General features: G+C 46.6%; 1 protein-coding gene and 1 long non-coding RNA gene across 2 annotated transcripts; one reads left to right on the top strand and one right to left on the bottom strand.

Annotated features, from left to right (window-relative positions):
* Positions 1 to 244,796: 244,796 nt before the first annotated feature.
* CTSE (cathepsin E) lies at positions 244,797 to 727,258 on the bottom strand. Its single transcript, XM_077481317.1, has 9 exons — positions 727,128 to 727,258; positions 722,844 to 723,000; positions 559,676 to 559,793; positions 504,909 to 505,027; positions 423,084 to 423,283; positions 410,762 to 410,884; positions 404,700 to 404,841; positions 358,407 to 358,505; positions 244,797 to 246,659 (listed from the first exon to the last, which is right to left on the bottom strand). Exons 1-9 carry the CDS (start codon positions 727,181 to 727,183, stop codon positions 246,480 to 246,482), a joined length of 1,194 nt encoding a protein of 397 aa, XP_077337443.1. The 5' UTR covers positions 727,184 to 727,258; the 3' UTR covers positions 244,797 to 246,479.
* Positions 560,429 to 566,788, top strand: LOC143982507 (uncharacterized). The gene is made up of 2 exons (XR_013274475.1): positions 560,429 to 561,110; positions 565,062 to 566,788. It is a non-coding gene; the product is annotated as an uncharacterized LOC143982507 (long non-coding RNA).
* Positions 727,259 to 1,117,500: the final 390,242 nt, after the last annotated feature.

The raw sequence follows: 1,117,500 nt of genomic DNA, 5'->3' as shown, positions 1-1,117,500 counted from the left end.
TTACCCGTCGGTAGTTTATTAAATTGTGGTGTATATGATTTTAGCAATATGAAAGTTTTGATGGATTTCATTTTTTTGTCCTTATTAAATTACTTGTAATTTTTTATAACAAAGTCTTTTATGATTTATTTAGTACCGCAATAGTCCCCTCAAACATTTTTTGGGTGTGGATATCAAGGGAGCAGCCTCAGCAATTGCCCCAATATCCTTAGAATTCCAAATTCTTGACAATTATCAATTGGGATGATGGTACTGTTATATGTATTACGTATATTTTGTATTTGAGGCTATACTCAGTCTATGGCTGTATTCTCATAGTGTCTCCCAGTGTTAGTACTCCTGCAGCCCTCTTTAAAGAGCTGACTGGGGCCGATTGACGCTGGTTGACATTCATTGTTAGTGAAAAACTTGTTGAGAATGGATAAAAGTGTTTGCAGAGTGGGGATATGTCTGCCAGTGAAGGGCCCCCGTGCGATGACCAAAACGATCGTCTGGGGGTATGTGTTCGCTATGCAAAGACATTATTGGTTTAGCGGATGTGCTCCTGTGTCACCCCTGTATGCCTGATCAACATATGTGTGGTGCCATAGCGTACAGATATTCTCCTATCAGCAGAAACGGTAGTATAGTCTGGGTATACATTGTTCTCTGAACAGTGCAGAATAAGGACTCACGAAAAACAGTAAAAATGGGAGCCTTTGGGTGCATTACGGACGGACAGCGTCAATGATTTAACCCAGCCATAATTCTATTGTCTAGATGAGGATAGCTTATAGAGCCAGGGGGTGGGAAATCACACACTGCCCATGCCCAGACACACCCATAAGACTCCCTTAGTCATTGTTCATTGGTTGTTGTATAACCCCTCCTGTTTGAGGGAATGCCTATACTTGATTGGTCGATTGTGAAACCACAGGCTCTATTGTTTATATGAATAAAAGGTGGCTCCCAGGAAGAGATTTGAGCAGTCATGCTGAGATGAAGGAGCTATGGTGATTATGTCTGTTTACATTGTATGGTGGAGACAGTGTGTGCAAGTCGGCATCCCCAAGAGGGAGATTTTGCATCATATATTTGTTGTCTTCTCCTCTATTTTGGAGGAGTCCCACCAATAGTATCCTTCCCATTCACTTATAAGTAAGCTAGGAACGGTGTGATATCACGTCTTGAATAGGGATGAGTCGAACACCCCCCGGTTCGGTTCGCACCAGAACTTTCAAACGGACCCCAAATTCGTACGAACGTTAGAACCCCATTGAAGTCTATGGGACTCGAACGTTCAAAATTGAAAGTGCTAATTTTAAACGGCTAATATACAAGATACTGTCCTAAAAAGGGTTTGAGGACCTGGCTCCTGCCCCAGGGGACATGGGTCAATGCAAAAAAAAGTTTTAAAAAAGTCAGTTTTGGCAGGAGCACTGATTTTAATGACGATTAAAGTGGGAAAAAAAAAAAAGTGAAATATTCCTTTAAATATCGTGCCTGGGGGGGTGTCTGTAGTATGCCTGTGAAGTGCCACGTGTTTCCCGTATTTAGAACAGTCCCTGCACAAAATGACATTTAACGGAAATAACGTCATTTAAAACTGCTTGCAATTTTAATGTTATACCTGGTTCCTGCAATATGGTTGAAAATCATTGAGAAAAATGGCATAGGTAGCCGCCCCTGCCCATTACCAGCCCCTTTGGGTCTTGTACGCATATTAAGGGGAACCCCGTACCCATATTAAAAAAAGGAAATACGTGTGGCCCCCCAGGCCCTATATACTCAGAACAGCAGTATGCAGGCGGTGCAAACAAGACAGGGACTGTGTAGGTTTGTTGTGTTAAGTTGAATCTGTTTCTAATTTTCAACTGGTACTTTTTTAAAGTGTAGCTCCAGTCAAAAAAAACTATTTTTAAGCTTTTTGGAAAACATAGGGAAGGGTTATCACCCCTGTATAATTTGTTTTGTCGTCCATCTTTTTTCATCTCACTTGCTGTTGTCTCCTTCCGTTTGCAAGTAGGAGATGTTTGTAAGTTGGATGTTTGAAAGTAGGGGCCTGCCCTATATGCTCTGCAGAAATGGCGGAACAAGGTGTTGGTTTTGCCACAACATTGTAAGCCCTCAAAGTGACTCTTGGTGGGCGCTGGAGCGCCCTGCTTTGAACGATTATATCAAGAATTGTAATTACATGCCATTGTTGAACAGTGGTAGAAAAATTGACCTTTGGTGGTTGTGGTGCTGGTGCCACAACACTATAAGTCCTCACAGTTACTCTGGGTGGGCACAGGAACGGGCCCTCCTGTGAAATATTATATCAAGAATTGTAATTACATGTCCCTGTTAAACAGGGGCAGAAAAATTGGGCCTTAGGCACTGGTGCCACAACACTGCAACCTCTCCCATATACTCTAGTTTTATTGCAGTAATTCGCCCTGCTGCAAAGCATTGCATCAAAAATTGTAATAAAACGCCCCTGTTAAACAGAGGCAGAAAAATTGGGCTGATGGCATCACCCAGAACCAGAAATGTTCTTCCAACATATCAGTGGAGGAGGAAGAGGATAGACAATCAACATAACAGGACAGTCACTCAGCATCAGCATAGGCAGTCTTGAAGGGATGTGATATTTCAAAAAAAATTATTCGGTTACATCAGCTTCAGGTGCTTGGTAGCTGCGGGTGATCCAAGACTGATTCATCTTGATGAAGGTCAGTCGATCAACTGATTCAGTGGACAGGTGCACCCTGTGATCGGTAACAAAGCCACCAGCAGCACTGAAGGTGCGTTCCGAAAGAACGCTGGATGCAGGACAGGCCAGTAGCTCAATTGCATACTGTGCAAGCTCTGGCCAGTGATCCATCCTCAAGACCCAGTAAGCCAGAGGATTTTCGGTGGGAAAGGTGTCCAAGTCTGACCTTGTCCCTAGGTATTCCTGCACCATGTAAATCAGACGCTGGCGATGGTTGCTGGAACCGATCATACCTTGGGGCTGTGGACTAAAAAGCCATCGGTCCTTCTGACCGATGCCTCAGCAACACGTTGTCCAGGACCAGGAGTTTGTAACCTCCCAGTCTCTGGGAACGCATTGCACAGACCTTTCTGCAAGGCCTCCCGGAGATGTCTCATCCTCTGCTCCCTCTGCGATGGCAAGATAAGGTCGGCAACCTTACCCTTGTACCGTGGATCAAGGAGAGTGGACAGTTAGTAATGGTCCCTCTCCTTGATCCGAAGAATACAAGGATCATTCCGCAGGATCAGGGAGGCCATGCAGCGTAGGTTAGCTGAGGCATTCAGTCCGGAGTCGTCTGGGTCACAAAGGACAACATGAGCAGCAGCTACCTCCTCCCAGCCACGTACAAGTCCACGGGTTTCTTGGGACTGTAAATCATCCCTACAAGACTGCTGCTGATGTTGAGTGCCAGCCTCCCCCTCCATGCTGACACAATCATCCTCCTCCTCCTCATCCTCTTCCTGTGTGATGGGTGGCACAGCAGGAACACTGTCTGGATAAAGGGGGCCTTGAGAGGCAAGGAAGTCCTCCTCTTCCTGCCTCTGTTCTGCCTCAAGTGCCCTGTCCATTATTCCATGCAGCGTATGCTCCAAGAGGTACAGTGTCACTGATGCATGCACTGTCACTGTTCACCATCCTTGTGGCCTCCTCAAACGGTGACAGGACAGTGCATGCATCCCTGATCATGCCCCACTAGCGTGGTGAGAAAAAAAAAACAGAGCTCCCTGACCCCGTCCTGGTGCCGTAGTCGCACAGGTGCTCATTGATGGCCCTCTGCTGCGTGTGCAGCGCTGCAGCATGGCCAACGTTGAGTTCCACCTGGTGGGCATGTCACATAAGGTGGTTCTTGGGCAGGTTCAACTCCTTTTCGAGCTCAGCCAGCCGAGCACAGGCATTAAATAATCGGCGGAAATGCACTCAGACTTTCCTGGCCTGCTTCAGGACATCCTGTAAGCCTGGGGACCTGCCCAAGAACAGCTGCACCACCAGGTTAAGGACGTGAGCCACACAGGGCACATGGGTCAGTTGTCCCTGTCGAAGGGCAGAGAGGAGGTTGGTGCCATTGTCGCAAACCACCATTCCTGGCTTAAGCTGGCGTGGCGTCAACCACCTCTCGGCCTGCCCCTGCAGAGCTGACAAAACATCCACCCCAGTGTGGCTCCTGCCCCCCAAACAAACCAGCGCAAGCACGGCATCGTTTTGCCTGCGTACTTGCGTAGCCCCTGGAACGCCTACGGAGCACCACTGGTTCTAAGGACAAAGCACTGGAAGAGGCCATGGAGGAAGAAGAGGAGGAGGGGGTGGAGGAGAGAGGTGTGTCACAACCAATAGTAGCATTTTGCAGGCGTGATGGCGGAACAACCTCCAACACTACTGTACCTTGTCCTGCATCCTTCCCAGCTGCCAGAAGAGTGACCCAATGGGCCGTAAGAGACAGGTAACGTCCCTGTCCATGCCTGCTGGACCACGAGTCAGTGGTAATATGCACCTTACCGCTGACCGCCCTGTCCAGCGAGGCAAGGACATTGACTTCCACATGCCGGTAGAGAGCCGGAATCGCCTTCCATGAGAAAAAGTGGCATTTGGGGACCTGCCACTGAGGAACTGCACATTGTACAAATGGATGGCTGGGAGTGAACTTCTTTCGCCGGTCCAGCAGCTGGGGCAGGGACATTTTCCTGCTATAATCGGACGTGGGTGTACTGCTAGCAGAGTGCCCGGAAGCACTTGGCTGTGACATACCTAATTGTACACCTTCATTCCTCTCAGAGCAGGTTTCAGAGAGGACTGAAGATCTAGTGGGGTTGGAGATCCCAGCTGATGAGGAGCAAGGAGAGGTCCACTTTGTTCCACCGAAAGAGAAAGGACCGTGGGAGTCATTAAGGAGGCCGGAAGAAAAAAAAAACCTCCACAACCTGGCACTCCTTTCTTCCCCAATCCTCTCTTTCAAGACACCTTACTTTCTCCACTTCCCGAAAACTATCTCCCACCACCTCATGCACGGACAGGACTTTGCCCCTAGTGGACACTAAACACCTCGCGTGCCAGGTGAAGTAAAGACAAACTGTACTAACTAGATAAAGTGATGATAACTCAAAGCCCCTTCGCACCCTGAAGTTACCATATACTCGCTCAGAAGCCGACAGGGCCTGGAGGCGGGGATAGCCGACGGCCTCCCCAACCCCCGCCAGAACCTCCACGTTAAAGGGACATTCGACCAAAAAGTGGTCCATGGTCTCTAATGTCCCTCCACACTCTGGACGGGGACACCCTCTGTCCCCCAGGCTCTGATATTTCAAGTTGGATCGTACGTAGAGGCGTCCATGGAACGCTCTCCACGCAAGATCCCAAAACTTGAGAGGAATTCTCACAGAATTCAGAAGGGCTAGTCCCTCTGCGAGAACCCTGTCTGGGCAATCCCTTAAGGCCAGTGCTCTCAAAAAGTCAGAGGACATGACCCTAAGGTACAGCTCACGCCGACCCATAGAGCCCACCTCTAGAGCAGTTATCCTCCACTTCCTTAGTACCTTCAGAGCAGTCGGGACATAGGACGGGAGGTACCCATGGGATCTACGAAGATATCCAGGGCGACCCCCCCCCTCCCAGCTACTCAGGAAAAGCAAGAGCCAACCCTTACATGAACGTTCCCACAGAGAAGGCGTATCCACAAAGATAGACTGTAGATTGAATTTCACAAATACAGTGGTGAAAAACACCACTGGGTTGATCGTGTCCAACCCACCGTGCCTCCTCCAAAGGTACGTAACCTCCCTCTTGATGAGGTTCAGCCTGTTTCCCCACAGTAGTAGGAAGAACAGGCTATAGAGAAATTCAGGCAGCAGATAGGTCTTGATCAGGCTTACCCTTTCCCTCAATGACAGCTTCCAGCCCTTCCAGGCTTTCACTTTCTGGGTAGCACCCGACAGCCTGCGCTCCCAGTTTTGCTTGGGATAGTCGCCTGGGCCAAAAAGGATGCCTAAGATCTTTATCTCTAGCTGGGGGAAAACGTCCGGAAGGGCAAACTGCTCGCATTCCTTCCCCATCCAGAGAACCTCACTCTTGTCCCAGTTGACTAACGAACCTGATGCCTCGGAGTAGCCCCCAATCTGTGTTTCCACAAAAAGGGCCTCCTCTCGGCTAGACACCACGAGACATCGTCCGCGTAGGCCACCACCCTCACCGATGGCTCTGGGCCCCCACAGGGCTCTACCAGAACCCCCCTCAAACGCCCGCGGTCAAGCCTCCTCACAAAGGGATCTACCGCAAAGACGTAGAGTAGGGGGCTCAACGGGCAACCCTGCCTGACACCAGAGTCCACTGGGAAGGCGGAGCCCACCCAACCATTGACAAGGGGGAAGCTCTCAGCCCCCCTATACAATACTTTCAGCCAATCGATGAATTTAGCTGGCAGACCGTACTTACCCAGGAGAAGCCAGAGGTACTCATGGCTTACCCTATCAAAAGCTTTCGCCTGATCTAGTGCCAGCAGATACCGACCATACATTACATAATAAGCAGATTTGTCTGATACACATAATATATAGGGAAGCCCCCTTTTACAGCACTGTCAGTACCAAACCTTTTGTTACTATATGCTGGCTGTCATCTTTTAATTTACTCAGATGCAACCTATACTTTAATTAAATTTTTAATTTTTTTTTGTATTTGTACTTTTTAAACGACGCACTAGTTTCTGCCCTGCACTGTAATTGTCAGCCCCAGTGTTTCCCCACTTGCACCGCTCACCCGATGGGGTCAAACCTTTTACTTTTTATTTTATTTATTTTCTATTTATTTATTACTTGTTTATTTTTTTTGCATTGCATAATTTTCAGTCTTTATTTATATATATTTATTCTTACCCCATTCAAATTACTATCATTACTTTTTATTTCTCATTTTTTCCTATCCAGGTGTTCTGGGTAAAACTATAAAAGTCCCAGTTTATATGGAAAAAAAATCTTCTTCCCCCAATAGGGGACAGCAGACCTGTTTTCACACCACTCCTGCAGGATCTCTACAACACTTTATTGAATAGAGACTGGGGCATATACCTCGAGCATTGGCGGAGTCAAATATACCCATATGGTCCTGTACAATTGTTTGTTCTTTTATCAAATGGTGCCCAGCGGCTTTTGTTATATATGTTAACATTATTGTAAGTATTTTGAAATTGTGTCTGTTTAACAATTTTTTTGTACCCGTGTGTCACCACCTGTTTAGATACTATATAACTGTGCTACCCTGTTCCTTGCTATTTATTAGATTCTACAGAAACATTGTATCCACACACCCCTGAAGAAGGACATGGTTTTCCAAGCTCCGAAACGCGTAGGGTGTTTCTGTTCAAATGAATGATACGACATAGCATCAATACTGGTTGTATATGTACCTGTTGGTGTACTTTCTAATGTATACTGTATATTCAATTACCTTTTGTTGGTTTTATGTAATAAAATAATTTGTATACTATTATAATTTGTACGTTCCTTAAAAGTCCACCCTCAGGGGACCCCCTCTTCTTTGTTGTGATGTTTTAGGATGTGGCACAACAAATTTACGTGACCCTGTCATACCCTCTCTTTTGTTCCCTCAAAAGAGGAGCCAAAAGGCTCTTAAAGGTTTTATAGAACTCCGCCGTGAGCCCAGCAGGCCCCGGCGATTTCTTTGGTGACAAAGAGTCGATGGCTTGTTCAACCTCTGCCGTTGAGATTGATCTGTCAAGGAGACCGGAAGGTCAGACACTGCCTCCAGCGGTGTCTCATCAAGGAACACCCTGGCTCTCTCAAGGTCTAAAGGCTTCTTCTTCAAGATATCGGAAAAGTGGGCACTGATGATGCCCAGGATCCCTGCCCTGGACTGCACCAGGGACCCCGAGGAATCCCTCAGGCCATGTACGACCCTCTCACTCACCGCATCGCCACAGCTCTTGTAAGGATCCGGGGAGACGAAATTCCCATAATCCCTCTCAAGGACCAGGGAGGCGAGACGGTCGTACTGACACTCCTTCATCTGAAGCTTCAGAGCAGAGATCTGTTCCTGAGTGCCCCCAAAGGAGATAAGGCGATCTAATTGCCTCCGAAGCCTCTGGTAGTCCAGGTATTTTGAGAAAGCCCGGTGCCTTGAGACCTCTCGGAAGAAGCCCTCAGACCTCTTCTTCACCACTTCCCACCATTCCTGATGGGAGCAGCCGCCCTCAAGGAGCGTGGCTTGTTCCAAAAAAAAGGTCTCAAAAGCCTCCCTCACTTCAGGGTCCTCGAGCAGCAACCCATTTAGGCTCCACAAGCCCCGACCCTTCTGAGGAGTATCGACCACATTCAAGGTAAGGGACACCATACAGTGATCGGAGAACTCAACCGCACACAGCACAGGGGCTGTGAAGGAAGAGTCCCCCTTCTAAAAAAAATGGTCTATCCTACTCTTACTGCTACCTCTGGCGTACCACCAACCCGGCTTCCCTCACTATACTATTCAAAAAGATACTGTCATATCCCAGGGGGCCAGAGGTTCCTGCCCAGTCCTTTGACCTGGTGACCATGTTGAAGTCACCACCAAAGACCACCTGCTGGGATGTAAACACCACTGCAGGGCTCAGCCGCAAGAGACCAGAGAGAGGGCCCACATCTCCACTCTCTCTTTGCTAGATGCATCTTTGCCACAGATGCCAGCCAGGTCTCTTGCAAAAACAAAATATCAGCATCAATCCGGCTGAAAAAATCAAAGGCTGAAAAACGAGCCGCCGCAGAACGCACACTTGCAACATTAATCGTCGCAAGGCGTATTGGTGCGGGTACCGCCATCCTTAGTGATTGGCTTACATTCCCTTCTGCTTACATTACTTGCAGACCCCCTCGTCCTTTGAGTCAGAGGGTAGGCCCTCAAAACGATTGCCCAGCAGGATAAGAGGCCGGTCAACACTCCCATCCTCACTGGGGCAAGGGCCTGCGTCTTCCTCAGGTGCGGGCACCTTCCGTTTTCTTTTTCTGACCGCTTTTTTCCTTACCCTCTCCCACCGTCCAGGCCCAGGAGGCTCACCACCCTCCTCCTCAGAATGCCCGCTAGACGCAAGGCGCTTCTGGGAGGTCTTGGCAGCCCCCTGCACCTCCATCATCTCCTGCCCGGCGACCGCCGCCGGTACGACAGGGAGACGAGGAGAGGAAGAAGGACGTGGAGATACCAGGGGAGGGGGGTTGGAGGGGGGCAGAGGAGGGGGACGGAAAGGGAAGGGGGGAGGGAAGGGGAGGGGGAGAGGGGAAGGGGAGGGGGACAAGGGGGGATCCAGGAAAGAAGCCTTTCTAGGAGGTCTCTCTTTGGGCCCGGCAGTCGGCTGATTGGTAGACGCCTTCCTACCCACAGATGACTTATCGGGCTCTTTCTTTTTCTCCTTGGGAACTGCCTCCAAGGACCTAGATGTTCCAACAACCTTCTTACCAGCCACACTATTCCCTAACTCCTCCTTTTTCCCCCTCCCAGACCTCACCCTTTGGGGCAGCTGATCACCTGGCCCCGCCGCTCCCCCTGTCCCTGAGTCCCCCCCAACCACCGACCCAAGCCCGGGGTCCCCAGATGGTGCCCGGGGTTGGCCAGGTTCACCCCCCTCTGTCGGGAAGTCCCTGAATGCTTTGGGGCACCGGCTGAAAGGGTGCCCCAGCACCCCACAGAGATTGCAGACTATAAGCCTGCAAACCTCCTGTGGGTGCCCAAACCCATTGCACCTGACGCAGCGGGGCGTCACGCAGTCTGCGCTCAGGTGCGCCGGGCTTCCGCATTTAAAGCAGCGATGAGGCTGGCCCGGGTAGAAGACCAGGATCCGGTCTCTGCCAATGAAGGTGCTACCAGGGACGTGAGATACTGTATTGCCCTGGCACCTGAGCCGGATCCTGGCCTGCCAAGCCCCAGTCCAGACCCCACGCTCGTCTAGGGACCTCCGCAACAGAGTCTGCAGCTGGCCAAATCTCCCGAGCCAGGTCATGATGTCTTCTGGAGGGAGGGACTCATTCCTAACCAGGACAGTGATATTTTTCACCTCCTCCTGTCGGGACAGGGGGACCACACGGAACCCCCTCCAGGGGTCAGACCTCCTCAGGATTTCGTATACAGTCAGAAACCTCTCCATCGAGATGACGGAGAGGAAACTGACGTCGAATTCTTTGGATCCCGTTGGATGGATGACCACAAAGAGATCCGCCACACGGAAACCGGCACCCAGTATCCATACCACTACCTGACCCCTGGAGGGACATGCCCCTTCACCCTCCCACTTAAGCTGCACGACATTCCTACGTCTTCTCTCCGCCCCCCCCCCCGTACCCGTTGACCAGGTGTCCGGCCCTGTAAGCTGGGCAGAGGGCGGCGCCCTAAAATTCTGGGCGCCAAACTGGCCATACAGGGGGCCCAGAGGAACACTAGAACTGGCCACTTGCGCGAAAGAGCGCCCTGCTTTAAGTGCACCCAATAGTGCTGCCTCCTCCTCCACACCCAAGAGACGCTCCACAGGAGCCAACACCACGTGGTTACCCCCAGACTTTGAGACAGCCGGGGGGACCACTCCTGACTCCATGGTCTGACTCATATCTCCCAACCCTGGCGACCGGGGCGAACCTCACTGGTAGACTGGGGGGCCTCCTCCTGGCCACAGCCAAAGAAGGCATCTAATTGGCTCCCCGGGAGGCTCGCCCATTCCATTTCGGAGCTCCCGCCAACCTCAGCGTGAGCCCCGCAAGAATCGACCACTATACACTCCTCTACTTGGGTGCCCTCCAACTGACGGATAAACTCCATCGCAGGGCACTCCCTGTCCAAAGCCCCCATGGGCGACTCATCCCACACCTGCCGATTCACCGTCCCGTCATCCGCCGGAGCTGTGGCAGACGAAGCTCCGCCCACCTCCTGTCCCGCCGGCAAACCGGAAGCGGCGGGATCCGCCCCCAGCCCCGGCGGACCTCCTGCAGGCGCCTGCCCCTCAAAGGCCCGCACCAATCCCGGAGCTGAGTGTGGGACTCCCTCCCCCCTCCCCACGGAGGATGGCGTCCCACAGCAACCATCCCCAACCCGCACAACACCCGCCATGGCGGGAGACCCACTCAACACCACCCCATCTGCACTGTCCAACTGTTCCGACAGTCTGGGCCTGCTGACCGTGGGAACCCCCGCAGCGGAACCAGGACATCCGGAACTGGGGGGTTGTCCACGTCTAGCAGGGAATCCGGCTTGTCACAGGGGCTCCGGTGGACAAGTAAGCACAAAGTTTCCAAGCGACTCTCCACTAGGCCCAGGAGGCTCCCCCCGCCAGCCTCACCCCCTGTGGACAACCTGACCTCATCGGGTGCCCTACCCAGGCCTACAGCAGCCTCTACCTGAGGACCGGCAGGATCCTGGGGACCCTCAGTCATTTTGTCCGGGACTGGGTTTGGCATGATGTTCCAGGGGGAGAGTCTAGCACTCCTGCCCCGTCTCCTGGGTCGGCCATCCGTCTCACCCCCCTGGTGTTTCCCGGGGGTCTCTGGTACTGCACCAACTTCCCCTACCTGGGAAGGCTTCTCCTCTTGGGAGTCAGCTTGCGTGGTCTGGCTCCCCTTCTGGCGCCGAGACGCCTGTCTCCCCTCCTCATTTGCTCTCAACCGCTCATGCTTAAGCTCATCCAAAAAGCTCTCCTCGCCTGGGCCATGGTCACATAGGTTCACCAGGAGGTCGAATAACTCGGCATTCTGCTGCTTTAGACTTGCAATGGCCACTCGGAATTCCGATCTCTTGGAGATGCCGGAACGATCCCGCCGGTTCCAAAGAGAGGTTAAACAGGCCATGCGGCCATTGTATGCACGCGTTGCCTTCTCCATTAGGTTCTTAACCTTCTCAATCCTCACTTTGCATTTCTTATCCTCTCCTGGCTGGGCTTTGGTCCAGCTGGTAAGACCGACCTGAGTTCCCAGAAAGAGCCTCTCCACCCTGGACAGGTCTTCAATTCCAGGGAGGGTAGCTGAAGCCCCAGGCCAGGAAAGCAACCCTGGGCCTGGGCTAGAGGAGGCCATCCTCCCCCCTCACCTGTGGACACTGGAACTCTGCAGAGAGCACACAGACAACACCCACAACCTCCTACAGCTGACTGCAAACTCTATTTAAACGAGCAAGATAGTTAGCTATATAGGTGAATATAGCGGTGTATACTGGGTTCAGAGCACGCAGACAGCATGCACAATCTCCTACTGCTGACTGCAAGCTCTATTTAAAACGAGCAAGATAGTTAGCTATATAGGTGGATATAGTGGTGTATACTGCGTTCAGAGCACGCAGACAGCACGCACAATCTCCTAACACTGACTGCAAGCTCTATTGTAAAAGATAGATATATCGCTAGCTATATAGGTGAATATAGCGGTGTATACTGCGGTCAGGGCACGCAGACAACAACCACTACAGAAGAGCAAGAACGAAAAATCGTCCGATAACAATCGGTATATACTGTGTTGAAGGTACACAGAACACCCACTAACTGCTACAGACGCCAACACACTACACAAGGCCTTATATAGTGTGGGGTGTGTACTACACAGCCTGAGCTATGATTGGCCACAGGCATCCTGCCTGTGGCCAATCATGGCTCTCCTCGCTGCCGGCGCTGTGATTGGCCAAGCATGCGGGGTCACAGTGCATGCTTGGCCAATCATGAGCCAGCAATGCACTGCACCATCGCAGTGCATTGTGGGCCGTGAGCGCCACACGAATTTGGCGCGAACGGCCCATAATGTTCGGAATTCGCCGAACGGGCGAACAGCCGATGTTCGAGTCGAACGTATGTTCGATTTGAACACAAAGCTCATCCCTAGTCTTGAAGATGCCAACCCACAGAAACATATGTTGGAGTAGAGGATCCTCCATTCCAGGTCCTGATCCTACATCCCATTCAGGCTTTGCCCTTAGGAGAGACATGGACTACACGCCATCCTTCATGGCATGGCAGATGCTGGTTTCTCGTGGTGCCTGGATCCGCACTGTAACATGTAAGAGTAATCACGATTTGTCGTCATTTTTTACCTTAATAAAATTACTACACTATGAGACCTTCCTTTATGTCTCTTGTGGAGTAATTTGTTCCATCCTAGTTTCATCTCGAGAGACCAGTGGAGTAGAATTGTGCTGTCAGTGGAATCAATCGGTAATCCAGAAGCGCTGTTTGACCTTCCTGTAAAAAGGATCATAATTTTCTGGAAAATGGCCACCCATCTATTGAGCACTCGTGGTGAAGAACTATTTTATTTTTTGAGCATCACATTTTGGTGTTGAGATTCATCACATATGGACTTTCTAGCTTGCTATACTATGTATATTTATAGTTGCATAAAATTTTATATGATTTACTGAACATCACTAGCGCCTCAACCCTTAATATATTGTTTGCATATTTCGGTGACTTGTTCACTCTTAAAGGGGCAGCTTATACTATGTTTGTTCACTGATTTTACAGGGAGTCATTCATTGTTTATTTGTTAATGTTCAGTTTATAGCAGTCTCCTGCATTTGGGATGCCATTGAGGTTAGGGTCTGTACTAAGGGCAATAGCCAGCGGTTCGAGGGCAAGAATAAAAAGAACCAGAGACAGGGGGCATCCTTGCCTCATTCCCCTGGAGATAGGAAAGGAGGACGAAAGGTAACCAGCATAGCGGATTGAGGCAGAGGGAGTCAAATAGAGGGCAACCACGACAGGATCGAGTCTTCAAATCCCCAACGCTGTAGCACGTATCACAAATAGTCCCACAAGAGGGTATCAAAGGCTTTATATATGTCAAGCGAAAGGAGAAGAACGGGATTTTGCAATGTTGCAGTAAGGTGATCAAGTGGACAACTTTCCAGACATTGTCCCCCGCCTGATGGCAAAGTACGAAACCAACCTGGTCTCTATGAACCAAGGAGACCAAGTACTTGTTAATGTGGGAACACAAGATTTTTCAAAAAAGTTTCACATCTTCATTTAACAGAGAAATTTGGTAAAACACCTGGGGTTCATAGGCCTCCTCAGTTGTCTTGGGAATCATGGAGATGTGAGCCCGATTAACGCTTCTTTTTAAATAAAATGCACGTTAGGATGCATAGAAATATTATATTTGGGTCAGCAATAATCAGACTTAGTTTTCAAATGCATGATCTACAAATTAACTGACTTTCTTCACAGTAAATATTTCACATCAAAGGCAATGCAAAAGGTAAAGAGCAAGCAGGCTTCAGCTGTAAATTCAAGAATATTTTTTTATTCTTTCTATATGTTACAGCCTCCTTTCACAAATGTGCCTTATACTGGGTGCACCTTTGAGGAATTCCCTGCACATAGGCAACAATTTCCAAGGAAAAGAGTAAGACCTGGCAGTTTTTATGTAATGCATCACTGTTATTCTGTCATGGTTCCATGTAAATTGATTTGTGTTGTGGAAATGTTTATTATATGGACTCATTTGGACATCTTATTCTAGGATGTGTGTTTTATAGATTGTCATCTGTCTCCCTGTGTCTGATTTAACCAAGAAGCTCTCTAGCAGAGCGCACTTTGGTTGAATCGGGACCAGCAGTAAAACCATCAGTATGAAAACCTTCTCATGGGCTTGGAGATGTGTTCTCTGTGTGTATGTGGAGGTTTGTTGGTTTCTAAGTGTCAAGCACAATGCACTGGGCTTCTTGCCTTCAAATGTCTATGCATATTAAAGAAGCAAAGTCCGCATAACGAGAGAAACATATTATTTTATTGCTTTGTGGCTACGCTATCCCTTTGAGATACATATCTGCTTTAATAAGAGGACATTGATATCTGCCTTGTTTAATATGCTCATACCGTATATTGACAACACCAGTAGCAATGTCCCCGCAGATCTTCTCAAGCCTGTAAGAACAAGTAGAATGATCTTACTAGATACTGGTTACACTGAGCAGTATTGAGTGGGATCCATGCTGACAAGGATGATGGATGTGTATGCATTAGGCTGGGTGGAGGGGGCAGTGTACATGGCTCAAGGAGATGAGACATGTACACTTCTCCCTCTCGCTCCTGTGGATGCCCTTCACTTTACTGTAATTTCCTGTGATGTCATTTTGCATGGAGGAAGCGATTGGCTGTTGGGGCCATGAGTTTCTGTGTTGTCATATCCTTATTTGGTCATATCCTGTGTTGAGATCATATGCTGTTTTTGGCTTCCTGTTTGTGTGTGAATAAATAGCCAAGAGGCTCTCTGCCTGGGAGAGCAGATGAAGGAATGATGGAGCTGAGATGGTGATTATGGCTGTTTACGGGGGAACAGGGGAGACTTGGGTTATTTAGGCATACATTATACCATTATGTTGAAGGGGCACGTGTTAGCGCAGGTGAGATTGGTTATGTATAGCCAATCTCTCCACCACATCGGCGCCGGGTTTTACCTCTTGTTCGAGCTGATTAGGTTCCTGCCTATCTTCCCTGAATCTATGAATTATTAAGACTTTGCACCCGTGGCTTAGTGTTCCTAAATATAGGGATAACAGTACCCCCCGGTACAGTGGGACTTTTAAAGTGAACAAAGAATTTTTTTTTATTATAAAAAAAGATTTATTAAAAAAAGATTTTTTTTAAAACAACATATGAGCAGACATGAAAATAATCCATACAAAATCATAGTGCATGGATGCATAAATATACAGTCTTAACAGATTAGATTATATAATTATTAGGGATGGCCGAACGGTTCGCCCGGCGGTCGTTTCGCGGCGAATTTCGGCTGTTCGCCGTCCGCCCGATCGGCGGACTATTGCCGCCGTTCGCCCGGCGGACTTCCGTGTTTACTGTGTAAAAGAACTTTGACCTATGATGACACATCCATCATGGGGTACAGGACAGCCAATTGAGACATTACAGCACATGGACACTTGGACATTCCCCCTAACATATAAATAGACCCGATCCGGTGGCCATTTTAACATTCTTTCTTCTGTCACTATAGGGAGAGGTTGCTGTGTGGAGCAGGGAGAGATTGCAGTGACCCAAATCGCTAGCTATTTGGTCCACAAAAGTTCTTTTCAGGACTGGTATAGGTGTTAGGTGTAGTTCAGGATATAGGTTTGAGGCAGTGCTGTGCTAGTGATTATTGCAGAAGCCTGAGTGTCTTTTGTCAGTGTAGAGAAAGGGACAGGACGCTGTGTGCTGCAGGGACAGTCAGTTTAATCATTAGCTGTTACTATTAGGTCAACAAAAGTGATATTCAAGTTATTGTTCCAGCAGCCTCTGTTTTGTCAGTTTAAATAGGGACAGGCAGGAAGCTGTGTGTGAGGCAGTGAGGGACAGTCAGTTTAATCAGTAGCTGTTACTATTAGGTCCACAAAGGTTCTTTTCAGGACTGGTATGGTAATAGGCTTGTACACGTATAATATTCTTTCTTCCAAATATAGAAAGAATATTATACTTGACTGCTGCCCTTCTGCTGCAGTCTGCTAATCATTCACAACCTACTTGTTCCACAAAGGTCCTTAAAAGGACTGGTAAGGTCTAGGGTGCTACAGTACATAGGGTTGAGTGAGGTACAGTCTGCTATTCCTTAGGGACTGGTATAGGTCCACAATACATAGGGTTGAGGTGCACTACTACTGCTGAGTCTGACTGCTGCCCTATACTGCAGCAGTCCTTTATCAGTATAGGGACTGAGAGTTTTGTCACAGGGTCATTTAAAAAAATGACAGGCAGAGGAAGAGGCAGGCCCTTCCGCAGGGGTGGTAGGGGTAGGGCAGGAGCAACAGGCGTGAGCCAAAGTGGGAAGTTGCAGAAGGTGCGTTCAATTACTTTAAAGGACGCACCAGACTTGGTTGAGTGGCTCACTCAGCCTAACTCTTCTGCACCCTCTTCTTCACTCTCTGCTATGTGCACCCCCAAAGACACTACCACCAACAACACCACCACCACCACCACCACCAACACCACCACATACCTTCCGCTTGAGTCACAGGAATTATTTTCCGATCCATATCAAGACATTTCTGATGCGCAGCCACTATTGGTATTGGATCAGGAAGAGGAGGTAGCAACAACCGCTACTCAGCAGTCTGACGACAGTACCCAGATAAGCCCAAGGAGGAGGTTGGTCCCTGGGGTTGCTGCCTACTCCGAGATCTCTACTTATAGCGGTGGGGAAGGTGACGTTGATGATGACGTGTCTAGTGATGTCACGTGGGTGCCCACAAGAGAGGAAGAGGAGGGGAGTTCAGAGGGAGATATGGACCAGCAGATAGGGAGGAGAAGCAGGAATAACTTAGATTGCACAGGAGGGACAAAGCAGACTGCTAATGTATCAGGAGCGAATCATCAACCATGTACGGTCACATCTGGCGCTCCCATGACACCGGCATATGGCTCCACAGTGTGGGCTTTTTTTAACGTGTCCGCTGCTGACAATAGCGTTGCCATCTGAAATCTTTGCAGTCAACGCATTAGTCGCGGTAAGCCCAACACTCACCTAGGGACGACCGCCTTAAGAAGGCACATGAGCAGCCATCACCGAGCCCAGTGGGAGCAACGGAACACACAAAGCCACACTCCAGGCTCTCACCGTCCAGCCTCGTCTTCTACTTCTCCTTCTCCTCTCTCCTCACAATTGTCCTCCACTCCACCTTCCATCACGCCAAGCTCACGTTTTTCTGCAAAAAGGCAGGCTTCCGTGGGCCTAATGTTCAAGCGTAAAAAAATGATGATGCCGGATAACCCTCTTGCCCAATGGTTGACGGCTGGCTTGTCAGAACTCATAGCCCGCCAACTACTGCCATATAAACTGGTGGACTCGGAGGCCTTTTGAAAATTTGTGGCCATTGGAGCACCACAATGGAAGGTCCCAGGAAGGAAGTATTTCTCAGAGAAGGGCATCCCAGAGCTATATGGCCATGTTCAGCGGCAAGTGAATGTATCTCTGGCACACAGTGTCGGTGCCAAGATACATCTGACCACAGACACATGGTCTAGCAAACACGGGCAGGGAAGGTATATCACTTTTACTGCCCACTGGGTGAACCTTCTGACGGCCATCAAGCATGTAACCCGTGGCACCCATGTAGATTTGGTTTTACCGCCACAGATTGCATGCAGGCCTGGCTCTTCTTCTCCTCCGACTCCTACTCCATCCCCCTCCCTCTCCTCCTCGGCTGACTCCTCCTTTTCCGCTGCTAGTGTCTCTTCCGCTGCGCCGCCCAAGCTCCCCAGAACCTATTCGCCATGCCAGGTGAGACGTTGTCATGCTGTGCTGCGTCTGTTGTGCCTGGAAGCCAAGAGCCACACTGGCCCGGCACTCCTTTCAGCTTTGCGTTCACAGGCAGATCAGTGGCTAACACCGCTCAATTTGACAGTTGGTAAAGTGGTGTGTTAACGGTGCCAATCTGCTTAGCGCATTGAAACAGAGCAAAATCACGCACGTTCCATGCATGGCACACGTCTTAAACTTGGTCGTGCAGCGATTCGTTGTCAAATACCCTGGGGTCCAGGACATCTTGCGGCAGGCAAGGAAAATCTCGGCCCATTTCAGAAGATCGTACACGGCCATGGCTCGCCTTGCTGACATTCAGTGGCGACACAATCTGCCGGTCAGACGTCTTATTTGCGATTGCCCGACGTGATGGAACTCGACCTTCTATATGCTTGATAGGCTGCTCCAGCAGAAACGTGCAGTTAACGTCTACCTGTATGAACTCTGCGGCAGAACAGGTTCTGGGGAGCTGTTTTTTTTTTCACCGCGCCAGGGGCTGCTCATGCGCGACGCATGCAGAATTCTGCGGCCATTTGAGGAGATCACCAAACTGGTCAGTCGCAGCCATGGTGCCATCAGTGACATGGTACCTTATGCCTCCTTTATGAAGCGTGCATTGCATCGTGTCATTGATCAAGCTGTGGAGGAGCAGGAGCGGGAAGATGAGGAAGTCACAATGCTGGATGAATTCCCAGGGGGGGCTACTCTATCTGAGACAAGTCAACAACAGGAGTCTGAAGAGGAGTCAGAGGAGGATGGTGCCGGGGCGGATGAGGAGGAGCAAGAAGAGCATGCTTTAAACCTTTCTGGGATCCCTGTTGTGCGTGGATGGGGAGAGGAGAATGAAGAGGACGACATTATCCTGGATGATGAGCAGGAGCCAGGCCACCACCCCGCTTCCAGTTTAGTGCAAATGGGGGCCTTCATGCTCCAGTGTTTTAATAGGGACCCCCGTATAAGAAGCATAAGGGTCAAGGACCAGTACTGGGTGGCAACGTACTTAGACCCCCGGTACAAACACAAAATGGCAGAAATGTTACCGCCGTCACAGAGGGCTGTCAGAATGCAGCACTTCCAGGCCTTGCTTCGAGAAATGCTGCATTCTGCTTTTGCGTGCGCTGGCAGAGGAGCAATTCCCACTCCCAGAGAAGGAGTTGCGGGTACCAATCCAACAGCGCCTGCAAGAAGAGGCCAGTTTGAAGATGTGTTGGTGACTTTGGATATGAGGTCATTCTTTCAGCCGACCCATCGACAGGTGTCATCCGGATCCAGCATCAGGGAACGCCTAGACCGTCAGGTGTCCGACTACATCGGGTTAACTGCCGATGTGGACGCTCTGAGGTGTGATGAACCCCTGGACTACTGGGTGGGCAGGCTTGGCCTCTGGCCAGAGCTTGCCCAATTTGCAATTGAACTGTTGGCTTGCCCCTCATCCAGTGTCCTGTCCGAAAGGACGTTCAGCGCAGCAGGGGGGATCGTGACCGTTAAGCGTACTTGCCTAGCTCACGACAGTGTTAACTACCTCACATTTCTAAAAATGAATGAGGCATGGATCTCAAAGGAATTCAACACATGTGACCAGTAGACCATGTATATGTCTATAAACTATTTTTTTCATCGAGCACACAGACCTTCTTTCTTCATTTGGCTCACTTCCCTGTCCAAGAAAAGCACACCGTACTATATGCTCCTGTTTGAAGAGGTTGAGCGGTGTCATATTTCTACTGGGGCTGCTTATTATGAGGGGCTCCCACCATCCCTGTGCTGTGCTGACTTCCTCCTGGGGCTGTACCTCTGCTGTGCATATTATGAGGGGCTCCCACCATCCCTGTGCTATGCTGACATCCTCCTAGGGCTGCTTATTATGAGGGGCTCCCACCATCCCTGTGCTAGGCTGACCTCCTCCTGGGGCTGCTTATTATGAGGGGCTCCCACCATCCCTGTGCTGTGCTGACTTCCTCCTGGGGCTGTACCTCTGCTGTGCATATTATGAGGGGCTCCCACCATCCCTGTGCTATGCTCATTATGAGGGGCTCCCACCATCCCTGTGCTATGCTCATTATGATGGACTCCCACCATCCCTGTGCTATGCTGACTTCCTCCTGGGGCTGCTTACGGTGCAGGTGTCAGTGCTGTATATCACGGTGTTGGTGTTAGTGCTTTATGTCACGCTGCTGATGTCAGTGCTCTCTATCAAGGTGCTGGTGTCAGATCACTCTGTCACGGTGCAGGTGTCATTGCTGTATGTCACGCTGCTGATGTCAGTGCTCTCTATCACGGTGCTGCTGTCAGTACTGTATATCACGGTGCTGGTGTTGGTGCTTTATGTCACGCTGCTGATGTCAGTGCTCTCTATCACGGTGCTGGTGTCAGATCACTCTACCACGGTGCAGGTGTCATTGCTGCATGTCACGCTGCTGATGTCAGTGCTCTCTATCATGGTGCTGGTGTCAGATGACTCTATCACGGTGCAGGTGTCATTGCTGTATGTCACGCTGCTGGTGATAATCTCCTGCACCCTCTTTTTTGCCTACCCTGACCTTCCCTCTCCTCCATTGCCTTCATGCGCTCCACAGTCCTGAATTGTCACAACAATTTCCCATATAAAAAAAAGAATGCTTGTAGTTGTCGATCCCAGATTCACCTCATACATGTGTTATGTCATTGGCCATGTGGTGGGACTATGTTTGCACAGCTAGTAATTATTTTGTGGCTGCAAATTTGACCTGTAGGTTTGCAAAGTTTGCCTCCCATTGAAGTCAATGGGGCCCGCCGCGAACGTTACGGTTTGCGAACTATCGGCCGCGTTCGCGAAACGTCCCGTCGGAAGTTCGTCCATCACTAATAATTATATACATATACTTCATAAGCCTGACATGTTTCAGGAAGAAATTCCCTTCTCCAGAGGCATATTTGTAGGAGAGAAGATATAACTAAAATCTGAAAGAGAAATTTGAGAAAAATCCTTTAGACAGGAACACTTATCAGTGCAAAATCATCACTGCTATACGCACAATTGTCCAAAATACATACCGCTGTTAATTTATACAAATAACTTATACAATTGCTTTCCCTCAGAATTTGGGGCATTCCTTCTGTGCCAAGATTCCCAACAGGGCGGTGGGTCAGCATTTAAATGTAGGCCAGCCCACCCATACAAAGGAACCAAAGAGGACACAAAAAGCCACACAAGCACAAAAATCGAAAGAATAATAAATAGAAAGTTGTTTAGATGGATACCCTATTTGGCTGAAATGAAACCTCATAATGGCCTCTACATAATCACAGAATTCTCTAGAGGTATGTCTTTATATCTTGTATATTAAACGGAATTTAAACTTGCTTATATAATTTATTTCACCACACAAATAAATAGCCACAGATGGATACGCAATCCAAACATATGTGCCGCATAATAGATGAAAGCAACAATACTAAGAAATCAATGCTGCCAATAATAGATGAAAGCCACGCTATTGGAAATAAATGAAAGCAGTGCTGCTGGACAGTCATGTTAAACATCTCCATGCAAAGACACTTGCCCATTCACTGCATCCCTGTATATGTCCAAAACCACAAAAATGTAAAACAAAAGCTCAAATCTGTACCCACCTCAAATTTTGGTTGATATTGTGCTGATTAAAATCAAAGCAGAGGCATTCCCCAGGTATAATATCAATCAGGCAACAATTGCACTGATCGGGATGCCGGCAGCTGCTTAAAAAGCCAACGGCACCTGCGCAGTGCTGCCTATGATGCTGGTGTCAGCAACAGTGTAAAAGCAGAACAGCCGGCGACGTCACGTACAGAGCAATGACGTCATTAGTAATCGACCTCAAGAAGAAGACACAGCGCGAGGATCATAGTCATATGACTCGCAGACAAGACAACGTCGTCACACAGGAAGGAAAAAAAAAAGGGCCAAACAACCACAGCAAGTGGTTGCATAGCAACCTACAAGCATAACGGAAAAGGAAGGTCATACTAGATGGGAAAGATCGCAATAAAGTGAAAAATATAAAATGGCTACCCTGAATGGGAAATATATTGGGACACTTGATATATATAAAAAAAATGAACAGCACATACATATGTATGTGGAAGACTCCTAATGAGAACCCCCCGAATAATCTCTGCAAGGCACCCCCACCCAGAACCAGGGCAGAGATGTGTCATATATAATTGAGCAGCACATATAAATGTGTGGAGGAACCCTAAAAGGAACCTTCTGAGCAAACTCTGCACACACCTCACCACCCAGGAAACCGGGCGGAGAGGTGCCATGCAGGGAGAGCCCACCGACGCATTAGCTGCCAGCCACAAGGGGTAACAATATACACCCGTGGATGAGCGGCAAAAAGGAGGCCAGCCCCCAAACCCCCAATCCACAAAAAGGGGGATATAAGGGGTATATGGGGGGAGGCCCCCGTGCATCGGACATGGCTAGATGCACCACAGACGGGACCCACCATGGCAGCAAAAAATATAAAAGGTGTAAAGAGTCTTTTAATTATAAAGTATTTATATATCATAGAAGTATTTTTGACAGTATTGGGATGGAGATAATAGCGATATGATCACATAATAAATACAGAATTCATCATATAAAACAGAAATCCACATTTACATCAGAATTAAGGCAGGTTATAACATCAGTCAGAGACTGTCAATGATATTTTTTCAAATAGACAGATTATAATAATGATCAAACAACTTATACAATGTATACGTAAAAAAATCAAATCTCAAAAGGCATTTATTATATAACATTTGTTAGACAAAAAATGCACAAGGACAGAATATAAGACCACTGTACATCAGAAACAATCATGGAAATTTTTTTTTATTAAATGTATTCCTTTTCACATCCCCCAGATATAAAGCCATCCAGAAAGGGACCGAAACTGAATTGAGTATTCAACCCTGGAAACACAGTCGCATTGAAATCAGTGATCCATCGGACCTCCCTCTGGAGTAAGATCTTATTCCAGTCACCACCTCTATTGTTTGCATGAATCTGATCCAGGATGGTGAACTGGATGCAAGGAATTTTACCTGCGTGGTGATCTCGCACATGTCGCCCCAGGGGGAGGTCCGGGTCTGCACACCTCATGCTGGGAATGTGTCATGCTGCTCTTTTGCAAAACTCTAACTTTGTTTTGCCAATGTAAAAACGTTTACATTGGCAACTAAAAAGATAAATAACACCAGGCGTCTTGCAATTCGCAAAATGCCTGGGTCTTTACTTCTTACCATTAGGTAAAGTGAAATTAGATTGAGTATTTATGTACCAGCAAATATTGCATCCACCACAGGTGAAAGTTCCCAATCTTTTGCAACTGTCAGAACGAAAGGTACTAGTATATTCACTCTATTTGCGATAGAGAGCCCTGGATAATGTACCATCAGGCGATTTCATGATATTCAAATCAAAAAAAGTAATAGATGTATTACTGAAAGTCATTGTGAAGAAGAGATTAAAGATATTTTTGTTCATGATCTGTATAAAGGCTAGCAGATTTTCTGGTGTACCGTCCCAAACCATAAGTATATCATCTATATACCTAAACCATGCCAAAACATGGATGGTATACGATGACAGACTTTCATCAGAAAGAAGCAATTGCTCCCGCTTCCCCAGGTACTGGTTGGCATATGATGGGGCACAACATGTCCCCATCACAACCCCCTGCACCTGGAGGTAGTGGGATCCATTGAAAGAAAAAGTATTATGCGTTAGAATAAAATCCAAGGCATCTACTAGAAAATAATTGAATTTACGGTCGTCTTTATGGGACTGTGATATGATGTGTTTTATTGCTGCAAGACCTAGATTGTGCAGAATCGAAACTATATAGCGCCTCAACGTCGATGGAAACTAAGAAAGAATGGGGTGGAATGTGTAAATCTTCAAAATTTTGCAATAAATGGACAGTATCCTTGGTATATGAAAATAAACTAATGACAAACGGTTGGAGATGGCTGTCAATAAACTTGCTCAAGTTTTCTGTTAAGGAACCACTCCCAGAAATAATTTGTCCTATTATTTCCGGGAGTGATTCCTTAACAGAAAACTTGAGCAAGTTTATTGACAGCCATCTCCAACCGTTTGCCACTAGTTTCTTTTCATATACCAAGGATGCTATTTAATTTCACATTACCTAATGGTAAGAGGTACAGACCCAGGCATTGTGCGAATTGCAAGACGCCTGGTGTTTATCTTCTTACTTACCAATGTAAATGTTTTTACGTTGGCAAAACAAAGTTAGAGTTTTTCAAAAGAGCGTCACGACACATTGCCAGCATGAGATGTGCAGACTCGGACCTCCCCCTAGGGGCGACATGTGAGAGATCACCACGCAGGTAAAATTCCTTGCATCCAGTTCCCCATCCTGGATCGGATTCATCCAAACAATAGAGGCGGTGACTGGAATAAGATCTTACTCCAGAGGGAGGTCCGATGGATCGCTGATTTCAATGCGACTGTGTTTCCAGGGTTGAATACTTAATTCAGTTTCCGTCCTTTTCTGGATGGCTTTGTATCTGGGGGATGTGAAAAGGAATCCATTTAATATAATTTTTTTCTATGATTGTTTTTGATGTACAGTGGTCTGATATTCTGTCCTTGTGCATTTTTGTCTGACAAATGTTATATAACAAATGCCTTTTGAGATTTGATATCTTACGTATACATTGTATAAGTTGTTTGATCAATATTATAATCTGTCTATTCTAAAAAAAAATCATTGATGGTCTCTGACTGATGTTATAACCTGCCATAATTCTGATGTAAATGTGGATTTCTGCTTTATATGATGAATTCTGTATTTATTATGTGATCATATCTCTATTATCTCCATTCCAACCTCACTGGGTCATCCCATACTTTCCAAAATACTTCTATGATATATAAATACTTTATAATAAAAAGACTCTTTACATCCTTTATACATTTTGCTGCCATGGTGGGTCCCGTCTGTGGCGCGTCTAGCCATGCCCGATGCACGGGGGCCTTCCCCCATATACCCCTTATATCCCCCCTTTTTGTGGGTAGGGGTTCGGGGGCAGGTCTCCTTTTTGCCGCTCATCCACGGGTGTATATTCTTACCCCTTGTGGCCAAGTGTCTCAATATATTTCCCATTTGGTGTAGCCACTTTATATTTTTGACTTTATTGCAATCTTCCCCATCTAGTACGACCTTCCTTTTCCATTATGCTTGTAGGTTGTTATGCAACCACTTGCTGTGGTTGTTTAGCCTCTTTTTTTTTTTCTTCCTGTGAGTCATATGACTATGATGTTTGCGCTGTGTCTTCTTCTTGAGGTCGATTACTAATGACGTCATCGCTCTGTACGTGACGTCGCCGGCTGTTCTGCTTTTACACTATTGCTGGCACCAGCGTCACAGGCAGCACTGCGCAGGCGCCGTTGGCTTTTTAAGCAGCTGCCGGCATCCCGATCAGTGTAATTGTTGCCTGATTGATATTATACCTGGGGAATGCCTCTGCTTTGATTTAATCGGCACAATATCAGCTGAAATTTGAGGTGGGTACAGATTTGAGCTTTTGTTTTACATGCTTGTGGTTTTGGACATATACAAGGATGCAGTGAATGGGCAAGTGTCTTTGCATGGAGATGTTTAACATGACTGTCCTGCAGCACTGCTTTCATTTATTTCTAGTATTGTTGCTTCCATCTATTATGAGTCACATATGTTTGGATTGGGTATCCATCTGTGGCTATTTATTTGTGTGGTTAAATACATTATATAAACAAGTTTAAATTCATATACAAGATATAAAGAGATACCTCTAGAGAATTCTGTGATTATGTAGAGGCCATTATAAGGTTTCATTTCAGCCCAATAGGGTATCCACCTAAACAACTTTCTATTTATTATTCTTTAGATTTTTGTGCTTGTGTGGCTTTTTGCGTCCTCTTTGGTTCCTTGGTATGGGCTGGCCTGTGTTTGAATGGTGAATCTTGGCAGCAAAGGAATACCCCCAAATTCTGAGGGAAAGCAAATGTATAATTTATTTGTATAAATTAACAGCGGTATGTATTTTGGACAATTGTGGGTGTAGCAGTGATGATTTTGCACTGATAAGTGTTCCTGTGTAAAGGATTTTTCTCAAATTTTATCTTTCAGATTTTAGTTATATCTTCTCTCCTACAAATATGCCTCTGAAGAAGGGAATTTCTTCCTGAAACATGTCAGGCTTATGGAGTATATGTATATAATTATATCTGTTAAGACTGTATATTTATGTATCCATGCACTGCGATTTTGTATGGATTATTTTTATGTCTGTTTATATGTTATTTAAAAAAAAAATTTTTTTGAATAAATATTATTTTATAATAAAAAAATATTTGTTTGCTTTAAAAGTCCCACTTTACCAGGGGGGTACTGTTATCCCTATATTTAGGGATTCTTCTTACGACAAAAAAATATTGGGATGTTGGCAACAACTTTTGAGAACTATGTCTCTTGTTGGTGGTTCATCTTTATATATTTATGTGGCTTAGTGTTCGAGCAACATGTTACCATGCTGAAGCCAGACCCTCTTATTCCTCTGGCATTTGTTGTTTCTGAGTATTCCCTTTATTCTATGTGTTGGTTTATCCTGTATTTGTTCTCAGTGTTTCCTCTGGCTGTGCAGTTATTTTCCTTTTGGTTTTTGTTCATGGATCCTTTCCTTTCCTGTTGTGTGTGTGTGTGTCTCTCTCACTATAGTCTGTGTGTACCCGTTGTCCTTCCATCATGCTATTTGGTTGCACTGTGCCAGCAAGTTTTTGCTAGAGAGATGCAATTTGGGGGCCTCCAGTGGCTCTGGTGAAACTGGGTGGCTCCTTAGACTCTGCAACTCTGGCACACCTCCGTTTGCACGCAGTCACACTGCTCTCGCAGCAGTGAGGATCTGTTCCCAGGTACACCTGGTTAGTTGTTCATTGGTCCACTAAACCCAGGTATTCTTAACCTCTGATCATGACATATTCCAGGGTGGATGTTTGCTCTGGCTTCTTCTTGTATAGGATAGTCACCTACTTGTTGTGTCACAGTTCTCTTCGCCTGAGGCCTATTCACTCACATATTCCTGGCCTGAGGCCTGTTACCTGAAACAAAAGCCTTTTCATTGCTTTACTGTACCATTTGTGTAAGTCACACTGGCACAATGATACTACTTCACAAGGCAATAAACGATTCACAACTTCCTGACATCAGTCTCCAGTGACTTCCTACCAGTAGTCCCTTTAGTGCAGAGCATTCAATATCATCACAGTGTGTCAACTCAGCTTTCTTCCCCAGATGTTATAGTCTCCTTTCACAAATATTTCTTACACAGGGTGCACCTTCCCCTCTCACAAAGGGAGATCCTACATAGGACAGCCTAAACCAAGCCACAGAACCTGCTACATGAGGGTCAGGGGTTACAAGGTTTCTCTTTCTGTCCTCAATGTGTCCTCCTGGAAACCCAGGTGGTTCAGCAATAATTTTTATTAAAGCAGAGACATACTGTACACGTTCAGAAGCATAAAACAATCAGTAACTGAAATTGGGTAAAGTCTATCTTTTAATCACAATACATTTTCTACATTTCCCCATACTTTTAGGTTTTGTACTGTGATATAATATAATTGCTGTTTTATACTGCAAAAGATGATTTCAGCAACACTATTCATGTTGAACACCTAAAAAAAAAAACGTGTTTCTTTGGATTTTGTTAGCAATATCCATCTAAATTCCTTCACTCCAGGGAACTGTTTAATTAACTGAAGATTTAGAAGAATATCAATGTATAATCCATGTATAATCCAATTACAACAAAGGCTGCTGGTAATTTGAAAATCTCTTGCACTACTTTTTCTAAGAGATTGCAAGTGGTTAACTTACACAAATAATAAGAATGTTAAACAGCCTTAATAAATAAAAGTGCAAATTCTACTATGCTAACTGGTTTGAGATAGGTGGCAACACAAGGGTTACATTCTTCAGCATTATATCACAAGCCTGTAATTTCTACCAAATTCTAGTGAGAGAGTAATCTCTGCAGGAATGTCTAGAAAATTATCAGGAGAAAAAAAATATCTTACCCCACAAACTTTTTCTAACATTTTAAATTGTATCAAATATTTTGGTAAAATTCAGTAGTCTGTTCAATTGGCTGGTTAAAGTTGAACGCCGACCTCACCTGAAGTCTTGCACAGAAATACAGGCTACTTTTCTGTACTGAAAGAATTTACTCTGATTTCAATGCACACTGTGAGTTTTACTGTTGTGGTCCACCATATGCAAAGCACAGGCAGGCTCCTTCTCACCAACAGTAACATAGCACATCCAGAGAGGACATCCTGCTGCATATCACATCTGCTTTTCATCTTGTGATAGAGTTTAAGTGGTCTGTACTGGTAAGGAGAGGTTCTGTACTGAGGAAGTGGGTTTAGGGCCATGGGGGAAAATCTGTACTGGGTGGAAAATTGGAGCTTTTTTGGGAAAATCAATACTGTGGGTGTATGTGTGCGCAGCCTATTACATTAGGGTGTGCACCCCAAAGCTCAAACACACGTGTATGCAGGAGAAGAATATAGAGTGTATGGCAGCAGGTAGTATATACAGGAGAGGAGTGTATGACAGTGGGCAGTATGTATACATACCTCCCAACAGCTACAGATTGGGCGGGACTTTCCCATATTTCAAGATTTGTCCCGCGGGCCCGGTATACAGAGACGTTCTCCCGCATTACTCCATTGTTGACAGCCTAGCAGGACATGCAGCAGTGTGAACATCCATCTAGCACAGCCAGGGGTTGGTGGGAAAGCTGGCGGGTGTACAACCGTAGTGAGAGTGAGTGGAGCTGTCAAATCCAATCTCTGTAGTTAAGGATGGGCGGGGCCAATATGTGGGGCCCCGCCCCCTTTGGCAGACAACCCGTGCATAGACAAACAGCTGGCGTTTATGCATTGCTGGCTGGGGAAGAGGGTTGCCGGACCAATTGTAACTACTGCATATGCACCCACAGCAGTGTATAATAAACCTAAATTATAATAAACCTGAATTATACACCTCTGTGGGTGCACATGCAATAGTTACAATTGGTCCTGCCCCTTGCCACCTTCTTCCCCACCCAGCAATGTATGAACATCGGCTGTTTGTCTATGCACGGGTCCTCTGACAAAGGGGGCGAAACCCCGCATATCGGCCCAGTCCATCCCTCAACATCAGAGGTTGGACTTGACAGCTTTACTCACTCTCACTTTTATTGCAGCCATACGCCCGTCGATTTTCCCACCAATCCCTGGCTGTGCCGGATTGATGTTCACACTGCTGCATGTCCTGCTAGGCTGCACTCATTTATTATGCATCTAATGCCATCATTCTTGCCTCGGTTCCTTTATGCTGGTAATCAAGATTTTAGAACATAAGTGTGCTATGTTTAAAAGATTGTTGTCTTTACAACACTCCTGAACCTTGCACTCTGTACGTAACGCATTCCTGAACCTTGTACCTTATACGTAACGCATTCCTGAAGCTTGCACTCTGTAAGAAATGCAGCCCTGAACCTTGCACTCTGTACAAAGTACACTCCTGAACCTTACACTCTGTACAAAACGCACTCCTGCACCTTGTACTCTGTACGTAATGCATTCCTAAACCTTCCACTCCGTACCTAACGCATTCCTGAACCTTGCACTCTGTACGTAACGCATTCCTGAACCTTGCACCTTATACGTAACGCATTCCTGAAGCTTGCACTCTGTACAGAGTGCAAGGTTCAGGGCTGCATTTCGTACAAAGTACACTCCTGAACCTTACACTCTGTACAAAACGCACTCCTGCACCTTGTACTCTGTACGTAATGCATTCCTGAACCTTGCACTCTGTACGTAACGCACTCCTGAACATTGCACTCTGTACGTAACGCACTCCTGAACATTGCACTCTGTATCAAAAATGCACTCCTGAACCTTGCACCTTGTACATCACGCATTTCTGAATGTGGCACTCTGTGTGAAATGCACTCCTGAACCTTGCTCCTTCTACATAATGCATTCCTGAACCTTGCACTCTGTAAGAAATGCAGCCCTGAACCTTGCACTCTGTACGTAACGCACTCCTGAACCTTGCACTCTGTACATAATGCACTCCTGAACCTTGCACACTGTACGTAATGCACTCCTAAATCTTGCACTCTTTATGTGACACACTCCTGAACCTTGCACTCTGTACGTAACGCACTCCTGAACCTTGCACTCTGTACGTAACGCACTCCTGAACCTTGCACTCTGTACGTAACGCACTCCTGAACCTTGCACTCTGTACGTAACGCACTCCTGAACCTTGCACTCTGTACGTAACGCACTCCTGAACCTTGCACTCTGTACGTAATGCACTCCTGAACCTTGCACTCTGTACGTAACGCACTCCTGAACCTTGCACTCTGTACGTAACACACTCCTGGACCTTGCACTCTGTATCAAAAATGCACTCCTGAACCTTGCACCTTGTACGTAACGCATTTCTGAATGTGGCACTCTATGTGAAATGCACTCCTGAACCTTGCTCCTTCTACGTAATGCATTCCTGAACCTTGCACTCTGTACGTAACGCACTCCTGAACCTTGCACTCTGTACGTAACGCACCCCTGAACCTTGCACTCTTTACATAACACACTCCTGAACCTTGCACACTGTACGTAATGCACTCCTGAACCTTGCACTCTGTACGTAACGCACTCCTGAACCTTGCACTCTGTACGTAACGCACTCCTGAACCTTGCACTCTGTACGTAACGCACTCCTGAACCTTGCACTCTGTACGTAACGCACTCCTGAACCTTGCACTCTGTACATAACGCACTCCTGGACCTTGCACTCTGTATCAAAAATGCACTCCTGAACCTTGCACCTTGTACGTAACGCATTTCTGAATGTGGCACTCTATGTGAAATGCACTCCTGAACCTTGCTCCTTCTACGTAATGCATTCCTGAACCTTGCACTCTGTACGTAACGCACTCCTGAACCTTGCACTCTGTACGTAACGCACTCCTGAACCTTGCACACTGTACGTAATGCACTCCTGAATCTTGCACACTGTACGTAATGCACTCCTGAACCTTGCACTCTTTATGTGACACACTCCTGAACCTTGCACTCTTTATGTGACACACTCCTGAACCTTGCACTCTGTACGTAATGCATTCCTGAACCTTGCACTCTGTACGTAACGCACTCCTGAACCTTGCACTCTGTACGTAATGCACTCCTGAACCTTGCACTCTGTACGTAATGCACTCCTGAACCTTGCACTCTGTACGTAACGCACTCCTGGACCTTGCACTCTGTACGTAACGCACTCCTGAACCTTGCACTCTGTACGTAACGCACTCCTGAACCTTGCACTCTGTACGTAACGCACTCCTGAACCTTGCACTCTGTACGTAACACACTCCTGGACCTTGCACTCTGTATCAAAAATGCACTCCTGAACCTTGCACCTTGTACGTAACGCATTTCTGAATGTGGCACTCTATGTGAAATGCACTCCTGAACCTTGCTCCTTCTACGTAATGCATTCCTGAACCTTGCACTCTGTACGTAACGCACTCCTGAACCTTGCACTCTGTACGTAACGCACTCCTGAACCTTGCACTCTGTACGTAACGCACTCCTGAACCTTGCACTCTTTACATAACGCACTCCTGAACCTTGCACACTGTACGTATTGCACTCCTGAACCTTGCACTCTTTATGTGACACACTCCTGAACCTTGCACTCTTTATGTGACACACTCCTGAACCTTGCACTCTGTACGTAATGCATTCCTGAACCTTGCACTCTGTACGTAACGCACTCCTGAACCTTGCACTCTGTACGTAATGCACTCCTGAACCTTGCACTCTGTACGTAACGCACTCCTGAACCTTGCACTCTGTACGTAACACACTCCTGAACCTTGCACTCTGTACGTAACACACTCCTGAACCTTGCACTCTGTACATAACGCACTCCTGAACCTTGCACACTGTACGTAATGCACTCCTGAACCTTGCACCTTGTACGTAACGCACTCCTGAACCTTGCACTCTGTACGTAACGCACTCCTGAACCTTGCACTCTGTACGTAACGCACTCCTGAACCTTGCACTCTGTACGTAACGCACTCCTGAACCTTGCACTCTGTACGTAACACACTCCTGAACCTTGCACTCTGTACATAACGCACTCCTGAACCTTGCACACTGTACGTAATGCACTCCTGAACCTTGCACTCTGTACGTAACGCACTCCTGAACCTTGCACTCTGTACGTAACGCACTCCTGAACCTTGCACTCTGTATCAAAAATGCACTCCTGAACCTTGCACGTAACGCATTTCTGAATGTGGCACTCTGTGTGAAATGCACTCCTGAACCTTGCTCCTTCTACGTAATGCATTCCTGAACCTTGCACTCTGTAAGAAATGCAGCCCTGAACCTTGCACTCTGTACGTAACACACTCCTGAACCTTGCACTCTGTACATAACGCACTCCTGAACCTTGCACACTGTACGTAATGCACTCCTGAACCTTGCACTCTTTATGTGACACACTCCTGAACCTTGCACTCTGTACGTAACGCACTCCTGAACCTTGCACTCTGTACGTAACACACTCCTGAACCTTGCACTCTGTACGTAACGCACTCCTGAACCTTGCACTCTGTACGTAACGCACTCCTGAACCTTGCACTCTGTACGTAACACACTCCTGGACCTTGCACTCTGTATCAAAAATGCACTCCTGAACCTTGCACGTAACGCATTTCTGAATGTGGCACTCTGTGTGAAATGCACTCCTGAACCTTGCTCCTTCTACGTAATGCATTCCTGAACCTTGCACTCTGTAAGAAATGCAGCCCTGAACCTTGCACTCTGTACGTAACGCACTCCTGAACCTTGCACTCTGTACATAACGCACTCCTGAACCTTGCACACTGTACGTAATGCACTCCTGAACCTTGCACTCTTTATGTGACACACTCCTGAACCTTGCACTCTGTACGTAACGCACTCCTGAACCTTGCACTCTGTACGTAACGCACTCCTGAACCTTGCACTCTGTACGTAACGCACTCCTGAACCTTGCACTCTGTACGTAACGCACTCCTGAACCTTGCACTCTGTACGTAACACACTCCTGGACCTTGCACTCTGTATCAAAAATGCACTCCTGAACCTTGCACCTTGTACGTAACGCATTTCTGAATGTGGCACTCTGTGTGAAATGCACTCCTGAACCTTGCTCCTTCTACGTAATGCATTCCTGAACCTTGCACTCTGTACGTAACGCACTCCTGAACCTTGCACTCTGTACATAACGCACTCCTGAACCTTGCACACTGTACGTAATGCACTCCTGAACCTTGCACTCTTTATGTGACACACTCCTGAACCTTGCACTCTGTACGTAACGCACTCCTGAACCTTGAACTCTGTACGTAACGCACTCCTGAACCTTGCTCCTTCTACGTAATGCATTCCTGAATCTTGCACTCTGTAAGAAATACAGCCCTGAACCTTGCACTCTGTACGTAACGCACTCCTGAACCTTGCACTCTGTACATAACGAACTCCTGAACCTTGCACTCTGTACATAACGCACTCCTGAACCTTGCACTCTGTATCAAAAATGCACTCCTGAACCTTGCACCTTGTACATAACGCATTTCTGAATGTGGCACTCTGTGTGAAATGCACTCCTGAACCTTGCTCCTTCTACATAATGCATTCCTGAACCTTGCACTCTGTACAAAATGCAGCCCTGAACCTTGCACTCTGTACGAAATGCAGCCCGAACCTTGCTCCTTCTACGTAATGCATTCCTGAACCTTGCACTCTGTACGTAACGCACTCCTGAATCTTGCACTCTGTACGTAACACACTCCTGGACCTTGCACTCTGTATCAAAAATGCACTCCTGAACCTTGCACCTTGTACGTAACGCATTTCTGAATGTGGCACTCTGTGTGAAATGCACTCCTGAACCTTGCTCCTTCTACGTAATGCATTCCTGAACCTTGCACTCTGTACGTAACGCACTCCTGAACCTTGCACTCTGTACGTAACGCACTCCTGAACCTTGCACACTGTACGTAACGCACTCCTGAACCTTGCACACTGTACGTAACGCACTCCTGAACCTTGCACTCTGTACGTAAGGCACTCCTGAACCTTGCACTCTGTACGTAACGCACTCCTGAACCTTGCACTCTGTACGTAACGCACTCCTGAACCTTGCACTCTGTACGTAACGCACTCCTGAACCTTGCACTCTGTATCAAAAATGCACTCCTGAACCTTGCACCTTGTACGTAACGCATTTCTGAATGTGGCACTCTGTGTGAAATGCACTCCTGAACCTTGCTCCTTCTACGTAATGCATTCCTGAACCTTGCACTCTGTACGTAACGCACTCCTGAACCTTGCACTCTGTACATAACGCACTCCTGAACCTTGCACACTGTACGTAATGCACTCCTGAACCTTGCACTCTTTATGTGACACACTCCTGAACCTTGCACTCTGTACGTAACGCACTCCTGAACCTTGAACTCTGTACGTAACGCACTCCTGAACCTTGCTCCTTCTACGTAATGCATTCCTGAATCTTGCACTCTGTAAGAAATACAGCCCTGAACCTTGCACTCTGTACGTAACGCACTCCTGAACCTTGCACTCTGTACATAACGAACTCCTGAACCTTGCACTCTGTACATAACGCACTCCTGAACCTTGCACTCTGTATCAAAAATGCACTCCTGAACCTTGCACCTTGTACATAACGCATTTCTGAATGTGGCACTCTGTGTGAAATGCACTCCTGAACCTTGCTCCTTCTACATAATGCATTCCTGAACCTTGCACTCTGTACAAAATGCAGCCCTGAACCTTGCACTCTGTACGAAATGCAGCCCGAACCTTGCTCCTTCTACGTAATGCATTCCTGAACCTTGCACTCTGTACGTAACGCACTCCTGAATCTTGCACTCTGTACGTAACACACTCCTGGACCTTGCACTCTGTATCAAAAATGCACTCCTGAACCTTGCACCTTGTACGTAACGCATTTCTGAATGTGGCACTCTGTGTGAAATGCACTCCTGAACCTTGCTCCTTCTACGTAATGCATTCCTGAACCTTGCACTCTGTACGTAACGCACTCCTGAACCTTGCACTCTGTACGTAACGCACTCCTGAACCTTGCACACTGTACGTAACGCACTCCTGAACCTTGCACACTGTACGTAACGCACTCCTGAACCTTGCACTCTGTACGTAAGGCACTCCTGAACCTTGCACTCTGTACGTAACGCACTCCTGAACCTTGCACTCTGTACGTAACGCACTCCTGAACCTTGCACTCTGTACGTAACGCACTCCTGAACCTTGCACTCTGTACGTAACACACTCCTGGACCTTGCACTCTGTATCAAAAATGCACTCCTGAACCTTGCACCTTGTACGTAACGCATTTCTGAATGTGGCACTCTGTGTGAAATGCACTCCTGAACCTTGCTCCTTCTACGTAATGCATTCCTGAACCTTGCACTCTGTACGTAACGCACTCCTGAACCTTGCACTCTGTACGTAACGCACTCCTGAACCTTGCACTCTGTACATAACGCACTCCTGAACCTTGCACACTGTACGTAATGCACTCCTGAACCTTGCACTCTTTATGTGACACACTCCTGAACCTTGCACTCTGTACGTAACGCACTCCTGAACCTTGAACTCTGTACGTAACGCACTCCTGAACCTTGCTCCTTCTACGTAATGCATTCCTGAATCTTGCACTCTGTAAGAAATACAGCCCTGAACCTTGCACTCTGTACGTAACGCACTCCTGAACCTTGCACTCTGTACATAACGAACTCCTGAACCTTGCACTCTGTACATAACGCACTCCTGAACCTTGCACTCTGTATCAAAAATGCACTCCTGAACCTTGCACCTTGTACATAACGCATTTCTGAATGTGGCACTCTGTGTGAAATGCACTCCTGAACCTTGCTCCTTCTACATAATGCATTCCTGAACCTTGCACTCTGTACGAAATGCAGCCCGAACCTTGCTCCTTCTACGTAATGCATTCCTGAACCTTGCACTCTGTACGTAACGCACTCCTGAATCTTGCACTCTGTACGTAACGCACTCCTGAACCTTGCACTCTGTACGTAACACACTCCTGGACCTTGCACTCTGTATCAAAAATGCACTCCTGAACCTTGCACCTTGTACGTAACGCATTTCTGAATGTGGCACTCTGTGTGAAATGCACTCCTGAACCTTGCTCCTTCTACGAAATGCATTCCTGAACCTTGCACTCTGTAAGAAATGCAGCCCTGAACCTTGCACTCTGTACGTAACGCACTCCTGAACCTTGCACACTGTACGTAATGCACTCCTGAACCTTGCACTCTGTACAAAATGCAGCCCTGAACCTTGCTCCTTCTATGTAATGCATTCCTGAACCTTGCACTCTGTGCATAATGCATTCCTGAACCTTGCACTCTGTACATGGTGCAGCCCTGAACCTTGCACTCTGTACATGGTGCAGCCCTGAACCTTGCACTCTGTACATGGTGCAGCCCTGAACCTTGCACTCTGTACAAAATGCAGCCCTGAACCTTGCACTCTGTACAAAATGCAGCCCTGAACCTTGCACTCTGTACGAAATGCACTCCTGAACCTTGCTCCTTCTACGTAACGCATTCCTGAACCTTGCACTCTGTACAAAATGCAGCCCTGAACCTTGCACTCTGTACGAAATGCAACCCTGAACCTTGCACTCTGTACGTAATGTAGCCCTGAACCTTGCACTCTGTACGTAATGTAGCCCTGAACCTTGCACTCTGTACGTAATGCAACCCTGAACCTTGCACTCTGTACGTAATGCAACCCTGAACCTTGCACTCTGTACGTAATGCAACCCTGAACCTTGCACTCTGTACATGGTGCAGCCCTGAAACTTACACTCTGTACATGGTGCAGCCCTGAACCTTGCACTCTGTATGAAACGCAGCCTTGAACCTTGCACTCTGTACGTAACGTAATCCTGAACCTTGCACTCTGTAGGTAGTGCATTCCTGAACCTTGCACTCTGTAGGTAGTGCATTCCTGAACCTTGCACTCTGTCCGTAGTGCATTCCTGAACCTTGCACTCTGTCCGTAGTGCATTCCTGAACCTTGCACTCTGTCCGTAATGCATTAATGAACCTTGCACTCTGTACAAAACACACTCCTGACTTTGAGAGCCCATATATCCGTTATACACAAAGGGAAAGACTCTACAGCATTTGGCAGCTACAGGCCTATATCATTATTAAAATGTAGATCTCCAACTGTACACTAAAATCCTGGCTACCTGGCTTGCACAACACCTGCAGAAACTCATCCACTTAGATCAGGTCAGATTTATCCCCACATGAGAGGCAAGAGACAACGACAAGGAACACAACACTTTAAGCCCTTGTACACACGGTCGGACAGTCTGCCAACCAAATCTGTTGGATTTTGTCCGACGGATTTTGTCCGACCGATTGTGTCCGAAACTGTTGCATACACACGGTCGGACCAAGTTGTCGGATTTTGCGGTTGCCAAGAACGCGGTGACGTAAGCCGTGTACGGCGGGACTAGAAAAGGGAAGTTCAGCACCACATCCGGCACCCTTTGGGCTCCTTCTGCTGATCTTGTGTTAGTAGAAGTTTGGTGAGAGACGATTCACGCTTTTCACATTAGTGATTCAGATCGCTACTGCTCTTCGGTTTCTGCTTGTCTTTGCATATCTGATAATCAGTGCGTGCAGTCATTAAGTATTTGTTTCTCATTGTGGACTATATCTTGGTATAGTATGCTTTGAAAGGCATTTTTTGTCTGCTTGCTTCTGCTATTCAGGTCGTTCTTTCAGGCCTTGCTGTTTATCGGTGCTTTCTGGTGTCCGTTCTGACCAGCCGACCATTTTCAAACCATGTTTCGTCTACGTACTTGTCGTAGAGTTTGTGCTGTGCAGGGGCTTCGTGTTGGGGTTCTTACTTTGACACAAGCCCAGTCCATGAACAGGGAGGGGAGGCGTTTGTGGACCAAGAATTGGTTGCGCCAGCGTGACCAGTTCTCGCACATGCCTTTGCTCCGTGAGATCCGCGAGAATAATCCTGATGATTTCAGGAATTATCTCCGGATGACAGACCCCGTTTTTCACCGTCTGCTGGCTTTGCTGACCACTTATATCACCAGTCAGGATACCTGCATGTGGCAAGCCATCACTCCAGAGCAGAGGCTCATCGCCACGTTGCGCTACTTGGCGACAGGGAGAAGCCTTCAGGACCTCAAGTTCTCTACAAGCATCTCCCCCCAGGCTCTGGGGATCATTATTCCAGAGACCTGTTCTGCCATCATTCAGGTCCTGCAGAAGGACTATATGAAGCTAAGTTTTATCCTTAAACATCACATTCTATGTATTTCATGATTGCTAATGTCTTGCATTTCTTTCCTCATTCCCTAATTACCATCATTGCAATATGCTCTAATTCATATGCTCTGCCCCTTTGTCCTCATGCATATTTGCCTCACTAACTTCTCCACCATGCTCTTCTTGGCCCATAAAACTATAGTCTAGTAACTTACCAATGTTTTTTGTCAGCTCCATAGTATTGCTTTCCCCTAAACACCCCCTAAAATGTCTACAAATGTGATGTGTATGCTTCAATTCATGCAAAGTGACCTTTTTTAAATTTTTGGGGTTGTGCCAAACTCATTAGTAACCCCCCTCCCCCCAACTGCTAGCTCAGCTGATAGCAATCCTCTATCTGATGACTTGACCAAACCCAATACACACTATACCTACCTTTTTGATGGTCACATTTATGGACAAATTCACCAAAGCACGTAGTGTAAGGGCCTGCCTCAATACTTTCAAATGCTATTTATTTATTTTTTAACAGATTAATTTTCTTGATATGTAATAGCAGAATGTCAAAATGTGCTTCCATTTTGTTTTCATTTTGTTATTATGACACTTCTTACCTGTCTGGCGGCCTGCCAATAGTGTAAGTAAGGAGGGGCTTCCCAAAGTATCACACATTATTTAAGCATTCAGCTCTCAATCAAGTGGAGAGGGTTACCTGTCCTAAACATCCCCCCTCATTTTTTAGCAAGGGCCCATCATATGGGGGGGGGGGGGGGGGTGGGGGGGGGTGATGACTCTCATAAGGGGACCTTATACTTTAGGCTTTAAATACTCAGTTCCCAAAATGTTATACTAATTTTTACCAAAAATGTGGGTGTCTAATCTGCTTGCAATGTTGATTTGTCAAATTACTAATTTTTGTTCTTGTTTTACTACACAGTGTCCTTCAACGCCACAGGAATGGCAGACTGTGGCCTCACACTTTGCCATTTTTTTTTTTTGAAGTTGTGCCTTTTTCACCAACAGTGCAAACCCAAGTTCAGAGCGAGATGAGGGGACAGTCTCTTCTTCAGATAATATAATAATGTTGTGGGTCTGCTACACACACACACCTTCTTTTTGTAACTAATGTATGTAGTGCATTACTGACCAAAATCGTGCTAATTTTCAGCACCATGGCAGGAAAATGGCATGATTGTCCAAATTTACACCTCACTGTGGGTGCTTTTTACTAAAGGCACATCCACTATCCACTATGCACTACAAGTGCACTGCAAAGGTACACCTGAAACTGTACTTTGAGTGCAAAGTGGTGTTTCCTTTAGTAAATCACACTCCTTCTCAGCACAAACTAAAATTTTACTACAAATACATTTTATGCACAATGAAAAAGGAAGCCACACATTGTTGATAATTAAACGTTTTAATACAAGCACATTCACATGTGCGTTTCAAAAAGGTTTTTTACAACAAACCAAGAAATTGTGTGTATCCAAAACAGAGTTTAATCAGAATTTTGTTTACTTGTTGTTTTTGTGTAAACAGGCATGTATCAAACCGTAAAATACAGAACACAGGAACTTTCAAAGTTCAACTTTGAAAAGTGAAGACAATATCAGACATGAGTATGTACAAACTGGGCTGATATTGCCTTCATCACATGGGGTGTCACCCCTAAAAAAAATTTGGAAGATGCGCACAGTGTGTCAACATGTGCTATCTCCCATCATGGCGGATCAATGTACATGCTTTGGGGCTGCAACCACTTCATCTCAGACACTTTACACAAAACATGTACATTGATCCCCCATGATGGGAGATAGCGCATGTTTACACACTCTGTGCATCTTCCAAATTTGGAATTATGCTAAATCCACCTTTTTTATTTTCTAAAACAAAAATAAAACCCTATCTAGTTTTTTCGTTTTCACACTCTCCCCAAAACATCAATGATGTTCTTCATTTTATTTTTAACATCATTGATGTTTTGTTGTCCAATTTCCAAATCCCTATTGCACACCATTATCTCCCCGATCAAAATCTGGGCACTTTCACTGGTAAAACGGGAATCTTCCTCCACATGACCTAGAAAAAAAAAAAACACACCTTGTAATCCAAATATGGTGATATACATTGATGAGCTTACCGGAAGCTGTGTTCTCCGACACTCGCCTGTTGTGGTGACAATTTGGCCAACCTCCACAATCTCTCCTTCTTCCTCCTCCTCCTTCTGCTCCTGCTCCTCTGTTTCTGCTTTTGGAAGTTGCCCTTCTTTGGGAGGAGTGTGGTCCCTGGTGTCCTCATGGTCCCTGGTGTCCTCATACTTGCCAAGTCTTCTCTCCCCTATGAGAATGTAAACAAAGATTAATTAGCACACAGAGGGCATAAATAGGAATATGAAACATTGCTTGGAAGTGTTGTCCAATTGTTTTTTTGGGCCGAGTTACAAGGTGAGAACATTATTGGTGCCACTTTGTTAAGCTGGAATACTTCCCTGCAGAACGATGTTTCATACGAACGAACAAAACCATGACCTTGAAAGTGGCCATTTTAAAATGCACAACATGAAATCCAAGCGCATGGAGCATGTATGCAAGCAAGAATAATAATATGAACACACGACAACTACTTACTTTTTTTAAGAACACGCTTGATCCTTACGTACTGCTCGTGCTCCCTCAGTTTCAGGTCTGACCAGCGTTTTCTCAGTTGATCCTTGGATCGGCGTACCCTAAATTCTTCAGAAGACTCTTCACAACTTTATTCATGATCTTGGCCTTTCTGATATTTGGGTTTGGGTAAGGTCCATACTTCCCATCATAGTCGGTCCTGTTCAATATGTCGACCATCTCCAACATCTCTCCAAAAGACATATTTGAGGCCTTAAATCTTGTCTTCCTGGATCGGGACGTTTCTGGCTCCGGGCTTTCCTCACCCTCCTCCTCATTAGTGGAACTATTATTGTGCACCTGCGTTCTCTCCGCCATGTGCTCTCCCCACTGCGCGGGAAGCGAAGGGGCGGGGAATAGTCTGGAAAGAACGTCAGGGGCGGGCAGAGTTTTACGCATGCGCACTGTATATAAAACGCCACACATGTGTATCGTCCGTACCATCTGGGAGGAGAATGTGAGGCACGGACGCGGCGAAAGTCGAAACGAAGGTAACATTTTTAAATTTGTGTATCGTCCGTACCATCTGGGAGGAGAATGTGAGGCACGGACGTGGCGAAAGTCGAAACGAAGGTAACATTTTTAAATTTGTGCTTCACTAGACTAGACTGCTTGTATCTAGGCCGCTGTTGGGACAAGATTAGGAGGGATTTTAATTGCATTATTAGTATTTGAGGGGTTGTCTTGTGTTGTGTCTTGCAGAGAAAATGAACCCATTCACCAATCCCAACTTTATGGGGCTCTTCCTCGAGCTATACATGGAGATGCCCTGCCTGTGGTAGTTCCACAACAAATTTTATTACGACAGATCCAAGAGGAACGCAGCACTGGAGAAACTGCTTACTTTGGTGAAGATCAGGGTCCCCACAGCAGACATGACATATCTGAATCGCAAAATTGTGACCATGAAGCTTACATATTTCAGGGAGAGGAAGAAGCACCTGGAGTCCTTGAGAGCAGGAGATCCAGATGCTGTTTACTACCCCAGGATGGTGCACTTTGACAGGCTGCATTTTCTGTTAGACCAGGGGGTACCCAGGCCACCACTCAGGCCACCACTCTCCATGCTTCCTCCAAGGCATCCTTCACCCCCAGCTGAGGCTTCTGATGACCAACCTGGTCCATCCAGGCAGCACCATGTGGTGGGGCCCAGCTTGAGACAGGTATTGCATTGTTGAACATATTTCTTGTGTTACATTTAATGATGTTAACTAGATTAGATGTTCTTATTGATCAGTAAGTTGAGATTTCTCCAAGTGGTTTACATCTCAATAGACAGTAGTGACCAAAATGATTGGGACGGGAAAGAAAAATGCTGGTGTCAGAATGATAGTCTGTTCTATTTGGTAACAGTCAAATAGCAAAAGCCAGGAGCACAAAATGTTGTGATTGATGATCAAAAAACTAAAACTATGTCCCCTTTTCATACACAGGAAGACCTCAGTCGGGGGGAGGCTGTGGCAAGTGGCAGCCAGGAGGTCCAACAATGCCCTCCTCCTCCTGCCCCAGCTAGAGGAGCCCAGCCACAGCCTGGAGGGATGCCTGGTGGGAAGTCCCAAAGGAAGACCAGAGAGTGATAGCCTGGGATGAGTCTGGTGTGCCAGAAGATGCAGCCTCTTCAAGATCACCATCCTGGGCATCTGAATTTCCTGCTCTTGAGGACTTCAGGAGCAGACTTCTCTCACTGAGATATCTACTCCTCAGGCCACCAATTTTTTTATATCTCATTTATTCATGTCTGCCCTGGGGGCCAAAGGCTGCACCAAAGTTAATAAGTTTCTCCAGTGCTGCGTTCCTAGTTTTCTTTTCAAGCAAAAAAAATAAATTTTATTTTTGTTTGATGAAATACTTGTGTAATGTGTTTTCCTTCAAAATGTAGAGTTTATTTGTGAGCAGGCTGGTACATTTCCAAAATACAAAGTAAAATAAATAACAAGGGGTACCAACACTAAACAACCTCCTGTAGATTAAAAAATAAAATCTAAAAAAATACAATAATGTTGTTGTTATAAGTTTACACCCAAAAATAAAAAGTTCAAAAAAGGAGAAATGACCAGTGTCTTTAAAGGAAATTTTTAGGGAATCCCCTCCCCCCCCCAAAAAAAACATCCAAAAAAAAAACCAAAAAAAAAAACAAACATTGTGTAGATGTGACTTAAACTAAAATTGTATTGCTGAAATGGTTAAAAAAGAGTAATAAAATCCGTTCGGGAGAAGTGTGTGTGACTATGAGCATCAAAAGAAGTTCGTTCTTGCAGCATTGTTAAAGATCAAGAGAATGCGCTTGATGACTGATTTTTTAACATTGCAGCGTGACGAATGTGCTATATCGCTTATGAGCAGTAGTTTTACCTGAACTAGCACTTCCGTGTCGGAATTTGAATGTGAGCATGCGTGGCACTTGGTCTGATGAAAATGCTGTACACCTGATCGGATTAGGTCCGTCCGGCCCAGTTTGTCGGGAAATCTTTCCAACATGTTGGAAATTTGGATCGGACGGAGATTCGGATGGAATCAGTCCGATGCATACCACACACAGTCGGATTATCTGATGACGCGGTCCGATAAGACTCATTCCGACAGATTCTCCGACCGTGTGTACAAGGGCTAAGAATAGCAGTGGTGACTGCTGTGGGCAGAAAGACTCCTAAAAGGTGGAACCCCTGGATGAGACATTGACTAGGTCCTGATCTGGACCATGGTCCGTCATTTGGTGATCCCCGCCCTAGACTAACAACTTTTTGGATGACGGTCCGACCTTATCCCAAAAATTCACAGATTTTAAAATTCCAGATGATCCAGCTTTCTTTTTACTTCACAATATTGGTCAGAACTTACAAGAAATCCATACTATGTCATTTATTAAATGCAGCCAAATCCTGCACTCTGGAAACAACAGAACCCACCGACAATAGTGTTGTGCTTGAAAAAGGTTACATTAGGTGACATAAGAAAGAAGGATTTGATACTAACAGCAACAGACCGACATGAGACATACCAAAAACCATGGACTCATTGGAGTCTATTCGGAAGAGGGTAAATCCCTACTTGAGACATGAATAACATGATAGGTGCAGGTTGAGGGAAATCTCACATGCATGCTATGAAGACCATCCACACTTGACTCCCCTCAACCCTCCTCCCCAACCCTTCTTAGTTCTCTTTTCTTTACTAACTTCTCCTACTTTATCTGTCTTTACTGTTAATTAATTTGTTTAGTTAGAATAAGTGGAATGGAACAGGGTCACTTTGAGACATGGATAGATAGGGAGTGTAATCCCAAGGTATCACAACCCCGCAGTGCTAAAATGAAAAGGCATCCCAACTGTTGAGAAAATGAAGCTCTTGATTACTGGATGTAATGTTATACCCTATTCCAGGGATATGCAATTAGCGGACCTCCAGCTGTTGCAAAACTACAAGTCCCATCATGCATCTGCCTCGGGGTGTAATGCCTCTGGGTGTTCGGAGTCTTGCTATGCCTCATGGGAGTTCTGCAACAGCTGGAGGCCCGCTAATTGCATATCCCTACCCTATTCCATGTCCACCAACTTTAAGAGGCTGCAACCTCTTTTGATGTAAGATATGGTCATTATATGCAGACCTTAATAAAAAAAAACATATTTGCAAAAATAAATAAATAAATAAAAACACACACTCCTGAACCTTGCACTCTGAATGAAATACACTCCTGAACCTTGCGCTCTGTATGAAATGCCCTCCTGAACCTTACATTCTATATATAACGCACTCCTGAACCTCGCACTCTCTACATAACGCATTCCTGAACCTTGCACTCTGTACAAAACACATGACAGTAGCAAAAAGATCTCCACATAGTCACCCTTCCAGATCCTTTCCCTTACCTCCGCTTTTAAGTGAGCACCCAAAGGGCTTACACCTTGCAACGGGCCGTGTCCACCAACTGAATCCTGTCTGCATTCACCGACCCCAACGCGGCGCCCCCACCAAACTCACCTTGGAAGTACTGGCCACTTCTGGGGGGAGCAGAACCCGCCCCGAACTTGCGTCCAAGACTGCCGTATGGGGGGGAGTGGCACCCACCCTCAAACTCACCTGCCAAGGCCCCGACACCGCTGGGGGAGCCCCAACCACCCCAAGGTCTACTGAGGCGGGACTAATAACCCCCCCGCGTCTGTTAGAGGGGCAGCAGGTGGGTGGGAGGTAACAGGACGCCCATCTCCCCCGACCACCCATGCCGCTGAAATCGACTGGAGCTGAAAAGCTGCCCCTACTTACCAGATCTCTGCAGCCCGCCAACAAAGTCACCATTATTTGCTGCGGCAACACCTCACCGCCCACCTCCAGCATCTCTACCCTGGTACCCGATGCCAAAACAGTCCCGTTCCCATCTGCAACCCCTGAGGAGGAGGCAGCAAGGGGTGGGGGAGGGCTGGACACAAACATAGAAATAGGTGCAGCTAAAGGAGAAGAAACAGAAGAGGACTTACCAGGCTGCCCAGGGGAAACCAACCAACCGGCCACCACTTCAGATCCCTGTAGAGGCCCAGACAGGCCTGCGGCCATTCCTGGGGTGTCTGAGTCAGAATCGGTCAGTTCACCTTCCGATCACTGGTCCTCCTGCTCAGCAGGGGATGCTGTAGAAGCTGCATGGGTGGGGCGATCCCGGGCTGGATGAACATCAGAGGCACTCCTCTTGCCCTGGCTGTCTGTCGCCGACCACCCCCACGGGGCCCTCTGCTTGCCAGCAGCAGCTGCTCAGTGCCCACCATCCTCCACCACTGGACCTCCGCTTCCCCCAGCGATGGTCACGGCCGCCCTAAGGTGGTAGCCCATGCCCAGCTGCCCCGCGCAGGGTGGAAGGTCCCACACGTGCCGCCGACTGTGCTTTCTGTACTGTCCCTGAATACCTCTGTGCACGCAGTGTGGGAGGGGGAGGGGAGGGGGCGAGGGGATGGCAGAAGTTCAGCCAGTTGAGCAGCAAACCACTCGGGCCCATGGACCACGGCCACAGAGTGGAGCTGCGCTAGGATCCTATCTAAATTCTCCATGGAGAGGCAACACAGAAAAGACTCTCCTGTGTGTTACCTCTCGTAGTGCTGCTCTGACTGCACAAGCCCCGTCCCTCCTCAAATTAAATGAACCCCTTAGTCCCTCAGCCCAAAACTTCCCTTTCTGCACCCAGCTTCCTGTTGCACTAACAGCATCCCCCCAGTCATGCAGCCCCTACACTTAGTTCCTAGGCTCTGTGGCTTATCTTTACTGTATTATAGATTGCAGCACATGTATCATTGTGCATTGTAGTAAAACATATATATATACACATGTATAAGGGGGACTCCTGTTGGCGCCAAATGGTACAATTTCCTGCCCAACATCTCCTTGGATAGTACAGCTGCTGGTAGTTGTACCCTTTCGCTCGCTCACAAATCCCTGGCAGTAAACCTAAATATTAAAAAATAATGTCCGCACATCAAATATATTTTCTGTACTTAAAACCTACATTGGCATTCTGAGAGAATTCTTCTGTGCAGAATGTCATACACAAGAGCAGACAATTTGCAGCTGTCATTTAGACACAGGATGCCACCACGTAATTTGTAAGTCATTTTCCCTTTGCACCTCCTCTCTCCTTGGGAACACCACAGAGTTAGGACCACTTTCCCAGGTATGCTAAGTCAACAGCACTCAGCTTCTGTCACCAAGTATAGTCAAGATGCTCTTATTATTAGTCTCTCCCAAAGTCCCATTCTATAGCTCTGCCCAGCCAGACTTATGCCGCATACACACGACTGGACTTTCCGGCAGAAAAGGTCAGACGGTCTTCTCAACGGACTTTCGACTGAGTTACGATGGACTTCTGAACGAACGGACTTGCCCACACATGAACGGACTAAAGTCCATTCGAAAGTCCATTCGTTTTGAACGTGATGACATATGACGGGACCAAAAAAGGAAGCCAATAGCTTGCCCCTCGTATTTGGTCCGTCGGACCAGCATACAGACGAACGGTTTTCCCGATAGAAATTGAGTCCGTCGGACAGATATGAAACATGCTCTATTGCTAGGTCTGTCTGAATTTTTTGAAGAAAAAAGATCGGACTATCCCACACATGATCGGACCGATTCTGGCGGACCCATTCTGCCGGAAAATTCTGGTCGTGTGTACGCAGCATTAGTTGGCACACTCATTCCCAGGTGTACTAGTACTCACTTCAGGAGAACTTGGCCTGGCTGAAAAGGACATTTGCATCCCTCACATGGCCCACAGATCATACCTCCCAACCGTCCCAGATCCTGTGGGACCAGCAGGTCCAGGCTGTATCCCAGAACCCAATGTCAGAATGAGTTCTGGCACTTGGCTCCACTAAGTTAACTTGCAAGCAGCTGGCAGGGGGAGATACCAGCTGCTGCAATGACAGCTGGCAGAGGATCGCAGTGTTGGGGAATCAGGGCAGTCTGCAGAAGATGCAGGGAAAGTGCAGGGCCTGGATGGGGGGTGCCGCAAAAGGACTGTATGCTGCCCTGAGTTTGGACTATCTTCCATCTTCTTCCCAAGTTTGCTCACAGTTATTGCTGCAGTGCTCCGCCCATCAGCATGAGCACTGTAAATAACACAAGCCTCCTGTGGTTCACTAAACTTGTTCAGTTCCACTTGCAGCCTTGTGGATGCTACATACACAAAACCGACCCAGCATGAAGCCCTGGTGAGCAAGGAGGAAAGCAGGGCAATGAGGGGATCAGAGGGTGAAGAGAGGGTTATCGGGATGTACAGATCAGCAAGGGGTGACTGGGAGGCAAATGTAAGTAGAGAGGGGGGTAGGATGCAGACATGAGCAGAAAGGGGGATTGGGGTGCAACTTCTCCCCCAGAAATCCCCCCCCCAAAGCTAGTACAGGAAGGAGGGCAGTGTATGTACACAGAAAGGAAGCAGTGTGTACAAAGAGACAGGGTAGTGTAAAAAGGGAGTTATACCACAGCAAAAATTTTGCATAATTTAATCACACCCACTTTTGATGATACATGCTACGTTCATTTGCTGTCTTTCTAATGCGTCACGCATTCTCAAGTACAAAATTTAGGAGGTATGCACAGACAACAGTAAAGAAGTCAAGGTGACTACAGCTGGTCGTACTGGATTGTTGAACCACCTCACCTGGGGTTGCAGTCCTGTTCAGGGCCCTTGGACAGTAGCTGACTACATCCGGATAGCTCTGGGGTGTTAAAGAATAATGTGGTCCAAGGCACCAAAATTAATTGGCCTCCATACCAAATTTTAGACAAAGAAAAGGGAAAGTGGTCAGCTGAACTTTAAATGAGGCCAATCACTGTATAAAGTAAACATGTAGGATATAAAACAGTGTTGCTTTTATAGGTTCCAACAAAAAAAGGGGGAATTTGAGTGAGAGATGTATACCAAAAGCAGTCTTGGCAAAGAACATTTTATTATACCATGTGAAATCATGTAAAACATATTGAATACCACAAAAATGCATTTACAGAATCGCATACACGCAGGGTATGCTGAAAACTGCATATAAATATTGACACCATGGTAATAGACATAACATAAAAACAAGTCCTGCACAACATGGGCCACTGAAAGGGCTGAATGATGTTAAAAAGTCTAGAGTAAAACAAAATAAGAGACATAAAATCATCTGTATGGACATTATGCATCTATGTAAGCCCAACGCGTTTTGTTGGGGTATGCCAATGCTTCAGGGGTGAATGCAATGGTGATCTATAAAGAAACATAACCATATGGTATAATATTGAAACTGAATAATAGGAATAAATAATGTGTAAGCCCTTGTACACACGGTCGGAAATTCCGAATGAAAATGTCCGATCGGACCGCATTGTCGGATAATCCGACTGTGTGTGGGCTCCATCGGACTTTTTCCTTCAGAATGTCGGACCAACAAAGTTTGAAAGCTGGATATGAAATTTTTCCGACAACATGATCCGATCGGACATTGTCCGATCGTTTTTAGAGAATTCCGATCAGACAAATTGCCACGTATGCTCAGATCAATTTACAAGACCAAAGCTATTGGCTACTATCTTGAACGTAGTCCCGTCGTAAACAACGAATGTCACGTTCTGAACAATCGGATTTTCCAACAACTTTGTCCAACCGTGTGTATGCAACACCAGTTTCTGACAAAATCCGTCGGAAAAAATCCAATGGATTTTGCTGCCGGAATGTCCGACCGTGTGTACAAGGGCTAAGGGACAGGATGGACATTCATATAGGTACTCACATCAGCTGCATAGATGTGAACAGAGGATCAGAGCTGTTAAATAGAGATGGACGAACTTCCGACGGGACGTTTCGTGAACGCGAACCATGAACGCGGCCAAAAGTTTGTGAACCGCAAAGTTCTCGGCGGGCCCCATTGACTTCAATGGCAGGCGAACATTAAAAAAGCTACAGGTCATATTTTCAGCCACAAAATACTTACTAGCTGTGCACACATAGTCCCACCACATGGCCACTGACATAACACATGTATGAAGTGAATCTGGGATCGACAACTACAAGCATTCTTTTTTTACCTGTGAAATTTTGACAATTCAGCACAAGCACCGTGATAGAGTGCACTGACACCAGCACCATGATATAGAGCACTGACACCAGCCCCGTGATAGAGTGCACTGACACCAGCACTGTGATATAGAACACTGACACCAGCACCGTGATAGAGTGCACTGACACCAGCACCGTGATATAGAGCACTGACACCAGCACCGTGATATAGAGCACTGACACCAGCACAGTGATATAGAGCACTGACATCAGCACCGTGATATAGAGCACTGACACCAGCACCGTGATAAAGAGCACTGACACCAGCATTGTGATAGAGAGAGCACTGACACCACACCGGCACTGAGATAGAGAGCACTGACACCAGCACCGTGATAGAGTGCACTGACACCAGCACTGTGATAGAGAGAGCACTGACACCACACCGGCACTGAGATATTGAGCACTGACACCAGCACCATGATATAGAGCACTGACACCAGCACTGTGAGATAGAACACTGACACCAGCACAGTGATATAGAGCACTGACACCAGCACCGTGATAGAGATCACTGACACCAGCACCATGATAGAGAGCACTGACACCAGTATTGTGATAGAGAGAGCACTGACACCACACCGGCACTGAGATAGAGAGCACTAACACCAGCACCGTGATAAAGAGCACTGACACCAGCACTGTGTTATAGAGCACTGACACCAGCACGGAGATAGAGAGCACTGACAGCAGCACTGATACCAGCAACTCGCTGCTGGGCCTCAAAAATATGACACCACTCAACCTCTTCAAACAGGAGGGTACGGGCATATAGTACGGTGTGCTTTTTTTGGACAAGGAAGTGAGCCAAATGTAGAAAAAAGGTCTGTGTGCTTGATTAAATAAATCGTTTATAGAGATACACATGGTCTACTGGTCACATGTGTTGAATTCCTTTGAGATCCATGCCTCATTCATTTTTATAAATGTGAGGTAGTCAACACTGTCGTGAGCTAGGCGAGTGCGCTTATCGGTCACGATCCCCCCTGCTGTGCTGAACGTCCTTTCGGACAGGACACTGGACGAGGGACAAGCCAACAGTTCTATTGCAAATTGGGCAAGCTCTGGCCAGAGGTCAAGCCTGCCCACCCAGTAGTCCAGGGGTTCATCACTCCTCAGAGCGTCCACATCGGCCGTTAACCCGATGTAGTAGGACACCTGTTGGTCTAGGTCAGTGATGGCGAACCTTGGCACCCCAGATGTTTTGGAACTACATTTCCCATGATGCTCATGCACTTTTCAGTGTAGTGGAGCATCATGGGAAATGTAGTTTCAAAACATCTGGGGTGCCAAGGTTCGCCATCACTGGTCTAGGTGTTCCCTGATGCTGAATCCGGATGAGACCTGTCGATGGGTCGGCTGAAAGAATGACCTCATATCAGAAGTCACCAACACATCTTCAAACCGCCCTCTTCTTGCAGGCGCTGTTGGATTGGTACCCGCAACTCTTTCTCTGGGAGTGGGAATTCCTCCTCTGCCAGCGCACGCAAAAGCAGAATGCAGCATTTCTCGAAGCAAGACCTGAAAGTGCTTCATTCTGACAGCCCTCTGTGACGGTGGTAACATTTCCGCCATTTTGTGCTTGTACCGGGGGTCTAAGTACGTTGCCACCCAGTACTGGTCCTTGACCCTTATGCTTTTTATATGGGGGTCCCTGTTAAAACACTGGAGCATGAAGGCTAGACATGTGCATTACGTTTCGTTCCGAATCGAAATTCGGACGAATTTTCATTATTCGGACATTCGTATGCATCCGAATTACCGAATTACAATGCTAACGAATTCAATCGAATTCGGACGAAATTTGAATCAAATTAGAAAAATTACCCGAATTTGGGGTCACGTATCTTGGGGCCACTTGTAGCTAGAAACCCCAAATTTCATATGCAAACACAGTATAACTAGCACTACAACATCTCCAAATTTTAGGGTTTCTAGCTCCAAGTGACCCCGAGTTATGGGGCCCCAAATTTGGGTCGCAAAATGTCATGCACTTTTCTGCAGCAGAGAATGACATTTTGCGAGCCGAATTTGGGGCCACGTATCTCGGGGTCACTTAGTGCTAGAAACCCCAAATTTTGTAGTGTTAGTTCTATTGTGTTTGCATACCAAATTTGGGGTTCCTAGCTACAAGTGGCCCGAGATACGTGGCCCCAATGTCGGGTCGCAAAATGTCATTCTCTTCTGCAGAAAAGTACTTGACATATTGTCCATATCTCTGGGTCACTTGGTGCTAGGAACCCCACAACTTGTGACAGGTGATGTGGCAAGTGGACAATCCACAACTTAGTCATGTGGCACTCGTGGCAGGTCACGTGGCACTCATGGCAGGTGTCATGGCAAGTGGACAATACACAACTTGTGGCAGGTGATGTGGCAAGTGGACAATACACAACTTGTGGCAGGTGACGTGGCAAGTGGACAATGACATACAACATATGTACTTGCCTTGTGATCGACATCCGTGACTTCTTCAATCAGGCATGCTGACAACTTAATTGATGTGATAAATATAAATGAAATAAGATATGTGTGTTTTTGTGCACTGGTACACTGCGAGTATGAGAAGTTGATGTGAAAGATGTATATAAGTAAGTAACTAACCATCTTCCAAAATTTCTAATTCAAATAGAATAAATTTGAATTTCGAATAGTATGAATTCAAATTTTTTAATTAATAAATTTTAAATGTGGATAGAAAAGATTATAATAAAATAGAAAATAGACTATAAAAATGATAGTTTGTGTTTGCTTACCAAATTTGATGTTTCTAGCTATAAGTGAACCCGAGATATATGGCCCCAAAGTTGGGTCACAAAATGTAATTCTCTGTTGCAGAAAAGTGCTTGACATTTTGTGACCCAACTTTGGGGTCACGTATTTCAGGGTCACTTGGTGCTAGAAACATTTTTAGATGTTGTAGTGCTAGGTCTACTGTGTTTGCATACCTAATTTGGGGTTTCTAGCTATAAGTGACCCCGAGATACGTGGCCCAAAAATCGGGTCGCAAAATGTCATTCTCTGCTGCAGAAAAGTACTTGGCATATTGCCCATATCTGGGGTCACTTGGTGGCAGGTGACGTGGCAAGTGGACAATCCACAACTTGGTCACGTGCCACTCGTGGACGGTCACATGGCACTCGTGGCACGTCACATGGCACTTGTGGCACGTCACATGGCACTTGTGGCACGTCACATGGCACTTGTGGCACGTCACATGGCACTTGTGGCACGTCACATGGCACTTGTGGCAGGTGTCGTGGCAAGTGGACATTACACAACTTGTGGCAGGAGAAGTGGCAAGTGGACAATACACAACTTGTGGCAGGTGACGTGGCAAGTGGACAAATACAATACACAACTTGTGGCAAGTGGACTATGACATACTATTCTATTCTATTTATATTCTAATCTTTTCTATTCAAATTCAAATTCATTCAATACGAAATTCAAACGTCGGAAAGAAATATATATATATTATAAAATCGCCATCTTCCGAAATTTGAATTTAGTATATAATGATTTTGATTTTAATTGAAAAGATTTTAATAGAATATCAAAGAATAGACTAGAAAAACAATAGAACAGAACAGAATAAAATATAATATATTATATTCTATTCTGTTCTGTTCTATCGTTTTTCTAGTCTATTTTCTATTTTATTATAATCTTTTCTATCCAAATTTAAAATTAATTAATTTAAAATTTTTAATTCATACTATTCAAAATTCAAATTTATTCTATTCAAATTCGAATTTCAGAAGATGGTTGTATATTCTTTCTATTTTATTCTATTAAATTACATTTTTTTTCTATTCTGTTCTAATCTTTTCTATTTGAATTAGAAATTTTGGAAGATGGTTAGTTACTTATACTTACTTATATATATATCTGTAACATCAACTTTTCATACTTGCAGTGTACCAGTGCAAAAAAAAACAGACACATCTTATTTCATTTATATTTATGATATCAATGAAGTTGTCAGCATGCCTGATTGAAGAAGTCATGGATGTCGATCGTAAGGCAAGTGCATATGCTGTATGTGATTGTCCACTTGCCACAAGTTGTGTATTGTATTTGTCCACTTGCCACATCACCTGCCACAAGTTGTGTATTGTCCACTTGCCACGACACCTGCCACAAGTTGTGTAATGTCCACTTGCCACGACACCTGCCGCGAGTGCCACGTGACCTGCCACAAGTGCCACGTGACCTGACATGAGTGCCATGTGACCGGCCACGAGTGCCATGTGACAAAGTTGTGGATTGTCCACTTGCCACGCCACCTGCCACCCAGTGACCCCAGATATGGGCAATATGCCAAGTATCTCGGGGCCACTTATAGCTAGAAACCCCAAATTAGGTATGCAAACACAATAAAACTAGCACTACATCTCCAAATTTGGGTTTTCTAGCACCAAGTGACCCCAAGATACGGGGTCCCAAATTCGGGTCACAAAATGTCAAGCACTTTTCTGCAGCAGAGTATTACATTTTGCGACCCGATTTTGGGGCCACATATCTCGGGGTCACTTATAGCTAGAAAGACCAAATTTGTTATGCAAACACAATAGAACTAACACTACAATTTCACCAAATTTGGGGTTTCTATCACCAAGTGACCACGAGATACATGGCCCTTAAGTCGGGTAGCAAAATATTTTTGAATCCGTTAAAAACATTTCGAATCCAGTAGAAAATATTTTTGAATTTGGTTGAAATATTTTCGAATGCAACCGATTTTTCGAATTTGGTAGAAAACTAAACAAAATCCAAAAATGAATTTAACGAATATAACTAAACAAAATTCATTAATTAACGAATTAAAAGGAAAGGAAACTAAACTAATTTTTTCCTTTTGCACATGTCTAATGAAGGCCCCCATTTGCACTAAACTGGAAGCGGTGTGGTGGCCTGGCTCCTGCTCATCATTCAGGATAATGTCGTTCTCCTCTCCCCATCCACGCACAACAACAGGGATTCCAGAAAGGTTTGAAGCATGCTCTTCTTGCTCCTCCTCATCCGCCCCCCCACCATCCTCCTCTGACTCCTCTTCAGACTCCTGTTGTTGACTTGTCTCAGATAGAGTAGCCTTCCCTTGGAATTCATCCAGCATTGCGACTTCCGCATCTTCCTGCTCCTCCACGGCTTGATCAATGACACGACGCAATGCACGCTCCATAAAGAAGGCATAAGGTACCATGTCACTAATGGGCCATGGCTGCGACTGACCAGTTTGGTGATCTCATCAAATTACCACAGAAGTCTGCATGCGTCACGCATGAGCAGCCACTGGCGCGGTGAAAAAAAAACCAAGCTCCCCAGAACCTGTTCTGCCGCAGAGTTTGTACAGGTAGACGTTAACTGCATGTTTCTGCTGGCTAGAAGGTTGAGTTCCATCGCGTCGGGCAATTGCAAATAAGACATCTGACCGGCAGATTGTGTTGCTGCTGAATGTCAGCAAGGCGAGCCATGGCCGTGTAAGATCTTCTGAAATGGGCCGAGATTTTCCTTGCCTGCCGCAAGATTTCCTGGACCCCAGGGTATTTGACAACTAATTGCTGTACGAGCAAGTTTAATGCATGGCACGTGCGTAATTTTGCCCTGTTTCAATGCACTAAGCAGATTGGCACCGTTGTCACACGCCACTTTACCAACTGTCAAATTGAGCGGTGTTAGCCACTGATCTGCCTGTGAATGCAAAGCTGAAAGGAGTGCAGGGCCAGTGTGGCTCTTGGCTTCCAGGCACAACAGACGCAGCACAGCATGGCAACGTCTCACCTGGCATGTCGAATAGGTTCTGGGGAGCTTGGGCGGCACAGCGGAAGAGACGCTAGCAGCAGAAAAGGAGGAGTCAGCTGAGGAGGAGAGGGAGGAGGATGGAGTAGGAGGAGGAGAAGAGCCAGGCCTGCATGCAATCCATGGCGGTAAAACCAAATCTACACGGGTGCCACGGGTTACATGCTTGACGGCCATCAGAAGGTTCACCCATTGGGCAGTAAAAGTGATATACCTTCTCTGCCCGTGTTTGCTAGACCACGTGTCTGTGGTGAGATGTATCTTGGCACCTACACTGTGTGCCAGAGATACATTCACTTGCCGCTGAACATGGCCATATAGCTCTGGGATGCCCTTCTGTGAGAAATACTTCCTTCCTGGGACCTTCCATTGTGGTGTTCCAATGGCCACAAATTTTCAAAAGGCCTCCGAATCCACCAGTTTATATGGCAGTAGTTGGCGGGCTATCAGTTCTGACAAGCCAGCCATCAACCGTTGGGCAAGAGGGTTATCAGGCGTCATCATTTTTTTACGCTCAAAAATTTGACCCACGGAAGCCTGCCTTTTTGCAGAAAAACGTGAGGATGGCGTGATGGAAGGTGGAGTGGAGGACAATTGTGATGAGAGAGGAGAAGGAGACGTAAAAGACGAGGCTGGATGGTGAGAGCCCGGAGTGTGGCTTTGTGTGTTCCGTTGCTCCCACTGGGCTTTTCAAGTTTTAATGATGGTGAACGCCTCCTACTGCAACTAGGCCTCATCTCTCACTCCCCGGGTCCCTCCATAGACCACAAGGCATCTGTTTCCACAAAGAGGCCTCCCCCAGCAAACCCCATCAAACCCCTGTGACAAAGGCAGCAAGCAAAGAGACCCAAAGATGGTCGCCCACCTTAAGAGGAACTACATATCCACTTATTTTCTCTCTCATACTCTACTTCTAGTGGGGCTTGTGTTAAGACTGATCCCTGGCCCGGGACTTCCATGACTTTCCTGGGCGTCCCTAACACTAGAGGTATAATACTAGTGTCCTCATGGATTCCCACAGTTTCCTTTCTCCCCTGCGATACACTCTCAAGGGAAAACCCTTTCTACTCCTTCCAAGACTCATCGTTAAAGACAGAAGAAGTCCTCAGTTTCTGCAGAACTACAGCGGTTTAGGGACGGTTCTGGTTAGGTCTTCAGTTATGTCTTCCCCTTTTTTAAACTGAGTACATCTGACCTCTGTTTTAATCACCTTCCTCCTCTGTTTGGCTAATTTTGCATATAAGAAGCATTTTGTCCTCTTTTCTTAATTATACTTTTTTTTTTTTTGTATTTGATTTTTCGCCTACTGTGCCTTGGGTGGGGTCGGGCTGGAGTGGTTTGCACTGCACCTCCACCTGTTTCGGAGTGGCGATTTCCCTCCAGTCGGAGACTCCCAATTTCCCCCACTGGTTGGGGCCCCTTCCTGGGTTGCAAATTCTCAGGTAAAACCTGCTGGGGAACTAAGGCGGCTTCCTTCCCCTGCAAGGATTATTTGTGTCTACATTGCCGCTCCTGGTTCTTTTTTTCAGCTACCCTGAGCTCTATGTTTTTATTTATTTCTTTTACCTTTCTTTTCCAGGTTCAGTCCACTCCCCATCCTAGCCTTCTTCCCCTTTCTTCTTCTCTGGGTCAACCAGGGGACAGCTCCTACACCTTCTGATAAGCCCTTTTCAACAGTCTACTACTGCCCTGGTCTGGGTATGCTATCGAGAGGCACAGGTAAGATATCCCCTATTGATGCGGTTTTCCTCTCCCCTGGCTCGTGATGTCTGACTCCAAGCCTCTCCCTGACCTCCGTGTGGCTACACACAATGTGCAGGGATTAAACTCCCCGGTTAAAAGGAGGAAACTTTTTAAATTTTACCAGTCTCAAAAAATAGATGTTTTATTACTGCAAGAAACCCACTGTCATGGTTATGCAATAGAGTTCATCTGCTTACCTGTCTCCATGTGTTCATTTCTAGAAACCAGCTGACCCTCCCCTGACTGCTTTTATAATCCATCCTCTGGCATGGCTCCACCCTAGCTCCTATCAGAGAACTCTATATTAACCTGTGCACTGCAGGCCAACCCTGCTGATCAACCTTTGTGTGTTAGCTTCCTGTTACCTACCGTGTGCTCTGCTGTTGTTACGTTACAGACTTTGGTGTGTCCTTGACTAGCCCCGTTTGCCTGTGATCCTGACCTTTTGGCGTGTCCCTGACTATTCCTGTCTGCTTGTGGCCCCGACCTTGGCTTGTCCCTCACCATCCCTATCCTCCTGTTGCCTACTGTGGGTGTAAGCTGGGGGACCCTGGGGGTCGCGACCTGGAGCCAGTTGCAGCCAAGTACATCCTCACCACTAGAGGCTCTGTTAAACACCTGCTGGCTCTTAGACTCCGCGCCCCAAGGAATCTTATGCTCTAACCCCGGTGGGATCCATCTTGGTGTTCTGGCGGCCCTGCCCTCCTATCACCTTGACCCCCGTCCGCAGCAGTCAGCCGTAGGGTCCACAACCTTGCGGTGCACTCCTGATCCCTACGGTGTGCATCTGTCACCTGGTCTCAAGGTGACCTGATACCCACTTTCCGCCCTCTTACAACCCCTCCTTTCTCCATGGTCACTTCCCCCAGTTCTTCCTCTCCAAAGCCAAAAACAAAACGAAGGGGGTAGCTATTTGTCTCTCTAAGACCCTGAGATTCTCACCGTCAGATGTTGTTAGGGATGAGGAGGGCAGGTTCCTCTTGGTGAAAGGGTCTTTGGAGGGAACACTGTATTCACCAATCCTAATATCTGGGCTTTTACACAACAAGTCTGTAAAGCAATTGAACAAACTCATTTTCCACTCAATAATAAACATAATTTAACTCAGGACCAGTTGAAGGCATTAAAACAACTTAAAGCGAACTCAAGTATTGTCATTAAACCCGCAGACAAGGGTGGAAATATTGTGGTTATGAATACCTCACAATACCTCACCATGTGCCTAAAGATTCTTAATAATTCTGATTGGTATCGGCCAATATCTACTTCTTTAATCTCCCATTTTGAAACACAATATCGCACAATCATTTTTAAAGCATACCAATCTGGTACTATAGATAAAGGCACATGGGATTTCCTTAACATAAAGGATCCCAAACTTGCTACCTTTTATGCCCTTCCCAAGGTGCACAAATCAATAACTGACCCTCCTGGACGTCCTATTATTTCTAGCTGTGAAAGTTTAACAGAAAACGCTAGTAGTCTTGTCGATAAGAATCTTACTCCGCATGTTATTTCTCTTTCCTCTTATGTGAAGGATACCATCGACCTTCTAAAGACACTTGAGGGCATTTCCTTACCTGTACAATCATGGCTAGTTTCCATTGATGTGGAGTGTTTATATAACGCTATACCACATCATAAAGGTATACAAATAATACGTTCGCATCTGAAAGAAAGGGGTTCAACTTTTTCTGCTTACAATGAATTTGTCATCGAATTATTGGACTTTATTTTGAAGCACAATGTGTTTCAGTTTAATCAATCCCACTACCTCCAGGTGCAGGGGGTTGCGATGGGGACTAAATGCGCCCCATCGTATGCCAACCTGTACCTGGGAGGGGTGGGAAAAGGACACTTTCTCGCGTGAAGATCTTGCCCCATTCTTGGACAATATTATAGCCTGGTATAGGTATATTGATAATATTTTGTTTTTTTGGTCAGGGTCAGAATTCGAGTTGAAACATTTTTTATATTTACTTTCAATAAATTCCTTTAATTTAAAATTCACGTTGAGCTACAGTCAAAAATCCATAGAATTCTTAGACTTGACAATCAGAATTGACACTACAGGCCATCTTCATTCTGCTTTATATAGAAAACCTACCGCCGGCAATACTATCTTGCACGCGACAAGCTTCCACCCGGAACCTCTTCTTAAAAGTATTCCTTACAGTCAGTATTTGAGAATTAAACGTAACTGTAGCAATAATTCTGATTTTCAAGCTGCAGCTAAGGATTTGTATAAACGGCTTAGAACACGCGGCTATAGCCATGCATCTCTAAAAAAATCTTACAACAGAGTAAAAGAGAAAGACAGGACTACTCTTCTCTTTTCCAATAAACCTAAAAATACAGTCGATAAAGTACGTATTGTTACCAAATACTCCAATCAACATAAATCATTTCGGGCGATTCTGGCCGTTGTTACAAGCTGACCCCATTGTTAATCAGTACATAAATGATTCACCATCAATTACCTTTAAGAGACCTCGGTCTCTTAAAGATTCCCTAGTTAAAAGTAATTTTCATGACAGCTCAGGAGTAACCATATCTAAACAACCAGGTACTTACTCATGTGGTCAATGTGACATGTGTCCGTATATTAACAATTCCCGTAGAATTAAACTACCCAATGGTAGTTGGTTTGCTCCAAAGTTTCATGTCACATGCTCCACTCCGGGCATTGTATATTTGGCCCAATGCCGCTGTGGAGGCTTCTACGTCGGTAAGACGAAAAGAATATTTTCCATTCGCATAAAAGATCATATCAAACGGATTCTAAACAAAAAAATAGTTACGGCCATAAGTAGGCATATCGGCATTTATCATTCTTTTGACCCCAATTGGATTTGTTTTACAGCTCTGGCTCACATACCTCTAAATTCGCGAGGTGGCTCGGTGGAAAAGTTTCTTTTACAAACCGAAGCCAAATGGATCTTTACCTTAAAAGCCACCCAGTATCCGGGGTTTAATGAAAATATTAGTTATAGATCCTTTTTATAGCTCAGTTCTCTGACCCGTTCTGTGGATCTCCCTGCCTCCGCTGTGGGCCCCCCTGGTATTTGGGCTTGAGAGGAGAGAGAATTTCTCTTTTTTCTTTTTCCTTTTTCTCTTCCCCCCCCCCCCCCCTAATTTAAACATTTTTTTTTTCTTCTCTCACAAATTAATTAAATACTTGGTACTTCTGATACACTGTTGTAGAAAGTCAATTGTTTTATTTTGTTTATATTATGTATGAATAGTAATAATGCACAGTTGGTTTTGCTGTTCCATGTTGCTTGGTCTAATGATGGGATTCATGGTGAGCACATACAGGGATCTCTGTTGCGCTCTATGACTCTCATCCATATAGAGGCGTCTTGCTGCTTTCCCGCACTGCACTTTGGGATTGGATTAGATTGTGGCGCTCGAGCGGATCTCTTTGCCTCCTGGCACTAGTATGTGGGGGACATACGGACACCCAGGGCGCCCCAGGGGTAGTTTATCCTCGGGGCGCCCGTTTTTGGGTGGGTGTGCAAATGTGATTCCCTTATGGGATAGAAGCCCATGTGTTCGCCGACTAGCCTGCATCTGTGCCGGCTCCCCCCTAGGGGCGGAGATTCGACACAGCCCTGTCTCCGTCGCCAGAAATCACTGGCAACCATCTACGCTGATTCGATTCATCAGCACTGCGGAATTATGGGGATTGTAGTCTGCACGTCGGCGCGATGGGCTCCGCGCATGCGCATTACCCTCCCCTGGTTGTCCGCATCGAGCCGGTGACGTAAGACGCCGGCTCGATGGATGGAGGAGTTATAAGCAGCGCAGTTCAGGGATATACTGACTAGAGGCATGACACTGGCACCGCTGCAATGTCGGATCTCCACTCCCTGGTAACTTAGATTCATTCGTTATTACATTTCAATATACTATACTTTCCCTAAACACTTCCACTTATATTTTCTTTATTTGTTTCTAGGTTTAGCAGATATTCAGGGGCAGCAAAGCGCTGCACTCACTAGCTTATAAAAAGCAGTGTATCGAATTGGTTAACCTGCTATGATTTTTCACATTTATTGTTTCTATATTGATACATTGTAACACATTTCAATCTTCCTCCATTCCTGAAGGTATAAGTACTTATTTATATTTTTATACTATTTTTATTTTTAGTTCCAAATTTAAATCAGGTTTTAATTGATAACAAAGGTTCAATGTCTGCTTAATTATCATCTAATTTTGTCATCTATCATTAACTATCACAATTAGCACTATATATTTTCTTGATATGGAGGCTTATGCCCCAATTCCCTCATATAACTGAGGGCATTATAATGATTACTATACAGTTAATTTTATCTCCTTATATAAATTTAAAACGTTCTATCTTTACTTATTTTTCCTTTCTATTTTATGCATTTTTTTAGCGTTGGCTTACCTCCATCTATGTCCTCCATTGAGCTGGGGGGCCTTTGATCTGGCTTGTCGGGCTTAAACAATTAATTTCCAACTTTTGCCGGTTCCGGGGTTGCGGTGTATTTTTTGATCAGGGTAAGCACCGCCGTATTGGACCAAGCACATTATGGGATTATTTGTGATTACGTAAAAACTATGCTTTTTCAATATATTATGACATGTACTATATAGTGTATTGTTGTTTTCATATATAAAATATTCTTTTCTTTATGTTATTGTTAGTTGCACATTCCCCTGAAGAAGCTCAGTGCGAAACATGTTGGGAAGAAGTGCGATCACTTTATCAACAATTATTCTCGGGATCTCCAAAACCCAATAGCTATGTACTCAGTGACCTCTGTACATTTTTGTATCTGTCATTAATGTTTATATAATCTATTTTTATTACATTGGAATAAAACTATATGAATTTTTAATATATCTTTGCTATCACTTTCTTATAAGTTGCACCGTTGAAAAATCCCCTGTTTCATTCCCCCTTCCCCTTCCCTTTCATATATGCTATTTCTAACTGTATTCATTTGTTTCTTACTACACCCCTAATAAGGGCCAAGCGGCGTTCTTTCACTCCATGATGTCCACTCTGGGCCCTCTACTTGAGGGCAAGGTTATAATGGACAAAGACACTAATCTCCCTTTTGATTAATCCCTTGATAAGGCGGGGAAGGGTTCCCACCGTAACAGGAAACCCCCTAGACAAAGTACTAAAATTGCTTATAATCTATTCGTTGGGCTTGGTGGACATGTAGAGGGAAATGAACCTAAAAACTAGAGATTATACACACTTCTCGGTTCCGCACCAAGTTTATTCTAGAATAGACCACATCATTATTCAGTCTAACTCTATTCCCTTGGCCTAAAGGTCAGAGATTAGGGATACAGCAACGTCAGATCACTCCATGGTCCTTCTTTATTTTCAACGCGCACACAACCCTTGCACGCAATTTACATGGCGTCTCAACGAAAGTCTCCTAAGTGATCCCATTCAATATGCACTTCTCACAACAGACATTCAAGACTATTTCTCCTTGAATAAAAATGACTCGAATTCCCCAGAAGTGTTATGGGCTGCACATAAGGCGGTTGTTAAGCCGCATACACACGGGCGGACTGTCTGGCCTACTTAGTCCGCCGAAACACATTTCAGCGGACAGTCCGCTCGTGTGCGGACTAAGTATTTCTGAATTTCCGTAATACTGTCCGTCGGACTCGCATTTCGGCAGACAATCCGCCCGTGTGTGTGCCAGTCCGCCGTACTTTTGAAATGAGCGGACTTTTCCCGCCCGGAGAAAAGTCCGCTCATTTCGAGCGGGTATCCAGGTAGGCGGGGCCCGCGAAGGAGACGTCGCTAGCCCCGCCGCCTGGTATGGACTTAAAGGGGAACCCCAACGCCAAAAAAAATCGTCGTGGGGGTTCCCCCCAGGTCCACATCAGACCCTTGTCCGAGCATGTTACCCGGCCGGCCAGGAAAGGGGGGAATGAGCGAGCGCCCCCCCCCCCTCCTGAGCCATAGCAGGCTGCGTGCCCTCAACATGGGGGGTGCCTTGGGGAAGGGGGGCGGCGACAGAAGACCGGGCCACCGCCTGTAAAAGAGCTATAAGAAGGCGCGGTGGCCCGGCAGAAGAACCGAAGAGGGGGACAAGACCCCCAAAATCGGGAGAAGAGGTTGGCGGCGAGGAAGAAAGCCGGACTCCTCCGCTAGCAAAAGAGCTACAAGAAGATAGCGGAGGAGTCCGGCGAGAAGACCCCCGAAGACGGAAGACCCCCGGAGCTGTGCAATAAAGTATTTTATCTCGTGTGTTGTGTTTTTTTTGGTACTTTTATTTTACAGGTGAATGGGTAGGGGTACATTGTACTCCATACTCATTCACATAGGGTGGGGGGCCGGTATCCGGGGGCCGATGAGCCCCCCGCCCGCAGACCCCGACAACCAACGGCCAGGGTTGTCGGGAAGAGGCCCTTGTCCTCATCAACATGGGGACAAGGTGCTTTGGGGTGGGGGGGCCGCGCGGCCCCCCCTTCCCCAAGGCACCCCCCATGTTGAGGGCACGCGGCCTGGTACGGCTCAGGAGGGGGGGGGGCGCTCGCTCGCCCCCCTTTCCTGGCCGGCCGGGTAGCGTGCTCGGACAAGGGTCTGTTGTGGACTTGGGGGGACCCCACGCCGATTTTTTTTAGCGTTGGGGTTCCCCTTTAAGTCCATACCAGGCGGCGGGGTCAGCGACGTCTCCTTCGCGGGCCCCGCCTACCTGGAGACGCGCTCGAAATGAGCGGACTTTCCTCCGCGTGTGTGGGCGAGTCCGTTCATTTCAAAAGTAGGGCGGATAGTATGGCGGACTTAGTACGCCGTATTAGTCCGCTCAAAAAGTGGTGTGTGTGGTCAAGTCCGTTCATTCGAAAGTATGACGGACTGTCCGTCGGATTGTCTGACGGACTAAGTTGGCCAGACAGTCCGCCCCGTGTGTACGCGGCTTTAGGGGGAGAATGATTCAAATTTCCTCTCAGCTCAAGAAGAAACGTAAGGCGGACATAGATAAACTCTCAAAAGAATTCCAGTTATTAAGCAAGGCACACAAACGCAACCCAACTAGGGAATCTTTGAACACCGTTAATTCAGCTAGCACAGCCCTAAATTTGGCTCTCACTACTGAGGCTGAAAAGCAATTGCGATGGTCGGGTGCGCGTTTTTATTATCAGAGGGACAAAATAGGAGCCAAACTCGCAGCCAAACTTTCTCCTAGGCCTCGTTTCTTCACATTCCCCAAAATCAAAGACTCTTCAGGCGACATGACACAAAATCCCCTTCGCATTATGACAACATTCCACAAATTCTACACCTCCCTTTATAAACAAGACATGGCAACTCCACAGACTCTCTTGGACGAGTTCCTTGACACTATTCCACTTCCGAAATTATCTCCGGATCATGCCAGCCTCCTGGACGAACCGATTTCTGTTTCGGAGGTCCTGAAGGTTGTCAAAAGGCTTAAACCTAACTCTGCCCCAGGCCCTGATGGCTTTTCCGTAGGTTACTATAAGAAATTTGCTTCTGTCCTTGCCCCACACATGGTAAACTTTTTTAACTCTATCGGATCTGGCACTCCCCTGGATAAAGCCCTGAACTTAGCCTATATTTCGGTCATCTCTAAACCTGGTAAGGATGGGTCGCTGGTGTCTAACTATCGCCTGATCTCGCTCATTAATAATGATCTTAAGATCCTAATTAAAGTATTATACAACAGGCTTTCCACATTTATTGCTCGGTATATACACAAGGACCAGGTGGGCTTTATCCCTGGGAGACAAGGACCAGATCAAATAAGGAGAGTAGTTGATATTATCTCCCTCCTTAACTCCCGTTGGGATGGTGGACCTTCCCAGGAGGGTTTCCTTCTATCAATCAACCTCCAAAAGGCTTTTGATACGCTTACATGGCCTTATCTATTTAATGTCCTGGAGAGATGGGGCTTTGGCCCTCTCTTTCTAGGGACCTTACGAGCCTTATACTCTAATCCCAGTGCGCAGGTCCGACTACAAGGATGCTACTCTGATATCTTTAACATTGAGAAGGGCACTAGGCAGGGGTGCCCTCTCTCACACGCTATAACGATTGAGACCCTGGCCATAGCGATCAGATCCCACCCCGATATCAGAGGAGTCCTCTGTGGACAGCAGGAACATAGATGTGCACTGTTCGCAGACGACCTACTCCTTTTTGTCACTTCCCCTTTGATTTCTACTCCTAACATTTTTGCCCTGCTTGACAAATTTGGCCGAGTCTCTGGTCTAATGGTGAATGCCTCGAAATCTCTTGCCTTAAACATTTCAGTCCCCCCGAGCTTAGTAAGCACCCTACAAAATAACTTCTCATTCACATGGTGCTCTGCCTCAATACCGTACCTGGGAATTAACCTCCCCTCTAGCATAGGGCCCCTTTATTCTTCTAACTATCCAACCGCTTTCAAGAAACTGGCAGAGGAACTAGTAATCTGGTCTAGACTTGGTCTTTCCTGGCTAGGCCGCATTTACGCAATAAAGATGACCTTTCTCCCCCGCCTCCTCTACCTTTTTAGGTCCCTTCCCATTCCCATTAGGAAACCACAAATCCAAATCCTTCAGTCTAAAATTCTGAAATTTATCTGGTGTCCGAAAGGTTGTAGGGGCTCAAAACACCTCCTGTATAGACTGAAAACTCAAGGGGGTTTGGCCCTATCGAATATTTGGTGGTATTATCAGGCAGCACAATTGGCTCAGATCTCTTTTGTATATTCACGGGGCCCCAAACCTGATTGGGTCGCTATGGAGAGACAGGCTATCCCCCTTCACACCATTGATTATTTAATATGGTCCCCCCTAAAACTAGGCCCCCTATTATGGCCCCAACTCTCTCTCATTCGTTGGCCCTTTGTGATCAATCACACAAAAACCCCTCATTAATCTCAACCCTCCGCCCTCTAACGCACATTTTTCACAACCCGGACTTCCCTCCGGGTATGAACATCCTGGCTTTTAGTTGGTGGCTCAATAAAGGATTGTTCAGAATTGTAAACTTCTTCACCTCCACAGGCCCCATTTCGCTTGCCTTTTGCTTGACAAAACTTGAGATGCCCCCATCGGAAAAATTACGATTTTCCCAACTTTTGCATTTCCTCCATTCCATCTGGACCAATAAGCCCGATCCCCCCGAAATCTCAATATACGAGTCTTGGTGTGCGGACATCGCGGGACAGAGGGGAGGGATATCCGTAATATATTCCTCCCTGGCTACATCATTATCTAAGCCTCCATACGCCCCTTCCTGGAAAAATGATCTTAACATATCTTGGAACCAAGATCAATGGTTTGCCTGCTTCCAAAGATCCTTTAAAGGTATTCTTAACGTCTCTCTAATTGAAACAAGCCTTAAAATAATTACCCGCTGGTACAGGGTTCCCGCTCTCCTGGCCAAGATTTATCCTGATGTGTCCCTCCTGTGTTTCCGTGGCTGCAGTCACGTAGGATCTTTAATCCACACCTGGTGGTCGTGTCCACGCATAAGGGGCCTCTGGAATAAGGTTTTCGCCCTTCTTCGAAAGCTATCATCAGTTCAGGTTCCCCAGACCCCGGAGATAGTGCTTCTCAACCTCAAAGTCGATAATGTGGAAAGATTTTCACAGGCACTCATTTTCTTTGTCCTGCTGGGCACAAAAATAGCAGCTCACTGGAAACAAACTGCAGTTCCATTCACTGCAGTGAAACGCAAAATCTCTTGGATAATGGCAGAGAAGATTGTTAGTCGCATTCAGGATAGATCCCATATATTTGAGAGGGTCTGGGAACCCTGGGCCACATTTCAAAATATACCCCTTTTCCCGGGCCTATAATCTCGTTCGATGGAAACCCCCCTGGTTGACCCTCCTTCCTTTCTCCAGCCTCCTCTCTTTGTCTCCCCTACCTTTTCCCCCTTCTTCCCCTTCCTTCTTTCATACCCCCTCTCCCCGTCTGTAACTTTTACTTTTGGAGTTGACTGACCCTGACTCTCCCACCTTCCCTTTTCAGCTTGCCATTGAAAATTCTGCCCTCCTTCCTATTTTTGTTTCTTTTTGATTCTTTTCTCTTTTTTCTTCATGGCTGGAGCTCTGAGCCCCCCAGGCCTACTAGGATACAGGGGTCTAAGACCCATGTATGGCAGTATCCACACTGGAGGGCCAGTTTTAGTTTTGCTTAGTGGTTTTAATTGCTGTTTGATGACTATGCAGGTGGGCTTTCAACAGCTCCTTTCACGCCCATACTTGGGGCTGATGTTGGGGAATCAGGGGGTGGGGGAGGGGTCCCCTGCCACAGCAAGTGCCCTTTCGGGGTGGTGGGGGTTTCTCCGAATCACCCCCTTCTCCACACATAACAGGGTGTAGGTGAGTGATACACCCAGTCATGTCTATGGCCCACTTGGTCAGTTTATACTAATGCCCTAAATAATCCTCCAAAAGATCTTAGTCTGGTGTTTCACCTCTCTTTCTACTTCGCTTCAGTTTTATAAGTATACATTGGGTAGCTGTATTCCTTACAAACAATTTGTTTAGTATTTTCTGACCTGCTGAGTTTGTCAAAACCAAGAGTCAAGTATCCTGATGTCAAATGTAAATTGTGTTTAAAAGCTTATTCATTGATTATTGCTGTTTTGTTGACTGTAACATGCATATCTTTCTCAAACAGTAATAAAAATAATTGAAAGTTAAAAGGACCTTTGTGGACCTAGTAGCTAGTGATTTGCAGACTGTCCCTCAGTCCCTACACTGATAAAAGACTGCTGCAGAATAGGGCAGCAGTCAGCAGCAGTGCACCACAACCCTATATATTGTACACCTATACCAGTCCTTAAAAGGACCTTTGTGGACCTAGCTAGTGATTAAACTGACTGTCCCTGCTGCACACAGCCTCCTGTCCCTACACTAACAAAAGACAGCTGCAATCACCAGCACAGCAGTGCACTGAACCCTATATACTGTACTACACCTATACCAGTCCTTAAAAGGACTTTTTTGGACCTAATAACTAGTGATTTGTGTCACTACCGTCTCTCCCTGCTGCACACAGCGTCCTGTAACTACACTGACAAAAGACAGGCTGCTGCAATCACCAGCATAGCAGTGCACTGAACCCTATATACTGTACTACACCTATACCAGTCCTTAAAAGGACTTTTGTGGACCTAATAGCTAGCGATTTGTGTCACTACAGTCTGTCCCTGCTCCACACAGCAACCTCTCCCTACACTGACATAAGACAGAATGTAAAATGGCCGCCAGATCAGGTCTATTTATAAGGTAGGGGCAATGTCCAATTGTCCATGTGCTGAAATGTCTCAATTGGGCTGTCCTGTACCCCATGATGGATGTGTCATCATGGGTCAAAGTTCTTTCACACTGTAAACACATATGTCTGCCGGGCGAACAGAGACAATAGTCCGCTGATCGGGCGAATTGCGAACACGCAAAATTCGCTGCGAACCGACCGCCGGGCGAAGAGTTCAGCCATCCCTACCGTTAAACAGGTCTGGCAAGGTAATAGGTAGAGACACATGGACAAGCAGGGTGCACTGTAGATTCACCAGGGTAAATGTGCTATTGTTGGTGATGGTGAGCCAAAACTTCTGTGACTTGAGATCAGTAATATATATTGAATGTATAGTATTTTATTGATGGAGTGTGAAAAGCCCATACACCAGGTCAGGTGAAGGGAAGAACTAAGTATAGATGAAAAAATAGATACTCAAAAACCGCCAAATGGGAAAGAGAAAAAAAAAAAGGAAAGAAATATGAAGAAAAGCAGGAGAAGCAAATGATATCCTGAGTGAAATAATGAAGAAACCAAAGAGATAGAAGAACAAAGTGCTAAAAGTATAGGTATATAGTATAGTATATACAAGGAAATGAGAAACCAAAATCAACAGGTGAATGCCTGAATATGAGGTGTTGCCAGAAAGACAAACACCAAGTGAGGTGAATTTAAATGCTCCCAGCTGATACAGCGTGTCTTGCCCAGCATCACGTGGGAGTGGCAAGAAAAGGGAGGCATCTGTGCCAGCGCGAAAAAAATCCACCCATACAGGCTCAGGTGACTCCCCAGTGTCAGCAAAGCTGGAAAGAAAACCCTGCTCTTGCGGCGCGACATCAAAAGGTGTCACGCACACACAGAGCGGTGACGTGGCGCCGATGCAATAGGGAGCACCTGCCCAAACCACCACCTTCATCCACCACAAAGGGGGAGGAAGGGAACAGGTGGAAGAAGGAGGGGTGCAAAAAATTGCATCAGTGTTTGGCTCCCATGTCCCAACTCACAAGGAACCTCCCATCCTGGCATTTATATGGGTACTAAGTCATCCCATTACATCACTAGAGGAAGGTTTTCTCTTAAAGGGGACCAAACACCCAATTACCACTATCCCTATACCAGACTATGTTAGGATCAGAGCCATCTAGTGGAAAGCTAACTAACTACCTCTGCTGACATACTATATGTGTGTTGCATTAACATTAGCAATGAAAGAAGAAGCAGTTGGGGCATCAGTGGGTTTCGAGGGGAGGGGGAGGGGGTGTATTAAACCCCCTAGCGGTAATCCCGAATCTGGCTCGGGTTAGGAATTTACTGATAGGAGCAGTAACCCCGAGCCAGACTCGGGATCGCATCACTGGATACAGGGAGGACACAGGGACACTTACTTACCTTGTCCCCTGGATCCAGCGATGTCCTCCGTGCTGTGTGATCAAGCTGTCCTCTGCTCGATTCACAGTGCCGAGTGCCACCGAGTGCCGCCGAGCTCCGTTCCCTGCGACGTTACGGCGCACGGGAGCGGAGAACGGCGGCAAATTCAAAAAAGTAAAAGTACACAAAACACACACAGCACTGTAATCTTACAGATTACAGTGCTGTATTACAAAATTACACACCCCCTTTGTCCCTAGTGGTCTGTGCAGTGCCCTGCATGCACTTTTATATTATAAATACTGTTTTTTCTGCCTGGAGTTTGGAGATTGTCCATAGCAACCAAAAACCGTCCCTTTTCAGTGTTTTAGGATTTGATTACATTATTGAATAATTTTTATTATTCTTTATTATATTATAAACTTTATCATACCTGGGATGTCTGCTAGACTCTGGTTTGAACATATTTAAGAGAGTTATTCCTAAGAATTACAGGACTACAATATAAAACGCCAAATTTCCATGCACAATAATTGTACCGCTTTCAGCACCTAAATCCAGACTGAATCATACCACCAGGGAAGTTAATTGTGCTTTTATATGCATTGTTTCCATGATTTTTTAATGGAGTGCCAGCACACCACAATGCATATAAAATCAGACCTTTTTTTCATGGCATCACTACACATAGATGTGCATTGTTGTATGCTGAAACATATGCATTGAGATGCGCTGACAAGGTTCATTGTGGTGTGTTCCTTAGTGAATCAAAATTCCCTTAAGACCCCTTTCACACTGGGGCGCTTTGCAGGTGCCACAGCACTAAAAATAGCGCCTGCAAAGAGCCCTGAAAGAGCCATTCCTCACACTCCAGTGTGAAAGCCCGAGGGCTTTCACATTGGAGCGGTGTGCTGGCAAGACACTAAAAAAAGTCCTGCTAGCAGCATCTTTGGAAAGGTGAAGGAGCAGCGTGTATACTGCTCCTGCCCATTGAAATTAATGTGGCAGTGTGGCTATACCGCAGGCAAAGTGCCGCTGCAGCAGCGCTTTGCGGTGGTTTTAACCCTTTCTCAGCCATTAGCAGGGGGTAAAACCGCCCCGCTAGTGGCGGAATACAGCCACTAAACAACGGTATTTGGCACCACGCCACTTCGGGTACAAGGACACACATAAGTAAAACATTAGTAACAGGAAATGACGTTGCACACCTGCTGTATGGAAGCATCATTTCCATAGCAACCAGGACGCATTTGTCTCCATCTCTGACCTTGTGTGCATAGTGACACAAGTCACGCTGTCATCAGGTATTTCTGCTCTCATCTCAGGACATAGCGATTATGTATCTGTGCTATTACTGCTGCGATTATGTATCTGTGCTATTACTGCTCCCATCTTGGGGCATAGTGATTATGCATCTGTGCTATTTCAGTTCTCATCATCTCTGGGGGCATAGTGATTTCTGTATCTCTGCTATTTAAACTCTCAGCTGGGGGCATATTGACTTATTTCATGACAGTGCGTGTGCGTGCATAAAAATGCATGTGTGCGTGCATGAGAGTGGGTGCGTGTGAGTTCATGTGTGCGTGATGAATGTGAGTGCACGTGCATGAGATGAGAGAGTGCGTGTGTGTGAGATGAGAGAGAGCGTGTGTGAGATGAGAGTGAGTGCGTGCATGCATGAAAGTGCGTATGTGGGTAATGAGAGTGAGTGCATAGGAATGAGTACATGTGTGCATGCATGAGAGTGAATGCATGAGAGTGAGTGCATGTGTGCATGCATGAGAGTACATGAGAGAGAATGTGCGTATGCGTGTATGAGAGTGCATGTATGCATGCATGGGAGTGCATGTGTGTGCGTGCATGAGAGTGTGTTAGAGTATGTGTGTTTGTATAAATGTAGCACCCTCTACCAATAGGTAGGTGCTAGTAATAGTTTTTTTTGTTAGGTACTGTCAGTACAGGCAAATTTAGGCAGGCCTATGCTGCAAGCGAGGCCTGTCTGCTTTGATCTGGGGGCTGGGAGTGGTCAGAGTAGTAGTGGGTGTGACCACCTGTCATCTAGTTCTGAGGCCACTCCCCTGCTTCTGGAAGAGGGGCAGGGCCTGGAACTGGAGTGGGGACCCTGACCAATCCCCATCTGGTATTGGCAGGGGGCGGGGTTCCTATATAAGCTGAGGTAACATGCCACTAGGGGCAGAAGTCGACTGAGTGAAGTGAGGAATGGAATACTAGGCAGCAGCAGGAGGGCACACCCATCTGGGGGGGGGGGGGTGTCGATCATGGGAGGAGGCCCTGGGAGAATCTGGGAACGAACTTTGCCTCTACACGGTCATTGGCGTTGTCTTTGTCAACACACAGTCAGTGATAAAGAACTCCTAGAACAGAAGGAGCAGGTTAAGCTGTCGGAACCTATGGTCTGGTCAAGTTCCTCATTAAGGACTCAGGGCAGTGAGTGTTACCACAGTTACCACAGGGCCGGATGAGCCAAGAAGTCTGTGTTTGAACTTTGCTTCTACACGGTCATTAGCAAAGTATTCATCATTTATACGGTGAATGATGGGGAGTCCTGAATCCTGAGGAGAGACCGTGGGGAACTGTGGACCCTTGTCCACATCAACATGGGGACAAGGTAACTTGTTAGGGACTCCCTCTGGCACAGTACATCTCCCCATGTTGGCGACATGTGGCCTGGTATGATTCAGGAGGGGGGAGCACGCTTGTCCCCCCACCCCCCATTCATGACCTACCAGGCTGTATTCTTGGATGAGGGTCTGGTTTGGATTTGAGAAAGGAACCACGCCTTAATTTTTTTTTTTTATGTGGAGTTTCCCATAATATCCATCACAGGCCCTAAGGGTCTGGGTTTGAATTTGTGGTTGACCCAACTAATTGTTTTTGGCCCTCAATATCAAAACCTGACCCTCATCATGTAGAAGTATAATCAGTGTTTATCTGGTGCTCCAGATGGAGTAGTCCTTAGAGGTATAGTCTGTGGCTATAATAGCTGCATGGTGATGTATCCATAGAATCCATAGGGGTATTAAAGGTTAAAAAGGAAGGCAGACATCCTTCAGAGTGTGTCTAGGACTCTGCAAGACATGTAAAAAAAATAAAAAAGAGGGAGGGGAGGCGCCGACCTGAGTGTAGTATTAAAATGATGAGGGTGAACAGCGGCGCTAGATATGGTGATAACATAAAATTATATAACAACTGGAATATAGGTATACATAAAATGTGTGTGAATAAGCACACATGATATTAAAACATTTGTTTAAAACATAATGTCCATAAATGATCCGAGATCTTGTATGATTAGCACCCGGAGGCAGCTCCCTTAGAGTGAAGCGATGAGCTCTGTGTAGAAATGGGAACAGAGGGGCGCCAGACTGAGTGCAGTATAAATCATATATTTAATAAAAACAAGTAGTAACTCACAGGTTGAATTAGATGAGTTCAGTATGCAGTGAAAATCGCCAGTCCAGTCCTGGAGTCTCATAAATGTCTTCCCTTTGCAGCCTGGGGCACTGGTGTGATCTTACAGGGATCCAGAAAATGCTGGGAACCAGGAGGCAGGAAACAAGAAGCAGCTGGTCGTGACTTCACAGGAACAGGAAGTGTGATTATTCACAGTGGCAAGGAATGGTAATGCATTTCGAAGCTACAGCTTCTTCATCAGACCATGATTGGCTGGCAAACCTGGCAGTCTTATATTGCAGAGGAAATAGAAACAGAGAGATCTGATGGGCTGGCCAGCCCGTCAATCAAATACACAGATTCAAAGAGGTAGATGGCTGGAGACCGAAGAGAATGTAAATATGAGTAAGAAGCTTGCTGATTAATAGTGGAAGATAAGTTTATAACGTTTGCAGAAATCGATCAATTCACTAATTGATTAAATACATAAATATAAAATGTATAAATATACCTCAAATTTAAAATGAATACATTTTTATAAGTAAATTAACTAAAAAATGAATTAAGAAAATTATTAGCAATTTGGAAATCAATTGATTATTATAAATTATAATGAATTAATAAAATGGTGAGAATGGAGGAAAGAGAGGACTCTATGCTAGGTATAATATTAAGGTTCTAAGTTATATCATGACCAAAACATCATGTACATGTTTACAACATGCAGTTGTAAACATGTACATGTGCAACAAACGCATGTATATACGTGAGTATATGCAAACATCTTTCTGTCCCAATACTCTCTAGAGGGAACATAATATTGTATAAAAAAAGGGGAAGGGGAAGAGAAAAAAAATAAATATATAAATAAAATAAAATAAAAGGGGGGGAATGGGGTGGTAAAAACAAAAACAAAAAGGGGGGTGGTAAAAAAAAAAAAAAAAAAAGGCGGTGCCAAATTTGTGTCTGTTGCCCAAATGAGCTATTTAGTGGATAAAACTGGGTATCCATTCACCAGTAACCGGGCAACCCACTGAGGCATGACCAGGGGAAAATCACACCAGCACCTGATTAAATAACAGTGCTGATTTCGATCTCCTCGTTCATTCCTCTAGGCGACATAGTATCCAAAGTGAAAATCCAATACGTTTCCTGACGACACAGTCTTTTGAAACGTTCTGCTGGGGGAAATTTATCTGGAATTGATTCAAGGACCCAAACTTTTAGATCCTTGGATGATTGTTTATGACTTTCTAGAAAGTGGCGGGGGACACTGTGTTTAGGGAGACCAGCATTGACAAATCTGCGATGTTCCCCAAATCTGGCTCTAAGGGCTCTGATTGTACGGCCCACATATAGCATGCCACAAGGGCAAGCTAGACAGTAAACCACAAACATGGAAGAACAGTTATGGAAGGTGTTGAATGTGTATGTCTTACCCTTATGAGCAAAGGATTTTTGACCATGTTCAATATGAGCACAAGTCAGGCACAGGGATTTTTTACACTGAAACATGCCCACCAGAGGAATGAGTGTTAGTTGAATGTTATTGGATATAGATTGGGCAGATTTAATTTTGCTAGGAGCGATTTTCCCTTTTATATTTGGAGCCTTCCTATAGGCAAATTGTGGCACTGTAGGAATAGTGGTTTTTAAGTGTGGGTCTTGCTGTAGTATAGACCAGTGTTTTTTGAAAACGCTCTCCATTTTCCAGTGTTTGTTGTGATATTGGGTTATGAATCTTGTTCCTACATTTTCTTGTGATCGCTGTTTTGATTTTGGAATGTCATTGGTATTGTAAACCATATGAGCCTGATCGATGAGGTCTGGGGGGTAGCCTTTCTCTATAAATTTCTGTTTGAGGTGAACACTTTGTGCATTATAGTCCTCCAACCTAGTGCAATTGTGCCGTAACCGGCAAAATTGACTTTTGGGGACATTTTTAACCCACCTCGGATGGTGACAACTGGTGAAATGTAAAAAAGAGTTCCCTGATGTGGGCTTGGTGTAACCTTTAGCTATAATTGTGGACTCTTGGTGACTGAGTTCCAGGTCCAAAAAACAAAGAGAAGGGGCATTTATTTCTGAGGTAAAGGAAAGACCAAAATTGTTAGAGTTGCAGTGTGATAGAAATTCCTGTACAGTATGAAGAGGACCATCCCAGATGATAATAATGTCATCGATGTAGCGCCCATAGAAGACCAGGTGCGCTGCGAATGGGTTATGTGCCCATATGTACCTGGTCTCCCATAGGCCCATCGTGAGATTTGCATAACTGGGGGCAAAATTTGCCCCCATAGCAGTCCCAGTATTCTGAAGGTAATAATCATCCTCAAAGTTGAAGTAATTATGTTCCAGGCAGAATCTGGTCGCTTTCAGAATAAACTGTGACTGTCTGGAATTGATGTCACTGTCCTCGGATAAAAAATGCAAAACCGCCTGTAGTCCAACCTCATGCGGGATCGAGGTGTACAATGAACACACATCCAACGATACCCACAGATATGTTGGTTCCCAAGTATATGGTTGTAATAACTCTAGGAGATGGGTACCATCCCGGATATATGAGGGGAGAGCTTGGGCCAGAGGTTGGAGGAATTGATCGATGTAGAGAGAATAACTGGTGGTAATACTCTCCATGGATGCCACAATGGGACGTGCATACTGAACTCATCTAATTCACATTTATGAGACTCCAGGACTGGACTGGCGATTTTCACTGCATACTGAACTCATCTAATTCAACCTGTGAGTTACTACTTGTTTTTATTAAATATATGATTTATACTGCACTCAGTCTGGCGCCCCTCTGTTCCCATTTCTACACAGAGCTCATCGCTTCACTCTAAGGGAGCTGCCTCCGGGTGCTAATCATACAAGATCTCGGATCATTTATGGACATTATGTTTTAAACAAATGTTTTAATATCATGTGTGCTTATTCACACACATTTTATGTATACCTATATTCCAGTTGTTATATAATTTTATGTTATCACCATATCTAGCGCCGCTGTTCACCCTTGTTTTTACTGTATATTGAAGCCATTAGTGTGCTGCAGTTTTGTGTGTTAGCATACAACCATGGAATTTTTATCACAAATCGAATGTATGAAAAATGACAATCTTGAACAGTTTTATGAATTTTTTTCTCCTTCTTTCTTCTCTTCCACTGCTCCTCTATCTGGTCCTAATACAAAAGATGCTTGCACAAAAATTAAGAAAATTGAAGAATTGATTAATTCAGCCAACCAACAGTGGTGGGATGGCTTTTTCCTTAAACAGTATTCTGAGTCCAGAATTTCTCCGCGGGGACTTCATGTACTTAAGAATTGTCCCTTTCTAGATAAAGATCTCCTTATAGAATGGGAGCAGATTGCAGAATTTTGCACTCAAAAATGGATAAAACTGCTGATTATGCAGAGAGACAGGAAATTTTCTGCCCTGAAAGAGCAGATAAAGATCACCATAACATCATTGTCCTCTTTAACCCCCTCTGCCCCTAGAGAATGGTCAAGAATTTTGAAACAACATACAAAAAGGAAAGAGGATTTCCTTCTAAAATCGAAACTAGGAAAATTCCGTAGAGATATAGATGATTATAACTCGAACAGAGTTTTCAATTGGAAAAAGAAAAACCGTTTGAATAATGTGCCACCACTCATGTCCCTGACTCCTACTTCTCACATCCATAATCATTCTAATCTCATTCCCTCCAAATCCAACCACCAGACTGCTACTTCTAGATTTTCCAAATCTAAAACCCCAAGTCCCTTTCCATCTTCTCAAAACCACAGAACAGTATCTTCCTCCAATAATAAATCTGAGACCCACAGGCCAACATCTGTACATCCCACGGCAGACATCAGTCTGAGTCGTACAGATACCACCAATAGAGATTTGTCCAATACTACATCTGCCTCAGGTACACTAACCACTGCTATTATAGCGACAGAGGACACCACCCCTACCATTTCATCATCCATTGATCCCGTCACCATTATCCATGATGCACCAATTGCATTAGGTATGACTGATAACACTGTCCCTACTTGTGATCTTTCAATTACGCCCTTGGCACCAGCCAGAGATAGTGATCCTATACATGATGTGGCTGGAAACATTGGCCACCCACCTGGTTCTCCTAGTGCTCTCAATAAATCATCTTTTTTATGCCTAACCCCCCGATCCAGCCCCAACAAAAGAAAACATGACAACGACGAGGCAGGAGAGGGGGCAGATCTAAACACACCACACTCAGAAAAAATGCGGAGACTGTAAAGATCTTCAATTTGTCTTCCATTAAATTTACTGATGATGAACTGTCATTATTACAACGAGGTCTAAATTTCGCCCCTACTATTCCACTTAATCCATTTACCATTTTCAAAGATTTGAACAAATTCATCCGAAATATTACTCTCAAGAGACATTTCAGTCTACAGGCCAACAAACACAAAGATACCATAGTAGCCAATGTCAACACCATCCCAGTGCCTGACACCATTTTCGATACCTCCATAGAAATACGAGCCATGAGCGATTTGATGGAACTATGGGAGGATTGTGATAATATGGAGCAAATTCTTGAATTCCAACAACTAGCCCATTCTCCACCTATTAAACATACCTCTTTTAAACCAAAGTCTATCTTTAACCCCACACATAACAAAGGCCCCTACATAGAATCATTTTATCAGGTGGTATATTCAGAACTTCTGGAAATATGTAAACAATCCAAATCCATACATAATAAAGCCAATCTCACCTCTCAAGAACGTCTAGCTATAAACAACTTAAGTAAGAACGAACAAATAATTATCAAAATGGCAGACAAAGGCGGTGGTATAGTCATTCAAGACCGAGCCACCTATCTTGATGAATCACACCGCCTACTTTCTGATCGTAGCACATATACAAAACTAAAAACAGACCCTTTACCAGATTTCATCAAGGAATCCAAGAATTTGATTACCATAGCTTCATCTGAGGGTGTCCTTTCTAAAGCTGAAGCCTCTTTCTTCCATAGAGAATATTACAATGTACCGTACTTCTACCATCTTCCAAAGGTACACAAGAACCTTGAGAATCCTCCTGGACGTCCCATTGTGGCATCCATGGAGAGTATTACCACCAGTTATTCTCTCTACATCGATCAATTCCTCCAACCTCTGGCCCAAGCTCTCCCCTCATATATCCGGGATGGTACCCATCTCCTAGAGTTATCACAACCATATACTTGGGAACCAACATATCTGTGGGTATCGTTGGATGTGTGTTCATTGTACACCTCGATCCCGCATGAGGTTGGACTACAGGCGGTTTTGCATTTTTTATCCGAGGACAGTGACATCAATTCCAGACAGTCACAGTTTATTCTGAAAGCGACCAGATTCTGCCTGGAACATAATTACTTCAACTTTGAGGATGATTATTACCTTCAGAATACTGGGACTGCTATGGGGGCAAATTTTGCCCCCAGTTATGCAAATCTCACGATGGGCCTATGGGAGACCAGGTACATATGGGCACATAACCCATTCGCAGCGCACCTGGTCTTCTATGGGCGCTACATCGATGACATTATTATCATCTGGGATGGTCCTCTTCATACTGTACAGGAATTTCTATCACACTGCAACTCTAACAATTTTGGTCTTTCCTTTACCTCAGAAATAAATGCCACTTCTCTTTGTTTTTTGGACCTGGAACTCAGTCACCAAGAGTCCACAATTATAGCTAAAGGTTACACCAAGCCCACATCAGGGAACTCTTTTTTACATTTCACCAGTTGTCACCATCCGAGGTGGGTTAAAAATGTCCCCAAAAGTCAATTTTGCCGGTTACGGCACAATTGCACTAGGTTGGAGGACTATAATGCACAAAGTGTTCACCTCAAACAGAAATTTATAGAGAAAGGCTACCCCCCAGACCTCATCGATCAGGCTCATATGATTTACAATACCAATGACATTCCAAAATCAAAACAGCGATCACAAGAAAATGTAGGAACAAGATTCATAACCCAATATCACAACAAACACTGGAAAATGGAGAGCGTTTTCAAAAAACACTGGTCTATACTACAGCAAGACCCACACTTAAAAACCACTATTCCTACAGTGCCACAATTTGCCTATAGGAAGGCTCCAAATATAAAAGGGAAAATCGCTCCTAGCAAAATTAAATCTGCCCAATCTATATCCAATAACATTCAACTAACACTCATTCCTCTGGTGGGCATGTTTCAGTGTAAAAAATCCCTGTGCCTGACTTGTGCTCATATTGAACATGGTCAAAAATCCTTTGCTCATAAGGGTAAGACATACACATTCAACACCTTCCATAACTGTTCTTCCATGTTTGTGGTTTACTGTCTAGCTTGCCCTTGTGGCATGCTATATGTGGGCCGTACAATCAGAGCCCTTAGAGCCAGATTTGGGGAACATCGCAGATTTGTCGATGCTGGTCTCCCTAAACACAGTGTCCCCCGCCACTTTCTAGAATATCATAAACAATCATCCAAGGATCTAAAAGTTTGGGTCCTTGAATCAATTCCAGATAAATTTCCCCCAGCAGAACGTTTCAAAAGACTGTGTCGTCAGGAAACGTATTGGATTTTCACTTTGGATACTATGTCGCCTAGAGGAATGAACGAGGAGATCGAAATCAGCACTGTTATTTAATCAGGTGCTGGTGTGATTTTCCCCTGGTCATGCCTCAGTGGGTTGCCCGGTTACTGGTGAATGGATACCCAGTTTTATCCACTAAATAGCTCATTTGGGCAACAGACACAAATTTGGCACCGCCTTTTTTTTTTTTTTTTTACCACCCCCCTTTTTGTTTTTGTTTTTACCACCCCATTCCCCCCCTTTTATTTTATTTATATATTTATTTTTTTTCTCTTCCCCTTCCCCTTTTTTTATACAATATTATGTTCCCTCTAGAGAGTATTGGGACAGAAAGATGTTTGCATATACTCACGTATATACATGCGTTTGTTGCACATGTACATGTTTACAACTGCATGTTGTAAACATGTACATGATGTTTTGGTCATGATATAACTTAGAACCTTAATATTATACCTAGCATAGAGTCCTCTCTTTCCTCCATTCTCACCATTTTATTAATTCATTATAATTTATAATAATCAATTGATTTCCAAATTGCTAATAATTTTCTTAATTCATTTTTTAGTTAATTTACTTATAAAAATGTATTCATTTTAAATTTGAGATATATTTATACATTTTATATTTATGTATTTAATCAATTAGTGAATTGATCGATTTCTGCAAACGTTATAAACTTATCTTCCACTATTAATCAGCAAGCTTCTTACTCATATTTACATTCTCTTCGGTCTCCAGCCATCTACCTCTTTGAATCTGTGTATTTGATTGACGGGCTGGCCAGCCCATCAGATCTCTCTGTTTCTATTTCCTCTGCAATATAAGACTGCCAGGTTTGCCAGCCAATCATGGTCTGATGAAGAAGCTGTAGCTTCGAAATGCATTACCATTCCTTGCCACTGTGAATAATCACACTTCCTGTTCCTGTGAAGTCACGACCAGCTGCTTCTTGTTTCCTGCCTCCTGGTTCCCAGCATTTTCTGGATCCCTGTAAGATCACACCAGTGCCCAAGGCTGCAAAGGGAAGACATTTATGAGACTCCAGGACTGGACTGGCGATTTTCACTGCATACTGAACTCATCTAATTCAACCTGTGAGTTACTACTTGTTTTTATTAAATATATGATTTATACTGCACTCAGTCTGGCGCCCCTCTGTTCCCATTAGTATTAAAATGATGACTTTAATAGGATAAGATTAAAAACACTTACAAGATGATAGAAGATGCATGCTCGTCAAAGTAAAGTGCAGTCCTGGCATTACACATGGCTCTGTGGGTCCCACCACTGTTTCGGATAGCTGGAAAGGATTGAGCAGCTGGCTGGAATAGATCACAGTGTTTCTCCATGATCAAAGGAACCAAGCAGTTCCACACACACCAGCATGGACCGTGGAATAGGCAGTGATGTCACCGTCATCACCAGCGATGTCACCTTTCTACAGGCCAATAGAAGGAGTAGTCAGCTCCGAGTATGTAGCCTGTTATCACTGCAGCCCTGATTGACAAGATTCCAGCTCTGCCTAGGTCCAATCAGATGCCGGTGACATCACTTCCTGTTCAACGGTCCATGCTGGTCTGTGTGGAGCTGCTTGGATCCTTTGCTTCTGGAGAAAAACTGTGATTCATTCCAGCCAGCTGTTAAATCCTTTCCAGCTATCTGGAACAGCAGTGGGACCCACAGAGCCATGTGGAATGCCAGGACTGCACTTTACTTTGATGAACATGCATCTTCTATCATCTTGTAAGTGTTTTTAATATTTTCCTATTAAAGTCATAATTTTAATACTACACTCAGGTTGGTGCTTCCCCTCCCTGTTTTTTCCTTACATGACCCTCATCATTACATATGAGTATTTAAACATTTGGTACTCCCATGAGGCTACATTTTATACTCTACCAAAAATACACAAGAACCCTAATAAACCCCCGAGACAACCGATAGTACTAGGTATTGGCTCTATTACAAAAAATACTAGCAAGTTGATCGATTTATTTTCATTGCTTCACTTTCATCTTTTATTGAGGATACCTTGGACCTACTAAAACATATTAAACATTTGTCTGTGCCTCTAGATGCGTTGTTCGTGACATTGGATGTGGAGGCTCTATTCCAGTATCCCTTACAAGGGGGGAGTCAGGGAGATACAGACTTTCCTTATGAAACAAGATCAGTCTCACTGGAGGTTCAATGAGTTTGTCTTGAAATTATTATATTTCATACTCATTTACAATTTATTCACTTTCATCTGTTTTCACTACCTCCAGGTGCATGGTGTGCAGCAGGTGGAAACGTGAACTCTTTTCTGATGACACGAGCCCATACATGGACCATGTGTAGTGCTGGTTCCATTTCATTGGTGATATTTTGATGATTTGGACAAGTACAGTTGAAGCGTTGAATGCGTTTGTGGAGATAATTAATGTAAATAATTGCAATCTCAAATTTACAGTTAACTATCATCCGCACACTATATTACATTTCTTGAGTTACAGATTTTTAAACACTCCAACAATTGTTTGGCAACTAGTGTAGACTGCAAAAGCAAAGGAGAAAACACAATTCTACAGGCAAGGATTGTCCACCCTCCAGCACTAATGCACAGTAGACATGTGCGGTTCCTTTCGTAAGAATTTCCAAAAATCATACATTCGCAAGCATCCAAAATACGTATTTCTATGTTTCCAAATTGTATATGAAATACAACATTTCATTGGAATTTCAGATCCAAATTCCGTTACGGAAATATGACTGGTGTTTTGTTGATCAGAGGTTTTCTTCTGCTGCCGAGTGAGGGTTGGGAAAATTACCTTTTTTAATATGGGAGTGGAAGACTGGTATTGGTAGTTCAGAATTGGACAAAATAAGAATGTTCGTTAAAATCATTTCTCCTATAACCTCCCCCACCCCACCCTCCCCCTTGATCCTCAGTATTGATTGTGTTTCTCCCGAACACAGCAGTATGTTTGTTTTTTCTAACCGAACAACCGGAGAGGGTCTGGCGGTCCCCTGTTGAGGCAGGTTTTAGAGAGGCCGCGGAGGGCTGAACTAACCTGTAAGGCTTGTCCTTTCTCACATTTCACCCCCATGTCAGCACCAGCGCTCTGGCTGCAGGGAGTGTGTGCCATCGCTGAAGCTGTTTGAATCCCCGCCACCAGCCACTCTCCTCATTGCCGAAGTTTTAGGAAGTCCTGTCTTCCAAGCCTCAATCTGAGGCACAGCCGCATCAGCCAGAGTCACAGCAAAACCCGGAGAAGCGTGGAGAGCAGTACAACCCCCTTGGAAAGGGAGGTGGGGAAGGGGGTAAGAAAATCCAGATTCTTGGTGTCAAGAATCCTGGAAGAGTCAGGACAGGCTGAATTTTACCTTACCCTTACTCTCTCCCCAGTACAAGCCCCCAGTCTGGGGGAAGACATATAATGTTATATATATTATGTCCCCTGGTGGAGCCCAGGAGGCCCCAGATAAACACACTACTGCCGCTACAGAGCATAGCTCTGCAAAAAAGTGTGGGCATTGTAAGGAAAAACTCCCCAAGTCTCACTCAAAGCCCTTCTGCTATAATTGCATAAATAAATTAGCAGGCTTTGGCATAAAAAAAAAAAAAAAAGGCAATTGCCGTGATGCCACTGGGCAGTCAACAGCCCAGGGCCCTGAGACAGAGGAGCTCACCCCTAGAGAGGGCACATCCTCCCAGGAAAGCTTCTCTGAAGGGGACCTAGTGCCCGTATCCTACCCTTACAGTCACTCCCTCTTGCCCAGATAGATGAGGAAGAGGAGGATGGGGGGGGGATATGGATAGCCAGGCTAGATCTGAACATGGCTAAAAAATGTTTGGCCCTGGCTTTTCCCTCTTTCCTTTGAAAAAGTTGGGTCCCAGAAGAGATATGTGTATGCTGGTGCAGTGTGAGTCACGCAGCTTCTTTGCAGCTCTCCAGATGGGGCAACAACTTGGAAGGTGGCGATTTTGGCCACTATTCTCCCCTTTCAGTGTGTCCTGAGGTTGGAAAAAACGAGCCCTGTGGCTGTGGCAAAAAAGCGGAAAGTCAACTAAGCAATGAGTATTTCTCTTTGCCTTGGGAGCTTAGCAGCAGAATCCCTAATAAAAGCCAGATGGTTTTAGGGTGTTGAGATAGGACTCCCTCCCTCAATACAGGGTGCTACTATCCTTTCTCTTGTGTTTGGGAACAAATAGCCAAGAAGCTTCAGCCAGACCAATGTACACAGCTTCCTTGTAAATCGGATGCTGTGGTTATTGCAAAAATAGCTTACCAGCCTACCACTATAAACAATAATATGGGTGAATCTAATGAAGAGGTGTGATCTGTTAGGCACAGTCTCTTACAAGCTGTTTGTGCCACTAAACATTCCTAAACAGTTAATGGGAAGATTGTGAGGTGGTTTACAGGAACCTGGAAATTCCAGGAATAATAACAGGTTTCCCCTGGTCAGCAAATGCACGCCAGGTAATCTAAATCTAGGCCAGCTGCTATGAATCTAGCCTACCTCCAGGCTAAGATTGTGATCATCTCTTCCTGAGAATGACTTAATTGATCTCTGGGTCTGTGCTCATTAAGACCTAATGCCCCGTACACACGATAAGATTATCGCACGAAAAATCCCGCTTTAAGAGAGATCGTTCGATTATCTAATCATTAGTACACGTCTGACGCATCCGATTAAGGCCGGTCGTACAAAATTTATAGAAGGAACAAGATTGAAAATTTTTCCCGTATATGAACACAACAAACGATCATCAGATCATTGGTATGGTTAGGAAAATAAAAATATCGGGAATTGTACTGCGCATGATCGGAAACAAATGAACGAACCGGAAATAAAACCAACGAAAAGTAAACAAAGATACCTCTATATGTCATATTGTCTACATGCATGTTCTATTTTAATATATGATAGATGGAGACTTTAGTGTACATGATAGGGGGACATTGGGGATCAGTTGTGGGTGGGTGTTCTGTGTATATATGCAGTTCACTCTGTCTGTAATAAATAGATAATATATTATTATACTATATATATATATTAATATACTATTATACATAATAGATAAATAAATGTAATAAATATTAAATAGATGAGTAATGATGGCAACTGATGTTGTCACTGATATGTGGCAATGATGAGTACTTATAGGCTATAATAGAATCTAATATTTGTGATGTACCTGTTCCCTAATATAATAGCATATGATTTTCTAATGTAATGCTTTATTTAATTTGTTTGATATTCATATACCAGCAATATCTAAAAATAATAGTAACACATATAGTAACAATTTCAAACACATAACTTTATTAAACATTAACGATTATTACAAGTAATGAGGCCACATTATAAACTCATTATAACTCATCTTCTCTATAACAAAAAACAAAACAAACCAAAAAAACTTTCCTTGTTGAATCATAGATCTACTGTTCCTTTATGTGCACAACCATAGTTTTTTTATTCTAGTTCAATAAAAACGTTTGCGCTGAGATTTTGTTTGTTTGTCGTTTTTATCATTGTTTGTACTTGATTTTGTGTTTTTACAATATTTTTGTTTAACCACTTGACCACTGGGCACTTATACACCCTTAATAACCAGACCAATTTTCAGCTTTCAATGCTCTCACATTTTGAATGATAATTACTCAGTCATGCAACACTGTACCCACATTTTTGTCCTTTTTTTCTTTGATCGTATTGGCGAGTCGGTAGAAGCACCAGAGGGCGGCGGGAGGGGGGGGATGCCCCCTCTCGTCTCCTGTAAGAATGATCAAGCAGTGGAACATCCGTTATGATCATTCTTATGGTGTAGGGCAGTGATGGCGAACCTTGGCACCCCAGATGTTTTGGAACTACATTTCCCATGATGCTCATGCACTCTGCAGTGTAGTTGAGCATCATGGGAAATGTAGTTCCAAAACATCTGGGGTGCCAAGGTTCGCCATCACTGGTGTAGGGAATCACCAGCTGCAAAAGCTGATATCTGAATGATGCCTGTAGCTGCAGGCATCATTCAGATATCCTTGCACAAAGTCAAGGACGTCATATGATGACCGGCGGGCAGGAAGTGGTTAAAATGCATTTTTTTTAACACAAAGTTATACAATTGTACAATATTTCTAATACATAGCATGTACATGCCAAAAATGACAGTCCAAAATAGATTCTCCTACTCTTTCAGGTACGGCGATAACACATGTGTGAGACTTCCACAGCCTTCCACAGCCTGGCCACATACAGAGGTTGCATTTTTAACAAATTAACATTTACTGTATAGTTTGCAATATAGGTTGTACAACTTGGCATTATTATCACAAACATGAAACTTCATTTTTATTATCAATGACTGGAAGGAATTGTAGCTATGCATATCACACTGACATTGTTCACATAAGTTAACTCAGTTTAACGAAATATAAATAAAGGGTTAAATCAGAATGTGGCATTGTAATATGGTATTTCATATGTGAAACATCAATTCATCAAATGTCTGTAATTTTTTTTTTTTTACATATCTGACTGCCAGGGCACTGCCCCAATTCCAGAAAAGTAGTTCAGATATTCCAATCTGCATTGCCTTGCATTTAATGTAGGCAATCTCGGGTGTCCACTTCTCAACGGTGTGAGCATTTCCATAGTTTCTTGACCCCCAAAGCCGCTAACACTAGGCACTGCCATTGTGTCTGGATCCCTTGGTGATAGGGTACTGTATGCTGGGGAATTTTGACGTAAGTAATTGTGTAAGACAGAGCAACAAAGCACAATAATATCAATTTTAGGCATGGACATATTTATGCTTGTTAGGAACAAACGAAATCTGTTGGCCAAGATCCCAAAGGCATTTTCTACCACCCTGCAGACCCTTGATAATCTGTAATTGAAGATCCTTTGGTCTGGAGTCAGGTTACGCATAGGGAATGGTTTTAATACTTTTTCACTTAATGCGAACGCATCATCTGCCACAAACACAAGGTTCACGTGTTCAAATGTGTCGTCACATGTGGGCAGGTTAAGTATTTCCATTCTGGAGACGGTGATAGAATTCTGTCTGTTTTGGATTACACTACCATCAGAGTTCCGGCCATTTTTTCCTATATCAAGATATAGAAAATTGTATTTGGCATCTACTACAGCTAGCATTATGATGCTGTAGAAACCTTTATAATTTAAGTAATAGGATCCAAAATTTGGTGGTGGAACGATGCGCACATGTTTGCCGTTGATGGCTTCTCCACAATTGGGGAAATTCCTCAATTCTTTGAATTTATTAGCAACTTCCATCCACTCAGGTGGGTTGCTTGGAAACTGTAACAGCAAAAAAATTATATAGTGTTTTAACCACTTTCAGACCGGACCATTTTGCTGGTCAATGACCAGAGGTATTTTTACAGTTTGGCACTGCGCTGCTTTAACTGGTAATTGCGTGGTCATGCAATGTTGTACCCAAACAAAATTTGCGTCCTTTTTTTCCCACAAATAGAGCTTTCTTTTAAAGGTATTTGACTGACTCTGCGATTTTTATTTTTTGTGATATAAACGTAAAAAGACCGCAAATTTTTAAAAAAAATTATATTTTCTACTTTTTATTATTAGAAAAATCCAATAAACTCAATTTTAGTCATACATTTAGGCCAAAATGTATTCAGCCACATGTCTTTGGTAAAAAAAAAAAGTCAATAAGTGTATATTTATTGGTTTGCGCAAAAGTTTTCACGTCTACAAACTAAGGTACATTTTCTGGAATTTACGCAGCTTTTAGTTTATGACTGCCTATCTCATTTCTTGAGGTACTAAAATGGTAGGGCAGTACAAAACCCCCACAAATGACCCCATTTTGGAAAGTAGACACCCTAAGGAAATTGATGAGAGTCATGTTGAGCCCATTGAATATTTTATTTTTTTGCCTCAAGCGACTGAATAATGACAAAAAATTTTTTTACAAAAAGTTGTCACTAAATGATATATTGCTCACACATGCCATGGTTATATGTAGAATTATACCCCAAAATACATTCTGCGGCTTCTCCTGAGTACGGGGATACCACATGTGGTCGACTTTTTGGAAGCCTAGCCGCGTACAGGGCCCCGAAAGCCAAACACCGCCTTCAGGATTTCTAAGGGCATACATTTGTAATTTCACTCCTCACTACCTATCACAGTTTTGAAGGCCATAAAATGCCAAGATGGCACAAAACCCCCACAAATGACCCCATTTTAGAAAGTAGACACCCAAGCTATTTGCTGAGAGGCATGTTGAGTCCATGGAATATTTTATATTTTGCCACAAGTTGCGGGAAAATTACAGACTTTATTTATTTTTTAATTTTTTTTCACAAAGTTGTCACTAAATGATATATTGCTCACACATGCCATGGGCATATGTGAAATTACACCCCAAAATAAATTCTGCTGCTTCTCCTGAGTACGGGGATACCACATGTGTGGGACCTTTTGGGAGCCTAGCCGCGTACGGGGCCCGAAAACCAAGCACCGCCTTCAGGCTTTCTAAGGGCGTACATTTTTGATTTCACTCCTCACCACTAGGGATGAGCCGAACACCCCCCGGTTCGGTTCGCACCAGAACTTTCGAACGGACCCAAAATACGAACGTTAGAACCCCATTGAAGTCTATGGGACTCGAACGTTCGAAATTAAAAGTGCTAATTTTAACGGCTAATATGCAAGATACTGTCCTAAAAAGGGTTTGGGGACCTGGCTCCTGCCCCAGGGGACATGGGTCAATGCAAAAAAAAGTTTTAAAAACGGCCGTTTTGGCGGGAGCACTGATTTTAATGACGATTAAAGTGGAAAAAAAAGGTGAAATATTCCTTTAAATATGGTGCCTGGGGGGTGTCTGTAGTATGCCTGTGAAGTGCCACGTGTTTCCCGTGTTTAGAACAGTCCCTGCACAAAATGACATTTAACTGAAATAACGTCATTTAAAGCTGCTTGCGGTTTCAATGTTATATCTGGTTACTGCAATATGGTTGAAAATCATTGAGAAAAATGGCATGGGTAGCCCTCCCTGCCCATTACCAGCCCCTTTGGGTCTTGTACGCATATTAAGGGGAACCCCCGTACCCATATTCAAAAAAGGAAATGCGTGTGGCCCCCAGGCCCTATATACTCAGAACAGCAGTATACAGGCGGTGCAAACAAGACAGGGACTGTGTAGGTTTTTGTTGTGTTAAGTTGAGTCTGTTTGTAATTTTCAACTGGTACATTTTTAAAGTGTAGCTCCAGTCCAAAAACATTTTTTTAAGCTTTTTGGAAAACATAGGGAAGGGTTATCACCCCTGTATAATTCTTTTTTCATCTCACTTGCTGTTGTCTCCTTCTGTTTGCAAGTAGGAGATGTTTGTAAGTTGGATGTTTGAAAGTAGGGGCCTGCCCTATATGCTCTGCAGAAATGGCGGAACAAGGTGTTGGTTTTGCCACAACATTGTAAGCCCTCAAAGTGACTCTTGGTGGGCGCTGGAGCGCCCTGCTGTGAACGATTATATCAAGAATTGTAATTACATGCCATTGTTTAACAGTGGTAGAAAAATTGACCTTTGGTGGTTGTAGTGCTGGTGCCACAACACTATAAGTCCTCACAGTTACTCTGGGTGGGCACAGGAACGGGCCCTCCTGTGAAATATTATATCAAGAATTGTAATTACATGTCCCTGTTAAACAGGGGCAGAAAAATTGGGGCTTAGGCACTGGTGCTGGTGCCACGACACTGCAACCTCTCCCATATACTCTAGTTTTATTGCAGGAATTAGCCCTGTTGCAAAGCATTGCATCAAAAATTTGAATTAAACGCCCCTATTAAACAGGGGCAGAAAAATTGGACTGATGGCACTGGTGCTGGTGCCACGACACTGCAACCTCTCCCATATACTCTAGTTTTATTGCAGGAATTAGCCCTGCTGCAAAGCATTGCATCAAAAATTGTACTTAAACGCCCCTGTTAAACAGGGGCAGAAAAATTGGGCTGATGGCATCAACCAGAACCAGAAATGTTCTTCCAACATATCAGCGGAGGAGGAAGAGGATAGACAATCAACATAACAGGACAGTCACTCAGCATCAGCATAGGCAGTCTTGAAGGGATGTGGTATTTGAAAAAAAATTATTCTGTTACATCAGCTTCAGGTGCTTGGTAGCTGTGGGTGATCCATGATGAAGGTCAGTCGATCAACTGATTCGGTGGACAGGCACACCCTGTGATCGGTAAAAAAGCCACCAGCAGCACTGAAGGTGCGTTCCGAAAGAACGCTGGATGCAGGACAGGCCAGTAGCTCAATTGCATACTGTGCAAGCTCTGGCCAGTGATCCATCCTCAAGACCCAGTAAGCCAGAGGATTTTCGGTGGGAAAGGTGTCCAAGTCTGACCTTGCCCCTAGGTATTCCTGCACCATGTAAATCAGACGCTAGCGATGGTTGCTGGAACCGATCATACCTTGGGGCTGCGGACTAAAAAATTGTTTGAAAGCATCAGTCAGACGGCCACCTTCTCCACCACTCCTTCTGACCGATGCCTCAGCAACACGTTGTCCAGGACCAGGAGTTTGTAACCTCCCAGTCTCTGGGAACGCGTTGCACAGACCTTTCTGCAAGGCCTCCCGGAGATGTCTCATCCTCTGCTCCCTCTGCGATGGCAAGATAAGGTCGGCAACCTTACCCTTGTACCGTGGATCAAGGAGAGTGGCCAGCCAGTAATGGTCCCTCTCCTTGATCCGAAGAATACGAGGATCCTTCCGCAGGCTTTGCAGGATCAGGGAGGCCATGCAGCGTAGGTTAGCTGAGGCATTCAGTCCAGAGTCCTCTGGGTCACCAAGGACAACATGATCCGCAGCTACCTCCTCCCAACCACGTACAAGTCCACGTGTTTCTTGGGACTGTAAATCATCCCTACAAGACTGCTGCTGCTGATGCTGAGTGCCAGCCTCCACCTCCATGCTGACACAATCATCCTCCTCCTCCTCTTCCTCCTCCTCATCCTCTTCCTGTGTGATGGGTGGCACAGCAGGAACACTGTCTGGATAAAGGGGGCCTTGAGAGGCAAGGAAGTCCTCCTCTTCCTGCCTCTGTTCTGCCTCAAGTGCCCTGTCCATTATTCCACGCAGCGTATGCTCCAAGAGGTGGACAAGAGGTACAGTGTCACTGATGCATGCACTGTCACTGCTCACCATCCCTGTGGCCTCCTCAAACGGTGACATGACAGTGCATGCATCCCTGATCATGCCCCACTGGCGTGGTGAGAATAATCTGAGCTCCCCTGACCCTGTCCTGGTGCCGTAGTCGCACAGGTACTCATTGATGGCCCTCTGCTGCGTGTGCAGCCGCTGCAGCATGGCCAACGTTGAGTTCCACCTGGTGGGCATGTCACATATAAGGCGGTTCTTGGGCAGGTTCAACTCCTTTTGGAGCTCAGCCAGCCGAGCACAGACATTAAATGATCGGCGGAAATGCACACAGACTTTCCTGGCCTGCTTCAGGACATCCTGTAAGCCGGGGTACCTGCCCAAGAACCGCTGCACCACCAGGTTAAGGACGTGAGCTACACAGGGCACATGGGTCAGTTGTCCCTGTCGGAGGGCGGAGAGGAGGTTGGTGCCATTGTCGCAAACCAGCATTCCTGGCTTAAGCTGGCATGGCATCAACCACCTCTCGGCCTGCCCCTGCAGAGCTGACAAAACATCCGCCCCAGTGTGGCTCCTGTCCCCCAAACAAACCAGCGCAAGCACGGCATGGCATAGTTTTGCCTGCGTACTTGCGTAGCCCCTGGAACGCCTACGGAGCACCGCTGGTTCTGAGGACAGAGCACTGGAAGAGGCCATGGAGGAAGAAGAAGAGGAGGGGGTGGAAGAGAGAGGTGTGTCACAACCAATAGTAGCATTTTGGAGGCGTGGTGGTGGAACAACCTCCAACACTACTGCACCTTGTCCTGCATCCTTCCCAGCTGCCAGAAGAGTGACCCAATGGGCCGTGAAAGACAGGTAACGTCCCTGTCAATGCCTGCTGGACCATGAGTCAGCGGTAATATGCACCTTACCGCTGACCGCCCTGTCCAGCGAGGCAAGGACATTGCCTTCCACATGCCGGTAGAGAGCCGGAATCGCCTTCCGTGAGAAAAAGTGGCGTTTGGGGACCTGCCACTGAGGAACCGCACATTGTACAAACTCACGGAAGGGGGCCGAGTCTACCAACTGAAAAGGCAGCAGTTGAAGTGCTAGCAATTTAGCCAAGCTAGCATTCAACCGCTGGGCATGTGGATGGCTGGGAGTGAACTTCTTTCGCCGGTCCAGCAGCTGGGGCAGGGACATTTGCCTGCTATAATCGGACGTGGGTGTACTGCTAGCAGAGTGCCCGGAAGCACTTGGCTGTGACACACCTAATTCTACACCTTCATTCCTCTCAGAGCAGGTTTCAGAGAGGACTGAAGGTCTAGTGGGGTTGGAGATGCCAGCTGATGAGGAGCAAGGAGAGGGCCACTTTGTTCTTTGGTGTGGGTCTTTGAGGTACGCTTGCCAACGAGCTGCATGGCAGGTCAACATATGTCTGGTCAAGTATGTGGTGCCCAAGCGGCTGATGTTTTGGCCACGCGAGATACACTTGAGACATATGTTGCAAATAGCAGCGGTGCGATCTGATGCACTTGTCTCAAAAAAGGCCCACACCAAAGAACTTTTAGCATAACGTGCAGAGGCAGCGCCCTGCACAGGCGGAGCTCTGCGGTGTGATTCAGTCAGTGTGCTGCCCCAAAGCTGCCTCGTTGGACATGTGCCTCCTCCTCCTCCTCCTCCTCTCTCCTACCAGGCACCCACGTGGAGTCAGTGCCCTCATCATCCCCTCCCTCTTCATCGCTGTAGCAAACCTGGCAGTATGCTGCAGCTTGTGGAACATGACTGCCAGATTGCTTTCCTTCTTGAGCATCCCCTCTCTCTGCATTCACGCTACTGCCTTCCTCTAGCTGAGTGTCATCATCAGAGGCTACAAAACACTGGGCATCCTCCTGGAGCATGTACCCAACACTGTGCTCAAAGAGTTCAGGAGACTCCTCAGGAGGACGTGGTGGGTCTAGGGAAGGAGTCACTGATGATGACATTGAGAGGAGGGAAGACGATGCGTTGGCAGCTGCTTTGCTAGTACCCTGAGACTGGGTGAGAGAGGATGAGGAGGATGAAGAGGGCTTGGTCATCCACTCTACCAAGTCGTTGGCATGTTGCGGCTCAACATGTCCAGCTGCCGAAAAGGACAAGCGTGTCCCATGGCCACGTGCTGATGACAATGCACCGCGTCCACGACCAGCACTGTGTCTCTAGACACAGAGCCTGCTTTCCCTCTTTTATTGGCTCGCGCCTGTCTGCCTCTCCTTGCTGGCCTTCCAGACATGGTAATGGCCTGAAGGGAGTTGGGTAAAAAAGCAGTTGCCTAGTGTATATTGTGCTAGAGGCACACAACACCCACTAACTCCTGCAGATGCCTTTATTATAGAACACCAGAGATAAAGGGGTATATACAGATGTATACTGTGCTGTGCTGGAGGCACACACAACTTCCAATAACTCCTGCAGATGGCAAGTGGGCTCAAATAGAGAAGAGCTATGTAGGTGGATATAGCGTTATGTACTGGGTACAGAGCACACAGACAGCACGCACTAGCTTCTAACACTACTGACTGCAAGCTCTATTATAAAAGATAGATCACTAGCTATATAGGTGAGGTGAATATAGCGGTGTATACTGTGGTCAGCGCACACAGACAACAACCACTACACAACAGCAAGATCGAAAATCGGCCGAAAACGATCGGTGTGTACTGTGTTGAAGGTACACAGAACACCCACTGCTTCAGACGCCAACACACTACACAAGGCCGCCGCGCTGGCGGCCTTATATAGTGTGGGGCGTGCACTACACAGCCTGAGCTATAATTGGCCACAGGCATCCTGCCTGTGGCCAATCATGGCTCTCCTCACTGCTGGCGCTGCGATTGGCCAAGCATGCGGGGTCACAGTGCATGCTTGGCCAATCATGAGCCAGCAATGCACTGCGCCATCGCAGTGCATTGTGGGCCGTGAGCGCCACACGAATTTGGCGCGAACGGACCAAAACGTTCGGACTTCGCCGAACGGGCGAACAGCCGATGTTCGAGTCGAACGTATGTTCGTCTCGAACACGAAGCTCATCCCTACTCACCACCTATTACAGTTTTGAAGGCCATAAAATGCCAAGATGGTACAAACTCCCCCCCAAATGACCCCATTTTAGAAAGTAGACACCCCAAGCTATTTGCTGAGAGGCATGTTGAGTCCATGGAATATTTTATATTTTGCCACAAGTTGCGGGAAAATTACAAACTTTTTTTTTTTCACAAAGTTGTCACTAAATGATATTTTGCTCACACATGCCAGGGGCATATGTGAAATGACACCCCAAAATAAATTCTGCTGCTTCTCTTGAGTACGGGGATACCACATGTGTGGGATTTTTTGGGAGCCTAGCTGCGTACGGGACCCCGAAAGCCAAGCACCGCCTTCAGGATTTCTAAGGGCGTAAATTTTTGATTTCACTCCTCACCACCTATTACAGTTTTGAAGGCCATAAAATGCCAAGATGGCACAACCCCCCCCCCCCCGCCAATGACCCCATTTTAGAAAGTAGACACCCCAAGCTATTTGCTGAGTGGCATGTTGAGTCCATGGAATATTTTATATTTTGCCACAAGTTGCGGGAACATGACAAACTTTTTTTTTTTGCCCAAAATGGTCACTAAATGATATATTGCTCACACATTCCATAGGCATATGTGGAATTACACCCCAAAATAAATTCTGCTGCTTCTCCTGAGTACGGGGATACCACATGTGTGGGACTTTTTGGGAGCCTAGCCACGTACGGGGCCCCGTACACACGTAACGGTATGTCCGACGTACTAAGGCTGGCGGACTTCCCGCCAGACTGTCCGTCGGACTTTCCGAACGGGCTACTTGCCCACACACGGCACTTTTTGAGCGGACTAATACGGCGTACTAAGTCCGCCGGACTATCCGCCCTACTTTTGAAATGAACGGACTTGCCCACACACGCGGAGGAAAGTCCGCTCATTTCGAGCGCGTCTCCAGGTAGGCGGGGCCCGCGAAGGAGACGTCGCTGGCCCCGCCGCCTGGTCTGGACTTAAAGGGGAACCCCAACGCCGAAAAAAAAATCGGCGTGGGGGTCCCCCCCCAAGTCCACAACAGACCCTTGTCCGAGCACGCTGGCCAGGAAAGGGGGGCGAGCGAGCGCCCCTCCCACCTCCTGAGCCGTACCAGGCCACGTGCCCTCAACATGGGTTGATGTCACATGGCGACAGTCCCAGCATCCTCCGGGACTGTGACATCGTAAGGGGGCGGGGTCACCATGTGACTCCAACCCATGTGACATAAACCCATGTGACCCCGCCCCTTGTCCCTATATAAGTGGCAGCACAGCGCGTCCCTGGCATTGCGGCCGGAGAGATCGTCGAGTCAACATCTCCTGGAGAAGAAGAAGAAGAAGAAGAAGAAGAAGAACGGAAGGCGGCGGTGGCGACAGAAGACCGGGCCACCGCCTGTAAAAGAGCTATAAGAAGGCGCGGTGGCCCGGCAGAAGAACCGAAGAGGGGGACAAGACCCCCGAAGTCGGAAGAAGAGGCCGGCGGCGAGGAAGAAAGCCGGGCTCCTCCGCTAGCAAAAGAGCTACAAGAAGATAGCGGAGGAGCCCGGCGAGAAGATCCCCGAAGACGGAAGACCCCCGGAGCTGTGCAATAAAGTATTTTATCTTGTGTGTTGTGTTTTTTTTGTACTTTTATTTTACAGGTGAATGGGTAGGGGTACATTGTACCCCATACTCATTCACATAGGGTGGGGGGCCGGTATCCGGGGGCCCCCTTATTAAAGGGGGCTCCCGGATTCCGATAAGCCCCCCGCCCGCAGACCCCGACAACCAACGGCCAGGGTTGTCGGGAAGAGGTACTTGTCCTCATCAACATGGGGACAAGGTGCTTTGGGGTGGGGGGGCCGCGCGGCCCCCCCTTCCCCAAGGCACCCTCCATGTTGAGGGCACACGGCCTGGTACGGCTCAGGAGGGGGGGGCACTCGCTCGACCCCCCTTTCCTGGCCGGCCGGGTAGCGTGCTCGGACAAGGGTCTGTTGTGGACTTGGGGGGACCCCCACGCTGATTTTTTTGGCTTTGGGGTTCCCCTTTAAGTCCATACCAGGCGGCGGGGCCAGCGACGTCTCCTTCGCAGGCCCCGCCTACCTGGAGACGCGCTCGAAATGAGCGGACTTTTCTCCGGGCGGGAAAAGTCCGCTCATTTCAAAAGTACGGCGGACTGGCATACACACGGCCGGATTATCCGCCGAAATGCGAGTCCGGCGGGAAGATTGGAGTGCAACACGGCATTCTAAGTCCGCCGTACTTTCGGGTCAAAAAAGTATGCCGGAGGCTACACACGGGGGGATTGTTTGGCGGACTTGAGTTTGCCGGACTTTTCCACCGGATTGTTTGATCGTGTGTACGCGGCATAAGGGTGTAAATTTTGATTTCACTCACTACCTATCGCAGTTTTGAAGGCCATAAAATGCCAAGATAGCACAACCCCCCCACCCCCAAATGACCCCATTTTGGAAAGTAGACACCCTAAGCTATTTTCTGAGAGGCAGGTTGAGTCCATGGAATAATTTTAATTTTGCCACAAGTTGCAGGAATATGACAAACTTTTTTTTATTTTATTTTTTGCCCAAAGTTGTCACTAAATGATAGATTGCTCAAACATGCCATTGGCATATGTGGAATCACACCCCAAAATAAATTCTGCTGCTTCTCCTGAGTATGGGGATACCACATGTGTGGGACTTTTTAGGAGCCTAGCCGCGTACGGAGGATTTCTATGGGCGTACATTTTTGATTTCACGCCTCACTACCTATCACAGTTTTGAAGGCCATAAAATGCCAAGATGGCATAAACCCCCCAAAATGACCCTATTTTGAAAAGTAGACACCCCAAGCTATTTGCCGAGAAGCATGGTGAGTATTTTGCAGCTCTCATTTGTTTTTGAAAATTAAGAAAAAATAATTTATTTTTTTATTTTTTTCAATTTTCAAAACTTTGTGACAAAAATCAAGGTCTGCAAAATACTCACCATACCTCTCGGCAAATAGCTTGGGGTGTCTTCTTTCCAAAATGGGGTCACTTGGGGGGATTTTGTGCTATCTGGACATTCCATGGCCTCCGAAACTGGGATAGGCAGTGAGGAATGAAATCAAAAATGTACACCCTCAGAAAGCCGGAAGGTGGTGCTTGGATTTTTGGGTACCGTACGCGGTTAGGCTCCCAAAAGGTCTCACACTTGTGGTATCCCCGTACTCAGGAGATGCAACAGAATGTATTTTGGGGTGTAATTTCACATATAACCATGGCATGTTTGAGCAATATATAATTTAATGACAACTTTGTGCAAAAAAAAATTTAAATAAAATAATAATGTATTTTTTCCGCAACTTTTGTCAAAATATAAAATATTCCATGAACTCGACATGCCTCTCAGCAAATAGCTTGGGGTGTCTACTTTCTAAAATGGGGTCATTTGGGGGGGTTTTGAACTGTCCTGGCATTTTATGCACAACATTTAGAAGCTTATGTCACACATCACCCACTCTTCTAACCATTTGAAGACAAAGCCCTTTCTGACACTTTTTGTTTACATGAAAAAATATTTTTTTTCGCAAGAAAATTACTTTGAACCCCCAAACATTAAGTATTTTTTTTAAAGCAAAGGCCCTACAGATTAAAATGGTGAATGTTTCATTTTTTTTTTTGACACGGTATTTGCGCAGCGATTTTTCAAACGCATTTTTGGGGGAAAAAATACACATTTTTTTTATTTTACGCTAAAAATCACTATATTGCCCAAATGTTTGATGAAATGAAAAATATGATCTTAGGCCGAGTATGTGGATACCAAACACGACATGCTTTAAAATTGCGCAGAAACGTGCAGCGGCGACAAACTACATACATTTTTAAAAGCCTTTAAATGCCTTTACAGGTGACCACTTTAGATTTACGGAGGAGGTCTACTGCTAAAATTAGTACCCTCGATCTGACCTTCACAGTGATACCTCACATGCATGGTGCAATTGCTGTTTACATATGATGCCAGACCGACGCTTGCGTTCGACGTTGCGCCTTAGCAAGGGGGGACAGGGGTGTTTTGTTTTGTTTTTTGTTTTTTTTATTATTTACTTTGCTTTTTTATTTTATTTTTAAACTGTTCCTTTCATTTATATATTTTTTTATCATTTTTATTGTTATCTCAGGGAATGTAAATATCCCCTATGATTGCAATAGGTAGTGACAGGTACTCTTTTTTGAAAAAATGAGGGTCTATCAGACCCTAGATATCTCCTCTGTCCTCAAAGCATCTGACCACACCAAGATCGGTGTGCTAAAATGCTTTCCCAATTTCCCAATGGCGCTGTTTACATCCCGCGAAATCTAAGTCATGAAATGCTCGTAGCTTCTGGTTTCTTAGGCCATAGAGATGATTGGAGCCATTCTGGTCTCTGATCAGCTCTATGGTTAGCTGGCGGAACCACCGGCTGCATTCTCAGGTTCCCTGTTGGGACAGGAGAGCCTGAGAAAACCATGGAAGACGGTGGGGGGGGGGGGACATTCCCTCCCACTGCATGTAAAAGCAGTCTAGAGGCTAATTAGCCGCTAGGATAGCTTTTACATAAAAGCCGACCGCTGGCTGAAAAGAAAGATACCAAGATGATACCTAAACCTGCAGGCATCATTCTGGTATAAGCACTCAGTACCAGTACGTTGCTGGAACTGGTTGGGCATATATTGTAATTTTTTTTTTCATGCAGCCTGTGGGCTGAACGAAAACAAAATATTGATCGTGGGTATGCCCACCATTAGAATACCTCCCTTCATCCACCCACTTCTAATGGTGGGCATACATGCACCATTTATATATGCCGAAGAATGGGGGCATCCTCAAGCAAAAGTTAGGAGCAAATTGCTCCTCCACCCCTTCTGCCCCCATGCTTCGGCATATATGCTCTTTTTTTAACTGTGGTGGTAAAATCACCTCCGACAGTGCTGGAGTCATGGCTTTATGTATCATGGGAGCAAACGCTGTTGCTGTCAAAATAAATAAATCCACGCTGCAGCAGAATGGCGTACCTGCTAAGCAAATGATAGTTAACAATAAAACAAAGTAACATTACAGTATAACATATAAGGGGAGAGAACAGAGTTGGGACTTTAAATGGCATGGCGCGGGTGTGTGGAACCAGGATGGTTCTCCATTGTGGGCGCTTCACAGGTTGGGCCATACACATCTCCCTCTTCTTTCCTGTACGATCACTCACTCTTACCAAAATTAGTTCACTCACTTATCATTTTAGCTTAGTTTTTCCCTCATCTATACCTTTTTACTTTTTATGTTATTGTGACCACTGTGTTAGCTAAGTTGTTAGTTCACTCATGTTTTTTTTCCTTCTTAATTTCAATTTTAATCTATTTTTTCCTTGCCCTTTGCCACCTTACCAATTTCCCACACACACATATTTCACACATAAACAGATCCTTATTTGGTCTGTCACACATAGATTCCTCATATAGATATTTGCATTCATTTCACAGGCATTGCATCTACCCACCCTGGAAGTGCCTATGTTGGTGGTTACCTTTCCCGCTGGCAGCCTCGGTGCCTGGTGGCTATGCACTGCGGCTCTTTTTGTGGACCCAGATGCTGGTTTACTGGCCCGCTGATGCAGACATGAGTTGGACGCCCAACCTTGAAATTAATTATAATAATCAAATTACTTTGCCAATTTTTATCTAATAATTCAATTCATTATGTTTTATTTTTATTCTCATATATAATTTGCAGAATCATTCCATGATGCATGCTCCTGATGAGCGGTTGGAATACCGCGAAACGCGTAGAGCCGTTGGCCATTACCCTTTACCTCAATCATGGAATATTAAGATTTATATGATCCTCTCCGTTTTATAATTCATCATTTAGGCATTGTTAATCAATTTTTTAATCTAGTATTCACTTACCATGGTTATCCTGGCCATTTTGGGTTCAACCACAGTAGGATACGTTTATAATATGCATTTACTGCTTTCTGTATTTCATGTCAATGTGTATTGGATTGTAATTTACCTTGTAATATTAGTCCATGAGTTATTGTGTGGAGGCTGTATGCCCAGAGCATTTTAGAGGTTGATGCCCAAAATGTTTGTATAACATATCATGGACTTTATTAAATAAATATTATAGTCACTTGACTTACTCTTTTACTGATGTGTGCTTCATTTAAAGTCCCAACTCTGTTCTCTCCCCTTATATATTATTGATAGGGATGGAGGCAGGCATTCCTTTAGTGCCAGCCTCATTTAAAGTCCCGAAAACTTTTTCTTCTTTTTTATTATTACAGTATAACAGTAGGACTTACCTTACCTGCAAAGCAAATACAAAAAAAAATAGCAAAAAATAACACATTTAACGCAATCTGTGCCTAAAATATATATATGCCGAAGCATGGGGGCATCCTCCCGCAAAAGGTAGGAGCAAATCGCTCCTCCACCCCTTCTGCCCCCATGCTTCGGCATATATGCTCTTTTTTTAACTGTGGGGGTGAAATCACCTCCGACAGTGCTGGAGTCACAGCTTTATGTATCGTGGGAGCAAACGCTGTTGCTGTCAAGATAAATAAATCCGCGCTGCAGCTGAATGGCGTACCTGCTAAGCAAATGATGGTTAACAATAAAACAAAGTAACATTGCAGTATAACAGGAGGACTTACCATACCTGCAAAGCAAATACAAAAAAAAAAAAAATAGCAAAAAAAAAAAACATTTAACGCAACATGTGCCTAAAATATATATATGCGGAAGCATGGGGGCATCCTTTCACAAAAGTAGGAGCAAATCGCTCCTCCACCCCTGCTGCCCCCATGCTTTTTTTAACTGTGGTGGTGAAATCACCTCCAACAGCGCTGGAGTCAAGGCTTTATGTATCGTGGGAGCAAACGCTGTTGCTGTCAAGATAAATAAATCCACGCTACAACTCAATGGCGTACCTGAAAACAAAAAATGGTTAACAATAAAACATTGCAGAATAGAATACAGTACAAAGGAGCAGAACAATAGAGAGAGAATAGAGAGAGAGAGAACAATAAAACGACAACTATTTTTTCTTTTTCTTTTTTTATTTATTTTTTTATACACTTTATGTAACTTTAACAGTTCTGTTGTAACGGTTCCAGCGGTTTGGGTCTCTCAAAATGCAATGGCATCTTGGGAGACCCTGTGAACGTGTGCTTAGCCTGTACAATGCTGTACCCTACTCTAAAACTCAACTAGCTCATGGTAGCGTTCAAAACATTCACCAATGCAAAGACCAGGATTGTCAAGACAGAGGGGACAATAATGACGGGTGTCACGCCTATATCTGCACTTTCTGCAGACGCAACATTTTCTTTGGGGGGCTCATTGGGTAGGGGTACGCGGCCGGCTTACTGCATTTGGTTGGGGAAAGTGAGGTGGAGCACCGTCTGGATACAGAAGGGCTCTGACGATATCCTCCTGGAATTTAAGGAAGGATCCAGTCTGTCCTGAAGCTTTGTGTAGCACATAAGCATTCAGCATAGCCAATTGGAATCAATAAACAGACACTTTTTTGTACCAGCGTCTGGCCTTACGGGCAACTAGGTACGGCGCCAACAACTGGTCATTGAGGTCCATCCCTCCCATATTAAGGTTATATTTGTGGACACAGAGGGGATTCTCCACAACACCAGTCGGCCTTTGGATTTGGACCATAGTGTCTGCATGAAGGGAGGTAAGAACGAAAACATTTTTATTATCCCTCCACTTCATAGCGAGCAAATTATTACACCGCAAGCAGGATCTTTCCCCCAGCCTAAGACGAGAATCTACAAGCCGCTGGGGAAAGCCCCCGGCGATTAGGTCGCATGGTACCACATGCTCCGATCTGCTGATCAAACAAGTGATTAAACAGTGGCACGCTCGTGTAATAATTGTCCACATATAAATGGTACCCCTTTCCGAATAAGGGTGACACCATGTCCCACACTATCTTGCCAGCGCTTCCTATGTAGTCAGGGCAGTTCTCCGGCTCTACGTGACTATCTTTACCCTCATAAACCATAAAACTACGTGTATAGCCTGTGGCCCTGTCACAGAGCTTATATACCTTGACCCCGTATCTGGAACACTTGTTGGGAATGTACTGTTTGAATGACAAGCGACCAGAAAACGTAATCAGGGACTCATCAACGCAGACAACTTGATGGGGAGTAAACAAGTCTGCAAAACGTTGGTTGAAGTGGTTTGTGAGGGGCCGAATTTTGTAGAGCCGAGCGTATGCAGGGTCTCCACGAGGACGACAGAGTTCATTGTCGTTGAAGTGCATGAACCGCAAAATCTGCTTGTATCGTGCCCTGGACATGGAAGCAGAGAACACGTGCATATGGTGAATTGGGTCAGTGGACCAATATGACCGCAACTCACTCTTTTTGGTTATGCCCATGTTGAGGGAGAGGCCCAGAAAGATCTTAAATTAGGAAACCGTAATTGGTTTCCAATGTCTGACAAGGGCGGACCGGGGAATAGTGGCGATGTGTTGACCAGCGTACAAATTGCTTTGGTCCACAATAGATCTATAGAGATCTTCGGTGAAAAACAGTGAGTAAAAATCAAGTGGCGTAAAATCAACTGTTTCCACGTTAATGCCAGGGTGGCCAGTGAATGGGGGAAGTACGGGTTCTGCAGAAGTGGTGGGCACCCAATCAGGATTGGCAAATTCTGCAGGAAGGGCACTATGCGTACGACGGGCCTGTCTTTGTCTTCGTCTTGGTGGCAGCGGGACACTACTTGTGTTTGCCACCTCGCCAGCTTGAACTGCACTTATGGGACTCGCCACGTCAACACATGCTACTGCAGTGCTGGATGTACGTCCAGGGTGTACTAGGCCGCTGGTGCATGCCAGTTCACCAGAAGGATGAGCGGCTCTAGTACGTCTCTGCTCCATACGAGGGACCTGCGGTTCCTGCACCTCAACAACAGAAGAAGTTCGGGATCAGGTACGCCTGCCCTTTACAGGGACCTCATCTCCGTCATCAGAGCTATCTGTCATGGATAGCTACATGACAGGATCGTATTCTGAGCCTGACTCTGCCAGATGACTCTGACAGATGAGTGACTTCCTCTTCACTATCTGTCATGCTCAGAAACGTGTAGGCCTCTTCACTAGTGTACCTTCGCTTTGCCATTTTGGGCTCTAAATTTAGTGGTACACTAGTGAGACTCACAGGTAAAAAAGCACCTAGGCTGTCAGCGACTGTATCAAAACGCTACAAAAAAACCTGTTAGTGATCGCAGGGATCAAATCTGACTCTGTGAACGCTGCAGTTATGTGTGTTATGTTTTGTAAGTGACAGTGATCGATTGATACTGCACTTGGGTGGGCTGGGCTGGGCTTGGCGGAGGGGCTAAACGCAGGTGCTAGCAGGTATCTGGGCTGATCCCGCTAACAATGCGTTTTTGGGAAACCTAAACTGCTGGCGACGCTAATATAGTTCTGATCAGATCAGATATTGATCTGTTCAGATACTATATTACTAAGGGAGGTGTATGCTTTGCGCGTGGATGTTAGCGGTACTGGCACTAACCTGACACTGCCTGGGGTGACGCAGACCCTATCTGACCCTCAAACCTAACTTATATCACCCGCCGGGTGATCAGGGGGTTAAACCTTTATTAGGTAATAAATGGCAGGTGCCCTGAAACTATAAAAAAAAGAACTAACCAACCAGCGTCACCCGTAACAGTTATATGGTGATCACTGGTGAAAGGGTTAACTAGGGGGCAATCAGACCAATAAAACCTTTATGCGGTAGTATATGGGGGTCCCTGACGCTATAAAAAGCTGCGGTGAACCTAAATACCTACCTGCCTAACTAGCGTCACCTGTGACACTAATACAGCGATCAGAAAAACGATCGCTTATTAGTGACACTGGCGACGGGGGGTGATCACGGGGTTAAACCTTTATTGGGGGGGTTAGGGGGGTACCCTAGACCTAAAGGGGGCTAACCCTAACTGCCCTAACAGTTATTGCAGTCAAAAATGACACCAATGCAATAATAAAAAATAAAAAAATAAAATGCACTGTGACTGGGGGTGCAGGGGTGCCTGGCGTGTTCTAATGTGTAGTGTAGTGTTAGGTGCAACTCACTGATCCTCTCTCCTCGGTGCCGGAACGAAAAAGACAGACATGAGGAGAGATTACATCACTTCCTCTACCTGTGTTTACATTACAGGAGAGGAAGTGATGTAGTGCTAGCCTTTCATTCGTCAGGAGTGATCGCGAGGGGGTGGCCATGAATGAATGGCCGCCCCCTCATCCCGGATCGCTCCTGCACGGAATCCGACCGCCGCTGGCACCGGGGGGGGGGCCTGATCGGCCCCCCACCCGCGGGAAGGCATGGACGTACCTGTACGCCAATATACCTGCCCGTGCCATTCTGCCGACATACATCGGCGTGCGGCGGTCGGCAACTCGTTAATATATTTTTTGGATTCTTTTCTAAATTAAACTGACAATAAAAAAAAATCTATACAAAGTTAAACAAAGTTAGTTAATATAGGTAGGTTGACATAATTTACCTTGACATAGTTTCTCTGAAGCGCATCAATGATGGACTTGCAGGCTTCTGGTATTATTCTCCCCAGTGATTGAGGTGATATTCCTGTGGAGAATTTTATGTCCTGCAGACTTCTCCCAGTTGCAAGATACCTCAGTGTTGCGATTAACCTCTGCTCTGGACTTATTGGCTGCCGCATAATTGTAGTTTGTTTTTTTATTACTGGTGTCACCAGCTGCAACAATGCCTGGAAACATTCATCGTCCATTCTGAGGTAGTTTCTGTAATCGCCAGGATTATTCTCCTGTAATTCTCGAAATAAGGTCATATGTGAATAGTTCCCTCGGTTCTGCGGCCATTGTTTTGACCATATGCTCCTTTTCTTCTTTTTTTTTTTTCAAACCATTTTGGGTGGCCAAAACTCCAAGCATTACCAGTGGCAGTGTTTGCTCTTCCATGTATATGTCCATGTTCAGAAAAGAACTGTCGTATATACCGGAAATTATTCACACGAACGAACACACGTCCTTCTATGCTACGATCTCCATGCCACTGCGAACCCATAGGCGTGGCCTACACAAGGTCAAGTTCTGACATCACCTCCGACTACCAAGCTGCAGAACGTACCTACGCACAGGGGACATTTGAGTTGATTGTACGGGAATTGTCAGATATTAACTACGCATTCGATTATAGATGCGCATATGATTATATTTGGATGAATATTCGTACGATATTCTTAACGTGTGTATGAGGCGGCTGATTCGATTTTAGACTCATATACGATTATATTCGGAAGAACATTCTTACGATAATCTTATCGCGTGTACATGGCATTAGATGCTTGGGAGGCTTGGACTCACTCCCACCTGTGGGTGGGTTAGCTACACCTACTCAGACTTATGCAGTAGTAGGGTAACAGCTACCACTACTGTGGTATAGTCTCACACCTCAGACCTCCATTATTTGGAACTACCATGCTCCTTCACTGGTGAAGGATTAGTATTGGAAGTTCAGGCTATGCCCAGGATAGATTTTTTGTCTGACCGCACATAAGAAATGCACACCATGGGAAGTTGTTTTGTGTCTTTTCTGTTATGTAACTACCTTATGGCTCAATAGGAATGCATAATATTGATTATGTGACTGTACACTGTTGCTTATCAGAAACGCATAACATTTAACCACTTCAGCTCCGGACCAATAAACACCTTAAGGACCAGAGGTCTTTTTGCAATTTCGCACTGCGCTGCTTTAACTGGTAATTGCGCGGTCATGCAATATTGCACCCAAACGAAATTTGCGTCCTTTTCTTCCCACAAATAGAGCTTTCTTTTGATGGTATTTGATTGCCTCTGCGATTTTTTTTTTTTTGCGATATAAATGGAAAAAGAGCGAAAATTTTGAAAAAAAAAGATATTTTCTTCTTTTTGTTATAAGAAAAATCGAATAAACTAAATTTTAGTCATACATTGAGGGCAAAATTTATTCAGCCACATGTCTTTAGTAAAAAAAATGTCAATAAGCGTATATTTTTTGGTTTGCGCAAAAGTTATAGCGTCTACAAACTAGAGTACATTTTCTGGAATTTACACAGCTTTTAATTTAAATAACTAACTGGCTAACCAGCGTCACCAGTGACACTTATACTGTGATCGCTGGTGAAAGGGGGTGAAAGGGTTAACTAGCAGCAATCAGGGGGTTAAAACCATTATTGGGTAGTATATCGGGGTACCTAGCGCTATAAAAACCTGGCGGTGAACCTAAAAAAATAACTAGCTACCTAGCGACTGTAGCGACACTAATGCAGCGATCAGAAAAACGATCGCTTAGTGACACTGGCAAAAGGGGGTGAAAGGGTTAACTAGCGGCAATCAGGGGGTTAAAACCATTATTGGGTAGTATATCGGGGTACCTAGCGATATAAAAACCTGGCGGTGAACCTAAAAAAATAACTAGCTACCTAGCGACACATGCAGCGATCAGAAAAATGATCGCTTAGTGACACTGGCAAAAGGGGGTGAAAGGGTTAACTAGCGGCAATCAGGGGGTTAAAAACATTATTGGGTAGTATATCGGGGTACCTAGCGCTATAAAAACCTGGCGGTGAACCTAAAAAAATAACTAGCTACCTAGCGACTGTAGCGACACTAATGCAGCGATCAGAAAAACGATCGCTTAGTGACACTGGCAAAAGGGGGTGAAAGGGTTAACTAGCGGCAATCAGGGGGTTAAAAACATTATTGGGTAGTATATCGGGGTACCTAGCGATATAAAAACCTGGCGGTGAACCTAAAAAAATAACTAGCTACCTAGCGACACTAGCGACACATGCAGCGATCAGAAAAATGATCGCTTAGTGACACTGGCAAAAGGGGGTGAAAGGGTTAACTCTAGGGGCAATCAGGGGGTTAAATCTTTATTGGGGGGTGATAGGGGGCTACCCTGGACCTAACACTAACTGTCCTGACAGTTTTTACTGTCACAACTGACACTGAATGCATTGATCAGTAAAGAAATGATCAATGCAATCAGTGACACTGTGACTCGGGGGGGAGGGGGGGCGGGGGGGGATCGGGGGGCGATCGGGGGGGGGATCGGGGGGGGGTTTGTGTGCCTGTGTGTACCTACATGTCAGTGTAGTGTTGGTGCACACTTACTTTTACTCTTCTCCTCGTAGTCCGGTCAAAAAGACCGCCCCGAGGAGAATGACATCACTTCCTCCTTCCTGTGTAAACAATACACAGGGGAGGAAGCTTCTCATTGGCCAGGAGCGATCCAGAGGGGGTGGCCGAAAACCAACGGCCATCCCCTCATCACGGAGCGCTCCTGGACCGAATCGGACCGCCGTAAACAGCGGGAGGGGGTCCGATCGGACCCCCCACCCGCTGGAAGGCAATCACGTAGATGTACGTGATTGTGCCTGCCTGTGCCATTGTGCTGACGTACAATGGCAATACGGCGGTCCTCAAGTGGTTAATTGTTAGTGACACTTCTGTATATAACCGTACACCATTTCCAATCAGAAAGGTACAACATAGAATTGTCAGTGACATTTCTGTTGGTTATACGACTGTACAAATTGCTATTCAGAAACGCACAGCATTGCCAGTGACATTTCTGTTTATACAACTGTACAAGTTGCTATTCAGAAACGCACAGCATTACGTTTTTGCTAGTGACATTTCTGTTGGTTATACGACTGTACAAGTTGCTATTCAGAAATGCATAGCATTGAGTTTGTTGCTAGTGACATTTCTGTTATAGGACTGTGCAGTGTTGCTAATCAGAAGTGCACAACATTGAAGTATTGTTGGTGACATTTCTTTTGGTTCTTTGACTATACCCTGTTTTTTTTTTTTTTTTTTTTAATAAATGTTTATTAAAGATAAACAACAAACATATACTGTTAAATCCACATACAGCACCCAGTCCCATACACCAGGGGACAGGATTAGTAATTAGCAAGAGATAATGAGCAAAGAACACAGTCCTGATTCAAGGACCGGGTGACTATACCCTGTTAATCAGAAGTGTGTTAGTGTCACTCTGCTGGTTATGACTGCACGTGGTCCAGCAGCAGCAATACACAACTGTAGGTCACAGGTGTCTTGTCTGTTACATACTGGGCTGGCTATGCAACTGCATTTTCTTGATCATCATAAATGCACTTCAGGTGTTAGTATAATTTCTGTTGGTTATATGGCCATACAGAGTTCAGTATCAGGAACACACAACACCGTATTGGCTCTTGGCCTTCTGTCTGGCATCTATTACCATTGGTTTGCGGTACATCAGAAAAACACATAGTGAAAGGTGTCTGTGTCTTCTCCGTTTTTCATATTGGTTGCTCAGAAAAACACTACATTTGCATTTGTTAGTGTCCTTTCTGTTAGATATATAACCTTACCTTGAGCATCAGACGCACACATTTGAAGTTTGTGTCCTTTCTCTGTGCTTAAGTTATATGATGGTATGATGGTATCTTAATACACAACATTTTACATCTGTGTGTTCTCTGTTCTACAGGTGACTGTACATCAGAAAATGCAACAGTGAAGGCTGGGTGTGTCTTCCTGTTTTTTGTATTCCATATAAAGCTTGAGCTGGCTACCCTTAAGAAATACAAGGTTTATGGCCAATATATCTGTGATATTAATTATATAATTATCACTTTTATTCCAGACCTTATTTTCCATGCACATGGAAGGAACAGTTGTTCTGACTGCCTGGTTAGTGAGCGCCAGTTCCTAAAGAGCAAGGACTGCTCAGAGAGAGTAATACATACCCTCTTCCTGGGTAGAAAACCAGTGCCTTAAAAGATTTATTCTAAAGTGTGGAAGACCTTCTGTTCCTTGGGTAAAGAAAGGTAGATAACCTCCACCACTGTTCCAGTTATCTTGGGGTTTCTGCGGGATGGAGTGGACTTGGGCCTGGCGGTCAGCGCCCTTCGGGTTCAGGTGGCGACCCTCTCAGGCTTTCTTTGATATAGGGTTGGCAAAAGAAAGCCTCATCTAATGTTATCTGTTGGCCAGGGAAAGGATTTCCCCTGTTGCCAAAAGTAGTTTCCCTCCATGGGACCTAATGAGGGTATTAGAGGTGTTATCTAAACACCCTTTTGAACCTGTAGAAGAGGTTCCCTTTAAGTTTATAACCTTAAAATTATAATTTTTGTTAGCAGTTACTATGGCCAGGAGGGTTGGGGACCTCCTGCAAGGTCTGTCCATGTATGAACCTTCCTATTGGTACAGCCAGGGTCACCCTTAGGGCAAATCCCTTATATCTACCAAAGAAAACAGAAAAGGGGCGGAATTAACATGGACTACTCCGACCATAGATAACCATGTACTACCCAGTGGAATCGAGGCTGTCTTGATACCCAGACATATAAACAATATATTGTAAAATAATTTTTTATTTATTTAGAAAAATTGTTATATTAAAAACAGTTGTTGAAAATCAACCATCTTGCAATCATTATACATAGTAACAATGAACAAGTTTACAATCAAGTGGTACCCAGCCTCCTAAAGGAAGAAAGCTAAGGGTGCAACAGCTAATGTCCAAGTTGATGGAATGTCTCTACTAGTTATGCGACAAATGTCGCTTCTTCGGGAGATCTCTTGGTAAATATCTAGAATTAAATACATATGATTTACATCATTAGCATAGTACAACGATTAATACCTTAAGATAGGGGTCAGGGCTGTGGAGTATTTTTACAAATTGTTATTGCAGAAATGTGGCTCACCACTGGAGTTCCCAAAGATAGGGCCAAAAATAGGCACGGGTGGCTCCCAACATTGGGGTCTACCACCCCCAGGGCGGACACGGGAGGCACATTATACAGAGTCAGCTGTGAGGAAAAATAAAATAAAAATACAAACCCATATAAGTAAATTAATAACTTAGGTCACGAATGGAAAAAAAAAGGGGGGGGGGGGAGGAGGGAAAGGGAAGGGAGGATGAGAAAAGTTTTCGTATTTTTACATTTTTTAAAAAGTCATACGTAATCCATCTACCTAAAAATCAGTAGGTAGGTGCCAGAAAGTAATAGTGTCAACAACGGACCACTGCATCACACCGCAATACTTTTTGAAGTCAGTAATTAAGATGTCCAGTATGCTAATCTTCGGTCAATAAGTCAGATTTAATCGACTGCTAGACTGAACCTCTAAAGAATCTGGTAATGTCACACACACATTGCATCAAATGCCTTGTGATTACTTTCAAGTCTCAATACAGGTTATAGGAGGATAAGACAGACAGAGACCGTTGCCATAGAGCAGTGATGGCGAACCCTGGCACCCCAGATGTTTTGGAACTACATTTCCCATGATGCTCTTGCACTCTGCAGTGTAGTTGAGCATCATGGGAAATGTAGTTCCAAAACATCTGGGGTGCCAAGGTTCGCCATCACTGCCATAGAGTGATGTATTTACCTGTGTATGCTGCAGTATTGCTACGGTCCTATGGGATTGAAGCCAGCTATGCAAACGGGTCATCTAAAAGATTACCCCTTTTAAGCCTCCAACCCGGCGGTTTCATCGAGCGGCGTCCGACGCCGAGCGATGACGTCGTCGGGTCCACTGCTCCTAGTGCGCATGTGTCATACGTGACTGCGAGCACCAGCTCCTGGTCACCATGGATACTTCCCTGGGACCAGGTGCACAGACGGGTCTCTCCCCCACAAAGGGAGGAGACTCCATTTTGTCGGAAAGGCGCATGTCCGCCCTTAGGAGATTAACTCCTTGTGCCCTTGGGCCACACATAGGGATCTCCAGCCGCCAACCACGTATTATTACAGCAAAGTGAATGGATCATATTGTGGATTAAATATACAAAATAAATTATAATATTACAAACGGTCTCAATTTGGCATCTATGAAAAAAACACACAACCAGAGTATTTAAAAAAAAAAAGAAACAAATATATATGGCAGAAATCTGATGATTGAATGCATTGATCGACATTGTCAGTGCACAACATGGATCAGGCTCAGAGAAGATAATTTATTTGTCTAATAGTAATCAAATAGTTTCTGGAACAAAGCAAAACAAAAACAAAAACAAACACTATATCTACCAAAGGTAGCTTCTTTATTTCATAGGACACAAGACATAATATTGCTGTCTAGGGATGAGCCGAACACCCCCCGGTTCGGTTCGTACCAGAACTTTCGAACGGACCCCACGTTCGTTACGAACGTTAGAACCCCATTGAAGTCTATGGGACTCGAACGTTCGAAATGAAAAGTGCTAATTTTAACGGCTAATATGCAAGATACTGTCCTAAAAAGGGTTTGGGGACCTGGCTCCTGCCCCAGGGGACATGGGTCAATGCCTAAAATGTTTTTAAAAATGGCCGTTTTGGCGGGAGCACTGATTTTAATGACGATTAAAGTGAAAAAAAAAAGTGAAAAATTCCTGTAAATATGGTGCCTGGGGGGTGTCTGTAGTATGCCTGTGAAGTGCCACGTGTTTCCCGTGTTTAGAACAGTCCCTGCACAAAATGACATTTAACGGAAATAACACCATTTAAAACTGCTTGCAGTTTTAATGTTATATCTGGTTCCTGCAATATGGTTGAAAATCATTCAGAAAAATGGCATGGGTAGCCCTCCCTGCCCATTACCAGCCTATTTGGGTCTTGTACGCATATTAAAAAAAGGAAATGCGTGTGGCCCCCAGGCCCTATATACTCAGAACAGCAGTATACAGGCGGTGCAAACAAGACAGGGACTGTGTAGGTTTGTTGTGTTAGGTTGAATCTGTTTGTAATTTTCAACTGGTACATTTTTAAAGTGTAGCTCCAGTCAAAAAAATGATTTTTAAGCTTTTTGGAAAACATAGGGAAGGGTTATCACCCCTGTATAATTTGTTTTGTCGTCCATCTTTTTTCATCTCACTTGCTGTTGTCTCCCGTTTGCAAGTAGGAGATGTTTGTAAGTTGGATGTTTGAAAGTAGGGGCCTGCCCTATATGCTCTGCAGAAATGGCGGAACAAGGTGTTGGTTTTGCCACAACATTGTAAGCCCTCAAAGTGACTCTTGGTGGGCGCTGGAGCGCCCTGCTGTGAACGATTATATCAAGAATTGTAATTACATGCCATTGTTGAACAGTGGTAGAAAAATTGACCTTTGGTGGTTGTGGTGCTGGTGCCACAACACTATAAGTCCTCACCGTTACTCTGGGTGGGCACAGGAAGGGGCCCTCCTGTGAAATATTATATCAAGAATTGTAATTACATGTCCCTGTTAAACAGGGGCAGAAAAATTTGGCCTTAGGCACTGCTGCTGGTGCCACCACACTGCAACCTCTTCCATATACTTTAGTTTTATTGCAGGAATTAGCCCTGCTGCAAAGCATTGCATCAAAAATTGTACTTAATCGCCCCTGTTAAACAGGGGCAGAAAAATTGGGCCTTAGGCACTGGTGCTGGTGCCACCAAACTGCAACCTCTGCCATATACTCTAGTTTTATTGCAGGAATTAGCCCTGCTGCAAAGCATTGCATCAACAATTGTAATTAAACGCACCTGTTAAACAGGGGCAGAAAAATTGGGCCTTAGGCACTGGTGCTGGTGCCACCACACTGCAACCTCTGCCATATACTCTAGTTTTATTGCAGGAATTAGCCCTGCTGCAAAGCATTGCATCAAAAATTGTACTTAAACGCCCCTGTTAAACAGGGGCAGAAAAATTGGGCCTTAGGCACTGGTGCTGGTGCCACCACACTGCAACCTCTGCCATATACTCTAGTTTTATTGCAGGAATTAGCCCTGCTGCAAAGCATTGCATCAAAAATTGTACTTAAACGCCCCTGTTAAACAGGGGCAGAAAAATTGGGCCTTAGGCACTGGTGCTGGTGCCACCACACTGCAACCTCTGCCATATACTCTAGTTTTATTGCAGGAATTAGCCCTGCTGCAAAGCATTGCATCAAAAATTGTACTTAAATGCCCCTGTTAAACAGGGGCAGAAAAATTGGGCTGATGGCATCAACCAGAAATGTTCTTCCAACATATCAGCGGAGGAGGAAGAGGATAGACAATCAACATAACAGGACAGTCACTCAGCATCAGCATAGGCAGTCTTGAAGGGATGTGGTATTTGAAAAAAAATTATTCTGTTACATCAGCTTCAGGTGCTTGGTAGCTGTGGGTGATCCAAGACTGATTCATCTTGATGAAGGTCAGTCGATTAACTGATTCGGTGGACAGGCACACCCTGTGATCGGTAAAAAAGCCACCAGCAGCACTGAAGGTGCGTTCCGAAAGAACGCTGGATGCAGGACAGGCCAGTAGCTCAATTGCATACTGTGCAAGCTCTGGCCAGTGATCCATCCTCAAGACCCAGTAAGCCAGAGGATTTTCGGTGGGAAAGGTGTCCAAGTCTGACCTTGCCCCTAGGTATTCCTGCACCATGTAAATCAGACGCTGGCGATGGGTGCTGGAACCGATCATACCTTGGGGCTGCGGACTACAAAATTGTCTGAAAGCATCAGTCAGACGGCCACCTTCTCCACCGCTCCTTCTGACCGATGCCTCAGCAACACGTTGTCCAGGAACAGGAGTTTGTAACCTCCCAGTCTCTGGGAACGCGTTGCACAGACCTTTCTGCAAGGCCTCCTGGAGATGTCTCATCCTCTGCTCCCTCTGCGATGGCAAGATAAGGTCGGCAACCTTACCCTTGTACCGTGGATCAAGGAGAGTGGCCAGCCAGTAATGGTCCCTCTCCTTGATCCGAAGAATACGAGGATCCTTCCGCAGGCTTTGCAGGATCAGGGAGGCCATGCAGCGTAGGTTAGCTGAGGCATTCAGTCCGGAGTCCTCTGGGTCACTAAGGGCAACATGATCCACAGCTACCTCCTCCCAGCCACGTACAAGTCCACGTGTTTCTTGGGACTGTAAATCATCCCTACAAGACTGCTGCTGCTGCTGCTGCTGCTGCTGCTGCTGAGTGCCAGCCTCCACCTCCATGCTGACACAATCATCCTCCTCCTCCTCTTCCTCCTCCTCATCCTCTTCCTGTGTGATGGGTGGCACAGCAGGAACACTGTCTGGATAAAGGGGGCCTTGAGAGGCAAGGAAGTCCTCCTCTTCCTGCCTCTGTTCTGCCTCAAGTGCCCTGTCCATTATTCCACGCAGCGTATGCTCCAAGAGGTGGACAAGAGGTACAGTGTCACTGATGCATGCACTGTCACTGCTCACCATCCTTGTGGCCTCCTCAAACGGAGACAGGACAGTGCATGCATCCCTGATCATGCCCCACTGGCGTGGTGAGAAAAAACCGAGCTCCCCTGACCCTGTCCTGGTGCCGTAGTCGCACAGGTACTCATTGATGGCCCTCTGCTGCGTGTGCAGCCGCTGCAGCATGGCCAATGTTGAGTTCCATCTGGTGGGCATGTCACATATAAGGCGGTTCTTGGGCAGGTTCAACTCCTTTTGGAGCTCAGCCAGCCGAGCACAGGCATTAAATGATCGGCGGAAATGCACACAGACTTTCCTGGCCTGCTTCAGGACATCCTGTAAGCCGGGGTACCTGCCCAAGAACCACTGCACCACCAGGTTAAGGACGTGAGCTACACAGGGCACATGGGTCAGTTGTCCCTGTCGGAGGGCGGAGAGGAGGTTGGTGCCATTGTCGCAAACCACCATTCCTGGCTTAAGCTGGCGTGGCGTCAACCACCTCTCGGCCTGCCCCTGCAGAGCTGACAAAACATCCGCCCCAGTGTGGCTCCTGTCCCCCAAACAAACCAGCGCAAGCACGGCATGGCATCGTTTTGCCTGCGTACTTGCGTAGCCCCTGGAACGCCTACGGAGCACTGCTGGTTCTGAGGACAGAGCACTGGAAGAGGCCATGGAGGAAGAAGAAGAGGAGGGGGTGGAGGAGAGAGGTGTGTCACAACCAATAGTAGCATTTTGGAGGCGTGGTGGCGGAACAACCTCCAACACTACTGCACCTTGTCCTGCATCCTTCCCAGCAGCCAGAAGAGTGACCCAATGGGCCGTGAAAGACAGGTAACGTCCCTGTCCATGCCTGCTGGACCATGAGTCAGCGGTAATATGCACCTTACCGCTGACCGCCCTGTCCAGCGAGGCAAGGACATTGCCTTCCACATGCCGGGAGAGAGCCGGAATCGCCTTCCGTGAGAAAAAGTGGCGTTTGGGGACCTGCCACTGAGGAACCGCACATTGTACAAACTCACGGAAGGGGGCCGAGTCTACCAACTGAAAAGGCAGCAGTTGAAGTGCTAGCAATTTAGCCAAGCTAGCATTCAACCGCTGGGCATGTGGATGGCTGGGAGTAAACTTCTTCCGCCGGTCCAGCAGCTGGGGCAGGGACATTTGCCTGCTATAATCGGACGTGGGTGTACCGCTAGCAGAGTTCCCGGAAGCACTTGGCTGTGACACACCTAATTCTACACCTTCATTCCTCTCAGAGCAGGTTTCAGAGAGGACTGAAGGTCTAGTGGGGTTGGAGATGCCAGCTGATGAGGAGCAAGGAGAGGTCCGCTTTGTTCTTTGGTGTGGGTCTTTGAGGAACGCTTGCCAACGAGCTGCATGGCAGGTCAACATATGTCTGGTCAAGCATGTGGTGCCCAAGCGGCTGATGTTTTGGCCACGTGAGATACGCTTGAGACATATGTTACAAATAGCAGCGATGCGATCTGATGCACTCGTCTCAAAAAAGGCCCACACCAAAGAACTTTTAGAATAACGCGCAGAGGCATCGCTCTGCACAGGCGGAGCTCTGCGGTGTGATTCAGTCGGTGTGCTGCCCCTAAGCTGGCCCCCGGAGGGCATCCTGCCTCGTTGGACATGTGCCTCCTCCTCCTCCCTCCTTCCAGGCACCCACGTGGAGTCAGTGCCCTCATCATCCCCTCCCTCTTCATCGCTGTAGCAAACCTGGCAGTATGCTGCAGCTTGTGGAACATGACTGCCAGATTGCTGTCCTTCTTGAGCATCCCCTCTCTCTGCGCTCACGCTACTGCCTTCCTCTAGCTGAGTGTCATCATCAGAGCCCACAAAACACTGGGCATCCTCCTGGAGCATGTACCCAACACTGTGCTCAAAGAGTTCAGGAGACTCCTCAGGAGGACGTGGTGGGTCTAGGGAAGGAGTCACTGATGATGACATTGAGAGGAGGGAAGACGATGCGTTGGCAGCTGCTTTGCTACTACCCTGAGACTGGGTGAGAGAGGATGAGGAGGATGAAGAGGGCTTGGTCATCCACTCTACCAAGTCGTTGGCATGTTGCGGTTCAACATGTCCAGCTGCCGAAAAGAAGGACAAGCATGTCCCATGGCCACGTGCTGATGACTATGCACCGCGTCCACGACCAGCACTGTTGTCTCTAGAGACAGAGCCTGCTTGCCCTCTTTTATCAGCTCGCGCCTGTCTGCCTCTCCTTGCTGGCCTTCCAGACATGGTAATGGCCTGAAGGGAGTTGGGTAAAACAGCAGTTGGGTAGTTTATATTGTGCTGGAGGCACACAACACCCACTAACTCCTGCAGATGCCTTTTTTATAGAACACCAGAGATAAAGGGGTATACACAGATGTATACTGTGCTGTGTTGGAGGCACACACAACTTCCAATAACTCCTGCAGATGGCAAGTGGGCTCAAATAGAGAACAGCTATGTAGGTGGATATAGCGGTATGTACTGGGTACAGAGCACGCAGACAGCACGCACTATCTCCTAACACTACTGACTGCAAGCTCTATTATTAAAGATAGATCACTAGCTATATAGGTGAGGTGAATATAGCGGTGTATACTGCGGTCAGGGCACGGAGACAATAACCAGAGAACAGCAGAGATAAAGGGGTATATACAGATGTATACTGTGCTGTGCTGGAGGCACACACAACTTCCAATAACTCCTGCAGATGGCAATTGGGCTCAAATAGAGAAGAGCTATGTAGGTGGATATAGCAGTATGTACTGGGTACAGAGCACGCAGACAGCACGCACTATCTCCTAACACTACTGACTGCAAGCTCTATTATTAAAGATAGATCACTAGCTATATAGGTGAGGTGAATATAGCGGTGTATACTGCGGTCAGGGCACGCAGACAATAACCAGAGAACAGCAGAGATAAAGGGGTATATACAGATGTATACTGTGCTGTGCTGGAGGCACACACAACTTCCAATAACTCCTGCAGATGGCAATTGGGCTCAAATAGAGAAGAGCTATGTAGGTGGATATAGCGGTATGTACTGGGTACAGAGCACGCACTATCTCCTAACACTACTGACTGCAAGCTCTATTATTAAAGATAGATCACTAGCTATATAGGTGAGGTGCATATAGCGGTGTATACTGCGGTCAGGGCATGCAGACAATAACCACTACACAACCTCAAGATAGAAAATCAGCCGAAAACGATCGGTGTGTACTGTGTTGAAGGTACACAGAACACCCACTGCTTCAGACGCCAACACACTACACGAGGCCGCCGCAATGGCGGCCTTATATAGTGTGGGGCGTGCACTACACAGCCTGAGCTATGATTGGCCACATGCATCCTGCATGTGGCCAATCGTGGCTCTCCTCGCTGCTGGCGCTGCAATTGGCCAAGCATGCGGGGTCACAGTGCATGCTTGGCCAATCATGAGCCAGCAATGCACTGCGCCATCGCAGTGCATTGTGGGCCGTGAGCGCCACGTGAATTTTGACGCGAACGGACCAAGTGTTCGGATTTCGCCGAACGGATGAACAGCCAATGTTCGAGTCGAACGTACGTTCGACTCGAACACGAAGCTCATCCCTATTGCTGTCCTGTGATAAACCAAAAAAATTTGAAAGAAAATAACTTTCATTGTCTAGATGTAAGAAGATGTCCCCTTACCTATCTAGAAAGAACAAAGAGTTTTAGGAGGTCCAGTCACCTGCTAGTTCTATAGGCTGGGTCTAGGAAGAGGCTTCAGGCTTCTAAAGCCTCAGCTTCTTTTTTTTCTTTTTTTTTCACAATCAAAAGTTTTTATTGAAAACAAGGTCAGGTTTACATTTAGTGCTTGAATACAAGTGTCATTTCAGTTATTATGTAAACAATTAGGAATATAATTACATCTCCACTGTATTCTGACTTAGTTAATGTTAAAGTATGGGGTTGTTATACAATTGAAGACATAAGGTAGCATACATTATATGAGAAAAGATGAATATTGAATAGGTTATGTGGGGGGGGGGGGGGGTTGTTATGGAACAAGGAAGGGGAGGGGAAGGGTGTGGTGGGCCCTTTGTATTTGCATACAACTCAAGCGTGTTACAGATATTCTTTGCTGGTCTGGACTTAGCTCCTACCGTATTAAGGGTCAAAGGTGTTAGAGAGTTTAACCAATAAGTGTTTGAAATTCGGAAGAAAGTGTGAAAGCTGGCCATGGTTGCCAGGTTTTGTTAAAATTTGTGCTGTTTTCGTGTTTAGTTGCTACAATTTCTTCCATCTTGTAAATATATTGTACTCTATTTAACCAGTCTGTAATTCCCGGAGCTTTGGTTGTTTTCCAGTGAATGGGTATCAGTGTTTTAGCAGCAGTGAGCAGATGTCGGGTCAGTGATTTTTTTGTAGCGGCTTAAATTGATGGGGACCAGGTTAATCAGGCATATGGCTGCATTCAATTCTAGGCGAGTCTCTGTTATGTGCTTTATCCAAGTTCTGACTTCATCCCAATAGGCTCGTATTATTGGACATTCCCACCATATGTGCATGAAGGAGTCTGTTTGTATTTTACATCTCCAGCATGTGTCCGAGGTGGAGTGGGACCGTCTCCTGGTCTCCTGAGATCCACGATAACATGTTTTTGTTTAGGCCAATGTGAGCACATGTAGCCATCATGTAGTCCCAGGAGCCTCAGTTTCTAGATGGATCAGAGAATCTCTCTGTAGCATATGAGAGTTCTGGAGTTCCAGCACCAGCAAAAGTTAAAGCTCATTCAACCAGGTCGCTAGCAACGTCCTGTGCTGAGAAAGCAGGGGCCTCCTGGGAACAAATCCGCAGTGTGGCCACCTGGTCCAGTCAGGATACGCTCCTAAAGCACTACCGTGTGGAAGTGTTCTCACAGCAAGACTTGGCTTTTGGTCGGAAAGTCCTACAAGCTGTGGTCCCACCCTGAAGGTAGGCCTGGGGTTACTCGATTATCCTCTCAGGTGTGCCGTCCTGGAAGGTTATAGGAGAAAACCTATGTTAGACTTACCGGTAACGGTATTTCTACAAACCTTCCAAGATGGCAGGCTTACTTCCCGCCCTATGTGGAGGGAAAGATAAGCTAAACGCTAGGTGGTAAGTACCTATGCCATGCTGTCTTGGAAGGTTTGGAAGGTTTTTATTATTGTCATAATAATTTCGATTATTTGTTATGATTAAGTTAAAAACCCAGGAAGTCAGCACAGCACAGGGATGGTGAGAGCCCCTCATAATGAGCACAGCACAGGCAGGGGCGTAACTAGAAATCACAGGGCCCCATAGCAAAATGTTGTATGGGGCCCCCCCCCCCCCCCACAAAAAATGGTGGACCTTAAATTAAATAGTGGGCGTGGTTTAAAATGCGTGGCTCAAAGGGGGTGTGGTTTGAGTCTGAGATGAATGAGGAAGGAAGGAATGAAGCAAAGAAAAGGGATGGAGGGACAACAGGCCCAGATCCCACACCACAATAGCAATATACGTATTCCAGAAAGTTTAACAATCAACAGATAAAGATACTCCAAACAGCTGGTGTTAGCGCTTCAATAATCCTCACCTGTACCCAATGTGGCCTGCCTGTTCCCAATGCAGCGTGGCCTGCCCATGCCCAATACTGCCTCACCTGTGCCCAATACTGCCTCACCTGTGCCCACTTGTGCCCAATGCAGCGTGTCCAGTGCCCAATACAGCCTCACCTGTGCCCAATGCAGTGTGGCCTGTGCCCAATGCAGCATCACCTGTGCCCATTGTAACGTGACCTGTGCCCAATGCAGCCTCACCTGTGCCCAATGCAGCATGACCTGTCTGTGCCCAATGCAGAATGTCCCATGCCCAATGCAGCCTTACCTGTGCCCAATGTGATCTCACCTGTGCCCAATGCAGCATGGCCTGCCCGTGCCCAATACAGCCTCACCTGTGCCCACCTGTGCCCAATGCATCGTGATCCTTGCCCAATACAGCCTCACCTGTGCCCACCTGTGCCCATTGCAGCCTCACCTGTGCCCAATGCAGTCTCACTTGTGCCCACCTGTGCCCAATGCAGCCTCACCTGTGCCCAATGCAGCGTGACCGGTGCCCAATGCAGCCTCACCTGTGCAGAGGAAGAGGCGAGCCAGAGGCGGAACTATCGGGGAGGATGAGGAATGCATACTGGAGCCCTCAAATGGCTGCTGGCAAGCGTGGGACTGCCTCAGAGTGGGGGGCTCTAGCTCTACATCCAACTTCTGGCATGTCTCTGTCAGGTACTCACCAAAGCCGAAGTGCTGAGAGCGGCTTCCCTTGCAGCTGGGTGCACAGTACCCCTGAGGATGGAACAGTGGGTACAGGGCACAGAGAGGCACGGGTTACCAGCAGGTGACTGGAATGCAGCAGGTCTACTGAAGGAAGAGATGCCCGTGCAGAAGATCTCGAAACTGGTAGAGGTAAACGCCTGCCAGGGGTTCCAACACCTGGAGTGAAGGCCGAGGGTCAAACACAGGTACAGTCCGTGAGACAAAGGATATTCCAGAGGCAGGCCAAGGGTCAAGTACAGGTATCACTCCGTGAGATAAAGGATATTCCAGAAGCAGGCCGAGGGTCAAGCACAGGTATCAGTCCGTGAGATAAAGGATATTCCAGAGGCAAGCCGAGGGTCAAGCACAGGTATCAGTCCGTGAGCCAGCAAGGCTAAGTGTAGAAAGTCCATTTAAACAAGCCAGGGGTCAGATCAGGAGAGAAGCAGAGTGGTCTTCAAACAAGCCGGGTCACAACAGGAAGTGGTCAACAGGAACAGGAAACAGGAACACAGGAACACAGGTGAGCTGAGGAGACAAACCAGCAAAGACACAGAGCACATTGATGCCTTTTATAGGACTGTCAGGCCAATCAGGTAAGGCCCATAGCCGTGTGCATAGGCTTGCACATGCGTGTACGACATTGTGTCGTACGACGCATATGCATGCGTCGTTGTGCAGCTCTTCCCCGCAGGCGCACGGGGAAGTGCCGACGTTGAAGTCTGGTGATTCTCTGGCAGTGCCCCCCCCCAAGGGGCAGCCTCCGGATGCCCAATCTGGCTGGTAGCTTGGGGTGTCTCCGGTAAAAATCCCGTATCAGGCGAGGAGCGTGGATGTTGCTGGAGGGTTCCCAAAAACTGTCTTCAGGGGGATACCCTTTCCATTTTACCAGGTATTGGGTCTGTCTTCCCCTTTTTCGACAGTCCATTATGGCTTCAACCTCGAATTCTTCCTCGCCTTCGACTTGGACGGGTGGAGGTGGTGCCACTTGTCTACCGGTGAAGGAGCTTGGAATCACTGGTTTTAATAGGGATACATGGAACACTGGGTGAATTTTGTACGAACTAGGTAGCGCCAGTTCAAAAGCTACTGGGTTTACCACCCTTTTGATTGCAAAGGGGCCAATGAACTTGGGACCGAGCTTCCGTGACGGGTATGGCAATCTCAGGTTGGCAGAAGATAACCAAACCTTATCCCCGATCTTGAAACTTGGGCAACTTCTTCTTCCTCTATTGTAGTATACCTCATAGTCTCTTTGAGCCTTCTTCATGGCCTCCTGAATCTGTAGGAAATTGTCCTGAATTGACTTTACCCGTTCTTGGACTGCAGGAGCGGAGACTTCAGGGACGGAATCTGGCAAGAAAGAAGGGTGGTAGCCATAGTTCGCCCAAAATGGAGTTTGGTTGGTGGCGGAATGTACAGAATTATTATACGCAAATTCCGCGCAGGGCAGGAGAGAGGACCAATTGTCTTGAGAGCAGGAGCAGAAGCAACGAAGGTATTGTTCTAGTGTCTGATTTGTTCTTTCTGTTTGCCCGTTGCTTTGCGGGTGGTATGCGGAGGATAGTGAGGACTTGATTTCTAGTGCTTTGCAGAGGTCTTTCCAAAATTTGGAGGTGAATTGGATTCCCCTATCAGACACGATGTTGGAAGGGACGCCATGTAGCCTCACGACTTCCTTGATAAAGATACTTGCTGTAGCTGAAGCAGAAGGGGTGCCATACATAGGTAAAAAATGTGCCATCTTCGAGAAACGATCTACCACTACTAGGATTGTAGTGAACTGGTCAGAAGGTGGTAAGTCAACAATAAAATCCATAGAGATCTCTCTCCAAGGGCATTCAGGAACAGGTAAGGACCTCAAAAGTCCCCAGGCCTTGGTGTTTGCCCCCTTGTTACGCTGGCAAGTGATACAGGATTGGACATAGTTCTTGCAGTCCCTTCTCCAACCCGGCCACCAGTACGAACGACTGATTAGATCGGCAGTCTTCTGGATCCCAAAATGTCCTGCCATCTTGTGGTCATGAAAGGTTTGCAAAATCTGAGGTCTTACTGAAGGAGGAATGAATACCTTGTTGTGTGCCCATAGCAAACCGTGTTTCCTTTCCAGGGAGGATACTGTAGTTTTGGAGAGTTGGTTAGTGGCTTGTTTGATGGCAGTTTCTAGATCGGGCTGGATAATTTGGAGGAAGTTGTGTGGAGACAGAATAGTTGTGGGTTCGGGTGGTTCTTCGGCTTCTGGAAACATTCGGGAGAGTGCGTCTGCTTTCCCATTCTTGGAACCGGGACGGAAGGTGATATGGAAATTGAACCTGGAGAAAAAGAGAGCCCAGCGTGCTTGTCGGGGTCGGAGGCGTTTAGCAGCTCTGAGGTACTCCAGGTTCCTGTGATCTGTAAAGATCATGATGGGTTGAGACGCACCCTCCAGCAGGTACCTCCATTCTTCCAGTGCAAACTTTATAGCAAGAAGTTCTCGATCTCCGACATCGTAATTCCTCTCCGGAGGACTGAGTTTCCGAGAGGCGAAGGCAACTGGATGAAGGAGAGCCTTCGGCCCACTTCTTTGGGAGAGGATAGCACCTAATGCGAATTCAGAGGCGTCCACCTCCAACACATAGGGAAGGCTTGGATCTGGATGTAGGAGGATAGGAGCTGATATAAAGAGTCTTTTTAATTCATCGAAGGCTTCCTGTGCTTGTGGAGACCATCGAAATTTGACCTGCTGGCGGGTTAGTTGGGTGATGGGGGAAATAATCGTGGAGAAGCCCTGGATGAACCTGCGATAGAAATTGGCAAAGCCAACGAATCGCTGTACAGACCTTTTGTCTGAAGGTGCCGGCCATTCTTGAATGGCTTTGATCTTCTTTGGATCCATTGAGATTCCTCCTGTGGAGATGATAAATCCAAGGAACTGGATGGTGTCTCTCTCAAATTCACACTTTTCTCCCTTTAGGTAGAGCCCATGTTCTCTGAGGACAAGGAGGACCTTCCTGACGTGAGTACGGTGCAGTTCTAAGGAATTGGAAAAAATCAAAATATCGTCAAGATATACTATCACGAAGTTGTCTAGATACTCACGGAAAATATCGTTGACCAGATGCTGGAATGTGGCCGGGGCATTGCAGAGCCCGAAGGGCATCACTAGATATTCAAAATGCCCGAATCTTGACCTGAAAGCCGTCTTCCACTCATCCCCATCACGGATTCGGACTAAGTTATATGCTCCCCGAAGATCTAGTTTAGTAAATATCTTGGCAGTTCTTAGGCGTTGAAAAAGTTCAGGGATGAGTGGAAGCGGGTACCTGTTCTTAATGGTAATTTTATTAAGTTCCCTGTAGTCCACGCAAGGCCTGAGAGAACCGTCCTTTTTTTCGACAAAAAAGATGCCTGCACCAGCTGGAGAAGAGGATGGTCGGATGAATCCCTTTTCCAGGTTTTCATCTATGTAAGAGCGTAGGGCTTCTAGTTCAGTCTCTGATAATGGAAAGATCCGACCAAATGGAATTTCGGAACCGGGTAGCAAGTCTATCGGGCAATCATAGGGCCAATGGGGTGGCAGAGTATCAGCCTTCTTCTTGTCAAAGATGTCCAAAAAATTATGATAGGCTGAAGGGACATGTTGCAGGTTATCAGGTATGGTCTGTATGGTTAGGCAGGAGGTGGACTTGTGGGAGGTCGGCAGGTGACAGTGCTGTGAACAGTAGGCAGATGAAAAGAGTACTTCTTTCTTGTTCCAGTTGATCTGTGGGTCGTGGGCTTGTAACCAAGGGAAACCCAGAATGATTGGGAACATAGGAGAGTGGATAACGTCAAAGCGAAGAAATTCGCAGTGACCAGAGTCTGTGGATGTCAAGATTGGTACTGTTTCCTGGGTCACAGGACCGGAGCAGGGTAGGGAGCCATCTGCCAGATGAATCTGAAGGTGTTGTTTTTTAGAGCAGAGGGGAACGTGCAGGCTCCGAGCTAGGGTTATGTCCATAAAGCAACTGCAGGCCCCGGAGTCAATGATGGCTCCCAGACGAACCTCCTCTTCCGCCACTTGTAATGAAACCGGGAGGACAAGGTGAGACCGGGTGGAAACCGCAATCTGGGAATTCACAGCAACACGAGGTTGGCACTTACTGGGTCTCACAGGGCAGCTGCGTAGAAATGGCCCGCTTCACCACAATATAGACAAAGGTTGGCTTGACGCCGACGGAGTCTCTCGTCAGGGGTGAGTGGAGCCCGGACCAAGCCCAGCTGCATGGGTTCGCCATCAGTAGAGGAGGTGGGAGCTGGAACAGGTGCGGGTACCGGGGGTACCCGGGGTGGCATCCAGATGGGTCCAGGTGACTGGAGGCGTTCGGAGCGACGCTCCCGTAGACGTCGATCAAGTTTGGTAGCCAACTGGACCAGATCTTCCAGGGATGTAGGGGTGTCTACTCGGGCTAGTTCATCTTTTAAGGTCTCAGACAGGCCCAGACGGAACTGATACTTAAGGGCAGCCTCATTCCAGTTAGTGTCCCCAGACCATTTCCGAAATTCCACAATGTAGTCCTCTACTGGTCTCTTTCCCTGGGTAAGGGAATGCAGGATGGCTTCAGCCATAGCGGTGCGCTGGGGATCGTCATATAGTTGTGACATAGCTTCAAAAAAAGTCTCTACTGAATCAAGAAGGGGGCTCTTCTGTTCTAGGAGGTTATGGGCCCAGGACTGTGGCTCATCGGATAGCAGGGAAATGATGAAACCCACCTTTACCGACTCAGAATGGAAGGTCCTGGGCTGCAAAGCCAAATACAGGAGGCATGCGTTTTTAAATGACCTAAACTTCTTCCGGCTGCCCGAAAAACGCTCAGGAGTAGGGACCCTGGGTTCCGGAAGGGTCATGGCTACCGCAGGTGTAGCGTCGCCTTGGGCTTGCGAAGCAGAAGGTCTGCTGGATGAAGAATCTGGTAGACTGGGAGCGACTGCCAAGTGCTGAAGGCGACCCTCAATCTGGAAGTAGCCATCTTGGAGTCGCTGTACGGCCTGGGTGAGGGCTGCAACCTGCTGGCAGAGAGCCTCTAAAGGTGAGCCAACCCTGTCGGCTTCTGACATGGCTGGTTTGTACTGTCACGGAAATCACCAAAGCCGAAGTGCTGAGAGCGGCTTCCCTTGCAGCTGGGTGCACAGTACCCCTGAGGATGGAACAGTGGGTACAGGGCACAGAGAGGCACGGGTTACCAGCAGGTGACTGGAATGCAGCAGGTCTACTGAAGGAAGAGATGCCCGTGCAGAAGATCTCGAAACTGGTAGAGGTAAACGCCTGCCAGGGGTTCCAACACCTGGAGTGAAGGCCGAGGGTCAAACACAGGTACAGTCCGTGAGACAAAGGATATTCCAGAGGCAGGCCAAGGGTCAAGTACAGGTATCAGTCCGTGAGATAAAGGATATTCCAGAAGCAGGCCGAGGGTCAAGCACAGGTATCAGTCCGTGAGATAAAGGATATTCCAGAGGCAAGCCGAGGGTCAAGCACAGGTATCAGTCCGTGAGCCAGCAAGGCTAAGTGTAGAAAGTCCGTTTAAACAAGCCAGGGGTCAGATCAGGAGAGAAGCAGAGTGGTCTTCAAACAAGCCGGGTCACAACAGGAAGTGGTCAACAGGAACAGGAAACAGGAACACAGGTGAGCTGAGGAGACAAACCAGCAAAGACAGAGCACATTGATGCCTTTTATAGGACTGTCAGGCCAATCAGGTAAGGCCCATAGCCGTGTGCATAGCTTTGCACATGCGTGTACGACATTGTGTCGTACGACGCATATGCATGCGTCGTTGTGCAGCTCTTCCCCGCAGGCGCACGGGGAAGTGCCAACGTTGAAGTCTGGTGATTCTCTGACAGTCTCTTCCAGAGCTTTCCACTGTGATTTCCACTCACCGATACCTGGCCTGGATCCCTCCCGAATGACCTTACTCAGGACGTGCTGACCAGCTGTCCTTTCTGGCTCCTGTTCCCAGACACCTCTCCATAACCGTGTAAGGAGAGGCTCCCTCCCAGCCCCGAGCACCCTGCCTGAGGTACACCCCCCCCAAGAAAGGTGGTTCCCTCAGACACAACAGTCTAACACTCCATCATCCATTTTATCCAGCCGACAACTCCTCCCACAGCAGGTTGACCATGGGTATATGAAGGAGTCCTAGTTGGGGATTGGTCGGAGCTCCCACATGCAACTCATGGCACTCCAGCTCTCTGCCATGCCCCTTTTCCAGAACCTTCTCCCTGGAAACAGAGGAGGCACCCAAGAACTGAGGCACATATCAGTCACCTGCTGCTATACTAAACCACTCCCCTGCCCCCAGATCAAAACAAACAGACCTAGCTCACAGCATAGGCCTTCTTAAATTTACCTGCGCTGGCAGCTTACACAAAACCTACACCTAGCACGTACTTACCTAAGGTAGAGGGTGCTACACTATAATATTAATAAAGGAATTACTAAACCGTAGCCTAGCACAGGGTTTATCAACTAGGGTTTCTCCAGAGGTTGCTATGGGCTCCTTGATTAATTTCTGTCTCAGATAAGTTCCCATTGATCTTTTTAGCTATCTGTAAGGTGGGAATTCTTCCCAATGACCACAAGTGTAAGGAGAATTCTTCCCACTGACCATCATACTAGTATATTATGAGTTGTAGATATAGTCATTTTTTAGCAGGGGTTCTCTGAAACTGAAAAGTTATTTGAGGGGTTTCTTTGTGTTGAAAAGGCTGAGAAAGGCTGGCTTAGCATAACCACTTTTGAGAGTAAACATTCTCTACTCATTTAGTAAATTAGCCCCATTGTATTTGGCAGAGGTTTATACCTTTACTTGGATAGAATAAAAGTGAGAATTTTCATTATAGGGTTGAATCTACCAACTGTCCCTTTTCAACCAATCAACCTAGCGATTTTTTTTCTTTCCCTCATTTTCATTCTAAGTGAAAAATTAAAGCGGAGCTCCACCCTAAAGTGGAGCTTCCGCTCATTGGAACCCTTCCCCCCTCCGGCGCCACAATTGGCACCTTTCAGGGGGGAGGGGGTGCAGGTACCTGTACAGTACAGGTATCTGCACCCACTTCCGGCATAGATATCTGCAGAAGCTACGCCCCTTTCCGCAGAATCTACGCCCCTTTCCGAAGGTCCCCCACTGTCTGCTGGGAAACACACGGATCCCAGAGACAGCGGGGACCATCCTTATTGCGCAGCGTGACTCGCGCATGCGCAGTAGGGAACTGGGAAATGAAGCCGCAAGGCTCCACTTCCTGATTCCCATACCCAAGATGGCGGCGGCAGCACCCGAGAGACGATCGAGAGATCGGCTTCGGGTGCCGACATCACGGGCGCGCTGGGCGGGTAAGTGTCATTATTTTAAAAGCCAGCAGCTGCAGGATTTGTAGCTGCTGGCTTAAAAAAAAAAAAAAAAACGGCGGACTCCCGCTTTAAGTTATCATTTAAAAACGCAAACACTAATACTGCTACCTTTATAGCTGTAAAAAAAAAAAATCAGAAATATGTAGTGAAAATATTTCCTACATGCAAAAATGCACTATACATTACATGTTCTTTAGACATAACATTTTTTTTCAAACATTGGTTTCTTTGCCAATTCAAAAAATTACCATATAGCACGAATTAAAAGATCAGCATTTGTAAAGATCTAAATGATCTGGTAATTTTCCTTTATGTAACCAATGACTAATGTTAGAATTTAACAACTAGAGAAATGCTGAATGAATGTGCAGTCACAATGCAGCCTCACCTGTGCAGAGGAAAAGGCGAGCCAGAGGCGGAACTACCGGGGAGGATGAGGAATGCATACTGGAGCCCTCAAATGGCTGCTGGCAAGCGTGGGGCGGCCTCAGAGTGGGGGGGCGAGCACCGCCCGCACGGTCCCCCAGCCAGGGGAAGTGAGGAGAAGAAGAGGCAAGCTGTTTGTACGAGCAGAGAGCTGTAATAGCTTTCATTTGAATGTCCTGTGTTCCCGGGGCTCACCGTCACATAGCCCCACCTCTTGGACCGGAGCCTTTGATGACGTCACATGTCCCGCATTGGACCGGTGTTCTGTCTATCAAAGGCATCGGGCCAAGAGGTGGGGCTATGTGACGGTGAGCCCCGGGAACACAGGACATTCAAATGAAAGCTATTACAGCTCTCTGCTTGTACAGACAGCTTGCCTCTTCCTCTCCTCACTTCCGCTGTCTGGGGGACCGTGCGGGGGGTGCTCGCCCCCTCCCCCGCAATATGCATTCCTCATCCTTCCCACGGGCCCCTCTCAGCTGCGGGCCCCATAGCGTCCGCGTGTGTCGCTATGGCGGTAGTTCCGCCACTGAGCACAGGGATGGTGGGAGCCCCTCATAATGAGCACAGCAGGGGTACATCCCCAGGAAGAAGTAAGCACAGCACAGGGATGGTGGGAACCCCTCATAATGAGCACAGCACGGGATGGTGGGAGCCCCTCATAATGAGCCCAGCAGGGGTACTGCCCCAGGAGGAAGTCAGCACAGGGATGGTGGGGGCCCCTCATAATGAGCTCAGCAGAGGTACAGCCCCAGTAGGAAGTCAGCACAGCACAAGGTTGGTGAGAGCCCCTCATAATGAGCACAGCATAGGGATGGTGGGAGCCCCTCATAATGAGCACAGCAGGGGTACATCCCCAGGTGGAAGTCAGTACAGCACAGGGATGGTGGGAACCCCTCATAATGAGCACAACACGGGATGGTGGGAGCCCCTCATAATGAGCACAGCAGGGGTACAGCCCCAGGAGGAAGTCAGCACAGGGATGGTGGGAGCCCTTCATAATGAGCTCAGCAGAGGTACAGCCCCAGGAGGAAGTCAGCACAGGACAGGGATGGTGGGAGCCCAGCATAATGAGTCGACGACTGCCACATTGAGAAAGGTATTTTTTTAATTCATCATAACGAACGTTTGTAATTGTTACAAAAAGTTAACGAAAATTAACGGCTAATAAGAAACGGAAGGAAACAAAGTGAATTTATTGATGGCGCACATGTCTAATACACAGTATTACATATGCACAATACATACGTCTCAGATGGAACTGTACACACATCAGATTTCACAATACAGACCAATTCAGTCCAACAATGCCTCCTTCAGCGAGGCTATAGTAAGTCCTTATTACGTAAAGGGTACAACAAACCCCTTCAACAAAATAGGACCTCCTTACTTTTCCAACTCAATATGCATGACTAATCAATCCACAGTGAAATGTATTACTATTCATCCCAACATCATATGTACACAGTTTGTTACAAAGACATTGGCATTTACTATTAGAAAAAACAATCCTAAATAAATATATTAATCAATACCCACAAATTGTTTTCTGAAGAGCCACTTCCATTTGTGATAGATTAACTAGCAGTCACTATTTCTCAAGCCCCTAGGAATTGGATGACTCAATGGTATATTAGATGAGTAGAATGTGACTTATATCCATGTGTAAATACAGGAAAACTGAAAATTGTATCAAATACTTACCGTAATTTTCCTTTCCTGACACCAAACCATGGCAGCATACTAGTAATAGAGCTCTGCCTCTTGACCACTCCCTCAGGACCAGTGAATAGCATAAATGAAGACCTGGTTAGCCACCAACCCATTCTTTGTAACAAGCATCAAACCGGAACGCGCATTGGTAGGCTCATATGCTGCCATGGTTTGGTGTCAGGAAAGGAAAATTACGGTAAGTATTTTATACAATTTTCCGCTTTCCTGACGCCAACTTGGCATCATACTAGTGTTAAATACCTAGCTGATAGGGTGGGATCTATTTGTCAAACCAATATTCTAAATAGGATGAGACAGAGGACTGAATAGTCCTTCCTACAAAGTCCCCTGATGACAAGGCCCCTGGGTCGATTCCGTCAAGTTTTAGTAGGAATGTTGGAGCGACTGTGGTACCCCTGTACAGATGGGCACCATAAATTCTCTTGAATGTTGTTGCCTATGAGGCTTTAACCTTTCTGGTAGAGAGATCTGCCCCCGCTGACGGAGGCTCGTGACCTCTAGTACTATACACAACCAAGCCTGCTAGGATCCTGGCAGTAACCTCTTTCCCTTGACGATTCCCAACTGGAATGACAAAAGGTTTATTTAGATGACCTGAACGGGACAATTGTGCAGAGATACTCTTTTAACGTTCTGAAAATGAACAGTACATGTGACTTTCCTGTGTGATGTTCTGGAAAGTTAGGCAATGTCCAGCTGTCTGTTAAATAGCAGTCTGTTGCTACGTTTGATGCAGAATGATCTACAAGATCTAACTCTACTCTTTCTGGAAAGAAAGGAATATATTATATATAATTTTTTTATTTTTTTATTTTGAAGCTCCAAGAGCTTGGATCACTGATAACCTTCTGCTTAAAGTTCTTGCAATTGATACTGCCTTGTAAGTGATGGCCTGAACCGAACATTGCTGTGTTGAAACAAATAGTTAAACTGGTATGAGATCCAGCAACTGCAATAGATCTTTCTTCCTTGGTGACCGACTCCTCACAACTGCCCACAAAAGTTGTGCAAACTGAAGGATTCTTGGTCCTTTTAAATGTGTTAATGCCAATATAGCCCACAGTCGTGAGCTATGTGAGAATAGGCTAATAGACACGTGCATTAGTTTTCGTCCGAATGCATTTTCGTCCGATTTTCAGCTATTTTCGTTTTCGTTTTGACAAACAATAACGAAAGCACAGAATCCGAAAAACGAAAGATCCGACATAAATAAATGCTTTATTTTCGTTTTCATTGTTACAACAGTTCGATATAGAATAGGAGATTCGACATGACTCTGACAATAACAATCTGTCTATAGAATCTGTGGTCGAATGTGCCTAACCTTACCTCTATTAGTCCAAGATTATATAGAGAAAATATTCGACAGAGAAAAAAGATTTGACAGAGAGAAAAGATTCTGCAAGTTACTGTCCTAAAAAGTGTTTGGGGACCCGGGTCCTGCCCCAGGGGACATGTATCAATGCAAAAAAAAGTTTTAAAAACGTCCGTTTTTTCGGGAGCAGTGATTTTAATAATGATTAAAGTGAAACAATAAAAGTGTAATATTCCTTTCAATTTCGTAGGGGGGGGGGGGGTTGTCTATAGTATGCCTGTGAAGGGGCGCATGTTTCTGGTGCTTAGAACTGTCCCTGCACAAAGTGTCATTTATTCAGGAAAAAAAGTCCTTTAAAATCACTCGCAGCTATTATGAATTGTCGGCTCCCGTAATACAGAGAACACTCATTGAAAGTCATTGATAAAAAAATAAATAAATAAAAAAGTGTGGGGGTCCCCCAAATTCAATTACCAGGCCCTTCAGGTCTGGTATGGATATTAAGGGGAACCCCGCGTCAAATTTAAAAAACAATTGACGTGGGGGTCCCCCTAAAAATCCATACCAAACCCTTTATCCGAGCACGCAACCTGGCAGGCCGCAAGAAAAGAGGGGGGGACGAGAGAGCGGCCCCCCTCCCTCCTGAACCGTACCAGGCCACATGCCCTCAACATTGGGAGGATGCTTTGGGGGTCTGTGACCCCTCAAAGCACCTTGTCCCCATGTTGATGAGGACAAGGGCCTCATCCCCACAACCGTGGCCGGTGGTTGTGGAGGTCTGCGGGCGGGGGGCTTATCAGAATCTGGAAGCCCCCTTTAACAAGGGGACCCCCAGATCCCGCCCCCCCCTGTTTGAAATGGTAAGGGGGTACAAAAGTACCCCTACCATTTCACAAAGAAAGTGTAAAAAATAGTTAAATTAGACAAACACACTTTTGAAAAATTCCTTTATTAAAAATAAAAAAAATAAAAAAAAGATTGCAGCGGTGGTAATCTGACGCAAGGGGAAACCCGGGGTTCCCTGTGACGTATGGGTGACCCCGCCCCCTCTGATGTAACACAGGCAGGTTACCGTTACATCAGAGGGGTGCGGGGCCACCCATACGTCACAGGGAACACCGGGTTTCCCCTTACGTCAGAGGGGGGCGGGGTCAGGTGACGGGTGGCCCCGCCCTCCGTATATAAGAAACGTCAGACCGCCGGAATTCCTGCAGTGTCTCCTCCGCGGAGACAGAAGAAGGATGGATTCGCTGCGCTGGATGAGATGAGCCATCGCTGGAGAGATGACCGTCCGTCGCTGGATAGCAAGAGTGGATTACCACCGCTGGAATCTTTTTTTTATTTTTTTTATTTTTAATAAAGGAATTTTTCAAAAGTGTGTTTGTCTTATTTAACTATTTTTTACACTTTCTTTGTGAAATGGTAGGGGTACTTTTGTACCCCCTTACCATTTCAAACAGGGGGGGGGCGGGATCTGGGGGTCCCCTTGTTAAAGGGGGCTTCCAGATTCTGATAAGCCCCCCGCCCGCAGACCTCCACAACCACCGGCCACGGTTGTGGGGATGAGGCCCTTGTCCTCATCAACATGGGGACAAGGTGCTTTGAGGGGTCACAGACCCCCAAAGCATCCTCCCAATGTTGAGGGCATGTGGCCTGGTACGGTTCAGGAGGGAGGGGGGGCTGCTCTCTCGTCCCCCCCCCCTCTTTTCCTGCGGCCTGCCAGGTTGCGTGCTCGGATAAAGGGTCTGGTATGGATTTTTAGGGGGACCCCCACGTCAATTTTTTTTTTTATTTGACACGGGGTTCCCCTTAATATCCATACCAGACCTGAAGGGTCTGGTTATGGATATTTAGGGGGAACCCCACGTCAAATTTTTTCTTAAATTTGAGGCAGGGTTCCCCTTAATATCCATACCAGACCTGAAGGGCCTGGTAATTGAATTTGGGGGACCCCCACGCTTTTTATTTATTTATTTATTTATTTATTTTTATCAATGACTTTCAATGAGAGTTCTCTGTATTACGGGAACCGACAATTCATAATAGCTGCGAGTGATTTTAAAGGACTTTTTTTCCTGCATAAATGACACTTTGTGCAGGGACAGTTCTAAGCACCAGAAACATGCGCCCCTTCACAGGCATACTATAGACAACCCCCAAGCCCCCTCCCCTATGAAATTGAAAGGAATATTACACTTTTATTGTTTCACTTTAATCATTATTAAAATCACTGCTCCCGAAAAAACGGACGTTTTTAAAACTTTTTTTTGCATTGATACATGTCCTCTGGGGCAGGACCCGGGTCCCCAAACACTTTTTAGGACAGTAACTTGCAAATTAGTCTTTAAAATTAGCACTTTAGATTTTGAACGTGGGAGTCCCATAGACTTTAACAGGGGTTCTAAAGTATGCTATATACTAGCTCCGTCGAATCTTCTTCATACATTCGACAGACACCATAAGCCTTCAAAGACAGATTTGACCGTAATTCATGTGGATTTTCGGACGAATGCAATTTTTGAACGAAAAACGAAATAAATAAAAACGAATTTTGGGAGTAACTAAATAAATTAAGTTTTCGGACGAAAACGAAATTCCGAAACGAAATATTTTACTCTGCACATGTCTATAGGCTAATGCCTGGAGGAAGAATAGAACAGCTGACACTGGAAGGGCAGTAGGATAAGTGTCTCGCCCTACCAAGAAAAAAAAAACTTGTTTCAGAATTAGACCTAGATGTTGTAAGTAGAATGTCTTCTTGAACACAACAAAAGTAGAGAACATTCTGAAGTGAAACTGGAGCAACCGGAGTTGCCCATCCTCCCCCTTTAGTGCCCCTGCTTGCAGCCCCAGTCTGCGTATGTTATAGAGGGGAAATGTTTTCTGTATCCTGAAATGAATGGCCAGGGAAAACCGAGGGCCTCCTGATCAATATGGAGGACTGGCTATGACAACTATGTTCTCCCTTGACAAGGGGAACCTCATTTATGGGAAATGTTCGGGAAAATATATAGGTTAGATTACAGTCCCAGCGAGAGACCAAAGCATCTGCCCCTTGCACCTTGGGATACAGACAAAATCAGACCAAAGTTTGTGATTGCTATGGGAAATGAGGAGGTCTGTCTGTGGTAGGCCCCACCTGTGGACCAGCTCAAGGAAGACCTGGGTCATAGACCCACCCATTGTGCTCTGGGAAGCTTGTATTTGTTCAAAAGCAACCGCAGGGAGGTAAACTGTTTTTGAAATTTTGCTGGTGATCTTCCACCCCAGGCGTTAAGGGTTTCACCTCTCTCAATAGCATATTGCTGCCAGTTTCATCCTGGAGCTGAATATAGGCGACTGCTGTCCTGTTGCTAAACTGCAAGGAGATTGGTCCCCCTTGACTATGTGTAGTAAGGTCAAAGTGCTAAAAGGGCTGTTTGAACCCCAGTGCATTCAAGATTACCCTCCTTGGCTGGGAATCTCTGCTTGCCTTCACCGAAAGTCCTTGCAGACATGATTCGTAGCCATTCTCTAGTCTACAGGTCCTAACGGACTGAGACTTCCTCAAGGTCTTTCCATTACCGCGGACCGCTACTCATACTGAGTAACATTTAGTAACTGTGTTCTATCCTGTTTCCTCCCTTGCACTTATGCCGCGTACACACGACCGGACTTTTTGACAGCAAAGGTCCGACGGAACGAGTCCGTCTGACAATTTGATCTTGTGTCGGCTCCATCGGTTCTTTGCTTGCCAAAAATCCGGCGGACTTTAGAAATAGAACATGTTAAATTTGTGTGTATGCTAGTCCGACGGACAAAAAACGACGCTAGGGCAGCTATTGGCTACTGGCTATGAACTTCCTTATTCTAGTCCGGTCCTACGTCATCACGTTCGAATCTGTTGGACTTTGGTGTGATTGCGTGTGGCCAAGTCCGTTCATTCCGAAAGTCTGTTGGAACTCCGCCGAAAGTCCGTCGAAAAGACCGTTGGACCTAGTCCCTCGAAAAGTCTGGTCCTGTGTACATGGCATAAGAATTTTAGGTGAAATTTGTGTAGGTGCCCCTGCACCCCAGGAATAATCTATATGCATGATGATGTTGTGCCCAGATGACTGAGGCACTGAGAAGCCATCAAATAAGCGGAAGTATTCATCTTCAGAAATGTATCCCTGATTGTAACCACTTCCTCTGATGGAAATAAAACAGAGGAAATAGCAGAGCACCCCCGGGTACACCAACAATTGGGATGGAGAAAGGTTGGCTTTACTTTTCCTCTAAAGTGTGAGGATAGGATATCCTGACGATTCAGCAACAGCCTCCAGCCATGTGGTTATACTGTTTAATGGACTCTGTCTTAAAGATCTCAAAAAGGGCCCAAAAGGGTTTGACCGCTTCCGATCTGCGACTGGACACTAACTGACCTCCCCTGCGAATTCCAAACAGGATTGGGTAGAAAACCTGCAATCCCTCTTGAGGTGTCTGTAAGCATTGTAGCAGCCCCCCGCTGTTGTGGTGGACTTGGCAGCTCCAGGGGAGAGAAATGATCTTGAGGAGGAGCAGTGAGGAATCTCCCGAATGACCATGAGTGTCTGATACCTTCATCCAAGGCTCTGTACAGCATGCTGTCCAGAAACCCATGAAGCGTGCCTTCTAGGTCTTACCTTAAAAGTCTGGGTATGCACTTGTGTGATTGGCTCATTAATTTTTCTAGAAGTCTGCAGAAAAATACAAGTCAGATTTTTGGCATCCACTGCTACAAAAATATCATTTTTTACAAGATACTCCCAATAGGAAATCATGTCTAAAGGGATGCAAACCCTGCCACTCTCTTCAGAGTCCTGCAGGTACAGCAGCTGGCTGATAGTTATTAAACCATTCCCATTAGACTCACCCAGTACATGGACTGGATTTTGCTGATCTGCCGACACTTGCAAATGCTACATAGGGATGGCCGAACGGTTCGCCCGGCGGTCGGTTCGCTGCGAATTTCGGCTGTTCGCGGTCCGCCTAATCGGCGGACTATTGCCGCTGTTCGCCCGGCAGACTTCCGTGTTCTTACTGTGTAAAAGAACCTTGACCTATGATGACACATCCATCATGTGGTACAGGACAGCCAATTGAGACATTACAGCACATGGACACTTGGACATTCCCCCTAACTTATAAATAGACCCGATCCGGCGGCCATTTTACATTCTTTATTCTGTCACTATAGGGAGAGGTTGCTGTGTGGAGCAGGGAGAGACTGCAGTGACCCAAATCGCTAGCAATTAGGTCCAAAAAAGTTCCTTTAAGGACTGGTATGGTATAGGTGTTAGGTGGAGTTCAGGATATAGGTTTGAGGCACTGCTATTCAAGTCATTGTTGCTGCAGATTGTCTTTTGTCAGGGCTGAGAGAGGGACAGGACGCTGTGTGCAGCAGGGACAGTCAGTTTAATCATTAGCTGTTACTATTAGGTCCACAAAAGTCCTTTTCAGGACTGGTTTGGTAAAGTAGTACAGGATATAGTTTTGAGTGCTATTCAAGTTCTTGTTGCAGGAGCCTGTGTTTTGTCAGTTTAAATAGGGGCAGGCAGGAAGCTATGTGTGGCAGTGAGGGACAGTCAGTTTAATCAGTAGCTGTTACTATTAGGTCCACAAAGGTTCTTTTCAGGACTGGTATGGTAATAGGCTTGTACACGTATAATATTCTTTCTTCCAAATATATAAAAGAATATTATACTTGACTGCTGCCCTTCTGCTGCAGTAGTCCTTTATCAGTATAGGGACTGAGGTACAGTCTGCTAATCACAACCTACTATTTGCACAAAGGTCCTTATAAGGACTGGTAAGGTATAGCGTACTATAGTACATAGGGTTGAGTGAGGTACAGTATGCTAATCCTTAAGGACTGGTATAGGTCCACAATATATAGGGTTGAGGTGCACTGCTGCTGACTGCTGCCCTACTGCTGCAGTAGTCCTTTATCAGTATAGGGACTGAGGTACAGTCTACTAATCATTCACAACCTACTTGTTCCACAAAGGTCCTTATAAGGACTGGTAAGGTATAGTGTACTACAGTACATAGGGTTGAGTGAGGTACAGTCTGCTATTCCTTAAGGACTGGTATAGGTCCACAATATATAGGGTTGAGGTGCACTACTGCTGACTGTTGCCCTATTCTACAGCAGTCCTTTATCAGTATAGGGACTGAGGTACAGTCTGGTAATCACAACCTACTAGTTCCACAAAGGTCCTTATAAGGACTGGTAAGGTATAGTGTACTACAGTACATAGGGTTGAGTGAGGTACAGTCTAATCCTTAAGGACTGGTATAGGTCCACAATATATAGGGTTGAGGTGCACTACTGCTGACTGCTGCCCTATTCTGCAGCAGTCCTTTATCAGTATAGGGACAGAGGTACAGTCTGCTAATCACAACCTACTAGTTCCACAAAGGTCCTTATAAGGACTGGTAAGGTATATTTTACTACAGTACATAGGGTTGAGTGAGGTACAGTCTGCTAATCCTTAAGGACTGGTATATGTCCACAATTTATAGGTTTGAGGTGCACTACTGCTGACTTCTGCCCTATTCTGCAGCAGTCCTTTATCAGTATAGGGACTGATATTTTTGTCACAGGGTCATTTAAAAAATGACAGGAAGAGGAAGAGGCAGGCCCTTCCGCAGGGGTGGTAGGGGTAGGGCAGGAGCAACAGGCTTGAGCCAAAGTGGGAAGTTGCAGAAGGTGCGTTCAATTACTTTAAAGGACGCACCAGACTTGGTTGAGTGGCTCACTCAGCCTTACTCTTCTGCACCCTCCTCATTCTCTCGATCTGCACCCTCTTCTTCACTCTCTGCTATGTGCACCCCCAAAGACACTACCACCAACAACACCACCACCACCACCACCACATACCTTCCGCTTGAGTCACAGGAATTATTTTCCGATCCATATCAAGACATTTCTGATGCGCAGCCACTCTTGGCATTGGATCAGGAAGAGGAAGTAGCAAGAACCGCCACTCAGCAGTCTGACTACAGTACCCAGATCAGCCCAAGGAGGAGGTTGGTCCCCGGTGTTGCTGCCTACTCCGAAATCTCTACTTAAAGCGGTGGGGAAGGTGACGTCGATGATGACGTGTCTAGTGATGTCACGTGGGTGCCCACAAGAGAGGAAGAGGAGGGGAGTCCAGAGGGAGATATGGACCAGCAGATAGGGAGGAGAAGCAAGAATAACTTAGATTGCACAGGAGGGACAAAGCAGACTGCTAATGTATCAGGAGTGAGTCATCGACCATGTACGGTCACATCTGGTGCTCCCAGGACGCCGGCACATGGCTCCGCAGTGTGGGCTTTTTTTAACATGTCCGCTGCTGACAATAGTGTTGCCATCTGCAATCTTTGCAGTCAACGCATTAGTTGCGGTAAGCCCAACACTCACCTAGGGACGACCGCCTTAAGAAGGCGCATGAGCTGCCATCACCGAGCCCAGTGGGAGCAACGGAACACACAAAGCCACACTCCAGGCTCTCATCGTCCAGCCTCGTCTTCTACTTCTCCTTCTCCTCTCTCCTCACAATTGTCCTCCACTCCACCTTCCATCACAGCAAGCTCACATTTTTCTGCAAAAAGGCAGGCTTCCGTGGGCCTAATGTTCGAGCGTAAAAAAAATGATGACGCCGGATAACCCTCTTGCTCAGCGGTTGACAGCTGGCTTGTCAGAACTGATAGCCCGCCAACTACTGCCATATAAACTGGTGGACTCGGAGGCCTTTCGAAAATTTGTGGCCATTGGAACACCACAATGGAAGCTCCCAGGAAAGAAGTATTTCTAACAGAAGGGCATCCCAGAGCTATATGGCCATGTTCAGCGGCAAGTGAATGTATCTCTGGCACACAGTGTCGGTGCCAAGATACTGCCCACTGGGTGAACCTTCTGATGGCCGTCAAGCATGTAAGCCATGGCACCAGTGTAGATTTGGTTTTACCACCACGGATTGCATGCAAGCCTGGCTGTTCTTCTCCTCCTCCTCCTACTCCATCCTCCTCCCTCTCCTCCTCGGCTGACTCCTCCTTCTCCGCTGCTAGCGTCTCTTCCGCTGCGCCGCCCAAGCTCCCCAGAACCTATTCGACATGCCAGGTGAGACGTTGCCATGCCGCGTCTGTTGTGCCTGGAAGCCAAGAGCCACACTGGCCCGGCACTCCTTTCAGCTTTGCGTTCACAGGCAGATCAGTGGCTAACACCGCTCAATTTGACAGTTGGTAAAGTGGTGTGTGACAACGGTGCCAATATGCTTAGCGCATTGAAACAGGGCAAAATTACGCACGTGCCATGCGTGGCACACGTCTTAAACTTGGTCGTGCAGCGATTCGTTGTCAAATACCCTGTGGTCCAGGACATCTTGCGGCAGGCAAGGAAAATCTCGGCCCATTTCAGAAGATCTTACACGGCCATGGCTCGCCTTGCTGACATTCAGCGGCGACACAATCTGCCGGTCAGACGTCTTATTTGCGATTGCCCGACGCGATGGAACTCAACCTTCTATATGCTTGATAGGCTGCTCCAGCAGAAACGTGCAGTTAACGTCTACCTGTATGAACTCTGCGGCAGAACAGGTTCTGGGGAGCTGTTTTTTTTTTCACCGCGCCAGTGGCTGCTCATGCGTGACACATGCAGACTTCTGCGGCCATTTGAGGAGATCACCATACTGATTAGTCGCAGCCATGCGCCATCATTGACATGGTACCTTATGCCTTCTTTATGGAGCGTGCATTGCGTCGTGTCCTTGATCAAGCTGTGGAGGAGCAGGAGCAAGAAGATGAGGAAGTCGCAATGCTGGATGAATTCCCGGGGGGCTACTCTGTCTGAGACAAGTGAACAACAGGAGTCTGAAGAGGAGTCAGAGGAGGATGGTGCCGGGGCGGATGAGGAGGAGCAAGAAGAGCATGCTTTAAACCTTTCTGGGATCCCTGTTGTTGTGCGTGGATGGGGAGAGGAGAATGAAGAGGACGACATTATCCTGGATGATGAGCAGGAGCCAGGCCACCACACCGCTTCCAGTTTAGTGCAAATGGGGGCCTTCATGCTCCAGTGTTTTAATAGGGACCCCCGTATAAGAAGCATAAGGGTCAAGGACCAGTACTGGGTGGCAACGTACTTAGACCCCCGGTACAAACACAAAATGGCGGAAATGTTACCGCCGTCACAGAGGGCTGTCAGAATGGAGCACTTCCAGGCCTTGCTTCGAGAAATGCTGCATTCTGCTTTTGCGTGCTCTGGCAGAGGAGCAATTCCCACCCCCCAGAGAAGGAGTTGCGGGTACCAATCCAACAGCGCCTGCAAGAAGAGGCCGGTTTGAAGATGTGTTGGTGACTTCTGATATGAGGTCATTCTTTCAGCCGACCCATCGACAGGTGTCATCCGGATCCAGCATCAGGGAACGCCTAGACTGTCAGGTGTCCGACTACATCGGGTTAACGGCCGATGTGGACGCTCTGAGGAGTGATGAACCCCTGGACTACTGGGTGGGCAGGCTTGACCTCTGGCCAGAGCTTGCCCAATTTGCAATCGAACTGTTGGCTTGCCCCTCGTCCAGTGTCCTGTCCGAAAGGACGTTCAGCGCAGCAGGGGGGATCGTGACCGATAAGCGTACTCGCCTAGCTCGCGACAGTGTTAACTACCTCCCATTTCTAAAAATGAATGAGGCATGGATCTCGGAGGAATTCAACACATGTGACCAGTAGACCATGTATATGTCTATAAACAATTTTTTTAATCGAGCACACAGACCTTCTTTCTTCATTTGGCTCACTTCCTTGTCCAAGAAAAGCACACCGTACTATATGCCCGTACCCTCCTGTTTGAAGAGGTTGAGCGGTGTCATATTTCTACTGGGGCTGCTTATTATGAGGGGCTCCCACCATCCCTGTGCTGTGCTGACTTCCTCCTGGGGCTGTACCTCTGCTGTGCATATTATGAGGGGCTCCCACCATCCCTGTGCTATGCTCATTATGAGGGGCACCCACCATCCCTGTGCTATGCTGACTTCCTCCTGGGGCTGCTTACGGTGCAGGTGTCAGTGCTCTCTATCACGGTGCTGGTGTCAGTGCTGTATATCACGGTGCTGGTGTCAGTGCTTTATGTCACGCTGCTGATGTCAGTGCTCTCTATCACGGTTCTGGTGTCAGATCACTCTATCATGGTGCAGATGTCATTGCTGTATGTCACGCTGCTGATGTCAGTGATGTATATCACGGTGCTGGTGTCAGTGCTGTATATCATGGTGCTGGTGCTGGTGATCATCTCCTGCACCCTCTTCTTTGCCTACCCTGACCTTCCCTCGCCTCCATTGTCTCAAGAGGCCTGAGTTGTCAAAATTTCACATATAAAAAAAGAATGCTTGTAGTTGTCGATCCCAGATTCACCTCATACATGTGTTATGTCATTGGCCATGTGGTGGGACTATGTGTGCACAGCTAGTAATTATTTTGTGGCTGCAAATATGACCTGTAGGTTTGTAAAGTTCACCATCCCTGTGCTGTGCTGACTTCCTCCTGGGGCTGTACCTCTGCTGTGCATATTATGAGGGGCTCCCACCATCCCTGTGCTATGCTCATTATGAGGGGCTCCCATCATCCCTGTGCTATGGTCATTATGAGGGGCTCCCACCATTCCTGTGCTGTGCTGACTTCTTCCTGGGGCTGCTTATTATGATGGGCTCCCACCATCTCTGTGCTATGCTGACATCCTCCTGGGGCTGCTTATTATGAGGGGCTCCCACCATCCCTGTGCTGTGCTGACTTCCTCCTGGGGCTGTACCTCTGCTGTGCATTTTATCAGGGGCTCCCATCATCCCTGTGCTATGCTCATTATGAGGGGCTCCCACCATCCCTGTGCTGTGCTGACTACCTCCTGGGGCTGATTATTATGAGGGGCTCCCACCATCCCTGTGCTATGCTGACATCCTCCTGGGGCTGCTTATTATGAGGGGCTCCCACCATCCCTGTGCTGACTTCCTCCTGGGGCTGTACCTCTGCTGTGCATATTATGAGGGGCTCCCACCATCCCTGTGCTATGCTCATTATGAGGGGCTCCCACCATCCCTGTGCTATGCTCATTATGAGGGGCTCCCACCATCCCTGTGCTGTGCTGACTTCCTCCTGGGGCTGCTTATTATGAGGGGCTCCCACCATCCCCGTGCTGTGCTGACTTCCTCCTGGGGCTGTACCTCTGCTGTGCATATTATGAGGGGCTCCCACCATCCCTGTGCTATGCTCATTATGAGGGGCTCCCACCATCCCTGTGCTATGCTGACTTCCTCCTGGGGCTGCTTACGGTGCAGGTGTCAGTGCTGAATATCACGGTGCAGGTGTCAGTGCTGAATATCACGGTGCTGGTGTCAGTGCTGTATATCACGGTGCTGGTATCAGTGCTTTATGTAATGCTGCTGATGTCAGTGCTCTCTATCACGGTGCTGGTGTCAGATCACTCTATCACGGTGCAGGTGTCATTGCTGTATGTCACGCTGCTGATGTCAGTGCTCTCTATCACAGTGCTGGTGTCAGGGCTGTATATCACGGTGCTGGTGTCAGTGCTTTATGTCACGCTGCTGATGTCAGTGCTCTCTATCACGGTGCTGGTGTCAGATCACTCCATCATGGTGCAGGTGTCATTGCTGTATGTCACGCTGCTGATGTCAGTGCTGTATATCACGGTGCTGGTGTCAGTGCTGTATATCACAGTGCTGGTGTCAGTGCATTATGTAACGCTGCTGATGTCAGTGCTCTCTATCACGGTGCTTGTGTCAGATCACTCTATCATGGTGCAGGTGTCATTGCTGTATGTCACGCTGCTGATGCCAGTGCTCTCTATCACGGTGCTGGTGTCAGTGCTGTATATCACGGTGCTGGTGTCAGTGCTTCATGTCACGCTGCTGATGTCAGTGCTCTCTATCACGGTGCTGGTGTCAGATCACTCTATCACGGTTCAGGTGTCATTGCTGTATGTCACGCTGCTGGTGATCATCTCCTGCACCCTCTTCTTTGCCTACCCTGACCTTCCCTCTCCTCCATTGCGTCCATGCACTCCACAGTCCTGAATTGTCACAATTTCACATATAAAAAAAGAATGCTTGTAGTTGTCGATCCCAGATTCACCTCATACATGTGTTATGTCATTGGCCATGTGGTGGGACTATGTTTGCACAGCTATTAATTATTTTGTGGCTGCAAATGTGACCTGTAGGTTTGCAAAGTTTGCCTCCCATTGAAGTCAATGGGGCCCGCCGCGAACGTTATGGTTCACAAACTATCGACCGCGTTCGCGGTACGCGTTCGCGAAATGTCCCGTCGGAAGTTCGTCCATCACTAATGCTACAGTATGTAAAAGCAGGTTGACCATTAGCTTGTTCATGGTACAGTTTCATCAGCCTGTTTATACGGGCATTATTCTCGAACCCCTTCCATTCTTCCCCACTTTTGTTTCTAGGAAGCAATACCCAGTCCAGGGTCTCAACCATATGACCTCCCTAGCCACCAAAGTGCTAGGGTGCTCCTCCAGTGGTTATACAAGCAGCTAGGGGGGAAATCCTGATCAGCCTCCATATTTTGAGTAGCAGACTGCTGCATCTACAATATATGTAGCAAGGACCCAGGACTCCTTCAGTCCAATGAGAACCTCCAGAGCCTTGAGTTGTCGACCTCCCTCCACATAGAGTGGATCATAAGGCATAGTAGGTGCAGAGCATGTCTTTGGATTGTGGCGAGAAACCCACACAGGGAGAGCATATAAACTTCAACACAAGCATTAGGATGTTGGGGAATTGAACCAGCAAACCCAGTGCTGCTACACAGAATCGCTACCCACTTAGCCAGCAGGCAGCCTCTGCAAAGTAGATTCATGGGAGCCAGACATCTAGGGTGTGCCACCTGTCCAGGATTCAGCCAGACAGTTTGGGTTTTGAATCAAGTGTCAGGGTTTCAGTCCACCTGAGACCCGGACATATTACCCGGACCGGTCTGTGGTTCCCAAAGTAACCGAGATAGTCATACACAAATCTGTTGCTGCCAAAGGCAGCTGTTTTGATGATGTCAGCAAGGGAAATTTGGCCACACCCACTAGCGCGCTCTGAGCGCTACATTACCACTCTCCTTGGGGCACCCAAATGTGTCAGTGTAACCCAGTAAACTCCTGGACTTCTACAGAACAGCCACGCAGGGAAAAGCATCCAGCAAGATGCCACATCTGCATGGATAAGAGCGCTGTCTCCTATGGCAACAGTCTCCAACAGTTTCCAATAAAAGTGTAACAGTTGCTTCAGGTAATTAAGGTGAGTTCTAAACAAAATTGTGTGCCAATCTTATCAAAAATAAAGACATTTGGCATTACCTGTTCGCTGTATACTCCTCCAGGCAGTGTCTACTCATCAACCTCCTGGGTATAGATACTGTGCCACAGGCCCTGCAGGACTCTTACTAGGGTGCTGGCTCTGGGGAGGAGGAGCAGAGACGTCTTCCTTGGAGCTTTTCTCCTGAGTGGGAGGGCCCCTGATGATGCACTGATGATGCACTTTGAGTGACGAAACGTTGGGCAGAGCCTGGCTTAACGTGGGACCTGGACAGACTGCACTACAGCGACGATCACTGAAGCGCTGGACGCTTCAGTTGTTTTGCCTATTTTAATCAACTTAAATGTGAGTGGAATTGTTTTTTCTTAATAAATTGGGCATCGTTTTTTAAGATATCTGCACAATGAGCGTTGTTATTTTTCTCTATCCACATGACTGCTGAACTGCATGGGAATCTTAATACCTGTTCATGATTGGAGACATTTCTGGTTCTAGTGTACTGCTTGTGAGAAGTAGTGGAGCAAAGTGGCTTTTCTATTTGTGCATTATCGTTGCACTTACGGTCCTACTATCCTTATCTCTGCTGAATGAGGTGTACCTGTTTTGGACTTTGACACATGAATGCGTTACTTTTAATGCGTTTATATTTTTTGCTTTGTTCGCCGCATTTTCTTTGTTTATATTGTGCATATTATTCCCTGCAATATAGTGCGGGCTGACATTTTATTTTATTTTTAATTTTTTTTAATTTTTTTGAGTCAGCGCAACAATCTTTATCTGTCCTACTATTATATGGCAAATTCTGTATCTCCACCTTTCTGTTGGATTTTCGATCTAACTGTGGATTGTTTACAACATTAATTGTCCATAGCTTCCAATTGAAACAGTTTAGGTTACAGTAGCGGTAATATATTAGATATTGTACATGGATATGACTATTGGTTGTGACGAGTTTTTAAAGTTTTGTATAAAATAATTCTAATTAATACAATTACTTTATATATAATTAACAAATGTTTTTGTGTTATGGTGCCTAAAAAGTCCATAGTCCCTCTCTTATTCCATTTCAGATTTGATGAGAAGATGGATGGAGCCAAATACAGGGCAATCTTAGAAGAGAACCTGTTAGGCCTCATGTACACTGCTGCAGGTAAACAGACATTCAGAGGAATGGGCGGCACAGTGGTGTAGTGGTTAGCACTCTTACCTAGCAGTAAAAAGGGTCACTGGTTCAAATCCCAACCACGACACTACCTGCCTGGAGTTTGCATGTTCTCCCTGTGTCTGCGTGGGTTTCCTCCGGGTACTCCGGTTTCCTCCCACACTCCAAAGACCTGCAGGTAGGTTAATTGGCTTCTGTCCAAAATTGTCCATAGAATATGAATGGGGACCTTGGATTGTGGCTCCTTGAGGGTAGGGACCGATGTGAGTGTGCAATGTACTGTACAGGGATAGGGATAATTGTAGACACTCACTCAGGTTGAACTGGATGGACTGGTGTCTTTATTCAACCTTACTTACTATGAAACTAGGAAGTTGGATGCTATTTTCAGCTGCCCCTGAACTCATCCAATATTATCTTATGTGTACATGTACACAGGTTCATTTAATGTCGTTTTTAGGCAGTTGCATTTAGAGGCTTTTCTTTGAAGGCAAAAAAATGAGTTCAGACCTAGAAGTTTCAGATGCCAAATGCTGCTAAACGCGGTACCGGCGTTTAGCAGCGCTTTTGCTTAGAATCTTTTTAAAGATGCCCTATTTTTTTATTTGCATTACAAAACTTAAAAATTATAGCAAATTATGAAAACCCTCTAAATTAAAAAAAATAAAAACTTGTAATTGCTTTCAATGCTTCATAGACCATTTATATCAGGGGTGTCCAAACTTTTTTCAAATAGGGCCAGATTTGATGAAGTGAGCATGCATGAGGGCCAACCATTTTGCCTGACATTCTTTGAACCATTAAAATTTGGTCTTAGCCCTTGTACACATGGTTGGAGATTCCGTTGGAATGTTTCCTATCGGACCGTTTTGTCGGATATTCCGACTGTGTGTGGTCTACATCGGACTGTTTCCGTGGGAATATCCAATGGACCAAGTTTTCCAACTTGCCAGTAAAATTTTCCGACAAAATGCTCCGATCGGACATACTACACGCATGCTCACAATCAAATTCGGACACGGAAGCGCTCGCTCAGGTAAAACTACTGTTCGTAATCGATATAGCACATTTGTCACGCTGCAATGTTAAAAATTCTTCATGAAGCGCATTCTCTTGTTCTTTACAATGCTGCAAGAATTAACTTCTTTTGATGCTCATAGTCCCACACACTTCTCCCGAACGTATTTCTTGAGTCTTTTTTACTCATTTCAGCAATACAATATTTTAAATTGTCACATCTACAAATTATTTTTTCTTTCTTTTTTTTGGGGGGGGGAATTTTGTGTTTGTTTTTTTTTCATAGACATCTCCTTTTTTGACAGTTTGCTCATCTTTGCATTTTTTGGGGTGTGTTTTGTGTGTCAACTTACCACAACACCATTATTATCTTTTTTGTATTTTCTTTTTCTTTTTTAATCTACAGGAGGTTGTTTGGTGTTGGTGCCCCTTGTTATTCATGTCACTTTGTATTTTTGAAATGCACCTGCCTGCTCACAAATAAACTGGCCTTTTTGAAGTAAAACACATAGGCAAGTATTTCTTCAAACAAAAAAAAACTTTATTTAGGTGTCAGTAACAAATAAAGAGGGAGGCAGCGATGGAGAAACTGGGGAGATTAGCGAAGCCTTTGGCCCCCAGGGCACACATCAACTATTTAAAAAATTGGTGGCCTGAGGAGTACATGCCTGAGGGAGAGAAGTCTGGTCCTGAAGTCCAAGAAACCCGGAACAGCAGCAGATGACAACTATGTTCCCAGGCTGTGGTACTACAAGAGGCTGCATCTTCTGTCGGACCAGACTGAACCCAGGTCCTCACACTCTGGTCTTCCTTCCACGCTTCCTTCCAGGCTGTGGCTGTGGTGCTGGAGGTGTGGCAGAAGGAGGAGGAGGGGCATGGGCCAAATCACACAAGTGTGTTGCCTGTGTGATTTGGCCCAACAGACCCTTGTTGAGGGTGTGTATAATTATCTCCTCACACAAGAGCTGTTGCCCCTCCTCCATTTCTCCAGTTTGCACGCAGCCAAGGCGGCAAAGGCCTCTTGATAGGTGGGAGTGGCTTGGAGGGCCGCTGAAGCCTCCCTGATCAGCCTCAGAGCTGACTCGTCCACATTCCCCCCCCTTCTCACCCTTTTGCGTGGAAGGCGGAGGGGAGGGACCTGGCATTCTGCCAGGCTCCTCTGCCCGCCCACCGCCTTGCTGCCGCTTACCCCTGCCTCCTCCCAGGTTCCACTTTCCACAGCCACCTCCTGGCTGCTGCATTCCACACCCTCCTCTTGGCTGATGTCTTCCTGTGTATGAAAAAGGGACATAGTTTTAGTTTTTGGTTCATCAAAAACACACAATTTTCACATCCAGACTGTTGCAAACTGTTAACCAATAGAAAAGACTATCATTCTGAGCCCAGCATTTTTCATTCATGTCCCAAAGGTTTTGGCCACTACTGTCTATTGATATGTGAAACACTTTCTAAAATCAGCAATTAGTGAGCAAAAATCAAGTTAACATCATTCATTTTTACTCCCAAAATATGTACAACAATACTATACCTGGCTCAAGCTGGGCTCCCCCAGTTCTTCCTGAGTGGAAAGCCCAGGTTGGGTGTCAGAAGACTCAGCGGGTGTGGAAGGTAGCATAGGACGCGTGGAAAGAAGAGTAGAAAGGGATTCCCTGACATCAGCCTGGTCTGACAGAAAATGCATCCTTTTATAATACCACAGCCTGGGGACATAAACATCATCTGCTGAAGCTCCAGATTGCACAGACTTCAGCACCTTCTTCCTCTCCTTCAGATATGTACTCCTCAGGCCACCGATTTTCACTTTTAAATAGTGGATGTCTGCCCTGGGGACCACCGGCTTCACAAACTCAACCAGTTTCTCCATTGCTGCCTGCCTCTTTAGTTTGTTACTATAATGAGGGTGCGTCGCTTGCCACAGGCAGGGCAGCTCCCTGTATTTATCGATGAACAGAGGGAGGAAACTGTGATCATTGAAACCGTCCATAATCTCTGCAAGACACAACACATGACAAACCCTAATGTCAGGCTAAACTCCACTAATGCAGGCCTCAGTCTAGAAGCATTATAGGCTAGTGATGTACCAAGTTCAAAATTTTACCTTCGTTTGCACGATTGTCGGGTCAGCTTCTCCCTCTGTTCACAGATCGTACATACGACACACGCGTGTTGCGTTTTATATACAGTGCACATGCGTGAAACTCTGCCCGCCCCTGAAATTCTTTCTAGGCTATTCCCCGCCCCTTCGCATTCTGCGCAGTGGGGAGAGCACATGGCGGAGAGAACGCAGGTGTGCAATCAGAGTTCCACTAACGAGGAGGAGGGTGAGGAAAGCCCGGAGCCTGAAATGTCCCTATCCAGGAAGAGAAGATTTAAGGCCTCAAATATGTATTTTGTAGAGATGTTGGAGATGGTGGACATATTGAAGAGGACCGACTATGATGGGAAGTATGGACCTTACCCAAACCCAAATATCAGAAAGGCCAAGATCATGACTAAAGTTGTGAAGAGTCTTCTGCAGAATTTTGGGGTACGCTGATCCAAGGATCAACTGAGAAAACGCTGGTCAGACCTGAAACCGAGGGAGCACGATCAGTACAGAAGGATCAAGCATGTTCTTCAAAAAAGTAAGTAGTTGTCGTGTGTTCATATGATTATTCTTGCTTGCATACATGCTCCATGTGCTTTGATTTCATGTTGTGCAGTTTAAAATGGCCACTTTCAAGTTCATGGTTTCATTTGTTCGTAAGAAACATCGTTCTGCAGGTAAGTATTCCAGCTTTAGAAAGTGCCCACAATAATGTTCTCACCTTTGAACTCGGCCAAAAAACACAATTGTACAACACTTCCAAGCAATGTTTCATATTCCTATTTCTGCCCTCTGTGTGCTACGTATTCCTTTTTACATTCTCATAGGGGAGAGAAGACAAGGAGAGATCATTGAAGTTGGACAAATTGTCACCACAACAGGTGAGTGTCAGAGACCACAGCCTCCGGTAAGCTAATCAATGTATGTCGGCATATTTATAATACATGGTGTGTTTTTTTGCTTTTTTTTGTAGGTGATGTGGAAGAAGAATCACATTTTACCAGTGAAAGTGCTCAGATCCTGATTGGGGAGATAATAGTGTGCAATCAGGATTTAGAAAATATACAGCAAAACACCAATGATGTTAAAAATAAAATGAAGAACATCATTGATGTTTTGGGGAGAGTGTGAAACACCCCAAACTAGCTAGGGTTTTATTTTTGTGTTTTGAAACAACAACTTTTGTCTTTTACAAAAAGGCAAATTTGGAAGATGCACACAGTGTGTCAACATGTGCTATCTCCCATCATGGGGGATCAATGTATGTGTTTTGTGGAAAGTGGCTGAGTTGAAGGGGTTGCAGCCCCAAAACATGTACATTGATCCCCCATGATGGGAGATAGCACATGTTGACACACTGTGTGCATCTTCCAATTTTGGATTTTCCAGGGGTGACACTCCATGTGATGAAGGCAATATCAACCCAGTTTGTACATACTCATGTCTGATATTGTCTTCACTTTTCAAAGTTGAACTTTGTAAGTTCCTGTGTTCTGTATGTTACGCTTTGATACATGCCTGTTTACACAAAAACACCAAGTTACCAAAAAATGACCTTAAATAATGTTTTTGATACACCCAATATGTTGGTTTGATGTAAAACCCTTTTCTAAATGCACATGTGAATGTGCTTTGATTAAAAAGTTCAATTATCAACAATGTGGGGCTTCCTTTTTCAATGCGCAAAAGCAGTATTTGGAGTAAAATTGTTGTTTTCGGTGACAATGGGTGTTATTTACTAAAGGCAACTCCACTTTGCACTCCAAGTGCAGTTTCAGGTGCACTTTTGCAGTGCACTTGTAGTGCATAGTGGATGTGCCTTTAGTAAATAACACCCACAGTGATGTGTTCATTTTCACAAACATGCCATTTTCATGACCCCACATATTTCTGACATGGTGCTGAAAATGAGCAAGATTTTGGTCAGTAATGCACTACACACATTAGTTAACAAAAACAAGGTGTGTGTGTAGCAGACCCACAACATAATAAGATATTCTGAAGAAGAGACTGTCCCCTCATCTCGTTCAGAACTTGAGTTTGCACTGTTGTAGAAAAAGGCACAACAACAAAAATCTAAAATGTACCTAGGAGACACCTAAAACCAAGCCAAGCAGTAAATGAAAACAAAGATTATTGGAGTTTCAAAGAAAAATGTATTACAAAAATGCCGCTCAGACATTGTCTGGCATATCAATGGCCCCCCTACCCACAAAGTACTCCATGTATTGGGTTCGGACCTCACGGGCGCTTTGGAGGGGGGGCAAGCCAGGACGAGCAGCTTCAAGGGCCGTGAGGTTCTCATTTTCAAGCAAGTCTGCATCTTGGCCAACTGAGACCGCATAGTTAGCTGAATGTCTTTTTAAGAAATTGTGCAGAACACAGCAGGCAAGCACTATGTGATTTATTTTATATTCAGCCATGTGGATAGGCATTAAAAAAAGGCGGAACCGGCTGGCCAGTATTGTAAAAGTGTTCTCCACCACTCTTCTGGCTCTGGCCAGCCGTAAATTAAAAATCCTCTGGTCCGGGGTGAGGGTCCTCATCGGGAAAGGCCGCATCAGATGGTTTGCCATCTGTGACTAAGACGAACGGGAGTCCTTCCTGATTCTCTTCTGGGGGTGGCAAGCCCAGACTGCCACTCTGGAGATGCCAGTAGAACTCCGTCCGTGCGAACACTCCACCATCCGACATCTGGCCATTTTGCCCCATGTCCACATACAAGAAGTCATAGGTCGCAGACACCACCGCCAACATCACGATACTATTAAACCCCTTGTAGTTAGAATAGTACGACCCCGAGTTGGGGGGTGGGACGATGCGGACGTGTTTCCCATCAATTGCACCTCCACAATTGGGAAAGTCCCAACGACTGGCAAAGTGGGAGGCCACAGTCTGCCATTCCTGTGGCGTTGAAGGAAACTGTGGAGTGAAACAAGACCAAAAATTTGTAATTTTGCTAATCAACATTGCAAGCAGATTAGACACCAACATTTTTGCCAAGATCAGTAAAACATTTTGGGAACTGAGTATTTAAAGCCTAAAGTATAAGGTCCCCTTATCAGAGTCATCATCCCCCCCCCCCCCCCCCATATGATGGGCCCTTGCTAAAAATGAGGGGGGATATTTTGGACAGGTAACCCTCTCCACTTGATTGAGAGCTGAATGCCTAAATAATGTGTGATACTTTGGGAAGCCCCTCCTTACTTACACTATTGGCAGCCCACCGGAAAGGTAAGACGTGTCATAATACCAAAAATAAAACAAAATGGAAGCACATTTTGACATTCTGCTATTACATATCAAGATAATAATAATGTAAAAAAAAATGATAGCATTTGAAAGTATTGAGGCAGGCCCTTGCACTACATGCTTTGGTGAACTCGTCCATAAATGTGACCATCAAAAAGGTAGGTATAGTGGGTATTGGGTTTGGTAAAGTCAGCAGATAGAGGATTGCTATCAGCTGACCTAGCAGTTGGGGGGAGGGGGGTTCCTAATGAGTTTGGCATAACCCAAAAAAAATAAAAAAAGTCACTCTGCATGAATTGAAGCACACACATAACATTTGTAGACATTTTAGGGGGTGTTTAGGGGAAAGCAATACTATGGAGCTGACAAAAGACATTGCTAAGTGACTAGACTATAGCTTTATGGGCCAAGAACAGCATGGTGGGGAAGTTAGTGAGGCTAATATGCATGAGGACAAAGGGGCAGAGCATATGAATTAGAGCATATTGCAATCATGGTAATTAGGGAATGAGGAAAGAAATGCAATACATTAGCAAGAATTAAATACATAGGATGTGATTTTAAAGGATAAAACTTACCTTCATATAGTCCTTCTGCGGGACCTGAATGATGGCAGAACAGGTCTCTGGAATAATGATCCCCAGAGCCTGGGGGGAGATGCCTGTGGAGAACTTTAGGTCCTGAAGGCTTCTCCCTGTCGTCAAGTAGCGCAACGTGGCGATGAGCCTCTGCTCTGGAGTGATGGCTGCCGCATGCAGGTATCCTACCTGGTGATATAAGGGGACAGCAAAGCCAGCAGACGGTGAAAAACGGGGTCCGTCATCCGGAGATAATTCCTGAAATCATCAGGATTATTCTCATGGATCTCACGGAGCAAAGGCATGTGCGAGAACTGGTCACGCTGGCGCAACCAATTCTTGGTCCACAAACGCCTCCCCTCCCTGTTCATGGAACAGGCTTGTGTCAAAGTAAGAAACCCAAACACGAAGCCCCTGCACAGGACAAACTCTACGACAGACGAGTACGTAGACAAAACATGGTTTGAAAATGGTCGGCTGGTCAGAACGGACAACAGAAAGCACTGATAAACAGCAATGCCTGAAAGAACGACCTGAATAGCAGAAGCAAGCAGACAATAAGCAATGCCAATCAAAGCATACTATACCAAGATATAGTCCACAATGAGAAACAAATGCTTACTGACTACACGCACTGATAATCAGATACGCAAAGACAAGCAGAAACTGAAGAGCAGTAGCGAACTGAATCACAAATCTGAAAAGCGCGAATCGTCTCTCACCAAACTTCTACTAACACGCGATAGACACGAGATCAGCATAAGGAGCCCAAAGGGTGCCGGACATGGTGCTGAACTTCCTTTTTCTAGTGCCGCTGTACGCGGCTTACGTCACTGCGTTCTTGGCAACCGGAAATTCCGACAACTTGGTCCGACCGTGTGTATGCAACATCACTTCCGGACCCCTTCCGGAATTAATCCGTCGGAATAACTCAGACGGATTTGGTTGTCAGAATCTCCGACCGTGTGTACAAGGGCTAAGTGTGTCCATCCGAGCACTAATATACTGCCCAACAAGAATTCTCTTGCCTTTGTCGCTCTTGTTCCCGACACACAGACGAATGCTCTGCTCTTTAGGGGTACCATTACTTCTTAATGGAAAACATTGGAAAACGTGGGGTGCTTTTGGTGCAGTGCAATTTAAAAAACCAAAAGCTTGGAGACGTCTTTCCCTGCATTTTTGTGAGTAGGGAAGTCCATTGAAATGAATGGGCTGCCTTACACGCAGCATGCAGCCACACAGATGTGAACCAAGGGCTTGTTCACATGTCAGGTTGGAGGAGCAGTAAAACCACATGGTTAAGCTGTTTTTTATCACCCCCAACTTCTCCCCCTTTAGTTGCAGAGGGAGCAGCTGGGGTGTACACATGCTGTGGCTGCAGGGGGAGGTATACCCAGAGTGAATGGGCCTGCACTGCGACTACCCCGCAACTGTGTGGATTGCACAGTTGTGGTATAGTGATGCTGCATTTATGGGCTTAAAAATACAGACACATGTGCGCAACACACATACATACAGACACATGCATACACATACATACATACAGACACATGCACACACACAGACACATATACATACAGACACATGCATACACACACATGCACACACATACAGACACATGCATACACATGCAGACACATACAAATGCATACACATAAATACATACAGACATACATACAGACACATGCACACACATGCAGACACATAGACACATACAGACAAATGCATACATACATATAGACACATGCATACACATACATACAGACACATGCATACACATACATACATACAGACACATATACATACAGACACATGCATACACATACAGACACATGCACACCTATACAAATGCATACACATACATACAGACATACATACAGACACATGCGCACACATACATACACACACATGCATATACATACAGACACATGCGCGCAACACACATACATACAGACACATGCATACACATACATACAGACATACATGCACATACAGACACATGCATACACATACATACATACAGACACATGCGCATGCACACAGACACATATACATACGGACACATGCATACACATACATGCACACACATACAGACACATGCATACACATACAGAGACATGCACACACATGCAAATGCATACACATACATACATACAGACACATGCACACACATGCATATACATACAGACACAAGTGCGCACACACATACATACAGACATACATAAAGACACATGCATACACATACATACAGACATACATGCACATACAGACACATGCATACAGACATACATACACATGCACACACATACATACATTCATACACATGCACACACACACATACATACACATGCACACACATACAGACACATGAATAAAGCCCTTTTTAACACAGTACAGTACCTTTCCAGCTTCCTCATTCAGCCGGGTACTCCACTGTAGGGGGACGCAGAGAGCACAGCACACTCCTCTGCACTTTACTTTCACTTCTGAAGCTGTCGGAGCTTCGCACAGTGCTGGGCTTGGGCTCATATGACAGCCCTGATCCTGCGGCACACTGGTTGAGAGAGGGATAACCAGGCGGGCCATTCAAAACCAGACCGTGGGCCAGACTTTGGACATCCCTGATTTATATACTCCTAATGAGCCCATGATCCAATCCAATTTGACCAAATATGTTGTTAGATTTGAACCAGATGACCCCACCATTGAGCCTTACCCCTGACTTGATTAAACATAGTCGTACGCAATTTCTGACGTCTTTCCAGCCTCATCAACAGCAACGTCAGGAGCATTTCCTCACATATGCTCATTATGGGATCCATAAAGCACCAATATTGAGGTAGATACAAGTACACTGCTCCTCTCTCAGTTGCTGCTACTCGCTCTAATTTCACAGAATGGGTGAAATAGTTAAATAATACTGTTTTTTGAGCTTTGGGAGGATCTTATGATGTTATCTTAAATAAATGTTCCTAGATGCGAACACTGCAAAATGCCACTAAACGCAGCATGCAAATGCAGCTAAAGCCCCATACACACTATCAGATTGTCTGCTGATTTTTTCCTTCAGTTTTACCAAAACCATGTAGTACAACGGCCTGCCTGATTGCATACACATTGAAACCTCTAAGGTTTGACCTCATATTCTATGGTTTTGGTAAATCTGATGGAAAAAATCAGCAGACAATCTGATAGTGTGTATGGGGCTTAAGCGGGCTTTTTTAAACGCCGGTTTGAAGCTGTCAAAAAAATCGCTCAGAAGAGGTTGCCTCTGCATCCCATGTACATTAGGCCTTTAGGCTTCATGTACACTGTTACTGGTAAACGAATGTTTAGGAGCAGCTGGGTGTTTTTTTCAGCTGCCCCTGAACTCTATTCTATGTTACCTTATCAGTACATGTACACATGGTCGTTTATAGTAATTTCTATGCAGTTGAGTTTAGAAGCATTTTTTGGAAAGCAAAACAATGCGTTCTGGACAGATGTTCAGAGGCATTTGAAACACCTGTAACAGCTTGCAAATGCGCGTAAACGCTGTATTTAGACGTAGCAAAACGAACGTTTTTAAACATCGTTACTATCTGTCAAATTAAATTGTTCAGGGGAGGTTGTAAAACATCCTGTGTACATTAAGCCTAATGAGCTGTACACACAATAGGATTTTTCGACAACAAATGTTGGATGTGAGCTTGTTGTCAGAAAGTCTAACCGTGTGTATGCTCCATAGAACATTTGTTGTCGGAATTTTCACCAACAAATGTTTGAGAGCAGGTTTTCAAATTTTCTGACAAGACTTATTGTACACAATTCCAACGCACAAAAGTCCATGCATGCTTGGAATCAAGCAGAAGAGCCGCACTGGCTATTGAACTTAATTTTTCTCAGCTCGTCGTAGGCGTTGTACGTCACCGCGTTCTTGACGTTCGAATTTCCGACAACATTTGTGTGACTGCGTGTATGCAAGACAAGTTTGAGCCAACATTCTTCGGAAAAAAATCCATGGTTTTGTTGTCAGAAAGTCTGTTTGCATGTACATAGCTTTATGCAGCATACACACGATCGGAATTTCCGACAACAAATGTTCGATGTGAGCATGTTGTCTTAAATTCCGACCATGTGTAAGCTCCATCTGACATTTTTTGTCGGGATTTCCGACCAACAAAATTTGAGAGCTGGTTCTCAAATTTTCCGACAACAAAATTCGTCATAGATTTTGAGCGTGTGTACACAATTCCGACGCACAAAATTCCCTGCATGCCCTGAATCAAGTAGGAGACGTAAGCGCTCGGTCTGGTAAAACTAGCGTTCGTAATGGAGATGGCACATTCGTCACGCTGCAAAAATTGTAATCTTTTAATGCAACACATTCTCTTCTTCTTTAGAATGCTACAATAATGAAGTTGTTTTGCTGCTGATATTTACTCAGAGTTCTGACAAACTGATTTCTTATTTTTCGTGATCTCATCAATAATCTTTTTTTTTTGCCAGATCTCCAGAATAATGTTTTATTTATTTTTATAGTGATCTACTTTTTTTTTTTTTATTGAGATCTCCCTTTTTTTTATAGTGATCTCCATAATAATTTTTTTCGTTTTGTGTGTCAAGTTACCACAACAACCATTATTATCTTGTATTTTTTAACCTCAAAGATATTGGCTCGTGTTGGTGTCCCTTAATTTCACATTGTCTTTTTGAAATGTACCTGCCTACTCACAAACAAACTATCCTTTTTGAACTAAAACACATAGCCAAGTATTTGTGAAAATAAACTAGGCATTTATTAGGGGTCATAACAAAATAAAGAGGAAGGTAATGCTGGATAAACTGGTGAAATTGGCGAAGCCTTTGTACCCCAGGGCACACATCAATTATTTGACAGGCAAAATTGGTAGCCCGAGGAATCCATTTAATAGGGAGCACAATATGGTCCTGGACTCCGAGAGATCGGGAGCAGCAGAAAATGACATGTATGTCCTGAGGCTGTGGTCTTACAACAGCCTTTTTTGTCAGACCAGACTGAACCCAGGCCATCACTCTCTTGTCTTCCTTCCATGCTTGCTTCCGGGCTGTGGCTCTGGTGTTGGAGTTGTGGCAGGAGGTGGAGGAGGAGGAGGATGGTCCAACTCGCACAGGTGGGTTTTGCTTGTGAGTTCACCCCTCAACCCCTTATTTAGGGCCAGATAGATCACTTCCTGGCAAAAGAGGCATTGGCCCACCTCCATTTCCTGCATTTTGCTGGCTACCATGCAGGCATAGGCCTCTTGAAGATTGGTGGTGGTTCTGAGAGCCACAGTAGCCTCCTAAATTACTCCTCCACGTTCCTCCCCTTCCTGGTACTTTTTATTAGAAGGCGGAAGGGAGGAACCTGGGATTCAGTCAGGCTACTGATCCCGGCCACCTCCTGGCTGCCGATTTCCCCGCCACCTCCTGGCTGCCACTTTCCCCCGCTACCTCCTGGCTGCCACTTTTCCCCACCACCTCCTGGCTGCCACTTTTCCCCACCACCTCCTGGCTGCCACTTTCCACAGCCTCCTCCTGGCTGAGGCTTTCCTGTGTAGGAAAATGGGGCATATTTTTATTTATTTTTTTAACATAAAGTTTATTTAATTTTGAACAGACAAACAAATTATATATCAAGTTGTAATGCATTTAGACAGATAGCAGATATAGATACATCATACATTATATAGACAAATATTTGCAGTAACAGGGAATTTTGACCCCAATCTTTTCTGCTGAGACTATTAAACAGGGGATGCAGCCTATATTGCGCACAAGGGATATTTTAAGGGGGGGGACTGTCAGCTTACGTTACCCTTCTTAGCATACCCATGCAAGGAGTGGGTCTTCCTATATATGTGAGGGGGTTCAGGGGGTAAAGGGGGTGGATAGGCTTTCAATACTGGTATGTCCAACACATATGGGATTCTCATGGTTACTACGTAATGATTAGATGTCTAGCCTCCATCCAGTCTGCCCATATTTTATCGAATTTCTTTGGGCAGTTCCTCCCCAGGTATGTTAGCTTATAAAAAGGCAATGCTGCATTAATAAGAGAGAGACACAATTTCCTAGTAAGGGGTTGAGTCTGGTTCCATTGGAGGAGAATTGCCTTTCTTGCATATAGTGCAGAATAAAACACAAATAGTTTCTTCCTTTGGGGGGCCTCCACAGTGTCACAGATGCCCGGAAGTAGGGGGATAGGACTATTTGGAACGTTTAGCCTTCCTATAGAGTTGATATCACTCAGGACCTCCTTCCAGAAGTCTCTTATTTTTGGACAGGTCCACACAGTGTGGAAGAAATCTGCTCCCTCTGAGCCGCATTTGGGACAGTTAGTCATCTTATCTAGGTATATTTTTGCTAGACGCACCGGGGAGTTTTAGGCGCGATGTATGAATTTCAATTGGGTGAATCTCTCCCTGGATGAGATAGGGCTAGGTACTGTTGAATCCCCTCCTCCCAGTCATCGTCAGCCAATTCAGGGATATTCTGCCAGCACGAGAGCAAGATAGCAACCTTGGACGTGTCTAATAGGACCAGTCTATTATATATATTTGATAGCGTTTTGTCTGTCTGGGGATCGTAGTTCGGGTTCCAGGTCTGACATCCATAGGGTAATCCGTAGGGTAATCTGGTCAGGGAATTGGGAGCAGAAGGCGTGTCGTATCTAGAGGTACCTGAATAACATTTGGTTTGGGAGACTTTTGTTGGTCTTCAAGGTATCAAATGGAGTCAGCTGGCCCTGGGACAGTATATCCCCCAGGGTTGTGATCCCATATCTAGCCCAGACCACGGGGTCCGGAATAGAGTAGAAATGTGGGAGTTTTGGGTTACCCCAAAGCGGTGTCACAGGAGACCACGTATTGAGCTTAAAAAATTTCCCACTCACTATGTCCCACACTTAAAAGAGGAAATAAAGACACGTTTTAAAAAAGAAATAAAAAAATGCAACCTGCAAGGCAAAGGCATAATGCAAAGGCATAATGAGCTAGTATGCATACTAGCTCATGAATAACTTACCTGAGAACTGTTGTGGAAAATTTGATTGTATAACATTTTATTCTAGGATGTGTGTTTTATAGTTTGTCATCTGTCTCCCTGTGTCCGGTTTGATCGAGGAGCGCTCTAGCAGAGCATACTTGGGTCAAATCGAGACCAGTGGTAAAAAGTCAGTATGAAAACCTTCTCATCGGATTTGAGACGTGTTCTCTGTGTCTGTGGATATTTGTAGGTACCAAGCACAATACGCTGGGCTTCTTGCCTTCAAATGAATATGGGCATTAGAGAAGCGAAGTCTACATAACGAGATAGACATATTATTTTATCTCTGTGTGGCTACGTTATCCTTTTTGGATACATATCTGCTTTAATAAGAGGACATTGGTATCTGCCTTGTTAATATACTAGTACCGCATGTTAACAACACCAGTAGCAATGTCCCCGCAGATTGTCTCAAGCTTTTAAGAATCATAATGAGCTCACCCCATACTGTTTACTTTGAAAGCACTATGGTCTGTGCGCCATACTGACTAAAAGGGGGCGTGTGCACTTCCTCTTGTGAATGCCCTCCCCTTTAATGTATGTCATTTCCTGTGATGTCATTTCCTGTACTAAGGGAGTGCCTGCCTGTTGGGGGCAGGACTTCCTGTTTGTCATTCTTTGGGAGATAATAAAAGTCGATGTTGAGCCCCCAGGGGGGGGCATAAGCATGCAACTGAGAATGTAGAAGGATGGTTGAGTCTGTTCATTGGGATGAATGTGTTGGAAGGTAAGCCTGAAAGCATTATATCATTAAGACGGAAATGGGTGCTTATTGGAAGCACAGCAGTAGATGAGGCTGTGGATAGCATACAGCCAAATTACCACGACAGATGGCGGGCCAAGGGATTTATGGACCAAACAGAGCCCCCCTCTGCACAGGCAGAAAGGGGGAGAAGAGAACCCAGTCCAGGACATCAAAACGTTGTTGTCCTGAAAAGGGGATACGTCTTCTCTGCCTGATGCATTGGGGAGGTTCTGCTTTGTGAAAAGAACAATTTTCCGTCTTTTTGAGATAATGCTGGAAGTTTGATTGTGTGAATGTGTGTGTGTGTGTGTGTGTTTTGGATCAGTTTGAGTGTATCTGTTTGAAAACTGCATGTTGTGTAAGTAACTGAATGAGAAATGGATTTTTACCTATGTATGGAACAGGTAGACTGCATGAGTCTTGTAGAGCAGTTTGTAACTGCAAGTTTGTGTGCCATGTGGCCTTGTGTTGAACGGGATACGCCCTGTGGGAAGGGAAATAATGGCTAGAAGCTATGTTTGAGCTGGCCTGGGATATATTGTGTTATATTGTGGTTTTATGTGGTGTTTTTGTTTCATTGGATAACATGTGTTACTAAGTGTGCATTCTCAATTGTGTGGTAAGATTACATACTTTTCAGTGGAACTGTTCCTAAACTGTGTGTCTGTTTAAGTGTGCATTTTCAAATGTGTAAGTTTGTGGGGAGAAATGATGGTTTTGGCGGGAAAAAGCGCCATTTTGTTGAAGCCTAGCTTTTGTTGTCTGCCATGTGACCAGGCTTGGTGGCCATTTTTGAAAATCTGAGCATTCCTATAGGGGAAGGTGCAGACACCATTCCCTTGTGTGTGAAACCATGTGACATGAGCCACCATCTTGTTCTTAGACCACGTGGCCTGGGCACCCCTCTCTAGGTGCCATCTCCTTTAAGTGAATTCTATTTTTGTACCTTTTTATGTGATTTTTCAGTTAAGCTATTGCATTTTCTGTAGTGAATTTTTGGTTTTCAGTGTAAATCTCTATTTTGCGTTGAATTTCAGTAGATGGTGAAACTAGCTTTAACTGAGGTTTTGTACACAGCAGTGTGTTATTTTTATTACAAATGTATGGAAGTTTCACAGAGGGCAATTCATTGTTTTTTTGTTAGGCTTGTATTGTATAGTCTGCATATGGGGTGAGGCTCCCCCTCCCTTTTCCTGTAACATTGATATGTAAATGAACTTGTTTGCTGGGTTCATGCTGCAATCTTTTGGAGACACAGGAAGTTGGTGGGAGGAGTCGGGGGTCTTCTGACTCATGTTTGGAAGCACAATGGAAAATAATGGCGTTTGAAAGAGTATTTTAAATTTTAATTTCAGTTTTTTTCTAAGGTTTATACTGTAATACAGTTTTGGGTAGAGAGCAAACAGGAGGCATCCATGTTGTTTGTTGTAATATCTAGATACAGAGAGAGAAGCCACATTGTTCTGTAGAGTAAGCAGGAGTAATTGTGTTTTCTGTGCGGCTAAATCTGGCGACGCAGTGTATGGGCGTACAAAGGAAACGCTTGTGTACGCATACACTGTGAGGGGTAGAGACTTGATTCCGGGGGTGATAACACCTCACGTGGAGTTTCTAGTTGAGGGACTAGCTGTAGTCCGTTAATCCACCGCAAAAGATGACACCTGTCGGTGGTCCCCAAAGTAGGTGCAACGGTTTCCCTGGACGCAGGGGTAAGACGATAAGCCGATTCGAATCGCCATGGGCACTAGGATATCCATGCAAGGGAAGGATTGGAGGCTTCCCGCAGTCAGACTGCTGCACAGTACATAAGGATCCTAGTTTTGGGGCTAAAGGCCATTAGACCTTCAAAGATTGACATAGGTGGTCCAAGGAAGAGTGAAGACAGAATTCTATTTGGTTGTTTTTAAATTTGTAATTTTTTATTTGGAACTATGAAATATCCAGGAACTATGAAATATCTCCCCCACATTTGTATCTAAAGCCGCGTACACACGGGGTGGACTGTCTGGCCAACTTAGTCCGTCAGACAATCCGACGGACAGTCCGTCATACTTTCGAATGAACGGACTTGCCCACACACGCCACTTTTTGAGCGGACTAATACGGCGTACTAAGTCCGCCATACTATCCGCCCTACTTTTGAAATGAACGGACTCGCCCACACACGCGGAGGAAAGTCCGCTCATTTCGAGCGCGTCTCCAGGTAGGCGGGGCCCGCGAAGGAGACGTCGCTGGCCCCGCCGCCTGGTATGGACTTAAAGGGGAACCCCCAACGCCGAAAAAAAACGGCGTGGGGGTCCCCCCCAAGTCCACAACAGACCCTTGTCCGAGCACGCTACCCGGCCGGCCAGGAAAGGGGGGCGAGCGAGCGCCCCCCCTCCTGAGCCGTACCAGGCCGCGTGCCCTCAACATGGGGGGTGCCTTGGGGAAGGGGGGGCCGCGCGGCCCCCCCACCCCAAAGCACCTTGTCCCCATGTTGATGAGGACAAGGGCCTCTTCCCGACAACCCTGGCCGTTGGTTGTCGGGGTCTGCGGGCGGGGGCTTATCGGAATCTGGGAGCCCCCTTTAATAAGGGGGCCCCCCGGATACCGGCCCCCCACCCTATGTGAATGAGTATGGGGTACAATGTACCCCTACCCATTCACCTGTAAAATAAAAGTACCAAAAAAAACACAACACACAAGATAAAATACTTTATTGCACAGCTCCGGGGGTCTTCCGTCTTCGGGGGTCTTCTCGCCGGACTTCTCCGCTATCTTCTTGTAGCTCTTTTGCTAGCGGAGGAGTCCGGCTTTCTTCCTCACCGCCGGCCTCTTCTCCCGACTTCGGGGGTCTTGTCCCCCTCTTCGGTTCTTCTGCCGGGCCACCGCGCTTCTTATAGCTCTTTTACAGGCGGTGGCCCGGTCTTCTGTCGCCGCCGTCGTCGCAGCCGCCTTCCGTTCTTCTTCTTCTCCAGGAGATGTTGCCTCGACGATCTCTCCGGCCGGAATGCCAGGGACGCACTGCGCGGCCACTTATATAGGGACAATGGGGCGGTGTCACATGGCTTTATGTCACATGGGTTGGTCACATGGGGACTATGACATCGTAAGGGGGCGGGGTCACCATGTGACACCAACCCATGTGACATAAAGCCATGTGACACCGCCCCATTGTCCCTATATAAGTGGCCGCGCAGTGCGTCCCTGGCATTCCGGGAGGAAGAGGAAGAGGAAGAGGAAGAGGAAGAGGAAGAGGAAGAGGAAGAGGAAGAAGAAGCAGCCTGTAAAAGAGTTATAAGAAGGCGCGGTGGCCCGGCAGAAGAACCGAAGAGGGGGACAAGACCCCCGAAGTCGGGAGAAGAGGCTGGCAGCGAGGAAGAAAGCCGGACTCCTCCGCTAGCAAAAGAGCTACAAGAAGATAGCGGAGGAGTCTGGCGAGAAGACCCCCGAAGACGGAAGACCCCCGGAGCTGTGCAATAAAGTATTTTATCTCGTGTGTTGTGTTTTTTTGGTACTTTTATTTTACAGGTGAATGGGTAGGGGTACATTGCATCCCATACTCATTCACATAGGGTCGGGGGCCGGTATCCGGGGGCCGATGAGCCCCCCGCCCGCAGACCCCGACAACCAACGGCCAGGGTTGTCGGGAAGAGGCCCTTGTCCTCATCAACATGGGGACAAGGTGCTTTGGGGTGGGGGGGCCGCGCGGCCCCCCCTTCCCCAAGGCACCCCCCATGTTGAGGGCACACGGCCTGGTACGGCTCAGGAGGGGGGGCGCTCGCTCGCCCCCCTTTCCTGGCCGGCCGGGTAGCGTGCTCGGACAAGGGTCTGTTGTGGACTTGGGGGGGACCCCACGGCGATTTTTTTCGGCGTTGGGGTTCCCCTTTAAGTCCAAACCAGGCGGCGGGGCAAGCGACGTCTCCTTCACGGGCCCCGCCTACCTGGATACCCGCTCGAAATGAGCGGTCTTTTCTCCGGGCGGGAAAAGTCTGCTCATTTCAAAAGTACGGCGGACTGGCACACACACGGGCGGATTGTCCGCCGAAATGCGAGTCCGACGGACAGTATTACGGAAATTCCGAAATACTTAGTCCGCCAGACTGCACGCTGAAAAAGTCCGCTGAAGCCCACACACGAGCGGACTGTCCGCTGAAATGTGTTTCGGCGGACTAAGTAGGCCAGATAGTCTGCCCGTGTGTACGCGGCTTAAGTGTTTGTCTCAGGTTTTAGTATTGTCATTGTTTGTATGTGGTAACAAGAAGATGTCTGAACCCACCGCGGCAGCCCTCTTACGTGTCGCGGGTGTTGTATTTTTTGTAACAACGTGGAAGTAAGGGTTACAGAGGGGTTTAGTTATTATCGGTTTTGAGGAATGTCAATGGCAATTTACCAATGTACACGAATGTTGTATTGTCTATGAAGGACAGAGTAATAACTTTTGTTTATAAGTATCTTTTCAGGTCCAAGGAGTTTCTGAAAGTGTATAAGAAGGTAAAAGTATCATAGGCTATTTCACAGTTTACCCTGTGTGTTTTCCTCCAGTTTGTAATGAGGAAAAAGGGGGGATGAGAGTGGTGAGTGACAAATTTTTCAAACCAATAATACTAACTACTCTAATTCTAGCCTGTTTGTGACAGGTGACTGGGTCGTTGTAAAGAAGATTGCAGAACGAGAAAAGGATGAGAAGTATCATTTTATTTATTTTTAAAGTGTATTTTCCAACTAGCTAAGGAAGTGAACAGGACACATGGTTGGGTCTACTCTGAGTCTCCACTGAGCTCTAAGTGCCCCAGCAATGACAGCGGTGTATGAGATATATAGGCCTATTGGTGTGAGGAGTTTTTGACAAACTAGTACAATCCAAACAGACACATAACAATAGAATTTAATGAGACATTTCTAGAGGGTAAAATTTATTATAATTTTAAAAATAGCTCTGGTTCTTGCCAGTTTTGGTACCGGGATAACAAGCGTGTTTCAGCTCTAGTTTGGTATTAATGTGGATCTACAGCTTATAAGATAATTCCCCTAAGACAAGAAGTTCATGTGTGCTGGTGAATCTCGTCCCAGCATCTTATGTCGCGGCCGATTCTGATGGCGCGAGAGAGGGTAAGAATGGCAGGGACAGCTGTAAGAGAATTGCTTGTACACGGTGGGGGCTTGAGCTTATGAAACGATTGAACAATTTCTCATCCATTGAGGATGGGATGTTTTCATGTAACTGTTGAAGCTACAAGGAAGTTCCCACAGCCCAAGGGTGGTTCCTGGGATTTTATAAGTAAAGATTGCTATACCTGGATCTGGGATACTGGTGACAAAGTTCAGGCACATATGGATAAGGCTAAGAAACCTAAAAGGCAAAGCCAGAGCTATAGCTAGTGAAGGTTGGAATCTTCTTAAGGGTCTGGGAATCTGGGGGCATTTAATTTTTATTTTTGCAGCGGATCATATTTGAAAGGATTAGGGGTATATTTACTCATGATGTTTTTGTTTCTATTCTTCTATATTCCGTGATGAGGCATTCCTGTTGCCTGATTGGACGCGTGACCAGAGCCCGAGCAGATGAGCCCAAGATGCCTGACCTAAGAAAAAGACACAGAGGATCCCAGACTGACCAGCGACTACTACAGCTCATCATGTCATCCCTCCTGAGGAAAAGAGTCTACATGTCAAGCCGTGTTTTCCTTTTTATGGACTCATATGGACTGTAAGGCCAGGTGTAAGAAGAAGATCAAGATTCATCGAGGGACACATAGGAGCATATGACAAAAAAGGAAGGACTGTTGTGGAAAATTTGATTGTATAACATTTTATTCTAGGATGTGTGTTTTATAGTTTGTCATCTGTCTCCCTGTGTCCGTTTTGATCGAGGACCGCTCTAGCAGAGAATACTTGGGTCAAATCGAGACCAGTGGTAAAAAGTCAGTATGAAAACCTTCTCATCGGATTTGAGACGTGTTCTCTGTGTCTGTGGATATTTGTAGGTACCAAGCGCAATGCGCTGGGCTTCTTGCCTTCAAATGAATATGGGCATTAGAGAAGCGAAGTCTACATAACGAGATAGACATATTATTTTATCTCTGTGGGGCTACGTTATCCTTTTTGGATACATATCTGCTTTAATAAGAGGACATTGGTATCTGCCTTGTTAATATACTAGTACCGTATGTTAACAACACCAGTAGCAATGTCCCCGCAGATTGTCTCAAGCTTTTAAGAATCATAATGAGCTCACCCCATACAGTTTACTTTGAAAGCACTATGGTCTGTGCGCCATACTGACTAAAAGGGGGCGTGTGCACTTCCTCTTGTGAATGCCCTCCCCTTTAATGTATGTCATTTCCTGTACTAAGGGAGTGCCTGCCTGTTGGGGGCAGGACTTCCTGTTTGTCATTCTTTGGGAGATAATAAAAGTCGATGTTGAGCCCCCGGGGGGGGGGGGGGGGGGCATAAGCATGCAACTGAGAACGTAGAAGTATGGTTGAGTCTGTTCATTGGGATGAATGTGTTGGAAGGTAAGCCTGAAAGCATTATATCATTAAGACGGAAATGGGTGGTTATTGGAAGCACAGCAGTAGATGAGGCTGTGGATAGCATACAGCCAAATTACCACGACAGAACGAAGCCCCCGAAGCGGTTTTCCTCCTTTATCTTCACCGCTGCCATGTATCCCGGAGTGACTTCCGGGTCTCGCTTCTCCAGTGCTGTGATTCGCCGGAGCCACGATGACGTCACTCCTGCGCATGCGCACGGGAGCCGACACGAGCGGCATATCGTATAGGTTTAGGAGATATTTCTTGGACCTACAGGTATAGGTTTAGGAGATATTTCTTGGACCTACAGGTAAGCCTTAATCTAGGCTTACCTGTAGGTCAAAGTGGTTTGTAAGGGTTTACAACCACTTTAAGGGTTGTCTTCATGGGGGTGGTTATCTTAGGGTTAGGTCGGGGCCTCTATGTTTGAAGTTCCTTAATTCTGAGTAGGAGCAGTGCAACCTCAACATTGGATGCCGGATTGGCAGGTTCTTCTGCCAGCCACCACTTAAGTGTCACTAAAACCTCCTCCCAGTAATATTTCAGCAGACATGGAAGTGCCAAAGCCCCAAGCATAACCGGGAGCTGTAGAGTGGTTTTCGCTATCCTGGGGACCTTACCGTTCCAGATAAAGGAGACACTAATGCTATCGAGCTTCCTAAAAAAGGCATTAGGTATGGGAACAGGCGTCTGTCTAAATAGATAGCTGAATCTAGGGAGGATGGACATCTTGACTAGATTCACTCGGCCTACCGGGGTCGAAGGAAGGGACTTCCACGCCGCGCATCTTTGGGTTACCTGGAACACCACTGGGGACAGATTAAGGTCGATGAACCTGCGGGGGTCCCTGTGTATCTCCACCCCCAAGTATCTGAACTGGGATACCCGTTTGAGCTGTTCAACTGTGGTTGAGGGGGCATTTCCTGAGTGGAGTGGGAAGAGGATAGACTTTCCCCAGTCTATGCATACTCCTGAGTACCGCCCATACCTATCTATGATCTCCAATGCCTGCTGTAGGGAGATACCATCATCCCTGAGGTAAAGCAGTGTGTCATCTGCGTATAGGGACACCTTTTCTTGGAGGGGAGCCTATTTCTATACCTTTAATTCAGGGAGTAGATCTAATAAGAATGACCGTGGGTTCTATCGCAAGCGCAAATAGCCCTGGTGACAGAGGGCAGCCTTGTCTCGTTCCTCTTTTCAGGGGAAAGGGTGGGGAGAGAATATTGCTTGTACGTACCCTGGCTGTCAGAGATCTGTACACAGCCTCAACCCAGAAGATGAAGACGGGGCCAAAACCAAACCTGTGGAGGACCCCCCACAGATAGTTCCACTCAACGGAATCGAAAGCGTTCTCCGCATCCAGGGAGGCCACTACCGCAGCATCTACGTCTCCAACCCCCGATGCCAAGACTGCATACAGTCTCTGAAGATTAATATCTGTACCCTTCCCGAGCATAAAGCCTGATTGATCCTTGTGTAATAGGGTAAGTATCACTTCATTAAGGCGCTTAGCAAGGACTTTCGTCAATATTTTGGCATCTGAATTGAGGAGCGAGATAGGCCTATAGGATGAGCATAGTTGGGGGTCCTTCCCTGGCTTGGGTATTACCATAGTTATGGCTTGTGCAAAAGATGGGGGTAGGGCACCCTCCCTCAACGTTTTAGAAAACATGATGTGTAGCCTAGGGGTCACCTCCTCCGTGTACTATTTGTAAAACTCGGGTGGGAAACCATCCGTACCCGGAGTCTTACCCGTCTGCAGGGATCCCATTGCTAACGGTACCTCCTCCAGTGTGATTGGTTTGTCAAGAGCCTGGAATAGAAGTCAGCAAAGCAGTTATTATTGTCAATCGGGTCCATCAATATTGTTCTGTTTTCTGCCTGAATACAAGTGGGCGGCACAGTGGTGTAGTTGTTAGCACTCTCACCTAGCAGTAAGAAGCATCACTGGTTCAAATCCCAACCACGACACTACCTGCCTGGAGTTTGCATGTTCTCCCTGTGCCTGCGTGGGTTTCCTCCGGGTACTCCAGTTTCCTCCCACAATCCAAAGACATACAGGTAGGTTAATTGGCTTCTGTCCAAAATTGGCGCTAGTATATGAATGGGGACCTTGGATTGTGGGCTCTTTGAGGGTAGGGACCAATGTGAGTGTGCAATGTACAGGGGCAATTGTAGACACTCAATCAGGTTGAACTGGATGGACTGGTGTCTTTATTCAACCTTACTAACTATGAAACTATAAGCTATAGTGCAGGTTGGAGCTTGTTCTTTGGCTAGCCACACCAAGAACCTACCTATTTTTTCCCCTTGCTCGAATATTTGGTGCCTTTGGGCCAGCTGTCTTTTTTGTGCCTTAGCCACTCTCAGGAGCATTACCTCCCTATACGCCACCTTCATGTCTTGCCCCGTGATAGGGTTGGCTGTAAGGGCATAACGGGATTCTAGTGAGTGGGCCTTAGCTTCCGCTTCCTCAACTACAATCTGATAGTTTTTCCGTTCCCGAGTTATAGAAGAAAGATAACAGCCTCTAATGAAGGCCTTAAAGGCATCCCACTCATTCCCACGGTGAGGTAGTGCCAGCAATCGAAGTCCAATATTGTCTAATTTTAATGCCCATTTCGACTTCTATAGTGGGATTGGTTATCCAAAATCTGAAAAGGCGCTGTATTCTGTCAGTCGGGGGTGTCACCGTCTGTAAACCACATAGCATTGGTGAATGATCGGAGATACCCATATTAAGGATTTTTATTTCTCGAAGCCTGGGTAGCAAGCTGACACCAGCATATACAAGGTCAATGCAAGACAGTGTATTATGTGAGTGAGAGTGGCAAGTGTAGGACCGTTCCGTGCGGTATCTCCATCTCCACACATCCTCCATACCAAACAATCCCGCCCATCTAGAGAGCACAGAGTCTGTAGTGGGGTCAGGGTTTAGTCTGTCCAAGGAGGGATTTGGGGCTATATTAGAATCCCCAACCAGTACATTATCCGTTGGGTATTTGGCCAATATGGGGATAATAGTGTGGAGAAGGGATATGTCAGCTGGCGGGGGCAGATATAGAACCATCACTGCCATTTCAACTGTTTATATGCATGCATGTATTATCACCGCCACATATCTGTCTGTCATAAAAAATTTGAACATAAAGAAAACAAAAGAACAAACTAACTTTAAACACCCATCACAACCCTCCCCACACCCTGCTAAACTTTGCACTAGGTGTCTATTTACCTGAACCTAAACAAACTTGTGATAGGAAGGTCTCCTATGGGGGCTGTGCACTACACTCCACACACCAGGGACTTACTTCCCACCAGAACAGGGGAGGGGAGCAGGAGGCTCTGCATGTCCATTGTCCTGGATGTAACATTGTAGTAAAGGGATCTGCATGTAGGTGGTCCACGCCACATAGTAGGTTGTATCTTTCACTTAGTGTACACTAAGGGCTTCTGCTTAGTTATAGTTTCAGTTAGGGGGCATCTAATGCAGCTAACACGGATTCCTTTTCAGCAACAGTGTCGTCCAAGGGGATCTACCAACCCCTGCATGTCCACGGTGGTCCCCCAACAGGGCCTCAGCAAACCAGAGAAGTGAGCCTGTATCTGGGTATAGTTCAGGAGGTATCGCAGGAGAGGCGAGACACAGCGAGGGGGGGCACAAGTCCCCCACCAGTATCTCTCCCCGTCCCCTCTCACACCCCCCCCCCATGCACTCCGCCCAGGCTGCCGCCAATGTCCACTTTATCTGTCCCAGCCAAGTGCCGGGCATAAACTCAGGGCCGGTGTAAACCTCCAACTGGTGCTCAGATCGTAACGGTAGTCAAAGTATGATATCAACCGGTAGTGCACCATAGAGGAGCCAATCAGATCCGGTGTCAAGGATACGGGGTCAGTTGGCCGGCAGTTCCCGGTTTCAGAGATTCCAGGTTTGCCCATCACCCGTATATGTGTCCAGTCTTATAACAGTAGGACAGTCTGGGCGGAGATCAGGTGGATCCAAGAAAGAAAAAAAGGGGGGAGGGACCAAGGTGACAACAGGCCCCATAGTCAGGGGACGTGCAGATGTTAAGAGCAACACAAAATTATAACTGACCTCCCGTTGTCATACTAGCGGTCTCGAGGTAGGGATTCGATCCAGCGAGATGCCTCTTCCGGGGAGGTAAAAAACTTAGTAGCTTTGCCATTCACCACTCGCAAGCGGGCTGGAAACATCATGTTGTATCTTAATCCTATAGTGCGGAGCTGGGCTTTAACCTGGTCGAAGGTACACCGGAGCCACTGTGTTTCCATCGAATGATCTGAGAACAACATTATTTTAGCGTTGTTGTGTCGTAGCTCGCACATCTTCCTCACCTCACGCAGGATCAGATCCTGGTCACGAAAGTTTAGTAGTCGAAAAATGAGGGTTCACAGCGTTGATCCCGGAGGGCCCCTGACCGAAGGCTTTCGATGCGCTCGTTCAATTGTGAAGTAGGGGGAGAAGGAAGCCTGCTGTAGGAGATATCGTAGCAGTTGCTCAGTGAACCGGATCTCCTGCCTTGGCTCCCTCCAGACCCACCAGGCGGAGGTTATTTCTCCGGGTCCTGTTCTCTTGGTCTTCTGCACGAGACTCCATAGCTTTCATTTTGACTTGCAGGGTACGAAGGGAGTCGTCATGCATCCTGAGCTTGTCCTCCGTGTCCCCCACCCTCCACTCCGCATCGGTTAATCTGTCACGATATTTGTCCATATCTCGCCTTATCAGACCCACCCCCTTTTGCATCTGCTCTATCTTTGCCATTAGTGTGGTCTGGCAGCACGATATAGCTTGCATGAGGGCCTCAAACTGACCATTGCCAATGTGGGATGACTCCGGTGTTTCAGTCTGAGACGCCATGTTGAGGCGGTGTGGCTCACGCAGGCCTCGTGGAGACGGTGGGGTTTTTTGAGCCGACTGCCTCTTGCGTTGTGCTCCCGAGTTACCCCCTCTCATGCCTGGAGATGAGCAGGTTCACACAGTCACTTTAGTTGCAATTTAGATCCTATTTAGATGGATAATTGGGCCATCCAGGTACGGAGCTCCGAGTACACACGTCGGTCTAGGTCGCCATCTTGACCACGCCCCCCAAAATGGAGCATATTTTTAGTTTATTGTTCATCAATCAAACACAATTTTGAGAAATATGTTAAACAATGCTATACCTGACTCAAGCTAAGCTCCTCCACATCTTCTTCCTGGGTGAAAGGCCCAGGTTGGACTTCCAAAGCCTCATCTGAGGTGGAAGGAAGTGTGGAAGGAAGGGTTGAGAGTGATGGCCTGATTTCAATCTGGTCTGACAAAAACTGCAGTCTGTCATAGTACCACAGCCTGGGGACAAAAACGTCATCTGCTGCTGCTCCTGATCTCATGGAATCCTGGACCTCCTTGCGCTCCCTATTATATGTGCTCCTCAGGCCACCAATTTTGGCCTTCAAATAGTTGATGTTTGCCATGGGGATCTGCGCCAATTCCAGCAACTGATCCAGCACTGCCTGTCTCTTTCTTTTCATAGTTTCATAGTTTCATAGTTAGTAAGGTTGAATAAAGACACCAGTCCATCCAGTTCAACCTGAGTGAGTGTCTACTCCTATCCCTGTACATTGCACACTCACATTAGTCCCTACCCTCAAGGAGCCCACAATCTAAGGTCCCCATTCATATACTAAGGCCAATTTTTTGGGTCAGAAGCCAATTAACCTACCTGCATGTCTTTGGAGTGTGGGAGGAAACCGGAGTACCCGGAGGAAACCCACGCAGCCACAGGGAGAACATGCAAACTCCAGGCAGGTAATGTTGTGGTTGGGATTTGAACCAGCGACCCTTTTACTGCTAGGTGAGAGTGCTAACCACTACACCACTGTGCCACCCTAACTTTTATTAGTATAAAAGGGGTGTTTCACCTCCCACAGACAGTACAGCTCTCTGTACATATCAATTAATTGGGGGAGGAAGTTGTGATCATTGAACCGATCCATTTTCTCTGCAAGACACAACACAAGACAAACCCTAATGTCAGGCTAAACTCTCCTAATCTTGTCCCAATAAAGGCCTCAATCTAGAAGCAGTATAGACCATGCCCCAAGTTCAAATTGCACCTTTGTTATCATGATCGGTGCTTACGCTACCCCATCCTCCGCCCACAGATTTTACGTAAGACGCACGCATGTTAAACTTTATATACACTGCGCATGCATAAAACTCCGCCCGCCCCTGACCTTCTTTCTAGTATATCCCCCTGCCCCTTCTCTTTCGGCGCAGTGGGAGAGCACATGGTGAAGAAAGTGTGAATGCATGCAGAGGAGAGCAGCAATGAGGAGGACAACGAAAACCCGGAGCCACAAACGTCCCAATCCAGGAGATTTAAGGCCTCTAATATGCCCTTTGGTGAGATGGCGGGGATGTTGGACATGTTGAAGAGGGCTGACTATGACAGGAAGCATGGACTTTACCCAAACCCAAAATTTGAGAAAGGACAAGATCATGGCTAAATTTGTGAAAAGTCTGCAGAAGAATTTTAGGGTACGGCGATCCAAGGATCAACTGAGGAAATGATGGTCAGATCTCAAATTGATGGAGCAGGATCAGTACAGAAGAATCAAAAGAGTGCTGCAAAAAAGTATTTTGTCATGTGTTCCTATTATTATTATGTTTGTGCTGCTCCAAGTGCTTTTCTTTACTGTTGTACAATTTAAAATGGCAAGTTTCAGGTTCGTGGGCACAGTATTCGTAGTAAACATCGCTTGTTCGCCCACTAATACAATCTTTTTGGCAGATGCAGGTTAAAGCGAAGGTCCACCCTAAAGTGGACCTCCGCTCATCGGAACCCTCCCCCCCTCCGGCGCCACAATTGGCACCTTTCAGGGGGGAGGGGGGTGCAGATACCTGTACAGTACAGGTATCTGTACCCACTTCCGGGATAGCTCTCTGCGGAAAGGGGCGTATATTACGCCCCTTTCCGCAAGTGCCCTCCCCTTCCTGCAAGTGCCCCGCTGCCTGCTGGGAAAACACACAGATCCCAGAGGCAGCGGGGACCGTCCTTATTGTGCAGCGCGGCTCGCGCATGCGCAGTAGGGAACCGGGAAATGAAGCCGAAAGGCTCCATTTCCTGATTCCCATACCCAAGATGGCGGCGGCAGCACCCGAGATACGATCTACAGATCGGCTTCGGGTGCCGACATCGCGGGCGCGCTGGACAGGTAAGTCTCACTATTTTAAAAGTCAGCAGCTGCAGTATTTGTAGCTGCTGGCTTTAAAAAAAAAAAAAAAACGCGGAGTCCCGCTTTAACTACATTTGTTCATGCCTATTTGTATTAAAATAAGTTTATTACATTGTTGTCTAGATGGGTTTGTAACTAGAATGAAATGCAAACTTGCTCCAGTGGATACTAGGGGTGTCTCCATCTGTGAAACTTGCACAAAAAAGGTAATTATTCCAGCTTTCAAAAGGCAAAAAAATCATGTTTTCAGCTTGGAACTCTTCCAAAAAAAACAATTGTATGACACTTCAAGCAATGTTTCATATTCATATTTCTGGCCTCAAATATCTTTGTGCTAAGTATACCTATTTTTTAATTCACATAGGGGGAGAAAAGACTCAGGATGTCTGAGGTCACCAGGGACCCCCAACCTCTGAAATAAGGAGAATTCACAACACCACAATCGCAGGATGTGGAGAAAGGAGAGGTTTATGAAGTGGGCAAAATAGTGTCCACAACAGGTGAGTGTCTGAGACCACAGCTTCAGGTAATAAATGTATGCCTGCATATTTATAATACATGGTGTATTTTTTTTTATTTCAGAGGATGTTGATGTTGTGGAAGAAGAATCTCATTTCAAGTGCACACGTCCTCATCGGGGAGATCATGGTGTGCAATTGTGATTTACAGAAGATCAAGGAAGACATCAATCATGTGGAAAAAAGACTGAAAAAAAAAATCAATGATGTTTTAGACAGAATCTAAAACACCCGCAAATTCTTCTAGTTTGTTTGTATTTTTATTATTTTTACACATTTTAAATATTTTTTTAGAAAGCCAAATTTTGAAGATGCACACAATGTGTCAACATGTGCTATCTGCCATCATGGGATATCAAGATATGCGTTTTTGGGGATGCCACCCATTCCTCACAACTAAAGTAGATGAGAGGAAGGGGTTGCACCCCCGAAACACGTCCATTGATCCCCCATGATGGGAGATAGCACATGTTGACATACGGCATGGGATCAGGAGGGAAATCCACATTTCGACTCCCAATTTACGTGCATCTTCAAAATTTGGCTTTCACATGGGTGACTTCACTCCATCTGATGAAGGCAATATCAACACAGTTTGGACATGATGGGAAGTATGGACCTTACCCAAACCCAAATATCAGAAAGGCCAAGATCATGACTAAAATTGTGAAGAGTCTTCAGAAGAATTTTGGGGTACGATGATCCAAGGATCAACTGAGAAAACGCTGGTCAGGCCTGAAACTGAGGGAGCACGATCAGTACAGAAGGATCAAGCGTGTTCTTCAAAAAAGTAAGTAGTTGTCGTGTGTCCATATGATTATTCTTGCTTGCATACATGCTCCATGTGCTTTGATTTCATGTTGTACAGTTTAAAATGGCCACTTTCAAGTTCATGGGTTCAATCGTTCGTAAGAAACATCGTTCTGCAGGTAAGTATTCCAGCTTAACAAAGTGTCCACAATAATGTTCACACCTTTGAACTCAGCCAAAAAACACAATTGTGCCACACTTCCAAGCAATGTTTCATATTCCTATTTCTTCCCTCTGTGTGCTAAGTATTCCTTTTTTACATTCTCATAGGGGAGAGAAGACTCTGGAAGTCTGAGGACACCAGGGACCCCACCCCTCCCAAATAAGGCGAAATTCCAACACCAGAAGCAGAGGAGCAGGAGGAGGAGGAAGGAAAGATCGTTGAAGTTGGACAAATTGTCACCACAACAGGTGAGTGTCGGAGACCACAGCTTCCGGTAAGCTAATCAATGTATGTCGGCATATTTATAATACATGGTGGGTTTTTTTGCTTATTCTTGTAGGTGATGTGGAAGAAGAATCACATTTTACCAGTGAAAGTGCCCAGATCCTGATTGTGGAGATAATGGGGTGCAATCAGGATTTAGAAAATATACAGCAAAACATCAATGATGTTCAAAATAAAATGACGAACATCATTGATGTTTTGGGGAGAATGTGAAACACCCCAAACTAGCTAGGGTTTTATTTTTGTGTTTTGAAACTTTGGAAGATGCACAGAGTGTGTCAACATGTGCTATCTCCCATCATGGGGGATCAATGTACGTGTTTTGTGGAAAGTGGCTGAGTTGAAGGGGTTGCAGCCTCAAAACATTTACATTGATGCCCCATGATGTGAGATAGCACATGTTGACACACTGTGTGCATCTTCCAAATTTGGCTTTTCCAGGGGTGACACCCCATGTGATGAAGGCAATATCAGCCCAGTTTGTACATACTCATGTCTGATATTGTCTTCACTTTTCAAAGTTGAACTTTGTAAGTTCCTGTGTTCTGTATGTTACACTTTGATACATGCCTGTTCACACAAAAACACCAAGTTACCAAAAAATTACCTTAACCACTTGAGACCCGCGGTATAGCCGAATGACGGCTACAGCGCGGATCTCCTTTGCCGGGACTACGTCTATTGACGTAGTACCGTGCACGAGCGGCCTGCGCGCCCCCTGAGGGGCGCGCTCGGCGCGCTCTGTGATCGCCGAGTCTATGAGACTCGCCTGATCACCGATCAGAGCAAGGGGTCAATCCCAACCTCTTATCACGTGATCAGCTGTCAGCCAATGACAGCTCATCATGTGATATAACGGAGCCGGTAATCGGCTATTATTCCTCCTCGCGCTGACAGCGCTAGGAGAAAAAAAAGAGCCGATCACAGCCAGCCCTGCCAGTGCCCACCTGCCCCCTGCCAGTGCCCACCTGCCCCCTCATCACTAAAGATGATTAAAAAATAAGTGCCCCCCGTCAGTGCCACCCATCAGTGCCCACAGTGCCACCCAGCAGTGCCCACAGTGCCACCCAGCAGTGCCCACAGTGCCACCCAGCAGTGCCCACAATCTGCCTCAACAAAGGTGCTGCACCCCAGTGCCACATATCCATGCCCATCAGTGTCATCTACCAGTGCCCATCAGTGCCCAGCAGTGCCGCCCATCAGTGCCCAGCAGTGCCACCTATCAGAGCCACCTATCAATGCCACCTATCAGTGCCCATCAGTCCCATCTATCAGTGGTACCTATCAGTGCCCCTTAGTGCCACCCATCCATGCCACCCATCTGTGCCACCCATCCGTGCCATCTTATCTGTGCCCATCTTTGCCCATCAGTGCCGCCTTATCTGTGCCCATTGGTGCCGCCTTATCTGTGCCTATTAGTGCCGCCTTAACTATGCCTATCAGTGCCCACCAGTGCAGCCTATCAGTGCCCACCAATGCAGCCTATCAGTGCCCACCAATGCAGCCTATCAGTGCCCACCAGTGCAGCCTATCAGTGCTGCCTCATCAACGCACTTCAATGAAGGAGAAAAATGACCTGTTTGCAAAATTTTATAACAAACTATTAAACATGAATTTTTTATTTTTTTTGCATCTTTTTTTGTTTGTTTAGCAAAAAATAAAACTCCCAGCTGTAATTAAATACCACCAAAAGAAAGCTCTATTTGTGGGAAAAAAATGATAAAAATTTCATTTGGGTACAGTGTTGTATGCCCGCGCAATTGTCATTCAAAGTGCATCAGCGCTGAAAGCTGAAAATTGGTCTGGGACTGAGGGGGGTTTAAGTGCCCAGTAAACAAGTGGTTAAATGATGTTTTTGATACACCCAATATGTTGGTTTGTTGTAAAACCCTTTTCTAAACGCACATGTGAATGTGCTTTGATTAAAAAGTTAAATTATCAACAATGTGTGGCTTCCTTTTTCAATGCGCAAAAGCAGTATTTGGAGTAAAATTTTTGTTTTCGGTGGCAATGGGTGTTATTTACTAAAGGCAACTCCACTTTGCACTCCAAGTGCAGTTTCAGGTGCACTTTTGCAGTGCACTTGTAGTGCATAGTGGATGTGCCTTTAGTAAATAACACCCACAGTGATGTGTTCATTTTCACAATCATGCCATTTTCATGACCCCACATATTTCTGCCATGGTGCTGAAAATGAGCAAGATTTTGGTCAGTAATGCACTACATACATTAGTTAACAAAAACAAGGTGTGTGTGTAGCAGAGACTGTCACCTCATCTTGCTCAGAACTTGGGTTTGCACTGTTGTAGAAAAAGGCACAACAACAAAAATTAAAAATGTACCTAGGAGACACCTAAAACCAAGCAAAGCAGTAAATGAAAACAAAGATTATTGTAGTTTCAAAGAAAAATGTATTACAAAAATGCCTCTCAGACATTGTCTGGCATAACAATGGCCCCCCTACCCACAAAGTACTCCATGTATTTGGTTTGGACCTCACGGGCGCTTTGGGGGGGCAAGCCAGGATGAGCAGCTTCAAGGGACGTGAGGTTCTCATTTTCAGCAAGTCTGCATCTTGGCCAACTGAGACCACATAGTTTGCTGAATGTCTTTTTAAGAAATTGTGCAGAACACAGCAGGCAAGCACTATGTGATTTATTTTATATTCCGCCATGTGGATAGGCGTTAAAAAAAGGCGGAACCGGCTGGCCAGTATTCCAAAAGTGTTCTCCACCACTCTTCTGGCTCTGGCCAGCCGGAAATTAAAGATCCCCTGGTCCGGGGTGAGGGTCCTCATCGGGAAAGGCCGCATCAGATGGTTTGCCAGGGCAAGCGCCTCATCCGCGACGAAGACAAACAGGAGTCCTTCCTGATTCTCCTCTGGGGGTGGCAAGCCCATACTGTCACTCTAAAATTCTGTCCGTGAGAACACTCCACCATCCAACATCCGGATATTTTGCCCCATGTCCACATACAAGAAGTCATAGGTCGCTGACACCACTGCTAACATCACGATACTATTAAACCCATTGTAGTTAAAATAGTATGACCCCGAGTTGGGGGTTGGGACGATGCGGACATGTTTCCCATCAATTACACCTCCACAATTGGGAAAGTCCCAACGACTGGCAAAGTGGCCACAGTCTGCCATTCCTGTGGCGTTGAAGGAAACTGTGGAGTGAAAGACAAAAAAATTGTAATTTTGCTAATCAACATTGCAAGCAGATTAGACACCAACATTTTTGGCCAAGATCAGTATAACATTTTGGGAAATTAGTATTTAAAGCCTAAAGTATAAGGTCCCCTTATCAGAGTCATCACCCCCCATCCCCCCATCTGATGGGCCCTTGCAAAAAATCAGGGGGGGATGTTTTGGACAGGTAACCCTCTCCACTTGATTGAGAGCTGAATGCCTAAATAATGTGTGATACTTTGGGAACCCCTCCTTACTTACGCTACTGGCAGCTCATCGGACAGGTAAGAAGTGTCATAATACCAAAAATTTGAAAAAATGGAAGCACATTTTGACATTCTGCTATTACATATCAAGATAATAATAGGGGAAACATTTTTTTTTATAGCATTTGAAAGTATTGAGGCAGGCCCTTGCACTACATGCTTTGGTGAACTCGTCCATAAATGTGACCATCAAAAAGGTAGGTAGAGTGTGTATTGGGTTTGGTAAAGTCAGCAGATAGAGGATTGCTATCAGCTGACCTAGCAGTTGGGGGGAGGGGGGTTCCTAATGAGTTTGGCATAACCAAAAAAAAAATTCACTCTGCATGAATTGAAGCACACACATAACATTTGTAGACATTTTAGGGGGTGTTTAGGGGAAAGCAATACTATGGAGCTGACAAAAGACATTGCTAAGTGACTAGACTATAGTTTTATGGGCCAAGAAGAGCATGGTGGGGAAGATAGTGAGGCAAATATGCATGAGGACAAAGGGGCAGAGCATATGAATTAGAGCATATTGCAATTATGGTAATTAGGGAAGGAGGAAAGAAATGCAATACATTAGCAATCGTTAAATACTGTACATAGAATGTATTTAAAGGATAAAATTTACCTTCATATAGTCCTGCTGCAGGATCTGAATGATGGCAGAACAGGTCTCTGGAATAATGATCCCCAGAGCCTGGGGGGAGATGCCTGTGGAGAAATTTAGGTCCTGAAGGTTTCTCCCTGTCGCCAAGTAGCGCAACATGGCGATGAGCCTCTGCTCTGGAGTGATGGCTTTCCGCATGCAGGTATCCTGCCTGGTGATATAAAGGGACAGCAAATCCAGCAGACGGTGAAAAACGGGATCTGTCATCTGGAGATAATTCCTGAAATCATCAGGATTATTCTCACGGATCTCACGGAGCAAAGGCATGTGCGAGAACTGGTCACGCTGGCGCAACCAATTCTTGGTCCACAAACGCCTCCTCTCCATGTTTATGGATCGGGCTTGTGTCAAAGTAAGAACCCCAACACGAAGCCCCTGCCCAGCACAAACTCTACGACGAGTACGTACATGAAACATGGTTTAAAACGGTCGGCTGGTCAGAACGGACAACAGAAAACACTGATAAACAACAATGCCTGAAAGAACGATCTGAAAAGCAGAAGCAAACAGACAATAAGCAATGCAAATCAAAGCATACTATACCAAGATATAGTCCACAATGAGAAACAAATGCTCACTGACTACATGCACTGATAATCAGATACGCAAAGAAAAGCAGAAACTGAAGAGCAGTACCGAACTGAAGCACAAATCTGAAAAGCGCGAATCGTCTCTCACCAAACTTCTACTAACACGCGATAGACACGAGATCAGCAGAAGGAGCCCAAAGGGTACCGGACGTGGTGCTGAACTTCCTTTTTCTAGTGCCGCCGTACGTGGCTTTCGTCACCGCGTTCTTGGCAACCGGAAATTCCGACAACTGAGTCCGACCGTGTGTATGCAACATCACTTCCGGACGTCTTCCGGGACTAAATCCGTCGGAATTAATCCGATGGATTTGGTTGCCAGAATCTCCGACCGTGTGTACAGGGGCTAAGACTGTATGAGAACTGAGGCTAAATAATAATCTTGAAAATCCACATACCCTGTTCCTCCAGCTTGACGTTTCTTCGCTAAGTTTGAATGAGCACATCTAGATTTCTTACCCTGCCAGATTAATCTAGAAAACAGAGTCTGAAGGGATTGGAAAAATTTAAATGGAATTGGAATCGGGAGAGTTCTAAGAAAGTATAAAGTTTGTGGAAGGTGAAGCATTTTAAATGCTGACAAACGTCCCATCCATGAAAATTCATGGGATGCTAGTTTAGTGAGATTTTCTTGTAATGCATTACGAAGTGGAATATAATTATATTGGAACAGTGTTTTACATGAATTTGATAACTGAATACCCAAATATTTCATTGTACTTTCAGTCCATGTATAAGGGAATTTTAATTTAAGATGTTTAGTAGCATTTTCATCTATCCCCAAGTTCAATATACAAGATTTATTGGCGTTAAGTCTGTAATAAGAAACTTTGCTGAACATATTCAGTGTTTCCTGAATTTCCGGTAAGGATTTCACAGGATCAGTAATCATAAGAACAACATCATCTGCAAAAAGGTTGATTTTATGTTCTTGTTCAGCAATGGTAACTCCTAAAAAAAATTTGTTGGACCTAATACTCTCAGCTAGGGGTTCGATAACGAGGTTAAAAATGAGGGGAGATAAGGGGCATCCTTGTCGTGTACCATTTGTTATTGGGAATGGAGGTGATAAAGAATCCGTAGTATACACTCGAGCCGAGGGGACAGAGTACAGGGCTAATATTGCTTTGTTGATTTGACCTGTTAAGCCAAATTTAGTCAGAACTGATGACAGGTATTCCCAATGAACTCTATCAAACGCTTTTTCAGCATCAAGCGACAGAAACAGGGATGGCGATTTGATAAGTTCTACATGGTGTATTATATTTATCATTCTTCTAGTAGCATCCGATGCTTGTCTTCCTTTGGTGAAACCCGACTGATCTCTATGGATAAGAGAGGGTAACAAACTATCTAGTCTTTTGGCTATAAGTTTCGCATACATTTTAACATCTAAATTGAATAAGGAAATTGGTCTAAAATTTTTAGGTGAAGATGGTTCCTTATCTGGTTTTGGAAGAGTTACAACAAGAGCATTCAGCATTTCACTGGGAAATGATGAAGAATTGGCTGCTAAATTATAAATGTCACATAGTATAGGTGCTAGAGTACTTTGAATTTTTTTTAAATATTCCCCCGTAAAGCCATCTGGACCAGGTGATTTCAAGTTAGGAAGGATACGGATAGTTTGTAGAATTTCAGGGATAGTAAAGGGAGAATTGAGAAATTCTAATTGTTGTGGGGAAATAGATAGAAGATTGACACTCAATCTCCTCCTGAGAAGGTTGATGGGTATCACCATCTTTCTTAATGTTATATAAATCATTATAATATGAGCTAAATTGTTCAGCTATTGAAGAAGGCTTAAGCAATATTTCATTAGTGTGAGGATGATAGAGGAATGGGATTTTAGTCTTAGATCGATAACCTTTAATGCGTAATGCCATTGTTTTCCCCGCTTTGTTCCCTGTTGCATAAGTGGTAGCTCTGAATTTTTTATAGGATTTCTCATGTGTCTCTAGAAGTAGGGGTTCATTACGTAACTGGAAAATTTGTGTTTTAATGAAAGGAGAAGGATAATTTTTATTGTGTTCCTCAGCTTTTGCTATCTTCTTAGTAAGTTCATCCATTCTCTGAGTTGTCTTTCTTTTAGCTTTAGAACCTAATTGCATAAACACCCCTCTCATAACAGCTTTATGAGCATTCCATAATATCATTGGGTCAGATATAGACGTCAAATTAATTGAAAAGAATTCAGTAAGATGTTGTTGGAGTGTTGTGGAGTAATTTTGATTTTGGAGAATATAGTTATTAGCTCTCCATATATATGAATTTGGTTGGGATGATGTGGCTGTTATAGACATGCTAATGGGAGCGTGATCTAACCACGTGGCCGTATGTATATGGGAGGATGAAATCTTGTCAAGCAGCCATTTATCTGTCAAGAATAAGTCAATTCTGGAGTAGGTATTGTGCCGTGGTGACAAATATGTGTAATCCCTTTCATTAGCATGTCCACATCTCCACACATCAAATAAGTCGCTCGAAGTTATGAACCTATCGAGGGGAGAAGCATAGCGCTCGGACTTAGCAGAAGAATCCATATCATTGTTTGGAATCAAATTGAAATCTCCACATATCAGGAGGTGTCCTTTTTGAACTTTCTTCGCCTCCTCTATAGTTTTTGTTTTTTTAATGAAATGCATTTGCCTCATATTCGTAGCATAAATAGATACAAGGGTGTATTGAATATTGTTAATGGTACAAATCAAAAAAATATAGCGACCTTCAGGGTCAGTGATACAATTATCTAATCGAAATGTAATAGTATCTCTAATAGCTATTAACACCACTCTTTGTTTTTTGGAGAATTTTGTTTGAAAAATATGAGGAAAATGTTTATGTTGACATTTGGGAGATGCATCTTTAGCAAAATGTGTCTCTTGAACACATAATATGTCACAATTAAAGGATAAGGCAGACCTCCACATAGAGGTTTGTTTCTCTGGGTGATTCAGTCCCCTTGCATTTATGGACAATATTTTGAAAAACATATTAATATATATCAAAATGAGATGTTACTATAATTCTATATATTTCTAAAAATATTCTCTATTTTCTATAACGCTTAAACTAAAGATCTAAGTATTTGTTATATGATCAGTTCACAGTTACTATTAAATCCTGCACACAACAATGTAGATTTTTTTTTTTAAACATATGAAAAAACGAGTTATTACTCTATTAGTAGTTATTTGGCAATATATATTGCAAGAGGAAAAAAAAGGGGAAGAGAAGAAAAAAAATAATAGAGTAATGAAAATTTTTTTTTTCAAGAGTCAGCAGTAATCCACTGCTGACCAAGCTAGGGGGTGAAGTTCAAGTAGTAAGGTATTGAGCATCAAACCAGACCGTATACGTCAGTAATGCATATGAGTTAACAGGCAGGAGTAGTTCATTTGTATTTAATTCTATTTTATTCACGTTTTTGTCCAAAGTGGAACAAATTAGGTTTTTCCTTCAATGCAGGGGTGTTATGTGGAAGATCAACTATAATACCCCATGTTTGGAGTAATCGCATGCCATCTTCAATGGTAGATATAACAAAATGTTTCCCGTTGTAAGTGGTCAAGATAGTGGCTGGATGTCTCCATTTGTATGTGATCTCATGATTAGATAATGCCTTCGTTACAGTTTTGAGCTGTCTTCTCATTTGTAGTGTAAATTGCGAGAGATCGGCGAATGATTGTATATCTGAGTATGGTGGTGGGAGAGTAGCTCCCTCGCTTTGGAGAGAATTTGCTCTTTAGCTTGATAGAAATGGATTTGCAGAATAACATCTCTGGGAATTGATTCTTCTAGATGTTTTGGTTTAGGAATTCTATGAATACGATCGATTGTAAGTTCAATCGGCGATAATTCTGGCAATATTGTAGAAAATAGTGTATTTGCATAGTTACGTAAGTCCATAGGTAGAACTGACTCAGGTATTCCTCTAATTTTAATGTTGTTTTGACGTAAGCGGTCCTCGAGATCTGCCAATTTCATCTTGACCCTGTACATGCATCCACTAGCTCATTCACTGTTTCAGTGCATTCCTCCATTTTGTTTTCAACGTATTGCAGTCTACCTTTTTTTTTTTTTTTTTTTTTTTTAATGCCACATCAGCGAAACTTCATCTGAGACTGTAAATCAACTTGACGTTCATTATTGTCTCTTAAAATTAATCTTCACATCATTGTGGCTATTTTCTTATTACTTGTTTATAAAGTTTAATAAAAAATGTTTATAAGACTTTTATTTCATATTCTTAAAACTATTCTTACATCTTACTCCCAATTTTTCACTGAGGTTATACTACCCCCCCCCCCCTCCTCCCTTTATCCCCATGTCAGTAGTGTCCCTTCTCCTAGTAACCTAGTCTTTATGGTCTTAATTGCGCGGAGTAACTCCAGTCTCGCTTAAATTGTTTCCAACCTCTCCATTTTTTTTCAAATGTTACCCTTTCCTCTTCTCTCAAACTCAGGCTTTCCATATTATATATTTCCTCAACCGCATCTACCCACTCCCATGTTGTTGGGCACTCCACCTCTCGCCATTTTTTAGGGATCAGTTTTTTCGCGGCATTTAATAAGTGCGGGATAATTGTATCCTGATATTGTTTAACCCCGCCCTCCGTACCATGAAAAAGTACAATCCAGGGGTCTGATTTCAATGTTGTTTGAGTTATTTCTTTTATCATTTGGAGAATCTTTTCCCAGTATACCTTAATTTTGGCACACTCCCACCAAATATGTGTCATGGTACCTGTTTTCCCGCAGCCCCGCCAACACTCGGCGGTCCTGCCTTGTTGATATTTAGATAACTTATCCGGAGTATTATACCAACGGGAGATAAGTTTGTAGTTCATCTCAGCTGTTTTATTATCCCTTGCCGAACAGTGTGTCATTTTCAGTATTTTATTTATTGTTTCTTTACCCTTTTGTGACCCCAGTTCCCTTTCCCATTTATTTATATATGGCGGCTTTTCTTTCCAGCTAGTCCGCATCAATAGCCCGTATAGCTTTGAGATTATACCCTTTGCTCTGTCGGCCATACATAGTTGTTCCACGCCTGTCAGATCCTCTTCAGATCTAATCGGCTGGGGTAATTTTTCAATGAAACGGGTCAGCTGGAGGTATCGCCACCTATCCCTTCTCATAAATCCCATGTGCACTAAATCTTCATGTGGGAGAAGTTTCCCCTTTTTAATTATATCTTTTATTTGTGACCCCTCGAATCTTATCCAGTTCCCTCCTATCACCCTTCTACCAGGGGGGAAGTATTCGTTATCTTTTAAAGTTATCAACGGTGAATTATAGTGTCCATTTAATCTTTTGTACTCCTTATCCCATATCTTCAATGCAATCTGTGTTAACTTATTTGTGTCTATGTCTAGTGCCCTCTTTTTTGGTGGATTCCATATTATCTTATTTAATTGTGCTTTACTATATATATATTCTAAGTTTACCCATCTTTTTTCCTCTTTTTTTTCCCTTTTCACCCATTCGACAATTCTTGATAGAACTACCGCATGATAATAATATTGTAAATCAGGGACCGCTAATCCTCCCCTCCCTTTTTCTTGTTTTAATACCCCGTGGGAGATCCTGGGTTTTTTTATTGTTCCATATATATTTACTCATTATTGATTTTAGTTTTTTGAAATAACTAGAAGGGATGTCAATCGGCAACATCTGGAGTTTATATACAATTTTTGGGAGAATAAACATTTTAAACACATTTATTCGACCTATCCACGAGATCGGTCTATTACTTGCTCTTCTAAGTTCATATTTTTTTTTATTTAATAGAGGGATAAAATTTAAGCGATATATCTTATCCAGGGTATTTGCCAATTTTATTCCAAGATATTTCAGGTCTTTAGTCCATTTAAATTTACACTGTTCTTGGATTGATTGTATTTCCAGCGGGCCTACATTTATATTAAGGATTTCAGATTTTGTTTGGTTAACTTTAAAATTTGATAGTTTCCCATATTCCTCCAGGGCCTTTGTTATCTTAGGCAGAGAGACTTCAGGGTTACTTACATAGAACAATACGTCGTCTGCGTATGCTGCAAGTTTGTGTTCCTCCTGCCCTGCCTTAATTCCAATTATTTCCGGGTTGTTTCTGATTGTCGCGAGTAGGGGTTCTAACGAGAGCACAAAAAGAAGGGGTGAGAGTGGGCATCCCTGTCTGGTCCCATTTTCCATCTCAAAGGAAGAGGAGGGCAACCCATTGATGTTTACAGTCGCTGTAGGGTGATCATACATCATTTTAATCCATCTGACCATCCTAGGACCGATGCCCATTTTATCCATTGTCTGGAACATGAATTCCCAATCGACTCTATCAAAAGCCTTTTGGGCGTCCGTTGACAATAGCAGAGCCGGGGGTTCCGTCTTCTTCCTTTGAGATAGAATCAGGAATCAGTAAGGTTCTTACCCCATTATCCTTTCCCTCTCTTCCAGGTATGAACCCAGTCTGATCCGGGTGTACCAATATATTCATTACTTTTTTCATTCTTTTTGCTAACACCTTAGCAAACAGTTTAATGTCCTCATTTAGGAGTGATATTGGTCTATAACTGGCACACTTGGTCTCATCTTTTCCCTCTTTTCGTATGATCGTTATTGATGCAGATAACGCCTCTTTACTCATAGCGTACTCTGTCCCAATCCCGTTCATATACTTACAGAGTTTCGGTATCAAAATATTCTTGAACCTTTTGTAATAGCTAATTGTCAGACCATCTGGTCCAGGGCTTTTCCCAGGGGCTGATTCCACTAGTGCCTCATTTATTTCTATTTCCGTTATGGGATTTTCTAGATATTCTTTATCAATTTCACTAATCCTGGGGAGTCTCGCCTTGTTTAGATATTTATCAATTTCTTTTAACTTATCTTTTTTATTTATTAAATTATTTTTTACCGCATATAAATTCCCGTAATATGTTTTAAATGATTCGGCTATTTCTTTTGAGGAGTATACTATGTCCCCGGTTTCTGTTTGGATTTTCTCTATGTAGTTCATGGCTTTTTTCTTTTGAAGCATCCTAGCTAAATATTTAGTGGGTTTATTTTCATCTTGATACCTTATTTTATTAAGCTGGTTGTAATATTTTTGGGTTTCTTGTTCCATTAGCCCCCGTAGTTCTTCTCTCCTGGTCATTAATTTTTGGTATAACTTTTTATCTGCAAACCCCTTTTTATGTTGTTGTTCTATTCTGAATATTTCCTCTCTGAGTTTATTACTCCTTTCTATGCGTTCTTTTTTTTTCTGCGAGCCTCGTGCGATCAAGATCCCTCGAATGTACGCTTTGTGAGCATCCCACAGAGCCCGCCCGGAGATTCCTTCGGTCTCATTAATCAGAAAGTACTTCTCTAATTCCTTACTCACTGCTTCCCCCCCCCCCTCCTTATCTAAAATCAGCGTGTCATTTAGTCGCCACCTAGAGGCACACTTACTTTGTCCGGGAATCTGCATTTTCATTTTTATAGGCGCGTGATCTGACTGTGTTGTTATTTCTATGCTTGTTTCCAGTACCATCTCTAGGGCTCTGTGTTCTACTAGAATGTAATCAATCCTTGAATACGTCCCGTGTGCTGGGGAGAAGAATGTATAATCCATTATCTTAGGGTGCTGTGCCCTCCATACATCTACTAACTGGTTTTTCTTTAGGTTTTGAATTAACCTTTTTAATTGAGTACTACTCCTTCCCTGCACTCGGGACGAGCTATCAAGTACGGGATCTAGGCAAAAATTCAGATCTCCCATAATGACTACATGGCCGCTTTTGAATTCTTGTATTTTGGTCAATATTCCCCTCATAAAATTTATAGGATTTTTGTTTGGGGAGTAAATATTAGCCAATGTGTATCCAATATTTCCTAGTTTTCCTTTCAGGAATAAGTATCTTCCTTCTGGGTCTGCTTCTCTTCCTTCTACGGTAAATCGAATATCTTTCCCAAATCCTATCGCTACTCCTCTTGCCCTCTTTGAGATCGTATCCCCGTAGTACCATTTCGGATGGTCTTTAGAGTAAAGCCTACTCTTTGACGTATGTGTTATATGCGTCTCCTGAAGAAAAATCACCTCTGCCTTTAGCTGTTTTAATTCTACTAGGATTTTATGCCTCTTTTTTGCTGTGTTAAGCCCCCTGACATTATAAGACAGAAAGTTTAGTTCCATTTTCTTTTTATCTATATTCTCAATTCTGACCATATTCTCTTTTTTTTTTTTTTTTTCCTCTTTTTCCCCGCAGGGTTTCACTACTGACATCTCCCTCCTTTCCCTTCCCTCCCCTTACCCACTTTACCTCCCACTTCCCCATCCACCCCCCCCTAACCCACTTTCCCTCCCCCACCCCCTCCCCCCCCCCTGTGTTGGCCATCCTACGGCCCTCGACTTATCAGTTGGCCTCCAATCTCTGGCCATTTCTAAGTCTTTGCGCTCTAAGGTGGGGTTCGCCTAATGCCTCCTTTCCCTCCCTACTTTGACGTATCTCCTTGTAGGGGTGGGAATGGGGCTGCCCCCCCGGCCGGTCAGACCTCACATCTCCCCCCACCTCTCTTCCCCTCCCTCCCCCCCCCGGTCTCCCCCAAGGTCCCCATCTCTTCCTCTTCTAATTTATCATTTAAGATTGGTGACGATTAGGGTATTTCCTCAAGCTCGTCTGTCCAGCCGGGAAGACTTGGAGTTTGAATCTCCAGTTTTTCACAGAATTCTCTTAATTCTTCAGGGAAGCTTAGTTTAGCTGTTATTCCATCTTTAAATGCCAACAGGCAAGCCGGAAAGCCCCATCTATATCTAATGTTCCGTACTCTCATCTGTTCCAAGAGAGGTTTCAGAAGACGTCTTCTGGAAAGGGTCTCAAATGCTAGGTCCGGGAAGATTTGTATTTCTGTTTCCGCGTATTTTAATGGGGATTTTCCCCTTAATTTCCTCCAGATCTCCGCTTTATCTTCATAATGTTCAAACCTTCCGATAATATCGCGGGATCTTCCCCTTCCTGTTCCTTCAGATCCTATCCTCCCGACCCGATGTACCCTCTCTAACGAAGGGAGTGCCCCCTCTACATTGTCTAGTGTGGGGCGAAGTATAGCTTTCAAAACCTCCCTTAAATCTTCTTTCTTGTTCTCTGGGACATTTCTTATTCTCAGATTTAGTCTTCTATTTCTGTTTTCCTGGTCTTCGAGTCGATAGAGAATTCTTCTCTGGTTCTGAGAGATTAATTTGACTTGCATCTGTACTTTGTTTAATTTCTGTTCTTGATTCTCAGTTCTTTCTTCCACGGCTTCAACTCTCGTTAGTAAATGGCCCAGGTCGCTTCTTAACATGCTAATATCTGATCTTATAGAGTTCTCCAATTTTTGGAGCATCTCCCTCATGGCCCCTTTTGTTATTCCCAGATCATCCATCCTGTGATCTTCACATTTACTTAGTTCCAACTCGCTCTCCGTTGTCATTTCATCTCTAGATTGATCTGGGGTCTCCCCTGCTGTTTTTTCCGCCCCCCTATTTTTTCCGTGGTTTGGAGGAACCTTTTCCTTCCCTCCTCCTCTCGGGCTGGCTCCTTGAGTCATATACTGTTTTATAGTGCTTTCCATGGCGGCATTTTTTGGTATCTTGGGGCCCCCCTTAGCGGATTGCTTTGAGGCTCTGCTCATTTTACTTTTTTTTGTTTCCCGTGGTCGTCTCCCCAGTTTGTTGATCTCCTGACGTTCTCTTTCACAGCTAATAGTTTTACAGCAGAGATTTTCCTCCAATCTGCCCCTTAAGTTGATTTACCAGGGTAGTACCCCTTGGATATAGTTGAACGGTTTCCTCCCCTGAATCTGTCGGCCTAATACTTCTGTCAATATTTCTCCTCCTAATTTGTGGTCAGTCAGGGACAAATAATTTCTGACCCAGACCTTTTCTCTTTTTTTTTAGAGACAAGAGGAGAGAGTCAATATTAAATTATGTGGCACCCCAGTCAGATTCTATCGAACCATTCAGAGAACCATTTAAGAGAAAGTAAACGCGGAGAGTACTGAGCAGCTAAACTTATCCGTCCGGTGCGTTCCTCCTCTGCGTTTCCTGCCCTTATCCCTCCTGATGACCTTAATGGGCATCCACCGGTTAATAGTCTACATGTGTTCAACTCAACTATTTCCAACACTTTTATCCCTTATGGGATTTCTTGCTTATTTCCGTTCACTCAACAGTTATTTCAATATAGGTCATATACAGAGAGATGAGAAAAATGCCAGGCTACTGCCCAGCTTATCTGTTCTAAGTGTTATTCCCCAGTTATTCCCCAGTATATCCTGGAGCTGTCCTCCTGAGTAAACACATATAGCGCATATAAACCGTCCACTTTGACCTTCACCAACAGCTTTAAATATAGGGAGTTTTACATACAATTTTATCATACTTGCTGTTCTTACTTCTTGCTGCTGGGATGGCCATCCCTCAATTTATTGAGTTTTATGCAACTGATGGAAAAGAAGGAAGGAGAGAAAGAAAAAAAAAAAATAAATAAATAAATAAACACACGAGAAACTACGTCTGGGTTGTCTGTTGCGACTACTATTTGCATAGTATATCCTATAGTTCCCTATTGTTTGATAGCCGGGAGATTTATCAAACAGTATACAGTTCCCCCTCTGTTACCATACTGTTCATCGTCATTCAGTTGTATATATTTTATATGCAGACAGACTCCTATCAGAGAGAGAACAAACCAAGTGTAGGAGGGAAAGGGATATCCACATCAATATCAATCAGCATTATAGCCTTATAATCAGCTGAGAGTTTCCAGATGGAATCTAAAATTTCCTGCCATTTGCTGCTTATTTTATCAATTACATTCAGACATATGTTTCCTGTACATATAGAATGTATCCCACCGGACTACAGCCATCAAACTTATCTGTTTGTTCCAGAGTTGCCCAGCTCGTTTTCCGGTGTTCCTCTCCCTCCTAAGCTCCTGGCTTCTCGGCGTTCCTCCGGGGGACCCGTGGGGGGGGTAGCGGGGGGCGGAAGTTTATCGTGTCCCGGCCGGCAGGCGGGCAGGTGCCGGAGTAGGCTCGTACATCTGTAGGCTCATGCTGTAGTACGTCGGAGCTTCCCGGAGCCTCTCACTCTCCGACCGTCTCCTATCTCTTCCTCCGCACGTCCTCTCCGGCCAGCCTCTTCAAACCCCTCCCTCCGCAGTGAGCGTATCTACGTCATCCCCCTCCCCGTATTGCAGTCTACCATCCATATGTTTCATATCAAGAGAGAATTTATGAATCATGGAGGATAGATTAGATACAATAGATGATTGTAATGACACAAGCATTTCTTTCATTGTGGTATCTAGTACTGGCTGACCTGATGTTGGGAAAGCAGATATAGATGTCTGTAATGAGGACATAGCATTATCACTATGCAGAGCTGTGTTCACAGTATCAGCTGCCTGGCAAGATGAATCCAGCTTCATCCACGAGTTTGCGGGTCCCTGGGATGTTGGGGATAGATGAGAGGAGCCCTTAGAATATGAGGATGATAATTCCTCATCCATTTCAGGTGGATGGCTATCAGAAAGGTTTGTGTGAGTTTTATTATTTTTCCTCACAGCTCCAGCAGCGCCATCTTGGATTTTTGTCAGCACACCGCTCTCTTTAAATGTAAATGATGACAGCTTTTTTGGTCCCCTTTCTTGTCCTCTTTTGCAAGACATTATTGCCCCTACTGTCCCAGGAGTACTGCAGAGTATTTAGGTATGTTTTTAGAGGAGAATACCTGCCTGTTTTTTGCTGTTAAACGGCTGGCTATGGAGAGCTCTAGGCTTAAGCGGTCATCTTCTTCAGAGCGCAAGCCACGCCCCCATATTCCACATATTTTTGATGGACTTTGGGGAGGCAAGCCAGGACAGCCAGCTTCAAGCTCCATCAGGGTTGTTGTTTGCTCTGGAAATCTGGCCTCAGGCCCAACTGAGGCCACATAGTTTGTAGCATTTATCCTGAGAAAGTTGTGTAGAATGAAGCATGCAAGTATTATATGGTTTAGTTAATATTCCGCCATGTTGATTGGCATCAGAAACAGGTGGAACCGGCTGGCTATTATCCTGAAAGCATTCTCCACCACTCTTCTGGCTCTGGCTAGCCGGTAGTTAAAAACCCTCTGGTCTGGGGTGAGGGTCCTCATCGGGAACGGCTGCATCAGGTGATCACCCAGCCCAAATGCTTCATCAGTGACAAAGACGAACAGGACACGTTGTGTTCTGCAGGTGGCAAGCCCAAGCGACCACTCTGGAGCCGTCCTTAGAACTCAGTCTGGGTGCTGACTCCACCATCTGACATCTGCCCATTCTTCCCCACGTCCACATAGAGAAACTCATATGTTGCCAACACCACTGCCAACATCACAATACTATTAAACCCCTCGTAATTATAATAGTTATATATATATATATATATATATATATATATATATATATATATATATATAAATATATATATATTATATCTATTATAATTACGAGGGGTTATATATAATTATAATAGTATGACCCTGAGTTGGGGGTGGCACGATGTGGATGTGTTCCCCATCAATTGCCCCTACGCAGTTTGGAAAGCAGGGCAAATTGGGAAGCCACAGTCTGCCATTCCTGTGGCATTGAAGGAAACTGTGGAGTGAAACAAGAAAAAAAATAGTACTTTTGCGCATAACATTGCAAGCAGATTAGACACAAACATTCTTGAATGAATGAATGAAATACTTATTTAGCGCACAATGCGAACTGAATCGCCTCTAGGCCAACATAAGTATAAAACATTTATTTTAAGGAGTATTTAAAGACAAACAGATAAGGCCCACTTATCAAATTCCTCACCCCCTCTGATGGCCTATTTTAAAATATCGGGGGTGGGGGGTGTTTTGTACAGGTAACCGGCTCCACTTCATTAAATAATGTGTGTTACTTTGGCCAGCCCCTCCTTGCTTACACTATTGGCAGCCCACTGGACAGGTAAGAAGTGTCATAATCCAAAAATATGAATACACACTGTCATAAATATGACCACAAAATAAGTAGGTATGGGTTTGGCAAAGTCAACAGAGTATTGGTATCGGCTGACCTAGCGGTTTGGGGGGGGGGGTTCCAAATAAGTTTGCCCCCCCCCCCCAAAAAGCCTCTTGCACTCTGCCTGAAGGACAACAATAATATTTGTACAAATTTTAGGGAGTGTTTAGGGTAAAACACTGCTATGATGCTGACAAAATACATTGTTAAAGAGGGATTCCACCTAAAAAAAAAAATGTAAAAGCCAGCAGCTATAAATACTACAGCTGCTGACTATTAATAAATGGACACTCACCTGTCCCGGGTTCCAGCGATGCCGGCAGCCGAGGCCGATCGATCGCTCGGCTCTCGGCTGCTGCAGTCACCATTCTAGGTGAGGGAATCAGGAAGTGAAGCGAATTGGCTTCACTTCCCGGTTCCCTACTGCACATGCGCGAGTCGCGCAGCGCAATAGGAATTCTCCGCGCTGTCACTGGGACCCATGTGTGTCCCAGCAGACAGCGCGGCAGGGAGTCTATGCCCGGAAGTGGGTGTATATACCTGTCTTTGACACCGGAGGGGGGAGGGTTCCGATCGGCGGAAGTTCCACTTTAGGGTGGAACCCCGCTTTAAGTTAAGACTTGGCTAAGTGTGTATGGGCCCAGGATAGCATGCCGGGGAGGTTGGTGAAGGCAAATATGCATGAGGGACAAAAAAGGACCATAAAAAAATTCAAGCATGCATGAGGATAAAGGGGACATTCACAGTATATTCATGGTAATTAGGGAATAATGAAATAAATGCAATACATTAGCAAACATTAAATACACAGAATGAGATGTTAAAGGAGAAAACTTACTCTAATATAGTCCTTCTGCAGGAGCTGAATGATGGCAGAAAAGGTCTCTGGAATAATGATCCCCAGAGCCTGGGGGGAGATGTCTGTTGAGAACTTGAAGTTCTGCAGACTTCTCCCTATTGCCGAGTACCCCAAGGTGGCGACTAGCCTTTGTTCAGGAGTGATGGCTTGCCGCATGCAGGTATCCTGCTTGGTAGTATAAGGGGACAGCAATGGCAACAGATGATGAAAAACAGGGTCCGTCATCCGGAGATAATTTCCTGAAATCATCAGTATTATTCTCACGGATCTCCAGCAACAAAGGCATGTGAGAGAACTGGTCACGCTGGAGCAACCAATTCTTTGTCCATGAACTCCTCCTCCCCCTGTTCATGGACTGGGCTTGGGTCAAAGTAAGAACCCCAACACCAAGCCCCCTGAATAGCACAAACTTTATGACGAGTATGTAACCGCAACATGGCTTCAAAACGGTCGGCTGGTGAGAACGCACAGAAAATCAGGAATAACCTGAGAAGAACGAGCTGAAAATCAGAAAAGAGCGGACAAGAAAGCACAGAAAATCAGATACTAGAAATAGCACGCACTGAAAACCAGATGCATACTGACCACAAGCACTGAAAACCAGATACTAACCCACAAGCACAAACAATACGAGATTAGTGTCAGGCTAGGTGCAGATAACAAGTAACAGTTCAGGTGTGCTGATTATACAAAGAGTTCAAAGCACATACCATGAGCAGGTCTAAGCAGAGCAGGTCAGCTGGGACTTGTAGTACACCGCTGTAGACGAAGGTAGGTGATTGCTGGACCTTGTAGTTCACTGCTGTAGATGAGGATAGATGAGTGCTGGACCTTGTAGTTCACTGTTGTAGATGAGGATAGATGATTGCTGGACCTTGTGGTTCACTGCTGCAGATGTGGGTACTAGTAGAATCAGGCAAAGCGTAGTCTAGGCAAGCTGGGTCATACACAGGTAGATCAGAATCCAAACGGTACAGAATCAGAAGCAAGCAAGGAAGGTCAAACAAGCCGGGTCAAACACGAAAGTCACAGAGCAAATATCAGCTGGATCAAACACAAGTGAACTCTAACACGAGCGCTGACTGAATGCTGATACAGGTGATTTAAACGTGAGCTGGCCAATCACTGTTGTTTCCCAGACACAGGCTGTGTCAGGTGAGTTGTGCTGGGTCCTAAAGGGATTCTAGCACTGACAGTACCCCCCCTTTCTCGAGGGGTTGCTCCTGCACCCCCAGGCTTACTTGGATAACGGAGATGGAACTTCTTCTTAAGTCGATCAGCATGAAGATCACGAGCTGGTACCCAAGATCGATCCTCTGGGCCGAACCCTTTCCAATGAACAAGATATTGTAAGGAATTGCGCACTTGTCTGGAATCAAGAATAAATGCCACTTCATATTCTTGACTGTCCAACACATCCACAGGTTCTGGTTCATTTACTAGGAGGCTGGAATGAACAGGTTTCAACAATGAAACATGAAAGACATTTGGAATGCGCATGGATGGGGGCAGTTTTAATCTGTAGGACACAGGATTAACAATCTCCGAGATTTCATAAGGCCCGATGAATTTTGGGCCAAGCTTTTTAGATGGAACATGCAGGGACAGATTCCGAGATGATAACCACACTTTGTCACCAACTTTATATTCTGGTGCCTTTGAGCGCTTCTTGTCAGCATTTTTCTTAAAAGCCTGCACAGAGCGGGAAATAGCATGATTTACATCGGACCAGATTTTGGAGAAATGTTCAATCGTGGTGTTGGCATCTGGAACATCAGAGGGCGGAAGATCAAAGGAGCACACACGAGGATGCAACCCGTAAACACAAAAGAAAGGAGAGGTCCCTGTAGATGTGCTGGCACAATTATTAAAGGCAAACTCTGCCCATGGAAGGATGTTGACCCACTCCACCTCATCTTTGGCCATCAGACAACGTACCATCTTCTCTAGAGTCTGATTAGTCCTTTCTGTTTGGCCATTAGTCTCAGGATGATATGCTGAAGAATATGATAATTTAATCCCCAGCTGAGAGCAAAGGGCCTTCCAAAACTGAGCTATAAACTGAGAGCCACGGTCAGAGACAATGTTAACTGGTGCCCCATGGAGCCTGAAAATGTGCTTAATGAATAAAGATGCCAGTTCTTTAGCAGATGGAAGCTTCGGAAGCGGAACAAAGTGGGCCATTTTACTGAACCTGTCTACCACCACCCAGATCGTGGAACATCCCTGGGACAGAGGCAAGTCTGTGATAAAGTCCATAGATAAATGGGTCCAGGGACAGGTAGGTATTGGTAGAGGACGAAGGAGACCGGGGGGCTTAGAGGTACTGCTCTTGCTTCTGGCGCAAACTTCACAGGCCTGGACGAAGGCTAACACATCCTGCCTAAGCGATGGCCACCAGAGGTTGCGAGAGACAATCTCAAAAGTTTGTCTAAACCCTGGATGTGCTGCAGGTTTTGATGCATGTACTTGTTGCAATACCTGCAAACGAAGAGCCAGGGGCACAAAGAGCATACCAGGGGGAGTGGAGGGAGGGGCTTCAGCCTGTGCTGGTAACAAGGCCTCAGAGATGTCAGTCTGGGTAAAAGCCAAAATCCTATCCTCAGAGATAATGGGTTGAGGAGGAAGCGGAGGAGGAGACTCTGATAAAAAACTGCGAGACAAGGCATCGGCCTTAATGTTTTTTGGACCTGGTAAATAAGAAATTGTAAAGTCAAATCTGGAGAAGAACAATGACCACCTGGCTTGATGCGAGTTCAGTCTTTTAGCAGAACGGATATATTCAAGGTTTTTGTGGTCAGTCAGAACTATGAATGGATAGCGAGCTCCCTCCAGCCAATGTCTCCATTCCTCTAAAGCTAGCTTTATGGCTAAAAGTTCTCTGTTGCCTATATCGTAATTGCGTTCTGCTGGGGAATATTTACGGGACAAGAAGGCACAAGGGTGGATGGCAGCACTTACAGGATCTTTTTGTGACAAAAGCGCCCCCACTCCTACTTCAGATGCATCTACCTCTACAATAAAAGGTAGCTCAGGAACAGGATGGCGTAGAATTGGTGCAGAGGTAAAGGCTTTCTTTAACTGGGTGAAGGCTGCCTGGGCTTCAGTAGTCCATTTAAATGTACTAGGAGTCTTCCTGGTGAGAGAGGTGATGGGATGTGCAATGGTGGCAAAGTTCTTAATGAATTTTCGATAGAAATTTGCAAAGCCCAGGAAGCGTTGAACTGCCTTCAGGTCTGAAGGTGGTGCCCAGTCTAGAATGGCTTGAACCTTGGCTGGGTCCATGGTGAGACCTGTGTCAGAAATTAGATAACCCAGGAAAGGTACCTGTTTAACATGGAAAAGACATTTTTCAGGCTTTACAAAAAGGGAGTGAGTCTTTAGTCGGGCTAATACCGAGCAGACATGCTTCTGATGTGTTTCAAGATTGGGAGAGTAAATCAAAATATCGTCTAAATAAACAAGCATGAAGCGACCCATCATGTCACGGAAAATGTCATTCATGAAGTTCTGAAAGACGGCTGGTGCATTCCTGAGGCCGAAAGGCATGACAAGACATTCATAATGACCATCCTTGGTGTTAAAGGCCGTCTTCCATTCATCGCCTGCACGGATTCGCACCAGATTATAGGCTCCCCTTAAATCCAGTTTGGAGAAGATTTTGGCTCCCTGGATTTGAGAGAACAACTCTGTGATGAGAGGGAGAGGATACCGATTGGGAATGGTTATTTTATTTAGGCCTCTGTAATCAACACAAAGTCGCAGTCCTCCATCCTTCTTCGGGACAAAGAAGCATCCTGCTCCTGCGGGAGAAGTGGAGGGACGGATGAAACCCTTAGCTAGGTTTTCCTGGATGTATTCTTGCAAAGCAAGATTCTCTGGTTCAGACAGTGGAAAGACTCTCCCTCGAGGAGGTGTAGTGTCAGGCAAGAGGTCAATGGGACAATCATAACTGCGATGAGGAGGTAAAGTGTCAGCAATTCCTTTAGAAAACACATCCCGAAAGTCCTTATAACAAAGTGGAATCTGTTCTATTCTCACTTGACAGGTATCAAGTCGAACAGGGTGCTGGATGCAGCTCTTTTTACACTGATTGGACCAAGCCAGAATATCTCTTGTTGGCCAGTCAATTACAGGATTGTGCTTCTGAAGCCAAGGAAGGCCTAGGATCAAAGGAGTGGATGGAGAGTCAATGACAAGACAAGAAATCTTCTCCCAATGAAAAGCCCCTAATTGTAACTGGAAAGGGTTGGTGGATTGGAGCACTAGGTCTTGTGAGAGAGGCCGATTATCCACAGAGATCAGGCGGACTGGACAATCTAGAGCATGAGTTTCCAGGGACAAAGAGGTGATCAGAGTTTTATCAATAAAATTCTCAGCTGCTCCAGAATCCACCAAGGCCAGCAGTTCATGAGCCCCTGTCCCAAAGTGAATGACAGCGGGTAAAAGTATACGATTGTCCCCCTGGGGAGATGAGAGTAGACCTAAGGTGACCTCCCCGCAATCACCTAGGTCCTGGCGTTTCCCGGACGTGTAGGGCACGAACGGAGCATATGACCCTTGAGGCCACAGTATAAGCAGAGTCCCATATTACGCCTGCGTTTGTGTTCCTGGGCAGATAACCGGGTGGAGCCTAACTGCATAGGTTCTTCCTCAGATTTGGCACTGGAGATGGAATAATCAGGTGGTAAGGAAGGTATACAGTTTGCCACAGCCATCGTTTGTTCTCGCCTCCTCTCTCGCTGGCGGCGGTCAATTCTAATAGCTAGACACATAGCCTCCTCCAGTGAGGCTGGATAGGAGAAGTTGACCAGAGCGTCTTTAATCGCATCTGAAAGGCCAATTCTAAACTGGCTGCGGAGAGCTGCATCATTCCAGCCAGATTCCGGGGCCCACCTGCGAAACTCTGAGCAATACATTTCAGCTGTGGTAGTTCCTTGTTTTAAGTTACGCAGGGTCGATTCTGCAGTAGCAGCACGATCTGGATCATCATATAGCAACCCAAGGGCTTCAAAGAAGGCATCTACTGTTAGTAAGGCTGGATGGTTAGGTTCCAGGTTAAAGGCCCAAGCCTGGGGGTCACCCTGTAGTAGAGAGATAATGATTTGAACCCTCTGAGTTTCAGGGCCAGACGAGGATGGCCTCAACTTGAAATATAATTTGCAGCTGTTTTTAAAGTTGCAAAACGCTTTACGGTCACCAGAAAACCGGTCGGGCAAAGGAATTTTTGGTTCAGATGGAGTTTTAGTAATGGTGGTAGTAGAAGGAGATTGCACCTTGGTGAGCTCTGTGGCCATTTCCTGAACTTGATGCGATAAACGGCAAAGTTCTTGTGTAAACAACTGAGCCTGTTCAGGATTCATGATAGGTTTCCCTTTATGTATTGGGCTCGTGTTAATGTCAGGCTAGGTGCAGATAACAAGTAACAGTTCAGGTGTGCTGATTATACAAAGAGTTCAAAGCACATACCATGAGCAGGTCTAAGCAGAGCAGGTCAGCTGGGACTTGTAGTACACCGCTGTAGACGAAGGTAGGTGATTGCTGGACCTTGTAGTTCACTGCTGTAGATGAGGATAGATGAGTGCTGGACCTTGTAGTTCACTGTTGTAGATGAGGATAGATGATTGCTGGACCTTGTGGTTCACTGCTGCAGATGTGGGTACTAGTAGAATCAGGCAAAGCGTAGTCTAGGCAAGCTGGGTCATACACAGGTAGATCAGAATCCAAACGGTACAGAATCAGAAGCAAGCAAGGAAGGTCAAACAAGCCGGGTCAAACACGAAAGTCACAGAGCAAATATCAGCTGGATCAAACACAAGTGAACTCTAACTCGAGCGCTGACTGAATGCTGATACAGGTGATTTAAACGTGAGCTGGCCAATCACTGTTGTTTCCCAGACACAGGCTGTGTCAGGTGAGTTGTGCTGGGTCCTAAAGGGATTCTAGCACTGACAATTAGCAGAAAGAGCCCAAAGGGTGGCACACTGGCTATTGTACTTCCTTTTTCTAAGCCCGTCATATGTGTTGTACGTCAGCGCGTTATAGCCGATCGGAGTTTCCGAAAACATTTGTGCGACCATGTTTGTGCAAGACAAATTTCAGCCAACATCCGTCCGAAATAAATCCACGGTTTGGTTGTCGGAAATTCCGATTGTCTGTACGCGGCATTAGAGTTTGCAAAAGGCATGAGTCTGTGACAGAGGTTCACCTTCCAGCAGGATAATGTCCCTACACATACAGTCGGTGCTACAATGGAATGGTTTTCAAAGCATATTCATGTGTCAGAATGGCACAGTCAAAGTCCAGACCTAAATCCAATTGAGAATCTGTGGCAAGACTTGAAAATTGCTGTTCACAGAAGCTATCCGTCCAATCTGACAGAGCTTAACCACTTACAGACTTCCTGCCCGGGTAATTGGGCACTGTGTCGCTTTACCTGGTGATTGTACAATCATGAGATGTTGTACACAAATAAAATTAACCACTTAAGGACCACCGCATGGCAATGTACGTCGGCAGAATGGCACCGATAGGCACAAGCACGTACATGTACGTGCTTGCCTTCCAGTGGGTGGGGGGTCCGATCGGACCCCCTCCCACTGGATGTGGCGGTCCGTTTCGCTTCAGGAGCAATCCGGGATGAGGGGATGGCCGTTGGTTTCTGGCCATCCCCTCTCGATCGCTCCTGGCGAATGAGAAGCTTCCCCCGCTGTGTATTGTAAACACAAGCTGGGAGGAAGTGATGTCATTCTCCTCGGGGCGGTCTTTTTGACCGGACTGCGAGGAGAACAGAGAAAGTAACTGCACCAAACACTACACTGACATGTAGGTACACATAGGCACACAAATCCCCCCCGATCGCCCCCCCCCCTCCCAGTCACAGTGTCACTGATTGCAGTGATCATTTATTTACTGATCACTGCATTTAGTGTCAGTTGTGACAGTAAAAACTGTCAGGGCAGTTAGTGTTAGGTCCAGGGTAGCCCCCTACCCCTCCCAATAATGGTTTAACCCCCTGATTGCCCCTAGAGTTAACCCTTTCACCCCCTTTTGCCAGTGTCACTAAGCGATCGTTTTTCTGATCGCTGCATTAGTGTCACTAGTGCCGCTAGGTAGCTAGTTATTTTTTTAGGTTCACCGCCAGGTTTTTATAGCGCTAGGTACCCCCATATACTACCCAATAATGGTTTTAACCCCCTGATTGCCCCTAGTTAACCCTTTCACCTCCTTTTGCCAGTGTCACTAAGCGATCATTTTTCAGATCGCTGCATTAGTGTCACTGGTGCCGCTAGGTAGCTAGTTATTTTTTTAGGTTCACCGCCAGGTTTTTATAGCGCTAGGTACCCCGATATATTACCCAATAAGGGTTTTAACCCCCTGATTGCCCCTAGAGTTAACCCTTTCACCCCTTTTGCCAGTGTCACTAAGCGATCATTTTTCTGATCGCTGCATTAGTGTCACTGGTGCCACTAGGTGGCTAGTTATTTTTGTAGGTTCACCGCCAGGTTTTTATAGTGCTAGGTACCCCCATATACTACCCAATAATGGTTTTAACCCTCTGATTGCCCCTAGTTAACCCTTTCACCAGTGATCACCGTATAAGTGCCACTGGTGACGCTGGTTAGCCAGTTAGTTATTTCGGTTCCCCGTCAGGTTTTTATATAGCGCCAGGGACCCCCATATACTACCTAATAAAAATTTGAACCCCCTGATTGCCCCTAGTTAACCCTTTCACCAGTGATCACCGTATAAGTGTTACGGGTGACTGGTTAGTTTGCTTTTTATAGCATCAGGGCACCCACCATTTATTACCCAATAAAGGTTTAACCCTCTGATCACCCGGTGGGTGATATCAATTAGGTTTTAGGGTCAGGGTGTGCGTCGCCCCAGGCAGTGCTAGGTTAGTGCCAGTACCGCTAACACCCACGCGCAAAGCATACACCTCCCGTAGTGGTATAGAATCTGAACAGATCAATATCTGATCTAATCAGATCTACACTAGCGTCCCCAGCAGTTTAGGGTTCCAAAAAAACACATTGTTAGCGGGATCAGCCCAGATACCTGCAAGCACCTGCATTTTGCCCCTCCGCCCAGCCCACCCAAGTGCAGTATCGATTGATCACTGTCACTTACAAAACACTAAACACATAACTACAGCGATCGCAGAGTCAGGCCTGATCCCTGCGATCGCTAACAGTTTTTTTGGTAGCGTTTTATATTTAAATCCGGAAGGCAGTGCTTGGTTTTCGGGGTCCAGTACGTGGCTAGGCTCCCAAAAAGTCCCCCACATGTGGTATCTCCGTACTCGGGAGAAGCAGCAAAATTTATTTTGGGGTGTAATTTGACTTATGCCCATAGCATGTGTGAGCAATATATCTTTTAGTGACAACTTTGTGCAAAAAAAAAAAAAAAATTGTAATATTCCTGTGCTATTTTTGTGCTATTTTGGCATTTTATGGCCTTCGAAACTGTGATAGATAGTGAGGAGTGAAATCAAAAATTTGCACCCTTAGAAATCCTGAAGGAAGTGATTGGTTTTCGGGGGCCCGTACGCAGCTAGACTCCCAAAAAGTCCCACATATGTGGTATCCCCGTACTCAGGAGAAGCAGCAGAATATATTTTGGGGTGCAATTTCACATATAACTATGGCATGTGTGAGCAATATATCATTTAGTGACAACTTTTTGTAAACTTTTTTTTTTTTGTGTCATTATTCAATCACTTGGGACAAAAAAAAAATTCAATGGGCTCAACATGCCCCTCAGCAATTTCCTTGGGGTGTCTACTTTCCAAAATGGGGTAATTTGGGGGGGTTTTGTGTTATTTTGGCATTTTATGGCCTTCAAAACTGTGATAGGTAGTGAGGAGTGAAATCGAAAATTTGCACCTTTAGAAATCCTGAAGGCAGTGATTGGTTTTAGGGGTGCTGTACGCGGCTAGACTTCCAAAAAGTCCCACATATGCGGTATCCCCGTACTCAGGAGAAGCAGCAGAATATATTTTGGGGTGCAATTCCACATATAACTATGGCATGTGTGAGCAATATATCATTTAGTGACAACTTTTTGTAAACAATTTTTTTTTTGTGTCATTATTCAATCGGGACAAAAAAATATTCAATGGGCTCAACATGCCCCTCAGCAATTTCCTTGGGGTGTCTACTTTCCAAAATGGGGTCATTTGGGGGGGTTTGTACTGCCCTGCCATTTTAGCACCTCAAGAAATGAGATAGACAGTCATAAATTAAAAGCTGTGTAAATTCCAGAAAATGTACTCTAGTTTGTAGACGCTATAACTTTTGCGCAAACCAATAAATATACGCTTATTGACATTTTTTTTACTAAAGACATGTGGCTGAATACATTTTGCCCTAAATGTATGGCTAAAATTGAGTTTATTCGATTTTTCTTCTAACAAAAAGTAGAAAATATATTTTTTTCTCGAAATTTTTGGTCTTTTTCCATTTATATCGCAAAAAATAAAAATCGCAGAGGCAATCAAATACCATCAAAAGAAAGCTCTATTTGTGGGAAGAAAAGGACACAAATTTCGTTTGGGTACAACATTGCATGACCGCGCTATTACCAGTTAAAGCAGTGCAGTGCGAAATTGTAAAAAGGCCTCTGGTCCTTAGGCAGACAATTGGTCCGGGGCTGAAGTGGATAATGTCCTTTTTCGCTCAAATAGAGCTTTCTTTTGGTGATATTTGATCGCCTTTTCACTCTACGTCTGATTTAACATATTTTTTTGGGGGTCCCATATAGTTCCTGACCACTATTCTGTGTGATAGTATTAGAAATATGAAGAATTATTGCTTATGTTTTATACAATCTTTTGGTTTGAAACATTTTTATCTGTTTGGTAATATTACTAATATGGAGAATTATTGTTTGTTATGTTTCATATAATCTTCTGGTTTTAACTACATAAAGTATAGCTTGTACATAGGGATGGGCCTGAGAATAAGTTTGGGCGTAACTTTTTTTGTTCGGTTGTTCAGCGAACAGCCGAACAAACAGGTCGTTCGACCATTTGTTCCCCCCCCCCCCCCGAACCGGCCACAATGCATTGCGGCACTGAACAGTGCATTGCAAGCCCTGATTGGCTGAAGCAGTGAAAGCTTCAGCCAATCAGGGCACAGAGCACTGTCAGAGTCATGATTGGACACTGTCATCATGACTTTATCCAATCATGGCTCATTCCCGCCCCACAGTATAAAAGTATTATTTTAATGGCAGCCATTTTCAATTTGATTTCTGCGTTGAGAGAGATAGAACAAGGCTCTGTTCAGTGTTATCAGTTAGTTAATGTGCTATACTGTGCTATTTTGGTGTCCGATAATGACAGGGAAAGTTGACACATGTGCCATGCCTGACACATGTCCTCAATATGGTGGTGCAGCATTTCCTAAGTATGCACCCAGAGTTGCAAGATGTACTAAAACAGGCCAGAAGAGTCTCTAGCCATTTCAGGCGGGCATACGCAGCCAGGGCTCGGTTGGCTGAAATTCACCTGCCTGTAAACCGCCTGATTTGTGGCATGCCCACCAGGTGGAACTCCACTTTGGGAATTCTGCAGTGGCTATACATGCAGCAGAGGGCCATCAACGAGTATCTGTGCCAGTACGGCACAACGACAGGCTCAGGCAGCCTCTGCTTTTTTTCCCCACCCCAGTGGCAGATTGTTAAGGATGCATGCAATGTATTGTCACCATTTGAGGAGGCCACAAGGATGGTGAGCAGTGACGGTGCATGCATCAGTGACACAATTCCTGTTGTGTTCCTGCTGGAGCAGACTGTATGGCCTTATGGACAGGGCACTGGAGACAGAGCAACAGGAGGAGGACTTCCTTTCCTCTCAAGACCCACTTTATCCAGACACCATCATTCCTATGTCACAGAACACACAGGAGGAGAGAGGGGAGGAGGAGCAGGATTCTGGAAATTTCATAGGCTTGGAAGAAGAGGAAGACATGTGTCAATCTGTGGGCGATGGCTTTCCAACCCCAGGACCCTTGGCAGTAGTACATGGCTGGGAAGAGGAAGTTCCAGATGCTGTCTGTGACGAACCCCTGTCCTCAGACAGGTCTCTGTCTGCCGTCTATGCTTCCTCTGTCCAGAACCAGCCCTATCCAATACCCTTTAGCCCACCCAGTCACCAGACAACACCAGTCTTGGAGTGGCAGCGGGATCGTGCTTCCTGGCTGTGAAGATGTCCAAATCTCCACCTGGATCCAAGATCGGCATAGCAGACTTCAGTCACCCCAGCAGAGCTATGGATGTGGCATCAAGATTCCCGGGGCTGCTGTGGATCGTCCTTACAGCAATCCCCAGCACTGTGTCTGCGGAACTCAGGCAGCAGATTCGGGTAAGACACTGGATTAGAGCCCTCCATGTTGCTGGCATGCAACAGGGCAAGTGCTTTCCAGCCCCAGAGCAGCAGGCCAGTGAACAACGGGAGTTAAGGATGCAATTCCTGGGTCCCAGGAGCAAAGGATGACTGAGTTGGACAGGTGCATGTGTTGGTGCATATCATTGCAATGTTTTACAGCAAGGGCAATTCTTGTTTTTATCAAGATTACCTCTATAGGGTTACGGTGGGAAGGCACCACAGATACCCAAAGACCAGCTTTTTTGCACCCGTTACTTACTAATCTCTAATTTTGTTCCCAGTGCACTACATTGTGGCCTCATTATACACATTGGCTCCCCAGCTGCGCAAAAAAAAGGCAGCTTGCAGGGAAAATTTAATTTTTTTGGGACTTATAAATGCAATTCTTGCTGCAGTAGATTCTAGATATGGTACAGATCTGTCACTTTACAGGTAGACTAAGAGGGCACCCCAGGCACTATATAGGAAGGAATTTTTCCTTTTTATGCTCTCACTTTAAAAATGAAAAAAACCTGCTCATTTAAAAATTACGTTTTTCACAAACTTTTTTTTATTGATACATGTCCCCCAGGGCAGGACCCGGACTACTTGCATATAAGTCTTGAAAATGGACACTTTTGATTTTTTTACATTTGGGTCCCATTAACATTAACCACTTAAGCCCCAGACCATTTTGCTGGCCAAAGACCAGACCACTTTTTGTGATTCGGCACTGCGTCGATTTAACTGACAATTGCGTGGTCGTGCGACATGGCCCCCAAACAAGATTGACTGCTTGTTTTCCCCACAAATAGAGCTTTCTTTTGGTGGTATTTGATCACCCCTGTGGTTTTTATTTTTTGCTCTATAAACAAAAAAAGAGCGTACATTTTGAAAAAAAAGCATTATTTTTTACATTTTGCTATAATAAATATACCTCAAAAATATATAAAAAAACATGTTTTTTCCTCAGTTTAGGCCGATACGTATTCTTCTACATATTTTTGGTAAAAAAATTGCAATAAGTGTTTATTGATTGGTTTGTGCAAAAGTTATAGTGTTTATAAAAAAGGGGATAGTTTTATGCCATTTTTATTAATATTTTTTTTTACTAGTAATGGAGGCGATCAGCGATTTTTATCGTGACTGCGACATTATGGCAGACATTTTTGACACATTTTTGGGACCATTGACATTTATACAGCAATCAGTGCTATATAAATGCATTGATTCCTGTGTAAATGACACTGGCAGTGAATGGGTTAACCACTAGGTGGCAGTGTAGGGGTTACGTGTGTCCTGGGGTGTGTTTCTAACTGTGGGGGGCGTGGCTGTGTGTGACACGTCACTAATCTCTGCCCCCTGACAGAGAGCATAGATCAGTGACACTGTCACTAGGCAGAATAGGGAAATGCTTGTTTACATTAGCATCTCCCCGTTCTTCCTCCCCGTGAGATGATCGCGGGTATCCCCAAGGCGATCAAGTCCGCGCTACCCATGATACGACTCACGGAGGTCCCGACCGGCGCGCATGCGATGGCACGGCGGTAAATTTAAAGGGATGTACCTGTACGCCCATTTGCCTGTCCATACCATTCTGCCGATGTACATTGGCGTGTGCGCAGATTGGCAAGTGGTTAATGGGGTTCTTTATTCGGGTCTAAACTTTTACGGTGTTCAAAAGTTCTGGTGCGAACCGAGCAGGGGTCCGTTTGGCCCATCCCTCATATGTGTATCAGTATATTCTATTCTGCACAGGTAGACTGTGGCAAGATTGACACCTGACATTCATGTCGGACACAGCCGCAGCTGCTTGGTGGTTGCAATGTTGTGCCACCCATGCGTGGCTGGATGGGGTATGTGCGCAGACATCACACACCAGCCAATTGGCAGGCATAGGCATCCCAGCTGGTGCACATTTATTGGAGGGAACTTCAAGGGAGTTCACACAAGCAGCGCGGTGGGCGGAAAATGGCCCCCAGCGTTCCAGCCCTGGGGTCCATTTATTTCACTGCACCCATGATGATAAACTTCACCAGTGGATGTCCTGTCTGTTACATAGGGGTAGACCCTGCAGGGGCATATATCACCCTAGCAAATAATTACCTTTTTTCATATTTTAGATGTGTTTTATGCCATCGAATTAGTGGGTTGTGTGGATTTTAGTAAACCGATCCTAGCGGTGAAGTATTGACCACACTTAATTTATATTTTGTGTTTAAGGTAATTTTTCCTACCTGTGGGATTAACTTACATACCACTATTGTCATATTGTCATGATAAAATTGGTCCTCTTGGATTAACTAATTTGTTATATCATGTCAAGTGAGTGTATTGAATTAGACAAGCTCTACTTAATGTATAAATTATGTATGTATAAGTTGATATTGGCCGATCAGGAGGCTTTTTAATTAATTTTGAAGTTCGTGTGCTTACATTCATTGTGTGTATTGCTGCCCCTGGATGGGCACCCCACATCTGCCCTTGGATCACTTGATCCATTGGTTTGCCTTGCCTCTGTCTATATTGATTGATTGCTTTATATTATGTAATGTAAGTGTGATGAAATGCTGATATGTACAATAAACTTGGTGTATGCTTTTAACCGATTCCCACCCGCCCATTGTACTTAAACTCATTGTACTTAAACGGTGGGGTGGGAGCTTTGTCGTTCTGGTGGTTGCAATCCTGTTATGGATGTGATCTTTGGATACAGACCATCCCAGACCATGTGATGGCTGTGTCCAATCACAGCCTTCACAGTGTAAACAGAGACATGTGTCTCTGTGTCAGCTCTCTCTGGGGTGCGAGAGGGGAGGGTTGGAGCGGGGGATGCTGCAACCTGTGCTGACAGCTCCACTTACAGACATTGCTACTTTCTGACTATGTTATTACGATTGAACCAAATGTGAGTGTAATTTTAATATTATTTTTTAATAAATTGGATGTTAAAACGGTATCACGCTATGCTAGTTTTCTACTTCCATGGTCTTTGATACCTAAACCCCCTATTTTCGTGGGATGAGCACTATAGGAGGATCGCTATGGATGATTTCATGACCTGAAGACTTGCGGGAGATTACATACTAGATGTATGATTATCTGGTTTGCTAACCTACAGGCCCATATGACTCGAGAGGCGTAAGCCTTCCTCTGAGTCCATGTCATTTGGTAAGCCTCCTCTCCCCTTCTTTATCACGGTGGTGGTGGTATTATTCTACACATCAGAAGTTGAATTTCACCTTTTTTCACGTCACCTCAAGTTTGGAATTGTGATTGATATTACACATTTCAAGGACTGTTAGACGTTCACTTGATGGACTGTATATGTTAAATTAATTTTATTTACCTTAACCTTTTGTGTGCATGAGGTTCATAGTTTCATAGTTTGTTAGGTTGAATAAAGACACCAGTCCATCCAGTTCAACCTGAGTGAGTGTCTACAATTGTCCCTATCCCTGTACATTGCACACTCACATTGGTCCCTACCCTCAAGGAGCCCACAATCCAAGGTCCCCATTCATATACTAGGGCCAATTTTGGACAGAAACCAATTAACCTACCTGCATGTCTTTGGATTGGTTCATGCACTCTTTCACCTGGGAGTAAGATCTCTTGATATACAACGGATCTCTTGATATACAACGGAATTTACACATATTTCCTTTTTTTGAAGTGTATGTAATTTTCTTTGCTTGAATTAGTGCCTTACTGGTTCATGTGGTTTGTTGCCACCTAAGCGCCACACTTTTTTGTTTTAATTTTTTGTATGTTACTGTGTAGTCTTCAGTAGTGTTGGCAGCTGGGTAGAACACATCTTTTCACAGCGCAGTATTCTTTTACACCTTTATTCCTTTGTGCACTGCACTGCTTTAACTGGTAATTGCGCGGTCATGCAATGTTGTACCCAAACGAAATTTGCGTCCTTTTCTTCCCACAAATAGAGCTTTCTTTTGGTGGTATTTGATTGCCTCTGCGATTTTTATTTTTTGCGATATAAATGGAAAAAGACCGAAAATTTTGAGAAAAAAAGATATTTTCTACTTTTTGTTATAAGAAAAATTGAATAAACTCAATTTTAGTCATACATTTAGGGCAAAATGTATTCAGCCACATGTCTTTAGTAAAAAAAATGTCAATAAGCGTATATTTTTTGGTTTGCGCAAAAGTTATAGCATCTACAAACTAGAGTACATTTTCTGGAATTTACACAGCTTTTAATTTATGACTGCCTATCTCATTTCTTGAGGTGCTAAAATGGCAGGGCAGTACAAACCCCCCCCCCCCCCAAATGACCCAATTTTGGAAAGTAGACACCCCAAGGAAATTGTTGAGAGGCATGTTGAGCCCATTGAATATTTTTTTTGTCCCAAGTGATTGAATAATGACACAAAAAAAAAAGTTTACAAAAAGTTGTCACTAAATGATATATTGCTCACACATGCCATAGCTATATGTGGAATTGCACCCCAAAATATATTCTGCTGCTTCTCCTGAGTATGGGGATACCACATATGTGGGACTTTTTTGGAGTCTAGCCGTGTACGGACCCCCCGAAGACCAATCACTGCCTTCAGGATTTCTAAGGGTGCAAATTTTTGATTTCACTCCTCACTACCTATCACAGTTTCGAAGGCCATAAAATGCCAAAATAACACAACCCCCCCCCCCCCCCCAAATGACCCCATTTTGGAAATTAGACACCCCAAGCTTTTTACTGAGAGGCATGTTGAGTCCATGAAATATTTTATATTTTGCCACAAGTTGCAGGAATATTACAATTTTTTTTTTGCACAAAGTTGTCACTAAAAGATATATTGCTCACACATGCTATGGGCATAAGTCAAATTACACCCCAAAATAGATTCTGCCTCTTCTCCCGAGTACGGAGATACCACATGTGGGGGACTTTTTGTGAGCCTAGCCACGTACTGGCCCCCGAAAACCAAGCACTGCCTTCCGGATTTAAATATAAAACGCTACCAAAAAAAACTTTTAGCTTTCGCAGGGATCAGGCCTGACTCTGCGATCACTGTAGTTATGTGTTTAGTGTTTTGTATGTGACAGTGATCGATCGATACTGCACTTGGGTGGGCTGGGCGGAGGGGCAAAACGCAGGTGCTAGCAGGTATCTGGGCTGATCCCGCTAACAATGCGTTTTTTTTGGAACCCTAAACTGCTGGGGACGCTAGTATAGATCTGATCAGATCAGATATTGATCTGTTCAGATTCTATACCACTACGGGAGGTGTATGCTTTGCGCGTGGGTGTTAGCGGTACTGACACTAACCTAGCACTGCCTGGGGCGACGCAGACCCTGACCCTAAAACCTAATTGATATCACACGCCGGGTGATCAGGGGGTTAAACCTTTATTGGGTAATAAATGGTGGGTGCCCTGATGCTATAAAAAGCAAACTAACTAACCAGAGTCACCCGTAACACTTATACGGTGATCACTGGTGAAAGTGTTAACTAGGGGCAATCAGGGGGTTCAAATTTTTATTAGGTAGTATATGGGGGTCCCTGGCGCTATATAAAAACCTGACGGGGAACCTAAATAACTAACTGGCTAACCAGCGTCACCAGTGACACTTATACGGTGATTGCTGGTGAAAGGGTTAACTAGGGGCAATCAGGGGGTTAAAACCATTATTGGGTAGTATATGGGGGTACCTAGCGCGATAAAAACCTGGCGGTGAACCTAAAAAAATAACTAGCTACCTAGCGAAACCAGTGACACTAATGCAGCGATCAGAAAAATGATCGCTTAGTGACACTGGCAAAAGGGGGTGAAAGGGTTAACTAGGGGCAATCAGGGGGTTAAAACTATTATTGGGTAGTATATCGGGGTGCCTAGCGCTATAAAAACCTGGCGGTGAACCTAAAAAAATAACTAGCTACCTAGCGACACTAATGCAGCGATCAGAAAAATGATCGCTTAGTGACACTGGCAAAAGGGGGTGAAAGGGTTAACTAGGAGCAATCAGGGGGTTAAAACCATTATTGGGTAGTATATCGGGGTACCTAGCGCTATAAAAACCTGGCGGTGAACCTAAAAAAATAACTAGCTACTTAGCGGCACCAGTGACACTAATGCAGCGATCAGAAAAACGATCGCTTAGTGACACTGGCAAAAGGGGGTGAAAGGGTTAACTAGGGGCAATCAGGGGGTTAAAACCATTATTGGGTAGTATATCAGGGTACCTAGCGCTATAAAAACCTGGTGGTGAACCTAAAAAAATAACTAGCTACCTAGCGACACTAGCGACACTAATGCAGCGATCAGAAAAATGATCGCTTAGTGACACTGGCAAAAGGGGGTGAAAGGGTTAACTAGGAGCAATCAGGGGGTTAAAACCATTATTGGGTAGTATATCGGGGTACCTAGCGCTATAAAAACCTGGCGGTGAACCTAAAAAAATAACTAGCTACTTAGCGGCACCAGTGACACTAATGCAGCGATCAGAAAAACGATTGCTTAGTGACACTGGCAAAAGGGGGTGAAAGGGTTAACTAGGGGCAATCAGGGGGTTAAAACCATTATTGGGTAGTATATCAGGGTACCTAGCGCTATAAAAACCTGGCGGTGAACCTAAAAAAATAACTAGCTACCTAGCGACACTAGCGACACTAATGCAGCGATCAGAAAAATGATCGCTTAGTGACACTGGCAAAAGGGGGTGAAAGGGTTAACTAGGAGCAATCAGGGGGTTAAAACCATTATTGGGTAGTATATCGGGGTACCTAGCGCTATAAAAACCTGGCGGTGAACCTAAAAAAATAACTAGCTACTTAGCGGCACCAGTGACACTAATGCAGCGATCAGAAAAACGATTGCTTAGTGACACTGGCAAAAGGGGGTGAAAGGGTTAACTAGGGGCAATCAGGGGGTTAAAACCATTATTGGGTAGTATATCAGGGTACCTAGCGCTATAAAAACCTGGCGGTGAACCTAAAAAAATAACTAGCTACCTAGCGACACTAGCGACACTAATGCAGCGATCAGAAAAATGATCGCTTAGTGACACTGGCAAAAGGGGGTGAAAGGGTTAATTAGGGGCAATCAGGGGGTTAAAACCATTATTGGGTAGTATATCGGGGTACCCAGTGTGACGGACTGGGGTTTATATGGTCACAAAACAGACACCCCAAAGCAAAGTACATACTCATTTTTTTTTATATTTCTAAACATCTCCCTTCTATTCTATTAATAACCAGTAGATGGCAGAGAAGGTACACAAACAGAGTCTATATAAGGCCACACACCATGTGACTGGAAATTAAACTACTTCCAGCTAGGGATGAGCCGAACACCCCCGGTTCGGTTCGCACCAGAACTTGCGAACGACCCCCGCGTTCGGTACGAACGTTAGAACCCCATTGAAGTCTATGGGACTCGAACGTTCGAATTGGAAAGTGCTAATTTTAACGGCTAATATGCAAGATAGTATGCTAAAAAGGGTTTGGCGATCTGCCTCCTGCCTCAGGGGACATGGGTCACTGCAAAAAAAAGTTTTAAAAACTACCGTTTTGGCGGGAGCACTGATTTTAATGACGATTAAAGTGAAAAAAAAAAGTGAAATATTCCTTTAAATATGGTGCCTGGGGGGTGTCTATAGTATGCCTGTGAAGTGCCACGTGTTTCCCGTGTTTAGAACAGTCCCTGCACAAAATGACATTAAACGGAAATAACACCATTTAAAACTGCTTGCGGTTTTAATGTTATATCTGGTTCCTGCAATATGGTTGAAAATCATTCAGAAAAATGGCATGGGTAGCCCTCCCTGCCCATTACCAGCCTATTTGGGTCTTGTACGCACATTAAGGGGAACCCTGTACCCATATTAAAAAAAGGAAATGCGTGTGGCCCCCAGGCCCTATATACTCAGAACAGCAGTATACAGGCGGTGCAAACAAGACAGGGACTGTGTAGGTTTGTTGTGTTAAGTTGAATCTGTTTGTCATTTTCAACCGGTACATTTTTAAAGTGTAGCTCCAGTCAAAAAAATATCTTTAAGCTTTTTGGAAAACATAAGGAAGGGTTATCACCCCTGTATAATTTGTTTTGTCGTCCATCTTTTTTCATCTCACTTGCTGTTGTCTCCTTCCGTTTGCAAGTAGGAGATGTTTGTAAATTGGATGTTTGAAAGTAGGGGCCTGCCCTATATGCTCTGCAGAAATGGCGGAACAAGGTGTTGGTTTTGCAACAACATTGTAAGCCCTCAAAGTGACTCTTGGTGGCCGCTGGAGCGCCCTGCTGTGAACGATTATATCAAGAATTGTAATTACATGCCATTGTTGAACAGTGGTAGAAAAATTGACCTTTGGTGGTTGTGGTGCTGGTGCCACAACACTATAAGTCCTCACAGTTACTCTGGGTGGGCACAGGAAGGGGCCCTCCTGTGAAATATTATATCAAGAATTGTAATTACATGTCCCTGTTAAACAGGGGCAGAAAAATTGGGCCTTAGGCACTGGTGCCATCACACTGCAACCTCTGCCATACACTCTAGTTTTTTTGCAGGAATTAGCCCTGCTGCAAAGCATTGCATCAAAAATTTTACTTAAACACCCCTGTTAAACAGGGGCAGAAAAATTGGGCCTTAGGCACTGGTGCCATCACACTGCAACCTCTGCCATACACTCTAGTTTTTTTGCAGGAATTAGCCCTGCTGCAAAGCATTGCATCAAAAATTTTACTTAAACGCCCCTGTTAAACAGGGGCAGAAAAATTGGGCCTTAGGCACTGGTGCCATCACACTGCAACCTCTGCCATACACTCTAGTTTTTTTGCAGGAATTAGCCCTGCTGCAAAGCATTGCATCAAAAATTTTACTTAAACGCCCCTGTTAAACAGGGGCAGAAAAATTGGGCCTTAGGCACTGGTGCCATCACACTGCAACCTCTGCCATACACTCTAGTTTTTTTGCAGGAATTAGCCCTGCTGCAAAGCATTGCATCAAAAATTTTACTTAAACGCCCCTGTTAAACAGGGGCAGAAAAATTGGGCCTTAGGCACTGGTGCCATCACACTGCAACCTCTGCCATACACTCTAGTTTTTTTGCAGGAATTAGCCCTGCTGCAAAGCATTGCATCAAAAATTTTACTTAAACGCCCCTGTTAAACAGGGGCAGAAAAATTGGGCCTTAGGCACTGGTGCCATCACACTGCAACCTCTGCCATACACTCTAGTTTTTTTGCAGGAATTAGCCCTGCTGCAAAGCATTGCATCAAAAATTTTACTTAAACGCCCCTGTTAAACAGGGGCAGAAAAATTGGGCCTTAGGCACTGGTGCCATCACACTGCAACCTCTGCTATACACTCTAGTTTTTTTGCAGGAATTAGCCCTGCTGCAAAGCATTGCATCAAAAATTTTACTTAAACGCCCCTGTTAAACAGGGGCAGAAAAATTGGGCCTTAGGCACTGGTGCCATCACACTGCAACCTCTGCTATACACTCTAGTTTTTTTGCAGGAATTAGCCCTGCTGCAAAGCATTGCATCAAAAATTTTACTTAAACGCCCCTGTTAAACAGGGGCAGAAAAATTGGGCCTTAGGCACTGGTGCCATCACACTGCAACCTCTGCCATACACTCTAGTTTTTTTGCAGGAATTAGCCCTGCTGCAAAGCATTGCATCAAAAATTTTACTTAAACGCCCCTGTTAAACAGGGGCAGAAAAATTGGGCCTTAGGCACTGGTGCCATCACACTGCAACCTCTGCTATACACTCTAGTTTTTTTGCAGGAATTAGCCCTGCTGCAAAGCATTGCATCAAAAATTTTACTTAAACGCCCCTGTTAAACAGGGGCAGAAAAATTGGGCCTTAGGCACTGGTGCCATCACACTGCAACCTCTGCCATACACTCTAGTTTTTTTGCAGGAATTAGCCCTGCTGCAAAGCATTGCATCAAAAATTTTACTTAAACGCCCCTGTTAAACAGGGGCAGAAAAATTGGGCCTTAGGCACTGGTGCCATCACACTGCAACCTCTGCCATACACTCTAGTTTTTTTGCAGGAATTAGCCCTGCTGCAAAGCATTGCATCAAAAATTTTACTTAAACGCCCCTGTTAAACAGGGGCAGAAAAATTGGGCCTTAGGCACTGGTGCCATCACACTGCAACCTCTGCCATACACTCTAGTTTTTTTGCAGGAATTAGCCCTGCTGCAAAGCATTGCATCAAAAATTTTACTTAAACGCCCCTGTTAAACAGGGGCAGAAAAATTGGGCCTTAGGCACTGGTGCCATCACACTGCAACCTCTGCTATACACTCTAGTTTTTTTGCAGGAATTAGCCCTGCTGCAAAGCATTGCATCAAAAATTTTACTTAAACGCCCCTGTTAAACAGGGGCAGAAAAATTGGGCCTTAGGCACTGGTGCCATCACACTGCAACCTCTGCCATACACTCTAGTTTTTTTGCAGGAATTAGCCCTGCTGCAAAGCATTGCATCAAAAATTTTACTTAAACGCCCCTGTTAAACAGGGGCAGAAAAATTGGGCCTTAGGCACTGGTGCCATCACACTGCAACCTCTGCCATACACTCTAGTTTTTTTGCAGGAATTAGCCCTGCTGCAAAGCATTGCATCAAAAATTTTACTTAAACGCCCCTGTTAAACAGGGGCAGAAAAATTGGGCCTTAGGCACTGGTGCCATCACACTGCAACCTCTGCCATATACTCTAGTTTTTTTGCAGGAATTAGCCCTGCTGCAAAGCATTGCATCAAAAATTTTACTTAAACGCCCCTGTTAAACAGGGGCAGAAAAATTGGGCTGCTGGCATCACCCAGAACCAAAAATGTTCTTCCAACATATCAGCGGAGGAGGAAGAGGATAGACAATCAACATAACAGGACAGTCACTCAGCATCAGCATAGGCAGTCTTGAAGGGATGTGGTATTTCAAAAAAAATTATTCGGTTACATCAGCTTCAGGTGCTTGGTAGCTGTGGGTGATCCAAGACTGATTCATCTTGATGAAGGTCAGTCGATCAACTGATTCGGTGGACAGGCGCACCCTGTGATCGGTAACGAAGCCACCAGCAGCACTGAAGGTGCGTTCCGAAAGAACGCTGGATGCAGGACAGGCCAGTAGCTCAATTGCATACTGTGCAAGCTCTGGCCAGTGATCCATCCTCAAGACCCAGTAAGCCAGAGGATTTTCAGTGGGAAAGGTGTCCAAGTCTGACCTTGCCCCTAGGTATTCCTGCACCATGTAAATTAGACGCTGGCGATGGGTGCTGGAACCAATCATACCTTGGGGCTGCGGACGAAAAAATTGTCTGAAAGCATCAGTCAGACGGCCACCTTCTCCACCGCTCCTTCTGACTGATGCCTCAGCAACACGTTGTCCAGGACCAGGAGTTTGTGACCTCCCAGTCTCTGGGAACGCGTTGCACAGAGCTTTCTGCAAGGCCTCCCGGAGATGTCTCATCCTCTGCTCCCTCTGCGATGGCAAGATAAGGTCGGCAACCTTACCCTTGTACCGTGGATCAAGGAGAGTGGCCAGCCAGTAATGGTCCCTCTCCTTGATCCGAAGAATACGAGGATCCTTCCGCAGGCTTTGCAGGATCAGGGAGGCCATGCAGCGTAGGTTAGCTGAGGCATTCGGTCCGGAGTCCTCTGGGTCACTAAGGACAACATGATCCGCAGCTACCTCCTCCCAGCCACGTACAAGTCCACGTGTTTCTTGGGACTGTAAATCATCCCTATAAGACTGCTGCTGCTGATGCTGAGTGCCAGCCTCCACCTCCATGCTGACACAATCATCCTCCTCCTCCTCTTCCTCCTCCTCGCCCTCTTCCTGTGTGATGGGTGGCACAGCAGGAACACTGTCTGGATAAAGGGGGCCTTGAGAGGCAAGGAAGTCCTCCTCTTCCTGCCTCTGTTCTGCCTCAAGTGCCCTGTCCATTATTCCACGCAGCGTATGCTCCAAGAGGTGGACAAGAGGTATAGTGTCACTGATGCATGCACTGTCACTGCTCACCATCCTTGTGGCCTCCTCAAACGGTGACAGGACAGTGCATGCATCCCTGATCATGCCCCACTGGCGTGGTGAGAAAAAACCAAGCTCTCCTGACCCTGTCCTGGTGCCGTAGTCGCACAGGTACTCATTGATGGCCCTCTGCTGCGTGTGCAGCCGCTGCAGCATGGCCAATGTTGAGTTCCATCTGGTGGGCATGTCACATATAAGGCGGTTCTTGGGCAGGTTCAACTCCTTTTGGAGCTCAGCCAGCCGAGCACAGGCATTAAATGATCGGCGGAAATGCACACAGACTCTCCTGGCCTGTTTCAGGACATCCTGTAAGCCGGGGTACCTGCCCAAGAACCGCTGCACCACCAGGTTAAGGACGTGAGCTACACAGGGCACATGGGTCAGTTGGCCCTGTCGGAGGGCGGAGAGGAGGTTGGTGCCATTGTCGCAAACCACCATTCCTGGCTTAAGCTGGCGTAGCGTCAACCACCTCTCGGCCTGCCCCTGCAGAGCTGACAAAACATCCGCCCCAGTGTGGCTCCTGTCCCCCAAACAAACCAGCGCAAGCACGGCATGGCATCGTTTTGCCTGCGTACTTGCGTAGCCCCTGCAACGCCTACGGAGCACCGCTGGTTCTGAGGACAGAGCACTGGAAGAGGCCATGGAGGAAGAAGAAGAGGAGGGGGTGGAGGAGAGAGGTGTGTCACAACCAATAGTAGCATTTTGGAGGCGTGGTGGCGGAACAACCTCCAATACTACTGCACCTTGTCCTGCATCCTTCCCAGCAGCCAGAAGAGTGACCCAATGGGCCGTGAAAGACAGGTAACGTCCCTGTCCATGCCTGCTGGACCATGAGTCAGCGGTAATATGCACCTTACCGATGACCGCCCTGTCCAGCGAGGCAAGGACATTGCCTTCCACATGCCGGTAGAGAGCCGGAATTGCCTTCCGTGAGAAAAAGTGGCGTTTGGGGACCTGCCACTGAGGAACCGCACATTGTACAAACTCACGGAAGGGGGCCGAGTCTACCAACTGAAAAGGCAGCAGTTGAAGTGCTAGCAATTTAGCCAAGCTAGCATTCAACCGCTGGGCATGTGGATGGCTGGGAGTAAATTTCTTCCGCCGGTCCAGCAGCTGGGGCAGGGACATTTGTCTGCTATAATCGGACGTGGATGTACCACTAGCAGAGTTCCCGGAAGCACTTGGCTGTGACACACCTAATTCTACACCTTCATTCCTCTCAGAGCAGGTTTCAGAGAGGACTGAAGGTCTAGTGGGGTTGGAGATGCCAGCTGATGAGGAGCAAGGAGAGGTCCGCTTTGTTCTTTGGTGTGGGTCTTTGAGGTATGCTTGCCAACGAGCTGCATGGCAGGTCAACATATGTCTGGTCAAGCATGTGGTGCCCAAGCGGCTGATGTTTTGGCCACGTGAGATACTCTTGAGACATATGTTGCAAATAGCAGCGGTGCGATCTGATGCACTCGTCTCAAAAAAGGCCCACACCAAAGAACTTTTAGAATAACGCGCAGAGGAAGCGCTCTGCGCAGAGGAAGCGCTCTGCGCAGGCGGAGCTCTGCGGTGTGATTCAGTCGGTGTGCTGCCCCTAAGCTGGCCCCGGAGGGCATCCTGCCTCGTTGGACATGTGCCTCCTCCTCCTCCTCCTCCTCCTCCCTCCTTCCAGGCACCCACGTGGAGTCAGTGCCCTCATCATCCCCTCCCTCTTCATCGCTGTAGCAAACCTGGCAGTATGCTGCAGCTTGTGGAACATGACTGCCAGATTGCTGTCCTTCTTGAGCATCCCCTCTCTCTGTGCTCACGCTACTGCCTTCCTCTAGCTGAGTGTCATCATCAGAGCCCACCAAACACTGGGCATCCTCCTGGAGCATGTACCCAACACTGTGCTCAAAGAGTTCAGGAGACTCCTCAGGAGGACGTGGTGGGTCTAGGGAAGGAGTCACTGATGATGACATTGAGAGGAGGGACGACGATGTGTTGGCAGCTGCTTTTCTACTACCCTGAGACTGGGTGAGAGAGGATGAGGAGGATGAAGAGGGCTTGGTCATCCACTCTACCAAGTCGTTGGCATGTTGCGGTTCAACATGTCCAGCTGCAGAAAAGAAGGACAAGCATGTCCCATGGCCACGTGCTGATGACAATGCACCGCGTCCCCGACCAGCACTGTTGTCTCTAGACACAGAGCCTGCTTGCCCTCTTTTATCGGCTCGCGCCTGTCTGCCTCTCCTTGCTGGCCTTCCAGACATGGTAATGGCCTGAAGGGAGTTGGGTAAAACAGTAGTTGGGTAGTTTATATTGTGCTGGAGGCACACAACACCCACTAACTCCTGCAGATGCCTTTTTTATAGAACAGCAGAGTTAAAGGGGTATATACAGATGTATACTGTGCTGTGCTGGAAGCACACACAACTTCCAATAACTCCAGCAGATGTCAATCGGGCCCAAATAGAGAACAGCTATGTAGGTGGATAATAGCGGTATGTACTGGGTACAGAGCAGGCACACAGCACGCACTATCTCCTGAGTGACACTGCTGACTGCAAGCTCTATTGTTAAAGATGGACCACTAGCTATATAGGTGAGGTGAATATCACGGTGTATACTGCGGTCAGGGCACGCAGACAATAACCAGAAAACAGCAGAGTTAAAGGGGTATATACAGATGTATACTGTGCTGTGCTGGAAGCACACACAACTTCTAATAACTCCAGCAGATGTCAATCGGGCCCAAATAGAGAACAGCTATGTAGGTGGATAATAGCGGTATGTACTGGGTACAGAGCAGGCACACAGCACGCACTATCTCCTGAGTGACACTGCTGACTGCAAGCTCTATTGTTAAAGATGGACCACTAGCTATATAGGTGAGGTGAATATCACGGTGTATACTGCGGTCAGGGCACGCAGACAATAACAAGAAAACAGCAGAGTTAAAGGGGTATATACAGATGTATACTGTGCTGTGCTGGAAGCACACACAACTTCCAATAACTCCAGCAGATGTCAATCGGGCCCAAATAGAGAACAGCTATGTAGGTGGATAATAGCGGTATGTACTGGGTACAGAGCAGGCACACAGCACGCACTATCTCCTGAGTGACACTGCTGACTGCAAGCTCTATTGTTAAAGATGGACCACTAGCTATATAGGTGAGGTGAATATCACGGTGTATACTGCGGTCAGGGCACGCAGACAATAACCAGAAAACAGCAGAGTTAAAGGGGTATATACAGATGTATACTGTGCTGTGCTGGAAGCACACACAACTTCCAATAACTCCAGCAGATGCCAATCGGGCCCAAATAGAGAACAGCTATGTAGGTGGATAATAGCGGTATGTACTGGGTACAGAGCAGGCACACAGCACGCACTATCTCCTGAGTGACACTGCTGACTGCAAGCTCTATTGTTAAAGATGGACCACTAGCTATATAGGTGAGGTGAATATCACGGTGTATACTGCGGTCAGGGCACGCAGACAATAACAAGAAAACAGCAGAGTTAAAGGGGTATATACAGATGTATACTGTGCTGTGCTGGAGGCACACACAACTTCCAATAACTCCAGCAAATGACAATCGGGCTCAAATAGAGAACAGCTATGTAGGTGTATATAGTGGTATGTACTGGGTACAGAGCACGCAGACAGCACGCACTAACACTACTGACTGCAAGCTCTATTATTAAAGCTAGATCACTAGCTATATAGGTGAGGTGAATATAGTGGTGTATACTGCGGTCAGGGCACAGACAGTAACCACTACACAAGAGCAAAATAGTAAATCAGCCAAAAACGATTGGTGTGTAACTGTGTTGAAGGTACACAGAACACCCACTGCTTCAGATGCTAACAAACACTACACGAGGCCGCCTGAAAGGCAGCTTTATATAGTGTGGGGCGTGCACTACACAGTCTGAGCTATGATTGGCCACAGGCAGGATGCCTGTGGCCAACCATTGCTCTTCCCGCTACTGGCGCTGCGATTGGCCAAGCATGCAGGGTCACAGTGCATGCTTGGCCAATCGTGAGACAGCAATGCATTGCGCCATCGCAGTGCATTGTGGGCCACACAAATTTTGCTGCGAACGGCCCAAACGTTCGGAATTCGGCGAACGCACGAACGACCGATGTTCGAGTCGAACATGCGTTCGACTCGAACACGAAGCTCATCCCTACTTCCAGCCATAAAGTCAGTGGTCATATCTCATGCTGTTTGTGTGATTCTTTGCAGGTATGTACTCTAAATTGTTCCTAATCTGTATTAACCTGTGATAGAAAGATTCCTAAACATCTTGAGCAGATGCAGAAAAAGTCTCAGCAGATTTTATGCTATAGTTTTGCTGTAATTAGAAGTTTAGAACAGCATGTGTCAGAAACAAGTGAAAAGTGCATAAGAACATGAAAATACTGCATTAGTCAGAACAAATGTCTATGATAAACACTCAGGCCGCGTACACACGCGCGGACTGTTTGCCCAACCTTGTTCGTCAAACAGTTTCGGCAAACAGTCCGCTCAAAATTTGCATGAGCGGACTTGCCCACACACGAGCGGACTGTTTCAACGAACTGTTTGCCAAACAGTCCGCTCAACTTTTGAAATGAACGGACTCGCCCACGTAAGGCGGAGGCAAATCCGCCCATTTCGAGCGCGTGTACAGGTAGGCGGGGCCCGCGAAGGAGACGTCGCGGGCTCCGCCGCCTGGAATGGGCTTAAAGGGGAACCCCAACGCCGAAAAAAATGGGCGTGGGGTTCCCCCAAAGTCCACACCAGACCCTTGTCCGAGCACGCTACCCGGCCGGCCAGGAAAGGGGGGCGAGCGAGCGCGCCCCCCTCCTGAGCCGTACCAGGCCGCGTGCCCTCAACATGGGGGGGTGCCTTGGGGAAGGGGGGGCCGCGCGGCCCCCCCACCCCAAAGCACCTTGTCCCCATGTTGATGAGGACAAGGGCCTCTTCCCGACAACCCTGGCCGTTGGTTGTCGGGGTCTGCGGGCGGGGGGCTTATCGGAATCCGGGAGCCCCCTTTAAGAAGGGGGCCCCCGGATACCGGCCCCCCCACCCTATGTGAATGAGTATGGGGTACAATGTACCCCTACCCATTCACCTGTGAAATAAAGTACAAAAAAAAACACAACACGGGAAAAAATATTTTATTGCACAGCTCCGGGGGTCTTCCGTCTTCGGGGGTCTTCTCGCCGGACTCCTCCGCTATGTGTGTGTAGCTCTTTTACTAGTGGAGGAGTCCGGCTTTCTTCCTCCCCGCCGCCGGCCTCTTCTCCCGACTTCGGGGGTCTTGTCCCCCTCTTCGGTTCTTCTGCCGGGCCACCGCGCCTTCTTGTAGCTCTTTTACAGGCGGTGGCCCGGTCTTCTGTCGCCGCTGTCGCTGTCGCCGCCTTCCGTTCTTGTTCTTCTTCTTGTTCTTCTTCTTCTTCTCCAGGCGATGTTGACACGTCGCTCCCTCCGGCCGGAATGCCAGGGACACGCTCCGCTGCCACTTATATAGTGACAATGGGGCGGTGTCACATGGTATATGTCACATGGGTTGGTCACATGGTGACCCCGCCCCCTTACGATGTCATAGTCCCCATGTGACATCAACCTATGTGACCAACCCATGTGACATATACCATGTGACCCCGCCCCATTGTCACTATATAAGTGACCGCACAGCGCGGCTCTGGCATTCCGGCCGGAGGGAGCGACGTGTCAACATCGCCTGGAGAAGAAGAAGAAGAACAAGAAGAAGAACAAGAACGGAAGGCGGCGACAGCGACAGCGGCGACAGAAGACCGGGCCACCGCCTGTAAAAGAGCTACAAGAAGGCGCGGTGGCCCGGCAGAAGAACCGAAGAGGGGGACAAGACCCCCGAAGTCGGGAGAAGAGGCCGGCGGCGGGGAGGAAGAAAGCCGGACTCCTCCGCTAGTAAAAGAGCTACACACACATAGCGGAGGAGTCCGGCGAGAAGACCCCCGAAGACGGAAGACCCCCGGAGCTGTGCAATAAAATATTTTTTCCCGTGTTGTGTTTTTTTTTGTACTTTATTTCACAGGTGAATGGGTAGGGGTACATTGTACCCCATACTCATTCACATAGGGTGGGGGGGCCGGTATCCGGGGGCCCCCTTCTTAAAGGGGGCTCCCGGATTCCGATAAGCCCCCCGCCCGCAGACCCCGACAACCAACGGCCAGGGTTGTCGGGAAGAGGCCCTTGTCCTCATCAACATGGGGACAAGGTGCTTTGGGGTGGGGGGGCCGCGCGGCCCCCCCTTCCCCAAGGCACCCCCCCATGTTGAGGGCACGCGGCCTGGTACGGCTCAGGAGGGGGGGCGCGCTCGCTCGCCCCCCTTTCCTGGCCGGCCGGGTAGCGTGCTCGGACAAGGGTCTGGTGTGGACTTTGGGGGAACCCCCACGCCGATTTTTTTCGGCGTTGGGGTTCCCCTTTAAGCCCATTCCAGGCGGCGGAGCCCGCGACGTCTCCTTCGCGGGCCCCGCCTACCTGTACACGCGCTCGAAATGGGCGGACTTTCCGAGCGGGAACAGTCCGCTCATTTCGAAAGTACAGCGGACAGGCCCACACACGGGCGGACTGTTCGCTCAAACACAGTTTCAGCGGACAGTTTTTCGGAATTTCCGAAAGACTTTGTCCGTCCAACTGTCCGCTGAAACTGTCCGCTGAAAGCCCACACACGAGCGGACTGTCCGCCCAAACACTGTTCAGCGGACAAGGTTGGGCGAACAGTCCGCCCGTGTGTACGCGGCCTCAACCTTTCTAAATAGGTATATTTAAACCTGATTTATTGGAAATGGCATAGATTTATAGAAGCACATGTTTTCTGTTATTTAATATAGAAAAAACCTATTGTATGTAAAGCTTATGTATTGCATCATACAGACATGCAATGTGCACCATCTAGTGGTTAAAAAAGAGTACTACCATGAAAATATTTGTATTAAAGCAATGCATTGCTAGTATGATTATTGCACACTTAAAGTGTACCAGAGATATAAAGATAATTATCTATAACACTGAATAACAGGGATATATATGTTATTAAATTTAGTAATGTTCATTGTTATAACTACGTTTTAAAATACTTTAGTTAAAATCGGTATTATATATATTGTTAATGGTTATAAACATGTGACTATAAAAATGTAAAAGATGTATTGTTATGTAAAAATTAAACTACTTCCAGCCATAAAGTCAGTGGTCATATCTCATTCTGTTTGTGTGATTCTTTGCAGTCCACGCCAAGCTGATCACCTTATCTCATCGCGTCTACAATCATCGGCTCTCTTAATTCACATTTTGAGGCCGGTAACATTTTGGGGGCTCGTGTGCCGGGATTCGTTGTGTTACCAGTGAGAAGGAAGTGCGAGACAAGCGTGAGCCTGCTACAGAGCTACAAGGAGAGTCGTGAGAGTCGTCTGCCTCGTGAGTGCAAGTTTTCAGATTGCAACAGAGATGGCGTCTCCTCATCGTGCGCTGATGTGGGATATCCGGAAACAAATTCATCTGCTTAATGAAGAACAGCTGCATAGCCTCGCTATTACGCTGGAAGATGAAAGAGACGTGGACGTTCCATCAGTGACTGGTACCAACGAAATGGAACTTGTTGAATTTATTAAAGACTACTTGAGAAGTGATCAGCTGGAAAAGTTGGAAGATCAAGGTATGTCTTACCTACTCATCATCCAAGACAAGATCAATGAACTAAAACTTAACAAGGAAAGTACACCAACTGTGGACATTGCAACAGCTGCAAAAAAAATAAGTAGTGGAACTGCAAGGACTGAACAGGTATCGGAGGTGGTGAGATTAACTGATGTTTTTGCTTTATTGCCACGTAGAGAATTTAAAATGCATGGTGGTGTAATTTCAGATCATGGTTCGGACATGAGTTACAGTAGCGTGTGCAGACAAATTGACGAGGGTCTAACAGAAAAATTCCCTGAATCTGAAATTATACGCACAGTGTTGAGAATAATCAAACCTGGTAATTTTAAAGATATGTTGACTGACAAAGATGATCTTACTGTTGCTGAATTGAAAAGGTTTTTGAAGTCACATATGAGAGAACAAAGTGGTAATGAGTTATTTCAGGACCTTAGCAATGCTACCCAGCAAGAAAGAGAAACAGCACAACAATTTGTTTACAGGCTAGTGGGGTTAAAACAAAAAGTTCTGTCTACATCACAACATGATAGGCGAGAGCTTAGCTATGACAAAAAACTGGTGCAAGGCATATTCCTTCATACACTGTATCAGGGACTAAATGAGAAAAATTCTAATGTTAGACGAGATATCAAGCCTTATGTGTCTGATTTGACAGTAACGGATGACTTTATCATAGAGCAAGTCACCAGATCAGTTGATGAGGAAACAGAAAGGCAGAGACGCTTAAACAGTGCACCCAAACATAAACCTCTTACTGTTCATTCATCACAGATACCAGGTAATAGTGAAAAAGACACCTTGCAAAAGAGAGTTGAGGGAGATGTTAAAGTAAATCACACTGCATTAATAGAACTAACAACACAGGTCTCTGCTCTCACAAAGAACCTGGAAAAGATGATGAAGCTAACTCCTATTGTTGGAAACCAAATGACTAAGCCACTAACCAATGTTCAAGTTCCAGATACAACTCACTGCAAGCCCAGGTGTGATGATTGCATTAAACGAGAGAGTCAGAACTGCTACCATTGTTTCTACTGTGGTTGGACAGGACACAGAGCGGTTGATTGCTTGAGGAAAAGAAGGCAGTCGGGAAACGACAGACGGTCACTGGGAAAGGGACAACCAGTGACCATCTCAAATGATCTGTCCCATGCTAAGGTAAACAGGGTATTCACCCACCGGTCAACTAGAACACTCCCAAAAGAGAATGGATTCTCCAAACAACACGTAGCACAATTAATTGGAGGAAAATGCCTACTGTCATGTCAGATGAATGGTGTACCGGTTGACATGTTGATGGATACAGGAGCTCAGGTCAGCATTGTCGGGAAGGCATGGTTAGAAAAGTTTCTACCCAGTGTCTCCATTAGGCACATACAAGATTTACTTTGTGATGACAACTTATCCATTACAGCTGCAAATGGTTCTATCATTCCATTCATCGGATGGATTGAAGTCTGCCTGGAATTCGAAAGTAGTGGACATGGAAACTCAGCCATTTAGGTGCCAATGCTGGTGAGTGACTGCTGTAATGACAATCCAATTCTTGGGTTTAATGTTATCGAAGAATTGATCAGAGAAAACCGTGACCGACCAAACAGCACCCAAAACCTGACTATCTTGCTGAGTGAAGCTATGAAAGTAAGACAGAGTGTAGCGAATAACATTGTCAATGCTGTCAGTCAAGCAACTGACCCAGGAGAAATATTCGATAGTCGTATGGTCAAAGTGGGGAAGAAGGGACTCCAGATTAAAGGAGGTGAGCTCTGTGAAGTCAAATGTAGAATTAGAGCGTGGCCGAAAGGAGGAATCATGCCATTTGAACCACTTCCCGAATATCCAGTCGAGGAAGGACTTGAACTATTTCCTTCAGTGGTAGATGTGCCAAATGGGTTCTCTAAACTGGTGAAGATACCTATACTGAACCGTGCTCAACATGACATCTACCTTCCACCCAGAACAGTATTGGGTACCATTTCTCCAGCAGCTGAGATTCTACCATTGTCTCCAAACAAAGACGATGGAAAGGGAATTGACCAGAAGAAAAGGGTGTTTCATGTAAACCAGTTGAATCAAGTGGACACTGGAAATCAGCTACCCACTAACAAATCTGTTAAGTGGCACCCACCTGTCAATTTGGAAGATCTCTCAGAAGAAGAACAGGAGATAGCGAGACAAATGTTATATGATGAATCAGATGTCTTTGCTCGAGATGAGGGAGACATAGGATGCATCCCTAACCTGAAACTGAGGATAAATCTGAAAGATGAAACTCCTGTCCAGAAACGCTACAATTCGATACCGAAACCCCTATACAAAGAAGTGAAAGAATATATCCAAAACCTTCTTGACCGAGGTTGGGTAACAAAATCTTCTTCAGCATACTCATCACCAGTTGTTTGTGTTCGAAAGAAGGACAGTAGCCTACGAATATGTGTTGACTTTAGGGAGTTAAACCGAAAGACTATCCCAGATAGACATCCACTACCCAGAATACAAGATCTACTGGATAGCTTAGGAGGATTTACGTGGTTCTCAATCCTGGACCAGGGTAGTGCGTATCATCAAGGCTTTGTGCATGAAGACTCCAGACATCTGACGGCTTTCAGCACCCCCTGGGGACTCCTGGAGTGGAACCGTATTCCATTTGGATTAACGAATGCCCCAGCAGCTTTTCAGAGATGCATGGAGAATGTATTAGAGGGCATCAGAGACAAATGTTGTTCTCCATACTTGGATGACATACTTTGCTACTCCAAAACTTTTCAGGAGCATGTTAATGATATTAGGCAAGTGCTTAGTCAAATGCGTGAGCATGGTATCAAACTTAGACCGAAGAAGTGTGAACTCTTTAAACGACAGATTCGATACCTTGGACGAATGGTGTCAGAAGAAGGCATAAAAATTGACCCAAAAGATCTTGAAGCGGTATTACATTTGAAAAGGAAAGAACCCAAAACAGTGGGAGGAGTCAGATCTTTGTTAGGATTCCTGAGCTACTACAGGTCCTTCATTCAAGATTTCTCTTGACTTGCTAAACCACTGTATGAACTTTTGCAGAACACTGAGAAAGAATCTGCTACATCCATCCCCAAAAACAATCGGAGGGAATCTACAAAGAAAAACGGGAACAAAGCACAAGTGCCATCTAAAACACTGATTCAATGGACACCCAAACATCAAGCTGTAGTATCCAGGCTGGTGGACATGCTAACCAATCCACCAATTCTAGCATACCCTGATTTTGATTTACCCTTCGTCTTACACACTGATGCTTCCAATGAAGGCCTAGGTGCTGTACTATACCAACGACAAGGAGAAAAACTTCGTGTTATTGGGTTTGGCTCCAGAACATTGACTCCAGCAGAGCGCAATTACCATCTTCACTCTGGTAAACTTGAGTTTTTAGCTCTCAAGTGGGCAGTCTGTGACAAATTCAGAGATTACTTGTACTACGCTCCAACATTCACCGTTTACACAGACAACAACCCATTGACATATGTATTGAGTACTGCCAGACTGAATGCTGTGGGTCATCGCTGGGTTGGCGAGTTGGCTGATTTCCACTTCGATATCAAGTACAGGCCAGGTAAACAGAATGCAGACGCAGATACACTGTCACGATTTCCGGTGGAACTCACAAAGAATCTGAGCAAGTACACAGAGCTTGTACCATCTGAGGTTGTGTCAGCTATGTGGCAAGGGAGCAAAGCTGTTGACGAAGAAGAGGCATTATGGGTGGCTTCATTGACTCTTCACTCAGGAAGTGATGTGGCCGAAGAATTGCTGAAAGGACAGACAATCTGCCCAATGACTCAGGAAAATATCAGAGCATTACAACAAGACGATACCAACATTAGAGAAGTGGTCTGGCTTAAGGAGAACGACTGGATTCCAAACCACAAAGAAAAGGAGAGTATGACCAGCAAAACAAGACGTTTGATACATGAATGGAATAAACTCAGAGTCGATGAAGGAATCCTCTACCGACACTCTGGAACCCGAAAACAGCTAGTTCTACCAGAAAAGTTAAAACCATTGGTCTTAAGAAATCTTCATGATGACATGGGTCACATTGGTACTGACAAGGTAACCCACCTAGCACGTGAACGATTTTACTGGCCATTTATGCAAAAAGACATTGATGAATATGTGCTGAAGAAGTGCAGCTGCATCAAACAAAAGCGTCCAAATATCACCGAAAGAGCACCTATGGGTTCGATTACTACCAGTTCACCTTTGGAGTTAGTATCCATTGATTATCTTCACTTGGAGAAAAGCAAAGGAGGATATGAGTATATACTTGTAATAGTTGACCATTTCACACGCTTTGCACAAGCGTATCCAACTAAGAACAAATCTGGAAAAACGGCGGCAGAAAAGATCTTTCAAGATTTCATACCACGTTTTGGCTATCCAGAGAAACTCCACCATGACCAAGGAAGAGAATTTGAAAACAACTTATTTCAGACATTGCAACGATTGGCAGGGATTTCTCATTCAAGAACTACTCCATACCATCCACAGGGTAACCCAGTGGAGAGACTGAACCGTACTTTGTTACAGATGCTTCGCACCTTAGAGGAAGAGAAAAAGTCAGATTGGAAAGAACATCTTCCACATATGGTTCATGCATATAATTGCACCAGGCATGAAGCCACAGGATACTCGCCATTCTTTCTATTGTATGGAAGATCTCCTCGTTTGCCAATTGACCTAATGCTCAACCTAAATTTGGAAAAGGAATCAGAAAGTCAACCAACATTTACTCAGAAATGGGCATCTAGAATGCAAGAAGCTTACAAAATCGCATCCGAGAATAGCAAAAAATCATCTGCTAAAGGGAAGAAGTACTATGACAAAAAGATAAAAGGAGCACCTCTTCAACCGGGTGATCGGGTCTTAGTACGAAATCTCTCTGAAAGAGGAGGACCTGGTAAACTTCGTTCATACTGGGAAGAATCAGTACACAAAGTGGTAGAAAGAATCAAAGATGGGCATGTGTACAAAATTCAGCCTCAAAGTGGTAAAAAGACTATTCGAGTACTGCACAGAAATCTTTTACTACCAGTAAATGACCTACCAATTGAAGGACACATTCCAAGAGTACCAATGAAACAAAGACAATCAAGTAACAGAAAGGATGCCAGAATGGATGTGGACCAGGAGGAGGAATGTTCAGATGAAGAAAGATGGTATTATCCTTATATACCAGAGACTACAGAAAGTCATGATTGTGTTGTGTCTCAACCAAACTCTCAAAACGTACAGAAAATCCCATTAAGAGTTTCTGCTGAAGAGTTCTATCCTACAACTACCACACCCAATCTTGAACAAGAACAAAATGATGGAACAGTAGTTGGCGACCAAATCTGGGCTACAGATATGGTGAGACTAGACACTGCAGAATTACCCTCAAGTCAAAACTTACCTGTGAACCAAGATATGCAAATGGAAAATGATGTTGATGGAGAAGACTCAACTCCTGTCAGAAGATCTACCAGACAAGCTAAGCCTAAAGAGATCTTTACATATGACACACTAGGTCAGCCAAGATACATACCAAGTCAGGTTCACACCATACAAACTCACATAATGCTAGCTACTCCCATGACATGCCAGGTAGTTAACGTAGCTCCTTGGTGGCAACAAGTACCTATTTGGGTTACTTAAATCACTAAATAGTGTTCAGATACCAATTGAGTTTAATGTCAGGGAGCCATTAACTGAAGGAGGGGAGAGTGTGACGGACTGGGGTTTATATGGTCACAAAACAGACACCCCAAAGCAAAGTACATACTCATTTTTTTTTATATTTCTAAACATCTCCCTTCTATTCTATTAATAACCAGTAGATGGCAGAGAAGGTACACAAACAGAGTCTATATAAGGCCACACACCATGTGACTGGAAATTAAACTACTTCCAGCCATAAAGTCAGTGGTCATATCTCATGCTGTTTGTGTGATTCTTTGCAGGTATGTACTCTAAATTGTTCCTAATCTGTATTAACCTGTGATAGAAAGATTCCTAAACATCTTGAGCAGATGCAGAAAAAGTCTCAGCAGATTTTATGCTATAGTTTTGCTGTAAGTAGAAGTTTAGAACAGCATGTGTCAGAAACAAGTGAAAAGTGCATAAGAACATGAAAATACTGCATTAGTCAGAACAAATGTCTATGATAAACACTAAACCTTTCTAAATAGGTATATTTAAACCTGATTTATTGGAAATGGCATAGATTTATAGAAGCACATGTTTTCTGTTATTTAATATAGAAAAAACCTATTGTATGTAAAGCTTATGTATTGCATCATACAGACATGCAATGTGCACCATCTAGTGGTTAAAAAAGAGTACTACCATGAAAATATTTGTATTAAAGCAATGCATTGCTAGTATGATTATTGCACACTTAAAGTGTACCAGAGATATAAAGATAATTATCTATAACACTGAATAACAGGGATATATATGTTATTAAATTTAGTAATGTTCATTGTTATAACTACGTTTTAAAATACTTTAGTTAAAATCGGTATTATATATATTGTTAATGGTTATAAACATGTGACTATAAAAATGTAAAAGATGTATTGTTATGTAAAAATTAAACTACTTCCAGCCATAAAGTCAGTGGTCATATCTCATTCTGTTTGTGTGATTCTTTGCAGTCCACGCCAAGCTGATCACCTTATCTCATCGCGTCTACAATCATCGGCTCTCTTAATTCACATTTTGAGGCCGGTAACACCAGCGCTATAAAAACCTGGCGGTGAACCTAAAAAAATAACTAGCTACCTAGCGACACTAATGCAGCGATCAGAAAAATGATCGCTTAGTAACACTGGCAAAAGGGGATGAAAGGGTTAACTCTAGGGGCAATCAGGGGGTTAAACCTTTATTGGGGGGTGGTAGGGGGCTACCCTGGACCTAACACTAACTGCCCTGACAGTTTTTACTTTTACAACTGACACTGAATGCAGTGATCAGTAAATAAATGATCACTGCAATCAGTGACACTGTGACTGGGGGGGGGGGGGGGGCGATCGGGGGGGTAATCGGGGGGGGGGGGGGGGGTGTGCCTGTGTGTTAGTTAGTGTCAGTGTAGTGTTTGGTGCACTTACTTTTAGTCTTCTCCTCGTAGTCCGGTCCAAAAGACCGCCCCGAGGAGAATGACATCACTTCCTCCCTGCCTGTGTATACAATACACAGTGGGAGGAAGCTTCTCATTCGCCAGGAGCGATCGAGAGGGGATGGGCAGAAACCAACGCCCATCCCCTCATCCCGGATCGCTCCTGAAGCGAAACGGACCGCCGTATCCAGCGGGAGGGGGTCCGATCGGACCCCCCACCCGCTGGAAGGCAAGCACGTACATGCCATTGTGATGACGTACAATGGCATGCGGCGTTCGTTTAGTGGTTAAATAAGAGAGGTGAGCAAACTGATGAAGGGTCTGTGAGCAGGTGGTATTATTTTTGCATGGGCCTGTCAAGAAATCTGTTTATATCATGAAACTCTGTGAAACTCTGTTGAAGGTGAAATCTGTTGAAGGGAGAGGTGAGCAAACGGACTTTAAAATCACTTGCCGACTGGCTCCTGTAGATCAGTGGCGGCTCCTCCTGCTCCCGGGAACGGGGAAAAAAGTTCCTGTGCAGCACGAAAAGCCAGACCACGACTTTCAAAGGTATGGGAATTCTTTAAAAGAGGCTAGATAAAATGGTCCTTTGTTCCCTCTGCAAAACTGAAATGGCGCACCACGGCAGCACTACTGCAATGCATGAGCACCTCAGAAGAAAACATCCTGTCGCTCTACGGCCTCAAACTGACAAGCCATCTTTGTAAGTACTTATTAGTATTTTTTTCATTTTGGGAGACAATGGGAGTAATTTGTGCTAAATTTTTAATATATGCTGCTACTGCTACTAATTACGGATGATACATCATTATTAGTGCATGCTCAGGGGGTACATATTTGTTGCTGTGCTGTGCTGTGCTTTCTGCTTTGGTGCCCAAGCGGCTGCTGTTTTGGCCACACAAGATATGCTTCAGACATATGTTGCAAATAGTAAAGGTGCGATCTGCTGCACACATCTCAAAAAAGGCCTACACCAAAGAACTTTTGGAATAACGCGCAGAGACAGCAGCGCCCTGCACATATGGAGCTCTGCGGTGTGATGCAGTCCATTAGCTGCCCTTAAGCTGGCCCCTGGAGTGACCTCATCATCCCCTCCCTCCTCGTAACTGGAGCAAACCTGGCAGTATAAAATGATAGTGTTTTATTCCTGCGCTACCACTGGTGATCTATCAAATGTCAAGGGCTGCTGCTACTATCGGAATGGATCACACCGTATCCACTTAATATGAAACTTAAGATATGTCGGTATTGCGCTGCCCCTATATTAAATAACCTTCCGAGGGTGATAAGTATAATGCCTAGTTACATAAATCAATAGTGTAATATAAAAATATATATATAAATGTCTACTGAATAATATAAAAAAGTGCAAAGTGCTACATTAAATAAAATAAAATAAAATAAACACACCACAGAGGTGATAGAATCCAAATAAATGACAATCAAGTGAACAAAGGTAAGTAACTAAAAACAGTCTCTTAAAAAATTACTATTTTGCGAAAGTGCAGAGAAAATGCAAAAAAAAAAAAAAAAGTAAACACACTACAGAGTCAATTGAAAACCTCCACGGAAACACAACTGCTTCAATTGAGTGCAAAGCCAAAAAACACTGAATTGATCATAAATTGCCAAGTGCATCTTATAAATGTGTAAATAAGTAAACACTTTCCAGAGGTGATATAAGTGAACCACCCTAATAATAAACAAATGATATACAAGAAAATAAGAAAGAGTATACCTAGACCAAAAAAAGGGTACCCTCTCCTGATCACATGGAAATAAACTTTAGAATTAAACAAAAAAATATATATAGTAGTAAACGCACTACAGAGTCGGCTGTAACATACGTTATATCAGAATGAATCCGGCCTCTATAGATTAAATATACATATTGAAATCCATCAAAAAGAAAAAAAAAGAAAAAGATATAAATATTCAAGTCCATAAATAAACAACAGTCTCCTTTAAGTGCAAGTGCTTAGTGCAAACTTGTACAAATTCAACTGAGGTGTGGATCTCCCAGTGCTTAATCCCGTTGTGATCACACTTTAGTGGGCAGTGGCCCCTTACCTATAGCAAGGAGGGATTCACATAGAGGTATATAGATTTCTTTATATGTCTTCTCTCCTGGTAGATTTGGTCACCTTCTCCTTTAAATTTTATTCTTATTGCTCCATAGGACCCAATAGATTAATAGAGAGGGAATACCATAGTGTAGTATTTCACAAATAGCATTTATTAAAAATTTTCATATACAGGGTATTCACACATTAATAGATAGAAAAAAGCCTTTTTCTAGTAATCAGCAGAAAGTGCATCCACAGTCAGCTTCCTTCCCGTCCCTACGCGTGACATCACATCACATGACTTCATCAGGGAATTATCCTGGGTGAGAGATTATGATGAGGATGGTTTGGTCATCCACTCTAACAACTCTTCTTCATGTTGGGGCTCAATGTGACCAGCTGCCAAAAAAAGGATAAGTGTGCCCCAAGGCCACGTGCTGTTGAGGATGCACCGTGTCCATGACCAGCACTGTTGCCTCTAGACACAGAGCCTGCTTGCCCTCTTTTATTGACCTGGGTGTGTCTCCCTCCCCTTGGTGGCCTTCCAGACATACTGTCTTTGATGTATTGGAATAGGTACACAAGGAATTGTCTGCAGTCAGCTTTAGCTGCACACTGTGCCCAGTATACAGTACACTGACTTAATAAACTGCAGCTTAGCTCAATCAACTGCCTGTATTATTAGGAATAAAACAAGAATAGTCAGCAGTCAGCTTTACATGAACACTGAGCCCAGTATACAGTACACTGACTTAATAAACTGCAACTTAGCTCAATCAACTGCCAGCCTATATTATTAGAAAGAGAACAGGGATGGTCTGCAGTCAGCTTTTCCTGCACACTGAGCCCTAACTTAATAAACTGCAGCTCAGCTCAATCAACTGCCAGCCTATATTATTAGGAAGAGAACAGGCATGGTCTACAGTCAGTTTTATGTGCACACTGAGCCCAGTATATGGTACACTGACTTAATAAACTGCAGTTTAGCTCAATCAACTGCCAGCTTATATTATTAGGAAGAGAACAGGGATGGTCTGCAGTCAGCTTTGCATGCACACTGAGCCCAGTATACAGTACACTGACTTAATAAACTGCAGTGAGAATAACAGGAACACTCTCAAGTGAGATCTAGCTAAACTGATTGCAGTATGTGTATATATATATATATATATATATATATATATATATATATATATATATATATAAGCAAATAGTACATGGATAAAAATCCCAAATAACAGCATAAAAATCCAAAAGGAGATTGTGCAGAAAGGGTGACATTGATGGTATAATCAACGCTGTGAGGTGATAATAATGTTCATCAAAAAGTGCTGTAACTACTCCATCCACCAGGATTGCACCAATATTTCACTGCGTGAAGTTCGTATCCCCTCAGGGGGTTAAACTCACCAGATATAAGAATAATAAGCGCCTTTAAGGGAATAATCCCGTTTTTATATACCGCAATTTAAATGTCCTCCACCAGGGTTCGTCTGCCAAACACGCTTCAGATATAAGAATAATAAGCGCCTTTAAGGGAATAATCCTGTTTTTGTATACCGCAATTCTAATGTCCTCCACCAGGGTTCGTCTGCCAAACACGCTTCCTTGCTTGCTTCTGGGCTCTCACTCTTTCTGCTACACCCTATCTTCTCTCTTCTCGTGCCAGATGCATCTGTAGCAGAAAGAGTGAGAGCCCAGAAGCAAGCAAGGAAGCGTGTTTGGCAGACGAACCCTGGTGGAGGACATTTGAATTGCGGTGTATAAAAACGGGATTATTCCCTTAAAGGCGCTTATTATTCTTGTATCTGAAGCGTGTTTGGCAGACGAACCCTGGTGGAGGACATTTGAATTGCGGTATATAAAAACGGGATTATTCCCTTAAAGGCGCTTATTATTTCTTATATCTGATGAGTTTAACCCCCTGAGGGGATACGAACTTCACGCGGTGAAATATTGGTGCAATCCTGGTAGATGGAGTAGTTACAGCACTTTTTGATGAACATTATTATCACCTCACAGCGTTGATTATACCATCATTGTCACCCTTTCTGCACAATCTCCTTTTGGATTTTTATGCTGTTATTTGGGACTTTAATTTGTTTATTGTTTAGCGCTGTGTTAGTACTGATATTTTCAGAACATGAACTGATTTTTATCCATGTACTATTTGCTTTATGACTTTTTCTACTTTAACGGCTGCTGCCCTATAGACCCTCGAGACTAATTCGATAGGTCATTATTATATCTGTTTACTATTTTTCTGAATGTTTGGTCTGCTGAAATAGGCGCTGAGTGGGGTACTGTGGGCCTATCTTATACCTTTTTGTTCTATATATATATATATATATATATATATATACACACAACTCCTGGGATGCATATATATATATATATATATAATATATATATATACTAAATACACTGACTGCAGCTACCTGACTCGCCTGCCTGCTCTAACTGAAATGAAATGACTATCTCTCTCACACGCCACAACACACTACACAAGGCCGACCCGCAGGCAGCCTTATATAGTGTGGGGCGTGCACCTACTCCCCTGAGCCATGATTGGCCAGAGGCACCCTTCCTTTGGCCAATTATGGCTCTCTGTGCTGATGGCTCTGTGATTGGCCAAAGCATGCGGGTCATTGTGCATGCTTGGACAATCATCAGCCACCAAAGCACTGTGATGCTGCAATAACTTATGGCCCATGACACGCCACTTGAATTTGGCGCGAACGGCCCATAATGTTCGAAATTCGGCAAACGGCCGAACAGCCAATGTTCGAGTCGAATATGAGTTTGACTCGAAGACAAAGCTCATCCCTAGTGTTGTACCAAGAGTTGGAAGCGAAACTTTGCCCTGTGGCCTATGTGAGTCACAGCTTCACCACCCCTGAGAAGGACTATCCTGTGCATAAGTTTAAGTTCTTGGCAGTCAAGTGGGCTGTGGTAGATAAACTACGTGATTATCTTTATGGGGTTACCTTTGTGGTGAAGACTTCCAACAACCCCTTGACCTATTTACTATCCACTGCAAAGTTGGACGCCACTGGACATCAGTGGTTGACAGCTCTGTCTGAGTTTCAGTTCAGCTTGAAATATTGACCAGGGGTGGGGAACAGAGACGCTGATGCTCTTTCCTGAAGGCCCCACTCCACCGAGGCTGGACAGAAGAATTGGGTTAATTTACCTTTTGAAGGAGTACAGGCTATGTGTCAGGGAGTAGAGAATAAATACAGAGGAGCCATAGGGGCCAAAGCTGTGGGAGTCACCCCTGCGGGAGTACCAAAGTACTACTGTAATCTGCCCCAAGTACGCAGCCAAGAATTACCTCAGCTGACTAAAGAGGACATGAGATGGGATCAACGGGAAGATCCATTAGGGAGTCTGATAAGGAAGTCGTTATCCACCCAAGACCCTCAGATACCTAAAAACAAAACAAAAAAAAAACACAGAGTTGTCGACTTATTACTTTAAGGTGATGCAAGGATGTCAGAACCCAGAGTGTCAGGTGGGTTGGGATGTTCATTAGGTCATGGCAATGCAGATAAGCAGGTAATTCCAAGCAGTCCCTTATGAGGTCATGCTATATAGACATAAGCCATGTCAGCAGAGGAGTCAGGTGGAAGATGGAGAAGCAATGCTAACGAGAGCCTGTTGGTGGCCCTTGGAGAGAGGTTTTACCTTGGGCTAGAGCTCAGGAGGCTGGCCTGGAAGGATCCCACCACAGGAGGAAATTGGAGGGACCCTAACCAGAGAGGCAGCAGGGGAAAGCAAGGAGAGACATTGAGTAGATCAGCACAGTGCAGAGACAGACTGCCAGCTGTAGCAGTGCTTTTTTGATGACAGCGGTGTGCCAAGTCTTCATCCAACCCTGCTGGGGAGTCTCCTGGTGTGCGAAGACAGGTGGGCTGGTGGCAGGCAGGTAGGCTAGCATTAGCAGTAGAATTGGGACCAGTGTCTATGGAGGCAGAAGGTTGTGTGAGAGATTGTTTACTCCACATGTGCTACTTCCCTAGCTGCTACCTCGCTTCCTCTGCGTCTCCTGCCTCCCCCTCCTGGCAGCCAATCTGATCGAATCTCCTTGCAGCCAATTGGGTCATGAGTCTCACGACCTGCTTCCTGATTGGACAGGAGTAGAATCAGTGTTACAATACTGTGCCCCGAGCCCACCCCTTTTTGAAGCCTATTAGAGCCTCTGGCTCTAATCACGTGCATCAAAAAATACAAAACCCTGATTGGAATCCATGCATCCGGCACCCTGCATGTAAATCAGGGGACCGGACACACAGATGAGGGGAGGCAGTGCCCGTAATGGACAGGCAGCTACTGGATTGGACGCAGCTGATCACATCATAAAGGGCCTATGTGACTGGCCCTTTATTGCATTCTGTGATCAGCTGTGTCCTAAGAAAACAGCGGTCACAGAGTGTGTCCAATGAGTGCCCCAGGGAGTGTGTGGGAGGTGTGGTTCTGGGAGGATATCCATTGACACCCTCCCAGAATGAGAGAGTGATGTTGTAGCCAGTAGTGTATTTAGGTTTTGTGCTGTCCTAGGCCTTACTAAACTTGTGTACCCCCTAATTTAGATATGACCCACCCCTTCCTGTCAAGGTCACACTCACTGCTGTTTAAGACCTGCCCTGAAATTTTCGAGTGTGGACACTAGTTATGAGGGCCTAGGGGAGGGGGTGGCAATGGATTCCCTTAATTTGCATAGATTTCCTCGTAATCCCTGTTTGGCAATGGGGCAGGAAGTGAAGGGAAATCTCTGTAATGGGACGGGGTTGGTAAAAAATAAACTGACAGGGGCTTTAACCCTCCTTTACTCTGTCCAAATTAAAAATAAAAAGTGTTGCCTATTGTTCTACTTTAAGCACACATTTTTGATAATTTTATGGAGAGGACTAAGAAGATATAACCATGCCAATGGTGCAGCAGAAAACATATAGCACAGTGAGGATGGTTTGTGGTCCAGGATGAGAGGACAATCAAAATTAGAATCGGCACCCCCCCACAGTTGTGGAATGCCGGCCGCCCGTATAACGGAAGCAGTGCGGCCGCTTTATGGGGGCGCTAGACCAACCTGCCTCTCAGCCCAGAATACCACATAAGACTGTCACAAACAGTGTAGTGCAAGCCGGCGGGGACTTTTTCCATGCTTCCCCCCCTGCAACGTGCTGCCCTAGGCCTGGGCCTTGTCGGCCTAGGCCAGGATACAGCATTGGCTGTAGCCCTCGTTCAGCTATAGAACAGTCATGAGGTGGTTAACCAGTTCCCGACCGACGCACGCCGATGTACGTCGGCAGAATGGCACGGGCAGGCATATTGGCGTACAGGTACGTCCAATCTTCAATGTTGCCCTGCCCTCGCGAGCGCGCCGCGTGCCGGTCAGGACCCCAGATCGCCGCGGGCATACCCGCGATCGTCTCACGGGGCTGCTGAATGGAGGAAATGCGGCTTAAACAGCATTTCCCCATTCTGCCTAGCAACTAGTGACGCTGATCTCTCCTCCATGTGATTGGAGCAGAGATCAGTGTTCACTAAATGAAAGCCCAGCCCCCACACAGTTAGTAACACACCCCTAGGAACACTTAACCCCTACACTGCCACCCACTGGCTAACCCCTTCACTGCCAGTGTCATTTACACAGGAATCACTGCATTTATATAGCAGTATTACTGTATAAATGACAATGGTCCCAAAAACGTGTCAAAAATGTCCGAAGTGTCCGCCGCAATGTCGCAGTCACAATAAAAATCGCTGATCACCGCCATTACTAGTAAAAAAAAAAAAAAAAAAATTATTAATAAAAATGCCATAAAACTATCCCTATTTTGTAAACGCTATAACTTTTGCGCAAACCAATCAACAATCGCTTATTGCGATTTTTTTTACTAAAAATATGTAGAAGAATACGTATCGGCCTAAACTGAGGGAAATTTTTTTTTTATATAGATTTTTGGGGGATATTTATTATGACAAAAAGTAAAAAATAATGCGTTTTTTTCAAAATTGTCGCTCTATTTTTGTTTATAGCACAGAAAATAAAAACCACAGGGGTGATTAAATACCACCAAAAGAAATCTCTATTTGTGGGAAAAAAGGACGTCAAATTTGTTTGGGAGCCACGTCGCACGACCACGCAATTGTCAGTTAAAGCGACGCAGTGTCGAATCGCAAAAAGTGGTCTGGTCTTTGACCAGCAAAATGGTCCGGTCTGTAAGTGGTTAAACAGTGAATTGAGATTGGAGACATCCTGTAAGAGTATCTCACACAGGTCAAAATTTAGATTTATTATTACAGGTACTTATAAGTACCTGAGATTTATAAAGACATTAACCCCTTTGGACACACGAAGGCTCTCCCCCACTTCTCAGTAGAGGAGCCTGTAGGCGATGTGGTCAGGAGGACAGGAAAGTGGCCCCGGTCTTGCCCTCACTGACGTGCCATGTAAACTTCTCCAGGAACCAACAGGCAGAGCCATTGTTGGAAGTGGGGGAAATCCATACTCTGGATACTATTCAACAAAAGGACCCTCGTCTCTCCCACATTCAGCAGTTTCTGTCTCAAATGCATGAGCCTACTTCCCACAAGTGCCAGGGGCTGATGAATACAGCCAGGGTCCTGCTGCGGCAGTGGGACTGGCTAGACATTAGGTATAACATCCTATACCATCAAGCTCAACCCTCCATGGATATTCTTCAGATCATGGTCCCCCAGTTGCACATATTGCAAGTCTGCCAGGTCACCCATGCGAGTGGACATTTTAAGGCAGACCAGATGAAGGCACAGTTCAGGCAAAACTTTTACTGCCAGTTCTGTCAGAATGGGTACAGCGAGCTTGTAGTGAGTGTATGGCTTGTACTCTGCACAAGGTGAACCCAGAACATCTAGCCCCCGTCTCCATCAATTCTCAATTTCCTGAGAGAAGGCACCTGAATTGGCATTTCAAATACACTCCTTCCAACCCCCTCATGTGCATATACTTGCTATAGGCAATTTGGGGGCAAAGTACTGAATTCTTGGTTAGAGGAATGACTATGGCTATTCTCCACCAGCCAGGAAATGGGGACTTTTTTTGGTGAAATTTGGTGCATTTGTTCTGCAGACTCTAAATAGAAGCGTAAAAGAATGATTTTGAAAATTATAGTTCTTTTATTTGTAGCTTTATTTCAAATTTTATTCTGACAGAAGGTTTATTTTAATGTCAGAATATTCAAGGAATATTATGTATATTGATCCAATACTGCTACATTTTAATAGAACATATTAGGGTCCCCAAATATTAGGAATAACTTTAATGCCGCGTACACACGATCAATCTATCCGGCGGACTCGAATCCGCCAGACAATCCGCCCATGTGTGGGCTCCGGCTGACTTTTTTTTCCCCAAAAGTCCGGCGGACTTAGAAAGTAGTTTTGACTCCAAAACTGTCCTCCGGACTCGCAGTCCGGTGGACAATATGGCCGTGTGTGTGCTAGTCCACCATACTTTTGAAATGAACGGACTTTCCCGCACGGAGAAAAGTCTGTTCATTTTGAGTGCGGCTCCAGGTAGCCGGGACTAGCGAAGAAAGTCAATGTCGCTGCCTTTGGTGGCGTGATTGACACGTCGCTGGCCCCATCACCTGGTATGGACGTAAAGCGTGGGGGTCCCCCCAGGTCCATATCAGACCCTTTTTCGAGCACGCTACCCGGCCGGTCAGGAAAAGGAAAAGGGGTGGGGACAAGTGTGCGACCCTGAGCCGTACCAGGCCACGTGTCCTCAACATGGGGGGTGCTTTGGGGAAGGGGGGTCTCGCGGCCCCCCACCCCAAAGCGCCACGTCCCTGTCATTGCGGCCAGAGAGAGCATTGAGTCAACATCTCAAGGAAGAAGAACAAGAAGAAGAGAAGCCGGCGGCGATAGAAGACCGGGCCACCGCTTGTAAAAGAGCTGGAAGAAGGTGCGGAGGCCCGGCAAGAAGAACTGAAAAAAGACCTCGAAGAGGGGGAAGAAGACCCCCGGACGGCAGCGACGAAGAAGAAAGCCGGGCTCCTCCGCTAGTGAAAGGGCTAGCAAAAGAGCAGAAGATAGCGGAGGAGTCTGGCGAGAAGACTCCCCAAGACGGAAGAAGACCCCCGGAACTGTGCAATAAATTATTTTAAACCCTTGTTTGGTGTTTTTTTTACATTTTTTTCACCAGGTGAATGGGTAGGGGTACATTGTACCCCATACTCATTCACATAGGGTGGGGGCCAGTATCTGGGGGCCTGCAGACCCCGACAACCAACGGCCAGGGTTGTCGGGAAGAGGCCCTTGTCCTCATCAACATGGGGCCAAGGTGCTTTGGGGTGGGGAGGCCGCAGGGCCCCCCTTCCCCAAAGTACCCCCCATGTTGAGGGCACGCGGCCTGGTACGGCTCAGGAGGGGGGATGCTTGCTCGTCCTCACGCCCTTTCCTGACCGGCCGGGTTGCGTGCTCGGATAAGGGTCTTATATGGACCTTGGGGGGGACCCCCACGTCGCTTTTTCAGCGTAGGGCTTCCCCTTTAAGCCCATACCAGGTGACGGGGCCAGCGGCGAGATTGGCGGCGAGATTGGGGCCAGCAGCGAGAAGGCATCGAGATTGACTTCCTTCACTAGTCCCGGCTACCTAAAGCTGCGTTCAAAATAACCAGACTTTCCTCCATGTGTGGGCAAGTCCGTTCTTTTCAAAAAAGTACGGTGGACTCCCGCCATAGTCTGGCGGACTGAGTCCGGTTGTGTGTGGGCAGGTCCACTCGTTCGGAAAGTCCGGTGGACTTTCTGGCGGTTTGTCCGCCAGACTAAGTCCGCCGGATAGTCTGATCATGTGTACGCGGCATGAGAAGTATCTGGAGTGCCAAGCTAGAGACCTAGCAGGGAAGAGTGGGTGACGCTTGAGGGAGATACCACTGCAACGATTGGAGGAGCTCAAGGGATTCAGAGTCAGTGAATCAGAGGGTCTAGTTCGAGACTGGGAGTTCAGTGTTGAAGAGCTACAAGAGGCAGTTGTAGTGAAGCTGAAGGAACTGTTATGTTTGAGTAGGAACTGTTAAAGAACGTTGCCATAGAACGTTGCCATAGAAGAACGTTGCTATAGAAGACAGAATTCCTGCATGTGCAGATGTGGCGCCTTGCTGGGGCCTTTCCCTGCATGGCTGTCCTCCTATTGAAGTCTCGGAGTCTGCCAATTGAATCTACCATTACTTAAGGGTGTCCTGGCCCTAATACTCTTTCCCCCAAAATTATAAAAAGGACTGTTAAGAAAAATAAAACCTCTTTTACATCCAAGAAGTGTCTGACGTCCAATAACTTTGTCCACCTTGCACCCACTATGCCTCACAAGCCACCACATACAGAAGGATGTCAGCTATCTCTGGCCAGGAAAGTTCTCATTAGACTGGACAAGGCCAGAGACCTTGCTTCATGATCATTCGTCTGATATCTCTACTTAACAAAGATAATAGCAAGTTGGTTGCTATGTGACAACTCCTTTTGCACATTTATTACACAGTATGAATCATCAACCAAGAGATTAACTTGAAGCTTTTTTAATTTTTAATTTTGTTTTTATTAATGAGCAATATTAAAACAATCATAAAATCATTGCTGTTTTTAAAGATAAAAGCTAAAGCTTTTTTCGACACATGAATGTAGTAAAGGCTACAATGATTTCTCATCCCAATTTCACGCCATCTGGGTTAATTGTAAAAGTAAACCATTATTGTCGAATCATATTTACTGTATATAAACATAAACATACAAAAAAATGCAATCTATCGAATCCATTGCTTTATTATACCAAAACCTGTAAACATTGTGCTAACTGGGGAATACTCAAATGTTGTTGATTGCTGTGTTGTCTGTCTATTGAAATCAACATTCATCTGTATCTTATTATGGATTGGTCTTTTAGATATCTCCCTGTGAACACTGGACAAGAAGACATTATCCCTGTTAGATGTACAGCCCACCTAATGAGAAAACGAAAATACATAGCTGCTTGTAAAATATTAACATTTGGATTAGTGTGGAGATTGTGCCATTTTTGGCTGTCCTAAGAAAATACACAGCGTACCTGCTTGTAAAGTGCAAACATTTATTGTTGAGCACAATCGGAGCTTAAAGCGCAGTTCCACCCAAAAGTAAAACTTCCACTTTAAACACTCCTCGCCCCCTTACATGCTACATTTGGCATGTAATTTTTTTTGGGGGGGGGGGAGCGGGTACTTAGTTTGGACAGGTACCCAACTCCCAGTTCCTCCTCTTGTCGCCTCGCCACCTAGGCGACTCCTCCTCTCCCCCTAGGCAACTCCTTCACTCCCCCTCCCTCTCTGCAAACTTCTGGGACATGTCACAGGTCCCAGAAGATTGCCTGGCCACTAAGAGAGTGCAGCATGACTGGCATCCAGCTGTGAAGCCGCAAGCTGTCACACTCGCAATTCCCACGCCACGGAGAGGCTGAGGAGAGGAAGGAGGCTTTGGGCGGCCACATTGCTGGACCGTGGAACAGGTGGGTATCTGCTTATAAAAAGTCAGCAGCTACACTTGTTGTAACTGCTGACTTTTAATAAACTTACAAACGAGTGGAACGCCGCTTTAAAGCATATAGCATTGTGTTTCCCACATAACACTCATTAATATGACTTTTTTTATATGACTTTTTTTATTATCAAGTATTAACATTATTTTGAACTCTTTTATCCGACTCTTTTATATGACTTTTTTTTTATCAAGTATTAACATTATTTTGAACTCTTTTATCCAATTTTGGTCTGGCCTCCTTTCTGTATTTGTATGGTTTGAGTTACTGTATCTATAGAGGAACAACATTGCACTCTAGGAAAGGAAATGTGACTTTGGAACATCTCCTTTCATAGCATGGGGGATGTTTTGCAATCTAAATGAGAACTGTAGTGAAGCACAGGCATGGAGCAAGTGAAGCTTACATGATTTCTTAGAGAATTAACAGGTAATATTTGCCCTTATCAAACAGATATAGCACAATTTGCAAGTATTGGAACAAAAAGGCCATGCTTAGCAAGTTGAATATTTCAAAATGTATGCTGATTAGTTACAATTACTGTTTCAAGTATAACAAAGAATTGTCCAGTCATTAATGATTCTTTAAAACTAAACATTTTTTTTACATATGTTGTGATTATGGTTTTTCTGTTGTTAGCCAAAAATTGCCTTTGAAAATATGACTAATAAAGGCCGTTACTGCACCTTATGCTCCATTTGTTGTGGTTTCATAAAAAACCACTGGAGCAAAACCAACTCTATTGTTACCACGATCAAATACAGAATAATATTGACCAATGAAAACATCTCCTAGAATCCACAACGGTCCTGATGGGGGAGAAATATCCAGGCCCTGAAATCCACTGCTGCAGTAGCCCCCTCCATCCTGCCAAGAAACAGAAAGATTTAAAGTTATTATTTAAAAGGTCATTCTACTGAAGAGGGATCCCCCCTCCCATTTCTCATTTTGTTTTCTCCATAATGTAAAATTATATTTAATATCAGAATGTGCAGTCCCTCATAATAGCTGTGGCAAGTTTTCAGACCTCAAAATTCAAAATCAAAGCTCTACCTAGATTAAAAGACAAATAAAGTATTGTATGGTAATGTAATTGTAAGTTGTAAAAAATATTTAGAGAATTTTTGCTTTAAGGAGTAACAAAATAGGCAAATGCTGAATGAAATGCAGTGGATGCTTGCTAAGTTCTCTGTATCATAACTAAAAATGTTTTTTATTTGCAAAAATATTTTTAGGGTTTGTTTAGACAGGCGCTCACACCCATCCTGTATTCAGGATTTATTGTGCCTGCATCCTCTCCACAGGCAGCCTATAGAGGCAAATGCATAGACCAGTGTTTCTCAACTCCAGTCCTCAAGGCGGCCCAACAGGTCATGTTTTCAGGCTTTCCGTTATTTTGCACAGGTGATTTGATCAGTTTCACTGCCTTTAGTAATTACCACAGCCATTTCATCTGAGGGAAATCCTGAAACTGGCATAGACACAGCCGCATGTAAAAATCTGTCAAAATCTGACATGCAAACAGGAGTGGGTGCACAGATCCAAATGCACACGGTCTGCATTTGGTTCCATGCATGCGCTCCTACCAGCAATTGTGACATGTGGGGATGTCTGTGCAGCTGCTGCATCTGCATTCCCCTTTATAGGCTGCCTGTGCACAGCCTGAGGAAGATGCAGTAGTAATAAACAATTGGAGCCTGAACGCAGGATGGTTGTCAGTGTCCATCTGAATGAAGACTTATCCTTATGTAGCACCCTCCTAGTGTAGGTGCTAGAAGTGAGGCAAATTTCGTTTTTGGCTCTGCTGTTGAAATTGGAAACTTAAATGTGGTTTGCCTACTCTGAGTGCTGCAGCTGCAGGCTTGCCCGTCTCCCATACAAAACAAAGACAATTTCATAGCTCAACTCATCAACCGGTCTGCTGACCAACCAAATTAACCTGTCTAACCATCTGTTAAAAGTAGGGGTTTAGTTAGCACACATTTGCAAACGCATGTGTAAGCTGCAAGACCTCGTCCCGGCACCCTGCATTGCTTGCATTCCTAACACTACAAATTTATAAGTGTCTCCACAGTGGAAGCACATGCATTGCCTGTCTCCAAGTGGCACCCCGTGCATTAAGGGCACACGGCGCCACCCCCTATCCCTGCCTACCACCCCCCTATCCATGTGTCTGGCCCCTTCCAGGACACCTAGTGCATGGATTCCTATGGCAGGGGGTGTTTTTTTTTTTACGCACATGATTAGAGCCAGAGCAAATACATTTTTGCTATTTTCACACTACAGTGCCTCCCCGCCAAGCAGGAGGCAGGTCGTGAGACCTGTTTCCCAATTGGCCAAAGCACCAGGCAATCCTTCTGGATGCCTAGCTGCGATTTGGCAAGCGAAGGATGCTGCTGCTGCCCGCACTGTGGGGGTATGTGGAGACACAGGACAATCCTTTCAACAGCCCGGGAAGTGGGGGGGGGGTGCTGTGAGCCCAGTGCTATATACACCTATCTGTAATGCTGAGCTATATACCCTATCTGTAATGCTGAGCTCTATATTCTGTCTTGTGATTCTGGGGCTGTATACTCTGTCCTGTGATGCTGAGCTGTATACTCCTGACACTATGGGTGGAAGCAAGTGGAATACAGGGGGTGGAGTGGGTGGCTTCTATAAGGGGTGGGCTTTAAAAGTGGGAGGGGTCAAAAAGAAAGAGAGGGTCTGGCGCCCCCCCATCCTAAAACTTCACCAGCCACCACTGCTATCTCCCCTGTCTTTCCAATACTTTCTAGAAACATGAGTTGGCCCTGTATACAGCATCAGCTACTCCCTGGTGGAGAAGAATGGCCAGCAGGGGACAGAGGTGTATTTACGGCTGAGAAAAGAGAGTAGCAGGATTCTTTTGCATGCTGAGAGTGACCCAGCCTGGAAATGCTGTTAAACCTTTCAAGGCTTAGGAGAAGTCTTAAGAAGTCCTGGATGATTATCACTTAGTGAGGAGCCATAAGATAACCCCTAAAGTCGTAGGAATAATCAAGGCAACATCGTTTTGATGTCAGCTGACATAAAGGGGGGTCTTCATACCTCCCAACCATCCCTAATTTGGCTGGACCTTCCCGCAATTGGTAGCTCTGTCCCGGGTCCTGGGCACCCTCATTTCGGGACGACAATACAGTGTCCCGGAATGAAACTGATGCAGCCCGTTCGTGATTTTCCATTGACCTCCAAATGTCGATGATGTCATCTGGCCGGGCCAGCTCAGTGGTGTAGCATGGGGGTGAGCAGCCAGTGCTCTCTCCCCTGTGTGTAAGCAACCTCATTCCAAGCCGTGACTACCATTGCTGTCCCAAGAGTGATTTCCTCCAGGCTCCAGCCCCTATTGTCACAGTACACCTCAATTAGGCTGACTCGGCAGCACCCGGACCTCCACCCTTTCTGGATAGAGGGACTGTTCTAAACCTAGCTGCCAGGCTGACTCTGCAGCACCCGGGCCTCCCCCCGCCCAGGGACTCCAGTGGTCTAGCCTGCATTGTCCCCCATTATTCCTTAGGTGCGTGCCACGGGCGGCCCGAGAGGTGCTCGGTGCAGGTGAGTGTACGGCAGCTGCTGGCAGAGTTCTCAGCCTCTGGGGATACCGTGGAGCGACTGGGGCATAGGAGTCATCTATGGATGATCTTCTTGGAGTCCTGGCCTGGAGTGTTGAATGAAGTCCACCAATCTACCTTGTATTGGTGTGGGAGAGTAGTCAGTAGTGTGAGTAGTGCAGGGAGGAGTGTAGTGGATGGGGGGAAAGGTAGGTCGGCTCAGGGGTCAGGTCGGTCAGTTAAGCAGTCAGGTATGTCAGTGTAGTAGGCAGGTGGGTCAGGGTAGATGTCAGGTAGATTATAGTGGTCAGGTAGGTCAGTGTAGTTGGCAGTTAGGTCAGTGCAAGGTCAGGTAGGTCAGTGCAAGGTCAGTTAGGTCAGTATAGGGGTCAGTGTAGTGGACAGGTAGGTCAGTGTAGTGGGCAGGTAGGTAATTTTAGGGGTCAGGTAGATCAGTGTAGTGAGCAGGTAGGTCATTTTAGAGGTCAGGAAGGTCAGTGTAGTGGACAGGTAGGTCAGTGTAGGGGTCAGTCTAGTGGACAGGTAGGTCAGTGTAGGGGTCAGTGTAGTGGGCAGGCAGGTCAGTGTAGTGGACAGGTAGGTCAGTGTAGTGGACAGGTAGGTCAGTGTAGGAATCAGGTAGGCATTTGGATCAAGGGACTTACCCAGCAGGAACAAAGAAGCTGTGGTCACCAGTAAGATCTGCCCATGCTTGTGCTATGTGTCTGGGGTCCTACATGGCAGCACATCTCTATTTGTCAGCTGGCATCTCTAATGGCCACTGCCTCTAATACAGTGCAGAGTGGCTGAACCCGCCACCTCCTCCCCCCGCTTGTGATGCTTTTCTGTACATAAACAGGAGGAGGGACAGGGCTCTTATATGCTGCTTTGCTCTGAGGTCTGTGATAAACATTCAGCTTGCACAGGTGAAAAAGCAATGATAGGCAGAAATGAAGGGCACCGATTGGCGGCACTGATGAAGAGAGACTGATGAGACTGCACTGTAAAGCATCACTGATAGGCAGTACTGATATGCATTGGTTGGCACTGATGTGCAGCACTGATGAGGTATGTTAGGGCTGCACTGACTATCAGTGTAGATGTCCCCATTCACACTAGCTTCTTATCGGCTCTCTCCTCTCCTCACGCTGTGAATGGAATGTCAATAACCAGAAAATGTGTTTACGTGATCAGCTGAGATTGGACACAGCCAATTGTGTGGTAAAGAGCTGCTGTCATTGGCTCCTTACACTGATCGGTGATGTCCTACAGACAGAGTTTACCATTGATCGACACGCACATGCACGGCAAGAATGGGAGGACGTCCTCCAAGAACTAGAGCGGCCCCACTCAGCCATCATTTAACTATACGGCGGGCGGGAACCTGGTTGAGGTAGGCTCAGACAAAACAATCAACGCTAATTTTATAGGTACAAGGAAGCCCGGCTTTTGTGTAACCACGTCTCTTAAGTTCCGCCCACTGTTAATAGTTTGGACAAGCATCTTTTTTTGTAGTGGTGCACTGAAGGCTACTTTCTCTTTCAGGTGTCCCTCATTCAGAAGTTCAAAAGTTGGGAGGTATGCCTTCAGTCAACCTGGATCACAATGAGTAAGCCACAGAGAATCCTGAGAGTATGACTGTTGCTTGTGCACCCTTTCTGGATAGAGGGACTGTTCTAAACCTAGCTGCCAGGGCTGTGCCTTTAGAGAGGCTCCTGTGCTGCAAACTGTGTGCTACCTTTTTGTGGAGGAAAACTGCTCTATATTGCTGAACTGTCAAGATAATTCTCATTCAAGTTGTTTAGTTATGGGCATCACAAAGCTTTTCCCATTCCTTATCCCAGTTCTATAAAACAAGAAAAACAAGAAAAAAAAGACACTATCTGCAAAACAACAACAAAAATACACTATCTGCAAAACAATTAAAACAACAACAAAAAGATACTATCTGCTTGATTACTGCCTAATGAATAAGTGAGTTTGGATGCATCTGCTGAAAATCCCCCCGTGCTCCATTAAGGGATCAGAACCTGGGATCAGAAGCACAAGGCCAATCCGGTCTGCCTGCTACACTTAGTTTCATAGCTTCATAGTTAGTAAGGTTGAATAAAGACACCAGTCCATCCAGTTCAACCTCAGTGAGTGTCTACAACAGTGGCGGCTGGTGAAGTTTTTCGATAGGGGGCGCCAGACCCCGCCCATCATGACCCCACTCATCATTTTTGCCCCCCCCACTTCTCATAAACCACGCCCCTTATGTAATCCACCTAATCCGTCCCCTGTATTCCACTTCCTTCCACCCATAGGGTCATAGTGAGTTATCTGTACACAACAATAGGGCTGGGCAGCTTTAGTAACAGAACTTCACACTGAGATATTGGGACATAGCACAGGACTAAAACCTCAAGGGACAAGGGAATTTAAACTGGGATAGTTTGCAAGTATGAGTCAGCTGCTTGGGGATACACAACAATGCCAGGGTCCAGGGCAGCTGCCCCTTTTGCCCGGCCTTAAAGATGTCCCTGCCCTGGGTTTATGTATCTGACCGAGCAGTGGTCTGATTCTTAAACGTTATATACAGCAAATGCCTTCTGAACCACTTAAGGACCAGTCTCATTTTAAAATTTAGGTGTTTACATCTTTAAAACAGTTTTTTTTGCTATAAAATTACTTAGAAACCCCCAAACTTTATATATTGTTTTTTTTTCTAACACCATAGAGAATAAAATTGCGGTCATTGCAATACTTATTTTCATACTGTATTGGCACAATAAATAAATAAAATAAAAAAATAAGATAACAGTAAAGTTACCCCAATTTTTATATATATTCCGAAAGATAATGTTACGCCGAGTAAATTGATACCCAACATGTCACGCTTCTAAATTGCGCCCGCTCATGGAATGGCGTCAAACTTTTACCCTCAAAAATCTCCATAGGCAACGTTTAAAAAATTCTACAGGTTGCATCTTTTAAGTTATAGAGGAGGTCTAGGGCTAGAATTATTAAGCTCAGTCTAACGATCGCGGTGATATCTCACATGTGTGGTTTGAATGCCGTTTTCATATGCAGGCGGCCGGGCGCAGTACTCACGTATGCGTTCGCTTATGCACGCGAGATCGTCGGGACTAGGTGCTTTAAAAAACATTTTTTTTCACAGTTTTAAAAAAAATGGTGTCACTTTTATTCCTATTACAAGGAATGTAAACATTCCTTGTAATAGAAAAAAGCATGACAGGTCCTCTTAAATATGAGATCTGGGTCAAAAAGTCCTCAGATCTCATATTTACACTAAAATACAAAAAAGGTTTATAAAATGTCTTTGCCAGCAAATTAACAATAACTGTGAGTAACAAGCAACAGAACAGACCATTACTTTGCACTTGCTGAATAAGAATACCGCATGGCATGATGTGATCCTCCTGCAAGAAGCATGAAATTATTTGTTTCTTTTACAAATTGCTTATTGCTCTCTAATATAATAATTCCTGCACAAGTGCACAGCACACAGAGAGTGGTCTAGTAAGTAAAGGCTTAGGTCAGGTGCATTTGGTAATTAATTATTATTTAATTACTTCATTATTTCATTTTTTTGTCAGTCAGAGAGAATTATGTCACTCACCGTCTTGCAGCTCCGCTCGGGCTAAGGAACGGAGCTGCCGACGTCACTTCCGGGTTTCGTGAAGCAGCCGAAAGCCGGAAGTGACCTGCCTGTCTCTGAATGACAATGCTCCCGCCAGTAGAATCACAGTGATTTTACGGGCGGAAGCTAGTCGGCGTTCTACAGTGCACCGCAAGGCGGGTTTTTAACTCGCAAATGAAGCGCCATGGATGCAATCTTGTGATTGCATCGAAGTGGCGCTTCTCATAGTGCACTGCGACCGGCGCCACAGTACACTATGTTAAATTGTTAAATTACATTTTTTTTTTAAATGTCTTAAAGGGCCTGTTTTTATTTTTATTTTATTTTTATTTTTTTACTTTTTATTTTATTTTTATTTTTTTAGACTGAGGGGGGGTGGCGCCCGGGCGCCCCCTATGGACGGGCCACCACTGGTCTACAATTGTCCCTATCCCTGTAAGTTGCACACTCACATTGGTCCCTACCCTCAAGGAGCCCACAATCCAAGGTCCCCATTCATATACTAGGGCCAATTTTGGATAGAAGCCAATTAACCTACCTGCATGTCTTTGGATTGTGGGAGGAAACTGGAGTACCTAGTGGACACCCATGCAGGCACAGGGAGAACATGCAAACTCCAGGCAGGTAGTGTCATGGTTGGTATTTGAAACAGCAACCCTTCTTACTGCTGGGTGAGAGTGCTAACCACTACACCACTGTGCCGCTCCAAAAAACTTATATTGTATCTAAGTATGGCAAGGCTATGTGGAGTTCTCACTACAGATCAAAGCATTCTGTCAAAATGTAGCACATTGCTTCTCTAAGTTTCACAACTTATATTCAAATTCACTTAAAGCACGTTCTCTATTATTGATTTCAGTCACATAGCACACACAGTCACATGATTTTCCCCTTATCTTGTTTTTTTTCAAGGGATATAGGGAAACTACCTATTTAATGTCCTTTCCTTTATATACCACTTCAGGCTATATTCGTCATAATAGTTCCTGCAGCTCCTCATGAATTATTTTTTTATTTTATTTTTAATTTCCTTTTTAGCCAGATGCTTAGCTAGAGACAGAAAGCCATTTAGGGCACCGCTGCAGTGGCCCTCTATGTCTCCACTGAATTTCCGGCTTAATGTGTTAAAACGATAAATATTTAGAATAAGGCCTCATACACACTGTACAAAAATCAGAAGGGAAAAGTCTGAAGACGAGCTGTCTGTGATTTTCAGATCGTTAGTATGGTGCATTCAAAAATTTGATAATTTGACTTTTACATCAGAGAAAAGCTGGGTGTGCAGCGTATACAAATTTTGTCTGATGTGAACTGATTTTTGATGGTCAGTACAGAAAGCCGTCACACAAACATTGAAAGTACAAACACACATGCTCGGAATCAGGGAACGACTGGGAAGGGTTTGGTCTTGTAAACTTCTGTTCGTAATCTAGAATTAACATTCATGATGTGGCAATTGATGAAATGTCAAAATTCTCATCTTCTTTAATGGGATAATAATGAAGCTGTTTTGCTGGTGATCTGAAAATCGCAAATCAACATTCACCAAACTTCTACTAAAGGGCCCAAAGGGTGGCGCTTGAGAAATTAACTTCCTCTTTATACACTCATAGTACATCACTACGTCCCTGTTTGTCAAACAACAATTTGCGGATAGTTAGTTTGCTAGACAAAATCCTGTACATGCCCTTTTGACAAAAATCGGACGCTCGTTCGTTCAACAATCAGACCTAAAAGAACCCCTGTGATTCAAAATAAACAAACTTAAAAAAACTGTGAACAAGTGATATATAAATAAATAAAGGCCACAGCAGTTCAAACTCTATGATGTAAAATAATCTTGATAAACTTCAACCAAATGACAGTGCTATACCACTTGACGAACTGAGACACCTCTCCCCGCAAACTGGGACTCATCATGAACTACCATCGACCTGATCAGCAAAAAGTGCTTACAGTAAGTGCCGCTGATATTGTGATCTCGCTGGAAATCACTGCTGCGGGCTGTGCTTCTCGCGCTCGCCGCCCCCCATGAGATGCCGTGCATTCATATGAATGTATAGGGGGCAGTGAGCGGGAGGAGCGACATAGCTCTGTGCTGGCTCCCGCGAGGGGGCTCGCTAACAGTGGCGGGATTGAGACAATATCAGCGGCACCCAATGTATGTCTACTTTTAGACCTTTGGTGCTTCAAATGCATCATTCCTCCATCTTCTCTTTTACTCTATAGGTTCATTCATATAAACACATATTTACTGTATGTACATACTGCTATTTCCTTCAGTCTGTGGTGATATATTGGTTTATTGACAGAGTCATGACAGAACATGAAACCCAATTGACCAAGTCGCTGCTGCAGGCAGGGGCGTATTTGTCAGGAAGCAAACAAGGCGTTTGCATTAGGCTGCATTTTTCAGGGGGGGTGGTGCCGGGCAGGACCGCTGTGAGCGTGCTGTCGGCACGATCTCCTGGGACACCTGGCTCCCAGCCCTACCACCGCCTCTTCAAAACTGTGCCAGAGCCATTCCTTGGGTGAGTTCGCCGGGGCGCGTGGGATTTGGTGATGTGGCTCACCAGTTGGGCAGGGCAGTGAGCAATGGGGCAGAATGCTGTCAGTGAGCCATGGGGTGGTGAGGCTAGTTCCGGGCTGCTGCTACTTTGTGCTGTCAGGGCAGGACAGCACAGAGAAGCCGCCGGGGTGCAGCCTCCTCCATGGAAAGTGAGAGGGATATGTCTGGGGGGATTAGGCTGGAGGGGAGAAGTACCTGGGCTCTGTACTGGGGGTCATGGTCAGAGGGGGGACCTGAATGGTGGAAGCAGTCACCTGACTGTCTGTTGTGACAGTCCCTTATGGAACTGCGTGTGTGTTTATTATTATATGTAGAATATGAGCCACACCAGTGTCTGCTCACCAGAGAAGTCTCCTGAACACAGGAATATACTCTGATCACCGATCAACATAGGGGAAGACAATCCAAATAGAGGTGACTATAGTCTGATTATTAGAAAGGGGAAATTTGTGAAGAGTGGGGGGTGGGATTGTGAAGAGATGAGAGTTCTGAACAGTGGGGGGGGGTTATTTGCAAATAGTGGAATTTGTGGAGAGCAGGGGGGAAATTTGTGAAAAGGTGAGAGCTTTGAAGAGTTGGGAAGTTTACAGATGAAGGGGTGGGACAAATTTAGATTATTTTAGTCTTGCCTAGGCACGACTGTAGCACGGCCCCCTAGAGGACTGCTTAGAATTACCTGCTCATCTGCATGGCCATGATCATTCCAACGCACCTGACACTAAGTTAAGACATCCTGGTATCACTGTAGACTAATAGTCAAACAACTCTGGGTATTTGGGTATTTAGGTCCTATGAATATTTTACTTGAACCAATAATGGGGAACGTACTTATACATACATACACACACTCTTTCCTGAGAGTTAATGATTCCCCCTAGATGTATATTTCAGTTAACTGATTATTCTGACACTCTGTAGGAGATGGAACCTAGCCAGCCTATAATGCTATCCTAAGAAGGGAGAGCAGGTCTAGAAATGTTAATATAGGGGCCTTTCTATCAGTAATAGCAATAAAGTCCACATTGCAGATCTGATGCTCTGCATGTAGTAGCTCATTAACTGTAATCCGAATAGGTGTAGTGGGAAACAGTAGATTTCTTGTAACGAGGAAGGCTAAAGCTGTCTAAGCACAGTGTTCAAATAAATTCAGTAAATTATTCCTGGAGTAGAGATGTCTGTGCAAAGTGTCTCAATGTAACCATGACAAAGAATGGATAGAACAATCAGACCTCTCTGATATCTTCAGGACAGGAACTCGTGTGGCAAAAACTCGTGCAGCAGGTCAGCTGACTCATTCTCTCGACGTGAAGCTTGACACACACACTGGCAGGCAATTGGAGCGGTGCTGGAAAGATGCCCGACAGCAAATGGCAGAGCTAGGCCTTTCAGGTTACAGGTTGGAAGGTGGTACTCTGCGTGGTAGGCCTCGACCTCTCTCTCCCTGTTTCACAGAGAGGTCCGTCTTGCGTCCGGCCCAGGAAGAAGAGAGCTCTGAGCGGGCTTTTGCTTCTTTTATAGCTACTATCAGCAATCTTACAATGGCAGCAAAGATCCCTGGGATATGTAGTCCTGGCACATAATCGAGCAGTTATTTGACTGGAGAATTATTCATCCTACAATCCTTTTGTTTGGCACACAAATATGATGCCACCAGATACACTGATCACTAGAGGGACAGATGATGCTTTGAGATACTGGAAGGTATGGTGCTTTATGATTGTAGTCCATATTGCTACACCAAAATGCACCACTGTCTGCAGGGATAGCTCTAAACTGGTAAAACTTGCAAAAGTTTGTGAATACAACATTTCTAATCATATTCTGAGTCTTCCTCAGGAACAGACTATGACTGACCAAAGATTAAATTGAATGGATTTCTCTGTCCACACAAATGAGGTGAACAGAAGAATCTGTCCTACTGAAACAATTGTATTGTGACATGGGGGCTCACTGCTGTCAGAATACGCTGATCAGTGGCTGTAGCCCATTGGCTACAACCGATAATTGAGAAAAATTTCCAACAAGTCTTGATTGAGACACTGATCAGCATAGTAACTATAACCAGTGACGCTGATTGAATGGGAAAAACCTGACAGGCTGGTTTTACAGAAATTAATTGTCAGACCAACTTCTGGAAAACCAGCCTGCCCATATATGGAATAAAATTGAGTCAGTCCCTGCTAAACTGTTTGTATTTTGATCTACGTTTGTTTTGGGGTGGCTAGGGGTAGAATACCACCAGTTATAGGGGCATTTCTGTGCTATTGTACAATTGGCAATGATTTATTCTCTGTTTAGTTTGAAAGTCTGAATGTACCTTTTAACCCTAAGAAAAAGGTACTCCCAGAGTGTGAAGCCTCATATGTGGTGAAGGATTTCAACCACACTCAGATTGAAAAATGGAGGATAAGTTGAAAGCTTTGCTTCAAGTAACTGCTGAACAGCAGCATGCTGCAACAGTGCGGCATGTAACAATGCAAGAATGCTGCAACAAATTGCCAAAATGCAGAAAGAAGACACAAACATGCTGAAATAATAAATCTGTTGTCTGACCACGTTGTGCGGTTACAGAAATGATCCAGAAAATGGGTAAACTACAAGGATCCTGTGATGGAACATCCCACACTTTGCTTAAGTGTGTCCGTCAGTATATGGCTTCCAAAGTCCTGGAACAAGAGTCCCATGGATCTGGCTATAGTAACCCCCAAGAACAAGACAAAACCAGTCTTGGAGAACATCAGGAATAGCCTTCTTTATTTGAGTTTTCACACAAATATATACATAAGAATGACAATACAAACTGTAACCAGAAACTTAATTAACATGAGCTAATTACCAATCCTTTAGACAGCATTGGTGACTCATTGGCATGACCCCTCAGAGCAGACTTGCCATCTTTTAGCTCAGAAGACACAGTCAACATTATCATAAATAGAAACACAGAAAACCTTCTCACAATAGTAGAAGCTAATTACAATTAACAATACAAACAGTAGACTCTCTGGCTCCTACCCAGCTCTGGAGACCTGTGATCAGCTCTTTATATATATCCTAGGATATATTGTGGATAAATATTACTTTTATATCTAAGTAACAGCCTTTTCATTGTCCATTAAACAGCTGCCCATCATTTTTCTCATTCACCCTGTGCCTCTCATGGACAAACGGTGGATTAGACATAGGAGGTGCCTGGGGAGCAGAAACAAGGGTTTCCCAACCTCTCCAAGGGATTCTGGGTTCCATGGCCCCTCCCGTCACAGATCCCAAAATAGCAAAACATTTCATGGAAATGGTGGAATTGGTGGAAAAGTATGCTGCCGCAGCTGAGGTTTACATGTGTGGTGCAGTAATTACACAGACTCTGGTTGTAGAGAACAGAATATTTATGAATGCAGAATTCAGTAATTCACAACAAACCCAGTGGGAAGGCACCCAACCGGGAACACTCACAGCAAGTAACAACAATATGTACCAGAGCAGGTCTCAGATGTGCCGACAGCATCTGTCTTGAGGAGCAGAATGCGGCCTGGCTTGTCAGGACCCAAATGTGGTGAGGTCTCCAGGTAGGATGGCATTTCCCCAAAAAAAGTCAGTGGCTATCAGGCTCCCTGGAAAGGAAGTCACAGGCAAAAACTGGGTACCCCTACACCAACACTAGGGATGAGCTCGGTGTTCGAGTCGAACGCACGTTTGACTCGAACACCGGCTGTTCATCCGTTCAGCGAATTCTGAATTTTGTGGACCGTTCGCACCATATTCGTGTGGCGCGACCGGCCCACAATGCACTACGCCATCGCAGTGCATTGCTGGCTCATGATTGGCCAAGCATGCACTGTGACCCCGCATGCTTGGCCAATCACAGCGCCGACAGAGAGGAGAGCCATAATTGGCCACAGGCAGGATGCCTGTGGACAATTATAGCTCAGGGGGTTTAGTACACACCCCACACTATGTAAGGCCACCAGCGCGGCAGCCTTGTGTGGTGTAGGGATGAGCCGAACACCCCCCGGTTCGGTTCGCACCAGAACTTGCGAACGACCCCCGCGTTCGGTACGAACGTTAGAACCCCATTGAAGTCTATGGGACTCGAACGTTCGAATTGGAAAATACTAATTTTAACGGCTAATATGCAAGATAGTGTGCTAAAAAGGGTTTGGCGACCTGCCTCCTGCCTCAGTGGACATGGGTCACTGCAAAAAAAAGTTTTAAAAACTACCGTTTTGGCGGGAGCACTGATTTTAATGACGATTAAAGTGAAAAAAAAAAGTGAAATATTCCTTTAAATATGGTGCCTGGGGGGTGTCTATAGTATGCCTGTGAAGTGCCACGTGTTTCCCGTGTTTAGAACAGTCCCTGCACAAAATGACATTAAACGGAAATAATACCATTTAAAACTGCTTGCGGTTTTAATGTTATATCTGGTTCCTGCAATATGGTTGAAAATCATTCAGAAAAATGGCATGGGTAGCCCTCCCTGCCCATTACCAGCCTATTTGGGTCTTGTACACATATTAAGGGGAACCCCGTACCCATATTAAAAAAAGGAAATGCGTGTGGCCCCCAGGCCCTATATACTCAGAACAGCAGTATACAGGCGGTGCAAACAAGACAGGGACTGTGTAGGTTTGTTGTGTTAAGTTGAATCTGTTTGTCATTTTCAACCGGTACATTTTTAAAGTGTAGCTCCAGTCAAAAAAAATATCTTTAAGCTTTTTGGAAAACATAGGGAAGGGTTATCACCCCTGTATAATTTGTTTTGTCGTCCATCTTTTTTCATCTCACTTGCTGCTGTCTCCTTGCGTTTGCAAGTAGGAGATGTTTGTAAGTTGGATGTTTGAAAGTAGGGGCCTGCCCTATATTATAGCGGTATGTACTGGGTACAGAGCACGCAGACAGCACGCACTATCTCCTAACACTACTGACTGCAAGCTCTATTATTAACCACTTGTTAGCCCAATGTTTGCATAAAGTGAAAGATGAAGTTATGCTGAGTAAATAGATATCAAACATGTCACTCTTCAAAATTGCACATGCCCGTGGAATGGCGCCAAACGTCGCTACTTAAAAAATCCCCATAGGCGACGCTTTAAATATTTTTTTACTGGTTACATGTTTTGAGTTGCAGAGGAGGTCTAGGACTAGAATTATTGCTCTCGCTCTAACATTCTCGGCGATACCTCACATGTGTGGCACATGCGAGCACATGGGGACATGGGCGCTTTAATTTTTATTTTATTTTTTTATTGTTCATTTTACTTTATTTATTTTAGTTTGACATTTTTTTTCCCAAAAATATATTTTTGATCACTTTTATTCCTATTACAAGAAATGTAAACATCCCTTGTAATAGGAATATGGGGCGACAGGTCCTCTTTACAGTGAAATCTGGGGGGTCAATATGACCCCACATCTCACCTCTAGGCTGGGAAGCCTGAAATAAAAAATTAAAAAAAAGATTCTGGCTTTGATCGTACTGGCGAGTTGTTAGAAGCACCGGAGGGCGGTGAGGGATGGGGGGCGTCTATGGCTGGGTACTTCAGGGTATCACCGAGTATGGCTGGGTATCTCTGAGTATGGCTGGGTATGGCAATTTATGGCAGGGTATTACAGAGTATTGGCGGGGTATTGGCGGGGTACTACAGAGTAATAGCAGGGTACTGCAGAGTATTGGGGGTACTGCAGAGTAATGGCGGGTACTGCAGAGTAATGGCGGGGTACTGCAGAGTAATGGCAGGGTACTGCAGAGTAATGGCAGGGTACTGCACTGCAGAGTAATGGCAGGGTACTGCACTGCAGAGTAATGGCAGGGTACTGCACTGCAGAGTAATGGCAGGGTACTGCACTGCAGAGTAATGGCGGGGTACTGCACTGCAGAGTAATGGCGGGGTACTGCACTGCAGAGTAATGGCGGGGTACTGCAGAGTAATGGCAGGGTACTGCAGAGTATGCACTGGTATTGCAGAGTATTGGCAGGGAATTGAGGGGTTAAATTCGGTGAGCAGCGATGTGGGCACTGCAGATGCAGCCCACATCGCTGCTGACACCGATCTCTTTCCCCTCCGCTGTACCGATCGGTACAGAAAGGGGAGGGAGGAACAGGCGTCATAACATGACGCCGGTTTGTTTCCAAGTGATCACTCCGTCATTTGACGGAGCAATCACGTGGTAAACGGCCGCTATGAGCGGCCGTTTACCGTGATGCGCCGGGTCCTATGGACCCGGCGGTCACGGATGCTCTCGAGTGCGCACACCTCGGGGCACGCGAGAGCAGAATTCGGGAAGGCCGTTAATTAACGGCCTCTCTGAGTTAAACAACCGCCCTGAAGCCGTTAATCGGCAATGGGCAGTTGTTAAGTGGTTAAAGCTAGATCACTAGCTATATAGGTGAGGTGAATATAGTGGTGTATACTGCAGTCAGGGCACAGACAACAACGACTACACAGCAGCAAGATAGGAAATCAGCCAAAAACGATTGGTGTGTACTGTGTTGAAGGTACACAGAACACCCAGTGCTTCAGATGCAAAGTAACACACTACAGGAGGCGGCCTTAAAGGCGGCCTTATATAGTGTGGGGCGTGCACTACACAGTCTGAGCTATGATTGGCCACAGGCATCCTGCCTGTGGCCAATCATGGCTCTCCTCGCTGCCGGCGCTGCGATTGGCCAAGCATGCGGGGTCACAGTGCATGCTTGGCCAATCATCGGACAGCAATGCACTGCGCCAACGCAGTGCATTGTGGTCCGCGCGCGCGTCACTCGAATTTTGACGCGAACGGCCAAAACGTTCGGAATTCGCCGAACGCACGAACAGCCAATGTTCGAGTCGAACGTACGTTCGACTCGAACACGAAGCTCATCCCTAGTGTGGTGCGTTGCGGCGTTCAGGGAGAGAGCAGGATAGGCAGGGAAAGTGTGTTCTTTTCTTGTGAACCTAGCACTGTTAAAGTGGGTGTTGTGTGCCTCCAGCACAGTATACACCTGAAACTTCTCTTTATTGCTGGTGTTCTGTAATACAGGCATCTGCAGCAGTTAAAGTGGGTGTTGTGTGCCTCCAGCACAGTATACACCTGAAGCTACAATTTATTGCTGGTGTTCTGTAATACAGGCATCTGCAGGAGTTAAAGTGGGTGTTGTGTGTCTCCAGCACAGTATACCCCTGAAGCTACCCTTTATTGCTGGTGTTCTATAATATAGGCATCTGCAGGAGTTAAAGTGGGTGTTGTGTGCCTCCAGTATACAACTAAAGATACCTCTTATTGCTGGTGTTCTGTAATACATGCATCTGCAGAAGTTAAATTGGGTGTTGTGTGCCTCAGGCACAGTATACACCCGAATATACCCTTTATTGCTGGTGTTCTGTAATATAGGCATCTGCAGCAGTTAAAGTGGGCGTTGTGTGCCTCCAGCACAATATACACCTGAAGATACTCTTTATTACTGGTGTTCTGTAATACAGACATCTGCAGCAGTTAAAGGGGGTGTTGTGTGCCTCCAGCACAATATACACCTGAATATAGCCCTTATTTATGGTGTTCTGTAATACAGGCATCTGCAGCAGTTAAAGTGGGCGTTGTGTGCCTCCAGCACAGTATACACCTGAAGATACTCTTTATTACTGGTGTTCTTTAATACAGGCATCTGCAGCAGTTAAAATGGGTGTTGTGTGCCTCCAGCACAGTATACAACTGAAGATACCCCTTATTGCTGGTGTTCTGTAATACATGCATCTGTAGAAGTTAAATTGGGTGTTGTGTGCCTCCAGCACAGTATACACCTGAAGATACCCCTTATTGCTGGTGTTCTGTAATACAGACATCTGCAGGAGTTAAAGTGGGTGTTGTGTGCCTCCAGCACAGTATACACCTGAAGATACCCCTTATTGCTGGTGTTCTCTAATACAGGCATCTGGAGCAGTTAAAATGGGATTTTGTGTGCCTCCAGCACAGTATACACCTGAAGATACCCCTTATTGCTGGTGTTCTGTAATACATGCATCTGAAGAAGTTAAATTGGGTGTTGTGTGCCTCCAGCACAGTATACACCTGAAGATACCCCTTATTGCTGGTGTTCTGTAATGTGGGCTTCTGGAGCAGTTAAAGTGGGTGTTGTGTGCCTCCAGCACAGTATACACCTGAAGATACCCTTTATTGATGGTGTTCTGTAATACAGGCATCTGCAGCAGTTAAAGTGGGTGTTGTGTGCCTCCAGCACAGTATACACCTGAAGCTACAATTTATTGCTGGTGTTCTGTAATACAGGCATCTGCAGGAGTTAAAGTGGGTGTTGTGTGTCTCCAGCACAGTATACCCCTGAAGCTACCCTTTATTGCTGGTGTTCTATAATATAGGCATCTGCAGGAGTTAAAGTGGGTGTTGTGTGCCTCCAGTATACAACTAAAGATACCTCTTATTGCTGGTGTTCTGTAATACATGCATCTGCAGAAGTTAAATTGGGTGTTGTGTGCCTCAGGCACAGTATACACCCGAATATACCCTTTATTGCTGGTGTTCTGTAATATAGGCATCTGCAGCAGTTAAAGTGGGCGTTGTGTGCCTCCAGCACAATATACACCTGAAGATACTCTTTATTACTGGTGTTCTGTAATACAGACATCTGCAGCAGTTAAAGGGGGTGTTGTGTGCCTCCAGCACAATATACACCTGAATATAGCCCTTATTTATGGTGTTCTGTAATACAGGCATCTGCAGCAGTTAAAGTGGGCGTTGTGTGCCTCCAGCACAGTATACACCTGAAGATACTCTTTATTACTGGTGTTCTTTAATACAGGCATCTGCAGCAGTTAAAATGGGTGTTGTGTGCCTCCAGCACAGTATACAACTGAAGATACCCCTTATTGCTGGTGTTCTGTAATACATGCATCTGTAGAAGTTAAATTGGGTGTTGTGTGCCTCCAGCACAGTATACACCTGAAGATACCCCTTATTGCTGGTGTTCTGTAATACAGACATCTGCAGGAGTTAAAGTGGGTGTTGTGTGCCTCCAGCACAGTATACACCTGAAGATACCCCTTATTGCTGGTGTTCTCTAATACAGGCATCTGGAGCAGTTAAAATGGGATTTTGTGTGCCTCCAGCACAGTATACACCTGAAGATACCCCTTATTGCTGGTGTTCTGTAATACATGCATCTGAAGAAGTTAAATTGGGTGTTGTGTGCCTCCAGCACAGTATACACCTGAAGATACCCCTTATTGCTGGTGTTCTGTAATGTGGGCTTCTGGAGCAGTTAAAGTGGGTGTTGTGTGCCTCCAGCACAGTATACACCTGAAGATACCCTTTATTGATGGTGTTCTGTAATATAGGCATCTGCAGCAGTTAAAGTGGGTGTCGTGTGCCTCCAACACAGTATACAACTGAAGATACCCTTTATTACTGGTGTTCTGTAATACAGGCATCTACAGCATTTACAGTGGATGTTGTGTGCCTCCTGCACAGTATACACCTGAAGCTACCACTTATTGCTGGTGTTGTTCTGTTTCTGTAACACAGGCAGGCAGCTGCAGTAATTACAGTCGGTGTACTGTGTCATCTGCTCACCTAAAGATACCCCAATTGCTGGTTTTCCCATCTCCTGCAGGCCAACAAGGAGAGACAGACAGTCATGAGCCAATAAAAGAGGGCAAGCAGGCTCTGTGTCCAGAGACAACAATACTGGTCGTGGACGCGGTGCATCATCATCAGCACGTGGCCATGGGATACGCTCAGGGCCGCTGATAAGCCAGTACAACTGGCCCTGCTGTACCGGGCCTGACCAGCAGGGGGGCCCGGGCAACCTGAACTGCAAAGTAAATTTTTTATGAAAAAAAAAAAAAAAAAAGAAGATTCTCCTCCACCGATCATCGTCCGCTTACCCCCCCAAACCTGTTTTTTCAACCTTTGTCATTTGTTTAATCTCCCTAATTTTTTCAAAATACCATTTTATTTATTCATTAATGGTTTGTATTACATATAGATATTAACGAGGTCTGTTCTCATCTGAAAACAGTATTTCTTTTGGATAATCAAACCTATAACTGGCTGGAGAAAAACAAATATCACTTGTAGACAAACCTACACTTTGTTTCAAGGCGGGGTCTGGGGAGGGGCAATGGGTGGGGCCAGGGGTGGGGCTGAAGGAGGGACCAGGGGTGGGGCCAGGGTGGAGCTGAAGGGGGCCCCATCAGGTAGGCTGTACAGGGCCCCATGATTTCTATCAGCGGCCCTGGATACGCTTGTCCTTATTTTCGGCAGCTGGGCGTGTTGAGATGCATCATGCCGAAGACTTGGTAGAGTGGATGATCAAGCCCTCCTCATCCTCTCTCACCCAGGCTCAGGGTACTAGCAAAGCAGCTGCCAACGCTTCCTCTTCTCTCATCTCAATGTCATCAGTCACTCCTTCCCTAGACCCACCATGTCCTCCTGAGGAGTCCCCCGAACTGTTTGAGCACAGTGTTGGGTACATGCTCCAGGAGGATGCCCAGCCTTTTGAAGGCTCTGATGATGATACCCAGCTAGAGGAAGGCATTAGCGTGAGCGCAGAGAGAGGGGATGCTCAAGAAGGACAGCAATCTGGCAGTCATATTCCATCAGCTGCAGCATACTGCCAGGTTTGCTCCAGTGATGAAGAGGGAGGGGATTATGAGGTCACTGACTCATCATGGGTGCCTGAGAGAGGAGGAGGAGGAGTACTAGGAGGAGGCACATCTCCAACGAGGCAGGATGCCCTCCAGGGGCCAGATTAGGGGCAGCACACCGACTGAATCACACCGCAGAGCTCCGCCTGTGCAGGGTGCTGCCTCTGTGCGTTATTCCAAAAGTTCTTTGGTGTGGACCTTTTTTGAGACGAGTGCATGAGATCGCACCACTGCTATCTGCAACATGTCTCATGCATATCTCGCGTGGCCAAAACATCAGCCACTTGGGCACCACATGCTTGACCAGACATATGTTGACCTGCCATGCAGCACGTTGGCAAGTGTCCCTTAAAGACCCACACCAAAGAACAAAGCGGACCTCTCCTTGCTCCTCATCAGCTGGGATCTCCAACCCCACTAGACCTTCACTCCTCTCTGAAACCTGCACTGAGAGGAATGAAGGTGTAGAATTAGGTCAACCAAGTACCTGCGGGCACTCTGCTAGCAGTACACGGACGTCCGATTGTACCAGGCAAATTTCCCTGCCCCAGCTGCTGGACCGTCAAAAGAAGTTCACTCCCAGCCATCCACATGCCCAGCGGGCAGCTTGGCTAAATTGGCTAAATTGCTAGCACTTCAGCTGCTGCCTTTTCGGTTGGTAGACTCGGCCCACTTTCGTGAGTTTGTGCAATGTTCGGTTCCTCAGTGGCAGGTCCCCAAACACCACTTTTTCTCACAGAAGGTGATTCTGGCTCTCTACCGGCATGTGGAAGGCAATGTCCATTCCTCGCTGGACAGGGCAGTCAGCGGTAAGGTGCATATTACCGCTGACTCATGGTCCAGCAGGCATGGACACGGACGTTACCTATCTTTCACGGCCCATTGGGTCACTCTTCTGGCAGCTGGGAAGGATGCAGGACAAGGTGCAGTAGTGTTGGAGGTTGTTCCACCACCACGCCTCCAAAATGCTACTACTGGTTGTGACACACCTTTCTCCTCCATCCCTTCCTCTTCTTCCTCCATGGCCTCTTCCAGTGCTTTGTCCTCTGAACCATCAATGCTACGTAGGCATTCAAGGGGCTACGCAAGTAAGCAGGCAAAAAGATGCCATGCCGTGCTTGCGCTGGTTTGTTTGGGGGACAGGAGCCATACTGGGGTAGATATTTTGTCAGCTCAGCAGGGGCAGGCTGAGAGGTGGTTGACGCCACTCCAGCTTAAGCCAGGAATGATGGTTTGGGAAAATGGCACCAACCTCCTCTCCGCCCTCCTACAGGGACAACTGACTCATGTGCCCTGTGTGGCTCACGACGTTAACCTGGTGGTGCAGCGGTTCTTGGTCAGGTACCCGGACTTACAGGATGTCCTGAGGTAGGCCAGGAAAGTCTGTGTCCATTTCCGCCGATCATTTAGAGAGCCCACCAGCCAGAGGGGGAGCAATAGTGGACACTCTTGCTGCTGTGGGTGGACTCTCTATCACTGTCACCACTTCTAGGCCGGTGGGCTCTCTGGCTGGTCCCCCCCTGCCCCCACCCAGGTGGGTAGGTGTGGTGTGGACGTAAATGCAGCGATTCCTGGAATCACCGTTGGGGAGGAAGCTTGTTTGGGGCTTTTAGAATAAAAGACTCTGGTTTATGTGAAAAGGACTCCTCTGGTAAAGGGTAAATACTATTGGTTAATGTACATGAATATATAACAGTGATATAGCTCAATGTTAAATAATTGTCATCTTGATATGCCTGCAGAAATGCAGAGATAAGAGAAAAAATCCCCCCTGAAGAAGGCCATAAATCATCCAAGGCTGAAATGCATTGAGGTATCAAGCATGCCAGGTTATTGAAACTACAAAATGGATTTTGATTTGAATACTTTTTTACTCTTTTAGAATGAATGCATGTATTTGTACTCTGTACCTTGTGTCTTTACCACAGTAGGATCTATTTTCTGCTGTACACCAGAGCTCACATTTTAAATTCTGCATGTGTTGTATATGGTATGACTAGTTTCTTGACCAATAAAACCAAGTAAATTTTTATGAATCTTTTGCATCCTCATTGCTGCCTAAAAACCCCACGGGGAACTTCTTCTTTCTTCCATGTTGGTTACGGGGTGTGCAGCTAGCTCAACTTGTCCTTTGGGCGCCCTCTTTCCTTTTTGAAAAAAACTTCCTTGGGTGGTTAAACACCCCTTTCCTCCTTTGGGGGCGCATGTGAGCTACAATGTGAGCCTTGGTAAAAATAGAAGAATTTTCTGTGAGACTAAATATGATGTCTTGTTAATATTTCAGGCCATTGAATGTGATAAATGATTGTCATTGATGGATGTACTATATTTGTCTTTGATTATAAGTAATGTTTAAAGAGTTTTCATATATTAATATACTAAACAAAAATAGACATATTGATTGAAGGCCACAGTCTATCCTGGCCCTAATGAATCAGCCTCCTATGTACCTCTTTTTTCTAAAAGGGTCCAGTTTGGGTAAAACCAGCTAGGGTGGGATAGTGCGGACTAAGAAGTGCGGTAATAATAACAATAATAATAATAAGATATAAATTCAGTTATTAAATAATTATAAAGATTTGAATAAGGTATAGCTTTAAATTCCATTTGTTTGGTATATAGCTCTGGATTCTATTCATTTAGAAATTACACTTCTAGATGATTTTGGGAATTAGGGATAATATTCTCCCTCTTCCTGGCACTTTTTTCCCTTTATCTGTGCTCTCATGCCTAGTTGAAACCCAGGTGTACCGGATGGGCTAAGACAACCATCAATGGGTCAGTTAGTATATATACATATATATTTATACAAAAAAGTGTTCTACACATGGTAAATAAATGTATACATCTAATGATTTTAATTCTCATTGCATTATGCATTACCCCTCTATTTTCCAGCCACTATGAGGCATGAGCATCATAAGAATGTTATGGTGGAGTTATATGTGATATAATATTGCATATTTAATTAAAATACATTTTTGATATAATTAAGATTGATGGTTAATACTAAATGATGCAGTATAAATTATATTTTTTTGGGACATTTTCTTTTAGCCCTTCTTCTTCTCCATAGGTCTCCGGGCGTCGGCTGTTTGTCCATTTCTGCATGTCTTTGGGGGGGGGGGGCGGTTTGGGTAGCCCATCGGCCTCCAGGCATGAGGAGGGGTGTGAGATGCAATTGGTGTCACTCTCCCCCCATGTGGCACCCTCAGTGACGGCTTGGTCACTGTAGGGTGCTGTCCTCCATGCCTGCGGGGTTCCGTGAACGTCGCTGGATGATCGGTGGGTTTTGATGCGGATGCGCGGTCGGATGGCCGCAATTCAATGGCGGATCTACATCGCACATGCGCGGGAATCCCATCGATTGAGGTCACGCAATTATGGCGGAGACATCGGAGGAGTCCGGGACATGGATGTGTCTTCCGGAACGCCGAGGGGGTGACAGTTTGGCCACCTGTTAGTGGCTGAGTGGGTTGTCCCCCCCACTTTGGAACAGGAGTGTCTTGGGTGGAGTAAATTAAAAAGGCACCTGAATACAATATAATTAATTTAATTAGCAAGGGCTTATATACTGAGTACACACCAGGTAGGATCAGTTTGATCCCTGACGTGAGCAGATTACTAAACTGGACAGGTATGATGGCTGTTGGCAGCAGAAATAAATCAAAAACTTTTACTATTCTGGATACTCTAACTGACTTCCTGATATCCATTGTTTGTGGCAACATAGATACTTACCATGGAGGTTACCTGCATCTCTTAAGCCCCTTTCACACTGGGGCGGTTTTCAGGCGTTACAGCGCTAAAAATAGCGCCTGTGTAGCGCCTGAAAAAACCGGCCCCTTTCACTCCAGTGTGAAAGCCGGAGGGCTTTCACACTGGAGCGGTGCGCTGGCAGGACGGTGAAAAAAGTCCTGCTAGCCGCATCTTTGGAGCGGTGAAGGAGCGGTGTAATCATCGCTCCTACCCATTGAAATCAATGGGACAGCGCAGCAATACCGCCGGCAAAGCGCCACAACCCTTTTTTGGCCTCTAGCGGGGGTTAAAACCACCCCGCTAGCGCCCGCAGACTGCCACTAAAACAATGGTAAAGCGCCGCTAAAAATAGCGGCGCTTTACCGCTGACGGCCGCACCGCCCCAGTGTGAAAGGGGCCTTATGGGTCTTGTCTGCCAACACAGCTAGCTACAATATCAGGTAACGGCATGATTGATACAAAGAGTTACAATGTTTGTGTATGATGCTTGTATGCTTTACTAGGCATTAATTTTACATTGACCAAGCATATGAATTTGAATACTTTTTAACTAATAAGGAATATGTAAGGGATTTATGGCATAGTGTATCATTACACATATTTTTATACAAATTTTTTTTTTATTATGAGGGCACAATAGGTTTACACATATTTTTATACACATTTTATTTTGAGGACACAATATGTTAATCACATTTCACTTAAATGTAACTGTGGTTTATTATCACTTTATTTTAGGCACTGACTTCAGCCAATTATAGACATGTACACTTTTTTTTTTCTCCCAGTATAACACCAGGGTGTTTTCACTCTAAATCATTGTGGGCTCACCTGCAACACCATTTTATGTTAAATTCATTACACAATTACATCACTACTTGGTAGTTTTAATAATTGATACTAAATGAATAAAATATTACATGGATTATTAATTAATACAACATATAAATAATGGGCACGTGGTGCATACTAAAATTGCATCTCATGCCTTATGTTTTTGTTTTACCTTTTTCCTGTGCATCTACATGCAAAAAATAAATTTGCCATGTCTATGTAAGTAACAATACAGACTATGATTATGTCAATCATTACTTGCTGCTGTGGGTGGACTCTCTAACACTGTCACCACTTGTAGGCCGGTGGGCTCTCTGGTAGGTGGGTAGGTGTGGTGTGGACGTAAATTCAGCGATTCCTGGAATCACCATTGGGGAGGAAGCTTGTTTGGGGCTTTTAGAATAAAAGACTCTGGTTTATGTGGAAAGGACTCCTCTGGTAAAGGGTAAATACTTTTTTACTCTTTTAGAATGAATGTATGAATTATATTTGTACTCTGTACCTTGTATCTTTACCACAGTAGGATCAATTTTCTGCTGTACACCAGAGCTCACATTTTAAATTCTGCATGTATTGTATATGGTATGACTAGTTTCTTGACTAATAAAACCAAGTACATTTTTATGAATCTTTTGCATCCTCATTGCTGCCTAAAAACCCCACAGGGAACTTCTTCTTTCTTCCAGGCCCAATTTGTCAGCCCCTGTTTAACAGGGGCATGTAATTACAATTTTTGAGGCAATGCTTTGCAGCAGGGCTCATTCCTGCACTCCAACTAGAGTATCTGGGAGAGGTTGCAGTGTTGTGGCCCAATTTTTCAGCTCCTGTTTAACAGGGGCATGTAATTACAATTCTTGATATAATATTTCACAGCAGGGCCCGTTCCTGCGCCCACCAAGAGTCACTTTGAGTTGTGGCAACACCAACACCTTAGGCCAACATTTCTACAGACCATATAGGGCAGGCCCCTACTTTCAAACATCCAACTTACAAACGTCTCCTACTTGCAAGGAGACAACAGGAAGGGAGATGAAAAAAAATGAACGGCCCAAAAAATTATACAGGGGTGATAACCCTTCCCTATGTTTTCCAAAAGGCTTTAAAATAGATTTTTTGACTGGAGCTACACTTTAAAAATGTACCAGTTCAAAATTACAAACAGATTCTACTTAACATAATAAACCTACACAGTCCCTGTCTTGTTTGCACCGCCTGTATACTGCTGTTCTGAGTATATAGGGCCTGGGGGCCCCCACACCTTTCCTTTTTTAAATTTGGGTACGGGGTTCCCCTTAATATCCGTACAAGAACCAAAGGAGCTGGTAATGGGCAGGAGGGCTACCCCTGCCATTTTTTTCTCAATGATATTCATCCGTATCGCCGGAACCAGACATTACATTAAAACCGCAAGCAGTTTTAAATGACTTTTTTTCAGTTAAATGTCATTTTGTGCAGGGACTGTTCTAAACACGGGAAACATGTGCCACTTCACAGGCATACTATAGACACCCCCAAGGCACGATATTTAAAGGAATATTTCACTTTTTTTCACTTTAATCGTCATTAAAATCAGGTCCCCAAACCCTTTTTAGGACAGTATCTTGCATATTAGCCATTAAAATTAACACTTTTTATTTCGAACGTTCGAGTCCCATAGACTTCAAAAAGGTTCTAAAGTTCGTACGAATTTCCGGTCCATTCTAAATTTCTGGTGCAAACCAAACCGGGGGGGGTGTTCGGCTCATCCTTAACCAACACATGGATACAAATATTAAAATGAGACAACATTGTCTTGTTTAAGAACATCACATCACATTAGACTGCAAGCACAATTGGATATGCACACTAAATAAGAGTGCCAATCGAGTAGACACACGTTCTGGTGACACACAACATTAGGACATTTGTACACAAAACCACTAATTGCCAACAATCCTCAACTGAGGGATAGAGAAGTGTAGCATGGGGGACCCAGACACTGAGTAGTTGGTCAGAGAGCCAAAGATGGCGTAGTGAACTGGCTGTTGAAAATGAATCAACTAGTGGTAGTCACCTAAGGTGGTCACTTAGTTACCCAAGGACAGTCAATTATTCAACCCTGCAGGTTCAGATCAAGCTGTGTAATCAAGAATAACTACAGTGAAAGAGATAGCAGGTATGACAATGGTAGGAAATATCCACAGGACAGAGCTGAAAATACTGTACAGCTAAAGTTCAGTCAATGGACCACTGGTCCGCTCACCCGACCAGAAGGCAGGAATCTCTATAGCTTGTACTTTTCCCAGGTGTCCCTATGTTGGCCGCCAGATAAAGAGTCTCACACTGGCCAAACCTTCTAGATGCTCCACAAACTTCTTGGTGATGGCTCACACTAAAGCCAGCAACTCCAGTTTGAAAGAGTTGTAGTTATGGGGGTTCTTTTTGGTAGATCAGAAGCGGTGGCTGGTGCAGGCGTTCACCAGTTCACAGTTGCCTTGTAACTAAGCCAGCCCAGCTCCCAGGCCTTGTAAACTCCCATTTGTATCACACCCAGAAGGGCTTTGAATTGTCCTCAAAGGCAAACAAAGGTGCTAAATTCAGTTTTGGCTTAAGCATCTGAAAGGCCTGTTTGGGATGATGCCATTGGCGGCCTTTCTTCTTGGTGCCATGACTGCTCAGCAGCTGGCTAAGTGGAGCAGCTATCTGGGAGAACTTTCAGATAAACCTTTGGTAGTAGGCCATCAGCCCCAGAGAGGAGCATAGCTCAGTAACAGTCTTTCGGGGCTGCCACCTTTACTTTATCCAGGGCTAGGGAAACCCCTCTAGCTTCCACAATCTGTTCCAAGTACTGAATCCGTTTTACTGGATTTAAGTTGTAACCTGTACTGCTCCAGTTGGGGGAACACCCGGTCCAGGTGCTGAACATGATCCTCAAAGGTCTTGGAGTAGTCCAAGCAGACCAGCACAGTCTCAAAGGTGAAGTCCCTCAGGCACCTATCCATTATGCACTGAAACATGCTGGGGGCACTTCTCTGGCCAAATAGCATACAGTTAAATTCAAACAGTCCCAGGGGTGTGGAAATAGCAGTCTTACTGCATTTTACTGAGACTTGCTAGTAGTCATTTGCCAGGCCAAGGGTAAAGAAGCATGTAGGAGGGGTGCAGCGCGGTGCAGTGGCAATAACACACACAGTGCAAGTGTGATGAAAGAACTTGTGTTGACATAATGCCAAGACAGTTCTCAATTAACCCAATGGAAGGGCAGCCCAGCTGGGAACACTCACAGGTCCAACAGCGTGTAGAGAGCAGGGTTCAGCCAAACTGACTATTGAGAGGGGCAGAATGCTGCCTGGCCATTTTGTGTGTGCAAGCAGGAAGATGTCCAATGAAGCTACACGCCCTACACTTTCCCTCCTCATCAGAAAACTTTCCTTGCCACTAGTTTTGTCCCTACCAGGTGGGGTACTTAAACATTTAATCAAAAATTACAAATATAAAAATGATAATACAGTAAAAAAGACAAAAAGTGAATAAAAAAGTGCAATAAACTTTAAAACATAATCAGCTGTTATTTATAAACGCATTTATGTCCCGATCAATAGTTAAGCCATGGGGATTTTAGCCAAAAGATCCATTTATTCTTGAGTTTGGAGATTTCCCTCCTAATGTGGCTACTTCTCCAATGAGGAGTATACTGATCTATAGCCAAAAAAGAGGCCCCTTTCAAATCCCTACCATGATGGGTATCAAAATGCCTAGAAAGGCTATGCCTATAAAGGCTATCCAACTACATGGTAATCCACATCAACAAGTAATAATGTAGACCACATTTATGGAAGAGCAAGTTTAAGAATAGTTGGACGTCATAAGATTTTTGAGGTAGTATTATACCAAAAAGAAGTATAGTATAGAAGTTTCTGTCCTTCAGTGGAGTGGAAGGAGAGCTACATCTTAGTCATGGCAGATGTGGCTTCCCTTTACACCTTCATTACCCATCAGCATGGACGGGAAGTGGTGGAATATTTTTGGGGTAAGGATTCTTCCTTATCTTTTTTACAACAGAAATTTATTTTGCGGCTATTGTATTTTTCCATGGCACATAACTATTTCTGGTCTCAACGTTTTTATTATTTTCAGTTCTGTGGCATAGCCATGTGCGCCAAATTCACACCCAGTATGGCCAATTTGTTTATGGCCAAGTGGGAGGAGGACATCATCATTGACCCTCGGAGAGAAAAGTTGGTTCTCTGGAGGAGGTACATTGATGATGTCCTCCTCCTATGGGATGTCTACACCGATTCCCTTAACAGATTCAAAAAGGTCCTTAATGACAATGATTGTGGAGCTATTCTTCAGCATAAGATGGGTAAGGAGGAGCTACACTTCCTTGATTTAAACATCAAGGTACAGGACTATAAGCTAGCGACCTCTACGTATTTTAAAGACAACGACCGTAATGGTTTTATTGACACTAAAAGCTGCCACCATAAAGTGTGGCTTAAAGCTGTACCAAAGAGCCAGTTCCTACGGTTGAGGAGGAACTGCACTTTTCAAGAGGACTATTTGTGGAAGGCACGTCACCTTAAAACACAGTTCCTGGATTAGGGCTATGACCCCATAGAGCTTCTTAAGGACAGAAAATATACTTCTTTTTGTAACCTTTCCCTCTTGGTGATGGATACTTTCCAGCATTTTCCTTTGTGTGGACCTACACCAATTGGACTGCTTTTATAGAGATGTCATATTTTCTCAACATTGCAACTTTTTATTAACTTTTAGCGCTGCACTTTGTGATTTAGGGATATGGTGTTATTAGGTGGGTTACCTTGTCTCCTTTTCTACTTTACAGTCTCAGTTAACTCTTCTAGATAGTATATATCTTCATTATTTTGGCATGCTGTTATATCTCAAGGGTCTTCCATATGGTCGCATAGGTCCCCTACGCTGATTTTCAACCTAATGCAAAATACCACTATAACAAAAGGCCTTGCATCCCCATGTTATCCCTTGTTTTTGAATGCATTTTTGGAAGATCATCCATGTAGGGCTATGGGTAGATGAAAGGAGGACATTGCATTATAAGCCCAGAACAGTGGGAAGAGGTACTGCAATCTATTATTTGAATTATTTTAATCTTGCATTTGATACAGAGGTTAACTTAGATCCTAAAGAATGTATATTGGGCAATGTGGTTCCATAGGCATTTATAAGAGAAGGAGTTTTGAGAGAATTATTTTAGATCTGTAAACTTATTTTTAAAATTTGTAAAAAGTATAGTCCCCCAAAATCAGAGGAATGTATACAGTATATAACATGAGTACTACATTGAGGTGTGAACATTAACAACGAGGTTGTCCAACTAAATCTGAAAGAATATGGGAGGGCCGGGTCTGGCATCATTTGATTTAGGAGCTATATGGAAACTTTGAAGGTTACGGTAAGTCAAGGGGTATAGGCAGTGGTGGCCCGTCCATAGGGGGCGCCCGGGTGCTGCCCCCCCCTAGCTTTCGCCCGTAAAATCACTGTGATTCTACTGGCGGGAGCATTGTCATTCAGAGACAGGCAGGTCACTTCCGGCTTTCGGCTACTTCACGAAAACCGGAAGTGACGTCGGCAGCTCCGTTCCTTAGCCCGAGCGGAGCTGCAAGACGGTGAGTGGCATAATTCTCTCTGACTGACAAAAAAATGAAATAATGAAGTAATTAAATAATAATTAATTACCAAATGCACCTGACCTAAGCCTTTACTTACTAGACCACTCTCTGTGTGCTGTGCACTTGTGCAGGAATTATTATATTAGAGAGCAATAAGCAATTTGTAAAAGAAACAAATAATTTCAAGCTTCTTGCAGGAGGATCACATCATGCCATGCGGTATTCTTATTCAGCAAGTGCAAAGTAATGGTCTGCTCTGTTGCTTGTTACTCACAGTTATTGTTCATTTGCTGGCAAAGACATTTTATAAACCTTTTTTGTATTTTAGTGTAAATATGAGATCTGAGGACTTTTTGACCCAGATCTCATATTTAAGAGGACCTGTCATGCTTTTTTCTATTACAAGGAATGTTTACATAGGAATTAAATAGGAATAAAAGTGACACCATTTTTTTTTAAAACTGTGAAAAATAATGTTTTTTAAAGCACCTAGTCCCGACGATCTTGCGTGCATAAGCGAACGCATACGTGAGTACTACGCCCGGCCGCCTGCATATGAAAACGGCGGTCAAACCACACATGTGAGGTATCACATGTTAGACTGAGCTCAATAATTCTAGCCCTAGACCTCCTCTATAACTAAAAGATGAAACCTGTAGAATTTTTTAAACGTTGCCTATGGAAATTTTTGAGGGTAAAAGTTTGACGCCATTCCATGAGCGGGTGCAATTTAGAAGCGTGACATGTTGGGTATCAATTTACTCGGCGTAACATTATCTTTCGGAATATATCTAAAAATTGGGGTAACTTTACTGTTAGCTTATTTTTTTATTTTATTTATTTATTGTGCAAATACAGTATGAAAATAAGTATTGCAATGACTGCTATTTTATTCTCTAGGGTGTAAGAAAATAAACCAATATATAATGTTTGGGGGTTTCTAAGTAATTTTATCGCAAAAAAAACTGTTTTAAAGATGTAAACACCTAAATTTTAAAACGAGGCTGGTCCATAAGTGGTTCAGAAGGCATTTACTGTATATAACATTTAAGAATCAGATCACTGCTCGGTCAGATACATAAACCCAGGGCAGGGACATCTTTAAGGCCGGGCAAAAGGGGCAGCTGCCTTGGGCCCTGGCATTGTTGTGTGTCCCCAAGCAGCTGACTCATACTTGCAAACTATCCCAGTTTAAATTCCCTTGTCCCTTGAGGTTTTAGTCCTGTGCTATGTCCCAATATCTCAGTGTGAAGTTCTGTTACTAAAGCTGCCCAGCCCTATTGTTGTGTACAGATAACTCACTATGACACTATGGGTGGAAGGAAGTGGAATACTGGGGACAGATTAGGTGGATTACATAAGGGGCGTGGTTTATGAGAAGTGGGACGGGCCAAAAATGATGGGCGGGGTCATGATGGGCGGGGTCTGGCGCCCCCCCATCCAAAAACTTCACCAGCCGCCACTGGGTATAGGGGACTCATGGATGCCCAACTTGAGCATCATATATAAAATACTGATGGCTTGAGTCTATGATTTAAGTTTTGTGTAATGTATACTGGTATGCTAATTTTTGTTTGTCTGGATAATGGTATATTATTATGTAATATTTTTATCCCTCGAGATTTTTTAAAAATGTCTAATAAAATGTATAATAAAAAACATGTCTGATAACATTTAGGACTGTATGCACCCAGGGAAAAATGCCTGGAACACAGATGCAGAATCCATCTAGCCACAGCAGCTGTCAGCCTCACAGAGACTTTTACAGGGCTGCCGGCAGCAAGGCGGGAGGTTGCACCTGTGCCTTCCATCCTCACCTAAATGCAAGTCTAATGCACCGGGGCTAAACACCCAGTGCACATGGGGCCTAAAGATTGCTGAATTCCGTGTTTGTTTTGGGGTGGCTGGGAATGGTACACCACAAGTTAGAGAGGTGTGTCTGTGTGCATTTAGGTGTGCCTTATTGGACACGATTTTTTCCATGTTATGTTTGTTTTTAAAACTGAAACTTTTTATATAAAAGAAGGTAGGCATTAGATGCTTACATAGTACCCATTATCAATCCCTGTATCTGGGTATAGTGGTCTCAACTAAATACAAACACATTATGAGTTCAAATAAACTGTATGATTTGTAGAATACATTTGTTCTGACCATTATGCTTCTCATCAAAGTGTCCCAAATGCACATTCAGAAAAGTAGGTGCATAGTGCAGATACAGCCTTAGGCCCTGAACACACGACTGGTTTTCCCGTCAGAATAAACTCTGAAGGTTTTTCCGTTGGAATGTTGCTGAAACTGTCTTGCGTACACACGATCACACCAAAGTTCGACCGTCAAGAACGCGGTGACATACAGCACGTACAACGGGACTAGAAAAAAGAAGTTCAATAGCCACTGCGCCACCCTTTGGTCTCCTTCTGCTAATCTCGTGTTAGTAGAAGTTTAGTTAGAGACGATTTGTGCTTTTCAGACTCCAGCTTTTTCAGATTGTTTTACTGCTGTTCAGTTTGTGCTTGTGGGTTTATATCTGGTTTTCAGTGCATGCAGTAATTTTGTATCTGTTTTCCAGTGTGTTCTTGTGTGCTCGTTGCTGATTTTCAGCTCGCTCTTCACAAGCCTTGCTGTTCTTCAGTGCGTTCTGTTAAGTTCGTTCTGACCAGCCAACTGTTTTGAAACCATGTTGCGGGTACATACTCTTCGTACAGTTTGTGCTGTGTGGGAGATTGGTGTTGGGCTTTATACTTTTACCCAAGCCCAGTCCATGAACAGGGTGGAGAGGAGTTCATGGACCAAGAATTGGTTACTCCAGCGTGACCAATTCTCTCATATGCCTCTGCTGCGTGAGATCCAGGAGAATAATCCTGATGATTTCAGGAACTTTCTCAGGATGACGGATCCCGTTTTTTACCATCTGTTGGCTTTGCTCACCCCTTATATTATGAAGCAGGACACCTGCATGTGGCAGGCCATCACTCCGGAGCAGAGGCTGGTCGCCCTCTTGTGGTACTTGGCAATAGGAAGAAGTCTACAGGACCTCAAGTTCTCTACAGGCATCTCCCCCCAGGCTCTGGGGATCATTATTCCAGAAACCTTTTCTGCTATTATTCAGGTCCTGCAGAAGGACTATATTAGGGTACGTTTTTTTTCTTTAACATCACATTATATGTATTTAATATTTGCTAATGTATTGTATTTATTTCATCATTCCCTAATTACAATGATTGGAATATGCTGTGAATGTCCCCTTTGTCATCATGCATGCTGTAAGCTTTTAATGCTCCTTTTTTGGCCTACATGCATATTTGCCTTCACTAACCTCCGCAGCATGCTATCCTGGACCCATATACACCTATAGCCTAGTCCCTTAACAATGTATTTTGTCAGCTCCATTGTAGTGCTTTACCCAAAATACCCCCTAAAATGTGTACAAATGTTATGTGTGTCCTTAAATTCAGGCAGAGTGCTGGAGGCTTTATTTTTGGCTTCCAAAGTCACCTCAAACCCCCCCCCCCCCCCCAAAATTTGTACAATGGGTCATCGAGGGGGAGAAATATGATATAAGTGGACCTTAGATTTTTGTCTTAAAATACTCCTTTAAAAAAATATTATACTGATGTTGGCCAAGAATGTTTTTTTGTTTGTTTAATCTGCTTGCAATGTTATGAGCAAAAGTACTTATATTTTGTTTTTTCTGTTTTGACTCCACAGTACCTTCAACACCACAGGAATGGCAGACTATGACCTCCCATTTTGCTGACCGGTGGGACTTTCCCAACTATGGAGGGGCTATAGATGGGAAGCATGTCCACATTGTTCCACCACCCCATTCGAGGTCTTACTATTATAACTATAAGGGGTTTAATAGTATAGTGTTAATGGCGGTGGTGTTGGCACAATATGAGTTCCTCTATGTGGACATGGGAAAGAATGGCCGGATGTCGGATGGAGAAGTCTTCTCCCAGATGGAGTTTTACCAACATCTCCAGATTGGTGGCCTGGCATTGCCACCTGATGCAGACAATGTGTAAGAACTCCCTTTCATCTTTCTTGCTGATGAAGCATTCAGTCTGGGTGAGCCCTGATGAGGCTATTCCCCCAAAGGAACCCACACCCCTGAGAGAAGGGTTTTTAACTGCCGGCTGGCCAGAGCAAGAAGAGTTGTTGAGAATGCCTTTGGGATAATGGCCAGCCAGTTCCGCCTGTTTCTGACAGCAATCCATATGGCGGACTACAAAATCAACCATATTGTCCTATGTTGCTGCATATTGCACAATTTTTTAAGAAAAAATGCCCAAAATTATTTTGCCTCAGTTGGGCCTGAGGGTGGACTCTCTATTAATCCCCTGACGGGCCTGGATACTGGCCGTACTGGCTTGGCCCCCCAAAGCGCTTGTGAAGTTCTGCAGAAATATGTAAATTATTTTATGGGTAGGGGGGGGCATTGCTATGCCAGACAATGTCTAAAAAAATGTTTAATAAAAAAAAAATTATCTGATAAAATCTTGACTTTTCTTTATTGCTTTTGTTTGTTTTTGCCTGTCTCCTAGATTCTCCTAGTGCACTTGTAGTGTCAAGTGGATTTTCCTTTAGTAAATAAGCCCCATTGTCACTGTAAACACAAAATTACTTCAAAAACTGGTATTGACCATTGAAAGAAGAAGCCACACATTGTTGATGAGCAAAGTTTTTATTCTGTGCACATTCACACATGTGCATTTTTAAATTTTTGGGTAAAAAAAATTGTTTTTGTATTTTTCTACATTTTTTTTTACATTTGTTTAGTTATTTGTTCAAAATAGGCATGTTTAATAACATATAACATACAAAACTCTGGAACTTACAAAGTTCAAGTAGAAAACCAGAAGGCAATATCAGACATTATAGTATGTCCTAAATGTCTGGATATTGCCTTCATCAGATGGGCCAAATTTTTGAAGATGCACACAATTTTGGAGTCAAAATGGGTATTTTCCCTTCTGATCCCATGCCTAATGTTAACATGTGCTATCTGCCATCATGGGGGATCAATGGACGTGTTTTGCAACCTCTTCTTCTCGCCTACTTCATTTGGGAATAAGGGGTTGCACCCATAAAACGCATACATTGAAATCCCCTGATGGCAGATAGCACATGTTGACACACTGTGTGCATCTTCAAAATTTGGCTTTTACTAATTACAAAAAAAGTGTTTTTAGAACAATAATTAAAATGTTTGCATTTTGAAGAACTTTCAAATTCTCCCCAACACATCAATCATGTTCTTCATTTGTTGTTCAAGAAAATTGAAAGTGTTTCTTACGATGTTGATTTCACGATTGATTTCACAATTCCACGTCATGATGTCCTTGATTAGGAGTCATTGTGAATTTTTGGAGCTTGCTCTTCCACAACCAGCAAATCACCTAAATAAATTGGGAAAAACATGTATTATAAATATGCAGGCATACATATATTACCTGAAGCTGGGGTGTCAGACACTCACCTGTTGTGGTGACAAGTTCACCCACTTCCTCCACCTCTCCTTCCTCCAGATCATCGGGGTGTGTTTTTTTTTTGTTAGTTCCCCTTCTCTGTCAGGTGGGGGGTTCCTGGTGTCCTCTGTTGAGTGGTGTCCTCCAAGATTTTGGTCCCCTATGAGAATGAAACAAAAGGTATACTTTAGCAAACAGATATTTAGGCATGACCAAATGTATTTAACCTGTATCTGCTTAAAACATTGTATTTAATGAACGAACAATGTTTCCTATGACCGATTACTGTGCCCACTAACCTGAAAGTCGCCATTTTAAAATGTCCTACAGTAAAGAAAATCACATGCCGCAGCATGCAAGTAATAATAAGAATCGGAACACATGACAACTACTTACTTTTTCTAAGCACTCTCTTGATCCTTCTGTACTGATCTAGCTCCCTCAGTTTTAGGTCTGACCAAGGTTTCCTTATTTGCCCCTTTGATCGTCGTACCCCAAAATGAGTGTGCAGACTCTTCACAACTGTCGTCATAATTTTGTCCTTTCTCACATTCGGGTTGGGATTCTTGCCATCATAGTCGTTCCTCCTCAAGATGTCCACCATCTCCACCATCCCAAGAAAGGCCATATTTGTAGCCTTAAATTGTCGCCTCCGGGATCAATAACACACGTGCTGTGTCTCCGCCATGTCGCTCCTACTGCGCGCCAAAGAGAAGGGGCAGGGAATACACTAGAAAGAACGTCAGGGGCGGGCAATGTGCGTGACGAATGCAAAGTGTATATAAAGTAACATGCGTGTGTCGTACGTACGTTCGGTGTGCTGTGGAAGGAGGAAGAACGTTCTAATGAAGGTAAAATCTTAACTTTGGTACATCAGTGGCCTATACTGCTTCAAGATTGAGGTCTATACTGGGATAGGATTATGAAAGTTTAGGCTGACATTAGTGTTTTGTCTTGTGTATTGTCTTACAGAAAATATGAATCACTTTAAGGACCCAGATTTTATGGCCAGTTTCATTGACAAGTACAGGAAGATGATAAATTTGTGGGAGGTAAAACACAGCTTATATTATAATAAACAAGCTAGGAAGTCAACGATTGAGAAACCTCTGTAATTTGTGAAGACTCGGGTCCCTGATGCAACCATTGTGTTCTTGGAAAAGAAAATTGGGATCTTGAGGAACATGTATAAGAAGGAGCATAATAAGATCCAGAAATCACTCAGATCAGGAGCATCAGCAGCGCAAGTTTATGTCCCAAGCCTGTGGTACTTCAACAAACTGCGGTTTCTGGATGACCAGACTGAAGGCAGGGAATCACTTTCTACCCTTCCCTGCAGCCTTCCCTCCACCCTTCCCTCAACCCCAGGCTGATGAGGAACAACCTGGGCCTTCCATCCTGGAAGAAGTGGATGTGCCCAGCTGGAGCCAGGTATATTATTTTTAGACATATTTATTGTCCTAATATTAATGAGCTTAACTAGATGTTATAATTGATAACAGATTAATGATCTAAAAAAAAAGTGATGTATACATATCAATAGACAGTAGGGGGCCAAAAATGTTTGGGACAAGAATGAAAAATGCTGGGATCAAAATGATAGTCTTTTCTATTTCTTAACATTCAATTTGCAAGTCATGTGCTGAAAATGGTGTGTGATTGATGAAGCAAAATCTAAAACTATGTCCTATTTTTATACACAGGATGAGCTCAGCTAGGAGGAAGGTCTGGAAAGTGTCAGCCAGGAGGATGTCATATCCAGTGTCAGCCAGGAGGAGGCCATGTCCAGTGGCATCCAGGAGGAGGCCATGCCCAGTTGTAGCCAGGAGGAGGCTGTGCCCAGTGGCAGCCAGGAGGAGCATGGGCCCCGTTGCAGCCAGGAGGTGGCTGGGCCCAGTAGGAGCCTCACCCAATCCAAGGTGCCTCCCCTCTGCCTTTTAACCAAAAGGAAGGGGACGATGATGGAGGAGGCAGCACTGGGCCTCATTAGGGAAGCGGTGTCCTCAGGAGCCCCAACGCTGAAGAGGACTATGGCTGCTATCTAGCAACTAGATTGCTTAAATTGGAGGAGAGCCAATGCCTCCTCTGTGAGGGAATTATTTTTGAAGCCCTTCAGAAGGGGTTGAGGGGCCAGCTGACTGAGCAAGCCCATCATCTTCCTCCTCCTCCTGCCACAAGTCTACCACCAGAGGCACAGCCTCCAAGGAAGGCTGCAGGGAAGGCTGCAGGGAAGCGTGGAGGGAAGGCTGCAGCAAGGAGAAGAAAGTGATGACCTGGGTTCAGTCTTGTCTGACAGAAGATGCAGGCTAGTGTATTACCACAGCCTGGGGACAGATATGTCATCTGCTGCTGGTCCTAATCTCTGGGATTCCTGGACCAGATTGTGCTCCAAATTATATGGACTCCTCAAGCTACCAATTTTCTTTTCCACAGACTTAATGTGTGCCCTGGGGGCCAAAAGGCTTTGCAAATTCCAAAAGTTTCTCCAGCGTTGCATCCCTCTTTATTTCGTTACCCAGGATAAATGGAGATTTTATTTTCTGAAAATAAAAAACAAAAACTGCTGTATTCCTGTTACTAACAGAGAGTATTGAAGTGGTCATAAAGCCTAAATATTTTTTATCGTAATGCATTCCTTGCATTAAGGCAAATAATGTTTAGGCATCAGTAACCCCCTTACGCCCTCGTTTTTCTTACCTGAGCCCATATGAATGCCCCCACATAGAAAATGACTTCCTATAGGAGCACTCTTTGGAGTGCAGGAGCCAGGAGCGCTGGCGGGGAACCTGAGAAAACGAGGTTTGGGGTCACTCTGTGCAATACCATTACACAGAGCTGGTACAGCTAGTATAAATATGTTATACACACACACACCAGTAGTGACAGACTGCTGCACTCAAAAATTCCCTGAATACCGTAAAATAAACATAAATCAAAAAACAAGCGTAAGGGCACTGTCTGTATAAAGGGGTTAAATCAATAGTGACCACAGTGATAGTCAGATAAAAAGTGTAGTCAAATATCTAACTGAAAAGCTAGAAAATAAATAACAGTGGGTGAAAAACAAACAAATTATATACAGTATAAATCAAACATATATATGCTATCCCAGAAAATTTGTTATTTAGTGTCCATATTATTCTTTTCTCAAAATCTATTGAACAATCTCTTAAAGCAGTGTTTCAGCCATAAAAAATTTATTTTTAAAAGTTAGCAGCTGAAACAAAAGTAGCTGCTGACTTTTAATAAGGAGACTTACCTTTCCAGGGTGCCTGCGATGTCGGCCACCGAGACTGACATGTCCCTTGGCTCTCGGGTCCCTTGCAGCTTCACTGCCCGTTTCCTACTGCGCATGTGCGAGTTGTGCTGCGCTTTGTGAATGGGACGCGCTGTGTTGGGGAACACACAGTTCCCAGAACACAGCACGCCCCATTACGCAGAAGACAACGCAGAGGAGGAGAGAAGACCGAAGATCACTGAGGAGCAGGAAGAAGGCAGATTAGGAAGACTGCCTAGCAACAGGGATTTCTGGCAAGGTAAAACATTTTTTTTTCAAATTTGTTTTTTACATTTTTAAGAATATTAATGCTCTTTTTTTTTTTTTTTTTTTTTAGGGTGGCCCTCCACTTTAATGTGTCCACATAATCGGAAAAAAAATATTTTCAAAACAATTTTCTAAGCCAAACAAATGAATAAAAGTGCACTGTTCCCAATTTTTTTTTTTGTATATTAACATCCAGTAAGGTTCTCCTGTGTTACACCAGTGCTCAAAAATAGAAAATGATGGCCTCTTACCAGATCTCCATGATTTCCAAATTATAAGAGATCACGGACAGTGTGAGATTGCAGATCCTCCTTCCACCTCCCAGGTTCAGCTGCACACCAACATTGTATGGAAGCAGATCACATGTTCCACCACAGACGCGTCAATCTCCATACCAGATCTGATTAAGAGCCTAGAGCTAGCTGGGAAGGAGATAGGAGCTGAGACGTGATTGTATTCTGTACTTGGCGGTGTAAGCCGGAGTCGGATTCCCGTCTCTCTACCGCTCATTTTTATTTTTATTGCTGTAAGTGCAACTATTTTATTAAACAAACACTTTTTTTAGATTTACTGCATGATGAGTCTTTTTTCTTTTTACATACACTATATGGCCAAATACTGAGCCCGAGGTGGACACTGGACAGTCGGGGGTGGAAGCAGATCCAGGTGCAGTGTTACCTATTTCGAAAGCACAGGCCGACCTCTTGGGAGTGTCAAAAGTGTCTCCTGTTGCTCAAGCAATCATGAGACAAATGGGATCAGTCGAAAATTGAGAGACAGAGTACTCTACTGACAGGCCTGTATTCATTCTGAACAACAAGATATCCTTCAAGTGGTGGTCCACCAGTCACATATCCTGGAAATGTACCAAATCTTCCATGCCATTGGTGGCTATTTCGGGCAGACCAGACTGAGTCACTGGTTCGGAGGTACTTCTTTTGCCCCATTTGTCTCACTGGGTAGATAAAGCCTGCCTGGATTGTGAAAGCTGTGCAATCCACAATGCTCCCACGGAGAAGGCAACACCCATGACCATCACCACCGCTGAGCCGTTTGAGTTGGTGACCAGGGACTTTCTTACAATTTACAGTACCCCTTCCAGATATAAGTATGTTCTGGTCTTTGTCTAGCACTTTAAAAAATTTGCAGTGGTGGTGTCCACCAAAAAATAGCTACCACCACTGCCAAGCTCTTCTGGGAGCTCATTGTTCAACCCTATGGCTGCCCGAAGAGGGTCCTTTTGGATAAAGACCCAAACTTTGAATCCGGGATCATGATGGAACTGTGCTGCCTTAGTGTCATCCAGAAGTCCCACACCACCCCCTATCACCCACAGGGGAATGTGACCTGTGAGCAGTTTAACCTCAACCTCTGGACATGCTATGGAGTTTATAAGTGAGCTACCAGGACCGTTGGCATTAACATGTTGGGGTAATGGTGGGAGCCTACAACAGCACAGTCCACCTGGCATAAACCTTCCTAATGTTCTGGTGATATGGCCAAATGCCTGTGGACCTCCTGTTGGGAACTTCAGAATACCTTTCACATAGGACACCTAGCTCTTGAGTACAGGAGCATTGGGAGCAAATGCAAAAGGCCAAGCAGTTGGTGATGGACAAGCACAAAGAGATGGTTCCTGTCCCAATTCTGAAAGAGCTGCTACTGTGACCAGGGAACCAGGTGTTGGTCAAAAAACACCAAGTACGCACCCTGTACTGGGTGATGTGGCAACCCTTCCCACCTAACCTGGTCTACGACCTGGTCTCTGAGGGGCCTAACCCTGCATTGCATCAGAACATGCTGAGACCTTGTGTTAAAGGGTACCTGCTTATGACTTGGAAGCATTTGATGCAGGAAGCCCTAGCTGACTGGTTTCTGCCACCCATATGCTCAAGTCTCCAGCCTCCCATAATTCAGAATCTGACAACTTTGCTGACAACAGCCCCAGGGGGACTGTCCACTCCATCCTGTACTATGGACTTTACTGACGTATAGGAAGATTCCCCCATAAGCTCAGATGAAGAGAATATAGAAGACACCCCTGAACCCTTGCCACCTAAGGCCCCCAAAGTCAGGGCCTGAGGTTGGTCCTTTCAAAAAGTGACTTAGCCGATAGCCAAGAGAATCTTCGCCCTTTGCATTCTAACCACACCTACAAGATTTTCGGAGTAAGTTGTTTAACCACTTGCCTACCAGGCACTTACACCCCCTTCCTGCCTGAGCCATTTTTCAGCTTTCAGCACTGTCACACTTTGAATGACAATTGCGCAGTCATGCTACACTACACACAAACACATTTTTTATAATTTTCTTCACAAAAATAGAGCTTTCTTTTGGTGGTATTTGATCACTGCTGGGTTTTTTCTTTTTTTACAAAAAAAAACAAAAATTTTATAAAAAAATATGTTTTTTTATTTTTTTTCTGTCAGTAAATTTTGTAACTAAGTAATTTTTTTGCCTTCACTGATGTGCGCTCATGAAACGGCAATGATGGGCACTGATAGGCTGAACTGGTGGGCATTGATTAGGTGGCACTTATGGGCACTGATGAGGTGTCACTTATGAGCACTGATGAGGAGGCACTAATATGCCACACTTATGGGCACTGATATGTGGCACTGATGAGCACTAATAGGTGGCACTAATGGGCACTGTTAGATGGCACTGATGGGCACTAATAGGCGGCACTGGTGGGCACTGATGGGCGGCACTGGTGGGCACTGATAGGTAGCATGGATAGGTGGCATGGATAGGCGGTACTGATGGGCACTGATGATCATTAATGGGTGGCACTGATGGGCATTGATCAACAGCAGTGATGGGCATTGATGGGCAGCACTGATAGGCGGCACTGATTGCCAGCACTGACTGGCATTGCTAATGGGCACTGATTGGTGGCACTTGTGGGCACTGATTGCTGCCACTGGTGGGCACTGATTTCTGGCATTGGTGGGCACTGGTGGGCACTGTATGGTGACACTGTATTGCTATACTGTAATCAGGGCACTGTTGATCAGTGCCCTGATTACATTCCTAGATGTGCCCCTACGTGGAGATGTTGCTGATCGGCTCTCCTCACCACACACTTGTTTACATGTGCCCGGCTATGATTGGACACAGCCGATCACATGGTTAAAGAGCCACGGACGTGGTTCTTTACAGGGATCAGGGTTGCACCTTGTCCTAACAACATGATGTGGGTGCGATCAGCGTGCTGTGTGCCCCCGCATGGCAGGCAAGAGCAGCCATTCATATGACGGCATCCCAAACGAGAGCCGCACTGCCCCGCCGTCATTTGATGGCAGTTACATTCGTTTTAAAAGTGCTTTATACATGTATGTGTGTGTCTGTCTGTGTCTGTCTGTGTGTGTGTCTGTCTGTATGTACGTTACTTTTAATCCAGACCCCCCCATTCCTGTACTATCAGAACTGCTTTTGTAGGGCTTGTGTGTGATAGCAGCCAGGACTGCTGCTCCTCTGCAAAGCAATCCATGCACAGATCGCTTTTCAGAGGCATTTGAAAGGCGGTAAAGAGGCATTATGTTGCCTCCTCACCACCTGTTTTAAGCCCGTAAATGCAACATCACTATACCGCAACTGTGCAATCCATGCAGTTGTGGGGTAGTTGCAGTGCAGGCCCATTCACCCTGGGTAAACCTCCCGCTGCAGCCATATCATGTGTACACCCCCAGCTGTTCCCTCTGCAGCTAAAGGGGGAGAAGTTGGGGGTGGCAAAAACAGCTTAACCATGTAGTTTTACTGCCCCTCCAACCTGACATGTGAACAAGCCCTTGGTTTACATCTGTGTGGCTGCGTGCTGCCTGTAGGGAAGCCCATTCATATCAATGGACTTCCCTACTCACAAAAATGCAGGGAAAGAAGTCCCCAATCTTTTTTTTTTATTGAACTGCACCAAAAGAACCCCACGTTTTCCAATGTGTGGGGTACCAGTACCCCTAAAGAGCAGAGGCAAGAGAATTCTTGCTGGGCAGTGTATTAGTGCTTGAACGAACACGCAGACAGAATTTTAATGGTTCAATGGTCGGCCCTCGTGCATGTTCACTTCATCAAATCTGGCCCTCTTTGAAAAAACTTTGGCCACCCCTGTTGTAGGAGGAAGTTAAAAGGAACAGGGCTATCCAGTTCCTGTTGACCCTGGCTCCCGGGTTTGGAACACTTTATGTGAGTGGGTAGCTAAGGGTGGGGTACCCCGCCTGTCAGGGACAGTACTAGCAGTGGAAAAATGTTCCTGACAAAGAGAGAAAGCATAGGATTGATGATTCCTCTACACATCTTCCTGATTGGGAAGATGACCGGATCCAATTCTCTTTAAGACACTGTCAGCCAGGCAGAGCATCGCCTTATCCTCATTGTTGCAAACCCTGAGTGTACCCAGCTGGGTGGTTCCTCCTCTCAGTTTCTTTCTGAATTGTTACTGCATTCTTCAATGCAATTTCTTCATTGCACCCGTCTGTGTGAGTTATGGTTGTTGCACCATTCTACACACCACCTACACACTTTATATGGCCTGCCTGCATGCAGCTCAGCAATGTTTATAAAAAAAGTAAACAAACGGCTCTGAAGGCTGCACAGGGCTGAGCACCCTTGTGAATGAGCCCTTAGCATGGTCAGCCTGCAGCAGTAAGGGTTGTTACTGCTAGGACAAGGTAATAAACTTTGCAACATATTTACCAAAACTGCATACTGTAAGCCCACGTACACACGGTCGGAGATTTCGGCAACCAAATCCATCGGATTTTGCCCGTCGGATTGAGTCCGATGGATTGTGCCCGAAACTGTTGCATACACACGGTCGGGCCAAGTTGTCTGATTTCGCAGTTGCCAAGAACGCGGTGACGTAAGCCGTGTACGGCGGGACTAGAAAAAGGAAGTTCAGCACCACGTCCGGCACCCTTTGTGCTCCTTCTGCTGATCTCGTGTTTTAGTAGAAGTTTGGTGAAAGACGATTCGCGCTTTTCAGATTAGTGATTCAGATTGCTACTGCTGTTAAGTTTCTGGTTGTCTTTGCGTATCTGATAATCAGTGCGTGCAGTCATTAAGTATTTGCTTCTCATTGTGGACTCTATCTTGGTATAGTACGCTTTGAAAGGCATTTTTTAGTGTCTGCTTGCTTCTGCTATTCAGGTCGTCTTTTCAGGCCTTGCTGTTTAGCGTTGCTTTCTGGTGTCCGTTCTGACCACCCGACCGTTTTCCAAACATGTTTCGTCTACGTCCTCATCGTACAGCTTGTGCTGTGCAGGGGTTCTTACTTTGACTTTGACACAAGCCAAAGGGCTTGTGTCAAAGTAAGAACCCCTGCACAGCACAAACTGTACGATGAGTACATAGACGAACCTTCAGGACCTCAAGTTCTCTACAGGCATCTTCCCCCAGGCTCTGGGGATCATTATTCCAGAGACCTGTTCTGCCATCATGCAGCTCCTGCTGAATGACTATATTATGCTAATTTTTAACCGTAAACATCACATTCTATGTATTTCATAATTGCTAATGTCTTGCATTTCTTTCCTCATTCCCTAATTACCATCATTGCAATATGCTCTAATTCATATACTCTGCCCCTTTGTCCTCATGCGGATTTGCCTCACTAACTTCCCCACCATGCTCTTCTTGGCCCCTAAAACTAGAGTCTAGTCAATTGACAATGTCTTTTGGCAGCTCCATAGTATTGCTTTTCCCTAAACACCCCCTAAAATCTCTACAAATGTGATGTGTGTGCTTCAATTCATGCAAAGTGACCTTTTTATTGTTTTTTGGAGTTGTGCCAAACTCATTAGTAACCCCCCTCTCCCCAACTGTTACCTCAGCTGATAGCTATCTTCTATCTGATGACTTGACCCAACCCAATACACACTCTAAATACTTTTTTCATGATATCATTTATGGACAAATTCAACAAAGCATGTAGTGTAAGGGCCTGCCTCAATACTTTCAAATGCTATTTTTATTTTTTAAACATATTCATTTTATTGCTATGCAATAGCATAATGTCAAAATGTCCTTCCATTTTGTTATTATGACACTTCTTACCTGTCCAGTGGGCTGCCAATAGTGTAACTAAGGAGGGGCTTCACAAAGTATCACACATTATTTAGGCATTCAGCTCTCAATCAAGTGGAGAGGGTTACCTCTCCTAAACACCCCCCCTCATTTTTTATCAAGGGCCCTTAAGATGGGGGGGATGGGGGGGGGGTTAGGACTCTCATAAGGGGACCTTATACTTTAGGCTTTAAATACTCATTTTAAAAAATGTTATACTAATTGTCTTCAAAAATGTGGGTGTCTAATCTGCATGCAATGTTGATTTGTCAAATTACTAGTTTGTTTTCTTGTGTCACTACACAGTGTCCTTCAACGCAACAGGAATGGCAGACTGTGGCCTCCCACTTTGCCATTTTTTGTCAAGTTGTGCCTTTTTCAGCAACAGTGCAAACCCAAGTTCAGAGTGAGATGAGGGGACAGTCTCTTCTTCAGATAATCTTATTATGTTGTTGGTCTGCTACACACACACCTTCTTTTTGTTAACTAATGTGTAGTGCATTACTGATCTAAATCATGCTAATTTTCAGCACCCTGGCAGGAAAATGGCATGATTGTCCAAATTTACACCTCACTGTGGGTGCTTTTTACTAAAGGCACATCCACTATGCACTACAAGTGCACTGCAAAAGTACACCTGAAACTGCACTTAGAGTGCAAAGTGGAGTTGCCTTTAGTAAATCACACTCCTCAGCACAAACTCAAATTTGACTACAAATACATTGTAATCCCAATGAAAAAGGAAGCCACACATTGTTGAGAATGAAACTTTTTAATACAAGCACATTCATATGTGCGTTTAGTAAAGGTTTTTACAACACAACCAAGATATTTTGGGTATCCAAAACACAGTTTAATAATATTTATTTTTGAGTTGTTTTTTTGTGTAAACAGGCATGTATCAAACCGTTAAATACAGAACACAGGAACCTACAAAGTTCAACTTGGAAAAGTGAAGATAATATCAGACATGAGTATGTACAAACTGGGCTGATATTGCCTTCATCACATGGGGTGTAACCCCTGAAAAATACAAATTTGGAAGATGCACACAGTGTGTCAACATGTGCTATCTCCCATCATGGGGTATCAATGTACATGCTTTGGGGCTGCAACCCCTTCATCTCAGACACTTTCCACAAAACATGTACATTGATCCCCCATGATGGGAGATAGCGCATGTTTACACACTCTGTGCATCTTCCAAATTTGGAATTATGCTAAATCCACCTTTTTTATCTAGTTTTTTCATTTTCACACTCTCCCCAAAACATCAATGATGTTCTTCATTTTATTTTTAACATCATTGATGTTTTGTTGTACAATTTCCAAATCCCTATTGCACACCATTATCTCCCCGATCAAGATCTGGGCACTTTCACTGGTAAAACAGGAATCTCCCTCCACATGACCTAGAAAAAAACAAACAAACACACCATGTAATCCAAATATGGTGATATACATTGATGAGCTTACCGGAAGCTGTTTTCTCCGACACTCACCTGTTGTGATGGCAATTTGGCCAACCTCCACCATCTCTCCTTCTTCCTCCTCCTCCTGCTCCTGCTCCTCTGTTTCTGCTTTTGGAAGTTGCCCTTCTTTGGGAGGGGTGTGGTCCCTGGTGTCCTCATGGTCCCTGGTGTCCTCATACTTGCCGAGGCTTCTCTCCCCTATGAGAATGTAAACAAAGATTAATTAGCACACAGAGGGCATAAATAGGAATATGAAACATTGCTTGGAAGTGTTGTTCAATTGTTTTTTTTGGGCCGAGTTACAAGGTGAGAACATTATTGGTGCCACTTTGTTAAGCTGGAATACTTCCCTGCAGAACGATGTTTCATACGAACGAACTAAACCATGACCTTGAAAGTGGCCATTTTAAAATGCACAACATGAAATCCAAGCACATGGAGCATGTATGCAAGCAAGAATAATGATATGAACACACGACAACTACTTACTTTTTTAAGAACACGCTTGATCCTTTCGTACTGCTCGTGCTCCCTCAGTTTCAGGTCTGACCAGCGTTTTCTCAGTTGATCCTTGGATCGGCGTACCCCAAAATTCTTCAGAAGACTCTTCACAACTTTATTCATGATCTTGGCCTTTCTGATATTTGGGTTTGGGTAAGGTCCATACTTCCCATCATAGTCGGTCCTGTTCAATATGTCGACCATCTCCAACATCTCTCATATTTGAGGCCTTAAATCTTGTCTTCCTGGATCGGGACATTTCTGGCTCCGGGCTTTCCTCACCCTCCTCCTCGTTAGTGGAACTATTATTGCGCACCTGCGTTCTCTCGGCCATGTACTCTCCCCACTGCGCGGGAAGCGAAGGAGCGGGGAATAGTCTGGAAAGAACGTCAGGGGCGGGCGGAGTTTCACGCATGTGCACTGTATATAAAACGCCACACATGTGTATCGTCCGTACGATCTGGGAGGAGAGTGTGAGGCACAGACGCAGCGAATGTCGAAACTAAGGTAACATTTTTAAATTTGTGCTTCACTAGACTAGACTGCGTTTATCTAGGCCGCTGTTGGGACAAGATTAGGAGGGATTTTAATTGCATTATTAGTATTTGAGGGTTTGTCTTGTGTTGTGTCTTGCAGAGAAAATGGACCCATTCACCAATCCCAACTTTATGGGGCTCTTCCTCGAGCTATACATGGAGATGCCCTGCCTGTGGCAGTTCCACAACAAATTTTATTATGACAGATCCAAGAGGAACGCAGCACTGGAGAAACTGCTTGCTTTGGTGCAGATCAGGGTCCCCATGGCAGACATGACATATCTGAATCGCAAAATTGTGACCATGAAGCTTACATATTTCAGGGAGAGGAAGAAGCACCTGGAGTCCTTGAGAGCAGGAGATCCAGATGCTGTTTACTACCCCAGGATGGTGCACTTTGACAGGCTGCATTTTCTGTTAGACCAGGGGGTACCCAGGCCACCACTCAGGCCACCACTCTCCATGCTTCCTCCAAGGCATCCTTCACCCCCAGCTGAGGCTTCTGATGACCAACCTGGGCCATCCAGGCAGCACCATGTGGTGGGGCCCAGCTTGAGACAGGTATTGCATTGTTGAACATATTTCTTGTGTTACATTTAATGATGTTAACTAGATTAGATGTTCTTATTGATCAGTAAGTTGAGATTTCTCCAAGTGGTTTACATCTCAATAGACAGTAGTGACCAAAAATGATTGGGACGGGAAAGAAAAATGCTGGTGTCAAAATGATAGTCTGTTCTATTTGGTAACAGTGAAATAGCAAAAGCCAGGAGCACAAAATGTTGTGATTGATGATCAATAAACTAAAACTATGTCCCCTTTTCATACACAGGAAGACCTCAGTCGGGGGGAGGCTGTGGCAAGTGGCAGCCAGGAGGTCCAACAACGCCCTCCTCCTCCTGCCCCAGCTAGAGGAGCCCAGCCACAGCCTGGAAGGATGCCTGGTGGGAAGTCCCAAAGGAAGACCAGAGAGTGATGGCCTGGGATGAGTCTGGTGTGCCAGAAGATGCAGCCTCTTCAAGATCACCATCCTGGGCATTTGAATTTCCTGCTCTCAAGGACTTCAGGAGCGGACTTCTCTCCCTGAGATATCTACTCCTCAGGCCACCAATTTTTTTATATCTCATTTAGTCATGTCTGCTCTGGGGGCCAAAGGCTGCACCAAAGTTAATAAGTTTCTCCAGTGCTGCGTTCCTAGTTTTCTTTTCAAGCAAAAAAAATAAATTTTATTTTTGTTTGATGAAATACTTGTGTAATGTGTTTTCCTTCAAAAAGTAGAGTTTATTTGTGAGCAGGCAGGTACATTTCCAAAATACAAAGTAAAATAAATAACAAGGGGTACCAACACTAAACAACCTCCTGTAGATTAAAAAATAAAATCTAAAAAATACAATAATGTTGTTGTTATAAGTTTACACCAAAAAATAAAAAGTTCAAAAAAGGAGAAATGACCAGTGTCTTTAAAGGAGTTTTTTAGGGAATCCCCCCCCCCCCCAAATAAACATCCAAAAAAAACAAAAACAAACAAACATTGTGTAGATGTGACTTAAACTAAAATTGTATTGCTGAAATGGTTAAAAAAGAGTAATGAAATCCGTTCGGGAGAAGTGTGTGTGACTATGAGCATCAAAAGAAGTTAGTTCTTGCAGCATTGTTAAAGATCAAGAGAATGCGCTTGATGACTGATTTTTTAACATTGCAGCGTGACGAATGTGCTATATCGCTTACGAGCAGTAGTTTTACCTGAACGAGCACTTCCGTGTCGGAATTTGAATGTGAGCATGCGTGGCACTTGGTCCGATGAAAATGCTGTACACATGATCGGATTAGGTCCGTCCGGCCCAGTTGGTCGGGAAATCTTTCCAACATGTTGGAAATTTGGATCGGACGGAGATTCGGACGGAATGAGTCCGATGCATACCACACACAGTCGGATTATCTGACGACGCGGTCCGATAAGACTCATTCCGACAGATTCTCCGACCGTGTGTACAAGGGCTAAGACATAATGTCAAGCATACAAAAAAATTGATTTAGGGTTTGCATATACCTTAATGTTAAACCAACTATAATTGGTGTAAATATTACTAGCATGTATTGTCTTGACTTATGCCCCGTACACACGATCAGACTTTCCGACACAAAAGCATGGATCAAAGTTTGTTTTGTTCGAAGGTTGCTGGTTCCAACTTGTCTTGCATACAGGGTCACACAAATGTTGGCCAAAAATTACAAATGTGGGAACATGGTGACGTACAAGACGTACGACAAGCTGTTTGTTTTTGTTGAAGGAAAATTTGAGAACCTGCTAGCCAATATTTGTTGGCGGAAAGTCCGACAACAAATGTTCGACGGAGCATACACATGGTTGGAACTTTCCGCCAACAAGCTCACATCCAACATTTGTTGTCAGAAAATCCAATCGTGTGTACGGTGTATTACTGTTACAAATCTACGTTGAATTTAAGCTATGACATTTTCTCATGTGATTTGGGAGTGGTAGTCATGCTGAGTCATGTCTATTAAAATCTCTAAACAATCTAAAGCATACGTGTCAAATAAATGGCAATTTAATAGTGTTTACTAAGTAGCACACCTGGTTATTTTGTCAGAATGTGCACACAAAGGTGAATAGCTTTTAACATACTTACAAAGAACATTTGTGTATATGTGTCAGGAAAATTGCACAAAAATCGAATGGTATTTCAGTGCTATCTTTTGGGTGAGTCATTTTAAGCTCTGAGGTAAAAACCACTTCAGATAAACACTTATTCTTTTCTTATGATTTTGCATAACTGACGTCTTATATTATCTGCACTATTGATTAGAATGACTAGATTTACAGAATACACACTTGATGGGTATTATGCACATTTTTGACTAAAACATGCAATTACAATGTTTCCAAAACATAGGGGCCTATTTATCAAGGATTCAATGGGAAATGTGGCCAACATTCAAACAAAATTCTGAATATCATCATCATCTAATGCCCCGTACACATGGTCTGACTTTCTGACGGAAAATGTGCGATCGGAGCTTGTTGTTGAAAATTCCGACCGTGTGTAGGTTCCATTGGACTTTTTCCATCGGAATTTCCGACACACAAAGTTTGAGAGCTGGATCTAAAATTTTCAGACAACAAAATCCCTTCTCGTAAATTCCGATCGTGTGTAGACAATTCCAACGTACAAAGTGCCATGCATGCTCAGACTAAATTACGAGATAGAGGTGCTCGGTCTGGTAAAATTAGCATTCGTAACAGATATAGCACATTCGTCACGCTGCAATGTTTAAATTGTTTAATGCAGAGCATTCTCTTTTTCTTTATAATGCTAGAAGAATGAAGTTGTTTTGCTGCTCATATTCACACAGAGTTCTCACAAACCTCTTTCTTTATTATTTCTCGTGATTTGATGAATATAATATTTTTATTCGCCAGATCTCCCGAATAATTTTTTTATTTTTGTTTTAATATCTTTAATTATTTTGTGGTTGTTTTTTTAATCAAGATCTCCTGTTTTTTTTTGGTGATCTCCATAATTTTTTTGTGGGTTTTGTGTGTCAAGTTACCACAACACCATTATTATCTTGTATTTTTTAATCTCAAGGAGGTTGTTTGGTGTTCCTTGCTAATTTAACCTTGTATTTTTGAACTGTAGCTGCCTACTGACCTTTTTGAAGTAGAACACATAGGCAAGTATTTCTTTAAAAAAAAAACCTTAGGGGTCATAACCAAATAAAGAGGAAGGCATCGCTGGAGAAACTGCTGAAATTGGCAAAGCCTTTGGCCCCCAGGGCACACATCAACTCTTTTAAGGCAAAATTGGTGGCCTAGGGAGTACAATCTAGTCCAGAAGTCCAAGAGATCAGGAACAGCAGCACATGACATGTATGTCCCCAGGCTGTGGTCATACAAGAGCCTGCATCTTTTGTCAGGCAAGACTGAACCCAGGCCATCACTATCTTGTCTTCCTTACAGGCTGTGGCTGTGGTGTTGGAGGTGTGGCAGGAGGAGGAGGATGGGCCAACTCACACAGGTGGGTTTTGTTGGTGAGTTGTCCCCTCAACCCCTTATTTAGTGTGTGGTACATGATTTCCTCACACATGAGGCATTGACCCTCCTCCATGTCCTGCAATTTGCATGCAGCCATGGAGGCAAAGGCCTCTTGATGAGTTGGGGTGGTTCTGAGGACCGCAGAAGCCTCCCCAATCAATCTGAGCACTGACTCCTCTATGTTCCTCCTCTTCCAGGGCCTTTTGATTGGAAGGCGGAGGGGAGGGACCTGGGATTCTGTGAGGCTCCTAGACCTGCTCACCTCCTGGCTGACACTAACCCATGCCTCCTCCTGGCTGCCACATTCCACAGCCACCTCCTCACTGCCACATTCCATGGCCTCCTCCTGGCTGAGGTCTTCCTATGTATGAAAACGGGACATACTTTTAGTTTTTGGTTCATTAATCACACACAATTTTCAGCTCATGACTGTTGCATATTGAATGATAACATAAAGAAAAGACTATCATTCTGACACAAGGGTGGGCGTCAGAAGCCTCAGCTGGGGTGGAAGGAAGCGTGGAAGGAAGGGTTGAGAGGGATTCCCTGACTTCAGTCTGGTCTAACAGAAAATGCAATCAGTTATAGTAGAGCTGCACGATTCTGGGAAAAATGAGAATCGCAATTCTTTTGCTTAGAATGAAGATCACAATTCTCTCACAATTCTCAAAAACTGAGAATAAATAAGAAAAAATAAGGCCCACTACAGGGCCATGCTGAGAGTTGTAGTCTTTCCATAACAGAATCAGCCTTTATGGGAGTTACACTGCTCAGGACTATACAATAAGCACCAGAGGGCCCGACTAAGGGTTGTAGTCCCCCCACAAAATTATTGTGCTGGGAGCTGCAGTCCTCCAGCATGACTGATTTTGGCTTATGGGGGACTACAACCCACCAGCGTGATTCTGGTTTATGGGGGACTACAACCCTTAGCATCTCCCTATGTGGGGGGACATATAGCACTGAGGACGGCAACTCCCCAGCATGACTTATTCTCTATGGGGGACTACAATTCCCAGCAGGGACCTGTGTATAGTAGTGAGGACTCCTCATTACTATACACAGGTCCCTGCTGGGAATTGTAGTCCCCCTAAGAGAATAAGTCATGGTGGGGAGTTGCAGTCCTCAGTGTTATATGTCCCCCCCACATAGGGGCATGCTAAGGGTTGTAGTCCCCCATAAACCATAATCATGCTGGGGGGTTATAGTCCCCCATAAGCCAAAATCAGTCATGCTGGGAGTTATAGTCCTCAGTACACCACCTCTTATAGGGCCTTATGGCAGTCCACTCCAGTCCTCAGTACTCTGTCACCACCCCCCTAGAAACAGCCATGCTGGGAGTTGTAGACCAACATCGCAGTGCGCACTCGCTGCTGTTTCCTGGGCCACCCATGCCCAGGCAGCGGTGCACCGCATCACGAGCTCCGATGACTGACGTCAGTTCCGGTGGCTGACGTCAGTTCGATATCCACCATTTGCGTTCCACGCTGGTTACGTGGAACCGGCAGCGCTAAATCGTAAATCGCGGGTCATCCAGACTTTAGATCGCGTGGTGGGGTGATTCGAGATTGCGATCTTCTTACGATTAATCGTGCACCTCTAAGTTATAGTACCACAGCCTGTGGACATAATAATTGTCATCTGCTGCAGCTTCTGATCTCATGGAATCCTGGACCTTTGTGCTGAGATATGTGCTCCTCAGGCCACCAATTTTGGCTTTAGGGGATAGGGGATGGTTGATGTTGGGACCACCGGCTTCACCAATTCCAGCAGTTTCTCCAGCGCTTCCTGCCTCTTTAATTTGTTATTATATTGTGGATGTTTCACCTGCCACAGACAGGGCAGCTCCCTGTAGTTGTCTATGAAAATTGTGAGAAAGCTGTGGTCTTTGAACCCATCCATTTTCTCTGCAAGACACAACACAAGACAAACCCTAATGTCAGGCTAAACTCTCCTAATCTTGACCTAATATAGGCCTCAATCTATAAGCAGTATAGGCCGGTCATGCACCAAGTTTAAATTGTACCTTAGTTATAATGATCGTCGTTTCCGATTCCCCGTCCTCTGCTCACAGATCATACGTATGACACACGTGTGTTACGTTTATATACTCTTTCTAGTCTATTCCCCGAAACATGACTTTTCAATGTGCTGAGACTTAGACCTTTATCTGCTCCACTCTGCAGAAACTCTAAAACCGCCATTGAACTTTGTGTTTTAAAGGAGTTCTCTGTACACCATTTGTTAAAACAGTTCCATATCCTCTGGTAAATGGTGCGAGTCTTCATTTTCCTGATTTTCAACAGTGTATCAATTAAGCGGTTTGAATATCCTTTCGCTTTCAGGAGCTGCTCCTCAGAAATCAAGTGGCCAGGTTCCACCTTTCCACTTGGGGGCAACACACTGGGCCCTGGGAGAGGAGATCCTCCTATATTGGTAGTAACCAAGGGGGTTCTACATCAAGTTCTTTGAGCACAGAGAACCACAGTCTCCTGGGCCAGTGTAGTGTTCTCTGTATGGAATTTTCTTAGTACTGCTGGTAGGAGCACTGGTGGGGGAAAGGCATAGCATTTGTTGAATGTCCACTTCTGTGCTAGTGCATCTACTCCTAGTGCACCATCTTCCCTTTTCAGGGAGAAGAAAGCCTGAACCTTTCTGCATTCTTTTGAGGCATTTATACTTTCCTTTATTACCAACCCAGAAATATATTTACCTAATTTAATTCGATAATTTATTGCTACTCACAATTGTCAAACTATAAAATTAATCTTGCAAAATCTGAGAAGATGAATCTTACAATCCCAGAAGCTAGAATCCCGTTTTGGAACTTAATTTCCAGTTTAAATGGGTAACAGAGAGACTTAAATATATGGGAATATATCTCACATGCTTTATAATAAATATATTTCAGCATAACTTCCCACAACTGCTCGCTAACATTAGGAGTGATCTTAGCCGATGGCGAAACTTGACACATACGTGGTTTGGAATAAATTGCATTTAAAAAAAAAACAAAGTTACCTACTGGTAACGTTCTTTCCCGAAGTCTTTCAGGACAGCCACCTAAAAGACCTTGGCTCCTCCCCTCTGTAGGAAACACCACGCCAGCCATATTTAAAATTCCTCCTCCCCTGCGGGCTCCTCCGTTTTTTAAAAGAGCTCCAGTCCGCTGGGGGGACACAAGAACATATGATACACATAGTCAAACTATATCACAGTTCCTGTAATGAAATCTCAAGTATTTTATACATTTGGGTGGGTACCTGTGCTGTCCTGAAAGACTCCGGGAAAGAATGTTACCAGTAAGTAACTTAGTTTTTCCCCTAATCGTCTTTCAGGACAGCCACCTGAGAGGATAATCGAGCACTTACCCTTACCCTGACTACCATTTGTAAGAACTTGCATCCAAAGGTCTGATCCTCTGCAGACCAAAGATCCACCCTATAGTGTCTTAAAAAAGTGGCGAAGCGGGACCATGTTGCCGCTTTACAAATCTGTTCCGACTTTGCTACAGCTCTCTCTGCCTGCGACACTGCCACTGATCTTGTGGAGTGTCCTCTGGGATCTGCATACCTCCTAACGTATAAGCCTGGCCAATAGCCTCTCTTATCCACCTGGCTATGGTGCTTTTTGATGCCTTGTGCCTTTTCCTGGCCCCTGAAATTAAAATAAATAAGGAATCTGTCTTTCTAAGGGCTTTTGTTTCATCTAAATAATATAGGACGCATCTCCTGACGTCTAACATGTGGAATTGAATTTCTTGTTCCCTTGAAAGATTTGTACAAAACTAAGATAAAACAATATCTTGGCCTCTGTGAAATTTTGAGGCCACTTTAGGCAAAAGAGCTGGATCCATTTTAAAAACTATGCGATCCTGGAAAATCTGAAAAAGGTGGGTCTGATTTGATAGGGCCTCTATCTCACAGACCCTTATGGCTGTAGTAACTGCAACTGTTCTTTTTAAAAAAACTTTATTTCTTTATTAAGATATTTATTTTGTTTACAAAATACATCAAAATTAAACATCCCCTCAGCAGGGGCGGATCCAGGGGGGGGGCAACAGGACAATTGCCCCCCCCGAAAATATCACACTGTCACCGACTGACTTGCAGGCTGCAGCGCTGCTATGCCCAAGTCTCTCTCTCTGTCTCATCAGCGATCAGCGGCGCAGAGAGAGAGAGAGACTCTGGTGTATTACACGGCGGCACTGGACCAGGAGGAGCTAGGAGGTGGGTGGAGCTGAGCCGTTGGCTTGGCAACCCTGCACTCGTTGCTAGCGCCTGCCCGCCTGGCGTCTAGCAACGAGTGATGTCATTGAGACAGTCACGTGACTCACGTCAGACTCGGAGTCTCAGACTCAGAGCCGACGTCACGTGACAGGAGCTGCCTGGAGGAGCAGTGTAGTGTCATATTTTGCTCCCCATCATAGAATGCTCCCGAAGTGGCGTTGCGGCCAGAAATTTAGCACTGCGCATGCGCGATGCGTTCCAAATGCTTACACATGCGTTTCAGAGGGTTTCCGACAATGTAGGTCAGTGAAACCGTCGGATAATGTCACGGAAGTGAGGGGAGGTAATCGTGACATTAACTTTAGACAGAGCGGCGGAGAGAGAGCAGGTAACTGTGGCTCAGGGAGGGGATTACCTCCCCTCACTTCTCTGACATTATCGGACTGTTTCACTGGTCTGCATTGTTGCAAATCATTTGAAACGCATGGTGCAAGTGTTTGGAACGCATCGTGCATGCGCAGTGCTAAATTTCTGGCTGCAACATCACTTCCGGAGCATTCTGTGATGGGGAGCAAAATATGACACTATAGGGGCACTGTGTGACAGAGGCAGAGCGCCAGCAATCTTCCCTTTATGCGTCCGCCCCTGAGTGTGTTGAGTGTGCTGGCCCCTCCTACCTGCATCACCTCATCCCTCCATCTTGTCCATACTCATCACAATCACTCCCTCCGCCCCGACAGCAGGAAAGTGACGTGGCAAGTGACAATTGGCAACAAATGACAGGTGACATGGCAAGTGGCAATCTGTATCTGGTGGCAGGTGACGTGGCAAGTGACAATCCGCAACGTGTAGCAGGTGACGTGGCAATCTGCAACATGTGGCAGGTAACGTGGCAAGTGACAGTCCGCAACGTGTGGCAGGTGATGTGGAAATCCGTATCTGGTGGCAGATGACGTGGAAAGTGACAATCTGCAACATGTGGCAGATGATGTGGCAAGTGGCAGTCTGCAATGTGTGGCAGGTGACATGGCAAGTGGCAATCCGTATCTGGTGGCAGATGACGTGGCAAGTGACAATCTGCAAAGTGTGGCAGGTGACATGGCAAGTGACAATCTGCAACATGTGGCAGGTGACGTGGCAAGTGACAGTCCGCAACATGTGGCAGGTGACGTGGAAATCTGTATCTGGTGGCAGATGGTGTGGCAAGTGACAATCTGCAACGTGTGGCAGGTGACGTGCCAAGTGACAATCTGCAACGTGTGACAGGTAACGTGGCAAGTGACAGTCCGCAATGTGTGGCAGGTGACGTGGAAATCCGTATCTGGTGGCAAGTGACAATCTGCAACGTGTGGCAGGTGACGTGGCAAGTGACAATCGGCATCTGGTGGCAGGTGGCGTGGCAAGTGACAGTCCACAACGTGTGGCATGGCAAGTGACGATCTGCAACTGGTGATGGGTGACACACTCTGGGCTCTCACTGATTCTGCATTATGGTGAGTTGAACCATTTCATTTTATATAACATTCTATATAACAATGTAATAATAGAAATAATGCGCTTCCAACATCCTGACACCATATTAACCATGGTGCCGTCATGATTGAAACGCTAGCACCAGCCATGTCCCCGATAAATTGCCCGCAAAAAAAAACTTATTTTCTGGCAGTGCCCCTCCCGAGACTAGACTCTGGATCCGCCCCTGCCCCTCAGTCCCCCTCCCCCCTCCCTCCCATCACCTTATCAGATAAGAATATAAAAAAAAAAAAAAAAAAAAAGAATCGTTCATATCTTGGGTGGCCTAAGAGGGGATTGGTATCATGAGGGCCATCCTAGCTGATGTTCCATTTAATCTAGATTCCTACTCTATCACACTTTCCTCTCATATCCATTCTCGCACACTTCCACCCTCTTTATTTGCCCTCTTACTTTAATTCCTATTGGGTCACTTTTCATCGCTAAAATATTTTTTCCATACTATTATTATTCACATATCAATCCCTCTGGCTTCCCACCAAGGTTTCCACATCTTGTCATATTTCTTTAAAGTCCCTTGTTTTATATATAATAATAAATAATATATTACCACATTCATGCTATTTATCCATTCTCTACCGGACGGAGGCGACACCGACAACCATCTTAGGGCAATCAGTTTCCTTTCCTGAAATAGGCATCTCAGAACCGCCGTCTGGCTGCTTCCCGGGTTTCCAACTCCTTCAACTAATCCCTGGAGACAATATTTCGCCTGCATTCTGGTGGAGGTTCCAAACACCCGATCAATGGTTCCTGTCACCCCCGTCCAGTAGCGGATCAACTTCGGGCATCTCCAAAACATGTGAATCATGTCTCCCTCCATGTCCCCACATCGGGGGCAGCTTGCGTCCGGCCGTCGGCCAAATTGAAAAAGTTTACGAGGAGTATAATAAGTTCTATATAATAAGAACAGATGCGACATCCTCTGAGAGGGAGAGAGTGATACCAATGGAGCCAGTTCAAGAATTCTATTCCATTGTATTTCGGAGATATCTCCCACATCTTTTTCCCACTTCCTCTTTTACATAGGGATCTCTATCCCTCCCATTCTCCCCTTGTTTATATGTGGGTATATTTTAAACCTTTCCTTGTTTCTGCATTAATTATTTTTTGAAGAACTGGGATTGCGCTCCATTCTAAGGTCCTCCCTCTTAACTGCTTCTCCAGTGCGTGCCTGACCTGCAAATACTTATAGAAGGATTTATTTGGTAGAGCAAAATAGTCTCTCAGTTCCTGAAAGGTTATCAGGGCACCATCTTGGTATAGCTGAGCGATAAATTTTATTCCACATCTCTCCCATTCTCTTACTGTCTCCATCTTCTGCAGTTCTCCCAATTTGCTATTCTTCCATAAGGGGGTATGCTCATTAAATCCTCTGTATTTTAATATGGCCTTTGCTGTGTCCCACACTCTCGTCATTAACCTCAAAGTAGGGAGTCCTAATGGAAAGGATCCTGCCTCCAGAGCTTCCACCATTGAGTCATGTGGTGTGTTTTGTAGGAGCATTTTTCTCCCTGCCTCTCCCCCTTCTAAATTACACCCCCCCCCCATATACTGGAGTTGTGATGCGAGAAAGTAGCTAAAGGTGTGTGGGAGCGCTACTCTTTCTTCCTGTTTTTGTAACTGCAAAGTACTCAATCGAATTCTTGCCGACCCACCCTTCCAAATCAGTTCCCTGAACAACATGTCTATCTTTTGAAACCACATTTTATATAACCAAATTGGGGAGTTATGCAATACATAGAGAAGCTGCGGCATCCATATCATTTTGATTAAATCACAGCGACTTGCCACAGATAATGGCAGGCGTTTCCACAGTTTTGTCTTCCTCCTTAATGTATTCAGTAACGGGATTATATTATCTGCTGCATACTGTTGAGGGTCTCTGGATACGTTTATTCCTAGGTATTTAAATTTACTTACTACTTGAATCTGGGTCACCTCCTCAGGCAAGGGGCTTCCCAGAGGATCTACTGGCAGAAGGCTAGATTTTTCCCAGTTTATCTTAAGTCTGAAAATTTGTCCAAATTTGTTAATAATGTCCATAGCTTTCTGAAGGGAATCCTGTGTATCGCCAAGTAATAACAGAAGGTCATCCGCGTATAATGCTACTTTTTCTTCCAAGTCTCCCCTTCTAAGACCCTTCACCTGAGCAGAAGACCGCAGGACAATGGCCAGAGGTTCAATTGCAATGGCAAAGAGGAGGGGTGACAAGGGACACCCTTGTCTTGTCCCCCTCCCCAGTCTAAATTTGTCAGACTTTTCATTATTCACCTTTACTCTGGCTTCTGGTGCCCTATAAAGCATTTTTACCCATTTCATGAAACCCGGTCCAAATTGGGCAGTCTCCATAACTCTCCAGAGATACTGCCACTCAAGACTATCAAAGGCCTTGGCAGCATCTAAAGACAAAATAGCCCTCTCTCCACTCTTATCTATAGGGACCTGACGATTCAAGTATACCCTCCTTATATTTGTGCTAGTAGTTCTTCCGAGTATAAAACCTGATTGATCAGGGTGGATGAGTTTCAGTATAACCTTATTCACCCTAGCCGCCAAGACCTTTGCCAGTATTTTTATGTCAGTGTTTAATAAAGCGATAGGCCTATATGAGGCAGGATCAAGGGTCTTTACCATCCTTGTGTATGGTGATTATGGTGGATTCCATCATTGATGAGGGGAGCTCTCCCCTTATCAATGACCAATTCAATACCCTCAACAGCTCGGGAAGCAATACCTTCCCATACTGCCGATATATCTCGGTCAGGAGTCCGTCTGGGCCCGGGGATTTCTGTTGCGCCATCTCAATAGTGACCCTTTGTAATTCCTCTATTGTTATAGGTCTATCTAACTCAGTTCTATCTGTCTCATCAAGACAGGGGAAATTCAGATCCCTGAGAAAGCTGTCCATTTCATCCCCCATTTCCTCCTGTTATGATCTATACAAGTCCTCATAATATTCTTTAAACTTGCCCACTATTTCTGGAGTATATGAGGATAACCTTCCATCTCCTATAGTTATCGTGGGTATAACGGATGGGGGGGAGTTCACCCTGACTAATTGTGCCACGTCCTGCACTTTCCCCCTCTCCAAACGCAAATTGTTTCTGGAAGAGATGTTTATTCTCTATTTTTCTAAGGGTTGTTAATCAATAATTTTGTTGTTCCTCTATCCATTTCCTAAGTCTATCCAGTGTTGGGTCATTGATATACTGTTCTTCTGCTGTAGTTACCCTCTCCCCTATTAGTCTCTCCCAGTCCTTAGTCTGTTTTTTATTTTTTGAGATTTGTTGGATCATTATGCCTCTTAGGAAAGCCTACAGAGTGTCCCATACTATTCCTTCTGATGCAGTACCTCTATTCAAATCGAGAAACTCCCCCATTGATGCCAATATCTTGTTCGGATCCTCCATCAGTTCGATCCAAAATGGATTTATGCTCCACTCCCCAGGATGGTTACGCTTGCCCAGCTCTAGTGATATTGTCAATGGGGAATAGTCCGACAGACCCCTTGGTCTATAGTTCACATTCTTTATGATAGACATCATTCCGTCATTTCCCAGCACTAGGTCAAACCTGGAGAGTGTCGAATGTGTCCTGGAGAAGCACGAGTATTGTCGGGTCTCCGTGTTCCCTATTCTCCAGATGTCCCACAATCCTGCCTCCCCTAAAAAAATCAGGGAGTCGGCTATCCGTGACACCACCTGTTAGTGTCCCTGGGGGAACCTATCTAGTCTCCGGTCCATTACCATATTGAAGTCCCCCCGTTACTATCACCGGCACTCTCGGCTTATCCACAACAAACTCGGCTTACAAAGGATCGAAACCTTAAAGGGTGGAGGGAGGTACACATTTGCTAATACACAGACTCTGTTCTCAATCTTACAGAATTAAAAAAGAAATCTCCCATATTCATCCACCTTAGCCTGCATACAAGAGAAAGCCACCCCTGATCTAACAAATATACTCACCCCCCTAGAATAGGAGGTGTGTACTGAATGGAACTGTGTACTGTAATCCCTCCATCTCAATTGGGGAATAAAGATTTTAGTAAGATGTGTCTCCTGCAAACAAAGGATAGCCACTTCGTATGTCTTTGTAATCAGGAGAACTGCTGCTTTTTCTGCGACTGCTTTAAGTGACAGCATCTTCAAACTGCTATTTTCCGTGGCTCAAAAGGGTCCGCTGTCATAGTTTGTAGCATTAATGACAGGTCTTATTTTGGGAAGGCCGGACCTTGTATTGGTCTCTGCTTGCTCAAGGATTTAAAGAGTCTAATTGTCCATGGGTTGGATGGTAGTTTTCCAGATACATGGTCAGTGCTGAAACATGACTTTTCAATGTGCTGAGACTTAGATCTTTATCTGCTCCACTCTGCAGGAACTTTAAAACCGCCATTGAACTTTGTGTTTTAAAGGAGTTCTCTGTACACCATTTGTTAAAACAGTTCCATATCCTCTGGTAAATAGTGCGAGTCTCCATTTTCCTGATTTTCAACAGTGTATCAATTAAGCGGTTTGAATATCCTTTCGCTTTCAGGAGCTGCTCCTCAGAAACCAAGTGGCCAGGTTCCACCTTTCCACTTGGGGGCAACACACTGGGCCCTGGGAGAGGAGATCCTCCTATATTGGTAGTAACCAAGGGGGTTCTACATCAAGTTCTTTGAGCACAGAGAACCACAGTCTCCTGGGCCAGTGTAGTGTTCTCTGTATGGAATTTTCTTAGTACTGCTGATAGGAGCACTGGTGGGGGAAAGGCATAGCATTTGTTGAATGTCCACTTCTGTGCTAGTGCATCTACTCCTAGTGCACCATCTTCCCTTTTCAGGGAGAAGAAAGCCTGAACCTTTCTGCATTCTTTTGAGGCAAATAAGTCCACCTAAGGTCCACCTGTAAGAGATGACTGCTCAGTTCTTTCTGGGATGATGAAAGTGCTAGAAGTACTGCCTTCAACTTCTTCCAATTGGATGCTCTCATCATCTCTTTGTTTTTCCAAGTTCCCTGTGTTACCCGGGAGCCTAGATGTGGGAGGCACAGTGGTGTAGTGGTTAGCACTCTCACCTAGCAGTAAGAAGGGTCACTGGTTCAAATCCCAACCATGACACTACCTGCCTGGAGTTTGCATGTTCTCCCTGTGCCTGCATGGGCTTCCTCCGGGTACTCCGGCCTCCTCCCACAAACCAAAGAAATGCAGGTAGGTTAATTGGCTTCTGTCCAAAATTGATCCTAGTATATGAATGGGGATCTTGGATTGTGGGCTCCTTGAGGGTAGGGACCAATGTGAGTGTGTAATGTACAGGGATAGGGACAATTGTAGACACTCACTCAGGATGGACTGGTGTCTTTATTCAACCTTAAAAACTATGTGCTCCCCACCCTATGCCACTTGCGTCCGTAGTTAATATTCAGGTGATTGGTAGGGCCCACATCCGTCCTCATGTTTAAATTTTCTGATCTCCTCCACCATTACAGGAATCTTCTTACCTGTGTTGGCATCAGGACCTATGTGTCTAAGGACCCTTGTTTGCGGTCCCATACTTTTAAGGTGAACATCTGTAGGGGCCGAAAATGTAAACCCGATCACTGTACTGCCGGGATTGCAGAGATTAGTAATCCTAATGTTGACATTATTTACCTTATTGAGCATGGTTGATTGGCCTGTAATGCTTTCATCGCCTTGATTTTTTTGCATCTTCTCCCTGGGTAGAAACAATTTTTGTTGAGCTGAGTCTAGTACGAACCCCAAATGTATTATTTACTGAGTGGGGTTTGGGTTGGATTTTTCTTTGTTCACCAACCAACCTAGATTTTCTAGGAATGCCTGTGTGTACTTCAGGTTCTCTAATAATTTGCAAAGAGGAGCAGATCATCTAGATAGGCGATGATGGATATGCCCTTGACTTTAAGTGTTGCCAAGGCCTCTGCCAAAATTTTTGTAAAAAATGGTTTCCTTTCTGGGTCCTGCCATTCTTTTCTTATTGCGTCTACTAAAACCTCATGGACTGGAAAATGTTTATTTTCCTGTTCTCCTAGGCCCTCATACATTTGGTCATATAGAGATAGGGGTTTCTTTTCTGTTTGCATCCAGCTTCTCCCTCTGATTCTTGGGAACCGGAGGCTGCACTGTCTGGCTCCTCCTCAACCTCTTCCCTGGAGACTACTGGAGGGCCTGCACTAGTGGATGGTAATACTTGCGTTTTTGGTAACGCTACCTGCTGTGTTGAAGGAGGATCAGTCTGAAGCTGCGGGATCTGAAACCCTTCAAAAAGGCTTGTGCTGTCTCCACAGCAATTGCAGCCCCTCTCAAAGCCTGGCTCCTTTTCAGCAGCCGTCAGCGGGAACCAGAAGATGCGGGTCAACCGGGACTACACGTCCCTTCCTCTGGATGTGACATCACCCGTTACCCGGCTTCTGTGCAGTTCCAGAGCCTGGCATGGTCTCTGCAATGCTGTTCTTTACCACTTTGCTTCTGCTGGTCCGGAACCGCTGACTGGGCCTGCACTTCCATCTACTACACTCAGCAGTGAAAACTGGAGCTGTCCCGACCTCCATCTGCTCTCAGGGAGGTGAGTGTGGCACTCTTTACTAGGTATGTTTTACCTGGCCTGTCCAAAGAGCCTCTGCTCCCTTCAGGACTTTCTACCTGAGCCTCCCTGGCTCTCCTGGCTTGTTTCCAGGTAGTGTCTCCCCTCTGGAGGAAACACAAATAATTGAGGAGCCAGCAGGGGAGGAGGAAATTTAACAATGTCTGGCACAGTGTTTCCTACAGATGGGAGGAGCCAAGGTCTCTCAGGGGGCTACCCTGAAAGATAATTAGGGGAAATGTATTTCCCCAGCTGTTGTACATCTTTTAAACCCTACCGGTGACAGTCCCCATCAATTTTCTAAGACAAATTAACCACTTCAGCGCCCCGGACCATTTTGCTGGTCAAAGACCAGACCACTTTTTGCGATTCTGCACTGCGTCGCTTTAACTGACAATTGCGCAGTCGTGCGACATGGCTCCCAAACAAAATTGACGTCCTTTTTTTCCCACAAATAGAGCTTTCTTTTGGTGATATTTGATCACCCCTGCGGTTTTTATTTTTTTCGCTTTAAACAAAAATAGAGCGACAATTTTGAAAAAAATCGCATTATTTTTTACTTTTTGTTATAATAAATATCCCCCAAAAATATATATAAAAAACATTTTTTTCCCTCAGTTTAAGCCGATACGTATTCTTCTACATATTTTTGGTTAAAAAAAATCGCAATAAGCGATTATTGATTTTATTTGCACAAAAGTTATAGCGTTTACAAAATAGGGTATAGTTTTATAGCATTTTTATTAATATTTTTTTTTACTAGTAATGGCGGCGATCAGCGATTTTTATTGTGACTGCGACATTATGGCGGACACATCGGACATTTTTGACACATTTTTGGGACCATTGTCATTTATACAGCAATCACTGCTATATAAATGCAGTGATTCCTGTGTAAATGACACTGGCAGTGAAGGGGTTAACCAGTGGGTGTCAGTGTAGGGGTTAAGTGTTCCTAGGGGTGTGTTACTAACTGTTGGGGGCTGGGCTTTAATTTAGTGAACACTGATCTCTGCTCACATGGAGCAGAGATCAGCATCACTAGTTGCTAGGCAGAACGGGGAAATGCTGTTTACAACAGCATTTCCTCGTTCAGCCGCCCTGTGAGACAATCGCGGGTATGCCCACGGCAATCGAGTCCGTGGGACCCGCGACCGGACTCACGGGGGTCCCAACCAGCACACGAGCGTGCTGCCGGCGGCGCGCTCACGATGGCAGGGCGGCATTAAAGATTGGACATATCTGTACGCCAATATGCCTGCCCGTGCCATTCTGCCGACGTACATCGGCGTGCACTGGTCGTGAACTGGTTAAGATAGAGTTTATACAATTTCTATGGACAGATTGCCCACCTAGGATCAAGGTAGATACACTTACCAAGCCCAAAAAATGTGGGGGTATAGGATCTCCAGACCCAATCCAATATTACCAGGTGGCACATCTATCCAGAATCTTGAAGCTGTGTAAACACACAAGGGTAAAGATTTGGATAACTATTGAACAATCCATCACATCAATCCCTCTTAAGGCACTTCTGTGGTTGTAAACAAGCTAAAGGTCAGTAATTATTTTTTGCAGTTTGGGATCAGGCAGAAGCATAGTTGAGGAACAAGCCAAGGGTTGATAACGAGTGGTAACAAAATATGGACAGCAGTAGGGAAACAAGAGCGAGATACTAGCTGAAAAGAGCACAATAATCTAACAAACATGAAGTGCAGAGACATAGCTTAAATCAGGTAGTTCATGGGAGGAGTTCAATGTTCAATGTTCAGCAGAAGTCAAGGCAGGGGTGTCCAACAACTCAAGTAGCTCAGAAAGAAGAGTCATCACTGGACACAGCAGGGGTCCCAGGTTCAAGTCCAGGCCCTGACATCCAGTTTTTTCCACAACAATTTGGCAAATAGAAAGTATAGAGACATGGCTTAAATCAAAAAGCTCATGGGAGGACCATAAAGTTCAGGGTTCAAGACAGGATAATTCAAGGAATTGTTCCAGGAACTGTCCAGCATTCCAGGTAGATCAGCAAGAAGATACATTACCTGACATAGCCAAGGTTCTGGTTCAAATCCAGGCCATGACACAGAGCCTCTGGTACACAGATATAAAGATTGTAATTGTCTTGTTGGCAATCCATTGGAGCAACATATTACATTTATTTGGATGAACATTCAGGGGATGAGGTAGAGAGGGAAAATCCTGAAAAGAAGGTTGTATCCACTTCTGTTGCGTCATCAATATTGGACCCTTTGGCCAGAAGGGAACACAGGAGGTAGTTGAGAGAAGGAGAAAGTTTAGGGTTATACTGGAGGGCCCTAGGTTGCCAGAGACTTATCAATGGGGTCGACGAGGCAATGGAGCCTACTGACAGCTGAGGGAGACAAAAAGCAGTGCCTCTAATGCCTCGTATACACAATCAAACAATCCGGTGGAAAAGTCCGGCAAACTCAAGTCCGCCGGACAATCCATCCGTGTGTAGCCTCCGGCGGACTAAGAAAGTATTTTTGCACTCCAATCTGTCCGCCGGACTCGCTTTTCGGCGGACAGATGATGCTGGGACTGTGACATCATAATGGGCGGGGACATCATCCGGTGATGTCCCTATATAAGTCGCTGCGCGCCGCGTCCCCGTCATTGTGAGCGGAGGCAGTGACGAGGCAACATCTGAAGAGAAGAAAAGAAGAGAAGAAGAGAACAGAAGAACAGAAGACGGCAACAGGAGACTGGGCCACTGCTTATAAAAGAGCTAGAAGAAGGTGCGGTGGCCCGGCAAGAAGAACCGAAGAGGGGGACAAGACCCTGGAAGAGGGGGACAAGACCCCCGAAGTCAGAAGAAGAGGGCGGCGGTGAAGAAGAAAGCTGGGCTCCTCCGCTAGTAAAAGAGCTAGCAGAAGATAGCCCAGGAGTCCGGCGAGAAGACCTCCGAAGACGGAAGACTTAGTACGCCGTATTAGTCTGCTGAAAAAGTGCAGTGTGTGGGCAAGTAGCTCGTTTGGAAAGACCGGCAGGAAGTCCGCCAGACTAAGTCCGCCGGGAAGTTCGCCAGACTAAGTCCGCCGGATTGTCGGCTACGTGTGTATGCGGCATTAGTGTAGCAGTAAAACATTTTAATGGATAAAATGTAAGCAATTAAAACCAGCATGGGTTCAAATCCAGGCCATGACACAGAGCCTCTGGAACACAGATATAAATATCATAATTGTCTTGTTGGCAATCCATTGGAGCCATGCAAAATATCAAATTTATTTGGATGAACATTCAGGGGATGAGGTGGAGAGGGAAAATCCTGAAAAGAATGTTGCATCTACTTCTGTTGTGTCATCAATATTGGACCCTTTAGGCCAGAAGCAGGGGCGGGCTGGGCTGGGGGGCAGAGTGGCAATTTCCCCCCAGGCTGCTCTGATTCCTTGTAAAAGGGCCGCTATGCGGCCAGCTCAGAAATGCGCATGTGCAGTTTCTGGACCCGGCCAAGTGCTACTGCTTGGGCAGCTCCAGTGGGGGGGCGGTGAACAGGGCTGGATCCTGAACTAGCAGCCAAATTGCAGCGATCCCTCCATGATCTTCATCCCATGCTGCGGCTGCGATATGTGACACAGGGCTGAGAGTGTGTGTGTGTTCCGTCTTGCAGAGTACACAGTACAGCCCTCCTCTAGTCTACACTAATGAGAGAATGATCAGCTCTGCCTCTCCCCGCCCCTCTCTCCCTGTGCCCGCCCCTCTCTTCCTGTGCCCGCCCACACTCAATGCAGCCGTGTGCTGTGTAAAGGGGATATGCGGGTGGGAAACTTTAAAGTCGGCAGCCACATCCTAAACATGAAGACACTGAGTGAGCCTCCTGCTGGGACTGTGCAAGTGAGTGAGCTGTGACCAGACTCCCCCCTCCTCCCTCTCTTCTATCCTACTCTGTCTCTTACTCACTCAGCCTTATCATTTAACCTCTTGCCTGCCAGGCACTTTCACCCCCTTCCTACCCAGGACAATTCACAGCTTTCAGTGCTCTCACATTAAGGCTGGGTTCACACTGCTGCGGTAGCGAGAATCGGATGTGATTCGCACCGCACTGCAGTGCAAATCACATCTGATCTCTGTGTGATGCGAGTTCAGCCATACAGATAGTATGGCTGAATTCGCATCGCACCCGCCGCAAACTCACACGGGACCCTTTTTTTGGTCCGCAGCAGAATCGGATCGCATGGGTGTTCACACCATGCGATCCGATTCCTGTCCGAGTTTGCAGATCGCACTGCGATATGCAAACTGATCTGGGGGTGTCATTAACATGTCACTGACACTCCCAGCAGTTCGCATAGGGCAGTGTGAACTGCCTCCGGGAGGTATACAATGCGGGAACCCGCAGTATATTCGCAGCGTTCCCGCATCGCTGCAATGTGAACCCAGCCTAAACCCAGGTTCTCATTGGAGTGATTTGGCATGCAATCGGCGCAACGATTCCACTTGCAGTGTCAAACCGATTCCCAAAAGTAGTTTCTGTACTACTTTTGGCAACTTCGGAATGTGATTTCAATAGACATTTGTATAGGAACATGCACAGATGTCTCTGAAATCGCACCCCAAAGTCGGGATTGATATGCGAATATGAAATTGCTCAATAGTTCATCTGTACTCACTTAATTTATTTCCTGATGTTAGTGTGAACCTGGGCTCTGAATGATAATAGCACTGTCAAGGAACACCGTACCCATATTACATTGTTGTCCTTTTTTCACACAAATGGAGTTTTCGTTTTGGTGGTATTTAATCACCACGGGGGGGGGGGGTTATTTTTTGCTAAAATATGAAAAAAGACAAATAAAAAAATAAAAAAAAATGTAAATACATTGTCTTGAAAAGTATTCATACCCCTTGACATTCCCCACATGCTGTCATGTTACAACCAAAAATTTAAATGTATTTTATTGATGATTTTATGTGATAGACCAACACAAAGAGTCACATAATTGTGAAGTGGAAGGAAAATCATAAATGATACAAATAAATATGTGAAAAGTGTGGGGGAGGGGCATTTGTATTCAGCCCCCTTTACTCTGATACCCCTAACTAAAATCTAGTGGAACCAATTGCCTTCAGAAGTCACCTAATTAATAAATAGAGTCCACCTGTGTGTAATGTAATCTCAGTATAAATACAGCTGTTCTGTGAAGCCCTCATAGGTTTGTTGGAGAACCTTAGTGAACAAACACAAGCATCATGAAGGCCAAGGAACACACCAGACAGGTCAGGAATAAAGTTGTGGAGAAATATAAAGCAGGGTTATGTTATAAAAAAATCTCCCAAGCTTTGAAACCTCACAGAGCTCTGTTCAATCCATCATCAGAAAATGGAAAGAGTATGGCACAACTGCAAACCTACCAAGACATGGCCGTCCACCTAAACTGACCGGCCGGGCAAGGAGAGCATTCATCAGAGAAGATATGGAAGAAGGTGCTCTGGTCAGATGAGACCAAAATTCAACTTTTTGCCCCCCCCCCCCCCCCCCCGTGAGACATGGTGGTGGCAGCATCATGTGGTGGGGATGGTTTTCTTCAGCAGGGACAGGGAAGCTGGTCAGAGTTGATGGGAAGATGGATGGAGACAAATACAGGACAATCTTAGAAGAAAACCTGTTAGAGTCTGTAAAAGACTTGAGACCGGGGCAGAGGTTCACCTTCCAGCAGGACAACGACCCTAAACATACAGTCAGAGCTACAATGGAATGGTTTAGATCAAAGCATATTCATGTGTTAGAATGGCCCAGTCACAGTCCAGACCTAAATCCCATTGAGAATCTGTGGCAAGACATGAAAATTGCTGATCACAGACGCTCTCCATCCAATCTGACAGAGCTTGAGATATTTTACAAAGAAGAATGGGAAAAAATGTCCCTCTCTAGATGTGCAAAGCTGGTAGAGACATCCTCAAAAAGACTTGTAGAGAAAGGGGGTTCTACAAAGTATTGACTCCGGGGGGCGCCATACAAATTCCCCCCCACATTTTTCACAGATTTATTTGTATCATTTATCATTTCCCTTTCACTTCACAATTATGTGCCACTTTGTGTTGGTCTATCACATAAAATCCCAATAAAATACATTTATGTTTTTGGTTGTAACATGACAAAGTGTGGAACATTTGAAGGGGTATGAATACTTTTTCAAGGTATTGTAAGTAATTTTTCTCCTTCACTAAAGTTCACTGATAGGTGGTGGCACCGATAGGTGGAACTTATGGGCGGTATAATTGGGCACTGGGTGGCAATGATGGGCATTAATGGGTGGCACTGAAAGGCAGTACTGATTGGTGTCACTGATGGGCACTACTAGGGCAGCACTGACAACATGTTGCACTGACAACATCAGTACCCTAATTGTCTGTACAGTCTCCCCTGCGAGGAGATGCCCCTGATCGGCTCTCTTTACATGCTGTCATTTACATGTGATTGGCTGTTATTGGACACTCACATGGCCAATCACATGGGTAAAGAGTTGCGTCATCAGCTCTTTACCAAGACCGGGGTCATGCTGTCATTGCTGTGTCATATTTGTCTTTCTTCATAATATCAATACCTGTTATAAAACCCGGTGGGCATGGATGGTGGGCTGATTCGGTGGTACAATGGGCCACTCGACTGGACTTGCCCCCCAGGCTTAACGCTGCCAGCCCTCCCCTGGCCAGAAGGGAACACAGGAGGTAGTTGAGAGAAGGAGAAAGTTTAGGGTTATACCAGAGGGCCCTAGGTTGCCAGAGACTTATCAGTGGGGTCAACGAGGCAATGGAGCCTACTGACAGCTGAGGGAGACAAAAAGCAGTGCCTCTAAGTGTAGCAGTAAAACATTTTAATGGATAAAATGTAAGCAATTAAAACCAGCATGTAGGGTTTTAGGATCATTCATCTGCCCCGGGAGAGGTGCTATGTGTGTGGCCATGGGAACTGTCACGGATCCAGTTGCGCTGGTGACTCCCAGCATGTGTGCTCCTTTCTCATGCTCTCCAGAAGGAGCACGCATGCTCCGAATGCACGGCACGCCCGCTGACCCTGCGCCCGGTAGTGGCGTCATGCCTGCTTCCGAGTGTCTCTGAGCACCGCCAAGTCCTCTGGAAGCACTGGGGGCACCATGCAGCCTGATCCATGGCAGTACCCAGGGCTACAAGTACACAGCACCCCTCCTGGGGCAGAGTGGATTATCCTAAAGCCTTAAATGCTGGTTTTAATTGCTTTCTTGTGAGTGTAACCCTTACGTTTTATCCATTAAAATGCTTTACTGCTACACTTAGCACTTAGATAGCACTGCTTTTTGTCTCCCTTTCCATCCCAGAGTCTCTTCTAGCTCTTAACTGAGCAGGAAAACTCTAAAGAAAGCAATCTGTTCATTCTTTTATGGACTAACCTACATCATGGACCAATTAGGACTGTCCTATCCTGTGACATAGTAACATAAGTACACTATTGGGCCATTTATATCTGTTTATGTTTTTTGTTGTTCATTCTGACAGCTGAAAGCCATGGAAGCTGGTTTCCAGCGTGCAAAAGCTGGTGCACACTGTGTTGAGGAGACCATAACACAAAACAGAGTGTTAAGGACGTCACGGTTGCCATGATGATGCATTTTGGAGGCGACTTCCATGACTGCCACCTGTCAGTAGGCTCCATTGGGCTAATCTACATGGATCTCACAGCAGTCATTGAGGAGAGTTGTAGTTTATGCGGACATACTTTCTGGAACCACATGAGTGCATGTATTAAAGGTTTTAACATTGCTACTAATACATTACCCAGTGTGAATAATGGAAAGCAGCAGTGCTATGTTGAGTGACTAATCCTAACATTGGAGAAACCCCTGTCCCATCTTGAGAATATATAAAGAACTGCACATCGGCTAGTTTTTCTTTCTTTTTTATATGTGGAAGTGGACCTCAACAAATTGATCCTGCCTACTTGGGACAGCGTGACGATATTCTGCGAGGTGCATTGAGAGGGGGAACATAACAGGGGTGATGACTTAAAGTGATTGTAAAGTGATTGTAAAGTCTCTTTTTTTTCCTATAAAAATAACAAACATGTTATACTTAGGTGCTCTGTTGCAGTGGATTTGCACAGAGCAGCCTGGATCCTCCTCTTCTCGGGTGCCTCTTCGCTGTTCCTGGCCCCTCCCTCCTGTTCAGTGCCCCCGCAGCAAGCAGCTTGCTATGAGGGCACCCGACCTGTCCATTCAAACACAGAGTACGGACCCAGCCTCGCCCCCTCTCTCCCCTGATTGGCTAGCTGACTTTGATTGACAGCAGTGAGAGCCAATGGCACCGCTACTGTGTCTTGGCCAATCAGGAAGGAGACACTGTGGCGGCTGAGACATTAGTGGACATCACTAGACAGAGAGGGACCTGAGGTAAGTATTAGAGGGCTGAGGGGGCTGCTGCACCCAGAAGGCTTTTTATCTTAATGCAAAGAATGCATTAAGATAAAAAAAAACGTCTGCCTTTACAACCCCTTTAAGATCTGCGTAGTCTTGATAGTGTTAATAATGTGAATCCCAAGGTATTTAAACTCTGTGACCCACACTAAAGGGTAAGTAATAGGTGGTGAGGGTCAGGCACCAAGGGGAAAGAGAATATACTTGTCCCAGTTGATCCCTATCCAAGAGAAGGCACCAAATTAATTTGCTATCTGGAGTGCATCTTGCAAGGAAAAGAAGGGGTCAATCAGAAATAGAAGGGCGTTGTCCACCTTTCTACTAAGGAGCCCACCTGAATGCCTTTAACATCAGAGGATCCTTGCAAAGTAGCCATCACAGGCTCCATTGCAAGGGCAATGAGCCCCAGAGAAAGGAGGCAACCCTGGTGCGTACCTCAATAAAGAGGGAAGGGAGGAGATGTTAAGTTGTTATTGGTACGAATCCTAACCATAGGGACATAGTATAACAAATGAATCCAGGAGATGAAGCAGGGACCAAAGCCAAATTTCTCTAGGACAGCCCAGAGGTAGCTCCATTCAACAGAATCAAAAGCCTTCTCTGCATTAAGTGAGGCTACCACTCAGGGCCGGCTCTACCATAGGACCCGGTGGTACCATTGGTCCCGAGTGGCACTTTTAGGGAGGGGTGGCAAATTGCCGCCCACCAAGCAAGCCCGTTCCGCTGCTTTTCCCACTGCCGGTGATGAGGTGGCATGCTACTCTCACCTCATCGCCGGCAGTGGGATAAGCAGCGGAATGGGGGGACCTTGCTGCCCAGGGGGAGCAGTCAGCATGCAGGTGGGTGTGTAATTCCCACACAAGATGATAATGGACTTTCTCAGCAAGTACAAGGCAGTAAATCCATGAAAGAGAAGGTTAAAAAAGCGGCAGCTACTAAACTTGCAAAATATGCATTGACATCCAAAGATAACAAAAATAAAGCCTTGCAGCATGTTGCCAGTGAAGCACTGGAAGTATTTTGCACATCTATTCTACATAAATATTCGGATCAAAAGAAAGATGACAAGCAGTCTAATGGTCTAGATACAATTAAATCATCATCAACAACACTAGAACCCACATTATTAGATGTGCTAAAAGTGGCGCAGCAATGCCAAAACTCTTTATGCAACCTAACTGGCCAAGATGTACAGAATATATGGGAATGAACGTCTGTTTTGGAAGGCTGAGTTAAAGCACTAGGAGACACATCCCAGTCACTGGGTAAAGATGTCAAAGAGGCAAGGAAGAAATCTGACACCAATACTTGTAAGTTAGAAGATCTGGAAAACCGCCTTCGACGTAACAATATTAGGCTGGTGGGTCTTCCAGAACATGCCGACCATTGGGAAAGACCACCTTTCTATGACCTTTTCATTTGAAAGAGCACACCGAGTACCTACCCGGCTTATACCATCAGGAACCCCCCCCCCCCCCCCAGCCGTTTTTAGTGCAGTTTCTCAAATAGAAACTCAAAAAAGCTCTCATTCTCCAAGTCATCCTTATCCTCTGCACAGTTACCAGCAATCTCTGCGATGCTGGTGGTGAGCGGGCATTTGCTCATTTAGTTCTTTAAGACACTGCATATAGACATCACTTACTCAGGCTAACTTCCTGGTACTTGTGGTACTACTGAAGCCAGTTTATTCTTTTCACTGAACACTGTATGCAGACATCTGTGCTCTGTGCCCTGTTCACGTTTCTACCATCTGTAATTTTATTGGATACAATAATATTAAGCCACATAGAAAGAGTTTGAAGTAAAATAAGGATCAAACTACATTTGTTCTACCATACCATCAAGGATCACCCTATTCATAATACTTCAAAGCTAGCTGAAGATTTTCCGGATTTCGAGTAGTAATTTTCAAACCCTTTTTACCTTCTCCTTATTTGCTTAAAGTGGCTAAAGTTCTTTTTGCACAAATAGTCTGCTCTTGCTTTTCATGGAACTCTATTTAAAGGAGCCAGACACTTTTTTTTTTTAATTCTTTATTTTTCAAATTTATCAAACAATCTCTCTTCTTTACAAAATGACATCTATTTAACATAATCTCCAATAAATATCCTCTTTTAACCCACCCTCTCCCTCCCTCCTCCCATCCCTCTCTCACTCGATCCTTCCATTATTGGGATTCACTAACATTCAAGCAACTTCAGGTAATTTTCAGATTTTCTAAATTGTAGCCATTACCTCCACTTATTCTGGTATCTCTGCTCTGTTTTCTGACTTAAAAATCGTATCTTCAATATTTCTTATCTTTTCCAATCTCTCTACCCATTCCTTCATTGTGGGAGGATCCTGGGTTTTCCATCTCCGCGGAATCAAAGCTTTAACAGAGTTCAATAGACAAGGGATCAAGGACTGTCCATACTCTCTCTCTCTCTCTTCTGTGTTATGGAACAAGCACACCCATGGATCACTCCTAATCCTTTCACCTGTTATGTTGAAGCTTGCTTCTATTATTTTCCCCCAGTATACTTGCATCTTAGGGCACTCCCACCACAGGTGTGCAAAAGATCCCACCACCGAGTATCCTCTCCAACACTTTTTTTTTTCCACTCAGTAAGATTTTTGTTATTAATAGATTCTAATCAGATTAACTCTCAGAATCTTTTCCTTTATTCTTAACATCATTGTGGCAAAATTTCTTTTTCATTTCCCAATATCTCTTTTTTTTTTTTCCTTTTTTTCCCTTTTTAAACTTATTTCAATTTAATATTTTTCCATTAAAAAGAGAAGACCATACAAATTTAGAGAAAAAGAAAAAACAAACAATAAAACTGACATCTACTTGGTTATCATTGCCATCATATTCTTACTACCTTATCTTATTATTTAACTCCTTATTTAATTAGATTTTACCACACCCACCCTTCCCTCTTCTCTCCCTTCTGTTGACCTTCCCCGTACCCACTACTCTTTATTCCATTAATGCTTGAGTATAATGCTTCGTCTTTTTAAATATTCTCCACTTTTCCCACGTTCTGCGGTATTTTTTCATTTTATTTTCCTCCATTTTTCTTAGGTATTCCATATTGTTAATATATTCTATTCTTTGAATCCAATCTCTAATCAAGGGTTTTTTCACCTGTAACCAATTTTTTGGTATTATGGCTTTTGCAGCATTAAGTAAAACGGGTACTAATGAGTTTTGTATTCTTCTTTTAAAATGTTTATTCGTTTTTTCATCTACACCTAAAAACAAACATTCCCCTGGGGTTAAAGGTATTTTTTGCCCTGTTATTTTCTCTATGTATTCTATTATTTTACACCTATATTGATTTATTACTGGGCATTCCCACCAGAAATGGAATATCGTTCCTGTTATACTACATTCTCTCCAACATAACTTGGAGTTGGAGGGATCCATTCTATATAATTTATCTGGTGTTAAGTGCCATCTCGTTAAACATTTATAATTTACTTCCATTGATCTTATATCAAATACGGAATCATATACTGAGTTAATCATTTGGGTCTCATCGACTTTATAGCCCAAGTCTTTCTCCCATTTAGCTATAAATGGGATATTTCCCTGGCCTTCTGTTTCCGAAAGACAATCATATAACTGTGAGACACAATGCTTAACTGCTGTTTTCCTTATACATCATTTTTCAATTGGTGTTAACCTTTTTTCATTTCTTATTGGTTTTGGGATGGAGTTAACAAAGTGTTGAATCTGGAGGTATTCCCAATCCTTTAACATTTGCCAATTATGCTTCGTCATTAAATCTTGTTTTGGCATTAACTTCCCCTCCCTTATAATGTCTTTTAATTGTAAATCCCTCATTCGTTTCCCTAGTGGTGTGTCGTAACCTGGTGTGAAAAAACTCGTTCCCTCAAGAGGGATTAATGGTGAATTATATTGCCATTTGTTTTTACGCTGTATTGTGTCCCATTTTTTCAGTGCCGTTAAAGTGATTTCGTGCGTCCTACTGCTAATTACTTTTTGTAATTGTGACCCATTCAATATCTCCTCCATTTTTACCCATTTCTTTTTAGTGTTTTGATTTGTCCATTCAACCAATCTCGTTAAAATAATTGCTAAGTAATATCTGTGTATATCTGGTAGTGCCATTCCTCCCCTATTTTTTTTCCTAGTTAATAAATTAAATTTTATCCTGGGTTTTTTATTTTGCCATATGAATTTTAAAAATAATGTTCTTATTATATTAAAAAAAACAATTGGAATATTTATCGGAAGCATTTGCATTTTATATGTAATTTTTGGTAATACCACCATCTTCAGCACATTGATTCTTCCCATCCAAGATATTATTCCTTTATTCATCTTCGTTAGTAACGCTTTAACTTCATTTATTAACGGGATATAATTAGCCTGATATAACCCCTAAATTGTCTTTGTTATTTTAATCCCTAGGTATGTTTTTTCTTTTTTTTCCCATGTAAAAGGGAATTTGTGCCGTATCTTTTCTTCTTCATGCGAATCTAGTCCAATATTCAGGATAACTGTTTTAATTGGGTTTATTTTAAAATTAGAAAGGGCCCCATAATCTCTGATCTCCTTTATCATGCCTGGTAACGACGTTTGGGGGTTGATCATATATAGGAGTATGTCGTCCGCGTATGCCGCCACTTTATGTTCTTCCCCCCCCCATTCTTATTCCTTCTATGACTGTATTATTACGAATTTTTGCTAATAGGGGCTCCAAAGCTAGCACATATAGCAAAGGCGAGAGGGGACATCCCTGTCTTGTACCGTTTCCCATATCAAAGGCGGACGACATACTCCCGTTTACCCCCACTCTAGCTGATGGATTCGTATATAGGTTATTTACCCATTTCAGCATTCTTGGGCCGAGGCCCAATGTCTGTAATGTTTCCATTATAAAGCTCCAATCCACTCGGTCAAAAGCTTTTTCGGCATCGATCGAAACCAAAATCATTGGAGGATTGGTTTCCTTATCCTTCCCCATTAACAACAGCGTTCGCAGACTGTTATCTCGGCCCTCCCTCCCTGGTACAAATCCTACTTGATCTCCGTTAATCAGTTCTGGGAGTAGCTTTTTTATCCTCGTTGCTAACACTTTTGCATATAATTTAATGTCTGTGTTCAACAATGCAATTGGACGGTAGTTAGAGCAGATCGAGCCATCTTTACCAGGTTTTGGGATAAGTGTAATATTTGCTAGGAGTGATTCTTTCCTCAGGAGCTCGTCCTCTGCCAGTTTATTCCAAAGTTTACATAGCTGTGGGACCAACTGCTGTTTAAAATTTTTATAATACCTGATGGTAAAACCATCTGGTCCTGGGCTTTTCCCGTTGGGCATGTCCTTTATTGCGTGCTCGATTTCCTCTGGAGTAATCGGGTCCTCTAAACTTTTAGACATTTCGGGGGTTATCTTTGGTAGGTCTGCCTCCCTCAAGTATTCTTGTATTTTAATTTTTCTAGTCTCCTTCTGACTTTCAGTCTCCATGTTCCTAATTGAGTATAGGGCGCTATAATATGTTTTAAACGCGTTTGCTATTTCTGATGTTCTATATTTTATTTCACCTTTCGCGTTTTTGATCTTTTCTATATAATTAATAGCTTTTTTATCCCTTACTAAACTGGCCAACTGTTTCCCCGGCTTATTTCCCCACAGGTATCTTTCTTTAGCTACGTTTTTATAAGTTTTTCTTGCTTCTTGTTCCAATCTATTATTTAGTTGAGTACGTTTGTATATTATTTCTTTATATATGTTTTTATCGAGTTGACACTTGTGTTTTTGTTCTAATAAGTAAAGTTCTTTTTTTAAATCGTTTTGCTTCTTTTCGCTTTCTTTTTTTTTCCAGGATCCTATGGATATTAATTTTCCCCTATTTAGGGCTTTGTGGGCCTCCCAGAGTGCTCTCCAACACTTTAAAGGGTTCTCTTTGCTGATCTTATTGCCCTGCTGTGGGGTTATATACCACCTAGTCAAGAGTTTATATGACATCTCTCTTGTATGTGAGTCCATCGCTACCGAATACGTATGTCTCAATATCTTATTTCTCTATTCATTGTTACTTAAAAAGCCTAATTCTCTTTCCCATTTTCCTAAATACTCAGGGTATTTATATTCTACTACTTCTATCAAAATTTTATATATTTTTGCTATCCTTTTTTCAAGGCTTTGCCGGTTCGCTAATAATTTTTCTAGAGGCCTAAGCTGATCCTTTCCCCTCAGTGGCTGTGGCAAGGACTGGGTGAAATAAAATAGTTGTGAGTGTCTCCATTTATCTAGTGGCTTATGTCCCCATTTCCCAGTAATTTCTTCATATGTGCATAATCTATCGCCTACCATAACCTCGTGTAATCTAATACTATCCTTCTTAGCCCACCTACTAAAATATATATATTCCTCATGACCTGGTCTGAAGAACATATTATCCAACAGCGGGATTAATGGTGAATTATGTGCCCAACCGTACCTCTTATTTATTGTGTCCCAGACCCGAAGTGCATTTTTCGTCAATATACTTGTGTTAACCGCTAATTCTCTATATTTTGCTGGTATCCAGTGGCGGAATTATAGGGGTCGCTGAGATCGCCAAGGCGACCGGGCCCCGTGCTGCAGGGGGGCCTTGAGGGCCCCCCTGTATATCTGAAGGAGCGGGCGGCTGAGACCGAGCTCCCCGATCTTCAGCCGAAGTGTAATCGGCACTGTGCGGGGAGCTCGGAGTCATCACACTGCTTGTAACTAAAGTGAAAGCAGTGTGTGCTCTTTGTCTCCCCCTACAGTGCAGTACCCGGCAGGAAGAGGTAAGATAAAGGACTGCCGTTTCTGAAAAGACTTTATGTGTGTGCATTTGTGTGTGTATGTGTGTGTGTATTTGTGTGTGTATGCGTGTATGTGTGTGCATGTGTGCGTGTATGTGTGCGTATGTGTATGTGCATGTGTGTAGCTGGCGAAAGGGCAGGGGGGGCATACTGGCGGCATTCAAGGGCACACTAGCAGCATTTGATGACACACTGGCAGTGTTTAATGGCACAGTGGCTGCAATTGATCGCACAGTTGTAGCATTTGAGGGCACAGTGGCAGCATGTGGCACAGTGGCAGCGTTTGGCACAGTGACTGCAATTGATAGCACAGTGATAGCGTTTGATGGCACAGTGGCAGTGTTTGAGGGCACAGTGGCAGCGTTAAATGGGCACAGTGGCTGCAGTTGATGGCACAGTGGCAATGTTTGATGGCACAGTGACAGCTTTTGATGGCACAGTGGCTGCAATTGATGGCACAGTGGCTGCAATTGATGGCACAGTGGCAGCATTAAATGGGCACAGTGGCAGCCTTTAACGGCACAATGGCAGCATTTGAGGGCACAGTGGCAGCGTTAAATGGGCACAGTGGCAGTGTTAAATGGGCACAGTGGCAGTGTTAAATGGGCACGGTGGCAGTGTTAAATTGGCACGGTGGCAGCGTTTGGCACGGTGGCAGCGTTTGGCACGGTGGCAGCGTTTGATGGCACAGTGGCAGCGTTTGGGTACAGTGGCTGCGATTGACTGCACAGTGGCTGCATTTGCGGGTACAGTGGCAGCGTTTGACAGCACAGTGGCTGCATTTGATGATTTGGTTTATAAAAAATGTTGTGCCCCCCAAAAATTTTGAGCACCAGCCACCGCTGTTTAGATGTATGTATGCACATTTTATGTATCTGCGTTTAATCCTGCCCCCCCTTCCCATATTAGAGCTGGGCGATTTTCAAAAAAAAAAAAAATGTTGTCATTTAAAAAAAAAACTCAATTCACAAATCGAATCCAGTTTTTTTTTATGGACACAGCGCCAGTCCTGAGGAGCTGCCGGCAGGAGTTTTTAGGTGAGGCCATGGCTTCGTACTAGTCTGCAGGTCCGGCCTCGCGGGCTAGGCCGAAGCCACGGCCTCACCTAAAAACTCCTGCATGCAGCTCCTCAGGACCGGTGCGGTGTCAGCACTGATCCTGGTGAAAAAAATAAATATCTAAAAAAAACTATTTGCTGAAAATTTTAATCGATTTGACCTCTCAACTCAATTCAAGATTCAAATCGATTTTTTTCCCCAGCCCTACCCCATATGTGTACAATCAGAACTGTTTTTTTTTCTTGCTTGTTCAAAGTAGCAGCAAAAAAATTCTATTACTCTGAAAAGCGATCTGTGCTCAGATCGCTTTTCAGAGGCATTTGACAGCTGGTAAAGGGGCAATATGTTGCCTCCTGACCACCTGTTTTAATCCCTTAATGTGATTGTAAAGGTTTGCTTTTTATTTTTTATTTTTTTTTTAATAACAAACATGTTATACTTACCTTCACTGTGCAGCTTGTTTTGCACAGAGTGGCCCCGAACCTTGTATTCTGGGGTCCCTCGGTGGCTCTCGTGGCTCCTCCTCTTATCAGACAACCCCCTAGGAGAAGCGCTCTCCCGGGGGGTTACCTTGCAGGCGCCCCCGACGCCCGCCTCATTGGATTTTTTTAACAGCAGTGGGAGCCATAGGCCGAGCTGCTATCAATCTATCCAATCAGTAGCCGAGAACCCCGGGCAAAGGAAGAGTGCATCTCCAACTGGTGAAGTTCCAGGGCTCAGGTAAGTAAAAAGGCTGGGGTTCCGGTGACTGCCAGGTGTTTTTTTCACCTTAATGCATAGGATGGATTAAGGTGAAAAAACACGAGGGTTTACAACCCCTTAAATGCATCATCTATGCTGCAACTGCATGCAATGCACACAGTTGCAGGGTGGTTGCAGTGCAGCCCCATTCACCTAGGGATGTACTTAAAGGGTGCCCTGACTGGAAAAAGCTTGAGAAACACCGACATAGAGGAACCCATCTCTCCATTTTCCTCTTGCAGCCGCTGAATGCCTGTGGAAGGGAGAGGTGGAGAAGCGGCGGCAAATGGAGAAATTGGTTCCTTTACATGTAGCCACCCACTTGCAACCGGGTCCTGTTGTTCCGCCACCAAACTCGGAGTAAAGGGCCCTGTCAGGGGGGCCCTTCATGGTTTCTTGCATCGGGGCCCTGAAGGTTCTAGTTACGCCACTGCTGGTATCCATATTAATTCTCCTACATTCTTTGTGCTTAAGTTAATTTCTAATTCCGCCCAGTCCTTGCCTTTTTCATTATAAATCCAATCTGTGACTCGTGATATCATGATAGCCTCGTAATACTTTTTAAAATCGGGTAGTGCCAAGCCTCCTCTCTCTTTACATCTAGTCAGAGTATTAAATGCGACCCTCGCTAATTTTCCCCTCCATATAAATCTTCTGATCATAGTTTTGAGTTTATTTAGATACACTGGGGGTAATACAATAGGGACCATTTGGCATGTATACCTAAATATCGGTAAGATAAACATCTTTATTACGTTTATTCTCCCCATCCACGAAAGAGCTCTATATTGGATCTTGCCAAGTTGCTGCTTAATTTTATTAAGGAGAGGGATATAGTTAGCCTCAAACAAACCTCCCATTTTTACTGTCAATTTAATTCCCAAATACCCTAGTTCTTTCGGGCACCATCTGAACGGCAACTTAACCTGCAGCGCATTCTGTTCAATTGCCGACAGATTCAAATTTAATATCTCAGACTTTGCCATGTTCACTTTAAAATTCGAGAGCTTCCCAAATTTTAAAAGTTCCTTTATAACTCCCGGGATAGAAATCCTCAGGTTAGACATGTATAGTAAGAGGTCGTCTGCAAGAGCTGCCGTCTTATACTCCTTGCCCAATACCTTTATTCCCTGGATGTCTTGATTTTTCCTAATGGCTGCCAGGAGGGGTTCTAACACCATTATAAACAGAAGCGGGGAAAGTGGGCATCCCTGTCTCTTCCCATTAAACAGCTCAAGGGGGCAAGACAGGGACCCATTAATTCTTATTCTGGCTCTGGGGTGATCGTAAAGAGCTTCTATCCATCCTCTCATTCTTTCTCCCATTCCATAGTGTCTTAATGCTTCAAAAAGGAACCCCCACCTGACCCTGTCGAATGCTTTTTCAGCGTCTATCGACACAAGTACAGTGGGGGCTCCCTGTCTGATTGCTTCCTGCATTAACATAATGGTTTTCAAAACATTATCTCTCCCCTCTCTCCCTTGAATAAAACCCACCTGATCCTTCTGTATCCAATCTGGCACATAAGGCCTCAATCGTGCTGCAATAATTTTTTAAAACAATTTTATATCTGAAGTCAAAAGGGAGATTGGTCTATAGCTTTCAATTGCTATAGGATCCTTTGCCTCCTTCAAGATTAATGCTATATGTGCCAGCATTGTTTCTTCTCTAAATTTACCTCCAGTCCCCACCTCATTAAAGTACTCACACAGTTTTGGAGCAAGTTGTTTTTGAGATTTTTTATAATATAAAATCGGAAACCCACCCGGGCCAGGGCATCCTCCCACTACTGTAATTTTGATTGCTCTTTCCACTTCCTCGATCGAAATTGGGGTTTCCAGTGAGTCCATTTCCTCTTGCGTAAGCCTGTGTAGGTCTAACCCCCTCAGATAGTCCCTTATTTCTTCTCGGGTCGCGCTCTCCCCACTGTGTCCTATATTATGGAGGGCACTATAGTATGCATGAAACGTGTCCACTATCTTTTCCGGCAGATTTTGTACCTCCCCTTTTTTATCTCTCACCTTTGGGATGAAAGTTCTATTCTTTTTTTCCTTTACCCTCCTGGCCAACCATTTACCTGATTTATTTCCCCATAGATATCTTTCCTTATCTAGGATATGGTAAGCAGCCTTCCTCTCTTGCTCCAAACACTCCTCCAGCTCTCTCTTCTTCCTTATTAGCTCCTGACTCTCCGGGATCCCCTTTAATCTCCTCCTCTGTTCCCCTTTCTGTATTTCCTCATACAATAGCAACTTCCTTTTTTCCCTCTCCTTCTTTTTCCCAGCTCCAATCCCAATTAATATACCTTTCATTACTACTTTATGTGACTCCCAAAGTATTGGCATGGGGATTCCTGGGGTATCATTCAGTCTAAAGAATTGTTCCATTTCCTGTTCGATCTTACTAATTGATTGCTTATCTTGTAGCAATGATTCATTGGGCCTCCAGCTTGTCCTCGGTCCAGGGACTCCCCTCATCTCCAGCTGAATTTTTACTGGCGCATGGTCTGAGACCGTTATTGATTTTATTTCAGCTTTCCTCAATGCCGACAAAAGCTGGTGCTCTAAAAAAATGTAATCAATTCTGGAGAAAGAGCCGTGAACTGGGGAAAAACAGGTATAGTCCCTGTCTCTTGGGTGGAGTGCCCTCCAAGGGTCTTGTAGCTGAAAAAGAGCTAAGGCTTTTAGAAACATTCTCTGTTTATCATTAGGTGGTCTACTTCCTCTCTCCCTGACATTCTCTTTTTTAGCATCCATATTCCAATTGAGGTCTCCTGCTAGTATCAAATTCCCTTCCTTAAAATCTTCTATCTTTTTTAACACCTTCATTAAAAATTTATCAGCATTCTTGTTCGGAGCATATACATTTACAATTGTACATTTCATGTTTAATAATATCCCTTTTACACACAGGTACCTTCCCTCTGGGTCCACTAGACGCCCTTCTAATTCAAATCTCATTGCTTTACCAAAGCCTCTGGAGTAAGGGGAGGGGGAATACCCATATATCCACACAGGGAAATCCGCTGAATTTAATTTAATACCTGAAGTATGTGTTATATGTGTCTCCTGGAGGCATGCTATATTTGCTTCCATATGTTGTAATTCATCATTAATCCTATATCTTTTCTTTTTTGTATTTAAACCCCAGCCACTTTAAACACAATAGTTTGAATAGTGTTGTCACGTCGTGTTGATGTAATGGCCTGTGTGTTGAGGAAACAGAAGGGAGTGAACCTGACATAGGAAGTAGAGTGTTAGTTCCCTACCCTTCTGCCAACCTGTTCACATAGGTTACTGTGGCAGAATCAAGGTCTCATGGTCGATCTGTTGTCCCGGTCGTTCATAGAAAACCTGCCCGCAGGATTCCTTTGCGGAGAACTCGTCGGTATCCTTGGGCGCGCACGCGAGTGCACATAGTTACTAACAGGCGCACGCGGGTGCGCAACGGCATGAACGAGCGCACGCGGGTGCGCGACGATGCGAACGGGCACACGCGGGTGCGCGGGGTCACGAACGGGAGCACGGTTACCCGCGGGGGCACGCAGACTCGCCGTGCGACCGTTCTTGGTGCCCAAAGGGCTATTTAAGGAACCAGCTTCTGTTCCTTCTTGCTGTCCTGTCTACAGCGTGTCCGGTGATTCCTGCTATCTGTTCCTGCTTGTTCTTGATTACTGTACCCGGCCTGTTCCCGACTTCGTTTGATTGCTGCCTGCCACCGACCTCCTGCCTGTCTGACTACGTCTCCGCCTTCTCCCGTGTACTTCTGCTGCCCGCCTGATACCGACCCAGCTTGTTCCCGACCTCGTCTTCCGCCACCTGTTGTTCCAGCCTGATCGCTAGTGCCTGCTGAAACCCGCTGACTGCCACCCGCTGTTCCAGCCCGATCACCAGTGCCTGCTGTTCACGCGGACCTCCGCCAGCTGTTCCAGTCATCCACCCGTGCCTATGGTGTGACCGCATCCCCAGCTGCTATCAGGTGCCTACCCTCCAGGGCCTCTGTGGATCTCTTGCTGCTGCAGGACCGACCCATCTTATCCCGGCTTGGCACTTGTGCCCTCCGAACTCTTGAATCCCTGTCTCCACTTCCAGGGGCTCTCGAGCCGGAGGCTTACGAGGAGCCGCTCCCTGCATTCTGGGCTCTCCTACCAGGTACGTGACAGTACAGGACAGCCATGTCCGGGCCCACGCAGGGAGCCTCCCCTATGGACGAGCTTTGCCGCCACTTAGCTGGCCTTACCCAAGCAGTAAAGGACTTGCAGGAAGGTTACGGCCGACTGGAGGAACAGGTCCAGGCCCTATCCGCTTCAGCACCAGCTGTCTCCGGACCCTCTGCTCCACCTTCGGTGGTGATGATGCCGCCTGAACCTAGGGTTCCCACTCCAGAACGATTCTCCGGCAACCGGAATAAATTCAGGGCCTTTCGTAATACTTGCAAACTCTTTTTTGCTCTACAACCCCGGACACTCTCTCTCGAGGCAACCAAAGTGGGGTTTGTCATTTCACTACTGACAGACGAACCCCAGGCCTGGGCCCATCGTCTCCTGGAACGGAAGGACCCCTCTCTGGATACCCTGAATGCCTTCTTCCAAGCGATGTCACGGCTGTACGAGGACCCCCAGCTTGCTGCCACTGCAGAAGCAGCTCTGCATGCGCTCCAACAAGGTCGCAGGCCCGTGGAAGATTATGTGTCTGAGTTCAGACGCTGGACCTCCGACACGGACTGGAACAACTCAGCTTTACGTTACCAGTTTCGTATGGGCCTCTCAGAACCGTTGAAAGACGAACTGGCTCGAGTGGGTATCCCTGAGACCCTGGAAGCACTCATAGACCTCTCTGTTCAGATAGACCGTTGCCTAAGAGAACGCCGCCTGGAGCGTTCTTCCACAACTTCTCGCCCTGTCTGGATGATGCCACGTGTCCCAAGTTCCAACCTTCCGGTCCCTCCTGCTCCTGCTATGCCCACTCCAGATTCTTCAGAACCCATGCAGCTGGGGCTACTTCGTCCATCTTTGACGCCTGAGGAACGCCAACGCCGCCAGACTGGCAATCTTTGTCTCTACTGTGGAGAACCGGGACATTATGTTCACACTTGCCCTGCCAAAATGCGTAAGGGCCTTCTCATCCCTCCTGTTTCCTCCCCTGCCTTGCTTAATAACACCTCTCATCTGGCTGTACCTCTTCTTTTGCAGCTCTCAGGAAGGACTGTCAAAACCAGCGCAATTATTGACTCTGGGGCTTGCAGTGGCTTCATGGATTTGTCCTTTGCCTTAAGTAATGACATTCCTCTTCGGCCTAGGGTAAAAGGACTTGCTATATATCTGGCCGACGGTTCCATCCTTAAGTCAGGCCCGGTGACTCAGGAGACGTCCCCACTACTTGCCATCGTTGCTGGAACTCACCAGGAACTTCTGTGTCTGGATGTCATTAAGTCTCCTCTATTCCCTGTTATACTTGGCATGCCCTGGTTGAAGGCTCACAACCCACACATCAATTGGTCCACTGGAGGAATTGAGTTCCCTTCTGCCTGTTTTCCAGTTGACAACAAGGACTCTTCTTCGCTACTCTGTTTAGAAACGGACGCTGAGGTCCGACAGGCTGTACCCAAGGACTACCATAACTTCTTGGACGTATTTAGCAAGAAGGGCGCTGAAACCTTACCCCCACATAGGCCATACGACTGCCCTATCGAGTTGCTCCCTGGGGCAGAGATCCCCTTCGGAAGGATCTTCCCCTTATCCGAAACAGAATTGGGGACCCTGAAAACCTACTTGGACGACAACTTGGAGAAGGGTTTCATCTGACCTTCCACCTCCCTGGCAGGCGCGGGGATCTTCTTTGTCGAAAAAAGGACCACTCCCTACGCCCATGTGTGGACTACCGGGCACTTAACAAAGTCACTATAAAGAATCGCTACCCCCTACCATTAGTGCCCGAACTATTTCAGAGACTGGGGTCAGCCGAAATATTCTCCAAACTGGATCTCCGGGGTGCCTACAACCTTGTCCGCATACGAAGGGGCGATGAATGGAAGACTGCCTTCCGAACTCGTTTTGGGCACTTCGAATATTTAGTTATGCCTTTTGGTTTGTGCAATGCCCCTGCCACATTCCAACATTTTGTGAACGATATCTTTAGAGATTACCTTGATTTGTTTGTGATAATTTATCTAGACGATATCCTGATTTTTTCCTCCTCTTTAGCTGAGCACCGGGAACATGTGAAGAATGTCTTAACCCGACTCCGTCTTCATGGTCTGTACGCCAAGCCCGAAAAATGCGTTTTCGAACAGCGTAACATCCAATTCCTCGGTCTGATTATCTCAGTGAAGGGGATAGAGATGGACCCCCAGAAAATTTCAGCTATCCTGGATTGGCCCGCTCCTTCTGATAAGAAAGGGGTCCAACGATTCGTAGGGTTTGCCAATTTCTACAGGAAATTCATCAAGGGGTTTTCCTCCATCATCTCCCCCATCACCGGACTGACCAAACAGGGTCAGAAGTTTCAATGGACTTCCAAGGCACAAGAGGCTTTCAAAACCCTGAAAGACTTGTTCGTATCAGCCTCGATCCTAAAGCACCCCTACTCGACTCTGCCATATATCCTGGAGGTGGATGCCTCAGAAATAGCGGTCGGGGCGGTGCTTTCCCAGAGACAGGGGCTTAAGTCTCTCCTGCATCCGGTCGCCTTCTTCTCCCGCAAATTATCGGAGGCAGAGAGGAACTATGATGTCGGTGACCGTGAACTGCTGGCAATTAAGGCTGCACTCGAGGAGTGGCGCTACCTCCTCGAGGGCGCCACCCACCAGATCCTGGTCTACACCGACCATAAAAATCTAGAGTATCTTAAAACTGCCAAAAGGCTGAAACCAAGACAGGCCAGGTGGGCACTCTTCTTCTCTAGATTTGTGTTCCACATCACTTACCGTCCGGGATCAAAGAACATTAAACCCGATGCCCTGTCCCGCATGCACAGTGAACCAGTGGGTCCCTCATCTCCTGACACCATCCTCTCCTCAGGGAACTTCCTTTTGCTTCAGGGAGACTTACTTTCCCAAATTAAGCAGGCCTCCAGCGGTCCGGTCCTCCCACCTGACACTCCACTAACATCCAGAGATGGTCTCCTTTGGCACCAGGACAGGATCTATGTTCCCCAAGAAGTGCGTGTCTCGGTCCTCAGCTCCTGTCACGACCACCTGCTGGCTGGCCACTTTGGGGTACTTAAAACCATGGATTTGCTTCAACGTACATTCTGGTGGCCACAGCTGAAGAAAGATTGCAGGGAATATGTGGAGGCATGTACCACGTGTATTCGGAATAAAGGCAGTAAATCAAAGGCTTGGGGGCTGCTGAAACCGCTACCCGTCCCGGATAGACCATGGAGGATGATCTCCATGGACTTTATCGTTGAGTTGCCACCTTCTGAGGATTACTCCACAATCTTTGTGGTGGTGGATAGGCTCTCCAAAATGGCTCACTTCTTGCCTATGAAGGGCACCCCTTCGGCCGCAGAGACGGCTAAGACTTTTATTAGGGAGATCGTGAGGCTTCACGGCATCCCCGCTAATATTACATCAGATAGGGGGGTGCAGTTCACGTCTAGGTTCTGGAGAGCGCTCTGTGGGGCCCTGAAAATTGAGCTCCGTTTTTCCTCTGCCTACCACCCTCAGACCAATGGCCAGACTGAGAGAACCAATCAAACGCTGGAGCAATATCTACGTTGCTTTTCTTCTTTTTCCCAAGATGACTGGGCATCGCTTTTACCATTAGCGGAGTTTGCATACAACAACTCTATCCATTCCGCCACCAAGCAATCTCCGTTTTTTGCAAATTTTGGCTTTCACCCGCTTTTTCTATCCAATAATCTCCCTGAATGTTCAGTACCGGCTGTACAGGAAGACCTCAATTTCTTCAAAACCAATAATAAACTCCTACAAGAGACCTTGACCAAGACACAGGAATACAACAAGGAGGTCTTTGATAAGAAGAGAAGGGGGGAACTTGATCTCAAGGTTGGGGATCGGGTTTGGCTGTCCACCCTAAACCTAAAGTTGGCCTGTCCATCTAAGAAGCTGGGTCCAAAGTTTGTGGGTCCTTTTCCTATTGTGAGGAAGTTGAATGATGTGGCTTTTGAATTGAAGCTCCCGGAGTCATTCCGGATCCACCCGGTCTTTCACGTTTCTTTACTTAAACCTACAGTCCCGGACTCTTTTGCTAATCGAGATGCCAGCCCTCCGGAACCTGTAGTGATCGACGGAGAAATTGAATAAGAAGTCGAATCCATTTTAGACTGCAGGAGAAGACAGAATCGGACTCAGTTCCTGGTTAAATGGAAGGGGTATGGCCCTGAGGAAAACTCCTGGGAACCGGAACCCAACATACATGCAAAAAGATTAATCCTTGCCTTCAAAAGATCTCATCCGGATAAGATGGCACAGTTGGGCACCCGGAGGCTGCCCCTTGGAGGGGGGCAATGTCATGGTCGATCTGTTGTCCCGGTCGTTCGTAGAAAACCTGCCCGCAGGATTCCTTTGCGGAGAACTCGTTGGTATCCTTGGGCGCGCGTTAGCGCAAACGAACGCACGCGAGTGCACATAGTTACTAACAGGCGCACGCGGGTGCGCGACAGCACGAACGAGTGCACGCAGGTGCGCGACGATGCGAACGGGCACACGCGGGTGCGCGGGGTCACGAACGGGAGCGCGGTTACCCGCGGGGGCACGCAGACTCGCCGTGCGACCGTTCTTGGCGCCCAAAGGGCTATTTAAGGAACCAGCTTCTGTTCCTTCTTGCTGTCCTGTCTACAGCGTGTCCGGTGATTCCTGCTATCTGTTCCTGCTTGTTCTTGATTACTGTACCCGGCCTGTTCCCGACTTCGTTTGATTGCTGCCTGCCACCGACCTCCTGCCTGTCTGACTACGTCTCCGCCTTCTCCCGTGTACTTCTGCTGCCCGCCTGATACCGACCCGGCTTGTTCCCGACCTCGTCTTCTGCCACCTGTTGTTCCAGCCTGATCGCTAGTGCCTGCTGAAACCCGCTGACTGCCACCCGCTGTTCCAGCCCGATCACCAGTGCCTGCTGTTCACACGGACCTCCGCCAGCTGTTCCAGTCATCCACCCGTGCCTACGGTGTGACCGCATCCCCAGCTGCTATCGGGTGCCTACCCTCCAGGGCCTCTGTGGATCTCTTGCTGCTGCAGGACCGACCCATCTTATCCCGGCTTGGCACTTGTGCCCTCCGAACTCTTGAATCCCTGTCTCCACTTCCAGGGGCTCTCGAGCCGGAGGCTTACGAGGAGCCGCTCCCTGCATTCTGGGCTCTCCTACCAGGTACGTGACACAAGGTCTAACTGAACTTGGATCATACTATCTACTTTTAATTTCTCTTTACTACCGAAAGGTTCTAAATGACCAAATAGCAAATTACGAATAGTGTTATAGATACCTAATAATCTACAGTGTTATGTTATGCATGAACTGTTTCACTGGTAGTGTGTACGTTTCTTGTTATTGGTGACAGTTGGTAAAAATAACTGAACCCAGGGAGTCAGAGATGCTGGAGGACTTGCAGAGTCAGGGCAACCAGTGGGGTACAGATTCTATCAGATGCCCTCATGAGGGTAGTGCTACAATTGCCTCGGAAATGTTTTGAACATGTAGATACTTTGTTTAGAGATATTATTTGGAGATATAAACATCCGCCAATTAGACTGGGCACTCTACAGTTGCCTAAGGATGAAGGAGGTATAGCTGTTCCTAATGCCAGACTGTATTATCTGGCATCACAACTTCAGCAATAATATTGTTGGAATGATATAAATCAAGAGGACCCCATACAGCAAATTATATTTTCCCAACTGCAGATGGATCCACCAGTGCAACTAATACTAGCTTATCACTGCTATAGTAATTGCTGTTTTGCTACATTTCATTCATTTCATAAAATTTGGACCACTGTCCAACAAGAAACTTTTCATGAGGGATATACCCAATAAATGCCCATATGGAAAAATGTGCAACTACCTGAGGTAGCGAAACTTGAAATTTTGACTCATGAAAAAGGGCCGGTATTGTGTTCCTTCATCAACTTTTTTTGATGACGTGCTGCAACCATTTGATAAACTGGTAGAGAAATATCGTCAAATTTTTTTTCTTTTATATATATTTACAGTCACGACATGCTGTGGAGAGTCAGGCTACAATTATTTCACTAAAATATACTCCATCTTCAATTTTAGTGATGGCAGTAACTATAAGACACTCTAAACAGGGACATATTGGGGATATATACTCTTCCCTACAAATTACAGTTGGAATTAATAAACAAAATGGTAGTCTTGGAAGATGGCGTAGGGATTTAGAGACTCTTAGTGATGAGGAGTGGGAGCAAGCTTTGAAGAATTTATTTAGAGTATCCTTACCCTCCTCACAGTGTCTGACCCAGCTATTTATCATTCATAGATCCCACTATACTCCCTTAAAGAGGAAGTAAACCCTGATGAGTTTACTTTCTCTTTCATTCCCTGCAAAGGCAAAGCATAATGGACTACTATTCTCCCTGTGCCTGCGTGGGTTTCCTCCGGGTACTCCGGTTTCCTCCCACACTCCAAAGACATGCAGGTAGGTTAATTGGCTTCTGACCAAAATTGGCCTTAGTATATGAATGGGGACCTTAGATTGTGGGCTCCTTGAGGGTAGGGACCAATGTGAGTGTGCAATGTACAGGGATAGGGGTAGACACTCACTCAGGTTGAACTGGATGGACTGGTGTCTTTATTCAACCTTACTAACTATGAAACTATGAAACTATGAAACTATACCGGAAGACACTCTCCCAGTGGAAATACATGTGATGTGGCTAAGATCCTTGTATATAGCCCGTAAAATTATATTACAAAAGTGGATATCAAACAAAAATAGCGCAATGGTAAGAAGCTAATAATCTCAATCTAAAATGGGAGCAATTTGCATATAAACCTAGGAAAAGCCCTAAAAAGTTTTTGAAAAGTTTTTGGTCCTGGTGGTTGGCTTCCAACTTAGTTGAGCAACCAATTGAACATACTAGAAATGTTGAGGAAAGTTAACAAAGAGATAGATCTCTGGATGGTGATAACTGTATATGCATATACTGTATATGCTATTAAGGTGTAGTAATCAGATTGAACATAATGGTTAGATTCATATATAGTCATTAACCTTATGTAGGAAGAATGTATTTATTAAGCTTGATGTGAGAAAGGATCCTAAGTAATAGTCAAGGTTTAATCTAGAAGGTGCAAAATAGAAATGGTGTTGTTGTTTTTTTTTGCTTTTTTCTTTTGTTGTATGGGGCTGGTTGGTGGGAATGTTTTATGTGTTTTGAGCATTGATGTAAATTTTAAATAAAATAAAAATTACTTAAAAAAAAAAAAAGAATGATTCGGCCAATATGTAGCAAATATGTGATAAGAACAACATGACTTGCTTACAGTGAACACATAAAAAAATTATTTTAACATTAACAATTAAATATTTTCACATATTTCTTGAATACATTTTTGTAGCTCTACCCCTGCTGGAGCCACTGCATAGGATGGGTAGCAACCTCTAGTGTAGAGAGCTAGGTTGTGTACATAGGTTTTTGTTGTGTATGTAAATTTTCGGCTTGACTGTTTTGAATCTGGGTGTCAGGAACCATAAAACAGACAGAGACAGAAGTAATATCTAATCACACTTGTTTATTAATAAAAATAAAAGATAAATAGGAAAAAGCGTAGTCAAGCAAGCCAGAGTCCAGTAGCCAGACCAGGTCGTCAGCCAGTCCAAAGTTTATAAACCAGATCGGGTAATCAGCCAGTCCAGACATCAGGGATCCACTGAGAGCAACTGCAAGCAAGATGGAAGCCAGGAGGGATGTTAGCAAGCCAGTCTTGAAACAACAGCAGGACATGGTTCCTAGTGATGTGACCAAACATGAAGGCAAAGGAGAAATGAGCTGGAAGACTTTATATAGGCAGGCCAGACGAGCATCATCGGGCACAGCTGGTAACTGAAGAGAGAGAAGAGAGCTGGCAATTAGCCGACAGCTGAGCGGCCAGCCCAGAGGAGGAAGGGCTAAGCCAGCCCTGACAGTACCCCCCCTCAATGACCCCTCTCCCTCGGAGGGCCACCGGGCTTGAGGGGAAACCATCTATGGAACTTGCGGAGGAGGACAGGGGCATGTACGTCGGAGGATGAAATGCAGGAGCGTTCCTGCAGACCGTACCCCTTCCAATGCACCAGGTACTGTATGCGCCTACGGAACTTACGGGAGTCAACAATGGATTGTACCTCATACTCCTCATGGTTCTCAACCTGAATAGGGTGAGGACATGGCACCGAGGTGGTAAATCGGTTACAGACCAACGGTTTCAATAAAAAGACATGAAACACATTTGAGATGCGCATACTAGGAGGAGGTTCCAACGCGTAAGCTACTGGGTTAATCCTGCGAAGGATACGGAAAGGCTACTTGGGTACAAGTCCAGGAGGCTTTGTATCATGCTAATGATAAGTACAGACTCCATGCTGACCGCAGACGCCTGCCAGCGCCTTCTTCCAGGTTGGGGACAGGGTCTGTCTGTCATCTCCCAACCTCCGGCTTCGTGTTCCCTCACTAAAGTTTGCACCTCACTGAGATGCAAAATTTAGTGAGGGAACACGAAGCCGGAGGTTGGGAGATGACAGACAGACCCTGTCCCCAACCTGGAAGAAGGCGCTGGCAGGCGTCTGCGGTCAGCATGGAGTCTGTACTTATCATTAGCATGATGCAAACCTGGACTTGTACCCAAGTAGAACGAAGACCACGGAGATGCTCCTCTAATGCAGGAATACTCTGCGGAACAGAGTGAATTAAAAAATCTTAAAAATAAACTAAACTAAAGAGCACTCTAGAGAATCAGAACTAACCTGTTCTCTGAATGGGATCATATCTGATGGTATAATCCGATCGCATACCTACCCATTAGGAGAGCACGATCGGACAAGGTCAACCCCCCTTACCCGAACGCACAGTTCTAGTAACTGCACCCAGAACATTGGAGGGCCCACCATCATTCCACGACCTTACTCTTCCACATGGGCAAAGGACACTGTCAGATCATCAGACCATCAGGCCATTTCTTAAGTCTAAAAATTTCATAAAACTCTATAAAGAAGGAAAGGAACATTCTCATATACAGGACATTATTCCAATTAGGCCTTATATAGCATAGGCCATTGGGAAAAACCTCAAATAAGCTCCATAAATCGCAAATAACAAAAACATCCCCAAGTGAGCTTAGTTAACCCAAACCCACAGGGGGGGACTACTATCCCATACTTTATTATGGGTCGCCCACCAATTATGGTAGACCTCTTAAGAAAGGGTGGTCAAATATTAATATTATTTCATATCACCTAATATCTAACATTTTAATCGATGCTAGGCCCTAAAGGATCGGGGGTTCTATGATGTCTCAATATGTAAATGAGAGAGACCATAGAGCCCTCCTCACCACCCACCTAAAAAGATGAATGGAACCCGTTCCCAGGGTGACCTAAAACATTATAAAGGGTGGCCAGAACCACTCTACCAAGTCTTACTGGTCAGTACTAAAGCGGGATATACCCCTCACATCGCCTCAAAGGGGATGATGTCGGATAGATGGAAATAATCCCGCAAGGTCAATAATTAATTGCTATACTTCAGAATGGGCACCCCCAGTGATTTGTCAAAAAGGTGGATAATTCCAAAATTCTCTAATCTTATCAGGACCGAAAATACGGAACAAGCCCAGGAATTCGGAAGTGGTTCACATTAAAGGGGTCTAGCCATTATCTATAAAGGCGTTCACGTCAACATCCACATTGAGACCGTATGGAGTATAACACCATGTTTTATGTATCCACATCATTTCTAGTCTAGACAAATCACGCACCAGGGAGCTCCCCCTCCAATGTGCACTAAGCTTGTCTATACCCAGAAATAGGGTGTTTGCTGGGTTACGGCCATGATGTAAATCATAATGTTTGGATACTGAGTGAAATTTATACCCATTTTTAATGTTTGTGATATGCTCACCCAAGCGTACTTGCATAGCTCGCTTGGTTCTCCCTATATATTGGAGCCCGCAAGGGCATTGCAAAAGATATACGACGCCCTTAGAGCTGCACGTTATAAAGGGTTCAATTTGATATTCTTTCTGAGTACTAGTAGAGACAAAAGATTCCGTTTTTCTCTTTTTACTCTTATTCAACATACAGATCTGACACCTTCGACATTGGTGGTACCCAGTTATATGTTGAAAAAAAGAAATATTCTTAGTAGGGGGATCAATTACATTAGGAGCTATCCTATGTCTCAGGGAGGGAACCCCTCTGAAGATGATCTCTGGTTTAGCTGGAAGAAAGGTACGAATGACTCTATCATTCGACAGCAAATGCCAATGTTTCCGCAGCATTTTCTTGACTAGATAGTGTTGGGTGGAAAAAGTCGTAACAAAAGGGACAATAAGCTTCTCCCTTTCCTTACCAGAACTAGCCCCCAAAAGAGCAGCTCTGTCACCCTCAGCAATCTGTTCAATAATTGCATTCATGGATTCGGCATCATACCCCTTTTCTTCCAGTCTCCCTTTCAAAATGTTAGCCTGCGACCTAAAGTCGCTAACGTCAGAGCAATTCCTCCTCATCCTTATAAACTGACCCTTAGGAATTGATCTTAGCCATGAGTTATGGTGGCAGCTCTCTATGGGTATAAAAGAGTTCCTATCAGTTTTCTTAAAATAGGAAATCGTTTTAAAACCCCCTTCAGATTTACTAATGGTCAAATCAAGAAAATGGACTCTCTCTGGACTGGCCTCTACTGAAAATCTGATGCCCCTATCGTTGTTATTGATATTAAGAAAAAAGTCTTCCAATTGGGGTCTAGTCCCCTCCCACAGGAGGAGGACGTCATCTATATACCTCGCCAAAAACACCAGGTGCGGGCTTCGGTCTTTATAGATGATGTCCTCCTCCCACTTAGCCATAAAGAGATTCGCTAGGCTAGGGGCGTACTTCGCCCCCATTGCCACTCCCCGAATCTGTTTAAAGTACTTTTGCTCGAACCAAAAATAGTTATGGCTTGCCGCAAACTCAAGTAACTCAATGATGTACTGTTGTTGCGGTGTTGACACAGTTGACATGGTATTCAAATAGTGTGTCGCAGCCGCGACCCCTAATTCATGTGGAATGATCGTATAAAGTGAGGTGACATCGGCTGTCACCAATAACGTGCATTCATTTGATCTCAACCCTGAGAGTAAATTGATCACCTGTCTTGTGTCCTTCAAATAAGAGGGCGTTTTCTGGACCAAGGGCTGGAGAAAGAAATTGATATATTTCCCCACCCGGGACGTAACGGAGTCTATACCACTCACTATAGGACGTCCCGGGGGGGAAATAAGGTTCTTGTGGATTTTTGGCAGGTAATAAAGCACCGGAGTCCGTGGTTCCTTAGGGACAAGGTATACTTTCTCCTTCTCATTCAATATCCCAAGTTGAAATCCCTTATCGACCAGGGACTGCAAAGTCTTTTTATATTGGACTACGGGGTTACCTGGCAATATGATATACGTATCACCGTCATCAACTATATTATGCATTTCTTTGATGTAATCTAGCCGGTCCAGGACTACTATGCCCCCCCCCTTATCCGCAGGGCGGATGACTAGATTTTTATTATTACAGAGCGAGTCTAGACCTTCTTCCGTACTCTTATCCATCTTATGGTTGACAATCTTAACTTGTTCTAAATCCTTTAATAATACGTCCCTAAAGACTTTTAGTGAGGGTGCCATCGTCCCTGGGGGATTAAACGTCGAGGCGTTTGAAAGTCCCGAATGTAATACCTCCTGGGATGTCACTACATACTGTTTAGTCGGCAAGGTTGCAAAATGCCTCTTGATATTAACCTTACGGACAAATTTATGGATGTCCATATAAGTCTGAAACCTCTCAAGTTTCTTTGGTGGTGCAAATTTCAAACCTTTATTGAGTAAGGCAATTTCTGATTTAGTTAGTGTTTGGGTACTAAGATTGAATATTCCCTCTCCCTTTACTTCCTTAATCTTTTTTGACTGTGCTCTCCTCCCCCCTCTGCTTCCTCTTTGTTTTCTACTGGTCTTTTTACTCCTTGAGCTCCCTTGGGAAAACCCCAATTTTGTTGTGACTGGTCCCCGACATTGGACCTCCCATTGGAGTCCCCAAATGGCTCTCTTGCACGACCATCAAATTCAAAGTCGTTGTATCCCCCATTGAAAGAACCAACTCTATCCCTTAGAGGAAAAAAAAACGATTGTGTGTGTCCACACTATAGTCATAGTCATTCTCCTCACTTTCCCTATTATAATAGGGTCTAATGTCATACTGGGGGCCCTGATACCTAGGCATATTATGCACATAATTATCATAATACCCCCTTACAGGTCCCCTACCAACAGAGGGATTTCTCCTAGGGTACGGAGGTTGCATGCTCTCGTAGTGCTGACCATACTCCCAGCTACTGCTGCCCATATTACCTTGTGGGTATGGCTGATTCCGACCTGAGTTCCCCACAGGCTGCCCTGCCCTCCCCATGCCCAGAGGCCTCCTAGGTGACTGATGTGTAATATTTTTCCCCCTTTTACCCGATTTATTATGTGTTTTATTAGGGGTTCTTGGGGGTTGACCCCCAGTGGGTAGGTGCTGAACGCGCGTAGCACCCTCCCCCCGGGATTCCTCCCCTTGGGTAATTGCATCCATCCTAGGATCTGTTTTTATGGATTGCTCCCCCAATAGTTTCTTCTGCCATTCAAAGACTATCGTGGCCTGATAATCTGCATAGTCCCTATTAGTGATGGCCGAACGGTTCGCCCGGCGGTCGTTTCGCGGCGAATTTCCGACTTTCGCCGTCCGCAGGTTCGAACGCCTTTTTCCGTCGTTCGCCCCGGCGGACTTACGTGTTTAATGTATACAAGAACTTTAACCTTTCGTGACACGTTTATCATGTGTTACAGGACAACCAATTGAGACATGACAGCTCATGGACACTTGGACATTCCCCCTAACCTATAAATACACCCGATCCGGTGGCCATTTTACATTCTTTCTTCTGTCACTGTAGGGAAAGGATCCTGTGTGGAGTAGGGACAGAGAAAACGCTAGCTATTTGGTACACAAAAGTTCTTTTCAGGACTGGTATAGGTGTTAGGTCAGCAGCCTGAGTTTCTTTTGTCAGTTTAGATAAAGGGACAGAGCGCTGTATGCTGCTATTTTAGGGACAGCTCAGCCAGATTAGTCTTTCTTCATCATCATCATCATCATCATCATTAGCTGTTACTATCAGGTCCACAAAAGAGCTGTTCCAGCTAATCGTTCCAGCCTACTCTTTTTTGCCAATTTGTATAGGGACAGGCAGGAAGCAGTGTGTCAGGCAGTGAGGATAATTTTAAAGACTTGCTGTTACTATTAGTTCCACAAAGGTTCTTTTCAGGACTGGTATCAGTGGTACGGTAATAGGCTTGTACACGTATAATATTCTTTCTTCCAAATATAGAAAGAATATTATACTTGACTGCTGCCCTTCTGCTGCAGTCTGCTAATCATTCACAACTCACTTGTTCCACAAAGCTCTTTATCAGGACTGGTAACTTGGTCTGTCTAGGGTGCTACGGTACATAGGCTTGGGTGCGGTACAGTCTGCTGTTCTGTAAGGACCGCTATCGGTCCACAATACATAGGGTTGCCGTGCACTACTGCTGACCGCTGCCCTATACTGCAGCAGTCCTTCAGCGGTATAGGGACTGACGCACAGTCTGCTAAACACTAATACACAACCTGCTTGGTCCACAAAAGTTCTTATAAGGACTGGTAACTTGGTATAGGGTGCTACGGTACATAGGCCTGAGTGCAGTACAGTCTGCTGTTCTGTAAGGACCGCTATCGGTCCACAATACATAGGGTTGCCGTGCACTACTGCTGACCGCTGCCCTATACTGCAGCAGTCCTTCATTGGTATAGGGACTGACGTACAGTCTGCTAATCACTAACACACAACCTGCTTGGTCCACAAAAGTTCTTATAAGGACTGGTAACTTGGTATAGGGTGCTACGGTACATAGGCCTGAGTGCGTTACAGTCTGCTGTTCTGTAAGGACCGCTATCGGTCCACAATACATAGGGTTGCCGTGCACTACTGCTGACCGCTGCCCTATACTGCAGCAGTCCTTCATTGGTATAGGGACTGACGTACAGTCTGCTAATCACTAACACACAACCTGCTTGGTCCACAAAAGTTCTTATAAGGACTGGTAACTTGGTATAGGGTGCTACGGTACATAGGCCTGAGTGCGTTACAGTCTGCTGTTCTGTAAGGACCGCTATCGGTCCACAATACATAGGGTTGCCGTGCACTACTGCTGACCGCTGCCCTATACTGCAGCAGTCCTTCAGCGGTATAGGGACTGACGCACAGTCTGCTAAACACTAACACACAACCTGCTTGGTCCACAAAAGTTTTTATAAGGACTGGTAACTTGGTATAGGGTGCTACGGTACATAGGCCTGAGTGCAGTACAGTCTGCTGTTCTGTAAGGACCGCTATCGGTCCACAATACATAGGGTTGCCGTGCACTACTGCTGACCGCTGCCCTATACTGCAGCAGTCCTTCATTGGTATAGGGACTGACGTACAGTCTGCTAATCACTAACACACAACCTGCTTGGTCCACAAAAGTTCTTATAAGGACTGGTAACTTGGTATAGGGTGCTACGGTACATAGGCCTGAGTGCGTTACAGTCTGCTGTTCTGTAAGGACCGCTATCGGTCCACAATACATAGGGTTGCCGTGCACTACTGCTGACCGCTGCCCTATACTGCAGCAGTCCTTCAGCGGTATAGGGACTGACGTACAGTCTGCTAAACACTAATACACAACCTGCTTGGTCCACAAAAGTTCTTATAAGGACTGGTAACTTGGTATAGGGTGCTACGGTACATAGGCTTGAGTGCGGTACAGTCTGCTGTTCTGTAAGGACCGCTATCGGTCCACAATAGATAGGGTTGACGTGCACCACTGCTGACCGCTGCCCTATACTGCAGCAGTCCTTCAGCGGTATAGGGACTGACGTACAGTCTGCTAAACACTAATACACAACCTGCTTGGTCCACAAAAGTTCTTATAAGGACTGGTAACTTGGTATAGGGTGCTACGGTACATAGGCTTGAGTGCGGTACAGTCTGCTGTTCTGTAAGGACCGCTATCGGTCCACAATAGATAGGGTTGACGTGCACCACTGCTGACCGCTGCCCTATACTGCAGCAGTCCTTCAGCGGTATAGGGACTGACGTACAGTCTGCTAAACACTAATACACAACCTGCTTGGTCCACAAAAGTTCTTATAAGGACTGGTAACTTGGTATAGGGTGCTACGGTACATAGGCTTGAGTGCGGTACAGTCTGCTGTTCTGTAAGGACCGCTATAGGTCCACAATAGATAGGGTTGACGTGCACCACTGCTGACCGCTCACCTATACTGCAGCAGTCCTTCAGCGGTATAGGGACTAAGAGTTTTGTCACAGGGTCATTTAAAAAATGACATGCAGAGGAAGAGGCAGGCCCTTCCGCAGGGGTGGTAGGGGTAGGGCAGGAGCAACAGGCTTGAGCCAAAGTGGGAAGTTGCAGAAGGTGCGTTCAATTACTTTAAAGGATGCACCAGACTTGGTTGAGTGGCTCGCTCAGCCTTACTCTTCTGCACCCTCCTCATCCTCTCGATCTGCACCCTCTTCTTCACTCTCTGCTATGTGCACCCCCAAAGACACTACCACCAACAACACGACCACCACCACCACCACCACATACCTTCCGCTTGAGTCACTGGAATTATTTTCCGATCCATATCAAGAGGACATTTCTGATGCGCAGCCACTCTTGGTATTGGATCAGGAAGAGGAGGTAGCAACAAGCGCTACTCAGCAGTCTGACGCCAGTACCCAGATCAGCCCAAGGAGGAGGTTGGTCCCCGGTGTTGCTGCCTACTCTACTTATAGCGGTGGGGAAGGTGACGTTGATGATGACGTGTCTAGTGATGTCACGTGGGTGCCCACAAGAGAGGAAGAGGAGGGGAGTTCAGAGGGAGATATGGACCAGCAGATAGGGAGGAGAAGCAGCAATGACTTACATTGCACAGCAGGGACAAAGCAGACTGCAAATGTATCAGGAGCGGGTCATCGACCATGTACGGTCACATCTGGCGCTCCCAGGACACCGGCACATGGCTCCGCAGTGTGGGCTTTTTTTAACGTGTCCGCTGCTGACAATAGCGTTGCCATCTGCAATCTTTGCAGTCAACGCGTTAGTCGCGGTAAGCCCAATACTCACCTAGGGACGACCGCCTTAAGAAGGCACATGAGCAGCCATCACCGAGCCCAGTGGGAGCAACGGAACACACAAAGCCACACTGCAGGCTCTCACCGTCCAGCCTCGTCTTCTACTTCTCCTTCTCCTCTCTCCTCACAATTGTCCTCCACTCCACCTTCCATCACGCCAAGCTCACATTTTTCTGCAAAAAGGCAGGCTTCCGTGGGCCTAATGTTTGAGCGTAAAAAAATGATGACGCCGGATAACCCTCTTGCCCAACGGTTGGCGGCTGGCTTGTCAGAACTCATAGCCCGCCAACTACTGCCATATAAACTGGTGGACTCGGAGGCCTTTCGCAAATTTGTGGCCATTGGAACACCACAATGGAAGGTCCCAGGAAGGAAGTATTTCTCAGAGAAGGGCATCCCAGAGCTATATGGCCATGTTCAGCGGCAAGTGAATGTATCTCTGGCACACAGTGTCGGTGCCAAGATACATCTGACCACAGACACGTGGTCTAGCAAACACGGGCAGGGAAGGTATATCAGTTTTACTGCCCACTGGGTGAACCTTCTGACGGCCGTCAAGCATGTAACCCGTGGCACCCGTGTAGATTTGGTTTTACCGCCACGGATTGCATGCAGGCCTGACTCTTCTTCTCCTCCTCCTACTCCATCCTCCTCCCTCTCCTCCTCAGCTGCCTCCTCCTTTTCCGCTGCTAGCGTCTCTTCCACTGCACCGCCCAAGCTCCCCAGAACCTATTCCACATGCCAGGTGAGACGTTGCCATGCCGTGCTGCGTCTGTTGTGCCTGGAAGCAAAGAGCCACACTGGCCCGGCACTCCTTTCAGCTTTGCGTTCACAGGCAGATGAGTGGCTAACACCGCTCAATTTGACAGTTGGTAAAGTGGTGTGTGACAACGGTGCCAATCTGCTTAGCGCATTGAAACAGGGCAAAATCACGCACGTGCCGTGCATGGCACACGTCTTAAACTTGGTCGTGCAGCGATTCCTTGTCAAATACCCTGGGGTCCAGGACATCTTGCGGCAGGCAAGGAAAATCTCGGCCCATTTCAGAAGATCTTACACGGCCATGGCTCGCCTTGCTGACATTCAGCGGCGACACCATCTGCCGGTCAGACGTCTTATTTGCGATTGCCCGACGCGATGGAACTCAACCTTCTATATGCTTGATAGGCTGCTCCAGCAGAAACGTGCAGTTAACGTCTACCTGTATGAACTCTGCGAAAGAAACGGTTCTGGGGAGCTGGGTTTTTTTTCACCGCGCCAGTGGCTGCTCATGCGCGACACATGCAGACTTCTGCGGCCATTTGAGGAGATCACCAAACTGGTCAGTCGCAGCCATGGCGCCATCAGTGACATGGTACCTTATGCCTTCTTTCTGGAGCGTGCATTGCGTCGTGTCATTGATCAGGCTGTGGAGGAGCAGGAGCGGGAAGATGAGGAAGTCGCAATGCTGGATGAATTCCCAGGGGGGGCTACTCTATCTGAGACAAGTCAACAACAGGAGTCTGATGAGGAGTCAGAGGAGGATGGTGCCGGGGCGGATGAGCAGGAGCAAGAAGAGCATGCTTTAAACCTTTCTGGGATCCCTGTTGTGCGAGGATGGGGAGAGGAGAATGAAGAGGACGACATTATCCTGGATGATGAGCAGGAGCCAGGCCACCACACCGCTTCCACTTTAGTGCAAATGGGGGCCTTCATGCTCCAGTGTTTTAATAGGGACCCCCGTATAAAAAGCATGAGGGTCAAGGACCAGTACTGGGTGGCAACGTACTTAGACCCCCGGTACAAACACAAAATGGCGGAAATGTTACCGCCGTCGCAGAGGGCTGTCAGAATGCAGCACTTCCAGGCCTTGCTTCGAGAAATGCTGCATTCTGCTTTTGCGTGCGCTGGCAGAGGAGCAATTCCCACTCCCAGAGAAGGATTTGCGGGTACCAATCCAACAGCGCCTGCAAGAAGAGGCCGGTTTGAAGATGTGTTGGTGACTTCGGATATGAGGTCATTCTTTCAGCCGACCCATCGACAGGTGTCATCCGGATCCAGCATCAGGGAACGCCTAGACCGTCAGGTGTCCGACTACATTGGGTTAACGGCCGATGTGGACGCTCTGAGGAGTGATGAACCCCTAGACTACTGGGTGGGCAGGCTTGACCTCTGGCCAGAGCTTGCCCAATTTGCAATCGAACTGTTGGCTTGCCCCTCATCCAGTGTCCTGTCCGAAAGGACGTTCAGCGCAGCAGGGGGGATTGTGACCGATAAGCGTACTCGCCTAGCTCACCACAGTGTTAACTACCTCACATTTCTAAAAATGAATGAGGCATGGATCTCGGAGGAATTCAACACATGTGATCAGTAGACCATGTATATGTCTATAAACAATTTTTGGAATCAAGCACACAGACCTTCTTAATTCATTTGGCTCACTTCCCTGACCCAAAAAAGCACACCGTACTATATGCCCCTACCCTCCTCTTTGAAGAGGTTGAGCGGTGTCATATTTCTACTGGGGCTGCTTATTATGAGGGGTTCCCACCATCCCTGTGCTGTGCTGACTTCCTCCTGGGTGTTCTTATTATGAGGGGCTCCCACCATCCCTGTGCTGTGCTGACTTCCTCCTGGGGGTTCTTATTATGAGGGGATCACACCATCCCTGTGCTGTGCTGACTTCCTCCTGGGGCTGCTTACGGTGCTGCTGTCAGCGCTGTATGTCACGGAGCTGCTGTCAGCGCTGTATGTCACGGAGCTGCTGTCAGCGCTGTATGTCACGGAGCTGCTGTCAGCGCTGTATGTCACGGAGCTGCTGTCAGCGCTGTATGTCACGGAGCTGCTGTCAGCGCTGTATGTCACGGAGCTGCTGTCAGCGCTGTATGTCACGGAGCTGCTGTCAGCGCTGTATGTCACGGAGCTGCTGTCAGCGCTGTATGTCACGGAGCTGCTGTCAGCGCTGTATGTCACGGAGCTGCTGTCAGCGCTGTATGTCACGGAGCTGCTGTCAGCGCTGTATGTCACGGAGCTGCTGTCAGCGCTGTATGTCACGGTGCTGCTGTCAGCGCTGTATGTCACGGAGCTGCTGTCAGCGCTGTATGTCACGGAGCTGCTGTCAGTGCTGTATGTCACGGAGCTGCTGTCAGCGCTGTATGTCACGGAGCTGCTGTCAGCGCTGTATGTCACGGAGCTGCTGTCAGCGCTGTATGTCACGGTGCTGCTGTCAGCGCTGTATGTCACGGAGCTGCTGTCAGCGCTGTATGTCACGGAGCTGCTGTCAGCGCTGTATGTCACGGAGCTGCTGTCAGCGCTGTATGTCACGGAGCTGCTGTCAGCGCTGTATGTCACGGAGCTGCTGTCAGCGCTGTATGTCACGGTGCTGATGTCAGTGCTCTGTATTACGGTGCTGCTGTCAGTGCTCTGTATCTCCTGCACCCTCTTGTTTGCCTACCCTGGTCCCTGACCTTCCCTCTCCTCCATTGCCTTCATTAGCTCCATAGTCCTGAATTGTCAGAACAATTTCCCAAATAAAAAAAAAATGCTTGTAGTTATCGATCCCAAATTCACCTCATACATGTATTATGCTATTGTCCAGGTGGTGGGACTACGTGCTACCCCCTAATAATTACCCCGTGGCCGCAAATTCGACCTAAAGGTTTGCGAAATTCGCCTCCCATTGAAGTCAATGGAGCCCGCGGCGAACGGTCGTTTTCGCGAACGTTTGTGTCCGTTCGCGTTTCGCGTTCGCGAAACGTCCCGTCGGAAGTTCGTCCATCACTAGTCCCTATTATACTTTTTTCTTTTTTTGGCTTTTTGTTCCTTTTCCTCCTTGTCTAAAACCTTTAAAAGATTCATGGATCTGTCTTTATATTCATCCTTATCTTTATGTAGGAGTAACGTGTCCCTGAGGGCCTTAATTTCTCCATCCAAGGAGGAATTGCTCTGACGTTAGCGACTTTAGGTCGCAGGCTAACATTTTGAAAGGGAGACTGGAAGAAAAGGGGTATGATGCCGAATCCATGAATGCAATTATTGAACAGATTGCTGAGGGTGACAGAGCTGCTCTTTTGGGGGCTAGTTCTGGTAAGGAAAGGGAGAAGCTTATTGTCCCTTTTGTTACGACTTTTTCCACCCAACATTATCTAGTCAAGAAAATGCTGCGGAAACATTGGCATTTGCTGTCGAATGATAGAGTCATTCGTACCTTTCTTCCAGCTAAACCAGAGATCATCTTCAGAGGGGTTCCCTCCCTGAGACATAGGATAGCTCCTAATGTAATTGATCCCCCTACTAAGAATATTTCTTTTTTTCAACATATAACTGGGTACCACCAATGTCGAAGGTGTCAGATCTGTATGTTGAATAAGAGTAAAAAGAGAAAAACTGAATCTTTTGTCTCTACTAGTACTCAGAAAGAATATCAAATTGAACCCTTTATAACGTGCAGCTCTAAGGGCGTCGTATATCTTTTGCAATGCCCTTGCGGGCTCCAATATATAGGGAGAACCAAGCGAGCTATGCAAGTACGCTTGGGTGAGCATATCACAAACATTAAAAATGGGTATAAATTTCACTCAGTATCCAAACATTATGATTTACATCATGGCCGTAACCCAGCAAACACCCTATTTCTGGGTATAGACAAGTTTAGTGCACATTGGAGGGGGAGCTCCCTGGTGCGTGATTTGTCTAGACTAGAAATGATGTGGATACATAAAACACGGTGTTATACTCCATACGGTCTCAATGTGGATGTTGACGTGAACGCCTTTATAGATAATGGCTAGACCCCTTTAATGTGAACCACTTCCGAATTCCTGGGCTTGTTCCGTATTTTCGGTCCTGATAAGATTAGAGAATTTTGGAATTATCCACCTGTTTGACAAATCACTGGGGGTGCCCATTCTGAAGTATAGCAATTAATTATTGACCTTGCGGGATTATTTCCATCTATCCGACATCATCCCCTTTGAGGCGATGTGAGGGGTATATCCCGCTTTAGTACTGACCAGTAAGACTTGGTAGAGTGGTTCTGGCCACCCTTTATAATGTTTTAGGTCACCCTGGGAACGGGTTCCATTCATCTTTTTAGGTGGGTGGTGAGGAGGGCTCTATGGTCTCTCTCATCTACATATTGAGACATCATAGAACCCCCGATCCTTTAGGGCCTAGCATCGATTAAAATGTTAGATATTAGGTGATATGAAATAATATTAATATTTGACCACCCTTTCTTAAGAGGTCTACCATAATTGGTGGGCGACCCATAATAAAGTATGGGATAGTAGTCCCCCCCTGTGGGTTTGGGTTAACTAAGCTCACTTGGGGATGTTTTTGTTATTTGCGATTTATGGAGCTTATTTGAGGTTTTTCCCAATGGCCTATGCTATATAAGGCCTAATTGGAATAATGTCCTGTATATGAGAATGTTCCTTTCCTTCTTTATAGAGTTTTATGAAATTTTTAGACTTAAGAAATGGCCTGATGGTCTGATGATCTGACAGTGTCCTTTGCCCATGTGGAAGAGTAAGGTCGTGGAATGATGGTGGGCCCTCCAATGTTCTGGGTGCAGTTACTAGAACTGTGCGTTCGGGTAAGGGGGGTTGACCTTGTCCGATCGTGCTCTCCTAATGGGTAGGTATGCGACCGGATTATACCATCAGATATGATCCCATTCAGAGAACAGGTTAGTTCTGATTCTCTAGAGTGCTCTTTAGTTTAGTTTATTTTTAAGATTTTTTAATTCACAAAAAAGATCAAATGAGTATGAACCTATTTGTGATACGGTTTGTGTCCGATTCCTTATAGCGTTCGTGTATTTTAGTTCATTTAGTTTCTTTTAATGATCAGGGCGAACGATCAATTTTGCCCATTTCTAAAATGGCTGATTAGGAGCTGTAGCCAGGAGCTCGGAAGTGGGCGGTTACGTTCTGTAGCTAGTGAGTATTTAGGCGGTGGGTCAGCGCGCCGCCCGTACCCCAGGAAGAAGTCACTTTTGACGAAACGACGTAGGGTGAGCGGCGTGCTGACGTTACCACCATTCCCCGTTGACCAGGAAGGACGGGCAGTGTTAATAAGAGAGAGCCGGCCGGCTCGTGATTGTACTTACGCTTGTACTCAACTGGAATTTGTGAGTTTGTTTTACTTTTATTTCGTTCGTAATAAATTTTTATGTGGAATTACGCTATGGGAGCCTTTCTTTCTTGTCTTATCTAAAAATTCGGTGGAATGTGAGACGTTGTAAGAAAGAGATATAAGAGGTGGAGACGCCAGCAGAACCCATCGGGGAGACCAGGAACGATCGTTTTTTCTTCATGCCTGTACGATCTCCTTAAAAAGAGATCTTGGCAGCTGGTAAGCCTCATTGAAATAGGTGGTGGATAGAACTTCCTCTTTGGGCGCACCTGCTATACATCTGAAGGGTGTTTGTAAAGAGTCACTTCAAGGGACTTACTCCATACCTTCGTTCTTCCCTCTCTTTGGACTTTTTATGTACTTCAAGTTTGATGTTTTTATACACAATTTTTTTGATAGTATACATTGTTTAACACTAGAATTTAACACGTCACATTGTTAATACTGTAATGTATAAGTTTTAGCGCAGCCTTATTTTTTGGGTTACAATGTATTAATGTACAATATTTACATACAAAGTACAAAACCAGTGGATTTTATCCAGTGTTTATAACAAAAGACACAAAAGACATAATACTGTGCAATATCCATATATTAAAGCAGTATTAAAGTCAAAAGAAATCATGTATTATATTACAGTTTACCAATTAGATATAATAGCTGCATTCATTTTCTTTTTGGGTTTTCTTTCATTTTCACCTGGTGATCTGGCCAGTAATGGCCCCCCTCTCTATTACAGTAAGAAAAAGCCTAAAAAGAAAACGTATGCAGCCACCACATCTAAAGATTGGTAAGTTGCAATATATTACATTTTTGATTTTTCTGCTTTAATTGTTAACCAACATTTTAAAAACTAACCAAAGCAAAAATATTAACATTTACTATATTTTACAATTGGAACATATTTGGAATGTTATGCAAAACATGGGACATTAGGCAACTATGCAGGAAAAAAAAGAATGCATATGAATCTCTCAGGGTGATAAGGGTAAAAAAATAGAATCACTCCATAGATTTTAATGTGAGCTGCTAACAGCATCTCAAGAACACCCCTGCATGTGTCAATATGTCATCATATATGCAGAGCCCAGAATTGTATCTTCACGGTTTTGGGAACAGCAATAGCAATTACAGGATCAGGGGAATGAGGCTTTTGTAAAATGATGTTGCATACTGAATATTAGTGAAAACTTTGATTTAACAAAGCCTACTCATAATTCCTATTTTAGAAACAGTGGAATTTTCATGCTATGTGTGAAAACATTGCCAGATTTAGCTTTTATTCCCTAGTACACAATATGCAAAACAAATGCTAAGCATGAGCTTATCAGTATCATAACTGTGGTGGGAACCTCAGCACTTGGAACTAACACACACAAACTGAGAAAGGATATTAAAAAACACTACTTGTAGGATTCAAACTCATAGCCACAGTACAGCAACACAGGAGTGCATTTTTTTCTTCTTACACACATTATGCCATTTGATGTAACCCATTTGTCAAAAGACAATCTTGGTCACCTTTACAGAAAAGTTGAGAACAAAGGCCAGTGTTCTGCTCTTTGATGAATGCCAATAAGGTATTGAATACTCCAAAGTTTAGTTGAGTCGTATGAGTAGATAATGAATGTAGGGTATTTTTATTTATAATTTTAGCACATCTTTTATAAGGCAAGAATTTCTAAATATTTTTTTAAATAGGTGGTATAACTGTACAGTGTGTTCTTCATCCCACTGCTAACAGATAGTGGAATAAAAATAGTGTAGCGCTTCAATAATAATAGATATAATCAACATAGATTATAGCTAGCCCAACGCGTTTCGACACATATGTCTTCGACATGCCCCTGTCGAAGACATATGTGTTGAAACGCGTTGGGCTAGCTGTTGGCACCCCACATTGCTTTTAATTTCATTTTATTCTATTTTTGTGATCACAAAGTCATTATTAACCTTCTGACTTCAATAAATTACCATTTTTTATACCGTTTGTCCCGCACCATGTGGAGCCCTTTTTTCTTTTTTTCCGTTTCTTTGGTCTAAAACCCCAATTATCTTCCTCCCCATTCGGGGGAGATTGGAGTATCAGTGCAACGGACTGCGTCTGAGCTGGACTACAAACAACCTTGATGTTCCATCTGAGAAATATATTATCGGGCATACAGCCGTTTGGAGTTCCTTTATCAGCTCAACAGACCTCCCTCCTTATACTCCTTGGTCCCAGATTGTGACCTCAAGCCTTTTCCGACTCAACTGTCATACGACTGTGTGAGTCCAACAGAGTTGGTAAGAAGTATTTATCTACTTTCCCTGATGTTTACAGTCAAGCAGATTTGCATGAATACATTCGCCTAGTGTGATTCCTCCCTCTTCTGTGACGGTTCGGCCACCTCCGTGCCAGCTACATTGTGGAATGTGGGCCCAATTTTGGACTTTTTTTCTCTAGGCATCTTTATCATTCATATGATTTCTGTTATATGATCATCCCTATAATCTATGTTGATTATATCTATTATTATTGAAGCGCTACACTATTTTTATTACTCTATTTGCTGGACTTTGTTTGTTTTTGGTGTTGGCTGCTGATTTGGCTGTTGTGGCCTTTTACTTCACATACATCTAACTATAGCGCAGTGTTTTCCCCCTAATTGTAACAGATAGTGGGGCATTCTTCTTCACAATGATGCTGATGCTTTTTTAATTCCAGCAACCGTGAGGAATTCTCCTACCTTCGACACCAACATTAGAGCATTTTTACTCCCACATACATGGACAATCTTCAAACACAGGCAACTGACTCCAAAGGGATTCTTACTGCCATAGATACAGTATCAATGACAGGGCATTTATTCTCCTGCTGACAATCAAGGCTGGTTCATTTCTATTCTTGCTGACCACAAGCACTGACAGGGTATTATTCATCCTATTAACCATTGTAACTGGGGCATTCTTAATCCCACTGAAGATAAAGCATGCTTCCTCCCACACTCACAAGGCATTCTTTATCCCACAACACTGTGTCATGCTTCCTTCAATGAACATTGGTGCTGGAGCATTTTTTTATGACAAACATGGTTGTCTGGACATTCTTTCTACATTAACCAATAGCTCCATGGTACTCTTATGCCCCGTACTCACGATGGGATATTGATCGGACATTCCGACAACAAACTCCATGGATTTGTTCCAACGGATGTTGGCTCAAACTTGTCTTCCATGTACATGGTCACACAAAGTTGGTCTGAAATTACAATCGAATGCGTGACGTACAACATGTACGACGAGCTGAGAAAAATGAAGTTCAATAGCCAGTGTGGCTCTTCTGCTTGATTTTGAGCATGCGTGGAACTTTGTGCGTCGGAATTGTCTACACACAATCTGAATTTCCGACAACAGATTTTGTTGTCGGAAAATTTGGGAACCAGATCTCAAATTTTGTGTGATGGAAATTTTCAATGGAAAATGTCTGATGAGCCTACACACTGTCAGAATTTCTGACAAAAAGCTCCCATCGATCATTTTCCATTGGAAAATTCGACCGTGTGTACGGGGCATTACTGCCATAGACACAATGTATTCATTTTCTGCCATAGGCACCAATGCATTTATCCATCTGCTGACCATCTATGCCAAGGAATCCTTTAGTCCATTGACCACTGACACTGAAGCAGTTAGCCTCACAAAATATTTAGCTCAATGCAACCACAGCCACTTACACTGCCATTAACTGAGCATAACTAATTTGCATTCACTTATTTCCATCAAAATATTCCTTTGGTTCAGTATTTGTAAAGTCAATTGGCTTATAAAAGGCCTATTTCACTGAGCTGTTAGAGAAGTACAAGCGAGGATCTTAATACTATTATCTTCCCACTGCTACACTTCTGTGAAACCACCCCCTAAACCAACCATCGCTGTCTTCTATTGAACGAAGAGTAATTATCAGCAATAACCCTGGTCCAGCAAAGAAGAGTGATTACAATAATTGGCACGGTTATTGTCAAGAGCTGGCTTACATTTGATAATTTGGACTGAATTTTTGAATGTACTTTATATTGTGGTACATACAGTATACATTTGAATATTCTGATACTTCTAAGAAAAATACTAACACTGATGTGTGCATATGTATTTCTGTAGGGTAGCCTTTGGATTGCATGTAATTTATAGAAGTGAATAGCACAACATTAACTCTTGAATTAATTTCAAATGTTACACTGAGAAGACAATCATATAACACAAAACAGGAAAAAAACTAAAATATTCTATGTAAACTTTCTAAATTTAGAAACAAATATTACAGCAATTGTGCTGTAATATTATAATAGTGCAGTGTTTTCAGATGTCTTTATACTTGTCATGTTTATTTAAGATGTACTTGTGCTTGGGTCAATATATTTTGAAAGCATCAATAAAATGATTCATATCATATTATATAAGTTGTAACAGCACTTACCTCAAGCATATATTGTTCAGGTGTCAGTGAATAATCCAATCCATTGATTGTAAAAGTGACAGAAGACATTAGACTCAGAGTAGAACAACTTGCACCATACTGAAACCAATAAAAATGTGTTAGTGCAAGGTATAATAGTGCTAACTTGGTGCAGTACCACTATAAATTTACAAATTTGCCTTTTGAATTGCTGTTTATGCACAAATATACTTCAAAAACAAAGCCCAGTCCCTGACTTGCTGCCATGGTGTGTATTCACTAAGAAAGGGCACCAAGAGAATTTGCTATATGACAAAGATGTGAAAAACACCTGAAAACCAGATGTAGGAATGCTTCTCCCAATATTCCCTGTTCTTAACCATTTGACCACTGGGCACTTAAAGCCCCTTCCTAACCAGACCAATTTTCAACTTTCACACAAATAGAGCGTTCTTTTGGCCACTGTTTTTTTTCTTCATTTTTTACGCTATAAACGAAGACCGTAAAATGTGTAAAAAAAAAAAAGAAGCATTTTTCTTTGTTTTGGTTATAAAATTTAGCAAATTAGTCATTTGTCTTCATAAATTTTGGCCAAAATTTATACTGCCACATATCTTTGGTAAAAAATAACCCAAACTAGTGTACATTATTTGGTCTGTGTGAAAGTTATAGAGTCTACAAGCTATGGTGCCAGTCACTGAAAAATGCATCTTACCTGATCAAACCTGATGTACTGATAGCCTATCTCATTTCCTGAGACACTAACAAGCCAGAAAAGTACAAATACCCCCTAAATGACCCCTTTTTGGAAAGTAGACAATCTAGGTATTTAGTAAGAGGCATTGTGAGTTTTTTGAAGTTTTTTTTCCCCTCACGGATTGCAACATGAAGATTTTTTTTTCTTTTTTTTTCCACAGAATTGTCAAATTAACAGGTTATTTCTTTCACACAGCATAAGCATACCACAAATTACACCCCAAAACACATTCTACTACTCCTCCTGAGTATGGTGATACCACACGCGTGAGACTTTTACACAGCCTGGCCACATACAGAGGCCCAACATGCAGGGAGCAATGTCAGGCGTTCTAGGTACATAAATTACACATTTCAATTTTTGTCTACCTCTTACACTTTTGGAGGCCCTGGAGCACCAAGACAATGTAAACGTCCACAAAATGACCCCATTTTGGAAAGTAAACACCCCATTGTATATTCTATAAGGCATAATGAGTCTTTTGAACATGTATTTTTTTCCACAAGTTTTTGGAAAGCGTGGAGAGAAAATGAAAACGCATTTTTTTACAGAAAGTTGACCATTTATAAGATATTTCTACACATAGCATGTGCATAGCAAAAATGACACCCAAAACCAGAAAATTGTATACTTAACTTTCCGTAATTTTCCTTTCCTGTCGCATCTTCATGGCAGCATACACTCTGGGTTGTGACTCTGCCCCCACAACCTCATAGGACCACATAGCTATAAGATGAAGATACGCCCCCCCCCCCGCCCCAGTATTCTCTGTATATATGAATCACCTTTGTGGGTGGGATATTGTATGCTGCCATGAAGATGCGACAGGAAAGGAAAATTACGGAAAGGTAAGTATACAATTTTCCGGTTTCCTGTCGCATCATGGCAGCATACACACTCTAGGGATTAACTCACAGACTGGGTGGGAGATGCAAAGGTAAACGTTTATTAGCAAGGAATAGAAGAGTTGCTTAAATAATGGAGTTTCCAAACTCATCTATTGATAGCCGAGCTGAGTCCACCTTGTAGTGAGAGATAAAGGTGTTCCTGGAGGACCAGGTGGCTGCTCTGCAGATGGTTTCCGCTGAGACCCTACAATACGCTGCCCAGGAGGTGGCCTCTGCTCTGGTGGAATGAGCCCTCAAGTCTTCAGGAATTTGCAACTCACTTAGCAAGTAGGCCCTTTTAATGGTCTTAACCAACCAGAAGGCAATGGTTTGGGCCGACGCTGCTTGACCTCTCCTAAGGCCGTAGGGGATGATGAAGAGGCTCTCCGATCTTCTAAAGGATTCAGACACGGAAAGATACTTAAGGATGTTGCCCTTTACATCCAGAGGATGAGGGTTGCCCTGGTCTGTGTTAAGAGCTGGCAAGTTGATTTCCTGGTTGAAGTGGAAAGAGGATGCCACCTTTGGGATAAAGCGATCCGAGGGTCTCAGAACTACCCTGTCCGGATGGATGATCAGATACGACTCCTTAATCAGTAACGCTTGCATCTCTGAAACTCTCTTCGCTGATGTTATTGCGACCAGGAAGGCAACTTTTAGTGTCAGGTGCCAGAGGGAGATGTTTTCCAGCAGAAAAACGGGTTCTTTGGATAGTACCTCTAAGACGACCGATAGGTCCCATGTCGGAAAGGAAGGCTTCCTAGGTGGTCTTAGTTTAAGACAGGACTTCTGAAATTGCATAACAAGGGATAGTGAGCCCATTTAACCCCTGTCAGGGCAGATAGAGCTGACACCTGAACTTTCAGAGTACTAGAACTAAGACCTTTGTCTAAGCCTGACTGCAGGAACTCTGGGATCAGAGGAGCCGAAAGGGAGGACAGATCCCGACCAAGGTCCTGAGAGAAGGCAACAAACTTTTCCCAGACCCTGCCGTAGGTGCAGTTGGGGGTAGGTTTTCTGGCCTGGAGCAGGGTATCAATTACCTTCTGGAGCAGCCCTGACCTAGATACCTAGTCCTCTCAGCCTCCAAGCCATCAAGTGCAGCCTTCCCAGATCTGGATGTAGTAGCTGGCCCTGGGAGAGCAAGTCGGCTGACAGGGGAAGAGCAAGAGGGTCTGCCGTACTCAGTTGTAGAAGGGTGGTGAACCATGGCTTCCTGGGCCAAAAAGGAATCACCCCTATCACCAATTCTGTTGATCTCTTGAGCCTTAAATCTCACTATCAGGGGAGGCAATCTGTCCCTTCTGCTGTGTAGAAGGGTGGTGAACTATGGCTTCCTGGGCCAAAAAGGAATATCCCCTATCACCAATGCTGTTGATCTCTTGAGCCTTAAATCTCACTATCAGGGGAGCCAATCTGTCCCTTCTGCTGAGTGGAAGGGGAACCTCGACAGAAACCTTCGGCACTTCGAGTTCGCTGGAGTCGCAGCAAGGTCTATGTTTCTGTTGACCCCAGGTCTGGCAGATGAGGGAGAAGGCCTGAGGGCTCAGGGACCACTCGTTGTTGGAGGTGAACTCCCTGCTGAGCGTGTCGGCTAAGATGTTCTCGATACCCGGGATGTAAGCTGCCCTCAGGTCTGACAGGTTCAACTGTGCCCATTCCATCACAGGGAGAACTTCCTGCATCATGGAGGGACTCCTGGACCCCCTTGTCTGTTTATGTAGGCGACAGCAACCTTGTTGTCCATCTTTAAGAGGACCGGCTTCCCCCTTAAAAAGGAGCTGAAGGCCAGGAGCCGCCCTGTGCTGCATGGGACTGGTAGTGTGCACCCCATCCTTCTAGACTGGCGTCCGTGGTCACTACCTCCTGAGAAGGAGTGACTATATGTTTGCAATTTTTTAAGTTGTGGGGACGAGTCCACCAATGCAATGACCACCTGACTGTCTCCAAGATAGCTGGGTCATGAATGAACCATCCCACTGATGTAGGAAGGCATTCTGCAGAGGTCTGGTGTGCCACGGAGCCCAACGGACCATATGAATGGTCGCTGACAGGGAGCCTAGAAGGCTGAGGCATACTCTGGCTGATAGGGATCTTGCTAAAATGGCCTTCTTCACTTTCCAGATCAATAGGGAAGACTTCTTTGGCGGCAGCTGCACTGTATTCAACCGGGTATCTAGTTGGGCCCCTAAGAAGATCATTCTCTGGGTGGGCTGAGTCTGGCTCTTCCCCCAGTTTATCATCCATCCCAGATTCTGCAGAGTGGAGACAAGGATTTTCTGGTGTTGTAACAGCGACTCCCCGCTGTCTGAGAGGAGGAGAATGTTGTCCAGATAATGGTGGACTCACAGCCCCCTCTCCCTCAGATGCGCAATGACGGGAAGAAGGACCTTTGTAAAGGTCCTGGGAGCCGTAGAAATTCCAAACGGAAGACTTTGAAACTGGAAGTGTCTGTGGTCCACCAAAAAACGCAGGAACTTTTGGAATTCTGAATGGATAGGGATATGGAGGTAGGCATCCTGTAGATCTATGGAGAGCATCCAGTCCCCCAGATTTATGGCCTGGAGGATAGACTGGAGGCTCTCAATTTTGAATGCTTCTACCCAGATAGAGCGGTTTACGTTTTTTAGATCCAGGACCGGACATAGGTCCCCTGATTTATTTTTTACTAGAAATAGAGGGGAATAGAACCCCCGACCTCTTTGAGATAAGGGCACCCCTATAATTGCTTCCTTTTGGAGCAGATCCTGAATGTATCGGGTCAAGGCTAACCTCTTTTGCCGGGATGATGGGAGGTTTGTTGGGCAAAAATGGTCCCCCGAGGGATGTCCCCTGTATGACCATCTGTGCCTGACACGAACGATGGCTAACGTCCAGGGGTCTCTTATCGTTTCCGCCCAGACCAGCGTGAACTTTGAGAGTCTGGCCTCCACCACTGCTGGCTGGGCAGACGCACCTTCAAAAGGATTTCTGGTCAGTAGATGCCAGAGTCCTGGGCTTCTGGGACTTCAGGAAGGATGTTTGAGGGGCCTTCCAGTTCCTTCTGTACTCCCTACCAGGCCTGTAGGACTTGGCATCCCTGTACCTATCCGGGAGGTTACGCTTAAAGGGAGGAGGCCTCTGAAGCTTTGGCTTTATATCCAAGGGGATAATCCCTGATTTTCTGCCAGTGACCTTTGAAATAGCAGAGTCCAATTTGGCACCGAAAAGGTTCTCGCCATCATACGGGATGCGGCACCAATTGGACTTGGAAGCAGGATCTGCCGCCCAGGGTTTAAGCCAGAGAGCTCGTCTGGCCATCACTGAGGACAACATAGCCCTGGATGCGGATTTAATAGCATCCACAGACGCCTCTGCTACAAAATCCCCTGCAAGGCTTAGATCTCGCAGGACCTTAACTATCTGGTCCTGGTCAGCGCCCTCGGATACAAGCTTTTCTGTGCTTGCTGACTGACTGGCAATAGCCTTACCCAGCTGCAAGTACGACTGCTGGCCTGCATGCGCCTCCCACTGCTAGGTAAGCTCTTTTGAGATCAGTATCGATCTTCCTATCCAGTACGTCCTTGAATGACATGGCGTCCTCGATAGGGAGTGTAACATGCCTGGCTAGGCGCATGAGGGATGCATCCACGACTGGCGGGGACACGAGAGATTTAATTTTAGCCTCCTTTAGGGGTTATAATTTGGCAAGCCGATTGTTGAGTCTTGTTTTCTTCTCAGGTCTCTGCCACTCGTCTCTGATAAGTTCCTCTAACTCATCAATGAAGGGGAAGGCTTCGGGTTCTCTCTTCAGGTTCGGGAAATATTTTCTCCTTTTTTGCTGGGCCTCCTAGGGCTCCTTCCAGCTAATGGCCTCCTTTACTGACTTCACAAAGGGCTCTATTAGGGAGAAGTCAAAGCCCGCTGAAGCTTCTAGTTCTTCTTCATCTGAAGGGGAATCATGCTCTCTGGAAGTACTTGGGGAAGCTGGCGAAGCACCCTGTGGAGATAATTCCGTGTCCGGAGCGATACGTGGGGCAGAAGACTCCGTGAGCTCCCTGTGTTCTTGCCCTTTTTCTCTGGTGGCTTCCTCAAAGCACCTGCGGCATGCCAATCTGTCTGGAAGGGCTATGGCCCCGCATACCCAGCAGGTATTTTCAGAAGGACGGGAGTGGCGTGCTGGTGAATTGCGCCTCTGGTCAGGGGATCTTCTTCGGCGGGAATGGCTGCGCCTTGAACGAGACCTGGAGCGACTCCTCCTGCGACTCTCTTTCCCTGAGCGACTTCTTCCGCCCGAACGGCTCCGCCTATGGCCAGAGCGGCTTCTTCTATTCGAGGAATCTCTGCGAGATGATCTTGCGGACCTGATGGGGCTAACCATTTAGGTAGCATTAGTGCGTCCTGCTCTCTTTTCAGTCTTCTCTACTTACCAAACTCCTCCCCTCTTACCTATTAGGCTGGTGGTGATCTACTGGAGCAGTGGTCTCCATGGATAGGGAACAGAGGAAGCCTAAAGACACAGGTAACACAAAAGGGGAAGGAATATAAAGCCACCAACAGAGGACAGAAGAAGAATAGTGAAAAGAAAAAAGCAGGGGAGATGCTTACCAAGCAGAGAGGCAACACTGGTGCAGAAATCCAGAAATTCAGCAGTCAAAAAAAATCAGCTGAGCAACAACAAGGGCAAAAAAGCATCAGCATTAAAAAAACGGCAGCTTCTCCTTTTAAAAATTGGCGCCAGGGGTCACGTCCCACCCACGCATGCGCAGTAGCGCCACGCGGCCGCTGACACCATCTTGGAAAGTGGAAAAACACAGGCAGAGATACACAAGCTACCCAAACTGCTCACTTAGCATGTGCAGAGCAGCACAGCGACCAGGAAGAGTGCTGACGCTGCTGTAGGACTACAGGGCTCAGTAAAAAGAAATAAAACATGGGGAAAAGAAAAAATACAACCTAATGTGGCAAGAGACATAGAAGGGAGAGTGTATGCTGTCATGCTGCAGACCAGAGACAGAGTGACACAGAGAGGAGGAAACCGGAGACCACCGCAGGTACTAAGCCTGTTTAAGGCTTATATATCATGTCTTTATTGTATGCCTTCAGCCTATTTAAGGCTTACTTCCGATGGCTACAGAGGTAATACTCTGCTTTACTGCAGAGAAAAAGTATTCACACCCCTGAGATCACCAGAGTGGGGTTCCTTCCATTTAGCTTCCTTTAGAGGCTGTACCAGTAAGAACTTCCACCCAGGAGAGGCTAGAACCTGGCTCGGGCGAAGCGGTAAGAGGGTGATAATCCGTGCGGTCCCAACAGGTGAGGAAAAGTAAGAGAATACCGGAGCGGGGGCGTATCTTCATCTTATAGCTATGTGGTCCTATCAGGTTGTGGGGGGAGAGTTTTTCACAGCCTGGCCACATACAGAGCACCAACAGCAGGGAGCACCATCAGGGACTTAAATTTCAAATCTAATTTGACTACCTATTACACTTTTGTGAGACACTGATGGGCTGTAGTGGCAAGGATGCGGCATTTATGAGAACTGATGTGGCATGGATGTGGCAGGGATGAGCAATGCTGTGGCATGGATGAGCACAGATGAGGCATGGATGACCACAGATTAGGCATGGATGAGCATGAATGAGCCATGAATAGGCATGGATGAGCATGGATGGAGCATAGATAAACATGGATGAGCATGGATGGAGCATGGATAAGCCAGGGATAGATGGAGCACGGATGAGCAGAGATAGAGCATGGGTGAGCACCAATGGAGCATGGATTGAGCATGGCTGAGCATGGATTGAGCATGGATGAGCACGGATGGAGCATGGATGACCACGGAGGGGCCAGTGAAGGATGAAGCATGGATGAGCACGGAGAAGCCAGGGATGGGTGGAGCATGGATAAGCATGGATGGAGCATGGATGAGCACAGATGGAGCACAGGTGAGCCAGGGATGGAGCATGGATGAGCATGGAGATAGATGGAGCACAGATGAGCCAGGGATGAATGGAGCATGGATGAGCCAGGGATGGATGGAGCATGGATGAGCACAGATTGAGCATAGATGAGCACAGATGAGCCAGGGATGGATGGATGGAACACAGATGATCCAGGGATGGATAGAGCACAGATGAGCCAGGGATGGATGGAGAATGGATGAGCATGGATGGATAGAGCACTGATGAGCCAGTGATGAATGGAGCATGGATGATCCAGGGATGGATAGAGCATGGATGAGCCAGGGATGGATGGAGCATGGATGGGCCAGGGATGGAGCATGGATTGAGCAAGTATGAGCACGGATGAGCCAGGGATGGATGGAGCACAAATGAGCCAGGGATGGATGGAGCATGGATGAGCCAGGGATGGATGGAGCATGGATGAGTACGGATTGGGCATGTATGAGCATGGATGGAGCGCAGCTTGAGCATGGATTGAGCATGGATGAGCCAGGGATTGATGGAGCACAGATGAGCCAGGGATGGATGGAGCACAGATGAGCCAGGGATGGCTGGAGCATGGATGAGCACGGATGGAGCACGGATTGAGAATAAATGAGTACGGATGGAGCATGGATGAACCAGGGATGGATAGAGCACAGATGAGCCAGGGATGGATGGAGCATGGATGAGCATGGATGGATGGAGCCGGATGAGCCAGGGATGGATGGAGCATGGATGAGCCAGGGATGGATAAGATATAGATGGGCATGCATGGATGGGCACATATGGAGCATGGATGTGCACATATGTTGCATGGATGGGCACATATGGAGCATGGATGGGAACATATGGAGCATGGGTGGGCACATATGAGGCATGTATGAGCACATATGAAGCATGGATGGGCACATGTGGAGTATGGATGGGCACATGTGAGGCATGTATGAGCACATATGGAGCATGGATGAGCCAGGGATGGATGAATGGATGGATGTAGCATGGATGGGCACAGATCAGCACTGTGGGTTCTCCAGAGACAGCCCACAGCGCTATTGCACCCGGCTCCCTCTCCTGACACACTGTACGGATCGGTGCGAGGAGAGGAGAGGAGCTGCACCAGACAAGCTCCAGTTTGTGGACAAGTGATCGCTCCTTCATTGGATGGAGCGATCACGTGGTAAAGGGCCGCTGTCATTGGCCTTTTATGCCGTTTCGTGACGCACTGGGCCTGGAGGACCCGACGGTCATGGATATTCCCAGGTGCGTGCCCCTGGGGGGTCGTTCTGTGAGGATGTCTATAGATGCCCTCCCTGAATAAGCTGACCGCGCTGTAGCCATCTTTTGGCTATGACCCGGGCCAGCATGTGGTCAAAGTAGATGTCCAGGGGCCTAACTCCTATTCTAGCTACCCTGTAAAAGGAAGATGCATTTACTTTCCTATTCTCAGAGAGCTCTGATCCGGTCATGTGATCTTCCCATTGGTCAGGTTCATGGGAGGGAACACCGACAATGGTTGGAATGCCTGGCTGGTGACATCACTCATAGGCTGCCTAGGTGGTGATGTCACTCCTAGACTTACCTCTCCCCTGAAGCTGGCCGCTGGGAGTTGATCACATGATCAGACCAGAGCGCTCTGAGAAAGGGTAAGTACGTAGTATTGGGTTACTATGCATGCATTGTGTCTCTATAAAATTTGGTCTAATGGAAAAATGGTGCCTGAGTGTTTTTTACACGGATCTCTTATTCTGTACATCTTCCTGTATGGCACTATGGTTTTCTATAAAATGGCGCCTGCCCGTGGGACTTTTTATATATAATAACATTTTTAGTTTTCTATGGATGACAGTTTCATTTTTAAGTTCTATTTGATATATATGGAGGGAATATATTTTATGGAGGGAATATATTAAAAGAATGTAATACTACCAAGACATTGTTTAAACAGTATAGTTATACACGTAAAGCCGCGCCTATGGAATAGGTCTTGATCAGCAGGAATATGTATAGGTATTGGTTTATACCTGTACCCTTGTGTTATATATAGTTTTTTATTGGTTTACAATTCTTCTATCTAATTTTTGTCTTATTAAAAGATTAAGTATGAACTTTCTTTATTTTATGAGGTTGCTGCCACCCTAATATGCAAAGGCTGCACAAAACAACCTGCATAAATGGAATAATTCTTGATTAAAGGTTATTGGCGCTACCTCCACCCAGTTAGTTCCAATAGCACTCTTTGCTTACTCAAACCTTTTATGTGTATCTATCACCTTAACGTGTCCCCAGGGACTATGTGCATTAAACCCGTGTTCCGTATTTTATCTCAACAACACCCCATATATCCAACACCTAAAACTCAAGGCAAAAACTGATTGCACCCCACTTTATATCACCTAAGTGAAATAGTGCTACTATAGTTTCATCAGAAAGATATACATACAGGAAAAAAATAAAATAAAATAAATTAAAATAAAAAGTGATTAGTAGAGGCCTCAGCCGTGGAAAAACCTAACTTAAAACAAAAAGCCAAAAAATACAGAAAAAAACAGAGAAAAACACAGAAAAAAAGGGGGAGAAAAGAACCCCCAACAGTTTTAGTGTTTACCAGTGCCAAACCTCTTCCTAATTGGGGAAGAGAACTATCATATACATTCTTTGTGCTAGTTATTACATATTAAATTCACCAGATCTCCTTATATTAATAAGTGTAAAAGGAGGAAGCACAAGGTTTCCTCATACAATAATATCCAAAAAAAATTATTATTTTTTTATGCAGTAAACAAAAAATCAAAAAAGACAAAATATGTGAAAAAGTCCAGTTATATCCAGTGGTCTATACACCAATCCACAAGCATGTGAGAGTGTAAAAGGGTCAAGTGTGCCCAATATATGTCAAAAATAAGCAGTATAAATATCAGTCCACATTGAGTCTTCTATAACCGTATCAATGCAATTACTCCTCTTCAGAATACAGGAAAGGTGACTTTCGTGAGATTGCCTGCGCTTTATTAGTGACTTTCGTGCTCGTTCCCCCTCAAGGATCCCCACTCACCAGATCCATTCACCCCCTAGGGGGTTAAACGCCTGTAATCTGTATCCTGTTTGTCCGAAGATTCCACCATCCAGTTATATCTCCAATAGTTCCTTCTCAAGGTCTTTTAAAGAGATGCAGGTAAGTCCTTATATCCAATAGTAATTTCCTCAAATAGAAGAGAATACCCTCATGGTGTAGTATTTTTGATTATGATTGGGAAAGAAGGGAGAACAATCTGATATTCTTCTTTAAAAAGCAGGTATTTTTAGGAGGCTAATTTCCACAAAAAATATTTTATTACAAAAATATTTTATTACAAAAAACTTTATACAACACTCTGTGCAGAAAAAAGGGGGTTTTTTTATGCAAGATGCAGTCTAACAATCCATACATCAGCATACACCGTATATAACTTGTGTTATACGGCTCAAAAAGATGTAATATAACAACCCTTTTTTCAGCAAAAACAAGGAGCCAATATAAAATATAAAAAATAAATAAAAAGTAAAACAGAACAGATGCAATATAAAGCACTGATTCCGGAATGCAGAAAAGGATTTACTTTATATATGTACTAAAAGTTCACCAATTATGAAAAAATATGAAAATAAAAATCAAAAATGAAAAACAGAATCTCCTACGGTCCTTTGCATAAGTCTGCAGAGTATCTGCACTTATTCCCAAAAAACCCTATTCCCCCAGTGCTATTCCCCTGAACGCGCGGCGTGCGTTCCAGGCTGCGTTCCAGCGGATCCAGGCGCACCGGAAGTGACGTGTGTGCGTAATGACGCTGTAAGCGTTTCGCGGATCGCTGCTGAGGACGTCTCTGACGAAACGCGTACAGCGTCATTACGCACACACGTCACTTCCGGTGCGCCTGGATCCGCTGGAACGCAGCCTGGAACGCACGCCGCGTGTTCAGGGGAATTGTCTCTACGACGGACCGGCGAGTTAAATATCTGGGCTGTAGTTAGTGGGAACAAGCCCGATAAACGTTCTGAAAATTTCTTTTAACATTAACGTTTTTTCGTTTTTGGTTTTCTAACATACGGAGCTCCATTCCTAACCCAAACTAAGCCTGTTATACGGCCCCCAGAGGAGACCATCATTTAACCCCACGGTAGTAAGGGGACTGTAGCACTGGGGGAATAGGGTTTTTTGGGAATAAGTGCAGATACTCTGCAGACTTATGCAAAGGACCGTAGGAGATTCTGTTTTTCATTTTTGATTTTTATTTTCATATTTTTTCATAATTGGTGAACTTTTAGTACATATATAAAGTAAATCCTTTTTTGCATTCCGGAATCAGTGCTTTATATTGCATCTGTTCTGTTTTACTTTTTATTTATTTTTTATATTTTATATTGGCTCCTTGTTTTTGCTGAAAAAAGGGTTGTTATATTACATCTTTTTGAGCCGTATAACACAAGTTATATACGGTGTATGCTGATGTATGGATTGTTAGACTGCATCTTGCATAAAAAAAACCCCTTTTTTCTGCACAGAGTGTTGTATAAAGTTTTTTGTAATAAAATATTTTTGTAATAAAATATTTTTTGTGGAAATTAGCCTCCTAAAAATACCTGCTTTTTAAAGAAGAATATCAGATTGTTCTCCCTTCTTTCCCAATCATAATCAAAAATACTACACCATGAGGGTATTCTCTTCTATTTGAGGAAATTACTATTGGATATAAGGACTTACCTGCATCTCTTTAAAAGACCTTGAGAAGGAACTATTGGAGATATAACTGGATGGTGGAATCTTCGGACAAACAGGATACAGATTACAGGCGTTTAACCCCCTAGGGGGTGAATGGATCTGGTGAGTGGGGATCCTTGAGGGGGAACGAGCACGAAAGTCACTAATAAAGCGCAGGCAATCTCACGAAAGTCACCTTTCCTGTATTCTGAAGAGGAGTAATTGCATTGATACGGTTATAGAAGACTCAATGTGGACTGATATTTATACTGCTTATTTTTGACATATATTGGGCACACTTGACCCTTTTACACTCTCACATGCTTGTGGATTGGTGTATAGACCACTGGATATAACTGGACTTTTTCACATATTTTGTCTTTTTTGATTTTTTGTTTACTGCATAAAAAAATAATAATTTTTTTTGGATATTATTGTATGAGGAAACCTTGTGCTTCCTCCTTTTACACTTATTAATATAAGGAGATCTGGTGAATTTAATATGTAATAACTAGCACAAAGAATGTATATGATAGTTCTCTTCCCCAATTAGGAAGAGGTTTGGCACTGGTAAACACTAAAACTGTTGGGGGTTCTTTTCTCCCCCTTTTTTTCTGTGTTTTTCTCTGTTTTTTTCTGTATTTTTTGGCTTTTTGTTTTAAGTTAGGTTTTTCCACGGCTGAGGCCTCTACTAATCACTTTTTATTTTAATTTATTTTATTTTATTTTTTTCCTGTATGTATATCTTTCTGATGAAACTATAGTAGCACTATTTCACTTAGGTGATATAAAGTGGGGTGCAATCAGTTTTTGCCTTGAGTTTTAGGTGTTGGATATATGGGGTGTTGTTGAGATAAAATACGGAACACGGGTTTAATGCACATAGTCCCTGGGGACACGTTAAGGTGATAGATACACATAAAAGGTTTGAGTAAGCAAAGAGTGCTATTGGAACTAACTGGGTGGAGGTAGCGCCAATAACCTTTAATCAAGAATTATTGTTTAAACAGTACCTGCTTGTGAAGACTCCAACAAAATGGTGTCCTTATTTCGAGTAGAGCCATCCCACAGATGTCAATCAAGCAGCCTACTTATACAGCCCATTGTGAAACATCAGCATGCTATAACCCCCCGAGGACATGCCTTCGCACAATACGCATCGGTTTGAAATTAAGTGTTGATGTCATGCTGCTGCTTCCGCATTCATAATTGGCGGCCATCTTTGTAAGCTCATTGCTTGTGTTTTTTGCTATGTACACTACCGTTCAAAAGTTTGGGGTCACATTGAAATGTCCTTATTCTTGAAGGAAAAGCACTGTACTTTTCAATGAAGCTAACTTTAAACTAGTCCTAACTTTAGTGGTAACTTGGTGGTGAATAAGTGTGACTTTTCATGGAAAACACAAAATTGTTTGGGTGACCCCAAACTTTTGAACGGTAGCGTATGTTTGATTGGATCGCATACATCTGCATTTTTACTTATCCAGCTTGATTCCTTTGTTTAATGTTTGACATTTTAACTCTAAGGGCCGGTTCACACAGGCTCGCCTCGCTCCCGCAAGTCGCCCCCATTCAGTACTATGGAACCGTTCTGAGAGGAGCGACTCGAGTCGCTCCGACTCAGAAAAAAGGTTCCTGTACTACTTCGGGGCGACTTCGGGGGCGACTTGCATTGACTTCTATACAGAAGTCCTCTGCAAGTCGCCGCTGAGCTCCCCGCAGGTCGCGGCGAGGTAAGTCGGAGACGCCTCGCTGTGTGAACTGGCCCTTATGGAATATAGTGAATGGTCAATAAAAATGCTACACTATATAATGTTTTTTTTTTGTGGCTCCATTGCAAGAGCGATTCTTTCCATATAGTGTCTATTAGTGATCACCAGGGACTCTCTATGTGGAGAAGATTGGAGGTTCATTAGTTTGGAAGACAGCTTCTTATCTGTATTAAATACACATGGTTGCTGCGTCATGCAGCTTGACATCTGGTGAGTGCAAAGTGGTGTTGGCTAATAGGACACTTTGGGAGCAGCACTTATCTTTGATTTAAAGAATAAAACAATACTGCCCTACACCAGCACACACATTTTAATGGAGTACAAATGTTCCATTATGTATGCTTTTTTTACACACAGCCTAACTTACATAATAATGTAATATAGTTAGAGTGCAATAGACAGGAATATGAAATGCAAAACACTGAGGGGAATTTATCAAAACTGGAGCAGATAGAACCTGAAGCAGCTGTGCATGACAACCAATTAGCTTATATCTTCAGCTTGTTCAGCTTTGCTAGAAGCTGATTGCTTGCAGTGCTGTCTCAGATTTTGGCTAGTCCAGTCTGCAGTGGGTGCATAGGGTGCTCAACCCCGGGCGCTGCAGAAGGGTGGGGGCACTGAAGTGTCAGAGTGTTCCCCTCCCTCCTCCTCTCCTTGTTCTATGAAGTAGCGTCCCTATGGGGAAGGCGCCGCAGTGCAGTCTGCAGTCAGCTAGTGAACACAATCGGCCCAAGGGAGGCGAGCTGCAGAATGTTAGCTTATATCCCCCGCTCCCCCCTTCTCCTGTCAGTAAGCTTGGCTCTCCTCTTGTTAGCTGCTCAGCTTGGTGCCTGATTTGTCCCCATTGGCCACAGTGGAGGGCCAATCAGAAGATGCTAGCAGTGCATTATGGGACATGTAGTCCTGGAAGATCTGCAAAGAAGTTATAAGGTGTAAAGCAGGCATGTCCAAAGTCCGGCCCGCGGGCCAATCGCGGCCCGCGGTCCGGTTTTGAACGGCCCGCCTGGTGTGCTGCGGGATCAGGGCTGTCAAATGAGCCGATCCCCGTCACTGTGAGAAGCTCCGTCAGCTTCAAAAGTGAAAGTAAAGTGCAGAGGAGTGTGCTGTGCTCTCTGCTTCCCCCTACAGTGCAGTACCCGGCTGAATAAGGAAATGGAATGGAAAGGTACTGTACTACAAGCTAGATTCGTTTTAAAAAGGCTTTATTTATGTGTATGTGTGTGCATGTGTGTCTGTATGTATGTATGTGTGTGCATGTGTGTCTGTATGTGTGCATGTGTGTCTGTATGTATATGTGTGCATGTGTGTCTGTATGTATATGTGTGCATGTCTGTCTGTATGTATGTGCATGTGTGTCTGTATGTGTATGTGTGCATGTGTGTCTGTATGTGTGTGTGTGTGCATGTGTGTCTGTATGTGTGTGTGTGTGTGTGCATGTCTGTCTGTATGTGTGTGTGTGTGTGTGCATGTCTGTCTGTATGTGTGTGTGTGCATGTCTGTATGTATGTATGTGTGTGCATGTCTGTCTGTATGCATATGTGTGTCTGTATGTATGTATGTGTGCATGTGTGTATGTGTGTGTGTGTGCATGTGTGTCTGTATGTATGTGTGTCTGTATGTATGTGTGTCTGTGCATGTGTGTGCATGTCTGTATGTATGTGTGTGCATGTGTGTCTATATGTGTGTGTGTGTGCATGTCTGTCTGTATGTATGTGTGTGTGTGTGTATGTGTGTCTGTATGTGCATGTGTGTCTGTGTGTGTGTGTGTGCATGTGTGTGTGTGTCTGTGCATGTATGATTGCATGTGTGTGTGTGTCCATGTATGTCTGTATGTATGCGTATGTGCATGTGTGTCTGTATGTATGTGCGTGTATGTCTGTCTGTATGTGTGTGCATGTATGTGTGTCTGTATGTGTGTGCAGCATGTGTGTCTGTATGTATCTGTGTGCATGTATGTGTGTGTGTGTGTGTGTGTGTATGTATGTCTGTATGTGCGTGTATGTATGTGCGTGTATGTATGTATGTATGTGCCTGTATGTATGTATGTATGTGTGTGCATGTGTCTGTGTCTGTATGTGTGTGTGTGTGCATGTGTCTGTATGTATGTAAGTATATGCATGTGTCTGTATGTGTATGCATGTGTCTGTCTGTGTGTATGTGTATGCATGTGTGTTACTTTTAATCCAGACCTCCCCCCCTCCATTCTTGTACCATCAGAACTGCTTTTGTGGTGCTTGTGTGTGTGATAGCAGCCAGGATTGCTGCTCCTCTGAAAAGCAATCCATATACAGATCGCTTTTCAGAGGCATTTGAAAGGTGGTAAAGAGGCATTATGTTGCCTCCTCACCACCTGTTTTAAGCCCGTAAATGTAGCATCACTATACCGCAACTGTGCAGTCTACACAGTTGCGGGGTAGTTGCAGTGCAGGCCCATTCACCCTGAGCATACCTCCAGCTGCAGCCACAGCATGTGTACACCCCCAGCTGCTCCCTCTGCAGCTAGAGGGGGAGAAGTTGGGGGTGGTAAAAACAGCTTAACCATGTAGTTTTACTGCCCCTCCAATAAGCCCTTGGTTCACATCTGCATGGCTGCATGCTGTGTGTAGGGCAGCCCATGCATTTCAATGGGCTTCCATACCCACAAAAATGCAGGGAAAGAAGTCCCAGAGCTTTTTTTTTTTTTTTTATTGCGCTGCACCAAAAGCACCCCATGTTTCCAATGTGTGGGGTACCATTAAGACTTAACGGTACCCCTAAAGAACAGAGCATTCGTCTGTGTGTCGGGCAAACGAGCGCAACAAAGGCACGAGAATTTTTGTTGGGCCAGGTATGAGTGCTCGAATGAACGAATTTTAATGGTTCAAAGAATGTCAGGCAAAATGGTCGGCCCTCACACATGTTCACTTCATCGAATCTGGCCCTCTTTGAAAAAAGTTTGGACACCCCTGGTGTAAAGGAAGGCTTCCTCTGCTGTGCCCAGCGATTGCAGGTATGTGCAGGGGGAGGGGCGGGTGAGTGTACCTGTTACTTTATCAGTTAGCAGCAGCCAGGAGCAGGACAGAATGTCTGTGTACACTGCAGACTGCTCAGAACAGCCCAGGAATGAAGGGGGGAGGGGGAGAGTGAACGTACCTGAGTACCTGAGCTCCTCACTGACTTTCTCCCTGACTTGGCCACCCCTAACACATAATGTAGATGGCTGCAAGGGGTGAACAGTAGGCTGACACATAAACAAGTCACTCAGTGTGTCCACCTGACACTCCCCCCTTACAGACAGTGGGGTGTAAGTCACACACAGCATGCTATATAGTATATACCATCTCTGCAGACTTGAAAGAGAGCCAGGAGTAATTTAAGGGGATAGTCTGTACTGGGAATGGGGAGGGAGGCAATATTTGTTGTACACTGGTCAGTGAGTTACCTCTGTGCTATGCGCATGGCACACTTCTTAGCACGGTCTGAAACACACACTTGAACCCTCTACTCCATGCACTCCTCAGCCCAGCAAAATAATCAAACATCAGCCCAACACCCCTACAATATGCATCCCTGAACCCTCTGCTGTCTGTGCGTCCTGTGCCGTCTGTGCGTATCGCACTCCTGTGCTGTCTGTACCTATCGCACTCCTGTGCCGTCTGTACCTATCGCACTCTTGTGCCGTCTGTACCCATCGCACTCTTGTGCCGTCTGTACCTATCGCACTCCTGTGCCGTCTGTACCTATCGCACTCCTGTGCCGTCTGTACCTATCGCACTCCTGTGCCGTCTGTACCTATCGCACTCCTGTGCCGTCTGTACCTATCGCACTCCTGTGCCGTCTGTGCGCATCGCACTCCTGTGCCATCTGTGCGTATCGCACTCCTGTGCCGTCTGTGCGTATCGCACTCCTGTGCCGTCTGTGCGTATCGCACTCCTGTGCCGTCTGTGGGTATCGCACTCCTGTGCCGTCTGTGGGTATCGCACTCCTGCGCAGTCTGTGGGTATCGCACTCCTGTGCCATCTGTGAGTCTCTTGTACCGTGTCTGCAGTCTCTGGCCATCTCCTTTAGTATGTTTGCTGTCTCTGATCATCTCTTGTATCATGTCTGCAGTCTCTGACCATCTCTTGTATCATCATGTCTGCAGTCTCTGACCGTCTACTGTGCTAGGTTTTTAGTATGTCTGGGGGCTCTTTCTACCAGACTGTCTAACAGAAGCCCTCTCTGTGTCCATCAGAGAGTCCCCACTCCAGGTTCCATTAGTGTACTCTCTTCCTGTAATTAGTTTATTGTTAAGAGATCATGGGAGGGGGCGGGAGTTCCCCCCAATCAGGATATGTGTAGATAGATCTCCAAAAGGCCTTTGACACGGTCACATGGCCATACCTATTTACCATTCTCCAAAAATGGAGGTTTGGCCCAGATTTTCTAAGAACCCTGTCATCCCTATACTCCTCCCTGAAAGCGCAGATTAAAATGCAAGGCCACCTCTAAGACCAATTTCCAATCTTTAAAGGTACCAGACAAGGCTGCCCTCTCTCCCCCATTCTATTCGCCATCACGATAGAAACATTGGCCATAGCTATTAAGAAACACCTGGATATTCATGGAGTGAAATGTGGCCAACGAACCCACAAATGTGCCCTTTTTGCAGATGACGTACTACTAATAGTCACCTCCCCCCTGATCTCTACCCCCAACATACTCCTACTCCTCAAAACATTTGGGGCAATATCTGGACTATAGGTGAACATGTCCAAGTCTATTGCCCTTAACATTTCTACCCCCTAGTGAACGGACTTAAAGATCACTTCTCCTTCGCCTGGAGCACTTCCTCCCTCCCTTACCTGGGTATCGACCTCACCCCTAACATCGAACTTTTACACCAACATAATTACCCCTCAAGAGATTGTCAGAAGATCGCGCGCAATGGTCCCTCTATAAAATGTCCTGGCTGGGATGCGTAAATGCGATCAAGATGACCTTTTCCGGTCCCTACCCATTAAGAAGCGCATCCTGGACAAACTACAGTCAGCAATTATACGGTTTAACGGGGGGCAAGGGCCACCGCCTCTCTAAGAAGGTTCTGTATAGATCAAAGAAAAAAGGAGGCTGGGACTGCCTAACTTATGGTGGTATTTGCAAGCTGCCCAACTCTGCCAATTCTCAGTTATTTACGCCAAGGGTCTAAAACCAGACTGGGTAGACATAGAAAGACAGGCATCTCCTAAGCACACTCTAGATTTTTTAACTTGGAGGCCAAAAAAAGTAAGACCTCCGATCCTTTCTCCAACATTTTCCCACACAATGGCCCTATGCGACACACTGAATAAAAAACACTCTCTGATCTCTGCTTGGCACCCCCTGGCACACATCTTCTACAATCCCCAATTCTCCCCGGGTCTAAATATCAAGGCTTTTCAGTGGTGGCTCGATAAGGGCCTCTATAGAATAGGGCATTTCTTTAACAGCAATGGCCATATCTCACTCAAACACTGCATCTCCAAACTGGACATGCCTCCTTCAGAGACTTTCCGCTATAACCAACTTTCACATTTTTTACGCGGGGTGTGGAAGAGCTCTGACACCCCTCTGTCAGTGACTCAATATGAGCTCTGGTGTTTATCAGCCACGGAATGAGGGGGGGAATATGCCTTATCTACTCAGCGCTAGCTGACCCCCTGGGAAAGTTGGAGCGTGACCTCCAATTTGAATGGGATCTGGATACCTGGCACACAAATTTTGCCCGCTCCTACAGGGATATACTTAACTCCCTTGTAGAGGCGGACCTCAAAGTCATTTCCCGATGGTACCTGGTCCCCACTCGGCTCACCAAGTTCTTTCCCCATTCCTCTCAGCTCTGTTTCAGAGGATGCGGCCATATAGACTCTCTCCTTCACACACTCTGGGAGTGCCCCAAAATCAGAGGATACTGGAATAAAATGTTTACTCTCATTCGTAAATCCACTGGGTACGCAGTTAAACAGGAACCCACTGTTGCTCTTCTCAACATGTGAATTCCGAATGTTCCTAAACCGGCATCCTCTCTAATTCACATTATCCACCTGGGAGCCAAGATCACACTGGCACACTCATGGAAATCCACCTTGGTCTCTTTCCACCGGACCAAACAGAAGATCTCCTGGATAATGTCGCAGGAAAAAATAGCCGGTGCGATCTTGGACTCCTCAGAAAAATTCGGACTCATTTTGGGAAGTACATAGGCATATCACTACTACCCTAAAAAAAAAAAACAAGGGCAAGTTCTCTCACTCTACATAACCCTCCAGTTCCCTATTTCCTCCACGAGGGTTCCGGTCCTCCTCACCCCTACCAGTCTACTTCCACTCTGATCCCCTCTCTGCCCTTTTCTCCTCCTCCTATCCTTTTCCCCCCTTTTTCTTTACTAGTCTCAGCATTAGGTTGTTTCAATCTACTATAAGACCTGGAGTATGTCTCCAGTTTAACACTCCAACCTTTAGGCTGCACCCAGTCAGGAACAGGGGGGTCCTTCCTCCACCTATCCTGCCAACCTTAATCTACCTAGGCCTTATTTATCTGGACACCAGCAGACTCCCCTAGTTTGTTCTCCCTTCCGTGGGGCTGGATAATATGGTGAGGAGATCGGCTCTCTCCTTTAGGTCCTCGTTCGCTCACCAGCTGATCCTCGCAGAGTAGGATACCATTTGGGGTGCGGGGGTCCGTCCGTAGAGGGTCCGGATACAAAGCCTTTTAAATCCAGCCTTGCAACAGTACTTATCCCACTCCCTTACATAGAGTCTGCTGGTTACTTTCTGAAGTTTACCAGTTATCCCTAGGTTTGCATTTAATTTCTTCACTCGGTATGGTCTATCCTCTGTATTGTTGATATTCACTTTGTTACAACTTCACTATTGTTTAGTTTTTTGCCATTGTTATATGTATGTCATGTTCATTCTTCAATAAACTTTCTTTGAAAATGGAAAAAAAAAAAGAGATCATGGAAGGATCCCAGGGTAACGAAGACTCCTTAGGGGAACATCTCTGTGTTTGAATCGTTGACATAGAAACATTTGTAATGGGGAGGCGTTAGTAAGATGACTACGCCCATGTGGGGGCGCTAGAAATATTTCTGCACCCAGGCGTCGGTGACACTAGGATCGGCCCTGCCAGTCTGTATAAATTCCTCTAAGGCCAGGTTCACACTGGTACGATATGACAGTCGTACAACTGTGGAGCTAACTTTGCCCTGCGACTTGATGTCTGACATCCATCTGACTTCAATAAACCAAGCTTCTTGGTGGAGATTTCAGTCAGGGTGTCTGGGTTCCGTCACACTCCTCAGTACAGGCTACCTATCAAGACAGATCAACCCCCCCCCAACACACACACACACACAGATCCCTCAGCACAGACTGACAACCCCAGTACGGACCCCTTAATACAGCACCCCTCAGCACAAACAAAACCCCCCTCCCCCCACAGCAGATACCCCCTCAGTACAGGTGAACACCTACCACAGCAGAAACCCTTCCGTACTGACTCCCCCAGCACAGACTGCCCCCCCCCCATTTGCTCCTGCTGTTTGTCGATCAAATCCTGTGATGCACAAAGTAGGTGATTATAACATACTCCATACGATCTCTCCAGTCTGAGCTGCCAGTGACACCATCACATTCCCTGATCCAATAGAATAGGTAATAGAGAGCTGCGACTGAAGTATTGAGAGGTAAATCGATTGCCCAATTAGATATTCTGGTTCCTAAGGGGTTAAATAAGGATTTTGATTTGCATTTATTTTTGTAACAGTTCTGTTTTGATTTTGTCTTTTTATTATTATTTTTTATTTGTATCATGTCATCTTTATTTTTTCATGTTTGTTGTTTTTTGTAAGACATTTGATCTGGGGTACATTCAGTGGCATTGCAACGTTGTCTCTCTTCATGTTTCAGTATTAACTTTGTAATCATGGTAAATACATGTAAGGATTAATGTGTTTTGATGATGCTTGGCCCCTTTCCTCCTGTCCGTTTTTCAGGTGGACCCGATTGAACCACCCATTGTTCTGTATGAGGCGGCGGACGTAAATGGAAATGTCCATTTACACCCACCTGCATCGAGTCTGCCAAAAATAGACGAATAGGAACCATAGGTGTGCGTAGCCTATTGCATTAAGGTGTGCACCCCAAAGATCAAATGCACACGCACACGTGTGTGTGTGTGTGTGTGTGTGTGTGTGTGTGTGTGTGTGTGTGTGTGTGTGTGTATATATATATATGTATATATATATGTATATATATGTAGGAAGGCCAGTATGGTGGCCTGAATTTATGGGAGGAGCCCGGGGGGTATTTAACCAGCCCGTTCGCCTGTGGTGGTTGTCGGTTTCCGGTGCGCAATACCACGTCACTAGGCCGACAGCTCGTGTTGATCACCATTTGATTACCATTCAGACAAACGTCTCCCTTCTTGGAAGTCTCGTAGTTTTCGTGTTCCGTCCGGTTTTGTACAAATCTCGCCGGCTCGACTGCCGCAGGTAGGGGTCTCGATTGACCTTCATTTCTATTCATTTCTACTTTATTTGAGTGTCGTAAACCCTAAAAAATGTCACATCGTTCGGGTTGATACCGGGTTGTTATCACTCATGTCGCACTTGCCCGCACACGCCCTTCATTTCACGGGCGTCGTTCGGTAGGTTGTCTGTGATACTTTGTTAGCTACCGGTTGCATAATCTTGTTCGTCATGTTCCGCAGTCATATCGTTGTCAGTCGTATCTTGCGGCACAACGACCCATGCCTCTGCCACAAACTGGCTCACGTAGGCCATTTCTTCATTTCACCTGTCACTTACTACGCTCCGATTCGAATCCAGTTGCATCACCTAAATGCGCCGATTCGTCCCGGGGTGCCCCTAGGTATTCGGCCTCATTTCGGTACATGCTCCAGAGTCCGCTCGTTCCAACCGTCCGGGTCTCTGTCATGGGTTCATTTCACGTCACCTACTACGTTCGAATCGATACCAGTCGTTTGCCAAAAAAAAAAAAACGCACAGGTTCGATTAAACGTGTCCCAAATAGCTTGGCCTCATTTCGGTACATGCTCCAGAGCCCGTGCGTTACCATTTCAACCCGGGCCCTGTCATGGGATTCATTTCACGTCACCACTACGTTCGAACCAATACCAGTCGTTTTAAAAAAAAAAAAAAAAAAAAAACGCACAGGTTTGGTCGACGTGTCCCAGTTGTCGTTGGCCTCATTTCAGTACATGCGCTAGAGCCCGTTCGTTGACGGTTGCGAGTCGCGCCCTCTCCGAGTCGCAGCTCTACCATGGGAAAACATTTCATCCTCATCTAGTTCGCCCGGGTCGAATCCGGTCGCATTTCGTTTGCATCGATTCGCCCGGACGGTCCCACATTTTGTAGCTTTTTCGGCCTCATTTCAGTGCATGCTCCAGAAATCCGGGTTGGTTCCAGCCTCAGTTTGGGGCCGGCCATTCCAGGCCTCTGTCATGACAGTAGTCCTTCATTCATTTCACTGTCACATTCCGCGCTCCGGTTCGAATCCAGTCGCACGATCGGATGCACCGATTCGTTCCGGTTCGCCCCCAGGTTGTTGCCCTCATTTCAGTACGTGCTCCAGAGTCCGTTCTGCTGTCAGTTGTACTAACGACACGACCAGTTTGTGCCTCTGTCACGGCAAATCGTGCTTCATTTCATGGTCACTTATAGCGCTCCGATCCGAATCCAGTAGCATCTATGATGCATCGATACGGTTCGGCGTGCCCCAGAGGGAACAGCCACATTTCATTTATTTTTTCCACAGGTTGTCTGGCGCTGGGCCAAAAAAAAAAAAAAAAAAAAAAAACGGAATCTCAAAAGGATAACAGAAACAATGAGGGAATAACGGCGTGATGGTTTAGGAATCATGGCGCAGAAATATCTACTCACCGGTGCACTTCAGTTGTGTTAGCCAACTACTTACGTCACATGCCAGTTTTCCTTGTTAGGCTCCTTCAAACAAATGTCATCTGTTGTTTCTCTCTCCAGGTCAGTCAAAGCTTAGTAGGTCCACCCTGCACCAGCTTGGACGTCGTCTCCCAGGTAAAAAAAAAAAAAAAAAAAAAGAAGGGCTAGGAGTGGAAAAGGCGTCAGCAAGACGGACCGGTACACATATGTATGTAGGCGAAGGAACGTCAGTATATATGTGTATTCGCGTTCGCTTCCGCCTTAGTACCCAAGCAACAGGTGGGCTCACTTGGAAAATAGAGAAACAGTCTTGACTTTGTCATCCTCTATAGGTTCCGGTCGTCCATCTATCTTCCCCAAAAGAGATAGGACATCACTCCCGGGGCTCGATCCATCAGGAACCATGTCCCAGACCAGCAGTGAAGACCTTACTGCCCCCCTGTCACCTCGCCCGCCTTCAGTGGGCGACAGCATTCAGTCTTTCAGGGGCTGGACTATCCCTAGGCTGTCAGCGGAGCTCAGACGCAGGGGCATTCCCTTCCCAGCCACAGCTAGGAAGGCAGAGCTGTTCAGGCTCCTCTCTGCCCCCCCAGCTACCGCCGGGCCTAGTACCCCGCCTCAGGCTACGCTGCAGTCCATCTCTTCGGCCATAGGTCAACTGCATACCATGGTGTCGTCTCTGGCCAGCTCGGTCACGGATGTTCAAACCAGGGTGACCCTCTTAGAAACACCTCCAGCTACAGCCACCACTGTTCCGGATGCAGTCCCGTCTCTTCTACCAACAGGTACCGAAGGCACATGTCCCGTGGTCTGTCCAGCACATCTTGTGCCGGCCAGCATTAGGAAGGACATCTTGGACGGCAAGGATGTTAACCTTGCCTCCTTGCTCATTTCGGTGCATGACCTGGCAGAGAACAAGGCTTACACCTGGGGGGATGTATCCGTAGTTCTCAAAGCTAAGGACCCCAGGCTAAACCGGAAGCTATCCATCCCCGAGTTTACCCTAGCCTTCGGCATGCTCAGAGATGTCGTTTGCTCAGCCTCTCCTGCCAGGAGGGTTGAATTAGATTTGTATCTCCACACGGTGGTGGACCTGGGGTACAAATATGGTGGCTTTGCATTCTACGACTACCATCGTTCCTTCTCAGCGAAAGCAGCCGCCAAACTGGCACAGTTCCAGTCTCTCACAGACTGGAGCCTGATGGACACGGAACTATTCTGCCGGCATTTTGCCGGCCTTCGTTCACCCCTGTGTGCCGTCTGCCAGTCCTCCACCCATACCGCTCCCTGGTGCGCCAACATACCGGCTACTCGCCCGGTAGAATTTCCCTCCACCTCTGCCGCAGCCCCAGGCCCATCAGGCTCGGCACCAAAAAACCAGGTGGACAAGTTTGGACGCACGGTCCAAACCATTGGGGGCGCGGCCATCTGCAATAACTTCAACTACGGTTCTTGTAATTACAGCCAGTGCCGTCTACTGCATATCTGCGTTATATGCCACAGGGCGCACCCCAGGAATTTGTGCGAGGTCAAAGCGCACAAAGGTTCATGACTGAGCCGTATAGACATACTTTGCCTGGGCTTCTACCTCAACACGCACCCCACTCCTTCACTAACCACCTTCCTCATAGGCGGCTTCACCGCAGGTTTTCACACCGGCCTCATCTCCCTACCTCACCAAACCCACGAGTGCAGAAACCTCCGCTCAGCAGCCTCTGACGAACAGGCCATCGACCTGCTGCTGCAGAACGAGGTGGATCGAGGCTTCGTTATAGGCCCCTTCACTCAGCCCCCCTTCAATATGTGGAGAGTTAGCCCTATTGGGCTTGTCAAGGGCAAGTTTTCCAATAAAAGTCGTTTAGTGTATGACCTGTCTGCGCCTCATTTTTCTCACATCCCTAGCTTAAACTCATTGATCCCTTCTGAAGAATTCTCCTTAAAATATTCCTCAGTGGACATGGCAATCCAGGCCATCCTTAAAGTAGGCACAGGCGCATGGCTGGCGAAAGCGGACATATCCGACGCCTTTAAACTGTTACCTATCCACCCGTCCCTCTGGTGCTGGCACGGGATTAAGTGGAAGGATCAATACTACTTCGCCACGAAGTTGACGTTCGGCTCCAAAAGCAGCCCGTGGCTGTTCGACATATTTGCCCAATCTCTCGAGTGGATTCTCTTACACAAGGTCGGCTGTCAGCAAGTTATCCACTACTTAGATGATTTTTTATTGATAGAACGGCCAGGCGCACCTCCCAGAGATCTTGACAAGTTAAGGACCGTTTTCGGGAACCTCAATGTTCCCATCGCTGAACATAAGGTGGACGGACCCGCACATTCAATCACCTTCCTGGGTGTTATTTTAGACGCCGGCTCCATGAAAGCCAGCCTGCCCCTTGACAAACTAACCCGCATCAGGGCGGCACTTCACGAGTTCACTCGGACCAGGGGATGTACTAGGAGACAGCTGCAGTCACTGTTGGGCATGCTCAATTATGCCATGCGCATTATCCCACAAGGCCGTTCCTTTATCTCACGACTGTTGGTCTACCTGTCTCAGGCTCAAGACCCGGATCATATCCTTTGCCTAGACACCGCAGCTTTAGCAGACCTGGCAATGTGGGACGAGTTCCTGTCCAACTGGAATGGCATCTCCCTTTTCATCCCGTGCATTTCACCTCTCTCACCACAGGTAGTCACAGACGCCGCGGCCTCTACAGGGTTCGCAGCAATTTTTGGCCACCATTGGTTCGCCGGACCCTGGCCTTCTCAGATACTTAGCATCCCGGGCTTTAGTCAATCCTCTTCACTCTTCGAGCTCTACCCCATGGTTGCAGCCGCCCAGCTCTGGGGCCCTACCTGGTCCGGACAAACGGTAGGCTTCACCACCGACAATCAGGCCACAGCCGAAATTGTCAATAAAGGCAGGTCTAAATCCCCCTCCGTGATGTCCTTCCTACGCAGGCTGGTGCAGCTGTCACTACAGCACCAATTTAACGTCATCTGCATGTTTATCCCAGGGAAATATAACCGGGCAGCTGACGCCCTCTCCCGCTTTAATTTCCGGTCCTTCTTTCTACAGGTTCCCAGTGCAGATGCCGCATCAGCGCCTATCCCGCATTGGTCGCAGTTGACCCTGGACTAGAGCCGCATTTACTAGGAGCCACGCAGCTCATCAACCGTTCGTTATCGGACAATACTCTCAAAGCCTACCAGGTAGCCTGGAGAACCTTCAACGCATTTCTGGTCACCTCCTCAGTAGGCACCCCCACAGATACTAGACACATTCTAGCCTTCATCTCGTACTGCCACAACCAACTGGCCTTGTCTTTTAACACCATTCGCTTATACTTAGCTGGTGTTCAGCACTTCCTTTCAATCCAGGATCCTACCAAACCCTCTGTTTTCTCGTCCCACGCTGTCCGAGCCATATTACGCGGCATCCAAAAGCAACAGCCGCCAGTAAAAGTCAAGCGGCTCCCCATCACCAGTGCCATCTTCAGGGACATGTCCACCATACTCAACAGCTACCCCTTTGGTGTTCTCCCCAGTCTGGTCATACAGGCAGCCATTTACCTAGCCTTCTATGGCTTCCTTCGGCCCGGTGAGTTTACTCACAACAGCCTACACGGCCCAGTCCTCCGCAGATGTCATCTGCTCCGTCACCAGGACCATTTCATCCTCCACCTCCCGGTAACCAAGACCCAGCAGACAGGCACCGGCGTAGACATCCACCTCTACAAAACCAACAATGCCTGGTGCCCGGTCACGATGCTTACACAGTTTCTCGCTCGGCTGCCCGAGCTCCCGGACTCTAGCCCACTTTTGCCCTTCCCGGTGAAACCACTAACTAACCAACAATTTGTTAAGCATATCAGGATTCTCCTCCGCAACCTGCTCCTCAATCCTAGTGAGTATTCCGGCCACTCCTTTCGCATTGGAGCAGCTTCATCCGCATCCCGGCATGGGGTCCCGGACCACGTCATCAAAAGGTTGGGCAGGTGGAAGTCGGCCTGCTTCACTCGGTACATCCCTAACCCACAGGTGGAGATGTCTCGAGCATTCACTCAACTGGCTCAATAAAATTAACCAGGAAACAATAAAACTCTCTTATCCCTACCTGACTGTTTTGCCCCCTTATTTTGGTATACCGTCCATTAGACCAGGGCACACTTTCAGGTCCATTTCATAAAAGGTGTCTCATGATAAGCTTGTTTTGTTCAGATACGTATCGGCCATAGGGCTCCAGCCATAAGTAGGAAGGCCAGTATGGTGGCCTGAATTTATGGGAGGAGCCCGGGGGGTATTTAACCAGCCCGTTCGCCTGTGGTGGTTGTCGGTTTCCGGTGCGCAATACCCTCCCTCCCATCCCCTTTTTAGGGCATTTATCAAAAAACATTTCTCTTCAATCATATTCATTCTGATTACTGGGTATGCCCCCTTATTTTGGTATACCGTCCATTAGACCAGGGCACACTTTCAGGTCCATTTCATAAAAGGTGTCTCATGATAAGCTTGTTTTGTTCAGATACGTATCGGCCATAGGGCTCCAGCCATAAATATATATATAGATATATATATATATATATATATAGATATATATATATATATAGATATATAGGCTCAACTTTGCAAGTGGCATTCTGCCGATGGGCAGGATTTTTAGTCGCAGCTTTTCGGCGGCTACCGCCGGTGTCACTTCCCTATATCATTTCATTACGTTGACTTCTGAACACAGGGAGGACTTGAAGGTGTGGCATGTCTTCCTGGATACCATTAACGACCGTTCCTTTTGGCAACATTGCCCAGTCAGCAATTTTAATATAGACCTTTATACAGATGCTGCTGGTTCCATGTGCTATGGTGCATTGCTTGGGGGGGTCAGTGGAGCGGGGAGAGTTGGCCGGAGAAATGGCGGGAGGCTGGGTTCTTGCAGAACCTGGTCCTTTAAGAACTTTTTCCAGTGATTGTTGCTGTGGAAATTTGGGGGGAATCTTTCCAGAAAAAAATAATTTGTTTACACTGTGATAACATGGCAGTGGTGCAGGTTTTTGCTATCAGCCTCTTCAATGTCGTTTGTCCGGTTATCGTGGCATCTAGCTTTGCATTGCCTACAGTTAAATGTGTTCTTATATGCTGTACACCTGCCTGGGGCGAATAATACATTGGCAGATTCTTTGTCACGCTGGGGTCGCTGCCAACTTGCTATGTAACTCCTTGCGTGCATCCACATGGTCGGCGTATTCCAAGGTATGGCAGGAGTGGAAGGATCTTTTGGCTGGTGTGGGGGATGAGTATCAGTATGGAATTTCCATCCCTGTTATTATATTTCATCTGTTTAAATTTTGAACAGGGGGTGTGGGTCTCATCCATCAACCATTTGGCTTTCCTCTTCAAATGATGGGGTTTCCTGGATTTTACAAAGGATTTTCTTGTTCGGCAGGCCCTAAAGGTCTATAAGAGCGGTTTCCACAGGTGCTTTTCACTTTTCTTATACTGCAGGAATTATGGATTCAGGCAGGTTCTGCGTGTGACTGAGTAAGAGGCTCTTTTGTTCAGGACGGCATTCGTCCTTGCGTTTTTTGGAGCTCTTCAGATCAGTGAGCTGGTCAGTCCGTCTAAAGCAGAGCATGGTGGGCTGTTGGCAAATTAGGTAAGTTGTTGCGATTCTTTCATAGCCTTATTCATTTGATGTTCCAATTGGAGAGAGGTACGTATTTGCGGGGTTCGCCCATTTGCCCAGTCAGGGTGGTTGAGGACTTTAGGCAGTTACACCTGCAGTGTGATGACTCTTCTTATGCACCAGGACGGATCGGTTATATCGAAATTTCAGTTTGTAGCTGTATTTCGGCATTACCTGATTGCACTGGGTTTCAATGCTCAGAGTTACTCCTCACACTCCTTCCGCTACAGAAGCCGCTCGGTGGGAGTTGGATAAGTCCATTTTGAAGCCTATTGGCAGATGGGAATCCGATCGCTTTAAGATTTATGTGCGTCCTGAACTGATCGAACTTGTCCCGTATGTTTTCTTGTACTATATATTGGTTGTTGGTGGATTGATTTCTGCCATGTTTTGTCGTCTTTCTTTTACAGGCCCTGTACTTTGCCTTGTGTGGATATTGGGGCACTCTTTTGTTTTTTGGGGGGCAAAGCAGGCCAAGGTTTGACCTAAGGGGTGCCAGCTGGGTTTTAATAGGAACAATGCTACCGTTAGGTGGATTGGTATTCCGGGTAAGTTATGGTATAGGGTCCTTTTGGAAATACACCGTTTTATTCGGCTAGGCAGGGCTCCCAACATACTGGTGCTGCATGTACTGTAGGTTGTAATGATCTGGGCATGCGTCACCTTGTCTGTAACATTTGATTTCCTAGGGCTGCGCACAACCTTCCCAGACATGTTAGTGGTTTGGTCATATATTATCGATCGCTCTTCCTGGCGTTTTGGCAGGTCGGTTGAGAAGCTGAACAAGGCGCAGATAAAAGTCAATAAGAAAGTTAGTCGTTTTGGTAGTTTCAATTATCGGCACAGAGATCTGGAGGTGGATACTTGCTTACTCTGCGGAACGATGGAGTCCACTTGAATGCCATTGGAACAGATTTGTGGTCCTTGGGCATTCAGGATGGTGTGCAGAGAACATTGCATTTGTGAAGGGGCCCACAGGTGTAAGGCTTTGCACCTGTGTGCGGTGGCAGTTGGGGTCTGCGGAGGCATTACTAATTTTGAAACTATACCCTGAGCTGGTGTTGCGTGGCTGGGGATAGTTAAGTGAAGTGTGTTTGTCCCCGTGGGGGGGGGGGGGAGGGGTTGTGTGGCTGGGGATAATTTGGTATTAAAGGTGAAATTCCAATCAGAATTTGGTTATGGGATGCCTCCCAAGATCGGCAACCTAGTTTAGATATATTACTTGTACTGGATTTTGAATGTTTCTGTTTTAAGAAATGTTATTGTTCATTTGTTAATAAAATGGGCAATTTTCTCCAGATTGGTGTCAAGTGTAATTTGTTATAAACAGAGTTAGGGAGGTTCAAGTGTAGTAGGGGGTTGGAGTCATACATCTGGGGTACCCTAGCCAAAGAGAAGTACAGCCAAAGCTCATTTGGCTGTACTTCTCTTGTGAATCACAGGAGTGCCATTTGTTCTGCACTCATGTGAGCCATTTTCAGCAGACAGTGGGCTAAAGCCAACATCACAGAGTCAGGTCAGGCTTGGGAAAAATCCCAACCATATGGTCGGGATCTATGTGCATGCTTGTACCGACACCCAGCATAGCCTCTCAGTGTGTCATTGAGAGCCTAAAACACCCACTCCCACCCCTCCACAGCCCAGCGCTTAAGTGAGTGCCGGGGGGTCAGAGCAGACAGTCACCAGCTCTCTGCTCAGGGGGCTCTGAGAACCAAGCAATCGGTGGTGTTAGATCACTCAAATCTTAGTCTTATTGACGGATGATTCTGAAATAAAAAGAAAACCCATACTTCTCTTTTAAAATAGGTTCTAGTCATCTTATCCCTCTCTATGAAAATATATAAAAAAAGAAGTTCCAACGCATTTTATCAAAGTGCCATGGTATATTCTTTATGTTCTCATTTACCCTGGATACAAACTGTTCTAAGGCGGCCTGATGCCATTTCCAGATGAGGAAGTAGCACTGACCCCCGAAGGAGCTGCTGGTTTTATTGGGCTTACCGTTACCTTCTTGAGTGCTTCTCTGTCTAGGGTTTGCCGTGGTAGATGGCCCAATCTGTTTAGGGTAGAGGGTTAGGAATAAGTTCAGGTACTTTGGACTGCAAAAATAGAAAGTCTCTTTTTTTGAAAAAATCCAGAGAATAGTAACCGTTTCACAGCTGGATTTCACAACCCCCAGATAGACCTCCTCTCACTAGGCCTAGCAGCCGGCAGGGTGCTAAGGAAAAGTCTCTGCCACAGACTTGAGTGTAAAATACTTGAGTAAAAGTCTCTGCCACAGACTTGACTGTAACTGAGGGACATAGATAAATTTAAAGAGCTATCATACAGTACCAGTATCTCTCAGCCGATCTGGCAATACCGTATGAGTGTAGATCCATGAAGTGTCCTTCAACTGAGCCTCCAGGCTCCTTCAGAGAAGCCAGCCTTGCGCACGGCCTTCTCCTGAAGAGTCCTCCCCTGGGGTTTCTCCAGTTGCTGGGCCTCTCCCTTAGATGAGACAGCACTGGACCACCTTTGAATCAATAGGCCCCGAGATCCATTCAAGCCTGTCCCTGCAGTTGCGTCGCCTTGGGCTAGCCAGCCCAGAGACTTGGAAATACATGGTTCCGCGCCCCAGGCCAGGAGGGCCACGGGTCTGGTCAGGAGGACCAGAACCAAACAGACAGAAAATATTCTCCGGAACAGAACTCAGAACCATGTGAAATCAGTATCTTAACCACTTCCCACCAGGACACTGCATATAAACGGCCGGGTGGGAGCTCTCTACTTCTGACCAGATGTTCCTGAACGTCCTGTCAGAAGTAGCTGAATCAGGCGGGCGCGCTCCCGCACAGCTGCGCGATCCCGATGCGCGCGTGTCCTCTGTACACGCCGCATCTCGGATCGGCAGGAGGGCAATTTAATTTGCCCTCCTGATCCGCACGATGGCTGTGTCTAATCACAGCCATCATAAGGTAAACAAAGGGGGATGGGTGGCAGATAACAGGTGATCGCGCCACCCCGTGCCCGCGCAGCGGCGCAATCCCGATCTGCCTGTGACCCCCGGAGACTGCAGAGCATTATACGACAGGAGGGCCATGTGATTGGCCCTCCTGATCACATGACGACTGTGTCCAATCACAGTCGTCATGTAATGTAAATAGAGAGCGGTTGTAACTGCTCTCATCTCTTCCTCTCCTCACACAGAGCCTGTCACTGAGGAGAGGAAGCGAGATCTGTGCTGCAGCCGGGAAGATCAGTGAGTTTATAGCTGTTTGTCCGCTGTTTACCCACTGATCACCCAGCTAGTGTCCCCCAAAACACACAGTGTCCCCCAAAACACACAGTGTCCCCAAAAACACAGTGTCCCATAAACATCAGCTGCCCGCCATCTGAAACATCAGCCACCCGCCATCATCAGGCGCATTTGCCCGCCATCACTAGGCACATCTGACCGTCATCACTAGGCGCATCTGCCCGCCACCATCAGGCACGTCTGCCCGCCACCATCAGGCACGTCTGCCCGCCACCATCAGGCACGTCTGCCCACCATCATAAGGCACATCTGACACCTGCCATCAGACACATTTGCCTCCCGCCAACATCTGGCCCATCTGCCGTCCGCCATCTGGCCCATCTGCCGTCCGCCATCTGGCCCATCTGCCGTCCGCCATCTGGCCCATCTGCCGTCCGCCATCTGGCCCATCTGCCGTCCGCCATCTGGCCCATCTGCCGTCCGCCATCAGGCACATCTGACGCCCGCCATCTGACATCTCCCGCCCGCCATCTGACATCTCCCGCCCGTCATCTGACACCCGCCATCTGATATCTGCTGCCCGCCATCTGCCCGTCAACATGACTAAAAGGTCGTACAGCGCAGAGGAGGCTTTCCAGATACTCCAGAGTATGTCGGACGAGAGTAGCGGGGAACTCTCTCTGTCAGACTCGGATAGCGATTATGAGCCAGTGGAAAGCAGTGGCTCCGAGATGGAAACTGTGGAAGATAGAATCCTAAAATGGAAAAACGGGAGAAATGAGCAGGCGCAGACATCCACCAGCAGCGCAGCACTCCAGGATGATATGCAGGCATCCACCAGCAGCGCAGCCCTCTGGGATAGGCAGGCATCCACCAGCAGTTCTGCAACCTTCCTAGAAGATAGGCCAGATGATGGCAACGGAGCATCCCATCAACGAGGCAGTGCCCATACTAGCCTTCCAGATGTTCTACTGTATCCAACATGGCTGCCCGATACGTCAGTAGAACCTGTAATTCCCCTTTTTACATCCCAGCCAGGCCCTAAGATACAGACGGAAAATGTAACCCCACTTTATTATTTTCATTTATTTTTTACCAATGATCTCCTAACTGACATTGTGGAGCAATGTAATCTATATGCCAGCCAACATATAGCCAACAATCCAAGTTCTTCCTATGCTCGTCCTGTTGTTTGGAAACCCCTCACCGTGGAAGAATTTAAAATTTTCCTTGGCCTAACCCTCAACATGGGGCTGACAAAAAAAATGAAGTCCATTCCTACTGGTCTACCCAACCTATCCACTAGGGATGAGCTTCGTGTTCGAGTCGAAAACATACGTTCGACTCGAACATCGGCTGTTCGCCCGTTCGGCGAATTCCGATCGTTATGGGCCGTTCGTGCAAAATTCGTGTGGCGCTCACGGCCCACAATGCACTGCGTCATCGCAGTGCATTGCTGGCTCATGATTGGCCAAGCATGCACTGTGACCCCGCATGCTTGGCCAATCACAGCGCCAGCAGCGAGGAGAGCCATGATTGGCCACAGGCAGGATGCCTGTGGCCAATCATAGCTCAGGCTGTGTAGTACACGCTCCACACTATATAAGGCCGCCAGCGCGGCGGCCTTTTGTAGTGTGTTGGCGTCTGAAGCAGTTAGTGGGTGTTCTGTGTACCTTCAACACACTATACACCGATCAATATCGGCCGATTTTTGATCTTTCTCTTCTGTAGTGGTTGTTGTCTGCGTGCCCTGACCGCAGTATACACCGCTATATTCACCTCACCTTTATAGCTAGTGATCTATCTTTTATAATAGAGCTTGCAGTCAGTAGTGTTAGGAGCTTGTGCGTGCTGTCTGCGTGCTCTGTACCCACCTACATAGCTCTTCTCTTTTTGAGCCATCTGCCATCTGCAGAAGTTATTAGAAGTTGTGTGTGCCTCCAGCACAGCACAGTATACATCTGTATATACCCCTTTATCTCTGGTGTTCTATAATAAAGGCATCTGCAAGAGTTAGTGGGTGTTTTGTGCCTCCATCACAATATACACCTGTATCTACCCTTTATTGCTGTTCTCTAATAGAGCCATCTGCAGGGCTTAGTGGGTGTTGTGTGATTCCATTACAGTATACCCCTTTATCTCTGGTGTTCTATAATAAAGGCATCTGCAGGAGTTAGTGGGTGTTGTGTGCCTCCAGCACAATATACACTACCCAACTGCTGTTTTACCCAACTCCCTTCAGGCCATTACCATGTCTGGAAGGCCAGCAAGGAGAGGCAGACAGGCGCAAGCCGATAAAAGAGGGCAAGCAGGCTCGGTGTCTAGAGACCACAGTGCTGGTCATGGACGCGGTGCATTGTCATCAGCACGTGGCCATGGGACACGCTTGTCCTTCTTTTCGGCAGCTGGACATGTTGAACCGCAACATGCCAACGACTTGGTAGAGTGGATGACCAAGCCCTCTTCATCCTCTTCATCCTCTCTCACCCAGTCTCAGGGTACTAGCAAAGCAGCTGCCAATGCATCGTCTTCCCTCATCTCAATGTCATCATCAGTGACTCCTTCCCTAGACCCACCACGTCCTCCTGAGGAGTCTCCTGAACTCTTTGAGCACAGTGTTGGGTACATGCTCCAGGAGGATGCCCAGTGTTTTGTAGGCTCTGATGATGACACTCAGCTAGAGGAAGGCAGTAGCATGAATGCAGAGAGAGGGGATGTTCAAGAAGGACAGCAATCTGGCAGTCATGTTCCACAAGCTGCAGCATATTGCCAGGTTTGCTACAGCGATGAAGAGGGAGAGGATGATGAGGGCACTGACTCCAGGTGGGTGCCTGGTAGGAGAGAGGAGGAGGAGGAGGCACATGTCCAACGAGGCAGGATGCCCTCCGGGGGCCAGCTTAGGGGCAGCACACCGACTGAATCACACCGCAGAGCTCCGCCTGTGCAGGGCGCATTATTCTAAAAGTTCTTTGGTGTGGGCCTTTTTTGAGACGAGTGCATCAGATCGCAGCGCTGCTATTTGCAACATATGTCTCAAGCGTATCTCGCGTGGCCAAAACATCAGCCGCTTGGGCACCACATGCTTGACCAGACATATGTTGACCTGCCATGCAGCTCGTTGGCAAGCGTACCTCAAAGACCCATACCAAAGAACAAAGCGGACCTCTCCTTGCTCCTCATCAGCTGGCATCTCCAACCCCACTAGACCTTCAGTCCTCTCTGAAACCTGCTCTGAGAGGAATGAAGGTGTACAATTAGGTGTGTCACAGCCAAGTGCTTCCGGGCACTCTGCTAGCAGTACACCCACATCCGATTATAGCAGGCAAATGTCCCTGCCCCAGCTGCTGGACCGGCGAAATTGCTAGCACTTCAACTGCTGCCTTTTCAGTTGGTAGACTCGGCCCCCTTCCGTGAGTTTGTACAATGTGCGGTTCCTCAGTGGCAGGTCCCCAAACGCCACTTTTTCTCACGGAAGGCAATTCTGGCTCTCTACCGGCATGTGGAAGGCAATGTCCTTGCTTCGCTGGACAGGGCGGTCAGCCGTAAGGTGCATATTACCGCTGACTCATGGTCCAGCAGGCACGGACAGGGACGTTGCCTGTCTTTCACGGCCCAATGGGTCACTCTTCTGGCAGCTGGGAAGGATGCAGGACAAGGTGCAGTAGTGTTGGAGGTTGTTCCGCCACCACGCTTCCAAAATGCTACTATTGGTTGTGACACACCTCTCTCCTCCACCCCTCTTCTTCTTCCTCCATGGCCTCTTCCAGTGCTCTGTCCTCAGAACCAGCGGTGCTCCGTAGGCGTTTCAGGGGCTACGCAAGTACGCAGGCAAAACGATGCCATGCCGTGCTTGCGCTGGTTTGTTTGGGGGACAGGAGCCACACTGGGGCGGATGTTTTGTCAGCTCTGCAGGGGCAGCCCGAGAGGTGGTTGATGCCACGCCAGCTTAAGCCAGGAATGGTGGTTTGCGACAATGGCACCAACCTCCTCTCCGCCCTCCGACAGGGACAACTGACCCATGTGCCCTGTGTAGCTCACATCCTTAACCTGGTGGTGCAGCGGTTCTTGGGCAGGTACCCGGACTTACAGGATGTCCTGAAGCAGGCCAGGAAAGTTTGTGTGCATTTCCGCCGATCATTTAATGCCTGTGCTCGGCTGGCTGAGCTCCAAAAGGAGTTGAACCTGCCCAAGAACCGCCTTATATGTGACATGCCCACCAGGTGGAACTCAACGTTGGCCATGCTGCAGCGGCTGTACACGCAGCAGAGGGCCATCAACGAGTACCTCTGCGACTACGGCACCAGGACAGGGTCAGGGGAGCTCGGTTTTTTCTCACCACGCCAGTGGGGCATGATCAGGGATGCATGCACTGTCCTGTCAGCGTTTGAGGAGGCCACAAGGATGGTGAGCAGTGACAGTGCATGCATCAGTGACACTGTACCTCTTGTCCACCTCTTGGTGGCATACGCTGCGTGGAATAATGGACAGGGCACTTGAGGCAGAACAGAGGCAGAAAGAGGAGGACTTCCTTGCCTCTCAAGGCCCCCTTTATCCAGACAGTGTTCCTGCTGTGCCACCCACCACACAGGAAGAGGATGAGGAGGAGGAGGAGGATGATTGTGTCAGCATGGAGATGGAGGCTGGCACTCAGAATCAGCAGCAGCAGTCTTGTAGGGATGATTTACAGTCCCAAGAAACACGTGGACTTGTACGTGGCTGGGAGGAGGTAGCTGCAGATCATGTTGTCCTCAGTGACCCAGAGGACTCCGGACCGAATGCCTCAGCTAACCTACGCTGCATGTCCTCCCTGATCCTGCAAAGCCTGCGGAAGGATCCTCGTATTCTTCGGATCAAGGAGAGGGACCATTACTGGCTGGCCACTCTCCTTGATCCACGGTACAAGGGTAAGGTTGCCGACCTTATCTTGCCATCGCAGAGGGAGCAGAGGATGAGACATCTCCGGGAGGCCTTGCAGAAAGGTCTGTGCAACGCGTTCCCAGAGACTGGGAGGTTACAAACTCCTGGTCCTGGACAACGTGTTGCTGAGGCATCGGTCAGAAGGAGCGGTGGAGAAGGTGGCCGTCTGACTGATGCTTTCAGACAATTTTTTAGTCCGCAGCCCCAAGGTATGATCGGTTCCAGCAACCATCGCCAGCGTCTGATTTACATGGTGCAGGAATACCTAGGGGCAAGGTCAGACTTGGACACCTTTCCCACCGAAAATCCTCTGGCTTACTGGGTCTTGAGGATGGATCACTGGCCAGAGCTTGCACAGTATGCAATTGAGCTACTGGCCTGTCCTGCATCCAGCGTTCTTTCGGAACGCACCTTCAGTGCTGCTGGTGGCTTTGTTACCGATCACAGGGTGCGCCTGTCCACCGAATCAGTTGATCGACTGACCTTCATCAAGATAAATCAGTCTTGGATCACCCACAGCTACCAAGCACCTGAAGCTGATGTAACCGAATAATTTTTTTTTAAATATCACATCCCTTCAAGATTGCCTATGCTGATGCTGAGTGACTGTCCTGTTATGTTGATTGTCTATCCTCTTCCTCCTCCGCTGATGATATCTTGGAAGAACATTTCTGGTTTTGGGTGATGCCATCAGCCCAATTTTTCTGCCCCTGTTTAACAGGGGCGTTTAATTACAATTTTTGATGCAATGCTTTGCAGCAGGGCTAATTCCTGCACTACAACTAGAGTATATGAGAGAGGTTGCAGTGTGGTGGCACCAGCACCAGTGCCTAAGGCCCAATTTTTCTGCCCCTGTTTAACAGGGACATGTAATTACAATTCTTGATATAATATTTCACAGGAGGGCCCGTTCCTGTGCCAACCCAGAGTAACTGTGAGGACTTATAGTGTTGTGGCACCAGCACCACAACCACCAAAGGTCAATTTTTCTACCACTGTTCAAAAATGGCATGTAATTACAATTCTTGATATAATCGTTCACAGCAGGGCGCTCCAGCGCCCACCAAGAGTCACTTTGAGGGCTTACAATGTTGTGGCAAAACCAACACCTTGTTCCGCCATTTCTGCAGAGCATATAGGGCAGGCCCCTACTTTCAAACATCCAACTTACAAATATCTCCTACTTGCAAACGGAAGGAGACAACAGCAAGTGAGATGAAAAAAGATGTACGACAAAACAAATTATACAGGGGGGATAACCCTTCCCTATGTTTTCCAAAAAGCTTAAAAATAGTTTTTTTGACTGGAGCTACACTTTAAAAATGTACCAGTTGAAAATTACAAACAGATTCAACTTAACACAACAAACCTACACAGTCCCTGTCTTGTTTGCACCGCCTGTATCCTGCTGTTCTGAGTATATAGGGCCTGGGGCCACACGCATTTCCTTTTTTTAATATGGGTACGGGGTTCCCCTTAATATGCGTACAAGACCCAAAGGGGCTGGTAATGGGCAGGGAGGGCTAATCATGCCATTTTTCTCAATGATTTTCAACCATATTGCAGGAACCAGATATAACATTAAAACCACAAGCAGTTTTAAATGATGTTATTTCCGTTTAATGTCATTTTGTGCAGGGACTGTTTTAAACACGGGAAACACGTGGCACTTCACAGGCATACTACAGACACCCCCCAGGCACCATATTTAAAGGAATATTTCACTTTTTTTTTCACTTTAATCGTCATTAAAATCAGTGCTTCCGCCAAAACAGCCATTTTTAAAAACATTTTAGGCATTGACCCATGTCCCCTGGGGCAGGAGCCAGGTCCCCAAACCCTTTTTAGGACAGTATCTTGCATATTAGCCGTTAAAATTAGCACTTTTAATTTCGAACGTTCGAGTCCCATAGACTTCAATGGGGTTCTAAAGTTCGTACGAATTTGGGGCCCGTTTGAAAGTTCTGGTGCGAACCGAACCGGGGGGTGTTCGGCTCACCCCTACTATCCACCACATGCCGGTCTATTCGTCAATGGTGCCCAGAACCCGTTATGAGATGATCATGAGATTTTTACATTTCAATAACAATGCCCAATGCCTTCCTTTAAATCATCCCAGTTACGATAAATTATTCAAAAATCAATTTTTTTTCCGCCAGTTTCAAGCAGATGTTTACCCCTGATAGAAATATTTGTGTGGATGAATCCCTATTACACTTCACTGGATGACTGGGAATACAACAATACATGCCCAGTAAAAGAGCCAGACGTATAAGGTGTGTGACAGGGCCACGGGTTACACATATGACTTTATAATTTATGAGGGAAAAGACCAACAGCTAAACCCCCCTGGATGCCCTACCTACATGGGAACAAGTGGCAAAATTGTCTGGCAGCTGATCCAACCATTGCTTGGGAAAGGTTACCACCTATATGTAGACAATTTCTACACAAGTCTCCCACTTTTCCGCCATCTGTACCTAAAGCAGACTGTGGCCTGTGGAACAGCACGGACCAACCACAAAGGCTTCCCACAGACGTTGGTCACCAAGAAATGAAAACGGGGTGAAATGGCCAGTATGCGGACTGAAGAGGTACTAGCGTTGAAGTGGAGAGATAAAAAGGGAGATGTCTACATCCTTTCCACAATACACAATGACACCTTGGTGGAACTGCAGAGAAGAAAAGGCCCCATCCAGAAGCCAAAATGTATCCATGAGTATAACTTATACATGGGGGGGTGGATATGAATGACCAGATGATGCAGCCCTACTTGGCCACCAGGAGATCACTGTTTTGGTACAAGAAAGTCGCCATTTATTTGATGCAACTAGCCATGTTCAATTCATATATTATTTTTCTAAGAGCACCCAAAGTTCCCTGACCTATCTAAGATTCCAAGAAGATGTCATCACAGCCCTTGTCTATCCCCATGGCCAACCCACTCAACTAATTCGCTCTGATGCAGTAGTCAGACTCCATGAAAGGCACTTTCCCGAAATCCTCCCTCCTACCCAAACAAGTCACAAACCCCCAAAAAAATGTTGTTTGTGTTCAAGTAGAGGAATTCGCCGTGACACCCGATACTACTGTCCAGACTATCCCTCCCAGCCAGGCCTCTGCATTGGAACTTGCTATCAAAGCTATCATACTTCACTACACTATTAGTAAAGTGAAGATGATTCCACTTTCTGCCATTTCTGTGTATGACCCGGACTGTTAAATGACTATGCCTCTGCCAAACATGTTTCTGCCTTCAATGTGAATTGACCTCGGCCTGTTAAATGACCATGCTTTTTGCCTGCCTCCTGAACTGATCATTTGCCCTGCCACTGTACAGCACAGGGGTCTCACATGTGAGGGGCTCCAGAAAAAGTTTTCTCCAGGTTTTTCGTTTTCTCGGATTAGGGTCTGGAGACTCGGAGGCTTCGTAGAGATTTGGGTGGGAAGAAGCCTCTACCCCTGTCCTCGGGTCTTACCTGACCAAGGCCCAATGTATAAAGTGCCGCCTGCTGCCATCTGAACTGGCCCTGCCTTTGCTTGCCACCTGAACTGGTCATGCCTTTGCTTGCCACCTGAACTGGCCATGCCTGTGCCTGCCACCTGAACTGGCCATGCCTGTGCCTGCCACCTGAACTGGCCATGCCTGTGCCTGCCACCTGAACTGGCCATGCCTGTGCCTGCCCCCTGAACTGGCCATGCCCATGTCTGAACTGCCTGCTAAACCTTGGACTGTACGGAACCATGTTCATAATTTTCCATATCTGTCTGCTGCCTGGACAATTCCTGGACATTTCCTTTGGCTGTCTAGAAAATGCTTTGACTGCTCTGGAACAGTGTCCCTGCCTGCTAAAACCACAGGTAAGCCTTTTTTTTACCTTTTGCTCAGCAGAATGTATTTTGGGGTGTAATTCTTGGTGTGTACATGCTATATGTTAGAAGCCTGAAGGTGCTACTTGCATGTTGGGCTTCTGTATGTGGCCAGGCTGCGGAAAAGTCTGACACATGGGGTAACGCCATACTCAGGACGAGTAGCAGAATGTATTTTGGGGTGTCATTTTGGCTATGTACATGCTATGTGTTAGAAAGATGTTCTAAATTGACAACTTTGTGAGAAAAAAAAATAGGTTTTTATTTTCTTTCAACATTTTCCAAAAACTTGTGGAAAGAAATTACAAGTTCAAAAGACTCATTATGCCTCAAAGAATATACATTGGGTTGTTTTCTTTCCAAAATGGGGTCACTTTGTGGGTAATTCCATTGTCCTGGTGCTCCAGGGCCTTCAAAAATGTGATGGGTATTCAGGAAATGAAATGTGTAATTTATGGCTTTAGAACACCTGATGGTGCTACATGGATGTTGGGGCTCTGTATGTTGCTAGGCTGTGGAAAAGTCTGACACATGGGGTATCGCCATACTCAAGACGAGTAGCAGAATGTATTTTGGGGTGTCATTTTGGCTATGTATATGTTATATGTTAGAAACACCTTCTAAATTGACAACTTTGTGAGAAAAAAATAGGTTTTCATTTTCTTTCCACATTTTCCAAAAACTTATGGAAAGAAATTATATGTTCAAAAGACTCATTATGCCTCATAGAATATACATTGGGTTGTTTTCTTTCCAAAATGGGGTCACTTTGTGGGTAATTCCATTGTCCTGGTGCTCCAGGGCCTTCAAAAATGTGATAGGTACTCAGGAAATGAAATGTGTAATTTATGCCTTTAGAACGCCTGATGGTGCTATATGGATGTTGGGCCTCTGTATGTGGCCAGGCTGTGGAAAAGTCTCACACGTGGGGTATCTCCATACTCAGGACGAATAGCAGAATGTATTTTGGGGTGTAATTGCAATTATGCCTGCACCATGTGTGAGAAATAGCTTGTAAATATGATAATTTAGTGAAGAAAAAAAAAATATATATATATATATATATATTTCTTAATTATCCAAAGCATTGTGGGGGAAAAATTGCAACTTCAAAAAATTCACTATGCCTCTTTCTAAATACCGCAGACTGTCTTCTTTCCAAAAAGGGGTCATTAGGGGGTTATTGTACTGTCCTGACATTTTAGGGCCTCAAGAAATGAGATAGGCCATCAGTGCATTAGGATTGATACATTTTCAATAATGCATAGCATGGCTTGTAGGCTCTATAACTTTCACACAAACCAATTATCATACACTTATCTGGATTTTTTTTACCAAAGACATGTAGTAGAATACATTTTGGCCTAAATTTTCGCTAAAATTAGATTTTTTTTTGGTTTCTTTTAAAAGAGAAAGTAGAAAATTTGGGGGTTTTTTTTCAAAATGTTTGCTCTTTTTTCGCTTATATTACAAAAAATAATAAATGAAGTGGTGAATAAATACCAACAAAAGAAAGCTCTATTTGTGTGAACAAAATGATAAAAAATTAATTTGGTTACAGTGTAGCATGGCTGAGTAATTGTCATTCAAAGTGATAGAGCACTGAAAGCTGAAAATTGGTCTGGGAAGGAAGGGGGTTTAAGTGTCCTGTATTGAGGTGTTTAAATACCACCTCTCAGAATGCACAGCAGGAGAATACTCCCACTCAGTGGCGGAACTACCGCCATAGCGGCACATGCAGCCGCTATGGGGCCCGCAGCTGACAGGGGCCCGTGGGAAGGATGAGGAATGCATACTGTGGAGGGGGGCATCACCTCCCGCATGTTCCCCCAGCCAGCGGAAGCGAGGAGAGGAAGAGGCAAGCTGTCTGTACGAGCAGAGAGCTGTAATAGCTTTCATTTGAATGTCCTGTGTTCCCGGGGCTCACCGTCACATAGCCCCACCTCTTGGCCCGGCGTCTTTGATAGACAGAACACCGGTCCAATGCGGGACATGTGACATCATCAAAGGCTGCAGGCCAAGAGGTGGGGCTATGTGACGGTGAGCCCCGGGAACACAGGACATTCAAATGAAAGCTATTACAGCTCTCTGCTCGTACAGACAGCTTGCCTCTTCCTCTCCTCGCTTCCCCTGGCTGGGGGACCGTGCGGACGGTGCTCGCCCCCCCCCCCCACTCTGAGTCAGCCCCACACTTGCCCGCAGCCATTTGAGGGCTCCATACTGGACTGCACTCCACATCCTCCCCGGTAGTTCTGCCACTGGCTCGCCTCTTCCTCTGCACAGGTGAGGCTGCAATTGTGACTGCACATTCATTCAGCATTTCTCTAGTTGTTCCAATTCTAACATTAGTCATTGGTTACATAAAGGAAAATTACAAATGCTGATCTTTTAATTCGTGTTATATGGTAATTTTTTGAATTTGAATTGGCAAAGGAAACTAATGTTTGAAAAAAAAATTATGTCTAAAGAACATGTAATGTACAGTGCATTTTTGCATGTAGGAATTATCTTTACTACATATTTCTGATATCTAAGCGATCTAAGCGATTATTGATTGGTTTGCGCAAAAGTTATAGCGTTTACAAAATAGGGATAGTTTTATAGCATTTTTTTAAATTTTTTATTATTTATTTTTTTACTAGTAATGGCGGCGATCTGCGATTTTTATTGTGACTGCGACATTGTCGGGGACCCATCGGACATTTTTGGGACCATTGTCATTTATACAGTAATCACTGCTATATAAATGCAGTGATTCCTGTGTAAATGACACTGGCAGTAAAAAGGGTTAACCAGTGGGTGGCAGTGTAGGGGTTAAGTGTTCCTAGGGGTGTGTTACTATTTGTGGGGGGGTTGGGCTTTCATTTAGTGTACACTGATCTCTGCTCCAATCACATGGAGCAGAGATCAGCGTCACTAGTTGCTAGGCAGAATGGGAAAATGTTGTTTATACAGCATTTCCTCCATTCGGCCGCTCCGTGAGACGATCGCGGGGATGCCCGCGGCGATCGAGTCCGCGGGTCCCGCGACCTGACTCAGGGGGGTCCCGACCAGCGCGGTCAGCACGTCCTGAGTAAAGTCATTCAGGAGGGATCCAGGCCAGGTGTCGGTGAGTGGAAATCACAGTGGAAAGCTCTGGAAGAGACATGCCAGGAGTTGGATGTAGAGCCAGAGCCCCCCCACTGTGAGGCAGCCCCACACTTGCCAGCAGCCATTTGAGGGCTCCAGTATGCATTCCTCATCCTCCCCGGTAGTTCCGCCACTGGCTCGCCTCTCCCTCTGCACAGGTGAGGCTGCATTGTGCTCGGGTCACGCTGCATTGGGCACAGGTGAGGCTGTATTGGGCATGGGTCACGATGCATTGGGCATAGGGGAGGTTGCATTGGGCACAGGTGAGGCTGTATTGGGCACAGGCAGGCCACGCTGCATTGGGCACAGGTGAGACCACATTGGGCACAGGGGAGGGTGCTTTGGGCACAGGCCACACTGCATTGGGCATAGGTAAGGCTGTATTGGGCACTGGACAGGCTGCATTGGGCACAAGTGGGCACAGGTGAGGCAGTATTGGGCATGGGCAGGCCACGCTGCATTGGGAACAGGCAGGCCACATTGGGTACAGGTGAGGATTATTGAAGCGCTAACACCAGCTGTTTGGAGTATCTTTATCTGTTGATTGTTAAACGTTCTGGAATATGTATATTGCTATTGTGGTGTAGGATCTGGGCCTGTTGTCCCTCCATCCCTTTGCTTCCTTCCTTCTTTCCTCCTTCATCTCAGACTCGAACCACACCCCCTTTGAGCCACGCATTTTAAACCACGCCCACTATTTAATTTAAGCCCCGCCATTTTTTTGTGGGGGGGGGGGCTGTTTGAGGGGGGGGCCCCATACAACATTTTGCTATGGGGCCCTGTGATTTCTAGTTACGCCCCTGCTCCCACTGGGCTGGTTCCGCAAGAAACGTGACATTCAATCCACCCAGCTAGACTGCTTTCTTACTCTTGCCAGCGGTGACAGCAACACCGGCGGCCAAGGAGAACCCAATGCAACCCAGCTGGACTGGCACTGAAACCATAAATGTAGTAAATTAGCCCCAAAAACAAACTGTGGTTTCAGGAAAGTTAACTTTGAAAAAAACATAGCACCTGCTTGTCAGGAGCTAGTGCTACATGTAAATCTCTTTTATAACGGATTCTTTTTTGTTTTTCCTGTAATAGACATTATGATTTTCATTGTTCATAAAAATATTAGCCAAACTGGGTGTAGATATGGTCCCTTTGCCGACTGCACTATGGCACTTTGTATATGGTAAATAAGGAGTTATCATTGTGGCACTTGCGAATGATGTTAGCACTAAGCACTTTTAATTAATTTGGAGGCACATAATATTCACAATATCGGATATGTTGCTTAGTATGTACATATAATAAGGTATCATGCACTTTTTCTTATATTGGAATGAAATTTCATGTATAAGCAGGTGTTTGAAGTTAGGAATGCAACATTTGTGTGTTACGTACAAATGCAACATTTTTGTGTCATAAATAAAGCTAAAATAATACATAGCATACATACCATTTACATGAATGAATGGTTGTCTGATTTTCATCTTACCTCTCCATTCGTATTTGTGACTCCAATATAATTTTGAAGTTGTTCAATATCTCCTGATGGACCTGTGATCAACGAGGTGCCAGTGTCCACAATTGCTTGACATCCATCACTGCAAAATATAACTTGGCCTGCCACCTGTATGCTGGAGAAAAATGGGACCCTTAGATTATTCACTGTAATGTATGAAACCACATGTAACAAGTAACAAATCATGTAAGGCATAAGGATTGACTACAGAATCTTCCTGATGTAGTAACACCTTACAAATGACCTAAGATGAAAGGGCACTAGTTAATGTGTCTTGTTCCTGATCATGTGATCATTTTGACTAGCCCATTTTAGTAGTGAGAGCTGTGTACTTGATATGTGAGGATATGCACCTTAAAGGAGAAATTCAACAGATTCTGCGCCCCCCCCCCCCCCCCCCTTCTACTTTTGCCACTCTTTTTAGGGAGCTAGTACCTATTTCTGCTGGAATTGCCTATTGGAAATTGGCACCCTGCCCGGAGCCTCCGGGGACATGTCACAGCCATGTCATGTACAGTAAGATAATGAGCCAGGATAAGCAAAAGAGATAGAATAAACAAACAGACTAGGGTTTCCTCCTAAATCATACCAGGCCCTTCAGGTCTGGTATGAATTTTAAGAGGTAAAAAAAAAAAAACAATGAGGAAGCAAAAATTCTATACCGGACCATTTGGCTCCCATATAACTCCACTATATGAATGAGTACTCCTACTCATTCACAAATAAATTAATTAATTAAACAATAAAAAAACAAACACCATGAGCAAAAAAAAAATTCTACAAAGTATGTCAACCGTCAATAACATCGCCCAGCAATATAGATCCATGTCAATCACTGACCCACCGAAAAAAAAAAAAACTGCCACCCGACGGCCCTGTCTCTTCATTCCTGCCGTAAGCTCTGCAGATGATTTCTCATATATATACAAAGGAATGGGGTAAAGTCATTGACCAAATATTGACATGACCATATTTGGTTATTAAAGTCATGGGTCTGGAAGGAATTATTCTTTGTGTGGGGGGGGGGGGTTCCCATAGTAACAACTGTATCAGACTCCTATCTAGGATAAGAACCTTGTATAAATGGATGGAATTCCCTTTATTTACAAATAGAATGAAGCAGTCAGGAGCTGTCATTTGCTGGCAATTTAAAGCGGGATTCTACCCTAAAGTGGAACCTCCGCTGATCGGATCCCTCCCCCCCTCCGGTGTCACAATTGACACCTTTCAGGGGGGAGGGGGGGTGGAGATACCTGTCATAGACAGGTATTTTCACCCACTTCCGGGCATAGACTCCCGTGGGAGTCTACGCCATTTCCTGCCCTGCCGCGCTGTCTGCTGGGACACACACGGGTCCCAGTGACAGCGCGGAGATTTCCTATTGTGCGGCGCGGCTCACGCATGCGCAGTAGGGAACCGGGAAGTGAAGCCGATTCGCTTCACTTCCTGATTCCCTCACCTAGAATGGTGACTGCAGCAGCCGAGAGCCGAGCGATCGATCGGCCTTGGCATCGCTGGAACCCGGCACAGGTGAGTGTCCATTTATTAAAAGTCAGCAGCTGTAGTATTTATAGCTGCTGGCTTTTAATATATTTTTTTTTGGTGGAATCCCTCTTTAAACACTTTATTTCTTTGTAAATATCTGTGTTGCTGTAGTAGGTTGTATACAGTGCATCGGGAAAGTATTCACAGCACTTCACTTTTTCCACATTTTGTTATGTTACAGTCTTATTCCAAAAGGCATTAAATTCATTATTTTCCTCAAAATTCTACAAACAATACCCCATAATGGCAATGTGAAAGAAGTTTTAAATCTTTGCAATTTAAAAAAAAAAAACTAAAAAAAAAATCACAATGTAACTAAGTATTCACAGCCTTTGCCATGATGCTCAAAATTGAGCTCAGGTGCATCCTCCTGTTTCCAGTGATCATCCTTGAGTAGTTTCTATAACTTGATTGAAGTCCACCTTTGGTAAAGTCAGTTGATTGGACATGATTTGGAAAGGTACACAACTGTTTATATAAGGTCTCACAGTTCCCTGCCTGCATTTGTATGAGAACACCGTTGTATTCAGGTAAAGCTTTAGGTGCACACTGTGCGAAGGAAACTAAATCAAAATACTGCAGCTCCCTGCCTGTATTTGTACGAGAACACCGGAAATTGTATTCAGGTAAAGCTTTAGGTGCACACTGTGCAAAGGAAACTAAATCAAAATACTGCAGCTCCCTGCCTGTATTTGTACGAGAACACCAGAAATTGTATTAAGGTAAAGCTTTAGGTGCACACTGTGCAAAGGACACTAAAACAAAATACTGCAGCTCCCTGCCTGTATTTGTATGAGAACACCAGCAATTGTATTCAGGCAAGCTTTAGGTGCAAACTGTGCAAAGGACACTAAAAGAAAATACTACAGCTCCCAGCCTGTATTTGTACGAGGACAGCGGCAATTGTATGCAGGTGAAGCTTTAGGTGCACACTGTGCAAAGGACACTAAAACAAAATACTGCAGCTCCCTACCTGTATTTGTACGAGAGCACCGGCAATTGTATTCTGGTAAAGCTTTAGGTACACACTGTGCAAAGGACACTAAAATAAAATACTGCAGCTCCCTGCCTGTATTTGTATCAGAACGCCAGCAATTTTATTCAGGTAAAGCTTTAGGTACACACTGTGCAAAGGACACTAAAAGAAAATACTGCAGCTTCCTGCCTGTATTTGTACGAGAACACCGGCAATTGTATTCAGGTAAAGCTTTAGGTGCACACTGTGCAAAGGACACTAAAACAAAATACTGCAGCTCCCTTCCTGTATTTGTATTGAGAGAGTCGGCAATTGTATTCAGGTAAGGCTTTAGGTGCACACTGTTTAGAGGACACTAAAACAAAATACTGCAGCTCCCTGCCTATATTTGTATGAGAACATCGGCAATTGTATTCAGGTAAAGCTTTAGATGCACACTGTGCAAAGGACACTAAAACAAAATACTGCAGCTCCCTTTCTGTATTTGTATTGAGAGAGTCGGCAATTGTATTCAGGTAAGGCTTTAGGTGCACACTGTGCAGAGGACACTAAAACAAAATACTGCAGCTCCCTGCCTGTATTTGTATGAGAACACCGGCAATTGTATTCAGGTAAAGCTTTAGATGCACACTGTGCAAAGGACACTAAAAGAAAATACTGCAGCTCCCCGCCTGTATTTGTACGAGAACACGGCAACTGTATTCAGGTAAAGCTAGGCGCACACTGTGTAAAGGACACTAAAACAAAATACTGCAGCTCCCTGCCTGTATCTGTATTGAGAGCGCCGGCAATTGTATTGCATCTCCCTGCCTGTATTTGTATGAGAATGCCAGCATTTGTATTCAGGTAAAACTTTAGGTGCGCACTGTGCAAAGGACACAGTACACCAAGTGAAAATAGTGCAGCTCCCTGCCTGTCAGTATATTATGAAGAGAAGAACAGGAATGGATCTAGCTAAACTGAATACAGTGTATAAATATATATACAACACACCCGGGATGCACATATATCCTCTTCACACTGTAACTGAAGCTAACTGACCTGCCTGCCTACTCTATCTGTCTCTCTCTCTCTCTCTGTCTTTAACTACTGTGTATATATTTAACTGCCTGTGTATATATATATATATATATATATATATATATAGTGTGAGGCGTGTACTAAACACCCTGAGACATAATTGGCCAAAGCCACCCTGGCTTTGGCCAATCATGGCTCTCAGTTTTTTCTGCGCTGTGATTGGCCAAAGCATGCGGGTCATAGTGCATGCTTGGCCAATCAGCAGCCATCAATTCACTGCGATGCCGCAGTTAATTATGGGCCATGATGCACTACTTGAATTTGGCACGTAACGTTCACAATTTGGCGAACGGCCGAACAGACGATGTTTGAATCTACCGGTCAAACACCACTCCCTCGCTCTTTGGGACTGTCCTAAAGCTTGATTCAGTGTCTAATCCCCACACAACCCCCTACTTTCCTTCCTAAGTAACCCTGCATTTTACCCCACCTGATCCTCGCCATCATCCTTTTTTTAACTGGTCAGTGGCTGGCCTTCTGAGAGCTCATACATTTATGACACCCATGGGGATTAAAAAGTTCCAGCCACTCCATAAAACCTAAGCTCTTCCCTCTTCTGAACTTTTCCGCTACTTCCAACTTAAACATTTCTTTACTCCACTTATTCATAAAGACTTCTCTACCCCAGCCATCTCTCTCTTTGAACGTGCCTGCAAAAGAAACCCTCACCAGAGAGTACATATCTCAGATTTAAATTCCCTCCTTTTAGGAATCTCTTCCAATACTGCCGATGCATACACCTTCAAGTGGGAAAGAGACCTAGGCATTACTCTAGACCCAGTTTATTGGATTTTTATCTAGCAAGCCACCAAATCATCCTCCCAAAATATTGCTGCATTGGAAATTAATTATTGGTATTTAGTTTCCAGCCAGGATTGCAAAAATGTATACCAAATTACTCTCCTCACTGCTTTCGAGGCTGTGCTACCCCGGTATACACCTGCACATTTGGTGGGACTGCCCTATAGCTAAAACATTTTGGGCACATATATTTAATATATATCCACATATTTAATATTATATCCACCCTTTTTGATGATACTCTTCCCCCTGATCCCACTGTGGCCCTCTTAAACAAGAAACCTCCTAATCTGACCTCTCATCAATTCAAATTACTCCTGCAGGTTACCATGCCTAAACAAATAATTACAAGAGCATGGAAAAACCCCAATTTATGCATTCTGGCAGTTAAAAATTAAATCATCTAAGTGATGATACATGCTAAAATAGAGGCCAATATATCGGACAAGGACCGTAAGTTTGAGGCATACCTCCCAACTTTTGAACTTCTGAATGAGGGATACCTGAGGGAGAAAGTGACCTGCAGTGCAGCACTCCAAAATGTGGGCATTGCCAAACTCTTAACAGTGGAGCTTAAGAGATCCTTAAGAAAACGAATACCTATCAAATTAGCATTGATTGATTTCTGCCCACTACACTGACATACCTGACCACTAAGCTGACCTACCTCACCCCCTAACCACTACACTCCTTCCTGCACTACTCACACTGCTGACTACTCTCCCACACCAACACAAGGTAGATCGGTGGATTTCGTTAACAACTTCAGGCAAGACTCCATAAAGTTAATCCATAGATGACTGCTATCCCCCAGTCGCTCCTATGTATCCCCCGGAGGCCGGGAACTCTGCCAGCAGCCACTGTATGCTCGCCTGCACCAAACACCAGTGCATGCAGGGGACACAGGGGAGAGAGCACCGGCTGCCCACCCCCACACTACACCACTCGGCCGGATGAAATCATTGACATTCAGCAATCGAAGGAAAGGAAAATCGCGAATGGGTTGCATCAGTTTCATTCTGGGACACAGACACTGCCCCTTCTCTCCAACTGATTTATGGGATCTCCCTTCTATATCTCTCCGTCTATCTTCACTAGCCCCCCCTCCCTCTTTACTACCCCCTCCCTCCCCCATTCCCCAGTAGCCCCTCTTCCTTATTCTACTGACTTTCTTTTTTATCCATCACCCAACTACAGACACCTCAGTTTTCCCCTCATATACTATAATCCTAATAATTTTATAGCTCATACCCTTTCAATTTCATGTTTAGTGACTCATTAGCAGATCAAAGCAGACCACATTGCTTGTTATACAAGAGAAATGTATCCTTTGACTCCTACTCCACACTACCCTAACTTTACGTCCTCCCGCTTCTATCTGTCCAATTTATATTTAAGTATGTTAGTGGTAGCTTATTAAGGATATAATATTTTCACACTGTGTACTTCCATGGTTCAAAAAAAAAATAATCTTTTTGTGGTTCTATTGTTTTTAAAGGTCTTAACTTGTTCTGTAGTTTCAACGTAATGCATTCAAACGCTCTTGGCTATTTTTTTTCACGTTATGTTATGTGTATATTTTTGTCTCCTTTCTTTTCTAATCAATAAAAATATTGAACAAGAAAATACTTACGAATCCACTTGAATTTGCCAGTATCCTTGAACAGTTATTGGCACCCAATTTAGCTGGCCAGAGAAGCGGGATGTGTCAAATCCTCCAAGTACCAGTTCTCCACCATCTGCTGAGTTAGGATCTCTGAAAGAAAAATATGAATGAATGAATGAATGACTTGTATAGCGCTACAAAGGTAATAATAATAATAATAATAAATTTTATTTATAATGCACTTTCCATCAAAAGACCTCAAAGTGCTACATAATTACAATAAAAACAAACAAACCGCTTAATTTACAAAACATTTGCTAAAAAGAAAAGTCTTCAACCCCTTTTTAAAATTTTCAGTAGACTGAGAAACCCTCAGACTATCAGGCAAAGCATTCCACAGACGTGGGGCAACAGCACAAAAGGCCCTATCTCCCATGGTTTTCAACCTAGTTTTTGGAACCTCTAAACAATTCAAATTAGTTGAGCGAAGGGAACGCGGTAGATTTTGCAATCTAAGAAGTTCCTTAAGATAAGGTGGAGCTTGTCCATGTATGCATTGATGGACAAGAAGAGAGACCTTATACTCAATCCTTGTAGAGACCGGCAGCCAATGAAGAGATTTAAAAATTGGAGTGATATGCTCATGCTTCCGCACTCTCATTAGGATCCTCGCTGCAGAGTTTTGAACGTATTGCAACCTCTGCATGCTCTTTCTCGGAATCCCAATGAGAAGTGCGTTGCAATAATCCAGCCTGGAGGAGACAAAGGCATGGAAGGTGAACTGAATCGCCTCAAGGTACTGGATCTAGTGGAATAGATTTATTTTTGTTTGCTGTAAAATAAACTATAATGGTTTTGGGTCACTTTTGTATATTACGAATTCCCTCCTCTCCCTTTTACACATTACACTGTACAAAATTAAACACATTCTCAAATTATGAGATAATAACAAATTTTTCTTTGGTTCAATGCATTTCACCAAAAATATTCTCAAAAATCCCACGTAAAATAAAATAACCCTCATCTTCAATTAGCAAAAAATGTCTCTATGCTCTAAACTCAATGAACTGAAGAATGCTATTTGTGGACACTTTGCTTTAAAAAAAGAGTAATGACTGGCCACATAGGTAGTTCTGCACATACTTGCTATAGGAATCGGGGCAACAACACTTCCCCTTTATCAGGTCTTCAAGAATAAACATAAAACATAGTTATAATGAAGAAAACTATATGTAGATATGCATATGAGTATATATCACAATTTCTGGAATATCATATAATAACAATCAACTCATCACATGAACTTCAGTTGTCTTGAGGGAATATAAAAATGTTAAAATATCCAAGTGATATACACAGTGAAACGTCAAATAAAGAAAGTAGATTGCATCAAAAAGAAAATAAGCAAAAAGTACACAAAAAAAATCTAACTGATGAAGAAGGACTAATTGGTCACTAGAACAAGCACTAAAACACACCAAGAGACCAAGCTGCTAAACTAAAATGAATTAGCTTATAAAATCAGTACAAAAAAACGAAGAGCCAAAACTGTTGAAATAGCTTTATGACAGAGATACCTGTCTAACAGTGGAATTACTTGTATTATTAAAAGTGAAGCCCACAACATGTAGAAATCCGCCCCTCGCCGACATGAACTTACCACGGGAGCATGGGGCACAATCTGACAGAAAAAATTATTCTGTCGGCTTTTGTGCCCAGGCGCCGTCTCACCATCACAAAGCTGATCATAAAATCACGCAGTACAACCCGGGCACTTCTCGACAGAACACTGGCAATAGAAAATTCTATACCAGACCCCTATCTGAGCATGCAGCCCGGCAGGTCAGGAAAGGGGAGGATGAGCAGGCGCTCCCCCTCCTGAGTCATACCAGGCCACATGCCCTCAACATGGGGGGTGCTTTGGGACAGGGGGGCTCTGCCCCCACCCCAAAGAACCTTGTTTGGGGGGTCTGCAGGCAAGAGGCTAATCAGAATCTGGAAGCCCCCTTTCACAAGAGCACCCAGATCCCACCCCCCATGTAAATGAGCCTACCCATTTACCAAAAATGTGTAAAAAGTGGATCCATCTCACGCTGTCCACCGCACCTGAAAAAACCCCAAAACACTGACCTTGTTGAATGCTCCATGCAGACTGCCTGCTCCTCCGTCTGACATTTCTTATAAAAGGGTGGGGCCCCTTGGTGACCCCGCTGCCTTGTGACCCAGCATGCCCCATGATGTCACCGGGTGACTCTGCCCCTTAGCTATTTTACAAGGATAAAATAATATGCGAGTTTACAAAATTAAAAGATATGTACACACATGCTAGAAGTCCAGTTAATAAAACAACTAGAACTCCTGATACATGAGGAGGATTTTGATCTTGTGGGAATATCAGAAACCTGGTTTGACAACGCACATGACTGGCTTGTGACTGTCCAGTGGTACTCCCTGTTTAGAAGAGTGAGAGTGGGTATGGCTGCTAAGATAACAAAGTAAATAGGTGGACTGGAAGACCTCAGTTATGAGTGACGACTACAGTCGCTTAAGAGGGCACATAATCACAATATACAAATCTTTAAATGGTGACTCTACCATTGGGAGGAACTATTTAACCTAAAGTCTAAAGAAAACATATGGCCATACAATGAAGTTAAAACTACAAAAACAAAAACGGGGAAGGTGCAAACCCCTAGTGCATTATCAGAGTAAAAAAGGAATTTATTAATATGAAAAGCAACCAATAAAATACATACCCACAAAGGTGCAAAAGTATACAGCATGTACATGGAAGCATAGCTCTGAAGAAAGGGGATGCGCCCCAAAACATGTTAGTGAGCTTATGTGAGGTTGCAGAAACACTTGGATTTTCTACCTCATGTTATCCTTCCATGTACATTTATTGGTTACTTTTCATATTAATCAATTCCTTTTTTTTTACTTGGATAATGCATTAGGGGTTTGCGCCTTCCTCTTCTTTGTTTTTGTAGTTCCACATGGGATATCCCCATCCCAGGAGGACTACCTCCACTGGGCAATGGACTGATATTGGTTGGCTATCACTCTGGCGAGGCCAACTGAGCACTGCACAAGGAAAAGGGCAAAGCGATGCTGCAGATGGAACAGTGCTTGATTGTGGCAGCAAGCAGTTAAGTGTTTAGGGATGGGGGAAACAAGTAATGGGGATTTATTTGTTTACCTTAATGCAGAGAATGCATCAAGGTAAAAAAAAAAAATTAGACTTTAGAACTACTTTAAAGCATTTGTGCTAGGGAATGTTCGCTAAAGGCTTAATGTATATGTGCTTGGGACTAGACACATAGGGGTTAATGCATATGCTCTGAGGATTGGTTCTAGAGGAGTTCTTGCAAATGCACTGAGGGCTGGGTGCTGAGGGTTAAAACACCTATGCATGCAAAATGGTGATGTAAGGTGTGCTGGGGACTGGGAGCAAAGGGGTTAACACACAGGGCCGGTGCTCCAAATAGGCAAACTAGGCAGCCACCTAGGACGCACTGCCACCTAGGGGTGCAACCACAGCTGCTGGGACCCCTCCAGAGGATCGTATCCCCCCGGCGAGTGGTTGCTGGTGCGTTGCAGTGTGTTGTGTAGTGGCAGGTTGGCTTCATCTGGCTGACTTCAGAGTCGCTGGGTGGGGAGAATGTGCCGGCAGATCCCCCCCTTCCCCCAAGCCAGGGGCGACCATGCCAATGTCCAGCAGCCTTGTGTGTAAGCTCTCTGCCTGCCCCACCCCGCCTCCCTCCCTGAGTGATGTGCAGCCATTGGAAGAGCAGGGCGGGTGGCATTGTGCACAGAGGCAGCCAGGATGGATCCACCCAAGTCCGGACTGGTCATAGGACACACACTGGGCCGAGACTACTGGGCCACTTGGCCTGGAGCTAGAGGAGCCCAAAGCAAAGCTGCCAGCTGCCAGGGCCCGGGGTGGAACCGAATGTTTAGCTGGTACGAAAGGGCAAGGGGCTCAAGAAGGTCTCTCATGCATGAGCTGTGAGTCACAGCCTGTAGGAGACCCCATCTCTTGATCCTGCGACTGGTGACAACCCTGACACGGACTGCCGCCTGCTGCCTGACATGTGGAGTGAGCTGGAAAGGCCCCAAGGGAAGCACTGGGGATTAGGACTTCCAGTCAGACCTTATCACTGGTGTGTGACCCCCTCGACTTGGCTGCACCCCCCCTCTCCTTTCCCCTTGGCTCATCCCTCCACCTGACTCTATCCATCCACCTGGCTCCATCCCTCCACCTGTCTCCATCCATCCATCTGGCTCCATCCCCCCACCTAACTCCATCCCCCACCTGGCTCCATCCTCCCACCTGGCTCCATCCCTCACCTGGCTTCATCCCTCACCTGGCTCCATCCCCCCACCTAGCTCCATCCCTTCACCTTGCTCCATCCCCTACCTGGCTCCATCCCCCCCATCTGGCTCCATCCCTCCACCAGTTGTTCTGGAAAATGTAAAATATTTTTTTTGAAAATACTGTGTAATGAATAGGGATGAGTTTCGTGTTCGAGTTGAACATACGTTCGACTCGAACATCGGCTGTTCGCACGTTCGGCGAATACCGAACGTTATGGGCCATTCGCGCCAAATTCGTGTGGCGCTCACGGCCCACAATGCACTGCACCACTGTTTCTGACCCATTATAGCAGTCAAATTCCCTGCCCCAGCTGCTGGACCGTGGAAAGAAGTTCACTCCCAGCCATCCACATGCCCAGCGGTTGAATGCTAGCTTGGCTAAATTGTTAGCACTTCAACTGCTGCCTTTTCAGTTGGTAGACTCGGCCCCCTTCCGTGAGTTTGTACAATGTGCGGTTCCTCAGTGGCAGGTCCCCAAATGCCACTTTTTCTCACGGAAGGCAATTCTGGCTCTCTACCGGCATGTGGAAGGCAATGTCCTTGCCTCACTGGACAGGGCGGTCAGCGGTAAGGTGCATATTACCGCTGACTCATGGTCCAGCAGGCATGGACAGGGACGTTACCTGTCTTTCTCGGCCCAATGGGTCACTCTTCTGGCAGCTGGGAAGGATGCAGGACAAGGTGCAGTAGTGCTGGAGGTTGTTCCGCCACCACGCCTCCAAAATGCCTGTGCTCGGCTGGCTGAGCTCCAAAAGGAGTTGAACCTGCCCAAGAACCGTCTTATATGTGACATGCCCACCTGGTGGAACTCAATGTTGGCCATGCTGCAGCGGCTGCACATGCAGCAGAGGGCCATCAATGAGTACCTGTGCGACTACAGCACCAGGACAGGGTCAGGGGAGCTCAGTTTTTTCTCACCATGCCAGTGGGGCATGATCAGGGATGCATGCACTGTCCTGTCACCATTTGAGGAGGCCACAAGGATGGTGAGCAGTGACAGTGCATGCATCAGTGACACTGTACCTCTTGTCCACCTGTTGGAGCATACGCTGCATGGAATAATGGACAGGGCACTTTAGACAGAACAGAGGCAGGAAGAGGAGGACTTCCTTGCCTCTCAAGGCCCCCTTTATCCAGACAGTGTTCCTGCTGTCCCACCCATCACACAGGAAGAGGAGGAGGAGGATGATTGTGTCAGCATGGAGGTGGAGGCTGGCACTTAGCATCAGTAGCAGCAGCAGCAGTCTTGTAGGGATGATTTACAGTCCCAAGAAACCCGTGGACTTGTACATGGCTGGGAGGAGGTAGCTGCGGATCATGTTGTCCTTAGTGACCCAGAGGACTCCAGACCGAATGCCTCAGCTAACCTACGCTGCATGGCCTCCCTGATCCTGCAAAGCCTGTGGAAGGATCCCCGTATTCTTCGGATCAAGGAGAGGGACCATTACTGGCTGACCACTCTCCTTGATCCACAGTACAAGGGTAAGGTTGCCGACCTTATCTTGCCGTCGCAGAGGGAGCAGAAGATGAGACATATCCGGAAGGCCTTGCACAAAGGTCTGTGCAACGCGTTCCCAAACAACGTGTTGCTGAGGCATCGGTCAGAAGAAGCGGTGGAGAAGGTGGCCGTCTGACCGATGCATTCAGACAATTTTTTAGTCCGCAGCCCCAAGGTATGATCGGTTCCAGCAACCATCGCCAGCGTCTGATTTACATGGTGCAGGAATACCTAGGGGCAAGGTCAGACTTGGACACCTTTCCCACCGAAAATCCTCTGGCTTACTGGGTCTTGAGGATGGATCACTGGCCAGAGCTTGCACAGTATGCAATTGAGCTACTGGCCTTTTCTGCATCCAGCGTTCTTTCGGAACGCACCTTCAGTGCTGCTGGTGGCTTTGTTACCGATCACAGGGTGCGCCTGTCCACCGACTCAGTTGATCGACTGACCTTCATCAAGATGAATCAGTCTTGGATCACCCACAGCTACCAAGCACCTGAAGCTGATGTAACCAAATAATTTTTTTTGAAATATCACATCCCTTCAAGACTGCCTATGCTGATGCTGAGTGACTGTCTTGTTATGTTGATTGTCTATCCTCTTCCTCCTCTGCTGATATGTTGGAAGAACATTTTTGGTTCTGGGTGATGCCACCAGCCCAATTTTTCTGCCCCTGTTTAACAAGGGCGTTTAGTTACAATTTTTTATGCAATGCTTTGCAGCAGGGCTCATTCCTGCACCACAACTAGAGTATGTGGGGGAGGTTGCAGTGTCATGGCACCAGCACCAGTGCCAGCAGCCCAATTTTTTCAGCCCCTGTTTAACAGGGGCATGTAATTACAATTCTTGATATAATATTTCACAGCAGGGCCCGTTCCTGTGCCCACCGAGAGTAACTGTGAGGACTTATAGTGTTGTGGCACCAGCACCAGCACCACAACCACCAAAGGCCCAATTTTTCTACCACTGTTTAACCACTTGACCACTGGGCACTTAAACACCCTTAATAACCAGACCAATTTTCAGCTTTCGGTGCTCTCACATTTTGAATGACAATTACTCAGTCGTGCAACACTGGACCTATATGAAATTTTTGTCCTTTTTTTCACACAAATGGAGCTTTCTTTTGGTGGTATTTAATCACCGCTGGGTTTTTTATTTTTTGTGCTATAAAAGAAAAAATACAGAAAATTCAGTAAAAAAAAGAATTTTTCTTTGTTTCTGTTATAAAATTTAGCAGATTAGTAATTTTTTCTTCAGAAATTTTGGCCAAAATTTATACTACTACATATCTTTGGTAAAAATAAGTACAAATTGGTGGATATTATTTGATCTTTGTGAAAGTTATAGAGTCCACAAGCTATGGCGCCAATATCTGAAAATTGATCACACCTGAAGTACTGATGGCCTATTTGAATTCTTGAGACCCTAAAGCCCCGTACACACGAGCGGACTTTTCAACATCCAAAGTCCGACGGACTGAGTCCGTCAGACTATTCGATCGTGTGTGGGCTGCAACGGACTTTTGACTCGCCAAAGTCCAAAGGACTTTAGAATATGGAACATGCTTCAAATTTTTCCGAAGGAACTCCGCCGGACCCGGTCCCTTCGAAAAATTTGCTCGTGTGTATGCTATTCCGACGGACTAAAACCGACGCTAGGGCAGATATTGGCTACTGGCTATGAACTTCCTTATTCGAATCCAGTCGTACGTCATCACGTTCGAATCCGTCGTAGTTTAGTGTGATTGTGTGTGGCCAAGTCCGCTCAGCCAAAAAGTCTGTCAGAACTCCGTCGGAATTCCAGCAGAACTCCGACGGAACTCCTTCGGAAGTCTGTCGGACATAAGTCCTCTCGTGTGTACGGGGCTTAACATGCCAGAAAAGTAGAAATACCCCCCAAATGACCCCTTTTTGGAAAGAAGACATTCCAAGGTATTTAGTAAGAGGCATGATGAGTTTTTTTAAGTTGGCATTTTTTCCCACAATTCTTTGCAAAATCAAGATTTTTTTTTTTTTTTCACAAAATTGTCATATTATCAGTTTATTTCTCACACAGCATATGCATACCACAAATTACACCCCCAAACACATTCTGCTATTACTCCCGAGTACGGCGATACCACATGTGTGAGACTTTTACACAGTGTAGCCACATACAGAGGCCCAACATGCATGGAGCACCATCAGGCGTTCTGGAGCAGCCAGGACAATTCTGACATTTCTCTCCTACATGTAAAAATCATCATTTATTTGCTAGAAAATTACATCGAATCCCAAAACATTATATAAGTTTTTTTTAGCAAACACCCTGGAGAATACAATGGTGGTCGTTGCAACTTTTTATCTCGCACGGTATTTGCGCAGCAATTTTTCGAATGCTTTTTTTTGGTGGTTAAAAAAAAAAAAAAACAGTAAAGTTAGCTCAATTTTTGCATAATGTGAAAGATGAAGTTACACCGAGTAAATCGATACCTAACATGTCACTCTTCAAAATTGCACAGGCTCGTGGAATGGCGCCAAACGTCGCTATTTAAAAATCCCCATAGGTGACGATTAATTTTTTTTTACTGGTTATATGTTTTGAGTTACAGAGGAGGTCTAGGGCTAGAATTATTGCTCTCGCTCTAACGTTTGCAGCGATACAATCACATGTGTGGTTTGAGCACCGTTTTCATATGTGGGCGGGACTTATGTATGCGTTCGCTTCTGCATGAGAGCACATGGGGACAGGGGCGCTTTAAAAAAAAAAAAAAAAATTTATTGTTCATTTTACTTTATTTATTTTAGTTTGACATTTTTTTCCCCAAAAATACATTTTTTGATCACTTTTATTCCTATTACAAGGAATGTAAACATCCCTTGTAATAGGAATATGGCATGACAGGTCCTCTTTACAGTGAGATATGGGGTCAATAAGACCCCGCATCTCACCTCTAAGCTGGGAAGCCTGAAAAAAAAAAAAAGATTCTGGATTTGATCGTATTGGCAAATCGGTAGAAGCACCGGAGGGCAGCGGGGGGGGGGGGGGGGGGTGTCTATGGCTGGGTATTGCAGGGTATTACCGACTATGGCTGGGTATCTCAGAGTATGACGTTGCAGAGTATTGCGTTGCAGAGCATTGCAGGATATTGGAGGGTGTTGCAGAGCATTGCAGTGTTGCACGGTATTGGCGGGTGTTGCAGAGCATTGCAGAGTGTTGCAGGGTATTGGCGGGTGTTGCAGAGCATTGCAGAGTGTTGCAGAGCATTACAGAGTGTTGCAGGGTATTGGCGGGTGTTGCAGAGTGTTGGCGGGTATTGCAGAGTATTGCAGAGTATTGCAGAGTATTGCAGAGTATTGCAGAGTGTTGCATGGTAATGCAGAGTAATGGCAGGGAATTGAGGGGTTAATTTTCGGTGAACAGCGATGTGGGCACTGCAGATGCAGCCCACATCGCTGCTGACACCGATGTCTTCCCCCTCCGCTGTTCCGATCGGTACAGAGAGGGGGAGGGAGGAACCGGCGTCATAACATGACGCCGGTTTGTTTACAAGTGATCACTCCATCATTTGACGGAGCGATCACGTGGTAAACGGCCGCTATGAGCGGCTGTTTACCGTGATCCGTGATGCGCCGGGTCCTATGGACCCGGCGGTCACGGATGCTCTCGAGTGCGCGCCCCAGGGGGCGCGCGCGAGAGCGGAATTCTGAGAGGACGTCATATGACGGCCTCCCAGAGATAAGAAACCGCCCTGTAGCCGTCATTTGGCTATAGGGCGGTTGTTAAGTGGTTAACAATGGCATGTAATTACAATTCTTGATATAATCGTTCACAGCAGGGCGCTCCAGCACCCACCAAGAGTCACTTTGTGGGCTTACAATGTTGTGGCAACACCAACACCTTGTTCCGCCATTTCTGCAGAGCATATAGGGCGGGCCCCTACTTTCAAACATCCAACTTACAAACGTCTCCTACTTGCAAACGGAAGGAGACAACAGGAAGTGAGATGAAAAAAGACGGACGGCAAAACAAATTATACAGGGGTGATAACCCTTCCCTATGTTTTCCAAAAAGCTTAAAAATTGATTTTTTGACTAGAGCTACACTTTAAAAATGTACCAGTTCAAAATTACACACAGATTCTACTTAACACAACAAATCTACACAGTCCCTGTCTTGTTTGCACCGCCTGTATACTGCTGTTCTGAGTATATAGGGCCTGGGGGCCCCACGTCTTTCCTTTTTTTAATATGGGTTCCCCTTAATATCCGTACAAGACCCAAAGGGGCTGGTAATGGGCTACCCATGCCATTTTTCTCAATGATTTTCATCCATATGGCCGGAACCAGATATTACATTAAAAACGCAAGCAGTTTGAAATGACTTTTTTTCCATTAAATGTCATTTTGTGCAGGGACTGTTCTAAACACGGGAAACATGTGGCACTTCACAGGCATACTATAGACACCCCCCAGGCATGATATTTAAAGGAATATTTCACTTTTTTTTCACTTTAATCATCATTGAAATCAGTGCTCCCGCCAAAACGGCCATTTTAAAAACATTTTAGGCATTGACCCATGTCCCCTGGGGCAGGAGCCAGGTCCCCAAACCCTTTTTAGGACAGTATCTTGCATATTATCCATTAAAATTAGCACTTTTTATTCTTCATAGACTTCAATGGGGTTCTAACGTTCGTACGAATTTGCGGTCCGTTCGAAAGTCCTGGTGCGAACCAAACCGGGGGGTGTTCAGCTCATCCCTAGTCATGAATGCTAAGAACATGTGGAGGTGGCAGACAGGGACAAAAAGATGTTGTAAGGGCCAGGAGTTTTGTTGGTGGGGCATTTTAAAACCAATAACTTTGACCACTACTGGACAGGGGCTGTAGAGATTTTTGGATGGGTGTATTGAATAAATATAAGGGGTTAACTGCATGCACGGGCACTGTTTTATACTTATATACTACTAGGAAATAGTTTAAGGATTTTTTACAATTTAATAAGCAAGCCCACCTCTTCTAGTATTTATGCATGTTTTAGAGGATTCAGAGATATAATGATGAACATAGCTTATTAAATGAATGCAATGCTGTGTTCCACAATTTAGACTAGGTAATGCTATACAATAAACTTAGAGTCCATTCACACAGGGGCAACTTTGGATCCAACTTAAATTTGCCCCAAGTCGCCCCTAGTCACCTCAAGTTGCGCTACATGAAAAAAATCAATGTAAGTGAATGGACCCGTCTTAATGCACACTACTGCAGTCGCACCAACTTCAGAAAAGGTTCCTGTAAAACTTCAATCCGACTTCTAGCAACTTGTACCCATAGAATTCAATGGAAGTCGCCTCCATGTCTTATCTCCATCTATATTGAAGCGACTTTACAGAAAAAGTCACCTCTCTAATAATAAAAACCGGCATGGGTTCCCCTCCAGGGGCAAACCAGGCGCTTATGTCTGGTATGGATTTTAAGGAGAACACCTACGCCAGAAAAACGGCATGAGGGTCCCCCCAAAATCCATACCAGACCCCTATCTGAGCATGCAGCCCGGCTGGTCAGGAAAGGGGGTCGGGACGAGTGAGCACCCCCCCTCCAGGCTGCATGCCCTCAACATGGGGGGGTGGGTGCTTTGGGGAAGGGAGGCGTCCTGCGGCCCCCCCACCCCAAAGCACCTTGTCCCCAATGTTGATGAGGACAAGGGCCTCTTCCCGACAACCCTGGCCATTGGTTTTCGGGGTCTGTGGGCGGGGGGCTTATCGGAATCCGGGAGCCCCCTTTAATAAGGAGGCCCCCATATCCCGGCCCACCACCCTGTGTGAATGAGTATGGGTATTCACCTGAGGGGGAAAAAGTGTCAATAAAAAACACTAGACAGGTTTTTAAAGTAATTTATTAGGCAGCTCCAGGGGTCTTCTTCTGACTTGGGGGGGCTCTTCCAACTTCTCCGTTCTTTCCGGCCTCTTCTCTTGGTGTCCGGTTCTTCTCCTGCTCTCCGGCCTCGTCTCCAGGTCTCCGGTTCTTCTCCCGGGCTCCTCCACTATCTTCTGTTCTTTTGCCACTCACTCATCCCCACCCCCTTTCCTGACCAGCCGCGCTGCGTACTCGGATAAGGGTCTGGATTTTGAGGGGGCCCCATGCCATTTTTACGGCGTAGGGGGTTCCCCTTAAAATCCACACCAGACCTAGGGGCCTGGTATGTTCTTGGAGGGGAACCCATGCTGGTTTTTTATTTAAAATTTGGCGTGGCGTTCCCCCTCGAGAGCTGATTATTCTGTGATTGGCCACAGCCAAAGTCGCCTGGCCTGGGGGCGACTTGAAGTCGTGTTGCCCCTGTGTGAATGGACTCTTAAAGATAGTAGTACTGAAACACAAAAAACAATAAAACATATATAAAATAGATGTAAAATAGATACAGCAGTATCTACAATTTTCATCTTCAGGGGATAAATATTAGGAATGTGAAATTGTATAATGCATTTAAATACCTGTTCATGTAGACTCCAAATAAAGGTAATTCCACTAAATTTTGTGCAATCATATTGTCAAACACTGGAATGCAGTTATCAACAGCCAGGTTGGGGTATGCCAGTCCCAAAATCCCATCAAAATTTGAATCTTGGAAAGTGCTTCCTGGCTCTGATACACTTTCTGCAAATGTCTGGCTCTGTACAGTTATACCTTGAACCTATAATAAACAAATAGAGAGAAACATATGTTATAGGTGGAGTAGAAATATTTATAACCAGTAAAATATGTTGCTGGTATCATGGCACTAGCTTTCCTAGTTTAAATGTTTTCAGATGTGACAAGTAATGAGATTATGGAAAAGTGTTTTTATACTTACCATCATTTTTCTTTACTGACCTCCACTCATGTCAGCATACCCTTCCATGGACCCTTCAAGACACTCCTTTCCTAGCTTATTAACCCTAACCCTAGATGTTCCCATCTGGCTCACGACAGAACACCTAAGGAGGGTTGTATGATGACATGAGTATAAGCCAGGAAAGAGAAGCACGGATTAAGAATGAAATGATATAAGGAGTGCTGGACATGACAGTGTGGATGAGGGACACAGAGGGTTAAGCTTTATGGGAGGAGCTGAGGAAAAGGTTTGCAGGAAACAAGTTCAGTGTAGGGGAGGGGTCATATAAAAGGGAGGGGTGTGGCTTTAAGGGATCATTTGGAGCCCAGCGTGACACAGAGGAGGCAGTTTTTTCGCTGCTCCTCTGCGATGGCTGACCTGGAGGGACTCTTCGCACGGCTGCGACGGGAGGCGGAGGTGCACGGCGCGGATTGGCTACGGGACCGCGTGGGTGACCTGGCGGACGGCGAGGAGGACGGCGGCGGGACAGGTGAGGTGCAGCTGCGCGCGTGGAGGTCTCGGCCTCCGGCGCGTTTTTCTCCGGGGCCTACACCTCGGCCACCTCGTGACTCCCGGAGCCCGGGGGAGGACCGTTCGGTCCCCCCGGCGAAACGACCGGTTCTCGGCTCTCCCCGGTCCGGGCGGTCGTTGTGCCGCCGACCGGAGGGGGCGGGGCTTCGCGGCAGCATGGCACTGGCTCCGGGCCTGGACGGGGCCCGGTGGAGGAGGGGGGGAGTGCGGGTGGCTCGGGGTCTGGTTTTCAAGGGGGGTGCACATGGCGGTGGATCAGAGGCCTGCGGGCTCAGGGGCTGTGATCCGCGCGGTGGGGGGTGGGGGGTGCCTCGGGGGGGCCGCATACTTGAGGGGGGGTGGGCGGGTCGCAGAGGGCCGCCAAGGTGCCTGGCAGGGCCGGTTTCAAACGCCGGCATGCCGGGGGCGGCGGGGGGGAGGGCATTGCCTGCTGTTTTGGATCGCATGGACCGGAAAGGACCGCTCGGAGCACAGGGGGATGGCGGCGTCCCCGGTGCGCGCTGGTGAGGTTGGGTCCGAGAGCGAGCTGTCCCAGGGGGAGGAGGTGTCCTTTGCTGCGCCCGGACCAGTACAGGTCGGCGGGGCCCCGGTGGGGCCAGGTAAGTTGCGTGAGTCTGCGTTGCTGGCAGAAGCTTTGCGTGGTCTGATGGGGGTGTCACAGGGGGGTTCTGGGCCCACGGGGTCCCGGGACGACATGGGGGGGGTTTCAGCTGGTCCGTTGGGGGGGGCGGGGCCAGTAGCCTCGGGGGGGCCCTCGGGTCCGCTGCAGGAGCTGTTGGAGAGGTTGCAGGCCCTAGTTGGTAAGTTTGCTGGGGGCTCGGGGTCGCCTCAGGTGGGCCCCTGGCTGAGTCATGGGGGGGCCAGGGGGTCAGAGGCTGCGCCTGCGATGGACGCACCACCTGCGGTGGCGTCGGGGAGCAGGGATGCGGGGGCTGGGGGCTCGGGGGTCCCCCCGGTGACCGCGGACCCGGGGGCGCGGTCCGATCTGGTTAGGCTCGCGGATGCTGCCCGGTGCGAAGTTTATGTTTGCTTCGAGGGCCCGTTGGGGGCGCATTTGAAGCAGGAGGTGCGGGACAAGATCGGCAAGGGTGAGTATGTGGAGATTTTCTCTTTACTCCCCCTCGAGAAGTTTAACTTGGATAGGGTCAAGCCGGACAGTTCCAAGAAGGACGACGAGGAGAAGCGTAGGTATCGGCTGATCCCGCCCACATTTGCGAAGTGGCTTCAGGCGTTCGCTATCCTGGCTAGCGTGATAGGGGAAAAGAACCCCGAGCATTGCTCTGCGTTATTTTGTAACCTGGACGCGATTGGTGAGGCTCATCGGGTGTATGGGGGTTGGCGTGGCTGCGCTATGATGAGCAGTTTCGTCAGCGGAAGGCTGTGCGGGCGGAACTGCGCTGGGATCACAAGGACATAAGCCTATGGATGAGGCTTATGTCTGCGCCGCGGACGCCCACTCCGTTTCTTCAGGGGGGGGCCGGGAGTGCGTCGTCCTCAGGGCTGCCGGCCGGAAAGAAGTGGGGGGTGTGCTGGCCCTTTAATGAAGGGGCTTGTAAATTCGGGGGCGCGTGCCGTTTCAAACATGAGTGCTCCGGCTGCGGCGGCACCCACCCCCTGTCCCGCTGTTTCAAAAAGTGTAAGTCACAAAAGGGATGACGCCGGTGAACCTGGGAAGGATGCTTCCTTTCCTAAATAGGTATCCGGATGGTGAGGCGGCGCGAGGGTTGATTTCGGGCTTTCGGGACGGTTTTAGGATTCCATGTTCCTTAACGGGGGTGCCTCCGTTAGCCAGGAATTTGCGCTCGGCTTTGGATCACCCGGGGGTGGTTGATGACAAATTGGGTAAGGAGGTGGCGCTGGGCCGGATGGGCGGGCCTTTCGAAGTGCAGCCGTGGGGGGACTTGGTGGTTTCCCCGTTGGGTGTAGTTCCTAAGAAGGAGCCGGGGAAGTTTCGCTTGATTCATCACCTGTCTTTTCCGAAACGGGGGTCGGACAACGATTTCATTGACCCGGAGGCGTGTACGGTTTCCTACACGTCTTTTGACGCGGCGGTTCGGTGGGTCAGGCGGTATGGTCGCGGGGCTCTAATGGCCAAGGCGGATGTGGAATCGGCGTTTCGGCTTCTACCGGTCCACCCGGACAGCTTCCGGCTGTGGGGGTGCAAGTTCTATGTAGATTTGTGCCTGCCCATGGGTTGTTCCATTTCCTGCGCCTATTTTGAAGCTTTTAGCTCATTTTTGGAATGGGTGGTGAGAGAGGTTTCAGGCCTGGAGTCGGTCATCCACTATTTGGATGACTTTCTGTGCGTGGGCCCGCCTGCCTCCAATGTGTGTGCGATTCTTCTGTCCACGTTGCAGCACATTGCGGGCAGGTTCGGGGTGCCTTTGGCGGGGGATAAGACGGAAGGCCCGGTTACGGAATTTAGTTTTTTGGGGATAGTGATTGATTCGCTGCCAATGGAGTGTCGATTGCCAGAGAATAAATTACGGGATCTGCAGGCAGAGTTGGCGGGGATGCAGGGCCGGCCGAAGGTTCAGCTTAGGGCCCTGCAGTCCCTGTTGGGCAAGCTGAATTTCGCTTGCCGGATCATCCCTATGGGTCGTGTGTTCTGCCGACGGCTGTCGGGGGCCACCGCCGGGGTGACCGGACCTAACCATTTTGTGCATTTACGGAAGGAACACAGGGAGGACCTGTGGGCGTGGCATGAATTTTTGGAGTCGTATAACGGGCGGGCCATGTGGATGTCAGGGCCGGTGAGCAACTTCGATGTGGAGTTGGTTACTGACGCGGCTGGGTCTACGGGTTATGGGGCATTTTTTCGGAGCCGGTGGAGTGCTGAACCTTGGCCGCGCTCCTGGGAGGTTGCGGGGTTGTTGGGCAATTTGGTTTTGCTAGAATTATTCCCGGTAGTGTTGGCGTTGGAGCTGTGGGGGGAGGAGTTTCGTAATTTGAAGTTGCGCATCAATTGCGACAACATGGGGGTGGTTCAGGTCATCAATCGGATGACTGCTTCCTCGCCCCCGGTCATCCGGCTACTTCGGCAGCTGGTTTTTCGATGTTTGCGGCTCAATGTTTACGTTTATGCAGTGCACATACCTGGGGTGGAGAATTCCTTGGCTGACTCGCTCTCTCGTTTTCAGTGGGACAAGTTCCGGCACCCTGCCCCGGGTGGATGTGGGAGCTGCCCTTGGAATCGCCGCAGGTTGGTTGAAGGGGTCATTGAGTGAGGCTACATGGTCCGCTTATTCTAGGGTGTGGGCGGAATGGTGGGCATTACTGTGGGAGGTTGGCGTAGCTGGTCGGGGCTCCGACCAGCGCTGGGTGGTATTGTACTGGGTGGCCCGGAACATAGAGATGGGACTGTCGCCTGCGTCTATTGAGCGGAAGCTGGCAGGGTTGGCCTTTTTGTTTAAGATGTGGGGGGAGCCGGACGGGACGAAGGATTTTTGGGTGCGGCAAACGTTGAAGGGGTACAGGAAAGATCGGAAGGGTCGGGATGCACGCCGGCCGGTGTCGTTTGACAATTTGGTGGCAATTTGTTCTCGGCTGGTGGACGTTTGCTCGTCTGCTTACGAGACCGTTCTGTTTACGGCAGCTTTTTCGTTGGCGTTTTATGGGGCGTTTAGGATAGGGGAGTTGGTGTGTCGCTCGAAACGGGTGGCTGGGGGTTTGTTGGATCAGGATGTGCAGGTGGTTGCGGATCGGGTGAGTATACGGTTGCGTAGGTCCAAGACTGATCAACGGGGCAAGGGAGTGGCGATTACGCTGCTCGCCCTTCCGGGCTCGGCGGTGTGCCCGGTGGCGGCGGTACGGGCCTTCCGGGCGGTGCGGCCTGCGGGGGCGGCCCCCTTTTTGGTGCATGCGGAGGGCTCTTTTCTATCCCGGTTTCAGTTTGTGTCGGTTTTTCGGCAATGCCTGAGAGCGGTGGGTTTGGATGAGCGGGAATACACGTCACACTCTTTCCGGATCGGGGCGGCAACGGAAGCGGCACGATGTGGGCTGGAGGAGGCGGTAGTTCGCCGGATTGGTAGGTGGGAGTCCCGGAGGTTCCGGTCCTATGTCCAGCCGCAGTTGATACTGGGGTAATTTGGGGTGCGGCTGGGGGTGTTGTTTGTTGTTGGGATTTCTGGGGGGGGGGGAGTACTGTGATTGTAACATTACGTTGGTTGTTGTGTTATTTCTTTTGTTTTCATTCCAGATGGAGGTTCTCCACGCCTCGTTTGGATCCTGGGGCATTCGTACGTGTGCTGGGGGGCCAGGAGAGGTGATTCTCTACCAGCAGGCAGGCAATTGGGTATCCCCAGGCGGGTGGCTAGGGTGATGTGGTTGGGGTTCCCGGGCATGCGGTGGGAGCGTGTTATGAGGGAGGTGGAGCGCTTCGCTTTGAGAGACAGGCCCCCGGATGTGCTGGTTGTTCATGCTGGGGGCAACGACCTGGGCGTTCGAAAGGTGAAGGATATTTTGGCGGACATTAAGGCGGACGTTTTGCGCCTGCGAGTCCTTTTCCCGGGCACCATTTTGGTGTGGTCGGACATTGTGGCCAGAACGGTGTGGCGGTGGGCTAGGTCTTTAGCCAGCATTGAGAAAACTAGGATAAGGGTGAATAAGGTGGTTGGGTGGTTTGTGGTGCAGAACGGGGGCATTGTGGTTCGACATCGGGAGTTGGAGGTGAATGTGGGTCTTTATCTTCGGCAGGATGGCGTTCACCTATCGGATGTGGGGATTGACCTTTGGTCCTTGGGCTTACAGGAGGGGATACAAAAAGCTCTTCGGGTGTGGGGTGGCCCTCAAGGTTGAGGGGGTCACCCTTTCGGGCTGTGGCGGTGTGTTTTCTGGTGGTTTCTGACGGTAGACAGGTACTCAGAAGGGATCTGAGGGTGTGGGGGGCTCATCTAACGATCGGCCCCTCTGGGTATTCCTGAACGTTGGAGGGAATACGGTTATGTTCACTGGCGGAAGTTGTCTCCGACCGGTCACAGGTGGAGGCCTTTGGGAAGTTGGTCAGGTGTACCGCAGTGATTTGGTATTGGCTTAAGTGGGGTCCCCGTCAGAGATCACCAGAATGGGCAGTTAATGTTATTTAATGTGGTTTAATGTTAATAAAGTTATTTATATTTATATATTTATATATATTTATATATTTTCATATTTACAAGTTATTGGAGTGAATTTTGAGTTATGTTTAATAAAGGCTGTTGTGGCCAGTTTACTCCAACCTATGGTGTGGTCTCGTTTCTAATAGGGGAAGGTATGGGTAAGGAATAATATAAGGGGAACATTCAGACTACACTAGTCAAGAGAAGCATGGATTAAGAATGAAATGATATAAGGAGTGCTGGACATGACAGTGTGGATGAGGGACACAGAGGGTTAAGCTTTATGGGAGGAGCTGAGGAAAAGGTTTGCAGGAAACAAGTTCAGTGTAGGGGAGGGGTCATATAAAAGGGAGGGGTGTGGCTTTAAGGGATCATTCGGAGCCCAGCGTGACACAGAGGAGGCAGTTTTTCCCGCCCTCCCGCCCTAATGTTATGTGTTTGTTTTGTTGTGTCGTTTGTTGCTGGTCTTTTCTTCTTTTGCAGGTTTCGTCGGTTGTCACGGCAGCTGAAGGTTTTCATGTGTTGGTGGTGTGTTTTCTGGTGGTTTCTGACGGTAGACAGGTACTCAGAAGGGATCTGAGGGTGTGGGGGGCTCATCTAACGATCGGCCCCTCTGGGTATTCCTGAACGTTGGAGGGAATACGGTTATGTTCACTGGCGGAAGTTGTCTCCGACCGGTCACAGTGGAGGCCTTTGGGAAGTTGGTCAGGTGTACCGCAGTGATTTGGTATTGGCTTAAGTGAGGTCACCGTCAGAGATCACCAGAATGGGCAGTTAATGTTATTTAATGTGGTTTAATGTTAATAAAGTTATTTATATTTATATATATTTATATATTTTCATATTTACAAGTTATTGGAGTGAATTTTGAGTTATGTTTAATAAAGGCTGTTGTGGCCAGTTTACTCCAACCTATGGTGTGGTCTCGTTTCTAATAGGGGAAGGTATGGGTAAGGAATAATATAAGGGGAACATTCAGACTACACTAGTCAAGAAGAATTATGCCCTGTACACAAGGTCGGACAATCCAACAACAAAATAAGTCAGATTTTTTCCGACGGATTTTGGCCCAAACATGTCTTGCATACACACGGTCACACGTTGAAAATCCGATCGTTCAGAACGAGGTGACATACAACACGTATGATGGGACTATAAAGAGTCCAGTAGCCAATAGCTTTCATCTGAGAATTTATTCTGAGCATGCGTGGCACTTTGTGCGTCGAAATTGTCTACACGCGTTTGGAATTTAAACGATCAGATTTTATTGTCAGAAAATTTTTGAACAAGATCTCAAACTTTATGTGTAGGAAATTCAGACAGAAAAAGTCTGATGGAACCCACACATGATCGGAATTTCCGACAACACAGACCGATCGCAAATTTTCCGTCGGAAAGTCCAACCGTGTGTACAGGGCATAACAGTAACTATCAAATCTATTTTCTGTATTCCTGGCCTCCTCATGTCAGTATACCCACAGGATTAAAGGAAAAGTCCAGCCTGAGCTTATTTGGCTGGGCTTCTTCAATGGGTCACAGGAGAGCAATTGGTTTTTCACTCCTGTGACCGGTTTTCATCAGAGAACGGTCTAAAGTCCGCTCTCTGCTGATGTCACCTTTAATCAGTCCAGGCACTGCTTCATCATGGCAATAAAGTCTGGATCTGCCAGGTGCCTGGAGTGATGTCTGTCTCAGCCTCTCAGTGAGCCGCTGAGAGACTGAGATGACCTCTCCCTGCCCTTCCAGCGAGCGTGGAGGAGCAGAGTGGAGAGCTGCTGATTAACAGTCAACATCTCTCCTCTCGGGGATCTGTGGGAACCGAGCCATCAGAGATGTTCAATCACTCGGTTCTCAGTGTAGAGACACCAGGGGACAGATACACCATAGGTCCCATGCTGCATCCACCTAGGTAAGTATTAAAAGGGGGGGGGACCCTTACTTCACTTTTAAGTTAAGCAAAAAAAAGAGTAGAGAGAACACAGCCAAAAATACACGGGGGGGGGCGTGGCCTGGAGCCGGGACGAAATGGTCACTTAACTCTATAGCTCTGTCCACGGGAATCCTTATAACGCTCACCTCAGGAGCAAACACGCAGCCAACAATGGGAAAATCCAAGGGGCACGGATCCCAATCCCACTCTCGATCCCCGCGGGGATTCGAGAGCCGTAACGGACGCAACTTCCGGGAGATATTCCTGCCCCGCTCACGCGAGGCCGAGGCTTCACCTGCGGCCTACACATATCCACACTCTCCTGACCGCAGCACCCCGGCGAACGAGACCCCGCCGAGGATGGATAGCCCGCCTGACTCCCGTGCGCTCACAATGTCGGATCTCAGGTCAGTCGCAGCAGATATCAAAAACTCCTTAACAGCAGTTATAACGGAGCTTAGGAGGGATATCCACGCCATGCATGTGCGGGTTGCTGAAGTGGAGGAAACCGCTGCCTGCCATGACACCGCCATTTATCAGATGCAGCAAGCCTCACATCGGTTTAACACACAGTTGAGAGATGTTAACAGGTACATGGAAGACCTGGACAACAGAGGTCGCAGACACAATGTTCGGGTGAGAGGAATACCAGAAAGTGTTGAACAGGCACATTTAGCCCAGGCCACTATACAGATCTTTAATGATCTGCTTGGCAGACCACCAGAATCACCTATTGAATATGAGAGGCTGCATAGGGCTCTGAAACCTAGAAGCAGAGACACTGACCCACCCAGGGATGTTATCTGTTGTCTGGTGAACTTCAAACTTAAGGAACACATCTTACAAAGTGCCAGAGACCGTTGCAATCTGCATTATCAAGGTGCTGAGATAAAGATTTTCCAGGACCTCTCACCTATAACCTTACAAAACAGGAGAGATCTGCGCCCTTTGCTTGAAATTCTACGCCGCAAAGGCATTCAATATAGGTGGAGGTTCCCATTTGGCCTCACAGCTTCTGCAGCTGGCCGCACAGCCTATCTAAGAGTACCGGAGGACCTGAGAAGTTTTTGTGACACCCTGCAAATTCCCCTAGTGGACATCCCGGATTGGTATAAGGCATTCCGTACCAACACACTCCAGAGAACCAGCTCCATGGATACCATCCCAGAACGAGATGACTTCCACATAAGGAGACGTAGATCATTTTCACCGAACTCACCACCTCAAAGAAGCTCAGGTGACAGACCGTTCGCTAGCCCCACAGCTTCACCTGCTCATAGACGAGCCAGACTGGACTGTTCATAAACTTACCTGAAGTAACCAGGAACCTACCCGCTCTCACTCATGAACCAGTCATACAGGCAACTCACGTTTGCTGGCCCTGCGTATACTATCCCTATGCTCTCACATTACTTTTTTACTTCTCTTTTTGAATGAAGGGGATTACATCCCTCTTTTTTTTTTTCTTTTTTTTTTTTTATGTCTAGAAGCCTTTAGAGATTGTCTCTATTACCAGAAGCATCCCATGGGAACACAACATAAATAGTCTTAAATCTTATTGGACACTTCATTTGGACCAAATGGGATTGGAGAATTTTCACCCTCAGTTTATACAACAGGAACAGTCTTTTCTATTTAGTAGCCTACTATGATGACCTCAATGTACCCATTTACGCAACAGTTTAATATATTCTCATGCGTGCATCTGAGAGCCTATACACACATACCCCCACTGTTTCCCATCTCTCCCCACCCCCCTCCCCTACCCAATTACCCCATACTCTGGTCCCTCATGACCTCTCTATAATGCTTGGATGCTCGCAGAGGAATATGCGTACTATCATAATAAGTCCATAGATACTCCCTCACAAGGTTACATGAGTATGTCATTATAGACCATTATTTTTGTTAGTTTGAGCTACATAAAAAAGCTCCTTGAATAAATCAATACATCTGGCAGGCCATACACCCACTCTTGTCCAGATATTACCAGCCTTTTTTTTTTTTTTTGCATCTATTAAGTTTCTTGGTTCTTGTCTTATACTGTTTTACCTTACGGTTAAAGTTTAATAACCATGGTTATATAAGGCTAATTGCAATTGGGAGAGGAGAAAGGGAAAGATTGATTTTAACAAACAACTATGATTTTACTCTTCCTGTTATGTGCTGGCCTCATTCTCAACCTCCACTGGTGACTATTACTTCCTCTCCTCTGCTCAATCCTTTTTCATGTAATGTACTGAGACTATTATGAGATCTAACCTAATTTCCCTCCTATGTTTTACTCCTTGCATTAGGCTCCTATACGCTTACATACCAACCAAGGATTCCCGCAAGACCGACACCCATAAGGACCTGACCCGGATTACCTCACACGCCCACACACAGCGGTAGAACGCCCCGATCCCTCGACCGCTGACCTATCCCGGACCTGACGACCCTCTTCAGGGTAAGGTAACTGTGCTACACAACTCCTCAGTTTCTACAGTTCTCCACCTACTATCTCTTTTCTCTCCCTCTTGCCCTTCACCCCTTCCCCTCCCTACACCCACAGCTATTCATCTTTCCCCCCTCTACCCTTAGCTTTCTCCTACTCCCATTTCGTTAGTCTCCTCGGTCTCCCCCATAACCTGCCGATCACATTACGCTCAGAGTACTTCTGATCTGGCTTGATATCGACTCATTTACAACTTACCCTCGCTATATCCTAAAAAGGAAATAGTCTACACATATCTGGTCAATAGTGATTCCTGCACTATCGGTGGTGATCATGACTTCTCCAAACCCACACTTAGAGCCGATTACTATTAAAATAATCTCCCAAAATGTTAAGGGTCTTAATATACCTGAAAAACGAAGTCAAATTTTGCAATTGATGTCTAAGATGAAAGCAGACATCATCTTTTTACAAGAAACCCATTTCTGTACTAAAAACATCCCCAAACTTGCTAATCCCAAATTTCCCACAGCATACCACGCTACGAACCCCCTAGCTAAAACTAAGGGTGTTTTGATATTATTTTCAAAAAACATTCCCTGGCAAATAGAAGACTCACTAATTGATCTGGAAGGACGCTTTATTTTTTTAAAGGGGCACCTGCATAATCACCCAGTTACACTGGCAAATATATATAGCCCCAACTCCGCTCAGTTAAGCTTCTTCCGCTCGGTCATTGACAACTTGACAAATTTTCAAATAGGAATGGCCATCCTCGGAGGAGATTTTAACATGCCACTTCAACCTCTCCTAGACTCATCATCAGGTACATCTTCCCTTCCCTATAGAACCCTGAAACAGATTAGGTCCCAACTACAAAGTCTCTCACTGCATGACACATGGCGTACTTTACATCTAGACACCAAAGATTACACCTTCTTTTCCAACCCACATAATAGATATTCCAGGCTTGATTACCTGTTCCTTTCCCAGAGAGACCTCCCCTTCCTTAAATCTGCCTCTATTGAACCCCTTCTCATTGCTGACCACCACCCGATTTCGATACTCCTCACACTCCCCACTCAGAAACAGATAACAAAAACGTGGCGTTTATCCGCCTCACTTCTCACATCAGAAATTGACATTAACATGATCAAATCCAGCCTCCACCAATACTTTTTAGAGAACAACAACCCACTTGCCTCGCCCATTGCTATCTGGGAGGCTCATAAATGCACTATTAGGGGTCAGTTCTTAAAACTGGCGGCCCTCAAGAAGAGGGAAAACCAAGCCACAATGTCAGAATTAATTCTTACAATCAAACGTTTAGAACGCATCCACAAACGATCACTAGCTCAGAGCACCCTACAGGCACTATCTGATGCGAGACAGAAGCTTCTGGAGCTACTGGGTCGCAAGACACGTCGTAAATTTGTTCTCACACAAAAGCTCTTCTACGAGCAAAGCAATAAATGTAGTAGTTTACTTGCTCGTGCCATTCGTTTGAAAAGAAATGCTACAAACGTTTACACGATCAAAGATGTGAAGGGCAAAAATCACACCTCCTCGGAAGACATAGCAGCCCAATTTGAACGATACTATAAGGACCTATATAATTTACCCAGTCATTCAGAACCCTCTACTTCCCAAAATAGGAGAAAATTGATAATTACCCAATTTCTTACAGAGTATAGTCCCCAAGCAATACCCAGGGAAGTATCCCAAGACTTGGATAACCCTATTACAGAATCAGAATTCAAACAGGCCATAAAACAACTAAACCCGGGTAAGAGCCCGGGCCCAGATGGCTTCTCAGCTCCTTACTATAAAATTTTTGCTGACTCCTTATCGACACCCTTCCTTAGAGCATTTAACTCCCTAAACGAAAAACCTACCCCTTTCCACAGACTCCTAGAAGCACACATTACTGTGATTCCCAAGCCTGGGAAAGATGCATCCTCAGTCACTAGTTACCGGCCAATTTCATTACTGAACCTTGACGCAAAATTATTTGCCAAAATCTTAGCTAACCGGCTCCTCCCCCTCCTGCCCTCTCTTATTGGAAAATATCAAGTAGGATTTGTCCCTGGCAGGGAAGCCAGGGATAATACTATAAAGGCTATCAATCTCCACCACTGGCTATCTTCCCGGAAATACAAAGGCTTCTTCCTATCTTTGGATGCGGAGAAGGCATTTGACAGGCTGGCTTGGGACTACCTGGGGGCGGTACTTCGCCACCTAGGCCTTCCAGATAGGATACTTAATCTTATTATGTCTCTTTATACTACCCCAACGGCAAGAATACGAGTCAACGGCCACCTGTCAAATGCCTTCCCCATCCGAAATGGGACTAGACAAGGCTGCCCTCTATCCCCCATTTTATTTATCTTAACACTTGAACCCCTCCTGAGAAGGCTCCAAAGTAACCCGGACACACCCTTAAGTTAGCGGCCTTCGCGGATGATATTCTGCTATTTTTAAGTGACCCCTTGACTTCAATACCAAATTTGCTCAAAGACTTTGAATTCTTCAGCCGAATTTCTAACTTAAAAATTTACTTCTCAAAATCAAATGCCCTTAACATATCCCTACCAAAGGAGTTAGTCACACAATGTCAAAATTCCTTCCCGTTTACTTGGAAACAGGATGCCATAACCTACTTAAGGATACAACTTCCCTCGAAACTCCAAGATTTATTCTCAGCTAATTTTCTTCCTCTGTCCCGTACCATAACTGCAGATTTACGCAATTGGGATAGACCACACTTTTCTTGGTTTGGCCGGGCAGCCATTCTTAAAATGAACGTACTCCCACAGGTTCTCTACCTCCTACAAACTATCCCAATCCAGATCCCTTCCTCTTTTTTCCTAACTCTTAAATGCGCGTTCACTAAATTTCTTTGGAATCACAAACGTCCCAGAATAAATTACACCCAGCTTACGAAACCTAAAAACAAAGGAGGAATTGGCCTTCCGGACCTTAAGAATTACTCTTTAGCTTGAAACAAAGACTGGGTCATATTAGAGTACTCATTTTCAAACATCCCACTTAAATCCACACCATGGATCTTACCCTCACATATCCCTAAAACATTAAAAGAACATCCTCTGATCGGAGCAACGCTAAATATTTTCAGGTAAGCGGTTAGGAGATTTAAAATTTCCTCTAACCCAGGACCTTTAACACCACTTCCAAGGTCCCCATTCATATACTAGGGCCAATTTTGGACAGAAGCCAATTAACCTACCTGCATGTCTTTTGATTGTGGGAGGAAACCGGAGTACCCGGAGGAAACCCACGCAGGCACAGGGAGAACATGCAAACTCCAGGCAGGTAGTGTCGTGGTGGGGATTTGAACCAGCGACCCTTCTTACTGCTAGGTGAGAGTGCTAACCACTACACCACTGTGCCGCCCGACTTAGGTTTAACCCCGCTTTTCTCCCCGGCATGTCCAGAGATTTTCTTAAAGAAGTATGGCCTTCTCAGGATATCCAAGCCCGTCAGTTCTTCAGAAATGGAGAACTTCTAGACCACATCACTCTTCCCACTAACACGGAAAATCTTCCTATCCCTAGGTGGACTTATTTCCAAATACGACACTTCCTCAGGGCCACAGACCGAGATGCATCGCTATCTAGACAGCTGACTCCCTTTGAAACTTTATGCTCTCAATCATCACCTCAAAGACATTTAATCTCAGCAACCCACTCTTTATTCTTCTCATCCCTCTCCCCGAAAGAAGGAAAAGCCTGTCAAGCATGGGAAGGGGAACTTCAACTACACTTCCATGAAGAGGATTGGGAAAGAATTCTACTGATTGCTCATAAAGGTTCCCTAAATGTAAATATTCAAGAAAACTATTTCAAACTCCTCTCCAGATGGTATCGAACACCTGACATTATCCACAAATTCCACTCGGAAGTTTCAAATAATTGCTGGAGGTGTCTCAACGAAGTGGGGACACTCTTACATGTCTGGTGGAGTTGCCCAAAGATCCAACAGTTCTGGACCCAGGTACACGCCATAACCTCTTCAATTACGGGCCTTAACATAGAATACTCACCAGCTCGCATGATATTCCACCACACACACACCCCTGCACATATTTACAGAAAATCCCTTAGCCTATATTTACTTAACGCCGCCAAGTTGTGCATCCCAGCTCACTGGGGTTCCCCTGACGTCCCATCCATCCACGAATGGCTCCATAGAGTGGAGAAGATAGCTGAGATGGAGGGGCTCATACACACAACTAGGGACTCCCCACACAAATATGCCCAGACTTGGGAAAAATGGACGCGCTACTTAACCAATAGGCCGTTATTTAATGATAACAGTGCTGTAGACGCACACAACGCATCTACCTAATCTCCCACTTCGCTCCTTCTTTAAGATCCTCATAACTAACCCTGAATGGAAAACACCTCACATCCTTACATATAAAGGGAGAGAAGTCCAGACCAGTACAACTTATCCATATGCCAGATATCCATTTTTGTACATCACTCCATGCACTTGGAGCATGGGGGAGACCGAGAAGACGTCTCCTTGCCCCATCCACTCTTCTTACCCCTTGCCCTTCCCAACCAACTCTTCTCCCCACTCTTCTTTTCCTTATCCCCCCTTCCCCTTTCTTTACTTCTCTCTCTCTCCTACTATTCCCCTTTTCCCTCTAAACACAATTCTTTTACTATGCCTTCTTACTAGTTATGACACTACAGATACAGACGTCCCAAACCAATGGAGAGCTAACCGACGACATACGACATTGGAACTATACCCCCGATTTAATTCCCGACGTTCACATCTATCGCCCACATGTGACAACCCCTAATACAATAGATATATCCATGCCGATTCATACCCCATTAACAAACGTACACCTTCAACAGCTTCATCTATACAGTCACCTGTTGCTCCGAGAGCCACGATGAGAGACCATCATAATATCCTCTCATATAAACACTATTTCAGATAGGGGTTACCCCTACCCACTTAAGAATTCATAGAGAAAACCATGGCAGTTTTTAATGAAGAACTCTCTGTATTCTGCAGTTGTCATATGTATTGCATACATTATGTTATTATGTAACCCCATGTTACTGTTTTTTTTTTTCCGAAATTTCCAATAAAACTTTTATGGAAAAAAAAAAAACACACAAAAAAAACACTTGTAGAAAAATAATTTATTTCCAGGTGTTGGCTCACAATAACACACCAAACCAAAAGAACCTGAAGAGGATGAGGAAACATCCAGGTGATAGCAAGCTGGAAATTCGTGAATAAAGTCATTTCTAACTATCTTGCAAACATCAGAACCCAGGAGGATGCCATACCTCTAGATGAATGTGCCAATAAGTGTGATGGGAGAAATCCTGCTGCAGCATATGCTGCTTGAATATCTTTAAGTCTAGGAAGAAATGGCACAAGACTGTACTGCCATACGATTTTGGCACTCGAGGAAAGAATGAAGAGGGAAGGAACCTTCCTTTCAAAGGGACTTGCAAATACACCTGTGCAGAGGTGCAGCATGTTGTGGCTGCAGTAAACACACATAGTCTGATGGCAGGTAAAAAAGAACCTGTATTAATTCAGAATCCAGTAATTCACAACAAACCCCCTGGGAAGGCCCTCGATCAGGAACACTCACGGCATATAACATCAATGTGTAGAAGAGCAGGTCTCAGATGTGCCCACAGCATCTGTCTTGAGGAATGTGGCCTGAGCCCAAATGGGGAGGTCTCCAGACTGATGGCATGTCCCTTTCCTTTTCCTATTCATCTGGAACCTCTAACTGCTGTCCCTGTCAGACAGCTGACATTACTCACACGTGAAATGCGTACCAAGCCTGGGAGCCAGGGCTTTAAATAGGCTCTGTCTGAACCAAGATGGCTGCTAGAGTCTTGAATTTCTGTCACTTACATGGTGGTAGAGCCCAATTTGCAGAGAAAGGCCTTTCTTACACCTCTGACTCGAGAACCCCTGATAAAGCACACAGGAGGCTCAGGAGAGCAGAGTGGCACAATTGCTTGGCAGGAATGCTGATGAAGGGGCTGGTTGGGAACTTCCAATGATACTGTGGAGAACCTCCAATGAGGAAGATGACCAGGAACAGCTGGAAGACTGAAGACAGGAGCAGGCTGAAAGTAGAGTGCCACAAACTGGAAGTTGGACACAGCAGTCAGCAAAGCAGTGTTCTGTAGGTAGAAACACAGGCAGGCCGGGTCACACACGAGCGGGCAGATCAGGAACAGATGCAGAAGCTGGAGCAGAGTCGGGGTACAGGCCAAGTCGGTAACAGGTAGGCAGCGAGGTAACTAGAGGGGGAGACAAAAGCAGAGTCAGGAACAAGCCGGGAGTCAGGAACAAGCCAAGTATCAACTGGAAAGGGTTTTCAGGATGAGCAAGTGACAGGGGTCACAGGGAATGCTGCAGTCCAGACAGCATTGATCCTGGGTGTTTGTCTCATTTAAATAGTCCATTTGGCACCAAGAGCTGTCACAGCGTGGGCGCGCTTCTTCATGTGTGCACAAACCATTCACGTGTCTTTGCATCTGCACACGCCGTGCGGCTTTCTTCATAGGAATCTGGAGAACAGGCATTCTTCTGCGGCTGCCATCTTTGTTGCTGGTTTGCCCTTCCTGACACTTCCCCTCCACCTGCAATGTTGCTGTGGTTGAGTGCCACCTGCAGTGGAGAAAGTAAACTGCACCTGCCTACATGCCTTAAGGAAACTGAGCAAGGTCAACCTTTATCCAAGATGTGTTTGATTTCATACTAATCCAAGGTAGTGACTGTTGGAGAAGGATGACGAAAAGGACAGGATTGATGATGTACGGCCTCCAGAGAGAAACATGGAAAATGTTAGAGATCCTTATATGTAAAGGGAGACGAAAGCCACATGGTTAACCTGGCAGAGAATTGTAAAGGGACCAATGAAACGACAAGCAAATTTCATATAGGGTACTCGGAGATGGATATTCTTGGTAGAAAGCCAAACCTTGTTGCCAGGAAGAAATTTGGGACTTACATGGCGATGACACTCTGCAGCTACTTTGTACTTGGAAGCGCTCAGATGTAAATCCTTGGAAACATCTGCCCATATAGAATTGAGAGATTGTAGCATCTCTGCAGCCACAGGCACTGCAGCAGAGATGGGAACAGGAAAAGGTACAGAAGGATGGCGACCATGCACCGTGAAAAAGGGAGACTCACAATTGCTGGCATTAGCATGGTTATTGAGAGCAAATTCTGCCCAGGGTAAAAGATCTACCCAATCATCTTGATGGACAGAAAGCAAGGCATGAAGATACCGTTCCACATTCTTTTTAACCCTTTCAGTTTGTCCATTTGACTGCGGATGAAAAGCTAAGGAGCAGTCCAACTTAATTCCAAAAGATGTGGCCAGAGTCCTCCAGAAGCGGTCTTTAACCACTTGCCGTCCGCCATATAGCAAAATGACGGCGGCAAAGTGGTTGTGTTATCCTGACCAGACGTCTTTCAGGATAACAAGCCGCTGCTCGTCTCCCTGGGGCACGCATCACGGCGATCGTTGATGTGGTGTGTCAGTCTGACACACCGCAAATCCAATCTAGGTAAAGAGTCTGACAGAGACTCTTTACCACGTGATCAGCGGTGTCCAATCATGGCTGATCACGATGTAAACAGGAAGAGCCGTTGATCAGCTTTTCCTCATTCGCAATGTCAGGTGCGAGTAGAGGAGAGTCGATCGCCGACTCTTCTGATGGGGGGTCTGTGCTGATTAACAGCACAGCCCCCCGAGGATGCCCACACTGGACCACCATGGATGCCACCAGGACCACCAGGGATACCCACCACTATACCACCAGGTATGCCACCCATGGCCACCAGGGATGCTAATCAGTGCCCACAATGGATGCCTATCAGTGCCAAACAATAATGCCTGTCAATCAGTGATGCCCATTAGTACCATCCATTAGTGTGCATCAGTGCCACCTATCAGTGCCCAACCGTGCCACCTATCAGTGCCCATTCATGCCACCTTTCAGTGCCCATCAGTGCCACCTATGTGTACCCATCAGTGCCACCTATCAGTGCCACCTCATTGGTGCCCATCAGTGCCACCTTATCAGTGAAGGAGAAAACTTACTTATTTACAAAGTTTTGTAACAGAAATGAAAAAAAATGCTTTCTTTTAATGTTTGGTCTTTTTTTTATTTGTTTAGCAGAAAATAAAAATCCCAGAGGTGATCATATACCACAAAAAGAAAGTGGGAACAAAATGATAACAGTTTAATTTGGGTACCATGTAGCATGACCTTGCAATTGTCATTCAAAGTGCGACAGCGCTGAAAGCTGAAAATTGGTCTGGGCAGGAAGGTGTATAAGTGCCCTGTATTGAAGTGGTTATATTGAACTAATCTATCAGAGATGATGTGCGCGGGCATACTGTGAAGAGAAAAGATTTCCTTAATGAAGATGGAATCCAAAGTGATAGCAGAAGTCACTGGAAGTTAAGTTACTGTAATGACACATTTTAGAAAACCTCTCCACAACCACCCAGATAATGGTAGAGCCCGCTGAGGAGGATAGTTCAGAGAGAAAGTCCATGGGTATGCAACACCAAGGTACATATGGAACAGGTAGAGGTAAAAGGAGACCTGCTGGAGCAGACGTGAAGCACTTAAACTGCACACAAATGGAGCAAGCCTGGACATATTGTTAAACATACTTCAGAAGCAAGGGCCAGCAAGAGTAATGCTGCAGATAGGTACAGGTACATTGCACACCAGGATGCTCTGAGAATTTATAGTCATGTGCCCATTTGAAAAGCTTGGAGCAAAGGGAGGACACCACAAAGGTCTTTCCAGCCAGGAAACACTGAAGGCTGGTGGAGGATTGTCAGGGATGGGCTCAGTCCTTCCTTCCTCTGAGCTGGCCGCTCAGCTGTCAGCTAATTGCCAGCTCCTATCTCTACACAGTGACTCCCTTGTTGATGATATCCTGCTTGTCAGTAATGCCTACTAAAGCTGTCCAGCCCAGATGATCTCTGCCTTCGCTTTGGTCAACATCACAGAGACTGTCTCCTGCATTCCTGTTAAAGACTCGCTTGACTGACATTCCTTCTGGCTCCAGATCCTGCTTACTGTTCCATTACGCTGATCTCTGGCTTCCTGACTTTCTGCCTTGTCTGACTATCCTTTCTGGTTACTGAACTTTGGCTATATTTTATTTACTTTTATTACTAAACAGGTGTGATTTAAAGCGGGAGTCCGCCGGGAGTTCCGCCATTTTTTTCTATTTTTTTTTAAAGCCAGCAGCTACAAATACTGCAGCTGCTGACTTTTAAAATAAGGACACTTACCCGCCCAGCACGCCTGCGATGTCGGCACCCGAAGCCGATCTCTCGATCGTCTCTAGGGTGCTGCCGCCGCCATCTTGGGTATGGGAATCAGAATCCCGGTTCCCCACTGCACATGCGTGAGTCGCGCTGTGCAATAAGGATGGTCCCGCTGGGATCCGTGTGTTTCCCAGCAGGCAGCGGGGGACTTTCGGAAAGGGGTGTAATCTACGCCCCTTTCCGCAGATAGCTATGCCGGAAGTGGGTGCAGATACCTGTACTGTACAGGTACCTGCACCCCCCTCCCCCCTGAAAGGTGCCAATTGTGGCGTCGGAGGGGGGGAGGATTCCAATGAGCGGAAAGTCCACTTTAGGGTGGACCTCCGCTTTAACTGTACTTCTCTCTCGGTCTGACTCATGGTTTCTGAAAAAGATACAATTGACAGGAATAATAGGTTCTGGTTCAACATGACACACAGAGTCAGCAATGTTAATTGATCTGAACAAGGTGTCAGTTCAAGCATTTTTAAAACCGGGCCAGAAGGTGATGTCAAAATTAAACCTAGCAAAAAAGAGAGACCATTGTGCTTGTCTAGGTTTCAAATATTGGGCGGAATGCAGATACTGGAGGTTCCTATGATCAGTATATGTCAGCATACAATGTGGAGAGCTCTCTAGTAGATGCTACCATTCTTGCAGTGCCAGCTTGGTAGCCAGAAGTTCCCAATCCCAGATGGCGTAGTTTCTTACCGCTTCCAAAAACTTCTTAAAGGATATGGCACAAGGACGGAGCTTTCTATCATGCATTTTGAAAAGAATGGCCCCCACTCCCAAGGTTGAAGCGTCTACCTCCAAGAAGAAAGGCTGGAGAATATCAGAATATTTGAGAATAGATGCAGAAAGGAAGGCCATTTTGAGTTTGTGGAATGGCCAGGAGGCCAGGTTCTGACATTAGCACCCTTCTGGGTCAAAAAGTGATTGGGGCCACCAGAGAGGAATAACCAGGAATGAACTGCCGATAAAAATTGATGAACCCCAAGAATCGCTGTGTGCATTTTAAACCAGAAGGCTGAGGCTAGTTGAAGATGGCCTGAAGTTGTCTGGATCCATAAGCAACCTTTTATTCCTGACTCTGCAACCTAGGAAAGGAACCTGGGTTTGCTGGAAGAGGCACTACTCTGCCTCCAACTTTGCATACTGGCGGTGGTTTTTGAAGACATAGAAGAACTGTGCATACATGCTGATGATGATTGTTCAAATCTGGAGAACAGATGAGTATGTAATCCAGATACACAATGATACAAACATATAAGAAATTGGAAAAAATGTAATTAACAAAGTTCTGTAAGACGGCTGGGGAGTTATACAAGCCAAAGGGCATTACAAGATATTCATAATGCCTGTCTCTGGTGGTGTTAAAAGCTATTTTCCATTCATCACCCTCTTGAATCCTAATCAGATTGTATGCTTCATAGAGGTCTAAAAAATTCTGAAATCAAGGATAGCGTGAACCAATTATTAATGGTAATGGCAATGAGACATCTATAGTCATGGCAAGGCCGGGAACATACCAACCTTTTTCTCCACAAAGAAGCCAGGCCTAGCAGGAAAATTGGATTTACAGATAAATCCTTTCTGCAGGTTTTCCTGGATGTATTTAGACATGGCTTGTATTAAGAGAGGTATGGAAACCAGAGAAAGAGATTTTTGTCCCTATACAAATCATTAGTAGGACCTCATCTGGAATATGAAATTCAGTTTTGGGGACCAGTTCTCAAAAAAGGATATCGGGGAACTGAAGAAAGTGCAGAGATGGGCAATCAGAAAGCATATAAGCGAGAGTTCCACTTTTGGGTGGAACTCCGCTTTAGGAACCAATTTAAAGAATTAGGTTGCAAGTTGAAAGGAAGCACCTTAGAGACCTGAATGCATGGATAAAGACCGGGTTTGAGAAGGAGGGTTTTGAGTTTTTAGAGCACTGGGATGACTTCTCATTGGGGTATAACCTATATGTTAAAGATGGTTTGCACCTAAATGCTGGGAGAGAGGTTTATTTGAAGGCTGGAGTAGTATTTAGACTAGGATTGAGTGGGGAGGGTGAATTAAATTATAATGGGGCATACAGGTCAGACAGGGGTCAGATCCTATTGGTTGGTGGAATAGGGAAAGATGGGGGGAGGGCTATGGCAGATTATATGAATGTTCTCATGTTACAAACAAGTATTGGAAATGGTATTTTTTGTACTAAAGTAAAAAAAATGGGCAACATATATGTGGCAAAATGTGACAATTATTATTATTTTTATTCACGTTTTATATAGCGCCAACAGTGTATGCAGCACTTTACAATGTAGAGGGGGGACAGCACAATTACAGTACAGTTCAATACAGAAGGGACAGGAGGGCCCTGCTCGTAGAACTTACATTCTAAAGGGAGGGGGTGGTGGTACAAAAGGTAATAGATGCAGGGAATGATTTGAAGGATAATGAATTAAAGTGTTTGTTCACCAATCTTAGAAGTCTGACAAGTAAAATAGGTGAGTTGGAAGCACATGACTGGACTATGGTGGTGTCGCAAGGGGGTGGTTATTGGGGCCATACCCCGAATCTGGGGCCCATAGCCCTGAGTCTCTAACCAGCAGGCCGTGGCCTCTCTGCAGTCGGGCTACGGGTGTGGCAAGTGGGTGGGCTGCATGAGAGAGCTGGGCAGGTGGATGAGAGAAGCGAGCAGGAGGATGAGCTGAGATGACATCCGCCCCTGCCCTGCATCACCGCTCTTCTGCTCTCACAGCCGGGACTCTTCAATGTCTGAGGTGCGACACGGAACAGCGGGATTACATCATCTCTCACTGTCCGCCTGCATCACCGCACTCCTGCCCTCACTCAGAACCGACAACTGCACCTGCCTTTGTGCTAAATGGACCAGTGCTGTCAGCTTGCCACCAATGTAGCGACAATGCAAATTTGGTGGCACTGGCTGGCATAGCAAGTGGCAATCTGCAAATAGTGTCAAGCGATCATCCAAATCTGGTGGCAGGTAACGTGACAGATGACAATACACATCTGGTGGCAGGCGACATGGCAAGTGACAATCCGCATCGGGTGGCAGGTGACAGTTCACATCTGGTGGCAGGGGACAGTGGCAAGTGACAATCCACACCTGGTGGCAGGCAATGTGGCAACTGACAATCCGCAAATGGTGGCAGGTGACGTGCCAAGTGACAATCTACATCAGACAGCAGGTGAAAGTGGCAAGTGACAATCTACATCTGGTGCCTGGCGACAGTGGCAAGTGATAATCCACATCTGGTGGCAGGCAACAGTGACAAGTGGCAATCCCCATTTGGTGCCAGGCAATGGTAACAAGCAGCATCTGGTGAAAGGCGACTGTGGCAAGTGACAAGCTGCATCTGCTGGCAGGAGATGTGGCAATTGACATGCCCAGGGATCCCATGGAGTCTGCAATATGATGAGTTGAAACACCTCATTGTATATTATCAATGTAACAATAGAAATAATGCACTTCAATCACCTGACACCATATCAACCATGGTGCTGTGATGATTGAAGCACCAACACTAGTCATTGCCTAAGAAAAATTGCTCTAGACCGAGATATTTTTCAGACCTAACAATGTCCCTGCTGGGCTATTAATATTTTTGGCTGTGCTCTCTTTCGGAAAGACAGGGAGGGGTGGTGGTGTCTGTCTCTACATGAGAAATGATCTCAAAGTGAGTGTGAAAGAGGGTCTAGTTGAGTGTGGAGCATTATGAGTTGAGCTATACATGGGTGTGCATACTACAAAAGTTATTGTTGGAGTTTGTTATAGACCTCCCAGTGTTAAAGGGGAGGTGGATAGTGAGCTCTTTGCACAGATGGAAAGGGCTGCAAAGGCTGGGGCAATGATGATAATGGGGCATTTTAACTACCCGGAAATTGACTGGAGTAAAGGCACTGCTGGACAGTTAAAGGGCAAACATTTATAAACCTATTACAAGACAATTTTATGGTCCAGTTTCCCTACAAGGAATGACACTCTGCTGGTAATCTCAAACTATGCAGAGCTTATTACCAATATTCATATATAAGAACATATGGGTAGCATGACCATAACATGATTTCATGTAATGTTAGCTGTAAGCAACAAACACAATGGGAAAGATAAAAACACTTAACTTTAAGAAAACAAATTTTCTAAGAATGAGGGCTGCTCTCCAGGACTTAGACTGGGAGGGAATATTAGCTTCGATAAACACAGAACAGAAATGGTAATTCTTCCAAAAGACTGTATGTGAACTCTCTACAAAGCATATTCCCATGCGCAATATATTTAAAAGGCTAAAAATAAAACCTATGTGGCTCACGGCCAAAGTTAAAAAAGTTATAAATAATAAGAAAAGAGCTTTTAAAAAATATAAAAATGAAGGAACCATTTAAATGTTACAAAGAATATAAGAGAATATGTAAAAAAGAAATCAAGGCTGCAAAATTCCAAAAGAAAAGAAAAATTGCAAAAGATTGATAGGTTTAAAAGCCCCTTCAAGCCGACCATATGCATATTTGCGTTCATGGCTTGCAACCGTTTTTTAGAGTGGGTGGTTGGCTTAGTGATAACAACCGATACGGCTAAAAACCTATCGGCTATTATCCTAAAGGAGTGGGAGGGGATGTCCCCCTCTCCAGCCTCTTCCCGGCCTCCCGACCCACCAGCCGGCGCATCCGCTTTCCTAGGCTGAGACCCAAACAAAGCTGGATTCAGTTCTGATCGAGTCTCCAATGTAAAATCCCGAAAGAGACATCAGAACGTCACTTCCATTTTACTCAGCTACCAATGGCGCAGATTTTAAAACAATGACAATATTCAGAATCAACAATTTTTGAGTACTTTTAAGTGCAAAGGAGGGATTTGGAGTTAGATCCCCGATCCCCCCATAAAGAGTACCTGTCTTAACCTATTACTTTCACAAGGGATGTTTACATTCCTTGTGACAGCAATAAAAGTGATCAGATTTATTTTTTTAAGGGACAATGTAAAAAATTTAAATAAACAAATATGATTTTTCTTTTAAAGCATACCTAATTAATGCCCACAAATGTAAACAGTGTTCAAAGGGCTTTTCCACTATACAAAAAAAATCTCAGCAAGATGGCGTCCTAGCTCTACCCTAGGTGATGTCACTGCACACCTGACACTTATCACCCCAATCATCTTTCTCAAAGGCTTATATAAATAGTGGTATGTGGTCTGCATTCTCGCTTTCTGTATTGGATCATGCTTTGATTTTTTTTTTTTTCTTTTTCTTTTCTCCGTTGGTTGAACTGGATGGACTTGTGTCTTTTTTCAACCAGATTAACTATGTAACCTAACAACATCTTTACTTTACTTTACCCTTCAGAGCTTCTAAAGCTGCCAATAGATCCAGGCAATTGGAGGCCCTCCCGCCATCGACCATCCACCATTTCAGAGATCTTCTGACCCCTGCTAGGAGAAGGATTGGCTATTGTAACCATTGGCTGTTTCCATTGCTGGAGATAAGAGAACTGCAGATGTCACTTATATCAAAGGGCTCATGGCATGACTGCTGTTGTGGAGTTTAGAAACCCCAGAAAATCCATGCAGGATCCGACTTGGCACGAAGGCTTGGACATGAAATTATAAATCATTCTATGAATCTAAAAAATGTTGTCTAGAAATACTTTCACCTTCACTGTATCAAACCTGACTACAGTTATCCTTTGTCAAGAACTTGTTCATTGTGGCAAATAATATCATCGCTGGAGCTGGAAATGAGCAGCACATCACCCAAGTAGTGATTAATTTACATTTTCTGCATACAAAGAAGAGCTACGATTATTAAAACTCCTGTTGCTAGCCAAAACTAGAAACACATGAATTGATATTCCTTGTGTAGGACTGTGAATCTCAGCAACTTGCAATAACCTTGCTTAGATTTCTCATCCACAGTCCAATGCTTCAGTCATAAAGCTCTCTCTCCATTCCCTACTTCAATAGCATCCCAATATAGTCTGTCTACAACTTGAGGGCTCTGGTCATAAATGTCAAAGCTGGGGGGGCATGGCGGCCGAGCTCTAAGATGGACGTCTGACTCTGGAGCTCTGTCCGCCCGCCAGAGAGAACACGCCACACCAGCGCTCACCGGCCACACAAAAGGCACAGACCCACCCGAACAATCGGCGGAACAATAGGGGAATGTCGCGGCGGAGAAAGAACACCCCCCAGCTGCAGAAACAGGCACATTTCTTCCCAGCGAAATCCAGCGGGCCTCCGCAAAATGGCGGCAGATCGCGTCTTCGCCTCACCGCGGAGCAGGCCGCACAGCGCAGTACGGAAGGTGGAGGCCTCATCACACCCCGGGACCAATCGGGATCTCACAGCGGCCCGTCCTCAGGTACACCAAGCCCCACAACAAGGAGTCCAGCTAAATCTAAGCCCAGACTGCTCTCCCCTGACACAAGGCGATCAGGCCGCACAAACCTCACAGGCCCCTGACCCCATAGCAGACTTTCCCACAACTGACCAGCCTATTTCAGACACTGTGCTGAAGGAAATGCTGATTTCACTTAGGTCAGCTCTCCACACTGACATGGTACAAGGTATCAATCAATGCCACAGAGAAGTACAGGCTATAGGGGTCAGAGTGGACAGGGTTGAGCACAGGATGGAGGATTTCTCAGCCACATACAATGTAATGGTGGATGCTCATACAGCACAGGGAGAGGACATAGCATGGCTGATAGACAAGGTCGCCGACCTCGAGGACCGCAGCAGGCATAACAACATTAAACTGAGGGGTATACCCGAATCAGTCCCTGCGCAACAACTCTTACAATTTGCCCAAACGCTGTTTTCCTCCCTGCTGCCTAATCTGACCACACAGGACTTGATAGTGGACCGGATTCACAGGATCCCCAAACCCTCCTTCCTACCAGAGGGCACCCCTAGAGACACATTACTGAGGATTCATTTCTACCATGTTAAGGAACAAATATTCCAAGCCGCACGCAACCCTGAGAATATGCCTCCCCAATATGCTGATTTACAAATCCTCCCAGACCTCTCTAGGCACACGCTTTAGAGAAGACACAATCTGGCCACCATCACAAAAGCTCTAAGGAACCATAGAATTCCACACAAATGGAAGTACCCGGCCACGCTCATCATCACGCATAATGGGGTTACAAAATCCATAACTAAGTTGGAGGAAGGCATCACAATCCTGACCCAATGGGGGATTCTGCACGACCCGCCACCCATTCTAGCTTCCCCACTGCGCCCCCCACCGCTCCAGGAAGAATGGCAGCTAGTCTCACATAAGCCAAACAACAAACAACAGGCCGGGAATAGCTCCTAACTACTCCACATATTCCTTCTCATATCTCTCTGGCAGAGGGAGTCAGTTACAAGTCTCCAATCGCCCTGTTACTAAGTTTAGAAGTCATGACTGCACGCGGATCAGTAGTAAGATCCATTTTTACTATGCATACGTTGCAAGTTTTTGTCTTATGTTTTTGTTTCTTTCCCCTCTCCTTCCCTTCTGGACACGGTGACCTCTACACCAGGAACAAGAAACCCCTTGTGGAAGGGCCAACAACACTCCCTCAAGAACTGGAGCAGACACACCTATTGAGCGGTTGCGGTAACAGTGAGTACCATGCACTTACAACCCCACAGACTTTATTCGCACACCATAAATGACTATCACCTGTTTGTCTCTTAACCACTTAAGGACCGCCGTATTGCCATTGTACGTCATCGCAATGGCACAGGCAGGCACAAGCACGTACATGTACGTGCCTGCCTTCCAGCGGGTGAGGGGTCCGATCGGACCCCCTCCCGCTGGATACGGCGGTCCGGTTCGCTTCAGGAGCGATCCGTGATGAGGGGATGGCCGTCGGTTTCTGGCCACCCCCTCTGGATCGCTCCTGGCCAATGAGAAGCTTCCTCCCACTGTGTATTGTATACACAGGAAGGAGGAAGTGATGTCATTCTCCTCGGGGCGGTCTTTTTGACCGGACTACGAGGAGAAGACAAAAAGTAAGTGCACCAAAACACTACTCTAACACATAGGTACACATAGGTACACAAACCCCCCCCCTATCGCCCCCGCCCCCCCCCCCCCCAGTCACAGTGTCACTGATTGCATTGATAATTTATTTACTGATCACTGCATTCAGTGTCAGTTGTAACAGTAAAAACTGTCAGGGCAGTTAGTGCTAGGTCCAGGGTAGCCCCCTACCCCCCCCCCAATAAAGGTTTAACCCCCTGATTGCCCCTAGAGTTAACCCTTTCACCCCCTTTTGCCAGTGTCACTAAGCGATCATTTTTCTGATCGCTGCATTAGTGTCGCTACTGTCGCTAGGTAGCTAGTTATTTTTTTAGGTTCACCGCCAGGTTTTTATATCGCTAGGTACCCCGATATACTACCCAATAATGGTTTTAACCCCCTGATTGCCCCTAGTTAACCCTTTCACCCCCTTTTTTTTTATCAATTGTATTTTTATTGAAAAAAGAAATTTTTCCAGAGAGGAAATACAAAGGGAAGTGTAATAACAAATAATTGTCAGTGTCAACAATGTTACAAACAAAAGGCCAAAGAACAAGAAAATAAATAAACATACAGAAAATAAAAAATCATAATGGTCAGGCAATATCTAGTCACCGGCACAATTAAAGCAGCAATTCACCCAGCAACAGGGGGGACGGGGGGAAGCGTCTGGAGGGAGGGAGGAGGTAGGGAAGGATCCAGTGGGTAGGTAGGCCAGATACATGAGTGTCTGCAGAGAAAGCAGAGCTAACCACCGGATCCGGGGTACGCTCATTTCCCGGGGGAGCCTATACCAGACTGAGGCAACCTCAGGGAGAGACATGTACAGGTGGAGAGGTAAGGGAAAATATCGGGGAATCTCGAACGGTCTATAGGTAGGGGGGCAACGGGACTGCCCCTCTGCACCTCCATTCAAAGGGTCAGCACTTTTAAGGGGGAGCTGTAGGAAGTCCTGGATTAAGCTGGGAGTGGTCCCATAAGTCCCAAACTCGGAAGAACCTAGGCAGTGTGTCGTGAATAATAGCGGTAAGGTGCTCCATTCTATGGATCTGTTCCAGAGTTTGTAGTACCTGTGGGAGCGTTTGCGGAGACTGCGATAACCATCTGACTGGTATGGCCCGTCTCGCTGCCAGTAGAATAAAGCCTAAAAGTTTCTGGACATTTGCAGGCAGGTCAGAAAAGGGTAAGCCTAACAGAAAGTGGATTGGGGTTAGAGGGAGGATAGTGTTCTTGCAAATATGCATGGACAGAGGACTAAAAAGGTTGGATGACAGAACATTCCCAGAAAATGTGAAAAAGAGATCCAGTAGCCTTCCGACATCTCCAGCAGAGTGGGGAAACCCCGGGATCGTATTTATGTAGGATCTGTGGGGTCCTGTACCAAAACATTAGAATTTTATAGATTGTCTCTTTTTGTTCTACACATCGAGACGATTTAGAGGCAGTCTCCCAAATTTTCAGCCATTGGGGGGTGGTAATGGTCTGACCAAGAAGCCGAGACCACTTGTGCATATAGAGGTGACCTGGGCCAGAAAGAGAGGGAGAGGCCTGTAAGTATTTGTAAATCTCAGAGATGAGTCTTGTTTGGTATGGACCTTGGGAGCAAAGAAGTTCAAAAGGGGTAGAGTTGTTCAAGGTAAGGGTGGGGTTTTTGGAGCTAAAGTAGTGTCTGATTTGAAGATAGGAGTAAAATAGACCCTTGGGGACCTGAAATTTACGTTGAATGTCAGCGAAGGATAGAAGCGAATGTGTAAGTGGGTGTACCAAGTTACGAAGTTGGAAGACACCCGCACGTGTCCAAGGGAGCATGCGCGAGTAAGACAGGCTGTCCGGAATGTCAGGGTTGAACAATACATTTAATAATGGCGAGCATGGAGAGGTCAGGGAGAAATGGTGGGCACATTTCTTCCATATAGAAAGAGTAAAGAGCATGGGGCGCAGAGAAAGGTTCCTAAGCTGATGTATGGAAGTTTCCAATTCTGCCCAAATCATCGAGCAGGGGTGGACCGGGGTAATAATGCTCATTTCAATGTCAGACCATACACTGGACGACATTCTATGTGACCATACTATGACCGGTTTCAAGTGTGTAGCAAAATAATATTTAAGGAGGTCCGTGGCCCCCAGTCCACCTCTAGCTCTGGGAGTGAGCACTACGGAACTAGCTATCCTGTGAGCCTAAGTGTGTAGGCTAAGCCTAAGTGTGTAGGCTTGTTCGTCGTGTGTGGGCATGTCCGTCCATGCTAAGTTTGAGCGGACTGTCCGCCGAAACTGTTGGACGGACAAAGTTGGGCGAACAGTCCGCCCGTGTGTACGCGGCCTTATAGCGCCAGATAAAGTTAAGGAAGGACCTCTGAGTCGCTTTGAGTTGGGACATGGGAACGGGGATCGGTAACGTTTCAAATAGGTGTATAAAAGTCGTGGCATGATAGACATCTTCAAGACATTGATGCGACCCAAGAGAGAAATGGGATACGAGTCCCATTGTCGCAAGAGTCGGTCGATGTCCCGAAAGAGTGGTGGGAAGTTAGCTTGATACAGGCCAGAGTAGGAAGAGGTAAGGTTGACCCCTAGGTATTTGAGGGAATCCGTACACCAATGATAAGCGTAGTTGCACTGCAAAGGGACAAGGTCTGCGGGGGGAATAAGGATAGGTAAAGCTTCTGTCTTGTTGGTGTTGATTTTATATCCAGAGATTGAGCTAAATTGGTGCAGGAGAGCATGGAGAGAGGGAAGGGAGGTGTGGGGTCTGGTCAAAGTCAGCAGAATATCGTCAGCATATAGAGACAGTTTATACTCTGTTTGGCGTAGTTGCACCCCTCGAATATCAGGATGACTACGGATAGCCGCTGCCAGAGGTTCCAAACAGAGAATAAAGAGCAAGGGGGATAGTGGACAGCCCTGTCTAGTGCCATTACTGAGGGAGAAGGACGGTGATAAGTAGGAGGATAGTTGGACTTGCGAAGAGGGTCTGGAGTACAGTGCCTTCAGGGCAGTGATAAAGGGACCTGCAATGCCAAAGTGAGAGAGCGTGGCAAACATAAATGGCCAGCTGAGTCTATCGAACGCCTTTTGAGTGTCAAGGCTCAGTATTAGAGCCGGGCGGTTTGTTTTATTTAGTAAGTCAATCAAATCTATGGTACATCTAGTATTGTCTCCCGCATGTCTAGCCAATACAAAACCTACTTGGTCCTTGTGGATGAGTTGCGGTATTAAACGGGATAGCCTATTCGCCAAGATTTTGGTGAAAATTTTGTAATCGGAATTTAGCAGCGCGATAGGCCTGTAATTATCTGGGAGGGAGGGGGTCTTTACCTGGTTTCGGGATCACAGATACGTGGGCATAGAGAAACTGGGGGTCAGGAATGGTGCCTTTCAGTAAGGAAGAAAATAGGGACTCAAAAACGGAAGGAAAGTTTTGTAGTAGGAGTAAGGTAGGCCATCAGGGCCAGGGGCTTTTTGGGTGGGAAGATTCTCCACTACCTCGGCTAATTCCTCAGGGGAGATAGCAGAGTTTAAAGACGGGAGGTGGTCAGGAGAAAGCTTGGGAAAGGGGCAGTGATTCCACGAAGGAGTTAAACTTCTCCTGGGTGAAAGTGTATTGATCATCAGTGAGTAAACAGTTATACAGCTTATGGTAGAAGTGGCCAAATGTTTTGGACATTGTGAGAGGGCAGTAAGAGGGGGAACCATCGGGTTGTTTAAGGGAGTCAGGATAGGCTTGGAAAGGTCTAGGTTTAAGTTTGTTTACTAGTATCCTGTGGGGCTTGTTAGAGTACTCGTAAAATTTCTGTTTTGACCATAGGAGGGATTTGTCTATTTTCTGCATATCAAGTGATCTAAGAAGGTTGTGTAAGTAGACAACAGTCCTAAGCCCTGACGCCGTGGGAGAAGAGAACAAACGGTCTTCGGCCTTGCGAAGCCTGAGAAGAGATGAGGCTCTTTGGTGTGTGGCGTCTTTTTTTGAGTCGGGAGCTTATTGCAATACAATGCCCTCTGAATACAGGTTTATGTGCCTCCCACAGAGTCGAGGGCTCGGAGACGGTGCCAGTGTTAAGCTCAAACTACTCAGTAAGGCATGCGGTCAGTTGAGCCTTAGTCTCAGGGTTACGTAGAAGAGTCTCATTGAGCTGCCAGTGACAGGTGCGGGGGAAGGCCGAGGATAGGGAGAGTTCTACAGAGGAATGATCCGACCAGGGGACGGGATTAATTTCCGAGGATACTGCAGCTGTCAAGAGGGGTGTGGAGATGAAAAAATGGTCTAATCTAGAGAAGAGTTTGTGAGGGTGGGAGTAGAAAGTATTGTGTTTCTGAGTAGGGTGTTTAATCCTCCATATGTCTAATAAACGTCGGGCTCTGATAAGTCTGCGGAACGATTTGGAGAGGGAGTCCACATTGGAGGGGGTCTTAGAGGGGAACAAAACATGTTTGTCTTTACCAGGGGACATGACCATATTAAAATCTCCACCAATCACTGTAAAAGGGTGTGCATATTTATCTAACATGTCAAAAACAGCATTGAGAAAGCGAACCTGACCAGAATTGGGAGCATATACATTTAGGATCGTGACAGGTTGAGACTGAAATGTGCAATCCAGAATAATAAATCTGCCCTGGGGGTCCAGGTAAGAAGATTGAATTCGCAACGGGCAGGAGCGGCCAATCAGGATCGCCACGCCCACCTTGCCAGACGGATCCAAAGCCAGAAAGGAGGTCGGAAATGCTTTGCTGGCAAATTTAAGGGAACCCCCAGGACGGAAGTGTGTCTCCTGGATCAGTATCACGTCAGCCCTGGAAGCTTTAAACTCCTTCAGAGCCAACCACCTCTTCCGAACAGAGTTTAAACCTTTCACATTACAGGTAAAAAATTTCAACGACATAGCAAAGGAGACTGGTGAAAGAGCATAGAAAAAAGCATCAAACAATCAGTGGATATTGAGTCCCAAGCAGTAGGGAGGAAGAAGCAAGAGGAGAAAAGGAAACAAAGGGAGAGAAAGAGAGAGAGCCTGACACTTTGGTAAACATTGGTGTGACAGTAATATTGACAATGACATACATCTAGAAAATTGCGGCTGTCGGTCACCAAGAAAAACAAAGGAGACCGAGGCCTGACTAAAAAGAACTTCCCAAGAAAAACTAGTGTAATGGTGAGCGGCGTCACAAGGATATGTGAAGCACCGGAAAAAAGCTGTAGACAAAAACCAAAAAAACTAAAAGAAACAAAAAAAAAACAGCCTATGGGGAGACTGCATGGACAGCAACAACAAAAAAGAACAAAAAAAGGGAAAAAACAAAAATAAAAATGACATCCGAAGAGAAACCTGGAGAAAAACAACCTCCAGGAAGCCCAGGTCCGAGCCCGGGACCAAAGCAGGGGTCACGAGGACCTGGGCCAATCAATATCCGGAACTTGGGGGGCCACCACGTTAAACAAGCTTAGAAGGTAGGAGCGGAGATCCCTGTCCTCCACAACTTCAGGGATGCCTGCGTTCACGATTCTCGAGGTCTTCTTGTTGTGTTTGGAGTTGAGAAACAGAGTGTTTAACAGCGGCGTTATCTTCCTCTAACACTTGAACATATTGGACCAGTTCATCAAATTTAGTTTCTAGGGTGTCCGTTCGGCTGCCCAATTGGTCAATCTCACCCCTCAGCTCCTTGGCAAGCTTCCCAATTTCCTGAGTTATGGAGTGAGTGATAGCTTTGAGCAGGGATTGGAGCTTAGCGTCTAGGACATCTGCCGTCAGCAAAGTGGGTGAACCCTGGTCTAGGGTGGGTGAAAGAGCGTCCGGGATGTTCAAATCCAGTTCATGGCAAATGTGAGGGTCTGATGCAGGGTCTCCCTCCAGTTGGGAGGAGGGGATGGGTTTGTGTAGATAATGGTCCATGGTGGATGAAGTTTGGGGGAGAAGTGCAGAAGTGTAGGACTTTCTTTGGTCTCCTATTTTCCCCATGGGGTGCATGGCTGAGCTGAGTGGGTGAGGATGCGACTCCCGGAGGTAGTAAAGCTGCAAAATGTTGAGAAGGAGTCTCAGGAAGGCGGGGGTGGGGACATGCCCCAAAATTACATGGTTGTCATAGTAGAGGGGTTCTCACATGTTCTGGCAGTCAATAGGCCTGGTCAGGTTGGCACAGGAGTGGAAGGGGGGGGCAGGGGAGATACAGGGAGACTCGGGGGGGTGGGGGCAAAACAGTCAGCCCAGGTGGACGTGGGGGGAAGCAGGGGCACAGGGGGGGATGAAGGGGGGGATAGTTGCAGAAAAGTACCTGTTGAGATGGCAGGAACACTGCGCTGCGTACGGTGAGTCCAGGCAGGGGCCAGGTGCAGTGGGGGAGAGCAGTTCGGAATCCTCCAGGGACCTCTGGCAGGTTGCACCGCAGATGGAGGGTGAGGATGGATGCAGCCCACCACAACAGCAGCCACCAGCACCTCTGCTGGGCGAGTGGGTTGTACAGGCCTGAGGCCTAAAGATGGCGGCCAGCCTTGTGTGGAAGGGGCTCTGCAGTAGGCCTCAGCGTGGCGTTTCAGGCCACCTCCGCTGGTTGGCTCTTCCCCAGATGGCCGTGGGGAGACGTCAGCCGTGCTGTAGGACACCTGGGATGGCGCGGAGGTCCGGAGGTGAAGTAGGCCCCAAGATGGCGGCGGCGGTCTGGCAAAGAGAAGTAGGCCCCGAGCCTGGACGGGGCTCGAGCGGCCTGCGAAACTCACAAAAAAAACCCTGGGATGGCGCGGGAGGGTTCCGGCACCCAGTGGGGGAGTCTAGGGCTCTCTCCCCGCTCAGATTGTTCCGATGGCGGCAGATTAGGCGGCGGCTGTGTCGGAGCTCTGGCACAGCACGTCCGCTCCCGTCGACTTCCGGTCACGCCCCCCCTTTCACCCCCTTTTGCCAGTGTCACTAAGCGATCATTTTTCTGATCGCTGCATTAGTGTCGCTAGGTAGCTAGTTATTTTTTTAGGTTCACCGCCTGGTTTTTATAGCGCTAGGTACCCCGATATACTACCCAATAATGGTTTTAACCCCCTGATCGCCCCTAGTTAACCCTTTCACCCCCTTTTGCCAGTGTCACTAAGCGATCATTTTTCTGATCGCTGCATTAGTGTCGCTAGGTAGCTAGTTTTTTTTTTTTAGGTTCACCGCCAGGTTTTTATAGCGCTAGGTACCCCGATATACTACCCAATAATGGTTTTAACCCCCTGATTGCCCCTAATTAACCCTTTCACCCCCTTTTGCCAGTGTCACTAAGCGATCATTTTTCTGATTGCTGCATTAGTGTCGCTAGGTAGCTAGTTATTTTTTTAGGTTCACCGCCAGGTTTTTATAGCGCTAGGTACCCCGATATACTACCCAATAATGGTTTTAACCCCCTGATTGCCCCTAGTTAACCCTTTCACCCCCTTTTGCCAGTGTCACTAAGCGATCGTTTTTCTGATCACTGCATTAGTGTCACTAGTGTCGTTAGGTAGCTAGTTATTTTTTTAGGTTCACCGCCAGGTTTTTATAGTGTTAGTTACCCCCATATACTACCCAATAATGGTTTTAATCCCCTGATTGCCCCTAGTTAACCCTTTCACCAGCGATCACAGTATAAGTGTCACTGGTGATGCTGGTTAGCCAGTTAGTTATTTAGGTTCCCCGTCAGGTTTTTATATAGCGCCAGGGACCCCCATATACGTAAGGAGGAAAAAAGTGCATAAATGTAAATAAATAAATGAAAAACGAGCTAGCTGCACACCCCTAAGTATTCGAGAGAATACTTTTTTCTCCCCTTCTTTTGTCCCCCCTCCCCCCCCTGTGTCCATCTTGGTGGGTGGTTGAGGTGGGTCAAAATAGTGGGGCAGCGGATTCAGGATGACCCTTTGAGGGAAGGCACTGTTCAGTTTTTCAGATTTTATTAGAAGTCTCTGGTTGAAAAGCATTGGTTTGGTGGAACTGGTAAATATTATCGAAATAAGTTTTGATATTACATTAATTTTTTGGTTAAAACCTATTATATTGAAAGTCTTTTTTTCTTTGATTACCTGCAGAATATACAATATAACTACTCCTTTCACCAGGGCTTTGTTGCTTTTTACCCCCTGAAGAAGACCCTGACTCCCTGAAGGTCGAAATGCATTGGGGCAGCCCGGGTGCTATTTTGCAACTTTTGAAAAAGTGCTGTACTTGTAAATTGTTCCTGTAACCTATTTTGTATTAAATGTTGCATATACTGTTTATTCACTGATATGCTATAATATTATATACCAGAGCCTGTATTTTTAAATCTATGATGGCAAATAAGCCGTTGAATCAATAAAATAATATAATTTTTCACGGATTTATCTCTGCTTCTTGTTGCTGCCTGAAAACCCCAATGGGAACTCTTCTTTTTTTTATGGGACCCCCATATACTACCTAATAAAAATTCGAACCCCCTGATTTCCCCTAGTTAACCCTTTCACCACTGATCACCGTATAAGTGTTACGGGTGACTCTGGTTAGTTTGCTTTTTATAGCATTAGGGCACCCACCATTTATTACCCAATAAAGGTTTAACCCCCTGATCACCCGGCGGGTGATATCAATTAGGTTTTAGGGTCAGGGTCTGCGTCGCCCCAGGCAGCGCTAGGTTAGTGCCAGTACCGCTAACACCCACACGCAAAGCATAAACCTCCCGTAGTGGTATAGAATCTGAACAGATCAATATCTGATCTGATCAGATCTATACTAGCGTCCCCAGCAGTTAAGGGTTCCAAAAAAATGCATTGTTAGCGGAATCAGCCCAGATACCTGCTAGCACCTGCGTTTTGCCCCTCTGCCCAGCCCGCCCAAGTGCAGTATTGATCGATCACTGTCACTTACAAAACACTAAACACATAACTGCAGCGATCGCAGAGTCAGGCCTGATCCCTGCCATCGCTAACAGTTTTTTTGGTAGCATTTTATATTTAAATCCAGAAGGCAGTGCTTGGTTTTCGGGGTCCCGTACGTGGCTAGGCTCCCAAAAAGTCCCCCACATGTGGTATCCCCGTACTCGGGAGAAGCAGCAGAATTTATTTTGGGGTGTAATTTGACTTATGCCCATAGCATGTGTGAGCAATATATCATTTAGTGACAACTTTGTGCAAAAAAAAAAAAGTTTGTAATATTCCCGCAACTTGTGGCAAAATATAAAATATTCCATGGACTTAACATGCCTCTCAGTAAATAGCTTGGGGTGTCTACTTTCCAAAATGGGGTCATATTGGGGGGTTTTGTGCTATTTTGGCATTTTATGGCCTTCGAAACTGTGATAGGTAGTGAGGAGTGAAATCAAAAATTTGCACCCTTAGAAATCCTGAAGGCAGTGATTGGTTTTCGGGGTGCCGTGCGCGACTAGACTCCCAAAAAGTCCCACACATGTGGTATCCCCATACTCGGGAGAAGTAGCGGAATATATTTTGGGGTGCAATTCCACATATAACCATGGCATGTGTGAGCAATATATCATTTAGTGACAACTTTTTGTAAAAAAATTTTTTTAAATTTTTTTGTCATTATTCAATCCCTTGGGACAAAAAAAAAATATTCAATGGTCTCAACATGGCCCTCAGCAAATAGCTTGGGGTGTCTACTTTCCAAAATGGGGTCATTTGGGGGGGGTTTGTGCCATCTTGGCATTTTATGGCCTTCAAAACTGTGATAGGTAGTGATAGGTAGTGAGGATTATACCCTTAGAAATCCTGAAGGCGGTGCTTGGATTTCGGGGTCCCGTACGCGACTAGGCTCCCAAAAAGTCCCACACATGTGGTATTCCTGTACTCAGGAGAAGCAGCAAAATGTATTTTGGGGTGTCATTTCACATATGCCCATAGCATGTGTGAGCAATATATCATTTAGTGACAACTTTGTGCAAAAAAAAAAGTTTGTAATATTCCCGCAACTGGTGGCAAAATATAAAATATTCCATGGACTCAACATGCCTCTCAGCAAATAGCTTGGGGTGTCTACTTTCCAAAATAGGGTCATTTTGGGGGGTTTTGTGCTATTTTGGCATTTTATGGCCTTCGAAACTGTGATAGGTAGTGAGGAGTGAAATCAAAAATTTGCACCCTTAGAAATCCTGAAGGTGGTGATTGGTTTTCGGGGTGCCGTGCGCGACTAGACTCCCAAAAAGTCCCACACATGTGGTATCCCCATACTCGGGAGAAGTAGCAGAATATATTTTGGGGTGCAATTCCACATATAACCATGGCATGTGTGAGCAATATATCATTTAGTGACAACTTTTTGTAATTTTATTTTTTTTTGTCATTATTCAATCCCTTAGGACAAAAAAAAAAATATTCAATGGGCTCAACATACCCATCAGCAATTTCCTTGGGGTGTCTACTTTCCAAAATGGGGTCATTTGGGGGGGGGGTTGTACTGCCCTGCCATTTTAGCACCTCAAAAAATGAGATAGGCAGTCATAAATTAAAAGCTGTGTAAATTCCAGAAAATGTACTCTAGTTTGTAGACGCTATAACTTTTGCGCAAACCCAAAAATATACGCTTATTGACATTTTTTTTACTAAAGACATGTGGCTGAATACATTTTGCCCTCAATGTATGACTAAAATTTAGTTTATTCGATTTTTCTTATAACAAAAAGAAGAAAATATCATTTTTTTTCAAAATTTTCGCTCTTTTTTCATTTATATCGCAAAAAATAAAAATCGCAGAGGCAATCAAATACCATCAAAAGAAAGCTCTATTTGTGGGAAGAAAAGGACGCAAATTTCGTTTGGGTGCAATATTGCATGACCGCACAATTACCAGTTAAAGCAGCGCAGTGCGAAATTGGAAAAAGACCTCTGGACCTTAAGGTGTTTATTGGTCCGGGGCTGAAGTGGTTAATGTTAGAGGCTTGAACCACCCCGCAAAACATTTTTCACTCTGGCAAGAGGCCCACAGACAAAAAGCGGATATACTCCTCATCCAAGAGACTCACTTCCAACAGCTGAAAACCCCAATTTGTACCCACAAGGATTACCCGCACATTTTTTTGGCATGCACTCCTGACGGTAAAAAAGGCGGAGTAATGGTAGCCATAAAGAACACTGTGTCCTTCCTTCTCAAGGACTCGTTCATCGATGACAAAGATAGATTCATAATCTTAACGGGAGACTTTGATTCCCAGCCCTTCACCTTAGTGACGCTTTATACTCCCAACTCTCACCAGCTGAGATTCCTCAGACGAGTGATCAAGAAGGCTGAATCTATGCTCTATGGAAGTCTTCTCATCGGAGGGGACTTTAATCTCATAGCGGATCACAAATTGGACACTACTGCTGTTAACCAGCGCAGATCATCGCCTCTACCCAATTTTTTACACACAAGAGACCTTTTCGACATCTGGAGGTGCCATCACGCTAACGAAAGGGACTATACGTTTTTCTCAGCTAGACACTGTACTTACTCACGGATTGACATGTTCCTAACTGACAAATGGCTTCTGCAGAGGGTCCGGGCCACTACGATACATGATATCACGTGGTCGGACCACGCTGCAATTTCATTGTCTGTTGATGAACAGGGAACCGCTCCCTCACCCCCTATCTGGCATTGCAATATTAGGCTCCTTCAAGAACCCACACTTGCCCCAATAATCTCTCAGCATCTCAGAGAATTTTTCCAAAACAACTCCACCCCAGGCATTGATCCCTTTGTCCTCTGGAATACTCACAAAGCATTCATGAGGGGTATTCTTATACAGTTAGGAGCTAGAGAAAAGAAAAAATACAATACCCTACTCAAAGATGTGTTGACTGAAATTCATCTACTAGACACCCGTAACAAAGTCTCCCTCACACCCACCATAGTGGCTACAATCACTGACCTTAGGAGTAAACTAAGAAACCTCCTTAGGCTCGGTTCACACAGGGGGCGACGCGAGGCGACACGACTTGCCGCGCCGCGACCTGCCGCGACCTCAGCGGTGACTTGCAAATGACTTCTGTATAGAAGTCAATGCAAGTCGCCCGAGGTCGCCCAAAAGTAGTACAGGAACCTTTTTTCTAAGTCGGAGCGACTCGAGTCGATCCTCTTAGAACGGTTCCGTAGTACAGAACGGGGGCGACTTGTCAGGTCGCGGCACGGCAAGTCGTGTCGCCTCGTGTCGCCCCCTGTGTGAACCGAGCCTTACGCAAAGATTTGATAAACATTTACACAGACTTCAACTCAATTCTTATGCTCATGCAAACAGAGCAGGGAAGTACCTAGCCAATAGAATAAAGGCCGCTCGCACCTGCTCCAAAATTGCCCACTTAATACATCCAACAACACACCACAAAATCATAAATACCCAGGACATAGCAAATCAATTTGCGGATTATTATGGGGCTCTCTATAATCTACGCAATGATGTAAATACCCCTCAACCGACTGCACAAGACTTTCAATCATTTCTGCAGAACATTAATCTCCCCTCTCTCTCAGAGGATTAGGGATGAGCTTCGTGTTCGAGTCGAACGTACGTTCGACTCGAACATTGGCTGTTCGGGCGTTCGGCGAAATCCGAACTCTTGGTCCGTTCGCGTCAAAATTCGTATGGCGCGCGCGGACCACAATGCACTGTGATGGCGCAGTGCATTGCTGGCTCATGATTGGCCAAGCATGCACTGTGACCCCGCATGCTTGGCCAATCGCAGCGCCAGCAGCGAGGAGAGCCATGATTGGCCACAGGCATCCTGCCTGTGGCCAATCATAGCTCAGGCTGTGTAGTGCACGCCCCACACTATATAAGGCCGCCTTTGAGGCGGCCTCGTGCAGTGTGTTGGCATCTGAAGCAGTGGGTGTTCTGTGTACCTTCAACACAGTTACACACCAATCGTTTTTGGCTGATTTCCTATCTTGCTCTTGTGTAGTGGTTATTGTCTGTGCCCTGACCGCAGTATACACCACTATATTCACCTCACCTATATAGCTAGTGATCTAGCTTTAATAATAGAGCTTGCAGTCAGTAGTGTTAGGAGATAGTGTGTGCTGTCTGCGTGCTCTGTACCCAGTACATACCGCTATAATCCACCTACATAGCTGTTCTCTATTTGGGCCCAATTGCCATCTGCAGGAGTTATTGGAAGTTGTGTGTGCTTCCAGCACAGCACAGTATACATCTGTATATACCCCTTTAACTCTGCTGTTTTCTGGTTATTGTCTGCGTGCCCTGACCGCAGTATACACCGTGATATTCACCTCACCTATATAGCTAGTGATCTAGCTTTAATAATAGCGCTTGCAGTCAGTAGTGTCAGGAGATAGTGCGTGCTGTCTGCGTGCTCTGTACCCAGTACATACCGCTATAATCCACCTACATAGCTGTTCTCTATTTGGGCCCAATTGTCATCTGCAGGAGTTATTGGAAGTTGTGTGTGCTTCCAGCACAGCACAGTATACATCTGTATATACCCCTTTAACTCTGCTGTTTTCTGGTTATTGTCTGCGTGCCCTGACCGCAGTATACACCGTGATATTCACCTCACCTATATAGCTAGTGATCTAGCTTTAATAATAGAGCTTGCAGTCAGTAGTGTCAGGAGATAGTGCGTGCTGTCTGCGTGCTCTGTACCCAGTACATACTGCTATAATCCACCTACATAGCTGTTCTCTATTTGGGCCCAATTGCCATCTGCAGGAGTTATTGGAAGTTGTGTGTGCTTCCAGCACAGCACAGTATACATCTGTATATACCCGTTTATCTCTGCTGTTCTATAAAAAAGGCATCTGCAGGAGTTAGTGGGTGTTGTGTGCCTCCAGCACAATATAAACTACCCAACTACTGTTTTACCCAACTCCCTTCAGGCCATTACCATGTCTGGAAGGCCAGCAAGGAGAGGCAGACAGGCGCGAGCCGATAAAAGAGGGCAAGCAGGCTCTGTGTCTAGAGACAACAGTGCTGGTCGTGGACGCGGTGCATTGTCATCAGCACGTGGCCATGGGACATGCTTGTCCTTCTTTTCTGCAGCTGGACATGTTGAACCGCAACATGCCAACGACTTGGTAGAGTGGATGACCAAGCCCTCTTCATCCTCCTCATCCTCTCTCACCCAGTCTCAGGGTAGTAGCAAAGCAGCTGCCAACACATCGTCTTCCCTCCTCTCAATGTCATCATCAGTGACTCCTTCCCTAGACCCACCACGTCCTCCTGAGGAGTCTCCTGAACTCTTTGAGCACAGTGTTGGGTACATGCTCCAGGAGGATGCCCAGTGTTTGGTGGGCTCTGATGATGACACTCAGCTAGAGGAAGGCAGTAGCGTGAGCGCAGAGAGAGGGGATGCTCAAGAAGGACAGCAATCTGGCAGTCATGTTCCACAAGCTGCAGCATACTTCCAGGTTTGCTACAGCGATGAAGAGGGAGGGGATGATGAGGGCACTGACTCCACGTGGGTGCCTGGAAGGAGGGAGGAGGAGGAGGAGGCACATGTCCAACGAGGCAGGATGCCCTCCGGGGGCCAGCTTAGGGGCAGCACACCGACTGAATCACACCGCAGAGCTCCGCCTGCGCAGAGCGCTTCCTCTGCGCGTTATTCTAAAAGTTCTTTGGTGTGGGCCTTTTTTGAGACGAGTGCATCAGATCGCACCGCTGCTATTTGCAACATATGTCTCAAGCGTATCTCACGTGGCCAAAACATCAGCCGCTTGGGCACCACATGCTTGACCAGACATATGTTGACCTGCCATGCAGCTCGTTGGCAAGCGTACCTCAAAGACCCACACCAAAGAACAAAGCGGACCTCTCCTTGCCCCTCATCAGCTGGCATCTCCAACCCCACTAGACCTTCAGTCCTCTCTGAAACCTGCTCTGAGAGGAATGAAGGTGTAGAATTAGGTGTGTCACAGCCAAGTGCTTCCGGGAACTCTGCTAGTGGTACATCCACATCCGATTATAGCAGGCAAATGTCCCTGCCCCAGCTGCTGGACCGGCGGAAGAAGTTTACTCCCAGCCATCCACATGCCCAGCGGTTGAATGCTAGCTTGGCTAAATTGCTAGCACTTCAACTGCTGCCTTTTCAGTTGGTAGACTCGGCCCCCTTCCGTGAGTTTGTACAATGTGCGGTTCCTCAGTGGCAGGTCCCCAAACGCCACTTTTTCTCACGGAAGGCGATTCCGGCTCTCTACCGGCATGTGGAAGGCAATGTCCTTGCCTCGCTGGACAGGGCGGTCAGCAGTAAGGTGCATATTACCGCTGACTCATGGTCCAGCAGGCATGGACAGGGACGTTACCTGTCTTTCACTGCCCATTGGGTCACTCTTCTGGCTGCTGGGAAGGATGCAGGACAAGGTGCAGTAGTGTTGGAGGTTGTTCCGCCACCACGCCTCCAAAATGCTACTATTGGTTGTGACACACCTCTCTCCTCCACCCCCTCCTCTTCTTCTTCCTCCATGGCCTCTTCCAGTGCTCTGTCCTCAGAACCAGCGGTGCTCCGTAGGCGTTGCAGGGGCTACGCAAGTACGCAGGCAAAACGATGCCATGCCGTGCTTGCGCTGGTTTGTTTGGGGGACAGGAGCCACACTGGGGCGGATGCTTTGTCAGCTCTGCAGGGGCAGGCCGAGAGGTGGTTGACGCCACGCCAGCATAAGCCAGGAATGGTGGTTTGCGACAATGGCACCAACCTCCTCTCCGCCCTCCAACAGGGACAACTGACTCATGTGCCCTGTGTAGCTCACGTCCTTAACCTGGTGGTGCAGCGGTTCTTGGGCAGGTACCCCGGCTTACATGATGTCCTGAAGCAGGCCAGGAAAGTCTGTGTGCATTTCCGCCGATCATTTAATGCCTGTGCTCGGCTGGCTGAGCTCCAAAAGGAGTTGAACCTGCCCAAGAACCGCCTTATATGTGACATGCCCACCAGATGGAACTCAACATTGGCCATGCTGCAGCGGCTGCACACGCAGCAGAGGGCCATCAATGAGTACCTGTGCGACTTCGGCACCAGGGTCAGGGGAGCTTGGTTTTTTCTCACCACGCCAGTGGGGCATTATCAGGGATGCATGCACTGTCCTGTCACCGTTTGAGGAGGCCACAAGGATAGTGAGCAGTGACAGTGCATGCATCAGTGACACTGTACCTCTTGTCCACCTCTTGGAGCATACGCTGCGTGGAATAATGGACAGGGCACTTGAGGCTGAACAGAGGCAGGAAGAGGAGGACTTCCTTGCCTCTCAAGGCCCCCTTTATCCAGACAGTGTTCCTGCTGTGCCACCCATCACACAGGAAGAGGGTGAGGAGGAGGAAGAGGAGGAGGAGGATGATTGTGTCAGCATGGAGGTGGAGGCTGGCACTCAGCATCAGTATATGGCAGAGGTTGCAGTGTGATGGCACCAGCACCAGTGCCTAAGGCCCAATTTTTCTGCCCCTGTTTAACAGGGGCGTTTAAGTACAATTTTTGATGCAATGCTTTGCAGCAGGGCTAATTCCTGCAATAAAACTAGAGTATATGGCAGAGGTTGCAGTGTGATGGCACCAGCACCAGTGCCTAAGGCCCAATTTTTCTGCCCCTGTTTAACAGGGGCGTTTAAGTACAATTTTTGATGCAATGCTTTGCAGCAGGGCTAATTCCTGCAATAAAACTAGAGTATATGGCAGAGGTTGCAGTGTGATGGCACCAGTGCCTAAGGCCCAATTTTTCTGCCCCTGTTTAACAGGGACATGTAATTACAATTCTTGATATAATATTTCACAGGAGGGCCCCTTCCTGTGCCCACCCAGAGTAACGGTGAGGACTTATAGTGTTGTGGCACCAGCACCACAACCACCAAAGGTCAATTTTTCTACCACTGTTCAACAATGGCATGTAATTACAATTCTTGATATAATCGTTCACAGCAGGGCGCTCCAGCGCCCACCAAGAGTCACTTTGAGGGCTTACAATGTTGTGGCAAAACCAACACCTTGTTCCGCCATTTCTGCAGAGCATATAGCCCCTACTTTCAAACATCCAACTTACAAACATCTCCTACTTGCAAACGCAAGGAGACAGCAGAAAGTGAGATGAAAAAAGATGGACGACAAAACAAATTATACAGGGGTGATAACCCTTCCCTATGTTTTCCAAAAAGCTTAAAAATAGTTTTTTTGACTGGAGCTACACTTTAAAAATGTACCAGTTGAAAATTACAAACAGATTCAACTTAACACAACAAACCTACACAGTCCCTGTCTTGTTTGCACCGCCTGTATACTGCTGTTCTGAGTATATAGGGCCTGGGGGCCACACGCATTTCCTTTTTTTAATATGGGTACAGGGTTCCCCTTAATATGCGTACAAGACCCAAATAGGCTGGTAATGGGCAGGGAGGGCTACCCATGCCATTTTTCTGAATGATTTTCAACCATATTGCAGGAACCAGATATAACATTAAAACCGCAAGCAGTTTTAAATGGTGTTATTTCCGTTTAATGTCATTTTGTGCAGGGACTGTTCTAAACACGGGAAACACGTGGCACTTCACAGGCATACTACAGACACCCCCCAGGCACCATATTTAAAGGAATATTTCACTTTTTTTTTTCACTTTAATCGTCATTAAAATCAGTGCTCCCGCCAAAACGGCCGTTTTTAAAACTTTATTTTGCATTGACCCATGTCCCCTGAGGCAGGAGTCAGGTCCCCAGACCCTTTTTAGGACAATATCATGCATATTAGCCGTTAAAATTAGCACTTTCCATTTCGAACGTTCGAGTCCCATAGACTTCAATGGGGTTCTAACGTTCGTAACGAACGCGGGGTCCGTTCGAAAGTTCTGGTGCGAACCGAACCGGGGGGTGTTCGGCTCATCCCTACAGAGGATCATCTCACTCACTTAAATGTCCCATTCACACTCCACGAAATCGACAAAACTATATCCACATTGCCTAATGGTAAATCCCCAGGTCCGGATGGCTTCGGGAACAAATACTATAAAGCCCTCAAAGACCTGCTCTCCCCACACCTTCTTGAAGTTTTCACCAAAGCTGAATCGACGTCTTCCTTCCCCTCTGAGATGCTGAGAGCCCACATAGTAACCTTGCCAAAACCGTGTAAAGATCCCACTACTCCCGCTAATTTTAGGCCAATATCTCTACTAAACTCTGATATAAAGATTTACGCTAAATTGCTGGCTAGAAGACTGACAAATATCATCCCATGCATTATACCAAAAGACCAGATGGGCTTTGTGAGGGGGCGGCAAACATCAGACGCCACTAGGCGCATTATCAATGTTATTCACCAAGCTAAAACCTCGAGAATGCCTTCTCTGCTTCTCTCCATAGAGAGTGCACTGGACATATATGAAAGCTGTATTGAGTAAATTTGGTTTTAGGGGACCAATACTTACTGCTATTCTGGCTCTTTACTCGTGCCCATCAGCACAGGTGTACACGGCGGGCCTATTGTCCAAATCGTTTGACATAACAAATGGCACTCGCCAGGGGTGCCCTCTCTCCCCAACTATATTTAACTTAATCAAAGAACCACTGGCATAATCTATACAGGCAGATGACCAGATCAAGGGCTTCTCCTTTGGAAGATCCAAACATGTCATAAATTTATTTGCCGATGACATTATCCTATTATTGACTGACCCTCTACACTCTCTTCCACAGGCCCACAAAATCCTATCTGAATTTGGGGCTATATCCTACTATAAGGTTAAAGAGGAAGTAAACCCTTCCAAACAACTTGGACCTATAGGTAAGCCTAGATTAAGGCTTACCTGTAGGTCCAAGCAATATCTCCTAAACCTATATGGTTTAGGAGATATTTGCCCGAAGATGGGCACCGCTGTCTACGGCGCATGCGCCGTAGACAGCGGCGCGCAGGCGCACTAAATGCGGCAAATCCAAGAATGGATTTGCCAAATTTGTCGACTCCCGTGCGCATGCGCGGGAGTGACGTCATCGCGGCTTCGCCGTATGACAGCGGCGGAGCTGCGAGGCGCGACTCCCGTGCGCATGCGCGGGAGAGACGTCATCGCGGTTGCGCCGCTGTGATTCGTCGGAGCTGCGAGACGCCACAAGCAACATGGATGCGGCGGACTACAGGGGACAGCGGCGACTTCGCTGGCTCCTGTGTCAGGTAAGTGACACATAATGAGCTACTATGCGATGCATAGTAGTCCATTATGCTTTACCTTTGCAGGGAAAAAAAGAGGAAGTAAACCCATCAGGGTTTACTTCCTCTTTAACCACCCTAAATCACTGATCTTATACTTAGGAGTCCACCGATAGCAAAAAAGACCCTGCAAGCCACCCTTCCATGCTCTTGGTCCATCAAAAGCATTACCTACTTGGGTCTGACGTTGACTGATACACTCTCCACCCTAGCTGATACTAACTTTAAACCTTTACTGGCCAAAATAGACCAACAACTTGCGGACATAGGAAGGAGGGAGCTATCATGGCTAGGCAGAATTGCGACCTATAAGATGTCCATACTGCCCCAAATACTATACATATTTCGCTCCTTACCAATTCCAATACCTATCCACTACGTCAATGCGCTGTCCAAAAGCATGTGGAAATTCACCAGGGGGGGTGGTAAAAATGGCCAGATGCCCTCGCCACGTTCTCACGCCCCACAAGTCAATAGGGGGAGCCGGATGTGTGGACCTCAGAGATTACCTGTGGGCTACACGACTTGACCAACTCAAGCACTGGTTCCACCACGTAGAAAGCCCACTGTGGGTAGACATGGAAACTTCTCTGATCCCCGTAGATAATCTCACTGACTTCCTATTCAGTGACTCTTGGGACACTAGGAGTATGCCTCCAACTATACAAGTGTCGCTAAAAGCGTGGCGATTCCTCCTAAAACAGGACAGCAAAGAATCGACTGAAATAACATATGACTTACCAATAGAAAACCTGAATGCCAAAATCCCTTCACTACAAACTTCGCAACTCAAGGCAAAGAATATCTGCTATATCCAAGACTTATTCCATGACCAGAAACCTAAATCGGCAGTACAAATTATGTCGGAATTTGACTTACCGCACACCACGCGGTTTTCTTGCACTCGTATCTCTCACTTTATAAAGTCGCGCCCGATACCCACCACCCACCTACCCACTAAGGCCTGGGGTTTTTACTCGAATTCGCATCATAACGTCAAAGGCATATCACTATTTTACAACATCTTCCAGGACAAAAGAATGTTTAACAAGCAATCAGCCCTCAGCAAATGGAAAGGGGATTTAGCAGCCACCTTCGCTGACGAACAATGGCTTTATGCCTTTAAAACTATCCAAAAATCCTCCCATTGCGTGAGTCACTGGGAAATGACCCTGAAAATCCTGTATAGGTGACATTATACCACTTGCAGACTGTCTGTCATGTTCCCGTCCTCTTCACCCCTTTGCTGGCGGAACTGTGGCCACACTGGGAACTTGATACACATTCTGTGGGAATGCCCATGCTTGAAAAGCTTATGGAAAAAAACCTTCCAAACAATCTCTGACCTCACAGGTATCCTAACCCCCCGAAATCCCAACCTAGCCATACTGCACATTGGCATAGAAACCTTTCCACATGGGGATAGAGCTATGGTAACACACATTCTACTAGCAACCCGAAACCTAATTCTTCGTAACTGGAAGAATAATCTAGCCCTTAACTTCTCTTATGTAATCGCCATTGTGAATAGAAATTACTCGTTCGAACGATTGATTGCAATCAACTCATTTTCATGTAAGCAATTTGACAAGGATTGGAAACTATGGACCAACAGGTTTAGACCTTGATAAATGGTCATATCCTATTGTGAGACCTTAATGTCACTAACTGATACAATAATTTTGCTTTAATGTGCACTACCTAAACAAGAAGTGCTTATGCTGTGTGTACTGCATAATCTTACATTGCCCACTGCCTTATATACTGTGTCCAGTAACCCATCCTACTTTTCTTTTCTTTCCTTGTGTTATGTTATGTTTATCTCTGACGAATTCAATAAAAACTTATTGGAAAAAATAAATAAATAAATGTCAAAGCTACAGCCATGGTGCTTATAATCAAAGTCCATCAAACTCTTAATTGTTGTTTATTTTTTGAATCAAAACTTTTTTTATTGACAAGAATAATAGGCAATTGTTTTACACATATTTCCTCATTCTAGAGTTATACATAAAATCAAACATGTACTTACATATAATACAGTTACCTAGTGTTAGGCACATATAACCTCATTTTTTGTAGAATTTAAAACAAACAAAACTAATTACAAAAAAAAAAAAAATACAATAAAAAAAATAAAATAAGAGCTAACATAAGATAAAATAAAATAAAATAAAATAAAGTAGAGTATTTTCAGGCATAGGTTCATTCCTCCAGGCTTGTCTATTGGCATTGTTACCATATGAGATACCTTCAGCACAGCATATGCGTTATAGTAGAGGCCGCAGGCTCAAGAGGAGTGCCCACCTACAACAGTGGAGTCTTTATAATCATAGCAGTCTTTCCAGTATTAACTGGGGGGAGCAAGGTTGGAGTTATCCAACCAATTTTGCCATATAAGGTCAACATTTTTTGGAGCCTTTCGGTGTCGGTATGCCAATTGCTCCCTAAGAAGAAGGGAATTGACAAATGCAATCCACTGGGCCTTTGCAGGCACGTTAGTCGCAAGCCAATAACGTGCTGTGAGATTTCTGACCAGATATAGTAGTCTAGTTACCATTATATAAATGCCTTTTGGATATATTTCATCATCAACTGAACCCAGAAGACACACCAGAGGTGTACATGGTATGGGCATCTGTGCTACGGCAGATACAGTCTGTGTGACCTCCCTCCAATATCTAGCAAGTTTCGGGCAGCGCCATATCACGTGTATAAAATCTCCCCTGTGTGTAGCACATTTAGGGCATAAGAGGGAATCTCTTCTGCCCCATTCATATAGTTGTATGGGTGCACGGTATGACCTATGAAGTATAAACAATTGTGAGAGTTTATGAGATGGCGCAATTGACACCACCGGGATCGACTCCAGGGCCATGTCCCATTGGTCGCGTCTATGTCTCCCACATCCGTGGACCAATGTGCTCTACATTTAAGTAGAGCCGGATTTTGAATTGTGGCTACCAGGGTAGCATACGCCCTGGATATCTCCCCCTTGTGGCTGTCAGCTTGTAGGATCTCCTACAGAGAGAAGATCTAGTAATATTTAGGCTGACCATCTGTGTCTGGGTTTGTAAAGCATGCCTGAGTTGGAAAAATTGGTAGAATAGATTCTGTGTTAAAGGGAATTCCCTGTATACAGGGGAGGGCTGGCAGCCTTAGGCCTGGGGGGCAAGTCCAGTCAAGTGACCCATTGAACCACTGAATCAGCTCACCATCCATCTACACCACTATGGATGGCCAAACTGTTCACCCGGCAGTCGGTTCGCGGCAAATTTTGTGTTCGCGATTCTCCCGATCGGCGGACTATTGCCGCTGTTCATCCGGCGGATATATGTGTTTACAGTGGGAAAGAACTTTGACCCATGATGACACATCCATCATGGGGTACAGGACACCCAATTGAGACATTTCACCACATGGACAATTGGACATTCCCCCTACCTTATAAATAGACCTGATCTGACAGCCATTTTACATTCTGTCTTATGTCAGTTTAGGGACAGGACGCTGTGTGGAGCAGGGAGAGACTGTAGTGACACAAATCACTAGCTATTAGGTCCACAAAAGTCCTTTTAAGGACTGGTATAGGTGTAGTACAGTATATAGGGTTCAGTGCACTGCTGTGCTGGTGATTGCAGCAGCCTGTCTTTTGTCAGTGTAGGGAGGGACAGGATAGGGTGCTGGTGCTGGTGCAGGGCTGTGCTGCAGATTACTGCCCTATTCTGTAGCAGTCCTTTATCAGTGTAGGGACTGAGGGACAGTCTGCAAATCACTAGCTACTAGGTCCACAATGGTCCTTGTTAGGAAAGGTATAGGTGTACAATATATAGAGTGCTGGTGCAGGGCTGTGCTGCAGATTACTGCCCTATTCTGCAGCAGGCCTTTATCAGTGTAGGGACTGAGGGACAGTCTGCAAATCACTAGCTACTAGGTCAACAAAGGTCCTTTTAAGGACTGGTATAGGTGTACTATTTGGTGTGAAGTATATAGGTGTGTAATACATATATAAAATACTTGCACATATAGAAAGCATAGTATAGTGCAATTCCACTGTGCAGCATTGTGACTGCTGGGCGGTTCTGCAGCGATACTACAAAGAGTGACAAAGGCAATCAAAAAAAAAGTATTATAACTGGTGTGATAGACCAGTGGCCCCCAAAAATGACAGATTGAAGTGTGTTATATACCTTATTCCACATACATACTGCACTTCTCTAGAGACTTTTGTCACAGGGTCATTTAAAAAATGACAGGCAGAGGAAGAGGCAGGCCCTTCCGCAGGGGTGGTAGGGGTAGGGCAGGAGCAACAGGCTTGAGCCAAAGTGGCAAATTGCAGAAGGTGCGTGTGATTACATCAAAGGATGCACCAGACTTGGTTGAGTGGCTCACTCAGCCTTACTCTTCTGCACCCTCCTCATCCTCTCGATCTGCACCCTCTTCTTCACTCTCTGCTATGTGCACCCCCAAAGACACTACCACCAACACCACCACCACCCTATACCTTCCGCTTGAGTCACAAGAATTATTTTCCGATCCATATCAAGAAATTTCCGATGCACAGCCACTCTTGGCATTGGATCAGGAAGAGGAGGTAGCAACACTCAACAGTCTGACGACAGTACCCAGATCAGCCCAAGGAGGAGGTTGGTTCCCACTGTTGCTGCCTACTCCGAGATCTCTAATTATAGCGGTGGGGAAGGTGACGTCGATGATGACGTGTCTAGTGATGTAACGTGGGTGCCCACAAGAGAGGAAGAGGAGGGGAGTTCAGAGGGAGATATGGACCAGCAGATAGGGAGGAGAAGCAGGAAGAACTTAGATTGCACAGGAGGGACAAAGCAGACTGCGAATGTATCAGGAGCGAGGCATCAACCATGTACGGTCACATCTGGCACTCCCAGATCGCCGGCACATGGCTCCGCAGTGTGGGCTTTTTTCAACCTGTCCGCTGCTGACAATAGTGCTGCCATCTGCAATCTTTGCAGTCAATGCATAAGTCGCGGTAAGCCCAACACTCACCTAGGGACGACCGCTTTAAGAAGGCACATGAGCTGCCATCACCGAGCCCAGTGGGAGCAATGGAACACACAAAGCCACACTCCGGGCTCTCACCATCCAACCTAGTCTTTTACTTCTCCTTCTCCTCTCTCCTCACAATTGTCCTCCACTCCACCTTCCATCAAGCCAAGCTCACGTTTTTCTGCAAAAAGGCAAGCTTCCGCGGGCCAAATGTTTGAGCGTAAAAAAATGATGATGCCGGATAACCCTCTTGCCCAACGGTTGACAGCTGGCTTGTCAGAACTGATAGCTCGCCAACTACTGCCATATAAACTGGTTGACTCGGAGGCCTTTCGAAAATTTGAGGCCATTGGAACACCACAATGGAAGGTCCCAGGAAGGAAGTATTTCTCACAGAAGGGCATCCCAGAGCTATATGGTCATGTTCAGCGGCAAGTGAATGTATCTCTGGCACACAGTGTCGGTGCCAAGATACATCTGACCACAGACACGTGGTCTAGCAAACAAGGGCAGGGAAGTTATATCACTTTTACTGCCCACTGGGTGAACCTTCTGACGGCCGTCAACCATGTAACCCGTGGTACCCGTGTAGATTTGGTTTTACTGCCACGGATTGCATGCAGGCCTGGCTCTTCTTCTCCTCCTCCTTCTCCATCCTTCTCTCACTCCTCCTCGGCTGACTCCTCCTTTTCTGCTGTTAGTGTCTCTTCCGCTGCGCCGCCCAAGCTCCCCAGAAGCTATTCGACATGCCAGGTGAGACATTGCCATGCTGTGTCTGTTGTGCCTGGAAGCCAAGAGCCACACTTGCCCTGCACTCCTTTCAGCTTTGCGTTCACAGGCAGATCAGTGGCTAACACCGCTCAATTTGACAGTTGGTAAAGTGGTGTGTGACAACGGTGCCAATCTGCGTAGCGCATTGAAACAGGGCAAAATTACGCACATGCCATGCATGGCACACGTCTTAAACTTGGTCGTGCAACGATTCGTTGTCAAATACCCTGGGGTCCAGGACATCTTGCAGCAGGCAAGGAAAATCTCGGCTCATTTCAGAAGATCTTACACGGCCATGGCTCGCCTTGCTGACATTCAGCGGCGACACAATCTGCTGGTCAGACGTCTTATTTGCGATTGCCCGATGCGATGGAACTCAACCTTCTATATGCTTGATAGGCTGCTCCAGCAGAAACGTGTAGTTAACGTCTACCTGTACGAACTCTGTGGCAGAACAGGTTCTGGGAGCTGTTTTTTTTTCACCGCAGCCATGGCGCCATCAGGGACATGGTACCTTATGCCTTCTTTATGGAGCGTGCATTGCATCATGTCATTGATCAAGCCGTGGAGGAGCAGGAGCGGGAAGATGAAGTCACAATGCTGGATGAATTCCCAGGGGGGGCTACTCTATCTGAGATAAGTCAACAACAGGAGTCTGAAGAGGAGTCAGAGGAGGATGGTGGCGGGGCAGATGAGGAGGAGCAAGAAGAGCATGATTTAAACCTTTCTGGGATCCCTGTTGTTTTGCGTGGATGGGGAGAGGAGAATGAGGAGGATGACATTATCCTGGATGATGAGCAGGAGCCAGGCCACCACACCGCTTCCAGTTTAGTGCAAATGGGGGCCTTCATTCTCCAGTGTTTTAAAAGGGACCCCCGTATAAAAAGCATAAGTTTCAAGGACCAGTACTGGGTGGCAACATACTTAGACCCCTGGTACAAACACAAAATGGCAGAAATGTTACCACCGTTACAGAGGGCTGTCAAAATGGAGCACTTCCAGGCCTTGCTTTGAGAAATGCTGCATTCTGCTTTTGCGTGCGCTGGCAAAGGAGGAATTCCCACTCCCAGAGAAAGAGTTGCAGGTACCAATCCAACAGCGCCTGCAAGAAGAGGCTGGTTTGAAGATGTGTTGGTGACTTCTAATATGAGGTCATTCTTTCAGCCGACCCATCGACAGGTCTCATCCGGATCCAGCATCAGGGAACGCCTAGACCGCCAGGTGTCCGACTACATCGGGTTAACAGCCGATGTGGACGCTCTGAGGAGTGATGAACCCCTGGACTACTGGGTGGGCAGGCTTGACCTCTGGCCAGAGCTTGCCTAACTTGCAATAGAACTGTTGGCTTGCCCCTTGTCCAGTGTCCTGTCCGAAAGGACGTTCAGCGCAGCAGGGGGGATCGTGACCAATAAGCGCACTCGCCTAGCTCACGAAAGTGTTGACTACCTCACATTTCTAAAAATGAATGAGGCATGGATCTTGGAGGAATTCAACACATGTGATCAGTAGACCATGTATATCTCTATAAACAATTTATTTAATCGAGCACACAGACCTTTTTTCTACATTTGGCTCACTTCCTTTTACAAAAAATGCCCACCGTACTATATGCACGTACCCTCCTGTTTGAAGAGGTTGAGCGGTGTCATATTTTTGGGGACCAGCAGCGAGTTGCTGGTATCAGTGCTACTGTCATTGCACTCTATCACGGTGCTGGTGTCAGTGCTCTATATCAGGGTGCTGGTGTCAGTGCACTCTATCACGGTGCTGGTGTTAGTGAATGAATGAATGAATGAAATACTTGAATGAATGAATGAACTGAATCGCCTCTAGGCGCTGTGGCGAGCTTTGATCATCTGCTAAAAGAGGAAGGTTTTGAGTTTTTTCCTAAAAGCCAGGTGATTTTCTTCCTGGCGGATGTTGATTGGTAGAGCATTCCATAGCCGAGGCCCTTGGACAGCGAATCTCCGATCACCCTTGGATTTATACCGGGCTTTGGGCACGAGGAGAAGGTTTTTGTTGGCTGATCGAAGACTGCGGTTTGGTGTGTAATGATTTATTTTCTCCATTAGGTATTGCGGGGCTTCTCTATGCACGCATTTGTGGGTGAGGCACAGGTGCTTGAACGTGATCCGATTTTTTACGGTTAGCCAATGTAAGCTCCTCAGTGAAGGAGAGATGGATTCCCAGGTTTTTTTTCCTGTTATCAGCCTTGCCGCCGTGTTTTGGATCAGTTGTAATCGCGCAAGTTGATATTGTGGTAATCCTATGTAAAGCGAGTTTGCGTAGTCCAGTCGTGAATTAATGATTGTTCCAACTACCACTGCTTTGTCATTTTTTGGGATAAAAGGGATGAGTCTGCGAAGCATGCGCAGCAGATGGTGAGATCGACTGACTACAGATCCTATTTGCGCATCCATTGACATTTGTGCGTCTAAAATAACCCCGAGACTCTTCGCTTTGGTCTTTGGGGAGATAGTCTGCCCAAAGACTGTTGGTGGAGACCAGGAGGTTTTGGTTGCGGGCTTATGATTTGGGTGTAAGATAAGAAGCTCTGTCTTTGATTCGTTCAGCTGGAGGGAGTTGGTGGTCATCCAGTCCTCTATTGATTTGAAGCAGTTTTCAAGTTGTTGTTGGTGATCTTTTTTTCCATTGATCCGGAAATAAAGTTGTGTGTCGTCAGCGTAAGAGTGGAAGCAGAGATCTGAGCATCTGATGATTTGAAGGAGTGGGCGAATGTAAATGTTGAAGAGAACGGGTGAAAACGGAGAGCCTTGAGGGACTCCGCAGGTGACTGCCCGAGTTTCGGAGAGGAATTTTCCTAGTTTCACTGTCTGTGACCGATTTCCTAGGAAGGACGCGAACCATTGGAGATCTATGTCTTGGACTCCGGCTACTTCTGTGAGTCGGACGAGTAGAGTATTGTGATCTACTGTATCAAATGCTGCACTTAGGTCTAGCAGTAAGAGGAGACATGGCTCTCCGTCATCTGCTGCTTTGAGGGCATCATCCCAAATCTTGAGGAGAGCTGTTTCTGTTCCATGACCCGGATGGAAGCCTGATTGCAGCGGGTCCAGGAGTTTGTGAGTATCCAGGTGAAGTTGTAGCTGATGTACTACAGCTTTCTCCATGATCTTAGAAATGGTGTTGAGGCTTGTAATTGGCCTACGGTTGTTTGGATCCTGAGGGTCCAGGTTTGGTTTCTTGAGTAGAGGTTTGACGATGCCTTGTTTGAGGATGCTGGGAACAATCCCTTCGTGGAATGATCGGTTTATGAGGTGGGTTATGGTTGGAGCCACGATGTCGGAGCATTCTTTCAGTAGTTTTGTGGGGATGATGTCAATAGGGGAGGTACTGTCACGCAGTTTATTAATGATGTTTTTTGCGGTGTCTACGGTAATTGGGGATAGTGAAAATGTTGGCGGTTGCGGTATGTTGGTGCAGACATCCTCTTTATGTATTTGCTGGCTGAGGTTGGATGTTTTCTTCTGACAAATTGTTTCCCTGATGGTTTTGACTTTATCGATGAAAAAATCCGACAGTTTGTCACAGTAATCCTGGGATTCGCTTTCTGGGGGTTCTAGGCACACCGGATTCATTGATTGATTAACCAGTTTAATGCACACCAGTTTAGTGCACTCTATTACGGTGCTGGTGTCAGTGCTCTATATCACGGCGCTGGTGTCAGTGCACTCTATCACAGTGCTGGTGTCAGTGCACTGACACCAGCACCATGATATAGAGCACTGACACCAGCACTGTGATAGAGTGCACTGACACCAGCACCATGATATAGAGCACTATCACGTTGCTGGTGTCAGTGCTCTATATCACGGTGCTGGTGTCAGTGCACTCTATCACGGTGCTGGTGTCAGTGCACTCTATCACGGTGCTTGTGTCAGTGCTCTATATCACGGTTCTGGTGTCAGTGCTCTATATCACGGTGCTGGTGTCAGTGCACTCTATCATGGTGCTGGTGTCAGTGCACTCTATCACGGTGCTGGTGTCAGTGCTCTATAACACGGTGCTGGTGTCAGTGCACTCTATAACAGTGCTGGTGTTAGTGCACTCTATCAGGGTGCTGGTGTTAGTGCACTCTATCAGGGTGCTGGTGTCAGTGCTTTATATCACGGTGCTGGTGTCAGTGCACTCTATCATGATGCTGGTGTCAGTGCTCTATATCACGGTGCTGGTGATCATCAGCTGCACCCTCTTCATAGCCTACCCTGACCTTTCTTCTCTTCATACATGTGTTATGTCAGTGGCCATGTGGTGGGACTATGTGTGCACAGCTAGTAAGTATTTTGTGGCTGAAAATCTGACCTGTAGGTTTTTAAAGTTCGCCTGCCATTGAAGTCAATGGGGCCCGTTTGGCCGCGATTGCGGTTCGCGTTTGCGAAACTTCCCATCGGAAGTTTGTCCATCTCTATGCACCACATTCCCCGTGCAGAGAGAGAGGGAGACTGCTTGACACTGCCTGCACAGAGAGAGAGAGACCACTTCACACTGCCTTCAGAGAGAGAGACTGCTTCACACTGCCTGCACAGAGAGAGAGAGACCGCTTCACACTGCCTGCACAGAGAGAGAGACCCCGCTTCACACTGTCAGTGCTCTATATCACAGTGCTGGTGTCAGTGCTCTATATCAAGGTGCTGGTGTCAGTGCACTCTATCACGGTGCTGGTGTCAGTGCTCTCACTGTGCTGGTGTCAGTGCTATATATCACGGTGCTGGTGTCAGTGCACTCTATCACGGTACTGGTGTCAGTGCTCTATATCATGGTGCTGGTGTCAGTTCTCTCACGGTGCTGGTGTCAGTGCACTCTATCACGGTGCTGGTGTCAGTGCTCTCTATCACGGTGCTGGTGTCAGTGCTCTCTATCACGGTGCTGGTGTCAGTGCTCTCTATCACGGTGCTGGTGTCAGTGTACTCTATCACGGTGCTGGTGTCAGTGCTCTCTATCACGGTGCTGGTGTCAGTGTACTCTATCACGGTGCTGGTGTCAGTGTACTCTATCACGGTGCTGGTGTCAGTGCTCTATATCACGGTGCTGGTGTCAGTGCACTCTATCACAGTGCTGGTGTCAGTGCTCTATATCATGGTGCTGGTGTCAGTGCACTATCACGGTGCTGGTGTCAGTGCACTCTATCACGTTGCTGGTGTCAGTGCTCTATATCACGGTGCTGGTGTCAGTGCACTCTATCACGGTGCTGGTGTCAGTGCACACTATAACAGTGCTGGTGTTAGTGCACTCTATCAGGGTGCTGGTGTCATTGCTTTATATCACGGTGCTGGTGTCAGTGCACTCTATCATGATGCTGGTGTCAGTGCTCTATATCACGGTGCTGGTGATCATCAGCTGCACCCTCTTCATAGCCTACCCTGACCTTTTTTCTCTTCATACATGTGTTATGTCAGTGGCCATGTGGTGGGACTATGTGTGCACAGCTAGTAAGTATTTTGTGGATAAAAATCTGACCTGTAGGTTTTTAAAGTTCGCCTGCCATTGAAGTCAATGGGGCCCTTTTGGCCGCGTTTGCGGTTCGCGTTTGCAAAACTTCCCATCGGAAGTTCGTCCATCTCTATGCACCACATTCCCCATGCAGAGAGAGAGGGAGACTGCTTGACACTGCCTGCACAGAGAGAGAGACCACTTCACACTGCCTGCACAGAGAGAGAGACCGCTTCACACTGCCTGCACAGAGAGAGAGACCCCGCTTCACACTGTCAGTGCTCTATATCACGGTGCTGGTGTCAGTGCTCTATATCAAGGTGCTGGTGTCAGTGCATTCTATCACAGTGCTGGTGTCAGTGCACTCTATCAGGGTGCTGGTGTCAGTGCTCTCTATCACGGTGCTGGTGTCAGTGTACTCTATCACGGTGCTGGTGTCAGTGCTCTCTATCACGGTGCTGGTGTCAGTGTACTCTATCACGGTGCTGGTGTCAGTGCTCTATATCACGGTGCTGGTGTCAGTGCACTGTATCACAGTGCTGGTGTCAGTGCTCTATATCACGGTGCTGGTGTCAGTGCACTATCACGGTGCTGGTGTCAGTGCACTCTATCACGTTGCTGGTGTCAGTGCTCTATATTACGGTGCTGGTGTCAGTGCACTCTATCACGGTGCTGGTGTCAGTGCACACTATAACAGTGCTGGTGTTAGTGCACTCTATCAGGGTGCTGGTGTCAGTGCTTTATATCACGGTGCTGGTGTCAGTGCACTCTATCATGATGCTGGTGTCAGTGCTCTATATCACGGTGCTGGTGATCATCAGCTGCACCCTCTTCATAGCCTACCCTGACCTTTCTTCTCTTCATACATGTGTTATGTCAGCGGCCATGTGGTGGGACTATGTGTGCACAGCTAGTAAGTATTTTGTGGCTGAAAATCTGACCTGTAGGTTTTTAAAGTTCGCCTGCCATTGAAATCAATGGGGCCCTTTTGGCCGCGTTTGCGGTTCGCGTTTGCGAAACTTCCCAACGGAAGTTCGTCCATCTCTATGCACCACATTCCCCATGCAGAGAGAGAGGGAGACTGCTTGACACTGCCTGCACAGAGAGAGAGACCACTTCACACTGCCTTCAGAGAGAGAGAGACTGCTTCACACTGCCTGCACAGAGAGAGAGACAGCTTCACACTGCCTGCACAGAGAGAGAGAGAGACCGCTTCACACTGCCTGCACAGAGAGAGAGACCTCGCTTCACACTGTCAGTGCTCTATATCACGGTGCTGGTGTCAGTGCTCTATATCAAGGTGCTGGTGTCAGTGCACTCTATCACGGTGCTGGTGTCAGTGCTCTCACTGTGCTGGTGTCAGTGCTATATATCCCGGTGCTGGTGTTAGTGCACTCTATCACGGTGCTGGTGTCAGTGCTCTATATCATGGTGCTGGTGTCAGTTCTCTCACGGTGCTGGTGTCAGTGCACTCTATCACGGTGCTGGTGTCAGTGCTCTCTATCACGGTGCTGGTGTCAGTGCTCTCTATCACGGTGCTGGTGTCGGTGTACTCTATCACGGTGCTGGTGTCAGTGCTCTATATCACGGTGCTGGTGTCAGTGCACTCTATCACAGTGCTGGTGTCAGTGCTCTATATCACGGTGCTGGTGTCAGTGCACTATCACAGTGCTGGTGTCAGTGCACTCTATCACGGTGCTGGTGTCAGTGCTCTATATCACGGTGCTGGTGTCAGTGCACTCTATCACGGTGCTGGTGTCAGTGCTCTATATCACGGTGCTGGTGTCAGTGCACTCTATCACGGTGCTGGTGTCAGTGCTCTATATCACGGTGCTGGTGTCAGTGCACTCTATCACGGTGCTGGTGTCAGTGCACTCTATCGCTTTGCTGGTGTCAGTGCTCTATATCACGGTGCTGGTGTCAGTGCACTCTATCATGGTGCTGGTGTCAGCGCACTCTATCATGGTGCTGGTGTCAGTGCACTCTATCACGGTGCTTGTGTCAGTGCTCTATATAACGGTGCTGGTGTCAGTGAACTCTATCACGGTGCTGGTGTCAGTGCTCTATATCACGGTGCTGGTGTCAGTGCACTCTATCACGGTGCTGGTGTCAGTGCTCTATATCACGGTGCTGGTGTCAGTGCTCTATAGCACGGTGCTGGTGTCAGTGCACTCTATCACAGTGCTGGTGTCAGTGCACTCTATCAGGGTGCTGGTGTCAGTGCTTTATATCACGGTGCTGGTGTCAGTGCACTCTATCATGATGCTGGTGTCAGTGTTCTATATCACGGTGCTGGTGATCATCAGCTGCACCCTCTTCATAGCCTACCCTGACCTTTCTTCTCTTCATACATGTGTTATGTCAGTGGCCATGTGGTGGGACTATGTGTGCACAGCTAGTAAGTATTTTGTGGCTGAAAATCTGACCTGTAGGTTTTTAAAGTTCGCCTGCCATTGAAGTCAATGGGGCCCTTTTGGCCGCGTTTGCGGTTCGCGTTTGCGAAACTTCCCATCGGAAGTTCGTCCATCTCTATGCACCACATTCCCCATGCAGAGAGAGAGGGAGACTGCTTGACACTGCCTGCACAGAGAGAGAGACCACTTCACACTGCCTTCAGAGAGAGAGAGACTGCTTCACACTGCCTGCACAGAGAGAGAGACAGCTTCACACTGCCTGCACAGAGAGAGAGAGACCGCTTCACACTGCCTGCACAGAGAGAGAGACCTCGCTTCACACTGTCAGTGCTCTATATCACGGTGCTGGTGTCAGTGCTCTATATCAAGGTGCTGGTGTCAGTGCACTCTATCACGGTGCTGGTGTCAGTGCTCTCACTGTGCTGGTGTCAGTGCTATATATCCCGGTGCTGGTGTTAGTGCACTCTATCACGGTGCTGGTGTCAGTGCTCTATATCATGGTGCTGGTGTCAGTTCTCTCACGGTGCTGGTGTCAGTGCACTCTATCACGGTGCTGGTGTCAGTGCTCTCTATCACGGTGCTGGTGTCAGTGCTCTCTATCACGGTGCTGGTGTCGGTGTACTCTATCACGGTGCTGGTGTCAGTGCTCTATATCACGGTGCTGGTGTCAGTGCACTCTATCACAGTGCTGGTGTCAGTGCTCTATATCACGGTGCTGGTGTCAGTGCACTATCACAGTGCTGGTGTCAGTGCACTCTATCACGGTGCTGGTGTCAGTGCTCTATATCACGGTGCTGGTGTCAGTGCACTCTATCACGGTGCTGGTGTCAGTGCTCTATATCACGGTGCTGGTGTCAGTGCACTCTATCACGGTGCTGGTGTCAGTGCTCTATATCACGGTGCTGGTGTCAGTGCACTCTATCACGGTGCTGGTGTCAGTGCACTCTATCGCTTTGCTGGTGTCAGTGCTCTATATCACGGTGCTGGTGTCAGTGCACTCTATCATGGTGCTGGTGTCAGCGCACTCTATCATGGTGCTGGTGTCAGTGCACTCTATCACGGTGCTTGTGTCAGTGCTCTATATAACGGTGCTGGTGTCAGTGAACTCTATCACGGTGCTGGTGTCAGTGCTCTATATCACGGTGCTGGTGTCAGTGCACTCTATCACGGTGCTGGTGTCAGTGCTCTATATCACGGTGCTGGTGTCAGTGCTCTATAGCACGGTGCTGGTGTCAGTGCACTCTATCACAGTGCTGGTGTCAGTGCACTCTATCAGGGTGCTGGTGTCAGTGCTTTATATCACGGTGCTGGTGTCAGTGCACTCTATCATGATGCTGGTGTCAGTGTTCTATATCACGGTGCTGGTGATCATCAGCTGCACCCTCTTCATAGCCTACCCTGACCTTTCTTCTCTTCATACATGTGTTATGTCAGTGGCCATGTGGTGGGACTATGTGTGCACAGCTAGTAAGTATTTTGTGGCTGAAAATCTGACCTGTAGGTTTTTAAAGTTCGCCTGCCATTGAAGTCAATGGGGCCCTTTTGGCCGCGTTTGCGGTTCGCGTTTGCGAAACTTCCCATCGGAAGTTCGTCCATCTCTATGCACCACATTCCCCATGCAGAGAGAGAGGGAGACTGCTTGACACTGCCTGCACAGAGAGAGAGACCACTTCACACTGCCTTCAGAGAGAGAGAGACTGCTTCACACTGCCTGCACAGAGAGAGAGAGACAGCTTCACACTGCCTGCACAGAGAGAGAGAGAGACCGCTTCACACTGCCTGCACAGAGAGAGAGACCTCGCTTCACACTGTCAGTGCTCTATATCACGGTGCTGGTGTCAGTGCTCTATATCAAGGTGCTGGTGTCAGTGCACTCTATCACGGTGCTGGTGTCAGTGCTCTCACTGTGCTGGTGTCAGTGCTATATATCCCGGTGCTGGTGTTAGTGCACTCTATCACGGTGCTGGTGTCAGTGCTCTATATCATGGTGCTGGTGTCAGTGCTCTATATCACGGTACTGGTGTCAGTGCACTCTATCACGGTGCTGGTGTCAGTGCTCTCACGGTGCTGGTGTCAGTGCACTCTATCACGGTGCTGGTTGTCAGTGCTCTATATCACAGTGCTGGTGTCAGTTCACTCTATCACAGTGCTGGTGTCAGTGCTCTCTATCATGGTGCGGGTGTCAGTGCTCTCTATTAGGGTGCTGGTGTCAGTGTACTCTATCACGGTGCTGGTGTCAGTGCTCTATATCACGGTACTGGTGTCAGTGCACTCTACCACGGTGATGGTGTCAGTGCTCTCACGGTGCTGGTGTCAGTGCACTCTATCACGGTGCTGGTTGTCAGTGCTCTATATCACAGTGCTGGTGTCAGTTCACTCTATCACAGTGCTGGTGTCAGTGCACTCTATCACGGTGCTGGTGTCAGTGCTCTCTATCATGGTGCGGGTGTCAGTGCTCTCTATTAGGGTGCTGGTGTCAGTGTACTCTATCACGGTGCTGGTGTCAGTGCTCTATATCACGGTACTGGTGTCAGTGCACTCTACCACGGTGATGGTGTCAGTGCTCTATATCACGTTGCTGGTGTCAGTGCTCTATTTCACGGTACTGGTATCAGTGCACACTATCACGTTGCTGGTGTCAGTGCTCTATATCACGGTGCTGGTGTCAGTGCACTCTATCACGGTGCTGGTGTCAGTGCTCTATATCATGGTGCTGGAGATCATCTCCTGCACCCTCTTCATAGCCTACCCTGACCTTTCCTCTCCTCCATTGCCTTCATGCGCTCCTGAGTCCTGAATTGTCAACATTTCACAGATAAAAAAAGAATGCTTATAGTTGTCGATCCCAGATTCACTTCATACATGTATTATGTCAGTGGCCATGTGGTGGGACTATGTGTGCACAGCTAGTAGGTATTTTGTGGCTTAAAATATGACTTGTAGGTTTTTAAAGTTCGTCTGCCATTGAAGTCAATGGGGCCCTTTTGGCGGTTCGCGAAACGTCCCATCGGAAGTTCATCCATCTCTATACACCACATTCCCCGAGCAGAGAGGGAGTGAGACTGCTTGACACTGCCTGCACAGAGAGAGACTGCTTCACACTGCCTGCACAGAGAGAGAGAGACTGCTTCACACTGCCTGCACAGAGAGAGAGACCCAGCTTCACACTGTCAGTGCTCTATATCACGGTGCTGGTGTCAGTGCTCTATATCATGGTTCTGGTGTCAGTGCACTCTATCACGGTGCTGGTGTCAGTGATCTCATGGTGCTGGTGTCAGTGCTCTATATCACGGTGCTGATGTCAGTGCACTCTATCACGGTGCTGATGCCAGTGCGCTTTATCACGGTGCTGGTGTCAGTGATCTCATGGTGCTGGTGTCAGTGCTCTATATCACGGTGCTGATGTCAGTGCACTCTATCACGGTGCTGATGTCAGTGCGCTCTATCACGGTGCTGGTGTCAGTGCTCTCACGGTGCTGGTGTCAGTGCACTCTATCACAGTGCTGGTGTCAGTGCTCTATATCACGGTGCTGGTGTCAGTGCACTCTATCACAGTGCTGGTGTCAGTGCACTCTATCACGGTGCTGGTGTCAGTGCTCTCTATCACGGTGCTGGTGTCAGTGTACTCTATCACGGTGCTGGTGTCAGTGCTCTATATCACGGTGCTGGTGTCAGTGCACTCTACCACGGTGCTGGTGTCAGTGCTCTATATCACGGTGCTGGTGTCAGTGCACTCTATCACGGTGCTGGTGTCAGTGCACTCTATCACGGTGCTGGTGTCAGTGTACTCTATCACGGTGCTGGTGTCAGTGCTCTATATCACGGTGCTGGTGTCAGTGCACTCTACCACGGTGCTGGTGTCAGTGCTCTATATCACGTTGCTGGTGTCAGTGCTCTATATCACGGTGCTGGTGTCAGTGCTCTATATCACGGTGCTGGTGATTATCTCCTGCACCCTCTTCATAGCCTACCCTGACCTTTCCTCTCCTCCATTGCCTTCATGCGCTCCTGAGTCCTGAATTGTCAACATTTCACAGATAAAAAAAGAATGCTTGTAGTTGTCGATCCCAGATTCACTTCATACATATATTATGTCAGTGGCCATGTGGTGGGACTATGTGTGCAGAGCTAGTAGGTATTTTGTGGCTGAAAATATGACCTGTAGGTTTTTAAAGTTCGCCTGCCATTGAAGTCAATGGGGCCCTTTTGGCGGTTCGCGTTTGCGAAACGTCCCGTCGGAAGTTCGTCCATCTCTATACACCACATTCCCCGAGCAGAGAGGGAGTGAGACTGCTTGACACTGCCTGCACAGAGAGAGACTGCTTCACACTGCCTTCACTGAGAGAAAGACTGCTTCACACTGCCTTCAGAGAGAGAGAGAGAGACTGCTTCACACTGCCTGCACAGAGAGAGAAAGACAGCTTCACGCTGCCTGCACAGAGAGAGAGACCGCTTTACACTGCCTGCACAGAGAGAGAGACCCCACTTCACACTGCCTGCACAGAGAGATACCCCGCTTCACACTACCTGCACAGATAGAGAGAGACCGCTTCACACTGCCTGCACAGAGAGAGAGAGAGACAGCTTCACACTGCCTGCAGAGAGAGAGAGAGACAGCTTCACACTGCCGGCACAGAGAGAGACTGCTTCACACTGCCTGCACAGAGAGAGAGAGACCGCTTCACACTGCCTGCACACAGAGAGAGACCGCTTCACACTGCCTGCACAGAGAGAGAGAGACCGCTTCACACTGCCTGCACAGAGAGAGAGACCGCTTCACACTGCCTGCACAGAGGGAGACTGCTTCACACTGCCTGCACAGAGACTGCTTCAAACTGCATGTACAGAGAAAGACCGCTTCATACTGCCTGCACAGAGCGAGAGACCGCTTCACACTGCTTACACAGAGAGAGAGACCGCTTCACACTGCCTGCACAGAGAGAGAGACCCCGCTTCACACTGTCTGCACAGAGAGAGACCCCGCTTCACACTGCCTGCACAGAGAGAGACCCCGCTTCACACTGCCTGCACAGAGAGAGACCCCACTTCACACTGCCTGCACAGAGAGAGACCCCGCTTCACACTGCCTGCACACAGAGAGAGCGGTCACTTTCTGTGCAGGCACTGTGAAGCGGTCAGTCTCTGTACAGGCAGTGTGAAGTGGAACAGTCTCTCAGAGAATGGAGCAGTCTGGCTCAGAGAGAGCACAGAGAGAGACTGCATGATTGCCCCCAGATAGACGAAGAAAAAGAGTGTGCCCTTCCCCACATCCAGTACACAGACCAATGAGACTGCAGGAAGATGAAGACTAAAGACTGTGATGTCACTGCTACCACACTAAACACTCCCTGTGGAGTGCAGAGCTTCTCTGGTGAGTGAGCACCACACCACTGGGCAAGCCAAGCAAGCAGAGTAGCCGAGAGTCACAGTGAGTGCAGCAGGCTAAACACGCAAGTCCTGCTGTCTCCCCGGCATGACCACCAGATTCACCAGGGTGCAGGCTCCTCCTGTGTCAATTGCGTGAAGTAAGAAATGCACATGCAGGCGCATGCTGTAGCACCGGCCAGATTAAGGGCATTGTGGGCCTGGTGCTGCAGTGGAGCAGGTTTAGGAGTGGCAGGGATATGAGGTAAGTAATGTCATATCCCAGCTCTCTCCCAGAATTGGTCACAGCCCCACAGGTATAATTCTAGGGAAGGCCGACACTTGAATTACCAAGCTTCTGTAAGAGCCGTGTGTCGATGTGTGCTCTGAGGTGAACGTTTCCAAGCAATCAGAATACAGAATACAGTGATCACTGCTGGCAGCTATAGCAGCCAGCAGTGATCACAAAAAATAAAAAAAATAAAGACACACTGGTTGTACTGTCAGTTGATAGAGTCACATTCTGTACAACAAGTCTGCACATAGATAGATTGAAATGTCTGCTGAACCGGCAGAATTTCAATCTGTCTATGGTGGCCTAAGTCCACCAGTCTCTGGGTTTAATAATATCCTCAAATCTTCTAAAAGGAGGGCTCCACTTTGAACTCCACCTTATTTCCATAATTCTCTTTAGGGTACTTTCATACTGAAGGCGCTTTACAGGAGTTTTAGTGCTAAAAATAACACCTGTAAAGCGCCTCTCAAGCCCCCCCAGGGTGAAAGCCCTGAGTGCTTTCCCACTGGGGTGGTGCGCTTTTAGGAAATTCTGAAAAGTCCTGCAAGCAGCATTATTGGGGCGGTTTGGGAGAGGTGCTCTGCCCATTGAAATGAATGCAACACGGGTGTTTTTAACCCTTTCTTCGGCCGATAGTGGGGGTTAAAACACAAAAAACAATGGTAAAGCACCACTAAAACAAGCAGAGCTTTACCACTACCACCCACACCCCCCCCCCCCCCCCAGTGTGAAAGTACCCTTAGATAATATGTGCAAACAAAAAGGTGAGAGCACATCTAATACCTACAGAGTAATGGAAAAAAAGGTGGAGTTCAAAGTGAACTGTGTCATTACCTGCAGGGATTGGCATTTAGGGGGTTAAAACTGGCAGGGATGAAATGTGATATCAACTAATCCCTAACTATGTCCCAGGGGCAACATACAGGAAGACTGCCAGTACACAAGCACTGCAGCCAAACTGAAGCATGCCAGTGTGAGCCCACATCATACCACCAAGAGGACAAGGTACTGGCACAGGCTACTAGAAAAAAACTCTTTGGCTGCAGAGAGGAGGAGCTCACTTAATTGGATGGTCCCAGCCTCCCAGAAGACTCACTGGATTCCAGCCAATGGATCAGATTTAACTTTCCCGCCCACACATCCTCTTCGCAGACAGCACACGGGCTGCCTGGAGTGTGGGTGGGTAAAGAGAGAGCAGGTCCAGCCTCTGCCAGCCATTCATGTGGAGGAGGGAGGGGCTGGGCAGGGCTGTGCTGTGCTGTGTAACACAGACTGTCAGCCCTGACATGTAGACATCGCTGGCTCACAGTACTGGACTCAGCCAGCTCAAGAACTGCACATGTGCGGTTTTGAGATGATGACACAGTAGCCTTTGCCACAGCATATCAGAGCAGCCCAGGGGGCAATTGCATCCCTGCCCCCCGGCCCAGCATGCCCCTGCCTGCATAGGTTTTCAAATGATTTGCGTACATTGCCATTATATTATTGTGTAAAGAACCATATCCCTATTTTTGACCAAGAGACGAATCCCTGTAGTTTGAGTAGCTCAGGGTAGTTGTGGTTGTTCCAGATGGGGGTAAACTCCATTGGATCATCTATGGATAATGTTCTTTTAACTGCCTTCCAAACCTTCTGGAGTAGTATTGCCATTGGGGAGAGTGAGGGGATACCCGGTAGATCCATCTCCAGGTGGGAGACAGCTGTTAATATAGGATTGGTGCGAGACGCCAATTGTATAATAGGGTCATCTGACTTCCAGATCTCAGGCAGATCCCAGCCTGCAAGTTGTTGCAGCTGTGATGCTAGGAAATATGTCATGGAGTGTGGTACCACCAGCCCCCGCCCTTGCCAAACTGCAATGCTGTTAGGCTGATACGGGCTCTACCTTTTTTCCAAATAAGATCTCAAAATTGTATGTCAATCTTCTTAAACCATTTGTTGGGAATCCACATAGGGGAGTTGTGGAAGATATGTAGGAGTTGTGGGGCCCAGATCATTTTGCTCAAATTTACCCTTCTTACCACTGACAGTGGAAGCCTACATCATCCCTGGCATTTTACATGTTGTCTTTCCAGTAGTAGTGCTAGGTTCAGTTTCAGGTATTCAGTCGGGTCTGGTGATATCACTACTCTCAGGTATTTAAAAGTATCAACAATGGCTATTTGGGACGCCTCTGAGGGGAGAGGTGATGCTAGTGGGTCTATGGGCATAAGTATGGATTTAGACCAATTAATAGTGAATCCGGAAAATTCACCAAATTTAGTAATGGTTGCCATCAGGCTACGTAGGATGTCTCCTGAGTCTGCCAAATATAGTAAGGCATCGTCAGCATACAGAGATAACTTGTCCTCTAACCGACCCCTGCGGAATCCCACAATGTACCCATTATTGCGGATTAATATTGCGAGTGGCTCTACTGCTAGCGCAAATAAAAGGGAGGACAACGGGCAGCCCTGACGACTATCCCGGTGTAACTGAAGGGGCTGGGAAAGGGAGTTATTAACTCGTACCCTGGCCCGGGGTTCAGAATAAAGCACATTTACCCAGTAAATAAAAGTTTTCCCTAGATCAAAGCCAGCCAGTATTTTCCAGAGATAGGGCCACTCAATGCTGTCAAAAGCCTTGGCAGCATCCAAGGACAGAATTACCCTACCTCCGGGATTATCTACTGGAGTTTGAATGTTGAGGAAGAGGCGTCGGATGTTGTCCACCGTGGACCATGTCGGATTAATTTCAGAATGGTCACGATGTACCAGCCTCCCAACAACACCCGCAAGTCTGCTGGCAAGAACCCTCGCCAGAAGCTTGACATCAATATTAAGCAGTGATATGGGACAATATGAATCCGGCATCTGTCTATCCTTGCCTGGCTTGGAAAGGACCACTATCATGGCCTCCCTCATCAAGTCAGGCAGATGTCCCATTTTAGCCGCTCCCTGTATGGGCCGCAATAGCGGAGGCAAGAGGATAGACCCATACCTGGTGTACACATCGGCAGGCAGATTTGTGGTTTGGTGCATCTGCCAGTGCCTCAGTCAGCTCTTCTATAGTGATCAGAGAATCTAGTGCTTCTTTTTCAGCTACGGTTATCTGGGGAAAGGTACAGTCCCTAAAAACAGAGCCAGGTCAGAGGGGGTATTGATAGTTTTAGGAGGTATATAAATCTGCATAAAATTGCTGAAATGTATCCAAAATGTCAACAGTAGAAGTGCTAATTTCTACCTTGGGATTTTTTATTTCTGTAATGGAGGTAGACTCCTGCTGAGCTTTAGCAACCGTAGTCAATAAGTGACCTGTATTCTCTCCCTCCTCAAAATAGTTCTGTTGAAGGAAATATCTCTTTTCTCAGCTGTTGAGAATACCACCTGGTTATATAGTGAGTGGGCCTCTTTCCAGCTATTTTGGTTGGCTGGGGTGGGATCCGCCCACCTAGGGCCATCTCTCTACTTTGTAACTCAAGGTGGACCGTGTTTTCCAATTCTCCAAACCCCTTTTTTTGTTACACCAGATATTTGCCATATGAGAAGACCCCGCAAGAAAACCTTCATATCCTCCCATACTATTGCCCCACTAGCAGAGTATTTATTGAATATCAAAAATTCCCTCAGCTCGCCAGAGATGGGGTCTGGGGTAGGGAGCAAATGCATTAACTCTCCACATCGGTTTGACAGATGGAGCTGCTGTGTCCACCCGCACCCAAAATGGAGAGTGATCCGAAAGGAGGTGGGGTTCGTAGGCTGGATCTAAAACATATGGGAGCAGCATATCATTACCTATACCCATATCTATTCTAGAGAGGCCTCCATGAGATGCAGAGTGACAGGAGTAACACTTCACATCCCTGTTACGCTCTCTTCAAATGTCCCGTAGACCCATCTCATTTATTAAATTGGCAAAGGGGGATGTATGGGGCATCACTCTTTTAGTACAGGGCAGATGGACAGCCTGTCCAGCTGTGGGTCAATAATAGGGGTGCAACGGATCGCCACCGATCCGTGATCTGAACGGGTCACCCCGTTTGGATCGGCACATGCCGCGATCTGCGGAGCGCTCCGATGTCTCAGCCTTAGGAAAGGCCGCGGCTTCGGCCTAGCTCTGAAGCGGCGGCCATCTTTCTACACCCAGGCGTTTACAATGTGATCGCTCCGACGGAGCGATCCCTTGTAAACAAACCGGTGTCATGTCTCCCCTCTCCATACTAATCTGTACAGTACCCAGCAATACTCTGCGATACCCTGCCAATACTCTAGCAATACCCTGCGATACCCTGCCAATACTCTAGCAATACTCTGCCAATACTCTGCGATACCCTGCCAATACTCTGCGATACCCTGCCAATACTCTGCGATACCCTGCCAATACTCTAGCAATACTCTAGCAATACTCTGCGATACCCTGCCAATACTCTAGCAATGCTCTGCGATACCCTGCCACCTAGCAATACTCTGCGATACCCTGCCAATACTCTAGCAATACTCTGCGATACCCTGCCAATACTCTGCGATACCCTGCCAATACTCTGCGATACCCAGCCAATACTCAGCAATGCGATACCCAGCCAAAACTCTGCAATACCCAGCCAATTCTCTGCCGTACCCAGCCAATTCTCTGCCGTACCCAGCCATGCTCAGCCGTACCCAGACATACCCATCTATACTCAGCCATACCCAGACAATATTACAGTGGGGGAGATTGTGGATATTACAGTGGTGGTGGAATTTTCACAGGTTTTTGCAAATTAAATTATTATTTGCTGATCCGAAAAATGATCCAATCCGTGACTCTGATCCGAGGAACGATCCGATCCGTGAATTTTTTGATCCGTTCCACCCCTAGTCAATAACATTATTCAAGTCCCCCAGAGCTAGAACAGGAGTCCCTGGGTGCAGTGCCATAAATTACGCTAATTTCTTCAGGGGATCAGAATTAAAGGGTGGAGCTATATACATTGCTGCAACAATACATCTGAAGCCCCCAGGCTGCACAACAGGAATACAAATTTTCCCTCTCTTTCAATCTGCTTCTTCATACAATAAAAAGAGATCATCTTATTAATCAGCACACTTACTCCCCTAGAGAAGGAAGAGCATGTGGAGTGTAATTGTACCGGAAATTTACGAGTTTTAAGCAGGCGGACAGAGTCAGGTTGTAAACGTGTCTCCTGAAGACATACGATATGCAGTTTCATTCTAGTTAAATAATGAAACATTGCTCCTCACTTTGTCCCATCACTCAAACCCTTCAAATTACATGAGAGGAAGAGTAGACCCTTATTATTATTGGCAGACATAGTACCTTTAGACAGAATATGGGGGAGTATTATTGGCTTGAGTTGTCCTCTATATTGCAGGACTAGGCCCATAATGTAATATCTCAGTATAAACTGCGGTAGTAACACATGTTTGGCGCTCCCTCTAGTGTTGAGTTGAAAAATAGGCAACTGTGGATTTACCAATTTCAGACTCAATTGTAAAGAAAAATGGAGATAAAAAGAAAAAGAAAAACAAGACTGCTGTAATAAAAATTGTAAAAAAAAATAAAAATAAAACCAAAACCATAATTTCAGGTCAACAGGACCCAGAGGCAAGAGGATAGACCCATACCTGGTGTACACATCGGCAGGCAGATTTGTGGTTTGGTGCATCTGCCAGTGCCTCAGTCAGCTCTTCTATAGTGATCAGAGAATCTAGTGCTTCTTTTTCAGCTACGGTTATCTGGGGAAAGGTACAGTCCCTAAAAACAGAGCCAGGTCAGAGGGGGTATTGATAGTTTTAGGAGGTATATAAATCTGCATAAAATTGCTGAAATGTATCCAAAATGTCAACAGTAGAAGTGCTAATTTCTACCTTGGGATTTTTAATTTCTGTAATGGAGGTAGACTCCTGCTGAGCTTTAGCAACCGTAGTCAATAAGTGACCTGTATTCTCTCCCTCCTCAAATAGTTCTGTTGAAGGAAATATCTCTTTTCTCAGCTGTTGAGAATACCACCTGGTTATATAGTGAGTTGGCCTCTTTCCAGCTATTTTGGTTGGCTGGGGTGGGATCCGCCCACCTAGGGCCATCTCTCTACTTTGTAACTCAAGGCGGACCGTGTTTTCCCATTCTCCAAACCCCTTTTTTTGTTACACCAGATATTTGCCATATGAGAAGACCCCGCAGGAAAACCTTCATATCCTCCCATACTATTGCCCCACTAGCAGAGTATTTATTGAATATCAAAAATTCCCTCAGCTCGCCAGAGATGGGGTCTGGGGTAGGGAGCAAATGCATTAACTCTCCACATCGGTTTGACAGATGGAGCTGCTGTGTCCACCCGCACCCAAAATGGAGAGTGATCCGAAAGGAGGTGGGGTTCGTAGGCTGGATCTAAAACATATGGGAGCAGCATATCATTACCTATACCCATATCTATTCTAGAGAGGCCTCCATGAGATGCAGAGTGACAGGAGTAACACTTCACATCCCTGTTACGCTCTCTTTAAATGTCCCGTAGACCCATCTCATTTATTAAATTGGCAAAGGGGGATGTATGGGGCATCACTCTTTTAGTACAGGGCAGATGGACAGCCTGTCCAGCTGTGGGTCAATAATAGGGGTGCAACGGATCGTCACCGATCCGTGATCTGAACAGGTCACCCCGTTTGGATCGGCACATGCCGCGATCTGCGGAGCGCTCCGATGTCTCAGCCTTAGGAAAGGCCGCGGCTTCGGCCTAGCTCTGAAGCGGCGGCCATCTTTCTACACCCAGGCGTTTACAATGTGATCGCTCCGACAGAGCGATCCCTTGTAAACAAACCGGTGTCATGTCTCCCCTCTCCATACTAATCTGTACAGTACCCAGCAATACTCTGCGATACCCTGCCAATACTCTAGCAATACCCTGCGATACCCTGCCAATACTCTAGCAATACTCTGCCAATACTCTGCGATACCCTGCCAATACTCTGCGATACCCTGCCAATATTCTAGCAATACTCTAGCAATACTCTGCAATACCCTGCCAATACTCTAGCAATACTCTGCGATACCCTGCCACCTAGCAATACTCTGCGATACCCTGCCAATACTCTAGCAATACTCTGCGATACCCTGCCAATACTCTGCGATACCCTGCCAATACTCTGCGATACCCAGCCAATACTCAGCAATGCGATACCCAGCCAAAACTCTGCAATACCCAGCCAATTCTCTGCCGTACCCAGCCAATTCTCTGCCGTACCCAGCCATGCTCAGCCGTACCCAGACATACCCATCTATACTCAGCCATACCCAGACGTGGTCATGGGAAACACTTGTCCTTATTTTCAGCAGCTGGATGTGTTGAGCCTCAACATGCTGAAGACTTGGTCACCCAGGCTCAGGGTACTGGCAAAGCAGCTGCTAACGCAGCCTCTTCCCTTGTCTCAATGGCATCAGTCACTCCTTCCCTAGACCCACCATGTCCTCCTGAGGAGTTCCCCAAACTGTTTGAGCACAGTGTTGGGTACATGCTCCAGGAGGATTACCAGCGTTTTGAAGGCTCTGATGGTGATACCCAGCTAGAGGAAGGCAGTAATGTGAGCCCAGAGAGAGGGGATGCCCAAGAAGGACAGCAATCTGGCAGTCATGTTCCACCAGCTGCAGCATACTGCCAGGTTTGCTCCAGTGATGAGAAGGGAGGGGATGATGAGGTCGTTGACTCCACGTGGGGGCCCAATAGGAGAGAGGAGGAGGAGGGGGCACATCTCGAACGCGGCAGGATGCCCTCCGGGGGCCAGCTTAAGGGCAGCACACCGACTGAATCAAACCGCAGAGCTCCACTGAGTTCATTGATGTGGGCCTTTTTTGAGACGAGTGCATCATATCGCACTGCTGCTATTTGCAACATATGTCTCAACCATATCTTGCGTGGCCAAAACATCAACAACTTGGGCTCCACATGCTTGACCAGACATATGTTGACCTGCCATGCAGTTAGTTGGCAAGCGTACCTTAAAGACCCACACCAAAGAACAAAGTGGACCTCTCCTTGCTCCTCATCAGCTGGGATCTCCAACCCCACTATACCTTCAGTCCTCTATGAAACCTGCACTAAGAGGAATGAAGGTGTAGAATTAGGTGTCTCACAGCCAAGTATGCAGGACAAGGTGCAGTAGTGTTGGAGGTTGTTCCGCCACCACGCCTCAAAAATGCTACTACTGGTTGTGACACACCTCTCTCCTCCACCCCCTCCTCTTCTTCTTCCCTCATGGCCTCTTCCTGTGCTTTTTCCTTGGAACCAGCGGTGCTAAGTAGGCGTTCAAGGGGCTACGCAAGTACGCAGGCAAAAAGATGCCATGCCGTGATTGCGCTGGTGTGCTTGGGGGACAGGAGCCAAACTGGGGCAGTATTCTGTCAGCTCTGCAGGGGCAGGCTGAGAGGTGGTTGATGCCACACCAGCTTACGCCAGGAATGGTGGTTTGCGACAATGGCACTAACCCCCTCTCCGCCCTCCGACAGGGACAACTGACCCATGTGCCCTGTCTGGCTCACGTGCTTAACTTGGTGGTGCAGCGGTTCTTGGGCAGCTACGTGGGCTTACAAGATGTCCTGAGCAGGCCAGCAAAGTCTGTGTTAATTTCCGCCAGTCATATAATGCCAGTGCTCGGCTGGCTGAGCTCCAAAAGGAATTGTACCTGCCCAAGAACCGCCTTATCTGTGACATGCCCACCAGGTGGAACTCAATGTTGGCCATGCTGTAGCGGCTGCAAACGCAGCAGAGGGCCATCAATGAGTACCTGTGCAACTAGGGCACCAAAAAAGGGTCAAGGGAGCTGTTTTTTTTTCCCCACGCCAGTGGGCCATGATTAGGGATGCATGTACTGTGCTGTCTCCATTTGAGGAGGCAACGAGGATGGTGAGCAGTGACAGTGCATGCATCAGTGGCACTGTACCTCTTGTCCACCTGTTTGGGCACACGCTGCGTGGAATAATGGACAGGGTACTTGAAGCAGAACAGAGGCAGGAAGAGGAGGACTTCCTTGCCTCTCAAGGCCCCCTTTATCCAGACAGTGTTCCTGCTGTCCTGCCGATCACACAGGAAGAGGACGAGGAGGAGGAGGAGGAGGAGATGGAGGAGAAGGAGGATTGTGCCAGCATGGAGGTGGAGCCTGGCATTCAGCATCAGCAGCAGTCTTTTAGGGATGATTTACTGTCCCCAGAAACCCGTGGACTTGTACTTGGCTTGTAGGAGGTGGCTGCAGATCATGTCATCCTTAGTGACCCAGAGGACTCCGGAAGGAAGTATCCTCGTAAGTATCCGGAAGGATCCTCGTATTCAGCGGATCAAGGAGAGGGATCATTACTGGCTGGTAACTCTCCTTGATCCACGGTAAAAGGGTAAGGTTGTGGACCTTATCTTGCTGTCACAGAGGGAGCAGAGGATGAGACATCTCCAGGAGGCCTTGTAGAAAGGTCTGTGCAAAACGTTCCCAGAGACTGGGAGGTTACAAATTCCTGGTCCTGGAGAGCATGTTGCTGAGGCTTCAGTCAGTCACAGAAGGAGCGGTGGAGAAGGTGGCTGTCTGACCGATGCGTTCAGACAATTTTTTAGTCCACAGCCCCAAGGTATGATCGGTTCCAGCAACCATCGCCAGCGTCTGATTTACATGGAGGCACGGTCAGACTTGGACACTTTCCCACGGAAAATCCTCTGGGTTACTGGGTCTTGAGGATGGATCACTGGCCAGAGCTTTCACAGTATGCAATTGAGCTACAGGCCTGACCTGCATCCAGCGTTCTTTCAGAACGCACATTCAGTGCTGCTGGAGGTTTTGTAACCAATCACAGGTTGCGCTTGTCCACCAACTCGGTTGATCGGCTGACCTTCATAAAGATGAATCAGTCTTGGATCACTACCAGCTACCAAGCGCCTGAAGCTGATGTAAGAAAATACTTTTTTTGAAATGTCACATCCCTTCAAGACTGCCTTTGCTGTTGCTGAGTGACTATCCTGTTATGCTGACTGACTATCCTCTTCCTCCTCAATGATCCTACTGATAGCTTGGAAGAACATTTTTGGTTCTGGGCGCCGCCACCAGTGGCTAAGGCCCAATTTTCAGCCCCTGCTTAACAGGGGCGTGTAATTAAAATTTTTGATGCAATGCTTTGCAGCAGGGCTCATTCCTGCTCTCCAACTAGAGTATCTGTAAGGTGTTGCAGTGTTGTGGCACCAGTGCCTAAGGCCCAATCTTTCTGCCCCTGTTTAACAGGGGCATGTAATTACAATTTTTGATGCTATACTTTGCAGCATGGCTCATTCCTGCTGTCCAACTAGAGTTTCTGTGAAATGTTGCAGTGTTGTGGCATCAGTGCCTAAGGCCCAATTTTTCTGCCCTTGTTCAACAGGTGCATGTAATTACAATTCTTGATATAATATTTCACAGCAGGGCCCATTCCAGCGCTCACCAAGAGTAACTGTGAAGACTTACAGTGTTATGGCACCAGCACCACCACCACCAAAAGCCTGATTTTTCTACCACTGTTCAACAATGTCATGTAATTACAATTCTTGATATAATAGTTCACAGCAGGGCATCCCAGTACCCACTAAGAGTCACTTTGAGGGCTTATAGTGTTGGGGCAACACCAACACTTTAGGCCCAAATTTCTGCAGAACACATAGGGCAGGCCCCTACTTTCAAACATCCAACTTACAAATATCTCCTACTTGCAAACGGAAGGAGACAACAGGAAGTGAGATGAAATCTACCCCTAGGAAATTTTCTCCTGTAAGAGTCGATATGGGAAAAACATGTCTCCTCTCCGCTGATGCTTTATCCTAATCCTTGTTTTACTAAAACCCCCAAATTTTCAAAAAACATTGGTCACAGGGACAGAAAGTGAGGTGAAATCTTCTGAAGAGGTGCACAGACGGAAAGAAAAAAATGTTACAGGGGTGATGACCCTTCCCTTTGTTTTCCAAAAAGCTTATAAATATATTTTTTGACTGGAGCTACACTTTAAAAATGTACCAGTTCAAAATTACAAACAGATTTTACTTAACAACAAACCTACACAGTCCCTTTCTTGTTTGCACTGCCTGTATACTGCTGTTCTAAGTATATAGGGCCTGTGGGCACTACGCCTTTTGTTTTTTTTATTTGGGTACGGGGTTCCCCTTAACCACTTAAGCCCCGGACCAATTTGCAGCCAAAGGACCAGGCCCCTTTTTGCGATTCGGCACTGCTTCGCTTTAACTGACAATTGCGCGGTCATGCAACGTGGCTCCCATACAAAATTGCTTTCTTTTGATGGTATTTGATCACCTCTACGGTTTTTATTTTTTGCGCTATAAACAAAAATAGAGCGACAATTTTGAAAAAAATGCAATATTTTTTACTTTTTTGCTATAATAAATATCCCCCAAAAATATATAAAAAAATATTTTTTCCTCAGTTTAGGCCGATACATATTCTTCTACTTACTTTTGGTAAAAAAAAATCGCAATTAGCGATTATTGATTGGTTTGCGCAAAAGTTATAGCATTTACAAAATAGGGGATAGTTTTATAGCATTTTTATTAATATTTTTTTTTTACTAGTAATGGCGGTGATCAGCGATTTTTATTGTGACTGCGACACTATGGCGGACACATCGGACATTCTTGACACATTTTTGGGACCATTGTCATTTATACAGCAATCAGTGCTAGTTAAATGCACTGATTCCTGTGTAAATGACACTGGCAGTAAGGAGTTCACCACTAGGGGGCGAGGAGGGGTTATGTGTGACGTTGTGTGTCTTTTTTTATTGTAGGGAGGCGTGGCCTGGCATGTGACGTCACTGATCGTCTTTCCCTATAAGCTACACTTTAAAAATGTACCAGTTCAAAATTACAAACATATTCTACTGAACAACAAAGCTACATAGTCCCTTTCTTGTTTGCACCGCCTGTATACTGCTGTTCTGAGTATATAGGGCCTGGGGGCACCATGCCTTTTGGTTTTTAAATTTGGGTACGGGTTCCCCTTAACCACTTAAGCCCCGGACCAATTTGCAGCCAAAGGACCAGGCCCCTTTTTGCGATTCGGCACTGCGTCGCTTTAACTGACAATTGCGCGGTCATGCAACGTGGCTCCCATACAAAATTGGCGCCCTTTTTTCCCACAAATAGAGCTTTCTTTTGGGGGTATATGATCACCTCTGCGGTTTTTATTTTTTGCGCTATAAACAAAAATAGAGCGACAATTTTGAAAAAATGCAATATTTTTTACTTTTTGCTATAATAAATATCCAGAAAAAACATATAAAAACATTTTTTCTCCTCAGTTTAGGCTGATACATATTCTTCTACTTATTTTTGGTTAAAAAAATCGCAATTAGCGATTATTTATTGGTTTGTGCAAAAGTTATAGCGTTTACAAAATAAGGGATAGTTTTATGGCATTTTTATTAATATTTTTTTTTTACTAGTAAAGGCGGTGATCAGCGATTTTTATTGTGACTGTGACATTATGGTGGATGCATCAGACATTTTTGACACATTTTTGGGACCATTGTCATTTTTACAGCAATCAGTGCTATTTAAATGCACTGATTCCTGTGTAAATGACACTGGCAGTAAGGAGTTAGCCACTAGGGGGTGAGGAGGGGTTATGTGTGACATTGTGGGGTTTTTTTTATTGTAGGGAGACGTGGCCTGGCATGTGACGTCACTGATCGTCTTTCCCTATAACAGGGAACAGACGATCGGTGATAGCCACAGTAAGAAGCATGGGGAGAGGTTTGTTTGCATAGACCTCTCCTCGTTCTTCAGCTCTGTGACCCGATCATGGGACACCAGTGGCGATGGGGTCCGCGGGTCCCGCGGCTACGGTCACTGAGCTCAGGACCTGGTTGCGAGCGCACCAGCGGCGGCGCACTCGCGACCCATGGCTGGGCACTTAAAGAGTCATGTACAGGTACGTGATTTGCCCAGCCGTGCCATTCTGCCGACGTATATGTGCAGGAGGCGGTCCTTAAGCGGTTAATATCTGTGCAAGACCCAAAGGGGTTGGTAATGGGCAGGGTGGGCTACCTATGCCATTTTTCCCAATGATTTTCATCCATATTGCCGGAACCAGACATTAGATTAAAACCGCAAGCAATTTTAAATTACCTTTTTTCTGTTAGAAATGTAGTTTGCAGGGGCTGTTCTAAATACGGGAAACACATGCCACTTCACAGGCATACTATAGACACCCCCCAGGCACGATATTTAAAGGAATATTTCACTTTTTTTTCACTTTAAGCGTCATTAAAATCAGTGCTCTCTGGGGCAGGAGCTGGGTCCTCAAACCCTTTTTTAGGACAATAACTTGCATATTAGCCTTTAAAGTTATCAATTTTGGTTTTCGAACGTTCGAGGACTATAGACGTTAATGGAGTTCTAAAGTTTTCTGGAATTTTCGGTTCCGTTCGCAGGTTCTGGTGCGAACCGAACTGGGGGGTGTTCGGCTCATCCCTAGTGAGAGGCAGAGAAGGTCAGCAGAGAGGTGGACCTCCATCCTCTTCTGAATGCCAGGGGGCAATGCTGAATGCCACCTGCCCTGGATTAGTATCATAGATATCCATGGTATCAGCATATGCAGCACCATTAGGTAGAGGATTCTGGGAAATCTGGGGTTGCAAAATAACATAAGGGTGCTTTGATCTGTTAATTTGATGAAGGTGCTACCTGAATTTTTTTCTGGTACTATTGCACGCCCAAGAACCCCCCTGGCACTGTTCCTGTTTTAGAACTTATTTTTCCAACCCATGATCTTGTACCTCCATAGAAGACATATTTGCATGGACTACCCGCTCCAAATTAGCTGCTAATGTCAAACTAGATTTAGGCAAATCGATATACTGCTGCATATTTCAACTGCTTGTTGAATGAAAGAGCGCACTTTTTGGGATTCCAAATTTTTACCTGTCACTACCACCCTCATACAGGAACTGCCAAGTTGCTTTGAAGATAAGGAACATTTGCCACAGGCGCTACACGTACATGCTTTAGTATGACAGAATTACAAATGATTTCCCTCTACTGTCCTAAGTTCAGTATCATTGCAATGTGTGGCATGAAGCTTTCATGAGGAGACCCAAATCTTTGATGATAATGATAAGACCTTCTGGCTGCCAGATAGCTACCCGATTGCTTGATTGTCTCTCATGCATCCATGCCAATCACCTGGATTTTTTTTTTATCGCAAGATTTCTTTCCTTGGAATACACACAAGAATAAAAGTTAAAAAGGCTCTAAATCACATCCAACTATTTAAGCCAGGCACGCAACATCCCATCTCCCACACTAAGAGAGAGCTCAGCTTCAAGGAGATTTATTCTCCACAGCAGAGCCATCCACTCAGGCAAGCCATTCTTGGTGGGAAAAATAAAGGGGGATTCTCCAACCCCTTGTCCTCCTGCGCAAGACAGAGAAAAGAACATAAAGGGGGAGTTGAACCCTTTCACACCTAAGGGTAATACAAAGCTAAAAACCTAAGCTCAATTTTGCAACTTTGACATATGTTAGTAAAACTGTACATATAATATCATATGATATAATATTATACAACTACTTAGTGTATCAAGGTGGATTATACCTTGTTGTTTTCAGGACAAATTGGGCTTTCTTTTGGTGGTAAATGGTAATGGATGTCTCCTGATTGTTTTTAATTATCAGGGGAAAACTGGTCCAAAATAGTAAAAAAAAATGTAGCTATATATTTCTTGTTATTATTAAAATTTACCACAAAAGAACAACCCAAAATTAATTCTCCTGCTCCTGAGAATTGCAATGATAACACATATGTGTATGTTCGTTTTTGGACTCTGATACCAATTAAATTTTTTTTTTAATTCTACACAAAATATGCTGACCATGACCTTTGACCCGATCTTGACCCTAACAATAACCCTGGCAACCTTGATCTTGTTATTTTTTTATTATTATTTATTTTTTTATTCTTTATATTTCTTTCATTCAGAAGAAGAAGGAAATTCAAGGGCAGGCTCACTGTGATAGCCAATCAGAAGCTTATCTGCGGCCCATGGAAAAAAAACACTTCTATGAGGCTGCATATATGTGTGCTGTTGGCACAAAGGGGTTAAGGTCAGTTTTTTATGAGCTAGGAAAGCATTGTACTGAGGGGGTCAGGGGTAAGATTTGATCCCAGAAGTATGCTGACATGAGGAGCCCAGGAAATCTATTTGTCCTGCCCAAAGAAGGGGTGAGCTCATACAGGCTTATTTTAAACATCAGTTTTAAAAAAAAAAAGTACTATTGAATAACTTAATTAAAAATAAGCATCATCATATGCTTATTTGAACTGCCCAGGTTTGTGGCAGGTTTACCTTAGGAAGGTAAACTATTATAGTTTACAATGCAGTGACTGGCATTTGGGTTCCTTTTTTCACTAGTTCTTTTCAACATTAGAGGTTATTTTGTGGGCATTTCAAGAAACGGTAGAATGTAATACTGACATATAATCACACACATAGGTTGGACTTGATGAACTTGTGTCTTTTTTCAACCTCACCTACTATGTAACTATGTAAATAGTGTATCCAGAATTTCTAAAGAACTGGTCAGGATATTTTACTAAACTGTAATGGGTAATTCTCACGGAACATGTCACTTTTTGTTTCTCACAGTATTTGTTATAGATTACACTTACAGTAACTTGATCGATTCCTAGTATGCCTGTTAAGTTGCCAGTCCCATACTGAATAAAGAAAGCTTCACCATTGGAAACATAGGTGGTAGATTCACTTGGCCGGTACCTGTTGTGTTTCGCTGCATAAAACAGAAAACAGTTAGTAGTCGCAGTATGAATATTATATGAATGTCAATTAGAGCCCAACAAACATATATTTCTAGACATCTCTCTCTTATTTTCTCTTATTTTCATGTATAGAAATAAACACAGACTAAAAAGTTGCTTAGTGTCAGGAACTACAGTGAAACTAGAAAACAAATACAGTTTTCTTCTTTTCTGGTCATTGTAATGTTTTCCCTTTTTCCTTCTTGTATCCACTTTAATTTAAAAACATTTTGAACATATTCTTTGTGGAATAAAAATAATAATAATAATAATAATAATGCTACTGCTTATTATTAGTAATAATACTGCTTGCTAATCAGTTTCCAATCAGTACTGGAAAAATGGTAGCTGGACTCTGCAGAGATTATACCAGAGATCTACTGGATGCTAGAGGCATATATCAGGGTTTGAGGGAATTGAGAGCTAAAGAAGACATATACTGGAGATGGAAAATATTGGGAATGACGGAAGCATGTTTTCAGGCAGATATGATCATGGAAGGTGGAAGTACCTATATATTGAAGGCGAGATAAGATTAAGTGGGAAGACCCTGGATTCATAGAGGGGACTGCAGGGTAGCCACTTGCCTATTGACTATGGGCCCTGGCTTTTGGGGGGTCTCTATTCTTTGGGAAATGTGTGCCAGGGGGACCTTTGGAATGGTTTTGCTTCAGATTTGGGTTCATGCCTCCCAAAAACACAAATACTTTGGAAACCTTGGATCTGGATACAGAATTAGGGCCTCTGTGCCTAAACCAGCAATGACTGCTTCAACTACCCCTCCTAAACTCAGAGACTCTAAGCACAAGATTATAATCAGTTCAAACAACTTGTTGCTGTTATGTGTAATCTGTTTATTAAGGTGTCTTTCTCTCATTGTATACTTCCCCCACTGTGTGCCTCCTAGGTGTACATTCCCAATGTTAAATGTGTAACCTATTGTTTCTGTTTGTCTGCTAATCCTCTTGGAGATGTGATTAGTATTGTGTCCACTTTATCTCATTACCAAACCATTGAGGGATGCTTATGTGTTTATGTTTATGTTAATTCATGTATTGTTTACTTAGATCACTGTTAGCTGTTAATTTGATTGCTGTTTGAAGTTTGCGTTGTTCATGTGTTGACTGCCCTATTTTTGAAGTGTAGAAAAACCTGTATTTCATGGAAGGTGGAAGCATATATTGAAGGTGAGATAAGATCAAGTGGGAAGATCCTGGATGCATGGAGGGGACTGCAGAGTGGCCTCTTGCCTACAGGGGACCTTTAGAATGGTTTTGATTCAGATTCAGGTCCATGTTATGTATAATCTGTTTATTAAGGTGTCTTTCTCCCATTGTATACTTCCCCCACTGTGTGCTTCATAGGTGTGCATTCCCATTGTTAAATGTGTCACCTATTGTTTCTGTCTGACTGCTAATCCTCTTGTGATTAGTATGGATGAGCTTCGAGTTCGACTCGAACATTGCCTGTTCACCCGTTCGCCGAACAGCAAACAATTTGGGGTGTTCGCGGCAAATTCGAAAAGCCACGAAACACCCTGTAAAAGTCTATAGGAGAAATCTAACGTGCTAATTTTAAAGGCTTATATGCAAGTTATTGTCATAAAAAGTGTTTGGGGACCTGGGTCCTGCCCCAGGGGATATGTATCAATGCAAAAAAGTTTTAAAAACTGCAGTTGTTCAGGAGCAGTGATTTTAATAATGCTTTAAGTGAAACGATAAAAGTGTAATATTCCTTTAAATTTCGTACCTGGGGGGTGTGTATAGTATGCCTGTAAAGAGGCGCATGTTTCCCGTGCTTAGAACTGTCCCTGCACAATGTGTAATTTCTGCAGGAAAAAAAGTTATTTAAAACCACTCACGGCTATAATGAATTGTCAGTTCCCCGTAATACAGAGAACAGTCATTAAAAGTCATTGATAAAAAAAAATGCGTGGGGTTCCCCCCAAATTCAATTACCAGGCCCTTCAAGTCTGGTATGGATATTAAGGGGAACTCCATGCCAAATAAAAAAAAAAATTTAGACCCTTTATCCAAGCACGCAACCTGGCAGGCCACAGGAATAGAGGGGGGGGACGAGAGAGCGCCCCCCACCGAACTGTACCAGGCCACATGCCCTCAATATTGGGAGGATGCTTTGGGGGTCTGTGACCCCTCAAAGCACCATGTCCCCATGTTGATGGGGACAAGGGTCTAATCCCCACAACCCTGGCCGGTGGTTGTGGGGGTCTGCAGGCCAGGGGCTTAGCAGAATCTGGAAGCCCACTTTAACAAGGGGACCCCCAGATCCCAGACCCCCCCCGTTTGAAATGGTAACAGGTACATTGTACCCCTACCATTTCACAAAGAAAGTGTAAAAAAATTGTTAAAAAAGACACAGACACCATTGGGAAAAGTCCTTTATTAAAAATAAAAAAGATTCCAGCGGTGGTAATCCACTCTTGGTATCCTGCAATGGCTGGTCATCTCTCCGGGGTCCAGCGATGGGTAATCTCTCCCGATGACGTCCAGCGCAGCTCATCCTGTCTCCACCGGAGACACCATAGGAATCCCGGCAGCCTGACAGGTCTTAGCAGAAGAGGACGGGGACAGCCGTCACCTGACCCCACCCCCCTCTGATGCAAGGGGAAACCCGGGCTATCCCAGTGACATGCTGTGACCCCGCCCCCTCTGATGTAACGGAAACCTGCGTTACATCAGAGGGGGCAGGGTCATCCGTACATCACTGGGGAAGGAAGCCCGAGTTTCCCCTTGTGCCAGAGGGGGGCGGGGTCACCCATACATCACTGGGAAAGCCTGGGTTTCCCCTTTCATCAGAGGGGGCGGGGTCAGGTGACGGATGGCCTGTCCTCCTCAGCTAAGACCTGTCAGGCTGCCGGGATTCCCGCAGTGTCTCCAGTGGAGACAGGATGCGTGCATTGGACATCATCGGGAGAGATCACCCATCGCTGGACCTCGGAGAAGAGATCACCAATCGCTGGACCCCTGAGAAGAGATCACCCATCGCTGTATGCCAAGAGTGGATTACCACCGCTGGAATCTTTATTTAATTTATTTTTATTTTTAATAAAGGACTTATCCCAACAGTGTCTGTGTGTTTTTTAACAATTTTTTACACTTTCTTTGTGAAATGGTAGGGGTACAATGTACCCGTTACCATTCCAAATGGGGGGGCTGGGAACTGGGGGTCGCCTTGTTAAAAGGGGCTTCCAGATTCTGATAAGCCCCCTGCCTGCAGACCCACACAACCACCGGCCAGGGTTGTGGGGATGAGGCCCTTGTCCCCATTAACATGCTTTGAGGGCTCCAAATGTTGAGGGCATGTGGCCTGGTATGGTTCAAGAGGGGGGCGCTCTCTCGTCCCCCCTCTTTTACTGTGGCCTGCCAGGTTGGGTGCTCAGATAAAGGGTCAGGTATGGATATTTGGGGGGAACTCCATGACATTTTTTTTTAATTTGGCATGGACCTGAAGCGCCTGGTAATTGAATTTGGGGGAAACCCCACGCTTTTTTTTTTTTTTTATCAATGACTTTCAATGACTGTTCTCTGTATTACAGGGAGCCGATATTCATTATAGCCGCGAGTGCTTTTAAATGACTTTTTTTCCTGCAGAAATGAGACTTTGTGCAGTGACAGTTCTAAGCATGGGAAACATGCGCCCCTTTACAGGCATACTATACACACACCCCAGGTATGAAATTTTAAGAAATATTGCACTTTTATTGTTTCACTTTAACCACTTCAGCCCCGGACCATTTTGCTGGTCAAAGACCAGACCACTTTTTGCGATTCAGCATTGCGTCGCTTTAACTGACAATTGCGCAGTCATGCGACGTGGCTCCCAAGCTAAATTTACGTCCTTTTTTTCTTGCAAATAGAGCTTTCTTTTGGTGGTATTTGATCACCCCTGCGGTTTTAATTTATTGCGCTATAAACAAAGATAGAGCGACAATTTTGAAAAAAACACATTATTTTTTACTTTTTGTTATAATAAATATCCCCCAAAAATATATAAAAAAAGTTTTTTTCCCTCAGTTTAGGCCGATACGTATTCTTCTACATATTTATGGTAAAAAAATTGCAATAATTGCAATAAGCGATTATTGATTAGTTTACACAAAAATTATAGCGTTTACAAAATAGGGGATAGTTTTATGGCATTTTTATTAATAACTTTTTTTACTAGTAATTGCGGCGATCAGCAATTTTTATTGTGACTGCGACATTATGGCGGACACATCGGACATTTTTGGGACCATTGTCATTTATACAGCAATCACTGCTATATAAATGCAGTGATTCCTGTGTAAATGACACTGGCAGTGAAGGGGTTAACCAGTGGGCGGCAGGGGTTAAGTGTTCCTAGGGGTGTGTTACCAACTGTTGGGGGCTGGGCTTTAATTTAGTAAACACTGATCTCTGCTCCAATCACATGGAGCAGAGATCAGCGTCACTAGTTGCTAGGCAGAATGGGGAGATGCGGTTCACAATGGAATTTCCTCGTTCAGCCGCCCCGTGAGACAATCGTGGGTACGCCCGCGGCCATCGAGTCCGCGGGACCCGCGACCCGACTCACGGAGGTCCCGACCAGCACGCGAGCCGGTGGCACGCGAGCGATGGCAGGGCGGCATTGAAGATTGGACGTACCTGTATGCCAATATGCCTGCCCGTGCCATTCTGCCGACATACCTCGGCGTGCGCTGGTCGAGAACCGGTTAAGCATTATTAAAATCACTGCTCCCGAAAAAAACTGCAATTTTTAAAACTTTTTTTTTGCATTGATACATGTCCCCTGGGGCAGGATCCAGGTCCCCAAACACGTTTTATGACAATAACTTGCATATTAGCCTTTAAAATTAGCACTTTTGATTTAGAACGTTCGAGTCCCATAGACTTTAATAGGGTTCTAAAGTTCACACAAATTTTAGGTCTGTTTGCAGGTTCTGGTGCGAACCTAACTGAGTGGTGTTCGGCTCATCCCTAGTGATTAGTATTGTGTCCACTTTATCTCATTACCGAACCATTGTGGGATGTTTATGTGTTTATGTTAATTCATTTATTGTTTAATTAGATCACTGTTAGCTGTTAATTTGATTGCTGTTTGAAGTTTGCATTGCAGTGTAGAAAAACCTGTATTTCATGGAAAGTGGAAGCATATATTGAAGGCTTTTACCTCAACGTCTTGTCTGTGTATGATGCTTAGGGGAAAAGGGCTGGTATTAGCTCTTGATCTGCTGGAAGGGTTTAGAGAGCAGGAGACACTGTTTGGTAGAAGCACCCAGGTGGGGTGCCAGGTGGTCTGTCACATTTGGTGGAATTGGTGGGAGGCTTCCTGCAGTCTGGGACATCCAAAGCACTACCAGGATCTGAGGTTAAGTTGGCAGAAGAGAAGTACCGATACTAGCTGCCATGGAAAGGAATTTGGAAGAAGGCTGTGAGAGATCCAGGTGCAGCACAAGAGACCAGTCCCAGTGCAGGTCCTGCTGGGATGACTTCACGCTCACGAGTGTCTAATTCAGCACCCTCCCAAACTCTGTCTAATCCTTCTTATGATCTGGCTAATGTACTTTCCGTTTCTTTTCAAACACCTACTACCTCAAAGGTAAGTCTGCTTAATTCTTCCACAACAATTGGTCTATGTACAGCACCTATTCTATTTTATTTTTTTCCTCTAGTTATGCTGGATTTCAGAAAGGGCTCAAAGATAGAAATACAAGAACCCAAAACTCCTCTGAACCAGATAAACTAGAAGTAATGAATCTTTCATCACAGGCTCTAACAAATGATCAAATTGAGGTATTATCGCTAGGATTAACTTTTTGTCCAACTAAAAGGATTGATAAATTTGGGTTGTTTAAAGATGTTCATCTTTTCTAACCCAAATTAATGTATAAAACAATATTTGACAATAATCAGGAACCTTTATCAAAAGGTCCCCCTAGTGAATTATGGGAATTTTTTTCAATGGAAGCCTTAAAAGCCATCAATGATTTGATGGATCTCTGGAAGGAGGGAAACCCACTGGAGGGCTCGCTCCCACTGGAGGTTATCTCTGATGTGGGTAGACCCCCCGGTTGAGCTCTGTTTCCTACCACCCAAACTTTATAAACCTAAATCTCAAGCTTTTCCTCTTCTTCAAGCTAATCCCAATATTTGGGCTTTCACCCAGCAGGTAGTTGAGATTCAAAGCACCAGATGAAAAACCCCAGCAACCCCCAATCTCAGTCCAATGCAAAATGTGGCTTTGGACAAATTAAAAAGAACCCCAATTTAGTTATAAAACCTTCAGATAAGGGTGGTAACATTGTGGTAATGGAGGTGGCCCAGTCTGAACACATTTTTTTGAACATACTGGACAACCAAGAATGCTATAGAAGAATACCTGAGATCTACTTGGAAAGTATGACAGTTTAGGGGCCTCATTAATGAGGCCTATCTAAAAGGCCCCATCGATAAAAAAGCTCTGGAATTCCTTAATGTTAGAACTCCAAAAACTCCAACTTTGTATGCGCTGCTGTCAGGGCTGCCTTAGCCCTTCCTTCTCTAGGCTGGCTGCTCAGCTGTCAGCTAATTGCCAGCTCTCTCCACAGTTACCAGCTGTTCCTGATGATGCTCGTCTGACCTGCCTACTTAAAGCATTCCAGCTCACTTCATCTCTGCCTTCATCGTGGTCACATGACTAGAAACCATCTCCTGTGGTTTATCTGGTTACTGGACTCTGGCTATGCTTGACTACGCTTTTTCTATTTACCTTTTTATTTTTATTAATAAACAGGTGTGATTTAATTGTACTTCTGTCTCAGTCTGATTCATGGTTTCTGACAGCTGCCCAAAATTCACAAAAGCTTAATAGAACCGCCAGGGAGGCCCATAGTGTCAGGGAATGGATTTCTGACTGGACCCTCTAGTCAATTAATTGATGATTATCTAAGACCCTATGTGACAGCACTTACTTCACATATTCAGTATACCAGTGACCTTATCCGAGCTTTAGATGCCATTGATATGCCAGAAGGAGCTTGGTTGGTGGCTCTTGATGTGGAGGCCCTCTACAACTCCATCCCCCATGATTGGGGGGTGCGGGCTGTGGACACCTTCCTGTCAGAGCATGGTACAACAGCAGGCTCTTACAATCAATTTATTTTGGCACTGTTGCAAAATGGTGGTAGTCCCATGTGGCAAATGATAGGGCTCTCAAATCTCCTTGCATTAACCAATTTAACGTGGTCCCTAATTCTGTGGAAAAAAGGCCTCTTGGTCTTTCCAACATAAAACATACCACATAGGCATTTCATGTAATATACAATGTCAATTACATTTCATGTAATATACAATTGCACTTAAAGCGCAATTGTTCCAAGCAGGATGACTTTATAAGAGAGTCAAAAGCATTGTAGCAATGTCTGAGAATGAGAGGGTATAGTAAGAACTAATGTGGGACTATCAGCAAGCTAACGGGCAAGACAGAAACTCCCTGATACATGGGTCCAAATGAAGAACAGAAGACAGTACTGTAAGATTGATTACTCATTACTTTCGGCAGCAAAGTCAACTTCGCAAAATAATGGACAAATTCTGGTATCTATTAAGGGCAGATAATAAAGTCCCAAAACATAAAAGAAAATCCAGAAATTACTTTTAAGAGATCAGAATCTCTAAGCCCTTGTACACACGGTCGGAGATTCCGACAACCAAATCCATCAGAGTAATTCCAACAGATTAATTCCGGAAGAGGTCCGGAAGTGATGTTGCATACACACGGTCGGACTAAGTTGTCGGAAAATCCGATTGTACATAACGTGATGACGTTATTTCGTTTGGACGGGACTACGTTCAGACTAGTAGCCAATAGCTTTGGTCTAGGAATTTGATCTGAGCATGCGTGGTACTTTGTCAGTTGGAGTAGGCTACACATGACCGGAGTATGTCCGATCGGAGCATTTTGTCGGAAAATTTTACCGGCAAGTTGGAAAAGTTTGTCCGTCGGATATTCCGATGGAAACAGTCCAATGCAGACCACACACAGTCGGAATATCCGTCAAGACGGTCCGATAGGAAATATTCAGTCGGAATCTCCGACCGCGTGTACAAGGGCTAAGAGATAAATTGGTCCACAGTAATCATGTTCATTCCAACCTCTCAAGGCTGGGGATACTGGCAGATGTGGCAAATATATTTTTTGCAAATAGATCTGGGAGGCACAAGAAATATTTGTTGCCTAATGGCAGAATGTATAACCTCACTTCTTTGCCAATTGCCAATCGATAGACATTGTATATTACATGAAATGCCTATGTGGTATGTTTTATGTTGGAAAGACCAAGAGGCCTTTTTTTCCACAGAATTAGGGACCACGTAAATTGGTTAATGCAAGGAAATTTGAGAGCCCTATCATTTCCCACATGGGACTACCACCATTTTGATGCTACAAAGATGAGGTTTTTCGCCTTGGAATACATCCCCCTAAATGAAAGAGGGGGTGATGTGGGCAAATTCTTGTTACAACGAGAAACAAAATGGATCTTTAATTTGTCTACTATTAAGCACCCGGGGATTAATGATGCATTGAGTTTCAAGCCATTTTTATAGGGCCTGTCATAATATGGGGACTATTTGTTTCCCATGGATGTTTGGGTCTTCTTTGTGCCTCACTGCCTATCTCACACCACACATCTACAAATTAAGGGTGCTATTGTATCAGTTCATATTTTCAATGTACAAAATTATTTTAAATAGTTTTTTTGAAAAGTTCTTCTGATGTTTGGCATTCTAATCCCTGGTTTAGGTTTTTGATATCCACTTATAATCTGGGTGTGGCCCAATTGAGTGGGTGTTTATTTTAATGCTTGGGGCGAGTTCCCGAATATAGGTGATTCCATTTTAGATTTGTGATCTGACAATGGGGTAGTTTGCCCTTGTGTAATTATTTAGTTCTGGATTATATCCACCCTAATGTTATAATATTGTCCCTCCCCCTTCCCTGTTTTCACCCTTTTTTCCTGATAGTCATCTATTAAGGACTATATACATCCCTGGTGGTTATCTGGATGGGTAAATGGACAAAATTACCGAGGGGAATCCAATTGTTGCTTTCCTCTCCTCTTCAGCTCTATTAACCTCTTGATGACCAGCCGTCGCAGTTGTACTGTGGCAACATGGCCAATTGCCATTATGTTACGTCGCTCCCTCTGGTGGCCACTAGGGGTGTGCACGTGCACCCTCAGCTTGCCCCCGGAGCCTATGCAAGTACCTGTGATCGCTCGTAACACAGCAAGAACCGGGATCTCTGTGTGTAAGCACAGAGATCCTGGTTCTCTGAAGGGAGAAGTGACAGATCATCTGTTCATACAAAATAGGAACAGCGATCTGTCATCTTCCCTCGTCAGTCCCATCCCCCCTTCAGTTAGAACACACACTAGGGAACACAATTAACCCCTTGATCGCCCCCTAGTTTGACCCCTTCACTGCCAGTGAAATTTTTACAGTAATCAATGCATTTTTATAGCACTGATCGCTGTATTAATGCCAGTGGTCCCAAAAATGTGTCAAAATTGTCCGATGTGTCGGCCATAATGTCACAGTTATGATAAAAATCGCAGATCGCCACCAATACTAGTAAAAAAAAATCAATAAATAAAAATGCTATTAACCACTTCAGCCCCGGACCAATTGTCAGCCTAAGGACCAGAGGTCTTTTTACAATTTCGCACTGCACTGCTTTAACTGGTAATTGCACGGTCATGCAATGTTGTACCCAAACAAAATTTGCGTCCTTTTCTTCCCACAAATAGAGCTTTCTTTTGATGGTATTTGATTGCCTCTGCGATTTTTATTTTTTGCGATATAAATGGAAAAAGACCGAAAATTTCGAGAAAAAAATATATTTTCTACTTTTTGTTATAAGAAAAATCGAATAACTCAATTTTAGTCATACATTTAGGGCAAAATGTATTCAGCCACATGTCTTTAGTAAAAAAAAAATGTCAATAAGTGTATATTTATTGGTTTGCGCAAAAGTTATAGCGTCTACAAACATTTACACAGCTTTTAATTTATGACTGCCTATCTCATTTCTTGAGGTGCTAAAATGGAAGGGCAGTACAACCCCCCCCCCCCAATGACCCCATTTTGGAAAGTAGACACTCCAAGGAAATTGCTGAGGGGCATGTTGAGCCCATTGAATATTTTTTTTTGTCCCAAGTGATTGAATAATGACACAAAAAAAAAAGTTTACAAAAGGTTGTCACTAAATGATATATTGCTCACACATGCCATAGTTATATGGGGAATTGCACCCCAAAATATATTCTGCTGCTTCTCCTGAGTACGGGGATACCACATATGTGGGACTTTTTGGGAGTCTAGCCACGTACGGCACCCCAAAATCCAATCACTGCCTTCAGGATTTCTAAGGGTGCACATTTTTGATTTCACTCCTCACTACCTATCACAGTTTCGAAGGCCATAAAATGCCAAAATAACACAAACCCCCCCCCCAAATGACCCCATTTTGGAAAGTAGACACCCCAAGGAAATTGCTGAGGGGCATGTTGAGCCCATTGAATTTTTTTTTTGTCCCAAGTGATTGAATAATGACACAAAAAAAAAAGTTTACAAAAAGTTGTCACTAAATGATATATTGCTCACACATGCCATAGTTATATGTGGAATTGCACCCCAAAATATATTCTGCTGCTTCTCCTGAGTACGGGGATAACACATATGTGGGACTTTTTGGGAGTCTAGCCACGTACGGGACCCCGAAAACCAATCACTGCCTTCAGGATTTCTAAGGGTGCAAATTTTTGATTTCACTCCTCACTACCTATCACAGTTTCGAAGGCCATAAAATGCCAAAATAACACAACCCCCCCCAAATGACCCCATTTTGGAAAGTAGACACCCCAAGGAAATTGCTGAGGGGCATGTTGAGCCCATTGAATTTTTTTTTGTCCCAAGTGATTGAATAATGACACAAAAAAAAAAAGTTTACAAAAAGTTGTCACTAAATGATATATTGCTCACACATGCCATAGTTATATGTGGAATTGCACCCCAAAATATATTCTGCTGCTTCTCCTGAGTACGGGGATACCACATATGTGGGACTTTTTGGGAGTCTAGCCACGTATGGGACCCCAAAAACCAATCACTGCCTTCAGGATTTCTAAGGGTGCAAATTTTTGATTTCACTCCTCACTACCTATCACAATTTTCGAAGGCCATAAAATGCCAAAATAACACAAAACCCCCCCAAATTACCCCATTTTGGAAAGTAGACACCCCAAGCTATTTACTGAGAGGCATGTTGAGTCCATGAAATATTTTATATTTTGCCACAAGTTGCAGGAATCTTAAAATTTTATTTTTTTTGCACAAAGTTGTCACTAAATGATATATTGCTCACACATGCTATGGGCATAAGTGAAATTACACCCCAAAATAAATTCTGCTGCTTCTCCCGAGTACGGGGATACCACATGTGGGGGACTTTTTCAGAGCCTAGCCACGCAAGGGACCCCGAAAACCAAGCACTGCCTTCAGGATTTCAATATAAAACGCTACCAAAAAAAAACTGCTAGCGATCGCAGGGATCAGGCCTGACTCTGCGAACGCTGCAGTTATGTGTTTAGTGTTTTGTAAGTGACAGTGATCGATCGATACTACACTTGGGTGGGCTGGGTGGAGGGGCAAAATGCAGGTGCGGGGGGCGTGGCCTGGCGATGCACTAGAGCGGACGTGTGCTCTGTGAGCTCCGGGGCCGACACCGCTAAAATCACCTAAAATCATCAAATAATACCTCATCTTCCTCGCCTGACGATGGGCCGGCGAACGGGCAAGTCTCTGCCCAAGAAAGGTGCCTCAACGGGGTCGATTAAGCGGTTCCTCTCCGTGGAACCTGACGATGCGGAGGAACAGGATGACCTAGGCCGCAAGCCGCGTGGTGGAGTGGACCTCGCCTCCCGCGATGGGCCGGACCGGAGATCGCGCTCGCCGGAGTCTTCTGCGGGCACGGGCGATGAAGTGGACCTGCATCCTTCCGCCGGAGTGGCGTCGCAGGTGAGCGGCCTGCCTACCACCTCTGACCTGGCCTCTATGCTGCTAAACCTCGAGCGGGTCATTAAGAAGGAGGTCTCCGCAGTCCGATCGGATCTATCTCAAGTGTTGTTACGAGTCGAAGAATCGGAACAACGTCTAGATTGACATGCGAACGCTATTCGGTCTTTGCAGGCGACTACACGTCAACTTGCCATTGCTCATCGAACGACCGTTTACAAGCTCGAAGACCAAGAGAATCGCAACAGACGTAATACCGTTCAGATCTGGGGTCTCCCCGAAGCGACTGGGGACGACGACCTCTTACCGTCCGTCAGAGGCATTTTTAACGGCCTTCTGGGCCGAGCAGCTGATGCCCCCTTGAAGATTGATCGGGTGCATAGGGCGCTTCGACCCCGCAACCTTACTACGGACATCCCACGGGACGTCATCTGCCGGGTCCACCATTACCCCGAAAAGGAGCTGATTATGCAGAAGGCTACTGACGCTACACCATTTGACTTTGATGGGGCGATGTTATCCTTCTTCCCGGATCTGGCGAAGGAAACCTTGGATCGACGCAGGGCCCTGCGTCCCCTCACGGAACTGCTTCGGGCGGCGTCCATTAAATATAAGTGGGGCTTCCCTGCAACCCTGATTGCTTCTAAAGATGGCAAAACCGCGATACTTCGCTTCCCGGAGGATCTGCCCAGATTCTGCAAAGATATGAATGTCACTGTCCCAGACCTGCCTGGCTGGCAGGATGGTATCCCGCCCATGCCCGCTGGGGCCGACCAGGGTTGGCAGAGAGTGGGCCGTGCCCGTCGCACTTCCGCACCGGATTACCGCCCTTGAACCGGCAAACTGCCCTGCCGCTTGCTTCCCTGTTCTGGATGATGAGTTGTACTCGCGGGGAATACCGCCTAAGCGAGGTTGTGAGGTTTTCCCTACCATGGTTGTGCATGGACATGAACCGTTTCTGGCAGCTGCTGGACCTTGCGGGGCCGTGGGTAGGACGTTCTTAGCCGTGTGGCCCACACCTTGGCTCCTCATTGGGGGCCCCTACCCGAGAGTGGACATTACAATTTTTTGTTCTGGGTCCTCTGATTGTGTTGTCTGTGTTTTGCATATGTTTTACTTAATGGCGTTTTACTTTTCCTGCTCCCTTCCCTTGCTTTTTGCACTTGGTTGGATTGCGGCATCCCCCCCTATATGCTTTACCGCCCTAGTTTCGTATTCTTTTATACAGGCGTTTTACTGTCCTCCGTACTGGATGATGTGATTTTTATGTTTTTATGTTTTGGTGTCGGCACCGGGCCGCTGGGCGCTGCTTCGGACCTTCAAGGTGTGGTTTGCGCCCAGTTGCCCGAGTCCCGTCTCCCCCTTTTTGAGCGGGGGCTGCCCGGCGCGGGGCCCTGGTGTCCGTACCCCTGTTGGGGTGGGGGGCGCGGGGGCCCTGTGGCGGGCATGTGGCCCGCTCGCGCACGGCATGAAAATGCGTGCACTACTAGCTGTTGTCCGACAGCATTTTTTCTGGTTCATTTTGTTTTTCCCCCTACGGTGGGGTCTTTTCTTTTCTTGTTTCTTTATATTTTCCTGTTCTTCTCCCTTTCCCCCCTCTTGTCTACTTCCTCCACCTCCTCCGACCCCCTCCCCCCCATTTAGCGGCGGTCCGCCTCTGTGTTGCACTGGTAATGTTTTGGTGTTCGCGGTTCCTCCCCCTGATACCTCATGGCCACTGTGAACCTTGTTTCTTTTAATGTACGGGGCCTCCATGCCCCGGGGAAGAGACACAATTTATATAGAGAGCTGGGTCGTTTGAGGGGGGACGTGGTCTTCCTTTGGGAGACCCACCTCACACATACGACCCTAGTTAGGCTACACTCGCCGAAGTACCCCACGTGGTACTACAGCCTCTCCGAAATTCCTAAAGCAAAGGGTGTGGCCATTGGGATTCGTGGGGGAACCGCGTTCACGTTTGAAGATATGTTGAGTGATCCTGCGGGACGTTTTCTGTTTCTCCGGGGCACCCTGGGCAGCATGCCGTGTACTCTAGCCACCTTGTATTACACTAACAAGAATCAAGCGAGTTTTCTTGCCTCCACACTCAACTCCTTGCGGAGTTTTGCCCGTGGATGCATCCTACTAGTCAACCTGCAGTTGATGGATGTCTGGAGAATCGCTCACCCACGGGAAAGGGACTTTACCTACTATTCTTCCGTACACCAAACGTATTCCAGAATTGATCTGTGTTTCATTGATCATCAACACCTACCGCTCATAGTGAAGTCAAGCATTGACTCCTCTCCCCTGTCCGATCATGCACCGATCTCGTTAACCATCAAAGTAGAGTCCATACCCCTGAAATCCACTAATTGGAAATTGAATGAGGACCTGATAGCCGAGGAGGCAGATAAAAAGGTGATGGGTGACAATTTAGAGTTTTATTTTAAGACTAATGTAAGCCCTGACGTCTCACCCGGAGTGTTGTGGGAGGCCCACAAGGTGTATATTAGGGGTAAGTTTATGGAATTGGGATCTAGGAAAAAGAGGGAGCGCATGCTGCACCAATCTACCTTGCTGCGTGAAATTGCAGGCTTGGAACGCCAACATAAACTGAACCAGACCCCGGCCCTTTTCCATGCCCTGACGGAGAAGCGGGAGACCCTAAAGTCCCTTCTTCACTTGGACCAGAAGCGACGTTCTCGGTTAGTGGCTCACCGATTTTATAAGTGGGGGGATAAACCCAGTAGGTTATTGGCCAACTCGGTGCGACAGCGTAAAAACGCGGCGTTCATTGCTAAAGTTAAGACCCCCTCGGGAGCCCTGGTGTTTGATACCCCCCGCATAGCCCGTACGTTTAGAGACTTTTATCAACGTCTGTATCAGGTGCACCAGGACGTCCGAGATGGAGATACACGGGGACGCCTTATTCGGGACTATCTGGCCCGTGCCGCCCTTCCCACGCTCTCTGCGGAGGTCTTGGCTTCCTTGGAGAGTGAGTTTACGGCAGCGGAGCTTCTGGGCGCCATGAAGAATATGGCCTGTGGTAAGGCCCCGGGTCCTGACGGCCTCACGGTGACTTATTATCGAGCGTACGCTGACATACTGCTCCCTTACTTAACCAATTACGCTAACGTGACCTCGACCGGCGGAGACCTTCGTCCTGAAACCACTCATGCCCACATCACTGTTCTACCCAAGGCGGGCAAAGACCCCAGTGATTGCGCGAGCTACCGTCCTATCTCGCTCTTGAACATTGACGCAAAGATTTATGCTAAAGCTATAGCGAACCGGCTGCTCCCCTTGATACCACAATGGATCTCGCGGGATCAGACGGGGTTCATCCCTGGGAGGGAAACGAGGGATAACTCTCTTCGCACACTTTCACTGATGGCGTATGTGCGGCGGACTTCCCAGCCCACCCTGTTACTCTCCACGGATGCTGAGAAGGCGTTTGACAGGGTGGACTGGGACTATCTTATGGCTACGCTGGCGCACCTAGGCATTGGCCCCTCTTTGCGCTCTAAAATATCGGCGTTGTACCACCACCCCACTGCTCAAATACGGATTAATGGCACCCTTAGTGACCCCTTCACCTTATACAATGGCACCCGCCAGGGATGCCCACTCTCGCCAATTTTATTTGCAATCTCCCTAGAACCCTTCCTCTCCCTCATCAGGCACAACCCGAGTATACATGGTATATCAATAGGCAAGACGGAGCACAAATACGCAGCATACGCTGATGATATATTGTTTTATGTACAACAACCATTGATCACCCTCCCCAATCTTATGTCTGAGTTTTCAGCCTATGGCTTGGTCTCGAATTTCAAAATGAATATGTCCAAATCGGAACTATTAAACATCTCTGTCCCCGCCAGACAGGTGTCTCACCTGAAACGGAACTATCCCTTTACTTGGCAGATGAGCTCCATGAAATATTTAGGTATTCAACTCACGCCCTCCCTATCGTCCCTTTTCCGCACTAACTTTATACCCCTGCTTAACACACTTAGGTCAGATATCCAGAAATGGTCCCAGCTACGACATTCTTGGTTGGGCAGAATTGGGCTGGTCAAGATGAATTTGCTGCCCAGGGTGCTCTTCATGCTTCAGATGGTCCCGTTCGGGATACCGGTGGGTTTCTTTACAATTTTGACATCTATGGTATATCGCTATATATGGAATAGGAAAAGACCCAGACTGCCTAGATCTCTCCTCACCCGCCCTAAATGTAAGGGTGGCTTAGCAGTGCCAGATTTTAAACTTTATTATAGATCCATTGTGCTGACTAGGCTCTCTGATTTGAAATATTGCAAAGATACGAAACTTTGGGTTAATCTAGAAACGGACCTATGTGGCGCTGAACTTTCCACGCTGATGTGGATCCCGAGGAAATTCCGGACTCTCTTGCCTACTACGTCACTGCTAACGCACTCATCCTTGATGGTATGGGACTCTATCTGTAGGACGCATGGCTGGTCGTATAACTCCCCCCTGATGCCTTTGGTGGGACACAATTTCTTCCCGCCTGGTAATATAGACCCTCAAACTCATCCATGGCGGCTGGGCAATAACATCTACCTGCATCAATTCGCCGGCCCCTCCGGCGTTTTGTCGCTTTCTTCCATCATGGGTGAATCCCCCATATCATATATGGACCGCTGGAAACATCATCAACTGTTGGACTTTGTTCGCTTGCTCCCAAAACCCTTACGCTCCTTGGCGGAGCTTATGCCTGTGGAAACCGCATTTGCCGACACTAGCCCAACTGAGAGGCCGGTCTCGTACTTTTATCAAGCTCTGCTGTCCCTCACTTCTACTGGTACTCCCACATTCCTACGATACTGGGAAAGGGAACTACATATGGATCTCTCACCGACCCAGAAATCACAAATCCTAACCCTGGCACATACATCCTCCGGATCCTCTAAAGCGTCAGAAATGGCGTACAAACTTTTGACCAGATGGCACTACACGCCTGTGGTATTACACAGGTTTTCTCCTCAGTCCTCACCACTGTGTTGGCGGGAGTGCGGGGAGGAAGCTACTCATGCTCATATTTGGTGGTACTGCCCGAGGATCCGCCCATTCTGGCTGGCGATTCTATATTGGATTAAAGAGATCCAGGGTTGGGAGGTCCCTAACGACCCGTGGTATGTTCTGTTCCACTGCACGAGGAAGCCAACAGGCCCTTATAAGAGGTCGATTACACCTCACCTTCTTAATGCCGCAAAAACCCTCGTTCCACAGTTTTGGAAACTGAGGAAGATCCCTACGCTCCGACGTTGGTTACTCAACGTGGATACCACCTATTACATGGAGGACCTGACTCTCTCCCTCCATGATAAATCTGAGCTGGCAACGAAGATCTGGGCCTGTTGGGTTGCCTTTAAATACTCCTCTAGCTATGCAGACATAATGTCTCAACCACAGTGATGTGATTATAACTCTTAAGGTTTCTAATGTAATTCTGGAGCTGGTATCAGAGGTGGACCTGCCTTCCCTTCCCCCCCCCCCCCCTCCCTCCCCCACTCCCACATCCCCCTCACTTCTCTATGTCTTTTTCTTCCTTTTCTCTTTTCTTTCTCTATCTCTGTCCATTGTATTCTCTCTTTAATAATGGAAGAAAAGGATGTATTTTTATTACCGCAGAGGTTGACTGGTTCCAGCAGCGGTGATTTGTACCGATCACCTGATCCTGCATCTTTGCAGGCCTGAAGGTGGTCCCAGTTTGTAAACTGCCTCTAGTAGCTAAGTCCTCGTGGGCAGTATGTTGCTCTGATCCATAGTAACTAACGATGTAATAACACTGCCCCCTATGTTGGTTTATGTATTGCCTACTATGCTATTGTACATGCTTCTTTTCTTCAATAAACATTAATTAAAAAAAAAAAAATGCAGGTGCGATCGGGTATCTGGGCTGATCCCGCTAACAATGCGTTTTTTTGGAACCCTAAACTGCTGGGGACGCTAGTATAGATCTGATCAGATCAGATATTGATCTGTTCAGATTCTATACCACTACGGGAGGTTTATGCTTTGCACGTGGGTGTTAGCGGTACTGGCACTAACCTAGCGCTGCCTGGGGCGACGCAGACCCTGACCCTAAAACCTAATTGATATCACCCACCGGGTGATCAGGGGGTTAAACCATTATTGGGTAATAAATGGTGGGTGCCCTGATGCTATAAAAAGCAAACTAACTAACCAGAGTCACCCATAACACTTATACGGTGATCACTGGTGAAAGGGTTAACTAGGGGCAATCAGGGGGTTAAAATCTTTATTAGGTAGTATATGGGGGTCCCTGGCGCTATATAAAAACCTGACGGGGAACCTAAATAACTAACTGGCTAACCAGCGTCACCAGTGGCACTTATAGGGTGATCGCTGGTGAAAGGATTAACTAGGGGCAATCAGGGGGTTAAAACCATTATTGGGTAGTATATGGGGGTACCTAGCGCTATAAAAACCTGGCGGTGAACCTAAAAAAATAACGAACTACCTAGCGACATTAGTGACACTAATGCAGCGATCAGAAAAACAATTGCTTAGTGATACTGGCAAAAGGGGGTGAAAGGGTTAACTAGGGGCAATCAGGGGGTTAAAACCGTTATTGGGTAGTATGTCGGGGTACCTAGCGCTATAAAAACCTGGCGGTGAACTTAAAAAAATAACTAGCTACTTAGCGGCACCAGTGACACTAATGCAGCGATCAGAAAAACGATTGCTTAGTGATACTGGCAAAAGGGGGTGAAAGGGTTAACTAGGGGCAATCAGTGGGTTAAACCTTTATTGGGGGGTAGGAGGCTACCCTGGACCTAACACTAACTGCCCTGACAGTTTTTACTGTCACAACTGACACTGAATGCAGTGATCAGTAAATAAATGATCACTGCAATCAGTGACACTGTGACTGGGAGGGGGGGGGGCGGGGGGGATTTGTGTGCCTATGTGTTCCTACATGTCAGTGTAGTGTTGGTGCACACTTACTTTCACTGTTCTCCTCGCAGTCCGGTCAAAAAGACCGCCCCGAGGAGAATGACATCACTTCCTCCCTGCCTGTGTTTACTATACACAGCGGGGGAAGCTTCTCATTCGCCAGGAGCAATCGAGAGGGGATGGCCAGAAACCAACGGCCATCCCCTCATCCCGGATCGCTCCTGCAGCGAAACGGACCGCCGCATCCAGCGGGAAGGGGTCCGATTGGACCCTCCACCCGCTGGAAGGCGAGCACGTACATGTACGTGCTTGTGCCTGTCGGTGCCATTGCACTGACGTACATTGCCATGCGGTGGTCCTTAAGTGGTTAATCTGTGCCCTATTTTGTAGACGCTATAACTTTTGCGCAAACCAATCAATAAAGGCTTATTGTGATTTTTATTACCAAAAATATGTAGAAGAATACATATCGGCCTAAAATGAGAAAAAATTACTTTTTTTTTAAAACAAAATGGGGATATTTATTATAGTAAAAAGTACAAAATATTGTTTTTTTTTTTTTTCAAATTTTCGCTCTTTTTTGTTTATAGCTTCAAAAATAAAAACTGCAGAGATGGTCAAATACCCCAAAAAGAAAGCATGATTTGTGGGAAAAAAAGGACGTCAATTTTGTTTGGGTACAATGTCACACGACCGTGCAATTGTCAGTTAAAGTGACGCAGTGCCAAATCGCAAAAAGTGCTGTGGTCAGGACGGGGGTAAAATCTGCACTGCAGTGTTCTTTTTGAATACTAGGAAATGTTTATCAAGTGTTTTTGTCCATCTGTTGCAATCGTAGATAGGGAAGGGGAAGTTCCAAAATGGTCACGGAGGCTTTGTGCGGGTGTGGCTCATTCTTCCCCATGTGACAATTTCAGTTGAGCATGTTCTGGTTTTTCATCTGTGGTGATTGCAGTTGGAGCAGGCGGAGATTCTGAATTGGCCAAACCGGTTTTTCCCTAGTGCTGAATGTTGCCGCTCAGGTTAAAGGATGAACAACTCAGTAAGGAAAAATAATTTCTAAAATGGCTCCGACGGGTTTGCGTATGCTTGGAACGGCGCCGCATGTAATTCAGCTCCTTGTCTTCACTTACTAACAGCTGTTGATTAGCCAATGATGACTTGTATCCCAGCGGTGACGTCAGAAGTTGCAGGGATTAGGTGGGTATTTAACAGCTCAAAAGCCAGGAGAGATTGCTGTGGTCGATCACCCTGTTATCTTTAAGACTATCAAACCAAGCTAAAAAGTAAGTTACCAATTGTTTGATTCTGGCAGCTAGATCTCAGCTCCTTGTTGATGATATGCCTTAACCTTGATACTTACCTATTATTGTTTTTTAGGGGTTAATCCCATTAGGATAGACCAATCATTTTGATCTTCCCTGGGTTAAAGGTATCATATTGATACTAATTAAGGAACATTGGTACTCTCAGAGAAGCAAGTGCTCAGGTATGAATTGTTTGCTAAATCTATTTTTATATTTAGTAAAAAAGATTTCGATTTTATAGAAAAACCTGTGGTGAATTATATTTTGTAGATGGCACAGTCTCTTTGAAGTTTGCTGCCAGCACATGAAGTTTGCGTTTTGGGAAGAAGGATATTTCTTACTATAACAGGGTAGGTTCATGCTGACTTGGTCTAAGTTGCAAACGACCAACTTAGGTGACAGCAGGATTTTTGGATCTCAATTATATGATTTTGCAAATGTGATTACAGGGTTATTGTCCCACCCTCATTTTTGGCACACAGACACCACTTGATGGGCTCTGAGGAATCCTTGGAACCGTGATCTTTTAAAGGGGTGAGCGTGCTTCCATTAGACGATCTATATGTTATCAAATGCAAAAACATACAAAAAACTGTCTGATTAATAAAACAGTCCAATGTTAAAACAGCACTGGTGCTGGATAAATGTCCAACTACATAAAAAAGTATATTCTCAGTTATGACGAGGTAGCAAAGTGAGTCTATATTGGTGAATAATCCTAGGTAATGGTTTGAGTGTGCACCCTACACCAAATCCCAGTCTTCACCACCTGAGGCACTCTCTCCCCAATAGGGTTTAAATTTACCAAAACGTTGAAATAAAACAGCCTTAATCAATCATTTCTTTCAACCAGACTCCCTTCGTTATCTCAGGTAGGCAAATGTATTCCAAAAGGGTTCATAAAAACAGAAATGCTAACATAGTGTAATCCTGCTTTATTAAAGATACCCAAAAAACAGCCAACCCTACTTCCAATCTACATACATTTATCCACTGTTAATAGAATATTTCAAATATAGAGTGTAGTCAAATCTCCTGGTCCCAAGCCCGCCCGTGTTGCATATACGGCGTTCACGATGACTTCCTGGTTGGGAGCAGCTGATGGTGAAGTGCTCTCGTTACTTCCAGTGATGCTATAGTAGCCACGTACTGACGCGTTTCATCACTTATAACTTCAACAGAGGGAGTGCCTAGACGGCGCTTACAGCAGGGATTATATTGTCCCGCTAACATCAACTTTGATTGGTGCACTTTGGAGCGATATCCATACGCGCGGATTGTCATCCAATATACGAGAATGGGAAACTCCGTGCTAATGCTGCACAATAAGTTAATCTTGGTCACATAATATAATAGCGATCATAGGTATTATAAAAACGCCAATCTGCACGCATATTACTAAAATCAACTGATAATAACAACTGATATCCCAAATTAAAATCATCACCAATATATATCTTCAATAAACACAACATATGCCCTTAACTGGAGATATAACATACAATAAAATTATAATCATAATTATATAAAACACTGTACCCAATAAACATAGACAATGTAGTCTTGGATACCACTTTCATAATAAAATGTTAATAAAATTTGTATTAAAATTGATCAATTAGATCATAAAAAGACTGATAATGATCATAAAATGACTATAATCATAAAAGAATGAATTAATCTTTTTTTTTTAAATAGTCACTTATAAAACAATTAATATCAAGGTCGATATTTAACCCTTTAGGCAATAAAGTGTCAACTAGAAAAATCCATTGGGTCTCTCGTTTGGATAATTCTCTCACTATATTGGATCCCCTGCATGACGGTTTGAGGTGATCCATACCCAAAAATTTGAGTCCATATAGGTCCTGATTATGGAACAGTTTAAAATGTAACAAGACATTGTGGTCCTTAAAACCTATTTTTATATTTGCCACATGTTGTGCGATTCTAGTTTCTAATATCCTTTTTTGTATGGTCTATATACATTCATTTACATGGACACTCCAATACATATACTACATGGGAGGTATTACATGTTATAAATTCTTTTATGGAGAACTCTCTATTGTTAGAGGTAGAGACAACATTTTCCACAGCCAGAGACAACATTTTCCACAGCCCGCATTGGTCTACTCACTTCCCTGCATGCATGATATTTCCAGCGAAGAAGCTGTCCCTGTCCCAAAGGAGGGAGGCCTGCTGGGTTGATCAATCACCTTTTTTACTAACTTATCTCCATAATTTGGGGCCACCCTGTAAATAAATCTTGGTCTAGATGGAATAACACTTTTGAGAGTCCTGTCCAAAAGTAGAATATGCCAATGAGATAAGAAAATGTTCTCAACTTCCCTAAACTGGGAGTGATATCCCGAGAAGCTCCACTCCTGACTATTCATATCCCGGAGAGGTACTGCATCTGTTAAACAATCTGCCCTTGATATCACAGAAAGGTCTTCTATTATTTTGTCTAAATTTGTTTCATTGTATCCCTTTTCCATCAATTTCTTTTTTAGAATCAGGGCTTGGGACCTATAATCAGTATCATTAGAGCAATTAAGTCTCACGATCATTATCTGCACTTTAGTTATATTTTTTAACCACATGGGATGATGTCCACTTTGAGTAGGGAGATAACTATTATGCCGCGTACACACGATTGGACTATCTGGTGGACTTAGTCTGTAATTCAACCATGTGTGGGCTCCGGCGGTCTTCTTCCGACTTCTCCGTGCTCTTCCCCCACTTTTTGGTTCTTCTGCCAGGCTCCTCCGCTATCTTCTTCCAGCTCTTTTACTAGCATTGGCCCGGTCTTCTCGTTTGTTGCCGCTGCGGGGATGCTGGGACAGTGACATCAAAAGGGATGGGGTCACCATGTGACATCATGCGGTGACCCCGCCCCTTATGCGTATGTAAGTCGCCACGCAACGTGTCCCTGGCATTACAGCCAGAGAGAGCATCGTGTCAACATTGGAAGAAGAACATTTGAAGAAGAAGAAGCAGAAGACGGCGGCGGCCAACGAGAAGACCGGGCCAACGCTAGTAAAAGAGCTGGAAGAAGAAAGCGGAGGAGCCCGGCAGAAGAACCGAAGAGTGGGAGAAGAGGCCGGAAAGCACAGAGAAGTCGGAAGAAGACCCCCAGATGTCGGAAGAAGACCCCCGGATGGCGAACGAGAAAGCGGGTCTCCTTCGCTAGCAAAAGAGCGGCAAAAGAGCAGAAGATAGCGGAGGAGCCCAGGGAGAAGACCCCCAAAGTCGGAAGGAGACTCCCGGAGCTGCCTAATAAACTACTTTAAAAACCTGTGTTGTGTGTTTTTTTATTTACAGTTTTTCCCCAGGTGAATGGGTAGGGGTGCATTGTACCCCAATACTCATTCACATAGGGTGGGGGGCCGGGATCTGGGGACCCCTTATTAAAGGGGGCTCCCAGATTCCAATAAGCCCCCCACCCGCAGACCCCGACAACCAACAGCCAGGGTTGTCGGGAAGAGGCCCTTGTCCTCATCAACATGGGGACAAGGTGCTCTGGGGTGGAGGGGCCGCAGGGCCCCCTTTCCCCAAAGCACCCACCCCCCATGTTGAGGGCATGCGGCCTGGTACAGTTCAGGAGGGGGGCGCTCGCTCGTCCCCACCCCCTTTCCTGACCGGCCAGGCTGCGTGCTCGGATGAGGGTCTGGTATGGACTTTGGAGGGACCCCCACAGCGTTTTTCACCCTTAAAACCCATACCAGGCTACGGGGCCTGCAAGGTGTCAATCTCCCCAATGGAAGCAGCGACATTGACTTTCTTTCGCTAGTCCCGTCGTACCTGAAGTCATGTTCAAAATGAATGGACTGTAGTCCGTGTGTGGGCAAGTCTGTTCATTTTGAAAAGTCCGGCGGACCTCCACCAAAAAGTCTGGCGGATTGTCCGCCGGACCTAGTCCGCTGGAAAAGTCAGTTCGTTTGTGGTCGTGTGTGGGCAAGTCCGCTCGCTAGGAAAGTCTGTCTGACGTCCGCTGGAAAGTCCAGCGGATTGTCCACCGGACTAAGTCCGCCGGAAAGTCTGATTGTGTGTATGCGGCATTGGAATCCGTGGGTTTGAAGTATACCTTTGTTCCCAATTTATCCTCACATCTAAATATATCAACATCCAAAAAAATGGAAGCTTTGCTGATTATACTCTCTTGTGAGTCTAATATTGTGGGTATTGGTATTTAATTCACCCAAAATATTTTGAAGGGAGAGTGATGATCCTGCCCAAATATAGAGATTGTCTATATACCTCCTGTACAGGATCAGTTCTTCCCTCTTTACTGAAAAAATGGTTTTGTCCTCTCACTCAGCCATGAACAAATTCGTTATACTTGGAGCGAATTTTGCTATCATGGCTATGCGGCCCCTTTTCTGGGAATAGAATGAGTGTTATACCATAAATAGTTGTGACCCAAACAAAAGTCCAAAGAATTCTGTAAGAATATTTTCTAGTCATGCACAAGGTCATCCCTATGACCCAGTGCCCAATTGAGGGCCGACAAAGCATGGTCATGCTGGATAATCCTGTAGAGGGACACCACATCCGCAGTGACCAGAAACACCTCTCCCCTACCAGACAGATCAATATCCTGTAATAATTGTAATAGGTTATTTGCATCCTTCAAGTATGATTTGTTTGTATCACACTTTTCTGGAGATAGTGATCCAGATATTCACCCATACGAGATGTAATTGAGCCAATACCATTTATTATCGACCTGGAAGGGGGGTGATTTAGATCCTTGCGAGTCTTCAGTAAGATATAGATGGTAGGTATCCTACTGCTACTCGGTACAAGATATCTCTTCTCCTTAATAGAGAGAGCTCTTGTTCTGTAGCCTATCTTCACCAATGTATTCAACTCTTCTTCATACTGTGGGGTAGGTTCCCTTTCCAACTTTGGATATGTACCATCATCTGTCCATGGTAAAACTCTTTTATTAAAATCACTACTCCCCCCCCCCCCCTTATCTGCAGGTCTTACAATAATATCATGTCTTTTCTCCAATGACTCTATTCCTTCTTTGATATGACGTGGATTCCCATTCTTTTTTGGTATGATATGCTCTAGATCACGTAAAAAAAAAGGCCCTTAAAAACATCTAAATGCTGATTAGCTTTGTTCAGGGGATTAAATAATGATTTATTTCACAAACCACGATCTGTAGGCACAGAGAAGACACTTGTAACAGGGTTTGAATTTTTATTCAAAAAGTACTTTTTCATACGTGACGTCAAATTTATTTATTGATTGCTTAAGACCACATTTCAAACCCAAATGTAGGACCTTTTGTGTTAAAGTTACATTACTCAGATTGAATATGCCCCCTAGTCTTGTTCCCTCCTTCTTTTTTTGGATCATTCTTCCTGACTAGTGATGGACGAACGTTTCGCCCGGCGGTCGTTTCGCGGCGAATTTCCGACTTTCGCCGTCCGCGGGTTCGAACGCCTTTTTCCGTCGTTCGCCCCGGCGGACTTACGTGTTTAATGTATACAAGAACTTTAACCTTTCGTGACACGTTTATCATGTGTTACAGGACAACCAATTGAGACATGACAGCTCATGGACACTTGGACATTCCCCCTAACCTATAAATACACCCGATCCGGTGGCCATTTTACATTCTTTCTTCTGTCACTGTAGGGAAAGGATCCTGTGTGGAGTAGGGACAGAGAAAACGCTAGCTATTTGGTACACAAAAGTTCTTTTCAGGACTGGTATAGGTGTTAGGTCAGCAGCCTGAGTTTCTTTTGTCAGTTTAGATAAAGGGACAGAGCGCTGTATGCTGCTATTTTAGGGACAGCTCAGCCAGATTAGTCTTTCTTCATCATCATCATCATCATCATCATTAGCTGTTACTATCAGGTCCACAAAAGAGCTATTCCAGCTAATCGTTCCAGCCTACTCTTTTTTGCCAATTTGTATAGGGACAGGCAGGAAGCAGTGTGTCAGGCAGTGAGGATAATTTTAAAGACTTGCTGTTACTATTAGTTCCACAAAGGTTCTTTTCAGGACTGGTATCAGTGGTACGGTAATAGGCTTGTACACGTATAATATTCTTTCTTCCAAATATAGAAAGAATATTATACTTGACTGCTGCCCTTCTGCTGCAGTCTGCTAATCATTCACAACTCACTTGTTCCACAAAGCTCTTTATCAGGACTGGTAACTTGGTCTGTCTAGGGTGCTACGGTACATAGGCTTGGGTGCGGTACAGTCTGCTGTTCTGTAAGGACCGCTATCGGTCCACAATACATAGGGTTGCCGTGCACTACTGCTGACCGCTGCCCTATACTGCAGCAGTCCTTCAGCGGTATAGGGACTGACGCACAGTCTGCTAAACACTAATACACAACCTGCTTGGTCCACAAAAGTTCTTATAAGGACTGGTAACTTGGTATAGGGTGCTACGGTACATAGGCCTGAGTGCGTTACAGTCTGCTGTTCTGTAAGGACCGCTATCGGTCCACAATACATAGGGTTGACGTGCACTACTGCTGACCGCTGCCCTATACTGCAGCAGTCCTTCAGCGGTATAGGGACTGACGCACAGTCTGCTAAACACTAACACACAACCTGCTTGGTCCACAAAAGTTTTTATAAGGACTGGTAACTTGGTATAGGGTGCTACGGTACATAGGCCTGAGTGCAGTACAGTCTGCTGTTCTGTAAGGACTGCTATCGGTCCACAATACATAGGGTTGCCGTGCACTACTGCTGACCGCTGCCCTATACTGCAGCAGTCCTTCAGCGGTATAGGGACTGACGCACAGTCTGCTAAACACTAACACACAACCTGCTTGGTCCACAAAAGTTTTTATAAGGACTGGTAACTTGGTATAGGGTGCTACGGTACATAGGCCTGAGTGCAGTACAGTCTGCTGTTCTGTAAGGACCGCTATCGGTCCACAATACATAGGGTTGCCGTGCACTACTGCTGACCGCTGCCCTATACTGCAGCAGTCCTTCAGCGGTATAGGGACTGACGCACAGTCTGCTAAACACTAATACACAACCTGCTTGGTCCACAAAAGTTCTTATAAGGACTGGTAACTTGGTATAGGGTGCTACGGTACATAGGCCTGAGTGCAGTACAGTCTGCTGTTCTGTAAGGACCGCTATCGGTCCACAATACATAGGGTTGCCGTGCACTACTGCTGACCGCTGCCCTATACTGCAGCAGTCCTTCATTGGTATAGGGACTGACGTACAGTCTGCTAATCACTAACACACAACCTGCTTGGTCCACAAAAGTTCTTATAAGGACTGGTAACTTGGTATAGGGTGCTACGGTACATAGGCCTGAGTGCGTTACAGTCTGCTGTTCTGTAAGGACCGCTATCGGTCCACAATACATAGGGTTGCCGTGCACTACTGCTGACCGCTGCCCTATACTGCAGCAGTCCTTCAGCGGTATAGGGACTGACGCACAGTCTGCTAAACACTAACACACAACCTGCTTGGTCCACAAAAGTTTTTATAAGGACTGGTAACTTGGTATAGGGTGCTACGGTACATAGGCCTGAGTGCAGTACAGTCTGCTGTTCTGTAAGGACCGCTATCGGTCCACAATACATAGGGTTGACGTGCACTACTGCTGACCGCTGCCCTATACTGCAGCAGTCCTTCAGCGGTATAGGGACTAAGAGTTTTGTCACAGGGTGATTTAAAAAATGACAGGCAGAGGAAGAGGCAGGCCCTTCCGCAGGGGTGGTAGGGGTAGGGCAGGAGCAACAGCCTTGAGCCAAAGTGGGAAGTTGCAGAAGGTGCGTTCAATTACTTTAAAGGACGCACCAGACTTGGTTGAGTGGCTCACTCAGCCTTATTCTTCTGCACCCTCCTCATCCTCTCGATCTGCACCCTCTTCTTCACTCTCTGCTATGTGCACCCCCAAAGACACTACCACCAACAACACCACCACCACCACATACCTTCCGCTTGAGTGCAAATGGGGGCCTTCATGCTCCAGTGTTTTAATAGGGACCCCCGTATAAAAAGCATGAGGGTCAAGGACCAGTACTGGGTGGCAACGTACTTAGATCCCCGGTACAAACACAAAATGGCGGAAATGTTACCGCCGTCGCAGAGGGCTGTCAGAATGCAGCACTTCCAGGCCTTGCTTCGAGAAATGCTGCATTCTGCTTTTGCGTGCGCTGGCAGAGGAGCAATTCCCACTCCCAGAGAAGGATTTGCGGGTACCAATCCAACAGCGCCTGCAAGAAGAGGCCGGTTTGAAGATGTGTTGGTGACTTCGGATATGAGGTCATTCTTTCAGCCGACCCATCGACAGGTGTCATCCGGATCCAGCATCAGGGAACGCCTAGACCGTCAGGTGTCCGACTACATTGGGTTAACGGCCGATGTGGACGCTCTGAGGAGTGATGAACCCCTAGACTACTGGGTGGGCAGGCTTGACCTCTGGCCAGAGCTTGCCCAATTTGCAATCGAACTGTTGGCTTGCCCCTCATCCAGTGTCCTGTCCGAAAGGACGTTCAGCGCAGCAGGGGGGATTGTGACCGATAAGCGTACTCGCCTAGCTCACGACAGTGTTAACTACCTCACATTTCTAAAAATGAATGAGGCATGGATCTCGGAGGAATTCAACACATGTGATCAGTAGACCATGTATATGTCTATAAACAATTTTTGGAATCAAGCACACAGACCTTCTTAATTCATTTGGCTCACTTCCCTGACCCAAAAAAGCACACCGTACTATATGCCCCTACCCTCCTCTTTGAAGAGGTTGAGCGGTGTCATATTTCTACTGGGGCTGCTTATTATGAGGGGTTCCCACCATCCCTGTGCTGTGCTGACTTCCTCCTGGGTGTTCTTATTATGAGGGGCTCCCACCATCCCTGTGCTGTGCTGACTTCCTCCTGGGGGTTCTTATTATGAGGGGATCACACCATCCCTGTGCTGTGCTGACTTCCTCCTGGGGCTGCTTACGGTGCTGCTGTCAGCGCTGTATGTCACGGAGCTGCTGTCAGCGCTGTATGTCACGGAGCTGCTGTCAGCGCTGTATGTCACGGAGCTGCTGTCAGCGCTGTATGTCACGGAGCTGCTGTCAGCGCTGTATGTCACGGAGCTGCTGTCAGCGCTGTATGTCACGGAGCTGCTGTCAGCGCTGTATGTCACGGAGCTGCTGTCAGCGCTGTATGTCACGGAGCTGCTGTCAGCGCTGTATGTCACGGAGCTGCTGTCAGCGCTGTATGTCACGGAGCTGCTGTCAGCGCTGTATGTCACGGAGCTGCTGTCAGCGCTGTATGTCACGGAGCTGCTGTCAGCGCTGTATGTCACGGAGCTGCTGTCAGCGCTGTATGTCACGGTGCTGCTGTCAGCGCTGTATGTCACGGAGCTGCTGTCAGCGCTGTATGTCACGGAGCTGCTGTCAGCGCTGTATGTCACGGAGCTGCTGTCAGCGCTGTATGTCACGGAGCTGCTGTCAGCGCTGTATGTCACGGAGCTGCTGTCAGCGCTGTATGTCACGGAGCTGCTGTCAGCGCTGTATGTCACGGTGCTGCTGTCAGCGCTGTATGTCACGGAGCTGCTGTCAGCGCTGTATGTCACGGAGCTGCTGTCAGTGCTGTATGTCACGGAGCTGCTGTCAGCGCTGTATGTCACGGAGCTGCTGTCAGCGCTGTATGTCACGGAGCTGCTGTCAGCGCTGTATGTCACGGTGCTGCTGTCAGCGCTGTATGTCACGGAGCTGCTGTCAGCGCTGTATGTCACGGAGCTGCTGTCAGCGCTGTATGTCACGGAGCTGCTGTCAGCGCTGTATGTCACGGAGCTGCTGTCAGCGCTGTATGTCACGGAGCTGCTGTCAGCGCTGTATGTCACGGTGCTGATGTCAGTGCTCTGTATTACGGTGCTGCTGTCAGTGCTCTGTATCTCCTGCACCCTCTTGTTTGCCTACCCTGGTCCCTGACCTTCCCTCTCCTCCATTGCCTTCATTAGCTCCATAGTCCTGAATTGTCAGAACAATTTCCCAAATAAAAAAAAAATGCTTGTAGTTATCGATCCCAAATTCACCTCATACATGTATTATGCTATTGTCCAGGTGGTGGGACTACGTGCTACCCCCTAATAATTACCCCGTGGCCGCAAATTCGACCTAAAGGTTTGCGAAATTCGCCTCCCATTGAAGTCAATGGAGCCCGCGGCGAACGGTCGTTTTCGCGAACGTTTGTGTCCGTTCGCGTTTCGCGTTCGCGAAACGTCCCGTCGGAAGTTCGTCCATCACTATTCCTGACCTGCAGCCCGACTCTTCCCTCCTTGGGCCTGGCTGTTGTGTTCTGTTCTGTGGGGTTGTTCTCTCCACTGTGGGCCCCTGTATAATGATTGTTGTGGGTATGTTGGGTGTCTTCCTCGGTAAGGGAAGGAGCCTTGACCCTTCTTCTGCCCATCCATCCCTCTCCCTAAAAAAGGACAGGTTGACTGATATCTTTCTCTATTATCATGTTCCATTAAGGTTTCATATCTGTTGTAAACTGGAAGACGATATTGTTCATTTGAAGAGGGAGGGTAAGAGTTGGGATTTATAGGTCCCATCATTCCTGATCTTCCCCTACAATAATCACTCTTATTCCTAATAAGCGTGGAATGATTTGTTGGGGCATGGATTGGAACAGAGTCCCTTCTATCTCCCCGTGGGAGAGCTTGATTAGTGGATTGCTTTGATCTCCCCATATCAGTGGTCCTCCCTTGTTGCCACAGATATATCGAGTTAGATTGAAAGTCTTTCGATCTATATTTTATGTTGATTATGTAAATACGGTATATCATTTATTGAATCTGATAAGGACCTCTTTGAGGTCTTTATGTGCATTATTATTGATTTTTAATTTCAATAGATTTTTATTGAAAGCTTTAAAAACAATAACAACTTATAAATTATACAGTGCACTCTTGTATTAAAACCGTCAAAAGAGAACCGAATAGACAGAAAATAAACCCTGATAGTTATTTATCAAGACAGAGCAATAAAAGATATCTGGTGAGAATCAGGCAAAACTTGTAATAGACACAGTTTTTTTCCATAGCAACATCTTCATAGCATTAGAACCCATGGTTCCAAAGAACCCATAAATGAACATTAAGAACGAGCCTCGTGGGTCCAACACCCCAAATGGGAACACTGCTGTGTCGGGCCCCCCGAGACCCCACCCAAATCAGGCTCTGGGTTCCATGAAACCTCCTACTGTAAAAGAAGAATCGGAAAATAAATGCTCCGAAATGGAGGACAATGAATAAAATTAAACTAAAGATAACTAATCCAAGTGAACCATATAGGATAATAAAAATCAAGAAACATAACCGAAGCTAGCGGTTTATGATCTTATTGAGGGTTTAAGCCTCAAGATGTACGTATACTAGTTCTGATAAGAGGCACTAAATCATAGGTAAAATATAACCAAAAGAAAGAAAAGAGAAAGAGAAGAATAAAAGAAAGGAAAAGAAAAGGAGACAGGAAAAGAAAGTAAAAAAAAAGGGAAGCGGGTCTCTCTCTCCCTACAGCAGCCTGTAGTCCCTGGTCAAGATAGACACTTGGAGGTATAATTTATCCAAGGATCCCATATCGCTGTATGTTTGTCCACCGTATCAAGGAATATGCTTACTGTTTTTTCTTGTACCATGATCCAAGAAATTTTCCTTTTTACCATTCTCAGGGAAACCGACGTTTTTTTCCAAGCCCTAGCAATCATGATTTTAGTTCCGACCAGAATAAATCTAATGAGTTGTTGAGTTAATTTCGGGACCCCATGCAAGGGGAAATTGAGTAAAGCTATTTGAGGTGTTTGATGAACGGGGAAGGTCGAGATCTTCCGTATGATTTGGAAAACCTTGTTCCATATATGCCTAATTTTCGGACAATCCCACCAGATATGTAACATAGAGCCTATATGGCCACAATTTCTGAAACAAAGGGGAGAGGCATTCGGATAGATTGTAGCTAGTCTCAAAGGCACCATGTACCATCTCATAAGAACCTTCAAGTTAGCTTCCATGAGAGTCCCATTCAGAAAGCCTTTGGAGGCCATAAGAGACGCCGAATGCCACTCCTCTAAGGACCATTGTTGTTGAAGATCTGTTTCCCATGCCCGCATGAAAAGTGTTTTACCTTCCGCCCTGGTAAGAGCACGGTAGATCACCGATATCCCTCCCTTCTGCTCCATGGCTTGTCCACACCAAAGTTCGTATTCAGTGATAGAAAGAGGGGGGTCCGATGAAGACCGTAATGACTTTAGAAAATGGTGAATTTGATTAAATCGGAATCTTTCAGTAACGGGCAGGTGATGCTTTTTAATATAGTGTTTCAAAGAGAAAGGACCAGAGGGAGAAATAAAGTGGCCAATCCTATATAAACCTTTATCTAGCCACCAACGGAAGGCCATAATATCCTGCCCCGGAAGGAAGAGTGGATTCCTAAAAATGTGGGAGAGTGGTTTCCAGTGTGAAGTGATATTATGATTATTTTTCAAAGAGTCCCAAAGTGCTATGGAGTGGGAAAGGGTAGGTGCCATCACGGCTGGTCTGGACTTAGGTGTGCTCCAGAGGAGGTAATCTAAAGTATGATTAGGAACCGCCTGTCTCTCCATGTGTACCCAATCTGGCAAAGAAGTTTTAAAGTAAATAGTAGATAATTGTGAAAGCTGCGCCGCTTGATAGTATGCGAGGATGTTTGGGACCCCTAGACCCCCTTGATTTTTATGGCGGAAAAGCGTATTTTTAGAGATTCTGTGACCCCTGGATCCCCAAATAAATTTCAGGATTCTAGACTGAAAACTACGAATGCGGTCCTTAGGGACAGGGATAGGTAACGACCGAAAGAGATACAATATCCTTGGAAGAAGCGTCATTTTAACTGAATTGACTCTTCCCAGCCAGGACAACTTAAGGGTATCCCAGAAGGCCAGATCTTCCTCTAACTTTCGGAATGTCTGTGGAAAATTAGCTGAGTACAATTTGTCAATGGAAGCCGTAAGGTGTATCCCTAAATAAGGGAGGTTCGATTCCGACCAATCAAAGCGGAAAGAATGTTTAAGGTGAGAAACTAGAGTAGGTGGAAGGTTGACATTAAGCACTAAGGACTTGGCATAGTTGACCCTTAACCCGGAGATATCGCCAAAATCATTAAGGAGTTTGCATATTACTGGGAGCGAGGTGGACGGAGAGGAAATGAATAGTAAAACATCATCAGCGAATAAGGCACACTTGTGAGTTTTTGGTCCACAGCTTATACCCTTAATATCAGGGTTCGCTCTAATTGATATAGCTAATGTTTCAATGACCATGGCGAAAATCAATGGAGACAAGGGGCACCCCTGCCTAGTGCCCCTGAGGATCGAGAAGGGGTTCGAGAAATATCCCTGCATCTTTATTCGAGCCTCTGGAGTCGAGTAAAGTGCGTGGATGATGTTCATAAAGGATTGTCCAAAACCCCACTTTTCAAGAGTGGGGAACAGGAACGACCAGGAAACTGAGTCAAACGCCTTCATTAGATCCAGTGATAGGAGACAACCCTGTTGAGAAGGACCCCCGTCCCACTGGGATTGCATCAGTGAGATTATGTCCACGGCCCTCCTTATTTGATCTGGGCCTTGTCTCCCCGGGATAAAGCCCACTTGGTCAGCATGTATATAAAGGCTAATGAATTTAGAGAGACGATTCGCCAAGAGCTTAGTTAAGATTTTAAGATCGTTGTTGATCAAAGATATGGGTCTATAATTAGATACGCAACTGGGGTCCTTCCCAGGTTTGGGAATAACCGTGACAAAAGCTGAATTTAGGGCTTTATCCAAGGGAGAGCCAGATCTGAGGTGATTAAAGAAGCGTGCTAGATATGGGGCAAGGGTTTGCGAGAAGTGTTTATAGTAAGGCACCGAGAATCCGTCTGGCCCCGGTGCCGAAGTTGACTTAAGGTCCTTAATGACCCCTTCTATTTCTTCTGCTGAAATTGGAGCTTCCAAATCGTCCCTGTGGTGATCCTTCAATGTGGGGATTTGAATTGACTGTAAGAAAGAATGAATGGCGTCGGAATGCGAGCCACTATCTGCCTTGCCATAGAGGGAGAGATAAAAATCATGAAATGCATCCAAAATTTTAGGGGGATTCTGGGTTAGTGAACCATCCTTCATTCGGATTTTGGGAAGTGAAAACATTTTGGTTTTAGGGGTAAGACGTCTAGCCAGACGGGTACCAATACTGTTATTATGTTGGTAATGGCGACCTCCCTCCCATCTGAGTTCTTTTTCAGCCACCGCAGTAAGTGCAAGATTTAAGGCGTTACGGGCTACTTCCATCCTATCTAACGAGAGTTGTGTTGGGTTAGCTTTATGACTTCTGCTAAGGGAAGAAAATTCCCTTTCAAGATTGCGAATTTCTGTCTTACGAGCCTTGCGTAACCTAGAAGAAATTTGGATGAGGACTCCCCTTATGGTGGCCTTGTGAGCTGCCCATAGCATTGAGGGGGAAATGTCTGCCACATCATTTAGGCGGAAGTAGTCTTGGATATGTTGTTCTATTTCCGTAACATGTACAGGGTTGCTAAGAATGGAGGCATTTAAGCGCCAATGAAACTCTGAACGAGGGATCGAACCTCCCTGAATGGAGAGCAGGACCATGGAATGGTCCGAGTAAGCAGAGTCCCTGATGGAAGACCGACTCACTAGTGGGATATGTTGTTGGAGGATAAAGAAATGATCAATTCTTGAAAAAGTTTGGTGAGGACTAGAGTAGTGAGTATAATCCCGAACCTTGGGATTAAGCTCCCTCCAGGCATCGATCAGACCATAGTGATATAATTGTCTGGCTACCTTAAGGCTCTGCTTAGTCGGACGAACCCTACCCCTTCCGTGGGGTCGTAATTTGTCCTCCCCAGAGTCAAAAGCTAAATTAGAATCACCGCCGAAAACAACTATTCCTTCCGTCAGTGGGGATAAGGTGCTAAGCATGGATTGGAAAAACTTTGCTTGCCCCTTGTTGGGAGCATAGTATGAAATAAGAGAGTAAATTTGATCATCGATAACAATTTTAAGAAGAAGAAATCTACCCTCTGGGTCTTTAAATTCGGAAATTAGAGAAAATTGCACCCTTCCGGAAAAGAAGAGGCCTACTCCCTTGGTTTTGTTGTCAGAATTAGCTAAGTAAAATTTGGGGAATTTTGCGTGAATGAAAGAGGGTTGATAAGATATCGGGAAATGTGTTTCTTGAAGAAAGAGGATATAAATTTTTAGGGAGTGACAATGCTGGAAAATCTTTTTACGTTTGATTGGTGAATTAAGACCTTGCACATTGTGGGAGGCTAATCGCAATATTGGTTTGTGGAGGGGAATGTTAGCCATGGAGCAGAAAGGTATAGAAGGTAGGGATACCCTTATGACCTACCTTCTCGCTTATTACCAGCTGCAGACTGCGAAACGCCGGGGACAACCACCATGCTTTCCCAGGAACCATAAGGGAAAGAGAGACCGCTTCAGGGGCTATATCATGGAGAGAAAGAAGGAAAAAGAAGAAAATGAAACAGACAATAATAATAATAAAAAAAAAATAAACAGACACAATTTTCCCCGGTGGGGGATAATATCGGCTCCTCCCACCGAAGGAAGTTGTCATTTCTATCCTCACAACGGAGGAGACGTCCAGACTAGATGCAACAGGCCCCTCAGGGACTGTCCCACCCAGAAAGGAAAGAGTGCGCAGTAGGAACGTCCCAGCCCCCACAACACCATTTGAAAAACAATCAGTACAAAATCAGCAAAGAAAACTGAACACCTTTAGCAAAGCATCACTAATGACTGTGATGTATGACTTGGACACCACTGAGGCGTTGTAAAGGGTGGAAAACGATATAAAACAATAAACCGAAGGTCCAGCAACCAAAGAACCTAACAAGGTTCAGACTCCATAAAAAGAGAGGAAAAAACCACAAGGAGTCCCTTATAAAAAGAAAATTTTTGAGCCAAAAATATGACTATGTCCTTATCAAGGAGGAAGACCATCTTTAGCTTTCTTGTGTTTGGGGGAGATCCAGAGTGAGGTGAGAGGGCTGGAAGGTGGCGGACGTTTGGCCATCCCAGAGGAAGCAGTCTGCATGGGGGACGGTGGATCCACAGGGAGGAGGCCTAGCTTGCGGAGCAGCAGTTCTCCTTCATGGAATGAGGTGAAGCGGTGAGGTTTTCCGTTAAAATCAAATTTCAAGCCGAATGGGAATAACCACCAGTACTTAATGTTCTTCTGAGTCAGGATCGTCAGCAATGGTTTGAGTGATCGCCTTTTTTGGATAGTAAAGGGAGAAATGTCAGCATATAATTGAATTTGGTGACCCAGAATTTGTAGTTGGGGTGATGACCGAGCTCTCTTCATCACCTCTTCCTTGACGCTGTAGTAGTGCGGTTTAACCACTATATCGCGTGGGAGCCCATCTTGGCGAGGGGGGCCCAAAGCTCTATGAGCGCGATCCAGCTCCATTCGGTGTGATCTGATATCAGGGATTAGGGTCTTAATGAGTGAATGAACAGCGTCATGTACATCTGTTATCGATTCAGGGAGCCCCCTGATGCGGAAATTAAGTCTGCGGGATCTATTTTCCAAATCGTCGATTTTGGCGTATGCCCCCTCAAGTTGATCGTGAAGTTCCTGGAAACGATCGGAATTCTGGTTCACTCGATCGATCGTGGCATCCATCTTAAGTTCAATACTTTCAATGCGGGAGCCTAGCATGTGGAGATCGGATTTAATATCAGAGGTAATTCTTGACGCCGTCTGCGTTAGCCCCTTATCAAGCAGCTCTGCAAATTTGGAGAACATAGCAGCCATGTCCTGTGACTGAGGGGACTGGGATGGCTGAGGTATGAGCTGTGCTGCATTTAAAAAAACATCTGTATGAGGTGATCTGTGTTCCCCTTCAGAAGATAGGATAGGAAAGTCTTCAAGTGTGTGCTGGATGAGCGATATTGTGGAAGCAGGGGACTGTGGACATCCCTGGGGCTGTTGGGGGAGGCCCCCTCCACATACCTCTGCATGGAGTCTGTCCCTCCAGGGAGAAGAGCCTGTCACTCCAGTGAGGGCCTCGTGAGGTGGCTGCTCAGCCGCCATCTTAGCTATGTCGGCCGCTCCGGGGAGGACAGCGAGACGGGTGCTCAGCCCTCTCCTCGCTTTCCCTTTAGGCATCCGCTAGTGCCCTGGTGTCGGTGGGAACCTCCGCCGTTCGATTCGCCGCGTTATTCGGCGGCGTTCAGCTGCTGGGCGAGCGGAAGGGCTGGGACGTTGCGGAGCCCTGTGTTCAGGCGGCCATCACAGGGCGCCGCGCATGCGCACTCTATCTTATTATTGATTTTTTTATTATTATTTTATTAAAATGTATTTTTTGTTTTTTGTTCTGCATTTTAGTGGCAATGTATTAAGGTCCTATAAAAGCTCCAGAAGAAGCCACAATTATGTTTAAACATGTAGAGGCAACCTTTCTTTTGCATTGTGACCACTAGGGCTTTATTGTGCTCTTTTTTTATATATTAAATTTTTTTCTTTTCTAAATTATGTTTAATAAAAAGTATATATTTTTGTAATATCAATTTTAATTGATTGTGTGCATCTTCAAACTCCAATTTTGTCCTTGCTATATTTGAACTCATTTAAAGGAGGTGATGTATATAGTGAAATCTCCAACCTCAAATGATACATTTATGCTGGGATGGTATGATTCTGTCCACCAGCAACTCTGGAAAGATGCTCTAGACCATGAGCAGCACCACTAGGGAAAAATTCTCCCCTCCATCCAGGAAAGGATTTGATGCCCCAGTTGAAGTCCATTTCAGACGAAACGCGTAGGGCTGCTTTGTACGCTTCCCATATTGCTTTTAAATTTATGTGATCACTATTTTTATTTTATTACTATTTATATATTTGGCATTTTTTGCAAATAAAAGGCCATTTTGTACTCTCAGAATTACACCATTGGGAGTCTGTTTTTTATGTTTTTCATATGCGCTACTCGCCCTTTGGGCCTTTTGAGTGACCGGAGAAATATACATCTCGAGTTATCGGGAGCCTGAGCTGTGGACTGCCGAATCATCTCACCAGCAGCAATTCAAGAACCCGGGAGAGGAGGAAGCCATCCTCACTCCCCAGCAGCAGATCCAGTTTGGGAGAACAGGGTAAATGGCCAATGATGGTGGCCTTTTAACACGTCATTGCTACATCCAATGTTCATCCAGTTGTTAACAGACCACAGCATGTCCGGTACAGTGTGTGAGGAGAGGAAGGAGGCGGTGCAGCAGCACCGTGGGCTGGATCTGAAGTGCCCACAGTGCTGATAACTGCCCATCCATGCTCCATCCATGCTCCAGCCATGCTCCATTCATGCTCCAGCCATATTCATCCATGCTCCAGCAATGTTCATCCACTCTCCATCCATGTCCAGCCATGCTGATCTATGCTCCAGTCATGCTCATCCATGCCCCAGCCATGGTCCAGTCATGCCCAGCCATGCTCATCAATCCCCACCCTTGCTCATCCATGCCCATCCATGGCTCGTCCATGCCCATCCATGGCTCATTCATGACTCATCAGTGCTGATCCGTGCCTCATCCATGCCACATTAGTGCTCATCCATGCCACATCTGTGCTCATCTGTGCCTCATCCATGCCACATCAGTGCTCATATGTGCCACATCAGTGATCATCCGTGCAACATCCATGCCATATCAGTGCTCATCTGTGCCACATCCATGCCACATCAGTGCTCATTCATGCCACATTCACACCACATCAGTTCTCATCCAAGCCACTACAGTGCCCATCAGTGCCACTACAGTGGCCATCACAAAAGTGTAACAGGTAGTCAAAATTGATGTGTAATTTATGCTCCTAGAACACCTGATGGAGCTCCCTGCATGTTGGGTATCTGTATGTGGCCTGGCTGTATAAAAGTCTCACACATGTGGTATCGCCATACTGTGGAGTAGGGGAATGTATTTTGGGGTGTAATTTTTGCTGTGTACATGCTATGTGTTAGAAATATCTTATAAATGGTCAACTTTGCATAAAAATTAATTTTCTTTCCACATTTTCCAAAAACTTGTGGAAAAAATGACATGTTCAAAAGACTCATTATGCCTCATAGATTATACCTTGGGGTGTTTGCTTTACAAATGGGGTCATTGTTTTCCATTTTCCTTGTGCTCCAGTAGAATGTATTTTGGGGTGTAATTGGAAGTATGCGTGTGAGAAATAACTTGTCATTATGACAATTTTGTGAAAGAAAGAAAAAAATTTAATTTTGCAAAGAATTGTGGGAAAAAATTACAGCTTAAAAAAACACACCATGCCTCTTACTTGGGATGAGCTGAACACCCGCGGTTTGGTTCATGGCAGAACATGCAAATGGACCGAAAGTTTGCGTGAACATTTGAACACCGTTAATGTTTATGGGACCCGAATGTGAAAAATCAAAAGTGCGAATTGTAAAGGCTAATATGCAAGTTATTTTTCTAAAAAGCAGAATGGGGAGCAGAATGGGGAGATGCTTTTTTACATTAGCAGGCCGCCTCTAGCAGGCCACCTCTTCAAGGGCAGCGTAGAGGTACGTTAGTTTGCCTGTACGAGCCCTTCTGCCAACGTATATCGACGTGAGGCAGTCAGCAAGCAGTTAAAGTGAAAAAATAAAAGTCAAATATTCCTTTAAATATTGTACCGGGGGGGGGGGGGGGTGACTATAGTATGCCTGTAAAGTGGCGCGTGCTTCCAGTGTTTAGAACAGTCCCTGCATAAAATGACATTTCTAAAGGAATAAAAGTAATTTAAAACTGCTTGCGGCTGTAATGTAATGTCAGGTTCCAGCAATATGGATGAAAATTATTTAAAAAAATGGCATGGGTACTCCCCCAACCCATTACCAGGTCCTTTGGATCTTTTATGGATTTTAAGGGGAACCCTACACCCAAATTGAAAAAATAAAAGGCGTGGAGACCCCAGGCCTTATATACCCTGAAAAGCAGCATACAGGCGGTCCAAACAAGACAGGGACTGTAGGTTTGTTCTTGAGTTGAATCTGTTTGTAATTTGGAACAGGTACATTTTGTAAATGTAGCTCCAGCCAAAAAAAAAAACATTTTTTTCAACAGTGCAAACCAAAATTCTTTGAGACATGAGGTCACAGTCTCTTCTTCAGATAATATTATTATTATGTTGTGGGTCTGCTACACACACACACACCTTGTTTTTGTTGTTAATGTATACTACATTACTGCATTACTGGCAAAAATATTCATCATTTTCAGCACCATGACAGAAATGTGTGGAGTCATGAAAATGGCGTGATTGGGGCAAATTAAAAAGCACTGTGGGTGTTATTTGCTAAAGGCAAATCCACTTTTCACTACAAGTGCACAGCAAAAGTGTACTTGAAACTGCACTTGAAGTGCAAAGTGGATTTGCCTCTAGTAAATAACCCCCATTGCCACAGAAAACACCAACTTTACTACAAAAACTGCTTTTGAGCATTGAAAGAAGAAGCCACACATTGTTGATGATAATAAAACTTTTTACTCACATGTGCATTTATAAAAGGGTTTTTCAACAAACCAACATATTTGGTGTATATATCACTAGTTTTGGTAACATTTATATAACTAGCCATTTTTTTTTTTTAACAGGCTAAAACAAAGCATAATAAAACATACACAACTCAGGAACTTACAAATTTCAACTTTTAAAAGTGAATGCAATATCAGACATGAGTATCTCCAAACTGTGTTGATATTGCCTTCATCAGATGGGGTGTCACCCCTGTAAAAGCCAAATTTGTAAGATGCACACAAATTGGGATTCAAACAAACTGGGCATTTTCCTCCTAATCCCATGTCTAATGTCAACATGTGCTATCTCCCATCATGGGGGATCAATGTACGTGTTTTGTGGGTGCAACCACTTCATCTCAGCCACTTTAGTAGCGAGCAGACATGTGCATTCGTTTTCGTCCAAATGCATTTTCGTCCGAATTTCAGGTATTTTCGTTATCGCTTTAACATACGATAACGAAAGTGCAGAGTACAAAAAACGAAAGATCCGACATAAATAAATTCTTTATTTTCGTTTTCGGTGTGACAACAGTTCGATATAGATAGGAGATTCGACATGATGCTGACAATAAAAATCTGTGTCTATCGAACCTGTGGTCGAATGTGCCTAATCTTAACTCTATTAGTCCAGGATTATTCTACATAGAGAGAAAAGATTTGACAGAAAGAAAAGATTTGACAGAGAGAAAAGATTTGACAGAGAGAGAAAAGATTCAACAGACAGAGAAAAGATTCAACAGAGAAAGAAAAGATTGCTGCTGGAATTGGGTGGGGGAAGTTAAATAAAGATGATGATGAATGTTATTGGCTGATTGTAACCAAAGAGGAGTAGCAGTAAAATAGCTAGAACTAAGTACACACCTACAGCCAACTTACAGTACTTACAATTGCTAGCAGACAGAGACACACACACACTGAATCATTTCAGAAGACAATCAATCTTAGCTGGTCCATTTGTCAGGGAACCTAAATTATTTAGCAATTAAGCATAAGCACAGCAGCAGAACAATAGTGAAGCAAGCTACAGTTCAACTTAACTTTTTCATAATAATCTGCTGCTATTGTGTTAGTGTTGCGAACCTGATAGTGATACTAGTGTTGTGATAGCCTCAGAGGCTGTTCGTGTTGTGAGGGGGGGTTAATTATTATAGATTCTATATTATAGATTGAGATTCCATATACCCTATCTTGTTACCTGTCTGATCAGTGATCACTATAACCAGTCCATTTTCTGTTTGAACTATATACATTCAAAATGAAATGACAAAGATTCGACAAAGCAGCAAAAAACATACAAACGTCAAATCTTTGGCTTATGGCAGGCATGTCCAAAGTCCGGCCCGCGGGCCGTGGTCCAGTTTTGAATGGCCCGCCTGGTGTGCCATGGGATCAGGGCTGTCAGATGAGCTTGATCCCCGGCACTGTGAGAAGCTCCGTCGGCTTCAAAAGTGAAAGTAAAGTGCAGGGGATTGTGCTGTGCTCTCTGCTTCCCCCTACAGTGCAGTACCCAACTGAACGAGGAAGCTGGAAAGGTACAGTACTGTGCTACAAGCTATATTCAATTTAAAGGGGCTTTATTCATGTGTGTGCATGTGTGTGTCTGTATGTGTCTTTCTGTATGTATATGTATGTATGTCTGTATGTATGTGTATGTATGTGTCTGTATGTGTCTGTATGTGTGTGCATGTATGTCTGTATGTACGTGTATGAATATGTCTGTATGTATGTATGTATGCGCATGTGTCTGTATGTATGTCTATGCATGTGTCTGTATGTGTGTGTGTACATGTGTTTGTATGTATGTCTGCATGTATGTGTATGCATGTGTCTATGTGTGTGCATGTATGTATGTGTATGCATGTGTCTGTATGTATGTGTATGCATGTGTATGTCTGCATGTATGTAAGGTGCATGTATGTGTATGCATGTGTCTATATGTGTCTATATGTGTGTGCATGTGTCTGTATGTATGTGTGCGCATGTGTCTGTATGTATGTGTGTGCATGTGTCTGTATGTATGTCTGCATGTATGTGTGTGCATGTGTCTGTATGTATGTCTGTATGTATGTGTATGCTTGTGTCTGTATGTATGTGCATGTATGTGTATGCATGTGTCTGTATGTGTGTGCATGTGTCTGTATGTATGTATGTATGTATGTCTGTGTGTCTGTCTGTATGTATGTATGTGTATGCATGTGTCTCTGTGTGTGTGTGCATTTGTCTGTATGTGTGTGTGCATGTGTCTGTGTGTATGTTACTTTTAATCCAGACCCCCCTCCTTGTACCATCAGAACTGCTTTTGTAGGGCTTGTGTGTGATAGCAGCCAGGACTGCTGCTTCTCTGAAAAGCAATCCATACACAGATCGCTTTTCAGAAGCATTTGAAAGGCGGTAAAGAGGCATTATGTTGCCTCCTCACCACCTGTTTTAAGCCCGAAAATGCAGCATCCTTATACCACAACTGTGCAATCCACACAGTTGGGGGGTAGTTGCAGTGCAGGCCCATTCAGCCTGGGTATACCTCCAGCTGCAGCCACAGCAGGTGTACACCCCCAACTGCTCCCTCTGCAGCTAAAGGGGGAGAAGTTGGGGGTGGTAAAAACAGATTAACCATGTGGTTTTACTGCCCTCCAACAAGCCCTTGGTTCTCATCTGTGTGGCTGCATGCTGCGTGTAGGGCAGCCCATTCATTTCAATGGGCTTCCTACCCACAAAAATGCAGGGAAAGAAGCCTGAGCTTTTTTTTTTAAATTGCACTGCACCAAAAGCACCCCACATTTTCCAATATGTGGGGTACCATTAAGAATTAACGGTACTCCTAAGGAGCAGAGCATTCGTTTGTGTGTCGGGAACGAGCGCGTCAAAGGCAAGAGAATTCTTGTTGGGCAGTGTATTAGTGCTCAAACAACCAAATTCGACCGAATTTTAATGGTTCAAAGAATGTCAGGCAAAATGGTCAGCACTCACACATGTTTACTTCATCAAATCTGGCCCTCTTTGAAAAAAGTTTGGACATGCATGGCTTATGGTGTCTGTCGAAAGTTCTAAGAAGATTCGATGGAGCAGCTAAACTATACAGAGTCATACAGTTTAGCTGCTCCGTCGAATCCTCTTTGAACATTCGACAGACACCATAAGCCTTCAGTGACAGATTCGACCTTAATAAATTGGATTTTCGGACGAATGCAATTTATAACGAAAAACTAAATGAATAAAAACAAATTTTGGGAGTAACTAAATAAATTTATTTTTCGGACTAAAACGAAATTCCGAAACAAAATATTTCAATGTGCACATGTCTAGTAGCGAGGAAGGGGTGGCACCCACAAAACGTGTACATTGATCCCCCATGATGGGAGATAGCACATGTTGACACACTGTGTGCATCTTCCAAATTTGGCTTTTGAAATAACAGTTCAAAGCTGATAACATTATTTTTTACACTTTCTAAAGCTGGAATACTTACCTGTTTTGTGCAAGTTTCATAGATGGAGACACGCCTATAGTATCCACTGGAGCATGTGTGTGGGACACCCTAATAAAAAGGGTGTTCTGGTATCCCACACTAGTGCTCCTGAGTCCAAATGTGTGAACAGCTGCTGAGTGTCCTCCTCTTTACACTGAATCAAGTTTGTATTTCATTCTAGTCACAAACACATCTAGACAACAAACTTATTTGACTAGAAATAGGCCTGAGCAAATTTAGTTAACTGCAACTTCCCAAAACATGGTATTTTAGTGGGCGAATGAACAATGTTTCCTACGACCGATTCAACCCATGAACATGAAAGTGGCCATTTTAAACTGTACAACACTAAAGAAAAGCACATGGAGCAGTATGCAAATAATAATAATAATATGAACACAGGACCACTTACTTTTTTGAAGAATTCACTTGATCTTTTATACTGATCGTGCTTCCTCAGTTTCAGGTCTGACCAGCGTTTCCTCAGTTGATCCTTGGATCGCCGTACCCCAAAATTCTTCTGCAGACTCTTCACAACTTTAGCCATGATCTTGGCCTTTCTCATATTTGGGTTTGAGTAAGGTCCATAATTCCCATCATAGTCACTCCTCTTCAATATGTCCACCATCTCCAAGATCTCTACAAAGGACATATTTGAGGCCTCAAATCTTCTCCTCCGGGATCGGGACGTTTCTGGCTCCAGGCTTTCGACATCCTCCTCGTTGCTGAAATTAGCAAAATTAGCACACACCTGCTGTGTCTCAGCCATGTTCTCTCCCCACTGTGCCTAAAGAGAAGGGGCGGGGAATAGACTAGAAAGAGCGTCAGGGGCGGGGCAGAGTTTCACATATGTGCAGTGTATATAAAACGTAACACGTGTGCGTCGTGAGCGGGAAACGGAGTATCGGAAGCGACAATCGTTAGAACGAAGGTTTAATTTAAACTTGGAACATCACTGGCCTATACTGCTTATAGATTGCGGCCTAGATTAGCCTGACTGTTTGTCAGGGTTTATCTTGTGTTGTGTCTTGCAGAGAAAATGGATGGGTTCAAAGACCACCGTTTTCTCCCAATTTTCATAGACAAGTACAGGGAGCTGCCCTGTCTGTGACAGGTGAAACACCCCCATTACAATAATAAATTAAAGAGGCAGGCAGCACTGGAGAAACTGCTGGAGTTAGGGAAGCCGGTGGTCCCCACGGCAGACATCCCCTATTTAAAAGTCAAAATTGGTGGCCTAAGGAGTACATATCTGAGGGAGTGCAAGAAGGTCCAGGACTCCATGAGATCAGGAGCAGCAGCAGATGAGGTTTATGCTCCCAGGCTGTGGTACTATGAGAGACTGCATTTTCTGTTAGACCAGACTGAAATCAGGGAATCCCTCTCAACCCTTCCTTCCATGCTTCCTTCCACCCCAGCTGAGGCTTCCAATGACCACCCTGGTCCTTCCAGCCAGGAAGAAGTGGAGGAGCCCAGCTTGAGCCAGGTATAGTATTGTTCTACATATTTGTAGCGGCCATAACCATTTTGCATGGTGGCCTTAACTTTTTGGGCTTAATGATTACCTCCGCTTGGCTTGTTCTTCCACGTCTAGGGATTCCCAGGGTTGATACCCAACAACTTTGGACGCTGACACCAATAAAGTCCTTTTGAAAGGTTTTTATTTGCAGGGGTAACATCCAACAACACAGTATTGTATAGGAACAGAGGGCAAGGGTGAAGAAATCAGGCACCTTGAACTGCAGACATAACAAAATCTCTAGTACCACCCAGAGAGTAGCCACTCACAGCTGGGCTCTTCAAGGCTGAACAAATCTCTAGCCAGAGCTTATGGCAGTCAGCACCTTAGCCAGCTTGTTGGCCCTCCTCCGAAGAGTCCTCCCCTGGTCACCTTCATGAGCTGTGGTGCCCCTCCAAGCCGAGAGCACACCTGGACACCTTGAATCCTCCCCCCAGTCATTTAGACGATGTCCCCATCGTCTAGGCAACAACCAGGGCAAAAATCCTATCCTATCAAAAAACTATGCAGTGACTGAGTTTTTCCTTTCTTTGGGTGTTGGGGAAAGGAAGGAAAGGAAAACATATTCAAACATTAAAATTTTTCACAATAACACATTCAATGCTGTACATATACCACCCAGCTAACTAATTAAACCCACCCAACCTCCGATGAGCTTGACAGTCGATCTCGATGCATCCTGAAAGAAAACACAATACAAAAGACAACACTGTACACTATACATTTCGCCTTAAAGGGCGAAATTCCATTGTTAATACAACGGAACTTCTTCCTTCATAGACACAAAGAAATTATTTTTCCTTTCTGCAAAATTTTTCAAAGACTTGACTCTAGGAACAGTTCACTAATAAAACCTCGGATCAGGCAAAGTTAGGTCTTTTCCTTGTGCATCAATGGTGGTGATAAAATAGATGGCACTCTCTTTATCGGGCCTGTATATCACAACTTTGTCATTATAGATATGCCGACCATAGCTCCAATGCAACAAACAGCCCTGAAATCCGTTCAACATTTTCCATGTGAAAGAGGTCTTCCGAAGTGACTTTAAGACCCTTGGGTGGCCCCGAACATCCTCTGTATGTCACTTCTTTCACAATGTCCATGACTTCCCCCAAGAACACAGGAGAGGTCAAGTCCATACTCTGTTGCTGCCCGCCGATAAAAGTCTAAGGGGCCCAAAGACCCCGTCATTCTCAGGCAGTGTCCATGCACCGGCAACAGTTCAGTTCAACTTAAAAGCTTTAAAAGTTTAAAACCTTTTACTCAAAGCAGCTTCGGCTCAAAATACCAGTCACCTCCCTCATCGGAGCCGGTCTCAATTGGTGAGTCAGGCGAGGAGTCTCCCACAGGTAAATAGTTTTTCGTGGCAGCACTTGCAACTCCCAGCAGCTTGCATTTAAATACCTTCCCCAAGATATCTGGCCTTGGGGTGCAAGAGGCAGGCCTGGCTTAGGCTTGTGCAATTCGTTTCGTAACGAATCGAAATTCGGCCGAATTTTGCATCTTTCGGACATTCGGATGCATCCGAATGTCCGAATAAAAAAATAACAAATTACAACGAATACGAAAGAAATATAACGAATGAATTCGACATGATTCGAAATTATTTCAAGTGACCCCGAGATACATGGCCCTAAAGTCGGGTCACAAAATATTTTCGAATGTGGTTGAAATAATGTCGAATCATGTTGAAATCATTTCGAATGCATTCGAAATTATTTCAACATGATTCTACATTATTTCAACTGCATTCGAAATGATTTGAACATGATTCAACATTATTTCAACCGCATTCGAAAATATTTTGTGACCCGACTTTAGGGCCATGTATCTCGGGGGCACTTGGTTGTAGTGCTAGTATTATTGTGTTTGCATACCAAATTTGGGGTTTCTAGCTATTAGTGACCCCGAGATATGTGGCCCCAAAATCGGGTCGCAAAATGTTATTAGTTATTAGAGCAGAGAATGACATTTTGCGACCCGATTTTGGGGCCACATATCTCGGGATCACTTATAGCTAGAAACCCCAAATTTGGTATGCAAACACAATACTACTAGCACTACAACATATCCAAATTTGGAGTTTCTAGCACCAAGTGACCCCGAGATACATGGCCCTAAATTCGGGTCACAAAATATTTTCGAATGTGGTTGAAATAATGTCAAATCATGTTGAAATCATTTCGAATTCGGTAGAAATATTTTCGAATTTGGTTGAAATATTTTCGAATGTGGCCGATTTTTCGAATTCGGTAGAAAATTAAACGAAATCCGAAAACTAATTTAAGGAAGTTAACGAATATAACTAAACGAAATTAATGAATTAACGAATTAAAACGAAACTAAACTAATTTTTTCCTTTTGCACATGTCTAGCCTGCCTCTGCGGTGGCAGGGTTTGCAGCTTTTCTCCTCTGCTTGGACGGCCCATGCTGTAGCGGCAACCTTCTTCTGCGGGGTCATGTCTGCAACCTCCCCGAGGGTCTCCGAAGCTTCAGAAGTGGTAGGATTCCTCTTGGAAGTCTGGGCCCCAAAGGACGACACTGGGGCATACCCAACAGACTCCTCCGTGGAAATGCCCATGACCCAATCGTATTGGAAGGCCCGGGTTGCACTGTAGGCTTCTCGACCCTGAACACATAATCGCCACACTTCTGACATCTCGAGAACGGTCGAGGGTTTGTGACCAACCCATCACACTTCCCGCACAACATCCCGAGGGCTTCAACTTTCCTGATTTTGCACAGGACAAACCGCCCCTGCGGCAGCAATCGAATGCCCATATCTGTGATCACTGTACCGGACATCTGCACATTCCCTGGACCCCTCACTGTAGGCATCCTGGCTGCGCGTGCAACAATCGGTGCATTTTTTAACTTTTCTCCAACTCTGAGAAAAAGTCTCGTATAGGAACAGAGGGCAAGGGGGAAGAACTGCAGACATAACAAAGTCTTTAGTACCACCCAGAGAGTAGCCACTCACAGCTGGGCACTTCAAGGCTGAACAAATCTCTAGCCAGAGATTATGGCAGTTAGCACTTTGATTCAGAACTTGTAAATCTCTGACCTTGAGCAAATTGTAACTGAAAGTGAACAGGAACCTCTTTCCTCAGTACCTGGAACGTCCTCTGTCTCCTTGGTAGTACTGGGAAAAGCGTAGATTCGTCAATGTCCTTCCCAACTCAGTAACCAGGCTCTTCTCAGGATGCCAGCTTGTTGGCCCTCCTCCAAAGAGTCCTCCCGCGGTCACCTTCACAAGCTGTGGTGCCCCTCCAAGCCGAGAGCACACCCAGACACCTTAAATCCTCCCTCAGTTATTGCGCCTCGGACCAACCATTTCCGAGGCTCGGGAACAGACGGATCCCTACCCCAGACCAGGCGGGTCTAGTGGGGTTAACCAACTGAAGCATGTTGCGGAGCGTCGAACGCTCCTGTGAGAGGGACCCCTCACAGGGCTACTCCGGTTCAGAATCAGGAACAGACCGCTAGGGCCTCACAAACGAACCACCCATAACATGTGACCTCAACATATTAAGTACCCCTCCCCAGACTCATCAGCGGGGCCCGGCACACCCACTGATTGGCTCAGAGGAAGCTGATACCCAAAATGCCCAACCAGGCCTGATTCTGGCCTGTCATGTGAACCTCACTGTACACATGACCAAGCAGAACTCTAACACAGCCCAGCCAAACTGAGTTAACCTACATAATTAACCCTCAGAACCCCATTACCGTTCTGAGGCAAAAAAAACTAAATTTACACATGAATGACACTTTGTTCAAAATGTCATCCACTACATATTTTTTGTGTAAAAATGAATGAGGTTAGCTAGATGTGATTATTGATCACTAATTGCCGATTTAATAAAGTGTTTTACATATCAATAGACAGAAGTAGCCAAAAATAATTGGGAAAAGAATGAAAAATGCTGGGGTCAGAATGATAGTCTTTTCTATTTGTTAACATTCAATTTGCAACAGTCATGAGCTGAAAATTGTGTGTGATCGCCCACCATGTGATGCAGATCGGATGTGGACGCTGACAGTCCTAGTCAGCGAGGACTAAAAAAAATTGAGAAATGCATCACTTAGGCCCCCCTAAAGGAGCATATGTGAATGACCATTTTTTTTATGGTCCACCAAGAAAACCATATGTAGAGGAGCAATATTTTGATTATTGCGTTCCCATTCAAAACAGATTTCAATCACTTAGCAATTCAGATCGCTACTATATTAATAGGACAGATCTACAGAATGAATACCGCACACCGAATAGCACTAAATAAGTTTGAAACGTATATGGACATACATAAATACACGCGGAAACTGAATATTAAGAGGTATATGTTGTCCAACTCTAATCCAATCTTACGCCACCAGCAGTGAAGTTTTTTCACACTTATAGTGGCACCTGTTTGACAAGGTTGTAGGAGACATGGCTTGATTCTGTGTGTAGTGAGGGCTTGTCTAGGGAGGATCAACAGTGAAGTGTTAAAATTAAATTAAATTAAATTAAAGCGGGAGTCCGCCGTTTTATTTTTTTTTTTAAATGCCAGCAGCTACAAATACTGCAGCTGCTGACTTTTAAAATAATGACACTTACCCGCCCAGCGCGCCCGCGATGTCGGCACCCGAAGCCGATCTCTCGATCGTCTCTCGGGTGCTGCCGCAGCCGCCATCTTGGGTATGGGAATCAGGAAGTGGAGCCTTCCGGCTTAATTTCCCGGTTCCCTACTGCGCATGCGCGAGTCGCGCTGCGCAATAAGGATGGTCCCCACTGTCTCTGGGATCCATGTGTTTCCCAGCAGACAGCGGGGGACCTTCGGAAAGGGGCGTAGATTCTGTGGAAAGGGGCGTACCTTCTGCAGATATCTATGCCAGAAGTGGGTGCAGATACCTGTACTGTACAGGTATCTGCACCCCCCTCCCCCCTGAAAGGTGCCAATTGTGGCGCCGGAGGGGGGGAGAGTTCCAATGAGCGGAAGCTCCACTTTAGGGTGGACCTCCGCTTTAAATTCACTTCTCCTGAGAAAATTATGGTTTAAAAAAACAAATTGCATTGATACATGCCCCCCCAGGGCAGTACCTGTACCCCCATATTTATGACCAATTACTTGTATGTAAGCTTTCAAAATGGACACTTGATTTTTCCTGTTTGACTCCCATAGGCTTCAATGGAGTTCGCCGTTTGGGTTAGAACTTTTTCCCTGTTCAGCAGTTCTGCTGCAGACTGAACATGGAAGTGTTTGGCCCATCTCTATTCTTCACAGTAAGCCCCTGTACACACGGTCGGAGATTTCGACAACCAAATCCGTCGGATTTTGTCCGTCGGATCTTGTCCGAAACTGTTGCATACACCCGGTCGGACTAAGTTGTCAAAAAATCCGATCATTCAGAACGTGATGATGTAATTTCGTTACGATGGGACTACGTTCAGGCTAGTAGCCAATAGCTTTTATATAGGAATTTGATCTGAGCATGCATGGCACTTGGTCCGATCAAAATTCTCTACACATGATCGGAGTATGTCCGATCGAACCAGTTGGTCGGGAAATATTTCCAACAAGTTGGAAAATTGGGTCCGACGGATATTCCGACAGAATCAGTCCGATGCATACCACACACAGTCGGATTATCCGACAACAGAGTCCGATAGGACACACTCTGACGGATTCTCCAACCGTGTGTACAAGGGCTAAGCCCCTGTAAACACGGTCGGAGATTTCGACAACCAAATCCGTGGGATTTTGTCCATCGAATCTTGTCCGAAACTGTTGCATACACACGGTCAGACTAAGTTGTAGAAAAATCCAAGCATTCAGAACGTGATGACGTAATTTCGTCACAATGGGACTACGTTCAGGCTAGTAGCCAATAGCTTTGATGTAGGAATTTGATCTGAGCATGCGTGGCACTTGGTCCGATCAAAATTCTCTACACATGATCGGAGTATGTCCGATCGAACCAGTTGGTCGGGAAATATTTCCAACAAGTTGGAAAATTGGGTCCGACGGATATTCGGACGGAATCAGTCTGATGCATACCACACACAGTCGGATTATCCGACAACACGGTCCGATAGGACACATTCCGACTGATTCTCCGACCGTGTGTACAAGGGCTTAGAGTTGTGAAAATGTGGAACAGACTCCCTCAAGAGCTGGTTCTGGCCAGCTCAGTAGATTGCTTTAAAAAAGGCCTGGATCATTTCCTAAATGTACATAATATAACTGGATACTATCACTTATAGGTAAAGTTGATCCAGGGAATATCCGATTGCTCCAGCAGGGGGCCAAAAACCTTTCAAATCCCCCCAGAGGCAAATTGGCTCATGCTTTGCTGTTTTTTTTTTGCCTCCCTCTGGATCAACTGTGGGTATGGAATTGTATATATGGGATTGTATGATATTTTTCCCTTTTATTGGTTGAACTAGATGGGCTTGTATCTTTTTGTCAACCTTAATAACTATGTAACTATTTGCAGATTGTCTCTGTAATATTTCTGCCTTATGCCTGTGACATAGTCCAGTGTCATTTTAATGTTGGATAAAAATGCCTCATCTTTCCCTTTTCAAATGTGGCCTACTAAAAAGGCTTACATGATGTGCAATGTATCTGTAATGTCACGTGCCACTAACATAACCCATAATTTAATACTTCAGCTGCTCAATTCCATCCTATTACTGCTAGATAAAAACCATGTGTCACTGCACAAAGTACTCAAAAATAGATTTGATATGCAGTTACAATTAATTTAATAGGGGTGCTGCTGCTTTATGTAAACCTTTGAATAACGTGCTATAAAAATAAAAAATAAAATAATACACAAGAAATTATATTATACCAAAATACAATGGCGTGGATTCTATTCTAGAGAACTGCTCTGTAACCCTACATATAGCGTAAGGGAATCCCTAAAACATGTAATTTGAAGAATTTATGTTTTTTTCCCATGTCCCCTCAAAATAGCACAAAATGAATGGCCAATGCTTGCCAAACAGTTGTTATTTAAAAAAAAAATGTATGGTACACATCCCCCCATCAGTGCCCAGCTCCTTCAGACCTTTGTTTGTCAACCTTTTAAACATTAGCCTCAAAAATGGCAAAACTGATTTTCAAAATTGACCTCTCATTGACTACAGTAGTGTTCACAACAAAGCAATTTGTGGATTTTTAATGAGTTCACCAAATGTTCCTGCAAATCAGCAGATTTTCTCATCACTACTTGTGAACTCTTGGGTGTAGGGTAAGCCAGGAAGTGAAAGTTGGAACCAATCTACAGCTACAGGGAGTCTGAGGGTGCAATTCCAGGATGAAGGAATAAGCAAACAGTAGATTGTGGGTTGTGGAGCAATGCATGTGGCAGTGCTGTGGCAGAGAGCAGTGGGCTGTAGTCAAGCAACATTTTAGACAGAAACTCCACCTTTTGCACCTTTACATGCAAGATTTATGGATTTATGCAAGAAAGCAATTCTTCGAATACAGTCAATGGAAAATACAGCAATAATGAAAGGGAGAGTGGTGTCTAGAAAAGTGAGAAACTGGCGTGGATATTCAAAGCCCAATGCCAGCAAAAATTTGTAGCTTAAGTGTAAGTTCATCTTTTCACAAAAAATGTATAGGTGAACATGCTAAACCCTCTCCTACCCCCCTCCCCCCAACAGACTAGTTGGAAAACTTCTGTTCGATCAGCATTGCAGTCAATTGGCTGCGTTGCTGATCAGTGTATTTTGACAGTGGAGGATTCCCCGCTGTAGTAATACAGTAATACATTGATAAGCATTCCTCTATCCATCTTGCTTGTGTGAATGGGGTAATTTGTTAAGTTTTTTTCAGATCAGCTTGCTCGCTGATCAAAAAAAATGATTTATGTATGGCCCGTACATATAAAGAGGAAAGATTAGCCAATACTCTTGACCAGCCCAGGTAAACAAACGATAAGGAGCGGCCTCAGCCTACATGTCTCCACCATACCACACACCCTGATGCATTTCGCCTTGCCCACCAGGCAATCTTATCACTAAGCTCCAGTGAGCGGGGTGAAATGCATCAGGGTGTGTGGTATGGTGGAAACATGTAGGCCGAGATCGTTCCTTATCGTTTGCGCATCAGGGCTAGTTGGGAGTAAGGGCAATTCTTTATTCTTTATTTGTACTAGCCCTCTGGATTGGTATCAGGATAAGCCTGCACCCCAAGCCCTGGGATACAGGGATATACTCTCACCTCTACTTTGAGCGGCCCCAAAGGTTATATAACAGGTCAGTATGTATGGCCTACTTTAGGAGTTGATTTATAAAGGACCCGCACAGCCATTTGCCCAGTGAAAGTGCATATACAGTACATTCATTCTGTGTGAATAGAGCAAAAACAAATGCAAATTTGATTTATTCTGTACTATTTGAATGTGAAATTATTAAAATAAAACAGAAAATCCTACATTTTGTTACTAGATGAAAATACCTCTGATACTTGTCTTCATCTAATAGCCAAATGCGAAACTGGGCTTTTCAAATGAATGATTTGAACACTAGAGGATATAGCCTATTTAGACTTGTTTATTTATTTTTTTCTATTTGTACAGAATGAATGTATATGCACTTTCACTGTGCGAATGGCTATGCAAACTCCTCTTTTAAATGAACCCCTTGGGGTTCTAAAACACAGGCATAGTTGGTATGCCATCATTAAAAAAAGATTCAAAACCCTGGAAATGGAAATTGATGTGAGGCATATAAAGAGTAAGTTTCTTACTGCATGCTTGACTTGTACAATATATAGATGGCACCCACAGATTTGAAGACCCGGTGTCAAAGATCACAGTAAACTCCTGAGGAGGCGTGCCAATAGAAATCTGCCCAAAATATTCCACCTGCAAAAGAAACAGGAAATTTATTATGACAGAGATTACTATAGAGTGACTTAAAAAATAATGAAAAAATAATGAATTTATGTGAACCAGTTTCCGACCACGCTATAGCCAAAAGATGGCTACAGTGCAGGCTTTCTTTGCTGGAATGTGTACATCGGTCTCAGCTGATCACAAATTGGGGTTAAGGGACAATCAAAGTGGCCCTTTACAACGTGATCAGATGTGTCCAATGACAGCTGATCATGGATGTAAACACAGGTTGGTTAACATCTTTTCTCTACTTACGCTGACAGCGTGAGGAGAGAAGAAGCGAGCCAATGTGATTATCAGTGTACGGGTTATCAGTGCAGTACCAGCAGTACTGCCAATCAGTGCTCATCAGTGCTACCAATCAGTGCCGCCTAATCAGTGCCCATCAATGCAGCCTCATCAGCGCACATCAGTGAAGGGGAAAAATATTAAAAATGTTTTGTGTTTTTTTTTAACCACATCAAAAAACTGACACAATCCACTGCCCTGCTGATGCCAATCTCTGCGCTACTGACTCCAACCTATGCCCTTCTGACACCATCCACTGATTTACTGACACCAGCCACTGCCCTCCTAATACCAACCTCTCCCTTATTGACACTGCCCACAGTCCTACTGATACAAACCTCTCTCCTACTGACACCGTCCTGCACCTTATGGACACCAACCTCTGCCCTACTGACATTGTACACTGCTCTATTCACGGTGTTCACTGCTCTACAGACACCGTCCACTGCTCTAGTGACACCATCCACTTCACTACTGACACCATCCTTCCTCTGCTTCACTGACACTGAAGGGATATTTAGCTTAACCCCTTTCATTCTTTAAGAAATTTGGTTTCCATTTTGTGTCTCTCTCTAACATCCACCTCACAAAATGTATGCTCAAGTTTTGCTAGTCTAGTTTCGTTTCCCATGTTACTGTTATCTTCTCTTTCAGTTGTTTCGTTTCTTGGAAAGCACATGATTTTGAGGAATTGCTAGTTTCACTTTTATTGTAGGCTGTACTTGTATATGATTGGATAATCTGTATGACACGTTCAAAGGGTGGTACTTTCTGAAAGCCCCCTTTAAATATTCACACCAAAGAATAAAAATTAGATTTGCTCGGAGAGACTTTGTTGTTTTGTGTCATTGTCTCAATGAGCTAATCTCCCAGGCCTGTGTGGGGATTGAACATCACACTTTGACAGACATGAAGGGGTTAAGAAATCACCTTTAGACAATCTACATTCCCTTCAGTTTGGGGGCTCGTCCGGGGTCGATTATAATATATGTCTATATGGTGAGTTGAATTGATATATGTATCTCTCACTGTGACATTATTTAGAAATCGTTCTTTGAACCTGAAAATTTATGTAGAAGTTGTTTTCAGACCTCGTTGATAAGTTTAACTGCTCTGAGAAGCAGTAAAAAAGGCTGTTCTGAGTTAACAGTGATAAAGCCTTGGGTGGGCTTTAATGGACTTTGAGAAGTTCATTTAATAAGACTGCTTTAAGAAGCAGCACCTGTTCCCGTGTGAACAGGTAGAGAAGCCTTGGGTGGGCTTTAATGGACTCCGTGAAGTTCATTTAATAAGACTGCTTTAAGAAGCAGCACTTGTTCCGGTGTGAACAAGGAGAAAGCTCTGGGGGGGCTTTCACGGACTCTGAGAAGTTCGTAGGAAAATGATTTATACAGTACTGTAATTATAAGAAAAAGTCTGCTAAAGTGTGACGACAAAACCCAACTCTTTGCTTATCTTCCTATCGCCCGTAGAAGTTTATAAGATGATTTAACTGTTTGTGTGGAATTTGTCAGCGTTGTAAGGTAAGACAACGCTTTCCACTGCACTGTGTTATAAGGGTACGGAAATAAAAGGCGACAGATGCTTCTTGCGGTGAACTCCCGGCTCCTTTTTGTGTTTGATGGAAATTCCCCAATCGAAACATAGAGTGATGCTACAGTATCCGGTGATGTATTTATGTTTTCTCTTAATGATTTATATATGAATGCTTTGACTATAACGTATGAGATAGTGAGCATAATAGCAGTGTTAATAACACTCTCTTAAGGTAATACATAAATTGGCATAGTCAGTAGTATACTCTGAGGCTAACTTTTGATCAAAACATGTTATTTGAATAATTCTTTTTGCTACTGACATGTCTTGCACAGGGGAAGCCAGATGCAAAATTTGGACATTTGGCTTTTTGCCAACAGGGTTCAAGTGCTAATATCTCACTGACTGTAATAGATAGTGAGGAATTGTTTGCGGCATTGGTACTACAGCAATTGAAAGTACTGTTTGAACCTGTTGGCACTCTGCCAAAAAAAAAAAAAATTTGAAATATAAATAAAAATTGTTTGGTTATAAAAATAAGAAAAGTAATAATGCACAAAGCTTGCTTGTGATCAGGGGAACCTCTGGCCATAAGGAGTGCTTGTTGGAATTTTGCCAAAAAAAAATAAAAAAATAAAAAAGTAAAGGAAATAAAAGTCAGAATGTTTAGAAAGAAAAATAAGGATGAAAATAAACATGCTGTGGAGATCCCCGGCTGGACCGAGGCTCCCTATAGCATCCTAGGCAAAACATTGTCCACGATGGGTTTAACAGAGACATGAGAGTGTGGATTTAAGAGTTAAATCAATGTTTTCTATGCATGTACCATGCGCCCCCCTCCTCCCCCTTACATTCCACAACCAGATAAGTTTCATGAAAGACTTCATTACATGAGGACACACAGTAAATATCAGAGTGGGTTACAAGCACAATAACTGATTTCTGACAGCGAAGGATGCTGCAGGATGTTTTGACATCCTTAAACAAACTAGTGCAGACACATTATCAAAATGATTTCTCAGGAAATAAAAGGGGTAACTTTTATAAAAGGGAGGGGGCAAGGACAAAGAGGGGGTTACACACAGAGACAACCAAGAGGGAAATTGTCTCGCCCTACATTAACATTAACCCAGTAAGAAGGCAAATGGTGACTATAGGTTTGTACAAGACCTAAGGGCCATCAATAGCCTAATGGTACCGATTGCCCCAATAGTGCCTGATGTGTCATCAATACTGCCATACCACAGGATGCAGAGTATTTTACTGTGATTGATTTATTGAATTCTTTTTTTATTTCCGTCCCTGTGGATGAGGAGACACAACCAATCTTTGCTTTCTAACGAACATATATGGTGTAGAATGCCCCAGGGCTATGTAGACTCCTCTGCAGTCTATCCCATTGCCCTCCAAACTACTCTCAGAGCTTGGATACCATGACACTGTTCATCCCTGCTGCAGTATGTGGCTCCTCATCTGCAGTTCTACTCGGTGGCCGCCCTGGAGGATGGGAGGGATCTTTTGAAATGTTTTTTTGAAAGTGGTCACAAAGTGTCAAAGAAATTATTGCAATGGTGTCAGGAAATGGTTGCATATCTTGGTTGTGTACTCTCAAAAGGAGAAAGGAAAGTCAATCACAAAAGAGCTATGGTTCTTGTGGGTCTGCCCTGCCCACTTACTAAGAAAGACATGCTTACCTTTCTTGGTATGATTTGTTACTGCCGCCAATGAATACCTGACTGTTCCTACTATGACAATCTCCTGAGACAAGCCATAGGTTCAGACATGCCAGACTGTATAAAATGGTCAGATGAAATGTGCAATGCTTTTGTGTATTTGAAAAATGCTATGGTAATGGCTCCAGGGCTCGGCCTCCCTAATTATGGAAAAAAAATGTTTTATTTGTTTGCAAGGGAAAATTGTAAGACTTTGTCAGGTGTCCTCGCTCAGGAGCATGGAGGCAAGTTGCGCCCTATTGTTTTTTTTCCCTCAAAGATGGTTCCGGTGCAGGTTCAGGGCATGCCTGTGTGTCTCAGAGCTCTTGCGTCATGCGCGATGATGGTTCAGATGACTTCTTTCACTCTGGGGCACGACACCACACTTCACACCACCCATAATGTATCAATCCTATTGAAAAATGTACATACACAGCACATGTCTGCTCAGAGGTTGAGCGGCTATGAGGTGATCGTGATGTCTAATCCAAAATTGCACATCAAATATGCTTCTCCCACTGCAGGACCAGCACCAATCTTAAATGCCCTTTAGAATTAAAAGGAGAGCAGGATGAGGTTGTGCCACAACATGATTGCATAAACCTCATTCACCAAGACACATCACCCAGGTCTGATTTATCTTTCACAGCACTGCAGAGCACACACAGGCCAACAAACAGATAGCCAAGGGATATGCTCTGGCTGGTTTAGCTGCTAAACAAGCTGATATTTCACAAAATGCACAGATCTAAATGCCCATGCTAGCCCCAGAATAGCCCTTCTTTGATCAGGTTCTTTCAGATTTGCAGGGATGTGCAGAAGAAGCTGATCTCAGGGATTGGGACAAAATAAGTGTGCAGAAAGATCCAAAGACTGGACTTCTCTGCAAAGAGGGGAAGCCATGTATACCAGTAGCTAGTGCATCACTTTTTATTTCTCAGTACCATGGAATAGGTCACAGAGGCTGGAAAGCCACTTGTGAACTATTGGAGAAATATTTTTATTTTCCAGAACTTTCCTGGAGGGTTGAAGATTATGTATCAAGATGCATCACATGTATCAGGAGCAACCCACACAAGGCCAAACACTCCTTTTACACATTTGCAGATTGACTTCACACACATGCCCAAACTAGGCAAAAAACAGAAATATCTTTTGGTAATTGTGAACATTTTCTCAAGATGAGTTGAACTTTTTGTAACCACAAAAGAAGATGCACAAACAGTAGTGAGGATCCTCATTCAGGAAATCATTCCTCGATGGGGATGCCCACTTCAAATAAACTCAGACAATGGACCTACATTTGTATCAAGTGTCTGCCAGGACTTGGTAAAAAATCTCAAGATAGAATGGAAGTTTCACATTCCCTACCACCCTCAAAGCTCAGGGATAAGAGAAAGAATGAACAGAACAATTAGAAAAAGACAAAATAAGAAAGGCCACAGGAGGAACCTTTGCCAACTGGAAGAAGGTCCTCCCAGCAGTCCTGGCAGAAATAAGAATGACCCCTTCCAAGACAACAGGGTATTCACCTTTTGAAGTCTTGATGGGTCTAACTTTCCCCACCCCATGGGCCAGAGCACCTTTAATGATGGAAAAGGTAGATTTAGACTTAATACAGGAAGAATATGTAAGGAAATTGGTTGAAACATTCGATACAGTTGAGAGAAATGTTGCTCGCACCTCTCCTTTTTCTTCACAGGAAGCTACTCACCTCTTTAAGGTGGGACACACCGTGGTGGCCCAATAGCTGAACAGAAGTAAGAAGCAAGAGTATCCCTTTGGACCTCCTACCACAGTGGTTGCAGTGACCAGAACAGCCATCCCAGTGGAAAATTGCCAGTCCTCGATCCATGCCAACAGAGTGAAAAAGGTTGCCCAAAGCCCCAAGAGCTGGAAGGAGATCTTGGATACAGGAGACCCTCAAGCCGAAGTCCAAGCAGAGGAAGGAGGAGTTCCTGGGAAAGCAGGTCCGGCCAGAGAAGATGACCTCGCTTATTTCACCACAGACTTCTGGCAAGGCATTTTGCCTCCTGATCCTGATCTCTCTGACAGTGTTCCTACCCACCTGAAGATTTGGGTGCAATTAAAAGTATCTTTTGGAACACACACACAAACACACAAGAGAGCATTACAGTGACACAAGCTAGAATCAAGAGAGAGCCTGGAGATAGTTTTACTGATAAGATGTATGCTTATGCTCGGGAAAAAAATCAGGGTATGAAGAATGTAGGATATGTCACAAATTACATCCTAGCACTGCCTAAATTCCCCTTTTGTCTGTACCTTTAAATATTTCCTCCTTTCTCAATGAGACTCCTCCTGTATTCCTGACTAACATATCCACTCTGTACATAAACAACTTTGTTACCTTTCCAATAGCAGGTAGAAGTAATTCTCCTGATTGGTGTTTTAATTTAGGGAATGAGACACAGACTAACCCTTCTTTCTGCAGCAGGTCAATATTTAACATCAAGATGTGGGAATCCAGAGTTTCTGCCCCTGCCTGCTCACTGTTTCAAGTATCTGACCCAGGGTTAAACTGTACTTTGCATAACTTTTATTCTTTCCCTAAAAATGTAGGTGAAATATTGCACCAATAATCACGACACAGTACATTCATGAGATTGTCGCTAAGAGACCTTTTGCACTAGGACAAAGTATTTATGTATGTTGTGGGAAAGTGTGTTATCCCTGGGTGCCCCTTCATGTTAAGGGATGGTGTTACCTTGCATACTTGGTACCTGTCATGGGAGTGGTAGGGGATGATAAAAGGGGACATTTCTTAGAGGTCAGCTCCAGCAGGAAGCTAGGGACATTGCTAAAACGTGGAGCCCATTTGCCAATGCAGGATTTGGGCTTGGAGGTAAATTTTCATGGTTAAAAGACATTGTCCTTGTTATTGTTATGATATTTATCCTTGCTCTGATTCTTTACCTCTGCTTTAAGTGTTGCACTTGCATAGTTGCACGCCTTCAATCTTCTGATAAGGTTCTATCCTACATGACATACATGAAGAGTCATCGGGCAAACAAGGCCACAACCCCAAAGAAGTATTAAGACACAACATAGAATGTAGAGATCATCTTATATGATCTAAGAGGGGATTGAAGGGATATTTAGCTTAACCGCTTTCATTCTTTAAGAAATTTGGTTTCCATTTTGTGTCTCTCTCTAACATCCACCTCACAAAATGTATGCTCAAGTTTTGCTAGTCTAGTTTCGTTTTCCCATGTTACTGTTATCTTCTCTTTCAGTTGTTTCGTTTCTTGGAAAGCACATGATTTTGAGGAATTGCTAGTTTCACTTTTATTGTAGGCTGTACTTGTATATGATTGGATAATCTGTATGACACGTTCAAAGGGTGGTACTTTCTGAAAGCCCCCTTTAAATATTCACACCAAAGAATAAAAATTAGATTTGCTCGGAGAGACTTTGTTGTTTTGTGTCATTGTCTCAATGGGCTAATCTCCCAGGCCTGTGTGGGGATTGAACATCACACTTTGACAGACATGAAGGGGTTAAGAAATCACCTTTAGACAATCTACATTCCCTTCAGACACTGTCCTGCATCTGCTCTACTGACACTATCCACTGTCCTAATGACACCAACTTCTCCTCTACTGGACGCTTCCATTGGTCTACTAACAACATCCACTGCTCTACTAACACTGCCCACTGCCCTACTGACACCAATCCCTGCCCTGCTGACATTGTCCAGTGCCCTGCTGATACTGTCCACACACCGTCCACTGCTCTACTGACTCACACTGTCAACTTACAAGGTAGGCCATGCTCATATTTTTTACAGTGACATTTGTTTTAGTAAACTTAGTATATTTAATGGGTACAAGAATACTTTTGTTTTATATAGCCATGCCCCTTTAAGTCCCTCCAACTGTTAATGCAATTTAGCCACACACACTGTTCATTGCGCCACATTGCTGCTCTCCTTGGGGCACCGAAAGGTGTCCCAGGTCTTTTACATTCCTATAGTGTATACTACAAAAAATGATTGTGTGCCAATAAAGTGTTCGGAATTTGCTTGAAGAAAAGATGGCAACCCACGCCATCATGCCAGAAGAAAACAGCAACGTTTTATGTGAAGCTTTTAAGCCTCACACCCATGGCCAATTGCAAGGGGCTCCGTCTGGAAGGAAGAAGACCACACAGAAGCAGGCCTTAATAAAGACCCCTTCTTGGCTTACTTCTTTCTTGGCAATGACCCTCCTAATCTGCTACAGAAGTGAGGCTTGAAATTACTATTACAAAAACTTTTAAGTAGCTAATATATATATTATTACCATACTATGGCTTATCTATGTATACAGTATCCCACAAAAGTGAGTACATCCCTCACATTTTTGTAAATATTTAATTATTGCCTCGTACACACGTTCCGATTATCGGATGATAAAAATAATTTTCGGATTTATCGCTCGATAATCTGATCGTTAGTACACAGCTTTCGACAGCTGATCTCAACAGTCCGTCCAAAAAAATACAAAGGGACAAACACGAAAAACTTTGCTCAGACGACAGCCCATCTTACTACAATCACTTAGTCAGTACAGTATGCGTCTGCTAAAAATTGATAGAGGAACACCATGTATGATCGGAAACACGAAAATAAACTAGAAGGACACAGGGGTCACACGTATTTGACAACATTTCAAATACGTAGCTACGCACAGCGGAAGGTTTTTACAGAATCATAGAACAAAAATCTTACTTTTCGTAGAGCACATTTTGCACTGTTGTATTCGATATTAGTTTTATGCAACAAAATACGAATGATACATCGTACGATAATCGGAATGTGTGTACGAGGCATTATATCTTTTCATCTGAAAATACTGAAGAAATAACACTTTGCTACAATGTAAAGTAGTGAGTGCACAGCTTGCATAACAGTGTAAATTTGCTATCCCCCTCAAAATAACTTAACACACAGCCACTAATGTCTAAACCGCTGGCAACAAGAGTGGGTAAACCCACTCAGAGATTGAAGGGGTGGAGTGTCAGCCTGTCAGTGCTTAGACCCTACGCCACACGCTGCATCAAATTGGGTTGCATGGCAGTCATCCCAGAAGGAAGCCTCAAGAAAGTCTGCACAAGAAAGTCTGCAAACAGTTTGCTCAAGACAAGCAGACTAAGGACATGGATTACTGGAACCATGTCCTGTGGTCTGACAATACCAGCATAAACTTATTAGGTTCAGATGGTGTCAAGCGTGTGTGGTGGCAACCAGTGAGGCATACAAAGACAAGTGTGTCTTACCTACAGTAGGGATGAGCCGAACACCCCCCGGTTTGGTTTGCACCAGAACTTTCGAACGGACCCCAAATTCGTACGAACTTTAGAACCCCATTGAAGTCTAAATTATTCGGTTACATCAGCTTCAGGTGCTTGGTAGCTGTGGGTGATCCAAGACTGATTCATCTTGATGAAGGTCAGTCGATCAACTGATTCCGTGGACAGGTGCACCCTGTGATCGGTAACAAAGCCACCAGCAGCACTGAAGGTGCGTTCCGAAAGAACGCTGGATGCAGGACAGGCCAGTAGCTCAATTGCATACTGTGCAAGCTCTGGCCAGTGATCCATCCTCAAGACCCAGTAAGCCAGAGGATCTTTGGTGGGAAAAGTGTCCAAGTCTGACCTTGCCCCTAGGTATTCCTGCACCATGTAAATCAGACGCTGGCGATGGTTGCTGGAACCGATCATACCTTGGGGCTGCGGACTAAAAAATTGTCTGAAAGCATCAGTCAGACGGCCACCTTCTCCACCGCTCCTTCTGACCGAAGGCCTCAGCAACACGTTGTCCAGGACCAGGAGTTTGTAACCTCCCAGTCTCTGGGAACGCGTTGCACAGACCTTTCTGCAAGGCCTCCCGGAGATGTCTCATCCTCTGCTCCCTCTGCAATGGCAAGAAAAGGTTGGCAACCTTACCCTTGTACCGTGGATCAAGGAGAGTGGCCAGCCAGTAATGGTCCCTCTCCTTGATCCGAAGAATACAAGGATCCTTCCGCAGGCTTTGCAGGATCAGGGAGGCCATGCAGCGTAGGTTATCATCCCTACAAGACTGCTGCTGCTGCTGATGCTGAGTGCCAGCCTCCACCTCCATGCTGACACAATCATCCTCCTCCTCCTCCTCCTCCTCATCCTCTTCCTGTGTGATGGGTGGCACAGCAGGAACACTGTCTGGATAAAGGGGGCCTTGAGAGGCAAGGAAGTCCTCCTCTTCCTGCCTCTGTTCTGCCTCAAGTGCCCTGTCCATTATTCCACGCAGCGTATGCTCCAAGAGGTGGACAAGAGGTACAGTGTCACTGATGCATGCACTGTCACTGCTCACCATCCTGGTGGGCTCCTCAAACGGTGACAGGACAGTGCATGCATCCCTGATCATGCCCCACTGGCGTGGTGAGAAAAAAACGAGCTCCTCTGACCCTGTCCTGGTGCCCTAGTCGCACAGGTACTCATTTATGGCCCTCTGCTGCGTGTGAAGCCGCTGCAGCATGGCCAACGTTGAGTTCCGCCTGGTGGGCATGTCACATATAAGGCGGTTCTTGGGCAGGTTCAACTCCTTTTGGAGCTCAGCCAGCTGAGCACAGGCATTACATGATCGGCGGAAATGCACACAGACTTTCCTGGCCTGCTTCAGCACATCCTGTAAGCCCGGGTACCTGCCCAAGAACCGCTGCACCACCAGGTTAAGGACGTGAGCCACACAGGGCACATGGGTCAGTTGTCCCTGTCGGAGGGCGGAGAGGAGGTTGGTGCCATTATCGCAAACCACCATTCCTGGCTTAAGCTGGCGTGTCGTCAACCACCTCTCGGCCTGCCCCTGCAGAGCTGACAAAACATCCGCCCCAGTGTGGCTCCTGTCCCCCAAACAAACCAGCGCAAGCACGGCATGGCATCGTTTTGCCTGCGTACTTGCGTAGCCCCTGGAGCGCCTACGGAGCACCTCTGGTTCTGAGGACAGAGCACTGGAAGAGGCCATGGAGGAAGAAGAAAAGGAGGGGGTGGAGGAGAGAGGTGTGTCACAACCAATAGTAGCATTTTGGAGGCGTGGTGGCGGAACAACCTCCAACACTACTGCACCTTGTCCTGCATCCTTCCCAGCTGCCAGAAGAGTGACCCATTGGGCCGTGAAAGACAGGTAACGTCCCTGTCCATGCCTGCTGGACCATGAGTCAGCGGTAATATGCACCTTACCGCTGACCACCCTGTCCAGCGAGGCAAGGACATTGCCTTCCACATGCCGGTAGAGAGCCGGAATCGCCTTCCGTGAGAAAAAGTGGCGTTTGGGGACCTGCCACTGAGGAACCGCACATTGTATAAACTCACGGAAGGGGGCCGAGTCTACCAACTGAAAAGGCAGCAGTTAAAGTGCTAGCAATTTAGCCAAGCTAGCATTCAACTGCTGGGCATGTGGATGGCTGGGAGTGAACTTCTTTCGCCGGTCCAGCAGCTGGGGCAGGGACATTTGCCTGCTATAATCGGACGTGGGTGTACTGCTAGCAGAGTGCCCGGAAGCACTTGGCTGTGACACACCTAATTCTACACCTTCATTCCTCTCAGAGCAGGTTTCAGAGAGGACTGAAGGTCTAGTGGGGTTGGAGATCCCAGCTGATGAGGAGCAAGGAGAGGTCCGCTTTGTTCTTTGGTGTGGGTCTTTGAGGTACGCTTGCCAACGAGCTGCATGGCAGGTCAACATATGTCTGGTCAAGCATGTGGTGCCCAAGCGGCTGATGTTTTGGCCACGCGAGATACGCTTGAGACATATGTTGCAAATAACAGCGGTGCGATCTGATGCACTCGTCTCAAAAAAGGCCCACACCAAAGAACTTTTAGAATAACGCGCAGAGGCAGCGCCCTGCACAGGCGGAGCTCTGCGGTGTGATTCAGTCGGTGTGCTGCCCCTAAGCTGGCCCCCGGAGGGCATCCTGCCTCGTTGGACATGTGCCTCCTCCTCCTCCTCCTCTCTCCTACCAGGCACCCACATGGAGTCAGTGTCCTCATCATCCCCTCCCTCTTCATCGCTGGAGCAAACCTGGCAGTATGCTGCAGCTTGTGGAACATGACTGCCAGATTGCTGTCCTTCTTGAGCATCCCCTCTCACTGCATTCACGCTACTGCCTTCCTCTAGCTGAGTATCATCATCAGAGCCTACAAAACACTGGGCATCCTCCTGGAGCATGTACCCAACACTGTGCTCAAAGAGTTCAGGAGACTCCTCAGGAGGACGTGGTGGGTTTAGGGAAGGAGTCACTGATGATGACATTGAGAGGAGGGAAGACGATGCAGTGGCAGCTGCTTTGCTAGTACCCTGAGCCTGGGTGAGAGAGGATGAGGAGGATGAAGAGGGCTTGGTCATCCACCCTACCAAGTCGTTGGCATGTTGCAGCTCAACATGTCCAGCTGCCGAAAAGAAGGACAAGCGTGTCCCATGGCCACGTGCTGATGATGTCGATGCACCGCATCCACGACCAGCACTGTTGTCTCTAGACACAGAGCCTGCTTGCCCTCTTTTATCGGCTCGCGCCTGTCTGCCTCTCCTTGCTGGCCTTCCAGACATGGTAATGGCCTGAAGGGAGTTGGGAAAACCAGCAATTGGGTAGTGTATATTGTGCTGGAGGCACACACAACTTCCACTAACTCCTGCAGATGGCAGATGGCTCAAATAGAGACGAGCTATGTAGGTGGATATAGCAGTGTATACTGGGTTCAGAGCACGCAGACAGCACACACAATCTCCTACCGCTGACTGCAAGCTCTATTTAAAACGAGCAAGATAGTTAGCTATATAGGTGGATATAGCGGTGTATACTGGGTTCAGAGCACGCAGACAGTACGCACAATCTCCTACCACTGACTTCAAGCTCTATTTAAAACGAGCAAGATAGTTAGCTATATAGGTGGATATAGCGGTGTATACTGGGTTCAGAGCACGCACAATCTCCTAACGCTGACTGCAAGCTCTATTTAAAACAAGCAAGATAGTTAGCTATATAGGTGGATATAGCGGTGTATACTAGGTTCAGAGCACGCAGACAGCACGCACAATCTCCTACCACTGACTGCAAGCTCTATTTAAAACTAGCAAGATAGTTAGCTATATAGGTGGAAATTTTTATTAAAATAAAACTGCTACTGATTTACATAATCCAGAACTTAAGAAAGACTCATACTTGAGCAAAAAAAGAACAAAAGAACAACTTGTACAAATGCTTTTAGATAGACAGGATCTATTCAAACTGCCCATATCGCCCATATCGGACGACCCTTAGTCCCATGATCATCTGGACTACTAAAAAAAAAAAAAAAAAAAAAAAAAAAACCTATCCAAACAATTTCCAATCATTATCCTAACTATGTACATTTATATTACATACCCCCTATAGGCAGGAACGTAAAGAAACTGACGGTACATACCATGTTTTTAAAATTAAGTTGCCCAAAAGCTAAAAAAAGGGGGTGAAAGGACAGACAGACCACCACCTAAGGAAAAGAAGGGGGAGATCATCAAGGTGGCCGGAAAGAGAACCCTCTCCACAACCTAGCACACCTTTCCCTACCCATTCTTTCCCCCTCAAGAAACCTCACCTTACCCAATTCCCGAACGATATCACCCGCCACCTCATGCATGGGCAGGAACTTGCCCCTAGTGGACACTAAACACCGAGCGTGCCAAGTGTAGTAAAGGCATATGACACTAACTAAATACGGTGATGATAACACAAAACCCCTCCGGGCTCTGAAGTCACCGTACACCCTCTCAGGATAGGCAAGGGCCCGGATAGCCAATGGCATCTCCAACCTCCCCCAGAACCTCCAAGTTGAAAGGGCACTCGATCAAAAAGTGGTCCATGGTCTCTAGCACCCCACCACACTCAGGGCGAGGACAGCCTCTGTCCTCTGGGCTCCGGTACTTCAAGTTCGATCTCACATAGAGTCGTCCGTGGAACGCCCTCCACGCGAGATCCCAGAACTTGGCAGGAATTCTCTTGGAATTCAGGAGGGCTAGTCCCTCCCTGAGAACCCTGTCTGGACAGTCCCTTAAGGCCAGTGGTCTCAGAACGTCCGAGGCCATGACCCTCTGGTACAGCTCACGCCTGCCCAGGGAGCCTACCTCTAAGGCCGTTATCCTCCACCGCCTTAGTACCTTCAGGGCGGTTGGGACATAGGCGGGGAGGTACCCGTGGGACCTCCGAAGGTCACCCGGGCGACCGCCCCCCTTCCACCTGCTCAGGAACACTAGGAACCAATTCTTGCACGAACGTTCCCACAGAGAAGGTTCGTCCACAAAAATGGATTGCAGATTGAACTTCAGGAACACCACAGTGAAAAAAACCGTGGGGTTGATCATGTCCAAACCGCCCTCCCCTCTCCGCCGATACGGGACCTCCCTTTTTATCAGGTTCAGTCTGCTTCCCCACAAAAGCAGAAAAAACAGACCGCAGACCCGCGCATAGAGTGATTCTGGCAACAGACATGCGTAGCTGACATAGAGGAACTCGGGAAGCAAATAGGTTTTAACCAGGCTCACCCTTTCCCTCAAAGACAGCTTCCAGCCTTTCCAGGCGTTAACTTTCTGGGTGGCACTTACCAGCCTTCGCTCCCAATTTAGCTTAGGATAATCACCCTGGCCGAAATAAATGCCTAAGATTTTAACCTCTGGTCGGGGCAGGGGAAAAACGTCCGGGAGGTCGAACTGCTCACCCTCCCTTCCCAACCAGAGGGCTTCACTCTTGTCCCAGTTGACCAACGAACCAGACGCCTCGGAGTAGCCTCCAATCTGTGTTTCCACAAACTGGGTCTCCTCTCGGCTAGCCACTACCACCGAGACGTCGTCCGCGTAGGCCACCACCTTCACCGCTTTATCCGGGCCACTGCCGGGCTCCATCAGGACCCCCCTCAGCTGCCCACAGTCTAGCCTTCTTACGAAGGGGTCGACTGCAAAGACATAGAGCAGGGGACTCAGCGGACAGCCCTGCCTAACACCAGAGTCCACCGGAAAGGTAGGACCCACCCAACCATTGACCAGAGGGAAGCTCTCGGCCCCTCTGTATAAAGTCCTGAGCCAATCAATAAATCGATCAGGCAGGCCGTATCTCCCCAGGAGAAGCCAGAGGTACTCGTGGTCTACCCGATCAAAAGCTTTCGCCTGATCTAATGCCAGCAGATACCGCCCATCACCCGTTGCCCTGCACCTCTCCACAGCCTCCCGGACGTTAAGGACTGCACTAAAGGTGCTACGGCCGGGAACTGTGCAGTGCTGGGAGGCAGACAGCAGCTTGCCCGCAACAGCAGACATACGCGTAAACAAAATCTTTGCCAGAATCTTTCTATCCGTGGAGAGAAGGGCGATAGGACGCCAATTCTCAACCACGGACGGATCCTTCCCCTTGGACAGAAGGATCAAGGCCGACCTTCTCATCGAGGGAGGGAGCAGGCCATATGTCAAACACTCACTGAACACCTCCCTCAGACGAGGAGCCAAAAGGCTCTTAAAGGCTTTATAAAATTCTGCCGTGAACCCATCAGGCCCCGGCGACTTCTTTAGAGACAACGAGTCAATAGCCTGCTCAATTTCGGCCACTGAGATCTCTTCCACCAAGGAGTCTAGGGGGTCAGACCCCACCTCAAGTGGAGTCCCGTCAAGAAATTCCTTGGCTCTCCAACGGCTTCTTCCGAAGGATGTCTGAAAAATGGGCTCTGATGATCCCCAGGATGCCTGGCTTGGACCTTACCAGGGAACCCGAGGGATCTCTCAGTCCATGTATGACCTTCCCACTCACCGCGTCCCCACAGCTTTTGTAGGGATCCGGGTTGGTGAACTTCCCGTAATCCCTCTCCAGCACAAGGGAGGCGAGACGGTCATACTGACACTCCCTCATCTGGAGCTTCAGATCCGAGATCTGGTCCTGAGGGCCACCATCAGAAACCAAGTGATCTAGCTGCCTGCGTAACTTCTGGTAGGCCTGATACCGGGATGCTGCCCGACGGCCCGAGACTTCCCGGAAGAAGCCCTCCGACCTCTTCTTCACCACTTCCCACCATTCCTGGCGGGAGCAGCCGCTCTCAAGGAGCGAGGCTTGTTCTAAAAAGAAGTCCTCATAGGCCGATCTGATTTCAGGGTCCTCAAGTAGCGACCCGTTTAGTCGCCACAGGCCCCTTCCTTTCTGAGGGGTGTCCGCCACATTCAGAGTGACCGACACCATACGGTGATCAGAGAACTCAACCGCATGCAGCGCAGGAGCTGCAAAGGACGAGTCCCCCTTCAAAAAAAACCTACTCCTACAACTACCTCTGGAATATGTGAAACCAGTGAGGTTGGGGAAGTGGTGAACGTGCACATCCACCAACCCAGCTTCCCTCACTATTCTATTCAAAAAGATACTATCATATCCCAGAGGGCCTGAGGTGCCTGCCCGGTCCTTTGACCTGGTGACCATGTTAAAGTCACCACCAAAGACCACCTGCTGGGATGTAAACAGGTATGGTTTCAGCAGCGTGAGAAGGTCCTTCCTCCCCCTCTGGGACTGAGGTCCATAAAAATTGATGAGGCGGAGGGATTCCCCCCTCACGACTGCGTCCACAATCAAACACCTACCGATTTCTAATTCAATCACTCGTCGACAAGCCACCGAACCAGTCTTAAAAAGGACCGCAACACCACTGCAGCGCTCAGCCGAAAGAGACCAGAAGGAGGGCCCATGTCTCCACTCCCTCTTTGCTAGGTGCATCTCTGCCACAGATGCCAGCCAGGTCTCTTGCAAAAACAAAATGTCGGCTTCAACCCGGCCGAGAAAATCAAAGGCTGAAAATCTAGCCGCCGCAGAACGCACACTTGCGACATTAATGGTCGCAAGGCGTATTGGAGCGGGTACCGCCATCCTTAGTGATTGAATTTTACGTTCCTCTCTATTTTACATTTCTAAAAGAATCAATCCTCCTCGGAGTCCGAGGAGGAAAGGATCCCGTATCTGTTCCATAGGGCCAGTGAGGAGCCCCCCCCTGCCCCTGAACTCATACTGGGCTGGGGGTCCTCACCACCCTCCTTCCCCCGAAACCTTCCTCTTCCTCTTCTTTTTGGTTTTCTTCTCCCATTCCACTTTGGGAGGTTCCCTCCCACTCTCTTCATCAGACCTCCCACTGGAGATCTCCTTAATTCTCTTATTAACCCCCTTACCGGCCCCTGAGATGTCCATCGGGGTTACCCCTCCTGCACCAGCCTGCCGACCACTCACGACCACCAAAGAGGCCGGAGGGGGCATTAGTATAGCCGCCTGATCCAGGGGTGGGTGCGGTTTACCCGCAGATTTAATTACTGAAGGGAGGGGGGGGAAGGGGGTAAAGGAGAAGAAGGGGAAGCTGGGAGGGGGGAGACCAGGGGGAGAGGGGAAGGGGGGGCGGGGGAAAGGGAGGAGGACGGGGGGGAAACAGGGGGAGGGGAGGGTGATTTTTGGGCGAGGGCTTTTTCGCCTTGGCCGGCTTCCCAGGTGTTTTTGTTGCCGTTGCCCCATCTGACAGGGTCAGACGGGGCCGGAGAACTCGCTGGCTCCCTCACTATGCCAGTTCCTGTCCTTGATCCACGCCTGGGGGGTCTGACCCTTTGAGGGAGGGGGGACCCCTCCCTCTGTGACCCTGAGGGGTTGGGATCCCCACTTCCTCTAGGGACCCCCTCACCCTCCGAGCCTGGGGCACCCCCCTCAGCCTGGCACCCCCTGAACGCCTTGGGGCACCGACTAAAGGGGTGTCCCATTTCCCCACAGAGGTTGCAGACAATAAGCCTGCAACCCTCAGGTGAGTGGCCGAAGCCATTACACCTCACACAGCGGGGCATTGTGCAGTCCGCGCTGAGGTGCGCGGGACTGCCGCATTTGAAACAGCGATGGGGCTGTCCAGGGTAGAAGACCAGGATCCGGTCTCTACCTATGTCTGGAGCTGCCCGTACCGCGCCAGCCAGGTCGCGATGTCCTCAGGTGGGAGGGACTCATTCCTGACCAGTACAGTCACATTCTTTACCTCCTCCTGCCTCGAAAGAGGTATCACCCGGAAACTTTTCCATGGATCTGACTTCCTGACGAGCTCGTACAGTGTCAGGAAAAGCTCCATGGAGACCAAGGAGACGAAACTTACATCAAACTCCTTCGAGTTTGTGGGATGTATGACTGCAAATAAGTCCGAAACTTTAAAGCGCAGCCCCAGCAGATAGTCGATGACCTGACCCCTGCTGGGACATGCAGACGTCCCATCCCACCTGAGCTGCACCACATTCCGCCTGCGCCTCTCAGGGCCCCCCGTACCCCTCGTCCAGGCCTGCGCACCCTGGGGCTGATCCCCAGGGGGAGCCCGGAAATTCTGGGCGCCAAACTGGCCGTACAGGGGACCCAGGGGGACAGAGGAACCTGCCATTTGTGCAAACGAGCGCCCAGCCTTCAGGGCACCTAAGAGGTTTGCCTCCTCCTGTGTGCCCAAGATGAAAACTGGGTCTGTGGGGGAAGGGCCAGACCCCTGACGGACCGGACTCCCTGGCTCAGTACCTCTACCCACCGCATCCCCACCAACCGGCATCTCACTCCTTACCGCGAGGGAAGGAGCAGTACCCCCTACAGCTATATGATCCTGGGGGGGAGCCACCTCCATTTCTTCAGGACCCCGCTCCTGTGACCCCTCCAAACCCCGTATGAAATCCAGGGCCGAGCACTCGCTCCTCAAATCCCCCATTGGGGACTCACCCCAGCATACTTGTCCTGCAGGAAGAAAATCCCCAGAGGACGCTAAAGCTGTTATCTCCAGGGAGGTCTCCGATACCACTGCCTCCTCTCCCCCAACGAGCGACACCAACGGCCCCCCTAGCTGAATTCCCGGTGTCCCCACTTCCGTTTTAGGCCCTCCTGGGACTTCCGGGGTCACCACTGACATCACTTCCGGTTCCCGGAAGTCGATGAGGTCACTTCCTGTCTCGTCACCCGGAACAGGAAGTGATGCACCCGCCCCCATCCCACCACTCCTCCCAGTGTCAGCAGAGGATGCTTGTCCACAATGTCTATCCAAGACTGCACGTGTCCGTTCCCATCAGCACCTCCCCCTCTCTTCATGCGGCCGCGGCAGGGGCCGCCATTATGGCCGGTTTTCCCCGCACCGCTATGGGTCTGGCAGAAGTCGTCGGGGTCACCGGGGGGGCCCCGGAGGGGGGTCGGACTGCACTCTCCGCTGGGGACCTCTGACTATTGGCCTTCACTGGCCCTTCCGACGGCTCTCTGGTGAGGACCACCAACAGTTTCCTGTTCCGCTGACTGTGACTTGCATCTCCACCGGAGATTTTACGTGCTTCATCGGGTACCCTACCCGGATCCTCCTGGACTGCGGCCATAGGCATAGCAGGTGTTAACACAGGAATCCGGGGACCCTCCGCACTGACAGCTCCGGGGGCCATACTTTCCTGACAGGCCATGGATTGGTTGTCACCGGAAAACGCTACTTCCACTGGGGTCTGTGGCACTGTTGCATCAGGTGAGAGTTTCAGGGGGGACTTCAGGGGGGTATTTCCTCGTCTCACCGCCTGGGTTCCTTCCTGGCTGGCTTTTAGAAGCTCTTTCTTCACCTCTGTCAAAAACCTTCTCTCACCCTTTCCACGTTCGCAGAGACCGCCCAGCAGCCGCCAGAGGTCCCTGCATTCATGCTTCAGGCCATCTATGGTCTCCCTATATTTGCCACGTTTGCTGCTGGCTGAGCGGTCCCTGCGATTTCGTAGGTCGGCCAGTCGCTCCGAGCGCTGTACATAAGCTGCCGCGGCCTTCTGTATTAGGGTTTTTACCCTTTCTCTCCTCTTCTGGAGCTTGCTTGGGCCCTCTCCCGGCTGGGCCCAGGTCCAGTCCATTAGCTCAGACTGTGTGACCAGGAACAACTTCTCCTCCCTGGAGAGGTCTCTCACCCCAGGGGGGGTTGTCTGAGACCCAGGCCGGGAAAGAGGCCCAGAGCCTGGGCTGGCCGACGCCATAAGGCTGGATGTCCAAGACAGCCGTGGTTCTCCACAGAGCTCCTCCACGCACGTCTGCTCTCTTGGAAAGCCTCTCCTGGTGTGTACTGCGTTCAGGGCACGCAGACAGCACGCACAATCTCCTAACGCTGACTGCAAGCTCTATTTAAAACGAGCAAGATAGTTAGCTATATAGGTGGATATAGCGGTGTATACTGGGTTCAGAGCACGCAGACAGCACGCACAATCTCCTAACGCTGACTGCAAGCTCTATTTAAAACGAGCAAGATAGTTAGCTATATAGGTGGATATTTTTTTATTAATAGAACTTCTTCCAAATATACAAAGACTTTCTTAGAAATGATACCATAGCAACATACATATGGTGAGAGAAAATAACATATCAAACAACCGTATGTCTCCTCAACCCTCCAGCAGTCTCCGCAGCGACTAGCCGCACTACCGCATGATCATTGGGTTTCTTTATGGTACAACTTATCCACTAAACTTTAGTTTTAAAATATACAACTCATCCATCTAATCACACTACACACAAGATACAGACGGGAATGTAAAGAGTGAAGCATGCCCGTACCTGTTTGTCGAAAAAAAAGAGAAACTCAAAAAAAACTACGGGGGGGGGGGGGGGGGTGAAAGGATAGAAAGACACCACCACCGAAAGAGAAAGGACCGTGAGAGTCATTAAGGAGGCCGGAAGGAAAAATCCCTCCACAACCTGGCACTCCTTTCTTCCCCAATCCTCTCTCTTTCCAGACACTTTACCTTCTCCACTTCCCGAAAAATATCTCCCACCACCTCATGCACGGACAGGACTTTGCCCCTAGTGGACACTAAACACCTCGCGTGCCAGGTGAAGTAAAGACAAACTGTACTAACTAGATAAAGTGATGATAACTCAAAGCCCCTTCACACCCTGAAGTTACCATATACTCGCTCAGAAGCCGACAGGGCCTGGAGGCGGGGATAGCCGACGGCCACCCCAACCCCCGCCAGAACCTCCACGTTAAAGGGACATTCGACCAAAAAGTGGTCCATGGTCTCTAATGTCCCTCCACACTCTGGACGGGGACACCCTCTGTCCCCCAAGCTCCGATATTTCAAGTTGGATCGTACGTAGAGGCGTCCATGGAACGCTCTCCACGCAAGATCCCAGAACTTGAGAGGAATTCTCACGGAATTCAGAAGGGCTAGTCCCTCCATGAGAACCCTGTCTGGGCAATCCCTTAAGGCCAGCGGTCTCAAAAAGTCAGAGGACATGACCCTAAGGTACAGCTCACGCCGACCCATAGAGCCCACCTCTAGAGCAGTTATCCTCCACTTCCTTAGTACCTTCAGAGCAGTCGGGACATAGGACGGGAGGTACCCATGGGATCTACCAAGATCACCAGGGCGACCCCCTCCCTCCCAGCTACTCAGGAAAAGCAAGAGCCAGCCCTTACACGAACGTTCCCACAGAGAAGGCGTGTCCACAAAAATAGACTGTAGATTGAATTTCAGAAATACAGTGGTGAAAAACACCACTGGGTTGATCATGTCCAACCCACCCTGCCTTCTCCGAAGGTACGTAACCTCCCTCTTGATGAGGTTCAGCCTGTTTCCCCACAGTAGTAGGAAGAACAGGCTGTAGATCCGTGTATAGAGTGATTCTGGCAGAAGACAAACGTAGCTGACATAGAGAAATTCAGGCAGCAGATAGGTCTTGATCAGGCTTACCCTTTCCCTCAACGACAGCTTCCAGCCCTTCCAGGCCTTCACTTTCTGGGTAGCACCCGACAGCCTGCGCTCCCAGTTTTGCTTGGGATAGTCGCCTGGGCCAAAAAGGATGCCTAAGATCTTTATCTCTGGTTGGGGCTGGGGGAAATGTCCGGAAGGGCAAACTGCTCGCCTTCCTTCCCCATCCAGAGAACCTCACTCTTGTCCCAGTTGACTAATGAACCTGATGCCTCGGAGTAGCCCCCAATCTGTGTTTCCACAAAAAGGGCCTCCTCTCGGCTAGACACTACCACCGAGACATCGTCCGCATAGGCCACCACCCTCACCGATGGCTCCGGGCTCCCACAGGGCTCTACCGGAACCCCCCTCAAACGCCCACGGTCAAGCCTCCTCACGTAGGGATCTACCGCGAAGACGTAGAGTAGGGGGCTCAACGGGCAACCCTGCCTGACACCAGAGTCCACCGGGAAGGCGGAGCCTACCTAACCATTGACAAGGGGGAAGCTCTCAGCCCCCCTATACAATACTCTTAGCCAATCGATGAATTTAGCTGGCAGACCGTACTTACCCAGGAGAAGCCAGAGGTACTCATGGCTTACCCTATCAAAAGCTTTCGCCTGATCTAGTGCCAGCAGATACCGACCATCACCCGTTGCCCTGCACCTTTCCACAGCCTCCCGGACATTCAGGACAGCACTAAAGGTGCTACGGCCGGGAACTGCACAGTGCTGGGAGGTGGAAAGTAACTTGTCCGCGACAGCAGACATACGAACAAACAATATCTTCGCCAGAATCTTCCTATTCATGGAGAGAAGGGCAATAGGATGCCAATTCTCTACTCTGGACGAATCTTTCCCCTTTGACAAGAGGATCAGGGCAGACCTTCTCATTGAGGGAGGAAGCAAACCAGATGCCAAACACTCATTGAACACCTCCCTCAAAAGAGGAGCCAAAAGGCTCTTAAAGGTTTTATAGAACTCCGCCGTGAGCCCATCAGGCCCCGGCGATTTCTTTGGTGACAAAGAGTCGATGGCTTGCTCAACCTCTGCCGTTGAGATCCCATCTGTCAAGGAGACCGGAAGGTCAGACACTGCCTCCAGCGGTGTCCCGTCAAGAACCGCTCTGGCTCTCTCAAGGTCTAAAGGCTTCTTCTTCAGGATGTCGGAAAAGTTGGCACTGATGATGCCCAGGATCCCTGCCTTGGACCGCACCAAGGACCCCGAGGAATCCCTCAGGCCATGTACGACCTTCTCACTCACAGCATCGCCGCAGCTCTTGTAAGAATCCGGGGAGACAAACTTTCCATAATCCCTCTCTAGGACCAGGGAGGCGAGACGGTCGTACTGACACTCCTTCATCTGAAGCTTCAGAGCAGAGATCTGTTCCTGAGTGCACCCAGAGGAGATGAGGCGATCTAATTGCCTCCGCAGCCTCTGGTAGGCCAGGTATTTTGAGAAAGCCTGGTGCCTCGAGACCTCTCAGAAGAAGCCCTCAGACCTCTTCTTCACCACTTCCCACCATTCCTGATGGGAGCAGCCGCCCTCAAGGAGCGTGGCTTGTTCCAAAAAAAAAGGTCTCGAAAGCCTCCCTCACTTCAGGGTCCTCGAGCAGCGACCCATTTAGGCGCCACAAGCCCCGACCCTTCTGTATTAAGTATCGGCCACATTCAAGGTAACTGACACCATACAGTGATCGGAGAACTCAACCGCACACAGCACAGGGGCCGTGAAGGAAGAGTCCCCCTTCAAAAAAAACCTGTCTATCCTACTCTTACTGCTACCTCTGGCATAGGTGAAACCCGTGTGGTTGGGGAGATGACGAACGTGCACATCCACCAACCTGGCTTCCCTCACTATCCTATTCAAAAAAATACTGTCATATCCCAGGGGACCAGAGGTTCCTGCCCGGTCCTTTGACCTGGTGACCATGTTGAAGTCACCACCAAAGACCACCTGCTGGGATGTAAACAGGTAAGGTTTCACTGCCGTAAGAAGGTCCTTCCTCCCCCTCTGAGATTGAGGGCCATAAAAATTAATTAAACGGAGGAATTCTCCCCTCACGACAGCATCCACCACTAGACACCTACCAACCTCGACCTCAATCACTCGTCGGCAGGCCACCGAACCAGTCTTAAAAAGGACCGCAACACCACTACAGGGCTCAGCCGCAAGAGACCAGAGAGAGGGCCCACATCCCTGCCACAGATGCCAGCCAGGTCTCTTGCAAAAACAAAATGTCAGCATCAATCTGGCTGAAAAAATCAAAGGCTGCAAAACGAGCCGCCGTAGAACGCACACTTGCAACATTAATCGTCGCAAGGCATATTGGCGCGGGTACCGCCATCCTTAGTGATTGGCTTACATTCCCTTCTGCTTACATTACTTGCAGGCCCCCTTGTCCTCTGAGTCAGAGGGTAGGCCCTCAAAACGATTGCCCAGCAGGATAAGAGGCCGGTCAACACACCCATCCTCACTGGGGCAAGGGCCTACATCTTCCTCAGGCGCAGGCACCTTCCGTTTTCTTTTTCTGACCGCTTTTTTCCTTACCCTCTCCCACCACCCAGGCCCAGGAGGCTCACCACCCTCCTCCTCAGAATGCCCTCTAGACGCAAGGCGCTTCTGGGAGGTCTTGGCAGCCTCCTGTACCTCCATCATCTCCTGCCCGGCGACCGCCGCCGGTACAACAGGGAGACGAGAAGAGGAAGAAGGACGTGGAGATACCAGGGTAGGGGGGGATGGTAGGGGGGCAGAGGAGGGGGACGGAAGGGGAAGGGGGGAGGGAAGGGGAGGGGGGAGGGGGAAGGGGAGGGGGATGGGGAAGGAACAGCGGGAGGGGGACAAGGGGGGGGATCCGGGAAAGAAGCCCTTCTAGGAGGTCTCTCTTTGGGCCCGGCAGTCGGCTGTTTGGTAGACGCCTTCCTACCCACAGATGACTTATCGGGCTCTTTCCTTTTCTCCTTGGGAACTGCCCCCAAGGACCTAGATGTTCCATCAACCTTCTTACCAGCCACACTATTCCCTAACTCCTCCTTTCTCCCCCTCCCGGACCTTACCCTTTGGGGCAGCTGATCACCTGGCCCCGCCGCTCCCCCTGTCCCTGAGTCCCCCCCAACCACCGACCCGGGCTCAGGGTCCCCAGATGGTGCACGGGGTTGGCCAGGTTCGCCCCCCTCTGTCGGGAAGTCCCTGAATGCTTTGGGGCACTGGCTGAAAGGGTGCTCCAGCTCCCCACAGAGATTGCAGACTATAAGCCTGCAAGTCTCCTGTGGGTGCCCAAACCCGTTGCACCTGATGCAGCGGGGCGTCACGCAGTCTGCGCTCAGGTGCGCCGGGCTTCCGCATTTAAAGCAGCGACGAGGCTGGCCCGGGTAGAAGACCAGGATCCGGTCTCTGCCAATGAAGGCGCTACCAGGGACGTGAGATACTGTATTGCCCTGGCGCTTGAGCCGGATCCTGGCCTGCCAAGCCCCAGTCCAGACCCCGCGCTCGTCTAGGGACTTCCGCAACAGAGTCTGCAGCTGGCCAAATCTCCCGAGCCAGGTCATGATGTCCTCTGGAGGGAGGGACTCATTCCTAACCAGGATGGTGATATTTTTCACCTCTTCCTGTCGGGAAAGGGGGACCACACGGAACCCCCTCCAGGGGTCAGACCTCCTCAGGATTTCGTATAGTCAGAAACCTCTCCATCGAGATGACAGAGAGGAAACTGACATTGAATTCTTTGGATCCCGTTGGATGGATGACAGCAAAGAGATCCGCCACCCGGAAACCGGCACCCAGTATCCATCCCACTACCTGACCCCTGGAGGGACATGCCCCTTCGCCCTCCCACTTAAGCTGCACGACATTCCTACGTCTTCTCTCTGGGCCCCCTGTACCCCTTGACCAGGCGTCCGGCCCTGTAAGCTGGGCGGAGGGCGGTGCCCTAAAATTTTGGGGCGCCAAACTGGCCATACAGGGGGCCCAGAGGAACACTAGAACCGGCCACTTGCGCGAAAGAGCGCCCTGCTTTAAGTGCACCCAATAGTGCTGCCTCCTCCTCCACACCCAGGAGGCGTTCCACAGGAGCCGACACTGCGGGGTTACCCCCAGACTTTGAGGCAGCCGGGGGGACCACACCTGACTCCATGGTCTGACTCATATCTCCCGACCCTGGCGACCGGGCCGCCACTTCCTGAACCTCACTGGTAGACTGGGGGGCCTCCTCCTGGCCACAGCTAAAGAAGGCATCCAATTGGCTCCCCAGGAGGCCCGCCCATTCCATTTCGGAGCTCCCGCCAACCTCAGCGTGAGCCCCGCAAGAATCGACCACTATACACTCCTCTACTTGGGTGCCCTCCAACTGACGGATAAACTCCATTGCAGGGCACTCCCTGTCCAAAGCCCCCATGGGCGACTCACCCCACACCTGCCGATTCACCGTCCCGTCATCCGCCGGAGCCGCGGGAGACGAAGCTCCGCCCACTTCCTGTCCCGCCGGCAAACCGGAAGCGGCGGAAGCCACGGACCGGAAGTTCTGGCCGGCGGGATCCGCCCCCAGCTCCGGCAGAGTTCCTGCAGGCGCCCAGGCCCGCACCAATCCCGGAGCAGAGTGTGGGACTCCCTCCCCCCTCCCCACAGAGGATGGCGTCCCACAGCAACCATCCCAAACCCGCACAACACCCGCCATGGCGGAAGACCCACTCAACACCACCCCATCTGCACTGTCCAACTGTTCTGACAGTCTGGGCTTGCTGACCTGGGGATCCACCCGCAGCGGAACGAGGACATCCAGGAGTGGGGGGTTGTCCACGTCTAGCAGGGAATCCGGCTTGTCCACCGAAGCCCCTGTGACAGGTAAGCCCAAAGTTTCCAAGCGTCTCTCCACTAGGCCCAGGAGGCCTCCCCCCGCCAGCCTCACCCCCTGCAGACATCCTGACCTCATCGGGTGCCCTACCCAGGCCTGCAGCAGCCTCTACCTAATGACCGGCAGGATCCTGGGGACCCTCAGTCATTTTGTCTGAGGCTGGGTTTGGCATGATGTTCCAGGGGCAGAGTCCAGCACTCCTGCCCCGTCTCCTGGGTCGGCCATCCGTCTCACCCCCCTGGTGTTTCCCAGGGGTCTCTGGTACTGCACCAACTTCCCCTATCTGGGAAAGCTTCTCCTCTTGGGAGTCAGCTTGCGGGATCTGGCTCCCCTTCTGGCGCCGAGACGCTTGTCTCCCCTCCTCATTTGCTCTCAACAGCTCATGCTTTAGCTCATCCAAAAAGCACTCCTCGCCCGGGCCATGGTCACATAGGTTCACCAGGAGGTCGAATAACTCGGCATTCTGCTGCTTTAGACTTGTAATGGCCACTCGGAATTCCGATCTCTTGGAGCTGCCGGAACGATCCCGCCGGTTCCGAAGAGAGGTTAAACAGGCCATGCGGCCATTGTACGCACTCGTTGCTTTCTCCATTAGGTTCTTAACCTTCTTGACCCTCACTTTGTATTTGTTATCATCCTCTCCTGGCTGGGCTTTGGTCCAGCTGGTAAGACCGACCTGAGTCCCCAGAAAGAGCCTCTCCTCCCTGGATAGGTCTTCAATTCCAGGGAGGGTAGCTGGAGCCCCAGGCCAGGAAAGCAACCCTGGGCCTGGGCTAGAGGAGGCCATCCTCCCCCTTCACCTGTGGACACTGGAGCTCTGCAGAGAGCATGCAGACAACACCCACAACCTCCTACAGCTGACTGCAAGCTCTATTTAAAACAAGCAAGATAGTTAGCTATATAGGTGGATTTTTTTTAATGATTTTCTGCTACCAAAACATACAAGAAATCAAAACTTTACAAAAACAACATCAGTTACATTCCACTCATAACATAATCATATCACTTGGAATCACAACATCCGTGGAACTGTACAATTATATTTACATATCTTCAACACACTCATCCCCTGAGGAAAAATCTAGAAGATGAGCTTCACCCCTGTTGCTAGGCCCTGGTGAGGACCTAGACTCCACCTCAGGTAGTGGGACCCTTTTCTTCTTCTTTTTACTATGCTTCTTCTTGACCGTTACCTAGGTTACCTCACCTTCCTCATCTGATAACTCTTTAGGACGCTTCTGAGCGCCCTTTACTGACACCTCCATCTCCTCCTCCCCGGTCTGGCTCTCACCCGCTGAGGAATCAGACGAGGAGGTGGCAGCTAAGCGACCACCAGATCGCTGCCTCAGGAGGAAGGGGAGAGGGACCAGGAACTGGGGGACAAGATCCCTGCACCACTCCCCCGAAAGGGAGAGACTCAGAAGGCATCACGGACCCAACCTTACTTATAGAAGCTTGAACTATACTTTCAGGAGCCCGGGCTACATTCGTAGACCGAACCCCCTTCTCTTTCTGGGGCACCTTAGGTTCCTTCCGAGTCCAGGGGTTCCTCCTGCCCCCCCTGCCCAGACACGTTACTCTGCCCCTCCCCTCCAGATCTCCGCCTAGCTGGAGGTGGAGCAGCATTACCACCCGATCTACTGCCCGCTGCTGCTTCTCCCCTGTACGCCCTGGGGCATCTACTAAATGGATGCCCCATTTGACCACAGAGGTTGCAGCAGATCAGGCCACAAGACTCCCCTGAGTGCCCAAATTTGTTGCACTTGATGCACCGCACCACCGTGCAGTCTGCACTCAAGTGGGTTGGGCACCCACATCTAAAACAACGACGGGGTTGGCCTGGATAGAACACCAGGATCCTATCCCTTCCCAGGAAAGCACTACCTGGGACATGTGCAACCGTGTTGCCGGCCCTTTTTAACTTAATCCTAGTGTTCCATGCCCCAGTCCACACCCCTCGCTCATCCAGGCATTTATTTAGAGGACACTGCTACTGGCCATGTCTTCCTAACCAAGTTGCAATGTCCTCTAGGGGCAGACTCTCATTTCTAACTAAGATTGTTATGTTCTTGATGTCCTCTTGTCTACTCAAAGGAATTATACGGAACCCTTTCCACGGATCCGTCCCCCTGATTAGACCAAATGAAGTAATAAAAAGCTCCATGATTACCACATTCATGAAGCTTATGTCAAAATCAGGGGAACCCGATGGGTGGATTACTGCAAAAATTTCCCCAACCTTGATCCCCAATGATAGGATCATGTCCACAACCTGACCCCTTGTAGGGCATTGGTCACTCCCCTCCCACCTTAACTGTACAACGTTCCTACGTTTGCGTTCAGGACCACCCGTCCCCCTAGACCATGAATTTGCCCCGGAGGACTGATCAGCCGGGGGCACCTGAAAATTACCAGCCCCGAACTGATGGTACAGGTGGTCCAGCGCAACATTTGACCCTGCCACATTTGCCTAGGAACGTCTTTCCCCTAAGGCTGTTAGCAGCCTCACTTCCGGTGTACCCCTCAAAACAGGTTCAGGAAGAGGAGCCTCTATTGCTGGGACAGGTGGAGCAACCAGGGGCAACACAGCAACCCTCTCAGCTTGGGGACACCTACTCTCCTCCCCCCCCTACTAGACTGTTCCATTGGAAAGGCCTCCTCCTCTGAACTATAGAAGAGGGCGTTCCAATTCTCCTGCCAGGCCACCTCTGTATAGGCCCCACAGGAATCCACTGGCACCTGTCCCTGCTCCCATTGGGACCCTTCTAAACCTCGAATATAATCCATAGCAGGGCTGTCATCTCCTAGCTCCCCCATGGGACAATCTCCCCAAGCAGAAACCTGACCTGGTACCAGACAATTAGATATTTCCATATCAGTCCCGCCGGCATTCTCCTGACAAGATGGAATACCGGAAGTCCCAGGTGTCACTGACCGAAGGGGCCTCCCGCGGTCAACCTCCGCTTCCGCGATCTTCACTCCCGGCCTCGAACCATCCCCGCCAGGAACAGATCCGCCTACCGGAAGTGCGTCACCCGCTCTCATTGCACTCCTATTGGCTCCCCGCCCAACAGTACTGCCCTCCCTCCCACAGGAAGGCGGCGTTCTATTGTCGGCGGCCGCCATTACCAAGTCACCCGGAGCTTTGCTGCTAGCCTTCACTGCACCACCAACCACAGTGCCGGCCAAGCTGTCTTTGCTTTTCTCACTCCCTCCACACGTTTTAACCCCCTTCCCCTTATCCTGGGTCCGGCTTGCAGCAGCGGCAGCCGACAACTCAGCTGACGGCGTGCCTTGCTTGCAATCACCGGCCGGGATCATTGGGGACTGTTTTGGTAAGTCCGGTTTTTCTTTATCTTCTACCAGTCTTGCTAGCTGTACCACAGAATCTTCTCACATTTTTCCTTAAAGTCTTTCTTCTCCTTGCTATCCTTCTGATATTGTCTCCCTCCTGCATCACCGGGACCCAAACCGTCACCTGGGGTCACAGCCACACACACAGACTGGCTCCCCTTAGGCTTACCTGGCCCCTCCGCAGTACCATCGGGAACAGCATTCTTTGCCTTGGGGTTTCTTCTCCCATCACCGCTCTCCTCCACACTGCCATTTACCGGGGATGTCTCTTTCCTGGCCGGGGTTGCAGCTACAGCTGGAGCCTCCACCAATATTGGGGTTACCGGCCTTTTTTCCTCCACTTCTGCTTCTCCATGGGTGTCCTCCATAGAGGGACCCTCCATCTCTCCTTCTGGCGCTGTAGTTGGGGTTAAACGCTGCTTGCGGTGTCTTACCGCTTGAGAGCCCTCATCGCACGCCACTCTCATAACTTTTTCTATATTCAACAGAAAGTCCTTTTCGCTTGAGGCACTTTCAATTAGATTTGATAAAAGCTCACCAAGCATGTTACACTGCTCTTTCAGTCCATCTATGACAGGTTTGAATTCTGTTCTCTTCTTGATACCTGATCTGTCGCGTCTATTCCTCAGCTCGGCCAAAACTTTCATTTTTTCGCAGTAACAGCGAGAAGCCTTTACCATTAAGCTCTTGGCTTTTCTTTTCCTCTCCGCAGATTTCTCCACGTCTTCTCCTGGCTGTCTCAGAGACCAGTCAACCAAGTCAAGCTGGTTTTCTAAGTACAGCCTCTCCTCCTCAACGAACTCCAGGAGCTTCAGGGCTCCACGCTTTTCCTCAGGCCGAGAAACAGGCTCCTGGCCTGGGCTGACCGACGCCATCAGCTCCCTGTCCTCCTCCACCACTCTGGAAGTCCTCAGAGATCAGAGCACGCAGCCAGCACACACAAGCTCCTACCGCTGACTGCAAGCTCTATTTAAAACGAGCAAGATAGTTAGCTATATAGGTGGATATAGCGGTGTATACTGGGTTCAGAGCACGCAGACAGCACGCACAATCTCCTACCGCTGACTGCAAGCTCTATTTAAAACGAGCAAGATAGTTAGCTATATAGGTGGATATAGCGGTGTATACTGGGTTCAGAGCACACAGACAGCACGCACAATCTCCTACCGCTGACTGCAAGCTCTATTTAAAACGAGCAAGATAGTTAGCTATATAGGTGGATATAGCGGTGTATACTGCGTTCAGAGCACGCAGACAGCACGCACAATCTCCTAACACTGACTGAAAGCTCTATGTAAAACGAGCAAGATAGTTAGCTATATAGGTGGATATAGCGGTGTATACTGCGTTCAGAGCACGCAGACAGCACGCACAATCTCCTAACACTGACTGAAAGCTCTATTTAAAATGAGCAAGATAGTTAGCTATATAGGTGGATATAGCGGTGTATACTGCGTTCAGAGCACGCAGACAGCACGCACAATCTCCTAACACTGACTGACAGCTCTATTTAAAACGAGCAAGATAGTTAGCTATGTAGGTGGATATAGCGGTGTATACTGGGTTCAGAGCACACAGACAGCACGCACAATCTCCTAACACTGACTGCAAGCTCTATTATAAAAGATAGATATATCGCTAGCTATATAGGTGAATATAGCGGTGTATACTGCGGTCAGGGCACGCAGACAACAACCACTACAGAAGAGCAAGAACGAAAAATCGGCCGATAACGATCGGTGTATACTGTGTTGAAGGTACACAGAACACCCACTAACTGCTACAGACGCCAACACACTACACAAGGCCGCCGCGCTGGCGGCCTTATATAGTGTGGGGCATGTACTACACAGCCTGAGCTATGATTGGCCACAGGCATCCTGCCTGTGGCCAATCATGGCTCTCCTCGCTGCCGGTGTCTTGTCTAATAACGTCCTCCATCGGATAGTGAAAAGGGGGATGAGCATAAAGCTCATGAAATAGGAAAAGACTCTGGAAGGGAATTTCCTAAGGAAGTTTTTTGTGGGAGCAATAGGGACTATTGCGGTATCAAATAATCAACCAATAAATGTTTAAGACTAAAAATTCAATAACATTTTATTATAAATACCTATACAAGGATAGTGAAAAACACATAAACACACATGACAAAACAATTGATATAATCCATCAGATAGTGTCCGCTGTGTACTGCACATGCGCAGTACACAGCAACACAGATTCCGAAAATTGCTGAGGATGAACGGCGCCTGCGCCGTGAGTCCAGGTTCTATCCCCACTATCCAAGTGGACATAGAGTAGGAATAAAAAAGAGCCGAGCGCAGCGAGGCCGAGCCCGAAGCGTGGCGAGCGAAGCTCGCCCGCGAGGGGCCCTTTAATACTCACAACCCTATGTCCGCTTGGATGGTGGGGCTACCACCTCCACTCACGGCGCAGGCGCCGTTCAGCTTCGGAAATTTTCCGAAGCTTCGTCTGCTTCGTACTGCGCATGCGCAGTACGGGGCGGACGCTATATGATGGCCTGACACTATACGGCAGAACACCGGCGCTGTGATTGGCCAAGCATGCGGGGTCACAGTGCATGCTTGGCCAATCATGAGCCAGCAATGCACTGCGCCATCCCAGTGCATTGTGGGCCATGAGCGCCACACGAATTTGTCGCGAATGGCCCATAACGCTCAGAATTTGCCGAACGGGCGAACAGCCGATGTTCGAGTCAAACATATGTTCGACTCGAACACAAAGCTCATCCCTAACCTACAGTCATGCAAGGTGGTGGGAGTGTCATGGCCTGGAGCTGCATGAGTTCTACCGGTAATAGGGAGCTACATTTCATTGAGGGAACCCTGAATGTCAACATGTACTGTGACATACTGAGGCAGAGCATGATCCCCTCCCGTCAGAGCCTAGGCTGCAGGGCAGTATTCCAACATGACAAAGACTCCAAACACACCTCCAAGATGACCACTGCCTTGCTAAAAAAGCTGAGGGCAAAGGTGATGGACTGGCCAAGCATGTCTCCAGACCAAAACCCTATTGAGCATCTGTGGGGCATGCTCAAATGGAAGGTGGAGGAGCGCAAGGTCTCTAACATCCACCAGTGCCGTGATGTCATCATGGAGGAGTGGAAGAGGACTCCAGTGGCAGCCTGTGAAGCTCTGGTGAACTCCATGCCCAAGAGGGTTAAGGCAGTGCTGGAAAATAATGGTGGCCACACAATATATTCACACTTTGGGCCCAATTTGGGCATTTTCACTTAGGGTTATACTCACTTTTGTTGCCAGTGATTTAGACATTAATGTGTGTTGAGTTATTTTGAGGGGACAGTGAATTTATACTGTTATACAAGCTGTACACTCACTACTTTATGTGAAAAGTGTAATTTATTCAGTGTTGTCACATGAAAAGATATAATAAAATATTTACAAAAATGTGAGAGGTGTACTCACTTTTGTGAGATACTGTATATTACACTTCCCTCTCTGGGTAGGGGGCTGGGAGTGTGTGGATGGAGAACTTAATTCTGGATTGGAGGGTGAAATTGAGCCTTTGCCTCAGGTAAAAGAATGTCTAGCTTTGCCACTGAGAGCCACAGAGAGGCCCATAAGAGTTTTTTTGAGGAGCCTACCCAAGTTTGTGAGCAGCAAATGTCTCTGCCACCAGAGTTTCAATGGTGGCTGCATCATGCTTTTCCACAGTTAACTCGAAGACCCCCAGGAGAAGCCATTAATGCTGACAATAGTACACAACCCACTGGTCATCTAACTCTTGCTGTGGAGCCACCAGAACTGTAATGGATATGATTAAGAGAATAATTAAATTTCTATCCCAATGTATATAAGAGTACATGTTGTATATATTATGCCTGACATATCAGCTTCAGTTTATCAGCCTTAAACATATTCAGATATTTTGCAAAAGCTTACTCTTGCCTAGGAACTGCACTAGTTAACAGAAAAGTTTGCGCCTGCTTCCGAGTATACATTTAAAATATAACAAGATAACACCAATGGTTTAAAAGAAGCAAGGAACGTTGCAAGGAACATTGCAAGGACATAGCTACTTCCTCATATAAATGAGCCAGCTAAAGCCAATATATGTATTTATATATTTGTAGTTGTTTTCTGGTTTCCATGTGCTAATCTGGAAAAAGAGGTAATAAAGGCAGAAAGTATTTTACTCTGAACTGAGTGTCAGCGTATTACTTCAGCGCATGCAGGTTTTATATTTAATTTGACATGGGGCAGAAATAATACCGGACCTTGGTTCTGGTTCTGTTCCAAAACATTCTGGCGCCCAATGTGGGGCTCGAAGCCAGGCCCAAAGGATAGCAATACGAGGGGAGACTAAGAGAAATCAACATGGGCAGGACCGGAGACTGATCACCTCTGGGAGAATGGTAAGACAGTCTTAATATTTAGTCTACTGTTTATCCTGTACCCGTGGCTGGTTAATCTCTGTGTCCATATCGGCTTCCTGCAGTCCTCAAAGACAGGTATATATCTTGCCTTGAGTCTGTTCGTATAATAAGGAACCTGCAATTATGTCTGCGGCCTGTTTTGTTCTGTTTTGTCTGTTTTGTGGATCGATCTTGTGTTTTGTGGCGGCTGTTGGGAATGAGGGATTGATTATATAAACTTCTCCTGGGATATATATTGTGCAATAAAACACGGGTGCGGTAAAGCGGGGAAAAACAGGAGGGGGCATCCGGGAATACGCCCAGCAGTGGCGTGGAGATCCTGTGATATTTGAACAATCCTGTATTTCTCTATGGTTGTCACACATCTTGTTGCTTGTTGTTGGTTGTTGGTCACATCTTGTTGCTGGTGGAAATGTCATGTCCTAAGTGTGTTTGTGGTCTTCTGTTTGGGATACATGAAGGGGGCTGGGGGTTGATTGAAGTAGTAGAGCCAGGATATAGGACTGAGTCTCTTAGTTATAAACCCTTATTCCCAGAGACCACACATATGTTGGTGTTCAGATTAAATGTGCATTACCCAGTTAAACTTGTTGTTGGCAAATCATTGGAAATCATAGAGGCTCAGGCTAGAATAACAGGACACACAGCCGAAAGGTGCCCCTTACAACCTCAACAACCAGATGAGCTTGAAGGGGTAGAAAAGGACAGAGAAATTTAGGCTTTGAGCCGGGATATGTAAAAGCTTTGAGCTGGGACTTGTAAATGAAAGTGAAGTATTGAATTTCATATTAAAGTGGTGCATTAGTAAATTTTAATTTGTTTTATCTGTTATGTCTTGTTAAGAGTAATAAGTGGTCACATATTACTCGACCTCACCTGTGGCCACATCGGGGGTGGACAGGCCTCCTGTGAGTGGTCTACGTTTTGGGAAGACACACACAGGGAATCCTGAGTGGCTGTCGAAAACACTGTAGACGTTCCTTTCTCTCTCTCTCTCTCTCTCTATCCTTTTGTCCTTGTTAACTTGAGACTGTGATATAGTCTGAACTGGGACCAGGTGACGGATAGAGGGTTGTCGGGCCCTTGAGTCCAGGACAGCCTCGTGACCCATCTGAAAATCCTGAGCAGATACATAAATATCTCAGTCATCAACAGCTTCATAAAACCGCCATACAAACCCTGAGCCTAGACACGTAAACTCTTCAATAGCTAACGATTGGGCAAAAGTTAGAAAGACCCAATGAAGGGAGTCTGGCTTAAGACTTGGTGTTGGAATGAGAGGGTGAGGATGCTGTAAAGAAGGCAAAGAAATTTGCATTTGGGTGAAAGATTACAGACAGATGAATAGCGCACTAATTTAAAAAGTAAAAAGGGTCTGTTGTTGGATCACGGGCTGAAACAAACAGCAGGTGCTTGGTTCAAAGTTGCAAAAGCTATTCATGAGGAAGGCTGGACAGAGCAGGAAATTAACAGAAATAGTTGTATTGTATATGTGTATAGAAAAACAGAAAAGAGGAAGCTAAGTAGTCAGCCACCACCCTATAATGGCGCCTGGTCCCCAGGAAGTAAACAATGCCCTTCGTCTACTGCACCTCTGTTCCAAGTGACACCTCCCCTTGTGAGAACACGCCCTATGCCACCACCCCTGAACCGCCCACACCAAAACCCACCCACATGTTTCCGGTGATAGAACATATTACATATTACAATCAAAGTAGTATTTCAATTTATGTATAGGGTGTCTTGATTATTTCGGTCAGGGTCTGAATTTAAGGACTGTTTTAGTTGTAGTTGCCTATCCTTGCATTATTGAAGTTAAAAGGTGTTTCTTTCCTAATAGCAGCAAATGTAGCAAATGTGCTATATTTATGCAAATGGATTTAATTGAGTTTAAGCTGTATTAACAATAATTGGGGATTTTAAAATGTTGATTTTTAACCAGATACAAGTTTTAAGAATATTATAATAAGGGGAAGTTATATATATTCTGGGCGTTATGCCAGATGAATTGTGGTTAGTAAAAAAAAAAAAGAAGTGATTTAAAGTTGCATAATTCTATGCACTAGAATCACACAAATGTTTACTGATTTGGGTATTAGCATGCTGAACAAAGTACACAAACACACCGCATTTGTCTCAGGTCTTAAAGAGTCAATCCGAAAGGGTCTGCTCCTATCATGCCCAGAGTATATAGTAACAGAGCTTGAGACGTTGTTATTCATGGTTATTAGGTCCAGAATCCTCACAGGACATTAGAAAGGTAGCTCCTCTCATGATAGCCTCAGGCACACCTTATCTACGCCCACCAGTACCAACTCCACATGTCTGCTGCACACATGAAAGCGCTCAGTATCAGAAACATGACACCCCACCTCGCTGCCCATCTCCGGATCACATGGACCTTCTCCGCTAGGATTTAAGCAAGCCTGTGTCACCTGCCCCAGCCATGGAATCCTCTGGAGACTCAGGAGGCCTCTTGCAACCTCACCGGAGAAAGAGTTTCTGCAATCAAGGCCATCCCTTTGCCTCAAGGTCAAAAGCTCCTTCATGTCTTTATGTCTTTTTGATTAATCTCCTACTGCCGTTCTTGGATTCTAGGAGCCTCCCTCTTGATGCAACCTCTCTATGATGCCCTGAAGTCTGATCCTTTCTCACTTTCTCCAGAAGCTGTGGACAATTTTGAAGTTCTGAAGGAGATCCTCTCAACAGCCCCTGCTTTGGGCCTCCCAGACTATGAAAAGCCTTTCAGACTGTTTGTCTCAGAGAGACAAGGACATGCTACAGGAGTTTTAGCTCAGACCCAACTTGAATCATGGCAACAGACTCAGATCCTCGTTGCCCCTCATGACATAACAGCCATACAAAACCAAGTACAGCCCAAACACCTGTCCTCACACTCACACTCACACTCAGACTTCAGTGTGCCTTGCTTCCCCCATCCTCCGATGTGATACGCTTAACCCATCCACTCTGCTTCCTTTTCTCGAGGGGGGAACATCTTTGGAGAATGACCCTTCCCTCACCGTTCATGACTGCTTTGAAGTGATGAAGATGGAAACATCACACCTGTAGACAGTCAGTGAAACAGCCCTTGAGAATCCAGACTTGACAGTTTTTGTGGATGGTTCCAGGTATGCAGACAGGGCTGGATGGTACCACACAGGATACGCAGTCACCACTGAAGATACAGTTCTTCAGGCTTCAGCATTACCTTCCCCCATGTCTGCCCAGGAGGCGGGACTCCAGAGCGTTCCTGACAGCAGCAGGAACACCTGTAAAAAACAGTGCAGCTATCAAGGAATTAATGGATGCCTTACTTCTCCCAACACAAGTGGCTATAATAGAGGTGAAGGCACATAGAAAATTGGTATCCCAAAAAGCACAGGGCAATCACCTGGCAGATACCGCTGCAAAACACGCTGCAAACGGAACACGAGAAGTGGTCAGCAGAGTGAATGCTTCCTGCAGTGGTGCAGTGGGCCCATGGTGCCTCCCATCTGTCGAGGTCTATCACCAACATGACAGCAAAGACCATAGCTAAAAGAGCAGTGGGAAGATGGAAAGATTGAATGGCACAATAAAATCTAGAATGCTAAAAATGTCTCAGGATACAGGAATGAGTTGGCCAGATAGCCTACCCATTGACTTATTCAAGGGGAAACCATGGCTTGTCACCCTATGAGATATTGTTTGGTTCAGCCCCCAGACTGGTTTGTTATTTCCCACAGCAATTACAGCCCAATCTGATGTATTAACTACACTGACTACTTTTTTTGAGAATTAACCCGTATCCATTCGGAAGTGTTTTCCTCCATTCCAGATCCTGAGCTAGATACAGGAACACACAAGCTGGTCCCCGATAATTGGCTCCTGATAAAGAAGTTTGTGAAAAAACATACTCTTGAACCCAGATATGATGGTCCTTTCCAGGTTCTCCTAACAACTGCCACATCAGTCAAGGTGGTTGGGAAGAACACATGGATACACACCTCCCACTGCAAGAAAGTCCCTGTACCTGAGGAAGAGGCCGAGGGGACCAAATCATGATCTTGTATATCATTTTTATTGTAATCATTGCTCAGTCACAGGAGGTAGCCATCAAACAAACAGTTGGTATAACACAATTAGGGTATAATTCATCCAATACACATGTTGCCACTTTTATATCCTCTTATGAACAGATAATTCCAGGCACTATGTACAAGATCCAGTCCTGGGATGAAACAGTAAGACCCATGACTGTGTATGTATGCATTGCTGATTCCTATTGGGGTAACAATAGTGATTCCTAAATTGATATAAATAAAAATGCGGCGCTACCTAAAAGTGCTTATACATATACAATGAGTAATAATGCAAATAAAAATGAAAATATAGTGCAAATGAGATGCTATCCACTACATGATAAATAAAGCATATATAGTGCAAAAAAATATATCTGCATAAATGATCCAAATACAAACGAACGTACAAAAAATATCTATATAGAGTGAAAGTACGTGAAAAAATCAATCCAGTGATTAAATATAAATAATCAATATAAACAAGTGATTGTCCATAAAAAAACGTGCACTGATGACTGGTAAACTTGCAAAAATAAAGTTCATGCAGAAAGTGTAGAAATCATTTCCCAAAAGTGACAATCCACTGCAAACTTCAGTGCTTAATGAGTGCACCACCTATTTCCCCCAGCCTCTCACCTCCAATAGCTGGTAAATAGGCACTGTGTATAATTAAAGTAGCTGCTGGCTCCTTATTCATTCAGTCACACTGCTCCACCGCTGTCAGTATCTCACTGTATGGCTATGTAGTACATGCCCTCCCAGTAACTCCAAGATGTCCAACCAATATAGGATAGAAGAACACAGAGGGGCTTTCATGTGTAGTATTTAGCTATTTTATTATATTTAAAATGTAAAATCCACACTTACATAGACATAAACAGCAGAGTGTGCAGCAGACGCGGACTTCCGGTTTCGGCCGTAACCGGAAGTGATAGGTCCGACACCAAATTCCTTCCCTGACGCGTTGCGTTACACCACGTAACTTTTTGAAAAAGTTACGTGGTGTAACGCAACGCGTCAGGGAAGGAATTTGGTGTCGGACCTATCACTTCCGGTTACGGCCGAAACCGGAAGTCCGCGTCTGCTGCACACTCTGCTGTTTATGTCTATGTAAGTGTGGATTTTACATTTTAAATATAATAAAATAGCTAAATACTACACATGAAAGCCCCTCTGTGTTCTTCTATCCTATATTGGTTGGACATCTTGGAGTTACTGGGAGGGCATGTACTACATAGCCATACAGTGAGATACTGACAGCGGTGGAGCAGTGTGACTGAATGAATAAGGAGCCAGCAGCTACTTTAATTATACACAGTGCCTATTTACCAGCTATTGGAGGTGAGAGGCTGGGGGAAATAGGTGGTGCACTCATTAAGCACTGAAGTTTGCAGTGGATTGTCACTTTTGGGAAATGATTTCTACACTTTCTGCATGAACTTTATTTTTGCAAGTTTACCAGTCATCAGTGCACGTTTTTTTATGGACAATCACTTGTTTATATTGATTATTTATATTTAATCACTGGATTGATTTTTTCACGTACTTTCACTCTATATAGATATTTTTTGTACGTTCGTTTGTATTTGGATCATTTATGCAGATATATTTTTTTGCACTATATATGCTTTATTTATCATGTAGTGGATAGCATCTCATTTGCACTATATTTTCATTTTTATTTGCATTATTACTCATTGTATATGTATAAGCACTTTTAGGTAGCGCCGCATTTTTATTTATATCAATTTATACACTCACTTTCGGTGCTGAGATCACTGTTTTTATGCTGGCTGCTTCCTGTGCACATTATTTTGTATTCATTTAGTCTTCCTGTGAACTATTAGGTGGAGCGCACTAGTTTTCCTTTTTACTTATAATAGTGATTCCTGGAGAGCAGTGGGATGGAACACAGGGAATACAAACTGGGGGTACAAACTGGAGAATGCCTTAAATAGAAAGGGAAAAAATGGGAAGTCACTCATAGATAGAATGACAATCAACTAACACACAGATCAGTATTTCACCAAGAAGTCCAGGCTGACCATTGAGAATCCTAGGAGACAGCAGGACCTATGTTCTGGGGAAGTGGGTATCTCAGTTTTAGAAAACCTTTCCAACTGAAAGATATGTACAATAACCCAGAGTGGGGAGTTCCCCAATCTACATCTAGCTCTAACCCCCTGAGGCCCCATATACAGACATTAAAGGACATGGTAGCCATAGCAGACCCTACCTTTGAGGATACTATGGCTGCAGAAACCGGGTTCTCAGATATCAACTTGTGGATCCAGTGGATGAGGTACAGTGCAGGGAAACTCAATAAGACCAATTGTTATGTGTGTGTATGTGGGGGGGGCTAGACCTCATTTAGGAATGGTGCCCCTAAACATATCCCCAAACATGAGACATGTTTCCTTAGCCTGTTTACCAACACAACCACTAACCACTGCCTGTGTGAACATTGGAAGAAGGAATATCCCATAGTCACCAATACCCTCAAGCCAGGAGAGGGTATCACCATATATCCTGGCAATTACACATGCTATGGACAGTATCAAGGAGTGTGGAAATCTCTTGGGAATTTCACCAAGGGTTACTGTGGGTCTTATAGTGAGGCCTCTACAGATCTGGTGCAAAATCAAATCCAGTCTTTGGGAGACATGTACTGTATCTGCAGAGACATGAAAATCAGAAGCAGATTGATAGGACAGTGGACAGGAGAATGTGCACTGGCCAAGGCCATAATGCCTCTACAAATTCTCTCAGAGAACCCAAAACCAGATGCAAACTACAAACCCCGACCTAACAGGAGAGGTAGGAGTATCCCAGCAGGAAGCTTTGACCTTCATGTATACATAGATGCCATAGGGGTCCCTAGAGGGGTCCCAGATGAGTTCAAAGCAAGAGACCAAGTAGCAGCAGGATTCAAATCCCTGATCCCCATCATCACTGTAAACAAGAATGTAGACTGGATAATTTATATATACTACAACCAACAAAGGTTTGTTAATTACACCAAAGATGCACTTTGAGGTTTAGTCGAGCAGCTGGAAGCACACATGACTTTCCAAAATCGTATTGCCTTAGATATGGTCCTAGCTGAAAAGAGGGGTGTGTAAAAAATGATACCTGAAACAAGTACATGCTGTACTTATATTCCTGACAACACAGGCCCAAATGGTAAAGTGACTTTAGCCATCCAGAAGCTTTAGGATCTGTCCAAAGAATTAAAGGAGAATTCAGGGCTCTCCAACCCCGTGCGCCCCCCCCACCCCAAAGCACCTTGTCCCCATGTTGATGAGGACAAGGGCCTCTTCTCGACAACCCTGGCTGTTGGTTGTCAGGGTCTGTGGGTGGGGGGCTCATGGGAATCCGGGAGCCCCCTTTAATAAGGGGGCCCCCAGATACCGGCACTCCACCCTATGTAAATGAGTATTGGGGTACAATGCACCCCTACCCATTCACCTGGTGAAAAAAATGTAAATAAAACACAACACAAGGTTTCAAAATAATTTATTGCACAGCTCCGGGGGTCTTCTTCCGTCTTGGGGGGTCTTCCAACCGGACTCCTCCGCTATCTTCTGCTAGCTCTTTTACTAGCGGAGGAGCCCGGCTTTCTTCTTAGTCACTGCCCCCCGGGGGTCTTCTTCCGACTTTAGGGGTCTTGTGCCCCTCTTTGGTTCTTCTTGCCGGGCCTCCGCTTTCTTCCTTTAGTTCTTTTACTAGCGGTGGCCCGGTCTTCTGTCACCGCCACCTCTTCTTCCGACTTTGGGGGTCTTGTCCCCCTCTTCGGTTCTTCTTGCTGGGCCTACGCTCCTTCTTCCAGCTCTTTTACTAGCGGTGGCCCGGTCTTCTGTCGCCATCGCCACCGCCTTCTCTTCTTATTCTTCTTCTTCTTCCTTGAGATGTTGACTCGTCGCTCTCTCTGGCCGCAATTACAGGGACGCGGTGTGTGGCGACTTATATAGGGACAATGGGCAGGTTCACCGGGTGATGTCCCCACCCCTTATGATGTCACAGTCCCAGAGTCTGGAGGGAAGACCCCCCAAGACGGAAGAAGACCCCCGGAGCTGTACAATAAATTATTTTGAAAAATTGTGTTGTGTTTTATTTAAATTTTTTTCACCAGGTGAATGGGTAGGGGTACATTGTACATTGTACCCCAATACTCATTCACATAGGGTGGGGGGCCGGTATCTGGGGGCCCCCTTATTAAAGGGGGCTCCCGGATTCCGATGAGCCCCCCGCCCGCAGACAATGACAATCAACGGCCAGGGTTGTCGGGAAGAGGCCCTTGTCCTTATCAACATGGGGACAGGGTGCTTTGGGGGGGCCACACGGCCCCCCTACCCCAAAGCACCCCCCATGTTGAGGGCACGCGGCCTGGTACAGCTCAGGAGGGGGGGCGCTCGCTCGTCCCCAACCCCTTTCCTGCGTGTTCGGATAAGGGTCTGATATGGACTTTGGGGGGGACCCCCATGCAGTTTTTTTCGGCGCAGGGCTTCCCCTTTACGTCCATACCAGGTGACGGGGCCAGCGAGGTCTCAATCTCGCCGATGGAGGCGGCGACATTGACCTCCTTCGCTAGTCCCGTCTACCTGGAGCCACGTTCAAAATGAATGGACTTTTCTCCTTGTGCGGGAAAGTCCATTATTTTCAAAAGTCCGGCGGACTAGCACACAGACGGCCAGATTGTTCGCTGGACTCGCAGTCCGATCGCGGCCAATTTTTGAGTCAGAACTACTTTCTAAGTCTGCTAGACTTTTGGGAAAAAAAAGTCAGCCGGAGCCCACACACGGGCGGATTGCCCAGCAAACTCTGGTCCACCGGACCAAGTCCGCTGAATAGTCTTATTGTTTGTACGTGGCATAAGAGTACATGTTTTATATATTATGCCTGACATATCAGCTTCAGTTTATCAGCCTTAAAAAACATATTCAGATATTTTACAAAAGCTCAATCTTGCCTAGGAACTGCAATAATTAACAGAAAATTTTGCACCTGCTTCCGAGAATACATTCAAACTATAACAAGATAACACCAATGGTTTAAAAGAAGCAAGGGACATTGCAAGGACATAGCTACTTCTTCATATACACAAGCCAGCTAAAGCCAATATATGTATTTATATATGTGTGGTTGTTTTGTGGTTTCCATGCGCTAGTCTTATTGACGTTAACAAAATTGAATAAAAAGTCTGGAAAAAGAGGAAATAAAGGCAGAAAGTATTTTACTCTGAACTGAGTGTCAGCGTATTACTTCAGCGCGTGCACATTTTATATTTAATTTGACCAGGGGCAGAAATAATAATAGCGGACCTTGGTTCTGGTTCTGTTCCAAAACAGAACTATCAAATGATGCGACTGCAGGCAGAGACATAGTTACATAGTTAGTAAGGTTGAATAGACACCAGTCCATCCAGTTCAACCTGAGTGAGTGTCTACAATTTTCCCTATCCCTGTACATAGCACACTCACATTGGTCCCCACCCTCAAGGAGCCCACAATCCAAGGTCCCCATTCATATACTATGGCCAATTTTGGACTGAAGCCAATTAACCTACCTGCATGTCTTTAGAGTGTGGGAGGAAACCCACGCAGGCACAGGGAGAACATGAAAACTCCAGGCAGGTAATGTTGTGGTTGGGATTCAAACCAGTGACCCTTTTTACTGCTAGGCGAGAGTGCTAACCACTACACCACTGTGCCCCCAAGACATGTGACATGCGACATGTCGCCTCTTGTCTCAAAAGATAAAGCCAAGACTCAACTGCTGAATCCCCACCCAAAGACCCCCTGAACACTTTGTGCAGAATGATTTTGACTGGTTTGCAAATGTGTTAGGGACTGCAGCTCAAGTGGGGAGGGGGGGGGGCATGCACAAAGGCAGGTGCAGGCTCCTTTAACTCTCTTTCCCTGAATATTAGGGGTACCTTGCTGGCTCGAAGTTCTTTTACCGTCATGCATTCTATGCATGAAGTTAAAAAAAAAACTCTGTGTAGCAGCAATGTGCATTAGAACGGAAGCTCTCCTTGGTCTCTGTCTCCTCATTGGCTGAGACACAGCAGCTGGAGACGTTGGCCAGTGAGCCAATGAGGAGAGAGAGCAAGTGGGGTGAAGCCAACGGCTCTGTGTGTAAATGGACACGCAGAGCTGCGGATCGGGAATGAGGCATCTATTGCAAGCTGATTGCTTTTGGGGGCGCAAGCAAAAAAAAAAAAAAAACACAAGAGGAAAGAAGGGAAAGGGGAGATATGATTGAAACCTTTAAAACACATCATGAGGCTAAATATGGTTCAGGAGGGCAGTATTTTCACTATGAAACCAAAATCAAGAACAGGGAGACATGACCTCATGACCTGGAGGAAAGTGAAAACTAATCTACAAAAAAAGAATCTACAAAATATTATTTTTACTGAAAGGGTAGTTGATGCTTGGAATAAACTTCCAGCAGAGGTAGTGAGTCACTCAACAGTAAGTGGTTTCAAACATGCTTGAGACAAACATAAATCTATAAAGTTAACAAAAAAAAAAAAGAGGGCAGACTCGATGGACCACTTGGTCTTTTTTCTGCCATTGCTTTTCTATGTTTTCCACAATCTTTTACATTCTCACAGTGCCTTGCCTTAAACATGCCTAGGTAATATTTTCCCTCTTTCCCACCCTCTGCAGCTAAGGAAGGCTGCACCTAATGGGCCAGGATGGGTGGGCAATGTGATCTGCAGCCATGTGTTTACTCCTTCACTGTTAGTCCTGGCATGCAGGCAGCCTTGCAAGAACCCAATAGCATGCAGCTTCTATGGAAGATCCAGCCACTGCCAGCAACACTGTTCCAATTGCTACCAGAGTACTGCACAAATGAGGTGGCCCTCTACCTTTGTAACACATAACTTAAAAAAATTAAAATTACCAAAATTTTAAAATATCAACTCTCGCCTTTGTCTTTTCTTTCCCTAAACTTTGAGTACAACCACCGCTGGTCTAGGCCAGTGTAACCACCATGGTTCAATTTACAGTTAGATAGCTTAGGAATGGCCTTGCGGTTCGCCCAGCGGTCGGTTCGCGGCGAATTTTGCACGTTCGCGATTCGCCAAACCGGCGGACTTCTGGCGCTGTTCGTGCGCGGACATATGCGTTTACATTGTGAAAGAACTTTGACCCATGATGACACATCCATCATGGGGTACAGGACAGCCAATTGAGACATTTCAGCACATGGACAATTGGACATTCCCCCTACCTTATAAATAGACCTGATCTGGCGGGCATTTTATATTTTGTCTATTTTCAGTGTAGGGAGAGGTTGCTGTGTGGAGCAGGGACAGACTGTAGTGACACAAATCACTAGCTATTAGGTCCACAAACGTCCTTTTAAGGACTGGTATAGGTGTACAGTATATAGGGTTCTGGTGCACTGCTGCTGACTGCTGTGCTGCTGATTGCTGAGTGCACTTCTGATCAATTCTGCAGCTGTCTTTTGTCAGTGTAGGGACAAGACGCTGTGTGGAGCAGGGACAGTCAGTTTAATCACTAGCTATTACTATTAGGTCCACAAAAGTACTTTTAAGGACTGGTATAGGTGTACAGTATATAGGGTTCTGGTGCACTGCTGCTGACTGCTGATTGCTGAGTGCACTGCTGACTACACATTAACATTAACTACACATTATCTGGAAAGAATGCTTGGGGAGATAATGATGTGTTCCTGCTTAGGAGATATATGTTAGCTTGAGGGGGGCTGCCATCTCTGCAGGGCTCCAACACACACTCGCTGCTATTCCAACCCTTCACATATTTCCACATAAACTTCCCTCCTGGCATTAAACTTTGGCAGGTATTGTGCTCAGCTTACCACCCCAAACTGATGTTCCTCCCTCAGCTCACCTCTCTCTCTGCATGTCCTGTGAGCAGAATAGCTGATCTACCCGTCAGCCAGCGGTAGACCTTATCTACTCGTCAGCTAGCTGTGATTGACAGGTAGATCGAAGCGGAAGCTGTCATGGGGCCCCCTACTGGCAATGCCTGAATGGTCAGGTGTGCACCAATTACTCTTGCGAGCTGTGTTGGCAGCTGCTGGTGTAGCACATGCCACACAGCTCGCATACTTCAAAGTCTTGCAGGACACGTCTGCTAGCGGAAACTGAGTTCCTGTTGGGAAAAACGTACAGGAACTCCGTTCCCATGCGTTCCCGCAGGACTAGAGCCCTGCTACTAGGTCCACAAAGGTCCTTTTAAGGTCTGGTATAGGTGTACAGTATATGCTGGGCTGCTGATTGCTGAGTGCACTGCTGACCGATTCTACAGCTGTCTTTTGTCAGTGTAGGGACAGGACGCTGTGTGGAGCAGGGACAGTCAGTTTAATCATTAGCTATTACTATTAGGTCCACAAAGGTCCTTTTACACGTATAATATACTTTCTTTCAAACATAGAAAGCCTATTATACTTCACTGCTGAGCTGAGTGCTGACCGATTATGCAGCTGTCTTTTATCAGTGTAGAGACTGAGGGACAGTCTGCAAATCACTGGCTACTAGGTCCACAAAGGTCCTTTTAAGGACTGGTATAGGTGTACTATTTGGTGTGCAGTATATAGGGGTGTAATACACGTATAAAATACTTGCACATATAGAAAGCATAGTATAGTGCATTTCCACTGCGCAGCATTGTGACTGCTGAGCGGTTCTGCAGTGATACTGCAAAGAGTGACAAACGCAATAAAAAAAAAGTATTATAACTGGTGTGATAGACCAGTGGCCCCCAAAAACGACAGATTGAAGCGGGGTGTTATATACCTTCTTCCTCATACATACTGCACTTCTCTAGAGACTTTTGTCACCGGGTCATTTAAAAAATGACAGGCAGAGGAAGAGACAGGCCCTTCTGCAGGGGTGGTAGGGGTAGGGCAGGAGCAACAGACTTGAGCCAAAGTGGCAAATTGCAGAAGGTGCGTGCGATTACGTCAAAGGACGCACCAGACTTGGTTGAGTATCTCACTCAGCCTTACTCTTCTGCACCCTCCTCATCCTCTCGATTTGCACCCTCTTCACTCTCTGATGTGTGCACCCCCAAAGACACTACCACCAACACCACCCTACCATATACCTTCCGCTTGAGTCACAGGAATTATTTTCCGATCCATCACAAGACATTTCCAATGCGCAGCCATTCTTGGCATCGGACCAGGAAGAGGAGGTAGCAACAACCGCCACTCAGCAGTCTGACGACAGTACCCAGATCACCCCAAGGAGGTCGGTCCCCACTGTTTCTGCCTACTCCGAGATCTCTAATTATAGTGGTGGGGAAGGTGACGCCAATGATGACATGTCTAGTGATTTCACATGGGTGCCCACAAGAGAGGAAGAGGAGGGGAGTTCAGAGGGACATATGGACCAGCAGATAGGGAGGAGAAGCAGGCGGGAACTTAGATTGCACAGGAGGGACAAAGCAGACTGCTAATGTATCAGGAGCAAGGCATCAACCATGTACGGTCACATCTGGCGCTCCCGGGACGCTGGCACATAGCTCCGCAGTGTGGGCTTTTTTTAACCTGTCTGCTGCTGATAATAGTGTTGCCATCTGCAATCTCTGCAGTCAACGCATAAGTCGTGGTAAGCCCAACACTCACCTAGGGACGACCGACTTAAGAAGGCACATGATCTGCCATCACCGAACCCAGTGGGAGCAATGGAACCCACAAAGCCACACTCCAGGCTCTCACCGTCCAGCCTTGTCTTCTACTTCTCCTTCTCCTCTCTCCTCACAATTGTCCTCCACTCCACCTTCCATCATGACGTCCTCACGTTTTTCTGCAAAAAGGCAGGCTTCCATGGGCCAAATGGAAGGTCCCAGGAAGAAAGTATTTCTCACAGAAGGGCATCCCAGAGCTATATGGCCATGTTCAATGGCAAGTGAATGTATCTCTGGCACACAGTGTCGGTGCCAATATACATCTGACCACAGACACGTGGTCTACCAAACACGGGCAGGGAAGGTATATAACTTTTACTGCCCACTGGGTGAACCTTCTGACGGCCATCAAGCATGTAACCCGTGGCACCCGTGTAGATTTGGTTTTACCGCCACGGATTGCATGCAGACCTGCCTCTTCTCCTCCTCCTCCTCCATCCTCCTCCCTCTCCCCCTTGGCTGACTCCTCCTTTTCTGCTGCTAGCGTCTCTTCCGCTGCGCCACCCAAGATCCCCAGAACCTATTCGACATGCCAGGTGAGACGTTGCCATGCTGTGCTGCGTCTGTTGTGCCTGGAAGCCAAGAGCCACACTGGCCCTGCACTCCTTTCAGCTTTGCGTTCACAGGCAGATCAGTGGCTAACACCGCTCAATTTGACAGTTGGTAAACTGGTGTGTGACAACGGTCCCAATCTGCTTAGCGCATTGAAACAGGGCAAAATTACACACGTGCCATGCATGGCACATGTCTTAAACTTGGTTGTGCAGCGATTCGTTGTCCAATACCCTGGGGTCCAGGACATCTTGCAGCAGGCACGAAAAATCTCGGCCCATTTCTGAAGATCTTACACAGCCATGGCTCGCCTTGCTGACATTCAGCGGCAACACAATCTGCCGGTCAGACGTCTTATTTGCGATTGCCCGACGCGATGGAACTCAACCTTTTATATGCTTGATAGGCTGCTCCAGCAGAAACGTGCAGTTAACGTCTACCTGTACGAACTCTGTGGCAGAACAGGTTCTTGGGAGCCGTTTTTTTTTCACTGAGCCAGTGGCTGCTCATGCGCAACGCATGCAGACTTCTGCGGCCATTTGATGAGATCACCAAACTGGTCAGTCACAGCCATGGCGCCATCAGTGACATGGTACCTTATGCCTTCTTTATGGAGCGTGCATTGCATCGTGTCATTGATCAAGCCGTGGAGGAGCAGGAGCAGGAAGATGAGGAAGTCGCAATGCTGGATGAATTCCCAGGGGGGCTACTATCTGAGACAAGTGAACAACAGGAGTCTGAAGAGGAGTCAGAGGAGGATGGTGCCGGGGCGGATGAGGAGGAGCAAGAAGAGCATGCTTTCAACCTTTCTGGGATCCCTGTTGTTGTCCGTGGATGGGGAGAGGAGAACGAGGAGGACGACATTATCCTGGATGATGAGCAGGAGCCAGGCCACCACACCGCTTCCAGTTTAGTGCAAATGGGGGCCTTCATGCTCCAGTGTTTTAACAGGGACCCCCGTATAAAAAGCATAAAGGTCAAGGACCAGTACTGGGTGGCAACGTACTTAGACCCCCGATACAAACACAAAATGGCGGAAATGTTACCACCGTCACAGAGGGCTGTTAGAATGAAGCACTTCCAGGCCTTGCTTCGAGAAATGCTGCATTCTGCTTTTGTGTGCGCTGGCAGAGGAGGAATTCCCACTCCCAGAGAAAGAGTTGCGGGTACCAATCCAACAGCGACTGCAAGAAGAGAGCGGTTTAAAGATGTTGGTGACTTCTGATATGAGGTCATTCTTTCAGCCGACCCATCGACAGGTCTCATCCAGATCCAGCATCAGGGAACGCCTAGACCGACAGGTGTCCGACTACATCGGGTTAACGGCCGATGTGGACGCTCTGAGGAGTGATAAACCCCTGGACTACTGGGTGGGCAGGCTTGACCTCTGGCCAGAGCTTGCCCAATTTGCAATGGAACTGTTGGCTTGCCCCTCGTCCAGTGTCCTGTCCGAAAGGACATTCAGCGCAGCAGGGGGGATCGTGACCGATAAGCGCACTCGCCTAGCTCACGACAGTGTTGACTACCTCACATTTCTAAAAATTAATGAGGCATGGATCTCGGAGGAATTCAACACATGTGACCAGTAGACCATGTATATGCATAACTCTTTAAATTATTTATTTAATTGAGCACACAGACCTTTTTTCTACCTTTGGCTCACTTCCTTGTACAAAAAAAGCACACCGTACTATATGCCCATACCCTCCTGTTTGAAGAGGTTGAGCAGTGTCATATTTTTGAGTCCCGCAGCGAGTTGCTGGTATCAGTGCTGCTGTCAGTGCTCTCTATCTCGGTGCTGGTGTCAGTGCTCTCTCTCTATCTCTGTGCTGGTGTGGTCTCAGTGCTCTCTATCTCTGTGCTGGTGTGGTCTCAGTGCTCTCTATTACGGTTCTGGTGTCAGTGCTCTCTATCACAGTGCTGGTGTGGTGTCAATGCTCTCTATCTCACTGCTGGTGTCAGTGCTCTCTATCTCGCTGCTGGTGTCAGTGCCTTCTCTCTATCTCGGTGCTGGTGTGGTGTCAGTGCTCTCTATCACAGTGCTGGTGTGGTCTCAGTGCTCTCTATCACAGTGCTGGTGTCAGTGCTCTCTATCTCGGTGCTGGTGTGGTGTCAGTGCTCTCTATCTCGGTGCTGGTGTTGTGTCAGTGCTCTCTATCACGCTGCTGGTGTGGTGTCAGTGCTCTCTATCACGGTGCTGGTGGGGTGTCAGTGCTCCCTATCTCGGTGCTGGTGTCAGTGCTCTCTATCTCGGTGCTGGTGTCAGTGCTCTCTATCACGGTGCTGGTGTCAGTGCTCTCTATCTCGGTGCTGGTGTCAGTGCTCTCTATCACGGTGCTGGTGTCAGTGCTCTCTATCACGGTGCTGGTGTCAGTGCTCTCTATCTCGGTGCTGGTGTCAGTGCTCTCCATCTCAGTGCTGGTGTCAGTGCTCTCTATCTTGGTGCTGGTGTGGTCTCAGTGCTCTCTATCATGGTGCTGGTGTGGTGTCAGTGCTCTCTATCACGGTGCTGGTGTGGTGTTAGTGCTCTCTATTACGGTGCTGGTGTGGTGTCAGTGCTCTCTATCTCTGTGCTGGTGTGGTGTCAGTGCCCTCTATCACGGTGCTGGTGTCAGTGCTCTCTATCACGGTGCTGGTGTCAGTGCTCTCTATCAAAGTGCTGGTGTCAGTGCTCTCTATCTCCGTGCTGGTGTCAGTGCTCTCTATCATGGTGCTGGTGGACTGGCACCTCCGGACCACTGCAGTGGAGCCCTGCATAGGTGGGGGTAAGGGCTGGGCAGAGGGAGGGGCTCAAGCACAGGTTGGCACACTGGGACACTGGCACAGGACTGCGCTGCCCTGACTGTGGCACTGATCATCTCCTGCATCCCCTTCATAGCCTGGCCTGACCTTGCCTCTCCTCCATGGCCTTCATGCGCTCCTGAATTGTCAAAATTTCACAAAAAAAAAGAATGCTTGTCATTGTCGATCCCAGATTCACTTAATACTTTTGTTATGTCAGTGTCCATGTTGTGGGACTATGTGTGCACAGCTAGTAAGTATTTTGTGGCTGAAAATATGACCTGTAGGTTTTTAAGGTTCGCCTGCCATTAAAGACAATGGGGTCCGCCTCAAACTTTGCGGTTCGTGAACTTTTGACCGCGTTCGCGCTTCGCATTCGCGAAACATCCCGTTGGATGTTCGTCCATCACTACCAGGGAACGTAAATGGTGGTTTATGCTGCAATGCACTGTATGCTGTATACATTTAGCTACAGTGCATAAAGTGTATGGTTCTATGCTAGAACTGATAAGAAGGCTCCTTTTAGTTATGCTTTTTCCAACTGACTGTCTGGAATTACACTGATTGCATAGATTGGTAAATCTCTGTTAAACATAAAGAAAGAGACTGCCCGTTTCTGGCAGTTTATGATACGTTACCAATGTTACAGAATATTACAGCACAAAAAATGAAAATCTTGACTCAAACTGGTCATATGACTTCCTGTCTTTTGTTACAGAACAGAATCAGAGAATCTTAAAGCAAACAGAACAATGTTTACATTGGCAGGGACCAGTGATGATAGCTTTCAAAGCACAGGGGAAGAAAGTGGATGATATTCGCGTTCAAACTGAAATATGAAAGAAGCTATTCTAAGATTTAGCTAATGTGGAAACTGAAGTATTGAGCAAAAAAGTATTTTTAGTTATTAATGTAACAGTTATGTGAAAGTGACTTCTGATGTGGCTTTCAAAGTATTACTCTAAGGGCCGGTTCACACTGCGGGCGATGCGAGGCGACACCGACTTGCCTCGCCGCGACCTGCCGCGACCTCAGCGGCGATTTGCAAATGACTTCTGTATAGAAGTCAATGCAAGTCGCCCCGAGGTCGCCCAGAAGTAGTACAGGAACCTTTTTTCTGAGTCGGAGCGACTCGAGTCGCTCCTCTCAGAACGGTTCCATTGTACAGAACGGGGGCGACTTGTCAGATTGCGGCGAGGCAAGTCGTGTCGCCTCGCATCGCCCGCAGTGTGAACCGGCCCATATTTTAGTTATTGTGCTTCACATATGCTGTATATTTGTAAATTATCTCTCAAGCAGGCAAACCTTTAATTGAAAACATAATTAATGTTTTTTTGTTTTGTTTTTTCATTCAAAATATTTTTATTAAGATACAACACATAAAAGAATAACAGAACTGTGACAAATGTATGGTACAAAGCTAAAGAAATTTTGTGATAGCTGGCTGCAAGGTAGTATAAATTAAAGTCGGGCAGGGCCATTCCTGCAAGATCCGTAGGGTGTTTGAGCTTGTGCCATGGGATTTTGTGCCTATTGCTGCTCCAAACAAATGGTTTTAAAAGAGCTTCCATAACTTTGAAATGTTTAAGTACCAGATACACTGGAGAGTGCCAGAGCATATATAACATTTTTGGCAGCAGGACCATTTTGATAAGATTTATGCGGCCCATGACACCCAGAGGTAGGCGTGCCCATATCTGCGTCTTCTGCTTAATCATGTCAAACAATGGTGTTATGTTTAGTGGGACATAATCAGTCTGTGCTCTGGTAGTCCAAATTCCCAAGTATTTGATACTGTCCACCCTGTGCAGGGGGAGCAAGGCTATATCCCTGGGTGGTGGGAAGCTGTCCAAAGGGAGTATCTGGGACTTGTCCCAGTTAATCTTTAGGACAGAACATTTGCTGAATCTTTCTATTAGGGCTAAAGCCAGCAGTAATGAGTTGTCTGAGTTGTCTAGGTATAAAAGGGTGTTATGCATATGTTCAGAGTTTTCAAAGATGGAATTATATAATGTCAACAGTCTAGGGGCAAGAGGATCTGGGTACATGGAATAAAATTCCACGGGTAGGCCATCTAAACCTGAGGCTTTAGACGTGGGGAATTCTGCTATGGCATTAGTGATCTCTTCTTGTGTCAGAGGACCCTCTAGCTCCTGTGTCTGTTCCTCAGTCAATTGTGGGATCTGTATCTCGGCCAGAAAAGACTCCATCTGAGAAAGGTCACCCGAATCCGTGGTTGTATATAGAGCGGCAAAGAAGCTGTGAAACATTGTCGTGACCTGAACTAGTTCAGTCACGAGGGTGCCATCTGGGGAACGGAGGGAGATCACCACCGGGGGTCTCTCCTCACTATGGACTAAGGTGTCCGTTTATGAAGCAATGATCAGTGGAGATCCAGAGGATCGCCGCTGATCACAGCCCATAAACAGTATATAAACCAGAGATAATCGGGGGGAGATGTGTTTGAACTTGTTCTCCCGCCGATTATCTCCGCACATGGAGAATCCACATAGACTGACACAGTAACGGTCACTTTATGAAGCTGTGATCTCAGCGCTTCACTTGTGATCTGTGTCAGAATTCACACGCCCCCATTCACCAACTCAGAGGTGGAGAACCAGGGTAGTGAAGAGGGAATCGGGGGGGATCTGAGGAGGAAAGAGGAAGGTAATTAACTTCCTTATGCCTCGTTCAGACCCCCCAACACTGTAACCATGTCCCCCTGTCATATGTATGTGTATACATATATATACATATATATATATAATGTGTATATGTATATATATATAATGTGTGTGTATATACATGTATATATAATGTCTGTGTGTGTATACATGTATATATTATGTAGGGGGACGCTTTATTTCACTAACATTAATCACACCGCGTGTCAGTGTATTGAGCTGTGATAATTTATCACTGCTTAATATATTGACATCTCTGTGTATCAATGAATTTCTAGTACTGTAATCTCGTAAAGTCTCACGAGATTCCAGTATTAGGGGCCGTTCTCCAGTGTTAGAAGCGTTTGTAGATCGCTTCACTCCTCCAAGGGTGAAGCGATCTACTCCGCTTCATATAGTGGCACACAGAGGAGAAAGATCTCCTCTGTGAATGCCGGAGAATGAAGCAGTGAATAGATTTCACTGCTTCATAAAAGGACACCTATGTAGGCTAGCAACATCCCCGCTCTCTTACCATGCTAGAATGACTTCTGCCTGAAGAAAGAAATGTTGCGCTTGAACTGTTCGTAAATCAGTTGGTCTAATACCCTAGAGCATAACTTGAGGCTGCCTGCCATTTCTGCTGAGGGGTTGTTTAGAAATTTCCTATTCGCTGTTTGTAAATTAGATGCTGCTGTTTCTATGGCTGTTGTGGAGGTGCGTTTCAGTTTATTAATTTGGGTCATGAGGGTCATCCTGGCCTGCAACGTAAACGCTTCCCATACTATCTGCGGCTGAGCTGAACCTTCATTCATCTGGAAAAATTTCTCCCAATTAAGCACAAGATCATTATCCTTTGGTAGGAGAGTGAGCCAAAAGGGGTTAAGGCGCCACGCTGCCTGTGGGCGTGCGTGCGGCAGAGAGATTTTATGCCAGTACGGACAGTGGTCTGACAGTGATCTGGGTGAGAAATCCACATCCGTCAACCTAGGGAGAAGTGATTTGGAAAGGAGTATGAGATCTATGCGAGACATAGATTGGTGAGACACGGAGAAACAGGAGTATGCCTGCGTTAATGGGTGTCTAGTTCTCCATGTATCCACTAGATTGAAGTCATGAAGGAGTCTTGCGAATCTCGTCTCCTGGGAGCGTACAAGAGATTGCAAGGGTCCAGGCATTCTGTCAAGTGTTTTGTCTAGCACATTATTAAAATCACCCTGCCTTATTGCTGGTATAGCAGGGTGTAGTGCCATGTAGTTAAATCCCTCTGTCAGCACACTGAACTGAAATGGTGGTGGTACATAAAATGCTAATATAAGGACCATATCTCCATGTAATTTTGCTTTTATAAATACAAATCTGCCCAATGGGTCTATTACTGAATCCTGGAGCTCAAAGTGTGTGCTTATAGCTACCATTAGGGAGACCCCTCTGGAATGTGTAGTGTGGACAGCGTGGTATGCCCACCCTATCCAGGGTCGCCGGAGTGCCCTTAATGTTGGACCCTCAGCATGTGTTTCTTTCCACTAGGGCCACCACATCTGCTCTCAACTTTTTCAAACTGCCCAAAGACTGCAGATCTCTTAATGGGGTGTCTCATTCCCCTCACCTTCCATGTAAGGAATTTTAATGTGGCCATGGGCGGAAAAAAGAATGTGGCAAGACTCCAGGATTTGAGTCACCCCCAGGGTCCAGTAAATTAGGCGACCATCCCAGCGGGGGGCTGTCTCCAGTGGCATTATCACAGGTATGTAGTACCGAAAAAAATATATACTTGCTGGAAAAAAAAGAACATCTTTAAACATTGTAAACCTCATATCCCGTCTCCGCACCCTGCACTGACCCCAACTGGTGCAGGCATTAATCCCTAACTGCCAACTGGGCATAAACAATATCCAACCTGTGAAGGAAAAGCATAGGAATATTAGGACATATGCATAGATATTATCAACTGGTATCTTATTAGCAAGCCATATGTTCCAGCTCAGGTTGTGCATTTTAAAGTACGGGGCGAAACTTTGCTGTGCTACGTGACACATTGTAGGACTGTGCTCACCGATCTGAGTAAGTTGATTGGCGAAGTGCTTTCCTCTGCCAGCAAGGAGGGAACTAAGGAGACTATTCCAAAAGTAAACAACACTAGTAACATGACCCTATGATGGGTAAATATGGCGTTGAAGAAATTGTAATTCACATGTGGTTTAAGGCATGTTGCAGCACACCCATTTGGACAAATGGATAGCTGTTCCAATATTAAGTAAACAGTCCGTGTGGTTCAGGGCAGCTCCCGAGTTATAAGGTGCAAGCCCTTCAGGGCCAGGTGATGAACTGAATCAGAGAGCAATGTCATTATGCAGTCAGATGCTACACCCGTCTCGCACCGTACATACGGGTACATTAATGGTGGAAGTGCACGAACCAAAGGGTAATTTAAAGGAAGTGGGGGCATAGAAGCTTCATCTTCTCTTCGGGTATGGTGTCCCAGGGAATTGGGCCAGAGGGCAGCGGATACAGTGAGCAATGTTAATATGCAGTTTCTGGGCCCCTCTCCTGTTGCAGATGACAGGAGTTTTTGTTCCAAAGAACCAATATAAAGGAGGGAGAGCACCTAGGAGCATACAGTGCAGGTAAATGCAAAGTTACATGTATACTTATCTGCGTGCATCCCGTTGCCCAAGCAACGCTATGGCTGCCTCTGGCTCTTCAAAGAAATGTGCTCTGTCATCACCCTCCACATGTAATCGGGCCGGAAACAGCATGGCATACTTCACATTCTTGATCCGCAGGCAACGTTTTTCTCTGCACCTCTGCTGAAAAGTTGGGGAAGACTGCAACCATTTTGTTTCCGAATGGATGGATGTTGACTTTCTCCCTACTAAGACGAAGAATAGCATCCCTGTCTCTGAAATTCAGAAACTTAGCTATAAAAGTGCGTGGGTTGCTCCATGTGGTGGTGGTTTGCCCGACATTCGGTGTGCCCAATCAACTACAAACGTGGGGGAGAATGATTCCCTCCTACATGTATCAGAAAGAAGCGTCTCGAGAAATGTTGGGGGGTCTCTCCCTTCCACCCCCTCTGGCAGGCCTATGAAGCGTAACTTGGCACCTGCGGAGTCTGTTTTCAATGTCATCTTGTTTTTGCAGGATCTGGGTTACCTGAAGCTGCATAGCATCTGAGGAGATTTGCAGGGGGGGGGGGGGAGTCCTCCACATTGCTCAGGTGAATCTCTGCCTCTGTAATTCTCTCTCTAAGTTTCTGAAAGTCCTGCCTGACTAAAGAGATATCAACTTTTACCTCTTCAATCTGCGCTGTAAGGTTGGTCTGGCAGGATGTTACAGCTTCTTGGCATGCTGTCATGGCTTCCAGGAGTCCGGTTGTGTCTGTATTCTGAGCGCTCCCCTCCCCCTGTGCAGCAGCATCATCTTGGTCCACAGGGTCTGTCTCCTCATGGCGGTATTGAGCCAGCTGGGCAGCCGCCCCGGTGTTTCTTTTTGGTAGCGACATATTCCCGCCGAGTGCCTGGTCCGGGTGGTGTCTGTATTGGGAGGTAATCTGCGTTCTGGGTCTCAGGATATCTGAATAGGATTTTCGGCCAGCGGAGCTCTGCTCACTTGCGCTATATCTCATGCCATTCCAGGCCACGCCCCTCCATAATTAATGTTTTTATTTAAAATTAACTTGTCAGGATAGAAATATTGAATTCACCATTGCAATTTTTTTTTCCTTTAATGTTTTGGGGCATTAATCCTTATCCCTATAGTGTTTCATTACCCTGTGAGCCACTGATTTGAAATAAAAAAAAAAGTAAAACTACCGCAAAACCATACTTTATTCAAATAACATTTGCCAAGGGATAAGTAGCAGCCAGCATTGACATGTGTTCCCACACTACAACAAGCAAAATGAAGAAAATAAAATACAGCGCTCGTATGCTTAAACATATGATTACATGTTAACCACTAGGAGGCAGAGAGAGGTTAAGTGTGTCCTGGGGGAGTGTTTCTAACTGTCTGGGGGATGGGCTAGCAGTGACACGACACTGATCTCTGCTCCCACTGACAGGGAGCAGACAATCAGTGTCCTGTCACTAGGCAGAACAGGGAGATGCTGTTTACATCGGCATCTCCCCATTCTTCAGCTCTATATCCCAGCGGCGATTGAGTCCGCGGGTCCGGCGGGCACTGACACAGAGCCCGCGGCAGGCGCACGTGCACGGTGGGAATTTAAAAGTAACGTACGGGTATGTTACTTTGCCCAACTGTGCCATTCTGCCGACTTATATATGCTGACAGTGGTCGGCAGGTGGTTAAGATGCACATCCAAGAATCTTTTAAAAATATCCATACTCCCCGCTGCCACCACCAACTGTGGAAGAGAGTGCCACATCCTTATTGCCCAGACAGTGAAAAAGCCCCTGCGCAGTTTAAAAAGAAACTGCAGTCTGTTCACATAATTTGTAATAAAAACATCTTTGCCATTCTGAAGCTTCCCTCCAACCATTCTGCATATTATTTTATATTTACTGTACTGTGATTCTGTACTTGCCAGATATGCTGCAGAAATCTCCGTCCACTAAGTCTGGCTGCATCCATTTTAACTGTGGGCAGCTGAAGCTGTTAACTTCCTGTATTTACACAGACACACACAGAGGCACACCTCCAGCTCTGCAGCCCTGCAACTCTCATTGACCCTGTTATGACTCATCCCTCCTCCTTTCCTGGCAAATTGACAAGAATGAGAGAAAGAGCTGTGCATGATGTCATAAGCCTAGGCCAAATTACCAGACAAAAAACAGGAAGTGGGCTGTATATGGTATTTACTGGAAGAAAAAATTTTTTACCACCCAAAGTTAAAACAACAAGGGCAGAAGATTTATTATATGGAAAGAGGAAAAATTTGCTGAAGGTCCTCTTTAATAAATGGTGACACCCCTAATGTAAAATGTGATATAAAGCAAAACATCAGCAAATTTGTAATTATAACAGTGAAAAAAAAAAAAAAAAAACTGTGTGTACTCCTAATTTGTAGTGTCAATAATTATCTTATCAAGGTCGACAAACAATTTTCATCGCACACTTCCTTTGCTTAAAAACTAAAAAAGCAGTGCTCCAGTCCACGCAGAGGCAGCCCTTTAATTAGGCAACCACCTAAGGCCTCGCACTCACGGGCCCCACGGCTGCCTAATTTGCCTGGTGTGTGTAGTATGGAAAGTCCCCCGGTCGGTGGCAGGGCCGTCTTTAAAGAGCAGCTGCCAGCGGTTAGTGTGGAGGGAGACTGACAGCGGGAAGCTCAGCGGCAGGTACCCACCGCTGCACACAGTGCCCAGCTGAGTAGGACGTGGGTGGGATTGTCTGACACTGCGGGGCTGCAACTGTGAAAATTACTCCGCCCCTCCACCTCTCAGCAAATCAGCATTTGGCACTATACTGTAACCCACCCCCCTTCCCCAGACCTTCACATATGACTCAGAAGAGGCAGCTGAAGTGGGCTGGATCGGAACGCGCCGGGGTCTAGACTGTTCCCTGTTCTTTATTGTTTAGCATAGCAGTAAGTACTCTAGCTGAAGTACATTTGTGTTTGCTTTTTAGAAGCTGTACATTGCAGAAAGGTAGACTTTTAAAAAGAATACTTAGTTGTTCCTGGGAGTTGTTGCAGAGCTGATTGTATATGCCAAAATGATTTACATTCTGACATAGTATAGATTTGATCATTTGCTGTGCCATGTCTGAAGTCTCTGACCATCTCCTGTAGTCCAGTTTCTAACAATCTCCTATATCATGTGTGCAGTCTCTGACCATCTCCTGTAGTGTATCTGTAGTCTCTGACCATCTCTTGTAGTATGCCTGCAGTCTTTGATCATCTTCTCTAGTACGTCTACATCTTGCACTAAATAATATGCACAACCCTGTGGTGTAACAGCAGTATCTGCAGTTGAGGCCCTCAAAATCTGAGCAGTTAGACATACTGGGAAGCAGTCTCCAAAACAAGCTATACTGTATGTTTGCGAAATAAAGTCAGATCAAGAAATAGTTTTCCCAGGGTCTAATAAATATTACCCTGGTATCTCCTCAGCGCTCTCCAACGTTCCCTCAGTGCTCCCTTCTTGTAAGCCCTGACACTCCAGCACTGCCTCCATCTCCCCGAGCACTTTCCAACATTCCCTCCCTCTCTCCTATGGTACTGCAGTGATGGCTGAATAAAAAAACAAATAAAAAAACAGAGGTGGAGGGGGAGCATCTATACTGGTGGAGCATCTTTCCACCAGCGCATACAAGCGCTAGTGGAAAGAGAACATTGCCAAGCCTCAGAGATCCCGCTGGAAGGGATGCAAGCCCAAATGGCTGTAGATAAGTTGGCAGGTTTTTTTACGAGGGATTGTGTGCAGGGACTAAAGAAAAGGTAATAAAGTGGCAGGGAGGGGTTCAGGAAGGAGGGCTTTTGATCAGAGCCACCTTAGTCTGCAGCCTGTTTCAGTTGTTTTATGCATACCACTGCCAAGTGCCCTCTGTAATAACAGAGCCAGTGGCGGAATTATAGGGGTCGCTGAGATCGCCAAGGCGACCGGGCCCCATGCTGCAGGGGGGCCTTGAGGGCCCCCCTGTATATCTGAAGGAGCGGGCGCCCGAGACCGAGCTCCCCGATCTTCAGCCGAAGTGTAATCGGCACTGTGCGGGGAGCTCGGAGTCATCACACTGCTTATAACTAAAGTGAAAGCAGTGTGTGCTCTTTGTCTCCCCCTACAGTGCAGTACCCGGCAGGAAGAGGTAAGATAAAGCACTGCCATTTTTGAAAAGACTTTATGTATGTGTGTGCATTTGTGTGTGTATGTGTGTGCATTTGTGTGTGCATGTGTGTGTGCATGTGTAGATGGCGAGCGTGTGGGGGGGCACACTGGGGGCATTCAAGGGCACACTAGCAGCATTTGATGGCACACTGGCAGCGTTTAATGGCACAGTGGCTGCAATTGATGGCACAGTTGTAGCATTTGAGGGCACAGTGGCAGCATTTGGGACAGTGGCTGCATGGCACAGTGGCAGCGTTTGATGGCACAGTGGCAGTATTTGAGGACACAGTGGCAGTATTTGAGGACACAGTGGCAGCGTTAAATGGGCACAATGGCAGCGTTAAATGGGCACAGTGGCAGCGTTTGATGGCACGGTGGCAGTATTTGAGGGCACAGTGGCAGCGTTAAATGGGCACAATGGCAGCGTTAAATGGGCACAGTGGCTGCAATTGATGGCACAGTGGCAGTGTTTGATGGCACAGTGACAGCTTTTGATGGCACAGTTGTAGCATTTGAGGGCACAGTGGCAGCGTTAAATGGGCACAGTGGCAGCGTTTGGCACAGTGGCTGCAATTGATGGCACGGTGGCAGTGTTTGATGGCACAGTGGCAGAGTTTGAGGGCACAGTGGCAGCGTTAAATGGGCACAGTGGCAGTGTTTGATGGCACAGTGGCAGCATTTGATGGCACAGTGGCAGCGTTTGATGGCACGGTGGCAGCGTTTGATGGCACAGTGGCTGCAATTGATGGCACATTGACAGCGTTTGTTGGGCACAGTAGCAGCATTTGGGCACAGTGGCTGCGATTGATGGCACAGTGGCTGCATTTGAGGGTACAGTGGCTGCATTTGAGGGTACAGTGGCAGTGTTTGACAGCACAGTGGCTGCATTTGATGATTTGGTTTATAAAAACTTTTGTGCCCCCCCAAAAATTTTGAGCACCAGCCGCTGCTGTTTAGATGTATGTATGCACATTTTATGTATCTGCGTTTAATCCTGCCTCCCCTTCCCATATTCGAGCTGGGCGATTTTCTAAAAAAAAAAAATTTGTCATTTAAAAAAAAAAAAACTTGATTCACAATTCGAATCCAGTTTTTTTTATGGACACCGTGCCAGTCCTGAGGAGCTGCGGGCAGGAGTTTTTAGGTGAGGCCGTGGCTTCGTCCTAGTCCGCAGGTCCGGCCTCGTGGACTAGGCCGAAGCCGTGGCCTCACCTAAAAACTCCTGCCCGCAGCTCCTCAGGACCGGTGCGGTGTCAGCACTGATCCTGGTGAAAAAATAAATATCTAAAAAAAACTATTTCCTGAAAATTTGAATCGATTTGACCTCTCAACTCGATTCAAGATTCAAATCGATTTTTCTCCCCAGCCCTACCCCATATGTGTACAATCAGAACTGTTTTTTTTTCTTGCTTGTTCAAAGTACCAGCAAAAAAAATGCTATTCCTCCGAAAAGCGATCTGTGCTCAGATCACTTTTCAGAGGCATTTGACAGCTGGTAAAGGGGCAATATGTTGCCTCCTGACCACCTTTTTTTTTTCTTTTTTTTTTTTTTAAATAACAAACATGTTATACTTACCTTCACTGTGCAGTGCAGCTTGTTTTGCACAGAGTGGCCCTGAACCTTGTATTCTGGGGTGCCTCGGTGGCTCTCGTGGCTCCTCCTCTTATCAGACAACCCCCTAGGAGAAGCGCTCTCTCCGGCGCCCCCGATGCCCGCGTCATTGGATTTTATTAACAGCAGTGGGAGCCAATGGCTGAGCTGCTATCAATCTATCCAATCAGGAGCTGAGAACCCCGGGCAAAGGAAGAGCGCATCTCCACCTGGGGAAGTTCCAGGGCTCAGGTAAGTAAAACGGGGGGGGGGGGGGGGGGGCTGGGGTTCCGGTGACTGCCAGGTGTTTTTTCACCTTAATGCATAGGATGGATTAAGGTGAAAAAACACGAGGGTTTACAACCCCTTAAATGCATCATCACTATGCTGCAACTGCATGCAATGCACACAGTTGCAGGGGGGTTGCAGTGCAGCCCCATTCACATAGGGATGTACTTAAAGGGTGCCCTGACAGGGAGGCACGGAAACGCTGGCAAGACAGAGGTGCAGGGCTGGCATGACCAATGCTAAGGAACCCCTGTAGGGTTAACTTTAGAGACAGAGGAAGAAGGAGGGGATGGAGCTGAGAGTCAGAAAGAAGGGAGGGCGGAGTGCTATATAAATAAGGGGAGGAGTCAAAGAAATCAAGCGTGGGTCACAAGTTAGGAAGTTGCTGGAGAGAGGACGCTGGGTGAGACCACAGGCTTGGGCGGCGGGACTTGCAGGGAGGAACGGGAGGTTTTTCAATGGGCTTGTGACATTGTCTGGACTATTAGCAGCATGGGGGACGTAGCTGAATTGCTGGAGCAGCTCCGAGCGGCGGCGGCGACATGAGGAACGGAGTGGCTACAGATGCAGGTGGCAGCCATTACGCAGGAGGCGGCGGGGGGGCCTGTTGCAGGGGGGGATGTTACACCACACGCTCGGCGGTCCAGACCACCGGAGCGCTTCTCTCCTGGCCTCTCCACCAGAGCCCAGCGCCTTACTAGGAGCCCGATAGCGGACCCGCCGGCCCCGGTCTTCAGCGGGGTCTCAAGGGGGGTCCGGGCGGAATCCTCTTCGTGGGCGGGGCTCGGGGAGCGAGGGGTTAGAGATGGATGTCACCCCTCCCCACCGGCGCGGTCAAGTGATGGAAGGAGAACGGTTCCCCTTGCTGCCGCGGTGTTGCCGCCGCAGGTGGAGACCCGGCGGAGGAGAAACAGTGCCACACCTGCGCGTCAGCTACCAGACACTGCTGGCAGGTCGGCGAGGAGTGGAAGTGGAGCCCTGAGGGAGGACAGGGGCAGGCCTACGGTGCCCGCACGGGGACGCGGTGCGGGCGCCTTGCTCAGCAGAGGGGACGGTCGGGCCTATGGCGACGGCAGAGCAACTACCAGCACCGCTGAAACACCCCCGAGCCACCCGGCGACCGGAGGGTCTGCTACGCCTATGCTATCTGCGGCAGATGTGCATTCCGAAGGAGAGCTTTCAGGTTCCGAAGAGGAGGTTCTTGGTCGGGAGGAGGCTGCGGGAGTATCCGGAGCAACGGCTGACGGGAGGAGACCCACGCAGCCAGGTAAGGGGATGACAGTTAATGCTAATGTTTTGCCTGATGCTTTGGGGGTTATGTTGGGGGGGGGGGCGGTTGGGAGTGTGGCGAGGGGCCGCACGGACGCTGGGGCGGTGCCGCTGGAGGCGGGCGTTCTGGGTAAGTTGCGGAAAGTGCAACTGCGGAAGTTACAGTCGGTCTTGGGTAAGTTGAATTTTGCTTGCCGGATCATTCCGATGGGCCAGGTTTTTTGGCGGCTACGGCGGGAACGCAGGTTCCGACCCACTTCATTCGGTTAACTCGGGAACATAGGGAGGACTTGCGGATTTGGCAGACGTTTTTAGAAGGCTTCAATGGACGGTCGGTATGGATGAAGGGGCCGGTGAGTAACTTTGACGTGGAATTGGTGACAGATGCGGCGGGGTCCACGGGCTATGGGGCCTATTTTCAGGGACAATGGAGCGCGGAGGCCTGGCCACGGACGTGGGTGGAGGCAGGGTATACGAGGAACCTAGTGCTGCTGGAATTGTTTCCGGTGGTGCTGGCAATGGAACTTTGGGGAGTAACATGCCGGGATCTGAAGATCAGGTTGCACTGCGACAACATGGGCATGGTGCAGGTGATTAATCGAATGTCGGCATCTTTGCAGCCGGTGATTAGGCTGCTGCGCCATCTGGTGCTGCGGTGTTTGCAGATGAACCTTTTCTTGTATGCTGTCCATATCCCGGGGGTAGACAATAATGTTGCCGATGCCTTGTCTCGATTTCAGTGGGAGAGGTTTCGGGCTTTGGCTCCGGATGCGACGAGAGAGGGGATCCCCTGCCCGGGGTGGCTCTGGGAGGTTGCGTTGGAATCGCCGCGGAATGGATCAAGAGGTCGGTGAGCGGTGCAACCTGGGCGGCATACAGTAAAGTGTGGAAGGAATGGCTGGATTTTACACGGCTGGTGGACGCTGAGCTGGGGAGGTGGGGATCAAGGGCTGTTGGTGATGTGTTTTGTTTCTAGGGTCATGGAGCGCTCGGGGTCAGTGGCTTCGATCGAGCGTAAGCTAGCGGCGCTGGCCTTTTGGTTTAAGTTACACAGGGAGGTGGATTACACAAAAGGGTTTTGGGTGAAACAGGCATTAAAGGGGTACCGCAAGGGCAATCCGCGGACGGATATGAGAAGGCCGGTGACGTTCCATATCTTGCAGGTCATTTGCAATTGATTGGGGGAACAGTGCACTTCCAGTTATGAAGTGCGGTTGTTCCGAGCAGCGTTTTCATTGGCGTTCTTTGGGGCCTTTCGGGTGGGGGAGTTGGTTAGTCCGGCGAAGACGGTTGGGGGAGGTCTGTTGGGTCAGGATGTGGCGCTGGGGGCGGATAGGGTGATGTTGAGGCTGCGTAGGTCAAAGACAGACCAAATGGGTAGGGGGGTGGACATATGGCTTTTTGCTTTGCCAGGTTCGGGGTTATGACTGGTACGGGTGGTCTCGGAGTTTCTGGGAGTTAGACCTCAAGGGGTGGGCCCTTTGCTGATACATCAGGACGGGACCTTTTTATCCCGATTTCAATTTGTGGCTGTGTTCCGGAAGTGTTTGCGGGCTGGGGGTTTGGATTGCTCACAGTTTGCCTCCCACTCCTTCCGCATCGGGGCAGCCACAGAGGCGGCCAGATGCGGGTTGGACGAGGCTGTGGTCAAGAGGATTGGGCGATGGGAATCGAGGAGGTTTAGGTCATACGTGAGGCCACATCTGGTGTAGGTGTAGGTGGAGCTCGTGGGTTTTGGTTCGTGTTTTCCGGGCGGGGGGGGGGGGCGAAAGTTTTTGGGCTGGACGGGGGGACACAGAAGGGTGTAGCACAGTTGCTTTAGTATTTTGTCTTTTCGTTTCAGAAGGAGGTTGCGAACGCCTCGTCTGGATATTGGGGCACTCCTGCGTTTTTTGGGGTGCCAGGAGAGCGGATGTCAGGCCAGAAGGAAGGCAACTGGGGATTTCTCGTAGGGAAGCGAGCATAAGGTGGTTGGGGATCCCTGGGATGAAGTGGAGCAGGGTTGTGCCGGAAATTCATCGGTACGCCAGACTGGATAGGCTGGATAGGCATATGTGTTAGTGCTACATGTGGGGGGTAATGACTTAGGGGTCCGGTCAACTAGGGATCTCGTTGCGGATGTTAAACGGGACTTTCTAATGCTTTGGAGGGATTTTCCTAGTATTGTGGTAATCTGGTCCGACATCATTGCACGGACTACGTGGCGTATGACTCGATCAGTGGTCAGGCTCAATAAGGCCAGGATTAAGGTGAATAAAGCCCTGGGTAGGTTTGTGACGAGGAATGGGGGATTGGTAATAAGGCACATGGAGTTGGAAGTGAATGTGGGCATGTACCTTAGGGGGGATGGCGTGCATCTCATGGCTGTGGGGACCGACCTTTGGGTCCTGGGGGTGCAGGATGGGATTGAACGGGCTCTGCGGGTGTGGAGGGGCCCTTAAGGCTAAGGTGGTCATCCTTGCGGGCAGTGGCGGTGTCTTTGGTCTTTGACGGGGTAAAGAAAATTAGGTGATGGAAGTGTGTGGGGGGGCTCATAGGTGGTATGTCCCCCTTTTGGTGTATCCCAGCGGAAGGGTAGGCTGGGATACGGGTTTGGTGACACTGCGGGAAGGTGGGTTGTCTCCGGGCTGTTAAACGGCCGGAGGCCTGGTATGGTAAAATTTTGGTCCCGCAGTGTATTGGGAAAAAGGTAACGTTAAATGGAACCGAGGTACCGTCAAAGACCAAACGACTGGGAGTTGTAATTGCTGTTGCAATATAAGTATTTTTCTATTATAGCAATAAAGTTATTTATTTTATTTTGGTTGAAGTTTTTTGGTTAAATAAAGGCTGCTATGGCCAATTTTATACTCCGGTGTGGTCTATTTATTGGAAAAGGGGTAAGGTAAAAGGGGAAAGGTAAAGGTATGGGTAATGAAATTGAATATTTCCGGGAAGGGGTGTAATTACCGAATGCATAGGTCATGGAAAAAGATTGAGAAACACCGACATAGAGGAACCCATCTCTCCATTTTCCTCCTGCAGCCGCTGAATGCCTGTGGGAGGGAGAGGTGGAGAAGCGGCGGCAAATGGAGAAATTGGTTCCTTTACATGCAGCCACCCACTTGCAACCGGGCCCTGTTCCGCCACCAAACTCGGAGTAAAGGGCCCTGTCAGGGGGGCCCTTCATGGTTTCTTGCATCGGGGCCCTGAAGGTTCTAGTTACGCCACTGAACAGAGCAATCTCTTTCAGACAGGTGGCAATCTTTTCTGACATGTTGGTGTTACTGTATATCTTTTAATTAGATGTTATAAATTACACTGTAAGTACAGCAGGATAAAACAAAAACTGAGTCTGTCTTAATTTCAGGCTGCAAAGCAACGAAATTTAATTATTTTAAAGGCAGTGATTCTTTTCTATGCCCACTGTGTGCAATTTATACAGTTCATTTTAATTGATTTATTTTTCTCATTATGAGCGTGAGTGGGGCCTCACGTCCTCAATAGTGATCCCAGTATAGGAAAAAAACTATTCAGTCTCAAGGAGTGTACAAGGACACAGGGCCACACAATGAGATTGGAGGAGAAGCGGTTTAACCACTTGCCGCCCACCCACCGTCAAATGACGAAGGAGTGATGCGGCTCTCTTTCTGGGATGATGTAACATGACATCGTCCCAGATCTGCCGCTCTCATGCACCCATGCGGCCACACCCTGTTGCTAGGACACAGTACGACCCCAATATCTGTAAAAAGCCGTCCAATCACAGCCAGTCACATGTAAACACAGAGATGCCGGTAATTGGCTCTCCTCGCCTCACACTGACAGAGTGTGTGGCGAGGAGAGTCAATCAGAGGGACAACAAAACATATAATCAGAGCACTGATCATCAGTCCCCTGATTACATTTTAGCGCCACCAGTGTCACCAATCAGTGCCAGCAATCAGTGCCCACCAGTGCCAGAAATCAGTGCCCACACGTGCCACCAATCAGTGTCCATTAATGAAGCCAGTCAGTGCTGGCTATCAGTGCCACCTATCAGTGATGATAAACAAAAAATGCAGCGCTGAAATGAAAAAAAACAACTTGTGATAGAAAGTGATACTGTGAAAAAAAAAAAAAAAACAAGTGAATGGCATGGCAAAACCAGGCCAGATTATAGACAAATGTAATCAGTATAAATGGGCAAGTGCAAAATATTCTTGTAAACCATGACATAAAATTAAAAAAGTTCTTATAATGGAGGAATGAATAATGGCTTAGAACCAGGCCAGAGACACATAGAAAACAGTGGTCTCTATAAGCATATATAGTCACTTCACAGTGAAAAGTAGCCGGGACTAGTCGCAATATCACACATCCAGTGCCTAGAAGGTGAAGACAGTGAGGACACCACCAGCTCGATACCACTTAAGGTTTCTTCATACAGGTACCACAGCACATTGAATATAATCAAGGAAGGTAATGGGTACGCTTACCCGAAGGTGTGGACCCACACACCTTAGTGGTGAGTTATTCAGGCATCAAATTGCGATAGACAGCAATCATCCCATACAGTTGATGTAGACCACAGCTGCACCAAGACGCCTTCCGTCCTCTCCGTTTTCAGGATGCCCAATCCGGGATGTCGTCAGCTTAAACTCCAAGGAAGTGAGAGGAGTGTTCACACCCAGATAGGTGCATAAAAAATAATAAACCAAATAAAAAGAAAAAGATTAAAAAAAACAGAGGGCCTCCTCATAGAGCCTTTTTGGGTACATAGCCTGCAGGCGAGATTTTCCACGCTCTTATATAGATATTTTGTGTTTTTGTACACCTCTTCACTGATGGCTTGTACATGCATGTATCTTGTTTTTTTTTTTTTTTTTTTATAAATATATTTTTAATTGGATTAATCTGCTCTATGAGGAGGCCCTCTGTTTTTTCCCTTTTTCTTTTTATTTGGTTTATTATTTTTTACGCACCTATCCGGGTTTGAGGCACAATTGACTGAGCACACCACCAGGCAAAATTAATTAGAACACCGTGTCTATGAGGTGGAAGACAAATTGTATCAACCCCAAGCTGCAGAACAATCACAGGACAAAATGAACCAGTATATTATCCAGAAATTGGTTGATTTGGAGAACAGATCTAGATGCTCCAACCTGCGGTTTGTGGGTGTTCCTGAATCGCTCCCCTCAGCCAATCTGACCGAATTCTGTGCTAAACGCAATGCAGACCGCAAGTCCCCCTGCCCCATCATTGCCAAATATCTTAACTATGCGGACAAGGCCCTTATTCTTCAAAGATTCCGGCAATCACCCTCCCTACAAATTGATGGCGTCATTATAATAATAAAAAAAAAAATATTGATCTTCGCCAACTATTCCATCAAAGTATCCAAAAAACGCAAAGACTTCCAACCAATCTGCTCGAAACTTTTTAAACTACAAATCAAATTCTCTATGGCATTCCCTGCTATACTTCGTCTTAAATCCCCAAAAGGGGAGCAACTCTCCTTCCAGGATCCCTCAGAAGCGGAAACATTCCTACGGTCTCTTCGGTTGGACTCGACTCCAGCCACACCGTCCAAATCTGCCTTCAACATTCGCTCTCTGGATCAGAGGAGCCCTAGAAAGGACTCTCCCAAACGCTTTCGGGCCTCGGTTCCTGATCACCGCACCCGCAATTCTCTGCGCTGAAGACTCTGCTACCACCCTGTTTTTGATTACCAAGTTATCTCAGGTCGTATGCCAGGCTCTGTGTTTTGCTGCTATCCCATGTATTTTTTCTCTTCTCCTCTTTTCCCAGCCTCCATCTCTCTAGCACTGGGAGCTACTCCTCGCCTAGTGCAAATGACCTGGGTTCCTGGGGGCGCGGACCCTCGGCCCTCTCCCATTCAGTTTGATCTGTTATTTTAACTTATGGTCTTGTTACAGGTTTCCATACTTTTTCTTCTATACTCTATGTTGATGTTGATATTGATATTATGCTCTGCCTTAATCTTGTTTCTAGATTATACTATGCTCTTACATGACTCCACTGTGTATCGACTCCCCGCACTATATTCATCTACCGCACCCTAGCACCTATACGGTCCTTGGACCTTTCGGGGCTGCACTTAATTACACCTCCTGCTTTCGGGGCCCTTCTTGGGGAGCTACCTTACACAGTGAATTCATGCGGAAAAAAGTGAAGTTCATGCAATTGTTTATTTGGTTCTTTATCCTTCCCTCATCACACACCTTCCCCTTTCTCTCCCTTTCAAACAAGGGTCTCCAGACAAGGTACTCTCTACCAAGCCATTACCAAGCTACGCCTATGCCGCCCGTATTATGCCCATATTGCTTGCATGTCTTATTTTACATATCCACTTCCTCCCACAATCTTAGGGTAATTTCCTGGAATGTCAAGGGTCTTCGCTCTCCCCACAAGAGAATGAAGATCCTTAAACAACTTAAAACAGTCATGACATTTGTAGGACTTAAGCCCTCCTAAATGCGTATCCATAACCTTCCACCCATGACAGGCACCCTCCTCCAAAACCTTTAACAAACCACGGACAAGGTATGGAGTCATGCAACACTGTACCCAAATGAATTTTTTGTCCTTTTTTTCCCACAAATAGAGCTTTCTTTTGGTGGTATTTGATCACCTCTGGGGTTTTTATTTTTTGCGCTATAAATGAAAAAAAGACCAAAAATTCGGGGAAAAAAACGCATATTTTTTTGTTTCTGTGACAGAATTATGCAAATTATTAATTTTTCTTCATAAATTTTGGCCACAATTTATACTGCTACATATCTTTGGTAAAAATAACCCAAATTAGTGGATATTATTTGGTCTTTGTGAAAGTTAGAGAGTCTACAAGCTGTGGTGCGAATGGCACAAAATTGATCACATCTGATGTACTGGTGGCCTATCTCGCTTCTTGTGACCCGAACAAGTTAGGAAAGTACCCCCCAAATGACCCCTTTTTGGAAAGTAGACATTCCAAGGTATTTAGTAAGAGGCATAGTGAGCTTTTTGATGTTGTCATTTTTTTCCCACAATTCTGTGCAAAATTAAGATGTTTCATTTTTTTTGGTTTTCTCCACAAAATTGTCATTGTAATAGGTTATTTCTCTCACATGGCATGTGTATACCACAAATGACACCCCCCAAAAAATTCTGCTACTCCTCCTGAGTATTAAAATACCACATGTGTGGGACTTTTTCACAGCCTGGCCACATAGAGAGGCCCAACATGCAGGTGGCGCCATCATGTGTTCTAGGAACATAAATTGCACATCTAACTTGTTGACTATTTATTACACTTTTGAAGCACCAGGACAATGACACGTGACACTGATGACAGATGGCACTGATACGTGGCAATGATGACACTTATACGTGGCACTAATACGTGGCACTGATGACAGATGGCACTAATACGTGGCACTAATACGTGCCACCGATGACAGATGGCACTTATACATGGCACCGATGACGCGTGACACTGATGACAGATGGCACTGATACGTGGCATTGATGACATGTGACACTGACAACAGATGGCACGTGACACTGACAGGTGGCACTGATGACAAATGGCACTGATGACAGATGGCACTAATACGTGGCACTGATGACAGATGGTACTATGTGGCACTGATGACACGTGGCACTGATGACAGATGGCATTTATACCCGGCACTGATGACAGATGGCACTGGGGACAAATGGCACTGACAACAGGTGGCACTGGGGGCAGGTGGCACTGGGGGCAGGTAGCACTGGGGGCAGGTAGCACTGGGGCGGATGGCACTGCTGGGGGAGGATGGCACTGCTGGGGGAAGATGGCACTGCTGGGGGAGGATGGCACTTTTTTTTTTTATCAAATCAAAGCAGAACAGCTGCCGCTGCAGCCGTTCATCTCTACCCTCTCACACTCTGTGTGAGGAGGGAGAGCGGCGCTGAGAGATGATCTCATATGTTTACATATGAGATCATCTCCCATTGGACACGCCGATCGCGCTGTAAACGGCCGCTGTGATTGGCCATTTACAGCGATCTGTGTTTGCCTGTCCCCGGGGGACACGGCGAACACAGAACTTCCGCGATGCACGCCCGCGGCGGCGCGCATTACGGAAGTAAACATTAGGATGTCCAGGGACGGCCTCCCGGATGAAAGCGCCTGCTCTACGGCCGTCATTCGGCTATAGGGCGGGCGAGAGGTGGTTAAATAAATACCATAAATAACTTTCAACTGTAAACATTCCCAGCCTTTAAACGGGTCATGGGTACCAGCATACCTGGCTGGTCACTGTGAATGACTTCCCACTTTTTGACCTCTTGACCTCCAGACGGAATCCCCTGTCTCGGAGGCTATACCCAAACCATCGCAGTGACCTACCCCTTTTTAACCTTAAAACCTTACCCTTGCAGGCACCTCCACACACGCAGCCCTCGCTGGATGCCCTCCTGTAGGCCTAAGGCCCACAGATCCGTCCCCACCTCATTCAAATGCACACCATCACTCCTCAAATAACGCCAGGTGTCTATTTCCAGCTCTCTGTGCCTAACGTCAAGGCCCCCATTTCTAATGAAGAATCTGCTGACCTCCTTGTTCATCTTCACCCTTGCCCGATCCACCTTTTTATCCGATAGAGCCCATCTCCATGACATCCTGCCCACCATGTCGGACCAGACCAGAACCATGTTAGGATATGCAGATTTCAAACGCAAGAAGTCGCATTTGATATCCCTAATGAGATCTCTCATGGACCTAACCCCCATGTCATTCCCTCCCACATGCAAGAGCAACACATCTGGAGGCCTGTCTAGGCGAGAAAACCTGTGAACTTCGCTCAGCACTCTGTTCCATCTCATGCCAGGGGCCCCGATCCAGCGAACCTGTGCCTCCTGCCTGGGTATGCGAAGTTGTCTGCCGTTCGGCCGAATATCAGCTCTCTTCACACCCCAAAAAACGTAGGAATGGCCCAGGATCCACACCAGGCCCACACCAGAACCTGCAGATAGAAAATGGATTAACATACCGCAACCAACAACAATAACCCCACCTACCCCCCAAATAAAGGTGTACAACTCCCCTCTTTACACCAACCATTGCGGGCGGACATACAACTTAAACCTGTCCGAATTCCACCTCCCGTTTCTCCTCACAGCCTCATCACTCAAACCCGCCCTGGAGTGAGAGGAAAAATTCCTCGGGTCAAAACCCGCTTCCACCACACATTTTTTAAAAACAGCGATAAACTGAAACTTGGAAAGATAAGAGCCATCCAAGTGCAATAAAAAGGGGCCTGCGACCTGCGGTCACATGGTCAAAAACTTTTCCACCGCCCTTACCGGGCAGATATTGAATTCCCCGATCCTCTCCACCTCCACCTGTAGCCCCCGACCCGTTTGATCAGTCTTGGACTGCCGTACCCGGATTCTAACCGAGTCACGATCGATCTCCATGTCCTCCCTTGCCAACCCCCCTGTCGCCCGTTTCGACGGGCTGACCAGCTCACTGATCCTAAACGCCCCAAAGAAGGCCAGAGTGAATGCCACCCGGAACAGCGCCAGTTCGTAAACCGAACTACAAACCTTCCCCACTGCCCGGCACAAAACCTCGAAGGAGGTCAAAAGAGACAGGACGTCTCCCGTCCCTCTTCTTGTGTGCCCTCCGGTATCCTTTGACCGCTTGTCTTAACCAGAATTCCTTGGTATGGTCCCGCTGCCCTTGCCATTTAAATAGAAATGCCAGCCCAGCCAGTTTGCGGTCAATTGAAGCCACTGAAACCCCCTTTTCCATAGCCCCGCTAAGAAAATAAAACACTGCCTGAGACATGCCCGCATCTCCCGGGGCCATGCCGATCGCTTCCAGGCAAGCCGACCAGTCCTGCCAAACCCTCGAATAGGGGCCCCACGTAGCCTTACTCACAGATTGCTGGATCCATTGAGCCGCTATTCCAGCGCTATGGCCCACAGGCCCTTGGGGCATTCGATCCCGTGACGCTCCGCCTCCGGTGCCAGTCCCAGAAATCTGTCCCACTGAAAACGAGACAGAGCGTCAGCAACCGTGTTGTCCACCCCGGGTAAATGTACAGCATAGAGGAAAGAATTTACCTGCAAACACCGTAGCACTAGATGCCGCAAAAGCTTGACAACCGGCCCAGAAGCCGCCGTCAGGCGACTCACTGACGTACCAGCTTCCATGGCCAAGGGTCTGCGGTGCTGCACACCAGATACCCTCTGCTCCTGACCACCAGCCTTGCTTTTACCGCATCGGTGAAGGGGACCTGCGCCTCCCGGCTAGCCGTCTCCTCCCCGTTCGCATCCTGGCGGTGACTGCCCCGGCCTCCTGACCAGCACGCTCTCTGCTTCCCATGCGCCTGGGACTGGGGGCCGTGGGAACTGGAGGGTCCCCCACCCACTGCATGTGTTGACCCCGCCGCCTGGGCTGGCTTCCTGTATCCACCCTTCCCGCGCCCAACGGCCACCCTGTGCAGCGGCACCATGCAGGGGGTGCTGAGCCCTGCGCCATGTCTATCTCCCCTGCTGGCGTGTCCTGGCCCCTCCTCCACACTCCACTCCGCTCTGTAGGCCCCGGGGTGGAAGCTGTGGGTTCCTGGCACTGCCCATCCGACCCTGAGCTCGTGTCCCTCCTGGGATTGCCTGCCACTGCTCGCTGAGGCCCACCCGGGCCGGCCTCTGGGCTGTACCGCTCGGGCGGCCGGGAACGCCGAGCCCGAGGTGTAGCCCCTGCTCCCCTGCCGTCAGTGCTCCCCCCCTCTGCTGCCATGGCCGCAATCTGGTCGCGGAGCCATGCTGCGCCCTGATCGTTCACTGCTGCACATAGTTGGGCGAGGAAAGCCGCATTACCTGGCGCCATTATGTAGTCTTGGGTCCGAGCGGGAGGGTGCGTCCAATTGCGTCCTCCTCCGCTCTCCGAGTGAAAGCATGGTACACCGCTATCGCGTACCATGCCGTAGCTCCGCCCCTCAGCTCCGCCTGACCCCTCTTCTTAAAGCAGCCCCGAGGCTGCTAACTTAAATCGGCGGCAGGGCTGTCCCTGCACCTGTCATGCCGTCCCTCCGCTGGCCCCCCACCCCTTCAGGGGTGTATGGCTGCGGGACTCACTTTGCTCTGCTACAAGAGTCTCATCTCCAAGCTCCTGACACTCATCGTATGCAAAAGATGTGGGTGGGAACGGTCCTCGGAGCTGAATAGCGGCGCTCAAAATGAACGGACTTTCCTCCGTGTGTGTGGGCAAATGCTCCACATGCAGCGGACCCCAATCTTTTTTGGGATGCTGGGAAGGCTTACCTCAGGGGTCGTATTATCTGCTACGCTACCTCATTTAAATGAAATGCATTACAACACTACAAATCTGCCAGTGCCAGACTGCACGCCGCCCAAAGGCAGCTTACATCCTCAGATTCCCCTCTGCATCGTGACGAGTGGGTGGCAGCCAAGTCTGCCTTCGGTACCTGGGCTGACAGCCTTGAAATCACTAAAAAGGCACACTAGGACGCCACCCTCCATAAATTTGGTAATAAAGCCTGGAAACTCCTTTCCAGATTATGCAAGGGGGGGCCACCGTCCGACCCACATTACATCCTTGCACGATCACACGGGACATACCCATTCTACCCCCCAAGCCATAAACGAGATCATGCTGCGGTATTACACGAACCTTTACGCTCCTTATCTCATCACACAGGACAAAGCACGATCCTTTCTGGAAAAGCTGACACTCTCCACTATATCTGGTCTCCTTTAACTCAACAAACATTCATCTTGGGGCATGAAGCCAAACTGACCACTATCCATAATCCAAGAAGTCAGCGCTCCATATCAGGATGCTTCTGGTATTTTGGGACTGTGCCACCAAAACATGCCTTATGGGCACTTTCTGGCTCCTCTGTGGACATAGGTAAAGCTTAGGTGATGGATATGTGGTCCATTAAGGCAAGCATTTTGGGCCATATTGGAGATCTTTCATCCTTCACATCCCAGATTGAGCCGCAGAAATCACCTCACTCCAGCAGCTCAGGTAGACTCAGTTGAACTCTCACCCCTCTTCAAGTCGGGTTTCTGGACCAGTGGCCTAAACATGTGGTGGGAGAAATGAAACTAGAGAAACAAAATCTTCTGCAATGTCATTCCCTTCTGATGACCTAGTAGCTGGTGGTGCAGACACCAGCTAAGTAGTAGGGGAGTCCTACTTCAAGAGCAATGTGCTCAGGGCCAATGGCCTTTATGTAGAGTCCAAGACAGTGTCCAACATTCTGGGGTTGAGAGCAGCATTTCAGGCTCTTAGAAAACATGGGGTTCCCCTCGCACTATCAAAGTGAAAAATCTGAATGTGGTATGTCGGTTAGATTGCCGCTAGACCTAAAGTGTATACCAGGCACTTGAACAAAAATAAATATAAAAGGTGATCAGCGCAAACTATATATATATATATATATATATATATATATATATATATTGTAGACATGTCACTGGAGAAGTGGTTGAGGGGGTGTACATCTCACCTAGGTTGCTACACAGTGTGAGATGGTAAGTCCAGGATGGATCAGTTTCTCAACAGCAATATGCTGCTGAGTTGTTATTTAAATCTTGCCGGGCCTGGATTTATATGGAATGGCAGGTAGGTTTGGTAGAGGGACCTGTCATTCCACACCCCCCATCCCTCGTTCCAGTTCTGGGTTTTGGATCAGGTGAGCTTTGATCCTAATTAGCCTGGGAAGGTAAAAACTCTGCGGGCCTGCAGGTGATTGCTCTCAGCCAGGGAAACGAACAGTCTGTGTGTTTGAGGAAGCTGCAAGCACAGCCACTGCTGGAGCTAAAATCCACCCTGCGATAACCAGGCGAAAGACGCTGTGTTTATTAGTGTCAGATAGGTGAGAAGAACCTGTTAGTAAGCGCCCAGCTGGGCTAGGTTGTTTGTTTTGTTATTATTTTGTGCCTGTTATACACAAGAAGCACGGTGTTGCTGTATACTTTGTTTGTTGGACTGTTTGTACCACGAATAAACGCCAAGGTCTGCTGTATAAAGTCCAAGTCTGCTGTGAACTGTGTCCAAACACACCCTACCCTGGGAAGATCCCTTACAATTGGTGGAGGTAGCGGGCAACACGGTTGCTAGGGGCAACGGTGTGGACAGACTTGGCTACAGCTGCTGATGTCCTGGGTGAAAGCTGCAACTACACTCCAAGAACAGTCCAGCAACATGGAGGAGATGCTGAAGCAGATTATGCAAGTGAGTTTGCAACAACAACAACTTATCGAGCACCTGATAGCAAATCGAGAGGCACCTGTGGTTGCTAATCCACCCACAGTGATGGGAGCCGCTCCAGAGATTTTTTTTGGGAGAAGGACTGTGCAGAAAGCACTGCAAAAGATGACTGCTGAGGACGATGTTGAGGCCTATCTAACAGTATTTGAGCGCGTGGCTGAGCGAGAGAAGTTACCAGCCGCTGAGTGGGCAGAGGTAATTGCACCCTATTTAACAGGTGAACCTCAAAAGGCCTACTATGACCTCAGTGAGCAAGAGGTTAAGGACTATACTCGGCTAAAAGAGGAGATACTTGCCCGACTAGGAGTTACTACTGCAGTCCGTGCCCGGAGGGTACGCAACTGGAGCTACAGTCTGGACAAATCAGCGAGGTCCCAGATGTATGACCTAATCCATTTGGCAAGAAAGTGGTTGGAGCCAGACACTTCTACTCCTGCACAAATCCTAGAGAAGGTCGTGATGGATCGCTACCTCCGAGCGCTTCCTACTGACCTGCAACGCTGGGTGGGACAAGGTGATCCTAAGAATGCAAACGATCTTGTCAACCTTGTGGAGAGGTTCCAGGCGACTGAGGACTACCTCCGTGATGTTCCTGCAGCATCTTCACCTCCCCGGAGCGCCAGATCTGTGCCGTCAGCTGGTAAGAGACTTCCATCTATTGGGGGAGTGTGGAGGGGTGCTGATGGGGGGAAAAGGACTCAAATGGTGTCTCAGGGACAAAAGACTGGTGATGGTACCGGGTGGCTAAGGGGCTCTGAAAAGGACTCCTTGCCAAAGAGACCAGGCCCTATCCAGTGTTGGAGATGCCATGAGGCGGGACACGTGTCGGCCCATTGCCCTCTTACCACTGAACCCATGGAGTGTGACGCTAGCCGGCGTCAGTCGCTGTTTGCGGAACCATCTTGTGCTGCAGTTCCTGGACTAGAGACTGAACCGCAAATCTGCAATATTACCATCAATGACCTTCCCGTTGAGGCGTTAATGGACTCGGGAAGCCTCGTAACCTTGGTGCATGCTAGCCTGGTGGCTGGGGACTCAGAGTCTAAAAAGCATATGAGTGTTGTGTGCATACATGGTGATACAAAAGTGTACCCTGTGGTGCTGGCTAAAGTCGGGACTGAACAAGGCACCGTACAATATGAAGTGGGTGTGGTTAAAAACCTCATGCATAATGTAATATTGGGGCGCGATTTTCCATTATTCTGGGCTCTCTGGGAAAAAAGAAAAATCCCCAAAAGGAGTGAGGATACCTCTAAGGGGGTTGCCTTGTCCACTGTGAATGATAAAAGTATGCAGGATGAAAATGATTGTTTTCCTTTGCAGGTCCTGGCTGGGGAGGAGGAGGCTCCTCCCACTGAGCAAAATATACTAGACTTAGAGGTGTCTAGGGATAATTTTGGGGCTGCACAATTACAGGACCCCACTCTCAAAAATGCGAGAGAGCAGGTTGCTGTAATGAATGGGGTACCTCAGGAACCAGATGCTGAAAAAAGATTTCCACATTTTTCGGTGACTAATGATCTTTTCTATAGAGTCAATAAGATTAAGGATGAGATTGTGGAACAGCTTCTGGTACCTAAGCCGTACCGGCGTCAGGTGCTTGACATGGCACATAACCATGTTCTTGGGGGACACTTGGGGACTGACAAAACGCGAGAGAGGGTTCTCCAGAGGTTTTTTTGGCCGGCGATATATGATGACATTAAAAAATACTGCGAGTCGTGCCCCACATGTCAGGTTAGTGCCCCAGTGTCACATTTTCGCAGTCCTTTGGTTTCGCTCCCTATTATAGAGGTGCCTTTTGAGCGTATTGCCATGGATTTAGTGGGTCCCGTGGTAAAGTCAGCTAGAGGACACCAGTATATTTTGGTAGTCCTGGATTATGCGACCCGCTATCCTGAGGCTGTACCCTTAAGAAACACTGCATCTAAAACAATTGCACGTGAGTTGTTTTATATGTTCTCTAGGACTGGGATCCCCAAAGAAATCCTAACTGACCAAGGCACACCATTTATGTCAAAACTGATGAAGGAATTATGTAAACTATTTAAAGTCTCACACATCCGTACCTCTGTATACCACCCCCAGACGGACGGATTGGTGGAGAGATTTAATAAAACTTTGAAACATATGTTGAAGAAAGTGGTGGCAAAGGATGGTCGTGACTGGGATCATCTATTACCCTACCTCATGTTTGCTATTAGGGAAGTGCCCCAAGCGTCCACAGGGTTCTCACCATTCGAGTTGGTCTATGGTCGTCACCCTAGGGGTCTACTGGACATTGCAAAAGAGACATGGGAGAGTGAGTCCACCCCATACAAGAGTGTTATTGAGCATGTAGCACAAATGCAGGACCGTATAGCCACTGTAATGCCCCTGGTAAGGGAACACCTCCAGAGAGCTCAAGAGGCCCAAAGTAGAATTTACAACCGATCCGCAAGAATCAGGACATTCAACCCAGGCGATAGGGTTCTTGTACTAGTCCCCACTGTTGAGAGTAAATTCTTAGCGAAGTGGCAAGGTCCTTATGAAATTGTTGAAAAGATCAGTGAGGTGAACTACAAGGTGCACCAACCAGGTAGAAGGAAACCTTTCCAAGTTTATCACATAAACTTGATCAAGCCCTGGAAAGACAGGGAATCCTTGGTGGCGACAAATACTGTTAATAATTCGTCACCACCAATCCCTCCAGTCAAGGTAGGCGATGCTCTATCAGTGTCACAGAAACAGGAGGCTCTGGAATTTTTACAGAAAAACAAAAACAAGTTCTCTGACCTCCCAGGGCGTACCCACCTCATCCATCATCACATTGAAACTGAGCCTAGAAGCAGAGTAAACCTAAAGCCCTATAGGATACCGGAGGCACGTAGAAAAGCCGTATCTGACGAGGTAAAACGTATGCTTGATCTGGGGGTAATTGAGGTGTCACAGAGTGAATGGTCCAGCCCGATTGTGCTAATCCCAAAGCCCAATGGAACTTGGAGGTTCTGTAACGATTTCAGAAAGTTGAATGAGGTCTCCAAGTTCGATGCTTATCCTATGCCCAGGGTAGATGAGTTGATTGAGAAGTTAGGTAACGCCAGGTACATAACCACCCTCGATCTCACAAAGGGCTATTGGCAGATTCCACTTTCTGACGAGGCTAAAAAGAAAACTGCATTCTCCACCCCTGATGGGCTATTCCAGTATGTAGTGATGCCATTCGGGTTACATGGGGCGCCTGCAACTTTCCAGAGGTTGATGGACTTGATCCTGCGACCACATCGTGATTACTCAGCCGCCTACCTCGATGATGTGGTCATTTTTAGCCCTGATTGGGAAAGTCACCTCTGTAAGGTACAGGCCGTGTTGGATGCCATAAGTGATGCAGGGTTGACCATAAATGCCGAGAAGTGTGCTCTAGCCCTAGAAGAGGCCAAATATCTGGGCTACATTGTTGGAAGAGGATTGGTTAGGCCACAGCTAAATAAAATTGAGGCAATACAGAATTGGCCTAGACCCCTGACAAGGAAACAGGTTAGAGCTTTCCTGGGTATTACGGGTTATTACCGTAGATTTGTGCCGAACTTTGCCTCAGTTGCTGCTCCACTAACTGACTTGACAAAGGGCGGAAAGACAGCAATGGTCACGTGGACCCCAGAGGCCGAGAAGGCTTTCCAAAGCCTTAAGTCTGCCTTGTGCCAACCACCTGTGTTAGTCACCCCCGATTTCAGGCGAGAATTTCTGGTCCAGACAGATGCCTCTAACACAGGCTTAGGTGCAGTACTCTCACAAGTAGTGAATGGTGAGGAGCATCCGGTGACGTACTTGAGTAGAAAACTAACCCCGGCCGAGAAAAATTATGCCATTGTGGAGCGAGAATGTTTGGCAGTGAAGTGGGCCCTAGAATCTTTAAAGTATTACTTGCTAGGCAGGAAATTCAAGTTGGTGACAGACCATGCCCCCCTAACATGGATGAAGTTTAACAAGGAGAGAAATGCAAGAGTGACTAGATGGTTTCTGTCCTTACAAAACTTTAATTTCACTGTGGAACACAGGCCAGGGAAATTACAGGCAAATGCTGACGCATTGTCAAGGGTGAGTTGTCTGTGGGGACAAAAGGCTCAGCCCTCCGGTCTGAAAAAGAGGGGGGGGATATGTAGACATGTCACTGGAGAAGTGGTTGAGGGGGTGTACATCTCACCTAGGTTGCTACACAGTGTGAGATGGTAAGTCCAGGATGGATCAGTTTCTCAACAGCAATATGCTGCTGAGTTGTTATTTAAATCTTGCCGGGCCTGGATTTATATGGAATGGCAGGTAGGTTTGGTAGAGGGACCTGTCATTCCACACCCCCCATCCCTCGTTCCAGTTCTGGGTTTTGGATCAGGTGAGCTTTGATCCTAATTAGCCTGGGAAGGTAAAAACTCTGCGGGCCTGCAGGTGATTGCTCTCAGCCAGGGAAACGAACAGTCTGTGTGTTTGAGGAAGCTGCAAGCACAGCCACTGCTGGAGCTAAAATCCACCCTGCGATAACCAGGCGAAAGACGCTGTGTTTATTAGTGTCAGATAGGTGAGAAGAACCTGTTAGTAAGCGCCCAGCCGGGCTAGGTTGTTTGTTTTGTTATTATTTTGTGCCTGTTATACACAAGAAGCACGGTGTTGCTGTATACTTTGTTTGTTGGACTGTTTGTACCACGAATAAACGCCAAGGTCTGCTGTATAAAGTCCAAGTCTGCTGTGAACTGTGTCCAAACACACCCTACCCCGGGAAGATCCCTTACAATATATATATATATATATATTACTACAAAGATGGAATATCCTTGTTTGATATGTATTCTACCTCATAGATAAAGTGCAATAAATCAATAATTATACCAATACTAATGGTGAGTCCTAGTGCAAATTGCTGCTGTGCATGCACATTTTTTAGCTGCTGTGCAAACTGCTACTGTGCAAACTATGCAAATAAATTATTTTCAAAAAATGCGCAAGACATTACAATAAATTCATAAAGTAAATAAAATAGCTGCTGCTGTGCAGATTATTAAAACAAACAATTAATATAGTGCAAAATTGTGAAAATCATCATCAGGTGCTAAATATTAAATAATAATTGAACGAACACTAAATAGTGCAAAATGGTGCAAGTATATCATAACGTGCCGAGTATCAAATGATCCTTTGTGTACACCTTTAAGTGTGTAGGTGTACCAATACAGTCCTATTTATATTGAGTAGTGATACCCATAAAAGTTCATCCATAAACAGTAAACGTGCAAATTAGTGGAAAAAGTGCTGGTGTGCAGCAATGTGACAGGCAAACTCTTCAGGTGACATCCACTGTGTACTCTTCGTGTGCTCCACTCAGTACTCTCTATGCACTTACCTCTAAATGGGTAAGAAATGCCACTCAGATATTTCTAATGATGAGCCCTCCTGAGTATGGTAACCAGGGATGACGTCCTTAAGAGTGCTGTATTGCAATAATGGCTCCCAGTTGGTTAGTTCACCCATTCATCCATGGCAAATGAAAGCGGGGAATAAGCAGGAAGATCCCATAGCATAATATGTCTCAAATAGGTTTATGTTTATGTAGCGGCGGGCTCCTGAAGAGCACGCGCTATGTGTTTTCAAAATTAAACTTGCCTAAACTGCAGTTAGGTTTGGGTTGATTTGTCTAAATTCGACTTCTGCGTCAGTCTGACTGGACTGTGAGATGTTCAGCCTGGCCACAGGGGGCACTGTCTCTAGTGGCAGGCATGGAACTATGGTCTCGTCAGGTGCTTAAGCTACTCTCTTTTGGAGCCAGGTCAGTGGGAGTGGCCCTCTCGCTGTGCCCTCTGGGAGAGGGTATTTAAGACGGAGACGTCACGTGGTTCGGGGTTCCGGTCCAGTATGATGTGCTGATTCCATGGTCCTGGTCCTCCTGACCAGCCCCCAGGAAGGCTATGGCCTGGGGTGCGGATCCACCAAACTTTAATGCCTTGGAGCTGGGCGGGAAACTAGAGGAGGATTCTGAGGTGGATGGGTGCCGTCTCCGGTTCGGGAGAGACCCAGTGTACTTCAAGCATTCCAGGGGAGGACTCTTTAGAAGAACACCACGTATGAGTTGGTTTTCTTAACAAGAGCCTGGAAGGGCTGAAGTTTCCAAAAGAATCCAGTCTTGTGGATATCCCCAAGCAGGCTGAAAGATCCAGGTATCCTACAAGGAATCTACAGCTTAGTTTCCCTACGTGTTCTACAACAACGTCTGTGACAAAGACTTTGTTCGTGAGTAAGCACCTTGTTGGCTGCTAGGCCTTGTGAGAGAGGGACTGTCCAACCTGAGTGTTCATCCAGCTGTGAATGGCTATTCTCTGGATGCAGTCAAAGTAAACACGTTCTTTAAAGTTTTTGGACTTTGATATTGAGAGTACCTGAACTTCCTTTGCAACCCTCTGATCCCAAGTTAAAAGACTGTTCAATGTTTTGAGTTTGCAAATAAAATCCATTCAAGGGGGGGCGTGACCGGAAGCCGACCTGGACGGACGCTCAGCTTGAGAGCTCCTGTCCAGCCCAGCGATATCCAGGCCATAAACGGGGGCCACAAGCAGCACATATGGGCCAATCGCGGACCACCCGCTCTGCATCCTCCCGGGGGTCGTCGCAACCGCCCCCGGCTCCTCAGCGGCATTCCGGGGCTACTTTATCCCGCCCGAGGACTCCCTGGACGGGAGTAGCAAGATGGCGCCTGCCGCTGCCACGCTACACCAGCCTTCCCAGACACCGCCGCTCTCCGCCGCAAGCTCCTCAGCAGCGGGGATACCGCCCGCAGACTCCTCACACCGGCTGATGTGCTCCAGGGGGTGAGTCTTTTGCATGACCCCCCCTGCTCCCCTGGCTCCTCATCCGCCCACCCGAGGGACAAGGCCGCACCACGACCTCCGGGAAGTTCCAAGATGGCGCCGGCCGCCGCAGCCACGCACTATGAGCACTGCACGCCGTCACCCGCTGGCCCCCACAGCTCCCCAGGAGGGGACACCTATTCCGGGAGCGGCTCTGTGACTCCAGCCGACCCCCGCCGGGGGGTACACCCTCAGCGTGCCTCCCCCCGCTCACCCGGCCCTCCATCCACCCATTCGGAAGCTGGGCTAATGTACACACAGTGCACTGCGGGTTTCCCCCAGCTGTTCCGCACCTGCTCAGACCCGGGGGCCCTTGCTGCGAGCAGCCCCCCCTCAGATTTGTCTACGGAATGGGAGGACTTCCCAGAACTAATACACCCCAAGTACCCCTCGCTGACGTCTGCTTCGACAGGGGGATGGGGGCAGTTTTCTGAGGGGCCAGCCCCCACTGCTCCTAAGGTCCAACGGTCCCAATGCCCCAGAGAACACAGCGAGTCAAGGGGGCGCGCGCTTACACCCCCCTCCTATGCACGGGTGGCACAGGCTCCCCCTTTACCTAGAGGAAGAGACCCCCCGAGCCGTCGATGCTATCTCCTCGTGGGGAGGCCTTGTCTGTGCCGTGGGACCCCCGACCCTCTCCTCCCCCCTTCCAGCACCGAGGTCCCCATGTTGGGGTCCCCCAGGTGCCTCCTCCCCCTGCCCCTGCGACCCGGGGTCAGAACGTAGGAATGGACTCTCACTGGCAAGCCTATTTACAAGTGATCCCGACTAAAGATGATTTTAAGCAACTTATTGCTGACGTGCAAGCCACATGCCGAGCGGAAATCCAATCTTTACATGCCTCAAGCACTTAACAGACCGGGTGGAAATGGTAGAAGAAGAACTGCAAGACACGAAGCTGACAGTCCACCAGAACCAAATGCAGGGATCTGACCACCGCCTTCTGCTCCGGGACCTGCATCGCCAGGTGGAGGACTTGGACAATAGGGGCAAAAACAACATCCGCGTCCGTGGCCTCCCAGAATCGGAAGGTTCTGAAGACCTCCAGTCTACGCTACAGGAGTTGTTTAATGGAATGCTGGGGGAGCCCGCAGACAAACCTATCGAAATGGACAGGGCCCACCGAGCCCTCCGCCCTAAAGGCTCCTCATCGCAACCCCGGGACATTATCTGTCGGGTCCACTCTTTCCCCCTAAAAGAAGACATCATGCGGAAGGCACGTACCATCCGTAACCTTGCCTTTGATAACTCCCCACTGCAGATATACCCAGATCTATCCTGGATCACGCTCCAAAAGCGCAGATTACTGCAGCCTCTGCTGCGCACACTCCAAGACAAGAGTATTCCCTACAGATGGGGCTACCCCTTCAGCTTGACCGCTAAACACCAGGGGAAGACGGCCATCCTACGTTATCCGGAAGATCTGGACTCCTTCTGTGATGCTTTGGGGATCCCCGCCCCCAACTTGCCTGCCTGGGATCTGCTGCCCACGCCGCCTCCACCGCCAGTGGTCTGGCAGAAGGTCCCTTCCACTAAACGCTCCAGGGGCCCTGAGCACTCGCGCAGACCCCCCAAACACAGCATGAGATGAGTCCGCGGGAGGAGCCGCGTGGAACACTGCTTTTTCTGCCTTCCCAACCGGACATTGATCCCACTGACCCTGCCCTTTTGAGTTTTTTGCTTGTCTTGTTTTTTCTCTTGTGCCCCCCCGTTGGCCTATAGCCTACCTAGTCCCGCCACACGAACTGGGCTGGCCCTGGACTCCTCTCGGACAGGCCGGTTTCGGAGTTACCCACTCCCCGTGGTTAGCCACCTGATAGTTCCCTGCCTCCCCCCCCCTTTTTTTTTATTTTTTTTTTTGCTCTGTGTTTTTTTTTGTTTTTGTTTTCTTTTTTGGCGTTTTTTGCCGACTGTTTTTGTATTTCCTTTTGGACTCCTGTTGTTCCAGGCCTCCCTATCTGGGATCTGCCTCCCCGGATTTTTCCACCCCCCCTTATTGTTTGGGAGGGAGCCCGGGGAGCCCAGCTGGGGAGCCCAATTGGAACTTGGCCCTGGGACACCTCGGTCCCTGTAGGCCAGATTGTAAATGACTGCGTTATTATTTAATTGTATGTTTTCTAACTCTTTTTCTTCATCCTAGGCTTCTACCCCCTCCCGCTCTACGGTCCTCCTTATCTGGCACGTCGTCTGACTTCCTCCCCTGGATGCCGCGCTCCCGGATCACGCTTTGCTACTGCTGGCCTCAGCTAAGTATGCTTTTTACCCACTCCCTTTATGACAATGGCTAAGGTACTATCACTAAATGTCCACGGGCTTAACTCGAATAAAAAGAGACGTCTGGCGCTCCGGGAGTTCCGGCAATCACGGGCCGATATCATCATGGTTCAGGAAACACATTTTAACAATAATAATAATTTCGCATCTAGTTGCTACCCACTGGCCTACCAAGCTTTTAACTCGCGAAAGAGAGCGGGGGTCGCTATCCTTTTTAAAAAAGGGGCCCCCTTTACGTGCTCTAGCGTATATCTCGACCCACTTGGACACTTCATTATTCTTCGAGGCACCTGGCAGGCGCAGGCCATTACCCTGTGCGCCCTGTACGCTCCAAACACGCGCCAATACTGCTTTTTGGCCAAGGTTCTTACCCGCCTATCCCGCACGCCCTCAGACCTTCTTGTGCTAGGAGGAGACTTTAACCTGTCCCACTCTGCTGTCCATGACCGTCTGGCAGTGACCCCTCCAACCTCACAGACACGGGTTCTTTGGGACTCCAAACTATTCCGCCAGCTGACTAGGAGACACTGTCTTTTTGACGTTTGGAGGGCACTCCATCCGACCGATCGCCGCTATACCTTCTACTCTGCCCCCCACCAGACCCACTCCCGTATCGATTACTTTTTTGTAAATCACAATGCACTACGTATTGTCGATTTGGCGCAGATTCTCCCCATCTCATGGTCGGATCATGCCCCCATCGTTCTCTCGCTGAACCTCGGTACCCCTATACGACGGCCGTGTACCTGGCGGCTAAACAACTTTCTCCTACAGCACCCCCCATCCAAAATCGAACTAGAATCCACTCTGGACCATTACTTTAGGGAAAACGACACCCCTGACGTCTGGCTCCAGACCTTATGGTCGGCCCATAAGGCTGTCCTCCGAGGTCGCTGTATTGCCCTTTCTTCGGCTATGAAGAAGGATGCCAGGGCAGCCGAACAGGCGGCTACCACAAAACTGAAGTCCTTGGAGGCGGAACTCCAAGTCTCCCCCTCTGTCCCACTCCTCCGACGGATCATTCGTGTACGGGCAACCCTTCGGGACTTAGCCATGGGCCAGGTAGAAAAAGCCCTGGTCCGCCTGAAGCAGGTGTACTACGACAAGGGCAACAAGGCACAGTCACTCTTGACCCGTAAACTGGCGGAACGGACCCATATGTCTGCGCCCCACCAGATTAAGGACAGGCGAGGTGTTCTTTTGACCCATCCCCAGGAAATTGCGAATGCCATCTCTGACTATTACACGGATCTCTATAATAAAGCCGAGATACCGCACAATCCCCCGTCGCCTGATCTGACGGACCGTATCGCTCGTTACCTAGAGCGCGTGCAATTGCCCCGACTGCGGACGGAGGACTTGTTAGGTCTTAATGCCTCTATTACGGCGGAGGAACTGGAGGAGACGGTGAAAGGCTTGCCAGCTCATAAGTCCCCTGGTCTGGACGGGCTACCGTATGAATACTACAAGGCCTTCCTTCCCCTACTTAGCCCCCATATGACTAAACTATACAATGCCTTTCTCCACCAAACTCCGGTCCCAGCCGACATGCAGAGATCCTTTATATCCCTGATCCCGAAACCGGACAAAGACCCAGCGCTATGCGCCAGCTACAGACCCATCGCCTTGCTGGACTCTGACTTGAAAATATTCACTAAGATCCTCTCGAATAGATTGAACACACTCCTCCCCGCTTTAGTCCATAAGGACCAGGTGGGTTTTGTCCCCTTGCGCCAGGCGGGGGACAATACTCGGAAAATCATTGACTTCGTTGATGTAGCTAATAGGGAAAAAATGGCATCGGTCCTCCTGAGTCTCGATGCCGAGAAGGCGTTCGATCGCCTGAGCTGGCCCTTTATGATAGCCACACTGCGGCGCCTGGGCTTCACGTGACCCTTTCTGCAGGCGGTAATTAATCTCTATACAGCTCCTACATCTCAAGTTAAAACCCCCTTTGCTACTTCACCTGTATTCCGGGTGACTAATGGTACCCGCCAGGGATGCCCCCTTTCTCCCTTGCTTTTTGAACTGTGTGTGGAGCCGCTAGCGGCAGCCATTAGGGGCAACCCGGATATTAGGGGGGTGTCAGTGAGAGGCGAGGAATTTAAGTTGTCCCTGTTTGCGGACGATGTCATTTTGACGTTGACCCACCCTAGGATCTCCCTGCCCAATCTTCATGCGGAATTGGCTGCATATGGAGCACTTTCAGGGTATAAGATAAATGCAACGAAATCCGCAGCCCTCCCCTTGAATATTCCAGCAGCGGAGGTTGCTCACCTACGGTCCACCTTCCCTTACAGATGGGAAACCGCCTCCCTTACATACCTAGGGATCCGTATCACTCCCTCCTATAGTACTTTGTACCATGCCAACTTCCCGCCCCTGTACAGTTCGATAAGAGCCCTTCTCCAAAAGTGGAGGCCTCACCGGATCTCTTTACTGGGCAGGATCGCCTCTATTAAGATGGTTATCTTGCCGAAGCTCCTTTATCTCTTTCAAACTCTACCCATCCCCGTCCCCTATGCCCATTTGTGGAAGCTCCAAGGGGACGCGCTGAGCTACGTATGGAACCATCGGAAACATCGAATACCAAGCTCCGTTATGACCGCGTCTCGGGCTGATGGGGGCTTGGCATTCCCGAATCTAGTAAAATACTATCAGGCTTCCCAATTGCGGGGGATCCTTGCATGGTTCCCGCAGCGGTCCTACAATAAATGGTCGCAAATTGAGAAATTATGGTTGGCCCCAATTCACCCCAACAGCCTTTTATGGAACATGCAGGTAACGGTGCCTCCCGACCGACTGTTGGGTCCGATGTCCCACCTTCGGCAGCTCTGGCGCAGGTTGTCTGGTTCCGGGCTGCTGCAGTCCGAATGTTCGGTCATGAACTCGTTTCTCTACAATGCCGAAATTCCGGTCAGCCTCACTCACCAGATGTCCTGGCCCTGGGCCTCTAGAAATCTGTTCCACTTTGGCCACTTGGTTCATCCTGTAACCCGCAGGCTGCTGCCATTCCCGGAGCTCCAGACCAAATTTGACCTACCAAGCTGAACCCTCTTTAGTTACCTTCAGATCAGACACTTTGCCCAGACTATAGCCCCCACCCTGCAATTTTCCCCCCCAACTTTGTTTGAACGGATAATACTTGAGGGACGTAACCGTAGGGGTCTCATATCTGACATATACCAACTTCTTAATGCATCCCCACTGGACACGAAGGGCAAACACGCATACATGTTGAGATGGGAGAGAGAGCTGGGGGAGGTTCTTCCGATGGAGGCATGGCAGACAGTCTGGAGACAGGCAGCCAAAAGCTCGATGTGCACTCTCTATAAAGAAAATTCTTATAAGATCCTTTATTTTTGGTATCGGACTCTGGACCTCCTCCATAAAATGTACCCCTCCATCTCCGACCGGTGTTGGCGCTGTCAGCGTGACAGGGGCTCTCTCTTCCATATCTACTGGACGTGCCCCCTAATAGCTTCCTATTGGACTTCGGTCCGACACTTATTGACTCGCCTCTTTGACGCACCTATACCCTTTACGCCACAATTCTTCCTGTTTGGCTTATCGCACCCGAAGATGGCCAAGCCGTCCAGGAAGTTACTCCGGCACATACTCACAGCTGCCCGCTGCCTGATAGCTCTAAATTGGAAAAAAAATACACCCCCATCCCAAGAGGACTTGTACGCTAGAATCAAGGATGTTGAACTGATGGAAAAGTTGACGGCTAGGGTGAGGGACAAGCTGGACGAGCACGGTGTGGTCTGGGAGCGCTGGCATCTTCGGGAGGACACAAGGTGAGAGGCCCTGGCAGCAGAGATGCTAATCTACCTACCCTTCTATTCTTTCTTTTCCCCTCCCCCTCTCCTCTTCCCCCCCCTTTTTTTTTTCCTCTCTTTCTTCTACCTCCCCATTCTTTTCTTCCTCTTCTCTTGTTACTTCTGTTTGTAACTAATGCCGCGAGCTACAAGTTGGTACTCGGTGTTCCCTGCCTACTGTTTCGGTGGGGCCTGGGGTGCCAGTGATTGCTGATTTTTTTCTCTTTAACCAGGCACAGTGGTGTCCACATCTGACAGTTCTATTTTGTATGCCCATCTTGCCGCTGTGCCCTCGGCATGTAATGTTTCTGATTTTGTTGTTGTAAACTCTAATAAAACGTTAATTGATAAAATCCATTCAAGTGGATATGTTGTCAGTCTCAAGTTACTGGGGACATCCCCTAGATGTTAAACAAGGAGAGCGGAAGGTAACAGTAAGCCCAAAAATAACCAGCAGCTCCTTCAGGGGTTAGTGCTACATTTAAAAAATGGCTACAAAAATGGCAACAATGCTGAAAACGGCAGGCAGATGAAACAATGTGCGGTGTTACAAACGTCTCTTTGCGTCACTTCCAGTTGCTCCTTAATTCAGTAACTTCCCTATGCATTCAGAAAATGAAGGAAATAGAGCGGTCTTGTCCCTTGATGCGACTAAGGCTTTTGACAGCCTGGAGTGGCACTATCTATGGAAGGTGTTAGCAGAGTTTCAGTTCGGGCCGAGGTTTGCGCAATGGATAAGACTGCTGTATACAGGGCCAAGGGCAAAAGTGAGGATAAATGGAGAGTGTTCGGAATGGTTCCAGTTGAGGAGGGGGACAAGACAGGGGTGCCCATTGTCACCCCTGCTTTTCGCCCTTGCAATGGAGCCATTAGCTATTGCCCTGAGAGAAACTCAGGAGATACAGGGATTTAAAAGGGGTCAAGAAGAGGAAAAGTTTGCTATGTACGCGGACAATGTGTTGCTATTCCTGGGGGATACGAGGCCCTCATTGGTGGCAGCTACGAGAAGGATTAAAGAATTTGGATATTTCTCTGGACTTGAAATTAATTGGGAAAAAACAGTACTCTTGCCGGTGGATCCCTTAAAAGAACCATTGCCAAAACAGGTATCTCAAATTAAAATAGTTAATCAAATGAAATATTTAGGAGTGAACATGACAAGAGACCCAGGGCAGTACATAACAGGGAATTTAGTCCCACTTATGACAAAGCTGAGGCGTAAAATTAGAGTATGGAAAAATCTCCCTCTTTCAGTAGCGGATAGGTGTAACCTAATTAAAATGGTGTGGATGCCCCAAATATTATATGTGATACATAACTCCCCAGTCTGGATTCCGAAACATTGGTTTAAAAAAATAGAAAGTATGTTTAGAGAAGTAATATGGAAGAATGGAGTGGCAAGAATTCGCTTACAAGCTCTGCAAAGATCAAGGGAACTGGGAGGCTTGGCGCTACCAAATATGAGATATTATTTTTTGGCAGCTTAATTACAGTATATGAAAGGAAGTAGTTTAATGGTAGAAGAGGAGGTAGGAAATAAGCTTCTACTGAATGATACCCTGCATAATACAGTTGTGGAGGCGGTGGAGGCCGATTCGTTTAGGTCCAGATGTCCAACAGTGCAACTGATGGTAAAATGTTGGGAGTTGGTAAAGGCTATGTTGGGATATAGCGGATATTCCGAATGTTTCCCAGTTTGGGAAAATAAAAATCTAGTGGAAATTAGAAAAAATGGGTAAAATAGAAGAATGGGACCGGAAGGGCATTCACTTCCTACCACAACTGTATAAGGAAGGGAGGTTGAAAACATTTCAGGAACTAAAGGGAAGAATATGAAGTACCTGGCCGCTCATTTTTTAATTCTATGCAAATTAAACATGCATTGGAGGTACAATTCAGAGAAAAGAAATTGGAGTGGAGTAAGATGCATGCACTTAGGAAAATAGTAAGACTTCTAAAGGAGTAATTTCCGATATTTATGGGTATATAAAGGGAGCAGAACAAGAGGGAGAGATAGAGAGTGAGAAAAGGGTAAAGTGGGAGAGAGATGTGGGTCCAATGTCGAATGAACAATGGGGATGGGTTATGGCACTGGGGACTAAAGTCTCATTATCCCCCTCGCAAATTATATCTCAATTGTATTTGATACATAGGTCATATTACACTCCCCTTAAGCTGTTTAGGTTTGGGAGAAGACAGGATGCAGAATGCCAAAGATGTGGAGACAGAAGAGGGGATCTGATACACATGTTATGGCGATGTCCTAAGCTATACAGATATTGGGAAGAAGTAATAGGAAAAATAAATCAGGTGTTTGGGACATCATTAGAAGCAGAGGCCAAAATCTGTATACTGGGTTTGATAGAAGGGGAATGAGTGTTGGGAGACACCCATACAGCAGTAACTAGATGTCTTTTCCAAGGGAGAAAGTTGATCGCTTATAAATGGCAGAGGAAAGAAGCACCTACATTAAAAGAATGGATGGAAATAGTAAAAGATACGATAAAGAAAGAGGAATATATATATATATATATATATATATATATATATATATATATATATATATAGTACAGGACGCCGTGGCTGGGTCCTGGAAGGATGCTATATTTCCCCTCTATTTGGTTTGTGGTCTCTTGAAGGGAATAAAATGGATTAACCCATCTGTTAGAGGAAGTGTGTTTAAAAACAAGACAGGAAGTGGTAGATGGGTGTGGAGGAGTGGAGAAGACATGGTGGATGGTGGATGGTGTTTGTTTTGGGTTGCAGCAACAGAAGTGGACAGCAGTGTCCTGCTTAGAAGGCTCCTGGCAGGGGAAGCTACCTGCCATCAAGATCAAGCACTGTTTTGATAGAGACAGCTGTTCTGGACTTTGCAAGTCAGTGAGACTAAAAACCTTTTCCTTTTGTTTTTGGCTGCTGTAAAGCTGTTTAAAGCCGCGTACACACGGGCGGACTGTATGGCCAACTTAGTCCGTCAGACAATCCGACGGACAGTCCGTCCTACTTTCGAATGAACGGACTTGACCACACACGGATGCACAAACAGTCCGTCGAAAGTTTGCGCGATGACGTGTACAGCACGTACGACGGGACTAGAAATAGGAAGTCCAATACACAGCAATGCAAACTTTCGCCGTGTAAATCCTTTCTGAGCATGCGCCATACTTAGTCCGTCGAACTAGCCTACTCACGAGCGGATTGTCCGCTGAAACCAAAGTACGACGGACAATATTACGGAAATTCCGAAATACTTAGTCCGCCAGACTGCACGCTGAAAAAGTCAGCTGAAGCCCACACACGAGCGGACTGTCCGCTGAAATGTGTTTCGACGGACTAAGTTGGCCAGACAGTCCGCCCGTGTGTACGCGGCTTCAGTTTAATAAACCCCTTGTTGTGTGAAAAGCCTGTGTCCTGCGATCTACCTGGTCCCCCGAACATTACAAGTGGTGCTCGAATGCGGGCAGGACAAAGTAACAGGCGTTTTCTTGCTATATTTTATTTTTTTTTGCATTGGATTTGAACTGACATTTAAAAGGGACAGTACAGTGAATTTATGTCCTGGGTTAAAGCTGCACAACTGTTGAAAGCTGAAACAATGGAGGAGCTAATTAAACAGCTGTCCTTGGCTAATATACAAGCGCATACTCGCCATGAGGAAGCTAATCAGCGCTTAGCAACCCAGCTGAAGGTACAAAAAAACGCAGCACAACGAGGCGCTGGCTTTGCAGCAAGAAAATACTTGCCTGTTGGTGGCCCAGTTAGCAGCCCAGCAAGCGACCCAACAAGGGGTTATGCAGGCTCAGATGGCTGCCTTAAAAGAAGCAGTGCAACAGCTTTCTCAGGGCCGTGAACAAGTGGCCGTTGCCCCTGGCAACCAGGTGACCGTAAGGGCAAGCCATTTTCTGCAGAAATTGTCCCTGAGTGACGATGTAGAGGCATTTCTGGCTACATTTGAGAGGATGGCAGAGAGAGAAGGGTGGCCCCAGGACCAGTGGGCCGGCTTAATTGCTCCTTTCCTCACCGGAGATCCTCAAAAAGCCTATTTCGACCTACCACCAGAAGACGCTAAAGATTATCAAAAATTAAAGGCAGAAATACTGGCTCGGTTGGGGGTGACTACGGCTGTCTGGGCCCAACGAGTGCACGTATCGTCCAGATCGGCCACCGTGGTCTCAAATGCATGACCTGGTGCAACTAGTAAAAAAATGGCTGCAGCCCGAAGTGTTGTCTGGTCCCCAAATTGTGGAGCGAGTCGTACTGGACCGATACTTAAAATGGAAGTAAACCCTTCCAAACAACTTTGACCTACAGGTAAGCCTAGATTAAGGCTTACCTGTAGGTCCAAGTAATATCTCCTAAACCTATATGGTTTAGGAGATATTTGCCCGAAAATGGGCACCGCTGTCTACGGCGCATGCGCCGTAGACAGCGGCGCGCATGCGCACTAAATGCGGCAAGTCCAAGAATGGATTTGCCAAATTTTTCGACTCCCGTGCGCATGCGCGGGAGTGACGTCATCGCGGCCTCGCCGTATGACAGCGGCGGAGCTGCGAGGCGCGACTCCCGTGCGCATGCGCGCGAGTGACGTCATCGCGGCTTCGCCGCTGTCATTGGTCGGAGCTGCGAGACGCCACCAGCAAGATGGACGCGGCGGACTACAGGGATCAGCGGCGACTTCGCTGGCTCCTGTGTCAGGTAAGTGACACATAATGAGCTACTATGCGATGCATAGTAGTCCATTATGCTTTACCTTTGCAGGGAAAAAAAGAGGAAGTAAACCCATCAGGGTTTACTTCCTCTTTAAGGTCACTGCCAGACGACCTTCAATGGTGGGTCAGCCATGGAGACCCCAAAACGGTGAACCTCCTTGTCGAGATGGTGGAACGATATACAGTGGTGGAGGATCTGCTTGGCCCTACCAAGCGTCAAGGGCCCAGTCTGCCACGGCCTTTCCGACCAACTGCCGCCCTTCGAAAGGATGTCCCCAGGAGCGGGGTTCTTCGAAGGGGGTCTTTCTATGCCCATAAAGCCTGTACAACACATCTTGACCTTGGAGAGGGGAAATTTGAGTGTGAAGTTCAAGTGAACCACCACCCTGCACGGGCTTTGCTGGACTCTGGAAGCATGGTAACCCTGGTTCACCCTAGAGTAATTGGGAAGATCGGTCGGGTAAGAAAAATTTTACGGGTTGTCTGCATTCATGGGGACACTAGAGAGTACCCGCTCATCTCGGTGTCCATCTCCACAGCATGTGGCACTGGTACTCAAGAGGTGGGGGTGGTAAAGAACTTGGTACATGACGTTATCATAAGACGAGACTGTCCGTTATTTGCAAAACTGTGGGGGCAAGGAGAACTATCTGAAAGGTCCAGAGACTGGGAAGAAACTAGTCCCTCTGTTCCTGTTGTTGAGGGTAATAACCCTGAGATGCCGCATGATCGTAAAATGGACCCAGTTGTTAAAAATGCCAAGGATTTGGTTAATGGTGTTGAAAGTAGTGCTGATACTGTTAAGGATGTCAAATTGTGGGGTTCACAGACCCACCTGAATACCGAGGGGGGGAACCTTCCCCGCTTCGGGTAATGCTGGGGGAAGAGGATGAGGAAGTGGCCCCTACCCCTGCCTTGTCAGATTTGGGTGTTCCCCAGGGGGCATTTGGTACTGCCCAGATACAGGACCCCACTTTGGCCAGGGCACGGGAACAGGTTGTAGTAATAAATGGGGAGCCCCAAGAGCCAGGTGCTAATGAGCGGTGGCCACATTTTTCAATATGTAATGAATTGCTTTATCGGGTTACTAAAGTGAGAGAAAATGTGGTAGAACAATTATTGGTGCCCCAACAGTATAGACGCAAGGTCCTGGACCTGGCCCATGATGATGTTTTAGGGGGACACCTGGGAGTTGAAAAGACGGAGGCACGGATCGCCGACCGGTTTCCTGGCCAGGCTTGAAAGCAGAGGTAAGGAGATACTGTACCTCTTGTCCCACCTGTAAGTTGACCGCTCCGGCGACCCATTTCCAGAGCCCGTTGGTCCCTCTGCCCATAATTGAGGTCCCATTCGAGAGGATAGCCATGGATATAGTGGGTCCCTTGGTAAAGTCAGCTCAAGGTCATTCTTACATACTGGTGATCCTCGACTATGCCACTCGATATCCTGAGGCACTACCCCTGCGGAATACCTCCTCTAAGGATATTGCACGGGAACTATTCCAGTTGTTTACACGGACAGGTTTTCCCAAGGAAATACTCACAGACCAGGGCACCCCGTTTATGTCGAAGGTTATGGCTGATGTATGCAAACTGTTCCGGATTAAACAGCTGCGCACATCGGTCTACCATCCCCAAACAGATGGATTGGTAGAACGTTTTAATAAGACCCTTAAGTCTATGCTCAAGAGAGTGGTACAAAGGGATGGGAAAGACTGGGACTGCCTGTTACTAGCTCTCCTGTTTGCTATCCGAGAAGTGCCCCAGACCTCCACTGGGTTTTCGCCCTTTGAATTGGTATATGGGCGGAGACCTCGCGGATTACTGGACTTTGTTAAAGAAGAATGGGAAAGTGAACCAATTCAGCATAAAAGTGTTCTTGAATATGTCTCTCAAATGCAGGAGAGGATCCGAACTGCGTTGCCGCTAGTTAAGGAACATTTACAAAAAGCCCAGGAGGCTCAACGACGGGTCTATAATAGGGCAGCCAAAATTAGGAACTTCCAAGTGGGGGATCGAGTAGCAGTGTTGATTCCCACTGTGGAAAGTAAATTCTTGGTCAGATGGCAAGGCCCTTTCGAGGTTGTAGAAAAAGTGGGAGAGGTAAATTATAGAGTCCACCAGCCAGGCAAGAGGAAACCCTACCAGATATATCATGTAAACTTGTTAAAGCCCTGGACAGACAGGGAACCAGTGACCTCCCTGGCTAGTACAAAACTTGAGCCTCGGGTTGGGGTGGAGAGTGTCCAAGTAGCAAATACCCTGTCTAAAACCCAAAGTCAGCAGGCAAAGGAGTTCTTGCAGAGAAATAAAGAAAAATTTTCAGACTTGCCAGGGCTCACTAGTGTCATAGAGCATAATATTATCACAGAACCAGGAGTCAAAGTTTTTGTCCGGTCCTACCGCATCCCAGAGGCTCAAAGGAAGGCCGTTTCAGAGGAAGTAAAAAAGATGTTAGACCTAGGGATTATTGAGGAATCGCAGAGTGAGTGGTCGAGCCCGATTGTGTTGGTACCGAAGCCCAACGGGACTCTGCGATTCTGCAATGATTTCCGGAAACGTAATGAAGTTTCCCGGTTTGATGCCTACCCCATGCCCCGGGTAGATGAGCTTATCGAGAGACTAGGTCCAGCCAGGTATATCACTAAGTTAGACCTTTCCAAGGGGTATTGGCAAATACCGTTGACTAAGGCCGCTAGAGAAAAAACTGCTTTTTTTACCCCAGAGGGGAGTTTTCAGTACAAAAGGATGCCTTTTGGATTGCAAACTGCTCCAGCCACATTCCAGAGAGCAATGGATAGGATTTTACGACCTCATCGGAAGTATATAGGAAAAAACTGGGCATATAGCTCAGAGCAACCAAGAGGAAACAACCTCAAAGAGATGAGTTTCCAATTGGTTCAGTGGGAACAGGGACTCATCGGAAGTATGCCTCAGTGTACTTGGACGATATAGTCATTTTTAGCAAAGACTGGGAATCACATTTGCCCAAAGTTCAGGCAGTGCTGGACTCTCTTTGGAAGGAGGGGTTTACAATAAACCCTAAAAAATGTGCTTTGGGAATGGAGGAGGTGAAATACCTGGGTTATATCGTGGGTAGAGGGGTAGTGAAACCTCAGGTCAACAAGATAGAGGCTATACAGAATTGGCCCCGCCCCCTCACAAAAAAGCAGGTACGTGCATTCCTGGGCATGGTGGGATACTACAGGAGGTTTGTACCCAACTTTGCCACGTTGGCGGCTCCGTTGACCGATCTGACTAAGGGTTGAAAATCGGTCATGGTGGAGTGGAATGCAGACGCTGAGAAGGCTTTTTTGGAGCTCAAGTCGGCGCTGTGCCAACACCCTGTCCTGGTAGCACCTAATTTTTCAAAAGAGTTTGTTGTCCAGACTGATGCTTCCGATGTAGGATTGGGAGCGGTGTTGTCACAGGTTATTCATGGCGAGGAACACCCGATAGTCTTCCTCAGCAGGAAGTTAACACCAGCGGAGAAAAACTACGCCATAATTGAACGAGAGTGTCTGGCCATTAAGTGGGCTCTGGAATCCCTCAGATATTACCTTTTGGGGAGGAAGTTTAGGTTGATTTCTGATCATTCCCCTTTAACATGGCTGAGACAAGGAAAAGGGACTAATGCCAGGGTTACCCGGTGGTTCCTGGCACTCCAGGAATTTAAGTTTGTAGTGGAGCATAGGCCCGGGAGACTGCATCAAAATGCAGATGCCCTCTCCCGAGTCCATTGTTTGAGCTCCACTGTTGCCTCCACCTCCTTGGCGTTGGGGCACAGGGGGGGGGGGGATATGTACAGGACGCCGTGGCTGGGTCCTGGAAGGACGCTATATTTCCCCTCTATTTGGTTTGTGGTCTCTTGAAGGGAATAAAATTGATTAACCCACCAGTTAGAGGAAGTGTGTTTAAAAACAAGACAGGAAGTGGTAGATGGGTGTGGAGGAGTGGAGAAGACATGGTGGATGGTGTTTGTTTTGGGTTGCAGCAACAGAAGTGGACAGCAGTGTCCTGCTTAGAAGGCTCCTGGCAGGGGAAGCTACCTGCCATCAAGATCAAGCACTGTTTTGATAGAGACAGCTGTTCTGGACTTTGCAAGTCGGTGAGACTAAAAACCTTTTCCTTTTGTTTTTGGCTGCTGTAAAGCTATTTAAGTTTAATAAACCCCTTGTTGTGTGAAAAGCCTGTGTCCTGCGATCTACCTGGTCCCCCGAACATTACAATATATATATATATATATATATATATATATTGTGGCAGCACGCAGGTAAAATCACCTGGTTGTATTCAGGATGGGAAATATGTGTGTCCTAGATTCAGGCTTTATGCAGACTTTTACAATTAGAGGGGAAGAGTTAATGAGCCCAGCTGTAGTAAGTGGGCTCATTAAGGCCTCTACAAAAAACCCAAGCATGCATAGGGAGATGCTCCATCCTGGAACCAGTTGTGTGTATAGACTGGGGAGTCTGAGATCTGTTCTGTGCGGTGAGTTAACGCCTGTGTGGCAAACCCCTACAATAGCGACAGGGACTGGGCGCAGCACAAGGTTGCACCCAGTTGTTAGACAGGGAGTCTACGTGTGTAGTTAGAGGTCAAGCTGACCAGGATTTATTTTCTTGTTTTATTTTGTTTGGCTGTTTATGTATCACTGCATGTAGCAGAAATAAACCGGATCGTTTGTTTTTTGAACCTACACCGCTGTCTGCTGTGCCTGACTTTGTGTTGTGAACCCATCCAGGGGGTCACACACACCCGCTACCGAGTTAACCCCTCACAGTTGGTGGAGAATTTTGGCAGTTTTTTTTTTAAGGCCAGCATGGAGGAGATACTGAGACAGCTGGCTCTAGCCAATGCAAATCAGCAGCAAACAAATGCGGGTTTACAAAGGAGCCTTGCAGCTCAACAACAGACAAATGCAACTTTGCAGCAGAGTATGGAAGCTCAGCAACAAGCCCAGCAGCAGGCAAATGCAAATCAGCAGCAGGCAAATGCAAATCAGCAGCAGACAAATGCAACTTTGCAGCAGAGTTTGGAAGCTCAGCAACAAGCCCAGCAGCGATCTGAAGCCCGCTTCATAGACCTGTTGCAGAAGCAAGAGCAGAATTTTCAACAGCAAATAGAGACATTGATACAGCAACGTCCGCAGACCAATGAAGCAAGTGGGTACAATAATACCGCAACCTTTGGTGTGAGCCGTTTACTGACAAAAATGACTGGAGAGGATGATCCGGAGGTGTTTTTGACCACATTTGAAAGGACTGCTGAAAGGGAAAAGTGGCCTAAGGAGCAATGGGCTGGACTGGTGGCCCCTCTGTTAACTGGGGAATCGCAGAAAGCTTATTATGACCTAGAGCCTGACCAAGCAAAAGACTATGTGGTGCTAAAAGCAGAAATATTGGCACGGCTGGGTGTCACCCTGGCAGTCCGGGCTCAGCGTGTGCATAACTGGACTTTTCAGGTTGGAAAACCTCCCAGGTCTCAAATGTATGATCTCATTCACCTGAGCAGGAAGTGGCTGCAGCCAGAGATTTTGTGGAACGTGTGGTTATGGATCGTTTCCTGAGAGCTCTTCCTACTGCCATCCAAAAATGGGTAAGCCATGGAGACCCAGAAAATGCAGACAAACTTGTGGATCTGGTTGAGAGGTACTTGGCTACAGAGAACTTGACCACCTCTTCCAGGGACTCACGGACTTTCCCCCCTAAGACCAGATCATCCCCAGTGGTGGGTAAGATGACTCCAAGGGGTGAGGGTGGAGAGAGTGAGAGGGTGGGAGTTCTACCTAAGGTCTGGCGGGAGCAGCCCAGGAAGCCCATGCTGAAAGAGGCAGCGAAAAAGATTATTTGCTACCGCTGCCGGCAAGAGGGACATATTGCAGCCAATTGCCCAGTTGTGGATGAGCCTATGCAATGTGACTTTATAAGGGAGAGACGCCAGTCGCTGTTTGCGACAGTTGCATGCACTGCCATTCGGGGACCTGAGAAACATTTATGTAAAATGTGTATTAATGGTAGACATGTTGATGTGTTGCTGGATTCAGGTAGCCTGGTAACATTGATAAAAGCTGAATTAGTTACTACAGAGGTCTCTGGGAAGAACAGGGTGGCTGTTATTTGTGTACATGGGGACACCCGAGAGTATCCTGTAACTTCAGTGTTTTTTGAGACCCCCAAAGGTAACCTCTCTCATCAGGTGGGGTTAGTGTCTCACTTACCACATGATGCTATTGTGGGAAGGGATTTTCCAAAATTCTGGGAACTCTGGGATTGTCCTGAGCCCCCCACTGGTGCCCCTATAAACCAGGAAGATGACCAGAATTCCTCTGGGAGTGGTGAGGACTCTCCTGAATTTCCCTTGTCGGTATTGGCGGGCGAAACTCGAGAAACTGGGGAGGAGCCAACATCCTCAGATGAAAACATGCCGTCTGTGGAGTTTTCGGATCTTGAGGTTCACAGGGAAAATTTTGCCACAGAACAGTTAAAAGACCCCACCCTAATAAAGGCACGGGAAAATGTGGTGAAAGTAGATGGCGAGTTAGTGAACCCATATAAGACTTGCCCTTATCCTTACTTCACTGTGGAAAAGGACCTGCTGTATCGAGTGGCTCAAAGGGCAGAAGAAACCGTTGAGCAACTTGTGGTGCCCAAACCTTACAGGAAGTTGGTGTTAGAATTGGCCCATGGGCACATTCTGGGAGGTCATCTGGGGACCGAAAAAACCAGAGAGAGGGTATTGCAGAGATTCTATTGGCCTGGGGTCATGAAGGAAACAGAAAATTATTGTTCCTCCTGCCCTGTGTGTCAGAAGTCGGCACCTATGCCACATTTCCGTAACCCGCTGGTACCTCTTCCTATCATTGAGGTCCCCTTTGAAAGGATCGCAATGGATTTGGTAGGTCCGATAATGAAGTCTGCTAGGGGGCATCAGTACATTTTGGTTATATTGGACTATGCCACCCGTTATCCGGAAGCAATTCCTCTCCGAAATACCTCGGCCAAAACCATAGCCAAAGAGCTATCCCTTGTTTTTAGCCGCGTGGGTATTTGTAAGGAACTGCTTACGGACCAAGGTACACCCTTTATGTCCCGGGTTATGAAAGAATTATGCAAGTTGTACAAAGTGAAGCAATTGCGTACATCTGTGTATCACCCCCAAACAGATGGGTTGGTTGAAAGATTCAACAAAACCCTAAAACAAATGTTAAAGAAGGTGGTGGATAGAGATGGAAAGAATTGGGATTGTCTAATACCCTATCTGATGTTTGCCATTAGGGAGGTACCCCAATCCTCTACGGGTTTCTCACCCTTCGAGTTGCTCTATGGGAGACACCCAAGAGGGCTGCTGGATATCGCCAAGGAAACTTGGGAAAATGAGAGTTCTCCTCACAGGAGTGTGATTGAGCATGTCACCCTGATGCAAGATAGAATTGCACAGGTAATGCCAATTGTAAAGGAACATTTAACCCAGGTGCAGTTAGCACAGCAGAGAGTGTACAACCGTGGGGCCAAGACCCGTACTTTTTCCCCGGGGGATAGGGTCTTGGTGCTAGTCCCTACGGTTGAAAGCAAATTTCTGGCCAAATGGCAAGGTCCATATGAAGTAATTGAAAAAATTAGTGAGGTGAACTACAGGGTTAGACAGCCAGGAAGGCGAAAGCCGGAGCAGATCTATCACGTCAATCTGCTGAAAGCCTGGAGGGATAGGGAATCCCTAGTCGCAGAGACTTTGTCACAAGCACAGCCTAATTGCTTAGTTCCTGAGGTTGGAATAGCAGACACCTTGTCGAAAGCCCAACAACAGGAGGTTAAAGAGTTTGTACTTCGTAACAAGGAGATTTTCTCTGAGCTTCCGGGACAAACATCTGGCGTAGAGCATGACATTATCACCCCGCCAGGAGAAAGGGTAAAACTAAAACCTTATAGAATACCAGAGGCCCGACGGGAGGCAATACGTGGGGAGGTTCAAAGGATGCTGGAATTGGGTGTGATAGAGGAGTCCCAGAGTGACTGGTCCAGTCCTATCGTACTAGTGCCCAAACCTGATGGGAGCTGGTGGTTTTGTAACGATTTTAGACAATTAAATAAAGTTACAAAATTTGACACCTACCCCATGCCACGTATAGTTGAGTTGATCGACCGGCTGGGAACAGCCCGATATATGACAACTCTTGATCTCACCAAAGGGTATTGGCAAATTCCCCTGGCCGAGTCGGCCAAGGAGAAAACTGCGTTTGTAACCCCAGATGGGGCATTCCACTATAAGAGAATGCCGTTTGGGTTACAGAATGCACCGGCAACATTCCAGCGGAAAATGGATAAGATTCTGAGGCCCCACCAGAAATATGCTGCAGCTTACCTGGATGATGTGATTATCCATAGCACAGACTGGGTCTCACATTTGCCAAAAGTACAAGCAGTCCTAGACTCTATCCGAGAAGCTGGGTTTACGGCCAATCCAAAGAAGTGTACGATTGGACAGGAGAAGGCCAAATATCTTGGGTACACTATTGGGAGGGGGGTGATAAAACCCCAAGTCAATAAAGTCGAGGCCATACAGAGTTGGCCACGTCCCAACAGCAAGAAACAGGTACGAGCCTTTCTGGGAATCGCTGGCTATTATCGACGATTCATTCCCCATTTTGCTTCTCAGGCTGTGCCCCTCACCAACCTGACAAAAGGGAAAGAGTCGGTCATGGTTAAATGGTCCCCAGAGGCTGAGGAAGCATTTCAGTCCTTAAAAACAGCCTTATGTAGCCAGCCAGTGTTGTACTCACCAGACTTCTCTAAGGACTTCGTGGTACAAACTGATGCATCAGACGTTGGGTTAGGAGCAGTGTTATCCCAGGTCTGGAACGGGGAAGAGCACCCAGTCATTTACCTCAGCAGGAAGTTGAAGTCCCATGAGGTAAATTACGCCACGATTGAGAAGGAATGTTTAGCAGTGAAGTGGGCTCTAGATTCCCTTCGGTACTATCTGCTAGGTAGGCACTTTGACCTGGTGACTGATCACGCTCCTTTAAAGTGGATGGCTCAGAACAAGGAGACCAATAGAAGGGTAAATAGGTGGTTCCTGGCCCTACAGGAATTTAACTTTACAGTTAAGCATCGCCCTGGTGTTAAAATGGGGAATGTGGATGCTTTGTCTCGGATACATGCGTGTCTGGCCGCTTGTGTTACAACCCCAAGGTTGAAACAAGAGGGGGGGGTATGTGGCAGCACGCAGGTAAAATCACCTGGTTGTATTCAGGATGGGAAATATGTGTGTCCTAGATTCAGGCTTTATGCAGACTTTTATAATTAGAGGGGAAGAGTTAATGAGCCCAGCTGTAGTAAGTGGGCTCATTAAGGCCTCTACAAAAAACCCCAGCATGCATAGGGAGATGCTCCATCCTGGAACCAGTTGTGTGTATAGACTGGGGAGTCTGAGATCTGTTCTGTGCGGTGAGTTAACGCCTGTGTGGCAAACCCCTACAATAGCGACAGGGACTGGGCGCAGCACAAGGTTACACCCAGTTGTTAGACAGGGAGTCTACGTGTGTAGTTAGAGGTCAAGCTGACCAGGATTTATTTTCTTGTTTTATTTTGTTTGGCTGTTTATGTATCACTGCATGTAGCAGAAATAAACCGGATCGTTTGTTTTTTGAACCTACACCGCTGTCTGCTGTGTCTGACTTTGTGTTGTGAACCCATCCAGGGGGTCACACACACCCGCTACCGAGTTAACCCCTCACAATATATATATATATATATATATATATATATATATATATATATAAAGAGGTAATTATAGGAAATATGAAAGGATATGGAAAAATTGGTGTGAGAGGGGATAGAACTATGTGCAGGAGTGGAAGGGATGAATGGTGAAAGGATGGTAGAAAGTGGTAATAAGGGGAGGGGGGGAGAAGGAGGGAACAATGAAAGAAGTGACCGCTTAATTTTTTTTTGTAATGATAGGGGTGTTATTTTTTCCCCTCTTTCTTGACAGGTTCTGTATTTATTGTCTCCTGTTGGGGGTATTGGGGGTATAATTGTTTACAAGGGAAGGAGGGTACACATAAAGGGAGTTTTTGATGTATGTTTTGGGAAACATTTGTATATTTTGTGGTTGTCTACTTCTTAACTCAAATAAAAAAAAGGAATTGATTATAACTTCCCTATGCATTACATCACAGGTTGTGACTTCATCAGGGGGTCAATTTCAGGCTCTTAGACTTCAGTCACCTCATTCTAGGTGAACCTGTCCTGGTTAAGTTAGGCAGCACAATGACTGTGGTCTACATCTGGAAATAAGGCTCAGTCTCTCCCTCCTGAAGGAGCTCTCTCTGATTCTAGAATCTTCTGCAACTATCTGTGGCCTATGTGTCTAGTCGGAAGATTCTTCAGGCTCACTATTTGTCCAGTACAATTCTGGACGATAATGAATGGTCCAGACAACTGCGAGTCTTTCAAGAACTAACAGAGCTTTGTATTTTTTTTCCAGAGGTAGACCTGTTCACGTCCCCAGTCAACACCAAGTTGCCGAAGTTCTATTCCAGGGTCCAAAATCCACAAGCAACTGGGGTGGACCTCCAAGACAGCTTATGCCTGTCTGCCTCTTCCTCTGATTCTCAGCTTCCAGCTGAGGCTGTGGCAGGGGGAGGTGACAGTTCTGATGATGATCCCAGATTGGCCAAAGGGGCCTTGGTACCCTCTGCACCAAGTTGGAGCATCTGTTTGTGCAGGTGGAACGCATAATGATTTCATGGCTTCCAACAAGATTATTGCCTCTTGTTTGCTGAAGCTCATCTCCTTGGCCTACAAGTTGAAAGGGTTGGCTGTGCCAGGGGAATCACAGCACTCTTCATTAGAAGGATCTTTACCTTGAGAGTGGCAGCAGGCCGAGTGTCCCAGAGACTATAAAGGCAGCTATGTGAGCATTAATATATACAGAATATGTTCATGGCTCACTGCCTTAATGACAGTTGTATTTGGCAGAGGCATCCTGGCTTATGTTTTTTTTTGCCAGAATTAAGGTGTGTGTAGCATTATCCCTCCCCTGTGTGGCAAGTTAGTTCCTAGCTGTGCTGACATGGAGCCATTAGGAAAACGGAAAATTGAATAAAAGATACTTATTTAATTTTCCTTTCCTGATGAGCTCCATGGCTGCACGGATCCCACCCATCTTGGTAGGACTAGTTACAGAATGCTGAGGCTGCAGGTGGGCTCAAATTTATGAGTTAAGATCCTGGAAGCATGGGAGGCGTGGCCTATACCCAGCTGTGCTGCCATGGAGCTTGTCAGAAAGGAAAAATTATGTAAGTATCTGTCATTCAATTTTCCGTTGTTTATAAGGAATAAAAGACAGAAGGAGAATAAATGAAGGGCCGGGCATGACAGATGTTGAGAGTAAAGCAACTAAAGGGTTAAAGAAACTGAGCTTGGAGAGGAAGGGGAGGAGCCAAGGAGAGATGAGCAAAGTGGGTGGAGAGATATTTATAGCATGGGCGGGGACTCTCGGGGAGGAAGAAGAAAGGAGACAGCAGGGAGAAAGTTTAGGTGAGAGGAACAGGGACATTTCTTGGCGCAGCACTGCAGATTTAGAACAATATTATGTCGGACGTGGATGCCTTATTAGCGCGCTTGCAGGCGGCAGCTGCATCCAAGGGAACTGAGTGCCTAGAGAGCCAAGTAGTGGCCCTCATGCGGGACAAGGCAGGGGGGTCATGAGCGGGGGGTGAGACGCCTCAGGAATGCTTTTCTCCAGGCCCTTCCACCAGAGCTCAGCACCTCCTCAGGAGCCCGTTAATGGACACGCCGGCCCCTCGGGCTAAGAGGGCAGCTGCCTCGGCTGCCGGGGGGACTGGGTGGAATCCTCCACACCAGGGGAGCCAAAATGGTGCCTGCTCCCCACCTGCGAGTACAGCACAGAGAGGGAGAGTGGTCCCCCCTTCCACACCAGCAGCAGCAGCCCAGAGGGAGACCCGGCGCAGGAGGAGCAGTGTCCCACCTGCAAGGCCACCCAGGGGACACGGGAGCCATTACAAGAATTGCTGAAGGAACTGATTCAGCATTTTGCGATCAATCAGGTAGTGCCCCCGCAGGCCGAACCGTGGGTCGGGGGGCAGGGTGAGAAGACTGGGATGGGGGAGCAACCAGGCTACGACATCAGGAGGAGTGTCGGTGAGTACGGCGGGAGTGGAAAAGGCTGCTGAGAAGACGGTGGCGGCGAGGGCTGATGTGGTCAGGTTGGCGGATGCAGCAAAGTGCGAGGCTTATGTGTGCTACGAGGGTTCGTTGGGATCACACCTGAAACAAGAGGTGAGGGACAAGATTGGAAAGGGTGAGTACGTGGAGATATTTTCCCTTTTGCTCCTCGAGAAACGTAATCTGGACAGGGTTAAGCCCAACGACTCAAAGAAAGATGACGAGGAGAAGAGGAGGTACCGTCTGATACCCAGGACAATCACAAATGGGTTGCAGGCGTTCGCAATCATGGCCAGCGTGATAGGTGAAAAGTCCCCAGAACACTGCTCAGCATTGTTCTGTTATATGGACGCAATAGGGAAGGCTCATAGGGTGTATGGCGGGACCGCGTGGCTGCATTATGATGAGCAGTTTAGGCAGCATGGAGCAGTTCGGCTGGATATCAGGTGGGACCACAAGGATATCAGCCTATGGATGCGCTTGATGTCGTCAGCCAGGGCCCCTAATCAGTTTTTTCAGGGGTGGGGGCAGGGAGAACTCCCGCCTCTGGACTGCCAGCTGGAAAGAAATGGGGGGTATGCTGTCAATTTAACGAAGGATCTTGCAAGTTTGGGGGGGTCCTGTCCTTTCAAGTACGAGTGCTCCGTTTGTAGGGGGGAATCACCCTCTCTCCCGAAACTGCTTATAAGAGGGATAACCCCAGTGAAGTTGGAAAGGATGTGGCCTTTCCTAAATAGGGAAGCAGCTCAGGTGTTGGGGAGGGGTTTTCGGTAGGTTTTAAAATCCCATGTTCATTGGCAGTGGTCCCACCGATGGCGCGGAACCTGAGATCGGCACCACAGAATCCAGGGGTGGTTTCGGAGAAATTGGCAAAGGAGGTGGTTTTAGGGTGGATGGGTGGGCCTTTTGCCAAGCGGCCATTGCAGGATTTGGTGGTGTCACCTCTGGGGGTGGTGCCCAAGAAGGAACCGAACAACTTTCAACTTATTCATCATCTCTCGTTTCCGAAAGGGGGTTCGGTGAATGATGCCATAGACCCTGAGGCTTGTACAGTGTCATACACATTCTTCGATGCTGTGGTTGGGTGGGTGGGTTAGGCACTATGGGTGTGGGGCGCTCATGGCAAAATCGGACATTAAATCGGCATTTCAATTGCTACTTGTGCACCCGGAGAGCTTTAGCCTTTTGGGGTGCTGTTGGCAGGAGCAGTTTTATGTGGACCAATGCTTACCCATGGGTTGTTCCATCTCATATGCCTTGTTTGAACTATTCAGTTCATTCCTGGAATGGGTGGTGAGGGATGTGTCTGGCTAGGTATCTGTTATCCATCATTTGGAGGACTTTCTTGTTGTTGGTCCCCCTTCCTCCAATGTGTGCGAGATCCTCTTGGCCACATTGCAGCACATTGCGGAAATATTTCGGGTTCCGTTAGCAGTAGACAAGATGGAGGGTCCGACAATGGAACTTAGTTTCTTGGGCATCGAGATAGACACTGTTGCCATGGAGTGCCAGTTGCCAATGGATAAGGTGGATGGGCTCAAAGTGGAGATTAGGGAGATGGCAGGGCTGAAGAAAGTGCAATTTCGGAAGTTGCAGTCGGTATTGGGCAAGTTGAACTTCGCTTGCAGCATTATTCCAATGGGCAGGGTTTTTTGCCAACGGTTGTCGGCGGCCACGGCGGGGGTGCAGGTTCCGACCCATTTCATTAGATTGACCAGGGAACATAAGGAGGATTTAAGGGTTTGGCAAGCGTTCCTGGAAACATACAATGGAAGATCGGTGTGGATGGATGAGCCGGTAAGTAATTTCGATCTGGAGCTGGTCACGGATGCAGCGGAGTCAACAGGCTATGGGGCCTTCTTCCAAGGTCAGTGGAGCACGAAGGCTTGGCCGACGTCATTCTTTGGAGGCAGGATTCACGCGGAACCTGGTACTGCTGGAACTGTTTCCGGTGGTGCTGGCAGTGGAATTATGGGGTACAGCTTGTCAGAATTTGAAGATCAGGTTGAACTGTGATAACATGGGGGTGGTACAGGTAATTAATCGCGTCTCAGCGTCTTCTCAGCCGGTGATCTAGATGCTGCCCCACCTAGTGTTACGGTGTTTACAGCTAAACGTTTTCCTGTATGCTGTCTATATTCCGGGCATTGAAAATAACTTTGCCGATTCCTTGTCTCTTTTTCAGTGGCAAAAGTTCAGGGAATTGGCACCGGCTGCGGAGAAGGAGGGGATCCCCTGTCCGGGGTGGCTCTGGGAGATTGCATCGGAGTTGCCGCAGGATGGATCAGGTGAGCCGGTCAACTTGGGTGGCATACAATAAAGTATGGAAGGAGTGGTTAGTCTTTACACAGCTGGCGGGAGCTGAGCTGGGCGGGGCCGATTTGAGTTTATTAGTGCTGTATTTTGTGTCTAGACAGATGGAGAAAATGGGATCGGTATTGGCCATCGAGAGTAAACTGGCAGCTTTGGCATTCTAGTTTAAACTCCAGGGCATGCAGGATTTCACAAAGGAATTCTAGGTGAGACAGGCATTGAAAGGGTACCAGAAAGGTTATCGAGGAGACCGTGTCTTTTTTAATCCTGCAGGTCATTTGTGACAAATCCGGTGTGGTGTGTAAGGCAGGTTACGAGGTGCGATTGTTCCACGTGGCATTTTCGATTGCGTTTTTCATAGCTTTTCAGATGGGGGAGCTGGTCAGTCCAGCGAAGAGGGTAGGAGGTGGTCTGATGCGGCAGGACATGTATATAGGGGAGGATAGAATTATGCTGAAGCTTCAGAGGTCAAAAACGGATCAAAGGGGGAGGGGAGTAGATATCTGGTTGTATACATTACCAGGGTTTGTCTGATAAGAGTGGTAACGGAATTTGTTAGGAATCGACCTGTGGGGGATGGCCCATTGCTGGTACATGATGATGGAACCTTTTTATCCAGGTTTCAATTTGTTGCTGGTTTTCGGAAATGCCTCACACGCCTTCCTCATTGGGGTGGCTATAGAGGCTGCCAGATGTGGGTTGGATGAGGCTGCTGTAAAAAGGATCGGGAGGTGGGAATCCAGGAGGTTCCGGTCTTACGTGCGCCCACACTTGTTGTCAGAAGGGTTTTCATAAAAATAAAAAAAATGGGGAACTGGGGTTAAGGCAAGCATGTGGTGGGGATCTGGTGTTGGTAATTGTTATTTAGATCGTTTTGTTATGTCATTTCAGATGGAGGTCACATACACCTCGTCTGGACCCTAGGGCATTCTTATGTTTTTTGGGGAGCCAGGAGAGCGGATGTCAGGCCGGAGGGCAGAGTAGTACTGGAAGTACAATGGTATGCTAGTCTAGATAGGCCACCGGACGTGTTGGTGCTGCATGTGGGAGGGAACGACTTAGGGGTTCAGTCTACCAGGGACTTGATTGCAGATGTGAGCTCCTTGAGGGTAGGGACCGATGTGCGTGTGCAATGTACAGGGATAGGGACAATTGTAGACACTCACTCAGGTTGAACTGGATGGACTGGTGTCTTTATTCAACCTTACTAACTATGTAACTATGCAAAAAAGGGATTTTTTGATGCTTCACAGGGCTATTCCAGGGATGGTACTGGTTTGGTCCGACATAGTCGTGCGAACCTCTTGGCATATGGCAAGATCGGTAACCAGGCTCAATAAAACTTGCATAAAAAGTGAATAAGGCTCTGGGTAGATTTGTAACTAGAAATGGGGGATTGGTTATTCGGCACACGGAGTTGGAGATTAATGTGGGAATGTACCTACGAGGGGATGGAGTGCATCTTTGGGCAGTGGGTATTGATTTATGGGCGTTGGGCCTGCAAGACTGGATTGAAAGTGACGTGCAGGGGTGGAGGGGCCCTTAAGGCTAAGGGGGTCATCCTTGCGGGCTTTGGCGTTGTCTTTAGTCTTTGATGGTGGCAAGAAAACAGATGTGATGGAAGTGGGGGGGGGGGGGGGTCATAGGTGGTATGTGCCCCCTTTTGGTGTATTCCAGCGGAAGGGTAGGCTGGAATACAGGATTGGTTGCACTGCGGGAAAGGGGGTTGTCTCCGGGCTGATAAATGGCCGGAGGCCTGTTATGGTGAAATTTGGTCCCTCAATGTACTGGTGAAAACTTTTAAGTGGAAAAGGTGAAGTCAGGGTACCGTCAAAGACCAACGGACTGAGAGTTTGAAATTGTCGTTACAAAAGGTTGTAACCTGGGGGACAGGTAGCAGGTATAAAGCTCCCTGGGATGAGCAGTTTCTCAGGCACAGATACCAAGTCCAGAAATGAAGTGACCAACAGTGTTGTGTTTATTTGTGGTATATACAAGTCCATATACAGGTGCTGTACAGTGCTCCAAAAAAAAACAACATAAAGGGCAAAGTAGTAAAACACAAAACCTAGCCATGTCACGGCTCTAGCTATACTGTCTGCAGGCCCTCACTACCAGGCTGAACAAGCCCACTGCTTGTCAGTCTCTTTAAAGAACTGCTTAACAGGTTTTACCAACCTTACTCTCTTCACAGACCAACTGTGTGTGAATGTCCCAGGCAGAGAGCAAAGGCTGTCTGCTCAGGTGAGCCTAAATTAGCCTGGGGAAGAGGACCAAGACCCGAACCGGATCACAGATTCCTGACTGTGTATGAGAGGAGCCTGGGAAAAGTATAAACCCCGAACAGGACTTTCCCAGGCTCTCTCTGGGACGCTCTGCTACATATCCTCCCCCCTTGTTTCAACCCCAGGGTTGGAACACCTGTGGCCCAACAGGAGTGCACACGGGACAGGGCATCTACATTCCCCATCTCAACACCTGGCCTGTGTTTTACGGTGAAGGAGTAATCCTGTAGAGCCAAAAACCACCGGTTCACCCGTCTATTAGTCTCCTTCTTTTGGGCCATCCACTTCAGGGGAGCATGGTCAGTTACTAACTCAAACTGGCGGCCTAACAAATAGTATCTGAGCGCATCCACGGCCCACTTCATGGCTAAACATTCCTTTTCAATGACTGCATACTTTTTTTCATGGTCATTGAGCTTCCTGCTTAGGTATACCACAGGGTGTTCTTCCCCATTGTGTACCTGCGATAGTACTGCCCCGATACCAACATCAGACGCATCCGTCTGAACCAAAAAATCTTTAGAGAAATCGGGGGAGTACAGAACTGGCTGTGCACAAAGAGCCTTCTTCAGGACTTGGAAAGACTCCTCTGCTATTGAGGACCACTCCACCATTACAGAGTCTTTACCTTTCGTCAGGTCTGTCAGAGGGGCAGCTATAGTTGCAAAATTTGGAATAAATCTTCTATAATACCCCGCAATGCCAAGAAAGGCCCTGGCCTGCTTCTTGTTTGCAGGACGTGGCCATTCCTGGATGGCTTCTATTTTACTCACTTGAGGTTTTATGGCACCACGGCCAATAGTGTAGCCCAAATACGTGGCTTCCTCTAGACCAATGGCACATTTTTTTGGATTTGCCGGAAAACCGTCTTTGAAGAGGGAATCAAGGACAGCCTGGACATGAGGCAAGTGAGACTCCCAGTCAGCGCCATATACCACTATGTCATCTAAATAGGCTGCTGCATATTGTCGGTGGGGTCTTAGGGTCCTGTCCATGGCCCTCTAAAATGTTGCGGGGGCATTTTGCAACCCAAAAGGCATTTTTTTATATTGAAATGAACCCTCCGGGGTCACAAATGCAGTCTTCTCTTTGGCGCTATCAGTCAGGGGTATTTGCCAATACCCTTTTGTCAAGTTCAAAGTGGTAATATAGCGAGCTTTGCCAAGTTGGTCTATACGTTCATTTACTCTGGGCATTGGGTATGTGTCAAACTTTGTCACTGCATTAAGCTTCCTGAAGTCATTACAGAACCTCCAAGTGCCATCTGGTTTTGGGACTAACACGATGGGGCTAGACCAATCACTATTGGATTCCTCAATAACATCCAGTTCCAACATTCTTTTAACTTCATTGCTGATGTCTTTTCTCCTCGCTTCAGGGATTCTGTATGGTTTGAGCTTGACACGTACCCCAGGTTCGGTAACAATATCATACTGAACTGCTGAAGTCATGCCAGGTAACTCTGAAAATTTCTCTCTATTCCTTATCAGGAACTATCTAGCTTCCTGTTTTTGGGAACATGACAAGGTATCAGGAATTGTGACCTCAGGGATCAGAGGGGACTAAATGCCCTTAGGCGTTACCGGGAGGGATCTCGCAGTTAACGCCAGTCTATCCTTCCAGGGCTTTAACAGGTTTACATGGTAAACCTGCTTGGGCTTCCTTTTTCCTGGTTGATACACCTTGTAGTTGACTTCCCCAACTCTTTCAATTACTTCAAAGGGACCCTGCCACTTAGCCAGGAACTTGCTCTCAACAGTAGGAACCAACACCAGGACCCTGTCACCAGGTGAGAAAACCCGGAGTTGGGCCCCCCTGTTGTATATTCTCTGTTGGGCTGCCTGGGCCTGCAGTAAGTGTTCTTTTACCATCGGCATGATTGCTGCAATCCTCTCTTGCATTTGAGCGATGTGCTCAATTACACTTTTATGGGGTATCTGCTCCTCCTCCCAAGTTTCTTTGGCTATGTCTAAAAGTCCCCGAGGGTGTCTCCCATAAAGCAACTCAAATGGAGAGTACCCCGTAGAGGACTGGGGAACCTCCCTGATGGCAAACATCAAGTATGGTATCAGGAAGTCCCAGTTTTTCCCATCCTTGTCAACAACCTTTTTTAACATGCTCTTTAACGTCTTATTGAAGCGTTCCACCAAGCCATCAATTTGAGGATGGTACACTAAGGTTCGCAATTGTGTCACCTTAAACAACTTGCACAGCTCCCTAGTTATTCGCGACATAAATGGGGTGCCCTGGTCTGTAAGGACTTCTTTAGGGATGCCCACTTGACTGAATACCATAAACAGCTCCTTGGCGATGTTTTTAGCAGAAGCGGTGCGTAAGGGAACTGCTTCAGGGTAACGGGTAGCATAATCCATGATTACTAGGATATGCTGATGACCCCGGGCAGACTTGGGGAGTGGACCCACAAGGTCCATGGTAATCCTCTCAAAGGGCACTTCAATAATAGGTAATGGCACTAAAGGACTTCGGAAGTGGGGTAGTGGGGCTGACATCTGACACACAGGACAGGATTGACAATAATTCCTAATCTTTCTGTACCCCGGGCCAGTAAAACCTACGCAACACCCTTTCAGTAGTTTTTTCAACCCCTAAATGGCCTCCTAGCAAGTGCCCATGGGCAAGTTCCAACACCACCCGTCTGTATGGTTTAGGGACCACCAACTGTTCAACCACTTCATCATTCATTTTACATACACGATACAGTAAATCCTCACTGATGCTGAAATAAGGAAAACAGGGCCTGTCCCCTGGTTCGACAGGTACCTAATTAATCACTATTACATTTTCCCAGGCCCGGGCAAGGGTCTGGTCTTTTTTTTGCTCAGTACCAAAATTTTCTTTGTGCACATTAAGGTCAGCAAACTCCAATGTAGGCTTGGATTCAGCAGACGGCTGTCCAGCTCTACTGGTGGTGGGGACTTCCTCAGACTCCTCTAGTTCTCCAGCCATAACCGATAGAGGAAAACACGGGGAGTCCTGAGAGGAATCCCCTGTACCCACCTTGTCCGTAGTGGCCAGGAGTTCTGGCTCTGCCACTGAGTCAGGCACTGCGACTGGGTCGGGACGATCCCACAGTTCCCAAAACTTAGGGAAGTCCCTACCAATGATGGCCCTGTGCACGAAGTTGGGGACAAGTCCAACCTGATGGGTCACTGTACCTAAGCCAGTTTTAAACCGAACAGTGGTTAGAGGGTACTCCCGAGTATCCCCATGTATACAGATCACAGCAATTTTTTTAGCATGACAATTCAGAGATTCAATCATTTCAGCTGTAACCAAAGTCACTAGTGCCACCCATCAGTGCCCAGCAGTGCCACCTATCAGAGCCACCTATCAGTGCCACTTATCAGTGCCCATCAGTCCCATCTATCAGTGGTACCTATTAGTGCCACCCATCCGTGCCATCTTATCTGTGCCCATCTTTGCCCATCAGTGCCGCCTTATCTGTGCCCATCAGTACTGCCTTATCTGTGCCTATCGGTGCCACTGTATCTGTGCCTATCGGTGCCACTGTATCTGTGCCTATTAGTGCCCACCAGTGCAGCCTATCAGTGCCGCCTCATCAGCGCACTTCAATGAAGGAGAAAAATGACCTGTTTGCAAAATTTTATAACAAACTATTAAACATGATTTTTTTTTTTGCATCTTTTTTTCTTTGTTTAGCAAAAAATAAAACTGTAATTAAATACCACCAAAAGAAAGCTCTATTTGTGGGAAAAAAATGATAAAAAAATTTCATTTGGGTACAGTGTTGTATGCCCGTGCAATTGTCATTCAAAGTGCATCAGCGCTGAAAGCTGAAAATTGGTCTGGGCAGGAAGGGGATTTAAGTGCCCAGTAAGCAAGTGGTTAAAGGGGTTGGAAGAGGTAAAAGGTGGTTATGGGAGAGTTGGTGATATCTTGAATACATTGGTCAAGGAAAGGGAAGAAACTAGGACCAGAAGACATCATAGCATATCACAGCACTGTGCCAACCAATCACTACCAGAGTATGGCACTGCAAGTGACTGATCTTCCTGGGAATGGTAGAGAAGCTCTAGAATGATCCTGGTTTTCAATTGATAGCATGTGACTGGTGCATTGTAGAAGAGTACAGTGTCTCTAGGTAGGCTGTTCCTAAGCAGTAAGAAGTAGAGATGAACTTTGCATGTAAACAACAAGAAATTTAGAATAGATGGAACACCACAACAAATGCATATAGACAAAAATATGTTTTAATTTTGACCCTTCACATCTATCCACTTCCATTTTTTCTTCCATTTTGTAACGTTTGTTTTTGTGCATTTTTTTGCATTTTACATTTTTGTTGCTAACTAATGAGGAATGCTTTTTTCCTGTAGAAATTGATAAGGTTGGAAATAATGGATTAGAGTTCTACTTAAGTTGTTTTTTCATTTCTCTGCATTATGTGTACGTGTCAATATATGTTGCAAGATGTAGCCTGTGGTTTTCTCTTAAACGAGTGACCATCGCGTGATGTATGTTGAAATAAACTGCTTGTTACCTTATATGGAAACTTTGCTGAAACCTATGCTTGTGTAACCAGCCCTATAAATGCTTTGAGGTCAATAAAAAAAAGAGGAAGCAACAGTACGGGACAATTTGTGCTCGGGACTGAAATACAGATACTATTGACTCTGTGTCTTACTTCTTTAAAGCGGGAGTCCGCCAGGACTCCGCGTTTTTTTTTTTTTAAAAGCCAGCAGCTACAAATACTGCAGCTGCTGACTTTTAAAATAGTGACACTTACCTGTCCAGCGCGCCCGCGATGTCGGCACCCGAAGCCAATCTCTGGATCGTCACTCGGATGCTGCCGCCGCCATCTTGGGTATGGGAATCAGGAAATGGAGCCTTTCGGCTTCATTTCCCGGTTCCCTACTGCGCATGCGCGCGCTGCGCAATAAGGACGGTCCCCGCTGCCTCTGGGATCTGTGTGTTTCCCAGCAGGCAGCGGGGCACTTGCGGGGCACTTGCGGAAGGGGGCGGGCACTTGCGGAAAGGGGTGTAATATACGCCCCTTTCCGCAGAGAGCTATCCCGGAAGTGGGTGCAGTTACCTGGATTATCCAGGTAACTGCACCCCCCTCCCCCCTGAAAGGTGCCAATTGTGGCGCCGGAGAGGGGGGAGGATTCCGATGAGCGGAAGGTCCATTTTAGGGTGGACCATTTTAGCTTTAAGAGCTAAGATTTGGCAAAGCAATATAAACTAGAGAGCAATTTAGGTGACAATTGCACCTAACAGTTTGGCGCCCGAACAGGGACCGGCCAATGAAACTATAAGAGGTGGATGAACGGGACCGACGGAACAAAAGGATCAGGCACTCCGGGAACCACAGATAAAAACCTGCGCAGGTAAGAAAAAGCTTTATTTTTCTTATATTCTGTGCTCCCCTGATTTGTGCCTATCCGTTCTGTCAGTTACTGTCCTCCTGGTGCAGAGCATCAGCCTCTGTAGTGGCGGGTCTTCAATTACTGCATATTTTGGTTTATATTGCTGGAATTATTTGTTGTTTGTTGTCTGTCTGTCTTGTTGAGAAAGTGAATGAGCCTTGTCAAGGATGGTATGAGTTAGAAGGGGATTGCCGAATTGAGCAACGGAATGCGCCCTTTCGGGGGGGTCTGACGCTTATGCTTAACCTCACATCTAATTCATAAACCATAGGCGGGTTGAGAGTATAAGCCCTGTCTGCTCCATAAAACAGGGATAAGAGTGCACGAGAGGGATTCCAGATACGGGAGGGAATAAGGTCTCCATAAAGTCCAGAGATCTAGTCGGATACCTGGCCACTTAAAGGAATGCTTGTATATGTTGTAGCCGTCAGTCTGGTCATAATATTTGTCAGTTGGCTAGCATATAAGGTAATTCGATTTCAGAAATCTCATCCAGGAGAGGTTTTTAGTATTTTGGTACCCTAGGAGGAAGGCAACGAGGAACTTTTTGTAACTTTTTGAGTTATATATATATATCGGTACATTAAGTGTCCCACATGCTACCTAGGCACAGACTGCCAAAATGGGCCAGCTGAATACAAAGCCCCGTCAGGGAACTGTGGCACACTATACTGTGCCACAGATAGTTAAAAACATCTATGGTAAAGATGGAGCGAGGGATTTGAAAAATGTCCTCCGTAAATTCAAAGTGAAAGGAGCAGCGGGTTTAGACCCAGAAGTATGGGATGAAATAAGAAAGGACAGACAGGGAGAGGTGTTAGAGAAACAATGGACGTATCAGATTCAATGCTTAATTAAGGTCTCAAATTGAGCACAGGATGAAGGGTGGAAATATAATCCAGAGTGTGACGGATGGGATATGAAAGACCGACAAACGAAACTGGTTGAGCCTAAAGTTAACCCTAAACCATCCACCCCACCCCCATATGCTGACATAGAGCGTAAGACACACAAAATATACCCGGTATTAGAGGGGAGAGGATGGGTTTGTCAGGTCTGTGACTCGCAAAACCCAGAGTGGGCTACAGAATGTGTACATTGTGGGGCACAAAAACCACACACCGAAACGGTAGCTCCCGTACGAACCGACACGCGTATAGTGCAAGTGAATAACCCAGATTTTGGACCAGCCAACCCAAATGCCCCACCTACTGTCACCCGTAGAATGCAGATAAGGACTTGGACGCCTTGGTCGGCAGACACACTTATGGCATTGATACAGAGCGCCCCGGACCCAGTAGCAAAACCAGCCGCTTTCTGCAGATTTGTAACCCAATTAATGAATATGCATGAAGCGGCCTGGTAGGACGGAGAGGACTTATGTAGACATAAAATGACTTTGACATTATTCAACCAATTTATGAATGAGATAGGTCCACATCGGCCGGCAGGACAGGCTGATGCGGATGGTAACCTGGTGGGAGGGCATGTTAGACATTTAGATTCAAGAGCTCCCTTTCTTGCTAGATTAGAAGCTTTTTGTACGGCAAAACAAATGGAGAGGGGGTCCATATCACCCATGAAACAAATGCCAGGACAAACTGTTTTAGAATTTTACTTATCAATGGAAAGTATGATGGCGGATGAGGGATTGGATTTAGCCCAGGCACCCACCATCCGGACCTTCAATAGACAATTCATGGAAGGATTAATTTCACAGATAAGTGAAAGACTGAAAGCTTGCACACCAGAGTGGAGGGCAACTAGAGATAGAGGGACGTTGTTACAGAAGGCACAAGGCATAGAGGCGGACTTAGCAGAAACCAAAGGGAGGAAACATCATGCAATCAATGCGATTGTGGGTCCCCAAGAGCAAGGTAGAGGTTTCTCTCGCAAACCCCTCACCTGTTACTACTGTAACAAGATTGGTCACATCAGACGCAACTGTAGGAAAAGAACAAGGGATGAAGGAGAGGAAGGTGTGGATTCTCCAGTTAATCAGAGAAGGAACCAGCCCAGGGGCAACAATAATGATGATATTAGGCGGCAGGGAGATGGTCCACGGGCATGACTTGCTCCTGTCTTAGGAAAATCACATACAAAAATGTTACACATCCCAATACAAATAGACAATAAAAACATCTCATGTTTAGTGGACAGTGGAGCTTCGCGCAGCCTGCTTTCAGACTCGGTGATACGGCACGGCCAGGAGTCCACTGAAACAGTATTAATTACGGGGTATGATGGCATTTTAGCCGACGCCCCGCTGACAAAACCTCTAAAAGTTAAAGTAGGTAACCACATGTTCCTTTCGCGCTTTCTGGTATCTAGAGGAGCCCCCACTAATTTGCTAGGAGCTGACATTTTGCAGAAAATAGGAGCTAACATTACCTATCACCCAGATGGCACTGTCACCTTAGCTATAGGGGATAATCAAGAACACATGGAGATGTGTAATCTGATACAATACCTAGAGGAGGAATCGGAACTGTCCGGTCCATCTCCTTCAGACTTAGATCAGATTTTGTCGTCCCTTCCAGAAGAGCTATGGGAGAAACATCCAGCTGATGTTGGACTTTTGCCCATACCCTACAGCTGATTCCAGGAGCAGTGCTTCCCCAACAAAAACAGTATCCACTCAGTGCACCCCAAGAGGCGGCCATAGAAATGCAGGTCCAATCCTTGTTAAAAAGTGGAGCTCTAAAAGAGGTAAAATCACCGGCGAATACTCCTTTGTACCCGGTTAAAAAGAAATCAGTAGCCGGTAGTCCAGTTAAGTATAGAATGATCCAAGACCTTAGAGCGGTCAACAAAATACTAGCCCCGATGACGCCTTTAGTACCCAATCCACATACATTACTGTCACAAATACCATCAACCAGTATGTACTTTATGGCTATAAATTTGGCCAACGCTTTCCTTTCCGTCCCACTTGCGGAAGAATGCCAACTATGGTTCGCATTTTCCCTCAAAAATAAACAACTAACCTGGACACGCCTACCTCAGGGTATGGCGCATTCACCTACCTTGTATTCGCAGGCATTACAAACGGTATTGGGGGAATGGGTACCACCTGATTCCTGTGTATTGTTACAATATGTGGATGATTTATTGTTATGCTGCCCTGACAAGGAAACTTGTTTGGCCACCACCCTTAAATTGTTGTGATTTTTGGCAGAAAAAGGTTGTAAGGTTAATAAGAAAAATTTGCAAGTGTGTCAGGAAAAGGTTATCTTTTTAGGACATTGTATATCACAGGGTACAAGACATCTCACTGAGGAAAGGGTTCAAGTGATAAAGGGAATGTTACCCCCACGGAATTTCAAACAATTGCGTATGTTTTTAGGTATTGTGTCGTATTGTAGACAATGGATACCACACGCTAGCTCTTTGATGCAGCCATTATACGATTGTTTGAAAATCGTGCCATACATGCTTACGGAAGTAGCTTATGAGTCGTTTATCACTCTGAAAAAGTTGTTGACTTCTGCACCGGCTATCGGTATACCAGATTACACCAAGACATTTCATCTGTACATTTCTGAGATCACTGGACACGCCACAGGTGTTTTGACACAGTCACATATAAAACAAAGACCTGTTGCCTACTTCTCAGCAGCACTAGATCCAGTATCCAGAGGTTCATCGTCCTGTGTACGGGCGGTAGCTGCAGTGTCAATTATCATAGATAAGTCATCAGAAATTGTTCTAGACAATCCAGTTGTAGTGCATACCACACACGACATACATGTAATCTTGTCTCAGGTACAGCCCAAACACATTTCCATGACCCGACAACTAAGGTTGCAGTGTACTTTACTCTTACCTCCAAATGTCACTTTTCAGCGCTGTACAACTTTAAATTTGGCCACTTTTTTGCCTCTTCAGTCACCAGATTTGGCAAGGGGGAATGATAGTGCTAATAAGGAAGGAAATTAGGAAACTGACACTCTTTTGTTTAAAGAGATAGATAAACACGATTGTGTCATGGAACAAGAGACAATGGGGTTCCCACATGTTACAGATACACCAATTTTAAATGCTGAGCACACCTTGTATATAGATGGCAGCAGGTTTGCTGATGACAAGGGTAAATATCAAACAGGGTATGCTGTAGTGACTGATACACAGGTGATTAAAGCACAGTCCTTACCAACCCATATGTCAGCACAGGAAGCAGAATTAAAAGCCCTAGAACAAGCCTTAGAGCATCTGCAAGGAAGAGAAGGAAATATATACACTGACTCTGCCTATGCTTATGGTGTTGCACATGATTATGGTCATATATGGAAGGCTAGAGGTTATCTGACAGCAGCAGGTACACCTGTAAAACATGGAGAAGGGATTAAGAGAGTTCTGAACAATCTTCAAAAGGTTAAACGAGTGGCCATCATGAAGATAGCGGCACACACAAGCGCAAAAACAAATGAGGCAAAAGGAAATGCATTTGCAGATTTGACTGCAAAACAGGTAGCTCTAGGGGAAGGAGGCCCTGAGACCTTAGCAGCGGTAGAGGTGAGTATCCCAGACCCAACATGGCAGCAGCTGAGTAAATTACAGGAGCAAGCAGGGGAATGCGAGAAAGATAAGTGGGTCAGGATGGGAGCAGCACCAGACCTTGACAATGTATGGAGGGAAGGAGGCAAAGTATGCCTACCTGCCTCTCTATACCCAGCAATGGCAGCGGCAGTTCACCTACCCACACACGTCAGTTCCAATTCCATGTACAGGATTGTGAACCAAGGATGGCTCGCCCCTGGATTCAGTAGTACTGCGAGAAACTACTGTGCAGCCTGCCAAATCTGTCTCCTGAATAACCCAGGACAGAAAGTAAAAACCCCACGAAAACACCAGGTCAGGGCCCAATACCCCTTCCAGAGACTGCAAATTGATTATATACAAATGCCTAAGAGCGGCCCCTTTGAATTCGTTCTCATGTGCATCGATTTATTTTCAGGCTGGCCCGAAAGTTATCCAGTAAAATCAGCCACAGCAAAAGCCACAGCCAAAAAACTGATCACTGAGTTAATACCTAGGTTTGGTCTTCCTGAAACCATAGAATCAGATAGGGGGACACACTGTACAGGAGAAATCATGCAGAATGTGATGACCATGTTAGGGGTTCAACAAAGTTTCCACACCCCTTACCACCCACAGAGTTCAGGATCAGTAGAAAGAGTAAATGGGACAATAAAGTTAAAAATACAAAAAGCCATGCAGGAGTTAAATAAACCATGGCCTGAGTGCCTACCCCTAGCTTTGTTCTCCATAAGGTATACTCCAACGGGAAAAACAGGGTTATCCCCATATGAAATACTTTTTGGGAATGCACCCAGACTAGGTTTATACTTTCCACAGAGTATGCAATTGCAATGTGATAGTTTGACTGCATATGTGATACAATTACAACAGCATCTAACCAAGATCCACAAGAATGTGTATTCTTCCCTTCCAGATCCCAACTCTATAGCAGGTACTCATTCACTGAGCCCCGGAGATTGGGTCTATGTAAAGAAACATACCAGAAAAGCTTTAGAGCCACGGTTTGAAGGACCATATCAAGTACTGCTGACCACTCCCACATCGGTCAAGTTGGAGGATAAAGCAGCCTGGATCCACGCATCACACTGCAAAAAGAATCCTGAACCAAGAGAAACAGAATGACGATCTTTCTAACTATGATGATAGTGCTTGAATGTTTTCAAATGTTTGTTTACACATGGACTCCCGGTATCAATGTAACAGTTCATGAAAACAGTACTGATCTTAGATGGATAAATCAGGATAAGGGTGTAATGCAAGTGTATACTGTAGGAAATTTCACTGTGTCAGGACAGGAGGGTCCTTTCTATGTAAAAGAAAATGACTATTATCCACGTTCACCAGTGGCCTTCATAAAAGCTAAGTCACAAGCACAAGTAAACATAACTTTCCAGTGGTAGGATAATTTACCATCACCCTTTAATAACACACCACATAAATGTCATAAGTTAGGTCCATCTGAAACATGGAGGGAAGTATTTGACAAAACACAAATGTTACTTTCTACCCCAGATTCCCAAACCTACAGGAACCTACAGAGGGGAAAGGGTCCCAGACCAGTAAGTGGAAGTGAACAATTCAATCTAACAGGTCCTATTAGTACAAATCAATCTGCAACTTATATTTGTGCAGCATGGTATTTTGTACCAATAAGGGAATCAGGTAAAAAATAGGAGGATATATACAATGGCAACATTATGGTTTCGATATAAAGATAGAGGACACTCCACCTACCATCTTTGAATCCTCTGTATTAACTCCTATTCCTAAATCTTGCATAAATGTTTCGGTATCACAACAGAAAACAAAAATCAAATTTAATGTAACTTTTCCCCAGCTACCAGAGTGTAGGTATCGACGAGAATGGCATGATACAGTTCTGGGAGCTGCAGGAACAGGAATGGGAGTAATGAATCGGATACAGATGGAAATGATACAAAATAAGTGGAAACGTGTAGGAAGTCACATAGCTGATAGTTTAATAATCACAAGCAAATGGTTACCTACAGCATTTGAAACACAAATTAGCCAGGTATAGTTAACTAAATATCTCAATATTATGGTTAATCACACAGCACTAGCCAGTTTGGAGTTGTGGAAAGCAAATCAAAAGTTCATAAACATTACTCAATGTGCTTTCTCTACACTATCTTATCACATTCAAATTAATAGAGCTCGGAATGAGCTACGATTGGGGAATTATCACACTTGGATGACCTATTTCAAGGGTTTAAATTTAGAAAGTACATGGTTTGAAGTACCAGGAAAAGAAGTTGAATGTGAAGAAAGATGGTGTGCTGGAAGATTTGATGTATATAAAGTAGAAAGGATTGAGGTAATGTGTAAGTTAATAGTAATGCCACTCCTGATAGGGAAGGATCTACCTGAATTTTGGTATCCTGAGATCTATGGACATTCTGTAGATACACAAAACATGACTCATGATCTAAGTCTATGTGCTAAAACTAATAAGGGAATAGTTTGTGGAAGAAGCTCTCCAGTCTATGAACCTTGCTTGTTGAAACATCAATCTATTATATGTAAGTTTCAGAGACTACCAGTAAGTGTAGGAAACAAATTTATGGAGATAGGACCACAACATATTTGTTTAATTACAAATGATCAGGAAACTATGGAAAGTTTAAATAAAACAGCTCCTTATTCAGGATGTGTAAAGAATGTTAAAATGCTCAAATGGCAGAATGAAACTTTCCTTTTTGAATCAGATGCACATAGAATATTCAATCAAGAATGGACAATAGATAACCTTACTGATACTACCCCTTTCATAATATCATTAGAGCCCTTACAACAAATCTTAAGAGAGTCCGAAATACTTAGAAAACACATAGAGACACAGGAACATACCCTTCAAAATAATTTAATATCTGCAGTTATAGATAAAGGAAAATTAATACATTTATCCTCACAGATAAGAGATGAAACTACCCACCACTGGTACGATGTTTTCAGTGGATGGTCCCCCACAGCTACGGTTATTTTCAATTGGATGCTCAATCCGATGCTTATTCTAATTTTAGCTTTTGTATTGCTTACCATAATAAACTGTTGCTTATATAGGAAGATTAAGGCACGAACAGAAAGAGAAAGATATTAAGGAACTCTAATGATAAAAAGGGTATCTTGACATCACCCCTTTTCTATTCTCTTTGCTTATAAGATGCTGGTATGGATTTGAGGGATGAGGGTAAATAGAGAAGACTTATCCTCCTCTGACAACCCGCGGTCAGGGATAGTACTCTTTGAAGTATCGGCTGTTCACTTGTTTGCAAGGACCCAGAATGGTGGAGGGGATGATGTCAAAGGGGGGAAATTGATAAGGTTGGAAATAATGGATTAGAGTTCTACTTAAGTTGTTTTTTCATTTCTCTGCATTATGTGTACGTGTCAATATATGTTGCAAGATGTAGCCTGTGGTTTTCTCTTAAACGAGTGACCATCGCGTGATGTATGTTGAAATAAACTGCTTGTTACCTTATATGGAAACTTTGCTGAAACCTATGCTTGTGTAACCAGCCCTATAAATGCTTTGAGGTCAATAAAGAAAAGAGGAAGCAACAGTACGGGACAATTTGTGCTCAGGACTGAAATACAGATACTATTGACTCTGTGTCTTACTTCTTTAAGAGCTAAGATTTGGCAAAGCAATATAAACTAGAGAGCAATTTAGTTGACAATTGCACCTAACATGATCATGCAGGAATGTGCTTCCTGGTTTTCTGTGTATGAAGTTGAGGAATAGGGATGGGCTCCAGCATGTACGCACAGCCCACGTGCAGAGCCCACCAGGAAGTCAGCACTGCACTGCGCTAATAACAGGCAGTGAGATATTTCCCGATCTATGCAGCTGCGCATTGGGAAAATGTCTCACTGTCTGCGATTAGCGCAGCGCAGTGCCGACTTCCTGGTGGGCTCTGCACGTGGGCTGTGCGAACACGTCGGAGCCCATCCCTATTGAGGAAGTATGACTGATTTGACATCCCTGTTTGCACCTGCTGTAGCAACTGTCCCAGCCTTCATTGTGCACATGACAAATTCATTGTACCTGAGCATAAAGCAGGTATCCAGGAAAAGTGCTTTTATCCATGGGATGGCAAGCTGCATGTGTTTATCCACAACGAGTTGAAACTGCATGAAAAAACACAACAAAACAATATGTGCATTTTCATGTTCTTCCAAAGACATCAATGGGCCAGAAACCGCATGTAAAATCAGACATGCCTAATTTTTTGCAATGCAACACAACGCAGCACACAGATGTGAACAGCTTCATTGGGCTCAATGTATTTTTGTGACACGCTGATTTCTATGCACTGCATAGCACACATAGAATGAACAGGCCTTCAAGTAGTTTAAAAGAAGACACACTTACAAAATGCCCCAGTGTTAATGGTATAAAATGTTAGATACACCGCCGGGTCTCAAGTTTGCATGAATGATGGCATCATGTGTTGCACCCAATGTGTCTCTTTGTAACCAAAATCTTCAGGGGATAGAGATCCTTATCCCCTGAAGACACTGGTTACAGAGAAACGCATTGGGTGGGGTGCAACACGTGACATCATCATTCATGCTATGAAGGCATTTTGTAAATGTCTTCATTTGTTACACACAATTTTTTAAAATACTACACTATGGCACCTTCTTTCTTTGAATGACACTATTTATTGAGCGCATCCATCCAGAGAGAGTGTGTTTGGATTTATATGACTAGATTAAGTGGTGCTGAGGGCAGCAAGGCACTTTATGATCTCTTTGTGGGACAGTGGCCAAACTATTGTACCAGAGTCACAAAGGTTGCACTTGTGACCAGGCCCTGGAGTTCTGCCACAGTGGGGTGGAGGGGGGAGCCTTTGATACTACATAACCCTATAGAGAAGCGGACCCACTAAAAGGCCAGGTTTGCAAGATAACTGAAATACATCACAGGTGATATCATTTGCTGCTCAGTGATTGCAGTATTCTAGTCTGCATCTAATCTGGCCTGTTAGTGGGTCCTGAGGACAGGAGTTGTGAACCACTGCTATAGAGGTACTCTTGATGAAAGCTAGAATTGGCCTTGCTTTCAAAAATTTAAATGATATGCACCTGTCAAACAGGTGCAGAAAATAATCTCCCACCATATGATGCAGACGCTGTCGATGGCATGTGGAAGCTGACAGCTCTAGGTGCAGAGGACTAGAAAAAAAATTTGAAATGCATCACCGCTCCTCTCTTGACCAGCATAAGCTTCAAAACGGGTCTTTCCATGAGACTGTCGTCTAGCAGAGTCTAGAAAGGCATGACCAATGTAACCCAGACATCCTCAGTTCTCCCATAAATTCCTTTTACCAAAAAAAGCCCTCCTCCCTTTTCCCTTTTACTTTACCACCTTTCCCAAATAAATAGGCAACACAGGAGTTTTGGAGTGTAATTGACCATAGCAGTCTTTTATTAACAAATATTCAATCCAATACAAAATTAACTTCAATTGACATATATACAACCTTTTTATGACACTATATTACTCCCAGTCTGTTGGTCTTTGACGGCAACCCGAACTTCACCTTTTCGACTTAAAGCGGAGTTCCACCCTAAAGTGGAACTTCCGCTCATCGGAACCCCCCCCCCCTCCGGTGCCACAATTGGCACCTTTCAGGGTGGAGGGGGGTAGAGATACCTGTATAATACAGGTTTCTGCACCCATTTCCGGGCATAGATATCCGCAGAATCTGTGGATATTTATGCCACTTCCTGCGGGGCCCCCACTGTCTGCTGGGGAACACACGGATCCCAGAGACAGCAGGGACCGTCCTTATTGCGCAGCACGACTCGCGCATGTGCAGTGAGGACCCAGGAAGTAAAGCCGCAAGGCTTCACTTCCTGATTCCCATACCCAAGATGGTGGCGGCAGCACCCGAGAGCCGAGCGACAGATCAGCTTCAGGTGCTGCAATCACGGGCTCGCTGGACGGGTAAGTGTCCATATTTTAAAAGTCAGCAGCTGCAGTATTTGTAGCTGCTGACTTTAAAAAAAAAAACAGCGGAACTCCCGCTTTAAACACCTACCACCAGTACACTGTGGGACCAACTTTTTACCATAACAGGCCTCTGGCCGTTTATCAGCCCGGAGACAACCCCCTTTCCCGCAGGGCAACCATTCCCATATTCCAGCCTACCCTTCCGCTGAAATACACCAAAAGGGGGCACATACCACCTATGAGCCCCCCCTCCATTCCATCATATCAGTTTTCTTACCACCAAAGACCAAAGACACCGCCACAGCTGCAAAGGATGACCCCCTTAGCCTTAAGGGCCCCTCCACACCCACAGGGCCCTTTCAACCCCATCTTGAAGTCCCAAAGCCCATAAATCAATGCCCACGGCTGAAAGGTGCACTCCGTCCCCCCGCATGTACATTCCCACTTTTTTTTTTCCAACTCCATGTGCCGAATTACCAATCCCCCATTTCGAGTGACAAATCAACCCACCGCCTTATTTACTACAATATGCGCTTTGTTAATCCTAAAAACCGATCGTGCCAAGAGCCAGGAGGTCTGTTCAACTATGTCGGATCAAACCAATAACATCCCCGGAAAAATCCTCTGAAGCAACAAAAAAAAATCACCCTTCACATCAGAGATCAAGTCCCTGGTAGACCTGACCCCCAAGTCCTTCTGTAAAACCAACACATCCAGTGGCCAGTCAAGGCGAGCATACCGCTGTTCATCAGGCACAACTATGCTCCATCAGATCCCCAGGACACCCAACCACCGAATGCACGCTTCCCTCCGAGAAATCTCCAGCTGCCTGCCGCCATCCGGCCTGACATCCGCTCTCCCGGCTCCCCAAAAAACATAAGCATATCCTAGAATCCAGATGAGGCTTATTTGACCTCCATCTGTAATGACATAACAAAACAATCCCTGTGAAGGAGCCCAACACTGCCTGCTACACAAAACCCTTTGCCACTCCCCCTTACATTGTCAAATGGCAACTTATAAAAGGGAAAAATTTCTATATATTTTTTTTTTTAATTCCCTCAGTCAATAATTGAGGGAGCACATATGACCTGAATCTCCTAGATTCCCACCTCTTGATCCTCTTTACAGCAGCCTCATCCAACCCACATCTGGCAGCCTCTGTAGCCTCCCTGATGCGGAAGGAGTGAGAGGCAAACTGTGAACCTTGCAGTCCTGCAGCCCCAAGGCATTTCCGAAAAACTGCCACAAACTGGAACCTCGATAAAAAGGTCCCATACCGGTGTATCAACCAAGGCTCATCCCCCGCCGGACGAACCCTATTAAACTCCCCTACTACCCTTAAAGGACAAACCTTCAATTCCAAAACCAAATAAAGATGCCACACAAGTGACCAATTACAGGCCTATCTCTCTCTTAAATGTAGACCTTAAATGGTTTGCCAAAATTCTAGCCAACAGGCTCCTGCCCCTTCTCCCCGACCTCGTCCACCCTGACCAGGTAGGCTTCATTCCTGGCAGGGAGGCACGAGACAACACTCTCAAAGCGCTTAATTTTCATCACTGGTTATCGTCTCACAACCAAAAGGGTTTCTTCCTATCCCTAGATGCAGAGAAGGCATTCGACAGAGTGGCCTGGGACTATATGACAACTACACTAAAAACCATTGGATTGCCGCATAGAATGCTTAACTTTATTAATACGTTATACACAGGCCCCACGGCGAGAGTGAAAGTCAACGGCCACCTGTCGAATGCCTTTCAGATCTCCAACGGCACCCGCCAAGGATGTCCACTGTCCCCGATTATATTCATCCTTACCCTCGAACCATTATTAAGACTAATAAGAGCTCACCCAGATATTAAAGGTGTTGATGTGAAGGGGAGAACGTTTAAAGTTGCCGCTTTCGCGGATGATGTCCTTCTGTTTTTAACGGAACCCTTAACGTCAATACCTAACTTACTTAAGATTCTTGACCAATTTCACACAATTTCCAACTTAAAGATTAATTTTAACAAATCCCTGGCTTTAAACATTTCCCTGACTGCTAACCAATGCTACCAATGTCAAAAGAATTTCCCCTTCAAATGGAACCCTTCCAGTATACCGTACTTAGGAATACAACTCCCTACATCCCTAGCCAACTTGTATTCACTTAACTTCCAACCACTTCTACAAACAGTCTCTGCCGATCTTCAGAAATGGTCCAAAGGCCTTTTCTCCTGGTTTGGTAGAGCGGCAAACGTTAAAATGAATATTTTACCACGAATCCTTTATTTACTTCAAACTATACCTATTTCACTTCCTCAATCATTTTTTGCCTCCTTTCGAAAAATTTGCTTAAGGTTTATCTGGGGGGCTAAGAGACCTAGACTGAGTTATCTTAGACTCACAACTCCTAAAACACAGGGAGGTATAGGCTTACCAGACATATACAAATATTATCTAGCGTGTCACCTCACCAGAATAATAGACTGGAACGTTCACCTAAAAACTAAGGACTGGGTTCAACTTGAATCATCCCTAGATCCTATTCCAGTGGCCCAAACCCCGTGGCTACTTCCCACTCATGTTCCTCGTATTTATTCCTCTCACCCGTTGATCGCTACATCACTTTCCGCTTTTCGATACGCTTGTAATAAATTCCAGTTGTCCTCGGTCATTGGACCGTTAACACCTCTGAAACTCAACCCGGCATTTACACCTGGCATGCACCCCTCCTTTTTACAAGGCCTATGGCCCCATCCCAAGATCCTGGCCAAAGATTTTTACGCCCGTAAGCGCCTCTTATCCTTCACAGAGCTATCTCAGAGTATGCTAAACAGAGGTCTATCTCTTTGGACTTACAACCAAATTTCCTGACCTCAACCCAATACGCCCTACAGGGAACCCGCACTTTAACCCCCTTCGAACAGATATGCACACTTGCTGAACCACAGAGACACTTGATCTCCTTTTCGTATAATTTACTGTTCCCAGACCATCCTACACAAGAACACTGGTCCTCAAAAGCTTGGAACAGAGACCTGCCATCGAGCCTTACCCCCAAGGAATGGGAATTTGCATACCGCGTCGCACACAAGGGTTCCCGAAATGTTTGTGTGCAAGAAAACGCCTTCAAACTACTCTCCAGATGGTACAACACACCTCTCAAGTTGCACCACATATACCCATCCGCTTCCCCTCAATGTTGGCGGTGTCAAGCACACCCTGGCACCCTAGAACACATTTGGTGGTCATGTCCCTTAATTAAACCTTTTTGGCAAGAAGTACACAAAATTACCCAAAAATTCTCCACTCGCCCTTTGATGTTCTCCCCTAATCAATTCCTCTTTCATGCGTCGGCCCATCCCAAAAAATCCTACATTGGCTCCTTACCCATGCACATGATCATGGCCGCGAACATGTGCATACCTGCAAAATGGAAAACAAAAAGTCCTCCCTCACTAGAGGAGTGGTTCCACCGCATAAACAAAACAGCCGAGATGGAGGAATTGATACATCAGGCGAATGATACCCCTTCTACCTTTACATGCATTTGGTCATCTTGGTTACTTTTCCGTTCATCCACAGATTACCCTCTCTGAATCCCTGTCCCGTCGAACATGTCTGACACAAATATAGGACCTGGCTGGTCCAGGTCGGTTTGTTTTTCCTCTTTACCTAGTCCCCTTTTATTTTTAGTCTCTGTGATTTCATCCCTAGTATTCTTTCTCCTTTTTCTTTCTTCTGCTCTTGCAGTTCACTGTTCACTGTACCTACACAACTCCCTTTGCATGTCCTTGTCTTACTAATTGCGTAATTCAAGATGTATCTAAATAGTATGGCAAGGATGATTATACCCAACTCCATCCGTTGCCTTTTAATTACATAGAGCTGGGTTTACAAACAACATGTTCACCGTTAATTGGTGGTTACGGTATTTGTATTTATGCCCTTTGGAATTACTTCTCCTTTCACCACAGCTCGTTTATATACAGTTGTTCCTGTTCGAGCGTTATGTTATAAGGCAGAAATGGTTTGTGTCTTTACATCGCAAGCATTGTAATGTTCTGCATTGTGCTTTGTTTGCTCTTGTAATACTTTATGCTTACTATTGACTTATTGTATGTACACCTTTTATTGTTCAATAAAATGTCTTTAATAAACAAAAAAGCGGGTAAAAAAAAAAAAAAAAAAGGACAAACCTTCAACCTTGGCGACGTAAACAGCTGTACATCCACCCCCCTTTCCTTTTGGCCAGTTTTGGACCTGCACAGCCTCAGCACCACTCTATCATCCCCTACATACACATCCTGCCTCAGCAGTCCCCCTGCTACCCGTTTTGCCGGGCTGACCAGTTACGCCACCCGAAACGCAACGAAGAACACAATAGAGCAGGCCGAGCTAAACAACAACACCTCATTACCTGACATACAAACATCTCCTAACTTATCGCAAATTAACTTTAGTATAGAAAAGGACACTGGCCTCCGCGTATCCTGTTGATGATAACATTTCCGGTACCCTTTGACCTCTTGTCGCACCCAGAAATCTTTTGTGAAATCCTGCATACCTTGGGGTTTAAACAAAAACGTCAGCTTCAGCTCAATGGCATATACTGACCCCTTCTTTTCCATCTGTCTAGTGACAAAATACAACACTAACAAACCCCAGTCGGACCCCCTTAGCTCGGCTCCCCCCAGCCGTGTAAAAAACACCCACTCCTTTCAAACCCTGGTATAAGCCACCCAGGTTGATCCACTGATCCATCCTGCAGCGACTCCAAAGCAATCTCCCAGAGCCAACCCGGGCAAGGAATCACTTCCGTCTCTGTGGCTGGAGCCAGCTCCCTGAAAGTCTGCCACTAAAACCGAGACAAGGAATCAGCCAAATGATTTAAACGCCCGGAATATGTACAAAAAAAAACATTCTGCTGCAAACACCGTAACACCAGGTGTCGCAACAATAGAATCACTGGCCGAGATGATGCAGAGATGCGGTTGATTGCCTGTACCACCCCCATGTTATCACAATTCAACCTGATCTTCACATTCTGACTAGCGGTGCCACCGATTTCCATTGCCAGCACCACTAGAAACAATTTCATGAGTACCAGGGAACTTAAGGAGGATTTGAGGGTGTGGTCCACATTCCTGGAAACTTACAATGGACGTTCGGTTTGGATGGATGGGCCGGTAAGTAATTTAGACTTAGAGTTAGTCACAGATGCAGCGGGGTTGACTGGTTATGGGGCTTTTTTCCAAGGGCAATGGAGCGCCAAAAAATAAAAACCGTAGAGGTGATCAAATACCACCAAAAGAAAGCTCTATTTGTGGGAAAAAAATGATAAAAATTTCATTTGGGTACAGTGTAGCATGACCGCGCAATTGTCATTCAAAGTGCGACAGCGCTGAAAGCTCAAAATTGGTCTGGGCAGGAAGGTGTTTAAGTGCCCTGTATTGAAGTGGTTAAGGATGGTCCGAAGATCGCAGTGCATTTACAGCAGGGCGATATGCTGTGAGAGCCATAATTGGCAGGGTGCCTTTAGCCAATCACGGCTCAGGGGCTAAGTCCACGCCTCAAACTAAATAAGGCTGCTGCTTACACAGCAGCCATATATAGTGAATGAATGGAGATTAGGCAGGTAGTTAGTGCAGTGTGCAGTCAGTGTAGTATATTATATTATAATATATATATATATATATATATATATATATATATATATATATAAATACAGTTCAGAGTATATAGTGTAGTTAGTGTAGTATATATTATACAGTTCAGAGTATATAGCGCAGCCCGTAAAGTGTATATAATACAGTTTACCGTATATAGTGCAGTCCATATAGTATATATAATACAGTTCAGAGTATATAGTTCAGTCAGTATAGTATATAGTGCAGTAATTGTAGTATATATAAAATACAGTGGAGAGTATATAGTGCAGTCAGTGTAGTATATATAATACACTGGAGAATATATAGTGCAGTCAGTGCAGTATATATAATACAGTGCAGGCTATATAGTGCAGCCGATATAGGCTTGAGTGATTAACGGGCAAATACAAAGTGAAATAGACACCTTAGAAGCCGCTTGACCCTTCTTGAGGCCTTCCAGCAAAACAAAAATGCATCAGAACATCTGATGCTTGCAGATCTTTCCAGTTAGAATCTGACCGCCTGCACCACATCCAAAAGGTACAACTGCTTCTCTCTGACGAGCCAGGCTGAGAGAAAAAAGAAAGTAGAACAATGTCCTAAATTAAATGAAATTCAGAAACTAACTTAGGCAAAAAGAATGAACAGGACGTAGCACCACTTTATCATGTGTGACATCGACGGATGTCTAGCTCAGTGGTAGATGCCTTTTCAGTGAGTTCACATCAAACAGGACCTTTAGTTTAAGGGCATGGTAGCCCACTTATATTAAAAGGAACAATATAAAGGAAAGTTCATACATGCACTTGGATGCCCAAACAGGGGTTCTTCTCCAGAAAAAACAATAACAAATTAAAAATGCCAATCCACCTGGCTCTTAAGGCTCGCTCAGCCTTTGGCACAGTACCTTGCCGCTCAGGCCTCCCACTTCAGGCTCTCATCTGTCTCCTTGGACGCACACAGCTTCAACGCACACAGCATATATCTAGAAAGCAGCCCCTCACTGCTCTGATCCTCAGACTTGGGTCTCTGGCTTCCACTAGTGCACACCTGCACTCTCTGGACTCCTCGGGAGGGTGGAGCCCAGAGCCCTAATCTTGACTCTGCTATAAGCCCAGAACCCACCTGCTCAATTAACCAGCCAGACTCCTTGCTGTTCCCAAAACTCGGTACCAGGATTGGAGATTCCGTCCCACCCATAACGCTATGGAATCAGGTCCCCAACTGGATTTTACTAACTTTGGAGGAAACCGATAAAACAGATTCCTCCACATTAAATACCCCTGGAGCCCCTCAACCTGCCTATTTGAGAACCCTGGGCAACAATTACTAGGACAGGAAACTGTACTCTCACACATGGGGCAAAATCAAATATGGCTCCTTACAGGAAAGGGCCGCCAATTCGGAGACCCCTCTAGCCGAAGTAATTGCAAAAAAAAAAGTGTCAAAAGAATGGAACTTTGTTGATTGGTTCAAAAGGCTGCTCCTGTAGCACTGACAAAACTAAATTCAAATCCCAAGGGCAAAGAGGAAGAAAGGTCCGGACCAAGGAATGTGAAGCCAAAGGCTTCTGGAAGTACACTGATGAAACTGTAACTTGCCCTTTAATTGTTGTCAACGCTAATCTTTTATCTAAGCCTGACTGAAGAAAAGAGAGAATTCTCTCTACTAAATATTTGCGAGGATACCAACTTCTGGCCTCACACCACGCAATGTAAGCCTTACAAACCCTGTGATAAACCTTCCTGGTGTCTGCCTTTCTGGCATTCACCAACGTAGTTACTAGAGATGGCCTTGCGGTTTGCCCGGCGGCTGATTCGCGGCGAACTTTGCTCGTTCGCGATTTACCAAACCGGCGGACTTCTGCCGCTGTTCACGGCGGCCATATTCATTTACATTGTGAAGAACTTTGACCCATGACACATCCATCATGGGGTACAGGACAGCCAATTGAGAAATTTCAGCACATGGACATACCCCCTACCTTATAAATAGACCTGATCTGGCGGCCATTTTACATTCTGTCTTTTGTCAGTGTAGGGAAAGGACGCTGTGTGGAGCAGGGACAGTCAGTCTAATCACTAGCTATTGCTATTAGGTTAGGTCCACAAAAGACCTTTTAAGAACTGGTACAGGTGTACAGTATATTGTAGGGTTGTAATACACTTATAATATACTTTCTTTCAAATATAGAAAGTATATTATGGTGCACTGCTGTGCTGCTGAGTGCTGACCGATTCTGCAGCTGTCTTTTATCAGTGTAGGGACTGAGGGACAGTTTGGTGTTTGGAGCAGGGACAGTCTGCAATTCACTAGCTACTAACTAGCTACTACTAGGTCCACAAAGGTCCTTTTAAGGACTGGTATAGGTGTACAGTATATAGGGTTGGAATACACGTATAATATACTTTCTTTCAAATATAGAAAGCATAATATACTGCACTGCTGTGCTGCTGACCGGTTCTGCAGCTGTCGTTTCTCAGTGTAGGGAGGGACAATTTGGTGTTTGGAACAGGACATTCTGCAATTCACTAGCTACTAGCTAGCTACTACTAGGTCCACAAAGGTCTTTTAAGGACTGGTATAGGTGTACAGTATATAGGGTTGGAATACACGTATAATATACTTTCTTTCAAATATAGAAAGCATATTATAGTGCACTGCATGCAGTGCTGCTGACCGATTCTGCAGCTGTCGTTTCTCAGTGTAGGGAGGGGCAGTTGGTGTTTGGAGCAGTGGCAGTCTGCAATTCACTAGCTACTAGCTAGCTACTACTAGGTCCACAAAGGTCCTTTTAAGGACTGGTATAGGTGTACTATTTGGTGTGCAGTATATAGGGGTGTAATACACATATAAAATACTTTCAAATATAGAAAGCATAGTATAGTGCATTTCCACTGTGCAGCATTGTGACTGCTGAGCGGTTCTGCAGCAATACTACAAAGAGTGACAAACGCAATTAGAAAAAAGTATTATAACTGGTGTGGTAGACCAATGGCCCCCCTAAACGACAGATTGAAGTGGGTGTTATATACCTTCTTCCACATATACTGCACTTCTCTAGAGACTTTTGTCACAGGGTAATTTAATAAATGACAGGCAGAGGAAGAGGCAGACCCTTTCGCAGGGGTTGTAGGGGTAGGGCAGGTGCAACAGGCTTGAGCCAAAGTGGCAAATTGCAGAAGGTGCGTTCGATTACATCAAAGGACACACCAGACTTGGTTGAGTGGCTCACTCAGCCTTACTCTTCTGCACCCTCCTCATCCTCTCGATCTGCACCCTCTTCTTCACTCTCTGCTGTGTGCACCCCCAAAGACACTACCACCAACACCACCACCACCATATACCCTCCGCTTGAGTCAAAGGAATTATTTGCCCATGTGCAGCCACTCTTGGCATTGGATTAGAAAGAAGAGGTAGCAACAACCGCCACTCAGCAGTCTGGCGACAGTACCCAGATCAGCCCAAGGAGGAGGTTGGTCCCCGGTGTTGCTGCCTATTCCGAGATCTCTAATTATAGCGGTGGGGAAGGTGACATCGATGATGACGTGTCTAGTGATGTCACGCGGGTGCCCACAAGAGAGGAAGAGGAGGGGAGTTCAGAGGGAGATATGGACCAGCAGATAAGGAGGAGAAGCAGGCAGAACTTACATTGCACAGGAGGGACAAACCAGACTGCTAATGTATCAGGAGCGAGGCATCAACCATGTACGGTCACATCTGGCGCTCCCAGGACGCCGGCACATGGCTCCGCAGTGTGGACTTTTTTTAACGTATCCACTGCTGACAATAGTGTTGCCATCTGCAGCCTTTGCAGTCAACGCATAAGTCGCGGTAAGCCCAACACTCACCTAGGGACGACCACCTTTAGAAGGCACATGAGCTGCCATCACCAAGCCCAGTGGGAGCAACGGAACCCACAAAGCCCCACTCCAGGCTCTCACCATCCAGCCTCGTCTTCTACTTCTCTCTCCTCCCAATTGTCCTTCACTCCACCTTCCATCATGCCGTCCTCATGTATTTCTGGAAAAAGGCAGGCTTCTGTGGGCCAAATGTTCGAGTGTAAAAAAATTATGATGCCAGATAACCCTCTTGCCCAACGGTTGACGGCTGGCTTGTCAGAACTGATAGCCCACCAATTACTGCAATATAAACTGGTGGACTCGGAGACCTTTCGAAAATTTGTGCCCATTGGAACACCACAATGAAAGGTCCCAGGAAGGAAGTATTTCTCACAGAAGGGCATCCCATGTTCAGCAGCAAGTGAATGTATCTCTGGCCCACAGTGTCGGTGCCAAGATACATCTGACCACAGACACGTGATCTAGCAAACACGGTGTCATGGTTATGCAGTGATCTTCCCCTGGTTGCTTACCTCCCCTCATGTCTTCTGACTAAGAGGCCAGCCACTTCCACCTGGTGGTTTTTATAACCTCTCCTCTAAGCATGGCTCCACCCCAGGCCCTATCAGAGAACCCTATATTAACATGCGCTAGGGATGAGCTTCGTGTTCGAGTCGAACATACGTTCGACTCGAACATCGGCTGTTCGCCCGTTTCGGTGAATTCCGAACGTTATGGGCCGTTCGCTCCAAATTCATGTGGCGATCACGGCCCACAATGCACTACACCATCGCAGTGTATTGCTGGTTCTTGATTGGCCAAGCATGCACTGTGACTCCACATGCTTGGCCAATCACAGCGCCGGCAGCAAGGAGAGCCATGATTGGCCACAGCAGGATGCCTGTGGCCAATCATAGCTCAGGCTGTGTAGTACACGCCCCACACTATATAAGGCCGCCAGTGCGGCGGCCTTGTGTAGTGTGTTGGCGTCTGTAGGAGTTAGTGGGTGTTCTGTGTACCTTCAACACAGTATACACCGATCGTTATCGGCCGATTTTTCGTTCTTGCTCTTCTGTAGTGGTTGTTGTCTGCGTGCTCTGAACCCAGTATACACCGCTATATCCACCTATATAGCTAACTATCTTGCTCGTTTTAAATAGAGCATGCAGTCAGTGGTAGGAGATTGTGCATGCTGTCTGCGTGCTCTGAACCCAGTATACACCGCTATATCCCTCTATATAGCTAGCTATCTTGCTCGTTTTAAATAGAGCTTGCAGTCAGTGGTAGGAGATTGTGCGTGCTGTCTGCGTGCTCTGAAACCAGTATACACCGCTGTATCCATCTATATAGCTAGCTATCTTGCTCGTTTTAAATAGAGCTTGCAGTCAGTGGTAGGAGATTGTGCGTGCTGTCTGCATGCTCTGAACCCAGTATACACCGCTATATCCATCTATATAGCTAGCTATCTTGCTCGTTTTAAATAGAGCTTGCAGTCAGTGGTAGGAGATTGTGCGTGCTCTCTGCGTGCTCTGAACCCAGTATACACCACTATATCCATCTATATAGCTAGCTATCTTGCTCGTTTTAAATAGAGCTTGCAGTCAGTGGTAGGAGATTGTGCGTGCTCTCTGCATGCTCTGAACCCAGTATACAACGCTATATCCATCTATATAGCTAGCTATCTTGCTCGTTTTAAATAGAGCTTGCAGTCAGTGGTAGGAGATTGTGCGTGCTCTGAACCCAGTATACACCGCTATATCCATCTATATAGCTAGCTATCTTGCTCGTTTTAAATAGAGCTTGCAGTCAGTGGTAGGAGATTTTGCGTGCTGTCTGCGTGCTCTGAACCCAGTATACACCGCTATATCCATCTATATAGCTAGCTATCTTGCTCGTTTTAAATAGAGCTTGCAGTCAGTGGTAGGAGATTGTGCGTGCTCTGAACCCAGTATACACCGCTATATCTATCTATATAGCTAGCTATCTTGCTCATTTTAAATAGAGCTTGCAGTCAGTGGTAGGAGATTGTGCGTGCTCTGAACCCAGTATACACCGCTATATCTATCTATATAGCTAGCTATCTTGCTCGTTTTAAATAGAGCTTGCAGTCAGTGGTAGGAGATTGTGCGTGCTGTCTGCGTGCCCTGAACCCAGCACACACCTGGAGAGGCTTTCCAAGAGAGCAGACGTGCGTGGAGGAGCTCTGTGGAAAACCACGGCTGTCCTGGACATCCGGCCTCATGGCATCGGCCAGCCCAGGCCCGGGGGCCTCTTTCCCGGCCTGGGTCTCAGACAACCCCCCCTGGGGTGAGAGACCTCTCCAGGGAGGAGAAGTTGTTCCTGGTCACACAGTCTGAGCTAATGGACTGGACCTGGGCCCAGCCGGGAGAGGGCCCAAGCAAGCTCCAGAAGAGGAGAGAAAGGGTAAAAACCCTAATACAGAAGGCCGCGGCAGCTTATGTACAGCGCTCGGAGCGAATGGCCGACCTACGAAATCGCAGGGACCGCTCAGCCAGCAGCAAGCGTGGTGAATATAGGGAGACCATAGATGGCCTGAAGCATGAATGCAGGGACCTCTGGCGGCTGCTCGGCGGTCTTTGCGAATGTGGAAAGGGTGAGAGAAGGTTTTTGACAGAGGTGAAGAAAGAACTTCTAAAGGCCAGCCAGGAAGGAACCCAGGCGGTGAGACGAGGAAGTACCCCCCTGAAGTCCCCCCTGAAACTCTCACCTGATGCAACAGTGCCACAGACCCCAGTGGAAGCAGCGTTTTCCGGTGACAACCAATCCATGGCCTGTCAGGAAAGTATGACCCCCATAGCTGTCAGTGCGGAGGGTCCCCGGATTCCTGTGTTAACACCTGCTATGCCTATGGCCGCAGTCCAGGAGGATCCGGGTAGGGTACCACGATGAAGCACGTAAAAGTTCCGGTGGAATTGCAAGTCACAGTCAGCGGAACAAAAAACTGATGGTGGTCCTCACCAGAGAGCCGTCGGAGGGGCCAGTGAAGGCCAATGGTCAGAGGTCCCCAGCGGATAGTGCAGTCCGACCCCCCTCCGGGGCCTCCCCGGTGACCTTGATGACTCCCGCCAGACCCATAGCGGTGCGAGAAAAACCGGCCATAATGGCGGCCCCCGCCGTGGCCGCATTGGAGAGAGGGGGAGGTGCTGATGGGAACGGACACATGTGCGGTCTCGGATAGACAATGTGGACAAGCATCTTCTGATGACACTGGGAGGAGTGGTGGGATGTGGGCGGGTGCGTCACTTCCTGTTCCGGGTGACGAGACAGGAAGGGACCTCATCGACTTCCGGGAACCGGAAGTGATGTCAGCGGTGACCCCGGAAGTCCCGGGAGGGCCTAAAACGGAAGTGGGGACACCGGAGATTCAGCTAGGGGGGCCGTTGGTGTCGCTCGTCGGGGGAGGGGAGGCGGTGGTGTCGGAGACCTCCCTGGAGGTAACAGCCCTAGAGTCCTCTGGGGGATTTCTTCCAGCGGGACAAGTATGCTGGGGTGAGTCCCCGATGGGGGATTTGAGGAACGAGTGCTCGGCCCTGGAATTCATACGGGGTTTGGAGGGGTCACAGGAGCGGGGTCCTGAAGAAATGGAGATGGCTCCCCCTCAGGATCATATGGCTGTAGGGGGTACTGCTCCTTCCCCCGCGGTAAGGAGTGAGATGCTGGTTGGTAGGGATGCGGTGGTTAGAGGTTCTGAGCCAGGGAGTCCGGTCCGTCAGGGGTCTGGCCCTTCCCCCACAGACCCAGTTTTCATCTTGGGCACACAGGAGGAGGCAAACCTCTTAGGTGCCCTGAAGGCTGGGCGCTCGTTTGCTCAGGTGGTAGGTTCCTCTGTCCCCCTGGGTCCCCTGTACGGCCAGTTTGGCGCCCAGAATTTCCGGGCTCCCCCTGGGGATCAGCCCCAGGGTGCGCAGGCCTGGATGAGGGGTACGGGGGGCCCTGAGAGGCGCAGACGGAATGTGGTGCAGCTCAGGTGGGAAGGGACGTCTGCATGTCCCAGCAGGGGTCAGGTCATCGACTATCTGCTGGGACTGCGCTTTAAAGTTTCGGACTTATTTGCAGTCATACACCCCACAAACTCGAAGGAGTTTGATGTAAGTTTCATCTCCTTGGTCTCCATGGAGCTTTTCCTGACACTGTACGAGCTCGTCAGGAAGTCAGATCCGTGGAAAAGTTTCCGGGTGATACCTCTTTCGAGGCAGGAGGAGGTAAAGAATGTTACTGTACTGGTCAGGAACGAGTCCCTCCCACCTGAGGACATCGCGACCTGGCTGGCGCGGTACGGGCAGCTCCAGACAGGGCTGAGGAAAAGTTTGGATGAGCGCGGGGTCTGGACAGGTGCGTAGTTGGTCAGGATCCGGCTCAAGCGCCACAATAATACCGTGGCGCATGTACCTGCCAGCGCCTTTATAGGTAGAGACTGGATCCTGGTCTTCTACCCTGGACAGCCCCGTCGCTGTTTCAAATGCGGCAGTCCCGCGCACCTCAGTGCGGACTGCACAATGCCCCGCTGTGTGAGGTGTAATGGTTTCGACCACTCACCTGAGGGTTGCAGGCTTATTGTCTGCAACCTCTGTGGGGAAATGGGACACCCATTTAGTCGGTGCCCCAAGGCATTTAGGGGGTGCCAGGCTGAGGAGGGTGCCCCAGGCCCGGAGGGTGAGGGGGTCCCTAGACGAAGTGGGGATCCCAACCCCTCAGGGCCACAGAGGGAGGGTTCCCCCCTCCCTCAAAGGGTCAGGCCCCCCAGGCGCGGATCAAGGACAGGAACTAGCGTAGTGAGGGAGCCAGCGAGTTCTCCGGCTCTGTCTGACCTTGTTTCAGATGGGGCAACAGCAACAAAAACACCTGGGAAGCCGGCCAAGGCGAAAAAGCCCTCGCCCAAAAATCACCCTCCCCCCCTCCCCCTGTTTCCCCCCCCGTCCTCCTCCCTTTCCCCTGCCCCCCTTCCCCTCTCCTCCCCCTGGTCTCCCCCCTTCCAGTTTCCCCTTCTTCTCCTTTGCCCCCCTCCCCCTCCCTCCCTTCAGTAATTAAATCCGCAGATAAGCCGCACCCACCCCTGGATCAGGCGGCTATACTAATGCCCCCTCCGGCCTCTTCGGCGGCCGTGAGTGGTCGGCAAGCTGGTACAGGAGGGGTGGCCCCGATGGACATCTCAGAGGTGGGTAAGGGGGTTAATAAGAGAATTAAGGAGATCTCCAGTGGGAGGTCCGATGAAGAAAGTGGGAGGGAGCCTCCCAAAGTGGAATGGGAGAAGAAAACCAAAAAGAAGAGAAAGAGGAAGAGTTTAGGGAAGGAGGGTGGTGAGGACCCCCAGCCCAGTACTTGTCCAGGGGCAGGGGGGGGGTTCCTCACTGGCCCTATGGAACAGGTTCGGGGTCCTTTCCTCCTCGGACTCTGAGGAGGATTGATTCTTTTTAGAAATGTAATATAGAGAGGAACGTAAACTTCAATCACTAAGGATGGCGGTACCCGCTCCAATACGCCTTGCGACCATTAATGTCGCAAGTGTGCGTTCTGCGGAGGCTAGATTTTCAGCCTTTGATTTTCTCGGCCGCGTTGAAGCCGACATTTTGTTTTTGCAAGAGACCTGGCTGGCATCTGTGGCAGAGATGCACCTAGCAAAGAGGGAGTGGAGACATGGGCCCTCCCTCTGGTCTCTTGAGGCTGAGCCCTGCAGTAGTGTTGCGGTCCTTTTTAAGACCGGTTCGGTGGCTTGTCGACGAGTGATTGAATTAGAAATCGGTAGGTGTTTGATTGTGGATGCAGTCGTGAGAGGGGAATCCCTCCGCCTCATTAATTTTTATGGGCCTCAGTCCCAGAGGGGGAGGAAGGACCTTCTTACGCTGCTGAAACCATACCTGTTTACATCCCAGCAGGTGGTCTTTTGTGGTGACTTTAACATGGTCACCAGGTCAAAGGACCGGGCAGGCACCTCAGGCCCTCTGGGATATGATAGTATCTTTTTGAATAGAATAGTGAGGGAAGCTGGGTTGGTGGATGTGCACATTCGCCACTTCCCCAACCTCACTGGTTTCACATATTCCAGAGGTAGTTGTAGGAGTAGGTTAGATAGGTTTTTTTTGAAGGAGGACTCGTCCTTTGCAGCTCCTGCGCTGCATGTGGTTGAGTTCTCTACAAAAGCTGTGGAGACCCGGTGAGTGGGAAGGTCATACATGGACTGAGAGATCCCTCGGGTTCCCTGGTAAGGTCCAAGCCGCTGGATCTGAGGAGAGCCAAGGAGTTTCTTGACGGGACTCCGCTTGAGGTGGGGTCTGACCCCCTGGACTCCTTGGTGAAAGAGGTCTCAGTAGCCGAAATCGAGCAGGCTATTGACTCGTTGTCTCTGAAAAAGTCACCGGGGCCTGATGGGTTCAAGGCAGAATTTTATAAAACCTTTAAGAGCCTTTTGGCTCCTCGTCTGAGGGAGGTGTTCAGTGAGTGTTTGGCATCTGGCCTGCTCCCTCCCTCGATGAGAAGGTCGGCTTTGATCCTTCTGTCCAAGGGGAAGGATCCGTCCGTGGTAGAGAATTGGCGCCCTATCGCCCTTCTCTCCACGGATAGAAAGATTCTGGCAAAGATTTTGTTTACGCGTATGTCTGCTGTTGCAGGCGAGCTACTGTCTGCCTCCCAGCACTGCACAGTTCCCGGCCGTAGCACCTTTAGTGCAGTCCTTAACGTCCGGGAGGCTGTGGAGAGGTGTAGAGCAACGGGTGACAGGCGGTATCTGCTGGCATTAGATCAGGCGAAAGCTTTTGATCGGGTAGACCACGAGTACCTCTGGCTTCTCCTGGGTAGATACGGCCTGCCTGATCAATTCATTGATTGGCTCAGGACTTTGTACAGAGGAGCCGAGAGCTTCCCTCTGGTCAATGGTTGGGTGGGTCCTACCTTTCCGGTGGACTCTGGTGTTAGGCAGGGCTGTCCGCTGAGTCCCCTGCTTTATGTCTTCGCAGTCGACCCCTTCGTAAGAAGGCTAGACTGTGGGCATCTGAGGGGGGTCCTGACGGAGCCCAGCAGTGGCCCAAATAAAGCGGTGAAGGTGGTGGCCTACGCGGACGACGTCTCGGTGGTAGTGGCTAGCCGAGAGGAGGCCCAGTTTGTGGAAACACAGATTGGAGGCTACTCCGAGGCGTCTGGTTCGTTGGTCAACTGGGATAAGAGTGAAGCTCTCTGGTTGGGAAGGGAGGGTGAGCAGTTCGCCCTCCCGGACGTTTTTCCCCCGCCCCGACCAGAGGTCAAAATCTTAGGCATTTATTTCGGCCAGGGTGATTATCCCAAGCTAAATTGGGAGCGCAGGCTGGTAAGTGCCACCCAGAAAGTTAACGCCTGGAAAGGCTGGAAGCTGTCGTTGAGGGAAAGGGTGAGCTGCTTCCCGAGTTCCTCTATGTCAGCTATGCATGTCTGTTGCCAGAGTCTCTCTATGCGCGGGTCTGCGGTCTGTTTTTTCTGCTTCTGTGGGGAAACAGACTGAACCTGATAAAAAGGGAGGTCACGTATCGGAGGGCGGGTTGGACATGATCAACCCCACGGTTTTCTTTACCGTGGTGTTCCTAAAGTTCAATCTGCAATCCATTTTTGTGGACGAACCCTCTCTGTGGGAACGTTCGTGTAAGAATTGGTTCCTGGTGTTCCTGAGCAGGTGGGAGGGGGGCGGTCGCCCGGGTGACCTTCGGAGGTCCCATGGGTACCTCCCTGCCTATGTCCCAACGGCCCTGAAGGTACTAAGGCGGTGGAGGATAACGGCCTTAGAGGTAGGCTCCCTGGGCCAGCGTGAGCTGTACCAGAGGGTCATGGCCTCTGACGTTTTGAGACCACTGGCCTTAAGGGACTGTCCGGACAGGGTTCTCAGGGAGGGACTAGCCCTCCTGAATCCCAAGAGAATTCCTGCCAAGTTCTGGGATCTCGCATTGAGGGCGTTCCATGGACGACTCTATATGAGATCGAACTTGAAGTACCGGAGCCTAGAGGACAGAGGCTGTCCTCACCCTGAGTGTGGTGGGGCGCTAGAGACCATGGACCACTTTTTGGTCGAGTGCCCCTTCAACTTGGGGGTTCTGGGGGAGGTTGGAGATGCCATCGGCTATCCCCGTCTCCAGGCCCTTGCCTATCCTGAGAGGGTGTACGGTGACTTCAGAGCCCGGAGGGGTTTTGTGTTATCATCACTGTATTTAGTTAGTGTCATATGCCTTTATTACACTTGGCACGTTCGGTGTTTAGTATCCACTAGGGGCAAGTTCCTGCCTATGCATGAGGTGGCGGGTGACATCGTTCGGGAATTGGGTAAGGTGAGGTTTCTTGAGGGGGAAAGAATGGGTAGGGAAAGGTGTGCTAGGTTGTGGAGAGGGTTCTCTTTCCAGCCGCCTTGATGATCTCCCCCTTCTTTTCCTTAGGTGGGGGTCTGTCTGTCCTTTCATCCCCCTTTTTTTTTTAGCTTTTGGGCAACTTAATTTAAATTACTTAATTTTAAAAACATGGTATGCACTGTCAGTTTCGTTACGTTCCTGCCTATAGGGGGTATGTAATATAAATGTACATAGTTAGAGTAATGATTGGGGTTTGTTTGGATAGGCTTCTGTTCTTCTGGTTTCTTATAAGTAGTCCAGACGATCATGGGGCTTTTTTTTTTTTTTTTTTTGGAATGGACTCTACCATCGTTATGAGGGGGCAGTTTTGAATAGTTTCTGTCTGTCTAAAAAACATTTGTATGAGTTCTCTTGTTCCTTTTTTGCTCAAGTATGAGTCTCTCTTAAGTTTCTGATTATGTAAATCAGTAGCAGTTTTATTTTAATAAAAATCTCCATCTATATAGCTAGCTATCTTGCTCGTTTTAAATAGAGCTTGCAGTCAGTGGTAGGAGATTTTGCGTGCTTTCTGCGTGCTCTGAACCCAGTATACACCGCTATATCCATCTATATAGCTAGCTATCTTGCTTGTTTTAAATAGAGCTTGCAGTCAGTGGTAGGAGATTGTGCGTGCTGTCTGCGTGCTCTGAAGCCAGTATACACCGCTATATCCATCTATATAGCTAGCTATCTTGCTCGTTTTAAATAGAGCTTGCAGTCAGTGGTAGGAGATTGTGCGTGCTGTCTGCGTGCTCTGAAGCCAGTATACACCGCTATATCCATCTATATAGCTAGCTATCTTGCTTGTTTTAAATAGAGCTTGCAGTCAGTGGTAGGAGATTGTGTGTGCTGTCTGCGTGCTCTGAACCCAGTATACACCTCTATATCCACCTATATAGCTAACTATCTTGCTCGTTTTAAATAGAGCTTGCAGTCAGTGATAGGAGATTGTGCGTGCTGTCTGTGTGCTCTGAACCCAGTATACACCGCTATATCCACCTATATAGCTAACTATCTTGCTCGTTTTAAATAGAGCTTGCAGTCAGTGGTAGGAGATTGTGCATGCTGTCTCCGTACTCTGAACCCAGTATACACCGTTATATCCACCTACATCGCTCGTCTCTAATTGAGCCATCTGCCATCTGCAGGAGTTAGTGGATGTTGTGTGTGCCTCCAGCACAATATACACTACCCAATTGCTGGTTTTCCCAACGCCCTTCAGGCCATTACCATGTCTGGAAGGCCAGCAAGGAGAGGCAGACAGGCGCGAGCCGATAAAAGAGGGCAAGCAGGCTCTGTGTCTAGAGACAACAGTGCTGGTCGTGGATGCGGTGCATCGTCATCATCAGCACGTGGCCATGGGACACGCTTGTCCTTCTTTTCGGCAGCTGGACATGTTGAGCCGCAACATGCCAACGACTTGGTAGAGTGGATGACCAAGCCCTCTTCATCCTCTCTCACCCAGGCTCAGGGTACTAGCAAAGCAGCTGCCAACGCATCGTCTTCCCTCCTCTCAATGTCATCATCAGTGACTCCTTCCCTAGACCCACCACGTCCTCCTGAGGAGTCTCCTGAATTCTTTGAGCACAGTGTTGGGTACATGCTCCAGGAGGATGCCCAGTGTTTTGTAGGCTCTGATGTTGATACTCAGATAGAGGAAGGCAGTAGCGTGAATGCAGAGAGAGGGGATGCTCAAGAAGGACAGCAATCTGGCAGTCATGTACCACAAGCTGCAGCATACTGCCAGGTTTGCTCCAGAGATGAAGAGGGAGGGGATGATGAGGGCACTGACTCCACGTGGGTGCCTGGTAGGAGAGAGGAGGAGGAGGAGGAGACACATGTCCAACGAGGCAGGATGCCCTCCTGGGGCCAGCTTAGGGGCAGCACACCGACTGAATTACACCGCAGAGCTCCGCCTGTGCAGGGCGCTGCCTCTGCGCGTTATTCTAAAAGTTCTTTGGTGTGGGCCTTTTTTGAGACGAGTGCATCAGATCGCACCGCTGCTATTTGCAACATATGTCTCAAGCGTATCTCGCGTGGCCAAAACATCAGCCGCTTGGGCACCACATGCTTGACCAGACATATGTTGACCTGCCATGCAGCTCGTTGGCAAGCGTACCTCAAAGACCCACACCAAAGAACAAAGCGGACCTGTCCTTGCTCCTCATCAGCTGGGATCTCCAACCCCACTAGACCTTCAGTCCTCTCTGAAACCTGCTCTGAGAGGAATGAAGGTGTACAATTAGGTGTGTCACAGCCAAGTGCTTCCGGGCACTCTGCTAGCAGTACACCCACATCCGATTATAGCAGGCAAATGTCCCTGCCCCAGCTGCTGGAGCGGCAAAAGAAGTTCACTCCCAGCCATCCACATGCCCAGCGGTTGAATGCTAGCTTGGCTAAATTGCTAGCACTTCAACTGCTGCCTTTTCAGTTTTGTAGACTCAGCCCTCTTCCGTGAGTTTGTACAATGTGCGGTTCCTCAGTGGCAGGTCCCCAAACGACACTTTTTCTCACGGAAGGCGATTCCGGCTCTCTACCGGCATGTGGAAGGCAATGTCCTTGCCTCGCTGGACAGGGCAGTCAGCGGTAAGGTGCATATTACCGCTGACTCATGGTCCAGCAGGCATGGACAGGGACGTTACCTGTCTTTCACGGCCCATTGGGTCACTCTTCTGGCAGCTGGGAAGGATGCAGGACAAGGTGCAGTAGTGTTGGAGGTTGTTCCGCCACCACGCCTCCAAAATGCTACTATTGGTTGTGACACACCTCTCTACTCCACCCACTCCTCTTCTTCTTCCTCCATGGCCTCTTCCAGTGCTCGGTCCTCAGAACCAGCGGTGCTCCATAGGCGTTCCAGGGGCTACGCAAGTACGCAGGCAAAATTATGCCATGCCGTGCTTGCGCTGGTTTGTTTGGGGGACAGGAGCCACACTGGGGCGGATGTTTTGTCAGCTCTGCAGGGGCAGGCCGAGAGGTGGTTGACGCCACGCCAGCTTAAGCCAGGAATGGTGGTTTGTGACAATAGCACCAACCTCCTCTCCGCCCTCCGACAGGGACAACTGACCCATGTGCCCTGTGTGGCTCACATCCTTAACCTGGTGGTTCAGCAGTTCTTGGGCAGGTACCCAGGCTTACAGGATGTCCTGAAGCAGGCCAGGAAAGTCTGTGTGCATTTCTGCCGATCATTTAATGCCTGTGCTCTTAATGGCTGAGCTCCAAAAGGAGTTGAACCTGCCCAAGAACCGCCTTATATGTGACATACAAACCATATTGGAAGTGGTTTAAATAGGGAATAATCCTTTTATATCAATTCTTTTAAATCTATTTCCATTTTCTACTCCCTTTACAATATTCTTTTTACAAAAATATTTTTTCGTGTTTTTAATAAAAATAAATAAAATATCCCAATTTTTTCCACATTATTAATTTTTAATTAGTAATTTTTAATTATTAATTTTTAATTTTTAATTTGTATCTATGTACACATAAATTAAACTTTTCCTTCACAATTGCCAAGTTTCTATATGGGCACACGCACAATATGCAGCAAGCCTGCAGCACATAGCTCATCAACACCATGCCTTGGTCGTAATAGTTCCGCCCCACAGGGTGGAACCCTAACTCGACCGACCAATTAGAACTGCTCTTTCCCTATTTAAACCACTTCCAATATGGTGGTCGAGATGCCTGATGAAGGAGCACGCATGCTCCGAACGCGTGCAACGTAAAACGTAACGAACGTCATCGCAGTGCGCCCCCAACGTACCAACGAACGGACCTCCCTGACGCTGCTACACCGGGCCGTGCGATGCTGGGAACCACCGGCGCCACCGGACGAGAGACACAGCCGAATGAGAAACCGCTTCTCCTCGGGAGCCATGCGATGTCCCCCAGAGACCTTTTTAAAAACATGATGTGCCTGAAACTTTCTGGTAGAGAGTGAGTGTATTACTTTACAAATTAAATGTCTGTGATCTAAAAATACTGCACTTAGATTGGCACTGTTTTTCTTCTGTTTGTATATCTTCCACAAGGTACCTTCTACCCTTGAACATGCTGCCTACCTGCTTGTGCTAAAGAAATCCTCCCTTTTCTATGGCTATTGTCACAACTATTAACTATGGACTATAACCAATGATCCTGTTAGCTACCTATTACTTTTGCTACATTTACTGCCATATTCAGCAAGGACTGCAAAACTCTGTGGAAAAGCAGACTTGAAAACCCTAAATCTGCTATACACATTAACTATAGCAGATACCCCCCCTTCCCCCCCCCCTCTTCTTTCCTTCCTCACTCCCCCCATCCAGGACATATATAATCCAGCAGCGCAACGCACAAAAAAACATTTTTGATTCACTTATATGTGACATGCCCACCAGGTGGAACTCAACGTTGGCCATGCTGCAGCGGCTGCACACGCAGCAGAGGGCCATCAATGAGTACCTGTGCGACTACGGCACCAGGACAGGGTCAGGGGAGCTCGGTTTTTTCTCACCACGCCAGTGGGGCACAATCAGGGATGCATGCACTGTCCTGTCACCATTTGAGGAGGCCACAAGGATGGTGAGCAGTGACAGTGCATGCATCAGTGACACTGTACCTCTTGTCCACCTCTTGGAGCATACGCTGCATGGAGTAATGGACAGGGCACTTGAGGCAGAACAGAGGCAGGAAGAGGAGGACTTCCTTGCCTCTCAAGGCCCCCTTTATCCAGACAGTGTTCCTGCTGTGCCACCCATCACACAGGAAGAGGATGAGGAGGAGGAAGAGGAGGAGGAGGATGATTGTGTCAGCATGGAGGTGGAGGCTGGCACTCAGCATCAGCAGCAGTCTTGTAGGGATGATTTACAGTCCCAAGAAACCCGTGGACTTGTACGTGGCTGGGAGGAGGTAACTGCGGATCATGTTGTCCTTAGTGACCCAGAGGACTCCGGACTGAATGCCTCAGCTAACCTACGCTGCATAGCCTCCCTGATCCTGCAAAGCCTGCGGAAGGATCCTCGTATTCTTCGGATCAAGGAGAGGGACCATTACTGGCTGGCCACTCTCCTTGATCCATGGTACAAGGGTAAGGTTGCTGACCTTATCTTGCCGTCGCAGAGGGAGCAGAGGATGAGACATCTCCGGGAGGCCTTGCAGAAAGGTCTGTGCAATGCGTTCACAGAGACTGGGAGGTTACAAACTCCTGGTCCTGGACAACGTGTTGCTGAGGCTTTCAGACAATTTTTTAGTCCGCAGCCCCAAGGTATGATCGGTTCCAGCAACCATCGCCAGCGTCTGATTTACATGGTGCAGGAATACCTAGGGGCAAGGTCAGACTTGGACACCTTTCCCACCGAAAATCCTCTGGCTTTCTGGGTCTTGACGATGGATCACTGGCCAGAGCTTGCACAGTATGCAATTGAGCTACTGGCCTGTCCTGCATCCAGCGTTCTTTCAGAACGCACCTTCAGTGCTGCTGGTGGCTTTGTTACCAATCACAGGGTGCGCCTGTCCACCGAATCAGTTGATCGACTGACCTTCATCAAGATGAATCAGTCTTGGATCACCCACAGCTACCAAGCACCTGAAGCTGATGTAACCGAATAATTTTTTTTGAAATATCACATCCCTTCAAGACTGCCTATGCTGATGCTGAGTGACTGTCCTTTTATGTTGATTGTCTATCCTCTTCCTCCTCCGCTGATATGTTGGAAGAACATTTTTGGTTCTGGGTGATGCCATCAGCCCAATTTTTCTGCCCCTGTTTAACAGGGGCGTTTAATTACAATTTTTGATGCAATGCTTTGCAGCAGGGCTAATTCCTGTACTAAAACTAGAGTATATGGGAGAGGTTGCAGTGTTGTGGCACCAGCACCAGTGCCAGCAGCCCAATTTTTCTGCCCCTGTTTAACAGGGACATGTAATTACAATTCTTGATATAATATTTCACAGGAGGGCCCTTTCCTGTGCCCACCCAGAGTAACTGTGAGGACTTATAGTGTTGTGGCACCAGCACCACAACCACCAAAGGTCAATTTTTCTAACACTGTTCAACAATGGCATGTAATTACAATTCTTGATATAATCGTTCACAGCAGGGCGCTCCAGCGCCCACCAAGAGTCACTTTGAGGGCTTACAATGTTGTGGCAAAACCAACACCTTGTTCCGACATTTCTGCAGAGCATATAGGGCAGGCCCTTACTTTCAAACATCCAACTTACAAACATCTCCTACTTGCAAACGGAAGGAGACAACAGCAAGTGAGATGAAAAAAGATGGACGGCAAAACAAATTATACAGGGGTGATAACCCTTCCCTATGTTTTCCAAAAAGCTTAAAAATAGTTTTTTTGACTGGAGCTACACTTTAAAAATGTACCAGTTGAAAATTACAAACAGATTCAACTTAACACAACAAATCTACACAGTCCCTCTCTTGTTTGCACCGCCTGTATACTGCTGTTCTGAGTATATAGGGCCTGGGAGCCACACGTATTTCCTTTTTTTAATATGGGTACGGGGTTCCCCTTAATATTCGTACAAGACCCAAAGGGGCTGGTATTGGGCAGGGAGGGCTACCCATGCCATTTTTATCAATGATTTTCAACCATATTGCAGGAACCAGATATAACATTAAAACCGCAAGCAGTTTTAAATGACGTTATTTCCGTTAAATGTCATTTTGTGCAGGGACTGTTCTAAAGATGGGAAACACGTGGCACTTCACATGCATACTATAGAAACCCCCCAGGCACGATATTTAAAGGAATATTTCACTTTTTTTTCACTTTAATCGTCATTAAAATCAGTGCTCCCACCAAAACGGCAGTTTTTAAAACTTTTTTTTGCATTGACCCATGTCCCCTGGGGCAGGAGCCAGGTCCCCAAACCCTTTTTAGGACAGTATCTTGCATATTAGCAGTTAAAATTAGCACTTTTAATTTCGAACGTTCGAGTCCCATAGACTTGGGACCCCAATGGGGTTCTAACGTTCGTACGAATTTGGGGTCCATTCGAAAGTTCTGGTGCGAACCGAACCAGGGGGTGTTCGGCTCATACCTAACCTGTGCACTGCAAGCGAACAGTGCTGATCAACCATTGTGTATTCATTGTGTGTTTGGCTTCCTGGTTCCTGCTTGCCGTGTGCTCTATGTTTGACTCTGTTACCGACCTTGGCGTGTTCTCAACGATTCCTGTCTGCTTGTGACCTTGACCTTTTGCATGTCCCTGACCATCCCTGTCTGCCTGTGACCCTGACCTTTGGCGTGTACTCTGTTGTTCCTGTCTGCTGGTTGCCCTGACCTCTACCGTATCCCCTTACTATCCTTGTAGTCAGAGTCTTCAAGCGGGAAATGTGATACTCTTAAGAACCAAGGCCTGAGGTGTGCCTTGGCCTAGCTGGTCAGTATGCCTGAGAAGAGGGCATACCCTGAATGTAAGAATAAGAACAAAATACTATGAGAATGTATGAAACTGGGGAACGGGTGGGTGGGAACCCAGAAATCCTAACGACACTGGCCCTGACAGAGGAGGAGGTTTAAATAGCCCTCTCGGGCTCCTCCTACAAATACAGGCGGCCAGCCTTTCAACTTGTAGTCAGAGTCTTCAAGCGGGAAATGCGATACTCCTAAGAACCAAGGCCTGAGGTGTGCCTTGGCCTAGCTGGTCAGTATGCCTGAGAAGAGGGCAAAAAGACACAAAATTTAGGTGGAGAAGGGAAGGTAATGAACCATCACGGATAAAGGTGTGCTCCTGGACGGCAGCAGTACATATCCAGCAAGTAACCGGAAAGTGTTCGCAGTGGCAAAAGAACACACCGACTCCTGACTTGGCGATGAGAAGGAACCCTCTATCGAACCTGTGACACTAGCCTGAACCCAACTGAACATCCCCTGAAAGATTGAATTGAGCCGGATGCCCGCGACACCCAGACCCAAGAATGAACTGCTTGTGAAATGAGAGGATATGTGAGGGGAAAGGAACAATGCCTGCCCGAGGAACCCCTGCAAATGATGGCGAAATACCCCAATGAACACCAGTGAAATAGCCCAGAGACAAACCCCCCCAAGAGGGTGAGTGGCAAAAAGACCACTAGCAGGAGTGCGAAAAGTTGAAACCTGATGGATGTGATGGAGTAAGCGGATAAGGCCCATGCACCATGGCAATAATGCTGTCAACCTGGAGAAACCATACCGGACGCAGGACCCAGGTCCCACCGGATATGATCGGGTCATGCTACAGCCTGAACCCAACAGCTGGGTCAGAATCCTGAACTAAGGAGGGCCAGACTCCCTCCCGGGGAAATAGTCATCATGGCATGATACAGACATACCCAAGCCCCCCCTACTTGGAACAAGCTGGGGATCGGAAAAGACGACTGGACTGATGTCCCTAAGTGGAACTCCAGGCAATAAGTTCAAACAAGATCTGAGCCAAGAGTGGAATCCAAAACCATTATGACATCTGCCCAACCTACCCCCCAAGGACCATCACGGGGACGTGGCTTAACAAACACCCTGAGAGAGACTATACATCCCTGGGCAGTAACCAGGGCCTCAACACAACAGGACATCAACTGAAGGAAAATTTTGCGACTGCTTCTGACCCAAGGGTGAGCCCAGTGGTGAAATGACATCAGCACCAATTAACTAGCCCCTAACAACGGCCGGGCTGATGGAAGTGATAGCAAGCATGGACGATATCGGTATGGATGCCAAGACGGCCCAACCTGAAACACAAACTAGAGAAATGACAGACAACCAGACATGAGAACAACAATACCCCCCTGCCTAACTAAGAATGAAACATGAGCAGAAAAGTCAAGACCACTGCGCGTAACAGAACCTGATGGACGGACCCCCCCACCCACATGTAAGTGGTAAGTGAGCCCGAGTAACCTGCAGTGCAGAGACAGGTAATTAACTGAAAACTCAGGGCTAGTGTACCCACAGGAAATGGTGGGTAGTCGTATAGATGTGGTGAATGAACATGCAACGTATAACTTATGGTATACGGACGAGAAGATTGTGGACAACAATCAATTAATAAACGAAACCTCAGCCCGTATGGCTCCATAGACGTGACAGATCCTGACGTGTGAGCCCTAACTACCTGACCCAGGTACAAAACATGACACAGACACGATGGGACATGACAATCAACAAGGACGAACGACTACCAGAGTATGCCATGAGTGAACGACGCCCCTCTGAGAAACTCTGAGACTGAACACCAAGGCTGAAATACTATGACAGACAAGCTGGCAGCAACACAAAAGCAGAAACGCTGAGACAGAAAACGCTGAGACAGAAAACGCTGAGACAGAAACACAACATGCCATGTTGAAAAACACCAAGACAGAAAACGCTGAAACTTAAAGCTGCTGCAGAAACGTAATGACAGAACCAGAGGCAAAACGCAATGACATCAACAACCAAGACTGAAACGCTGAGGCATAAATGAAATGCCAGAAATGCTATAACAGAAAAAACTGAGACAGCGACACAACAGCAGAATCCTGGCCAGAAATGCAAAGCCCGAAAACACGCTGAGACTGAACACTGAGACAGAAATGCAAAGACAGAAATCCTGCCTGATTCAGAATGCCATGACAGAAATCCTGGTTCAGAACGCTATGACAGCAGTCCAGGGGTAGAACGCTATGACAGCAGTCCAGGGGTAGAACGCTATGCCAGCAGTCCAGGGGCAGAACGCTATGACAGAAGTCCAGGGGCAGAACGCTATGACAGAAGTCCAGGGGCAGAACGCTATGACAGAAGTCCTGGGGCAGAACGCTATGACAGAAGTCCTGGGGCAGAAAGCTATGACAGACATGCCAGGGCAGAACGCGATAACAGGCATCCAGGGGCAGAAACGCTATGCCAGACATGCTGGACAGAACGCTATGACTGAAATGCTGGAAAGACCGCTATGACAGTAATGCTGGACAGACTGCTATGACAGTAATGCTGGACAGACCGCTGTGACAGGAAAAACTGAACAGAACGCTGAGACTGAAATGCTGCACAGAAACGCTGTGACGGAAATGCTGCACAGAACGCTGTGATGGAAATGCTGCACAGAACGCTGTGACGGAAATGCTGCACAGAACGCTGTGACGGAAATGCTGCACAGAACGCTGTGACAGAACTCTGTGACAGAAATGCTGGACTGAGTGCTGTGACAGAAATGCTGGACTGAGCGCTGTGACAGAAATGCTGGACTGAGCGCTGTGACAGAAATGCTGGACTGAGCGCTATGACAGAAATGTCACGTGGGGCTCAGACGGGGGAGAGACCCGCCACGTGGAGCTCAGGCGGGTGGGGGGACCTGCCACGTGGAGCTCAGGTGGGGGGGAGACCCACCACGTGGAGCACAGGCAGGGAGGGAGACCCACCACGTGGAGCATAGGCGGGGGGAGACCCACCACGTGGAGCTCAGGAGGGGGGGTGGGGAGACCCACCACGTGGAGCTCAGGAGGGGGGACCCACCACGTGGAGCTCACCAATCTCCTTGAGGAACAACCCATAACAACAAGCAGATAGGGACCAGCTGCATGACACCAATTATCAGCGTGCCTGCTGGCCAGGTGGCCAGTTATCCCCAAAACCTGGTCCAGATTGCCTTTTCCACAGTGGCATGTCTTTGCACTGCCACAGTGCATTCCACTTGCATTTGGCATCAGTTTAAAAGCCTTGGTTCCCCAGACCATCTAGCACAGGTCCCAGGGCTTGTGCACAAAGCCCCTGTCAGCTCTCTGTCTCTTTCCTGCAGCTCCCTGCTGCTCTGTCTTTCATGCTTTGGTCTCTGCCTGTCCTGTCCGGGACAGCACAGTGCGGACATGCACACCCCTCTGCTCCCTTGCAGCTACACACTGACTCCCGGGAAAGTAGAGCTCTGAGCTCTAACCCTGTCTAAGAACCAAGCACACACGCAGGAGAGCTGAGGGGAGATTGTGGGTGAAGGACGGCCGATCACCCCCTCCCCCCGGCGGGAATACCGGTCGGGCTGCCCGCAGGAGAGCTGAGGGGAGACTGTGGGCGGCAGGCACGGCCAGGCTGGAACACGTGTGAGGGGAGATGGGGAGTCCACGATTCCCCCCCACCAGGAGAATCGGCCAGTACTCTGCATGTGTGAGGGGAGAGGGGGAGCCGGCGGCGGCCGATCACCTTCCCCTTTCCCCGCCAGGAGAACCGACGGGCGCTCTGCATGTGTGAGGGGAGAGGGGGAGCCGGCAGCGGCCGATCACCTCCCCCTCCCCCCGCCAGGAGAAACGGCAGGCGCCCGAACCTGCGAGGAAAGAAGGGGAGCCGGCTGCGGCCGTCTACCTCCCCCTCCCCTCACCAGGGAAATCGGTGGGCGGAGCAAAAGCACAATTGGGAGGGAGAGGAGCCGGAGCCAGCCGACCCCCCTCCCCCCACAATGGGAGAAAACCATATGGAGCCACGAACATGGGGAGAGGGCAGGCGGGGAGAAAGAGGAGCCATGACAGGCAGACAGCACAATGCACATGGGGGGAGAGAGGAGCTGGGGGTGGCCGATCACCCCCCCTCCGGCAGAAACGGCGGGCGGATGGAGCAATACACATGGGAGAGAGAGGAGCTAGGGGCAGCCGATCACCCCCTCCCGTCCTCCCATACCGGAAGAATCGCCCCCACACTGGAAGCCGACATGGACGCAGAGAATAGAGTGGTGGAGGATAGATAGACCTCCCTCCCCCCATGAGCCCCAGCTGCCTCCACCCAGAAATCCTAACGACACTGGCCCTGACAGAGGAGGAGGTTTAAATAGCCCTCTCAGGCTCCTCCTACAAATACAGGCCTGCGGCCAGCCTTTCAGCTTGTCATTCCAGCCTGCTGCTTCCTTCTCCTGTAGTCTACTATGAGTGTGAGCTGTGAGACCCTAGGGGCCGCGACCTGGAGCCAGACTGCAGTGAAGTCCATCCTCACCACTGGAGTCTCTGGCGAACACCCGCTGGCTCTTAGACTCCGTTCCCTGGGGAATCTATGCTCCAGCTCCCATTGGGATCTGTGTTAGTGATCCTATAGACCTGTGTCCTGAATCTCCCTGGGTACAATCTGCAGCAGTCAGTCCTAAGGTCCACTACCTAGCGGTCACTTCTGACTCCTACGAAGTGCATCTGTCACCTGGTCTCAGGTGACCTGACACATGGGCAGGGAAGGTATATAACTTTTACTGCCCACTGGGTGAACCTTCTGACGGCCGTCAAGCATGTAACCCGTGGCACCCATGTAGATTTGGTTTTACCGCCACGGATTGCATGCAGGCTTGGCTCTTCTTCTCCTCCTCCTACTCCATCCTCCTCCCCCTCCTCCTCGGCTGACTCCTCCTTTTCCGCTGCTAGCGTCTCTTCCACTGCGCCGCTCAAGATCCCCAGAACCTATTCAACATGCCAGGTGAGACGTTGCGATGCTGTGCTCCGTCTGTTGTGCCTGGAAGCCAAGAGCCACACTGGCCCTGCACTCCTTTCAGCTTTGCATTCACAGGTAGATCAGTGGCTAGCACCGCTCAATTTGACAGTTGGTAAAGTGGTGTGTGACAATGGTGCCAATCTGCTTAGCGCATTGAAACAGGGCAAAATTACACACGTGCCATGCATGGCACACATCTTAAATTTGGTCGTGCAGCGATTCGTTGTCAAATACCCTGTGGCAGGTAAGCAAAATTTCGGCCCATTTCAGAGGATCTTACACGGCCATGGCTCGCCTTGCTGACATTCAGCAGCGACACAATCTGCCGGTCAGCCGTCTTATTTGCAATTACCCGACGCGATGGAACTCAACCTTCTATATGCTTGATAGGCTGCTCCAGCAGAAATGTGCAGTTAACAACTACCTGTACGAACTCTATGGCAGAACAGGTTCTGGGGAGCTGGTTTTTTTTTCACCGCGCCAGTGGCTGCTCATGCGCGACGCATGCAGACTTCTGTGGCCATTTGATGAGATCACCAAACTGGCCAGTCACAGCCATGGTGCCATCAGTGACATCGTACCTTATGCCTTCTTTATAGAGCGTGCATTGCGTCATGTCATTGATCAAACCGTGGAGGAGCAGGAGCAGGAAGATGAGGAAGTCGCAATGCTGGATGAATTCCCGGGGGGGCTACTCTATCTGAGACAAGTCAACGACAGGAGTCTGAAGAGGAGTCAGAGGAGGATGGTGCCGGGGCGGATGAGGAGGAGCAAGAAGAGAATGCTTTAAACCTTTCTGGGATCCCTGTTGTTGTCCATGGATGGGGAGAGGAGAACGAAGAGGATGACATTATCCTGGATGATGAGCAGGAGCCAGGCCACCACACCGCTTCCAGTTTAGTGGGGGCCTTCATGCTCCAGTGTTTTAACAGGGACCCCTGTATAAAATGCATAAAGGTCAAGGACCAGTACTGGGTGGCAACGTACTTAGACCCCCGGTACAAACACAAAATGGCGGAAATGTTACAACCATCACAGAGGGCTGTCAGAATGGAGCACTTCCAGGCCTTGCTTAGAGAAATGCTGCATTCTGCTTTTGCGTGCGCTGGCAGAGGAATTCCCACTCCCAGAGAAAGAGTTGCGGGTACCAATCCAACAGCGCCTGCAAGAAGAGGGCGGTTTGAAGATGTGTTGGTGACTTCTCATATGAGATCATTCTTTCAGCCGACCCATCGACAGGTCTCATCCGGATCCAGCATCAGAGAACGCCTAGACTGACAGGTGTCCGACTACATCGGGTTAATGGCCCATGTGGACGCTCTGAGGAGTGATGAACCCTTGGACTACTGGGTGGGCAGGCTTGACCTCTGGCCAGAGCTTGCCCAATTTGCAATGGAACTGTTGGCTTGACCCTTGTCCAGTGTCCTGTCCAAAAGGACGTTCAGCGCAGCAGGGGGGATCGTGACCAATAAGGTCACTCGCCTAGCTCACGACAGTGTTGACTACCTCACATTTATAAAAATGAATGAGGCATGGATCTCAGAGGAATTCATCACATGTGACCAGTAGACCATGTATATCATAACTCTATAAACAATTTATTTAATCTAGCACACAGACCTTTTTTCTACCTTTGGCTCACTTCCTTGTACAAAAAAAGCACACAGTACTATATGCCCGTACCCTCCTGTTTGAAGAGGTTGAGCGGTGTCATATTTTTGGGTCTCACAGCGAGTTGCTGCTATCAGTGCTGGTGTCAGTGCTCTCTATCTCGGTGTTGGTGTGGGGTCAGTGCTCTCTATCACAGTGCTGGTGTGATGTCAGTGCTCTCTATCACAGTGCTGGTGTCAGTGCTCTCTCTCTATCACGGTGCTGGTGTCAATGCTCTCTCTCTATCTTGGTACTGGTGTCAGTGCTCTCTCTCTATCTCGGTGCTGGTGTGGTGTCCAGTGCTCTCTAGCTCGGTGTTGGTGTCAGTGCTCTCTATCACGGTGCTGGTGTCAGTGCTCTCACGGTGCTGGTGTCAGTGCTCTCTATCATGGTTCTGGTGTCAGTGCTCTCTATCACAGTGCTGGTGTCAGTGCTCTCTATCACGGTGCTGGTATCAGTGCTTTCATGGTGCTGGTGTCAGTGCTCTCACGGTGCTGGTGTCAGTGCTCTCTATCATGGTTCTGGTGTCAGTGCTCACTATCATGGTTCTGGTGTCAGTGCTCACTATCTCGGTGCTGGTGTCAGTGCTCGCTATCACGGTGCTGGTGTGGTCTCAGTGCTTGCTATCACGGTGCTGGTGTCAGTGCTCTCACGTGCTGGTGTTAGTGCTCTCTATCACGGTGCTGGTGTCAGTGCTCTCTATCACGGTGCTGGTGTCAGTGTTCTCACGGTGGGGGTGTCAGTGCTCTCTATCACAGTACTGGTGTCAGTGATCTCTATCAGGGTGCTGGTGTTAGTGCTCTCTATCTCGGTGCTGGTGTCAGTGCTCTCTATCACAGTGCTGGTGTCAGTGCTCTCTCTCTATCTCGGTGCTGGTGTCAGTGCTCTCTCTCTATCTCGATGCTGGTGTGGTGTCAGTGCTCTCTATCTTGGTGCTGGTGTGGTCTCAGTGCTCTCTATCACGGTGATGGTGTCAGTGCTCTCTATCAGGGTGCTGGTGTCAGTGTCCTCTATCCCGGTGCTGGTGTCAGTGCTCTCTATCATGGTGCTGGTGTCAGTGCTCTCTATCTCAGTGCTGGTGTCAGTGCTCTCTATCATGGTGCTGGTGTCAGTGCTCTCTATCATGGTGCTGGTGTCAGTGCTCAGTCTCTATTGCTATGCTGGTTTCAGACAGTGAGGGAGATCGCAGCGGAGAAGCCAATCAGTAGGCAGTGCCAGCACCATGGCTGAGGATCAGCACTGGACTGGCAACTCCGGACCACCGCAGTGGAGCCCTGCATAGGTGGGGGTAAGGGCCAGGCAGAGGGAGGGGCCCAAGCACAGGTTGGCCCACTGGGACATTGGCACAGGACTGCGCTGCCCTGACTGTGGCACTGATCATCTCCTGCACCCCCTTCATAGTCTTCCCTGACCTTGCCTCTCCTCCATGGACCTCATGCGCTCCTGAATTGTCAAAATTTCACAGATAAAAAAAGAATGCTTGTCGTTGTCGATCCCAGATTCGCATAATACTTTTGTTATGTCTGTGTTCATGTTGTGGGACTATGTGTGCACAGCTAGTAAGTATTTTGTGGCTGATAATATGACCTAGAGGTTTTTAAGGTTTGCCTGCCATTAAAGTCAATGGGGCCCGCTGCGAACCCTGTGGTTCGCAAACTTTTGGCCACGTTCACGGTTTGCTTTCGCGAAACGTCCCATCGGAAGTTCATCACTAGTTACCACTAGTCCTGACATTTTCAGTGAGTATAAATTCAGGTGGAATATAGGCCCCTGTAACAGTAGATTGAGCCAGAGCAGAAGTGTCCAAGGCTTGCCTACTGCTAATCTCACTACCTTCGGGTACCAGGCCCTCCTGGTCCAGGCCAGAGCTACCAGAATGACTGATGTCATCTCCTCTCGGATCCTGCACAAAAGATGTGCAAGAAGAGGAATCGGGGAATGCATAAATCAAAGAGAACTGAGTCCAGGGAACTACCAGAGCATCTATCCCATTCGCAAGTGCATCTCTTGCCCTGGATACAAACTGCTGAATCTTGCAGTTGAACCTGAATGCCAGCAGGTCTACATCTGGTGTACCCCACTGCTGGCAAATCTGCATGAACACCTGTGGCTGCAGAGACCATTCTCCTGGGTGTATCTGTTGGTTAGTTCTCTTCCCTGAAATGTGGACGGCAGATAGCACTGACACATGCATTTCTGCCCAGGATAACAGATGACTGACCTCCATGGAGATGCCGGTAATCGGCTCTCCTCGCCTCACACTGAGAGAGTGTGTGGCAAGGGGAGCCGATCAGTGGCATCTCTACACAGGGGGACATCTAGAATGTTATTATGTCATTAGGGCACTGATCATCAGTGCCCTGATTACAGTATAGCAATATAGTGTCACCAATCAGTGCCCACCATTGCCCACCAATGCCAGCAATCAGTGCCCACCACTGCCCACAAGTGCCACCAAGTGCCACCAATCAGTGCCCATTAGCAATGCCAGCCAGTGCTGGCTATCAGTGCTGGCTATCAGTGCTGCCCATCAATGCCGGCCACTGCTGTCGATCAATACCCATCAGTGTCCACCCATCAATGCTCAGTGCCCATCAGTGCCTATCAGTGCCGCCTAAGAGTGCCCATCAGTGCCACATATCAGTGCCACCTATCAGTGCCAACAGGAAAAAAGTAAAAAAACTATTTTTTTTCAAAAATGTTCATCCTTTTTTTGTAAAAAAAGGTCTAAGGTACTAAGGTCCTCCTTAGTAATATACTCTGAGGTAGAAGCATTGGTAGCAGGCACAACGTCGGACAGAGGCAGAGGCTCAGACTGCCCAGAGTCATCCGGTCTGTTATGTGAGGCTATTGCAGCAGAGTTCCGTTTAGCCTCTACAGGGGCAACTGATGGAACACATGTGCCCCTTGCTGCAGCACTCCACCCAGAATGTAGCATGCACAGCTCGTGCAGCTCTGGGAAGAGAAACACAGAGCAGCGAACCCATGCCCTCTAGAGGGCAAAGAAAGCATAGCAAGGAAATTTATTTTTTTCAAAACATGTCAGCCTAGATATAACTGTTGCAGGGGAATATATAATAATTGGACCCTGTTTTTTTACAGGGCCACTTACCACTAAGGCCGTAGGACAATAGACTAAGCCACAGGTCTAGCCTTCACCCATCGTGCCGGGTTCTGTCACCATGGACCTTCAAGGACTTGGTACCCTTTTAGGATGAGAGTCCACTCATTTGGACTGTATAGCACTCTGTAGGAATGCCTTAGCGCTGTGGTGTCCATGATTCCATTATGCAGGGTCCAGCGCCCGAAGGTCGCATTACAGGCAAAACCTTGTTGTTGATCCTTTAATCTTCTTTATGAGGCTCGGGTACCATTTATCTTAGCATAGAAGCTTTTTGAAATGGATCCGATCTGTCCCTTGATTGTTAAGAGCGTGTGCGGGATTACAGCATGGGAGCTCACAAAGAGCTCAAAAGTGACCATCCACCATTTTAGACACTGCCAAAAAAACTGGAGTACTTCCTGTATGTGAGGGGTTATATAGGGGATAACTTCCTGTTTTTGGTTATTCTACCAGTGTCCACTCACCTATAGGTGTCGCATAACCCAGGTAGTAATGTATATGGCTGGTCTGTGTCCCGTGATGTATAAGAAAGAAACACTCACTTTACCCCATTTTTCAGCAATACAATAGTGTGAATAGACCCAATGGATCTATCTCTGTATCAGTATTCTCTAGTTGACATAGTTATGATATTACTGAAAAAGGAATATGCACTAGGAGTAGAGCTGCTTGCTTATAACTGATTAAATCTGAAATTGTAGTTATTATTGTGACAGTCTTCATTTTTTTGCTTAGGTTAATGATCATCTTAAATTTCTTCAAAATGTATTTCAGTACTTACATCCAAGTAGTTCATAAGAGGCTCACTAGCAGTTTCTGGGCTGCTACAAGAGTCACTCAATTGAAGAAACTCATTTCCCTGCTTTGTCCATAAATGTGAGAGCTTTCCTTTTTCCTTAAGAATTTTTCGCAGTGACTTCTGTCTCTTCAGTGGAATTCTGTAATTAATAAAATTTTCCATAGTAAGAAGCATCAGAGCAAATACAACAGCTGAGGATTAAAGGCCCATACACACTATTAGATTTTCTGCAGACTTTTTCTTCAAATTTACCAAAACCATATAATATGCGGTCAAACCTTAAGCCCTTGTACACACGGTCGGAAATTCAGACGGAAGCGGTCTGATTGGATTATATTGTCGGAAAATCCGATCGTGTGTGGGCTCTATCGGACTTATTCAGTCGGAAATTCCAATGGAAAAAATTTGAGAGCAGGATCTCAAATTTTCCGACAACAAAATCCGATCTGACTTTTCCCGAATGTTTGTAGAGAATTCCGATCAGACAAAATGCCACGCATGCTCAGATCAAAGTATGAGAGCAAAGCTATTGGCTACTAGGCTGAACGTAGTCCTGTCGGAACGAACTAACGCCATCACATTCCGAACGATCAGATTTTCCGATAACTTTGTCCGACCGTGTGTATGCAACACCAGTTTCAGACAAAATCCGTCTGAAAAAATCTGATGGATTTTGTGGTCGAAATTTCCGTGTGTACAAGGGCTAAGAGTTTCAATTTGTATGCAATCAGGCAGGCCATTGCACTACATGATTTTGGTAAATCTGAAGACAAAAATCTGCAGAAAATCTAATAGTGTGTATGGATTCTAAAACCTAATTAGGTAGGTGTGACAGACCTAGCCGGGACACAGGCTTTTTGAGAGGACTGAGTGCGAGCCTCTTGCCGATCGATTATGGGCCCTGGATTTTAAGGGGCACAGGGTGAATGAGAACCCCACTATAATCTGTGCTAGTCAGATTCAATGCTGTATATATGTATATATGATGTGTGTTGTCTCATGATGTTGGGACACAAACTGTCAGATGCTAATATCCCACCCACAGTTAATACCTTTTGTTTCAACTTGACCCTCCCTTCTAGATTGTAAGCTCTAACGAGCAGGGCCCTCTGATCCCTCCTGTATTGATTTGTATTGTAAGTGTACTGTCTGCCCTCATATTGTAAAGCGCTGCGCAAACTGTTGGCGCTATATAAATCCTCAATAATAATAATAATATCATTAACTCCAGACACCTGTCTCTTGTGTAAACGAGTCTGGCTTGTAAGGACATTCCAAACGTTGTTGTTTGTGCTAATTAATCCTTTGTTTATGTTTATAGTAATGTTTATTGAATTCGGCAGGAGCCGAAAAGTATTATCCCTCAGTCAACTGATCTGAGTGTTGATTTAGATAATTAGCTCATGCTAATTAGGTTAGGTTTTAGTCACCCTGCTGTATATATATTTTGTGTGAGATCTCAAATAAAGGTCATTCCTGATGTACTCCTAAGACTAGTGTTGTCTAGTGCTTGGGGGTTCCTATAGCCCGATCCATTGGACTTGTGTTCCAGGACTTAGGAAGCGGTATATAGACGAAAGCACTCAATCGGAGTGTGGGTTCCGTCACAGTAGGCATTGTTATCAATTTTATTTTTCAGAGAGCTTTTAGTAATAAAGGGTACCTGACGATCTTGCTAGAAATACAGGAATTACCCACGTAGTGCCTATCATGGACTTAACAGAATACTTTTGGTGCACCTCTCTAATACCAGCCCTCATGGTAATTGTAGTTCTGTTGATGTGGCTACACATCTAGAAGGTACAGAAAGTCCCATGAATACCAATAATGTCCTTCAGACAGTAGTACAGATTTTAGGGTTCTTTGCACACTGCTGGGAAGTTGAGGGAAAGTAGATATGGTGCTTTCAGATTTAAATGTAGCATAGCTCCCAACATAGCTCATGTGACATCCGGTTACGTCAGTGGGTGACCCTGCCCTTGCCTATATAAGAGCTATCAAAGTGAAAAGACAGCAGTTGTCGGGAGGCCTCCTACGGAGGCAGAGATTTTTCATATTGTTTGGGTCCCCAAAGCACCCTCCCCATGCTGAGGGCATGTAACCTGGTATGGTTCAGAAGGGGGGGGGGCACTTGCTCATCGTCGTCCCCCTATATTTTTACATTTTGCTGTGGAGTTGCCCCTAATAACCACACCAGACCTGAAGGGCCTGGTATGGACTGGGGGGGGGGGGAGTTATGCCATTTTTTCCTTGATTTTTCTACTATATTGCTGGGAGCCAGCAATAGAATACAATACAGCTGCAAGCAAGTTTAACCACTTGCCGACCAGCTGCCCACATTATACTGCGGCAGGTTGGCTTGTTCCCCCAAATCGCTGTAGGTGTACGTTGGCTCCTTGAAGAGCCATAGCAGGCCAGTGGTGCATGCGCCCACTGCATGATCGGGGGACCTGTTGTGTGTGGCCGGCGGCCGCAATTTCTGCCAGTCACCCGTGATCATGGGAAAGAGAGCCAGAACAGGGATCTGTCAATGTATACAGAGAGCTCCTGTTCTGGCAGGGGAGGAGAGAGAGATCCTCTGTTCCTAGTGATTAGGAACAGTTATCTCTCTCCTCCTTCAGTCAGTCCCATCGCCCCATAGTTAGAAACACCTCCCAGGGAACACATTTAACCCCCTAATTACTAGGGTTAACCCCTTCCCTGCCAGTGACATTTACACAGTAATTAGTGCATTTTTATAGCACTGATTGCCATATTAATGTCAATAGTCCCAAAAAAGTTTCAAAAGTGTCAAATCGCCGCCATTACTAGTATCAAAACAAAACAAAACAATCAATATACATTTATTGCATTTTTGTTTTTACCGAAAATATGTAGAAGAATACATATTGGCCTAAACTGATGAAGAAATTTGTTTTTTTTCTTCGTTTTTTTTTTGGATATTTATTATAGCAAAAAATAAAACATATTGTTTTTTCAAAATTGTCGCTCTTTTTTTTGTTTATAGCTCAAAAAATCAAAACTGCCATGATGAAATACCACCAAAAGAAAGCTCTTGTCTTTGGCAGATAAAGCGGTGCAGTGCCGTATTGCGAAAAATGACCTGGTCATTAAAAGGGAAATCCGGTCTGTAAGTGGTTAAATACATTTTTTTCCTTTAGAAATGTTAGTATTTCTGCAGCACTGTTCTACACGCCGCACAGATGCGCCACTTTAAAGGCAGACTAAAAGTACCCCCCAGGCATGATATTTAAAAGGAATATTTAGTTTATATTGTTTCACTTTAAGCATTATTAAAATCACTGCTCCAGAAAAAAAAAACATGCACTTTTTTCCCCTTAAAATCAGGGGAAAATCATGTGTGCGTTTTGTACGCCGAACCGTTGCCTCGGAGGGGAATGAGGGAATGAGCCCCGCCAAAATAGACAGAGCCAAGTGTACTGTGTACTGCCAGTCCTGCCTCCTAGCATTTATGTCCCGCCATTAGACCGGTGTTGTGTCCATCATAGGAGCCGGGCCAAGGGGTGGGACAGGCCAGGACTGCGAGACGAGCCGAGAGGAGCAGAATATCTGGCTCTGTATATCTCAGAAATGCTCGTTCCCTCCTAAATTGAGTAGCAGTAACAATTTAAAACCTATCATGTTGCAATTTTGGGCAAGGCTGCAGATGGACACTGATCATTATGCAATGAAGGGCAAGGCTGCAGAAGGACACTGATCATTCTGCAATGATGGGCAAGGCTGCAGATGGACAATGATAAGGCTGCATTAAACTTACCTCCTAAAAGTTTTTTTCCTTAAACTTCCCTCCTAAACTAGGGGTGCATATTATACACCGTCACATGTTATACGCCGATAAATACAGTATCTCAAATGTGTTGATGGGGGAACCCAGTCTTTTTTTTTGGGATCGGTCCACAGACTGACTGATCAAACAAAAAACAAACAATCCATGTACAGTATGGCCAGCTAGCATTTTCAAAAGGGTGAGAAGGGTAACAAGTATGGATTCTCTTTAAATCAGACTGTAAATGCTCTATAATCTAGGGAGATTGTTTTAACACACAATCAAGCCTAGCTTAATTTAATAGGGTGAGAATAAATGTTTGTCTCTCTCTCTCTCCTATAAATGTTTTGTCATCTGTGGTATGTAAAAAACAAGTCCACGATTCATAGCATTGAAGGGTTAATACATTGAAAAAACAGTTTGTTAAAAAATCTTCAAAGTTTGAATTACTAGAAAAGGAAAATAAAAATATCACTCACCGAATTATCCCATGGACAAAAGACAAAATGAGAAGAACTATAAGAATTTGCTTCATTGTTGGCACAGGCAGGAACTGTTAACTGTGTCAGGCGAACACAAAAATCCAATTTATATCTTTTCTAAAACCAAACCCAGATAGTATTGTTTGCTGTGTAAAGTAAACAGGTGACATATTTCCACGTTTCTTACACAATTAACAAGGTTAAAAGTGTGTGAGGGTTTTGTCCACACCTATTCTGGTGAGGTTACTGTGCAGAAACTCATGAATAGGCAGTTGACTAGCTTAGTATTACTATATATATATATATATATATATATATATATATATATATATATATATATATATATATATATATAGTTTGTCTGAGCTGTAATTTAAGCTCAGACTGATTATGTCGAAATTCTTGTTCGGTTCCAATTGAGCTGGGTTGTGTGGTTTTCCACTTGGCCGAGGGATGGCGCTCTTGTTATTGGCCAAGATTGAAAATTGCGATGAGCTGGGTGTATTGAGTGCCTCTTTACCTGGAAACAGTCAGTAGGAGTGGACTGCCCGCTGTGCATCCTGGGAGAGGGTACTTGAGGGACAGACCCCGTGACAGGGTGCGTTCCGACCTGATGGCCCTCCTGGCCAAAGGTGTGCTGATGCCAGTTAAATTGTCTCAGGGCCGGCAGGCCCCAGGCTTTGTTACTGAAAGGTAAGCCCAGAAGTCCTGGGGACTACCGATCCAGGGGTGGTTCTGAGCTGTCTTGCCTGCAGAGAGAAGCCAAGCAATTGGAGAAAACAGGGGAGGACTTTTCCAAGAGGGGACCGAGCAGCAAGGCTGGTGCCTCTTGAAAAGCCTGGAGACCCAATTGGAGGACACATTCCAGGTCATTTTCCTCACAGTACCGCCGGCTCGGCTAAAAGAAACTGGTACTGTGCGACTGTTCTTTGATATTGCAAAAGTTGCTGGTTACACAGTCCTGTGGCAGAGAATTGTGCAACGGTTCTACTAATTCTTCAAGTTTGTGTCAGAGACCATGACTGAGCATCACATCGGCTGCTAGGTCAGTGAGAGAGGCCTATCCGGTGGTTGCTGGATCCAGTTGTGGAGCTGTTTGTCCTCTGGATCAAGAAGTATTCCTGACTTGCAATTATAAGGTATCTGAATCCCCTAAACCTTCCATCCCTCTACTGAAGTATCTTTTCTGTCAGTAAAGCATTGGAAAAAAAGGACTAAGTGTTGGAGCTGAAATCTGTGAGAATTCTTTAATGGTACCCTTATAATGGACACGGTGGAATGGTGAGGTAACGGTAAGGCCGCGTACACACGGGTGGACTGTCTGACGGACTTGGTCCGCTGAAACGTGTTTCAGTGGACAATCCGCTCGTGTGTGGGCTTCAGCTGACTTTTTCAGCGGACAGTCTGGCGGACTAAGTCTTTCGGAATTTCCGTAATACAGTCCGTCCAACTTTGGTTTCAGCGGACAGTCCGCTCGTGAGTAGGCTAGTTGGACGGACTAAGTATGGCGCATGCTCAGAAAGGATTTACACGGCCGAAGGTTGCATTGCAGTGTATTGGACGTCGTATTTCTAGTCCCGTCGTACGTGCTGTACACGTCATCGTGCAAGCTTTCAGCGGACTGTCTGTTCATCGTGTGTGGTCAAGTCCGTTCATTCAAAAGTAGGACGGACTGTCTGTCGGATTGTCTGACGGACTTAGTTGGCCAGACAGTCTGCCCGTGTGTACGCGGCCTAAGCCCAATCAAATACCAGCAGCTCCTTCGGGGGTAAGTGGATAAGTGCTACACATTACAAAATATATATATATCTATATATATATAGATATATATATACACATTCAACTTTGCAAGTGGCATTCTGCAGATAGGCAGGATTTTTAGTCGCAGCTTTTTGCCCGGTGTCACTTCCCTATGTCATTTCATTACGTTGACTTCTGAACACAGGGAGGACTTGAAGGTGTGGCATGTCTCCTTGGATACCTTTCCAGGAGCCTGGGGGTGACCCTCAGAGGCATGGAGGGCTGACATACTTCCTCCGGGTGCAGGTTATTAGACATGGTGGGTGATGAACACGATAGAAATTGGGCGCCATTCACTTTTATGCTTAAACAAAGACAAGTTTATTTCTCACAAACAGGACTTATGTGGGAGAGAGGGGATAGGGCACAAGACACCCTTGGTCAAAAATAGCAACGATCAACAGATAAGCAGATTGGCAGACCTTAGACAAAAATGGTGAGATAGGGTAGACAGCAGTATAGGAAAAGGGCCTTTAAGCTAAACCAGCAAATCTGTACTTTGTAGAATAGAATGTCTCCTACAGTAACTGAACTTAACTTACGGAAGGTGCAGAAACTCTGTGGAGGATTCCATCTTGATGCTTTCCCAGGCTCTCCATGGGTCCCTGGTCCATGCAAGAACCTCTGGTACTTAATCTTAGGTCTCCATCCCTCTCAGAATTGTTTCCGGATATTTAGCAGGCTTTTCTCAGTATAATATTGAACACCTGAATAGGCCTCGGATAGACCTTGCAGCTAGGAGAGCACCTGGATAGGCTTCAGGCTTCAGGCCTACCAGCTAGGAGCTGTTTCACACACATCACACCCAGACCGCAGCCTGGACGGGAAAGACCCATATCACCTGACAGCACCATCTACTGACAAAAAGGAGAAACCACAGCTAAACAGGATTAGGAGAGAAGCCATTTGACCACTAACCACTTGCCAACCGCTCCATGCCGATATACGCTGGCACAATGGCAGTGGTGGGCAGATGGGCATACCTGTACATCCCCTTTAAGAGGTATGGATAGCAGGCGTGCGGCTCCACTGCGTACTACTCCCTATGACACACTAAACCCCTTCATCGCCCCCCTAATGGTTAACTCCTTCCCTGCCAGTGTCATTTATACAGTAAGTACATTTTTATAGCACTGATCGCTGTATAAATGACATTGGTCCCAAAATAATGTCAAAAGTGTCTGATGTGTCCGCCATAATGTCGCAGTCCCTATAAAAATCATAGATCACCACCATTACTAATAAAAAAAAATTTGTAATAAAAATGCCATAAAACTATCCCCTATTTTGTAGACGCTATAACTTTTGTGCAAACCAATGAATACACGTTTGTTTATTGCGTTTTTTTATTTTTTTTAACAAAAATATGTAGAAGAATACATATCAGCCTAAACTGAGGAACAAAAATGTTTTTTTATATATATTTGGGGATATTTATTATAGCAAAAAGTAAAAAATATTGCGTTTTTGTAAAAATTTACGCTTTTTTTTGTTTATAGCGCAAAAAAATAAAAAACAGAGGTGATCAAATATTAACAAAAAAAGCTCTATTTGTGGGAAAAAATGGACGTCAATTTTGTTTGGGTGCAACATCGCACAACCGTGCAATTGCAATTGTGCAGTTTAATCGACGTAGTGCTGAATCACAAAAAGTGCTCTGGTCAGGAAGGGGGTAAAGTCTTCCAGGACTGAAGCGGCTAAACACTACAAATTAGCCAGGCTGGCTACCACCAAGCACAACTAAATTTACCAATATCCCTACTTTGGGACAATAGTGCTACAAAAGTACTAACTATGAATAAATAAATACATTTTCAGAATAATGTAAAATGTATACATGTAGCAAACCCAAAGTTAAAGATTTTTGAATTATTTGAAAACACTTTCTACCTGATTCTGACTTTAATTCTCTTCGACATATTTTTTATATATTTTCAAATTAATATATAGCATTATTTTTCAGCAAAATTAAAGCGTTTGCTAACATAAAAAAAATATTGATCCTGCTCCTTTAACCACTTGCTTACTGGGCACTTAAACCCCCCTCCTGCCTAGACCAATTTTCAGCTTTCAGCGCTGATGCACTTTGAATGACAATTGCGCGGCCATACAACACTGTACCCAAATTTTTTTTCCCACAAATAGAGCTTTCTTTTGGTGGTATTTAATTACAGCTGGGAGTTTTATTTTTTGCTAAACAAACAAAAAAAGATGCAAAAAAAAAAATATATAATGTTTAATAGTTTGTTTCAAAATTTTGCAAACAGGTAATTTTTCTCCTTATTGAAATGCGCTGATGAGGCGGCACTGGTGGGCACTGATAGGCACAGTTAAGGCGGCACTAATAGGCACAGTTAAGGCGGCACTAATAGGCACAGATAAGGCAGTACTGATGGGTACAGATAAGGCAGTACTGATGGGCACAGATAAGGCGGCACTGATGGGCAAAAATGGGCACAGATAAGATGGCACTGATGGGTGGCACTAATGGGCACTGATAGGTACCACCGATAGATGGGACTGATGGGCACTGATAGGTGGCACTGATAGGTGGCTCAGATAGGTGGCACTGCTGGGCACTGATGGGCGTTACTGATGGGCACTGATGGGCACTGGTAGATGACACTGATGGGCACGGATATGTGGCACTGAGGTGCAGCACTGTTATTGAGGCAGATTGTGGGCACTGATAGGTGGCACTGTGGGCACTGATGGGTGGCACTATGGGCACTAATGGGTGGCACTGATGGGCAGCACTTTTTTCCATAGTTAGGTGGCAGGTGGGCATAATGAGCTGGCCGTGATCGGGAATGAAGTCCCACTCACGGCCGCTGGTGATCGGCTTTTTTTTTCTCCTCGTGCTGTCAGCGTGAGGAGGAAAAATAGCCAATTACCGGCTCTGTTGGGTTCACATGATCAGCTGTCATTGGCTGACAGCTGATCATGTGGTAAGGGGTCGGGATCTACCCCTTGCTCCGATCTGTGATCAGGAGAGTCTCATAGACTCGCTGATCACGGAGCACGCCGCTCGTGCACGGGACGTCAATAAACGTAGTCCCGGCAAAGCAGGTCCGCGCTGTAGCCATCATTCGGCTATAGCCCGGATCTCTAGAGGTTAAAGTTGATGTAAATCCACTCTCATCCTTTCTAAACTACTGTCATAGTGGTTATCTAAAAGGATAAACATGCCTCCTGCATGTATCCTTACCTGTCAAATGTCTCCCCTCTGTCTGTTATGAGACCCGAAAAACTGCAGATTCTGTGGGTGGGTCTGTTTTCTGGAGCTCGGTGGGTGTCAGTAGATTTCCCACCCATCTCTACACTCCACTTGGCCAGGTATCAATATTTCTTATGGAAAAGGCCCCTTTCACATGGGACGGATCAGTAATGGATCGCTCCGTTGTCCCCGCTGAGCCGTTGGATAACAGGGCGGTCCCTGCACACTGTGCAGGGACCGCCCTTTCAGCTCTCTGCTCTCCTCTATAGGGGATCGGATGAACACGGTCCATGTTCATCCGATCCGCTCTGCAGACGGATAGAAAAATAGGATTTTCCTCCGTCTGCAGAATCGGACAATTGCGGAGGCGGACAATAGCGGGTGTATGCGGATGTTCATCACAGACACCCGCTATCACATAGGGATGCACATATGCCCGTATTTCATCCGCAAACGGATGGATGAAATACGGACATAATGTCTGCATGTGTGAAAGGGGCCAAAAAGAAAACCCGCCGCTCCAGGTGAGATAAGGAAGCCTAATGATCCAGCAGGTACTCATCTCAGCTCTCCGCACACAATGAAATTAAAAGAAATGGACACACACCACTAGGGATGACCTGAACACCCCCCGGTTCGGTTCGCACCAGAACTTTCGAACGGACCCCAAATTCGTACGAACTTTAGAACCCCTTTGAAGTCTATGGGACTCGAATGTTCGAAATTAAAGGTGCTAATTTGGCTAATATGCAAGATACTGTCCTAAAAAGGGTTTGGGGACCTGGCTCCTGCCCCAGGGGACATGGGTCAATGCCTAAAATGTTTTTAAATATGGCCATTTTGGCGGAAGCACTGATTTTAATGACGATTAAAGTGAAAAAAAAAGTGAAATATTCCTTTAAATATCGTGCCTGGGGGGTGTCTGTGGTATGCCTGTGAAGTGCCACGTGTTTCCTGTGTTTAGAACAGTCCCTGCACAAAATAACATTAAACGGAAATAACATCATTTAAAACTGCTTGCGGTTTTAATGTTATCTCTGGTTCCTGCAATATGGTTGAAAATCATTGAGAAAAATGGCATGATTAGCCCTCCCTGCCCATTACCAGCCCCTTTGGGTCTTGTACGCATATTAAGGGGAACCTCGTACCCATATTAAAAAAAGGAAATACGTGTGGCCCCCAGGCCCTATATACTTAGAACAGCAGTATACAGGCGGTGCAAACAAGACAGGGACTGTGTAGGTTTGTTGTGTTAAGTTGAATCTGTTTGTAATTTTCAACTGGTACATTTTTAAAGTGTAGCTCCAGTCAAAAAAACTATTTTTAAGCTTTTTGGAAAACATAGGGAAGGGTTATCACCCCTGTATAATTTGTTTTGTCGTCCATCTTTTTTCATTTTACTTGCTGTTGTCTCCTTCCGTTTGCAAGTAGAAGATGTTTGTAAGTTGGATGTTTGAAAGTAGGGGCCTGCCCTATATGCTCTGCAGAAATGGCGGAACAAGGTGTTGGTTTTGCCACAACATTGTAAGCCCTCAAAGAGACTCTTGGTGGGCGCTGGAGCGCCCTGCTGTGAACGATTATATCAAGAATTGTAATTACATGCCATTGTTGAACAGTGTTAGAAAAATTGACCTTTGGTGGTTGTGGTGCCGGTGCCACAACACTATAAGTCCTCACAGTTACTCTGGGTGGGCACAGGAACGGGCCCTCCTGTGAAATATTATATCAAGAATTGTAATTACATGTCCCTGTTAAACAGGGGCAGAAAAATTGGGCCTTAGGCACTGGTACTGGTGCCACGACACTGCAACCTCTCCCATATACTCTAGTTTTAGTGCAGGAATTAGCCCTGCTGCAAAGCATTGCATCAAAAATTGTAATTAAACGCCCCTGTTAAACAGGGGCAGAAAAATTGGGCCTTAGGCACTGGTGCTGGTTGAAAGGGTTAATCCTGTGTCTAGGGTGGTCCCTTCAACCTCTCAGACCTTAGATCCAATGTATTGTATAAATTCAGAGTACTCTGGAATCAATTCTCAAAAGGACAAATAAAACCACACACACACCATGGCGTCCTTCGAGAACTAATTGTATTGAGATATTACAAAGCGATTGATATAGTATATTTCACGTCATACAGAATAAGACATGCGCAGTAGACATCAAGACGATTACAGCTGGTCAAGACAAAAACGCTATTGTTCTTTGTTCTAAGCTAGCTGAATTAATGTAAGAAAAGATACATAATTCCTTCTGTAGCTAAAGGATGCTGAGAAACAGTGTGAAGGTTATAGATAAGTGTGTGAGAACACATGAGTTAGAAGAATCTCATGTTGAGACAGTTATCTGAGAAGTTAAAGGGGTGTTCAAACTGTACATATTGTAAAATGGAAGTTTGTGAATATTAAGATGGCTGACAGAAACAAGATGGATGCTTAACATAACCTTTCACTGGTGCCACCACACTGCAACCTCTCCCATATACTCTAGTTTTATTGCAGGAATTAGCCCTGCTGCAAAGCATTGCATCAAAAATTGTAATTAAAGGCCCCTGTTAAACAGGGGCAGAAAAATTGGGCTGATGGCATCACCCAGAACCAGAAATGTTCTTCCAACATATCAGCGGAGGAGGAAGAGGATAGACAATCAACATAACAGGACAGTCACTCAGCATCAGCATAGGCAGTCTTGAAGGGATGTGATATTTCAAAATAAATTATTCGGTTACATCAGCTTCAGGTGCTTGGTAGCTGTGGGTGATCCAAGACTGATTCATCTTGATGAAGGTCAGTCGATCAACTGATTCGGTGGACAGGCGCACCCTGTGATCGGTAACAAAGCCACCAGCAGCACTGAAGGTGCGTTCCGAAAGAACGCTGGATGCAGGACAGGCCAGTAGCTCAATTGCATACTGTGCAAGCTCTGGCCAGTGATCCATCCTCAAGACCCAGTAAGCCAGAGGATTTTCGGTGGGAAAGGTGTCCAGGTCTGACCTTGCCCCTAGGTATTCCTGCACCATGTAAATCAGACGCTGGCGATGGTTGCTGGAACCGATCATACCTTGGGGCTGCGGACTAAAAAATTGTCTGAAAGCATCAGTCAGACGGCTACCTTCTCCACCGCTCCTTCTGACCGATGCCTCAGCAACACATTGTCCAGGACCAGGAGTTTGTAACCTCCCAGTCTCTGGGAACGCGTTGCACAGACCTTTCTGCAAGGCCTCCCGGAGATGTCTAATCCTCTGCTCCCTCTGCGATGGCAAGATAAGGTCGGCAACCTTACCCTTGTACCGTGGATCAAGGAGAGTGGCCAGCCAGTAATGGTCCCTCTCCTTGATCCGAAGAATACGAGGATCCTTCCGCAGACTTTGCAGGATCAGGGAGGCCATGCAGCGTAGGTTAGCTGAGGCATTCGGTCTGGAGTCCTCTGGGTCACTAAGGACAACATGATCCGCAGCTACCTCCTCCCAGCCACGTACAAGTCCACGTGTTTCTTGGGACTGTAAATCATCCCTACAAGACTGCTGCTGCTGATGCTGAGTGCCAGCCTCCACCTCCATGCTGACACAATCATCCTCCTCCTCCTCTTCCTCCTCCTCCTCATCCTCTTCCTGTGTGATGGGTGGCACAGCAGGAACACTGTCTGGATAAAGGGGGCCTTGAGAGGCAAGGAAGTCCTCCTCTTCCTGCCTCTGTTCTGCCTCAAGTGTCCTGTCCATTATTCCACGCAGCGTATGCTCCAAGAGGTGGACAAGAGGTACAGTGTCACTGATGCATGCGCTGTCACTGCTCACCATCCTTGTGGCCTCCTCAAACGGTGACAGGACAGTGCATGCATCCCTGATCGTGCCCTACTGGCGTGGTGAGAAAAAACCGAGCTCCCCTGACCCTGTCCTGGTGCCATAGTCGCACAGGTACTCATTGATGGCCCTCTGCTGCGTGTGCAGCCGCTGCAGCATGGCCAACGTTGAGTTCCACCTGGTGGGCATGTCACATATAAGGCGGTTCTTGGGCAGGTTCAACTCCTTTTGGAGCTCAGCCAGCCGAGCACAGGCATTAAATGATTGGCCGAAATGCACACAGACTTTCCTGGCCTGCTTCAGGACATCCTGTAAGCCCAGGTACCTGCCCAAGAACCGCTGCACCACCAGGTTATGGACGTGAGCTACACAGGGCACATGGGTCAGTTGTCCCTGTCGGAGGGCGGAGAGGAGGTTGGTGCCATTGTCGCAAACCACCATTCCTGGGTTAAGCTGGCGTGGCGTCAACCACCTCTCGGCCTGCCCCTGCAGAGCTGACAAAACATCCGCCCCAGTGTGGCTCCTGTCCCCCAAACAAACCAGCGCAAGCACGGCATGGCATCGTTTTGCCTGCGTACTTGCGTAGCCCCTGGAACGCCTATGGAGCACCGCTGGTTCTGAGGACAGAGCACTGGAAGAGGCCATGGAGGAAGAAGAAGAGGAGGGGGTGGAGGAGAGAGGTGTGTCACAACCAATAGTAGCATTTTGGAGGCGTGGTGGCGGAACAACCTCCAGCACTACTGCACCTTGTCCTGCATCCTTCCCAGCTGCCAGAAGAGTGACCCAATGGGCAGTGAAAGACAGGTAATGTCCCTGTCCATGCCTGCTGGACCATGAGTCAGCGGTAATATGCACCTTACCACTGATCGCCCTGTCAAGGACATTGCCTTCCACATGCCGGTAGGGAGCCGGAATCGCCTTCCATGAGAAAAAGTGGCGTTTGGGGACCTGCCACTGAGGAACCGCACATTGTACAAACTCACGGAAGGGGGCCGAGTCTACCAACTGAAAAGGCAGCAGTTGAAGTGCTAGCAATCTAGCCAAGCTAGCATTCAACCACTGGGCATGTGGATGGCTGGGAGTGAACTTCTTTCGCCGGTCCAGCAGCTGGGGCAGGGACATTTGCCTGCTATAATCGAACGTGGGTGTACTGCTAGCAGAGTGCCCGGAAGCAGTTGGCTGTGACACACCTAATTGTACACCTTCATTCCTCTCAGAGCAGGTTTCAGAGAGGATTGAAGGTCTAGTGGGGTTGGAGATGCCAGCTGATGAGGAGCAAGGAGAGGTCCGCTTTGTTCTTTGGTGTGGGTCTTTGAGGTACGCTTGCCAACGAGCTGTATGGCAGGTCAACATATGTCTGGTCAAGCATGTGGTGCCCAAGCGGCTGATGTTTTGGCCACGCGAGATACACTTGAGACATATGTTGCAAATAGCAGCGGTGCGATCTGATGCACTCGTCTCAAAAAAGGCCCACACCAAAGAACTTTTAGAATAACGCGCAGAGGCAGCGCCCTGCACAGGCGGAGCTCTGCGGTGTGATTCAGTCGGTGTGCTGCCCCTAAGCTGGCCCCCGGAGGGCATCCTGCCTCATTGGACATGTGCCTCCTCCTCTCTCCTACCAGGCACCCACGTGGAGTCAGTGCCCTCATCATCTCCTCCCTCTTCATCGCTGTAGCAAACCTGGCAGTATGCTGCAGCTTGTGGAACATGACTGCCAGATTGCTGTCCTTCTTGAGCATCCCCTCTCTCTGCATTCACGCTACTGCCTTCCTCTAGCTGAGTGTCATCATCAGAGCCTACAAAACACTCGGCATCCTCCTGGAGCATGTACCCAACACTGTGCTCAAAGAGTTCAGGAGACTCCTCAGCAGGACGTGGTGGTTCTAGGGAAGGAGTCACTCATGATGACATTGAGACGAGGGAAGACGATGCGTTGGCAGCTGCTTTGCTAGTACCCTGAGACTGGGTGAGAGAGGATGAGGAGGATGAAGAGGGCTTGGTAATCCACTCTACCAAGTCGTTGGCATGTTGCGGCTCAACATGTCCAGCTGCCGAAAAGAAGGACAAGCGTGTCCCATGGCCACGTGCTGATGACAATGCACCGCGTCCACGACCAGCACTGTTGTCTCTAGACACAGAGCCTGCTTGCCCTCTTTTATCGGCTCACGCCTGTCTGCCTCTCCTTGCTGGCCTTCCAGACATAGTAATGGCCTGAAGGGAGTTGGGTAAAACAGCAGTTGGGTAGTGTATATTGTGCTGGAGGCACACAACATCCACTAACTCCTGCAGATGCCTTTATTAGAGAACAGCAATAAAGGGTAGATACAGGTGTATATTGTGCTGGAGGCACACAACACCCACTAACTCCTGCAGATGCCTTTATTATAGAACACCAGAGATAAAGGGGCATACTGTACTGGAGGCACACAACACCCACTAAGCCCTGCAGATGGCTCTATTAGAGAACAGCAATAAAGGGTAGATACAGGTGTATATTGTGCTGGAGGCACACAACACCCACTAACTCCTGCAGATGCCTTTATTATAGAACACCAGAGATAAAGGGGTATACTGTACTGGAGGCACACAACACCCACTAAGCCCTGCAGATGACTCTATTAGAGAACAGCAATAAAGGGTAGATACAGGTGTATATTGTGCTGGAGGCACACAACACCCACTAACTCCTGCAGATGCCTTTATTATAGAACACCAGAGATAAAGGGGCATACTGTACTGGAGGCACACAACACCCACTAAGCCCTGCAGATGGCTCTATTAGAGAACAGCAATAAAGGGTAGATACAGGTGTATATTGTGCTGGAGGCACACAACACCCACTAACTCCTGCAGATGCCTTTATTATAGAACACCAGAGATAAAGGGGTATACTGTACTGGAGGCACACAACACCCACTAAGCCCTGCAGATGGCTCTATTAGAGAACTGCAATAAGGGTAGATACAGGTGTATATTGTGCTGGAGGCACACAACACCCACTAACTCCTGCAGATGCCTTTATTATAGAACACCATCAATAAATACAGATGTATACTGTGCTGTGCTGGAGGCACACACAACTTCCAATAACTCCTGCAGATGGCAGATGGCTCAAATAGAGAAGAGCTATGTAGGTGGATATAGCGGTGTGTACTGGGTACAGAGCACGCAGACAGCACGCACAAGCTCCTAACACTGACTGCAAGCTCTATTATAAAAGATAGATATATCGATAGCTATATAGGTGAGGTGAATATAGCGGTGTATACTGCGGTCAGGGCACGCAGACAAAAACCACTACAGAAGAGCAAGATCGAAAAATCGGCCGATAACGATCGGTGTATACTGTGTTGAAGGTACACAGAACACCCACTAACTGCTTCAGACGCCAACACACTACACAAGGCAGCCGCGCTGGCGGCCTTATATAGTGTGGGGCGTGTACTACACAGCCTGAGCTATGATTGGCCACAGGCATCCTGCCTGTGGCCAATCATGGCTCTCCTCGCTGCCGGCGCTGTGATTGGCCAAGCATGCGGGGTCACAGTGCATGCTTGACCATCGCAGTGCATTGTGGGCCGTGAGCGCCACATGAATTTGGCGCGAACGGCCCATAATGTTCGGAATTCGCCGAACGGGCGAACAGCCGATGTTCGAGTCGAACGTATGTAGCTCATCCCTACACACCACTGTAGATCGAAATCCTCTTTATTTGGACATCCCAAAAATTACAGGCATCAGAAGTCCAAATAAAGAGGATTTTGATCTACAGTGGTGTGCAGCCATTTCTTTTAATTTCATTGATATTTCTTACACTGAACTTCTTCTGCTGGTCTAGTGGATTATGCCCCATGATCACTAACATTCAGACAAAACCCAGGAAAGTCACCACATGACTTCAGCATGCCCAATCATGCTGAGGTGTGGAGCAGCCAATCCTGGGATAGCTGTAGAAGAGGAGGGGATCTGAAGTACAAAGAATGTACACTGAATGCCTCTCTCACACTCGTGCATAAATCACCTGTCACTCAAAGCAAAGGGTAGAAATGGACATCTATTTCTCTGTCTGACTGTTTTTATCTCTGCATAGAGCTGGATTAACTCTTCGTGGCAAGACTGGGCACAGATGACATGAAATCCTATACATATATTTTTTTCTGGTTTACATCCACTTTAAAGCATGTTATACAGCATAGTGTTTGTCCTCTGAAATTTAGCACCCTGTAACATCTAAAAAATACTGGCTGTTCCTGACAGTTTCTACCCTCCGATTTGTAAACTGACCACGGTGTATCATGGCTGTTGAGCCCTGACACAGTGGTCTGTTTACGTGCCTGTGTCATCAACTCTCTCCTCTGTGTTCCTGTGTCCTTCTCCCCCCTTCCTTCTCTACTTGTCAGTGCTCGCCCCTTCCCTTCCTGCTGCTCAAATTACAATACTTTTTTTTCACCATCTGCTCTGTTTAATTATGTAAGGTGCCCCTGTGTCTGTTCTTTGTAAATATAAGCAGCGATATACCTGATTTGCAAGAGCTGATTTTCGATCACGTGACCCACCATCTCTCTACTCTCTCGCATGACAGCTGCAGGGGGCGGGGCCACCTCTCTCCTCCTTCCATCCTGACTGACATCAGCGGGGGGATCCTCTGCCCCGCCCGCTACGGATGTCAGACTGTCAGGCTGAGGAGAGAGCCGGCGGGTACATATACAGGAGCACCTTACATGATTAAACAGAGTGGGTGGTGAAAAGTGTATATAGTGGCTTAACAACCACTTTAAATGTGTAGTAATAATTTCCCTGTTTAAACCAAGGTAAACTGTCAAATTAGTTCAAAATTGTCTTGAGCATAGGTGTGTGCACAGGGTGTGCCCAGGCACATTCAAATCACCCCATGCACATCAGCATTATAGCTCTGTGTGCTGCCAGGAAGATGGGAAAGATCTCCCGCTTACCAGCTCTGCCATAAGTGATGTGTTTACACACTTCTCTTTCACTGTGCCAGCAGGGAGATCAATGTGCCAGGGTCCTCATATATATGTAGACACACTCACACGTGTGTTTGAGCTTTAGGGTGCACACCCTAATGCAATAGGCTGCGCACACCAATGGTCCTAAATGAGATCACAAATTTATACTGGAGCCTAATGCACAGCACAACTATAAGTAAGAACAAGTATAACCGGCCCTCACAAAGTTGAAAGTCTATTTTCAGCCAGTGTACTTTGGCCAGTAGACACTTCTGTAAAGCAGTTTGTAACAATCTCCAGTATCTAGCTTCCAGTCGTTTTCATCACTCAGCACAGTATCATGCTAGCTCTTGTTCAGATGAAAAAAAATCTGATGAATTTGCATGACCAGTGTAGACTAAATGCTTGCCTCCCCATTTCCTGTTACCCCCTATACCCCAAAAACCCCTTCCAACTTGCCACTTAAATGAAGACACCACACCTTCTTTGGAGTATAATGGCCATAGCAAACCCCAAAAAAAAAAAAAAAAAAATATATATATATATATATATATATATATATATATATATATATATATATATATATATATATATACATATACATATATATATACATATATATATATATATATATATATATATATATATATACAACAATTAACATTTAAAATATAATAACAAGCCTCAGTCTGGTGATCACTGACGGTGACCTAACATATTCCCCAAATAACCAACTCACTGCGGTACCCATTTTAACATAACAAGGCCTCCAGCTGTGACCGCTCGGAGACAACTTCCGTCAGTCAAAATCCATACCAGTATTCCAACCACCATTCAGGAATACACCGGAGGGGCGCATACTGCCGATGAGCCCCCCACCCCTTTCAGATCACCACTGATTTACCGCCAACCGTCAAAGAGCACCAGAAACTGCCACAGCCTGAAAGGGAGATACCCTCAACCTTGAGGGCGATCCCACACCCACAGGGCCTTCTGAATTCCATCCTGCAGGCCCATCGACCATAGGTCACTCCCCACATCAGAGAGGTGAACCCCGTTCCTCCTCAGGTATAGCCCCACATTAGTCTCCAGCTCTCTATGCCGAATGACTATCCCCCCATTCTGCACCACAAAGCTCCCCACCACCTTGTTGACCCTGATACACGTCTTGTTAATGCTAAACGTAGACCTCTTCCACCTCCATACTGTCCTGGCAACAATATCCAACCAGAGCAGCAAGGTTTCGGGGAACTGGAACCGCAACCTCATAAAGTCAGGCTTTATATCCGCCAACAGGTCCCTGACCTTGCAGACCTCCAGATCGTTACCCCCTGCATGAATCACTAAAATGTCCGGGGGCCTATCCAACCTTGCGTACTTATTCACCTCCTCCACCACTCTTTCCCACTTCATCCCAGGGATACCCAACCACCTCAAACAGGCATCCCTTCTTGAAATACCCAACTGCCTGCCATCAGGGCGCTCATCTCCTCTCCTGGCCCCCCAGCACACATACGAGTGCCCTATGATCCAGACTAGACGAGCCAAACCTCCATCTGAAACGAAAAACCACAAAAATTTAGCTGTGCAGGCAATACAACTTCCAAAGTGCTGTAACAGCTACCACTAGCAACCCGAACAAAAACCCAACGTGCACATCTTGCTAAACTTCTCCCCGTTTTCTTTTTGTTTTTTTGTTTTTTTTTACGTCATTCCCTTGCCAACTGTGGCCTCACATAGGTATGGAATCGGCGAGATTCCCATCTCCCAATTCTTCGAATTTCTTGTCCAACCCGCACCTGGAGGCCTCCATGGCTGCCCCAATGTGGAAGGAGTACGAAGCGTATTCCGTGCTGTACAACCCCACCTTCTTCTAACAACGCCTAAACACAGACACAAACTGAAACCTTGACAGGAACGAACCATCCGCATGCCGCAGGAAAGGACCCGTGCCTCCTCTCCGTACAGTCCGGAAATTCCGCACCGCCACCGGGCACACCCTAGATCCCGGAAGCTCAAACAGGGACACCACCGTCCCGTTGCCCTGTTGGTCTGTTTTGGTCCTCCTCAAATGCAGCCCCACTCGATCAACTGGCAGCATCACATCCTCCTCCAGCAACCCCGCGGCCAAACGTTTTGAGGGGCTCACCAGTTCCCCAATCCTAAAGGTTCCATAAAATGCCAATAAGAACGCCGCCGCAAAGAGCAGCGTCTAATATCCCAAAGTACACACAGAGCTCAGCCGCTCGCATATCACCTTGATATTCACAAATGTGACCGGCCGCCTAGTGTCCCGCCTTTTGTGCTGCTTCCGATACCCCTTCATAGCTTGCCGAACCCAAAAATCTTTCGACCAATCTTCCTCCCCCAGTAACTTGAACAGAAATGTCAGCCCTGCCAGCTTCCGATCAAGTGATGCGGCAGACAACCCTCTTTCCATGTTCCTTGCCACAAAGTACAGCATCAACAACCACCGATCAGGTCCCCGATCACTTACCCCGTTACCTGTACCATGCGCGGCCACTCTGTCCATACCTTTGAGTACGCCGAGCATGTAGACGCACTCAAAGACTGTCGGATCCATCCAGCGACAAATCCAACGGCAGCCCCCACATCCACTCCGGGCAAGATACCCCGGTAACTTTTGCACCCGGTGCCAGCTCCCTGAACTTGTCCCACTGGAAACGAGACAGAGAGTCCGCCAATGAGTTCTCAAATGAATGGCATAAACAAAAATGTTTAACTGCACCAACTGCCGCAGCAACTGTATGACCAGGGGAGAGGAGGCCGACATGCGGTTGACCACCTGTACGACCCCCATATTGTCGCAGTTAATTCTCAGCTTCAGGTTTTTGCAGTCCTCCCCCCACAGATCCAAGGCCAGGACCACTGGGAAAAGTTCAAGCAACACCAAGTTTCCCAGGAGCCCTGCCTTTCGCCAGGATTGCGGCCAAGGCTTCGCACTCCACCTGCCCCTAAAGAACGCACCGTAACCCGTGGAGGCCGCTGCATCAGTGACCAAGTCCACATCGAAAATTGCTCACCGGGCCAGACATCCACATGACCCTACCGTTGTAGGAGGACAAAAATTTGTGCTATACACATAAGTCCTCCCTGTGCTCCTGCCGCAGCTGAATAAAATGAGTAGGTACCTTTACCCCCACTGTGGCTGTTGACAGCCGTTGGCAAAAAACACTCCCCATGGGGATGATTCTGCAATCAAAATTCAGCTTTCCCAGCAGCGACTGCAAGGTTCTCAATTGCACTTTCCGACACCCTTGGATCTCCCTAATCTATGTCTGCAAATCCTCCAATTTATTGATAGGCAACCTGCCCTCCATAGCCCCCGAGTCAATCACGATCCCCAGAAAACTCAATTCCGACATCGGGCCTTCTGTCTTATCTTCCGCCAAGGGGACCCCAAACCTGCCTGCGATGTGCTGCAACGTAGACAGAAGAATCGCACACACAGCGGAGGCAGGTGGGCCTACGTACAGAAAGTCGTCCAGATAGTGGATGACTGACTCCAGGCCCAAAACATCCCTCACCACCCATTCCAGAAAGGAGCTAAATGTCTCAAAGAAGGCGCACAAGTTCGAGCAACCTATGGGCAGGCACTTATCCACATAAAACTGATCACGCCAGTGGCACCCCAGCAGCCGAAATGACGATTCAATATCGGCCTTAGCCATAAGTGCCCCCTGCCCATAGCGCCTTACCCATCGCACTGCCGCGTCAAAGGACATGTAAGACACAGTGCATGCTTCCGGGTCAATGAAATCATTCACCGAGCCCCCTTTCGGAAAGGACAGATGATGTATCAGGCGGAACTTGGCAGCCTCCTTCTTGGGGACAGCACCCAATGGCGAAACCACCAAGTCCACCCAAGGTTTATCAACAAACGGCCCCCCAATACGCCCCATGGCCACCTCCTTGCCTAGCTTCTCATCCACCAACCCAGGATGCTGCAATGCCGATTTCAAGTTCCCTGTCACCAGCTGCAGCACCGCCAATGAACAGGGTATCCTGAAACCGTCCCGAAACCTTAAAGCCAATAGACAAGCCGCTTCCCTGTCCGGATATTTACTTAGAGAAGGAAGCATCCTTTCCAGCTTCCCCGGCGTCCTCCCTTTTGTGAGCAGGGTCGTCGGCCTGCTTTCCCTTCTTGAAGCATCTGGAGAGCGTGGGGGCTCCCCCACACCCCGAGCATTCTTGCTTGAACCTGCACGTTCCCCCAAACTTACAGGCTCCTTCATTGAACTGCCAACACACCCCCACTTCTTTCTGGCTGGCAGTCCTGAGGTTGGCGCACTCCCGCCCCCCCCGAAGAAACTGAGGCGGGGCCCGCGCCAAGGACATAAGCCTCGTCCAGAGGCTGATATCTTTGTGATCCCAACGCAACTCAGGATGTACTGACTTCAGCTGCCTGATCTGCTCATCATAGGGAAGCCAGGCCAACCCTCCATACACTCGGTGTGCCTCACCGATGGCATCCATATAGCAGAATAACGCCGAGCAGTGCTCGGGGTTCTTCTCGCCTATGACGCTCGCCAAAATGGCGAACGCCTGAAGCCAATTCGAAAAAGTGTGCGGTATCAACTTATACTGCCGCTTTTCCTCATCTTCCTTTTTGTAATCATCGGGTTTCACCCTATCCAGATTGAACTTTTCCAGAGGGAGCAGCAAGAAGATCTCCACATACTCACCCTTGCCAATCTTCTCGCATGCCTCCTGTTTCAGATGCGATCCCAACGGGCCCTCGAAGCAGACGTATACTTCGCATCTTGCAGCATCCGCAATCCTGACCACGTCGGTCCTCACCACCGGTTCCTTAATCCCTTTGTCTGCTGCCTTGTCTTTGACCACCCCCTCCCCAGGTTGCACCGTGGAAGGAGTTACGGAAAGTGCAGCCCCCCTTTGCTCCTGAACCCCCCTCCGAAGCCCCAGGTGTCGTCCAAGGGGCCACCTGACTCGAATGCTGCGGACCCCACGAATTTCCCCACTATCACCCATAGACCCTCCAGCAAATCACCCATCTGTGCAGCAGATCCCAACACGGCGGGAACAAGCCCCGCCTGTGGCTGGACTGCTGCCGGCACCTGCACGCTGACACCCCTGCACCCATCTGGACCAACAAATCCTGTAATGCATTAGACAAAGCAAGATTAGTGTTGGACTCACCAGACTGACCAGGAACTCTGCCCACAGCCGACCCGCTGCTCTCCCTTGGTGGCACTTGTTGCTCCTCTTCCTCCGACAGCTCACCCTCAGACCTCTCATCCCGCTCCCAGATGGGTGAAGCCGACAGCCCCCCGGGTGAAGGAACTCCGGAGGCCATGTCACAGCCTGACTTCTCTCAGGTACCCCTTCTGAGGCAGATCGGCGATGCAAACCGGACCTGGCCTCCCCCGTGCGACTCTCCGGCCTGTCCACGTTGCCAGCATTCCCGGCTGAACGACCTTCAGGTGGGCCCTGCCCCTTTTTGATCTGCTTGGTCCCCCTCTCCCTGGCTCCTGATCCCAGTGTCCCTCCAGGCATCCTTCTTGGCTCCCTTGCTGTCCCTGCTGGGCCCTGCCATGGAAGCCCCCCTCGTAAACCTTGTCAGCAGCTTCTGCGGGGAAATAGTGCCATGCAGCTGGCCGGCTGCGTGTATACCGCACGGGGCTCTGTCTGCGGCCACTTAGCTGGGGGCAAAGCACTGTCCTCCTCTGGGCTTCTCCCTGTACAATGTGGCCAAGGTGCAGGCCCTGGTGAAAAACGCTAAGGAGGCGCGACGGAGGCCGCGACCTCCGCGCGCTGCTGCCGCTCACCCATCCGCGCCGCCGTCCCCTCTGCCGCAATGATGTCTCCCACCTGCCACTGCAGTCACTCCGCTCCTCTCTCTGCCATCGCCCTCCTCAGCTGGGCCAGCAATTCCTGGATGTCGGCCATGGTGTATGTGGAGGAGCAGTCGGTAAAACTGCCTCCTCTTTCAGCTTCTTCCTCGCACTGCCAAGTGAGCTCTGCCCACTCCCTTTATACCGCTCAGCCCCCTCTACTCACTGAAACCCAGACCCTCCCCCTCAGCAGTTCTACTTCCCACAGGTTAACCCCTTACCATCCTCCCTTAGTCACCCTGTCATGTCCAGCCCCTTCTCTACCTCCCTTCCGTCCTTCATTCTGGGGCCTCTCTATACTGTTACACTGCTGTTTTCTGTAACTTCTTAAATCTGAATCAGGAGTGTAATATGGGGTCCCATAACAAAATTTTTATGGGACCCACAGTGAATTCTCTGTATGGCACCTGGCAGTGACAACTAAGACAATGTTGTCAATAATCTTAAAGCAGTATTAAACCCAAAAGCAAACATTTATTATAGTGCAGTTTAACAATTCTTAGATGTGATGGCAGTATTTGATTCCTTTTTTAGGCTTTCTTTCTTCTATTTCATCTGGTAATCCAGGCAGTAAGTTTGTTGTTTTTCACCAACTCTCCAGCAGAATGTATCAGTTTACGGGGAGATGAGACAAACCACTTAGGCCCTGTTTGCATCTGCCATTTTTGTATGTCAAGCAGAATCGCTGTGATTCTGCCTGTGATCCCAAATCACACAGTAATAGTGGCAAAACGCACAATACGTGTTAGGTGGCATTCATTTTCACAGACATTTAAACGTGGCTCGATTTTGCAGTAATTGTCACTGCAATTGTGGCAAACTGCATCATGCAACGCTTGCTGCCCAAAAAGGAGCAGGAGCTTCCCGAGATCCCAAAATGCCAGATGTGAGCATAGCATTAACACTGGCAAGGGTGATTAAAATTATCATATTTTATTTAGTCATACAAAACCTTCATCCCAAAAGGAAAAAAACTGTTTGCTGCAACTGCTTATAAAGTGTGAGCTAGAGTTTAGCTTCAATTTGTTAGCAGTTCCAAATAGGCTAATCTATTGAACATTATCTCCATACAGGAGGTGTGTTATGCCGTGGACACACGACCAGACTTTTTCCGGCAAACTAGGTCCGACGGTCTTCCCAGCGGAATTTCGGTGTAGTTCCAACGGACTTTTAAAACGAACGCACTTGGCCACACACAAACAAACTAAGTCCATTCAAAAGTCCGTTCGTTTTGAACGTGGTGATGTAAACTGGATAAAAAAATGAAGTTCAATAGCCAGTAGCCAATAGCTGACCTTGCGTCGTATTTGGTCCGTCGCACCAGCACACAGACGAACAGTTTTCAAGATTTTTAGTCCGTCGGAATTGAGTCAGTCGGATAGATTTGAAACATGTTCTATTTCTAGGTCCGTCTGATTTTTTCACTGAAAAACAATCAGATTAGCCCACACATGATCAGATTGTCCAATGAACTAATGCCTTTGAACCTAGTCTGCCGTAAAGTCCGGTCGTGTGTTAGCCCTTGTACACACGGTCGGACATTCCGACAACCAAATCCGTCGAATAAATTCCGACTGATTTAGTTCGGAAGTGGCGTTGCATACACGCGGTCGGACTAAGTTGTTGGAATTTCCGGTTGCCAAGAAAGCGGTGATGTAAGCCACGTACGATGGGACTAGAAAAGGGAAGTTCAGCACCACGTCTGGCACCCTTTGGGCACCTTCTGCTGATCTTGTGTTTATCACGTGTTAGTAGAAGTTTGGTTAGATACGATTCACGCTTTTCAGATCTGTGCTTCAGATCGTTACTGCTCTTCAGTTTGTGCTTGTCGGTGCGTATCTGCTTATCAGTGCGTGTAGTCAGTTAGCATTTGTTGGTTATTGTGGACTATATCTTGCTATATAGTACGCTTTGATTTTCATTGCTTATTGTCTGCTTGTTTCTGGTTTTCAGTTCGTTCTTTCAGGCCTTGCTGTTTATCGGTGCTTTCTGTTGTCCGTACTGACCAGCTGACCGTTTTCAAGCCATGTTTCGTGTACATACTCGTCGTAGAGTTTGTGCTGTGCAGGGGCTTGGTGTTGGGCTTTTAGCTTTGACACAAGCCCGGTCCATGAACCGGGTGAGGAGGAGTTCGTGGACCAAGAATTGGTTGCTCCAGCTTGACCAGTTCTCGCACATGCCTTTGCTTCGTGAGATCCAGGAGAATAATCCTGATGATTTCAGGAATTATCTCTGGATGACGGACCCCATTTTTCACCGCCTGCTGGCTTTGCTGTCCCCTTATATCAGCAGGCAGAATACCTGCATGCGGCAAGCCATCACTCCGGAGCAGAGGCTCATCGCCTCGTTGCGCTACTTGGAGACAGGGAGAAGTCTTCAGGACCTCAAGTTCTCGACAGTTATCTCCCCCCAGGCTCTGGGAATCATTATTCCAGAGACCTGTTCTGCCATAATTCAGGTCCTGCAGAAGGAGTATATGAAGGTAGGTTTTCTCCTTTAACATCACATTCTATGTATTTAATGTTTGCTAATGTATTGCATTTTTTTCCTCATTCCCTAATTACTATGATTGCAATATGCTCTAATTGATATGCTGTGCCCCTTTGTCCTCATGCATGCTGGAAGCTTTTCAAGTTCCTTTTTTCCTTCATGCATATTTGCCTTCACTAACTTTCCCAGCATGCTCTTCTGGAGCCATAAACCTAAAGCCTAGTCACTTAGGAATGTATTTTGCCAGCTCCATAGTATTGCTTTCCCCTAAACACCCCCTAAAATGTATACAATTGTTATGTGTGTGCTTAAATTCATGCAGAGTGCCAGAATTGTTTCTTTTTTGGTTGGGCCAGAACTCATTAGGAACCCCCCACCCCCAACTGCTAGGTCAGCTGATAGCAATACTCTATCTGCTGACTTTGCTAAACTCAATACACACTATACCTACCTTTTTTCTGGTCAGATTTATGGATGAATCCACCAAAGCATGTAGTGCAAGGGCCTGCCTCAATACTTTCAAATGCTACAGTTTAAAGTTTTTTTTGCTCCTATTATTATCTTGATAAGTAATAGCAGAATGTCAAAATGTTCTTCCATTTGTTCCTTTTTTTTGTATTATGACACTTCTTACCTGTCCGGTGGGCTGCCCATAGTGTAAGTAAGGAGGGGCTGGCCAAAGTATCACACATTATTTCTGCATTCAGCTCTCAGTGAAGTGGAGAGGGTTACCTGTCCAAAACACCCCCCCCCCCTCATTTTTTGCAACGAGCCATCAGATGGGGGGGATGGGGGGTGATGAATCTGATAAGGGGACCTTATACTTTAGGCTTTAAATACTCATTTCCCAACATTTTATACTGATATTGTCCAAAAATGTTTGTGTCTAATCTACTTGCAATGTTGATGTGCAAAATTACTAATTTTTTTTCTTGTTTCACTCCACAGTTTCCTTCAACGCCACAGGAATGGCAGACTGTGCCCTTCCACTTTGCCATGACTTTCCCAATTGTGAAGGTGCAATTGATGGGAAACACGTCCGCATCGTCCCATCCCCCAACTCGGTATCCTACTATTATAATTACAAGGGGTATAATAGTATCGTGACCGGCGATGGTATCAGTGACCTATGACTTCCTGTATGTGGACGTGGGGAAAAATGGCCGTATGTCAGATGGTGGAGTGTTCACGCGGATGGAATTCTACTGGCGTCTCCAGAGTGGCAGTCTGGGCTTGCCACCTCCAGAGGAGAATGTAGAAGAACTCCCGTTCGTTTTCTTCGCGGATGAGGTGTTTTCTCTGGCAAACCATCTGATGCGGCATTTCCCGATGAGGACCCTCACCCCGGATCAGAGGATTTTTAATGTGCGGCTGGCCAGAGCCAGAAGAGTCATGGAGAACACACGGCCAGCCGATCCGCCTATTTTTGACGCCAATACACATGGCGGAATATAAACTAAATCACATTGTGCTTGCCTGCTGCGTTCTGCACAATTTTTTGAAAAAACTTTCAGCAAACTATGTGGCCTTAGTTGGCCCAGATGCAGACTTGCCGGAAAATGTCAACCTCACGGCCCTTGAAGCTGCTCGTCCTGGCTTGCCCCCCAAAGCGCCTGCGAGGTCAGAAACCAATACATTGAGTACCTTGTGGGTAGGGGGCCATTGACATGCCAGACAATGTCTGAGAGGCATTTTTTTAATACATTATTCTTTGAAACTGCAATAATCTTTGTTTTCATTTACTGCTTGGCTTTGTTTTAGGTGTCTCCTAGGTTTTTTTGCTGTTTTTTTGGCCCTTTTTCTACAACAGTGCAAACCCAAGTTCTGAGCAAGATGAGATGACAGTCTCTTATTCAGATAATCTTATTATGTTGTGGGTCTGCTACACACGAACCTTGTTTTTGTTGATAATGTATGTAGTGCATTACTGACAAAAATATTGCTCATTTTCAGCACCATGGCAGAAATATGTGGGGTCCTAAAAATGGCATGATTGGGGAAATGTAAACATCACTGTGGGTGTTATTTTCTAAAGGCAAATCCACTATGCACTACAAGTGCACTGCAAAAGTGTACCTGAAAACTAAAGGCAAAGTGGATTTGCCTTTAGAAAATAACACCCATTGCCACAGAAAACAACATATTTTCTCCAAATACTGCTTTTGCACATTGAAAAAGGAAGCCACACATTGTTGATAATTTAACTTTTTACTCAAAGCACATTCACATGTGCGTTTAGAAAAGGGTTTTGCAACAAACCAACATATTTGGTGTATAGTAAACATTATTTTGGGTTACATTTTTATAACTTGGCGTTTTTGTATAAGCAGGCATGTATCAAAGCATAACATACAGAACACAGGAACTTACAAAGTTTGAAAAGTGAAGACAATATCAGACATGAGTATGTAAAAACTGTGCTGATATTGCCTTCATCGGATGGGGTGTCACCCCTGGATAAGCCAAATTTGGAAGATGCACTGAAATTGAGAATCATAAAGTGGCCAGTTTCCTCCTGACCCAAGGCCTAATGTGAACATGTGCTATCTCCCATCATGGGTTATCAATGTACGTGTTTTGGGGGTGCAACCCCCTTCATCTCAGCCACTTTAGTAGCAAGGAAGGGGTTGCACCCACAAAACACGTACATTGATCCCCCGTGATGGGCGATAGCACATGTTGACACACTGTGTGCATCATCCAAATTTGGCTTTTCTAAAAATATAAAAGTGTTTTTGAAAATTTAAAAACGATGCTAGCTAGTTTGGGGTGTTTCAGACTCTCCCCAAAACCTCAATAATGTTCTTGTATAATCTCTAAATCGCGATTGCACCCCATTATCTCCCCAATGATTATCTGGGCTCTTTCACTGGTAAAATGAGATTCTTCTTCCACAACATCCACATCACCTAAAAAAACAAAAAAAAACACCATGTATTATAAATATGCAGACATACATTGATTAGCTTACCTGAAGCTGTGGTCTCCGACACTCACCTGTTGTGGTGGCAATTTCGCCTATCTCTCCTTCCTCCTCCTCCTCTGCTCCTGGTGTTGGTATTTCCCCTTCTTTGGGAGGTGTGGGGTCCCTGGTGTCCTCAGACGTCCCGAGTCTTCTCTCCCCTATGAGAATGTAAAAAAAGAATACTTAGCATACAGAGGGCAGAAATAGGAATATGAAACATTGCTTGGAAGTGTCGTACAATTGTGTTTTTTGGCAGAGTTCAAAGGTGAAAAATAGGATTTTTATAACAGCTTACCTGTAAAATCCTTTTCTTTTGAGGTACATCACGGGACTGTCAGGGCTGGCTTAGGCCTTCCTCCTTAGGGCTGGCTGCTCAGCTGTCAGCTAATTGCCAGCTCTCTTCTCTTTCCACAGTTACCAGCTGTTCCCGATGATGCTCATCTGATCTGCCTATTTAAAGCCTCCCAGCTCATTTTTCCTTGGCCTTCACATTGGTCACATCACTAGGAACCATCTCCTGCTGTTTGTTTCAAGACTGGCTTGCTGAAATCCCTCCTGGCTTCTATCCTGCTTGCTCTCCTTGGATCCCTGATGTCTGGACTGGCTGATTACCCGATCTGGTTTATGAACTTTGGACTGGCTGACTACCCGATCTGGCTATTGGACTCTGGTTATGCATGACTATGCTTTTTCCTATTTACCTTTTTATTTTTATTAATAAAAAAGTGTGATTTGATTGTACTTCTGTCTCTGTCTGTTTCATGGTTCCTGACAGTACGTGAAGGCCATGAATTCAGAAGATACAGTCAATCCACTTGTGGGTAATATTTTTTCCAGATTGGATGAGCAAGATCACTGCATGGATCAGTTTGCCTTGGTGTTACAAATGCTCCTGAATCGCACAGCTCAACTGGAATCCCCCACGACGGCTGCTCCGGTACAACCTGAATCACAGGCCGTCCCTGCTGCTGCGCCACTCTCTGTGCAGGCACCCGCCTCGAGTATTACCTCTATGAGAGGTATGTCTGGTTCTGCTCCACTTCCCCAGCAATTTGGGGGCAATCCAGTTCCATGCAGAGGGTTTCTCAATCAGGTTGAGATATACTTCGAAATGCTGCCCCAGTCGTTTCCCACGGACAGAAGCAAAGTAGGTTTGTGATATCTTTGCTTTCTGAGAGAGCTTTGGCCTGGACTAACCCTCTATGGGAGATGCAAAAACCTATTGTCTTGAGTTACCCTCAGTTTGTGGCCTCCTTTAAACAGGTTTTTGACGTTCCCGCACGCTTCGCTTCTGCTGCCAAGTGCCTCATGTCCATCAGAGTATGAGAACTGTTGCCGACTACGCCATTGAATTCCGTACTCTGGCAGCAGAGGTTGCTTGGAACAATGAGGCCCTCGTGGCTGCTTTTTCTCATGGTCTCTCGGATTCCATCAAGGATGAGATAGGGCTGTAGGATTTTACAGGTAAGCTGTTATAAAAATCCTATTTTCTTTTGAGGTACATCACGGGACACAAAGACTCAGTAATTACTGGTGGGATGTCCCAGAGCAATGCTATCTGAGGGGAGGGGAACCACACAACATAGGGTGTACTCAGACTTGAGGACCCTGTACCGCTGCCTGCAGCACACTTACACCCAAAGGTGAAGTCCTCAGGCCTTCTCACATCCACCTGATAAAATTTGGTGAATGTATGGATTGATGACCAGGTTGCGCCCTGCAGATTTGAGTCATAGGGGCCTGGTGATGCACCGCCCATGAAGTACTAATAGCCCTAGTGGAGTGCGCCTTGATCTGAAAAGGCGGAATCTTTTGCTTCAAACCATAAGTTTGAACAATTACTTGTCGAATCCATTTAGCAATGGTAGATTTTGATGCTGCCTGTCCTCTCTTAGGACCCTCTGGAAATACGAACAACATCCATTTTGCAAACCTGAGTCGTCGCTTCTAGATAGGCTTTGACTTCTCTCACTACATCCGAAGAATGTAGTGACTTCTCTTCCGTAGAACAGGGATTTGGAAAAAAGGAAGGCAGAACAATATCTTGGTTTAGATGAAAACCTGAAACCCCCTACGGTAGAAAACTAGGATGAGGGCGTAACACCACTCTATCCTTGTGCATTATCAGATATTGTTCTTTACAAGAGAGGGCCACCAATTCTGATACTCTTCTGGCAGAAGAAATGGCCACCAGAAAAATGAATTTCCTTGTCAACAGAACTAGGGGAATCTGATGTATCGGTTCAAAAGGCTGATTCTGTAAAGCTGACGGAACCAAATTCAAATCCCAGGGGTTCAGAGGCACCCTAACTGGAGGATTAAGGTGCGTTACCCCTTGTATAAAGCTTCGGACCAAAGAATGTGAAGCAAGTGGACGTTGAAACAGAACCGATAAGGCCGAGACTTGGCCCTTGATGGTACTCAAGGCCAGTTTCATCTCTAACCCATTTTGCAGAAATTTGAGGATTCTGCCTATGACATATTTTCTGGGGTAAAAAAAACAGGGAAAAATACTGTGCTAAAAAAATAAAAAAATAAAAAATAATTAAATTAAAAACGAATCCGAATACCTAAAAGCAGCAGTTAATATGATGTGATACACACCCATAAAACATATAAGCCAAAAAATTGTAACCGCACTCTCCCATATACCAAATCCCAGTGAAAAACAACTAACATCTAAAAATTACAAACAAAAAATAGTAATGATAATAAACGTAACATGTGAACAGAAATTACTGTGTGTACACTATGGACAATTAAGATCCAGTGAAAATAAATTCATACACAATAGGAGCAATTAAATTTAAACAAATAAATAAATAAAAAAAATTCTATTGAAATAAATATAAATAAATTCATGCGATCAATAAAATTCAGACTGCAATCAATCTGGAGAAAGGAGCAGCTATTTCTTCCCAACAAAAGATGAGATGCTATCCTGGTGTGATGACTCTTTGAGATTCCTGATTATATATGCCTATTTGTTTTGGGATTTGGTAAGCGTGCATTCTTACTATTAATCAGCATGTGGTGGTGAAGGAAGCTTTTCACTGTACCTGCACTGAATTTCCTTTGGAGAAATATTTTAGTTTGTTGGACTGTCACGTTTATAATCTATATTTTTATATGGGTGTATACGCATAGGACACGCGTATTTGTATCCCTAAAAGAACTGTCGTTTACACACTTTCTTTGAGCACTCTATATATTATTTGCGGTGCCTGTTATTGGTTGCACTATGTTTTTCAATTAATTTTATTGATCGCATGAATTTATTTATATTTATTTCAATAGAATTTTTTTTATTTATTTATTTGTTTAAATTTAATTGCTCATATTGTGTATGAATTTATTTTCACTGGATCTTAATTGTCCATAGTGTACACACAGTAATTTCTGTTCACATGTTACGTTTATTATCATTACTATTTTTTGTTTGTAATTTTTAGATGTTAGTTGTTTTTCACTAGGATTTGGTATATGGGAGAGCGTGGTTACAATTTTTTGGCTTATATATTTTCTGGGGTGCCAACCCCTGGATTCACACCAGGAGACAGATGCTTTCCAGATTCTATGATAAATCATTCTGGAAGCTGGCTTTCTTGCATTAATCAAGGTAGATATAATAGGGCCGAAAGCCCACGATTCTTCAGAATGTGGGTTTCAATAGCCAAACCGTTAAATTTAGCGTTTGTAAGGTAGGATGGAATACCGGACCCTGGGATAGTAAGTCTGGGCGGGACAGTAGGGGCCAAGGAGAGCCTACCACCATCTTCACTATTTCTGCATACCAAGCTCTTCTGGGCCAACCTCTTTTCCTGCCTGATCCTGCAAAGCAGTCTTGGCAGTGGCAGAATAGGAGGGAACACATAAATCAGAGTGAACTGATGCCATGGATTAACCAATGCATCTGTCCCGCATGCAAGAGGATCCCTCATTCTTGACACAAAGTTGTTGACCTTGTTGTTGAACCTGGACGCAAAGAGATCTACATCTCTGGCATATGGCCAAAAAGATGTCGGGATGGAGAGACCATTCCCCTGGCACTAACTGCTGGCAGCTCAAGTAGTCCGCCTGCCAGTTCTCTACCCGCAGAATGAAGACTGCCAATATGCATGGCACAAGTTTTTCTGCGCAGATTAAGATCTGGTTTACTTCTTCCTGAGCTGCATGACTCTTGGTGCCCCTTGGTGATTAATATAAGCCACTGCTGTGGCATTGTCGGACTGGATTCTGACAGGGCAACCCTGCAACCTGAGTATCTAGGCTTTTAGGGTTAGATACGCCGAATGGATCTCCAGAATGTTGATGGGTAAGGCCTTCTTGGCCCTGGACCATCTTCCTTGGACAGTCAACTGTTCCGGGACTGCCCCCAACCCGAAAGACTGGCATCTGTTGTTGCCACTGTCCAGGTAACTGGTAAAAAAGATGTTCCTTTCTGCAGTTTTTCGGGTATCAACCACCAGCTGAGGCTCCGACGCGTTGTAGGGGACATTGCATCGGAAAATCGAACGCTTGAAACCTTATTGTTCCAGGCCGATAGGATACTGTTTTGCAGTAGCCTTGAATGAGACTGAGCGTAGGGAACTGCTTTGAATGAAGCCACCATCTTCCCCAACAACCTCATACAAAGACGAATTGAAGGACCCTTCTTTGCCCTGACTACCTGAATCAGTTCTCTTATAGCACTGATCTTTGCTTGGGGTAGGAATACCCTCTGCTGGGCTGTATCTATGACCAGACCCAAATACTCTAGTCTTCTTACTGGTTTTAAAGAAGACTTCCCTAAGTTGAGGACATAACCTAAGCATTCCAGGTAGTTGATTGTAGTGACCAAATTTTGGTCCAGGCGGGCTACCGACCGGTCTATCAAGAGCAAGTCATCTAGGTATGCTATTATCGTTATACCTTGGGCCCTTAATCTGGCCAGAGGAGGGGCCAAGATCTTTGTAAACACCCGAGGAGCAGTAGCTAGCCCGAAAGGCAGAGCTACGAACTGAAAGTGGCGTTTTTCTACTTCGAAATGCAGGAACTTTTGATGAGCAGGGAAAATAGGTACATGCAGGTATGCATCCTTGATGTTTATTGATGCCAGAAGTTCTCCTCCTTGTGGGATGGAGACTACCGATCGGATCGATTCCATGCGAAAAGACCGTATCTCTAGAAATCGGTTTAGATCTTTGAGATCTAGAATGGGTCTGACGTCTGTTTTGCTTCGGTACCGTGAAAAGGTTTGAATAAAACCTCATTCCCTGCTCTTGCATGGGAACTACCATGATAACTTTTTGCGACAATAGTCGCTCCAACGCTAGAAGGAGAGACTTCTTTTTCTCTGGGTCTCTGGGTACATTTGATCTGAGAAAACGAGAAGGGAATTCTCTGAATTCTAGTTTGTAACCTAGAGTAATTGTGGAGACCACACATTTGTCTCAAAATTCCTCCTGCCGGAGCCCTGAGAACTTTAGTAGTCTTTCCCCCACTCGAGGGAGCGGGGGCGCCCCCTCATAAGGAGGTCTTAGCGTTTTGTCTTGAAGACCTTCTCCCCCAGGACTTCTTTTGTCCCTGGGGTTGACTCTGAGTTTTAACCTTAGAGCTTGAAGGAGGAGGCCGTCGTGACTGCCTGGAGGCTGATGCCCCTGGCACTGGAGAAAGCGCCCGTTTAAAGGAAGGACATTTACTCCTTTTCTTGACTGGTAAAAGGGTGCTTTTCCCACTAGAGATCCTTTGGATATAATTGTCCAAGTCCTCTCCAAACAGTTTTGCACCACGAAAGGGAAATCCCGACAGGAGTTTCTTACATGGTGATTCGGCTGACCAATTTTTCAGCCACAAGATTCTACGCATGTGTACCAATCCAAGCGTAAGGCGAGAGATCTGAAGGATAGAATCTCTGATAGCATCAACAGCAAAACACAGAGCCGCTGGAAGGTTAGCTAACCCCGGGCTTGCTGTTCAGGTAAGGCTTTAAGCACCTGTTTAACATGGTCTCTCAAATATTGACAGACTCCAATTGCTGCCACTGCAGGTTGTGCTACTGAACCTGCCAAGTAGGGATGGCCGAACTGTTCGCCCGGCGGACTTACGTGTTTACTGTGTAAAAGAACTTTGACCTATGATGACACATCCATCATGTGGTACAGGACAGCCAATTGAGACATTATAGCACATGGACACTTGGACATTCCCCTTAACTTATAAATAGACCCGATCGGGCAGCCATTTTACATTCTTTCGTATGTCATTATAGGGAGAGGTTGCTGTGTGGAGCAGGGAGAGACTGCAGTGACCCAAATCGCTAGCTATTAGGTCCACAAAAGTTCTTTTAAGGACTGGTATGGTACAGGTGTAGTTCAGGATATAGGTTTGAGGCACTGCTATTCAAGTCAATGTTGCAGAAGCCTGTCTTTTGTCAGTGCTGAGAGAGGGACAGGACGCTGTGTGCAGCAGGGACAGTCAGTTTAATCATTAGCTGTTACTATTAGGTCCACAAAAGTCCTTTTCAGGACTGGTATGGTAAAGTAGTACAGGATATAGTTTTGAGTGCTATTCAAGTTATTGTTGCAGCAGCCTGTGTTTTGTCAGTTTAAATAGGGACAGGCAGGAAGCTGTGTGTGGCAGTGAGGGACAGTCAGTTTAATCAGTAGCTGTTACTATTAGGTCCACAAAGGTTCTTTTCAGGACTGGTATGGTAATAGGCTTGTACACGTATAATATTCTTTCTTCCAAATATAGAAAGAAAATTATAATTGACTGCTGCCCTTCTGCTGCAGTAGTCCTTTATGAGTATAGGGACTGAGGTACAGTCTGCTAATCACAACCTACTATTTGCACAAAGGTCCTTCTAAGGACTGGTAAGGTATAGCATACTACAGTATATAGGGTTGAGTGAGGTACAGTCTGCTAATCCTTAAGGACTGGTATAGGTCCACAGTATATAGGGTTGAGGTGCACTACTGCTGACTGCTGCCCTATTCTGCAACAGTCCTTTATGAGTATAGGGGCTGAGGTACAGTCTGCTAATCACAACCTACTAGTTGCACAAAGGTCCTTCTAAGGACTGGTAAGGTATAGTGTACTACAGTATATAGGGTTGAGTGAGGTACAGTATGCTAATCCTTAAGGACTGGTATAGGTCCACAATATATAGGGTTGAGGTGCACTACTGCTGACTGCTGCCCAATTCTGCAGCAGTCCTTTATCAGTATAGGGACTGAGGTACACTCTGCTAATCACAACCTACTAGTTCCACAAAGGTCCTTATAAGGACTGGTAAGGTATAGTGTACTAGAGTATATAGGGTTGAGTGAGGTAGAGTCTGCTAATCTTTAAGGACTGGTATAGGTCCACAATATATAGGGTTGAGGTGCACTACTGCTGACTGCTGCTCAATTCTGCAGCAGTCCTAAATCAGTATAGGGACTGAGGTACAGTCTGATAATCACAACCTACTAGTTCCACAAAGGTCCTTCTAAGGACTGGTAAGGTATAGCCTACTAGAGTATATAGGGTTGCGTGAGGTACAGTCTGCTAATCCTAAGGACTGGTATAGGTCCACAATATATATGGTTGAGGTGCACTACTGACTGCTGCCCTATTCTGCAGCAGTTCTTTATCAATATAGGGACTGAGAGTTTTGTCACAGGGTCATTTAAAAAATGACAGGCAGAGGAAGAGGCAGGCCCTTCCGCAGGGGTGGTAGGGGTAAGGCAGGAGCAACAGGCTTGAGCCAAAGTGGGAAATTACAGGAGGTGCATGCGATTACGTCAAAGGAAGCACCAGAATTGGTTGAGTGGCTCACTCAGCTTTACTCTTCTGCACCCTCCTCATCCTCTCGATCTGCACCCTCTTCTTCACTCTCTGCTATGTGCACCCCCAAAGACACTACCACCAACAACACCACCACATACCTTCCGCTTGAGTCACAGGAATTATTTTCCGATCCATATCATTTCTGATGCGCAGCCACTCTTGGTATTGGATCAGGAAGAGGAGGTAGCAAGAACCGCCACTCAGCAGTCTGACGACAGTACTCAGATCAGCCCAAGGAGGAGGTTGGTCCCCGGTGTTGCTGCCTACTCCGAGATCTCTGCTTATAGCGGTGGGGAAGGTGACGTCGATGATGACGTGTCTAGTGATGTCACGGGGGTGCCCACAAGAGAGGAAGAGGAGGGGAGTTCAGAGGGAGATATGGACCATCAGATAGGGAGGAGAAGCAGGAATAACTTACATTGCACAGGAGGGACAAAGCAGACTGCTAATGTATCAGGAGCGAGTCATCGACCATGTACGGTCACATCTGGCGCTCCCAGGACGCGGGCACATGGCTCCGCAGTGTGGGCTTTTTTTAACGTGTCCGCTGCTGACAATAGTGTTGCCATCTGCAATCTTTGCAGTCAACGCATTAGTCGTGGTAAGCCCAACACTCACCTAGGAATGGCCGCCTTAAGAAGGCACATGAGCTGCCATCACCGAGCCCAGTGGGAGCAACGGAACACACAAAGCCACACTCTAGGCTCTCACCGTCCAGCCTCGTCTTCTACTTCTCCTTCTCCTCTCTCCTCACAATTGTCCTCCACTCCACCTTCCATCACGCCAAGCTCACGTTTTTCTGCAAAAAAAAGGCAGGCTTCCGTGGGCCTAATGTTCGAGCGTAAAAAAATGATGACGCCGGATAACCCTCGTACCCAAAGGTTGACGGCTGGCTTGTCAGAACTGATAGCCCGCCAACTACTGCCATATAAACTGGTGGACTCGGAGGACTTTGGAAAATTTGTGGCCATTGGAACACCACAATGGAAGGTCCCAGGAAGTAAGTATTTCTCAGAGAAAGGCATCTCATAGCTATATGGCCATGTTCAGCGGCAAGTGAATGTATCTCTGGCACACAGTGTCGGTGCCAAGATACATCTGACCACAGACACGTGGTCTAGCAAACACGGGCAGGGAAGGTATATCACTTTTACTGCCCACTGGGTGAACCTTCTGACGGCCGTCAAGCATGTAACACTTGGCACCCGTGTTGATTTTGTTTTACCGCCACGGATTGCATGCAGGCCTGGCTCTTATTCTCCTCCTCCTCCTACTCCATCCTCCTCCCTCTCCTCCTCGGCTGACTCCTCCTTTTCCGCTGCTAGCGTCTCTTCCGCTGCACCGCCCAAGCTCCCCAGAACCTATTCGACATGCCAGGTGAGACGTTGCCATGCCGTGCTGCGTCTGTTGTGCCTGGAAGCCAAGAGCCACACTGGCCCGGCACTCCTTTCAGCTTTGCGTTCACAGGCAGATCAGTGGCTAACACCGCTCAATTTGACAGTTGGTAAAGTGGTGTGTGACAACGGTGCCAATCTGCTTAGCGCATTGAAACAGGGCAAAATCACGCACGTGCCATGCATGGCACACGTCTTAAACTTGGTCGTGCAGCGATTCATTGTCAAATACCCTGGGGTCCGGTCTTCCTGCAGGCAAGGAAAATCTCGGCCCATTTCAGAAGATCTTACACGGCCATGGCTGACATTCAGCGGCGACACAATCTGCCGGTTAGATGTCTTATTTGCGATTGCCCAACGCGATGGAACTCAACCTTCTATATGCTTGATAGGCTGCTCCAGCAGAAACGTGCAGTTAACGTCTACCCGTATGAACTCTGCGGCAGAACAGGTTCTGGGGAGCTGGGGTTTTTTTCAACCCGCCAGTGGCTGCTCATGTGCGACACATGCCGACTTCTGCGGCCATTTGAGGAGATCACCAAACTGGTCAGTCACAGCTATGACGCCATCAGTGACATGGTACCTTATGCCTTCTTTATGGAGCGTGCATTGCGTCGTGTCATTGATCAAGCTGTGGAGGAGGAGGAGCGGGAAGATGAGGAAGACGCAATGCTGGATGAATTCCCGGGGGGGGGGGCTACTCTATCTGAGACAAGTGAACAACAGGAGTCTGAAGAGGAGTTTTAGGAGGATGGTGTCGGGGCGGATGAGGAAGAGCAAGAAGAGCATGCTTTAAACCTTTCTGGGATCCCTGTTGTTGTGCGTGGATGGGGAGAGGAGAATAAAGAGGACGACATTATCCTGGATGATGAGCAGGAGCCAGGCCACCACACCGCTTCCAGTTTAGTGCAAATGGGGGCCTTCATGCTCCAGTGTTTTAATAGGGACCCCTGTATAAAAAGCATAAGGGTCAAGGACCAGTACTGGGTGGCAACGTACTTAGACCCCCGGTACAAACACAAAATGGCGGAAATGTTACCGCCGTCACAGAGGGGTGTCAGAATGGAACACTTCCAGGCCTTGCTTCGAGAAATGCTGCATTCTGCTTTTGCGTGCGCTGGCAGAGGAGCAATTCCCACTCCCAGAGAAGGAGTTGCGGGTACCAATCCAACAGCGCCTGCAAGAAGAGGCCGGTTTGAAGATGTGTTGGTGACTTCTGATATGAGGTCATTCTTTCAGCCGACCCATTGACAGGTGTCATCCGGATCCAGCATCAGGGAATGCCTAGACCGTCAGGTGTCCGACTACATCGGGTTAACAGCCGATGTGGTCGCTCTGAGGAGTGATGAACCCCTGGACTACTGGGTGGGCAGGCTTGACCTCTGGCCAGAGCTTGTCCAATTTGCAATCGAACTGTTGGCTTGCCCCTCGTCCAGTGTCCTGTCCGAGAGGACGTTCAGCGCAGCAGGGGGGATCGTGACCAATAAGCGTACTCGCCTAGCTCACGACAGTGTTAACTACCTGTCATGTATCAGATAAGACCAGAACTGTGTGGACTGCAACAGAGGAAACCCAAACGTGTATCAGTGAAATATGATTTATTAAAGAAAGTGAATAATATAAATACAACCACACAGTGCAATAAACCAACCAACAAGACCCCCAAACAACAACAGACAGATATGTACAATAAATGGGAAATGCAAGGACCGTAAATGATAGGCAGGCCAGGGTCATACACAGAGGATCAGCAAATAAACAAGGGCAGTCCAGAATCAGAGTCACAAGCCAGGCCAAGGTCATACACGGGGAGATCAGCAAATGGGGTAAGGAACACAGGACAGGGAGAGGATGGACGGATCAGACTGCAGGACAGGGATAATGGTAACAGGTGGGACAGGGTAGGGACCAGGACAGGGAAACAGGATCAGAACCACGGGTCACAGGTTCAGGGCACAGGAATAGGTTCAGAATCAGGATCGCCAGCAGCAGGTCAGGGCACAAGGAACAATACCAAGGCGAGGTGTGTGTGTGCACCTGCCGGGTATTTATAATGGCTGCTGTCAGTCATGTGACGCCTGACTGTAGAAGGCAAAACCTGCTCCACACTGCCAGGATCCCTCCGCTGGTGGACACCAGTACTGCGGACAAAAGATTACATAATTCCAGCAGGAGACACCTGCTGGTGGATCGCAGTACTGCATGCCAAATGATTGATATTACCAGCGGAGGGAACCTTTCCTGACAGTACCCCCCCTCAAAGGAGCGACCTCCGGACGTTCCAACTAGCAGTTGCTGGGGAGAGTCCATTGCGTCAAGCTGGGCTATGAGCAAAGTCACATCAGGTTGGGTAACGGGCACTTCAAGCAGGGCAGCAGACAGAAGCACATCGGACCGGGAAGCTGGCACGTCAGGCTGGAAGGCGGGCAGCAGCACGTCAGGCTGGAAGGCGGGCAACGGCACGTCAGGCTGGAAGGCGGGCAACGGCACGTCAGGCTGGAAGGCAGGCAGTGGCACGTCAGGCTGGAAGGCGGGCAGCGGCACGTCAGGCTGGAAGGCGGGCAGCGGCACGTCAGGCTGGAAGGCGGGCAGCGGCACGTCAGGCTGGAAGGCAGGCACTGGGACGTCAGGCTGGAAGGCAGGCACTGGGACGTCAGGCACATCAGGCTGGACAGCAGGCACATCAGACTGGAAGGCATTGGACTGCAAGGCCGGGACATCAGACTGGAAGGCGTCGGACTGCAAGGCCGGGACATCAGACTGGAAGGAATCGGACTGCAAGGCATCGGACTGCAAGGCCGGGACATCAGACTGGAAGGAATCGGACTGCGAGGTCGGGACATCAGACTGCGAGGCCGGGACATCAGACTGCGAGGCCGGGACATCAGACTGGAAGGCATCAGACTGCAAGGCCGGGACATCAGACTGGAAGGCATCAGACTGCAAGGCCAGGACATCAGACTGGAAGACCAGGACATCAGACTGGAAGGCATCAGACTGGAAGGCCGGGACATCAGACTGGAAGGCATCAGACCGGAAGGCCGGGACATCAGACTGGAAGGCCGGGACATCAGACTGGAAGACCGGGACATCAGACTGGAAGGCATCAGACTGGAAGGCCGGGACATCGGACTGGAAGGCCGGGGCATCAGACTGGAAGGCATCAGACTGGAAGACATCAGACTGGAAGGCCGGGGCATCAGACTGGAAGGCATCAGACTGGAAGGCCGGGGCATCAGACTGCAAGACATTAGACTGGAAGGCCGGGACATCAGACTGCAAGACATCAGACTGGAAGGCCGGGACATCAGACTGCAAGACATCAGACTGGAAGGCCGGGACATCAGACTGCAAGACATCAGACTGGAAGGCCGGGACATCAGACTGCAAGACATCAGGCTGGAAGGCCGGGACATCAGACTGCAAGGCGTCTGGCTGGAAGGCCGGGACATCAGGCTGCAAGGCCGGGACATCAGGCTGCAAGGCGTCTGGCTGGAAGGCCGGGACATCAGGCTGCAAGGCGTCTGGCTGGAAGGCCGGGACATCAGGCTGCAAGGCGTCTGGCTGGAAGGCCGGGACATCAGGCTGCAAGGCGTCTGGCTGGAAGGCCGGGACATCAGGCTGCAAGGCGTCTGGCTGGAAGGCCGGGACATCAGGCTGCAAGGCGTCTGGCTGGAAGGCCGGGACATCAGGCTGCAAGGCGTCTGGCTGGAAGGCCGGGACATCAGGCTGCAAGGCGTCTGGCTGGAAGGCCGGGACATCAGGGTGCAAGGCGTCTGGCTGGAAGGCCGGGACATCAGGCTGCAAGGCGTCTGGCTGGAAGGCCGGGACATCAGGCTGCAAGGCGTCTGGCTGGAAGGCCGGGACATCAGGCTGCAAGGCATCAGGCTGGAAGGCCGGGACATCAGGCTGCAAGGCGTCAGGCTGGAAGGCCGGGACATCAGGCTGCAAGGCGTCAGGCTGGAAGGCCGGGACATCAGGCTGCAAGGCTTCAGGCTGGATAGAAGGCAGATGATTGGCAGAATCAGGTGGGTGATCAGGTTCAGCTGGCATGCAGGCAGACTGGAGCAGGTTGGTTGATGTGGAGGCAGGTTGCGTTACTGGCAGGATCAAATGGGTAGGAAAGAACTTCCGTCTCTTTTTAGATTTAGCGACTGAAGGCCTGTAGGTAGCTGCAGATCTATAGGTAGGGGATGAAGCAGACTGGAGAGAAGGGTTGGAATATGGCAGGGAAGAGGTAACAGTGGCTGGGGGAAGTTCTTGAGGGATAGTGGGCCACGGGAAAGAGGCAGTTGGATTAAAGGCAGGATATGTGCAGCAGGAAGAAACAGGGTATTGATATTTGGTGGGGAGTAGAGTATATTGGGCTGAAACTGAGGTTGCCATAGGTGATGGAGGAAGAGACTCTTGGGCAGGCAGGTGTTTGGTAGCAGAGAGGGTTTGTTGTGGGCTGGCTGTGGCTGATTGCAAAATACCAGACCATGCTAAAAGTAGTGGTTGTACAAACTGCGGGTTACATACTGCCTGTCTAACAAGGGATTGTACGAAATCAACACATTCTATTATCATCTGTTGGGAACAGGCTGTGTAATGCTCAAAAACGTAAGGGGAATCATCTTCCAGAAGCCATACCAGTGATGTGACTTGATTAATACTGAAAGGGGGAGAAAAATCATCCTGGCCCCATGGGATGCAGGGCAGGGCCAGCTCTGTGCAGATTTGAATTAACGGCTGAACATCCCCAAACAACATACAGCCCTGATCAACCCAGGAGTGAGCTAAACGAATGGTTTCCAACAGCTGATCACTGGTCCACCCTTTCAGTGTCTGGCGGAGATAGTCACCACTCTCAGACGCCAACAAAGCATAATAACGAATCACTTCTAAATTCATTTCAGTAAGCAACCTGAACCAAGATGGTTCCTCTGTGTAGCCACTTCTGGTCAGGGATGGCCTTGGTATTCTGTCATGTATCAGATAAGAAGAGAACTGTGTGGACTGCAACAGAGGAAACCCAAACGTGTATCAGTGAAATATGATTTATTAAAGAAAGTGAATAATATAAATACAACCACACAGTGCAATAAACCAACCAACAAGACCCCCAAACAACAACAGACAGATATGTACAATAAATGGGAAATGCAAGGACCGTAAACGATAGGCAGGCCAGGGTCATACACAGAGGATCAGCAAATAAACAAGGGCAGTCCAGAATCAGAGTCACAAGCCAGGCCAAGGTCATACACGGGGAGATCAGCAAATGGGGTAAGGAACACAGGACAGGGAGAGGATGGATGGATCAGACTGCAGGACAGGGATAATGGTAACAGGTGGGACAGGGTAGGGACCAGGACAGGGAAACAGGATTAGAACCACGGGTCACAGGTTCAGGGCACAGGAATAGGTTCAGAATCAGGATCGCCAGCAGCAGGTCAGGGCACAAGGAACAATACCAAGGCGAGGTGTGTGTGCACCTGCCGGGTATTTATAATGGCTTCTGTCAGTCATGTGACGCCTGACTGTAGAAGGCAAAACCTGCTCCACACTGCCAGGATCCCTCCGCTGGTGGACACCAGTACTGCGGACAAAAGATTACATAATTCCAGCAGGAGACGCCTGCTGGTGGATCGCAGTACTGCATGCCAAATGATTGATATTACCAGCGGAGGGAAGCACACAGACCTTCTTTCTTCATTTGGCTCACTTCCTTGTCCAAAAAAAGCACACCGTACTATATGCCAGTACCCTCCTGTTTGAAGAGGTTGAGCGGTGTCATATTTTTGGGGCCCAGCAGCAAGTTGCTGGTATCAGTGCTGCTGTTAGTGCTCTCTATCTCGGTGCTGGTGTCAGTGCACTCTATCACGGTGCAGGTGTCAGTGCTGTATATCACGGTGCAGGTGCTGGTGATCATCTCCTGCACCCTCTTCTTTGCCTACCCTGAACTTCCCTCGCCTCCATTGTCTCAAGAGTCCTGAATTGTCAGAATTTCACATATAAAAAAAGAATGCTTGTAGTTGTCGATCCCAGATTCACCTCATACATGTGTTATGTCACGGTGCTGGTGTCAGATCACTCTATCACGTTGCAGGTGTCAGTGCTGTATATCACGGTGCTGGTGATCATCTCCTGCACCCTCTTCTTTTCCTACCCTGACCTTCCCTCGCCTCCATTGTCTCAAGAGTCCTGAATTGTCAGAATTTCACATATAAAAAAAGAATGCTTGTAGTTGTCGATCCCAGATTCAGCTCATACAAATGTTATGTCACGTTGCTGGTGTCAGATCACTCTATCACGGTGCAGGTGTCAGTGCTGTATATCACGGTGCTGGTGCTGGTGATCATCTCCTGCACCCTCTTCTTTGCCTACCCTGACCTTCCCTCGCCTCCATTGTCTCAAGAGTCCTGAATTGTCAGAATTTCACATATAAAAAAAGAATGCTTGTAGTTGCCGATCCCAAATTCACCTCATACATGTGTTATGTCACGGTGCTGGTGTCAGATCACTCTATCACGGTGCAGGTGTCAGTGCTCTATATCACGGTGCTGGTGCTGGTGATCATCTCCTGCACCCTCTTCTTTGCCTACCCTGACCTTCCCTCGCCTCCATTGTCTCAAGAGTCCTGAATTGTCAGAATTTCACATATAAAAAAGAATGCTTGTAGTTGTCGATCCCAGATTCACCTCATACATGTGTTATGTCATTGGCCATGTGGTGGGACTATGTGTGCACAGCTAGTAATTATTTTGTGGCTGCAAATATGACCTGTAGGTTTGTAAAGTTCACCATCCCTGTGCTGTACTGACTTCCTCCTGGGGCTGTACCTCTGCTGTGCATATTATGAGGGGCTCCCACCATCCCTGTGCTATGCTTTCTTCCTCCTGGGGCTGCTTATTATGAGGGGCTCCCACCATCCCTGTGCTGTGCTGACTTCCTCCTGGGGCTGTACCTCTGCTGTGCATATTATGAGGGGCTCCCACTATCCCTGTGCTATGCTCATTATGAGGGGCTCCCACCATCCCTGTGCTATGCTGACTTCCTCCTGGGGCTGCTTATTATGAGGGGCTCCCACCATCCCTGTGCTGTGCTGACTTCCTCCTGGGGATGCTTATTATGAGGGGCTCCCACCATCCCTGTGCTATGCTGACTTCCTCCTGGGGCTGTACCTCTGCTGTGCATATTATGAGGGGCTCCCACCATCCCTGTGCTGTGCTGACTTCCTCCTGGGGCTGCTTATTATGAGGGGCTCCCACCATCCCTGTGCTATGCTGACTTACTCCTGGGGCTGTACCTCTGCTGTGCATATTATGAGGGGCCCCCACCATCCATGTGCTATGCTCATTATGAGGGGCTCCCACCATTCCTGTGCTATGCTGACTTACTCCTGGGGCTACTTACGGTGCAGGTGTCAGTGCTGTATATCACGGTGCTGGTGTCAGTGCTGTATATAAGGCTGCTGGTGTCAGTGCTTTATGTCACTCTGCTGATGTCAGTGCTCTCTATCACGGTGCTGGTGTCAGATCACTCTATCACGGTGCATGTGTCATTGCTGTATGTCACGCTGCTGATGTCAGTGCTCTCTATCACGGTGCTGGTGTCAGATCACTCTATCACGGTGCAGGTGTCATTGCTGTATGTCACGCTGCTGATGTCAGTGCTCTCTATCACGGTGCTGGTGTCAGATCACTCTATCACAGTGCAGGTGTCATTGCTGTATGTCACGCTGCTGATGTCAGTGCTCTCTATCATGGTGCTGGTGTCAGATCACTCTATCACGGTGCAGGTGTCATTGCTGTATGTCACGCTGCTGATGTCAGTGCTCTCTATCATGGTGCTGGTGTCAGATCACTCTATCCCGGTGCAGGTGTCATTGCTGTATGTCACGCTGCTGATGTCAGTGCTCTCTATCACGGTGCTGGTGTCAGATCACTCTATCACTGTGCAGGTGTCATTGCTTTATGTCACGCTGCTGATGTCAGTGCTCTCTATCATGGAGCTGGTGTCAGATCACTCTATCACGGTGCAGGTGTCATTGCTGTATGTCATGCTGCTGATGTCAGTGCTCTCTATCACGGTGCTGGTGTCAGATGACTCTATCACGGTGCAGGTGTCATTGCTGTATGTCACGCTGCTGGTGATCATCTCCTGCACCCTCTTCTTTGCCTACCCTGACCTTCCCTCTCCTCCATTGCCTTCATGCGCTCCACAGTCCTGAATTGTCAGAATTTCACATATAAAAAAAAGAATGCTTGTAGTTGTCAATCCCAGATTCACCTCATACATGTGTTATGTCATTGGCCATGTGGTGGGACTATGTTTGCACAGCTAGTAATTATTTTGTGGCTGCAAATTTGACCTGTAGGTTTGCAAAGTTCGCCTCCCATTGAAGTCAATGGGGCCTGCCGCGAACGTTATGGTTCGTGAACTATCGGCCGCGTTCGCGGTCCGCGTTCGCGAAACGTCCCGTCGGAAGTTCATCCATCACTACTGCCAAGGAGAAAACCTTTTTTAATGGGAATTCCATTTTCTTATCAGTTGGATCCCTAAGCATCTGAGCATTGTCAACAGGACAAGTCAGGCTTTTGTTTACAGAGGAAATGGTGGCGCCAACTGCCGGTATACCCCACCTTTTAGTAAATTTTTCCTCCATAGGATAAAGTGCAGAAAACTTTTTAGGAGGACAAAAATGTTTATCTGGGTGATCCCACTCAGAATAGATATGCTTTTCCAGCAAACCATGAACAGGAAAAACATGTGCAGTTTGAGGAGGTTAGAGTGAACCCAGAGAAGAAGTGGGTTCTTTAACTGACTCAGGTACGGGTAACTTAAACGTGGAACGTACCAATCCAGCAAGAATTTGCACCAACATTTTCTCCACTAGATTCCTCAGAAGTGGAATCATCAGTTTCCTCCGATCCTTCCTCTCCTTTATCCCAGAGTTCCTCACTCTGAGGGTCCTGGGTGACAGAGGGGGGCCTAGTGCGTTTTCTTCCACTGAGTGAAGATGCGATTAAGGCCACTAAGATTTCCTCTAAACCGTTTATGGTTGAGGAAAAAACCTCCTGTGTAATGTACACAGGGGCTGACGTGCCAGAAGCAGCTTCAGCCCCTGACCCCGACGGCTCTCCCTGGCCAGCCTCCCTGGGTCCTGCAGGGGGGGAAGGTGCTGCAGAGGAGGGGTCCTCTGAGCCTGAAGGGGACCCCTTAGAGCCCCTATTCTTTGGGGTACTTTTACCTCTTTTACTCATAGTGCAAAGCAACAAAAGGTAGAGTTATCACACAAAAAAAATGCACTGACTGCTGAGCCCTGTAGTTCAGCAACTGCCGCTGCTACTTAAGACTCAGTCTGGTGCCTAAGTAAATGCTGCCTGGGAATGCCTGTGTCTCCCACACTCACATGCGCCTGTTAGCTCTGTGTCCCTCCATGGGCTGTGTGCATCTGTGTACTTTAAAGCCTGTGTAGCCTAGTGCTCCGCCCCCCGCCTCTGACCACTTCCACCCCCCTGCTTGTTTTTAAAAATGAGCGTTTCCCACGCGAGCAGAGGCTCTAACCCTGCTGGCAAGCATGGAGGGGAGGCTGGAACAGAGGAGAGGAAAGGGCCGGTGGAAGTGAAGCCGCTGTAATGGTGGTGGATGGGCGGACAGATGGTGGGGTATATTACCGCTCTCTGCCCAGGCCTGTCTAAGCCTCCTAATCCGTCAAGGGAGAATCCCAGAAGGAAAAAAAACCCCTTATCTTCATCCTTCCTGGAGCATGGCTGGAGGAGCATAGAGCATGGACATCAAGCAGACAGATCACGCATGAAAAGGTATGTGCTCTTGGCAGCCCCCGGTGACGACTATATGCATAGCATACTTTTACTTAAAAGGAGAAAACCTACTAGAATTAGAAAAATTCTTGGGGAGTCTCCCTTACCTTATCCAGCTGCAGGGTCTGAATAACAGACCCAATCTTCACCTCTCATGGTGGGTTCCGTTAGGAAAAAACCTTCAGAGACCAGGGCCACCTTGAATAGGGGGATCCGCAGTTCTGGGCTCGTAAAGCACCCTGCCAGGAATATGGCTGAAAAAACAAATACTGGATCCCAGGGTCCAGCTCTCTAAAAAGAGAAGCGTTACAGGTAAAACCTTGTTTCTTCAGACACAAGGCCATCCAATTCGGTCTGGAAAAGACAGTTTGAATGGATCCGGTCGCATTGCTGGCCACAGTAAGGATTTTTCAGTGGAGCCCAGCACAGCACATCTTTACTTGTGACCAACACCTAAGACACTGGCGAAAAAACTGAGGTACCTCCAGTAGGGGGAGGGGTTATATGGGGGATTAAACTTCCTGTCTAGGGTGTGCCAGTATCCAATCACCTAGTGATACCCTATAACCCACCAGTAATTACTGAGTCTCTGTGTCCCGTGATGTACGAGAAAGAAATATTATTTTTGACACTTTCTAAAGCAAGAATACTTACCTGTTGTGTGAACAAACGTAGTCAAGTGCAATTTGGTAAAACATCGTTTTTGGAGTGGGCTAACGAACGATATTTATTACGAGCAATTGACCCCATGAACATGAAAGTGGCCAGTTTAAACTGTACAACATTAAATCAAAGCACATGGAGTAGTATGCAAGCAATAATAATAATAATATGAACACACAACAACTACTTACTTTTTTGAAGAACTCGCTTGATCCTTCTGTACTGATCGTGTTCCCTCAGTTTCAGGTCTGACCAGCGTTTTCTCAGTTGATCCTTGGATCGTCGTACCCCAAAATTCTTCTGAAGACTCTTCACAACTTTAATCATGATCTTGGCCTTTCTGATATTTGGGTACAGGTACAGTCCATACTTCCTATAATAGTCGTTCCTCTTCAACATGTCCACCATCTCCAACATCTCAAGAAAAGACATATTTGAGGCCTTAAATCTTCTCCTCCAGGATCGGGACGTTTCAGGCTCTGGGCTTTCCTCGTCCTCCTCCTCGTTAGTGGAATTAGCATGCCCCTGCGGTGTCTCCGCCATGTGCTCTCCCCACTGCGCCCAAAGAGAAGGGGCGGGAATAGTCTAGGTCAGGGGCGGGAGGAGTTTCACGCATGCGCACTTTATATAAAACACAACGCGCGTGTGTCATATGTACAATCTATCAACAGAGGGAGAAGCTGACGAGCCGATCGTGCAAACGAAGGTACAATTTTTAACTTTGTACATTCCTAGCCTATACTGCTTCTAGATTGAGGCCTGTATTGGGACAAGATTTAATCGAGTTTAGCCTGACATTAGGGTTTGTCTTGTGTTGTGTCTAGCAGAGACTATGGATGGGTTTAAGGACCATGGTTTCCTCCCTCTGTTCATCGATAAGTACAGAGAGCTGCCCTGTCTGTGGCAAACTACACATCCACACTACAGTAACAAATTAAAGAGGCAGGCAGCGATAGAGAAACTGGTGGAGTTTGTGAAGCCGGTAATTCAAAGGGCAGACATCAACTATTTAAGAACAAAAATTGGTAGCCTCAGGAGTACATATCTGAGGGAGCGCAAGAAGGTGCTGCAATCCATGCAAACTGGAGCTGCAGCAGATGATGTTTATGTCCCCAGGCTGTGGTATTATGACAGGCTGCATTTTCTGCCAGACCAGGCTGATGTCAGGGAATCCCTCTCTACCCTTCCTTCCACGCATCCTTCTACGCTACATTCCAACCCTGCTGAGTCTTCCGACGCCCACCTTGGGCCTTCCACTCAGGAAGAACTGGAGGAGCCCAGTTTAAGCCAGGTATAGTATTGTTCTACATATTTTGGGAGTAAAAATGAATTATGTTAACTTGATTTTTGCTCACTAATTGCTGATTTTAGAAAGTGTTTCACATATCAATAGACAGTAGTGGCCAAAACCTTTGGGCCAAGAATGAAAAATGCTGGGCTCAGAATGATAGTCTTTTCTATTTGTTAACAATTTGCAACAGTCTTGTGCTGAAAATTGTGTGTGTGTTTGATGAACCAAAAACTAAAACTATGTCCCCTTTTCATACACAGGAAGACATCAGCCAGGGGGGGGGTGTGGAATGCAGCAGCCAGGAGGTGGCTGTGGAAAGTGGCAGCCAGGAGGAGGCAGGGGTAAGCGGCAGCCAATTGGTGGGCAGGCGGAGGAGCCTGGCGGAATTCCAAGTCCCTCCCCTCCGCCTTCCACACAAAAGGGCCAGAAAGAGGGGGATTGTGGAGGAGTCAGCTCTGAAGCTCATTGGGGAGGCTTCAGCGGCCCTCAAAGCCACCCCCGCGTTTGCCTCTGTGGCTGCCTGCAAACTCCAGCAAACGGAGGAGGGGCAACACCTCTTGTGTGAGGAGCTCATCATACACACCCTCAACAAGGGGTTGTTGGGCCAAATCACACAAGCAACACACTTGTGTGATTTGGACCATGCTAGTCCTCCTCCTCCTGCCACACCTCCAGCACCACAGCCACAGCCTGGAAGCTTTCATCTGCTGCTGTTCCGGGTTTCTTGGACTTCAGGACCAGACTGCTGTCCCTCAGATATATACTCCTCTGCCCACCAATTTTTGCATTTAAATAGTTGATGCGTGCCCTGGGGGCCAAAGGCTTCGCTAATCTCCCCAGTTTCTCTAGTGCTGCCTCCCTCTTTATTTGTTACTGACACCTAAATAACGTTTTTTTTGGTTGAAGAAATACTTGCCTATGTGTTTTACTTCAAAAAGGACAGTTTATTTGTGAGTAGGCAGGTACATTTCAAAAATACAGTCAAATTAATAACAAGGGGCACCAACACCAAACAACCTCCTCTAGATTAAAAAAGAAAAAAAGAAAGTAAAAAGATAATAATGGTGTTGTGGTAAGTTGACACACAAACACACCAAAAAAAAATGTGAAGATGAGCAAACTGTCAAAAAAGGAGACGTTGATTAAAAAACCAACCACAAAATTAAAAAACAAAAAAAAACAAAAAATGATTGGGGAGATGTGACAAATTAAAATATTGTATTCATGAAATCGGGAAAAAGAATAAAGAAATAAGTTTGGGAGAAGTGTGTGTGTGAATATGAGCAGCAAAACAACTTCATTCTTGTAGCATTGTAAAGAAAAAGAGAATTCGCTGCATTAAAGAATTTTTAACATTGCAGCGTGACGAATGTGCTATATCGATTACGAGCGGTAGTTTTACCTGACCGAGTGCTTCCGTCTCAGAATTTATTCTAAGCATGCATGGCATCTTGGGCGTCGGACTAGGCTACACACAATAGGAACTGACGGGATCTGATCATGTTGTCGGAAAATTTTATAGCCAAGCTCTCAAACTTGGTTCGTCGGATATTCCGATGGAAACAGGATAAACAGAGCCCACACACTGTCGGATTATCCGACAACACGGTCCGATCAGACATTTTCCGTTTTTTAATATCCGACCGTGTGCACAAGGGCTAAGAGGCATCACTGGCCAGATTGTTAGAAATGGGAAAAAGCCAAAGAAAAGAAAAACTGATGCAGCCACCACATCTAATGATTGTTAAGCTGAAATATATGTACATATTTCATATTTGGTTTTGGGTTTTATACCACTTTAACATAACATATGCATACATTTAGGAACAGGTGACAGGAAAGCTTCCAGTATTGTCAGTACTCTATTAGGAATCAGTGCTGTGGATACAAGAAACCACAGAAAGGGGGGCAGCAGCAGAGGTGGCTCTTTACTTAGGCCATCTAGGTGGCCGCCTCAGGCCTTGCACTCACGGGGGCCCCGCGGTTGCCTACTTTGCCTAATGTGTGGTATGGAGTGTCACTCGGTCGGCGGCAGGGCTGTCTTTAAAAAGCAACTGCAGGCAGTTAGTGTGAAGGGAGACAAACTGTGGGAAGCTCCATGGCAGGCTTCCACACAGTGCCTAGCTGAGTAGAAAGTGGACGAGATTGTTTGACACTGTGGAGCTGCAACAGTGACGATTGCTCTGCCCCCCGCCACCTATCAGTCAATCAGCTTTTGCCACTATGCTGTAACCAGCACCCCCCCCCCTTTCCGCAGACCTCCACATATGACTCAGAAGTGGCGGCTGGAGTAGGCTGGATCGGAACAGGCATGGAACGAGACTGTTCCCTGTGCTTTATTGTTTACCTAGCAGTAAGTACTGTACCTGAAGCACATTTGAGTTTGCTTTTTAGAATCTGTACATTGCAGTAAGGTAGAATTTAAAAAATGGCTACTTAGTTGTTCCTGGGAGTTTTTACAGAGCTGATTGTATTTGCCAAAATGGTGTACATATAAGGGACAGTTTAACTATGTGAAGGTGCCTCCAGATTGCTGACATTATTGATGCATACCTCCCAACTTTTGAACTTCGGAATGAGGGACACTTGAGGAAGGGCATAACCTTGCATAGTGCACCGTGGCAAATGTGGGCATGGTCAAACTTCTGACAGTGGCAGGAGCTTAAAGGGCATCATTAAAAAAAACTCGGGCTTACTTGTACCTATAAAATATGTTTTCATTAGTGTTCCACAAGAAAGAGTTTCAAGGATACATACAAACCCCAGCACATTCATTTAAGAAGGATAAAAGAATGCAGGGTTTTGGAGTGTATTACGTACAGAGTGCAGGGTTCTGGGATGTGCTATGAACAGAGGGCAGGGTTCTGGGATGAGCTATGTACAGAGTGAAGGGTTATGGGATGAGCTATGTACAGAGTGCAGGGTTCTGGGATGAGCAATGTACAGAGTTTGCAAAAAACACCAAAGCCCCCCCCCCCCCCCCCCCGAGGACATCTCTGCCCCCAACTGTGTATGTGTATACAGAATATAGAAACATTCTGCTGAACAAAAAAGTCAGGCAACACGGAAGGTTGGAAACCATAATTCGTCATAAACGGGGACAATCGGGAAGCAGAATTCAAGGCACTGTTGTGAGCAAACTCTGCCCATGGTAGTATGTCTGGCCAGTTGTTATGATGGTCAGAAATATAGCAACGTAGGAATTGCTCCAAGGACTGATTGGCTCATTCTGCAGCTGTCAGGAGAGGTTCCATCCACTGGTAATACTAGCTGGCATTTGGCGTGCAGTACTGAGATCCACTGTCAGGAGAGCTTTCCCCTGCTGGTTTTATGTGATTTTTGGGCCACAGTACAGAGAGTCCCGGAGCAGAAGGAGAGAAAAGGATAAGCGTAGGGATGGCATGACAGGTGTGGACAGCACAGTCATGCTAGTAAGGAAAAAATAATTTGTCTCCTTTAAGAAAAGGGGAGTGGCCGGAGCAGGGGAGGCGCTCGGGCTAGAAAACTATTAGGCAGGAAGGAGAGTGACGTCAGTAGTGAGCGGCGGAGGAAAAGATTCCACACACCCTCACCGCTCTTCCTCCTCGATCCATGGACGGCTGTGTTGGCGGCGGAACAGTCATTCCTGCACAGCTACGAGCGGCTGCAGCGGTGGCACAGAGGTATGTCACGGCTGCAAGCACGGGCGGGGGGGCCGGTATGCGGAGGATGGGACGAATGGCAGACGGGGGGGGGGACCTGTGACTCCACGTGCTCGGCTGGCTCTCCAGCCAGAGCACCTCAGCCAGATACTTCAACGGGGCTCTGTGGCCAGCAGGGTCTCCACGTGCTCGGCGGTCGCTACAGCCGGAGCACTTTAGCCTGCCACCTCACCAGGGCTCGGTGCCAGCGAGTGCGGCTAGATGGGAACGTGAGAGAGAGCATCACACCTCTCCCCCCCTCCCCCACGGCGAACAGAAGCCCCGGGGTTTCAGGGGGGGTGTGAGACGCACGCAGTTGCAGGAGTGCGGGGGGGGGGGAGCCCTACACGACTCATGGCTCCGTTCCGTTCCCCCGTCCCCATTACTCGTCGCAGAGGCCTGGTGCACGCGGCCAGTTTTGACGGAGCAGGTCTGCACAGCGTCATGGGTGGTGGGTCAGGCGGCAGGGCAGGCCCGCTGTCCCACGCGACCTGAGAGAGGACAGGAAGAGCGCGGCGTTGGTGGGGAGCGTGGTCTGAGTTCGGACTGCTGTTGCGGAGACCGGGAGCCCAGCTATGCGGGCACCAAGCGGGTCAGTGTGACAGGACGGTGAGCAGGATGGGAGCGACATCACCGAACCCCAGCAACCTGAGCAGGACCCTCTGGGGGGTGCGGCCAGTGGCCTTTCGGACGGAGGAGGACGGCGGCTGATCGGAGGGAGAACCGTCCGGGTCGGAGAGGGACGAGGACCGGGGACATTCGGCAGCGGTGGATTCCAGAGTGGCGGCTGGTGGGCCCATTCCTGGACAGCCCGGTGAGTGCAATTCTTCCTTTTCGGTTTTCTCTTTCTATAACTAGTGGTAGATCGGGGTGGACAGCAGGGCCCCCCGGTGGGGGGTAGTTTGTTAGGGGGCAGGCGGTGATAGGCCCCGTGCAGAACATCCCAGGCACCGCACACGTAAGGAGCGTGCCACGGCGGCTACACAGCTGGCTTCGGGGGGGATACCAGGGGGGATGACCATCTAAAGACTGAGGTAACGGGACATGTGGAAAGGGGAATGGGTGGAGATCTTCTCATTGTTGCCGATAGGGAGATTCAGCCTGGGTGCGACGATCACAGAGATCGGCTGCTTTCTTCTACCCACCCCCCTTCTTCGCGCTGGGTTGCAGGCGTTCGCCATCTAGGCGAGTGGGGTGGGCGGGAAGGAGGCCCCCCCCTAACACGGCTCGATGCGGTTCTGATACCTGGCAGCCTGTAGCGTCAGGCGTATGGCGGTAGGGCTGGGCTGCGGGACAGTTAATTTTTGACAACGATTGGGTGTCTGACAGACACTGCGATGGGATCACTCGGATCGTTGCCAGTGCATGCAGCTTATGACAGCGGAGCGGGCTCCTAATCCGTTTCAGGCAGGGGACTGAGGTCCCGCAGCCTCGGGACAACCGACCATGAACAAGTGACTGCTGGGCGAGCTGTTGCTTTGGATGCTCGTGCTGGCCACGGGGGGTTCCCGGGCGCTGGAAGGTGGTTCGGATGTGGAGGAACGACGACGGTGGATGGTTTTGACACTTCCTTTTTCCCAGCAGTACCCGACCGGTAATCGGCTCAGGTGTGGGAATCGGGTTTCGCGAGCGGTCACATTACCACGCGCCCCCCTCCCTTCTTTAGGACGGTTCCGGTTGCTGATCGGTTGGTTTATCCATTGCTTGTGGTTCCCGGAAATGAGCCCACTATGTTGGGAGGGATTCACCACCTTTCCCATCCAGAGTGTGGTTTGATTAAGGCTTTGATGGCTCAGGGGGAGCATGCGGTTTTCAGGTACTTGTTGGGGTGCAGCGGTATCACGGGTGATGGGTGGGGGTCACGGGGTCAGACGCTGATAGTGAATCAGCTTTCCGGCTTTTGCCGGTTCATCCAGACAGTTTCCGTCTGCCAGACTGTACGTGGCAGGTGGTGTGCTTTGTGGATCATTGTCCCCCATGCGATGCTCCTTCCCATGCGTTTTCTTCACAACGTTCAGTTCCGTTTTTTGGGAACGGGTGGTGCGGGATATCACTGCGATCGACTGGGTCATTCAATATCTGGTGGACTTCAGATGCATTTGCCAACCGGGTTACACCATTTGCGCCGTCCCGTTGGGGACCGTGCGACATATAGCGGAACATTTTGGGGTCCCGCTAACAATGGGTAAGGCGGAGGGCCTCACGTCTGCCACGGTTTTTTCAGGGCATGGACGTGGATTCAATGGGAAGGGAATGCGATTATCGAGGGACAAGTGGGGAACATTTAAGGCTGACGGCGTGGACCATTGCTAAGCGAGAGTTATTGTTCATCAGCTACAAACTTTGTGGGTTGGACACATACATAATTAAACATATACATGAGAATTTGCTGGCTTGAATTTCCATGGGCAGGTTTTTGCCGCCGGCTGGCGGCAGACTCTGAGTTAGTCTAGGTCCCTCAGGATTTCGGAAGTCTCGACAGTGAGCCCAGGGGAGACTTGCAGGGGTGGCAGGACATCCTGGAGTCGTTTTATGGGGCATACTCTAATGTGGTCTGGGCCCATCGGTATATTCTAGGGGGATTGTCACGTAGGCTGTGGGCCCCGTGGGCTATGGGGGCATGTTTTTTCGGGAAAGGCAGCGCTGCCCTTGTCCCCCAGCGAGGGGGGAGGCTCGGTTCTGGAGGAACTTGGTTCATCTGGGACGGTTTCAGACTGTGGTAGCGAGGTAAATGTGGTGGGAATCCTTCCGTACTTAAAGGTGTGTCTCTGTTGTGACAACCTGGGGGGGGGGGTCTGGGTGGCATCTGCTTGTCGGTACAGTCTATACGGGGGCCCGGTGGGGTGAGACATTGGGTGTTGGGCTGTTTCCAAGGGACTGCTTTCTTTATGCAGTATATGTACCAAGGTTGGGTATCACCGTGGTGAATGCGTGGTCTCGTTTTCAACTAGTCGGTTGCCGGGAGTTAGCACCAGATGCGGAACAACACCGGTCATGGCTTGGGTGGGACATTGCCTTGTGGATCACGGCATGGGGGGATTCATTGATCCGTTAATAGGACAATTTGTGGGGGGCTACTTCAAGGTGAGGCGGGAATGTGCAGCATTTCGGTACAGGGTTGGTACCACCTCCGAGGGTCGAGAGGTAACCCCAGGCGGGTCGCTATTGTATTATCAGGGGATTGGAGAGAGATATTTTGGCTGCCGCCATCGATCGGCATTGGCGGACTTGGAGTTTCTTTCAAACTACGAGGCGCCCGGTTTTCCGTTGACATGCTACACAGCCCATTTTGGTGGCTGAGCGACAGTTGTGATTCAGAGCATGAACGTGCCCTGTTCCGCACGGCCTTCTCGCCGGCTCTTGTGGGTGACATTACGGATATGCGAGATGGACAGCCTTTCTTAACGGTCATAAAGTAGGGCAGATGGTGTGGGTTTGTAGGTTATTTTCGGGATTCCGTCAGAAGGTGAGGAAGGCGGTCGAACTGATCGGACCGCTACGGACAGGCGTCTGGAGGGGTTCCGGATTCAGGGGTCATAGGTGGCCGGTAAGAGGAGCACATTGTTTACGGAACAATTTTCGTAGCTGGGTTTCACTACTGGTTGACAGCGGTGGCTATGAGCCACGAAGTTATGCCTCCCAGTCGTTCTGACTTGGGGTGGTCACGGGGGGCTGCCAGGCCCAGCTCCAAGTGATGTTACAAATAAGTGCTTGGACAGGTGGGACTCAGGGATGGATTTGAGTTTTTTATATTCGCCCATATTCGTTGCAGATTTGGGTCTAAGGATGCGGCTTTCGGGCCTTTATCTTAGCATTACGGAAGGGGGAACTTACTGTTTTGGGTTGTCATTTTCTTGTTTGCATTGGGGAAGTTGGCCAGTGTTGATCCTGGGTCACTCATAGGTTTACTGGGGTGGGCCAGGGGATCAAATGTTCGGCTAATAGGTGCGCAATGGGGCAGCTCAGCCAGCATGGTCATGGCTTGGTCAGATATGGTGGGCAGTCATCTTGGCCTGCGGAAAAGGTTTATAGGACTCTGGGGGGTAAGAACATGGAAGTGAGTAGGCTTGTGAGCAGGAACGGGGGTATGGCTGTACGTCATGGTGAGCTGGAGGTGGATACTTGGAGGTATCTTGGGAACGATGGGGGTGTGCTGCAACGAAGTGGTACCAGTCTTTGGGCTCTAGGTTTGCGGAAGGCATACATCGAGCGAGGAGGGTGTGGAGGTGCACGCAAGGGTAAGGTTTTACCCCTTTCGTGCTGTGGCGGTGGTTGGATCTTTGAAGGAGGAGAATATGGATGTTATATGCATATATAACATGGTTGGTACCCATCCGTGGGATGGGGGTTAACATGGTTGGTACCCATCTGTGGGATGGGGTTAGCATGGTCGGTACCCATCTGTGGTACGGGGTTAACATGCTTGGTACCCATCTGTGGTATGGGGTTAACATGGTTGGTACCCATCTGTGGCATGGGGGTTTAACATGTTGGTACCCATCTGTGGTATGGGGTTAACATGGTTGGTACCCATCGGTGGGATGGGAATAACATGGTTGGTACCCATCTGTGGTATGGGGATAACATGGTTGGTACCCATCTGTGGATGGGGTTATCAGGTACCTTCTGGTTAACAAGGGGTTAACCTGGAAGGGGTAAAAGGTGGGTCACTGCGAAAGTTGAGTACCGTCTCCGGGTCCGGGGATTTGCGACTGGAGGCCTAAAGTAAAAAGAAGTTTGTCGCAGTGACCAGTGGGGTGGGGTTCCCCTCAAAGACCCCAAAAGTACAAAAAGTTGGTTATGAGTTATTTTAAATGTTGTTTATTTAATCTCAAAGTAATTGTTAATAAAAGGCCATCAAGGCCATTTAATCCAAAATCTTGTCATGTCATTTGTGAAGGGATTTGGAGAGGGTTAGATATTATGGTTAACGGGTGGAGGAAGTGACTGTGGGTTAGGTCCTTCACATGTCAAGAGAGTCCCGGAGCAGAAGGAGAGAAAAGGATAAGCGTAGGGACGGCATGACAGGTGTGGACAGCACAGTCATGCTAGTAAGGAAAAAATAATTTGTCTCCTTTAAGAAAAGGGGAGTGGCCGGAGCAGGGGAGGCGCTCGGGCTAGAAAACTATTAGGCAGGAAGGAGAGTGACGTCAGTAGTGAGCGGCGGAGGAAAAGATTCCCACCCACCCTCCCGAGTATCGTTGATTATAATAGGGGCTGTACGGACAGCCCATGGCAGTGGTTGGATCTTTGAAGGAGGAGAATATGGATGTTATATGCATATATAACATGGTTGGTACCCATCCGTGGGATGGGGGTTAACATGGTTGGTACCCATATGTGGGATGGGGTTAGCATGGTCGGTACCCATCTGTGGTACGGGGTTAACATGCTTGGTACCCATCTGTGGTATGGGGTTAACATGGTTGGTACCCATCTGTGGCATGGGGGTTTAACATGTTGGTACCCATCTGTGGTATGGGGTTAACATGGTTGGTACCCATCGGTGGGATGGGGATAACATGGTTGGTACCCATCTGTGGTATGGGGATAACATGGTTGGTACCCATCTGTGGATGGGGTTATCAGGTACCCTCTGGTTAACAAGGGGTTAACCTGGAAGGGGTAAAAGGTGGGTCACTGCGAAAGTTGAGTACCGTCTCCGGGTCCGGGGATTTGCGACTGGAGGCCTAAAGTAAAAAGAAGTTTGTCGCAGTGACCAGTGGGGTGGGGTTCCCCTCAAAGACCCCAAAAGTACAAAAAGTTGGTTATGAGTTATTTTAAATGTTGTTTATTTAATCTCAAAGTAATTGTTAATAAAAGGCCATCAAGGCCATTTAATCCAAAATCTTGTCATGTCATTTGTGAAGGGATTTGGAGAGGGTTAGATATTATGGTTAACGGGTGGAGGAAGTGACTGTGGGTTAGGTCCTTCACATGTCATGGCATCCATCAGCGGGTGGATCCTGGCTGTATGGAGACGATTTCACCTCCTACAGTCAGGCATCACCTGAGCCTGATTGCAGGAAATGGTACAAATACCTGGCAAGGCTCGCACATCCTTGCCTTGGTATTGTCCTTGAGCCCTGACTTACATCCTGTTGACCTGGAACCTAATACCTGATCCCTGCATCCTGAACCTATTTGTACCTGTTCCTGTATCTTTCCTCTGCAGCTTGATCCCTCCCACCTTGTCCCTGTCTGTCTTACTCCTTATCCCCCATCTGCTGATCTCCCGTTTATGACCCTGGCCTGGCTAAGACTATGATTTTGACATCCCCTTTTGCTATATGTTCTGGTTAGTTTGTTATCACTGTTTGGTTGTTTACACTGTTTGGTATTGGTGGTGAGTTTATATTTGTATACTTAATATTAATAAATTACTTACTTTTTCACTTACTTACATTTGGTTCACTCTGTTATAGTCACACAGTTCTGGTCACATCTGATTTATGACAGCGGCCCCATTAGACTGTGGGTGATACGCAGAGGAGAAAGCAAGCTGAATTCCCAACTGTGCACAAAATGCTCACCAGAACCGGGACAAAAACTGACTACCCCTATCCGAGACAATCAACTTGGGTAGCCCATGTAAGCAAAAGATCTTCTGAGCAAAAATAGAAGCCAGTTCCTTAGAAGTGGGCAACTTCTTAAGTGGAATACAATGACACATCTTTGAGAACCGGTCAATCACCATAAGGATAACGGTGTTGCCCTGGGGGTTGGGTAACTCCACAATGAAATCCATAGACAGGTGGGTCCAGGGCCTCTTTCCCCATTGGGTATGGGCTGTCCCACTGGAAGGTGTTGTGGAGTTATACTCTGAGCACACATGAAACAGGCAGCTACAAAGACAGTTACATCAGCACGTAGACTAGGCCACCAGAATTGTTGGGGAATGGCCCAAAAGAGTTGATTCTTCCCAGGGTGGCCAGCAGCCTTGGGAGAATGGTAAGTCTGGAGCATGGCAGAACGGAGGCTCTCTGGGATAAAGCAGTGGTCACAAGGTTTCTCAGGAAGAGCATGGACCTGAGCAGCAAGAATTTTGTCACCCAAAGGAGAAGTGAGACTGGTGCAAACCGTAGCCAGAATACGATCAGAAGGAATCACAAGATCCAGAAGCTACTCCAAATTGGAAGTGGAGGAAAATTGTCGTGACAAGGCGCCAGCCCTTACATTCTTAGTACAGGGTCAGAAAGACAATGTTATTGAAACTTGACAAGAAAAGAGCCCATCGTTCCCTTCTGGGAGAGACATTTAACCTCAGACAAGAATGTGAGATTCTTATGGTCAGTAAGAATGAGAACCGGCACATTGGCACCTTCGAGGAGGTGTCTCCATTCTTTCAGGACTAAAATGATCGCCAACAACTCTCTGTCACCAATCTTGTAATTGCACTCCGCAGGTGACAATTTCTTGGAAAAGTAGCCACAAGGATGTAAAGTGCTCTCAGAGGTAGGACGTTGATTCAGAAGGGTGCCAACTCCAGTCTTAGAAGCATCAACCTCAAGGATAAAAGGTAACGTAGGATCAGGATGTGCCAACACAGGAGCAGAAACAAAGGCAGCCTTTTGACTCTCAAAGGCCTATACGGACTGCGGAGACCAACTCTGTGGGTTACCGTACTTTCTGGTCATATCAGTCAGGGGATTGACCAGAGTTGAGAAGTTACGAATAAACTTCAGAGAATAGTTGGCAAAGCCCTAGAAACGCTGCAGAGGACATAAAACTCATGGGCCGGGGCCACTGTAGGACTGCTAAAGGTTTCTCTTGGTCCATTGAAAAACCTGCAGTGGAAATTACATAACCCAGGAATTTAACCTGTACCCAAATGAAATTTTTATCATTTTTTTCCCACAAATAGAGCTTTCTTTTGGTGGTATTTGATCACCTCTACGGTTTTTATTTTTTGCGCTACAAATAAAAAAATACCAATATTTTTTTTTTAAATATGTTTTTTTGTTTCAGTTTCAAAACTTTGTAAATAAGTAAGTTTTCTCCTTCACCGATGGGCACTGATGGGGCTACACTGATGGGCACTGATAAGGCGGCACTGATGGGCCCCAATGATGTGGCACCAATGAAGTGGCACTGATGAGATGGCATTGATGGACACTGATATGTGGCACTGATAGGTGGCACTGATGGGCACTGACAGGCGGCACTGATGGGTGGCACTGATGGGCGACACGGATGGGCACTGATAGTTGGCACAAATTGACACTGATAGCTGGTGCGGATTGGCATGGATGGGTGGCACAGATGGGCATGGATAGGCGGCACAGATGGGCATGTGTGGGCACTGATAGGCTGCACGGATGGGCACTGATAGGCGGCACAGGTGGGCACTGATAGGTGGCACAGGTGGGCACTCATAGGCGGCATTGTATTGTTATACTGTACTAATGGATGCCAATCAGTGCCAAACAATAATGCATGCCAATTAGTGATGCCCATTATGGGCACTGATTGGCATCCATTGTGGCACTGACTGGCATCCCTGGTGGTCTAGGGAGGATTACCTTTTGCTGGGCATCCCTGGTGGTCTGGTGGTGTCCCTGGTGGTCCAGTGTGGGCATCCTCGGGGGGGCTGTGCTGATAATCGATCAGCACCGACCCCCCCTGTCAGAGGAGCAGCCGATCGGCTCTCCTCTACTCGCGTCTGACAGATGCGAGTGAGGAAAAGCTGATCACCGGCTCTTCCTATTTACACTGTGATCAGCCGTGATTGGACACGGCTGATCACGTGGTAAAGAGTCTCCGTCGGAGACTCTTTACCGAGATCGTAGTTGCTGGGTGTCAGACTGACACCCCGCAACAACGATCGCCGCGATGCGCGCCCCCGGGGGCGCACAGCGGCTCATAATCCTGATCACGTCATATGATGTCCAATCAGGATTATGCAACCACTTTGCCACTGTCAATTGCCTATAGGGCGGGCGGCAAGTGGTTAATAATCACGAGCTTGTATGCCCCTCTCAAATCAAGCTTTGTGAAAACCGTTGCTCCCTTGAGGAGGTCAAATAACTCTGTAATCAATGGAATCGGATAGGCATTCTTAATCGTGAAACGATTGAGATGCCTATAATCCATACAAGGTCTCAGTTCACCACTCTTCTTCACCTAGAAGAAACCAGCACCAGCAGGGGATGAGGATTTGCAGATGAAACCTTGAGAAAGTGCGTCTGCAACATACTCCTCCATGGCCTTATCCTCCAAGAACGACAAAAGGTAAACCCGGCCACGAGAGGGTATGGCACCAGGTTGAAGGTCAATTTCACAATCATACGGCCGGTGTTGAGGCAAACTACTGGCTTCACCTTTGTCAAAGACATCGCTAAAATCGCAGTACTCCTCTGGCAGGGAGGAGAGTGAAGAGGTGCACAGGAACTTGGCTACCTTCTGGAAGCATGTCTTACGGCATTGTGGCGACCAGGAGAGAACCTCAGCACGGAGCCAATCAAAAGAGGGATTGTGCCTCTCTAACCAAGGATAACCAATAACAAAGAAAACTTAGGTGAGGAAATAACTTGGAATTGGATTATCTCATGGTGAAGATCCGCTACGGCCATGTACAACAGAACCGCCTCATGAGTCACATGGCCAGGGTGTAGGGATCTTCTGTCAAGAGCCTCAATGGCAAGTGGAGTGTCACGCAGCTGCAGCTGAATTGAGTTCTTCGATACAAAGGCAGCATCAATGAACAGGCCTGCAGCTCCAGAGTCGATTAGAGCCTGCATCTCAACGGATGACACAGCCCAAGAAAGGGTGACCAAAACCATGGGCTTATCCTTCTGGATAATTGGGGCTAAAAACAACGCCAATAAAAGAAAGTGATCTTGCACGTTGGTGATAAAATTAAGCCTAAATAATATTGTGATAATGAATATATACAGTGATCAAAAAATGGTCCAAGGGACAAGGTATAAGGTGGGTATCAAATTATGTAAAAATGTATTGATTAACACTCTAATTTGTTGCTCATATAAAGTCCACTTCTCAATAATATATTAACAAGATCCAACTTCCTTCTATGCTGGATATCCAATAGGGACTGAGCTCCCAGAACTCTCACCTCAGCTCTGCAAGCAACAAGCATCAACACCAGGCCAGGCCTCTATCCTTCTATCCATTCATCCTTCAATATGACGTCCTCATCCAGGAATAGTACACCAGGTGATTTCCAGTATTGGACAAGCCGTGTCCGGCCCTGTAAGCTCAAATGGTGACCAAAATTGCCACAGGAGGAAGGGAAAGAAAATAATTGCCTGAAGACTTATGAGTGCCCTGGTGGTCCTGTCATTCCCCTCCTTACATCCCACTTTTCAGTGCAGGACATTAATGTTCTCAGATAACAGGTTTTGCGCCTCCCATAGAGGGTTTGCCCAGGCCAAGGCTCTCTCAGAAAGCAAAGATATCACAAAACCTTTGCTTCTGTTCATGGGAAATGCATGGGGCAGCATCTCAAAGTATAGCTCAACCTGGTTGAGAAATCCTCTGCATTTAACTGGATCCCCCAAATCGCTGGGAAAGTGGAGCGGAACCAGACATACATCTTATAGAGGTAATACTCGAGGCAGGTGCCTGTACAGAGACTGGCGCAGCAGCAGGGATGGCCTGCAACTAAGGTTGTACTGGAGCAGCCACGGTGGGAGATTCCAGGTGAGCTGTTCGACTCAGGAGCGTTTGTAACGCCATGGCAAACTGATCCATGTGGGGATCTTGCTCATCCAATCTGGAAAAAATATTACCAACAAGTGGATTGACTGTTCTGAATTCATGACCTTTGCCTACTGTCAGAAACCATGAAATCAGACCGAGAAAAAAGTACAGTTAAATCACTATTGTTTAATAATAAAAATAAATAGAACAAACGTAGTCAAAACATAGCCAGAGTTCAGGAACCGGAATGGATAGCCAGACAAGCCAAACGTCAATAAGCCGGAGATGATTCGTAGTAAAACAGCAAACAGGATCTGGAGTCAGAAGGGATGTCAGCCAAGCAAGTCTTCGGGAATGCAGGAGAGCATCTCTGAAATGTTGACTAACGCGAAGACAGAGATCCTCTGGGCTGGATGGCTTAAGTAGGCAAGACTGACAAGCAAGATATCTTCAACAGCTGAGTACCTGTGGAGAGATAGGAGCTGGCAATTAGTCGACAGCTGAGTGGCCAGCTCAGAGAAGGAAGGGCTGAGCCCAGCCTTGACATTCGGGTCATTCTGCAATATATGTCCTTATGAGAGTTTATTACTCTGCTTAAAGTGGTTTTAAACCCTTACAAACCACTTTGACCTACAGGTAAGCCTAGATTAAGATTTTTATTGTTACATCTCGTGATCCCTTTGGGGCTGTGAGATATAGGGGCGGCGACACCTGCTGGTAGCTGTGTTGTCTGTTTTTCTGTTTTACCCATACATACCATTTAGCGCGGCTGTGGTCTTCTGAGACCGCCTTTACATAGTTCTAGATTAAGGCTTACCTGTAGGTCCAAGAAATATCTCCTAAACCTATACGGTTTAGGAGATATTTGCCCGAAGACAGGCACCGCTGTCTACGGCGCATGCGGCGTAGACAGTGGCGCGCAGGCGCACTGAGCGTTGCAACGTCAATGATGAAGATGCCGCGCGATGACGTGCGTGTCGGCTCCCGTGCGCATGCGTGGGAGTGATGTCATCGCGGCTTCGCCGAATGACAGCGGCAGAGCTGCGAGACCCCATCGAGAAGATGGATGCGCCGGACTACAGGGGACAGCGGTGACTTTGCTGGCTCTTGTGTCAGGTAAGTGACACATAATGGACTACTATGCGATGCATAGTAGTCCATTATATTTTGCCTTTGTAGGGAATGAAAGAGGAAGTAAACTCATCAGGGTTTACTTCCTCTTTAACTTTGTGTCATCCACAAAATCTGATACTGAACTATTTATCTCATCCTCTATGTTTATGAATATGTTTAATAGAATTGGTCCCAAGCCTGGACCTTGGGGTACCCCACTCACTACTCCAGACCAGTCTGAGTACATGTTATTTATCACAACCTTTTGGACCCCTCCCTGTAACCAGTTTTTCACCCAAGCAAAAACCCTATGGTCTAAGCCTGCAGACCTTAGCTTGTAAACTAATTGTTTATGGGGGACTGTATCAGGTGCTTTTGCAAAGTGCAGATACACCACATCCACAGCCCTCCCCATATCTGGATGGCTGCTCACTTCCTCGTAGAAGTAGAAGATTAGTCTGGCAGGAACGTCCCCTCATAAACCCATGCTGATTACCACTAATGATATTCTTCTCCTTTGTAAAACATGGATGTAGTCCCTAATCATCTCTTCCAATCATTTACCCACTACTGATGTTAGGCTGACTGGCCTATAATTCCCAGGGATATGTCTGTGTCCCTTTTTGAATATTGGTATCACATTGACTTTTCTCCAATCAGCTGGTACCAATACTGTCATTATACTGTCCACAAAGATCAGGAACAATGGTCTGGCTATAACTTGACTGAGTTCTCTGAGGACTCGTGGGTGTAAGCCATCTGATTTATTTGTGTTGAGCTTACTTAAGTCTATATTTGACTCCTGCTTCTGTTATCTACGTGGGTATGTCTTGTGGTGTGCCACTAACACTACAGTCAGTGGCGTAACTAGAACCTTCAGGGCCCCGATGCAAGAAACCATGAAGGGCCCCCCTGACAGGGCCCTTTACTCCGAGTTTGGCAGCGGAACAACAGGACCCGGTTGCAAGTGGGTGGCTACATGTAAAGGAACCAATTTCTCCATTTGCCGCCGCTTCTCCACCTCTCCCTTCCACAGGCATTCAGCGGCTGCAAGAGGAAAATGGAGAGATGGGTTCCTCTATGTCGGTGTTTCTCAAGCTTTTTCCAGTCAGGGCACCCTTTAAGTACATCCCTAGGTGAATGGGGCTGCACTGCAACCACCCTGCAACTGTGTGCATTGCATGCAGTTGCAGAATAGATGATGCATTTAAGGGGTTGTAAACCCTCGTGTTTTTTCACCTTAATCCATCCTATGCATTAAGGTGAAAAAACACCTGGCAGTCACCGGAACCCCAGCCCCCACCTTTTTACTTACCTGAGCCCTGGAACTTCACCAGTTGGAGATGCACTCTTCCTTTGCCCGGGGTTCTCGGCTCCTGATTGGATAGATTGATAGCAGCTCAGCCATTGGCTCCCACTGCTGTTAATAAAATCCAATGAGGCGGGCGTCGGGGGCGCCTGCAAGGTAACCCCCCCCCGAGAGAGCGCTTCTCCTAGGGGGTTGTCTGATAAGAGGAGGAGCCACGAGAGCCACTGAGGGACCCCAGAATACAAGGTTCGGGGCCACTCTGTGCAAAACAAGCTGCACAGTGAAGGTAAGTATAACATGTTTGTTATTAAAAAAAAAACAAAAAAAAAAAAAGCAAACCTTTACAATCACATTAAGGGATTAAAACAGGTGGTCAGGAGGCAACATATTACCCCTTTACCAGCTGTCAAATGCCTCTGAAAAGCGACCTGAGCACAGATCGCTTTTCAGAGTAATAGCATTTTTTTGCTGCTATTTTGAACAAGCAAGAAAAAAAAAACTGTTCTGATTGTACACATATGGGGTAGGGCTGGGGAAAAAAATCGATTTGAATCTTGAATTGAGTTGAGAGGTCAAATCGATTAAAATTTTCAGCAAATCGTTTTTTTTAGATATTTTTTTTTTCACCAGGATCAGTGCTGACACCGCACTGGTCCTGAGGAGCTGCATGCAGGAGTTTTTAGGTGAGGCCGTGGCTTCGGCCTAGCCCGCGAGGCCGGACCTGCGGACTAGTACGAAGCCATGGCCTCACCTAAAAACTCCTGCCCGCAGCTCCTCAGGACTGGCGCGGTGTCCATAAAAAAAAAACTGGATTAGATTTGTGAATTGAGTTTTTTTTTTTAATGACAAAATTTTTTTTTTTTGAAAATCGCCCAGCTCTAATATGGGAAGGGGGGGCAGGATTAAACGCAGATACATAAAATGTGCATACATACATCTAAACAGCGGTGGCTGGTGCTCAAAATTTTTGGGGGGCACAACATTTTTTATAAACCAAATCATCAAATGCAGCCACTGTGCTGTCAAACGCTGCCACTGTACCTTCAAATGCAGCCACTTTGCAATCAATCGCAGCCACTGTACCCAAACGCTGCCACTGTGCCATCAAACGCTGCCACTGTGCCATCAAACGCTGCCACTGTGCCATCAAACGCTGCCATTGTGCCATCAAACGCTGCCACCGTGCCAAACGCTGCCACCGTGCCAATTTAACACTGCCACCGTGCCCATTTAACACTGCCACTGTGCCCATTTAACGCTGCCACTGTGCCCATTTAACGCTGTCACTGTGCCCTCAAATGCTGCCATTGTGCCATTAAAGGCTGCCACTGTGCCCATTTAACGCTGCCACTGTGCCATCAATTGCAGCCACTGTGCCATCAATTGCAGCCACTGTGCCATCAAAAGCTGTCACTGTGCCATCAAACATTGCCACTGTGCCATCAACTGCAGCCACTGTGCCCATTTAACGCTGCCACTGTGCCCTCAAACACTGCCACTGTGCCATCAAACGCTATCACTGTGCTATCAATTGCAGTCACTGTGCCAAACGCTGCCACTGTGCCACACGCTGCCACTGTGCCCTCAAATGCTACAACTGTGCCATCAATTGCAGCCACTGTGCCATTAAACACTGCCAGTGTGTCATCAAATGCTGCTAGTGTGCCCTTGAATGCCGCCAGTGTGCCCCCCCTGCCCGCTCGCCAGCTACACACATGCACATACACATACGCACACATACACGCACACATGCACACACATACACGCATACACACACACAAATACACACACACATACACACACAAATGCACACACATAAAGTCTTTTCAAAAACGGCAATCCTTTATCTTACCGCTTCCTGCCGGGTACTGCACTGTAGGGGGAGACAAAGAGCACACACTGCTTTCACTTTAGTTACAAGCAGTGTGATGACCCCGAGCTCCCCGCACAGTGCCGATTACACTTCGGCTGAAGATCGGGGAGCTCGTTCTCAGCCACCCGCTCCTTCAGATATACAGGGGGGCCCTCCAGGCCCCCCTGCAGCACAGGGCCCGGTCGCCTTGGCGATCTCAGCGACCCCTATAATTCCGCCACTGACTACAGTCGCTGTAAATAAACCCTTCTTTTTCTTGCATAAAAACTGTGGAGAAGAAGGCATTTAGTACAGTTGCCTTCTTTGTGTCATCTGTAACCATCCTCCCCTCCTCTTTTTTTTAAGTGTACAATGTGCTAAATTTTTGTCTTTTTAATTTTAATATATCTAAAAAACATTTTTGGGTTATTTTTACTTTCTTCCGCTATGTGCCTCTTGTAATCTTTTTTAGCCGCCTTGATTGCGATTTTACATTTCTTGTTGCATTCCTTGTAGTGCAAAAATGCTGGCATTGACCCATTCCCTTTATATTTTTTTTAAAGGCCATACTTTTCTCTTTGATAAGGCTACTCAGATTACGGTTTAACGACCCAAGTTTAATTTTTGCTCTTCTATATTTATTGCCCATTGGAATGAACTGCTTGATACCTTTATTTAATGTGATCCTAAAGCATTCCCATTTCTATTCTGTGTTCAATGTCCCCAGAATTTGGTCCCAAATATTGTCGATTAGCAATGACCGTAGTTTAGGAAAATTTGCTTGTTTGAAATGTAGTGTTTTTGTATAACCTATATGCTACTTTTTCCTGTGATTTTTGGTAAACGCAATCATCCTATGATCTCTAAATCCCAAGCTGTCACCTATCTCCACATCTGAGATCAAAATTGGATCGCTCATAATTAAAAGATCAGAGCATTCTTTCTAGTTGGTGAATCCACCATTTTAAGTTGTTCTGTAAAGCATTCCTGAAGTGACGGGCCTTTAGTGAGTGAGCTGTTCCCTCTGCCCAGTCAATATCAGGATAATTGAAGACCCCCATTATGATTACATTTCCCTGTTTCCCTGCCATTTCTAACTGGGATAGTAATTCCAGCTCCTCCTCCTCCCTCATGTTGGGTGGGCTATAGCATACCCCCACTATTAATTTCCCACTCACCTCCTCTCTTTGAAGTTCTCCCCATATTGATTCTACCTTCCCCTAGTCCCATACATAATGTCACTCCTCTCTACCACCCTTATGTAACTTTTGACATATAAACACACACTTCCCACTCTTCTACCTTCCCTGTCCTTTTGATACAAGGAACACCCCTGTATATTAACCAGCCAATCATGTGAGCTTTCAACCCAAGTTTTAGTTATTTCCACAAAGTCTAAGTCCCCCTCGTATAATAGTAGCTCCAGATCCACTATTTTGTTAGCTAGGCTCCCAGCATTCGTCATTCAGTAATGCTGTATGATTATGTATTGTTTTCACCCATTGTTTCCGCAAACTTTGTCTTTGAATTTCCCAATCACTTACCCTGTGATTAGCTGTTATGGTTATATTTTCACTGCTATTAGTATTGCTTACTCTATCACCCTCTGTTACCTGCTCCCTATTGTGGTGGAGATAATTGTTTTTCATATTTATAACAAGGAGCTTCAAGGGAACCATTGCATGGATTCTCTACTTAAATTACCATGTCCCATGAATATATATATATATGTACAGTCATGACTGAAATTGTTGACCCCCCTGAAATTTTTACAGAAAATCAAGTATTTCTCACAGAAAAGTATTACAGTGATACATGTTTTGCTATACACATGTTTATTCCCTTTGCCTGTATTGGAACAAAACGAAAAAAAGAAAATTGGACATAATGTCACACAAAATTCCAAAAATGGGCTGGTCAAAATTCTTGGCCTTTCAAAACTGTGGATAAATAAGATTTTTCAAGCATATGCTCCTTTAACCACTTTCAGACCGGACCATTTTGCTGGTAAATGACCAGAGGTCTTTTTACAATTTGGCACTGCGCTGCTTTAACTGGTAATTGCGCGGTCATGCAATGTTGTACCCAAACAAAATTTGCGTCCTTTTCTTCCCACAAATAGAGCTTTCTTTTGATGGTATTTGATTGCCTCTGCGATTTTTATTTTTTGCGATATAAACGTGAAAAGACCGCAAATTTTGAAAAAAAATGATATTTTCTACTTTTTGTTATTAGAAAAATCCAATAAACTCAATTTTAGTCATACATTTAGGCCAAAATGTATTCAGCCACATGTCTTTGGTAAAAAAAAAGTCAATAACTGTATATTTATTGGTTTGCGCAAAAGTTGTCACATCTACAAACTAAGGTACGTTTTCTGGAATTTACGCAGCTTTTAGTTTACGACTGCCTATCTCATTTCTTGAGGTGCTAAAATGGCAGGGCAGTACAAAACCCCCCCAAATGACCCCATTTTGGAAAGTAGACCCCCTAAGGAAATTGATAAGTGGCATGTTGAGCCCATTGAATATTTTATTTTTTTGCCTCAAGCGATTGAATAATGACAAAAAAAAATTTTTTTTTTTTTTTTACACAAAGTTGTCACTAAATGATATATTGCTCACACATGCTATGGGCATATGTGAAATGACACCCCAAAATAAATTCTGCTGCTTCTCCTGAGTACGGGGATACCACATATGTGGGACTTTTTGGGAGCCTAGCCGCGTACGGGGCCCCGAAATCCAAGCACCGCCTTCAGGCTTTCTAAGGGCGTACATTTTTGATTTCACTTCTCACTACCTATTACAGTTTTGAAGGCCATAAAATGCCAAGATGGCACAAAACCCCCACAAATGACCCCATTTTAGAAAGTAGACACCCCAAGCTATTTGCTGAGAGGCATGTTGAGTCCATGGAATATTTTATATTTTGCCACAAGTTGCGGGAAAATTACAAACTTTAATTTTTTTTTATTTTTTTTTCACAAAGTTGTCACTAAATTATATATTGCTCACGAATGCCATGGGCATATGTGAAATGACACCCCAAAATAAATTCTGCTGCTTCTCCTGAGTAGGGGGATACCACATATGTGGGACTTTTTGGGAGCCTAGCCGCGTACGGGGCCCCCGAAAACCAAGCACCGCCTTCAGGCTTTCTAAGGGCGTTACAGTTTTGAAGGCCATAAAATGCCAAGATGGCACAAACCCCCCCCAAATGACCCCATTTTGGAAAGTAGACACCCCTAAATTTAGGGGTACACTAGTGAGACTAGGTAATAAATGGCGGGTGCCCTGAAACTATAAAAAAATAACTAACCAACCAGCGTCACCTGTAACAGTTATATGGTGATCACTGGTGAAAGGGTTAACTAGGGGGCAATCAGGGGGCTTTATGCGGTAGTATATGGGGGTCCCTGGTGCTATAAAAAGCTGCGGCGAACCTAAATACCTACCTGCCTAACTAGCGTCACCTGTGACACTAATACAGCGATCAGAAAAATGATCGCTTATTAGGCTGGGTTCACACTGGAGCGATGCGGGAACGCCACGAATCCGCGGCGGGTTCCCGCATCGCATGCCTCCCGGCGGCAGTTCACACTGCCCTATGCGAACTGCTGGGAGTGTCAGTGAAATGTTAATGACACCCCCAGATCAGTTCGCATATCGCAGTGCGATCTGCAAACTCGGATCGCATGGTGTGAACACCCATGCGATCCGATTCTGCTGCGGACCAAAAAAAGGGTCCCGTGCGAATTTGCGGCGGGTGCGGCGCGAATTCAGCCATACTATCTGTATGGCTGAACTCGAATCGCACAGAGATCGGATGTGATTTGCACTGCAGTGCGGTGCGAATCACATTCGTTCTCATAAACCGCTGCAATGTGAACCCAGCCTTAGTGACACTGGCGACGGGGGTGATCACGGGGTTAAACCTTTATTGGGGGGGTTAGGGGGGTACATTAGAACTAAAGGGGGCTAACCCTAACTGCCCTAACAGTTATTACAGTCACAAATGACACCAATGCAAAAAAAAAAAAAAAAAAATGACATTGGTGTCACTGTGACTGGGGGGCAGGGGTAATTGGGGGGGTGATCGGGGGGGGGGGGTGTGAGTGTGCCTGGCATGTTCTACTGTGTAGTGTCGTGTTGGTGCAACTCACCGATCCTCTCTCCTCGGTGTCGGAACGAAAAATACCGACACGGAGGAGAGATTACATCACTTCCTCTCCTGTGTTTACATTACAGGAGAGGAAGTGATGTCACGGAGCATTTTCATTCGTCGGGAGCGATCGCGAGGGGGTGGCCATGAATGAATGGCCGCCCCCTCATCCCGGATCGCTCCCGAACGAATACCGACCGCCGCAGGCACTGGGGGGGCCCGATTGGGCCCCCCACCCGCGGGAAGGCAGGGACGTACAGGTACGCCCATATGCCTGCCCGTGCCATTCTGTCGACGTACATCGTCGTGCGGCGGTCGGCAAGTGGTTAAACTCACCTGGGGCAAGTAACAGGTGTGGGCAATATAAAAATCACACCTGAAAGCAGATAAAAAGGAGAGAAGTTCACTTAGTCTTTGCATTGTGTGTCTGTGTGTGCCACACTAAGCATGGACAACAGAAAGAGGAGAAGAGAACTGTCTGAGGGCTTGAGAACCAAAATTGTGGGAAAATATCAACAATCTGAAGGTTACAAGTCCAACTCCAGAGATCTAGATTTGCCTTTGTCCACAGTGTGCAACATTATCAAGAAGTTTGAAACCCATGGCACTGTAGCTAATCTCTCTGGGCGTGGAAGGAAGATAAAAATTGATGAAAGGTTGCAATGCAGAATATTCCGGATGGTGGATAAGCAGCTCCAAACAAGTTCCAGAGAAATTCAAGCTGTCCTGCAGGCTCAAGGAGCATCAGTGTCAGTGCAAACTATCGGTCGACATTTAAATTAAATAAAACGTTATGGCAGGAGACCCAGGAGGACCCCATTGCTGACACAGAGACGTAAAAAAAAGCAAGACTAAGCCAAAATCCTTCTGGGAAAATGTTTTGTGGACAGATGAGACCAAGGTAGAGCTTTTTGGTAAAACACATCATTCTATTGTTTTTACCAAAAACGGAATGAGGCCGACAAAGAAAAGAACACAGTACCTACAGTAAAATATGGTGGAGGTTCAATGATGTTCTGGGGTTGTTTTGCTGCCTCTGGCCAGGGCCGGACTGGGAATAAAAAACAGCCCTGGAAAAAATTTCATACCAGCCCCACAGCATTATTATACCAGCCCAACAGCATAATGTCATTATTTTCTTGTTCATGAAAGGGAAAACCATACATTTTAAAGCACATTTGATGAAGAATGTATTATATATAGATATGAAATCACATAGGGGGATAGATAGGGAGAACCAAGTTCTACAGAAAGAATACACTAAGGTAAGGGGGTGGGTGCCCACCAAATGCAGCTTTACTCTGCCCATGAATGCAGTCTCACTGTGCCCACAAATGCGGCCTCACTGTGTCCACCATTGCAGTCTCACTGTGCTCATCAAATGCAGCTTTACTGTGCCGTGAATGCAGCCTCACTGTGCCCATGAATGCAGCCCCTCCTGTGCCTCATGTCCCAGTCTGCAGTCCCTGTCTGTGGGAAGGTGTGTTGTTGATGCTCGGTACGGTACCTTGCATGCCAGCAGGATATCCATGACGGGCAGCAGCAGGCAGGGTCTGTTCTCGTTTTGGATGGGGATGGTGCTCCTTCCAGAGGATCTGTTTGCTGTGAGATGGAGTGGTCCCTGGCCACCTGCACCTTCAGCGGTACCCATTTTCCGGCTCCAGTTAGGCTGTCCTCTGGTCCTGTGGAAGTGGAGAGCACTGGGTGGGAGCTGTAAAGAAAGGGGAGTAGAGAGTACTGGCAGGGTTGGAGAACACATGGGTGGTGCAAAATCGCGGGGGGTAGTGGAGATCACAGGGGTGGGGAGCAGAGAGCCTTGGGGGGGAACTTGAGAGTACTGGGGGGGCCAAAAAGAACAGGGGTGGAGAGCATGGTAGGCTGAAAGCACTGAGGGGGCTAAGAGTGTGGGGTGGCGAAGAGCACTGGGGGGGCAGAAAAACAGGGGTGGAGAGCACAGGGGCTGGAGAGTACTGGGGGGGTACAAAGAGTAGGGGGAGAGCTTGAGAGCACCAGTGGGGGCCAGAAAGAACAGGGGAAAAGCACGGGGGACTGGAGAGCATTATGGGAGGTGGAAAGCATTGGCAATGTGGGCAGGCAGCACATGGGTGGGGCAAAATGCAGGGGGAGTGGAGAGTACAGGGGTGGGGAGTGGAGAGTGCTGGGGGGGAGCCAAAAAGAACAGGCGTGGAGAACACGGGGGGTAAAGAACACTGGGGGGGGGGGGGGCTGGAGAGCGCTGGGTGGAGCTTGAGAGCACCAGGGGGCCAGAAAGAACAGGGGTGGGGAGAATGGAGGGCTAAAGAGCACTGGGGTGGGGGCTGGAGAGTTATGGGGAGAGCTGGAGAGCACTGGGGGCTGAGAAAGAACAGGGGGGGGGCACTGGGGGGAAAAGAACAGGGGGAGAGCACTGGGGGGAGAACAAGGGGGGGAACAACAAGGACAGAGAGCACTGGGGGAGTGGAGAGCACTGGGGTGGGACAGGGGGGGAAGAACACTGGGGGGAGTGAAGAGCACTGAGGGGGGAAAGAACGGGGGGGGGGGTGAAGAGCACCGGGGGGAAAGAACAGGGGGGTGAAGTAAAGAGCACTGGGGGGAAAGAACAGGGGGGAGTGGAGAGCACTGGGTGGGGGGAAAGAACAGGGGGGAGTGGAGAGCACTGGGTGGGGGGAACAGGGGGGGAAGAACAGGGGGGGAAGAACAGGGGGGAGCAGAGCACTGGGAGGGAGAATGGGGGGTGCACTGGGGGAGTAGAGAGCACTGGGGGGAGTGGAGAGCACTGGGGGGGGGAGAACAGGGGGGGAGAGCACTGGGGAGAGTGAAGAGCACTGGGGGAGGAGGAGAGCACTGAGGGGGGGGAACAGGAGGGAGAGCACTGGGGGGAAGAACAGGGGGAGTGAAGAGCACTAGGGGGAGTGGAGAACAGGAAGAGAAGAGCACTGGGGGGGGGGGGGTGAAGAGCACTGGGGGAGAGCAGAAGAGCACTGGGGCAGCTGAAGAGCACTGGGGGGAGTGGATAGTACTAGGATGGTGGCTAGAGAAGGATGGGGAGAACTGGAGAGCAGGTTGGGGGGCAGAAAGAACAGGGGGGGAGAGCACCGGAGGGAGGGGAGAGCACTGGGGGGAGAACAGGGGGAGAGCAGAGCACTGGGGGGGGAACTGGGGGAGCACTGGGGGAGTACGAGAACGGGGGGGAGAGCACTGGGGGGAGAACAGGTGATAGAGCACTGGGAGGAGTAGAGAGCACGGGGGGGGGAGAACAGGGGGAGAGCAGAGCACTGGGGGAGCACTGGGAGGGGTGGAGAGCACTGGCAGGGGTGGAGAGCACTGGGGGGAAAGAACAGGGGGGGCACTGGGGGGGAGTGGAGAGCACTGGGTGGGGGGAGCACTGGGGGGGAGAGCACTGGAAGGAGTGGAGAGCACTGGGGGGGGGAAGAACAGGGGGGAGAGCAGAGCACTGGGGGGGAAAGAACAGGGGGAGAGTAGAGCAATGGGGGGGGGACAGGGGGGAGAGCACTGGGGGGAGTGGAGAGCACTGGGGGGAAGAACAGGGGGGAGTGGAGAGCACTGGGGGGAAGAACAGCACTGGGGGAGGAGAAGAGCACTGGGGGGGAGAACAGGGGGGAGTGGAGAGCACTGGGGGGGAGAACACTGGGGGGAGTGGAGAGCACTGGGGGGAGTGGAGAACAGGGATAGAAGAGCACTGGGGGGGTGAAGAGCACTGGTGGAGAGCAGAAGAGCACTGGGGCAGCTGAAGAGCACTGGGGGGAGTAGATAGTACTAGGATGGTGGCTAGAGAAGGATGGGGAGAACTGGAGAGCAGGTTGGGGGGAGCACAGAGCACTGGGGGGGGGGTAGAGCAGGTGGTAGAGCACTGGAAGGAGTAGAGAGCACTGGGGGGGAGAACAGGGGGAGAGCAGAGCACTGAAGAGGGGGAGAACAACAGGGGGAGAGCAGAGCACTGGGGGGGGGGAGAAAAGGGGGAGAGCAGAGCACTGGGGGGGGAACGGGGGGAGAGCACTAGGGGGGAGGGTGAAGAGCACTGGGGGGGGGGGTGAAGTGCACTGGGAGGGGTGGAGAGCTGGGGGGGTGAAGAGAACTGGGGGGGAGAGCACTGGGGGGGAGAGCACTGGGATGGTGGCTAGAGAAGGATGGGAAGAACTGGAAAGGGAACAGAAAGAACAGGGGTGGAGAGAACTGTGGGGGGGGGGGGCTGGAGAGTGTGGTGGGGGAGGAGAGCACTGGGGGAGCAGGGAGCACAAGGTGAACTGGGGGGGCAGTAAAAGAAGTTGGATAAGAGGATCAGCAGGGGGGGCTACATATAGAGGAAATGATCTTTCTATATTCCTCCATGCAGCCGCTGACTACTTGATTCTCCTCCTCTCCCCCCTGCAGGCATTCAGCGACTGCATGGAGGAATATAGAAAGCTCATTTCCTCTATATGCAGCCCCCCTGCTGATCCTCCTATCCAGGCACACAGGGCGGACTGTACGGGCAGCATCTACTCCTCTTGATCACAGCGCTGGCTGGCTCTGTGTTCGGCGGCCGCTCTGTAACATGGCCCGCCCCCCCAGACTGGCTCATGTGATAGGTGGAACGTTGATCTACTATCACATGAGCTGGTCAGGGCGTGGCTGCCTAACACAGAGCAGGCCAGTGCTGTGATCCACAGGAGAGAGCGGAGGATGCAGCCCCAACCAAAGCGGCCCCAGGGCAGGCGGCCTACCAGGAAATCTCCCGGTATCCCGGTAGGCCAGTCCCGCCCTGCCTCTGGCACTGGATGCCTTGAATGTGTGCAAGGCATCATAAAATCTGAGGATTACCAAAGGATTTTGGGTCGCACTGTAGAGCCCAGTGTCAGAAAGCTGGGTTTGCGTCCGAGATCTTGGGTCTTCCAGCAGGACAATGGCCCCAAACATACGTCAAAAAGCACCCAGAAATGGATGACAACAAAGTGCTGGAGAGTTTGAAAGTGGCCAGCAATGAGTCCAGATCTAAATCCCATTGAACACCTGTGGAGAGATCTTAAAATTGCTGTTGGGAAAAGGTGCAATCCAATAAAAGAAACCTGGAGCAGTTTGCAAAGGAAGAGTGGTCGAAAATTCCAGGTGTGAGGTGTAAGAAGCTCATTGATGGTTATAGTAAGCGACTGATTTCAGTTATTTTTTCTAAAGGGTGTGCAAACAATTATTAAGTTAAGGGTGCCAAGAATTTTGACCAGCCCATTTTTGGAGTTTTGTGTGACATGTCCAATTTGCTTTTTTTTCCTTCCTTTTTTTGTTTTGTTCCAATACACACAAATAAACATGTATATAGCAAAACATGTGTTACTGCAATACATTTCTGCGAGAAATACTTGATTTTCTGGAAACATTGCTGGGGTGTCAACAATTTTGGCCATGACTGTATGTAAGTATGTTTTTACAGAACTTTATATAATTTGTGATATCCTGATGAGATATGGGCTCAGCATTACAGGACTTATTTTTTCCTGTCTCGTGGGAACTATTGAATGTCTTCAGATGTTAATTGAATTACTTATGTCTTATGTCTCTTTTCTTCTCTTAACTTTTTCAATCCTAGGAGTTGCCTTACTTTGATAGCATGTGTATGTCAATTGTAACCATATTTTCTTTTTGCATTACCTATCTTTGTAAACACTGGCAACAATGCATGTGTTACATCTCTATACTATATTTGGTAATACATCTCTATACTAAATTTGGTAAACTGATTATTCTAACTTTTCTTTTCTGTATAAATAAATGTGATTGTTATTCTTTTTGCATAGTTATAATTACTTATTGATTTCACGGGTTATAGATGAAACCGCAAGAGAGTCTCAAGATGGCGCCTGTAGGCTGCACACCGTGAGGAGTCTAAGATCTCTCCTCCACCTCCAAGGATGAGTGCCTGGTAACGTTTCTATGCCCCCCCCCCCCACCGCACCTGCTTACCCATGTCTCTCGGCAGAGGATCCCCAGTTTAGAGAGGAAGAGGGTGAGGATTGCACCCGCAAGTGCTAGGGAGGAGGAGGGCTTCTTCCCCAGGAGAACCCAGCTGCTTCTGTCCGCTCGTCGCTCGAGTGTTTGGCTGCTTGGCTGTCAGCTGTAGAGAGGAGGTAGGCTGGCGGCAGTGGCGGAACTACCGCCATAGCGGCACATGCAGCCGCTATGGGGCCCGCAGCTGACAGGGGCCCGTGGGAAGGATGAGGAATGCATACTGTGGAGGGGGGCATCACCTCCCGCATGTTCCCCCAGCCAGCGGAAGCGAGGAGAGGAAGAGGCAAGCTGTCTGTACGAGCAGAGAGCTGTAATAGCTTTCATTTGAATGTCCTGTGTTCCCGGGGCTCACCGTCACATAGCCCCACCTCTTGGCCCGGCGTCTTTGATAGACAGAACACCGGTCCAATGCGGGACATGTGACATCATCAAAGGCTGCAGGCCAAGAGGTGGGGCTATGTGACGGTGAGCCCCGGGAACACAGGACATTCAAATGAAAGCTATTACAGCTCTCTGCTCGTACAGACAGCTTGCCTCTTCCTCTCCTCGCTTCCCCTGGCTGGGGGACCGTGCGGACGGTGCTCGCCCCCCCCCCCCCCACTCTGAGTCAGCCCCACACTTGCCCGCAGCCATTTGAGGGCTCCATACTGGACTGCACTCCACATCCTCCCCGGTAGTTCTGCCACTGGCTCGCCTCTTCCTCTGCACAGGTGAGGCTGCAATTGTGACTGCACATTCATTCAGCATTTCTCTAGTTGTTCCAATTCTAACATTAGTCATTGGTTACATAAAGGAAAATTACAAATGCTGATCTTTTAATTCGTGTTATATGGTAATTTTTTGAATTTGAATTGGCAAAGGAAACTAATGTTTGAAAAAAAAATTATGTCTAAAGAACATGTAATGTACAGTGCATTTTTGCATGTAGGAATTATCTTTACTACATATTTCTGATATCTAAGCGATCTAAGCGATTATTGATTGGTTTGCGCAAAAGTTATAGCGTTTACAAAATAGGGATAGTTTTATAGCATTTTTTTAAATTTTTTATTATTTATTTTTTTACTAGTAATGGCGGCGATCTGCGATTTTTATTGTGACTGCGACATTGTCGGGGACCCATCGGACATTTTTGGGACCATTGTCATTTATACAGTAATCACTGCTATATAAATGCAGTGATTCCTGTGTAAATGACACTGGCAGTAAAAAGGGTTAACCAGTGGGTGGCAGTGTAGGGGTTAAGTGTTCCTAGGGGTGTGTTACTATTTGTGGGGGGGTTGGGCTTTCATTTAGTGTACACTGATCTCTGCTCCAATCACATGGAGCAGAGATCAGCGTCACTAGTTGCTAGGCAGAATGGGAAAATGTTGTTTATACAGCATTTCCTCCATTCGGCCGCTCCGTGAGACGATCGCGGGGATGCCCGCGGCGATCGAGTCCGCGGGTCCCGCGACCTGACTCAGGGGGGTCCCGACCAGCGCGGTCAGCACGTCCTGAGTAAAGTCATTCAGGAGGGATCCAGGCCAGGTGTCGGTGAGTGGAAATCACAGTGGAAAGCTCTGGAAGAGACATGCCAGGAGTTGGATGTAGAGCCAGAGCCCCCCCACTGTGAGGCAGCCCCACACTTGCCAGCAGCCATTTGAGGGCTCCAGTATGCATTCCTCATCCTCCCCGGTAGTTCCGCCACTGGCTCGCCTCTCCCTCTGCACAGGTGAGGCTGCATTGTGCTCGGGTCACGCTGCATTGGGCACAGGTGAGGCTGTATTGGGCATGGGTCACGATGCATTGGGCATAGGGGAGGTTGCATTGGGCACAGGTGAGGCTGTATTGGGCACAGGCAGGCCACGCTGCATTGGGCACAGGTGAGACCACATTGGGCACAGGGGAGGGTGCTTTGGGCACAGGCCACACTGCATTGGGCATAGGTAAGGCTGTATTGGGCACTGGACAGGCTGCATTGGGCACAAGTGGGCACAGGTGAGGCAGTATTGGGCATGGGCAGGCCACGCTGCATTGGGAACAGGCAGGCCACATTGGGTACAGGTGAGGATTATTGAAGCGCTAACACCAGCTGTTTGGAGTATCTTTATCTGTTGATTGTTAAACGTTCTGGAATATGTATATTGCTATTGTGGTGTAGGATCTGGGCCTGTTGTCCCTCCATCCCTTTGCTTCCTTCCTTCTTTCCTCCTTCATCTCAGACTCGAACCACACCCCCTTTGAGCCACGCATTTTAAACCACGCCCACTATTTAATTTAAGCCCCGCCATTTTTTTGTGGGGGGGGGGGCTGTTTGAGGGGGGGGCCCCATACAACATTTTGCTATGGGGCCCTGTGATTTCTAGTTACGCCCCTGGCTGGCGGTGAGGGACAAGAGGAGAGTGGGCGGTGCAGCACCGAGCAATGGCAGAAGGAGCGGAACAAAGTGAAGTGAGAGAGGTTCCGGGTCTTGGGCAGGAGGAAACAGAAGCCGGAAGATACGCTTCCCCGAAGATAAGATAAGTAGAAATTTTCTTTCTTAAAAGACAAAGATAGAGGATTAAGGAAAAAAAAAAAAAAAAGAAAAAAGGAATTCCTGTTGGTGCTGGAAATAATTTTTGTAATTTCAGAGAGAAGAGGGAGAGAGAGGGAAAGAAAAGAAAAAGAAAAAAAGACATTTGAACACAGGAATGTGAGTGAAATATTGTGAATACTGCCAGTACAACACTGAGAGGAATAAGTAAAACGAGGAAATATCAAAAGGATCCTTATAGTATACCAAGCAAAAAACCTAGATGCTATAAGGGATTACATAAGTATACAAGTGTACAGAGAGCGCTAGACGAACGACCAAGGATTGGATGAATAAGGAATAACACACATACCTAAATTACATAAATGACATTGATACCCTAATGACATAGATATATCTGATGACACATCTGATAAGAGTGCTCTCCCTTTTTTATTCTTCTCTTTGATAAATCATGAATGATAATAGACGGATGTACTTGGATTATATTTTCTTTTCAAATGTTTTTATTGAGATTTTTAGCAGAGTTAGTTACAACAAGGGTTACAAAACAAAAAAAATAATATATAGTAATAAAAGTAACATAACACAGTATAATGTAGTGACAGGGTTTTCTCAGCACAATATAGCATAGAAACAAATAGTCCACAATAAAGAATAAAGTAGTATTCCCAAGTATCTAATATTCATAGTCATAAAGGGACTCGAACAAGAGTAAGTCTCTTAGAACTTGTATAATAAAGTCCGTAATATAATTATTGTAAGATTTATAAATAGCGATATGGATAATGGCCACTTCTGGACCCCAAGACACCCCTCACAGGGATCTATCTGTGTCTTGGAGTACCTAGGCCAACATCCTAAAGGAAATTCAAACACAGTAGTTATCTTTTATGAAGGAAAATAAAGATCTATTCTTACTCCGCAGCTCAATTCAGATAAACAGACATGTGATATATTTGTCACTTTGTTATGAAATTATTTTTAAAGCCATCCAAAAAATATTAAAACGCACAGGAGTTCTTTCTTCTATATGATTAAAGAATCAGCATTATCTAAATTGTGGAGTATAATTTTTGTACCATGTACTCCAAGGTTCCCATAGTTGTTGTTCCTTAATATATAGGGATTTGTCATTAGGAAATAACAATTCGTAGGAGTGGTGAAGTTGAGTTAACTCTATAACTTCTGTCATAGTAGGAAGAGAGTCAGTTTTCCATTTTCTAGTTATGGATAGTCTCACAGCTAAAAGTATATGTGTTACTACTTTACGATATTGTTTGGGAATCATATGTAAATTCATATTCAGAATGGCTAGTTCTGGTGAAAGTTGAAGGACAATACCTGTTACAGAAGTGGGTAAATGGGAGATTGCCTGCCAGTAGTTATGTAAGCTTGGGCAGTCCCACATAATATGAAATAGGGTCCCCAATTGGGTACAATTTCTCCAGCAAATAGGTGACGAGTTCCCCTTGAATTTTGCTAGGATATGTGGAGTCAGGTATTGTCTTTGAACAATTTTTTGTGCCAATTCCCATAGTGTAACACATGCAGTGGCCCTATATATGCTTCGTAGGGAAGCCATCCATTGTTTAATTGAAAAGTCTTGCCCCAAATCTTGTTCCCATTTAAGGAAGGAAGGAAGGTAGTTTGCTGGGTATGTTTTTTCCCCCTAGAATTGGGTATATTGTAGCTACTCCTTTCTGTGAGGTGGCATGGTTATTGAGGAAAGACCATATTTTAACGGGGATTGAAGCTCTGAGTTGTGGATTGTGTAGCAGACACTTTTCTATTTGAATATATGTAGATCGCCCAGAATTCGGAAGCTGTAATTCATTACTTAACTGAGAAAAAGACTTTAATGAGGGATTATATTTTCTTAAGGAACTAAAAAGATATAAGTGCACCTTTGAGAAAACATTTATGAGAAAAACAAGGGAGATAAGACGGATAGATCTTCTATACCTGTCTTTCTCCAAGCCATTCGCTGAGAGGACCCCTTTTTTTCTCTCTCTTCTAAAATGAGGGGCAAATGGCAAGAGGTGTTTGAGCGGTAGTTACATCACCGCGGACTAGCTTACGCCCCAGCCCCGTCCCTATGAATAGATATTTAACACAAGGAGAGGGGGAGGGAGAAAGCCAACAGATTGCAAAAGGTCGACAGATCGATGCTAAAGAAAAGAAGGAAAAAAAGAGAAAAAAGGGTCAGAGCAGGACAACAGTGGAAAGCAGTATACTTTCAGAATTCAGAATAGACCAAGACTTGGAAATTGACGGAGAAGGAGCTATTGGAAGGGAGGAAGACCAACATACAGTCCAATTACCAACAAAATCGGATATGGAAAAAATGTTTGCGGCCCTGGAAAATTCCTTAAAAGCAGAAATGACAACAATCCACTTAAGACATATGCTCTCAAGAGTCATGGAAATTGAGACAAGTGTGGATTTCCAATAAAGAATGATAGAGTTGAGGGGAAAAATTAATCTATTAAAAAAGGAACAACAGGAACACATTTATAAAATAGAAGATCAGGCAAATAGGGAAAGAAAAAAAAAAAAGAATCCGAGGTCTCCCCGAATCCACACAGGAAAAAAACCTAATAAAGAAGACTTTTAACCCTATATTGAGAAAGGAAGAAGGGACTATGATAAAAATTGAAAGAGCACACAGAATAAGAAGACCACAAGGACTCCCAATGGAAAAAAACAAGAGATATAATCATTCGATTCAAAAACTGGGAAGAAAAAAAAAACGAATTTGGAGGCATCTGAAGAGATAACCACCAATCAAGTATGAAGAAAAAATCATACAAATTTTTTCAGGATCTATTGCAAGAAACCCTGAGAAGAAGAAGGATGATGAAACGTTTAATGAAAATTCTCCAAGAACAGGAAATACAGTATAACTGGGGTTTCCCAGCATGTCTGATTGCTAATGCCACGTACACGTGATCAGACTATTGTTACAGGAAGAAGCACAATGGCAAATGAGTACAAGAAATAGAGTTTCAAGAGATAATGTCATAAGCTGAAGTACAATGGCACTTGTGCTTAACAACATAGAGAAATAGATCAAATTCAAGGGGAGAGTGGTAGAGGCAAGAGGATCGGGACGTGGGGGGGGAGAAATATAATGGAGGTAGGGAGGAGGGGTCAGGACATGTGATGTGCCCGGGGAGCCACCTTTTCTGTAATACAAGAGAGGCGGGCCCAGCGCGCCTGTCAGGTCACCTGAGACCAGGCGACAGATGCACTCCATAGGAGTCGGAAATGCACCGCTAGGTAGTGGACCTTAGGACTGACTGCTGTGGATTGTACCCAGGGAGATTCATCACACAGGTCTACAGGATCACTAACACAGATCCCAATGGGAGCTGGAGCATAGATTCTCCAGGGCGCGGAGTCTAAGAGCCAGCGGGTGTTCGCCAGAGCCTCCAGTGGTGAGGATGGACTTCGCTGCAGTCTGGCTCCAGGTCGCGGCCCCTAGGGTCTCACAGCTCACGCTCACAGTAGACTACAGGAGAAGGAAGCAGCAGGCTGGAACGACAAGAATAGTAAGGGAATACGGCAGAGGTCAGGGCAACTAGCAGACAGGAACAACAGAGTACACACCAAAGGTTCAGGATCACAGGCAGACAGGGATGGTCAGGGACATGCAAAAGGTCAAGGTCACAAGCAGACAGGAATCGTTGAGAACACGCCAAGGTCGGTAACAGAGTCAAACATAAAGCACACGGCAAGCAGGAACCAGGAAGCCAAACACACAATGAATACACAATGGTTGATCAGCACTGTTGGCTTGCAGTGCACAGGTTAATATAGAGTTCCCTGATCCCTGAACATAAACCCCGAAAAAATATCTGGTGGGAATATTAAAAGATCTAATGAAATTTAAACAAGGTAAATTAATACTGGCAGGAGACTTACATTTTTCTATGGACCATAGATTAGATAGTACTTCAAATGCAACAGAAAGAGAGATAAGACAACTTAGGAAGTTAAAACAAAAATTATATGAATATCAGCTAGTAGATCCATGGCGAATACAACACCCGAGTACAAAAGACTACACATTTTATTCATCAGTCCATGGAACATATTCCAGGTTGGATTACATTATGGTCGAGCATAGAAGCCAAGAAGAAATAATCAAAACAAAAATTGGAATAATAGCTGCTACAAACCACTCCCCAATAACGTTGAAGAGGAAATGATATGGGTAATCTTTCAGTAGAGGTGTTTGGAGAATAAATTAAGATATAATTGAGGAAAGTGAAACAGAAAAAATTATAACAGAAGAGATTGAAAAATACTTCCAAGAAAACAATATTCCTGATCTGTCAAAAGCAACCATCTGGGAGGCACACAAGACTGTTATAAGGGGAAAATTAATATCTATTGGAGCAGGACAAAAGAAGGAAAGAGAAAAAAACATGATGAGAATTATTAAAGAGATTCATAAACTGGAACAAAAGCATGAAAAGTAAATGGAAAAGGAAATATATCGGACTTTAATCTCAAAAAGAGAACAATTGAAGGAGTGCATGGAACAAGAAGAAAGAAGGGAATTCAATAGGGTAATCCAAGAGAGATTCAAATCAGGTAATAAACCAGGAAAATATCTCGCAAATATGGTAAGAAAAAATAAGTCTTTAAACTATATTGAGAAAATTAAGAACGAGAAAGGAAAATAAATAAGACATCTGATATAGCAATAACCTTTCAACAATATTATAGCGCATTATATGCAATAAAAAATAAAAATAAAAAAAAGGAGTCACAAGAAGAAGAAGATAAAAGAAAAAAAGTTTATCTTAAAAAAGCTAAATTGCCAAAAATTCAAAATGAGCAATTAAAAGACTATGAAAAAAAAGATAACTCAAGAGGAGATTAAACTAGCCATGAAAAAGAAACCCCATTAGGAAAACGTCCAGGACCAGACAGTTTCACGATCAAATATTATAAAAAATTTCAAGAACAACTGATTCCAAAGCTATACGAATACCTGAATAATATAGGAGAGGAGAGAATAATAGTAAGGCGAGAATCACTCTTATGCCCCGTACACACGAGAGGACTTAAGTCCGACAGACTTCCAAAGGAGTTCCGTCGGAGTTCTGCTGGAATTCCGACGGAGTTCTGACAGACTTTTCGGCTGAACGGACTTGGCCACACACAATCACACTAAACTCCGACGGATTCGAACGTGATGACGTACGACCCGACTCGAATAAGGAAGTTCATAGCCAGTAGCCAATAGCTGCCCTAGCGTCGGTTTTAGTCCGTCGGAGTAGCATACACACGAGCGGAGTTTTCGAAGGGGACCGGGTCCGGCGGAGTTCCTTCGGGAAAATTTGAAGCATGTTCCATATTCTAAAGTCCGTCAGACTTTGGTGAATCAAAAGTCCGTTGCAGCCCACACACGATTGGATAGTCTGACGGACTCGGTCCTTCGGACTTTGGATGTTGAAAAGTCCGCTCGTGTGTACGCGGCATAAGCCCATATCCCAATTATACCTAAGGAGGGAAAAGATAAAACCAATTGTTCGAGTTACAGGCCTATTGCTTTACTAAATGCTGATACAAAAATACACAAAAATCCTAGCTACTCGATTAAAATAATTAATACCACTCTGGATAAACCCCGATCAGACCAGTTTTGTCCCAGGTAGGGAAGGACGGGACAACAGTATGAAACAATTTTGTTGTTACGTAAGAAGAAGTCCAGTGGATCCCCAGCTCTACTCCTGTCAATAGATGCAGAGAAAGCATTTGACAGGGTAGACTGGGAATTCATGATGGACACTTTGCGACACTTGAGAATGGGACAAAAAAATGACGAAGTGGATAGAAAATCTATATACTGGCCCAACAGCAATGGTAAAGGTCAATGGGAGACTCTCACCTGTGTTCAAGATGTTTAATGGAACACGACAAGGTTGTCGCTTTCCCCCTTGTTATATGTGTTGTCAATAGAACCTTTTTTGGTGGCAGTCCGAATCAAGACATAGGAGGAGTAAGAGTTAGAGGAAAAGAGTATAAAATTGCGGCATACGCGGATGATATTCTAATGTATGTAACTAACCAAAGAGTGACTGTCAGGAAAGGCTGGCTGGGGACAGTGGTCCGTCACCTGTCTGTGTGCGCCTGCGGGTGCCTGGTTACCGGCGCTAGGCGGGCTATTTAAACCCAGTACTCCCTTCAGATCTTGCTGCTTGATCTACAGTGTTCCTGAAACTATTATCTGAATCTGATCTGTTTGTGTATTGACCCGGCCTGACCTGTGACCTTCCCTGCCTTCTGCCTGCTTCTGACCTCCGGCTTGTCTACGACTCTGCACCTGTCTCATCCTCTGGTCCATCCGTGCTCCTCCGTTACCAACCTGGCCTGTTCCACATTCCTGCCTCTGCCTGCTGCATCTGTTCCTGTACTGACTGTCTGGTTTGACCCGGCTTGCCTGACTCTTCTGCGTGCCTGCCCCTGAGTGATCCACCTGTTCCTGTTGGTCTCCTGCTGTCTACTGGTTCCTGTCCACTGCCACTGGGGCCTGCTTGTCCAGCTACAGTTCCTGAAGTCAGCCTGATCCATCCACCGGCTGTTGATCCGACCAGGCACTTCTGCTACCTTTGACTCCCGTGCCTCCTGTCACCATCATCAGGGGTTGTGAGTCGGGGGCGCAAGAGAGGTCTCCTTCTGCATTCCGGGCTCACCACTAGGTACATGACAATATCAAGCAGCCATGACCGAGCCCGGGCAGGGAGCCTCTCCTTTGGATGAACTGTGTTTGCATTTGGCGGGTTTGACCCAGGCAGTTAAAGGTCTTCAAGAAAGCTATTCCCATTTGGAGGAACGTGTTCAAGCCCTCTCTCCGCCAGCTACTACCCAGGGGTCACCATCTGCCTCTGCCAGCATGCCTGCTCCACCAGCAGTGGTGATGTTACGCCCCTGAACCTCGAGTGCCCACGCCTGAAAGATTTTCTGGTGAACACAGCAAATTCAGGGCCTTTCGCAACTCCTGCGAGCTATACTTTGCTCTTCAGCCACGGACATTTTCTTTGGAAGCCACCAAAGTGGGCTTTTTGATCTCCTTGCTCCAGAACGAACCCCAGATATGGGCACATCGCCTTCTTGAACAAAAGGCTGACGAACTTTCCAACCTGACCACCTTTTTTGACGTGATGGCTTGAATCTATGAGGACCCTCAGCTCTCAGCAACAGCCGAAGCCGCTCTCCATGCATTACAGCAGGGTTGCAGGGCCGCAGAGGACTACATTGCAGAGTTCAGGCGTTGGAGTGCAGACACCAATTGGAACGATGCTGCTCTCCGCTACCAGTTCCGGTTGGGTCTGTCTGATCCCCTTAAAGATGAACTCGCCCGTGTAGGGGTTCCTCAGACTCTGGATGAATTAATCAATCTATCCATACAGATTGACAGGCTCCTACGTGAACGCAGGTCGGAGAGAGACGCAGGTCCGTCAAGGCCCACCTGGATGTTGCCGAGAGTGCCCAGTTACTCAAGTACTATGCCACCAGCCCAGTCTACTCCTACTACTACTGCTGATGTGCTGGAGCCTATGCAGCTGGCTTTGCTACGACCAACGCTCACACCTGAAGAATGTCAGCGTCGCCGCATGAAGGATCTGTGCATGTATTGTGGAGAGCCTGAGCACTACGTGAGGTCCTGCCCAACCAAGATCCGTAAGTGGCTTCCTCCTTCTGCTGATCAAGTCCTTGCAATCACCAATGCTTCCCCTCATCTTGCTCTTTTCGTTTTGTTGCAGCTCCCCGGAAAGAACATCCAGGTTCCCGCTATCGTTGACTCGGGAGCATGCAGCTGCTTTTGCAGTGAAACACCACATACCACTAAGCTCCAAGACCCGAGGACTACTGATACATCTTGCTGATGGATCTGCCATTCGGTCTGGTCCTGTCACCCAGGAAACCATCCCCATCTCTGCCAGCATATCCAATCTTCACCATGAACTTTTATGTCTTGACATCATCACTTCACCCTTGTTTCCAGTTATCCTGGGAATGCCCTGGCTCCAGGCCCACAACCCCTGCATTGACTAGACTACCAGAGATGTTACCTTTCCTTCACCTTATTGCTTCCAACATTGTCTACCAAGGACTTACAACCAGCCCACAGCTCTGATGTGCCTGGATACGGAAGCTCGCCAATTAGTTCCAGAGGCATACCACGACTTCATTGATGTCTTCAGCAAGAAAGGTGCAGAGTCTCTTCCCCCTCACCGGGTCTATGACTGTTCTATCGAGCTCCTCCCTGGGGCCGAAGTACCATTTGGAAGAATTTTTCCTTTAACTGAACTGGAACTGGCAGCACTTAAGGACTATATTGACGAAAATCTTAAGAAAGGATTCATCCGCTCTTCCACATCCCCTGCAGGAGCTGGCATTTTCTTTGTGGAAAAGAAGGACCATACCCTTCGGCCATGTGTCGATTACAGGGAACTAAACAAGGTGACCATTAAAAACCGACATCCTCTCCCTTTGGTGCCGGAACTTTTCCAGAGAGTGGGGGCAGCAGTCATTTTTACTAAATTAGACCTACGGGGGGCCTATAATCTGGTCCGCATAAGGGAGGGTGATGAATGGAAGACAGCTTTTCGCACCCGATTCGGACATTTAGAATACCTAGTTATGCCTTTTGGGCTCTGCAACGCCCCTGCCACCTTCCAGCATTTTATAAATGACATCTTCATAGACTTCCTGGACCTATTCGTCATCATCTACCTGGATGACATTTTGATCTTTTCTGCCTCCATCAGTAGCCATCGTCAACATGTCAAGTGTGTGTTAGAGCGACTCCGTCAGCATGGCCTTTATGCAAAACCTGAGAAATGTGAATTTGAACAACAGAGCATACAGTTTCTGGGACTAAACATTTCTGTTGAGGGCATTAAAATGGACCCTCAAAAAATTTCCGCTATCCTTGAGTGGCCTGCTCCTGTGGATAAAAAGGGTGTTCAGCGGTTTGTGGGCTTTTCAAACTTTTATCGGAAATTTATTAAAAGGATTCTCAGCCATCATCTCACCTATTACCCAGCTGACCAAGCAAGGAGTTTGATTTCATTGGACTCCCGAAGCCCAAACTGCTTTTGACACCCTTAAGAGACTTTTTACCTCCGCTTCTGTACTGAAACACCCTGACCCGGCTCTCCCGTTTGTTCTGGAGGTTGATACATCCGAAGTCGCCGTTGGGGCAGTACTCTCACAACGACAAGGTCCCAAGTCTCTTCTGTTCCCTGTTGGCTTCTTTTCACGCAAGCTTTCTGCTCCTGAAAGAAACTATGATGTGAGAGACAGAGAACTATTAGCAATAACAGCGGCTTTGGAGGAGTGGCGGTACCTTCTGGAAGGAGCAGCTCACCCAATCCTGATCTATACGGATCACAAAAACCTGGAGTACCTGAAATCTGCTAGAAGGTTGAAGCCGCGTCAAGCCAGGTGGGCGCTGTTCTTTTCCAGGTTTGCCTTCCATGTCACCTACAGACCGGGTTAAAAAAATACCAAACCGGACACATTGTCCCGCATGTTCAATGATCCCAAAGTACCTACCTCTCCGGATACTATTCTGTCGGCGGAAAACTTTCTCCTTCTTCAGGAAGATCTTTTAAGTCGGATTAAGCAAGCTTTCAGTGAAGACCCCCCTCCGGCAGAAGCAAGGCTGCTTGCGAAAGACAGTCTATTCTGGCTTGAGAACAAAATCTTCATTCCAGAAAATCTTCTGGCCACCATACTCGAGCTCTGCCATGACCATGTACTAGCCGGCCACTTCGGTGTCTCCAAGACGTCTGACCTCGTGCAACGCACGTTCTGGTGGCCGCAAGTTGCAAAGGACTGCAAAAGATACGTGGAGTCTTGTACCATCTGTAATCGCAACAAGGGTAATAAGGCCAGGGCTTGGGGCCTGCTCAAACCTCTACCTGCTCCAGAGAGACCCTGGAAATTAATCTCCATGGACTTTATTGTTGAACTTCCCCCTTCAGAAGGCCACATGGCCATCTTTGTGGTAGTGGATCAGCTGTCCAAGATGGCACACTTCATCCCCTTGAAAGGAACACTATCGGCACCGGAAACTGCACAAGTTTTTATCAGGGAAGTCATCAGACTTCATGGAGTTCCAGCCAACATCATCAGATAGGGGGTGCAGTTTACCTCTCGTTTCTGGAAAGCACTATGCAGTTCCCTTGTCATCGAGCTATCTTTTTCTTCTGCATACCACCCTCAGACAAATGGGCAGACAGAAAGAACTAACCAGACTCTTGAGCGGTATCTTCGCTGCTTTTCCTCCTCTTCTCAGGACGACTGGTTCTCTCTGTTGCCATTGGCTGAGTTTGCTTATAATAATTCCATCCATTCTACCATCAAGCAGACCCTGTTTTTTGCCAATTATGGTTACCACCCATCATTTCTACCTAACTCTGTTCCTGAATGTTCTGTGCCAGCCATTCTCAAGACTGTGGATTTTTTCAGTACCAACAATAAACTGTTGCAGGAAACCATGACCAGAGCACAAGCGCTAAACAAAGAGACTTTTGATAAAAACAGACGGGGGGAACTGATTCTGAAACCGGGAGACCAGGTTTGGCTGTCTACAGTTAATCTCCGACTCGCTTGCCCTTCAAAGAAATTGGGCCCTAAGTTTCTGGGTCCCTTCACAGTCAAGAGGAGAATCAATGAGGTGGCCTACAAACTGGAACTTCGGGTACACCCCGTTTTTCATGTTTCTCTCCTGAAACCCGCCATCTCTAATCCTTTCCCAGGATGAGCCACAGATCCCCCTGCTCCTATTTTGGTCAATGGTGAAGAGGAGTTCGAAGTGGAGGCAATAATGGATTGCAGGAAGAGAAATAACTGTGTCCAATTTCTCATTAAATGGAAGGGGTATGGTTCCGAGGAAAACTCATGGGAGCCTGAAAGCAACTTACATGCCAAACATCTGATACAAGCCTTCAAGAGATCCCATCCTGAGAAAATGGCCCGGTTGGGCATTCGGAGGCTTCCCCTTGGGAGGGGGCAATGTCAGGAAAGGCTGGCTGGGGACAGTGGTCCGTCACCTGTCTGTGCGCGCCTGCGAGTGCCTGGTGCATGTGTTCGCGGTCTGGTTTGACCCGACTTGCCTGACTCTTCTGCGTGCCTGCCCTTGAGTGATCCACCTGTTCCTGTTGGTCTCCTGATGTCTACTGGTTCCTGTCCGATGCCACTGGGGCCTGCTTGTCCAGCTACAGTTCCTGAAGTCAGCCTGATCCATCCACCGGCTGTTGATCCTGCCAGGCACTCGTGCTACCTTTGACTCCCGTGCCTCCTGTCACCATCATCGGGGCCGTGAGTCGGGGGCGCAAGAGAGGTCTCCTTCTGCATTCCGGGCTCACCACTAGGTACGTGACAGTGACTTTGCTAAATATATTGGAGGTAGAAGAGTATGGGGAACTCTCAAACTTCAAAATAAATCCAATAAAAGCAGAGATATTAAATATCGGAATAGAGAAAAGTGAAGCCCAGACCCTACAAAGAGAATTTCCATTCACATGGGTTAAAGATGAGTTAAAATACTTGGGAATCAAATTAACATCAACGGTAGAAAAAATATACTGAGCAAATTATATTCCGTTAACTAACGAGATTAAGGAAGATATTTAAAAACTGAGCACACAACCAATTTCATAAATTGGAAGAGTAAATATGTTTAAAATGATGATTACCAAAAATAATATGCACATTTCAGATGTTATCAAATGAGATCCCACAGAGTTTTTTTAAGATAATAATTTTTTTTAATATAATACATCTGGCAAAATAAAAAAAACAAGAATTAAATATACACAAATCACAAGGAAATGGGGACAAGGAGGATTGGCAACACCAGACATAAATCAATACTACAAAGAAGTAGTATTAACATAAATGATTGAGTGGACAACTGGAAACAGTGAAAAAAATGGGTGGGCATGGAAAACACAATAAGTAGGACCACATTGCACAAAATTATATGGATACCACAAAAGTTTAGAGTGATTGATTTGGAAACTCACGATTTGACCAAATATGTTTTTAAAATTTGGCACACAATACACCGGAAAAATGAATGGGTATATAATTCACCGTTAATGGCTCTCACGGGAACCAATTCCTTCCAATAACATTTTTATTCAAAGTATTGTCAGATACAGTTTATGTGCATTACATAGTCATATTAAAGCTTTAGCATTCTTTTTCATCTTGCATGGCTACATTACTTCTCAAACACATATTTCCTGTTTCTCTAGTCACGGTGTTCTTGCCTGAGCAAATCAGGTTCGATTGACCAATACACATGAGTCAATATCAAACTAACACTATAACTCACTTAATCAGTTCCCGACCGGCGCGTGCCGATGTACGTCGGTAGAATGGCACGGGCAGGCATATTGGCGTATAGGTACGTCCATTTTTATATGCTTCCCTGCCATCGCGTGCGCGGTTTTTGTATATATTTTTGGGGGATATTTATTATAACAAAAAGTTAAAAAAAATGTGTTTTTTTCTAAATTGTCGCTCTATTTTTGTTTATAGCGCAAAAAATAAAAACCACAGGGGTGATCAAATACCACCAAAAGAAAACTATTTGTGGGAAAAAAGGACGTCAATTTTGTTTAGGAGCCAAGTCGCACGACCGTGCAGTTGTCAGTTAAAGAGACGCAGTGCCAAATCGCAAAATGTGGTCTGGTCTTAAGCCAGCCAAATAGTCCGGTCTGAAAGTGTTTAATAGATTAGAAACAAGAGTCTCAAGAAAACTCTAATGCCGCGTACACACGAGTGGACTGTATGGCGTACTTAGTCCGTCGAAACACATTTCAGCGGACAATCCGCTCGTGTGTGGGCTTCAGCTGACTTTTTCAGCGTGCAGTCCGGCGTACTAAGAATTTCGGATTTTTCGAAATTCTGTCCATCGTACTTTGGTTTCAGCGGACAATCCGCTTGTCAGTATGCTAGTTCGACGGACTAAGAATGGCGCATGCCCAGAAAGGATTTACACGGCGGAAGGGTGCTTTGCTGTGTCTTGGACTTCCTATTTCTAGTCCCATCGTACGTGCTGTACACGTCATCGCGCTAGCTTTCGACGGACTGTTTGTGCATCCGTGTGTGGTCAAGTCCATTCAGTCGAAAGTACGACGGACTGTCCGTCGGATTGTATGACGAACTAAGTACGCCATACAGTCCGCTCGTGTGTACGCGGCATTAGTTAAAAGAGAGAGAAATCGGGAGAAAAGAAAGAAGAAGAAAGGACAGGGAAGGGAGGATGGGGGGAAATGAGGGAAGGGTAGGGTTGTCGTCAAATTGGGTCTGGCTCCGGATTATGTTGTTCCTCTCGGCGGTGCCACAGCTCCCAGACTAAATTATGTGCGTCCACCGATTCCGGATCCTTGCTGTCATTCTCTCCTCAACATCTTTAATCCTAGCATATAGGGCCTCTTCCGAGGGGGGGGGGGGGTCGACGTTTCCAGTTCACGCCACCAGGCAGCACGCCGCCGTAAGGACATGCCTAATTAGTTTCTTATGCGGGGCTGGGACTTTCAATGGCATAAGGCCCAGTAGAAAAAATTTGGGGGCAACCGCTCTTTCGAAAAGGCGGGCCAGCAGCTGCTGGACTGTGCTCCAAAAAGGGACTATCTGCGGGCATTCCCAATAGATGTGGAATAATGTACCTCTGACTCCTAAACAATGCCAACAATGGTCTGAGCTGGACAGTTAATTAGCATGCAGTACATCTGGTGTCATGTACCAAAAGTATAGGATTTAATAGGTATTTTCCTTATATAATGTACACATCGAGCTCTTGGACGCCTGGGTCCATATGGCCCTCCATTGATCTAGGGGTATCTCCTCCTCCAATGCCCTCTCCCACTTAAGCATGTAGGCATGTTTGCCCATCGTTTCAACAAGTCTCACTTTTAGCATTTTATATATGTCAGAGATCTGACCTCTCTGGGCATTGCCCGCCAGGATGAGGATCTCAAACGAAGTTGGAGGGGAGAATTGTAAATTTGAGGCGAATGTCAGGGCATAGTGGCGGATTTATAGATACCCGTAGAACGCCTGTCTTGGTAAACCATGTTTGGTTGTATATCTGCAATTTACGCGTACGTGGGTCCACCAAGCTCCCATAGTGGAATAGGTTTCTCGAGGTCCATGGGGAGGACATCTGATGCGTTAGGCTATCTGCCATTTTGGGATTGCAAGTAAAGGAGGTCAGGAGTGAGCTGTTCAATGACAGGTTATGCTGTAACCTCAGCTTACGCCACAACCTTCTGAGTTGTATCCTTGGGCCCAGTAAGCATAAGGGGTCTACCTCTATGTCAGCGTTCCACAGAAAATTGTTAGGGTATGTACAGGCCAACCATATTTTTTATATTTCAGTACACTTGTTGTAAGAGCGGAACGTAAACAAGGAAGTAATCGCCTTTAATTGTGCAGCTTGATAATACTTAATAAGGTTAGGGAAGGCCAGGCCACCATCTGTCCGCGCCGCCTGGAGTACCGAACGAGGGATCTTATGTCTTTTGTAGTTCCAAATGTATTGCAGTAGGTCAGATTGTACGTGGCCATATGTGTACATAATTGGCCATAATTGGCCATATGGGACTGGGGTGGGTAGGGTTTGAAATAAGTATAGAAGTTTCAGGAGGATCGTCATTTTTACTGCCACAATCCACCCTAAAAAGGGAAATGTGGTGTTTCTTCCATTGCTGGAGGAGGGTTCTGATTTTACTGAAGAGTGGGGGATAATTTTCCTGGTAAAGGGTAGAGAATTTTGGGGTGATGTTTATCCCCAGGTACTTTAGAGCACTGACTTTCCAGGTGTAGGAGAAATTGGCTTTCAAGTGTTCTATCTCCATTTCGGAGGTATTAATTGGGTGGGTCTCCGATTCGGACACAGTCATTTTATATCCCGATAGGGCTCCAAATCTATCTAGTTCCGCATAAAGATTTCAAAGGGAAATTCTGGGTTCGGATAACGAGAGAATTATGTTGTCTGCAAATAGGGAAATTTTAAACTATCACTAACCGCAATGCCCTTGATATTCGGGTTTTTCCGGATGGTCTCCGCTAAGGGCTCCATACAGACTGTAAAGATCAGGGGAGAGAGTGGGCACCCCTGTCTGGTGCAGTGTTGGATGGCTCTAAAGAAGGGTCCCCTAAATCCAATGTGGCACAGAGTGGCGAACAGGAAGGGCCACTCCCAGGCGATCAAATGCCTTTTCCGCATCCAGACCAAGCAACTTGCTTGCCCTCCCTGTTCGCCACATGTAAGTCAATAATTTTCCTGTGTTATCCTCCGCCTGCCTGAGCGGCACATGAAGGCAATGGAGGAGAGGGAAGGTCAGGGTAGGCAAAGAAGAGGGTGCAGGAGATGATCACCAGCAGCGTAACATACAGCAATGACACCTGCACCGTGATAGAGTGATCTGACACCAGCACCGTGATAGAGAGCACTGACATCAGCAGCGTGACATACAGCAATGACACCTGCACCGTGATAGAGTGATCTGACACCAACACCGTGATAGAGAGCACTGACATCAGCAGCGTGACATACAGCAATGACACCTGCACCGTGATAAAGTGAGCTGACACCAGCACCGTGATAGAGAGCACTGACATCAGCAGCGTGACATACAGCAATGACACCTGCACCGTGATAGAGTGATCTGACACCAGCACCGTGATAGATAGCACTGACATCAGCAGCGTGACATACAGCAATGACACCTGCACTGTGATAGAGTGATCTGACACCAACACTGTGATAGAGAGCACTGACATCAGCAGCGTGACATACAGCAATGACACCTGCACCGTGATAGAGTGATCTGACACCAGCACCGTGATAGAGAGCACTGACATCAGCAGCGTGACATACAGCAATGACACTTGCACCGTGATAGAGTGATCTGACACCAGCACCGTGATAGAGAGCACTGACATCAGCAGAGTGACATAAAGCAATGACACCTGCACCGTGATAGAGTGATCTGACAGCAGCACCGTGAGAGAGCACTGACATCAGCAGCGTGACAGAAAGCACTGACACCAGCACCGTGATATACAGCACTGACACCTGCACCGTAAGCAGCCCCAGGAGTAAGTCAGCATAGCACAGGGATGGTGGGAGCCCCTCATAATGAGCATAGCACAGGGATGGTGGGAGCCCCTCATAATATGCACAGCAGAGGTACAGCCCCAGGAGTAAGTCAGTATAGCAGAGGGATGGTGGGAGCCCTCATAATAAGCAGCCCCAGGAGGAAGTCAGCATAGCACAGGGATGGTGGGAGCCCCTCATAATGAGCATAGCACAGGGATGGTGGGAGCCCCTCATAATATGCACAGCAGAGGTACAGCCCCAGGAGGAAGTCAGCACAGCACAGGGATGGTGGGAGCCCCTCATAATAAGCAGCCCCAGGAGGAAGTCAAGTATGTGCAAGTATTTTATACATGTATTACACAACTACATACTGCACACCAAATAGTACACCTATACCAGTCCTTAAGGACCTTTGTGGAACTAGAAGGTTGTGATTAGCAGACTGTACCTCAATCAACCCTATATACTGTAGTACACTATACCTTACCAGTCCTTATAAGGACCTTTGTGGAACTAGTAGGTTGTGATTAGCAGACTGTACCTCAGTCCCTATACTCATAAAGGACTACTGCAGCAGAAGGGCAGAAGTCAGCAGTAGTGCACCTCAAACCTATATATTTTGGACCTATGCCAGTCCTTAAGGATTAGCAGACTGTACCTCACTCAACCCTATATACTGTAGTACACTATACCTTACCAGTCCTTATAAGGACCTTTGTGGAACTAGTAGGTTGTGATTAGCAGACTGTACCTCAGTCCCTATACTGATAAAGGACTGCTGCAGAATAGGGCAGCAGTCAGCAGTAGTGCACCTCAACCCTATATATTGTGGACCTATACCAGTCCTTAAGAATTAGCAGACTGTACCTCACTCAACCCTATATACTGTAGTACACTATACCTTACCAGTCCTTATAAGGACCTTTGTGGAACTAGTAGGTTGTGATTAGCAGACTGTACCTCAGTCCTTATACTGATAATGGACTGCTGCAGAATAGGGCAGCAGTCAGCAGTAGTGCACCTCAACCCTATATATTGTGGACCTATACAAGTCCTTAAGGATTAGCAGACTGTACCTCACTCAACCCTATATACTGTAGTACACTATACCTTACCAGTCCTTATAAGGACCTTTGTGGAACTAGTAGGTTGTGATTAGCAGACTGTACCTTGGTCCCTATACTCATAAAGGACTACTGCAGCAGAAGGGCAGAAGTCAGCAGTAGTGCACCTCAACCCTGTATATTGTGGACCTATACGAGTCCTTAAGGATTAACAGACTGTACCTCACTCAACCCTATATACTGTAGTACACTATACCTTACCAGTCCTTATAAGGACCTTTGTGGAACTAGTAGGTTGTGATTAGCAGACTGTACCTCAGTCCCTATACTGATAAAGGACTGCTGCAGAATAGGGCAGCAGTCAGCAGTAGTGCACCTCAACCCTATATATTGTGGACCTATGCCAGTCCTTAAGGATTAGCAGACTGTACCTCACTCAACCCTATATACTCTAGTACACTATACCTTACCAGTCCTTAGAAGGACCTTTGTGGAACTAGTAGGTTGTGATTAGCAGACTGTACCTCAGTCCCTATACTCATAAAGGACTACTGCAGCAGAAGGGCAGCAGTCAAGTATAATATTCTTTACATATTTGGAAGAAAGAATATTATACGTGTACAACCCTATTACCATACCAGTCCTGAAAAGGACCTTTGTGGACCTAATAGCAATAGCTACTGATTAAACTGACTGTCCCTCACTGCCACACCCAGCTTCCTGTCTGTCCCTATATAAACTGACAAAACACAGGCTGCTGCAACAATAACTTGAATAGCACTCAAAACTATATCCTGTACTACTACACCATACCAGTCCTGAAAGGGACTTTTGTGGACCTAATAGTAACAGCTAATGATTAAACTGACTGTCCCTCTCTGCAACACACAGCGTCCTATCTGTCCCTCTCTCAGCACTGACAAAAGACAATCTGCTGCAACAATGACTTGAATAGCAGTGCCTCAAACCTATATCCTGAACTACACCTATACCATACCAGTCCTTAACCACTTGCTTACTGGGCACTTAAACCCCCCTCAGTCCCAGACCAATTTTCAGCTTTCAGCGCTGATGCACTTTGAATGACAATTGCGCGGTCATACAACACTGTACCCAAATGAAATTTTTATCATTTTTTTCCCACAAATAGAGCTTTCTTTTGGTGGTATTTAGTTACAGCTCGGAGTTTTATTTTTTGCTAAACAAACAAAAAAAGATGCAAAAAAAAAAAAATCATGTTTTAATAGTTTGTTATAAAATTTTGCAAACGGGTCATTTTTCTCCTTCATTGAAGTGCGCTGATTAGGCGGCACTGATAGGCTGCATTGGTGGGCACTGATGGGCTGCATTGGTGGGCACTGATGGGCTGCATTGGTGGGCACTGATAGGCTGCACTGGTGGGCACTGATAGGCATAGTTAAGGCGGCACTAATAGGCACAGATAAGGCGGCACCGATGGGCACAGATAAGGCGGCACTGATGGGCAAAGATGGGCACAGATAAGATGGCACGGATGGGTGGCACGGATAAGTGGCACGGATGGGTGGCACGGATGGGCACTGATAGGTACCACAGATAGATGGGACTGATGGGCACTGATAGGTGGCACTGATAGGTGGCTCTGATAGGTGGCACTGCTGGGCACTGATGGGCGGCACTGCTGGGCACTGATGGGCGGCACTGCTGGGCACTGATGGGCGGCACTGGGGTGCAGCACCTTTGAGGCAGATTTTGGGTGGCACTGTGGGTGGCACTGCTGGGTGGCACTGTGGGTGGCACTGTGGGCACTGCTGGGTGGCACTGTGGGCACTGCTGGGTGGCACTGTGGGCACTATGGGCACTGCTGGGTGGCACTGACAGGGGGCACTTACTTTATTTCAGGATGGCACTGCGGGTGGCAGGTGGGCACTGGCAGGGGGCAGGTGTCCTCTTAAATTGCTGGCCGTGATCGGGACTGATGTCCCGAACACGGCCGCCGGCGATCGGCTTTTTTTTTTTCTCCTCGCGCTGTCAGCGCGAGGAGGAATACTAGCCGATTACCGGCTCCGTTTTATCACATGATCAGCTGTCATTGGCTGACAGCTGATCACGTGATAAGGGGTCGGGATCGACCCCTTACACGGATCGGTGATCAGGCGAGTCTCACGGACTCGCCGATCACAGAGCCGCTCGTATCCGAGACGACGTCAATAGACGTAGTCCCGGAAATGTGGGTCCGCGCTGTTGCCGTCATTTTGCAATAGCGCGGTACCCAAGTGGTTAAAAGAACTTTTGTGGACCTAATAGCTAGTGATTTGGGTCACTGCAGTCTCTCCCTGCTCCACACAGCAACCTCTCCCTATAGTGACAGTAGAAAGAATGTAAAATGGCCGCCGGATCGGGTCTATTTATAAGTTAGGGGGAATGTCCAAGTGTCCATGTGCTGTAATGTTTCAATTGGCTGTCCTGTACCCCATGATGGATGTGTCATCATAGGTCAAAGTTCTTTTACACAGTAAGCACATAAGTCCGCCGGGCGAACAGCGGCAATAGTCCGCCGATCAGGCGGACCGCGAACAGCTGAAATTTGCTGCAAACCGACCGCCGGGCGAACAGTTTGGCCATCCCCAATGGTTAGCTCCTCTACTGTAATCGGTGCGTTTAAGGATTTCAGCTCTACCGATTGAAGCCGGGTAATCCCTCTGTCCTCAAGATACTGTTGTATTCTTTTAGTAAGGTCGGGCGGGGGGGGGGGGGGGGGGTTACTTGGGATCATAGGATTATTATATAGAGCCTAGTAATATTCCGCAAAGGATTGAGATATTTCCTGTGGGTATGAGATCAGGCACCCTGAACTGTTCCTAATCTGATGTGCAGTCAACAACTGGGTGCCCTCTCGCAATTTTCTGGCCACAAGGGAGTGAGCCTTGTTACCCTTATCGTACAATAACTGTTTCAATTTAATTAGGGCTTTCTCGACTCAGCCCAGAGCCAGGTCACCCAGTGTCGCTCTCAGGGATGTGATTTTTTTATAGGAGAGAGAGCATGGGCGCATCTTGTAAACGCTGCTTCAGACCTCCAAGTTCCTTCTTTGCCTGCATCTTCATAGCCTGTGTATTTTTTTTCATGGCTGAGGCTAGGGCTATGCACTTACCCCTCAACACCACCTTATGAGCCTCCCATAATGTGGAGATGGAGACATCCCCGGTATTGTTTTCCTTCTAGATAATGTTTTAATGTGGAAGTTAGTTCAGTTTTTGAGGGGAGGTGTTGGAGCAGAAATGTGTTTAGGTGCCAGTTATAGGGTTTACGGGTAATAGTGCCTAAATCAAGTGATATTACTACCGGGGGATGGTCCGACCAGGAGATTGGCAGTATCTGAGCGGTGCGTGTCAGGCGTAGGGCGGCGTTGTTAAGGAAGATGTAATCTATTCGGGAATGAGTGCGGTGGGGGGCTGAGTAAAAAGTGTATTGTCTGCCTCCAGGGTGTAGGGCTCACCAGGCGTCAAAGAGAGCATACCTTCTGGTAAGCTGGCGGAATATTTTCGAGTCCTTAAGGGCTCGAGCTGTAGGGGCCCTAGGGCCCACCCCCTGTTGACCCGAGGTTGTTGAGGGAATTAAGTTGAAGTCCCCCCTCCACCAGCACCCTGTGCTCTGTTCTGAAAAGTCGGGAAAGTACTTTATGCAAGAACCCTGTTTGCCTGATATCTGAGACATATACAACACAGATTGTGATCTCCCGATCCTGCCATAGACCCTGAAGAATAAGAAAGTGGCCCTGAGGGTCGCTGTAATTTAATGAATGAGTGAAGGGGGAGCCCTGTTTAATCAAGACAGCCACTCCTGCTCGCTTGCATGGACCCGAGGAAAGGTAGGTTTGAGGGTAATATCTGGAGGCAAATGTGAAAGTGGGTTTCCTGAACCAATATGATATCTGCACCTCATTGTCTAAACTCCCTCAATGCCAAATGCCTTTTACGGTCAGAATTCAAGCCGTGGACATTTAAAGAGAAAGTCTTAGCCATGGGAACTGGGAACGAGGGTGGGGGGTGTATAGATGAAGATTCCAGACAGCAAGGATCAGAGGCAGGCAACGCACGGGGGGAGTTCCAGTGGTGTTGTTGAGTGCTTTGAACGAGCCAGGAGAGGACACAGGGAGACACAGGGAAGAGACTGGGGAAAGCAAAAAGAGAAAAAAAAGAGTAGTTAACACTGCATAACTTTATATAAACATTAGCATCTTCATTTCAAGACCTATATGGGCCAACAGACCCAGATCCGGGCAGCTTCCCGTGGGTCTCCCCGACCCAGCCCTATCAGGGCAGTCCAGAGAAACTCAGGAGAACCCGAGATCAAACAAATGGGACTGGTGGGGGTGGGGTAGGGTGGGAAGTCTCTATCTAAAGTCTCATCCGAGACTCGCCCAAAATGTAGACCAAAACTGTAGTCAAGGCATCAGAGGCAATGTAAAAAAAAGGGATGGGGGTAATAAACGAAAAGGTAGCAGCTTAATGTGGGATGTCTCTCCGGGAGTACAGCAGTGTTACGAGCTTCGTTGTTGAGAACGGCAACCCCTCGGAGACAGCTCTGGTCCTCGGGAGCGCTTGGATTGGGGGACCTTCTGCCATGTCATGGGAGGTGGGGGTGGGGTGGCTATGAGGTCCCAATACAGGAGCTGTTGGACCCTTAGATCCAGAGTGTCGCAAAAGGCCTCCAGATCTTCTTGGTATCTCAAAACAGTGGTTTTGCTTTAGTGCTTAGACATGAGGCTAAAAGGAAACCCCCAATGGTAGTGGATGTTCTTATCTTGTAAAATACGCAGTAGTGGTTATAATAGTCTGCATCTTTGTAAGGTGATCCATGATAAGTCCGGGTAAAGCTGAACTTGGTTGTCACCCAGGGTGGCGAGTGGGGCTTGCCTCATGATATCCTCCTTCAGCTGGTAGGAATTTACTCTGCAAATACTGTCCCGGGGTCTGGACATAGTGCCCTTAGGCTGCAGGGCCCAGTGTGCTCCTTCCATTTCGATAATTTTAGTGAGGGGCTCACCAAGTAGGTTGTTAAACAGGGATTGAAGCGTAGTTTGGACATCCTCTGGGCCTTCAGTTTCTGGGACTCCCCGCACGCAGATATTGTTCCTGTGCCCCCTATTATCAAGGTCTTCAACGTGGTGTTGCATGTCCCTAAGAAGGGAGCGGTGTTCAGTCCCCTGTAGTTGGGTTCTATGGACCGTGAGTTTAGTTTCCTGGATTTCCTCCTCCGCCATTTCCACTCTATCTGCTAAGTGTTTGAGGCTCAACTGGAGGGTTTGGACTTCGCATCCTCAATGAGTTGTCGGAAGTCATCTTTGGTCGGTATTGCTTGTAAATAAATCTGCCATTGCGGTGGCATAGGCTGGAATTGTTCTGAACCCTGTACATGGTGGGTGTCTTGGGGGAGTGGTGAGGGGCCGGGTGATGAGCAGGTAATACATCCCAGGGCTCATTCCAGTCTGGGCTCTGGACTAGGTGAGGGACTCCTCCCGGTGAACCTGGTGGCTGGGCAGGTGCTTGAACGCTGGCAGCCTGGGCGTAAGAGATCCAGGGCCACTTGGGGGTATTGTAGGGAGGAGTCCCTTGACCTCGAGCATCCCCTCGGCCCAGATAAGGATGGGACCAAGTGGAGGCATTAGTGGGAGTGCAGGTTCCCGGGGGCCCAGAGGTGGATATGAAGGGCGGGCATGGTTGGTCCGGCTGGGCTGGAAAGTCCTCCACATCCTCAGATGACCTCGGGGAGCTAGTGGCTGACACAGTAAAGCCGGGGTCTGAGGCTGTCCGCATTAATTTCGGGAAGGCCTCAGAACACTGGGTGTACTGCTGTGGCTTCAGTTGGAGTCCCAAGATGGCCACCGGGAGCTCTGTGTGGGAGGCTTCAGGCTGAAGTGTAGGCCCAAATAGAGGACTCACCTCTCCCAGGTCCCAGCATGCCTCCCCCGCAACTGGACTGTTGTATCGTGGGCTCGGGGGGTCCCGATGGTGTGGTGGGGCTGCGGTGGAGCCTGGATGATAAAATGCGGCCTGTGCTGATGGTCTGGCATTTCGGGCAGTGAGAAGTAGTCCCTGAGGCTAGAGGACGAGCCCGGCAGGGGTTGTGAGACACCCCCACATCCACTCATATGTGAGGTGTTTAGTGGCCTCCGGTGTGCTCTAAAGCTGTGGGCTAATAGAGCGCTCAGGATCTATGCCTCCATTCAGAACAGAATCCGGCTACGCCCTGGAACCAATTTATTTATACCAGGGAATGAGATATTCTCTAGTCACGAGATAAGAATTCCACAATTGAAAGATATCACTATAAAGGGAAGGATGAAAACACAATCAGAATTAGAAGGATTGAATAGATGGAAGATAAGGGAATGTGAATATTATCAGTTAAGGCACTTAGTAAATACACTTCCACACCCAATTAGAGATGAAGGAGAACTAAGTACCCTTGAAAAACTCTGCTTTACACAAACACCACTGAAAAATGGAATATCGGAAATGTATGGAATATTAACAGATCTAGATAGACGAGGAAGACCTGCTTTCATAGAACAATGGGAAAAAGAATTGGATTTAAAATTAGAAGAACACCAAGTGGAAAGGATGATAGAAATGGTATAAAATAATGCTTGGGATATGAAAACTATCGAAATGAATTATAAATCCTTAACAAGATGGTATTTGACCCCAGTGAGAACTCATAGATATCAACCAGAGAAATCACCACTGTGCTGGAGAAACTGCAATCAAAGGGCAACGATGATTCATTTATGGTGGAAGTGCCCAAAAATTAAGGGGTTTTGGCAAGAAATAGTGAGTGACATAAAAGAGATAACTGGGGAGAAAATAGAAAAAAATATATGGACTTGATTATTTCACGTTTCTAAAACCCCAAAGAAACAATATATGAAAACAATAATCCCCAAACTCCTAAATGCCGCAAAGGGTTTGATCCCAAAAAGATGGTTAAATAGAGAAAAAACAGAAATAAGAGTGGTATGAACAGATTATTACAGTAAAATTGATTTATTTAACACTAGGGACATAAGATACTATAGGAAACATATTAGTACCTGGGAGGGATAGAAAAATTTCAAAACCTCGGATAAATATTTGGAGAAGATGAAATAAGGCGAAGGGCTGCGAGCCAGAAACGAATGGGATTTAGAAAGAAACAAACCAAATAAAAAAGGGAGGGATTGGGAGGGACAAGGGGAAGAGGGTAGGAACAAATAAAGTAATAGTTCTAATTTTTGTGTGTATATTAAATAAAAAATATAAAAAAAAAAAAAAAATACATTTATTTTGAATAAACCACTATGATGTGAAAACAGGAAGGGACAAAATTGAACTGCAAAGTTGAAATAAGGCTCTCGGAAAATTTTTGCTGAAGTGAAAAAAAAAAGATGCAACCACATGGGTTGATTCATATGGAGAAAAGGTTTTAATCACTTATGTTATGTATCTACGGTGGTGGGTTCCTGAAGAGCACGCGCTGTGTTTTTCAAAAGTTAACCTTACTCAAACTTAGCGATATACTAATAATTTGATGAGACTGATTTTGAATAATGTATATAAGAAATTAAATTGTAAGGGCGAATGATGAGGGCTCCATTTGGAATCTTGGAGGCAGTGGAAAGGGATATGTGCCTCTCTGCCAAAAAGCAAGTTCAGTTGACCCTTTGAATGAGATTAGGCCAATCGTTGTGATTGAAACACACCTGTGGGTATAGAGTTACGTTTCCACTGATACAACTCCAAAGTCGCATGATTTAGAGCGCGACTGTGATGTGCGACTGTGGTGCGGCTTTGAATGCAACTTTGATCCAAATTTACACTCTGGGTCGGAGTCCCATCCAGAGTCTCATCAGAGTGGTGCAGGTACCTTTTCATAGTCGCTTCAGCTTTGAGTCGCATAGATTGGAACGGGTGCTATTGAAATCAATGGGCTGTGACTTGTAATGTGACTTTGTGTCTAAAGTCGCATGGCAAATTACATTAGTGAAAATGGAGCCTAGGTCACACTGAATGATCTTGATGTGTATGAATTAGGGCTGCAAGTAACGATTATTTTCATAATCGATTAGTTAGCCGATTATTGTTTTGATTAATCGATTCATTGGTTAATAACCTTAAAAAAAAAGTGTGGTGTATAATTTGGTTAATGTGTAAGGTTTGAAAAGGAAGGGCAATTTGTTGATAGTAGGTATAAGCCGAACACCTCCCCCCACCCCCCCCCCCCCCCCGTTTGGTTCACACCTGACCATTCGAACGGACTGAAAATTCATACGAACTTTAGAACCCTATTAAAGTCTATGGGACTCGAACGTTCTAAATCAAAAGTGCTAATTTTAAAGGCTAATATGCAAGCTATGCAACAGACAACACCAGCAATGAGGGGTATCTTCAAGTGTATACTGTGCTGGAGGCACACAACACCCACTTTAACTCCTGCAGATGCCTGTATTAGAGAACACCAGCAATAAAGGCTAGATACAGGTGTATACTGTGCTGTGCTTGAGGCACACAATACCCACTAACTCCTGCAGATGCCTGTATTAGAGAACACCAGCAATAAAGGGTAGATACAGGTGTATACTGCGCTGGAGGCACACAACACCCACTAACTCCTGCAGATGGCTGTATTAGAAAGCAACAGCAATAAAGGGTAGATACAGATATATACTGTGCTGGAGGCACACAACACCCACTAACTCCTGCAGATTGCTGTATTAGAGAGCAACAGCAATAAAGGGTAGATACAGGTGTATACTGCGCTGGAGGCACACAACACCCACTAACTCCTGCAGATGGCTGAGAAAAGAACACACTGTCCCTGCCTATCTAGCTCTTTCCCTGCACACCAACACACTACACAAGGCCATGTACCAAACCCCTTGAGCTATAATTGGCACAGGCATCCTGCCTGTGGCCAATTATGGCTCTCCTCGCTGCCAGCGCTGTGAATGGCCAAGCATGCGGGGTCACAGTGCATGCTTGGCCAATCATGAGCCAGCAATGCATTGTGATGGCGTAATGCATTGTGGGCCGTTCATGCCACACGAATTTGGTGCGAACGGTCCACAAAGTTCTGAATTCGAACAGACGAACGGCCGATGTTCGAGTCGGACATGCACTCGAATCGAACACCAAGCTCATCCCTAGTTGTTAGATATCTCTATGCAGTGGTAGGTGTAAGTGTCCAACTGTATGGTTGGGAAGCAGGGCGTCTGGTCCGCTCTCAGGCCGCGTACACACGGGCGGACTATCCGTCCAACTAAGTCCGTCAGACAATCCGACAGACAGTCCGTCCTACTTTTGAATGAACGGACTTGACCACACACGACGAACAGACAGTCCGCTGAAAGCTTGCGCGATGACGTGTACGGCACGTACGACGGGACTAGAAATTCGACGTCCAATACACTGCAATGCAACCTTCGGCCGTGTAAATCCTTTCTGAGCATGCGCCATACTTAGTCCGTCGAACTAGCCTACTCACGAGCGGACTGTCCGCTGAAACCAAGTTTGGACGGACAATATTACGGAAATTCCGAAAGACTTAGTCCGCCAGACTGTCCGCTGAAAAAGTTCGCTGAAGCCCACACACGAGCAGATTGTCCGCTGAAACACGTTTCAGCGGACTAAGTTGGACGGACAATCCTCTCGTGTGTACGCGGCCTGAGAATGACAGACAGAGGAGATATACTGTATATACTATTAGAAGAGATATACTGTATATACTATTGGAGGAGAGATATACTGTATATGCTATTAGAGGAGATATACTGTATATACTATTGGAGGGTGAATCTGGTGGATATCAGACTCAGAGATCACATTTTTGTTATTTGGAAAACAAACAAATGATGTCTTCCTTTAAGAAGGATGTAATTTTAAGAACGTTTGTTAGATTTTCTAACCGTTGGTGGGGTAAAGTTGACATTCATTTTCAGCCACAGTGATGGGAAAATTTGGAAATAGCAAACTTCTTGGTAAAAGAAATTTTCAGACTGTGTATGTGGTTTTCGTTCAGAAATGACATTGCTTTTAAAAACAGAATGTTAGAAACAAGTTCAAATTTCAAACATTCTTTCATTCAGCGAATGTACCAAGATTTTTTGTCTGAGTGTTCTTGTCTGGGGGTTGGTCCATGTAGCCAGCAGGGGGCTCGGTGCATGCCTATGCAATTTGCCTTTGATCTGTTGCTGCAGTGCTTTTTGCTGTGCGTTTTCTATTTTTGCGCACATGATTTTGCTGTGATTTGAGTTTTTGCCTTTTTTTGCCCAATTTGTTGTTGGTCAGATGAAAAACATGTGTTGCTGCGGGGGCGCATTGCATGCTTTTCTGCAGCTTCTCCATTGAAGTGTATTGAACAGAAGAGGCGCCGTTTTGCATTGAAGAGGGAGTCCCTATCCCTTTCCAAATATGCTGCGGCTGGGGGGGCATGGATGTGAACGTGTCTCATGGGAGGCCATGTAGATGAACTATGGTGCGTTTCTGCGAAGGGCACCAGAGGGTACATGGATGTGGATCAGGTCTAAGATGCTTATTAACATAATGGGGTTGAGAAGGCTAGGGTTGGCCCTTTGTGGTGCAGGGAGAAGCGGATAGTCACTACTGTAGTCTGTGGATGCATCTGATGACGTCGGCAAGGGTACCGAGCCAGTTTTTTCAGGGGGAGGCCAGTGGATCTTCCGCTCCCGGTCAATTGGCCAGTAGAAAGAAGGGAACGTGTTGGCAGTTCAACGAGGGATCCTGTAAGTTTGGCACAAGTGTTCCGGCTGCGGGGGAACACACCCTTTGTCACGCTGCTTTAAACAGGGCAGGAACAGATCTGGAGATGCTGCGCAAAAGAAGGAGGACGCCAGTGTTGGTGGAAAGGATGCGACCGTTTCTCAGTAGGTATCCTGATATCACGCTTATTGGAGGAGGGTTTCACGGAGGGGTTTCGGATACCGGGTAGGTTAGAGGTGGTCCCGTCGGTACAGCGGAACCTGAAGTCGGACTTGCTGCATCCTGACGTGGTTTCTATGAAGTTGCGTAAGGAGGTAGAGTTGGGTCGGATGGGAGGCCCTTTTCCAGTGGCACCTTTCCCTGATCTGGTGGTTTCTCCTTTGGGGGTGGTTCCAAAGAAGGAACCACAGAAATTTCGGCTAATTCACCACTTGTCTTTTCCAAAAGGGGGGTCGTCAATGATGCCATTGATCCTGAGGAGTGTACAGTTAGCTACATATCCTTTGATGCGGCGGTGAGTTGGGTCCGCCGATACGGGCGGGGGGCACTGATGGTGAAAACAGACATTGAGTCGGCCTTTCGGTTGCTCCCCGTCCATCCTGAAAGTTTTCGGTTGTTGGAGTGTCATTGGGACAACATGTTTTATGTTGACTGTTGTCTCCCCATGGGGTGCTCCATTTCGTGCGCGGTATTTGAAACATTTAGCTCGTTTGTGGAATGGATGGTACAGGATGTCGCAGGGCTGAACTCTGTTATCCATTATTTGGATGACTTTCTCTGCGTGGGTCCGCCGGATTCCAGAGTGTGCGGGGTGTTGCTGGCGACGCTGGAACACGTAGCGGAACGGTTCGGCATCCTGACAAGACAGGATGGCTCCTGACAAGACAGAGGGGCCCAGGAAGGTCATCACCTTTCTGGGTATTGTGTTGGATTCTGAAGTGATGGAATGCAGGTTGCGAGAGGACAAGCTTATGGATCAGAAGACCGGGATTCAGGGACTACTGGACAAGCGCAAGGTGCAGCTTAAGGTTCTACAATCACTGTTGGTGGAAACGCAATTTTGCTTGTAGAATTCTTCCAATGGGTACGGTGTTTTGTCGATGGCTGCTGGCGAGCACGGCGGGTGTGAGGTCACCCATGCACTATGTGAGGCTGCTTAACCACTTGACCACTGGGCACTTAAACACCCTTAATAACCAGACCAATTTTCAGCTTTCGGTGCTCTCACATTTTGAATGACAATTACTCAGTCATGCAACACTGGACCTATATGAAATTTTTGTCCTTTTTTTCACACAAATGGAGCTTTCTTTTGGTGGTATTTAATCACCGCTAGGTTTTTAATTTTTTGTGCTATAAAATAAAAAATACAGAAAATTCTGTAAAAAAATTAATTTTTCTTCGTTTCTGTTATAAAATTTAGCAGATTAGTAATTTTTTCTTCATAAATTTTGGCCAAAATTTATACCACTACATATCTTTGGTAAAAATAAGTACAAATTGGTGGATATTATTTGGTCTTTGTGAAAGTTATAGAGTCCACAAGCTATGGTGCCAATATCTGAAAATTGATCACACCTGAAGTACTGACGGCCTATTTCAATTCTTGAGACCCTAACATGCCAGAAAAGTACAAATACCCCACAAATGACCCCTTTTTGGAAAGAAGACATTCCAAGGTATTTAGTAAGAGGCATGATGAGTTTTTTGAAGTTGTAATTTTTTCCCACAATTCTTTGCAAAATCAAGATTTTTTTTACTTTTTTTTTCCACAAAATTGTCATATTATCAGTTTATTTCTCACACAGCATATGCATACCACAAATTACACCCCAAAACACATTCTGCTATTACTCCCAAGTACGGTGATACCACATGTGTGAGACTTTTACACAGTGTGGCCACATACAGAGGCCCAACATGCAGGCGTTCTGGAGCACCCTGGACAATTCTGACATTTCTCTCCTACATGTAAAAATCATCATTTATTTGCTAGAAAATTACATCGAATCCCAAAACATTATATATGTTTTTTTAGCAAACACCCTGGAGAATACAATGGTGGTCGTTGCAATTTGCGCAGCAATTTTTCGAATTCTTTTTTTTGGAAAAAAAACTGTTTTGTGCTTAAAAAAAAAAAAACACAGTAAAGTTAGCCCAATTTTTGTATAATGTGAAAGATGAAGTTACACCGAGTAAATCGATACCTAACATGTCACTCTTCAAAATTGCACAGGCTCGTGGAATTGCGCCAAACGTCGCTAATTAAAAATCCCCATAGGCGACAATTTAATTTTTTTTTTTACTGGTTATATGTTTTGAGTTACAGAGGAGGTCTAGGGCTAGAATTATTGCTCTCGCTCTAACGTTCGCAGCGATACCTCACATGTGTGGTTTGAACACCGTTTTCATATGTGGGCGGGACTTACGTATGCGTTCGCTTCTGCATGCGAGCACATGGGGACAGGGGTGCTTTAAAAAAAAAAAATTATTGTTCATTTTACTTTATTTATTTTAGTTTGACATTTTTTTCCCCAAAAATACATTTTTTGATCACTTTTATTCCTATTACAAGGAATGTAAACATCCCTTGTAATAGGAATATGGCATGACAGGTCCTCTTTACAGTGAGATATGGGGTCAATAAGACCCTGCATCTCATCTCTAAGCTGGGAAGCCTGAAAAAAAAAAAGATTCTGGATTTGATCGTATTGGCGAGTCGGTAGAAGCACCGGAGGGCGGCGGGAGGGGGGGGGTGTCTATGGCTGGGTATTGCAGGGTATCACCGACTATGGCTGGGTATGGCTGGGTATCTCAGAGTATGGCTGGGTATCTCAGAGTATGGCGTTGCAGAGTATTGCGGTGCAGAGCATTGCAGGATATTGGAGGGTGTGGCAGAGCATTGCAGAGTGTTGCACGGTATTGGCGGGTGTTGCAGAGCATTGCAGAGTGTTGCAGGGTATTGGTGGGTGTTGCAGAGCATTGCAGAGTGTTGCAGAGCATTGTAGAGTGTTGCAGGGTATTGCAGGGTATTGCAGAGTAAGGCAGAGTAATGCAGAGTATTGCAGGGTATTGCAGAGTATTGCAGGGTATTGCAGAGTAATGCAGAGTAATGCAGAGTATTGCAGAGTAATGCAGAGTATTGCAGAGTATTGCAGAGTATTGCAGTGTAATGCAGTGTAATGCAGAGTATTGCAGAGTAATGCAGAGTAATGCAGAGTAATGCAGAGTATTGCAGGGTATTGCAGGGTATTGCAGAGTAATGCAGAATAATGCAGAGTAATGGCAGGGTATTGCAGATTATTTGCAGGGAATTGAGGGGTTAATTTTCGGTGAGCAGCGATGTGGGCACTGCAGATGCAGCCCACATCGCTGCTGACACCGATCTCTTCCCCCTCCGCTGTTCCGATCGGTACAGAGAGGAGGAGGGAGGAACAGGCGTCATAACATGACGCCGGTTTGTTTAAAGGTGATCACTCCGTCATTTGAGCGGCCGTTTACCGTGATCCGTGATGCGCCGGGTCACGGATGCTCTCGAGTGCGCGCCCCAGGGGGCGCGCGAGAGCGGAATTCTGGGAGGACGTCATATGACGGCCTCCCAGAGTTAAGAAACCACCCTGTAGCCGTCATTCGGCTATAGGGCGGTTATTAAGGGGTTAAAAGTGCATAGGGATGATCTGCGGATTTGGCACCATTTCTTGGAGGCCTTTAACGGAAGGGCTTTGTGGATGACTGGACCGGTGAGTAATTTCGATATAGAATTGTTCACCGATGCAGCGGGGGCATCGGGCTTCAGAGCTTTTTTCCAGGGCTGCTGGAGTGCGGGCCCCTGGCCGAAGTCGTGGGTGGATGGTAGGTTCACCAAAAATCTGGTGCTGCTGGAATAGTTTCCAGTGGTGCTGGCGGTGGAGCTGTGAGGGGCATCGTTCCAGGACAGGAAGGTGCGGTTCCATGGTGATAACCTGGGGGTGGTGCAGGTGATCAACAGAGTATCTGCATCGTCCCCTCCGGTCATCAAGCTACTGCAACACCTGGTTTTACGTTGTTGCAGCTGAATATCTTCATTTATGCGGTGCACTTGCCAGGTGTGGAGAACGTGATTGCTGATGTGTTGTCTCGCTTTCACTGGGACAGGTTCCGGGAGTTGGCGCCGGCCGCGGAGCAACACGGAGTGCCCTGTCCCGATTGGTTGTGGACGATTGCATTGGGCGACTCACGGGATGGATCAGGAAGTCGGTGAGCGAACCCACATGGAGAGGATATGGTAAGGTATGGGAGGAATGTGGGGTTTTCGTTCAGGGTTTGGGTGAGGATCCCTCTGGCCCGGTAGTTCACTGGATGGTGCTGTATTACCTATCTAGACAGATGGAGGAGGGAGCCTCAGGGGCTGCAGTGAGCAGGAAAATTGCGGGTTTGGCATTCCTGTTCAAATGGCAGGGGCTTCCGGATTTTACCAAGGCAATCAAAGGCTACAAGATATCGGTTGGGCGGAAGGATGCTAGGAGACCTATGTCTTTTGCGATCATGATGGATATTCTGGAGCAGTTGGTGGGGGTTTCCTCCTCGACCTACGAGCTGGGGTTATTCAGGGCGGCTTTTCTGTTGCCGTTTTTTGGGGCGTTTAGAATTGGGGAATTTGTTAGCCCATCTAAGAAAGTCCAAGGGGGCATTGGGTTCCAGGACCTCCAGTGCGCTGCAGACGGGGTTTCTGTTCGGCTGCGGAGATCAAAAATGGATCAAGCGGGCAGGGGTAAGATGGTATAAGTTTACCCCTTGCCAGGATCGGCTTTATGTCCAGTGGTGGCAGTTAGGGGGTTTTTGGATCACAGACCGGGGTTTACAGGTTCTTTCTTAGTGCATGAGGACGGGTCCCCGCTGTCCAAATTTCAGTTTTTCTCTGTTTTCCGAAAGTGTTTACGGGGTATGGGTTTGGGGGACAGAGGTTTCTCTTCTCATTCGATCAGGATAGGGGCAGCGACTGAGCGGTTAGGTCCGGTTTGGACGAGGAAGAAGTAAAACGCATTGGGCATCCAGGAGGTTTAGACTGTATATCCGCCCTCACTTTTTGTGATAGTAGTTTGTTTTGGGGGGCTCCGGATCTGTTGAGTTGGGGTTCAAGTTGTTTTTGGATGGTCATGGTGGCCCGTTTGTCTTTCTTTTATTCCAGATGTGGTGCAGTGCCTGATCTGGGATTTGGGCCACTCATATGTTTGCTGGGGGGGCCAGAAGGGCGGACATCCGGCCTAACGGGCTGCAGTTGGGGTTTTCCAACCGAGAAGCCTGTGTTCGTTGGTTGGGGTTTCCGGGTATGTTATGGAGCAGAATGGTATCGGAGGTTCACAGTTTTGCACGGCAGGACAGGCCTCCAGATGTTTTGATTTTACATGTGGGGGGCAACGACTTAGGAGTCAGGTCCATGTTGGATATCACACGGGATATGAAGTTCGACATACTGCGGCTGCGTATGCCTTATCCGGACACTATCATCGTGTGGTCCGACATGGTGGCTCATCAGTCTTGGAGAATGGCCAGGTCGGTGGAGGGTGTGAACAGGGCCAGACGCAAAATAAACAGGGGTATCAGCAGGTTTGTGATACAGCAGGGAGGTTTGGAGATCAGACATCTGGAGTTAGAATTTGAGACTTGGCGATACTGGAAGAAGGATGGAGTGCACCTCAATGATGTGGGGACTGATCTGTGGGCACTGGGAATCCAGGATGGAGCGCAGCGAGCCTTGCGTGTGTGGTTACCCTTGTTAGCTGTGGCTGGTGTTTGGTCTTTGTGGGTGAGGAAGAGAGTTCTGAATAAAGAATCAGTATCTGTCGGTGGTACGGGTCCTGCGGGTGGTACTCCAGTTAATGGAGGTTATCTGGTAATTGGTTATGGGAGCATTGCGGTAGGTGGGTGTCTCTGAGTCAGCCTGTTGGCTTGAGGCCCAATAACCCACGTCAGAGGGGCCGCAGTGTCATAAGAGCCGCAGTGTTATTGGTGTACCTGCAAAGACCAACACTAGGGGGAGCTGATGTTTTTTGTCATAACTGATGTTGTTATTGTTTTGTTACTGTTTTTATTATGGTTTATGTTATTTAAAGCGTTATATATTTTTGGATATGTTATACAGTTTTTTTAATAAATTAATGGCTGCTACGGCCTATTTTACTGCAAAAAGTGGTATGGTCTTATTTATTATATAATGGGGGGGGGGGGGTTAAGTGGAGTATAGGTTGGTAGCAAATGCATATATGTTATACACTAGTCATGTGAAAGTAATATTTGTAGTAGCGATTGTTTGCTCTTTTTGTACTATTGAGGGCTCAATTTGTTATTTTTTAACCCCATTGTGTTACTGGCCAATTGATCGATTGTGAAAGTAGTAGTCGATTGATTTCATGGTCGATTGGTTGTAGATTAGTCGATTAGTTGTTTCAGCCCTAGTATGAACCTATCTTTCTGTGTAAACTACTAACTGGGGATGTTAAGCCTTGTAATTAGATCTGTAAACACTGGCAATATTGTAACTGCTACAAATCATATTGCAGTTAGGTGTGCATCAGTTAAAGGAGTTGTAAACCCTTACAAACCACTTTGACCTACAGGTAAGCCTAGATTAAGGCTTACCTGTAGGTCCAAGAAATATCTCCTAAACCGTATAGGTTTACAAAATATTTACAAAATGACAGCGGCACGCAGGCGCACAGAGTACGCCGCAGATCACGGCGATATGCCGCTCATGTTGGCTCCTGTGCGCATGCGTGGGAGTGACGTCATCCTGGAAGTCACTCTGGGATACACGGCAGTGGCGAAGATAAAGGGGGAGGACCGCTTTGGGGGCTTCGTTCTCAGGTAAGTTATTCATAATGAGCTAGTATGCTATGCATACTAGCTCATTATGCCTTTGCCTTGCAGGTTGCATTTTTTTTTTTAAATAGCCTTTTTTTTTTTTTTTTAACCAATTTCTCTTTATTAAGTTTTTTAAACACAAGTTTACAGTGGCTTTCACGAGTCAAAAAAAACATTGTCTCATACATATATAATAAAAACAAAGCCATATACAACACTCGAGTTACTACAGGCTTTCCTACTTAACTATCCCTCAACCCCCCTCCCCAGCCCTCCCCCCCACCTCGAGCACGCGCTGTTTGCCCCAGCCACCTCAATCATGGTTGGCTGGTTGGGAGGTCATGGTCGCCATGAGGAGAAAAAAAAAAAAAAAGAGGTAGAGGAGTAGCACCCACAGAAAAATCCATCAAAAGGGGCTGCAAAGGTGGAAAGCCCCCCCCCCACAACCAGGAACCAAACTAGCAGGTTCTGGGTCTATCCTTCGGCAACTCCACTCAAGGGGTAACCCATATCGCTCAACCAGGGGTTCCATAATGCCCTGAATTTCTTTAAATTATTTTGCTTTATGAACATCGCTCGTTCACACCAGATTGTGGAGTTAATTGCATTTGCCCATGCTTTCAATACAGGAGGGTTTTTGGCTTGCCAGTTTATTGCTATTAACCGCCAGGGCCGCTGATAGGGCAGTACAACCAGCCCTGTTGTACCGGGCCCGGCCAGCAGGGGGGTCCGAGCAGCTTTTAACTTCTAGCTAAAAAAAAAAAAAAAAAAAAAAAATAACTATATTAACCTGCACCCACTTGATTACTAACATATATAAGAAATATATATTCATTTCCTAGGCCCCATCAGGTTACCAGAGGGGCCCAGGAGGTGAAAGCAGAAGAGGGACTTTTTTTCTATTTTCGGGTGCAGGGATACAATGCTGTGCCGCATGTTGTTCTCAGTATACCTGCACAAACTAAAGTTCTTCCTGCTCACTGTATGCCTCTCCGGCGGATGGATATTACTGTTATACGGCTCCCTTCATCCAGTAAGTGCTGCAGCTTGAGGGACTTATCACTGGGACGGCTGAGACAGACAGAGCAGCAGGAGTAATCTGGACAATGGCAGTGGTGCACAGGCAAGCAGTCCCCTGCACACACACACACACACACACACACACACACACACTGACAGGTCACACTATTGTAGCATGTGCAGTCCCTAGACTCTGTGTGCTCATGGTTATTATCATTATGATGATCAGGGCACAGTAGGTGCTGTATGGCTCTGTCAGTGTAACATGACTGTGTGGTGCTGACTTTCCTGATATATGACTGTACTGTGTGTTACAGACTATAACTCAGCACAGCCATAACAAAGTCAGCATCACACAGTCATGTTACACTGACAGAGCCACACAGCACCTGCTGTGCTCTGATCATCATAATGATAATGACCATGAGCACATAGTGAGATGCTACTTTTACACATGTGATGGGGGAAGGGACAGTAAAAATACATAGCCAAGCTGCATTTTTACCACCCCCAAACCACTCTCCTTTCATAACCTTTCACCCAAGCTTTGCAATTAGGTCCTTTTTCATGCAGACCTGATTGAAAGCTCCGTATGAAGACACAAACTGAATGGGCACAGATGTCAAAACACTGACATCTCTCCCATTCAGATGCAGTTATGATTGGTGGGGCGCTGTAAATGTTAAATGTTCCAGCTCCTGCCTCCTGCCCTGACAGCGTGGAGGCAGGGGTGGGGTTATGGGCGGAGCCAGGATGGGTTGTGGGCGGGGTCAATGGGGCCCCGTCAGGTAGGCTGTATGGGGCCCCATGATTTCTAACAGCGGCCCTGTTAACCGCCTAGCCTGGTACAGGCACCTTAGTATAGACGTCCATGTTAGAGAATGAATTCTACCCTCCTCTAGGATCCCCAATAAGCAAACCTTGGCTTCTGGTTTCAAAGTGGTCTTAAAAGTCCTGTTTATTCTCTGTACAATTTCTATCCAATACCTGTACAATTTTGGGCATTTCCACACCATATGAAAAAGGTCACCTGGTGCCCCACATCTGGGGCATTCATCCCTGGGTTTCCTACCCATTTTCCACATCTTATGGGGGGTATGGTATGCTCTATGTATAAGAAACAAGTGAGACATTCGCTGTGATGGAGATATGGAAACCAAGCTTCCTTGTTGAAGTGTCTCGTCCCATTGCTTCTGGGTAGGGATGAGCCGAACACCCCCCGGTTCGGTTCGCACCAGAACTTGCGAACGACCCCCGCGTTTGAAACGAACGTTAGAACCCCATTGAAGTCTATGGGACTCGAACGTTCGAAATGGAAAGTGCTAATTTTAACGGCTAATATGCAAGATAGTGTCCTAAAAAGGGTTTGGGGACCTGCCTCAGGGGACATGGGTCACTGCAAAAAAAAGTTTTAAAAACTGCCGTTTTGGCGGGAGCACTGATTTTAATGACGATTAAAGTGAAAAAAAAAGGTGAAATATTCCTTTAAATATGGTGCCTGGGGGGTGTCTGTAGTATGCCTGTGAAGTGCCACATGTTTCCCGTGTTTGGAACAGTCCCTGCACAAAATGACATTAAACGGAAATAACACCATTTAAAACTGCTTGCGGTTTTAATGTTATATCTGGTTCCTGCAATATGGTTGAAAATCATTCAGAAAAATGGCATGGGTAGCCCTCCCTGCCCATTACCAGCCTATTTGGGTCTTGTACGCATATTAAGGGGAACCCCGTACCCATATTAAAAAAAGGAAATGCGTGTGGCCCCCAGGCCCTATATACTCAGAACAGCAGTATACAGGCGGTGCAAACAAGACAGGGACTGTGTAGGTTTGTTGTGTTAAGTTGAATCTGTTTGTAATTTTCAACCGGTACATTTTTAAAGTGTAGCTCCAGTCAAACAAACTATTTTTAAGCTTTTTGGAAAACATAGGGAAGGGTTATCACCCCTGTATAATTTGTTTTGTCGTCCATCTTTTTTCATCTCACTTGCTGCTGTCTCCTTGCGTTTGCAAGTAGGAGATGTTTGTAAGTTGGATGTTTGAAAGTAGGGTCCTGCCCTATATTATAGCGGTATGTACTGGGTACAGAGCACGCAGACAGCACGCACTATCTCCTAACACTACTAACTGCAAGCTCTATTATTAACCACTTGACCACTGGGCACTTAAACACCCTTAATAACCAGACCAATTTTCAGCTTTCGGTGCCCTCACATTTTGAATGACAATTACTCAGTCATGCAACACTGGACCTATAGGAAATGTTTGTCCTTTTTTTCACACAAATAGAGCTTTCTTTTGGTGGTATTTAATCACCTCTCAGTTTTTTATTTTTTGTGCTATAAAAGAAAAAAGACCGAAAATTCTGCGAAAAAATGCATTTTTCTTCGTTTCTGTTATAAAATTTAGCAGATTAGTAATTTTTTCTTCATAAATTTTGGCCAAAATTCATACTACTACATATCTTTGGTAAAAATAAGTACAAATTGGTGGATATTATTTGGTCTTTGTGAAAGTTATAGAGTCCACAAGCTATGGTGCCAATATCTGAAAATTGATCACACCTGAAGTACTGACGGCCTATTTCCTTTTTTTTTTTTTTTTTTAACAAAATTGTCATATTATCAGGTTATTTCACACACACAGCATATGCATACCAAAAGACCCTGGAGAATACAATGGTGGTCGTTGCAAATTTTTATCTCACACGGTATTTGCACAGCAATTTTTCAAACGCGTTTTTTGGGGGGAAAAAACAGTTTTGTGCTTAAAAAACAAACAAAAAAAACAGTAAAGTTAGCCCAATGTTTGCATAAAGTGAAAGATGAAGTTATGCTGAGTAAATAGATATCACACATGTCACTCTTCAAAATTGCACATGCCCGTGGAATGGCGCCAAACGTCGCTACTTAAAAAATCCCCATAGGCGACGCTTTATTTTTTTTTTTACTGATTACATGTTTTGAGTTGCAGAGGAGGTCTAGGACTAGAATTATTGCTCTCGCTCTAACGTTCTCGGCGATACCTCACATGTGTGGTTTGAACACCGTTTTCATATGTGGGCGGGGCTTACGCATGCGTTCGCTTTTGCATGCGAGCACATGGGGACATGGGCGCTTACATTTTTTATTTTATTTTTTTATTGTTCATTTTACTTTATTTATTTTAGTTTGAAATTTTTTTCCCCAAAAATATATTTTTGATCACTTTTATTCCTATTACAAGGAATGTAAACATCCCTTGTAATAGGAATATGGGGTGACAGGTCCTCTTTACAGTGAAATCTGGGGGTCAATATGACCCCACATCTCACCTCTAGGCTGGGAAGCCTGAAATAAAAAATAAAAAAAAGATTCTGGCTTTGATCGTACTGGCGAGTTGGTAGAAGCACCGGAGGGCGGTGAGGGGTGGGGGGCGTCTATGGCTGGGTATTTAAGGGTATCACCGAGTATGGCTGGGTATCTCCGAGTATGGCTGGGTATGGCAATTTATGGCAGGGTATTGCAGAGTATTGGCGGGGTATTGGCGGGGTACTACAGAGTAATAGCAGGGTACTGCAGAGTATTGGGGGGTACTCCAGAGTAATGGCAGGGTACTGCAGAGTAATGGGGGTTACTGCAGAGTAATGGGGGGTACTGCAGAGTAATGGCAGGGTACTGCAGACTAATGGCAGGGTACTGCACTGCAGAGTAATGGCGGGGTACTGCAGAGTAATGGCGGGTACTGCAGAGTAATGGCAGGGTACTGCACTGCAGAGTAATGGCGGGGTACTGCAGAGTAATGGCGGGGTACTGCAGAGTAATGGCGGGTACTGCAGAGTAATGGCAGGGTACTGCACTGCAGAGTAATGGCGGGGTACTGCAGAGTAATGGCGGGTACTGCAGAGTAATGGCAGGGTACTGCACTGCAGAGTAATGGCGGGGTACTGCAGAGTAATGGCGGGGTACTGCAGAGTAATGGCGGGTACTGCAGAGTAATGGCAGGGTACTGCACTGCAGAGTAATGGCGGGGTACTGCAGAGTAATGGCGGGGTACTGCAGAGTAATGGCGGGGTACTGCAGAGTAATGGCAGGGTACTGCAGAGTATGCACTGGTATTGCAGAGTATTGGCAGGGAATTGAGGGGTTAAATTCGGTGAGCAGCGATGTGGGCACTGCAGATGCAGCCCACATCGCTGCTGACACCGATCTCTTTCCCCTCCGCTGTACCGATCGGTACAGAGAGGGGAGGGAGGAACATGACGCCGGTTTGTTTACAAGTGATCACTCCGTCATTTGACGGAGCGATCACGTGGTAAACGGCCGCTATGAGCGGCCGTTTACCGTGATCCGGATGCTCTCGAGTTTACCGTTTACCGTGATCCGGATGCTCTCGAGTGCGCGCCCCAGGGGGCGCGTGAGAGCAGAATTCTGGGAGGCCGTTAATTAACGGCCTCTCAGAGTTAAACAACCACCCTGAAGCCGTTAATCGGCAATGGGCAGTTGTTAAGTGGTTAAAGCTAGATCACTAGCTATATAGGTGAGGTGAATATAGTGGTGTATACTGCGGTCAGGGCACAGACAACAACCACTACACAGCAGCAAGATAGGAAATCAGCCAAAAACGATTGGTGTGTAACTGTGTTGAAGGTACACAGAACACCCACTGCTTCAGATGCTAACACACTACACGAGGCCGCCTCAAAGGCGGCCTTATATAGTGTGGGGCGTGCACTACACAGCCTGAGCTATGATTGGATAAAACCAAAAATAGAAATGAAAAAAAAAAAAGGGGATTTTTCTCTCCTTTCCTTTCCTCCCTTCTTCTCCCTTTTCTAAATGCCCATATTCCTACACCTCACGTGGGGGGAAAAGAGTAAATAAGCAAGTTTTAAATTAATTCTTAACATTTTTTGTGTAAACAAATGTGGTATACATTCTTACCCTGTAAGATAATACCTCGTGTATATTCCCCACCCACCTCCCCCTGACCCCTTTTTGGTCGCTATCTAACTGACGACTAAACACACCACACCCAATACTTTTACAACTACTAGTTAACAGCTCCCCTCTGCTTTTTTCAAAGCACAAACAAAGCTAAACAAACAAGAGAAAAAAAAAAAAAAGGGGGGGGGGGAGAAATCACAATTTCTGAAACGTAACAATCGTTAGAAGTCCCCTTTATGTTCCTCCAGCCATCTTTCAACATCCTTTGGGGTATTGAAAAAAGGGGTTGAGCCCAAGGCAGTCATCCGTAATCGGGCCGGATACAACAAAGCGTAAGTTATTTTAAATTTCTGAAGAATGCGCTTGACAGGGATAAACTCTGCCCGCTTTTTTTGCAACTCCGGTGAAAAGTCTGGATAGAACGATACTCTAGTCCCCTTATAGAAGATGTCCCTCATATCTCTGGTCTTTTGAAACAGAATCATCCGGTCGTTATAATTCAACAGTTTAAATAATAATGGTCTAGTGCGTTCATCTGGCTGCCGAGACCTAGCAGGGACTCTATGTGCTCTTTCTATTGCAAATAATGGAGAGAAAGAGGTATCCCCTAGAAGTTCTTTCAACCAGCTTTCTAGGAAGGCTACGGGGTTAGAGCCCTCGCTACCCTCCGGCAGCCCAGTCAAACGCACGTTGTTCCTGTGATTTCTATTGTCCATTTCATCCAACTTATATGCCTGCTTAGCAATTTGATTCTGTAGTGCCAAAACTTTTTGTTGTAGTGGTGGTAGCTCGTCCTCAACTGAGCTTAGTCTACCTTCAAGTGCAGCAGTTCTTTCAATGGTGTTGCTCAGCAATTGGCTCATTGATTGTAATTCACTTTTTATACCACTCAATTGGTTATTAAGGCCAGAGATAGAGTCCTTACATTCATTTACCGCTAGGAGTATATCCCACAGTGTAGGTTCACCATCCTCAGTTTCTGGGAGTTTTACTGGGTTGCTTACCCCATAGGTAGCCTTACCATCCCCTGAGCCTAGATTGCTCACATTTTTCCTGGTGCTTGGGGTAGCGGAGCCTGGTACAGGTTGACCTGCACTTCTCCTATCTGCACCTGCGACCTGCACCTTTGTTTGCCCCGCCAACTGATGATGGCCTCCTTTTGGTGGTGAGGCTGCATGGGCAAAATGTTCAAGTTTTGCGGCTGCTGCCACTGCAGAAGCCTGATTCGCTTTCTCCTTTGCTGCCCGCGTTTTATGGCCCCCCTCACCATGCGCCATGTCTTCGGTGGACCTCTTGCTTAGCATAATTGTAGATTTATATTGCAAAACAATTAAATCAAGCAAAGGAGAAGGTCAGTCAGGGAAAGAATCAGGCCAACATAAGGAAAGGGAAGGAGTTTTGGAAAAGGGAGCGCCAGGAGGGGGGGGGGGAGCAACGTCTTATCCCCACGTAGACAGCCCCCAGTGCGTCCTCTCTGGTGTCAGTATGAGAATGCAATGTCCAAGTTCACTGGGCCGACAGCCTGTCCCTAAAAGGGTAAAAGCCTGCGATGCTGCGAGCTGGCTTCCTTTCCTTTGATATAGGTGAATATATTACACCCAAAAAAAAAAAAAAAAAGGGGGGGGGGGAGCACCCCTCTACCCTCAGGCCAGATGCCCCTGCTCTAGCAATAGCGCCCCCAGTAGCCCAGGGGCTCCCCCACTCGCTCCCCCACAGGTACCTCCAATAAGCAGGTCCAGTCCTCCAGTCCTCCACAGCGCAGCCCTTCTCCTCTCTGTGGTAAACCTCTACGAGTGTCCCTCCGAAGTCCCGCAGTAGCTCTTTCAGCAGTGGGACTGCTCTCCTCACACTTCCGTACGCTGCGCTCCACGCTGCATTCCACCACTCCGGAAGTCTCGCGGGAGCCCGAGCAACGGCGAGATCTTCCCCCAGCTCCTCCGAGTCCCCGCTCGGTTCTCAGTCTCAGCTCCTCTTCGGCACACGGTTCGGGGGCTGGGCAAGCACAAAGCAGCTCAGGCGGCAGGGCTCTTCGGGTGGGTCAGCGCTCACACCCAGTTTCCATCAGGGAGAGCGGTAGGACGGTGGACGGTGCATCTGTAACCACTCACACACACTCACACCTTCATCCGGCCACGCCCCCTCCTCTTTTTTAAATAGACTTTACTTCCTCTTTAACTGCCTCCTGTACTACAAGCACTAATAGGGTCCTGATTATCCAAGTTTGTGCTAATCATTTTTGAGATAACAGAAGTAATAGCCCTTCGTTAAGCATTTATTTTAGAATACTTCAGAAAAGTCCAGGGGGGGGGGGGTGATTGAACTATTGTTCTGACAAGTAGTGAAAAAAATGGCAGCAATGGTGACAGGAGCAGTACCTGTCAACCCAATTCTTGGCCAGAGAATAGCTACCCCTGGAGTAAAGGCAACCTGTAAAAAGGTTGGGGAATCAATTCAAGGTCAATTGTAAATATGGGCCTTGGGTGGTAAATTATATTCAAGATTGGGATCGCTGGACTGGAAAGAGGTATTCTAAAAGAGGTATTTTTAAGCTAAGAGCTGGGAACAAATGAAAGAAATACTTGGAGTGCATGGATTGTAGAATAAAAAACACACCAAATGATGCTGAGGAGAATCGAATGCATCCGAATGTCCGAATAAAAAAATAACGAATAACAACAAATACGAAAGAAATATAACAAATGAATTTGAATGAATTTGACATGATTCAGTAATTCTTTAAAGATCTAATGAAACAAAATGTCAGCTCAAAGTAAATCTTATAGTCCAATCAGCTAATTAATTTTGTGCCTGAGGTTGGATTACTGGCAAAGTGCATTCCTGAGGACTGAGTTAGAAGGGTGTTGTATTGTATTTGAGCTGCGGAGAAGAGACGTTGTCATTGTGTGTGTTAAAAGATTCAATAAACAAACGACTTTCCAAACTACGAATAATTATCACGAATGTCTATACATTCATAAATAGCGAATTTCAACGAATACGACCGAATGAATTCGACACTCTACGAATAATAACGAATTATCCAAAAACGTATTAATGTAACATAACGAATATAACAGAACGAAATTATGTATTTTTACGAAATGACATTGAACCAAAACTAAACAAAATTTTCCGTTGTGCACAAGTCTAAGGGACAGTCACTAGACCAACATCCCTAGGGTAGTGACAGTGATGAACAGGGGGACGATGAGGAATTGTCAGGATTGGGGCTTCATACAATCGCCCGGTCCTTGTTGGCAAGATACTCAGAAGCTGATAGGCATTAGAGATGGACGAACTTCCGACGGGACGTTTCGTGAACGCGAACCGCAAACGTGGCCAAAAGTTCGAACTGCAAAGTTTGCGGCGGGCCCCATTGACTTCAATGCCAGGCGAACTTTGAAAACCTACAGGTCATATTTTCAGCCACAAAATACTTACTAGCTGTGCACACATAGTCCCACCACATGGCCACTGACATAACACATGTATGAACTGAATCTGGGATCGACAACTACAAGCATTCTTTTTTTATCTGTGAAATTTTGACAATTCAGAACTCGGGAGCGCATGAAGGCAATGGAGGAGAGGAAAGGTCAGGGTAGGCTATGAAGAGGGTGCAGGAGATGATCACCAGCATCGTGATAGAGTGCACTGACACCAGCACTGTGATAGAGTGCACTGACACCAGCACCGTGATAGAGTGCACTGACACCAGCTCCGTGATATAGAGCACTGACACCAGCACCGAGATATAGAGCACTGACACCAGCACTGTGATATAGAGCACTGACACCAGCACCGTGATAGAGTGCACTGACACCAGCACCATGATAGAGTGCACTGACACCAGCACCGTGATAGAGTGCACTGACACCAGCACTGGGATATAGAGCACTGACACCAGCACCGTGATAGAGAGCACTGACACCAGCACCATGATAGAGTGCACTGACACCAGCACCGTGATAGAGTGCACTGACACCAGCACCGTGATATAGAGCACTGACACCAGCACTGGGATATAGAGCACTGACACCAGCACCATGATAGAGTGCACTGATACCAGCACCGTGATAGAGAGCACTGGCACCAGCACTGTGATAGAGTGCACTGACACCAGCACCATGATATAGAGCACTGACACCAGCACTGGGATATAGAGCACTGACACCAGCACCGTGATAGAGTGCACTGACAGCAGCACTGATACCAGCAACTCGCTGCTGGGCCCCAAAAATATGACACCGCTCAACCTCTTCAAACAGGAGGGTACGGGCATATAGTACGGTGTGCTTTTTTTGTACAAGAAAGTGAGCCAAATGTAGAAAAAAGGTCTGTGTGCTCGATTAAATAAATAGTTTACAGAGATATACATGGTCTACTGGTCACATGTGTTGAATTCCTCCGAGATCCATGCCTCATTCATTTTTAGAAATGTGAGGTAGTCAACACTGTCGTGAGCTAGGCGAGTGCGCTTATCGGTCACGATCCCCCCTGCCGCGCTGAACGTCCTTTCGGACAGGACACTGGACGAGGGGCAAGCCAACAGTTCCATTGCAAATTGGGCAAGCTCTGGCTAGAAGTCAAGCCTGCCCACCTAGTAGTCCAGGGGTCAGGGCCGCTGTTAGAAATCATGGGGCCCCATACAGCCTACCTGACGGGGCCCCATTGACCCCGCCCACAACCCATCCTGGCTCCGCCCATAACCCCACCCCTGCCTCCACGCTGTCAGGGCAGGAGGCAGGAGCTGGAACATTTAACATTTACAGCGCCCCACCAATCATAACTGCATCTGAATGGGAGAGATGTCAGTGTTTTGACATCTGTGCCCATTCAGTTTGTGTCTTCATACGGAGCTTTCAATCAGGTCTGCATGAAAAAGGACCTAATTGCAAAGCTTGGGTGAAAGGTTATGAAAGGAGAGTGGTTTGGGGGTGGTAAAAATGCAGCTTGGCTATGTATTTTTACTGTCCCTTCCCCCATCACATGTGTAAAAGTAGCATCTCACTATGTGCTCATGGTCATTATCATTATGATGATCAGAGCACAGCAGGTGCTGTGTGGCTCTGTCAGTGTAACATGACTGTGTGATGCTGACTTTGTTATGGCTGTGCTGAGTTATAGTCTGTAACACACAGTACAGTCATATATCAGGAAAGTCAGCACCACACAGTCATGTTACACTGACAGAGCCATACAGCACCTACTGTGCCCTGATCATCATAATGATAATAACCATGAGCACACAGAGTCTAGGGACTGCACATGCTACAATAGTGTGACCTGTCAGTGTGTGTGTGTGTGTGTGTGTGTGTGTGTGTGTGTGTGTGTGTGTGCAGGGGACTGCTTGCCTGTGCACCACTGCCATTGTCCAGATTACTCCTGCTGCTCTGTCTGTCTCAGCCGTCCCAGTGATAAGTCCCTCAAGCTGCAGCACTTACTGGATGAAGGGAGCCGTATAACAGTAATATCCATCCGCCGGAGAGGCATACAGTGAGCAGGAAGAACTTTAGTTTGTGCAGGTATACTGAGAACAACATGCGGCACAGCATTGTATCCCTGCACCCGAAAATAGAAAAAAAGTCCCTCTTCTGCTTTCACCTCCTGGGCCCCTCTGGTAACCTGATGGGGCCTAGGAAATGAATATATATTCCTTATATATGTTAGTAATCAAGTGGGTGCAGGTTAATATAGTTATTTTTTTTTTTTTTTTTTAGCTAGAAGTTAAAAGCTGCTCGGACCCCCCTGCTGGCCGGGCCCGGTACAACAGGGCTGGTTGTACTGCCCTATCAGCGGCCCTGCCAGGGGTTCATCACTCCTCAGAGCGTCCACATCGGCCGTTAACCCGATCTAGTCGGACACCTGTTGGTCTAGGCATTCCCTGATGCTGGATCCGGATGAGACCTGTCGATGGGTCGGCTGAAAGAATGACCTCATATCAGAAGTCACCAACACATCTTCAAACCGGCCTCTTCTTGCAGGCACAGTTGGATTGGTACCCGCAACTCTTTCTCTGGGAGTGGGAATTCCTCTTCTGCCAGTGCACGCAAAAGCAGAATGCAGCATTTCTCGATCAAGGCCTGAAAGTGCTCCATTCTGACAGCCCTCTGTGACGGTGGTAACATTTCCACCATTTTGTGTTTGTACCAGGGGTCTAAGTACGTTGCCACCCAGTTCTGGTCCTTGACCCTTATGCTTTTTATACGGGGGTCCATGTTAAAACACTGGAGGATGCACTAAACTGGAAGCGGTGTGGTGGCCTGGCTCCTGCTCATCATCCAGGATAATGTCGGCCTCCTCGTTCTCCTCTCCCCATCCACGCACAACAACAGGGATCCCAGAAAGGTTTAAAGCATGCTTTTCTTGCTCCTCCTCATCCGCCCCGGCACCATCCTCCTCTGACTTCAGACTCCTGTTGTTGACTTGTCTCAGATAGAGTAGCCCCTCCTGGAAATTCATCCAGCATTGCAACTTCCTCATCTTCCCGCTCCTGCACCTCCACGGCTTGATCAATGACACAATGCAATGCACGCTCCATAAAGAAGGCATAAGGTACCATGTCACTGATGGCACCATGGCTGCGACTGACCAGTTTGGTGATCTCATCAAATGGCCGCAGAAGTCTGCATGCGTCGCACATGAGCAGCCACTGGCACGGTGAAAAAAAAACAGCTCCCCAGAACCTGTTCTGCCGCAGAGTTTGGACAGGTAGACGTTAACTGCACGTTTCTGCTGGAGCAGCCTATCAAGCATATAGAAGGTTGAGTTCCATCGCTTTGGGCAATTGCAAATAAGACATCTGACCGGCAGATTGTGTCACCGCTGAATGTCAGCAAGGCGAGCCATGGCCGTGTAAGATCTTCTGAAATGGGCTGAGATTTTCCTTGCCTGACGCAAGATGTCCTGGACCCCAGGGTATTTGACAACGAATCGCTGCACGACCAAGTTTAAGACATGTGCCATGCATGGCACGTGCGTAATTTTGCCCTGTTTCAATGCACTAAGCAGATTGGCACCGTTGTCACACACCACTTTACCAACTGTCAAATTGAGCGGTGTTAGCCACTGATCTGCCTGTGAACGCAAAGCTGAAAGGAGTGCAGGGCCAGTGTGGCTCTTGGCTTCCAGGCACAACAGACGCAGCACAACATGGCAACGTCTCACCTGGCATGTCGAATAGGTTCTGGGGAGCTTGGGCGGCGCAGCGGAAGAGACGCTAGCAGCGGAAAAGGAGGAGTCAGCCGAGGGGGAGAGGGAGGAAGATGGAGTAGGAGGAGGAGAAGAAGAGGCAGGCCTGCATGCAATCCGTGGTGGTAAAACCAAATCTACATGGGTGCCACGGGTTACATGCTTGACGGCCGTCAGAAGGGTCACCCAGTGGGCAGTAAAAGTTATATACCTTCCCTGCCCGTGTTTGCTAGACCACGTGTCTGTGGTCAGATGTATCTTGGCACCGACACTGTGTGCCAGAGATACATTCACTTGCCGCTGAACATGGCCATATAGCTCTGGGATGCCCTTCTGTGAGAAATACTTCCTTCCTGGGACCTTCCATTGTGGTGTTCCAATGGCCACAAATTTTCCAAAGGCCTCCGAGTCCACCAGTTTATATGGCAGTAGTTGGCGGGCTATCAGTTCTGACAAGCCAGCCATCAACCGTTGGGCAAGAGGGTTATCCGGCGTCATAATTTTTTTTTTTTTTATGCTCGAGCATTTGGCCCACAGAAGCCTGCATTTTTGCAAAAAACGTGATGATGGCGTGATGGAAGGTGGAGTGGAGGACAATTGTGAGGAGAGAGGAGAAGGAGAAGTAGAAGACAAGGCTGGACGGTGAGAGCCTGGAGTGTGGCTTTGTGTGTTCCATTGCTCCCACTGGGCTCAGTGATGGCAGCTCATGTGCCTTCTTAAGGCGGTCATCCCTAGGTGAGTGTTGGGCTTACCGCGACTTATGCATTGACTGCAAAGATTGCAGATGGCAACACTATTACATAGTTACATAGTTAGTCAGATTGAAAAAAGAAAAAAGTCCATCCAGTTCAACCACAAAAAAAAAAAAAATATATATATATATATATATATATATATATATATATATATATATATATATCATACCAGCCCATATACCCAATTCTATACCCACAGTTGATCCAGAGGAAGGCAAAAAACCCCAGCAGAGCATGATCCAATTTGCTAAAGCAGGGGAAAAAATTCCTTCCTGATCCCATGAGAGGCAATCGGATTTTCCCCGGATCAACTTTCCCTATAAATGTCAGTACCCAGTTATATTATGTACACTTAGGAAATAATCCAGGCCTTTCTTAAAGCAGTCCACTGAGCTGGCCATAACCACCTCTGCAGGGAGTCTATTCCACATTTTCACAGCTCTTACTGTGAAGAAACCTTTCCGTATTTGGAGATGAAATCTCTTTTCCTCTAGACGTAAAGAGTGCCCCCTTGTCCTCTTTGTTGACTGTAAAGTGAATAACTCGACACCAAGTTCACTATATGGACCCCTTATATATTTGTACATGTTGATCATATCCCCCCTTAATCTCCTCTTATCAAGAGTGAATAAATTCAGTTCCTCTAATCTTTCCTCATAGCTGAGTTCCTCCATGCCTCTTATCAGTTTTGTTGTCCTTCTCTGCACTTTCTCCAGTTCCCCGATATCCTTTTTGAGAACTGGTGCCCAAAACTGAACTGCATATTCCAGATGAGGTCTTACTAATGATTTGAACAGGGGCAAAATTATATCTCTCTCTCTGGAGTACATACCTCTTTTAATACAGGAAAGGACTTTGCTCGATTTGGAAACTGCAGCTTGGCATTGCATGCTATTATTGAGCTTATGATCTACCAAAACCCCCAGATCCTTCTCCACTATGGATTCCCCCAGTTGTACTCCCCCTAGCATGTATGATGCATGCATATTCTTAGCCCCAAGTGCATAACTTTACATTTCTCAACATTAAACCTCATCTGCCACATAGTCACCCAATTAGACAGAGCATTGAGGTTGGCTTGTAAATTGGAGACATCCTGTAAGGACATTATTCCACTGCATAGCTTGGTGTCATTTTGATCCCAGACCCAATATCATTTATAAAGATATTAAAAAGTAAGGGTCCTAACCATGAACCTTGGGGTACACCACTGGTAACCTTAGGCCATTCAGAGTAAGAATCATTAACCACTACTCTCTGAGTTCTGTCTTTTAGCCAGTTTTCTATCCATTTACAAACTGATATTTCCAAACCTGTAGACTTTACCTTACACATGAGCCATGTGTGCGGAACTGTATCGAACGCTTTTGCAAAATCCAAGTATATCACGTCCACCGCCACCCCTCTGTCCAAGGTTTTACTTACCACCTCATAAAAAGAAATCAGGTTTGTCTGACAACTTCTGTCTTTTATGAATCCATGCTGTCTGTTGCTTAAAATATTTTTTTCCCGGGGGCGCATGCACGGCGCGCACGACATAGGATGCACAGGCTGAGAGCTACATGAAGCGCGGAAACTAAAAGCACTTCCCCGGGGCTTCAAGCACAAATTTTCAGCCTGATTTTACTCCGCACCCCCGGCGGAACACTTGCCGCATGCCGGGGCCCAAACATCGCCGTAGCACACCGGCTCAGAAATCCCTGACAACCTATCTGCTGCGGGTGAGGGAACAGAGCGGGATGGCTCAAGATGGCGCCCAGAAGAAGCAGGCACAGACTCCTCCACGAGCTGCAGCGGCCTCCCCAGCACACTCCCTGGCGGACAGTGAGTACTCTTTACACTTGACAAAAGCTGATTTAGATGAGAGTCTCACACTGATGTATGACAAGCTGGTGCAGAAATTTCAATCTGAGCTGCACAAATCCACTAACACTCTCTCCTTGGAGATTGCGGCCTTGGGCTCCAGAACAGATTTACTGGAGACCAAGCATGATGAACTGGCTTGCTCAGACCTCCGTAAGGATCACGAGGCATTATCAGAGACAGTATCCCAGCTCCAGGTGCATATCAAAGATTTGGACAATAGGAACAGGCGCAACAATCTTAGGGTGCGGGGGGTCCCCGAATCAGTGACGGACCTATTGCCTACGGTCCAGAAGCTGCTACTCCCTGAGGCCCCTCTTACGGCCTTCGCTTGTGATAGGATCCACAGGGCTTTGCGCCCCCCCCCCCCCCGAGAAACCCCAGAGGGACATAATTCTGTGCCTAAATGACTTTTTAGTAAAAGAAGATGTGCTCCGGGCATCGAGAAACACCCCGAATTTGCGCCTAGAAAATATGCCCATACAAATATACCCGGATATCTCCCCCACCACGTTGGATAAACGCAGGAGAATGAAGGAGGTCACCACAGTGCTCCAGTCTGCTAGGATTCGCTACAGGTGGGGGTTCCCATTCAAGCTGCAAGTCCCACATAACGGCACGACTTACACCGTGATTACACCCACAGAAGGGAAGGAGCTTCTCGTCAAGCTGGGCCTCCTGGACGCCTCCACTTTGCCGAGACTGCCATCTACTCCACGCCATTCTGCCATTTGGGCCACCCCACCTCCCAGGAGGGACCGCCGGACCTGAAGTTCGTTCTGGACTTGCCCCCCTCCCCCATTTCTTTTTCGCCCCCCCCTTTTCCCCCCCTTTTTTTTTCTCTCTTTAGGTCATGGTCGGCCCATGGCTGGTTACTACATGGACCCTCCCGACATGCTAGGAAACGCAGAAAGTCTCCTGCTTGGAAGCCGAATCTCTGCTCTGCTCACTGGCCTGCCCCCCCCGACTCCACACCCGTTGAGCCCTGCGGGCTCCCCTAGGACTCGTCGATGTTCAAGATGCTAGGCCTCCATCAGGTAACACCATGTAGAGACTTGACTGGGGTGTTGCACTGCTGGACTCGCGGGGTTGGAGTTTCAGATCATTTGATCCGGATTACTTTTTTTCTTTGGGTAGAGGGGAGCTTTTCTCCCCCCGCCCCCCAAGACTGTGTTATGCCACTTTTTGGCAAATTTTTAAGGTTACTGAAAATTCTTCACTATTTGTTCTCTGTTTGTTTAGGTTCCTATTTTTTTTCTTTTTCTGATGCCTTTTTTCAGTGCTGCTCAGGATATAGAATTTCAGTTGTCATCGAATGCTAGCTTTGATATTACTGTACCTTCCCATGCCAAGGATACTATCTATTCCTGGGTTGTGCTGATATTGTGCATGGGCGCCCCTCTTGGCCTGGACTCCTCTCATCTCTGTGGCTTTCCTCAGATGTGGACTCATGGGCCTTAAAATTATAACTCACAATGTTAAGGGGTTTAACTCCCCGCAAAAGAGGAGGAAGGCCTTCAGAATGTACAAGTCCTTAGGGGCGGAGATCCTCTTTTTACAAGAGACTCACTTCTCCGCTAATAATCATCCTTCCTACTTTGACAAGTCCTACAAATAATGTTTTTACTCGACCTATGAGTCCAGGACCAGAGGGGCGGCCATATTTATAAAAAACTCTGTAATATTCCAGGTACAACAGACTTATATTGACCCGCTTAGCAGGTTTGTTATAGTACAGGGCTCTGTACAAGATATAACACTGACCCTGGCCTCAGTATATGCCCCTAACTCCGCTCAGGCTACTTTTTTCAAGAGTTTTTTTCCAAATTCTGGAAAAATGTCACTCCTCCCACATGTTAATGGGAGGGACTTTAATTTGGTGCTCACTCAAAGTTGGATAGATCGAGTGATAGCCAGGCCGGCAATGCGTTTCCCAGGTCTCTCCAATACTCCCTGAGGGCTCAGCAGCTGTCAGATATATGGAGGGCGCACAATATAGGCTCCAGGGAGTACACCTTTTTCTCCCACCCCCATGATACCTACTCCCGCCTAGATTATCTATTCTGCACCCCATTTTGCTTGCAAACTCTACCTCTTCCAACATACATGTTTGCCCATGGTCAGATCATCACATTGTATCCTGCCATCTCTCTAGTATAGGCCTATCATATGCCGATAGGTCCTGGCGCATCAACAACTCTCTTCTTGCAGACCCGGTGGTGTGCACACAGTTGACCGAACGCCTCGCAGAATACTTTAGACTCAATGACATCGAGAATATTGCCCCAACTACCCTTTGGATGGCCCATAAGGCCGTCATGAGGGGCACATGATAGAGATCTCCACAACAAGGAAGCAGTAGAAAGCACATGAAGCTCGACAGCTAACCTTAGCTCTTCATAAACTTTACCATCAACATAGCCACTCCCCGTCCCAAGACCTGTTAAACCAGATTAATGATAAACGAAGAGCCGTAGACACCATCCTGACAGAACATACTGAAAAATCCCTCAGATGGGCCAAAGCACGGTCCTCCTGCACAGCAACTCTGCTTCTACGTCCTTTGCCAGGAAACTTAAGCAACATTCCCAACCCACACACGTGTATAAATTGAGGAACGGGGATGGTAACCTTACCTCTCACCCTAAGGAGGTGTTGCAGATTTTCACCTCCTTCTATCAACAGGTGTATGCTGCTCCACATTCCCCTCCCCCGGTTCCTCCCCAGTCCTGGTTAGACCCCCTACGGCTTCCTTGCCTCTCCAACGAACAATTACAGGCCCTTAATGCCCCTTGTACGACAGATGAGGTGGCCTCTGTCATCTCCTCCCTTAAGCCTGCTAAAACCCCGGGCCCCGACGGTTTTTCCGCAACCTACTACAAAAAATTAGCGGACTCCTTACCCCCTAAACTGACCAAGCTCTATAATTTTATCTTACGAGGGCAACATTTCCCAGAGGAGATGCTCTTGGCTAGCCTATCACTCATCCCGAAACCTGGGAAGGACCTCACCCAACCTCAAAATTTCAGGCCCATCTCCGTTATCAACAACGACTTGAAAATTTTTGAACGAATCTTGGCAGACCGCCTAGCCGCAATAATCACCTCCCTTATCTCACCAGAACAAATAGGTTTTATACCCTCTAGGCAAATCACAGATAATATCCGTTTGGCCTCTAATATTATCCAGGATGCGGACGCTAATTCCCGGAGGGTCCTGATGCTGAGCTTAGATATTAATAAGGCCTTTGACAGCGTCCTCTGGCCATACTTGAAGGCTGTCCTAGCTAAATTCGGCTTCCGGGGGAATTTGTTCATGGATTCCAGGCCCTTTAACATCACCCCCGCACGAGTATTAAGATCCCGGGTGGTAGCTCTGCGTACTTCCCCCTGGGTCGGGGCACGAGGCAGGGGTGTCCTCTCTCCCCCCTTCTTTTTGCCCTGGCCATGGAACCCCTGACGAGATCCATTCTAGACAATCCGAACATAAGGGGCTATGAGAAAGGTGGCCAGGAATTTAAGATCAGTTTGTATGCAGGTGATGTCCTTTTGTTCCTATCCGACCCCCTTAACTCCCTACCCAATCTATTTGCTTCCCTGTCTTCGTTTCACCGTTTCTCTGGATTGGGTGTGAACCCGACTAAATGTTCAGCCATGCCTATACACCTTCCCACTCCACTTTTAACTTCCCTTAAAGACTCCTATAAATTTTCGTGGAATCACAACTCCTTCCACTATTTAGGTATTAAACTCACCCCTACCCTCGGGCAGCTGTATTCCCATAACTACCCGCAGGCCTTCTCCTCCATCAAAACCCTTCTCAATCAATGGTCCACTTATCGCATATCTTTTTTGGGGTGTATCCAAGCGGTCAAGATGTCAATTCTCCCAAAGCTTCTATTTTTGTTTTGATCCCTACCAATATATGTCCCTCGCTCCACTCTGCACGAAGTCCAAGCACTATTACTCTCATTTATCTGGCAATAGAAAAAGCCCAGTCTGAATCGTTCACTGCTATACCGAGCCAGGCAGATGGGCGGTCTGGGGTGTCCAGACCTATGGAAGTATTTCTTGGCCTCTCGTCTGATACAGATGTTGCAATGGCATGTAGACCCATCCTCTATACCGTGGTTACGGTTTGAGCGTGCCTCAATAGCCCCATATTACCTCCCGGGTTTACTCTGGTCCAGCTCTGTTTCCCCTAGGGAGATCTCCCCGCTGAATGGCATAGTGGGCCAGGCTCTTTATCTTTGGTCTCTCTTTGGGCAGAAATTTCAATTGAAATCTAGGGTCCCCCTCCTGTCTTCATTCATAGGGGAGCCCCGGTTTCCCCCAGCCTTCCACTCGGGTACATCCTTTAGTAGATGGACTGAACGGGGCCTCACACAGCTAGACTCCTTGCTACAGAATTATACTTTTTGCTCATTCGCATTCTTACAGCAAACACACGATCTGGATTGATCGGCCCACTATCAGTTTCTCCAGATAAGACACTTCTACTCCACCACATTCCCGGAACTGAGGGGAGCTGGGAAGACGCTGTTTGAGGGGTTGTGTGGGGAGGCAGCTCAGGGTAGAGGCACTATCTCCGCTCTATATAGATACCTTAATGATCACAACACTGCCCCTAAGTCAATAGCAATGCTGGGTTGGGAGGCGGAGGTGGCTCAGGTATTTCCTATGGAGGACTGGGAGAGTATGGTTGACAATATGCACAAATGTACACGCTCTATCGCCACTAAAGAAACAGTCCTTAAGCTACACACCAGGTGGTATTACTCCCCTGACCGTCTGCACAAGATGTTCCCTCTGGTGCCAGACTCTTGTTATAGGGGCTGTCGGGATAAGGGTACGCTCCTTCACACCTTCTGGGAGTGCAAAGCCTTAGCACATATCTGGGCTAAAACCTCCACATTGATCGATAGGATCACTGGTACCTCTATCGCTCTTACGTACAAGATGTGTGTTCTCTATGCCGATCTCCCAGGGGTCCCCCGCCCACAACAAAGGCTGATCCATACTCTCTTCAGCGCCATTCAATGGGCGGTGACGCTGAACTGGAAGAGCCTCTTGGTGCCCTGGTCGCAAGTTATTCTCTGCATGGAGTCCATTAGACTGGTGGAGCGCATTCACCATACTCTCCTGGACTCCATGCACATATTCGATGGGAAGTGGAGTGGGTGGACTGCCCTCCTCCTTACCTCGAGGCTCGAGGACCACTGACCCACACGGGTGAAATGCATTAAGGTTATAACTCATGAAGGGAGGGTCTCCTCTCACGATAGTGAGGAGGGTTGGATAAAAAGTTTTTGTGACCCTGCAATACAGCTGCCATCATGGCTAAGATAGGTTATTGAGCTAGTGCATTAAAGGCTTTTATTTCTTCTAGTTACTGTTGGTTACTCTTTTCTACCTGATCTTACTCAGGGATACCTCATGGTGGCCTCTTTAGGGACATCTCTGTACCATATTTGGCCTTTATTTAGATACATTACTTACCTGACTGTCGGATATGCAAAGTTGAATGTTATATATGTATCTATATTTGTCGCTAACTGTATTATTGCTAATGGTCTTGTAACCATTGATGCTCCTTAATACTGGTATTCTCTGTACTCTTTTCTGTATTTTTCTAATAAAAACGTTTGTAAACAAAAATATTTTTTTCCTGCAAGAACTCGTCTATGTGGTCTTTTATTAATCCTTCCAGTATGTTCCCAACTATAGAAGTTAAACTAACGGATCTATAGTTACTTGGTAAAGACTTTGTTCCCTTTTTAAATATAGGCACCACATTGGCCCTGCGTCAATCCAGTGGTACTATTCCTGTCATTAATGAGTCCCTAAAAATTAGATACAATGGCTTTGAAATTCCAGAGCTCAATTCTTTTAGGATCCGTGGGTGGATGGCATCAGGTCCAGGTGCTTTATCCACCTTTAATCTGTCCAAATATTTCTGGACCATATCACTTTTGAGCCATTGTGGATTTGGGGGCTGCGTCACTACCACCCCCATTATGGACATGAGCTCCCCCATGCTCGTTTGTATACACAGAGCTGAAGAAAGTATTTAATAAGTTAGCCTTCTCTTTGTCCCCAGTCACCCACTCCAGATTATTTTGCAAAGGGCCTACATGCTCAGACTTAACCTTTTTACTAATAATATATTTGAAGAATTTTTTGGGGTTTGTCCTACTATCTTTTGCAATCTGTCTTTCATTTTGAATTTTTGCATCCTTGATTTCCTTTTTACATATTCTGTTATATTCCTTTTTATATTTTTTAAAAGCTCTTTTTTTTATAGCTTATAGCGTTTTTAACTTTGGCTGTGAGCCACATCGGTTTTATTTTTAGCCTTTTAAACTTATTGCCCATGGGAATATACTTTGCTGTGAGATCACAAACAGTCTTTTTGAAGAATTCCCATTTCTGTTCTGTGCCCATTGATGCCAATATTCTCTCCCAGTCTAAGTCCTAGAGAGCAGCCTTCATCCTTGGAAAATTTGCTCTCTTGAAATTAAGTGTTTTTATCTTTCCCGTATGTGATTTTTTTTTTACAGCTAACATCAAATGAAATCATGTTATGGTCACTGCTACCCAGATGTTCCTTTATCTGAACATTAGTAATATGTTCTGCATGGTTTGAGATTACCAGGTCCAACAGAGCATCATTCCTAGTTGGGGCCTCAATAAACTGGACCATAAAATTGTCCTGTAATAGGTTTATACATTTTTGCCCTTTAACTGTCCCAGCAGTGCCATTACCCCAGTAAATTTCTGGGTAGTTAAAATCCCCCATTATTATCACTGTCCCAGCCCTTGCAGCCCTTTCTATCTGTGCAAGGAGCTGAGTCTCCACCTCCTAATTAACATTGGGTGGTCTATAACAAACTCCAATGATTAACTTTGAACTACGCACATCTGTATGCAGTTCCACCCATAATGCTTCAGACTCATCACACTCTCCGTCCACCAGGTCCTCTTTCTCACTCACTTTGAGATCACTTCTCACATACAGACAGACCCCTCCACCTTTCCTTTTTACTCTGTCTTTCCGAAAGAGTGCATAGCCCGGAATATTAATAGCCCAGTCATGTGAGGAATGAAGCCAAGTTTCAGCAATACCGATTACATCATAGCTCTCCTGATGCACCAGAGCTTCCAACTCGCATATTTTGCTTCTGGCATTGGTGAATAAACATTTTAATGTATTAATATATTTTGACCGGTCACATACTATACTTGGGTGTTCCAAGATTACAACTAGGACTTGCTACTATATTTACCTTGTGTTTATGTGCTTTGGTTACCCTACCACTAATGCCCCTAATATTACCCTCTAGAATATGCTCCACACTGACTATCTCTATCTCTGAACCCCCCCCCCCCCCATCGCCTAGTTTAAAAACCCCTCTAACTTTTTGGCCATTCTTAATCCCAGCTGATCTGCACCCTCCTCATTTAGGTGCAGTCCGTCCCTTCTCTTCCTTTCTGGTGTGGATCGATGTACTGGTAGTATTCCTTAGACTACTACCTTGGAGGTCCTTTTCCTCAATTTAGCTCCCAAGTCCCTAAAATCATTCTTTAGGACACTCCATCTGCCTCTGACTTTGTCATTGGTGCCAACGTGCACCATGACAGCTGGGTCTTCCCCAGCCCCTCCCAGTAATCTGTCCACCAGATCCTTGATGTGCCAAACCCGAGCGCCCGGCAGACAACATACAGTTCGGCACTTCAGGTTGTTGTTACAGATTGGCCTCTCTGTCCTCCTAAGAATTGAGTCCCCTACCACCAGAATCTGTCTTTCCTTTCCCTTCGCTCCCCCCCCCCACTCTCACTGGAGGAGTTCTTCTCCTGGCAGCTAGGAGAATCCCTCAGCTCCAGCAGTGCTGGTCCCTGACTGGGATCACCAATGTCACTCAATGGAGCATACTTATTGAGATGCTCCAGCCCTGGATCGGCCTCCCTGGCACTTGCCCCTCTACCCTTCCTGACTGTCACCCATCTACTCTCTACTCTCTGCTAGTGCCTGCACCTCTTTGTCTCCACCCACCTCTGTGCTGGCCCCTACCGGCACCTTCCGTGTACGTTCCTGGCTCTCACAACCTACTTGTTCCACAAAGGTCCTTATAAGGACTGGTAACCTGGTGTAGGGTGCTACAGTACATAGGGTTGAGTGAGGTACAGTCTGCTATTCCGTAAGGACTGGTATAGGTCCACAATACATAGGATTTAGGTGCAGTACTGCTGACCGCTGCCCTATACTGCAGCAGTCCTTCATCAGTATAGGGACTGACGTACAGTCTGCTAATCAGTCACACACAACCTACTTGTTCCACAAAGGTCCTTATAAGGACTGGTAACCTGGTGTAGGGTGCTACAGTACATAGGGTTGAGTGAGGTACAGTCTGCTATTCCGTAAGGACTGGTATAGGTCCACAATACATAGGATTTAGGTGCAGTACTGCTGACCGCTGCCCTATACTGCAGCAGTCCTTCATCAGTATAGGGACTGACGTACAGTCTGCTAATCAGTCACACACAACCTACTTGTTCCACAAAGGTCATTATAAGGACTGGTAACCTGGTGTAGGGTGTTACAGTACATAGGGTTGAGTGAGGTACAGTCTGCTATTCTGTAAGGACTGGTATAGGTCCACAATACATAGGGTTGAGGTGCACTACTGCTGACCACTGCCTTATACTGCAGCAGTCCTTCATCAGTATAGGGACTGATGTACAGTCTGCTAATAAGTCACACACAACCTACTTGTTCCACAAAGGTCCTTATAAGGACTGGTAACTTGGTCTAGGGTGCTACAGTACATAGGGTTGAGTGAGGTACAGTCTGCTATTCTGTAAGGACTGGTATAGGTCCACAATACATAGGGTTGAGGTGCACTACTGCTGACCGCTGCCCTATACTGCAGCAGTCCTTCATCAGTATAGGGACTGACGTACAGTCTGCTAATCAGTCACACACAACCTACTTGTTCCACAAAGGTCCTTATAAGGACTGGTAACCTGGTGTAGGGTGCTACAGTACATAGGGTTGAGTGAGGTACAGTCTGCTATTCTGTAAGGACTGGTATAGGTCCACAATACATAGGGTTGAGGTGCACTACTGCTGACCACTGCCCTATACTGCAGCAGTCCTTCATCAGTATAGGGACTGATGTAGAGTCCGCTAATCAGTCACACACAACCTACTTGTTTCACAAAGGTCCTTATAAGGACTGGTAACTTGGTCTAGGGTGCAACAGTACATAGGGTTGAGTGAGGTACAGTCTGCTATTCTATAAGGACTGGTATAGGTCCACAATACATAGAGTTGAGGTGCACTACTGCTGACCGCTGCCCTGTACTGCAGCAGTCCTTCATCAGTATAGGGACTGATGTACAGTCTGCTAATCAGTCACAACCTACTTGTTCCACAAAGGTCCTTATAAGGACTGGTAAGGTATAGGGTACTATAGTACATAGGGTTGAGTGAGGTACAGTCTGCTATTCTATAAGGACTGGTATAGGTCCACAATACATAGGGTTGAGGTGCACTACTGCTGACCGCTGCCCTATACTGCAGCAGTCCTTCATCAGTATAGGGACTGACGTACAGTCTGCTAATCAGTCACACACAACCTACTTGTTCCACAAAGGTCCTTATAAGGACTGGTAACCTGGTGTAGGGTGCTACAGTACATAGGGTTGAGTGAGGTACAGTCTGCTATTCTGTAAGGACTGGTATAGGTCCACAATACATAGGGTTGAGGTGCACTACTGCGGACCGCTTCCCTATACTGCAGCAGTCCTTCATCAGTATAGGGACTGATGTACAGTCTGCTAATAAGTCACACACAACCTACTTGTTCCACAAAGGTCCTTATAAGGACTGGTAACTTGGTCTAGGGTGCTACAGTACATAGGGTTGAGTGAGGTACAGTCTGCTATTCTGTAAGGACTGGTATAGGTCCACAATACATAGGGTTGAGGTGCACTACTGCGGACCGCTGCCCTATACTGCAGCAGTCCTTCATCAGTATAGGGACTGATGTACAGTCTGCTAATCAGTCACACACAACCTACTTGTTCCACAAAGGTCCTTATAAGGACTGGTAAGGTATAGGGTACTACAGTACATAGGGTTGAGTGAGGTACAGTCTGCTATTCCTTAAGGACTGGTATAGGTCCACAATATATATGGTTGAGGTTATCCTGGCTGACATTATCCTGGATGATGAGCAGGAGCCAGGCCACCACACCGCTTCCAGTTTAGTGCAAATGGGGGCCTTCATGCTCCAGTGTTTTAATAGGGACCCCCGTATAAAAAGCATAAGGGTCAAGGACCAGTACTGGGTGGCAACGTACTTAGACCCCCGGTACAAACACAAAATGGCAGAAATGTTACCGCCGTCACAGAGGGCTGTCAGAATGCAGCACTTCCAGGCCTTGCTTCGAGAAATGCTGCATTCTGCTTTTGCGTGCGCTGGCAGAAGAGCAATTCCCACTCCCAGAGAAGGAGTTGCGGGTACCAATCCAACAGCGCCTGCAAGAAGAGGCCGGTTTGAAGATGTGTTGGTGACTTCGGATATGAGGTCATTCTTTCAGCTGACCCATCGACAGGTGTCATCCGGATCCAGCATCAGGGAACGCCTAGACCGCTGCTGGTGTCCGACTACATCGGGTTAACGGCCGATGTGGACGCTCTGAGGAGTGATGAATCCCTGGACTACTGGGTGGGCAGGCTTGATCTCTGGCCAGAGCTTGCCCAATTTGCAATCGAACTGTTGGTTTGCCTTCGTCCAGTGTCCTGTCTGAAAGGACATTCAGCGCAGCAGGGGGGATTGTGACCGATAAGCGTACTCGCCTAGCTCACGACAGTGTTAACTACCTCACATTTCTAAAAATGAATGAGGCATGGATCTCGGAGGAATTCAACACATGTGACCAGTAGACCATGTATATGTCTATAAACAAGTTTTTAAATCGAGCACACAGACCTTCTTTCTTCATTTGGCTCACTTCCTTGTCCAAAAAAAGCACACCGTACTATATGCCCGTATCCTCCTATTTGAAGAGTTTGAACGGTGTCATATTTCTACTGGGGCTGCTTATTATGAGGGGCTCCCACCATCCCTGTGCTGTGCTGACTTCCTCCTGGGGCTGCTTATTATGAGGGGCTCCCACCATCCCTGTGCTGTGCTGACTTCCTACTGGGGCTGCTTATTATGAGGGGCTCCCACCATCCCTGTGCTGTGCTGACTTCCTCCTGGGGCTGTACCTCTGCTGTGCATATTATGAGGGGCTCCCACCATCCCTGTGCTATGCTTATTATGAGAGGCTCCCACCATCCCTGTGCTATGCTGACATCCTCCTGGGGCTGCTTATTATGAGGGGCTCCCACCATCCCTGTGCTATGCTGACATCCTCCTGGGGCTGCTTATTATGAGGGGCTCCCACCATCCCTGTGCTGTGCTGACTTCCTCCTGGAGCTGTACCTCTGCTGTGCATATTATGAGGGGCTCCCACCATCCCTGTGCTATGCTCATTAGGAGGGGCTCCCACCATCCCTGTGCTATGCTCATTATGAGGGGCTCCCACCATCCCTGTGCTATGCTCATTATGAGGGGCTCCCACCTTCCCTGTGCTATGCTGACTTCCTCCTGGGGCTGCTTACGGTGCAGGTGTCAGTGCTGTATATCACGGTGCTGCTGTCAGTGTTGTATATCACGGTGCTGGTGTTAGTGCTTTATGTCACGCTGCTGATGTCAGTGCTCTCTATCACGGTGCTGGTGTCAGGTGACTCTATCACGGTGCAGGTGTCATTGCTGTATGTCACACTGCTGATGTCAGTGCTCTCTATCACGGTGCTGCTGTCAGTGCTGTATATCACGGTGCTGGTGTTAGTGCTTTATGTCACGCTGCTGATGTCAGTGCTCTCTATCACGGTGTTGATGTCAGATGACTCTATCACGGTGCTGGTGTCATTGCTGTATGTCACGCTGCTGTCAGTGCTCTCTATCACGGTGCTGCTGTCAGTGCTGTATATCACGGTGCTGGTGTTAGTGCTTTATGTCACGCTGCTGATGTCAGTGCTCTCTATCACGGTGCTGTTGTCAGATGACTCTATCACGGTGCAGGTGTCATTGCTGTATGTCACGCTGCTGATGTCAGTGCTCTCTATCACGGTGCTGGTGTCAGATGACTCTATCACGGTGCAGGTGTCATTGCTGTATGTCACGCTGCTGGTGATCATCTCCTTCACCCTCTTCTTTGCCTACCCTGACCTTCCCTCTCCTCCATTGCCTTCATGCGCTCCACAGTCCTGAATTGTCACAACAATTTCCCATATAAAAAAGAATGCTTGTAGTTGTCGATCCCAGATTCACTTCATACATGTGTTATGTCATTGGCCATGTGGTGGGACTATGTTTGCACAGCTATTAATTATTTTGTAGCTGCAAATTTGACCTGTAGGTTTGCAAAGTTCGCCTCCCATTGAAGTCAATGGGGCCTGCCGCGAACGTTCCGGCCGCGTTCGCGAAACGTCCCGTCGGAAGTTCTTCCATCACTATTCATAGTACTTTTGCATTGTTTGGTATTTAAGCACTTTTATTATTGGATGGTAAGGGTGTCTCTGGGTGATCACTCACTTGGGACATCCATAGTATATTTGATCCCATATTTTATAGGCACTGTAAGGCACTTTTAATATTTGATATCACTGCAGGGGTGACCAACCCGGGTAACGGGTTGGCTCTGCAGTGGCACTAATACATTTGAATATTTTGAACAATTTTTGGTTGACATTTGGCACTTTTGCAATATTGTGATAAAGGATTTATTTTTTACAGGCAAGTAGGTGTTTTATTTGAGTACGGCACTTTAGGCTAAACAAAAAGTAGAGTTAGCGCAACCCATGCTTCATTTATAATTTTCCATCCCTTGTGTTTTTGCAAGAATAAATCAATGGAAGGTATGAGTTTTTAAGAAAAAAAGATTGCCTCCATACAGGCAGAGAAGGGGCTAATGGAAATGGGATGAATTTCTGAAAGAATTTAAACCTTACCAAACAGATGTTATGGGTTTAAGAAGTACAGGTTATTATAGAAAACATGCTGATATGTGTGATGTCTAGAGTTCATCTTTAACCTAGCTAATTGTGTGAGTGTGTGGAGTATGCAATATATGTCATGTCGTGTGATGTTTGTCTCAGCTGCTGACAGTACACCCAAATGACCACCCTTCTTTCCCACCAGATCTGTGAGAGTGTAAAGCGAACTGTATTGACATGCCAATTACCTGAGCCAATATAATTATCTGCAGGGCCGGATTAACATAGGTGCTGTTGGAGCTGCAGCTCCAGGCCCCTTTCTCAAGATAGGCCCATTTGCCCAAACCCCCCCCAAAAAAACAAAAAAACATTGACTTTGAGGATTGTAGCTCGGCGATCAGGAGTCCCTGAGACCACACATTTGGGGGGTAGGTGGCTAAAGACCCACTCCAGCACTGGTTAAAATATGGGGTTGCTATCATCTATGGTTCCGGAGATACAGGGCTCCTTGTGCAGCCTGTCAGAAGCTACATACAGAGCGGCCAGTTTAAATACAAGCTGGAACACTCTGGAGCAGACTGAGAGGATGAACTCACAGTGCTTATAATAAATATTTGTATATTACTTATGATAATTAACCCCTTGCCACCCAGGCCCATTCTGAGACTTCTCTCCTACATGTAAAAATAATCATTTTTTTATGCTAAAAAAATTACTCAGAACTCTCAAGCATTATATATTGTTTTAGCAGACACCCTATGGAATAAAATGGTGGTCTTTGCAACTTTTTATGTTACACGATATTTGCACAGCAATTTTTCAAACTTTTTTTTGGAAAGAAACTGTTTCATTCATAAAAAAAACATTAAAGTTAGCACAATTTTTTGTTGTGTACTAAGCAATGTTTTACATTTTTTTTATAGGTTACATGTTTAGAGTAACAGAGGAGGTCTAGTGCTAGGATTATTGCTCTTGCTCTAACGATCGTGGCGTATGTAACCTGTGTGTATCTGGCTCTGATACTAACCAGTGCCTACCAAGGGACTGACTAGTATCTCTCCCCAGCCTGTCCCCACACACCCTCTCACCTGCTGACGTGTGAATGGGGCAATCACTCCCGCAGTGTTATTGTGTTCTGCCAGTGAATACAATGATTAGTGTTGCTAACTATAGCTGGCAGCACTAATTGTTTTGGGGAAAACCTGACAGACTGGTTGTACTCAAGTCAGTTAATAGGTTGACTTGTGTAAAACCAGCTAGCCCATACATAGATCAACTATAGCTGGTCTCTGCTTAATTGGTGTAATTTCAATCCATGTATGGCCCGCTTAACCACTATGCAGTCCCTAAACATCCTTCCACAAACCTTTAGATTTTTCCTTCCCAGATTACTTCATCCTCCTCTCCTATACATAGTGCCCACTGTCATACTCTCCACACTTCTCTCCTATACATAGTGCCCACTGTCATACTCTCCACACTTCTCTCCTGTACATACTGCTCACTGTCATACCCTCCACACTTCTCTCCTATACATAACACCAACTGTCATATCCTACACACTCCTCTCTTGTACATAGTGCCCGCTGTCATACACTTCTCTCCTGTACATAGTGCCCACTGTCGTACCCTCCACACGCCTCTCCTGTACATACTACTCACTGTCATACCCTCCATACTCCTCTCCTATACATCGTGCCCACTGTCATACCTCCAACACTTCTCTCCTATACATAGTGCCCACTGTCATACCCTCCACACTCCTCTCCTGTACATACTACTCACTGTCATACCCTCCATACTCCTCTCCTATACATAGTGCCTACTGTCATACCCTCCTCACTTCTCTCCTATACATAGTGCCCACCGTCATACCCTCCCTCCACACTCCTCTCCTGTGATTACTGCTTACTGTCCTACTCTCCACACTTCTCTCCTGTACATAGTGCCCACTGGCAAACCCTCCACACTCCTGTACATATTGCTCACTGTCATACCCTCCACACTCTTCTCTTATACATAGTGCCCAATGTCATACCCTCTACACTCCTCTGCTGTGCATACTGCCCACTGTCATACTCTTCACACTCCTCTCCTGTACATAGTGCCCACTGTTAGACCCTCTACATTCCTCTCCCTCACCTGCACATACTTCACACTTTTATACCATCCATACTACTCCCCTATGCCTCTTACCCACAAAAACTGTTCTTTAAAATTATACTGAATATCCTCAATGTTACCAGCTCTAGAATGGGCACACTTTTGTCAGTTCAACTAAAGGAAATCTCACAGTCCTCATAATTCTTCTGCCCCATTATTAGTACTCATTTAATTTTATAATTACTATTGTGATGTGTAGCGGAGCATAGGGGATGTCAGCTACTCTAAATATAGCACTTGTAAAAAAAGTGTCCCTGAAAATATTTTTGAAATGTTGACAACTATGCAAGTAGGCACTGCCCAAGGGCCACAGGGTCAGTAGGGGGCCGCATGAGAGGCTCCTGTAATATTAAAGCGGTAGTAAACTTTTCTAACATTACTACTTTTTAGAGGCCCTGGGGTAGGTTATGCCATTATGTACAAGTATGCACAGCATATTAGCACATTAGGGCACACTTAAATTGTCAGACTGAGCCCTCCAGTGCTGTGCTGTGATCAATCCGACGGGGCCCGGGCACTTCCATCTTCACCCGGTCTTCCTCCTGGTTCTGTGCCTTCGGTCACTTGCCTTGGCCAGGCTGCGTTGATGTTATTCCCACACATGCTCATGTGCATCCTCTTTCTCTCACCCCCCCCCCCTTTCTCTCTCTCTCTTCCTCTCTCTCTCTCTCTCTCTCTCTCTTCCTCTCTCTCTTCCTCTCTCCCTCTTCCTCTCTCCCTCTTCCTCTCTCCCTCTTCCTCTCTCCCTCTTCCTCTCTCCCTCTCTCCCTCTTCCTCTTTCTCTCTCCCTCTCCCCCTCTCCCTCTCCCCCTCTTCCCCTCCCCCTCTCTCCCCCTCTCCCTCTCTCCCCCTCTCCCTCTCCCTCTCTCCCCCTCTCCCTCTCCCCCTCTCTCCCCCTCTCCCTCTCTCCCTCTCTCCCCCTCTCCCTCTCCCTCTCTCCCCCTCTCCCTCTCCCTCTCCCAAATTCAAATTCAAATAAGCTTTATTGGCAGGACCAAATACATGTTAGTATTGCCAAAGCAGTTGAGTTTGTATAGGGAAGAGGGGGAAGGGTAATGGGTAATATAAAGGGAAATGGGCATAGGTCTCTGTAAAGGATTTTTAAGTCCTCAGTCTTTCAGGTCCCTCTCAGTCAGGGACACGCTGTCACATATCGGGCAGCTATCTTCACCATTTGCTCCTCTTCTCCCAGTAGAAATTGGAGTTTCCTCTTCTCTTCTATAGAAGTGAAGTCTGGGATGAGAGTGAAGAGTCTCTGGAAGTGAGTGTCCCTCACTGATGAGTACTTTGGGCAATGTAGCAGGATGGTGGTCCTCATCCTCCAGGACCCCCTGGTCACATTGCTGGCATAGTCTACTCTCCCTGGGCTTGTAGGTCTGTCTGTGCCGTCCTAACTGGATTTCCAGGCTGTGGGCGCTCAGTCTGTACAGGCTCAGGGTCTGTCTGTTTTTGGGGTCTTGTAGCACCTCCAGGTACGGGGTCAGTTTGTATTCTCTCTGTAATGACTGGTAAACAGTTAGTTTTTTGGAGTTTGTTATTTCGTTTCTCCATTCTCCAACATATTTTTCTTTGTAGTCATTCATTATGTTTTTTATTTGAGATTTTGTCAGGCCGCATTGTTGAGAGTTTGGAATAGACAAGGTGATGAGTTGTTGCAGGCCACATGGTTTGGACTGGTCCTTACTGTTCAGTAAGGCTTTATGGTGGTATGAGTTGGGACTGCTGTTTTGTAGGTGGTCCCAGTATGATAGCGCCCTCTTCTGTACTGCGAGAAGTAAAGGAAATCTGCCCAATTTAGATCGGCAAGCACTGTTACATAGTTACATAGTTAGTCAGGTTGAAAAAAGACACAAGTCCATCCAGTTCAACCAAAAAAAAAAAAAAAAAATATATATATATATATATATATATATATATATATATAATAAATATCATACCAGCCCATATACCCAATTCTATACCCACAGTTGATCCAGAGGAAGGCAAAAAACCCCAGCAGAGCATGATCCAATTTGCTAAAGCAGGGGAAAAAATTCCTTCCTGATCCCCCGAGAGGCAATCGGATTTTCCCCGGATCAACTTTACCTATAAATGTCAGTACCCAGTTATATTCTGTACACTTAGGAAATAATCCAGGCCTTTCTTAAAGCAATCCACTGAGCTGGCCATAACCACCTCTGCAGGGAGTCTATTCCACATTTTCACAGCTCTTACTGTGAAGAAACCTTTCCGTATTTGAGGATGAAATCTCTTCTCATCTAGACGTAAAGAGTGCCCCCTTGTCCTCTTTGTTGACTGTAAAGTGAAAAACTCGACACCAAGTTATCTATGTGGACCCCTTATATATTTGTACATGTTGATCATATCCCCCCTTAATCTCCTCTTCTCAAGAGTGAATAAATTCAGTTCCTCTAATCTTTCCTCATAGCTGAGCTCCTCCATGCCTCTTATCAGTTTGGTTGCCCTTCTCTGCAATTTCTCCAGTTCCCTAATATCCTTTTTGAGAACTGGTGCCCAAAACTGAACAGCATATTCCAGATGAGGTCTTACTAATGATTTGAACAGGGGCAAAATGATATCTCTCTCTCTGGAGTACATACCTCTCTTAATACAGGAAAGGACTTTGCTCGCTTTGGAAACCGCAGCTTGGCATTGCATGCTATTATTGAGCTTATGATCTACCAAAACCCCCAGATCCTTCTCCACTATGGATTCCCCCAGTTGTACTCCCCCTAGCGTGTATGATGCATGCATATTCTTAGCCCCCAAGTGCAGAACTTTACATTTCTCAACATTAAACCTCATCTGCCACATAGTCGCCCAATTAAACAGAGCATTGAGGTCGGCTTGTAAATTAGATTCTGTAAGGACGTTATTCCACTGCATAGCTTGGTGTCATCTGCAAAGACGGAAATGTTACTTTTGATCCCAAGACCCAATATAATTTATAAAGATATTAAAAAGCAAGGGTCCCAGCACTGAACCTTGGGGTACACCACTGATAACCTTAGACCATTCAGAGTAAGAATCATTAACCACTACTCTCTGAATTCTGTCTTTTAGCCAGTTTTCTTTTTTTTTTTTTTTTATTGAAGTTTTAAACAGTACAATAACAGGCGATACAGAATGTACTAAAAAAAAAAAGGGAAAGACATAGCACAAATTGAGATCACAGATAACAGTATAAACTGAGGGGTGGTCTCGAACCCATCTTGTTGTATATAGCAGTCTACACCTTAAATAATATTGACTGTAAGTGGAAGGGTCGCGGAGATTGGCTCGATAGGTTCCCATTGCAGGTGGTCAGGAAGTGTACTGTACACAATCCAAAGTTGAAGCTGCCGGGGTATGTCATTGGTTGTGGGCGTTATTGTCTCCTTAAGGGATTGTTAAGTTGAGTGAAGGTACGGGGGGGGGGATGGGAAGAATTTCGGGCGATAGTATGGTATGTGGGGCAGAACAAGTGGGTAAGCGACTAACCGGAGCCAGTCAGCCGAGCTGAGATCTAAGTCATCTGTGTCTGGGCTAACTCCCCACAGGGGGGAGGTCAGTGGGGCACTAGGAGATGGAGGGGATGTGGATGGGACAGGTATGGGGGGGATAGGGGATAAGGAAGGGGCATGAGAGAGGAGGGGTGTCGTCTCTCCGGGCTCCTCCACCAAATATGCACCGTTGCCATAGGTGCGTATGGCCGTCCGCTCGAGTTCCTTTGAAAGGAGGAAAAATACAAAAAATAAAAATAAAAATAAGACTTGCACCACCTGGGCCAGTACCAGGTCGTATAGCAAAACAATCAGGGGTTTACTAAATGCGTACTTAATTATGGGAGATATTTGAGGAGAAAAGGCAGCCATAATCTCGGAAATGTGTCCACTTATCCCAGGTCCGCGCATACTTCTGTGGGGAGTCTCGGGCAATGTGAATGAGCTCCTCCATTTCCGCTACTTTCGCTACCTTGTTTAGCCATTCAGTAATGGAGGGGATATTGGGGGAGCCCCAATGGATTGGGATGCAGAGCTTGGCGGCGTTAAGGAGATGTAGGGTCAATGATTTCAGGTAGAGTCGTGTGGGGATAGAGGTATGGTGGAGAAGCATGCAAACCGGTGTATATTCTATCGTGCTGTTGGTGATGGTGCTAGATATTCTATGAACCCGGGTCCAAAAGGTTTGGATTTTGGGGCAAGTCCACCAGATGTGTAGGAGCGATCCCCCATCATTTAAGCATCTCCAACATTTGTTGGGAGCATCAAGTTTAAATTTATGTAGCAGCTCAGGCGACCGATACCATCTAGATAGAAGTTTGAAGTTATTCTCCTGGGTGTGAACATTCAGCGAGCCTTTGTGTGCGATTATTAAAATTCTTTCCCAGTTTTCCTCAGAGAGGTTTATTTGTAAATCTCTCTCCCAAGCCTGACAAGCTTTCCAGTCCTTCGGGGAGGCGGACTGAAAGAATAGGGAATAGATTATAGAAATTAAATGTCGTTGAGGAGTGCTTTGGGAACCGAGATTTTCAAATGATGTTAGCCGTCTGGACAGCTTGCCATCTACGTTTTCCGCTCTAAGGAAGTGGCGAATTTGGAAGTATGTCCACTTAGGGCAGGGGGGGCAGTCATCCTTGGTAGGGAGAGCACTACATTCCAAAAGTCCCTCATTGCTGTAAAAGTGGTGGGCTCGGACTTCCTGGTGTACCCAACAATCCTTGAGAAAATTATTAGACATTCCCGGGGGGAAGGCTGGATTAAGTCGGATGGGTGTGAGGGGACCTGGAGAGGAGGAGAGCTTGAATTTACAGCAAGCTTCCTTGAAATTATTCAGAGTAGCACTTACAAGGGGGTGATCTTTAAGCGTTTTGGGAACATTGGCGGAGTGGATCCACGGGGCGTTTTTGATGGGTATGGCAGAGAGCGGGGTTATCTATGTGGATCCAGTCCTTATCCCCTTTGCGGGTGGACCAGTCCACTATTTTGACCATATGGCAGGACAGGTAGTAATTTTTGAGGTCTGGGAGGCCGATTCCACCTGCGCTTTTGGGGAGTGTGAGCTGATTGTAACTAATCCTAGGGCATCTGTGTTTCCACAGAAATTGGGTGGATAAGCGTTTAACAAGTCGAAAGAAGGAGGGCGGTAGTTGGATGGGAATAGTTTGTAGAAGATAGAGAATTCGTGGGAGAACATTCATTTTGAGAATGGCTGCACGACCAAACCACGAGAAATGGGATTTGTCCCATTTCCGTAAGTCTTCGGCTATGGTACGCGAGAGGAGGAGGAAATTTCTAGAGAATAGATCACTAAGGCGTGTGGGAAGTTGGATTCCTAGGTACGTTATAGCTTCCCGTTGCCAGGAGAACGGGAATGAGCTTTGGCATTGGGAGACTAACTCTCCAGGCAAGGTGACATTCAGGGCACTGGATTTTGAGAAATTTATTTTGAGATTGGAGATACGGCCAAAAGTTTCAAAATCTTTGAGTAGGTTTGGGATCGTTACTAACGGGTCACTGAGAAAAAGCAGAATGTCGTCCGCGAATGCAGCTAATTTATGGATACGCCCAGCCACTGGAATTCCTCTAATATTTTCGTTTGCTTGAATACATCTGAGCAGGGGTTCCAGTGTCAAAATAAATAAAATGGGGGATAGCGGGCAGCCCTGTCTCGTTCCGTTGCGGATGGGGAAGGCATTTGACAGGCGGCCGTTAACCCTTATACTAGCAGTCGGGACCGAATAAAGGGACATGATGAGATTAAGCATTTTTTCGGGTAACCCCAGGTGGCGAAGCACCGCCTCCAGGTAGTCCCAGGCGAGCCTGTCAAATGCCTTCTCTGCATCCAGGGACAGGAAGAAGCCTTTCTGTTTTCGGGATGTAAGCCAGTGGTGCAGATTGATGGCCTTGGTAGTATTGTCCCTGGCTTCTCTACCAGGGACAAAGCCCACTTGGTAATTACCTATAAGGGAAGGGAGGAACAGGAGTAAGCGATTAGCCAAAATCTTTGCGAAGAGTTTTATGTCCGAATTGAGTAGCGAGATGGGCCTATAACTGGCGACTGAGGAGGCATCTTTACCTTGCTTGGGAATGACCGTTATATCCGCTTCTAAAAGCCTGTGGAATGGTGTGGGCATATTATTTAGGGAATTGAAGGCGCTAAGGAAGGGGGTCACTAGGGTGTCCGTGAAGGTTTTGTAGTATGGGGCGGAGAAGCCATCAGGGCCTGGGCTCTTACCCGGCTTCAATTGTTTGATAGCCTGCCTTAATTCCAATTCTGAAATGGATTTGTCAAGTTCAGAGGCCTGGTCTCTGGATAACTTGTCGGGACTAAACTGATCAAGAAACTGGGAGATAAGGGTCTCCCTTTGTCGCTTTGTAGAGCTCGAAGCAGTAGGGCAGGGCAAATTATACAGGTCTTTGTAGTAGTCTTCGAACTGGGCAGCTATGTCCTCTGACGAAGTATGCGCTTTACCCGACGAGTCGGTTATAGTGTGTACATTCGTGGAGGCATTTTTTGTGCGTAAGGCACAGGCTAGAAGTCTACCGCACTTATTACTCTGTTCATAGAACAGCTTCTGACTCAAGACTAATTTATGCCGGGTTTTATAGTTCAACGTCTCTAAAAGAAGTTTTCTCGTTTCAATCAGATCTTGAAGGGTATCCTGAGCTAACGAATGTTTGTGGGACCGTTCGAGTCTTTGAATTTTCTGTATCAACTCCAAAGCTTTAGCTTGATTTGCTCTTTTCCTGATTACAGAAAGTTTAAAAAAACTTCCCCCGTATTGTGCACTTGTGGGCTTCCCAGGTTGTTATTGGCGAGATCGAGGGGTCTACATTTTCTCGGAAAAAATGGGTCAAACTAGAATTAATGAGGTTAATGTCAGCCTCTGAGGAGAGTAGAGAGCCGTCCAGACGCCAGATCTTTGTGGACTGTCTCTGGTGTGGGAGGGTAAGTAGTATTGAAATAGGGTGATGGTCAGCTATAACAAGGGGTTCAATCGTGGCGGCTTTAAGAAGGGGAAGGTCCCCTTGGGATACAAATAAGTAATCTAAGTGGGAATACCTATTGTGTGGAGGCGAGAAGAAGGTGTAGTCTTTGGTATTGGGGTGCAAGGTACGCCAGGAGTTGTGCAGGGTGAGGTTTTGTAAGAGGGTTCTAATTTGCCGCAAGTCTCGGTAGGGGAGGGATGAAGTACCTGACGAGGAATCTAGAAGGGGTTGTAGCGTTATATTAAAGTCCCCACCAAGGATGATCAGCCCCTTCCCAAAGCTTGTTAGAAGGTCTGTAATTGAGCGAAAAAAGCTTAGTTGAGCTGTGTTGGGGCTATAGATATTTGCCAAGGTGACAGGGAGGTTATGAAGACGCCCTTTCAGGAATACATATCGTCCTTCCGGGTCAATAAGGGAGTCCTCAAATTGCCAAGGGATATGTTTCGCTAGAAGGATAGAGACACCCTTAGTTTTTGCCAAAGGGTTGGTAGAGTGATAGACCGTGGGATATTTGCGGCTTACAAGGTTGGGTATATGTTTAGTGCAAAAGTGGGTTTCTTGAAGAAAGATAACATCTGCCTTTTGCTGTGACATCAGGCTCAAGATTTGGCTGCGCTTTTCAGGCACATTAAGGCCTTTCGCGTTTTGGGATATTATTTTCAGAGTAGCAGGGCGATTATCAGTGATCGAAGTGTGCATGGTGTAAAAAGGGATGATGGGTAACGTAGCGCGAATCGATCAGAGTTGGGTCCCCAACCTCAGTCATACCGTTACCGTGAGGGAACAAGGGAAACAGCTGACAAGAGAGCGGGGGTATAGGCTTACGAGCCTCTGAGTGGTGTAGAGGAGACCGGAGAGAACAAAGTTAAGGGAATGGGAAATATGCAGGAGGTGGGAGGAGCCTATAGGGGGGGGGTCAAGGAAGGTGGGAAGGCAGGAGAGGAGGGGGTGGGGAAGAGAGGGAACAGTAAATACCGGAGGGCTGGGTAGCCGGCTACCTTACCCTAACTTGAGTCGGGAGTTCCGGATGTGGTCAACGGACGGGGATACCTTCCGTTGTGTGGGGGAGTAGAGGGTAGTCCGGGTCAAGTCCTGGCAGGGGTCAGTCCAACGGGAGTCCTCAGATATATCCAAGGAGGCACGAGGGAGCCTGCTAAAATAAAAAGGCAATGGGAACACAAAGAATTAGGCACCGGAGGAACACAGCATATGAAATTAACATGAGGCTAAGGAAGAAAGGTAACGGGGAAGGATAACCCGAGTGCAAAAACAGAAACAGGTCAAGGTGGTTAATCAACATGAGACCTAACATGTGAGATAAAAGTATAGTGGTACACAACAAACGTTTGTCAGGGGGATTCCCCATAATAATAATCTTGCCTATTTTGTCATTAAGACAATCAGACCCTGAAGCCCCCCCTTTAAATAGACCATACAAAATTTTTCCACTTTGAAAAAAATAAATGCAAACATAGCAAACTAAGCTTTCTTAAGAAAAAGTGGTAAAAAGAGGGGTAGGCTTCTTCGGCAGAGACAGCAGCTTGGGCCGCTCCCTGCGTTTTACCAGCAAGAACAAGGGCCTAGGCTGGCGTTAGTCAGAAGGGGTAGGCCGTTCAAAACTCAAGAGGCCGAGTAGTGTACAAACATGGAAAGCATATATATATAAAAAAAAAAAGGGGAGGGGGGAGGGGACGGGAACAGAACAGGTCAGAATTGAAAAGTAAAGAAACGACTCCACTCTGCTGATGTATGTAGGGCATCCATATAAGAATACAGTCTCATTTAACTGAGCATGGGAGTTTTAGAGTCCAGAAGACCACTAGGGTGCGCAGGATTGAACGCTTCTAAACCGTCCTCCACCACAGGCAAATGACTGCTTCTGCGTGGGCCAAAGTTCAGAGGGTCGTGGTGGGGGAGGGGGCAAAAATGGGTGAGGGGGCCAGGAGAGGCATAAAAACAAATAAATAATAATAAAAAAAAATTAAGGAAGGGGGGGGGGAGCATGAGCCGAACAGGTATGAGCTCTTGTAAGGGCTATTGAGAAAAGTTAAAGTCAAATGAGATTAATTAATTAAGGACAGTCTGGTCTGGCTCGCCTATGAGCGGGGGAGGCAGTGGGACTAGCATACGATCTGTCATCCCGGTTCCTTTGTGGTGGTGACCTTGGTGATGAAGATCTGCGTCTCCTGATGTGAAATTCCTCCCTTTCAGGAATGGTATCCATTGAGGAAGCTCTCTGAAGCTGGGTAGAGCGGAAAGCCTTATACCAGTCTGGAAGTTCAACAAGAGGAATCTGAAGCGTGTCGCAGAACCTTGCCAACTCCTCATGGACCCTCAGGATTGCGGTGCGACCTGCCACTGTAGCAGTTAAGCCAAACGGGAACCTCCATTTATATTGGATACCCTTGCGGCGAAGGGTGTCAAGCAGGGGGCGTAGGTCCCTTCTGTTCTGGCGGGTTACAGGTGATAAGTCCTGAAAAATGTTTATTTCAGCACCCTGGTATAGGAGGTGGCGTCTGTCTCTGGCTTTCTTCAGAATGTCTTCCTTGACTCTGTAATTCACAAGGCAACATACAACATCCCTAGGGGGATCAGTGTCCCTGCCTCTAGGTCTCAAGGCCCTGTGCAGTCTCTCATACTCAAGAGGTGATTCTGAAGGTCTGCCTAGCAGATCATTGAATATTTGTATGATGACCTGAGCCAATTGTGTCTGCTCAACGGATTCAGGGATGCCTCTTACCCTGATGTTGTGACGGCGTCCTCTGTTGTCCAGGTCCTCCATATATCGGTTGACATCCCTCAACTGCGTGTTGTATGATAGGGAGGATTGCTGGAGCTGCAAGATGGCGGTGTCATGGCGGGCTGTTGTTTCCTCTACTTCCGCCACTCGTGCATGCATGGCATGGATGTCTCTTCTGAGATCCGTGATCACCGCTGTCAGCAAATTTTTAATGTCCGCCGCCACATCCCTAAGGTCAGCCATGGTGAGGGTGTTCCTGCCCGGTGGACTGTCCGCTGTGTGTGAGCGCGCGGTGGGCGGCGGGCTCCTGCTGGGAGAAGGCTCCTCACGCGAGGCCGGAAAAGTTCCGGGATACTGCGGCCGATCGGGGCGTCGGATCCTCTCGGGGATCGAGAGCGGGACTGGGAGCCTTGTCCCCTGGATTTCCCCATGTTTAGCGAAAGGTAGGCTCAAAGAGAAAGGGCTTGAGGACTCCCGTGGACGGAGCGGCTTTAGAATGCGGCCATCTCGTCCCGGCACCAAGCCACGCCCCCCAGTTTTCTATCCATCTACAAACTGATGTTTCCAAACCTGTAGACTTTACCTTACACATGAGCCGTGTGTGCGGAACTGTATCGAACGCTTTTGAAAAATCCAAATATATCACGTCCACCGCCACCCCTCTGTCCAAGGTTTTACTTACCACCTCATAAAAAGAAATCAGGTTTGTCTGACAACTTCTGTCTTTCATGAATCCATGCTGTCTGTTGCTCAAAATATTTTTTTCCTGCAAGAACTCGTCTATGCGGTCTTTTATTAATCCCTCCAGTATCTTCCCAACTATAGAAGTTAAACTAACGGGTCTATAAATTACTTGGTAAAGACTCTGTTCCCTTTTTAAATATAGGCACCACATTGGCCCTGCGCCAATCCAGTGGTACTATTCCAGTCATTAATGAGTCCCTAAAAATTTGATACAATGGCTTTGAAATTACAGAGCTCAATTCTTTTAGGATCCGTGGGTGGATGCCATCAGGTCCAGGTGCTTTATCCACCTTTATTATGTCCAAATATTTCTGGACCATATCACTTATGAGCCATTGTGGATTTGGGGCTGCGTCAGTACCACCCCCATTATGGACATGAGCTCCCCCATTCTCCTTTGTATACACAGAGCTGAAGAAAGTATTTAATAAGTTAGCCTTGGTGCGCATGCGCGGGACTTCCGGGAAGCAGCCCTGAACGGGAGCTCCGCACCGCTCCGGCCATCCGCGGCTCACTACAGCTACAATACCCAGCGGACACCTCCGGGGAGACCCCCCCCGCTAAGAAGGACGTTAGCCGCAAACTACATTTCGGCCTGACGGACCATTAGCCTTCCAAGATGGCGACCGTGAAAATAACATGCGGTGAGGCCGCAATCCCCACAAACAAGGCGAATCCTGGGATGACTCCATCAGCGCCCGTGAGTAAGCTACAGAACCTATCCCCCTCTCCTGCATCCACGGAATCCCTCCTGGGCAGGCTACAGACTGAAAACCCATTCTCCCCGCTGTCTAATGCTCCCAGGTGCATGGCTGATTCGCCACAAGCTTCTCCCATTCAGCCCATCTACCCCCCTGACGTGACACAGCTCCTGAACAGTTTCTCTGACATGTTGGCTGTGGGACTGGCCCAGAATGCTGCACAAATTACCTCAGCTATTAAGGCTGACATCCAGAGCTTAGGAACCAGAATCGATAACATTGAGCAGGCAATGGATGAAAACTCAGCCCGCACGGTCCAGAATACTGCGTGTATTCAGACACTCCAAGACCAGCTTGACTCTGCCCTATCAAAAATCGACGATTTAGAGAACAGAAGCAGGCGATACAACTTTCGTATCTGAGGAATTCCGGAATCGCAAGAAGATGTTCATGACACTGTAAAAGCCCTGATTAGGGAAATTATCCCTGACATCCCAGACCAGAGGCTTGAACTGGACAGAGCACACAGAGTTCTGCAACCCCCCCGCCAAGATGGCCTCCCTCGAGACATTATTGTCAAGCCACATTTTAATGGGGTTAAAGAGGAAATAATGAAAAAAAAACGCAACAGAGAGGACATCTTTTTCAATGGAGCCAAAATTCAAATTTTTGCAGACATCTCCCCCACTACAATCCAAAAAAGGAGAGCCCTAAAACCCCTACTTGAGGTTCTCTAACAGAAGACGATTAAATACAGGTGGGCCTTCCCCTTCCGCCTTCAATTCCACTACAAGGAAAAATCCCACAGCTTCACGAACTTCCAAAATGGCGAACGCTTACTCCTACACCTAGGGCTCATCGTTCAGGAGTCCATTTCTGAACAAATGGAGACACGTCCGAGCTCTTCTAAAAGACCCCTGCCATCAAGCCCACTGACCCCCCTATGGATCAAGCAGCAACCAAAGAGACAGCGGGATACCATTCCCCCAAGATGATCACACCCCCGTTTTGACCTCCAAGGGTCTGTTTCTTTCTTTGCACCTCACATGGTTCTCTGGACAGTGATGTCCCCACCTTCGTGACTTTTGAGTCATCCTGGAACATTTTGTAACACCCCCCTCCCCCCTCCTCCCTCCCCTCCTCTTTTCCCTTATTGACTATTGTTTTCCATCTTTTTTGAGGACTCCGAGGCTCCCCCAAATCGCTTATTATGGAAGGCCTTAGTCTCCCTACCCTCCCTACACTCCCTTCCCCTCATCCATTATCCCCTTCCCCCCTACAGAGGGTCCGCTCAAGTCCCTATTTGCCTGTCTCGAGTCAGGTGACCTCTATCTTGTCCAAGGGACTTAGGTGATCCCCTCATACGGACCTCACCCGGTATTATGGATACTATATTGAAGTTAGAATGGTTCTTCCTATATGTTATTTACTCGTTCATGTTAACTTTGTTTCGTTTCAGGTGTCACTTTTTAGATGGCGAGAGCCGCACGGCCGGAGCGGGTCTGCTTGCCACTCCACCTGCTGTGACCCTGGGGCTTAACTCCCCCCCTTGGTGAGATCAGGACTGCAACCCCTTTGCGGGTTGCCCTCCTACCGATCCCGATTATTCCAAGGGCATCGGAGCAGGTTTGGACCTGCAATCCCCCCCCCCCTGGGGGAGACCAGCCGCTTTTCTCGTCTGGGCTCTCCCTCCCTCCTCTCCTTCCTTTTCTCTCTCTCTTTCTATTCTTTCCTTCTTATTGGTTCTTTTGTTTCTCTTCCCCTTCAGGTGCCTCCAAAGAGAGTGATTTGGCTATCACCTTATAGGATACTGGGTCTTTGTCGCATCCACTGGCTCGGGACCATTGGTTTCTCGGATCAGGTAATTAAAGACAGCATGTATTCGCGCTCTTTCTCTCATGTCCATGGCTGACGACACTCCCCAACAACACCCTCTTAAGATTGCATCCCACAATACTCAGGGTTTAAACTCCCCTATGAAAAGGCGCAAAGCACTACATAGCTATCATTCTAAGAGCTTGGACATCGTCGTCATCCAGGAGACGCATTTCCCTAAAAGCTTTAACCCTTCCTTTCTGCACAGAAACTACCCTACTTTCTTCTTAGCTAATGCCGATGATAAGACATAAAACATATTAATGGCTCACTCTTCTCTATCGTGTCATATTACGCCCCCAACAAGGGCCAAGCTAAATTTTTCTCTTCTATGCTGACCCTCCTCTCCCCTCATTTGGAGGGGAAGGTTATCATAGGGGGCGACTCTAATGTCGCCTTCGATCATATGCTGGACAAATCCGCCCATGATAGGGCCATCTTGAAAAGGCCATCCAAACAGAGTCTCAGCATTGCTAGGCTCTTTCATGCCTTGGGTATGGTTGACTCTTGGAGAGAACTTAATCCCTCAGCCCAGGACTTCACTCACTTTTCTGCCCCACATAGAACCTACGCCCGCATTGACCACATTTTTTTACATTCCTCAGAAATCCACGTAGCTTCTCGAGCTGTTATAGTTGAGGTGCCCTGGTCGGATCACTCATTGGTTTCCCTGACACTTTCGGGCTGCCTATCCGAAGCAAATGCCCCACAATGGCGATTGAAGGAAGCATTACTATTCAACCCAGCTCATCGTACTGCCCTTGAAAGGGACCTCAAAGAATACTTTCGCTTAAATGACTCTACAGACATCTCCCCCGGGGTACTTTGGGGGGCACACAAAGCTGTAATGAGGGGTAAATTTATACAGCTAGCTTCACGCCTCAAACGCAAAAAGCAAATCGACATTGTTAACCTTGAGAAAAACTTCCAGGCCTTAAGCAAAGCGCATAAGAAACATCCCACTGCCTCTTCCTTGGCTCTTCTGGATGCAGCTAAACTTGCCCTTAACACTGCCCTCACCTCTAGTGCTGAAAGACATATGCAATGGGTGAATGGCAGATTTTACGTCAATTCGGACAAATTCGGCCCTCTCCTCGCCGCAAAGCTATCTCCCAAATTTAGAACCCAGGCTTTCCCTAAAATCAAATCCCTTTCCGGCTCCCTAACACAAAACCCAAAACACATCTTGAATGCTTTCCATGCTTTCTACTCGAAGCTTTATACTAGCCAAGAACCTGATAACACTCAGTCTTTTAAAACTTTTCTGGACAATATCCCTCTTCCCAAGATCTCAGACGCACACCGTTCAATGATGGAAGCCCCCATTTCAGAATCCGAAATTATAGCGGTCATTAAAACCCTTAAGAAAGGCTCTGCCCCGGGTCCTGATGGGTTCTCCACACCTTATTACAAGACCTTCTCTGAAATTCTGTCCCCTTATCTGGCCCGGTTCATTAACTCCCTGAACCACGCATCTCCCCTGGATCCTGAAGCCAACCTAGCATACAGTGGTGTGAAAAAGTTTTTGCCCCCTTCCTCATTTCCTGTTCCTTTGCATGTTTGTCACACTTAAGTGTTTCGGAACATCAAACCAATTTAAACAATAGTCAAAGACAACACAAGTAAACACAAAATGCAATTTGTAAATGAAGGTGTTTATTATTAAAGGTGAAAAAAAATCCAAACCATCATGGCCCTGTGTGAAAAAGTGATTGCCCCCTAAACCTAATAACTGGTTGGGCCACCCTTAGCAGCAACAACTGCAACCAAGCGTTTGCGATAACCTGCAATGAGGCTTTTACAGCATCCTGGAGGAATTTTGGCCCACTCATCTTTGCAGAATTGTCCTAATTCAGTTACATTAGAGGGTTTTCGAGCATGAACGGCCTTTTTAAGGTCATACCACAACATCTCAATAGGATTCAGGTCAGGACTTTGGCTAGGCCACTCCAAAGTCTTCATTTTGTTTTTCTTCAGCCATTCGGTGGTGGACTTGCTGGTGTGTTTAGGATCATTGTCCTGCTGCAGAACCCAAGTTCGTTTCAGCTTGAGTACACGAACAGATGGTCGGACATTCTCCTTCAGGATCTCTTGGTAGACAGCAGAATTCATAGTTCCTTTTATCACGGCAAGTCTTCCAGGTCCTGAAGCAGCAAAACAGCCCCAGACCATCACACTACCACCACCATATTTTACTGTTGGTATAATGTTCTTTTTCTGAAATGCAGTGTTCCTTCTACGGCAGATATACTTGGACACACACCTTCCAAAGAGTTCCACTTTTGTCTCATCGGTCCACAGAATGTTGTCCCAAAAGTCTTGGGGATCATCAAGATGTGTTGTGGAGAAATTGAGACGAGCTTTGATGTTCTTTTTGCTCAGCAGTGGTTTTCTCCTTGGAACTCTGCCATGCAGGCCATTTTTGCCCAGTCTTTTCCTGATGGTGGAGGGATGAACGCTGACCTTAACTGAGGCAAGTGAGGCCTGCAGTTCCTTGGACGTTGTTGTGGGGTCTTTTGTGACCTCTTGGATGAGTCGTCGCTGCGCTCTTGGGGTAATTTTGGGCGGCCGGCCACTCCTGGGAAGGTTCACCACTGTTCCATGTCTTCGCCATTTGTGGATAATGGCTCTCACTGTGGTTCGCTGGATTCCCAAAGCTTTGGAAATGGCTTTATAACCCTTTCCAGACTGATAGATCTCAATTACTTTCTTTCTCAATTGTTCCTGAATTTCTTTGGGTCTCGGCATGATGTGTAGCTTTTAAGGATCTTCTGGTGGACCTTACTGTGTCAAGCAGCTCCTATTTAAGTGATGCCTTGATTGTGAACAGTTGTGGCAATAATCAGGCCTGGGTGTGGCTAGAGAAATTGAACTCAGGTGTGGACAGCCACAGTTATAGTATGTTTTAACAAGGGGGGCAATCACTTTTTCACACAGGGCCATGATGGTTTGGATTTTTTTTCACCTTTTAATAATAAACACCTTCATTTACAAATTGCATTTTGTGTTTACTTGTGTTGTCCTTGACTATTGTTTAAATTGGTTTGATGTTCCCAAACACTTAAGTGTGACAAACATGCAAAGGAACAGGAAATGAGGAAGGGGGCAAACACTTTTTCACACCACTGTACATCTCGGTCATCCCTAAACCGGGCAAAGACCAGAGCCTAGTTAGCAATTACAGACCCATCTCATTGATTAATAACGATTTAAAAATCATGACAAAAATTCTTTCGAACCGTTTGGGGTCATTTATTGGGGCATATGTCCATAAGGACCAGGTAGGCTTCATCCCAGGGCGACAAGGACCGGACCAGATAAGACGAGCGGTAGACGTCATTTTCCTGCTTAAATCGGGGTGGGATGGGGGTTCCCCACAGGAAGGCTTCCTCCTTTCTATAGATCTGCAAAAAGCGTTCCACACTATAACTTGGCCGTACTTATTTGGCGTGCTAGACAGATGGGGCTTTGGCCCTCACTTCACTCTCCTCCTGGAAGCCCTTTATTCCCAACCTAGGGCACGGGTCAGACTTCAGGGCCACCTTTCAGAACCCTTTTCGATTTGTAAAGGCACTAGACAGGGCTGCCCGCTATCCCCCCTCCTCTTCGCCATCGGCATCGAAACTTTAGCCATCTCCATCAGGAACCACCCAGACATTCAGGGAGTTAAGTGCGGACATTCAACACATAAATGTGCCTTGTTTGCGAACGATGTCCTCCTCTTTATAACCTCTCCCCTTACCTCTACTCCTAACATCCTCCAACTCCTCCGCACCTTCGGAGAGGTTTCAGGGTTGCATGTTAACATGGCCAAATCGGTAGCCCTCAATATATCTGTATCCCCAGACCTTGTTCACAGGCTCAAGGAGCACTTCCCATTTTCCTGGAGTAACTCTTCCATTCCCTACTTAGGGGTTCAGCTCACACCCTCCATGGCACAATTGTACAAACATAACTACCCACCCATGTTTTTGAAACTCAAGAAGGACCTTGAGCAATGGTCCCTCCACAAGCTATCGTGGGTCGGGAGGGTCAACTCCATTAAGATGACTCTCCTCCCTTGGATACTGTACCTCTTCCACTCCCTACCGATACCGGTACCCAAATCTCACATACATACCCTACAGTCTACGATCATAAAATTTATCTGGGGTAAGTCTAACCACAGACTCCCTAAGACAACGTTGTTCAGACCTAGACGAAAAGGCGGACTTGGGCTACCTAACCTCTGGTGGTACTACCAGGCAGCGCAACTCTGCCAGATATCTAACGTGTACTCGAGAGGCCCGAAACCTGAATGGCTAGAGATGGAAAGACACGCTATCCCTAAAAATACTATTGATTTTCTGATTTGGCGCCCCCCGAAATCTAGACCCCCAATTATGGCCCCTACCCTCTCACATTCCTTCGCTCTATGCGACACGGTATATAAATCCAACATCCTCACCTCTAAATGGCAGCCTCTCACTCATCTTTTCAATAACCCCTCATTCCCACCAGGGATGGATATCAGGGTGTTCCAGTGGTGGATAGACAAAGGCCTTTACAGAATAGGACACTTTCTCAATCCATCCGGGCCGCTCAAACTTAGTCACTGCATCTCTAAATTGGAAATGCCGGACTCTGAAAGATTTAGGTTCCACCAAATAGCACATTTCCTTCACACTCTGACTTCCCACCATCCCATCCCCCTCCATGTCTCCCCTTATGAACTTTGGTGCTCGTCAGCCACGGACATGAAGGGGGGCATCTCCCTGATCTACTCCGCTTTAGCCGATCCAAAGGAAAAAGCGCAATACATGCTGAGCTGGGAACGTGATTTGTGTATCGAGTGGGACTTTGACTCTTGGCACTCCCATTTCACTACCTCCTTCAGGGGGATCCTTAACACCTCCCTGATGGAAGCAGACATTAAAGTGCTCACCCGCTGGTACCTGGTCCCGACCCGTCTAGCTAAATTTTTCCCCCAGTCGTCTCCCCTTTGTTTTAGGGGATGTGGCCACCTAGGGTCGCTCCTCCACATTCTATGGGAATGCCCCAGAATCAGAAACTTCTGGAACAAGATTTTTGGCCTTATTCGTAAAGTTACTGGGCAAGCCATTCCTCAATCTCCAGCAATCGCCCTCCTGAATCAACAGATACCCAAGATACCCAAAAATAGTCGAGTTCTGATCCATTTTATCTTTATTGGAGCTAAATTGACGATAGCCAGATCCTGGAAATCACCTAGGGTTTCCTTCCCTTCGCTTAAACAAAAAATTACTTGGAATTTGTTTCACGAAAAAACTTCTAGCTCCATCCTAGACAAAATGGACAAATTTAAACGGGTATGGGAACCCTGGGCCAACTTTGTTGGGATTCTCCTCTAAGACCAGGCTCATGTCTCTTTTCATACTTAGCCCCCAGTTCCGCAAAGTACATTGGCTCCCATACACTCTCCTTGGCTTAGGCACCCTTCTCTGAAACTCTATCTCTCCACCCCCCCTTTTTATTTCTTCTTCCCTTTCCTTTCTATTTCTTAATCTCTTTCTCTCCTCTTTGTCTCCTCCTCCCTCAAGCCCAGCTGGTCTGGGAAATGGGGAATATTAGTTCTCAGGTCAGGCCTTGGTAGGCTTATTTCTCAATGACCATAAAATGGATAGTTGTGCATTACCTGTCTGAATGCTCCTGGGTCTCAACTTTACACGTTGCCTTCAGCTATGGTAGCATTTGAGACATTCAGGGGCCCATACCAGGTTCAAATGTCTTCTTTTTGGTATAATATTGATCCAGACATATTTTTTGCTAAAGTTGGGCAACAAGGCCCCCCGTTCCTTCTTCAGGTGTGGGGGGCCCCGAGGCTCCGGCACATTGTGATCCCAGTTGGGGTGTCGGTGCCTCGGTACGCCTAGCGGCTATTCTCAATAGCTTTCTTGTCAATTTTCTTTTTTTAGATGGAGGTTACCTGTCTTTCTGTTTTTATGGCTTGGGACAATGGTTGACACCCACCGAACATCCTGGATGTTGTTTAACTCAGGACTTCTCCCTCTCACGGAGGGGTCCTGAATTTGTTTCTTGTATATTGTCATGCCTGTCAAGCATTTTACTACCTGAAATCCCCTGCGCGGGAGATAAGTATATATTGTATTCTCATTTCTTCAATAAATTTTTTTTTAAAAAAATAAATAAATAATAAGTTAGCCTTCTCTTTGTCCCCAGTCACCCACTCCAGATTATTTCGCAAAGGGCCTACATGCTCAGACTTAACCTTTTTACTATTAATATATTTGAAGAATTTTTTGGGGTTTGTCCTACTATCTTTTGCAATCTGTCTTTCATTTTGAATTTTTGCATCCTTGATTTCCTTTTTACATATTCTGTTATATTCCTTGTAACATTTAAATGACACTAGCGTTCCTTCATTTTTATATTTTTTTAAAGCTCTTTTTTTAGAGTTTATAGCTTTTTTAACTTTGGCCGTGAGCCACATCGGTTTTATTTTTAGCCTTTTAAACGTATTACCCATGGGAATATACTTTGCCGTGAGATCACAAACAGTCTTTTTGAAGAATTCCCATTTCTGTTCTGTGCCCATTGGTGTCAATATTCTCTCCCAGTCTAAGTCCTGGAGAGCAGCCCTCATCCTTGGAAAATTTGCTCTCTTGAAATTAAGTGTTTTTATCTTTCCCGTATGTGATTTTTGCTTACAGCTAACATCAAATGAAATCATGTTATGGTCACTGCTACCCAGATGTTCCTTTATCTGAACATTAGTAATACGTTATGCATGGTTTGAGATTACCAGGTCCAACAGAGCATCATTCCTAGTTGGTGTAATAGGTTTACAAATTTTTGCCCTTTAACTGTCCCAGCAGTGCCATTACCCCAGTCAATTTCTGGGTAGTTAAAATCCCCCATTATTATCACTGTCCCAGCCCTTGCAGCCCTTTTTATCTGTGCAAGGAGCTGAGTCTCCACCTCCTCATTAACATTGGGTGGTCTATAACAAACTCCAATGATTAACTTTGAACTACGCACATCTGTATGCAGTTCTACCCATAATGCCTCAGACTCATCACACTCTCCGTCCACCAGGTCCTCTTTCTCACTCGCTTTGAGATCATTTCTCACATACAGACAGACCCCTCCACCTTTCCTTTTTACTCTGTCTTTCCGAAAGATTGCATAGCCAGGAATATTAATAGCCCAGTCATGTGAGGAATGAAGCCAAGTTTCAGCAATACCGATTACATCATAGCTCTCCTGATGCACCAGAGCTTCCAACTCGCCTATTTTGCTTGGCAGACTTCTGGTATTGGCGAACAAATATTTGAATGTATTAATATATTTTGACCGGTCACATACTATCCTCTTGGGTGTTCCAAGATTACAACTAGGACTTGCTACTATATTTACCTTGGGTTTATGTGCTTTGGTTACCCTATCACTAATGCCCCTAATATTATCCTCTGGAATATGCTCCACGCTGACTATCTCTATCTCTGAACCTCCCCCATCGCCTAGTTTAAAAACCCCTCTAACTTTTTGGCCATCCTTAATCCCAGCTGATCTGCACCCTCCTCATTTAGGTGCAGTCCGTCCCTTCTATAGTACCGGTTATCGACTGAGAAGTCGTCCCAGTCCTCCAGGAACCCAAACCCCTCCTTACTACACCAGCTTTTGAGCCACTTGTTTACTTCCCTAATTTCCCTCTTCCTTTCTGGTGTGGCTCGATGTACTGGTAGTATTCCTGAGAATACTACCTTGGAGGTCCTTTTCCTCAACTTAGCTCCCAAGTCCCTAAAATCATTCTTTAGGACACTCCACCTGCCTCTGACTTTGTCATTGGTGCCAACGTGCACCATGACAGCTCGGTCTTCCCCAGCCCCTCCCAGTAATCTGTCCACCAGATCCATGATGTGCCGAACCCGAGCGCCCGGCAGACAACATACAGTTTGGCACTTCAGGTTGTTGTTACAGATTGGCCTCTCTGTCCTCCTAAGAATTGAGTCCCCTACCACCAGAATCTGTCTTTCCTTTCCTTTCGCTCCCCCCCCCACTCTCACTGGAGGAGTTCTTCTCCTGGCAGCTAGGAGAATCCCTCAGCTCCAGCAGTGCTGGTCCCTGACTGGGATCACCAATCTCACTCAATGGAGCGTACTTATTGGGATGCTCCAGCCCTGGATCGGCCTCCCTGGCACTTGCCCCTCTACCCTTCCCGACTGTCACTCATCTACTCTCTGCTAGTGCCTGCACCTCCTTGTCTCCACCCACCTCTGTGCTGGCCCCTGCTGGCACCTGCCGTGTACGTTCCTGGTTCTCATTTAGGGTGGAGGGTCCTCTCAGTGCTGACAGTTGCTTCCCCAGATTCAGAACCTGGGCTTCCAGGGAAACAATGTGCTTACATTTTGCACAGCAGTATTCACCCTCGATCAGATGATCAAGGAACGCATACATGCTGCAAGATGTACACGAGTTGCCTCTCCACACCCGCCAGTCATCGTACCTATTAATTTAATGAGGATTAGAGATTATATCCAGTCCAAATGACCTAACAACTAGCTTCCTGACACTAATACTCAAGACAGTACACAGGTACTCACAGACCAGCGTGCACCCACAATGCACAAGTACTAACGATATACACACACACTACTCAGACACACAGGTACTCACCCTACACAGCTACTATGACCCCTGTTATAACCTCCTGTTTTAAACTCTGGTTTTTAACTCACCACTTGGGCCAGTTCCACTAACTCTGGTTTTTAACTCACCACTTTGACCAGTTCCACTAACTCTGGTTTTTAACTCACCACTTGGACCAGTTCCACTAACATTGGTTTTTAACTCACCACTTGGACCAGTTCCACTTAGACAGCGTTCTCACAGACTCAAGATGAGCAGGCTCAAATGAGTTCTACCCAACCTTATATAGACCTCAAGCACCTGTGCCCAATTAAACCCTCCCCTTAATTAGTAGGCTGAAGGAAGGAAAGGAGAAAAAAAGTGTCAGAAAAGGGTATTAGAAGCTACAAGAAAAAACCCCAAAAGAACCTAAAAATGCAACCCATCAGTCAAAAAGAAATACTTATTGACACTCCACTCAAGGCTCCACTGTTCAGCTTGCAACCAGCAGTTTGGTAATTTCACATGAGTTCTACCCAAACTTATATAGACCTCAAGCACCTGTGCCCAATTAAACCCTCCCCTTAATTAGTAGGCTGAAGGAAGGAAAGGAGAAAAAAAAAACTATTTAAAAAAAGTGTCAGAAAAGGGTATTAGAAGCTACAAGAAAAAGCCCCAAAAGAACCTAAAAATGCAACATCTGGAAATGCAAATGCACTGTTGGAGGTGCTCCGATGGACTTGGAGGAGGTGTTTGCAGAATTCCAGATGGAATGTTTCTGTTGAGCTGGGGTCCCATTTGGATTGGTCTGGGTAGGTGACAGGACCCCAAACTTTACTGCCATAAAGAAGAATTGGGGTGATGACGCTATCAAATATTCTGAGCCAGACTCTCACTGGTGGTTTTAGGTGGTACAGCTGTCTCCTGATGGCATAGTAGGCTCTGCGTGCCTTGTCTTTTAGTGCCTCTATGGTTGGCTTGAAACTTCCTGATTTGTTAATTTCTAGGCCGAGGTATGTGTAGCTGTTAGTTTCATCAACAGTGCAGTTGTTTAATTTAAAGGGAGGGCTCTTTGTTTGTTTTGTATTTTTCTTTTGGAACACCATGATTTTTGTTTTGCTTGAGTTGATTGGTAGTGCCCGTGTGGCACTGTATTTTTCTAGCACTTCCAGGCTGTCTTGTAGGCCTTTCTCTGTTGGTGACAGAAGTAGGAGGTCATCCGCATACAGCAGGAACTTCACCTCAGTGTCGTGTAGACTCAGTCCTGGTGCTGTGGAGGACTCTAGAGTTGCAGATGTTGATTGATGTAGATGTTGAAGAGGGTTGGACTTAGGCTGCAGCCCTGTCTGACTCCTCGGGCCTGTCGGAAATGTTTGGTTCTTTTCCCATTCACCTTTACGCTACAGCTGTTCTCAGTGTATGAACTCTTAATAACATTATATGTTTTCCCTCCTATTCCAATAGTTTGAGGAACAGGCCTAGGTGCCACACTGAGTCAAATGCCTTCTTAAAGTCCACAAAGCAGGCAAATATCTTTCCCTGTTTTGTATTGTGGACATGGTTCTTGATGAGGCTGTGCAGGGTGTAGATGTGGTCTGTAGTGCAATGGTTTGGCATGAACTCTGCCTGACTTCTGCTGAGGACATTGTGTTGTGTGAGGAAGTTGAGGATCCGTTTGTTGAGGATACTGTTGAATAGTTTTCTTAGTGTGCTGCTGACACATATCCCTCTGTAGTTGGCTGGATCGTACTGGTCTCCACTCTTATGGATGGGTGTTATGAGGCCTAGGTTCCATACTTTAGGGTAGTAACCAGCACTCAGGACCAGATTGAACACTTTGCATATTGCAGCGTGTACATCTGAGGAGCCGTGTTTAATCATCTCTGGCAGGATTCCATCCATCCCACTGGATTTTTTGGTTTGCAGGTTTTGGATTTTCTCCCTAATTTCTTGGGGTGTAACCAATACATCTAGGGGGTTCTGGAAATCCTTAAATTTTTCCTCCATATCATTTAGTCTTTTGATAATGTCTTTTTGTTCTACAGTTAGAGCCTCCTCTGTAATATCTTTGTAGAGGTTCTTAAAGTGGTTGAGCCAGATGTCGCCATTTTGAATGTGGAGGTTGTTTTTCCTGGGTGCTGAGCTAATATTCTTCCATATTTCCCAGAAAGAATTTTCCTGAAGTGCCTCTTCCAGCTGTTGCAGGTGTTTGGAGATGAGGTTTTGCTTTTTCTTTTTAAGGGTTTGTTTGTATTTTTTCTGCAGGGTGCCATGGGCTATTCTTAGGTCAGTGTTGTCAGGGTCTCTGTGTTTGTTATTGGAGACTGTTCGTAAGATGTTCCTTAATTCCTTGCATTCTTTGTCGAACCATTTATTGGATTGTTTGTTTTGATGGTTTCTTGTAGTTGGCTTCTCTCAGCTGGGCTGTTTCTGCGATAGTGTGTAGTATTTTATGGAAGTCCTTTGTTGCCTGGTTCACACCTCGCGGGCTTATCTCATAGGTGTTGTTTTGGAAGTTTTCAAGCTGTTTCCTAATGTCAGGTCTGTCAGTTACCTCTCTGTATTTTGTGGTAGACTGTTTGGACCATTTAAATGATGGTGACAGGTTGCAGAGAGAAGCCCGGTGGAGTTTTGGTGATGGTTTGCTAGAAGATTTGATGTATAGCAGTAGTTGGTTGTGGTCTGACAGGTGTGTTTGTGGGGTGACTGTAAGACCATTGATGAGTATGGGGTTCATATCTGTGATGGCATAGTCTACCACACTGCTGCCTACATGGGAGCTAAATGTGTACATTCCTAGAGAGTCCCCCTTGGTACGGCCATTGAGGATGTAGAGGCCCAGACTGCGACACAAATTCAGCAATTTTCTTCCATTTTTGTAGGTTGTACTGTCATAGCTGTTTCTCTGAATCTGTATCGACTCATGATTGTACTTTGCATGGCCTGCTATGTACGTGTTGCCCTCAGAGCTTGTATAGTCCTTTTCCCTTCCTGTCCTAGCATTGAGGTCTCCACAGATGAGCACTCGTCCCAGGGATTGGACAGCCTCACTTTATAGAACCTCATAGGTGTCTGGTCTGAAATATGGGGACTCTGCTGGGGAAATGTATGCTGCACACAGGTAGATGTCTGACTGAGAGGTAAGAATGGAGCTGCTTATTCTTAGCCAGATGTGGCTCTCACCTTTTTTAACCACTTTCAGACCGGACCATTTTGCTGGTCAATGAACAGAGGTCTTTTTACAATTTGGCACTGCGCTGCTTTAACTGGTAATTGCGCGGTCATGCAATGTTGTACCCAAACAAAATTTGCATCCTTTTTTCCCCACAAATAGAGATTTATTTTAAAGGTATTTGACTGACTCTGCGATTTTTATTTTTTGCGATATAAACGTAAAAAGACCGCAAATTTTGAAAAGAAAATGATATTTTCTAATTTTTGTTATTAGAAAAATCCAAAAAAAATACAATTTTAGTCATACATTTAGGCCAAAATGTATTCAGCCACATGTCTTTGGTAAAAAAAAGTAAAAAAGTGTATATTTATTGGTTTGCGCAAAAGTTGTCACGTCTACAAACTAAGGTACATTTTCTGGAATTTACGCAGCTTTTAGTTTATGACTGCCTATCTCATTTCTTGAGGTGCTAAAATGGCAGGGCAGTACAAAACCCCCTCCAAATGACCCCATTTTGGAAAGTAGACACCCTAAGGAAATTGATAAGAGGAATGTTGAGCCCATTGAATATTTTATTTTTTTGCCTCAAGCGATTGAATAATGACAAAAAATAAATTTTTTTTTTTTTTTTTACAAAAAGTTGTCACTAAATGATATATTGCTCACACATGCCATGGTTATATGTGGAATTGTACCCCAAAATACATTCTGCTGCTTCTCCTGAGTACGGGGATACCACATGTGGTCGACTTTTTGGAAGCCTAGCCACGTACGGGGCCCCAAAATCCAAGCACCGCCTTCAGGATTTATAAGGGCATACATTTTTGATTTCACTCCTCACCACCTATTACAGTTTTGAAGGCCATAAAATGCCAATATGGCACAAAACCCCCACAAATGACCCCATTTTAGAAAGTAGACACCCCAAGCTATTTGCTGAGAGGCATGTTGAGTCCATGGAATATTTTATATTTTACCACAAGTTGCTGGAAAATTACAAACTTTATTTATTTTTATTTTTTTTTTCACAAAGTTGTCACTAAATGATATATTGCTCACACATGCCATGGGCATATGTGAAATTACAACCAAAAATAAATTTTGCTGCTTCTCCTGAGTACGGGGAAACCACATGTGTGGGACTTTTTGGGAGCCTAGCCACGTACGGGGCCCCGAAAACCAAGCACCGCCTTCAGGCTTTCTAAGGGCGTACATTTTTGATTTCACTCCTCACCACCTATTACAGTTTTGAAGGCCATAAAATGCCAATATGGCATAAAACCCCCACAAATGACCCCATTTTAGAAAGTAGACACCCCAAGCTATTTGCTGAGAGGCATGTTGAGTCCATGGAATATTTTATATTTTGCCACAAGTTGCGGGAAAATTACAAACTTTATTTTATTTTTTTCACAAAGTTGTCACTAAATGATATATTGTTCACACATGCCATGGGCATATGTGAAATGACACCCCAAAATAAATTCTTCTGGTTCTCCTGAGTACGGGGATACCACATGTGTGGGATTTTTTGGGAGCCTAGCTGCGTACAGGGCCCCGAAATCCAAGCACTGCCTTCAGGCTTTCTAAGGGCGTACATTTTTGATTTCACTACTCACCACCTATTACAGTTTGGAAGGCCATAAAATGCCAAGATGGCACAAAACCCCCACAAATGACCCCATTTTAGAAAGTAGACACCCCAAGCTATTTGCTGAGAGGCATGTTGAGTCCATGGAATATTTTATATTTTGTCACAAGTTGCGGGAAAATTACAAACCTTTTCTTTTTTTTCTTTTTTTTCACAAAGTTGTCACTAAATGATATATTGCTCACACATGCCATGGGCATATGTGAAATGACACCCCAAAATAAATTCTGCTGCTTCTTCTGAGTACGGGAATACCACATGTGTGGGATTTTTTGGGAGCCCAGCTGCGACGGGGCCCCGAAAGCCAAGCACCGCCTTCAGGCTTTCTAAGGGCATACATTTTTGATTTCACTCCTCACCACCTATTACAGTTTTGAAGGCCATAAAATGCCAAGATGGCACAAACCCCCCCAAATGACCCTATTTTAGAAAGTAGACACCCCAAGCTATTTGCTGAGAGGCATGTTGAGTCCATGGAATATTTAATATTTTGCCACAAGTTGCGGGAATATGACAAACTTTTTTTTTTGCCCAAAATGGTCACTAAATGATATATTGCTCACACATTCCATGGGCATATGTGGAATTACACCCCGAAATAAATTCTGCTGCTTCTCAAAACCCCCCCAAATGACCCCATTTTGGAAAGTAGACACCCTAAGCTATTTTCTGAGAGGTTGCGGGAATATGACAAACTTTTTTTATTTTATTTTTTGCCCAAAGTTGTCACTAAATGATAGATTGCTCAAACATGCCATGGGTATATGTGGAATCACACCCCAAAATAAATTCTTCTGCTTTTCCTAAGTACGGGGATACCACATGTGTGGGACTTTTTGGGAGCCTAGCCGCTACGGGGCCCTGAAATCCAAGCATCACCTTCAGGATTTCTAAGGGCGTAAATTTTTGATTTCACGCCTCACTACCTATCACAGTTTTGAAGGCCATAAAATGCCAAGATGGCACAACCCCCCCCAAATAACCCTATTTTGAAAAGTAGACACCCCAAGCTATTTGTCGAGAGGCATGGTGAGTATTTTGCAGCTCTCATTTGTTTTTGAAAATGAAGAAAAAAAATAAAAATGTATATTTTTTTTATTTTTTTTCAATTTTCAAAACTTTGTGACAAAAATCAAGGTCTGCAAAATACTCACCATACCTCTCGGCAAATAGCTTGGGGTGTCTCCTTTCCAAAATGGGGTCACTTGGGGGGATTTTGTGCTATCTGGGCATTCCATGGCCTCCGAAACTATGATAGGCAGTGAGGAATGAAATCAGAAATTTACACCCTAAGGCCGCGTACACACGGGCGGACTGTTCGCCCAACTTTGTTCGTCAAACAATCCGACAAACAGTCCGCTCAAAATTTGCATGAACGGACTTGACCACACACGATGAACGAACAGTCCGCTGAAAGCGTGCGCGATGACGTGAACGGCACGTACGACGGGACGAAAAATACGACGTCGATTACACTGCAATGCAACCTTCGCCGTGTAAATCCTTTCTGAGCATGTGCGAAACTTAGTTTGTCGAACAAGCCTACACACGAGCGGACTGTCCGCTCAAACCAAGTTTCAGCGGACTGTCTTACGGGAATTCCGAAAAACTTTGTTCGTCAGACTGTCCGCTGAAACTGTCCGCTGAAGCCCACACACGAGCGGACTGTCCGCTGAAACACTGTTCAGCGGACAAAGTTGGGCGAACAGTCCGCCCGTGTGTACGCGGCCTTAGAAAGCCTGAAGGTGGTGCTTGGATTTTGGGGTACCGTACGCGGTTAGGCTCCCAAAAGGTCTCACACTTGTGGTATCCCTGTACTCAGGAGAAGCAACAGAATGTATTTTGGGGTGTAATTTCACATATAGCCATGGCATGTTTGAGCAATATATCATTTAATGACAACTTTGTGCAAAAAAAAAAAATAATAATAATGTATTTTTTCCGCAACTTTTGTCAAAATATAAAATATTCCATGGACTCGACATGCCTCTCAGCAAATAGCTTGGGGTGTCTACTTTCTAAAATTGGGTCATTTGGGGGGGGGTTTTGAACTGTCCTGGCATTTTATGCACAACATTTAGAAGCTTATGTCACACATCACATACTCTTCTAACCATTTGAAGACAAAGCCCTTTCTGACACTTTTTGTTTACATAATTTTTTTTGCAAGAAAATTACTTTGAACCCCCAAACATTAAGTATTTTTTAAAGCAAAGGCCCTACAGATTAAATTGGTGGGTGTGTCATTTTTTTTTTCACACGGTATTTGCGCAGCGATTTTTCAAACGCATTTTTTGGGGAAAAAACACACTTTTTTTCATTTTAATGCACTAAAAATCACTATATTGCCCAAATGTTTGATGAAATAAAAAATATGATCTTAGTCCGAGTACGTGGATACCAAACATGACATGCTTTAAAATTGCGCAGAAACGTGCAGCGGCGACAAACTACATACATTTTTAAAAGCCTTTAAATGCCTTTACAGGTTACCACTTTAGATTTACGGAGGAGGTCTACTGCTAAAATTAGTACCCTCGATCTGACCTTCGCGGTGATACCTCACATGCATGGTGCAATTGCTGTTTACATATGACGCCAGACCAACGCTTGCGTTCGACGTTGCGCCTTAGCAGGGGGGGACAGGGGTGTTTTTATTTTTTTTTTATTTTTTATTATTATTTATTTTGCTTTTTTATTTTATTTTTAAACTGTTCTCTTCATTTATATATATTTTTTTATCATTTTTATTGTTATCTCAGAGAATGTAAATATCCCCTATGATTGCAATAGGTAGTGACAGGTACTCTTTTTTGAAAAAATGAGGGTCTATCAGACCCTAGATCTCTCCTCTGTCCTCAAAGCATCTGACCACACCAAGATCGGTGTGATAAAATGCTTTCCCAATTTCCCAATGGCGCTGTTTACATCCCGCAAAATCTAAGTCATGAAATGCTCGCAGCTTCCGGTTTCTTAGGCCATAGAGATGATTGGAGCCATTCTGGTCTCTGATCAGCTCTATGGTCAGCTGGCGGAACCACTAGCTGCATTCTCAGGTTCCCTGTTGGGACAGGAGAGCCTGAGAAAACCATGGAAGACGGTGGGGGGGGCATTCCCTCCCACTGTTTGTAAAAGCAGTCTAGAGGCTAATTAGCCGCTAGGATTGCTTTTACATAAAAGCCAACCGCTGGCTGAAAAAAATGATACCAAGATTATACCTAAACCTGCAGGCATCATTCTGGTATAAGCACTCAAAGTCCAGCAACATACCAGTACATTGCTGGAACTGGTTGGCCATATATTGTCATTTTTTTTCATGCAGCCTGTGGGCTGAACGAAAAAAAAATATTGATCGGAGGGTATGCCCACCATTAGGGATGGCCGAACTGTTCGCCCGGCGGTTCGCGGCGAATTTCGGCTGTTCGCGGTCCGCCCGATCGGCGGACTATTGCCGCTGGTCGCCCAGGGGACTTACGTGTTTACTGTGTGAAAGAACTTTGACCTATGATGACAAATCCATCATGGGGTACAGGACAGCCAATTGAGACATTACAGCACATGGACACTTGGACATTCCCCCTAACTTATAAATAGACCCGAACCGGGGGCCATTTTACATTCTTTCTACTGTCACTATAGGGAGAGGTTGCTGTGTGGAGCAGGGAGAGACTGCAGTGACCCAAGTCGCTAGATATTAGGTCCACAAAAGTTTTTAAGGACTGGTATGGTATAGGTGTAGTTCAGGATATAGGTTTGAGGCACTGCTATTCAAGTCATTGTTGCAGCAGATTGTCTTTTGTCAGTGCTGAGAGAGGGACAGATAGGACGCTGTGTGTTGCAGAGAGGGACAGTCAGGCCGCGTACACACGCGCGGACTGTTTGCCCAACCTTGTTCGTCAAACAGTTTGGGCAAACAGTCCGCTCAAAATTTGCATGAGCGGACTTGCCCACACACGAGCGGACTGTTTGACGAACAAGGTTGGGCAAACAGTTCGCTCAACTTTTGAAATGAACGGACTCGCCCACGTAAGGCGGAGGCAAGCCCGCCCATTTCGAGCGCGTGTACAGGTAGGCGGGGCCCGCGAAGGAGACGTCGCGGGCTCCGCCGCCTGGAATGGGCTTAAAGGGGAACCCCAACGCCGAAAAAAATCGGCGTGGGGGTTCCCCCCAAGTCCACACCAGACCCTTGTCCGAGCACGCTACCCGGCCGGCCAGGAAAGGGGGGCGAGCGAGCGCGCCCCCCCTCCTGAGCCGTACCAGGCCGCGTGCCCTCAACATGGGGGGTGCCTTGGGGAAGGGGGGGCCGCGCGGCCCCCCCCACCCCAAAGCACCTTGTCCCCATGTTGATGAGGACAAGGGCCTCTTCCCGACAACCCTGGCCGTTGGTTGTCGGGGTCTGCGGGCGGGGGGCTTATCGGAATCCGGGAGCCCCCTTTAAGAAGGGGGCCCCCGGATACCGGCCCCCCACCCTATGTGAATGAGTATGGGGTACAATGTACCCCTACCCATTCACCTGTGAAATAAAGTACAAATAAAAACACAACACAGGGGGAAAAAATATTTTATTGCACAGCCGGGGGTCTTCCGTCTTCGGGGGTCTTCTCGCCGGACTCCTCCGCTATGTGTGTGTAGCTCTTTTGCCAGCGGAGGAGTCCGGCTTTCTTCCTCCCCGCCGCCGGCCTCTTCTCCCGACTTCGGGGGTCTTGTCCCCCTCTTCGATTCTTCTGCCGGGCCACCGCGCCTGGTCCGGTGGCCCGGTCTTCTGTCGCCGTCTTCCGTTCTTCGGTCGCCGCCTTCGGTTCTTCTGCCGGGCCACCGCGCCTTCTTGTAGCTCTTTCACAGGCGGTGGCCCGGTCTTCTGTCGCCGTCGCCGCCTTCCGTTCGTGTTCTTCTTCTTGTTCTTCTTGTTCTTCTCCAGGCGATGTTGACACGTCGCTCCCTCCGGCCGGAATGCCAGAGCCGCCCTGTGCTGTGACTTATATAGTGACAATGGGGCGGGGTCACATGGTATATGTCACATGGGTTGGTCACATGGGTTGATGTCACATGGGGACTATGACATCGTAAGGGGCGGGGTCACCATGTGACCAACCCATGTGACATATACCATGTGACCCCGCCCCATTGTCACTATATAAGTCACAGCACAGGGCGGCTCTGGCATTCCGGCCGGAGGGAGCGACGTGTCAACATCGCCTGGAGAAGAACAAGAAGAACAAGAAGAAGAACACGAACGGAAGGCGGCGACGGCGACAGAAGACCGGGCCACCGCCTGTGAAAGAGCTACAAGAAGGCGCGGTGGCCCGGCAGAAGAACCGAAGGCGGCGACCGAAGAACGGAAGACGGCGACAGAAGACCGGGCCACCGGACCAGGCGCGGTGGCCCGGCAGAAGAATCGAAGAGGGGGACAAGACCCCCGAAGTCGGGAGAAGAGGCCGGCGGCGGGGAGGAAGAAAGCCGGACTCCTCCGCTGGCAAAAGAGCTACACACACATAGCGGAGGAGTCCGGCGAGAAGACCCCCGAAGACGGAAGACCCCCGGCTGTGCAATAAAATATTTTTTCCCCCTGTGTTGTGTTTTTATTTGTACTTTATTTCACAGGTGAATGGGTAGGGGTACATTGTACCCCATACTCATTCACATAGGGTGGGGGGCCGGTATCCGGGGGCCCCCTTCTTAAAGGGGGCTCCCGGATTCCGATAAGCCCCCCGCCCGCAGACCCCGACAACCAACGGCCAGGGTTGTCGGGAAGAGGCCCTTGTCCTCATCAACATGGGGACAAGGTGCTTTGGGGTGGGGGGGGCCGCGCGGCCCCCCCTTCCCCAAGGCACCCCCCATGTTGAGGGCACGCGGCCTGGTACGGCTCAGGAGGGGGGGCGCGCTCGCTCGCCCCCCTTTCCTGGCCGGCCGGGTAGCGTGCTCGGACAAGGGTCTGGTGTGGACTTGGGGGGAACCCCCACGCCGATTTTTTTCGGCGTTGGGGTTCCCCTTTAAGCCCATTCCAGGCGGCGGAGCCCGCGACGTCTCCTTCGCGGGCCCCGCCTACCTGTACACGCGCTCGAAATGGGCGGGCTTTCCGAGCGGGAACAGTCCGCTCATTTCGAAAGTACAGCGGACAGGCCCACACACGGGCGGACTGTTCGCTCAAACACAGTTTCAGCGGACAGTTTTTCGGAATTTCCGAAAGACCTTGTCCGTCCAACTGTCCGCTGAAACTGTCCGCTGAAAGCCCACACACGAGCGGACTGTCCGCCCAAACACTGTTCAGCGGACAAGGTTGGGCGAACAGTCCGCCCGTGTGTACGCGGCCTCAGTTTAATCATTAGCTGTTACTATTAGATCCACAAAAGTCCTTTTCAGGACTGGTATGGTGTAGTAGTACAGGATATAGTTTTGAGTGCTATTCAAGTTATTGTTGCAGCAGCCTGTGTTTTGTCAGTTTAAATAGGGACAGACAGGAAGCTGTGTGTGGCAGTGAGGGACAGTCAGTTTAATCAGTAGCTGTTGCTATTAGGTCCACAAAGGTCTGGTAATAGGGTTGTACACGTATAATATTCTTTCTTCCAAATATGTAAAGAATATTATACTTGACTGCTGCCCTTCTGCTGCAGTAGTCCTTTATGAGTATAGGGACTGAGGTACAGTCTGCTAATCACAACCTACTAGTTCCACAAAGCTCCTTCTAAGGACTGGTAAGGTATAGTGTACTACAGTATATAGGGTTGAGTGAGGTACAGTCTGCTAATCACAACCTACTAGTTCCACAAAGGTCCTTCTAAGGACTGGTAAGGTATAACGTACTAGAGTATATAGGGTTGAGTGAGGTACAGTCTGCTAATCCTTAAGGACTGGTATAGGTCCACAATATATAGGGTTGAGGTGCACTACTGCTGACTGCTGCCCTATTCTGCAGCAGTCCTTTATCAGTATAGGGACTGAGGTACAGTCTGCTAATCACAACCTACTAGTTCCACAAAGGTCCTTATAAGGACTGGTAAGGTATAGCGTACTAGAGTATATAGGGTTGAGTGAGGTACAGTCTGCTAATCCTTAAGGACTGGTATAGGTCCACAATATATACGGTTGAGGTGCACTACTGCTGACTTCTGCCCTTCTGCTGCAGTAGTCCTTTATAGGGATGAGCTTCGTGTTCGAGTCGAACATACGTTCGACTCGAACATCGGCTGTTTGCCCGTACGGCGAATTCCAAACGTTATGGGCCGTTCGCGCCAAATTCGTGTGGTGCTCACGGCCCACAATGCACTGCGTCATCGCAGTGCATTGCTGGCTCATGATTGGCCAAGCATGCACTGTGACCCCGCATGCTTGGCCAATCACAGCGCCAGCAGCGAGGAGAGCCATGATTGGCCACAGGCAGGATGCCTGTGGCCAATCATAGCTCAGGCTGTGTAGTACACGCCCCACACTATATAAGGTCGCCAGCGCGGGGGCCTAGTGTAGTGTGTTGGCGTCTGAAGCAGTTTGTCGGTGTTCTGTGTACCTTCAACACAGTACACACCGATCGTTATCGGCCGATTTTCGATCTTGCTCTTCTGTAGTGGTTGTTGTCTGTGTGCCCTGACCGCAGTATACACCGCTATATTCACCTCACCTATATAGCTAGTGATCTATCTTTTATAATAGAGCTTGCAGTCAGTAGTGTTAGGAGCTTGTGCGTGCTGTCTGCGTGCTCTGTACCCAGTACACACCGCTATATCCACCTACATAGCTCTTCTCTATTTGAGCCCACTTGCCATCTGCAGGAGTTATTGGAAGTTGTGTGTGCCTCCAGCACAGCACAGTATACATCTGTATATACCCCTTTATCTCTGGTGTTCTATAATAAAGGCATCTGCAGGAGTTAGTGGGTTTTTTGTGCCTCCAGCACAATATACACCTGTATCTACCCTTTATTGCTGTTCTCTAATAGAGCCATCTGCAGGGCTTAGTGGGTGTTGTGTGACTCCATTACACTGCTGTTTTACCCAACTCCCTTCAGGCCATTACCATGTCTGGAAGGCCAGCAAGGAGAGGCAGACAGGCGCGAGCCGATAAAAGAGGGCAAGCAGGCTCTGTGTCTAGAGACAACAGTGCTGGTCGTGGACGCGGTGCATTGTCATCAGCACGTGGCCATGGGACACGCTTGTCCTTCTTTTCGGCAGCTGGACATGTTGAACCGCAACATGCCAACGACTTCGTAGAGTGGATGACCAAGCCCTCTTCATCCTCCTCATCCTCTCTCACCCAGTCTCAGGGTACTAGCAAAGCAGCTGCCAACGCATCGCCTTCCCTCCTCTCAATGTCATCATCAGTGACTCCTTCCCTAGACCCACCACGTCCTCCTGAGGAGTCTCCTGAACTCTTTGAGCACAGTGTTGGGTACATGCTCCAGGAGGATGCCCAGTGTTTTGTGGGCTCTGATTATGACACTCAGCTAGAGGAAGGCAGTAGCGTGAGTGCAGAGAGAGGGGATGCTCAAGAAGGACAGCAATCTGGTAGTCATGTTCCACAAGCTGCAGCATACTGCCAGGTTTGCTACAGCAATGAAGAGGGAGGGGATGATGAGAGCACTGACTCCACGTGGGTGCCTGGTAGGAGAGAGGAGGAGGAGGAGGAGGAGGCACATGTCCAACGAGGCAGGATGCCCTCCGGGGGCCAGCTTAGGGACAGCACACCGACTGAATCACACCGCAGAGCTCCGCCTGTGCAGGGCGCTGCCTCTGCGCGTTATTCTAAAAGTTCTTTGGTGTGGGCCTTTTTTGAGACGAGTGCATCAGATCGCACCGCTGCTATTTGCAACATATGTCTCAAGCGTATCTCGCGTGGCCAAAACATCAGCCGCTTGGGCACCACATGCTTCACCAGACATATGTTGACCTGCCATGCAGCTCGTTGGCAAGCGTACCTCAAAGACCCACACCAAAGAACAAAGTGGACCTCTCCTTGCTCCTCATCAGCTGGCATCTCCAACCCCACTAGACCTTCAGTCCTCTCTGAAACCTGCTCTGAGAGGAATGAAGGTGTAGAATTAGGTGTGTCACAGCCAAGTGCTTCCGGGAACTCTGCTAGCGGTACACCCACGTCCGATTATAGCAGGCAAATGTCTCTGCCCCAGCTACTGGACCGGTGAAAGAAGTTCACTCCCAGCCATCCACATGCCCAGCGGTTGAATGCTAGCTTGGCTAAATTGATAGTACTTCAACTGCTGCCTTTTCAGTTGGTAGACTCGGCCCCCTTCCGTGAGTTTGTACAATGTGTGGTTCCTCAGTGGCAGGTCCCCAAACACCACTTTTTCTCACGGAAGGCGATTCCGGCTCTCTACCGGCATGTGGAAGGCAATGTCCTTGCCTCGCTGGACAGGGTGGTCAGCGGTAAGGTGCATATTACCGCTGACTCATGGTCCAGCAATCATGGACAGGGACGTTACCTGTCTTTCACGGCCCATTGGGTCACTCTTCTGGCAGCTGGGAAGGATGCAGGACAAGGTGCAGTAGTGTTGGAGGTTGTTCCGCCACCAAGCCTCCAAAATGCTACTATTGGTTGTGACACACCTCTCTCCTCCACCCCCTCCTCTTCTTCTTCCTCCATGGCCTCTTCCAGTGCTCTGTCCTCAGAACCAGCGGTGCTCCGTAGGAGTTCCAGGGGCTACGCAAGTACGCAGGCAAAACTATGCCATGCCGTGCTTGTGCTGGTTTGTTTGGGGGACAGGAGCCACACTGGGGCGGATGTTTTGTCAGCTCTGCAGGGGCAGGCCGAGAGGTGGTTGACGCCACGCCAGCTTAAGCCAGGAATGGTGGTTTGTGACAATGGCACCAACCTCCTCTCCGCCCTCCGACAGGGACAACTGACCCATGTGCCCTGTGTAGCTCACGTCCTTAACCTGGTGGTGCAGCGGTTCTTGGGCAGGTACCCCGGCTTACAGGATGTACTGAAGCAGGCCAGGAAAGTCTGTGTGCATTTCCGCCGATCATTTAATGCCTGTGCTCGGCTGGCTGAGCTCCAAAAGGATTTGAACCTGCCCAAGAACAGCCTTATATGTGACATGCCCACCAGGTGAAACTCAACGTTGGCCATGCTGCAGCGGCTGCACACGCAGCAGAGGGCCATCAATGAGTACCTGTACGACTACGGCACCAGGACAGGGTCAGGGGAGCTCGGTTTTTTCTCACCACGCCAGTGGGGCATGATCAGGGATGCATGCACTGTCCTGTCAGCATTTGAGGAGGCCACAAGGATAGTGAGCAGTGACAGTGCATGCATCAGTGACACCTCTTGTCCACCTCTTGGAGCATACGCTGCGTGGAATAATGGACAGGGCACTTGAGGCAGAACAGAGGCAGGAAGAGGAGGACTTCCTTGCCTCTCAAGGCCACATTTATCCAGACAGTGTTCCTGCTGTGCCACCCATCACACAGGAAGAGGGTGAGGAGGAGGAAGAGGAGGAGGAGGATGATTGTGTCAGCATGGAGGTGGAGGCTGGCACTCAGCATCAGCAGCAGCAGTCTTGTAGGGATGATTTACAGTCCCAAGAAACACGTGGACTTGTACGTGGCTGGGAGGAGGTAGCTGCGGATCATGTTGCCCTTAGTGACCCAGAGGACTCCGGACCGAATGCCTCAGCTAACCTACGCTGCATGGCCTCCCTGATCCTGCAAAGCCTGCGGAAGGATCCTCGTATTCTTCGGATCAAGGAGAGGGACCATTACTGGCTGGCCACTCTCCTTGATCCACGGTACAAGGGTAAGGTTGCCGACCTTATCTTGCCATCGCAGAGGGAGCAGAGGATGAGACATCTCCGGGAGGCCTTGCAGAAAGGTCTGTGCAACGCGTTCCCAGAGACTGGGAGGTTACAAACTCCTGGTCCTGGACAACGTGTTGCTGAGGCATCTGTCAGAAGGAGCGGTGGAGAAGGTGGCCGTCTGACTGATGCTTTCAGACAATTTTTTAGTCCGCAGCCCCAAGGTATGATCGGTTCCAGCAACCATCGCCAGCGTCTGATTTACATGGTGCAGGAATACCTAGGGGCAAGGTCAGACTTGGACACCTTTCCCACCGAAAATCCTTGAGGATGGATCACTGGCCAGAGCTTGCACAGTATGCAATTGAGCTACTGGCCTGTCCGGCATCCAGCGTTCTTTCAGAACGCACCTTCAGTGCTGCTGGTGGCTTTGTTACCGATCACAGGGTGCGCCTGTCCACCGAATCAGTTGATCGACTGACCTTCATCAAGATGAATCAGTCTTGGATCACCCACAGCTACCAAGCACCTGAAGCTGATGTAACCAAATAATTTTTTTTTAAATATCACATCCCTTCAAGACTGCCTATGCTGATGCTGAGTGACTGTCCTGTTATGTTGATTGTCTATCCTCTTCCTGCTCTGCTGATATGTTGGAAGAACATTTCTGGTTCTGGGTGATGCCATCAGCCCAATTTTTCTGCCCCTGTTTAACAGGGGCGTTTAAGTACAATTTTTGATGCAATGCTTTGCAGCAGGGCTAATTCCTGCAATAAAACTGGAGTATATGGGAGAGGTTGCAGTGTCGTGGCACCAGCACCAGTGCCTAAGGCCCAATTTTTCTGCCCCTGTTTAACAGGGGTGTTTAAGTACAATTTTTGATGCAATGCTTTGCAGCAGGGCTAATTCCTGCAATAAAACTAGAGTATATGGGAGAGGTTGCAGTGTGGTGGCACCAGCACCAGTGCCATCAGCCCAATTTTTCTGCCCCTGTTTAACAGGGGCGTTTAAGTTCAATTTTTGATGCAATGCTTTGCAGCAGGGCTAATTCCTGCAATAAAACTAGAGTATATGGGAGAGGTTGCAGTGTGGTGGCACCAGCACCAGTGCCATTAGCCCAATGTTTCTGCCCCTGTTTAACAGGGGCGTTTAAGTAAAATGTTTGATGCAATGCTTTGCAGCAGGGCTAATTCCTGCAATAAAACTAGAGTATATGGGAGAGGTTGCAGTGTGGTGGCACCAGCACCAGTGCCTAAGGCCCAATTTTTCTGCCCCTGTTTAACAGGGGCGTTTAAGTACAATTTTTGATGCAATGCTTTGCAGCAGGGCTAATTCCTGCAATAAAACTAGAGTATATGGGAGAGGTTGCAGTGTGGTGGCACCAGCACCAGTGCCTGAGGCCCAATTTTTCTGCCCCTGTTTAACAGGGGCGTTTAAGTACAATTTTTGATGCAATGCTTTGCAGCAGGGCTAATTCCTGCAATAAAACTAGAGTATATGGGAGAGGTTGCAGTGTCGTGGCACCAGCACCAGTGCCTAAGGCCCAATTTTTCTGCCCCTGTTTAACAGGGACATGTAATTACAATTCTTGATATAATATTTCACAGGAGGGCCCGTTCCTGTGCCCACCCAGAGTAACTGTGAGGACTTATAGTGTTGTGGCACCAGCACTACAACCACCAAAGGTCAATTTTTCTACCACTGTTCAAGAATGGCATGTAATTACAATTCTTGATATAATCGTTCACAGCAGGGCGCTTCAGCACCCAAAAAAGAGTCACTTTGAGGGCTTACAATGTTGTGGCAAAACCAACACCTTGTTCCGCCATTTCTGCACAGCATATAGGGCAGGCCCCTACTTTCAAACATCCAACTTACAAACATCTCCTACTTGCAAACGGAAGGAGACAACAGCAAGTCAGATGAAAAAAGATGGACAACAAAACAAATTATACAGGGGTGATAACCCTTCCCTATGTTTTCCAAAAAGCTTAAAAATAGTTTTTTTGACTGGAGCTACACTTTAAAAATGTACCAGTTGAAAATTACAAACAGATTCAACTTAACACAACAAACCTACACAGTCCCTGTCTTGTTTGCACCGCCTGTATACTGCTGTTCTGAGTATATAGGGCCTGGGGGCCACGCAAATTTCCTTTTTTTAATATGGGTACAGGGTTCCCCTTGATATGCGTACAAGACCCAAAGGGGTGGTAATGGGCAGGGAGGGCTACCCATGGCATTTTTCTCAATGGTTTTCAACCATATTGCAGGAACCAGATATAACATTAAAACCGCAAGCAGTTTTCAATGATGTTATTTCTGTTTAATGTCATTTTGTGCAGGGACTGTTCTAAACACGGGAAACACGTGGCACTTCACAGGCATACTACAGACACCCCCCAGGCACCATATTTAAAGGAATATTTCACTTTTTTTTCACTTTAATCATCATTAAAATCAGTGCTCCCGCCAAAACGGCCATTTTTAAAAGCATTTTAGACATTGACCCATGTCCCCTGGGGCAAGAGCCAGGTCCCCAAACCCATTTTAGGACAGTATCTTGCATATTAGCCGTTAAAATGAGCACTTTTAATTTCGAACGTTCGAGTCCCATAGACGTCAATGGGGTTCTAAAGTTCGTTCGAATTTGGGGTCCGTTCGAAAGTTCTGGTGCGAACCGAACCGGGGGGTGTTCGGCTCATCCCTAGTCCTTTATCAGTATAGGGACTGAGGTACAGTCTGCTAATCACAACCTACCAGTTCCACAAAGGTCCTTATAAGGACTGGTAAGGTATAGTGTACTACATTATATAGGGTTGAGTGAGGTACAGTCTGCTAATCCTTAAGGACTGGTATAGGTCCACAATATATAGGGTTGAGGTGCACTACTGCTGACTTCTGCCTTTCTGCTGCAGTAGTTCTTTATGAGTATAGGGACTGGGGTACAGTCTGCTAATCACAACCTACTAGTTCCACAAAGGTCCTTATAAGGACTGGTAAGGTATAGTGTACTACAGTATATAGGGTTGATTGAGGTACAGTCTGCTAATCACAACCTTCTAGTTCCACAAAGGTCCTTAAGGACTGGTATAGGTGTACTATTTGGTGTGCAGTATATAGTTGTGTAATACATGTATAAAATACTTGCACATACTTGACTTCCTCCTGGGGCTGCTTATTATGAGGGGCTCCCACCATCCCTGTGCTGTGCTGACTTCCTCCTGGGGCTGTACCTCTGCTGTGCATATTATGAGGGGCTCCCACCATCCCTGTGCTATGCTCATTATGAGGGGCTCCCACCATCCCTGTGCTATGCTGACTTCCTCCTGGGGCTGCTTATTATGAGGGGCTCCCACCATCCCTCTGCTATACTGACTTACTCCTGGGGCTGTACCTCTGCTGTGCATATTATGAGGGGCTCCCACCATCCCTGTGCTATGCTCATTATGAGGGGCTCCCACCATCCCTGTGCTATGCTGACTTACTCCTGGGGCTGCTTACGGTGCAGGTGTCAGTGCTGTATATCACGGTGCTGGTGTCAGTGCTGTATATCACGGTGCTGGTGTCAGTGCTTTATGTCACGCTGCTGATGTCAGTGCTCTCTATCACGGTACTGCTGTCAGATCACTCTATCACGGTGCAGGTGTCATTGCTTTATGTCACGCTGCTGATGTCAGTGCTCTCTATCACGGTGCTGGTGTCAGATCACTCTATCACGGTGCAGGTGTCATTGCTGTATGTCACGCTGCTGATGTCAGTGCTATCTATCACGGTGCTGGTGTCAGATCACTCTATCACGGTGCAGGTGTCATTGCTGTATGTCACGCTGCTGATGTCAGTGCTCTCTATCATGGTGCTGGTGTCAGATCACTCTATCACGGTGCAGGTGATCATCTCCTGTACCCTCTTCTTTGCCTACCCTGACCTTCCCTCTCCTCCATTGCCTTCATGTGCCCCTCAGGCAGGTGGATGATAACACAGGAAAATTATTGACTTAGTGGATGTGGCGAACAGGGAGGGCAAACAAGTTCCTTGGTCTGGATGCGGAAAAGGCATTTGATCGCCTGGGGGTGGCCCTTCCTGTTCACCACGCTGTGCCACATTGGATTTAGGGGACCCTTCTTTAGAGCCATCCAACACGGCACCAGACAGGGGTGCCCACTCTCTCCCCTGATCTTTACAGTCTGTATGGAGCCCTTAGCGGAGACCATCCGGAAAAACCCGAATATCAAGGGCATCGCGGTTAGTGATAGAGAGTTTAAAATCTCCCTATTTGCAGACAACATAATTCTCTCGTTATCCCAACCCAGAATTTCCCTTTGAAATCTTTATGCGGAACTAGATAGATTTGGAGCTCTATCTTGATATAAAATGAATGTGTCCGAATCAATCGAATTAATACCTCCGAAATGGAGATAGAACACCTGAAAGCCAATTTCTCCTACACCTGGAAAGTCAGTGCTCTAAAGTACCTGGGGATAAACATCACCCCCAAATTCTCTACCCTTTACCAGGAAAATTATCCCCCACTCTTCAGTAAAATCAGGACCCTCCTCCAGCAATGGAAGAAACACCACATTTCCCTTTTTAGGGTGGATTGTGGCAGTAAAAATGACGATCCTCCTGAAACTTCTATACTTATTTCAAACCCTACCCACCCCAGTCCCATATGGCCAATTAAGAAACGTACAATCTGACCTACTGCAATACATTTGGAACTACAAAAGACATAAGATCCCTCGTTCAGTACTCCTGGCGGCGCGGACAGATGGTGGCCTGGCCTTCCCTAACCTTATTAAGTATTATCAAGCTGCACAATTAAAGGCGATTACTTCCTTGTTTACGTTCTGCTCTTACAACAAGTGGACTGAAATATAAAAAATATGGTTGGTCTGTACATACCCTAACAATTTGCTGTGGAACGCTGACATAGAGGTAGACCCCTTATGCTTACTGGGCCCAATGATACAACTCAGAAGGTTGTGGCATAAGCTGAGGTTACAGCATAACCTGTCATTGAACAGCTCACTCCTGACCTTTACTTGCAATCCCAAAATGGCAGATAGCCTAACGCATCAGATGTCCTCCCCATGGACCTCGAGAAACCATGGGAGCTTGGTGGACCCATGTACGCGTAAATTGCTGTCGTTTACAGATATACAACCAAACATGGTTTACCAAGACAGGCGTACTACGGGTATCTATAAATCCGCCACTATGCCCTGACATTCGCCTCAAATTTACAATTCTCCCCTCCAACTTCGTTTGAGATCCTCATCCTGGCGTGCAATGCCCAGAGAGGTCAGATCTCTGACATATATAAAATGCTAAAAGCGAGACCTGTTGAAACGATGGGCAAACATGCCTACATGCTTAAGTGGGAGAGGGCATTGGAGGAGGAGATACCCCTAGATCAATGGAGGGCCATATGGACCCAGGCGTCCAAGAGCTTGATATGTACATTATATAAGGAAAATACCTATAAAATCCTATACTTTTGGTACACCAGATGTACTGCATGCTATTTAACCGTCCAGCTCAGACCATTGTCTGACCAGAGTCAGAGGTACATTATTCCACATCTATTGGGAATGCCCGCAGATAGTCTCTTTTTGGAGCACATTCCAGCAGCTGCTGGCCCGCCTTTTCGAAAGAGCGGTTGCCCCCAAATTTTTTCTACTGGGCCTTATGCCATTGAAAGTCCCAGCCCCGCATAAGAAACTAGTTAGGCATGTCCTTACGGCGGCGTGCTGCCTGGTGGCGCTGAACTGGAAACGTCGACCCCCCCTCGGAAGAGGCCCTATTTGCTAGGATTAAAGACATTGAGGAGAGAATGACAGCAAGGATCCGGGATCGGTGGATGCACATAATTTAGTCTGGGAGCTGTGGCACCGCCGTGAGGAACAACATAATCCGGAGCCAGACCCAATTTGACAACAACCCTACCCTTCCCTCATTTCCCCCCATCCTCCCTTCCCTGTCCTTTCTTCTTCTTTCTTTTCTCCCCATTTCTCCCTCTCTTAACTAAGAGTTTTCTTGAGACTCATGTTTCTAATCTATTAAACACTTTCAGACCGGACTATTTGGCTGGCTTAATACCAGACCACTTTTTGCGCCGCGTCGCTTTAACTGACAACTGCGCGGTCGTGCGACTTGGCTCCTAAACAAAATTGACGTCCTTTTTTCCCACAAATAGTTGTCTTTTGGTGGTATTTGATCACCCCTGTGGTTTTTATTTTTTGCGCTATAAACAAAAATAAAGCGACAATTTAGAAAAAAAACGCATTTTTTTTACTTTTTGTTATAATAAATATCCCCCAAAAATATATACAAAAACCGCACAAGCGATGGCAGGGAAGCATATAAAAATGGACGTACCTGTACGCCAATATGCCTGCCCATGCCATTCTGCCGACGTACATCGGCACGCGCCGGTCGGGAACTGATTAAGTGAGTTTTAAGCCACGTACACATGGGCGGACTGTCTGGCCAACTTAGTCCGTCGAAACACATTTCAGCGGACAGTCCGCTCGTGTGTGGGCTTCAGCGGACTTTTTCAGCGTGCAGTCTGGCGGACTAAGTATTTCGGAATTTCCGTAATATTGTCCCTCGTACTTTGGTTTCAGCGGACAATCCGCTCGTGAGTAGGCTAGTTAGACGGACTAAGTATGGCGCATGCTCAGAAAGGATTTACACGGCGAAAGGTTGCATTGCTGTGTATTGGACTTCCTATTTCTAGTCCCGTCGTTCAAGAGTCTGGTTAGTTCTCTCTGTCTGCTCATTTGTCTGAGGGTGGTATGCAGAAGAAAAAGATAGCTCGATGCCAAGGGAACTGCATAGTGCTTTCCAGAAACGAGAGGTAAACTGTACCCCCCTATCTGATGATGTTGGCTGGAACTCCATGAAGTCTGATGACTTCCCTGATAAAAACTTGTGCAGTTTCCGGTGCCGATGGTGTTCCTTTCAAGGGGATGAAGTGTGCCATCTTGGACAGCCGATCCACTACCACAAAGAAGGCCAGTGTGGCCTTCTGAAGGGGGAAGTTCAACAATAAAGTCCATGGAGATTAATTAACAGGGTCTCTCTGGAGCAGGTAGAGGTTTGAGCAGGCCCCAAGCCCTGGCCTTATTACCCTTGTTGCGATTACAGTTGGTACAAGACTCCACGTATCTTTTGAAGTCCTTTGCAACTTGCGGCCACCAGAACGAGCGTTGCACGAGGTCAGACGTCTTGGAGACACCGAAGTGGCCGGCTAGTACATGGTCATGGCAGAGCTCGAGTATGGTGGCCCGAAGATTTTCTGGAATGAAGATTTTGTCCTCAAGCCAGAACAGACCATCTTTTGCAAGCAGCCTTGCTTCTGCTGGGGGGGTCTTCACTGGAAGCTTGCTTAATCCGACTTAAAAGATCTTCCTGAAGAAGGAGAACGTTTTCCGCCGACAGAATAGTATCCGGAGAGGTAGGTACTTTGGGATCATTGAACATGCGGGACAATGTGTCCGGTTTGGTATTTTTTGAACCCGGTCTGTAGGTGACATGGAAGGCAAACCTGGAAAAGAACAGCGCCCACCTGGCTTGACGCGGCTTCAACCTTCTAGCAGATTTCAGGTACTCCAGGTTTTTGTGATCCGTATAGATCAGGATCGGGTGAGCTGCTCTTTCCAGAAGGTACCGCCACTCCTCCAAAGCCGCTTTTATTGCTAATAGTTCTCTGTCTCCCACATCATAGTTTCTTTCAGGAGCAGAAAGCTTGCTTGAAAAGAAGCCAACAGGGAACAGAAGAGACTTGGGACCTTGTCGTTGTGAGAGTACTGCCCCAACGGCGACTTCGATGCATCAACCTCCAGAACAAACGGGAGAGCCGGGTCAGGGTGTTTCAGTACAGAAGCGGAGGTAAAAAGTCTCTTAAGGGTGTCAAAAGCAGTTTGGGCTTCGGGAGTCCAATTATATCGAACTCCCTGCTTGGTCAGCTGGGTAATAGGTGAGATGATGGCTGAGAATCCTTTAATAAATTTCCGATAAAAGTTTGAAAAGCCCACAAACCGCTGAACACCCTTTTTATCCACAGGAGCAGGCCACTCAAGGATAGCGGAAATTTTTTGAGGGTCCATTTTAATGCCCTCAACAGAAATGATTAGTCCCAGAAACTGTATGCTCTGTTGTTCAAATTCACATTTTTCAGGTTTTGCATAAAGGCCATGCTGACGGAGTCGCTCTAACACACACTTGACATGTTGATGATGGCTACTGATGGAGGCAGAAAAGATCAAAATGTCATCCAGGTAGATGATGGCGAATAGGTCCAGGAAGTCTCTGAAGATGTCATTTATAAAATGCTGGAAGGTGGCAGGGGCGTTGCAGAGCCCAAAAGGCATAACTAGGTATTCTAAATGTCCGAATCGGGTGCGAAAAGCTGTCTTCCATTCGTCACCCTCCCTTATGCGGACCAGATTATAGGCCCCCCGTAGGTCTAATTTAGTAAAAATGACTGCTGCCCCCAGTCTCTGGAAAAGTTCCGGAACAAAGGGAGAGGATATCGGTTTTTAATGGTCACCTTGTTTAGTTCCCGGTAATCGACACATGGCCGAAGGGTATGGTCCTTCTTTTCCACAAAGAAAATGCCAGCTCCTGCAGGGGATGTGGAAGAGCGGATGAATCCTTTCTTAAGATTTTCGTCAATATAGTCCTTAAGTGCTGCCAGTTCCAGTTCAGTTAAAGGAAAAATTCTTCCAAATGGTACTTCGGCCCCAGGGAGGAGCTCGATAGGACAGTCATAGACCCGGTGAGGGGGAAGAGTCTCTGCACCTTTCTTGCTGAAGACATCCATGAAGTCGTGGTATGCCTCTGGAACTAATTGGCGAGCTTCCGTATCCAGGCACATCAGAGCTGTGGGCTGGTTGGAAGTCCTTGGTAGACAATGTTGGAAGCAATAAGGTGAAGGAAAGGTAACATCTCTGGTAGTCCAGTCAATGCAGGGTTTGTGGGCCTGGAGCCAGGGCATTCCCAGGATAACTGGAAACAAGGGTGAAGTGATGATGTCAAGACATAAAAGTTCATGGTGAAGATTGGATATGCTGGCAGAGATGGGGATGGTTTCCTGGGTGACAGGACCAGACCGGATGGCAGATCCATCGGCAAGATGTATCAGTAGTCCTCGGGTCTTGGAGCGTAGTGGTATGTGGTGTTTCACTGCAAAAGCAGAGTCCATAAAGCAGCTGCATGCTCCCGAGTCAACGATAGCGGGAACCTGGATGTTCTTTCTGGGGAGCTGCAACAAAACGGAAAGAGTAAGATGAGGGGAAGCATTGGTGATTGCAAGGACTTGATCAGCAGAAGGAGGAAGCCACTTACGGATCTTGGTGGGCAGGACCTCACGTAGTGCCCAGGCTCTCCACAATACATGCACAGATCATTCATGCGGTGACGCTGACGTTCTTCAGGTGTGAGTGTTGGTCGTAGCAAACCCAGCTGCATAGGCTCTGGCACATCAGCAGTAGTAGTAGGAGTAGACTGAGCTGGTGGCATAGTACTTGAGAAACTGGGCACTCTCGGCAACATCCAGGTGGGCCTTGACGGACCTGTGGCTCTCTCCGACCTGCGTTCACATAGGCGCCTGTCAATCTGTATGGATAGATTGATTAATTCATCCAGAGTTTGAGGAACCCCTACACGGGCGAGTTCATCTTTAAGGGGATCAGACAGACCCAACCGGAACTGGTAGCGGAGAGCAGCATTGTTCCAATTGGTGTCTGCACTCCAACGCCTGAACTCTGCAACGTAGTCCTCTGCGGCCCTGCGACCCTGCTGTAATGCATGGAGAACGGCTTCGGCTGTTGCTGAGAGCTGAGGGTCCTCATAGATTCGGGCCATCGCGTCAAAAAAGGTGGTCAGGTTGGAAAGTTCATCAGCCTTTTGTTCAAGAAGGCGATGTGTCCATATCTGGGGTTCGTTCTGGAACAAGGAGATCAAAAAGCCCACTTTGGTGGCTTCCAAAGAAAATGTCCGTGGCTGAAGAGCAAAGTATAGCTCGCAGGAGTTGCGAAAGGCCCTGAATTTGCTGCGTTCACCAGAAAATCTTTCAGGCGTGGGCACTCGAGGTTCAGGGGGTAACATCACCACTGCTGGTGGAGCAGGCATGCTGGCAGAGGCAGATGGTGACCCCTGGGTAGTAGCTGGCGGAGAGAGGGCTTGAACACGTTCCTCCAAACGGGAATAGCTTTCTTGAAGACCTTTAACTGCCTGGGTCAAACCCGCCAAATGCAAACACAGTTCATCCAAAGGAGAGGCTCCCTGCCCGGGCTTGGTCATGGCTGCTTGATACTGTCACGTACCTAGTGGTGAGCCTGGAATGCAGAAGGAGACCTCTCTTGCGCCCCCGACTCACGGCCCCTGATTATGGTGACAGGAGACACGGGAGTCAAAGGTAGCACGAGTGCCTCGTCGGATCAACAGCCGGTGGATGGATCAGGCTGACTTCAGGAACTGTAGCTGGACAAGCAGGCCCCAGTGGCAGCGGACAGGAACCAGTAGACAGCAGGAGACCAACAGGAACAGGTGGATCACTCAGGGGCAGGCACACAGAAGAGTTAGGCAAGCCGGGTCAAACCAGACAGTCAGTACAGGAACAGATGCAGCAGGCAGAGGCAGGAACGTGGAACAGGCCGGGTCAGTAACGGATGAGCACGGATGGACCAGAGGATGAGACAGGTGCAGAGTCGTAGACAAGCCGGAGGTCAGAGGCAGGCAGAAGGCAGGGAAGGTCACAGGTCAGGCCGGGTCAATACACAAACAGATCAGATTCAGGTAATAGTCTCAGGAACACTGTAGATCAAGCAGCAAGATCTGAAGGCAGAACTGGGTTTAAATAGCCCGCATGGCGCCGGTAACCGTGCGCGCGCACCCGCTTGACCGCGATCGCGCGCAACCGCGAACACGCGCACCAGGCAGGCGCGCACAGACAGGTGACGGACCACTGTCCCCAGCCAGCCTTTCCTGACAGTCACTCTTTGGTTAGTTACATACATTAGAATATCATCCGCGTATGCCGCGATTTTATACTCTTTTCCTCTAACTCTTACTCCTTCTATGTCTTGATTCGGACTGCCACCAAAAAAGGTTCTATTGACAACACATATAACAAGGGGGAAAGCGACAACCTTGTAGTGTTCCATTAAACATCTCGAACACAGGTGAGAGTCTCCCATTGACCTTTTTCTTTCAAAATATTTTATTTTGTTCAGAAATGAAGTAGTACAGAGATGCTGACACATCAAATAGAGCTAAACAAGCTCAAGTAACAACAAAGATAATTCAAAAAATCATATAACAGTAAAGTCAATCTTAGAAGCCTGTTGGGGAGGTTTGGTAGCGAGACAATAATGTAGGGAGATCTGAACTAGATAGGTTACCGTTTCTCCTATTAGAGGAGGGGACCTCAAAGGGGTTCTACCGGAAGTAACAGTTAAGGCTTCTTAAAGTGAGGTAAGAGATATATAAGAGCCCCAGAAAAGATAAACTTGGAAAGAATAACTGAGGAAACCTTGTTCCCGCGCCCCAATTGGGATCACGCTGCACGAGAACCAGGTTCCTCCCATCAGAACTGAAAATGGGTAACCCTCCCCTTGTCATAACTGCATCCAACTAGAGGGGGTTGTTGTTATGGTTGATCAGTATCCCTGAGGGAAGAGGAGGATAGCCCTCCGAAGGGATAGATAAAGAGAAGGAAAGATGAAAGAAAGAAGTAAAGATAATAGAAAGGAGATAAAGCATTCTCAGTGGTCACTCTAACTTAGTGTTTGTACTGAGGGGATCCCAGGAATCAGAGAGATCCCCACATACTGGGCCCAAGGCTCCCAGGTCAATTCAAAACTTTGCTTCCTATCCAAGAGAGAGCTAGTGTCACGACCGTCCTGGCATCCCGATCGTTCCTAGGAGATCTACTCACAGAGGTCCCATGTTGAGAACCCGTCGTTCCCCTTTAGCGCGGGCCAACGCGAACGGACGCACACGGTTACGTTCCGGTACGACCGGGCGCACGCGGGTGCGCGACGTGGCAAACGAGCGCGGGGTCACGAACGGGCGCACGACCTCCTACGGGGGCACGCAGACCCGTCGTGCGACCGGTTTGGCGCCCTAAAGGCTTCTTAAGGACTCGGTTTCCACTCTCCCCTCGCTGTCCAGTCTACAGCGTGTTCTGAGATTCTGTTTACCTGTTACCTGCTAGTTTGATTCCTGTGACCCGGCTTGTTCTTGACCACGTTTGACTGCTGCCTGCCACCGACTACCTGCCTGCCTGACCACGTCTCTGCCTCTGCCCTTGTACTGTGTTGCCCGCCTGCTGCCGACCCTGCCTGTACCTGACTACTCTGCTGCCTACTGATCCATCCGGATCTGCTTGTGCCTGCTGTTCCTGTCTTGACCTGCCAGTGTCTGCTGTCTCCACTGACAACCACCACCTTGCCAGTCCATCAGTCTGCTCCTGCTGTCTCCTGCCGACTGCCATCCGTGTTGCTGTTGTCGTCCGGACCTACCAACACCTGCCAGGCACTTGTGCCCCCTGAACTTTCGAATTTCTGTCTCCATCTCCAGGGGTTCTTGAGCCAGGGGCTACGAGGGGCCGCTCCCTGCACTCCAGGCTCGTCCACCAGGTACGTGACAGTACTGGACAGCCATGTCCGAGCCTACGCAGGGAGCCTCCCCTATGGACGAGCTCTGCCGCCATCTTGCCGGCCTGACCCAGGCGGTGAAGAGTCTGCAGGAAGGTTATGGCCGACTGGAGGAACAGGTTCAAGCCCTGTCCGCGACCCCGCCGGCTGCTTCTGGGCACCATGCCCCACCATCAGTGGTGATGATGCCACCCGAGCCCAGGGTCCCTACCCCGGAACGGTTTTCGGGCAACCGGAACAAATTTAGAGCCTTCCGCAACTCTTGCGAGCTCTTTTTCGCTTTGCAACCAAGAACCTTCTCTCTCGAGGCGACCAAGGTGGGGTTCGTCATCTCCCTATTGACGGACGAACCACAGGCCTGGGCACACCGCCTTTTGGAGCGAAAGGATCCATCTTTAGATACTCTAGACACCTTTTTCCTGGCAATGTCAAGACTTTACGAAGATCCTCAACTTGCTGCGACTGCAGAGGCTGCCCTACACGCCCTACAACAAGGTCGCAGGCCTGTGGAAGATTACGTGTCGGAATTCCGACGCTGGAGTTCCGACACAGAATGGAACGATGCAGCCCTCCGGTACCAGTTCCGTTTGGGCCTATCTGAACCGCTGAAGGATGAATTGGCACGCATAGGCACCCCAGAGACCCTGGAGGCCCTCATAGACATTTCGGTCCAGATCGACAGACGTCTAAGGGAGCGTCGCCAGGAGCGCTCTTCCACAGCCACACGCCCCATCTGGATGTTGCCACGTGTACCCAGCCCAAGTCATGCGGCTCCACCTGCCCCTGCCACAGCTACACCAGATCAGCCGGAACCCATGCAGCTGGGCCTACTCCGTCCCTCTCTGACACCAGAAGAGCGGCAACGACGTCGGGTTGGGAACCTCTGCCTTTACTGCGGAGGTTCAGGACATTTTGTTCGCACTTGCCCAGCAAAGATGCGTAAGTGCCTTTTCATTCCATCTGTTCCTTTGCCTGTGCTACCTAACAACACTACTCACCTGGCTGTCCCTGTTCTTTTACAGCTTCCAGAAAGGACTGTCCGGACTCACGCAGTTATTGATTCTGGGGCGTGTAGTGGCTTTGTGGATACGACCTTCGCTCTAAAGAACAAGATTCCCCTTCGGCCCAGAGAGAAGGGACTTTCGGTATTTTTGGCCGATGGTTCTACCCTTGAATCCGGACCAGTGACCCAGAAGACCACCCCTTTATCTGCTATCATTGCCGGGACCCACCAGGAATTCCTATGCCTAGATGTTATTAAGTCACCACTATTTCCCATCATCCTAGGCATGCCTTGGTTGAGAGCGCACAATCCAAACATCAATTGGGCCACTGGAAAGATTGAGTTTACTTCGGACTATTGCCGTCAACATTGCTGCCCTGTTGATGATAGAGACTCTTCTGCCCTCCTCTGTTTGGAAACAGACCCTGAGACCCGACAAGCTGTACCCAAGGACTACCACGATTTCCTGGACGTATTTAGTAAAAAAGGGGCTGAAACTCTACCACCCCACAGGCCATACGATTGCCCGATTGAATTACTACCCGGGGCAGAGATTCCCTTCGGAAGAATCTTCCCCCTATCTGAGTCCGAGCTGGGTACCCTGAGGTCCTACTTAGATGACAACCTAGAGAAGGGATTCATCCGACCTTCCACCTCCCCGGCAGGCGCAGGAATCTTCTTTGTCGAGAAGAAGGACCATTCCCTTCGCCCGTGTGTGGACTACCGGGCATTGAATAAGATTACTATAAAGAATCGCTACCCCCTGCCACTGGTACCTGAACTTTTTCAGAGACTTGGTTCTGCTAAAGTCTTCTCCAAGCTGGACCTCCGGGGTGCCTATAATCTTGTCCGCATCCGGAGGGGTGACGAGTGGAAAACTGCCTTCCGTACCCGCTTCGGGCACTTCGAATACCGTGTAATGCCGTTTGGATTGTGTAATGCCCCAGCCACATTCCAACACTTTGTCAATGACATTTTTAGAGACTACCTTGATTTATTCGTAATAATTTACCTTGATGACATTCTAATCTTTTCCTCCACTCTAGCCGACCACCGAGAACACGTCAAGAATGTCCTGGCTCGTCTCCGACTTCATGGCCTGTATGCCAAGCCTGAAAAATGTATCTTCGAAAGACAGAGCATCCAGTTCCTGGGTCTGGTTATTTCCATAAAAGGGGTGGAGATGGATCCCCAGAAGGTCTCTGCTATTCAAGACTGGCCTGCCCCATCCGATAAGAAGGGAGTTCAGCGGTTCGTGGGGTTCGCCAATTTTTATCGTAAGTTTATCAGAGGATTCTCCTCGATCATCTCCCCTATCACCGGTTTGACCAAACAGGGTCAGAAGTTCCGTTGGACCCCCGAAGAGCAGGAGGCTTTCAAGACTCTGAAGGACCAGTTTGTTTCGGCATCAGTCCTAAAGCATCCTGACTCCGTGCTACCATACATCCTGGAAGTGGACGCTTCTGAAATAGCGGTAGGGGCGGTGCTCTCCCAGAGACAAGGGCCTAAGTCTTTGCTACACCCGGTCGCCTTTTTCTCCCGTAAATTGTCCGACGCAGAGAAGAATTACGATGTCGGTGATCGTGAGCTGTTGGCGATAAAGGCAGCACTCGAGGAATGGAGCTACCTCCTTGAGGGCGCCACCCACCCGATCCTGGTTTATACAGACCATAAGAACCTAGAATACCTCAAATCAGCAAAAAGGTTGAAACCGCGTCAGGCCAGATGGGCGCTCTTCTTCTCCAGGTTCTCGCTACATATTACCTATCGTCCAGGATCCAAGAACGTCAAGCCCGACGCCTTGTCGCGCATGTTCAGCCAACCAGAGAACCCCCCGTCTTCAGATACCATTCTCTCCGCGGGAAGCTTCCTCCTGCTCCAAGGGGATCTAATATCTCAAGTTAAGCAGGCCTCCATGGGCACTACTCCTCCACCTGGCTTCCCATTGACTTCTAGCAACGACCTTCTTTGGTACGAAGGCAGGATCTTCATCCCCCAGGAAGCACGGACTTCGGTTCTGGCCGCTTGTCACGACCACCTATTGGCCGGCCATTTCGGGGTATACAAGACCTTGGAGCTACTCCGACGCTCGTTCTGGTGGCCTCGAATGAAGGATGACTGCAGGAGATACGTTGAGGCCTGTACCGTCTGCATCCGAAACAAGAACAGTAAGTCAAGAGCCTGGGGTTTACTGAAGCCACTGCCCGTTCCTGACAGACCATGGAGGATGATCTCCATGGATTTCATCGTCGAGTTACCCCCTTCAGAAGAATACTCTACGATTTTTGTCGTGGTGGATAGGCTTACCAAAATGGCCCACTTCCTACCCATGAGGGGCACCCCTTCAGCCACAGAGACAGCCAGGACCTTCATCAGAGAGATCGTGAGACTCCATGGCGTCCCCGCTAATATCACCTCCGACAGGGGGGTGCAATTCACTTCAAGATTCTGGAGAGCACTCTGCGGTGCGCTGAAAATTGACCTCCGCTTGTCTTCCGCATATCACCCCCAGACCAACGGCCAGACCGAGAGGACGAACCAGACGTTGGAGCAGTATCTACGCTGCTTCTCGTCGTTCTCCCAAGACGACTGGGCTCCGCTTCTTCCTTTGGCCGAATTCGCCTACAATAATTCAATGCACTCTGCCACCAAGCAATCTCCATTTTTTGCGAATTTTGGCTTTCACCCACTGTTTCTGTCTGGCGACCTCCCCGAGTGCCCAGTTCCAGCGGTGCAGGAGAATCTCATCTTCTTCGAGACAAATAACAAACTTTTGCAAGAAACCTTGACCAAGTCGCAAGAATACAATAAAGAGGTATTCGATAAGAAGAGAAGGGGGGAACTGGACCTCAAGGTCGGGGATCTGGCCTGGCTGTCCACCCTGAACCTCAAACTATCCTGCCCATCCAAGAAATTGGGACCGAAATTTGTGGGCCCCTTCCCAATCGTAAGAAAGCTGAATAGTGTGGCATTCGAGCTAAAGCTTCCGGAATCTTTTCGGATTCACCCTGTTTTCCACGCATCGCTACTTAAGCCTGCAGTTCCAGATTATTTTTCTGATCGAGTTACTAATCCTCCAGAGCCTGTGATGGTCGATGGGGAAATCGAATTCGAGGTGGAATCCAAAATATAAATTAAGCTTTGGCGCTAAAACCTTTTTGTGCACTGTGAATACTAAAATCATATATGAGTGTGAGATGATCTATTATCTCTGCTGGTGCTCTGGAGAATTTAAAACAAATTGCGGTGGAAACCTCTTAAAACCACTATATACGTGATGTTAAAATGCGTGAAAAAAGAAAAGAGGATGTATGTCTGTTGATTTACACCTCAAAAATGCACATATGTGTTGGAAAAGTGGTGAATCAATCACATAAAAACAATTAAGAATACTACTGTGCTCGATAAAAAAACATACATAAACCAATATCTGAAAAATCATATGCAATATGTTCAAAGTGATAATCAAAAAGCGTTTTGTGAAAGTACCCAGAAAAAATAATAATAATAGTGACAAAAAATCTTATAATGTCCAACGGAAATTTTCAAAGTCGCATCAACTGGTTGCTGGAAAAACGCATGGAACTTTCATCAAATGAGGAAGGTAGAGTAAAGTGACTAGTGCAGAAGGGTTAAATGCATTCCTCTCCGGTGCGCCACTCTGTGTTAGGAAAAAGGTATATATATGTGCTCACCAGACAAAAAACCCTCAATGGGTTAATCGAGCAGCCACAGTATGAGCCACTGTGCAGCTTTCTTTGGGCTCTGCTTCTGCTATGCTGGGGAGATGCTTTACACTTTTCCTTCCACAGGTAGTCCGTTTAGCAATTATGCATGAAGGGAAACAGAAGTACAAACATAGTGCAATACTGTTGTTTGAACGTTTTTTTTGTTTATTAAGAAGTCAGGTTACTCACAATATCCAAAGAGACAAAATCGCTTTAAAATTAGCCGCGCCGGCGTTGCTGCTTGTATACCGGTGCACCTTACACCGGTATACAAGCAGCAACGCCGGCGCGGCTAATTTTAAAGCGATTTTGTCTCTTTGGATATTGTGAGTAACCTGACTTCTTAATAAACAAAAAAAACGTTCAAACAACAGTATTGCACTATGTTTGTACTTCTGTTTCCCTTCATGCATAATTGCTAAACGGACTACCTGTGGAAGGAAAAGTGTAAAGCATCTCCCCAGCATAGCAGAAGCAGAGCCCAAAGAAAGCTGCACAGTGGCTCATACTGTGGCTGCTCGATTAACCCATTGAGGGTTTTTTGTCTGGTGAGCACATATATATACCTTTTTCCTAACACAGAGTGGCGCACCGGAGAGGAATGCATTTAACCCTTCTGCACTAGTCACTTTACTCTACCTTCCTCATTTGATGAAAGTTCCATGCGTTTTTCCAGCAACCAGTTGATGCGACTTTGAAAATTTCCGTTGGACATTATAAGATTTTTTGTCACTATTATTATTATTTTTTCTGGGTACTTTCACAAAACGCTTTTTGATTATCACTTTGAACATATTGCATATGATTTTTCAGATATTGGTTTATGTATGTTTTTTTATCGAGCACAGTAGTATTCTTAATTGTTTTTATGTGATTGATTCACCACTTTTCCAACACATATGTGCATTTTTGAGGTGTAAATCAACAGACATACATCCTCTTTTCTTTTTTCACGCATTTTAACATCACGTATATAGTGGTTTTAAGAGGTTTCCACCGCAATTTGTTTTAAATTCTCCAGAGCACCAGCAGAGATAATAGATCATCTCACACTCATATATGATTTTAGTATTCACAGTGCACAAAAAGGTTTTAGCGCCAAAGCTTAATTTATATTTTAGATTTCTAACCTATTCCTATTCTTAGGGACAGGTCTCAAGCACAGGCAGCTTTAACCCCTTAAGTTCATTTTTTTAATTTATCTCTATTTCACTATATATATATATTTTTATTATTTTTTTTTCCCTTGCCTGTGTGGCGAACGGGTGGAATTTGTCCATAGCGCAATCTTATCTATTTTTTGTGGAATCCATACTTGATTGCAGGAAGAGGCGGAACCAGGTCCAATTCCTGGTTAAATGGAAGGGGTACGGGCCCGAAGAGAACTCTTGGGAACCAGAATCCAATATCCACGCGAAGAGACTAATTTCTGCTTTCAAGAGATCCCACCCGGGTAGGATGGCACAACTGGGCATCCGGAGGCTGCCCCTTGGGGGGGGCAATGTCACGACCGTCCTGGCATCCCGATCGTTCCTAGGAGATCTACTCACAGAGGTCCCATGTGGAGAACCCGTCGTTCCCCTTTAGCGCGGGCCAACGCGAACGGACGCACACGGTTACGTTCCGGTACGACCGGGCGCACGCGGGTGCGCGACGTGGCAAACGAGCGCGGGGTCACGAACGGGCGCACGACCTCCTACGGGGGCACGCAGACCCGTCGTGCGACCGGTTTGGCGCCCTAAAGGCTTCTTAAGGACTCGGTTTCCACTCTCCCCTCGCTGTCCAGTCTACAGCGTGTTCTGAGATTCTGTTTACCTGTTACCTGCTAGTTTGATTCCTGTGACCCGGCTTGTTCTTGACCACGTTTGACTGCTGCCTGCCACCGACTACCTGCCTGCCTGACCACGTCTCTGCCTCTGCCCTTGTACTGTGTTGCCCGCCTGCTGCCGACCCTGCCTGTACCTGACTACTCTGCTGCCTACTGATCCATCCGGATCTGCTTGTGCCTGCTGTTCCTGTCTTGACCTGCCAGTGTCTGCTGTCTCCACTGACAACCACCACCTTGCCAGTCCATCAGTCTGCTCCTGCTGTCTCCTGCCGACTGCCATCCGTGTTGCTGTTGTCGTCCGGACCTACCAACACCTGCCAGGCACTTGTGCCCCCTGAACTTTCGAATCTCTGTCTCCATCTCCAGGGGTTCTTGAGCCAGGGGCTACGAGGGGCCGCTCCCTGCACTCCAGGCTCGTCCACCAGGTACGTGACAGCTAGCTAGTTTTTCTTGGGACATAATCCAGGAGATTTTTCTAATGGCGAGTCTGACGGAGACCCCGGGTTGTTTCCATGATTTAGCTATGGTCATTTTAGCCCCTAATAGAATAAAGTGGATTAGCTTCCGCTTATATTTAGAGATGAGAGGGAGATGTGCATTAAGTAAAGCAGTCTCGGGTAGCCTGGATAACTCGTGACCGGTTACTTTTTTGATAATAATGAATATCTTTTTCCAGAAGTGTCTAATTCTAGGACACTTCCACCATACATGAGATAATGTTCCCTGCAGATGACAGCCCCTGAAACACAAAGGGTCAGCCGAAGGGAACATCTTGGCCAGCCTCGCGGGAGTGAGGTACCATCTGGAAATTACTTTTACGCTAGCTTCCATTAGGGAAGTATTTATTATTCCTTTAAAGGCCATAGAGAAGGCTGATTGCCAGGTTTCCAAGGTCCAGTGGAACTGAAGATCTTCCTCCCAGGACGACATATAAGAGGACTTCCCCGTAGGGAATAGCAGTGAAGTGTAGATAATGGATATCCCCCCCCTTTGTTCCACCGCCTGACCACACCAACGCTCATACTCTGAAAAACAAGGGGGATTTGGTTTTTCTAACCACAAGCTGTGTAGGAAATGGCTAATTTGTCCGAATCTGAACTTCTCCGAACTCGGGAGGTCCAATTTGCTAATGCAATGAGCAAGGGAAATTGGTCCAATGTTAGAAAAGAAGTGACCTATTCGGTACAGCCCTTTATCAAGCCACCATTGGAAAGCTTGGATCTCTAAACCGGGGGGGAATTTGGGATTCCGGAAAATGTGTGACAGGGGGGTTGTGTTGGAGACGATATAAGGGTTCCGCTTTAATTTGTCCCATAAGGCTAAGGAGTGGGAGAGAGTGGGAGCCATGATTGGAGGTCTGCATTTGGGTGAGGACCAAAGTAGGAAGTCTATAGTATTGAGTGGGGCTGCTAAGCTTTCTATTTGTAGCCAGTCAGGCTTCTCCCCCTTAAAATATAAACCTGAGATTTGCGCAAGTCTGGCTGCTTGATAGTATTTATATAAGTGTGGGAGGCCTAAGCCCCCTTTTTTACGTGTTAAGTAAAGTGTTTGTTGGGGCAATCTGTAACCTGCTCCACCCCAGATAAATTTCAGAACCTTGCTTTGGAAAGCACGGAGATGATCCAACCGTATCGGGATCGGGAGGGCTCTAAAGAGATATAGAAGTCTTGGCATTAGGGTCATCTTAATGGCATTGATTCTACCCATCCAGGAGATATGATGTGAAGACCACACCTTTAGGTCTTGTTCGAGTTTGCGGAACATGGGAGGATAGTTCTTTTCATATAGAGTTTCGAACCTGGGAGTAAGATTTATGCCGAGGTATTTGATGGTCTGGTCATTCCAGTCAAACTGAAAATTCAATTTAAGTGAAGCCACCGTAGGTGGGGGGAGGGAGACGTTGAGGGCTTGTGATTTAGAGAAATTTACTTCCAATCCAGAAATTTTCGCGAAGGATGATAAAGTATTGCAAAGATTTGGGAGGGAGATAAGGGGGGAGGTGATGAAGAGTATCAAGTCGTCAGCGAACAGTCCGCATTTGTGTTCCTGCTGCCCACAGAAAACCCCTTTGATGTCAGGGTTCACCCTGATCGCAATTGCTAGAGTCTCGATCGCAATTGCGAAGAGTAGTGGGGATAAAGGGCACCCCTGTCTAGTACCTCTAGCAATCTTAAAAGGGGTGGATAAAAATCCCTGCGATTTAATAATTGCTGTGGGTGTAGAATAAAGTGCTTTTATCAATCCCCTAAAGCGATCTCCAAATCCCCAACGCTCCAGGAGCCCAAAAAGGTATTGCCAAGACACTGAGTCGAAGGCCTTTTGTATATCTAATGAAAGAATCATCCCCTGTTGTTTGGGTCCACTAGGCCAATTTGATTGGAGAATGGAGATCACGTCTATGGTTCGTCTAGTCTGGTCTGGGCCTTGTCTGCCTGGGATAAATCCAACCTGATCTTTATGCACATATGTTCGGATAAAGGAGTTTAATCTATTTGCGAGTATTTTAGTGAGGATTTTGAGATCGTTATTGATCAATGAAATGGGTCTGTAATTACTTACTTCTTCTGGGTTTTTGTCTGGTTTTGGGATCACTGTCAAGAAAGCAGAGTTCAAGTCCGGGTGTAAGGGAGAACCAGAAACTTTTTCATTAAAGAAATTTGTCAAGTATGGGGCCAGTGTCTCCGCAAAAGACTTATAATAGGGTACCGACAGGCCGTCTGGGCCAGGGGCAGAGCCCGTCTTTAAGTTCCGTATAACCGCTAGTGTTTCTTCTACGGTAATCCTCTCCTCCATGATTGCTCTATGTTCATCTGAGAGGGATGGGATAGGTAAAGAGTCCAAAAAGTTAGCGGAGAGACTAGGGGGTCCCTGACAGTCGTCTTTATACAATTTGGCATAAAATTCCCGAAAGGCCGAGATGATTTTTGTGGGGTCAGAAGTGGTTATGTGGTCATGAGTCCTGATTTTGGGGATAGTCCTGCATCTCATTTTTGGAGAGAGTTTATTGGCTAGCATTCGCCCCAGTTTGTCTGTGTGAGAATAAAATTTGGCCCCTGACCATCTCAACTGTTTCTCAGCCCTCGCCGTTAATGCTAAATTTAGTTCTAGCTTAGTGGAGTCTAGAAGAGAGGTAGGGAACCTGTGGGGATCTCTTTTGTGTTTGGCCCTGAGGTCAGCATAAGTGGTTTCGAGCCTGCGGATGTCTGCTTCCCTTTCCCGTTTGATCTGAGAAGCTATTTGTATGATCCTCCCCCTAACTGAGACCTTGTGGGCAGCCCACAAGGTTTCCGCTGAGATATCGTCCGTCTTGTTGAGATTAAAATAGTCCAGGAGCGCTTTATTAATGTCGACCACCCTAGAGGGCTCTGATAATATTGACTCATTGAGTCTCCAGTGAGAAAGCTTGGCCGTATGGGAAGGTTTCTGTATAGTGATAGTGACTATATAATGGTCTGAGAGAACAGTGTCAATAATTTTGGAGTTGATGAGATTGGGCAGTAGTCTTGTAGGAAGTAGAATATGGTCTATCCTAGAATATGACTGATGCGGAACGGAAAAGTGGGTAAAGTCTCTATTTGTCGGGTTGGCTTCACGCCATGCGTCTATCAAACCGTGGGTATGGATTAATTTAGCGAATCTGAGACTGTTGTTAGAGGGGCGAGTGAGCCTACTTTTAGATGGGTTCGATTTGTCCAAACCTTGGTCTAGAGCGACATTGGAGTCTCCTCCCATGACCACCTTGCCCTCCATTAGGGGGGCAAGAGTGACCATCATGGATTGGAAAAATTTATGTTGACCTTTGTTAGGAGCATAATAAGAGACGAAGGAATAGAGCTGACCGTCTATTGTCCCTTTAACGAGGATATATCTCCCGTTTGGATCTTTGCGATCCATCTGCCAGACAAAATTACTAGATTTAGCAAATAGTATTGCTACTCCTTTTGTTTTGTTTACCGATTTTGCTAGGAAGAATTGAGGAAAATGTTGGTGTAAGAAATTAGGGCTGTACCGATCAGGAAAATGGGTTTCTTGGATTAGGGCTACGTCCAATTTAAGGGATTTATAACTGTCAAATATCTTTTTCCTCTTGATAGGGGAGTTTAATCCCTGAACATTATGAGAGGCTATTCTGAGTCTGGAGCCCTGGTGGTCAGCCATGAAAACAAAGAGAAGGGATGCTTACCAGTCCATCTACACAATTCTGCGGAAGGTCCCGTAGATCGTACGTCCCAAATTGTAAACCATAAAGTGCGATCATAGCAGTAGAAGAGGCGACTATGCGAGCCTGTAGGGAGAGTAAAAGTCGAGTGACCACTGAGAATATTGAAAGTTGAGCAGAAAACAGAGATGAAGAATCAGAGTAGGAGGAAAGAAGAAGGTAGAAGGCAGAAGAAGGTGAAAAATCCAGAGGATACCCCCTCTGGTGAATCAAGGTCAGCCCCTGGGGACCCAAACATCCCCCGGAGGAGACCCCAACCAAAAACGCCTGCATAACTAAAGGCAGGCACCCTAGCCCACAAATCATAGGGGGTCTGTGGGATAGGGGAGGGCACAAAGAACGAATCCAGCACCCAACACTTTGAAGAGAAAGTAATAGTTGTAAAGTAAGCACCAATAGCATGAAATACTTAGATGATTAGTATCATAGAGTCTAACATTGTATGTAGGAATATTAACCAGAATCTTAGACATCAAATTAAACCTTTTAACAATCATGAATGAAAGGAAGAACTGTGAACGGGGTAATATCCCGCTGCGGGCCCTAATATTGGACCTGGATCGAAACAATATCAACCTGGCGAGGTTTAAGGAAGATTTCCTGCTTTAGGGAAAAAATGAGGAAGAGAAAGAAGGGGGGGAAGGGGGGGAGAAGTGAGGGGGGGGAAGTAATGGGTTGGAGGCAAGGGAAAAGTGGAAAGGGGTATTGGGGGGAAGGAGAAGAGGGAGGGAGGGGGGTACAGAGAGCTTAAGGTATGAGAGAGAACCAACATCAGTTCTAAAAGGAAGTGCAAATGTCTCTCTTGAGAAGGATCCAGCATGAAGGAATGTTCTGTATCATCCGATGAGAACAAAATTCCGTATGAATTGCAGGCTTAGTGAAAACCGAGCAGTATTTTCTGGTTAATGGTATGAGAGGGCCATCATGAGAACCAGTTAGTTAAAGAAGGGAAAACAAAAAGGGCCCGCAGTAAGTGGAAGATCAGCCACAGGAAGTTCAAAGAGCCGAAGCTCTCAAGTGGTGGGGGGAGGTTTCCCCGTGGCACTCTGGCATGGAGTGAGAATAGGGTTAGGGAAAATGAAAAACTCAGAAAAAGACCAGCCTCAGGTCTGAGTATGTTCCTTGGATCGTTTTGACTGCTGCTTATTCCACAGGGGGGTAATTGGGCTAGCAGGGGGCAGGCGTTTAGCTGGATTGTAGTTCGGGTTTGAGGTGTCCATGTCTGCTTCCGTTGAGATGAGCTTCAGGGATAGGAGAATCTTTTCGCCATCATGGAAAGTGGTGAAAAAATGGGTCTTGCCCATATGTTGGAATTTGACAGCAAAGGGGAATGTCCACCAATATTTGATTTCCTTTTGGGTGAGCACCAATAGGAGAGGTTTCAAGGCTCTTCTTCTCTGGATTGTGGAGGGGGACAGATCGGCGAAAATTTGGATTGAATGGCCGTGATAGGACAGATGTTTAGCCGCTCTGGACTGTTTCATAATTTCTTCTTTCACCTGGTAAAAGTGTGGCTTGGCTATAATGTCCCGGGGGGACCCATCCTTACGTGGAGGTCCGAGGGTTCTGTGGACCCTATCCAGCTCCAGGCGGTGTTGCGGTATGTCCGGGATCAGGGATGTGATGACTTCCTGGGTAGCTTGCGCCACATCAGTTATGGATTCTGGTATTCCCCTGATTCGGAAGTTGTATCTTCTGGATCTGTTTTCCAGTTCGTCGATTCTAAGTATGGCGGTGTCCAGTCTGTCTTGTAAAGTCTGGATATGTTCTGAGTTCTGGTTGGTTGCTGACACTGTCATGTCCAGTTTTTGTTCTATCGCTTCCATCCTGGCTCCCAGGTTTTGAAAGTCTGTCTTAATGTCTCCTGTTATTTTCGCGGCTGTGGATGCTAAGCCCCTTTCCAGAAGGGCTGACATTTTAAGGAGAAGGTCATCCGTGTGTGAGCCGGGGTCAGACTGAGGGAAAGGAGAGGATCCCCCTGGGGGCGGATCGAGGATAGGGCCTGCTGGGGAATACGGTGAGTCCCCAAAATTTCTGCCCAGCAGTGATTCTGTAGAGGCTGGTGATGGGGTGGGTGGATGCATTGCTCCACTTTGGTGAGATGGGGTATAGTTGAGGGAGGCCGGAGCAATCACTTGCCTTACTTCTGGGAGTGCTTCTCTCCCTGCAGCGTGCTTCAGGGCCGCGGCGGCCATCTTGGTACACCCAGACGGCGGAGGTCCGTCGAATTGCGGGACCAGGTTTCTGCGGACCTGTTTTTTGGGCATGCGGAGAGCTTCCCCGGGGTGAGGGGGTAGCGGATCGCTCGTTGTCTTCCTCGGGCTCGCTGTCTGCGGTGCGCAGTAAGTGTCGGTGGCGCTGGGTTCGGCGGAGCTCCGGCTCAAGCGTCCATATTGGAGACTCCGCGCATGCGCACCCCTCCCATTGACCTTTACCATTGCTGTTGGGCCAGTATATAGATTTTCTATCCACTTCGTCATTTTTTTGTCCCATTCTCAAGTGTCGCAAAGTGTCCATCATGAATTCCCAGTCTACCCTGTCAAATGCTTTCTCTACATCTATTGACAGGAGTAGAGCTGGGGATCCACTGGACTTCTTCTTATGTAACAACAAAATTGTTTCATACTGTTGTCCCGTCCTTCTCTACCTGGGACAAAACCGGTCTGATCGGGGTTTATCCAGAGTGGTATTAATTATTTTAATCTAGTAGCTAGGATTTTTGTGTATTTTTGTATCAGCATTTAGTAAAGCAATAGGCCTGTAACTCGAACAATTGGTTTTATCTTTTCCCTCCTTAGGTATAATTGGGATATGGGCTAAGAGTGATTCTCGCCTTACTATTATTCTTTCCTCTCCTATATTATTCAGGTATTCGTATAGCTTTGGAATCAGTTGTTCTTGACATTTTTTATAATATTTGATCGTGAAACTGTCTGGTCCTGGACGTTTTCCTAATGAGGTTTCTTTTTCATGGCTAGTTTAATCTCCTCTTGAGTTATCTTTTTTTTCCAAGTCTTTTAATTGCTCATTTAGAATTTTTGGCAATTTAGCTTTTTTAAGATAAACTTATTTTTTTCTTGTATCTTCTTCTTCTTGTGACTCCTTTTTTATTTATTTTTATTGCATATAATGCGCTATAATATTGTTGAAAGGTTATTGCTATATCAGATGTCTTATTTATTTTCCTTTCTCATTCTTAATTTTCTCAAAATAGTTTAAAGACTTATTTTTTCTTACCATATTTGCAAGATATTTTCCTGGTTTATTACCTGATTTGAATCTCTCTTGGATTACCCTATTGAATTCCCTCCTTTCTTCTTGTTCCATACACTCCTTCAATTGTTCTCTTTTTGAGATTAAAGTCCGATATATTTCCTTTTCCATTTACTTTTTATGCTTTTGTTCCAGTTTTTGTATCTCTTTAATAATTCTCATCATGTTTTTTCCTCTTTCCTTATTTTGTCCTGCTCCAATAGATATTAATTTTCCCCTTATAACAGTCTTGTGTGCCTCCCAGATGGTTGCTTTTGACAGATCAGGAATATTGTTTTCTTGGAAGTATTTTTCAATCTCTTCTGTTATAATTTTTTTTGTTTCACTTTCCTCAATTATATCTTCATTTATTCTCCATGCACTTCTACTGAAAGATTACCCATATAATTTCATCTTCAACGTTATTGGGGAGTGGTCTGCAGCAGCTATTATTCCAATTTTTGTTTCAATTATTTCTTCTTGGCTTCTATGCTCGACCATAATGTAATCCAACCTGGAATATGTTCCATGGACTACTCGGGTGTTGTATTCACCATGGATCTACTAGCTGATATTCATATAATTTTTGTTTTAACTTCCTAAGTTGTCTTATCTCTCTTTCTGTTGCATTTGAAGTACTATCTAATCTATGGTCCATAGAAATATGTAAGTCTCCTGCCAGTATTAATTTACCTTGTTTAACCACCTTCAGACCGGACCATTTTGCTGGTAAATGACCAGAGGTCTTTTTACAATTTGGCACTGCACTGCTTTAACTGGTAATTGCGCGGTCATGCAATGTTGTACCCAAACAAAATTTGCGTCCTTTTCTTCCCACAAATAGAGCTTTCTTTTGATGGTATTTGATTGCCTCTGCGATTTTTATTTTTTGCAATATAAACGTAAAAAGACCGTTTACGTTTTGTTATTAGAAAAATCCAATAAACTCAATTTTAGTCATACATTTAGGCCAAAATGTATTCAGCCACATGTCTTTGGTAAAAAAAAAGTCAATAATTGTATATTTATTGGTTTGCGCAAAAGTTGTCACATCTACAAACTAAGGTACGTTTTCTGGAATTTACGCAGCTTTTAGCTTACGACTGCCTATCTCATTTCTTGAGGTGCTAAAATGGCAGGGCAGTACAAAACCCCCCCAAATGACCCCATTTTGGAAAGTAGACACCCTAAGGAAATTGATAAGTGGCATGTTGAGCCCATTGAATATTTTTTTTTTTTGCCTCAAGCGATTGAATAATGACAAAAAAATATATTTTTTTTTTTTTACACAAAGTTGTCACTAAATGATATATTGCTCACACATGCTATGGGCATATGTGAAATGACACCCCAAAATAAATTCTGCTGCTTCTCCTGAGTACGGGGATACCACATATGTGGGACTTTTTGGGAGCCTAGCCGTGTACGGGGCCCCGAAAACCAAGCACCGCCTTCAGGCTTTCTAAGGGCGTAAATTTTTGATTTCACTTCTCACTACCTATTACAGTTTTGAAGGCCATAAAATGCCAAGATGGCACAAAACCCCCACAAATGACCCCATTTTAGAAAGTAGACACCCCAAGCTATTTGCTGAGAGGCATTTTGAGTCCATGGAATATTTTATATTTTGCCACAAGTTGCGGGAAAATTACAAACTTTAATTTTTTTTTATTTTTTTTTTCACAAAGTTGTCACTAAATGATATATTGCTCACACATGCTATGGGCATATGTGAAATGACACCCCAAAATAAATTCTACTGCTTCTCCTGAGTACGGGGATACCACATATGTGGGACTTTTTGGGAGCCTAGCCGCGTACGGGGCCCCGAAAACCAAGAACCGCCTTCAGGTTTTCTAAGGGCGTAAATATTTGACTTCACTCCTCACTACCTATTACAGTTTTGAAGGCCATAAAATGCCAAGATGGCACAAAACCCCCACAAATGACCCCATTTTAGAAAGTAGACACCCCAAGCTATTTGCTGAGAGGCATGTTGAGTCCATGAAATATTTTATATTTTGCCACAAGTTGCGGGAAAATTACAAACTTTTTTTTTTTTTTTCACAAAGTTGTCACTAAATGATATATTGCTCACGCATGCCATGGGCATATGTGAAATGACACCCCAAAATAAATTCTGCTACTTCTCCTGAGTACGGGGATACCACATATGTGGGACTTTTTGGGAGCCTAGCCGCGTACGGGGCCCCGAAAACCAAGCACCGCCTTCAGGCTTTCTAAGGGCGTTACAGTTTTGAAGGCCATAAAATGCCAAGATGGCACAAACCCCCCCCCAAATGACCCCATTTTGGAAAGTAGACACCCCTAAATTTAGGGGTACACTAGTGAGACTAGGTAATAAATGGCGGGTGCCCTGAAACTATAAAAAAATAACTAACCAACCAGCGTCACCTGTAACAGTTATATGGTGATCACTGGTGAAAGGGTTAACTAGGGGGCAATCAGGGGGCTTTATGCGGTAGTATATGGGGGTCCCTGGCGCTATAAAAAGCTGCGGCGAACCTAAATACCTACCTGCCTAACTAGCGTCACCTGTGACACTAATACAGCGATCAGAAAAACGATCGCTTATTAGGCTGGGTTCACACTGGAGCGATGCCTCCCGGCGGCAGTTCACACTGCCCTATGCGAACTGCTGGGAGTGTCAGTGAAATGTTAATGACACCCCCAGATCAGTTCGCATATCGCAGTGCGATCTGCAAACTCGGATCGCATGGTGTGAACACCCATGCGATCCGATTCTGCTGCGGGCCAAAAAAAGGGTCCCGTGCGAATTTGCGGCGGGTGCGCGGGTGCGGCGGGTGCGACACGAATTCAGCCATACTATCTGTATGGCTGAACTCGAATCGCACAGAGATCGGATGTGATTTGCACTGCAGTGCGGTGCGAATCACATTCGTTCTCATAAACCGCTGCAATGTGAACCCAGCCTTAGTGACACTGGCGACGGGGGTGATCACGGGGTTAAACCTTTATTGGGGGGGTTAGGGGGGCACATTAGAACTAAAGGGGGCTAACCCTAACTGCCCTAACAGTTATTACAGTCACAAATGACACCAATGCAAAAAAAAAAAAAAAAAGCAATTGGTGTCACTGTGACTGGGGGGGCAGGGGTAATTGGGGGGTGATCGGGGGGTAAAGGGGGGGTGTGAGTGTGCCTGGCATGTTCTACTGTATGTGTGGTGTGTTGGTGCAACTCACCGAACCTCTCTCCTCGGTGCCGGAACGAAAAATACCGACACGGAGGAGAGAATACATCACTTCCTCTCCTGTGTTTACATTACAGGAGAGGAAATGATGTCACGGGACATTTTCATTCGTTGGGAGCGATCGCGAGGGGGTGGCCATGAATGAATGGCCGTCCCCTCGTCCGGGATCGCTCCCGAACGAATACCGACCGCCGCAGGCACCGGGCGGGGGCCCGATCGGGCCCCCGACCGGCGGGCAGGCAAGGACGTACATGTAAGCCCTTATGCCTGCCCGTGCCATTCTGTCGACGTAAATCGTCGTGCGGCGGTCGGGAAGTGGTTAAATTTCATTAGATCTTTTAATATTCCCACCAGATATTTTTTCGGGATTTATATTCAGGGATCAGGGAACCCTATATTAACCTGTGCACTGCAAGCCAACAGTGCTGATCAACCATTGTGTATTCATTGTGTGTTTGGCTTCCTGGTTCCTGCTTGCCGTGTGCTTTATGTTTGACTCTGTTACCGACCTTGGCGTGTTCTCAACGATTCCTGTCTGCTTGTGACCTTGACCTTTTGCATGTCCCTGACCATCCCTGTCTGCTTGTGATCCTGAACCTTTGGCGTGTACTCTGTTGTTCCTGTCTGCTAGTTGCACTGACCTCTGCCGTATTCCCTTACTATCCTTGTTGTTCCAGCCTGCTGCTTCCTTCTCCTGTAGTCTACTGTGAGCGTGAGCTGTGAGACCCTAGGGGCCGCGACCTGGAGCCAGACTGCAGTGAAGTCCATCCTCACCACTGGAGGCTCTGGCGAACACCCGCTGGCTCTTAGACTCCGCGCCCTGGGGAATCTATGCTCCAGCTCCCATTGGGATCTGTGTTATTGATCCTGTAGACCTGTGTGATGAATCTCCCTGGGTACAATCCACAGCAGTTAGTCCTAAGGTCCACTACCTAGCGGTGCATTTCCGACTCCTATGGAGTGCATCTGTCGCCTGGTCTCAGGTGACCTGACAGGCACGCTGGGCCCGCCTCTCTTGTATTACAGAAAAGGTGGCTCCCCGGGCACATCGCATGTCCTGACCCCTCCTCCCTACCTCCATTATATTCCCCCCCCCCCACGTCCCGATCCTCCTGCCTCTACCACTCTCCCCTTGAATTTGATCTATTTCTCTATGTTGTTAAGCACAAGTGCCATTGTACTTCAGCTTATGACATTATCTCTTGAAACTCTATTTCTTGTACTCATTTGCCATTGTGCTTCTTCCTGTAACAATAGTCTGATCGCGTGTACGTGGCATTAGCGATCAGACATGCAGGGAAACCCCAGTTATACTGTATTTCCTGTTCTTGGAGAATTTTCAATAAAGGTTTCATCATCCTTCTTCTTCTCAGGGTTTCTTGCGATAGATCCTGAAAAACATACTCGATTGGTGGTTATCTCTTCAGATGCCTCCAAATTCGTTTTTTTTTCTTCCCAGTTTTTGAATCGAATGATTATATCTCTTGTTTTTTTCCATTGGGAGTCCTTGTGGTCTTCTTATTCTGTGTGCTCTTTCAATTTTTATCATATTCCTTTCTTCCTTTCCCAATATAGGGTTAGAAGTCTTCTTTATTATTTCTAGTAGGTTTTTTTCCTGTGTGGATTCGGGGAGACCTCCGATTCTTTTTTTTTTTTTTCTTTCCCTATTTGCCTGATCTTCTATTTTATAAATTTGTTCCTGTTGTTCCTTTTTTAATAGATTCATTTTTCCCCTCAACTCTATCATTCTTGATTGGAAATCCACGCTTATCTCCATTTCCATGACTCTTGAGAGCATATGTCTTAAGTCTTTATGGATTGTTGTCATTTCTGCTTTTAAGGAATTTTCCAGGGCCGCAAACATTTTTCCCATATCCGATTTTGTTGGTAATTGGACTGTATGTTGGTCTTCCTCCCTTCCAATAGCTCCTTCTCTGTCAATTTCCAAGTCTTGGTCTATTCTGAATTCTGAAAGTATACTGCTTTCCACTGTTGTCCTGCTCTGACCCTTTTTTCTCCTTTTTTCCTTCTTTTCTTTAGCATCGATCTGTCGACCTTTTGCAATCTGTTGGCTTTCTCCCTCCCCCTCTCCTTGTGTTAAATATCTATTCATAGGGACGGGGCTGGGGCGTAAGCTAGTCCGCAGTGATTTAACTACCGCTCCACCACCTCTTGCCATTTTGCCCCTCATTTTAGGAGAGAGAGAAAAAAAGGGGTCCTCTCAGCGAATGGCTTGGAGAAAGACAGGTATAGAAGATCTATCCGTCTTATCTCCCTTGTTTTTCTCATAAATGTTTTCTCAAAGGTGCACTTATATCTTTTTAGTTCCTTAAGAAAATATAATCCAAGTACATCAGTCTATTATCATTCATGATTCATCAAAGAGAAGAAAAAAAAAGGGAGAGCAATCTCATCAGATGTGCCATCAGATATATCTATGTCATTAGGGTATCAATGTCATTTATGTAAGTTAGGTATGTGTGTTATTCCTTATTCATCCAATCCTTGGTCGTTCGTCTAGCGCTCTCTGTACACTTGTATACTTATGTAATCCCTTATAGCATCTAGGTTTTTTGCTTGATATACTATAAGGATCCTTTTGATATTTCCTCGTTTTACTTATTCCTCTCAGTGTTGTACTCGCAGTAATCACAATATTTCACTCACATTCCAGGAAAGCACGGAGACGTAGGAACGTAGGTGCAGGGCTGGCATGACAGATGCACAAGGAAAAACCCCTATAGGGTTAATAAGAAAGGAAGTAAGCGAAGGAGGGGGCGGAGCTGGAAGACGAAGAGAGGGGCGGAACATTATTTAAAGGGGGGAGGAGTCAAGAACGGCAAGCGTGGGTCACAGCAGTTGGAAATTGCTGGCCGCGCTGCCAGATCGTTTGTCTGCTGGGACGGAGTGGTCACGTGGGGCGGGAGTGGTGAGCAGTGCGGGGGGGGTCGGAACATCTACCGGAGGTTGCGGTGTGGGCTCGGGTGCGGGGGAACTGTTGTGTAGATGGCGGACGTTACGGAACTGTTAGAGAGGCTGCGTGCGGCGGCCGCCTCGAGGGGGACAGACTGGCTCCAATGCCAGGTTACCGCCATCACGCGGGAGGCGGCGGGGGGGCCTGCTGTGGGGGGGGGTCCGGGCGGAATCCTCTTCTTGGGCAGGGCTCGGGGAGTGGGGGTTTGCGGTCTGGGGACGCCCCCTCCCCACCGGCGCGGGCAGAGGGAGGAAGGAGCACGGTTCCCCCGGCCGCGGCAGTGTTGTCACCGCAGGGGGAGACCCGTCGCAGGAGGAGCAATGTCACGCCTGCGCGGCAGCTACCAGACGCTGCTGGGAGGCCGGTGAGGACTGGAAGTGGAGCCGCACCTGGACACAGAGGGAGGCCAGCGGGGCCCGCGCGGGGACGCAGTGCGGGTGCCTTGCACAGCGGGATGGCGGAAGGTCGGGCCTATGGCGACGGCGGAGCGACGACTAGCAATGCAGACGCGCCCCCGGGCCGCTCGGTGACCGGAGGGTTGTCCACGCCTGTGCTACCTGCGGCAGAAGTGCGCTCTGAAGGTGAATTGTCGGGTACGGAGGCGGAGGTCCACGATCAGGAGGAGGCGGCTGGAGCATCCGGTGTGACGGCTGGAGGGAGCAGGCCCAGGCAGCCAGGTAAGAGTTTGCCTTTATCTTCTTCTACTGTTTTCCAGGGGGCTTTTGGGGCTAGCCTGGAGGGGGGGGGTTGGGGGTTCCGCGGTGCCGCAGGGGGCGGGGGTGCTACCCGCCTCCTGTGGGACCCAGGTGTCGTTGCAGGCGTTGCTGGGGGGTTTGCAGGATTTGATACAGCGCTTCGCTGCGGGTGATGCTGGGGGGCCCCCGCAGATTGGGGACCTGGGGGCGGGGATGGGTTCTCCGCACGGGGGGGTGTCTCGGGGGGTCGGGGCATTACCGGGAGGGGAGGCTGGCGTGGGGCTGGGGCCGATACAGGTGAGTAATGAGTTGCAGTCGCTGGGAGCGGTGCAGGTGGGTCCTGTGTCGGCGGCTGCGGCCACTGTGATGGAGGTAAGTTCCGGGCTGGGCGCGGGGGCGCCGGTGGCGGGAACGACCTCGGGGGAGTACAAGTCGGCGAAGGAGGTGACGGCGCGGGAGGATGTGGTGCGTTTGGCGGACGCTGCCAGATGCGAGGTGTATGTTTGCTACGAGGGTCCCTTGGGGGCGCATCTCAAGCAGGACGTGAGGGACAAGATCAGGAAGGGTGAGTATGTGGAGATATTTTCGCTGCTGCCCCTGGAGAAATTTAATTTGGATCGGGTCAAACCGGATAGTTCTAAGAAGGATGATGAGGAGAAGAGGAGGTATTGTTTGGTACCGAGGACTTTTTCTAATTGGCTGCAGGCGTTTGCCATATTGGCGAGCGTGATTGGGGAAAAGGCGCCGGAGCACTGCTCGGCTCTGTTTTGTTATATGGACGCCATTGGGGAAGCACACCGGGTGTATGGGGGTTCTGCTTGGCTGCGTTATGACGAGCAGTTTCGGCAACGGAGGGCCGTGCGTCCGGATATTCGGTGGGACCATAAGGATATCAGCCTCTGGATGCGCTTGATGTCGTCAGCGAGGGCTCCTCAACCGTTTTTTCATGGGGGGGCCGGGGGAACTTCCACCTCTGGACTTCCGGCCGGAAAGAAATCAGGGGTGTGCTGGCAGTTTAACGAAGGGTCCTGCAAGTTCGGAGGGTCCTGTTGTTTTCGGCACGAGTGTTCCCGGTGCGGGGGTGGTCACTCGCTCTCCCGTTGTTTTAAGAAGGGCAAGCGTGCCGGCGAGACTGGTTTCAAGAGGGACAACCCCGGTGAGAGGGGAAAGGATGCGGCCTTTCCTAAGTAGGTATCCGGACAGGAAGGCCGCGCGGGTGTTGGGGGAGGGGTTTTCGGTGGGTTTCCGGATTCTGTGTTCTTTGGACGTGGTTCCGCCGATGGCAAGGAACTTGCGGTCGGCCTTGAGGAATACGGGGGTTGTTACTGAAAAGCTGTCGAAGGAGGTGGCGTTGGGGAGGATGTGTGGCCCGTTTGCGGAGCCACCTTTGCCGGATTTGGTCGTGTCTCCGTTGGGGGTGGTGCCTAAGAAGGAACCTAACAAGTTCCGGCTTATTCACCACCTTTCCTTTCCCAGAGGGGGCTCGGTGAACGACGCTATTGATCCCGAAGTCTGCTCGGTGTCGTACACGTCGTTTGACGCCGCGGTGGGTTGGGTTCGGCGGTACGGGAAGGGGGCCCTTATGGCTAAGTCCGACATCGAGGCGGCTTTTCGGCTGTTGCCGGTACACCCGGAGAGCTTCAGGCTGTTGGGGTGCTGCTGGCAGGAACAGTTTTATGTGGACAGGTGTTTGCCTATGGGCTGTTCCGTGTCCTGAGCTTTGTTTGAGCTTTTTAGCTCGTTTTTGGAATGGGTGGTGCGCGACGTGTCGGGATGGGCGTCGGTGATTTATTACCTTGATGATTTCCTCGTGGTTGGGCCTCCTGGTTCCAATGTGTGTGCGATCCTATTGGCCACGTTGCAGCACATTGCGGATCGATTCGGGGTGCCATTGGCGGCGGACAAGACGGAAGGGCCGGCTTCGGTTATGTGTTTCTTGGGCATTGAGATAGATGCAGACATGATGGAATGTCGGCTACCGGCGGACAAGGTGGAGGGGCTGAAAAGGGAGTTGAGGGAGTTGGTGGGCCTGCGGAAGGTGCAGCTGCGGAAGCTGCAGTCGGTATTAGGTAAGTTGAATTTTGCCTGCCGAATCATACCAATGGGCAGGGTTTTTTGCCGGCGGTTGTCGGCGGCTACGGCTGGGACGCAGGTTCCGACGCATTTCATTCGGTTGAATAGGGAGCATAGGGCGGACATACGGATTTGGCAGATGTTTTTGGAGGGATTCAACGGACGGTCAGTTTGGATGCAGGGGCCGGTGTGTAACTTCGACCTGGAGTTGCTGACGGACGCAGCGGGGTCCACTGGCTATGGAGCCTTCTTTCAGGGCCAGTGGAGTGCGGAGGCTTGGCCCCGGAGGTGGGTTGAGGCGGGGTATACGAGAAACCTGGTGCTACTGGAATTGTTTCCGGTGGTGTTTGCGGTGGAGATTTGGGGGGAGGCATTCCGGGATCTGAAGGTCCGGTTGCATTGCAACAACATGGGCGTGGTGCAGGTGATCAATCGGATTTTGGCATTCTCGCAGCCGGTGGTCAGGCTGCTGCGTCAGCTGGTGCTCCGCTGCTTGCAGATGAACATTTTCTTGTATGCCGTCCATATTCCGGGGGTGGACAATAATGTGGCCGATGCTTTGTCTCGATTTCAGTGGCCAAGGTTTCGGGCTCTGGCTCCGGATGCGGCGAGAGAGGGGATCCTCTGCCCGGGGTGGCTCTGGGAAGTTGCGTTGGAGTCGCCGCGGGATGGATCCGGAGGTCGGTGAGCGGTGCAACGTGGGCGGCATACAGTAAGGTGTGGAAAGAATGGTTGGACTACATGGCTGGCGGACACCGAGCTGGGAGGGGGAGGGGAACGGGACCTGTTGGTGGTGTATTTCATTTCCCGGGTGATGGAGCGATTGGGGTCGGTGGCCTCTATTGAGCGGAAGTTGGCGGCGTTGGCCTTTTGGTTCAAACTGCAGGGTGAGGAGGATTGGACAAAAGGTTTTTGGGTGAAGCAGGCCCTCAAGGGGTATCGCAAGGGTAATCCTCACAAGGATGGGAGGAGACCGGTGACCTTCGGGGTTTTACAGGTCATTTGTGAGCGATTGGAGGAACAATGTGCTTCGCGTTATGAGGCCCGGTTGTTCCGCATTGCTTTTTCATTGGCGTTTTTTGGGGTTTTTCGGGTGGGGGAATTGGTGAGTCCGACGAGGAAGGTTGGGGGAGGCTTGCTGGGGCAGGATGTGGCTCTGCGGGCGGACAGGGTGCGTTTGACCTTGCGTAGATCGAAAACGGATCAGAAGGGCAGGGGGGTGGATATCTGGTTATTCACGTTGCCGGGTTCGGGGTTGTGCCCGGTGAGAGCGGTTTCGGAATTTTTGGAAGGTAGGCCTCAGGGGGAGGGTCCTTTGTTGATGCACGAGGATGGGTCCTTTTTGTCTAGGTTTCAGTTTGTGGCCGTGTTCCGAAAGTGTCTCCGGGCTGGGGGGTTTGACGAGTCACAGTTTGCCTCCCACTCCTTCCGCATTGGGGCGGCCACGGAGGCCGCCAGATGTGGGTTGGATGAGGCAGTGGTCATGAAAATTGGGAGATGGGAATCGAGGCGGTTTAGGTCCTATGTGAGGCCGCATCTGGTGTAAGTGGGAGCTCGGAGGGGGTTTTTTCTTTGGGTATGTTTGTCTGGGGTGTGCAGGTGTGGGGCTACACGGGTGTGGTTGGCCGTGGTTGTTCGGAAAGGGGGGGTTAATATGTTATTTTAGGTTTCGTTTTGTCATTTCAGAAGGAGGTCGCGAACGCCTCCTCTGGATATTAGGACACTCCTACGTTTTTTGGGGTGCCAGGAGAGCTGATGTCAGGCCGGACGGAAGGCAACTGGGGATTTCTCGGAGGTGCTAGTATTACATGTGGGGGGCAATGACTTGGGGGTTCGGTCCACCAGGGATCTTGTTGCAGATGTCAAAAGGGATTTTTTGATGCTTCGCAGGGATTTTCCGGATATGGTGCTGGTCTGGTCCGACATCGTGGCAAGGACTGCCTGGCGTATGGCCAGATCGGTAACCCGGCTCAATAAGGCCAGGATTAAAGTAAACAAGGCACTGGGGAGGTTTATTAAGCGGAATGGTGGGTTAGTGGTGAGACACACGGAGTTGGAGGTGAATGTGGGCATGTACCTTCGGGGGGATGGGGTGCATCTTACGGCTGTGGGGACTGACCTGTGGGCTCTGGGGGTGCAAGATGGGATTGAGCATGCCCTGCGGGTGTGGAGGGGCCCTTAAGGCTAAGGGGGTCATCCTTGCGGGCTGTGGCGGTGCCTTTGGTCTTTGACGGGGTAAAGAAACGGAGGTGATGGAAGTGGTGGGGGGACTCATAAGTGGTATGTACCCCCCTTTTTTGGTGTATCCCAGCGGAAGGGTAGGCTGGGATACGGGTTTTTGGTGGCACTGCGGGAAAGGGGGTTGTCTCCGGGCTGATAAACGGCCAGAGGCCTTGGTATGGTAAAATTTGGTCCCGCAGTGTATTGGTGAAACAAAAGTTAAAAGGAGAACTGAGGTACCGTCAAAGACCAAATGGCTGGGAGTTGTAATTGCTGTTGCAATATAGTCATTTTATTAGCGTTATAAAAGTTTATAATAGTTAATAAAAGTTATTTAAAAAAAAAAGGGGTGTTATACTGGTTGCATAAGTCATGTGTTCAAATGTCTTTTTTCCTTTTTCTTTTCTTTCCCTCTCTCTCCCTCTTCTCTCTGAAATTACAAAAATTATTTCCAGCACCAACAGGAATTCCTTTATTCTTTTTTTTTTTCCCTTAATCCTCTATCTTTGTCTTTTAAGAAAGAAAATTTCTACTTACCTTATCTTCGGGGAAGCGTATCTTCCGGCTTCTGTTTCCTCCTGCCCAAGACCCGGAACCTCTCTCACTTCACTTTGTTCGGCTCCTTCTACCATTGCTCGGTGCTGCACCGCCCACTCTCCTCTTGTCCCTCACCGCCAGCCTACCTCCTCTCTACAGCTGACAGCCAAGCAGCCAAACACTCGAGCAACGAGCGGACAGAAAGCAGCTGGGTTCTCCTGGGGAAGAAGCCCTCCTCCTCCCTAGCACTTGCGGGCGCAATCCTCATCCTCTTCCTCTCTAAACTGGGGATCCTCTGCCGAGAGACATGGGTAAGAAGTTGCGGTGGGGGCATAGCAGTGTTACCAGGCGCTCATCCTTGGAGGTGGAAGAGAGATCTTAGACTCCTCACGGTGTGCAGCCTACAGGCGCCATCTTGAGACTCTCTTGCGGTTTCATCTATAACCCATGAAATCAATAAGTAATTATAACTATGCAAAAAGAATAACAATCACATTTATTTATACAGAAAAGAAAAGTTAGAATAATCAGTTTACCAAATATAGTATAGAGATGTATTACCAAATATAGTATAGAGATGTAACACATGCATTGTTGCCAGTGTTTACAAAGATAGGTAATGCAAAAAGGAAATATGGTTACAATTGACATACACATGCTATCAAAGTAAGGAAACTCCTAGGATAGAAAAAGTTAAGAGAAGAAAAGAGACATAAGACATAAGTAATTCAATTAACACCTGAAGACATTCAATAGTTCCCACGAGACAGGAAAAAATAAGTCCTGTAATGCTGAGCCCATATCTCATCAGGATATCACAAATTATATAAAGTTCTGTAAAAACATACTTACATACAGTCATGGCCAAAATTGTTGACACCCCAGCAATGTTTCCAGAAAATCAAGTATTTCTCACAGAAATGTATTGCAGTAACACATGTTTTGCTATATACATGTTTATTTGTGTGTATTGGAACAAAACAAAAAAAGGAAGGAAAAAAAAGCAAATTGGACATAATGTCACACAAAACTCCAAAAATGGGCTGGTCAAAATTCTTGGCACCCTTAACTTAATAATTGTTTGCACACCCTTTAGAAAAAATAACTGAAATCAGTCGCTTACTATAACCATCAATGAGCTTCTTACACCTCACACCTGGAATTTTCGACCACTCTTCCTTTGCAAACTGCTCCAAGTTTCTTTTATTGGATTGCACCTTTTCCCAACAGCAATTTTAAGATCTCTCCACAGGTGTTCAATGGGATTTAGATCTGGACTGATTGCTGGCCACTTTCAAACTCTCCAGCACTTTGTTGTCATCCATTTCTGGGTGCTTTTTGACGTATGTTTGGGGCCATTGTCCTGCTGGAAGACCCAAGATCTCGGACGCAAACCCAGCTTTCTGACACTGGGCTCTACAGTGCGACCCAAAATCCTTTGGTAATCCTCAGATTTTATGATGCCTTGCACACATTCAAGGCACCCAGTGCCAGAGGCAGGGCCGGACTGGCCTACCGGGATACCGGGAGATTTCCCGGTAGGCCAGCTGCCCTGGGGCCGCTTTTGGTTGGGGCTGCATCCTCCGCTCTCTCCTGTGGATCACAGCGCTGGCCTGCTCTGTGTTCGGCAGCCGCGCCCTGACCAGCTCGTGTGATAGTAGATCAACGTTCCACCTATAACATGAGCCAGTCTGGGGGGGCGGGCCACGTTACAGAGCGGCCGCTGAACACAGAGCCAGCCAGCGCTGTGATCAAGAGGAGTAGATGCTGCCAGTACAGTCCGCCCTGTGTGCCTGGATAGGAGGATCAGCAGGGGGGCTGCATATAGAGGAAATTAGCTTTCTATATTCCTCCATGCAGTCGCTGCATGCCTGCAGGAGGGAGAGGAGGAGAATCAAGTAGTCAGTGGCTGCATGGAGGAATATAGAAAGATCATTTCCTCTATATGTAGCCCCCTGCTGATCCTCTTATCCAACTTCTTTTACTGCCCCCCCAGTTCACCTTGTGCTCCCTGCTCCCCCAGTGCTCTCCTCCCCCACCACACTCTCCAGCCCCCCCCCCCCACAGTTCTCTCCACCCCTGTTCTTTCTGCCCCCCCTCCAGTTCTCCCCATCCTTCTCTAGCCACCATCCCAGTGCTCTCCCCCCCAGTTCTCTTCACCCCCCCAGCTCTCCACCCCTCCCAGTGCACTTCACCCCCCCAGTGCTCTTCACCCCCCCCAGTGCTCTCCCCCCGCCCCCCCAGTGCTCTGCTCTCCCCCTGTTCTTCCCCCCCCAGTGCTCTGCTCTCCCCCTTTTCTCTCCCCCCCCCCCCAGTGCTCTGCTCTTCCCCTGTTGTTCCCCCCCCTCCAGTACTCTGCTCTCCCCCTGTTCTCCCCCCCCAGTGCTCTCTACTCCTTCCAGTGCTCTACCACCTGCTCTACCCCCCCCCCCCCCCAGTGCTCTGTGCTCCCCCCAACCTGCTCTCCAGTTCTCCCCATCCTTCTCTAGCCACCATCCTAGTACTATCTACTCCCCCCAGTGCTCTTCAGCTGCCCCAGTGCTCTTCACCCCCCCCCTGTGCTCTTTTCTCCCTGTTCTCCACTCCCCCCAGTGCTCTCCACTCCCCCCAGTGTTCTCCCCCCCCCCCCCAGTGCTCTTCACTCCCCCCTGTTCTCCCCCCCCCCAGTGCTCTCCTCCTCCCCCAGTGCTGTTCTTCCCCCCAGTGCTCTCCACTCCCCCCTGTTCTTCCCCCCAGTGCTCTCCACTCCCCCCAGTGCTCTTCCCCTCTGTTCCCCCCCCCCCCAGTGCTCTACTCTCCCCCCTGTTCTCCCCCCCCCCCCAGTGCTCTGCTCTCCCCCCTGTTCTTCCCCCCCCCCAGTGCTCTCCACTCCTTCCAGTGCTCTCCCCCCCAGTGCTCCCCCCACCAAGTGCTCTCCACTCCCCCCCCCAGTGCTCCCCCCCTGTTCTTTCCCCCCAGTGCTCTCCACCCCTGCCAGTGCTCTCCACCCCTCCCAGTGCTCCCCCAGTGCTCTGCTCTCCCCCTGTTCTCCCCCCCCAGTGCTCTCTACTCCTCCCAGTGCTTTATCACCTGTTCTCCCCCCAGTGCTCCCCCCCTGTTCTCATAATCCCCCAGTGCTCCCCCAGTTCCCCCCCCCCCCAGTGCTCTGCTCTCCCCCTGCTCTCCCCCCAGTGCTCTCCCCTCCCCCCGGTGCTCTCCCCCCTGTTCTTTCTGCCCCCCAACCTGCTCTCCAGTTCTCCCCATCCTTCTCTAGCCACCATCCTAGTACTATCCACTCCCCCCAGTGCTCTTCAGCCGCCCCAGTGCTCTTCTGCTCTCCCCCAGTGCTCTTCACCCCCCCCCCCCCCAGTGCTCTTCTCTCCCTGTTCTCCACTCCCCCCAGTGCTCTTCACTCCCCCTGTTCTTCCCCCCAGTGCGCTCCACTCCCCCCAGTGCTCTCCCCCCTGTTCTTTCCCCCCCTCAGTGCTCTTCACTCCACCCAGTGTTCTTCCCCCCCTGTCCCCCCCAGTGCTCTCCACTCCCCCAGTGCTCTCTGCCCTTGTTGTTCCCCCCTTGTTCTCCCCCCAGTGCTCTCCCCCCTGTTCTTTTCCCCCCAGTGCTTTCCCCCCTGTTCTTTCTCAGCCCCCAGTGGTCTCCAGCTCTCCCCATAACTCTCCAGCCCCCACCCCAGTGCTCTTTAGCCCTCCATTCTCCCCACCCCTGTTCTTTCTGGCCCCCTGGTGCTCTCAAGCTCCACCCATCGCTCTCCAGCCCCCCCCAGTGCTCTTTACCCCCCCCCCCGTGTTCTCCACGCCTGTTCTTTTTGGCTCCCCCCCAGCACTCTCCACTCCCCACCCCTGTACTCTCCACTCCCCCTGCATTTTGCCCTACCCATGTGCTGCCTGCCCACCCTGCCAATGCTTTCCACCTCCCATAATGCTCTCCAGTCCCCCGTGCTTTTCCTCCTGTTCTTTCTGGCCCCCACTGGTGCTCTCAAGCTCTCCCCCTACTCTTTGTACCCCTTCAGTACTCTCCAGCCCCCGTGCTCCCCACCCTTGTTTTTCTGCCCCCCCCAGTGCTCTTCGCCACCCCACACTCTTAGCCCCCTCAGTGCTCTCAGCCTACCATGCTCTCCACCCCTGTTCTTTTTGCCCCCCCAGTACTCTCAAGTTCCCCCCCAAGGCTCTCTGCTCCCCACCCCTGTGATCTCCACTACCCCCCGCATTTTTGCACCACCCATGTGTTCTCCAACCCTGTCAGTACTCTCTGCTCCCCTTTCTTTCCAGCTCCCACCCAGTGCTCTCCACTTCCCCAGGACCAGAGGACAGCCTAACTGGGGCCGGAAAATGGGTACGGCTGAAGGTGCAGGTGGCCAGGGACCACTCCATCTCACAGCAAGCAGATCCTCTGGAAGGAGCACCATCCCCATCCAAAACGAGAGCAGACCCTGCCTGCTGCTGCCCGTCATGGATATCCTGCTGGCATGCAAGGTACCGTACCGAGCATCAACAACACACCTTCCCACAGACAGGGACTGCAGACTGGGACATGAGGCACAGGATGGGCTGCATTCATGGGCACAGTGAGGCTGCATTCACGGCACAGTAAAGCTGCATTTGATGGGCACAGTGAGACTGCAATGGTGGGCACAGTGAGGCCGAATTTGTGGGCACAGTGAGACTGCATTCATGGGCAGAGTAAAGCTGCATTTGGTGGGCACCCACCCCCTTACCTTAGTGTATTCTTTCTGTAGAACTTGGTTCTCCCTATCTATCCCCCTATGTGATTTCATATCTATATATAATACATTCTTCATCAAATGTGCTTTAAAATGTATGGTTTTCCCTTTCATGAACAAGAAAATAATGACATTATGCTGTTGGGCTGGTATAATAATGCTGTGGGGCTGGTATGAAATTTTCTCCAGGGCTGTTTTTTATTCCCAGTCCAGCCCTGGCCAGAGGCAGCAAAACAACCCCAAAACATCATTGAACCTCCACCATATTTTACTGTAGGTACTGTGTTCTTTTCTTTGTGGGCCTCATTCCGTTTTCAGTAAACACAGTAGAATGATGTGTTTTACCAAAAAGTTCTACCTTGGTCTCATCTGTCCACAAGACATTTTCCCAGAAGGATTTTGGCTTAGTCTTGCTTTTTTTTATGTCTCTGTGTCAGCAATGGGGTCCTCCTGGGTCTCCTGCCATAACTTTTTATTTAATTTAAATGTCGACCGATAGTTTGCACTGACACTGATGCTCCTTGAACCTGCAGGACAGCTTGAATTTCTCTGGAACTTGTTTGGAGCTGCTTATCCACCATCCGGAATATTCTGCATTGCAACCTTTCATCAATTTTTATCTTCCTTCCACGCCCAGAGAGATAAGCTACAGTGCCATGGGTTGCAAACTTCTTGATAATGTTGCACACTGTGGACAAAGGCAAATCTAGATCTCTGGAGTTGGACTTGTAACCTTCAGATTGTTGATATTTTCCCACAATTTTGGTTCTCAAGCCCTCAGACAGTTCTCTTCTCCTCTTTCTGTTGTCCATGCTTAGTGTGGCACACACAGACACACAATGCAAAGACTAAGTGAACTTCTCTCCTTTTTATCTGCTTTCAGGTGTGATTTTTATATTGCCCACACCTGTTACTTGCCCCAGGTGAGTTTAAAGGAGCATATGCTTGAAAAATCTTATTTATCTACAGTTTTGAAAGGGTGCCAAGAATTTTGACCAGCCCATTTTTGGAATTTTGTGTGACATTATGTCCAATTTTCTTTTTTTCGTTTTGTTCCAATACAGGCAAAGGGAATAAACATGTGTATAGCAAAACATGTATCACTGTAATACTTTTCTGTGAGAAATACTTGATTTTCTGGAAAAATTTCAGGGGAGTCAACAATTTCAGTCATGACTGTACATATATATATATATATATATATATATATATATATATATATATATATATTCATGGGACATGGTAATTTAAGTAGAGAATTAATGCAATGGTTCCCTTGAAGCTCCTTGTTATAAATATGAAAAACAATTATCTCCACCACAATAGGGAGCAGGTAACAGAGGGTGATAGAGTAAGCAATACTAATAGCAGTGAAAATATAACCATAACAGCTAATCACAGGGTAAGTGATTGGGAAATTCAAAGACAAAGTTTGGGGAAACAATGGGTGAAAACAATACATAATCATACAGCATTACTGAATGACGAATGCTGGGAGCCTAGCTAACAAAATAGTGGATCTGGAGCTACTATTATACGAGGGGGACTTAGACTTTTTGGGAATAACTAAAACTTGGTTTGACAGCTCACATGATTGGCTGGTTAATATGCAGGGGTGTTCCTTGTATCAAAAGGACAGGGAAGGTAGAAGAGTGGGAAGTGTGTGTTTATATGTCAAAAGTTACATGAGGGTGGTAGAGAGGAGCGACATTATGTATGGGACTAGGTAGAATCAATATGGGGAGAACTTAAAAGAGAGGAGGTGAGTGGGAAATTAATAGTGGGGGTATGCTATAGCCCACCCAACATGAGGGAGGAGGAGGAGCTGGAATTACTATCCCAGTTATAAATGGCAGGGAAACAGGGAAATGTAATCATAACGGGGGTCTTCAATTATCCTGATATTGACTGGGCAGAGGGAACAGCTCACTCACTAAAGGCCCGTCACTTCATGATTGTTTTACAGAACAACTTAAAATGGTGGATTCACCAACTAGAAAGAATGCTCTGATCTTTTAATTATGAGCGATCCAATTCTGATCTCAGATGTGGAGATACGTGACAGCTTGGGATTTATAGATCATAGGATGATTGCGTTTACCAAAAATCACAGGAAAAAGAAGCATATAGATTATACAAAAACACTACATTTCAAACAAGCAAATTTTCCTGAACTACGGTCATTGCTAAACGACAATAATTGGGACCAAATTCTGGGGACATTGAACACAGAATAGAAATGGGAATGCTTTAGGATCATATTAAATAAAGGTATCAAGCAGTGCATTCCAATGGGCAATAAATATAGAAGAGCAAAAATTAAACTTGGGTCGTTAAACCGTAATCTGAGTAGCCTTATCAAAGAGAAAAGTATGGCCTTTAAAAAAAATAAAGGGAATGGGTCAATGCCAGCATTTTTGCACTACAAGGAATGCAACAAGAAATGTAAAATCGCAATCAAGGCAGCTAAAAAAGATTACAAGAGGCACATAGAGGAAGAAAGTAAAAATAACCCAAAAATGTTTTTTAGATATATTAGCATTAAAAAGACAAAAACTGAGCACATTGTACACTTAAAAAAAAGAGGAGGGGAGGATGGTTACAGATGACACAAAGAAGGCAACTGTACTAAATGCCTTCTTCTCCACAGTTTTTTTTTTTTTTTCAATAGAAATTTTTATTACGTAAGGTAAAAGTAAAAATACAAAGTAGTAGAACTCTGACATGAGAAAGTATAAGGTTCTAGGTACAATTACAAACAATACAGATCATATAATATGAACAAGTAAAGTCTGACACAATAACAGTTCAGGTGAATCGCTCAGCGAGATCCGGCATAACCAAACATAAGGTAGGTATTGATCCCCCAAAGGCCTAAGTTCTGTCCATACTAAAGTAGCGCAAGTGTGCTGGAAGAGCTAAGAAAGAGAAAAGAAGGGAGGGGAAGGGGAAGGGATAGAGAAAGAAAGAAAGAAGAAAAAAAAAAAAACAACAACACGAGGAAGAGGAGAGTAAAGAAAATAATAAATAAAACCCCCCCTCCCGTGCAGGAGCACCCGAGAGCTTCCAGTAAGGCATCAGAACAAAACACGTTGGGCAGAGCCGTTCTACAGTGTCCTCTCCATGCAGTGCAGAGGGGAATATAGTAACCACACTGGGCTAAAACCAAGTCTCACCCGGTTGTCAGCTGTGTATACTTATCGGAGAATTTGAATTCAATCCATGGTGCCCAAGTTTTGTGAAACTTATCCGCTGACTCATTTGCTATGGCTAGGGTGTCTTCAAGCTGGAAAATATAATTTACTGTGTATAGCCATTCTCTAATCGAGGGTATGGAAGTGCTTTTCCAATACTTGGGGATTAGCATCTTAGCTGCTATTAAGAGGTGTTTAGTTAAGGACCTCTTGTATCTAGCTAAAGTGATATCTGAAATATGCAAGAGACAGCAAGCGGGCGTAAGATTAATTTGAGTGTCCGTAATACTGCGTGTCAATTCTCGAACTTTGTCCCAAAATGCGGTTATGTGTGGGCATTCCCACCAAATGTGAAGCATATCACCCTTGCCCCTACCACATCTCCAGCAAGAGTCTTAGGAAGATGGATACCATCTATGCACCTTAACAGGCGTAGCATACCAGTTGGACAGCAATTTATACAAGTTCTCTTGAACCCTCGTGCTAATGGAGCATTTATGGGCCAAGATGCAAGCGCTCTGCCATTGAGAGTCCGTGAATTGGGTCTGCAGGGCAGATTCCCATTGCTTCCGAAACCCCAACGAGGCTGTCCCCTTCCCATGCTGGAGAAGTGCGTACGCGAAAGAGGTGGTTTTCCTAAAAGGGTCCCCCTTTAGGCAAATCGACTCAAATGTCGTTGGCTCTCTAGTAAATCCCAGACTCCTGGCGGATGACGCAAGAAAATGGTGGGCTTGCCTGTAATTCCAAAATGAGAGTACAGCGGGTGAGAGGTTCTCCAGCAGCTTGGTGTGGGATATAATTTGACCCCTTTCTACAAACTGTATTGCTCTAAGGGGTGAATTGTCACCACATGTGAAATTCTGGGAGCCCACTCCCAGGGGAAAGTCTGGGTTAGCTGTCAGGGGGGTGAGCTGTCCGTAGACGGAGGAAATCTTGTGTAGGGTAGCTACCTTATGGAAGACTGCTAAAGAAGCACCTATAACCGGATGTTGGGTAAGTTCACGGGGGCACTGTCCATTGGGGATCCAGGAGGCAGATTGCAATGGCGTGGTGGAGCAGGTTCCCTCCAGGGCTACCCAATCCTTGTATCTCCCATGACAATGCCAATCCACTATCCGTGCCAGATGAGAGGCATAGTAGTATAGTTTGAGGTCCGGTAAGCCTAGACCTCCGTCCTCTTTGGGTCTCGTCAGGGTGCGGAAGCCTATACGGGGTCTTTTATTCCCCCATACAACTCTCCCCACCACAGATTGGAGGTGTTTAAAGAAACTGGTCGGGATGTGGATCGGCAAAGTGTGAAATAAATAAAGCAGTCTCGGCAGCACAACCAGTTTAACAATGGCCGCCCTCCCGAACCAAGAGAAGGGCCTCGGGGACCACCTAGTGAGGTCGGCCCCAATGGCCCTCAACATGGGCGCAAAATTCTCAGCAAACACGTAGTCGAGTACAGGTGTCAGCCTCACTCCTAAATATTTAAGTGCCCCCTGAACCCATTTAAAGGGAAAATTTTGTTGGGCCTGAGTCAAGGGCGCCTCCGGTAAAGTAAGGTTCATTGCTTCAGATTTATTGTAATTGATCTTTAGCTGGGACACATAGTTGTATATGGAAAAGGCCTGTAACAAATTAGGTATAGATGTATGTGGGTGGGTCAAAAAGAATAATAAATCATCCGCATAAGCGGCAATCTTATAAATTTTTGGGCCAACTTTAAAACCAGATATTGATGAGGAGCTATTCACAGTACGGATGAAGGATACCAACGTCAGAATGAATAAAAGGGGCGATAGAGGGCACCCCTGCCTGGTGCCGTTTCGCACCTGCACTTTACCAGACAGAGACCCATTAATTTTTATTTCATTGTTGAATTCTGATACAGGGCAGATATCCAGGCAAGCATGTGCGGTTTCAGGTCAATATGGGAGCAGGTGGCCAGGAGATAGTCCCAAGCGACCCTATCGAAGGCTTTCTCCGCGTCGGTAGACAGGAGAAAGCCCTCGAGTCCCGCCTTATGACAGTGAACTATCAGGTCTAGGGCCTTCGTCACGTTGTCCCTGGCCTCCCTGCCTGGTACAAACCCCACCTGTTCCAGACCAATCAACCGTGGAAGGAAAGCGCTTAATCTGTTTGCCACAATTTTCGCAAGAATTTTTAAATCCAAGTTTAGGAGAGAAATTGGCCTATAACTGGCGCAGTCTGTCAGATCTTTGCCCGGTTTAGGTAGAACTGTAACATGTGCCTCCAGAAATGTTTCTGGTATTTGTCACGGGGTCATTAAAAAATTTAACACTTTTAATAGGGGCTCTGTCAAAATGTCACTGAAAGTTTTAAAGTAATGGGCAGAGAACCCGTTGGGTTCCGGACTCTTACCGGGTTTGAGGCTTTTGATCGTGTCCAGTAGCTCAGCTGAGGTGATTGGTCCTTCTAGGGACTCTGCCTCCTCCGGGGTAAGAGTGGGCATTCAGCTATGGGTTAGGTAGTCCCTAAAGATGTGGTCCCTGTCTCCCCCTAGCTCCGGAGGTTTGTGCGGGTTTGGGATGTTAAAAAGTTTGGCATAAAACTGTTGGAAGCAAGCTGCAATGTCTTCGGTGCGATTAGTCAAAATGCCCTCTGATGATCTCATTGCCAAGATGTTGTTAGCCAAAGAGGCCTCCTTTAGGGCCTTGGCCAACAGCCTGCCACCCTTGTCCCCGTATTCATAATACACCTTTTTTTTTTTTAAAGCGCTCGTTTGCTTTTGAGGTCCAAGATAGTTTGCAGTTCTTGACACAAGGTCAAGAGTTCCTCCGCTACTGCCTCATCTAAGGATTGTTTGTGTTGACTTTTGAGGCACGCGATCTGGGTCGCTAGAGACTGGACTCTACGCTCAGCCTCCTTCTTACGAGATGCTCCAGAGGAGATCAACTCCCCCCTCATGACGCACTTGTGCGCCTCCCAAATAGTCAGGGGGGAGAGAAACTCCAAGGAATTCCCCAAAAAATTGTTGCGTAAAGAATCCGTTAGTCTTGTCTTAATGTCTAAGTCTGTAAGGAGGGAAGGGTTCAACCTCCACATACACGGTTTAGGCCCAGGGGTCTGTCGTTTGATAGTCAGGGCAACAGGGGCATGGTCAGAAAACGATTGTATACCAATACGGGCATCTACCACGTCTGAGAGATCTCTTTGGGTCAAAAATACATAGTCAATACGTGAGTGTTTTCTATGTGGAACCGAGTAATGCGTAAAATCTCGGCCTCTCTGGTGAGCCAGCCGCCAAGTATCAGAGTGAGAGAGAGTATGGAGTTCCTAATTTGTTTAAGTGTGCGATAAGAAACGCTCGATTTCCCAGTGGACGTGTCCTGCAATGGGTGTAGAGGGACATTAAAGTCCCCCCCCCCAGCAACACCCGCCCTGACACAAAGCTCTTCAGCTCATCTATCATGTGTCTACAGAAAGTTACGTGTGTCTTATTGTTAAAATACACGTTCGCTAAAGTCAGGGAAGAGGTACCCCATTTCCCCTTCAAAAATAGGAACCTACCGCCCGGGTCCGCCAGCTGCTGGGTCACCTCAAAGCCCGCTGATTTGTTAATGAGTATGGAGACCCCTTTGGTTTTTGCATCCGGATTCGTGGCATGATAAATGTGGGGAAAGTTTTTCTGATATAAATTAGGGATTTTGTTGGCTTGAAAATGTGTCTCCTGCAGAAATACAAAAAGAGGTTTTACCTTATTTAGTTCTCTGAGTAAGGATGTCCTTTTCTCCGGGATGTTCAGGCCTTGCACATTGTGCGAAATCACAGTCGGGGCGCGCCCCAGCGAAGAATAGGCCATCTTGTAAGCTTACGTAGGGACTTTGTGTACCCCTGCACAGAAGGGAAGAAAAAACAAACAAAAAAAAAAAAGGGAGGGGGAGGAAGGGGAGCTAGAGGGAGGTAGAAACAACAGAAGAGTTAAAATAGGACAGATTGAGAAGGAAGTAAGAGAAGAAAGAGAAAGGCCCCTAGTATGGAGCACTGACCAAATCGAGTAAGGCCGCGTACACACGGGCGGACTGTTGGCTCAACTTTGTCCGCTGAACAGTGTTTCAGCGGACAGTCCGCTCGTGTGTGGGGCTTCAGCGGACAGTTTGACGAACAAAGTTTTTCGGAAATTCCGAAAAACTGTCCGCTGAAAGTTGGTTTGAGCGAACAGTCCGCCCGTGTGTAGGCCACTTTCGAAATGAGCAAACTGTTCCCGCTCGGAGGGAAGTCTGCTCATTTCGAGCGCGTGTGCAGGTAGGCGGGGCCCGCGACGGAGACGTCGCGGGCTCCGCCGCCTGGAATGGACTTAAAGGGGAACCCCAACGCCGAAATAAATCGGCGTGGGGGTCCCCCCAAAGTCCACAACAGACCCTTGTCCGAGCACGCTACCCGGCCGGCCAGGAAAGGGGGGCGAGCGAGCGTGCCCCCCCTCCTGAGCCGTACCAGGCCGCGTGCCCTCAACATTGGGGGTGCCTTGGGGAAGGGGGGGCCGCGCGGCCCCCCCACCCCAAAGCACCTTGTCCCCATGTTGATGAGGACAAGGGCCTCTTCCCGACAACCCTGGCCGTTGGTTGTCGGGGTCTGCGGGCGGGGGGCTTATCGGAATCCGGGAGCCCCCTTTAATAAGGGGGCCCCCGGATACCGGCCCCCCCACCCTATGTGAATGAGTATGGGGTACAATGTACCCCTACCCATTCACCTGTAAAATAAAAGTACCCAAAAAAAAAACACAACACACGAGATAAAATATTTTATTGCACAGCTCCGGGGGTCTTCCGTCTTCGGGGGTCTTCTCGCCGGACTCCTCCGCTATCTTCTTGTAGCTCTTTTGCTAGCGGAGGAGTCCGGCTTTCTTCCTCCCTGCCGCCGGCCTCTTCTCCCGACTTCGGGGGTCTTGTCCCCCTCTTCGGTTCTTCTGCCGGGCCACCGCGCCTTCTTATAGCTCTTTTGCAGGCGGTGGCCCGGTCTTCTGTCGCCGCCGCCTTCCGTTCTTCTGCCAGGCCACCGCGCCTTCTTATAGCTCTTTTAGAGGCGGTGGCCCGGTCTTCTGTCGCCGCTGTCGCCGCCGCCTTCCGTTCTTCTGCCGGGCCACCGCGCCTTCTTATAGCTCTTTTAGAGGCGGTGGCCCGGTCTTCTGTCGCCGCTGTCGCCGCCGCCTTCCGTTCTTGTTCTTCTTCTTGTTCTTCTTGTTCTTCTCCAGGAGATGTTGACACGCCGCTCTCTCCGGCCGGAATGCCAGAGCCGCGCTGTGCGGCCACTTATATAGTGACAATGGGGCGGTGTCACATGGTATATGTCACATGGGTTGGTCACATGGGTTGATGTCACATGGGGACTATGACATCGTAAGGGGGCGGGGTCACTATATAAGTGGCCATTCACATAGGGTGGGGGGCCATTATCCGGGGGCCCCCTTATTAAAGGGGGCTCCCGGATTCCGATAAGCCCCCCGCCCGCAGACCCCGACAACCAACGGCCAGGGTTGTCGGGAAGAGGCCCTTGTCCTCATCAACATGGGGACAAGGTGCTTTGGGGTGGGGGGGGGGCGCGCGGCCCCCCCTTCCCCAAGGCACCCCCCATGTTGAGGGCACGCGGCCTGGTACGGCTCAGGAGGGGGGGCGCGCTCGCTCGCCCCCCTTTCCTGGCCGGCCGGGTAGCGTGCTCGGACAAGGGTCTGTTGTGGACTTTGGGGGGACCCCCACGCCGATTTTTTTCGGCGTTGGGGTTCCCCTTTAAGTCCATTCCAGGCGGCGGAGCCCGCGATGTCTCCGTCGCGTGCCCCGCCTACCTTGACACGCGCTCGAAATGAGCGGACTGTTGCCTCGTGTGTGGGCGAGTCCGCTAATTTCAAAAGTTGCGCGGACTTAGTACGACGAACAAAGTTTGCCGTATTTGTCCGCTCAAAAAGTGCCGTGTGTGGGCGTGTTCGTTCATTCAAAAGTTTGAGCGGACTGTTTGACGAACTTAGTTTCGGCAGACAGTCCCCGCGTGTGTACGCCGCCTAAGAATTCAGCCCGCAGTCTACTGACTGCAAGCGCAAAATTATCTTGTGAGTACTAGCTGCGCCGAACTAAACAGCACAGCACCCACTTTTGGGGAAACGTGGGAGGCGCGCCTAGGAAGCGTCACCAAAGTAAACTGCGTACGCTAATACCAAATATAAAATAGAAATATAACCTGAACAGTATAGCTACAGCTAGAGACATCTAGAGACTGGCGGGCCCATTTTCAGCAACAAAACAGGTGCAAATTAACAATTTTAAAGGCAAATGAATGCAAACAACACAATCATTACTGGCATTTCGGCTGTATAGAAGAGCAATCGACCATTGATAAAAAAAAAACTGAAAAACCATGTGTCTTGTATTAAGTAGCCGTCGTTTAGGAGCCCAGCAGAAACAAGGAAAAATAAATAAATAAATAAATAAATAAATAAAAAATAGAAAAAATAAGAGGGGGGGGGAGGGGTGGTCAGTACGAAACAATAGTTCTGGGCTACCTTGCAGCCAAAGGTCGGAGGCAAAAAAAATAAAAAATTGGAAAGGGGGATCCCAAGTAAATCAAAGATGCTATCCTTCAGGGAAACAACCTTCCTGCTCCTGGATCATACTGCAGAAGTACGGTGGAAGAAGTCAGGTCTGATTTCGGTGCCTGGACTGTCTAGGTGTATGTGGCGGGTGGCCTGCATCGGTACTAGACAGCTTACCGTACTTGCTTTTCTTTGATGGTGGCTTGGTGGGGGTGATGTGAGGAGTGCTTTCCGGACTGCGCTCCATAGGGGGATCCCTGAACTCCACGTACCACTCCGGGAGGTCGGTGAGAGGGATGTGTAAGTTCGAGCAGAAGTCAGGGAGGTCACCCGGTAGCCGTAGAACATGTTGCCTGCCACCCACCGTTGCCTGCAGCGCAAAAGGGAACCTCCACTTATACACAATTCCCTTCCCTCTCAGCACATCCAGAAAGGGGCGAATAGCTCTCCTGTTTTGCAGGGTGATCGGTGAGAGGTCCTGATATAGGGCTAATATGTTGTCATTGAAGAAAATCTGATCATTCCTCCTGGCATGGGCTAGTATGTCCTCTTTTAGGGGAAAGCTCTGTAAGCAGCAAATTATATCCCTCGGGGGTGCATCATCTGGGGGTTTCATCTGGAGAGCTCTATGTGCCCTCACAAACTTGATGGGGGAATTTGGGGGCTTATCGAGCAACTTATTAAAGATCGACCTGAGGGCTGAGGGTATTTGGTCAGCACTCATAGACTCCGGGACCCCTCGCACCCTGAGATTGTTACGCCTTCCTCTGTTGTTGAGGTCCTCGAGATGTCTGTTAATGGCAATAAGGTGTTCAGAGTGTGAGGCAGCAGTAGCTTCTAGTCTGCGGACAGCCCTGTCCCTCCTATCCTCAGCCCTTTCCAGAGTGGCCATCTTTTCATTTAGTGATAGGAGGTCAGCTTTTAGTTCCGTTATGGCTGAAAACAGAGTATTTTTAATGTCTGACGCTATTGTCGTCATGTCTCCCAAAGTCAGGGAGTTGTTGGCCTGTTCCGCTCCGCTTACCGTGTCCTCTGCTGATGACTGGGAGCCCTCACTCAGCTCATCCTCCTCACCACGAGCCAGCGCCATCTTGAGAGGTGTCCCACGGCTGGTGCGGGGCCTGCTACGGAAGATCTCCGGGATGCTTTGTGCCGGTAAAGCTGCTAGCGAGCGGCGAGTTGACTTCCCGGAGTTGTGCCTGCTCGTTCCGCTCATTGTAGGTAGCGAGATATGCCAGTAATCCGCTCAGGGGCCGCGGGTCTCTCGGAGCTCAGCGCTCATGCTGCCATTTCCTCTGCGCGCCAGGCCACGCCCCCTCTTCTCCACAGTTTTTATGCAAGAAAAAGAAGGGTTTATCGACAGCGACTGTAGTGTTAGTGGCACACCACAAGACATACCCACGTAGATAACAGAAGCAGGAGTCAAATATAGACTTAAGTAAGCTCAACACAAATAAATCAGATGGCTTACACCCACGAGTCTTCAGGGAACTCAGTCAAGTTATAGCCAACCATTGTTACTGATCTTTGTGGACAGTATAATGACAGTATTGGTACCAGCTGATTGGAGAAAAGTCAATGTAATACCAATATTCAAAAAAGGACACAGACATATCCCTGGGAATTATAGGCCAGCCAGCCTAACATCAGTAGTGGGTAAATGATTGGAGGGGATGATTAGGGACTACATCCATGTTTTACAAAGGAGAAGAATATCATTAGTGGTAATCAGCATGGGTTTATGAGGGGACGTTCCTGCCAGACCAATCTTCTACTTCTACGAGGAAGTGAGCAGCCATCCAGTGGGGTACCCCAAGGTCCAGGCTTGGGACCAATTCTATTAAACATATTCATAAACATAGAGGATGAGATAAATAGTTCAGTATCAGATTTTGTGGATGACACAAAGTTAAAGAGGAAGTAAACCCTGATGAGTTTACTTCCTCTTTCATTCCCTGCAAAGGCAAAACATAATGGACTACTATGCATCACATAGTAGTCCATTATGTGTCACTTACCTGACACAAGAGTCACCGCTGTCCCCTGTAGTCCGGCGCATCCATCTTCTCGGTGGGGTCTCGCAGCTCCGCCACTGTCATTCGGCGAAGCTGCGATGACGTCACCCCCGCGCATGCGCACGGGAGCCGACACACGCGTCATCGCACGGCATCTTCATCATTGACGTTGCCACGTTCAGTGCGCCTGCGCGCCGCTGTCTACGGCGCATGCGCCGTAGACAGCGGTTCCTGTCTTCGGGCAAATATCTCCTAAACCGTATGGGTTTAGGAGATATTTCTTGGACCTACAGGTAAGCCTTAATCTAGGCGTACCTGTAGGTCAAAGTGGTTTGTAAGGGTTTACAACCACTTTAAGCAGAGTAATAAACTCTCATAAGGACATATATTGCAGAATGCCCCGAATGTCAAGGCTGGGCTCAGCCCTTCCTTCTCTGAGCTGGCCACTCAGCTGTCGACTAATTGCCAGCTCCTATCTCTCCACAGGTACTCAGCTGTTGAAGATATCCTGCTTGTCAGTCTTGCCTACTTAAGCCATCCAGCCCAGAGGATCTCTGTCTTCGCTTTAGTCAACATTTCAGAGATGCTCTCCTGCATTCCAGAAGACTTGCTTGGCTGACATCCCTTCTGACTCCAGATCCTGCTTGCTGTTTTACTACGCTCATCTCCGGCTTATTGACGTTTGGCTTGTCTGGCTATCCATTCCGGTTCCTGAACTCTGGCTATGTTTTGACTACGTTTGTTCTATTTATTTTTATTATTAAACAATAGTGATTTAACTGTACTTTTGTCTCGCTCTGATTTCATGGTTTCTGACAGTATGCGAAGGTCATGAATTCAGAACAGTCAATCCACTTGTTGGTAATATTTTTTCCAGATTGGATGAGCAAGATCCCCACATGGATCAGTTTGCCATGGCGTTACAAATGCTCCTGAGTCGCACAGCTCACCTGGAATCTCCCACCATGGCTGTTCCAGTACAACCTTAGTTGTAGGCCATCCCTGCTGCTGCGCCAGTCTCTGTACAGGCACCTGCCTTGAGTATTACCTCTATAAGATGTATGTCTGGTTCCGCTCCACTTTCCCAGTGATTTGGGGGGATCCAGTTAAATGCAGAGGATTTCTCAACCAGGTTGAGATATACTTTGAGATGCTGCCCCATGCATTTCCCATGAACAGAAGCAAAGGTTTTGTGATATCTTTGCTTTTGAGAGAGCCTTGGCCTGGGCAAACCCTCTATGGGAGGCGCAAAACCTGTTGTCTGAGAACATTAATGTCCTGCACTGAAAAGTGGGATGTAAGGAGGGGAATGACAGGACCACCAGGGCATTCATAAGTCTTCAGACAATTATTTTCTTTCCCTTCCTCCTGTGGCAATTTTGGTCACCATTTGAGCTTTCAGGGCCGGACACGGCTTGTCCAATACTGGAAATCACCTGGTGTACTATTCCTGGACGAGGACATAATATTGAAGGATGAATGGATAGAAGGATAGAGGCCTGGTGTTGATGCTTGTTGCTTGCAGAGTTGAGGTGAGAGTTCTGGGAGCTCAGTCCCTATTGGATATCCAGCATAGAAGGAAGTTGGATCTAGTTAATATATTATTGAGAAGTGGACTTTATATGAGCAACAAATTAGAGTGTTAATTAATAAATGTTTACATAATTTGATACCCACCTTATACCTTGTCCCTTGGACCATTTTTTGATCACTGTATATATTCATTATCACAATATTATTTAGGCTTAATTTTATCACCAATGTGCAAGATCACTTTCTATTATTGGCGTTGTTTTTAGCCCCAATTATCCAGAAGGATAAGCCCATGGTTTCGGTCACCCTTTCTTGGGCTGCGTTGTCCGTTGAGATGCAGGCTCTAATCTACTCTGGAGCTGCAGGCCTGTTCATTGATGCTGCCTTTGTATCGAAGAACTCAATTCAGCTGCAGCTGCGTGACACTCCACTTGCCATTGAGGCTCTTGACAGAAGATCCCTACAGCCTGCCCATGTGACTCATGAGACGGTTCTGTTGTACATGGCCGTAGCGGATCTTCACCATGAGATAATCCAATTCCAAGTTATTTCCTCACCTAAGTTTTCTTTGTTATTGGTTATCCTTGGTTAGAGAGGCACAATCCCTCTTTTGATTGGCTCCGTGCCTTAGGTTCTCTCCCGGTCGCCACAATGCCGTAAGACATGCTTCCAGAAGGTAGCCAAGGTCCTGTGCACCTCTTCACTCTCCTCCCTGCCAGAGGAGTACTGCGATTTTAGCGATGTCTTTGACAAAGGTGAAGCCAGTAGTTTGCCTCCACACCGGCCGTATGATTGTGAAATTGACCTTCAACCTGGTGCCATACCCTCTCGTGGCCGGGTTTACCTTTTGTCGTTCTTGGAGGATAAGGCCATGGAGGAGTGTGTTGCAGACACACTTTCTCAAGGTTTCATCTGCAAATCCTCATCCCCTGCTGGTGCTGGTTTCTTCTAGGTGAAGAAGAGTGGTGAACTGAGACCTTGTATGGATTATAGGCATCTCAATCATTTCACGATTAAGAATGCCTATCCGATTCCATTGATTACAGAGTTATTTGACCTCCTCAAGGGAGCAACGGTTTTCACAAAGCTTGATTTGAGAGGGGCATACAATCTTGTGATTATTAAGGAGGGCAACGAGTGTAAAACTGCATTTAATACCAGAATAGGCCATTATGAGTACCTCATAATGCCTTTTGGCCTTTGTAACGCCCTGCCAGTTTTCCAGGAATTCATTAACGAAGTCCTCTGAGATTTGTTGCAGATATGTGTGGAGGTTTATTTCAATTATAGCCTCATATTTTCCATGTTCCTGGAGAGCCACCATACAGATGTCTGTTGTGTGCTTCAGAAACTAAGAGAGAACAATCTCTATTGTAAATGGGAGAAGTGCGAGTTCCATCGTGAACAGGTTAAATTCCTGGGTTATGTAATTTCCACTGCTGGTTTTTCAATGGACCAAGAGAAACCTTTAGCAGTCCTACAGTGGCCCCGACCCATGAGTTTACGTCCTCTGCAGCGTTTCTAGGGCTTTGCCAACTATTCTCTGAAGTTTATTCGTAACTTTTCAACTCTGGTCAATCCCCTGACTGATATGACCAGAAAGGACGGTAACCCACAGAGTTGGTCTCCGCAGTCCGTATAGGCCTTTGAGAGTCGAAAGGCTGCCTTTGTTTCTGTTCCTGTGTTGGCACATCCTGATCCTACGTTACCTTTTATCCTTGAGGTTGATGCTTCTAAGACTGGAGTTGGCACCCTTCTGAATCAACGTCTTACCTCTGAGAGCACTTTACATCCTTGTGGCTACTTTTCCAAGAAATTGCCACCTGCGGAGTGCAATTACAAGATTGGTGACAGAGAGCTGTTGGCGATCATTTTAGTCCTGAAAGAATGGAGACACCTCCTCGAAGGTGCCAATGTGCCGGTTCTCATTCTTACTGACCATAAGAATCTCACATTCTTGTCTGAGGTTAAATGTCTCTCCCAGAAGGGAACGATGGGCTCTTTTCTTGTCAAGTTTCAATTACATTATCTTTCTGACCCTGTACTAAGAATGTAAGGGATGACGCCTTGTCACAACAATTTTCCTCCACTTCCAATTTGGAGTAGGTTCCGGATCTTGTGATTGCTTCTGATCGTATTCTGGCTACGGTTTGCACCAGTCTCACTTCTCCTTTGGGTGACAAAATTCTTGCTTCTCAGGTCCATGCTCTTCCTGAGAAACCTTGTGACCACTGCTTTATCCCAGAGAGCCTCTGCTCTGCCATGCTCCAGACTTACCATTCTCCCAAGGCTGCTGGCCACCCTGGGAAGAATCAACTCTTTTGGGCCATTCCTCAACAATTCTGGTGGCCTAGTCTACGTGCTGATGTAACTGCCTTTGTAGCTGCCTGTTTCATGTGTGCTCAGAGTATAACTTCACAACACCTTCCAGTGGGACAGCCCATACCCAATGGGGAAAGAGGCCCTGGACCCACCTGTCTATGGATTTCATTGTGGAGTTACCCAACCCCCAGGGCAACACCGTTATCCTTATGGTGGTTGACCGGTTCTCAAAGATGTGTCATTGTATTCCACTTAAGAAGTTGCCCACTTCTAAGGAACTGGCTTCCATTTTTGCTCAGAAGATCTTTTGCTTACATGGGCTACCCAAGTTGATTGTCTCGGACAGGGGTAGTCAGTTTTTGTCCCGGTTCTGGTGAGCATTTTGTGCACAGTTGGGAATTCAGCTTGCTTTCTCCTCTGCGTATCACCCACAGTCTAATGGGGCCGCTGTCATAAATCATATGTGACCAGAACTGTGTGACTATAACAGAGTGAACCAAATGTAAGTAAGTGAAAAAGTAAGTAGTTTATTAATATTAAGTATACAAATATAAACGCACCACCAATACCAAACAGTGTAAACAACCAAACAGTGATAACAAACTAACCAGCACATATAGCAAAAGGGGATGTCAAAATCATAGTCTTAGCCAGGCCAGGGTCATAAACGGGAGATCAGCAAATGGGGGACAAGGAGTAAGACAGACAGGGACAAGGTGGGAGGGATCAAGCTGCAGAGGAAAGATACAGGAACAGGTACAAATAGGTTCAGGATGCAGGGATCAGGTATCAGGTTCCAGGTCAACAGGATGCAAGTCAGGGCTCAAGGACAATATTAAGGCAAGGATGTGCGAGCCTTGCCAGGTATTTGTACCATTTACTGCAATCAGGCTCAGGTGATGTCTGACTGTAGGAGGTGATATCGTCTCCATACAGCCAGGATCCAACCGCTGGTGGATGCAAGTACTGTGGCCCAAAGATCACATAAAACCAGCAGGGGAAAGCTCTCCTGACAGTGGATCTCAGTACTGCACGCCAAATGCCAGCTAGTATTACCAGTGGATGGAACCTTTCCTGACAGCTGCAGAATGAGACAATCAGTCCTTGGAGCAATTCCTACATTGCTATATTTCTGGCCATCATAACAACTGGCCAGACCTAGTACCATGGGCAGAGTTTGCTCACAACAGTGCCTTGAATTCTGCTTCCCGATTGTCCCCGTTTATGACGAATTATGGTTTCCAACCTTCTGTGTTGCCTGACTTTTTTGTTCAGCAGAATGTTTCTATATTCTGTATACACATACACAGTTGGGGGCAGAGATGTCCTCGGGGGGGGGGGGGGGGCTTTGGTGTTTTTTGCAAACTCTGTACATAGCTCATCCCAGAACCCTGCACTCTGTACATAGCTCATCCCAGAACCCTGCCCTCTGTTCATAGCGCATCCCAGAACCCTGCACTCTGTACGTAATACACTCCAAAACCCTGCATTCTTTTATCCTTCTTAAATGAATGTGCTGGGGTTTGTATGCATCCTTGAAACTCTTGCTTGTGGAACACTAATGGAAACATATTTTATAGGTACAAGTAAGCCCGAGTTTTTTTTAATGATGCCCTTTAAGCTCCTGCCATTGTCAGAAGTTTGACAATGCCCACATTTGCCACGGTGCACTATGCAAGGTTACGCCCTTCCTCAAGTGTCCCTCATTCCGAAGTTCAAAAGTTGGGAGGTATGCATCAATAATGTCAGCAATCTGGAGGCACCTTCACATAGTTAAGCTGTCCCTTATATGTACACCATTTTGGCAAATACAATCAGCTCTGTAAAAACTTCCAGGAACAACTAAGTAGCCATTTTTTAAATTCTACCTTACTGCAAAGTACAGATTCTAAAAAGCAAACTCAAATGTGCTTCAGGTACAGTACTTACTGCTAGGTAAACAATAAAGCACAGGGAACAGTCTCATTCCATGCCTGTTCCGATCCAGCCTACTCCAGCCGCCACTTCTGAGTCATATGTGGAGGTTTGCGGAAAGGGGGGGGTGCGGGTTACAGCATAGTGGCAAAAGCTGATTGGCTGATAGGTGGCGGGGGGCAGAGCAATCGTCACTGTTGCAGCTCCACAGTGTCAAACAATCTAGTCCACTTCCTACTCAGCTAGGCACTGTGTGGAAGCCTGCCACGGAGCTTCCCACAGTTTGTCTCCCTTCACACTAACTGCCTGCAGTTGTTTTTTAAAGACGGCCCTGGCGCCGACCGAGTGACACTCCATACCACACATTAGGCAAAGTAGGCAACCGCGGGGCCCTCGTGAGTGCGAGACCTGAGGCGGCCACCTAGATGGCCTAAGTAAAGAGCCACCTCTGCTGCCGCCCCCCTTTCTGTGATTTCTTGTATCCACAGCACTGATTCCTAATAGAGTACTGACAATACTGGAATCTTTCCTGTCACCTGTTCCTAAATGTATGCATATAAAGTGGTATAAAACCCAAAACCAAATATGAAATATGTACATATATTTCAGCTTAACAATCATTAGATGTGGTGGCTGCATCAGTTTTTCTTTTCTTTGGCTTTTTCCCATTTCTAACAATCTGGCCAGTGATGCCTCTTAGCCCTTGTGCACACGGTCGGATATTAAAAACTGAAAATGTCTGATCGGACCGTGTTGTCGGATAATCTGACAGTGTGTGGGCTCTGTTTATCCTGTTTCCATCGGAATATCCGACGGACCAAGTTTGAGAGCTTGGCTATAAAATTTTCCGACAACATGATCAGATCGCGTCAGTTCCTATTGTGTGTAACCTAGTCCGACGCCAAAGGTGCCATGCATGCTCAGAATAAATTCTGAGATGGAAGCGCTCGGTCAGGTAAAACTACCGCTCGTAATCGATATAGCACATTCGTCACGCTGCAATGTTAAAAATCTTTAATGCAGCGAATTCTCTTTTTCTTTACAATGCTACAAGAATGAAGTTGTTTTGCTGCTCATATTCACACACACACTTCTCCCAAACTTATTTCTTTATTATTTTTCCCGATTTCATGAATACAATATTTTAATTTGTCACATCTCCCCAATCATTTTTTGTTTTTTTTTGTTTTTAAATTTTGTGGTTGGTTTTTTAATCAACGTCTCCTTTTTTGACAGTTTGCTCATCTTCACAATTTTTTTGGTGTGTTTGTGTGTCAACTTACCACAACACCATTATTATCTTTTTACTTTCTTTTTTTCTTTTTTAATCTAGAGGAGGTTGTTTGGTGTTGGTGCCCCTTGTTATTAATTTGACAGTATTTTTGAAATGTACCTGCCTACTCACAAATAAACTGTCCTTTTTGAAGTAAAACACATAGGCAAGTATTTCTTCAACCAAAAAAAAACTTTATTTAGGTGTCAGTAACAAATAAAGATGGAGGCAGCACTAGAGAAACTGGGGAGATTAGCAAAGCCTTTGGCCCCCAGGGCACGCATCAACTATTTAAATGCAAAAATTGGTGGGCAGAGGAGTATATATCTGAGGGACAGCAGTCTGGTCCTGAAGTCCAAACAGCAGCAGATGACATCTTCCAGGCTGTGGCTGTGGTGCTGGAGGTGTGGCAGGAGGAGGAGGACTAGCATGGTCCAAATCACACAAGTGTGTTGCTTTTGTGATTTGGCCCAACAACCCCTTGTTGAGGGTGTGTATGATGAGCTCCTCACACAAGAGGTGTTGCCCCTCCTCCATTTGCTGGAGTTTGCAGGCAGCCACAGAGGCAAACGCCTCTTGATATGTGGGGGTGGCTTTGAGGGCCGCTGAAGCCTCCCCGATGAGCTTCAGAGCTGACTCCTCCACAATCCCCCTCTTTCTGGCCCTTTTGTGTGGAAGGCGGAGGGGAGGGACTTGGAATTCAGCCAGGCTCCTCCGCCTGCCCACCGATTGGCTGCCGCTTACCCCTGCCTCCTCCTGGCTGCCACTTTCCACAGCCACCTCCTGGCTGCTGCATTCCACACCCTCCTCCTGACTGATGTCTTCCTGTGTATGAAAAGGGGACATAGTTTTAGTTTTTGGTTCATCAAACACACACACAATTTTCAGCACAAGACTGTTGCAAATTGTTAACAAATAGAAAAGACTATCATTCTGAGCCCAGCATTTTTCATTCTTAGCCCAAAGGTTTTGGCCACTACTGTCTATTGATATGTGAAACACTTTCTAAAATCAGCAATTAGTGAGCAAAAATCAAGTTAACATAATTCATTTTTACTCCCAAAATATGTAGAACAATACTATACCTGGCTTAAGCTGGGCTCCTCCAGTTCTTCCTGAGTGGAAGGCCCAAGGTGGGCGTCGAAAGACTCAGCAGGGTTGGAATGTGGCGTAGAAGGATGCGTGGAAGGAAGGGTAGAGAGGGATTCCCTGACATCAGCCTGGTCTGGCAGAAAATGCAGCCTGTCATAATACCACAGCCTGGGGACATAAACATCATCTGTTGCAGCTCCAGTTTGCATGGACTGCAGCACCTTCTTGCGCTCCCTCAGATATGTACTCCTGAGGCTACCAATTTTTGTTCTTAAATAGTTGATGTCTGCCCTTTGGATTACCGGCTTCACAAACTCCACCAGTTTCTCTATCGCTGCCTGCCTCTTTAATTTGTTACTGTAGTGTGGATGTGTAGCTTGCCACAGACAGGGCAGCTCTCTGTACTTATCGATGAACAGAGGGAGGAAACCATGGTCGTTAAACCCATCCATAGTCTCTGCAAGACACAACACAAGACAAACCCTAATGTCAGGCTAAACTCGATTAAATCTTGTCCCAATACAGGCCTCAATCTAGAAGCAGTATAGGCTAGGAATGTTCAAAGTTAAAAATGGTACCTTCGCTTGCACGATCGGCGTGTCAGCTTTTCCCTCTGTTGATAGATTGTACGTATGACACACGCGCGTTGTGTTTTATATACAGTGCGCATGCGTGAAACTCCTCCCGCCCCTGATCTAGACTATTCCCGCCCCTTCTCTTTCGGCGCAGTGGGGAGAGCACATGGCGGAGACACAGCAGGGGCATGCTAATTCCACTAACGAGGAGGAGGATGAGGAAAGCCCAGAGCCTGAAATGTCCCGATCCTGGAGGAGAAGATTTAAGGCCTCAAATATGTCTTTTCTTGAGATGTTGGAGATGGTGGACATGTTGAAGAGGAACGACTATGATAGGAAGTATGGACTGTACCCGTACCCAAATATCAGAAAGGCCAAGATCATGACTAAAGTTGTGAAGAGTCTTCAGAAGAATTTTGGGGTACGACGATCCAAGGATCAACTGAGAAAACGCTGGTCAGACCTGAAACTGACGAGCACGATCAGTACAGAAGGATCAAGCGAGTTCTTCAAAAAAGTAAGTAGTTGTCGTGTGTTCATATTATTATTATTATTGCTTGCATACTACTCCATGTGCTTTGATTTAATGTTGTACAGTTTAAACTGGCCACTTTCATGTTCATGGGGTCAATTGCTCGTAATAAACATCGTTCGTTAGCCCACTCCAAAAACGATGTTTTACCAAATTGCACTTGACTACGTTTGTTCACACAACAGGTAAGTATTCTTGCTTTAGAAAGTGTCAAAAATAATGTTTCTTTCTCGTACATCATGGGACACAGAGACTCAGTAATTACTGGTGGGTTATAGGGTATCACTAGGTGATTGGACACTGGCACACCCTAGACAGGAAGTTTAATCCCCCATATAACCCCTCCCCCTACTGGAGGTACCTCAGTTTTTTTGCCAGTGTCTTAGGTGTTGGTCACAAGTAAAGATGTGCTGTGCTGAGCTTCGCTGGAAAATCCTTACTGTGGCCAGCAATGCGACCGGATCCATTCAAAGTGTCTTTTCCAGACCAAATTGGATGGCCTTGTGTCTGAAGAAACGAGGTTTTACCTGTAACGCTTCTCTTTTTAGAGAGCTGGACCCTGGGATCCAGTATTTGTTTTTTTCAGCCATATTCCTGGCAGGGTGCTTTACGAGCCCAGACCTGCGGATCCCCCTATTCAAGGTGGCCCTGGTCTCTGAAGGTTTTTTCCTAACGGAACCCACCATGAGAGGTGAAGATTGGGTCTGTTATTCAGACCCTGCAGCTGGATAAGGTAAGGGAGACTCCCCAATAATTTTTCTAATTCTAGTAGGTTTTCTCCTTTTAAGTAAAAGTATGCTATGCATATAGTCATCACCGGGGGCTGCCAAGAGCACATACCTTTTCATGCGTGATCTGTCTGCTTGATGTCCATGCTCTATGCTCCTCCAGCCATGCTCCAGGAAGGATGAAGATAAGGGTTTTTTTTTCCTTCTGGGATTCTCCCTTGACGGATTAGGAGGCTGAGACAGGCCTGGGCAGAGAGCGATAATATACCCCACCACCGCCCATCCACCACCATTACAGCGGCTTCACTTCCACTGGCCCTTTCCTCTCCTCTGTTCCAGCCTCCCCTCCATGCTTGCCAGCAGGGTTAGAGCCTCTGCTCGCGTGGGAAACGCTCATTTTTTTAAAAAAGCAGGGGGGGCGGAGCACTAGGCTACACAGGCTTTAAAGTACACTCTTTTTCAGATGCACACAGCCCATGGAGGGACACAGAGCTAACAGGCGCATGTGAGTGTGGGAGACACAGGCATTCCCAGGCAGCATTTACTTAGGCACCAGACTGAGTCTTAAGTAGCAGCGGCAGTTGCTGAACTACAGGGCTCAGCAGTCAGTGCATTTTTTTTGTGTGATAACTCTACCTTTTGTTGCTTTGCACTATGGGTAAAAGAGGTAAAAGTACCCCAAAGAATAGGGGCTCTAAAGGGTCCCCTTCAGGCTCAGAGGACCCCCCCTCTGCAGCACCTTCCCCCCCTGCAGGACCCAGGGAGGCTGGCCAGGGAGAGCCGTCGGGGTCAGGGGCTGAAGCTGCTTCTGGCACGTCAGCCCCTGTGTACATTACACAGGAGGTTTTTTCCTCAACCATAAACGGTTTAGAGGAAATCTTAGTGGCCTTAATCGCATCTTCACTCAGTGGAAGAAAACGCACTAGGCCCCCCTCTGTCACCCAGGACCCTCAGAGTGAGGAACTCTGGGATAAAGGAGAGGAATCCCCCTCAGAGGATCGGGAGGAAACTGATGATTCCACTTCTGAGGAATCTAGTGGAGAAGGGCCCTCTTCAGCTTCTCAGGATGAGAAAATGTTGGTGCAAATTCTTGCTGGATTGGTCCGTTCCATGTTTAAGTTACCCGTACCTGAGTCAGTTAAAGAACCCACTTCTTCTCTGGGTTCACTCTAACCTCCTCAAACTGCACATGTTTTTCCTGTTCATGGTTTGCTGGAAAAGCATATCTATTCTGAGTGGGATCACCCAGATAAACATTTTTGTCCTCCTAAAAAGTTTTCTGCACTTTATCCTATGGAGGAAAAATTTACTAAGAGGTGGGGTATACCGGCAGTTGGCGCCGCCATTTCCTCTGTAAAACAACGCTCAGATGCTTAGGGATCCAACTGATAAGAAAATGGAATTCCTATTAAAAAAGGTTTTCTCCTTGGCAGTAGTGATGGACGAACTTCCGACGGGACGTTTCGTGAACGTGGCCGATAGTTCGCGAACCGTAACGTTCGCTTCGGGCCCCATTGACTTCAATGGGAGGCGAACTTTGCAAACCTACAGGTCAAATTTGCAGCCACAAAATAATTACTAGCTGTGCAAACATAGTCCCACCACATGGCCAATGACATAACACATGTATGAGGTGAATCTGGGATTGACAACTACAAGCATTCTTTTTTTTATATGGGAAATTCTGACAATTCAGGACTGTGGAGCCCATGAAGGCAATGGAGGAGAGGGAAGGTCAGGGTAGGCAAAGAAGAGGGTGCAGGAGATGATCACCAGCAGCGTGACATACAGCAATGACACCTGCATCGTGATAGAGTCATCTGACACCAGCACCGTTATAGAGAGCACTGACATCAGCAGCATGACATACAGCAATGACACCTGCACCGTGATAGAGTGATCTGACACCAGCTCCGTGATAGAGAGCACTGACATCAGCAGCGTGACATAAAGCAATGACACCTGCACCGTGATAGAGTGATCTGACACCAGCACCGTTATAGAGAGCACTGACATCAGCAGCGTGACATACAGCAATGACACCTGCACCGTGATAGAGTGATCTGACACCAGCACCGTGATAGAGAGCACTGACATCAGCAGCGTGACATACAGCAATGACACCTGCACCATGATAGAGTGATCTGACACCAGCACCGTGATAGAGAGCACTGACATCAGCAGCATGACATACAGCAATGACACCTGCACCGTGATAGAGTGATCTGACACCAGCACCGTGATAGAGAGCACTGACATCAGCAGCGTGACATACAGCAATGACACCTGCACCATGATAGAGTGATCTGACACCAGCACCGTGATAGAGAGCACTGACATCAGAAGCGTGATATACAGCAATGACACCTGCACCGTGATAGAATGATCTGACACCAGCACCGTGATAGAGAGCACTGACATCAGAAGCGTGACATACAGCAATGACACCTGCACCGTGATAGAATGATCTGACACCAGCACCGTGATAGAGAGCACTGACATCAGCAGCGTGACATACAGCAATGACACCTGCACCATGATAGAGTGATCTGACACCAGCACCGTGATAGAGAGCACTGACATCAGCAGCGTGACATACAGCAATGACACCTGCACCGTGATAGAGTGATCTGACACCAGCACCGTGATAGAGAGCACTGACATCAGCAGCGTGACATACAGCAATGACACCTGCACCGTGATAAAGTGATCTGACACCAGCACCATGATAGAGAGCACTGACATCAGCAGAGTGACATAAAGCACTGACACCAGCACCGTGATATACAGCACTGACACCAGCACCGTGATATACAGCACTGACACTTGCACCGTAAGCAGCCCCAGGAGTAAGACAGCATAGCACAGGGATGGTGGGAGCCCCTCATAATGAGCATAGCACAGGGATGGTGGGAGCCCCTCATAATGAGCATAGCACAGGGATGGTGGGGGCCCCTCATAATATGCACAGCAGAGGTACAGCCCCAGGAGTAAGTCAGCATAGCACAGGGATGGTGGGAGCCCCTCATAATAAGCAGACCCAGGAGGAAGTCAGCACAGCACAGGGATGGTGGGAGCCCCTCATAATATGCACAGCAGAGGTACAGCCCCAGGAGGAAGTCAGCATAGCACAGGGATGGTGGGAGCCCCTCATAATAAGCAGCCCCAGGAGGAAGTCAGCACAGCACAGGGATGGTGGGAGCCGCTCATAATGAGCATAGCACAGGGATGGTGGGAGCCCCTCATAATGAGCATAGCACAGGGATGGTGGGAGCCCCTCATAATATGCACAGCAGAGGTACAGCCCCAGGAGGAAGTCAGCATAGCACAGGGATGGTGGGAGCCCCTCATAATAAGCAGACCCAGGAGGAAGTCAGCACAGCACAGGGATGGTGGGAGCCCCTCATAATATGCAGCCCCAGGAGGAAGTCAGCACAGCACAGGGATGGTGGGAGCCCCTCATAATAAGCAGCCCCAGGAGGAAGTCAGCATGGCACAGGGATGGTGGGAGCCCCTCATAATGTGCATAGCACAGGGATGGTGGGAGCCCCTCATAATGAGCATAGCACAGGGATGGTGGGAGCCCCTCATAATATGCACAGCAGAGGTACAGCCCCAGGAGGAAGTCAGCACAGCACAGGGATGGTGGGAGCCCCTCATAATAAACAGCCCCAGGAGGAAGAAAGCATAGCACAGGGATGGTGGGAGCCCCTCATAATATGCACAGCAGAGGTACAGCCCCAGGAGGAAGTCAGCACAGCACAGGGATGGTGAACTTTACAAACATACAGGTCATATTTGCAGCCACAAAATAATTACTAGCTGTGCACACATAGTCCCACCACATGGCCAATGACATAACACATGTATGAGGTGAATCTGGGATCGACAACTACAAGCATTCTTTTTTTATATCTGAAATTCTGACAATTCAGGACTCTTGAGACAATGGAGGCGAGGGAAGGTCAGGGTAGGAAAAGAAGAGGGTGCAGGAGATGATCACCAGCACCGTGATATACAGCACTGACACCTGCACCGTGATAGAGTGATCTGACACCAGCACCGTGACATAACACATGTATGAGGTGAATCTGGGATCGACAACTACAAGTATTTTTTTTTTATATGTGAAATTCTGACAATTCAGGACTCTTGAGACAATGGAGGCGAGGGAAGGTCAGGGTAGGCAAAGAAGAGGGTGCAGGAGATGATCACCAGCACCGTGATATACAGCACTGACACCTGCACCGTGATAGAGTGCACTGACACCAGCACCGAGATAGAGAGCACTAACAGCAGCACTGATACCAGCAACTTGCTGCTGGGCCCCAAAAATATGACACCGCTCAACCTCTTCAAACAGGAGGGTACTGGCATATAGTACGGTGTGCTTTTTTTGGACAAGGAAGTGAGCCAAATGAAGAAAGAAGGTCTGTGTGCTCGATTAAAAAAATAGTTTATAGACATATACATGGTCTTCTGGTCACATGTGTTGAATTCCTCAGAGATTCATGCCTCATTCATTTTTAGAAATGTGAGGTAGTTAACACTGTCGTGAGCTAGGCGAGTACGCTTATTGGTCACGATCCCCCCTGCTGCACTGAACGTCCTTTCGGACATGATACTGGGCGAGGGGCAAGCCAACAGTTCGATTGCAAATTGGGCAAGCTCTGGCCAGAGGTCAAGCCTGCCCACCCAGTAGTCCAGGGGTTCATCACTCCTCAGAGCGACCACATCGGCTGTTAACCCGATGTAGTCGGACACCTGACGGTCTAGGCATTCCCTGATGCTGGATCCGGATGAGCCCTGTCGATGGGTCGGCTGAAAGAATAACCTCATATCAGAAGTCACCAACACATCTTCAAACCGGCCTCTTCTTGCAGGCGCTGTTGGATTGGTACCCGCAACTCCTTCTCTGGGAGTGGGAATTGCTCCTCTGCCAGCGCACGCAAAATCAGAATGAAGCATTTCTCGAAGCAAGGCCTGGAAGTGCTCCATTGGGACAGCCCTCTGTGACGGCGGTAACATTTCCGCCATTTTGTGTTTGTACCGGGGGTCTAAGTACGTTGCCACCCAGTACTTGTCCTTGACCTTTATGCTTTTTATACGGGGGTCTCTGTTAAAACACTGGAGCATGAAGGCCCCCATTTGCACTAAACTGGAAGCGGTGTGGTGGCCTGGCTCCTGCTCATCATCCAGGATAATGTCGTCCTCTTCATTCTCCTCTCCCCATCCACGCACAACAACAGGGATCCCAGAAAGGTTTAAAGCATGCTCTTCTTGCTCCTCCTCATCCGCCCCGGCACCATCCTCCTAAAACTCCTCTTCAGACACCTGTTGTTCACTTGTCTCAGATAGAGTAGCCCCCCCCGGGAATTCATCCAGCATTGCGACTTCCTCATCTTCCCGCTCCTGCTCCTCCACAGCTTGATCAATGACACGACGCAATGCACGCTCCATAAAGAAGGCATAAGGTACCATGTCACTGATGGCGCCATGGCTGTGACTGACCAGTTTGGTGATCTCCTCAAATGGCCGCAGAAGTTTGCATGTGTCGCACATGAGCAGCCACTGGCGGGTTGAAAAAAACCCCAGCTCCCCAGAACCTGTTCTGCCGCAGAGTTCATACAGGTAGACGTTAACTGCACGTTTCTGCTGGAGCAGCCTATCAAGCATATAGAAGGTTGAGTTCCATCGCGTTGGGCAATCGCAAATAAGAGATCTGACCGGCAGATTGTGTCGCAGCTGAATGTCAGCAAGGCGAGCCATGACCGTGTAAGATCTTCTGAAATGGGCCGAGACTTTCCTTGCCTGCCGCAAGATGTCCTGGACCCCAGGGTATTTGACAACGAATTGCTGCACGACCAAGTTTAAGACGTGTGACATGCATGGCACGTGCGTGATTTTGCCCTGTTTCAATGCGCTAAGCAGATTGGCACCGTTGTCACACACCACTTTACCAACTGTCAAATTGAGCGGTGTTAGCCACTGATCTGCCTGTGAACGCAAAGCTGAAAGGAGTGCCGGGCCAGTGTGGCTCTTGGCTTCCAGGCAAAACAGACGCAGCACGGCATGGCAACATCTCACCTGGCATGTCGAATAGGTTCTGGGGAGCTTGGGCAGCGCAGCGGAAGAGACGCTAGCAGCGGAAAAGGAGGAGTCAGCCGAGGAGGAGAGGGAGGAGGATGGAGTAGGAGGAGGAGGAGAAGAAGAAGAGCCAGGCCTGCATGCAATCTGTGGCGGTAAAACCAAATCTACATGGGTGCCAAGGGTTACATGCTTGACGGCCGTCAGAAGGTTCACCCAGTGGGCAGTAAAAGTGATATACCTTCCCTGCCCGTGTTTGCTAGACCACGTGTCTGTGGTCAGATGTATCTTGGCACCGACACTGTGTGCCAGAGATACATTCACTTGCCGCTGAACATGGCCATATAGCTCTGGGATGCCTTTCTCTGAGAAATACTTCCTTCCTGTGACCTTCCATTGTGGTGTTCCAATGGCCACAAATTTTCCAAAGGCCTCTGAGTCCACCAGTTTATATGGAAGTAGTTGGCGGGCTATCAGTTCTGATAAGCCAGCCGTCAACCGTTGGGCAAGAGGGTTATCTGGCGTCATAATTTTTTTACGCTCGAACATTAGGCCCACGGAAGCCTGCCTTTTTTTGCAGAAAAACGTGAGCTTGGCGTGATGGAAGGTGGAGTGGAGGACAATTGTGAGGAGAGAGGAGAAGGAGAAGTAGAAGACGAGGCTGGACGGTGAGAGCCTGGAGTGTGGCTTTGTGTGTTCCGTTGCTCCCTCTGGGCTCGGTGATGGCAGCTCATGTGCCTTCTTAAGGCGGTCGTCCCTAGGTGAGTGTTGGGCTTACCGCGACTAATGCGTTGACTGCAAAGATTGCAGATGGCAACGCTATTGTCAGCAGCGGACACGTTAAAAAAAGCCCACACCGCGGAGCCATGTGCCGGCGTCCTGGGAGCGCCAGATGTGACCGTACATGGTCGATGACTCGCTCCTGATACATTAGCAGTCTGCTTTGTCCCTCCTGTGCAATGTAAGTTATTCCTGCTTCTCCTCCCTATCTGATGGTCCATATCTCCCTCTGAACTCCCCTCCTCTTCCTCTCTTGTGGGCACCCACGTGACATATCTAGACACGTCATCATCTACGTCACCTTCCCCACCGCTATAAGCTGAGATCTCGGAGTAGGCAGCAACACCGGGGACCAACCTCCTCCTTGGGCTGATCTGGGTACTGTCGTCAGACTGCTGAGTGGCTGTTCTTGCTACCTCCTCTTCCTGATCCAATGCCAAGAGTGGCTGCGCATCAGAAATGATATGGATCGGAAAATAATTCCTGTGACTCTAGCGAAAGGTATGTGGTGGTGGTGGTGGTGTTGATGGTAGTGTCTTTGGGGGTGCACATAGCAGAGAGTGAAGAAGAGGGTGCAGAAGAGTAAGGCTGAGTGAGCCACTCAACCAATTCTGGTGCTTCCTTTGATGTAATCGCACACACCTCCTGCAATTTCCCACTTTGGCTCAAGCCTGCTCCTCCTGCCCTACCCCTACCACCCCTGCAGAAGGGCCTGCCTCTTCCTCTGCCTGTCATTTTTTAAATGACCCTGTGACAAAACTCTAAGTCCCTATATTGATAAAGGACTGCTGCAGAATAGGGCAGCAGTCAGCAGTAGTGCACCTCAGCCCTATATATTGTGGACCTATACCAGTCCTAAGGATTAGCAGACTGTACCTCACGCAACCCTATATACTCTAGTTTGCTATACCTTACCAGTCCTTAGAAGGACCTTTGTGCAACTAGTAGGTTGTGATTAGCAGACTGTACCTCACTCAACCCTATATACTGTAGTACACTATACCTTACCAGTCCTTATAAGGACCTTTGTGGAACTAGTAGGTTGTGATTAGCAGACTGTACCTCAATCCCTATTCTGATAAAGGACTGCTGCAGAATTGGGCAGCAGTCAGCAGTAGTGCACGTCAACCCTATATATTGTGGACCTATACCAGTCCTTAAGGATTAGCAGACTGTACCTCACTCAACCCTATATACTGTAGTACGCTATACCTTACCAGTCCTTAGAAGGACCTTTGTGGAACTAGTAGGTTGTGATTAGCAGACTGTACCTCAGTCCCTATACTGATAAAGGACTGCTGCAGAATAGGGCAGCAGTCAGCAGTAGTGCACGTCAACCCTATATATTGTGGACCTATACCAGTCCTTAAGGATTAGCAGACTGTACCTCACTCAACCCTATATAATGTAGTACGCTATACCTTACCAGTCCTTAGAAGGACCTTTGTGCAACTAGTAGGTTGTGATTAGCAGACTGTACCTCACTCAACCCTATATACTGTAGTACACTATACCTTACCATTCCTTATAAGGACCTTTGTGGAACTAGTAGGTTGTGATTAGCAGACTGTACCTCAATCCCTATACTGATAAAGGACTGCTGCAGAATTGGGCAGCAGTCAGCAGTAGTGCACGTCAACCCTATATATTGTGGACCTATACCAGTCCTTAAGGATTAGCAGACTGTACCTCACTCAACCCTATATGCTGTAGTACGCTATACCTTACCAGTCCTTAGAAGGACCTTTGTGGAACTAGTAGGTTGTGATTAGCAGACTGTACCTCAGTCCCTATACTGATAAATGACTGCTGCAGAATTGGGCAGCAGTCAGCAGTAGTGCACCTCAACCCTATATATTGTGGACCTATACCAGTCCTTAAGGATTAGCAGACTGTACCTCACTCAACCCTATATACTGTAGTACACTATACCTTACCAGTCCTTAGAAGGACCTTTGTGGAACTAGTAGGTTGTGATTAGCAGACTGTACCTCAGTCCCTATACTGATAAAGGACTGCTGCAGAATTGGGCAGCAGTCAGCAGTAGCGCACCTCAACCCTATATATTGTGGACCTATACCAGTCCTTAAGGATTAGCAGACTGTACCTCACTCAACCCTATATACTGTAGTACGCTATACCTTACCAGTAACAGCTACTGATTAAACTGACTGTCCCTCACTGCCACACACAGCTTCCTGCCTGTCCCTATTTAAACTGACAAAACATAGGCTCCTGCAACAATAACTTGAATAACACTCAAAACTATATCCTGTACTACTTTACCATACCAGTCCTTAAAAGGACTTTTGTGGACCTAATAGTAATAGCTAATGATTAAACTGACTGTCCCTGCTGCACACAGCGTCCTGTCCCTCTCTCAGCACTGACAAAAGACAGGCTTCTGCAACAATGACTTGAATAGCAGTGCCTCAAACCTATATCCTGAACTACACCTATACCATACCAGTCCTTAAAAGAACTTTTGTGGACCTAATAGCTAGCGATTTGGGTCACTGCAGTCTCTCCCTGCTCCACACAGCAACCTCTCCCTATAGTGACATACGAAAGAATGTAAAATGGCCGCCGGATCAGGTCTTTTTATAAGTTAGTGGGAATGTCCAAGTGTCCATGTGCTGTAATGTCTCAATTGGCTGTCCTGTACCACATGATGGATGTGTCATCATAGGTCAAAGTTCTTTTACACAGTAAACACGTAAGTCCGCTGGGCGAACATCGGCAATAGTCCGCCGATCGGGCGAACCGCGAACAGCCGAAATTCGCCGCGAACCGACCGCCGGGCGAACAGTTTGGCCATCCCTACTTGGCAGGTTCAGTAGCACAACCTGCAGTGGCAGCAATTGGAGTCTGTCAACATTTGAGAGACCATGTTAAACAGGTGCTTAAAGCCTTACCTGAACAGCAAGCCCGGGGTTAGCTAACCTTCCAGCGGCTCTGTGTTTTGCTGTTGATGCTATCAGAGATTCTATCCTTCAGACCTCTCGCCTTACGCTTGGATTGGTACACATGCGTAGAATCTTGTGGCTGAAAAATTGGTCAGCCGAATCACCATGTAAGAAACTCCTGTCGGGATTTCCCTTTCGTGGTGCAAAACTGTTTGGAGAGGACTTGGACAATTATATCCAAAGGATCTCTAGTGGGAAAAGCACCCTTTTACCAGTCAAGAAAAGGAGTAAATGTCCTTCCTTTAAACGGGCGCTTTCTCCAGTGCCAGGGGCATCAGCCTCCAGGCAGTCACGACGGCCTCCTCCGTCAAGCTCTAAGGTTAATACTCAGAGTCAACCCCAGGGACAAAAGAAGTCCTGGGGGAGAAGGTCTTCAAGACAAAACGCTAAGACCTCCTTATGAGGGGGCGCCCCCGCTCCCTCGAGTGGGGGGAAGACTATTAAAGTTCTCAGGGCTCTGGCAGGAGGAATTTTGGGACAAATGGGTGGTCTCCACAATAACTCTAGGTTACAAACTAAAATTCAGAGAATTCCCTTCTCGTTTTCTCAGATCAAATGTACCCAGAGACCCAGAGAAAAAGTCTCTCCTTCTAGCGTTGGAGCGACTATTGTCACAAAAAGTTATCATGGTAGTTCCCATGCAAGAGCAGGGAATGGGGTTTTATTGAAACCTTTTCACGGTACCGAAGCCAAACAGATGTCAGACCCATTCTAGATCTCAAAGATCTAAACCGATTTCTAGAGATACGGTCTTTTCGCATGGAATCGATCCGATCGGTAGTCTCCATCCTACAAGGAGGAGAACTTCTGGCATCAATAAACATCAAGGATGCATACCTGCGTTTTGAAGTAGAAAAACGCCACTTTCAGTTTGTAGCTCTGTCTTTCGGGCTAGCTACTGCTCCTTGGGTGTTTACAAAGATCTTGGCCCCTCCTCTGGCCAGATTAAGGACCCAAGGTATAACGATAATAGCATACCTAGACGACTTGCTCTTGATAGACCGGTCGGTAGCCCGCCTGGACCAAAATTTGGTCACCACAATCAACTACCTGGAAAGCTTAGATTATGTCCTCAACTTAGGGAAGTCTTCTTTAAAACCATTAAGAAGACTAGAGTATTTGGGTCTGGTCATAGATACAGCCCAGCAGAGGGTATTCCTACCCCAAGCAAAGATCAGTGCTATAAGAGAACTGATTCAGGTAGTCAGGGCAAAGAAGGGTCCTTCAATTCGTCTTTGTATGAGGTTGTTGGGGAAGATGGTGGCTTCATTCAAAGCAGTTCCCTACGCTCAGTCTCATTCAAGGCTACTGCAAAACAGTATCCTATCGGCCTGGAACAATAAGGTTTCAAGCGTTAGATTTTCCGATGCATCTGTCCCCTACAACGCGTCGGAGCCTCAGCTGGTGGTTGATACCCGAAAAACTGCAGAAAGGAAAATCTTTTTTACAAGTTACCTGGACAGTGGTAACAACAGATGCCAGTCTTTCGGGTTGGGGGCAGTCCCGGAACAGTCGACTGTCCAAGGAAGATGGTCCAGGGCCAAGAAGGCTTTACCCATCAACATTCTGGAGGTCCATTCGGCGTATCTAGCCCTAAAAGCCTGGACACTCAGGTTGCAGGGTTGCCCTGTCAGGATCCAGTCCGACAATGCCTATATCAATCACCAAGGGGCACCAAGAGTCATGCAGCTCAGGAAGAAGTAAACCAGATCTTAATCTGCGCAGAAAAACTTGTGCCATGCATATTGGCAGTCTTCATTCTGGGGGTAGAGAACTGGCAGGCGGACTACTTGAGCCGCCAGCAGTTAGTGCCAGGGGAATGGTCTCTCCATCCCGACATCTTTTTGGCCATATGCCAGAGATGGGGGTTCCGGATGTAGATCTCTTTGCGTCCAGGTTAAACAACAAGGTCAACAACTTTGTGTCAAGAATGAGGGATCCTCTTGCATGCGGGACAGATGCATTGGTTAATCCATGGCATCAGTTCTCTCTGATTTATGCGTTCCCTCCTATTCTGCTACTGCCAAGACTGCTTTGCAGGATCAGGCAGGAAACAAGGTTGGCCCAGAAGAGCTTGGTATGCAGAAATAGTGAAGATGGTGGTAGGCTCTCCTTGGACCCTACTGTCCCGTCCAGACTTGCTATCCCAGGGTCCGGTATTGCATCCTACCTTACAAACGCTAAATTTAACGGTTTGGCTATTGAAACCCACATTCTGAAGAATCGTGGGCTTTCGGGCCCTATTATATCTACCTTGATTAATGCAAGAAAGACAGCTTCCAGAATGATTTATCATAGAATCTGGAAAGCATCTGTCTCCTGGTGTGCATCCAGGGGTTGGCACCCCAGAAAATATATAAGCCAAAAAATCCATATACCAAATCCTAGTGAAAAACAACTAACATCTAAAAATTACAAACAAAAAATAGTAATGATAATAAACGTAACATGTGAACAGAAATTACTGTGTGTACACTATGGACAATTAAGATCCAGTGAAAATAAATTCATACACAATATGAGCAATTAAATTTAAACAAATAAATAAATAAAAAAATTATATTGAAATAAATATAAATAAATTCATGCGATCAATAAAATTCATTGAAAAACATAGTGCACTAAATATACAACCAATAACAGGCACCGCAAATATTATATAGAGTGCTCAAAGAAAGTGTGTAAACGACAGTTCATTTAGGGATGCAAATACGCGTGTCCTATGCGTATACACCCATATAAAAATATAGATTATAAATGTGACAGTCCAACAAACGAAAATATTTCTCCAAAGGAAATTCAGTGCAGGTACAGTGAAAAGCTTCCTTCACCACCATGTGCTGATTAATAGTAAGAATGCACGCTTACCAAATCCCAAAACAAATAGGCATATATAATCAGGAATCTCAAAGGGTCATCACACCAGGACAACATCTCATCTTTTGTTGGGAAGAAATAGCTGCTCCTTTCTCCAGATTGATTGCAGTCTGAATTTTATTGATCGCATGAATTTATTTATATTTATTTCAATATAATTTTTTTAATTATTTATTTGTTTAAATTTAATTGCTCATATTGTGTATGAATTTATTTTCACTGGATCTTAATTGTCCATAGTGTACACACAGTAATTTCTGTTCACATGTTACGTTTATTATCATTACTATTTTTTGTTTGTAATTTTTAGATGTTAGTTGTTTTTCACTGGGATTTGGTATATGGGAGAGCGCGGTTACAATTTTTTGGCTTATATGTTTTATGGGTGTGTATCACATCATATTAACCGCTGCTTTTAGGTATTCGGATTAGTTTTTTATTTAAATTTTTTTTTATTTTTTATTTTTAGCACAGTATTTTTCCCTGTTTTTTTTTACCCCAGAAAATATGTGATAGGCAGAATCCTCACATTTCTGCAAAAAGGGTTAGAGATGAAACTGGCCTTGAGTACCATCAAGGGTCAAGTCTCGGCCTTATCAGTTCTGTTTCAACGTCCACTTGCTTCACATTCTTTGGTCCGAAGCTTTATACAAGGGGTAACTCACCTTAATCCTCCAGTTAGGGCGCCTCTGAACCCCTGGGATTTGAATTTGGTTCTGTCAGCTTTACAGAAGCAGCCTTTTGAACTGATACATCAGATTCCCCTAGTTCTGTTGACAAGGAAATTAATTTTTATGGTGGCCATTTCTTCTGCCAGAAGAGTATCAGAATTGGTGGCCCTCTCTTGTAAAGAACAATATCTGATAATGCACAAGGATAGAGTGGTGTTACGCCCTCATCCTAGTTTTCTACCGAAGGTGGTTTCAGGTTTTCATCTAAACCAAGATATTGTTCTGCCTTCCTTTTTATCCAAATCCATGTTCTACGGAAGAGAAGTCACTACATTCTTCGGATGTAGTGAGAGCAGTCAAAGCCTATCTAGAAGCGACGGCTCAGGTTTGTAAAATGGATGTTTTGTTCGTATTTCCAGAGGGTCCTAAGAGAGGACAGGCAGCATCAAAATCTACCATTGCTAAATGGATTCGACAAGTAATTGTTCAAACTTATGGTTTGAAGCAAAAGATTCCGCCTTTTCAGATCAAGGCGCACTCCACTAGGGCTATTAGTGCTTCGTGGGCGGTGCATCGCCAGGCCTCCATGGCTCAAATCTGCAGGGCCGCAACCTGGTCATCAATCCATACATTCACCAAATTTTATCAGGTGGATGTGAGAAGGCCTGAGGACTTCACCTTTGGGCGTAAGTGTGCTGCAGGCAGCGGTACAGGGTCCTCAAGTCTGAGTACACCCTATGTTGTGTGGTTCCCTTCCCCTCAGATAGCATTGCTCTGGGACATCCCACTAGTAATTACTGAGTCTTTGTGTCCCGTGATGTACCTCAAAAGAAAATTGGATTTTTATAACAGCTTACCTGTAAAATCCTACAGCCCTATCTCATCCTTGATGGAATCCGAGAGACCATGAGAAAAAGCAGCCACGAGGGCCTCATTGTTCCAAGCAACCTCTGCTGCCAGAGTACGGAATTCAATGGCGTAGTTGGCAACAGTTCTCATACTCTGATGGACATGAGGCACTTGGCAGCAGAAGCGGAGCGTGCGGGAACTTCAAAAACCAATTTAAAGGAGGCCACAAACTGAGGGTAACTCAAGACAACAGGTTTTTGCATCTCCCATAGAGGGTTAGCCCAGGCCAAAGTTCTCTCAGAAAGCAAAGATATCACAAACCTACTTTGCTTCTGTCCGTGGGAAACGTCTGGGGCAGCATTTCAAAGTATATCTCAACCTGATTGAGAAACCCTCTGCATTGAACTGGATTGCCCCCAAATTGCTGGGGAAGTGGAGCAGAACCAGACATACCTCTCATAGAGGTAATACTCGAGGCGGGTGCCTGCACAGAGAGTGGCGCAGCAGCAGGGACAGCCTGTGACTCAGGTTGTACCGGAGCAGCCACTGTGTGGGATTCCAGTTGAGCTGTGTGATTCAGGAGCATTTGTAACACCAAGGCAAACTGATCCATGGGGTGATCTTGCTCATCCAATCTGGAAAAAATATTACCAACAAGTGGATTGACTGTATCTTCTGAATTCATGGCCTTCACGTACTGTCAGGAACCATGAAACAGACAGAGACAGAAGTACAATCAAATCACACTTTTTTATTAATAAAAATATCCAGTCCAGTAGCCAGATCGGGTAGTCAGCCAGTCCAAAGTTCATAAACCAGAACGGGTAATCAGCCAGTCCAGACATCAGGGATCCAAGGAGAGCAACTGCAAGCAGGATATAAGCCAGGAGGGATTTCAGCAAGCCAGTCTTGAAACAAACAGCAGGAGATGGTTCCTAGTGATGTGACCAACGTGAAGGCAAAGGAAAAATGAGCTGGGAGGCTTTAAATAGGCAGATCAGATGAGCATCATCAGGAACAGCTGGTAACTGTGGAAAGAGAAGAGAGCTGGCAATTAGCTGACAGCTGAGCAGTCAGCCCTGACATTCCCGTGATGTACCTCAAAAGAAAAGGATTTTACAGGTAAGCTGTTATAAAAATCCTATTTTTCACCTTTGAACTCTGCCAAAAAACACAATTGTACGACACTTCCAAGCAATGTTTCATATTCCTATTTCTGCCCTCTGTATGCTAAGTATTCTTTTTTTACATTCTCATAGGGGAGAGAAGACTCGGGACGTCTGAGGACACCAGGGACCCCACACCTCCCAAAGAAGGGGAAATACCAACACCAGGAGCAGAGGAGGAGGAGGAAGGAGAGATAGGCGAAATTGCCACCACAACAGGTGAGTGTCGGAGACCACAGCTTCAGGTAAGCTAATCAATGTATGTCTGCATATTTATAATACATGGTGTTTTTTTTTTTTTCTTTTAAGGTGATGTGGATGTTGTGGAAGAAGAATCGCATTTTACCAGTGAAAGTGCCCAGATAATCATTGGGGAGATAATGGGGTGCAATTGCGATTTAGAGAATATACAGAAAATGAAGAACATTATTGAGGTTTTGGGGAGAGTCTGAAACACCCCAAACTAGCTAGCATCGTTTTTCAATTTTCAAAAACACTTTTATATTTTTAGAAAAGCCAAATTTGGAAGATGCACACAGTGTGTCAACATGTGCTATCGCCCATCACGGGGGATCAATGTACTTGTTTTGTGGGTGCAACCCCTTCCTTGCTACTAAAGTGGCTGAGATGAAGGGGGTTGCACCCCCAAAACACGTACATTGATACCCCATGATGGGAGATAGCACATGTTGACATTAGGCCTTGGGTCAGGAGGAAACTGGCCACTTTATGATTCTCAATTTCAGTGTATCTTCCAAATTTGGCTTATCCAGGGGTGACACCCCATCCGATGAAGGCAATATCAGCACAGTTTTTACATACTCATGTCTGATATTGTCTTCACTTTTCAAACTTTGTAAGTTCCTGTGTTCTGTATGTTATGCTTTGATACATGCCTGCTTATACAAAAACGCCAAGTTATAAAAATGTTACCCAAAATAATGTTTACTATACACCAATTATGTTGGTTTGTTGCAAAACCCTTTTCTAAACGCACATGTGAATGTGCTTTGAGTAAAAAGTTAAATTATCAACAATGTGTGGCTTCCTTTTTTAATGTGCAAAAGCAGTATTTGGAGAAAAGTTGTTGTTTTCTGTGGCAATGGGTGTTATTTACTAAAGGCAAATCCACTTTACCTTTAGTTTTCAGGTACACTTTTGCAGTGCACTTGTAGTGCATAGTGGATTTGCCTTTAGAAAATAACACCCACAGTGATGTTTAAATTTCCCCAATCATGCCATTTTTAGGACCCCACATATTTCTGCCATGGTGCTGAAAATGAGCAATATTTTTGTCAGTAATGCACTACATACATTATCAACAAAAACAAGGTTCGTGTGTAGCAGACCCGCAACATAATAAGATTATCTGAATAAGAGACTGTGACCTCCTCTTGCTCAGAACTTGGGTTTGCACTGTTGTAGAAAAAGGGCCAAAAAAAACAGCAAAAAAACTTAGGAGACACCTAAAACAAAGCCAAGCAGTAAATGAAAACAAACATTATTGCAGTTTCAAAGAATAATGTATTAAAAAAATGCCTCTCAGATATTGTCTGGCATGTCAATGGCCCCCTACCCACAAGGTACTTCATGTATTGGTTTCTGACCTCGCAGGCGCTTTGGGGGGGGCAAGCCAGGACGAGCAGCTTCAAGGGCCGTAAGGTTGACATTTTCCGGCAAGTCTGCATCTGGGCCAACTAAGGCCACATAGTTTGCTGAAAGTTTTTTCAAAAAATTGTGCAGAACACAGCAGGCAAGCACAATGTGATTTAGTTTATATTCTGCCATGTGTATTGGCATCAAAAATAGGCGGAACTGGCTGGCCGTGTGTTCTCCATGACTCTTCTGGCTCTGGCCAGCCGCACATTAAAAATCCTCTGATCCGGGGTGAGGGTCCTCATCGGGAAAGGCCGCATCAGAACGGGAGTCCTTCTACATTCTTCTCTGGAGGTGGCAAGCCCAGACTGCCACTCTGGAGACGCCAGTAGAATTCCGTCCGCGTGAACACTCCACCATCTGACATACGGACATTTTTCCCCACATCCACATACAGGAAGTCATAGGTCACTGATACCATCGCCGGTCACGATACTATTATACCCCTTGTAATTATAATAGTAGGATCCCGAGTTGGGGGATGGGACGATGCGGACGTGTTTCCCATCAATTGCACCTTCACAATTGGGAAAGTCATGGCAAAGTGGAAGGGCACAGTCTGCCATTCCTGTGGCGTTGAAGGAAACTGTGGAGTGAAACAAGAAAAAAAAATTGTAATTTTGCACATCAACATTGCAAGCAGATTAGACACAAACATTTTTGGACAATATCAGTATAACATTTTGGGAAATGAGTATTTAAAGCCTAAAGTATAAGGTCCCCTTATCAGATTCATCACCCCCCATCCCCCCATCTGATGGCTCGTTGCAAAAAATGAGGGGGGGGGGGGATGTTTTGGACAGGTAACCCTCTCCACTTCACTGAGAGCTGAATGCAGAAGTAATGTGTGATACTTTGGCCAGCCCCTCCTTACTTACACTATGGGCAGCCCACCGGACAGGTAAGAAGTGTCATAATACAACAAAAAGGAACAAATGGAAGCACATTTTGACATTCTGCTATTACTTATCAAGATAATAATAGGAGCAAAAAAAACTTTAAACTGTAGCATTTGAAAGTATTGAGGCAGGTCCTTGCACTACATGCTTTGGTGGATTCATCCATAAATCTTACCAGAAAAAAGGGTAGGTATAGTGTGTATTGAGTTTAGCAAAGTCAGCAGATAGAGTATTGCTATCAGCTGACCTAGCAGTTGGGGGGAGGGGGGTTCCTAATGAGTTCTGGCCCAACCAAAAAAGAAACAATTCTGGCACTCTGCATGAATTTAAGCACACACATAACAATTGTATATATTTTAGGGGGTGTTTAGGGGAAAGCAATACTATGGAGCTGACAAAATACATTCCTAAGTGGCTAGGCTTTAGGTTTATGGCTCCAGAAGAGCATGCTGGGAAAGTTAGTGAAGGCAAATATGCATGAAGGAAAAAAGGAACTTGAAAAGCTTCCAGCATGCATGAGGACAAAGTGGCACAGCATATCAATTAGAGCATATTGCAATCATAGTAATTAGGGAATGAGGAAAAAAATGCAATACATTAGCAACACATTAAATACATAGAATGTGATGTTAAAGGAGAAAACTTACCTTCATATACTCCTTCTGCAGGACCTGAATTATGGCAGAACAGGTCTCTGGAATAATGATTCCCAGAGCCTGGGGGGAGATAACTGTCGAGAACTTGAGGTCCTGAAGACTTCTCCCTGTCGCCAAGTAGCGCAACGAGGCGATGAGCCTCTGCTCCGGAGTGATGGCTTGCCGCATGCAGGTATTCTGCCTGCTGATATAAGGGGACAGCAAAGCCAGCAGGCGGTGAAAAATGGGGTCCGTCATCCAGAGATAATTCCTGAAATCATCAGGATTATTCTCCCGGATCTCACGAGGCAAAGGCATGTGCGAGAACTGGTCAAGCTGGAGCAACCAATTCTTGGTCCACAAACTCCTCCTCACCCGGTTCATGGACCGGGCTTGTGTCAAAGCTAAAAGCCCAACACCAAGCCCCTGCACAGCACAAACTCTACGACGAGTATGTACATGAAACATGGCTTGAAAACGGTCGGCTGGTCACTACGGACAATAGAAAGCACCGATAAACAGCAAGGCCTGAAAGAACGAACTGAAAACCAGAAACGAGCAGACAATAAGCAATGAAAATCAAAGCGTACTATATAGCAAGATGTAGTCCACAATGACCAACAAATGCTAACTGACTACACGCACTGATAAGCAGATACGCACCGACAAGCACAAACTGAAGAGCAGTAATGATCTGAAGCACAGATCTGAAAAGCGTGAATCGTATCTAACCAAACTTCTACTAACACGTGATAAACACAAAATCAGCAGAAGGTGCCCAAAGGGTGCCAGACGTGGTGCTGAACTTTTCTTTTCTAGTCCCATCGTACGTGGCTTAAATCACCACGTTCTTGGCAACCGGAAATTCCGACAACTTAGTCCGACCGCGTGTATGCAACGCCACTTCCAGGCTAAATCCGTTGGAATTTATCCGACGGATTTGGTTGTCGGAATGTCCGACCGTGTATACAAGGGCTAACACACGACCGGACTTTCCGGCAGACTAGGTTCAAAGGCATTAGTCCATTGGACAATCTGATCATGTGTGGGCTAATCTGATTGTTTTTCAGTGAAAAAATCTGACGGACCTAGAAATAGAACATGTTTCAAATCTATCCGACTGACTCAATTCCGACGGACTAAAAATCTTGAAAACTGTTCGTCTGTGTGCTGGTGCGACGGACCAAATACGACGCAAGGTCAGCTATTGGCTACTGAACTTCATTTTTTTATCCAGTTTACATCACCACGTTCAAATGAACGGACTTTTGAATGGACTTAGTTTGTTCATGTGTGACCAAGTGCGTTTGTTTTGAAAGTCCGTTGGAACTACGCCGAAATTCCGCTGGGAAGACCGTCGGACCTAGTTTGCTGGAAAAAGTCTGGTCGTGTGTCCACGGCATAACACACCTCCTGTATGGAGATAATGTTCAATAGATTAGCCTATTTGGAACTGCTAACAAATTGAAGCTAAACTCTAGCTCACACTTTATAAGCAGTTTCAGCAAACAGTTTTTTTCCTTTTGGGATGAAGGTTTTGTATGACTAAATAAAATATGATAATTTTAATCACCCTTGCCAGTGTTAAGGCCATGCTCACATCTGGCATTTTGGGATCTCGGGAAGCTCCTGCTCCTTTTTGGGCAGCAAGCGTTGCATGATGCAGTTTGCCACAATTGCAGTGACAATTACTGCAAAACCGAGCCACGTTTAAGTGTCTGTGAAAATGAATGCCACCTAACACGCATTGTGCGTTTTGCCACTATTACTGTGTGATTTGGGATCACAGGCAGAATCACAGCAATTCTGCTTGACATACAAAAATGGCAGATGCAAACAGGGCCTAAGTGGTTTGTCTCATCTCCCCGTAAACTGATACATTCTGCTGGAGAATTGGTGAAAAACAACAAACTTACTGCCTGGATTACCAGATGAAATAGAAGAAAGAAAGCCTAAAAAAGGAATCAAATACTGCCATCACATCTAAGCCCTTGTACACGCGGTTGGAGAATCTGTCGGAATGAGTCTTATCAGACCGTGTCGTCAGATAATCCGACTGTGTGTGGTATATGCATCGGACTGATCTCCATCCGACCCAATTTTCCAACATGTTGGAAAGATTTCCCGACCAACTGGGCTAGAAGGACCTAATCCGATCATGTGTAGAGCATTTTCATCGGACCAAGTGCCACGCATGCTCACATTCAAATTCCGACACGAAAGCGCTCGTTCAGGTAAAACTACTGCTCGTAAGCGATATAGCACATTCGTCACGCTGCAATGTTAAAAAATCATTCATCAAGCGCATTCTCTTGTTCTTTACAATGCTGCAAGAACCAACTTCTTTTGATGCTCATAGTCACACACACTTCTCCCGAACGGATTTCATTACTCTTTTTTAACCATTTCAACAATACAATTTTAGTTTAAGTCACATCTACACAATGTTTTTTTTGTTTGTTTTTTTTGGATGTTTTTTTGGGGGGGGATTCCCTAAAAATCTCCTTTAATGACACTGGTCATTTATCCTTTTTTTTTACTTTTTATTTTTGGGTGTAAACTTAAAACAACATTATTGTATTTTTTATATTTTCTTTTTCTTTTTTAATCTACAGGAGGTTGCTTAGTGTTGGTACCCCTTGTTCTTTAGTTCACTTTGTATTTTGGAAATGTACCTGCCTGCTCACAAATAAACTCTACTTTTTGAAGGAAAACACATTACACAAGTATTTCATCAAACAAAAATAAAATTTATTTTGTTTGCTCGAAAATAAAACTAGGAACGCAGCACTGGAGAAACTTCTTAACTTTGGTGCAGCCTTTGGCCCCCAGGGCAGACATGACTAAATGAGATATAAAAAAATTGGTGGCCTGAGGAGTAGATATCTCAGGGAGAGAAGTCTGCTCCTGAAGTCCTAGAGAGCAGGAAATTCAGATGCCATTTCTGTCCCCAGGATGGTGATCTTCAAGAGGCTGCATCTTCTGGCACACCAGACTCAACCCAGGCCATCACTCTCTGGTCTTCCTTTGGGACTTCCCACCAGGCATCCTTCCAGGCTGTGGCTGGGCTCCTGTAGCTGGGGCAGGAGGAGAAGGAGGGCGTTGGTGGACCTCCTGGCTGCCACTTGCCACAGCCTCCCCCCGACTGAGGTCTTCCTGTGTATGAAAAGGGGACATAGTTTTAGTTTTTTGATCATCAATCACAACATTTTGTGCTCCTGGCTTTTGCTTGACCCATGCATTAGGGACATACCTCTCCGTACTTTATTTCCCCTTGTAATTACCCCTTCTTCCCTTCTAATGATTCCTATACCATTATTCTCTTAACTTTTACCTTCTACCCAAATAATCAGGCCACACAGGAGTTGGAGTATAAATGGCCATAGCAGCCTTTTATTAACACTCTTCAAACCAATAACTTAAATAACTTTATTAAATATATATATATATATATAAATATATATCAACTGTTTGGTAACGGTAATTTTAAAAGAACTCCCAGTCAGTTGGTCTTTGACGGTACCACATTCCACCTTTTAAACATAACCTTTTTCCACCATTCCACTGCGGGACCACCTTTTCCATACCAGGCCTCCGGCCGTTTATAAGCCTGGAGACAACCACCTTCCCGCAATGCCACCAAATCCCGTATTCCAGCCTACCCTTCCGCTGGGATACACCAAAAGGGAGGGCCCATATCCCTATGAGCTCCCCCCCACATTTCCATCATCTGTTTCTTTTTGCCCCATCAAAGACCAAAAGACACCGCCACAGCCCGCAAGGATGACCCCCTTATCCTTAAGGGCCCCTCCACACCCGCAGGGCCCGTTCAATCCCATCTTGCAACCCCAACGCCCAAAGGTCAATGCCCACTGCCGATAGATGGACCCCATCCCCCCGAAGGTACATACCCACGTTAACCTCCAACTCCAAGTGGCGCGCCACTAAACCTCCATTACATTTGATGAACCTTCCCAAAACCTTGTTAACTTTAATACGGGCTTTGTTAAGTCGGACCACAGACCGTGCCATCCGCCAGGCCGTGCGTGCTACAATGTCAGACCAGACTATGACCATACCAGGGAAATCCCTCCGAAGCATGAGAAAATCGCACTTCACGTCTGCTATTATCTCCCGAGTAGACCTAATCCCCAGGTCATTCCCCCCAACATGGAGAACCAGCACATCAGGGGGCCTATCCAGTCTGGCGTACCAGTGTATTTCAGGTATGACCCTGCCCCACTTCATCCCCGGGATACCCAACCACCTGATGCAAGCCTCTCTACGTGGGATCCCCAACTGTCGTCCTTCCGGCCTGACATCTGCTCGCCTGGCACCCCAAAAAACATAGGAGTGTCCGAGAATCCAGACGAGGCGTGGTAAACCTCCATCTGAAACGACACAGACAAAAATCAACAACCCCCGTACACAAGCCCCCACTCACCCCCCGACACCGGAAAACAGCCTACACCAAGTGCGGCCGAACATAGGACCTGAAACGCCTGGACTCCCACCGCCCAATCCGTTTTACCGCAGCCTCGTCCAACCCGCATCTGGCAGCCTCTGTGGCCGCCCCGATGCGAAAGGAGTGTGAAGCAAACTGCGCCCCGTCGAACCCCCCCAACGTCAAACATTTTCTAAACACCGCTATAAATTGGAATTTGGACAGGAAACTCCCATCCCGATGCACTAACAGTGGACCCTCCCCTTGTGGACGAAGCCTCATGAACTCCGTCACCGCCATCACCGGACAGATTTCTGAACCCGGCAATGCATACAACCAAACGTCCACACCCTTCCCCTTCTGGTCCGTTTTAGACCTACGCAGTTTCAAACACACGCAACCCTCCCCCAATGCCACATCCTGACCCAACAAACCCCCCCCAACATTCTTCGCTGGACTGACCAGCTCACCCAACCGGAAAGCCCCGAAAAAGGCCAAGGAAAAAGCTGTTCGAAATAGCTGAGCTTCATAACCGGACGCACACAAACCCCCCAACTGCCGGCAAACCGCCTGCAAAATAACAAAAGTCACCGGCCTCCTTCCATCCGTCTTCTGATTACCCTTCCTGTACCCCTTCAACGCCTGCCGTACCCAGAAACCTTTGGTCGCATCCGGTTCTCCCCGCAACTTAAACCAAAATGCCAGCGCCGCCAGCTTCCGTTCAATCCCAGAAACTGACCCTCGCCCCTCCATCTGCCTCACCACAAAATACAAAACCAACAGACTACTGTCCGCCCCCCTACCCCCCAGCCCGGCGTCCGCCAGCCGTGAAAACCCCAGCCACTCCCTCCAAACTTTACTGTACGCCGACCAAGTCGACTCGCTCACCGACCTCCTGATCTATCCCGCGGCGATCCCAAAGCAATTGTCCAAAGCCATGCTGGGCAGGGGATCCCCTCTCTCGCCGCTCCCGGAGCCAAGTCCCGAAACCTCTGCCACTGAAATCGAGACAAGGCATCGGCCAGGTTATTCTCCACCCTCGGAATGTGTACGGCATACAGAAATATGTTCATCTGCAGGCACCTCAGCACCAGGTGGCGCAGCAGCCTGATCACCGGAGAGGAAGAACCCGAAATCCGGTTAATTACCTGCACGACTCCCATATTATCGCAATTCAACCTAATCTTAAGGTCCCGACAGGACGCACCCCACAATTCCAAAGCCACCACCACCGGAAACAACTCCAGCAGAACCAGGTTCTTGGTCAACCCCTCCTCTACCCAAGTCCGCGGCCAGGCCTCCGCACTCCACCGACCTTGGAAATACGCCCCGTACCCTGTCGACCCCGCCGCATCAGTCACCAGCTCCAGGTCGAAGTTACTCACCGGCCCATCCATCCACACAGAACGTCCATTGTAATCCTCCAAAAACGTGTGCCAGACCCGCAAATCCTCCCTATGTTCTCTGGTCAATCTAACGAAATGAGTCGGAACGGAGACTCCCGCCGTGGCCGCCGACAGCCGTCGGCAAAACACCCTGCCCATGGGGATGATGCAGCAAGCGAAGTTGAGCTTACCCAACACCGACTGCAGCTTCCTGAGCTGCACCTTCCGCAGCCCCACCAACTCTTTTATCTCCGTCCGGAGTCCCTCCACCTTGTCCCGCGGTAGCCGGCATTCCATGGCGACCGTGTCCAGCTCAATGCCTTAAAAACCTCAGCACCTCCACTGGACCCTCTGTTGTCCGGCGCTAGAGGGACCCCGAACTTCTCAGCAATGTGCTGCAACGTGGCCAAAAGTATCGCACACACATTGGAAGCTGGGGGGCCCACTACGAGGAAGTCATCCAGATAGTGGATGACTGAACCCCATCCGGACAAATCACGCACTACCCACTCCAAGAAAGAGCTAAAGAGCTCAAACAGGGCGCAGGAGACGGAGCAGCCCATGGGCAAGCATCTATCCACATAAAACCGATCCTGCCAACAGCACCCCAGAAGACAAAAACTTTCCGGGTGTACTGGCAGCAACCGAAACGCAGACTCAATGTCTGATTTTGCCATGAGTGCTCCCCGCCCAAAATGCCGCACCCAACCCACCACCGCATCAAAGGAAGTGTAAGACACCGCGCAGGCTTCCGGGGCAATTGCGTCATTCACCGAACCCCCTTTCGGAAAAGAAAGGTGGTGAATAAGCCGAAACTTGTTAGGTTCCTTCTTAGGCACCACCCCCAAAGGGGACACCACCAGATCCGGCAACGGCAGATCCGAGAAAGGGCCACTCATCCTCCCCAACGCAACTTCTTTGGCCAATTTTTCCGAAACCACCCCCGGATGCAACAGCGCGGAACGCAAGTTCCGAGCCATCGGCGGAACCTCAGCCATGGAACACGGAATTTTAAAACCCACCGCAAAACCCTCCCCCAACACCCTCGCCGCCTCCCTATTCGGGTACCTATTTAGGAAAGGACGCATCCTTTCCACCTTCACCGGCGTTGTCCCTCTTAAAAGCAGCGTCTGCGCCGCGCTTACCCCGCTTGAAGCAACGGGACAGTGCGTGGCTCCCCCCACATCTGGAACACTCGTGCCGGAAACGACAGGACCCTCCAAACTTGCAAGACCCCTCGTTAAATTGCCAGCACACCCCAAACTTCTTGCCAGCCTGAAGTCCCGAGGCGGGGGTTCCCCCGCCCCCCCCCTGAAAAAATTGCGATGGCGCCCTCGCCGACGACATCAAGCGCATCCAAAGGCTGATATCCTTGTGATCCCACCTGATATCCGGCCGAACCGCCCTCCTCTGCCGAAATTGCTCGTCGTACCTTAGCCACGCCGAGCCCCCATAAACCCTATGCGCCTCCCCAATGGCGTCCATATAGCAAAAGAGAGCCGAGCAATGCTCCGGAGATTTCTCTCCGATCACGCTGGCCATGATGGCGAACGCCTGCAGCCAGTTCGTGAAAGTCCGCGGTATAAGCCTATACCGCCGCTTCTCCTCGTCGTCCTTCTTGGAGTCATCAGGCTTGACCCTATCCAGATTAAATTTTTCTAGGGGCAGCAAGGAAAAGATCTCCACATACTCACCCTTGGTGATCTTGTCCTGCACTTCCTGCTTCAGATGTACGCCCAACGGCCCCTCATAGCACACATACACCTCGCACTTCGCGGCGTCCGCTATCCTAACCACATCCACCCTGGGCACCGCTGCCGCCTTCCCCTTCTTTTCCACCCCCGGAGTACTTACCCCAGCGTCCCCCGTCGTTGAAACCGCCAGAAGCACGACCACCGGCGGAGCCGCTGCCAAAGGTGCAGAGCCTTCCTCCCGCGGAGTCCCCTCCGGCCGTTGCACCTCCTGTTGCGTGCTCGCCTCCACCGGGGCCCCCTGAACCTGCTGGGCCCCCAGCACACCACTCAACAAGGGAAACCCCACGCTGCCCACCTGCGTCTGCGACCCCAGCCCCAGGTGTCCCCCCGGACCCCCAACCCAAGGAGCCGCCCCTGGGTGGACCCCCGTGGCCCCGGCCGCAAACCGTTGAATCAGAACCTGGATTCCCCCCAAGAAGGATTGGAAATGATCGTGTGACCACTGCGTCAGGCCCAACACCACCCCCAGTAGCCCGCACATCCCCCCCAACAATCCCACACAAAGCAGCATCAAAATCACTATACGAGAGATGTAAAGTCTTACCTGGCTGCCTGGGTCCGTTCCCATCAGCCGCCGCTCTGGATGCTCCAGCCGCCGTGACGCCGTCCCGGATCTCCTCCTCCGAACCCGATATCTCACCTTCCGAACGCTCTCCTGCCGTAGGTAGCAGAGGCGTGTTCAGCCTGCCGGGCGACTCCACCCAAGCGGCCGTGGATCGACAACTGCTTGTAGAAGCCCGTACACTGTCGTCCCGCCCCCTGGCTCCACTCCGTGCGACCGCCGCCATCCGACTCCTCACCGGTCCCCCAGCTCTCCCCCTCTCTTCAGCCGCCAATCTTCTCCCATCTGACCGTCCGGACCTGCCCGCAGCATCTGGTTGCTGGCGCACAGGCGTGACACTTCGTCTCCCACGCCGGGTCCCCCCCTGCGGCAAAGACGCCGCGCTTCCACGGGTGACCACCGTTCCCTCTCGCACTGACCTCGCCGGCGGGGAGCTAGCTCCTTCCGCATCTCCAGCCTCGCTCCCCGAGCCCCGCCCATGAAGAGGATTCCGCCCGGACCCCCCAGGCACTGTGGCACCCGAACGTTTTGCAGGGGGGGCCGGCGGGTCCGTCACCGGGCTCCTAGGGTGGCGCTGGGCTCTGGTGGAGGGGCCTGGGGACAAACGTTCCGACGGCCTGGACCGCCGAGCGCGTGGAGTTGGTTCCCCCCCGTAACCGGCCCCCCTCCCGCCGCAGCGGTAATGGCCGCCACCTGGCTCTGCAGCCAGTCCACCCCACGTGACGCCGCCGTGGCCCTCAGCCGCGAAAACAGCGCGTCCAGGTCCGACATGCTATGTCCCGCTGCGCTGTTCTGCAAAAACCCCCCCGCCGCTCAGGACACCCCCAACCGAGTCCAGACAGTCCCGCTGAGTAAGTCCCGCTGAGTAACCCCCGCCACCCACAGCGCGCCTACCGCACAAACGCAGCACAATCACGGAGCAGGTCCTCCCTCTGGCAACTCTCCTGTAAACTGAACACCACGCTGCCGTCTCAGCTCCTCCCCTTCCTTTTATAATGTCCCGCCCCCCTTCTTCCTTCTTTCTCTCCGCCCTCCCCTCCTTACTCATCTTTATTTTATTAACCCCCTACGCTCTTCCCTCAGCATTCGTCATGTCCGGCCCTCCACCCAGCCTCTGGCTTAATTCCGTGCCTTTCTATTTGACTGTTACCAAATAGAACAGACTATCATTCTGACACCAGCATTTTTCTTTCCCGTCCCAATCATTTTTGGTCACTACTGTCTATTGAGATGTAAACCACTTGGAAAAATCTCAACTTACTGATCAATAAGAACATCTAGTTAACATCATTAAATGTAACACAAGAAATATGTTCAACAATGCCATACCTGTCTCAAGCTGGGCCCCACCACATGGTGCTGCCTGGAAGGCCCAGGTTGTACATCAGAAGCCTCAGCTGGGGGTGAAGGATGCCTTGGAGGAAGCCTGGAGAGCGGTGGCCTGAGTGGTGGCCTGGGTACCCCATGGTCTACCAGAAAATGCAGCCTGTCAAAGTGCACCATCCTCGGGTAATAAACAGCATCTGGATCTCCTGCTCGCAAGGACTCCAGGTGCTTCTTTCTCTCCCTGAAATATGTAAGCTTCATGGCCACAATTTTGCGATTCAGATATGTCATGTCTGCCGTGGGGACCCTGATCTGCACCAAAGCAAGCAGTTTCTCCAGTGCTGCTTTCCTCTTTGATCTGTCATTATAAAATTTGTTGTGGAACTGCCACAGGCAGGGCATCTCCATGTAGAGCTCGAGGAATAGCCCCATAAAGTTGGCATTGTTGAATGAGTCCATTTTTTCTGCAAGACACGACAGAAGACAAACCCTCAAATACTAATAATGCAATTAAAATCCCTCCTAATCTTGTCCCAACAGCGGCCTAGATACAAGCAGTCTAGTCTAGTGAAGCACAAAGTTAAAATTGTTACCTTCGTTTCCATATTCGCCGCTTCCGGGACTCACACTCTCCTCCCAGATCGTACGGACGATACACATGTGTGGCGTTTTATATACAGTGCGCATGCGTGAAACTCCGCCCGCCCCTGACGTTCTTTCCAGACTATTCCCCGCCCCTTTGCTTCCCGCGCAGTGGGGAGAGCACATGGCGGAGAGAATGCAGGTGCGCAATAATAGTTCCACTAACGAGGATGAGGGTGAGGAAAGCCCGGAGCCTGAAACGTCCCAATCCAGGAAGACAAGATTTAAGGCCTCAAATATGTCTTTTGGAGAGATGTTGGAGATGGTGGACATATTGAACAGGACCGACTATGATGGGAAGTATGGACCTTACCCAAACCCAAATATCAGAAAGGCCAAGATCATGAATAAAGTTGTGAAGAGTCTTCTGAAGAATTTTGGGGTACGCCGATCCAAGGATCAACTGAGAAAACGCTGGTCAGACCTGAAACTGAGGGAGCACGAGCAGTACCTAAGGATCAAGCGTGTTCTTAAAAAAAGTAAGTAGTTGTCGTGTGTTCATATGATTATTCTTGTTTGCATACATGCTCCATGTGCTTTGATTTCATGTTGTGCATTTTAAAATGGCCACTTTCAAGGTCATGGTTTTGTTCGTTCGTATGAAACATCGTTCTGCAGAGAAGCATTCCAGCTTAACAAAGTGGCCCCAATAATGTTCTCACCTTGTAACTCGGCCCAAAAACATAATTGTACAACACTTCCAAGCAATGTTTCAGATTCCTATTTCTGCCCTCTGTGTGCTAATTAATCTTTGTTTACATTCTCATAGGGGAGAGAAGACTCGGCAAGTATGAGGACACCAGGGACCATGAGGACACCAGGGACCACACCCCTCCCAAAGAAGGGCAACTTCCAAAAGAAGAAACAGAGGAGCAGGAGCAGGAGGAGGAGGAGGAAGAAGGAGAGATTGTGGAGGTTGGCCAAATTGTCACCACAACAGGTGAGTGTCAGAGAACACAGCTTCCGGTAAGCTCATCAATGTATATCACCATATTTGGATTACATGGTGTGTTTGTTTTTGTTTTTTCTAGGTGATGTGGAGGAAGATTCCTGTTTTACCAGTGAAAGTGCCCAGATCTTGATCGGGGAGATAATGGAGTGCAATAGGGATTTGGAAATTGTATAACAAAACATCAATGATGTTAAAAATAAAATGAAGAACATCATTGATGTTTTGGGGAGAGTGTGAAAACGAAAAAACTAGATAGGGTTTTATTTTTGCTTTTTAAAAAAAAAAAATTGTATTTTGCATAATTCCAAATTTGGAAGATGCACAGAGTATGTAAACATGCGCTATCTCCCATCATGGGGGATCAATGTACATGTTTTGTGGAAAGTGTCTGAGATGAAGGGGTTGCAGCCCCAAAGCATGTACATTGATCCCCCATGATGGGAGTTAGCACATGTTGACACACTGTGTGCATCTTCCAAATTTGTATTTTTCAGGGGTCACACCCCATGTGATGAAGGCAATATCAGCCCAGTTTGTACATACTCATGTCTGATATTGTCTTCACTTTTCCAAGTTGAACTTTGTAAGTTCCTGTGTTCTGTATTTTACGCTTTGATACATGCCTGTTTGCACAAAAAAACAAGTAAAAAATAAATATGATTAAACTCGGTTTTGGATACCCAAAATATCTTGGTTTGTTGTAAAAACCTTTACTAAACGCACATATGAATGTGCTTGTATTAAAAAGTTGAATTCTCAACAATGTGTGGCTTCCTTTTTCATTGGGCTTAAAATGTATTTGTAGTGAAATTTGAGTTTGTGCTAAGAAGGAGTGTGATTTAATAAAGGCAACTCCACTTTGCACTCCAAGTGCAGTTTCAGGTGTACTTTTGCAGTGCACTTGTAGTGCATAGTGGATGTGCCTTTAGTAAAAAGCAACCAAAGTGAGGTGTAAATTTGGACAATCATGCCATTTTCCTGCCATGGTGCTGAAAATTAGCATGATTTTGATCAGTAATGCACTACACATTAGTTAACAAAAAGAAGGTGTCTGTGTGTAGCAGACCCACAACATAATACGATTATCTGAAGAAGAGACTGTCCCCTCATATCACTCTTAACTTGGGTTTGCACTGTTGGTGAAAAAGGCACAACTTAAATAAAAAAGGCAAAGTGGGAGGCCACAGTCTGCCATTCCTGTTGCGTTGAAGGACACTGTGTAGTGACACAAGAAAAAAAACTAGTAATTTTACAAATCAACATTGCATGCAGATTAGACACCCACATTTTTTGACAAAATTAGTATAACATTTTTTTAACTGAGTATTTAAAGCCTAAAGTATAAGGTCCCCTTATGAGAGTCCTAACCCCCCCCCCCTCCATCCCCCCCATCTGATGGGCCCTTGATAAAAAATTAGGGGGGATGTTTAGGACAGGTAACCCTCTCCACTTGATTGAGAGCTGAATGCCTAAATAATGTGTGATACTTTGTGACGCCCCTCCTTAGTTACACTATTGGCAGCCCACCGGACAGGTAAGAAGTGTCAGAATAACAAAATGGAAGGACATTTTGACATTCTGCTATTACATAGCAAGAAAATTAATGTGTTAAAAAAATCTAAATATAATTTGAAAGTATTGAGGCAGGCCCTTACACTACAAGCTTTGGTGATTTTTTCCATAAATGTTATCATGGAAAAGGTATTTAGAGTGTGTATTGGGTTGGGTCAAGTCATCAGATAGAAGATTGCTATCAGCTGAGGTAGCAGTTGGGGAGAGGGGGTTCCTAATGAGTTTGGCACAGCTCCAAAAAACACTAAAAAGGTCACTTTGCATGAATTGAAGCACACACATCACATTTGTAGAGATTTTAGGGGGTGTTTAGGGGAAATCAATACTATGGAGCTGACAAAAGACATTGTCAATTGACTAGACTATAGTTTTATGGGCCAAGAAGAGCATGGTGGGGAAGTTAGTGAGGCAAATCTGCATGAGGACAAAGGGGCAGAGCATATGAATTAGAGCATATTGCAATGATGGTAATTAGGGAATGAGGAAAGAAATGCAAGACATTAGCAATCATGAAATACATAGAATGTGATGTTTAAGGATAAAACTTAGCATAATATAGTCCTTCTGCAGGAGCTGAATGATGGCAGAACAGGTCTCTGGAATAATGATCCCCAGAGCCTGGGGGGGAGATGCCTGTAGAGAACTTGAGGTCCTGAAGGCTTCTCCCTGTTGCCAAGTAGCGCAACATGGCGATGAGCCTCTGCTCCGGAGTGATGGCTTGCCGCATGCAGGTATCCTGCCTGGTGATATAAGGTGACAGCAAAGCCAGCAGACAGTGAAAAACGGGGTCCGTCATCCTGTGAATAATCCAGAAATGATCAGGATTATTCTCGCGGATCTCACGGAGCAAAGGCATGTGGGAGAACTGGTGACGCTGGCGCAACCAGTTCTTGGTCGTCCAAACATGTTTCGCCTACGTACTCATCGTACAGTTTGTGCTGTGCAGGGGTTCTTACTTTGACTTTGACACAAGCCCTTTGGCTTGTGTCAAAGTAAGAACCCCTGCACAGCACAAACTGTACGATGAGTACGTAGACGAAACATGTTTGGGAAAACGGTCGGCTGGTCAGAACGGACACCTGAAAGCAACGCTAAACAGCAAGACCTGAAAGGACGACCTGAATAGCAGAAGCAAGCAGACAATAAAAAATGCCTTTCAAAGCATACTATACCAAGATAGAGTCCACAATGAGAAGCAAATACTTAATGACTGCACGCACTGATTATCAGATACGCAAAGACAAGCAAAAACTGAAGAGCAGTAGCGATCTGAATCACTAATCTGAAAAGCGCGAATCGTCTTTCACCAAACTTCTACTAAAACACGAGATCAGCAGAAGGAGCCCAAAGGGTGCCGGACGTGGTGCTGAACTTCCTTTTTCTAGTCCCGCCGTACACGGCTTACGTCAACTTGGCCCGACCGTGTGTATGCAACAGTTTCGGACACAATCTGTCGGACTAAATCCGACGGGCAAAATCCGACGGATTTGGTTGCCAAAATCTCCGACCGTGTGTACGTGGGCTAAGAATTGTTAAACTGCACTATAATAAATAATTGCTTTTGGGTTTAATACTGCTTTAAGATTATTGACAACATTGTCTTTGTTGTCACTGCCAGGTGCCATACAGAGAATTCAATGTGGGTCCCATCAAAATTTTGTTATGGGACCCCATATTACACTCCTGATCCAGATTTATGAAGTTACAGAAAACAGCAGTGCAACAGTATAGAGAGGCCCCGGAATGAAGGACGGAAGGGAGGTAGAGAAGGGGCTGGACATGACAGGGTGACTAAGGGAGGATGGTAAGGGGTTAACCTGTGGGAAGTAGAACTGCTGAGGGGGAGGGTCTGGGCTTCAGTGAGTAGAGGGGGCTGAGCGGTATAAAGGAAGTGGGCAGAGCTCACTTGGCAGTGCGACGAAGAAGCTGAAAGAGGAGGCAGTTTTACCGACTGCTCCTCCACATACACCATGGCCGACATCCAGGAATTGCTGGCCCAGCTGAGGAGGGCGATGGCAGAGAGAGGAGCGGAGTGACTGCAGCTGCAGGTGGGAGACATCATTGCGGCAGAGGGGACGGCGGCGCGGATGGGTGAGCGGCAGCAGCGCACGGAGGTCGCGGCCTCCGTTGCGTTTTTCGCCAGGGCCTGCACCTTGGCCACATCGTACAGGGAGAAGCCCAGGGGAGGACAGTGCTTTGCCCCCAGCTAAGTGGCCACAGACAGAGTGCGGTATACACGCAGCCGGCCAGCTGCATGGCGCTATTTCCCCGCAGAAGCTGCTGACAAGGTTTACGAGGGGGGCTTCCATGGCAGGGCCCAGCAGGGACAGCAAGGGAGCCAAGAAGGATGCCTGGAGGGACACCGGGATCAGGAGCCAGGGAGAGGGGGACCAAGCAGATCAAAAAGGGGCGGGGGCCCATCTGAAGGTCGTTCAGCCGGGAATGCTGGCAACGTGGACAGGCCGGAGAGTCGCACAGGGGAGGCCAGGTCCGGTTTGCATCGCCGGTCTGCCTCAGAAGGGGTACCTGAGAGAAGTCAGGCTGTGACATGGCCTCCGGAGTTCCTTCACCCGGGGGGCTGTCGGCTTCGCCCATCTGGGAGCGGGATGAGAAGTCTGAGGGTGAGCTGTCGGAGGAAGAGGAGCAACAAGTGCCACCGAGGGAGAGCAGCGAGTCGGCTGTGGGCAGAATTCCTGGTCAGTCTGGTGAGTCCAACACTAATCTTGCTTTGTCTAATGCATTACAGGATTTGTTGGTCCAGATGGGTGCAGGGGTGTCAGCGGTGCCTGCTGTGCAGGTGCCGGCAGCAGTCCAGCCACAGGCGAGGCCTGTTCCCGCCGTGGTGGGATCTGCCTCACAGATGGGTGATTTGCTGGAGGGTCTATGGGCGATAGTGGGGAAATTCGTGGGGGTCCGCAGCATCCGAGTCAGGTGGCCCCTTGGACGACACCTGGGGCTTCGGAGGGGGGTTCGGGAGCACAGGGGGGCTGCACTTTCCGTAACTCCTTCCATGGGGCAACCTGGGGAGGGGGTGGTCAAAGACAAGGCAGCAGACAAAGGGACTAAGGAACCGGTGGCGAGGACCGACGTGGTCAGGATTGCGGATGCTGCAAGATGCGAAGTATACGTCTGCTTCAAGGGCCCGTTGGGAGCGAATCTGAAACAGGAGGCACGCGAGAAGATTGGCAAGGGTGAGTATGTGGAGATCTTCTTGCTGCTCCCTCTGGAAAAGTTCAATCTGGATAGGGTGAAACCCGATGATTACAAAAAGGAAGATGAGGAAAAGCGGCGGTATAGGTTGATACGGCACACTTTTTTGAATTGGCTTCAGGCGTTCGCCATTTTGGCGAGTGTCATAGGCGAGAAGAACCCCGAGCACTGCTCGGCGTTATTCTGCTATATGGATGCCATCGGTGAGGCACACCGAGTGTATGGAGGGTTGGCCTGGCTTCCCTATGATGAGCAGATCAGGCAGCTGAAGTCAGTACATCCTGAGTTGCGTTGGGATCACAAAGATATCAGCCTCTGGACGAGGCTTATGTCCTTGGCGCGGGCCCCGCCTCAGTTTCTTCGGGGGGGCGGGAGTGCGCTAACCTCAGGACTGCCAGCCAGAAAGAAGTAGGGGGGTGTTGGCAGTTCAATAAAGGAGCCTGTAAGTTTGGGGGAACGTGCAGGTTCAAGCAAGAATGCTCGGGGTGTGGGGGAGCCCACACGCTCTCCAGATGCTTCAAGAAGGGAAAGCAGGCCGACGACCCTGCTCACAAAAGGGAGGATGCCTGTGAAGCTGGAAAGGATGCTTCCTTTTCTAAGTAAATATCCAGACAGGGAAGGGGCTCGTCTATTGGCTTTAAGGTTTCGGGACGGTTTCAGGATACCCTGTTCATTGGCGGTGCTGCAGCCGGTGACAGGGAACTTGAAATCGGCGTTGCAGCATCCTGGGGTGGTGGATGAGAAGCTAGGCAAGGAGGTGGCCATGGGTCGTATTGGGGGGCCGTTTGTTGATAAACCTTGGGTGGACTTGGTGGTTTCGCCATCGGGTGTTGTCCCCAAGAAGGAGGCTGCCAAGTTCCGCCTGATACATCATCTGTCCTTTCCGAAAGGGGGCTCGGTGAATGATTTCATTGACCCGGAAGCATGCACGGTGTCTTACATGTCCTTTGACGTGGCAGTGCGATGGGTAAGGTGCTATGGGCAGGGGGCACTTATGGCTAAGGCCGATATTGAATCTGCATTTCGGCTGCTGAGGTGCCACTGGCGTGATCAGTTTTATGTGGATAAGTGCCTGCCCATGGGTTGCTTGATCTTGTGCGCCTTCTTTGAGGCATTTAGCGCCTTTCTGGAATGGGTGGTGAGGGATGTTTTGGGTCTGGAGTCAGTCATCCACTATCTGGATGACTTTCTGTGCGTAGGCCCACCTGCCTCCGCTGTGTGTGCGATTCTTCTGTCTACATTGCAGCACATCGCAGGCAGGTTTGGGGTCCCCTTGGCGGAAGATAAGACAGAAGGCCCGATGTCGGAATTGAGTTTTCTGGGGATCGTGATTGACTCGGGGGCTATGGAGTGCAGGTTGCCTATCAATAAATTGGAGGATTTGCAGACATAGATTAGGGAGATCCAAGAGTGTCGGAAAGTGCAATTGAGAACCTTGCAGTCGCTGCTGGGAAAGCTGAATTTTGATTGCAGAATCATCCCCATGGGGAGGTTTTTTTGCCGACGGCTGTCGACAGCCACAGTGGGGGTAAAGGTACCTACTCATTTTATTCAGCTGCGGCAGGATCACAGGGAGGACTTACGCGTATAGCACAAATTTTTGTCCTCCTACAATGGTAGGGTCGTGTGGATGTCTGGCCCGGGGAACAATTTCCGATGTGGACTTGGTCACTGATGCAGCGGCCTCCACGGGTTACGGTGCGTTCTTTAGGGGCAGATGGAGTGCGAAGCCTTGGCCGCATTCCTGGCGAAAGGCAGGGCTCCTGGGAAACTTGGTGTTGCTTGAACTTTTGCCAGTGGTCCTGGCCTTGGATCTGTGGGGGGAGGACTGCAAAAACCTGAAGCTGAGAATTAACTGCGACAATATGGGGGTCGTACAGGTGGTCAACCGCATGTCGGCCTCCTCTCCCCTGGTCATACGGTTGCTGCGGCAGTTGGTGCAGTTAAACATTTTTGTTTATGCCATTCATTTGAGAACTCATTGGCGGACTCTCTGTCTCATTTCCAGTGGGACAAGTTCAGGGAGCTGGCACCGGGTGCAAAAGTTACCGGGGTATCTTGCCCGGAGTGGATGTGGGGGCTGCCGTTGGATTCGTCGCTGGATGGATCCGACAGTCTTTGAGTGAGTCTACATAGTCGGCATACTCAAAGGTATGGACAGAGTGGCCGGGCATGGTACAGGTAACGGGGTAAGTGATCGGGGACCTGATCGGTGGTTGTTGATGCTGTACTTTGTGGCAAGGAACATGGAAAGAGCTGGCAGGGCTGACGTTTCTGTTCAAGTTACTGGGGGAGGAAGATTGGTCGAAAGATTTTTGGTTTCGGCAAGCTATGAAGGGGTATCGGAAGCAGCACAAAAGGCGGGACTCTAGGCGGCCGGTCAAATTTGTGAATATCAAGGCGATATGCGAGCGGCTGAGCTCTGTGTGTACTTTGGGATATTAGACGCTGCTCTTTGCGGCGGCGTTCTCATTGGCATTTTATGGAACCTTTAGGATTGGGGAACTGGTGAGCCCCTCAAAACGTTTGGCCGCGGGGTTGCTGGAGGAGGATGTGATGCTGGCAGTTGATCGGGTGGGGCTGCATCTGAGGAGGACCAAAACAGACCAACAGGGCAACGGGACGGTGGTGTCCCTGTTTGAGCTTCCGGGATCTAGGGTGTGCCCGGTGGCGGTGCGGAATTTCCGGACTGTACGGAGAGGAGGCACGGGTCCTTTCCTGCGGCATGTGGATAGTTCGTTCCTGTCAAGGTTTCAGTTTGTGTCTGTGTTTAGGCGTTGTTAGAAGAAGGTGGGGTTGTACAGCACGGAATACGCTTCGCACTCCTTCCACATTGGGGCGGCCATGGAGGCCTCCAGGTGCGGGTTGGACAAGAAATTCGAAGAATTGGGAGATGGGAATCTCGCCGATTCCATACCTATGCGAGGCCACAGTTGGCAAGGGAATAACGTAAAAAAAACAAAAAAACAAAAAGAAAACGGGGAAAAGTTTAGAAAGATGTGCACGTTGGGTTTTTGTTCGGGTTGCTAGTGGTAGCTGTTACAGCACTTTGGAAGTTGTATTGCCTGCACAGCTACATTTTTGGGGTTTTTCGTTTCAGATGGAGGTTTGGCTCGCCTAGTCTGGATCATAGGGCACTTGTATGTGTGCTGGGGGGCCAGGAGAGGAGACGAGCGCCCTGATGGCAGGCAGTTGGGTATTTCAAGAAGGGATGCCTGTTTGAGGTGGTTGGGTATCCCTGGGATGAAGTGGGAAAGAGTGGTGGAGGAGGTGGATAAGTACACAAGGTTGGACAGGCCCCCGGACATTTTAGTGATCCACGCGGGGGGTAACGATCTGGAGGTCCACAAGGTCAGGGATCTGTTGGCGGATATAAAGCCTGACTTTATGAGGTTGCGGTTCCAGTTCCCCCGAAACCTTGCTGCTCTGGTTGGATATTGTTGCCAGGACAGTATGGAGGTGGAAGAGGTCTACGTTTAGCATTAACAAGACGTCTATCAGGGTCAACAAGGTGGTGGGGAGGTTTGTGGTGCAGAATGGGGGGATAGTCATTCGGCATAGAGAGCTGGAGACTAATGTGGGGCTATACCTGAGGAGGGACAGGGTTCACCTCTCTGACATGGGGAGCGACCTATGGTCGATGGGCCTGCAGGATGGAATTCAGAAAAAATATATTTTGGTTTGCTATGGCCATTATACTCCAAAGAAGGTGTGGTGTCTTCATTTAAGTGGCAAGTTGGAAGGGGTTTTTGGGGTATAGGGAGTAACAGGAAATGGGGAGGCGAGCATTTAGTCTACACTGGTCATGCAAATTCATCAGATTTTTTTTCATCTGAACAAGAGCTAGCATGATACTGTGCTGAGTGATGAAAACGACTGGAAGCTAGATACTGGAGATTGTTACAAACTGCTTTACAGAAGTGTCTACTGGCCAAAGTACACTGGCTGAAAATAGACTTTCAACTTTGTGAGGGCCGGTTATACTTGTTCTTACTTATAGTTGTGCTGTGCATTAGGCTCCAGTATAAATTTGTGATCTCATTTAGGACCATGGGGGTGCGCAGCCTATTGCATTAGGGTGTGCACCCTAAAGCTCAAACACACGTGTGTGTCTGTCTACATATATATGAGGACCGGGTTCAATACGGATCAGGATACGGATGCAGGTTCAGGTTCAGATACAGGCTACCAGGAAACACGGGAACGCTGTTGATCAGGCACCAAGGCAGTGAAGCAAGGATCCAGTTTAAATAGCGCTATTGGCGCCAATTGCGTCAAACGGGCGTGCGCGCACACGCACGCGCGCTCCCGCGCGCACCCGCACGCGCACCCGCACGTCGCTGATCGCGGTAACGCTCTTGAAACTGCACAGAAGATCTCCTGCGACTTACGCCGCTCCGACGCCTGTGAGAAGGATCTTCCTGACACAGAGCTGGTAAGCGGGAGATCTTTCCCATCTTCCTGGCAGCACACAGAGCTATAATGCTGATGTGCATGGGGTGATTTGAATGTGCCTGGGCACACCCTGTGCACACACCTATGCTCAAGACAATTTTGAACTAATTTGACAGTTTACCTTAGTTTAAACAGGGAAATTATTACTACACATTTAAAGTGGTTGTTAAGCCACTATATACACTTTTCACCACCCACTCTGTTTAATCATGTAAGGTGCTCCTGTATATGTACCCACCGGCTCTCTCCTCAGCCTGACAGTCTGACATCCGTAGCGGGCGGGGCAGAGGATCCCCCCGCTGATGTCAGTCAGGATGGAAGGAGGAGAGAGGTGGCCCCGCCCCCTGCAGCTGTCATGTGAGAGAGTAGAGAGATGGTGGGTCACGTGATCGCCAATCAGCTCTTGCAAATCAGGTATATCGCTGCTTATATTTACAAAGAACAGACACAGGAGCACCTTACATAATTAAACAGAGCAGATGGTGAAAAAAAAGTATTGTAATTTGAGCAGCAGGAAGGACACAGGAACACAGAGGAGAGAGTTGATGACACAGGCACGTAAACAGACCACTGTGTCAGGGCTCAACGGCCATGATACACCGTGGTCAGTTTACAAAGGGGAGGGTAGAAACTGTCAGGATCAGCCAGTATTTTTTAGATGTTACAGGGTGCTAAATTTCAGAGGACAAACACTATGCTGTATAACATGCTTTAAAATGGATGTAAACCAGAAAAAAAATATATGTATAGGATTTCATGTCATCTGTGCCCAGTCTTGCCACGAAGAGTTAATCCAGCTCTATGCAGAGATAAAAACAGTCAGACAGAGAAATAGATGTCCATTTCTACCCTTTGCTTTGAGTGACAGGTGATTTATGCACGAGTGTGAGAGAGGCATTCTGTGTACATTCTTTGTACTTCAGATCCCCTCCTCTTTTACAGCTATCCCAGGATTGGCTGCTCCACACCTCAGCATGATTGGGCATGCTGAAGTCATGTGGTGACTTTGGGTTTTGTCTGAATGTTAGTGATCATGGGGCATAATCCACTAGACCAGCAGAAGAAGTTCAGTGTAAGAAATATCAATGAAATTAAAAGAAATGGCTGCACACCACTGTAGATCAAAATCCTCTTTATTTGGACTTCTGATGCCTGTAATTTTTGGGATGTCCAAATAAAGAGGATTTTGATCTACAGTGCTGTGTAGGGATGAGCTTTGTGTTCGAGTCGAACATACGTTCGACTCGAACATCAGCTGTTTGGCCGTTTGGCGAAATACGAACATTATGGGCCGTTCGCGCCAAATTCATGTGGCGCTCACGGCCCACAATGCACTGCGATGGCCAAGCATGCACTGTGACCCCGCATGCTTGGCCAATCACAGCGCTGGCAGCGAGGAGAGCCATGATTGGCCACAGGCAGGATGCCTGTGGCCAATCATAGCTCAGGCTGTGTAGTACACGCCCCACACTATATAAGGCCGCCAGCGCGGCGGCCTTGTGTAGTGTGTTGGCGTCTGAAGCAGTTAGTGGGTGTTCTTTGTACCTTCAACACAGTATACACTGATCGTTATCGGCTGATTTTTCGATCTTGCTCTTCTGTAGTGGTTGTTATCTGCGTGCCCTGACCACAGTATACACCGCTATAGTCACCTCACCTATATAGCTAGCGATATATCTATCTTTTATAATAGAGCTTGCAGTCAGTGTTAGGAGCTTGTGCGTGCTGTCTGCGTGCTCTGTACCCAGTACACACCGCTATATCCACCTACATAGCTCTTCTCTATTTGAGCCATCTGCCATCTGCAGGAGTTATTGGAAGTTGTGTGTGCCCCCAGCACAGCATAGTATACATCTGTATTTACCCTTTATTGCTGGTGTTCTATAATAAAGGCATCTGCAGGAGTTAGTGGGTGTTGTGTGCCTCCAGCACAATATACACCTGTATCTACCCTTTATTGCTGTTCTCTAATAGAGCCATCTGCAGGGCTTAGTGGGTGTTGTGTGCCTCCAGTACAGTATACCCCTTTACCTCTGGTGTTCTATAATAAAGGCATCTGCAGGAGTTAGTGGGTGTTGTGTGCCTCCAGCACAATATACACCTGTATCTACCCTTTATTGCTGTTCTCTAATAGAGCCATCTGCAGGGCTTAGTGGGTGTTGTGTGCCTCCAGTACAGTATACCCCTTTATTTACCCTTTATTGCTGGTGTTCTATAATAAAGGCATCTGCAGGAGTTAGTGGGTGTTGTGTGCCTCCAGCACAATATACACTACCCAACTGCTGTTTTACCCAACTCCCTTCAGGCCATTACCATGTCTGGAAGGCCAGCAAGGAGAGGCAGACAGGCGCGAGCCGATAAAAGAGGGCAAGCAGGCTCTGTGTCTAGAGACAACAGTGCTGGTCGTGGACACGGTGCATTGTCATCAGCACGTGGCCATGGGACATGCTTGTCCTTCTTTTCGGCAGCTGGACATGTTGAGCTGCAACATGCCAACGACTTGGTAGAGTGGATGACCAAAACCTCTTCATCCTCCTCATCCTCTCTCACCCAGTCTCAGGGTACTAGCAAAGCAGCTGCCAACGCATCGTCTTCCCTCGTCTCAATGTCATCATCAGTGACTCCTTCCCTACACCCACCATGTCCTGCTGAGGAGTCTCCGGAACTCTTTGAGCACAGTGTTGGGTACATGCTCCAGGAGGATGCCCAGTGTTTTGTAGGCTCTGATGATGACACTCAGCTAGAGGAAGGCAGTAGCGTGAATGCAGAGAGAGGGGATGCTCAAGAAGGACAGCAATCTGGCAGTCATGTTCCACAAGCTGCAGCATACTGCCAGGTTTGCTACAGCGATGAAGAGGAAGGGGTTGATGAGGTGCCTGGTAGGAGGGAAGAGGAGGAGGAGGAGGAGGAGGAACATGTCCAACGAGGCAGGATGCCCTCCAGGGGCCAGCTTAGGTGCAGCACACTGACTGATTCACACCACAGAGCTCCGCCTGTGGAGGGCGCTGCCTCTGCGCGTTATTCTAAAAGTTCTTTGGTGTGGGCCTTTTTTGAGACGAGTGCATCAGATCGCACCGCTGCTATTTGCAACATATGTCCCAAGCGTATCTCGCAGGGCCAAAACATCAGCCGCTTGGGCACCACATGCTTGACCAGACATATGTTGACCTGCCATGCAGCTCGTTGGCAAGCGTACCTCAAAGACCCACACCAAAGAACAAAGCGGACCTCTCCTTGCTCCTCATCAGCTGGCATCTCCAACCCCACTAGACCTTCAGTCCTCTCTGAAACCTGCTCTGAGAGGAATGAAGGTGTAGAATTAGGTGTGTCACAGCCAACTGCTTCCGGGCACTCTGCTAGCAGTACACCCACGTCCGATTATAGCAGGCAAATGTCCCTGCCCCAGCTACTGGACCGGCGAAAGAAGTTCACTCCCAGCCATCCAAATGCCCAGCGGTTGAATGCTAGCTTGGCTAAATTGCTAGCACTTCAACTGCTGCCTTTTCAGTTGGTAGACTCGGCCCCCTTCCGTGAGTTTGTACAATGTGTGGTTCCTCAGTGGCAGGTCCCCAAACGCCACTTTTTCTCACGGAAGGCGATTCCGGCTCTCTACCGGCATGTGGAAGGCAATGTCCTTGCCTTGCTTGACAGGGCGGTCAGTGGTAAGGTGCATATTACCGCTGACTCATGGTCCAGCAGGCATGAACAGGGACGTTACCTGTCTTTCACGGCCCATTGGGACACTCTTCTGGCAGCTGGGAAGGATGCAGGACAAGGTGCAGTAGTGTTGGAGGTTGTTCCGCCACCACGCCTCCAAAATGCTACTATTGGTTGTGACACACCTCTCTCCTCCACCCCCTCCTCTTCTTCTTCCTCCATGGCCTCTTCCAGTGCTCTGTCCTCAGAACCAGCGGTGCTCCGTAGGAGTTCCAGGGGCCACGCAAGTACGCAGGCAAAACGATGCCATGCCGTGCTTGCGCTGGTTTGTTTGGGGGACAGGAGCCACACTGGGGCAGATGTTTTGTCAGCTCTGCAGGGGCAGGCCGAGAGGTGGTTGACGCCATGCCAGCTTAAGCCAGGAATGGTGGTTTGCGACAATGGCACCAACCTCCTCTCCGCCCTCCGACAGGGACAACCCATGTGCTCTGTGTAGCTCACGTCCTTAACCTGGTGGTGCAGCGATTCTTGGGCAGGTACCCGGGCTTACAGGATGTCCTGAAGCAGGCCAGGAAAGTCTGTGTGCATTTCCGCCAATCATTTAATGCCTGTGCTCGGCTGGCTGAGCTCCAAAAGGAGTTGAACCTGCCCAAGAACCGCCTTATATGTGACATTCCCACCAGGTGGAATTCAACGTTGGCCATGCTGCAGCGGCTGCACACGCAGCAGAGGGCCATCAATGAGTACCTGTGCGACTACGGCACAAGGACAGGGTCAGGGTCAGGGGAGCTCGGTTTTTTCTCACCACATCAGTGGGGCATGATCAGGGATGCATGCTCTGTCCTGTCACCATTTGAGGAGGCCACAAGGATGGTGAGCAGTGACAGTGCATGCATCAGTGACACTGTACATCTTGTCCACCTCTTGGAGCATACACTGCGTGGAATAATGGACAGGGCACTTGAGGCAGAACAGAGGCAGGAAGAGGAGGACTTCCTTGCCTCTCAAGGCCCCCTTTATCTAGACAGTGTTCCTGCTGTGCCACCCATCACACAGGAAGAGGATGAGGAGGAGGAGGAAGAGGAGGATGATTGTGTCAGCATGAAGGTGGAGACTGGCACTCAGCAGCAGCAGCAGCAGCAGTCTTGTAGGGATGATTTACAGTCCCAAGAAACACGTGGACTTGTACGTGGCTGGGAGGAGGTAGCTGCGGATCATGTTGTCCTTAGTGACTCAGAGGACTCCGGACCGAATGCCTCAGCTAACCTACGCTGCATGGCCTCCCTGATCCTGCAAAGTCTGTGAAAGGATCCTCGTATTCTTCGGATCAAGGAGAGGGACCATTACTGGCTGGCCACTCTCCTTGATCCACGGTACAAGGGTAAGGTTGCCAACCTTATCTTGCCATCGCAGAGGGAGCAGAGGATGAGACATCTCCGGGAGGCCTTGCAGAAAGGTCTGTGCAATGCGTTCCCAGAGACTGGGAGGTTACAAACTGGTCCTGGACAACGTGTTGCTGAGGCATCGGTCAGAAGGAGCGGTGGAGAAGGTGGCCATCTGACTGATGCTTTCAGACAATATTTTAGTCTGCAGCCCCAAGGTATGATCGTTTCCAGCAACCATCGCCAGCGTCTGATTTACATGGTGCAGGAATACCTGGGGGCAAGGTCAGACTTGGACACCTTTCCCACCGAAAATCCTCTGGCTTACTGGGTCTTGAGGATGGATCACTGGCCAGAGCTTGCACAGTATGCAATTGAGCTACTGGCCTGTCCTGCATCCAGCGTTCTTTTGGAATGCACCTTCAGTGCTGCTGGTGGCTTTGTTACCGATCACAGGGTGCGCCTGTCCACCGAATCAGTTGATCGACTGACCTTCATCAAGATGAATCAGTCTTGGATCACCCACAGCTACCAAGCACCTGAAGCTGATGTAACCAAATAATTTTTTTTGAAATATCACATCCCTTTAAGACTGCCTATGCTGATGCTGAGTGACTGTCCTGTTATGTTGATTGTCTATCCTCTTCCTCTTCCGCTGATATGTTGGAAGAACATTTCTGGTTCTGGGTGATGCCATCAGCCCAATTTTTCTGCCCCTGTTTAACAGGGGCGTTTAATTACAATTTTTGATGCAATGCTTTGCAGCAGGGCTAATTCCTGCAATAAAACTAGAGTATATGGGAGAAGTTGCAGTGTGGGGGCACCAGCACCAGTGCCTAAGGCCCAATTTTTCTGCCCTGTTTAACAGGGGCGTTTAATTACAATTTTTGATGCAATGCTTTGCAGCAGGGCTAATTCCTGCAATAAAACTAGAGTATATGGGAGAGGTTGCAGTGTCGTGGCACCAGCACCAGTGCCTAAGGCCCAATTTTTCTGCCCCTGTTTAACAGGGGCGTTTAATTACAATTTTTGATGCAATGCTTTGCAGCAGGGCTAATTCCTGCACTAAAACTAGAGTATATGGGAGAGGTTGCAGTGTCGTGGCACCAGCACCAGTGCCTAAGGCCCAATTTTTCTGCCCCTGTTTAAAGGGACATGTAATTACAATTCTTGATATAATATTTCACAGGAGGGCCCGTTCCTGTGCCCACCCAGAGTAACTGTGAGGACTTATAGTGTTGTGACACCAGCACCACAACCACCAAAGGTCAATTTTTCTACCTCTGTTCAACAATGGCATGTAATTACAATTCTTGATATAATAGTTCACAGCAGGGCGCTCCAGCGCCCACCAAGAGTCACTTTGAGGGCTTACAATGTTGTGGCAAAACCAACACCTTGTTCCGCCATTTCTGCAGATGAGAAGCCCTCGGGGCTTTCACACTGGAGACACTTTTAGCTCTGTAGCACCTGCAAAGCGCCCCAGTGTAAAAGGAGTCTAAGGAAAAAAAAGCCAGCAATTAGATTTAAAATCTGACAGTAACAATCAGGGTCGGCTAGTGAGGGAGTCTGTACAGACTGCACCCTCACTGTGTATACTGCTCTCTTGCCTTTTTCTGACACCCCCCCCCCCCACCCCCACAGTGACTTGTGGTCCTGTTGTCCTGCAAAAATGGATAAAAAGCTGACCATTTGTCAGTTTACATTCGTTTTTTATTCAATCATTTATTTTGCTGGATGAAAAATAGGGCTTTCATCTGTTAAAAAAAATGGATGTTGACAGAAGCAGATGAAAACAGACAAAAATTGTTGATCATCCATTATCATCGGTTTTTCCATTGGAATGCATTGATGTCCGTTCTTCATCTGTCAGCGGCTGGATGAAAAACAAACAAACAGTCTGTATGTGTGAAAGGGGCCTAAATGTTAAAATACACATTGCCTGACATTTTCACATGTTACAGGGGAATATAACATACTTTATGCTGGTTGTGTGTTTTTTTTAATGTGTTTTTTTTGGGGGGGTTTTTAGGTGCAACGTTACAAACAAGATAGGGACTGTAGGTTTGTTCTTACGTTGAATCTGTTTGTAAGTCAGAACAGGTAAATTTTTTAAGTGTAGCTCCAGCCAAAAAAATCTATTTTTAAGCTTTTTGGATAACATAGGGAAGGGTTATCACCCCTGTGACATTTGTTTAGCTGTCTATGCCCCTGTACAGAAGATTTCACCTTACTTTCTGTCCCAATGATAATTGGATTTTGAAAATTTTGGGCTGTTACGGAAACAAGGATTGGCGATAAAGCATCCGTGGAGACACCTCTTTTCTTACAGGAGAGAATTTTCCTTCCTAGAGGTAGATTTCCTCTTACAATCTGTTATCTCCCTCCGTTTGTAAGTAGGAGTCTTTTGTAAGTCGGATGTTTGTAAGTAGGGGACCCCCTGTAGTAGGGAGGGAAGTCTGGAGGTATGGAGAAAATGTGTACTTCCGTGTGCCAATGAAGATATGAAAGATGCCTATGGTCAGCAGTAGGTGTTGGAAGTCTTCATGCACAAAAAGTATGGTGTCTATGTGAATGGAGATACAGTGCCTTGAAAAAGCATTCATACCCCTTGAAATTTTCCACATTTTGTCATGTTACATTCAAAAATGTATATGTATTGTATTGGGATTTTATGTGATGTGTGACCAACACAAACTGGCACATAATTGTGAAGTGGGAGAATGATAAATGTTTTACAAATAAATATCTGAAAAGTGTGGTGTGCATTTGTTTTCAGTCCCTTTATTCTGATACCCCTAACTAAAATCTAGTGGAACCAATTGCCTTCAGAAGTCACCTAATCAGTACATAGAGTCCACCACTTTCTAATTTAATCTCAGTATGAATACAGCTGTTCTATGAAGCACTCAGAGGTTTGTTAGAGAACCTTAGTGAACAAACAGCATCATGAAAGCCAAGGAACACACCAGACAGGTCAGAGATAAAGCTGTGGTTGAAAAGGTATTCATACCCCTTGACATTTTCCACATTTTGCCATGTTACAAACCAAAATGCACAACTTTGTGTTGGTCTATCACATAAAATCCTGATAAAATACATTTACGTTTTTGGTTCGTAACATGACAAAATGTGGAAAATTTCAAGGGGTGTGAATACTTTTTCAAGGCACTGTAAGTGTGAATGTACAGTAGCAGGTAGAAGGTAGAAATCTTGATGTATGGAAAATATGGCATGTACTTCTGTGTGTATTTGTTTAAGCAGTAGTAGGGATGAAAGTCTTAAGGTATGGAAAAAATTATGTTTACTTGTGCGTGAATTGAGATATGAAAGGGGTGTAAATGGTCAACCAACTTGAGCGACTGTAATACTTATGTGGTTAACCAAAAAGAGTATTTTATTTTTGTGTATAAACCTTTGTTAAAAAAAAAAATCTGAGCCTTCCAATCATCCGCAGCCATTAGGAGCCAGCAATTTCCTAAGAGACCTCCTGGATACCCATCCTTACTACCGGGCACACCCGGTGCGGATCGATACCAGTATCGGGTGCCCCCACTCTCCACTCTGTTATCCGGCCCGCGGCCGGCTCCATTCACGGACACGCCACCATCTTGCAGCCTACACAACCTCCTCACCCTCCGCGTTTGCATACAGCGCTCTGCAGGAAGGGACAACCTTCACTGAGTGCACCTCCAACGGTTTCCTCAGCCAGGGAGGATGGTGCACAGGCTTTTGGATGAGCGCTGGAGAAGGATTAGAGCTCCAAAGACAAAGGTGAGTGGCGGCCATCTTGCTACACCTCAGGCCCACTAGTTGCCTCCTCATCTCCCCTGCTCCAGATTTCAACACCACCGAACTTTTAAAATAACCTTTTAAAATAACATGCTCACTGGGGGGGACACGAATTTGGGATAAAAGTGACTCTTTCATACCAATATCAGCCCCTGGGACAGCCAAGGCCTTATCCTTACATTTACATGTGGAGGCCATCTTGCTACACACAGCAACAGTAAGGCTGAAACTGCTCTGCTCCTTGCAGACCTGCTTACATTTTCCTGAACTGCTGTTCATACCCGGGTGTTTGTACTATATACCATGACTGGCTGCTGACACTCCTCCAGGGCGCAGTGAGTATATGAATAAATATACTTTTCCACGGTTAACTCCCTCGGGGGTGGCTGCCTGTCCGAGACCCTTTCCCTACCCGTCACAGCACAGTCTCCTGGCCTTAATAAAGCAGACCCCATGCACCTTGGTGTGCTACCTGAATTTTCACTCACTTCTCAAAGCTATTACACAAGGCTCGAATACCTGTTGGCCTTGTGACATACTCTCTGGAAATTCAGAATCATACATTTAAAGAGACATCCCTCCCCTATAGCCACAATTGCAATTTGATTTAATGACACTAGCTTTTTTGCTCATTCTCTCACAGAGCACAACGCTGGACATGTAAGGCTTCTAGCCATGGCAGACATGTGAGACGGGGGCCCCAGTCTCCCGCCATCTATTTTTTAGCCTCAACATACACGGGAGTCACCTCCTCAGCCTTTCACAGAGCAAAATTGGGGATCAAAGACACATCTACTGAGCAACCATTAAGCCTCAGACCTCTTCTGCAATGGAACGCTTTTTAAACAGACCATCATCCACAGCCTCTGGAGTCTCGAAAGCACGCAGACCACATCGGAACAATCAGAACTGAACACAAGTACATTTTTTGAAATTGCTCCTACTCCTACATCAGGACCCTCCCCCCTTGCTGACAGTGGAGGTATTAGATGCTAAATTACACTCTATGCTCCAGGCTATTACTCACAACATCACACAGGAGGTAGGAAAAGTAGCCAAAGAGTTGAGAGGGGAAATTGACCAACGGGGGGGAACGCACTGATTCCCTAGAATATAAATTTGATGAGATGGTGCAGTATGTACAGGTGCTGGAGGAAGACAACGCCACCATAAAAAACACTATCACCCAGCTCCAAGCCCAGCAGGAAGACCTGGAAAACAGAGAACGTAGGCAAAACTTCAGATTCAGAGGTATTCCTGAAGCTGTAGAAGATAGAGATCTCCATTCCTATCTCTTAAGCCTTTTCAATGCGGTCGCCCCTAATATCCCTGACATAGACGGGTGTCTGGACAGGGCTCACAGTTCACTTGCCCTGAAACCCCCAGTGGGGGCCAACCCCAGAGATGTGATTGCTAGATTCCATTACTATGACAGTAAGGAAGCTCTGACCTTGGCAACCTTCCTGCTAATTTAGGGGAGGGGTTAATTGTTCACAGGTGCATAAAGGTAGTTATACAATCTCCTCTAGGACCCTGATGGTGGCTTGCATGTGGATTTTGTGAACACAAGTGGAATTTTGAACTAAAGTGGAGAGTTAATAACCAGGAGTTGAAAACAGGAGTTAAGACAAGAGTCTCTAACCTGTAAGTAACATCTTAAACTTCCTTTAAGTAATTGTATTGTAACTGGGAAATGAGTGCTAGCAGGGTTGAAGGTTTTGCTCAGTGCACGGTGTGCCACATGTATGCAAAACTGGTGCTACAGCTCCAGGATGCATACCGCTGTGACAGATGTGAGCAGGTTGCCCTTCTGGAAGCTCGCATTAGAGATCTGGAGGAGCAAGTTACAACACTGGGTAGAAAGGACAACCTTGAAAGGGGTCCTCTGCTCGCTGAGCAGGTGGTCAGTAGGGTTGATGTGGAGGGTGGAGGGGCAAGTCAGGATTATCACATAGGAGATGGGTTAATGTAGTTAGAGGGAGTGGAAGGGGCTCACAGAAAAGGAAGGCCAGTCCTGTGTTTGTGCATCAAAACAAATTTGCAGAGTTGGGTGAAAATGTGGAGGTGGCAAACACAGAGGTGGAAGCCCTAGATGTCACTGCTCCCCCTAACAGCCGGGAGAGCAGCCCATCTAGTAGAGGAGGTGAGGGGAGTGCAGATAGGCCTAGACAGTTGGTGGTTATAGGGGATTCTATAATCAGAAGGACTGATAGAATAATTTGTTGCCAGGATTGCCTCAACCGAATAGTTTGCTGTCTCCCTGGTGCTAGGGTTCGGCATGTGGTGGACCGGGTGGATAAATTACTGGGAGGGGCTGGGTATGACCCAGCAGTCTTGGTCCACGTTGGAACCAATGACTGTATACATGGAAGGTGGAGGCTCCTTAAGAATCAATTTAGAGAACTAGGCTGCAAGTTGAAGGGAAGGACCTCCAAGGTGATATTCTCTGAAATATTTCCTGTGCCATGCGCAACACAGGAAAGGCAGGGGGTGATTAGAGAGCTGAATGCATGGCTAAAGACCTGGTGTAGGGAGGAGGGATTTGGTTTTCTAGAGCACTGGGCTGACTTTTCATGGGGTGCAACCTATATGCTAACGATGGTTTGCACTTGAATGGAAGGGGGTCTGCTGTGCTGGGGGAGAGGTTTATGGGAAGGCTGGAGGAGTATTTAAACTGGATTTGAGGGGGGAGGGTGAACCAGAATTACATTGGGCAGACAGGTCAGTTAGGGGTCAGACATTAATGGAGGGTGGAATGGGGATAGATGGGGGGTGGGATATGGCAGGTGACAAGAAATTTCCCATGTTGCAAACAGCCAATGAAAACTATAGGGCAATTTGTACTACTAAAAATAATATGAAAAACACCAGAGCAAAATGTAATAATGCATTAAAGTGTTTGTACACCAATGCCAGAAGTCTGCCAAGCAAAATAGGTGAGTTGGAAGCTGTGGTGCATGAGGAGAGCTATGATGTAATCGGTATTGCTGAAACTTGGCTTCAATCCTCACATGACTGGGCTATTAATATTCCTGGCTATGCACTCTTTCGGAGAGACAGGGTAAAAAGGAAAGGTGGCGGGGTCTGTCTCTATGTGAGAAGTGATCTCAAAGCAAGTGTGAAAGAGGACCTGGTGGATGGAGATTGTGATGAGTCTGAAGCATTATGGGTGGAACTGCATTTAGATGGGTGTAGTTCAAAGTTAATCTTTGGAGTTTGTTATAGACCACCCAATGTTAATGAGGAGGTGGAGACTCAGCTCCTTGCACAGATGGAAAGGGCTGCAAGGGCTGGGACAGTGATAATAATTGGGGATTTTAACTACCCAGAAATTGATTGGAGTAATGGCACTGCTGGGACAGTTAAAGGGCAAAAAATGATAAACCTATTACAGGACAATTTTATGGTCCAGTTTATTGAGGCCCCAACTAGGAATGAAGCTCTGTTGGACCTGGTAATCTCAAACCATGCAGACATTTTTACTAATGTCCAGATAAAGGAACACCTGGGTAGCAGTGATCATAACATGATTTCCTTTGATGTTAGCGCTAAACAAGAAATACATACGGGTAAGATAAAAACACTTAACTTCAAGAGAGCAAATTTTCCAAGGATGAGGGCTGCTCTCGAGGACTGGGAGAGAATATTCGCTTCAATGGGCACAGAACAGAAATGGGAATTCTTCTAAAAGACTGTTTGGGACCTCACTGCAAAGTATATTCCCATGGGCAATACGTTTAAAAGGCTAAAAACAAAGCCTTTGTGGCTCACAGCCACAGTTAAAAAAGCTATAAACTATAAGAGAAGAGCTTTTAAAAAATATAAAAATGAAGGATCACTAGTGTCATTTAAATGTTACAAAGAATTTAACAGAATATGTAAAAAGGAAATCAAGGATGCAAAAATTCAAAACGAACAACAGATTGCAAAAGATAGTAGGACAAACCCCCAAAAATTCTTCAAATATATTAATAGTAAAAAGGTCAAGTCTGAGCATGTAGGCCCTTTACAAAATAATCTGGAGTGGGTGACTGGGGACAAAGAGAAGGCTAATTTATTAAATACTTTCTTCAGCTCTGTGTACACAAAAGAGCATGGGGGAGCGCATGTCCATAATGGGGGTGATAGTGACACAGCCCCAAATGATCCACAATGGTTCAAAAGTGATATGGTCCAGAAATATTTAGACAGAATAAAGGTGGATAAAGCACCTGGCCCTGGTGGCATCCACCCACGGATCCTAAAAGAATTGAGCTCTGTAATTTCAGAGCCATTGTATCTAATTTTTAGGGACTCATTAATGATGGCAATAGTCCCACTGGATTGGCGCAGGGCGAACGTGGTGCCTATATTTAAAAAGGGATCAAAGTCTTTACCAAGTAACTATAGACCTGTTAGCTTAACTTCTATAGCTGGGAAGATACTGGAACGTTTAATAAAAGACCACATCTACAAGTTCTTGCTGAACAAAAACACTTTAAGCAGCAGACAACATGGATTCATGAAAGACAGAAGTTGTCAGACAAATCTGATTTCTTTTTATGAGGAGGTAAGTAAAACCTTGGACAGAGGGGTGGCAGTGGACGTGGTATACTTGGATTTTGCAAAAGCGTTCGATACAGTTCCCCACACACGGCTCATGTGTAAGGTAAAGTCTACAGGTTTGTAAATGGATAGAAAATTGTCTAAAAGACAGAATTGAGAGAGTAGTGATTAATGATTCTTACTCTGAATGGTCTAAGGTTATCAGTGGTGTACCCCAAGGTTCAGTGCTGGGACCCTTACTTTTTAACATCTTTATAAATTATATTGGGTCTGGGATCAAAAGTAACATTTCTGTCTTTGCAGATGACACCAAGATATGCAGTGGAATAACGTCCTTACAGGATGTCTCCAATTTACAAGCCGACCTCAATACACTGTCTAATTGGGCGACTATGTGGCAGATGAGGTTTAATGTTGATAAATGTAAAGTTATGCACTTGGGGGCTAAGAATATGCATGCATCATACATGCTAGGGGAAGTACAACTGGGGGGATCCATAGTGGAGAAGGATCTGGGGGTTTTGGTAGATCATACGCTCAATAATAGCATGCAATGCCAAGCTGCTGTTTCCAAAGCGAGCAAAGTCCTTTCTTGTATTAAGAGAGGTATGGACTCCAGAGAAAGAGATATAATTTTGCCCCTGTTCAAATCATTAGTAAGACCTCACCTGGAATATGCAGTTCAGTTTTGGGCACCAGTTCTCAAAAAGGATATCGGGGAACTGGAGAAAGTGCAGAGAAGGGCAACCAAACTGATAAGAGGCATGGAGGAGCTCAGCTATGAGGAGAGATTAGAGGAACTAAATTTATTCACTCTTGAGAAGAGGAGAATAAGGGGGGATATGATCAACATGTTCAAATATATTAGGGGTCCATATAGTGAACTTGGTGTTGAGTTGTTCTCTGTATGGTCAACCCAGAGGACACGGGGCACTCTTTACGTCTAGAGGAAAAGAGATTTCATCTTCAAGTACAGAAAGGTTTCTTCACAGTTAGAGCTGTGAAAATGTGGAATAGACTCCCGCCAGAGGTGGTTCTGGCCAGCTCAGTAGATTGCTTTAAGAAAGGCCTGGATACTTTCCTGAATGTACATAATATAACTGGGTACTAACATACTTAAAGTTGATCCAGGGAAAATCCGATTGCCTCTGGAGGGATCAGGAATGAATTTTTTCCCCTGCTGTAGCAAATTGGAGCATGCTCTGTTGGGGGTTTTTTTTCGCCTTCCTCTGGATCAATTGTGGGCATAAAATTGGGTATTTGGATTGTACGATTATTTTTTATTTAATTTATTTGTTTTTAAGGTTGAACTGGATGGACTTGTGTCTTTTTTCAACCTGACTAACTATGTAACTATGTAACCCGCAATCAATCCAGAATTGAATTCAAAGGATCCAAGATCCAAATCTTCAGCAACCTCTCACCCATTACTCTAACTAGAAGGAGGAATCTTCACCCCCTAACCCTCCATCTTCAATCCCACAAAGTAATCTACTTCTGGGGCTTCCCCTTTCGCCTTTCTGCATCCAGGGAAGGCATACAGTACTCTCTACGGGATCTGCAAGAGAGCGACACCTTCCTATGCAACTTGGGTATACCATCCCTCCCTGACGTGGACCCTCCGCCTCTCCCAGCTACTCCCAAACTGCCGGTGGCTCCGAGCCGCATTTGGACCCCGGGGAGACAGAAGCCATCCAAGTCAAATTTCACACCCAAGAAGTGCCAGACCTCAAGATTTCCAACCTGAATATCCTTTTCAACGACTGAAATGAGTACACTCTTTTACTTGACCCCCAGTTACTGTTTTTTTTCGGGGGGTCAACAACCCTTTAGTGGGTTCATACAGCCCCTGGCCCAGGGGGTGGGTGGCCAATTATTATACTGCAGCTGTCCTGGTTTAACAATTTTTGCTTTTGGATTCTGGGCAATTTTCACTTTGGAGAGTGGTGGGAGACCCCCCGGTCCCTATGTTCGGAGGTCTCCATGTTCCCGCTCCTGACCCACGGCTTAGAATGGGCTTCCCGGTGGCACCTGGCCTTCCAGGTTCCTACTTGATAAACGTTAAATTTCTTTCTCTCATTTTGAATTTTATTTTTCTCTTTTCTTTTTTATTATTTCGTTTTTCTCCTCGGGTTTCTTTTCTTTTTAACCAGAGGCTGCTAACTTTTACAAAGTCAATACCACTCAGTCACTTTTCTACCACTGTTGCATGTACCTTTCTGATACTCGATATGTATTTTCCTTACAGGGTTCCAAGAAATCCCTCCCCTATTGTATACTATATAAAGTTTGCAATGCTTTTTCTTTTGACTAAGTTGATATAGCACTGAAATTCCTGACATATAATGTCAAAGGTTTAAACTCCATTCAAAAAAGATGGCTGGCTTTGAAGGAGTTTAAAGCTTCCAACGCAGACATAATCCTAGTTCAGGAGACTAGTTTTCGTCCTGGGGGATCCTTCAAATTCGATAGCAAGCATTTCCCGACATCTTTTATGGCTTCCAATCCATCGGGAAAGGCGGGTGTAGCTATTTTGATTAACCAAATATGCCCCCTATGAATTAAATCTTCCCACCTGGACCCCCAGGGCAGATTTATCATTCTAGAATGCTCATTCCTCACCCAATCCCTCACAATTGTCAATGTTTATGCTCCCAACTCAGGTCAGACTAGCTTCTTGTCCTCCATGTTTGACACCATAGAAAAATTCTCCCAACCCTTTATGGTAATTGGAGGAGACTTCAACATGACCATGTCCCCCACAAGGATAGACATACATTATTTTCATCAACCTCACCCTCCAAGGCCAGCCACCTATCTAAATCATTCCAAAGATTAATAAGAGCTAAAAATCTCTTAGCCCTTGTACACACGGTCGGACATTCTGACAACCAAATCCATTGGATTTTGTCCGACGGATTATGTCCGAAACTGTTGCATACACTCTGTGGGAGGCACATAACCACTTAAGGACCAGGCCTCTTTTTCAGACTTGGTGTTTACATGTTTAAAACAGTTTTTTTTTGCAAGAAAATTACTTAGAACCCCCAAACATTTTATATTGTTTTTTTTCTAACACCCTAGAGAATAAAATGGCGGTCATTGAAATACTTTTTTTCACACCGTATTTGCGCAGCGGTCTTACAAGCGCACTTTTTTGGAAAAAATTCACTTTTTTGAATAAAAAAATAAGACAACAGTAAAATTAGCCCAATTTTTTTTATATTGTGAAAGATAATGGTACGCCGAGTAAATTGATACCCAACATGTCACGCTTCAAAATTGCGCCCGCTCGTGGAATGGAGTCAAACTTTTAGCCTCAAAAATCTCCATAAGCGACATTTAAAAAATTCTACAGGTTGCAATTTTTGTGTTACAGAGTAGGTCTAGGGCTAGAATTATTGCTCTCGCTCTACTGATCGCGGCGATACCTCACATGTGTGGTTTGACCACCATTTTCATATGCGGGCGCTACTCACGTATGCGCTCGCTTCTGTGCGCAAGCTCATCGTGACGGGGTGTTTTTTAAAAAAAAAATTTTCTTATTTATTTTAATTGATTTTATTTATTTTTACACTGTTTTAAAAAAAAAAAATGGATCACTTTTATTCCTATTACAAGGAATGTAAACATCCCTTGTAATAGAAAAAAGCATGACAGGTCCTCTTAAATATGAGATCTGGGGTCAAAAAGTCCTCAGATCTCATATTTGGGCTAAAATGCAAAAAAAAAAAAAAAAAAGAAAATCTGACATTTAAAAAAATATACCTTTAAGAGGTATGGGCAGAAGTGACGTTTTGACGTCGCTTCCGCCCTCCTATGGTATAGAGACGAGTGGGAGCCATCTTAGCCTCACTTGTCTCTATGCCCAGCAGATGAAAGGACCCGATCGCCTCCGCCGCTACCGACGGCTCCGGTAAGCGGCGGAAGGTGCGGGAGGGCGGCGGGAGGGGGGGTGGCACCTCTCCCGCCGCCGATAGCGGTGATCTCGTGGCGAATCCGCTGCGGAGACCACCGTTATCGTACAGCCGACCGCCGCCTGAAGAGATGGATATCTCGGTTGTGGCAGCAGCTGCTGCCATTACCGAGATATCCCTCTTCAAAAATAGGACGTACATCGTCGTGCGGCGGTCGGCAAGTGGTTAAGCACCTACAGTTACCCAAACTTTCACCTGAACACTTTAAAACCTTGAATTCAGCAGTTAGACCAGAGGAGTTGGCGGAGGTGGTTAAACCGCTCCTTTCCCAGAAAGCCCCTGGCGGTTTACCCTACTCTTATTATAAAACTTTCCTACCAATTCTAAGCTACCATATGATCTCTTTATATGCTTCACTATTCAAAGGGACTATATCAGATACATAATTTCTTCATGCCCACATTTCAGTGATCCCGAAACCAGGCAAAGATCCCTCCTTTCCTGACAACTAAAGGCCCATTGCATTACTAAATTCGGACTACAAGATTTTCACAAAAATACTGGCTAACAGGCTATCTCATATAATCCCTAGACTTATACATAAAGACCAGGTAGGTTTTGTACAAGCTAGAGATGCAGGAGACAATACAAGACATACAGTGGACCTCATAGATCTATTAAACAAGACATCCCGCCCAGCCTTAGTTTTAAGTCTCGATGTGCAAAAAGCCTTTGACTGGCTTGGTTGGCCATATATGTTTGCTACCCTCTACAATTATGGATTTACAGGCCCTTTCATAGCAGCCCTAAGTAGGAATGGCCGAACTCTTTGCCCGGCGGTCGGTTTGCGGCGAATTTTGCGTGTTCACGATTCACCTGATCGGCGGACTATTGCCGCTGTTCGCACGGTGGACATATGTGTTTACAGTGTAAAAAAACTTTGGCCCATGATGACACATCCATCATGGGGTACAGGGCAGCCAATTGAGACATTTCAGCACATGGACAATTGGACATTCCCCCTACCTTATAAATAGACCTGATCTAGCGGCCATTTTACATTCTGTCTTATGTCAGTGTAGGGACAGGACGCTGTGTGCAGCAGGGAGAGACTATAGTGACACAAATCGCTAGCTATTAGGTCCACAAAAGTCATTTTAAGGACTGGTAAAGGTGTAGTACAGTAGATAGGGTTCTGTGCACTGCTGTGCTGGTGATTGCAACAGCCTGTCTTTTGTCAGTGTAGGGACAGGACACTGTGTGCAGCAGGGAGAGACTGTAGTGACACAAATTACTAGCTATTAGGTCCACAAAAATACTTTTAAGGACTGGTATTGGTGTAGTACAGTATAAAGGGTTCAGTGTACTGCTGTGCTGGTGATTGCAGCTGTCGTTTGTCAGTGTAGGGACAGGACGCTGTGTGCAGCAGGTACAGTGAATTTAATCACTAGCTAGCTATTACTATTAGGTCCACAAAGGTCCTTTTAAGGACTGGTATAGGTGTGCAATATATATGGTTGTGGTGCACTGCTGCTGACTGCTGTCCTATTCTGCAGCAGTCTTTTATCAGTGTAGGGACGGAGGGACAGTCTGCAAATCACTAGCTACTAGGTCCACAAAGGTCCTTTTAAGGACTGGTATAGGTGTACAATATATAGGGTGCTGGTGCATTGCTGTGCTGGTGATTGCAGCTGTCTTTTGTCAGTGTAGGGACAGGACACTATGTGGAGCAGGGACAGTTTAATCACTAGCTAGCTATTACTACTAGGTCCACAAGGGTCCTTTTAAGGACTGGTATAGGTGTACAATATATAGGGTGCTGGTGCAGGGCTGTGCTGCAGATTGCTGCTGGTTTCTGCAGCAGTCTTTTATCAGTGTATGGACTGAGGTACAGTCTGCAAATCACTAGCTACTAAGTCCACAAAGGTCCTTGTAAGGACTGGTATAGGTGTACAATATATAGAGTTGTGGTGCACTGCTGCTGACTGCTGCTCTATTCTGCAGCAGTCTTTTATCAGTGTAGGGACTGAGGGACAGTCTGCAAATCACTAGCTACTAGGTCCACAAAGGTCCTTTTAAGGACTGGTATATGCGCGACGCATGCAGACTTCTGTGGCCATTTGATAAGATCACCAAACTGGTCAGTCGCAGCCATGGTGCCATCAGTGACATGGTACCTTATGCCTTCTTTATGGAGCGTGCATTGCGTCGTGTCATTGATCAAGCCATGGAGGAGCAGGAGCAGGAAGATGTGGAAGTCGCAATGCTGGATGAATTCCCGGGGGGGGGGCTACTCTATCTGAGACAAGTCAACAACAGGAGTCTGAAGAGGAGTCAGAGGAGGATGGTGCCGGGGCGGATGAGGAAAAGCAAGAAGAGCATGCTTTAAACCTTTCTGGGATCCCTGTTGGTGTGCATGGATGGGGAGAGGAGAACAAGGAGGATAACATTATCCTGGATGATGAGCAGGAGCCAGGCCACCACACCACTTCCAGTTTAGTGCAAATGGGGGCCTTCATGCTCCAGTGTTTTAACAGAGACCCCCGTTTAAAAAGCATAAGGGTCAAGGACCAGTACTGTGTGGCAACATACTTAGACCCCGGTACAAACACAAAATGGCGGAAATGTTACCACCGTCACAGAGGGCTGTCAGAATGGAGCACTTTTCCAGGCCTTGCTTTGAGAAATGCTGCATTCTGCTTTTGCGTGCGCTGGCAGAGGAAGAATTCCCACTCCCAGAGAAAGAGTTGCGGGTACCAATCCAACAGCGCCTGCAAGAAGAGGCCGGTTTGAAGATGTGTTGGTGACTTCTGATATGAGGTCATTCTTTCAGCCGACCCATCGACAGGTCTCATCCGGATCCAGCATCAGGGAACGCCTAGACCGACAGGTGTCCGACTACATTGGGTTAATGGCCGATGTGGACGCTCTGAGGAGTGATGGACCCCTGGACTACTGGGTGGGCAGGCTTGACCTCTGGCCAGAGCTTGCCCAATTTGCAATCGAACTGTTGGCTTGCCCCTCGTCCAGTGTCCTGTCTGAAAGGACCTCAGCGCAGCAGGGGGGCTCGTGACCTATAAGCACACTCGCCTAGCTCACGACAGTGTTGATTACCTCACATTTATAAAAATGAATGAGGCATGGATCTCGGAGGAATTCAACACATGTGACCAGTAGACCATGTATATCTCTATAAACGATTTATTTAATCAAGCACACAGACCTTTTTTCTACATTTGGCTCACTTCGTTGTACAAAAAAAGCACACCGTACAATATGCCCGTACCCTCATGTTTGAAGAGGTTGAGCAGTGTCATATTTTTGGGGCCCAGCAGCGAGTTGCTGGTATCAGCGCTGCTGTCAGTGCTCTATATCACGGCGCTGGTGTCAGTGCTCTCTATCACGGTCCTGGTGTCAGTGCTCTCACGGTGCTGGTGTCAGTGCACTCTATCACGGTGCTGGTGTCACTGCACTCTATCACGGTGCTGGTGTCAGGGCTCTATATCACGGTGCTGGTGTCAGTGCACTCTATCACGGTGCTGGTGTCAGTGCTCTCACTGTGCTGGTGTCAGTGCACTCTATCACGGTGCTGATGTCAGTGCTCTAGATCACGGTGCTGGTGTCAGTGCACTCTATCACGGTGCTGGTGTCAGTGCTCTCATGGTGCAGTTGTCAGTGCACTCTATCACGGTGCTGATGTCAGTGCTCTATATCACGGTGCTGGACTGGTGTCAGTGCACTCTATCACGGTGCTGGTGTCAGTGCTCTATATCACGGTGCTGGTGTCAGTGCACTCTATCATGGTGCTGGTGTCAGTGCTCTCTATCACAGTGCTGGTGTCAGTGCTCTATATCATGGTGCTGGTGTCAGTGCACTCTAGCACGGTGCTGGTGTCAGTGCACTGTATCACGGTGCTGGTGTCAATGCTCTCACGGTGCTGGTGTCCGTGCACTCTATCACGTTGCTGGTGTCAGTGATCTCACGGTGCTGGTGTCAGTGCACTCTATCACGGTGCTGATGTCAGTGCTCTATATCACGGTGCTGGACTGGTGTCAGTGCACTCTATCACGGTGCTGGTGTCAGTGCTCTATATCACGGTGCTGGTGTCAGTGCACTCTATCTTGGTGCTGGTGTCAGTGCTCTCTATCACGGTGCTGGTGTCAGTGCTCTATATCATGGTGCTGGTGTCAGTGCACTCTAGCACGGTGCTGGTGTCAGTGCACTGTATCACGGTGCTGGTGTCAATGCTCTCACGGTGCTGGTGTCAGTGCACTCTATCACGGTGCTGGTGTCAGTGCACTCTATTATGCCTTCTTTATGGAGCGTGCATTGCGTCGTGTCATTGATCAAGCCATGGAGGAGCAGGAGCAGGAAGATGTGGAAGTCGCAATGCTGGATGAATTCCCGGGGGGGGGGGCTACTCTATCTGAGACAAGTCAACAACAGGAGTCTGAAGAGGAGTCAGAGGAGGATGGTGCCGGGGCGGATGAGGAAAAGCAAGAAGAGCATGCTTTAAACCTTTCTGGGATCCCTGTTGGTGTGCATGGATGGGGAGAGGAGAACAAGGAGGATAACATTATCCTGGATGATGAGCAGGAGCCAGGCCACCACACCACTTCCAGTTTAGTGCAAATGGGGGCCTTCATGCTCCAGTGTTTTAACAGAGACCCCCGTTTAAAAAGCATAAGGGTCAAGGACCAGTACTGTGTGGCAACATACTTAGACCCCGGTACAAACACAAAATGGCGGAAATGTTACCACCGTCACAGAGGGCTGTCAGAATGGAGCACTTTTCCAGGCCTTGCTTTGAGAAATGCTGCATTCTGCTTTTGCGTGCGCTGGCAGAGGAAGAATTCCCACTCCCAGAGAAAGAGTTGCGGGTACCAATCCAACAGCGCCTGCAAGAAGAGGCCGGTTTGAAGATGTGTTGGTGACTTCTGATATGAGGTCATTCTTTCAGCCGACCCATCGACAGGTCTCATCCGGATCCAGCATCAGGGAACGCCTAGACCGACAGGTGTCCGACTACATTGGGTTAATGGCCGATGTGGACGCTCTGAGGAGTGATGGACCCCTGGACTACTGGGTGGGCAGGCTTGACCTCTGGCCAGAGCTTGCCCAATTTGCAATCGAACTGTTGGCTTGCCCCTCGTCCAGTGTCCTGTCTGAAAGGACCTCAGCGCAGCAGGGGGGCTCGTGACCTATAAGCACACTCGCCTAGCTCACGACAGTGTTGATTACCTCACATTTATAAAAATGAATGAGGCATGGATCTCGGAGGAATTCAACACATGTGACCAGTAGACCATGTATATCTCTATAAACGATTTATTTAATCAAGCACACAGACCTTTTTTCTACATTTGGCTCACTTCGTTGTACAAAAAAAGCACACCGTACAATATGCCCGTACCCTCATGTTTGAAGAGGTTGAGCAGTGTCATATTTTTGGGGCCCAGCAGCGAGTTGCTGGTATCAGCGCTGCTGTCAGTGCTCTATATCACGGCGCTGGTGTCAGTGCTCTCTATCACGGTCCTGGTGTCAGTGCTCTCACGGTGCTGGTGTCAGTGCACTCTATCACGGTGCTGGTGTCACTGCACTCTATCACGGTGCTGGTGTCACTGCACTCTATCACGGTGCTGGTGTCAGGGCTCTATATCACGGTGCTGGTGTCAGTGCACTCTATCACGGTGCTGGTGTCAGTGCTCTCACTGTGCTGGTGTCAGTGCACTCTATCACGGTGCTGATGTCAGTGCTCTAGATCACGGTGCTGGTGTCAGTGCACTCTATCACGGTGCTGGTGTCAGTGCTCTCATGGTGCAGTTGTCAGTGCACTCTATCACGGTGCTGATGTCAGTGCTCTATATCACGGTGCTGGACTGGTGTCAGTGCACTCTATCACGGTGCTGGTGTCAGTGCTCTATATCACGGTGCTGGTGTCAGTGCACTCTATCATGGTGCTGGTGTCAGTGCTCTCTATCACAGTGCTGGTGTCAGTGCTCTATATCATGGTGCTGGTGTCAGTGCACTCTAGCACGGTGCTGGTGTCAGTGCACTGTATCACGGTGCTGGTGTCAATGCTCTCACGGTGCTGGTGTCCGTGCACTCTATCACGTTGCTGGTGTCAGTGATCTCACGGTGCTGGTGTCAGTGCACTCTATCACGGTGCTGATGTCAGTGCTCTATATCACGGTGCTGGACTGGTGTCAGTGCACTCTATCACGGTGCTGGTGTCAGTGCTCTATATCACGGTGCTGGTGTCAGTGCACTCTATCTTGGTGCTGGTGTCAGTGCTCTCTATCACGGTGCTGGTGTCAGTGCTCTATATCATGGTGCTGGTGTCAGTGCACTCTAGCACGGTGCTGGTGTCAGTGCACTGTATCACGGTGCTGGTGTCAATGCTCTCACGGTGCTGGTGTCAGTGCACTCTATCACGGTGCTGGTGTCAGTGCACTCTATCACGGTGCTGGTGTCAATGCTCTCACGGTGCTGATGTCAGTGCACTCTATCACGGTGCTGGTGTCAGTGCACTCTATCACGGTGCTGGTGTCAGTGCTCTATATCACGGTGCTGGTGTCAGTGCTCTCACGGTGCCGGTGTCAGTGCACTCTATCACGGTGCTGGTGTCAGTGCACTCTGTCACGGTGCTGGTGTCAGTGCTCTCACAGTGCTGGTGTCAGTGCACTCTATCACGGTGCTGGTATCAGTGCACTCTATCACGGTGCTGATGTCAGTGCTCTATATCATGTTGCTGGTGTCAGTGCTCTATATCGCGGTGCTGGTGTCAGTGCACTCTATCACGGTGCTGGTGTCAGTGCACTCTATCACGGTGCTGGTGTCAGTGCACTCTATCTTGGTGCTGGTGTCAGTGCTCTATATCACGGTGCTGGTGTCAGTGCACTCTATCTTGGTGCTGGTGTCAGTGCTCTATATCACTGTGCTGGTGATCATCTCCTGCACCCTCTTCATAGCCTACCCTGACCTTTCCTCTCCTCCATTGCCTTCATGCGCTCCTGAGTCCTGAATTGTCAAAATTTCACAGATAAAAAAAGAATGCTTGTAGTTGTCGATCTTAGATTCAATTCATACATGTGTTATGTCAGTGGCCATGTGGTGGGACTATGTGTGCACAGTTAGCAAGTATTTTGTGGCTGAAAATATGACCTGTAGGTTTTTAAAGTTCGCCTGCCATTGAAGTCAATGAGGCCCACCGCAAACTTTTGGCCGCGTTTGCGGTTTGCGTTCCTGAAACGTCCCGTCGGAGGTTCGTCCATCTCTATCTGCTGGCTCAGTGAGGATCAATGGAGCGATCCCTGCTGAGCAAGCGGTGTCCATCAAAACAGACATTTGTGTGTGAAAGGGGCCTTATAGCACACCATGTAGGAGCTGCAGATGAACAGGGATCCCCCACTCCTGCATAGCCAGGTACTGAATCTTCACAGGTTCACCTGGCATTGAAGTCAATGGGGCCCGCCATGAACGTTGCGGTTCACAAACTTTTGGCCGCGTTCGTGGTTCGCGTTCGCGAAATGTCCCGTCGGAAGTTCGTCCATCTCTAGCCCTAAGTGCCCTTTATTCCTATCCCTCTTCCCAAGTTCAATTAGCCTCTTATTTATCGTCACCTTTCTTGTTAAGTAATGGAACCAGACAGGGATTCCCTCTATTCCCCCTCCTTTTCATTCTCTGTCTAGAACCCCTAGCAGCAGCTATCCGTATGCACCCTGATGTTAGGGGAGTTCTACTACGCCAAAAAGAATATGAGCTGTCCTGTTTGTCCTTCTAAAGGCCCATACACACGATCAGACATTTTGATATCAAACATGCAAATTTGCTGTTTTGGAGCAACATCCAACCGTGTGTACGCTCCATCGGACAAACTTTTTTGGTTTTCATCTGACTTTTGTTGGCTGTGCAAACGGACAACATTTCTGGCAACAAAAGTCCGATGGCGCAAAGTCTGATCGTGTGTACAGAAAACCATAGGACTTTTGTACAAAGTACAAACAGGCATGCTCAGAACCAATGCAAAAGATCAGACAACAATTCAGAAGTTGACCAAAGGTGACGGTAAAGAGCAGAAAAACTACATGATTTGGTGAAAGTTGGCTGAAAAAGTCCTGCTGTGTGTATGCAATACAAGTTCAGGGCCGACGCCCTTTGTACAAAAATCCAAGGGAAAGTTTGTACAAAGTCCTATTGTGTGTATGAGGCTTTACTCTGACAAGGTCTCATATCTCTCTTCCTAATCTTATGCCTTGTTGGAAGACTTCAGCTCTATATCTGGATATAAAATCAATACGAGTAAAACAAACTCTACCTTTACATATCCAGTCTTCAGACCTCACCAGCCTCAAGCAAAACTATTCTTTTCATTGGTGTACAAATATCTGGGTGTAAACATAACCTCCTCATATACAACCTTGTATCAAGCTAACTACCCCCCACTCTTTCAGGACATTGATAGATTCCTGCAGCAATGGGATGCTTACCCCATCTTTCTCTTAGGATGCATGAATGTCCTAAAGATGTCTATAATGCATATACTCCTTTACCTGTTTAACACACTCCCGATTTCTATTCCCATGTCACAGCTAAAGGCCATGCAGAGAACATTTCTTAATTTTATCTGGCACTACAAAGCACATAGAATCGCAAGTTTGGTAATGTTGGCCCCCAAGTCACGAGGCGGGGTTGGGAGCCCCAGACCTTATTAAATATTATTTTGTTACGCATCTTAAAACAGTTATCACTTGGTCACCCAGAATGGCACCCAACATCTGGGCAGAGATTGAGATAAGCATCACTAGACCAGCACATATATGTGCTATGGCCTGGACAGATCTAAGCTCTCCCATGTGCCAACTCAGAAGCATATGTCTAGGCCCACTGCTATTCCCCCGTTACATATGGAAGAAATGCTCACGTCAGTTTTCTCTTGCTTCCCCATGCCCCCCACTGTTAAATATGCTGTTCAACCCCAATATTCCTGACAGTCTATCATGCAATAGAATGCTTCCATGGATATAAATATATGGATACGCATATAAATGTATACACATATATGAATACATTTACAGTGTCTGACAAGAATGTGCTCCCAATTTATAAGATGAATTGATTGCTACTACTAAAGGGACAGATAATTTAAAATAAATAGTGTCTTTCTCAACATGTAGGGGGATGAGCTGTTTGGGAAGATAGAGACCCTGCTTTGGTGTTTAACACCAACATGCAAGAAGAAAAAGGGAAGGAAATATGAATTAAAAATTGTATTTCATATATCTGGAATATACACATGTATATCAAATATTATAAAGGGTAAATGAAAAGAAAATTATTATTATGGCCTGCTTACAAAAAACACTATATGAATTTATTTAATATTGGGTCGGAACACCCACCACCCCAAAGATTTTATTTGTATGATAACCATCATGATAAAGGTAATGCCTAAGAAAAAAGGAACACAATTCTAATTATTATTATAGTATAGTGGACACCTCTAATGCCTCATTTAAGCCCCCAGGTGACAGGGTGTCGAGAGAATAGATCCAATATGTTTCCCATTCACAGGGCTTATAGAACCTCTCAGCCTAAGAGAGATTTTGGCATCTGTTCCACTACCCATACCTTTAGGCCATCAGTGGATCCTTTGGGATATTTGGAGAAGTGGTGAGGAACGCTGTGTTTGTCTTTGCCTTCATCGACCTTTCTCGATGCTAGCCAAACCTCTGCCGAAGTGGGTGGATAGTGCGGCCTACATAAAGTTGCTGACAGGGGCAACAGAGGCAACATACGACGTAATCAGATGAGCAATTATAGAATTCAGTGATGTTGTAGGTTTTTCCTTTTGTGGTAAATTGTTTCTGGCCATGTTGCACAAAACTGCAGGTTTTACACAAGGGTTTTTTACACTGGAACATGCCATACAATGGAAGTAGACATATGTGTGGTATAGACTTGATGGCAAGGTATTAGCTTACTGGGAGAAATTTAGTTTTTTATGTTGGGTGCTTTTCTATATGTGACTTTGGGTATATTGGGCAATAAGGTTTTTAGATGTAAACCCTCCAACAGTATAAGCCAATGTTTCTTTAAAATTGATTCCTTTTTTTGCGATCATAGTGGAATCTAGTAGTAAAACAAACTGATTGGTTGAAAACTCCTTTGTCTCTTTGAATGGGTGCATCTCCTGCATAGTGTGTGTAGGCCTCTTGAATCAAATATGTTGGGTAGTCTTTTTATTTAAGTTTATTGCTAAGTAAGTTACTTTGCTCTATGAAACCTGTAATTTATGTGCAGTTACGCCCAAGTAAGCAGAATTGTCCTCTGGGAATGTTGTTGTTCCACTTGTGATAGTGGCAGCTCTTACAGTGTAGCAGTGAGTTGCCAGCTGTTGGTTTACAATAATTCCTAGCATGGATTACATCCTCAACATGGTACAATTCTAAGTTGAGAAAGGCCAATTTGTCTGTATCTGTAACATGAGTGAAACTTAAACCATGTGGATTATCATTACAATAATTAACAGAATCCTGAATGTCTTTGGTAGATCCATTCCAGATGATGGCGATATCATCTATATATCTCCGTAATAGATTCAATGTTTAGAATAAGGATTATTGTGCCATATATATTTATGCTCCCATAGGCCAATCGAGAGATTGGCATATGAGGTAGCATAGTTAGCTTCCATGGCAGTACCCTGGACCTGCACATAGTACTGATCCTCAAAAACAAAATAATTGTGTGCGAGACAAAACTCTGTACGTTCCAGGATAAAGGCGGATTGGTTGTTGTTTATATATTGGTCCTGAAACAAGAAATGATCCAGAGCTGCTAGTCCAAATGTGTGAGGGATTGATGTATATAGTGAGCTTACATCTAGAGACATCCATATGTAGTCACTGTTCCATGGATAAGGTTTAAGTTGTTCAAGGTGAGTGCCATCGCTTATATAAGATTGCAAACCCTGAGCCAGAGGCTGAAGATAATAATCTATGTATTTAGACAAACCTGAGGTTATGTTGTCCATGGCAGCTATAATGGGCCTGCCTGGGGATTAATGAGACTTTTATGGGCTTTAGGAATATGGTAAACGTAGGATGTACAATAAAAATCCTCAATTAACCACTTAACTGTTAAATAACGGCCTCCCAGAATTCCGCTCTCGCGTGCCCCCTGGGGCGCGCACTTGAGAGCATCCGTGACCGCTGGGTCCATAGGACCCGGCGCATCACGGATCACGGTAAACGGCCGCTCATCATGGCTGTTTACCATGTGATCTCTCCGTAAAATGACGGAGCGATCACTTGTAAACAAACCGGCGTCATGTTATGATGCCGGTTCCTCCCTCCTCTCTGTACTGATTGGTACAGCGAAGGGGGAAGAGATCGTTGTCAGCAGCATTGTGGGGTGCATCTGCAGTGCCCACATCGCTGCTCACCGAAATGTAAGCTCTCAATTCCCTGCCAACACTCTGCAATACCCTGTCAATACTCTGCAATACCCAATACCCTGCCAATACTCTGCAATACCCAATACCCTGCCAATACTCTACAATACCGTGCCAATACTCTGCAATACCCTGCCAATACTCTGCAATACCCTGCCAATACTCTGCTATACCCTGCCAATACTCTGCCATACTCTGCCATACCCTGCCAATACTCTGCAATACTCTGCCATACCCTGCCAATACCCTGCCAATACTCTGCAATACCCTGCACCATGCCAATACTCTGCCATACTCTGCCATACCCTGCCAATACCCTGCCAATACCCTGCCAATACCCAATACCCTGCCAATACTCTGCAATACTCTGTCATACCCTGCCAATACTCTGCAATACCCAATACCCTGCCAATACCCTGCCAATACTCTGCAATACCCTGCCATTTTTTTTATTTCAGGCTTCCCAACCTAGAGGTGAGATGTGGGGTCTTATTGACCCCATATCTCACTGTAAAGAGGATCTGTCATGCCATATTCCTATTACAGGGGATGTTTACATTCCTTGTAATAGGAATAAAAGTGATCAAAAAATGTATTTTTGGGGAAAAAATGTCAAACTAAAATAAAGTAAAATGAACAATAAAAAATATTGTTATTTTTTTAAAGGGCCCCTGTCCCCATGTGCTCGCATGCAGAAGCGAACGCATACGTAAGTCCCGCCCACATATGAAAACAGTGTTCAAACCACACATGTGAGGTATCTCTGCAAACGTTAGAGCAAGAGCAATAATTTTGGCCCTAGAACTCCTCTGTAACTCAAAATATGTAACCAGTAAAAAAATGTAAAGCGTCGCCTATGGGGATTTTTAAGTAGCGATGTTTGGCAACATTCCACAAGCGTGTGCAATTTTGAAGGGTGACATGTTAGGTGTCTATTTACTCAGCATAACTTCATCTTTCACATTATGCAAAAACATTGAGCTAACTTTACTGCTTTTTTTTTTTATAAGCACAAAACTGTTTTTTTTTCCAAAAAAAAGCGTTCGCAATGTATTCTCTAGGGTCTTTGATAAAAAACATATAGAATGTTATGGGGTTCTATGTCATTTTCTAGCAAATAAATGATGATTTTTACATGTAGGAGAGAAATGTCAGAATTGGCCTGGGTGCTCCAGAACGCCTGATGGTGCTCCCTGCATGTTGGGCCTCTGTATGTGGCCACGCTGTGTAAAAGTCTCACACATGTGGTATCGCCATACTCAGGAGTAATAGCAGAATGTGTTTTGGGGTGTAATTTGTGGTATGCATATGCTGTGTGTGAGAAATAACCTGATAATATGACAATTTTGTTAAAAGAAAAGAAAGAATTGTAGGAAAAAATGACAACTTCAAAAAACTCATCATACCTCTTACTAAATACCTTGGAATGTCTTCTTTCCAAAAAGGGTCATTTGGGGGGTATTTGTACTTTTCTGGCATGTTAGGGTCTCAAGAAATTAGATAGGCCATCAGTCCTTCGGGTGTGATCAATTTTCAGATATTGGCACCATAGCTTGTGGACTCTATACCTTTCACAAAGACCAAATAATATCTACCAATTTGTACTTATTTTTACCAAAGATATATAGTAGTATAAATTTTGGCCCAATTTTTTGAAGAAAAATTACTAATCTGCTACATTTTTTTAACAGAAACGAAGAAAAAATCATTTTTTTACAGAATTTTCGGTCTTTTTTCTTTTATAGCACAAAAAATAAAAAACCTAGCCGTGATTAAATACCACCACAAGAAATCTCCATTTGTGTGAAAAAAAGGACAAAAATTTCATATGGGTACAGTGTTGCATGACTGAGTAATTGTCATTGAAAATGTGAGAGCACCGAAAACTGAAAATTGGTCTGGTGTTTAAGCGCCCAGTGGTCAAGTGGTTAAAACGGAAACCTCCGATATTTCTAAAATATTGGATTGTGTGGCTTGTTTGATTAAAAAATTAATATCACATTTGTATTCAGGAAGTGGATCTTTTGTTATTTTTTTATATGTGGGATCTATCAGCAAGTAGGCGATAAGCCTCTTTGATGTAATCGTCATGATCCTCCTTTGTCTGCTGTTTTAATAATTAAATTGTCATTATTGGGAAAGGATTTAAAGAGGAAGTAAACCCTGATGGGTGTTATTTCCTCTTTGTTTCCATGCAAAGGTAAAGCATAATGGGCTACTATGCATCGCATAGTAGCCCATTATGTGAGACTTACCTGCAGGAGAAGCCTGTGATGTCCCTGCCTTCCTCACTTGTAGCAATCTTCCATTCTTCACCCCTCGTCCTTCCGGGGCTCTGTGACTGGCCGGAGTCACATGACTTCACACCTGTGCATGCGCGAGGGAGCCGCCTTTAAACGGCATGACCCAAGCTAGAAATGCACAGCATGCCCTTTCTAACTCCGGCGCATGCACAGAAGAAATCGCCATGCAGGTCTGAGAGATATTTCAAGCACCTACAGGTAAGCCTTAATCTAGGGATAAAGGGTTTACAACCACTTTAAGCGCTTTATTTTCTAGGGGGGTTAGATAGCCTAAATCCAAGGGGCATGATGCTGGATGAGAACATAGTTTCTTCATATCTGAAAAAAACATGTTATAATAAGTAGCAAGAGGTGGATCTTTAGGCTGATATGGATAGAAAACAGATTTAGGTTTCAAGGTAATATGTACAACTGGTGCTGAGTATGTAGATGTTGGGTATAAATATCTAAATTGGTGTGTGAGTTGGCTAGATATAGCTCCTCAAGTGTATCTATGATGTCGGCCTCAAAATCGAACTCAATAGGTTCTGATTCTGGGGTAGACATCACATCAATGTGGGAGACATTGTCAATCTCAGTTCATTTATTCTTTTGTATCTGAAAAAAACCTTTTTACAGTGAGATTTCTGATATATTTGTTTTAATCTTTAAACAATAGATATGGATCAGGTTTATAGCATGGTGCAAAATGAAGTCCCTGACTCAACAATGATGCATCTTCAGGAGAAAGAATATAACCGGAGAGATTAAATATTTTTACAGTTTGCAAGACTTGAAGTGGCTCGCATCTCTGTTTGTTTCTGCCCCCTCTGCAGCCTTTCCGTGGTATTTTCTTTTTTGCAGCGCTACTGAAGAGAGGTCACGACTAAAAAAGAATCATGGACCAAAGTATTTATACCAATGTCTATTGGTGGTTGTGAGCCAAATTTAAAGAGACTATTAGTAGTGACGGTAGCCCTGTGCTCAGTACTGTACATATGTGTTGAACTAAAGCCGCGTACACACGGGCGGACTGTCTGGCCAACTTAGTCCGTCAGACAATCCGACGGACAGTCCGTCCTACTTTCGAATGAACGGACTTGACCACACATGGATGCACAAACAGTCCGTCGAAAGTTTGCGCGATGACGTGTACAGCACGTACGACGGGGCTAGAAATAGGAAGTCCAATACACAGCAATGCAACCTTTCGCCGTGTAAATCCTTTCTGAGCATGCGCCATACTTAGTCCGTCGAACTAGCCTACTCACGAGCGGATTGTCCGCTGAAACCAAAGTCTGACGGACAATATTATGGAAATTCCGAAATACTTAGTCCGCCAGACTGCACGCTGAAAAAGTCCACTGAAGCCCACACACGAGCGGACTGTCCGCTGAAATGTGTTTCGACTGACTAAGTTGGCCAGTGTGGCAGCACGCAGGTAAAGTCACCTGGTTGTATCCAGGATGGGAAATATGTGTGCCCTAGATTCAGGCTTTATGCAGACCTTTACAATTAGAGGGGAAGAGTTAATGAGCCCAGCTGAAGTAAGTGGGCTCATTAAGACCTCTACAAAAAACCCCAGCATGCTTAGGGAGATGCTCCATCCTGGAACCAGTTTTGTGTTGTATAGACTGGGGAGTGTGATATCTGTTCTGTGCGGTGAGTTAACACCTGTGTGGCAAACCTCTACAACAGAGACAGGGACTGGTGCAGCACAAGGCTGCACTCAGTTGTTAGACAGGGAATCTAAGTGTGTAGTTGACCAGTAGTTGTGTAGTGTGTAAGTGTGTAGTTGACCAGTCAAGCTGACCAGGATTTATTTTCATGTTTTATTTTTGTTTGGCTGTTATATGTATCACTGCATGTAGCATAAATAAACCGCATCTTTTGTTTTTTGCACCTACAACGCTGTCTGCTGTGCCTGATTTTGTGTTGTGAACCCATCCAGGGGGTCACACACACCCGCTGCCGTGCTAACCCCTCACAGTTGGTGGAGAATTTTGGCAGTTTTTTTTCAATTTTTTTAAAAGGCCAGCATGGAGGAGATACTGAGACAGCTGGCTCTAGCAAATGCAAATCAGCAGCAAACAAATGCGGCTTTACAAAAGAGCCTTGCAGCTCAGCAGAAAGCTCACCTGCAGAGTCTGGAAGCTCAGCAACAAGCCCAGCAGCAATCTGAAGCCCGCTTCATAGACCTGTTGCAGAAGCAAGAGCAGAATTTTCAACAGAAAATAGAGACATTAATACAGCAACGTCCGCAGACCAATGAAGCAAGTGGTTACAATAATACCGCATCCTTTGATGTGAGCCGTTTATTGACAAAAATGACTGGAGAGGATGATCCGGAGGTGTTTTTGACCACATTTGAAAGGACTGCTGAAAGGGAAAAGTGGCCTAAGGAGCAATGGGCTGGACTGGTGGCCCCTCTGTTAACTGGGGAATCGCAGAAAGCTTATTATGACCTAGAGCCTGACCAAGCAAAAGACTATGTGGTGCTAAAAACAGAAATATTGGCACGGCTGGGTGTCACCCTGGCCGTCCGGGCTCAGCGTGTGCATAATTGGACTTTTCAGGTTGGAAAACCCCCCAGGTCTCAAATGTATGATCTCATTCACCTGAGCAGGAAGTGGCTGCAGCCAGAGACTTTGACCGCACCAAACATTGTGGAACGTGTTGTTATGGATCGTTTCCTGAGAGCTCTTCCTACTGCCATCCAAAAATGGGTAAGCCATGGAGACCCAGAAAATGCAGATAAACTTGTGGATCTGGTTGAGAGGTACTTGGCTACAGAGAACCTGACCACCTCTTCCAGGGACTCACGGACTTTCCACTCTAAGACCAGATCATTCCCAGTGGCGGGTAAGATGACTCCAAGGGGTGAGGGTGGAGAGAGTGAGAGGGTGGGAGTTCTACCTAAGGTCTGGCGGGAGCAGCCCAGGAAGCCCATGCTGCAAGAGACAGCGAAAAAGATTATTTGCTACCGCTGCCGGCAAGAGGGACATATTGCAGCCAATTGCCCCATTGTGGATGAGCCTATGCAATGTGACTTTATAAGGGAGAGACGTCAGTTGCTGTTTGCGACAGTTGCATGCACTGCCATTCGGGGACCTGAGAAACATTTATGTAAAATGTGTATTAATGGTAGAAATGTTGATGTGTTGCTGGATTCAGGTAGCCTGGTAACATTGATAAAAGCTGAATTAGTTACTACAGAGGTCTCTGGGAAGAACAGGGTGGCTGTTATTTGTGTGCATGGGGACACCCGAGAGTATCCTGTAACTTCAGTGTTTTTTGAGACCCCCAAAGGTAACCTCTCTCATCAGGTGGGGTTAGTGTCTCACTTACCACATGATGCTATTGTGGGAAGGGATTTTCCAAAATTCTGGGAACTCTGGGATTGTCCTGAGCCCCCCACTGGTGCCCCTATAAACCAGGAAGATGACCAGAATTCCTCTGGGAGTGGTGAGGACTCTCCTGAATTTCCCTTGTCGGTATTGGCGGGGGAAACTCGAGAAACTGGGGCGGAGCCAACATCCTCAGATGAAAACATGCCGTCTGTGGAGTTTTCGGATCTTGAGGTTCACAGGGAAAATTTTGCCACAGAACAGTTAAAAGACCCCATCCTAATAAAGGCACGGGAAAATGTGGTGAAAATAGATGGCGAGTTAGTGAACCCAGATAAGACTTGCCCTTATCCTTACTTCACTATGGAAAGGGACCTGCTGTGTCGAGTGGCTCAAAGGGCAGAAGAAACCATTGAGCAACTTGTAGTGCCCAAACCTTACAGGAAGTTGGTGTTAGAATTGGCTCATGGGCACATTCTGGGAGGTCATCTGGGGACAGAGAAAACCAGAGAGAGGGTATTGCAGAGATTCTATTGGCCTGGGGTCATGAAGGAAATAGAAAATTATTGTTCCTCCTGCCCTGTGTGTCAGAAGTCGGCACCTATGCCACATTTCCGTAACCCGCTGGTACCTCTTCCTATCATTGAGGTCCCCTTTGAAAGGATCGCAATGGATTTGGTAGGTCCGATAATGAAGTCCGCCAGGGGGCATCAGTACATTTTGGTTATATTGGACTATGCCACCCGTTATCCGGAAGCAATTCCTCTCCGAAATACCTCGGCCAAAACCATAGCCAAAGAGCTATCTCTTGTTTTTAGCCGTGTGGGTATTTGTAAGGAACTGCTTACGGACCAAGGTACACCCTTTATGTCCCGGGTTATGAAAGAATTATGCAAGTTGTACAAAGTGACGCAATTGCGTACATCTGTGTATCACCCCCAAACAGATGGGTTGGTTGAAAGATTCAACAAAACCCTTAAACAAATGTTAAAGAAGGTGGTGGATAGAGATGGAAAGAATTGGGACTGTCTAATACCCTATCTAATGTTTGCCATTAGGGAGGTACCCCAATCCTCTATGGGTTTCTCACCCTTCGAGTTGCTCTATGGGAGACACCCAAGAGGGCTGCTGGATATCGCCAAGGAAACTTGGGAAAATTAGAGTTCTCCTCACAGGAGCGTGATTGAGCATGTCGCCCTGATGCAAGATAGAATTGCACAGGTAATGCCAATTGTAAAGGAACATTTAACCCAAGCGCAGTTAGCGCAGCAGAGAGTGTACAACGTGGGGCCAAGACCCGTACTTTTTCCCCGGGGGATAGGGTCCTGGTGCTAGTCCCTACGGTTGAAAGCAAATTTCTGGCCAAATGGCAAGGTCCATATGAAGTAATTGAAAAAATTAGTGAGGTGAACTACAGGGTTAGACAGCCAGGAAGGCGAAAGCCAGAGCAGATCTATCACGTCAATCTGCTGAAAGCCTGGAGGGATAGGGAATCCCTAGTCGCAGAGACTTTGTCACAAGTACAGCCTGATTGCTTAGTTCCTGAGGTTGGAATAGCAGACACCTTATCGAAACCCCAACAACAGGAGGTTAAAGAGTTTGTACTTCGTAACAAAGAGATTTTCTCTGAGCTTCCGGGACAAACATCTGGCGTAGAGCATGACATTATCACCCCGCCAGGAGAAAGGGTAAAACTAAAACCTTATAGAATACCAGAGGCCCGACGGGAGGCAATACGTGGGGAGGTTCAAAGGATGTTGGAGTTGGGTGTGATAGAGGAGTCCCAGAGTGGCTGGTCCAGTCCTATCGTACTAGTGCCCAAACCTGATGGGAGCTGGCGGTTTTGTAACGATTTTCGACAATTAAATAAAGTTACAAAATTTGACACCTACCCCATGCCGCGTATAGATGAGTTGATTGACCGGCTGGGAACAGCCCGATATATGACAACTCTTGATCTCACCAAAGGCTATTGGCAAATTCCCCTGGCCGAGTCGGCCAAGGAGAAAACTGCGTTTGTAACCCCAGATGGGGCATTCCAATATAAGAGAATGCCGTTTGGGTTACAGAATGCACCGGCAACATTCCAGCGGAAAATGGATAAGATTCTGAGGCCCCATCAGAAATATGCTGCAGCTTACCTGGATGATGTGATTATCCATAGCACAGACTGGGTCTCACATTTGCCGAAAGTACAAGCAGTCCTAGACTCTATCCGGGAAGCTGGGTTTACGGCCAATCCAAAGAAGTGTGTCATTGGACAGGAGGAGGCCAAATATCTTGGGTACACTATTGGGAGGGGGGTGATAAAACCCCAAGTCAATAAAGTCGAGGCCATACAGAGTTGGCCACGTCCCAACAGCAAGAAACAGGTACGAGCCTTTCTGGGAATCGCTGGCTATTATCGACGATTCATTCCCCATTTTGCTTCTCAGGCTGTGCCCCTCACCAACCTGACAAAAGGGAAAGAGTCTGTCATGGTTAAATGGTCCCCAGAGGCTGAAGAAGCATTTCAGTCCTTAAAAACAGCCTTATGTAGCCAGCCAGTGTTGTACTCACCAGACTTCTCTAAGGACTTTGTTGTACAAACTGATGCATCAGACGTTGGGTTAGGAGCAGTGTTATCCCAGGTCTGGAACGGGGAAGAGCACCCAGTCATTTACCTCAGCAGGAAGTTGAAGTCCCATGAGGTAAATTACGCCACGATTGAGAAGGAATGTTTAGCAGTGAAGTGGGCTCTAGATTCCCTTCGGTACTATCTGCTAGGTAGGCACTTTGACCTGGTGACTGATCACGCTCCTTTAAAGTGGATGGCTCAGAACAAGGAGACCAATAGAAGGGTAAATAGGTGGTTCCTGGCCCTACAAGAATTTAACTTTACAGTTAAGCATCGCCCTGGTGTTAAAATGGGGAATGTGGATGCTTTGTCTCGGATACATGCATGTCTGACTGCTTGTGTTACAACCCCAAGGTTGAAACAAGAGGGGGGGGTATGTGGCAGCACGCAGGTAAAGTCACCTGGTTGTATCCAGGATGGGAAATATGTGTGCCCTAGATTCAGGCTTTATGCAGACCTTTACAATTAGAGGGGAAGAGTTAATGAGCCCAGCTGAAGTAAGTGGGCTCATTAAGACCTCTACAAAAAACCCCAGCATGCTTAGGGAGATGCTCCATCCTGGAACCAGTTTTGTGTTGTATAGACTGGGGAGTGTGATATCTGTTCTGTGCGGTGAGTTAACGCCTGTGTGGCAAACCTCTACAACAGAGACAGGGACTGGTGCAGCACAAGGCTGCACTCAGTTGTTAGACAGGGAATCTAAGTGTGTAGTTAGAGGTCAAGCTGACCAGGATTTATTTTCATGTTTTATTTTTGTTTGGCTGTTATATGTATCACTGCATGTAGCATAAATAAACCGCATCTTTTGTTTTTTGCACCTACAACGCTGTCTGCTGTGCCTGATTTTGTGTTGTGAACCCATCCAGGGGGTCACACACACCCGCTGCCGTGCTAACCCCTCACACCAGACAGTCCGCCCGTGTGTACGCGGCTTAAGGATTGATGTTACCTCCATAGTAGAGGAAGGAACTATATCTGCAGACTCTCTGGATTCCATACATGTTGGTGCACTAATACTGTATCAGGGATCTTTGATACTCCGGAGGCAGCAGCAGGTGCACCAGCAGAGGTAGCCTGTACTGCATCCTGTGACTGCAACTGAGTGGTAGATGTACATGCCATAGGAGTCATATTGTTTCCATTATAGAATTTTTGTAGATACTTAAACAATTAACTCTGAGGGATATTTATATCAGAAGTTGCCTTTTTATCATGATTGTCTTTTTTTATAACTTCACTTTTGTGATTTTGATCTTTGGAATGATTAGGCCTTAGAGTATTTGGTTGATTGTGGGGTATGGTGGATTTAAACAAGGGAAGAAGTGGTGGGATATGGGAAGATGCAGAAAATTTTGGATTTGAATTATTAGAATAATGATGATTAGGAGGGTGGAATACCAAGGGTTTAATCATCCATGTGAACACTCGATTGTTGGTATAATCATTTTGATTTCATCGAAATGTACCCAATTTGTTGTTTATAGGGTCATCTTCTTGTCTTTTGGTATTTCTTTTGAGGGTATCGAGCCAAGACATAGGGACCTTATGGCATATATCCTTGATCTCTTGGGACAATATTTGGACCTGGTGGTTAAGTTGTTTATATTTGGCAACCCTATGTTTGATCAAAATGTCAATCTATTTAGTGGTACCAAATTCAGAGATATTGTGCCATTCTTTGGATTCTTCAGGCCCCAAGAAAGAACAATTTTTAAAAATTCTAAGACATCTGGGGGAGATTCTAATTTCCAGATACTTGTCTAGCAAATATTTATCCCACCATTGTACGTTAGTACTAGAATGTATTAAGTGTTCTAGTTTCTTGAATTTTCCACATAGGACATATCTGGTACTTTTGTTGAGTGAAGCATTCATACAGAAAAGGGAAGGGGGCAACAAAGTGTGTAGATCGTTCAAAATATTATATTTTGAAGGATCTAGAACTGTTACAAAATCCAATTTAAAAAAAAATTATATATATATATATATATATATATATATATATATATATATATATAAAATTTCAATTAAAAGTTGAGTTGTTTGATTGATAACAAATTCACTTGAAATATAAGGTGGTGATGAAATATATTCATATATGTAGTTGTGCAAAGCACATGCAATAGCATACTTGCCAATAGGGATGAGCCGAACACCCCCCGGTTCAGTTCATACCAGAACCTGCGAACGGCCCGAAAGATTGCGTGAACTTTAGAACCCCATTAAAGTCTATGGGACTCGAATGTTTGAAATCAAAAGTGCAAATTTTAAAGGCTAATATGCAAGTTATTGTCCTAAAAGGGGTTTGGGGACCCGAGTCCTGCCCCAGGGGACATGTATCAATGCAAAAAAAGTATTACAAAAAGGCAGTTTTTTGGGGAGCAGTGATTTTAATGATGCTTAAAGTGAAAAAATAAAGGTGAAATATTTCTTTAAATATCGTCCCTAGGGGTGTCTATAGTATGCCTGTAAAGTGGCGTGTGTTTCCCCTGCTTAAACAATCCCTGCACAAAATGACATTTTTAAAGGAATAAAAGTCATTTAAAACTGCTTGGGGCTTTAATATAATGTCTGGTCCCGGCAATATGGATGAAAATTAGTGAGGTATGGGTACCCCCCCCCCCCCCCCCAGTCCATTTCCAGGCCCTTTGGGTCTTGTATGGATATTAAGGGGAACCCCACACTCAAATTAAAAAAAGAAAACGTGTAGGGTCCTCAGGCCCTATATACCGTATATACTCGAGTATAGGCCGACCCGAATATAAGCCGAGGCCCCCAATTTACCCCCAAAAAAACTGGCAAACTTATTGACTCGTGTATAAGCCGAGGGTGAGACATGCCTGTCCATCCCTGTGTGTGTGTCCGTCCATCCCTGTGTGTCCGTCCATCCCTGTGTGTCCGTCCATCCCTGTGTGTCCGTCCATCCATCCCTGTGTGTGTGTGTGTCCATCCATCCATCCATCCCTGTGTGTGTGTGTCTCCATCCATCCATCCATCCCTGTGTGTGTGTGTCTCCATCCATCCATCCCTGTGTGTGTGTGTCTCCATCCATCCATCCATCCATCCCTGTGTGTGTGTGTATCCATCCATCCCTGTGTGTGTGTGTCTCCATCCGTGTGTATGTGTGTGTGTGTGTGTGTGTGTGTGTGTGTGTGTGTGTGTGTGTGTGTGTGTGTGTGTCCAGCCTACCTGTGTCCCGAGCCTTTGTCCCGAGCCTCCGTCCCGTGCCTTGCCTCCGAGCCTCCGTCCCGTGCCGTGCCTTGCCTCCGTCCCGTGTCGTGCCTTGCCTTGCCTCCGTCCCGTCCCGTCCCGTCCCGTGCCGTGCCTTGCCTTGCCTCCGTCCCGTGCCCTCTTCGTCGGCGCCTCGGCGGCCATTGTAAAATTCAAAAGCCACGCCTTCGCCTTCGCCTGTGATAGGCGGAACACTGAATTTCCCAGCAGCCTGTGTTCCGCCTATCACGGACATCGTATCATCCTCGTCCGTAGTACGAGGATGATACGATGTCCGTGATAGGCGGAACACAGGCTGCTGGGAAATTCAGTGTTCCGCCTATCACAGGCGAAGGCGGAGCCGGAGGCGCGGCTTTTGAATTCTAGAATGGCCGCTGTCTGTCTGCTCGACACGCTGATCGAGCGGGCAGACAGCGATGACTCGAGTATAAGCCGAGGGGGGCACTTTCAGCCTCAAAAAAGAGGCTGAAAATCTCGGCTTATACTCGAGTATATACGGTACTCTGAGCAGCAGTATACAGGCATTGCAAGCAAGACAGGGACTGTGTAGGTTTGTTGTTAAGTAGAATCTGTTTGTAATTTTGAACTGGTACATTTTTAAAGTGTAGCTCAAGCCAAAAAATCTATTTGTAAGCTTTATGGAAAACATAGGGAAGAGTTATCACCCCTGTAACATTTGTTTTGCTGTCTGTGCATCTCTTCAGAAGGTTTCACCTCACTTTCTGTCCCAGTGACAAATGTTTTTTGAAAATTTGGGGGTTTTAGTGAATAAAGCATCAGTGGAGAGGAGACACGTTTTTCCCATATTGACTTTTACAGGAGAGAATTTCCCTTCCTAGGGGTAGATTTCATCTCACTTCCTGTTGTCTCCTTCCGTTTGCAAGTAGGAGTCATTTGTAAATTGGATGTTTGAAAGTAGGGGCCTGCCCTATATAGTCTGCAGAAATATGGGCTTTAGGTGTTGGTGTTGCCACAACACTGTAAGTCCTCACAGTTACTCTTGGTGGGCACTGGAACACCCTGCTGTGAAATAGTATATCAAGAATTGTAATAAAATGCACCTGTTGAACAGAAAAATTGGGCCTTAGGCTCTGGTGCCACAACTCTGCAACACCTCACATAGACTCGAGTTGTAGCGCAGGAATGAGCCCTGCTACAAAGTATTGCATCAAAAATTGTAATTACACACCCCTGTTAAACAGGGTCTGAAAATCTGGGCCTTAGGCACTGGAGCTGGTGCCACAACACTGCAACCCCTCGCAGATACTCTAGTTGGAGCGCAGGAATGAGTCCTGCTGCAAAGTATTGCATCAAAAATTTTAATTACACGCCCCTGTTAAACAGGGCCTGAAAAATTGGGCCTTAGGCACTGGTGCTGGTGCCACGACACTGCAACCTCTCCCATATACTCTAGTTGGACTGCAGGAATGAGCCCTGCTGCAAAGCATTGCATCAAAAATTGTGTTACAGGGGGGCGAGGAAGAGAATAGACGCTCTGTTGATGAGATTCCACTCTCCCTCACTTTATCCACAGCCATCCAGCCCCGTCTGTTTGGATATACACCAAAAATTCCTCCACATAATCTCCTGGGCTCCCCCTGAGCTGATTCTTGTCTATTTGGACTGTCCCGGCTATCCGCCAGCGCTGCATTCTGTCCCACGGCCTGCTCCATCCTCCGGGTCTCGGCCGCCATCTTGCAGGCTACGAGGCCTTCAGACCTCCCGAGATCATCTCCTGTCGCCGGCTGGACTAGCGGCGACCGAGTACTTAATCACCATTCGAGGTGCCCGTGGACCAACGGCAAAGCTTGGATTTGCGGACCCTGGCCGTCTGCTCGTTCCGCGGCCTAGCTCCAAGGCCCAACCGCAATCTTGCAGCCTACTTTGCCTCCTGCTAAATTACTGCAATCCACGGGACTAGCAGCTGCCCTCTTCACACTCACCGGCAGCTATCCCCACGGACCGGCAGCTCACCACCTTCCAGACCCAGGGGAGAAACATTGCCTGGATTGGTGCTTCAAAAACAGAGGTGAGCAGCAGCCATCTTTGTACACCTTAAGCCACCCAGCAACATCTCTGTCCCCCCATACACAGATTCTGACCCCTCCACAACTTATACACACTCCGCCATTTGGGGTCTCACCCAGGCCATAACTCTAGAGGATTTTTTTTTTCAAATATAAATTTTATTAAGGTTTTTGAATAGACAAGCCAGGAACTGACAAGAAAAGGAAAGCATGAATACACACAATATTGATAGCAGTGGGAGAGGTACATTTTCCTAGGCAAACCTGATTAGACTAACAAATGTATAATACTTGCAACCTAATTAATTATCCGTGTTGGCAGAGCTTGCTGTACTTCCTGTCGTTCCCGTAACGTGGTAATGGTATTAAGACTTCTAAATTATTTTTTGCTATATAGTCTAATGCCACGCAACCCCAGGATTGGCATAGATCCCATGTACCAAGTGTGAAATATTCAGGGAAAGAGAGAGAAAAAGAAAAAATGAACAAAGAAAAAAGAAGGAAGAGAGAGAAGACATAGAGGAAAAGGAGGGTAGAAAGAGGGGGCTAGAAGTGGGAGTAAGGGTGGGGGCTGAGGGGGGACAGAAAGGGAGTTACTGGTCTAAGGGGGGGAGGACGGGGATGGCCCACGGGCTTCCCCAGATATTATCTGTATATCTCCATTATGTGGAGACTCATTTGAGTTCTAAGACTGAAAGAGAGATGCTCCTTTTTGTGAATATTTAAACATGTTCCAGTGGGTCCAAGTCTTTGTATATGTCTCGTGTCTGTCTGTCGCGGTCAAGACCAGGTCTTCCATTTGATTAATGTGTTCTACTTTTTGTAGCCATAATGCAACAGATGGAGGACTACGCTGTTTCCACAATAATGGAATGCACAATTTCGCCGCAGTCACCAGGTGTCTCAAAATAGATCTTTTGTAAGGCCGCGTACACACGCGGGGACTGTTCGCTCAACTTTGTCCGTCAAACAGTTTCAACGGACAGTCCGCTCAAAATTAGCATGGACGGACTTGCCCACACACGACGAACGAACAGTCCGTTGAAACCGTGCGCGATGACGTGAACGGCACGTACGACGGGACTAGAAAACGACGTCCTATACACTGCAATGCAAACTTCGGCGTGTAAATCCTTTCTGAGCATGCGCGGAACTTAGTTTGACGAACAAGCCTACACACGAGGGGACTGTTCGCTGAAACAAAGTTTCAGCGGACAGTTTTTCGGAATTTCCAAAAAACTTTGTTCAGCAGACTGTCCGCTGAAACTGTCCGCTGAAAGCCCACACACGAGCGGACTGTCCGCCGAAACACTGTTCAGCGGACAAAGTTGAGCGAACAGTCCCCGCGTGTGTACGCGGCCTAAGTTTTGACTGGGATGTCAGATACATGCAGAAGAAAGAATGCTGGGTCATCAGGTATAGTATAATCTGTAAATGTTTGCGCAATGGTGCGCACTGACCTCCAGAAGGTACATAGTAAGGGGCACTCCCAAAATATATGCAATATAGTCCCTCTACCCGTACCGCACCTCCAACAGGTCTCAGGCGTGTCTGGGAAGATAACATGGAGTCGGTGTGGCGTCATATACCACCTTATCAGTATTTTATAGTTTAGTTCCTGGAATTTAGTACACAAGGAGGATTGGAAAGCTAGGTTTATAATGTTTTGTCTTTGTGGTATAGAAAAGGTCCGGTTCAAGTCTGACTCCCATTTAAGGACACTGGGCAGTATTGGTTGGTCCGGGGGAGTGTTGAGTAAGGCATACATCTTCGATAGGGTCTGTGAGAGTGGCTCCAATTCCGAGCAATATTCCTCGAATGTGGTTAACTGTCATGCGAACGCTTGGGAGTGGCCCAGCCTTCTGAGGAAGTGATTTAACTGTAACGCATTCCAGAATGCTAGGTTGTATGGGCCCGTGGGGGCTGTCAGGTCTTCGATAGTAGGCCATGCGCCGTTTCGCACGAAACGGGATGTCGTGGTAAGGTCCGAGTCTCTTAATGTCTGAAATCGCATCGGCGAAATACCTGGGTCAAAAGAGGGGTTCCCCATTATCGGTGTTAGGGGTGATGTCTTGGTCGTTAGTCGGTGTTGTAAAAGAACCCTGGAGCATTGTCGTATAGTATTGCCTATAAGGGGATGTTTCTTTAGGGAGGGTGGTGTTGCTTCCCAGCACCAGAACGCGCTCTTGATGGGAATCAGTGACTGGTCTTGTTCCAATTGGACCCACAGTTTAAATTCACTGTGTCGGTGCCAGTCTATCACCCTACCTAGGTGTGCCGCTTGGTAGTACCTCTTGATATTTGGCAGTGCAAGCCCCCCCAGATGCTTTGGTAATGTCAATTGAGTCTGGGGTGTCCGTGGCTTCTTCCGGGCCCAGCCAAACCGTGTAAACAGTGATTGCACTTGCCTGAAAGAGGAGTTAGGAATCCCAATTGGCAAGGCTTGGAACAGGTATAAGTATTTGGTTAAAATACACATTTTGAGTAGACTACATCTGCCAAACCAAGAGTGTAGACCATTTTGCCATATGTCCAGCAGTTCTTTTGTTTTAGCAAGGAGGGGGGGGAAGTTGAGTTCAAATACGTCCGAAATGGCCACCGGAATGTGCGTGCCTAAATAATTCAGTGCTGTCGTGGTCCACTTGAAGGGGAACCCGGAGTGTAGTGCTGGTAGGGCCTGGGGGGGGTAAGGCAACGCCCATGGCTTCGGATTTTGCGAAGTTTATTTTGAGATTTAAGAGGTTCCCGTAAATCTAAAATTGCCTAAGGAGGTTCGGTAGTGATATGGATGGGTTAGTTAGGGAGAAAAGTAGGTCATCCGCGTACGCGGAGACCTTGTGATGCGCGTCACCTATGATCAAACCCTGTATGTCCGGGTGTCTTCTGACAGTAGCAAGAAAGGGTTCTAGGGAGAGAGCAAACAGCAACGGAGACAGTGGGCATCCCTGTCTAGTTCCATTAGTGATCGGGAAGGACTCTGAAAGCACCCCGTTTGCTTTAACTCGAGCAGTGGGATTGGCATAGATTCTAGCGATTCGGTGTAGCATCACCCCACCCAGGCCTACATGTCAGAGTACCGCAAACATAAAGGCCCAGTTGACTTGATCAAATGCTTTCTCGGCGTCTGTGTTTAAGAAAACCGATGGAGTGTTGGTGGACTGGGCTGTGTGAAGGAGATTTAGCACTTTAGTGGTACTGTTTCTCGCTTCTCTCGTAGGAATAAAGCCCACCTGATCCAAGTGAACCAGTTTGTGCAGGTGTCTGGCCAACCGAACCGCTAGAATCTTTGTATATAGTTTTAAATCTACATTTAGTAGGGAAATCGGTCTGTAACTCCCACATGCCGCCGAATCCTTCCCTTCTTTGTGTATAACGGAGATATGAGCACCCAAAGTATCCTTGGCGAATGAGGAGCCTGAGTCTATCGCCTGAAAGAGTGCAATCATATGTGGGCCAAGTATTGGCAGGAGAGTCTTGTAATATTGCACTGGGTGTACCCGTCCGGGCCCAGGGCCTTCCCTGGCTTCATGGATGCGATCGCTTCTTGTAGTTCTGTCAGGGTAATGAGTGTTTCTAATTCTGTGCGAATCTCAGGTGATAGGGAAGGTAATTGAGACTCCCTAATGTAGTCCTCTATGGCGGATTGAGATATCGAGGGTAGAGGCAAGTTGTAGAGGTGAGAATAGAACTCTCTGAACTCTCTTGTTATTTGTGCCGGGAGGGTTACTTTCTGTCCATCGTTCCGTATCACCTGAGGGATATATGAAGCAAGCCTCTGAGCTTTTACTTGTCTTGCCAGAAGCCTCCCACATTTATCTCCTGATTCGTAGCTAGCCTTACGGCAGAATTGTAATGCCGCCTTAGCTTTGTACAATAACAAGTCGTTAACTTGTTTTCTTATCATCATTAGTTCTGTTTCCAGGTCTTGGGAGGGGGCATGTTTGTGTCTAGCTTCTATCTCTCCTAGCTTCTTCAACAGCTATGTTACTTGTGTATTTCTCTCTCTTTTAATGCGGGCCCCGTGTCTGATAAGAATTCCCCTAATTACATGCTTGTGGGCTTCCCATAAAATACCCGGGTCACAGTCTGGTTGTGCGTTCGTGTGGAAATAGAGTTTCAGTTCACTAGTGACTTCTTCTAGACTCTCCGGGGTTTGCAGGAGACTTTCGTTTAATCGCCAGAAACGGTGCCTGACAGATGCTTCGTCGGAGAGGGCGTATGTCAGAAATATGGGGGCATGGTCTGACCATGAGATATGGCCAATGGACGTGGCATGAATGGCATGGAGTTGTGTGTGGGGAATGAGAAAATAATCGATTCTAGAATAAAGTTTGTGCGTGGGTGAGTAGAATGTGTAATCTCGTTCCCCCGAGTGTTGTAGTCGCCAAACATCTATCAACTGCGCTTTATGTAGAATTCTGGATAACCTTTTAAGGTGACTTGAGGGGATAGAGGACGTCCCGGATGAGGTGTCCATGGACGGTATCAGGGGGGCATTAAAGTCTCCCCCCAATATTAGTTGACCTATCGTAAAATCCTGTAGTTTGCTTAGAATGTTATCTAAGAAGGAGGCCTGGGTCTCATTGGGGGAATAGATTGTGGCCAGCGTAATTTGAGTTCTCCCCAAGAGCCCCCTCAGAAAGACATATCGTCCCTGTGGGTCAATCAAGGTATCGTGGGTTGTCCACGGTGTGTTACTAGATATCAAGATCGAACTTGGTCTTTGGATTAGTAGAATGGAACGCGATGGGGTAGTGTCTGTTCTGTAGATAATGAAGTTTGTCTGCTTTAAAGTGTGTCTCCTGGAGAAATGCGATGTCAGTATGGGACTGTTTCAGTTCATGGAGGAGCATCCGCCTTTTCTCTGGTATATTTAGTCCTTTGACATTGAAGGACATCACCTTAACAGTGTCCGGCTTCATTGTCTAGGGAAGGGGGGGGGTGGGGGGGTGGTGGATGGGGGGTAGGGTGGTATAGATAGGGTTGTCAGAGGAAGAAGGGAGCAGAGAGAGGGGAAGAAGAGAAAAAGAGAAAGCTATAAAGAAAATAATATCCCGTGGACATAGGGTCCACGGTCCGCGTAAACTCGCGGTGTCAGCAGAAAACCGTCAGGGAGGAAAACTACCCTCCCCGCGGTTATGCTGTCCTATTGGGGGGAGAGGGAGGACAAGGCTCCACAAAGGGGCATCCAGGTCCCCCTTCCGCACCGGCGACTTAACATTATAACATTACTTCGTCATCGAAGGCAGAGCAAAAACAGCAGCACTCTAAAACATACAATATCAACAATGTGAAATCAGAAAAGCATAAAAAACAAAACATGGAACTAAGGCAGATTAGACAACTGATCAAGAGTCTAATGACCGAGCAATCGTTCTCAGCCCACTTCCTCCCGTTGTGAGACCACCCTCCCCGCCGTCGAGGCAGTGATCCCGTACCTCCTTCCCGTGTCCCCCAGGTATCTAAAGTGGCCTCCCAGGTGCAGATGCCGGGGATAAATAGTAGCTCTTGGGCCTCCGACAATGGATGAGTGACTACAACTACAGACGTAGGTGATGTAATTAATGCCTTCATAGGTACCCCAGCTATGCAGAAGAGTTATGAAACAACCCATCGACCCCAACAGTACTTCCCCCCGTGTCCATCCCACAAACCCTCACCTCCTTTGATCAATAGCGCCCCCCCCCCCCACTTTGGGTGCCCTCCCCCCGGAGTCCAGATCCCAACCAGTAAGCAGTCCACCAATACTTTGTGCTGGTTTCGTGTCCTATACTGCCGACAGTAGCAGGTCAATGTGGGCATCCCATTGTCAGTGCTAGGGCACAAACTGCTGTAAAGGTCCGGGGGGTAGCAATAGGGCCCTGTCGTCTATTGGGCAGAGGTAGAGCATAGAAGGCATCTCAGCCGCTTCCTCCTCGGTCTTGCGGTGTAATCTCGCGGACAGGGCAAAAGAAAACCATGTCACAGAGTTGCGCCAAAGCAAAGTGGGGGAGAAGGCGGTCAGCCGGGGTGGTGGGCATCTCCACCCAAGGGTTGTGTAGCACTCCACAAGTAAGTAGTCCTCAGCAACTGCACTGGGGGGGGGGGTAGGGAGACAAGGGGGCCAGTCTAGCACATACACAGGGCAGTGCACCTTTGCAGTTCTCGGGGGAGAGGGGGGGAAAAAGTACTCACAGCCGGAGCGGTTCACAGTTCTCTGGTGATTTCCAAGAATGATGCTCTCGGGCGGCGTAGGCCCCTCTGTGGTCTAGGCGGGGGGTCTCTGCCACTCTGAATAGGGAGATGTTGACGGTTGGATGGCCGGGGAAGGAGGGCCAGCCAGTCTGGCACCGGGATTGGATCCACCTGTAGAAACTCAAACAAAGTAGGCAAAAACGTCGGAGGCCTGAGGAGGAAAGATCTCTGATCACGCCGAAAGGTCACCGAGAACGGGTAACCCCATCTGTAAGTAACCTCATGTTGCCAAGCAAGATCCAGTAGGGGTTTAAGCAGCGCTCTCCTATGTAGGGTGGCGCGGGAGAGATCCGGCAGGATTTTTATAGGAACTCCGTCAAAGTCCAGGTCTCCTGCCTCCCACGCCTGCCTCATGATGTGCTCTTTCAATGTATAGTGATGTAGTTTACAAAGCACATCTCTAGGTCTAGCAGGGCCTGTAAACAAGGGTCCCAGGGTCCTGTGTATCCGGTCTATCGTCACTTGTGCGGGCAATTCCACGCCATCAATGCTGCAGAAAATTGCAAGTGCTGTTGGAGCTAAATCTCTTGCCCCCGCACCCTCTGGAATGCCTCTGAGCCAGAGGTTGTTCCTCCAGCTCCTGTCCTCCATTTCCTCCTAGTGCAATTCTTGGTCTATTAAGGCCGCCATATGCGATTCTTGGGTCTGCTCCAGGGCTGCTATTCTCTTCTCTAGGGAGTCTGCAGTTAATTCCCCACTGTTTATTCTGGTTGTCAGCCCCTGCAGCTCCTCCCTCACCTCTGCAATCCCCTTCTTGTGAGCTGCTTCCACTGTGCCAATTAAAGCTACAATGTCCGCTTTAGTGGGGAGCGCTCGGAGCAGGGTACACAGCTCCGGGTCCGTGCGGTATAGGAGGGAGGAGGGAGGGCTGCCTGGGACCGGAGGGGAGGCCGGCGGTGTGGCCAGCAATAGGTCTGGCATCTCTGGCTCCAGTATGAGAGCGGGTGCTTGCTCCGGCGCCGGGTCCCTCATCATACCTGCACGTGCGGCCGCCATCTTGATGTCCGGGGACCGCGTCTGGGATAGCCAGAATATCCGGTAAATTTCACTCGGCAGCGGGTCCGGAGGTGCGGATTTCTGGGCTTTATTGTTCTGCTTTGCTGCCTTTTTCTTTGCAGAGCGCATGCTGCGTGCTACTCTGCCGATATCGCCGGGACGGTTGGGAGACAGCCGGGAGCTCCTATGCCACAAGTCTGTGCTCGGCCATGTCAAGGCCCCGCCCCCAACTCTAGAGGATTTACCCTTTTATATCATTCCTGTCCCAATAACCCAGTGCAGCAGCCATATTACTACACCCAGACGTGCTGGATTAACCTTCAGAATGGACTCTTGAGCTGCATAATTATCTTGTCACCCCCCTGGGAGCCCGAATTTGAGTCCCATCACTTTTGGGAGTGTTGCTCCTTGCATTTCAGGTCCTGTGTACACCCCATCAAGCAGCATGTAGCTGCACAATGATCTTAAAACAGGATACGTCCTTGGGACAGGGGTGATAGGATGTACTAAAGTCAGAATCACATTTATTTTGGGGGACGCATGCGAGACGTGAAGCAGTTCACCATTTGAGACTAAGATCTCTATCGACTGAGCGAGGATTAAACACATACTGTAAGGATTTATTACTTCATTTTTTTCTTTAAGCATTCTATAAGCATTCCTACAGTTCATACCAGTGCATGCCGTCAGGCAAGAAGGTGTACAATCGTAGTGCGCAACAGCACTCCTTAATCGCATACCCACTACGCAATAAGTATTAGAAGAATATGGCTCAAAAAGGCACCAATTCATCACCGGTACAGCTCACCACAGCCGCCAGCGGCCTTCAATCTAAATCTTCTTCACCTCAAAACAACAGCGATCTCCCCTCCCAGACAAAATACAATGTGGACTCCAAAAAACAACAAACATACTCACTAAAGAAATTGCGACTTTGGGAGGTCGCACAGATGTTCTAGAAACCAAACTCAATGAGCTATCACTTGCACACAACGATCTCAGAAGGGATTTTGAACTTTTAACCGAAAACCATTCTTACTTACAATCTCAAGTGGAAGATTTGGACAATCGAAACCGTAGGAACAACCTAAGGATTCGGGGTATCCCAGAGTCCATCACCGAACTGATGCCAGCAGTATCCAAACTGTTCCACAATCTCCTCCCTGATTTACCTCCATCCTTATTTGTGTGCGACAGGATTCATAGAGCCTTGCGTCCTAAACCACCCCCAGACAAACCTTCACGGGACATTATTTTATGCATGAAAGACTTCATCACCAAAGAAAGCATACTTAGAGCATCTAGGAACATGCATAACATTGAATTGGATGGCACTAGAATTCAGATATTCCCAGATATCTCACAAGCTACCTTGGAGAGGAGACGCAAAATGAAAGAACACTTTGGTTTTACAATCAGCTCATATTAGATACCGGTGGGGGTTCCCATTCAAATTATCAGTGCCACACAATGGCACCACTTATACAGTCTACAACATTTCAGAAGGTAAAGATCTCCTTGTCAAGTTGGGTCTCCTGGATCCGGGTACCATCGCAAGACCCCCTACCACTCCTCACACTTCACCTATCTGGGCCACCCCGGCTACTCGTCGAGGACAAGGAAGATGGCACCCATCATTTAGAAATTTGGATGCCTGATGCCATATCTAACTCTTACCGGCAGTTGTAACTTTAAACCCCCCTTTTTTTGGTATTACCTTTCACATGATCCTAAGAACAATTTGTATGGTACTTAAAATGCAAGTGCTAAAGTTGACGTATTATATTTAATACTTAATGGTTCTACACCTTCATGAGGTATTTGGTTGGTATTATATAATTCTTTCTTCATGATCCTGTGTGATCTTATACTCCTTACCTCCTCCTCCTCCCCCCCTTTTTTTTCTTGGGTTCTATAGTTCAAGCACCCCATCCTACAGTGTTCACTGGTATAGTTCCAATATGTTATCTGTTAGAAAAAGGTTAACTAGAAAATGCATATGCATGATGTTGTTGAATAATTTGAGACATGGTATTTTTGAAAATACGGTTGGCAACACAGGGTTTACCAATTTTTTCTCCTTCTCAGGTAACTTTTTACTTCCAATGTTTGGGATGTCAGCCACACTAACAACACCCCACCAACTCTCCCATATACCCTACCCTGGGCCTTGGGATCCATTGCCTCTACCCCATAACCAATGTAGCCTTCTTACACCTCTACGATGGGCCTCAGGGTGATTTCTCACAATGCCCAGGGCATTAATTCACCTCACAAGAGAAAGAAAGCCTTTTGTAACTTTAAAAGATTGGGTGCAGATATAATATTAATGCAAGAAACCCACTTTGCCACAGACAAACACCCTAAATTCTTTGACAAATGTTTCAGCCAATTTTATTGTACTACCTACAACACAAAATCGGAGCCGCCATATTCATTAGGAACTTGGTAGTCTTTGAGATCCAGAATATTTATAAAGACCCAGACCCAGAATTTTGAAAGGTACAATTAAAGGTCGTTCCGTCACTATTGCCTCGGTTTACCCCCCGAATGATGCCCACTCAAACTTTTTCAATAAATTTTTCTAAATTTTTTTAATTTAGCGCTTCCCATTCATCCCTGGAGAGAAGTAGAATTGTCCCATCCTCTAAAGCTTTCCCCAAATCTCTGGATAGATCACTATATAATCATCAATTAGTAGATACTTGGAGAACCCACAACATAGGCATCAAATCCTACACATTTTATTCCCACCCACACAACAGCTTCGCCCGACTGGATTATATCTTCTGCACCCCAGTCCTACTTGCCAATTCCTCTAAGGCAGATATTCATACTTGTCCTTGGTCTGATCACCACATAGTCTCCTTTGACACCTCACACATAGGTCTAGCCAATACAACACACTCTTGGCGATTGAATGATTCCTTGCTCACGGATCCGTCAAGTAACCAACAAATACTATCTCACCTGGGGCAATATTTTGCTCACAACGTAACACCTAACTTGTCTCCTACAAATATATGGATGGCACATAAGGCAGTGATGAGAGGCCATCTGATAAACATCTCCTCCATCAAAAATAAATCCAAACTCGCAGACATTAGGTCCGTCACAAAAGATCTAGATCAATTATATCATAGAAACAACCAAAACCCATCTAGCGACCTCCTTAAACAAATTCAAGAGAAACATACTACCCTAGACACTATATTAACATTGGTCATAGAAAAAGCCCTCAGATGGTCGAAAGCTAGATTTTTACTCCACAGCAATTCATATTCCACCATGTTTGCTAGAAAATTGAATTGCTCAATTAAACCACCCCACACCTATAAATTAAGGAACACATCTGGAAACACAGTGTCTCATCCTAAGGAGGTCATGAAATTGTTTCTAGACTTCTATAAAAATCTCCTTTCTATACCACAATCCTCCCCTAAACAATCCTCCTTAGACTGGCTTGATGACATCACACTACCCACTCTCTCTAGGGAACAAATTTAATCTCTCAATGCCCCATGCACTGACATTGAAATTAACAACATCATAAGAACATTAAAGATTTCCACAGCTCCTGGCCCAGCTGGCTTTTCTACACCCTATTATAAAAAATGTGCCTCTACTATGTCCCTTCTCCCCAAACCAAACAAAGACCACACCACCCCCCAAAACTACCGCTCAATATCAGTTATTGACAACGATTTAAAAAATATTTGGCCATATGCTGGCAGATAGATTATCAGCTGTTATCTCTCCATTAGTAGATCCCGATCAAACAGGCTTTATTTCAAATAGACAAATAACAGACAACATACGATTGACCTCAAACATTATTCAAGACTCCAACATACACTCCAAACCTACATTAGTACTTAGCCTTGATATACACAAAGCTTTCGATAGCGTTTCCTGGTCATATCGTGACACATTACTCCCCAAATATGGTATTAACAATAACTTCTTACATGGCTTTAAGGCTCTCTATCATAACCCACAAACATGCATAAAACTCCCAGGCAACAACTCTGACTTTTTCCCCCTGACCAAAGGCACCAGACAGGGTTTTCTCCTCTCCCCTCTTCTCTTCACGCTCGCGATAGAACCCCTAGCCTGTACTATTAGAAACAAACATCAAAGGATACTATAAAGGATCTAGATCAGGCATGTCCAAAGTCCGGCCCGCGGGCCAATTGCGGCCCGCGGTCCGGTTTTGAACGGCCCGCCTGGTCTTTCTCAATTTAGTGTGCCGCGTGATCAGGGCTGTCAGATGAGCCCGATCCCCGACACTGTGAGAAGCTCCGTGAGCTTCAAAAGTGAAAGTAAAGTGCAGAGGAGTGTGCTGTGCTCTCTGCTTCCCCCTACAGTGCAGTACCCGGCTGAATGAGGAAGCTGCAAAGGTACTGTACTGTGCTACAAGCTAAATTAGTGTTAAAAAGGGCTTTATTCGTGTATGTATGTGTGTGCATGTATGTCTGTATGTGTGTGTGTGCACATGTGTCTGTATGTGTGTGTGTGCACATGTGTCTGTATGTGTGTGTGCACATGTGTCTGTATGTGTGTGTGTGTGTGTGTGTGTGCACATGTGTCTGTATGTGTGTGTGTGTGTGTGCACATGTGTCTGTATGTATGTGTGTGTGTGCACACGTGTCTGTCTGTGTGTGTGTGTGTGTGTGTGCACATGTGTCTGTGTCTGTGTGTGTGTGCACATGTGCCTGTATGTGTGTGTCTGCATGTGTGTGTGTGTGCACATGTGTGTGTGTGTGTGTGCACATGTGTCTGTATGTGTATGTGCACATGTGTCTGTATGTATGTCTTTGTGCGTGCACATGTGTCTGTGTGTGTGTGCATGTGCGTGTGTCTGTATGTATGTCTGTATGTATGTGTGTGTTCACATGTGTCTGTGTGTGTGTGCATGTGCGTGTGTCTGTATGTATGTCTGTATGTATGTATGTGTGTGTGTGCACATGTGTCTGTATGTCTGTATGTGTGTGCATGTATGTCTGTATCTGTGTGGGCACATGTGTCTGTATGTGTGTCTGTATGTATGTGTGCGTGTACACACATGTGTCTGTATGTGTCTGTATGTGTGTGTGCACATGTGTCCGTATGTGTGTGCATGTATGTCTGTATGTATGTGTATGCATGTGTCTGTATGTGTGTGCGGCGTGCATTTGTCTGTATGTGTGTCTGCATGTGTGTGCTTGCGTCTGTGTGTATGTTACTTTTAATCCTGACCCCCCACCCCCCCCCCATTCTTATACCATCAAAACTGCTTTTGTAGGGCTTGGTGTGATATTAGCCAGGACTGCTGCTCCTCTGAAAAGCAATCCATGCACAGATCTCTTTTCAGAGGCATTTGAATGGCGGTAAAGAGGCATTATGTTGCCTCCTCACCACCTGTTTTAAGCCCGTAAATGCAACATCTGTGTGGCTGCGTACTGTGTGTAGGGCAGCCCATTAATTTCAATGGACTTCCCTACTCACAAAAATGCAGGGAAAGAAGTTCCCGAGCTTTTTTTTTTTTTTAATTGCACTGCACCAAAAGCACCCTACATTTTCCAATGTGTGGGGTACCATTAAGAATTAACGGTACCCCCTAAAGTGCAGACCATTCGTCTGTGTGTTGGGAACAAGCGCGACAAAGGCAAGAGAATTCTTGTTGGGCCATGTATTAGTGCTCGGATGGACACACTTAGACCGAATTTTCAATGGTTCAAAGAATGTCAGGCAAAATGGTCGGCCCTCGAGCATGTTCACTTCATCAAATCTGGCCCTCTTTGAAAAAAGTTTGGACACCCCTGATCTAGAGAATACAAAGTCTTTATGCTGATGATGTGCTTCTATATATACCTGACCCCCTCATTTCCCTACCCAATCTAACTAAAACACTTGACATCTTTTATGACCTAATGGGTCTGTGTGTAAATTTATCTAAATGCTCGGCTTTACCGATCAATATTCCCCCAGCCCTAATAGCTGCACTTAAAGATAAATTCCCATTCAATTGGAGTGCGGATTCGTTTAGATATATAGGTATCCAGATCGCTCCATTATATAAATCTTTATACCAAGCAAACTACCCTCCCTTAATCAACAACATTAAAAATCTACATAAACTTTGGTCATCATATCAGATATCATTCTCAGGCAGAATAGTGGCTGTAAAAATGATACTACCAAAACTTTTGTTTTTTTTAGAGACCTTCCTCTCACTCTATCGAAAAAAAACACTAGACTCCTTACAGAGAGATATCAATAAATTTATTTGGCTAAACAAGAAACCCAGATTTAGCTATTCCCTTATGTTTAGACCCCAATTAAAAGAAGGCCTCAGCATCCCCAACCTTTGGCTTTATTATCTTTCAGCTAGACTCACCCAATTAGCCCAATGGTATGCCCCTTCACTCCTAATCCCTTGGCTCCATTTTGAGGCGGAAACCATCCTACTCCACAATTTACAAGGACTCCTTTGGTCCAAATCAATCCCACCACCAAAATTAAGCAAATTAAACCTTATCGTCACCCATACCCTTCAACTATGGAACAAACAAACCACTAAGTTAAAATTATTCTCTGACGCTCCCCCCCTGGCCTGGTGATCCTCGTTCTTCCCCCCCAAGCAGTGCTCAAGATCAAAACTTTCTAACATATTGGAAATTACATAACCTAACATATTTAAAATCGCTCTCCCACAATAATTCTTTCCTCACTTTTTCCAGCCTACAAATTATGATTTCCCATCTACCAAACTAGAGAACTATAAGAAAATAAGACAATACTATCAGAAATGCCATTCCCTTACACTCCACCCCCCTATACTCAATTTGAACAAATTTGTATCTCCTCTCCTTGTGATAGGGGCTTAATCTCCAGAGTATATAAATGGTTAAATGAGACCAATATGCCTGAGAAATCACACCCCATGCTACATTTGGAAACAGATTTATATTCTTAATTTTCTCCTGAACAATGGGACACTATTCTCACAAATCTACATAAATGTACCAAAACAATCTCAATCAGAGAATCTGCCATCAAATTACTTTCTAGATGGTATCTCACCCCTGCCAAACTTAACTCATTTTATCCCTCACTATCCCCACTCTGCTTTAGGGGTTGCCCTTCTCAGGGAACACTTCTACATATCTTTTGGGATTGTCCCCACTTAAAAAACATATGGCATAAGGCCAGCACTGTCATAGCAAAAATATCCGGTAGAATTATTCCTCTTACACCACAAATATGTCTTCTATTCCTCCCTATACAAGATGTTCCCATGATTAACACAAGGCTAATCCATACATTCCTCAGCTCTATTCATTGGGCCATAGCCTTTAACTGGCGCTCTACTACGGTACCTTGGCCACAAATTCCCAACTGTATGAAGCACATCAAGCTTTTTGAAAGAATTCACCACACTTTATATGACTCAATGCCTCTCTATTAAAAAAATGGATTCTCTGGGATACCTCCTCTATAAACTAGATAGGGGGATCGGGGAGGGGGGGGGGGGAGAGTGGGGAGGGGGGAGATATGGGGATGAAAAGAATTTTGGCTTTGTTTTCTTGTTTTGTTTCTTGCCCACCTCCCCTTATAAACATATATGTGTTCCTAGTCATGTATTTCTTCTCCCCACTTCAATACTCTTGTTTGGCTGGATCATAACACTGTGCATCATTTTTTTTATTTCATTCTTCTTTTTTTACCTGACTAACTATAACTCTCTTGTACAGCACACACTGTCAAAGATATTTGTTTATCTACCTGTACCATCATTGTAATTGTTTTATACCTTGACCTTTTTATTATAAAAATTGTTTGTAAACAAAAAAAATAATTGTATTGCATGCCCCTGTTAAACAGGGGCTGAAAAATTGGGCCTTAGGCACTGGTGCTGGTACCATGACACTGCAACCTCTCCCATATACTCTAGTTCAGGCATGTCCAAAGTCCGGCCCGCGGGCCAATTGCGGCCCGCGGTCCGGTTTTGAACGGCCCACCTGGTCTTTTTCAATTTAGTGTGCCGCGTGATCAGGGCTGTCAGATGAGCCCGATCCCCGACACTGTGAGAAGCTCCGTGAGCTTCAAAAGTGAAAGTAAAGTGCAGAGGAGTGTGCTGTGCTCTCTGCTTCCCCCTACAGTGCAGTACCCGGCTGAATGAGGAAGCTACAAAGGTACTGTACTGTGCTACAAGCTAAATTAGTGTTAAAAAGGGCTTTATTCGTGTGTGTATGTGTGTGCATGTATGTCTGTATGTGTGTGTGTGTGCACATGTGTCTGTATGTGTGTGTGTGTGCACATGTGTCTGTATGTGTGTGTGCACATGTGTCTGTATGTGTGTGTGTGTGTGTGTGCACATGTGTCTGTATGTGTGTGTGTGTGTGTGTGTGTGTGTGTGTGTGTGTGCACATGTGTCTGTATGTATGTGTGTGTGTGCACATGTGTCTGTCTGTGTATGTGTGTGTGTGCACATGTGTCTGTGTCTGTGTGTGTGTGTATGTGCACATGTGCCTGTATGTGTGTGTCTGCATGTGTGTGTGTGTGCACATGTGTGTGTGTGTGTGTGTGTGTGTGCACATGTGTCTGTACGTGTGTGTGTGTGCACATGTGTCTGTATGTGTATGTGTACATGTGTCTGTATGTATGTCTTTGTGCGTGCACATGTGTCTGTGTGTGTGTGCATGTGCGTGTGTCTGTATGTATGTCTGTATGAATGTGTGTGTTCACATGTGTCTGTGTGTGTGTGCATGTGCGTGTGTCTGTATGTATGTCTGTATGTATGTATGTATGTGTGTGTGTGTGCACATGTGTCTGTATGTCTGTATGTGTGTGCATGTATGTCTGTATCTGTGTGTGCACATGTGTCTGTATGTGTGTCTGTATGTATGTGTGCGTGTACACACATGTGTCTGTATGTGTCTGTATGTGTGTGTGCACATGTGTCCATATGTGTGTGCATGTATGTCTGTATGTATGTGTATGCATGTGTCTGTATGTGTGTGCGGCGTGCATTTGTCTGTATGTGTGTCTGCATGTGTGTGCTTGCGTCTGTGTGTATGTTACTTTTAATCCTGACCCCCCACCCCCCCCCCCATTCTTATACCATCAAAACTGCTTTTGTAGGGCTTGGTGTGATATTAGCCAGGACTGCTGCTCCTCTGAAAAGCAATCCATGCACAGATCTCTTTTCAGAGGCATTTGAATGGCGGTAAAGAGGCATTATGTTGCCTCCTCACCACCTGTTTTATGCCCGTAAATGCAACATCTGTGTGGCTGCGTACTGTGTGTAGGGCAGCCCATTAATTTCAATGGACTTCCCTACTCACAAAAATGCAGGGAAAGAAGTTCCCGAGCTTTTTTTTTTTTTAAATTACACTGCACCAAAAGCACCCTACATTTTCCAATGTGTGGGGTACCATTAAGAATTAACGGTACCCCCTAAAGTGCAGACCATTCGTCTGTGTGTTGGGAACAAGCGCGACAAAGGCAAGAGAATTCTTGTTGGGCCGTGTATTAGTGCTCGGATGGACACACTTAGACCGAATTTTCAATGGTTCAAAGAATGTCAGGCAAAATGGTCGGCCCTCGAGCATGTTCACTTCATCAAATCTGGCCCTCTTTGAAAAAAGTTTGGACACCCCTGCTCTAGTTGGAGTGCAGGAATGAGCCCTGCTGCAAAGCATTGCATCAAAAATTGTATTACATTACCCTGTTAAACAGGGGCTGAAAAATTGGGCCTTAGGCACTGGTGCTGGTGCCACGACACTGCAACCTCTCCCATATGCTCTAGTTGGAGTGCAGGAATGAGCCCTGCTGCAAAGCATTGCATCCAAAATTGTAATTACACACCCCTGTTAAACAGGGGCTGAAAAATTGGGCCTTAGCCACTGCTGGTGGTGCCCAGAACCAAAAATGTTCTTCCAAGCTATCAGCAGGATCATTGAGTAGGAAGAGGATAGTCAGTCAACATAACAGGACAGACACTCAGCATCAGCATAAGCAGTCTTGAAGGGATGTGACATTTAAAAAAAAATATTTGGTTACATCAGCTTCAGGCGCATGGTAGCTGGTGGTGATCCAAGACTGATTCATCTTTATGAAGGTCAGGTGGACAGGCACACACTTTGATCGGTTACAAAGCCTCCAGCAGCACTGAAGGTGCGTTCCGAAAGAACACTGGATGCAGGACAGGCCAGTAGCTCAATTGCATACTGTGCAAGCTCTGGCCAGTGAACCATCCTCAAGACCCAGTAAGCCAGAGAAAATTTTGGTGGGAAAGGTGTCCAAGTCTGACCTTGCCCCTAGGTATTCCTGCACTATGTAAATCAGACGCTGTCGATGGTTGCTGGAACCGATCATACCTTGGGGCTGCGGACTAAAAAATTGTTTGAACGCATCGGTTAGATGGCTACCTTCTCCCCCGCTCCTTCTGTGACTGACCAAAGCCTCAGCAACACGTTGTCCAGGACCAGGAGTTTGTAACCTCCCAGTCTCTGGGAACGTGTTGCACAGACCTTTCTGCAAGGCCTCCCGGAGATGTCTCATCCTCTGCTCCCTCTGCGACGGCAAGATACGGTCCGCAACCTTACACTTGTACCATGAATCAAGGAGAGTGGCCAGCCAGTAATGGTCCCTCTCCTTGATCTGAAGAATATGAGGATCCTTCCGCAGGCTTTGCAGGATCAAGGAGGCCATACAGCGTAGGTTAGCTGAGGCATTCGGTCCGGAGTCCTCTGGGTCACTAAGGACAACATGATCCGCAGCCACCTCCTCCCAGCCATGTACAAGTCCATGGGTTTCTTGGGACTGTAAATAATCCCTAAAAGACTGCTGCTGCTGAGTGCCAGGCTCCACTTCCATGCTGACACAAGCCTCCTCCTCCTCCTCTTGTCCTCTTCCTGTGTGATGGGTGGGACAGCAGGAAAACTGTCTGGATAAAGGGGGCAGTGAGAGGCAAGGAAGTCCTCCTCTTCCTGCCTCTGTTCTGCCTCAAGTGCCCTGTCCATTATTCCATGCAGCGTGTGTTCCAACAGGTGGACAAGAGGTACAGTGTAACTGATCCATGCACTGTCACAACTCACCATCCTCGTGGCCTCCTCAAATGGTGACAGGACAGTGCATGCATCCCTGATCATGGTCCCACTGGCGTGGTGAAAAAAAACAAGCTCCCCTGACCCTGTCCTGGTGCCGTAGTCACACAGGTACTCATTGATGGCCCTCTGCTGCATGTGCAGCTGCTGCAGCATGGCCAACGTTGAGTTCCACCTGGTGGGCATGTCACATATAAGGCGGTTCTTGGGCAGGTTCAACTCCTTTTGAAGTTCAGCCAGCCGAGCACTGGCATTAAATGATCGGCGGAAATTAACACAGACTTTCCTGGCCTGCCTCAGGACATCCTGTAAGCCGGGGACCTGTCCAAGACCTGCTGCACCACCAGGTTAAGGACATGACCCACACAGGGCACATGGGTCACTTGTCCCTGTTGGCGGGCGGAGAGGTGGTTGGTGACATTATCGCAAACCACCATTCCTGACTTAAGCTGGCGAGGCGTCAACCACCTCTCGGCCTGCCCCTGCAGAGCTGACAAAATATCTGCCCCAGTGTGACTCCTGTCAAACCAGTGCAAGCACGGCATGGCATCTTTTTGCTTGCATACTTGCGTAGCCCCTTGAAGGCCTACGGAGCAATGCTGGTTCCGAGGACAGAGCACTGGAAGAGGCCATGGAGGAAGAAGAAGAGGGGGTGGAGGACAGAGGTGTGTCACAACCAGTAGTAGCTTTTTGGAGGCGTGGTGGCGGAACAACCTCCAACACTACTGCCCCTTGTCCTGCATCCTACCCAGCTGTCAGAAGAGTGACCCAATGGACCGTGAACGAAAGGTAACGTGCCTGTCCATGCCTGCTGGACCATGAGTCAGCGGTAATATGCACCTTACCGCTGACCACCCTTTCCAGCAAGGCATGGACATTGCCTTCCACATGCCGGTAGAGAGTCAGAGTCGCCTTCCGTGAGAAAAAGTGGCATTTGGGGACCTGCCACTGAGGAACCGCACATTGCACAAACTCACGGAGGGGGCCGAGTCTACCAACTGAAAATTTAATTTAGCCAAGCTAGCATTCAACCGCTGGGCATGTGGATGGCTGGAAGTGAACTTCTTTTGATGGTCCAGCAACTAGGGCAGGGAAATTTGCCTGCTACAAATCGGACGTGGGTGTACTGCTAACAGAGTGCCCGCAAGTACTTGGCTGTGACACACCTAATTCTACACCTTCATCCCTCTCAGTACAGGTTTCAGAGGACTGAAGGTCTAGTGGGGTTGGAGATCCCAGCTGATGAGGAGCAAGGAGGGGTTTGCTTTGTTCTTTGGTGTGAGTCTTTAAGGTACGCTTGCCAACAAGCTGCATGGCAGGTCAACATATGTCTGGTCAAGCATGTGGTGCCCAAGCGGTTGATGTTTTGGCCACGCGAGATACGCTTGAGACATATGTTGCAAATAGCAGCAGTGTGATCTGATGCACTCGTCTCAAAAAAGGCCCACACCAAACAACATTTGGAATAACGCCCTGCATAGGCGGAGCTCTGCAGTGTGATTCAGTCAGTGTTCTGCCCCTAAGCTGGCCTCGGAGGGAATCCTGTCTCTACTATCAGGAACCCATGTGGAGTCAGTGACCTCATTATCCCCTCCCTCCTTATCACTGGAGCAAACCTGGCAGTATGCTGCAGCTGGTGGAACATGACTGCCAGATTGCTGTCCTTCTTGAGCATCCCCTCTCTCTGCACTCATGCTACTGCCTCCTCTAGCTGGGTATCATCATCAGAGCCTTCAAAATGCTGGGCATCCTCCTGGAGCATGTACCCAACACTGTACTCAAACAGATCGGGGGACTCCTCAGGAGGACATGGTGGGTCTAGGGAATGAGTGACTGAGGACATTGAGACGAGGGAAGAGGACGTGTTGGCAGCTGCTTTGCTAGTACCCTGCATGACCCGCATCCACGACCAGCACTGTTGTCTCTAGACATAGAGCCTGCTTGCCCTCTTTTATTGGCTTGTGACTGTCTGCCTCTCCTGGTTGGCCTTCCAGACATAGTAATGGCATGCAGGGAGATGGGAAAACCAGCAATTGGGTAGCTTTAGGTGCACACTGAGCAGATGACACAGTACACCAACTGTAATTACTGCAGCTGCCTGCCTGTGTTACAGAAAAAGAACAACACCAGCAATAAGGGGTAGCTTGTATACTGTGCAGGAGGCACACAACACCCACTGTAAATGCAGCAGATGCCTGTATTAGAGAACACCAGCAATAAGGGATAGCTACAGGTGTATACTGTGCTGGAGGCACACAACACCCACTTTAACTCCTGCAGATGGCTGTATTAGAGAACACCAGCAATAAAGGGTAGATACAGGTGTATACTGTGCTGGAGGCACACAACAACACCCACTAACTCCTGCAGATGTCTGTATTAGAGAACACCAGCAATAAAGGGTAGATACCTACTTTAACTGCTGCAGATTCACAAGAAAAGAACACACTGTCCCTGCCTATGCTGCTCTCTCCCTGCATGCTGGAACACACTACACAAGGACGCCACGCTAGCGGCCTTATATAGTGTGGGGCGTGTACTAAACCCCCTGAGCATCCTGCCTGTGACCAATTATGGCTCTCCTCGTTGCCGGTGCTGTGATTGGCCAAGCATGTGGGGGTCACAGCGCATGCTTGGCCAATCATGAGCCAGCAATGCACTAATTGCATTATGGGTCGTTCGCGCCACACGGATATGGTGCGAACGGTCCACAAAGTTCTGATTTTGCCGAACAGATGAACGGCCGATGTTTGAGTCTAACATGCGTTCGACTCGAACACCGAGCTCATCCCTACCTACCATACTAGTGAGAAATGGATCTCACCATGACCTGATCATTCATTCTGACCCTTCTTTTAGACAGTATCCAGCTCACCTATGTGCAACTTTGCTTTCTCTCATGTGAGTTGATGTTACTTTTCTTAAATTAAAGTGTTTACTATTTATTCTCCTTGTTTTTCTCAGCTCCACTGGATTTCTGGCTTCTGGTCTATGTTGGTGGCATCCCTGACTTGCAGACCCAATATTCATCTTATACCCATTGTTGAACTTTTGTTGATTTTATTTATTACATGGTCACCTCTGTGGTACTAGGGTGTTACGCCTTTTACTTGTATTTATTTTTATGAATGAAGAAGTAGTTGGAGAAGCTACGAAAAGTCTTCAATAATAAAGAACACGTCCAATGTTAAAGAACAAGTCCAAGAGCTGAATAAGTGGAGAACAAGTCCAAGAACTGAAAAAGTTGTTAGAGAAGTTATGAACCATTCAGTATCCTCAGCCTGCCTAGTAGGGATGGGTGAACGGTTTGGCCTGAACATAAGTTTGGGCCGAACTTTGATTGTTCTGATGTTCTGCAAACACCGAACAATATGCGATGTTTGGGTCAAATTCAAAAGCTGCCGGAACACCGTTAAAGTCTATGGGACATTAACCACTTCAGCCCCGGACCATTTTGCTGGTCAAAAACCAGACCACTTTTTGCGATTCGGCACTGCGTCCCTTTAACTGACAATTGTGCAGTCGTGCGACGTGGCTCCCAAACAAAATTGTCGTCCTTTTTTTCCCACAAATAGAGCTATCTTTTGGTGGTATTTGATCACCCCTGCAGTTTTTATTTTTTGCGCTATAAACAAAAATAGAGCGACAATATTGAAAAAAACTCGAATTATTTTTTACTTTTTGTTATAATAAATATCCCCCAAAAATATATAAAAAAAAACATTTTTTTCCCTCAGTTTAGGCCGATACGTATTCTTCTACATATTTTTGGTAAAAAAAAACACTCGCGGCTATACTGAATTGTCGGCTCCCGTAATACAGAGAACACTCATTGAAAGTCATTGATAAAAAAAAAGCATGGGGTTCCCCCGAATTCAATTACCAGGCCCTTCAGGTCTGGTGTGGATATTAAGGGGAACCCCGTGTCAAATTTTAAATAAAAAATTGACGTGGGGTTCCCCCTAAAAATCCATACCAGACCCTTTATCCGAGCACGCAACCTGGCAGGCAGCAGGAAAATAGGGGGGACGAGAGAGCGCCCCCCCTCCTGAATTGTACCAGGCCACATGCTCTCAAAATTGGGAGGATGCTTTGGGGTACCCCAAAGCACCATGTCCCCATGTTGATGAGGACAAGGGCCTCATCCCCACAACCCTTGCCGGTGGTTGTGGGGGTCTGCGGGCAGGGGGCTTATCAGAATCTGGAAGCCCCCTTTAACAAGGGGACCACCAGATCCCGGCCCCCCCTGTTTGAAATGGTAAGGGGGTACAAAAGTACCCCTACCATTTCACAAAGAGAGTGTAAAAAATTGTTAAATAAGACAAAAACACTTTTGAAAAAGTCCTTTATTAAAAATAAAAAATAAATAAAAAAAGATTCCAGCGGTGGTAATCCACTCTTGCTATCCAGCCACGGATGATCATCTCTCTGGGGTCCAGCGATGGCTGACCTGATCCAGCGACGGGTGATCTCTCAGTCCAGCGCAGCACAGTCAATCCATCCTTCCTCTGTCTCCACTGGCGGAGACACTGCGGAGATCCTGGCAGCCTGACATTTCTCATATGAGGAGGGCGGGGCCACCGTTCACCTGACCCCACCCCCTCTGACGCAAGTGGGGAAGCCTGGCTTCCCCAATGATGTATGGTTGACCCCGCCCCCCTCTGATGTAACGGAAACCTGTGAAATGGTAGGTGTTGTAATATATGTATATGTATGTGTATGTATATATATATATATATATATATATATATATATATATATATGTGATAAGTATCATATATGTGTGTCAGTGGACTGACTTGTTGAATGCCTTGTCGGAGCCAGCTCAATTACACATATCAAAGGGGACTTGTTGACCAAAAGATTGTTAAGGTGGTTTCTGTTAATCTAATTACACACATTGAAGGTAACCTGTTGGTATTAATATGCAAGAATTTAGATTGGGTTATTCTATACACCAAAAGGTTGTTAAGGTGGGATCTGTTAATCTAATTACGCATATTGAAAGGAACTTGTTTATGTTTATATGCAAGAATGCAAATTAGGGCAGTTTATGACTACAGCTGTTCACGGCTAGGAGTAATCTTTTGTCACCCTGAAAAGAAGACACAAGGAGATCAAAGTTTTTAATTGAAAAGGCCAATCAGGTTGCTCAGCAATTCAATGCTTAGGATATATAACATGGCAGTCTTGTCTGGGTGTGTGTGTGAAGGCACCAGGATTTTAAGGAATATGGAGCTCTGAATATGTTCTAGATCTGTAAGATATACTCTGTTGGATATTTTGTCATCTGTTGCAAGACTTTGTTCTGTATTGGAAGTCAATAAATTGCATCTCTCTGGAAGAATTGGGTTGCTGCGGAAGAATACTTATAATAACGAATTAATCATCTACCCAACGCTATACTTTATATTATATCACTACATTGGTGCCGTGACAAGTGACCAGAAGAGCATTTTCAGGACTTAGTAACAGAAGTCGGTGATGACAACAATCCTGTGAGGTGGACAGAAGTCTGAAGAACCAAGAGCTGTGCTGTGACTCTAATGTCTGGTTGTGACATAAGAGAGTCTGATCTACAAAATTAAAGAAGTTTGGAACCCCAGAATTATTCTCTGGAGACTGGAAACAACAAGAAAAGGACTGTGTCGTGTACCAGAAGACCTGAACTGGAAGCTGAAGGAGTAACTAATGCGGTGAGTAAAATATTTCTTTTTTTAATTATTAGTAATATAGTCAAAATGCTTACTCAGTGTGAAGCTAGTGTCAGTGATGATAAAGTTAACAGATGGGTATTAAAATGTATTAAGCGTCATGGCGGTCCTTATGAAATTCCTGAAAAATGTAAGCAGACGTGGACTGTGATGAAGGAATTTTTAGAGAAAAATATTTTTGATAGCAACGTTTCAGAAAGTAAAAGAAAAGGTTGTATTGTGCAGGGCTTATTATCTTGCTGTTTAACCATGGAAAGTTCTTTGAAGGGTAAGGTTGAGGAAATTACCCAGTTACAGAATGCAGTTGCTAATAGCAACAATGTTTGTGAGAGGTTACAAAACCAATCAGACACTGAGACAGTAAATTTAAAATTGCATGCAGTTACCATTGGGGGAGCTTTGCTTGAGAAATCTAAACGCTGTGATGAATTATCAGAGGAAAATGAGAGATTAAAATTAAGAATTATGGAATTAGAGAAAAGATCTCAGGAATGCAGATATGCATCAAATCTTGGATTCAACAATCTGCAGCAAAATACAAACACAAACTTTCTATCAAATGATAGAGAACCTCATATTAAATCTGATAATTCGTTGCCAGCTGCACCCCACTGTGACCTCCACAATTTATAACAATATTAATAATACAGGTGAAGTTCAGCTGGTAATGAAGCCTTTGAAACCAAAAGAATTAGATGCAATGCTTAACGAATTAGGAATGATTCCCTGTCATGATTTGAACAGATTTTTAAAATGGTTTTGTGACTTGCAGAATGTCAGAGATATGTACAGTCTAAACCCATCTGACTTAGAAAGAGTTTTGCAACATTCTATAGGAAGTGGACTTTGGATGAGAATTAAACAGATCTGTATTCAGCCTGTGAGGACAAGGGACATATTACTGGAATTATTATGTGTTTTGTATGGTGTACGTTCTGATGTTACTATTCATGGGAAGATCCAACAAATGCAAAATGAATCTCCCTATGAATTGTCACATAGGATAGCAACTATTATGGACTTATTGGTCAGTAATAATCTTGCATTTGAGCATGGTGGTTTGATACATATGAATATGTTTCTAGATGCTTTGCATGAAGATATCAAACAAAATATCTTATTAGTTACGCCAAATCCTCGTGATTTAAAAGACGTATTGTTGAGAGCAGACCATTTATGGAGAAAGTCAAATGAGCAAGCTGTCAAAATTGATTTAGCCAAATTGTTTAGGACAAATACTGAACATAAAGATCAAAAGATAATATCTTATGATAACACCCAGGGAGGAGACTCCGGGTCAAATATAGGCGATATTAATTTGAAAAACAGAGCTGACCAAAATAATAATAAGAAAAGGTCCAAGACCTGGATACCATTTTCTCAGTTAAAACAGAAATATGACCACCTGAAGATTGAGTACGATAAGATGAAAATAGAACATTACACATTATTGGAAAAGTTGAATAGATTCCCAGGTGTCATAAATGAAGATGTACATTCTCTAGATCTGTTTTTGAATGCAAATGACACTTCTCTAGCAGTGGGGGTGAATTAGCTTCAAACTGTAAGTGTGTAAATAGTACTTTGTTTTGTTTTAACTCCAAACAACGTTTAAGGACCTCGCTAATGAATTTTTGTTGGAGAGTTTTTTGTCTTTCAGATATTGCCGGTGATGCTCGTTTGCATGTGAATAGCAGAAGCATTAGAAGTATCTGAAATTGCTGGCTAGTGGGGGAGAAACGCTGAATTCATGGACTCTCTCAATATTCATCAAGCAATGGACTTTTTTTTTTGAACATTCTTTTCTTTTCAATGGACTTTTCTTCCGCAACGCCCTATTTTTTTATTTTTATTTTCCCCCCTTTTCCAAAAGATATTTTGCTTTTAATTTTTTATATTTCACTATGTTTTATTTCTTGAACTTTATGTTAAAACCAGAGCGATGCATTTAAACCTAAAATAATTTTCAAAACATCCATACATATTACATATTGATCAATATATTTGACATCTAAGGTGAGATGCTGCACAATGGCTTGGCATAGCATAAGTTATAGCATGTTGGGTGGTTTTCCTAAATTTATAAGAGGGGTGAGTGAAATTCATCAGTCATGATTTGAAACTTTGTTGAATCAGTTGTTTATAATATATTAAAGGCTATGACACATATGGATGAAAAATACCTTTCTACCTTTCATGGTGAGGATACTGGCAAAAATTTCCACTGCTACTTCGTCTGGATAGAAGATCTGATAAACACTGATGTCAAGCTGATTCTATGTGAACCATCATGTGGGGGTATATGGATATGTTGATATACCATTCAGGTGGAATTATGGACTGAATGATCCAAGTAACTGCTCTATTGAAAGCTATGAGGGGTCGGCCTACGGCAACTTACAAAAGTAAATTGTGGCTGGCAATCAACAAATTCAGGTACTTGACAAGTACACAACAGGTCATCGTTGCTCAAATAGGAAATGGAAAGAATCAGATGTGAATTGTAAAATGCTCAGATGGACTTATGAATGTCAAGTGCAAGTAAATATTTTGCAGCACAGAGTTTTTACTGCCATATCCAAACCTTTTGACCTTGAAACTGAGTGCTGGTACATTGATTATTACATTTGTTATGAAGATGAAAGTAGAATATTTGTGTAGAAGCATCTTTAAAAATGAAAACCTTGAGCCTGGAGATGAGAGAATCCTGGACTGTGGATTGGAGCTCCCAGAGCATACCAAGTTTACTTTCAGTGAGATTGTGAGAGATGTGATGAAGTCAGACCGAAGAATGGACTGTGACATCAGCTTGCCTTTGTGCAGTATTCAAGATCTTGATGTGATATAATAAGGCCTATATGACCACGGATGTCTACCAAATCCTTTTCCAGTCATGGTCTGAAGTTATATTATCTAACAACTGTTTCATGGGGATATTTTAGAGGCTGGTGAAGAGAGATGTAACCAGTTTCATCTTCATATTTTATATGAGCCATTGTAAAGCATTCATTACCTTAAATCATGATGATATTTTTTGTTGTTTGATTTATGGGTCAGTTCTAGAAGTTAGAACAGACCCAAGTGGGGGTATATGTTGTAATATATGTATATGTATGTGTATGTATATATATATATATATATATATATATATATATATATATATGTGATAAGTATCATATATGTGTGTCAGTGGACTGACTTGTTGAATGCCTTGTCGGAGCCAGCTCAATTACACATATCAAAGGGGACTTGTTGACCAAAAGATTGTTAAGGTGGTTTCTGTTAATCTAATTACACACATTGAAGGTAACCTGTTGGTATTAATATGCAAGAATTTAGATTGGGTTATTCTATACACCAAAAGGTTGTTAAGGTGGGATCTGTTAATCTAATTACGCATATTGAAAGGAACTTGTTTATGTTTATATGCAAGAATGCAAATTAGGGCAGTTTATGACTACAGCTGTTCACGGCTAGGAGTAATCTTTTGTCACCCTGAAAAGAAGACACAAGGAGATCAAAGTTTTTAATTGAAAAGGCCAATCAGGTTGCTCAGCAATTCAATGCTTAGGATATATAACATGGCAGTCTTGTCTGGGTGTGTGTGTGAAGGCACCAGGATTTTAAGGAATATGGAGCTCTGAATATGTTCTAGATCTGTAAGATATACTCTGTTGGATATTTTGTCATCTGTTGCAAGACTTTGTTCTGTATTGGAAGTCAATAAATTGCATCTCTCTGGAAGAATTGGGTTGCTGCGGAAGAATACTTATAATAACAAATTAATCATCTACCCAACGCTATACTTTATATTATATCACTACAGTAGGGGTACTTTTATACCCCCTTAACATTTTAAACAGGGGGGAGGGATCTGGGGATCCCCTTGTTAAAGGGGCTTCCAGATTCTGATAATCCCCCCGCCCGCAGACCCCCGCAACCACCGGCCAGGGTTGTGGGGATGAGGCCCTTGTCTTCATCAACATGGGGACACCAAAGCATCCTCCCAATGTTGAGGGCATGTGGCCTGGTACGGTTCAGGGGGGGCGCTCTCTCATCCCCCTCTTTTCCTGCAGCCTGCCAGGTTGCATGCTCGGATAAAGGGTCTGGTATGGATTTTGAGGGGGAACCCCACGTAAATTTTTTATTAAAAATTTGACACGGGGTTCCCCTTAATATCCATACCAGACCTGAAGGGCCTGGTAATAGAATTTGGGGGAACCCCATGTCTTTGTTTTGTTTTTTATCAATGACTTTCAATGAGTGTTCTCTGTGTTATGGGAGCTGACAATTCATTATAGATACAAGTGATTTTAAATGAATTTTTTTCCTGCAGAAATTACACTTTGTGAAGGGACAGTTCTAAGCACGGGAAACATGCGCCCCTTCACAGGCATACTATACACACCCCCCAGGTACAAAATTTAAAGGAATATTACACTTTTATTGTTTCACTTTAATCATTATTAAAATCACTGCTCCCGAAAAAACAGGCATTTTTAAAACTTTTTTTTGCATTGATACATGTCCCCTGGGGCAGGACCCAGGTCCCCAAACACTTTTTAGGACAGCAACTTGCATATTAGCCTTTAAAATTAGCACTTTAGATTTTGAATGTTCGAGTCCCATAGACTTTAATAAGGTTCACACGAAGTTTAGGTATGTTTGCAGGTTCTGGTGCAAGCCGAACCGGGGGGTGTTCGGCTCATCCTTACTGTTTATGATGTATTGTTTGTAGTGATGTAAGTAACGTAACGCAGTTACTTTAGAGGGTAACGAGTAATCTAACTAATTACTCTTCCCCTCATGGTAACTTAGTTCCCATTACTTGGGCAGAGTTACCTCAATTACATCTACCGCCCAGGAGGCCCTAGCGCTGACTGGCCATTTGATCCGTTGCGGGGCAGAGCTGAGAAGAGTCTGAGACTCAGAGAGACTGTCTGGACCGCCCCATCCTGCCCCACCTATCCAGACACTGAAAAATTAAGTCAGCTGACCAGCTGACACCAATCGAGTGAAGGGGAGGGTCTCTCTCTCTCCCTATGAGGAAAGGCATCCCTGGAGGCATTCAAGTAAGTGACTGATGATTCAAATTGCAGTACAATCGATCCATCCCAAGTCCTCCACCACCTCTGCTTCTTACTGATCCCATCCCTACCCACCCACCATCACTTCTACAACAGAGGGGATGGAGAGGATAGGATCAGTGGTGGTGGGGGATGGGATCAGTAAGCGGCAGAGGTGGTGGTGGTGGGAGAGGATGGCACCACCACCGCTGCCACGCCCTAAGTACCATGCTGCCTGCCACCCCCCAGTACACCACCACTGCCACCCCCCAAAATACCACCACTGCCACCCCCCCAAGTACACCACCACTGCCAACTCCCCAAGTACCACCGCTGCCACCCCCCCAAGTACACCACCACCACTGCCACCCCCTAAAGTACCACCGCTGCCACCCCCCCCAAGTACCACCGCTGCCACCCCCCTCAACATTTGGGTTCAAATAAATACCAAATGTTCTAAAATACTGTGTATAGTGTTTTTATTCTTTAATCAGTTAATATAAACATCTTTGATATTAAAGATGTTATAGAACGTAATTGCATTATAGAATATTTAAAAAGTCACAGTTACTTTGGTGAGTAACTAATTACTTTTCCAATGTAGTAATTGAGTTACTAACGCAATTACTTTTTGGGAGAATTAATTTGCAACGTAACTAATTACTTTTTTAGAGTAAGATGACCAACAATCTCGTAGAACAGCCAATAAGCTCCAGAAGAAGCATTTAATTGCGAAACCTGTAGAGCATTTTTTATTGCAGACCATGTTTTGATTGCAGGATTATCATGATGTTCTATGCATTTTTTGTCCTAGAGAGTTTTTAAATGTGATTTTTTGTATTGTTATATGTTTAATAAATGATTATGTACTTTTTTATAATTGGTGCCTACAAAGTCAATTTTTTCTGCATTGTTCTCCTATCCAAAATTGATTTGTAGGACGCGGCACTGCTTTATTAATAATGCCGCATACACGCGACCAGACTAGGGCCAACGGTCTTTCTTTTCAAATGTTTTTATTGAGATTTTTAGCAGAGTTAGTTACAACAAGGGTTACAAAACAAAAAAAAAATAATATATAGTAATAAAAGTAACATAACACAGTATAATGTAGTGACAGGGTTTTCTCAGCACAATATAGCATATAAACAAATAATCCACAATAAAGAATAAAGTAGTATTCCCAAGTATCTAATATTCATAGTCATAAAGGGACTCGAACAAGAGTAAGTCTCTTAGAATTTGTATAATAAAGTCCGTAATATAATTATTGTAAGATTTATAAATAGCGATATGGATAATGGCCACTTCTGGACCCCAAGACACCCCTCACAGGGATCTATCTGTGTCTTGGAGTACCTAGGCCAACATCCTAAAGGAAATTCAAACACAGTAGTTATCTGTTATGAAGGAAAATAAAGATCTATTCTTACTTCGCAGCTCAATTCAGATAAACAAACGTGATATATTTGTCACTTTGTTATGAAATTATTTTTAAAGCCATCCAAAAAAAAATAAAAATAAATAAAAAATAAAAAAATATTAAAACGCACAGGAGTTCTTTCTTCTATATGATTAAAGAATCAGCATTATCTAAATTGTGGAAGTATAATTTTTGTACCATGTACTCCAAGGTTCCCATAGTTGTTGTTCCTTAATATATAGGGATTTGTCATTAGGAAATAACAATTCGTAGGAGTGGTGGAGTTGGGTTAATTCTATAACTTCTGTCATAGTAGGAAGAAAGTCAGTTTTCCATTTTCTAGTTATGGATAGTCACGCAGCTAAAAGTATATGTGTTACTACTTTACGATATTGTTTGGGAATCGTATGTAAATTCATATTCAGAATGGCTAGTTCTGGTGAAAGTTGAAGGACAATACCTGTTACGGAAGTGAGTAAATGGGAGATTGCCTGCCAGTAGTTATGTAAGCTTGGGCAGTCCCACATAATATGAAATAGGGTCCCCAATTGGGTACAATTTCTCCAGCAATTAGGTGACGAGTTCCCCTTGAATTTTGCTAGGATATGTGGAGTCAGGTATTGTCTTTGAACAATTTTTTGTGCCAGTTCCCATAGTGTAACACATGCAGTGGCCCTATATATGCTTCGTAGGGAAGCCATCCATTGTTTAATTGAAAAGTCTTGCCCCAAATCTTGTTCCCATTTAAGGAAGGAAAGTAGTTTGCTGGGTATGTTTTTTTCCCCTAGAATTGGGTATATTGTAGCTACTCCTTTCTGTGAGGTGGCATGGTTATTGAGGAAAGACCATATTTTAACCGGGATTGAAGCTCTGAGTTGTGGATTGTGTAGCAGACACTTTTCTAATAAAATATATGTAGATCGCTCAGAATTCGGAAGCTGTAATTCATTACTTAACTGAGAAAAAGACTTTAATGAGCCCTGTTGGAAGAAGGAACCAAGTTTGATATCCCGACCCAAATTCCAGTCGTGTATTTGTACGCCAGGAATTAATGTTGGTATAATTGTTAGAGGAGGGTTTAACACCGTGATTGGAGTTTTATCCCATTTGTATGTGATGATTCTCTGCCAAGAGTGTAGCGTCGCTTTCACCGTTGGTGGGTATTGAGCTGTAATTGTGGACTTAAATTTCCTACTAAGTAACCAGAATTGCATATTAGGCTGTCGTGTGATGTCTTTCTCAATTTGTCCCCATAAAGTTTTAGGAGTAGGCAAGAACCATTCTTGCAATTGGGTCAAAAGAGTTGCGTCATAATAATCCTGTAGATCAGGTACGGTCGCACCACCTATATTTCTATGTTTAATTAGTATATGGTATGCGCAACAGGATTTTTTGCCATTCCATAGATATTTTCCCAAACTGCTTTGTAAGGATTTAAAGTAGTATTTAGGGATACATATTGGAAGGGACCTGAGTTGATATAATAATTTTGGTAAGGTCATCATTTTGAAAGCTGCCAGGCGACCAGCCCATGTAAATTCAAATTTACTAAGTGTTGTCAGATCTGTTTCAAAATGTTTCCTAAATGGTAAAAAGTTTGTTTTAAATAACTGTTTTGTTTTGTTAGTGAGAGTGATTCCTAAGTAAGAAATCCCCTCGTCTTTCCAGTGGTAGGGGTATTTATTAGACAATAACTGCCTGGTTGTGTTATCTAATCCTAGGTCTAAAATATGGGACTTAGTTTCATTGATTTTATAATATGATGCTGCTCCAAATGTCGTTAGTATATTTTGGAGATTCGGGAGAGATGAAATAGGATCAGACACTATAAGCACTATGTCATCTGCGAACAGACTTATTTTATTATCTATTTGCCCAATTTTTATACCAGATAGTTTTGTGTCAGATCGTATACGTTCTGCTAGAGGTTCAATGGCTAAATTAAATATTAAAGGAGATAAGAGGCAACCTTGTCGTGTTCCATTCGAGATGCCAAAGGGCCTAGACATCATATCATTTGTGTATACTCTCGCTGAGGGGCCCTTATACAGTGCAAAAATTGCAGATAAAATATTTCCATGAAAGCCGAATTTTAAAAGCACTGACTGTAAATAGCCCCAATGGACCCTATCAAACGCCTTCTCTGCATCCAAAGAAAGGAGCAGAGAAGGCGTTTGATGTCTCTCAGTGAAGTGTATAATATCAATCAGACGTCTTGTTGCATCTGAAGATTGTCGACCTTTAGTAAAGCCAGATTGATCATTGTGAATGAGGTCTGGTATGTAGTTCATCAGTCGATTCGCTATTGCTTTGGTGTATATTTTGATGTCAATGTTCAATAATGAAATCGGTCTGAAATTTTGGGGAGCGTTGGGATCTTTGCCTGGTTTCGGCAGTGTTATGATCAAGGCCTGAAGCATCTCAGCCGGAAATTCTGATTTGGATGCCGCTTCGTTAAAAAGTGAGCATAAGTGGGGAGCCAGTATATCTCAAAGTAATTTATAGTATTCTCCTATCATTTCGTCTGGGCCCGGATATTTATTGGTGGGCAGGGAGTCTATAGTTCTAGCAGTTTCTTCCACTGAAAATGGGACGTTAAGATCAGAGATTTGATCAGTAGTTAATGATGGGAGACTAATAGTATCTAAGAAATCACTTATTATCTTTGGGGTAGGTGTGGGAGTTTGAGAATCATCTTTAAGATTGTAAAGGGAGCTATAATAACAGCTAAATGCATTCGCTATGTCTTGGGGGTCTTGCAATTTTTCTCTAGTAATAGGGTGGTATAGATATGGAATCTTTGATTTGGAATATCTGCCTTTGATCCGAAGTGCCATGTTTTTTCCTGCTTTGTTGCTAGTATGGTAATATTTAGCTTTAAGTTTTCTAGTATGTTTTTCAAATGTATCCAATAAAGTTGTTCTGAGTTCCTGTCGTAATATTTGTAGTTTAGTTTTCAGTTGTTGTGATGGGTGAGATTGGTTTTGGGAATCTAATGTTTTAATGTCAGCAGTAAGTTTCTCAATGAGTTTCGTTTTATTTTTCCTGAATTGAGCATTCAGTTGCATTAGGATTCCCCTACTAAATGCTTTATGAGCACCCCATAGGGTGGCGGAGTCTGACATCGATCCCACATTATATTTAAAGAATTCAGTTATCTGGTTTTGTATAGCTGTAGCATAGGTAGGCATTTTGATAAGATATGCATTTGTTCTCCATAGAAAATGGGTCGTTTGAGAGTGTTTAGGTAGAATAGTCATACTAATTGGGGCATGATCAGTCCAAGTGATGGGTGCAATGTCAGACTCCCTCACCCGCTGCAATAACCACTTATCCGTAAAAATATAATCGATATGAGTATAGGTATTATGTACCAGGGAATGATATGTGTATTCACGATCTCCAGGATGATGGCATCTCCATACATCATAGAGATCGCTTTTATTCAAAAAAAATTTAAGTGCACAGTTGGTTCTGGTTTTGGGATTAGAAGTGTCTAGTTCTTGTTCATGTATTGTGTTGAAGTCTCCACAAATTATTAAGGCACCTTTTCGGCATTTACCTATTTTTCTCATCAGGCCATTCAGAAAATGGGATTGCCTTTTATTAGGCGCATACACATTTACCAATGTAGTAAGTGTATTATCAATGGTACATATTAATATGAGGTATCGTCCATTGGTATCTACAATAGATTCATGCAATTGAAAATTAACTGAAAGATGTATTGAAATAAGTACTCCTCTTTTTTTCTGTTGGCCTGATGCTGTAAATATGTGAGGAAAGTTCTTATGGGTGCAAGTGGGAATAGCGCCTGTTTTGAAATGGGTTTCTTGTATACACAATATTTGACATCGCTGGGTGTTAGCCATTTGCCACATCGACGCTCTTTTTGCTGGATGGTTAAGACCATTAGTATTTAAAGATATTAACTTTATACTCATAAAAGGATATTAATAAGATGGAAAAAGTAAGTACATACTAGCCTGATAATAGCTTTAAATTCTACTTCCATGTGAACAATCTGTAGTCTGAAATGACTATGAATGTCCAAAAATTTAGTGACTGAAAAGTTTTGATTCAAATTTTGTAGGTTCACAACATACCTGTCCCTGTGAATGCTATGAGTTGTGTATAGGATACTGTGAAGAAAAAAATAAAAGTAAAAGCACAAACAAAAATATAACCAAACATTAAACTTAACTTGCAGTGGTAAACATTTCAATGTATACTGCAACATTAGAATGGGGAATTAGTTCAAAGGTCAGCTGTTCCAAAGATTTAGTATCGCACGGCACGGCTGGCAAGCTGATAGATCCGTTTCCTATAGATAGGATTGTATTTTGACCAGATCTAGTCAATGAAAGCTAATGCCATTGTGGCGTAAGTTTCTCCGGATTCTTCTTAGCTCCGATAGGTGGAGTTGGTTCGGGGATAATACCCCATGCGTGAAGTAACTTAATGCCTTGTTCCACAGAAGTGATTGTATGGTAGGTGTCGTTCTTCTGTATCAGTAGTTTAGATGGTTGTTTCCAACGGTATTCAATTTTATGATTACGCAGAGCTTTTGTAATCGTGGAAAGTTGTCTTCTCATATCTAGAGTATGTTTAGACAAGTCAGCATAAATCTGGATTGTATTATATGGTTGTGGAAGTTGTCCTAGATGTCGCACTTTATATAGGATTTGTTCTTTAACATGGTAGAAGTGTACTCTAAGTAGTACATCACGTGGTATCTGTGGAGGGAGAAATGGCGGTTTCGGAATCCGATGGATACGATCAATTGTGAGCTGTAAGGCTGGTATAGCTGGCAGCAAGTTGGAGAATAAGTCAGTGGCATATTTTTTAAGATCAGACTGCTGTATATTTTCAGGGATACCACTGATTTTGAGATTGTTCTTCCTTGAGCGGTCTTCTAAATCTGCGATTTTAAATTTAAGCCACTCTTTTTCAGCTTTATTTTCTTCATGAGCATCTATTAAATCATTAATAGTATTGGTCATGTCTCCCATAGAGTTCTCAATAGTGTGTACTCTTTCACCTCAGGAGTTCACTGCTTTGGAGAATTGATTTGTGAGTTGTAAAATATCCGTATGAAGTGAGTTAATAGCATTTCTTTTAATTGGGTGTCCAGAATAGGCTGGTTATTAGTGGGGAATGCGGCTATAGGTGAAGCTATAGGAGTTATGACTGTGTTATCTTGACTAATATGAGGTATTTTATAGCTTGAATGAATGAATGAAATACTTGTATAGCACACAATGCGAACTGAATCGCCTCTAGGCTTACCTCCTGGCCTGTGAAATCCAGTTTGATACGAGTTTTAGCCGGGCTGCGACATGTAGGGCTGAGGTAATCTTCCTCATGAGGAGATTCCAGATGTGTTTTGTGAGGTGATTCTTCTAGAGCAGCATCAGGCATGTCAGTGTATTGCGCTCTCCCTGAGGAGGCTGTTGCTGTGAGAGGATCTGTGCCATCTTTTTTTCTCCCTCCCGCTGACTGAGAGGAGAATGTCGTTAGTTTTTTCATTTTCCGTTCGTCTTTCCTCTTTTTTGACATCACCTTCGGATTCAGGAACTCTTCCGTCGTCTGTTCGTATCTTTTTTACCTATATTCGCTGTGAATTGTCGCTAATATGCCCGTTCGTGTCACAGAGCTCTCTCACAGAGCTTCCATTCAGCTCATGCGCTGGCCACGCCCCCTCGGGCCAACGGTCTTTCCGACGTACTTTCAACTGACTTTCTGTATGAACAGTCTTGGCCACACACAATCACACCAAAGTCCGACGGATTTGAACGTGATGATGTACGACCGGACTAGAATAAGGAAGTTTATAGCCAGTAGCCAATAGCTGCCCTAGCGCCGCTTTTTGTCCGTCTGACTAGCATACACAGGAATGGATTTCCCAGTCCGGCGGAGTTCCGGTGGGAAAATTTAAACATTTTTCTAAAGTCCGTTGGATTTTTGGCAAGCAAAGGTCCGATGGGGCCCACATACGATCTAATTGTCCAACGGACTCGTTCCGTCGGACCTTTGCTTTCAAAAAGTCCGGTCGTGTGTACGTGGTATAAGACTCCCACAGTACCATCCTGTGATGGAGCCTTGGTAAACTTTTTGATATACTACTAGCATGTCTTTGGAAAGTGGTGCAGCCAGTTGAACTAATACAGTCTCAGGGAGATTATGCAAACTCCATGCAAATAGCCTTCTAATCATGATTCACATCAAGGACCCCAGTGCTGTAAGGCATACGTGCAAACCAACTAAGCCACTATGCTGCCCTAGCATGCTTTAAATACTTAATTTTTTATATACTTACCTTTTCCAGAAGTCTTCAGGCTGGTAAAGTGACATGCGGGGTCCTTTTTGGATCCTCTCCTGGTGGTGGCCAGTCTTTAATGTTAAGTGCGAGTACTTTTGATGTCATGACTCTCTGCATCATTACGCTATTACACTGGTGACACCTCCTCAAGGAATTGCTCCATGATGCTCTGCACCCACTGCATGCTTGCTCAGCCTGAAGGCATCTAGTGCTGGAACCAGATTATAACTAAAGGGAGGGAGCGCATTGCAGCCATAGCTGCTTTTAATTTTTAAAGCGAAGTTACACCCAGAAATGTAACTTCGGATTCCTCCCCCCTCTGGTGTCAAATCCAGTTATCTGCTCCCACTTCTGGGCATAGATTGCCGCACTTCGTGTGGCAATCTACGCAATGTCCAGCCCCTCCTCCTTCCTCCCACTGTCTCTGTCTTCTGGGATACACACAAGTCCCAGAAGACAGCAGGAACCATTCAGATCTGATTCAGATGCACATGTGCAGCAGGAAACAGGCTGTGAAGCTGCAAGGCTTCACTTCCTGTTTCCCTTAGTTATGATGTGGGCGCCTGCACCCAGAGCTGAGGGACGGGTCAGGTGAGGACATCGAGAGCTCCCTGGACTGGTAAGTGTCCTTATATTAAAAGTCAGCAGCTGCAGTATTTGTACCTGCTGGCTTTTAATTTTTTTTTTCCCTGGCGGAACTCGGCTTCAAGATTTGGGGTACCAAAGGCAAAAAAAAAAAAAAACTTACATGGAGTTGGCCTTTAACTCAAGGTTTGTATGCTATGGAAGCTGCTGAATATTCACAGAATGAACTACCGATAACAAGACTGATTGTATAGGCATTTGAAAACATTTACATTCCACTATTCATAAAACCAAACACACTTCAATCTGCAGTAATAAAAGTGGTGGAGCATCCATAAAGGGCGCAGGAGCGCTGCCCCCCCCCTCTCCTGTCACTCACTCTCTGACAGAGATAGATTCCTGTATTGCATGAATCTATGGTCGGCGCTGCTGCCCCTATTCATGTGCCCGGCCCCTTGTCAGGCACCAGGCATATGAATTACAGTGGCGGGGTTTCTTTGGAAGTGCCTGATTAGAGCCATGGGCTCTAATAGGCTTCCGAAAGAGTAAACAGCGGGCGTACTGCTGCGCATTCCCTGATTACTCATTGGTGTGTTAGGGAACCGAATAGACCGCTTCCCTGACACCGACCCTGCCTCTCAGCCAATCAGGTTGCTCAGGTCTGGTTACCTGTCACCTGATTGGCTGAAACAACAGGCGCCGCTATTGGATGCCTGATGGTAGGAGAGGACGGGAGAAGAAGTGCAGGAGACACATGCAGGACCCCGCTCGTCGCCATCACCCGGTGCCCCACAAGACAGGGTAAGTGCCGGGCATTAGGCGAGCGGGGTGGCACACTGTCACACTGGCAGCATTGGTCACACTGGCAGAATTTGGCACACTGGCAGCATTGGGCACACTGGCAGAATTCGGCACACCGGCACACTGGCAGAATTCGGCACACTGGCTGCATTGGGCATACTGGCAGCATTGGGCACACTGTCACACTGGCAGCACTTTGCACACTGGCAGTACTGGGTACACTGGCAGCACTGAGCACACTGTCATACTGTCAGAAGTCGGCAAACTGGCAGCATTTGGCACACTGGCAGCATTTTATGGGCACGCTGGTAGCATTTGGCACAGTGGCAGAATTTGATGGCACAGTGGCTGCAATTGATGGCTCAGTGGCTGCAATTGATGCCAAAGTGGCTGCGTTTGATGGCAAAGTGGCTGCGTTTGATGGGTTTTTTTTCCCAATTTTTTTCAGTTTGTTTGCTCCCCCAACATTTTTAGGCACCAGCCGCCACTGAGTAATAAATCATTACATTAGCAGCATGCAGACAAACACGCTACAGACAAACCCAGCAATATGATGTACAATCTGCTGGTATGACCCGTTTTACACAGCTCCGCTGTGTACAGGCACTGCTTCTATTCTAAAGCGAATGCCTGCTTAGGAATAACATGCCACTCCCCTTCTGTACAGCCTGTACTAATGGAGAGGAGAGGTACTGCAAGCCTGTATCAATAGACTGTCAGGCTGAGCGGCTGTGTGCTCAGCTTGGATTGGCTCACACAAAAAAACAGTTATGCCGCGTATACACGATCGGAATTCTCGTCGGAAGAAGCTCTGATGGTTTTTCAGACGGAATTCCGCTCAAGATGTCTTGCCTACACACGGTCACACCAAATTCCGACCGCCAAGAACGTGGTGATGTCCACCACATACTATGGGACTAGAAAAGGGAAGTTCAGCACCACGTACGGCACCCTTTGGGCTCCTTCTGCTGATCTCGCGTTTATCGCGTGTTAGTAGAAGTTTGGTTAGAGACGATTTGCGCTTTTCAGATTTGTGCTTCAGTTCGTTACTGCTCTACAGTTTGTGCTTGTCAGTGCATATCTGCTTATCAGTGCGTGTAGTCAGTTAGCATTTGTTGCTCATTGTGGACTATATCTTGGTATAGTACGCTTTGATTTTCAGTGCTTATTGTCCGATTGTTGCAGATTTGCATTTCGTTCTTTCAGGCCTTGCTGTTTATCTGTGCTTTCTGTTGTCCTTTCTGACCAGCCGACCGTTTTGAAGCCATGTTACGTGTACATACTCGTCGTAGAGTTTGTGCTGTGCGGGGGCTTGGGGTTATTACTTTGACACAAGCCCGGTCCATGAACAGGACGAGGAGGAGTTTGTGGACCAAGAGTTGGTTGCGCCAGCGTGACCAGTTCTCTCATATGCCTTTGCTGTGTGAGATCCGTGAGAATAATCCTGATGATTTCAGGAATTATCTCCGGATTGACGGACCCCGTTTTTTCACCGTCTGCTGGCTTTGCTGTCCCCTTATATCAGCAGGCAGGATACCTGCATGCGGCAAGGCACCACTCCGGAGCAGAGGCTAGTTGCCACGTTGCGGTACTTGGCGACTGGGAGAAGCCTCCAGGACCTCAAGTTCTCTACAGGCATCTCCCCCCAGGCTCTGGGAATCATTATTCCAGAGACCTGTTCTGCCATCATACAGGTCCTGCAGAAGGAATATATGAGGGTAAGTTTTCTCCTTTAACATTACATTCTATGTATTTAAGGTTTGCTAATGTATTGTATTTCTTTCATCATTCTATAATTAACATAATTGTAATAAGATGGGAATTTCCTCTTTGTCCTCATGCATGTTGGAATTTTGTATGCTCCTTTTTTGCCCTTCATGCATATTTGCCTTCACTAACCCCCCAGCATGCTATCCGAGGCCCATATACTCCTATAGTCTAGTCACTTAACAATGTATTTAGTCATCTCCATTGTAATGCTTTACCCTATAGACCCCCTAAAATGTTTACAAATGTTATTGTTGTCCTTAAATTTATGCAGAGTGCCAGAGGCTTTTTTGGGGGGCCCAAAATCATTTGGAACCCCCGAACCGCTAATAAGTCAGCTGATAGCAATCCTCTATCTGCTGACTTTGCCAAACCCAATACACACTATACCTACCTCTTTTGTGGTCAGATTTATGGATGCATTTCTCCAAAGCATGTAGTGCAAGGGCCTGCTTCAATACTTTCAAATGCTACTGTTTACATTTTTATTCTCCTATTATTATCTTGATAGGTAATTGCAGAATCTACAAATGTGCTTTCATTTATTAATTTGTTTTGATGCCACTTCTTATTACCTGTCTGGTGGGCTGCCAATAGTGTAATTAAGAAGGGGCTGGCCAAAGTAACACACATTGCTTTGTTATTACTCCATTACGTAGTGGAGAGGGTGGTTACCTGTCCAAAACATACCTCCCCCCCCCCCCCCCAAAAAATATTAACAAGGGGCCATCAGAGGGGGTGATGAATCTAATAAGTGGACCTTATATTTTAGCCTTTAAATACTCTTTACAAGAAATGTTATACTGATGTTGGCCAACAATGTTTGTGTATAATCTGCTTGTAATGTTTTTGTGCAAAATTACTAATTCGATTTTTTTTGTTTGACTCCACAGTTTCCTTCAACGCCACAGGAATGGCAGACTGTGGCCTCCCAGTTTGCCCAGCGGTGGGATTTTCCAAACTGCGGAGGGGCAATCGAAGGGAAGCATGTCCGCATTGTCCCACTACCCCATTCGGGGGTCATACTATTTTAACTATAAGGGGTTTCATAGTATCGTGTTGATGGTGGTGGTGTCGGTGACATATGAGTTTATATATGTGGACGTGGGGAGGAATGGCCAGATGTCGGATGGAGGAGTATTTACCCGGACCGAGTTTTACCGACGTCTCGAGAGTGGTGGCTTGGGATTTCCACCCCCGGAGGAGAACGTTGAAGGACTGCCATTTGTGTTCGTAGCAGATGATGCTTTCGGTCTGGGAAACCATATCATGAGGCCATTCCCCCAGAGGACCCTCACCCCTGAGAAGAGGGTTTTTAATTACCGGCTGGCCAGAGCCCGAAGTGTGTTGTGAAGAACTTGTTTGGGATTCTGGCCAGCCGGTTACGCCTGTTTCAAACGGCCATTAATATGGCGGAATACAAACTGAATACCATCATTATCTTGTTGCATCCTGCATACCTTTATGAAAAGAAACAACCCAAATTATGTGGTCACGGTTGGGCCTGACGCTGGACTTCCACAATTAATGACATCCCTGGAAGTGGCCCGTCCTGGCTTGCCTCCCTAAAGTGCCTGTGAAGTGCGCCAAAATTATTTGGAATATTTTTCGGGGAGGGGGGCCATTGCTTTGCCAGCACATGTTTGAATAAATTTTACATTTAAAGCTGGAAAAATCTGGATTTTTGAATTCCTGCTTGTGTTTCTTTTTTCTGTCTCCTAGTGCACTTGCAGTACCAAGTGGTTTGTACATTATTATCTAAACCCATTGACAGTGTAAACACCAATTTAAACACAAAAAATTGTATTAATCATTGAAAGAAGAAGCCACAGATTGTTGAGTAAAAATTATTTTACTCCGTACACATTCACATGTGTGTTGTAAAACTTTTTTTGTAAAAAAATATAACATTTTGAGTTAGCTACATATTTTTTGGGTTTAAGGTTACATAAACAGCCATGTTTCAAAACAGAACATACACGACTATGGAACTTACAAAGTTCAACATTGAAAAACTTTAAAAGGCAAGATCACACATTATATTGTCCAAAATGTGTGGATCTTGCCTTCCACAGATGGGGTGAAGTCACCCCTGTAAAAGCCTAATTTTGAAGATGTACACAAATTGGGAGTCAAACTGGGGATTTGCATTCTGATCCCATGCCTCATGTCAACATGTGCTATCTCCCATCATGGCGGACAAATGGACGTGTTTTGGGGGTGCAACACCTTCCTCTCACCTACTTGAGTTTTGAGGAAGGGGTTGCAGGCACAAAACGCGTACATTGTTATCCCCTGATGGCAGATAGCACATGTTGACATACTGTTGACATACTGTGTGCATCTTCAAAATTAGGCTTTTTTTAAATTTAAAACTTTTTGACACAAAATTGTGCCAATTTTTTGTAAAATTAAATTCTTCCTATGACATCAATCATGTTGTTAAGTTTTACTTCAATATCCATAGTTTTCTGTTTTATAACGTGTAAATCCTGACTGCACCACATGATGTCCTGGATTAGCCTTTGGGCGCTGTCACTGGTGAAATTATCTCATGATTGTTCTTCCACAATCTGTACATCACCTAAAAATAAAAAAAATAAACACCATGTATTAGAAATAGGAAAGCATACATCTCTTATTACCTGAAGCTGGTGTGTCAGACACTCACCTGTTGTGATCCTAATCTCAACCACCTCTCCTTCCTATACATCCTCTGTTTGTGACCTCTGTTCCCCTTGTTCAGGAGGTGAGGGGTCCCTGGTGACCTCATATCTCCCAATTCTTTGCTTCCCTATGAGAATGAAACAAAAGGTATACTTAGCACACAGATATTTGAGGCAACAAATATGAATGATAAACATTGCTTGGAAGTGGGGTACAATTGTCTGTTTGGTCAGAATTACAAGCTGAAGACATGATTTATGCCCTACTAAAGCTGGAATACTTACCTTTTTTGGGCCCCCAAGTATCCAATGGAGTACCATGTTTGACACCCTAAAAAGTTTGTTCTGGTGTCCCACACTAGTGCACCTAGTCCAGATGTGCTGACTGTCATCTCCATACATTACACTGAATCTAGTTTGCTGCTCCTTCTAGGTTCAAACACATCTAGACAAGGTCCTAAACCTCTTTTATTAAATTCAAAAATAACATGAACAAATGTATTTAATCAGGTATCTGGGAAAACAGTGTATTTATTTAGGAAACAAACAATGTTTACTACGACGGCTTACTGTGCATACGAACATGAAAGTAGCCATTTTTAAATGTACAACACCATAAAGAAAAACACATGGCACGGCATGTAATATTAATAATAATAGGAACACATGACAAATACTTACATTTTCGAAGAACTTTCTTGATCTTTCTATACTGATCGTGCTCCCTTAATTTGAGGTCAGACCAGCGTTTCCTCAATTGATCATCGTCGTACCCCAAAATTTCTGTACAGACTCTTCACAACTTTATTCATGATCTTGGCCTTTCTCAGATTTGGGTTTGGGTATGGACCATAATTCCCATCATAGTCGTTCTTCCTCAGGGTGTTGACCATCTCCAACATCTCAGCAAAGGACATATTTGTGGCCTTAAATCTCCTCTGGGATCTTGACGTTCCTGGTTCCGGGCTTTCCTCCTCCTCGTTACTGCTATTATTATAATGCACCTGGTGTGTCTGCACCATGTTCCTCTCCCACTGTGACGAAAGAGACTGAATATTCTAGAAAGAACGTCAGGGGCAGGTGACGTGGGCAGAGTTTCATGCATGCGCAGTGTATATCAAGCTTAAACACGTGTGTGTCGTACCTACGCTCTGCGTGTGGGGAATATTCTAGAAAGAACGTCAGGGGTGGGCGGAGTTTCACGCATGCGCAGTGTATATAAAGCTTAAAACACATGTGTGTCGTAACTACGTTCTGTCTGCAGAGGAAGGAGGAATGGAAGCGACGAACGTTAGACCGAAGGTAAGATTTTAACTTTGGTGACATGAGCGGACTATACTGAATCTAGATTGATGCCTATATTGGCTTTTAAGATTATCCTGAGATTAGTTTTTTGGTCTTTTGTTTGGTCTTGCAGAGAATATGTATCCATTTAAAGATCAAGAATTCCTAGGCGAATTCCTGGATAAATAGAGAGATATGAGAAATCTATGGGAGGTGAAAAACACCTTATATCACAACAAAGCAGCTAGGAAGGCAACACTGGAGAAGCTGCTTGAATTTGTAAAGACCCGGGCACCCAATGCAGAGGTCTCTGGAAACAAAAAATGGTAGCTTGAGAAGCACCTATAGGAAGGAGTATCAGAAGGTCCAGCAATCCCTGAGGTCAGGAGCAGCGGCAGATAAGGTGTATGAACCTAGTCTATGGTACTATAACAGGATGCGCTTTCTTGATGACCAGATTGAGGCCAAGGAATCGCTTTAGACTCTTCCAGCACCCCTTCCCTCCAGCCTTCCATCCAGCCTTCCCTCAACCCCAGCTGAGGCTTCTGTGGACCAACCTGGGCCTTCCATCCAGGAGGAGATTGAGGAGCCCAGTTGGAGCCAGGTATAGGATTTTTATACATATTTTTTATGTGAAAATGATTATTGTTAATTAGATGTTATTAATGATAAGAAATTAATGATTTAACAAAAAGTGTTTCACATATCAATAGACAGTAGTGGCCAAAAATGATTGAGGTAAGAATGAAAAATGCTGCGCTCAGAATGATAGTCTTTTCTATTTAGTAACATTACATTTTCAACAGTCATGAGCTGAAAATTGTGTGTGGTTGATGAACAAAAAACTAAAACTCTGTCCCTTTTTCATACACAGGAAGACCTCAGCCAGGACGAGGCTCTGGCAAGTGGCACACAGGAGGAGGCGGGGAAGGTGACAGCCAGGAGGTGGCAGGGCCCAGTAACACCCAGTCTCAGGTGCCTCCCCTCGTTCTTCCTTACAAAAGGCCCAGGAAGGGGACTAAAACAGAGGAGGCAGCACTGGCCCTCATCAAGAAGGCTAATGATGCCCTGAAATCCCCCATCGATGCTGTAGAGGCCTATGGCATCTACATAGCCTCCAATTTACAGCAAATGGAGGAGGGCCAACGGCGCAAATGTGAAAAAATAATTTTTACAACCATCCACAAGGGGTTGAGTGGCGAAATGACTGATGACGACCACCTGTGTGTGCTCCCCCATCCTCCGCTTCCTCCCGCCACAGGTCCACCTCCAGAGCCACACCCTCCAGGGAAGGCTGCAGGGAAGGCTGTATGGAAGACAAGAAAGTGATTGCCTGCCTTCAGTTTGGTCTGAAGAACACACAGCCTAAGTACATATGTCATCTGCTGCTGCTGCCGTTCTCTGGGATTCCTGGACCAGACTGACCTCCTTTCTATATGGACTTCTCAAGCTACCAAGTTTTTGAGCCACAAAGTTCATGTGTGCCTTGGGGGTCAAAGGCTTTGCAAATTCAAGCACTTTCTTCAGCGTTGCCTTCATCTTTATTTTGTTTTTATGATGTAAAATAAATTGTGATTTTTTTTCAAGAAAGTACTTGCCCATGTGTTTTTCTTCAAATAGCAAATATAACATCTTTGGGTAAGTAGGCAGGTACATTTCAAAAATACAATGTCAAAATTAACAAGGGACAACAACAAACAAATACAACATAATAATGGTGCTGTGGAAATGTGACCTTAAAAAATAAAAAAGGAGAGCATGAGAAAATAATACAATAATACAAAAATTTATATTAATGAAAAAAAGGACTTAACAAAAAAAACCCATATATATTATGTAGATCTGGCTTAAATTAAAATAAAGATTATTCAGGAGATACCTAGAAATAATAAAGAAATAAGTTTGTGATAACTGTGTGAATATGAGCAGCAAAACAACTTAATTCTTCTAGCATTATATAAAGAAGAGAATGCGCGGCATTGAACACTTTAAAAATTTGCAGTGTGACGATTCTGCTATCTCCATTACAAACGCTAGTTTTACCAGACCGAGCGGTTCCGTCTCGTACTGGATTCTGAGCATGCGTGATTTTTGGCATGTCGGAATTGTATACACACGATAGGAATTACCGATAGAAAGTTTTTCCGTCGGGAAAATTGAGAACATGCTATCAACTTTTGTCTGGCAGAAATTCGGACAGCTAAATTCCGATGGAGCATACACACGGTCACATTTTCCGATGAAAAGCTCTCATCGGTCTTTTTCTGGCCGGAATTCCGACAGTGTGTATGCGGCATTAGTCTGTATTTCCAGGACAACCGCCAGGACAAAGTTGAGGTGGGACATTCAGCTAATTTTCAGGACTGTCCCAGAAAATTTGTGACTGTTAGCAAGTGTGGATGTGGCATCCTTTCATTCCTAACACATTGCCCAGCCCATATAAGTATAGATATACAGCGTGATATTTTTCCCCATTGAGAACTGATGTGTTTTCAAAGTGTTCCTTTCATTTTTTTGGTGTTCCTTTAATGTTTTTGAGCAGTGCATATTCAGGTGCCACTAATTTAAATCAATCAATGAGAAGGATGAAAAGGTCAGGATTGCAGGTTAGAAAAAGAAACAAACATACTAATTACAAAACAAAAATAAAATCTATGCACACAGACATGTAGAAAATAAAGACTTATACATTTGAATGTTTTGGGTTGCCGGTATTCTATCAAATAGTGCCTATGCAGTAGGGAAGGCCACGCCAACTGATTTCCCAATCAGCTGAGGTGATGTCACCATAGCGCATGTGCACACCATAGGAGCCATTTTTCGATGGGAGATACTATTTGACAGGCAGAATTGAAAGCATGCAAACAGCGGAGGGAGACCGTTGTTGTCAGATTGTGCCTCACTGTTGCAAGTCGGATTGTGGCTGTGTTGCAAGGTGGGTTTTGTCTGTGTTGCAACTCACCCTTAGTCACAGGCAAAATCCACCATTCAACACAGCAAACCCAGACCGGAAACACAGCCAAACCCAACCTTGAGCACACTGTAAACCCACCCCACAATAGCAAGGCACAATCTGACAACAACGGTCTTCCTCCGCTATTTATATAGCTTTCAATTCTCGTCAAATGGTATCTCCCGTCGAGAAAATGCCTCCTACGATTTGCGCATGCGCAATTATGATGTCACGCCAGTTGATCGGGAAATCAGCTGGAGTGGCCTTCCATACATGCATGGGCACTTTTTGACGGAGGGTACTATTCGATAGAACATCGGCCGCCAATCTTCATCATCAGAACTAGTGTCCCCACTAGTGGAAGATTTCCCCTACATTCCTGTTCTGGTAACCACTCAATAACTGGTATTTTCTTTCACTTTTAGTGATAACCGTCACCAGGACAAATAGAGAGGGTGAACCTCCCTATTCAGTATGAATTTTCTTAGGAGTTTTGCTATTGAGATATATATAACATTTTTTTGCAGCCACTCTGTGGTTCAGGAAGTCTACAATGATTTTGCTACCTTTAAATTAGACATGTTATATCGTATGATTTTAAAATGAGAAAGCAATTTAGGAAGCAAGGCAAAGCTACGTATTTATAGTATATATGTAAATAAGATAAGAATGAGTATTTTTCAAATACAACATAAATATATTACTTTTTTTATATTGAAGCTTGATGACAGCAGTCATTGTTTTAAAATAAGACTATTATGGTTTTGATACAATACTGATCTGATTATCAAATGACTGATTATTTTTCACTCTTCAATCTACTAGAAATTACATCTCTTTCTTTATTATTCATAACTAATGCATTATAATATGCCTCTACTGTGCATAAAATAGTCACTAGCCAATTCTAAAATGCATTCTAAAAAGTATTAAATATTGATAGGGATAAGTGAATCACTGAATATCAACTCAGTCAGAGTATATGAAACATCTAATTTATTTCACCAGGGTAAGTAATCTGTTGTACTTGTGCAATCCATCATGTAGATTTTTTCATTTTTTTTCTGCTAGTCTAGTGGGTTTAATTTGAAAATGGACCAAATCTTTCCTGTGTTTCTTTTTCAACTGTTTAAACCTTTGGTTCATATATGCTGGCCACTATGTATGACTTAGGTTCTGTCAAGTTAATTTGGCTACAAAAAAGATAAAATAGAAGACACCTAGTGCATTACATTTGACATTTATTGAATGGTAAAATAATAAAAAGTGGGTACTCACAAAATTCAACTCAGAATGAGCCATAAAATCACACAGTATTGAAACATGTGCAAAAACACATCATGGGGTAAAAGCTAACACGTTTTGAAATGCACTCCCTTCCTCAGAGCTAGGCTACCTAGCTCTGAGAAAGGGGTGCACTCCCGAAAAAACGTGTTAGCTTTTACCCTGTGTACATGTTTCCATACTGTGTGATTTTATGGTTAATTGAGAGTTGCATTTTGTGAGTACCCACTTTTTTTATTGATTTTATCATTCAATAAATGTCATTGGTAATGCACTAGGTGTGTGTGCCTTCCATTTGATAGTTTCCCTCGGATTACCCCATCTGAGGAAGGCAGCATCTACCTAGTCTTGGCATACAGATGTCCCTATTGCCCTTTACTATAGAAGACCCCTCATCGCTGGAAGCGACTGTCTTTTTTTGTGCAAGTCAGTTTGGCTAGCTATCTGGCAGGAGTGAACATAATTGTCGGGACTGCCACAAGAGGACCATTGACTATCTGTGGGCAGAAACCTATAGGCGCCCTCAGGAAGTAGTGAGAGACAGTAGACAAGATCAGGAACCAGAAGGGTCATCAGCCAGGCAAGTCTTCAACAGGAACACAGCAGAGAATCTCTAGATATGTTGACCAATGCAAAAGGCATTGAAGAAATGAAAACAGGCAGTTTAAATAACCAGAAGGGGCTGGCTGTGGGCTTGACTGATGAGCAGGAGATGATCAATAGGTGAGCCACTGTGGAATTATGAGTACTGGCAATTAGCCGACGGCTGAGCAACCTGAGTACAGAGAAGGAAGGGCTGAGAGCCCAGACCTGACAAGATCATGCCAAAAAGGGAGTCTTTCCTGGAGGCAAGGGAGCAGAGAGAGGACAGAGGGAGTAGAGCAACACTTTTTGGGAACTAACAAAGGGGGGGAGACTACCACATGTAGCCAGTCTCTCTTGAAGACAGCAGTGGGCTTAAATCTTCTACCTTTTCCCTAAAAGATCTACAGAGAGTCAGCCGGGTGGGCTGGCTTAGATGCAGTCAGGAGGGCTGGTGAAAGAGGCAGTTGCAGCCAGGGGGGGATTGCATTGCCTGAAGATGTGGTGCTGGGATCAGTAGCAGCAGAGGAAATGAAAGAAAGGGTTACACGCTGTTTCACTCCATTTGTGCTGCTTTTAAGGGACTATGCATTCCTGCCTGTAATGGTCTGCTACTAACTGAGATGGAGATTGTCAAGTTCTCTCAGGAGTGAACCAACAGAAGCTTTGTAAAGTAGAGCAAGTGTGTGCAGTAGGAAGACGTTGAAGAAGTTGTACATAGGAAGTTTGTCCTGAAGTTTGCGTTTTTTAGTCAACGCATCCCATAACTTCCCTATCCCATCCAAATTGTTAAACCCCTTATCAAACAAAAAACAACGCTACAGACTATTCTAACTCTTGGGAGCCTGTGAAGATTCAGTGCCTGGCTGTGCAGGAGTGGGGGATCCCTGTTCATCTGCAGCTCCTACATGGTGTGTGTTATAAGGCCCCTTTCACACACAAATGTCTGTTTTGACGGACACCGCTTGCTCAGCAGGGATCGCTCCATTGATCCTCACTGAGCCAGCAGATAGAGATTGACGAACTTCCGACGGGACGTTTCTCGAACGCAAACCGCGAACGCTGACAAAAGTTTGCGAAGCGCAAAGTTTGCGGCGGGCCTCATTGACTTCAATGGCAGGCGAACTTTAAAAACCTACAGGTCATATTTTCAGCCACAAAATACTTACTAGCTGTGCACACATAGTCCCACCACATGGCCACTGACATAACACATGTATGAAGTGAATCTGGGATCGACAACTACAAGCATTCTTTTTTTATCTGTGAAATTTTGACAATTCAGGACTCAGGAGCGCATGAAGGCAATGGAGGAGAGGAAAGGTCAGGGTAGGCTATGAAGAGGGTGCAGGAGATGATCACCAGCACCGTGAGAGAGCACTGACACCAGCACCGAGATAGGGTGCACTGACAGCAGCACCGAGAGAGCACCAACACCAGCACCACGATAGAGCACCGACACCAGCACCGCAATAGAGCACCGACACCAGCACCGAGATAGAGAGAGAGCACCGACACCAGCACCGAGATAGGGAGAGAGCACCGAGATAGAGAGAGAGCACCGACACCAGCACCGAGATAGAGAGCACTGACACCAGCACCGAGATAGAAAGCACCGATACCAGCACCGAGATAGAGAGCACCGATACCAGCACCGAGATAGAGAGCACCGATACCAGCACCGAGATAGAGTGCACTAACACCAACACCGTGATAGAGAGCACTGACACCAGCACCGAGATAGAGAGCACTGACACCAGCACCGAGATAGAGAGCACTGACACCAGCACCGAGATGGAGAGCACTGACACCAGCACGGTAATAGAGAGCACTGAGACCACACCAGCACCGAGATAGAGAGCACTGACACCACACCAGAACCGAGATAGAGAGCACTGACACCACACAAGCACCGAGATAGAGAGAGAGCACTGACACCAGCACCGAGATAGAGAGAGAGAGCAATGACAGCAGCACTGATACCAGCAACTCGCTGCCGGACCCAAAAATATGACACCGCTCAACCTCTTCAAACAGGAGGGTGTGGGCATATAGTACGGTGTGCTTTTTTTGTACAAGGAAGTGAGCCAAAGATAGAAAAAAGGTCAGTGTGCTCAATTAAATAGTTTATAGAGTTATGCATATACTGTACATGGTCTACTGGTCACGTGTGCTGAATTCCTCCGAGATCCATGCCTTATTCATTTTTATAAATGTGAGGTAGTCAACACTGTCATGAGCTAGGCGAGTACGCTTATCGGTCACGATCCCCCCTGCTGCGCTGAAGGTCCTTTCAGACAGGACACTGGACGAGGGGCAAGCCAACAGTTCCATTGCAAATTGCGCAAGCTCTGGCCAGAGTTCAAGCCTGCCCACCCAGTAGTCCAGGGGTTCATCACTCCTCCGAGCGTCCACATCGTCCGTTAACCCGATGTAGTTGGACACCTGTCGGTCTAGGTGTTTCCTGATGCTGGATCCGGATGAGACCTGTCGATGGGTCGGCTGAAAGAATGACCTCATATCAGAAGTCACCAACACATCTTCAAACCGGCCTCTTCTTGCAGGCACTGTTGGATTGGTACCCGCAACTCTTTCTCTGGGAGTGGGAATTCCTCCTCTGCCAGCGCACGCAAAAGCAGAATGCAGTATTTCTCGAAGCAAGGCCTGGAAGTGCTCCATTCTGACAGCCCACTGTGACGGTGGTAACATTTCCGCCATTTTGTGTTTGTACCGGGGGTCTAAGTACGTTGCCACCCAGTACTGGTCCTTGACCTTTATGCTTTTTATACGGGGGTCCCTATTAAAACACTGGAGCATGAAGGCCCCCATTTGCACTAAACTGGAAGCAGTGTGGTGGCCTGGCTCCTGCTCATCATCCAGGATAATGTCGTCCTCCTCATTCTCCTCTCCCTATCCACGCACAACAGAGATCCCAGAAAGGTTTAAAGCATGCTCTTCTTGCTCCTCCTCATCTGCCCCGGCACCATACTCCTCTGACTCCTCTTCAGACTCCTGTTGTTGACTTGTCTCAGATAGAGTAGCCCCCCCGGGAATTCATCCAACATTGCGACTTCCTCATCTTCCTGCTCCTCCACGGCTTGATCAATGACACGATGCAATGCACGCTCCATAAAGAAGGCATAAGGTACGATGTCACTGATGGCACCATGGCTGTGACTGACCAGTTTGGTGATCTCATCAAATGGCCACAGAAGTCTGCATGCGTCGCGCATGAGCAGCCACTGGCGCGGTAAAAAAAAAAAAAACAAGCTCCCCAGAACCTGTTCTGCCGCAGAGTTCGTACAGGTAGTCGTGAACTGCACGTTTCTGCTGGAGCAGCCTATCAAGCATATAGAAGGTTGAGTTCCATTGCGTTGGGCAATCGCAAATAAAACATCTAACCGGCAGATTGTGTCTGGCGCTGAATGTCAGCAAAGCGAGCCATGGCCGTGTAAGATCTTCGGAAATGAGCTGAGATTTTCCTTGCCTGCCGCAAGATGTCGCTGCACGACCAAGTTTAAGACGTGTTCCATGCATGGCACGTGTGTAATTTTTCCCTGTTTCAATGCGCTAAGCAGATTGGCACCATTGTCACACACCACTTTACCAACTGTCAAACTGAGCGGTGTTAGCCACTGATCTGCCTGTGAACGCAAAGCTGAAAGGAGTGCCAGTGTGGCTCTTGGCTTCCAGGCACAACAGACGCAGCACGGCATGGCAACGTCTCACCTGGCATGTCGAATAGGTTCTGGGGATCTTGGGCGGCACATCGGAAGAGACGCTAGCAGCGTAAAAGGAGGAGTCAGCCGAGGAGGAGAGGGAGGAGGATGGAGGAGGAGGAGGAGGAGAAGAAGAGGCAGGCCTGCATGCAATCCGTGGCAGTAAACCAAATCTACATGGGTGCCATGGGTTACATGCTTGACGGCCATCAGAAGGTTCACCTAGTGGGCAGTAAAAGTTATATACCTTCCCTGCCCGTGTTTGCTAGACCACGTGTCTGTGGACAGATGTATCTTGGCATCGACACTGTGTGCCAGAGATACATTCACTTGCCGCTGAACATGCCCATATAGCTCTGGGATGCTCTTCTGTGAGAAATACTTCCTTCCTGGGACCTTCCATTGTGGTGTTCCAATGGCCACAAATTTTCGAAAGGCCTCCGAGTCCACCAGTTTATATTGCGGTAATTGGCGGGCTATCAGTTCTGACAAGCCAGCCATCAACCGTTGGGCAAGAGGGTTATCCAGCATCCTCATTTTTTTACGCTCGAACATTTGGCCCACAGAAGCCTGCCTTTTTCCAATAAAACGTGAGGACGGCATGATGGAAGGTGGAGTGGAGGACAATTGTGAGGAGAGAGGAGAAGGAGAAGTAGAAGATGAGGCTAGACAGTGAGAGCCTGGAGTGTGGCTTTGTGGGTTCCGTTGCTCCCACTGGGCTCGGTGATGGCAGCTCATGTGCCTTCTTAAGGCGGTCGTCCCTAGGTGAGTATTGGGCTTACCACGACTTATGCAAAGACTGCAGATGGCAACACTATTGTCAGCAGCGGACACGTTAAAAAAAGCCCACACTGCGGAGCCATGTGCCGGCGTCATGTGACCGTATATGGTTCATGCCTCGCTCCTGATACATTAGCAGTCTGGTTTGTCCCTCCTGTGCAATCTAAGTTCCGCCTGCTTCTCCTCCCTATCTGATGGTCCATATCTCCCTCTGAACTCCTTTCCTCTTCCTCTCTTGTGGGCATCCATGTGACATCACTAGACACATCATCGAAATCACCTTCCTCTATAATTAGAGATCTTGGAGTAGGCAGCAACAGCTGGGACCAACCCCCTTGGGCTGATCTGGGTACTGTCGTCAGACTGCTGAGTGGCGGTTGTTGCTACCTCCTGATCCAATGCCAAGAATGGCTGCGCATCGGAAATGTCTCGTGATGGATTAGAAAATAATTCCTGTAACTCAAGGTATATGGTGGTGGTGGTGGTGGTGGTGTTAGTGTCTTTGGGGGTGCACACAGCAGAGAGTGAAGAGGGTGCAGATCAAGAGGATGAGGAGGGAGCAGAAGAGTAAGGCTGAGTGAGCCACTCAACCAAGTCTGGTGCGTCCTTTGACGTAATCGCATGCACCTTCTGCAATTTGCCACTTTGGCTCAAGCCTGTTGCTCCTGCCCTACCCCTACCACCCCTGTGGAAGGGCCTGTGTCAGGTCACCTGAGACCAGGTGACAGATACACTCCGTAGGAGTCGGAAGTGCACCGCTAGGTAGTGGACCTTAATACTGACTGCTGCAGATTGTACCCAGGGAGATTCAGGACACAGGTCTACTGGATCACTAACACAGATCTGGTAGGAGCTAGAGCATAGATTACCCAGGGCGTGGAGTGTTCACCAGAGCCTCCAGTGGTGAGGATGGACTTCGCTGCAGTCTGGCTCCAGGTCACGGTCCCCAGGGTCTCACAGCTCACAGTAGACTACAGGAGAAGGAAGCAGCCGGCTGGAACAACAAGAATAGTAAGGGGATAAGGCAGGGGTCAGGGCAACTAGCAGACAGGAACATCAGAGTACACACCAAAGGTTCAGGGTCACAGGCAGACAGGGATGGTCGGAGACATGCCAAAAAGGTCAAGGTCACAAGCAGACAGGAATCGTTGCGAACACGTCAAGGTCGGTAACAGAGACAAACGAAGAGCACACGGCAAGCAGGAAACACAAAGCCAAACACACAATGAATACACATTGGTTGATCAGCAACCCTGGCTTGCAGTGCACAGGTTCATATAGGGTTCCCTGATAGGGCCTGGGGTGGAGCAATGCTTTGAGGAGAGGTTATAAAAACCACCAGGTGGAAGTGGCTGGCCTCTTAGTCTGAACACATGAGGAGAGGTAAGCAGAGGAAGATTACTGCATAACCATGACAGCCAAGACATTCCAATCAATGAGATAGAATAACTTCCCCCCGGAGTACTTGGAGTCCAATATTACTTTAATCTCATACTGATCCGAGGTATCAGCCACAGGAGCAGGGTGAGAAGAAGGGTGAGAGAAGCGATTGAGGACCAGTGGCCTGAGCAGGGAGACATGGAAGGTGTTGGGTATCCTGAGATGAGAGGGTAGACAGAGCTTGAAAGCCACTGGATTGATCTGGTGGAGAATAGGAAATGGACCAATGAAGCGAGGGGCAAATTTCATCAAGGGTACCCGGAGTTGGATGTGCTTGGTAGAGAGCCAAACTCTATCGCCAGGCAGGAACTTAGGAGCTGGACGGCGATGACGATCTGCGGCCATTTTATACCTGGAAGCAGCTAGATGAAGATTCCCAGAGACTTCTTTCCAGATAGAGTTGAAGGACCTTTGGGTCTTTGGGCTGCTGCTGGTACCACAGGAGAAATGGGAACAGGAAAGGAAACAGATGGATGCTGCCCATAAACTGTGAAGAAAGGAGATTTCCCAAAACTGGCATTGGCGTGATGGTTTAAGGCAAACTCTGCCCAGGGCAAAAGGTCCACCCAGTCATCTTGGTGAGCAGAAATGAAGGCACAGAGAAAACGTTCTACATTTTGATTGACACGTTCCGTTTGCTCATTGGACTGGGGATGAAAGGCAGATGAAAAATCCAATTTAATCCCAAAAGAGCTGGCCAAGGCTCTCCAAAACCGAGCAGTAAATTGAACTCCTCTGTCAGAGACAATATGGGAAGGCATCCCATGAAGACGAAAGATCTCCTTTATGAAAGTTGTGGCAAGACTGGGAGCAGAAGGTAGGCCTGGGAGAGGAATCAAGTGACACATTTTGGAGAACCGATCCACCACTACCCAGATGACTGTAGAACCTGTTGAGGGAGGCAGATCTGGGATAAAGTCCATGGCAATACAACGCCAAAGGTACATCAGGCACTGGTAAAGGCAAAAGCAACCCCAGGGGCGGACGTGGAAGATTTGGAAAGTACACAAACCGAACAAGCTTGAATGCTTGACATCCTTACGAAGAGAGGGCCACCAATAATGATGCTGAAGAAGGTCACAAGTACGAGCAATGCCAGCATGTCCAGAGAACTTGGAGTCATGTGCCCAAGCAAGGAGTTTGGGACGAAGTGCAGGGGCTAAAAAAGTTTTACCAGGAGGAGGCTGCGTAGACTGGAGCTGAGTGGTGGCTAGAATACAATGCGGAGGAATGATGGGACCAGGATCTAGGTGATTCTCAGAATCATTGACATCAAACGACCTGGACAAGGCATCGGCTCGAAGGTTCTTGGCACCTGGATGGAAAGTAATGTTAAAATTGAAGCGGGCAAAAAAGAGGGCCCAGCGAGCTTGACGTGGGTTCAAGTGTTTTGGGGATTGTAAATACTGCAGATTTTTATGATCAGTATAGATGGTAATACAATGGGGAGAATCCTCTAGAAGATGTCGCCATTCTTGAAGAGCTAGTTTAATGGCGAGTAGCTCACGGTCCCCAATGGTATAGTTTTTCTCAGCATCAGAAAACTTCTTGGAAAAGAATCCGCAAGGTCGAGACTTGCCCTGCTGAGCTTGGAGTAGGACGGCCTCGACTCCTACAGAAGAGGCATCTACCTCCAAAGAAAAGGGTTTAGTAATGTCCGGGCATAGAAGAATAGGGGCAGAGAGGAAGGCTGCCTTGAGTTTGCGGAAAGCTTCAATGGCTTCAGGGGACCAGAGCCGAGCATTTGCACCTTTGCGGGTGAGCGATGTAATAGGAGCCACCAAGGTGGAGTAGTTGCGAATGAATTGGCGGTAGTAATTGGTGAAGCCCAAAAAGCGTTGGGTGGCTTTAAGACCAGAGGGCTGAGGCCACTCGGAGATGGCCCGAAGTTTGGCTGGGTCCATGAAGAGACCTTGTGACGAGATTATATAGCCCAGGAATGGAACTTGTGTTTGTTCAAACAGACACTTCTCCAATTTTGCATATAGACGACAATTGTCCAGTAGACGCTGTAGCACAGTTTTTAGGTGAAGACGATGGGTAGGTAAGTCTGGTGAGAAAATTAGAATATCATCCAGATATACAATAACACAGACATACAGAAGGTCGCGAAAGATCTCATTAACAAAATTTTGGAAGACCGCTGGGGTATTGCATAAGCCAAAGGGCATCACAAGATACTCATAATGCCCATCCCTGGTGTTAAAGGCGGTCATCCATTCGTCTCCTTCCCGGATTCTTATTAAATTGTAGGAACCTCTAAGATCCAATTTAGTAAAGATATGAGAACCTCGCAGTCTGTCAAAGAGTTTGTAAATTAAAGGAAGAGGGTATCGGTTCTTCACGGTGATGGCGTTAAGACCCCTGTAGTCGATGCATGGACAGAGTAAACCATCTTTTTTCGCTACAAAGAAGAACCCGGCTCCGGCAGGTGAGTTAGATTTCCTGATGAAACCCTTTTGCAGGTTTTCCCAAATGTATTCAGACATGGCTTGTGTCTCGGGGATAGATAGAGGGTAGACTCAGCCACGGGGAGGAGCGGTCCCAGGTAAAAGCTCAATGGAGCAGTCAAAGTCTCTATGAGGAGGAAGGCGATCGGCGGCCTTTTTGCAGAAAACATCTTGGAAGGATTGATATTGGGCAGGCAACATGGGAGTTGTGGAGGTCTCAGCAAGAGGAATGGAAGAAGGAGGTAGCACCCTGGAAATACAACGATGTTGGCATGGAGGGCTCCAAGCCAATACTTGTCCAAAATTCCAGTCCAGATGTGGGGAGTGTTTCTGCAACCATGGGAGGCCCAGGATGATGGGACTGGAAAATGTAGGCAATATTAGGAAAGAGATCTCCTCTCTATGCAAAGCCCCAATGTGTAACTCTATAGGAGAGGTTTTAAAATGGATTGGACTCATAGGCAAGAAGGAGCCGTCTACTGCGGTCACGGAGAGAGGCATAGCCAAGGCAACAAAGGCGATGCCCAACTCGGAAGCTACAGACTGTTCAATGAAATTCCCGGCAGCACCAGAATCCACGTATGCAGAGAGTTGATAAGCATTCTGAGCCCAGCGGAAAGCTACGGGAAAGGTGAAATGAGGGAAAGGAGGAAAACGGATCGGTCTAGATCACCTCCCTCTGAGTGAGCTAGACCCTGGAGTTTCCTGGACGGAGTGGACAGGAGTTCAAAAGATGTCTTTTATCGCGACACAATAAAGGCACAAACCCAGTCCCATGCATCGGCCACGCTCCTCGGGAGTGAGGCGGGTTCGCCCAAGCTGCATAGGTTCTTCCAACACGTGAGAGGTCAAAGATGGAGAGGATCGCACCGATCTTTGGACTACCTGTGCTGGACGGCCAGCAGGGGGATGGCTGGATCTGGATTTCTCCACAGCCCGCTCCTGGAAGCGAATGTCAATTTGAATGCTCAATGCGATTAAGTCATCCAATGTGGTGGGAATGGCACATCCAGCGAGTTCATCCTTGACACGGTCAGATAGGCGTTGCCAGAAGGTAGCAGTAAGAGCCTCATTATTCCATTTGAGTTCAGCGGCCAGCGTACGGAATCGAACTGCGTATTGGCCGACTGTCATTTCTTGCTGACGAAGACAAAGGAGGGCCCCAGCAGATGAAGACGCTCTGCCAGGCTCATCAAAAGTTTTCCGAAATGCATCCAAAAGGAGCTGGAGGTCAGAGGTGATAGGAGCGTGTGATTCCCAGAGTGGAGAGGCCCGAGCTAAAGCATCATCGGAGAGGAGATAGATGATGTATGCGACTTTGGTGTGATCTGTAGGAAAATGGTGGCTGGAAAGTTCAAAGTGGATGGAACACTGATTAATGAAGCCCCGACAAGCCTTAGGATCACCGGAGAACCGAGGTGGTGACGGCAGATGCAGGCAGGGATTACCAGGTGCAGCAGGTAAGACCGAAGCAACTGAAGCGGGAGCAGGAACGGGAGGAGCTGAAGTTGCAGACGATCCAGACGAGAGGCCAGATCCTGGAGAACCAGCATTATTTGCTCTTGATTAGCTTGCTGGGAGTTAAGTCTCTGAACTAGATGTTGCATGGGATCCTCGGTCAATGGCCGATTCTCAGAGATGCTCATGGCTTGAGCAAACTGTCACGGTACTACTTACAGCGAACCCTCAGGCGAGCAGATGACACGGGATTCCCCAGGGCGTGGAATCTAAGAGTCAGCCGGTGTTCCCGCCAGTGACGCTCTCACAAAGGTTTGGACTAAGGCCGCGTACACACGGGCGGACTGTTCGCCCAACTTAGTCCGCTGAACAGTGTTTCAGCGAACAATCCGGTCGTGTGTGGGCTTCAGCGGACTGTTTCAGCGGACAGTCTGACGAACAAAGTGTTACGGAAATTTCCGTAAGACAGTCCGTCCAAACTTGGTTTCAGCGGACAGTCCGCTCGTGTGTAGGCACGTTGGACGGACTAAGTATGACGCATGCCCAGAAAGAATTTACAGGGCGGACAGGGCGGAAGCGCTCGGTCTTGCAAAACTAGTGTTCGTATTGAAGCTAGCATATTCGTCATGCTGCTAATTTTGTGGTTTTTTAATATAGCCCGTTCTTTTCTTCTTCGTAATGCAAGAAAAGTGAAGTAGCTTTGCTGCTTATATTCACACAGAGTTATACCAAATGTTTTTATTCATCCTCATCCTATGATTAATCTTCCAATTATAGAAAAAATATATTCAAAATTATTTAAAAAACCCCCCCCCCAAAAAAAAAATATATATATATATATATATATATATATATATATATATATATATATATATATATATATTTATATTTATGAAAAAAAATATAGAATTTATCTATTACTATATATTTTTGGAACTACTATTGTCATTTTTTTTTTCTTTTTGTGGGGGGGGGGGGTTGAAACAAGATGGACTTGCATTTTTTTTTGCATCCAAGCAGGACTATGCAAGTAGAGATAGATAGATAGATAGATAGATAGATAGATAGATAGATAGATAGATAGATAGATAGATAGATAGATAGATACCCAAACCAGCATTTTAGCTTACACATGATTGCATGTTCAAAATCAGCAGAGCTTCCCCTCATTTCAAATGTTAAGCCTCAAATTTACAGCGACTGCACTTCCAAGTGCACTTGCAGTGCTTTAAAAATTGCACTTGAAGTTAGCATATTTACATGAACGTGTGTTTTGTAAATAACCCCCAGAGTCTTTTGACATGTATCTGCCTACTCACAAATAAACTTTGTTTTTTAAGCCAAAAAAAAAAAAAAAAAAAACATACAATATTTTTTGAAATAATACATTTTTATTTTTCCTCAGAACAAAACTAAATCAAGAGGGAGGCAACACTGGAGACAATTTTGACGTTTGTGAAGCCTTTTGTCCCCCAGGCACACATCAAGTGAGTGGCCACCAAAATTCCGAACCTGTGTAGCATGTAAATAGGGAGCACAACATGGTCCTAGAATCCCAAAGACCAGGAACAGCAGCAGATGAGATCTATGTCCCCAGACTGTGGTACTACAACAGCCTGCGTCTTCTTTCAGAGCAGACTGAAGCCAGGCAGTCACTTGCGACTCTTCCGTCTAGCCTTCCCTCCACACGTCGCTGGAGGCTGTGCCTCTGGTGGTGGACTTGTGGTAGGAGGAGGAGGAGGAGGAGGAGGAGCAGTAGGGTCTGCGTTATAAAGCTTGGTGGTCAGTGTGAGCTCACCCTTCAGACCCCGTTGAATGGCATCAAAAAATATTACTTCACACAAGTTGCGCTGTGCTTTTTCCATTTCGAGTAGCTTACTAGCCAGATAAGTGCCATAGGCCTCCTCAGGATTGGGGGGTTTGCTGAGAACTTGGGTGGCTTGGCGTATAAGTGCCAAGGACTCCTCCTCTGTACGGGTCATCCTCCTGGGCCTTTTGCTGGCTAGGCGGAGGGGAGGGACCTGGCTTTCCGTCCGACTCCTGCTGGGCCCAGCTAGCTCCTGTGTGTGGCTGGTCCCGGCCTCCTCCTCCATACCACTGGTCCCGGCCTCCTCCTGGGTGAGCTCATCCTGTGTAAAAAACAAAGAAATCAATAAATAAAATATGTCTATATTTTGAAATCATCAATCACTAACAATTTTACAGTTCTCACTTGCAAATACATTTGTCTTGAAATACAAAAGGCTATCATTTTGACACCATCATTTTTCCATCAGTTCACCAAGATTTGAGCCACATTTGTGTAAACTACTGTATCCTTCTATCTAATTAAATTTGTGATGAAATCCTAGATTTGGAAGAAATTCAAACATTGAACTTTACATCATTAATATTTGAGCAATCCAAACTTTAGAAACTAAAATATACCTGGCTCCAGCTGGGCGCATCAACTTCGTCCAGCAAGGAAGGGTCTGGATCTTCCAGGGATGGCTCACCTGAGGTGGAGGGAAGGGTGGAGGGAAGGGTAGACGGAAGAGTAGAAAGTGACTGCCTGGCTTCTGACGTGTCATCCAGAAAACGCAGCCTGTCATAATACCACAGCCTAGGTACATAGACCTGACCTGCTGCTGATCCTGATGTTTGGGACTCTAGGATCTTTCTGCGCTCCCGCCTATACATGCTACGCAGGTTCTTAATTTTGGCGTTCACAAAGTCAGTGTCTGCCTGGGGGAGTCGGGTTTTCACAAACGTCAAAACTGTCTCCAGTGTCTTCTTCCGGGCATGACGGTTAGAATATTGTGGGTGTTTTGAATCCCAAAGACTCCTGTGCGACTCAATTAATTCAAGAAATGTGGAGAGGAAGGCCTCCTCCTTAAAGGGGTCTGGGGTATACTTTTGCATTTTCTGTTTATGTTGTTTTCTGAAAAAAAAAAAAAAAAAAGTAAATAAATACTAAAAAAAAAGAAAAAAAAGTCAGACCAAATGCACACTATTTATATTGTGACAATGTAGGCGAGACACACACTACCACACACGCTACCCCCCCACACACACACTACCCCCCACACACACACTACCCCCCACACACACAAACACTACCCCCCCCCCCACACACACACACACACACTACCCCCCCCACACACACAAACACTACCCCCCCCCACACACACACACACACACACACACACACTACCCCCCCATACACACACACACACACACACTACCCCCCCACACACACAAACACTACCCCCCCCCACACACACACACACACACACACACACACACACACACACACACTACCCCCCCCCCCTATACACCCACCCCCACCCCCACACTACCACACAAAACACCAACCCCACTCAACCACCAACCCACATAAAAATCAATTAAACATCAATAAGATTAAATTTCAATATACACATTCCTAACGCAGGCTTAAAATTAAACTAAAATAAAACGATAACTATCTTACCGTCGCGTGTAGCACTCGCTGCTTCCGTTCGGACAAGCGTACGGCCTCGCGGTAACGCTTTATATACAGCGCATGCGTTCAGGCTCCGCCTGCGTCGCCCGCCCCTGACGTTCCTTGTGACCGTATTTCCCCGCCCCTTTTACCCTCGTTCCGCTGTGGGTGAATGATAGGTGAAAATTGCGGACGCAAATTCAATGAGCAGCGTGAGCAGCGTGGAGGAAAGCCATGGACCCCATGCTTCCGGAGCAAGGAGGAGATATAAGGCCACCATTATGGCCTTTGAAGAGATGGTGGAGATGGTGGCTATATTAAGAAGGGAGGACTATGATGGGGAAAATGGCCCGTACCCCAAACCCAATGTCTGGAAAAGCGGCATCTTGGATAAAGTCGTCACAACGTTGCATAACAAATTTGGGGTACGACGAGGCAAGGACCAGCTCCGGAAACGATGGTCCGACATCAAGTCCAGGGAGCCGGACCAATATCATTGCATCAAAAAGGCCCTGAAAAAAAGTGAGTAAACTTTGCGTTTATTGTGACTGTCGGACATAATCGTTCGTATAGGTATTATATGTAAATCTGGCGGATTTGTTCGTAATCGTTCGTGTAGGTATTGTATGTAAATCTGGCGGATTTGATCGTTCGTGTAGTTAATAGTTTATGTAATGAGTGCATATGGTTGTTCGTATGTGTGGGCGTAAATAGCGTGAATTTGTATATGGTGTAAATTTATCTGGTGTTGGATTAGATTTTAATTAGTTATTAATTTTTTTGTATTGTTCATGATAAACTGAATTGTCACACTCAGTTTCTAGGATATAAATTTTTAATAAAGTTTCATAAATTTATTCAGTGCAATGTAGACTCAATAAAAAAAATGAGATAGATAGATAGATAGATAGATAAAATGCTGGTTCAACATCTGGACTGGGAAACATTTAGTGTAGTTTGGGACATCATAGAACATTTTTTTACATAATCACACACAGGTACTCCAGGGGATGATTCGAGTGTGTCTGTCTGTGAAACTTGGACAAAAGGTATAAAGTATCACAGTTTGGTTAAAGGCTAGGTTCACATTGCTGCAATGTACGAGATCAAATGTGATTTGCACCGCACTGCAGTGCAAATCACATGTGATCTCTGTGTGATGTGATTTCAGCCATACATATAGTATGGCTGAATTCGCATCGCATCCGGCCCAAACTTGTACATGGCCCTTTTTTTAGTCCACAGCCGAATCGGATCACATGGGTGTTCACACCATGTGGTCCGATTCCTGTCCGAGTTTAAAGATTGCACTGTGATATGAGAACTAATTTGGAGGTGTCAATAAAACTTTACACTGATACTCCCAGCAGGTCACATAGGGCAGTGTGAACTGCGCATGCGATGCGTGAAACCACAGTAGATTTGCAGCGTTCGCACATCGCAGCAGTCTGAACACAGCCTAACTAAAAAAATGTCATTTTAATGATGTATTAAACTAGGAGCTTGTAATAACCAGCTAATAATTGTACACCACTTCAAACCAATGTTTCATATTCAAATTTCTGAACTCAAATATCACTATGCTTAAAAGTATCCTTTTTTTTTTTTTTTTTCATTCTCATAGGGGAACAAAGACTCAGACAAGAGGCGGAGCAGCCCAGGACCCCCCGACCTCGCCAGCCTGATTGGGCAATTAGCCCCAGCCCCGTGTCGGTATTGGAGCTGCCCAGCCCAGTGTCCGAGAGGGAGCGGCCAAGCTCCGTATCCGAGCTGGATCAGCCGAGCCCAGGGCTAGATGTGGAGGAGGAAGAGCAGGTGGAGATACACACCCCACAAAGTGAGTGTCTGACAACCCAGCTTAAGGTAAACAATTAATGGCTTTATATTTTAACCAATTTTTTATCTACACATGTTTTTAGATGATGATCTGGTTGTGGTAGGACAAGCCGCGGAGCCATTTACCT

The sequence above is a fragment of the Lithobates pipiens genome, unplaced genomic scaffold (genome assembly GCF_037356315.1).
Source record: "Lithobates pipiens isolate NorthernLeopardFrog02 unplaced genomic scaffold, aLitPip1_a1.2 Scaffold_16, whole genome shotgun sequence".
NCBI lineage: Eukaryota > Metazoa > Chordata > Amphibia > Anura > Ranidae > Lithobates > Lithobates pipiens.
The sequence above is the reverse complement of the archived record's forward strand: the minus strand, read 5'-3'. Positions and strand labels throughout refer to the sequence as shown.

What these genes read in the sequence shown, in the direction of transcription:
- CTSE (XM_077481317.1), bottom strand. Translation starts at nt 727,183, where the DNA reads ATGAAGCAAATTCTTATAGTTCTTCTCATTTTGTCTTTTGTCCATGGG. An exon ending in TGGCAAATTCAAGTGGATTC is followed by an intron (nt 404,842 to 410,761) that starts GTAAGTATTTTC and finishes ATTTTTCTCCAG; the next exon opens with CATACAGGTGGCAGGCCAAG. An exon ending in TCACAAATACGAATGGAGAG is followed by an intron (nt 358,506 to 404,699) that starts GTAAGATGAAAA and finishes TATTGGTTTCAG; the next exon opens with TATGGTGCAAGTTGTTCTAC.